General features: G+C 48.2%; 1 protein-coding gene across 1 annotated transcript; it reads right to left on the bottom strand.

Annotated features, from left to right (window-relative positions):
• Positions 1 to 200,113: 200,113 nt before the first annotated feature.
• On the bottom strand, positions 200,114 to 726,612 carry LOC138452392 (dual specificity tyrosine-phosphorylation-regulated kinase 1B-like). The gene is made up of 11 exons (XM_069604969.1): positions 724,890 to 726,612; positions 567,584 to 567,723; positions 499,395 to 499,514; positions 425,452 to 425,640; positions 425,179 to 425,326; positions 398,477 to 398,763; positions 362,039 to 362,185; positions 337,809 to 337,949; positions 275,256 to 275,559; positions 218,982 to 219,085; positions 200,114 to 200,815 (listed from the first exon to the last, which is right to left on the bottom strand). The coding sequence occupies exons 1-11, from the start codon at positions 725,020 to 725,022 to the stop codon at positions 200,306 to 200,308; spliced, it is 2,223 nt and encodes a 740-aa protein (XP_069461070.1). The 5' UTR covers positions 725,023 to 726,612; the 3' UTR covers positions 200,114 to 200,305.
• Between the last annotated feature and the right edge of the window lie 426,821 nt (positions 726,613 to 1,153,433).

The raw sequence follows: 1,153,433 nt of genomic DNA, 5'->3' as shown, positions 1-1,153,433 counted from the left end.
TTCTCCTTTCCCCGAGCACTCTTCCCTTCTGTGTTTCCTCCGTTCCCGCCGCCCCTGATTGCTTGTAATTCCCCCACAACACCAGCTCTGATTGGCTCTCCCTACCAACACAGCTGGGCCTACTGACTCGCAGCGCTCGCTCTCTCCCCACTTCCACCGTGAACCCTGGAGAGTGTTTAGCAGAGCCCTAGACCCTCTCTGCCTCTAAATTTCTTTTTCATGTGGAATCTTGGTGCCCCCAGGCCCGTTAGCGCTCTGTGCGCTTCTCCCTCCCGAGCCCTCTTCCCCTTCCGTGTTTCCTCCCCTCCCGACTCCCGCCGCCTCCGATTGGTTGGATTCCCCCATAACACTGGCTCTGATTGGCTCTCCCTACCCACACAGCTGAGCTGGGCCTACTGACCCACAGGGCTCGCTCTCTCCCCACTTCCACCGTGGACCCTGGTGAGTGTATAGCGCCCTAGAGCCTCTGTGCCTCTAAATTTCTTTTTTCATGTGCAATCTTGGTGCTCCCAGTCCCATTAGCACTCTGTGAGCTTCTCCCTCCCCGAGCACTCTTCCCTTTCTGTGTTTCCTCTCTTCCTGCCTCCCGCCTCCCGCTTCCCCTGATGGGTTGGATTCCTCAACCACACCAGCTCTGATTGGATCTCCCTACCCACACAGCTGAGCTGGGCCTACTGACCCTCAGCGCTCGCTCTCTCCCCTCTTCCACTGTGGACCCTGGTGAGTGTTTAGCAGAGTCCTAGACCCTCTGTGCCTCTAAATTTCTTTTTTCATGTGCAATCTTGGTGCCCCCAGGCGCGTAGCGCTTTGTGCCCTTCTCACTCGCAAAGCCCTCTTCACCTGGTGTGTTTCCTCCCTTCCCGCTTCCGCTGATTGATTGGATTCCCCCACAACACTGGCTCTGATTGGCTCTCCCTACCCACACAGCTGGGACTACTGACCCTCAGCGCTCGCTCTCTCCCCTCTTCCACTGTGGACCCTGGTGAGTGTTTAGCAGAGTCCTAGACCCTCTGTGCCATAAAATGTATTTTTTCAATTGCAATATTGGTGCCCCAGGGCCCGTTTGCGCTCTGTGCGCTTCTCCCTCCAAGAGCCCTCTTCCCCTTCCGTGCTTCCACCCTTCCCACCTCCCTGATTGGTTTTAATTCCCCCACAACACCGGCTCTGATTGGCTCTTCCTACCCACACAGCTGGTCTTACTGAATCGCAGCGCTCGCTCTCCCCACTTCCACCGTGGATCCTGGAGAGTTTTTAGCAGAGCCCTAGACCCTCTGTGCCTCTAAATTTCTTTTTTCATGTGCAATCTTGTTGCCCCCAGGCCAGTTAGCGCTCTGTGCGCTTCTCCCTCCCGAGCCCTCTTCCCCTTCCCACACAGCTGAACCTACTGACCCACAGGGCTCGCTCTCTCCCCACTTCCACCGTGGACCCTGGTGAGTGTATAGTGCCCTAGAGCCTCTGTGCCTCTAAATTTCTTTTTTCATGTGCAATCTTGGTGCTCCCAGTCCCATTAGCACTCTGTGAGCTTCTCCCTCCCCGAGCACTCTTCCCTTTCTGTGTTTCCTCTCTTCCTGCCTCCCGCCTCCCGCTTCCCCTGATTGGTTGGATTCCTCAACAACACCAGCTCTGATTGGATCTCCCTACCCACACAGCTGAGCTGGGCCTACTGACCCGTAGCGCTCGCTCTCTCCCCTCTTCCACTGTGGACCCTGGTGAGTGTTTAGCAGAGTCCTGGACCCTCTGTGCCTCTAAATTTCTTTTTTCATGTGCAATCTTGGTGCCCCCAGGCCCGTAGCGCTTTGTGCCCTTCTCACTCGCAAAGCCCTCTTCACCTGGTGTGTTTCCTCCCTTCCCGCCTCCGCTGATTGATTGGATTCCCCCACAACACTGGCTCTGATTGGCTCTCCCTACCCACACAGCTGGGACTACTGACCCGCAGCGCTCATTCTCGCCTCACTTCCACCGTGGGCCCTGGAGAGCATTTAGCAGAGTCGTAGACCCTCTGTGCCTCTAAATCTCTTTTTCATGTGCAATCTTGGTGCCCCCAAGCCTGTTAGCGCTCTGTGCATTTCTTCCTCCCTGAGCCCTCTTCCCCTTCCGTGTTTCCTCATTTTCCGCCTCCCGCCACCCCTGATTGGTTGGATTCCCCCACAACACTGGCTCTGATTGGCTCTCCCTACCCAGACAGCTGGGCCTAGTGACCCGCAAAGCTCGCTCTCTCCCACTTCCACCGTGGACCCTGGTGAGGTTTCATCACAGTCCTAGACCCGCTGAGCCTCTAAATTTCTTTTTTCATGTGCAAGCTTGGTGCCCTCAGGCCCATTAACGCTCCGTGTGCTTCTCCCTCCCCGAGCCCTCTTCCCCTTCTGTGTTTCCTCCCTTCCCGCTGCCCCTGATTGGTTTTAATTCCCCACAACACCGGCTCTGATTGGCTCTTCCTACCCACACAGCTGGGCCTACTGACTCGCAGAGCTGGCTCTCTCCCCACTTCCACCGTGGATCCTGGAGAGTTTTTAGCAGAGCCCTCGACCCTCTGTGCCTCTAAATTTCTTTTTTCATGTGCAATCTTGTTGCCCCCAGGCCAGTTAGCGCTCGGTGCGCTTCTCCCCCCCTGAGCCCTGAGCCTTCTTCCCCTTCCGTGTTTCCTCCCTTCCTGCCTCCCGCCGCCCCTGATTAGTTGGATTCCTCCACAACACCTGCTCCGATTGGCTCTCCCTACCCACACAGCTGGGCCTAGTGACCCGCAACGCTCGCTCTCTCCCCACTTCCACCGTGGACCCTGGTGAGTGTTTATCAGAGTCCTAGACCCGCTGAGCCTCTAAATTTCTTTTTTCATGTGCAACCTTGGTGCCCCCAGGCCCATTAATGCTCTGTGTGCTTCTCCCTCCCCGAGCCCTCTTTCCCTTCCGTGTTTCCTCCCTTCCTGCCTCCCGCCTCCCGCATCCCGCATCCCCTGATTGGTCGGATTCCCCCACAACACCGGTTCTGATTAGCTCTCCGTACCCACACAGCTGGGCCACTGCCCCGCAGCGCTCGCTCTCTCCCCAATTCCACCCGGAGTCACTGGTGAGTGTGTAGCAGATTCTTAGACCCTATGTGCCTCTAAATTTATTTTTTCATGCGCAATCTAGGTGCCCCTAGGCGCATTAGCGCTATGTGCACTTCTCCCTCCCCGAGCCCTCTTCCCCTTCTGTGTTTCCTCCCTCACCGGCTCCCCTGATTGGTTGGATTCCCTCACAACACCGGCTCCCATTAGCTCTCCTTACCCACACAGCTGGGCCTACTGTCCCCGAGCGCTCGCTTTCTTCCCACTTCCACTGTGGACCACGGGGAGTGTTTAGCAGAGTCTGAGAGCCTCTGTGCATCTAAATTTCTTTTTTCAAGTGCAATCTTGGTGCCCCCAGGCCCGTTTGCACTCTGTGCGCTTCTCCCTCCTTGAGCCCTCTTCCCCTTCCGTGTTTCCTCCCTTCCCACCTCCCATGATTGGTTGGATTCCCCCACAACACCAGCTCTGACTGGCTCTCCCTACCCACACAGGTGGGCCTACTAACCCATAGCGCTTGCTCTGTCCCCACTTCCTCTGTGGACCACGGGAAGTGTTTAGCATAGTCCTAGACCCTCTGTGCCGCTAAATTTCTTTTTTCAAGTGCAATCTTGGTGCCCCCAGGCCCGTTTGCACTCTGTGAGCTTCTCCCTCCCTGAGCCCTCTTCCCCTTCCGTGTTTCCTCCCTTCCCGCCTCCCCTGATTGGTTGGATTCCCCCACAACACCAGCTCTGATTGGCTCTCCCTACCCACACAGCTGGGCCTACTGACCCGCAGCGCTCACTCTCTTCCCACTTCCACAATGGACCGCATAGCTCTCAACTCACACGCTTTTGGCAGGTGTCACCCGCCCTGTAAAGGGCTGACTCACCCGCCAAGCCTCCTGCACGCCCATTAATTCCAATGGGCGTCTCACCCGCCAAAAACAAAATCGGGTGATTTCACCCTCCTTTATAACAGAAATGGTTGAGAGCTATGGTGGACCGTTGAGTGTTTAGCAGAATGCTAGACCCTCTGTGCCTCTAAATTTCTTTTTCATGTGCAATCTTGGTGCCCCCATGCCCGTTACTGCTCCATGCGCTTCTTCCTCCCTGAACCCTCTTCCCCTTCCGTGTTTCCTCCACTCCTGCTTCTTGCCACCCCTGATTGGTTCAATTCCCCTACAAAACTGGCTCTGATTGGCTCTCCCTACCCACACAGCTAAGCCTACTGACCCGCAGCGCTCGCTCTCTCCCCACTTCCACCATGGACCCTGATGAGTGTTTATCTGAGTCCTAGAGCCGCTAAGCCTCTAAATTTCTTTTTTCATGTGCAAGCTTGGTGCCCCCAGGCCCATTAACGCTCCGTGTGCTTCTCCCTCCCCGAGCCCTCTTTCCCTTCCGTGTTTCTTCCCTTCCTGCCTCCTGCCTCCTGCCTCCCGCCTCCCGCCTCCCGCATCCCCTGATTGGTCGGATTCCCCCACAACACCGGTCCTGATTAGCTATCCCTACCCACACAGCTGGGCCTACTGCCCCACAGCGCTCGCTCTCTCCCCACTTCCACTGTGGACCAAGGGGAGTGTTTACCAGAGTCCTAGACCCTCTGTGCCATAAAATGTATTTTTTCAAGTGCAATCTTGGTGCCCCCAGTCCTGTTTGCGCTCTGTGCGCTTCTCCCTCCAAGAGCCCTCTTCCCCTTCCGTGCTTCCACCCTTCCCGCCTCCCCTGATTGGTTGGATTCCCCCACAACACTGACTCTGATTGGCTCTTCCTACCCACGCAGCCGGGCCTACTGACCCGCATCGCTCACTCTCTCCCCACTTCCACTGTGGACCACGGGGAGTGTTTAGCAGAGTCTGAGACCCTCTGTGCATCTAAATTTCTTTTTTCAAGTGCAATCTTGGTGCCCCCAGGCCCGTTTGCACTCTGTGCGCTTCTCCCTCCCCGAGCCCTCTTCCCCTTCCGTGTTTCCTCCCTTCCCACCTCCCATGATTGGTTGGATTCCCCCACAACACCAGCTCTGATTGGCTCTCCCTACCCACACAGCTGGGCCTACTGACCCATAGCGCTTGCTCTGTCCCGACTTCCTCTGTGGACCACGGGGAGTGTTTACCAGAGTCCTAGACCCTCTGTGCCATAAAATGTATTTTTTCAAGTGCAATCTTGGTGCCCCCAGTCCTGTTTGCGCTCTGTGCGCTTCTCCCTCCAAGAGCCCTCTTCCCCTTCCGTGCTTCCACCCTTCCCGCCTCCCCTGATTGGTTGGATTCCCCCACAACACTGACTCTGATTGGCTCTTCCTACCCACGCAGCTGGGCCTACTGACCCGCATCGCTCACTCTCTCCCCACTTCCACTGTGGACCACGGGGAGTGTTTAGCAGAGTCTGAGACCCTCTGTGCATCTAAATTTCTTTTTTCAAGTGCAATCTTGGTGCCCCCAGGCCCGTTTGCACTCTGTGAGCTTCTCCCTGCCTGAGCCCTCTTCCCCTTCCGTGTTTCGTCCCTTCCCGCCTCCCCTGATTGGTTGGATTCCCCCACAACACCAGCTCTGATTGGCTCTCCCTACCCACACAGCTGGGCCTACTGACCCGCAGCGCTTTCTCTCTTCCCACTTCCACAATGGACCGCATAGCTCTCAACTCACACGCTTTTGGCGGGTGTCACCCGCCCTGTAAAGGGCTGACTCACCCGCCAAGCCTCCTGCACGCCCATTAATTCCAATGGGCGTCTCACCCGCCAAAAACAAAATCGGGTGATTTCACCCGCCTTTGCAACAGAAATGGTTGAGAGCTATGGTGGACCGTTGAGTGTTTAGGAGAATGCTAGACCCTCTGTGCCTCTAAATTTCTTTTTCATGTGCAATCTTGGTGCCCCCATGCCCATTACTGCTCCATGCGCTTCTCCCTCCCCGAGCCCTCTTCCCGTTCCGTGTTTCCTCCACTCCCGCTTCTTGCCACCGCTGATTGGTTCAATTCCCCCACAAAACTGGCTCTGATTGGCTCTCCCTACCCACACAGCTAAGCCTACTGACCCGCAGCGCTCGCTCTCTCCCCACTTCCACCGTGGACCCTGGTGAGTGTTTAGCAGAGTCCTACACCCTCTGTGCCTCTAAATCTCTTTTTTCATGTGCAATCTTGGTGCCCCAAGGCCCGTTAGCGCTCTGTGTGCTTCTCCCTCCCCGAGCCCTCTTACCCTTCCGCGTTTCCTCCCTTCCTGCCTCCACTGATTGTTTGGATTCCCCCACAACACTGGCTCTGATTGGATCTCCCTACCCACACAGCTGGGCCTACTGACCCGCAGCGCTCGCAATCGCCCCACTTCCACAGTATACCCTGGTGAGTGTTTAGCAGAGTCCTAGAACCTCTGCGCCTCTACATTTCTTTTTTCATGTGCAATTTTGGTGCCCCCAGGCCCATTAGCGCTCTGTGTGCTTCTCCCTCCCCGAGCCCTCTTCCCCTTGCGTGTTTCCCGCCTCCCCTGATTGGTTGGATTCCCCACAACACTGGCTCTGATTGGCTTTCCCAACCCACAAAGCTGGGACTACTGACCCGCAGCGCTCGCTCTCTCCCCACTTCCACCGTGGACCCTGTAGAGAGTTTAGCAGAGTCCTAGACCATCTGTGCCTCTAAATTTCTTTTTTTCATATGCAGTCTTGGTGCCCCAGGCCAGTTAGCGCTTTGTGCGCTTCTCCCTCCCTGAGCCCTCTTTCCCTTCCGTGTTTCCTCCCTTCCCGCCGCCCCTGATTGGTTGGATTCCCCCAAAACACTGGCTCTGATTGGCTCTCCCTACCCACTCAGCTGGGCTTACTGACTCGCAACGCTCGCTCTCTCCCCACTTCCACCGTGGACCCTGGTGAGTGTTTAGCAGAGTCCTAGGCCCTATGTGCCTCTAAATTTGTTTTTTCATGTGCAATCTTGGTGCCCCAGGCCCCTTAGCGCTCCATGCGCTTCTCCCTCCTCCAGCCCTCTTCCCCTTCTGTGTTTCCTCTTTTCCCGCCTTCCGCCACCCCTGATTGCTTGGATTCCTCCACAACACCGCTCTGATTGGCTCTCCCTACCACACAGCTGAGCCTACTGACCCGCAGCGCTCGCTTTCTCCCCACTTCCACGGTGGTTCCTGGTGAGTGTTTAGCAGAGTCCTATACTCTCTGTGCCTCTACATTTCTTTTTTCATGTGCAAACTTGGTGCCTCAGGCTTTTTAGCGCTCCGTGCGCTTCTCCCTCCCGAAGCCCTCTTCCCCTTCTGTGATTCCTCCCTTCCCACCACCCCTGATTGGTTGGATTCCCCCACAACACCGGCTCAGATTGGCTCTGCCTACCCACACAGCTGGGCCTACTGACCCGCAGCGCTCGCTCTCTCTCTCCCCACTTCCACCGTGGAGCCTGGAGAGTGTTAGACCCTCTGTGCCTCTATATTTCTTTTTTATGTGCAATCTTGGTGCCCCCAGGCCCGTTTGCACTCTGTGCGCTTCTCCCTCCTAGAGCCCTCTTCCCCTTCCGTGTTTCCTTCCTTCCCGCCTCCCCTGATTGGTAGGATTCCCCCACAACACCAGCTCTGATTGTCTCTCCCTACCCACACACCTGGGCCTACTGACCCGCAGCGCTCACTCTCTCCCCACTTCCACTGGGGACCACGGGGAGTGTTTAGCAGAGTCCAAGACCCTCTGTGCATCTAAATTTCTTTTTTCAAGTGCAATCTTGGTGCCCCCATGCCCGTTACTGCTCCATGCGCTTCTCCCTCCCTGAGCCCTCTTCTCCTTCCATGTTTCCTCCACTCCCGCTTCTTGCCACCCCTGATTGGTTGGATTCCCACACAACAGCAGCTCTGGTTGGCTCTCCCTTCCAACAAAGGTAGGCTTACTGACCTGCAGCACTCGCTTTCTCGCCACTTCCACTGTGGACCATGGAGAGTATTTGGCATTGTCCTAGACCCTCTGTGCCTCTAAATTTCTTTTTCATGAGGAATCTTGGTGCCCCCAGGCCCGTTAGCGTTCTGTGTGCTTCTCCCTCCCCGAGCCCTCTTCCCCTTCCGTGTTTCCTCCCTTCCCGACTCCCCTGATTGGTTTATTTCCCCACAACACCAGCTCCGATTGGCATCCCTACCCACACAGCTGGGACTACTGACCCGCAGCGCTCGCTCTCTCCCCACTTCCACCGTGGACCATGTAGAGAGTTTAGCAGAGTCCTAGACCCTCTTTGCTTCTAAATTTCTTTTTTCATGTGAAATCTTGGTGCCCCAAGCCAGTTAGCGCTCTGTGCACGTCTCCCTACCCGAGCCCTCTTCCCCATCCGTATTTCCTCCCTTCCCGCCTCCCACCGCCCCTGATTGTTTGGATTACCCCACAACCCTGGCTCCGATGGCTCTCCCTACCCACACAGCTTGGCCTACTGACCCGCAGGGCTCACTCTCTCTCCACTTCCACTGTGGACCCTGGTGAGTGTTTAGCAGAGTCCTAGACCCTCTGTGCCTCTAATTTCTTTTTTCATGTGCAATCTTGGTGCCCCCAGGCCTGTTAGTGCACTGTGCGCTTCTCCATCCCTGAGCCCTCTTCCCCTTCTGTGTTTCCTTCCTTCCCGCCTCCCCTGATTGGTTGGATTCCCCCACAACATTGGCTCCCATTGGCATCCCTACCCACACAGCTGGGACTACTGACCTGCAGAGCTTACTCTCTCCCCACTTCCACTGTGGACCCTGGTGAGTGTTTAGCAGACTCCTAGACCCTCTTTGCCTCTAAATTTCTTTTTTCATGTGCAATCTTGGTGCCCCAGGCCAGTTAGCGCTCTGTGCACTTCTGCCTATCCGAGCCCTCTTCCCCTTTCGTGTTTCCTCCCTTCCCGCCTCCCGCCGCCCCTGATTGGTTGGATTCCCCCACAACACTGGCTCTAATGGCTCTCCCTACCCACACAGCTTGGCCTACTGACCCGCAGGGCTCGCTCTCTCCCCACTTCCACCGTGGACCATGTAGAGAGTTTAGCAGAGTCCTAGACCCTCTTTGCCTCTAAATTTCATTTTTCATGTGCAATCTTGGTGCCCCAGGGAAGTAAGCGCTTTGTGCGCTTCTCCCTCCCTGAGCCCTCTTCACCTTCTGTGTTTCCTCCATTCCCGCCTCCCCTGATTGGTTGGACTCCCCCACAACACCGGCTCCGATTGGCTCTCCCTACCCACAAAGCTGGGCCTACTGACCCGCAGCGCTTGCTCTCTCCCCACTTCCATTGTGGACCCTAGTGAGTGTTTAGCAGAGAACGATACCTTCTTTGCCTCTAAATTTCTTTTTTCACATGCAATCTAGGTGCCCCCATGCCCATTAGCGCCCTGTGCGCTTGTCCCTTCCCCAGCCCTCTTCCCCTTCCGTGCGTCCTCCCTTCCCGCCTCCCCTGATTGGTTGGATTCCCCCACAACACCGACTCTGATTGGCTCTCCCTACCCACACAGCTGGGCCTACTGACCCACATCGCTCACTCTCTCCCCACTTCCACAGTGGACCGTTGAGAGTGTTTAGCAGAGTCCTAGACCCTCTGTGCCTCTAAATTTCTTTTTGATGTGCAATCTTGGTGCCCCCATGCACGTTACTGCTCCGTGCGCTTCTCCCTCCCCGAGCCCTCTTCCCCTTCCGTGTTTCCTCCACTCCCGCCTTTTGCCACCCCTGATTGTTTGGATTCCCACACAACAGCGGCTCTGATTGGCTCTCCCTACCAACAAAGGTAGGCCTACTGACCCGCAGCGCTCGCTTTCTCGCCACTTCTACCGTAAACCATGGAGAGTATTTGGCAGAGTCCTAGACCCTCTGAGCCTCTAAATTTCTTTTTAATGTGGAATCTTGGTGCCCCCAGCCCCGTAAGCGCTCCGTGCGCTTCTCCCTCCCCAAGCCCTCTTCCCCGTCCAGGGTTCCTCCCCTCCAGCCTCCCGCCAGCCCTGATTGGTTGGATTCCCCCACAAAACTGGCTCTGATTGGCTCTCCCTACCCACACAGCTAAGCCTACTGACCCGCAGTGGTCGCTCTCTCCCCACTTCCACCATGGACCCTGGAGAGTGTTTAGCAGAGCCCTAGACCTTCTGTGCCTCTAAATTTCTTTTTCATGTGCAATCTTGGTGCCCCCAGGCCCGTTAGTGCTCTGTGCGTTTCTCCCTCCCCGAGCTCTCTTCCCATTCCGTGTTTCCTCCCCTCCCACCTCCCGCCGCCTCTGATTGGTTGGATTCCCCCAAAACACCGGCTCCGAATGGCTCTGCCTACCCACACAGCTGGGCCTAGTGACCCACAGCACTCGCTCTCTCCCCACTTCCACCATGGACCCTGGAGAGTGCTTAGCAGAGCCCTAGACCCTCTGTGCCTCTAAATTCCTTTTTTCATGTCCAATCTTGGTGCCCCCAGGCTCCCTAGCGCTCCGTGCGCTTCTCCCTCATCGAGCCCTCTCCCCCTCCTGTGTTTCCTCCTTTCCCGCATCCCGCCGCCACTGATTGCTTGGATTCCTCCACAACACTGGCTCTGATTGGCTCTCCCTAACCACACAGCTGAGCCAACTGACCCACAGTGCTTGCTCTCTCCCCACTTCCACTGTGGACCCTGGTGAGTGTTTAGAAGAGTCCTAGACTCTCTGTGCCTCCACATTTCTTTTTTCATGTGCAATCTTGGTGCCCTCAGGCTCGTTAGCGCTCCGTGCGCTTCTCCCTCCCCAGGCCCTCTTCCTCTTGTCTGTTTCCTCCCTTCCCACCGCCCCCGATTGGTTGGATTCCCCCACAACACCGGCTCCAATTGGGATCCCTACCCACACAGCTGGGACTACTGACCAGCAGCACTCGCTCTCTCCCCACTTCCACCGTGGACCCTGCAGAGAGTTTAGCAGAGTCTTAGACCCTCTGTGCCTCTAAATTTCTTTTTTCATGCGCAATCTTGGTGCCCCAGGCCAGTTAGCGCTCTGTGCACTTCTCCCTCCCCGAGCCCTCTTCCCCTTCCGTCTTTCCTCCCTCCCCGCCTCCCACCGCCCCTGATTGGTTGGATTCCCCCACAAGACCGGCTCTGATTGGCTCTCCCTACCCACACAGCTGGGCCTACTGACCCACAACACTTGCTCTCTCCTCACTTCCACTGTGGACCCTGGTGAGTGTTTAGCAGAGTCCTAGACTCTCTGTGCCTCTACAGTTCTTTATTCATTAGCAATCGTGGTGCCCCCATGCTCGCTAGCGCTCCATGCGCTTCTCCCTCCCCAAGCCCTCTTCCCCTTCTGTGTTTCCTCCCTTCCCACCGCCCCTGATTGGTTGGATTCCCCCACAACACTGGCTCTGATGGCTCTCCCTACCCACACAGCTGGGCCTACCGACCAGCAGGGCTCGCTTTCTTCCCTTTTCCACGGTGGACCCTGGTGAGTGTTTAGCAGAGTCCTAGACCCTCTTTGCCTCTACATTTCTTTTTTCATGTGCAATCTTGGTGCCCCAGGCCTGTTAGTGTATTGTGTGCTTCTCCCTCCCTGAGCCCTCTTCCCCTTCCGTGTTTCCTCCCTTCCCACCTCCCCTGATTGGTTGGATTCACCCACAACACTGGTTCTGATTGGCTGTCCCTACCCACACAGCTGGGCTTACTGACCCGCAGGGCTCGCTCCCTACCCACTTCCACCGTGGACCCTGGTGAGAGTGTTTAGTATCCTAGACCCTCTGTGCCTCTAAATTTCTTTATTCATTTGCAATCTTGGTGCCCCCAGGCCTGTTAGCGCTCTGTGTGCTTCTCCCTCCCCGAGCCCTCTTCCCCTTCTGTTTTTCCTCTCCCTCCTAGCCCCACCCACCATCCCTGATTGGATTGTCTGATGGTCATTAGTGGCCTTTCCAGGGTAGCCCTCTGCCTGGCAGTCCCTGTGGCTAATGGCCCCAAGGAAAAAGGGCGGCTCCTGTCGAGGTGGCTCCAAGATGTGTCTGTAGGTGTCAGCAGGGGAAGCCAGTAAAGCTAGCCGTCAACCAACAGCAACTAAAGAAGAAAGTGGGGCATGGGTGGGGTGTCAAGCAATCACTCTACTCCAGAAGGCCCTGCCACTCTACATTACCTTTCCAAAACAGACTGCCAAGCCAACATCCCTTACAACACTCTTACTTAGAATTGTGACCATCAGCCTACGTCTATCTGAGAGATGATTGTAATGTTTGCCTTGCGTCGCATCTAGACATATTTGTGCATGTTAATAAGCTCCATACTTAGATGGAATCGAGGTGCATCTAGACAGAAATGAGAATGTTAGCATGTCCCACACTTATATGGAATCATGAATATTAACCTGAGTCGCATCTAAATAGAAATGTGAATGTTAGCATGTCCCATACTTAGATGGAATCGAGTCACATCTAGACAGAAATGAGAATGTTAGCATGTCCCACGCTTAGATGGAATTTGTGAATGGTAGCATGTGCCACACTCAGATGGAACTGTGAATGATAGCATGTGCCACACTTAGATGGAATTGTAAACATTAACCTGTGTCGCATCTAAATAGAAATGTGAATGTTAGCATGTATCTCACTTAGATGGAATTGTGAACATTAGCCTGTGTCACATCTAGATAGAAACGGGAATGTTGATTCACACCTAGATGAAATTGTGAATAATAGCAAATGCCACACTTAGATGGAATCGTGAACATTAGCCTGCGTCGCAATGAACATTAGCCTGCGTTGCATCTAGATAGAAATGTGAATGTTAGCATGTCCCACACTTAGATGGAATTGTGAATGGTAGCATGTGCCACACTTAGATGGAATCGTGAACATTAGCCTGCATTGCAGCTAGATCGAATGTAAATTTTAGCATGTACTGCACTTAAATGGAATTGTGAAGGAAAGCATGTGCCGCACTTAAATGGAATTGTGAATTACAGCATGTGCCACACTTAGATGGAATTGTAAACATTAGCCTGCGTCGCATCTAGATTAAAATGTGAATGTTACCATGTGCCTCACTTAGATGGAATCGTGAATGGTAGCATGTGCCACACTTAGATGGAATCGTGAACATTAGCCTTTGTCGCATCTAGATAGAAATATGAATGTTAGCATGTCCCACACTTAGATAGAATTTGAGACCCCCAAAACTCCAGTAAACTTTGGCAGCCCAATAAAGGCCTTCAAACACACCTCATGCCACCAAAAAACGTTAAAACTTTGGAGGCTTGAAAAGGGGCTTTAAATGCATCCTAGACCCTTCAAATTTCAGAAATGTTTGGTGACCCGTAAAAAGTGACTGAGAGCTCTGAATGTCCCAAAACATTTGGCAGCCTGAATAAGGCCTTAAGCATATATTCTAGACCCCTGAAAGTACCCAAAAATGTTTTCAGCCTGAAAAACACATCTGGACCCCCAAAATTCCAGAAAACGTAGGTGGCCCAAAAAAAGGCCTTAAAATGCATCGTAGGCCCCCAAAAATATAGACAACTTTGGAACCTGAAAAAAAGAGCTTTAAACATATTCTAGACTCTCCAAAGTTCAGAAAATGTTGGTGGCCTGAAAAAAATTACTTAGAGCTCCGAATGTCGCAAAACTTTCAGCAACCTGAAGACCTTAACATGAATCCTAGAACCCTGAAAATCAAGAGAACATTTTCAGCCTGAAAAACTCATCCTAGACCCCTGAAACTCCAGAAAACCTTGGCAACCCAAAAAAGGCCTTAAAATGCTTCATAAACTCATGAAAATCTAGAAAACTTTGACGGCTCAAAAAAGGGCTTTAAATGCATCCTAGACCCCCCCAAAGTTCAGAAAAGTTTGGTGGCCCAAAAAAAGTGACTAAGAGCTCTGAATGTCCCAAAACAGCCTGAATAAGGCCTTAACATGCATCATAAACCCCTGAACGTCCTGAACATTTTTTATGCTTGAAAAACACATCCTATACCCCCAAAAGTCCAGAAGACATTTGTAGCCTGAAAAAGATATCCTATCCCCCTTAAAGTCACCAAAATGTTTTCAGCCTGAAAAATGCCTCCTAGACCCCTGAAAGTCCAGAAAACATTGCTGGGCTAAAAAAGGCCTTAAAATGTATCATAGACGTACAAAAATCGAGAAAAATTTGACAGCCCAAAAAGGGGCTTTAAATGCATTCTGCACCCCTGAAAGCCACGAAAACTTTTCAGTCTGAAAAACGCATGCTAGTAACCCGAAAGTCTAGAAAACATTGGCGGTCCAAAGAATTAATAAGACTTAATATGCATCGTAGGCTCACGAAAATCTAGAAAACATTGGGAGCCTGATAAAGCGATTTAAATACATCCTAGACCCTGCAAAGTTCAGAAAAGTTAAGTGGCCTGAAAAAGGTGACAGAGCTCTGAATGTCTGAAAACCTTCGACGGCCAATATGGCCTGGCCTTAAAAATGTTGGTATGGACATTTTTCTGTCCCACACCTCTAGGCGCTTTAAAGTGAGGTGAATCCCATAGACAGCTGCACGACATTCTAGGGGAACAAAGCCGTGCTGAAGAAACCCAGGACGACAACAATATCACAGTCATTATCGATGCATAGATTAAGGGGGTAATTCATAGAATTTAGCGCACAAGTGGTGCACGCGGCTGGCGCACAGTGTGCGCGTGCGAATCTCTGCGCCAGCTGCATGCGCTAAAATCCATTTCCGAGCACAGCGTATTCATGGATTTTAGCTACCAAAACCAGCCGTGGCGCACAGTGGCGCAGCGACCCTGCAGCAGCGCCAGTTACGCCCCCAAGAATGCCCCTCGCGCAAGGAAAAGCCATCAAAATCCCCAATCCTGCGCTAACCCTGTACCAGTATACATGGCCGCCACACAGCACACGGCAAGCGGGGAACGTGTATTACTGGGGTGCGCGGGCAGTTTCACACGCGATTGGCCCTGTGCGAGTGGGGTACGTGTATTACTGGGGTTCGCGGGAAGTTTCACACGCGATAGGCCCTGTGCGAGTGGCGTACGTATATTACTGGGGTTCACGGGAAGTTTCACACGCGAAAAGGGCCTGTGCGAGTGGGACACATGTATTACTGGGATTCACAGGAAGTTTCACACGTGATTGGCCCTGTGCGAGTGCGGTACGTGTATTACTGGGGTCTGCGGGAAGTTTCACATGTGATTGGCCCTGTGCGAGTGGGGTACGTGTATTACTGGGGTTCGCGGGAAGTTTCACACGCGATTGGCCCTGTGCAAGTGGGGTACGTGTATTACTGGGGTTCACGGGAAGTTTCACACGCGATAGGCCCTGTGCAAGTGCTGTACGTGTATTACTGGGGTTTGCGGGAAGTCTCACACGTGATTGGCCCTGTGCGAGTGGGGTACGTGTATTACTGGAATTCGCGGGAAGTTTCACACGCAATAGTCCCTGTGCGAGTGGTGTATGTGTATTACTGGGGTTTGCGGGAAGTTTCACACGCGAAAGGGCCTGTGCGAGTGGGGTACGTGTATTACTGGGATTTGCGGGAAGTTTAACACGCGATTGGCCCCGTGCGAGTGGTGTACGTGTATTACTGTGATTCACGGAAGTTTCACATGCGAAAGGGCCTGTGCGAGTGGGGCACATGTATTACTGGGATTCGCGGGAAGTTTCACACCGATTGGCCCTGTGCGATTGGGGTACGTGTATTACTGTGGTTCGCGGGAAGTTTCACACGCAATTTTGCTGTCAGAGTGGGTACGTGTATCTAGTGGGGTGCACGGGGAGTCACACACGTGAATTGGCAGTGTGGGTCCTCCCAGGTGTGCCCTCCACCCCATCCACGGCCCCTGCAGGCAACCCACAACACTGGGGACTTCCCTGCACCCATGGGCATGCCCCCCACACATGTTACCTTCCACTAGTGATCACCAACTCATGACCCCCAGCACCCCCACCCCCCAGCAGTGACAGGCACCTGCCAGCAGGCCCCCACTCATGTCCCCCTGCACCCCCACCCCCCAGCAGTGACAGGTACCTGCCAGCAGTCCCCCACTCATGTCCCCCTGTACCCCCACCCCCCAGCAGTGACAGGCACCTGCCAGCAGGCCCCCACTCATGTCCCACTCATGTCCCCCTGCACCCCCACCCCCCAGCAGTGAGGGGTACCTGCCAGCAGGCCCCCACTCATGTCCACCTGCACCCCCACCCACCAGCAGTGAGGGGCACCTGCCAGCAGGCCCCCACTCATGTCCCACTCATGTCCCCCTGCACCCCCACCCCCCAGCAGTGACAGGCACCTGCCAGCAGGCCCCCACTCATGCCCCCCTGCACCCCACCCCCCAGCAGTGAAGGGCACCTGCCGGCAGGCCCCCACTCATGTCCCCCCTACACAAAATAAAGAAGCACAATCATGGGCCACTTCTACACCAAAAAACCACATCACGCCACCCCATTCTTGAGACGCAATGATTTCCCAATCCACCCCACACTGACATGCCTATCTCAAGACACATCAAAAGTCAACTATGTACATCAACACATGTCCGTCACACAGATACACTGGTTGGCATTGATTGTGTAAACCCACATTTTCACATGCATCAACCCAATGAGCGAATCCCACACATGGAAATAAAATATGAATATGTATTATGTACAAAAATAAATAATTTGTTGTTGAGGTGGCCACACCTGCTGGACGTCCGACTCCTGACTGTGGCAGGGATGTGTCCTCCACCAGCCTGGCCGCAGGGTCAGAGGCAGCTCCACAGGGTACCCAGGTGATACATGGTGGGAAGATGGCATGGAGGACGACTGGCGCATAGGGGGTTCAGGTGAGGAGGGGGTTGGAACAAGGTCCAGCAAACGGAGGAATCAGGCCCTGGTGACCTGTCCCAGTAGGTCAACGCGGTCAACAAGCCATTCAAGATGACTTGCAGTCTCCTCATGAAAACACTGCAGGTCACCTCGCATGGCCCGTTGACGCAACGCCACCCCACTCAGGACAGGCTCAACCCGGTCCCGGATAGCCACGTTCGCAGGGAGAGGAAGGCCACTTGTTGTATGCGGATCCCCTCCCTGAAAACGGGTCTGGACGTAGGCATCCCTGCTGGTGCGGGATGATGCAGTCACAGGATCGGGGACAGGATTACACACAGGCACCTCTGCGATGGCCTGTACTGCCTCCTGTCCCTGCCCCTGCACTGCACCACTAGCACCAGTGGAATCCCCACCTCCAGACCCCTTGTCTGTCCCTTGCACGGCCTCCTCCTCCACCAAACCCCCCACCAACCTGGATGACTCTGTGCCATCTTCCTCCGTCAGACCCTGTGGGGTCTCAGCTGCCCCTTCTGCTGCCGAGGAGTCCAACTCCAACCTCCGCCTCTTGGACCTACCCTCGGCAGCTGCGGCCTGGGATGCGGCACCGGACTCCTCACTCCCTGACGAGATGACAGCCTGGGAGGGGAGCCGGGGCTTGCGTCTCCGGCGGGCGGTGCGATCCCTGCCGCTGTGCTCCACACTACCCTCTCCGCCCTCTTCATCAGCTGACACTGTAGACAGGAAAAGATAGGACACAGGCATCAGGGCACTGTACAATGGACTGATACACACATGACAGTTGCACATGAGTGGCAGTGTCAAACTTCAGACATGGCATCACAATCCCCAACATACACGTCATTTCAACTCACACACATGAGCAATTCCACAGCCACATCACAACAGCCAGCACCATCCATACACATACAACAGCATGAGCATCCAAAGGTGAGCCAGACATCACATGAAAACACAGGGAGTGCAGTAGACATGCACACACGCCACCACATTTACATGCATGTCTATATCTCCTCCAACTGTTGCAGTGATGAGATCGCCATACCTGTCAGATCTGCCATTCAGCCTTCTACATATCAGTGTCACATGCATCCATGGTGCATCACAGTTGCACACTTGTCAAATACACACACATGCACATGTACACAGTGCAGACACATGCATTAGGAACCATCATCCATGCCACAACCATGCCAATGTACATACACAGAAATGCAAACATGTATGCTCCCACACCTGCATTTGTCCAGCATGCTTACCAACACATACACCATCAATGCGTCTCACACCTGGGAGGACACACATGTGGCAGCCTCACGCCCATGTTCATACACATCCCTACATGGCCCTACAAAAACACATGTGCAACCTGCACACTACTGGCACACCACGACACGCACAGCATCCAATCACCCTGCATGTTCACTTACCGCTCGACTCCAGATGGGTCTGCCTCTCAAGGATCTGGACGTAGAGCGCTGGGCATATGCGTTCCAGGACCCTCATTTGGTGGTCCGACAGCTGGCCCCGGCTTGTTGAGGGTCCTGGACCTGAAGTCCTCCCAGCGCTTCTTGACATGATGTAAGTCGTGGACTGCCACCCCCTCTGCGTTGATGGCAGTCATGATGTCCATCCAGATCCTGGTCCATCCTTCATGTCCGGCGCGTTAACTTCCAAAGAGGGCATCATACTTCCCCAGGACTTGCTCCACCAGGACACCAACTTCACTGGCACTGAAGCTGGTGGCCCTCTGCCTCTCTGGCTGGGGGTTGCCAGTGGTGCCAGATGGTGTTGTGCTGGACATGGCAACCCCAGAGGCAGGAGTGTGTGTGGGCAACTGGGTCCTGGGGCGGGGCTGTGGAGCGATGGAATCCCAGTCGGGAGTCTTCAGTTCCAGCAGGGGTGGTCACAGCAACTGCACCCCTGGCTGACGTGCAGGCAGCAAATGGCAGGGCACGTGGGCAGCAGGCAGTCAGGCAGCAGCAGATTGCAGGTGGGAGCGTGCTCGGTGCTCTGGCGGGCAGTAATTCGGGCTTCTGGGCAGGAGCGTGGTCTTCCGTGTGTTTTCGCGTGGCCAGCTTGATACGGAGTGATTTGGCACGTGAAAAAATTGCACGTCAGCATGTCATTGGAGGAAAGGCCCTTAGCGCGTAAGCGCGTCAGCACATGTACGCATTTTCATTGGACCAAAGGCCCTTAGCGCGTAAGCGCTTCTCTGACATTATGCGCGCAGGCATTTCCCTTGTGAAGTGGGCATAGTGGTTCAGCGCGCATGAAAAAACTGCGCGTCTGCGTGTGAATGCGTGTAATCCGAGGAAAGGGCCTACGCGCGTAAGTGACGTGACGGGCGCAGGCGTTTCCCTCAGCATGGGTTAAAGGTGAGCGGGGCCAGCAGTTCGCTGTACATGCCTTTCGTGGAGACCGACGTGTGTAGCTGCTTCGTGTTGTTTTGCACGCCATCACATCTTCACAGCGATCAAGGGCGTATCTCTTCTTTTGGCGGGGGTATTGGCTACGCGTGTTTTTCATTATCACGCTAGTCAGACGGTGGGTCACGCACGCTATTTTTCCCACTGCGGGTGACCCTGTGTATCGCACCCGTTTTTGAGGTCATAGTAACCTGCGTGGCCCACACATGCGTGTTTTTCGTGTTACTGGGTGCCACCGCGTACTGCGGGAGGTTGATTCCACGCACGTAGACTGCAGGGTTGCGTGCATGGTTTTACTGCAGTTTTGGGGTGCCTGAGCGTAGCGTGACCCGTCACTTCATCGCCGGGGTCACATACAGCCTTGCAGGTGCAGGGGGGCTGTTAACATCTTGCATCCCACCCCCTTCACCCCAATTGCCCAGGTCAATTGTGGTGTACACCTCCCATTGGCACTACTCCATCTGTGCCGGCACTACTCCATCTGTGCCATGGTTGGGAGGCCACCAAAGGTGAGGGGCGCCTCAGCTGGGCATACTCCTCGTGGTGGGCATGGTCAGGGACGTGGCCGGGGTGACCAGGGACTCCAGGGTGTCCAGGGTGGCTGCAGAGGGGGAAGAGGCAGGGGTGTGCCACTTGAGCACGATGTTGTGCCATGTGTCGGTGCAGTCATGCCACCACCCCCTGTGGTTCTGGGAGATGCAGCTTCTGCATCTGGCACTGGCGCCCGTGTGACCCGGCAGTCCGTTTCATCGACTGCCACAGGCCCAAGGGTAGTGGTAGCTGCAGTTGCATCTGTGGACACCACCCCCCAGGCTCAGGGTCTGCCAGCGCAGGCTGCGTTGGCAATTGAAGAGCCCTTGGAAGATTTCCAACAGGACCGGTGGGAAACCGTAGGGGCACGCAGGGCTGCCCTGACCAAGACACGTGTCCCTGGGGCAGTAATGTCTTCTGCTGCCCCGAATAGCCGGCTGTTGGCAAGTGCAGGGGCAGATGCAGCCAACAACACCCCGGTTGTGAGTCTGCCAACCAGGACAGTTGCGGTCAATGACCCTGCCACAGCGGATGTTGAAGCGCAGGGTCCATTAGAGGGCACCCAGCTGCCACTGACACAAGTCAGCCCTTTGGTCGTCCCTCCACCTGCCACTCCCTCGGCTCAATCCACCAGTCCCACTGGCCATACTGATCAGGGCGGCATCAGTCAGCCAGGGTCTGCGCCACAATCCAAGAGGAGGAAGGTTGCACCTGCAGCACAGGCTGGGACTCCACACACAGCCACGACCTCATGCACGTCGAGGAAGAAGCCTTTCTGCAACCAGGAACTGGACTTCCTCGTGGGCTACTGCGGAAACACAGCCGTGACATGCTAGTGGGTGCTAATTGTCAGAATACAGCTGCCCACCGTGATACCCACTGGAAGCAAGTTGCGGAACATGTGAGTGCATTCGGCCATGAGGTACGCACCGCGCAAGAGTGCAAAAAGCATTGGAATGACCTCAAACGCAGCGCTAAGGCTAAGCGTGCCTCAAATTACAACTTGACTCTGGTGACTGGCGGTGGGCCTGCACCGGAGGAGGAAGACCTCACTCCGCATGAGTCACTTGTTGCGGAGTTCATACCATCTGAATCGGTCGAAGGAGTGGGAGAGATGCTGGACTTTGATGCCCAATCCAGTGAGTGTTGATGCGTGTTTGTCGAGGACGTGTGTGTTTTACTTGTGTGATGTGTTGTGCATGACTGCCACTACATGTCACGTGTACATGGTTATGATGTGTGAGTAATGCAATGCTTCCCTGATGCATGTCTACTCTGCTGGATGGTGGACATGTGGAGCAGACGGGGACTGTCCACATCACCACTTTTGCACCGTAGTCACATGCTGGTTACCAGTATGCCCCTCCGGTCCATGTTCCAGCTCACTGGCACTTCTGCATGTAGCGTGGGGTGAGCTTCCTCTCAGCCCAGGAACTATGCATAGTATGACTGACGTGCATGTGTCCTCTGCCTGCAAGGGGGTAGCCAATGTAGGCATGCTCCCTTGCCCCTCAACCCCCTGCTCTGCACCCCAATTCTATTTTAGCACTGGTCTGCTACAATATTGCCGTTGGTTACTTCCCTGGTCATGCCTCCTGTGTACATTCTAACATCCAGCGGCCAATCTGCCAGACATATCCATTGTGGTACATACTTAGTACTTGATGCAGGGTGTCTCACTTGGACTGTGCAGAGGTCAGATGCCCCGCAGGGACATGAGTGCCCATTCATGCTCCATGTGCATTCCACACATGCCCATATGTGTCCATGACTGGATGATCACTGTTACACAAGTCCATGATGACCCAAATTGCATGGCATTTCATCTGCCTTCCCATGTCAACTGTGGCTAGGTACTGCCTTGCACACATGTTTAGGGTCTGACAATCTGTGAGGGTCACAGGCCTTAGCCTGTTTAATGGCCAATGACTCTGTCCAATTGGTGTAGTGTCTTCTTCACACGTGGGTGGACTCCAGAGGTTTCATCATGTGTCCTGCTTACTGTCCCATCATTATTTGCAGTGTTGTCACTTGACTCACATGAAGCTGTTGATGCTAGTCAACACTGTCTGTCAATACACAGGTCTATGGTCAGCCTTTTGATACCATGCTAGGCATCCCTGCTTTTGCCTTTGGGTGGAGGGGTGCTTTGCTTGTAGATATTCTACCCATTGAATGCACATTGCACGTGATGCCTCAAGTTGACCTTGCACTGCCTTCACATTTTCTGACACACACCATGAAGTCCTTGTACATGTAGGTAGTGAGTAACATACATATTTGCTGCACTGCATAGACCCACTTCAATGCAGACTGCCACCTTTCAACAGGTCTGATCACAGAAGCAATTCCAAGTTGACCCAGCATGCATTCCAGGTTCTATTTTATGTGTCACCTGTCTGCCTGATGTGTTTGTTGTCGGTGTGTGTGTGTGTTGTGTGCTTCTAACATGTGTAGTGACCTTTTTCCTCTCTATTTTTCAGATGATGACGTAATGGAGCTGGAGGATGGTGTTGTCATGCCAGGCAGAGGGTTATCACTACATCAACCCAGTACAAGTGGGGGTAGTGGGGTGGTAGGCCACGAAAAACCCCAAGTGCTACAGTCCATCTTGTCTCTGGCTGCCTATGAGTCCAGCCCTGATGAACACTATGACGACCATGTCGAGTTGGATGAGCATGAGGTCCATATGTCAGGGGTGAGTGATTCTGATGTGGACACTCCTCTGTCTGCGACACCTGCACTGAGGGGTCAGACAGTCTTGGAACCTCTGCCCGTGGTGTATCGGGTTGCAGGGTCACCCTCCACACCAGTCACTGATGTGCCTGGGACATCACGTCAACGGGGGCATGTAGTCGTGCAGCCGCGGGCGGTGCCAATGCAATGAGGACACACGGTCCTTGGGTCCCACAGGGGTCAAGTCCAGCAACGTGGTCGCCGCGCGCAACCACAGTATACTGAGTGGGAGCAAGACATGACTGTCAATTCTGAACAGCAGGGGGCAGCAATGGAGAACATCGCTGAGAGCATGGAGCGTGTGGCCCAATCTGTGCTCCCCCATGCTAGGCAGGTGCTTCTCCAGCAGCAGGCGGCACGGTCCACCACCCACTCGCTCAGGCTGGGCAAGGCGGCCTCAGACAGGGCACGCCAGGCTGAAATGTTGTCTCTGCGTCAAGCAATTGCTGCTCACGCAGAGGCACACATGAAGGCCCTGAGGGAGGAGCATGCTTCCATCAGATCCACTCTGGGTGTCCTTCTGATGTCCCAGAGGGAGCGGGCAGAGGAGAGGTTTGCACAGCTTGAGCGTACCATCTCGGCTGAGCTACATACTTGCCGGGGGTGCAGTGGATGTCCAGCCAGGCCATACAGGAGGAACTCTGTGTTACACGTGCTACCTTGCAAGAGGAAGCACGTGTATCACGGGAGGTTCTGCATGCAGACCTACATGTCATCGTCACACAGAACCAGGCTCACCCGTCCGGCAGACCTGCTGCCGACGAGGGACAAGCTGCGGTTAGGCGTGGTCATACTCCTGTGCCACGTTCTCCTTTCCAGGAAGAGCCAGACTCGGACGACAATCTATCTCCCACATAGGTCGGGCTCAGCATCATCGCATGTGGGTGTTGAGCAGCACCCTGCACCTCCCCCCTCCTGGGTGCCTCCCCCCCGGGTCGTATGTGGCCATTTTTGATTTTTCTTTTAGTTTAGTTAGTTAAGTTTCTGTTTGATAGTTAGTTTAAATAGGTACAGTAGGTTTTTCATAGTTAGTGTAATTAGTTAATATAGTTTCAAAGTGCTGGTCTATTGTGCTTTCATGTGATGGTGTGGTGCTTTGTGGCTTTTGAAAGCATCCACTGTCTGTTCCAGCTGGGCCCTTCAAGCTTGTCTTGTGTGTGTGTTTGCTGCTTGGGGTCCTTGACTCACATATGCCACTTCTGCTTCCCTTATCAACGGGCTCGCAAGGATGGTTCGGTGTAACAGCCTATTACACAAGGGCAATGGACTGTCATATCTGTGGCATGTCTGCTGCTGTGGAACTTGTGTTAACACCCCCTAGTGGGGATGATTGGGGTGTTATTGACCACTGTAATTGTTAGATGGGGTGTTTAATGATTCATGTGTACATTCATTGCTATGCATTGTGTAGTATGTTTCTTATCTTTAATGAACATGTGCTTGTTGAAAATCATGCCGTAGATAGTGTGTTCCACACTGTTGCTGTGAAAGACGGACTGATAGTGTGATTTCTGATGTACGTCTCTGACATGGTCCACTCATGTAATGTCTGAAGAGACACACACAGATGAATATTAAGCATTAATCATGTGTTTCATGGACTTTCTGCAGGGGGATGAGCCTCAAGACCACCTTTGCCAGCAGACTTGGGCCATTGGACGTCTGGAATCTGGACACGTTTGGTGGTGCCGACATGCGCATGTGTGCGCAAGCAGAGGCACAGGGATTGTGATCATACATCCAATAAACGATGACGTGTTTCAAGGGACTCCAGGCATGCTGAGCAGCACAGGGGGGTCACAACACAGCAAACCTTCCACCTGGCCAGTTGAACATGCATGCTTAGTAGCAGCACTGACGGTGAGCTTGGAAAAATATTGGTGTTGAAGCGCACAATACAGCTCAGATGTGTTGATGGACTGATGGCTAGTTGATGGGAAAGTTGTCTGGGGCACCTGCATGGGCAGTGGCACATACCCTCTGTTCCACCATGGTCCATTGAGGCACTTGTATTAGCCATGTAGCGTTGCAAAACATGGAATGAAGCAGCTCACAGGGACAGACAGCAAGGGACAGACTCGGGTGCAGTGCATTTCATTTCCAAGTAGAATTTGATACATGCACTGGCTACTTTATTTTGGTCATGGTGGTACAGGACTTGTTCTGAAGTCAGACCTTGCTATATGCATCTGTCTGCTTACCCAGGGAACACTGCATGTTGTGTGAATCGTGACACATTGGTGTTCCATTTGCCTCGCACCCACCGGTGCCTGACTTAATGCATTGACTGTGTATGAACCATCACAGGAGTAATGTTACGTATGGGTATGAAGCATCCACACAAGATTGTCTGTTTGTAGAGTATTTTGTTACTTTGGGGCATATTTGGTGGTGTGTTTGTGTGTTTTGGGCACACACAGATTATTAACTGTGGCTCTCTTTGCTGCATTGAACTGCTCCTGTTACCGGACCGGAGAATGCGCAGGCAGGAGGCCAGCACTCACCCCAGAGATAAGTTTCTCTTTGACTTCCATTTGAGTAATTTGCTGCTATGTGCATGTGAACAAGTTTGGTCTATTTGTGTATGTGTTAATGTGTGTACTACATTTTGGTGCATTCCCTACTTTCCTGTGTCAATCCTACTCCCTCTCCTGCCCCTCATTCCGGTTATCCAGTATGCCAATGCCTGTGCCGACTGCATATCCCTGACCCTCCTTCCCCACCAGGGTCTCAGAGGCCTGTGTGAGTTAGACCTTGCAGGCACCCAGACCATGGTGGGGGTGGTTGTTTTGTGCCACCCCTGCGCCTGTACACGGGAGCTGTGACAGTAGACATCCGTTCGTGTTGCATCATTCTATGTTATGTACCACACATGGTTCAGATACTGTTGTGACATTGTTTTACTGTGCTACCTTGGTTGTTAACATCATTGTGGTAATACTTGGCCTTTGTGGCGTACTGCTACTTGAAGTCATCTACTGGTGGCTGTTCTGCTTTGTTTTACTGCCTGCAGGGTATTTGATTGGCTTCTGTGTTGTCCTGCTTTGAGTACTCTTGGATTTTGTGCTTTTGCAAATCTAGGTGGACTCTGAGGGTGCTGGCAACTTTTTACACACAAGGTGGGAGATGGTGACAAAGGGGAAGGGTGATCCTGTGGCCAGGTGGAATTCAAGGATGCCGGATGAATAACCCAGATGCAGTTGTTCAGTGGGTTGTGGTGATTTGTGAGGGAGGGGGGGTGTTTTGTTGTTGATAGTTGCCTTGCCCTGCAGTGTGATGGGCACCCAGAAATTGTAATTGTGCTTTACTATGAACATGATGTATTCTGCTCATCAATGCCTGTTCACGTGTTGTATTTACCTTTCAGGTGTGAGGGGATAGTTGTGTTTTGACCTGCTGGGGTATACACATGGTGAATGTTCACATGTGATGTGTAGAGGACAGTGATGGTCACTTGATTTCACATGCATATGTTGAGTGCATGTCCCTACTGACCCACACACTCGCACTGTGATCCACTGCATGTACAACCACCCATAAATGTCCACGTGTACACTCTGTTTGCCTTCTGGTACCCACTGTGTCCCTGCAGCGAATGTTCTATGACCATTTGTGGTTCCTGTACATGCCTAATTTTGTTATTTTATGTAGTTTGTTGCTTAGATGTGATGCTCAGGGTGTGCATCACACACAATGGGCCTCATTACGACCCCGGCGCTAAACCATGGTGCCATTAGCACCATGGTCCATGCCGGGGTCCGCCATGGTGAATGGCGGAATTACCGCCCCATTCCAAGGTTGGCGGGGCGGTAATTCCCCATTCACCATGGGCCCTTCCCCATTCCCATTTTTGCCCCATAGGGCTCAATGGGAATGGGGAAGGCGTTAAGTACGGTGCTGCAAATTGCGGCACCGTACTTAGCACCAAGGTCCCTTTGCGGCACCCTACTTTAACGCCTGCTAAAAGCAGGCGTTAAGGTCGGGTCCCGCAAAGGGAATTCGTAATGAGGCGTTAAGGGTTTAACGGTGCCGACACCTTTTACGGCGCCGTTAAACCCTTAACGCCTGGGTCGTAATGAAGCCCAATGGCTGTTCACTGTGCTGTGCGCTGAGCAGTGTGTTGCAGGAGGTGGACACGACACACAGTAGCTGAAGTGTTGATTATGCAATGCACATTGTGCATGTGGACAGGCATTCATTGTTATGTTTCAAATACAACTTTTGGAATGCATTTGGGTATGACTTATTTTGGGTGGAAGTTGTTGGTCAGTCATTTCATCTGATTCCATGTCAGGCATCATTGTCTGATGCCCATTTACATTTTGCACATGGCAATATGTACCTTATTGGTACTGTGTTGGTGTATGGCTATTGCTTGCCATGTCATGTTGTGGTTTGGGAGGGTTTGAGTGACATACCAGTGATAGTCATGGCCTGTTTTGCAGTTCTGTGTGATTCACACCTTGCATGTGTGCCTTTTGGTCACACAGGATTACTTGTGTTTAAGTAGCTAGGGATGCACACAATGTGGCAATTCCATGGCAACAATCTCAGGGTGGTAAGGTTGTGACAGTTGACTGTCTCTTTGTTATCATTGATTGTCACCTGGTATGTGCCAGGCCTGTGTGCACTCTGCAGGGTTGGGAGTTTAGGTGAAAAATCTGGCCACAAGCTGGGACCGGGCTTCCTCGCCAAGTGCCCTAGCCCCTCCCATGGGCAGCGCCTGTGCCTGTGGTTGGGGATGTGGGGGCACCACCATGTCCACCGGTACGCCCTGCCATGTTGCAACATTGTGCAGGACACATGCTGCCACAATGATCCTGCACACTACTCGGGGTGCATAGAGTAGCTGCCCGCCAGAGCGGTCAAGAGAGCGGAAGCGTGACTTCAGCACTCCAAATGTGGGCTCCACTATGGCCCTGGTTGAAATATGGGCCACGTAGTATCTTACCTGGGGTGGTGTGGTGGGGTTCCGGATTGGCGTCATCGTGTGGTTGCTCAGAGGGTAGGCACTGTCTCCCGGAGAGGTGGTAATGGTTGTGATTATTGGGGTTTGTGTATTTGTGTGTGTGTGTGTGGCATGCATGCATGTGCACCGGCATTTGTACTCACCTAGGAGCCATGTGTCGGCATGCTGCCCAGCTTCCAGGGCCCGGCTCAGGGCGGACATTCTATATATGAAACTGTCATGGGTGGAGCCAGGTTAGTTTGCATAGACAGAGGTGATGATTCCCTTTGCATCGCATACCACCTGTACATTGATGGAATGCCAGTGCTTACGGTATCCGTAGATGTGCTCAGTGGCCCTAGGTGGACGTAGGGCCACATGGGTGCAATCTATGGCACCGAGCACTTTGGGGAAGTGTGCCACCCTGTAAAAGTCCTGGACAACGGCCTGCCTTTCTGCGGGTGTTCTGGGCATGTATATGTGCCTGTGGACTGAGGGGAGCGCTGTCATGATTGCCAATACCTGGTGTAGGCAGCGTGACTGCGTGGCCTGTGAGACCCCACCCACTATGGCAGTAGTCTGCTGAAAAGACCCAGTGGCCAAAAAATGCAGGACATTGAGCACCTTCTCCAAGGAGCTCAATGCTTGGGAGCAGGGGGTGGGGGATGTTAGGTCATCTTCCCGCTCCATGACCAGGTCTAGGATGATATGGGGTGGAAACCTATACCTGCCATAGACCTGGTCGTCAGGCATCCCAAAAAGGCTTGTCCGTGGTGAAAAAATGCGTGCCCTGGCTATTCTCCTCCTCCTGCGGTGTTCCACGATCAGTGCTGCGACAAATGGGGCATTCATCGTAGCTGTATATACGTGTTTGTTGCTTGGGGGCACTTTTATGCTGTGCGCGGGGATGCTTCCGCCTGCCTTCGTGTGGCGGACGCGTTGGCGCCTGTATGCGTCTTTTGCCGTGCGCGGGTTTCCCGTATTCGAATCCATGAATACGGGTTGTTCGCGTGCGTGTGGGCATTTCGTGTAGTTCCCTGCAGTACTTCCCCAGTTACGCCTTCTTTTTCATGTGTTATTCCCCATTCCACGTGCTATGCCCACTGTTCCGCCCACTTTTGTTGTGTGCGCTGCGCTATGTGCGCTTTTGCTGTGCACGAAGCGCACGCCGTTTGATGACGTGTGTGCCTGCGTGCGCCATGCACGGATTTGGTGCACAACCAGTGGGAAAGTAGCGCAGCACCTTCCTTGAATCGCACGCGTGCACGTGCGCTTGCTTTCTCACGCTTGCGCCTGCTTGTGCTGGGATTTTCGGCGCACGTTTGTTCCATGAATCGGCCCGTAAGTGCATGCATATAAAGAGACACCATTTTATAACTAGGGAAGACACATGCAACTCTACGTGGCTGCGCGGTAAACGTAGGCCCAACACAGAAATATGACCAAGCCCAAACGCTAAGGACAGATGAACCTGTACTGCTAATTCCAACAGAAACTTCCCCTTGTCCCCTGACTGTTGCAATTATTTAGTATCACGGAGAGGAATGCGCCCTGCAAGGCCATGAGACAGCACCAGGTGCTTTGCAAATGTCCATTCATCACAACTAAGCCAACAGCAGATTTCTAACCCCCACCCAGCCTACCAGGATTGATAACACCCATGTCACATCCCCCTTTCGCAGCTGGCCTTGGTGGCACCGTAGACAACAGCATTATACAGTGTCCTACACCCTTCCTAAGATGGCTCCCGGAACAGAGCAAGTTGTTTCATAGCTCCAGTCTGTTTTCAAGCTCTGCCCCTTTAGGCTCCAGACAGCAACAGCCTGGAACATGGACACACTGCGTCCCTACTCCTCTTAGAGACACTTTGTGAGTGAATCGCCAGTCTATTTGTAGTTCCTGGATTTCTGAAACTCTCTTCAACTCTTTACCTTCTGCCTTCTAGATCCCCTGCATTTGGCTTCGCTCCTGTTTCCTGCGCTGACTCTCATTCATTCACCAAGTCCCCAGGTACTTGGTCTATCGGAGACTACTTCCAATTGCTCCTCACAGCAGCCGGATCTATTCCAGAGCCCCTACGAACACCACAGTAGGAAATATTTTGTATCACATCACAGCGCCCAGCCAAACACTGCTTACAACTACGTTCTTCTCTTAGACTCATTAGCATGGAATTCATGCAGCGTCCTGATCAGGTGAGTGCTCTCTGCCATTCCTTTCCTCTCTCCTCTGTCGTAATGGGGACTGTCCTGACCTCTCTTTCTATATCATCAGCCAACCGAAGAAGGAGTCTCACCAGCCTTTCCCTGATCACCTCCAAGAACACTCTGAGGGTACGAAGAGTGGTCATTAGAACCTACCTGTTAGAATTCTTGGTACTAATCCCCTTTCCCTGCTCTTTTCCCAGACCCTGCATCCTTCAGTCAGCTATGGGTCACATCTGCCTCTTCAGCTACGCTTACAAAACACGGACTGCATCCCTGTTCTCCAGTTATCAGGGTTTTCTGCCCCAGGGAGTTTCCCTGAATACCCTGCTTCTCCCTTGCACCCTTGTTGTTCACAGGGAAAGCAGGGCGGTCGGGGAGATTTCTCATTATCAATGGTCGCTGCGGCTGATCTAGGTTAGTGTCAACCAATTACCATCAGTTTTACACTGTGAATGCAATACCATGTCACATAGCGACGACAATGACACAGATGAGGTTGACACCATGGATCAGATGAAGCAACTGATGTCTGCTATGCAGTCATTAACTCATGAGGGAACAAAAGCAGATGAGAGACAGGCTACCCCTCCCTTTGACACTGTTCGGTATTGGTAGTGAACCTCAGTTGCACAGATGTATCAATTAATCTGTCTTTATATAGCAGGTAATTCTCTCAGTCTGGTAAAACAAATATTTATTCATTATATACTGACATTAAAACAGATAGAATAAAATCTACCAACAATTTTTGATGTATTCAACTCATATGAACACTTTAAGGTTGATCAGACATCAGTTTTGTGAGGTTAGTACAAGCGACTCAGTGTGTTGTTTAATTTCAATACAGACCCCTTTTTAACAGCAAAGTATAAGGGGAGAAAGTTGCATAATAGAAGTGAAGTATTGAACCTCTGGAAAATGTTTGAGGATGCAGAGGATCCTCAGGCGGAAGGAGTGACGCATGACAGTAACAAAGATATAATCCAGAAGAGGGTGGGAAGAACTTGATGGGTACAAAAAGGATATATCCACTAGCCACCCATCGTGCAGAGGGGTATACAAACCCAACATATGTGTCTACAGGCATGAATATTGCAACGCCGGCCACTACCCCGCCTCCACCTTATGTTTCCCCTCCAGAGGTCAACACACACCGGGATAAGCACAAGAGACTTAGACGTAGCACTGACATCAACACGAACAGTTAGCCAAACTACAGGTGTCATGTAATGTAACAAAGATAGACACACCCGCTCAACCAGCAAGGGATGAGTGGAAATCAGGAGACTTACTATTTAGAATAGACAACGCACCAATAAGAACCATCCACATAGAGCATGACAGGGAGACAGGCAGCCTGGGTTATGAGAATGTAGGGTCACAGAGTGGAGATGATGAGGACTGGAGCGAGTTTGATGATGTTGAGGAGGAAGAACGGGAGGGAGACACAGAACAGGCGTCTCAACGCACCCAGAGGTTTGAAATTTTGTCGAACAGAAAATTGAAGGAAAGTTTCAGCAGGATAGCATTAGTGAGGAAAAAGGGAATTATAACTAGGGGCGGGAAAAGTAAGATGAGAAAGCAAATCCCTCTGATACATAAGGGAGCAGGGAGGCCACAATATGTACCATGGGCACAGATGGACAAGAATAACCTCCTCAAGGTACCACTCACAGCGGGTGCATGGAAGTAGATATATACTTTTGAAAAGAACACAGCGGGGTGCCCTTGGCAATAGGGGACATCAAATGCCTATTTGTGGCCGCAGTTGGGGATCAAGCGGCAGATGTGTGGGTGAAGGCAAGGTACCTGGGAGTAACACTGAGTAACGATGACCATGATGGGCCTTGTTCAACAAGATCAGAGCAAGGGTATGGGATGCACTGCGGCGAGCGTTACAGATACCCCAGATTCACAGTCCACTATGCAGTGTAGAATGGGGGACGATGAAGATGCCGTGCAATTTATTCTTAGGCTTCAAGGGATGTGGAGGGCCGAAACAGGAAATGCCTGTGACCAGTCAACCTCCTTTTTTCTTTTTCATAGTGAAACAGGGCCTACCCAAGGAAGTGCAGAAAGCGCTCAATAAAATAGCAGGGATCGAGGAAACAGTGTGGCCCGAAATTCAAATCATTATAGTTCACCACTGCAGGAGAATAAAATAGCGCAAGAAAGGCAGAGGAAGCAAAAAATAGCTGTGGTAGCGTCTGCACCAACGCCGGCACAGACGGAAGAGGAAGGTATGACCCTAATGCTACAAATGCCAGAATAGCTGGGTGTAATTCTATGCTCTACATTGGCAAGGAGGAGAAGAACAGGGCTGAAGTGGGTTTCGAGGGCAGAGAGGAGGTGAGTTTTGATCTATGGGGCCAAGACGAGGTGGTATGGGGCAGTGTTGGACATGCAGGAATTGGGACATTTTTTGAGAGAATGCCAGAGCACGCAGGGTTTGGGGTATAATTACAGTCAGCAAAATTATGGCCCCCACCACAGGGGACCCCTCAGGGTCCACCCCCTAGGATATCCTTGATACCGTACAAGTTCCATCAAGCCTACACGCAGCTGCCCCCACAGATACCTGGTCCCCCACCACCACGATACCTGTAACAGGCAATGCAGCATCATCAGCCCTGCCCTAACACGCAGCAAGCAGGGAACACTGTTACGCTCACCTGGCTCCCAAAGAGGCGTTGATCGGAACTGGACAGCTGCAGTCTCCACCAATGTGACGCGTAGGGCTGAGATGACGGACTGGACTGTCCCACCTAGCTTCGTTTGCTTGGCCCGTAGGAATATTCTTCTGCAAATGGAGAAAGGGAATTAACCACCCATGGAGTTGAGCGTAAATACCCCCCACCCCCGCTGTTCTCCCCACAGATCACCTTTGATGTCCCCTCTTATAGTCTCACCTGATGTTTTGAAAAGATGAGCTCTCCATCCTGCATTGAGCGCAGGGGCGCGTTGATAACCAGTTGCTTCACTGGCTCGAAGGAATTGGTGAGTTCCAGAACAATATTGACTCCGAGATTCCCGGCAAGACACCGTAAGTATAAGGTTCGTAATAGTTCAAATACCTGACTTTCACTCTTGTCCCATTCCTTGCAGGTTGCAGCTTGACCCTAATGAAGAGTTCCTCATGGCAACCGGTAGTATTCTGGTAAGGATTTGTATTTTCCAACACAGTTCGATAAAATAATGTCAATATGTAGCCTGTTGCTTTCTCCCTTATTCAGGCGCTGAGAGAAAGTATGAAGTCTCGGGGAATAATACCTCTGGCGGTAAAATCAGGTAAGTCTATTGTGGTGAGGAGGGTTCTCCTTGTTAGTCCCTTTGTTTCACCTTGCTGTCCTTTTGTTTCCCCTTAGTGCCGTGGTTCGGCGAAGATGCAGTGGAAGCTGCGCCGACCCGTGAAGAGGAATAGTACCCCCGGTGGCAAAATCAGGTAAGTCTATGGGGGCGTAACTAATATTCATCTGTGTATTCCCTTGGCTCACCTTGCTGTTCTTGTCTTCTCCTTAGGTGCCGGAGTGCGGCGGGAACATGCAGGAGGATGCAGTGGAATGTGAAGATGCTGCGAAGGCCGGTGAGTTCAGCGCGGCGCTGCAGCAGGCGAGGCGACGCACATAAAATAACTTCTTTCTTCCAGCTCGAAGGCACGATGGATCGGGAATTCAGGCAAGGATCAAAGGTATTGCTCTTGTTCTAACCTTTTCTCCTTCTTTCTTCCTTTTTCTAGGAGCTCCAAACTCGAGGCGGGCGTGGCAGAAGGCCGGATGCAGACTTGTAGGCAAGGTGAGCATTACGCTGCTGGATGCAGAATAACGCGAAGCGTGTGCTGCTCTTCGGGCGTGGTTTAAATAGCCTCCAAAGTAGTCCCAGGTAAGTATTCCTCCCCAGCCCAGCCTGAGTAAAAAATAGTCCCTAAGTAAAGTGGTCCCTTCCAAGCCTCTTTTGGCTTGGAGCTCTTGCAGCATGGTCTGCATCAGGTAAGTTTTAATCTATGAGCCTGGCACCTATGGCGCCAGGACTGACTCTCCATATGAGACTGGCGCCATAGGCACCAGGACTGGACCCAAATAGCCCCTAGCAGGGGTTGTTGGGATTGCTTAGGATAACTTGATGCCTGCTTCCAGGTTGCTGGACTTGGTCTGGGTCCCCGGGGGTAGGCATCATGACAAACATGAACGCCTATGGCGGTGCACCTAATGGCTCAGTAGCCCCGTTCAAGGTGCTACAGTGGTGGGGGGAAACCCTTTTTCATTCCCTGAGACCGACACAATCCCTGACTAGAACAGCCCACAGAGAGCATTGCGTGTCAGTTCTGTCAATGACCCTAAACCCATAAGAGGAACAGTTGGTGGGGGCAGAGATAGGGCACAAACAATTCATCTTCAGGGTGGACTCAGGAGCCAAGAATTTGTGTATTAGTGAAGGTGACTTCCCGTTATCAGGCAAAACTCTCGACACTCATGGATTATCTGGGGCTGTTTTAATGATTCCTTACACAAAAGACTTGAATGTGAAAGTAGGAGGGAAGGTTGTGAGTTCTCCCCTCTTAAATTCTGAGAGCTCTCATGTCAACTTGCTCATTAGGGATCTGCTAAATAAGCTGAACATGACTATCGCATTCACAGACAGCGGTATCATCTGTGCAACTCCTGGCATGTGCTCAATGAGTGCAATGCCTGGGATACCTGCCCTGGCACATGAGGTGGTGGTACGAGGTATCCCTGTCAACGCAGACATGTTCATCTACGGCATCAGAGTGCTTGCACAAACCATGACCCAGATTACCAGAACTTGGAGAGTATCCACTGATTTTATTTTCTGGCCTGGGTTGTGCCCAGAACTAGTTGCAGGCACAATACTATCCCTGGACCTAGATGGTCTGCTGGTGTCGGCCAAAAGAATTGTAGTCCTCGGTAGTACAGATACTCAGGGATGCCAGTGGGCCACAGTGTTATGCATTGATCCCACTATGTCCCCCAAGGAATTGACAGATGCCAAGCCTTTTGAGGACAACAATGACAGGGAAATAATACTCAAAATATGCATCCCCTGTGAGATCATGGTACAGTACGGAAGGGTACAGAGCCCCCTCATGGCTGTTGCCACACCAACCCAGGTCAGCCAAGCAGTCCCAACATAATTGTGGACAACCAACCACCACAATGTAGGGATGCTAAAGGAAGTGACCCCGGTAAGAATCACTCTAAAAAACGGAGCAGTGTTACCCCGGATGAAGCAATACTCATTATCCAAGGAGGCGAAGAGCAGATCAGAGACACAATACAAGCATTACTACACCAAGGGATCATAGTACCATCTACCTCACCCTGCAGTACAGCCATATACCCCATTAATAAAGCATCAGGGGGAGTTGGAGGATCATCCAGGATATCAGCCCCCTTAATGACGTAGCGCAGAAAGTTAAAAACCCGGCGTCCATTTTGTGCAGCATCCCAAAGGAAGCGACCCATTTTACAGTGGTGGATTTAAAGAATGCCTTTTTTCTCGGAACCCCTGCACCCAGACTGCCAGTACCTCATGTCCTTTATACATGGTGGAACGCGCTATGAACATACTCGTTTGCCCAAAGGGTACTGCGAGAGTCCCAGCATATTTAACAGGATACTGCACAAAGACTTAGGCAACATTTAGGTACCCAGCACAATAATCCAGTACATAGACGATTTATTGATGTGCAGCGACAGTGAACAGAACTGTCGCAGAGACTCCATTCCCTATTGCCCTATTGGCCTATTGCAACTGCTAGCCATTAAAGGGTATAAAGTCGACAAGGCCAAACTCCAGTACTGCCAACATGAAGTGCTTTATTTAGGACAGCTCATTTCTACAGACGGCAAAAGAATTATCCCTGACAGGGCAGCGACATTGCGCGCCACACTCAGACCAATTACAGTAAAGGGCATGCAGAAATTCTTGGGTTTATGTAACTATTGCAGGGCTTGGATTCTTGACTAGGCAGCATACATAAGGCCACTCTTACACAGCCTCAAGGGAGCACAAAAAGAAAACAATAAAATAGAGTGGACTGCAAACATGATTCAGAGTTTCAATGATTTAAAGGAAGTTATTTCAACAGCCTCCTTTCTTGCCACCTCAGACTACACGCAGGAGTTTTACATATTCTCACACTCAAATGGTACACTTATGACAGCTATAATGACACAAAAAAGCACAATGAGCCACAAACCACTGGCCTATAACAGTGGCACACTAGACTCAGTTATGCAAGGACAATTCACATGCTCTTGCTGCTGCAGCCTTTGCAATCGAGAAGAGTTACACAATTTTTATCAGTTGCTCAGTGACTTTGTATGCAGAACACTCAGTATTTGCTATCATAGAATGCTCAAAGTCCTCTCTCACCACCCAGCATGCATCAGGATACAAGACTATTCTCTCAAGCCCACATGTCCATGCTGTGAGGTGTAAAACAGTGAACCCTGCCACGTTCCTAAAAGAACCGTGCACAGAAGAAAACTTGCAACAGCCTGACTTTGCCACCTATCAGGGCGAGGAGGATGAAATCCCCAAAGCCAGAGACAGCCCTTTGGAGGAGGGCGCAGTACATTTTGTTGATGGGTCAGTAACCATTGACCAGGACACAGGGCAGAGACATGTCAAGGCCGCAGTGGTGTGCTTAGATGTGGGTGACTATGAGACATTAGTAATGAAAAGATTGCCCATGCATTACTCAGCACAAGCGGCAGAACTCTCAGACCTTATTGAGGCGCTTTGGGCATGGAAGGAGTGTAGTGCCCACTTTTATTCAGACTCTGCATATGTCACCACAATGGTGCATGCAGGTCTTTCACGCTGGAGAAGGAGGGGTTTCAGGCAGGCAGACAAATCACCAGTGCAGCATGCTGGGCTGCTGAATACTCTGATTTCTGCCCTTGGAGAACCATCTGTAGTGTCGGTCATCAAATTCACAGCCCACACAAATAACATAGACAATATCTTGTTGGGAAAAGGCAGCAGCATATCTCCCAGTACCCACACCTGCAACGTATGTTGCAGCCTTCACTACGAGGCCAGACACAGACCAGTACACAGCCTTGCCAATAGCACAGATAATAGAACTCCAGTGAAGGGTACCACAGGAAGAACGAGAAATTTGTCTCAAACGTGGCTCTCCAACTGACCTCTTATGAGGAAAACAATGCACTGGGAAAGTAGTGATACCAGTGGAACTATTACGCACATCTTTTGAGCAGTTGCATTACTCCTCTCACAGCTACAAACAGCATATTGCAGCAGACACACAGGAAGATTGGTTTATACCTAATCTCCAGGAGCACCTCTCAACGATGGTAGTGAAATGCACCACCTATCAAGTGTTCAGTACAGGGATGACACTCAGAAAATGGCGAGGCACCCTGCCCCACCTTATCGGGCCATTCTGCAAGCTCCATATTGACTATGCAGACATGGGTGAGAGATGAAATGGAGCTCGATATCTCATTGTGGTGGTGTGCCCGTTCTTGCGATGGGTTGAGCCCAGTCCATGTGCCCACACAGACTCCAAGTGTGCAGCAAAATTACTTGTATGCGAGGGATTTCCCCTGTTGGGAGGTAAGTGATGTTCTGAGATCAGAAAACAGCACTCACTTTTCCAATGAACTCTTTAAGGAAGTCAGAGCATTTTTGGGCATTAAACACTGCATGTGTTCACTGCATGTGTTCATTTATCACCCCCAAGCGAATGGTGTTGTGGAATGGATAAACGGCCAACTCAAGAGTAGGCTCTCTAAATTGTGTAACACCCTGAAAAAACACTGGGTACACTGCCTACCCCTGGCCCTGTTCAATTTGCAAACTCAACCAAGCAAAGACAATCACCTCTCACCCCATGAGATAGTGACTGGCAGACACATGCAGATGCCCATTTCCCCTGTGAGGTGGGCACCAGATGCCCATAGACAATTCAGGGGGAAGAATTCAAGGCATACTTAACAAATCTAGCACGTGCAATCAAATGCGTTTCACGACAAATCACACCGCCCCACCCAGATGACGGCTAAACTGTTACGGATCCACCAGCTGACACAGCTCCCACCCAATCACTGTTGCTGAGGGAGCTGGTGTAGGTCAGAAGTTTTGTGAAGTTTTGTGAGAAAATGGAACAACCTCATTTTCCATGGGCTCTATGAAGTGGTGTTCTCCTCCCCTCTCGGAGTAAAGGTGAAGGGGCTTCATTGTTGGATTCACATCTCAGACATTCGCAGGACCCCACCGATTGGAATGCCAGAACCATCAAATCTAATACTACCAGTCTACCGCACATCGCTCAGCTTAATGCAAACTGACTCAGAGCCTGAACCTGAATGACAACCTGAATGAAAGCATATCCTTTTGTGTAATGCAACAAGAAAATACCACCACACATATGTATAATACAACCCAAACAAATGACACCAGTACCCCTATGACTGTATGTGCAAGAAAAATGTTTGAAATAACACTTCCAACTATCAAAAAAGTCTTCTGTAGCACAAATAGTAGTAGTAACACTATGATTAGCAGGAATAGAGTACCAAGACGATATATATCGCGTCATGACAGAATGAAAAGACAAGCGGGTAGACTCAAATATGATGCATACCATGGCATAGGCCTGGATGAGGGTGAAGATATCTGTCATCCAGAGCACTCAAACAGTTGGTACTCCGACATGAGTGCAGTGGGGAGGCAAACAACTAATTGCTACGTGTGCTAGTTAATTGTAGAGGCACAATGCCTGATTCATCTTGCACTATGTAGGCTCAGAGGAACTTTCCAGGCACGCAACGTACATCTACAACTTATCGATTCCGATGCCCAGAAATGCAAAACCAGCCTGACCAACACCAACTTCCTAAAGCAACCCTATCTGGTGATCGAAGGAGCAAAGTACCTTGTCAACAAGTGGCAAGAAACGACCCTTACATGCAGAGCCAAAGGACTCCAGGGATTCCCAGAACAAACTGTGGCCCTCGTAGAACAAACGTGTGCACAATCATGGACATAGCATGTCATGAAACTGACATGAATTGCAGTCATGGAAAAGCCGGTTAAAGGCAACCAAGAAAAGACATATGAACTGTGCTTTTTCGTGAAGGAACTGTGTTTGTCTGCTCAAATGAATGATGCAACTGTCATGATGCCTACCCCCGGGCATCCAGACCAAGTCCATCAACCCCGGAAGCAGGCATCATGTTACCTGGGGCAAACCCAGCAACCCCTGTTAGGGGCTATCTGGGTACAGTCGTGGGGCCTATGGCGCCAGGCTCATATGGGACATCAGTCCTGGCACCATAGGCGCCAGGCTCATATGTTAAAACTTACCTGATGCAGACCATGCTGCAAGGGATCCAAGCATCCAAGCCCATGTGAGGCTTGAAGGACTATTTTATCTTAGGGACTATTTTGTTACTCGGGTGTGGCTGTGGAGGAATACTTACCTGGGACTACTTTGAAGGCTATTTAAACCACGCCCGAAGAGCAGCACATGCTTCGCGTTATTCTGCATCCAGCAGCGTAACGCTCACCGTGTCTGCAGTCAGCATCCAGCATCCTGCCACGCCCGCTTCGAGTCCAGAGCGCCTAGAAAGAAGGGAAAGAAGAAGAAAGGTTAGAACAAGAACTTTACTGTATTTCTTACCTGATTTCGGATTCAGCGCATCTTCGAACCAGAAACAGACTTCATTTTAAACGTGTCGCATCGCCAGCAGCAGCGCCACGCAATACTCACCGTTCCTCGCAGCATCTCTACGATCCGGTGCTGTCTCCATCACCTGGTTGCCGCATTCCAGCACCTAAGGGGGACAAGAAAACAACAAGGTGAGCCAAGGGAACAAACAAGGAAAATGTCTTGCCACCATATGCTTACCTGATTTTACCGCAGGAGGTATTATCCACCAGCACGCCAAATCTTACTACGCTGCACCTGCAAGAAAAGAGAAAGCAGCGAGTTAAACCTTGGCATCATTTACCGGACAGTGTTACAAAACACAGACTCTTACCTGAACGCTTTCAGCTGCCACAAGACGATCATCTTTTGGGTCTAAGCTGCAAAAGAAACAAGGAATTGGACAAGAGTGATTAATCGGACATTTTGAACTCATTAGAACTATATACTTACGGCCTTTCGCCCGGAGGTTTGGAGCCAAGATTTGTCCAGAACACTTCCAATATCCTCAAGCCAGTGAAGTAACTGGCCATCAAAATGCCCTTGCATTCTTCGCAGGATGGAGAGCTCATCATACAAAACTATAAGGTGAGCTTTGTGAAAGGGAATGTCAGAAGTGATAAGTGGGGACGCATTGAGGTGTTAATACTCAAATCCACAGGTGGCTAATTCCCTTTCCCCGTCTTTAGGAGACTACTTCTACGGGTCAAGCAGACGAAGCTAGGTGGGCCAGTCTGTGAAAAGAGAAAAATAATATGAGGCCGGGAAACCCAAAGGAAACACACCAAACACTGGTTACAAAAGAACATACAAAGTACTTTCTTTTAAGGTCAAGCAATGACAAATCGGATAGCTATCGGCCCTCAGTACAAGACAAAGAACTTCAACGGGGTTCGATGTATTCAGTGAGAGACTGTACATTGGGACATTCAGGCTTTTATACATTTCTCCAGCCTGCTGTCCAACCCCTTCGCGGGTTAACCTTCCATGAATGTATTACTGGTCTAGGGTCTCTGCCAGGTCAACTCTAATTTATTAATCAGTATGTGCATAGATCAGTTCCGTCGATACAGGTAATAACACACAGGTCAACAGAAGGACAAGGTCTCAGTTCACGACCCTAACAAGTGGCCTGTAGGCAAGTTATACATTAGCTGTACGGAGGTCAAGACGACCTAGATTCTATTCGGAATGGCATTGTCCACCATTTTGATGTACAGGGTGACTTTTACACAGCAAGAGAACCTAAAATAGCGGTTTGATTCAAGATGGCGGCTTACATCAATTTCTAAGGTCAAGACCTTGCCGTAGAGAGTTATTCGCGTACAGTTTTAAGCAACTTGGCGTAGGCCAATATACATACAATCATTTACAATAGGAGGCATAATTTAATATCCAGCTTGACAAACCCTCCTTTTGGCCTATGCCAAGTGCTAAGACTACTTCTGATCTCCTTGCAAGTAACTCCATACGTCATCGTCCATACACCCTGAATCGCCGTCAGAGATATCTATGGCCATCAGGTCGTTCACTAAGATCTCTTTTAACACATACTCCTTGGAAGTTTTATCCGGGGCATATACCTTTTGTCCTATCGTACCTATCGCCTGAGCACAACATCCCCCTAGCATCGAACATATACTAGGCAGACATTTGATACAACAACAAAGGAATAATAGAACCCCCAAAATGATCAACAAAACTGAAAGTACCTTCCAACCCCAAGATCGCAAGAAATCCCAAAACCAAGCACTAAGATTCCAGTTCCCCTCGGTAACATGCACTTCTGAGCTAAGGACGTGCAGATTCTGAATTGCTTTGACAATGGTTGGGGAGGAGTCTGGTACGAAAACACAGCAAGCGGACCCCACTAATTTACATACTCCTCCACGTTCAGCCAGAATGACATCTAATGCCATCCGGTTCTGGAGTGCTACTAATCTTATCGATTTCTGCTCTGATGTCATGCTATAGAGTAAATCTTTGCTACGGTTGATGGTTCTCTCCAGTACTCTCGCTAGTCTCTTGATGTCTTCGGAATTTGCTATCTGCCCCCAAAATGGCACAACTGATTTTGCTTATCTCCCATCACTTGTGCGGGGGTATCACCATTCTCGTCCCGCCGTGGCCGAGCCTTTGAAGCTTCCAAAGTGCTTGCTATGAATACCCCAGGTAACAGGATCCCTAAATAACAGGTTCCCTGCCAAGTCCCTGGGCAACCATGGAAATGATACATTACCGCAAACGAAATAGACAGGTCCGCCCACATACAAAGGTCTGTTTTCCCCAGTCAAATTTGCAACGTTGGCACAGCCTTTAAAATCTCCCATTGGCTAGGTACCATTCCTCTGTATGCAGAAAGAAACTGAATCGGGGCTATGGTTAACAGAGTAAGAAGGAGGCACGGCATCCTTATTGCCTATCGGAGCCATGTTAAAGGAAACCAAAGATTGGAAAGGACGAGATAGTCTATAAGAAGGCCTAATTGAAGCAATGTTGAGTTTGCTCCTATTTGCGAAAAGCGAGCATCCCAGGGGAGTCAGAACACGTTTCTCATAGCTATTCAAATTAGTTCCATCAAAATTCCCTGAGATGCTATCATTCCATCGGCCAAAGAATAGTGCTCCAAGAGAGGCATAACAAGCAGTCGTCAAAGGTAAGGGATGAATATACCAACCTAGCCCCTTAACCCCATGTTGCGGTAAATGCGAGCAGACCCAGCAATTGGTTTTGTTAAAAATGGCATGTGTTGCATTCATAATCAGCATCATAGTATTATTGTGATACTTCTGTCCATGCTGAGAGTCCCTAGGTGACAGAGTATGCAAATGTACAAAAGCAGTAAAAACAGTAGGTACAATTTCAGTTGGAAAAAGAGGCTCTAGAGATTAAATCTCCTCGACGTACCAGAATCCTAAAGCAGTTACTATAAAAACCCCAATTATTATCATCAAAACACAGCAATACGTTTTCGGGGCCCAGGCACATTGTTCATTGTCCAAGTTGGTCACCCCCTTATTTACAAGTCCAATACGAGCAGTAGCGGTGGCAGGCATCGTAGTCTTCGGATGGAAAGCCCAATGTTCATTGCTGGTGACCCCCCCGGTCGCGCGGCTTCTTAGTCCTTCCCCAACCCTAGCCAACAGAGCCCTCTTTCTCAGAATCTGGGCAAAAGCAAGCCCTTAATGATCCTTTCCTTCTTTTGAATACACAGTCGAACAGTGCCGTAGGTCTATTTTCTCTGCCGAAGATTATATCTGGTGGTTCCCGGTACTGTTTGATCTGGAAGTAAGGTAACATCACTCCCTGAGGGAAGCAACGTATCAGAGGCAACGGAAGTTGCAGAATTTGGAGCAATGGTTTCCGGAAATGACTTTTCCAACGAGTGTGGAGACAAAATGGACGGTTCTCCGACTCACTCACAGTGCTATTTGCTGCTTCAGGATCATCGATTGCAGCGTTAGCGAGGGGTTCTGCTTCTTCTGTAACGTGCGGCGTCGGGTGAGGAAGTTTCTTGACATGCGTCGCATGTATCCAGTTTTCTTTCCAGCCACCCGCACTGCCGTTTGGGTGACCAACAAGACCTGGAAAGGTCCCCGCCAGTGATGCGCGAGGCAAGAGGACCGCTCGTATGCTCTCGCCAGGACCCAGCTTCCAGGGCGAATGTTGTGTCCTGGGCCTTCAAAACGTACAGGTAAAGCTGATCGTACCTGATGATAAATGAAATACAGATTTTTAGTCAACTGGTTACAGTAGTCTGAAAGCAATACATTCTCAACACTTCTCAGTGCTTTAGGTTTCGGAAGACCCCAAATATTGGCAGGCCTCCCCATCACCACCTCAAATGGAGAGAGCCCAGTCTTAGTTTGAGGGGTAGTGCGCATGGCTAGTAACACGATCGGTAAGGCATCCGGCCATTTTAGTTTAGTACCGGCACACGTCTTAGCGAGTTTGTTCTTTAGGATACCGTTATGTCTCTCTACCAACCCGGCACTTTGAAGTTGTCTAGCCGAATGAAATCGCTTATCAATATGTAGTGCCGTACATATCTGTAAAATCACAGCAGCAACAAAATGTGGGCCATTGTCCGACCAAATGACTCTTGACAACCCAAACCGCGGGAAGTACTCTTTTATCATAATTTTCACAGTGGTCATGTCTGTAGCATCTTTGACAGGGAAAGCCTCAACCCATTTACTAAAGGCACAAATGACCACAAGGACATATTTTAAACTATTGCACCGCTCCATCTCAATAAAATCAAAATGAATCACTTCAAACGGGACAGAAGGAGGCCCAAAGCTACCCCCTTGGAGTTACCGTCCCCTTCCCCACATTGTGCTGTAGGCAAATCATGCAATTCTGGACATAATGCTGAGCAATTTTCGAAATCTTATCATTTACCCAGACTTTCTCTAACATTTTCGTAATCTGTTGAGCACACACGTGTGGGACCGTGTGCCATGGTAACCATCATGACTATGTAGGCATTAGGAAGTAACCATTTCCCTTCAACTGTGTCCACCCAACACCCATCATCATCTAATTTCCCCAAGCCTTCAGCCCATTTCTTAGATTCTTCCACTGTGGCATCAGCTTGGATATCCTGCACAGACCCAATATCCTCGTCCATTACATAGACATTCCTAGTTTCTCTTAGAGCATGCATTTCTGTGCGAAGATCTGTGGCAGTTTGTCTGCCTATCTGATCAGTGAAAGCATTCCCCTTTTCCTACATCGTCTGTGATCTTTCGATGCACTGTGCATTTCATGATCGCTAACTGACTACGGAATGTGAGCGCCGAGAGCAATTGTACTATCAGGGGGCCATGCTGAATCTTGGTCCCATGTGAAGTTAAAAACCCTCTCTCTGACCAAAGTCTCCCAAAGTTGTGAGCCACCCAAAAGCATACTGACTATCAGTATATATATTCACCGTTAGCCCTTTGGAAAGCTCACAAGCTCGGGTTAATGCTATAATCTCTGCGGCCTGCGCGGAGTTATGTGTAATTCGCTTGGTCTCTACAACCGTGCTTAATGTAGTGACTGCATAAGCAGCTGTTGATGTACCATCCGGAAATTTGAAACAGGAGCCATCACAAAATAGCTCCCCTTGCGCATTATCAAAAGGAGTGTCCTTAAGATCAATTCTGCCCTTTGTTTCTTGTTCAGTAGTATACAGGCAGTCATGTGACTCATCATCATCGCAAAAAGTATTTTGCGGGAAAGGTAGGTGTTCAGCCAGATTAAGAACACAACACCTCCTAATTTGTATGTGGGGAGCAAACAAAATCAATTCATATCTCGTCAATCGTGCGGAAGTGAGGTGTTGCGTTTGAGTTTTGTTCAATAGAACATCTACAGAGTGAGGCACCATCAGGGTTAGATCATGGCCTAGGACCATTCCCTCACTCTGTTTTACAGACGCGGCAGCAGCAGCGACAGCTCGCAAACATCTTGGCAAAGCGCATGCGACAGGATCAAGGGTGGAAGAGTAGTAACCGCACGGCCTATTCTTCCCTCCATGTTCCTGCGTTAATACCTTTTACACAACAAGAGAACCTAAAATGGCGGTTTGATTCAAGATGGTGGCTTACATCAATTTCTAAGGTCAAGACCTTGCCGTAGAGAGTTATTCGCGTACAGTTTTAAGCAACTTGGCGTAGGCCAATATACATACAATCGTTTACAATATGAGGCATAATTTAATATCCAGTTTGACAAGTCCAGTCAGTCATCTCTGCACTACGCATCATGTTGGTGGAGACCGTGGCTGTCCAGTTCCGCTCGACACCCCTGTGGGAGCCAGGTGAGCGTAACAGCAACTGAACAGTGTTGATTCCAGACCTAAAGAAGGGTAAATCAGCGCTGATGGACTACTACTCGGTGAGTGGCCAACAAACATAATTGCACCTCCCATCACCCTGGAGGGGCTATTATTCACTAGCTACGCTACACTCCGCCCTGTTAGTAGTCCCAGAAGAACACCTGAAAGGTGGGCCAATGCCCGGCGAAGTATCTACCGTGCCCCAGATGATCGCAGCACAAAACATGCTGCAACCCCTAGACTTTTAAATTCTCCCTGAGAAAGAACCATATGGGCAGCTGCGAAGAAAAGAGAGCATCGAATTACCCATCAAAAGATTCCTCAAAACTGCTCTAATAAATACATGAGGAATATAAAATTGTTTTACTCAGCAGAGACATTTTTCGCATCCTTATTGCTACTCATTGTGCACGGACGAGCTAATGCCAAATGGCTCGAGATTGTGAATTGGGAGCTAGTCCAGTTGGCTTACGTTACCAAGCAGGGGTTCAACGTCATAAGGGTCAAGCTGCGCGCCCTTAGGCTGATGAGGATGCAGAACCGCCATGCCCTCGATATTCTGACAGCAATGGAAGGTGGTGTTTGCAAAAAGATTGGGAGTTCATGTTATGTTATGTTATTTGTCATTTATATAGCGCTCTATATATCATTGGTATGACCTCAAAGCGCTGGTAGGTTGAACGCCCTCGGGGACCGTGGTCCAGGTCAGTTGAGAGAGTAAAGTGGCATAGGGTGCATGGGTGCACCGATTATGTGTGTAACTGAAGCAACTGCGTGATGGTAGCTGTGTAGGTAGGTGTGGTGGTATTTGATGTGTGCAGTCAGGGTGATGGTCACCAGGACTGGGTTCTGGCTGCATTAGGCCTGTTTAGGACGCTTATGTGTGCAGCTATGCTGAATTCGAGGTGTATAGCTGCGTTTTATCAGAGTGTGGAGGTGTTCATGAGGTAATGTTCGTATGTGAGCGGCTAGGCCGAAATTGATCGAGGGGTGTAGCGGCATTCTAATTGTGTGTTGGTGTAGAGAAGAGAATGAGCGTAGCGGTGTGAGAGGTGAGTGTAAGGGAGGAGGGTATGACTTAGCAGGTTCGCTGTTCCAGAATTAAGGTCCGTGTTTGCGATTGCCACTTTCAGAGTAAACGTATTTGTTATTTATTTGCGGTCTTCAGTGGCGTTATTGTTCAGGATTTCCCAACATTTGTCATCAGGTAGCTAGGTTTCAGCAGTCTTAGATGGTCATATTCGGCATTATGGAAAGAGCCAGATTTTTACCACTTTGCGAAAGGCCATGTAGTTGTGGGTGTGTTGAATATGAGTGGGGAGAGAGTTCCACAGAGTAGGGGCTAAGGTTGATAAAGCAGATCCTCCAATCTTGGTAGAGTTGGAGGTTGGAATCGCTAGAAAGAGGGCAGAGCTTGATCTGAGGGTGCGTGATGGGATGTAGGGTTTTATTTTTTCTTGCAGGTATGTTGGGCCTGTCTTGTGCATTGCACGGTGGGTAATGCATAGGGTCTTGAAGGTGACCCTTCGTCCAACTGGGAGCCAGTGGAGGGTTCGAGGAGATGTGGTCTCTGTGTGAGGAGTTTGGCTACACCGTTTTGGGCTCTTTGTAGTTTGTTGAGTTGGTATACCAGTGCTCCCAGATATAAGGAGTTGACATAGTCCAGTCTCGACATAACAATAGACATAACAGTGGCGAGTCTGTTGGGGTAGGAGAGGTGGGGAAAATGCGTCTTAGAAGTTTGAGGTGATAGAGACAGCATTTTGAAACATTATTGATCTGACGGAGAGGGTTAGGCCTGAGTCCATAGTGCAGCCTATGTTTTTGACCATATCGAAGGGAGGTGGGCCGAGGGAGGAGAGCCATGGGGGCAGTTGTGGGAGAAGGGCGGTGCTGGCACACACCATGATTTTGGTTTTTATCAGGGTTCAAAATGAGGTTGTTACAAGTCATCCATCGGTCAATATCACAGAGATAAGCCTCAAGGTCAGGGCGTGGGTTGGTGTTACTCTTGGGGATTCTTAGGCTAATTTCGGAATCGTCAGCGTAGTTGTAACAAGAGAGGTTGCGCATATGGATGATTCCTGGTAGAATGGTGAGATAGAGGTTGAAGAGGAGAGCAGAGAGGCATGCACTTTGGGGTACTCCAGTGTTGAGGAGGCGAGCAGTTGAGATAAAAGGGGGAAGGAAGATGTTTATTTCCTGTTGCTGAGGAAGGAGGCAATCCATTTGAGTGCCGAGCCACAAATTCCTAGGGAGTGGAGGCCATCAAGGAGGATTGAATGGCTAACGGTGTCAAAGGCTGCAGAGAGATCGAGGAGTATCAGTGCTGCGCATCCCTCAGAATCTGCAGTGACCTTGAGATCATCCCGGATCGAGATCAGAGTGGTTTCTGTTCCATGTCGAGGTCTAAAGCTTGATTGTGTGGGGTCAAGGAGATTGTCCGATTCTACAAAGGGGTTGAGCTTGGAGTATGCAGTCCGGTCAATGAGTTTCGCTAAAAATCTGGTGTTGGAGATCGGTCCACAATTCTTGGGTTCAAGTGGGTTGAGGGATGTCTTTTCTAGAAGTGGCTTGATGTGCGCTGTTTTAAAGGCTTCTGGGAAGAGGCCAGAGGTGAGGGAGTTGTTATGTATAGCTCTTGCATGCTCTCCTGCACATTTAGAGGAGAATATTTCTTTCAGAACAGAGGCGGGGCAAGGGTCAAGGGGTGATCCGAAGGGTCTGCTGGCTGTTAGTAGATCAAGGAATTTGTCTCTGGAGATGGGTCGAAAGAGTCGAAAGTTGGTTGAGTGTGCGTCGGGGCAATGGGATCAGGAGGGGTCAGTGTAGGGTAGGGTTTCAGCAAAGACAGTTTGGAGTGAAGGATTGCCGTCCGGTCAAGCGCAATGTTGTAGAGATGTAGCGATAGGGAGTCTCAGAGTGATTGTGTGGGAGTGGATTGGGCAGAGGTGCAAGCAGGTTTCACGAATTCAGAGATGATCTTGTGGAGATCTTTGCTGCTGCTGCCACAGTTAAGAATTTGTTTATTGTAATAGGCTTTTTTGGCCTTACGGATCTCGGATTTGTAATTACGGTGGTGGAGGGCGAACAAGGATCTTGTGGGGTTGGTTTTAGAAGTTTGTATTGCGTTCAAGAGAGTTATTTTGTTTTTTGAGAGTTCTCAGGAGGAGAGTGAGCCATTTGGGGGACGGTCCTTTGCGTGAGGTTGCAGGGTGTGAGTGGGAATTAGTGATTCTTCAAGCCAGGATTCGAAAGATTTGATGGTTAAGGGTCTACCACAGGACAGCATTGCAGGGGGATGGAGTAGCAGGGCTTCTACTAAGTCGGGGAGTACTTTGACTCTGTTCCAGCATTTGTAGACATGTGTTGGGGCAGGGGTAGCCACAGGAGGTGGGGCTGGAGTGTGGATTGAGAAAGGGATTGTGAAGTGGTCTCTCCATATAAGTGGTTTAGGACTGGATATAGAGACCAGGTCATAGGAGCTGAGGTTCGCCCAAGGGTGTGCCCACCTGAGTGGGTTGGACCAGTTGTATGTTGGGAGAGGTTGAGTGAATCATGATTGTCGACCAGCGGATGGCTTTACCTGAATGGTGGCAATAGAGTCGCAGAGATTATTGGTGAAATGTCTATTGTACCCAGGGGTTCTGTAGATGAGTAGGAAGCTGTAGGTGAATGTCGATGGTAGAGAGAGTTTTACTGCAAGGGATTCACAGGAGGCGTTGCACATCTGGGTTTCAACGAGTGGGACAGAGAAATGGGGTTTGCAGAGGATTGCCACTCTGCATCCTCTGGAGGTTATATTGTGGGTGGTTAGCGAGTAGCAAGGGGAGAAGGCCTCGTGCGCCACTGGTGCAAAATCATCGGAGAACCTGGTTTCGGTGTTAAAAATGAGGTCAGGATTGTCAGAGGAAAGGAGGTCAAAGATGATGTGTCTGTTTTGTGCTATGGAGCGGGCATTAAAAAGGATGCATATGACTTCATGAGGGGAGATGGATTTTGTGGCACTCATCACAGGGAGTTTTAGTGGGACATGGGTGGCGGTCGATGAAGGGGCTGTGGGAGGGTTATTCTGGATGGTGGAGAGGGGGGCTTGGAAAGGGGACCGGATGCATGTGCACTTTGGGTGATGTGTGGGGCAGGTTATGTTGGGGGAGGGGTAGAGTAGGCAGGCGGTGATAGGTATGTGAGAGATGAGGGGTGGAGGATCAGGGGTGAATGTAAGGAAGGTGGTTAGAGTACATGAGGTGTGGGGGTTAGGCCGATTGCTTGTGGTTCGAGTCTGGTGGGCGCAGGGAGTGTAGGAGTGCTGAAAGAGAAGTCAAGGGTGAGGGAATGGAGAGAAGGGGGCGGGGAGGGACTAGAGGTAGGGTGGGAAGGCTGGTCAGTTGGTCCGAAGGAGAGGACCAGTCACTCTTTCTGCGTTTTGAGTGCCATAGAAGTCTGAGAGAGGGTAGGGAGGTCAGGGGGAAGGAGGATGAAGCAACAGTTCTGGAAAGGGCGAGGCAAGCTACTTTCAGAGAAGGGAAGGGATATGAAGCGGGGGGTCTGTCAGCAGGGGTAGAGTAGGGGTTGAGGGAGGCATTGGAGGTAGGGTGAGGAGTTTCTTGATGGGCACAACAATGGCATAGTAGTAGGGTGGGGGCAGGGGGGAAGCTGGCATGGGAAGTAGAATGAGAGGGTGAGGAGTGTCTTGATGGGCATAACAATGGTGTGGTAGTGGGGTGGGACTTGTGATGTTTGGAGCGCCAGAAAGCTCCCATGGCTTGAGAGTTTGATATTGTGTGCAGTGAATGTACGGGAGTGAGGGGTAGTTATGAATGGATGCAAGTGGGATGATGGGTGGTGGTGAGTTTGGGTGGGTTGAGAGGCACTCATGAAGTTTGGAGTGCCAGAGAGCTCCTCTGGCTTGTGAATTTGACATTGGGCGGGGTGTATGGATGAGGGGAGAGCAGTGTTCTCAACAGATGCTAGAGGGAGGGTGGAGGATGAAACGTTCTGAAGAGCTGAGGAGTAGGGATGAGTGTTTGAGGAGACGGGGGCATGGCACACCAGAGGGGTCCTCCAATATCTGAACTGGGGGGTGGGGAGATGGTGGGGGGTGCAGGTGAGTTCCGGGTGGAGTGGAGTTCGGGGAATGGGTTCATGGGTTTTGGGCTGACACGGGGTGAGGGGTGGTTCATGAAGTTGGGTGCAAGGGCGCGGGCCATGCACAGGGGGGATGAATTATGGGGAGATGGTAAGGTCTTGAGAGGCCAGGAGTGAGGGGAGTAGGCAATGGGGGGTTGTTGATGAGGGGTCTCCATCGAGGGGATGTCAGGGGCAGCACCTACAGTCTGAGGTACCTGTGATAGCGAAAGCAATGGCCCTCGATGTGATACCAGCGTCAAGACTTGGACTCAAGGACAGAGAGGGGCAACAGAAACTGCAGGAATTTGCGGTGCAATAGGCGTGCCTAGATGTGGGATGCCTGGATAGAGGGGGAACGAGCCAGTGCGGGAAGAACCCTGGAAGTAACAGTCGTGCCTAGACTGGGAGCACTTGAATAGAGTGGGAACGCCTAACACAGGGACAATAGTAAATGCGGTAGAGAGTGATCTACGATATCCCAAGCTGAACACGCAGCACCTAGATTTGAGATACCAGGATGGAGGGAGAAAGGCCTAACACAGGGACAACAGAATTTACTAAGGGTGAGTTAACGCAATGCTAACGAATTTTCAAAGTGTGTGACGCAGGCTAGTAAATTCACATTACTATCACAGTGGCCACTTTCTAGGTTTGAGTCAGTGCAATGCTAACAAGCTTCTAATTATGCGACAAAGGCAAGTAAATACACAGTACTATCACATTAAGCACCTTCTAGGTTTGAGTCAATGCAGTGCTAGCAAATTTCTAAATGTTCGATGCAGGCTAGTAAATTCACAGTACTATCACAGTGGGCCCTTTCTGGGTTTGAGTTAATGCAGTGTTAACAATTTTTCTAAGTGGCAGTCAATGCAATGTTAATATTTTCTAACAATTTTCAAAGTATGCGACGCAGACTAGTAAATTCACAGTACTATCACAGTGGGCACATTCTATATTTGAGTCAATGCAATGCTAACAAGTTTCCAAGTGTGCAACGCAGGCTAGCACATGCACAGTACAATCACAGAGGGCATCTTCTAGATGTGATTCAAATTAACATGAACAATTTTCTAGGTGTATGATGCAGAACTGTTCAGTGTGTAGGTGAAGTAGCAGGGGTTCGGAGTAAAGAGATAGCTCTACTCTTTACCCAGGCCATGCCTACCTTTGTAGTCACAGCTGGTTGAGGGCTGGCTAATGGCTTCCCCTGCTGACACCTGAAGACACAACCTGGAGCTGCCTCTGTGGGAGCTGCCCTTTGCCTTGGGGCCCTTAGCCGCAGGGCTGCCGTGGGAAGGTCAGTTAAGATGAGCAATCTAATCGATTAGGGGAAGGGGGAGGAGGAGGTCTGGGAGGTGGGAGGAGGTGTGCAGAAGCAGGGATGGGTCGGGGCAAGCGAGGACGCCAAGCGGGGCTGTGGGGCTACAAAATATTGAAAAAATGGTTCGAACCAAGGCTCAGGAGGGTCTTTAGGGGGATGCAATCAACTGCTTCACTAAGGAAAAAAAAAGAGGTGAGCAGGGTGCAGTGCCAGCAGGCCACAGGCAACAATGTTATTATGACCAATCAGGGGAGGGGGAAGGTCTGCGAGGCAGGAGGAGGGATCCAGAAGTGGGGATGGTCAGGGCAAGCGAGAACACCAAACAGGGTTGGGGGGCCACAAAATATTCAAAAATGGTGCGAACCAAGGAGGGCCATTAGGTAGATTCACTCACCTGCTTCACCAAGGAAAGAAAGAGGTGAGCAGGGTGCAGTGCCAGTAGGCCACAGGCAACAAAGTTATTACGACCAATCAGGGGAGGGGGAGGTCTGGGAGACGGAAGCAGGAATGGGTCAGGGCAAGCACAGATGCCAAACGGGGCAGGGGGCCACAAAGTATTCAATAAATGGTACGAACCGAGCCCCAGGAGGGTCTTTAGTTGAATGCACTCACCTGCATCACTAAGAAAAAAAAAGAGGTGAGCAGGGTGCAGTGCCAGCCAGTAGGCCACAGGCAACAAAGTTATTGCAACCAGTCAGGGGAGAGAGGAGGTCTGGGAGGAGGGATGCGGAAAGTGGGATGGGTCAGTGCAAGCGAGGAAGCCAAATGGGTCTGGGGGGGCCACAAAATATTCAAAAAATGGTGCTAACCAAGGCCCGGGAGGGTCTTTAGGGGTATGCACTTACCTGCTTCACTAAGGAAAAAAGAGTTTGGGTTGCACATTTGTCCCTTCCGAAGATGCTAAATATGAGACATTGTAACATGTTATCACTGCAGTGCATGATCTAGGGGCCAAGATAAAGGAGGAGGCTGGCGTCCAGGAAGAAGATTGGTTTGCAATTACTTTTAGTTGGGCCCCGTCCTGGCTGGGAACATTGGTGAAGATGCTGGTGTCCATCCTCGTTTGTGTCTTGGTCATCTTCTGCACGGGCCAGATGGGTCTCTGGTGTTGTGCCAAAGCCGTGTCTAATAGCGCAATGATGATGGTCTTGATTGGCGTCCCAAAAGTGCCTTGCAGCACAAAGGAGGTAGAGATACAAACTGACCACCTCATTCCACATATGGTCCCTATACCCTTATGGAGATGAAGTTGACCAACTGTACCACACAGCTATTGTCCCTCGCCCGGACCCTGAACATTACATAGAAGTATGGGTAGATTTAGTGGGGGATGGGGCTGCATTTACATGACATGTAACTCTGAAGAGTATGCGCGAGCAGGAGAAAGTTTACAACATGTGTGTAGGGCATAGATGGCAATAAAAGGAACACACCCTTCTGAAGCAGCAGTGAGAAGGGAAAATGAGCGCAAACATGAGGAAGAATTTGTTACTGTAGACTGAAGAAAAAGGGGGGAATTTTGGGATGGAAAATGAGTCTATCCCACCCCTCTATGCACTTTAAAATGAGGCAAATCCCATAGACATCTACGCAACATGCTACAGGGGACAGAGCCATGCTAAAGAAACCCAGGATGACAACAGTATCACAGTCATTATAGATGCATAGACTTAGTGCACGCATAAAAAGAGACACTATTTCATAGTTATGAAATACACATACAACTATAAATGGCTGTGTGTTAAACGTAGGCCCCATGAAGAAATATGAGCAGGCCAAAACGCTAAGGACAGATGAACCTGGGCTAATTCCCCCAGAAACTTCCACTTGTCCATGGACGGTTTCAATTATTTAGTATCACAGAGAGGAATGCGCCCTGCAAGGCCATGAGACAGCACCAGGCGACTTGCAATGTACATTCATCACAACATCCCCAATGGCAGGCTCCTAACCCCCACCCAGCCCACCATGATTGATAACACCCACCACTGACCCAGTCCAAGAATCCGTGCATTCCACGATAGTGAGTGACCTCAGCCCATCAGCCATAAAACCAATCGTCATAAAAGAACTGAATACGTGTGACCATTTCACCTTGTCCCATAAAAACACACTTTGTAGTGCGAGGTACGGGGAGGGATAAATTATAGATCAAAACGAGGGCAGAAGCCTTGAGTGTGAGGAGTGAGATATTGACAGAGCACAGAATGTGTGGGTCAGCATGATTGTATTTCTTCCTTCCACCCAGTGCCAGTTCATAAGCCTCCCAGGTGAATGCCATAATGATGTAGTAGTATCATTAGCTCACAAAGAGTAGCTGTGGAACAGTAAAATGCGAAGCGCCGGACCTTCAGTCCCTGAAGAGATGAGTCCAGCTGAACAAAGTGGGCAAAGACAGACGGCAGAGGCGAAACCCAATCGTAACCTGGCATCCCCTATGGAGCAGGATCTTGTATATGTTCCGACCAATCAGTTGTGCAGGTTTAGACCATATGTAGGACAGCATTAGTGATGCTGTGGCTGTTTATAATGTACTAATAATCATATTGGAGCCAGAACGTTCTCGAGCAGCAGAGTCCTCTGTGGACACCTTTACTTTTTGTATAATTAAACCTTGTTATCCTTGCAAGCAATCTCTTGGCCGTTTTCCCTAGAGGGTTATATTCTTTCTGGCGTGAGCGTAACAGACTTGCCTTCATTTGGTGACGCCGAAGTGATCCCAGCACCCTCCATACCTGCGGATGTATCCAGGTGACCTCTCCGAAAGGGCCATGCCCACCTGCAGCGACCAGCCCCAAAACACATATTCCTACCCAGATGTCCTGCATGAGCAGTTCAGGATCCTGCTTGCTTTTTGGAATGGGGTACGGCCCCAAGGAGAGGTGCAGGATGGTGTTGGAACCCCGTGCACAGAGGAGTTTGGGTGAACATGCGCACGTGAGTATGGCCTGCAAGAGATAAAGTAGGGGTGAATGCATGGAGCTTTGTGAACACGCAGCGACTGATATTGGGAGTTCATCATGCCGGCGGAGTGCGTTTATATTTTGTTTTTTTATACATTTTTAAGGATATTAAGGAAAAGGAAAATGGAAGAGTGGGAATCTCCCTGAGTGAGGGGGAGAAGGTGGTGCCACAATTGTTTAAACAATAAGGGGAAAAAGAGCAATATACGTAGGAGCTCTGTATAATTAGAGACCTCGGGAATAGTAGTGGTTGTTTTAGTTTGTTATTTTATTTTATTTTGTTAGTGTATTTTATGGTGTAAGGAGGAGGTCCAGGGGGGCGTGTATGTGTTGTGTGTGGATGTGTGAGGAGAGCGTGATGTGTGTGTATACAAAAAAGCTCCACTGTGAAATAGAGGAGTGGGGGAATTGAACAGATGATTTTCCAATTTTGATGACATTAAGCTGCGTTGTTGTTGAAACTGAACTGCATATTTTTTTAACTGACTACTGTATAACTGTGGCACAGCAGCATAGGCATAGCCCGACTACAGGGCACATGGGAGACTTGACTATGGGGGGGAGTAATGCAAATAGGGCACATCTGCAAGGCCCTGCCTTTGTATTGTGAGAAGGTTAGGAAGTATCACAATCAGTGGGTACTGAAAATAGAGGAGGATACAGCAGATCCTAAGAGGGAAGGAGTGACACATGACAGTAACAAAGATATAAGCCCAGGAGAGGGTGGGAAGAACTTGGTGGTGACAAAAGGAATATATCCACTAGCTATCCGTACTGAGGAGGGGTATACAACCCCAACATATGTGTATACAGGCATGAATATTACAAAGATGGCCACGGCACACCTCAACCTTATGTTTCACCTCCGAAGGTCAAAACTGTAAAGACTGGAGGGGGGTGTCTGTACTTCTGCTCTCTATATGTAGAGAAGAGGCACAGAGGACCCCAGCCAAGATTCTCTATTCGGTAGCTATGGTTGAGCAATCAAGGCCTAGCCTCTCAGGAGGTGATGCAGGCTGGTTCTTAAGTACAGTGTAGTCCCCAAGCCCCCACAAAGGAATGTCCACACACTGTATTATTGGTTAAAACACAGTCTTTATATAATTAATATTCAAGGTTATGTACACTATCACAATAACTCACTTTGTGCTCAGAAAATCAACAATGGTAAATATATACAGTTCTACAGTGGTACCACAAATATTATCAGATCTCATTAAAGTGAATCACCTATACTGTCAAAATATCACACAGATCAATAAAGAGGAAACCAGCAGTAGAGAGAGGAAGGAAAGCAAGATGGTTGAACAATTGGCAGAATGCTGGCCCCTTATCACTAGCCACAGTTCTGTGTGGAGATCCCCCGCACCTGGGCAACCTGTAAGATAAAGATATAGCACAGGCCCAGACCATATATTGTTCTATAAGTCTTATTTCCTTCTACAATAGTTCTGCAGCCCCAATGTACCTGGAATTTTAGCGTTCGTCAACGGGAAATCGACGGCCCTTCTTGAGTGCCCTCCCTTTAAGGCAGGAGTCTTCTTCTCTTCCAGCAGGGCTTCAAGGTTAAGCTTCAGTTTCACTCCAGTTACTCTTCAGATTCTGAACACGAATTCTAGCAGTGAGAGGCCCCAGATATTCTAGTTGATCTCCCATTCATTCTGCTGGGTCACACTCAGGCAACCAATCGGTCAGAAGGGCATTCATGCAGGCAGGCATCCAATCAGGTGCATGGTGCATTCAGGCCATTCACTTCTCTCCAGGCACTCACAACAAGTTATGTGTATTGGGACAAGTACCCAGCCATTCAACACTCCACACTGCATTCATACCAGTTTCGGGCAGGGCTGTCTCAGTCATTGTGTCAAACACCAGATACTAGACACCCACAACACAGAATGCGTATTCGTCACACACTCCATTCACCCAGGTCCCACCCACAGGGTGCACCCACAATATACAGTCATTGGGAAGGCTCCAGCCAGTCTGGCCTGGACTTCACAACAACACCATATATGGAACTTAAACCCAACAGCCGGTCAGGGGGAAGGGACAAAGTCAGGGCTTCCCAGGACTTTGGGAAAACAAGGTAACAGGCAATAGAAAGCAAGAGGCCACAGGGGCAATCTTGTTCCCTATTAGGAATAAACTGATCCCAATGGCAGGGCCTGGGTATCCCAAAATGTAGGATACTCAGGGCACCTGTCAAATTCAGCATGGAACTGCCACCAGCCTATACCTTGCTCTGTGGGCCACCCACAGGTGCCCAAAAATATACATTAAGGGCACAGGGTTGTACACCCACCCATGGGTGCCATAAGGGTATCCCATGGGTCTGTACACCAAACCAAAAGAGAGAGCTGCACCGCCAGGAGTCCCACATGAACTCCTGCGTGGAAAACACGAAAGAACACACGATAAAAAGCACTGAAGGACACGGAGGCCCTGTCCCTCTGATGCATTTCCAGCATCACAAATACACACACTGGGGTACGCGCAAGAGACTTAGAAGTAGCACTGGCATCAACACGAACAGAGTTAACCAGACTACAGGCGGAATGTGATGTAACAAAGATAGACACACCTGTGTAACCAGCCGGGATGAGTGGAAATCAGGAGACTTCCTATTTGGAATAGACAATGCACCCATGAGGACCGTCCACATAGACCGTGACAGGGAGACAGACAGCCTGGGTTATGAGAATGTAGGGTCACAGAGTGGAGACGATGAGGACTGGAGTGAGTTTGATGATGTTGAGGAGGGAGATGCAGAACATGTTCCTCAGCGCACCCGAGGGTAGAAAGTTTGTCGAGCAGAAGATTGAGGGAAAGGTTCGGCAGGATAGCGTTAGTGAGGAAAAAGGGATGTGTAACTAGGGGCGATGAAAATGCAAATGCTTCCGATACATAAGGGAGCAGGAAGGCCACAATATGTACCATGGACATAGAAGGACAAGAATAACCTACTCAAGACACTCCCACCACTAACGGCAGGTGCAGGGGAGTGGATATATGCTTTTGAAAAGAACACAGGGGGTGCCCTTGGCAATAGGGGACATCAAAAGCCTATTGGTGGTCGCAGTTGGGGACCAAGCGGCAGATGTGTGGGTCACAGCGGGGTACCCGGGAGTAACACTGAGTAATGATGCCCATGACGAGGCCTCATTCAACAAGATCAGAGCAAGAGTATGGGTTGCGATGCGGCAAGCATTCCCAGAAACCCCAGATTTACAGTCCATCATGCAGTGTACACTGGATAGGGTCTAAGAGATGTGGAGGGCCAAAACGGGCAATGCCTGGGACCAGTTAACCCCTTTTTTCTATTTCTTAGTGAAACAGGGCCTACCCAAGGGAGTACAGAAAGCACTCGATAAGCGGGGATCGAGGTGAAAGTGTGGCCCGAAATTCAAATCATTATAGTTCACCACTTCAGGAGAATAAAATAGTGTGAGAACGAAATGATTCAGAGGCGACAGGCAGAGGAAGCGAAACTAGCACAAAATAGATTAGCAAAAGCAGCTGTGGTGGCATCAGGACTGACACTGGCACAGACGGAAGAGGAAGGGTACGCCCCTAATGCTACAAATGCCAGAATATCCTCAGTGTGGGTCAAGGAAGACAAGGTCAGTGGGGAGGAACCCCGCAATCCTATGGTACACAGTGGCAAGGAGGAAAACAAGGCTGAGACGGGTTTTGAGGGCAGAAAGGAGGTGGGTTTGGGGTATGGGCCAAGAGGAGGAGCTATGGGTCAGTGTTGGACATGCAGGAAGTGGGTAAATTTTTCGAGAGAATGCGGGAGCAGGCAGAGTATGGGGTATAATTACAGTCAGTAAAATTACGGCCCCCGCCACAGGGGACCCCTCAGCGTTCACCCCTTAGGATGTCCTTTATACCGTACGAGTTCCATCAAGCCTACATGCAGCTGCCCTCATGTAACGCTCACCTGGCTCCCACGGAGGCGCGGGCGTGGCTGGGACTGCTGTGACCTTTTCTGCAGAGATGCGTAAGACCCGGAAGATGGACTGGACTGGATTCCCCAACCTGGCTTTTCTGGCTCGGAGGAATATCCCACTGTGTGTGAAAAGGAAGGGTTAATAGTCTGCGGGTGATGTTCCGACCTACCACTTCCCTTCTCTCCCTCCGTGAAACCCTTTTGGGATTCCCTGCGAAGACTCAACTTAGGGACCAAAATGACGAGCTCTCCATCCTGCTTCTGATGCAGGGGCGCATTGTGATTCCAGTTACTTCACTGGATTGATGAGTTTAAACTAGTTTGTCCATTCCCGTCGTACCGCAAATGTTTATGGCAAGTTTGGCTTTATATTCACTCATCTGTTCTTTTCTTTTGCAGGCGCTGGAGAAGATTTCGGGCTGCAGGCGATTTGGATGAAGCCAAATTCTGGTAAGAATTCCGATGAGAGATTCCTTTCAGGTTTAAGTATCTCCTTTAATGTCCAATGTCTTTTTCCCCATAGGGGCCGGGGTACGGCAATGCCGGAGGTAAGGCGCCGACCCGAAAAGAGCTGCTGTGTCTCTCTTGCAAATGGGTAAGTCTTGAGTGAGCGTATTGCTAATGTTCTCACATGCTCTCACTAATACAATGTCTGTTTCTTTTCCGCCTTAGGGGCCGGGGTACTGAGATGCCGAAGGTATGGCACAAACCCAAAGGCGGAGAGGGAATTGAACCACAGGTAAGTTCTACTTAGATTCGTGTTTCCCTTCTCACCTCTCTTTCTCCTTCCTTCCAATAGGTGCTGGAAGGCTGTGGAAGCTCCGGATGGACGTCACAGGACTCGGAAAACGCCACGTTCAGGTGAGTGAAATGCAGCGTGCTGCGCGCGACGCGATGCGCGTTTAAAATGTTTGCCTTCTTTGCAGGATCGTCGGCATGCAGAATCCGGAGTGCAGATGTATCAGGTAAGGTTCTTGTTTTCACCTGTTCTCTTCCCTTTTCTTCTTTAGGTGTTTCCAGGATGCTGGCAGGCGTGATAGAGGACCAAGGCAGGAGCAGGCACGGTGAGCGTCCAGCTGCTAAGTGCAGAACAACGCGAAGCGTGGTCTGCTGCTTGGGTGTGGCTTAAATATCCTTTCAATTAGTTCCAGGTATGTATTCTTCCCCCAGAAATATGTATTCCTCCACCGGTCACACCCTAGAGATCAAGTAGTCCCTAGAAAAATAGTTCCTTCCAGTCTTGGAAGTTGCAGCATGGTCTGCACAGGTAAGTTTACACCAAGCACTACTCCCAACCTACCTCTGTATGAGCCTGGCGCTGATGGCGCCAGGACTGATGTCCCCTATGAGCCTGATGCCAACAGCGCCAGGACTGAGTCCAAAGGGCCCCCATCTGGGGCTGCTGGGACTTCCCTTGAATGCATGGTGTCTGTCTCTGAGGGTGCCGGGCCTGGTTTGGCTCCTTGGAGGCAGGCATCATGACACCTCACAGATACCTAGACCCCCATCACTGTGACAGCCACAACAGGCAATGCAGAATTGTCAGCCCTGCCTTAAAATGCAGAAAGCAGGGAACATGAACGTATTTGCGGTGTGCCCAATGGCACAGTGACCCAGTTTCAAGGTGCTACAGTGGTGGGGGGAAAGCCTTTTTTGTTCCCTCAGACTGACACAAACCATGACCAGGACAGCCCGCAGAGAGCACATGTGTGTCCAGTTCTGTCTATGATCCTAAACCCAGAAGAGGAGCTGAGAAGTCGTGCATTAGTGAAGGCGACGTTCCGTTATCAGGCAAAGCTCTCGAAACGCAGGGATTGTCTATGGGGTGTTTTAATGTTTCCTTACACAAAATACTTGGGTGTAAAGGTAGGAGAGAAGGTTGTGAGGGCTCCCCTATTAAGAAGGTTGTGAGGGCTCCCCTATTATATACATAGAGCTCTCTTGTCAACTTGCTCGGTAGGGATCTGGCATGTGCTCAATGAGGGAAATGCTCGTAATACATGCCATGGCATGTGAGGTGGTGATACGAGGCATCCCTGTCAACCCTGACGTATTCATCTACAGCATCACAGTGCTTGCACAAGCCATGCCCCAGATTACCAGCACTTGCTGGAAAGTAGCCACTGATTTTATTTTTCGGCCTGTGGTGTCCCCAGAACTAGTTGCAGGCACACAACTATCCTTGGACCTAGATGGTCTGCTGGTGTTGGCCAAAAGAATTGTAGTCCTAGGTACAGATACTCAGAGATACCAGTGGTGCAGTTGTGTGCATTTATCCCATATGTCCCTCAAAGAATTGAAAGATGCTGAACTTTTTGAGGACAACAATGAATGGGAAATAATACTCGAAATATGCATCCCCTTTGAGAGCATGGTACAGTACCGAAGGGTAAAGAGCCCCCTCATGGCTGTTGTCACACCACCCCGTTCAGCCAAGCAGCCTTACAGCAGGGCCCCCACACAATTATGGATGACCAACCCCACGATGTAGGGATGCTAAAGGAAGTGACCCCAACAAGGAAAAGACGAGGCCCAAAGCAATTCTGAGAACGGGAAGCGAGCAGTTCGGCCTCCTGTTCCCGATTACTGCTGGTTAGCCATATAATGCTGACAATCTGAGAGCTGAAATACTGGAAGCATTCAGTAAGGAAGGGATGGGCCTAACGTTGAAAAACCCACACCTGGACGCGGTGCATCGCACAGTGTGTGGGAGTGTTCCTGGTGTTTGTTATTCTGCATTTGCACATCTTGACAAGTGTTTTCTCCATTGTTTTCACCAGGGAGGAACCTAACGTTGAAAAACCCACACTCAGACGCACAGCGTCGCAGAATTTGTGGGAGTGTTCCTGGTGTTCCTGGTGTTCCGGGTGTACCGCGCGGGCACGGCAACAGCATTGAGAGACTTTTCTCAACTATACTTCAATGGATGCCATGCAGCAAGTGGCCCTCCAGACAGTGATTCCACCCCCACCGCAGACCCGCTCACAGCTCCGGCGCGGCAATTCTGCCCTTCTCCATCCAGTGCGGTGGGAGCGTAAAGACTCAAACAAAGGTGAACAAGTAAGTGATGTGCAAGAGAATGAGCGCATGCACAAGCTAACGGATGGTAACAACACAAGTGACTTTAGCTGCCGCATCGATAGAGGCCACAGAGTGAGATAACAGGTAGGCTTGCAAAGGCGACAGCTAACATCCATGGCCATGGAGCCTGAGACGGAAATGTTGACTTCATTTACTTTCCAAGGTCGGACAGCACTAAATGGAGAACCGAGCCATAAAATAAGCTGGGGAAACAACAACAAAAAGACTCCTAGAGGTTGAGAGGGAGTCCGTGCAGAAACATGGACAAGATTCCACCACTAAGTTACCTGCTATAGTCTGGCTCACACAAACCCTTGTGGCGCAAACTTTAATATCAAAAGACAATGGGACACTCCAAGCTAAAAAATAAATATGCCCTCGGCCATGCTTGGAAGAGGCAAGTATATGTAGGGCAACTAAGAGACCGGGGTATATGATCTGTTGAAGGTGAATGGACAAGACTAAGCCATTAATAACACAAACCAATTAATAATGTAACAAAATAAATGCAAAACGCATCACAAACCTGGAGGTGAAAAAATTCAATTCACATCCTAACATGATAGAAAATAGATTTATTAATTTAATAGAATATACCATAAGAATTTATAAATCTCATATCAAAACAAATGAAAAAATAAAATACAATTTAATGGAAATATTAGTACCTGATTATCAAAGGACAATTACTTCAAATAATGTGCAACATAACCAGACCCACTCAGTTCACCAATCACTCCATCCATACTAAACTCATACATATCTAAAAAAAACATTAAACACAATGGTGAAGTACACAAAAAAATATATAAACACAAATCAACTGCATGTGCAAAACATTATAGCACCAAACTCACGATCTAGCCAGTGACAAGCACTGTATTACTAGAGAATGAATATAAAGTTAGAGACCTTAATGTGTCATATTAATTGACATTTAGATTGAAGTAAACATAAATCAATCAAACTTTAATATCCCAATTAGGCTCTAAGAAATACATTGCAGTGAATTATTCCGCAATTAAGGGTTCTAGCATGAGGACTGTCAATTGCGGGTCCTCAACCTCTACCAGTGGTGATCTTAGCACAAATGCAAAGGTTAATTGCCATAATCAAACTTCACGCAAAAAAAGAAGATTTACAAGCGGAAGAGGAACAGTTCCGTGAATCACACAATCTTCAAAGGAAAGATAGCGGAGATGCATGTGCTAACGAGGAGACAATCCTGCTAGAAAGGAAACATCCAACAGTCTAGCGTCGGATGACAACAAAAGAGACAAATCAAAACATGGAAACCTCACTTTTTGAAGAGTGGCACGCTGACATCTTTGATCTAGACTGTCAAATCACAAACGTTCAGAAAACCGACATGAGATCCATTCATGACTCCTGTTGGGAAGTGGATACACAGGGTGTAGCGAACAGGGAACCCTAATGGCCAAACCTCGTCGAAATTCAATTGCGGTTGCTGACCAATTTATAAAAGATCTGACAACTCTGAATGCAAAATTCAATTGTAGTCATGTTGGACAGGAAAACCAAATTAACATAGAGAGACGGATTGATGACCCAAAAAATGAAAGGACAACCAATGATCCAGGGAAAAAGTCTGGCGAGGCCAGCGGAGAGACGGATTGATGACCCAAAAAATGAAAGGACAACCAATGATCCAGGGAAAAAGTCTGGCGAGGCCGGCGGACAAATGCCGAGGAGAAAAATGCACCCCCAGAAACGGCAGCTCTCGGAGTCCAGCTATCTGCTCACAAAAAAGAAAGCCTCCAATGAAAGAGCCCATTAAAAACAAAAAGCCTGCCACAATGAAGAGAGCAAAGTACAGAGGGCAATACGAATCAAATGAATCAAGTTCAATAACAGACTCATCTTCTGACTCCTCAATAGTGCAAAGGGGCTTGCCAAAGATTGGGAGAGCTATACCTGTGAGAAAACTAAACAACAAATCGATTCAGTTGAGCAACCAATCTCTACAAGAAAGGGTAGAGAGGGTGGCTAATGAATTAAGGCTGAATCTGATGTCAGCAATGTCTATTGCCATTGCCCCGCTGACAAAAATGGATGAGCAATTCAATGAGAATTACAAGGACCAAAACACTTGCTCTAATGAATTCAAAAATGGCCAGATTAGAAATGGATTTACAGGCAATGAAAATCCAAGCCCAGAATGAAAATTGGAAAAATTAAACTTCAAACAATTTTTTAAAAGAAATGTTAAAAAATAATGGAGATGCTAAGCGGCTGCTCATGGAGGCCGTCTGGGAAGCCCTAGCAATACTAAAGAGGGAGCACTTATCAAGTTGCGAACGTGGCCAGATGATTACACAAAGACATAAAGAAAGAAAGGACTTGAAAGAAATAAGCCCAACCCTGTTGCCGGATCATCAAGATGAATCAGCTAACACCCGGAGTCAAGTTTCAGATGCTACGGACCAACTAAGCTCAAGCAAAAATAACATCTTCCGCCACTCGAGTAGCGCTGAGGCGGTCATTATAATTCCAGAAATGTATGAACAGGATGTAGCAGTGAGACAAGTGAAACAAAGGTGAAAATCTGTTCTAACTTAGCTCTTAAGGCCATTCCATCAACCTCAGCAAATATGGACAGACTGAGTACACATCCTGTAGCGTTGAACACAATGGCTGAGATTATTCACGAATAACTAACGAAACATACAATATTTGAGACAGCAAAAAAGGTAGTAGGCTCAAAACCAACAATGCCTAGTTCTAAGCATACCAAATGCAAGAAGAAAACAAAAAATATGCCAAGAGGGAAAAACCTAAATGCAAAAAATTCATCATTAATACATCAAATCATTAAATCTGACAATTCAAACTGGAAATTATATAAAAACCGTGGAGAAGAAAAGACAACTGATCAAGCACGAGACAAAAATGATGAAGAAAGAAAAATAAACATTCAATCTGAGGAAGAGAGAGAAGAAAGAAAAATAATAAATGAGCTGCTACAACTATCTACCTACGACATGAACGAGGAAGATGAAGAAGCGGAGGTGGAAAACCAACAGGAAGAACAAATCATTTTTTTGTTCAGACTCAGAGGTCGACCACCCAACACCACCTCAAATAGAACTCCTAGACACTCCTCCCAAACTCACAAAGAGAGTCTGCTTTTTTTTCACAACCTTTGAAGAAGTCTCATATTCATACGATTGAGAAGAGAAATGAACAAGATTGTTTCTTGACAATTGAGAATTGTAGAGAAAGAATAGCAGCTACACATGAATTTACAACGATAACTCGAACAATAACACAAAAGCCCCCGACAATGGCTCAACACAAGCATAAAGCAAGGGAAGCGTTGACTCATAATCCTCCTAGCAAAACATTCAAAAGGAAAGCTGGACAAGAAATGGATGATGCGGCTGATTAGAAAACGGATAAGCGCTGTGCCGATCGAATCACTGAAAGGAATCCAGCTAAAAGGCAAAAGATTAACTCCTCTCCTTGCTTACTGCTAGAAAGAATTGTACCTTCCAAGGATGGGCGCATCCTAAACAGATGTGTGCTACAACTTCTCCACCACATTCCACACCTAAAACTGATTGCATCAAATAACATTAAAACTGTGGAATTTATCGAAGAGTCTACCTATGATCGAGTCCTGTTATATATGTATTCACAGATAATATGTGACATTCTACTGGAAGGAGTCACAGATCTAAAAAACCTGGGATTCCTTTTGAGAGAAATGCTGTTCATTGACAACACAATCAATATTGACTTGCAATCTGAGGCGGAAAAAAGGAAACATTCAGGACACAATAAAACACAAGATAAATGGCAATCAGCCTATGAAAGAGCATCAAAAAGTCTGAGGAGTATATAGAAATCGATTGTGGGATGTTTTAACCCACTCTGCTCTGCCCTGCGGCATCACTGTGTGCTGGTGGCACCAGAATCAGCAAAATGGCTGCAAAAAACCCCATGCACTCTAAAAGCTAAAGAAATTGCGTTCTACCAAGCACAAAAAGATGACTGCCATATCTACCATGCATGTTGTCAGTGGTGGAATGGAGACCGCACTTCTGAAACATGTCATTGGGCTGCCCAACATGTAAAAATGGAGCACAGATGAAAAGCAGTGCTTGCTGAAAGAAATCCAAAATCTTGCAGTTCACAGTTCCTTTTATCAACATCAGGGCCTTCTGTGCCCATGTCTCTCTCATTCATAATCTCTTGCTTCAGAGGGCCTGATGCACCAAAACAACAAAGAAAAGTTCCTTTTACAAATCTTTAAGTCGGGCGCTTTACTCGTTGCCCAGGATCCCCCTCAGCCAGGCTCAGATCCTGCTTTCACAATTAGCCTCCCTCAGTCGGGTTCGGACCAACTTTCATTTGCAGGCATCCCTCAGACGAGTTCACATTTACCACAACAATATCTTCACGGATGAGTTTTACTGTTCACCCCGGATACCCCTCATCCGTGCTCAGATCCCCCCTTTTAAACAATGAGTCCCCCTCTTCTGGGCTCAGTCAAATTTCAGTTTGTATGTAATCAAAGTCTTTCGGCTGTGCACAGGATTTAACTTAACCCGCTGCAGGACCACTTCGATTTCACCATTCAATATTTACATGCTTTGGGGTGTACCAAACAGAGACCTTCGAGTGAGCACCCACGTGGTGCTGGACCACTCTGTATCTGGTATTTAACTGGGTTTCTTAAAGTTCAATCGCACCCAAGTTCACAAAGTTGCCGCTTGCAACCTTGAGCAGAACACAGTCTGGTCTGCTAGCAGTTTCTCCCGACTCACCGGGTCTGCTGAACTCATTGGTGTTGCTTTACTGTCGGAATCAAGGACAGTACCACAGTGGCAATCGCTTCTCCCCGCCTTGCCTATCAATGCGGTAGAGACCTGTGTACCTTTCACACATGCTACACCATTCATCAGCTGTAATTTCTGGTCTTATATTTCTTTTCATTGAGGCTTCTTGGAAGTCACAATCCTTTCATGAAAAGGACATGGGTAACTCCCTCCTGGTCATCCTCTCCTTTCTCCTCAGTTTACACTGCAGTACCCGGAATAGCTGCTTCCTCATGTTTTCGGCCTTGCTCAGAGTGTGCTTTCCTGCTCCCCCTTTTATCCATGTGGGGGAAGTATGATGGATGCCAGGTATGTTTAGTTATCAGTAATTGCCTTACTCTGCCCGGCCCTTGTGTTGGGACATGTCAGGTATATGGCTCTGGTGTTAGTTCGTTGTCGCTCAGGATGGCCAAGGGCGTGGAGTTGTGCAACACAGGTCCGCAGAGCAAGCTGCCTGATCTTTGCTCTACACGACATTCTATGCCACATTCAACATGCACTGATAAAACCTCCGCACCAGACCCTCTGCGGCAAAGCCTGCGCAGGCCATGGGCATGGTGTTGTGTGCCGCAGGTGTTAGGGGCTGCTGAAATGGAGCTGCAGAACTCTCCCTCTCTGCCTTTCGCCTCTCTGACTCAGCAGAACCCCATCACTGCGGGCCAGTAACAACTCAGAACAGACCAGAGGACCAGTTTCACACTCGCAATGCATGCCCAGCAATCCCCAAGGATGACCACCCCTCATCTGCAGGTGTCACATATCGCCCATGGAAAGTATGGAGGAGATGGTCGATATGGAAGAGGGACTGAATTATTCCATGCAATGCACAGCGCGTTCTAGTCTTCCAGCATTAACCGCCTTAAAGACCAGCAGATGAGAAGCACCTGTGCGTTGCAACTTCCTTACTTTGTTCCTGCGAGTAAGTTTGCTTACGCTTCCTCTTGTGTTCCCTTCCCGGTTTCTGCCTACCTTGTTGGTCGTTTGTTAGTGGGTTGCGTCCCACTCGAACGACTCCTTGCCTCCTTCCGTTCTGGACTGCTTTCCTCTCCGCTTGTGCCGCGTCTGTCGCCGTAACCTGTTTGCATCTCTCTCTGCCCTTCCTGCTACTGCTGTACTCTCCCCTCGCTGGGCAGTTCCCCAGCTTTCATTGTTTTCTGTGAGCGGTGTCTACCGTTGGAGCGGTGTGTTCCCGACACACAGTTCTTCCCTTGTGTACCACTATATCCGCGTGTTATCTGCACACCAACTGGACCTCTACCCGGACAACAGGCAATCACCAACTATGACAACAACCAGTGCGTTCTGGTACTTGTAGGCAATATTACTCTTGCCTTCACTCTTACTGGATTCCTCTGCAAACTACATCAACTACCATCCATATCAAGATCTACCAGGGTTTTTTCATCTGGTTTTTCCCTGGTTTGGGGTGGGCTCCCTGGAGTCCCCACTGCCGGGCACATAGCCTCTTTGGCAAAGTGGACTCTAGGCGAGCCCGTCCTTCTATCTTCAAATCCAAGAACAAGTTCGAAACCACCTGGAGAAAAAAGAAGGAAAGTTCTACAGACTAATCTACTGCGTCTCCAACAGATTCATCAGGTGAGGAGTGGGCTAGTGGGGCTAGTTGTGTAGACACTGTACTTGATCAACCTGTCAAACCTGAGAGATTGCAATGCCTGAAGAAGATGGCTAGCCTCGTGCAATATCAGGAAATGGCCAATGCCATACAGGCTCTAATTGTGGAAATGCAAAACCTCAGAGCGGATAACGCCGCTTTGAGACAGCAAGTTCAACAGAGAGAAGACACCAAGGGAGACTTACCTCCCATTTCCCTACCCTGTGGAAAATTTGATGGCAACCCAAAATAGGTGAAGGAATTCCTCGATGCTTGTACCTTTCGCCCTAAAACATATGAGCTGGACAGGGCTAAGGTGGGATTTCTGATTTCCAGTATGGTAGGTAACACCCTATCCTGGGTAACTCCCTTGGTGACCGCTTCAGATCCAGCCTTAAACAACTATGGCACCTTTGTAACACATTTGAAAACAAAATTTGAAAGACCCGAAGTTTTCTATTCAACTTTTGAGAATCTACTAGACATTCGTCAAGGAATCTTGGACCTACAAACTTATGCCACCAACTTTCAGAAAGTAGCAACTGAAGCCGGATGGCCGGAGATGGCTCAACAGGCCATTTTCCGTCGCAGTCTGCATGAAGATCTAAAAGACGAATTGGCAAGAGTGGCCAGGCCTTTGTCTTTCCAAGAACTAGTGGCCTTGGTTTTGCAGATAGACTACCGTATGACCGAAAGAAGAGCAGAGAAAAAGAGAACCCGTTCTTTTTCTGCCCTACCTAGCCTACCCCAAACACCTGAAAAGACACCGACTGAAGAACCTATGCAGATAGGAACAGCAAGAGGTCCGCTTACTGCATGCAAACGAAAGAGACGCAAAGACCTCGGGCTGTGCATGTACTGTGGCTCCAATACTCATTTGTTACGGGACTGTCCCGAGGTACCTCCCAGAAGACAGGGAAACAAAAGACCCCGACCTTGAACAGGGAAAAGGAAGGGTAAGTACAATTAATCCCTGTGCATTGGCTCAACCCGCTGTAATTCACAGCAACAGTCTAATGGTGATCAAGATTCTTATTGACTGGAACATTGGAAATCCTGTTGAATGTCTAGCCATGTTGGATTGTGGGGCAGCTGGTAACTTTGTGGACGATAAGTGTGCCCTGGAGCATCAGATACCAAGGCTCTCCAAGATACAACCTATCCCAGTTTAAGGGGTTGATGGCACCCCGTTAACCTCCGGACCCATCAGTAAAGAGACACAGGAATTAAAGGTCTAGATGTCCAATCATCATGAATATCTATCCTTTCATTTGATAAGAGCAGCCCATTTTCCTATTATCTTGGGCATACCATGGCTTTGAAAACACAACCCTGCTGTCAACATTGTTTGATTCCAGAACCGGCAAAGCCGAAAGTACAAACAATGGTACACAGATCCATAAACAGTGTCAGCTTGATACCTGACCAATACCAAGAATATACTGATGTGTTTTTAGACACTCAACCACGGAATCTTCCACCTCACCGAAAGGAGGATTGCAAGATCGAAATGGTTCCAGACGCAGAAGTACCGATTGGAAGAATGTTTCCTTTGTCACTACCTGAAAAGGAGGCCCTCAAGGAATACTTAGCCACAAATCTAAAGAACGGACTAATCTGGGAATCCACCTCATCGGCAGAGGCATCCCTTTTTTTATTTCAAAGAAAGGGACGACAGAATTAAGACCATGTATCGATTACCGAGGACTTAACAGTCTAACCATAAAAGACCGGTATCCCATGCCATTGATGAAAGACATTATAGAGGCTGTACAAGGAGCTCGAATTTTCACCAAATTAGATCTTACTGGAGCATATCGTCTTCTGAGAATCCGTGAAGGAGACGAGTGGAAGACGGCTTTTAGAACACCTCTTGGACATTACGAGTACAGAGTCATGCCCTATGGTTTAGTGAACGCACCCTCCCAGTTCCAACGGTTTATAGACAAAATATTTGCAGATGTCCTATATTATTCGTTGTAGTATATTTGGATGATATACTCGCTTTTTCCAACACTCTGGAAGAACACCGCCAACATGTTCAGGAGGTACTCCACAGGTTGAGAATGAACAGCCTGTTGGCAAAACCCAAGAAGTGTGTCTTTGAAGCTACAACCGTACCTTAGCATGTATACTCTCAGCAGACAGTGTGCAAATGGACCCCTCCAAAACAGAAGCAATAACTCAATGGCCAGTACCCACATCAGTAAAGGACATACAGAGATGTTTAGGTCTGGCCAACTTTTACCGTAAATGTATACCCAACTTTTCAGAAATCATCTTGCCCATTACTAATCTCTTAAAGAAGGGTGTTAAATTTATTTGGGACCAAACGACAGAACAAGCTTTCCAAAGACTTAAGACGGCTTTTGTGACTGCTCCCATATTGAGACAACCAGACCAGTCCTTACCTTTCATTGTGGAAACCGATGCTTCAGGCAGTGCAATTGGGGCAGCACTACTACAAAGGAAAGAGGATGGATTGGAACACCCCATCGCCTACTACTCTCGTACGCTTAGCCCAAGTGAACAAAATTACTCTGTCTTGGAAAGAGAACTCCTGGCTATTAGGCAAGCATGCGAAGAATGGAGACATCTATTACAAGGAAACATTCATCCTTTTCAGGTTCGTACTGACCACCAAAATCTGAAGGTACTCCAGAAGATGGAATGTCGGAATTCCAGACATGCCAAATGGGCCTATTTTTTCTCTCAGTTCCACTTTGTGCTGACATACTTACCTGGAAAGGACAACCCCCTTGCTAATGCTCTCTCACGCAGTCAAGGAGACTTTGGAGGATATCAGGGTCAGGAGATCCTTTTAGCAGGGAAGCGGTTTGTTAATACCCTTAACACTTTTCTGCAACAAGTACAATCCAGCCAGAGCAAGGAAAAGGACCCTCTAAACAATGGTATGACTCAAAGGGGAGAACTGTTATTCAAAGAAGGTTCGTTGTTTCTGCCTACGACCGACTTACAAGAACAAGCAATGGCCTGGTGGCATGATGTACCATTAGCAGGACACAAGGGACAAAATGCCACTTTAGAATTGGTTTCTACACAATTCTGGTGGCCCACGATGGCAAAAGATGTCAGGAACTATGTCTCATGTCCTGTATGTGCACAGAATAAGTACGCATATTGCAAACTCATGGGTCTTCTACAGCAGGAAACCTCTCCAGAAGGTCTGTGGCAACACATCTCCACTGATTTCATTGTAGACTTGCCTAACGGGTATTCAGCCATCATGGTCACGGTCGATTCATTCAGCAAATTGGCTCATTTCTCACCCTTAAAAGGGTTACCCACAGCAGGCATTACTGCAGAGGTGTTTTTGAGAGATGTGGTCAGATTACACGGGCTACCCAGACCATAGTATCAGATTGTGGCTCACATTTCACATCAAAATTCTGGACTGTCCTATGCAAATCTCTAGGAATAAAAAGATCCCTTTTGTCTGGGTTTCATCCGGAAAGCAATGGACAAAACAAACGTCTCAATGCCACTTTAGAACAGTACATCAGGTTTTTGTAATCAAGAACAGAGTGATTGGTATCGGCTTCTGCCCATGGCAGAATTTTCATACAACACCAGACATTCTTCTACAGGCATGAGTCCCTTCTCATGCACCTATGGATTCCATCCCGACACATACCTCTGTTTGGTCAGAATTCTTCTAATGTACCCTCCGTTGATCTGCTCATGAATACTCTGCAAGATCTTCAAAGGAAGACAAGAGCCAACCTCGAGATGGCACTTCATAAGAGCAAAAGGTGGGCGGATCTCAAGAGACAACCCAACCCGGAATGGGAAATTGGTACCAAAGTATGGTTGTCAACCAAATATCTACCCAGGTGGATACACCGAGGCAAGTTCTCTCCCCGCTACATTGGACCCTTCCGGATCACAGCTAAAATCAATCCGGTAGCCTTTTGCTCGGCTGTGCCAGCCAAACTACAAAGAATCCATCCGGTATTTCACACCTCATTACTGAAAGAATACACAGAGGACTTACATAAAATAAAAATAAAAAAGACAATCGGATTCCAGCAGAAAGAAAGCACCAAGGAATACAAAGTCTCCAGACTCCTTGATTCCAGATACAAGAATGGCACCCTGCAGTATCTGGTACTATGGAAGGGGTACCCAATGTCTGAGAGCTCATGGGAACCTATTAGACATATATCAGCACCTCGTCTAATTCAGAAGTTCCATCGACTGCACCCGGGAAAACCAGGAGGATGTCTACTGAGAGAAGGGGTCATACTGTCACATATCGCCCATGGAAAGTATGGAGGAGATGGTCGATATGGAAGAAGGACTGAATTATTCCATGCAACGCACAGCGCGTTCTAGTCTTCCAGCATTAGCTGCCTTAAAGACCAGCAGATGAGAAGCACCTGTGCGTTGCAACTTCCTTACTTTGTTCCGGTGAGTAAGTTTGCTTACGCTTCCTCTTGTGTTCCCTTCCCGGTTTCTGCCTACCTTGTTGGTCGTTTGTTAGTGGGTTGCGTCCCACTCGAATGGCTCCTTGCTTCCTTCCATTCTGGACTGCTTTCCTCTCCGCTTGTGCCGCGTCTGTCGCCGTAACCTGTTTGCATCTCTCTCCGCCCTTCCTGCTACTGCTGTACTCTCTCCCGCGCTGGGCGGTTCCCCAGCTTTCATTGTTTTCTGTGAGCGGTGTCTACCGTTGAAGCGGTGTGTTCCCGACACACAGTTCTTCCCTTGTGTACCACTATATACATGTGTTATCTGCACGCTTACAGGACCTCTACCCGGACAACAGGCAATCGCCAACTATGACAACAACCAGTGCATTCTGGTACTTGTAGGCAATACTACTCTTGCCTTCACTCTTACTGGATTCCTCTATTGACTACAACAACTACCATCCATATCAAGATCTACCAGGGTTTTTCCATCCGGTTTTTCCCTGGTTTGGGGTGGGCTCCCTGGAGTCCCCGCTGCCAGGCACATAGCCTCTTTGGCAAAGTCCTTCTATCTTCAAATCCAAGAACAAGATTGAAACCACCTGGAGAGAAGAGAAGAAGGAAAGTTCTACAGACGAATCTACTGCGTCTCCAACAGATTCATCAGGTGAGGAGTGGGCTAGTGGGGCTAGTTGTGTAGACACTGTACTTGATCAACCTGTCAAACCTGAGAGCAGGTAGGTGCCCTGGTGCCTCACCCCTGCGCACCTTGCCTTTCCTCCCACAATCCATTGGCCACTCTCCCTTTCCAACATCACCTCAACACCCCTGGCTCCATTGCCATGCTCCCCTCAATCTGTACGAGAAAAAACCTCCTCATTCTGCGCACTAGACTCTTCACATGCAAACCTCACCTCACAATCACTCATCCCAATGCAAAAACTCAGCCAGGCCCTTCGCAACTCAAATTCCTTGACTCAGCAATTGCTACACCCCCCCCCGCCCGCTTTCCACAAGGAACAGCCTCCTCAGGCTATGCGGCCATGCACCAGACTCTTTACATGCGCACCACTCCTCGCATTGCAGTCAATCGGCCAACTGCAAATCCACGAACCAGGCCCCACACTACCCAAACACCTAAAGTGACCGGTTGTTTACGAATTGTTCGAACTACAATTGTTCGAATTACAATTGACCTTTGCACAATTGACCAAATTGTGAAGGTCAATATTTACATATATGCGGGGGGAAACCCCTCACATCCCCCCATTATATATATATATATATATAGATATATATATATATATGTACATATATATTACACAGCCACGGTAGTATGGTTAAGTTGCTGTTTCCATAGGAAGAGCCCTTTTTGGGTGGCTTATAACTTTGCTCTCCCTTGAGTAATCCTCACCAAACTTTGCAAAACAAATATATGGGTCACTCTGAATTTCTTTGCAAAGTTTGGTGAGGTTTGGTCCAGGGGGGCAAAGTTATAAGGGGGGGTCGCAAAACTTCTTTTTTTCCCATAGACTGAATGGGGAAAAAACTTTGCTCACGCCTACAGCCCAAACCGCTGGACGGATTTTCACCAGATTTGTACCAGGAGCAGTGGCTTGGTCCCGAAAGCGTGCTTTTGTAAATTTGGTGAAAATCTGTCCAGTAGTTTTTTTTTAAAATGACCAAAAAGTAGGTAACAACAAATTAGTGATATCTATGTTCGGTCCGCGGACACACTTCCCTGTTCGCTCCGCGGACAGTGTCCGGATTGGCGAACCGGCTTGCGTCGTGTCCGTGGACATGCAATGTGTTCGCTGATTGGACGTTGAAGAGCATGAAACGCGTCAGATTTTCGGGAACGCCCGCCATCTTGGATTCGCGGACAGCGAGGTGAAACTTGGTGGAAAAATACTATTTAGTAGAGTGTGTTGGTGTGTAAAACTGTTTGGGGAGAGTGGGGGAGTAAGATATGGGTTTAATGTATTTATTTAGGTGGTAGACCCCCCCTGTTGTGGTCGCTTTGTCCGCGGACAACTCAGATGTCCTGAAATGTTCTAAATAAACAAAATGGGGGTGTCCTGAGGACACTACGCCTGTATGTATGGTTGTTAGGCAAGTGAAACTGTTCTAAGAACACACGCGGTGTCCTGAAATGTTCAAAAATAAATTAAATGGGTGTGTCCTGAGGACGCTGTCTGTATTATTCGCTGGCAAGATGAAAGTGTTCTAAGAACACATCATGTGTCCTGGAATGTTCGTAAATAAACAAAATGGGGATGTCCTGAGGACGCTATGTCTGTCCGTACTGTTCGTAGGTAAGTTGAAACTGTTCTAAGAACACTCATCATGTCCGCGGACATTAAAAGTACCCATATGGCATAGTTAAAATGTTTGACTCTATGGGTGTGATATGCTGCGGTGGTTGTGGGTGGGGCCTACAGTCTTTGGTGCATGGACAAGACCAAATTTATAAGCACCAAAGTTATAAATCACTATGGGTGTGATTTGCTGTGATGGTTGTACTTATTATAATATACTTACTGTTTGGTTTAGTAACTGGAGTACATGTATTTCTTGTTCATTTGTGTGATAAAAGAAAAGATCATGTTAGTATTGGTATTTTGTAATGATTTATAACATTGAATAATCAACATTTTTTTTTACCCTCATATTTAGTAGATTACAAACCAGTGTACTGTGCAATTTTCTCAGTTTCTGTGTTTGTTGCTAAAATCATTGGGTCTGTGGGAGAAAAAAAAATCCATGTTGGATAAAAAGAAACTTTGTTTCTTATGCTACAGCCTATTTGTTTTGTTTTCCGTGTTCACTTGTTGTTTCTGGCTAATGCTCTATATATTCGCTTGTTGCAGATTTTTGGAGCAGTTAGATACCTGTTGACATATTCTAACAGTCTATTGTTTTGTTATAATGAAGTAGTATTGATTTATCTGTTTGGATATTGTAAGATTTTGGGGCAGTTAGATACCAGTTGGCGGATTCTGTCTATTTTTTTATATAAATTAGTGGTATTCATTTATCCGTTTAGTTGTAGAATCTTGGGGCAGTTAGAAACCTGTTGGCATATTCTAACTGTTTATAGTTTTTTATAATTAAGTGGTATTGATTTATCTCTTTGGTCATTGTAAAATCTTGGGGCAGTTAGATTCCAGTTGGCATTCTAACTATCTATTTGAAGATATAATTTAGTAGTATTCATTTATCTGTTTAGTTGTTGTAGAATCTTGTGGCAGTTATATAGCTGTTGGCATATTGTAACAGTTTATAGTTTTTTAATAGAAGTTTAGTTAATGTTTAAGTACAGTTTAGTTAATACATTTTGGTTTTAAGAAGATTAAATAAGCGTTTGTAAGATTTGCAGGTAATCTCTGCTTTAGAGTAATGCTAGTATCATTACATTCGAACCATCCACATTTTTATTTATATATGCAGTATAGTGACCTGCATTGGTTGTGGCTCCTGTATGGTATATTATACCTATTGTTGTGAAGGTTTTCTTACCAAGTGATACTTGGACCATGTGTGAATCCAGTCAGCTTGCAGTTGTTTTTGGTACCATCTGCATTGTAACGTAGAAGCATTAGTATTACGTATTTACTATGTGTATGTATTAGTAAGGTGGAGCGATTATCCGAATTGCAGGTAGTACACAATCTACCATGGTTTGCATTTTGTACAAGTTGCTGAAATGGAACGGATTCACAATTAGGTATTGATATATACACAAAAGCTCATTGGGGATTTGTTCTTGTGTCACATTGTTGCAGAGAGTGCATGTATGTTTCCACATGTATGAAATCTGGAAGGTTTCATTTATAGGTATGTTTTTGTTTTTCAGTACTTGTAGTAAGTACATTAGAAATTCTTGTGGATCTTCCTGTGAGTTTATAGTGAATTTCACCATTCCAGCACAGCAGTCCCATTGTTGTCTTATTCCATAAACACTATACGTGTTGTCAGGATTGTCTGTTGCGTTTCTATGAAGTACTAACATTTTCAAACACAATTGGTCTGTACTGTGTAAGTAAATGTTGTCAACAATTGGTGGTAATTGAAATGGGTAGTGTCATGTCTAGTTTGTCTGTGGCGCTAATTTCAATTATTGGTTGCATTTCTTTTTTTAACATTGTTTCGTGGAATTTGAAACAGCTTGCAAGAGTCATACAATTGACATTTTTGTGGGCTAATTGTTCCATAACATGCGTAGCACATGCATTATCACCATAAAGTGCATGAATGTGCCGGGTTTTCAATATTGCTTGTGCTTCTTGAGATAATATACCAACTCTAATACTTTTTAACATGTTGGCATAAGTGATATCTGCAGATTGCCGCATGTTTTCTGTTAATTCTCTGTATTGGAAATGTTGCCAAAGGTTGACATTTCCAATGCTGCCAACAGTTTTACAGCAGAGTTTGTGTCCTAAGGTTTTAAAAATAGGCTCACCTTTCACTGATGTCAATTGAAGAAGATCTCCGAAAACAGTAATGTGCTTTCCTCCAAAGAGCTCTTCGTAGTTTGTTTTGAGTACTTCTTGTAATCTGAGGTGAATCAAAGCCAACATTAGGTTGGAGACCATGCTCACTTCATCTATTAGTAGCACTTTCATTTGTTTTAATACTCTGTGTAGTTCCATTGCAGCTTCTGTAGAAAGTTTGCAATAGTCTAATTTGTTTTGGTGTTCTGCTGGCAGGAGTAGTAATCGGTGTAAAGTGACACCACCTATGTTGTAGGCAGCTAAACCTGTGGGGGCAGTGACAACAGCTGACAGTTTGTTGTTTGTCAATTGTTGAAGGAATTTACTGATGATTTTGATTAAGAATGTTTTGCCAGAACCAGCTTCACCACTGACGTACAGTAGTATAGGGTTGTAATTTTGGCAGGTGCATTCTTTGTTTTCATGTTGTACACCATGTGCAATTTCTTTTGTTACTTCTTCAAAAATGCTACGTTGCTCATTGTTTAGTTTTGATTGTAGTATAGTTAAGTCTTCTTTATCTTCATACTGACACATGGGGGCCGATTCATGGAACAAACGTGCGCCGAAAACCTTGGCGCAAGCAGGTGCAAGCGCGAAAAAACAGGCGCATGTGCACGCGTGCGATTCATGGAAGTCCCTGCGCGTGTTTTCCTCTGGATGTGCACCAAACCCGTGCATGGTGCACACGTCACTGCAACATCCCGAACGGCGTGTGCGACGCGCACAGTGAAAGCGCACAACCTCGGCGCATACACCAGAAAGTGGGCGGAACACGGGGCGTAACGCGCGGAATGGGGAACAACATGCAAAAATAAGGGCGTAACTGGGGATGTACTGCAGGGAAGCAGACGGAACGCCCACATGCACTCGAACCACACGTATTCATGGAATCGAATAGGGCAAAGCCACGCACAGCCAAGGACACGCACAAGCCGAAACACGTCCGCCACACGAAGGCAGGCGGTAGCGTCCCTGCGCATTACAAAAGTGGCAATATACAGCAATGATGAATGTCCCATACTGCGATTGGGCCTGTGCGAGCGGGGCACGTGTATTTCGGGGGTGCGTGGGAAGTTTCACATGCGATTGAGCGGGGTACGTGTATTGCGGGGGTGCGCGGGAAGTTTCACACGCGATTGAGTGGGGTACGTGTATTTCGGGGGTACGTGGGAAGTTTCACACGCGATTGAGTGGGGTACGTGTATTTTGGGGGTGCGCGGGAATTTTCACACGCGATTGAGCGGGGGTACATGTATTTCGGGGGTGCGTGGGAATTTTCACATGCGATTGAGCGGGGTATGTGTATTTTGGGGGTGCGTGGGAAGTTTCACACGCGATTGGGGGTACGTGTATTTCAGGGGTGCGCTGGAAGTTTCACACGCGATTGAGCGGGGTACGTGTATTTCGGGGGTGCGCGGGAAGTTTCACATGCGATTGAGCGGGGTATGTGTATTTCGGGGGTGCGTGGGAAGTTTCACACGCGATTGAGTGGGGTACGTGTATTTCGGGGGTGTGCGGGAAGTTTCACACGCGATAGGCCTTGGGCGAGCGGGGTACCACTCACCGTCTGCGTGTAGAAGAACGCATAGCCAACACCCACCCGCTGTGAAGTAATAGCGTGTGAACCCCAATGCCTGGAAAACACACGCACCGCACCCCACGGAAAGCACGTACAGAGCAATGGAAATCCACGTGGGTTCTTCAAGCCCTGCCAGGGCAACGCCCATGTGCGATACCTCACAGACGCGCTTACGCGCTAAGGGCCTTTGGTCCAATGAAATCGCGTATGCGTGCAGACGTGCTTACGTGCTAAGGGCCTTTCCTCGAATTACACGCTGACGTGCAATTTTTTCACGTACCAAATCACTCCGTATCAAGCTGGCCACGCGAAAACACACGCGAAATCACACGGAAGACCACGCTCCTGCACAAAAGAATCACTGCCCCCCAGAGCCCCGAGCACGCTCCCACCTGCCATCTGCTGCTGCCTGACTGCCTGCTGCCCTCGTGCCCTGCCATTTGGTGCCTGCACATCAGCCATCTGCAGGGGTCCAATTGCGGTGCCCACCCCTGCTGGAACAGAAGACTCCCGACTGGGATAACATTGCTCCACAGCCCAGCCCCAGGACCCAGTTGCCCACCCATGCCTGCCTCGGTGGTCGCCATGTCGGGGCAAACACCATCTGAGACCACTGGCGACCCCCAGCCAGAGGGGCAGAGGGCCACCAGCTTCAGTCAGAAGGAAGTTGGTGTCCTGGTGGAGCTTGTCCTGGGACATTATGATGCCCTCTTCGGATCATCACGCGCTGACAAGGAAGGACGGGACAGGATCTGGGACGACTTTGTGGTTGCCATCAACGCGGAGGGGGTGGCAACCCGCAACATCAAGCAAGTGAAGAAGCGCTGGGAGGACTTGAGGTCCAGGACCCTCATAAAGACCCGGCGCCTCGTGGAGGGAGGCCGGGGCAGCATGAGTACCATCCAGATGATGGTCCTGGAACGCGTACGCCCAGCGCTCCATGCCCAGATCCTTGAGAGGCAGACCCGTCTGGAGTCGAGCGGTAAGTGGCCAAGCATTGCTGTGTGAGACAGGGCATGTTGCAGTGTGCTGGTTGTCTGATACTTGCCTGTATGTGTGCCATAGGCCATGTACGCATGTGTGTGTGCAGGGACATCATGGTCATGCATGTGAGACCAGTAATATGTCAACCACACGGTTGGTGCATGTGTTTAAATGCAACATGGGGAGCCCTATGTGGAATGGACACATGAGAGCATGCCAGTCTCTGTTCCTGGACATGGGTGGGGGTGATGGATGGGTGCTGATGCCATGTACATGTATAGTGTCCATGTTTGTGTGTCTGACTTGCGTGTCTGTGACTTGTGAATGCCATGGATGCATGATACATGTCTGTGACAATGTTCAGATTCACTGATGCAGCCTAGTTATCCTTGCATTCACTGTGTCTGGGGTGTACGAGGCCAGATGGATGAAACTACGGTGAAGTGTGTGCATGTGATAGGCATGACCCATGACGCATGTGAGTTCCAAAACAACATTGTATGTTTCAAGAGTCCCTTGGACATGTATGCTAATGTCCATAGCATGCGCCATGCCTGTTACTGCATGTGTTTTGCCTGCACTGACCCATGTGTTGTGGAGGGACATGATGGAAGTGATCTTTGACAGTGCCACTCATCTGCTATTGCTTCCTGTCTAGGGGACCATTGTACAGTACCCTGATGCTTGTGTTCTATGTCTCCCTCTACACAGCGCCAAGTGAAGAAACGGGGTGGGTGAGCCTCCACAGGGGCTTGCAACGGCGGAAGACGGTGTGGAGCCATCCATGTTGGTGGTTTCCACAGAGGAGGAGGAGGCCGCTACTGAGCCGCACATGGGGCCTGGTGGGGGCATCCCTGCTGGTGCAAGTGCTGCAGTCCAGGGGCAGGGGCAGGAGGCAGCACAGGTCGCCGTGGTGGGGCCTATGCATGTCACTGTCCCTGACACTGTGACTGCACCACTATGCACCAGCAGGGATGCCCCCATCCCAGGCCCGTCCGCAGGTAGGGGGGATGTCCATGTCATCTGACTCCCCTCCACCTGCGGACGAGGGGACCCTTGGCCGTATGGAGAAGGTCCTGATTGGTGTCGCGTTGCGCACGCGTGACATTCGTGATGACATGCGTGCTTCCCAGGGGGAGCACGCACATCATCACAAAGAGCACCGTGCCAACGTGGCCCAGTTGGGAGCGGCCATGGTCGGGGGTTTCGTACATGTGTCGGCCACTCTGGCGACCCTCTCCTCCTCTGTGGAGGCTATGCGCCAGTCGTTCTCCATGCCGTCTTCCGGCCCAGATGCCACAAGGGCCCCCTGTGGACCTGCCCCGACCAACGCAGCCAACTCGGTGGGGATCCCATCCCTGCCACAGTCGGGAGTTGGAGGTCCAGCAGGGGTGGACACACCAGCAACTGGACCCCAGCAGATGGAGGATGTGACGGCATCATCGGGCAGGGCACGTGCACGACGGCGTTGGTGGATTCCAGCAGCCTGGATGCCATCGTGCTGGCACAGGCAGTTGCCTTGGAGGCAGCGGAAGGCTCGACGTGGGAGGCATCATGGCTCGGGGCCATCAACATCAGGGGGGCAGGCATCAGCCGGAGGGCAAGAGAACCCTGGAATGGGAGTGTCTTCCGTGTGGGAGTGGTTGGGCCAGCAGATAGGTGCGGAGCAGCAGCGGGCAGAGGAGGAACGGCTCACAATGGTCAGGGCGGAGAACTCCATGCAGAGGGCGCTGAGGCGGGCTGAGTGCCTCGAGGGTCTTCGCAGGGAGTTGGAGCTGGACACCACATTGTCCCTGCGAGACCTCGGGGCCAGGGAACATGCCCGCCTCCAAGCCATTGAACAGGAGTTCGATGATGCCCTGGCCCATGACATCAACCAGTGAGCCGTCGGACTAGCCCGCTGCCCTTGTAAATAGTTATGTAGTTAGTGTTAGGTTTCCTTTGCTTTTTTATTTATTTTGGACCTTTTGGACAATGGACCACATTTTTTAATATAGTTTTTTTTATTAGGTAGTAGTTTTAGATAGGTTTCATTTCTTCAGTTGGGATCATGGACCCTGGATTGTTTATCTGTATATAGTTGACTGTTGGATTACACTTTTTTTTTTGGATTTACCCATGGAGCAATGGTTTTCAGTTTTGTTTTTCCCTTGGATTTACTTTTTTGAACTGTGACTTTGGACACCTTTTCTTTGGATTATGATTTGTTGTTTTTCATTATTTTACAGACATGCTGCTTTTCGTTTTTAATTCCCATTGTCGTTTGTTTATTTTTAATTCCATTTATGTTGCTTTTAATACATTTTTTTCATCAAACTTCAATGTGTAGTATCATCTCATTGGTTTCATGCATGTCATGATATGGGTTTTGACATTCACTTACACCCATTGTGTGTATGTGAGGGACATGTGTTCATTTACATACTTGCCATTGGGGTTGTATCATGTAATTGGCATTTCTAAGTGGGTGGATGCAATACTTGGGTGGGTGTTTGGCATGTGGAGGCTGCCCATAAGGGCCAGGGATCTAGATTGTGATGACGTGTTGGCTGGGGGACATGTGTCGGGGCCTGCTGGCAGATGCCCCGCACTGCTGGGGGGGTGAGGGTGCAGGGGGACATGAGTGGGACATGAGTGGGGGCCTGCTGGCAGGTGCCCCGCACTGCTGGGGGGTGTGGGTGCAGGGGGACATGAGTGGGACATGAGTGGGGGCCTGCGGGCAGGTGCCCTGCACTGCTGGGGATGGTGGTACAGGGGGACATGAGTGGGGGCCTGCTGGCAGGTGCCCCGCACTGCTGGGGGTGAGGGTGCAGGGGGACATGAGTGGGGGCCTGCTGGCAGGTGCCCCGCACTGCTGGGGGGTGTGAGTGCAGGGGGACATGAGTGGGACATGAGTGGGGGCCTGCTGGCAGGTGCCCCGTACTGCTGGGGGTGGGGGGTGCAAGGGGACATGAGTGGGGGCCTGCTGGCAGGTGCCCCGCACTGCTGGGGTGTGGGGGTGCAAGGGGACATGAGTGGGGGCCTGCTGGCAGGTGCCCCGCACTGCTGGGGGGAGGGGGTCCAGGGGGACATGAGTGGGACATGTGTGGGGGCCTGCTGGCAGCTGCCCCGCACTGCTGGGGGGTGAGGGTGCAAGGGGACATGAGTGGGGGCCTGCTGGCAGGTGCCCCGCACTGCTGGGGGGTGGGGGTGCAGGGGGACATGAGTGGGGGCCTGCGGGCAAGTGCCCTGCACTGCTGGGGGGTGGGGGTGCAGGGGGACATGAGTGGGGGCCTGCTGGCAGGTGCCCCGCACTGCTGGGGGGTGGGGGTGGAGGGGGACAGGAGTGGGACGTGAGTGGGCGCCTGCGGGCAGGTGCCCTGCACTGCTGGGGGTGGGGGTGCAGGGGGACATGAGTGGGGGCCTGCTGGCAGGTGCCCCACACTGCTGGGGGTGCAAGGGGACATGAGTTGGTGATCAGTAGTGCAAGGAGACATGTGCCTTTGCTGGGGGCATGCCCATGTTGGGTGGGCTGCCTGCGGGACATGACCAGGGGTTCAGAGTAGTCCCCTGTGGTGAGGGCTGCCTGCAGGGGCCGTGGAGTGTGTACAGGGAACACCTGGGAGGACCCACACTGCCAAATCCACGTGTAGGACTCCCCGGCACCCCCGAAATACACGTACCCTGCTGAAATCGCATGTGAAACTTCCCGCGCACCCCTGAAATACATGTACACTGCTGAAATCGCGTGTGAAACTTCCCACGCACCCCAGTAATACACGTACCCCGCTCGCACAGGGCCAATCGCGTGTGAAACTTCCTGCGATCCCCAGCAATACACGTACCCTGCTGAAATCGCGTGTGAAACTTCCCGCGCACCCCTGAAATACACGTACCCTGCTGAAATCGCGTGTGAAACTTCCCACGCACCCCAGTAATACACGTACCCCGCTCGCACAGGGCCAATCGCGTGTGAAACTTCCCGAAATCCCCAGTAATACACGTACCCTGCTGAAATCGTGTGTGAAACTTCCCGCGCACCCCTGAAATACACATACCCTGCTGATATTGCGTGTGAAACTTCCTGCGCACCCCTGAAATACATGTACCCTGCTGAAATCGCGTGTGAAACTTCCCGCGCACCCCGGAAATACACGTACCCTGCTGAAATCGCATGTGAAACTTCCCGCACCCCAGTAATACATGTACCCCGCTCGCACAGGGCCAATCGCGTGTGAAACTTCCCACGAACCTCTGATATACACATACCCCGCTCGCACAGGGCCAATCGCGTGTTAAACTTCCCGCGAACCCCTGATATACACGTACCCTGCTCGCACAGGGCCAATCGTGTGTGAAACTTCCCGCAAACCCCAGTAATACACTTTCCCCGCTTGCCGTTCTGGTACAGGGTTAGCGCAGCCCTTTGCGCTGGATTGGGGATTTTCATGGCTTTTCCCTGCGTGAGGGGCGTTCTTGGGGGCGTAACTGGCGCTGCTGCAGGGTCGCTGCACCACTGTGCGCCACGGCTGGATTCGCCCGCGCACACTGTGCGCCAGCCGTGTGCGCCACTTGTGCGCTAAATTCTATGAATTGCCCCCATGGTGTTTTCTACTTCCGTCATAGCTAATTCTGCCTCATTTGTTATTAGTGGCTCCCCCAGTGGTTCTTGGCTTCCTGTTACAGAGGGTTGACTACTGTCAGGAGTGTCCTTATCTAGTTGGGCCTGGAGTTCTTCTTCGTGTTGCTGTTCATTATGCAACATTGTTTTGTACTGTGTAAAGTTTACATCGGTTATAGTGCTTTCATTTGCTTTGAAAGCATCTTCATAGGAGTCATAGTTATCTAGTATTTCTTCTTCTTTTCTCCATGGTTTAAAGAGTTGTAGCAGGGACATATAATTTATGGTGAGGAGTCTTTAATGACAATTTGGTATGATCAATTAAATTTGGTTTGGTGACTTTTACTAAGCTGCCTTCACAATTTGACACTCTGTATTTACCTTTTTTTCCATCAGGTTTTAAATTATTTTTGTATGTGAAGTTTTGGGCTATGTGGTATAGACACATGGTTTCCAAAGTGGTACTTCTGTTTGGGTAGTATGTGTCCAGTAAATTGTTTTTAAAATGTCTTGGCTATGGGATCATGTTTGGCTATTGTTTCTATATCGTCATATGATTTTAGAACTCTTTTTCTAGATTTAACAGGACCAAGACTTAGCCATACTATATTTTCAGATTTTCCATGCAAAGCAGTACTAGTTAAACGATCTGCTGCTTCATAGGAGCCACATTCTCCATGGGAGAGCATTTTTATGGCCAAGCTGTATAATTTCTGAGACAGTGTTTTGTCTGACAGGTCATTCCAGAGGTCTTGGAGCTCTGTTTTTTCTGCTTTGGTTAAGTATGCTGTAACATATTGTGCAACTGCAGTGGAATGGTCTGCAATCTACTGCACATTTATGTTTGCAATCCAAAAGTGGGCAATGATTGCATTGTAATCATTGATATATTTTTCTTCTTCTGTTCTTTTTATGTAATATGTATTTTTAGGTGATTTACCTTTAACACTATGTCTAACTGAAGACATGAAGTTGTTCACTTGACCTGTTTTTGTAACCGGTCTAGGGAAACAAAAGCGGCATTTGGTATAGTATTTCCCTTTGTTTTTGTATTTGTGACGACAGTATTTGCCACATTTGTGTCTTTGAAATTGTAAAATGTGTGCATGAAGATCACTATTTGTTGCTTCTGATGGAATTTCACAAGTGACATATTTTTCAATAAACTAACACAGTGGCGTCAATGTCTTGACCAAATTTAGGAGCATCTTTAAGCCATAAAAGCATGTGGATATGTGGTGCTCCTCTGGCTTGGTATTCTTTTCTCCAAAAGAAGTGTTGCACTTCTCTAAGGGGAGGAACAGATTTATTACAAATAAATTGTAGCATAGCAATGAAGCGATGGTGAAAATATCTTGAAACATTAACAGGATCTAGAGAACAAAGTTCTCTGGGAGTTATTATATCTATGTTTGTTTTGTTTTTGTTTGATATGCGTAGGAAATCATGTAAATCTTCCCATGCATATTCTGCACAACTTAATGTAACAAACCAAGTGGGGGGCCAAGGTTTCTTATCATACAACGTACAACTCCATGACGACAAAACCAGTACTCTTTAGTACCACGCATGTTTGCTAATAGATTTGTAATATTTGATTGTAAAACCTCATTTTTTTTGTTGCACTTTTTGTAATAATTGTGTAGCTGACATATTTTGAAAGTGGGATCCTGATTTTAATGTGTGTGCAACTTCATAACATAAAGTTGCTAGTTCACTTTCAAAGAGTAGGTGGAATAAGTATTCCACATTTTGTCTAAATCTGGGATCTTCAGAATACGTCCGTAACGAGCGGTATTCTGATGCTGTTATTTGAATAGGTCTATCATCGTACCTTCCTCCTTTGCCAGTAGGAAAGAGTAGAGGAAAAGCATGTGCTTCTATACTTTTTTCCCATATGCTGATTGGTGATCCTTTTGTTTGGCGCATTTGGTACATTTCTAGTGCATCTTCTACGGTGTCATTAGAGTGCAATGGATGAATTGTATAATGGTCTAAAGTATTGGATACTGTAGCAGGATCTAGGAGCTCAAATTGACCAGCTTCGTGTGACTCTTGAATTCTTTCAGTGGTATCCTTCAAGTTTTCTTCAATATTAATTTCTTTGTAGTATTCATTATTGTCTTTTAGATATTGCAAGGCTTGTATAACTTTATGTAAATCTACCAGTTGTTGACAATTGTTTTTGTCTTTTGTAGGTACACCATTTACTAAGATAGTTGAAGATTGCTCCATTGGACGTTGCACTCCTAAAGTGTGCACATTTTGTTTTAGATCTAATGGTAAATACACTACTTTTCCACGAATACCTTTCACTAATTCAGAGGGACGTGATTTTGCTGTTTTTGGTTGAAGGCGTATTATTGCTTGAAAGGGGTGCACTGTTTGAATTATGATGCTCTCATATAAATTGAGTTGTTGTAGGGGATTTGGTAGTGGAAATAATTCCAAATTATTTGTGATAGCACGTGACAGAGTTTGGTTGTTGTCAAGTTTTGTAGTGCAGTAACTGCAAAGTATTAAGGGGTCAGTTATTTCGTATTTGTTTTCTGCTATAAGGTAGAGAGCTAATTCAAACCATTTGGAATCTTCATTGTCTTCTATTTTGTATGTTAGGTCTACAGTTTTGTGTTACTTTTATAAAAAGTTCTGCGGCAACATACACACACATGGTTTGGTACTTCAGCAGATGTACTTTTAAATTTCAGTATTTATTTTTTGTATGTGTGTAGTAGAAAGTTGCCATGCAGAGAATTGTTGCTAATTTGTTTTAAAGCTATTTCATTCTTTAAGTGGCTTTCACTTCCAAAATATTTTTTCTGGATATAGTCGATTTCTTCAAGTAGGTCTTTTGCTGTACTATGTAGAATAATGTTATTTAAATTGGCTAGTGCTAAAGCAGGACTTTTAGCATAGTACAGTTTATAGACTAGATTTCTTATAGTTGAATGATGTGTTGATATCATTTTGATATAATGGAAGTTGGTTTTGCAAGTAGGTCCTGAAATGCAGGCCAATGAATGTCCTTGTAGTCCTGTGAATCTGCGCACTGGACAGGTATCCATATTTTGCAGTAGTTTAATTTTGATTTTGTCTTTGCCTTTCACATATTGATTGAGGAATTGGCATAAAGACTTGAAAGATTTTTTGGGAATGTTACACATTGACGTGCATGGCCATTTGTATACTAGATGTTGTGATTCAGTTGAATAGAGAGGTAATTCTAAGTTTTCTGGGGATATTTTTGTAAGCAGTATTTCTTCTTCCATTATGGTATTAACTTTTTCATAACCTCGTCCACTGCAATGTATGGCAATTGTATTTGTTTGCTTTTGTTTGTATGCTTCTTCATTAAACTATGGTTCTGTGCTTGTAGTGTGACTCCAATCACCTCCACAGATATTTAAGAAGTTATCACTGTTGACATTTCGTTTATTGAGAAGTCTTTTTTGTAATTTAGTCATTAGGTTGGTTATTGGTTTCATTTTGTTTAACACTAAAATAAATAACTTTCTTTTGAGAAGGATTGCACTGTCTATTAAAGCTTCTAAGATTAATTTCCTACGATAGGTTTTAAGGGTTGTGCCTGATTTCTCTCCTGTTTTTATAAGATTTTGAAGGACTCTGTGACGGAACATTTTTGCTAAAATACTTTTTTTGGTATGCTTACTTGGCACTATATCAAGATTTATAGGAGCAGTTTTATCTGTAGTGGTAGCTGAATTTTTGTTAATTGATTTCTGGTTAGTTTTACATTTTGATAGAGGAGGCAAAGTTTCTGTACTTGAAGCTTGTTTTGTTTTGCTAAATGACTATTAGCTGTTTTGTTTGAAATCTTTTTACAAATTCTGCTAGAGATGGATGTTTATTTTGGACACTTCTATTTTCATTTGCTCTGCTTCTGCGTTGCTTTCTACGGACTTGATTTTTGGTAGGCATTCTTTAGGGTCTGCTGAAAAAAATAAAGAAGGTATGGGTTGGGGTGTTCTGCAATTTATGTGTGCTGCGTGCATGAGTGTCTGAGTATGATGATAAAGATGTATGTGATGGTGTGTGATTGTGCATTGGGCAACTACAACTAGTTGGGATGGGTATTCTTGAATTTATGTGCTACTAAACTGGGGTTCAGATGACAGTAGAAAGTAAGCTAGTGGTGTGGAGAAGTACAAATAGTAAATCTAATGATATACAATTAAAATAGTTGTTTGTTCTATAATATCAAAATTCTAGGGGCTGAGTTGGGTCATTTGTGCGCTGAAAAATAGGAGTTTGTGCGCCATTCTGCCTGTAAATCTCTGTTTAGGAAATGGGGATTTGTGGACAGAATGGTACACAATCTCTATTTCTAGGCGCAGAAATAACATGAATAAACCTTACAGTGTGTTTGAGTAATAGTAAAATATTATGGTGGTATTTAACTTACTTTTTTTCTGGAATGTCAGGTTTCTTCTTAGTTGTTCTTTGTACTTCAAATTCGCTGCTTCTTGTCAGGAGAGTGGTCTTCACTGCAATTGTAAAGGAAACAAATTAGTAATTTTGTTTGTATATAGCACTGATTTTAATTTAGACATTGATTTTTATGTTTTTGTTCAAGTATTGTTATATGATATTTGAACATACTGTGTGCATTCAATTTTGTTTGAGTATGTTAACTCTTTATATTGTACTTTAAATATGTTAGTTCAACATGCTTTGCAAATGTGTGTGTAAAAAGAAATTAAATAGCAGACAGGTTTGGAAGTGACAGTTGATTATAGGAGATGGAAAAAATGACAGTAAGTTCATTTTATAGGTTATACAAGCTAAAAGTCAGTTAATCTGTTTATATGAATCTATAAGAATTGTACATGTACTATACAGAAAATATGCATACCTGTAGTTTGTGTTCATGCATATGGATATGCATGCAGCTGCAAGTAGAAATCTTGGAGACGTGTACAGTATTTCTTGTAGAAGGTGCTTTCCAATGATATGACACTTGTACTCAGAGAGATTAACAGTACATTTGAAGTGCTGATCTATGCTGATGCAGTTAAATGTAGAGGTCTTGGATGTGATTGGTGGATGGTTGTGTGATTGCTTAGCTATATCCAATGAGGGAATGGCACAGAAAGTGAAATGGAAATGGTAGGACTGTCCATGTTACGATATGTCCGTGGACATGGCGGTAGTCCGCGGACATCGCGTGTTACATCTGGGGATTTTGGGGTGGGGAAGCATGCAAATGAGAATGAGCAGAGAAAGGGATTGGTCAGTAAAGTTTAGTGGGTGTGTTGGACCAGAGAGAGTTTCTCAGATACTCTTTTTGCTGAGAGAAGAACAGATGGCTATGGCTGTGTGTTTCAGAAAACAGATTGTTTGGATTTTGTGGATACATTGGTTGAAGGTGCATGCAGAAAGCTGTGGAGTAGCTGTAGATCTTGGATTCCCACATGTGGAAGTGCACTGGCATGGAGTACGTGGAATGAAGTGGTTGGACTTGCTACCTCTCTGTGCTACTTTGGAGACAGAGCAACATCCAGACATAATTGTAATTCATTGTGGAGGGAACAGTTTAGGACATGTGTCTGGAATTTCTTTGCAATTTGCAATGAAAGAAGGACTTGGGAAGGTCATGGACATGTTTCCAAATTCTCAAGTAATTTTTTCACGGATTGCGCAGAGACAAATATGGCTTTGTTCTTCTTCATTTGGTCCACAAATGGAGAAAGCAAGGCGCAATGTCAATAAGGCTGTTTGTGCCTTTCTAAGAGATTTTGGCATGTCCTCTTTTCACAATGAAAATATTATGTTTCGTAGCACATACATTTTTCGCAGAGATGGAGTGCATCTTACTTATGCTGGCAATCAGATTTTTCTGAGAAATGTACAAAATGCATTGCAACCTTTTTTGGAATTACAGCATCCATTTTGTAGTAGGTGTTGAGCATTTCAAATTTTTCAAACACATCGAAACACCACCAAAAGGAAAGGCTCTTTTTAGAGCCACCACTTCCTCCCAGACAAAACTGCAATGGTTATGATAGGGCAGCACCCCAACATTTTAGATGTTCGCAGACTTCTAAAAAATACACAGGGCCCTGCTTCATTTATTTTTTTTTATTTTTGTTGTTTTAGGGAAAAGGAGGGTAAGGGAGAACACCAACTATGGGGATAAGAAAGGGTGGGTGGAGAGAGGAAGATGTAGAGTGGGTCTTACTTGGGTAGTGAGCAGATCTTCTCGTGCTCTGAGACCAGAGTCTCAAAAGCACTTTGAAGTCTCTCCCCCCTGCAGAGTACTGCGTCGCAGTACATACACACAACTGTGACCCTCGAAAGGTAAGGGTCATCAGTATTACGTATGGCCTGTGAGGCAGTTTGAGGAATAAGCTGTCCCACAGTACTGCAGCCATTGATGCCATCAGGTTTCAGATGAAAATCTGGAAAGTTGGCAGCAAAATGCACTGTGTTCTGTAAAATAGCCAGAAACACAATGAGCATGAGCTCTAGGGTGTGGCCTTTTATAGGGGTGCTTGTGCGCGGTTCGTGGACACGCGCGCTGTCCGTGGACAGATCGAACACCAAAAAAAGGTTCAAAAAGTCCCAAAAAGTATGTAGAAACTCAGGATTACTATGGTGAGTTATTATTGAAAAATATTGTGGATTGCTTGAAAAGGTCGTTTTAAATTGTTCAGGGACATAAACAGTGTTCCCAGTCAGAACACATGCTCAGCGTGCGTGCGGTCATGTGATAGCTTTGCGAACATGTCCGCGAAGGGAGCGGGTGTCCGCAGGACATCAAATGCACTGAAACTGTTTTGGGCATGCGCGTTGGTGTTCTATGGACACTGTTCAGGTCCTGAAACTAATTAAAAGTGCGTCACAAGTGAAACGAACAGTTATGAACAGGCGTTTGTTCTTAGAACAGTTTCAACCCGCTTGCGAACAATAGGGACAGGCATAGAATCCTCAGGACATCCCCATTTTGTTTATTTACGAATATTTTAGGGCACCGTGTGTGTTCTTAGGACAGTTTCAGCTTGCCTCCGAACAATACAGACAGGCATAGCGTCCTCAGGACACCCCCATTTTGTTTATTTACGAACATTTCAGGATACTGCCTGTGTTCTTAGAACAGTTTCAACTCGCCTGCGAAGAATACGGAAAGTTCTAGCGTCCTCAGGACACCCCCATTTTGTTTATTTAGGAACATTTCAGGACACAGCGTTTGTTCTTGGGACAGTTTCAGTTTGCCTCTGAACAATACAGGCAGGCATAGCGTCCTCAGGACACACCCATTTAGGTTATTTACAAACATTTCAGGACTCCGCGTGTGTTCCTAGAACAGTTTCAACTGGCCTGTGAATGATACAGACAGGTATAGCATCATCAGGACACCCCCATTTTGGTTGTTTACGAATATTTCAGGACACCGTGTGTGTTCTTAGGACAGTTTCAGCTTGCATCCGAACAATATGGACAAGTATACCGTCCTTAGGACACCCCCATTTTATTTATTTACGAACATTTCAGGATACTGCCTGTGTTCTTAGAACAGTTTCAGCTCACCTGCGATCAATAAGGACATGTGTAGTGTTCTCATGACACCCCCATTTTGTTTATTTATGAACATTTCAGGACACCGCATGTGGTAGTTTGATTGCGGACATCCCGAAGACCAGGTGTGTTCTTAGAACAGTTTCAACTTGCATGCGGACAGTTCGGACAGATATAGTGTCCTTAGGATGCCCCCATTTTCGTTTCTTTACGGACATTCCGGACACCCGCGCTGTCTGCGGACACCTGAACTGCTTTTAAAAAAAAGACAAGAAATGAATTAGGACACAATATAATACTTTTACTTTATTTCAGATGAATGTTAAATTTATGACAGAGAAGGTGAGGCAGAAACTGAAACAAAAACAGGAGAATTGGGGGTTTCAATAGGATTTATATGAGGTGAAGCAGGGATGGAAGTCTCATCAAACCGTTTTGGTTCATGGAGAGGGTTTGGGGATAATTGACTGGGATATGGTGAGGGGGAACAGGTACATGTGGGGCAATGGTATCTAGTTTTTTGTTTCAAGTGATCCTCCACAATGTTTTTCAAATTGTTGAAATTTGCTATGAGTAGGTCATTTTTTTCTTCCATGTGTTGGAGAGTCTTATCCAATACTTCTTTTTCTTTACTATTTTCAATTTTTGTATGGTCTGTACAAAAAGAAAATGTATATGTTAAAATGTATATAAAATAATGTTTATTAATTGGTTTATATAGTAAATTGTCTACCATTAGGTTCACTATCTTCAGACATTTCCTCACGTGGGAAATACTCCTCTAGCCACTCCAGAGTACTAGACATTTCTGTGAGAAAAAAAAACATATCACAACTTTTTTTGTATCTAATACAGAAAGTTTACAAATATATGAGTAAAATGCAGTACACTTACTAGCTTCTGTTAAGGTGTGTTCTTACTGGTCTGTAGATCTGCTGTTGCTCTTAGTTGCAGAGTTTCTTTGAGGTAATCATGTTGGAAGACTATCTTTCTTCTTTTGGTATATTCCATTTTAGAACATATTGTATTTAAATGAATGGTTAATGTGTTATATATATGGGTTACACTTCTTATTTATTACTACATATTATGTGTATGTGTGCTGGTTTGTGAATTTGTACAATGTTCATATGTTATGATATAACAATTAAACATACCCCCCAGACTTTTTGGGTAGTGGTGCTGTTGTCCAAATATTTCCACGGACATTAGACGAGTTCGCGGACATCAAATTCAGTAGAGGGGGTTCAGTATGTTCCATGTTACATGTACATAAAGTCAGAGAGATTATTGTTAAGTTGCACTACTAAAAACCTATGAAATTCAGTAAAAAAAACTTTGTTAAAGGGACGTTATGGTTAAGTTGCGCTACTAAAAACCTATGAAATTCAGTATGTCATCTTTGATGTCCTAGGTGTTAGTCTTAGCAGTGCACAGTGGTGGCGCGAGTTATGGTTGTTTAACTTACCATAACTGGTGAATTTCAAGGGGTTTCGGTTTTACTTGGAACCATAATGTCCCTTTAACAAAGTTTTTTTACACTATATATATATATATATATATATATATATATATATATATATATATATATATATATATATATATATATATATATATGCAGTCAATTGTGCAAAGGCCGGACCCTTGACTTTCGGTCAATTGGGTAATTCGAACAATTGTGTTCGAACAATTTGGGTAATACCAAAGCGACCATCCCCTCGCTTCCGACGTCTTTCACTAGGAACAGATTACTCAGATTTCATAGTCAATTCATCCCACGCTTCCACCTCCAAGCTGCCCATCCATTGCAAAATCCACAAACATGCAAGCCCGCCAGTCCCAACAACAAAGCCATCAACTGCGTGTTCATTACGCAAGATCAGTCTCAGCCCACGCAGCAGATATCCTTGACCTCATAACATCCAACGACCTTGCCCGGCTTGCCATCACAGAAACGTAGCTCCATCCTGATGCTGGCCCATCCCTCTTCATTGCCATCCCCCCTAGTTTCACCACCTTAAGATGTGATGTATCTGCAAAAATAGGAGGCGGAATCGCCCTCATCTTTAAAAACACCCTCACCATCCAAGTCACGCAAACTAAAGTCATCCCCAATTGTGAATCCCTACTCACTAAGATTGCCAGGTCGCCCACAGACTCACAATTCTCCTTGTCGATCGTCCCCCAGACCCATCTTCGAAGACAACCTAATGCAGAGTATCTTCACCTCCATTAAACCCAAGTCCAAAACTACAATCCTTGGGGACCGCAACACTCACCTGGTATCCACAGGGACGTCACTCAGCCTGTCCTGACCTCTACGACCTCGAACCCTTCCCTGGAGTCTACTCGACTGGAGACTGGGCCTGAAACACAGGATTGGTAGAGTTTAACTCCCTATTGTCTCTGTGTTCTCGAACCCCTTCTTTCCCGTGGTCCAACCCTTCCCTTTGATCCACAGCTCACCTTGTTTTCTTGGAAAGTGTGTTCTCCATCCTGCTTTCAACGCAGGGGCGCGTTGATTCATGCGGGCTTGTTGCTGCCTAGTTACTTCACTGGCAAGAGTCCGACAAGTAAGTATAATGAGTCTTTTGAACAGTTCTCTAACTTCGTTCCTTTCCTTCCTTAGATGAAGGCCAGCGTTCGGGGATGGCGGCGTGCTGCGGAGATGAGTAGCGCTGAAGGTGAGTGAGAGCGCGATGCGCGATGCACCCCTTTTGTATTTGCATTAAACTGAGTTATTTTTCTGTGTCTTTTAGGTGCTGCAACGTTTTCAGCGTGGATGCCGGTTATGAAGAACAAATGTGGTGGGTAAGCGCGGTATGCAGCGCCTCTAGATGTTTCCACGCTAACCTGGAGTGTCTTTTCCATCTTGCAGATGGATGAGAAGTTCCGGAGACAGAGTTCCCCCAGAGCAGCTGGGATTCAGGTAACCGTTTGAAGCTTGTACAGTATTTAAAAATAAGCGAAGATTTGCAGAATGCTTACTAATGCCTTTTTTCTGTTCTTTTCCCTTTTCCTTAGGAAGCGGCGTGCCGGGATGGGAATGACACCGCCGAAGATGACTGCAGAACAGAAGGATCGATGAATGATGGGCAGAAGCGCTGCAAGGTAAGGCTGTTCCTAACGGTGTTCTTGTTCTTGCAGGAGCTGAGCGCAGAAGAAAGATGCAGGCCTACTGGAGACCGATCCGAACACGGCGAGTGTCACGCTGCAGGTGCAGAAAACGCAAAGCATGTTTCTCAGCCTGGATGTGGCTTAAATAGTTTCTGGGTATCCCAGGTGTCTCTGGGCTGAACCACACCCAAAAGACTAGATCGCACATGCAGTTATGGGAACTGAAATATATGGGGGCATCCATCGCTCCCATGTCCTGTCTTATGGACCATACCCCTTCCAGTCTACTAAGTAGTATAATTTGGATCTGACGTACTTTGAATCTAGGATGTCCTTGACATCGAATTCCCCGGCGACTACTACTGGTTGCGGTGGAGTTGCTACCCGGGTCCCAGGTTGAACAGGTTTAAGGAGAGGCACATGGAGCACAGGATGAATCTGCATGTTTGACGTCAAAGCTAGTCTGACCGCCACAGGATTTATCACGGAGGTGACGGTGAATGGACCCAGGTATCTTGGACGGAAAGTTCGGGCTCCTTTAATGGACACGTGTTTAGACGCCAGCCAGACTTTGTCTCCCACTTGGTAGTTGGGGGCCTTTGCTCGGTGTTGATCAGCAAACTTCTTTTGGTGATTCTTAGCTTGAAGTAGGGGTTCGGCTGCCCTTTTAAATGTTTCAGAAATGGTCGGGTGCAAGGTTTTGAATGCTGGCATTTCCAGGATTGTAGGAACATCCAACTCAGAAGTACGCGGGTGCCTGCCATACATGGAATGAAAGGGTGTCTTCCCAGTGCTGGTGTGTAAGGAATTATTATACGCATATTCAGCTATCCATAATAGGTCGAACCAGCTTCCTTCAGCTTGGTGTAACATGCAACGCAGATATTGCTCGAGCGTCTGATTTGTCCTCTGTTTGACCATCCGTTTGGGGATGGTGACTGGTGGATAGCCGGATGTCGATCTAGGCCATAGAGCAGCATTTTCTCCAGAAGTTAGATACTAATTGAGTACTTCGGTCTGAGACCAAAACTGAAGGAAACCCGTGGAGCCGTACAATGCCTTCAAGAAATACCTTTGCCAGAGTGGAAGCATTTGGGAGCCCCTTAAGAGGAATGAAATGTGCCATTTTTGAAAATAGGTCCACGACCACAAGAATAGTGTTAAACCCTTGCCTGGGTGGTAGGTCAGTAATAGAATAGAAGGACAACGTGTGCCAGGGTGCTTGTGGGATTTCCAATGGTTGTAATAGCCCAGCCGGTTTCTGCTTGGATGACTTGTTTTGAGCACACACTCCACAAGATAGGATGAATTGGATAATGTCTTTACGCCACATGGGCCACCAATAATTTCGTTTTACCTTGGCTAGGGTTTTAGCGATTCCGGGGTGGCCCTCCATCAAGGAATCATGATAACCGGACATGACCGGTTCTCGTAGTTCTTGGTTTGGTAAGAATAAATGATTCCTGAAGTAGGGCAACTGATCATTTATCACGTAATGTTCTCCTTGTGCACTCCACGCTTGTAATTGCTCCGGACTCATCAGGTTTTGGATTTCTTCATGTAATTCTTTCTGAGTTATGGTTGCTGTGATTTCTAGGTGCTTGTTACTCGGGATGATTGCTATTGGGTCAGGGGTCTGATACCCTTGCTCTTCCACCCCCATACGGGAAAGGGCATCAGCCTTCCCGTTTTTCACCCCTAGTCGAAATGTAATCACGTAGTCATATTCAGCAAAACAAAGAGCCCAACGTAGTTGTCGTGAGGATTGGGCCTTTGCCGTTTTTAGGTACTGGAGGTTCCGGTGGTCAGTTATTACGGTGATTGTGTGTCTGGCGCCCAAGAGGTAGTGCCGCCATACCTTAAAGGCTGACTTAATGGCCAGGAGTTCTTTGTCTGTGATAGCGTAATTGAGTTCAGGGGGTGTGAATTTATGCGACCAGAAGGCAACAGGGTGTAACTGGCCCGTTTCAGGGTCCTTTTGTGAGAGGACGGCTCCCATAGCCATGCTTGAGGTGTCCGTTTCCACCAGGTATGGGAGATCAGGGCGAGGGTGGCGTAAGATTGGGGCAGAGGTGAATCTTGCTTTGAGTTCCTGGAAAGCTTCCTCAGTATCTGTTGTCCACTGGAACTTTTTGTTGCTTTTCCTTAGCAATGACGTGATGGGATGCACGATTTGCGAAAATCCTGGGATGAACTGGCGGTGGAAGTTTGCAAAACCCAGCATACTTTGAACCCCCTTGAATGAATTTGGGGATGGCCAGTTCAGGATAGCATCTACCTTGTGTACATTGATTCGGATTCCATTCGGGCGGAGAATAAAGGCCTGGAATTCCACCTCAGAGACGTGGAATGAGCACTTTTCGAGCTTAGCGTGGAGCTGGTGTTGACAGAGTTTTTCCAGTATGGATCGGACATGTTTAACGTGGTCCTGCTTTGATGCAGAATATACTAGAAGATCGTCGATGTACACTAGAGCACAGACATCAATCAATTCCCGTAGGACATCGTTCATGAAGTATTGAAATGCTGCAGGCGCGTTGCAAAGGCCAAAGGGCATTACTTGATAGTTGTACAAGCCGTATTTGGTGTGAAAAGCAGTTTTCCATTCGTCCCCCTGTTTTACACGAACAAGGTGATATGCCCCCCTCAGGTCTAGTTTTGTGTAGATTTGGGCATCTTTGACTTGATCAAGCAATTCAGGGATCAGTGGCAGGGGGTAATGGTTTTTTACAGTAATCTGGTTCAGTGTGCGATAGTCGATGCACGTTCTCAAGTCCCCCCTCCTTTTTCGGTACGAAGAATAGAGGACTGGCTGCTGGAGACCTCGAGGGACGGATGAATCCGTTGGCCAGGTATTGGTCAAGATAGGCCTTCAGGTGCTGGTTTTCTGGTTCAGTGTGTGCGTAAATTCACCCACAAGGGATTTGTTCTCCGGGTATCAGGTCAATTTGGCAATCGTATGGTCTATGCGGTGGCAGGGTACTAGCCTGTTCTTTCTGAAATATATCTTGAAAGTCCTGGTATTCACTTGGTAGGGTGCCGATTGCCACAGTCGCAAGCATGGAGGTTCTGGTATCTATTGGTTGTTTCTCTTGGCGATAACATGTGTGGGTGCAAGTCTCAGGAAAGGCCAATTCTTTTGCTCGCCAATCGATTCGAGGATTGTGAGCTACCAACCATGGCATTCCCAAAATCAACCGGAGCTGTTGTGCCTTAATGAGGTCGAAAACGATAGATTCTTGGTGTCCATCCTGGCACAGAAGGGTTAAAGCTGCAGTGCATTGGGATACTAGACCAGAAGCTATTTCCGTGTCGTCGACAGTGGTAACAGTGTCGGTGGTTGATTTAGGGTGTAACAGAAGCCCCATCTTTGCCGCAAGATCCTGGTCGTTGTAATTCCCAACGGCTCCACTGTCATTGTACGCTCTTACTGAGTACATCTGAAATGGTTGTTGGTGATTGATCAAGACCACAGATAGTGCAAAATGGGAGGTCTGTAGTTCACTTTCTTCGCTCCACAAGTGGACCCCTACACTTGCCGGGCTGGGGAGTTTTTCCGATTCCTTGATGGTATCTTCCTTGTCCGTGGCCTCTACCATCCTCTTTGGTGGCTTCACAGGGCACTCTTTAAGGAAATGACCTAACCTTCCACAGTACAGACATAACTGCTGCTGCCTCCTTTTATCCCTTTCTGCTTTAGTCAAGGGGGATCTGACTCCCCAGATTTGCATTGGTTCTCCTGAACCTTCCGTTGTGCGGGCAATATTGTCCTTTGAACGCACATACATAGGGTGAGGGTCCGGTCTGGTTCGATCTGCTCTTCGGTCCTACAACCTATGATCCAGTTGAAAAACAAGGTCAATGAATTCTGAGCAGTCTTTCGGGGGGTTCACTACTTGTGTGAGAATATCCTTGAGCTCTCCCCGCAACCTCCGATGAAATAACGTGGTTCTCTTCTCCACTGGCCATTCTGCTTCAACTACGAGTCTATTGAACGTGGCTATGTATGTTAATAGGTCTTGATTCCCTTGGGGTAGGGACAGACGTTCGTTTTCCAATGCCTGCCCATGAGAACGACGGGTAAACAGCTTTTCCATCTCCTGCTGAAAGCCCCTGAAGTCATGCAGCAAAGGATCGTCTTGGGCCACAAAGGGTACAGACCAGTCTGCGGCACTATCACTCAGGTAGGATAGCACAAAAGCACCCGTGATTGGTCATTCGGAAAGGCCCCTGGTCTACAAAGAAAGTGCAGGCAGCACTGGTTCTTGAACGTTGCAAACCTACTGGGATCCCCCGTAAATCGTTCGGGCGGGGCCAAGGGAACTGCCCCAGGAAGGGTTATCTGAACGGGATTGGCTGATGGTGCTGGCATTGAGGGCACGCTTCCCGGCAATGGTGCATGCCCTGCTTGTGACTCGAGAAGTTGCCGGCTTAAATCATCAGTGCATTCTTTGGCTACTATCAGCTCTCTCCTCAGGGTGTTGGTCTCCTGCCTGGCTGCATGTACTTCGGAACGTAGCTGCCCCAACATGTGGGCTAACTGGTCAGTTTCTGATGTTTCCATGACGCCGAGGTGGATTTTGATGTGAGGCTTTGTGTTCTGTAACGCGCACCTGGTATCCACAGGGAAGTCACTCAGCCTGTTCTGACCTCTTACGACCTCAAACCCTTCCCTGGAGTCTACTCGACTGGAGACTGGGCCTGAAACACAGGATTGGTAGCGTTTAACTCTCTATTGTCTCTGCATGCTCGAACCCCTTCTTCCCCGGGGTCCAACTCTTACCCTTGGTCCACACCTCACCTTGTTTTCTTGTGAAGTGTGCTCTCCATCCTGCTTTCAGTGCAGGGGTGCGTTGATTGATGTGGGCTCGTTGCTGCCTAGTTACTTCACTGGCGAGAGTCCGACGGGTAAGTATAAAGAGTCTCTATGAACAGTTCTCTAATTCTCGTTCCTTTCCTTCCCCAGGTGATGGCCGGCGTCCGGGGATGACGGCGTGCTGCTTGAGGTGAGTAACACTGAAGGTTAGTGAGGGTGCGATGCGACCTCTTCGTACTTGTATTAAACAGAGTTCTTTTTTCTGTCTTTAGGTGCCGCAATTTTTTCAGCGTGGACGCCAGTTAAGAAGAAGAAACGCAGTGAGTAGCGCAATACGTGGCACCTCTGAATGCTTTCCCAAGCTAACCTGATGTTTTTTTTCCCACTTGCAGATGGACGAGAAGCTCTGGAGATGAAGTTTCCCCAGAACGGCTTGGATTCAGGTAGGCTTTTGAATCTACTACAGTCTTTAAAGTAAGCGAAGGTTTGCAGAATGCTTACTAACGTCTTCTTTCTGTTCTTTTCCCTTAGGAAGCGGCGTGCCGGGAAGAAAATAATACCACCAAAGGAGCCCGCAGAACTGAAGGAGCGATGGAAGATGGGCGGATGCTCCACAAGGTAAGGCAATTCCTAATGGTGTTCTTGTTCTTGCAGGTGCTGAGCGCAGATGAAAGGTGTAAGCCTTCTGGAGACCGATCCGAACACGGTGAGTGTCACGCTGCAGGTGCAGAGAAACGCAAAGCGTGCTTCTCGGCCTGGGCAGGGCTTAAATAGTCTCTCTGGGTATCCCAGGTGTCTCTGGGCTGAACCACAACCAAAAAGCTAGACTGTGTATGCAGTTCTAGGAACCAGAACAAGTGGGGGCATCCATCTTGTCCCACCTAGGCACTACAAGTCCAATGCTCACTGCCATCCTATGGTAGTGTGTGTCTAGTGCCACAGGCACCAAGTCTGACTCCAAGTGGGTCTTTGGAGGGATGGAGAGGCCCTTAAGGGCCATGTAGATGATAATGGCCTGATTCCAGCCTGACATTTTGGAGGGCTGGAGACATGAGGGGCAGGAATCATGACAGCAACATAGGCCTCAATGACCCAGCTGACACCTTGGTCACCAGTGCGGACTTGGTGCTAAGCCATGCCGGCTTCACACAACGCTCTCTCAAGCCCACCCCTAACCAAGGCTACATCTTAGATTGGTTAAGCGACCTCAACTGCAACATACCCACCCCCTTCACCTCCCCCAGCCCATGGTCGGACTACCGAATCATAGCATTTGAAATCCCACATTCAGAACGCCCCAGACCAGCTCATCCTGCCAAACCTGAATGCATGGCCAGGTGCACCAAAAACGTCAACCCGACTAACCTTGCACCAACTACTTGCCACCCTGGCACACCCACCACCCTCCATAACAGACCCTGCAGCACTAGTTGACCTCTACATGCTGTCGCACAAGCAGTCAACACACTCCCGCCCCCTCAAACTCAAAAAAGCCAAACTGTCTCTAAAAATAAATGCCTGGTTCACTCCTGAGCTCCTTGAAATCCGCACCAGTAAGCACGCTGTCGAGGTAGCCTGGATAAAAGAACCCTCCCCTGTCTCCAAAGCTCTTTTCTCCTCCCTTGCCTAAAACTACAAAAAGGAAATACACACTGCCAAAGCTAGCAGCTAGAATTAGCAATGCTGCATCCAAATCCTGTGAACTGTTCACCATCCTCCAAGAATTAGACTCCCCCCAACAGCCAGACCAGACAGTAGACAGCTCCTTGTGCGAAAAAGTCCAAAACACCTTAACTGCAAAGATCAACTCCCTCAAAGAAAAGAAATTGCTGCCAAAACATTTACCATGCTCACCAAACCACCAGCGCCCACAGTTGCGATCCCATCACGGTCCCACTCCATCACCCCGTTCAGCTTCCACCCTGTCTCAGAAAAGGATGTCTCCAGGATCCTCAAACCATCACGCTGTAAAGGCGACTCCTGTCCAGCGCCCATCATCAAAGACTGCCGAGACACTCGTACCCCTCTTCGCAGCCATTATGCATGCATCCTTTTCCACAACTCAGTGCCAACTTGCCTGAAGGAAGCATGGGTCCTACCGCTACTCAAAAAACCTTCCCTAGACCCATTCATCCTGACAAACTACTGCCCCATTACAACAGTTCCCCACCTCCTGAAGATCCTGGATCGTGTTGCCAACACCCAGGTCGAACAACATCTAGAGGAAAACCATATTCTGGGCACTCACCAATAAGGATTCTGCCCCAAGCATGGAACTGAAACTGCCATACCAGATCTGAAAATACAAACCGATGCCATCAAAGACACTATCAAACTGGCCCTCCTGATGATGCTACACCTCTCTGCAGCATTTGATTGGGTAGACCACAAAATCCTCTGTTCTCAACTCACTTCAACAGCTAAATTCTCGCCCACAGCCTCCGACTGGGTGAGATCCTTCTTAGCCGACAGATCCTCCCGTGTCTTCATGAATGACTTCTCTGCTGAACCCACTCCTGTCACATGTGGAGTCCCCCAAGGTTCCCGTCTCTGCCCCACTCTCTACAACATCTACACTAAATCCCTCTTCAGCCACCTTCACCTTCTAGGCATCTTGTACACAAACTATGCCCATGATATGCAGCTCCTTATCCCACTCTCCGGATCCTATGCCCAGGACTCAGCAACCATAAACACTGTATGAGCTCATTCAAAACTAGATGGCCTCCCACCAACGTTGTCTCATCTCAACGACGAAAAAATGAAAATCTTCATTGTCGGCTCAATCCCAACAAAAACATTGATCCAGCCTACAAAGAATTCACCATTGATGTTAACTGCATCACCACCTTCACCACTGCCAAAACCCTGGGGGTTCACCTGGATGCCAACCTCAACTTCTCACGGAATGTATCGCATCAGCAGCGGCCTACAGAGCCAAACTGCTTGATGCCAGTAGGCCATTCCTTTCAACTCCTAACTGCCTTAAAATAGCAAGAGTCATCACTGGAGTCAAGCTCCATTATTGCAAGGCCTTACTTACCGGCACATCCGAACGCAAACCAAGTAAACTCCAGACAATCCAGAATAACGCCCTCCGAGCGGCCATTGGCCTCTCCCAAATCGGACAATATCTCAGAAGCCAGGAGAGCTGCACACTGGTTGCCCATCCAGGAACAGATTCAATTCAAAACATTATCTCTGGTCCACCGTTGTCTCTCTAACACTGCCTGACCAACTTGTCACGGTGTGTAGAGAAATACAGCCCTACCCGCCCTCTGCGGTCGGCCAACTATCACCTCCTGAAGACCCCACAAGTTCAACCGCTTCTCTGCATGGGGCTAAAGCTTCCTGGTCATGGCAGCCAAAATTTGGAACAATCTGCCACTTACGCTCAGATAAAAACAGGCCCACTGGCCCTTCTGCAGAAACCTGAAGACGTGGCTGTTCAACTGACTATACCCCCACCAAGACTATTGCATCCCCCTCTGCCTTGCCCCACCTCCTTTTTAACTTCTTCTCTATTGTAAAATGTAACTTTCATGCACCTCCTTTTAAGTAATGTAACCTTTAACCTTGCAACCCAATGTGTGGAAACAGAGAAATTGATATGAGGCCGGGAAGCCCAAAAGGAAACACACCAACACAGGTTACAAAGGACATACAAAGCGCTTTATTGCAAAGTTACAAAGTTACCAAAGTCAATTGACATACGGATAGCTATTCGGCCCTCTGACTAACACGCAAACCTTCAATGTAAGGTTCGCACTGAAAGTGGGAGAGACCGGTCATCGGGATGCTTGGGTTTTTATACGTTTTTGTCCTGCATTGGCCAGCCCTCTCGCAAGTTAACCATTCTTGGAACCGTGGCTAGGGTTCGTAGCCAGGTCGAACACACAATTTACATAATTTGATCAGTTCCGCTGATACAGTTACATATTTACACACAGGTTAAAGAGAGGACAAGGTCTTAGTTCGTGACCCTAACAAGTGGCCTGCGGACATATTATTTATTCACGTGCGCGGAGGTCACCATGGCCGGAGTCTTACTCAAAATGTCATTCGGCCTCCATTTTGTGATTCAGGGTGACTTCCACACTGCAAGAGTACCTAAAATGGCGGCTAGATCCAAGATGGCGGCTTACACAATACATTAAGGTCAAAACCTTGCCGCGGAACCTATGTACATGGTATTCTTTAGACAGCTTGGCGTAGGCCAACATACATTTAAACAATGCGATTGGGGTCACAATATTATATCGATTTCCACAGACCCTCCTTTTTGGCCTATGCCAAGTGCTAATACATCATTTCCTACTACTTTCGAAAATAACTGAAGGCATTATCATCCATAGGTTCCGCATCATTGTCCGAAATGTCAATAGCCATAAAGTTGTTCATAAGAACTTCTTGCAACATGAACTCTTTAGATGCTGTCTTCGGGGTGTATATCTTATGCCCTATTGCGCTCATTACCTGAGCACAACATCCCCCCATCATTCCACATATACTCGGGAGGCATTGAAAACAACAGCAAAGAAATAACAGGATCCCTAAAATACCTAAAATGACAGAAAGCACCTTCCACCCCCAAGATCGTAAAGAATCCCAAAACCAAGTACTAAGGCTCCAGTCTCCTACAGGGATATGGACTTCAGAACTGAGAGTGTGTAAGTTCTGAATTGCTTTAAAAATTGTTGGCGAAGAATCCGGTACGAAAACACAACAAGCGGACCCCACTAATTTACATACTCCACCTCGTTCTGCCAAGATGACATCTAATGCCATTCGATTTTGAAGTGCTACCAATCTTATCGCCTTTTGCTCTAAGGTCATATTGTAAAGTATGTCCGTGGTCCGGTTGATCGTTTTCTCCAACACCCTCGCTAATCCCCTAATGTTTTCTGAATTTGCTATTTGTCCCCAAAAGGGCACTACTGATTTGGCTATATCCCCGAACACTTGTCCAGGGGTGTCTCCATTACTATCCCGTCGCGGGCGAGCCTTAGATACCTCTAAGGTACTGGCTATAAATACACCTGGTAACAATATCCCTAAATAACAAGTCCCCTGCCAATCCTTGGGCAACCAGGGAAAAGCTAAACTACCACAAACAAAATAAACGGGTTCCCCTACATACAAAGGCCTATTTTCCCCAGTCAAGTTTACAGTATTTACACAAGGCCCGAAGTCTCCCATTGGCCTAGTGCCATTTCTTTGTACACAGAAAGGAACAGAATCAGGACTATGATTCACAGAATAAGAAGGAGGCATGGCATCCTCATTGCCTATCGGAGCCATCTTAAAAGAAACTAGATTTTGAAAAGGAAAAGATAGTTTATCAGACGGCCTAATAGAAGCGACGTTAGGTTTACTTCTATTTGCAAAAAGCGAGCATCCCAGGGGAGTCAATTCATGTTTTTCAAATTCGTTCAAATTAGTCCCATCGAAGTTCCCTGAGATGCTATCATTCCATCGGCCAAAGAAGAGTGCTCTAAGAGAGGCATAGCAAGAAGTTGTTAAAGGTAAGGGATGTATATACCATCCCAGTCCCTTGTTCCCATGTTGTGGTAAGTGAGTGCAGATCCAACAATTACTCTTATTAAAAATAGCATGCGTAGCATTCATCACTATCATCAAAGTGTTATTATGATATTTCTGTCTATGCCGAGAGTCCCTAGCGGACAGAGTGTGAAGGTGTACAGAGGGAGTCAAAACAGTTGGTACGATTTTGGTCGGTAACAGAGGCTTCAAAGGATAAATTTCTTCAAAATACCAAAGTCCCATGGCAGCAGTTGCAAAAATAACAATAATCAGAACGAGAACACAACAGTACTTTCTCAGGGCCCAGGCACATTGTTCATTGTTCGATTTGGTCACCTCCTTATCTAATAGTTCAATACAGGGAGCAGCGGTGAAGGCGGCAGGCATCATGGTCATCCCGTGGTCATCATGGTCAATGTTCGTGGCTGGCGGTACTTCGGCCGTGCGATTTCTGAGTCCTTCCCAACCCTAGCCAACAGAACCCGCCTTTTCTTTGTTCGAAAAGAGAAAGACAACAGTACTTCAATCACTCTTTTCCTTCCAGATGCACGACACTCGTGCGGTAATTCTATTTCCGTGGTCGAAGGTTGTACCTGATGGTACCCAAGTTTGTTGAATCCAAAAGCAAAGTATCGTCGCTCCCTGAGGGGAGCGTCGTGTCGGTGGCGACGGCAGTCGCAGTGCTTTGAAACAAGATTTTCCGGAAGTGATTGATCAAGGGAGTGCGGAGACAAAATGGACGGCTCCCCGAGCTCCTCAGGCTCAGAGAACTTCTCCGACGCACTCACAACGCTGCCTGCTACTCCGAGATCAGAGATTGTAGCACCAGCGAGGGGTTCTGTTTCTTCTGTAGCGTGTGGCGTCGGGTGAGGGATCTTCTTAACATGCGTTGCATGTATCCAGTTCTTCTTTCCTGCCACCCGCACTGCCGTCCTGGTGACCAATAATACCTGGTAGGGTCCGCGCCAGCGAGGCGCAAGACAGGAAGACCTCTCGTAGGCCTTCACCAGGATCCAGCTACCGGGTAGTATATCGTGTCCTGGGCCCGTAAACCGTACAGGTAAGGCAGCATTCACCTGGTGGTAAATGAAATACAGATTTTTAGTCAATTGATTACAGTAATCTATGAGAAATACATTATCCACATCCCTCAGGGCTTTAGGCTTAGGGAGACCCCAGATATTAGCAGGCCTTCCCATAACCACCTCGAACGGAGAGAGCCCAGTTCTAGTCTGGGGTGTGGTGCGCATAGCTAACAACACAATAGGTAAAGCGTCGGGCCATTTTAGTTTAGTGTCGGCACATGTTTTTGCAAGTTTGTTTTTTAAAATACCGTTGTGTCTCTCTACCAACCCCGCACTTTGAGGGTGCCTAGCTGAATGAAAACGTTTCTCAATCCCTAGGGCAACACATATTTGCAACATTACGGCTGCGATGAAATGGGGGCCGTTGTCCGACCAAATTATCCTCGGGAGCCCAAATCGAGGGAAGTACTCTTTCACCAGGATCTTTGCGGTAGTCATGGCGGTAGCATCTTTGACAGGGAAAGCCTCGACCCATTTGCTAAAAGCACAAATGATGACAAGAACATATTTCAAGTTATTACATCGCTCCATTTCAATAAAATCAAGATGAATGGATTCAAAGGGGACAGAGGGGGGCCCGAAAATTCCCCTTGGAGTCACTGTCCCTTTACCCACATTGTGCTGCAGGCAAATCATGCAATTCTGAACATGTCTCTTTGCAGTTTCCAAAATTTTATCATTCGCCCAAACCTGCTGTAATATCTTCGTAATTTGCTGGGCACACACATGCGTTGGACCGTGTGCCATTGTAACCATTGCTAACACATAAGAATCAGGAAGCAACCATTTCCCGTCGGATGCGTCCACCCAACACCCTTCATCATCCAATTTTCCCATGCCTTCAGCCCACTTCCTAGCCTCTTCAACTGAGGCATCAGTCTGCATATCTCACACAGACCCAATGCCTTCATCTATTATACAAACATCTCTCACTTCCCTCGAGGTGTACATGTCTGTGCTAAGATCTGTGGCTGTTTTTCTAGCTATCAAATCTGCAAAAGCATTTCCTCTGCCCACATTGTCTATGACCTTGCGATGTGCTGCACATTTCATGATCGCTAATTGTTCAGGGAGTGAGAGCGCTGAAAGCAGCTGTACTATTAAGGGACCATGCTGAATCTTGGTCCCATGTGAGGTCAGAAACCCTCTTTCCGACCACAGTTTTCCGAAGTTGTGAGCCACCCCAAAGGCGTACTGGCTATCCGTATAAATATTAACTCTATGCCCTTGGGAGAGCTCACAGGCGCGGGTCAACGCTATAATCTCCGCGGCCTGCGCAGAGTTATGCGGAATCCTTTTAGTTTCAACGATCTTGTTCAAAGTAGTAACTGCATAAGCAGCTGTAGATGTGCCATTCGGAAGTTTGAAGCAGGAGCCATCACAAAACAGCTCCCCTTCCGCATTCTCCAAAGGAGTATCTGAGAGGTCTATCCTGCCCTTTGTTTCTTGTTCGGTGGCATACAGGCAGTCATGTGATCCTTCATCACCGCGAACAATATTTTGCGGGAGATGTAAGAGTTCAGCCGGATTGAGAACACAACACCTTTTAATTTGGATATGAGGAGCAAATAGGACTAATTCGTACCTTGTCAACCGGGCAGAGGTAAGGTGTTGCGTTTGAGTTTTATTCAATAGAATATCAACAGAGTGAGGTACCATCAAGATTAAATCGTGGCCTAGGACCATCCCCTCACTCTGTTTTACAGACGCAGCTGCAGCAGCAACAGCGCGCAGACATCGCGGCAAAGCGCATGCAACAGGATCGAGGGCGGAGGAATAATAGCCGCACGGCCTATTCTTCCCTCCATGTTCCTGTGTTAACACAGACAAAGCACATCCATCACATTCATGCACAAACAACACAAAGGCCTTATCGTAATTTGGTGTACCCAGAACCGGTGCTGAACATAGCGCGGTTTTGAGAAGCTCAAATGATCGTTGATGTTCCGATTCCCATGGCAGTGGCAGAGAAATGCCCTTCTTCGTCAAAGCCAACATCGGTTTTACCACTAGTGCAAAGTTCGGGATCCACAGTCTACAGTAGGACGCCATCCCTATCAGGACTCTGACTTCCTTCTGTGTTTTTGGGACAGACATGCCAGAAATGTGTTTTATTCGTTCAGGTGCCAATCTTCTCCCCTCCTTTGACAGGAGGTAGCCTAAATAGGCAACATCCTGGCAACAATATTGACATTTTTTAAGCGAAGCTTTGTGACCATTTTCAGCTAGATGAACAAGCAACAATATAGTGCCTTCTTTACAAGCTTTCTCAGAGTCTGCAGCCAGGAGCAAATCGTCTACATATTGAAGCAGCGTGCAAGTAGGTGGCAATTCAAGGGTGTCGAGCTGCTCCTTTAAGGCTCTACTATAGATACTAGGACTTTCAGTATACCCTTGAGGTGCCCTTGCGAATGTAAACGAGCGCCCCCCCAAGGTGAACGCGAACAAATACCTGCTCTCCTCATGTATCGGAATACTAAAGAAGACGTTTTTCAAATCTACGACACTAAAGTGTGTAGCCGTAGCAGGGATCATTGTTACGATCGTAGTTACATCAGGCACTATTGGAAATTGTGGGGCTACCACTCGGTTAATAGCACGAAGATCTATTATAAACCGGTACGGAATTGCATTGTCGCCTTTCTTATATACTGGCAAGATCGGGCTATTACATAAGCTACCTGTTATCTCTTCGATCACTCCACGATGTACAAAATCGGAGACAATGCATTTCAGAGCACGCTCACCTTCAATTGAAATTTTATATTGCGGAATGCGCGGTAGCTTAACCCCATGTTTCAAGACTATCTTAACAGGCTCGATGTGCAATATCCCGACATCATTGTCGTCTATTGCCCACAAACATTCCGGGACAATGTCAAACTCGGGAGGTAGAGGTCGGGTCAAGTACTGGGAGTTAGAGGGTTGCTGTGGTGAAACTGTTAGTCTTATTCCGTCAGGGGAACAATGAATCACTGCATTCAGTTTCTTTAACAAATTCAACCCCTGCAAATTTTCTCCGCAGTTTGAAGTAAGAAGAAAAGGGCACTGGTCTGTGAAAGGACCCAAAGAAACAGATACCGGCGCAGAAACCGGACAAACAGTTGGTATACCAGAGAACCCTATAGAAACGTTTGTTTGCCCTGACAGTGGGATGTTTGGAACCCTAGAATGGTCAATGGAGCACTTTTGTGCTCCAGTGTCGATCAAGAACTGATGTTTCCTATTCCCCACCAATAATTCAACGTAGGGGCCCTTCTGAATAACGGGAATAGGTAAAGGTTCCAAACGCTGCTTCGGGCAATCCTAGTAAGACAGAACTTCGTCAAAGGGAAGTTCTTCAGAAAGATAGGCAGCAGAAGGGTGATCGAATATATTTCTCGAGTCCATACTCGGAGTCTGATTTTCCCGTGAAAAAGGTTGCTGGGGATCTTGTAGAAGCTGACCCCTATCAGGGCCCCCTGCTCCGGGGCGGCCCCTTGGTCGCCTACCCATACCACCAAATGTGCCTCCTGACCTCTGACGAAGGGCAGGGCACTGTGCCCACCAGTGACCTTCCTGGCGGCAATAAGCACACTGATTAATATTTATAGAATTTGGAGGAGTATTTCCTCTTGGAATGTACTGACCTCTAATCTGTGTCGTACCTCCTCTGGGGTTTCTGACAATTTGCTGCAACAATACCTTAGTCTTTAAGTCACCCCTTCTTTTTTCGATTTTCTCTTTTTCATTATTAACCCGATTCTCATAATACTGGGCCATATGCAAAACCTCTGACTGAGATTTTGCCTGCCAAGCGCTCTCTGAGGACATAATTTGTGACTGGATGTCGGGCAACAATCCACGTACAAATTTGTCCACACACAACCTCTTCCCCGACTCTGTGCCTAAATCCTGTCCACTGAAGTCAGAGAACACCTGTTCAAATCTATTAAAGAATTCAGTAGTACCTTCAGTTTTCCCTTGGACGCAGGCCGTAAGCTTGTCCCAAATAATCCTTTTCTCTGGGATTATAGTTTTTAGTTTAGCAACTATTCTATCGGGTAAGGTAAGTATGACCTGGGGTGGTTTCTCACCAGCTGGTCGTTCCCCATCTATTCTAATCAGATTTACCCATGTATCCCCTAGCCCCGGCACATCATCTACTGTCCGTACCTGTTTCCATACATCAACTGGCAAAAGCACTGGAAACAATAAGTCCATGTCACTTAAGGTGAACACAGAAGACTGTAAGACGGATTCTATTTCTTTATAAAACCCTGTCGGGTTTTTCCTATACGTAATGTGCAGGGATATCCGTCACGGGAGTACCAGCCGCCGCGTCGGCGGGGATTTCTACTTTTGGGACAAGGGTCGGAGGGACCTCTCTCATAGGCAACTGAGATATAGGGACCTCTGACCGCTTACTGAGCAATAGGGCCAAATCGAGCGCTAAAGCAGCTGTAGAAGTGTCGGGCGAAAAAGCTCTTTTACAAATACCCAATAACTCTATGGGGCAACCAACCTTCTTCCTTATACATTCCTCCTGTAAGTGCTGTACCATCATCTTTGCATCTCTACCGTGTATTGACTATATGTGTGATACACCTCATCTGGCGGTATCGATGAATCCGAAATCCATCGAATCGCGTCTTTTGTACAAATTCGTACTTCCTCAGGTGCTGATCTTCGGCACGAAAGGAACCGTTTCTGTACATATATCCTATCGTCCTCATCATCCTCGTTTTGTAACCTTTCAAAATCCCTCCTAAACTCAAACAACCTATCAACATGTCCATATACTTTCTGCTCTGTATCCCTCGAAAGTGCCAAAGCATTCAGATCTCTCACCCCTTGTGGGAGATCCGAAGTCTGCAATCTACCCCACATTACACCTAAGTGAATCCCCAGTCCTTCAATAAAAACATTTTTCTCGGGAAAATCGTGCAAATTAGATAATGTTGAAAATACATCAGTTTGATCACCTTTTTCCATGCAATGCTTAGCCCAAGCAAATAGTTCCTGTTTCCTGTCCGCAGGAACAGTACTACAAGTCACAATTGTTGACCCTGCACCGGGATCTGTTTTAACGGACACGGGACTCCCCGGAATCGAAAGTGTAGGTGGACTTGACAAGGGTGCAGGGGAGAGAGGCAGTGTAATAGACAGAAGAGCGACAACCAAAGAACTAGGAGTAGTAGGCTGCGCAGGGGGAGTAGGAATAGCAACGGGAACAATAGCAGGAACGGGCAAGGTGCCCACAACAGGAGCATACGGAGGTGGCGCTGAAGAATCAGGCCTCCGTTCGTTCAATATTTTCTCAATAAACTCCTCGGAAACATGGAAATCTTTAGAGGGGTAAATTTTCTGGACCCCGAGCGAGAAAGCTCTATCCATTTTCTGGGCTTCTTCTAATCGTTTTTCCTTGTCATACAACAATGCCTTTTCGGCATTTGTTTTATGACGACGTGCATGTTTATCCCTACTTTTAAGCTGCTGCAATGCTTCCTTTTTCCAATTTTGTAACACATCAAAGGCTGCTGGCCTAGCCTTTTTCTTAAGCAAGATCGATTCTAAGTATTCAATACGGGGGATCTCAAAACTACCATTGATTGGCCACTGAAATTCGGAGGCATTTCTGGTCTGTCTGTGCCAAATGTCATTAAATACAATACTACCAATGCCATACTTACAGTACATAGTACACGCCGGCGACCCCTCCTGTGGTGCCGGACGGCTAAATTCCAAAGATTGTCAATCGCTGCGGAACAGAGCCCTAAAGCAGCTAGACAATTTCCCAGGCATTTCTCAAAGAATTGGTGTTACCTGGTCCAATAATTGTGTCTGCAGATACAATATGCCAAATTCAAATTGTCAGGGTTAAATTAAGAGCCGGGTCACGACTGCACCTGACCAAACCTAAGGAGGACCGTACGGTTTACAAAGGACTTCAACTAACGAATTTTTACCTGCGTTCGGTGGTTTCGGCAAATTTGCCCGCCTCGGAATTGGACCCTCGTCAAGATGCCGTGTCAGACCGCACGACTATCGCCCAAGGATCGGATCGTGCAGCGCTGCCGAGGTATCGCGTCTTGATCGGTCGTGCCCGCAGAATCACACCGTCCGATCCCGATTCGATAGTCTGCGTCAACCTTCGATGATCCGGCATCAATCTTGAGGGTCCCTATTCGGGCGCCAACTGTGGAAACAGAGAAATTGATATGAGGCCGGGAAGCCCAAAAGGAAACACACCAACACAGGTTACAAAGGACATACAAAGCGCTTTATTGCAAAGTTACAAAGTTACCAAAGTCAATTGACATACGGATAGCTATTCGGCCCTCTGACTAACACGCGAACCTTCAACGTAAGGTTCGCACTGAAAGTGGGAGAGACCGGTCATCGGGATGCTTGGGTTTTTATACGTTTTGTCCTGCATTGGCCAGCCCTCTCGCAAGTTAACCATTCTTGGAACCGTGGCTAGGGTTCGTAGCCAGGTCGAACACACAATTTACATAATTTGATCAGTTCCGCTGATACAGTTACATATTTACACACAGGTTAAAGAGAGGACAAGGTCTTAGTTCGTGACCCTAACAAGTGGCCTGCGGACATATTATTTATTCACGTGCGCGGAGGTCACCATGGCCGGAGTCTTACTCAAAATGTCATTCGGCCTCCATTTTGTGATTCAGGGTGACTTCCACACTGCAAGAGTACCTAAAATGGCGGCTAGATCCAAGATGGCGGCTTACACAATACATTAAGGTCAAAACCTTGCCGCGGAACCTATGTACATGGTATTCTTTAGACAGCTTGGCGTAGGCCAACATACATTTAAACAATGCGATTGGGGTCACAATATTATATCGATTTCCACAAATGTAACTAATGTACTAACTAATGCACCCCAATGAAACTAGCACTGAGAAACCGGAGCGTTTTGCGTGCTGTAACAAATGCATAAATAGATGAACTGTCCGTGAGAAAGTATTTGATCCGGGAGGGGGAGGCTTGAGTTTCTAGGATGGGGAAAAGGTGTCGTGAGGAAGAGGATACCACGTCTCACCCTTCAGTGTCCCACTTCCACTCGGCGAAGACCCCCCCCCGACCCTCATCCAGATGATCATCCTGCACTGGCCCACCCCAGGAACTGGATCCAATCGTGATGGCCGTGTCCTGGCCACCTGGATGACAGATCCTCAGGGAACAGCGGATGAGACATTTTCAGGTTACACATACTACGCCTTGCTCCGTTTACCTTGAGGAACCAGCCAGGCTCAGATCACCACCTAACTTCTCATGAGTTGATGACAGGACGCTGTATGAGGGCACACCATGCTCCTCCTACTCGAGTGAAAACCGCTAGCCATAGTGTAGCAAAAACATTAGGGGATGAGAGGCAGGATTATTTGACAAATATGACCTCTAGGATTTCTTTTATTTCCTCAACAGATAAAAAGAAAATCAGAGAGAGGGTCGAATAAGATTGAAGAAAGCCACACAATTCATCCTACAGACTTGCAGAAGCCACCTCGTTTGTACCCTGGTGACCAAGTGCTTGTTATAAGTTTCATTCATACTTGGAATAAGCCCTGTTTTGAAGTACTGCATCTAGTAGAGGGGGGTCACTCCCACTACTGTGAAGCTCAAAGGAAGAAAAGCTTGGGTGTACCTGAATGACATACAGCTTTACAAAGGAATGACCATTACCCCTCCTGCACCTACTGAAAGTGAAGCAAGAGAAGAAGTTCCACAAATGCAGACTAGATTGGCTACCAGGAGCCAACAAAGAATAGGTGAAGTAAAAACAATTTGAACTACCAATTATTCCTAAGTATGAAGGAAAACAAACAGACTTTGCAGTGTTTAACAAAATGATTCCTCTTAGGCTAAAGAGACAATGCTTTGAAAACAGAACACGAAGAATGTACACAATGTATACAGCCTGTAAGGTTACACACATTTCCGTATGATGATTTTGTATATATACACTTTGATCTTATCCAGCTCTAGTGAGACAACTAGTTGATATTGTAAATTTTTGGGGAAATCCTAAACATACCTTTTACCTTCAGGATTATAATTGCAATCATATTACCATTCCCATTATAAGAAAGTGTGGTTTATAAAAGTGACAAACCGAACGATTGAATTAAAGAAAATGGGAATATTCCATTATGTAAGCTACACGTTCGTAGCAAGAAGGACTGCATAGGATACAATTCGACATTCATTATTTTGCAATACTTCTTGTAGCTACATTTTGTACACTGTGTTCTCTTTACTAGCCAACACTGATACACCTCTTTCTATCCTTAACAAAAGCATGAGTGATATGTTCCCTGAAATTTCCAAACAAATTAACTGAGTAAAAAGGGATGCTGAAGAAAATTATCAGGATATAAAAACGTAACTGGATAACTCAGCCCATTTAAAAAATAACGTGGTATCAACTCATGAGTGAGGTGGGGTGGAGAACGTCAGATGAAACTGCTATGTGTGTTCTCTCGTCCCTTATGCCACAAGCACATTCAGAACATTCATTGCATGACAAATACCTATACATGAAGCAGAGTGCCTCAGCCATCTAGCAGCATGCATGACAAGAGGAAAGTTTGAAGGGAAATGGGCAACCTTACGATGGATGTCCAAGAGAAGATTCCCATATGAAGAGGTCTACATAAAGACACAAAAGATAGAAAAGGACCCAAATTGGAAGAGCAAAATGCTCCTTTACTCATTTAGTGGTCTGACTCTAGGAGAGATAAGGATTGTTGAACAAAAGAGACTGAATTGTGCAGACACATGGGAAACACCAGGATGCTGGGAGAGACCTCAGCTATAGGTATATGGAAAAGTATCCACCAGTTACAGCACGGGAAGCAGGAATGTTGGCATGCAGTGCACACTTACTGATGACCTCACCAGTAAAGGTAGTTAGTGCACATAGTGAATGACAAATGTCTTAAGGACTATGCCAAATATGCAAAGTTACTAACATGGGTTGAAGATGAAGCAGGACCTGTATCCATACTGCCCATGAAGAATGCAACACTCAGTTTCAGAAACAGGGATCGGACCAAAGTTGGAGAAAATAAAGGATGCCAGCAAATAATGGATGTACCAGGAATGACAGGAGGAACGGCTGTGATAATGGCCAATATTGGGCGTGTGGATCCAAAGCTTGCATGAAGCTACCTAAAAGATGGACAGGAATATGTTCTATAGTAATAATATATGTTGCTGCATTGGTGATCCCTCAAAGGGAACTCCACATAGACAGCTTTCCGAAAATGGAGGCACACCAAAGGAAGAAGAGGTCTCGCAACCGCATCAGACAGAAGAGAGAATTACATTTTGGCAAAATCAATAGAAGCATACAATGATATTTCAGATGAGCACAAATTGTTCAGTAGGACGGCAGTGACATTTAGAGCCATATTTGGGCCAGGAGTTCAAACTGCAGTGAAAGCCAAGTGGCTACCAATCACCAGATGGGAGCTGCTATAAACAATCAATACAACAACAAAAGGATTTAAGGCATTAAAGAAGAATTGATGGCCATCAGACTCATGAGCCTCCAGAACAGGTATGTCTTATACATAATTATAGCAATGGAAGGAGGTGTGAGCGCAAAAATCAGGCCTTCTTTATGTACCTACATGCCTGCCCAGAATTGAGAAAATGGAACCCTGATGGAAGCAATAACTCTGCGGTCGACCACGCATACGAAAATGGAGGAAGAAGTAGATGAGAAGTAGATGTTTGGTGTTCATCTCTATTCTCCAAATGCCTTAAAAATGTTGGGAGCAATACTAGTGCTAGTGTTGCTGGTATTCTGTCTTATACGAATAATCATAGGACAATGCAAGAAGACAGCAAAGAAAGCTATTGGATGAAGATAATGATCAATGTGTATGCTGGAACTGATGAGCACACAGACCGCAAACACCACCTGTGAGCACCTTAAAGGAAGTCCTCTAGCACCCCCAGGAACAACATTTTACTATCCCAAGGATCATAAAAACTATGTGGGACATTGGGAATTTTGTCAACCAACTGGGGAGTGTTGCCATATGATCTGGAGTGTGGATGAACAGAAGGAATGCAGGTGACCTGGGGGGATGGTGGTGTGGTTACAAATATATGGATTCTGAAGAAACCACAGTGTGAAGAGAAGGCCAAGAAGATTGAGGAGGTGGTTGAGGACTCGACCAGAGGGGGGGAATGTATCGAGGGAGATGTACACATCATTAGACCACACCCCCTCACCTCCGTCATACTGGAAAAACAGCAAGAAAGCACTGTGTATGACCCTTGGTATCATCCCAATACTGCATCGAAGATATGAAAGACATCCGCTCAGACAACCATATCATATGTACCCGTGAACTGATGCGGTATAAGGAAGTCTGCAGACACCACTGGACATAGAACTACAATTAAAGTGTGGCAGGTGTAAAGTGACATCATGAAGAAAAGAAATGAGGGCGCACTGAAACGACATTTGAATACGCAAAGAATGAAGGGTTGACTGAAGTAAATGCAAATACGAAGAAATCAAACGCTGCAAAGATAAGTGAGAAGGGATGTATATACGCTGAAAAGCAAGGTAGATGAGACATAGAAACTTGCTAAATGTAGGAAATATAACACGGGTTTAGCAACTATGTAGAGAAAATAGACATCGGTTTCATAGAATAGTAAGCCTCAAGGAAAGAGACCAAGACTGCAGAGCTGACAAGCACCGGAAAACAAATGCGTGAAAAATCAAAGAATATTTGTTTGGCTCAGGATCAAGGATGCTGCAGCAAAAAGTAACTGCAAAGCACGAAAGGAGTCGAAGAGGATAGGCCATGTACGTAGGACATATTTCTCTTAGATTAAGCAAAGGAGTAAACATTTGCGAGTGCCAAGTATTGGACAACCAAAGACGCAGAAAGCATATGCAAGAAGTACCAACCAAGTCTGAGGCACAGAAGAGTGATAGCACCCAATATAATTGAATCAATTAGCACTAAATTGAAGGACAGAATGGACAAACTATGGTCTCCTCACATGTGGTGCAAGACCAGAAAACAAGGCCTATTCATAAAGCTCTAGACGAAGATAGCAATGTTCGTTCACTCCCTCTAAAGTTCTGAGGAAAAGAACAGTCAGCAGGTCAAATACAAAGAGGCCTTGGTGAGGGCCCAACTGACAAGAGATAGTAGGCTAATTAGCCAAGTGGGCAGTTGTCTGATGATGTTCCCCGCACCTGGGTTTCGTTATGCTTGCGTGCTAACATGCCGAATGTCCAAAGTTGGAAGAGAGTGACAACTAATCAGGACGGCCTATGTAATGATGGACTAGACGTTTTTGCAGAAGCCAACCTGCTGCTGTTATTCTACTATTTTCTGTGTTATATGTAGCTTGAGGTAGTTCAAGGCGTGCCTAGTTGATAAGGGGCAGGCAATGATGTTAGTAACACCTGAATGAACTATAAAGCTATACGTTCCCCCTCTGCCTGATACGTTTTTACTGTTTGGCACGTAGGTTGACGTCATAGCTGATGTACATCGAGGTATAAATCCTTTTGTGTCATGGAAATGCTCAGACCGTGTGAGATGTGATTTGTTATGCTTGTCAGGTGTCGCTACTTTATTGAACTGATTCCTTGAGTCTGTCCAGTTATTTGGGCCCGAGATCAGTTATTGTGGTAATCCCGTCCAGCACTTGGAACGCTCCAGGTGTTACTGCACAAAGGAGAGACGAAATAGGCTGGAGAGGTGTTTGTTTCCCTTTTGAATTCTTGTATTTTCACATTTCATACACCACTTTACAATGGGCATACTTTTGTATCACCCCAACATTTTACACATGGGATTTTTGGTTACTTTTAATATGTGCCTGAAGACAAGCTGGTGGCAGCAGTTACATTTGTATCGTTTTTGCATTATGTTTGGGGTGCACGTTCATTGCACATGGCTAGTGTCTTAAAATGGCTATGCCACAAGATTTTCACTTGTACTTTGGCCATATTGCAGTTTGGCCTTCTTCCTGCTTTCTCAGGTCAGCAAACACCTTACAAGGCCATGCACTTTCCATGAAAAGCTACTGCTTTCGCAGGCTAGTGCGAATTAGTGTGTGGCGCCCAGGAAGGGTGCTGGGGCTGTCTATTCCCAGTCCACATCAATGGTACTGGAAAGTCTGCTATTGTGGCAGATGTGAAACCAGTAGTTGTCCTTGATTGGACAACTACTGGCTACTTGAATGCTGCAGATCCTTACCATTGGCTTGCTGTCAGCTAGGATTTTGGATAAGAGGACTCCTGCAGCAATTGGTCAGATCTACGCTGGAGCCAAGAACTCTTCCAAGAGCAGCCTGTTGATTTCTGTAGTGGATCACCATATACTCCAGCAACCGGCCCAGTGAATCCATGCTCCTCTGCCTGAACTCTGAAGACCATAGTCAGTGATTCAGCCCCCGTATTAGTGGGAAAAACTAGGTTTGACACCTTCTTGAAGATCTAGCCCCTCAAAGCCTTCGGAAGTGTCCCTGGATTGCCCAGCTCCATTTTGGGCTACCTCACCAGAGCTTTTGCCATTCCATGTTCAATCATGGAACTTTGGTGGTTGCCAGCTTGTACCACGAGTTACATTTGCTGAAATTCCAGCTCCCCATCTTCAAGGGAACCTATCCTGGAGCTGCTTCTGTAACCACGATTGGAGGGACGCCAGTCGGCGCATGCAATGATGGTCATCAATGGAACTCGCCTTCCTATATCCCGTGAATGTTCCTGAAGAGGTCTGCAAAGTTGAAATCTGCATTTCTTTGCAAACCGGATTGTATTTTACAGTTGCACCCAACTAGAAGAACCTGCAACCCCACTGCACCTCTCCCTGGAACAAAGGATGGAAGACCCTAATCAACTCATCGAGATCACTGGGAAAACCAGAGTCAGGGGGCGAGTAAGCATATCTGTTCCTGTACACTCCTACCACCCGCCCCAACTCCATCCCCTCCTGTACTCTATAGACCACTGGGAACAGATCCCTTTGTCTCCTATATCTTGATTACTTACCTTTGGTTGTCAAACCTGGGCCAATTATCCTGCCCTGGGGTAGCCTTTGGTCTGGAAAAGAAAGGAGAGCGTACCAGTCTTCTGGTAAATTGTTGAACTTTTAAATAGTTTGAAATTACTCTGAATAACCCCCAGAAGTCCACTGTATTCCTTTAAAGAAGATTAAAGTTACTCACTGTAGTGACTGGAGAACTCCTAGTCCATGGTCCCCTTTCCTCCATACTTGTGGGGCATCCCCTAACATGGGGATGGTACCGGAATCTTTGGCAGGAAAACATTGAGCTACCCCTTTAAATTTCGTATAGCGCACAGGACACAGCCTCGGCATGGGAACGCCCTGCCTTCCAGCACCTCACCTCAGTCCCCTTTGAACACATTGGATGCTTAGATACCAGTCTACACTTGCACATATATGCCCTTGGCATACTAGCAGGGGAAGATAGGTGGGACAAATTGAGGTACCGGTACGACGAGTACTCTAGTCACTATGGTGAGTAAGGAACAAGTTACTTACCTGTAACTGTTGTTCTCCAGCATGGGTCTGGCATGGATTCACATGCTCATGAATATTCCCCGTCAGGCCGGGAATCCTCGGTATAGAAAAAATCAGTATCAGTTTCGTTTCTGATATGTCTTTCTCAGTAGTAACCAATCACTGGTCATACTGCCCCCAGCCAATGACTGCCCTCTCCCTAAGCCCTGCCCCTAGCAGCCATCCTCAGATTTGGTAGCACGTGAAGTGGCAGTATGACCAAGTGAAGAGCCGCAGAGGGGTAGGCGGGAGGGTTCGCATGGGAATCCATGCCAGACCCATGCTGCAGAACAACAGTTACAGGTAAGTAACTTGTTCCTTCTCCAGCATGGGGTCTGGCATGGATTCACATGCTCATGAATATAAGAATACATAGCAGTATAAACATGCACAACCACGGGAGGTGGCAAAGGCTCAATATCAAGCAATACAACAACTCAACATTAAGCAACTCTTACCTCCTCATCAGGCTCACCTTAGGCAAACAGGTTGCGCAGCACTGCCTGGCCGACTCTGGACTCCTCCCTGGAATCCCGGTCGACACAGTACAATCTCGTGAAGGTGTGCGTCGACCTCCACGTAGCAGCCATGCAGATGTCGAGCAGGGGCACACCAGACAGGAACGCCGTAGTAGCAGCGATCGCTCTGGTCGAATGGGCCCTCGGACGGCCTGGCAACGGTAGGTTTGCCAACTGGTGACAGTGCATGATGCAGCCGGAGAGCCATCTGGAGATGGAAGTCTTCGAGAGAGCCTTCCCTTGATTCACAGGTCCAAAGTTCACAAACAGCTGTGATGTCTTCCGAAAACTCTTCGTGCGGTCCACGTAGAACTTCAGCGCTCTAGCTACATCCAGCGAGTGCAGAGTCCTCTCAGCCGGCGACAAAGGCGACAGGAAGAAAACTGGCAACACCAAGGGCTTGTTGAGGTGGAAGTCCGACAGCACCTTGGGCATGAAGGAGGGGTGCGTCCTTAGCACCACCCTCATGTCGTGAAAAGTCAAGTATGGAGGCTTGCAAGACAGGGCCTGGATCTCCCCCACTCGTCGTGCAGAGGTGATGGCCACAAGGAATGCTGCCTTCCATGACAGAAACTTCAACGGCACTGAAGGCATAGGCTCGAATGGGGCCCCCATGAGCCTGGTCAGCACCACGTTGAGCTCCCACGCCGGGGCAGGGGCCTTCACCGGCGGGAATGATCGGAACAGTCCTCTCATAAATTCCTTCACCAGTCGATGAGACCACAAGGACGCCCGTCCTGTAGTTCTGGTGTAATGTGAGACGGCAGCCAGATGTACCTTGATGGAAGCGTGCGACAGGCCAGCCTTGGCCAAGGACAATAGGTACGGCAATACTTGAGGGGCCGTAATCCGCAGAGGGTTAATCTTCTGCGCACGGCACCAGACAGAGAACCTCTTCCATTTGTCTCTGTAGCACTTGAGAGTTGAGGATGCCCTGGCCTTCGCAAGAACCTCTCTGCAGTCGGCCGGGATGTAGTATCCCCCAAACTCTAGTGCTGCAGGAGCCAGGCCTGCAAGTTCAGCGACTCTGGTTCGTGATGAAGAATGGCGCCTCCTTCTCTGGAGAGAAGATCCGCGTCCGTCGGCAGCTTGACTGATGTGGACGCTGACAAGTCTAGAAGGTCGGGAACCAGATCTGCCTCGGCCACGCCGGTGCGACGAGGATCATCCTGCATCGGGACCTCTTGAGCTGGTTGACGAGCCGGAGTAGCAACGGCAACGGCAGGAACGCATAAAGGAACAGGCCGTCCCAAGGGAACGAGAAAGCATCGCCCATGCTCCTCGGTCGGGGAAACCTGCTGGCAAACCTCTGGCACTTGGAGTTCGCCACCGTCACGAAGAGATCGATCTGGGATTTGCCCCATTGTCAGAAGAGTCGGTCCACTTGATCCTGGCGCAGTTCCCACTCGTGGCACGAGCGCAGCTCCCTGCTGAGTGAGTCGGCGATGGTGTTTTTTATCCCTGCCAGATGAAAGGGTACCAGAAACATCCCTTGGGCGACGGCCCAATGCCACAGATCCTGGGCTTCCTTGGATAGGGCAGGGGATCTGGTTCCGCCCTGCTTCCGAATGTAAAACATCGTGGTGGTGTTGTGTGTGAAGATCCTCACCACCTTGCGTTTGAGGGACGGAAGGAAGGACCTGAGGGCCCAGAACACTGCACGGAGCTCCAAGATGTTGATGTGGAGAGTCTTCTCCTCCGGGAGCCAAAGGCCAGGGAGGCATCCGTCGTCACCTGGTGGGCCGGGGCTAGGAAACCTGCTCCCGCCATCAGATGAGAGCGGACACCCCACCATCGTATCGCCTGACGGAACGCTTCGTCGAGCGGGATCCTGTCCTCGAAGCTGCCCGTCGTCTGGATCCAGTGGGCGTCGAGGAATTCTTGTAGGGGCCGCATCCGAAGTCTGCAGTGGTGCACCAGATAAATGCAGGAGGACATCATTCTGAGGAGGGACTTGATAGACCTCACTCTGGCCACGTCCGTGGCCAGCAGACGTTGCACCTTTCCCAGGAGGGTCCTTATCCTTTCCTCCGATGGTGAGGCCCGCCGCACCACTGTGTCGAGCTGTGCTCCCAGAAACAGGGCGACTTGCGACTGGACCAGGTGGGACTTTGGAAAGTTGATGGAGAACCCCAGGTCCGTGAGCAGCTGGACGGTCTTCGCAGTGTGTTCCATGGCGAGTTCCCTTGCCCGTATGAGCCAGTCGTCCAGGTAGGGGTAGACGTGGATCCCCTGCAGGCGCAGCCGCGCCGCCACCGGTGCTAGGCACTTGGTGAACACCCTGGACACCGATTTTAATCCGAACGGGAGGGCCTTGAACTGGTAGGGCCGCCCTTTGACCACAAACCTGAAGAACTTTCGGTGTCTCTTTAGAATAGGGATGTGGAAGTATGCATCCTCCAAGTCCAACGATGACAGGAAATCGCCCTCCTCCAGCTGTCCCAGCACGTGCTGGAGGGTGACCATCTGGAACTTCTGTGCCTTGATGTATTTGTTGAGTCATCGCAGGTCCAGGATAGGACGCCATCCTCCTGTCTTCTTCTTTAGGAGGAAGTATCTTGAGTAAACTCCGGAGCCCTGAAGCCTCTTTGGAACGAGCTCGATGGCACCTTTCCTGAGCATCGCCCTTACTTCCAACAGCAGTTGAGGGACGTGATTTTCCTTCCTGGCCACGGGAGGAATGCAGAGGCACCTCTTGTGGAACTCGAGGGCGTGCCCCAGGGCCAGGGCATCCAGCACCCAACGAGTGGTGGAGATGGACTCCCACACGCCGACGAACTTCGTCAGCCGGCCTCCCACCGGGGTGCTTCGGCGGGGGCCCGACCCGACTGTCGGTTCAATCTTGCTTGGAGGACACTTTGCCTCCTTGACCACCTTGGCGACGACGGCGGGATCCACCTGACTTGCCGCGTCCCCTGTAGGCCTCCTGCGACGAAGATCTTGCCGCTTGACGGTACATAGAGGAGCTGCTGCCAGCTCCCTTGGAGGCACCCTGTCTGCCTCCGGAGCTCCGAAAGGACGGCCGTCGCTGTTGGAGCACACCCAGTGCACGGGCCGTCTCCGTGTCCTTCTTGATCGCCTGAAGGGACTCATCAACCGCCTTGCCAAAAAGGTTGTTCCCATCGAAGGGCATGTCCAAAACCTTGGTCTGTCCCTCCTGGTGGAAATCCGTTGCCTTGAGCCATCCTCGTCGTCTCAGGCAAACGCCGTTGCCCAACTGACGGAAACCGGTGTCAGCGATGTCCATTGCCACCGTAATGGCGTGGTCCGAGGCAATCTCACCTTACTGTAAGATTTCCAGGGCCTCAGTCCTCTTGGCGTTCGGAAGGAAGTCCAACAGAGGGGCGATCTTGAACCATAACTCCCTGTCGTAGCGGGCTACGATGGCCAGGGCTTTGGCCGCCTTGATGGTGGTCCCTGCAGATGAGATGACCCGTTGTCCCATCGCATCCAGCTTCCTACCTTCGCCGTCCGGCGGGGAGGTTGAAGTCGAGGCCGATGCCCCCCCCCCCGCTTTCTTCTTGGCCGCCGCCGAAACGACCGAATCCGGGGTAGGTTGCGCCCTAAGGCACAAGGGGGCAGCGTCGGGGACCCGGTACTTCTTCTCGTACCTGTCATGACCGCTGCCTCCAAAGAGTCAGACCCAGCCCAACATCCTTGGAAGCAGGGTCACCACTTTCCAGGCACCAGTCGGTCCCCTTAGGGGCCTTTTGGACCTTGTCCTGGCGCCAGTGGCGCCAGGCTCATAAGGGAACCCAGTCCCGGCACAGGAAGCGCCGGGCTCATATTGAGAGGAATGGTGCTTGGGTGGACCTGTAACGCTCACCTGATTCCCGTAGAGGCGCCGGTCTTGACTGGGCGTATACCGTATCTTCAAAGGTGATGTGTAACACACGGCTGGCTCTTTGGGCTGGACCTCTGTGCACTGTATGTCTGACTCGAAGGGTAAGATGTCTGCAGATAGAAAATATGGGATTAAGGAACTGGGTTATTGAATGTCTCTCTCTTCTTCCCTTTCTCTTCTCCTGTAGAACCCCAAAGGTTAACGCTCTCACCTTAGGTAAGTGAACGCCTTGCTCTCCATCTGCCTCGGGGCAGGGTGCTGTAACCAGTTTCTTCACTGGATAAGGGGAGCAGGCCTCTTGACTTCAGAGGACTGCTGTCCGTCGTTTACTGCACGAACGGTGAGTTTCGAGTAATTCTAATGTCTTTAAAGTCTTTAGTAATGATGTTTCTTGGTTTGCAGGGTTCCGGCAATGGCGGATGACGGGCTGAAGTGAGTTGAAGATGGAGCCCGTGTGATGAATAGAAGCGCCTGGAAGCACGTAAGTAAGCGCTTGTTGCCTGCTTCACGATGCGCTCTAACTGTCTTTTTATTTTGCAGGTACAAGTTCGGAGCGGCTGCAGGGTGCCGGAATACCCACTGGGTTAGATGTGGAAAGGAGTAATGGCACGTGAGTATTAAAGTTCCCCAATGTCTTTAAACGCACCTTGTTTTGTCTTTCAGATGCGGGATGCAGCGCCGAAGGCCTCCGGAGCGTGCAAAGAGTTGGTAAGCTTTTGTCTTTCAGATGCCGGAATGCAGTGTGAAGACCTCCGGAGCGCACGAAGAGTAGGTAAGCCTTTGTCTTTCAGATGCCGGAATGCAGTGCGATGCGTTGGTGACAGCCGATGGACCAGGTAAGTGAAGAGCTGTCACTGAAGACCGTAATGCTAACCTGTTCTTTCTTGTCTTTATAGGTGTTGCTGAAGACTGGATTCAGGATGGTAAGCCTTTTTCCTTAGGCCCAGGATCAGATGCAGAAGACACGATGAGGGTTCTGCTGCAGAGGATGCACAATAACGCAAAGCAAGATTCATCCATCGGTGTGGTTTAAATAGCCTCCTGTAGTGCTTAGGTGTCTCCTTCCACAGCCACGCCTAGGAAGAAAAGAGTTCCTGCTTTCCAGAAGAGTTCCAGTGTTCTGAATCTAGGGAGTGGCTCCTGCCCCACCCAACAGGAAAAGTAGTTCCAAACAGAAGAGGATCAGAGGCTCAACTGGCAGGCAAGTAAGCAGCATGGTCTGCTGCAGGTAAGTCCACCCAAGCATTATGAGCCCGGCGCTTCCAGCGCTGGGACTGGGCATATTTATGAGCCTGGTGCCACTGGCGCCAGGACTGGGTCCAAAAGGTCCCAATTGGGACTGGTTGGCACTCGGAACCTGGGTTATGGATCTGCTTCCAAGGGAGTTGGGAAAACCCTGACCTTTTGGAAGCAGAGATCATGACAGGACCTACCTGCTGCAGACCATGCTGCTCACTTACCTGTAGGATGATATCCTCATCCATTCCTGGCTGGAACTACTTTACCTTCTGGGTGTGGCCAGCACCACCCGCTGGAACTGGATACTGGAACTGTTCTGGAAGCTGGAACTTCTTTCTTACCTGGGCGAGGCTGTGGAAGGAGTCACCTAAGCACTCCAGTGGCCTATTTAACCCACACCCGATCAGTGCAACGTGCTTCGCGTTACTCTGAACTAGCAGCAGGACGCTCACCGTGTCAGCTCCAGAGAATCTTCAGCTTCTGCATCTGTGAACAAGAAATCTTCAGTCTTACCTCCCGGAAAACCAGTCTTCAGTCTTCAGCAGCGTCTGAAAGAGAACAAGGACACCAGGTTAGGACAAGGCAAAACCAGTGCTGCACTTGCCTCGTCCATCGGTGCATTCCGAGGCCGCGTACCGCACTCTTCATACTCCGGCAACCCTGCGGAAACAAAGAACATTGGTTAGTGAACCTCCGTGATAATTTTGCTTACCTGTGCCACGTACGCCTCGATCTCCGCCAAGCGCTGTTTAACCGCACCTGCAAAAACAAGAAGGACATCATTAAGGGCACTGTACGCCATCACTACTCACGTGCCTTCTAGCTGTAATCTGCTTGCCCATACTCTGGCACGTACCTCGGCGTCCATCTCCAACGCCGGCTGCTACGGCTACCTGAAAAGGGACAAGAGACATTAAGAAGTGCATTTAACTTCGAATAACATTCTTTTGCTTACGTGCCTTCACGAGCTCTGGCATTCTTCTCGCTTACCTTATCTGCATACCGGACCTGCAAAGGCAAGAGACATTTAAGGGGACATACAAATAAAACTCCATAGTCAAGCAATTACCGTTCGTGCGGCTAACGACGGCCTTGCTCCCCGACTTCATCCTCTGCAATCAAGAGGCTGGGCTATTAACCAGTGAAGCAACTGGCATTAGCGCCCCTGCACTGACGCAGGATGGAGAGCTCCGCTTTCACCTATCTAAGGTGAGCACATTCAGTCTACGAGTAACGTGGGGAGTCCAGAAAGGGGAAGGTCAGATTGGCCAACCAGACATACATTAACCCCTTGTTCTCCTACTTGCAGACACCTCACCCTCCAGGTCAAAATTACCGTGAGGAGAGGGCCCATGCAGGGTGTCACCAGAGGCCTGCGCGTGACCATAGAAGACACTGAAATCTCCCAGCCCGGACCTGCGCCTCCGAGGGATTCAGGTGAGCGTTACAGAACGCGAAGCCTACCGCAAATTTCCCACCCAGGCGCAATGGAAACCTCAGACACAGATCAATTGGCCCAATTGCTTGGGGCACTGAGAGCTGAAGTACAGGCATCCCACCAAGAGACAAATGCTTTATGAAGGGAGTTGATCGTTTCCAAAGAGCGAACGGATGATCTGGCCAGACAGTTGTTACAAGCACAAGCGGGACAGACGGCTCTGCCTGCCTCGGGAGGGAGTTACACTCCTACAACCTCAAATAATCCAGTGCAAATTAATCTGCCACGGAATGTGCCTTTGGCCCCGCCCAAATGTTTTTCAGGTGATCCAAAACGGTTTGCAGTATTCATCAACCAATGCCGCTTGCACTTTCTATGTAGACCCGCCGCATTCCCAACTGACCAAACCAAAGTAGCGTTCGTACTTTCCTATCTTAGCGGTAGTGCTGCAGATTGGTCCATTCCTCTTGTGACACAGGATGATCCGATCCTCTATAACTTTCAAGATTTCCAGACCAGTATGGAAAAGTTGTTCGCAAGACACTCACAGGGGCAGGCCTTGGACAATGAACTCCTATCTCTAAGACAAGGGAATCAGGATTTCCTGGCATACATAGCATCTTTTAACAGACTGGTGGTTGAGACTAGGTGGCCTGAGGATAAGAGAATCACGCTTTTCTATAGAGGGCTGCGTGGAGAACTTAAAGATGTCTTAGCACAGGTGGTGAATCCTCCGCAAGATTGTTCCGATTATATCGACCTAGTAGTCCAATTAGATCACCGGCTACAGAACAGGAAGACCGATCGTTCCAGATTTGAAACCCAAATATTTTCAAGACCTCAGAGCTCCGCTAAAGGAGAAGATTCCGTGGAGCCCATGCAGATAGGGGTGGTTAAAGGACCATTAACCCAAAAGGAACGGGAAAGGAGAAGACAATTACAGCTGTGCCTCTACTGTGGGAATTCCGGACATTTCCTTCGTGATTGTTCAGTGAAACCGGTCAAGAAGGCTGTAGGAGCTTCTGATAAGAATGCTAAAAAATTAGAATCGGGAAACAAACTCGCCCGACAAGTGTAGAGGTCCGCTTGCCGAGCGTTAAAACCAGTTCCTTGACCTCGCATTTGGTAATGCCTATGGTCCTCATAAGTCCAGATCGATCAGATCGCATGCATGCTATTAAAGCATACATTGATAGCGGAGCGATCAGTAACTATGTAGATCAAGATATGGCAACCAGGATGAATCTTCCTCTATGTTCTAAGATGGTTAAAGACGTAATCACTACAGTGGATGGTACAGAAATAGCTTCCGGACCGGTTTCTCACACCACCATGGAAGTAACGTTGCTATGCCAAGATGGACATCGGGAGAAGATCGTGTTTGATGTAATCAAGGCCCCGCAGTTTCAAGTGATCCTGGGAATTCCTTGGTTGGAAAAGCACAATCCTCAGATAGACTGGCGAGCCAAGGTAATCTGGTTTCCAGAGTGCGCCCCAACTTGCTATCCTTCGAACCGATAACAGGCTAGCAGCCATCGCTTCCGAGAGCCCCCAATTGCCTCCTGAATACCAAGAGTTCCGCGACGTCTTCCAGAAAGATCAGGCCAACACCTTGCTCCCGCATAGGTCATACGACTGCCAGATAGACCTAGTACCTGGATCTACTCCTCCGTGGAGGAGAATATATATTCTCACTGAGCCAGAAAATCTCCATCTCAGACAATACTTGGACCAGTATCTGGCTAACGGATTCATTCGTCCCTCGAAATCTCCAGTTTCTTCAGCTTTGTTCTTTGTTCCGAAAAAGAAGGTGACCTGAGAACATGTATCGACTATCGCGCCCTGAAGCAGATTACAGTCAAAAACAGATATCCTTTGCCTCTGATTCCTGAATTATTAGACCAAGTGAAAGGAGCCTGCATATACACAAAGCTAGATCTCAGAGGAGCTTACCACTTGGTACGCATTAAGGAGGGTGACGAATGGAAGACGGCCTTTCGCACTAAATACGGATTGTTTGAGTATCAAGTAATGCCCTTTGGACTATGTAACGCTCCGGCCGCCTTCCAGTTCTTTATGAATGACGTTTTCCGAGAACTTATTGATGTATGCGTAATTGTTTATATCAATGACATCCTGGTATACTCATCCTCAGAAGCTGATCACCGAAGACATGTCACAGCGGTTCTACAGAGACTTCGCCAACACCGTTTGTTTGCTAAATTGGAAAAGTGTACTTTTCATGTAAAGGAAGTTGAATTCTTGGGGTTCATCTTGTCACCCAATGGAGTTCACATGGACTCAAGAAAGGTGGACGCTATCACCAAATGGCCGTCCCCAACTTCCGTGAAAGGAGTACAGAGCATGTTGGGCTTCGCTAATTTTTACTGGAGATTCATTCCAGAATTCTCTCGAGTAGTTCAACCCATCACAGCCCTTCTGAAAAAGAATAAAAAATTCGAGTGGACTCCAGAGGCCGAACAAGCCTTCCAAGAATTGAAAGCCAAATTTATCTCCGCTCCAGTCTTAAAGCATCCTCGTCCAGAACTTCCTTATATCGTCGAGACAGACGCATCCAGCCTCGCAATGGGGGCTGTGCTATCACAAAGAAATCCCGAAACACACCAATTACACCCTGTGGCTTTTTGGTCCCGCAAATTTTCGGCCCCCGAAATCAACTACACAATTACAGACAAAGAACTTCTGGCAATTAAGTCCGCATTTAAGGCCTGGCGGCATTATCTCCTGGGAGCCCGGCACACTGTTACTGTAATCACTGATCATCGTAACCTCCAGTATCTGAAGTCAGCCAAGGCCCAATCTTCGAGACAACTCCGCTGGGCATTATTCTTTGCGGAATTTGATTTTGTGATCACGTATCGGCCAGGCAATAAGAACGGAAAAGCAGATGCCCTTTCCCGAATAGGGGTAGACGAACACACAGCTAATCCAGAGCCGGTACCAATAATCCCCGAACAAAAGATACTGGGAGTAATCAACACGCTATCCCTTGAAGATATCGAAGCGAAAGTCAGTCAACTAATAACTCCTGAAGATTAATTGAATTGGCAACTGAAAGGAAAAGATTTTACAATAGATTAGAATCTATTGTATTTCCAAGGAAGACTATATTTGCCATGTGTTGACTTACAGAAGCGGGTCATCACCTGCTACCATGATTCTCTAATAGAAGGACATCCGGGAGTTGCCAAAACCTTAGAGAAAATCAAAAGACATTATTGGTGGCCATCTTGGAGGAAAGATATTAAAGATTTTGTGGCTTCTTGCGGCATCTACGCACAAAAAAAGAGTCAGAAGGAAAGACCAGCAGGTCTGCTACATCCAATAGACATTCCACCATGCCCTTGGCATACTCTCTCAATGGATTTTATCACGGATTTACCCCCCTGCTCCGGATACAACACAATTCTAGTAATAGTGGACCTTTTTTCAAAAATGGCTAATTTTGTTCCACTGAAAGGGTTACCCACAGCTCCCGTTTTGGCCCGAGAATTCCTTGAAAACATCGTCCGGTTGCACGGTTTCCCTTCAGTGTTAATTTCCGATCGAGGGAGCCAATTTATTTCCCATTTTTGGCGAAGTTGTTGTCGTTTAGCGCAAATTGATGTACGACTTTCCACCAGCCATCACCCCAAAACTGACGGGCAGACTGAGAGGACTAACCAAACTCTGGAACAATATCTACGCTGCATGTTGCAACAATCGGAGGGCACTTGGAAGGATGTCCTTTGGATTGCTGAATACGCCTACAACAATTCAGTCCATTCAGGAACTGGAAAAACCCCTTTTTTTCTGCTGTATGGGACTCATCCTCGAACCTCTAATTTGGATCCACCTCAAGCTCTCGGAACTCCCGCTGTAGACCATCTGCATGCGACAATAACTCAAGCATTTAAGGAAGCAACAGCCCACCTTCAAAGAGCCAAGGAAATGTATAAGAAAGGAGCGGATCAACATCGAAAGGAGGCCCCTCAATACCAAGTAGGAGATCAGGTCTGGCTGTCCACTAAGCATTTATCCCTAAAAGGACCACGCACCTTCAACCCAAGGTATTTAGGACCCTACACGATCACGGCTATGATAAATCCGTTGGCTGTGAAATTGGAACTACCTACTCGGATGAAGATACATCCCGTTTTCCATGTTTCTCTCCTAAAACCTATGCAACCCGGAACCCGTTTGACTAAACCTCCAGAGCCAATCCAGGTTGATGGAGAACTCGAATTTGAAATTCGAAACATATTGGATTCCAAAATTTCCAAATCGAAACTGTACTACCTGATTGATTGGAAGGGATTTGGCCCCCAGGAGAGATCTTGGGAGCCTTCTGAATATGTCCATGCACCTCGTCTAGTCAGGAAGTTTCATCGGACTTTTCCCAACAAGCCAAAGCCTCCGGAGAAGACAAGCTTGGGAGGGGCCTTGAAGGGGTGTGCTGTCATGACCGCTGCCTCCAAAGAGTCAGACCCAGCCCAACATCCTTGGAAGCAGGGTCACCACTTCCATTCCAGGCACCAGTCGGTCCCCATAGGGGCCTTTTGGACCTTGTCCTGGCGCCAGTGGCGCCAGGCTCATAAGGGAACCCAGTCCCGGCACAGGAAGCGCCGGGCTCATATTGAGAGGAATGGTGCTTGGGTGGACCTACCTGCTGCAGACCATGCTGCTCACTTACCTGTAGGATGATATCCTCATCCATTCCTGGCTGGAACTACTTTACCTTCTGGGTGTGGCCAGCACCACCCCCTGGAACTGTTCTGGAAGCTGGAACTTCTTTCTTACCTGGGCGAGGCTGTGGAAGGAGACACCTAAGCACTCCAGTGGCCTATTTAACCCACACCCGATCAGTGCAACGTGCTTCGCGTTATTCTGCACTAGCAGCAGGACGCTCACCGTGTCAGCTCCAGAGAATCTTCAGCTTCTGTGAACAAGAAATCTTCAGTCTTACGTCCTGGAAAACCAGTCTTCAGTCTTCAGCAGCGTCTGAAAGAGAACAAGGACACCAGGTTAGGACAAGGCAAAACCAGCGCTGCACTTGCCTCATCCATCGGTGCATTCCGAGGCCGCGTACCGCACTCTTCATACTCCGGCAACCCTGCGGAAACAAAGAACATTGGTTAGTGAACCTCCGTGATAATTTTGCTTACCTGTGCCACGTACGCCTCGATCTCCGCCAAGCGCTGTTTAACCGCACCTGCAAAAACAAGAAGGACATCATTAAGGGCACTGTATGCCATCACTACTCACGTGCCTTCTAGCTGTAATCTGCTCGCCCATACTCCGGCACGTACCTCGGTGTCCATCTCCAACGCCGGCTGCTACGGCTACCTGAAAAGGGACAAGAGACATTAAGAAGTGCATTTAACTTCGAATAACATTCTTTTGCTTACGTGCCTTCACGAGCTCCGGCATTCTTCTCGCTTACCTTATCTGCATACCGGACCTGCAAAGGCAAGAGACATTTAAGGGGACATACAAATAAAACTCCATAGTCAAGCAATCACCGTTCGTGCGGCTAACGACGGCCTTGCTCCCCGACTTCATCCTCTGCAATCAAGAGGCTGGGCTATTAACCAGTGAAGCAACTGGCATTAGCGCCCCTGCACTGACGCAGGATGGAGAGCTCCGCTTTCACCTATCTAAGGTGAGCACATTCAGTCTACGAGTAACGTGGGGAGTCCAGAAAGGGGAAGGTCAGATTGGCCAACCAGACATACATTAACCCCTTGTTCTCCTACTTGCAGACACCTCACCCTCCAGGTCAAAATTACGGTGAGGAGAGGGCCCATCCAGGGTGTCACCAGAGGCCTGCGCGTGACCCTAGAAGACATTGAAATCTCCCAGCCCGGACCTGCGCCTCCGATGGATTCAGGTGAGCGTTACAGTACCGGTCCCTCTTCGCAGGAGCCGTGGCAGGGTTCTTGAGGAGGGCGAGCCCCTCATCCCAGATGTCATCAAGAAGCGGTATGGCGAGGACTGTCTTCCTTTTAGCCTCGCGCCATTGGTAAAGGAACCCTTCCTTCTTTTCTTCGGGGCAGAGCTGGAAGAGCTCGGATGCCCTGGAAATCATAACATGGAAGGATCCAATCTCGTCGGGCGGGGACGCCCGGGCAGGGGGCGACGGGGGACATGTCCCGTCGTCGCCTCTGTCGCCATCCGTACCCGTCATAGTCGTATCCATGCCTGTATCATCCCCGTGGGTAGTGGACCGGGGGGAAGGCAGAGAAGGCCGCAGAGGCAGGAGAGGAGGCCTAGGATGCGTCCTCCTCCTCTTAAGTGGTGGGCTCTCCGAAGGTCCTCGCTCCGGTTCCCCCGTCGGGTCTGGCTCAGGTACCTCCATCGGGGGAAGGGGCAACCTAGTCCTTATCTCTGAGCATAAGTACTGGATGGCTAACAAAATGGCCGCCGAGGGGTCATGCAGCGCCGGAAACGACGGGAGCGAGGGCTCTTGAGCAGCCTCGTCTGCGTCACCGTCACCCTCGTCGTCGCCCTCGTCGGGATCCCTCCCGATGAGCTGGGCCTCCTCCACGACTTGGATGAGCTCCTCTTCAGAGGTCGTGTCTGTATCCACGACAGCCACCAACCCTCCCCCACCCTTTCCAACGAGGACTTCGGGGGGGTCTTCTCGATGGGCCTGGAAGACGACTCCCTCTGCAGTGGCAGGGAGACTCTGGTACCTGAGGGCGCCTCCACTGGTGTAGCCTCCACAGGCTGAGCCAGGGCCGCAGCGACATCCTCAATCGAGGTCTTAGCAGGGTGAATTAAGGCCAACGTCACCTTCTGTACGCCTGGGGCCTTCACCTTGGGGGGAGGGTCCGAGCCTCGCTCCCCCTCTGCCAGAATCTTCGAGATCGACCGGGGCCTCTCCAGAAGCTTCGCCGGGTTCTCGGACTTCCTCTTACCCGAGCCAGAGAGTTGGCTTGTGGTCGATGGTGCCGGGGAGGATGCGCCCTGCCTGGCAGCCAAGGATCCCGACCGTTCGGCGCTCCCGGTGCCCGCGGACTTGCGGTGCTTAGCCTTTTGTTGGGCCCCCGTCGCCGGAGCACCCTCACAGGACTTAGAAGACCACTCAGCTTTTTCTTCTTCTCGCCTGGCGGGCTCTTACCTTCCAGCCAGTTGGCGAGATGGAGGTGGCGATCCTTCATGGTCCGCTCCGACATGTTCCCACAAAACGCACAGTCCTTTTCCTTGTGCGTCTGGTCCTCATGGAGACAGTAGAGGCATAACGAATGCTCGTCCTCCTTGAAAACATTCTGAAGCTGGCATCCAGGGCAGGTCCTGAACAGCTTCCCGGGCGTCAAGCTCCCTTTCTCCTGGGCCATGTCCGGGGTAGGCCTCGGAACTTCTGGAATCCTCCAAAAGTGTAACTCGATGAAATCTTCACCCTTGAGGGGCGTAGAAACTCTGAAACGGATCCCCGTTGATCGGAAGTAGAAACGGTGGAGCTTGAGGCTCTATTTAACCGAAAAAATTAGAAAATCTCCTGAAAAAAGCGCGAAAACACAGCAAAAGCTCGAGAGCTAAGCAGGAGGACTCCCAACACTTGAATGTGCAGTAAAAATCTGAGGATGGCTGCCAGGGGTGGGGCTTACGGAGAGGGCAGTAATTGGCTGGGGGCAGTATGACCCAGGACCAGTGATTGGTTACTACTGACAAAGACAGATCAGAAACGAAACTGATACTGATTTTTTCTATACTGAGGATTCCCGGCCTGACGACAGGGAATATTCATGAGCATGTGAATCCATGCCAGACCCCATGCTGGAGAACTTTAATTACTCATATGTCCCATTCCCTTTCCTCCATTATTCTGGGTGACTCCACTGAAAAGGAAACATAGGGTGGAGCTCTGATAACCTACCTCTTATCCAGGACGAAGTAAAAAGGTTCTTCAGAACCACCTAACCAAAGTCTGGATGGCACCTGGACCTGGTGTCCAATTAATAGCGCTAACAGAAGGTCAGAGAGGTCCAAGTAGCCGCTGTGCTGCCATCCCAAGAAGTGTGTCTCTGAAACGAGACCTTAGCTCTAACTGCATTAGCATGAATCCCCTCAGTAACAGGTTTGCCCATGGCTGTATACACTGCCGAACCATCCAACAGGCGATGGAAGCCTTAGAGGCCTGAAAGCCAGGGGAGGAGCTCCCAAAAGTCACAAACCGTGTCTCAGACTTCCTGAAGGATTTCATCCGAGAGAGATAAAACCTGAGGACCCTCTTCAAGGTCCAAGGAAAGCAGAGCCCCTGCCTCATATTGCGTGTTCGGGAATAACACTGGCAGGCAGATCTCTTGATTCAGATGAAATGGAGACACCCCCACACCTCTCACCCCTTGGCCAAGAAGTTTGATGAGTGTGCAAGATGAAATTGTCCGTGTGAAACATGGCGAAGGGCTCGCATGAAGACCACGCCTGCAGCCCACAAACCCTGCGTGTAAAGGTGAGAGCCACCAATAAAACCATCTCTAGTGTCACCAAGCGGATGTCCACAGAAGGCATCGTTTTGAAAGGCTTGCGTTGCAAAGCTGCAAGAACCACATTGAGGTCCCAGACCGGAAGAGGTCTATGCACGGGAAGAAAAAGCCTAGACAACCCCTTAAGGTGGGCCTTAGCCACCGGGTTGGCTGCCAAAAACACATGCTCATGGGAATTCTTTTAAGCCCCGATGGCTGCCAAATACGTGCGGCAAGTATCCACCTGAACTCAAGAATGAGCCAGGTGTGCTGAAAAGGCCAGTTCGTCAACCAGAGGACAGGTGACAAGGTCCAGTCCTTTGTTGCAAGCCCAATGGCAGAACTTAGTCCACTTCCTCTTATAATGGGACCGGGTCGAAGGCCTCCTGGCCTGCTGAATGATGTCCCAGTTGTCATCCGAAAATTGAGCATGCTGAAGCCTCAGCTGATCAAGAACCAAACCGCCAGTTTGGCCTGGTCCAGATGTTCCACTACCCCACCCTGCTGCGTCAGGAAGCTCCTTCTGGGGATTGGGGTATGGACGAGACCCTGGGAGCACAACTGCAGCAGATCCTAAAAAAAAACAGGGTCTCGAAGGCCAGTGGGGGGCAACCTGTAACGCTCACCTTGTTGGTCCACAGGGGCGCCTCTCGAATAGCTGGGATGCTCTCGGGAACCCTTCGCCTGTCCTGGAATCTGGATAATCGAGGGGCAACTCTAGAAGATAGTAGGGGGAGACAAGCTTCGGTTCTTTCCTTGTAACCCTCCTCCCAAGTTCCCCTTGAAGTTCCCCAGAGAATGGCTCTCACCTTGTTTTCTATAAAAGTGCGCTCTCCGTCCTGCCGCGCTGGGCAGGGGCGCTGGGCACTGGTGCGTCGAAAGGTGGCACCGTTCCGCCGAGTTTCTTCACTGGCAAGGGCCGGAGTTCAGCCCGGCTGCAACTCCTTTCAGGTAAGTCTTTCAGGCGAAAGCAATGTCTTTTAGATGTAAGCAAAGTCTTTAGTTGAATTTGCAATAATGTCTTTCTCGCTTCTTGTTGCAGGTGGCGAGTGCTGCGGTAGAATCTGAAGCCCTGTTCGAATAGGTGAGAAGAACGCCAAGCGGCGCTGGGAGCGTCCTTGCAAGAGGCTAACCTGTGGTTTTGTTTTGCTCCGTAGGTCGCGACAACCAGGAGAAGAATGTTCCCCGGGAATCCGACGGGATGAAAGATGTCTTGAAGATGTTGGCCTTCTGGGCAACCAGTGGAGCTGGTAAGGATGGCGATGATTCTTGTCTTGGATGACTTTGAAGCTGATGGATGCTGCTGAGCAGGTAATGATGGTGATGGTTCTTGCCTTGGATCAGTTCGAAGCCAACTGATGCTGCAGAACAGGTAAGGATGGCAGGGCAGGATCTGATGAGCGTCACGCTGCAAGGCAGAATAACGTGAAGCTCGTGCCCTTAGTCAGGCGTGGTTTAAATAGCAAGGTGGTATCCCAGGTGTCTTTGGGGCGGGCAGCACCCTGAAGGCTAGACCGCAGAATGCATTTCTCCAGTATTCCGCATGGGGGTGGCCATGCTTGTCCTCTGTCCATAGAAACCCCGTCCCAGCAAGCATCTCCTATGCCAACAGCACCAGGACTGGCTCCAAGGCATCCGAGGGGACCCGAATAAGGTCCTTAGGGCCCCGTGAGTCCTTGGTGGGGATAAGGTCGTGACAGCACTCCCCCCTTAGGCCCCTCTCAAGGTGGTTCTCCGGCCAGGTCCTGGCTTGGAGGGGAAGCGTCCGATGGAAACGCTGGAGCAAGTGAGGGGCATGAAAATACTCACTCGGTTCCCACGTCCTATCCTGGGGTCCATATCATTTCCAATCTACTAGGTAGTAGAGTCTCGATCTCACCCACTTTGAGTCCAGAATGTCTTTTACCTCATACTCAGGTTCCCCCTGAATGACAATTGGCTTAGGGGGAGCAGTTACACAGGTCCCCGGCCTAAACGGTTTCAGGAGAGATACATGGAACACTGGGTGTATTCTCATATGGTCTGGTAGTGTCAGTTTCACAGCTGCTGGATTAATGATGGCCTCCACCAGGTAGGGTCCCAAGAACCGGGGACGAAATTTTCGTGTTCCTTTAATTGGTACATGCTTGGAAGCAAGCCACACTAAATCTCCCACTTGATAAGTAGGGGGCTTCGGAGCGACGCTGGTACACGCATCTTTTCTGGCGTACCTCAGCATGTCGTAGGGTTGTAGGGATGTCGAGTTCAGAAGTACGTGGGTGTCGTCCATAGATCGTAAAGAATGGCGTTTGTCCTGTACTGCTATGTAGCAAATTATTATATGCGTACTCGGCGATCCATAGAAGTTCCTTCCAATCCCCTTCACCCTGCTGTAGCGTGCAGCGTAACTACTGCTCGAGAGTCTGATTTGTTCTCTCCGTTTGGCCATCGGTCTGTGGGTGGTGGCTAGTGGACAGCCGGATGTCTATCTGGGCCAAAGAGCAGCATTTCTTCCAGAATCTAGACACGAATTGGGACCCACGATCTGATATTAAGACTGACGGGAATCCGTGTAGGCATACAATATGTTCCAGGAAGACTTTGGCGAGGCCGGAAGCAGTCGGAAGACCCTTGAAGAGGAAGAAATGGGCCATTTTAGAAAATAAGTCCACAATCATCAGGATGGTATTGAAACCTTGACATGGAGGGAGGTCGGCGATAGAATCGAGTGACAACGTGTGCCATGGGGCTGGGGGAATGTCCAACGGCTGAAGGAGCCCGGCAGGGCTTTGCTTGTTAGACTTGTTTTGGGCACATACACCACATGAAGACACAAACTCAGTTACGTCCTTGCGCCAAGTTGGCCACCAGTAGTTCCTTTGCATCTTAGCTACGGTTTTGGCGATTCCTAGATGGCCCTCCATGAGGGAGTCATGGTGCCTGGAGATTACCTGTTCTACCGACGCACACTCCAAGGGAAGAAGGCAGGAGCCCTTTCCCCCTCCCAGAAGCGGCATCCACATCTCGGATCCGTGCCGCATCACAGCCACAGCATACAGGGGCCTGCCTGACCCTGTCCCACTACCCTGCCTGACCTTGGTATGCCAGGCGCAACGCGGCATGAAAACGAGGCTGAGCCTCGATAACCCGCATTAATTCGAATTCTGCATCCGCCGGCAGGCGGACGCCGGCGGCCACACGAAGGCCATACAAAGGCCTGTTCCTGCGCCTGCGACCCCACTCCGACGCACACGCCAAGGGAAGAGGGCAGGAGCCCTTTCCCCCTCCCAGAAACGGCATCCACATCTCGGATCCGTGCCGCATCACAGCCACAGCATACAGGGGCCTGCCTGACCCTGTCCCACTACCCTGCCTGACCTTGGTATGCCAGGCGCAACGCGGCATGAAAATGAGGCTGAGCCTCGATAACCCGCATTAATTCGAATTCTGCATCCGCCGGCAGGCGGACGCCGGCGGCCACACGAAGGCCATACAAAGGCCTGTTCCTGCGCCTGTTCTGAGCACTCTGGGCCTGGGCCACAGACGCTGCCCCTCTAAAGTTGTGAAATGAGAAGGCTCCAAAACTATCTTTACCCCTCTGCATAACTGTCCTGGACCTCAATTTTATCATTTATCCACTATCGAGGCGCCACTGTCGATCTAGTGCAACCACGCACCCGCATTTCCATCCGGCCATAGTCCTGGAGCACAAGTGGCAAGAATCCCATCTGAGATCACTGAAGCTGCTCCATGAACTTCAATCTGTGCTTAGAGCTAAGAACTATGGACTACAATGCACACAGTCCTACCACACGGAAGACAGAGCAATCGTAAGTCACCACCGCTGCTGCAAATGTTAATGCATAGAATCGCCTTAGCCAGCACCGAGATAGCCTGCCTCCACTGTGTTAGCCTGCCTCCACTGTGATAGCCTGCATCCACTGTGACTGCCTGCCTCCATTGTGACTGCCTGCCTCCACTGTGTTAGCCTGCCTCCACTGTTAGCCTGCCTCCATTGTGATAGCCTACATCCACTGTGTTTGCCTGCCTAAATTGTGACTGCCTGCCTCCACTGTGTTAGCCTGCCTCCACTGTGACTGCCTGCCTCCACTGTGACTGCCTGCCTCCATTGTGACTGCCTGCCTCCACTGTGACTGCCTGCCTGCACTGTGACTGCCTGCCTCCACTGTGTTAGCCTGCCTCCATTGTGACTGCCTGCCTCCACTGTGTTAGCCTGCCTCCACTGTGACTGCCTGCCTCCATTGTGACTGCCTGCCTCCACTGTGACTGCCTGCCTGCACTGTGACTGCCTGCCTCCATTGTGACTGCCTGCCTCCACTGTGTTAGCCTGCCTCCATTGTGATAGCCTGCACCCACTGTGTTAGTTTGCCCCGTGTACCTAACCCACGCCCAGTATGTTCTCCTCGCACCTCCACACCTGCCTATTAGGTGCGCTACTAACCCTCATGATCACACTACTCAGCCACAATAGAGACCACACTCTCGCCCAACATTCACAGAGACACCCAACTATAATGGACCGTATGCGCACGCCCACACCTCTACCACAACTCACGGCACTGACAGCAGACGCGAACCTCAGATTAGGCAGACTCAGAGCCCGCACAGCTCCCTTCATACACCAGGCCAATACTGCACACATAACTCTCAGAAATTACAGACTCAGCTCACGTACCACGAAAGTTAGTACACCACACTATCAAAGGAACTCTACCTCATACCAGAGGAGTAAGTCCACAATCATTATACCCAGCAGTAATCCCTGCGCCCCTACTAACGATACCACCACACCAAATCCTCGTACCATGCGACCTCAGAACTCCGGCCATATTCCATACAAGTGCGCTCTCCTCAATGTTAGATCCCTCAATGCCCACGCCATAGAAGTACATGACCTACTTACCTCCAATAACTTAGACATACTGGCCATTACCGAGACATGGCTTCACCAAGCGTCCGGCCCTGCCATTGCTCTAGCCCTACCTACAGGGTATGCCACCATCAGACAAGATAGAATGACCAAAACAGGAGGGGGGGTTGCCCTTATACACAAGGAAACCCTACCCATTAGAACCATACCTCATCAAGAGGACGGAAATGTTGACATCCTTTCTATCAAACTAGCACCATCTCCTAAATGTACTATTAATATCCATACTATCTACCGTCCACCTGGCCCCTCCACCAACTTCCAAGGCCAAATTAATCCACAAAGTCACTCCTTTTAGGAGACTTAAACTTAGGACTCAACGACCTCAAGGACAAAGCTGCCCTAACTCTAGCCAAGGACCTCCACAACCTAGGATTCTCCCAAAAAATCGTAGCTCCCACTCACGCCAAAGGGCGCACCCTAGACTGGATCTCTGACCACAACTGCGACATAGTAATCACCGCCAACACCAGCCTCCCGTGGACAGACCACAACCTCATCCTATTCGATATCCCCTGCACTGTAAGTAGTAGAATGCCCACCAAAGCTGCGGCTACTCTAGCCAGAAGTGCCAAAAAACTCACAGCAGCTAATATCAGTGCACTACTCAACGTGCCCTGTCTAAAGCTCCCTTTCTCATCAGACCCTAATAAAACTCGGTGAAATATTTAAAGACTATCACAAGGGCAGTCAACACTGCCGCCCCCTGAGAAAGCTAAAAAGAGAAAAAATCCTTCCACTCCAACTCTTGGTTCTCAGAGGATCTCCAAGCAATGCGCACAGACAAACGCCAAGCGCTCAAGAACTGGCAACGTAATCCCTGCGACAACACAAAAGATATATTCAAAACCATAGCCAAAAATACAAAGAGGCCATCTTCCGAGCCAAATACGAAGCCTACAACCAACGCATCACGGTGGCCAACTCTCAATTTAAAGAGCTATTCTGTATCTTTAAAGAACTAACCATACCGCCCACCTGCCCAGACGAGATCATCAAGGACGAGGCCTGGTGCACAGGCATACAAACAGCCATGCTAGAAAAAATAAACTACAACTCCTTACCTAAGCAAAGTTCCCACGCACACATGAAACAAAGTGTCAAAGCCAACAACATACCCAAGTTCACTTTCACCGAAATCACCAAAACTGAGGTCATCAACATCCTCAAACATCTCAAACCCTCACTCTGTAAGGGTGACATATGCCCCCCAAAAATCATCAAAGAATGTGCTGAGCAGCTCGCTCCTCTCCTCACTGCGTTCATCAACCCATCATTTAGGTCAGGCATAGTCCCAGACACCCTCAAAGAGGCCTGGGTGCGCCCCTCCTAAAAAAACACACTTGACCCCACAAACCCTAACAACTATTGCCCCATAACCACAGTCCCATTCCTTCTAAAATTACTTGACAAAGCTGCACATATACAGATCCAACACTACCTAGAATCCAACGCAATTCTAGGCAAAAGGCAATCTGGATTCCGTAAGGGACACGGAACTGAAACCGCCCTTCTAGACCTAAAAAATGAAATTACTAACATCCTCGACAAGGGCAAGCCTGCCCTCCTCCTCCTCCTCGACCTATCAGCAGCATTTGACCTAGTAGATCACGACACTCTCACCAATCATCTAACACAAGCAGCACACTTTTCTAAGGACGCGGCCTCATGGGTAACTTCCTTCCTACAAGGCAGAGCTATGAAAGTCTTCTCCAACACAGCTCATGCTGCGCCATCCATCATCCACTGTGGGGTTCCTCAAGGCTCCTGCACAGCCCCTACGTTATACAACCTCTTTACTAAGCCCCTACTCGACAAACTGGACGCTATGGGGATCACTTACACAAACTACGCTGATGACACGCAGATACTCCTGCCCCTGACTGGTAACTATCATCAAGACTCCACCTCCCTCCAACTAATCTACTCCACCATACAAGCCTGGATGGCCACCAACGGACTCTGCTTGAATGGGGACAAAACTGAAATCCTCATCTTAGGCCAGAAGCCCACCCTTGCCAACCTTAACCCACTTTAGACTAACTTTAGCATAGACAACTACACTATCCCAGTCCTATCATCAGTTAAATCACTAGGAGTTCACATAGATGCCACCCTATCTATGGATAAACAAGTAAGCGCAATCGTCTCGGCATCGGCATTGAGCACTAAACTCATCAATGCTATAAAACCGTTCCTAACAAAAGAAAACTGCCTGTCCATCGCAAGAGCCACAATTGGAGCCAAACTGGACTACTGCAACGCGCTCCTAGCCGGCACCTCCAAGAACAACCTAGCAAGGCTCCAAACCACCCAAAATAATGCTCTTAGAGCAGCACTCAGCATACCTAAAAGAGAGCACATCACCCTAGCCAGGAAAGCCGTCCATTGGCTCCCAGTCAAGGATAGGATTGCTTTCAAAATCCTCACCACAATGCATAAATGCATCAACCTCACAGCACCATCCTACCTATCTGACACACTGTCTAGATCCCAATCCACAAGACCAACCAGATCCACATACGCCAACCGTCTCACTATACCACGCATCAATAGATCCAAGGCAGGAGGTATAGGCTTCCCATACCTGGCACCCAAGTTTTGGAACGCACTGCCCACCACCCTCAGAGCAGAATCATCCCTCCTCTCCTTTCGGAAACAACTTAAAACTGCTCTCTTCAACTAACTTGTGCACCTGACCACCTCTGTGTTCTCTATGTACATATACTTAAGCATAACCACTGTGTTCTCTATGTACATATAATTAAGCATAACCATTGCCCAATGTAACCAAGGGCAGAACTGCGTGTAACTAAGTTTAAGAAACACTGTAACCAGCGCCACGATGCCTTCGGTCTGATGTGCGCTTAACAAATGTGAATAAATAAATAAATAATTCCTTCACTGGAACGAATAGCCGATTTCGGTAGTACGGCAGTTGATTCTTAGAGTTGATTCACTCACTTAGAGTTGAGGCCCACTCTTGTAGCTGCTCCTGGGTGAAGACCTGTTGAATTTCGTATAGTAGTTCACTCTGGGTCATGGTAGTAGTAATACCTAGTACTATATTCTCCGGTATGATGGCCACTGGGTCCGGCGGCATGTATGCCATGTCATCTGTACCCATGCGGGAGAGAGCGTCAGCTTTGCCGTTTTTGACCCTGGGTCGGTACGTGATCACAAAGTCATATTCTGCGAAGAAAAGGGCCCAGCGTAGCTGCCGTGATGATTGAGCCTTTGCTCCTTTCAGGTACTGGAGATTCCTGTGATCAGTTATTACAGTGACGGTGTGCCTGGCCCCCAGCAGGTAGCGTCGCGAGGCCTTAAAGGCTGCTTTAATGGCCAATAACTCCTTATCAGTGATGGCGTAGTTGAGCTCCGCAGGCGTGAACTTCTGTGACCAAAAGGCCACTGGGTGCTTTTGGACTTTTAAAGGGTCTTTTTCAGACAAAACCGCTCCCAAGGCCAGACTGGACGCATCGGTTTCCACAATGTAGGGAAGATCTGGAAGCGGATGTCGCAAAATGGGGGCGGAGGTGAACCTGGTCTTGAGTTCTTGAAAGGGCTTTTCCACTTCTTCAGTCCAATTAAAGGTCTTGTTGCATTTTCTGAGCAATTAAGTAATTGGGTGCACAACTTGGGAGAAACCCGGGATGAAGCGGCGATAGAAATTTGCAAACCCCAACATGCTTTGGACTCCCTTAATCGAAGTGGGGGCTGGCCAAATGAGGACTGCGTCCACCTTATAAGTGCCCATTCGTATGCCTTGGGCAGAAAGGACAAAAACCAGGAATTCCACCCCTGTAACATGGAACAAGCACTTTTCCAGTTTCGCGTACAGATGGTGTTCGCAAAGTTTAGCCAGGATGACCCACACATGCTCAATACGTTCTTGTTCAGACGTTGAGTACACAAGGATGTAGTCGATGTATACAAGAGCACAGACGTCGATGAGTTCTCGGAGGACGTCGTTCATAAAGTACTGGAACACAGCAGGGGCGTTGCATAGCCCGAACGGCATTACTTGATACTCAAACAGGCTGTATTTGGTACGGAAGGCCATCTTCCACTCGTCCCCTTCTTTGATGCGCACCAGGTGGTATGCCCCTCTCAGGTCCAGTTTGTTATAGATTTTGGCCTCCTTGACCTGGTCCAGTAACTCCGGAATCAAGGGTAGTGGATAGCGGTTTTTGATGGTCACTTGGTTTAATGCACGATAGTCTATGCACGTTCTTAAGTCGCCTTCCTTTTTCAGAACGAAGAATAACGGCGCTGCAGCCAATGACTTGGACGGGCGGATGAACCCATTGGCCAGGTACTGCTTCAGATGCTGATTTCCAGGCTCAGTAAGTGCGTAAATGCGTCCATATGGAATCTGGGCTCCTGGTAGCAGGTTGATTTGACAGTCGTAAGGTCTGTGGGGAGGGCAACGTGTTTGCCTCCTCTTTCTGGAAAACGTCTTGGAAATCTTGGTAGTGAACTGGCAGGGTTGCGACCCCTCCGAAGGCATAAGCCAATCCCTGCCGCACCAGGGAACTTGCAAGTTTTGTTTTCCGCCCTTTTGGGTAACAAGTATGCGTACAGCTATGGGCAAAAACCAGTTTGCGCACTCGCCAGTTGATTCAGGGGTTATGAGCAACCAACCATGGCATTCCCAGGATCATCCAGAACTGGGGAGCTTTGATCAGGTCAAATACTATAATTTTGCGATGCCCATCTTCGCACAGGAGGGTAAGTTCAGTTGTGCACTCTGACACATGACCCGAAGTGATTTTGGTGCCATCAACTGTGGTTACGGTTTCTGCGGTTGGCTTGGGGCACAGGACTAGGCCCATCTTTGCTGCAAGGTCTCGATCGATATAGTTCCCCACGGCTCCGCTGTCGAGGTAGGCTTCCAACGAATGCATATCCGACGACTGTTGGTGTGGAATTAAAATCACCGGTAGCGCAAAATGGGAGGTCTGAAGCTGGATTTCTTCGCTCGACAATTGGACCCCTACAAATGCCGGGCTTGGTCGTTTCCCGATTCCTCTTCAGGGTTTTCCTTATCTGTGGCACTGACGGTTCATCTGGGGGGCTTGACCGGGCATTCTTTTAAGAAATGGCCTGCTTTCCCACAATACAGGCACAATTGCATCTCTCTCCTTTTGTCCCTTTCGGCTTGGGTTAACGGGGGCCTGACCCCTCCTATCTGCATGGGTTCAATTGTTCCGTCAGAGCCCCGCGGAGCATGATCCTTGGGATGTACAAATAAGGGGCGCAAATCCGATTTCCCTCGGTCACTCTTCCTATCTTGTAGTTGATGATCCAACTGGGCTACTAAACCAATGAACTCGGCACAATCCCCGGGTGGGTCCACCACTTGGGGCAAGACGTCATTTAACTCCCCACGAAGACCCCGGTGGAATAACATAGTCTGTTTATCCTCAGGCCAATCTGCCTCAACCACCAGTCGATTGAACGTCGCAATGTAGGTCAGCAGTGCCTGGCTCCCTTGGCGAAGAGACAAGAGTTTGTTATCTAAGGCCTGTCCATGGTGGCGTCGGGTGAAATGTTTTTCCAGCTCCTGCTGAAATCCATCAAAGTCTTGAAGCAGAGGGTCATTTCGGCTAATAAATGGAACTGACAGGTCAGCTGCACTCCCGCTCAGGTAGGATAAAAAAAAAGCCACACGTGCCTGATCCATAGGGAACGCCCCAGGTCTGCACAGAAAGTGGGGGCGACATTGGTTCATGAAGGCAGCGTATTGCCGGGGATCTCCCGCAAACCGTTTCGGAGGAGCCAGTGGCACAGCCCCAGGGAGGTTAATCTGAACCGGATTGCTTGCGGTAGCCAAGGTGGATTGACCAACTCCAGGCAACGGGGCTTGTCCTGCTTGTGACTGAAGAAGTTGCCTCCCAAGGTCATCCGTCCTCTCCTTGGTAACAATCAACTCCCTTCGTAACGCGTTGGTTTCCTGTCGTGCAGAGTGAACCTCCACACGCAACTGCCCCAACAACTGGGCTAACTGGTCTGTTTCCGAAGTTTCCATAGTAGACGCCCTGGTGGATGATTTAGTTAGGGCTTCGCGTTCTGTAACACTCATCTTGTTGGTCCACGGGGGCGCCTCTCGAATAGCTGGGATGCTCTCGGGAACCCTTTGCCTGTCTTGGAATCTGGATAATCGAGGGGCAACTCCAGAAGATAGGAGGGGGAGATAAGCTTTGGTTCTTTCCTTGCAACCCACCTCCCGAGTTCCCCTTGCAGTTCCCCAGAGAATGTTTCTCACCTTGTTTTCTATAAAAGGTGCGCTCTCCGTCCGGCCACGCTGGGCAGCGGCGCGTCGAAAGGTGGCACCGTTCCGCCGAGTTTCTTCACTGGCGAGGGCCGGAGTTCAGGCCGGCTGCAACTCCTTTCAGGTAAGTCTTTCAGGCGAAAGCAATGTCTTTTAGATGTAAGCAAAGTCTTTAGTTGAATTTGCAATAATGTCTTTCTCGCTTCTTGTTGCAGGTGGCGAGTGCTGCGGTAGAAGCCGAAGCCTGGTTCGAATAGGTGAGAAGAATGCCAAGCGGCACTGGGAGCGTCCTTGCAAGAGGCTAACCTGTGGTTTTGTTTTGTTCCGTAAGTCGTGACAACCAGGAGAAGAATGTTCCCCGGGAATCCGACAGGATGAAAGATGTCTTGAAGATGTTGGCCTTCCAGGCAACCAGTGGAGCTGGTAATGATGGAGATGATTCTTGTCTTGGATGACTTCGAAGCCGATGGATGCTGCTGAGCAGGTAAGGATGGCGATGGTTCTTGCCTTGGATGAGTTCAAAGCCGGTGGATGCTGCATAGCAGGTAAGGATGGCAGGGCAGGATCTGATGAGCGTCACGCTGCAAGGCAGAATAACGCGAAGCGCGTGCCCTTTGTCGGGCGTCGTTTAAATAGCAAGGCGGTATCCCAGGTGTCTTTGGGGCGGGCCCCATCCTGAAGGCTAGACCGCAGAATGCAGTTCTCCAGTATTCCGCATGGGGGTGGCCATGCTTGTCCTCTGTCCATAGAAACCCCGTCCCAGCAAGCGTCTCCTATGCCAACAGCGCCAGGACTGGCTCCAAGGCATCCGAGGGGACCCGAATAAGGTCCATAGGGCCCCGTGAGCCCTTGGTGGGGATAAGGTCGTGACACAACCAGGATGAGACTGCAACCCACAGAGGCCCAGAATAGACAGCTGCAGCAGAAGGGTGGGCGGGAACACAACGCTTGCAGCCGTGCCAACCAATCTGGAAGGAGTCTCCCAGTGACCCCCGACCTGCCCATGAAGCAAACTGGGGACACGTGGCATTCCGGGGGATGCAAACAAATCCAGGCCCGCAAATCCTTAATGCTGGAACAGGGGCAAGAAAGAGTTGTTTTTCCAACTCCCACTCGTAGGTGTTGAACCCCAAGCGACTCAACTGGTCCGCTTCTGCATTGCTGTCCCCCGGGAGGTGTACTGCCAAAATCCAAATACCCTCCGTCAGGGCCCATTCACAGATCAATACTGCCTCCATGCAGAGGAAAAGTGGGCGGGGGGATTGAAGGGGGCAATGGGTGCTACCCTGCTTGCTCAGGTAAAACATTGTAGTAGAGTTGTTCGTCCCGACCAGAACACATCGGTCCCTGAGTGGTAAAAACGCCTTGAGAGCCATTCCCACAGCCCTGGGCTTGAGCAGATTGATATCGAGGAGGGCTCCCATCCTGGACCATGCACCATGAATTGTGTAGGAATTGTTTCCATCCTGAAAGAGAGGAGTCAGTTGTCATCACCAGGGTGGGCTCCGTTAGGGTGAAGGGGGCTTCCACTGAAACATTGCCATCCCTCAGCGACCAGTGAAGCTTGGGCAGCAGGAGCAGTGGTATTGGGATCCTGTCCAACTGAGATCCCAATTGGCGACCAGGTGGAGCTGGAGGCATCTCACTTGAAGGCGAGCATGCTGTACAGTGAGCAGGCAGGAGGTCATCAGTCCCAGAATGTGCTGAAACCAGCATGACAAGGTGGTCGAGTTGGTCAAAAAGTGTCCCACTGCCTTGTGGGGGGATAGAAGCTTCTTGGGTATGGGGGAACACCTGCTGAATGGTAATGTTCCAACACACCCCTTGGAAGACCAGTTCCTGAGACTCGGCTATGTGCACAGGAATAATCATCTTGAAGAGTTCCAGCAGTAGAGACAGTTTTAGGAATGACAGGTCCAGGACTACCCCTCAGGCCAGCCTGGTTGTTCTTGGGAACCGCAAAAATCCTGAAATAGTAACTGAAGCCCCTGTCTACAAGAGGAACCAGTTCCATCGCCTGCATGTCCAAGAGTGAAAGGACCACCCGTAAAAGAGGCAGTGAGCTGATCTGATGAAGAGGAGGAGAGGACGGTAGAGGAAGACTGAAGCCTGTGGAGATTATGGATAGGATCCAAGGGCTACTGAAAAACCACTTCCAGGTATCCTGGAACAGAGCCAAATGGCACCCCATAGGAGAGCTGTGTTCCTCCACCTTGACGTCCCAGCTTCTTGGCATCAGAGGAGGGGGCGGAAGAGGGGGAGCAGAGAATTCCGCACATCTTCTGCTACTTCCTTCTGCTGTCGCTGAGTGACCTGTCATGCCTCCGCGTACTGTGGTCTCTGAAACTCTTGAAGCCGGAGACAGTTGGGTTTTGATCTCGGGCCTACCCTGGGATTGAGGGAAGGATTTTTGACCGGGCTTTGACAGGATGGCGGTTTTCTTCTTCATCAATTCATCATCGGTGGATGAATGAAAAAGGTCCATGCCCTCGAAGGGCAGATCTAGAATCTGCTCCTGCACGTCAGATAAAAGCTTAGCGGCATGCATCCACGCTGTCCTTCTCATCTTGACCCCCAAGACATAGCCCTCTGCTGGCTGTGTCGTTGTGGGAGACGAAAGACTTAATGAGGTCCTGCGCAATGGGCTGGGCGTCTGCCAGACTGGCCTAGAAGGAGGCTTGTTTTTCCAAAGGGAGGTTGGGCAGAAATACCCTGAGCTCCAACCACGGCTTCTGGTTAGTCACGGCCAAGATGATGTCCACGTTGGCCTGCCGCAGATGCAATCCTGAGATGGAGTAACAGTACTTTCCCAAGGATTCGAGGGCTATGTCCTCCTTGGAGAGGCAACTGGAGGTGGCTCCCGTGGAGGAAGATGACAAAGACGTATTTAGAATATAACAAGGCTGTGGCCATCACAGAGGAATGGAGCGGCAGGTGGAAGGTAAGAAGGATTGGCTCCCTGTCCGTCAGCCTGAACCGGCTGTCCAACTTCTGGTTCATCTGGGCGTTGGGCCTGGGATATTCCTAGATCTCCTGCACCACATTCTTCTGGAGTGGGATGCCAGACCGGGTTGTGGTGAGTTTCCCCAAGATGACTGTGAGCACACCAGACTCCTTGGGGGCTTCCTCAGGAAGAGGGACTACCTCAAGCCTGCCCCCTACCCGATGGAAATCCGGGCCCTGGGGCACAGGTGCGAGAGGGGTCCCCCACTGGTCTTGAGCCACAGACAAGTTCAACCTCTGTTGAGGGGAAGGCAGCGGTGGTACAGGAAGATGGGTCAGTATGACCGGTAGGACCTGAACAGGAGGAGGGACCCAACTGGGAGTGCAGGAGGAATGGGAGGCATACCCAGGGGTGGGGGAGGGGCGGTGCCACCTGCAGGATGACCTCCACAATATCCTTCAGGAGCTCCTTCATCGGAGGGGAACGCATGAGGAAGAGTTTAAAGAAGCGGTCCTCTATAGCTGGCAGGTCCCTAGGAGCCCTGCCCTCTGAGGCACTCAGACTTTTCTCCTACTCGAAGCACTGACGCACCTGGTGCGCACAGCTGTAGGGCTCTGAGGGGTAGATGTAACCTTGAGGAGACCAGAACTCTGCACCGAAGGATCTGCTGCTGCTCCCAGAGGTAAGGGGCTGGAATCGGCATGCAAAGCCCACTCGATGGGCAAAAGGACTGGCGGGCCCGGAGCCAAATCCAAAATGGCCACCTGCCTGGCAGGCTCCACCATGTGCCACTCTGCCATTTTGAAGGCTTGCACCATACCATGGGCGGGAAGGCACAGAGACCCTGAGCCAAGAGAGGCCTCAGACATGAGAGGATACAGCTTGGGCCTTACACCCGAAACTGATGTGTCAACCTGAGAGAACTCTCTTGTACACGTTGAGCCCTCAGCCGGTAGTCAAAACGCATGACTGTCTTGGAGTAAGCTCCGGTAGGGTGGGAGCCCTCGGCACCTGTGCCAGTAGCCATGCTGGATCTAGCCGGGGAACGATTCTTGGAGGTGGCACTCGACAATCCCTTACCCCCTGGGGTAGAAGAAGAGGACGAGTCTGATCGTCCTTCAGAGGACAGCCAGGTAGGGTGCCTGGGCCCTGCAGCTTGGGAGCCGGTAGCCTGGAAGGCTTCAGGTCTGTCCAGAAGAGCCCCTGGGCCCCTTGGGAACCGGTAGCCTTAGAGGCCGCTGGCCTGATGGAACCCGAATGTGAGGAACCCTGATCCACCGGAATCCTGGCAAAGGAGCCTGTACACTGCGGAGCCGTGCTGCTGAACAGAGGTTCTACCTTGTCTTGACAAGAGGTCCCGCAGACAAAGTCCTTAAGGTGGAAAGGTGGAGAGAAGGAGAAGTGTGGAAGATGTCTCTCCACCATGACAAACGATTCCTCATTGCCCTGTGACCAAGAACACTGCAGGCCGCACATGAGTCCCAGTGGTGGTCGGGACCCAAGTACACAAGACAAAGTGCATGGGGCTCCAAGGGTGGGAACTAGCGGTCGCAAGAAGTACATCTCGTGAATCGTCCTGCGGCGGACATGCGCCGGGCAGGTGAGGTGCTGAAGTGAAATAAGAATTGTAAAAAACCAATGGGGGCCAAGCGGAAAGCTAAAAAAGGTTTCCACAATGGCCGTGAGGTCCGACATCGTCCACGTGGAGGTGAGGCGGAGGGCAAGGCTTGGCCACGCCAACCAACACTACACCAAATTTAAAGGGGAAGCTCAATTGTTCACTGACAAAGGTTCCAGTACCGTCTGTTGGGGGACGCCACACAAGGATGGAGGAAAGGGGATGGGACATACAAGTACCATACCTGTGAGAAACCTTGTGCTGGAACCTGTGACCTTTGGTCACTAGACCCCATACATTTTAGGGTTGGACTTTCTAAAGTTTAGAGAATTGAACTTGTGACTGGTTCTCATTTGATCTGCATCACTTGCCTGCTTTACATGGAAAGTTATTTGATGATGTATAGTGAATGAACTTACTGGTGATTGTATACATTTGTATTAGAGTACTGTGTGTTAATGCTACTTGCTCATTTCATTTCCAGTGTGTTCCAAAGGCCTAGATAAACAAAAAAACGTCATAACTGACTGCCCAATGCAAATTATTCTGTGTTGACTCATTGAGGTCCCCTGACCACACTCGCATTCTACTGAGACTAAGCCTTCACTGCTATCGACACTACTTTCAGTGGGTTTTTGGCTACACTTTCAGAGCTCCCTGCCCACCATAACAAGTGTGGCCCCCTAAAATCTGTCCACCAGGCATGACTTTAGAAATCCATCGTAATACTCTGATGGGAGCAGGGGGACTGAGGTGCGAGTTTCAGGAAATAAAAAGAATGGAAGAGCATCCATTCTGTGTTCATTTCCTTTGTCATTGGGAGTGATGATAGGGAGACAGGCACTGAGGCCTCTCCCTGAACCAGGAATAGTGGTGTATGCCGCTTTCAGAGGAATTGTGAGAGGAAAGGAGAGAGCAAAAGGGGGGCGAGAGGGGCGAGAGGCACATAATTTGCAGTTAAGTATGAGGAAAACTAGGAAGTAGTTAAGATTAAGGAAAGAAAGGTGAGAGAGAAAAGGAATTTAACACAAGAAAGAATGAGGAAAAAGAGGGTGAAAAAAAGGTAGAATTTGAGAGAGACATAAAATGGGCTAAGAAGAGGCAGACATGGCACAGTGTCGAGGAGAGACCACGCGTACAGGCAAATGGGGGACAAACTGAAGAGATAGAAATATAGACATGTCCAGCAGAGAGCTGAAATGTGGATTCAAAGAGGACAGAAGACGGTGAGAGGAGACAAAATTGAAAGGAGTGAAAGAATAGTAAATGGGAGGGTAAGAACAAGAGAAGACAGTACAACAAGAGAATAGGCAGAATGTGACAAACTAAAATAAAGCACTGAAGGGGATGCGAGAAGGAAGAGGCAGGAGAACAGCCACAACACAAGGGAGACAAGGAGTAAAGAAAGCTCAATAGCCCTTGCTGCACTTTAGCCCGCTATCACCACCTACCCTTGCGCTTTGATAGACGAAGTCCCTGCCTCCCCTCTCTCAGTGCCACCCACTCTGCGCGCCCCATCCTATCTCGAAATTCCAGAACTGTGCACCTTCAGGTCCACCTTCACTCAAGATCCCATCCTGAACCTTGGCACACCAGCACATAGTCCTCACTTCTACCGCCCACCCTACACATATAGCCCCACGCATATGCCATGTACCTACCAGCGTTATATACGACCTTACTAAGGGCTCTCCTTTACATAATCACCCTGCAAGATTCCACCATGTCACAACATTTACCACCTTGGTCTACTGCTCGCAGCCTCGCCAAGCATACCTACATGACTACTAGACCTTGCTCCTTAATACAGAGGAACATTAAACTACGCGCAAGACTCCCAAGACTGTATGACCCCCTAACTAAAAAAGTGCCTAATAATGTCACTGCCGGCCCCTGCAAAAATAGCCGACACCACCTTCAACTCAATAGTAGACTCTTCCGAGAGACTACTACGACCCTGAAATGTACTCTTAAGGCACTGCCCCAACCAACTCTGCCAACGATAAACGGCGCACTTGTAAACGCACGTTCTATGGTCGCCCATGCAACAGAGATTGCAGACCTAATACTAAATGAAAACTTAGATTTACTAGCCATCAGCGAATCTTGGCTCCAACCCACAGCTGGTCCAGCAATTATGCTAGCCATCCCAGATGACTATACCCTCCTTAGAACAGATCATACCACCTCTCGAGGCGGAGGTCTGGCCATAATATACAAAACCAACCTACCATTGAAACTCATCCCACCTCATAATACAGACTCTTGCGAAGCCCTTACAGCTAAGCTAACTATAACCAACTCACAATCTGTAACTATCCACCTTATTTACCGACTCCCAGGCACACTGGGACTCTTCGAAGAAGAACTAACAAACATCTTATCTAACAACCTGAAAAGCTCCTCCCAGAGACTTGTACTAGGAGACTTTAACTTGGGACTTAATGACCCTATAGATTCCAATGCCACTTTAATTAATTCCCTAGAGGAACTAGGATTCGCCCAAAAGATTACATGCCCCATCCATATGAAGGTTAGAACCCTTGACTGGATTGCTGAACACAATTGTCCCAGTCGTGGACCGACCATAATCTGATCATGTTCTCACTAGAGGTTTCACTTCCCCTGTATACTGACAGTGTAGCCCCAGCAGCTCCCACTAGAAATAAAAGAAACATAACCCCTGAAAACCTTATCCCCCTGATCCAGCTACTCTCAACTCTATCGCAGAGCATACAGACCCATTTACTATGGTAGACTCGTACAACAAAGTGATGCTATCATCCCTTCATGCCATAGCACCCTTAAAAATGAGAAAGAGCAAACCCCGCAAACATCTGAACACTTTGTTCTCTCCACAACTAAAAGCAATTAGACTTGAGAAACGTCGCTGCGAGAAAATATGGAGACTTGATCCAACAGAGACCAATAAGAACCACCTAAACAAGCAATCTGCCCACTATAAAAAAGAAATAATATTCACCAAACAAACCTCATACAACCTCCAAATCACGCAAGCTTAGTCTAATACTAAAGAGCTCTTTGTAATCTTGAAAGAGGTAGAATCTCCTATCCAAATGCCAGATTCATGCCTTAAGGATCATAACTAGTGCACAAGTATTCAGAATGCTTTGGCCAATAAAATCACTACCTTGCAAACCAAGATTAGTCACAAAAAGAACACTTTGCAGTACTTCTAAACCTAGCATTAGCAACCTGACAGTGACACATTCCACCCTGACCCCTCTACATGAATCCACCCCACACTTCAATTTCGCAAAGTCTCGATCAAAGAGGTTGAGAAAGTTAACCTCACTCTCAAACTGTCGCATTGCCATGGCGACTTATGCCCAGCACAACTCATAAAAGATGCAGCTCGTGAACTGTCACCTTTTATCTCTAAATTGATAAACGCATCCTTCAACTCAGGCACAATACCTAACAATCTCAAACAGTCCTGGGTCCTTCCACTTCTCAAGAAACAAAACCTTGACCCTTCCATTCCTACAAACTACCGCCCCATTACCACAGTGCCATTCATGCTCAAAATCCTTGACAAAATGGCTTACTTACAAATCCAACAGTATCTAGAACACAACCACCTTCTGGGAATCCGGCAATCAGGTTTCAGACCTCAACATGGAACTGAAACTGCTCTGGTAGACCTGAAGTAACAAATAGACAAGCTGAGAGACGAGGGTAAGACATCACTACTGCTACTCCTTGATCTCTCAGCAGCATTTGACTTAGTCGACCATGAGACCCTGTGCAATCAACTCGAGTTGGCTGCCAACTTCTCCAAAGAAGCAATAGATTGGATTCAGTCCTTCCTCAGTAATAGAACAATGCGAGTCTTCTCACCACTGGCAGCTGCTGACCCCATGCCCATTACCTGTGGTGTGCCTCAAGGCTCCTACGTCTTACCCACGCTGTACAACATCTTTACGAAGCCCCTTTTCGATGGTCTGGGTATCACCTACACGAACTACGCCGATGTTACCCAGATCCTCATCCCGTTGACAGGGGATTATGACAAGGATTTGGCCTTTGTAAACAGAGTGTACCTCATCATCCAGGCATGGATGGCCTCACATGGACTATGCCTGAATGATGACCAAACAGAACTCCTCGTTCTTGGCACTTCAGCTATCATCATCAAACTTGGCCAAAACTACTCATCATTTGTAATTGACAACAACATTATTGTTGTGGCCAAGGATGTAAAAACCCTTGGCTTCTAACTAGATTCCACATTATCTTTCAAAAAACAGGTAAACGCAATGGCATCCGCCACCGCCTATACCTGTAAACTTATCAGAACAGCCAAACCATTCCTATCCCCCAACAACTGCATTACCTTGGCTAGAGCTCTGATCCTTTCCAAGTTGGATTATTGCAATGCCCTCTATGCAGATAGCAATAAATACATCACAAACAAGATTCAAATCCTGCAAAATAACGCTCTAAGAGCAGCCCTAAGTCTCCCAAAGAAAACCCACATTTCAGATACCAGAAGATCCGTCAACTGGCTTTCCACGAAAGATAAGATATTCCTAAATCTGTCTCTTTGATTCACAAATGCCTTCATGACCTGGCCCCTAAATACCTTATATCGAATTCACCAGACAGTCATCCTATCGCCCTTCCAGAAAGGCCAATGCCAACCTATTAGTGCCAAGATTCAAACACACTCTGACCGGAGGGAGCAGCTTCCCGGTCAAAGCAGCATTACACTGGAACTCACTACCACCACCCCAAAGAGAAAACCTCCCTTATCCACAGTTTAGGACGAAGCTTATCCAATGGATTAAGGATCATGACTAACACATTGTCATCCTTCCTGCCCTGCTAATCCGACACAATTCCATACCTGGAAATTGTAATTTGTGAATGCTGCATGTTATCATATGTATAGCGAATTACTGTAATGACTCTATCCACATGTAAACTGTCTTGGATAACCCGTCCTCCTCTGTAACCATATAGGACGATATCCAATATGCCCTGTGTAACTGAGCTATACAGTGCTCTTGCTACTCCTGCACCTTGTTACCCTTGGGTTATGTGCGCATTATAAATAATAAAAACAAACAAATAGTGATAGCCAAGTGATCGAACAAGAGTTGAGACAAGAGACAGAATGCAAATGATGGGGCAAAACAAAGCAAAGAGAATGGAAGGGAGACAATAGACATGAGGGGTGAACAAGAGAAACAAGGAGGCAAAGGAAAACAAGAGAAAAAGTACACATTCATCAAGAGGAAAAAAGTAGGGACAAATGTACATGTTTAACAAAGAATTCAAAATGCCGAATTTGTGGGGATGAGAAAGACTAGAGTGCAAGTGGGGACGGTTAGGGAACAAAAGAAAAGAGGAGGGTGTTCGAACAGGTACAAGTAAATGAAGTGAAAAATAAAAGGGGTGCTAGAGTAAAGAACAGAATGACTGGAGGAGGAGGCGGCAAAGGGGAGTAATAGACGAGGAAGTAGTGACAACGACCTAAAAATGAAATTCAAAGATAATGGTGTGAGGGTGTCCAGACTACACTGCAAATCACATCCTTAGTAACATGTTTTTCGATGCCCTCTGGTTCGGAATGACCTATGCTAACCAACTACTCCACTGTTCCATAATGAAACAACATGCGGCTGCTGGCACAGCCTCTGACCTAATCCTCCCAACACTTCAATCCCCTGACTTTGCTCATTTGCAATCTGCTACTCTTCTTTGACTATTTTATTATCAACCAACAAACCAAATTATTGATATTGGGCCTCATTCCGAGTATGGCGGTAAGGGATACCGGTCACCGTTAATGAGACCGGTGCCGGTAATCCCTTACCACCACATTCCGAGTTTCCTTTGCGCCCTCGTCCTTAACGCAGGCGTTAGGAACGAGGGCGCAAAGGGGCTTTTAAGCCAATAACTTTGACCGTAAAGTACGGTCACCGTTATTTGCAATTTCCCCATTCCCATTGAGCCCTATGGGGGCTCATTTGGGAATGGGGAAGAGCCATGGGGAATGGGAAATTACCGCCCTGGTCAACTCGGAATAGGGCGGTAATTTCCCATTCCACCAGGGCGGTGCCGGTACGGGTCCGGCGCCGACCAAGGCGCTAATAGCGCCATTGGTTAGCGCCAGACTCGGAATGAGGCCCATTGACTTCATTGGGTGCACTTTAAAAATAAAATACATATCCGATTTACTCATCTGGGGGACTGAACAAGTATAAGAATGGGAGTTATTTTCTTGACACGCTACCTGCTCCCAGTTACCCCTGTGTCATCTTTGGTGAGCTGTGCCTTCACGTCTCGCAGGGATGGCGACTAGCAGAGCCATCTTCCAGGATAATCACTTGAGTGGAACTCGATGTATAGGTTCAAATGGAGGTCTCATGAGTCTTGAAAGGACGACATTCAGCTCCCAGGCCGGAATAGCTCACCTGACTGGTGGGAAGGAGTTGACCAAACTGTTGGACAACAGAGGATACAGAATAGAAACGGGTACATCTGGAAATAGCCACGAGGTGCATCTTGATGGAGGAAGGTACCCAACATAGCCAGCGACAGCAAATATGAGAAGATGTCCTTTGGCTGAATGGTGTCTAGGTCCTGCACTAGGCACAAGTGGGAAAAGTGTGTCCATTTACTCTTAACAGTCAAGTGTGAAAGAAACGCATGCTCAAGCTAGAATATGCTTGCAGTCCCGAGGCAGCGGGATATCAGTGAATTCTAGGAGCACCAGAGCCAGGCCATCAGGTTCTGGGAGGCCAGGTGGTGGTGGAGCACTGCACCCTTGTTGCTGGAAAGCAGATTACACAGAGGAGGCAGCTTCATCGGGGGAGCAGAGGACACAGCGAGGAGGTTGGAGTACCAGAAATGTCAAGGTAAGGCAGGGCCACTAATATCAGTTTGCACTGGTGTTGTTTAAAGGCATTTAACACCTAAGCAACCAGGGGTATCGAGAGGCATAGAGGAAATTCCCCTCCCATGGTAATGTGAAGGAATCTCCCAGGCACTCCGGATAAGGGAAGCTGTTGGAAAAGGCATTGCACCTTTTGTCATGTGTGGCTAATAGGTCGATTTCCAGGGTTCCCCAGAAATGGAAAATCCGGCAGAGTTGAGACTCCTGCAACCTCTCAGTCATTGCAGGAGCGGAGTTCCCTTATGAGGGAATCCACCCTTGTGTTCACAGGACGTGGAAGGTGGAAAGGAATGAGAAACATCTGCTGCTCTAGTGCCACAGTGTCTGTGCTTCCGTAGACAGGGAGAGAGACCTGGTGCCCACCTCCTTGCATATATAAAACATTGTGGTGTTGTCCATGAAGATACGAACCACACAACCGCTGAATCGAGGAAGGGAGGACTTGAAAGTTCAAAAAGAATACACATGGCTTCAGAAGGTTGATATGGATAGACTGCTCATCTGTTCAGAGACCCCTGGCACACAGATTCCCTATATACGTACCCCAGGCTTCCAGGGAGGCATCTGTTGTGACAGTGATTTTGTGTGGAGGCAAGCGAAAAAGAGCAGCTTGTATGAGGGGAGGCTGGGCTGACAACCAGTGTAGTGCCTCCCTGAATTGTCGCATTAGTGGGATCTTGTCCTCCCAGGATTCTAAGGCCTGCCGCCAGCATGCATCAAGGAACTCCTGGAGAGCCTGCAATGCTGAAGGAGAGAACTGCACAAGGACATCATCCCTAACATACTTCAGGAGACATACAAAGATCACTGGCAGAGCAGTAGGACCTTGGCAAGAAGGGATCACACCCTCTCTTACGAGGGAGTTGCCACCCAAGACACGTGTCCAGTTAAGCACCCAAATAGAGAGCTCCTTGCGATGGGGCAGACAGGATTCTGAAATGTTCACAGAGAATCTACAGATCATAGGAATTGGTTTGCTGTACGGTATGTTGGACAGCCAGGGAATAATAAAGTTACTCACCGTAGTGACTACCTTACTCCTAGTCCATAGTCCCCTTTCCTCCATACTTCTGGGACATTCCGTCCTGTGGGACGGGACCGGAGCACTTTTGTACAAACCATCACATTTTTCAAAAATGTGTCCCTCTTTTTACGCGGGGTACCGCATGTGTCTGTAACCCCACCCTCCTTAGCTCGACCCACCCAGCACATCACCCATCAGTCCTTTTCTATCGTCAGGTCTGAGGCCTTTAACAGAGGACACTTAGAGGGGACGGCGGGCGTATAGAGGAAATGGGACTATGGACTAGGAGTAAGGTATTCACTACGGTGAGTAACTATATTCTACTCCTACGTCCCATCCCCTTTCCTCCATACTTATGGGAGATTACCAAGCACTCCTCACAGAAGTTGCGGGTGGATAGAAACACCTTATTGAAACAGGTTCCTAAGCACAGCTTGACAGAATTGAGCATCAGCCCTGGAACTCAGGTCCAGACAGTAATGATTACAAAAAGCCGATGGGGAGGCCCACATAGCCACTTTCGCGATGGTCTCCCAGGGAACATATGTTTGGAACGCAACGGCAGCCGCCTTGTCCCGCACAAGATGAGCATGAATTCCCTTAGGGGCCCAAAGACCCTGAATGGTATACGCCTCAGGAATACAGGCAGCAATCCATCTGGAGATGGTTGCTTTCGAGGCCGGCTTTCCTTGCAAATTTCCAAAGGTCACAAAGCGCCACAAAGAGTTCCTAAGCTCCAATGTTCTGTCCAGATAGAACTTAAGGGGTCTTCTAACATCCAGGCTATGGAGAACCCTTTCAGCCTCTGAGGCCGGGTCTGGAAAGAAGACCGATAATAGCCTCCCTTGGGTCCAGCTGCCCAGCTAAACACCAATGGCAGAACCATAGCCATTTACTCCTATACTGAGACCATGTCGAATGTTTCCTGGCCGCCTGAATAATGGGCATGTTATCCGCGGCCAAATTGAAACACTCTAGGAGGTCTGAACTCAGGCACCAGGCCGCCAAGCTGAACGATTGTGGGGAGGGGTGCCACAACTGCCGATTGCTCTAGTGAAGCAGATCGGGAACCAGCAGAAGCTAAAGCGGCAGACACACCGATAGATGCTGAAGCTCAGAAAACCAAAACCTGGCCGGCCACCAAGGGTCTATGAACAGGTGAGAGCAATTCACTGTGTACCTTAGCTTGCAAAGCGCCCGATGGATCAGAGGAAGAGGCAGAAAAGCCTAGGCCCTCATGTTGTGCCATGGAATTTTGAGAGCATCTCCCAGAGAGGAGGCTCCAAGCCCGTTCCTGGAGACATGCAGGGGAAGCTTCCTGTTTGTCAATGTCGCAAAGAGGTCCACTTCTGGAGTGCCCCAACAGTGAAAAATACCCAAGAGGATCTCTGTGTTCAGTTCCCACTCGTAGCTGATCACTGCTCGTCAGCTGAGGGCATCTGCTGCGACATTCCACTGACCCGGGATGCGTACTGCTACCAGCCAGATACCATGCTGAATGGCCCATTCACAAATCTGAATGGCAAGATCCGCAAGAGGAGACTTGGTACCCCCCTGTTTGTTGATATAGAACATGGACACTGCATTGTCCGTGCGGATACGGACCACCTTGTTGACAATGCCTGGTTTGATAGCTTTCAGCGCCAGGAGCTTCAGATAATTTATATGAAGCTGTCTGTCCTGTGGCGACCAAAGATCGAAAACCTGAAAATGATCCAACGTCGCACCCCAACCCAGAAGGGAGGAATGCGGTGTGACAAACAATCAGGGGGCAGAGTCCTGAAAAGGAGTGCCCACTGACAGATCGCTGAGAGTAGACCACCACAAGAGGTCCGTCCTCATGAAATGTGGAACCAATATTTTGGAATCTGGATCCCATGCTTGAAGCCAGGAGCTCCGAAGAGCCATCTCCGTCCACCTCATCTTGAGATGAGCAAGAGGCAGGGCCAGCACGCACGAAGCCATGAGGCCCAGAAGCCTCTGGAACCACCACGCCGACATGCTCTCCGACTGCATGAACACCTGACACATGGCCAACAGATCCACCATTCTGTCTCCAGTCAGGTACATTCTGCAATTGATCGTGTTCCAACAAAAACTCAGGAAAATCAAGTCCCAAGAGACTGTCATGGAGGATTTCCGCCAGTTCACCGACAGCCCAAGGTGGAACAGGAGCTGGAGGAGAGACTGAAGGTTGCTCGAGGCTTTCAGTGGACAAGGACTGAGCAGCAGCCATTCGTCCAAATACGGATACACATAGATACCCTGCAGCCGAAGAAAAGTTGTGACGACCCACATCTTCGTAAAAACACGCGGCGCAGAGCTCAGACCAAACGGGAGCAAATGAAACTGGAAATGCTCCTCTCCCATGGAAAACCGCAGGTATTTCCGATGCGGACTCCAAATGAGAATATGCATATAAGCATCCTGAAGGTCCACCACGCTGAGCCAACCACCCTTCTGTAGAGAGGACTTTATCTGACAAGGTGTGATCATCTTGAATTTCTCTTGGAGAAGAGAAAGGTTGTACTGAGAAAGGTCTAGGATGGTGCGCAGGCCAGCCTGGTTGGGTTTGGTCACCATAAACAGATGAGTAGAAGCCCTCGTCTCCCTCCACCGCCTTGAGAGCCACACTCTTCTGGACTTTGGCTCGGAGGGAGGGCGTTCCCGACTGCTGGAAGGGAGGATTGATTGGTGGGGTAGGGGCAAGCGGAAGCCCGCCCGAGCAATGCACAAGACCCACAGATCCTCAGTGATGGTCTGCTGCACCTCCCAGTGAGACGCAGTGCGCCCTCCCACCAGGGTCTTGGGAGCGCGCCGAAAAACAATTTAGCCGACTTCTCAGCAGAGAGACCGCTTGATCCTGAAGAGGAGGCAGAGAATCGAGAGAAAAATCAGCCTCGCTGCTGTTTCCGACGAGAGTTCCCAGATGGAGGATCCTCCGATCCAAAAACCCTCGAAAACCAGATGAGAACAGAGGCTGAGATGATGTTCTCTGATCTTTGAACGACAGCTTCACCAACACGGACGTGGACTTGGCTGTTTGAGTGCTGTCCTTAGTCTTAGTCAGTCCACATCCATTGGAGAATGGAACAGTTCTTAGCCGTCAAAAAGGTAGGTCCAGAACCTTATCCTGGACCTCCTTACAAAACTTTGTGGTATGAAGCCAAGCCTGACAAGATGTGTCAATACCAAGCATGAGGCCCTGAGCTGAGGTGTCAACATGATGCGCCGCGGCCTCAAGCATATCCTGCACCAGAACCCTGGCATCTGACAAGCCACCCTTAAAATCATCCAGCTTGTCCGCGGGAATGAACTGCTCAATTTCAGATGGACCTTCACACATTTTCATATTTGCTGCCGCCAAGATGAGCTCTGCGTTCGCCAACTGCAGGGCCTAATTAGCGAAGATCTTTCTCCCCAAGGAGTCAAGCAACTTGTCCTCCTTGGCCAGAACCTGGGCTGCCGCTATAGAAGATGCGGAAGCCTGTCTGGCTTGTAGCGTGACAACCACCACCACTGTGAAGGAAGTGAGCGGGAAAGACGCTAAAGCTACCTCTTCTGAAGTGTGAAGCCTATAACGAGCGTCAATCCTCTTGTTAAAGTGAGTCCAGAGTGTGGTTTATCCCAGACCTTTCGGACCTCAGCCAAAACATCCCTCTGAAGGAACAAGCTGGTACGCTCCTGAGGAGACAAGGTGAACACCCCAGAACGCACCCCCTCTTGGGGAATCGGGTGCCTCAGGTACTGGTACATCCAAAAGACACATGTCCAGGACCCGGTCATGGAACGCTCAAACAGAGCAGGGCTGATCCTCGCTATCCTGATCCCCTTGAGTGCCATCCAATGCGCCCGGATCAACCTGCGTCACATCTGGCTCTGCCGAAGACTAGTCTATTGGAGACAGGGTAGCCAGGGGCAGAAGGGCTGGAGGTAGGCCAATTGGTATAGGTGGGACAGCTGCCGGCACAACCAGCGCCATGGCTGGAACCGTAGGCATAGGAGTAGGCACTGGAGGGCAGATTTCCCTAAAAAGACCTCTGAAATACTCCTTCACGGAGTCAGAATGCATGAGCCTCTGAAATTTTCCAAAAAGGGCATCCTCCGCTAAAGGCTTAGGCATTGGAGTCGGCAGAGGCCGCTCATGAGAGGCGTAGCTCCAAGGCCGCAGGGGAGAGTGCTGCCAAGAAGGGACTCCTCCAACCGGATCTACATAGAACAAGGGAGCATATGTAGCAGGAAGCGAGACCGTGTGCAGTAATGGCATCCAAGCATTCCAGTCAAACTGAACGAAAAGGATTCGCACAAGGAAGTAGATGTTCACCTGAAAGCACGCTCCCAGCACCAGACTCCGATGGTGTAAGGGAGGAACCCAAAATGGCCACTGTAGTTCGCACAGGAACGGGCGCAATTTTGGCAGCGTTTGAAGAGAACTGGATCACATGTGCGAGTGAGGCAGGGGTCTCCACAGATGGGTCAAGGGCCTTGACTTTAGCCTTGACACAAGGAACCTCGGCAGAACAGATATTGTATGGCCTAGGATGTTTCTGAGACATACTATTAGCCAAATTAGCCTCTAGAAGAGGAACCTTGGCAGAGCCGGTAACTGAAGAATTATGGTCAGCGACCTCACTCTGTGTCCCCTCAACAGAACCGCTATCACCGCAAAGATGGGAACGTTGAGGAATCCACCTCACAGACAAGACCTTAACAGGTCTCTCAGTTCTGTTGGTAACAGCTCCCTCAAGAGGGGCCTCGAACCTTGGTTCAGTACAGAAAGCCTCTACAGAGCCCTCAGGAAGCCCTCGGAGAAAACTCTGGTACCTTTTGTTAGGCCTGGAAGGCACCTCAGGGGAAACCCTTGTAATAGAGCTTATAAAGCCCCAGCCAGACCTGGAAGACCCTGTGAAGTCCCCCGGCAGAGGTGCCCTAAAAACTAAAGAACTTACTGTGCATCTCTTATTCTCGTCGATGACACAGATGAGGAACGTGCTGAAACACCTCCTCCCACAGCTCCAGACAACGTTGAATTGCCGGGACCGAGACGGAATCGCAGTAGAAACACAAGTCCCACTGGTGATCCGGACCCAAAAACTCTAAACAAAGAGGATGGGGATACGCCCTAGCGAAGCGTCGCTCGCAAGAAGAACAAGAAGGAAATTCTAAATGAACCAGCATAGACAGACTACTACGCGACCGTAAAACCGGAGCAGGAGAAGGACACTGGAAGGAAAAAATATTCCGAAGATGCAAGTGCATCCAGTCCCGACCGCACAGAGGAAAAGACTGATTGGCGATGCGCTGGGCGGAGCCAAATATGGCGGGGTTACGGCCACGTGCAGTACCCCGTGTAAAAAGAGAAGGTCATTTTTAAAAAATGTGATGATTTTTACAAATGTGCTCCGGTCCCGTCCCTCAGGACGGAATGTCCCATAAGTATAGTGGAAAGGGGATGGGACATAGGAGTAAATTATTTCACCCATAGCAGCCATGCATCAAGGTACTGGTAAACCTGTGCGACTAAGGTGTGCCACAACTAGGCCTTTTTAAGGAAAGGAAGGCTAGTCCTAGAAGGGAACTCAACAGTAAAGCTCCATCTATGAGCTAATCACCTGTACCACATCTATAGCATAAAATCAATTTTGTTAAAAATATATGCACACACAATCCTAGAAAAGAAAATACAGATAAAAAACTAATTCCTATATTATTAAAAAACCACAAGAGTACCACTGTGCACTATTTTGCTATTCGACATTGGGGGCAGTATACAAACAATATGCATATGAAGAAGAGCACAGAATTGCATATTTATTGTGCACCATTTTATTATTAGATTTTGAGAGCAGCAAATACAGTGGCACTCATGGTTTTTTTTTTAGGTGCAATTCATATATGAATTTATCTGGATATTATGTATTTCTTCTATGATCATGTGTGCATATATGTTTAAAATATTCCCACCATATAGATGTGGTACAGGTGATTAGCTCATAGATTGAGCATTACTGTTGAGATCCCTGTTATGACTAGCCTTCCTTTGCTTAAAAAGATTATTGAATACCCCATAAGGTAGGAGGGCTATTTCCCATAGGTGGGGTAGCCGTTTTTTGTATTAGTGCCACAACTAGGGCCAGGAACTTGGTGAAGACCCTCCAGGCTGGCAAAGGGTGAAGGGCAGCACCCTGAAATGTTAATGGCTTCCTGTCAACATGAGGCAGAGGTAGCAGTGCTGTTTTTTCGATGAATGGGGATGTGGAAACGGGAATCCTCCAAATTCAGGGATGCCTGAAAACCCTCTTTTTGGGATAAAACTGGCTGCAGAATAACCATGCTGAAGGTTTGAGGACCCAAAGCTCTAGGATGTGCCTCCAGCCTTCTTTTTTTTACTAGAAAGCACCTGGAGACACTCCTTGTCCTCACTGATGGGACTGTTTCAATGGCTCCCTTCGACAGAAGTGACTGAAGTTCCTGTAGTAGTAGATGGACGTGCTTCTCTACCTTTTCAAAGGGAGGAATGGTGGGTGGTCGCTCAACAAACGTGTGTGCTGAATAAAGACCCCAATCGTCTGTGGTGATGGATTACTACTTGTCAAAGAAATGGGAGCCTCCCTTTCACTATTGTGTGAATGGGTGGGCGAAGGCGAACCAGAGATGGGCCAGGTTTATTTTGATGGCTGCCCGCTGTAATTTGAGGAACCCTGGCCGCACTGGTTTCCCCGTAAAATGGTGACTGTTTTGTAAGCATTCGTAGCAAAGTAAGATGGTGTCCTGCATTAAGGCCGATAATCCTTTGTCGTCTTGAAGAAATGGCATGTTCCCGACCAAAAGAACTGGCAGCGTTGCGCCAAAGCGTCGAGAGAATGTGCAGTCTCCATGTCACGTTGATGATCTGCAAAGTTTAATCTCCCTTGTTCCTGGAGATGTCCATCCCATTGAAAGGCATGTCCAACTTTGCCTGGACTTCGGCTCAAAAGTTGGGAGGCCTTGAGCCTGCGTAGCCGGCGTAGGACAGTCCCACTTACAAGCGGTCAGAAACATGTTTGCAATGTCAACAGAGAACCAAAGCCACTGCACCCTCACGAAGACGAATGCCTCCAGCTTCTTGTCTTCAAGCAGGAATTCAAGAAAAGGGAACTAACAGAATGGCCATTGCATTAGCAGAATTGATGTCCATGGCCGCTGTTGAGCTGACCTGTGTCCAAAGGCATCCAGATGCTTGCCTTACTTGTCAGGGGAACAGAGCAAGCAGAGGAGGGGTTACAGGAACATTTGCAGGCTGCTGCAGACACCTCAGAGTCAAGGCTGTGTTGTGTCCTGAGACATTTCGGCACAGCGTGTGGCATCCTATACTTTTGATCAAATCTCTGCGTCTTAGATGGGTTGGTCATGGTGGCTGGCTGTCTGTCTGTCTGTCTGTCTGTCTGTCTTCCCGTAGGTCTTCAAGCAAAGGGATTGCCCCAATCGACTTTCTAGGTTGCTCATGCTGTTGGTAGAGCAAGCTTTCTATTTGTCTTTCTCTGGAACTAGACCAAGCATCTTCTAGGCTCTTGACATTAGAGCAAAGCAGGATCTGATATCATCCAGAGGGGAATCTCAAAGAGGAACCTATTCTGGCTCGTCATCCACAGGGATTAGGCCGTCAAGCTCACCTCTGCCTGTGGTGTGCAGAGGCATCTTCGCCTGCAACATCAACTGATTCCATGCCCGTTAGGTTTTGTACTGGGACAGGAGGTCTTTGAGCGGTAGAGAAGAGGCCAGCGGTGAACCACTTGGGCCTGGTTGTGGTGCAGATGGTTGAGGTGCATGGTGAGGCAGCCTGTGTTGGAGCTCAGATACCAAGGACTGCAAGGTTCAAGAGAAGGGCCATGGAGGCATCTCTAAGAGGCTTCACTGCAGGAGTTAAGGCTGCAGGAACCATAAACTGCACCGAAACTGCCTTTAGAGGGGGTTAGCCAACCTGCGGTTGGAGTGCTCCACCTACATGTTGTCAGTACAGAAGACTCCCAAGAGGCCCTCTGGATCCGAGTCAATGTTGAATAGAAAAATGTCCTCCAGTGGAATAGCCGAGAAGCTCCATTTAGCCGGGTGACCCCTAAGGTTAGGCGGAGAGGACGTAGAGGCCTGGGTAAGGCTAGATGGTTGAGCTATTGCAGGGGTTGACGGTTTCAGCATAGCAGGCTTTGCTTTAGTCATGGCTGAAGACTGAGTGTCGTGGTTGAAGATTTGCCGCCCGTCATCGATGGGTCATAGTTGAAGTCTTATGCTTCGGCATTGATAGGTCTCATCTTGCATCGCTGACCAGGACTTGGTCCGACCTGTCGACTGAGCCATAGGTGAAGACCTTCAACACCATCAATAATTTCGACTACTATTTACTACAAGTCAGAATGCCTTGCACAGCAGATCAATGCTGTTTAGTGGAGGACGTTGCAGAGGCCTCTTTGGAGTGTGTCTTTGTGACAGGGCTGGAACACTTACCTGCAGCACTCCATGAGGTACTTCATTAGCACTGAGCTGGATGAAAGGGCGGGTATCCCCTTGATCATCAGTGGACACTGGGCCTCCCTTGATACTGGCAGAAGCAACGGCGGCCGACTCGACAGGCTCCAGGGTTACAGAGGGCGACTAGAGTGCCTTCCGTGGATGGCTCAGAACACAGCCATCCGGAGGGGCCGGGTCATGGCTCCAAGAGCAGTTGGGGAATAGACAGCACACAAGAGGACTGCGACATAGGGAGCAATGGCCATCCCAGGAGGGGGTGGGGCATAGACACATGGAACCATCAACCCAATGGATCAAGACCTAAAAGCAGCAAACTACCATTGGCTTGTCAGATCCCAAGGGGAGAGACAGGTGGGAGAACCAAGGAAGGAGATTTAAAGACCTGGTGACTGAATAATGGGTGTGTGATACTCTCATGTTACAAGAGGTGGCCAGAAGGTACTGAGGAAGAACAGGAATTAATTACCTGAGAGAATTGAGAGAAGCAAGAAGCCAAGATTGGTCACGCTACCCTACAGCAAAAGGGAGGAAGAGATCCGACTTTGAAGGACAAAGGCAGCAAGAGGAACCTCCACAAACTGAAGTGTACCAAAACCTGGTTGTCCATAAACAAAGGGAGAAACCTGCACAAGTGGAAAGACTAGGATATGAGGAAACTTCGTAAAGTTCAGGAAGACGGGTCTTAATCCTGGTGTGACTCCACAAAAGTTGTTCAATTGGGTCAAGGAGCTGGCCGACAAGTGGCTACACCTGGCCACAACCAGAGTTGCCTCCACTATGTATCAGGCAGTGTTGGAGCAGTTCACAAAGCCTCTTCCTAACCCTATTCAAAGATGGCTCAGGCAGAACCATCGGCCAAGTTTGATCAATGTCCTCAAACACCAGCCGTCCTGAGTATACTGGTTGGACCAAAACCAGTAACATGTGGCAAACAGAGAATGTCAAGAGCCTTGGGGCCAAGACCATTTATACCCCTCAGAGGAGATACCGACCTATGCAAGACGAGAACCAAGTCCGGGGAGGATTACCTGAGAATGGCAGAGTCACACCCAGACAACCACAGTGCTCTGGATTGTGGGAATCGGGGCCACATCGCCCATATCTGCCCCAAAAAATCAAAGTCCCAAACCCGTGGACATCAGGGCTTTTAAGGTCATCAGAGAACCACATGAAGATAAACACGTAATGCAGATGTGAAAGGAAGAAAAACCAGGGCCATGATCGACTCTGGAAGCCTGCAAACATTTGTAAATGCATAGGTGGTGGGTCCGTTAAATGGAAAGGAAACCCAGATAAGGGTTAAATGCATACACTTGGAGGGATGTGAAGCTTTACCCTTCTAGAACGTCTATATTAGGCTATTGGGAGGAAGCATAAAACTTCCTGTAGCTGCGTTTGGCTCCCTACCTCAACCAGTGGTATTGGGATCGGAAGCCCCAAGATTTACCAAAATAATGCAAAAAAGCATAACAAGACTGGCTAGACCAAGCCCCCGTCAACGGTTATGACATAGCCAATGCTCTACAGGGGGACGAAACTAGCAGGGAAGAGCAACAGAGGAGAAAACTAACCTGTAACAGAACACTGATGTTGCAGGTATCCATGGATTGCAAGATTGATAAAGACAGACAGATTCACGCAGCACAAGTAGTAGACCCAACTGCCAGAGAAAGTACAGAAGGGGGAACCAGAAAGACATAGGAAAAGGTCCTTGGTTTCAGAGAAAGAAAAGTTTAAGGAGGCAGTGTTATCAGCTGCTGGCTCGCTAAGTTTCAGAAGACTGTGTGGGAAGCAGCACACAATCAATTAGGCAAAGGACACCAGGGGAGAGAGAAAACCCTCTATTAAGTGACCCAACAGTTCTTCTGGCCAGGGGTCTAGATCAAAGTTGCAAGATATTGTCAACAATGTCCCGATTGCCAGCGAACGTATACAGTTAATGTTCTGCAGGCTCCCCTACAACCCATGCCAATTTTCAAAGAGCTGTTCCAACGGATTGGCATGGATTTAGTATGACCCTTGAAACTAACCAACTGAGGATACAAGTACTTAGTAGTGGTTGCCTACGCTTTTCTCCTTTTATCACAAAGGTCAGCATCCTGAAGGAGATTGTGACCTATCATGGGGACCTACTTCACCTGCACAGCAAAGAAAGGAACAAGTTACTTACCTGTAACTGTTGTTCTCCAGCATGGGTCTGGCACGGATTCACATGCTCATGAATATTCCCCGTCGTCAGGCTGGGAATCCTCGGTAAAGAAAAAACCAGTATCAGTTTCGTTTCTGATCTGTCTTTCGTAGTAATAACCAATCACTGGTCTCTGCGTCATACTGACCACAGCCAATGACTGCCCTCTACCTAAGCACCGCCTCCGGCAGCCATCTTCAGATTTGGAAGCACGTGAAGTGGCAGTATGACCAAGTGAAGAGCCGCAGAGGGGTAGGCGGGAGGGTTCGCATGTGAATCCATGCCAGACCCATGCTGGAGAACAACAGTTACAGGTAAGTAACTTGTTCCTTCTCCAGCATGGGGTCTGGCATGGATTCACATGCTCATGAATAAAGAATACATAGCAGTACACACATGCACAACCACGGGAGGTGGCAAAGGCTCAACATTAAGCATTGCATCAAACTCAACATTAAGCATCTTACCTCCTCACCCGGCTCACCTCAGGCGAACAGGTTGCGCAGCATGGCTTGGCCGACCCTGGACTCCTCCCTGGAATCCCGATCGACGCAGTAGAACTTCGTGAAGGTGTGCGTCGACCTCCACGTAGCAGCCCTGCATATGTCCAGCAGGTGCACACCAGAAAGGAACACCGTGGTAGCCGCGATCGCTCTGGTGGAATGGGCTCTCGGACGGCCGGGCAGCGGTCGGTTTGCCAACCGATGACAGTACATGATACAGCCGGAGAGCCATCTGGAAATGGAAGCCTTCGAGAGAGCCTTCCCCTGATTGACAGGTCCAAAGTTCACAAAGAGTTGTGACGTCTTCCGAAAACACTTCGTGCGGTCCACGTAGAACTTCAGCGCTCTAGCCACATCCAGCGAGTGCAAAGTCCTCTCAGCCGGCGACGAAGGCGACGGGAAGAATACAGGCAACACCAAGGGTTCGTTGAGATGGAAGTCCGACGGTACCTTGGGCATGAAGGAGGGGTGCGTCCTGAGCACTACCCTCGTGTCGTGAAAAGTCAAGTACGGGGCCTTGCAGGAAAGGGCCTGGATCTCTCCCACCCGTCGTGCGGAGGTGACGGCCACAAGAAACGCTGTTTTCCACGACAGAAACTTCAACGGGGCCGAGTGCAGAGGCTCGAACGGAGGTCCCATGAGCTTGGTCAGCACCACGTTGAGCTCCCACGCCGGGGCCGGAGCCTTCACCGGCGGGAACGATCTGAACAGTCCCTTCATGAACTCTTTCACCAGACGATGAGACCACAAGGACGTCCGTCCCGTGGTTCTGGTGTATCGGGAGATCGCAGCAAGATGAATCTTGATGGACGCGTGTGCCAGTCCAGCTTTAGCCAGCGTCAGCAGGTACGGCAGAACTTGGGGAGCCGTAATCCGTAGAGGGTTAATCTTCTGTGCGTGGCACCAGACAGAGAACCTCTTCCATTTGTGTCCGTAGCATTTAAGAGTCGAGGACGCCCTGGCCTTTGCAAGAACCTCTCTGCAGTCGGCCGGTATGTCGTATCCTCCAAACTCTAGCGCTGCAGGAGCCAGGCCTGCAAGTTCAGCGATTTCGGGTCGTGGTGGAGGATGGCACTTCCTTCCCTGGAGAGCAGATCCGCGTCCACCGGCAGCTTGATTGGCGGGGACGCTGACAAGTCCAGAAGGTCCGGGAACCATATCTGCCTCGGCCACGCAGGTGCGACGAGGATCATCCTGCACCGTGACCTCTTGAGCTGGTTGACGAGCCAGATTAGCAGTGGCAAAGGAGGGAACGCGTAGAGGAACAGGCCCTCCCAGGGGAACGAGAAAGCATCGCCCATGCTCCTCGCCTGGGGAAACCTGATGGCGAACCTCCGGCACTTGGAGTTCGTCGCCGTCGCGAACAGGTCGAACTGGGGTGTGCCCCACCGTCGGAAGAGGCGATCCACTAGATCCTGCCGTAGTTCCCACTCGTGGCACGAGCGCAGCTCCCTGCTGAGTGAGTCGGCGATGGTGTTTCTTATCCCTGCCAGATGAAACGGCACCAGAAACATCCCTTGGGCGACTGCCCAATGCCACAGGTCCTGCACCTCCTGGGACAGTGCTGGGGACCTGGTTCGGCCCTGTTTTCTGATGTAAAACATGGTGGTGGTGTTGTCGGTGAAGATCCTCACCACCTTGCCCTTGAGGGACGGAAGGAAGGACCTGAGGGCCCAAAACACTGCACGGAGCTCCAGGACGTTGATATGTAAGGATTTCTCCGTCGGGAGCCAAAGGCCCCTTGCGTGCAGATTTTCGGTGTACGCTCCCCACCCTTCCAGGGAGGCATCCGTGGTCACTGTCTCCTGGTGGGCTGGGGTCTGGAAGTCCATGCCCGCCGTCAGATGCGCGCGGCTGCCCCACCACCGGATCGCTCGTCGGAAACTCTCGTCGAGTGTGATCCTTTCCTCGAAGCTGCCCGTCGTTTGGATCCAGCGCGCGTCCAGGAACTCCTGCAACGGGCGCATCCGGAGCCTGCACATGGGAATGAGGTAGATGCAGGAAGACATCATTCCGAGGAGGGACTTGATGGACCTCACCTTGGCCGCGTCGGCCACCAACATCCGCTGCACCTTGCCCAGGATGGTCCTGGTCCTCTCCTCCGACGGGGAGGCCAGAAGGGACACTGTGTTGAGCCTCGCTCCCAGAAACAGAGTGTCTTGCGCGGGTACCAGGTGGGATTTGGCGTAGTTCACGGAGAATCCCAGGTCCGTGAGAAGTTGGACGGTCCTTGCCGTGTGAACCACGGCGAGCTCCCTTGTCTTGGCCCGGATGAGCCAGTCGTCCAGGTAGGGGTAGACGTGGATCCCTTCGCGGCGCAGCTGAGCCGCCACCGGTGCGAGGCACTTGGTGAATACCCTGGGTGCCGACCGTAGACCGAAGGGGAGGGCTTTGAACTGGTAATGCCGCCCTTGGACCACAAACCTGAGGAATTTTCGGTGCCCCTTCAAGATGGGAATATGGAAGTAGGCATCCTCCAAATCCAACGACGACAGGAAGTCTCCTTCCTCCAGCTGACCCAGGACGTGCTGGAGGGTGACCATCCGGAACTTTTGCGTCTTGATGAACTTGTTCAGACGTCGCAGGTCCAGGATGGGGCGCCATCCCCCCCGTCTTCTTCTTCACAAGGAAGTATCTCGAGTAGACTCCGGAGCCCCGAAGCCTCTCGATGGCGCCCTTCTTGAGCATCGCCTTCACCTCCAGGAGAAGTTGAGGGACGTGAAGTTCTTTCCTGGCCACGGGGGGACGCGCGGACACTTTCTTTGAAACTCGAGCGCGTGGCCCCGGGCCAAGGCGTCCAGCACACAACGGTCGGTGGAGATGGACTCCCACACGCTGACGAAGCTCGCCAGCCGGCCTCCCACCGGGGTGCTTCGGTGGGGGCCCGACCCCCCGGCCGGTTCAATCCTGCTTCGACGAGGCTTTAGCGCCTTGTCCTTGGCGACGACGGCGGGGTCCGCCAGGCTTGCCTCGTCCCCTGTAGGCCTCCTGAGATGACGAGCGGGCCGCTTGACGGTAGGAGGAGAAACCGCCGCCGGAACCTTTGGAGGCACCCTTGCCTCCGCTGCTCCGAAAGGGCGTCCGTCGCTGTTGCAGAGCTCCAAGGGCCCGGGCCGTCTCGGTGTCCGCTTTAATGGCCTGAAGGGAATCGTCCACCGTCTTCCCAAACAGGTTGTTCCCATCGAAGGGCATGTCCAGGACTCTGGTCTGAACGTCTTGACGGAAGTCCGTAGCCTTGAGCCATCCACGCCGCCTAAGGCAAACGCCGTTGCCCAACTGGCGGAACCCAGTGTCGGCGATGTCCGTCGCAACGGTAATGGCGTGGTCCGAAGCCATCTCACCTTCCTGCAGGATCTCCAGGGCCTCTGCCCTCTTGTCGTCCGGAAAGAAGTCCAGCAGGGGAGCCAGTTTGTACCAGAGCTCCCTGTCGTATCGGGCCACGATAGCCAAGGCGTTGGCAGCTTTAATCGTCGTCGCTGCAGACGAGATGACTCTGCGTCCCATAGCGTCCAATTTCTTTCCCTCGCCGTCCGGTGGGGAAGTCGATGTGGAGGCCGCACCCCCCCCTGGCTGCCGCGGAGACGACGGAGTCCGGAGTAGGCTGCGCCCGGAGGCACAGGGGGGCCGTGTCCGGGACCCGGTACTTTTTCTCGTACCGGTCTCTTCTAGCTGGCGTCGTGGACGGGTTCTTGAGGAGGGTGAGGCCCTCATCCCAAATGTCGTCCAATAGAGGCACCGCGAGGACCGTCTTCCTCTTGGCCTCACGCCACTGATAAAGGAAACTTTCCTTCTTCTTCTCCTCAGGGCAGAGTTGGAAAAGCTCGGATGCCCTGGCGATCATTGAGTGGAACGATCCAATCTCGTCGGGCGGAGAAGCCCTGGTGGGAGGCGACGACGGTACATCCTCGTCGTATACCTCGTCGTCCGTACCCGTCGCTGCCGTGTCAGTCCCCGTATCATCCCCTCGGGTGGATGGGGAGGAGGGCTGGAAGGGGCGCGACGGCTGAAAAGGAGGTGGAGGGTGGATCCTTCTTTTCTTGGTAGGGGGAACACCAGAAGGTCCCGGTTCTGGGTCCCCCGACGGGAGAGGTTCCGTCGGCAACGGTAGTCTCGTCCTTATCTCAGAGCATAAGGACTGTATAGCCAACAAAATGGCCGCCGAGTTGTCTTGCGGCGCTGGCAGAGGGAAATCCGACGGGCGATCAGGGGCCCCGTCGGTACCCTCGACGATGTCGTCGTCACCTGCGTCGGGATCCATCCCGACGGGCCGGTCTTCTTCCACGCCGAGGCCGTGGCTTAAGACCTCGACCAGTTCCTCCTCCGAGGTTGAGGCCGAATCTACGACGACGCCCTGCCCCCCCTTTTTCTTCCCCACGGGGGATTTCACGGGGGTCCTATCGATGGGCACAAACGAGGACTCCCTCCGAGGTGGCAGGGAGACTCTGAGCCCCGAGGTCGCCACCACTGGTGTAGCCTCCACAGGCTGAGCCAGGGCCGCCGCGACAGTTTCGATAGAGGGCTTGGCCGGATGGATTAAGGCCTTCACCACCTTAGGTGCGCTCACCGCCTTATCCTTGAGGGGGGGGGACACTGCCTCGCTCCCCCTCCGCCTTCGAGCTCGACCGGGGCCTCTCCAGGAGCTTCGCCGGGTGCTCGGCCTTCCTCTTACCCGACCCAGAGCGTTGGCTCGTGGTTGAGGGTGCGCCCTGCCTGGCGCCCGTAGAGCCCGACCGTTCGGCACTCCCGGTGCCAGCGGACTTGCGGTGCTTGGCCTTATGTTGGACCCCCGTCGCCGGGGCGTCCTCAAAGGTCTTAGAAGACCGCTCGGATTTCTTCCTTTTCTTCTCGCCGGACGGGCTCTTCCCTTCTAGCCAGTTGGCGAGACGTTGATGGCGGTCCTTCATGGCCCGCTCCGACATGTTGCCGCAAAACGCACAGTCCTTCTCCACGTGCGTCTTGTCCTCATGTAGGCAGTAAAGACAAAAAGAGTGTTCGTCCTCCTTGAAGACGTTCTGCAGCTGGCATCCAGGGCAGACCCTGAACAGCTTTCCGGGCGTCGAGCTTCCCTTCTCCTGGGCCATGGCCAGGCCTGAGAAACTTCTGGAGTCCTCCAAAAGCGTAGCTCGACGAAATCTTCACCCTTGAGGGGCGCATACGAATCCGAAACGGGTCCCCGTTGATCGGATGGTGAGTCGGTGGAGCTTGAGGCTCTTTTGACCGAAAAACGAAGTTTTTGAGAAAAAAACGTGAAAAAAATAGCACTAACTCTCGAGAGCAATAGCACGAGGATCCCAACACATGAACGTGCGGTAAAAATCTGAAGATGGCTGCCGGAGGCGGTGCTTAGGTAGAGGGCAGTCATTGGCTGTGGTCAGTATGACGCAGAGACCAGTGATTGGTTATTACTACGAAAGACAGATCAGAAACGAAACTGATACTGGTTTTTTCTTTACCGAGGATTCCCAGCCTGACGACGGGGAATATTCATGAGCATGTGAATCCATGCCAGACCCCATGCTGGAGAACTGGTCTGTACAATCCTAAACAAAAAACCACTTAAGATGGCCATGTAACACCCCCAGATAGACTGTCTGGTGGAAAGATAGAATTAAACCATAAAACAGATAAGTCCATCTGACTAGGTAACGGCAATTGGGATTGCATCATTTCACTAATCCTGATGACCCTACACAAGACTCCAAAGTTGTCAACAGGATTCACTCCCTTTGAATGGTTGTTCTAAAGAAATCCCTGCACACTAATCCATGTGTTGAAAGAGGGGTGGGAACACCAACCTGACCAGGAAAGAACTAAGAAAGTGCATATTCTTGTAATTCGCCCAGATGTCTACGGGTGAGGAGCGCTTTATTAATAAACAATAAATATGCAAAAGATCTAGCACATACAGTAGAGAAGCTAAAGGAAATAGCCAGACCCATTTACAGCACGCCCAGAAGGTACAAGAAAATTATAAACAGAGGTACATGCCTTAGGAAATTCAACAAAAGAAACAAAAGTGATGGTACTGTTACTCACTTCAGATAAACTGCTAACCAACCGGAGAGGATCAAAGGTCATAGAGCAAGTCATAGGACCAGCCACCTACAAAGTTCAACAAGATGACCTTATACCAACAATTCAAACACATCACATGAACCTATTGAAAGAATGGGTTGAGCCCTTCCTAGGAATGGCAATAAGAACCAACAATCAAGAACCCGCTGAGATGCACCCAGAGAGACGAAGGAAGTTGGAGTGAAGGGACTTCTTGTCAACAGAGATTTTGCATTGTGTTGCATACCTACCAGAGCACATTCTCTTCCCTCTAACGAAGTAACCCACAGCATTCAAACACTACCGGGCCATATTGTACGATTACGGCCATACCAAATCCTTGAAGCCCAAAGAACTGCAGTAAGCCAGGAAATCCAGAACATGCTAAAGACGGCTATTATAGAGCCTTTTACGAGTGAGTGGTGTTCACCAATTATCCTAGTACCGAAACCAAAGAGTATGCAATTTTGGACGGATTTCAGAAAATTAAAGATTATCTCATGTTTCAACACCTATCCAATGCCTTGCATTGAATGCCTGGGCCTAACTCAATACATCAAAACCATCAACATCACTAAAGGTATTGGCAGAAACAGCTCCGGACCAAAAAGCAATAGACTGCCTTTGCAACTCCCAGTAGCTTCTATCACTTCACAGTACTTCCTTTCAGGTAGCAGGGAGCGCCGGCAACATTCCAAAGGTTAATGAACCAAAAACTACAAGGACATCAGGAATATGCAGCACTGCATACCTGGACGATGCATACAGTCCGTAATCGGGAATGCATCAGACTCACCTTACATGGATATTAGAAGTACTAAGGTGGACAGGGCTAAAAATAACCCCTAAAACAACTATAGCAGGAGCCCCTCACCAAGTATGTGGGGCATTTCATTGGAAACCAAGCGTTACAGCCCCACAAGACAAATTAAAAGCCATAAAACACATACCAATTCAAGCCTCTACCAAGGAGGCACGTACCTTTCTGGGCTTTGTTGGACACTACGGTCACTTCAGGACCCCGGCAACAACACTGATTTGTTAGAAGAAACATAAATCAGCCAACATGGGGAACTGAAAACATACCGAATATATGAAGACCTTAAAAAAGCCTGTGATGTCAATATCCTTCATTGTCCAGATATCACTGCCCCTTTCTTTCCCTACACCAATGCTTCCGGGATTGGTCTGGGGGCTTTGCTGGAATGACATGTTTATCACTCAAACTTATGGCACAAGACCAAATAAGCTATCAAAACAAAGTGTTTCGCTGTCAAATGGGAGAGTCTTTGCAACACTGTCTTTTGAGAGGCCACTTTACTCTTGTTACAGACCATGAACCGCTGGTTTGGATGTCTCGTCACAAGGACAGCAACCCCAGAGCCCTATGAAGGTTTCAGGTTCTACAGCTGTTCACGTTCAAGACTGATGTGCCTGGCCGGTTGATGTCTCAGGCTGACTTACTGTTGAAGTAACTCTCCCTGCCCGAATTTCAGGGCTTGAATGGGAGAGGGGGGGGTGTGACAGGGCTGGAACACTTACCTGAAAGGCTCAATGCAGCAATCAGCGTTCGCGGGGTGAAGGGGCCAGTAGCCCCTTGATTATCAGTGGACACAGGGTGTCCCCAGCAGTGGCGGATACACCAGCAGTTGACCCGATGGAGGTTCCAAGGTTACGGAGGGCAACCAGGGTGCTTCCGTGGATGGCTCTGAACACAGCCATCCAGAGCGGCCGGGTCGTGGCTACAAGAGCAGTAGGGGAACAGACGGCAGGCAGCTGATTAATGAATAAGGGCTTTGTGATACTCTTAACGTTACAGGAGGTGGCCGGAGATACAGAGGGAGAATAGGAATCTTTCACCTGGGCATATTGAGAGAAGCAAAAAGCCAACAATGGTCATAGTACCCTATAGTAGAAGGAAGCAAGGGGTCTGACAGACAAAAGCAAGCGTAACCTCCATGAACTGAATTGTACCAATGCTTGGTTGCCCACAAGCCGATAAAAAGGGAGAAACGTACAGAAGTGGTGTTTGTGTTTATTCCACTTTTCATAGTCTTCTGAGATTTTCTGCGCCCGGAAGCATCTTCATACAACCTTGACCTCTGGCTGGAAGGAGTGCGCTGGATCAGCCTGAGCGAGGTATGACTGTGGAACAAGGCCGAGTCAGCGGCCCCCCCAGTGTTATTGAGCCACACCACTAACCTGCGGTGGCAGTGTCAGAGCAATTTATGTGAAAATGTCCGGCAGATTAAACAGCACTGCATGTACTTCATCAGATTTAGACAAAGGCAGTTGCGGCAGAGGTGTTCCTTGTACACATTCTTTAGGTCGCAGCGGGCACAGGCCTTGAAGAGGCTCTTCCTCTTGGTCTCCGCCATGCTGGATATAGGTCTCATGGTCCAAGACTAGAATCCACTCCATGGGGCACTGGTCACCGAAAACAAACCCCAGACGTAGCCAGTAAAAGATTCTACAAACGGTGGTTAAACAATAAATACTTGTGTCAAAAATCGACAAAAAAGTCAACTATATAGAGAGATTTTTGAGGACTACCAACACTTAAACGCGTTAAAGAAATGAAGATTGCCTATAGGCTGTGTCAATATGACTAAATAATGACTATACCAGAGCACTGAAGTGACAGAATTTTAAGTTTTAAAATTAAACTGCTCTATGTTACAGAGGATTCCCAGCCAGACGACGAACATTCATGCAGCATGTGAATCGATGAAAGATCCAATGCTGGTGAACATGAGTTAAAGGTAACTAACATATTCCTTCTCCGGCATTAGATCTTTCATAGATGCACATGTTTGAATACATTACAAAGCAGCACACATTAAACATAAAAAAGGGCAACGGTAAGGCTAGCTTGAAGGAAATAACTCAGAAAACACACACACAGTTTCCACACCACTGCTTGGCCAAGCCTGGATTCCTCCATGGAATCCCTGTTGATGTAGTAAAACCTCATGAAGGTATGCACTGACCTCCATGTGGCAGCCCTGCAAACGTCCAGCAGAGGAACACCAGAGAAGAAAGCAGTGGCAGTAGCCACATCACTTGTGGAATGGGCCCTGGGTCTGGTTAGCCAGTTGATGACAGTAGGAAATGCAGGAAAACAGCTATCTAGCAATGGAGGCCCGGGAAAGAGCATTGCCCATGCGAGATGGGCCAAAAGCAACAAACGGGTGCAAAGACTTGCATAAATCTTTAGTCCAAAGAGTGTTTCTGCAGGAGAGGACGGAGAACCAATAAAGACAGGTGGTACCAGAGGTTTGTTTAGGTGGAACGAAGACAGAAGCTTTTGTTTGAAAGTTGAGTTAGTGTGAAGGACCTCCTTGGATCTGTGAAAAGTCAAGTAGGGTGGTCTGCATGAGAGGCTACAGCTCTCCCACAGGTCTTGCAGAGGTGATGGCAACCAACAGAGCAGTTTCTTCCAGGACAAACACCTCAGAGGCTGAGTGTAAAGGCTTGAAAAGAGGTCCCATTAATTTGGAGAGGACCACGTTCAACTTGCATGCTGGAGCAGGTGCTCGGACAGGAGGGAAAGAGCGGAAAAGCCCTCCAAGAAATTCCTTGATGAGCCTGGGTGACCACAGAGAAAGCATCACCAGAGAATGCATGAACCTGGAAACGGCAGCCAGGTGAACCTTGATGGGAGAGTGAACCAGAAGGAACAAGTTACTTACCTGTAACTGTTGTTCTCCAGCATGGATTCACATGCTCATGAATATTCCCCGTCGTCAGGCTGGGAATCCTCAGTAAAGAAAAAATCAGTATCCGTTTTGTTTCTGATCTGTCTTTCTTCATAGTAACCAATCACTAGTCTCTGGGTAATACTGTCCCCAGCCAATGACTGCCCTCTCCGTAAGCCCCGCCCCTGGCAGCCATCCTCAGATTTGGTAGCACGTAAAGTGGGGAAGGAGGGAGGGTTCGGATGTGAATCCATGCCAGACCCATGCTGGAGAACAACAGTTACAGGTAAGTAACTTGTTCCTTCTCCAGCATGGGGTCTGGCATGGATTCACATGCTCATGAATATAAAAACACATAGCAGTACACACATGCACAACCACAGGAGGTGGCAATGCTCAACATTAAGCATTACATAAACCTCAACATTAAGCATCTCTTACCTCCTCACCAGGCTCACCTTAAGCGAACAGGTTGCGCAGCACTGCCTGGCCGACTCTGGACTCCTCCCTGGAATCCCAGTCGATGCAGTAAAATCTCGTGAAGGTGTGCCTCGACCTCCATGTAGCAGCCCTGCAAATGTCCAGCAGGGGCACACCAGACAAGAACGCTGTGGTAGCAGTGATCGCTCTGGTCGAATGGGCTCTCGGACGGCCGGGCAACGATCGGTTTTCCAACCGATGACAGTACATGATGCAGCCGGAGAACCATCTGGAAATGGAAGCCTTCGAGAGAGCCTTCCCTTGGTTCACAGGTCCAAAGTTCACAAACAGTTGTGATGTCTTCCGAAAACGCTTTGTTCGGTCCACGTAGAACTTCAGCACTCTAGCTACATCCAGCGAGTGCAAAGTCCTCTCGGCCGGCGACAAAGGAGAAAGGCAACACCAAGGGCTTGTTGAGATGGAAGTCCGACGGCACCTTGGGCATGAAGGAGGGGTGCGTCCTCAGCACTACCCTCGTCTCGTGGAAAGTCAAGTATGGAGGCTTGCAGGATGGGGCCTGAATCTCTCCCACGCGTCGTGCAGAGGTGATGGCCACAAGGAACGCTGTCTTCCACGACAGGAACTTCAACGGAGCCGAATGCAAGGGCACGAATGGCGGGCCCACGAGACTGGTCAGCACCACGTTGAGCTCCCACGCCGGGGCTGGAGCCTTCACCGGCGGGAACGATCGAAACAGTCCTTTCATAAACACCTTCACCAGGCGATGAGACCACAGGGACGACCGTCCTGCAGTTCTGGTGTATCGGGAAATCGCTGCCAGATGTATCTTCATGGAACCATGAGCTAGTCCAGCTTTGGCCAGCGACAGTAAGTATAGTAGCACTTGAGGGGCTGTAATCCATAGAGTGTTAATCTTCTGTGCACGGCACCAGACAGAGAACCTCTTCCACTTGTGTCCGTAGCACTTGACGCCCTGGCCTTTGCAAGAACCTCTCTGCAGTCAGCCGGGATATCGTACCCTCCAAACCCTAGTGCTGCAGGAGCCAGGCCTGCAAGTTCAGCGACTCTGGGGTCGTGATGAAGACTAGCGCCTCATTCTCTGGAGAGAAGATCTGTGTCCGTTGGCAGTTTAACTGGTGGGTATGCTGACAAGTCCAGAAGGTCTGGGAACCATATTTGTCTCGGCCACCTCGGTGCAACGAGGATCATCCTGCACTGGGACTTCTTGAGTTGGTTGATGAGCCTGAGCAGCAATGGAGGGAACGCATACAGGAACAGGCCGTCCCAGGGGAACGAGAAAGCATGGCCAATGCTCCTCGGCTGGGGGAACCTGCTGGCGAACCTCTGGCACTTGGAGTTCGTCGCCGTCATGAACCGGACGATTTGGGGTTTGCCCCATCGTCGGAAGAGTTGATCCACTTGATCCTGGCCTAGTCCCCATTTGTGGCACGAACGCAGGTCCCTGCTGAGTGAGTCGGCGATTGTGTTTTTTATCCCTGCTAGATGAAAAGGTACCAGAAACATCCCCTGGGCAAAGGCTCAGTGCCACAGATCCTGGGCTTCCTTGGACAAGGCTGGGGATCTGGTTCCTCCCTGCTTCCGGATGTAGAACATCGTGGTGGTGTTGTCGGTGAAGATCCTCACCACCTTGCTCTTGAGGGACGGGAGGAATGACTTGAGGGCCCAGAACACTGCTCGGAGCTCCAGTATGTTGATGTGGAGCAGCCTCTCCTCCAGGAGTCACAGGCCTCTCGCGTGAATACTTTGTTGAGCGAGATCTTGTCTGCGAAGCTGCCTGTCGCTTGAATCCAATGGGCGTCGAGGAACTCCTGCAGAGGGTGCATCCGAAGCCTGCCCAGGCTCACCACTTAGATGCAAGAGGTCATCATCCCGAGAAGGGACTTGATGGACCTCACTCTGGCCACGTCCATGGCCAGCAGACGCTGTACCTTGCGCCCAGGATGGCCTGCATTCTTTCCTCCGACGGCGAGGCCAGTTGCGCCACTGTATCGAGCTTGGCTCCCAGAAACAGCGCGACCTGCGACGGAACCAGGTGGGATTTGGGGAAGTTGATGGAGAATCCCAGGTCCGTGAGCAGCCGGACGGTCTTTGCTGCGTGTTCGACGGCGAGTTCCCTTGTCCCTGCTCGGATGAGCCAGTAGTCCAGGTAGGGGTAGACGTGGATCCCCTGCAGGTGCAGCCGCGCCGCCAATGGCGCCAGGCACTTGGTGAACACCCTGGTTGCCGACTTCAATCCGAATGGGAGGGCCTTGAACTGGTAGTGCCGCCCTTGGTCTACGAACCTGAGAAACTTTGTGTCCTTTTAGGATGGGGATGTGAAAGTACGCATCCTCCAAATCCAACGACGATAGGAAGTCACCTTCGTACGTGCCGGAGGGTGACCATCCAGAACTTCTGTGCTTTCATGTATTTGTTTAGCTGACGCAAGTCCAGTATGTGACTCCAACCTCCTGTCTTCTTCCTGACGAGGAAGTATCTTGAGTATACTCCAGAGCCCCGGAACCTCTTTGGGACGAGCTCGATGGTTCCTTTCTTGAGCATCGCCCTTACCTCTAACAGCAGTTGAGGTACGTGGTTTTCCTTCCTGGTCACTGGAGAAAATCGGGGGCACTTCTTTAGAAATTCCAGAGTGTGCCCGTGGGCCAGGGCATCCAGCACCCAACGGTCTGTGGATATGGACTCCCACATGCTGACTAACTGCCAGCCGGCCTCCCACCGGGGTGCTTCGTTGGGGGCCCGACGCAACGGCAGGTTGTCTTGCTTGGAAGCAGCCTTGCCTCCTTGGCCTCCCTGGCGACAACGGCGAGATCCACCTGACTTGCCTCGTCCCCTGTAGGCTTCTTGCGACGAGGAGCGGGCCCCCTGATGGTAGGTCCAGGAGCCGCCGCCGAATCCTTTGGAGGCACCTTGCTTGCCTCCGGAGTTCTGAAAGGGTGGCCGCCGTTGCTGCAGAACTCCTAAGGCCCGAGCCGTGTCGGTCTTGATGGCCTGCAGCGACTCATCCACTGTCTTTCCAAACAGATTGTTCCCGGCGAAGGGCATGCCCAAAACCTTGGCTTGCACGTCCTGGCGGAAATTCGTCACCTTGAGCCACCGCCACCGCTGAAGGCAAACTGTTGCCCAACTGGCGGAAACCAATGTCGCCAATGTCCGTGGCCACAGTTATGGCGTGGTCCGACGCCACCTCACCCTCCTGTAGGATCGCCAGGGCCTCTGCACACTTGTTGTCCGGGAGGAAGTCCAACAGGGGGGCGCTCTTGTACCACAATTCCCTGTCGTAGCGGGCCACAATCGCTAAGGCGTTGGCTGCCTTAATCATCGCTGCCGACGACATGACTCGTCCCACGGCGTCCAGCTTCTTTCCCTCGCCGTCCGGTGGGGAAGTTGAAGATGAAGCCGATGCCCCCCCCCCCCGCTTTCTTCTTGGCCACTGCTGAGACAACCAAATCCGGGGTCAGCTGTGCCATAAGGCACAACGGGGCAGCGTCGGGGACCCGGTACTTCTTCTCGTACCGGTCCCTCTTGGCAGGTGTCGTGGACGGAGACTTGAGGAGGGCAAGTCCAACGTGCCAGATGTCATCCAGCAACGGCACCGCGAGGACCGTCTTCCTCTTGGCCTCGCGCCGTTGGTAGAGGAAGCCTTCCTTCTCTTCGGGGCAGAGCTGAAAAAGCTCGGATGCCCTGGCAATCATGGCGCGGAAGGAGCCAATCTCGTCGGGCGGGGACGCCCGAGGAATCGGAGACAGGAGGCCAGTCCCGTCGTCACCGCCGTCATCATCCATCCCCGTCATGGCCGTATCTGTTCCCGTGTCATCCCTCGGGACCGGGGAAGGCGACAAAGGCTGAGAAGGCCGTGAGGACACTGGATGAATTCTCTCTTGTTTGGAGGGCTTCCCGATGGACCCGGTTCAGCTGGGTTGTCCGTCGGGGGTAGGGGCAGTCTCATCCTTATCTCCGTGCATAAGGCTTGGATTGCCGTCAAAATGGCCACCTAGTTTTCCTGCGGCTCGGGTTGCAACAGGCATGCCGGTTGTTCCTCCTCCACAGGAACCTTGTCGTCGTTGCCACCCTCGCTCTAGTCATCCCCCTCGTCAGGATTCCTCCCGTGGGACCGGGCCTCTTCCAAATGCTCGGTCAGTTCCTCCTCGGAGGTTGTGTCCCTGTCCGAAACGGCCACCGCCCCCCCTCTTTTTCCACTGGGTTCTTCTCAATGGGCTTAAAAGAGGATTCCCTCCGCGGAGGCAGGGAAACTCTGGGCCCCGATGTCACCTCCACTGGTATAGCCTCCACAGGCTTCGCCAGGGCTGCAGCGACTCCCTCGATAGAGGCCTTAGCCGGGTGAATCAAGGCCTTCACCACCTTGGGCGCGCTTGAGTCCTTTACCTTAGGGGGAGGGTCACCGCCTCACTCCCCCTCGGCCGGTTCCTTCGAGATCGACCGGGGTCTCTCCAGAAGCTTAGCCGGGTTCTCAGATTTTTTTTCTTCCCTGAGCCAGAGCGTTGGCTCGTGGTTGATGGCGTCGGTGAAGGTGCGCCCTGCCTGGCAGCCCGACCTTTCGGCGCTGTCGGTGCCCGCGGACTCACGGTGCTTTGCCTTCTGCTGTGCCCCTGTCGCTGGGGCGCCCTCACAGGACTTAGACCGCTCGCTGGGCTCTTGCCTTCCAGCCAGTTGGAGAGACTGGTCCGATGGTCCCTCATAGTTCGATACGACATGTTCATGCAAACGCACAGTCCTTCTCCATGTGTGTTTTGTCCTTGTGGAGTCAGTAAAGGCATTTTGAATGCTCGTCGTCCTTGAACACATTTTGTAGGTTGCATCCAGGGCAGATCCTCAACAGTTTGCAGGGAGTCGAGCTTCCCTTCTCCTGGGCCATTTTCTTCTCGTCCGCGAGGTAGGCCTCAGAAACTTCTGGAATCCTCCAAGAAGCATAACTCGACGAAAACGTCACCCTTGAGGGGCATAGAAAAATCCGAAACAGGTCCCCGTTGATCGGAAGTAGAAACGGTGGAGCTTGAGGCTCGATTAAACCGGAAAATGAGAAATCTCTTTGAAAAAGCGCAAAACGCAGTAAAAGCTTGAGAGCTATACACGAGGACTCCCAACACTTGAACGTGCGGTAAAAATAGGAGGATGGCTGCCGGGGGTGGGGCTTAGGGAGAGGGCAGTCATTGGCGGGGGACAGTATGACCCAGAGACCAGCGATTGGTTACTACTAAGAAAGGCAGATCAGAAACGAAACCGATACTGATTTTTTTCTTTACTGAGGATTCCCAGCCTGATGGGGAATATTCATGAGCATGTGAATCCATGCCAGACCCCATGCTGGAGAAATGCCTGTGCCAAGGACAAAAGGTAGGGCAGATCATCATAAGCCTGCATACAGACGAGGTTGAGGCAACGTTCAGAACACCAAGTGGAGAAACGCTCCCACTTGCTCTTATAATAAGAATCTGTTGAGGAAAGGCAGGCTTTGCCTCAGGCATGACTAGACATTCTGGCACAAGGTACAGTTCCAAATTCGAAGAAAGCAGGAGCCAGGACATCAGATTGAGGGAGGCCAGGTCATAGTGTAGCACTGCTCCATGGTCTCTGGACAGAAGATTGACAAGTGGAGGAAGTTGGAGGGGAGGAGCAGATGAAGGGATGAGATGATCCGAGAACCATTATTGCCTCGGCCAGGTTGGGGCCACTGATGCGACCTGAACATGTCGATCACTCGATGCACAAGAGGAATGGATGCAACGCATATATTAACATCCTTTCCTACGGGTACCTGAAGGCATCCCTTGGGCTCCCTGCATATTGGAATCTGCTGGCTAAAGCCATGCATTTATTGTCCGGGAACAGATTAATATTTGGAGTTCTTCAATGGCTGAATATGCAGCTGACTTGTTCGTCCAGAAGTTACCCCTCTTCGCAGGACTGCAATTACCTGCTGAGAGAATCTGTCGCCGTGTTGTGCATCCCTGGTAGATGGAACAGGATGAGGAAGAGGTTATTGGCCATAGCCCAAGTCCATAGAGCCTGAGCTTCTGTTGATATACAAGAGTACCGTATGCCGCATTGTTTGCAGATGTAAACTATTTTAGTTGTGTTGTCGGTAAACACAGATCACGAAGCCCTGAAGCTGTGGTATAAAGGACTTTAGGGCTCAGAACAGAGCAACCAATTACAGTACATTGATAGTACATTGATGTGCAAAGTTCTCTCCTCTTGCAATCAGGAGACCCCTGGCATGGAGTAGGCGGGTGTGGGCTCCCCAGCCCTCCACAGACAGGTCAGCTGACACCGTGACCTGATGGTCCAGCAGACAAAAGGGTGCTCCATTTGAACATGCCCCTTTCGCGATGCTCTTCGCAGACGGATGCATTGCTCCAATCTCATGAGATTGCTGTATTTACAGAGCAATAAATACGGGGCAGTCTAAAGAGGTTGTTCATGAAACAAAGTACTTGGTTGGTGTGAGTCGTTGACGAGGTTGTAAACTAAGAGGTCGTCAACAAGCCAGAAGGAGGTGTGCATAAGTGATTCTTGGGAGATGACAGGTGTAGACCAGAAGATGCCGGAGATGGGCGTTTTACAGACAAAGGACCTATCTTTGTGGACAAAGACGTCAACGCGGTTGTGGGAGAAGTGGCAGCCCAACCTTGGGGTGTATAACGCTTTTGGTTCTTTTCCCACAGGAAGAATCATTGTGGTACCTTCAATGAAAATATGTGCTGCAGGGGTCTGCACTGCAGAGAGAACAAACTACTTACCCCTGGTAACTTTCTCTCTACTGGATGTTGCTAGCATGGATTGCTCATCTTTGATATACCAATATCCTGCTTTCATTTTTTTTTAAAATCCTTTATTTAACAAGCTTGACATTGCAACAGAGAAAACAAGCAGAACATAGGCTGTGAATGTACGCGTACAAATGCTGGAGGTAAATCAAATAAAACAGTGAAACAGTAGTACAGGGTACAGTAGATCACATTACAGGAGATACAGTGATAGTCCAAGCATACAGGTTAAGCAGAGCTGGGCACCGGAGAGATCCAGACGCTGGCATCATCATCTGTATCTGAGGACAGAGAATAAATATAGGAGCGGAATGGGATCCAGATGTTACTGGGTCTAGCCACTATTGGTTGTAGGAATTACCAACTTTCCTCAGTATCGGAGGCCCAGGTGACATACCAAAGCCATTGAGTGTGTGCGCCCCAGGACAGAGCATTCTGCTTGCATTTCTGAAACTTGACAGCAGAGGGTGCTGTGCATCGCCAAGTTGATGTCCCTCTGCGGCTTCCATCCCTGCACACTGACGTGACATTGGCGCTGGTATAAACAGCACGCACTGTGCCCGTTGCCGCAGTTCTAGTTTTTCACTCTTTCGCACAGCCGACTTGTGGATACATTACACGCATGAGCATTGAAATACGAATATTACATTTTAAAAAATCACCTACAGCGGTAGGCTGGGAGGGCGATGAGGAATCCGTGGGAGGAACATCCAGTAGAAAGAACATTACCAGGAATATCTAATTTGTTCTTCCAATGGACTGTGTCCTCCCACAAATTCCTCCTATTGGATAGACTCCAAAAGCAGTTGGCTAGAAGGAGGTGGGATTGGTAGATTTTTGTTACTGGTTTATATTGTGCAAAACAGCTTTCCCAAACCCAGCATACCCAAGAAGGTGCCCAGAGAGTAATGTTTTGAAAAGGTGCACATTGAAGACCAAGTGGAGGCATTACAAATGTCTTGCACCGGTACACCTCTACGCAGAGACAAAGGGGTTCCCACTCCTCTGGTGGAATTTGCCCTTAGATTTTCAGGGATATACTTCCCTGCCAAAGAATAACATTCTGAAATACACAAAATTATAAAGTCTGTTTTGTCACAGATAGACCCATTCTGTGTCCAGTGTAACCAACTAAGAGTTGATCGTCTTGCCTGACATTTGCCAATCTGGCAATATAAACACTCGGGTCCCTTTTTGGGTCAAGGCTGCACAACCCCTCTTCTTCCTTGGATGGATGAGGAGGTGGATAAAATGCTCGGAAGGTCATCTTTTGTGTCAGATGAAATACAGACACCACACAGGGAAGGAGGGGCTAACCTTCAAGACCAACTTATCCTTTGAAAATGTAGTTAAAGGAGGTTTACATGAAAGAGCGTGTAGCTCACCCACTCTGTGAGCAGAAGTATGGCCACCAGGAAAATTGTATTTAATGTCAATCTGAGCGGGCAAGAATGGAGAGGTTCAAATTGAGCTCCAATGAAAAAGGTCAGCACCAAGTTCAGATCCCAAGCCAAGATTATAAAAGGGGCCGGTGGCATATGCGAGACCTTTGAGGAACTTCAGGACGTTTGAAGATGGATGTTCTTAGGAAGCCTTTGGCCGTAGTCACCTGCAGCCCCTGGTGGGCCAGGCATAGTAGAAACAAATGCACTGCAGGTGTATCACAAAACAATCAATATCAGCTGCAAAACATTTTCAAACGGCAGCGGTATAGAACTTCTGTTGCTGGTCTACTGGCTGAAAAAAAAAACAAGTCCATTACGTCTTCCGGGAGGTCCCAATCTTTGTAACTTAACCTCTCAGAAACCAGGTGCGACGATTCAGAGCTCTGATTTCTGTGTGAAGATGATGGCCTGCCTTGATAATAGGTCCATTCTCTGGAGAAGAAGGAAGGAAAGGGAGATTGAAATGTCTAGAAGGTGCAGGTACCCAAACCCACTTTTCTGACAAATCTACCATTATTCTTTCCCTTTCAAAGGACACTAACTTCCATAATCCTATTCCTCTAATAGTATACCAAAAGACTGAGATGAGGAAAGAAAAGAGACTAAGAGTATGAAGATTAGAAAAGGAAAACACACTAAGACACAGAGGACAGCCACTTCCATTCTGACAGCAGGCTGGTCTGTTAATGAGGACAGACAAGGTGGGGCAGACCCAACCCTGACCAAATACCTGCAGCCAATTAATCTCTCACAGGTGCAAAAAGGAGCATGCAGGGGAAGAGAAGGCAGTTGCTCTTGGGAAGCCAGGAGGGAGGCTGTAAGTCTGAGCCTGGCAGAGGATCCCAACCTAAGTACCAAGCACTCCGAGAGCGAGCTGGTGATGCTGGACAGTGCCTGGAAGCCAAAGCAGACAGAGCTGCTCATAGCAGGACATGTCAAGGCCAGTTCCCATTCCTCTGGGGCATTGATCGAGGAAGAAGTGCATACTGAGAAAAGTAGTGCACTGCCTCCCGGTGAACAACAGAGTTGAGGAGGAAAGACCAACAAAAATGTTTCTGCTTCCCTCCTGGGTGAGCGAAGGAGTTGGGGAGGAAGGAGGGACAGGTGGTGAGACCCTGACCTCAGCCCAAGAAAGCACCAGACGCCGGCTGTCAGCGCCATGACACCTGGGTGAGTCTAAAAGAGAGCCGAACCCAGGGCACGTGTATGACTGAAGCATAACGGAAATTAATGAACCGAGTCCAAGTGCATTATGGGGCTGGTAGTTATTTTTTTAAGGTATAGATTAAAAAAGTATTGAGTGAGAGGTCCGAGCCCTACTGAGTTAGACGTGTGTTGAATTTTGATACATTGAGAGATCAGAGTCTGATAGAGGGAGACCTATGTGAAAGGATTTCTTTGAACTTTTTTTTTCTTCTCAAAATTACATGTGCTAAGAGGCTTTGTGAAGCTTTTGGAGACAAAATCTGTGAAAGTTAAAAATAAATCGAAGCGGTCATGCTGAGGTACCTGTAAAATCTTTGCAATTCAAAAGTCTTTGACAGTGAAAGCAAAGCAAGGGGGAAGGCTTGAGCCCGATGGAGGGGAAGCTTACTGTGAACTGCTGAACTACTACGAATTATAGCTCCTGAGGCGCGAGGAGAGTTATGTGCTGCACAGGGGTGGTCTCCAGGAAGGGGTTTGGGTGGTGGGGGGAGGTTAAGGAGGGCAGACCCAGAAAGACCCTAGATTACTCTGAATCAGAGAAGCTGACGACTTGGGGAAGGGAACCCACAAGTCATTTGAAATTGCGGTTTAGTTATTTCTTTTTAATTTATTTGGAAATAGACCTGACTTTGGGAAAGGGAACCCTGAACAGTCTAAACATTTATCAGAGTACGATTTTGTTTTGGGAACTTTATGAACTAACTCAGGTGAGAGAGACCTGGGGCACCTACAATGAACTGTTCCAATATGTTCTTGGCTAGGAATATAAGAGCTGAGAGGGATGATTTGCAAGACCCAAGAGCCTACCCCTCGCTAAGACTAAGAGTACCCTAGCTTGAAAGGAAATCCGGCCTTGTGTGAGGTAAACCCTGGGGTCCTTGTTGAATCTAGATAAAGAAGCCATATTTCCACCCTGACTTTAATTTTGATGCACCCTTTATGTTGTTTAATTACTCATCCCTCTCCAGTTATTGTATAAGCTTAGGGCAGGTAATAGGTTTATTAGTTTAACTGTTATAGTTTGGACTAGACTGACTAGGACTGTTTCTTATCTTTTATTCAATGGTCGAGATTACTCCAATTCTAGCATTAGGCCAAGATAGGAGTTTCACAAAACTATTTCAAACTGTTCAATAAACACCCTTGAATTTGCGCTTTGTGTTGCGTTCTTACTTTTGGTACCATGAGTTCCTCGCAGAAGGTGGATGTTGCTGTTGAGGTTGACCGATGGCTGCATCTAATGATTTTGCAGCCGCCTTAGAAGCTTGCAGCTTCTGTAAGCCGTCATCAACCTTTGCCCCATCGATGGGCATGTCCAAAAGTCTCGATGGGACATCAGGAGCAAATCCATATTTGCGGAGCCATGCACATCTTATGACTGCACTTGCTCCCATAGAGTGACCACAACAGTCAGAAGGAACCAAATCTCGACGAGACTGACATTCAGCCTCCTTACCATCAGTGATGTTTATGAAGCCATCTCTCCCTAAGCAACATTTTCAGCCATTGAGAGACTACATCCCACAAAGTGAATGTGTATTTGGTTGAAGCGCAAGAGGCATTAATGGCCTTATGCGCCATACTCCAGCAGGAAACATCCTTTTCCGCAGCATGTCATACTTTTTATCATCCCTATCAGGAGGGAGGGATGGATAAGCAGCTGCTTAAGACGTACAAGTAGCCGCTTGTACCACCAATCTCCCTGGAGTAAGGTGCCTGAAAAGAAAATCAAGATCAACTGCTGATGGCTCATATTTTCTTACCAGCTATTGTTGAAAGCAGGAGTGGTATCAGGCTTCTGCCAATTATTCAAGATCTTGTTTTTGAGTGCACAATGGAAAGGCAGTACAGCTTCTTTGGGGGGGTGGGGGGTCCTTTGTTCAGGATATCTGTAATTTATCCTATATCCTTTGTAGGACATCCCCAACCCAAATACTCAGTGACCTTGTTCATCACTGTGCTGTAAGCAGCACTTGGATGAGCAGCTGAGTCAGGCGAAGAAAATTCCACTTCTCAAGAAGTATCTAAACCACTAGCTTCCTTAAGGCAAGGAAGAGACGAGTTCCTCTGCGACATTGGGCGTGCCAAAATCTTTGTACCCAAAGGGTACACATTTCGTCAGCCTCTTCCTCAAAAATTGATCCAAAGAACTTTTTCTTAAAAGTCTCTTCGGCAACAGTTCAAAGCCTGAAGATGGATCGGAGGATGATATTGATGGCTTTGATGTCGAAGACCTCAACGTTCAACCCTCCATCACAGAAGATGGCTTTGGTGCTTCTCTTGCTGTCAGTCAATGCCACTTGAGTAGGCATCCCAGGAGGCCTCGGACCCACTACGACTACCTCCTGACAGCTTTAGAAGGTGTGGTGGGATCATTCACCTTCTTCGGCTCTTTCGAGGGACCTGGAGTGGACGCCTTATAAATAAAAAACATTTTCTGTTGCAACTCTACCCAATCTGCTGCTGAGGCAGATTTGTCTGGAAAGCGTACCTTCTTTTTGTCGGGTGGGGAGTCGGATGACTAAAAACAATGGTGTCTCATCTTGGATTTTCTTTGAGAAGACGAAGAATGATTCAAAGCGCTCCTACACCGCGACCGCCTACAACATTTGGAGCGTTTCTTAGGCCTGTGAGGTGACTTCCTTAAACTCTTATCTTCAGAGGACTTCATCTTTGAAGGAGTAGACGATGGGGATTAAGATACCAACCGGCCTTGGGCGAGTTTAGACTTCCTCTCCTTCAAGGCCTTGCTGGTCATGGACTGACATGAACCACAGTCGTAGACTGTGATCTTCACTGAACACCAGAGGGATACCCTGTGAAGATCTGTGATCAACACCTTCGAGTTCCAGTCCGCACACCACCTCTTGGAACCAGTCCTCAGAGTGGACACTCGAAGAAACAGTTCTACGCAGTAGAAATGCATCACTGCAGCGAGTTGAACCGGTCTGAAACCTGCTGTGCATGCCAAAAACAACACTGAGGCAACAGGTTCAGTGTATGTTATTTATATCAATGTTACATCTAAGTGCGGGGATGGAAGCTGAGGGACATCGACCAGACACACAGTGCCCTTTGCCGTTTAAAAGCTTCCAAAACGGCAAGCAGGATATCAGTATATCAAAAATGAGGCATCCGTGGGAGGACACATCCCATTAAAAGCATGGCTACTGACAGAGGCTCCAGCATTATCATCTAGTTAAGTCACTTACCTCTGGTGACTGTCCCCAAGGGTCTTGTTGGACAATAACTGGTAGATTGAATGCTTGCTGATCTCATGGTTAGGGTAAAGACAGTAGAAGCAGGCATTGTGGAGATCCTCAACATACTAATTCTTTTTATTGCAGGTATCGCAGGCTTTTCTTCCTGATATCCGTCAACGAGCGGACAACAAATCAGTAACTCTGGAAGCTCTGAAGCTGGAACGAAACCACCAACGGGAGGATGAAGTTCCTTGCATCATGAAGAGTTGAACAATCGAAACAAAAACACAGTAGCTAAATCATTCAAGAAATAGAGATTCGAGGACTCCCAAAACTGAACGTGCAGTAAAAAGTCTGAAGATGGCCTCCAGGGGTGAAGCTAAGGCAGACCTGTCAATTGACTGAAGCAATATGACCCACAATGACAAATAGAACACTAAAGTGGCAGCAGATTTAAAGGAAAAGTAACTGCTTTACTGTTACTGAATATTATGCGTCAGGTAGGGAATCCTCGAACAGCATGTGAATCGATGAAAGATCCAATGCTGAGAACGAGGTGATAAAAGCAAAGGCCCTGTAGGCAGATAAGTGGACACCATCAGGATCCATATACAGCAAAGGTAGTGAAAGACAGTCTAAAGCTACAGGTTCTTGCTGTTGGAATGACCCAGGTTCCACTTAAATATGCTGATGAACCCATTTTAATCGCATTTGTTGAGAATACCCTGCAATCCTGTTTTCTCTGCTTACTTTAGGTAATTTTCAGATGTTAAAATGGTTTAAGAGAAAAATACTAGATTGTATTTTAGGTGCAGAGGAGAAAATGACAACCCTGGCATATGGGTTGTAACTAAAGGAACAACAAAGGAAGTTCCCACTTTTTCAAACATGTGTCCCCCTACACACTTTCTATGGCTCAAACAAGAAGCCCAATTTTCCGTAATCAGGTTAGATTACTTCTAGGTTGTAAAATAGTTTAGCATCATACACTTGCAAAGATGACGGATTCCTATTTTCTTGTGAGGCATTTTATTCCTATTGCCCAACACGTTTCAAGATTCTTGTTCTCTTCATCAGGGGGTTGAATTGTAAAAAAGTCTAAGAAAATAGCAAATAGCATAGTTTTAGAAGAATTACAAAAAATTGAGTAAATGTACACTGGCATTTCATTAGTGTTTCTACCAAGTCATAACAGAAAATACAAAACAATTCAAAGGTTATTTTCGTGCTACCTGTGAAAGTGCTGTTAGAACATAAACCACAAAACACAATATTCAACACAATAGTACTAACTTATTGCATTAACTCCTTTTCTCGATGTCTTTGTTATTAGGATTACTCATTCCATGAGATTAGGTATAATGGAGCAATGCCATTTTGCATCAGTTCTCTTTGTGGAGTCAGATTATATAGGGTTTGAGAAATACAATGTTGCCAATTTTTCTATGATTATTGTCATCAGTATCATGCAGGGTGTTATTTATATGGTGCATCAACATCCTGTCAGAGCATTTACATCTACAAACAGAAGTGGCTGACCTTCTACGGGTAGCTACTTCCATCTGTAATTGTAAAATGCTCTCAGGCAGGACGCTGATGCACCATATAAATAACACTGCATGATACCCGTTTTGCTTGATTCTTCTACCATGCTTCCCCCAACTGCCCCCGCCCCCCAGCCTACTTCTGCCAGTGTCTGTCCCGATACATTCTGGTTTCACCATCACCGTCTTGTGGCCAATGCTGGATTTGACTTTTATGGACTTCATTGATTCACGGTGCGTCACCCTTTCTCAACTCTCATGCTGAACTTCCTTTGCATCTTGTACTCATGGTGGCCCTGAATCACGCTGTTCCCATCTTCATCTTGTATCCTGGCTTGCAGTGTTGTGTTACTACTGAATTCTGCAATTGTGTTCGCTCTCCCCTCTTGCTTTGCCACTCATTTTGACTGCTTACACTTTCCTCACCCTTTTCCTACTCCTCCCCTTACTTTCTTCTATGCACTTTCTCTATCAGAATTGTCCCTGGACCTAGTACGATAGCCCCCTTGTCTGTCTCTCCCCTCTCCCCTACTTCATTTCCCCCCCCACACCCTCATTATCGGAAAACGTCATCCGGTATAGCACGATAGTCGCTTGTTTTGTTCCTCCCCTCCCTTTCTCTACCCTTCTCCCTGACCTTTTCTTTTTCTCCAGCTCTACCAGAAACGTTGTCAGGCCTAGAACAGTAGTTGCATGTGTTTCCATTTTCTTCCCACTCGCCCCCTCCCTTCTCCATGTCTTAGCTCTTGCACAATCTGAAATGTTGTCAGGCCAAGTACGATAGTTAATTTCACATCCTTACTGTTCATGGCCTGTAAGAATGTAATTGTATTTTCCCTTGTTCCCTCCCTTGAAGCGCTTTGAAAACTGTGTATAGGCGCTATATAAATAATCATATACGGATTACAATACTTGTAGACAAATTGGCAACATCGTATTTCTCAAATCCTATAGAATCTGACTCCACAAAGAGCTGATACAAGTAATGCAAAAGGGCATTGCTCCATTATACCTAATCTTGTGGAATGAGTAACTAAGGCATCGAGAAAAGGAGTTAATGCAATAATAGAAGTTAGTATTATTGTGTTGAATATTTTGGTTTATATTCTAACTGCACTTTGCCAGCTAGCACAAAAAGGACCTTTGAATTGTTTTGTATTTTTTGTTAGGACTTGCTAGAAACACTAATGAAATGCCAGTGTACATTTACTTCAATTTTTGTAATTCTTCTAAAACTGCTATTTTCTTATAGAATTTTTTATAATTAAAGCCACTGATGAAGTGAACAAGAATCTCAAAACGCGTTGGGCAATAGGAATAAAATGCCTCACAAGAAAATAAGAATGCCATCTTTGAAAGTGTATGATGCTCAACTATTTTACAACGCAGAAATAATCCAACTTGATTACAGAAAGTTGGGCTTATTGTTTGAGCCATAGAAAGTGTATAGGGGACGCTAGTTTCCAAAATTGGGAACTTCCTTTGTTGACACCACTTTAATCGCCAGGACCATCTTGTCTTGCAATGCTTAATTGCACATTATAATGTGTGCATTTCAACTAGAATTCACAAATTATTATTGCCAAATCAAACATAATTGGGGAGCAGAAAACTCAAGTTAGATGTTCAAATTCAATAGTTTAGTGATGGAAAGAGTTAAATCATATATATTATATATACATTTTTCAGAACATTTGAGAGACTTATCTCCTGTAGATAAACATGAAGCAGCTAACTAGATGTTAACATTGTGTTACTGGGATTAATAAGGTAATAACTCTCAGGCCATTTTTTGTGTGTAGAATTGCAAATCTAGAGCTACTGCCCTTCACGGCTGTATGTTTTTAGCTAGTTGAGGGTGCAGTGCTCAAGTTGTGTGTCTAGAAAAAACAAGAGCACTAACTAGTTGAAGATGCATTTCCAAAATGAAAAAAATATTAGCCAAATCTACTAGAATTCATTGTGGGCTGCATAGCTAGAATTTGAAGTACATTAGTGAGGATTTAAAAATGAGTACCATTATGTAGTGGACATCTGTGTGTTGTGGCACCTCTACAGCCGTAGTCCCGTTTCATCTAGGGATTGCACAAAGAATTCAGTGGCTTCACCATATTCGTTTACTAGCATACGTTAACTGTCTCAGGTTGCTCAAACCACAATAATCAAAAAGGAAACAAGCCTCTGGTAAATAAATGATTGCACTCGCACTTTAGGGTTTCCAGAGAATCAGTACAGCTCACGAAACATCGACAGGCAACTCAAGTATACCTGGCTTCTGCACGTTGAATAAGGAAACTGAGGGTTACCGCTAGCCACCAAATAGGCTTGCATTATGATATATGATAGGTTATTTATAACACGCTTAATACCTAGAAGTTTCTAAGCGCGGACCAGGGGTCCAACTTGTGTTGCTCTGTGTCATCTTGCTTCCAAGGAGAGCACGTTGCCCCTGAGCTATCCTCCCGAGAAAGTATTATGGTATCGTTAGATCTGAACTGGGGAAGGCACAATAGATCAAAGTGGACTATCAATAATATGATATTGCTATTAAGTACATACAATGTAATGGATATTTCTTTAATAATTGCATTTATGTGATTTGCATGATTGTTTTTTCTTTACATTGTGATTTGAAGGTGGTTTTAGCAGAAAAACATTTTTGAATCTGAAATAAGAGAATGGAATTCACTATGGCAATGGAATTCCTAAAAATAATTAGTTGAACAAGAGCCAAGCATTAATGAGTAGAGGGAGAGAAAGTTCACAAAAGGAGAAAAGGAGCGTGGGAACAGAGGCGGATGCTAGAATATGGAGAAATGTAGGACATGTTTTTCAAGTACAGAATGGTGAATAGATTGAACAAGTTTCCAGAAGCAGTGAAGATAGAATCTAATTATGAAAAGGTGCAAACAGACTAGGGCAGACCTGAATAAGTAGAATAGACAAGAGAATTTACAGGCTTGCAACAAACAAAATGTATTTAGAGGCAGATCAAGACTGTCAAGTCAATGCAATAACACTGTCCAGCAGGGGGTCTTTTTTACCCAACAGACAGGTTACCCATATTTTAATCTTCAGGTTACAGGGGCTTGGCTGGCCGTTGCCACTTAGTCCTTTCATAGACTATATTGTGGGGATGGAGTAAGAACTCTAAAGCAAAAACCCTTCTGGATACCATTTAGGAGGTTAGGATCCCGCAGAACCAGACAAGCAATTGATTACTTGGACATTAATAAATGCAACAGCATGGCATGAATAGATCGTAAATAAAAGAAGGAACAAATAAGAAAATGTAATTTACTTACTTGGCTCATTTTGGCTTTTCTACATGAACACAGCAAAACGTCAAGACTTCACTGAATTCTAAAAAAGTGTTCAATGGAAAAAAGGCAGTGTCGATACTTGCTGTTAGAGGGTACACTGTGGGGTACAGCTAAATCATGTGCTAGATTAAACTGTGTGAAACCAGGGTGTTTCAGACCTTGGTAATCAATGAAGAGACTGCACACCCAAGAGTAAATTAGATTCCAAATATGTACATAAGAAAAATAATTGTTGGCTTAGACTGCCCCTTTGCTTGTGATCTGGAATTGCCATGGTGTACTTCAGTTTATACAAATGCGTTGCAATATTAAACATGAAACCAATAACATTTTTGTTTATGCACCAATGAATTTCACTTTAAATTAAATGGTTTTTCAGAAATGAAACTTACTGCAGACTCGGATAACGCCAGTAAGTAAATAAACCCACATAATATTCACTACAAAGCATTAGAAAAAAATGTGCATCTATCAGAAAATTTCCTTTACTTGAGTAAAGTTACATAATTAAACATTAATAAACTTTTGCATATAAAAAGCAGAATGAAAATGTTCTATTAAACATTGGAAAACAATCCGGACAATGGATACACTGAATTTCTATGCTCTGACGTTTGTGTTGGCATAAACAGATTTCAAAGCTTTAGGTTCTGCTGGATTTTGTCAATTAAAGCTGAGTCACTTTAATAATTTAGTCTTCTCAATAAAATGGGTCACAATCAGACAGTTTATATTGTGTTCTGCAGAAAAGTGACTCATCACCTTAGATCACCCAAGATGTTTCCAACACAAGTAACAGATTTGGTGTTAGTCCTGCAATAAAACGGAATGTCGGCCCTTCCTAATCCTTTAGCACTCAGACCAGGTACTCCTCTGTAGCTGTCTTATTGTATTCATGAAATCCTCCAAAAAACCATACAATCGCAGTGCACTTGATTGAAATTAAGCCATCAAGCCCACAAGCAACCATACATTATTCAGAATTTAGGTAAAATTCTATATGTCTGAACAGAAAAGAAAACATTTAAGAGACATTCATTTTACAAGTCTTCAGATTTTTCTAAGTGATGCCTTAATACCATCTTTGGTACAATAAATAAAAAAATCCCAGTACATCACTATCTACAGAAATATGAAAATTGACAGCATCATTTAACTTTACATTTTGAAAGCCTTAAAAAACTACACATTTACAGCACCCAGCATTGCAAATGACTGTGGCATTAATACTGAAGCAAGGGTTTGGAGTATAGACCCGTGACCCCAACAAGGTTTGCCACCTGAGACCACGCTGAACTTGCTGCGGGGAAATTATATATAAATATGCGTGTGTATATATATATAAATATATATACATACAAATATATAAATATATACAAATATATATACATATACACACGCATACAAATATATATATATATATATATATATATATACATACACACACAATTACTGTAGTGTCAAGAATCAGTGCACAAACAAAACTGATCAAAATAAAAATGTAAGGTTTAGAATTCTGCCCCCGATACTGAATAAGTATCTGAAGAAGAAAGAATACTTACCATCCAAATCCCCATTTTAGTTTGGAGATTTAGATACGAAGTGGCCAGATTTCTCCCACAGTACCGTACTACTGTGGTCAGAATCCTACTCCTAGGAAATCAGTCACTGAATTTCTGAAGCGCTACTTCTAAATAAGAAAAACTAAAACTGCCTCCTAAAATTCTCTTCTAGAAAATCTAAAACTAGTTTTACCAGGGCTTTTAAAAGAAAGAAAAGAGACCCTTTAGTTTGTGAAGAAGATTGTAGAGTTTTAGCAGCATTTCCAGTTGGGACAGTGGAGTTAGCAGCAAGGTTATTCCAGTGAAGTGTATGAACTGCCCCCTAGCCAGGTGAGTTATGAAACAGGAGATGAATGCAGGAATACAAATTGATAAGAATGGCAGCAAATGGGCACTGGTACCGACAGTGGTTTGAGGAGCGATGTTTGGCCTGTAAACAAGTCCACGGATGCAGAGAGCATGTCTGGTTATCCTTCTCCAGAACAGGAACTGGTGACAGAAATGGAAGCATCGGAAATGTCTGGAGTCCTTGCACATGTTACCTTGACCAGTGTGTAATCAAAGCTTTTTTCCTTTAAAAATAAAATAAAACCGTCCCAAATAAGGTTGTGAACGCTGGTTCATACTGTCAACACACAGCTCACACTCCTCATGTAGTGATTTTTAATAAATAAAGAACAATTTACATTAACAGCTAGACTTTGACATTATTTGATGGTTGTGATAAAAGCCAGCTCTCCCTTTTTTACAACCCCACCCATCACCAGTTTCCTCCCACCCCCAACCCCCGAAAGCAGTATTTCTAATATTGGTATGGCTTTATTTTTACATTAAAGAATCATCAAGAACTTGCTGCTGTACTCTGGGGGACACAAACACCTAACATTGCACTGTCTTCAGATTCCGTCCTGTTTCGGATATGAGGTGGAACAACCATGCTTGATGTGCTAGAAGAATATGGGTAGTTCAGCGGCACACCGGTCTCGGTAGTATGTCCACTTACTGTCCTAGTCCGAAAAGCAGAAACCCCCAAATGTAAATTTGCAGATCCAAAGGAAGTACAGTCCAAACTGGGGTGATGGGGGTGCAAGGAAGACTGGGGATGTCTATGTCCCAATGTTAGTTCCATGGATTCGGGGATCTGTGGGGAGGAAGAAGGAACCAGCTGCCTGTGATAATGCGGGCGGTTTCCATGATGATAAAGTTGGTGTGGATGATGCGGATCACTTCCATGAAAATGCTGAGGCAGGCTGGGCGTGGGTTTGTGAGGCAGGATCTGTGGGTAGGAATCACTGTTGTTAACCGGAACATCTCCTCCAGCCCAGAGTCGTATCTGCTGCTGAGAATGGGCCTGGAAAACATAATTTTTTTTATCAGTAGAAATAAATGGACAGTCTCAAATAATCTTGCCATTTTACATCATAATATTAAAAACAGGAACATACTACATTAACGCTGCTGTCAACGTAGGAATGGTACATTTCAGGACAATTAACGATCTACTTCCCTGAGAACACCGAGCCAACTACCCAATGCCTTCGAAACAGTTGTATAACAAGGACACTTTTCTTCAACAAAATAAATAAAACAAGGAACTGCTTCAGAATGACGATGGGGGAGAGGTCGTATGTGCCCTCAAGTGGTTAAGCTGCAAAGCACCATCAAAAGTTGGGGAGTTTAATTCTCAGGAAATTTTTCATTAAGTCCTGAAAATATTTTGAGAACCCCTGCTTTTAAAAAGCTATGGAGGCGCCAAATACAAATCAACCCTTCATCCTTTTTGACAAGACCGCAATTTCTGCAGGAGCTACTCTACACTACATGTTGGACAACTGAAAAGCACTATATGCAAAGTATGACAAACAATAAAAGCCCTATTATTCTGCTAGATTCCACAAAGCTGTGATCTAACCAGTAGTTTTCACTTGGGAATCTAGACCCTGCTGAAATTTGACAATTACCACTCTAGCACGGACCTCCCTTTCTATGGCAAAGTACTAGAAAAGGTTGTGGCAAACCAATTACCAGAACACTAACTCAAACCGCCTCTTCCAATCCAACCACGGCAGTGCATAGACCAATAAAGGTAGTATCCAGGTTATTGACACCTTAATTGTCTTCTAGATATCTCAGGGTCCGTTCCTTTGCCATAGTCTATCACAAGGCCTTGCCTCCACACACTACTGTCACATGGATATCTCCAAGACTATATTTTGCTGTTTTTCTTCTCACACACAATTATGCCCAAATTAAATCCTCCGGTTCTATCCTGTCCCTAACGATAGTCAGCCATTATATGGTGGGAGTACTAATGTACAAATAACATACCACATCAAGATGCAGACAACTCAGATCTACTGCTAAGAGTTCTGTCTAAGTGTCATTGAAAGTCTATGATCCTGTCTGGACAACATTCAGAACAGGATTTCTCATATGTACCTTAAACAGAATTAAAATAAAACTAAGTTAATCTAGATCAAATGAGGCAAATGCCAGTCTCACATAGAAGACTTGCTCTCAAAAATATATCCCAACTGCTTCTTCCAACATTTCGACTGCCAAGCACTTGGCCTTCCACAGAGTCCAGTCATCTTGCTCAAAGACAAACCTCTAAAGGAAAACTAGCAGCTTGATATCAGCTCACTTCCTTTGCTAGATCACATTTTCAATGGTTACACACCTGAGAATTGTCCCACATGGATGATGGCTATGCCCTAACCAGATTTGACTTTGGCCCACTTAGGGCCATTTTAAATGCCAGAGCACACCTAATCCCAGGTCAGTGTAAATGTTATATCATACATGCACTCGTGGACCTTAAATGGTCCAGTCTCCGATACATCTTCAAATCCCTACGTACCGGAAGACACGACTAACCTAAGTTGGGCAAACCAGCACTACTTGCTACTCTACAACCCTTCAAGAATAACCATTACCCTGGACTATTGCATCGGCTTATCCAAAATACATTCCTCCTATCCAATGTATGCATTCCGCTTTAATCGATTATAACTGCCTATTCTCTATTAACACACAGCTCTATAAAGTGCAAAGTTCTGGATGTAAAGTACATTAAATGAGTTATATGAGAAATAGTACTTACCCAGTAATAGACTTTCGGCATGTGCATCTGTCCAATGTCACATGCTATGCATATTTCACCATCTAAAAGGTTGGTCCGGAGTATTACAAGCGGTGTACTACCAAAATGAAAGCTGGACATTGACAGGGGGGCTTTTGCCATACTATCCCTCTATGTGCACCTGGAGTATACACCCGCATGATGATGGATTTCCATGAGATACAACCCCTTTGTCTTAAAGGCAGTAGTTTTTAGTTAGTAATATTTCTTTCAACGCTATTCACCGATGTAAAAATATTATTCAGTCTACTCTTAGTCAGTGGCTAGCAACACTTGTTTCTTCTCATCGGGAGGCTCGTTGGGAATGTGCAATTCTAAACCAACACAAGCACCACAAGGACTATTATTGGTCAACGTTTGTCTTCTGGGATTTGTGATTGTTTAGTTTCATAAGCTATGCATCGATTAGCGAGCTGTGCATTACTGTGGAGTAGTGGTGTCATGGTATTAGTTTTATGACGATACAATAACCTTCTTGCCAAATGACGGTATATCATGGTTATCGCGGTATAGCAGGTGGAGTTAACTAATCTTAACAAATATTTTCTAAAAGGTCATAAACTGTCAGATTTATCATCACAAACAAAACCAGGCACCCAGGACCAGAATTGGGCTTTTCAAACATACTTTGCACTGAAATGTCACCCCTTGCTTCCACCAAACACAAACACACGTGTGGAGAGGAGAGCCCTGCTGCGACTGGCAAAGCAAACTTAATAGCTTTTCTTACGTGGTCATTTAGGCTTTTGGCTCCCCCACTGGCTGGTGAAGATGAACATGTTGCCATCTTGATAACCTGCACGCCACAGATCAATCGAGGCTGATGGTAGTATACGCGTGTGCGCATGAACACACACATGCACTCTCTCTTTATGTGACAGCCTTTAGTTTACTTGCGGGCCAAAAGGTGTTCAGTAAACACGGACATGTCACCTTTGGTATGGCAGCAGTGAATACCCACAGAGATGAGTGAATGTTGCAGTGTGACTTATTATATGTAAATTCAATGATAGAACCAGGGAAATCCCCCATTGTCATATGTTTAGCAAACATTATCCATTATAAATATATAAACCCCAAAGCCGCCATCCCAAAGTAAACCCTTTTCCTTCTTGGCACTGTATTTATTCTTCCTATTGCTAACATATTGATTGTGTCAGGCACGTGTGGTTTATGGAATGGCATTAAAAACTGCTCCAACTGAAACTACTTGGCAGATGGCACATCCAACAGTGCAAGACCAAGACTGCGCAGCACTTGCTTTCTGCAGCCTTTCCAAATCAGACTGAAAAGCACACTTAACGGTATACCGGTATAAACAATGTGACGGTTATTATTGGTCAATTAAGTGGTTCACTGTATCTTTAACGGTATACCGTTATACCGTTACATCCCTACTGTGGAGGTGTGCACATGGAACAGTTGAGAAGGTTTTAACTGCTTGTACCACTTGTGAATCTGCTTGTTGGACTAGCCAAACATTAGTGTGGAGTTGAGATGTGCACTGAAATATGTGGCTCCCTTGCATGGTGTGCCTAAAGAACCTTTAGTCAAGAATGTGTCGGTGTGTAGCACCCATTCCACGTGTGCAAGCATGGTTATTGCAGAGGACACGTATTTCTGAGCATGACTGTAGCATTCCTGAATGCAACGCACCTTGCAATAGTTATATTTACTCATGGGACTCTTGTCTGTGGGCAAAGGATAAAAGCAATTTGGCTGGATTTGCTAATAGTCCCCCCTCCCCCCATATAAAGCAAAACAGCTCTGAACATCAAGTGCATATGTAACCTGTTCTCTGCTTGCGTTTAAGGTGATTAAAAAAATAGCGGGTATTAAGGCAGAATTTCTATTTTGAGGATTCTAGGGCCACTTTTTGGGGGCCCCTAGGACTTTTTGCCCCTCCCCCCCTTCATCTTTATCTTGGGTGGAACATCCATCAGAAAGAACATTACAGAGAGGCAAGTAATTCGTTCTTCTAATGTATTCTTCCCTTCCACGGATTACTCATCTATAAGACTCCAAAAGCAGTATGTAAATCTGGAGGGAGGAAGGAAGCAAGAACACCAGCCAAATCACAACACTCTGGATTCCTGTTCTACCAAAACAGACAGCCAAGGGATTTCAAGCAGTAATGCTAAGCAAACTTGTGCAATGACATCCACTTTGCCGCCTGGAAAATATCCAGCCTATGGACTGCACTCTGCAGGGCATAGGTGGCAGCAACTCCTCAGGTAGAATGAGCTTTGAGACCCTCAGGCACATGCTTACCAGCCAGGTCGTAGCATCCGAGAAGCGGAGAATGATCCACCTGGACAGGGTTTGTTTGGTCACAGCTCTATCAGCACGAGCACCAGCGTAATCAACAAAAAGCTGACCATCCTTCCTAGTAGCCTCACTAGTGCGAGACATGGAACTTAAGGGCCCTTACCGGGTCCAGACAATGGGAGCCGTTTGTCTGCCTTGGAACGGCGAGGTGGAGAAAAAGAAAAAAACATAGTAAGAGGGACCTTTTCAGAGCGTGGGAAATCCAAGACCACCTACAGCAGAAAGGAGGGTCTCACTCAACATCACCTTCGCTTTTGAAAAAAAAACAATCGAAAAGGCAAAACAAAACATCTCTCTCACTGAAGTGATGGCCACCAGGAAAATCACCTTAAGGGCGAGTAACCTAATAAAACAGAAATGAAGGGGCTCAAACGGAGCACGCATAAGAAACGTTAAAACTAAATTCAAATCCCACACCAGTACCACAAACTGGTGGGGAGGAAACTGGTTACACAAACCCTACAACAGTGGGGATTGTGGGGAAAATACATTAAAAAAAAAAAGAAAAACAAGCCCCGTTCCGGGGACCCTTTGAATAATGAAATTGTGCATTGGTAACCCTTTACTACAGTGCCAATCTGCAGCCTCGCTTGGGGCAAAGAAAGGAGAAGATTTCAACACGGCATAGAGGGCAAGATAAAGGATTGAAATCCCTCTCCCGGCACCAAACCAAAAATGTACGCCACCTACAGGCATAAATAGATTTTGTAGCGGGCCTCTAAGCTGAAAGGAGCACATCGAGGACAATGTCTGAAAAGTACCTCAGCCTCTCAGTAGCCGAGCATGAAGTTTCAGGCTGCTGATGTTCGGGTGGAGGACCTGCCCCTCCGACAGGGAGAGCAAGTCTACCCTCCTCGGAAGGCACCATGGAGGGCAGATGGACAAGTCCAGCAACTCCGGATACCATGTTCTCCGGGCCCAGTATGGAGCAATCCGGATCATCAGGATAAAAATCCTTCAAAGTCCACTCAACCATCAGTGCGTCCCCCCAGAGCTTCTGGACCAGGAAAGTTCCAGAGCAGAACAGCTCACTCTTCGGGTTGATAATGGAAGCAAGGAGGTTCACTTGGAGTACCTCAAAAGGAAGTGGTCTCCTCCAGAACTTCCCGACAGAGCTCCCGCTCGTGGGATGCAAAAATGTCTCAAGGCATCCGCTGTGACAGATGAGCCGCAATCGGGGACATCGTTCTCCAGAACCCAGAACCAGTGTCGCATTGCTTCTCTGCACAAAGGCAAGGACCCCACGCCATCTTGTTTGTTGAGGTAATGCATGGCCACCACATTATCCGTCAAGATCAGCAGTGTCTTGATTTCTACAGAGGTGAGGAAAGCAACCAGGGCCATCCTCATTACCCTCAGCTCCAACAAGATGATGTGCTCCCGAAACACTGCAGGAGACCACAGTCCATTCGCCATTGGGTCGGACAGGTGAGGGCACCAACCAGCCAGAGATGTGCTTGTGAACACTGTCAACATGCCTCAGCAAGTTGTCTCCTACGGCCGACCACGTGAGAGCCTAGGCAACCTGATTGGAGACCTTCAAAAGTTAAGACATGTGGCCCTGAAATTGCATCCAATGGTAAATGAGAAGCCACTGAAGCAATCTCATGCACAGTCTCAGCTCCAGTACCACTAGGATGCAGGAGGCCATGAGGACCAGAAGGTGCAGGAAAGCCAAGGCCAGGACTTTATCCCGGGGCTGGAGGACATTGACCATCTGAAAGGTGTTCACCACTCAGCCCTGCCCAGACGAGAGTCCAAGACTGCCCCGATTAACCAGAGAGACAGGGATGGCAAAACCGGAGATGTTCTGAAGTTCAGGGAAAAATCACAAGCTGTGCAATAGAGTGCATGTGCAGAGTAAATGCTCTACTAGCTCTGGTAAGTGACCACCCCGAGCCAGTTCTCCAGTTAGGGAAAGACATGAATGCTCTCCCTCCAGAGGCGAGCCGCTACCACTGCCAGCAGCTTGGTCAAAACCATGGGGGGCGAGGAAAGGAGGAGACCTTGAACTGGTAATGGTGTTGTGCATCATGAACCTTAGGCACTTCCATGTGCCGATCCATCGAAATCACAAAAGTAAGCATCCTGACGATCCAGGGAATCCAACCAGTCCTGCAGATCGAGGGCTTGCAGAATCTGGGTTAGCGCAACCATCTTGAAATTGTCATTGCGTCAGAACAAGTTCAGCAGCCACAGATCCAGAATGGGGCACAAGCCACCATTCTACTTTGGCACCAGAAAATTCTCTAATTCTGAGCACGGTCGATCATGCTTTGCTGCTGCATTGCTAGCCCCAAGGATTTAGCAGTCCCCTTAGAAGACTGGCCCTTCTGCAGGGTGTTGTCAGCCTTGGCTCCAAATAGGTTCTAGCCATCAAAAAGACATGTCCAACAGCTTGGTCTGGATGTTGGCTGCAAACCCAGATGTCCTCAGCCACGAGTTGCGCCTGACCACTGTGCTAGTGGCCATGGACCTGTGCACACAGTCCGCTGTGTCTAGTCCTGACTGCAGCATCTGGCATGCCACCTCACCAGAGACTGTCCCTTATCTCACTGCACTTGCATGTTCTCAATGTCACTGGGCCTCGTAAAATCGTGGTTTTGTCCTCCCATGTTTCCTCTCCCTTGCCTCGTTACACTCTGAACCACTTGTGCATTGGTGCGATGCAAATAAACTATATCATCTCTCCTTCCAAAACGTACTCAGCCGCATTAGCCAATGCCATCCATAGGCTGAAGGAGAAATTTGCCATGTTGTAAGAGGCATTCATTGCCTGGAGTGCAAGACTGCCTGACGCAAAAACCTTCCAGCCCCATGCATCAAACCCCTCAATATCCACTGTCCGGTGGAAGGGACTGGAAAGTATAAGCCTCCAGGCTAGCTGTGGCGGCATTACCCACAAAGCTTTCAGGCGAAGCAAAGGAGGAAAGAAAAGCCGGGTCCGATGGAGCAGGACAGTGCTCCCTCGCCAGATCCCCATCCACTGCTGGAACAGAGCAAAACCAAAAAGGTGATGGCTGGAAGGTTTAGAATTACTTTTAACCACTGCACAGCTCTGGGCACCCCTCCAGACCATCATTTTGCGGCCTGCCAAGCCACTACAGAAGGGGAAAGCTATGCAAATTAGGCTTGGTACCACCCTACAATAGGTAGTCCAGCCCAAACTGCTAGGTCACATTCCTTCTGCACGAGACCACAAACATCCCCAGATATGTTTTGGCATAATCAGTGCGGAGTAGCTTGGGTCTCTAGGCGCAGCAGTAAATTCCAAGCCTTCCAGCCATCACCCATTTGTTTTGCTTGGCCACCCCGAGTGGGACAGGTATGCCCAGATGTGGGTCCTGTGCCTGGGGACCCAAAATACTAAACACTGATGACGCCCAATGAGGCCAACGCATGTCTGGGGATGCTTGTAGTCTCGTGCAGAAGGCACGAGACCTAGCAGTTAGGTTTGACTGCCCCTTTAGGGGTGAGACCAAGTCCGATATGCATATGGTTTTTCCCCTTTCTATAATGACTTGGCAGGTGAAGAACAATGGTCTGGAGGGTTGCCCAAAGCAATTGCCAGAGGTTTAGGATTAATTAAAACCCTCAAGCCATCACTTCTGTTTTACTGCTGGAACAAAGGCAGGTTTCTATCACACCTCCAATACAGGGGCCTCCGCTGCCAAATTGAAGCGCCGGAGTGTCTTTTTTTGGTGGGCATCGTCCAAAATATCGCAAAGTTCACATTGAACCTTGGACCTGCATGGAGCAGATCACTGAGTACTGGCTGCTTCAGCCATCAAGTGCTGGAAGGCAGCTTCAGGCTTTCCTTATGTGTGAGCTGGTAAAATGTCCATCTCCCGGGAGGTGTCGAGGGCATCGGACCCCGGCAGGTTCTCCGCCAGGGCCAGCACGTCCTCAGCTTCCTTGTAGAAGTCTTTCGGGAAGCCCCTCACCTCCCTAGAACCCATAGGTGTCAGCCCAAATGGGACCTGATCGCCCTTGTCATAGATATTGTACATCTTTAAGATGAAGACGTCCCTTGGGAGTGGGGCATATTCCTGGGGAGCCGTGGCGTCCACGAAGCCTGTCGGTGCTGCTACAGAAGGCAGGGCCGGTCAGCGATGATACCTCAGTTTGTCTGGTCCAGGCCCAAGCCCTTATGCGTGCAGGATTGGTTGCCAGAGGGTACTCTGCCAGTAACAGATGTGGTTGGATGCAGTGGTGCTGTAGCGGACTACGCTGTTGCCTGCGCCAGAGGCACAGAGTCCAGAGCCCCCGGGGACCAACATCTTCAGGGTGACTTTGCCCATTTCTCCGGTGTGTAGAATTGGGTCAGAAAAAGTACCTGCACCGGACACTCACGGGACTCCCTGGAGCGATGGCTCTTCAAAAAGGAAGACTGTTCGTGTGAGAACCTACTCTGGGAGCAGGACCTCTTCCTATGCAGCTCATTTTCCTTGCATAGAGCCGCTTGCTCTTCGGTGCATTGTTTCCGTGCTGTGCATCCTCGACCAAGACCACAGAGCCTCACCTTTTGCCTTGGGGACGGATGTGAAGATCTTTGCCGGACTCTACCGGGGGGGGGGGTCTAAACTGGGCATGCACTGGCATAACCAGCAATCTTTGGTGTCATGGTCCTGTCCACGCAATATAAATAAATTGGCGGCAGTTCCAAGTCATGTCTAGCACAGGGCATGTAGAGGCGTCGGGACGTGCCGATGCAGAGCTGCAACCTGTGGCAGCAGCAAAGTACCGGAGAACAGGTGTGCTGGGATACAGATATCTTAGATGAGGAATCCCTAGGAGGAAATAATCCATTAGAAGAACCCTGTTAAAGACCCTGGCAACCACACCGGACATTGGAACTAGGGAAAAAGTGGGAAGAAATCTCACCAGGGCTTTCTGCTTCATCATAGGTGGTGCAACTTGCTAGAAAAAGTCAAGCAAGTTGTGTTCTCTACAGTCTGAGGTCAATCGCTGTTTGGCCCAATCATTGGCAGATCAGTGTCAGTTTATCTATCATTTTCCACTTGTATGCCATTCTGATGTGCGTTCAAGCTTGTGTGGGAGTTGGACTTCCCAAGCATATGTACCAACAGGCTGTTAGGTAAGAATTGGTGCAGCCACAGTGCTTGAGACTATGCAACACTTATCTGCTTGATATTAGGTAAACCACCTTTTGGTCTAGGTCTGTACTACACACATTGGTAGTGTGGCTGAGCAGCCAGGCCTATCTCAAGAGGGGTAAATGTGAGCTGTACAGATGAAATCAGGCAATACAAGTAACCAAGTAACACTTGCACTCAATGTTTCAGTTATAAATATTTACACATTAGTTAAGCATTCTTTAAAAAGGCAATTTTTTGTAACAGTTAAGCAAACTTTGGAATCACTTTACAAAGTCAATTAAGTTGGTGAATACTCTTTGGGTATGCCAATACATTGCACCTACACCATGAAGTGACTTCAATAACAAGGATAGTATTGCAAACATCAATATACCTTAAACTCTTGGTTTTAGGAAGGAAGTGTTAGGGAAATAGAAAGGTTAGAACATACATTCTCATAATGTGAAGACAGTTTGAATCATCTAAGGAAATCTAGGTAAGTCTTTTCCAGCAGTAAAAGTGTTCAACAAATTACAACCTTTGAGGGGACAAACAATGCCAAAGTCAATAGATGTAGAAGGTAGGGATGTAACGTTATTAAGGTATACCGTTAAAGATACCGTGAACCACTCAATTAAACAATAATAACCGTCACATTGTTTATACCGGTATACCGTTAAGCGTGCTTTTCAATCTGATTTGGAAAGGCTGCAGTAAGCAAGTTCTGCGCAGTCTTGGTCTTGCACTGTTGGATGTGCCATCTGCCAAGTAGTTTCAGTTGGAGCAGTTTTTAATGCCCTTCCATAAACCACACGTGCCTGACACAAAATCAATATGTTAGCAATAGGAAGAATAAATACAGTGCCAAGAAGGAAAAGGGTTTACTTTGGGTTGGCGGCTTTGGGGTATATATATTTATAATGGATAATGTTTGCTAAACATATGACAATGGAGGATTTCCTTGGTTCCATCACTGAATTTACATATAATAAGTCACACTGTGAAATTCACTAATCTGTGGGTATTCCCTACTGTCATACCAAAGGGTAACATGTTGGCCCGCGTGAGTGAGTGAGTGAGTGAGAGAGAGAGACCATCATCCTCCATTGATCTGTGGCATGCAGGTTATAAAGATGGCAACATTTTCATCTTCCCCAGTAGCCAGTGGGGGAGCTAAAAGCCTAAATGACCACTTAAGAAAAGCTATCAGTTTACTTTCTCAGTTGCAGCAGGCCCCCCTCCTCCTCCTCCTCCTCCTCCTCCTCCTCCTCCTCCTCTCCACATGTGTGTTTGTGTTTGGTGGAAGCAAGGGGTGGCATTTCAGTTGAAAGTATGTTGAAAACCCCAATTCTGGCTCTGTGTGCCTGGTTTTGTTTGTGATGATAAATCTGACAATTTGTGACCTTTTAGAAAATATTTGTTAAGATTAGTTAACTCCGCCTGCTATACCGCAATAACCATGATATACCGTCATTTGGCAAGAAGTTTATCGTACCGTTATAAAACTAATACCGTGACACCCCTAGTAGAAGGGTGCCATTAAGGAGCCAGGCCAGCCAAAGTCAATTGAACTAAGTCAATACTTTGGGTGCACTTCTTTGGATAAAGTCCTTCACAAAGTCAGATAGTTCAAGAAAATAACTGAAGGAACACAAGCTGTTAAGCCTGTGCAAGTTCAGTTTAAATCAACTCAAAAAAGATAAGCCAGTGCACTTCTCAAGTGTGAAAGCACGACTTATGGCAAGAAGGTAAATACTCCAAGCCTCCACAGAACCTCTGGTTTGAAGAAAGTGTTCCAATTGCATTCCTCCTTCTTACAGCCAAGCAGACCCTTGTTCCTGGGCCTCAGTCATGGGGACAAGAGGGAGGACGTCTGGGGAGCTCCTGCAGGAGTACTCGGGAGGGGACTTGGTCAACTACGAATTTTCTTATATTCAACGGCTTTGTGGTATCAGCGCCTTTCAAACAGCACTGATGCAGAACGAATATCCCCGGTTGGACTTTTCTTCCTTCCTCAGTCCTGGGCTCTGGTGATTTCCTGCTTCTGGAGGGTCCTTAGGAGGCTCTTGGAGCTTTTGGCCAGATTCATTCCACGGAAGACGTTGCACTCGATAATGGCCACTCGACCCCTGGCATTGGTATTCCGCCGCACTGGAGAGGCACAGCAAGTTGAGGGCTGCGCCAAAGTGGAGTTTGTCTCTGGGCTAGTTGGACCAGCCCAAGGCGAGAAGTCGTTCCGTCTGGAGCTTTTCTTGTCGATTTTAAAAAGGAGGTCAGCACAGCAACAGGGCTTCATCGGGCACTTCAAGGTCCAAGAGGTTACAGCGGGCTTTTCGTCATGATTTCTTCTTCGGATGTTTCTTCCAGTGGTCGACTGCCTGTAGTCCCAAGAACCTCGTCTTTTCTCATTCATTCACAGCTCTAGGCTGTCAATCACCCAGCAGGGTGGCTGTCCTTCCAGACAGCCAGCCAGCCAATCAGGACTGGTTTCTTTCAGGCACACCATGAGACGAAGGACAGAGGACCATCCCTCACTTCCTGTCCTTCCAGACAGTGGAGCCAGGGGCAGGCTTTAGCGCTGATGCCCGCCAAAGGCAAAAACGTACAAAGTAAAAGCAAAGAAAGACCTTACAAACAGAAAATGGCAAAAAAAACACAACAGTGGCCATTTTGACAAAATGGTCACCCATGGGTTCTGTACTGCAGCAGAGTGCTCAGCCTACAGTAAAAATGCACATAGGTAGTAAAAAGTAAACCACTCCCACCAGCCATTTAAAGTAGTAAGGGTAACCAAAAATGTTACATGAGAAAGTAGGATAAGGGGCTACTAGATAGCCCCCCCTCAACCCCCCCAGCACTCCACATAAGATAGTGTGTGCTGGACCTAAAAAGTAAAAAGCTAAATAAGACCAATGCCACCTTACTATTCTTGGGAACAGTAGTTTACCGAAGAAAAGGTATTTAAACCTTAAGAGAAATCCAAGAGATTTCTCAGTGACTACACGGAGGATGCTCTGTGTCACTATTCAAAAATTAGATGCCTATGGAGTTTGTCAGACTGTAAAACCAGTGACAACAAAATCCTAGTCGGGGAAAAACACAGGAGGGAGCAAGAAAAAGGCCCCACTCATTCAAGAGTTAAAATTAAAAAAGTAGGTTCAGTAAAAAAGCTTGGGATCTCTAAAATGAAAATTCTCCCTAACAGACTATTTAGGTTTCCGCAAATGCCCATTCCCACAGGAGATGGGAATCCGACAACAGCTGGGGGAATCTTGCACCTGCTTCTGCTCATAAAACATTAATGTGGTGTTGTCCAACTGTATTTGGATGCTTGCCCTTCCCTCCCACCCACTCATCTGGGTGAGCGACACAGGAGGGTTAAAGCCTTGAGGGCCAAGCGATTGGTCCTGAGATCCAAGCCGCTTTGAATCGTAGTTAGGAAAACAGATAGACTTGAGGGAAATCCCTGCATGCCCAGAAACAGAAGAGTCCAGAAATGTGACAGATTGCTGCTTTATTTAGTCTAAGCAGGGATACACACAGATTTCACAGCTGTAAATGTACTCTCGGCTTATTACAGGTGGGCAGTGAGGTTTTAGGGTGCTGCGACCTCACAACCAAAAGATACATTCTTGCGAAATGGGATTGAGTGAACAGTATAGGCATAATTACAGTCTATAGGGAACAGATAATTTGATTGTTCTGGCTAGATCTGGTAGCTCCACCTGGCACCCTCATCCCCCAGGTCAGTGCAAGCCTTGTCAGTTTAGGAAGTTTACCAGCATGTGAGCAAAAATAATGGGTGGGGAAGGTGAGCTCAGAGCACCGCCTGCTTCTCATTGTTTCACCCCTCTGAATTCCCACACCTTGAGCAAGGACACTCCTTTCTCCATTTCGTTCATCTACTGTCTTCAATTTGATGGAAACGGCCTGATCTGTCTGAATGGGCTTTGTTCCCCAGCTCCAGGTCACATTTTCAGGTACCATAAAAATGATTTTCTCTGCTGGCATTTATGAGGCATTTCAGCCTTTTTGTCCTTTCAAGTGATCTATCTTTTTAAACTGAGTCGAGCCCTCTTCCCATGTGTCCTTGGCAGGGCTGGACATGTTGCCAGGCCTGTTTCGCATCTCTCAGAAAAGTCAGTGTATCAGGCCTCAGCCCTGTGTTTTGAGCTTTCCCAATTTCTTTCAATGCAGCTGTGGCTTCCATGTTGCTGATAATCACGCGAGCAAGCAGTTCATGAGTGTTTTTGCATGTGGCGAAAGTCTCTGCGGGTGTGTTCAGCCATGGTGTCTTTTCATGATAACTTTGGTGATGTAATACGGTAAAGGTCTGTGGGGCTGTTTCAGTTGGTGGCATCCGTCATCTTGGGGGTATGCTGGTTTGGGGGTTGAGAAGCAATGTTCTGAAGACTATAAACCCTGAATTTGAGCCGTTGAGTTGCACCAAACCAGCCACACAGAAGAGTGCATCCATGATCTTAAAAGGGCATTCCCCGATCATTGGTGATCTTAAGAGCCCAGCATAGAAGAGGCTTGTGTAATACATTTCCCAGAAGCAGCCGATCTGCTCAATAGCCTGTAACCTGCAGCCACTGAGAGTATAGGTGCTCTTGCAGTGGGGCACCAGTACTCAATTGTCCTAATACAAAATAGCCCAAAACCTATTCTTCGAAGTCCTTAGCCCTCCGTATGACACTATTCTAGAAAGTAGGCTCAAAATGCAGCCACAAAGTCTTTCAAACTAATAAGCCCTTAGCCTCCAGCACACCCCAAGCTTCAACACAAAATGCAAAACAGAGGGGGGTCTAGGAAACTACCAGCACAAACACAGCCCATTGACTTGTTCTTGGGTGGATGGCCCCAAGGAGAGTCTCAACCAAGTCTTTAGCTCACAGCCACTTTTCACAGAAGAAATTTCCCAGACCCCCCCTCTGTTTTGCAATCCATGTAACTTTGGGTCTCACCCCAAGTTACCAGGGGAATCCAGACGTGGAACCCTTGCTCACTGTTCTTAGAGAGGCACAGCTACACCTCACTGATGATGCCCAACTAGGCTGAAACACGTGTATGGGGTTGCTGTGGTACTCTTGTTCAGAGGAGAATTGCCTAGCATTTTGGTGCTGGACTGCCCATGGGCAGGACAAAGACTGATATGCAGGGAAATGTCTTCTCTGTGAAAAGAACAGCGAGCTAAAGATTTGGTTGAGACTCTCCCAGGGGCCATCCACCCAAGAACAAGTCAACGGGCTGCGTTCGTGCTGGTAGAGAGTTTCCCAGACCCCCTTCTGTTTTTCAACACAAAATGTTCCACAACGTGGCCAAAAGGAAGTCTTCAAAACCCAATCTTAAACGTCAATTAATACCGACAAATACAAGCAATTAACACAGGGAAAGTTTTTGCAGGTGCACACAGTCGGGAAACTTCCAGTTTTCACAGACACCCTCAAAGCGGAGGGTTTGTGCTCTGATGATACTTTGATCAGGTTTCCGTTCCATAAGCTCTCTCGCAGTTTAGTTACTTCAATGCTCACAGTAGCTCTCCCCCAGGCCTTGGGGTTCCTTGCACCCAACATTGCTCTCCAAGACTTCGGGTTTCGTCCAAAATACACAGGTCTCATCCACACCTTTGGTTTCTCAGTATTAAATTCAGTCGGTCTCTCCAGACCTTGGGCTAAACCGGTATGCTCTTCAAATCCAGCTTTCAGGATGCTTTTCTGGCAGACGATAAATTGCCCTCCTGCCAAAGGTCAATGAAGAAACATCTTTTCTCTGGCTTCACTCTTTCTGGCACTGTTCCCTTCACTAGTTTTGCCTGCGTCTTAGTAGGAATCTGTGCTAGCTCAACGTAAGCGGTACCTGCTCCGAGGTATCAAAGTCATGGTGCATCAAGAGCCGGTTGGAGAACATGCCTGTTTTCCCACAGGCTCTTTTCTCCTGCGTCCTTTTTATAGTTCCTCTGGCTGTTTTTTACACTTCTTGTAAACCAGAGAGATTGTGTGGGGCCAAAGTATTCTCGTTCTGTTTCCAATGGATATTTAAATCCATAATTCATATTGCCTGGTACTGGTGATAACATTTTGCATGTTCTTCCCCCTCTGTAAACGTAGCTGGTGGCGTTTCCACAATCTTGGTATTGTTCCTGCTTGCATGTACACTGCTCTGAATGAGCGGAGATCAACTGCAGCTCTGGATGTCAACTCTGATCACGGGATGCAAGTGCAACATCTACTTCAAGGTCACTTGGATGAAGCAGACTTCTATATTTTTTTTTCGCATGGTCCAATAAGTACATGAGGAATTTGTTTATTTCTGGACAGCCACAACAAGCTGGCAGAAACGGGGATATATGTATTATCAACATCCTTTTATTTTAGCAGGGGGAGGATGAGAAACGAGATCGGTAGAACAGAACCAGTTAACCTATTCTCCAGAGTTTCAGAGCATGTCCTGAGAAAGGTCCACAAACCGAAATGCATCAGCCAGCTAAGGTCTCAGCAAAACTAATATGGAGAATGAACCAAAATAAAATTGAAAGACTATTTCATACAAATCAGACATCACTGGTGTTCATCGGTGAATGACTATGAAATGATTGAACATAATTCTGAAATATGCAGTAGTATTCACTACATTCATTGGCGACCTCAGGTCTGGTGAAGGTTTCACCAGACAACCCTTTTGGTCAACACTGATCATGGGATCCACTGTCTGCCGAACTAGGGTGACAGTTCAGGCACTACTCTGTTTCTGCGCTCACGTCTTAAAATGGTGCTGTTGAGTGTCTTACAAACTCCTCTAGATGTTTCTAGCAGATATTATACCTGGACCAGGTTTAACGCTGGACTCCTGGGTGTTTATAATCAGAAAAGCCATATTAGACCAATACCCTTCAAGCCTTGATCTGAGGCAGATGTTTTTACCATCACTTCGCTGCGATTAGAAGTAGGGTGTTGGGAATACTTGGTGGGGAATTCTACCACGCAATAGGGGTGGGAACCTGCAAGATTCCACTCCTTCACATTCAAGTGGGCAGATGGGGGTCGCAGCAGGAACATCTCAACCCCTAGAAGCGCACCCCCTCACATGATCAGATGGTGAGCTATTGTAACTCACATGAACTAGTGTTAGGAATTCTTCTAGATCTCAAGATCAGAGTTCTATTAAAAAAAATCTAGGTGGTAGAGCATTAAGGCTTGCTCAGACTCAGAAGGGGCGAGTGGTCTATGGCTACGAGGAGACTCAGAGCACTACAATAATTCCAGTTAGACAGAACCAAAGTACCATCAAACAAATGTATGCATTCACCTTTAGGGATTCTGCTAACAGAACGTTAGGTAAGATATTCATATTCATGATAAATCTTCCTGACCTGTGTCAACCTCAGAACTATTTGCTTGGGCTTGGTAACTACTTTACCTTGTTTGCGGGTGCCGGGGGATATTCCACCCCCTCCAACACCCCCCCTCCCCGTCACCTAATCGTTTACTCCATAGTGTATGGTTGAATTTATAGTTTTCACCTTGGGGGTGAAGTCCTGCCTCTGGGTTTTACTGTATTGGTGTGCGTCCGCACATGCCACCATTTTGTTAATCTGTGCCACCATCTTGTTAGTCTGCGCCACCATCTTCTCCTGGACCGACACGCGTGGTCTGCGTGTCTGTCGTGGTACTGGCTCAAGCCTCTAGCCGTTTGCTTGCGAGCATAGGCTCGGACCTCCTCTGCACCTCAGGCATGGACCCGGTAGGCTGATTGCCCTCGGACATGGAGCCGGTAGTGCTACTTTGTAGGCGCCGCCTTAGGCATATGCGCTGTACTAAGGCAGAGCCCTTCAGGAGATTTCCCAGCACAAGAGCGGTCTAGCCCCTCAGCATCGGGAGGATCTGTGGATACCTCATCCATTAGATGGGTAGCTTGGTGAGCCTCAGTACCTTGGCTGGTGACAGGGCCCGCTTGGCTGCTTCCCGGGGAAGGAGTCACCTTTGCGGGGTGCTTTTGGGGAACAGAACACTTACCCATGGCCTTAATTTTCCTATGCACATACTCCTTGATTTGTTTGGGTGATCTGGAGAACAGCTCCCTCCACCTTGCAAGCCAGTTCTTAAGTGCCCTGGGAGTAAGGGTGTTGCATGACGAGAAGCCATACCAGCCGTGGTCTTCGCCCAGGTAGCAGAGACGGAGCGCGTGTAGATCTGACATCTGAAAGGGTCCGTCACCGGACGGGCACCTACTAAAGCCTGTCGGGGCCGACATCCGTCGAGGCAGGGTAAGGCACCAGAGGCCAGTGTAAATTAAAGTGTGTAATGGTTTATCAGATTTAAGGAAAAATGAAATAATAAATCAGAGGGACATGTCATAGGGGAAGAATTAGAAACGCATGGATTTAAGAGGGACAACAAAAGAAACCATATCTCAGGTGATGCAGGTCCGCTCCCGTCGACGCAGAAAAGAGGACTGAGGTGTGGCGCCAGAGGGCAGAGTTAAGGGAGCGCATGGTACCGGGCCAAGCATCTTGTGTGCAGCTAAATTTAAAGGGGAAAAGACTTTCTGGTGAAAAAGCTTCTATTCCCGTCCCTAGCAAGGGACACCCATGCAGTATAAAGGTGACGGGACTTCAATAAATAAAAAACGGAGGAAGGTGTCAGCTAAGAGCTGCATGAGTAGCATGACCACAAACGGGGATCCTATTATTGAGAGACCCCTGTAGATTCCGAACAAGGTTTAGAAACAAGAGTGAAGACTATCGGCCAAACAAAAGATTGAGTTCAATGCATCGCATGTAAATCTAAAACTGATTCATAAGCTCAAAAAAATACCTGCTCACTTTTCGCCCATATAGTAAGCCGGGAACATGTCGCAAGCCCTTATTTAATATAGTATAGCCAGCTGAAAAATATTATGCATTCATGTGAAGGCTTTATTATGACCAAGTAAGATGGGGTACATACCTGTGGGCTCTGCATCTCATAATCTGTGTGAGCAACTGCACTGTTGTAATATCTGTTGCTGTACCGATAATTGCGGTTGTCATTGGAAGAACCACTTGACCCTCCTGTGATAAAGTAAACAAGTCACAAGATAGTTAAGTTAATGTCACAAAACAATCAGCATTATAATAGCATGTTGGTTAAATGACAATGAAAAACCTTTTGAATGTAGACCAGACAACCCACCTGAACGTACAGAAATTAACAGAAAGGTTAGGGTTACGAAGGGTCTGAGGCAGGTGATACTGAGAATACAGGACCAACACAAAGGCTTAATGTTCGAGTAGGATTGGAATTTGATATTGAGAAGTTCGAACTATTGAGAGTGGATTATGATTAAGGGCATTTGTAAGTAAGGGGCTCTGGCTCCAAAATGTATGATGTAGTTTTCGGTGGTCTGACTTAACCCACACATTTCCTAACCTATTCAGAGCTACAGACAATTTTCTCTGGAAGGCTGGAGGATTTCATTAATGGTCCAAGGATGTGATGGGTCACATCCTTATTTCATACTGAACATGAAGGATGTGGATTAAGAGGGCTTTAGCACTCTAAGCTTAAACTCACAATTAGCAGGAATTATAGCATATTGCCAGCCTTCATCAAAAACCAAAGAAAAAGCAATGTTGGCTCAAGGTCTGCCATGTTACTTCACCACCCTCTTCAGTTTTTTGGCTGGAAATTACAGAAAAGTGTGTCTGGGACTGACCGACCAGGAGGTGTTGGACTATTTTCTACTTGTTGGTCAGATACCAATCAATGAGTCAACAAAATGTGTTCTCCAGTTTTAAAGCACAATGTGAGACTGGTGACATGAATGTGGACTAAATTAAAGTTACTCACTGTAGTGACTCACTGTGGGCATGCCCCAACATAGGGATGGTACCAGAACCTTTGGCAGCGAAAAATTGAGCATCCCCTTTAAATTTAGTCCAGTGCGCTGGGTGGGGTCCCCAAGACCCCGCCCTCCGGCACCTCACCTCAGTAACCTTTTAACACATCAGACGCTTTAATACCTGGATATACTGAATATTTAACCCCTTGGCATACAAGCGCAGAAAGGTGGGTGGGACGTATGGAGGAAAGGGCACTAGACTGAGTACTCTAGTCACTACAGAGAGTAACTTGAGTTACTCATACGTCCAGTCTCCTTTCCTCCATCCTTGGAGGGGGATTCCACTGAACAAGACCATAGTGTGGAGATTTGACAACCGGCCTCATTTTTAGGATGATGCAAAAAGGGAATAGTGCTTACAGAACAACGCCAAGTAGTCGCCCTGCTGATGACATGCCAGGAAGCATGGGCATGAATCCACTCAGGAACTGGCTTGCCCATGGTGGCGTATGCCTCCGAGATGGCCTCGACCATCCAAGGGGCGATAGAAGCTTTGGAAGCCTGGGGGACGTGCCCCCAAACATGAAAAACAATGCCTCAGACTTCCTAAAAGATTTTGTCTGAGAGGTAGAACTTGAGTACTCTTGAGGTCCAAGGAATGCAGCGCCCTTCTGGCATCCGAATGCGGGTTTGGGAAGAACACCGGCAGGCAGAGCTGACTCGAATGGAATGGCCACCTTAGGCAGAACATTTGGATGGGTGCCAAGATGACCTTGTCGTTATGAAACTTGAAGGGTTCACATGACGACAAAGCCTGCAGCTCGCTGAAACTGCGTGCTGAAGTGAGGGCCACCAGCAACAGTCTTCAGCATAATAAGCCTGATGTCCACTGAAGCCATCGGCTCAAAAGGCTTGTGCTGCCAGGCTGCAAGAACCACATTAAGGTCCCAGACAGGATGAGGCCTGTGTACCCTAAGAAAGTCTGGACAACTTAAGACCCTTAAAATGGCCTTAACCATGGGGTTGGCCACTGAAGAAATATGCTATGTGGAATTCTTGTAGGCCCCAATGGCCACCAGATAGGTGTGGCAGCTACTGGCCTGAACGTTGGAATGGCCAGATGTGCAGCAAATGCTAGCAAGTCATCCAGGGAGCAGGTGAGAGGGTCAAGCCCCTTATCACGAACCCAGTGGCAAAATCTTGTCCACTTAACTCTTGAGCTGAGCCTGCATGGCCTCTTGAATGATGTCCCAGTTATCGTCCGAGAACTGAGCATGGTGAAGTCTCAGCGGGTTAGGAACCAGGCCACTAGGGCCAGCCTGGCCAGAACCATGTGCTCTACTGCCCAGCCCTGCTGCGTCAGGAAGCCCCTGCTGTGGAACAGAAGATGGACTGGTCCCTAGGCACACAACTGTAGCAGATCTGAGAACCATGCCCTTGACAGCCAGTGTAGGGCTATCAGGATGAGGCCGCAGGCCACTGATAACCAGAACTTGCGGAGGGTCCGCTGGAGCAATTGTGAAGAAGGAACATTTGCAGCCATGCCAGCAGATCTGGAAGGCGGCTCGCAGAGACCTCTGACCCGGCCCGCCTAAGGGGCACCTGGTCTTCAGAGGAGATGCAAATAAGTCCAGTTGCGGAAAACCACATTTCTGGAGTTGATGTGTAACTCCCATTTGTAAGTGTTGAACCCCAAGCAGCTGAGTTGGTCCGCTTCTGCATGGCTGTCCCCCGAAAGATGAACAGAGGAAATCCAAATCCCTTGGTTAAAGGCCCATTGCCAGATCGCCACCTCCTCCATTGACAGGTGGGAACAGGTGCCACCCTGCTTGTTCAGGTAAAACATTGTCATGGAGTGGTCGGGCCTGACCAGAACCACAGTGCCCCTGATGAGGTATGAAAGCCTTGAGCGCCAGGCCCACCGGTTTGAGATTGAGCAGGTTGATCTGCTGAAAGACCTCTGCCCTGGACCATGAGCCATGGATGGAGTAGCCCTCTTGAGTCGCGCCCCACCCCAGCCAAAAAGGGAGGAATACGTTGTCACAGGGTGGGGTCCGGCTGGATAAAGCAGGCTCCCACTACCACATTGCCGTCCGATAAGCCACAAGGGAATATCCGGGAGGGGGGGAGTTGGGAGGATTGGAATGCTGTCCAACTGAGACCATGTCTCCTGGTCCCAATTGGCCGCCACATGAAGCTGGAGGTGTCTTATCTTAAGGTGGGTGTGCTGGACCGCGAGTTGCACAACACCATCAGTCCCAGAAGCTGCTGGGACCACCATGCCAAGGTGGTCAAATTTGCCAGAAAGTGCTGTAGGAGCCGTTCGGGCGTGGGGAATACTCGCTGTACTGCCGTATCCCAGCGCACTCCAAGAAACACCAGAACCTGGGCCGGAGTCAGCTGCTACTTCCGCCGGTTGAGGGTAAAGCCCAACTGGTAAACCATCTGCCAGCCATTGGCAGGAGTGCACCGCCCCCTCGGGAGAGCTGACTCTGAACAGCTAGTCATCCAGATAAGGGTACAAGTGATGGCCCTCGAGGCGGAGGAGACCATCCACTGCATTAATCAGCTTTGTGAACACACGAGGAGCAAAGTGGAGGCCAAAAGGCAGCACCTTGTACAGGAAGTGGTAAGACAATTGTGAACCGCAGAATGTTCTGATGCAGCTGGTAAAAGGGAACATGCAGATACGCATCCTTGAGGTCTAGGGAACACATCCAGTCCCCTTCACACAGTGACTATGTGCGCAGGAGTAATCATCTTGAAGTGTTAGAGTGGTAAAGACAGGTTGAGAAATGAAAGGTCCGGGACTACCCTCAGGCCAGCCTGGTTCTTCTTTGGCAACGCAAAAAGCCTGGAGTAGAAGCCAGAGCCCCTGTCTCACTGAGCACCCGGCCACACCACCTGCATCTCCAAAAGAGAAAGGGTCTCCCATAAAAGGGCCAGGGACCCTATCTGAAGCAGAGGAGGAGAGAAAGGTAGAGGAAAAGGAAGACTTAGGCCCATGAACACTATAGAAACAATCCAAGGGCTCTTAAAACAATGCTTCCATCTGTCCTAGAAGAGAGCCAGCCGACCCCCTACAGGCAAGTTTTGTTCCCTGACCTTTACGTCACTGCTTTTTGGTATTTGAGGTGGCAGCGGAGGTTGGGGGGAGGGACCACACAAAGTCCTCTGCTTCCTCCTCCTGTGATCACTAGGCTACCCGTCAGACCTCCGTGCACCACAATACCGAAACCCTTTGAAGCCGGGGAAAGCGCATGCTTGGAAGTTGGTCCTGCCTTGAGACTGAAGGAAGGGCGTCCTCCCTGGCTTAATCAGGATGGTCAAGGTTGTGTTCTTTTTAAGTAAACTCATCATCGCTGGATGACCGAAAAAGATCAGAGCCCTCGAAAGAAAGGTCCAGTATTCTCTCTTGCACATCAGACGAGATTTTAGTGGCATGCAGTCAGTCTCATCTCGAGCCCAAGGCACAGCTCTGATGGCTGCGTCGATGTGGGAGACTGCTAGGCAAGATTGTATGCAGTACCCTTTGGGTGCACCACAACAACCCTGACCTCCTGGCAATAGAAACCCAACCTTTGGTATAAATCTGCACTACACAGGTTGGTAGCGTGTGGCGCAGCCATGCTTATCTCAAGAGGGGTCAATGTGAGCTGTAGGGGAGTTAGAGTTTCACAGTGACAAGTATTCAAATATACTCTTACACACAAGGTTTCTTGATAAAGCCATTATTAATGTATCAGTCAGTTAGAATAAGTCTGCTTCAGAAGGGGGCAATATAAAACTCAGGTGACTTCAATAGCTAGGGTGCCCGGGATATTAATGCATCACTGTTGCATTTTAGATAAGCTTAGGAATAGGTTAAAGAAAAAGGTTATTAGAACATACAAGAGAGCACAAATATTCTCAAGCAGGCAAATACTTTTGGATTCCCCAACATGAGTTATTCAGTGCAACAAGCTAAGCCGAAGTCAATGGGCAAAAGTCTATGAGCTGAAACAGTCTTTGCACAACTTCTTTTAGAAGTCTTTGAAGAAAAAGAATCAATGTAGGGCCACAAGCTGTTAGACTTGTGAGTTGTAGAAGATGCAAGCAACTCTACAGTAGGAGGCAAGTTCTCTCAGACTTAACAGTACCTTTGGATTGAAGAAAAAGTGCAGCAGAGGACTTCTGTTCCTGTGCAGCTCTGCAGCTCTCTCTGTTCCTGGGTCTCAGTCGTGGGGACAAGAGGGAGGGCTTCAGGGGACTCGTGCACTGCAGAGGGACAGTCACCGCTCACAACCAGCAATCTTCAAACAAGTAGCACATTCAGTGTTTCAGCTCCTCGCGACTACTGCGAATAACCCAGCGGTTCTTGGCTGTCGAGATGGCCTTTTCTTGCTTCTGGGGTCCTGTACTCTGTTGAGGGGGCTCAGGCTCAGTCAGTACTGCTTCCTGGGAGTCCAGAGGATCTTCCTGGAGCTCTTGGCCAGCTTAAAAGCAACGCACAAGAACTGGTGCTCCTCTCCCTGGCTTATTCGGTTTCCAGCAGCAACTCTGGAAATTCAACCAGCTCCGAGAGGTTGTCCAAGTGGCTTACTTTGGAGTGGATTGGTCCCACCAATTCAAAGGGAGAAGTCGTCCTTGCAGGAGCTTCTGTCGATACATAAGTGGAGTTTCAGCAAAGCAGCAGGGCTTCACCGGGAAAACCAACGGTCCAGGAGTGGCAGCAGGCGTCTTCTTCAAATTCTCTTAGGATTCCTTTGTCCAGTAGTCCACTCTGCTTTCCAAACCAAAAAGCCTCGCCTTCTATGCATCTTGCTCCCAATCATTCCAGCCTAGCTGTCAGCGACCCAGCAGGGTGGCTGTGCTTGCCGGACAGTCAGCCGGCCAATCACCACAAAGTGCATTTGGGTCTCCTAGGAGACTAAGCACAGGGAGTTTCGGGCACCTCCTTCACTTCCTGCCCCCGCCAGACACCCTGGAGCCAGAGGCAGGTTTCACTTGTGAAGCCCGCCAAAGACAAAAACGAACAAAGGGACCAAACCTGGTTTGGCGCGCAGAGTAAATCTCAAGAAGGACCTTTCCACAAAGAAAAGGCAAAAAAAGACGACCAGGGCCATTTTGACAAAAATGGCACCCATGGGTGCTTTACCATGGCTGTGAACGCCACCTGCGGTAAAATCCCATAATGGTAGTAAAACGTGAACCACTGCCACCAGCCATTCCGTGAGGAAAAGGTAACAAAAATGTTACATGAGAGGCTAGCCAAAGGGGATACTAAATAACCCATCCAGCGCCCTATTGTAAGATGGTGTGTGCTGGGTCTAGTAAGTTACAAATGTAAGAAGTCCATTTCACTTTACTGCTCTGGGAAACGGTAGTTTATCCCAGAGAAGGTATTTAAACCTTTGTGAAATTTGAAAGACTTCCCTGTGTCACTGCACAGAAGGTGCTGTGTGACAATGTAAAATGGAGTTTGTCGGACTCCACAACCAAAAGAAACAAAGTACAAAATCACATTAAAATACGAGAGTGGGAAAAAAAGGTCTCTCCCCAGGTTAAATAAAATCAAGTCCTCAAAATCCAGCAAAGTTGCTGGGGGTCTCTAAGGTAGAGGGAATTGGCACATTTCTGAGAATTCTCCCTAACAGAGACCAGAGAATCCATGAGGTCCTGCGAAACTACCAGGGTGTCCACCAGGCCGGACTTAAAGGAGGCCTGCGAGGCAGAAACCCCCCTTCCCCCAGCTGTCGACACAGCTTCTGGTTCTCCGCTGCTAGGAGGGCATCAGAGTTGGCTTGCCACAAATGTAGCCCTGAGATGGCATACCAGCTTTTTCCAAAAGACTCAAGGGCTTTGTCCTCTTTGGACAGACAACTTGAGGCGGCACTGGCAGGGGAAGATGACGAAGATGAGAACTTGGAATAGAAGGAGGCCACTGCCACCACTGAGGAGTGTTGCTAAGGGTGGGAGGCCAGGAGGACTGGCTCCCATCCAAGAGCCTGAACAGGCTGTCCAATTTCTGAGACACCAGAGCCTTAGACACTCCCCCACACCCCTCCAGATATGAAGATAGCTGTGAATCCATCTGCGAGGGATGCGTTGGTGGCATAGAAGGCGGCAGAGGAAGAGAAATTAGAAGCGGAGGAGCGAGCGCTCAGAGGCGGTGGCACCTCCCGAGGGATCACTTCCTTGACTATACCCTTGAGGAGCCTCATCTGGGGGGAGCGCTTAAGGATGAGGAAACGCCGAGAAGTGATCCTCGTAGGCTGCCAGATCCCGAGGGGCACTGGGCCTCTTTTCCTGATCACAACACCTAGGAGCCTGTGGCGTGTAACCGTATCCCTGTGGCGACCAACCGCCTGTACCAATAAGCCCACTGCCGCCACAGGGGAAGGGGACTGCAACTTTCTTGCATGGCCCACTCTGTGGGCAAAGGACCGGGAAGGCCCGAATCCAAGCTGGCAGTCGGCCTAGCAGGCTCAACCACATGCATGTCTGCCATCTTGGGGCCTTGCATCACGCCCTGGTCGGGAGGACATGAATGCCCTGTGCCAGCTCAGACATTGAAGGACACTCCTTTGCCCTCGAACATGAAGCCAAAACCTCAGATGGCTCCGATGGGTCCGGTAGGCTCAGAGCCCTCGGCCTGGCAGGTGCGACCGATAGGACTGTTCCGGAGAACAAGCCCTGATCAACCAGTCATTGAGGTAGGGGTAGCTATGAATCCCCTCCCTCCCTCCTTAGACTCGCCGCCACCACTGCCATAAGCTTTGTGAACGCCCTAGGGGCTGAGTTGAGCCCGAATGGCAGAACCCGAAACTGATGAGAACCACCAACTGCGAACCTCGGGTACTTCCTGTACCTGAGATGGATGGGCACATGAAAGTAAGCATCCTGAAGGTCCAATGACACCAACCAATCCTGGCGTCAAAGGGCCTAAAGGATCTGTGAAAGTTACCCCGTTGAACATGTCCTTCCTGAGGAACTTCAAGCATCTCAAGTCCAAGATGGTTGCACTCCTCTGTCCTTGGGGATTAGGAAAACGGGATAGTACCAACCCTGGTTTCTCTCTTCTGCAGGTACCAGTTCTATTGCACCTTTCTCCAATATTATTAGAATTTCCTGTTGAAGGAGCTGATCTGGATCCAAAGAACATTGAGCTCTTGGGGGGCAATGTGGGGGTTTCTTTACGAATGGAAGGCAGTAACCGTAGGCCAGTGTTTGTAGCACCCATGCATCCGAAGTTATGCCTCGCCAACTCTGGAGATGTTGTGACAGTGTGCCTCCTACCACCGATTTGTGGGTGAGGGAGTCAAAGGGATTTTGCTGCTGCAGCAGAAGGCAATTCGGCAGTTTCTGCACGAGGAGCCCTTCTCTAACCCCTTTGAGAGAATTGCCCTCTTCCTCTTGAAATGCAGGAGTTGAAGCGAAAAGGACCTTGTCCTGAATATTGTACAGGTTGCCTTATAGCTGCCCCTAGAGATTTAGCTGCTGCTCTTGAAGCTTGCCCAAGCTGCTGTCAGCTTCCTCACCGAATAAATGAGTCCCATTGAAGGGCATGTCCAGCAGATGTGCCGTAACATCTAGCGTGAAACCGGATTTCCTGAGCCATGCCAATGCGTCTTGACAGTACTAGCAGCCATAGATCTACTCAAGAGTCCAGATTATCCAGACTAGATTATAATGATGGTCTCCTGGCATCCTTTCCATCCTCAATTAGATTTAAAACCCATCCCTCCGGTACATGGTCTGCTGCTAGGGCTAGGGCAGCCACTCCCCAAAGGGTGTGTGTATTTCACCAGGGCACTTGTAGCATTGGCAGACTTTAGTGCCATACGGCCTGCACTGAACATTCTCTTCCCCAACGCATCAACCTTTACATCGTCCTTGTCAGTAGAAGTGGAAGGATAAGCTGAAGACATAGAAGAAGCTGTCGCACTCTGAACCACTAGGCTTTCTGGTGTTCGATGCCTGTTGAGGGGAGGATCTACAGAAGCTGTTCTGTATTTCTTTGCCAGCAGTGTGTTAACTGGAGAGACTGGATCTGGTTTCAGCCAATTCTCCAATCACTCCCCCTCAAAGAAGTGAGAAATGGTAATACTGCTTCTTTTACTGCACCACTATCCAATATATCAGTAAGGTTGTGTTTTTCCACAATTGCAGGTGGTTTTGGGCACCCAAGATAACCGAGACTTTACAGATTACTGTCCTGTAGGATGAATCTGAATATCCAGCCATCTCTGGGTTCCCAAAGTCAGTTTCAGAGATGTCTCCCAACTGCTGGTTTCTTTTAGTGTCTACAATATTAAAATGTTGGACTCTTGAGAAATAAGCTCCTCTCGATCACTGGGTGTTCCAAATTCATACCCAAATGGAGCTTGGTCTTCCTCCTCCTCGAAGATTGAGCCCCATAGACCTAAAGAAATCTGGTCTAGGCAAAGGTTTAAAAGACTCAAGTTAGTTGAGGGCTTTAAAGGCTTCGAAGGCACAGAGTGCCCGATTGAGGCAAGGGAGATGAGGGACTCAACTACTTTGGAAGTGACCAGTGAATGTTTCAACAGCTTCAAATGCCTTAATGGTTTGGGTGAAATACTAGACCGCTTTGGCAAAAGCATCAAGACCAGAGTTGAAGGCCCTGAACCCTTTTCCTCCGAGGAGGAAGAGGACTTTTTCATATTCTGTGTCAATAAAGACTCCTTTGAATTGGGTGTCGAAGAGCACATCTTCCCAGGCTCTTAGGCATGTGAGAAGGAGACACATCAGACTCCCTACTGGTCTTTTTAGACATGGAGGGGTGGCTTGATTTGACTCCTTGAGAGGGGCACTCTGAGGTGCCTGCCTCTGAAAAATGTTGAGCATTTTTAGGCAGAAATCTTCCCATTCTGCAGGAGTTGAAGATTTGTTTCTGAAAAGACTATTGGGAGAGGAAGACGACGTAAACTAGGATCTATGGCGTTGCTTCTTGTCTTTTTGTGAGATGACAAGCGTTGTGACCTAAATCTGGAGCATCTTTGGTGTTTAGAGTGCTTTCTCTCAGGGGGCACATTCCTTGGGTCGGAGTACGATTTTCTTTTTGACAGGGTAGTAAAGGGGGATTTGAGAGAGGACTTACCTGCTTCAAGTTTCCCCTTCCTTTCCTGTAAGGCCTGGACAGTCATGGACTGGTGCGTGCCACAATCCACTTTGTGGCCTATCCCCAGACATCACAGGCAGAGTCGGTGCAGATCTGTAATTAACTTTTTGGCCCCAGTGTCAGCATACTGTTTAAACACGGTCTTCGGTGTCAGGGACATGTCGAGTAGATGTTGAATCGACTGTTTTGAGGTTAAACTTAGAATTTTAGCTGAAGTGATCGCTCAGACGAACACTATCATGCAGAAAAAATAGGACTGAAGTAACAGTCACCACGCGTGTTTCATATAACAGTATCAAACGCCACGGCAGAGGAAGTTACGGAGGCCGTTGAGGGCCATGATTTGACGCTGCACTACGCGAGACCTTATGCCACAGAGTGTGTGTGGGCCAGGAATGGAGTGGGACTTTCTGATCCCACTTCACACCTGTGGTGCCAGAAAGTCTAGGTGTCAGGGTGAAACGTGAAACCAGTAATTGTCCCTGACTGGCCGCCCATTACTGGCTGTTTGAATGGTGCAGTTGCTTACCATTTGTGCGCTTGGACTTTGGATAAGAAGAATACCTCTGCAGCCATTTCTTTAGATCATTGTTGGAGCCAAGAATCCCTCAAAGAAGAACAGCCCGCTGAAGATCCGAAGACCACTCTTGAAGAGGCTCACCATCCCATCCCTTCCTGCGTTTGGCCCAGTGAGGCCCTGTTTGACTACCTAATCTCCGAAGACCCTGAGCGGTGCCTTCAGCCCTTCCACTAGTGGGACCAACTAGCCTTGACTCCTTAGCGAGGATCCTGCCTTTGTGAACCTTTGGATCTGTCCCTGGACTGCCAGTGGACTGACCAGCTCCCACACCACAGGCTTCGCCATTCTGCAGTCAAGCCCAGAACTTCGGTGTTCATCAGAGTTAGGAAAGATCCCTCTTTAGGCAACTATCCCTCCATAGTTTCTATGGACCCCAAATCTTTTGGCTTCGTTTTTTAATATGTTCTGGGTTTTTTTTCCAGGGAAGGAAAGCCTTCCGCTTCACTTCCCCCACCTGTTAATTTGTTAGGGGGGACAAATCGGTCCTTCAGCCTATCATTACTTATTTCTTTTAATGTTTTAACTTTTTAACACTGCACGCAGCATCTTATAATGCAGTGCAATGTGATGCTTTCATATAGCCCTAACCTTCTACACTTGGGATTTTTGATTACTTTTATATGTGCCTAAAGACAAGCTGGTTACAGCAACTATATTTTAACCCTTTTCGTGCTTTTTCTAGTGCGCATATTCACATTTACAGTGTATGCATACTAAACGTAGCAAGTGCTCTAAAAAGGCTACGCCACAAGACTTTCACTTGTTCTTTGGCCATATAGTAGTTTTTCCTTTTTCCAAGATGGATTTTGGATGAGAAGATGACTGGCAGCCCTTTATTCAGATCAGCGTTGCAGCCACAAATCCCTTGTAGAAGAACAGCGGACTGAAGATCCGAAGTAGACGCCTGAAGATGCCCAGCATCCCGGTGAAGCCCTGATCTGCAAAAGGCCCTATGCAGTGCTTACTTAACTGGTGGGACAAAATAGTCTCTACGTGTTCGGGCAGCCAGCCGTCCTGTGCCTTCGGAAGTGTGCTTGGACCACCCAGTGGACTGTCCAGCTCTCCAGTAGGCTACCACGCTAGAACCACCGCCGTTCTCCGAGTTTTCAGATGGAACTGCAGTGGTTGCCAGATTGCGTTATAAATCTCCGTCCTGCCAGATTTCAGCCTTCAAATCTCAAAGGATCCTGTCCTGGAAGGACTTCAATAACTGACTGGAAGTAAGCCTGCGTTGTCTGTGTGCGGCTTTGGTTGCTGGAACGCGCTTTCCCCCATCCTGTGAAGTGTCCTGAAGAGGGCTGCATCAGTGCATCCTGCATTTTGCCATCACCAAGGGTTGCACTCTGCTCCTGGACATAACCAGAAACATCCTTGCACCTGCCATTGCTGGGCACCTCTCCCCAGAACCAATGGCTGGGAAGGAACAAGGTATTTACCTGTAACTGTTGTTCTCCAGCATGGGGGTCTGGCATGGATTCAAATGCTCATGAATATTCCCCGTTGTCAGGCAGGGAATCCTCGGTAAAGAAAAAATCAGTTTCAGTTTTGTTTCTGAACTGTCTTTCTACTAGTAACCAATCACTTGTCTCTGGGTCATACTGCCCCCAGCCAATGGCTGCCCTCTACCTAAGCCCATCCTCTGGCAGCCATCTTCTGATTTGGTACCTTGTAAAGTGGCAGTAGGACCAAGAGAAGAGCCGCAGAGGGGTAGGAGGGAGGGTTCGCATGTGAATCCATGCCAGACCCATGCTGGAGAACAGTTACAGGTAAGTAACTGGTTCCTTCTCCAGCATGGGGTCTGGCATGGATTCACATGCGCATGAATACAAGTATACATAGCAGTACACACATGCACAACCATCGGAAGTGGCAAGGCTCAACATTAAGAATATCAACAACTCAACATTAAGCATCTCTTCCCTCCTCACCAGCCCGACCTTGAGGCGAACGGGTTGCGCAGCACTGCTTGGCCGACTCTGGACTCCTCCCTGAAATCCCGGTCGACGCAGTAGAATCTTGTGAAGGTGTGTGTCAACCTCCACTAGCAGCCCTGAAGATGTCCAGCCGGGTCACACCAGACAAGAACGCCGTGGTAGCAGCAATCGCTCTGGTTGAATGGGCTCTCAGACGGCCAGGCAAAGGTCGGTTTGCCAACCGGTGACAGTGAAGCAGCCGGAGAGCCATCTGGAAATGGAAGCCTTCAAGAGGGCCTTCCCTTGGTTCACAGGTCCAAAATTCACAAACAGCTGTGATGTCTTCCGAAGGGCCTTCGTGCGGTCCACGTAGAACTTCAGCGCTCTAGCCACATCCAGCGAGTGCAATGGCCTCTCAGCCGGCGACTGGAAGAAAACAGGTAGCACCAAGGACTTGTTGAGATGGAAGTCCGACGGCACCTTGGGCATGAAGGAGGGGTGCGTCCTCAGCCCTACCCTTGTCTGATGGAATGTCAGGTACGGCAGTTTACACGAGAGGCCCTGGATCTCTCCCACTCGCCGTGCGGCGGTGATGGCCACAAGAAACGCCATCTTCCACAACAAGAACTTCAACGGTGCCGCATGCAGAGGCTCGAATGGCGGCCCCATGAGTCTGGCCAGCACTACGTTGAGCTCCCACGCCGGGGTCGGGGCCTTCACCGGCGGGAACGATCGGAACATCCCTTTCATGAATTCCTTCACCAGGCGATGGGACCACAGAGATGATAGTCCCGGAGTTCTGGTGTAGCGGGAGATAGCCGCCAGATGGATCTTGAAAGAGGCATGTGCCAGCCCCGCCTTTGCCAGCGATAGCTAGTACGGCAGCACTTGAGGGGCCGTAATCCGTAGAGGGTTAATCTTCGGTGCACGGCAACAGACAGAGAACCTCTTCCATTTGTGTCCGTATTACTTGAGAGTCGAGGACCACCTGGACTTTGCAAGTACCTCCTTGCAGTCGCCAGGATATCATACGCTCCAAACTCTAGTGCTGCAGGAGCCAGGCCTGCAGGTTTAACGATCCTGGATCGTAATGGAGGATGGCGCCTCCTTCCCTGGAAAGAAGATCTGTGTCGGTCGCAAGATTGGCCGCAGGGGACGCGGACATGTCCAGAAGGTCCGGGAACCAGATCTGCCTCGGCCATGCCGGGCGACGAGAGTCATCCTGCACCGGGACCATCTGAGTTGACTGATGAGACGTAGCAGCAAAGGCAACGGGGGGGGAACGCATACAGGAACAGGCCATCCCAGGGGAATGAGAAGGCATCGCCCATGCTCCCTGGCTGGGGAAACTGTGCTTGCGAAACTCCGGCACTTGGCGATCGTCGCGAATAAGTCTATCTGGGGATTGCCCCATCGTCGGAATAGGAGATCCACCTGATGCTACCGAAGTTCCCACTCGTGGCACGAGCGTAGCTCCCTGCTGAGCAAGTCGGCGATGGTGTTCTTTATTCCTGCCAGGTGGAAGGGGAGCAGGAACATCCCTTGGGAAACGGCCCAGTGCCACAGGTCCTGTGCTTCCTTGGATAGGGCTTGGAATCTGGTGCCCCTGCTTCTGGATGTAGAACATCGTGGTGGTGTTGTCGGTGAAGATACTTACCACTTTGCCTTTTGAGGGTCGGGAGAAACGACCCGAGAGCCCAGAACACGGCTCAGAGCTCCAGGACATTGATGTGTAGAGATCTCCCCATCCCTCCAGGGAGGCGCCCATCAGTTTCCTGATGCGCCGGGGTCTGGAAGTCCATGCCCACCGCTAGGTGTGCATGGTTGCCCCACCACTGGATTGCTCGTCAGAAAGTCTCGTTGAGACGGATCCTGTCTTCGAAGCTGCCCGCCGCTTGCCTCCAACGGGCATCGAGGAACTCCTGTAGGGGTCTCATCCGCAGCCTGCATAGGCGCACAAGGTAGATGCACGAGGACATCATGCCGAGCAGCGACTTGATGGACCTCACCCTGGCCACGTCCATGGTCAACAGCAGTTTTACCTTGCCCAAGATGGCTTTCGTCCTCTCCTCCGACAGTGAAGCCAATCGCGCCATTGTGTCGAGCCTGGCTCCCAGGAACAGGGCAACTTGCGACTGTACCAGGTGTGATTTCGCAAAGTTGATCGAGAATCCCAAATCTGTGAGAAGCTGGACAGTCTTTGCTGTGTGATCGACGGCAAGTTCACTTGCCCTTGCTCGGATGAGCCAATCGGCCAGGTAGGGGTAGACCGGGATCCCCTGCAGGCGCAGCCACGCCACCACTGGTGCTAGGCACTTGGTGAACACCCTGGGCGCCGACTTCAATCCGAAGGGAAGGGCCTTGAACTGATAGTGTCGTCCTTGGACCACAAATCGCAGGAATTTGCAATGTCCCTTTAGGATGGGGATGTGAAAGTAGGCATCCTCCAAGTCCAGTAACTATAGGAAGTCGCCTTTCTCCAGCTGTCCCAGCACGTGCTAGAGGGTGACCATCCGGAACTTCTGGGACTTGATGTACTTGTTTAGACAAAGGTCCAGGATGGGTCGCCACCCGCCGGTCTTCTTTCGGACGAGGAAGTATCGCGAGTACACTCCAGAGCCCCGGAGCCTCTTTGGGACGAGTTCTATGGCTCCCTTCCTTAACATCGCTCGTACCTCCAGAAGTAGTTGTGGGACATGGTTTTCCTTTCTGGCCATGGGTGGAATGCAGGGACACCTCTTTCGGAATTCCAGGGTGTGCCCGCGTGCCAGTGCATCTAGCACCCAACGGTCGGTGGAGATGGACTCGCACATGCCGACGAATTTCGACAACCGGGCTCCCACTGCGGTGCTTCATTGGAGGCCCGACCCCACGGCCGGTTCAGTCCTGTTTCGCCGCGGCCTTGCCGACGGGAACCTCCTGTCTTGCCGTGTCCTCTGTAGGACTCCTGCGATGAGGAGCGGGCTACTTGGCGGTATGAGGAACCACCACTGTATCCTTTGGAGGCACCTTGTTTGACTCCGGAGCTCCGGAAGGACGGCCGACGCTGTTGAAGAACACCCAAGGCCGGAGCCGTCTCGGTGTCCGCCTTGATGGCCTCCAGCGACTCGTCCACTGTCTTGCCGAACAGGTTGTTCCCCGAAGGGCATGTCCAGAACCCTGGTCTGCACGTCCTGACGGAAGTCTGTGGCCTTGAGCCAACCGCGCCAGCGAAGGCAAATGCTGTTGCCCATCTGACGAAAGCCAGTGTAGGCGATGTCCGAGGCCACCGTGATGGCGTGGTCCGAAGCCACCACGCCTTCCTGTAGGATCTCCAGGGCCTCAGCCCTCTTGTCGTCTGGGAGGAAGTCTAGCAGGGGAGCAATCTTGAACCACAGCTCTCTGTCGTAGCGAACCACGATCGCAGGGATGTTGGCCGCTTTGATCGTCATCGACGAGATGACCCGTCGTCCCATGGCATCCAATTTCTTCCCCTCGCCGTCCGGTGGGGATGTTGAAGTTGATGCCGTTGCCCCTGCCGGTTTCTTCTTGGCTGCCGCAGAGACCACCGAATCCAGGGGATGGCTGTGCCCTGAGACACATAGGGGCAGAGTCCGGGATACGGTACTACTTCTCGTACTGGTCCCTCCTAGCAGGAGCCGTGGATGGGTTCTTCAGGAGTGCCAGCCCCTCGTCCCAGATGTCATCCAGTAACGGGATTGAGAGGACAGTCTTCCTCTTGGCCTCCCGCCGTTGGTAGAGGAAACCTTCCTTCTGTTCTTTGGGGCAGAGCTGGAAGAGCTCAGATGCCCTGGCGATCATGGCGCGGAAGGAGCCAATTTCTGTTACGCTCACCTGGTATCCACAGGGACGCCACGCAGCCGGGTTACTCGCTCGTATGCTGCTCAGCTTTACCCTGATGTGATCTGCGGGGAAGGTTCTGCCTTGTGGTAGAATTAGGGGTGCTCTCCGTCCTGCCTTCTTTGCAGGGGCATGTTGTCTTTCATGGGCGAGTGCGGTCCAGTTACTTCACTGACGCCGGCCCGTTTGATATTGTTCAGGTAGGTCTTATTGCTGTTATTTAGTTTTGTTGCTATCCTGCATGCCTTTCTTGGTTTAAAATGTCTTTTCTCCCTTGGGTATGCAGAGCTCCAGCGCGGCGAACTGGCTTGGTTGAGCCCCGCTGGTAAATGATGGCGCATTAAGAGCACTATGATGCGTAAAGCAAGCGCTATGCGCAGCGCTGCAAAGTCTTGCCTTTGCTAACCTGTGTTTTCCTTCCTTGTAGGTTGCAGTGTTCTTCAGCACTAGTGGAATATCCGGAGCGGTACCAGCCGAGAGGCAACCAGCCAGGTAAGCCTTTTGAGCAGTTTGTAATTTGTAAATGTCTCTACTGCTTTCTTTAATGTTGCCTCCATCTTCCTTTTTCAGGTCGTTCTGTCCGGGAGGCGTGCAGATTCAAGGAAGCTGTTCTCAGTAGCTGCGAGTGTTTAAAGATGAAGACGGCAGGTAAGATGATGCTGCTAATGATGTTCCTTTTGTCTCCTTGCAGGTTCTGTTTCTCTGAGGTTCAAGGAAATAGCTGGACACGGTGGGCGTCACATTGCAAGCTGCAAAGTAACGCAATGCGTGTTGTCTTGCTCGGGTGTGGTTTAAATAGCCCCAACAAAATAGTCCAGGTAAAGTAGTCCCTAGGCTACCACACCCAAAACACTAGACCGCATAGCTTGGTTCTTAGGAATCAAGCTATGTGGATGCCTCCATGTTGGCTGACAATACAATAAAGTAGTTCCCAAGCACATTGTTTTTCATGGTGTATGAGCCTGGCGCCATAGGCGCCAGGACTAACCCCATGAGGGCTTTTGAAGAGGATGCCAGGATCCAGAGGCCCAAGTCCTGACTTCACCTGGCCAATGGGTTTGCCAGAGGGGGTTTTGGGCGAGGGGCGTGACAATTTCGTCAGGGGGAGGCGGGGGGTGAGGCCCGAAGAGGTGGTGAAGGGAGGTCCATTCCGTCGTCACCATCATCCGTCCCCGTCGTTGCTGTCTCCGTTCCCGTCTCAATACTTGGAGGGGATGGGGTGAAGGGTGGAAAGGGTGTGGGGGTGTGAGGAGGATGGACTCGTTTCCGCTTGTTAGGTGGGCTCCCCGATGGACCAGGCCCAGTTGGGTCATCGGTGGGGGGTAAGGGCATCCTCATCTCCATGCACAGGTTCTGTATCGCCATCAGGATAGCTCCTGAGTTGTCCTCGGTAAGGGTACCGGCTGCAACTGGACTGACGGTTGGGGCGCGGGGTCCTTCGCGGTCCTATCTTCCTCGTCGGCTCCCTCATTGCTCTCCTCGTCTGGATCCTTCCCAGGGGCCCTGGATTCCTCGAACTTCTCGTCAAGGATCCTTTGGACGCTCGCCAACTCATCCTCAGAGGTGGTATCCGTGTCCATTAAGGCTATCACACCCGCCCTTCTTTCTCCTGCTAGGGTTTCACGGGGGTCTTCTCGATAGGCAGAAAAGATTATTCCCTCCGGGGTGGTAGGGAAACTCTAGCCCTTGAAATCGTCTCCACTGGGGAAGCCTCCGCAGGTTTCGCCAGGGCTGCCACGACTCCCTCAATCGAGACCACAGCCAGGTGAATCAGGGCCTTTACGAGCGTTGGCTCGTGGTTGATGGCGTCAGTGATAATGGGCCCTGCCTGGCAGCCGAGGAGCCCGACTGACCGGCGCTCTCAGTGCCCGCGGACTTGCAGTGCTTAGCATTTTATTGGGTCGCCGGAGCGCCCAAAAAGGTCTCAACACATCCGAAGTTTCAATACCTGGCTACAGAGAATACTTCAGCCCATGGTATACAAGCGGGGGAAGGTGGGTGGGTTGTATGGAGTAAAGGGGACTAAGGACTACAAGTACTCTAGTCACTAAACGGAGTAAGGAACAAGTTAGTTACTTGTAATTATTATTCTCCAGCATGGGTCTGGCATGGATTCACATGCTCATGAATATTCCCAGTCAGGCCGGGAATCCTCGGTAAAAGAAAAAACTTTCACTTTCACTTACAAACTGTATTTCTCCTCTAAACCAATCAGGGTACTCTGGGTCATACTGCCACCAGCCAATGACTGCCCTCTCCCGAAGCCCCTCATGCACAGTGGCAGTATGACCAAGACGAGCTGTAGAGGGGTAGGAGGGAGGGTTCGCAAATGAATCGATGCCAGGCCCATGCTGGAGAAGAACAAGTTACTTCTTACCTTGTAACGTTCTTTCGATGGGATGTTCCTCCGACGTATTCCTTATCTTTGATAATACGTTTCCAGCTTGCTGGCCTCGGAAATGTTTTCTGTAGCGGGCGCTGCGCGTCGACGACGGCCACCGTATCGGCGCCGACGTCACCATGCCCATAAATAGCCACGCGTGGCGTCCGTTGCTCAGTTCTGTTTTGTAGAACAAGAAAAGTCATGCCTGAATTGGTTATTGACTTTGAAGGAGCGTAAGCTGCAACCACAAGGGAAGTATTACTGCGGGGATGGATAGGAGGGGCGAAAAGGAATACGTCGGAGGAACATCCCATCGAAAGAACGTTACAAGGTAAGAAGTAACTTGTTCTTTGAAGGGATTGTGTCCTCCGACGTATTCCTTATCTTTAATAGACTCCCATAGCAGTGGCATGTAATTGGAGGTGGGAGTAATAATGTCATGTATCCCTTTAGGGATGGACCGAGTGTAATACGGCTTTGCCAAGTCTCTTGACTAGTGGAGGAATCCAGGTTGTAAAATTTTGTGAATGTATGTGCGGACAACCATGTGGCAGCCGCACATATGTCTCTGACCGGGACCCCTCTTTGGAGTGCCGAAGAGGCTGTGATACCCCTGGTTGAATGAGCCCTACGATTTTTGGGGTGGCTCTTTCCCTGCCAGTTTGTAAAATTCCAGAATGGCCAAAATAATCCACCTGGAAATGGTTTGTTTTGTTATGGGTAATCCCAACTTGTGACCCGAGTATCCTACAAACAGTGGGTCTGCTTGCCTGATTCTAGCCATTCTGCAAAAGCTTAGAGCTCGCCTTGGGTCCAGCCTATGTAGCCTTTCTTCCTCTTTCCCCGGATGGGGAGGAGGTTAGAACGAAGGTAAGGTAATTTTCTGAGTAATATGAAATTCAGAAACTACCTTTGGGAGGAAATTAGGCTTCACCTGTAGGACAACTTTGTCCTTGTGGAAAATTGTATGTGGAGGTTTACAGGAGAGAGCTTATAGCTCGCACACCCTCCTAGCAGATGTTAGTGCTACCAATAGGACAATTTTAAGCGTGAGAAATCTCAGCGAACAAGAGTGAAGTGGTTCGAATGGAGTGCCCATTAAGAAGTTTAAGACTAAATTTAAGTCCCATAAGGGAACTTGGAATGGTTTTGGAGGATAAACAGTTAATCCCTTGAGAAATGTTATCACTAGAGGTAGTTTGAAATACGATGGTTCCTCCACAGTGCGCTTGAAGATTGAAAGCGCTGCGAGATAGTCTTTTACAGTGCCAACTTGAAGGCCTGAGTTTGCCAAGTAGAGTAGAAAGGATAACACCGTTGGTGTACCACATGAAAAAGGGTTGATATTCCCTGCTCTACACCAGCTGCAAAATTTGTACCAACGGCAGCGGTATAAAGACTTTGTTGCTGGCCTTCTGGCCGAAAGCAACACCTCCATGACGTCATCAGGGAGATCCCAATCCTTGTACCTCACCCTTTCAGAAGCCAAGCCTGAAGGTTGAGGGTTCCGATGTCTGGATGGAGAACCTGACCTCCCTTCTGCGAGAGAAGATTCTCTTTGAGTGGAAGACGGATTGGAGGACAGATGGGCATACCTAGAAGATCCGGTTACCACGTTCTCCTGGCCCAGTCCGGGGCAATTAGGATCATGGTTTTCCAGAATCTTCTCAACCTCCTGATCATTTGAGGAATAACAGGGACTGGTGGAAACGCGTAAAGGAGTGGAAACTCCCAGTCCACTACGAACGCGTCTCCTAGAGCGCCTCTCAGGGGAAATTCCCTTGAACAGAACAGATCACCCTTCCTGTTGGTGCTTGTGGCGAACAGATCCACCTGAAGGTTCCCCAAAGGGCGAAGATCTCGAAGGACTTCCTGAGCTAGCTCCCATTCGTGGGAGACTGCTCTGCCTGCTCAGAGCATCCGCTGTCAAGTTCTCTCCGGCTAGGTGGACTGCCGATAGAGATTCCTTCCTGAATTGCCCAAAACCAGAGCTGCATTGCCTCTCTGCACAGTGGCAGTGACCCTACGCCTCCTCTTTTGTTGAGGTAGTGCATGGCCACCGTGTTGTCGGTCATTATCAGGACATTTCTCCCTTGTACCGATGCCAGGAAAGCTTTCAGCACTAGTCTGATCGCTCTCAGCTCCAATAGGTTGATGTGTAGTCTGGACTCCGATGGAGACCAACGACCGCTGATGGTCAAGTCGTTGGCAAGGGCTCCCCACCCTGTGAGTGAGGCGTCTGACTACTGTTATCTGCGGCCATGGTTGCCAAAACAGTTCTTTCAAGATGTTCTCTTGATAGGCCCACCATTGAAGGTCACGGGCTACCCTGTCCGGAATCCGGAGGAGATCTGTCATTCTCCCTGAGAATTGCGACCACAGTTCTCAGTGCCCACTGAAGAGATCTCATTCTCAGGCGAGCCTCTGGCACAAGGAAGATGCAGGATGCCATGAGGCCTAGCAACCTCAAAAAGTCAAGGGCTGGGAGAAGTTGGGCATTTTGAAACTTGACCATCTGCAGAATATCTTGAGCCCTCATCTCCGGTGGCGAGGCTTTTCCCAGGGAAGTGTCGAGGACCGCACCAATGAACTGGAGTCTCTGTGATAGTATCATCTGTGACTTCTTTAAATTGAGGGAGAAGCCCAGTTTGTGAAGGAAGTGGCAGACATAATATAGCTGGGTCTGAGCTTGTTCCGAAGATACAGCCCTGATCAGTCAATCGTCCAGGTAGGGGTAGACGTGGATCCCTTCCCTCCTTAGACTCGCACCCACTACCGACATTAGCTTGGTGAAGACCCTCGGGGCGGAGGTCAGTCCAAATGGCAGAACTCGAAATTGATAATGAGTGTCGCCAATTGTGAACCTCAGGTATTTCATGTGTTTGAGATGGATTGGCACATGGAAATAAGCATCCTGAAGGTCCAGAGATACCAGCCAGTGCTGGAGCTGGAGGGCCTGAAGGATCTGAGAGAGAGTTACCATCTTGAACTTGTCCTTCCTGAGGAACTTGTTCAATTCTCGTAAGTCCAGGATGGGTCTCAGTCCTCCATCCTTCTTTGGTATGAGAAAGTAGGGGGGAGTACCAGCCCTTGTTCCTGTCCGCTACAGGTACCGGTTCTATGGCACCTTTCTCTAGCAGGTCTATAATTTCCTGCAAGAGGAGCGGATCTGGAACTTTTAGAGAGCTGTTCCCCGGTGGATGACTCTGAGGGATGTGTAGAAAGGGTAGGCAGTAACCCTGGGCAACTGTCTCCAATGCCCAAGCATCTGACGTAATAGCCTGCCATTCCGTCAGATGGTGAGTTAACCTGCCCCCTACAGGTGTTGTGTGGAAAGACCTCAGAGTGGTTTGGGAGCGGCTGATGCAGATGCTGAGGGTAAAGAGGCACCTGCTGCGGTCTTCGTACTTTTGACCCGTCCACTTCGGGTGGATCTCCTTTGGCCTCTTTGAGCCGGCTGTCCTCTGCCTTTCCCGAATGCGGAATAATAGCGAAAGGACTTTCCTCTCCTAGGGGTTCCTGAGGGGCAAAAAGGAGTTTGGCGGATAGCAGCTCCTAAAGATTTTGCTGCTGCTTTAGATGTCTGCAACTTTTCCAGATTGTCATCAGCCTTTTTTCTGAATAATGAAGAGCCGTCAAAGGGCATATTCAAAAGTCTTGCTTGTACATCTGGAGCAAAGCCAGACTTTCGCAACCAAGCATGCCTGCGGATTGTTGTACTAGCCGCCATGGCCCTGCTGATACCGTCAGTGGAATCGATGCCAGTTTGAAGTGACTCGCACATGGCATCTTTGCCATCTTTAATAATGTTAAGGAAGGCTTCCTTTTCCTCTCCTTCGGGTATGCAGTCAGCCACTGATGAAGAACACTCCCACAGTGTGTGACTGAACCTGGCGAGCGTACAGGTGGCGTTGATGGACTTCAACACCATACTACAAGTAGAGAAGACTTTCTTTGCCATAGAATCGCACCTTTTGTCATCTCTATCCTGTGGGACAGTAGGGTAAGCGGTCCTGCTGCTTGATGAAGTTGCCGCTTGGACCACCAGCCTCTCTGGAGTGTTTCAATAAGTATTCAGGGTCAGCTGCAGCTACCCTATACTTGGCTGATAATCTTTTATTGACAGCAGGGATAACTTCAGGAGTTTCCCAATTAGATGCAATCTTTCTCTGTAAGGCTGCATGGCAGGGGACCACAGGATCCTCCTGTGGACCTTTGTGTAATATGTCTCTCAGGTCATCCTGTTGAAAAACAGGCGAAGGTGCAGACCAACACATGAATTCAATAATTCTTGCCATCAGGGTTCTATGGGTGTTTCGGCATGTTCCCCTGGGTCTGGCTTACTAAAATCCACTTCTGGGGAAGTGTCCAGCCCACTTGCCTCATGTAATGACTCCTGTAGGTCTTTCAACTCCTCAGAGGTGAAATCCTCTGAAACAGGTAGTGTGGTCCTCTGCAACCCGAAGGTTTCCTGGTCAGAATCTTCCCCTTCATAAATTGAAGATAATCCAGGGTTATAAAACCCATTTCTAAGGCAGAAGGAGCCAAACTCGTCATTATTGGGCGAGAAAACGTCGATGCCGATGTGACGGGCTTCGAAGGCACCGAGAACGGCGTCGAGAAAACCGGAAGAGGCCTTGAACTCGAGAGGATCGGGATCCTACTCGAGGATGTCGACGTTGGTCTCGGCGTCGTGCCAGAGGCTCTTGGAATCACCGTTGGCTGTGGAGTAGCCGTGGTGTTCTCTTTCATCGGCGTCGATGTGGGCGATGGCGTCGAGTCGATCGACCGATGCGAAGAACCCTTCTTACCCGATGGCCCGTGGCGCTCTCGGGTGGAATGTTTCGCCGGATGCTGCGACTCGCGGCATTTTGATTTTTTGGGTTTTTCACCCGGGGTATCACCCTCAGCTGTCTTCGAGGGGGTTGAGGCCGCTTTCTCGAAGACGCTTAACATTTTCTTCCTGAATTCTTCCTACTCAGCCTGAGAGCTGTGTTTTGTGGGGCAGGAGACCCTTTCTGGGGAAACAGAAGACGAGGAAGGGGATCTTCGACGTCTCTTCTTTGAGTGTCTTGATCTCGACGAATGGTGGGAGCTACTTCGAGATCCAGAATGGGAATGTTTGACGACGAGGAGACGAATGCCTCGACCGAAGAAACTTTCGAGGAGGTTTTGACTGACTTACCTCTCTCGAGCTTCCCCTTGTGCTCCTTGAAGGCTTTCGCCGTCATGGACATGCAGTCCTCACACTCCGAACAATGGTGCTCGGCTCCCAATCAGATCCTGTGTGGATCCGTTATCGACATTTTTTTACCGCAGTCTCGACATTTTTTGAAGCCGGATCGTGGCGTTGTCGGTTCCGATGAAGATGCCATCGAGAACGAGTTGGTATATTTCGAGTAGATGTACATTATCTGACTGAACTGAGCAACGATGTTCCGAGACCCCACGAAGCGCGGAAAAATGGAACTGAGCAACGGATGCAGCGCGTGGCTATTTATGGGCATGGTGACATCGGCGCCGATATGGTGGCCGTCGAGGGACATCGACTCGGCGGACATTGACGTGCCCTCTACAGAAAAAATTTCCGAGGCCAGCAAGCTGGAAACGTATTATCAAAGATAAGGAATACGTCAGAGGACACAATCCCTTCGAACAATAGTTACAAGTAACTTGTTCCTTCTCCAGCATGGGGTCTGGCATGGATTCATATGCTCATGAATAATGAAATGCATAGCAGTACAATATTACACAACCATGGGAGGTGACAAGGCTCAACAGTAGCAATTACTCTTACCTCCGGAACAGGCTCACCTTCAAGCGAACAGGTTGCGTAGCACTGCTTGGCTGTCTCTGTATTCCTCTCTGGAATCCCGGCCGACGCAGTAGAATCTCAAAAAGGTGTGTGGACCTCCATGTAGCTGTCCAGCAGATGCACACCAGACAGGAACGCCGTTGTTGCAGCGATCGCTCTGGTAGAATGTGCTCTTGGACTGCCAGACAGAGGTCGGTTCGCTAACCGATGACTGATGCAGCTGGAGCGCCACCTTGAAATGGAAGCCTTGGACAAGGCCTTCCCATGGTTCACAGGACCAAAGTTCAAAAATAGTTGGGATGTCTTCCGAAACTCTTTGTGCGTGCCACGTAGAAGTTGAAAGAACGAGCAGCGTCCAGCGAGTCCAAGGCCCTTTTAACCGGTGATGAAGGCTTTGGAAAAACACAGCTAACACCAAAGGCTCCTTGAGGTGGAATTCTGACAGAACCTTCGGCATGGAGGGGTGCGTTCGAAGCACCACCCTCGAATCGTGAAAAGTCAAATATGGCTGTTTGCAGGATAGGGACAGGATCTCAGCCACCCTCCTGGCAGAGGTGATTGCCACAAGGATGGACGCCTTCCACGAGAGGAACTTGATTGGAGCCTGATGCATAGGCTCGAAGGGGGGCTCCCATGAGCCTCATCAGCACCATGTCGAGTTCCCACGCCAGGGCAGAAGCCTTCACCGGCGGGAAAGATCAAAACAGTCCTTTGATGAACTCCTTCACGAGACGGTGGGACCAGAGAGGAAAATAGTCCTGGAGACCTGGTGTAGCGGGACATAACCGCCAGATGCGCCGTGATCGAGGCGTGGGCCAACCCCCGTCCTGGCCAAGGACAACAGGTAAGGAAGAATCTGCAGGGCTGTACCCTCAGAGGGTTGATCTTCTGCGACCGGCACCACGTAGCAAAACGCTTCCACTTGTGACCGTAGCACTTAACAGTCAATGACACTCTGGCCTTGGCAAAGACTCCCCTGCAGTCTGCTGGCATCTCTAATCCTTCAAACTCTAGGGCTGCAGGAGCCAAGCCGTCCTGGGTCGTGATGCAGGATTGCACCTCCTTCTCCGCCGACACCACCGAGCGAGTCCAGTGATGGTTGCGACTGTAGGCACTTGGGTGCAGACTTGCCACCCAGTACTTTTTATCCAGCCTATCCCGTTTGGCCGGGGCCGGATTCTTCAATGGGGCCAGGAGGGGCACCGCCAAGGTCTTCCTTTTGGCCTCCCGCCTTCTGTTAGAGGAAACCTTCCTTCTTGGTCTCCTCGGTTGTCAGTTGGAAGAGCTCGGACGCTCTGGTGACCATGGCATGAAACAACTCCACTTCATCCAGTGAGGATGCCCTTGGCTGCGGCAATCTGCCCACCGTGAAGATGCCGACCGTCATGGCCATGCTTGTCATTGTGTCTGGGTCCCTCTGGGGGAATGGGAGGGGGACCACCTGGCGCCAGTGTGGAGGTTGATGCAGAGGCATCAGATGGCGTCTCCTCTTTCGCCGGAAGCTGATCCGCGGCTATCGGGGCTGGGATCGCCAGGGCCAGGGCCTGCAGCATCCTTTTCTGGATTGCCGACACCAACGTATGTAGGCTGAAAGGATGTCCAGCAATACATCCCTTGGCAGAGTTGGAGCGGTAGGCCTACTAGGCCCTGCGCCGTTGCTGGGGTTTCCGCCATAGTCATTGCCCAAATCCTCGTGGACCGTGAGCGTGGACTCCTGGTCCTCTTCGTTGGAGGAACATCTGTGTCTTGAGGTACGGCCTGAGGCCTCCTTGCCCCCTCTCCCCCCAGTCCCTCTTTTGCATCCTCAGGGGTCGGAGCTGGGCTCAGCGTCAGCACCTTCTTTTCCAGTGTCTTCTCCACCGCCCCAGATGAGGCCCGCTCTCCCCCCCCCCCCCCCCACCTTGGGGGTAGGGATACCCTGGGCGCAATCAGGGCACCTTCCCCAGGTCAGCCCCTTTGGCTTTCATGAGAGCGGCCGCCACCATCTTGATCGCCAACAGTGGGCCTTCTTGGGCAGGCCCGGCTGCCTTTTCTTCCACCCTAGGCTTCTCGGGCCTCCTGCAGTTTAGCCGGGTTGGGCGATTTTTCATTTTGTGCGTGGCAAGGGACTGTGCTTGGCCTTGTCTTGGGCCCCTACGGATAGAGAGCCCTCACAGGACTTAGAAGCCCAGTCCTCGGACCGGCCAGTCCTGGGTGAGGCACGACCTTGCTTGAGGCCAGAGGCCTTGGCGCTGAGCCACACAGCCAGTCTACTGTGACGATCCTTCATCATTCTCTTAGAGCACCTGATAACGATTCCGCATTCTCCTTTTTGTGATCCGGTTGAAGACAGAGGCACTGAAGGGGTTTGTCCTCCAAAAATACGTTCTGCAGTCCGCATGCGGAGCACAGCTTGACAAGGGAGCTTGCCTCTTTCTTCTCTTCCGACATGGTGGGGGGTGCGGAGCAGGCTTGATGGCCTTCTGATACTTCGATGAAACTCGACGATCCTTGCCCTTGGGGGCCCAAAATTCAATGACAAACTGATCAACGCTTGTCGCCCGTTGGAGAGAAGAGCACACAGGCTCCGTTTGAAAAAAATAGGACTTTTTCTCAAAAAAGCACAACAAACATAGAATAGCTCACAGAGCAAAACTCAAGGACTCCCAACACTTGAACGTGCAGTAAAAATATGAGGATGGCTGCCAGAGGAGGGTTTAGTGAGGGCAGTCATTGGCTGGGGGCAGTATGACCCAGAGTACAAGATTGGTTTAGAGGAGAAATACAGCTTGTAAGTGAAAATTACGCTTTCTTTTACCAAGGATTCATGGCCTGATGACGGGGAATATTCATGAGCATGGGAATCCATGCCAGACCCCATGCTGGAGAACTTAATTACTCATACGTTCCTTCCCCTTACTTCTACCCTTGTGGAAGACTCCACCGAACAAGACCGAAGGGTGGAGCTGTGACAACCTTCCTCATGTGTAGGATGAGAAAAAGCTTCTTCAGGACTGCCTGACTGAACTTTGTATCCAAGGAAAAGTGCTTACAGAAGTCAGACGGAGTGGCCCAAGTACCACCCTACTGATGACAACCCAGGAAGCATGTCTCTGAAACACGATGGACGTGGCCTTAGCTTTGACCTCATGGGCATGAATCCCCTCAGGTACTAGTTTGCCCATGCCTGTGCATCGCCTCCGAGATGGCCCGGACCATCCAAAAGGCGTTAGAAGCTTTAGAAGCGTGGGTCCCTGGGGACTTGCTCCCAGATGTGAACAATGCCTCATAAAAGATTTTGTCCGAGAGAGCTAGAACTTGAGGACTCTAGGTCCAAGGAATGCAACAATTCAGCATTCCGACTGCAGGTTGGGGAAGACCACTGGCAGGCAGATCTCCGGATGCAAATGGAATGAAGTGACCACCTTGGACAGAACATTTGTATGGGTGTGCAAGATGACTCTAGTTCTGAAACGTGGTGATGGGTTCACATGATCACAAAGCTTGCAGCTCGCGGACCCTGCACGCTGAAGTGAGGGCCACCAGCAACAGTCTTCAGCGTAACCAGCCTGATGTCCACCGTGGCCATCAGCTCAAAAGACTTCTGCTGCAAGGCTGCAGGAACCAATTAAGGTCCCAGACAGGATGAGGCCTGTGTACCAGGGGAAAAAGCCTGGACAAACCCTGAAGGTGGGCCTTAACCACCGGGTTGGCTGCTGCCCCTGAAATTCTTTTAGGATCCAATGGTCGCCAGATAGGTGTTGCAGGCATCGACCTGAATGCCTGAACAAGCCAGATGTGCAGAAAAAAAACAGCATGTTGCCCAGGGAGCGTTTGAGAGTCAAGCCCCTTGTTGTGAGCCCAATGGCAAAACATTGTCCACTTACTCTTGTACTGAGCCCGCACGGAAAGCCTCCTGAATGATGTCCCAGTTATCCTCAGCGAACTAAGCATAGTGAAGTCTCAGCTGGTCATGAACCAGGCCGCTAGGATCAGCCTGGCCAGATCAGGGTGCTCCACTGCCCAGTCCTGCTGCATCAGGAAGCCGCTGGTTGGGATCGGAAGATGGACCAGTCCCGGGGTACACAACTGCAGCAGATCCAAGAACCATGCCCTCGAAGGCCAGTGCAGGGTGATCAGGATGAGGCTGCAGCCAATCGACATCCGGAACTTGCTGAGAGTCTGCTAGAGCAACAGTGGAGGAGGAAACAACACCTGGGGCCATGCCAGCAAATCAGCAAGGATTGTCTCAGAGAACCCAGACACCAGCCCGCCCATTTGGAATTCATAGGAGATGCAAATAAGTCTGGATCTGGAACCCGCCCCACCCCCATTTCTGGAACAGGGGGCAACAAGGAGCTGGTGTGTAACTCCAACTCTTATGTGTTGAACTTCAAGCGGCTGAGTTGGTCCGCTTCTGCATTGCTGTCCCCCAAGAAGATGAACCGAGGAAATCTAAATTCCTTAAGGTCGCATTCCCAGATCGCCACCGCCTCCAGGCACAGGTGGTGGGAACCGGTGCCACCATGCTTGTTCAGGGAAAGCATGGTCTTGGACCGCTGAGTGGGCTCAGGCCGGGTAAAGAGGGCTCCCACTGAGACACTGCCGTCCATCAGCCACCAGAGAACATCTTGAGGGGGGTGGGAGGAGCGATTGGAATCCTGTCCGACTGAGACCCTGTCTCCTGGTCTGGTAGTCGTGTTGGATCATGCAACAGACTGACTCTTGGAGGTAGAACACTACTATACCTTGCCCACTGGAGCCGAAGAGGACTAATTTTAACGCCCCTCAAATTGAGAGCCAGTAGCCTTAACGGCCCTGAATCTGCCAGAACCAGGATCCAAGGTACCCTTTGCCGTGGAAACCCCCAGGAAGGAGTCTCTGCGATGAGGTGCCGTTCTAAACAAAGGGCATTCCTTGGCTCGACATGGGGTCCTGGCGACAAACTCTTTCAGAGGACCTGGGGAAGAGGCATGAAAGATATCCCTCGAGTGTGAAAGACGATTCTTCAATGCCCTGTGACCTAGAGTGCTGCAGGCCACGCACCCGTCCGAGCAGTGGTCTGGCCCCAGGCACTCAAGGCAGAGCGCATGGGGGTGAGGGGCCGGGAACAAGCGCTAGCAGGATGCGCATCTTGTGAAGCCTCCAGCCGCCGACATATGCCGGGTGAGGCAAGGGAGGTGAAGAAGATTAACAAAAAACAAGAACTGAATGTTAAAAGGGACTGAGGTGAAGTGCAGGAGGGCGGGGCCTTAGGGGTGGGCAGTGGCCGTGCCCTGGACTAAATTTAAAAGGGGGAAGCTCAATTTTTCACTGCAAAATGATCTGTACCATCCCCATGTTGGGGGACGCCCACAAGGATGGAGGGGACGCATGTATGAGTAACAATGTCTGGTATTTGGTTTCCGTCCCTCTTTAAGAATGCCCATACTTATGATACCTACCACATTATCATCAAAGGCTCAATAGGCTGCCTAGCACCACTTATCACTAACATTGTTAGTACTTAATTCCTCTCTTCGGTAGTTAAATCAGGTCTGATGGATGAACCCCGTACTAAAGAAGGAAACTCTTGACCCAGAGGTGGAAGGTAATTCTTGACCCAACACCAATGGTCCTTTTCTTTTAAAAAAGTATCGATAGGACTGCTTATCTGCAATTGAAGGAACACATCACAACTACTTGTTGCTAGGTCTACATCAGTCGGATTTTGTGCGCTGCATGGCACAGAAGCTGCCATGTTTGACTTCAGGGCTAAACTTGTTGAGATAGTCGATGGAGGTAGGGTAGCTTTGCTCATGGCTCCTTGACCTCCTCGGCAGCGTTTTATTTCGTTGATCATTCTTTGCTGCTCGAGAGGTTAAGGGAGATTGTGAACTGGTCTGAGGCCGGTGTCTCTTGGATGGCCTCTTTCTTGGTCCTTGGTCTGCAAGTGTAGCGGTTGCCGGCTCTTGTGGTGTCCCAAGGTGCCTGTCTTTCTCCCACCCTGTTCAACATATATATCTGTCCCCTCTTTGACCTGCAAGATGGTGTCAGAGTCAAATATAGTAATTAAACTGGAGGCATCCAGCTGATCTTCGAGCTGACGGGTAATTATTTTTTGGACACTACTAATATCAAATGCACATATAACATGATCCAAGACTGCATGGCGACCAACTCTAGCACCAAACCATAATAAGACAGCAGACTATTGTGGGCTCGGCCCAACATACGAAAAAACTGGATGCCAATTATGGCCAGTTCAATATCTCGGACTGTCATTCAAGTCACCCAGTCTGTAAAAACCCTAGGAGTCTACCTTGACTCTGGTCTCGCAAAGAAAAACGCATGCTGCACAAGTCAAAGCCTCCTGCTGCTAGACTACCAAATTGCTTAGACAAATCAAGCCATACTTGTCCAACTCTAATGTGTCATCAGTGGCCTGTGCCCTGATCAATTCTAGAATTGATTGTTCGAACAGCTTACTAGTGGGTACCTCCAAAAACGAATTTGAAAACACTGCAGGTGGCCCAAAATGGAGCACAGAGTTATATGTGGGCTGGGCAGAACTGATCATTTCACTGAAGCAAGATCTCTTCAACGGCTGCCTGTCCACCATCGGATTTTGCAAAACATTCTCTTACTTAAAAGTGCCTTTATGGTAAAGTGCCTATCAAAACGGCTGTACAAGGCTCCGGCCATGCACATTCTTTGCTCCAATGGCATTAATAAGCTGTTCGCTCTAGGATGCAAACTGAAAAATGTGGGTGGTACTGGCTTTGATTCCTGTGCGCCTGGCCTTTGGAATTCACTGACACATAGTATACATGTCATCTCATGCCATACTAGTTTTATGAAGGCTATAAAGACTCTTTACTTCAAGGACTAGTATGCCTTTCTCGCTTTTGCCTCCCTTCCTCTGGACCCTACCTTTCTCCCTTGGACTTACTGTCTTATGTGTGCACTCAGGCCCACGGACGTGTTGTGCGAAACAAGTAATAAAATAATAATACACCTTGGAGGAAACTGAAGATGCCCGAACTCTAGGACCCCAAGAGCTAAGTTGAGAGTATGAGGACATGGGTGCAGTGTTGCCTCTTGAGCCTGGGATAACATGTAGGTGCAAGGCAGATTCACTGGAGGGCAAAGTGACATCTTCATGAGATGCAAGAACCATGACTGATGAGCCCACATTGGTGCTATTTGTTTTTATTTATTATAATATACATGTAGCGAACAACTGGCTTTATATATGTGTCACATACAAAAACAAACACAAATATGAGCATAAAAGCATCAATTTTTATACAGAATTACATCACAACACAAGTTAAAAAATCCCTCCAGAGACTACTCTTAAAATATCCATGCATGTATCATAACATTGTCATATATATAAAAAAAAGATTTGATTTTTATCATTTCCTTCTAGTAGCAGCATCGATATACAAGTCACATTATCACAGTGCGTCTTATTACTAGGTTTGTTTTCAAATACTTTGCTCTCATGGTTTTCAAACTGTTACAGTAACACCTGATGTGTTGTGTTCAGCTGATTCGATCACCATCTCGCCAGTCAACACATTCGCTCAGAGCGTGGTATGCCCACTTTGGCACCCTCTATTTCAAGAGCCTGTGTGCGATTACATTTCGGCAGGAGATAGACTCTTATTATGGCACTATTGGGAAAAGCCTCAACACATTTCAGGACAACTTTGCGCCCCATCCAATATTCATTGAAGGGGCCACTATTTACATTTGATACCAAGCGTACACAGTAATTTTACTTGCTATGATCATCTGTTTTTTTTTCCTTATCCATCCCTTTAGCTTGGGCTGTTTCAGTTGCCTGTTTTCCTTAAGCTTTCCAAAGAAAATATGCATTTCCCACAGGCTTCCATGGGCAACAAACCTCTCAGAATCATGTATTGCACTATATGCCTTCATGACATCAACCATTATTGTGCCATTGTCCAATTGGCTCAGTTTCTCATAACCCATTATTAGTTTGCAAACAATTACTGTTGATATTCTCCTGAGATCAAACTCCAACAAGATATATTCCATTAGAAATGACAATTGAAGGATTTTAGCTTTAAATGTAATCAGTTCTGCCCTGAATTTAGTCCCTCACACTTCCACACCATACATCATGTAAGACACCATTTATGTGTACAGCAACAGTACTGTTTAATGGAACATCCCCCATTTCTTTATAAAGCTACTCCGGGCATGTGTGATTCTCATGCAATGGCCTTGTTCTCTGTCCACTGGGGTGTCCAAGTCAACTTCTTGTCAATTATAACACCACAGTACTTGTAGCATTCCACACAATGAACGACTTTCTCACTAACTTCCACATGGGTTTTGTAATTAGTTTCCTCTTTGCTTTCTCTGGAATGCCACAATTTTTTTTTTATATTGATGCGGAGGCCATTTTACTTGGCATATTTACCCAACGCATCAAGCTTGAGTTGAAGCCCCTTTGGGGTATAGCCAAGGAGGAGACGGTCATCCACGTAGCCAAGCCAGTCAATTCTAAGTGCCCCAATTTTCACTGGACACGCAGCATGAAGATTTAAGGCTGCTGCAAGGTCTGCCAAATACAGATTAAATAGAGTAGAGGCCAGGATGCATTCCTGCTTTACATCTCTCGAGGTCGGGAAGTAATTTGACACTTTCCCTACACCGCCCAACCTCACTAACAATGATATCAGTGTGCAGCAGACAGATCATTTTTAACAGGCCATGAGGAATATTCCATGAAACAAGTTTGTTCCAGTCTATTCCTCAGGACTGTGTCAAATGCTGCACTAAAATCTATCAATGCCCCATAGACTGGCAGTTGACGTCTATTCCAAGCATATTCGATGCTATATATCAAGGTGAGGAGATTATGGAGAGAACTAGATTTCGCTCTAAAGCCTGTCTGGTTTGGATGTAGAATGTTACATTCTGCGATCCACTGATTTAATTTGTCCAGGAGTACCCTTTTGATTATTTTCGCCGGTATGTCTAACATGGCAAGTATGCAATAATTTGTTGGATTTTTCCAGCATCCCCTTTTGCGAATTGGAAGGATTGTACTCATTCCAGGAGGGAGGAACCTGTCCATGGGTCCCAATCGACACAGTATGCAGAGCCATGGCCCATTTACCCGGAGATAGTTTCAAGAGACCATTTCAGGTTCCATCCGGAGCAACGGCACGTGACGTCGGCAATACCACGATCATTTGTGTGATAACTGTAGATTTACAAACTCAGCTTTGATTTACGTTAGTGTAGGCCTCATCACTCGGTGCTGTAGCCCCCAGTGAGTTTCCTGTATGAACTCACCAACTTTCCTCAGCGACACTGTAAATAGATCATTTTCTTTGGCGGCCCCTAACACAGTTGGCCAAATGCCCATGTTATTGTTAGTCCTGGCATGATGGCTAGACGCATCCATAACTAAAACTTTCCCCTTGCGTGATGTCTTCTCAACCACCCACGATAGTCCACTTTAATATCTTTGCTATTTATTACTATAACGGCTGCCATCAACTCACCTCTTCCCATATGTAATGTCTGCGTAATACATTTTTTTTTCACAGCCTGAAATTTTTATTTATATTGTGCATTTAGTCACACAGAAAATCAATGACTTTTACACATTACAGCAATTTAAACAGAAAAGTTTACAAAAAGAATGATTATAAATGGCAACCAATAGCAATCGGTAAATCTCAAAACACAAATAAACACCGAACTACAGAATGTTAATCTCAAAGTAAAAAGAATAAAATAGATTAAGACAGACAAGTTATTAGCAAACACAAGATCTAAAAAAAACTTTAAAACAAACAAAATCTAAAACTTAAGACATAACTTTCGGAAGGATCTAGTTTATGCCAAATACGGTTTGTTTCATTGGTTTTTATCAAATTTAAGCGAAACCTTATTAACTCTTGGAGCCAGGTCAGATTAGGAAATCTTATATATGCAAGAATATACGAGATTAACTTCTCACACAATGTAAACGATTGAGTTTTTTCACATTGGTAATTAGAGCTCTTGTTTTCATCCTATCAGATCTCAGAGCTTGCTTGACTGAGAATTTGTCTTGTAGAGTTGTATTGTGCAAGTATCTTTTCTCTGTCAGCTTGTATGTTCAATAAAAAGGGATTAGTTCCCGAATAGTTGAGATTGTGGATGTCGATACAAGGATTGGGCAGGAGGTGTGAGAATCAACCTATAAAGGGCCAAGACTTTCCAGCAGAAATAATAGAGAGAATGTAGGCCTAGTTCGTATCTCAGCTTCGCAATGGGTAACAATTGTGGTAGAGTTAATATTTTCTTCCAAAGACAACCTTTAAGGTGGTCCCAGTTGAACTTTCGTGCATACGGTGTACATTCCATCCCGTATAAGAGCGACGGGATGATTTTACTCGACTTTATTAACGGCATCAAAGAGAAACGACAATATGAGCCCAGCAGCTTTTTTTTTAGTTGACATATTGATGTGTTTTACACTACAATTCCGGTGTTAGGGCTTGCAATGATGGAACATCTCTAAGAGGGAAATCTAAATATTTAACATTTTTCACAGTTTGTATTTCCTGTTCATCTATTCTCCACTTTGGAGTAAGTTTTTTGTTCAGTGGTTTCCTGTAAATGAGGTTTGATTTTGAGGGATTGATTACCAAATCCATGGTCTTCGCATATGCTTCCAAAGCTGAAATTAGATGGTTTAGCCCTAATGGAGAGTCATTTATGAGGGCTAAATCGTCTGCGTATGCCAATATGTGGACCTTAGATTTCCCAATCGTTAGTGAGGCAAAGGTGCGTTTCAATAGAGTAGGAACCTGGTGAGCAATATATAAATTAAAAAGGAGCGCTGCCAGTATACATCCTTGCCTAACACCATTATTAGTAGGTATGGCTGTTGACAATTCACCTAGTAGGTTCAGTTTTACTTGTATAGAGGCGTTATGATGAAGAGCAATAATTCTTTGTAGAAGACTGGGAGGGATGTTACATGATTGCAATTTTTTCCATAATTTTGATCTATTGACCAAATCAAAAGCCTTGGCTAGATCTATTGAGACTATATATGTGGGAAGGGAATGTTTTTTCTGACTTTGAGCTTGCAACGTATTAAGAGTCAATCCATTGAGGATCGTTGATGGAGCTTTTAAAAATCCTACCCGATATTTGGACAACATCTGTTGACTAACAGCCCATTGGTCTTGGAGGAGCAGTCTTGTAAAGATCTCACTATCGCAATCCATTAGACTAATTGGCTGATAATTTGCTGGATATAATTTATCTTCTTTTTTATAAATGGGGATTATTATAGCTCTTGTCCAGGACGTAGGCGTTTTTGGTTTGCACGATTTTCCTAAATAGAGAAGTGAGAAGTATGGCCCAAGTGGGAAGGTCAGATTTAAACATCTTGTTGGTTAAGCCATTGGGGCCGGCAGCTCAGGATTTAGAGGAGATTAGAATCAAACTCAAAACATAATCTTCCTCTACCTGCAGGGTCCATTTCACCGAGGTATGTATCTGGGACTCAGATGTATTAAGTGTAACCTGTTCTTTGAAGTAGCCTTGTCATATTGCTGAAGACAAAATACATGTTTGACGGGCAGCTTGAGAAGCGTGTTGGTTATTTATTAAGGCCCAGACATTTTTTGTTTGTGAAGGTAAGAGTTTATCTAACATTTTGCCCGTCTTGGATGTGACATAAGTATGCCCACGCAACCAATGCTTGTATTGATTTCGTATTTTAGATTTCTCAATAATACAAGTACATGGCTCTAGATGCATGTTTTTTGTTTAGTTCTTTTGTGTGAAGAGGACTCATTTGATCAAAAGTATGTACGTGAGACTTTCTAGGCACATTTTATTTACTTTGCGGTAGATTTAAATCCCAGATGAATTCTATCAAACAGCCAGGTGTACTTAGCCTTTCAAATTCATTGTCAGAACCATAATTGACTAAGTGTTGGAGTTTTTTATGCAACATACAAACTCTACTCAGAAAACACAATGCGGTTTCCTTTTGAATTAATCTTCACATTATGATCATTATGTTTTCAGTTTCATATTTCTCTAAAGAGAAAGACACCTGTCGCGACTTATGATCCGAGTCAAAGGGGTGACTTTTTCGGCCAGATTGAGTTGTTGGTAGAGGGTTTGCCCGATTTCTAAAAAAACATTGCAGTTTCATATAATGGTACATGAACCCCCGGAGGATTGTGAAAGTTTGGTGGTCAAACTCAGATAAATGAAAACACCTCACTTACAATAATTGTCATCTACAGACCCCCAAGAGTTCTGCCCTTATTTGAAGTGGAGTTTATAAAGCTCTTAAATAATTGTACTAAGTCTCTATCTCCAGTATTAGTGATTGGTGATTTGAACCATTGGTTTGGTGCTCCGATAGATACTACCACTTCATCAGTTTTCTGCAATTAGTTGATTCACCTACTCATATTGCAGGGCACACTTTGGACTGGTTGTTAGTTTATCAGCTCTCATTGATCAACCTGTCAGTTTTGCCTTGCATGTGGTCAGATCACTCACTACTCACCTTTGACATTATCTCGCCTGCCCCACCTGCAAGACGTGACAAATTTGAGAACGGATGTTCGCATGCAGAATTCAAAATCTCTAAAGCCTGAAAATGTTGCTCACTTAATGTTAGGGAAGTTGGGCTCTTTAAAGGATTACGAGAATGGGGATGATCTGGCTATTCATATTACATAGTCCCTTACTGATGTCACCAACCAGCTGGCGCCCCTAAAGACTTGACATATAAAAACAGAAGCCATTCAGAAATCCTGGTTTAATGAGGACATAATTTCCATTAGGCAGGAAAACCACAAAGAAGAACGTTGTTTGCAGAAAGACCCGTCCGTCACAACTCTTGCCAACTACAAGAACATGGTAAAACAATACAAGGAGGTCAATATCAAGGCAAAGACCAATGTTTTTAACAGTATCCAGAATGCACAGTCAAGTTAGAAAGAACTGTTTTCCATCTTGCATGAGTTTAAGAGCCAACACTTGGCCTCTTTAGGTCCAGTGAAAGATGAGGACTGGTGTCAGTCAATTCATGACGTTTCTTCGCTGAAAAGGTCTTCTTACACCAAACCAACTTCAAACTGGCAAGGGACATGTGCCCCCCATCCAATGTGTTGAAAGTGGACCATAATATACTTCCCTCTGTGCCAGCCGTGGTTCCAGTCTTCGACTTCTCCCCGTTCTCTGAAATATTTATTGCACAAACCATCTCATTTATGAAACCAACTTTGTGTCAGGGTGACGCATGTCCATCTAGTCTCTTTATAATATGTCAGATCATTCTTTGTCTGTGGGTCACCAAGTTTATTAACCGTTAATTTGCAGAAGGCAGTGTTCCATTCTTTCTCAAGGAGGATTGGATTACTCCCCTCTTTAAAAAAAAAAAAAATTAACATCCTACTACCAATGTGCCATTTTTGCTAAATATTCTCGACAAGGTTGCGCATTTGCAATTCCAGAACTTTCTAGAGGGTAATAATATTTTGCTGCCCCAACAGTCCGGATTTAGGAAGGGCTTTGGTATGGCAACAGCCATGTTCGTTCTGAAGTAAATCTGTTGCAGAATATTGATCAAGAGCAACTCTCGGTCCTGATGCTGTTAGACCTATCCTCTGCGTTTGATCTCGTTGATCATTCTTTACTAGAGGACAGACTGCAGTCAGTTGCGGGCTACTACCCTAAAGCTGCCAGGTGGATCTCCTCCTTTCTGGGTCCTAGGAATTCAAGAGTGAACGTGGGGGAAGCTTCCTCAGAACCCACTCCGTCATGTGTGGTGTCCATCAGGGTTCATGTATTTCTCCCACGTTGTTCAAAGTCTACATGATCCTGTTTTTGCAACTGCTGGTTAGCCTGGGTGTTCAGGTCGGCAAATTATGCAGGTGAGACAGGTTATTGTAAAACACTCTGGTTCATATATTGAGGTTTAGCCAATCTAAATGCCATCTATGAGGCCATTCATCTTTGGATGGCCACTAATTCTCTCGCTCTGAATGCTAACAAAACAGCTTTCAATTGTCGCTTCTTGCTCAAATTTGATGTTGCTACCGGCAGAGTATAAGAATTTCCACATCTTGGGCACTTTAATTCCAGTGGCCAAGAAGGCCAAGACTCTGTGTGGTCATGGACGCTGAATTTTCAATGAATCAACATGTGGCTTTAATTGGATCTTCGTGTGGTATGATTAATAAGCTCCTGTGTAATATCCAGCCTTTTCCCTTTTCTTGCTCAAGAGAACCTAGCAATCTTTGCCTCAGTGTTTATAGACAAAATTCACAAATGTGTGGTGAATATGCCACCGCCCCCCCCCCCCTCCAGACCCCCAGAGTACCTTTCGGTGGGTCGGTGGGTCTACAACCTCATGTTCCTGCTCTCGCTCTTAGATGCCAACACCTTCTTAAACTCGTTCAGCCTAGATTTAGGCTGGCAAAGGCAGGTGGCCGCAGTTTCAATACCCAAGGTCCCAATGCTTGGAACATGCTACCGCTCAGCCTTAGAGCTGCTGAAATGCCATCAAGGTTTAAGAAGGAACTGAAACGTTTCTCTTCAACCTGCCGCCTGATTAAGTGTTGCCCGTCCTTGGAGCTCCCCCTGCATTGACGTACGAATTCTGCCATTGGTTTCTCTTTTTCAAATTGTTTTTAACCTATTTGTACTGATTGTCTTGATTACGTGCACGCCCTGGGGCCTATGGGTATGAAGCATAATGGTATAAGAATTCTAAATAAATAAAGTTCTTACATTACTGAAACAGATCAGATGAGACCATTATATAATCTAACACAGATGAAGTTTTCCCATTTGACCAAGTCACAGCCGGAGGGTAGTCAGTATCTATATTATCATTCAAGATGTTAAGATTACAGGATGTAAACAACTGTTCCCACAGTTCACCTTTAGTATTGCGATACATCGATTTAGATCGGAGCCTGGCTTCTAATGAGCATGTGGCATTAAAGTCTCCACCAATTAATATGAGATCATTTGGAAATTGTGCATTGCTATCAGTAAGAACAGATAGTGCTTCAAGAAACAGATCGAACATGCCTGACTGGATTCCAATATACATTAACTGTAGGCCTCTTGTCGTACCACCCCATAATATATTACATCTAGTCACTAGATGTCATTACTTATGCATTGTAATTTACGAAATATCGAATTACGGACTGCTGTCACAATTCCGCCGGATGGGCGTCCTCAATTTAAACAAAATGCATTTTGCGAAATCACAGTGAAACCATCCAAGCAAAATGGGGAAGTAAGTCAGCTTTTTTCCAAGATTGCTACGTCAAAATTTCTCTAAAAAAATGATGTCACTATTCTCTTTGTATTGAAAGGATTGCAGACCACGTGTGTTCCAACTCACCAACTTGATAGTATCATCAGTCTAAAGATTGTGATTTGTGATGTTCAAATTCTGAAACACTTGGGTTATGATATCTGGGAGTGGGAGTAAAGTCATTAGTTTGGAATTATCTTTATTTGCATGGACTAATTCCTTAGGATCGGATTGCTTCCAGTTCAATTTGGTGTTGGTTTAATGTAGTTCTATAGGTTGATCAAAAGGAGCTTGTTATGCCCTCGCAGGTCAGCGCTAATTATTGCAGCTTGTAGTATAGGTGTTGACTATGGGGTGATCTATAGGCTCCATGGATGCCGAACAGTAACTAGGAGTCCACCTCTCAGTCTACCAATGGGGCTCTGTTGCCATGATCTGCAAGGTGCTACGAACATCTATTACATAGGGTACTGCGAGAAACCTGAAGGTGCCTCACCAGCTAGTCCCCGGGGAACTGTCACCCAGGTGGCCAGGACACAGACATCACCTTTGGATCCAGTTCCTAGGGGTGGACCAGTGCGGGAGGATCACCTGGTTTGGGGATCTTTTGCAGAGTGGGACACTGGAGAGATGCGGGATCCCCTTTACTATAACACCTATTCCCCATCCTACCAGGTAGGATACAGGAACTCAAACCCTCAAACACCCCCCACCCCACTTTCCCAACACACACACTTTGGTTTATAGTCAAAGTTTCGACAGTCTGTCAAAATAGAACAGTTTTGACTCAAAAGCATCGAAACAATGTTTTTATAATGCACTTTTTTGGGGGGGGGGGGGGGGTCGCCCGGAACCCCTGTTTTTTGGGGAAAAACCACTGTTTTTACTATACAAAACCCAAAAAAACGTACATTTTAAATAGTTTTTTTCTGTGCTTTTGTTTCGAAATTATTATATTTCGAAACTATTTTTTCAAAACTTTGACGGGACACCAAACACTATGAGAGAAAACAGACTAACACCAGAGCCATATATCTGACATGTCCCAACACAACACAATGGTCGGGTAGAGTCAGGCGATTACTGATTATACACACACCTGACTTCCATCATACTAGACACTCTGAGCAAGGCAAAGCACACGAGGAAGCATTAGTTCCAAGATGCCGGTTTAATCCGAGGAGAAAGTCAGCAAGACCAGAGAGGGTGGCAAGGAGGGAAGTACTCCTGACCGTTTTAGAGGAAAACCGTTACATTCACAAGCCTTCGAGAAGAAACATAAGACCTGAAATTAAAGCTGAAGAAACCTGCATCCTATGTCCGAAGTATCTAGGGCTCTCCCGCGTCCATAGCCAAGGCAGGGAGAAGCGTTTGCCGCTGTGGTACTGTCCTTGGCTCCTACAACAAAACAGCACCAGTAAAGTCAGCACAGCCGGTGAGTCGGGGAGACTGATGGCAGACCTGTCCAGTTAAAACCAAGGTTGCAAGTGGCAACACTGTATGAAGAAATCTGAAGGGACCAGTGTGTGAAGCGTATGTGACGAGTGACGCAAATAATTTAACATTAAAGGAGTGGGGAAACCTTTGAAGCCACGATAGATACCGTGTACAGAGTTGTATGGCGCCACGTGGGTGCTCATTCGAACGTCTGTTAGATATCCAACTGAGAGGTGGCAAATGTAAAATCGAATTGTGAAACATAAGTGGCTCTGCAACGGGTCAAGTTAAACCCGTGCACATTCAAAAGTCTTCGGATAGGTAATGCAAACTGAAATTGGTCCGAGCCCAGCTGAGGGAGACTAATTGTTTAAGAGGAAGGATCTAAGCCCGGCTGAGGGGGGTCCAGGGTGAACCGTGAGTCACCCAAGAAAGAATAGTCTCTGAACATTGAACCAGAAGAAGGGGAACCAGGGTGAAGAGTGAATCGCCTGAATTAGGTACTTGTAAGAGGAAAGGAACTTTGTGTTTGTTTTGGTACATCAGACCCGCTGAATCAAAAGACTGATAGAGACGTGGCCGCAGAAGGCCCCGATGCTGGTTATGGAACTGTATCCTTGTGCTGAAAAAGCCAGAGTGTGATATGCTCGAGTGAACCGCCTTGTCCCGTGCTGAAAACGTGGGGAAGGGAAGCCAACGGCCTCAACATCCTGACATATCATTTTTGTGAACACTTTTCTTTTTCATAAACACTACCCCACACTTTATTTAGAGGCAAGGATTGGCAATAGTTTTTTTTTTAGTATAGGCTCTTGTTTTGACAAGACTCCACTAGGACTGCATTATTATTATTATACGAACCGTGGTCACTTGTGGCTGTCTTACTGTTGACACCACGCCTTCCTTACAGCACTGTCATCCAGGTCTCCTGCCATGCTACAATGCCAAACAGATCGATATCTCCAGTAGTCCATCTGCAGGCAGATGGGCAAAACCCCTGCTATTCCAAGAGCACACAACACTGGTGTTATCAAGGTTTTTGAAAAATGGGCCTTAAAGGCTTTTGGGCGCCATTGACAATACCCATTTTCACCTTTATCAGGCTCTCTATTAACTCACCTCTTACAGGAGTCACATTCAAGGCACTTTCCCCTGTTCCCACCAGTGCCACTACTTTAGATGGAGTCCTGTGTGCCCCTGATGTTCGCTCCATTTGTTGTTTCATGTTTATCTCCCCACAACAATATCCTAGTTTCAAGAGATCATCCTCATATTGTAAGGAACAAGTTACTTACCTGTAACTGTTGTTCTCCAGCATGGGTCTGGCATGGATTCACATGCTCATGAATATTCCCCGTCGTCAGGCTGGGAATCCTCGGTAAAGAAAAAACCAGTATCAGTTTCGTTTCTGATCTGTCTTTCGTAGTAATAACCAATCACTGGTCTCTGCGTCATACTGACCACAGCCAATGACTGCCCTCTACCTAAGCACCGCCTCTGGCAGCCATCTTCAGATTTGGAAGCACGTGAAGTGGCAGTATGACCAAGTGAAGAGCCGCAGAGGGGTAGGCGGGAGGGTTCGCATGTGAATCCATGCCAGACCCATGCTGGAGAACAACAGTTACAGGTAAGTAACTTGTTCCTTCTCCAGCATGGGGTCTGGCATGGATTCACATGCTCATGAATAAAGAATACATAGCAGTACACACATGCACAACCACGGGAGGTGGCAAAGGCTCAACATTAAGCATCACATAAACTCAACATTAAGCATCTTACCTCCTCACCAGGCTCACCTCAGGCGAACAGGTTGCGCAGCACTGCTTGGCCGACCCTGGACTCCTCCCTGGAATCCCGGTCGACGCAGTAGAATTTCGTGAAGGTGTGCGTCGACCTCCACGTAGCAGCCCTGCATATGTCCAGCAGGGGCACACCAGATAGGAACGCCGTGGTAGCTGCGATCGCTCTGGTGGAATGGGCTCTCGGACGGCCAGGCAGCGGTCGGTTTGCCAACCGGTGACAGCACATGATACAGCCGGAGAGCCATCTGGAGATGGAAGCCTTCGAGAGAGCCTTCCCCTGATTGACAGGTCCAAAGTTCACAAAGAGTTGTGACGTCTTCCGAAAACCCTTCGTGCGGTCCACGTAGAACTTCAGCGCTCTAGCTACATCCAGCGAGTGCAAAGTCCTCTCAGCCGGCGACGAAGGCGACGGGAAAAACACAGGTAACACCAAGGGTTCGTTGAGATGGAAGTCCGACGGTACCTTGGGCATGAAGGAGGGGTGCGTCCTGAGCACTACCCTCGTGTCGTGGAAAGTCAAGTACGGGGCCTTGCAGGAAAGGGCCTGGATCTCTCCCACTCGTCGTGCGGAGGTGATGGCCACAAGAAAAGCTGTTTTCCACGATAGAAACTTCAACGGGGCCGAGTGCAGAGGCTCGAACGGAGGTCCCATGAGCTTGGTCAGCACCACGTTGAGCTCCCACGCCGGGGCCGGAGCCTTCACCGGCGGGAACGATCTGAACAGTCCCTTCATGAACTCTTTCACCAGACGATGAGACCACAAGGACGTCCGGCCCGTGGTTCTGGTGTATCGGGAGATCGCAGCAAGATGAATCTTGATGGACGCGTGTGCCAGACCAGCTTTGGCCAGCGTCAGCAGGTACGGCAGTACTTGGGGAGCCGTAATCCGTAGAGGGTTAATCTTCTGTGCGTGGCACCAGACAGAGAACCTCTTCCATTTGTGTCCGTAGCATTTAAGAGTCGAGGACGCCCTGGCCTTTGCAAGAACCTCTCTGCAATCGGCCGGTATGTCGTATCCTCCAAACTCTAGCGCTGCAGGAGCCAGGCCTGCAAGTTCAGCGACTTCGGGTCGTGGTGGAGGATGGCGCCTCCTTCCCTGGAGAGTAGATCCGCGTCCGCCGGCAGCTTGATCGGCGGGGACGCTGACAAGTCCAGAAGGTCCGGGAACCATATCTGCCTCGGCCACACAGGTGCGACGAGGATCATCCTGCACCGTGACCTCTTGAGCTGGTTGATGAGCCGGATTAGCAGAGGCAAGGGAGGGAACGCGTAGAGGAACAGGCCCTCCCAGGGGAACGAGAAAGCATCGCCCATGCTCCTCGTCTGGGGAAACCTGCTGGCGAACCTCCGGCACTTGGTGTTCGTCGCCGTCGCGAACAGGTCGATCTGGGGTGTGCCCCACCGTCGGAAGAGGCGATCCACCAGATCCTGCCGTAGCTCCCACTCGTGGCACGAGCGCAGCTCCCTGCTGAGTGAGTCGGCGATGGTGTTTTTTATCCCTGCCAGATGAAACGGCACCAGAAAAATCCGTTGGGCGACGGCCCAATGCCACAGGTCCTGCGCCTCCTTGGACAGCGCTGGGGACCTGGTTCCGCCCTGTTTCCTGATGTAAAACATGGTGGTGGTGTTGTCGGTGAAGATCCTCACCACCTTGCCCTTGAGGGACGGAAGGAAGGACCTGAGGGCCCAAAACACTGCACGGAGCTCCAGGACGTTGATATGTAGGGACTTCTCCGTCGGGAGCCAGAGTCCCCTTGCGTGCAGATTTTCGGTGTGCGCTCCCCACCCTTCCAGGGAGGCATCCGTGGTCACAGTCTCCTGGTGGGCTGGGGTCTGGAAGTCCATGCCCGCCGTCAGATGCGCGCGGGTGCCCCACCACCGTATCGCTCGTCGGAAACTCTCGTCGAGCTTGATCCTTTCCTCGAAGCTGCCCGTCGTCTGGATCCAGCGCGCATCCAGGAATTCTTGCAACGGGCGCATCCGGAGCCTGCACATGGGAATGAGGTAGATGCAGGAAGACATCATCCCGAGGAGGGACTTGATGGACCTCACTTTGGCCGCGTCGGCCACCAACATCCGTTGCACCTTGCCCAAGATGGTCCTGGTCCTCTCCTCCGACGGGGAGGCCAGAAGGGACACTGTGTCGAGCCTCGCTCCCAGAAACAGTGCGACTTGCGCGGGCACCAGGTGGGATTAGGTGTAGTTCATGGAGAATCCCAGGTCCGTGAGGAGTTGGACGGTCCTTGCCGTGTGGACCACGGCGAGCTCCCTCGTCTTGGCGCGGATGAGCCAGTCGTCCAGGTAGGGGTAGACGTGAATCCCCTCGCGGCGCAGCTGCGCCGCCACCGGTGCAAGGCACTTGGTGAATACCCTGGGTGCCGACCGTAGTCCGAAGGGAAGGGCTTTGAACTGGTAATGACGCCCTTGGACCACGAATCTGAGGAATTTGCGGTGCCCCTTTAGGATGGGAATGTGGAAGTAGGCATCCTCCAAATCCAACGACGATAGGAAGTCTCCTTCCTCCAGCTGACCCAGGACGTGCTGGAGGGTGACCATCCGGAACTTCTGCGCCTTGATGAACTTGTTCAGACGTCGCAGGTCTAGGATGGGGCGCCATCCTCCCGTCTTCTTCTTCACGAGGAAGTATCTCGAGTAGACTCCGGAGCCCCGAAGCCTCTTTGGGACGAGTTCGATGGCGCCCTTTCTGAGCATCGCCTTTACCTCCAGGAGAAGTTGAGGGACGTGAAGTTCTTTCCTGGCCACGGGGGGGACGCGCGGGCACCTTCTTTGAAACTCGAGCGCGTGGCCCCGGGCCAGGGCGTCCAGCACCCAACGGTCGGTGGAGATGGACTCCCACACGCTGACGAAGCCCGCCAGCCGGCCTCCCACCGGGGTGCTTCGGTGGGGGCCCGACCCCACGGCCGTTTCAATCCTGCTTGGACGCGGCCTTGCCGCCTTGACCTCCTTGGCGACGACGGCGGGGTCCGCTAGACTTGCCTCGTCCTCTGTAGGCCTCTTGCGACGACGAGCGGGCCGCTTGACGGTAGGAAGCGAAACCGCCGCCGGAACCTTTGGAGGCGCCCTTGCCTCCGCCGCTCCGAAAGGGCGTCCGTCGTTGCAGGACTCCAAGGGCCCGGGCCGTCTCCGTATCCGCCTTGATGGCCTGAAGGGAATCGTCCACCGTCTTCCCAAACAGGTTGTTCCAGTCGAAGGGCATGTCCAGGACTCTGGTCTGGACGTCCTGCCGGAAGTCCGTAGCTTTGAGCCATCCACGACGTCGAAGGCAAACGCCGTTGCCCAGCTGGCGGAACCCAGTGTCGGCGATGTCCGTCGCCACGGTGATGGCGTGGTCCGAGGCCACCTCACCTTCCTGCAGGATCTCAAGGGCCTCCGCCCTCTTGTCGTCCGGCAGAAAATCCAGCAGGGGAGCCATCTTGTACCAGAGCTCCCTGTCGTAGCGGGCCACGATAGCCAAGGCGTTGGCCGCTTTAATCGTCGTCGCTGCCGACGAGATGACTCTACGCCCCATAGTATCCAATTTCTTTCCCTCGCCGTCCGGCGGGGAAGTCGATGTGGAGGTCGCACCCCCCCCCGCTTTCTTCCTGGCTGCCGCGGAGACGACGGAGTCCGGGGTAGGCTGCGCCCGGAGGCATAGGGGGGCCGTGTCCGGGACCCGGTACTTTTTCTCGTACCGGTCTCTTCTAGCTGGCGTCGTGGAAGGGTTCTTGAGGAGGGAAAGGCCCTCATCCCAAATGTCGTCCAACAGAGGCACTGCGAGGACAGTCTTCCTCTTGGCCTCGCGCCGCTGATAAAGGAAGCCTTCCTTTTTCTTCTCCTCAGGGCAGAGTTGGAAAAGCTCGGAAGCCCTGGAGATCATGGAGTGGAAAGATCCGATCTCGTCGGGCGGAGAGGCCCTGGTGGGAGGCGACGACGGAAAATCCTCGTCGTATGCCTCGTCGTCCGTACCCGTCGCTGCCGTGTCAGTCCCCGTATCATCCCCTCGGGTGGACGGGGAGGAGGGCTGGAAGGGGCGCGACGGTTGAAAAGGAGGTGGTGGATGGATCCTTCTTTTCTTGGTAGGGGGAACACCAGAAGGTCCCGGTTCTGGATCCCCCGACGGGAGAGGTTCCTCCGTCGGTAACGGTAGCCTCGTCCTTATCTCGGAGCATAAGGACTGTATGGCCAACAAAATGGCCGCCGAGTTGTCTTGCGGCGCTGGCAGAGGGGAATCCGACGGGCGAGCAGGGGCCCCGTCGGTATCCTCGACGATGTCGTCGTCGTCACCTGCGTCGGGGTCCATTCCGACGGGCTGGCCTTCTTCCACGCCTAGGCCGTGGCTTAAGACCTCGATCAGCTCCTCTTCTGAGGTTGAGGCCGACTCTACGACGACGCCCTGCCCCCCCTTCTTCCCCACGGGGGGTTTCACGGGGGTCCTATCGATGGGCACAAAGGAAGACTCCCTCCGAGGAGGCAGGGAGATTCTGGGCCCTGAGGTCGCCACCACTGGTGCAGCCACCACAGGCTGAGCCAGGGCCGCCGCGACCGTTTCGATAGAGGGCTTGGTCGGATGGATCAAGGCCTTCACCACCTTAGGTGCGCTCACCGCCTTATCCTTGAGGGAGGGGGCACTGCCACGCTCCTCCTCTGCCTTAGAGCTCGACCGGGGCCTCTCCAGGAGCTTCGCCGGGTGCTCGGCCTTCCTCTTACCCGACCCAGAGCGTTGGCTCGTGGTTGATGGTGCCGGGGAGGGTGCGCCCTGCCTGGCGCCCGTAGAGCCCGACCGTTCGGCGCTCCCGGTGCCAGCGGACTCGCGGTGCTTGGCCTTATGTTGGGCCCCCGTCGCCGGGGCGCCCTCAAAGGTCTTAGAAGACCGCTCGGATTTCTTCTTCTTCTCGCCAGACGGGCTCTTACCCTCCAGCCAGTTGGCGAGACGTTGATGGCGGTCCTTCATGGTCCGTTCCGACATGTTGCCGCAAAACGCACAGTCCTTCTCCACGTGCGTCTTGTCCTCATGAAGGCAGTAAAGGCAGAAAGAGTGTTCGTCCTCCTTGAAGACGTTCTGCAGCTGGCATCCAGGGCAGACCCTGAACAGCTTTCCGGGCGTCGAGCTTCCCTTCTCCTGGGCCATCTCCGAGACCGGGCCTGAGAAGCTTCTGGAGTCCTCCGAAGTGTAGCTCGACGAAATCTTCACCCTTGAGGGGCACAGATGAATCCGACACGGGTCCCCGTTGATCGGATGTAGAATCGGTGGAGCTTGAGGCTCTTTTGACCGAAAGAAGCGAAGTTTTTTGTAAAAAGCGCGAAAAAATAGCACTAACGCTCGAGAGCAATAGCACGAGGATCCCAACACATGAACGTGCGGTAAAAATCTGAAGATGGCTGCCAGAGGCGGTGCTTAGGTAGAGGGCAGTCATTGGCTGTGGTCAGTATGACGCAGAGACCAGTGATTGGTTATTACTACGAAAGACAGATCAGAAACGAAACTGATACTGGTTTTTTCTTTACCGAGGATTCCCAGCCTGACGACGGGGAATATTCATGAGCATGTGAATCCATGCCAGACCCCATGCTGGAGAAAGTGTATTCCATTATGGAATTTGATCTAAACCATGTGTTGGAGGTCACATTTACCTGATCCTCCAATTGATCAACAATCATAATGTCCTCCATTGTTATGACAGAGTGGAACAATTTCATGTAAAATATGCAGCACTGTGGCCCTATTTAGAGGGGGGTGCCAATCTATGTCAGACACAGACCTCATCTGCGGTGCCCTTATCGTTATGGCTTAGCATGCTATTCTTATAATAAACCTCCACAATGTTTTCAACGCACCACTTGTAATTGTGCATCACTAATGTTGCGAGACCCATGTCCACTTGCATCAAACATACTTTTTATCGCTTCTAAAGCACCGTCCCTTACACCCACAAGGTTTTTTTTTTCTTCAGAGTGCTTTGGCCACTCACTAGAACCCAAAGTGCCGCTCTTATTATTCAGGTGTCTAGGATCACCAGCATCATCACAAATATTTGCGAATATCATTTACATGCAGAGATTCTGTAGCATGATTTGAATTGAGTAAATGCCCACTATGATGGATTCCTGTCATTTTGTTCACCATGACCTCAGGATGCATTGTCCGAATTCCCTGAAGAGACTGGTCTCCAGCTGCCGTATTTTTTTCTGAATCACCATGCACTGGTGTTGGTTTAATGTTAAGGAGATTGGCATCATTGTGTTTGATACACCCATTCTTCACCATTGATTTATTTTTCCGAGCATACATTACAGATACAATTTTCAATTTTTAGTGCTTAAACTTCATTTTATTTCTGTGCTTTGCGGTGTAAGCGATCTGCATCTATATCATTTTCTGTTACATTGTATTCACCACCAGTTACTTCAGCACCAAGTGCCACCGCTTGCATAGTTCCTTTCGCTTTGCTAGTTAGTCTTCCTCGCATATTTTGTTCCACTTCCTTATACACATGAATGTCTATCACTCATCTTAATGTCAGTGTTGATACCACAGTCCGTAAAAGACCTCCTGCCTCGAGCGACTCTTATGCAGTAATACGGATTGAAAATCAATTTTTCTTTCCATTTGTTCACATTTTCCTATTAGTATAATCAATGGGTTTTCAAAAGGCTCAATGTTTCCATAGACGATATACTCGTCAAACTCACATTTAAGTGATGTGAATTATTAAGATTCTCCTCTCTTGTACACACATCTTCTGTCATGAACACCCCATCGAGTGTCACAGTGATCTGACTTCATGTGACCGTCTCCCTGACATTACACCTCTTTCCACTAATTCAACTTCTGAGGATCACCCTGAATCAGCTTGTACATCAAGTCAATGGAATGGGCGAGATCTTATGACCCCAACCCCCCCACCACTCATTCTCAAAGGGATTCAAGTCCATTAGCAGGACATCAGAACATTCATCATGCAGGTTTCCACTTGTTAGGCATTGGTTTTCATTCACCTCATGCACACACATGACATTCAATTTGTCAACACATGGTTCACTGCATGGCTCGATAGATGCACTGTTAATAAAAGCCACATTTGGAGCAGCGATTGTCATAGGATTTTTCAGTCACCTCTATAATTGTGCTGCTGTTAGCGCTTGAAGTACACATTGCCCCCTCAATCCATTTTGACCCAATGTACGGTAATATTTCACTTAAATCTGTCATAAACTCTTGTACTGAAATAATCTCAATGACATTAAGGAATTTGGTAATTTTTGATACTTTCAATCCCACCCCAGTACCAGGCTTACTAATATATTTGGGGCGTAAGTTTGATTCACCCTCTGCGGGTACGCACGCCAACGAGGGGATTGCAGGGTTAGTAGAGTTTGCTATTTTGAAGGTGGTTCAGGTGGTTTAGAGGGGAATGTGTCAACATGACTCGCCATCTTTGCGTGATCAGGCAAACCCCGCCTCTGCCGACAGATTATCGGTTGTCGCATCTGGGCCTTCAGCCATGGATATCTGCTACAGTGTCCCAATTAATATTCTTGATCAGCCAGGCAATGTCAGATGTAAAGTAACTGAGCAATCCAAATAGATGACCAAATGTTATTTAATGCCATCCTAAAAAGAGCCGCAGATCATTTTCAGATCTCTACACAAGAGGACTCTTAACTTCGTTAAGGATATTCTCAAAGAAAAGCCTCCCACTAGTCAGGCTTCTCAACTGTTAGGGAGAATTCTCAGAAATGTGCTAATTCCCTTCTACCTTAGAGACCCCCAGCTCCTTTTTGCTGGACTTTAGGACCTTACATTTCTAACCTGGAGACAGACCTTTTTCCCACTCTCTCATGTATTTGTCTGTGATTTGGACTCTGTTTCTTTTTGACTTTGGAGTCTGACAAACTCCACGGGCATCATCTTTACATTGTGGCACAGCACCTTCAGTGCTGTGGCCCAGGGAAATCTCTTAAGATTTCCTAAAGGTTTAAAACCCTTCTCTTGGTTAAACTACTGTTTCCAAGAACAGTGAAGTGAAATTGACTTTACTTACATTTTGTAACTTTCTAGACCCAGCACACACTATCTTACAATAGGGTGCTGGAGGAGTTACTTAGTATCCCCCTTGTCTAGTTTCTTAAGTAACATTTTTATGTTACCCTTTCTACAATTAATGGCTGTGGCAGTGGTTTAATTTTTATTACCATTGTATGTTTTTACTGCAGGCTGCAATTGCAGCTGCAGTTAAGACACCCATTGAGTGCCCATTTGGTCAAAATGGCCCGGTCGTCTTTCTTCACCATTTCTAGCGGGAAAGATCCCTCTTGAGATTTACTCAGAAAGGGACCAAACCTGGTCTGGCGCACAGTTTTCTCTTCGGCGGGATTCACAAGTGAAACCAGCCTCTGGCTCCAGTATGTCTGGCAGGGGCAGTAAGGGAGGGAGGTGCCCGAAACTCCCAGTGCTTGATCCCCTTGGTTACAGGCATGCACTCCTAGGTGATTGGCTGGCTGGCTTTCCGCTATGGAGAGCCAGCCTGCTGTGTGACCGACAGCTAGGCTGGAATTAATTGGAGAAACCTGCATAAAAGGCAAGGCTTTTTCTCTTGGACGGCAGAGTCGACCACTGGACGAAGGAATCCGAAGAAGAACTTGGAAGAGATGCCTGCTGCGACTCCTGGACCGTTGGTTTGCCAGGTGAAGCTCTGCTGCTGTGCTGAAGCTCAGAATTCATCTTGACTAGAGAAGCCCTGCAACAAACTACTTCTCACCTTGAGTTGGTGGAACCAAATCAACTCCAAAGGGAACTCCTTTGGACATGCTCTCTGAGCTGGCTGTACTTCCACCGCCGCTGGAACCGAAGTGCCAGGGAGAGTAACACCAAATGTCACTTTTAAGACAGACCCCAGCATGTTGGAAGATCCTCCGGACTCCTAGTAAGCAGGACTGACCAAGCCTGACCCTAGATGCGAAGTCCACAGTGGTATCCGTGAGACCGAAGTGGTGTTATTTGCTGAGACGCGAGCAGCTGAAACCGCGAAGTGCTGCTGAATAGAAGTTGGTCCTTTTCTGCCGCTGACCATCCCGTTGTAGGAGTCCCCACGACTGAGGCCCAGGAACAACAGGATCTACAGAGCCACACAGGAACAGAAGCCAGCTAGAACCATTTCTTCTAACCAAAGGTACTGTACAGTCTGAGAAAAGATAGCTCCCATCTTGTAGCCTTACTGGATCTCAGTTTTTTAAAATGTATTATTAAGTCTATTAAAGTTTACATAAAACCAAACTGAGCAAGTTTATCAATGTCATAACTATAGAATTCATCAAACATTCCCCACCAATACTACCACCCCCAATCTCAACAAAGTAATAATAACTATCCGAACCATCATCACTATTCATCTAAAAATCTTCCCCACATTTGATCAAACAATTTATTTGTTTTTATTTGTTTTGTTTCTGCGAAGAACAATCCTCTCAATTCTGGAAACCTGCCTCAAGTCCTCCACCCACCCTGAAAAGGTTGGTCTCATCACATTTCCATTTCCTCAAAATAATTCTCTTTGCCGAGTTTGCATCCCTGAAAAACCAGTATTTCATCGGGTGAGTTCTTCCACCTTATCATCCTCACCCAAGATGACAGTATTGTAGTCAAAATCTTCTTGCAATAATAAAACCTCATTAATCTTCTTAACGACTTCTCTCCAAAACGTCCTCAATTCATAACAATCCCAGATCATATGCTCAAAAGAGCCAATTGCATGTTTACACCTCCAACAAGCCTCTGTATCAATCACTCCTCTCGCATAAAGTCTTTGGAGAGTCCAAAACACCCTATTAAGAATTTTGCTTTGTCGGCTTTGCTCTCCTAGATTAATGGAAGTCAGGGTCACATTTTTACAAATATATCTCCATCTGTTCAGACATATCCGAGCCAAGTATCTCAGATTCGTCTTCGTTACTACTGTAGAGTTGTTTGCATCTTCTACCTCTCACAAGCCACCCAGCTTGTGGCCCTGCATTGATTCTACTTTGTTCTACAAAGACTTCTAAACATTGTGCAAGACTCTTACTTACCTGCAAGAAGTGCTTCAGATCACCAATACTTTTGCCCAATTGACATTGGCTGGCCTGGCTCCCTGAATGACTCTCCTCCTCTGCTTGTGTTTTACCTTCCCTCCAGGAAAGTGTTAACTTGCTTTGCATTGGGGGTTCAAGAGTACTTACATGCTTCAGAATATTTGTCTGATCTCTTGTTTTATTCTAAAATCTCTTTACTTTGACACTCATTTCAGTATTGCTCCAAACGTACCATTGATACATTAATGTCCACAGTGTCTGAGCTATTTAAGTCACCTGAGGATGTAGGCGGTGCCTGTGTGCCATCCCAAATGAGTATTTTCTGATTTAGAGAAACTAAGAGTGTGTATTCTGGAGTGTAGTTGTGTTTTACTATTATATTGCCCCTTCTGAAGAAGGCGTATCCAAACGGACTTGGATAATAAATAGTTTAATCAAGAAACCTTGTTTCTAAGAGTTTATTTGGATACTTGTTACTGTGAATCTCTGCAACTACCCTAGTGCTCACATTGACCCCTCTTGAGATCTGCTTGGCTGCTCAGCCACACTACCAACCTGTGTAGTTCAGACTTGTATCAAAGGTTGGGTGCCTCTTGCCAGGAGGTCAAGGTTGTTGTAGTGCACCCAAAGGGTGCTGCTCCAAATCTTGCCTAACAATAGGTATCCAAGTATACACTTAGACTTCGCGTTATAGTATATATATATATTTTATATATTTTATATATACACAAGGATTAGACAATCTTTAAAAAGCAGCAACTACAAATAACATGAATCCTAAAAGTTAGGATTCAATTCAACAAGAGCAATAAAGCAGGTGAGTAACTTTTCATACATGATACATATTCCAGCACAGCGAGTGATGTCATTTGAGGTCAGTAATAACACTTATTCACGATCACATTGCAATATTGAGTTATAAGAAGGGAAAGTGAGTTTAATCAGAACATATTTTGTACTTTGGAAAACAGATTCTCCGAGAGGGATGTAGGCAGTCTTTGATCCCGGCAATAATAGTGTTCAACAATTAAAACATGTTAGGGAACACGCACTTCCAAAGCCAATAGGTTCGGAAAGGGGGCCTTTAGGGAGCCATGACAGCCAAAGTTAATGGGCTAGTTCCAAGTTCTGATGCTCTCTCCTTCGAAAATGTTTTAGAGAAGTCAGTAGTTCAAATGGAAAAAAATCGCAGAAGCTTAAGAGGTGCCATCTTGAAGAAGCACAAGCTGCAAGGCCATTGTAAGTGAGTTGAGGTTAACCCTAAAGAGGGTAAAATAGCACTCCCCAAGCTAGGAAGCAGTACAAATGGCAAACGGTAGATGTACCCCAAGCTCCACAGTACCTGTGAACTGAATATGTTCCAGCTGAATGCCTTCTTGTTGCAGTGTAGCAGACCATCATTCCTAGTCCATGGTCGAGGTGACGAAAGGGAGGCCATCTGGTGGTCGTCTGCGGCAGCACTCAAAGGGGGGCTCTGCAGCAATGGATTCTCCTCGATTCAGCAGCCCTTTGTGGTTCTGGATGCCCACAATGTTTTTGCCGGATTCGCACTTCCTTAGACAATGCAATCGATAACGGTCACGGGTCCCCGGGCATTGGGATTCTGCAACCTTGGAGTCGCAGCAAGTCAGGGGTTGCGCCAGAATGAAGCTAGTCTTAAGGCTAGTTGGTCACACCAGCCCAAGGGAGGAGGTTGTTCCGTACGGGTCTTCCCAGTCAAACCGAAATTGGGGTCAGCCGCTGCAGGGCTTCACCGGGCACTTTGTGGTCCAGGAGGGTGCTACTGGCATCTATTCACATCTTCATCGGATGTTGTCCTCCAGTAGTTGACTGACTAGTGCCAAAAACCTCACCTTTAAAGCAGGTTCCCAATCATTCACAGCCCTAGGCTGTCAATCACTCAGTGTGGCTGTCCTCCTGGACAGCCAGACAGACAATCAGAACTGGTTTCATTCGGGCACAAGGCACACCTAGAGACAAAGGACAGGGAAGGTTCGGGACCCTCCCTAACTTCCTGCAGTTCCAGGCACACTTGCGCCTGTGTGGGCTTCAGGGCTGGAGCCCGCCAAAGGCAAAATGCACAAAGGACTCAAACCCGATTCAAACAGAGTAAAAGCCCAGAAGGAACTAACTGACCAAAAATGGCGAAAAAAATAAGACTGGGGCCATTTTGAGAAAATGGTCACCCTTGGGTGCTGTACTGCACCAGAGGAATCAGCCTGTAGATACATGGCACAGGGTAGTAAAAAAGAAAATCCTGCCACCAGCCATTCAAGTTAGTTATTGTAACAATGCTACATGAGAAGTGGGATCAAAGAGTTACTATGTAACCCCCTATCCCCTGTACTCCGAATAGGGTGGTGTGTGCTGGACCCCCCAAAAGAAAGGGTAAGACAGGAGTCAACCTACTATTCTTGGGAACAGTAGTTCATCCAAGAAGATGTAGTTAAACATTAAGAGAAGTTCAAGGGACTTCTCAGTGGCACAGCACAAAAAGCCGATGCCTATGAAGTTTAGACTCCATTAAACAGTAAGAAACACACAAATCCTAGTCAGAAAAAACACGAGAGTGAGTAAAAAGTCCCACTCATTCAGGAGTTAAATTTAAAAAGCTCCGAGTCCAGCAAAAGAGCTGGGGGTCTCTAAGGTTAAAAGGAATTGGCACAGGAATTAAACTGTTCCTTAACACCGAGTACATCTGGATTCTAGATGATCACTGATTGACTTTCATTAGGAGTTTTAAAATGTTAACAGTATATTATGTATTAGAAGCTTGGCCTTTCATACGAGTTATGCTAGATGTTTAATTACATGGCCTTACATGAAAATGACAGTTAAATGTTATAACTGAACTCGAATTTTATAACTTTAAAATGTATACAATTGTTTTAGAATAGGAAAGTGTTCATCATCACATCTCTGCATGTACTAAGAAGGAATGTACGGGTTGCAATATTTCACTTTGAAAGTAACCCATTTCGTTACAAAATCAACATCTTACAATGTAATTAAACAGGAATTAAAATCTATGGTATTAAGTGGTTGTAATTATTGTTATGTGAACTTAACACAAGCTTGTGCTATAAGGCGGCTTGTAATGCACTATATAAAGTAAAGATTAAATATACACTTACCTGAGCTGGATACCGAACTGGTTGTACTTGTTGAGTGACTATGGTCCATAGCAGGGCTGGTAGAATTACTATTACTAGTATTTGTTCCTTCATCTGTTGTTTTCTTGAAGAAGTTATGCTGCAGTGCATAGAATGGTGTGATCCTCGATTTGGGATCATAGTCAAGCATCCGCAGAATCAAATCTTTAAACTTCAGATAGTCTGATGGTGAGTGACCCTGTTCACCTGCTCTGCGACCACCAGGGCCACCTGTTTCAACACCTAGAACTTCATGAAGTCTTCGAGTACCTGGCACTTTATAGTCCTACAATGAAATACATAAAATGATTGCCATTGTTAAACTGACAGAAAATAAGACCAGTGCCCACATTCCAAAAATGGAGCCAGATGAGAAAAAAACATGAACTGCCACTAATACAATATAAGCCTTATGATCCACCAAACCCCCTTGTTAAATGTAAAACCAGAGTTCTACAGTGTACCAGATTGAAAGCTAGAGTTTTCAAAAGATTTTTCCAGAATTTCTAAAACATTGCCCTGTTAAGAGGGGAGGGTGGGAAGAATCTCAGGTCGGATAGGGGTTTAGTGTCAGATTATCAACTCAGTTTGCAGATGTAGTTTTGGAAATGAGGCATTTATCATTATGTGCAGCTTATGTATTATTTCATTGTGTGTTTTGTGGAACCCTACAAGCCACCTTCAACCTGCTTCACAGCAAAAGCAGGTGTCAGCCGTGTGCACAACTGCATGACAGAGCATTACATCGGGACAAATTCCACTAGTATGAAGGATGCGGTGAGAGGAATACATCAATACACATTTAAAAAGAGCTAAGTGTTTTAAAGTGTTGGATATTTTAGTAAACGCCTCAGTGTACGGATTTTATTCTGACCCATGTCCAGTACATTTTTTGACTTTCCAAGGGGAAAGCTCGGCAGAGTAACCAAACCTATAATCTAAGGAGGGAAGCAGGATTGGGGGGGTGGGGGGGGGAGGTACAGTCTCGCATCCAACAGCAAACAATAAGGGAATACTCACTGTATGTAACAATAAAAAGTTACTCACTGTAGTGACTGACACAATCTTAGTCCATAGTCCTTTTCCACTGTACTGCATGGTCGCCCATGCACAGGGACAGGACCCATTTTCATACATGCCAACCTTTTAGATTCCCCCCGTCAGCCCCCCGAAAGGGAGATTTGTTCACGAAAATTGGGAGCATGACATTTCCCCATTCAATTGCATCGGGGTTAGGGATATTTTAGGCGGTAGACAGTAAAAAAATAGCAACTTTTTTTTAAACAGTAAAATCGAGAGTCTCCCGTGTAAATTGGAAGGGTTGGCATGTATGCATTTTGCATCGCAAAATTGAGCTATTCTCCTTTAGATTTAGTGCATGTGGAGACATTGGCATAACCATGCCCAGCCAGCAGCACTCAGTCCAGTTTGTATCATCGCACAGGAGACAGTCTAGCCTGTCAGGTTTTTATTATGGGGGATGGAAGTTGGGTCATATGTAGGAAAGAGGACTATGGATTAGTAATGGTTCAGTCACTAAGTGAGTATCTTTAATACTGCTAGGTCCCATCCCCTTCCTTCCATACTGCATGGGCGATTTCAACACCCCATTTCTCAGGCAGGGCGACAACTGGTTATAAATTATTTGCACTCAATACCAAAAACGTGTGACCCTAGTAAAAATAAAATCCTACCCTGATCTAGTTTCTTTTAACAATACCCCAGGAAAAACAAATCTACCTTGGGACACATGAATGTAAGGTAGAAATTATTACCGATTTAAAACTTAAGACATGAAAAACAAAAATAGCATTGGTCATTTGTTATAAATATCCATCAACAATACCAAACGCCTATTTGCCACCAAATTAATGGTTGCAATATAAACAAATAACCACCCTATGTGGAACCTAGCACCAAAGAACCAAATACATGTATAACTGACCACAATTCTAATTTCTGTGCTAATTCCCTTCAACCTTAGAGACCCCAAGCTCTTTAGCTGTGTTTTAGGACTTTTTAATTTTAACCCTGGAGCGAGTGCGCTTTTTTTGCTCACTCATGTATTTTGATCTGTTTTGAATTATGTGTTTCCTTTAATTTTGGAGTATGACAAACTCCATAGGCATCTACTTTTTGTATGGTGACAGCATCTTCAGTGCAGTGTCAGAAATCCTTTAGGTTTCTATTAAGGTTTAAATGACTTTTCTTGGTGACCTGCAGTTCCCAAGAATAGTAAAGTGAAATTGACTTTACTTACCATTTCTCTGTATGTCCAGCACACCCCATCGTATGTGGACTGCTGGGGGGGTGGGGCGAGGGAAGAAGTTACTTAGTAGTCCCTTTTCCTACTTCCTCATGTAAAATATGTTGTTACCCTCACCACTTTAAATGGCGGGTGGCAGTGGTTTAATGTTCCTACCATTGTGCTTTTCTACCGCAGGCTGAACCTCAGCTGCAGTATAGCACCCATGGGTGACCATTTTGTCAAAATGGCCCAGTCTTCTTTTTTCGACATTTTCTGTTTGTGAGGTCTTTCTTGGGTTTTACTCTGTGCGTCGAGGTATAGTTGACCCCTTTGTTCGTTTTGGCTTTGGCTGGCTTCAGTACTGAAACCCGCCTCTAGCTCCAGTGTCTGCAAGGGAAAGAAGTGAGGGACGTGCCCAAACTCCCCTTTGTCTCCAGGGCAACCTGAAAGCACCAGTCCTGATTGGCTGGCTGCCTGTCCTTGCAGGACAGCCCCATGCTGTGTGACAGCTAGGATGTGCATGAATGAGAGAAACCCACTTAAAAGGCAAGGGTTTTAGGATTGAAGACAGTTGACCACTGGGAAGAACAACCCAATGAAGAAACTTAAAGCTTGCAGCATCCTCCTGGACCGTTGAACTGCCAGGTGAAGCCTGGCTGCTGCTCTGAAACTCCTTTTTTCCCTTGGGTTAGTGAGACCAACTAACCCAGAGGGGAACTTTGCTAGAAGACCTTGCACCACTGGCTGTACTTCTTTGCGGCTGCAGGAACCGAGTGCCAGGGGTCGAGAAATCCATAGACGAGTGCAACGTCTGTAAGCCGGCCAAAAGCTCCAGGAAGCTCCTCAAGACCCTCCAGAAGCAGGACGACTAGAGCTTGAGTCCCCTCACCAGAGCGCAGGACTCCAGGAAGCCCAACCTGTTTCCAAGATCTGCGGTGGTGCTATTTACCGATCGATGAAACTGCAAAGTGCTGCTGATCCGAAAAGAGCCCTTAGCTGCTGCCGACCATCGAATTGTTGCCGCAGGAGTCCCCAGGCGTCCTCCCTCTTGTCCACACGACTGAGGACCAGGAACCTAGGAACTGCATCGCTGCAACCAGTCAGGAGCCAGAGCTGGTCCCTTTTCTTCTAACCAAAGGTACTGTTCTGACTTTGGGGTACTTACCTCTGTCTGGAGCTTGCTTTTTTCAACTGAGACTTGCAGAAGCTGCTTTTCTAGAGTTGATCTCAGCTCTAACTTTTACAAATGTAACAGTTTGTGACCGAACAGTGATCTTTCTACAACAAACTCTCTAACTTTGTGCAAGACCTTTTACTATCAAAGAAGTGCCTCAGCTCCATACACTTTGCTCCAATTGACTTTGGCTGTCCTGGCTCCCTGCAGACTCTTCTATTCCATTGAGACTTTGATTCACACTGTCCCTCATAAGCGATGCATTGGTTTTAACCTAATATGGCTGGGAAAGGCTTTTATCTAGACTTTATTGGATGTGGATGATTTAAAGTGCTCACATGCTAGGAGAACCTGTTTTAACCGTGTTCCTTTCTACCAACCTCACTCCATCCAAATGTACAATTGATATATACATGCCATTACTGTCCTAGTTCGTGAAGTCACCTCACGGTGTACAAAGTGTGTATGAAGAATCTATAAAGAGTATCTATTTGCTTGGTATTGATTCTGGAAGTGTACTTTTATATTGCACATTGCCCTTTTTAAAGAATGCTTATTTTAAAATAACAAATGGCATGCATTACTTACCGTAGTAGCATTTCTGATTGAATCTGGTTAGTCACATGCTGTGCATATAGTCCGACATCTAGTGGTAATCACAGAGTATTGCATCTTTCGAAGATTGAAAAGGGGGCGTCGACAGGCACTATCCGTATAATTTAGGCCTTTTCAACACTAGTCAGGACTCTCAAGACTTGGGTGCGTGTTCTTCGGTATCTAAACTACATTGTGAAAATAGTGCAGTTCTGGGGTTTTGCCTTCTTTGCAAAGCATTCATCTAGCAAACCTTTCTACCATTGTCTAAGCTCCTGTCTTGTCCAATTGTTTGTCTCGTCTGCTTGCGCCCCTCCCTGTGTCCTTCCCTAGTGTTCTCACCGCCCCTCCCGTCCCTTTCCTCTTCTCTCCTCGCCCTACCTACTCTATGGTGCTCTCCGTCTCTCCCATCTTTTCTAACTGCTTCTCTATCGAATATCCTGCTCTCCTCACTAAATCTGGCAGAAGAATTTTAAAAAGCACATCCTGGCTTCCAACCCAAGCCTCCCCATCGCCGACACCTATACCAGTGCTTCCTCCAGGCAAACCCTCACCGACATCCTCTTCGTCATTCTCCAGCCAAACCTATGGACTCTCCATATGGTCTGTGCTTTCTCCTTTTTCTTCTCCCATTAATGGTGGCACCAGGTGGGAGGCTTGTCTGGCCTCCTTCCACTCCTCTAAGGTCATCATTAATGTTTACCTGAATGGTACAATCTTGGTTCAAGTCCCCCAGGCCAACCTTCTCTTTGACAGATGCTTCCTGCGCCTCATCAATTTCCTTTCCTCTCCTGCTGTCCCCTCTTCCCTCTACGGCTTCCTTGCCTCCCCCTGCTGTTTCCTCCTAGGCTACCTTGCCCTCTACATCCTCCACCCACCCCCCCACCGGGGCTTCTACACCTACGCAGGGCATACCTCTGATTAGTACCCCTCCCCGGAAGTCTTTCAAGGACAGAAACCTTCTCCATATTGCCACTCTAAACTCTCGCTCAGCTATCAAACACTCCTCTGACATCTGCCGCCTCCTTTAAGAACTTCATCTTGATGTTCTCTGTCTCCCTGGAGACATGGTTCACGGCCACCTCAGTCACAGCTTTGACACACTCCTCCCAGACAGCTACAAGATCTTCTCCTCTCCCAGGTCCAATCGTTTCCGGAGGTTGAGTAGCCCCGATCTTCCCCGAGTGGATTGCTGCCTCTGTCAATCCTACGTAGGCCTAATCTTTCAAATGCATTGTCTGCAGGATCCATCTCTCTCCTAGCCATCCCCTTACTGTGGCTACCATCTATCGCCCACCTGGTCAGATCTCCTCCTTCCTTCTCTGAGAGGGCGGACCTGTCCTCTTCCCTCCTCGTCTTGACCATTCAACTCCTCCTTCTAGGAGGCTTCAACATCCACTTGGATGCTTAATGTCCTTCCTTTGGACTCTTTTGCGACCTCTGCAACTCTCACTATCCATCCTCCCCTCTGGTCCGACTCACTCTGCAGGGCACACTCTGGATGTTCTGATCTCTACAGCCATTCCCCATTCTATACCTCTCACCACTCCTCTCTCCTGGAGTGATCACTTTCTCCCAGCTGACACTCTCCACCACTCAGGTCAAGCCAACTCCAGCACTGCCACCTACCTTCTCGGTTATCCGACCCATGAAGCATGTGTCAGTTGAGGCTTTTGCAGCCACTTTTTCACCCCTCCTCCCCCTTCAGCTGACTCACACCCTGACAGCCCTTTCTATGCTCCACACTGCTATATCTGATACTATTGATGTACTTGCCCGCCATGAGGATCCGCTTGAAGCCCAAAGTCAAGTGCAATTCCTGGTACGACTCCGACCTCGTCACCCTTAAACGCAAGTGCAGGGTGGCTGAGAGGAAATGGCATGCTTCCTGTACATCCTCTGACAAACTGGTGTGTCACCTGCTCCAAAGGCGATACTGGCTCTGTCCGCACCAAGAAGAGAGCCCATCCAAGCCCGCGTCTCTGCAGCATCCCACAACTCTGACCGAACTCTAAGATCTGCATGGTTGGTTGGGTGGGTGGTTTGATGGTTGGTTCCTTCCTTCCTTCCTTCCTTCCTTCCTTCCTTCCTTTTCCCATGTTCTCCCCAGACGAGGTTTCTAGACAAGTCTGATCCATGAAACTCTTTTCAAAACACTTTCTCACATGTTCCTCTAAAACCATCAAGGACCAAATTGACACCCCGGCTCCTACTCTGGCTGACTTCTGCAACCACTCCTTCGCCACTGGCATCTTCCCTTCCCCCCTGAAGCACTCCCTTGTGCACCCTCATTTTAAGAAACCCTCCGCCGACCCATTCGGCCCGCAAACTACTGCCCAATATCCATCACTCCTTTCCTGGGCAGACTCCTGGAAAAGCTGGCCATCTCCCAGCTTAATCCTCAGAGTGAATTGGTTGGTTGTCCCAATGACGATAAGTCTGGCTTCAGAGCTGCCAGAATTCCAGAAACTACTCTCCTCTCCAACCTTGACTCCAATACCCTGTGTCCTCATCTTACATGATCTCTCTTCTGCCTTTGACAGTCAACCATGCCATCCTGTTGAATCGTCTCTGTGATAACCTGGGTATCATCGATCAGGCCCTGGCTTGGCTGACCTCTTTCCTCCGAGATCGACCCTCCCGGGTCCAACTGGGGTTCTTCATTTCCATCTCTACTTGTGTTCCAAAGGGGTCTAACCTTGCTCCCTGGCTGTTCAACAAATACCTGGCACTTCTTGCCCACCGCATTGCCACTCTCTGCCCCAACTTTCAGTGCTATGCGGATGAGACACTGCTAATTTTCAGGCTCCCTTCCGCCACCTCTTTTTCTCTAATCTCTGACTGTCCGCTATGCAGGAGTGGTGTGCTGCCAATGATCTAAGCCTTTATGCCAGTAAGACTCAGATTCCCGCATCGGCACATCTGCTCCCTCTTTTCCCATCGTTCTCTGGCCGGCCTATCTTGGCCCTCTTCCTTCTCCCACCTGTGAGGCTAAAAACATCGGGGTCATCTTCGACTCCACCCTCTCCTCACATCTGACGTCTCAAATAAGTGACACTACCAGCTCCACCTCCCCAGAGGTATTCTTCCTTTCCTCTTTTTCCCCCAGAGGCTCAGTGTCTCCAGAGCTCTGGTTCTCTCTAGGGTGGACTATTGCAACAGCACTTTCTGAATCTGCCTGCTTCTACTCTCCGCCCTCTGCAACTCATCCACAACAGGACTGCAGGATTTGTCCTTGGCCTCAAGCCCTGGGATCATCTCTCCGGGACTGGAATCTCTGCACTGGCTTCCAGTGGCTGCGAGGATTAAGCTCAAAACCCTCTGCATTGTCCACAAAGCCGCCTGGGGCCTCAATACCTCCACCTCTCTCTCCCCAAATATCTTCCTCCTGCTCTTCACTCATCCGCCTCCAACTCCCTCAGGGTCAGTCCCTTCTCCAAGCAAGAAGTTGGTGGTAGATCTCTTTCTTTGGCTGGGGTCTCTCTGGAACAGCTTTCCTGCCTCCCTGAAACAAGGAGAACCATCTCTGGTTCCGAAGAAACTCAAGAAATTCCTCTTTGCTTCCGCATTCTCTCCCCTGCTGAACTCCTGATTGAAACCTGGCTACCCTCTGATCTCGGGCCCAGGTCATCTTCCCAGCCAGCTGCACACCTGCACTGCATCCCGGGCAACCCCTGCACTTGGGGTTGTTTCTGTATCCCCACAGTCCCCACCAGCTCTCGACACTTGATGTCTGCACTTACCCCTGCACTTGCCACTAGCTGCCTGCACTTTAACCTATTGTTTTTATTTATTCTATTTATTTTTGACTGTTGATTCTATGTATTGCAATGCCCCCAAACCCTTCCCCCATTCACCCCCATGCACTTGTGCGATCTCAATGTCACCTGGCCTAGCAAGATAGTCCTCTATCTTCCTTTTTTCCCCCTCCCTTTCCTCGTCGCACTTTGAAACACTTGTGTATAGGTGCGTTATAAATGCCATATCACACGTGTAGTGTACCCAAAATCCCTCACGCGTCGAGGTCCCTCTGGTTGTGTTTTTTCTGCCGTGAGGGAGCCTTATAGTGAGCGTGAGTGAGTACATAAGAGTAGGTGTAAGATGTCTATGTTCTTTCCACTCCACGAGGGGATGAAGGGTGGGCGCATGTGAATCTAATCAGATACAATCATCAGAAATGCTATTACGGTAAGTAATGCAGGTCTTCTGATGCTTGTGAATCTGCTTAGACTAGCGAGCAGTACCCAGAGATGGTGGTGGGATGTGTGAAGGAACAGTAGCAAAGATGTCTTCCCACCACTTGTCCCACCTGAGAATCAGACCTAGAGTGTGTATCTAGGCAGTAGTGTTGTGTAAAGAACTCCCGGTTGCTGCTTTACAAATGAACTCCAGAGGAACATTTGCAATGAATGCTATGGTAGCCTCTGTGCCCAGAGTAGTGTGCTCTAGGCGTGAAAGGCAGATCTCTTTTGGCAAGAGTATAACAGTGCGATACAGTTCACGATCCACTTTGAAATAGCTGATTTAGAGACAGGGTCCCATTCTCTACCAGCTGCCACTGAAACAAAGAACTGGTTTGTTCTTCGTGGCTTTGTCTTTCCCAGATAATAAATAACCACTCTCCTCACATCTAGGTTGTGGGGGCTTCTTTCTGCCACGTTAGTGGGGTTTTGGAAAAAGGTGGGTAGTTCTATGGACTGGATCACATGGAACTTTGAAATAAATGTAGGCTCACATCGTGGGTGAGTCCGCAGGACCCCCTTATCTTTGTGAATCGTGACAAATGGGTCCTGAACTGAAAGGGCCTGTAATTCACACAAGCGAGCCTGTGAAACTAGGCAAATGCAGGAGTCCATCATCCCTAATAGTCACCTGGCTTTGCATACAGTCACCTCGTGACTGGCTCCATAGTGAGATCTGGAACAGCAGGATTTGAACCCTCTTGGAGGGAACGACAAGGCCGTCTTTTGTTCCGAATTAGAGCCCCCAAAAACTTACTTGACTGGGGTATAGACTGGACTTTTCTCGTTGATCGAGAACCCTAGGCTGAAGAGGAGATCTACAGTCTTCTGGGTATTTGATAGGAATGTTCGGTACGAATCCCCTGTTATGAGCCAGTCGTCGAGGACAGATGGACTGGAATGGACTGTCTGCGCAGGTGAGCAGATACTACCTCCAGTACCTTCATGAGCACCTGTGGAGCTGAGGCGATGCTAAGGTAAGAACCTTGAATTGATAGTGGGTGTCCTGTATCATGAACCTTAGGTACTTTGTGTGCTGGCAACATTGGATATGAAAGATGAACACTTTCATATTTCAGTGTGGCCATGTAATCCCCCTGCACCAGCAGTGGTATTACCTCCTGCAATGTTGTCATTCTGAAATTTTGTGGCTTGACATATTTGTTCGCTGGACGCAAGTCTAACACAGGGCGCATGGTAAGATCCTTTTTGGGTACAAAGAAGTAGACTGAATAAATACCCTTGTTGACCTGGTGAATGGGGACAACTTCTACAGCGCTTTTTCCAGCATGCTCTTCACCTCTTCCAGCAGGATTTGCGGGTGTGCGGGTGATGGGCTTCTGCTCTTTGGTTGGTAGTATTGAGGTAGCTGGTGGAACTCGATTCAGTAACTGTGGGACAGAGTTTAACACCCACTGTTCTGATGCGACACCCTTCCATGCATGAAACAATCTTGGCAACCGTCCCCCAACCGAGGAGGCATGGGAGGGGACCCCGACCGGCGTGTCACTTCGAGGTGGATACCGGTGAGCCCCTTGGAGTACAGTTCCTGCCTCTATATTGCCCTCTCTGCTGATAATGGCTGTTACCAAAGGAGAGCCTTGCCTGGAGGATCATGGGGTACTTCCAGCACCATATTGACCATGGGGAAACAAGGAGAAAGATGGACCTCGAAAGGAACAACAAGAGTTTGAGACTCCTCACTGTTGGAAGGCCTTGGCTGTGATTTGGCGGAGCGTTTTTAGCATCTGTTTTTTTAGGGGTCTCCAAGGGGTCATCGACAGCCTTACCAAATAAATTGGAGTCTTCGACGGGTTTATGTATCAGGGAGGCCTGGAGTCTCTGGTTTGAAGCCGGAGTTTTTGAGCCAGGCCTGTCACTTGAGTAGAGTCCCTTGTGCTAGAGCGCGTCCCTCAGTTTCAGCAGCGTCTAGTGTGCCATTGATCACCTGTCTGACCTCAGTCACGACTGCCAGCAGGCGTGATCGCATGGGCGCTGGGACCTCTTGGAGCAGGCCCTGTTGGACGTCACCAACTAGTGAGAAGTGTCGTATTATTAGCGATCCTGGTTGAACAGGCCACAGATGTGCTAATACGTTTCCCAAGAACATAACGTTTTTGCAAGCTTTATCCGGGGGAGCTTCAGCTGTGGACAGTGGAACCCCTGCCCTCTTTCTGGTGGTTGTAACAGAGTCCGGTGTGGCATGACCTCATATATACATCGGGTCAGATGGAAAGGGCCATAATTTTTCAACCAGAGGGTTGACTGCCCTTGTGAGGGACGGTGACAAAGTGGGAGCTAGGCGTTTATTTATTGAGTTGATGTTAGGCAAGATTGTATTCAGTACCCTTTGAGAGACTACACCAACCTTGTCCTCCTGGCAATACGTAACCCAACCTCTGGTCTAAGTCTGTACTACACAGGTCAGTAGTCTGGCTGAGCAGTCAGGCTTATCTCAAGAGGGGTCAATGTGAGCAGAAGGGTTTTTACACAGATTCACAGTGACAAGTATTCAAATAAACTTACACTCAAGGTTTCTAGATTAAACAATTTGTTTAGCAGTCAGTTGAACAATCCTTCTTCAGAAGGGAGCAATATATAAGTAACAAAAATACACTTCAAAATACACTCAGTTTCTCTAAATCAGCAAGTACCCATTTGGGATGGCACACAGATGGTCCCTACACCCTGAGGTGACTTAAATAACTAGGACACTGTGGACATTATTTTATCACTGGTACATTAAGGGCAATAATGAGTTTGGCGTCAAAGAAAAGGGTTTGGGAATAAAGCAAAGGTTACACAAATATTCTGAAGCAGGTAAGTACTTTTGAACCCACCGTCCCCCCACCCCTCCAATGCAAAGTAAATTAACCCTTTCCTGAAGGAAAGGTAAAGCACAAAGGCAGAGGTAAGAAGAGTCTTTCAGTGAGCCAGGCCAGCCAATGTTAATTGAGAAAAAGTCTAGGTGAGCTGAAGCACTTCTTGCACGTAAGTAAAAGTCTTGAACAATGTTTTATAAGTCTTTGTAGAAAAAATAGAATCCCTGTTGGGCCACAACCTGGGGGCTTGTGAGAAGCAAAGATGCAAGCAACTCTGCAAAAGCAACCAAGATAAGTCTCAACTGAGAACCAGCAAGGCTACACGACAAGAGGTAAGTCCCCCTATTTTTACAGTACCTTTGGTTATACGAAATTGGTTCCAGCTGGCTTCTGTTCCTGTGTAGGTCTGCAGATCCTGTTTCTGGGACTCAGTAGTGGGGACAAGAGGGAGGACGTCTGGGGACTCCTACACTATGAATGGAAGGGCGGTGTTACGGAGAATTCTCATTTCTTTCACCTTAGAGACCCCCAGCAACTTTGCTGCATTTTGAGGATTTGATTTTTTTTTTTTAACCTGGGGAGAGCGAGATCCTCCTCTCCCCCCTCCCCCCTTGTATTTTAATGTGAAATTTACCTCGGTTTCTTTTGGTTATGGAGTCTGACAAACTCCATAGGAATCATCTTTTACATAGTGTCACACAGCACCTTCAGTGCAGTGGCATCTTCCCCAAGATTTAAACACCTTTCTCTGGGATAAACTACCGTTTCCCAGAGCAGTAAAGTGAAATTGACTTTACTTACCATTGTAACACACGCAATCTTACAATGGAGTGCTGGAGGGGTTACTTAGTATCCCGTGTCTAGATCCTCATGTAACATTTCTATGTTACTCTTTCCTCACTGAATGGCTGGTGGCAGCGGTTTTGCTTGAACTACCATGGTTTGCAGTTACCGCAGGCTGCGTTCGCGGCTCTGGTGAAGCAACCGCGGTAGCCATCTTTTTCAAAATGGCGCAGAGCCATCTTTGACAAAATGGTCCCAGGTTGTCTTTTTTTGCCATGTCTTTGTGGAAAGATCTTTCTAGATATTTTCTCTGCGCGCCAAACCAGGTTTGGTCTCTTTGTTCATTTCGCTTTGGGTGGGATTCAGGAGTGAAGCCTGCCTCTGGCTCCAGAGTGTTTGGGGTGGGCAGGAAGTAAGGGAGGTGCCCGAAACTCCCTGTGTTTAGTCTCTGAGCCCCAAATGCACTCTGTGGGGATTGGCTGGCTGACTGTGCAGCAAGGACAGCCACCCTGCTAGGTGATTGACAGCTAGGCTGGAATGAATGGGAGAGAACTGAATAAAAGGCAAGTCTTTTGGCTTGGAAGGCAGTCTCGACCACTGGACGAAGGAACCGAAGAAGCGCTTGAACAGGACGCCTGCTGCAACTCCTGGACTGTTGGTTTGCCGGTGAAGCCCTGCTGCAGTGCCGAAACGTCAAGTTCACATCGACAGAGAAGCCCCTGCAAGGACGACTTCTCCCTTTCAGTTGATAGGACCAATGAACTCCAAAGTAAGCCAACTGGACATCCATCTCTGAGCTGGTTGGATTTCCACAGAGTTTCTGCTGGAGACTGTATAGCCAGGTAGAGGAACACCAGGTTGTGTGCATTGCTTTGAAGCTGGCCTAGAGCTTTTGGAAGATCCTCCAGGCTCCCAAGAAGCCAGACTAAGTCTGAGCCCCCTCAACAGAGTGCAGGAACCCAGAAGCAAGGAAAGTCCACCTCAACAGCCAGGAACCGCATTGTTGCCATTTGCAGTAGACACGAGGAGCTGAACCGCGAAGAGGAGCTGAAACGTGAAACAGCCACTGAAAGTGAAGTTTGCCGGTTGCACGTTTTGACCGTCAAGTGCATTGCCGGAGTCCCCCCGACATCCTCCCTCTTGTCCCCACGACTGAGGCCCAGGAACAGTGAGATCTGTATAGCTGCACAGAACATAAGCCATCAGCTGCATCTTTTCTTCATTGCCAAGGTACTGTAAAACAAGTCTAAGAGCACTTAACCTCTTACTGTAGAAGTGCTTGTAACTTCCACAACTCAAGTCTAATTAGTTTCTGGCCCTACATTTGATTCTTCTTTTTATCAAATACTCCTATGAACTTGTGCAAAGACTTTTCCATTTACTTACCAGAAGTGCTTCATCCTATACAAGACTCTTGCCTATTGACTTTGGCTTAGCCTATTGAATTGTATGACTCTTCTAAGAGGATCTGAAAGTATTTGCCCTGCTCAAGAATATTTGTGGTCTCTTGTCTTCTAATAACCTTTGCCTTTTACCAACTTTTAAGAGTGTTCTGAATGCCAACAGTAAGATATTAATGTCCCCAGCACCCTTGTTATTGAAGTCACCTGTGGGTGCATGTTGTGTCTGTGGGCCATCCCAAAAGGGCCTTTTCTTATTCAGAAACTCAGTGTATCGTATTGAAGTGTATTTGTGTGTTACTATTATATTGCGCCCTTCTAAAGAAGGCTTTATAACTGACTGATAAATTAGTGATAAATTAATAATTGTTTTGCAAGAAACCTCGAGTATAAGTTTTTCAATACCCATAACTGTGAATCTTTGTGTAACTCCACTACAGCTCACATTTACCCTCTTCAGATAAGCTTGGCTGCTCAAGAAGCTACCAAAACTGTGTAGTACAAGCTTATAGCAAAGGTTGGGTTGCCTACACCTAGAGTCAGTGGTTTGTAGTGTTTCCAGAGGGTACTGCATACAAACTTTGCTTAACAGGCGGCAGCTATGGGCAAACTTCAGATAAGCAGCACTTCGCGGTTTCAGCTCCTCGCGGCTCTCTCAAATAGCACCACTGCAGTTCTCGGATACCACTATGGACTTTCCTTGCATCTGGGGTCCAGCACTCTGTTGAGGCAGCGGAGGCTTGGTCAGTCCTGCTCCCTGCGAGTCTGGAGGATCTTCCTGGAGCTCGGGTCCTACTTAAAAAGACACTCGATTCTGGTGTTCTTCTCCCTGGCACTTTGGTTCCTGTGGCAGCAATGGAAGTACTGCCAGCTCCAAGAGCATTTCCAGGTTAGCTCGACTTGGGGTCGATTGGTCCCACCAACCCAAGGGGAGAAGTAGTCCTTTGCAGGTCTTCTCTAGTCGAGGCAAATTCAGAGCTTCAGCACTGCAACAGGGCTTCACCGGGCAAACCAACTGGCCAGGAGTTGCAGCAGGTGTCTCGTCCAAGTTATTCTTTGGATTCCTTCGATCAGTTGTCGACTCTGCCTTTCAAGCAAAAAGTCTTACCTTTTATGTAAAAAGCATTGCCTTTTATGCAGTTGTCTCCCATTTATTCGCAGCTAAGCTGTCAATCTCACAGCAGGGAGCTGTCCTCCAAGGACAGCCCTCCAGCCAATCACCCTCGGGTGCATTCCTGTAACCAAGGAGACTAAGCACAGGGAATTTCGGGCACCTCCCTCGCTTCCTGCCCTGCTAGACATGCTGGAGCAAGAGGTCTAGAAAGTTACAAAATGCAAGTAAGGTCAAATTCCAATTCACTGGTCTTGGAAACTGTAGATTTACCAAGAGAAGGTATTTAAACCTTTGGGAAATCCAAGAGACTTTCCTGTGCCACTGCACTGAAGGTGTGGTACATAAAAGTCCTAAAGTCCATCAACAAGAGCTGGTGGTCTCTAAGGTAGAAGGGAAGTAGCACATTTCTTAGCATTCTCCCCAACAGTTGAGAAACCTGACTAGTGGGAGGCTTTTCTTTGAGAATATCCTCAATGAAGTCAAGAGTCCTGGCCTGCCTCTTGTGTAGCGATCTGAAAATGATTTGCGGCTCTTTTTAGGATGGCATTAAATAACATTTGGTCATCTATTGGTGATGACTGCCTTTGTTGAAGTGAAAATGGCAGATCTAGACAAATAATGTCTGGGCCTGGTTTATGAGTGGGTGAAAGCTAAGGACCCTGATCTGTTGGCTGATCCTGCTCCCAGTCCGGGTCCTGGTCAGCTGTGTCCTGATCAAAAAGGATTGTCCTCTTATGTATCCTGTTCCGAGTAGTCAAAGACCTCTTGGTGGATTTGTGAAGGAATGGGAAGCTTCTGTAGTTTTGGTGGAATGGGACAATGAGTCTTCCTGTCTAGGCCTCTTGGGAGCAATATATTTATCTGAGAAGTCAATGAATAAATTGGGCTATTTTTTCCATATAATTCTCAAATCTCTACCTAGTCCACAGGGATGATGCAGTGGGGTCTGGAGGAGGAAAAGGCTGGTCAGAAGGGAGAGGTTTTTTCTGATAAAGCCCTTAAGCGAGGCTGGGGGCTTCAGAGTACTCCTCTCGACAAGAGGAGGTGCTCCTGTATTATTCCTCTGCTGAATTAATAGCTGCAAGACTCTTGCATATTTTCAGCAGCTGAATGCTGGGTTTCCACGCACCTGCTGGCGTCATCGCGGTTGTCGACTCCGAAGTCTTAGGTGCTTGTGAGCTTTTGGACGACGCGTCGGGAACTGTGTGCTTTTTTGTTGTGGGAACGCCCTTATGAGCAAAGCCCAGTCGCATGCAGAGAAGACCGCTGCAGGGAGGGGGCCGGACCGCGAGCTTCGGGAGACACCGAAGATTGCAGAGGGCCTGTTGGCGTTAGGTGCTTCTTCGACATGCCCATTGAGGAGGCCTTAGGGGTTTGTGCGTTTGGCCTTAGGTGGTGCGTGTGCCCTTGTCGCTAGTGTGAACTCCCCATAACAGAGCCAGTGGCCTGTCTGTCGGGGACAGGCATCTGAGAACCTGAGGGTTACACCGAAAGGTCAATGGCTTTGAGATCGGAGCCATGACTGTAGCTGGAATCCTTGTCATCCGAAGCTATGGCGCCAACGGGGGAATGACCATCTAACTGCATCGCGTAGGCCGCCCACTGTTTTGTCCACCTGTCCTTTAAGAGAGCTGCATCTTTTTATTTATTAAAACAGTGGCACTTGTATATTGAAATGTGGGCCGCTTTAAGTTTCCCTCTAGTTGAGGGTACTTGGCCTCTTTATGTTTGCTTTGTTATTATATATGTTTTTGTATTTGGTTCATTCACTGTGTGTATTCATCTACTTGTAAAAAGTGCATTAATCTGTTCCTCTGTCAAATCTCCTAATTTATAGTTTTGCCTTTAATTGTTTTACCTTTAATTTATAATGCACCTCAAACCTTTTGTATTTATAAACCCAATCCTTTTGAAAATACAAAATAAATTATTTTGTCAAAATAAGGAATGTTTTCAGAGTATAAATACTGTGGCTAAACAACATTTGTGATTTCCTTGCTTTAGGTTACACTAACATTGTTTAAACAAAAACATTTTTGGAGAAAAACTTTTTGCACTTCAGCTGAGTGGATATCTTTGGCATATAGATATTTCTTACATTAGTCCCAATCCACTTCATGCTCCAAGGGACGACCGACATATTTTCTGCATAACACCCGTCCTTTAATGTCTTGGGACGAAAGAGCTTGCAGGACTTAAAAGAACGCTCTTGGCTGTTACATGACGGACAGAATTTAAAGGGCGCCCACTCCATAGCAGAGGGAGACGGCAGCCAGATGAAATAGAGAATATGGGAAAAGAAAATGCATTCGTGAAAAGAATAAACCCCGGGCCCCACCGAGGACACGCGGTTGTCAAACGTCTATCAGTACACAGTGGAGCAGTAGTGGATGTCGTCGGCGCAGGAAGTCCACAAAGCAGTCAAAGAGAAGTAGTCGGAAGACTAGACAACCATAGGTCCTGGGACAAAGAAACAATATCAACTCTCGATAGTTCTGCATAAAGCGACCAACTAGTGGAAAGAGACTATCTGAAGGACCTCGACGCGCAAGGGATTTTAGGTCCACGTCTTACTTGGATACTTGTATTTGTGAATTTTAGTGCTACAGCACACATTTACCACTCTTGAGATAGGTCTGGCTCCTCAGTCACACTACCAACTTGTGTAGTGCAGACCTATACCAACAGGTGGATTACCCAATACCAAGAGGACAAGGCTGGTGTAGTCTCCGACAGGGTTACTACATCAATTCTTGCCTAACAAGTCCTACGACGCTGCCCAAATTATTTGCAAACCGTTTTCAGTACTGCGGAGGCTGCATCTGATGTAGCACTAATGAAATATTTACATAAGGCCAAGGGAGACTCCCAGGTCGCTGCCTTGCTTATGAAGTCCTATGGCGATTGACAGTCTACCGCTGTGGCATGCCGGTCGATGGCGGTTTGTGCTGCAGTTAGTACGATTCTGAAATAGCTGCTGCTACCCATCTGGCTATTGAGGCTTTGGAAGCCTGTGCCCGGTGAAGAGCCTCGAAAAATTAAAGCATCTGACTTACTGAAGTTTTTGGTCCTGTCCATGTTGAACTGTAACACTCTAAGCGCAACTAAGCAATGCAAAATCTTGTCTGCGAAAGTTGAGATGGAAGGCTGAAACTAACTTCAGCAAGAGTCCAGTGTGGGTTTTTAGGGCCACCTTGTCCTCACTGCATAAGGCTCCTTAACTGCGTGCAGAGGATAAAACCCACTAAAGGTGCTGTCTTCCATGTGACCAATTTAATGTCTGTGGAGGCCATTTGCGCCAAATGTTTTTGTGCAAGCACTAACTATAATAAGGTACCCCAATGGATGCGGTAGAGAGATAGACGGATACATTCGTGCCAGAACCTATAAACGCTCTTTAAATAAAAAATAATTCTAAAACATTTTATTGAGCATCATATATGGCATATCAACTTCATGAAGTGTAAATTCAATACAAGTATACTTAAAGGCATGGTCTAGTAAAATTTTTTATTGTCCCTACGGGTCGGCCATGTTTTTTTAAGCCTAAGTGGCTCGATTTTAGAAAACTTTCCTATGGACCTTACCCGAGTTTTCGTCCATTAAACGCACGCGAAAACAAGCACCAGGGAGCCGCCATTTTCTGATAATCCTATCTTTTCCCCGATCGCCCTGGCTGACCTGCTTTTGCGGCACTAAATCAATTCCCCTGCCCCTGAGCCTGTCATCAGCAGACTCGTACTGCCCATTTCCCAACGCCAAAGCATGTCTTGTGTCAACATTCGCTGTGCTTCAGCTAATGACTTGTCGCCATGGAAATGGCAGGACGCCTCTTTCCTCAATAAGTATAAACAGACCGTTTCACAACACACAGCAGCAGATTTTCGATTCCATTCCTCTCTCTGTGTTACTTTGAGTATTCTGTGACTCGTTTCAGTGCTCTGGTCAGCTACCTTCGCCGCTTGTAGCCCGTGTGAACAGATACCAGTACCACCGCTATAAATTATTTTAGTTTAACACACAATGGCTACAATAATGATCTACATGTACGAGCCCGAGTATACCGGGGAGGAACTACTGGAAAGGGAAGCACGCGAAAACTATGGGGATTCGGACGGCAGTTGGCAGGACGAATCAACAGATGAAGAGCCTGGGCCTAGTCGCATGGACGGCGTCTCCACCTGATGCACATGCAATCGGTGCGAGCTAATGCCAACTGAGGACGAGAACTGCTACTGCCGAGAAAACTCGGGATGCCTGGCCTACATTTCGGAAGGCGAGCCACGACCGCAATGCATCACCAAGCTGCCAGACTTCAGGGCAGCCTGCCTCACACGGGCCGTGTTGAGAATAATAATGGTGCTTATGCACAAACTTCGCGCAACTGTTAGTCCTCGTAATCCGAGTAACGAGTGAGTATACTCTGCTTGTCATGCCACTCCTATTTCATGTTCTTCTACTATATCCAAAATTACATCTACATATCATTGTAACGCATGTAAGTCGTTGAATAGTGTGCACTGTCTAGATAGCATTTGTCCGTGCAGAATGTCATTAGTTACAAGAATTGTCATTGACAACAAATGTTTATTAAACTTATCTTGGTCATTTAAAAACAGTTTGTTTCATTCCTTTTCACAGGTGGTACAGGCTGGTGGCCTATCGTTCCTTTACATGGTGGCTCCACGGGAGGCTTGGACTCCGCGTTCGAAGAGTGATACCCGCCTGTGCCGTTCGTGCCATTAGAGAAACGTTCCCGAGCGACAGCGGTCAGTACAGGGGATTTTCTCTCGCTGTGCTGCAACCTGACCTGTATAATCTTTAAAGTCTTGTATTTTTGTGTCATGAAAATAAGATAAAAATAAAACACCACATATATTTTAACAACGTTTGTTTCGATTTTTTAAATGAATCAAGTGTGTCTCCATTCAAGGATGGACGTCAGACATCTGTGCTCAGAATGGGTGAAGGTCTGGTCGCTGTGAAGCAGGGTGGTCACTATCTATCTAAGCTAACATAACATGTTCTCGATAATGCATGCACTAAATAACACTTGTTCAAAGTCTTTCAGTAGGTTATGTCTCTATAAAAGTCACACAAGTATCTATACTAACAATTACTATTGGATTATACAGGCCTTAGGGTCTTGACCACTATAATACACCGGTTGAAGTGTGGGTCTGTGCTCACAAGAATCTCTGGTATGTGGCATTTGTTATTGATAAGCAACGATATACTATCATTGATATAAAGGCAGTTCGCGCCAGTGGATGAGCGCTGGCATGGGGGGCTGTCAGGGGCGCGAAAGGCCAAGGTGCCAAACTACATGTACACTTCAAAAGGTGTCCCACGCCAAGGGGCCATCGGTGACATGGCCTCCTCAGACCCCGTGTCTCCAGCCAGGCCTCCTCTTGAAGCAGGCCGCCCCCCTGCAATCCACATAAGTGTGTCTCCATTCAGCAGTCTTCCTGTGCCTTATCTGCACGCCCCAGGGCCATCCATCCCACCCCCCTGTATCAAAGGTGGTTTGCGCCGGTGGATGCACGCTGGCATGGGGGGCTGTGACGGGCGCAAACGGCCAAGGTGCCAAACTACATGTACATTTCAAAAGGTGTCCCACGCCAAGGGGCCATCGGTCACATGGCCTTCTCAGACCCAGTGTCTTCATGCAGGCCTCCCCCCTAATACCACGACATACATACGTCATTCATTCACAAACACACCCCAGTTTCTAATACTTTAAAAACCACTCGATAGGTCTCATGAGAACATCTTTGTGCTTTGCAAGTCAACTCCTGAACGTGCTACCTGGGAACCACTGAGATCTATGCTAATCTGCTCGTCGTCGTGCTATCCGTGAACTTCTGTGACCGCTTCGAGCATACCCATCAGTGCGCTACCTGTGGCCATCCACCTATTCTCCCGCAACATACTGCTCTGCTTGCTGAATCTAACTGTTTGTTGGTCAAGGTAAGGCCATGTATCCTGGTCATATTTCGCAGATTTTTAAATTTCTATCTATTTGCGAGTAGAGTACCCAATAGTGCTATGTTCATTGGTCTCATTGCTATTGACTTGAATTTCCATTGCTATGCTATCAATAGATCTATTTATTTTCATCTGTGTCAATTGTCATCGAATTGCATCCTTCGGGGGTCTAGTCTATGATGTAAGCATGTTTCCTTCTCGTGCAATAGAGAACATCCAAGGGATGAGTCACATGTTCAGTTTTTAGTCACATCATTTATACATTTCTGCAATTTATGCAAATACTAAGCCGCACATAATGAACTGGTATTGTTCCTGCGACCAAAACAAACCTTGCATTGATCATTGTATGATTCATTTACTTTTGTATCAAATCTTTATTCTTGAAGATTGTATAATAATGTCGATATTTACTTTTCAGATTTATCAACAATGCCTGCCTGTTCGATTAGTGGTTGCCCTTCGAAGACTCATGCTAAATCTGAAGGCACTACAATGCATGTATTCCCGAAAACTGTTGATCGAAAAGAGAATGGGTCAGACATTGCGGATATCCACTGGATGAGCTGGAAAGTAGAGTCCAACAAGTCTTACAGGACAAGAGGGGTGATCGATACCACATCTGCAGCCGGCACTTTTTCTTGGACATGTACACAACATCTTGGGTAACAAAGAAGAATAAACGGCGAACGACACGGAAATTGCTCGAAAACGCTATTCCCACTCTATTCGTCCACATTCCGCCACCGGTGAGTCAAGTGTCCGGATTTAGCTTTAGGCCTTGGGGTAGTGTGTAGGTATCCGAACGGATTAATTGATATTGTAGGTGTTCTATCCCTTGTAATAATTTCGATATTGATATGATTGTATAGTTTTTTGAATAATGACATTTACCAATATATTCTTTTTCGATTTCATAACCCACAAACGCAATGTATATATATGGGAACAGGGAACTGTGCTGTATTGAGCATTTTACAAGTATTCTGTCGCCTTACATGGCTATTTTTAATATTGGCATTTCATTATCAATCATTAATTTACCTTTACAACTTCTTGACTATCCCTTAATTCTGAAGCAAGAACATTCTACATCCTTGACGTGGTCGCAGTTCTCAACCACTTCTAGCGCGTATCGGGTAATCTTACTAGGCTAATCTGCTACAGACCTGTTTTATGCATGTCAAGTAATATTTTTATTTTATCGTGTAATCATTTTACCAACTGTTTGGTTAGTGCTTTCCAATTGATATACACCTTAGTTATCGTCCACTGGAGTTTGTTTTCGGTTATAATTAGTGTTATCATACTAATGCAAGTACTGTCTTTCAGGGAGATGCTGAAGCGTCCGCCACATCTACAACATTTCTAGATGTTCTTCAACAGCAGGAGGTATGGATACTGACAGCTCCATCGAGCGTCATCATCAGAGCTGGAATTCTTGTCGTTTGATTGTTCTACACAATGTTTCATTCGTGGTTAGCCGTTGATATGTACCTATGCTGTCGACCCCAGGTGTGTGTTATGTTTTCACTATTGTAATCCTCACTAATGCAAGTACTATGTTTCAGGCAGTTGATGGAGCGTCAACCCCTGCACTTGATGCAGAGCCTGACATTCAAGTAATTCCAGGGGAAGTGGAAGCGGGACCATGCGTATACGAATCGGCGCAACAGCTTTCGGAAGTGCGCACTACATTTGCAACATCCATAGATATTCTTCAGCAGCACGAGGTATGGATAATGACAGCTCCATCATGCGTGATCATATAACGTGATTCCATTTGCTATACTTTCTTCCCTATTAACGCAAGTGCTGTGTTTCAGGGAGACGACGGAGCTTCTACCACAATCACAACATCCAATTTAGATGATGCAGATGTAAAGGAATCGTTGAAATAAGTCGATGAAATGTGATCATATTTGGATTTTCCTTGATTCTTTTGGACAATGCATCATTTGTGGTTATCTCTTCATATGTACCTGTGCCGTCGACCCCAAGCGTGTGTTGTGTTTCCAATATTGAAAAGCATACTAAGGAACAAGTTACTTACCTGTAACTGTTGTTCTCCAGCATGGGTCTGGCATGGATTCACATGCTCATGAATATTCCCAGTCGTCAGGCTGGGAATCCTCGGTAAAGAAAAAACCAGTATCAGTTTCTGATCTGTCTTTCGTAGTAATAACCAATCACTGGTCTCTGCGTCATACTGACCACAGCCAATGACTGCCCTCTACCTAAGCACCGCCTCTGGCAGCCATCTTCAGATTTTTACCGCACGTTCATGTGTTGGGATCCTCGTGCTATTGCTCTCGAGCGTTAGTGCTATTTTTCGCGCTTTTTTCACAAAAAACTTCGATTCTTTCGGTCAAAAGAGCCTCAAGCTCCACCGATCCTACATCCGATCAACGGGGACCCGTGTCGGATTCATCTGTGCCCCTCAAGGGTGAAGATTTCGTCGAGCTACACTTCGGAGGAATCCAGAAGCTTCTCAGGCCCGGTCTCGGAGATGGCCCAGGAGAAGGGAAGCTCGACGCCCGGAAAGCTGTTCAGGGTCTGCCCTGGATGCCAGCTGCAGAACGTCTTCAAGGAGGACGAACACTCTTTCTGCCTTTACTGCCTTCATGAGGACAAGACGCACGTGGAGAAGGACTGTGCGTTTTGCGGCAACATGTCGGAACGGACCATGAAGGACCGCCATCAACGTCTCGCCAACTGGCTGGAGGGTAAGAGCCCGTCTGGCGAGAAGAAGAAGAAATCCGAGCGGTCTTCTAAGACCTTTGAGGGCGCCCCGGCGACGGGGGCCCAACATAAGGCCAAGCACCGCGAGTCCGCTGGCACCGGGAGCGCCGAACGGTCGGGCTCTACGGGCGCCAGGCAGGGCGCACCCTCCCCGGCACCATCAACCACGAGCCAACGCTCTGGGTCGGGTAAGAGGAAGGGCGAGCACCCGGCGAAGCTCCTGGAGAGGCCCCGGTCGAGCTCTAAGGCAGAGGAGGAGCGTGGCAGTGCCCCCTCCCTCAAGGATAAGGCGGTGAGCGCACCTAAGGTGGTGAAGGCCTTGATCCATCCGACCAAGCCCTCTATCGAAACGGTTGCGGCGGCCCTGGCTCAGCCTGTGGTGGCTGCACCAGTGGTGGCGACCTCAGGGCCCAGAATCTCCCTGCCTCCTCGGAGGGAGTCTTCCTTTGTGCCCATCGATAGGACCCCCGTGAAACCCTCCGTGGGGAAGAAGGGGGGGCAGGGCGTCGTCGTAGAGTCGGCCTCAACCTCAGAAGAGGAGCTGATCGAGGTCTTAAGCCACGGCCTAGGCGTGGAAGAAGGCCAGCCCGTCGGAATGGACCCCGACGCAGGTGACGACGACATCGTCGAGGATACCGACGGGGCCCCTGCTCGCCCGTCGGATTCCCCTCTGCCAGCGCCGCAAGACAACTCGGCGGCCATTTTGTTGGCCATACAGTCCTTATGCTCCGAGATAAGGACGAGGCTACCGTTACCGACGGAGGAACCTCTCCCGTCGGGGGATCCAGAACCGGGACCTTCTGGTGTTCCCCCTACCAAGAAAAGAAGGATCCATCCACCACCTCCTTTTCAACCGTCGCGCCCCTTCCAGCCCTCCTCCCCGTCCACCCGAGGGGATGATACGGGGACTGACACGGCAGCGACGGGTACGGACGACGAGGCATACGACGAGGATTTTCCGTCGTCGCCTCCCACCAGGGCCTCTCCGCCCGACGAGATCGGATCTTTCCACTCCATGATCTCCAGGGCTCCTGAGCTTTTCCAACTCTGCCCTGAGGACAAGAAAAAGGAAGGCTTCCTTTATCAGCGGCGCGAGGCCAAGAGGAAGACGGTCCTCGCAGTGCCTCTGTTGGACGACATTTGGGATGAGGGCCTTTCCCTCCTCAAGAACCCTTCCACGACGCCAGCTAGAAGAGACCGGTACGAGAAAAAGTACCGGGTCCCGGACACGGCCCCCTATGCCTCCGGGCGCAGCCTACCCCGGACTCCGTCGTCTCCGCGGCAGCCAGGAAGAAAGCGGGGGGGGGGGTGCGGCCTCCACATCGACTTCCCCGCCGGACGGCGAGGGAAAGAAATTGGATACTATGGGACGTAGAGTCATCTCGTCGGCAGCGACGACGATTAAAGCGGCCAACGCCTTGGCTATCGTGGCCCGCTACGACAGGGAGCTCTGGTACAAGATAGCTCCCCTGCTGGATTTTCTGCCGGACGACAAGAGGGCGGAGGCCCTTGAGATCCTGCAGGAAGGTGAGGTGGCCTCGGACCACGCCATCACCGTGGCGACGGACATCGCCGACACTGGGTTCCGCCAGCTGGGCAACGGCGTTTGCCTTCGACGTCGTGGATGGCTCAAAGCTACGGACTTCCGGCAGGACGTCCAGACCAGAGTCCTGGACATGCCCTTCGACGGGAACAACCTGTTTGGGAAGACAGTGGACGATTCCCTTCAGGCCATCAAGGCGGATACTGAGACGGCCCGGGCCCTTGGAGTCCTGCAACGACGGACGCCCTTTCGGAGCGGCGGAGGCAAGGGCGCCTCCAAAGGTTTCGGCGGCGGTTTCGCTTCCTACCGTCAAGCGGCCCGCTCGTCGTCGCAAGAGGCCTACAGAGGACGAGGCAAGTCTAGCGGACCCCGCCGTCGTCGCCAAGGAGGTCAAGGCGGCAAGGCCGCTTCCAAGCAGCATTGAACCGGCCGTGGGGTCGGGCCCCCACCGAAGCACCCCGGTGGGAGGCCGGCTGGCGGGCTTCGTCAGCGTGTGGGAGTCCATCTCCGACCGTTGGGTGCTGGACGCCCTGGCCCGGGGCCACGCGCTCGAGTTTCAAAGAAGGTGCCCGCGCATCCCCCCCCGTGGCCAGGAAAGAACTTCACGTCCCTCAACTTCTCCTGGAGGTAAAGGCGATGCTCAGAAAGGGCGCCATCGAACTCGTCCCAAAGAGGCTTCGGGGCTCCGGAGTCTACTCGAGATACTTCCTCGTGAAGAAGAAGAAGACGGGAGGATGGCGCCCCATCCTAGACCTGCGACGTCTGAACAAGTTCATCAAGGCGCAGAAGTTCCGGATGGTCACCCTCCAGCACGTCCTGGGTCAGCTGGAGGAAGGAGACTTCCTATCGTCGTTGGATTTGGAGGATGCCTACTTCCACATTCCCATCCTAAAGGGGCACCGCAAATTCCTCAGATTCGTGGTCCAAGGGCGTCATTACCAGTTCAAAGCCCTTCCCTTCGGACTACGGTCGGCACCCAGGGTATTCACCAAGTGCCTTGCACCGGTGGCGGCGCAGCTGCGCCGCGAGGGGATTCACGTCTACCCCTACCTGGACGACTGGCTCAATCGCGCCAAGACGAGGGAGCTCGCCGTGGTCCACACGGCAAGGACCGTCCAACTCCTCACGGACCTGGGATTCTCCGTGAACTACGCCAAATCCCACCTGGTACCCGCGCAAGTCGCACTGTTTCTGGGAGCGAGGCTCGACACAGTGTCCCTTCTGGCCTCCCCGTCGGAGGAGAGGACCAGGACCATCTTGGGCAAGGTGCAACGGATGTTGGTGGCCGACGCGGCCAAAGTGAGGTCCATCAAGTCCCTCCTCGGGATGATGTCTTCCTGCGTCTACCTCATTCCCATGTGCAGGCTCCGGATGCGCCCGTTGCAAGAATTCCTGGATGCGCGCTGGATCCAGACGACGGGCAGCTTCGAGGAAAGGATCAAGCTCGACGAGAGTTTCCGACGAGCGATACGGTGGTGGGGCACCCGCGCGCATCTGACGGCGGGCATGGACTTCCAGACCCCAGCCCACCAGGAGACTGTGACCACGGATGCCTCCCTGGAAGGGTGGGGAGCGCACACCGAAAATCTGCACGCAAGGGGACTCTGGCTCCCGACGGAGAAGTCCCTGCATATCAACGTCCTGGAGCTCCGTGCAGTGTTTTGGGCCCTCAGGTCCTTCCTTCCGTCCCTCAAGGGCAAGGTGGTGAGGATCTTCACCGACAACACCACCACCATGTTTTACATCAGGAAACAGGGCGGAACCAGGTCCCCAGCGCTGTCCAAGGAGGCGCAGGACCTGTGGCATTGGGCCGTCGCCCAAGGGATTTTTCTGGTGCCGTTTCATCTGGCAGGGATAAAAAACACCATCGCCGACTCACTCAGCAGGGAGCTGCGCTCGTGCCACGAGTGGGAACTACGGCAGGATCTGGTGGATCGCCTCTTCCGACGGTGGGGCACACCCCAGATCGACCTGTTCGCGACGGCGACGAACACCAAGTGCCGGAGGTTCGCCAGCAGGTTTCCCCAGACGAGGAGCATGGACGATGCTTTCTCGTTCCCCTGGGAGGGCCTGTTCCTCTACGCGTTCCCTCCCTTGCCTCTGCTAATCCGGCTCGTCAACCAGCTCAAGAGGTCACGGTGCAGGATGATCCTCGTCGCACCTGCGTGGCCGAGGCAGATATGGTTCCCGGACCTTCTGGACTTGTCAGCGTCCCCGCCGATCAAGCTGCCGGCGGACGCGGATCTACTCTCCAGGGAAGGAGGCGCCATCCTCCACCACGACCCGAAGTCGCTGAACTTGCAGGCCTGGCTCCTGCAGCGCTAGAGTTTGGAGGATACGACATACCGGCCGATTGCAGAGAGGTTCTTGCAAAGGCCAGGGCGTCCTCGACTCTTAAATGCTACGGACACAAATGGAAGAGGTTCTCTGTCTGGTGCCACGCACAGAAGATTAACCCTCTACGGATTACGGCTCCCCAAGTACTGCCGTACCTGCTGACGCTGGCCAAAGCTGGTCTGGCACACGCGTCCATCAAGATTCATCTTGCTGCGATCTCCCGATACACCAGAACCACGGGCCGGACGTCCTTGTGGTCTCATCGTCTGGTGAAAGAGTTCATGAAGGGACTGTTCAGATCGTTCCCGCCGGTGAAGGCTCCGGCCCCGGCGTGGGAGCTCAACGTGGTGCTGACCAAGCTCATGGGACCTCCGTTCGAGCCTCTGCACTCGGCCCCGTTGAAGTTTCTATCGTGGAAAACAGCTTTTCTTGTGGCCATCACCTCCGCACGATGAGTGGGAGAGATCCAGGCCCTTTCCTGCAAGGCCCCGTACTTGACTTTCCACGACACGAGGGTAGTGCTCAGGACGCACCCCTCCTTCATGCCCAAGGTACCGGACTTCCATCTCAACGAACCCTTGGTGTTACCTGTGTTTTTCCCGTCGCCTTCGTCGCCGGCTGAGAGGACTTTGCACTCGCTGGATGTAGCTAGAGCGCTGAAGTTCTACGTGGACCGCACGAAGGGTTTTCGGAAGACGTCACAACTCTTTGTGAACTTTGGACCTGTCAATCAGGGGAAGGCTCTCTCGAAGGCTTCCATCTCCAGATGGCTCTCCGGCTGTATCATGTGCTGTCACCGGTTGGCAAACCGACCGCTGCCTGGCCGTCCGAGAGCCCATTCCACCAGAGCGATCGCAGCTACCACGGCGTTCCTATCTGGTGTGCCCCTGCTGGACATATGCAGGGCTGCTACGTGGAGGTCGACGCACACCTTCACGAAATTCTACTGCGTCGACCGGGATTCCAGGGAGGAGTCCAGGGTCGGCCAAGCAGTGCTGCGCAACCTGTTCGCCTGAGGTGAGCCTGGTGAGGAGGTAAGATGCTTAATGTTGAGTTGATGTGATGCTTAATGTTGAGCCTTTGCCACCTCCCGTGGTTGTGCATGTGTGTACTGCTATGTATTCTTTATTCATGAGCATGTGAATCCATGCCAGACCCCATGCTGGAGAAGGAACAAGTTACTTACCTGTAACTGTTGTTCTCCAGCATGGGTCTGGCATGGATTCACATGCGAACCCTCCCGCCTACCCCTCTGCGGCTCTTCACTTGGTCATACTGCCACTTCACGTGCTTCCAAATCTGAAGATGGCTGCCAGAGGCGGTGCTTAGGTAGAGGGCAGTCATTGGCTGTGGTCAGTATGACGCAGAGACCAGTGATTGGTTATTACTACGAAAGACAGATCAGAAACGAAACTGATACTGGTTTTTTCTTTACCGAGGATTCCCAGCCTGACGACGGGGAATATTCATGAGCATGTGAATCCATGCCAGACCCCATGCTGGAGAATGCAAGTACTGTGTTTCAGGGAGATGCGGATGCCTCCTCTCCAATACAACCATTCATGGCAGTCCATGCAGAGCCAGAGGTATGGATACTGACAGTTCCATCGAAATAGATCATCACAGGTCGAATACTTGTCGTTTGATTGTTGCACACAATGTTTAAATCGTGTTTGGCTACTGAGATGTACCTGTGTGTTCGTCCTCACGTGTGTTTTATGCTAACAATATTTTGATACATAGTAATGAAAGTACTATGTTTCAGGGAGACGATGGAGCCTCATTCAGTGCTGTCTATGCAGATACAGAAAATATAGTCGTTGCAGCGCAAGAGGAAGGGAGGACATGCGGAAACGAATCGGAGCTACAGTGTGCAGATGTTGAAGGTCGAGTCAAAAAAGTTGCAAAGAAAAAAAAACAAAAAAGGTTACAAACAGTTCATAACTTTAAAAAAATGTTTGTGCTGGGGACTATTTTATGTTTTTTTCCAGTCAATTCTACTACACTCCATCTTGTGTTTAAACTGAACATCCCTTTTCCAATCTCTCCTCCAGTTACCTGTGGGTGTCGGAACTATACACACACACAGACAGTGAAGCGAATGAGAGATGTGGCTTGCCAGACCGTGTACACTATGGAGGAACTATTAATTGAGGCGAGGCGTGTTCAGGCTCGAGATGCTCATGTCCAATGGCCAGAACATGAATTAACTGTGTTTGGAGACTACCGCAAAGTTGCATTGGACCATAGCTACAGTGCGACCGCACCACCACAAGATGTTATTGAATGTATTGAAGATAGCTCTGAAGTAGTTGCAGATCAATTTGCACAATCTACACCCGCCAAAAATTTGCCGCCAAAAAACCTGTCGACATTGTTGTGTTCTCCCATCAATGTTGAAGTAATAGATGTTGAAATGACAGAATGAACCAGCCGCAGCATCCATAGACGCATCAGAACTTGATATCAGCGATATTACTTTCCAATGTGTTGAAATCTCCACAACGTCAAAGGCCGAAACAACGTTGACGCAGGATGACAGTCTAATGAAAGAGCAAATACATTGTATTTGACAGTTTGATGGAAATTATAAGTATGCTGAAATGTGTGCATTCCATTAGAGGGAAAGTATGTGGGAAGCCATTGATTAATGTGACTCGTCAAATAAAAGGCAGTAACGTCAAAATAAATGCCGCCTGTAGATTAAATCATAGGTTCTCATGGTCTGCACAACCGATGCTGGCGAAACTGCCAGCAGGCAATCTACTGTGTGCAGCTGCATCACTTTTTAGTGGCTCCAGTTTTAGAAAGTTAGAGGCTTTCTTTCAGTTTGTGGGACTCCATTTCATTTCTAAAGCGCTGTACTACATATACCAACGTCATTATCTGTTTCCGGCCATTAGTGATGCTTGGAAAATTGAACAATTGTCTCTAGCAAGTACATTCGAAGGCAAACGATTCAGGCTAGCCGGCGATGGACAGTGTGACAGCCCTGGATTTTCTGCCAAGTACTGCACCTACCACTTTCAGGACATGGATAGTAAGAAAATTGTGAGTTCTGTGGTCGTGCAGGTAACACAATGTACATCCTCAGTGGCCATGGAGAAACTAGGTTTTATAAAATCAGTGGAATATCTACAATCGAGGGGAATGCACATCGACCTCATAGCCACGGATAGACACTTTCAATTGCCAAGACAATGAGAGAGCAGTTCCCACATATTAAACATCAATTTGACGTATGGCATCTTGCTAAATCAATCAATAAGAAAATCTCGGCTGCAGGGAAAAAAAAAGGTTTTGAAAGTATTTGGCAGTGGTCACATTCTATCACCAACCATCTTTGGTGGAGCTCAAAAACTTGTGAGGGGTCAGTGGAAATACTACTTGAAAAATGGCGGTCACTGATGCACCACTGTACCAACGTTCACCGCTGGACAGCAAATGAACATTTCCACCAATGTGAACATGGCCCTTTGTCCCCAGAGGAGGCACGGAAGAAGAAGTGGTTGATTCCATCTTCACTGACACACAAAGCCATTGAGAAGATTGTTTTCGACAAAACTATCAAGAGATTTGAGAGGACTGACAGAATTCTGTCACACAGGAGATTTGGAGGTGTTCCACAATATGTGCCTAAATTACAGGCCAAAGCGCTTGCATTTTAGCTTTCGGGCATGAAACATCGCACTCTACTAGCGGTCTTGGCCCATAACAGCAATGTCGGACGTGAACAATCTAGGACTAGGGGTAAAGTAAGGATGCCTCACTACACTAAGGTGTTTTCAAAACGAAGTAAGCAATGGGTGATCAAACCAGTCTATGATGAAATGCAGTTCGACTTTGTGAAAGGCCTTATTGTTGCTGTGTTAGAGAAGCACAGATATGGAATTTTGGACGTTTCTGTGCAGAGCAGTGATCCATTGCCACCGAACATTGCGACTGTGCCATGCCCACCCGAAGCACAGCTGATTGTGAAGTACAAATCCCGGTTTAAATAATTGCAATACGATTGTCTTTTTGTAAATAAATGTTATTGTACAGTGTACCTGTAAACCTAACCCCCATCTTCACCATCATAGGTGGCGAACAAGCTGGGTGTCATCTTTGAATTCTCTCTATTCACCTCACATGTGTATGTATATATTTTTCTCATGTCTCATCTCATGTAAATGTAAATGCTGCGCCACTGTTAACGGAAGGGAGGCTTGCGTATTGTAAATAATAAAACAAACAAACAATAAATCTCACTTTTAACTCAACTCCTGTGGTACTTTATACTTTCCCCGACCTTCCGCCAAAAATTAAATGTCTCAATTTGGGCTGCAAAACTCGCAGACAACGGGGACAAAATTGGGGCACTTAGAACGCGCCAGCCAAGCAGGCCGTGGCATTTGTGAGAGAAGCCAGTTCGCATTTGCACATTGAGGCGCACTACATAGACAGATTCTAAACTTCAAGTTCTCACAGATGCCTATACTACGTGATGTTGCAAATAAAGAATGCGAAGGACAGCGCCCAGATGAGGCCCACAAGTCGCACTGGAAGTATAAGGGTCTATTGTTTTTTGACCTTGAGACAGGGACCGTGTCGAAAGAACTACATTTGGAGGGAGTGCGCAATAACGTAAGAGACGATAAGGCAGAAAATTCAGAAACTAGACCGAGTTTCAGTTTTAGGTCAGTATACGAAAAATCATTGTCAAGAGCACGGTCCGTTTTACAGACTGCATTACGAAGAGACACAATGGAAATTTCAAATATAATGTAAGTAAATCTTTACACGCTTTTATACCGGAATGAAGATTTAATGAATGGATGGATGCATGAATAAATGAATGAAGAGCTAGGAAAAGCAAGTAAAACTGTTCGTAGTGGGCACATGGGCATGCAGGTCCACTGGTCTCACTGATCTCGGTCCTTGGCCCAGCCACTTTTCCCTGCACTGCTTACCTGCACTACGGGACTGTCTCTGTATCCTTCAGCCCCTTCTCCCAGCATTTACCTTGCATTTGCCACCAGCTGGCCCTATTATTTAATTTGTATTCAACTAACCATGTACAGCCCTTCCCCATGCGTGATCAGAAAGACATCTGACCTAGTAGGATCGTTGTCTGTCTGCCCTTGTTCCCCACCTGCCTCGTCACGCCTAGAAACACTTGAGTATAGGCGCGGTACAAATGCCATATCATATATCATATCATTCCTCACGCATGTAGACTGTCGTTGATCATTGTGCGTTGGCCTCGATTTATCTCGTTACTTTTCGCATTGATTTTAGAGACAAACATACTCCATTGAACTATCCTTGCAAGCAAATAGTTTCTGATCGGCCGTAATAAATAAAATGAGTAATATTAATGAAGTTCGGCTAGCGAGACTAATTATCATTTTTTTGTTTTCATAACAGGTATTTGATCCCATTCTTCCACTGCCATCTGTTTGAGACACCGGCGGATGGATTCTTCAGCAGACACCTGCAGCTTCGTGTCAACAACTGGAGCACGATCACCATATTATGGGACGCTCACCAAGGATCCACATGCCCTTACGCTGTACTAGTGGCTAGAAGCAACATATCAACCTTTAGGCTGGACTAGTGCCTAGTTGATGGAACAGCCTTGCGGTTCACCGTGCTTCCAAAGTGATTCTTTTTACGAAAATGAACAACCTCTGTACCATAAAGGAACAGCGCGTGCCTCAAGATGAAACGGAACAGTTATTGCAGATACAGATAAACGAAAATAAATGGCTTCCGGAGTTCATATGGCAATTGCTGAATATTCTCTAAACATTGAATGTCAAATAAATGTACTTTACCAAAAGTACCGTGTTGCTGTTTCATTTTAAAGTACAGTTTCATATTCCGAATTGTGGCGCGCTGTGTTGTGAGTTGATCTGTGTTGGTTTCCGGGTTCTGTGTGGAGTCGCGCAGAAGACGACTGGGCGCGTTTTCCTACGCAGCACAGTAACGTCACGGGGAAAGGCGGGGAATATGAATGTTTTGATAATGTCAGGCTCAGGGGCGGGGGAATTGATTTAGTGCCGCAAAAGCAGGTCAGCCAAGGCGATCGGGGAAAAGATAGGATCATCAGAAAATGGCGGCTCCCTGGTGCTTGTTTTCGCGTGCGTTTAATGGATGAAAACTCGGGCAAGGTCCATAGGAAAGTTTTCTAAAATCGAGCCACTTAGGCTTAAAAAAACATGGCCGACCCGTAGGGACAATAAACATTTTCACTAGACCATGCCTTTAACACCCCCGCAGCCCTCTGCTTACAGCTCTTACATTGTGTCTCGCTACCAACCTCAATCATTTATTCTTTGTTACATAATTCAAGGCAGGTACTTTTCTGATGCCAGTCAGTTATTTTGGGTAGTGATAGGGATACATTATAAAAGCAGCCTGTAGGTCATCTTCTTGACTCCTCCCCCTGCATTAATTCTCCAACTTTAACATGTTGAGGGCTCTCTGGTGCAGCGGGCAAAGGATGAGCTTGAATTTGTTGTTCAAGTATGCAAGGAGTAAGTGTTTAATTGAACACTTGTCACTGTGAATCTGTGCAACTCCCCTACAGCTCACGTTGACCTTTCTTGAGATAAGGCTGGCAGCTCAACACGCTACCAACCTGTGTAGTACAAGCTTATACCAAAGAGTGGGTTTCTATTTCCAGGAACTCAGGGTAGTGAACCCAAAGGGTACTGCATACAATCTTGCTTAACAGGCTGGACACCTGCTCAAGCTCGCTGAAGTTGACATGCGCCGGGAAGGAGTGTGACGCCAGAGGACTGAATACCTGAATGACAAAAAGACGTGAAGAATCGGGGAAAAGTGCATAGTATTACATGGTCGATGTCAAACCCAGGAATGCTGTTGAAACCGACCCGTTCCCATGGAAAGGGGAACTGAGGTGTGGCGCTGGTGGGTGGAGTCAGGGTAGCACATGCTCCTAGGGCCGCACCCCAGCACGCCTCTAAATTTTAAGAGGAAGAAGGATTTTTCTGGTGAAAAAGGTTCCATCTCCCACCCCTAGGAAGGGACGCCCATGCAGTATGAATGAAAGGGGACGGGACGCAAGAGTATAAATGACACCCATAAAAAGAGTAAAAGACCGAGTGAGGAAAAAGGTTCCTACTCACTGAGGTATAAAATCAAAAGGTTCTGGGGTTGACCCAGGCCAGGAAGATTTACCATTTCTATGAAAATCTTACCCAACAATGTCAACGGTACACAAGACCCTCGTCGCTTATAACCAAGCCGGTGAGAGATGCTCGTCACTGTGGTACCAACCTTGACTCGAAGGAGAAGAAAGCCAATCTGTTCATCACAGCCGGTAAGTCGATGGGAGAGTCGATAAGAAACCGAACTGTGCTGAACGAAAAGTAGCAAGCAGCCAATCTGAACTTTTGAAAGAGATAAATAACTATTGAGAAAAGGGGGAACCAACAGGGGAGTCTAGCACCATGTGGGTGCGTACACAGGAAACTCTGGGTGATTACCCGATGGTATAGACTACCATAATCAGAAGGCCTTGGGAAAAGGCGAGAGAAGAAGTCAAAGTGTACCGTTGAAAGTCTTTGACCGACAGATTATTGTGAAAGAAAGCTAAATTAATCCAGCTTGGTGAATTGAGCGCTTGAACAGAGTGTTGTAAAAGATGGCGAGAGTGATCCCGGCAGAGAGTCGCAGACAATCGGGGGCAAAGCCTGAAGATCGGTTTAAAAAAACATTAAAAACTGTGAAAGTAAGAAAGAAGACCAGGGTAAGTGAATGGTCCCCCTTGTCAAGTGGCTCTGAGCACGGACTAGGGAGATTCAGGGGTGAAAAGTCCTCACCCAATGTCATTTTGCAAAGGAACTTTGTTGTTGAATGTATCAGGCCCTCGAAAAGCAAGAGACTTTATTGAAAAGAGACTTAACCGTCTAAGAACCTGATAACTGGAACGGAACTGTCGGCTCCTGCCGAGAAAGCTTGAGCATGTGCTGTGCTCCAAGGTCCCACCTCGTCCTGTGCTGAAAACGTGGAGAAGGGAGTCCCCTAGCAATCGCATCCTTACTTATTTGTTAACACTTCTTTCTTTATTGAAACCCTATCCCACAATATTTTTGTAATTAGTTGTAAGGATTTTTTCCATATAGGCCCTTTCATTTTTACAATGTCACATTTTTCATTTGATGGTCAACGCTTGCTCCCATCTTAGATTTAGGTTTAGAGTAGGTGTTTTTCCACCCTGCATTTAGTTTATTAAACGCCCTTCATCTGTGATCACTTGTGTCTGTCTTTACTGTTGACACCATGAGTTCCTTCAAATACCCAATGATGAGGGTCCCCTTTACAGATCCCTTTGTAGCTCTGTGCGTTCAGTTAGCTGAGCAGGGTATTACTCCTTGCCTTCTGCTAACTGTTTGCAGCTTATATGCACGATCACTGATGCAGTAGAAACTGCTCGGACGTGTGCCATTTCACACTCATTTAGACCGGGGGAATTATTGTATTGTGTGCTGATTCGGAATGCCTGTACTGCTGCATGTGCCGAGAGATAAAGCACTCATTTGAATCTGTTTATTTGAAATCCTACTGTGTAGTTGTGCAAGTCTGGGAACTCCATCTCCCACGGGGAGTCGCAATTGCTGCTAGGAACCACGTCTCCCAGTTTAATGCATCCAGCCATTATGATGGGTGCGAGACCCTGCATCTCAAACTTACCCCAACCCTGTGCAGTTGTATAAATCTTATCCTAATCCATCGCCCTCCTACCAGCATGGACTCTTTCAATGATGAAATTTCCTATCTCCTAGCAGACCTTAAAGGAACCAATAGTGCAACTCTATTTCTGGGAGATCTAAATCGTTGGCGAGCTGACCCATTGGCTAAAGAGGCCATTCTGCTTGAGTCCAGGCTCAATAGCATCGACCCTCGCATCTTGAACTCCCATCAATGTCAAAGGCAACGTTTGGGACTGGATTGCCACATGTAATCTTAAGGTCCGGATAAACAATACCACCCCCTGTATCTGGTCAGATCACTCCCTGAACAATTTCGATATCTGCCTACTAGCACCTCTTCCTAAGTTGTCCAACCCCACACACACTTATCACAAGCTGAAACCTGAAGAAAATTTCAACTCATGACCTTAAGGAATGCATCACTAATATGTTACCAACCTAGGAGACAGACTCCCCTGGCGCACTGGTCTAGGCCTGAATGTGAAAATTCACCCTGCTCCTGGATAAACTCGCCCCCCTCAAGTCTAGACCCGTTCGGCACAACCCTAACCATCAAAACTGGTTCTCACCAGAACTCAGATCTTTAAAAATTAAAAAGAGAAAGGCACAGAGGTGTTGGCTTAAATGCCCCTCATCTGACAAAAACATTTGGCAGTGTCTTCAGAAAGCTTATAGAGACTCAATCACAGAAGCTACAATAAACCTAAAAAATGTTGACATACTGAAGCTCCTCGAAAAGCCCCAAGCCCAACTGACCCCGTTTACACTCTCGAATGCAGACTGCACCAAAATACAGGGTGCATTTTAAGACGAACTACTCAAAGCTAGGGACAAAATCAAAAATCAGATTTCTGCCAAATCAAGCACACCGAACCACGGTCTGTTGACTCTCTTTCTCCCCAGTCAATAGCACCACCACATGACTGCACCTCTTAGCTTCATGCTTGTGTCCAGATCAGATTTGTTGTCCACTCTGGTTACCATGCACCCGACAGCCAGACCTGATCATGTATGTCCTCTAAAACTGATCCTAGACAAGGCTACCTTTGCCCCTATCTTTGGCCCGTTTTGTCAATGTCTCTTTTCGTTCCCATGTAGTTCCAGACAGCATTAAAAAATGCCACAGTCACTCCCCTTTTGGAAAAACTCTGATCAGATGCCAAGGATCCAGCCAGTTTGAGACCCATCATGAACTGCAATTTCTTCCTGAAAATACTGGATGAAGAAGCTATCTGCCAGATTCAGTCTTATAGAGATGAACAAGTTACTTACCAACTGTAACGTTCTTTCGACTGGATGTTCCTCCCATGTATTCCTCATCTTGGACAATCTGCCTGCTTGCTGCTTCCTTCTTTGGAAAAGTTTTTCGCCAGAGTGCGCTGTGCTCGAGGCCGCGTAGTTTTAGTCCCTCGAGGGGCGCCATCGAGTGTCGAGGTCATCAGTCATAAAGGGCTCGAGCTGCGCCCGCTGGTCTCATTTCTGTTTTTTCTGTGTTAATGGTCGCATCAGTTGCATCACGCATCGAAGGATCTCAGGCTCTTAAGTACAAGTGCAAAAGCGTAAAAACTGTACTGAGGGGTAGGTTGGGAGGGTCGATGAGGAATACGTGGGAGGAACATCCAGTCGAAAGAACGTTACAGTTGGTAACTTGTTCTTCGAATGGATTGTGTCCTCCCACGTATTCCTCATCTTAGATAGACACCCAGAGTAGTAGTAATTTAGAGGAGGGAGTACCAGAGTTTTTAAATTATGTACTGAATGAAGGACGGCTTTTGCAAAAAGGCCTCCTTGGTAAGAAGTGGAGTCTAAACAATGTTTTACACAAAGGTGTGCATGGATGACCAGGTGGCCGCTGCACAAATGTCCTGCACAGGAACACCCCTCTAACGAGTCGTGAAGTTGCTATGGCCCTGGTTGAATGAGCCCTTAATCCATCTGGAGGCTCTTTCACAGCCAATCTGTAACATTCAGCTATTGCTAGGATTATCCATCTGGATAAGGGTTGTTTGGACACACAAGTCCCAATTCGTGTCCAGTGTAACTGACAAATAACTGATCAGTTTGTCTAAATCTTTCAAGACTAGAGATATAGAAGTTGAGAGCCCTTTTAGGGTCTAGCCTGTGGAACCTTTTCTCCTCTTTACTAGCGTGCGGAAGAGGGTAAAAAGGAAGGTAAAGTAATCTTTTGCGACAGATGGAAATCTGAAACTATTTTAGGTGAGAAAAAAGGTTCGACCTTCAAAATACCAATATCGTTGTGGAAAATAGTGTGAGGAGGCTTACACAAGAGCGCCTGCAATTCACTCACCCTGCGGGCTGAAGTTAAAGCCACTAGTAAAATAGTTTTAAAAAGTTAGGAGCCTTAAAGGGCAAGAACGTTAAGGTTCAAAAGGGGCACACGAGAAATTTTAAAACTAAATTTAAGTCCCAAGTGGGAACCTGAAAAGGTGTAGGAGGGAATACATTTGTTAACCCTTTAAGAAATTGGACAACCAAAGGCATCTTAAAACATGAAACTTCTGATGAGCGCTTGAAGATAGATAGCGCTGCTAAATATCCTTTCGTAGTACCAACTTGGAGCCGCGGGTTGGACAAGAAAGGAAATCACCATGAGAGTGCTACATTGAAAAGGATCCACATTCTTATCCCTGCACCAATTACTGAATTTCTTCCAACGACACCGGTACAAGGATTTTGTTGCTGGCCTTCTAGCCGAAAGCAAATTTCCCATAACGTCATCCGGAAGGTCCCAATCCTTATATCTCAGCCTCTCAGAAGCCAAGCATGAAGGCTGAGAGCTTGGACCTCTGGATGGAGAACTTTACCTTCCCTTTGCGAGAGGAGGTCCTCTCTTTGTTGAAGACGTATTAGAGGGCAGATGGACATGTCCAGAAGCTCCTGGCCCAATCCGGGGCAATTAGGATCATGGTTTTCATGAACTTTCTCAACCTCCTGATCAATTGCGGAATCACGGGGACTGGAGGGAACGAGTATAGGAGTGGAAATATTCAGTCAACCACGAGCACATCCCATAGAGCTCCTCTCGGGGGAAATTCCCTTGAGCAGTACAGTTCGCACTTTCGGTTGGTACCGGTCGCCAACAGATCCACTCGAGGGGTTCCCCAAACGGCAAAGATCTCTTGAAGGACTTCCTGTCAGAGAACTTAAGTAGTTGGATCCTGCAGGAGTGAAGCTGGCCCACCAAGCCCCCTAAGCCTGCCTGCTCAACAATCCTACTTCTTTAAAACTATTGGCCAGGCAAACCCAAGGGGAAAGGGTAATGGAGAAAACAAAAGACAAGACCTCCCACTGCAGGTACTTCAGACTGTCCTCACTGGAAGATTTTGACTCAGTTGGGTTCCTAAAAGGAAAATACAACTTTTAATATTACGTTTTCTATTCATTCTAAAATGTTCTCTCACTAACTATGTACAAAAATTACCTCTAGCCTAAACTTGATTTGTCTTTAGGCTGCTTCAAAGGATGTAAGAAGATGACTGTGGATACTCTTTATTCTTTATCTTCTACTTGTCCATCTTCTCATTGGATCTCCACTTCTTGTTTTAGTTTTAAAATTTCTCGTGTGCCCCTTTTGAACCTTAACGTTCTTGACTCCTTTACTTAATTCCCAAACAACAATGTGATTAATAGTGCTATAATACCAACTATTGTGAAAATAATTATATAAATATATATAGAGTATCTTCTATATTAATTACCTGCTGTAATTTCTTTGTAGTCTTTTAAAATATTCAGAGCTAAGATTTTTCGTTATCCAAATAACTGCTGCGTGTTCTTCAAAAATGTCTTTAGTAAAACTCTGGTCAGCAGCTCTTACTTGCCATTACATATATGAGCACGCGTTTGGTTTTGATAAAAAATTAGGATGGATGAGACCCTCTAGTTCACACAGCGTATTAACTTTACAAGTCCCAAAATATTTTATATAGATTTATAAGCGGAAACTAAATGCTGAGTAAATAAAAAAAAACAAAAATGCTCATCTCGAAAAGTTCTTTTCCTGGCAGTGCGCGTCGCTGAAAACAAACAACAAATGTTTTTGAAGTCCACAAGATGGCTGCGACGCAAGCGTGACGTTAGATGGTCCTTTTCGCGCTCGCCTGAAGTGAATCGCAATACGCGCCGAAGGAATAAATGTAAGAAAAACGACTTTAATATTAGTTACAATTATTAGTAACACGACGGTGACGATCCGCACGCTTAATAAAAAAATGAATATTTACAGCAAAAATATTTGTTGAATCTTGTTCGTGAAAATTCTTAACAAACTTGTTTACTTTTCAATAAATACATGGAATTAGCTTTATATATATATAACTTTCCCAAAACTGATTACTGTACAGTCTTTAAATTGAGCTCTGTTCAAAAAGTCCAGACTTTGAATATTTCACAAAAGACAATTCACTTAGCTCAGTCCTTGAAAGATTTGCAAGGGAACTCAGCGACTCAGCATTGAGATACACTGGAAATCTTATTTCTGTAGTTTTATGCTTCCTTGTACTTAGATGATCAATTAATATATCCAGAACTAACAAACTAGAGATTCTACAACCTTAAATATAACTTTACTGTAATTTACCTTAGAGCTAAGGAAAACATGACCTACTCTAAAGATTACTTTAATGAAAGGCAGTTTAGAACTGTTAAGAAAATTCTAAATGACAACACAATGTTGCCTGCAGTAAACTAAACCAATCACTGCTGGGAAAGTGTTCCACCATCTTGGCTTGGGAGCATTTCATCTTTCTAAATGAAAGTTAGTTAAGGGAAGGAACAAGTTACTTACCTGTAACTGTTGTTCTCCAGCATGGGTCTGGCATGGATTCACATGCTCATGAATATTCCCCGTCGTCAGGCTGGGAATCCTCGGTAAAGAAAAAATCAGTATCAGTTTTGTTTCTGATCTGTCTTTCGTAGTAGTAACCAATCACTGATCTCTGCGTCATACTGACCACAGCCAATGACTGCCCTCTACCTAAGCCCCGCCTCTGGCAGCCATCTTCAGATTTGGTAGCACGTGAAGTGGCAGTATGACCAAGTGAAGAGCCGCAGAGGGGTAGGCCGGAGGGTTCGCATGTGAATCCATGCCAGACCCATGCTGGAGAACAACAGTTACAGGTAAGTAACTTGTTCCTTCTCCAGCATGGGGTCTGGCAAGGATTCACATGCTCATGAATAAAGAATACATAGCAGAACACACATGCACAACCACGGGAGGTGGCAAAGGCTCAACATTAAGCATTACATCAAACTCAACATTAAGCAATTCTTACCTCCTCACCAGGCTCACCTTAGGCGAACAGATTGCGCAGCACTGCTTGGCCGACCCTGGACTCCTCCCTGGAATCCCGATCGACGCAGTAGAATTTCGTGAAGGTGTGCGTCAACCTCCACGTAGCAGCCCTGCAGATGTCCAGCAAGGGCACACCAGCTAGGTAGCTGCGATCGCTCTGGTGGAATGGGCTCTCGGACGGCCAGGCAGCGGTCGGTTTGCCAACCGATGACAGTACATGACACAGCCGGAGAGCCATCTGGAAATGGAGGCCTTTGAAAGAGCCTTCCCCTGATTGACAGGTCCAAAGTTCACAAAAAGTTGTGACGTCTTCCAAAAACACTTCGTGCGGTCCACGTAAAACTTCAGCGCTCTAGTCACATCCAGCGAGTGCAAAGTCCTTTCGGCCGGCGACGAAGATGACGGGAAGAAAACAGGCAATACCAAGGGTTCGTTGAGGTGGAATTCCGACGGCACCTTGGGCATGAAGGAGGGGTGCGTCCTGAGCACTACCCTCGTGTCGTGAAAAGTCAAGTACGGGGGCTTACAGGAAAGGGCCTGGATCTCTCCCACTCTTCGTGCGGAGGTGATGGCCACAAGAAACGCTGTTCTCCACGACAAGAACTTCAACGGAGCCGAGTGCAGAGGGTCGAATGGAGGTCCCATGAGCTTGGTCAGCACCACGTTGAGTCCCACGCTGGGGCAGCAGCCTTCACCGGCGGGAACGATCTGAACAGTCCCTTCATGAATTCTTTCACCAGACGATGAGACCACAAAGACATCCGCCCCGTGGTTCTGGTGTATCGGGAGATCGCAGCAAGATGAATCTTGATGGACGCGTGCGCCAGTCCAGCCTTGGCCAGCGTCAGAAGGTACGGCAGTACCTGGGGAGCCGTAATCCGTAGAGGGTTAATCTTCTGTGCGTGGTACCAGGCAGAGAACCTCTTCCATTTGTGTCCATAGCATTTATGAGTTGAGGACGCCCTGGCCTTTGCAAGAACCTCTCTGCAGTCGGCCGGTATGTCGTATCCTCCAAACTCTAACGCTGCAGGAGCCAGGCCTGCAAGTTCAGCGACTTCGGGTCGTGATGGAGGATGGCGCCTCCTTCCCTGGAGAGAAGATCCGCGTCCACTGGCAGCTTGATTGACGGGGACGCTGACAAGTCCAGAAGGTCCGGGAACCATATCTGCCTCGGCCACGCAGGTGCGATGAGGAATATCCTACACTGTGACCTCTTGAGCTGGTTGATGAGCCGGATCAGCAATGGCAATGGAGGGAACGCGTATAGAAACAGGCCCTCCCAGTGGAACGAGAAAGCATCGCCCATGCTCCTCGGCAGGGGAAACCTGCTGGCGAACCTCCGGCACTTGGAGTTCGTCGCAAACAGATCGATCTGGGGTGTGCCCAAACCGTCGGAAGAGGCGGTCCACTAGATCCTGTCGTAGTTCCCACTCGTGGCATGAGCGCAGCTCTCTGCTGAGCGAGTCGGCGATGGTGTTTTTTATCCCTGCCAGATGAAACGACACCAGAAACATCCCTTGGGCGACGGCCCAATGCCACAGATCCTGCGCCTCCTTGGACAGGGCTGGGGACCTGGTTCCGCCCTGCTTCCTGATGTAGAACATGGTGGTGGTGTTGTCGGTGAAGATCCTCACCACCTTGCCCTTGAGGGACGGAAGAAAGGACCAGAGGGCCCAAAACACTGCACGGAGCTCCAGGACGTTTATGTGGAGGGTCTTCTCCGTCGGAAGCCAAAGGCCTCTCGCGTGCAGATTTTCGGTGTGCGCTCCCCACCCTTCCAGGGAGGCATCCGTGGTCACTGTCCCCTGGTGGCCGGGGGTCTGGAAGTCCATGCCCGCCGTCAGATGCGCGCGGGTGCCCCACCACTGGATCGCTCGTCGGAAACTCTCGTCGAGTGTGATCCTCTCCTCGAAGCTGCCCGTCGTCTGGATCCAGCGCGCGTCCAGGAACTCCTGCAACGGGCGCATCCGGAGCCTGCACAGGCAGATAAGGTAAATGCAAGAAGACATTCCGAGGAGGGACTTAATGGACCTCACCCTGGCTGCGTCCGCAACCAGCATCCGCTGCACCTTGCCCAAGATGGCCCTCGTCCTTTCCTCCGACGGAGAAGCCAGAAGCGACACTGTCGAGCTTCGCTCCCAGAAACAGTGCGTCTTGCGCGGGCACCAGGTGGGACTTGGCGTAGTTTATGGAGAATCCCAGGTCCGTGAGTAGTTGGACGGTCCTTACCGTGTGCTCCACGGCGAGCTCCTTCGTCTTTGCTCGGATGAGCCAGTCGTCCAGGTAGGGGTAGACGTGGATCCCCTCTCGGCGCAGCTGCGCCGCCACCGGTGCAAGGCACTTGGTGAACACCCTGGGTGCCGACCTCAATCCGAAGGGAAGGGCTCTGAACTGGTAGTGACGCCCTTGGACCACGAACCTGAGAAACTTTCGGTGTCCCTTTAGGATGGGAATATGGAAGTAGGCATCCTCCAAATCCGACGACGACAGGAAATCGCCCTCCTCCAGTTGACCCAGGACGTGTTGGAGGGTGACCATCCGGAACTTCTGTGCCTTGATGAATTTGTTCAGTCGTCGCAGGTCCAGGATGGGACGCCATCCTCCCGTCTTCTTCACGAGGAAGTATCTTGAGTAAACTCCGGAGCCCCGAAGCCTCTTTGGCACGAGCTCGATGGCGCCCTTCCTGAGCATCGCCTTTATCTCCTAGAGAAGTTGAGGGACGTGATGTTCTTTCCTGGCCACAGGGGGGACGCGCGGGCACCTCCTTAGAAACTAGAGCGCGTGACCCTGAGCTAGGGCGTCCAGCACCCAACGGTCGGTGGAGATGGACTCCCACACGCTGACAAAGCTCGCCAGCCGGCCTCCAACCGGGGTGCTTAGGTGGGGGCCCGACCCCACGGCCGGTTCAGTCCTGCTTCGACGAGGCCTTGCCGCCTTGTCCTCATTGGCGACGACGGCAGGGTCCGCCTGACTTGCCTCGTCCCCTGTAAGCTTCCTGTGACGACGAACGGGCCGCTTGACGGTAGGTGGAAAATCCGCTGCTGGAACCTTTGGAGGCACCCTGTTTGCCTCCGCCGTTCCGAAAGGGCGGCCGCCGTTGCTGGAGAACCCCAAGAGCCCAGGCCGTCTCTGTGTCCGCCTTGATGGCTTGAAGGGAATCGTCCACTGTTTTCCCAAACAGGTTGTTTCCGTGGAACGGCATGTCCAAGACTCCTCGTCTGCACGTCCTGACGGAAGTCAGTAGCCTTGAGCCATCCACGCCGCCTAAGGCACACGCCGTTGCCCAACTGGCGAAATCCAGTGTCAGCGATGTCCGTCGCAATCGTGATGGCGTGGTCCGAAGCCACCTCTCCTTCCTGCAAGATCTCTAGGGCTTCCGCCCTCTTGTCTGGTAGGAAGTCCAGCAGGGGGGACAGTTTGTACCACAACTCCCTGTTGTAACGGGCCAACTCCCCGTTGGCCGCCTTAATCGTCGTCGCTGCCGACGAGATGACTCTGCGTCCCATCGTGTCTAATTTCTTTCCCTCGCCGTCGGCGGGGAGGTTGATGTAGAGGCCGCGCCCCCCCCCCCGCTTTCTTCCTGGCCGCCGCGGAGACGACCGAGTCCGGGGTCGGCCGTGCCCGAAGGCACAAGGGGGCCGCGTCCGGGACCCGGTACTTCTTCTCGTACCGATCCCTTCTAGCCAGCTTCGTGGATGGGTTCTTGAGGAGGACGAGGCCCTCATCCCAAATATCGTCTAATAGAGGTACAGCAAGGACCGTCTTCCTCTTGGTCTCGCGCCGTTGATAAAGGAAACCTTCCTTCTTCTCTTCCGGGCAGAGCTGGAAAAGCTCGGATGCCCTGGAGATCATGGAGTGAAACGATCCAATCTCGTCGGGCGGGGAAGCCTGGGTGGGAGGTGACGACGGAAGATCGTCGTCGTAAACCTCGTCGTCTGTACCCGTCGCGGCCGTGTCAGTCCCCGTATCATCCCCACGTGTCGGGGAGGAGGGCTGAACAGGGCGCCATGGCTGAAAAGGAGGTGGAGGGTGAATCCTTCTCTTAGGGAGAGGGCTCCCAGAAGGGCCTGGCTCCGGGTCCCCCGTCAGGAACGGTTCCTCCTTTGGTGGTAACGGCAGTCTCGTCCTCATCTCCGAGCATAAGGACTGTATAGCCAACAAAATGGCCGCCGTGTTGTCTTGCGGCACTAGTTGAGGGAGATCCGACGGGAGGTCAGGAGCCCCGTCGGCATCCTCGACGCCCTCGTCTTCATCCACGTCGGGGTCGCCCCCGACAGGATGGCCTTCTTTCACGCCAGAACCGTGGCCTAAGACTTCGATCAGCTCCTCCTCAGAGGCTGAGGCTGAGTCCACGACGACCTCCTGCCCCCCCCTTTTTCTTCTCCGTCGGAGGTTTCACAGGGGTCCTGTCGATGGGCACGAAAGAGGACTCCCTCCGCGGTGGCAGGGAGATTCTGGGCCCCGGGATCGCCACCACTGGTGTAGCCTCCACAGGCTGGGCCAGGGCCGCCGCGACTGTCTCGATAGAGGCTTAGCCGGATGGATCAAGGCTTTCACCACCTTAGGTGCGCTCACCGCCTTGGGGGAGGGTCACCACCTCGCTCCCCTGCCGATGGGGCCTTAGGGCACCACCGGGGTCTCTCCAGGAGTTTCGCCGGGTGCTCGGCCTTCCTCTTACCCGAGCCAGAGCGTTGGCTCGTGGTTGATGGCGCCGGGGAGGATGCGCCCTGTCTGGCGCCCGTAGAGCCCGACCGTTCCGCGCTCCCGGTGCCAGCGGACTCGCGGTGCTTGGCCTTCTGTTGGACCCCCGTCGCCGGGGCGCCTCAAAGGTCTTAAAAGACCGCTCAGACTTCTTCTTCTCACCTGACAGGCTCTTTCCTTCCAGCCAGTTGGCGAGACGATGGCGGTCCTTCATGGTCCGCTGGGACATATTGCCGCAAAACGCACAGTACTTCTCCACGTGCGTCTTGTCCTCATGTAGGCAGTAAAGGCAAAGGGAGTGTTCGTCCTCCTTGAAGACATTCTGAAGCTGGCATCCAGGGTAGACCCTGAACAGCTTTCTCGAGCTTCCCTTCTCCTGGGCCATGTTCGAGATGGGCCTGAGAAACTTCTGGAGTCCTCCAAAAGCGTGGCTCGACGAAAACTTCACCCTTGAGGGGCGTAGACGAATCCGACACGGGTCCCCGTTGATCGGATGAAGAAACGGTGGAGCTTGAGGCTCTTTGACCGAAAAAAAAAGATTTTTTTGAGAAAAAACGTGAAAAATTGCACTAACGCTCAAGAGCAATAGCACGAGGATCCCAACACTTGAACGTGAGGTAAAAATCTGAAGATGGCTGCCAGAGGCAGGGCTTAGGTAGAGGGCAGTCATTGGCTGTGGTCAGTATGACGCAGAGATCAGTGATTGGTTACTACTACGAAAGACAGATCAGAAACGAAACTGATACTGATTTTTTCTTTACCGAGGATTCCCAGGCTGACGACGGGGAATATTCATGAGCATGTCAATCCATGCCAGACCCCATGCTGGAGAATATGAACAAACTAAAAAGGAAATGTTCTACTCTCTAAACAGGATTTAATACTTTTTACAAACCTCCCTTTCTAACTTTCCTGGAATAGTATTTGAAACACCCTATTCTCTTAGGAACCTTGCCAATGTGAGGTACAAAATGTGAAAACCTGACACTTCCTGAGCTAGTTCCCATTCGTGGGAGACTGCTCTGCCTGCTCAGAGCATCTGCCGCCATGTTTTTCTCTCCAGCTAGATGAATCGCTGATAGAGATTCCTTCTTGCATTGCCCAGAACCAGAGCTGCATTGCTTCTCTGCACAGTGGAAGTGATCCTACACCTCTTTTGTTGAGGTAATACATGGCCACTGTATTATTAGGACATTATTTCCCTGTACAGAGGGCAGGAAGGCCTTCAGTGCTAGTCTGATTGCCCTCAGCTCCAAAAGGTTGATGTGTAGTTTGGACTCCGACTGAGACCAACGATTGTCAGATCGTTGGTGTGGGTTACCCACCCTGTGGTTGAGGCGTCCGTCACTACTGTTCTCTCTGGCCATGGTTGCCAAAATGTTCCCCCATGAGGATATTTTCCTTGCAAGCCCACCATAGAAGATCTTGAGTTACTTTGGCCGAGACTTGCAGAACATCTGACATCTCCCCCAAAAACTGGGACCATTGAGTCCTGAGGGCCCATTGAAGGGATCTCATCCTCAAACGAGCCTCTGGCACCAGAAAAATGCAGGATGCCATGAGGCCTAGCAACCTTAGAAAGTCAAAAGCCGGTAGATGTTGGGCATTTTGAAACTTCGTTACCATCTGCAGAATGTGGTGAGCTCTCCTCATGATGCAAGGCTTTCCCTGAGGTAGTATCCAGGACTGCTCCGATGAAATGGAGTCATTGGCTTGGAATCATTAGTGACTGTAATTGAGGGAGAAGCCCAGTCTGTTTAAGAAGTGGCAGGTCATGGTCAAGTGTTGCTGGGCTCGTTCTGGCGAACTCGCCCTGATTAGCCAATCGTCCAGTTAAGGGTAGACATGAATCCCTCCTCTCCTGAGACTCGCTGCCACTACAGCCATCAGCTTGGTGAAAACCCTCGGGCGGAGGTCAGCTCAAATGGCAGAACTCGAAACTGATAGTGAAATCCGCCAATTGCAAACCTCAGGTACTTTCTGTGCTTGAGATGGATTGGCACATGAAAGTAAGTGTCTTGAAGGTCCAATGAAACCAGCCATTCCTGAAGCTGAAGAGCCTGGGATTTGAGAAAGGGTCACCATCTTTAACTTGTCCTTCCTGAAGAACTTGTTCAAGTTTCTTAACTCCAAGAAGGGTCTCGTTTTTGGGGATGAGAAAATAAGGGGAGTACCAACCCTTGTTCCTCTCCGCTACAGGTACATGTTCTATTGCACTTCTCTAGCAAGGTTAAAATCTCCTGCACAATGAGCATGTCTGGAACATTTACAGAATTGGCTCCCGCTGGATGATCTTGAGGTCTTTGATGAAAAGGAAGGCAGTAACAGTGCCCCGCCATTCGCCCAGATACCGAGTGATTCTGCCTCCCACCGGGGTTTTGTGGGTTAAGACCTTAAAGTGGCTTTGCAGCGGCTGCAGCAGTGGCTGAGGAGGTAGCAGACGCTGTACCTGATCTAGCACCTATCCCTTTTCCACCACGAAAAGGTTTTCTCTGTTGGCCTCTCTGACTGGCCTGCCCCCTCCCTTTTCCAAAGGAGAAATAGAAGCGAAAAGGGCGACTCTACCAGGAAGATGAACATGCGTAAGAGTGTTGTTGAGGCTGTTTTATAGCGGCACCGAGTTATTTTGCTGCCGCTTTTGAGGTCTGCAGCTTCTCCAAGCTCTCGTCCGTCTTGCTGCTCAACAGCCTCAAGCCTTCAAAGGGCATATTGAGTAAACTGGACTGTACATCAGATGCAAAACCAGATTTTGTCAGCCAAGCAAATCTGCGTAAAACCGTGCTAGCTCAAGTCAGGACTGGACCTGCTCACACATATAGCAGTATCCAGTCTGGACTTGGAAGCACTCCTCCATAGCCTCCTTTCCATCTCTTACTATCGCCAGGAAACCATCCCGTTCCTCACCCTCCGGGATGTGTTCAGCCGCTGAATTCAAGCAGTCCCACAGGGTGTAAGTAAATTTAGCTAATGTAAAGTCACATTAATAGATTTAAGGGCCACATTGCCCGAAGTAAACACTTTCCTCACCCAAGCATCAATCTTTTTATCGTCCCTGTCTGGGGGGCATGGAGGGTAAAGCTGATTCCTTATTTGCAGTCGCAGCTTTAATCACCAAGCTCTCAGGTGAAGGATGCTTTGACAGATACTCTGTATCTGAAGGAGAAGGTCTGTACTTTCCCACAAATGTTTTATTTACAGCTGGTGAAGATTCTGGGATTTCCCAATTTGCCACAACTCTTTTGTAGAGCTTTGTGGAAAGGAAGGATCGGATCCTTCGGAGGTCCTTCATCAATAATATCTGTCATGTCATGTCATCCTGGTCGTAACTCGGGGACACGGTCTTCCACCCCATGAAGTCAATGACTCTTCCCATGAGGTTCCTATACCGAGATTCTGCGTGGTCAGTAGGGTCTTGTCTTTAAAATTCTACCTCAGATGAGGTATCTAGGCCACTGGCCGATTGTAGGCAGTCATAAAGGTCGGCCATTTTGGTACTTGGGTCTATTAATTCTTCAGGTGTCATGGGTACCAGGCATGTAGACGCGGCAAGCTGGGTGGAGGCTTGGCAGGCCTGGCATAGGCACACAAAAAATCCATAGCAGACACCTTCTTTTAATTCCTTCCTGGTGTATGTATGAACTTCCTGGTTACCACTTCCTGTTGCCAAACAGGAAGTGCATGAAAGTCCATGAGCTCTAGTCTTTGGGTGTGGCTGGCTATAAAAGCCACACCCAAGATTCTTCCAGTGCTTCGTGTTGCTTTCTGTAAACTGCATCAGCAACACACTCACCGTGCTCCTGCTTATCTGCTCCGGATCATCCTGCTTCTGCTTACCCGCTCCGGATCATCCTGCTTCTGCTCACCTGCTCCGGATCAACCTCTGTGCCTTCTCCATGCCACAGTTTTCCCCGGACAGCATTAAAAAATGCCACAGTCACTCCCCTTCTGGAAAAATTTGGATCAGATGCCAAGGATCCAGCCAATTTGAGACCCATCATGAACTGCAATTTCTTCCTTAAAATACTGGGTGAAGAAGCGATCTGCCAGATTCAGTCTTATAGAGATGAACAAGTTACTTACCAACTGTAACGTTCTTTCGACTGGATGTTCCTCCCACGTATTCCTCATCTTAGACAATCTGCCGGCTTGCTGCTTCCTTCTTTGGAAAGGTTTTTCGCCTAAAGCGGCACCTGTAAGCACAAAGAACTTTCATTAGTGCGCTCGCTCCAGTAACGCTGCGCATACTCACCGAATCTTCCCGCTACGCTGGAATCCAGGTTTGTACTCAGAGCGCCCAAATTCCTGCAAAAGAAAGGAGACACATTACTTACTGCGCTCGCTCCAGTAACGCTGTGCATACTTACCGAAGCCTCTGTGCATACTTACCGGACCTCCGAGGCTCTCCAGTAGCGCTGAACCCAGACTTGTGGCGCAAGCACTCCATAATACACTCCTGCAAGGGAAAGGAGACACATTAGTAGGTGCATTCGAACCTAGAACGCTGCGCATACCTACCGGCAGTTCTGAGTTCTACATGCAGCGCTACTCACCCAAGATACCTTTGGCAAAATAAAGACAATTCGGACAATATCTGACTCAAAATCCACCGCGCAACGTTGCCTTGTGGAAAGGACTCCTAGTGAAGAAACTAGCACATTGAACACTCTGCCTCGCTGTGAAGGCATATAACAGCGTGTGGCATCAGAACTCAGCAAACCGACATTGGCATCATCCCTACGAGTGTAGGGCTGTTAATCTCCCATAGAATCGCTCCCCTGCGAATGCAGGATGGAGTGCACACCCCACTGAAAACCAAGGTAAGCCCTTAGGGGACATCACAGCACATAGTAGAGAGAAGGGAAGGGGCCCAGGGGAATCGGTGAACCCAGGTCTGAGTGTGCATCTTATATTTGACAGGTGTTCCTCCGCGTGAAACAGGGGAAGTGAGAACTCTGGGTCAAAGGAGGCTCATCCATCGCTCCTGCAGAGACACAGGTGAGTGACATCAGGAACTTCTCTTGTCGCAAATCTAACACCAGCTGATGTAATTTCTTCATCAGAGGATTGTTCTTCAAAAAATAGACAGAATTAAAAAATTCCTGCCTGGGCTGAGGATGGAAGATTTTTTCTGGGAAAGGTTGGGTCATGGACCTATGTTTAGCCATAAATGTCATTTTGGGTATGGGTATTAAAGATTTCCCAGACAAAGGCGTTGAAGGAGTCAAAAGGAATAGACGCTGGCTTCGATATGCTCGAAGGAATCCTCGATGTCATCAAGGAAGGCTTGGATGTTGTCGAGAGAGGCTTCGACAGTGGTCGAAGGTATCGTCGCCATCTTTGGCTTCGACGTAGTCGAAGGACGTGTCGAGTCAATGCCTGACTAAGACCACGAGGATGCCATTTTGTCCTCGGTTAACCTCGATTTGTGCACTGAAGGTTTTTCTCGTTTCATGAGGCGCTGGAGAATCATCCACCGAGGACGCCCTCGACCGTCGGATTTTGCGTGTACAGTTTTAGATTTCCCTCTGTCACTCTTGGAGTGGACAGGGGCATGTTATTCGCATAACTTTTTTGGAGGGGATCAGGGCCGCCTTCTCAAAAATCTTTAGCATTGAAGCCCTAGAGGCCTCCCATGTTTTGGGAGAATCATGCTTAGAAGGATATGAAATGAACCTTCTGTCAGGCGAGGAGGAAGAAGATTTGTGACGCCGCTTCTTCAATTTTTTAGATGAAGAGGAAGATTTCCTCGAGCGAATCTTCGACCGCCTCGTGACGAGATTTTCTACTCTCGAGTCTTTTTGTCTTTTCAAAGACTTCCAAGACTCCTCCTCCCACCGCTAGCTTACCTTGGCGTTGCTTAAGAGCCTTATTCGACATCGCCTGACACGAACCGCACTCATCGACCCGATGGTCAGGGCTGAGGCACCAAAGGCAATTGTGGTGTGGATCTGTAATGGACATCTTCCTTCTGCACTTTAGACAATTTTTAAAACCAGTCTTGGGTGTGGTAGGTGTTGAAGATGATGACATTTTCAAAGAAAGAACTGACACGCCGTCTCGAAACACGAAGCAGAAGCTCAGAGAAACGGAACCGAGACCAATGGGCGCGGCTCGAGCCCTTTATACGACAGATGACCTCGACACTGGCCCTCGAGGGACAAAAACTATGTGGCCTCGAGCACAACACCCTCTGCCGAAAAAAGTTTCCGAAGAAAGAAGCAGCAAGATGGCAGATTATCTAAAATGAGTAATACGTGGGAGGACAATCCATTCGAAACTATGAATATTTTACACCCAAGGCAATCAGGTTTTTGCCCCTCCCATAGCACAGATTGTCCTTGTTGACCCTCAGAGCCATATGCTGAGCATCATGGATTGTGGCAAATCTGGACTCCTGGTACCATTAGATCTATCGGCTGCGTTCGATTTATTAGATCACGAATGACTCGTATACATCTTAAGGGACACCTGTCACTTCTCTGTCTTAACTTGAAAATGTATACTATCTTTTCTGACTGGCAGACAATCCAAAGTTTGCTGGGGGAACACAACCTCAGACCCTATTCTTTCCACTTGTGGGATGCCTCAAGGAGCATGTCCCCCCCTACATTGTTAAATCATACATTCTCTCTGGTCTTCCTTGAAATTAAGGACTGGTAGTCGTCCTCTTTCTTTGCAGGAAACTTGACTTTTAAATACTTTCCTTATAATACTTATTATGCATAACATTGGCTTTCAGAGCACTTTTAAAGCTCATTGCGTTGTGTTCTATGACCAACCCAGTTGAGCCAAAGGTATGTGTTTGAACTGCACTAGCTAAACCTGTATAACTAAGATTAGGATTATTTAAAAGCAACACACCAGGACTCTATATAGAATAGGGATTAACTTCTTAAGCATTAGTAGAGTTTTTGCGAGTTTGTTGCAAACTGTAAATGGCTAGTTACTGTGTGCATACTAAAGTGGCATGTAATCCATGTTGGGTTACCAAACTGTGGATGTATATATTTATTAGTGTGTTTAACTAGACAGAGTATTTTTTTACCTAGTGTGTTGTTCACTGTTACTTTCCAGTCTTTGCAAGTGTCAACTGCACTTTTCACCAAGCCTACCGCCTCCAGAGCCCGAGCCTGAGCCTGAATTGACCACTAAACTGGCTTCTTAGAACTACTCACAAGTGTTGGTTCTAAAAAGGAATAAGTTACTGCTCAGATTCTAGTGAACAGGGGCAACTTAGCGTTTAACCAAACCAATCAAGGAGACATGGAGAGTAGTCAAAGCCAAGTGCCAGGAGAAGCGTATGGGGGCCGGAAGGAGGTGTGGGGTCATGGGTCGACAACCAGTCCACAGTGAAATATGCAAGGATTACACTTAGTATAAAAATACTATATTATTGGCCAAGAAACACTAGAAAAATGAATGGACAAGGCAATATTATCACACTATAGTAAAAACATAATACATATATACAGACAGTTAGAACAAAGTGTGCAGTTCACCCCCAATATCTGCAAGGGCAGGGAAGTAGTTAATTGCACCAATAGTCTTCAGGAAGAGAAACCCTAACTAGTAAAGTCCAACCCTTAATTGAATGGGGCTTTGAGCTCAAAAGTTCACAAATAATTTTGTAAATTAGGAAAAAGGTAGGGAAATGTTCCTGTCGATGTGAAGATCAGTCCAGAATACTTTCAAAGAAGTTACTGGTGAGTAAAGTACTTTTATGGAGAAGATGGGGGCACTGGTAAGTACGGCGACTACTCCCCCACCCATACTTTATTGCCCCCCCCCGACTTCAAAGGTCGAATGAGGATCACTGAAGGTAGGTTTTCCCGCCGTTGAATGGAGCAAAGATGCTGAGGAGTGCAGGAGCAAGTAAAACTCTGTCGGGCTCAGGGACAAAATGCAAGCCTTTTCAGTTGACTAATGCAGAAGGCATCAATACAGGACACTTCTGGACACTCTACCAGACAGGGGATGTCTGTTCCAGCAATTGTCAACGCGCACAGCGAGAGGATGCGCCTCATTAGTTGTGGTCAAAGAAAGCCTTCCCGTCCAGGGCGCTTGGATGCTGCAATCCTGCAGGAAGGAGATTTCTGGGATAGCTGAAGACGACCGAAGTTCCAGGTGAAAAAAACAGAACGTCAACACTTCTGGCGCAGTAGCCAAAAACCGAGATTGTCAGTCCACCGGGTGGTCTGCGGGCACTTCAGAAGGCTGCAGGAACTTGAGAAGACGTTGAGACTGGTTGGTCCCACCAGTCGAAAGGCTTGAAGCAGGAGCAAGGGTCTTCCGAGATCAGTAGCCTGACAGGACTCCACCTGGGCCGCAGCAAGAATTGGTCGACAGGTTTCTTCAGGTCGCCTGTCTGCACAACTACACAGGATACTTGGCTCCTCTTCTAATCTGCTGGAAGGGCTGCAGGAGGACTTATCGTAAATTCAGGTGAGTGCAGAAACTCGAGCCCTACAATAGAAGGATCTGCCCCATGCACAGCCAGCAGTGGTCCAATCAGGGACCACTGAGGACAAACTCATACATACATTCTAGACATGCCGGACCCAGTATGTGGATTGGGACCAGACAGTTCCAACCCATTTTCTGGGTTCCAAAAATACATGGCATGCACTAGCCCATGAAAAAGCACTGCTTTCCCGGGCAAATGCAGGGCCATAAAAGGAATATCCTGACAAAAAAGGCAAGAAGTATAAATAATCAAAGGCCCAAAGAAAAAAGTGAACAACCTCACGGCAAAGCCATGTTAGAACACTAGTCACAGTTAGCGGCCAAATGTGGTAAACGCACGAGAGAACTAAACAGAAATCAAAAAGAACAAGTAACATATCTGCAACTATTCTTCTACAGCATGGATTCACATGTTCATGAATATTCCCAGTCAGGCCGGGGATCCTCAGTAAAAGAAAAACAGTTTCACTTTCACTTACAAACTGTATTTCTCCTCTACACTAATCACTGTACTCTGGGTCATACTGCCCCAGCCAAGGACCATCCCCTCCCTAAGCCCCTTCTCTGGCAGCCATCTCCAGATTTGGTAAGCACGTAAAGAGGCAGTATGACCAAGAAGAGACGCAGAGGGGTAGGCGGGAGGGTTCGCATGTGAATCCAGGCCAGACCCATGCCGGAGAACAATAGTTATAGGTAGCAACTTGTTCCTTCTCCAGCATGGGGTCTGGCATGGATTCATATGCTCATGAATAAAGAATACATAGAAGTACATCACACAACCACGGGCGGTAGCAAGGCTCAACAGAAGCAATCAACTTACCCCTGGAACACACACCTTAAATGAACAGGTTGCGAAGCACTGCTTGGCCGACTCTGGACACCTCCCTGGAATCGCTGTTGATGCACTAGAATCTCGTGAAGGTGTGCATGGACCTCCACGTAGCAGCCCTGTCGAAGTCCAGCGGGGGCACACCAGGCAGGAATGCCGTCGCCACATCGATCGCTCTGGTGGAGTGGGCTCTCAGACGGCCAGGCAGGATTCGGTTCGCCAACCAGTGTGTGATGCAGCCGGAGAGCAACCTTCAGATGGAAGCCTTGGACCAAAGTACACAAACAGTTGAGATGTTTCCCAAAAATTCTTTGTGCGTGCCGCGTAGAACTTTACAGCACGGGCAACATAGCAACGTCCAGCGAGTGCAAGGCCCTTTCAGCCAGTGACGAAGGCTTAGGGAAAAACAAAGCTTACACCAAAAGCTTGTTGGAGGTGGAATTCCGACTGAACTTTTGGTATGAAAGAGGGGCGAGTCCGCAGCACCACCCTCTATTCGTGGAAAGTCAGGCGGACACGGCCTAGATCTCACCCCCCCTCCTGGCAGAGGTGATGGCCACAAGGAAAGCAGTTTTCCACGAGAGGAACGAGAGTGGCCTGATGCATAGGCTTGAAGGGGGCTCCCATGAGCCTCATCAACACCACATTGAGTTCCCATGCCCAGGCAGGAGCCTTCATCGGCAGGAAAGATCGAAACAGTCCTTTAAGGAACTCCTTGACGAGACAGTTGGACCAAAGATCTTCCTGGAGACCTGGTGGTGGGGGAGACAGCCGCCAGATGCACCTCGATAGAGGCGTGCACCAGTCCCTCCTTGGCCAAGTGTTACGGAGAATTCTCAAAATGTGCCAATTCCTCTTTACCTTAGAGAGCCCCAGCTCTTTTGATAAAATGTGCGGCTTTGAAGTTTTGAAATCTGTTTGTGTTCTGTGTTTATTTCTTTTGGTTATGGAGTTTTAGACCACTACTTAATCACCTTTTTTTATGTGCGTCACACAGTACCCTAAGTGCAGTGACACAGGGATGTCTTTTTAGACTTCCCAAAGGTTTAAATACCTTCTCTGGGATAAACTGTTTTCCACAGAATGTAAGGTTAAATTGACTTTACTAGTCTTTTTAAATTCCTAGACCCAGCACACACTCTCTTACAATAGAGTGCTATAGGTGTCCCCATGTGTCTAGAAACTCATGTAGCAGTCAAATACTACCCTTTTCTATCAAAATGGCTGGTTGCGGTGGTTTTACAACAAAACTACTATTTTTCCCCACCGCGAACACCGCTAGCTAAGAATCGCGGGAGCCATGTTTTTCAAGATGGCGTCTTAAGCCCCTTTGTTTAAACAGGCCCCAGTCTTCTTTTTTTCACCATTTCTTTTTGGAAAGGTTCTTCTAGTGTTTGTCTCGCGCCAAACTAAGTTTGGTCCCTTTGTTTCTATGCCTTTGGCAGCTTCAGGACTGAAGATCGCCTCTGGTGTCTAAGTGTCTGGGGTGGGAGGAAGTGAGGGAGGTGCACGAAACTCCCTGTGCTTAGTCTCCTAGGAGACCCAAATGCACTCTGGCGTGATTGGCTGGCTGACTGTCGGGCAAGGACAGCCACCCTGCTGGGTGAGTGGCAGCTAGGCTGGAATGAAAGAGAGAAAAATGCTTAAAAAGGCGAGTCTCGTGGACTGGAAAGCAGAGTCGACCACTGGAACGAAAGAACCGTAGACTAGCTGACAAGGACGGCTGCTGCAACTCCTGGACCGTTGGTTTGCCCGGTGAAGCCCTGCTGCAGGTCCGAATTGCCAAGTTCATCTCGACAGAGAAGCCCCTTCAAGGACCACTTCTCCCTTTGAGTTGGTGGGACCAGTCAACTCGTAAGCCACCTGGATACCATTCTCGAAGCTGGTTAGGATTAACCAGGGAGAGGGACACTAGCTTGTGTGTTTGAATTACAGCTACTCTAACTGAAGTGACTTTATTTTGTCAGCGTTTTCCAACGTTCCTGTGCAGTGCAGGAGTCCCGACGTCCTCCCTCTTGTCCCCACGACTGAGGCTCAGGAACAGTGAGATCTGCAGGAACTGCCAGGAACCAACGTCTTCTGCTGCATCTTGTTCTTCATAGTAAGGTACTGCGCCAACCCGATTGAGAGAACTTGCCTCTCGCGGTGAAAGTTTGTGGAACTTTCCCAACTTGCAGGCCTAATCAGCTTTTGACCAAACATCCGATTCTTTTTCGTACAAACTACTTATAAGAACATTGGCAAAGACTTTACTGTTTACTTCAACAACTACTCTTTCCTAGCCAAGACACTGGTCCATTGACTTTGGCCTAAGTCTATTGAACTGAATCGAGTCCTCTATTGAACTAAAACTATTTGCACTGCCTAAGAAAGTATTTGTGATCTACTAACTTGTGCCTTTTTACTCCCATTGAAAGTAACTGAAATGCCATTTTGCTCCTATTTCAGGGGAGCCTAATTTGTTCAGAAACGTATTGGTATTGTATTGAAGTATATTTGCGTACGATATTAAGTTGCCTCCTTCTAGTGAATGTTTTATAAATGATTGTGTAATAAATTATTAATAAGTGTTTTACCAAGAATCCTTGAGTGCGTCTACTTGAACCACTGTGATTGTAAAACCTCTGTGTAACATCTTTTACTGCTCAGATTCCCTCTTGAGATAAGCCTGGCTGCACATCTCGCTACCAAACTGTAGTGCAGACTTCTACCAAAGGTTGGTTTTGCTTACACCTCTAATCCCAATTGTATGTGGTGGTCCCAGAGGGTACTGCATGCGATTCTGCCTAACACCAAGGACAACAAGTATGGAAGAATGTGCGGGGCCGTGACGAGGGGTGATCTTCTGCGACCGGTACCACGTGGCGAAACACTTCCACTTGTGACCGTAGCACTTAATAGTCAACGACGCTCTGGCCTTGGCAAGGACCTCCCTGCAGTCTGCTGGCAAATTAGTTTTTCCAAACTCTAGGGCTGCAGGAGCCCAGCCCTCAGGTTCATGATGCAGGATTGTGCCTCCTTCTCTGGTGAGCAGATCTGCGACCACCAGCAACTTGACCGGAGGCCATACTGACATGCTGAGAAGGTCTGGGTACCAAATAAGCCTTCAGCCATGCCGGGGCGATGAGTATTATCCTGCATCAGCACTGTGAGTTGACTCGCAGCAGGAGAGGCAACGGAGGGAACACGTACAGAAACAGGCCTTCCCACAGGAAGGAGAATGCGTCCCCCATGCTACCTGGTTGGTGGAATCTGCTGGCAAACTTCTGGCATTTGGAGTTCGCAGACGTCACAAACATATCGATCTGGGGCCTGCCCCACTTGATGAACATTAGCTGCAACTGATCTTGCCCAAGTTCACACTCGTCGCAGGATGTCCTGTCCGACGACTCAGTGCCACAATTCCTGCACCTCTTTGGAGAACACTGCGGATAGACTGCCCACCTGCTTTCTGATGTAGAACAATGTGGTAGTGTTGTCCGTGAAGATCCTCACCACTTTTCCGTTCAAAGACAGAAGGAATGACTGTGGCCCAGAACACTACCTGCAGCTCCAGGTTATTTTTGTGAAGATCCTTCTCCTCTGCCTGTCACAGTCCTCTGGCGTGCAGATGTCTGGTGTGGGCTAACCAGTCTTCCAGGGAAGAATCTACGGTGACCGTCTCCTGGTATGTGATTTTGGGGGGCTTTGGAATCCTGTGCCCCAGGCGACGATGGAGTGAACGCCCCACCACCGTATCGCCCAACGTAATTCCTCGTTGAGCGGGATATTGTCTGAAGCTTCCGGACACCTGAACCCAGCAAGCGTCCAGGAACTCCTGAAGAGGTTGCATCCGTAACCCACAGATATAGGTATATTCAATACCAGATAAGGTATATTCAAGACATGCCGAAAAGCAACTTGATGGTCTGCACCGTGGCTGTCTTCAGTGACAACAGCCACTGCACTTTCCCCAGAATGGCCGCTACCGTCTCCTCAGAGGGTGATGCTAGGCAGGAGACTGTATGAGTCTGGCTCCTAGGAACAGCGCATTCTGCGATGGCGTCAACCAGGACTTTGGATAATTGATGGAGAATCCCAGATCCGTCAGCAGCTGGACGGTCGTCTCCTTGTGTCCGACAGCCAACTCTCGCACATTGGCCCAAATGAACCAGTCGTCCAGATACGGGTATACGTGTATCCCCTCCATAGACTCAGATGGGCCGCCACCGGTGGCAGGCGCACTTCGTGAACACCCTAGGGGCTGACTTAAGGCCAAAGGCGAGGACTGAACTGGTAGTGCTGTCCCTGCCCCACGAAGCGTGGGACCATTTGGTGCTTCTTGTGAATGGGGACGTGGAAGTAGGCGTCCTCTAGTACCAGCCACGTCAAGAAGTCTACTTCCAGTTGGCCGAGCACGTGCTGCAACATGACATCCAGAATTTTTGGGATTTTATGTAGCTGTTGAGACGCTGCATGTCCAGCACCCGGTTTTCTTTTTGACTAAACAGTATCTGGAGTAGGCTTTGGAACGGCCTCTGTAAGCCTCCTGCATCGTGGACCTGGTACTTTTTCTCCAGTCTATTCTGCTTGGCCGGGGCCGTGCAAGGATTCTTCTAGAGGGCCAGGCCCATCTCCCACACGTCATCCAGGAAGGGTACTGCCATGATGGTTCTCCTCTTGGCCTCGTGCCTCTGCTACAGGAAACCCTCCTTTGTGGTTTCCACGGGCATAAGCTGGAAAAGCTCGGAAGCTTTGGTGACCATGGAATGAAACAACCCCTCCACCCCCAATCTGGTGGGGACACCCTTGGTAGCGGAAAACCGGCCACCGCGATGATACTGTCGTACCCGTGTCCATACCCGTTTGTGGTTGATACAGGGGCATTGGATGGTGCTTACTCTTTTTAGCCGGCAGCTGATCGAGCCGCATGGAGACTGGGGCCTGTGGCATCCCTTTCTGGATTTCCGACACCAAGGTGTGCAGGGTCGATAGGACGTCCAAGGATACATCTCTCGGCTGAGCTGGCATGGTCGGAACACTAGGCCTGCGCCGTTGTTGCTGCAGTCGTCCTCGTGGACGCTCTGCAGGGACCCCCGCCGTCCGTGGACAAAGCTTCCATGGCCTGGGGCATGGCCTGTGGCTGGCCTGGGACTTAATCACTCTTCCCCCTCCCCCCCCTTGGCACCCTGAGGGGTCAGGACCGGGCTCTGAGACAGCATCCTCTTCTCTGATGTGCCAGCAGGCTTTGCCACCACCCCTGCACAGGTCTCCCGCCTCGGAGGCAGCGACACCAGGGGCGCAGTAGGGGTTACCTTCACAGGGTCAGCCCCTTTGGCCTTCGAGAGAGCATCCACTAGCTCAATCGTTGAAGAGGATTTCTCCTGCACCGAATGGGCATTCTTTGGCAGGTTGGCCACCTTTGCCTCTGTCCTGGGCTTCTCCCGCAGCTTGGGTTGGACACTTTTCTCTTCGATGAGCTCAATCGATGGCTTGCAATGGAGGGGGATGGTGGTACTGAATGTGCCCTGCCCATTGCGGGACCCGCTTGCGCGCGACCCCGATGGAACGGCACTCAGTGATTGCCTTGTCTTGGGCCCCCACGGATGAGGCGCCCTCAAAGGACTTAAAAGGCCGCTCCTCGGACCGGCCAGTCCAGGGTGAGGCATGGCCCTGCTTGGAGCATGGGGCAGAGGTCTTGGCGTTTAGTCACGCCATCAGTCCACTGTGTCGATCCTTCATCCTTTTCTTGGAGAAGCCAAGGCAGATGTGGCACTCTCCTTTGTGGTCCGGATGAAGACAGTAGAGGCACTGAAGGTGTTTGTCCTTCACAAACCCATTCCGTAATCCAGTGTCGGCAGATGGAAGGAAGTGCACAGGCTCTTTTTTGACAAAAATAGAAACTTTCCGTCAATAAAAGGAAAGAAAATCTACAAGTAGCACACTGAGCAAAACTCAAGGACACCCAACACTTGAACGTGCGGTAAAAATCTGAGGATGGCTGCCAGAGGAGGGGCTTAGGGAGATGCCTGTCATTGGCGGGGGCAGTATGATCCAGAGTACAGTGATTGGTTTAGAGGAGAAGCACAGTTTGTAAGTGAAACTTTTCTTTTACCAAGGATTACCGGCCCAACGACGGGGAATATTCATGAGCATGTGAATCCATGCCAGGCCCTATGCTGGAGAAATGGTAAAAATGTAACTGATGCCACCAGCTTGTCTTTAGGCACATTTAAAAGTAACCAATAATCCTTCAAGTGTAGGTCTAGGGTGATAAACCATACCCATTGGACTGCTTTGGAAGATGCATTTTGCAATATGAAAGTTACCCAAAACAGATAACATGTAAAAAGAAAAAGGGTAACCCTTTTCCCAGTACTGACAGTCTGAAGCAACTTCACTGTACAAAATCAGGGCAAGGTTTAAAAAAGAAAGTTTGGGGGCGTCCACAGAATATGGAGGAAACACTGCTCAAAGAGAAAACGTTCCTAACAGCTACTTATCTGTAACCTATTCTCCAGCATTAGATTGGCATGCTGTTGGAGTATTCCCTTTTGTGTGGCTGATAAAGCAGTTTACCTTTAATAGAGCACTAAAGTGACAGTTTAAAGTTTGTGTCATATTGCCCACAGCCAATTAGACAGGTCAGCTTAGTTCCAACTGACCACTAATTGAACAAATGACCACTAAGTTGGCTCTCTCAGAACTTATCACCACAGTAGGTTCTGAAAAACCATACCAGCACCCTTATAAAGCACACACAGTTGTTGCTATTCTCAAAAGGTAAGCACACCTTCGTTGAGGTGGGTCAATGGACTTTGCAAGCCAAGTTTGCATTTTAATGGGGACCTGTAGGGAACCAACATTGTTTCTCAAATCGCAAAATGGCTGCAGCAGCATGCAGCCTTCAAAAAACACAAGGGTTGCCACCAGCCTTAGTTAATACAAGGAGACAAAAAGTGCAACCTGCTTCGGGAACGTGCACCTTTGAAACATCCAGACGTGCAGTATAGGCATTCCAATGGACTAACAGAACTACCACACCAGAAAATCTCTGGATGGTGATAAAGTGGGGCAAAATAAGAAAAGAATATATTAGTAGGTCAATAATCCTTGAGTGGAAACAGCAACAATGACAATCTCTCAGTGAGTCACAGTTTACGACTAGCATTACGCTAAGGCAGCAATGCAAGACATTCTAGTTAACAACCGACACGGGACGAGTGCAAAATGGACACATGCATAATAAATAAGGCACAGATGTATGATTAATCAGGTTAAAAGAGCAGAGTTCTGTGAAAAAGTCAAGGTTTTTAGAAAGGAAATGTACACCAATGCAACTGTACTAAAAAGCTGGCATCCCCAAACTAAGTGTTTAACGTGGTAAAGCTCAACGTACTTCACACAAATCAAATGCACACATTGAAACTATGTAATTGAATTTTTAATATCACCAAAAATTAGTCCTTGAACAGAAGAAAGTAGCTCATTACTTTCTGCAATGGCCAATCAGTCCCAATTACTGAGAACAAGCAATTACCTTCTTCACATCTTTGTTTTTCTTAACTGTCCACATTCCTTCCGGTAGCTTATCAAAGTACTTCCTAGCTTTTGGAGCTTGATCCAGCATATGATTTGGCGGTATTCCTAGAACTTCCACAATCTTATTCATTTGATCCGCCTACAACAGTATTAAAATAAAATTACAAACTGACAGAACATTAAAAAGATGCAATCACTTATAAAGCTTATCGGCTTCTAACAGACATTTGGATCAGAGAATTTTCTTTACATTAATAAATGAAGTTACCTATATGCAAAAGATATATATGTTGGCAATTGTTATTTAACTTTTATATTTGGACATTTTCCTTTAAGTTAGCTAAATAAGTTTGTTTGTAGTGCAATGCTTGTGTCACGATAAACAATAAGATTATTTGATGTACTAATTCATCACTAGATCATTTTGATGGCTAGTGTTTCACTTTTACTTTAAAGTGGTTCTATTTAATTTGTGTAAGACTACAATACAAGGTCCATGATGGCATCATTCAATTTAAAAAGGACTGGCTAGGACAAAACCGTTTAACAAAATGATTGGGTGTGCATCTAATCATGAATGCAGGGGTATTACTAGTGAGGGTTATCTGGGTCAATCAGATCAAAAAGTTTGAGTTTTGTTTATTGCACTTTCCATTATGAGTCTTTATTTCTAGTAGATTTAGGGTGCGTCTTCTGCATTCTAAACATTTCCATAATGTGTCAAATGAGGGTACTCCATCTGGGACAACAAATGGGAAATATTACTTACCTGTAATATGTTTGCAACTTGGACCCGTTTTGGAGTCACATGCTTTGAATATTACGTTTGTGTTGGTTAAGAATTGATGCAGACACACTGAGACTGCACAACACTTATCTGCTTGGTATTGGGTAACCCACCTTTTGGTATAGGTCTGTACAACATAAGTTGACAGTGTAACTGAGCAGCCAGGCCTATCTCAAGAGGGGTAAATGTGAGCTGTACAAATTAAATTTGTAAATACAAGTAGCCAAGTAACGACTGTTTCGGTTATAGTTATTAATTTAACATCCATTTTTTTATTAAGCGTTCTTTAAAAATGCAAGTCATGTAAAAAGGTAAATATACTTTAAAATTACTTTTCAGAATCAAAACAAGTTAGTGAATAATATTTCGATGTTTCCTACACAATTTCTACACCCGGAGGTGACTTCAACCACAAGGACAGTAATGGCATTTATATACTTTGCAGATTGAGGTTGCAGAAAGGAAAGGTTTAAGGAAGGAAAGGGATAAACAGGTTCTTAGTAAATGTGTGGACAACTACATCTTCCAATGAAATCTAGACGAGCCTTTCCCAGCAGGAACAGTTAACAAGCTACCGCCTATGAGGGACAAACAATATCAATGTCAATGGACTTTAAGAGTCTTCATGGAGACAGGACAGACAAAGTCAATTGGAACACAGTCTATGGAGCTGAGGCACTTCTTAGCTCAGAAACAGTCTTGCGCAAAGTTGTAGAACATCAATTGTAGGGTCACAAGCTGTTAAGCCTGTGAGAACAAGAGTTGGACTCAACTGTAAACGTAAGCGAATGCAATTCCCAACTGAGAAATGCTAAGAAGGCAATAAGCCAAGTACCCCAAGCCTAAACAGTACCTCTGGTTTGAAGAGTGGTCCAGCTGGATTCTGTCTTGCTACAGCGGTGCAGACGCTGTGTTTGAGCCTCATTTGTGGGAAGAGGAAGGATGTCTTGGGGGCTCCTGCAGCAGTAATTGGGAGGTCGTCGGCAGCTACATGCCATTTTCGGTTCAGCAGCACTTTGTGGTTTCAGCGCTTCGCAAACAGCACTGTGGCGGATCTCAGATAACAGTTGGGCCTCCTTCACTCTTTGGGTCCTGCACTCTGGTGAGGGGACGCAGGATATGGCTGGCCTGCTTCTGGAGCATTCATAGACTCCTGGAGCTTCTAGCAGGAGGTGTTACTGCATCTACATCAATCCTTTCCTGGGCAAACTCCTGGAAAAGCTGGCCATCTCCCAGCTTAATCTTCACACTGAATCTGTTGGTTGTCTCCATGAGCATCAGTCTGGCTTCAGAGCTGCCAGAAGCACGAAAACTGTTCTCCTGAACATCGGTAAAGACCTGCTGTCCAACCTCGATTCCAACACCTTCTGCCCTCATCTTACTTGATCTTTCTACTGCCTTCGACATGGTCAACCATGCCATCCTGCTCAACTGTCTGTGATAACCTGGGTATCCCCGATCAGACCCTAGCATGGCTGACCACCTTCCTCTCTGATCGCCCCTCCCAGGTCCAACATGGGTCCTTCCTTACCTCTAGCTCAATCTCTACCTGTGGTGTTCTCTCCCTGGCCGTTGAGCAAATACCTGGCACTTCTTGCCCACCGCATAGCCGCTCTCTGCCCCATCTTTCAGTGCTATGCTGAAAGGTTACCTTCTGCCACTTCTTCCCCTTTCATCTCTGTCATCCAGGAGTGGTGTGCCGCCAATGATTTCCGCCTTAATGCCAGTAAGACCGAGATTCTCCACATAGGCACACCCATTCCCTCCTTTCCTTTCACTCTGGCCAGCCTCTCTTGGCCCTCATGCTCCCACCTGGGAGGCTAAAACCTCAGGGTCATCTTCGACTCCACACTTTACTTCTCTCCTCACATCTCTGACGTCCCTAAGAAGTCACACTAGCAGCTGCACCTCCTCAGTGGTATTCTTCCTTTCCTCTCCTTCCCCCAGAAGCTCACTGTCTCCAGAGCTCTGGTTCTCTCTAGGTTGGACTACTGCAACAGCCTCTTCCTAAATCTGCCTGCCTCTACTCTCCGCCCTCTGCAACTCCTCCAAAACAGGACTGTGAGACTTGTCCTTGGACTCAAGCCCAGGGATCGAATCTCTCTAGGACTGAAATCTCTGCACCGTCTCCCAGTGGTGGCAAGGATTAAGTTCAAAACCCTATGCATTGTCCGCAAGTCCTTCTGGGGCCTGGGACCACAATACCTTAAACTCTCCTCTTCCTAAATATCTTCCTTCTCAAGGTCTTTGTTCATCCACCTCCAACTCCCTCAGGGTCAGTCTTTTCTCTAAGCAGCGAGTTGGTGGTATATCTTTCCTCTGCTGGGTCCTCCCTCTGGAACAACCTTCCTGCCTCTCTGAAACTTAGAGAACCATTTGCTGTTCCGGAACCACCTTAAGACCTCCCTCTTTGCTTTTGCTCCCTCTTCTCTCCTCTCCTCTCCCCTGCTGATCTCCTGACTGATTCTGAAACCTCACTGGTTACCCGGCTACCCTCCGATCTCGGACCTGGTCTCCTCCCTGCCAGTTACACACCTGCACAGGCCCCCCAGGCAATCCTTGCACTCTAGGATTGTTTCTGTATCCCTACAGCCCCTACTAGCACTTGACACCGGATGTCTGCACTTGCCACCAGCTGGCCGCACTTTATTTATTTTACTGTTAGCCTATGTACTACACTGACCCCTCCCCTCCCGCCCCCCCACACTTTTCCCCTCCCCAGCACTTGTGCGATCTCAATATCACCTGGCCTAGTAGGATCATTGTCTCCGTCTTCCCCATTTCCCCTCCCTTACCACGTCGCACATTGAAACACTTGTGTATGAGAGTTACAAATGCCATATCATATCAGACGTTTCACTCGACTATGGATTACTCGACCCTTGGCATTCGGTTCTTACAGCAATGAAGTTGCACAGCGAGTCGGGGAAGATGGCCCAGCGGCGTTCGTAGTGAGGTTAATTGGTCCCACTAACCCAAGGGGAGAAGTCGTTCTGTCCGGAGCTTCTCTTGTCGAAATGAAAAAGGAGTTTCAGCACAGCAGAAGGGCTTCCCCTGGGCAACTCAAAGGTCCAGGAGGATGCAGCAAGCTTTGTTCACGGTTTCTTCATCGGGTATTTCTCCCAGTGGTTGACAATGACCTCTAGTCCCAAATCCCTCGCCTTTTAAGCGGGTTTCTCCCATTCATGCACAGCCTAGGCTGTCCATCACAGCAGAGTGGCTGTCCCGAAAGCCAACCAATCAGGAGTGGTTGCATTCAGGCATTCCTAGAGACAAAGGACACCAGAGTTTCTGGACCCTCCCTCAAATCTGTCCTTTCAGGCACATGGGAGCCAGAGGCAGGATTCAGGGCTGAAGCCAGCCAAAGGCACAACAAACGAAGGGCTCAACTCTCAACGCACAGAGTAAACCCAAGAAAGACCTCACAAATGGAAAATGGCAAAAAAAGAAGCCCAGGGCCATTTTGACAAAATGGTCACCCACGGGTGCTGTACTGCTGCCGAGGGTTCAGCTTGTGGTAGAAAAGCACAATGGTAGGAACAATTAAACCACTGCCACCAGCTATTTAAAGTAGTGAGGGTAACAAAGAATGTTACATGAGTAAGTAGGAAAATGGGTTACAAAGTAACTCCACATAAGATGGTGTGTGCTGGACCTACAAAGAGAAAAGGTATGTAAAGTCAATTCCACTTAATATTCTTGGGAACAGTAGTTCTTACAAGAAAAAGGTATTTAAACCATAAGAGAAATCAGGGTTGGTCCCTGTTCTCGTTTTGTCTTTGGTGGGATTCACAAGTGAAGCCTGCCTCTGACTCCAGGGCGTCTGGCAGGGGCAGGAAGCGAGGGAGGTGCCCAAAACTTCCCGTGCTTAGTCTCCTGGGAGACAGGAATGCACTCCTAGGTGATTGGCTGGCTGTCCAGCAAGGACAGCCACCCTGTTGGGTGACTGACAGCTAGGCAGGAATGAATGGGAGAAATCTGCATAAAAGGCTGGACTTTTTGGCTTGGAAGGCAGAGTCGACCACTGGACGAAGGAATCCGAAGAACTTGGAAGAGACGCCTGCTGCAACTCATGGAGTTGATTGGCCCAGTGAAGCCCAGCTGCTGTGCTGAAGCTCTGGATTCGCCTCGACTAGAGAAGCCCTGCAAGGAAGATTTCTACCCTTGAGTTGGCGGGACCAATCAACTCCAAAGTAAGCCACTTGGACATCCTCTTGGAGCTGGTTGAATTTCCACTGCAGTTGCTGCTGGAAATCGTAGAGCCAGGGAGAGGCCACCAGTCTTGTGCGTTGCTTTTAAGGTGGCCAAGAGCTCCAGGAAGATCATCCAGACTCCCAGGAAGCAAGCCTGACCGAGCCTGAGCTACCCGAGTGCTAGACCCCAGATATAAGGAAAGCCTATGTCAACAGCCATTACTTCGCGGTGTTGCTATTTGTTTAGACGCGAAGAGCTGAAACCGAATAGAAGTTGGTCCTTTTCTGTCGCAGACCGTCCCGTTGCAGTGCAGGAGTCCTCAAGACATCCTCCCTCTTGTCCCCACGACTGAGGCCCAGGAACACGGGATATGCACAGCTGCACAGGAACCGAAGACCGCCAAAGCCCTTTTGTTCTAACCAAAGGTACTGTACAGTCTAAGAGAACTTACCTCTTGTTGTGTAATCTCACTTGTTCTCAGTTGAGACTTGTCGTGGTTGCTGTTGTAGAGTTGCTATCAGCTTCTTTACCTCACAAGCCTAATCAGCTTGTGGCCCCGATTTCATGTCTTCTTTTCAACAAATACTTCTAAAACTTTGTGGAAGACTTTACCTACCTGCAAGAAGTGCTTCAGCTCACCTAGACTTTTGCCCAATTGACTGGCCTAGCCTGGCTCCCTGAATGACTATTCTTCCCTCTGACATTGTGTTTGGTCTTCCTTCCAGGAAGGGGTTAACTAACTTTGCATTGCTTCAGAATATTTGTGTGATCTCTTGTTTTGTTCAATAACCTTTATCTTTGGCATACCCTTCAGTCTGGTTCTCAATGAAAACAGTGATATATTAAGGTCCACAGTGTCCTAGTTACTAAAGTCACCTCAGGGTGTAGGAAGTGTGTGTGAAATCACAAAAGGGTACTTACTAATTTAGAAATATTAAGAATTAAAAAAAAAAAATCAATGACATCTGACAAACCAGAGACCAACCACAACATATAACCAAACAAACCCAACAGAACCACAGCACAAACTCAAAAACGTTCCTGAAATAAGAGCAGAGGGATTTGCAATGCTAGTAAAACACAGCAAGAAAGCTGGTTCACCCATGGATCCCTGTCCCCCGGACATCTTCAAATCAATCCTCGCACAAGGAACACCAGCAGAATATTACAGAAACCTTCTAAATCTATCATTAGGAACTGTACCGAGGACCTTCAAATCAGCATATATCAAACAACTTCTAAAAAACACAACTGGCAACGTAGAAGACCTCTCCAACTACAGGCCGATCTCAAACATCCCCTACCCGGCAAACTCCTGGAAACCTACGTATACAAGCTAACACGAACACGTAGAAAAACACCACCTACTAGACCAAGCTCAAGTCGGTTTCAGACCCGCAAGAGGAACGGAAACAGCACTACTATCCATCTGGGACGACTTCAATACTAACGCACACTCAAACACAACCTCAGCCCTTATTCTACTCGACCTCTCTGCAGCCTTCGATACAGTTAGCCATGACACCCAAACCAAAAGACTATGACATAGGCATAACAGACAGCACTACTCTGGAACTCATTCCTAGACGGAACAGACGGAACAGACACCGTATGGATTAAACCCTTCAAATCCACCCCACAAGTTAACGCCTGGAGTGCCACAAGGATCCTCACTACCACCACAGTCCTTCAACATCTACCAGACTCCAGTTATCAGAATGTTCAAAAAATACAACATTACATGATACAACTACGCAGACGATACTCAAATCATCTACAAAATCAAAGACACCCAAGCCGATCATTCAACCCTAATCGACTGTCTAAAAGAAGTCTTCATCTGGATGAATGCCAACAACCTTAAAATCAACCTAGGAAAGACAGAACTCATGATCATATCCAAAGACTAAGAACGAAACCGCCATCTCGTGGCCAACAGAAATGGGAACCGCACCATCACTATCTAAGGTAGTAAAAAATCTGGGAGTCCTGATGGACAACACCCTAACCTTAGAACCACAAATAAATGCTTCAGTCAAGAAAAGTCTCTTCCTCCTCCACACGGCAAGAATAATCCTACCTTTCCTCTTCTTCACGCACAAAACACTCACTATCGTCGCCCTCATCAGGTTAAGAATTGACTATGCAAACAGCCTCTACCTCGGAATACCAGCATACCTCCTGAAGAAACTACAACAGATTCAAATTACAGCAGCCAGACTACTCCTCAAACTATCCAGAAGAGACCACATCACTCCTGCCCTAAAAACACTACACTGGCTCCCAGTAAACATCACATCACCTTCAAAACAGTGTGCAAAACGCACAGGGCAATCAGTGGACAAGGAGCAGAATTCCTACAAAAGGAAGAATATACAAGCCAACAAGACTCCGGTCAAGCAACAGAATCATCCTGGAACTAAGACCATAACTTTAAAAAAAACTTGGAGGCACCTCCTACTACCACTTAGCCGCAAAATCCTGGAACATCCCAAAAAAAAACACCACCAAAGATTACCTAAAATTTTGAAAATTAAAAACCTGGCTCTTCGACACCACAAACTCAAACTGAAAACCGAAACAGAAAGGAAAAAGGATGACTATACTGGAGAGGACACTGACAGCCCCCAGAACCGAATGAGAAGCTCCCACTGCACCTGGACGGGTGACGCCGGGTAGGGTGGAACACAGGCGACACCCATGGAGACTGAGTCAACAACCCCAGCCAATCCCATCCAACATCTTTACTCGCCCCTTAGTTGCTACAAGGGAGCACAGTGTTGTGGAATTGTCGGGATATTGGCAATCACCACACTAGCCGAGTTGTTGACATTGGTAAGTGCACAAGTCGTATGAGTGGGAAGGGTGGATCGGTGGGGTTATGAGGCAGGCCGGTGGAGGTGGGAGCGAGATGTGAAAGGGACCTTGACTACCGGACGGGCCCAGATCAGGACAGAGGCGCAGGGGTGCTCCCACACCCCATCTGGGGAAATTACGCAAGCCCAGCATGTCAATTCAGGAGAGAGAGAGAGAGATGGAGATTCCGGAATGCGGGCAGCAGAGGCAGCAGCTTAAACCAGCAGCTCCTGGCCCTCTCCTTTATATGGATTATTGAAGATATGAACTCCAAAAAGAAAATTGAAACTGCCGACAACCCTGTCCCGAAGAAAACCAAATCAGCTGCAGACATGGCAGAAATCCCAAGTCCACAGGACATCTACTCTCTACTGATGAAAGTGGCACAAGACTTGGGTAAAGTTGCTCAGGATGTGACTGATGTTAAAGCATCTATGGAGGATTTGTCTATGAAGGTGGCCCAGGTGGACAGCCGTGTTTCAGTTTTGGAAAGCAGCAGTGCCTCTATGTCATCGGAGATTTCGGGAAGTTACAGAGCCTACAAGAACTTGAAAGATGACTTTCATAAAGGGAGAGCTAAGACATTGGAACTGGATTTGAGGATTAGGTGCAGGAACATAAGGATCATTGGACTGGAGGAAGAAGAAAATGAGGACTTGGCCTTAAAAGTGCTGGAGGTTTTGAAGAGTTCAATCAAATATGGACAGATAACACTTATGGACATTGATAATACATTCAGGATTGGTAAGAAAATGGACCTTCAGGGTAAAGCCAGGCAAGTCCTGATTTCCTTCGTGTGCACCAGGATCAAAGAAGAAGTTTTGAAAGTAGCAAGACAACTTGAAAATATTTACTACAAGAAGAAGCGGATTTTTATTTATCCAGATTACCCAAAGGAGGTCGTGGAGATTAGAAAATCCTTTAAAGAGCCCAAGGACCTGGCGAGGTCCTTGGGGGTGAAAGCCTTTCTCAACAGGGCAAACTGGCTAACTTTGATGTTTCCTGAGGGGGAGAAAATCACTAGAGATCCTAATGAGGCTCTTAAATGGTTAAAGGCTCGGGAGACTGGACTGATGGAAAATTAACTTTTCACGGATGTGATGTTTACAAACTGTAGGAGTGTTGGTTTGAACGTAATTTTTTATTATTGTTTCTATTTTTAAGTTTTCGGCATTGAAGTAATGGCGCTGACTCAATATTTCAGTTAAACGGTTTTTTTTTGGATGGATGCATTCTTACGGTTCTCAGCGTTCTTGCCGTCATGTTCTGGCCATGTTGTGATGTCTGGAGGGGTTAGAAGAAAGGACCATTCATTGCCTGCTCAGTCATGTGCTCCAGTCAGCTGACCGGGGGCAGGATCATTGGGGAATGGAGTGGGTCACGCATCACGGAGCTGGAAGTTGCGCTCTGTATGGCAGGTGAGATGGTGCCCCGATCTCTGTTCTGCCCCTATTATGAGGGTGCTCGCCACGTGTGTAGCCGGAGGTGATCGCATTCAAACAGCAGCCGTTTCATGCTTGCCGCTCCTGACACAGTTTGCGTATCGCAACTACCTGATCCCATGCCTTTTTGTTTGTTCACGGCTAATAAGGGTCAAGAGGGGAGGATTGCTAATGTTTTCTTGGCTTTCCCTGATTTCTGCTGTGTGAAGACACCCGAGGGATGCCGAAGGAATTAATCAACAGGCGGCGGGAGACTGCGGGGCTAGTCCCTTTGATCCCGAACGCTTCTGCTCTTATGACACTGCCTGTTTACACTGGGGACTTTAAAAGTAATTGCTTATACGCCTTTATGGTGTGTCAAAGTGCCTCATATGACATTCTGGGAGGAGGCCTGGGTCCATCAGCTGATTGACCGCCTCTAAAGAACGCCTATTTTCCTGAGTACAGCTGATGGGCTGGAGTGCCTCTTAAACAGTAACACTTCTGCATACACAATACTGGCCTCTTTTGGTGACAGTTATGGCATGGAGGACTGCAGGTTTTTCTCCCTTACAGTAGTGTGCATGGGACGAACACGGAATATTCATTATTGAGGGGGCTACGAGGGGGACAATGAGCGCCAACGCTACATGCATGGCTATTTGAATTAGGGCCAGATGGATTGGTTTTCTTGTGAGCCTTTCTGTTTTAGCTTTCTTGGGAGGGTTCTGGCAGGGCGTGTTGGTGGAAGTCTGCCCGTCACCTTGCATATATTACATGTTGGCTTTCTTTTGTAGTGCCAGGCAGTGTGTGCTAGTGGATGTCAGTCTGTCATTTCTTTGCAGGTGTTACTCAGTCCTCGCCCAAAGGTCAAAGATATGCGCTCAATATGCTCGGAGAACTGAACTTTCCTCATGTTTTGGCAGGAGTAGGATGTGCAGTGTTTCACGGGATGATTTTACTCTGCAGGGACCTGCAGCTTTATTCCTCCCTGCATGTTCACTAACGCGTAATGGGTTGGGAGATGACATATATGTGTTTGATATGTTTTAAAGACTGATTATTTGCCATGTAGCCACTAATCACTAGACGGTTTTACATGTTATGATCACAAACTACAACAGCTTGTACATAAATAGGATTATACAAAGGTTTTTCAATACAATGTAATACTGTGATCCTGCTTCAATGTTACTTGGAGTCTAATGCTTCACCTTTCTAATGTGTTTTACAGTTGGATTTGATGTGCTGTTTTCAGGAATGGCAAGTTATATGCAGGCCGGATGCCTGTGCAGGTGGGGTTGTGTGCATTTAGATATCTCTGCAGAATCTCGATATAGAAGTGCACAGTTGGGGATTTGCATGTGTGGGGTGGCGGAGTGGGCAGTGTTAGGCGTTTATGGCGGTACTAAGATGGGCTCTGGGACTGTCCTGTTAGGGTGCGATGTTATTGGGGACGTTGCATTTTCTCTTGGGCAGTTTCCTTGACTCTTCTTCTTCCTGGATGGTCCTCTGTACTTGATGCAGGTCGGACTTTACTGGGGGACATCATGTCGTGGCCTTTATTGAACGGATGGTGGGAGATGCGAGGTTTGTGGTGCCTGTTGGGGGCTGCTGGGGGGATGTTTAAATGGAGCAGTTGGGCTATTAAGGAATGGGAGGTTTAATGGGAGTTCAAGTTATTTGGAGGGGTGTCCAGGATGTTGGACTACTTGGAATGAATATAGGAGTTTATTCTGGTTTACTGTTTTTGGTGTTTTGCATCTGTTTTTGGGGGGTTGGGTTGGGGTTCGGGGTCAATATCACAAATCAGGACCTGTTGTATAGATTGGATAGTGTGGGGGTGGATTTTCTGGTCTGGAGGATGGGGGATCAATTAAGAGTTATTTCATGGAATGTGAACGGACTGAATAATGTGCAGAAGAAACGGAAAGTGATGTCCTATTTGAATGATTTGAATGGGGACATTTATTTACTTCAGGAGACTCATCTCCTTAAGGAAGATTTGGATGGTTTGAGGAAGGGCTGGGTAGGAAAAGTATACGGTTCTTCTTTTGATTCAAGGTCCAGGGGTGTGGTGATTTTGATAAGGAAAAATGCCCCGATTAAGGTGCTAAGAGTGATGTGTGACAAGGGTGGTAGGATGGTTGCCATTCTGACGAACATTCAGGGCAAGGTGGTTTCATTCTGCAATATTTATGCACCAACTGTGGATGATGGTTCCTTCTTCAGGGAGGTTGCACAAACAGTTCAGGATCTAGGGACTAGTAACGTAATCTTGGGCGGAGATTTCAATACGGTTATTGACTATACCTTGGACAGGAGCAAAACAGATTCTGCAGGAGACCTGATGTACAAACTAAGGCACTATTGGATTTAATGGTGGAGCATGATCTGAAGGACAGCTGGAGGATGAATAATCCGTTGGTAAGGGAATACAGTTTCTATTCAGGAGCGCATGCGACTTATTCAAGGATTGACATGGTTTTGATGTCAGGAGGTATGTTACAGAGTTATAAGTCGAGTAGTATTGGTAATATTGTGTTGACGGATCACGCACATGTGGTTCTTGATTTGAGATGGGATTTTTCAATGGACAGACAATTTACGTGGAGACTGAATCCTATGTTGTTGGATAATGTTGATGAGATGGACAAACTTTCAACAGAAATAGATTATTTTGTGGAGGAAAACTGTAATGGTGAGGTGGAGCTGGGCACAGTTTGGGAGGCCTTCAAATGTACTGTACGGGGTATGTATTAATTTGGCGAGAGGCTTGAAAAAGAAATGGGACAATTCGCAGATGGAATTAGAGAATAAAATAAATGATTTATCACGGAAATTGATGGTGGATCCTTCACAGTTGTTTATACTTCCGGAGTTGAATCGTTTGAAAAGGGAATTGACTGTGTTGATTTCTGACAGAGTAGAGAAAAGGTATTTTCAACAAAAGTGCACTTATTTTGAACGGGGTGAGAGGTGTGATCGTTGGCTAGCTTACAGAATGAGGTTGAGAGAGTCGGAGCGCTCAATCACATCGATTACGGACTCTGGTGGTATGACTACTTTTGATCCGTTGAGAATAAATGAGGTGTTCATGAAGTTTTATAAGAATTTGTATAGAAGTAAGACATACACTGATGCAACCAATGTGGATTTTTTGGGGGCAATCCCAGTCCCAGAAATTTCTGTAGAGGAGTCAACTTTGTTGGAGGAACCGGTAACTGTGGATGAGGTCAGGAATGCAATTTCTAAATTAAGTGCAGGCAGGTCTCCGGGCCCTGATGGACTGCCGGTGGAGTTTTATAGATGGTTGCCTAATTCTGCATTGGAACTGTTAAAGGATATGTATGTGACTTCTAAGGCTCGGGGACTGCTTCCAGATACGACTAGACATGCAACGATATCGGTATTTCTAAAGAAGGGCAAAGACGAAACCTTGGCGTCCAGTTACAGACCTATAAGTTTAATTAATGTGGACAACAAAATCCTAGCCAAGGTTCTGGCATTAAGGCTGGAAAATCTTCTACCGAAACTGATAGATCAGAATCAGTCGGGTTTTATTAAGGGTAGGACGACGTCCAGCAATATGAGGACTTTACTGTGTACCATTGCTAGAGCGTCAGAACTTTCAGAAGACTCGGCGGTTCTCTCATTGGATGCCGAAAAAGCATTCGATAGGGTCAATTGGCAATTTATGTTTAGTGTTTTGGAAAAAATGGGTTTTGGTCATCATTTTTGTTCTTGGGTCAGACTACTATATACCAAGCCCACGGCGGATGTTAAAACTAATGGTTGGAGGTCCCAATTTTTTGATTTGGAACGTGGAACGAGACAAGGATGCCCGTTGTCTCCTCTTTTGTTTGTACTCAGTGTTGAACCTTTGGCCATTAAGTTGAGAACTGAGGATGGCCTGCAGGGTATTGATGGTTGGGGTTTGAAACAAAAAGCTTGGCTGTATGCTGATGACCTGCTGTTGGTCCTTAGGAATCTTGCTGAATCATTGCCTGTGCTTATGAATATTCTGGAGGTCTTTCATCGGTGCTCAGGGTACAAGATTAATTGGGCGAAATCAGAAGTTCTACCCCTTGTCCCACTATGTGACAAACAATTGGTTACTGGGTTGGGCTTCAAGTGGTGTGCAGAGAGGTTAATGTACCTGGGTGTTTGGATTTTGCCAACAATTGCAGATTTTGTGAGAGTGAATATGAATGTGGTCTGTGCTGCTTTCAAATCAGATATAGATAGATGGTCCTTGCTTCAACTTTCCCTTTGGGGGAAGGTGAATGCTTTAAAGATGGTGTCAACCCCCAGAGTGAACTATGTTTTAAGTATGGTTCCGTTGGAAATTGAGAAAAGGTATTGGCGAGAACTGGATAGGCTTATGCAGGGTTTCTTGTGGGATCATAAACCTCTGCGACTGAGGATAAGTAAACTGCAATTGCCCTTGTCGAAAGGCGGGCTAGGGGTGCCAGACTTCAGGGCATATCATCTGGCCTTCATGGCCCGTACCTTATTTGCATGTATTAAATCAGATGGTGCGGATGGTTTTGGTGCGGAATCTAGTCATGTGAGTCCGTTGTCACCCCGGGCTTTATTAACGAGTCAGCCATGCAGACGGAGGTTGGAGAACCCGTTGACTAAGAGTCTACGGACTTCGTGGTTGGCTTTGAATGAGTGTTTGGGTTTCGATGCATTGAGAGACCCGAATGCTTCACTTTGGCTGAATCCGAGTGTTACATATGAAGGGAAAGTTATGTTCTGGCAAGAATGGTTCCTTGCTGGGGTTCAGTGGATTGGGGACCTTTTCAATGGTATGACCTGGTTGACTGCCAGAGAAGTCAAGTTGAAGTTTGATATCCCTACCTTTTGTATGGCGGACTATCGGAAGATCCGGAGAGCAGTAGGTGACGTGAATATAGAGAAGGGAGTCAATTTGGATTTGCTTGGCTGGATACCTGGGGTGAGTGGGTGTGGCTTGGTCAGCTATGTTTATAAACAAATTGTGTCCAACTACAAGATAAATGATGCTGTGAGACTGGATTGGAACCAAAGGATTGGTGAGGACATTGCGGAAGAGCATTGGTCTCGAATCTGTGAGAATGTGAAACTGTGTTCTTTGAGTCTGGTTGAAAGATCGCGGCAGATTAAGATTCTACATAGAACTTATTGGACACCGGAGCGTTTGATGGAAAGAGGAATGAGTGATAACTCTGACTGTTGGGCATGTGTTCAGGAGAGGGGCACCTTTGAACATATGTTGTGGGAATGTCCAAGAGTGAGGGGTATGTGGTTCGAATTTGATCAAATTTGTGAGAGAGTTCTCGAAGAGAGAATCCACTTGGATTTCAAGACTATTGTGCTGGGCAGCACTGATGTGCTGGAAGACTTGAGTACCTCCCAGAGAAAGTGGATCTTTCGGGGAGCAATGGTGGGAAAGAAATTGATATTGAGAAACTGGAAAACATCTACTCCTGTTACAATTGAAATGTGGATTGCTGAGATGCATATTTTGGCTGATATCGAAAGGGTTCTGTACCTGAGGGAGAAAAAGAGTGCATTGTTCAATAAGATATGGGGTAAATTTCTTTTATTGTATTAGGCCTGATTTTAGATCTGATTTGACTCTGGGGGTTTGTATATAGTTAAGTGTGTAGGTTAGAGTATATGTGTTTTTGTTGTAATCATTTAATATGTTTTTGCTCATCTTATTGTAATTTTGAAAATTAAAATAAAAATTTTAAAAAAAATAAAAAAAAAAATTCAGGAGAGAGATGCCAACTAACCAATTCCACGAACAATTTCTCCCTCTGCATACATCTCTCAAACTCCAAACCAAACAACCACAAACCTACAGCACAACAAACTACATTGCAACATCGAAACAAAAAACAGACTCGTACAACAGTACACGACGACTACCGGCCATACCGCAGGCCCAGCCAACAGCACATCACTGCTTCTTGCACTTTTCCAGCTTCCTCCCACTAACTCAGCCTCCCTTCCTCTTTCAGAGCCACCATGCGCCAGGGGACCACTCCGGTGGTGATAGTGCACAGTACAAATGTCCTTTAACATTAACATCTCTTTTTAACGCCCCTACAGCTCACCCTGACCCCTCTTTAGATAAGCTTGGCTGCTCAACACGCTACCAACCTGTGTAGTACAGACTTATACCAAAGGTTGGGTTGCTATTGCCAGGTGGTCAGGGTTGTTGTAGTGCACCCTAAGGGTACTGCATACAATCTTGCCTAACCCCAGGACAACAGGATCTGCCATACTACAACAGGAACAGAAGCGAGCTGGAACCAATTACTTCACACCTAAGGTACTGTAAACTAAGAGGGGCTTTCCTCTTGTTGTGTAGCTTGCTTGATCTCAGTTGAGACTTCCATTTGCTGCCTTTTGCAGAGTTGCTTACAGCTTTGCCCTTCACAAGCCTCCCAGCTTGTGACCCTACAGTGATTTCCTTTTCAACAAACACTGTATAACATTGTGCAAGACTTTTTACTTACCTTCACAAAGTGCCTTAGCTCCCCTAGACTTTGCTCACGTGACATGAACTGTGATGGCTCCCTTAAGACTCTAACTACCGACTGTGTTTTGATCATACATTCTTTACTTGTATAGTTGGGAAAGGGTTAATCTACATTGCATTGAGGGTGCTAAAGTGCTAACCTGTTTGAGAAACCTGTTAGCCATTGTTTCCTTCCCTAACCTTTTCCTTTTAGGCACCAAACTCCGTATTGCTTTAAATGTGCCAGTGATATATCAATGTCCACAGTGTCCTAGCAATTGAAGTCCCCTCAGGGTGTAGGAGTGTCTTTGTACCATCCCCAAAGGGTATCTACTGATTTACTGAAACCAAGAGTGTGTATTTTGAAGTATATTTAAGTATTACATATTTGCTCCCTTCTAAATAAGGCTCATTTTTAAAACGGACTTAAATTAATAAATAATTGTTTAATCAAGAAATCTTGGGTATAAGTGTGTTTTGGATACTTGTCACTGTGAAACCCCACAGCTCACTTTGACCCCTCTTGAAATAAGTCTGGCTGCTCAGACACTTTACCAACTTGTGTAGTACAGACTTATACCAAAGGCTGGGTTACCTATTGCCAAGAGGATAAGGCCATTGCAGTTTCCCACATTTTACTGCATACAATCTTGCCTAACAATGAAGATGGAGGAAAAGATACTTGTAACAAGGTTGGTCTATTAAGTGATTCTGTAATTGAATAACACTATGATCTGACCAATAGGGTCTACAAAATAACCAGGTTACACACCGTAGTGACCACCTTACTCCTAGTCCATAGTCCCCTTTCCTCCATACTTATGGGACATCCCTCCGTCCTGTTGGACGGGACCGGAGCACTTTGTAAAAGCATCAAAAATGTTGCAAACATTTTAGTCCTTCCTCTTTCTACGCAGGGTACAGCATGCAGCTGTAACCCCGCCCATCTTAGCTCCGCCCCAAGCATTGCCCATCAGTCCTTTTCTATCGCCAGGTCAGAGACCTATAAGCAACAGAGTAACATTATTAGAGGGGACGGCGGGCGGGCACATGGAGGAAAGGGGACTATGGACTAGGAGTAAGGTGGTCACTACGCTGAGTAACATGGTTATACTCCTACGTCCCGTTCCCTTTCCTCCATACTTGTGGGAGATTCCCAAGCACTCCTCACAGGATCTACGGATGGATGGAAAACCCCTTACTGAAAAAGTTTCTTCAGCACAGCCTGGCCAAACTGAGCATCAGATCTGGAGCTCAGGTCTAGACAATGTTTACAAAAGGCCGATGGGGAGGCCCAAGTAGCCGCCTATGCGATGGTCTCCCAGGGGACATTTTTGAAAGGCAACTGCAGCTGCCTTGCCCCGCACCAGGTGTGCATGAATACCTTTAGGAGGCTGCAGTCCTTGGGCAGTGTAAGACTCCGTAATACAGGCAGCGATCCATCTGGAGATAGTCGCCTTAGAGGCCTGTTTACCTTGTGGATTGCCAAAGGTTACCAACAGTTCAGAAGAGCTCCTAAATCCGGACGTTCTGTCTAGATGGAACTTAAGAACCCTTCTAACATCCAAACAATGCAGAACCCTTTCCGCTTCTGAAGCAGGGTTCGGAAAAAAGACTGGCAGGGAGATTGACTGGTTCAGCTGGAAATCAGAGACCACCTTTGGCAGGAAAGAAGGATTTGTCCGTAGGACCACCTTATCCTTGTGGAAAACCAAGAAGGGATGCTCCACAGACAAAGCCTGGAGCTCACCTGCACGCTTTGCTGAAGTAACGGCAACCAAAAACGACACCTTCCACGAAAGGTGCTTGAGGTCCACCGTGGCCATTGGGTCGAACTGTTTATGGCACAACACCGTAAGGGCCACATTCAGATCCCATGCCGGGTGCGGCTTGCGAACCGGGGGATAAAGGCACGTCAAACCCGCAACGTGTCTCTTAACCACTGGATTAGACAGAGTAAGCGCATTGGTCCGTAGATAGGTAGGTGGATACTGCCGAAAAAGAAATTCTGCATGACAGAACGTGAATGCCGACTCTACTAGGTGGGATACGAAGAACAGCGCAATGTCAATCGTAGCCACCCTTGGGTCCAGCTGTTTGTCTAAGTACCAATGACAGAACCTAAGCCATTTGCTTCTATACTGAGACCTTGTTGAGGGTTTCCTGGCTGCCTCAATAATGCGCATGTTATCAGGAGACAGGTTGAGATGTTCCAAGGACCTGAACTCGGGCACCATTCCGTCAAGCTGAACGATTGTGGGGAGGGGTTCCACAGCCGTTGATCCCCTGGTGAAGCAGATCGGGACTCACCGGTAGGCTGATCGGTGCACACACCGATAGGTGTTGAAGTTCTGTGAACCACAGCCTGGCCGGCCACCACGGGGCTATGAGCAGAAGAGAACAGTTCACCGTGTTCTTCAGCTTGCAAATCGTCCGATGAATCAGAGGCAGAGGCGGGAAAGCATAGGCCCTTATGTTGTGCCAAGGAATCTCAAGCACATCCCCCAGAGAGGAGCCTCGAAGACCATTTCTGGAGGCATACGGAGGAAGTTTCTTGTTTGCCACTGTTGCGAAGAGGTCCACTTCCGGAGTGGCCCAACGGAGGAAAATCCACGAGAGGATCTCCGCCTTCAGTTCCCACTCGTAGCTGACCATTGCCGCCGACTGAGGGCGTCTGCCGTGACGTTCAGCTGGCCCGGGATGTGTACTGCTACCAGCCAGACACAAAGGTCCGAGACCTGAATATGCAACGTCGCACCTCACCCCAGAAGGGAGGAGTCATTGGGGCTGGGTCCTGAAAACCCGCACCCACCGACAGGTTGCTGAGAGACGACCACCACTCCAAGTCCGCTCTCATGGAAGCCGGAATCAATATCAACATGGAGTCCAGATCCACAGCCCGACGCCAAGAACTCCGAACAGCCATCTGAGTCCGCCTCATCTTGAGCTGAGCGAGAGGTAGAGCCAAAACACACAAGGCCATGAGGCCCAGAAGCCTCTGGAACCACTAGGCCGACATGCTCTCCGACTGCGCAAACATCTGACACGTGGCCAACAGATCCGCCATTCTGTCCCTGGTCAGGTAAACTCTGCAGTTGATAGTGTTCCAGCGAAAACCCAGGAAAATCAAGTTCTGAGAGACCGTCATGGAAGATTTACCAGTTCACCGACAGCCCAAAGTGGAACAGGACCTGAAGGAGAGACTGAAGGATTGCACGCAGCTTTCAACAGGCAAGGGCTGCGTAAGAGCCAGTCGTCCAAATATGGATACACATGGATACCCTCCAGACGAAGATAAGCTGCAATCACAGACATCTTCGTAAAGACACGCGGCGCCTAGCTGAGGCCAAAAGGAAGCAATCGAAACTGGAAGTGCACCTCTCCCACAGAGAAACCGAGATATCTCCCGTGTGGATTCCAGACCAGAATATGTACGTACGCATCCTGTAGGTCCACCACGCTGAGCCAATCGACCATCTGCAAACAGGATCTTTCTCTGGCCAGGCGTGATCATCTTGAATTTCTCTTGGGGTAGGAAAAGATTGAACAGGGAAAGTTCTAGGATGGTGCGCAGGCCAGCCTGGTTGGTTTTGGGCACCGTAAACAGTCGGGAGTAGTAGCCCTCTCCTCGCTCCCCTAGGCGGAACGGGTTCCACAGCTCTGAGGTCCAGCAATTTCTGAACTTCGACTTTGAGGGAGGATGACCCAGACTGCTGGAAAGGAGGGTTGATGCGTGGGGTAGAGAGTAAGGGTAAGCAGAAGCCCGCCCCAGCGACTGACCAGGACCCACCTGACCTCGGTGACGGTTTGCCACGCCTCCCAATGAGACGCAATGCATCCTCCTACCGAGGTCTCGTGAGAGCGCAGAGAACCCTCATTTGGCAGGTTTCTCGGTGGTGTTACCACCTGTACCCGAGGAGGAGCTGGAGAAAAACCGAGTCCGTTGCTGCTTTCAGCGGGAATTAGCTGAAGGGGTATCCACTCTGTGGGATTTCTGATCTAGAAACCCCCTGTAACCAGAAGAGGGCCGGCCTTCCGGCAACGGTCTCTGGGTCCTAAAAGGAGATTTAACCAGGATGGCCAGCGACTTGGCTGTTTGGGTGCTGTCCTTCATTTTGGTGAGCTCTACATCCGTTGAGGAATGAAAAAGCTCCTAACCGTCAAACGGCAGGTCCAACACTTTGTCCTGCACCTTCTTTGAGAACTTGGTGGCGTTCAACCAAGCCTGCCGAGAGGTATCCACTCCAAGCATAAGGCCCCGAGCCGAGGTGTCGACGTGATGAGCCGCGGCCTCCAACAGATCCTGGGCCAAGACCCTGGCATCCGACAATCCCGCCTTAGTCATCCAGCTTCTCGACCGGAATGAACTCCTTGAACTCCGCCAGCCCCTTTCCACATCTTCATATTCGCCCCCGGTAACACCAGTTCTGCATTGGCCTGCCTCAGCTGCAGGGCAGAGTTAACAAAAATCTTCCTCCCAAGGGAGTCAAGGAGCTTGTCCTCTTTCCCCAGGACCGGAGTAGCCATCGTAGAAGAGGCTGCTGCAGGCCTGGACAGTAAAGTGGCCGCAGCCACCATCGTAAGGGAAGGGGCGGACAAGATGCTAGGGCCACCTCTTCTGAAGAATGCAGCCTGTAGCACGCGTCAATTTTCTTATTGACGAAAAGTCCAGAGTGTGGCTTTTCCCCAGACTCTACGGACCTCGGCCAAAAAGTCCTTCTGCAAAACCAGGCCGGTACGCTCCGAAGGAGACAAGGTGAACGCCCCAGAAAGCACACCCTCCTGCGGAGCGGGTGCCTCGGGCACTGGAACATCCAATACACATGTCCAGCACCCGGTCGGGAAAGGCTCTAATAGAGCGGGGCTGGTCTTCGCTGTCCAGGTCAGGGTCCTGCTGAGCCATGTCGGGCACCACCTTGTCCACGGTGGACAATGGAGGCAAGGGCGGTAGGGGGAGGTACCGTAGGCAAAGGCGGCGCCGGAAGCACTGGAGGCACGGGTGGAGCCAGAGGCGCCGGCGGGCCATCTCCCTAAAAAGACACTTGACATACTCTCTCATGGGGTCGGTACGCACGAGTACCTGAAACATGCCGAAAAAAACGTCCTCCGGAGAAAGATTTGGAGCTGCCGGAGAAGGCCTCTCATGAGGGGGATAATTCCAGAGACGCAGAGGGGTGGGATGCCAAGTAGGGTCATCCCCAGAGGTGTCCACATAAATCAAGGGTGCCGAACCCACAGGCAGTGAGATGTTGTGCGGAAGGGGCATCCGAGCGTTCCAGTCGTAAAGTGGACAAAACGGATGCACACAAGGAACCTTATGTTCACCCACAGAGCCAACCCCTACACCTGAGGCCGATGGCGTAGTTGTAGGGGAAGCACCCAAAATGGCCACTGTGGTTGTAGCGGGAATGGCCGCCATTTTGCCGTTATCTGAGGGGAACTGCAGCACGTGCGGAAGTGAGGCAGGGGTCCCCACCGGTGGATCAGGGGTCTTCATTTTAGCCTTTACACAAGGAACCTCTGCCGAGCTGGTACTATGCGGCCTGCAAGGTTTCTGTGACATACCAATAGCCAAATTAGCCTTCACAGGAAGGACCTCGGCACGGCCGGTAAAGGAGGAACTTCGGTTCGAAAAATCACTTCTTGCCCCTTCAACGGTTCTGGTTTCGCCACAAGAACCAGGAACGGTGAGAAAAGCCTTTCAACGATAAGCCTCGTCAGGCCTCTCAGAACCGTTGGTTACCTTAGCCTCTTTACGAGGGACCTCGGACCAGAGTCCGGTAGAAGCCTTTTCATAGCGGGCCTCGAACATGCGTTCGGTATCCCCAAGCCCAACCGAGGCCTCAGGGCGCACCCCGGTACTCCACGACTCAGTAGAACTAGGTCTACAAGTAGTCCCCACAGGAGGTGTGTCATAGTGCACTCCGGTGTTCACAGGCCCCTTACGGAGACCCTAAGAGAAAACTCTGGTACACTTTTTAGGCCCAGAAGGCACCTCGGGGCAAACCCCAGTAACCTAGCGGTCGACGCTCATCCCGGACCGGGAAGACCCTGAGAAGGCGTCTCCTGGCTGGGGTGCTCTAAAAAGTAAAGTACTTACCGGGCATTTCTTCTTTTCGTCGAAGGATTGAAAATGCGTAGGAGGAGTGCGCTGGAACACCTCCTTCCACCACTCTAACCGACGTTGAAGTGCCCGGACCGTAAGGGAATCACAATAGAAACTGGAGTCCCAAAGGTGATCGGGACCAAAACACTCTAAACAAAGAGGATGGGGATCTGCCCTCGTGAAGTGCCGCTGACACGAGGAAGAATTTGGAAAGTCTAGCTTAAAAGACAGACTACTACGCGATCGCTAGCGAGAGCCAGAGGAGGAAAAAAGGAAGAAATTCTTCCGCAGATGCAAGTGCGTCCAGTCCCGAACAAACGGAGAAAAGGACTGATGGGCGAGGCACGGGGTGGAGCTAGGATGGGCGGGGTTACGGCAACGTGGTGTACCCCGCGTAGAAAGAGGAAGGACAAACATTTTTGCAAACATTTTGATGCTTTTACAAAGTGCTCTAGTCCAGTCCCACAGGACGGAGGGATGTCCCATAAGTATGGAGGAAAGGGGACGGGACGTAGGAGTGCTTGAATTACTTATTGTAACCTAAAAGGTAACTAACCTGGTCTTATTCCCCAAGAATAGCAGATTGCTATAGTGAATGTATAACTTTAGGTTTGACTCAACTTGAGTTGCTCAATGCTCCTCTAAATAACGTTATAACTAGGCTTGTATACCTTTGGTACTGTGTTGGTTTTTGTGTGTTTTAATAACTTATGTGAATAGTACTTGCTACCCCAAGTTTTATCTTGGCCTACTGTTTTTAAAATAAACCATTATGTTTATGATACTTACTGTATCAGTGTTTCTTTGAACCATATGCATGCTACAATTTCTTTGTACTAACCTTCAGCCCTCTCCCTCCTAAAATGAGCCTGAATGCTCGTTCTATGCTACCAAAATGTTCTTAGATGGCACAGCCTTATACTTAGAGTTGAGATTTTGTACTGCCTCAGATATGATTTTATGAAGCCCTTAGTTGGACTTTACAAAAACTGTCCTAACACGGCCCACAAGCAAGAACACAAAAGCAAGGACTGAGATGACAAGCAGAAGGCATAGGAACAGACCAAGGAGTTGCAGGAAACGCATAGAGCAAGACTTGACAACTAGCCATCAAAAACGGTCCTACAATGGGGAAATTGTGCACGTGACTCAGGATAGTCCAGAAGAACAGCAAATGTGTTGTATGGGTACAATAACCCTTCTATACGATGGAAGCTTCCAACATCAAGGTGATAATTAAGGAAAACTGTCTAGAAATGGTTCCAGCACAGCTCCCAGCCATCTGAGGGAGGACCAGGGGGACACCTAGGACAAACTAGAAAGGGCATGGATCAGCCAAGAGAAGAAGCCAAAGAAGAAAAAGGAATGGCTACTCCTTTGTACGTGTGAGGTAAAAGGGGCACTTCACTTCCTTTTCCCCTATAATTTTGAGAAAGTACCTGGGAATTGTTAAATAAAATAATCACAGCAGTTCACCACTCTGTACTATTAAAATGAATAGTATTAGAATAATATCGCAGTAACCACTAGCAAATACATTTTTTCTACTTGCTTCTTAAAGTGAAATGGTACCTATTCAGGCAGAGTACTGTGATTCTGTTCAATTTTACTGCATTGACTGAGCTGTTTTCCTAAAAGGTTTAAACCCTTCCAACCCTCCATTTTCTTTAGTATTTTCGAATGGCCTACGTATGACGTGTCACATTATCGTGGAATCAATGACACATTCCTTTACTGTTGTGTTCTTATGTACCAGTGCAGTGTTATTCACTACTTACTTGACAGTTAAAATCATTATTCATATTTTTTAAAATCATTATTCAATACTAAACAAACATGTATTAGAAACATAACTTACCCAGTAATTTGTACAGTCTATATTATTGGTATATTTTACTGTGTATTATGTCCGGGAGTAACTGTACTTGGGTAACAGCCCATCACCTGACTGCTCTGCTACATTACCAATTATCAAAGTTTTGGTTTAATTTGTTGGACAACCTCTTTTCTACCTGGGAAGGGTCTCTTCAAAGGCCGCAGCAGAGGGTTCACTAAAAAAAACACCAACAGTAGCATTGCTGCAATGCCTGAAATGAGTCCCAGTACCTGTCGAAATATAATATGTCAGTAGCAACTTGCAAAAATGTGCAATGCTCCATTTTACAATTTCCTGAAAGTCTTTTCGGAAACCAAACAAAGCAAGGACCTGCACAGGCAAAAGAGAAGGCTACCACCATTTTAATCCACATATCAATTTGTAAACAAGGAATAATAGCTGGGCATGGAAACTATAAAACACAACAAAAAAAAGTAGGCAAATAGAATTAGAGAAATCAGATTTGCTTACCTCGTTGGAGCCACTGAAAAGGGGCTCACCGGTGTGCATTTCGACCAGAATACATCCTAGGGACCATACATCAATGGCCAAATCATATGGCATTCCAAGCAAAACTTCAGGTGAGCGATAGAAACGGCTTTGAATGTACTGGTAGATCTAGAAGAATAGTGTTATTAGAAAAATGTAACATTACGATCGGTTGCACATCTAAATGTTCTGCCCATGAAACATTTTTACCTAGCAAATTTCTACTTTGTGAAAAATGCATTTTTGTCAACATGTGACCAATTTTCACAATTTCACCCCAAGCAGTACTGGTCATAATTTGGTGTATTGCATTACAGTGAAGAGCAGTTGGCACTGCCAATGAGAAAAGAGACAGAAAAAAAAGGTTATGCAACAGCCATGTTCTTGTTCCCAGCATTGTATCCCAATCCAATTTAATCAGTGGGGCCATCACATCATCCAAACACTTTCCTTCAATCCCTATTCTCAAACCCAAATGAACAGTTTGATTTTTGCCTGAATAGTTTACCAAGATGAATTTATTGAAATTTCTCTTTTTCCTCTATAGCTCCTATGGATCACCATTCTTTCTACTCAGTTTTTAAACCCATTCTGACTTTTTGAAGGGACGTAAAGCCTTCAGCTTCACTTCCCTTACCTTTTGCTCACTGGTCCGACACTCTGCCGGACATACTTTGGATTTCTCATCACCTCAGACATCCCCCCACCCCCTCTAACCCTCTCACGATGCCTGTCTTGGACTGACCACATTCTGCTCTCCTCTGAAACTATCACTCAGGCAAAGCCCCAGCACTTCCACCTACCTTCTCGGTCATTCGGCCCATGAAGCGTGTGTCTGTGGATGCATTTGCTGCTACTTTCTCTGCTGCTCCTACTCCTGTGGCTGACTCAAAAGCGGACAGCCCTTTCTAATCTACATCTTTCCATTTCCAAAACCCTGGAGGGCATCCTTGCCCACATCAGGAGAGCCCGGCTGAAGCCTACCTCCAAGTGCAACTCTAGGTATGATATTGACCTCAATGTCCTGAAACGCAAGCGCAGGGTGGCTGAGAGGAAGTGGAGGGCTTCGGGCACATCCTTCAACTGGCCTGCCACCTGTTCCCAAGGCAATACAGGCCCTCCGTCCTGTCCAGGAACAGGGCACACATTCAAGCCAGAGTCTCTGCGGCCTCCAACACAGCTAAGCATTAAAATCTGCAAGGAACTGGCCAATCCTGTTGCAGTCTCTACCTCTCCTGTTCCCTTCCAGGCCCTCTGTACGGCTCTGGCCTCTCACTTCTCTGCTAAAACTCACTCAGTACCATCCTGTTCTTTCTCCTCTTTCTCGGACAACACCCAACAAAGGTTCTACACAAAGTCCGATCTAAAAAAGTGCTGTCCAAAAAGGTGCTACCGTCCTCAAGAACCATCAAGGACCATATTGGCTCCCTCACTGCAGCCTTGGCCGAATTCTGTAATCACTCTTTCGCCATTGGAACTTACTCTCTCACCTCAAGCACTCCCTTGTGCACGTCCTCCTCAAGAAGCAGTCTGCCGATCCTAACTGCATGGCAAACTATCGCCCAATCTCCATCACCCCTTTCCTGGGCAAGCTCTAGGAAAAGCTGGCTATCTCCGAGCTTAAGTTCCACACTGTATCTGATGGTTGTCTCCATGACCATCAGTCTGGGTTCAGAGCTGCCAGAGGTACGGAAACTGCTCCCCTGAAAGCCTGTGAATATCTGCTCTCTAACCTGGATTCCCGCATTCCGTCTATCCTTATCCTCAATCTTGCCTCTGATTTTGATGTGGTCAACCATGCCATCCTGCTCAATCGACTGTGTGAGAACCTGGGAATCATGGATCAGGCCCTGGAGTGGCTGACCTTCCTCTTGGACCACCCCTCCCAGGTCCAACCGGGTCATCTCTCGCTCTAACATGTGGCGTTGCCCAGGGCTCTATCCTCTCACCCTGGTTTTTCAACCTCTACTTGGCCCCTTTGGCCCACCTGATCTCCAACTTCCAGTGTTATGCAGATGACACTCCGCTTTCCATCAGCCTCCTCTCCCCTATCGCTCATTCCCTACTGTCTAGCCACGATTCAGGATTGGCGTGCCTCCAACGTTCTCTGCCTTAATGCCAGTAAGAGAGATCCTTCTCATTGAGACCCCTGCCCCTGCTCCTCCCCACCCCCCGTCTCACTCTGGCCACCTGCCTTGGGTCCTCTTCCTTGGCCTTGCTGCGAGGCAAAAAACATTGGTGTCATCTTCAACTCCTCTCTTTTTCTCTCCTCACATCTCAGATGTTGCCAAGTTGTCCTACCACCAGCAGCACCTCAAAAGGAACTCTTCCCTTTCTCACTTTCCCCCAGAAGCTCAGTCTCCAGAGCCCTGGTACTCTATAGGCTGGACTACTGCAACAGCCTCTTTCTCAACCCGCCTTACTCTACTATCCGCCCTCTGCAACTAATCCAGAACAAAACGGCAAGACTTATCCCCGACCTCAAGCCCAGGGACTGCATCTCTCCAGCCCTGAAATCTCTCCACTGGCTCCTGGTGGCTGCAAGGATCAAGTTCGAGACCCTTTGCATTGTTTACAATGTTTACTGGGGCTCGCACTCCAATGCTCTCTTCCAAAATACCTTAGTTCTTGAGCCCTTTGCTCAGCTACCTCCAACTCTGAGTGTTAGATGCTTCTCCAGGGTGAGAGTGGCAGGTAGCCGTCTCTCCTCAGCAGGAGCCTCCCTCTGGAATCGCCTTCCTGCCCCTCTAACGCTTTAGCCGGACCACCGGAAGTTCCGTAAGCAACTCAAAACTTTACTCTTCTCTACTTTCTCTCTCTCTCCCTCTGCTGACCTACACGTCTGCTGTACTGACTGGTTGCTTGGCTACCCTCAGTCTCACTGGAAGACAGGCTCTTTCTTGATCAGTCACCCTTGCACTGCCTCCGGACCTACAACACCCTTAGGGCTGTAACTAACCCTACAGTCGCTTGTTCTCCTTGCACTACCCAGAGCCGCACTGCCCTGGCTGTACTTCGAGCATTGCTGCACTGTTTTCCCGTCCTCTTCCTTGCATTTCCCCCTCCCTTTCCACTTGTCTTTCTTGCACAATCTGAATGATGAGGCCTAGTAAGATAGTTTGTCTTGTCCTGCCACATGACCCTTGGTGAAGGGCAATCTTTTTCCCCTCTCACCCAGACATTTACTCTTTATGGGTGATCTTAATATGCGAGTTCTAGTTTCCGTTAACTTTGGACCTACTAAACTACTGTGGCAGCACACAGCATTTTGAATCCACTGGCTTCCTTTTAATTTCTCTTTAATGTACTTGGGTGAACATCCATATAGCGCCTATACACAATGTGTTTCAAAGCGCTTCAAGGCAAGGGAGTGAACAAGGGAAAATACAATTATATTCTAACAGGCCATGAACAGTAAGGATGTGAAATTAACTATCACACTCGGCCTGACAACATTTCAGATAGTGCAAGAGGTAAGCCATAGATAAGGAAGGGAGGGGGAGTGTGGGAAGGAAATTGCGACAGGCGACTACCATGCTAGGCCGGACGACATTTCTGGTAGAGCCGAGTAAACAAAAGGTGAGGGAGAGGGGTGCAGAAAGGGAGGGGCTGCTGGCACACCCTACCTTATGTGGAGTGCTGGGTGATACAGATAAGTGAGAAAAGGGGATTCAGTGTAACATTTGTGTTACAATTACATGTCAACTCGAATGGCTGGTGGCAGTGAAACTACTTTACTTGCAGGCTGTCAAATCAGCCGCAGTAATGCACAGGAGGGTCATCATTCTGTTAGAATGGTGAACACCTTTTTTCGCCATTTCTCATTTGCTTCTTGTTTGAGGTCTTCATCCATCGTTCTAGGTAGGAAATATCTTGGTTGAAGTTTGGTCTTTGGCGGGAATACTTTGTATTCCTTTCTGAAACTCCAGACTGTCTGTGAAGGCCAAACCTCTGCAGCCCTTTGTCCTTCACCTTGCCCGCAAGGAACCAGTTCCTACTGGGTGCTGCTATCCTGACTGGACAGACAGATCGCCCCTTTCTGTAAACTGCAGGGAGAGTTTGCATAAGTTGTGCTGCAGTTCCTGATAAATATTCCTATCCTGGAAGCTGCTGACAAGTCGACCACTTGAACAAAATCCAAAAGAGGAAGATAACGAAACTATGGCTGTAACCATTCCAACTACCTTAACCAGAGCCTGATGTAAAGTTTCCTTCAAATCGACCTGGTGGTCCCGAATGAGACTCCTACCCAGTGCCGGTGGGTTCCACTAGTCTTGAGAAGAACTGCCAAACGAGCTCTCCCTCGACGTGCCATGACCTTGCTGGGCTGCAAAACGCAAATATCAAGCCACTGCAAGCCAGTGTGTGGTGCATGGTTCACGAAGTCCAACTCCATCCGAAATTTTGGTTGACTCCTGCTGGACCTCCAGAGACGATTTGAATCCCTGAAGTCCCCTCCCCAGAGTACAGGACCGAGAGCGTGAAGAGAATCTGAGCAGTGTTAATCTGACTCCTGTTAAAGGGGGCCAACTCCACAGAGCCCTGAGAAACAGAAGAATCCTCTGTTGGAAGCCTCCCCCCTTTGAAAAGTTGCTGCCAGTTTTCCTTCAGTGTCCATTTCTTCAGTCTCCAGACCAAGAACCCAAGGACCGGATTCCTGTGCTGCTGTATCCTGAAGATATCCACCCAGAAGTCAGTCGGTGAAGATGGTCAAATGCAGTTAGTCTTGGGGTTAGTTGGTCCCACAAACCCAAGGGGAGAAGTCGTCCCTTCCAGAGATTCTGTTCAATTGAAAAATTAGTTTCAGCACAGCAGCAAGGCTTCACCAGGCAATTCAAAGGTTCAGGAGGAAGCAGCAAGCTTCGTTCACAGTGTCTTCATCGGGTCTTTCTCCCAGTGGTCGATGACTCCTCTAGTCCCAAAACCCTCACCTTTTAAGCAGGTTTCTCCCATTCATGCACAGACTAGGCTGACAAACGCACAGCAGGGTGCCAGGCAGCCAATCAGGACCGGTTGCATTCAAGCATACCTAGAGACAAAGGACAAGGGAGTCCTTCCAGACATACTGGAGCAGGGGCGGTCTTCAGGGCTGAAGCCCACCAAAGGCAAGACAAACAAAGGGCTCAAATCTGTTTCGACGCACAGAGTAAAACCCAAGAAAGATCTCAAACAGAAAATGGCAAAAAAAAGACCGCCCCATTTTAACAAAAAGGTCACTCATGGGTGCTGTACTGCAGCTGAGGGTTTAGCCTATGGTAGAAAAGCACAGTGGTAGGAAACATTCAACCACTGCCACCAGCCATTTAAAGTAGTGAGGATAACACAAAAATGAAGGAGAATGTAGGAAAAGTGGCTACTAAGTAACCCCAAGCACCACACAACATGCGGTGTGCCGGATGTGCAAAGAGAAAAAGTAAAGTCAATTTCACTTCACTATTCTTGGAAACTGTAGTTCATACAAGAAAAGGTATTTAAACCCTATGAGGAATCTAAAGGATTTCTCTGACTCTGCACTGGAGGTGCAGTGCGTCACTATACAAAAAGTCGATGCCTATGGTGTTTGTCAGACTCCAAAAATAAGTTACTCACCGTAGTGACTACCTTACTCCTAGTCTATAGTCCCCTTTCCTCCATACTTTTGGGACATTCCGTCCTGTGGGACGGCACCGGAGCACTTTTTGTAAAAAAGCATCAAATTGAAAAATGTGTCTTTACGCAGGTACCACACACGGCCGTAACCGCGCTCTCCTTAGCTCTGCGCCGTGCATCGCCCTTCAGTCTTTTAGTATCGCCAGGTCTGAGACCATTTAAGCAATAATAGAGGATACTTATTAGAGGGAACGGCGGGCAGGTGTATGGAGGAAAGGGTACTATGGACTAGGAGTAAGGTAGTCACTAACTGTTATACTTCTACCTCCAGTTCCCTTTCCTCCATACTTTCGGGAGATTATCAATCACTCCTCCCAGGAAAACAGGTGGATGGAACTTTATTGAAAGAGGTTTAAGAACCGCCTGCCTGAACTGAGCATCGGCTCTGAAGCTCAGGTCTAAGCAGTAATGTTCACAAAAAGCTGATGGAGAAGCCCACGTAGCTGCTCTGGAAACGGTTTCCCAGCGAACATTTCTGGAAGGCAATGGCAGCCACCTTGCCCCGCACAAGATGGACATGAATTCCCTTTGCAGGCTGAAGGCCCTGAACGATATACGCCTCCGAAATACAGGAAGCAATCCATCGGGAGATAGTTGCTTTCGAGGCCGGCTTTCCTTTCGGGTCTCTGAAGGTCACAAAGAGCTGGGAAAAGCTCCTCAGTTTAGATGTTCTGTCCAAATAAAACTTTAGAGCTTAACATCTACGTTATGCAATTCCTTCTCAGCATCTGGGGCCGGGTCTGAAAAGAAAACAGGCAAGGAAATAGACTGGTTCAGATGAAAATCTGAAACCACCTCTAGAAGGAAAGAAGGATTGGTCCGGAGGACAACCTTATCCTTGTGAAAGGTGAGGAATGGATGTTCTACAGACAAGGCCTGAAGCTCGCTTACACGCCTTGGCAAAGTCACCGTAGCCATGGGCTCAAAAGGTTTATGCCATAAGGCAGTGAAGACCACATTCAGTTCCCACTTTGGATGCAGGTTGCACACAGGTGGATAAATATGCAATAGACCTGCAAAGTGTCTTTTAATGACAGGGTGTTTGTCAATGAAAAAGAGCAAGAGTCTGTGGAGAGGTAAGTGGCGATAGCCGACAAATGAGTCCTACAAAACATGTAATGCCTGAAGTTGCCAGATGAGAAACGAATGACAGGACAGTGCCGATGGTAGCTTCTCTGGGGTCCAGCTGCTTTGGAAAACACCAGTGAGAAACTGAGCCGTTTGCTCCTATACCGAGACCTTGTTAAAGGTTTTTGAGCCGCCTGGATAATACACATTCTATCGGTGAGCATACGGACAGTCTGCTGAAGATACGAAAAACTAGAATCTGGCTGGCCACCACGGGGCTATGAACATGAGAGTGCAATTCGCCATGTTCCTGAGCTTGCATAGCGCCCAGTGACTCAGAGGAAGAGGCAGGAAGGCGTAGGCCCTCATGTTGTGCCACGGAATCTCGAGAGCATCACCCAGGGAAGATGCTCTGAGCACGTTCCTGGAAGCATGAAGAGGAAGTTTCCTGTTTGATGACGCCGCAAAGCGAACCACTTCTGGAGTGCCCCAATAGCGAAAAAGGTCGTAAAGGATCTCAGTCTTCAGCTCCCACTCGTAGCTGACCACCGATCGCTGGTTGAGTCTGCAGTTACATTCAGCTGGCCTGGAATTTGCACAACCAATAGCCAAACACTGTGCTGAATGGCCCATTCCCAAATCTGAATGGCTAGATCTACAAAGGGAGGTGACCTGGTAGCCCTGCTTGATGATGTAAAACATGGATACCGCATTGTCTGTGTGCATGTGGACCACTTTGTTCACAATCGTTGGCTTGAAAGCTCTGAGCGCCAAGAAAATCACCAGAAGCTCCAGATAATTCATGTGAAATTGTCTGTCCTGTGGCAATCACAGGTCGAAAACCTAAAGATGATCCATCATCGCGCCCCACCCGATAAGGGAAGAGACAGTCGTAATGGTCGCTTAAGGGGAGGGCTCCTGAAAAGGAGAACCCACCAACAGATTGCTGGAAGATGACCACCATAGGAGATCTATCATCATGCAGGGTGGGATCTGAATCATTTTGGTATCCGGGTCCACTGCCTGAAGCCAGGAACTCCGAAGAGCCATCTGTGGGAGCCACATTTTGAGACGAGCAAGGGGAAGAGCAAGCACACACAAAGCCATGAGGCCTAGAAGCCTCTGGAAGCACCAGGTCAACATGCTCTCTCCGACTGAATGAAAACGTGGCACGTGGTTAACAAATCCGCCATTCTGTCCACAGTCAAGTACACTCTGCAGTCGATCGTGTTCCAACAGAAACCCAGAAATATCAGGTCCTGAGAGATGGTGAACTGGCGGAAATCCTCCATGACTGACAGCCCAAGCCCGAACAGGAGCTGAAGGAGGGACTGAAGATTGCTTGAGGCTTTCACTGGACAAAGACTGCGCAGAAGCCAGTTGTCCAAATATGGATACACATGAATACCCTGCAGCCGTAGAAAAGCTGCGAAGACCGACATCTTCATGAAGATATGCAGCGCTCAGCTGAGACCAAAAGGAAGCACTCAGAATTGGAAGTGCTCCTCTCCCAGGGAGAACTGCAGATATTTCCGATGCAGGCTCCAGATCAGGATATGCATATACGCGTCCTGAAGGTCCACAACGCTGAGCCAGTCGCCTTTTTTTTTTTATTTGGCAGGTCGTGATCATCTTGAATTTCTCTTGAGGGAGAGAAAGGTTGAACTGGTAAAGGTCTAGAATGGTACACAGGCCAGCCTGGTTGGGTTTGGGCACCGTAAACAGACGAGAGTAGAAGCCCTCCCCTCGTTCCACTAGGGGAACGGGTTCCACCAACTTGAGGTCTAGAAGCTTCTGGACCTCGGCTCTGAGTGAGGGCCTCCCTGACTGCTCAAAGGGAGGATTGAAGGGTTGGGTAGGGGCAAGCGTAAGCCCTCCCGAGCAATGGACAAACCCCACCGGTCTTCGATGATTGTTTGCCACGCCGCCAGATGAGACTAGATTCATCCTCCCAACGGAGTCTCGTGCGAGCGCTAAAAAAAATATTTTGCAGACTTCGGCAGAGACTACCTGTCCCTGAAGTGGAGGCTGAAGACCGAGAGGAAAAACCAACCTTGTTGCTGTCTCTGAAGGGAGTTACCTCTCGGTGGATCAGTCCTACGAGACCTGCGGATCCTCCTCAGAGGACAGCCGCCCTGCTGTGCGATTGACAGCTTGGCTGCAAATGAATGGGAGAAACCTGCATAAAAGGCAAGGCTTTTTGCTTGGAAGGCAGAGTCAACCACTGGAAGAAGGAATCCAAAGAGACGCTTGTTTGACCAGTGAAGCCCTGCTGCATTGCTGAAACTCCAAATTTGCCTCGACTAGAAAAGCCCTGCAACGGACGACTTCTCCCCTTCAGTTGATGGGACCAATAATCCCAAAGGAAACATGTGTGGACATCCTCTCGGAGCTGGCTGTACTTCCATTGCTGCTGCAGGAATGATTGCCAGGAAGACGAACACAAGATCGATTGCATCTTTAAGTCACACCCGAGCTCCAGGAAGATCCTCCGGACTCCCATGAAGCAGGACTGACCGGCCCTGAACCACCTCAACAGAGTGCTGGACCCCAGACGCGAGGAAAGTCCATAGTGGTATCCGAGAACCGCAATGGTGCTATTTGTGAGAGTAGCGAGAAGCTGAAATCGTGAAGTGACGCTGAACAGAAGTTTGCCCATTGCTGCCGCCAACCTTCCATTCGTAGTGCAGGAGTCCCCAGACGTCCTCCCTCTTGTCCCCACAACTGAGTCCCAGGAACAACAGGATCTGCAGACCTACACAGGAACAGAAGCCAGCTTGAACCAATTTCTTGTAACCAAAGGTACTGTAAAATGAAGAGGACTTGCCTTTTGTTGTGTAGCCTTGCTAGCTCTCAGTTGAGACTTGCCTTGGTTGCTCTGGCAGAGTTGCTTGCAGCTTTGCCCCTCACAAGCCTACCAGCTTGTGGCCCTACAGTGATTTAATTTTCATACAAAAACTTTTCAAACATTGTGCAAGACTTTTACCTACCTGAAAGAAGTGCTTCAGCTCACCTAGAGTTTTGCTCAATTAACATTGGCTGTCCTGGCCCCCTGAAAGACACTTCTTACCTGTGACTTTGTGCTTTGCCTTTCCCCCAGGAAAGGGTCAATTTACTGTGAATTGGAGGGTTCAAAAAGTACTTACCTGCTTAAGAATATTGGTTAACCATTTTTATCCCCTCAACTTCTTTTGACACTAACCTCAGTATTGCTCTAAATGTACCATTGATATAATAATGTCCACAGTGTCCTAGTTATTGAAGTCACCTTATTGTGTAGGAAGAATCTGTGTGCCATCCCAAATGGGTATTTACTGATTTAAAGAAACAGTGTATTTTGAAGTATATTGTTATGTTACTTTTATATTGCTCCCTTCTAAAGAAGGCTTATTCAAATGTTAAATTAATAATAGTTCAACCCTTGAAGTGCCATGGGTATTTCTCCCCAGTGCCAGGGACTTTTTTGGCGATTTCGGTATGTGGCCATTCAATGGCTTGTAACTTTTTTGTTACATGAGATATCTCGGCCAAATTTGGCTCCTTTTTTTGCACATGTAGGCGGTTGTAACGCCACCCAGGAATCCTATGTTGCTGTAGGGGGGGTGAGAGAAAATAACCAAAAAGGGGGCACATTTTGGGTTTTTTCACAAAAAGCCAATAAACTGATGTACAAAGTAGCCTGTGTTTTTTTTTTCCTTGTAAGAGCTAGGAACTAATGGTTTGCTGTGCTGAATTCCCCAATTTCCTGGCTTTCAAGAAGCGGTTGAGTGGAAACAGAAAAAATTATTTTGATGTGGTTATCAACCTTTTTGAGAGAGGTAGGTGATTTTGGCCATTTTTGCCAATTGGACATGCATGGACGGAATGGAAGAAAAGGGTAGGAAAGCCGATTTGGAGGACGGAAAGACATTTCTGAAAAGTAGACAAAATTCCAAGTTTAGGAAGGGGTGATTTGCATAGGTCAGGCAATAATTAGTTTGGGGAAACTGTCATAGATTGGGGGAAAAGCAGGAAAATGACTGAAAAAAAAAGGTATGTGTTGGACATGGTTGGCTTGGTACGGCAATGGCTTCTATGAATTTTGAGAAAATAAATGCTCTGCTACATTCCGACTCTTGCAGTTAGGAGAGCACACATTTTTTGTAGTGCTTTACAAAACAAGCATTACCACAAGCCAAACACTGAGCCCTGGTACACAGGAGTTTTACGCTCACGGCCTGAACAGACGCAGTTAGCATGTGTAAATCCGGAAAACCAATTTGGTGAGGAACGGCAAGAATACATTTTTTGATGCAGCACAGGCAGAGCTTTTCAAGGGTAGGTGACTTGTGCAGGTTACAAAAGTTTATGGTGCCTAAAGCAGCGACTAAATGTAGGTCACATTTGGGAAATTAAAGGGTTGTGTGACAAAGGGCACCAGCAAATGGGTCAAAACGTTATGAAAACCACACAAACACAACACATGGCCTACCTCCCGCTTTCCCACAGGCGTCCCGATGAAAATGGTACCTCACATGTGTGGGTGCACCTACCTGGGCGCCAAGGGGAAAGCCTAAAACACAAGTAACCCCAAGTCTGTTTTCAGACTCTCTGCCGACTGGCACACCATACAGATATGGGCCTCGGGTGTCCAAGCCACCAAAGAAAACAGGGAACCCCATGCATTTCCGAAAAGAGGACACCCGTGGGAATCCGCAGAGGTATGATTTGCGCAAATCGTCCCAGAACTTATTACCCAGAAGCCCCGGCAAAGTCCGAAATGTGCCGAAAAACCCACATTTTTCACTTTCTCGGGGGTTCTGGGTAAAACATTCTGGTCCGCTTCGCCAAGTTGGACCTCTGGATTCCTACTGGTGCCCTCTTTTCAGAAATGCATAGGGTTCCCAGTTTTCCATGGTGGCTTGGACACCCAATGCCCAAATCTGTAGGTTATCTCCCCAAACCCTTTTGTGGTTATCAGTGAGTTAGCCTTTTCCCTTTGCAGCTAGATTGGTGAACCCACACATGTGAGGTAACGTTTTCGTTGGGACACCTGTGGGAACGCGGGAAGGTATGAAATCTGTTGTTGGCAGCGTGTTTCGGTGGTTGAGCAGAGTGAAATGTCTGGCAATTGTGTTTTTTACCCCCATATTTGGAATTTGCCAGGGGTTCTGGGAAGTAGATTCTGGGCTGATTTGCGCAAGTCAGATATCTGTAGATTCCCACGGGTGTCCTCTTTTCGGAAATGCATGGGGTTCCCCGTTTCCCTTGCTGGCTTTGACACCCTAGGGCCAAATCTGTAGGTTGCCCACATGAACAAAATGGGCAGTGGTGAAAGGCTTGGGGTTACCAGTGGGTTACCCTTTTCCTGTGAGGTACCGTTTTCATCGGGACACATGTGGGGACGCGGGACTGTAGGCCACGTTTTGTTGGTGGTGTGTTTCGGTGGGTGGCCAGAGCGAAATGTCTGAGAATTGTTTGCATTTCCAGCCAATTTCAGAGACATTTCCCTGTGTCCACTCACCGAAACACGTCGCTAACAGATGTGATACCTTCGAGTTCCCACAGGTGTCCCGACGAAAAAGGTACCTCACATGTGTGGGTGCACCTACCGGGGGCGCAAAAGGAAAAGGGTAACCCACTGGGAACCCCAAGCCTTTCGCCACTGCCGATTTTGTTCATGTGGGCAACCTACAGATTTCGGCCTAGGATGTCGAAGCAAGCAAGTAATAGGGAACCCCATGCATTTCCCAAAAGAAAACACCAGTTTTTATTAGCCACAATCCCCGACAAAGTGTGATTTTGGTGGGGAAAAAACAATGTTCATTTTGTCTGTGGTTCTGGGTAATGGCCTGGCTCCTGCCTTGGCTTGAAACCCTTCTTGCCACGTTGATTTCGGTACCTAGCGGAAATCTGGTGATATCTACCTCCTGATTGGTATGAGGTTGGAGGACATCGGACCCTGGAAGAACCTGCCATATGACCTGTATTTGGTGGTAGCACCTCGAAAGGAGCGAAAAGGACAGCGGTTCTTGTCCTTCAAGGCGCAGATATCCCTAGCGGTGTTGGACTTGATGCCCTTCAAATAGGCATCCATTTTCTTCCCAGATAGGTCTTGACCGGTTTATAGTCATAATGTCGAAAAAAAAATGTCGACAGACAAAAATGTCGAAAAAAAAATGTCGAAAATAATAATGTCGACATCCTATACTTATAATGTAAAAAGTCATTTTTTCGAAAAAAAAATGTCGACTTTTGACATTATGACTATAAACCCTTAAAACTATCAACACCTCACCCAACACCCCCCTGCCACCCCCCCACACCCCCCAACCACCCTTTCACCCCTCATACTCAACACATACCAATTATTTATTTATTCAATAATTAAATAAATAAAAATTGTATTTACTATGGGGGGGTCCCCCCCAACCCCCCCTCACCCAACACCCCCCTGCCACCCCCCCACACCCCCCCAACCACCCTTTCACCCCTCATACTCAACACATACCAATTATTTATTTATTCAATAATTAAATAAATAAAAATTGTATTTACTATGGGGGGGTCCCCCCCCAACCCTCCGTCACCCAACACCCCCCTGCCACCCCCCCACACCCCCCCAACTCAACACATCATATATATTTATTCAATAAATAAATAACCTAAAAAAGGATCATTTACTATGGGGGGTCCCCACCCAACCCCCCCTCACCCAACACCCCCCTGCCACCCCCCCACCCCCCCCAACCACCCTTTCACCCCTCATACTCAACACATACCAATTATTTATTTATTTATTTATTCAATAATTAAATAAATAGAAATTGTATTTACTATGGGGGGTCCCCCCCAAATCCCCCTCACCCAACACCCCCCTGCCACCCCCCACACCCCACCCAACCACCCCTCATACTCAACACATCATATATATATTTATTTATGCATACACTAAATTAAATTTCGAAAAAATATCGAAAAATGTCGACATTTTTGTTTGTCGACATTATTGTTTTTCGACATTAATTTGTCGGCATTTTGACTGTCGACATCATTGATGTCGACATTATGACTGCACACCGTCTTGACCATCAAAGGGCTGGTCTATGATCTGAGATTGCACCTCCGGCCTGAAACTTGTGGCCTTCATCCTGGCCAGACGTCTCAAGACTGTGCTGTGTCTCGATACCTTATCTACCCCCATTTCTAACGGGGGCTTCGGTGCCCCTAATTTTTTCAAATACTGGCTGGTATCACAGATCCAATACACATCTCACTGGTTCAATACAATAGACCCTCCTCCGCATGTTCGACTTGAAAAGCTCGCGGTTTGTGACCGTGATATCCGCTCCTTGGTGATACACCCCGCTTCCTCAGCATTGGACTCACAGAGCCCGGTCGCTTGCACTTCCCTTGCTCTGGCGAAGATGTGGAAATTAGTAAAAACTACATACGCCTTTCATGGCAACCTCCCTCTCTGGAATTTCCTCCCGGGGGTCCCGCAGGTCCCACCGGGCACGGTGCGCCGCTGGGCGGACGCAGGCTATGAGCTGCTGCGTGACGTGTTTGACCAGGGTATATTTGTTGAATGGCCCGATCTCCCGTTGCCCCTGAGGAGTGACCGGGGCGCATGGCTCCAATACGCATCCCTCCGCAGAACCCTCAAACGTAATTACCAAACATTCCCGGCGTCGCCCCCGGATGACCCGGCTATTGAAGAGCTCACCTCCTCCGGGCCTACAAGAGGCAAAATCTCTAGGCTGTACACGATGTTGCAGTCCAGATCTGTCCCCGATTTCGCTAGACTGAGGGGGTTGTGGGAGGTGGACTTGGGTGTTGGGATCTCGGACGAACGCTGGGCACATCTATGCGAGCGCACACATCGAGTATCCTTTAACTCCCGTTTTAAACTCATTCAATTCAAAGTACTACATAGATTTCACTACACCCCGACCAGATTACACCGTATGTCCAGGGAATACCCTTCCAGTTGCCCTAGGTGCCATCATGACGACGCTGACTACATTCACATGATTCTGTCCTGCCCTCGCCTTTCGCAGTTTTGGGAGGCTGTTTGCTCGACAATGTCTGCGGTTCTCGACCATCCCATTGTCCCTTCTCCACTGGTGTGTCTCTTTCACGATCTCCCGGGTCTCTCCCGTGACTCCAAAAAATTAGCTGGCCTATGCCTCCTGCTTGCGGTACGCACTATCCTGCTCTGCTGGCTCCGTCCCTTGCCCCCCACACACGCTCAATGGCTGAGGGCAGTTACTTGGGCCTCGGACTCTGAGGAAGCCTGGTCCCATATACAACCTGCCCACTCTAAACCTAGAAATGTATGGCTCAAGTTCCGCTCTTACATGTCCGATATGATTGCAACACCGGATGCTTCCCCCCCGCACACTTCCCCCCACCGACCCGGGTCCTCTCCCCTGTAATGGTCTTCTGGTTCCCCAATTCATTCTATGATTGTACCCACGGATTGGGATGTTATGTGTAATAACCTTGTGCACCTTCAATGTTTATATGGTATTCATGCTGTAACGCCTCATGTTGCTCGCTTGTTTGTTGCTGCCACGCTGAATAATAAAAAGAAGTTTAAAAAAAAAAGACTGTGCTGTGTGCCAATTTTCTGAAACTGCTGTGACAGTCAAACATATGGTCCGAGACCGCTTCGCCACCTGCGATTATTTCTTTAGCTTCTTCCTGGAACTCCTCTGGAAGATGTTTTGTGAGACGAGACATGCAGAGCCATAGTTCTTCATCTAGCCTGGCCATCATGCCCATGGTGTTACTGGCCCATACTGTTAATGAAGCCGCTGCGGAGACTTTACGCCCCATCGCCTCCAGTTTATGCCTCTCCTAATCGGGTGGAGCCAGGGGGGTTGGAGGGGGACAAGAGGCCAGGTTTTGCAGCCTTTTTCTTGCTGCCATCGTGATAATAGAGTCTGACTTAGGGTGACCTCTGAGATCCAATGGTGCTGAATCTGGTGTTTCATACTTTCTCCCTTCCAGCCAGACGCACCGGAGTGGAAAGAGGAGTGGCCAGGATTTTTTCACCTGCTTCCCAAATAGTTTCAAGTATTGGTATAGTTGTGATGGTCCAGTGCCTTTTTTGTCTGTGCTAATAGCGGACTGATGCCTTCTCTGTGACAAAGATTTTTGCAGTTTTAGCAAAGAGACGATATTGTCTGGTGATGACAATCCTCCTGGCAAGTCATGTTTTTTCTGCTTTGCGATGACAATAGATTTCCAGTCTATGTCTGGTGCGTCATGAGGCAGTTCACCTTCAGGTTCGTTGTGTGTGTCGATGTCGGAAAACTCCCTGAAAGGGTCATCAGTTTCCCTGGTGTTGTCCGCGATGTAGTCAGGCCGTTCAGAACCATGATGAGCAAGGGCACTCTGATTCTTGAAGGTGAGGGGATGGCGCGCTTCTCTTTTGAAGCCAGCGTGAACACTGCCCCTTCGTGGCTGGTAACTGATTAAGACCGCCGGGCTGGTAATAAATCGTGCGGAGTACGATCCGTGGGGGACCTGCTTCTACCGTGGTGCACCAGTGATGTGCTTAGCGAGGGTCTGCCTTATAGACCCGTTTAGGAGACAAGCAGCCTTGCCCTCTGGCTCCTCTGGAAATCTTCCATAATTCTGTGCATAGACTGCATCAAATTGGGTTCAAAAGGGTCTGCCACATCCTCCATTATCGGTTGTCAGTGTGAACTGTTCTCCTTAGGTTTTACTGGCTGCAGCTCCTCCCCTTCTAAAAACTCCTCCTGCAAGAGGTCAAGCAGTTTGTTCATTTCAGTTAAAGGGGAAAGTGTAGTAGTGCTTTCTAACCCCTCTAGATGTGGTGTATGGACGATGAGAACCTCCTCTGGGTGCGAAAGAGGCTTGGTGAAGGCATCTGGTGATGGAAAGGTAACAGACAGTGACTTTTTGTTCAGTTTCTGGGAGCTCGCTGATGGTACTTCCTTGGACGGTGATGGGTCCTTCGTCAATGACTGTTTAGTTGATGAGGTATGTTTCGTCAACGAGTGTGAAGAGAAGGTCCCCGGAATGGCCCCCAGGTCCCCTATGCGCATGTCAGCCGGAAGGATAAGAAACTAGAGATACCACTGCTGTTTGTCCAACCACCAGGTGAACCAGTGTACCCCACGTATGTGAACAGATATTCAAACCCTATCCAGCTGAAGTCTTTGCGGAGACAGGTGCCTCATCACTGGATCAGGTTGACCGATAAGCAGCCGTGCTGATGTCACTAGTGACATGACATAGCAACGTCAGTCACAAAGTAAATGTGCACGCCTGCACGAAGTTATGCAGACCCACATGCACAAGGAAGAACATGCTTACACCGTTCCATAGAGGACAGACATATTGTCAAAAGCTTTTCCTTTTCACTAGCCAAATGCTGAAAGACAGCTTAGCATACATGGAGCTTGCTTGCAATCGTTGGAACGCAACCAACCAAAGGAGCTATGGGGACATAAGGAACCTATAAGGGCTCGATCAATACTCTCTAAAAAGGAAGTACTAGAACATAGAGAAACCATAGAAGGGCTGTAGTGAATTTTTATTAAGCCATAGGCCTCAAAATATGGAAGAAGAGATGCAGAGGCTGCAGCACGAAGCACAGAGCCAGTGTTTGCAACCAAGGACAAGTGGAAAATTCCCGATTTCCGAGGCAGTGAGCCACCTGCGCAATACAGAAAAGCCTCAATAATTGCAGACCGAAAGGCTCAGTTCCGTGGTCCTCGTCCATGTGACCCAGCCGAGCTTAACAATGGCTATATACTCATGGTGGGAAGAGGAGCTGTTCCTAGCGTAGCAGACAAGACTCATACATACGTTGTCCACAGAACATTGCAAACTGCAGGCACTCCCCCAGGCTAGCTGGCTATAACAGTAGCAACAATGGGGACACACAGTCTTTCCCATTACTTTGAAAAGGTACACGAGTGATCCGAACAGAACAGCGCTCCAACCCAGGGGTGGTGTATAATGTTGCGGAGGCCAATGGTCACTGTGCAACCCTAAAACCAAGTAATAGATAGTTTTTGGGTGAGTCTCAGGCAAACCCACCTGACATGGGAAGACCAATGGAATAACTCAGATAGGGGGGGGGGGGGGTTTACATAGGTGGCATCTCCTGAGCTACCCAATGGATACAGCCCTTACATTTTTGGGATGGGTTGATGGTTGTGATGTCACTGAGAAACAAAATGAAGTGACGCGGGCTCAGGTGCTGCGATTAGCAGAGATAGTTTCCTGTATGATCCCTGTCTTTTGAAGAATAAAGAGTATTTGCTCCATGGCTGAGTTAAACGTTATTGCCGTGGGGGAAGGGTTCGGATGGGCCCAAAATACTCTGCCAACTTGTGGCATTATTGGTACGAACACCCCCATCCCCTGGTATACTGTTACAAGCGCTTTAAGCCCATGTCCTTAGTGGACAAGTGCTTCATCAAAAATGTCATAGTCAACAAGGTGGTCGGTTTGGTGGTGCATGACTGTTTACCTGTCGCACATATAGCACCCTTAGTGGACTGTCTGGCTGTAGACTAGACTTGTTTAGGCATGGATGGTCGTTTTGCCGACAGAAGTGGATTATTATTTACCTTTGTGTAGTTCTCATTCTAACAGACTTTTAGGGACTCCCAAGTCTGTTGACAATGTCCCACTCTTCTTCTCGGCCTTGGGTGGTGCAGAGTCTGCTCTTTTCACTGAATAAGCTCTCCTCTTTGAAGCTTGCTCATCAGGGTGTCGGGAGGAAGTTTAAGGTGCAGTTTTGCTGGATTCCTCAGACGACATCTGCCTGCTTAACAGGTGTAGTAAGAGTCTCCTATGACGGTCCTCTTTCGTGGAGAAGGTTAGACGTATTTTGCAGGATTGAATTTCGTGTGGGTATTGACAATAAATGCAGTGTTTGTGGGGATCTTCGATGAAAATGACCTTTTTGCCACACTTGGAGCAGTCCCTGAAAAGGGACGTCTTCTCCTTTACAGCTTGTACCCAAGTCTCAGCCACAAAGTAAAGGCAGGCAGCCTAAACCGTGACTGTGGAAAAGGGGGAAAACCTGATCCCAGAAGACTAAGCCAGGAAGCTCCAGTGGTAAAGAAGCTAAAAAGCTTTAAGTTATGAAAATGTATTAGAATTAAGGTAGTAAAAAAAAAAAAAATTAAATAAAAGAATGGAAATAGCTCAGAAAATTCCCCTGTTCAGTAGAACACACTGAAAAATCTGAAGATGGTCGACTGAGGTGGAGCCTAAGCCCTGCTACCTCATTGGTCAGGGTTTATAAAGACCTAAGGAGGTGGAGGGACTGCAAAAGTGAAGGACTACATGGGCCCTGTAAGAAATGTTTTTATGTTATTAAATTACTGTTCCCAGTCCGACAGGGAATATTCAAGCATGTATCTATGAAAGATCCAAAGCTGGAGAAATCAGGTTTATGGGACCATGAACTTTTTAAGTGACTGCTCTGCCTTTTGTACATCATCAATTATGGATGTGCATGTTTCCTCTGATGCCTTTCTAACTGCCAACCGTTGTTTTAAGAGGGTCGTTTTTAAGGGTCTGGGGTTACATTACTTTAGTTGACATCAGCACCTTCTCTGGCTCGACTGTTGTGCCTTATGAGGTGTTGTGTCTACGTTCTCTTTTGTATGCTTGATCACGGCATGTCTTTAATCAGGGACTTTAGAGACAAACAAGCTACTTAGCCCTGGTAATGTTCTTTTGACTGGATGTTCCCTCCCACAAATGCCTCATTTTTGATATCTCCAAGCTTCAGCTGCTTCGGAAAAAAGCTTTGGCAGAGGCCGCCGTTTGTCAACTCGATGTCTCTCGAGGGCCTCAGTCTAGACTCTGGATGATGTCAACGAAGATATATAGCACACTGCGCCAGTTGGCTTCAGTTCTGTTATTTCATGTCATTCATAAAGTAAAACTACCAGCATTAAACTGGTTTAGACCATAGTAGACTGAAGGAGTGTACAACTGTAATAACTTGGAAATTCTACTGTGGGGTAGGATGGGAGGGGTGATGAGGAATACATGGGAGGACCATACAGTCTAAAGAGCGTTACCAGGGGTAAGTAACTTGTACTTCGCATTAATTGTTTCCTCCCATGTATAACTAATCTTTGATAGACTCCCAAAGCAGTATTAGTTTTGGCAGAGAGAGTAATAATTTTGTCATCAAGGGTTGTTGTGAGCCGAACGAAGGCTTGCTTTCCCCCAAAGCTTCCATCCTGAATTGTGGAATCAAAGCAGAAATGATTTGTAAAAGCGTGAATGGTAGACCAAGTGACTGCCTCACAAATATTGAACACCTCTTTGCAGAGCAGAAGAAGTAGCCATGCCCCTAGTGGAATGGCATCTAAAGCCTTCTGGGGGATCTTTCCCGGCCAGCCTATAGCATTCAGTAATAGCCAAAATAATCCATCTGGATAACGGTTGCTTAGTTACAGCCTGCCCTAGTCTATAACCAGCATATCCTATAAAGAGTTGGTCATAACGAAACTGACATCCTTGAAATGTAGCCTCTCCCCTTCCTTGCCAGGATTAGGTGGATGGTAAAAAGTAGGCAATACCATCTTTTGTCCCAAATGAAAATAAGATATAACCTTATGAAAGACCGTAAAAGGTGGTTTAGAAGATAGTGCCTGCAATTCACTCACCCTATGGGCTGATGTTAACACTAACAGGATGGATTTGAAGGTTAGTAGTCTTAAGGAACATGAATGGAGTGGTTCAAATGGTGCACACAAGAAACAAACTAGAATAAGGTCCCAAACCCGAACCTGAAAAGGAGATGGAGGCAACACATTAGTGAGTCCCTTTAGGAATTGTATCAAAGGAATTTTAAAATATGACGTTTCCTCAGACGAGCGCTTTAAGATGGAAATAGCCCCCAAAAAAACCTTTAATGGTCCCAACCTGGAGCCGCAGATTGGCCAAATACAGCAGAAAAAAATAACACCTCTGGTGTTTTGCATAGAAAAAGTTCACCTTCTTATCCCTGCACCAGCTGCAGAATTTACTCCAACGTCAGCAGTACAAAGACTTTGTAGCTGGCCTTCTATATGAAAGCAAAATCTCCATTACGTCAGCCGAGCGGTCCCAATCCTTATACCTTAGGCTCTCAGAAACCATGCATGAAGGCAGAGTGTCTTGACCTCTGGATGGAGAACCAGACCCTCCTCTCGCGAGAAGGTCCTCTCTTTGTGAAAGACGTATTGGAGGGCAGATGGACATGTCCAGAAGGTCCGGGTACCACATCCTCCTGGCCCAATCTGGGGAAATTAGGATCATGGATTTCCCAACTTTCTCAACCTCCTGATCACGTGAGGAATGACCGGGACTGGATGAAACGCGTAAAGTGGAAACTCCCAGTCCAGTACTAACACGTACCCTAGAGTTCCTCTTGGGGGAAATTCCCTGGAGCAGAACAGTTGGTACTTCCGGTTGGCACTGGTCGTGAACAGATCCACTCGAGGGGTTCCCCAAAAGGTGATCTCTTGAAGGACTTCCTGAGCTAGTTCTCACTCGTGGGAGACTGCTCTGCCTGCTCACAGCATCCGCCGCTGTGTTCTCTCAAGTGCTGATAGGGAGATTCCTTCTTGAATTGCCAAGAACCAGAGCTGAATTGGCTCGCTGCACAGTGCTAGTGACCCTACACCACCTCTGTTGTGGTAGTACATGGCCACTGTGTTGTCTGCCATTCTCAGGACTTTAATTCCCTGTATAGAGGGCAGAAAAGCCTTCAGCGCAAATCGGATTGCTCTCCGCTCCAAAAGATTGATGTGTAGTTTGGACTCCAATGGGAACCAACGACCGCTGATAGTCAGCTCGTTGGCGAGGGCGTCCCTCCCCACGAGTGAGGTATCCGCAACTACTGTTCGCTCCGGCTATGGTTGCCAAAAAGTTTCTCACTTCAGAATGTTGTCCTTGCAGGCCCACTAAAGGAGATGCTATGCAACCCTGTTTGGAACCTGAAGTAGGTCTCACATGTTGCCCGAGAATGGAGACCATTGTGTCCTGAGAGCCCACTGAAGGGATCTCATTCTCAGACTAGCCTATGGCACCAGCAAAATGCATGATGCAATGTGGCAGAGGAACCTCAAGAAATCGAAGGCTGGGAGACGCTGGGCACTCTGAAATGTGGTGACCATCTGCCGAATATCTTGAGCCCTCATGTCGGGTGGCGAGGTCTTTCACAAGGATGTATCCAGTACAGCCCCGATGAACTGGAGCTTTTGAGATGGTACCATGCGGAACTTCTTGTAATTGAGGGAGAAGACTAGTCTGTGGGGAGTGTCAGATCACGCCGAGATGATCCAGGACTTGTTCGGGAGAATGCGCCCTGATCAGACAATCGTCCAGGTAGGGGTAGACCTTCATTCCCCCCTCTCCTGAGACTTGCTGCCGCCACCGCAATCAGTTTGGTGAAAACCCTCGGGCCGAGGTCAGCCCGAACGGCAGAACTAAAAACTGATGAAAACCGCCAACAGGGAACCTCAGCTACTTCTTGGATTGGCACATAAGCATCCTGAAGGTCCAATGATACCATCCAATCCTGGAGCTGTAGGGCCTGAAGGATCTGAGAAAGTGTGACCAAATTGAACTTGTCCTTCCTGGGGAGCTTGTTTAAGTATCTCAGGTCCAAGATGGGTCTCAGTCCTCCATCCTTCATGGGGATCAGGAAATAATGAAGAATAACATCCCTTCTCCTCTCTGTTACAGGTACTGGCTCTATGGCACCTCTAGCAGGGCCAGAATTGCCTGCACAATGAACGGATCTGGAACCTTTAACGAACGGCTTCCCGGTGGATGATTCGTAGATCTCTGAACGAAGGGGAGACAGTAACCTTGGGCTATGGTTTGTATTACCCAAGCATCTGAAGTAATATCCATCCATTCTTTCAGATGCCGAGAGAGTCTTCCTCCCAATGGGAGTTGTGCGTCAAGATGGCAGAGGTTTCAAGGCGGCTAAAGCAATGGCTGATGGTAAAGGTGCTGCTGCTTGGACAGGCTTTGCACCTCTCCCTCGTCCACCACGAGGGAAATTTGTCTGGCCTCTTTGACCAGCTATTCCTCTCACTCTTCCCAGCAAAAGGTTCTACCCCTCCAAGACGGTCTACTGGGGTTAAAGGGCTGAGGCTGTAACAGCAGCACCTAGACTTGGCTGCCGCCTTAAATGTCTGCAGCTTCTCAAGGCTTTCGTCAGCCCTGCGGCCAAAAAGAGGAGACACGTCAAAAGGCATATTAAATTAGTCTAGACTGCACGTCCAGTGCAAATTCAGACTTCCTTAACCACGCAAACCTGCATATCACGGTGCTTGCTGCCATAGCTCTGCTGATACTGTTATCAGAATCCAAACCCGACTGAAGAGACTAGCGCATTGCCTCTTTGCCATCTTTTAAATTGACCAAGAAGCAGCCTCTTTCTTCCCCTTTGGGAATATGTTCCACTGCCATGGATGCACAGTCCCATAGGGTGTAGTTGAATTTCACAAGGGCAAATGTAGAGTTGGCTGACTTGAGAGCCATGCTCCTAGCAGGAAAGGCTTTCCAAGACCAGGTGTCTATACCTTTATCATCCTGATCTGGTGGGATGGTCAGATAGGCAGCATACATGGAGGTATTGGTTGCTTCTTGCAACACCAGACTTTCTGGGGATATTTTGACAAGTAGCTGTGGTCACTACTTGACGGCCTATATTTTTTGTCAAATTCTTATTGACTGCCGGACTGATTTCAGTGCTTACCAGTTTGCACTTACTCTCTTCTGTAGAGCTAAATGAAAACATAAGATAGGATCCCTTTGAGGACCTTTGTCCAGGATATCCGCGAGGCCATCCTGTTCGAACGGGAGGGCAGGCCTGCTCCATTCCATAAAATCAGTGGCCCTGGTCATTAAATATCAAAGATGTATCTGCGTGGTCATCTGATTCTGGCTTAACAAAATACAATTCTGGTGAACTGTCCACCCCACTGGCCGACTGTAAATTCTCATGCAGATCCTGCAACCTAGATTCCTCTGATATAAAGCTATCAGACATTAGGGGTTCAATATTGCAATCCAAAAGGTGGCTCACTGTCATCTGAAGGCTCATTGTCTTCATAAATGGATCAGTCAGATGAGGAAGATAAATTAGGTGATTTATGATGCCTTTTCTTCCATTTCCTCAAAAACGAGGAGTGGTGGGAGCCACTCCGTGATCTGGACCTTTTAGTCTTCTGTCGAGGCGAGTCTCTCGCTTCATCAGACGTATATTTTTCGACAGAGCTTTTCTGGTCACTGACCAACACTGACAGTTTGAGGTCTTGTGCTCCACACCGAGACATCACAAGCACACACAATGTGGGTCCGTCAAGGACATGTCTGTGTTTCAGTCTTGGCATTTATGAAGTGTGCTGTATTTTGAAAAAAGAAATCTTACTGGGAAAAATGGAGCTGAAGCTAACTGGCACTGTACATGCTATATATACCTTGAGTGCCAATCGTCCCCGAGACGTAGGCACTCGGGGGACATCGAGTTGACCGCATCGACGCACAACGGTGTCTGCCAAAATGTTTTGCCAAAGCAGCTGAAACTGGATATTGGTATTTTAATTCCATCGCGCTCATACACAAGTGTTACAGAGCGCGACAAGGCAAGGGAAGGGGAACAGGGGAGAACAAAAACAAAGATCTTACTAGGCCCAGTAACATTGAGAACGTGCAAGTGCAGGGTAGAGGTGGAAGGCAGAGAAGTGAATGAAACATGAAAAAGGGAACAAAAGGAGAGTGCGGAGCGAGAAGGAAAAAATTAAAAAAAATAAAAAGGCAACAAACAATGGGAAGGCAGCCAGCAAGTGGCAAGTGCTGGGTTTATGGCAGCAGGCCATGTAGGTCTGAAAGTGCAGGAAGAAAAGGGGAGGGCGGTATGGGTACAGATACAGACCCCAGTGCAGGGGGTGGCCCGCAGGCAGTGCGTGAGGGTGGCAAGATGAGCAGGTACCTTGGCCCGGGGGACAGGGGGTGGCCAGGTGCATGGTGCCGTAGGAGAGTAGAATGCAGAAGCAAAGAGGAAGGTTTTGAGGTGCTTCCGGAACTGGAGATGGTTCTCCTCAAGCTTTAGAGTGGCAGGGAGGCTGTTCGAGAGGGAGGGCCCCAGCCGAAGACAGATCTACCCCCAGCTCGTTTCTTTGAGAACCGACTGACCCTGAGGGAGTTAGAGGTAGAGGAGCGTAGTGCTCGAGATGGGAGGTATTTGCAGAGGGATAGCTGAAGGTATGTTGGACCCAGGCCCCAGAAAGCCTTGGTTTTGAATGTAATCCTTGCATCCACTGGGAGCCAATGGAGAGATTTCAGAGCTGGAGAGATACGGTCCCAGGGCTTGAGGCCAAGGACAAGTCTCGCAGTCCTGTTCTGGATAAGTTGTAAAGGGGCGGAGAGTAGAGGCAGGTAGATTAAGAAAGAGGCTGTTGCAATAGTCCAACTTAAAGAGAACCAGAGCTTGAGAGACAGTTAGCTTCTGGGGGAATGAGAGGAAAGGAATAATACCTTTGAGGAGGTGCAGTAGGATGTTTGACTTTTTGGATACATTAGCGATGTGGGCGGAGAAGGAGAGTGTGGAATCAAAGGTGACACCAAGGTTCTTGGCCTCGCAGGTGGGGATAGGAGGGCGGCCAAGGGAGGCCGGCCAGAGTGTGAGGGGAAAGGAAGGTGATGGTGTGCCAATGAGGAGGATCTCTTGTTGGCAATAGGACAAAGATCGTTGGTCACACACCAATCTTGAATGGCAGTTAGGCAATCAGTGATGAGAGAGGTGGAGGAGGTGGCCGAGGGCAGCCTGAAAATGAGTCGAATGTCGTCTGCATAGCACTGAAGTTTGAGCAGAAAATGGCAATACAGCGGGCGAGAGTTGCCAGGTATTGGTTGAAAAGCCAGGGCGAGAGGTTAGACCCCTGGGGAACACCACAGGCAGAGAGGAAGATAGATGATAGGAAGGACCCAAGTTGGACCTGGGAGGGTCGATCAGAGAGGAAAGAGGTCAGCCAGGCCAAAGCCTGATCGGTGATGCCCAAGTTATCCCGGAGACGGTTGAGCAGGATGGTATGGTTGACCGTGTCAAAGGCAGAGGAGAGATCAATTAGGATGAGAACAGAGGGAATTCTAGAGTCAAGGTTGGAAAGCAGATCTTCACGGATGTTCAGGAGAGCAGTTTCCGTGCTTCTGCCAGATCTGAAGCCAGACTGATGGTCATGGAGACAGCCAAAAGAATCAGAATGAAGGTTTAGCTGAGAGATGGCCAGCTTTTCAAGGAGTTTGCCTAAGAAGGGGGTAATGGAAATTGGACTATAGTTGGCCGGACAAGAGGGATCCGCTGTGGGTTTCTTGAGGAGAGGATGCACAAGGGTGTGCTTAAGAGGGGAGGGGAAGGATCCTGAGGCAAAGCAGTGGTTGCAGAAGTTGGCAAGGGCCGGAGCGAGGGTATCAATGTGGTCCTTGAGAGATTTAGAGGAACAGGGATGAACCTGTTTTGACAAGGCTTTCATAGATCCGGCTTGTCTAGTGACCCCATCAGGGGAGAAGAGAAGGAGGGTCAGAGTGTACTGACGGGAGAGGGGAGAGGAGAGGGAGTGGAGGAGAGTGCGGACAGGATGTCCTTGGTTTTTGAGATAAAGTGTGAGGGCAGGGCATTGCAAAGAGCCTGAGAGGCAAGGGGAGGGGTAGAGACTGCAGCAGGGTTGGCCAGCGCCTTACAAGTTTTAAAGAGGTCGGCCGAGCCGTTAGATGCCGCAGAGACAGGCTTGAACGTGGACTCTCTTCTTGGTACAGACAGAGACGGTATTGCCTTTGGAGTAGGTGACAGGCCAGTTTGTCAGAGGATGAGCAGGAATCCCTCCATTTTCTCTCAGCCGCCCTACACCTACGTTTAAGTGTAGCTACGTCGGAGTCATACCAGGAATTACACTTGGCTTTGGACTTCAGGCGGATCCTCATGACAGGGGCAAGAACATCAAGAGTATCAGAAATAGAAGAAAAGAGAGAAGACAGGGCTGTGTCAGGGTGTGAGTCAGCCAGAGGAAGAGGGGGTGGGGAGAAGGTGGAAGCAAAAGCCTCAACTGACACACGCTTCATGGGCCGGATGTCCAGGAAGGTAGGTGGCAGTGTTGGGGTGGGCTTGGCTTGGGGGAGGGAAGAGAGATGAGGAGAGGAGGTAGTGGTCACTCCAGGAGAGGGGAGTGGAGAGAGGGATAGATAGGGGGAGCTGGATATTGGAGATATCAAAGATTGGGAATACATGGGAGGACATAATCCATTTGAAATCAATCAGTGATTATGTTGTAAAAATTTCACAAGGATTGGGTCCGTGCTTTTATGAGACCAATGGATTTCACTGCACTTGCAAACTTTCCAGAACTACAAATGTGTCCTCTTTAGGAATCTTGTATTCAGAATCCAGAGATGTTAAAACGGCTGGCTCTGAATGCAGTTAAGCTCCATCACTGAGCTTCTTATGGATAAGGCTTGAACATGATGAATGGAATTTCACCTCTGCAGAGCCTATTGCCAGTGGACGGACTTAAGTTGGATGATCCAGGATTCTTTTTACCCATGTAGGCAGTCGCACAGTGCTTCACATAGTTATCCCCCCCCTTTTTTTACAGCAGTCAGCTCAGACAGGGAAATAAGTTGCTTTCTCTAGGACCTTGGCTGTATTCCCTCATTCAGGGTACAATAACTCACACAGTGGGGGTTTCCGAAGCTCTGCACCCCCAGGCATAGTAAGGGTTTGGCCGGTGAGAACTGGTTCTAGCACAGGATGCTTGAAGGTGGTGCTGTACAGCAGAGGGAAGATCATGCTAGAAAAGGAAAAATGTAAGTTTAGAGCAGAGGATGCTGGGGAGAATTCTCATTTCTGTGCCGATTCCCTTCAACCTTAGAGAGCCCCAGCTCTTTTACTGGATTTTTAATTTTAACCCTGGAGTTAGATATTTTTAACTCATGTATTTTTGATCTGATTTCGACTGTTTTGTTTTTGGAGTCTGACTAACACCATAGGAATCTACTTTTTGTATGGTGTCACAGCACCCTCAGTGCAGTGTCACAGAAAAATCTGTTAGATTTCTCTTAAGGTTTCAATACCTTTTCTTGGGTAAACTATGGTTCCCAAGAATAGTAAAGTGAAATTGACTTTACTTACCTTTTTTAACTATGTAGATCCAACCCACCCCATTTTATGTAGAGTGCTGGGGAGTTACCCCTTTTGCTACTTACTCGTGTAACATTTTTTGTTACCCTCACTACTTTTAATGGCTGGTGGCAATGGTTAAACTTTTCTACCATTGTGCATTTTTACCGCAAGCTGAATACTCAGCTGCAGTACAGCACCCATGGGTGATCATTGTGTCAAAATGGCCCGGTCTTTTTTTGCCATTTCTCGTTTGTGAGGTCTTTCTTGGGTTTATTTACTTTGCGTGTCAAACAAGGTTTAACCATTTTGTTAGTTTTGCCTTTGGCGGGCTTCAGTACTGAAACCTGACTGTCTCCAGTGTGTCTGGCAGGGCAGGAAGCGAGGGAGGTACCTGAAACTCCCTGTCCTTAGTCTCCTTGGTTACCTGAATGCACCCAGTGTTAATTGGCTGGCTGTCCAGCTGTGTGAGCGACAGCTAGGCTGTGCATGAATGGGAGAAACCTGCATAAAAGGCGAGGTTTCTTGGACTGAAGGCAGGGTCGATCACTGGACAAAACATCCAACAAAGGAATCGTGACGAGAAGCTTGCTGCATCCTCCTGGACCGTTCAACTGCCTGGTGAAGCCCTGCTGCTGTGCTGCAGCTCCAATTCCTAATCAGCTAGATAAGCCCTGGAACAGACTACTTCTTCCCTTGGGTTGGTGGGACGAACTAACCACAAGATGAACTTTGCTGGAATACCTTCCCCAACTGGCTGTAATTCTTTGCTGCTGATGGAACCGAGTACCAGGGGTCGAGAAATCCTTAGTCGAGTGCTTGACTCAAGGAGTGAAAAAAGTCGATCAAGTGTCCAAGATCCACAGTGGTGCTATTTGTCGGTAGCTGAAACCGCGAAGTGACACTGAATTGAAAAGAGGCCGTAGCTGCCACCAACCTCCGTAATGCAGTGCAGGAGTCCTCCAGACGTCCTCCCTCTTGTCCCCACAACGGAGGCCCAGGAACCCAGCAACTGCATCCGTGCAACCAGAACAGAAGCCAGCTGGATCCTCTTCTTCAAACCGAAGGTACTGTGCTGACTAAGGGGTACTTACCTCTTGTCTAACTTGCATTCTCTCACTTGAGACTTGCAGTAGCTGTTTTTTGAAGAGTTGGTCTCAGCTCTGACTTTCACAAGCCTCGCAGCTTGTGGCCCAACAGCGATTTTCTACAAACTAACTTTGTGCAAGACTTTAGTGCTATCTAAGAAGTGCCACAGCTCCCCAGACATTGTTCAGATTGACTTTGGCTGTCCTGGCTCCCTGAAGATGCTTCTAACCCATTGACTTTGGTTGTAACTGTCCCTCATAGGTGTTACATTGGTGATTAACTAGTATTGCTGGGAAAGGTTAATCTAGACTTAATTGGCAGATTTAAAAGTGCTCAAGTGCTCTGAGAATCTGTTAACCCGTTTCCTTCCATTAACATTTACTCTTTACTGACCTCAGAATTCTACCAAGTAGAAATAGTGAGATATATAAATCCCAATACTATCCTAGCTAGTGAAGTCACTTCATGTGTAGGAAGTGTGTATGAAGCATCTCTAAAGAGTATCTACTTGCTTGACTGTGAAGTGTATTTTTATTATTGCACATAGCCCTTTTTAAAGAATGCTTATTTAAAACTGATCGTTAAATAAATCATTATTTTACTAGAAAACCTTGAGTGTAAGTGTTATTTGGATACTTGTATTTCTGGATTTTGATGCTACAGCTCAGATTTACCCCTCTTGAGATAAGTCTGGCTTCTCAGTCACTCTACCAACTTGTGTAGTACAGACCTAAACCAATAGGGGGGTTACCTAATACCAAGAGGACAAGACTGGTAGTCTCCCACATGGTTACTGCATACAAACTTGCCTAACAGACGATTGTTGCACTGCACAAAAAAGTCTGACTAAATAAAATGTGAGCAAGAGAATAGTTAACTCCAACAGCCACTTGCTGGAAAAAACGGCAACTTGATGTGACGGTTGATGCACAGGTAGAGTGGTATGGCTGGCATGTGGAAGGAGACATGCCCATTTGGTCGCAGTCTGTCACTCAAATTTCCTAAAGTGGCATCCTCTTTTTGTCTGTTTTTTGACTGGTCTTTGAGATGCAGGCTGTCACAATCAGTTGAGAAGATGGAAGAGCAGGATGGAAGATATTAAGTGTTACTCACCAGATTGACCAACGTACTCCTAGTCCATAGTCCCCTTTCTTCCATCCTGTATGGGCATCCCTCGCTAGGGACGAGAACTTTTTTCATCAGAGCAATAACACTTTCCCTTTAAATTCATACACGTGTGGCTCTGGGAGCATGAGCTCGCCTAACCCCGCCCACCGATGCCACACCTCAGCCCCCTTTGATGCGTTGGCTGTATTAAACTGCTCAACCTTGCTGCTCTTTTTTAGAGGGTGTGGGGTGGATGGTGGGAAGTATGTAGGGAAGGGGACAATGGAAGAGGATTAAGTTAGTCACTCTGGTGAGTAACAATTACTCCTACGTCCAATCCCCTTGTCCTCGATCCTGTATGAGCGACTACAACTGATACGACCACCCTGGTGAGGAGAGCTTGACACTCTAGATAAGACAGCCTGGCCAAATGCTGCGTCAGCCCAGGCACTGGTATCCTTACAGTAGTGCTTGCAGAAGGCCATTGGGGAGGCCCATATCGCCTCCCTGCTAATCACTATCCACAGTGCGCGACGCTGGAAATCAACATCCACTGCCGTGGCACTGATGGCGTAAGCGTGCATGCCCCTTGGTGATTCTTTGTCGTAAGCCTTGTATGCCTCCTGGATGGCTGCAGTCACCCATCTAGCTATTTTGGATGCTTGCTCTCCAGGCCTTGACCTGACAAATGTGACGCCCATCTTGCAAAAGTCCTTGGTTCTGTCAAGATAGAATTTTAGTGTTCTTCTGACGTCCCAACAGGGAACAGCCTTCTTAGCGTCTTGCTTGGGGTTTGAAAGAAAGTGAGGAGCACAATTTGTTACTGTGGAACTAGAACCCAACCTTTGGTAGGAACCTGGGGTGAGTGCAGAGCACAACCTTGTCCCGAAGAAATATATTGTAGGGCTAGGAAGCCACCAGGGCCTGAGTTTCACAAACACCGCAAGCTGAAGTAAGCCCCACTAGTAGCACTGTCTTCAGCGTGACCAATTTGAGGTCCACTGTGGCCATGGGCTCGAATGGTTTGTGCACGAGGGTGCCAAGAAAGTTGAGACCCCATACTGGGTGCTGGCGTCCGACAGGTGGGTACAGCCTGGTTAAGCCCGCTATGTGCCTCTTCGCTACTGGATGAGCCAAGGAGACAGTAAACTTGTCTGAGTATCTGTATGCACCAATGGCCGCTAGGAATGTCCGGCAGGTGTCAACCTGGACCCCTGATCTGGTGAGATATGCCGAGAAAGACACCCCCTGGTCCCAGTGTGCACGATAGTGGGTCCACTCCTTTTTCCTTGGACCAGAAGCAGAACCTGGTCCATTTGCTTTTGTATTGCTTTCGAGTAGCCCGACTCCTGGCTCCCTGAATGATTTCTAGGTTGTCTTGAGATAGCCAGAGATATTGAAGAGTCACCTGCTCAGCTACCAGGCTGCTAGGGCTAACCTCTCCGGGCAAGGGTGAAGGACAGCCCCACCCACCCACCATTCCTCTTCTGCACATGAGACTTCTGGTTGGACTGACAGCTGTCGAATCTCTGAGAACCATGGCCTGGGCAGCCACTGAGGCGCTATGAGAATGAGACAGCCGCTGCGTCTGCCTGATCTCGCAAACAACCTTATGGATGAGAGGGCCAGCTAGGAGGACATGCATTCGCCCACCCAGGACGCGAACTTCTGCCAAGTCTGGTTGTGCTCCGTTGCAAACCGGTCTGTGACCGTGTGACCCCACCTGCTGAAAACGTCTCGAAGGACTCGCCCGTTCAGTTGCCACTCGTAGTTGCCGTGCCCAACCGAGTCCGTCCGCTTCCTGGTTTGATTCCCCCAGCAGATGCACCACTGAGGTCCAGGCGTCATGCGCAATAGCCCACTTCCAGATGCTGAGGGCAGCCTACATAGGAGTAGGGATCTGGTGCCCCCCGCCCCATCTGCTTCTTGAGGTAGTACATGCAGGTAGAGTTGTCCGTCCGAATACAAACTGTGCTGCTCCTGATCAGTGGAAGGACTGCCTTGATTTGGAGCCAAAAGGCCATCATTTCCAGCTAGTTATTGTGATTTTGTTGGTCGTTCTGGGACCACAGACCATGCACAGTATGCATCCCCAGGGCAGGGCACCACCAGTGGAGTGAGGAATCCATAGTTATAGAATGATCCGCCAGAAGGGGCCAGAATGGTCTGCTCCCCATGAGGTTTGCATCCTGCCCCCACCAAGTGAGGTCCTGCTGTAGGTGAGGGGGTATATTGACTTGGACTCCTTGATGACCAGACTCCTGGTCCCAGAATGCTGGAAAATGCAGCTACAGCTTCCTAATTTGCAGCCTAGTGTAAGGGATGGCCAGAAGGCTTGCTGCCAGTACTCCCAGCAGGTGCTGGTACCACCAGGCTGTAGTCACTGTTCTGCTGAGGAGGTGAACAATGGAGAATTTGAGCGCCGTCACCTTCTCCCTTGTGGAGAACAACGCCTGATTCAGAGTATCTCACAGCAGTCCCAAAAACACCACTGTTTGTGTATAGTAGAGCAGAGATTTCTGGAAATTGATTGAGAACCCCAGTTTGTAGAGTGTAGTTATGAGTCTGTCCGCTGGGTACTTGACCTGTTCTGGGCACCCCTTCAGACTAACCAGTCGTCATGGTAAGGATATACATGGAGGCCCTCTGACCTGAGCAGGGCCGCCACTGAATTCAGTATTGTGAATATCCTTGGCGCAGAGTTCAGGCCAAATGGCCTAAAATGGCTACACCTTATTAAAAATGCAAACCCCATGACCGGGAACCTGAGGAAGGCCCGATGAGGCTGCACTATGAGGACGTGCAAACATGTGTCTTTCAGATTCAGGGAGCACGTCCAGTCCCCCCCCCCCCTCCACCCCCACACACAACATCTAAGCTTTAAGAACTGGCGTCACCATTTTGGACTTCTGCAGAGGTAGGTATAGATTCAGAAAGGAAAGATCTAGGACCACATGCAGGTCTGCCTGGTTCTTTTCTTGACTAACAAAAATGCGGGAGTAAAAGTCCTGCCCCTGCCGAGGGAGAGGAACCTCCTCCACCGCCTCGCTCTCCACAAGGAAGCGTATCTCAGCTAAGAATTAAAGAGTCCAGATCTGTGGGAGTGGGTAGGGGGGGGGAATGGAAGGGGCAGCCAGAAGCCCAAGGAGACTACCAAAATCCCCCACAAGTTCCTAAAAGGTGAGCACCAAGCTTGACAGTGCAGGGCCAAACTGCTCCCGACTGGGGTGCTGTGGATCTGAAACGAGCCATCATTGTGTTTTTGGGGGTCGGCGGCAGATGTCTAAGAGGGGGGACTGAAAAAAGCCATTGTGCAAAGACTTCTGATGTTTTTGCCAATGTTGGCTGGGTCACTTGGCCGGCCGGTCCTGGAAACCACCAAAGGACTGCCCTCGGTCTGATCGAGAGTGGCCCTGTGCAAAGGTTTTGGCTGCTGGCTTGGTGAGAATGGCCAGGCACTTGGACGCTTGTGAGCTGCTCTTTTTATCAAGTTCCTCGTCAGTGGTGGAGTGGAACAAGTCACCTCCCTCGAAAGGCAGGTCAAGGATTCTGTCCTGAACATCAGGGTTGAATCTTATCGCCTTCAGTCATGCCGTCCTTCATATGTCAGTCGCCACACAGATTGCACTGCTAGCAGTATCTGTGTGCGCCACCACTGTGGCTTCCATGATGTCCTGTGCCACAAGTTCCGCTTCAGCGGGTCCGGCCTTGAAAGAGGCTTGTTTGTCGGCTGGAATATCCAAGAGGAAGTTTGCAATTTCCATCAACAGCCATTGATTTGCAGCTGCAAGGATGGCATCAGTGTTGGCCTGCCTGAGGTGGAGCCCTGCATTCAAGTACACCTTCCCGTAGGCTTCACGCATTTTCTCTTCCTTGCCTAGTAGTACGGAATTTGGAGGTGCTCATGGTAGAGGTCGGAGGCTTGGCTTTCATAGACGCTGCCGCAATGATTGATGACAGTGGTTGGGGGTGAACTGACAAGAGCAGAGTGTCGCCCTCCACCTGCCTGAAATATGCATCTAGCCTTTTATTTATTTATTGGCTGAGTGGAGTGGGGCTTGAGCCAACCCCTCGCCAGAGCCTACATGTCCTTCTGAAATGGGATGCTGCATCTGGATTCCGCCTTGATGGTGAGATCTTCTCCCAGTACCCTCGACTCCGGCAGCTCTTTCTGGGGTGCAGGGATGCCCAGGTATTCCGCTAGGCCAGCGATCCCATCATGGAATGCCATTGCCGAAGAAGGCGTGTCCTGTTCCTCTTCATCTGTGTCTTGTTCGTCACCCGAGTTAGAAGGGGCCCCACGGTCCGTAGGCGTCCGATCTGCCACTAGCGTTGGCTCAGGAACTGGAAGTGTAGGTGCTGGGACCGGAACCATCAGAGGCATGGGCAACGGTGGTGAGGAGGAGTATGCTCACTTTCTTGGCTTTCCTGCATATGCATTCCTTAATGCTCTCCACCGTGCAAACCAGTTTGAGAGACCAGGGCGTGGGAGCCTTGCACGCCGAGCAGCCTTCCCATTCGTGGTCTTCTCCAAGGCACTGGAGGCAGAGCATGTGCGGATCCGGGATGGGAAAGGAACCATCGCATGATGGGCACCTGCTGAAGCTAGCCGTGGCCGACATGCACCAGGGACAGACTACGGCACCAGTGGACCGTGTTCCCAAAACCTGAAAATTAGAAAAAGCAAAAAATTAGGGAAAGAGTGCATGGAATTACCGGGCTTGAGGCCTCACCCTGGATCGCTGTTGAAATCGGTCCGCTCCCGTCGATGCGGAAAAGAGCACTGAGGTGTGGCACTGGGGTTAGGGGAGTGCATGCTCCCACGGCCGTGCGTATACATTTAAAAGAAAAGTTTTTTTTCTGGTGAAAAGGGTTCTGTTCCCGCCCCTAGCAAGTGACGCCCATATAGGATGGAGGAAAAGGGACGGGATGTAGGCCTAAGGATCATCTAGCATAGAAAAGAGAATTGCAGTGAAACCATACAAACATAAAATTACCTTTGTAGACTATTTCAAAGTCTGAATGGGACCCTGCTAATCCTTCATTGCAATAGTTGCTGAACATCAACCATAGTCACTAAATGTAAAAATTGTGGATACAAAGGATGCTTTGTTGATTCATCATTTTCTGGGGTGGGCGGGGAGGTGGGAGGACAACAATGGCAGTCAGAGGATGGTGGTGAAAAGCATAGGGGATTGCCAAGGAGGCAAAGGAGCTCTGTACCTTTAAAGGACCTGGCAAAAAGAGCTATTCAAGATGGTTCGGGCTAAAAACGGTACAGCGGGGCCCACGCTCACTGCCACTTGGAACCAGAGTCTCTGCCTTAACTTTCCTTCAATATTGGTAGGCCTGAACTGAGGTACCCTTTCCCAAACAAGTGACAAAACCAATATTCTGCAGAATCCCATTGCTTAACCAAACATGCATCCAATATATGAAATTATATAGACAGATAGATACTTTATGCAGAAATTAGTTTGTCACTTGTTATGAAATGCTGGGCTATTGCTCTCATACACTCCATCAGACAAAGCTCTATTCCTGTCTGATCATGGATGGCTTGGAATGACAGTTGAAAAACAACCAATTTTAACATGTTATTTCCCACACTTGTGCGACCATACTTCGAGCTACATAATACTGTTTTGTAATGCAACACCTCACAAATAACTGTTCAAAGATGCATGTAATATGAAGCATTACCCAACATGTATTTGGAGGCCCCTTCAACTGTAAACAGTTGTCCTTGGGATAGACAGTCACGTATAAACATGTTGCTCACTTCACATGTTAGTGCAGCATCTCCATGTTATCCGAGTCCCGCACTGAATATGACCCTCTTGCCAACACAGTCACTAACAGCAAATCACAGCACCCCAAATCCAACGCATAAAACTGCTATAACATTGTGGCGCTAGTCCTCAATGGCAAAACTATCATATGCCTGAAACGGTAATGGTAAAGTAGTGTACCGATTAACATGTCGAATGTACCAATGTGCACGTGAAGTAATATCTAACCTGTAATTGCAGAGCTCTCACCTTTACATACACAAAATACTAAGTCACTTCTGCCAAAAGTTGTAATATGCCTACAATCATTAATGTATATTACTATGTATTTCTCTTTCTCACGACTGTTCATACTACGCTGTGCCAAATTCCCTGACAACCTAATGCTTCAAAGTCATGGTAACAGCAATTATGCATTATGAAAAAATCATAAGAAAACATTCAATGTTGTGCACCCCTTCCGACCGTTAAACAAGTTGTCTGCTATGTAAGCCCCTAACCCCAAAAGCTTTTATTTTGTAAAACTTGAAAACGTTACACAGCTATACGTACCCTCTGCCCGAGCTGACAGGAACTACCAAAGTCCACGATTTTTATGGCGCTACGTTTTGGATTACAGAGTAAAATATTTTCCGGTTTCAGGTCGCAATGAATAATGCTGAGCTCAGGAGTGGCCAGAAACAGGAGCGCCGTGCAAAGTTGCTGGGCAAACTTCCGAGTGAGATTTAAAGACACACCACGGAAGTTGGTGTTTCGAAGAAGGTCATATAAATTGTAGGAGAGAAGCTCAAACACCAGACAGAGGTGATTTCGAAACATAAAGTGTCGTTTTAAATGCACTGCAAAACAAAAAAATATATATTTTTTAAATAAACGTACAGGTATTTATCTTTTTGGAATACACACATTTTGCCAAGAGCATGCATTGTAGTTTAACATGTTAAAACCAAAATAAAGCAACGAAAGAAAAAAACAATGAATGCATGGATTAATTCTCCAGCATGTGAAAGGAGATCATACGTTTGTACATTATAAAGCCTTGTGATGTTTGACACCTGGAATTATCACATTTCCTTTGAAATAGAGCCACGCCAGAGAAATGACCTGCACATTTACAATACAGAAGTAGTTTGTTTGTTCTGCACTTGTAAAAACTGGTAACCGTTAAATCAAGTATAAATAAAAAATACACAAGTATAATGCACTAGGCAAAACGTTTTGGGGCTAAGGATTTATATTGGTCCCTTTTTAAAGGAAGCACTTCTGTCTTCGGATGGCCACAGCTGGAGGAAGTGTCCGAGATCCATCATCCAGTCAAATTACTGCTTCTCCCCACAAAACGGATACAATCTAACATTTGATTCTTGAGTTACATGGGTGATTGACTCCAGAGGAAACAATACCCCCAGGCACAGCGATCCTGCCCCCCCCCCCCAACACAGTGTTGGAACCCTTCAGGAATATTCTCTCATCTTCAATATAGATCCAGATGACAAATCAATGTTATAAATCTAACCGCGCCTAGTTTGGAGAATGGTCACAAAAAAAAGTCCAAACAGTGTGATTAAGTTATGTCACCACCTTCCATCACTAGCCCGAGAGGGGTCTATCCTTTCCAGCACAGCCAGACTGCCCGGATCCTGGAACAGAGCCTCGAGCTTCCTTATGTGGTAAATGGGGAATGCTCCAAAAACCCGCCAATCCTTCCCAAAACGTCAAGTGTTCACTACGGAAAAACCCATCATCCCATTACTAATCTGGTTGGTGTGTTAATGCCTATATGCAAACGGTCTTGGCTCCCGAAATAAGCAATTTATTCCATTGAGGAAATCCGGTCTAAAATCCATAGGTATGGTTGGAGCTCCCAGAAGGCAGTCACCTCAGAAAATGCTACGTTGTGGAAGCAGGGAGCACTCGAAAGGGAACGACTGATTGGGAAAGTTCAGCTAGTACAAACTGATCTGATACGACACAGCTGTAATGTAGGAAGACATGCCCACAAGGAACCGCTCAGCAGCACATGCATCCATCTGCCTGTGACCTGTAGATGCCACTAAATCATTCACCATAAAGTAATACAGCACTAGGGAAGGGACAGACTCTTGCAGTACAGGAACTTTAGCATGAAATCCAAAGAGCAGAAGTTGCAAGAAAACTGAAAGACTTGATGCAGTGTACGGAACAGGACCCAGTACCTAGAAGCTAAATAAAGACACTGTAGGAGCCTGGGCTTGCCAGGGATACAGAGACCGCCTGTGGACAACCCCAATGAAGCTGGGTCAGCTAACTGGGTATTGGTGGAAGAGCCTCAAAACTGAACCCCTTCTACTCACAGTTCACAGGACATCAAGCCTATCTAGTGTGACTAGCCTGAACCCATACTTTCCAAGCACAACAGTAATTACCCTTTATGGCCACATCCGTTTCCGTCCAGTTTAGCTGTGGTACTCCTACATTACCAATGTAAAAGTGCTACCGCAGGGCTCAGAAATAGGTGCCATGCCTACTCCTTGCATAAAGTGACCGACAAGCGCTTAGGTGACTTGCCAGGTTCCACAGCCACATCATATGAAGTGGAGAACACAAACTGGCCCAGGCTACTAGCCTCAGAAAATATAGGGTACCCATTTTGGAACCCCCCCCAGCCTAGAAGGCATAAACTCCCCTACAGAGCAGCTCCCTTAGTGAGACCTGTACTGATGGTTTCTAAAAATGGAGCCTGGTGGTAAGATTTTAGGAGGCCAATCTAGTGGTGAATAGGGAGACGCAGTTTAGCCAAAAACCAAATCAAGGTGTGTATAGCAGTCGAGGTTTAGCTTAATGAGTGTGAGAGGGGTCTAGGGCCTCAACGAGTTAGCTCAAACAGTCAATGTTTATTAGATTGGGCCTTTAGTAACACAAAGAAAGTAATCTAGCAGGTAGTATCACTCTAAACCATAGATCACAAATATGTACATTAAGCCTCAGTTGGTACAAAATCAGTATGTAAAACCCCATGGCACGACAGTCAATGCTGTGTTGAAAAAAAGTTTCTGATTAAGCATGACAAGTGCGTCTCGGACGGGGGTGCAGTGGCCCCGGCTGAAACAAGAGCCTTATTTTGCAAACTTAAAATCAAAGAACGTGGAGTACTATGATCGACCTTGGGAGTATCCCTCCAGACCTCTAAAATTATTAATACTAGGTGCTTTTGGCAATGTGTCTGGCCAGGGAAGTGTGATCAAAACTAGATCAGAACGCCATCCTAGAGGCTGCCTGGATTGTCCACTTTGGAGACCTTTATAAAGGAGGACAAACTGCCGTCCAGTGCGATGATTGGTGCAATCCCGGTAAAGGTTAGGGAAGAAGGCAAAGTTCCCTTACTGTTACCTACATGTGATATTAAGGCAGAACTTATGTCACAGAAACTGGGGAAAGTGCCTGGACCCAATATGGTCCCTATTGATTGGTATAGGCAGGCAGTGGCCATATAGATCGCTTATTTGTTAAGTTTTAACGCTTTGTTAGAATCCAACAAAGTCCCACACTCATGTACTCAAGCAATACTTGTCCCCATATGCAAGAAGGGAGATGGAGGGGGGGGTTTGGGGGGGTCCCCTGCTTCTCCCTTCTTGATGGTCCCAAATGATAGTTCGCTTAGGGAAGCAAGGCTCATCATTGTTGTCGCTGTGAAGGGTCGTCTGGTCACACCTTTGAATCCATGATCCATCCATGTATCATATCACTGTTTTCCAATTACTCCTATGCATTGTAAATAAGTAACTATTTTCCTTCTATCATGACCTTACCTTGTAACTATCATATTGTAATGCACTTAATCACTGTTGTCCCATTGGGCCCATGTACTGTAAACAGCCCTACAGATAAGGTGTGTATCTTGGCTTTATACCCATGTAATTAAAGCCCTTCGAGCATTTAATTTTCTTCTGCGTACTGTTTACTCTGTATTCATTTTCATTAAAAAGCATACTTTACTCCACTACATGGCAGTAGAGGGCAATAATCTCCATATCTGAGTGTATTACACAACTTTTTTAATAAACCCCCTTTTCGATCTAAGCTGGCTACACTTGCCTGTGGTGTCCCTCAGGGCTCAGCACTCTCTCCTATCCTTTTCAATGTCTATATTAGATCTCTTCTTCTTCTTCTTATTCACTCTCATGGTTTCCGCTATTATTCTTACGCGGATGATGCTCAGATCCTCGTCCACCTTAATCTTACTTAAGCTGAGACAGCCGCTCCCCTCAGAAACTGTTTGGAGGATCTAGGTCATTGGATGATGACAAATTGGCTAAAACTGAATGGCAGCAAGACCGAGGTCCTGGTGGTGGGTACTTCTTCCCCCCTTCTTTTTTGGACCTCGCAATTCTGGCCATCGAGCCTGGGCCCCCTCCCGGTTCAATCGGTTCGTAATCTAGGTGTCAAAATCTCTGCCTCCCTGTCTCTTGACAATCAGGTCGCCTCTGTTTGTAGTGCGGGTCATTTTAAACTTTGCATTCTGTGGAAAATGTTTATTCCGGCTGAATGTCAGGCTCCGGTAGCGGCAGCCTTGGTTCTCAGCACCATAGATTATTGTAACTCTCTTTATCTGGCCCAGCCTCGCTATCTGACCCAAAGGCTTCAGTTGCTACAAAATGCTGCCGTTCGCTCTGTACTTCGCCCCCCTTTTGGATCCCATATCTCCCCGTTGCTCAAGAAACTTCACTGGCTGCCTGTAGCCAGCCGGATCTTGTTCAAATCGATGTGCCTGGTGCATCGTGCCTTTTATGGCTTGGGCGCTGAGTATCTTCAAGCAAAGTTTACCTACTACACACCTGTTTGTCTGCTGCGCTCCCAATCTGCATGCCTTCTCAGTACCCCCCGCTACCGTTGGTCTCATATGGGAGGCCGTGCCTTCTCAGTGGCAGCTGCTAGAGCCTGGAATGAGTTGCCTAGGGCCCTCCGCACTACTGAAGACCACTTCACTTTTCGCCGGCTGCTTAAAACTACTTTGTTCTAAGCCTCTCTCTCCTGGTGTTGTTACCTTACTATTTTTGATTCCTCCTGCTGTAGCCAGCGCCAAGATGCCTTTGGTGTACGTGCGCTTTACTAAGTTTACAGAACATAACAAATCACTGAAAGTACAGTGGGGTTAACTAGATTTTGGGACTTCTAGTTTACCATTCAGGCTTAACATGTTGATGTAAGGATTTACATGTTGCCATGTGATGCTACTGTGCAATTGGTGTTTTTGGAAGTAAACTCTTTAAGACATCATTACTGTAGGTCTTGAAATCCAAATTATTTGTACTGAGTAACGCTCGTGGCCAAATTTGCAGAGTGGATTAAAATCCCTGCTTCACTGTTCAGCCAAGGTTTGTGATCCTGGTCCCCTGTTCCCATACTCCACCCTGCCGCCCACCCCATCTGTCCGGCCATCCTACTCCCTCCTTTTTGGATGCAACCAGAGGACCACTAGTTCCTTTTTTCCACTTCCACCACTGATGTGATTAGCGGTCATGGGCTGAATTTGCTGTGATGCGTGTTCTGTCCAAGATGCAGATTCTTGGCTATCTAGGAGGAAACCTATTTGGCAATCAAGACTGCTCTCCTAGGATGGAAGTAGAAGATGGGGGAAGGTACAGCCAAGTCTTTAATACTCAAGGAGTTCATGTGAAGTTATATTAAACAAGCAGCAAGAAGAAAATCGAGAGACAAACTTTGTCATGTGCATTATATAAATGGTCACTACTAGCAATTACTATTTTTGCTAAAAAGGCAGTGGCAAAAGTATGTGTACAGGATCACACACTTTAGTGTTGAAGTAGGGCGTTGGGACCAATCTTCAACTTATGCACTTGCCTGCTTTTCTTCCTAATTGCCAGAATTATGGTTTTTGGCTTTGTACACAAACAATAAACCAAAAAAACTATAAATATGCCTACCATAATGCAATTCAGCTCGCATGCACTTGTTGGTTATTTGAAGTGATATTGCTAACTAGTGTCTGGCGATCCACATTAATTTCCTGCATCAGACAGCGGGAAAGGTAGATTAGACTTTTGCTAAGATTATGTGTACAAGTTGCTGTAGGTAAATCATATGCCAACAGTTACTCACACTCCCTCTGCAGTCAATACATCAGTCTCAATCTATAGTAGAGTTTCTAGGCTCTAGAATTTTGAAAATGATGCTGTGTAAGTACCAGGTACTTGTAAGTTATTTTATGGCAGAATATTTTCCACAAGTGTAATAAAATGGTTAAAGCCAAGCCAGACATCTCTTTTGGGCTACGGGTCTGATTTTACGTATGCTGGATACGTTTTACTCTTGCAGAGGAGAAAACTAATTTTTACTCTTGAAATTGCATTTGCGCTCTAATTTGAAAAATAATGCGTAAAATACTCCCACCTCAAAATCTTATCTGGAGCACTGACTGTAAATAATTAACTTTACTTGCCTTTTTGACATGACTGTACCTTTGTAACTAAGAAAATGCATATTCCTGTAAAGCGCCCAGAAACCCCTGGTTTGGCGCGCTCTATAAACAAACAGTAATCCCTGGTCGTTTATAGAATCCTCTGGAGGCCTCAGATTGTAGGGAAAACGCAGACTTGGTTCCACAGTGATGAAGGGACCCCAAGGGAAATCTTCACCGATTCACTCCTTGCAATGACACTAGACGGACAAGAGGCACTAAGCAACTCGGCAGTTGAACTTGTTCTACACAGACACGTCTACTTGTGGAGGGCAGTACAGTGGAGAGTGCCAAGAGAGACTTGAAGATGCCCACTAGGAGTTCCAGCTGTTTGGCCTGCTGCAAGCCCTTGCAACGGTTGATGTCTGGTTTCGGGCCCTGCCGAGCAACGGCAGCAGTGCACACTCCAGCAATGAAAAACAGTCAAACCTCAAGCAGGACAGGTGACGTGGTGGTTCAACCAGCCTTTGGGAGTAAGGCACCCCTTGGAGGTCTTCCCTGTCGAGAATGTGGGCGATTCAGTGGTTCTTACTGGGCCAGTACTTGTCGCTGCAGCAGTCCTCCAGCGGCCCTCGCTCGTCTTCTTTGAATCCATTCTGTTCCAGTGGTCGGCTTGGTTCCCGTTTCCAGCTCGTCTCCTATCCAAAAAAGGGATGCACATTGAAACCTGGATGTGGCTGTCCAATTGGGGAAAGCCAGCCTCCCAGTTTCTTCCAGCAACTTCCAGGCCCTGGAGGAATGTGGATGGGGGCAGACAGCCCCTTCGCCACTTCCTGCCAGCTCTCACACACAAAGGAGAGCCTCTACTGGCTTTCTGCAAGAAGCCCGCCAAGGTGCATGTAGGAAGAGAGCAATCCCCACCTGGAAAGGAAGGATGGCTAACGACATCTGGAAGAGGGCTTAAACGGGTAAGGGGTGCCATATTAAGTATATGGTCCCCTTTAGTGCATTATTGTGGATGCAGAAGCCTAGGGTGATGCACTCCAACATTATGGTAGAAATTATCGACTGCCACCAACCTGTTTAAGGGATGCCTGAAAAACAGAAAAACTACTCCTTAGAAAGATAAAGGGGATACAAGGTGTCCCCCATGTTAGGGAGAATTCTCAGAAATGTGCTTATTCCCTTCACCTTAAGAGACCCCCAGCAACTTTGCTGGATTTTGAGGACATGATTTTTTTTAACCTAGCGAGAGAGAGTGAGCCTATTTTCCCACCCTCATGTATTTTGATGTGTGTTTTACTCGTGTTCTCAGATTATGGAGTTTTAGATAACTCCATAAGCATCATCTTTGCATTGTTGTGTCACACAGCACCTTTAGTGCAGTGGCACAGCGATGTCCTTTGGACTTCCCAAGGTTTAAATACCTTCTCTGGGATCAACTACTGTTACCTAGAGAATGTAGTTAAATTGACTTTACTAGTCATAGACCGAGCACACACTAACTTCCGTTAGAGTGCTGGAGGGGTTACTTAGTATCCCCTTTGTCTAAACACTCTTGTAGCTGTCAAAAGCTTCCCTTTCCTATTGAAATGGCTGGCGGCAGTGGTTTTATAACGAACTACCATGATTTCTCCTGACCACGAATACCAGTAGCTAAAAATCGGGGCCACCATGTTTTTCAATATGGTGCACAAGACCCCTCTGCAAAAACAGACTCTGGTCATCTTTTTTCACCGTTTTTGTGGAAAGGTCCTTCTGGTGTTTAGCTCTGCGCGCCAAACCAGGTTTAGTCCCTTTGTGCGTGAGCCTTTGGCGGGCTTCAGGACTCAAGTCCGCCACTGGCGTCAGTGTCTGGGGTGGGCAGGAAGTGAGGGAGGTGCCCAAAACTCCCTGTGCTTGGTCTCCTAGGAGTCCCAAATGCACTCCGGCGCAATTGGCTGACTGTCCAGCAAGGACAGCCACCCTGCTGGGTGAGTGACAGCTAGGCTAGAATGAAAGGTAGAGAACTGTTTTAAAGGCGAGTCTCCAGGACTGGAAGGCAGAGTCGACCACTGGAACGCAAGAACCAAAGACGAGCTGGAAGAGGACGGCTGCTGCAACCACTGGACCGTTGGTTTGCCTGGTGAAGCCATGCTGCAAATCCAAATTGCCAGATCTCCATTCGACATAGAAGCTCCTTCAAGGACGGTTTCTTCCCTGGAGTTGGTGAGAACAATCAGCTCAGAAGACACCTGGATACCATTCTCAATGCTGGTTAAAGTTTAGCCAAGGAGAGGGAAACCAGTTTGTGTCTTGAAGCAACGGCTACTTGAACCGAAGTGACTCCATTTTGTTTGCTCCGACAACAATCCCGTGCAGTGCACAGGAATCCCCCGACGTCCTCCCTCTTGTCCCCTCGACTGAACTCATGAACAGCAAGATCTGCAGGAACTGCCAGGAACCACCGTCGTCAGCTACATCTTTTTTGCTTCACTTTAAGGTACTGAGCCATCCGGTTGAGAGATCCTAACTTTTGCGGTGAAAGTTTGTGAAACTTTCCCAACTTGCAGGCCTAATCAGCTTGTGACCCAGCATACCAATCTTTTTCATGTAAACTACTTCTAAGAACTTTTACGAAGACTTCTCCATTTGTACCAGACATGATCTGTCCTATCCAAGAACACTAGACTATTGACTTTGACCAGGCCAATTGAATTGAACCAACCCTCCTGGTACACTGAACCTTTACCTTGCCCAACAGAAGTGTTTTCTAATCCATTGTACAAACCTATGTCTTTTTATTCCTATTGAAAATACTTGAAGTGCCATTTGGCTCCTTTTTCAGGGGAGCTCAAACTGTCTCTACAACTTCAAGTTTGTTACTGTAGTGTATTGGTGTTTAATATTGATTTGATTTCTACTAGTGAATGTTTTCCAAATGACTGTAAATAAATGTCTAAGTATTTTTACCAAGAAACCTTGCTTAGTGTCTTCTTGAACCATTGTGATACTTCTGTGTAGCTTCATTTACTGCTCACACTCCCTCGTGGGAGAAGCCAGGCTGCTCAGCTCGCTACCAAAAAATGTGTGGTACAGACTTATACAAAAGGTTGGTTTTTGCTTACACCTGTAGTCCTAATTGTGTGTGGTGGTCCCAGAGGGTACTGCATGCAATTCTGCCTAACACCCCACAGCACTCCATGGAAGACGCCTTGTGCAGTAATTAGTAAAATGCAAGTCACAAAAAAGGAGGCAACTACTCCTGTAATGGGTAGTCTAGGGACTCAGCAGCAAACTCAAAACATTGCACTAGGGACCATGGGGTGCCCTGACAACCTGCCACATGGTGGTATGTGCTACAATAGGAAAGAATGATCCACAGACTATGGGGAGATGGCTCCCCTACACAGGATCCTTTTAAGAGGACACGTGGCCCCAAAACTAAAGCGCATGCAGGAGGTGGGTGAGATAAATTATAAGTTACTCACCGTAGTAGTCCCCTTTTCCTCCATACTGCAGGGACGTCCCTTCCTAGGGATGGGAAGACAACCATTTTCACCAGAAAAAACCTTCCCCTTTAAGCCGATCTAAAGCCAGTATCCAAACAGTAGTGCTTGCAGAAAGCCAAAGGGGTGGCCCATGTAGCCACCCTGCTTATGACTTGCCAGGGGACATGCTGCTGGAATGCGATGGCCGTTGCCTTGGCTCTGATCGCGTGGGCATGCATGTTGGCCGGCAGGGACTTATGCTGTCCCTCGTAAGCTTCTTTGATGGCTGAGACCATCAAACGGGCCAGCACTAATTCCTTGTGCAGATCGAATGCGGACGGCACCTTGGGTAGGAATGCTGGGTGTGTCTGCGGGACTACTTTATCCTTGTGAAATGTGGAATAGGGCTCAGAGGCGACCAGGGCTTGGATTTCGCTGACTCTGCGAGCCAAGGTGAGGCAGACTAGCAAGGCTAGTCTCAATAGTGACCAGGCTGATGTCCGCGGACGCCATTGGCTCAAATCTTTTGTGGGCCAGGGCCTCCCAACACTATGTCAAGGTCCCACACAGGGTGTTGCCTCTTGATGGGCAGGTAGAGTCTGGCGAGGCCCGTCAAATGCTTCGACAATCGGGTTGGAAGAGAAGACCTTTTCCTCCGAGTTGCTGTAGGCCCCAATGGCTGCCAAGTATGTGCAGCAAGTATCTACCTGCACGCCCGAGTGGGCGAGGTGTGCCGAGAAGGAGAGCACGTCGTCCAATGTACATGCAAGGTGGTTAATATCCTTGGAGGCTGCCCAGTGGCAGAACCTGGTCCACTTGCTCCCATGCTGGGTACTGGTAGCTTTGCTCCTAGACCCCTGTACAATTTCTAGATTAGCCGGGGAAAGGCCAAGGTGCCCTAGCGTGATGTGCTCAGGAACCACGCTGTGAGGGTCAGTTTTTGTGGCACGGGGTGGATGACCCTGCCCCCCTGCTTCGCCAGATGAGCTGGGCCAGTCGGAAGGCGACCGGTTGGTCTCCCCGAGAGGCTGAGCAGCTCCGAGAACCATGGCCTGGCTGGCTACCATGGAGCTATTAGGATGACGCTGAGGTGGCGAGGCTCCTTGATCTTGCAAATCACCCTGTGTATCAGCGGTGTGGGCGGGAAGGTGTATGCGGTCATGCTGTTCCACTGAATCTGAAATGCGTCAGCATGGGAGCTGGGGTCCTGTCCCTGCCAGGAGGCGAACTGTTGGCACTTCCTGTTGTCCCAGGAGGCAAAGAGGTCCACTTGGGGGTGGCCCCATCTGCTGAAGATCTCCTGCAGCACAAGGTCGTTCAGTTGCCACAATTGTCCGCTCCAAGTCTGCAGAGCCTGTCCACCTTCAGGTTGGATTCCTGCAGAAGGTGAACGGCAGTGAGGTAGATGTTCTCCAGGGCCCATTCCCACATGCTGACCGCCAGCCTGTACAGCGGCGGGGACCTGGTACCTCCCTGCTTGTTGACATAGAACATGCTGGTTGAGTGGTCTGTCTGAATGAGGACGACCTTGCCCTTGATAACCGTAAGGAAGGCTCTGAGAGGTAGCCAGATGGCCTTCAGTTCCAGCCAATTGATCTGGTACTCCAGCTCTTGCCTGGTCAAGGTGCCATGGACGCAGTGGTTGTCCAGGGTGGCCCCCACCCATCCCGATAGAGTAGTCCATAATGATGACCACCTTTAGGGTAGGCTGCCGGAAAGGTTTGCCTGTCCGCAGGTCGCAATCCCTAGACCACCATGTGAGGTCCGGGTGAAGAGAATGAGGAACGTTGATCATCTCCGCCCAAGAGCCCAGCTCCTGGTTCCATGATGATATGATATGATATGATATGGTATTTGTAACGCGCCTATACACAAGTGTTTCAAGGCGCGAGATGCTGCAAAGTGCAGCTGTATCCCTCATCCCGAGTCTCGCATGGGGGACAGCCAGGCATTAGACCCAGTAGGTGTTGGTACCACCAGGCAAATGTCACTTCTCTGCTGAGAAAGTGCAACATGGCCCTCTTGGTGGCCGTGATCTTGTCCTCCGAAGGCAAACCTCTCGGAGCACATGTCCCAGGTGAGCCCCAAGGTCATCACTCTGCCTGGGCTGCAGCTGCGACTTCTTGAGACTGAGCGAAAAGCCCAGATTGTGCAGTGTGTTCCTAAGAGCGTGGGACATGCAGTGCACCGCTTCCGGAGATGAAGCCCCGACGAGTCAGTCATCGAGGTACAGGTATATGTGGTGGCCCTGCGCCCTGAGGAGGGCCACCATTGTATCCATTAGCCTGGTAAAGACCCGGGGGCCGAGTTGAGGCCAAAGGGAAGCACCTTGTTTTGGAAATGGTAGCCCATGATCCTGAATCATAGAAAAGTAAGATGAGGCTGCCGAATCAGGACGTCCAAGTATGCATCCTTCAGATACAGGGAGCACATCCAGTCTCCCTTGCACAATGTCTCCGCTATTGAGGCTGGTGTCACCATCTTGAATTTTTGCAGAGGTAGGGAGAGGTTGAGGGTGGAAAGATGCAACACAACTCAAGCCCGCCTGGTTCTTTCTGAATGGCAAAAATCCTTGAGTAGAAGCCCAAGCCTCGCTGGGAGGCTGGGATTTCCTCCACTGCCTGGCTCTCGGCAAGCAACCTGATCTCTGCCAAAAGAGTTGCTGTCCCAATCTGTGGGAGTGGAGGGGACGAGGGAGGAGAGGATGGGATGGGTAGGCAGTAACCAGTGGATACGATTGAGGATCCATGGGTCCGTGAAATTCTGGTGCCAGAAGTGTGCATGGAGAGCAAGCCTGTCCCACCACTAGAGAAACGTGGACCCGGAGGGGGCGTGTCATGCCTTCTTTCCCTCTGAGGATGTTACGGAGGAGGGGGACTGGGAAAAGCCCTTACTCCAACCCCTTTTTGTTGCTTGCGCCGATGTTGGGTCGGCGAGCGGTCTGGTTGCCTGGACCTCCGCTCTTGGAAGCTGCAGAAACCTCCATATGTACGCCCTTTGTCCGAGCGCTGCTGTGACTGGGTGTACGTTTTGGGCATGGTCTTTGTAAGGATGGATAAAGACGTAGCCATTTGTGAGCAGTTTTTCTTTTTATCCAGCTCCTCGTCGGTAGTGGAGTGGAAGAGGGTCCCGCCCTCCCCCCGGCCAGAGGTGTCAATGTGTGCCACGGTGGACTCCATGATGTCTTGTGCCACCATCTTGGCCTCTGCCAGTCCAGCCTTGAATCGTGATTGGCTCTGCGCCAGCAGCTCTGGAAGGAAATCTGCAATTTCCCACCAAAGCCTCTGGTTAACGGCTGCCAGCATGGCATCCGCGTTGGCTTGACGAAGATGCAGGGACGCGTTGGAATACAGCTTCTTCCCATATGCCTCCAAGATCTTCCCCTTGCCTAGCAATGCCGCAGACGAGGAGATCCGAGGACGACTGAGGCTTGGAGTATATTGATGCCACAGCATTCACCGAAGAATGCAGCTGAGGAAGTGTAACACCCACCCCCCCTCCCCCATCTGCCTGTACTTGGCGTCCAGGCGTCGATTGACCTGCTGGACCGAGGGGGGCTTGAGCCAGCCCTTTTTGGCCAAGGCGACTACGGCCTTCTGCTTCAGGATCCCTGTTCTCGCTGTGGGACATAGCATGATGACTTCGTCAAGGACCCCCCTCAGATGGTTGCTCAACCTCAGGTTGAGGAAGGCCCAAGTACTCTGCTAGCCCTGCAAGACGTTCATGGAAGGCCTTGGCTGACGACGGTGTGTCGGGGGTCCTCATCATCATCATCATCATCTTCTGTGTCCACCTGACGGTCCGGTTGGTCCGGTACCGGTGGAGGGTTGCTGGGAGACAAAGGCAGAGGTGTGGAGACCGGAGTCGGTGGATGGTACGGAATCGCCTGCACTATAGGTTGGAGGGCCAGGGGAGGCTGCACAGGGGTACCTGTGCTGGGACCGGCAGCGGGAGCACGTCCCTGATGGCATCCCTGAGGATGATCCCCCCCCCCCCGCAGCAGAGGAGATTTCATAACCCAGAGGAACCTTTCAAAGAATTTGTCCTCACAAGGCGGAAGGGTGGTAGGTGAAATTGACAGGGTAGCGGGCGACTGCTGGAGAAGTTGCGTGCCCTGTCCATATGGATGCAGCAGGAACCTGTCCTGCGCAAAAGGCGGATAGGCTGTAGGCCACATACCTGGTTGACACCAATTCCACCTTGACACTCACTCCTCCACCTGCTCCCTTCCTTGGTGCGGTATCGGCCGGGTGTCTAATGTCTGGCACGGCGGTCATCTTGTCAATCTGCCTTCAACGTGCCTGCGCCGTGTTGCTTGGCTCACTAGTGTGGATCATGAGGCCTACCCTGCTCTTCAGTGAGACCTGGTAGGCGTTACGCCCTCAGGGGATCTGCCGGTAGTACTGCATATAGGTGCCACCTCAGACATGTTGCTGGTATTAGGGCGTGGCCCCTCGGGTGAAGACCCGGTAAAAGAACCTTCCGGTCCCTCAGCACTGTCACTGGGAGCATTCACTGACCCCCCCTCGGTACTCGTGCTGGTATGAAAATCTGAGTGGTTCCTCCCGCACAGACAAGTACCTGGAAAGGAGTCTCCCATGCAAGGTTCGCTAGAAAAGAGTGGCCTACCTTGATTCAGGTCCACTGGAGGCAATCTGTTCTTAAGAGCGCTCGTGAATTCGGCCTGTTCCCGTCAACGCGGAAAAGGGGACTGCGGTGTGGCGCGGGAGGGCGGAGTCAGGGCAGCGCATGCTCCCAGGGACGCACCCTTACGCACCTCTAGATTTAAAGGGGAAGAAGATTTTTTTCTGGTGAAAAAGGTTCTGTCTCCCGGCCCTAGGAAGGTATGCCCGTGCAGTACGGAGGAAAGGGGACGGGACGTTAAGAGTAAGGTATTTCTCACCTCTGGAGTCATAAAAGGTCCCAGAGAGTACAGCAGTAGTGCTGGGAGGCTCAGGACTGAGGGTAAGATTTGCGAAACGATACTCTCACTGACAGTGCACAAATGTCACAGGTTTCAGTGTAGACTTCTCCGGGGAAGGTGTTCTCAAAATGATGCAATGGTATTGTGATTGCAAGTTAAAACAGCTCAAAGCTATTTTAAAGTTAAATAAGTATTTGTCCAAAGACAGGCAAGTACTCCGCTCTAGCCCAGTCCCAAGGCTAGTCCTGGCGTAGGAATCTTGACACAGGTTCGACAACCAAAGTCAAGTACAGAGGGAGTTAGGGGACAAGGGGGTTTGCATCCAATGTTACCCTACGGAGGGTGCGGGGGTGGGGTACAGACTGATTATCCAAGGTCACACTGTGGATCGTCCCAGAAATGCTGAGGTCACAATCTTCCATCCTTTGTTCAGGTGAAGGGTACCCAGGGGTTGCAGGTTCAAGTGCTTCTTCCATTGGGTCAACTTCAAAATGTAAGCCCAAAACAAAGGATGCAGACTGCTGCAGGGCAGACCCCTTTTCAGGAAACTTCAGAGGATGGAGGAATGAGAGTTCTAGAAATGGCCACCACTTGCAGGCATGGCGACAGACAATCTTCTAGACTCTGTCAGAGAAGCACCTCTAGCACAGCCTCCTTTGATTTCAGGAGGCTAAACCTTCGGGATAAGTCAACTTATGGCAAAAATTGGTGACCATTAAAGATATGAGGCTTAATGCAGAACAGCAACTGCTGCAGTGATGTAGCCCGGGAGGGAGCTGATCAGTACACTGTGTGGTCCCTGGACACTTCCTAAAACCTTGGGGTTGGATCCCTGAGCAGCGGTCGAGACTAGTTGGACCTGCCAGTCCAAGGGTTGATGCACTGACTAGGGTCTTTGGGGATCACACAGGAGGAGTAGGGCTTCACCGGGTCAATCACTGGAGAGGATGCTGGTCAGCTGCAGAAGCCGTCCTCAGGTCATCTGTGGGCTGCTCTTCATCGTAGGAACCTTGGCTCCAACGTAGATCTGAAGAATGGCTGAAGAAGGCATCCTCTTATCGAAAAAAGTGGAGCAGGAAGCAGGATGGAGCCCACCAATGGTAAGGCTGTTCACCATTCAAACCACAACTAGTTCAACTACTGATTTCACATCTGCTCAGCAGAGGGAGTGAGAGTCAGTCTCTGTCTCCCTCCCACGCATGTTCATGACCTTGTATGGGATTTCCTGACCCGAGAGGGAAGGGGGAAGGCTAAATTACAATATGGGCAAAGAATACGTGAACAACCTTGCGCAACGGCCATCTTTGGGTGCTAGCCACTTTTAGTAGACATTTAAGGCAAATGCAAAAGTGCACATGTAAAATATAAAAACTGTCAACATGTTACTGCTGCCACTAGGTTTTCTTGACACCAAACATAACCAGAAACCCAAAAGATCAAATGTTATAGGGATATTTGGTATCCCCATTGCACTACACTGCAAGGAGGAAATTGGGATACTTTAAAAAATGGAAAAGTTACTCACTATAGACACTTATTCCATGGTCCCCTTTCCTCCAAACTATAGGGATGCCCCCCCACACTCCCCGGTATATGGGCAGAACAATCTAGCCATATACTAAGTCCTCAGGGACCAATCTGCCAAGTTAGTCTAGCTAATAAAAGCGTCCCCAACTGTCAGAATGCTTGTGCGAGCAAGAAACGGCCAAGCCAAACTTTAAAAAAAGGGATTTAGGGTTCAGGCAAGTACTGTTGCAACTCACACTCCATATTGAGATTCTTCTTAGGATTTGGCAAGCCTTCTGAAAAGGGTCCAAGGCCACTTTTCCTGCCTTTAGCTACTGTCCTTGATGTCCAGGGGATGACGGTTCAATCACTTATCTGGTTGGCGACAAATGCTGGTGCAAGGTCTTCAGGTTGGAGAATGCAGAAGATCTTGATGCAGCCCCACTCAGTACAGGACTGGATGCAGGAAAGCTGTTATGGAAGTCATCCAACGATGCACGGCCAAGTAGGGGGACATACTTTCTCACGGTCGGACTTTGCTTCCCATCTCGGGTCCCCTTGATGCTGGAATCACAAAATGGCTCGGATGAGACCTGTAGCACAAGCCGTCGATCCCCAACGTTACAGACCTCAACACTGAACAGTGACGTCTGCAGCATGGTAGCCCAAACTCTGAGCTGGGCAACCACTGGGTGATTCAGGGGTACTTCCGAATGCTCTTCTTTGCAGGACTCAGAGCGGATTTGAGAACGGACATTTCCTCTGTTAAGCAAGATTGGATGCAGTAACCCTGTGGGAGACTACTCCAGCCAAGTTGGTAGAGTGACTGAGCAGCCAAACTTCTCAAGAGGGGTAAATGTGAAGTGTAGCGATGCAACACTGAGATTCACAATTACAAGTATACAAATAACACTTCTACTCCAAGTATTATAGTAAAATAATTATTTAACAGTCCGCTGTAAATGAGCCTTCTTTAAAAATAGCAATATGTAAAAATGAAAAACACTAACACTTCCTCAGATTTAAGATAAGCTTTTGGGATGCCTCACACACTTCCTACACCCCAAGGTGACTTCAATTAATAGGACAATGTTTGGAAGTGATATATCACTTGTTGTACTTAATAAAATACTCAGGTTGTGGAAAAGTTTAGGAAAGGAAAAATGTTAACAGGTTCTCAGAGCATGTGACTACTTTTCAATCTCCCAATGAAGTCTAGATTAGATCTTTCCCAACAATGAAAGTTACATTTATGCACCACCTATGAGGGACAGTTAGAACCAAAGTCAATGGATTAGTAGAGTCTGCAGGGAGCCAGGACAGCCAAAGTCAATTTGAACAAGGTCTATTGAGCGGAGGCACTTCTTTAGATTGCACAAAAGTCTTGCACAATGTTTTTTGTAGTAAAAGAATCACTGTTGGGCTACAAGATGTAAGGCTTGTGAAGGGTAGAGCTGAAATCAACTCTGCAAAAAGCAGCTACAGCAAGTCTCCAGTGAACAAGCAAGGTACTTGAATCCTGCACTGCAGATTGAAGATAGTCGGCGGCTACAGGCTCTCTTCATATCAGCAGCACTTTGTGATTTCAGCTACCGGACAATAGCACCACTGCGGTTCTTAGACACTTGATGGGCTTCCTTTGCTTATGGGGTTCAGCACTCTGGTGTGGTGGATCAGGCTTGGGTCGTCCTGCTTCAGGAGGGCCCTCAGGATCTTCCTGGAGCTCGGGTCCGGCTTAAAGACGATTCACTCGATTCTGGGTTTCCTGACCCGTAGCACTCGGTTCCAGCAGCAGCAAATAAGTACAGCCAGCAGGGAGAGGTTTTCCAGCTGTTTGTCATGGGGTCAGTTGGTCCCACCAACGCAAGGGAAGAAGTTGTCCGTTCCAGGGCTGCTCTAGTCCATATGAAATTGGAGATCCAGCACTGCAGCAGGGCTTCACTAGGCAGTCCAATGGTCCAGGAGGGTGCCACAAGCTTCTCTTCCAGTTTCCTTCATCGGATGATTCAGCCAATGGTCGACTGCATTCTGTTCAAGAGACCTCGCCTTTTATGCAGGTTTTTCTGTTTCATGCACAGCCTAGCTGTCACTCACAGCAGGGTAGCTGTCCTGCAAGGACAGTAAGGACAGCCAATCAGCACAGAGTATTCAGGTAACCAAGGAGACAAAGAACAGGAAGTTTTGGGCACTTCCCTCGCTTCCTGCCCTGCCAGACACACGGAGCCAGAGGAGAGTTTCAGCATTGAAGCCTGCCAAAGGCAAAACAAACAAAAGGGTTAAACCTGGTTTACGCCCAGGGTAATTGACAAAATGGGCACCATGGGTGCATTACTGAAGCCGAGGATTCAGCCTTCGGTAAAAACGCACAATGGTAGGAAAATGTAACCACTGCCACCAGCCATTAAAAGTAGTGAGGGTAACAAAAAATGTTACATGAGTAAGTAGGAAAAGGCGCTACTAAGTAACCCCCCCAGTACTTCCACATAAGTTAGGGTGTTCTGGACCTATAGAGGAAGAACAGGTAAGTAAAGTCAATTTCACTTTACTGCTCTTGGGAACAGTAGTTTACCCAAGAGAAGGTATTTAAACCCTCTGAGAAATCCAAAGGACTTCTCTGTGACACTGCACTGAAGGTACTGTATCGCAATACAAAAGGAAGATTGCTGTGGAGTTTGTCAGGCTCCAAAATCAAAATGATACAGTGTCCAAATCCGATCAAAAATATATGAGGGGGTGAGAAAAAGGTCTCAATGACTCCAGGATAAAAAAATAAAAGTCCTTAACTCTAGCAAAAGAGTTGGGGGTCTCTAGGGTTGAAGGGAATTAGTACAGAAATGTGAATTCTCCCTAAGCCCCTCCACTTTAAGAGTCGAAGTTCCTTCACAGGACTTCTGAAGATCTACAAGACTGGGCTCTTCCAGGACAGCAGCAGAAGTTGGTTGCCAGGCTTTCTTCCAACGGGTCTACGGTCTCCTTACAAGTCTTGCAGATGGACAGAATACTGGGCTCCTTCAGTATCTCTGAAGAATGGGTTCAGGGGTCCTCTTCGGATTCAAAAAGCAGTTAAGAGCAGAAACTCACACTAGCCAATCAAAGATTTTACACACACACGCAGTGGTCCAATCAGGACCACTGGTGGATCAGCTCATGCATGCCATTCAGACACACAAACCAGTTTGTGGATTAGAACCAGACAGTTCCAACCCGCTTCCTTGCCGCATACATGGCCCTGCAGTAGCCGGGAAAAGCCTCAGATTTCCTGGCCACTGGAAGTCCATATAAGGATTTTCCTGGCCCAAGAGGTCAGGCCGAAGGGTTAGTGACAAGATGGCCAAGGGACAAACAAAAAACCTTGTGGTCCGGCCATTTTTGGACACTAGCTACATTAGGAAGCCAATTGCGGACGACGCGCTAACGTTAAAGCCAAATAACCCCAAAATATAGCAAAAATTAACTGCTGCCATCAGCTTGTCCCTTAGGCACAGCTATAGTAACCAAAAATCTTTTGAATGTTAGTCTACAGCAAAACAAAAAGTGTCCCCTATTGTACTGAATTGGAAGATGTATTGTACAATTATAAAAAGTTACCAAATGTTGCAAAGACAGACTAAGGAAAACAATGTTTCCCAGTACTCACCTGGTGAATCGAATCTCGTTTATGTGTTCCATTTTGTTTTGTGGCCCTTGTTTCAGCCATCCTTGTGGTTTGTGATTCCTCCCTCCAACTCCCTCCCTGCAGCCCATTGGTCCGTGTGCACTTATTTATCTTTTATCTGTGTAAAAAGAAAAAAAAAAGTGCACCAAGCTTTTAAATCTCCCACCAGATGCTTGCAGCCCCATTTGACTGACTCCTCTGCCACTGGTCCCATCAGGTGAATCGAATCTCGTTTGTGTGTTCCATTTTGTTTTGTGGCCCTTGTTTCTGCCATGCGGCGTTCCCAGGTGAGCTGCTGTGATCCACAGGCCAGGCGTGCTGCCTCGTTTCACCGGTTCCCTTACTTCTTCTTCCATTTCGACCACCCGCATCCCAGCCCGCCCACCTGGTCATAACTGACCCTTCCAGGGCAGCCCTCTCCCGGCAGCCCCTGAGGCTAAGGACCAAAGGCAAAGGGAGGCTCCAACAGAGGCGGCTCCAGAAAGTGTCAGCAGGTGTCCGCAGGGGAAGCCAGTGATCAGCCGTCAACCAGCAGCAACTCAAAAAAAGGAAGTGTTGCATGGGTGGGGAGTAAAGCAATTACACTACTTTGGAAAATCCTGCCACTCAACACTATCTTGCCTCTGAACTGTAAATATCAGCAATGCCGCACTTAGTTAGAACTGTGACTATTAGCCTGAATAGTAGTATGTCCCACAACCAGGTAGAATGTTGACTGGTGCACCAGAACGGTAGCACGTACCCCACTTAAACGGAAGTGTGTCCGTTGGCCTGGGTCACACCTAGATAGGATTGTGACTGTTAGCAATGCCGCACTTGGTTAGAATTGTGAACATTCGCCTATGCCAGTTGCTGAACACGCACAATTGTTACAGGAGTTTGACGGGTCTACTGTACTATCATTAATAATGCGCACCCACAAAGTAATACAGTAATTGCATTTAGTCAGCATACACATATAAGATAGTGATTTTTGGGAAGTAAAACAGTTGGTTAGCGTTATCCTAGCAGTTAGGGAGAATTCTCAAATATGTGCTTATTCCCTTCACCTTAGAGACCACCAGCAACTTTGCTGGAATTTGAGGACTTGTTTTTTTTCCCTGGAGAGTGTGAGCTTTTTTCTCCACTCTCTCATGCATTTTGATGTGTGTTTTACTCTTGTTTTCTTTAGTTGCAGAGTGTTAGATAACTCCATAGGCATCATCTTTTTATTGTTGTGTCGCACAGCACCTTTAGTTGCAGTGGCACAGGGGTGTCCTTTGGACTTCAAGGTTTAAACACCTTCTCTGGGACTACTTTTCCCCAGAGAATGTAAAGTTAATTTGACTTTACTAGTCTTTTTAAATTCATAGACCCAGCACACACCATCTTCCTATAGTGTGCTGGAGGGGTTACTTAGTATCCCCTATGTCTAAACACTCTTGTAGCTGTCAAAAGCTACCCTTTCCTATTGAAATGGCTGGCGGCAGTGGTTTTATAACGAACTACCATGTATTCACCAACTGCGAGAATCGGTAGCTAAAAATCGGGGCTGCCATGTTTTTCAATATGGCGCCCAAGACCCATCTGTAAAAACAGTCCCTGGTCATCTTTTTTTGCTGTTTTTGTGGAAAGGTCCTTCTGGTGTTTAACTCTGCGTGCCAAACCAGGTTTGGTCCCTTTGTTCGTGAGCCTTTGACGGGCTTCAGGACAAGGACAGCCACCCTACTGGGCAAGGGTCATCTAGGCTGGAATGAATGGGAGAAAACTGTTTATAAGGCGAGTCTCCAGGACTGGAAGGCAGAGTCGACCACTGGAACGAAAACTGAATAGGAGATGAAAGAGGACGGCTCCTGCAACCACTGGACCGTTGGTTTGCCCAGTGAAGCCCTGCTGCAACCCCGAATTACCAAATCTCCAATCGACAGAGAAGCTCCTTCAACAACGGCTTCTTCCTTTGAGTCGGTGCGACCAATCAACGCAGCAAACGGCTGGATACCATTCTCGGAGCTGGTTAAGATCAGTTTGTGTTTGGAAGCCACAGCTACTTGAGATGAAGTGACGCCATTTTGTTTGCTCCGACGACGATCCTGTGCAGTGCAGGTGTCCCCTGATCTCCTCACTCTTGTTCCCACGACTGAGGCTCATGAACAGCGAGGTCAGCAGGACCTGCCAGATACCAACGTCTTCAGCTGCATCTTTTTGCTTCACTTTAAGGTACTGTGCCATCCGGTTGAGAGATCCTAACTCTCGCGGTGAAAGTTTGTGAAACTTTCCCAACTCGCAGGTCTAATCAGCTTGTGACCCAGCAGATCTGGCATCTGAACTACTTCTAGAAACTTTTACAAAGACTCCTCCATTTGTACCAGAACTGTGCTGTCCTATCCAAGAACACTAGACTATTGACTTTGGCCTGGCCTACTGAATTGAGCTGACTCCCCTGGTACATTAGAACTTTGCATTATCTAACAGAAGTGTTTTCTAACCCTTTGTACAAGCCTATGCTTTTTATTCCTATTTAAAATAAGAAGTGCCATTTGGCTCCTTTTTCAGGGGAATTCAAACTGTCTTTAAGAGTTCTGTACTGTAGTATATTGGTGCTTAATATTGAGTTGATTTCTACTAGTGAATGTTTTCTAAACGACTAAATAAATGTTAAAGTGTTTTTTACCAAGAAACCGAGTGTGTCTACTTGAACCACTGTGATTGTGATACATCTAACTTCTACTGCTAACATTCCCTCTTGAGATAAGTGTGACTGCTCAGCTCACTACCAAAAGTGTGTGGTACAGACTTATGCCAAAGGTTGGTTTTTGCTTACAACTGTAGTCCTAATTGTGTGTGGTGTTCCCAGAGGGTACTACATGCAATACTGCCTAACATAGCAGAGCTTCAGGTTCTAAAGGCAGTTTTCCTGCACAGCAAGTCTTTTCAAGTCCAAAACGCAACCTATCTAAAAGGCAGTTTGGAGAGGCTCAAAGTCTTGAAAAGCAGCAGAAGTCAAAAGTTCCTGTGGATACTTTCTAGTCTCTAGGAAAGAAGATACAAGAAGGCTTAACTAACGTTGGAGATCCTATTAAAGGACACAAGCAGCGGCTTGAGTCAGAGGTAAAAGGGGGTTGTCTTGTTCACCTATATGTGCACTCCAACGCTCTGGAGCGACTTTCTGGAATAAGGTAAGCAATACCTCCCCCTCCTAACCACCACTGTACCTTAGGTTAAAAGCAAACTTTTGTGCTGGATGCTTCGCGATGTTGCAGCTCTGGACCCAACTTCCGGATTCTTTGGTCCGATGACTGAAGGCAGGACAATAGATTGGATATTTCAGCAGCAGCCTCGAGGGACGACCTCTGGCATGGCTTTCATCAATTTCTTTGGTCACTGCGGTTTTGGCACCTTTTCAGCAGCACCAATAAAGGTCGCAATTTGGCCAGTCAATCTTCGGTTTCTGCAATCCCACACTCTGATAAGGTTCTGGACGAGTTGGATTGTGTCTCTGGTGTGTCCTTGAGGCCACAGCAAAGTCTTGGACGGATTTGTCCTTTCCACAATGATGCACTCGAAATCGGCAGCAGGTCTCCTGGTATTGGGATTCCACAGCTCTGGAAACTCACAGGACCTTGGGTGGTGGCTCATGTCAAAATTTGTCTTGGGGCCGGTAGTTCCCCACCAGTCAAAGGGAAGGAGGAGTCCTTTCGGAGTCCCTCTTACGCACAAAAGACTGGGTCAGGACAGCAGTGGTCGTTTCACAGTGTTGCAAAAGGTCTAGCAGGCTCTGTCGGTTACTTCAGCTACCAGTGGTTGACCTGCTGAGGGAGCCTCACCTTTTATACAGTTCCAGCACTCACTCCTCTGCAATCTTCCTCAGCAGTTTACAGAAAGGGGTGTTTGGCTAGTTCAATCAGGACAGCCAGACCCCCCCCCAGTGGGAGCTGGTCCCATTCATGCACTCTGAAGCCACAGGACAAGGGAGTGGAAACATCCGCCCCAAGTTTCTGCCTGCACAGACACTGGAGCCCAGGCGGGGACAACCAAGGGTTCCCGCCAAAAGCGTAACACACAGGCCTCCCTCTCGCAGAATGGTAGAAGGGCTGACAAAGAACAACCACACTAGTAACGTAATAGCGAAAAAAGAAGGGAGGCCCCAAGATGGTACTTGGGTGCACCTTATTGTGCACTACCAAGGCTATGGACATAGCCTGCGGTAGAAAAATCACACAATAGTTGTTATAACAAGTCCAGTGCCACCACCCATAACTAGGAGATTGTCTATGCGGCTAAAAAGTCAAAGGAGCAGAGAGAATGGGATACTAGATATCCCTTTGGCACTCCACATAAGGTGGTGTGTCCCATCTCTCAGACTATAAAGTTTTAAAAGAGATACCAAGTAGCCCTCTATCCTTAAGAAGTCCTGCATTACTTACCGTAAAAGCATTTGATGGTTGTATCTGCTTGGATTCACATGCTGTGCATATAGTCCGACATCCAGTGGTCACCGGAGTATTGCATCTTGTTTTTCGAAAGTCTAAAGGGGACGTCGACATAGGCGTGTCTGTAACACTATCCCTATAGTGACATGTAGTGTACCCAAAATCCCTCACGTGTCGAGGTCCCTCTGAATGCATTTTTTCTGCCATGAGGGAGCCTTATGACTAACGTGAATGAGCACAGAAAAGAGAAAGTAAAAGACGTCTATGTTCCTTCCATCCAAGTGGGGAGGAAGGGTGGGCACATGTGAATCTAAGCAGAGACCACCATCAGAAATGCTTTTACGGTAAGTAATGCATGTCTTCTGATGTTTGTTAATCTGCTTAGAATCACATGCTGTGCATAGACTAGTGAGCAGTATCGGACTTTGAGATGGGTTGTGGGAAGGAACAGTAGAGAAAAGATGTCTTAGTACTGCTTGGGAATCAGATCTAGAAGATCATCTAGACAATAGTGTTTTGTAAAGATGTGTACAGAACTCCAGGTAGCCGCTTTGCAAATGGACTCAAGGGGAACATTTGCAATTAATGCTATGGATGCCCCAGTGCCTCGATTAGAGAGTGCTCTAGGCTTGAAGGGCAGTTCTCTCTTAGCAAGAGTTTAACAGAGAATGATGCACTGACAAACCATCTAGCGATAGTGGATTTGGAAACTGCATCTTCTTCTCTTCCTGCCGCCACTGAGACAAAGAACTGATTAGTCTCTCTCAGTGGACAAGTTCTTTCCATATAAAACATGACACCCCTGCGCACGTCAAGTGTGTGCAGGCTCTTCTCCCCCAAGTTTGAAGGGTTTCGAAAAAACATTGTAGTTCTATAGATTGGTTGACATGAAACTTTGAAATTAATTTCGGAGCAAACATCGGGTGTGTGTGCAGAACCACCTTATCTTTGTGAACTGTTACAAAGGGATCCAAGATAGAGAGCGCTCGTAGTTCACTCACTCCCCTGATGGAGGTGATAGCTATTAAGAAAGCAGTCTTAAGAGTGAGATCTTTAAGGCTTGCTCTATGCATGGGCTCGAAGGGTGGGCCCATTAGCCCGGTTAACACAACGTTCAGGTCCCATCCGGGAGCTGGGTTAGATATAGGAGGGTGAATCCTTTTCACTCCCTCCATAAAAGCTTTAATAACTAGAACTTTCCACCATGACACCTTATGTTGTGACGTAGTGTAGGCGGAGAGTGCGGCTAGGTGAACTTTGATGGTATTAAAGACTAGACCTGAGTCCAGTGAGTGAGTCAGGTATAGGACAATATGAGTGGGAGAGCAGTCAACAGGGTTGATGCTCTTTGAATTACACCAGATGACAAACCGTTTCCACTTACTGAGTAGCAGTAACTAGTGTTCGGTTTCTGAGCCTACCCGAGAATGGCCGTGCATCTGCGAGGGAGTTGTAAATGTCCAAATCCTATGACCTCAGGAGCCAGGCTGCCATATTCAGGGTCTGCGGGGTGGGTGCAGCGTCTACAGGCATGGTAGTTTCACTGAAGTCTATGAACAAGAGCGCAAACTGAAACTGTCACAATAAGAGCATGCATCCCATCAGTGCTCTGGTCCCAAACACTCAAAGAAGAGTGAATGTGGATCCGCTGCTGCATACAGATGCCTGTAGAAAAAGCAGGCAACAAAGCCTTTATGTCCCAGCATAATCAGGAGGAAAAAACTACTGAGACGGCCAGGACAAGTGGAGAAAACATTGTGTGACGAACCAAGATCAATGGCAGTAAAAGCATCCAGGTGCTGCAAGCGTCTTATCTGAACTACACAGTCAAAATAGACTGAAAAGCTAAGCCCACAGGCAAAGATTGGGGAGGCAGGGTTTCTTTTTGCGCAGACGTAGGGCCCCGCACAATAAAAGGAAACCTTTTTTGTAGTGTTACGATAAACGCCCCAGTCCTGTGCCGGAGGACTAATGTCCCAAAAGTATGTAATAAAGGGGATGGACATAGGAGTAAGTAACTTATTCAAGCAAAGATCGGTAGAAAGTTGTCCTGTATAGAAGGCAACCTTTCCTGCATTATGTGCTCAAAGAAAAAGGACAACCTGCTCAGCCAGATAACTAGCACTGGGATTTCTAAGGTTATGGAAGGGAGCGGGCCAGACCATCAGTCGGCTACATGCCCGTTTTGGAGATTGCTAGGTTGGGAAATGGGATACAATGATTGATGTGCACTAACTGACTTATATCAGACCTGTCTTGTCAGAATGGGCTTGTAATGTAGGTTTGGCATGAGGAGGGAATTGTGAATCCAATGTTTGCTGAAGCGTTCGTAGGTGGCAGCTTCTACTATGTATTCTCTGAAAATCCAACATGTGCAAACACAAGAAAATTATATTTGAACTCTGAACATCAAATTTTATTGATTAGTGAATGTATTTTGGGATGTGTGAAATACTACAAGATTGTTTAATTGATTTTGAATTCAATGTTTAATATGATGGTATGAAATAGAATGGGAAGTTTATTGTTGAGACAGGAAACTAATTTGGTTTACAGTGCATCCGGTATCACACCAGAATAAAAACCAAAAAAAAAAAAAAAGAAATTCAGAATAAGGTAAAGAAGTGGGAAATGCTTGGACAGTTTCACCTACCTAACCACGTCACCAGTTAATGACCACAACACATTCCTGTAACCATATGGCAAACTAATCAAAACCATATAAAAAGTGGGACCTACACAATTTGAAGCATTGCTTATTGCTTTCCACAGCAAAACAGTCTAATCTGAACGTTTGCCGTTTAACATCTGTACAGGAAAAAAATCCAAACCAGAAATGTTTATAATGCACCAAATACTGGGTTACCTATATGATTTCCATCAATGTACTTACCTATATAATACTTCATTTCGGTGTCATGTTTGTTCATAAGCTCAAGAAGTCGCAGCTCAATTTGGGCTTGATTTAGAAAGGCTTTCTTGTTCTTGATAATTTTAATTGCCACCCATTCTTGATCATGGTGGTCATAAGCCTTAACTACCTAAAAATGAAATGTCACATTTTATAACTGGAAGGCGTTTGAGACTGGAGACTATCATAAAAAAAGTTAGTATTTGAAAAAGCATAACTTCTGTGTAATAAACTCATTTTTAACATCTAGATTACCTGTCCAAATGAACCCTTTCCAATAAGGGAGTCTATTTCATATCGGTCCATCCACTTCTCCCCATTCTTAACAATGTAGTCATAGTTGTCATCATCATATCCATCATTGTAGACCTTCCGCTCCTTCTTTGTGTTTGAGTCCTCGGGAGGAACTTGCTGAGCTCGACGCTTCTTCTTAGCATAGTATACCTGTTGGTACAAGGAAATTATTGTATTACTAAATAGCCTCGTTTGTAGTACGCATTGTAACTTTGTACACAAACTCATACATATCCATTTTGATTCCAAGGTTTACTGAAGCTTTTAACAACTCTCATATTAGACTAAAATATTTGTTAATGTAAAAATGGAACAGCAATGTTATCAATCATCACTGCATAGCTCTTTTAACACAAATGTTAGTGTGGAAATCGCATCTGCACACATTAGGGAGTGATAAAGATAAAGTTTCAAGAAATTAGACCATACAAATTATATAAATCTAGCAACAGATGGGCCACAATAAAATAATGAAGCCAATTCATGGACCAGCTGCATTCCCAGCCACACTTTAATTGCTATTGTTCAAATGAAACCCATTGTTCGGTAAGATTTTAACTTTAGTGCTAAATGAGAACCCCAGAATTTTTTGCTTGACTGGTATATTATTTTTCCCTATACCTCAGTGAGTGGGAGCCTTTTTCCACACTCTCGCTCTTATTGGGTGTAATTTTTAAGACTATCCATAGTGTGCTTTTAATTTTATCCTTTTATTGTTACACGGTTGCCCTTTGGGTTCCCCTTTTACTTTCTCTGGTTAACCTTGTGGGAACTACAGTCCCCAAGGGTAGAAAGGGCATTTCTATCAAGTCGACATTTTGTTAGGTGAAGACCAGCACACCCTAACCTTATGTGGAGTGCTGGGGAGATAGAATTGTTACAGTGCTAGTGAGAAAGAGGATACATTGTGTTACAGGGACAAGTCTACCGTTAACGGCTGGTGGCAGTGAACCTTTTTACAAGTTTAGTGCACCTTTAGCGCGGGCCATTTTCACAGCTGCAGTAAAGGCACTCAATGGGCGTCTCTTACCAAAATGGCCCAGCCCCCGCCCCACCCCCACCCCGCACATCTTGTCCCTTCTTGGTCTTTTCTCTGCCTTCCAGGGCGGGAAATTCGTTTGTGTGATTTTTATCTTCAGCAGGAGACCTCAGTCAAGCCTGCCCAGGCTCCAGTGTGTCTGCGAAGGGAGGGAGGAGGCCAACACTATGCAGCCCATTCTCTTGCAGCCTGCCTGCAAGAATCCAGTTGAAACTGGGAGGCTGGCTGTCCTGGAGAAGGACAGCCAACATGTCACCCCCACAGCGCAACCCCCCCCGCCCCCAACACCCTCCAAGTTTAAACGTTGCACATCTGATTGGCTGGGTTCCTGCACAAAAGTCAGATCGTGGAAGATTAAGAGGTAGTCAACCACTGGAACCAAATCCAAAGAGGAAGATGAATAAAAGGCCAGCTGAGATGATTTCCAGCTACCTGGGGACCATGAAAACTACGACCCCGACCCAGATGAGATCCACCAGACTCAACACCTGCATTTTGAGCCATCCCACTCTGTGCTGCAACCTTGCGGACTGCAACACCCCAATACAATGGGACATCGAGCCATTGTGCAGTGCATGGTTTTTCGAATCAAGCTAAAACATTGGTGGCATCTTGCTGGACCTCCAGACAGGCGATTCCAGTCCTTGAAGTCCCCTCACCAGAGTGCTGGACCAGATAGTGACGCAAATCCAATCAGCGATATACAGCCTTTTTCTGGCTCCTGAAAAGGGGGCCAAAACCACAGAGCCGCATATAGTGGCAAAGAAACTCTTGCCTGGAGCCTTCCATGTTGATCCTTGCTGCAAAAAAATACCCTCCAAAGTCATGTCTTCTGTCCTCATGTCAAAGGAATCCATCGGCCAGGTTTTTGGCTGCAGATCCTGTCCCCCATTGCAACTCTTCTTCCGTGCTGAGGTAATGGGTTGGCTGGGGTATTTACTTACCTTAAGCCTGTGTGATTTCTATAATGCTTTGTGGTGTTTGTGATTGGAGTCCTCTCATCCAGTTCAACGAGGCCCACTGCTGAATCCTACTAGGTTGTCTTCTCAGAAGTCATTGGAACTTTTCAACCTCTCTAAGTGTAATACTTACCTGTTTTTACAGTCTTCCTTACGAACTCTGACTTTTGCCACTTATCTGCCTTCCTGGACTGTCTGCTGGATACTAGAGACCTAGTGACCCCTCACCCCCTTCTGCCACTGAGAACACTCGTGCTCCAAGTATAATGGAAAGACATTCTAAGGATTGGGATTGGGCCGGTTGCCTACAAAACGGAACAATTGTTTCAAACGTTACTTGTAAATTAGTTGGCTGGTAACTGCCTCAGAGTGAGCAGTTACAGAAGTTCTTACTTACCTTGAATGTGTGTTGTGCCATTGTGAAAAGTATATGTAAGGTTATTTTACTAACCTGTGAATTATTGGTTGTGCCTCTTCACAAAGGTAATGTTGTTGGCTTCACTTAACAATTTTGTACAGTATATTAGTGTGCAAGTACACCAACTGGGTCTTGCTTCCCCTGGCCTGCTGTATATCATGTCTAAACCAAGTCTCCCTTGGGTTTTACCTACCTGGAATAACATGAGGCAGGCAAAGCTTAACATTGGGTTTTGCTTTTCATGGTCTGTTTTATAGAGATGCTAAAACAGTCCTGGGTTTATACCTACCTTTAAGCTGCTGATGGCTCTGTTAAAAAGTAAATGGGTTTTACTTTTGCCTGCCTTGTGTCATCCTAAAATAAGTAAGAGTTATTGCTTACCTTAGTCTGTGTCCACTGATCTGAACTGTAATTGCATTTTAAACCAAACAGCCTTAGTCACCTAGTATAACTGCTATTCTAAACAATAGTTCTAGGTTTCTACTATTCCTTGAATGAATGTTGCACTATTCAGAAAAGTATACTTGCAGGTTGGTTTACTAAGTGATTCCTTAACTGATTCACTTCACAACTGCTAGGGTCTACTACCCTTGTATTCAGAGTAACTTATGGTTTTACTACCCATAAATAGGTGTGTCCCATACTATATGTGTTTGATAAGGTCTGATTTGCCTAGAAATACTGTTAGTTTTCTAAAGGTTTATGCTTTGGTCGGTTTACCTTCAAGCATGGTGGTGTGTTTTTATATTGTCTTTATGATCCTATGATCAAGTACTCATCACCAAAATGTATCTTGGCCTAACTTATTTATAGCAAACCTTTACAATACTTCTGGTTGTTAGTGTTTCTGTTGAACCCTTGTTATACTACAAATTCTTTGTACCTTCCTGCAGTCCTTTCTCCCTCCTAAGAAAAGCCTGGCTGCTCTGTCTATGCTACCATATACTCGGGTGGTACAGCCTTATACCAAGAGTGGAGTCTTGTACTGTTTCATTAGAATGTTTTTTTACTTACTCCTTTAGTTGAACTCCAGAAAAACTGTCTCAACACCAATAAAAATGCATTAAAGTTTTACAAAAACACAGCATTGCAAGCAAACTGCTCTAGGATGCCGAGAGTTAAATGGGGTGGGGTATGTAATGAGGGGGAAGGAAAAGGAAACCTGGTAGACTATCATTTGCAGCTAGACACAGTTGCCACAATGTCTAATTTCTCAAGAAATCTTTGAAGCCACCCAAAAGGAGGAATTGCTATAGGATTTTAGTACCCATCTTCCCACCAAGTTTTTAGTTCTCTCTCCCCTGCTGACCTTCCAGTCTGCTGCACCGACTGGTTGCCTAGCTACCTTCAGTGTCACTGGGTACCAGGCTCCTCCGTGACCAGTCACCACTGCACTGCCTCCAGGCCTACCCTGCATTTAGGGGACTGTAGGCTTACAGTTACATTCCCTGTCTCCTTGCACTTACCCAAAGCCACGCTGCCCTGGCTGCACATATTCAGAGCAATGCCGCCCTGACTGCTGTTCGCCCTCCCGGGCACTCCCCCCGCCACTCCCCCGCCCCTGCGCTTTGCGTTATCGCACTTGCACGATCTAAATGGCAAGGCCTAGCAAGATCGTTTGTTTTGTCCTCCCTCTGTCTTCCCTCCATTGTCTTGTTGCGCCTAGAAACACTTGTGCACAGGCACATTATAAATGACTTGTATCATAAAAGCCTTGCTGTGCGAAGAAACAGCCTCTAAAACCTTAAGCTCTGCTAGCATTTGTCTAACCAACTTTTTTCCTTCCAAAAATATTCTTATGTGGTTTTGCAAACTAAATGTGATTACCGTATTTCTCTCATCTTAGGTGAGTGCGGTAGCACTGATAATACGATAGGCCTGTCAGTGTCAAACGCTGTAACAATTGTAACCGCAAGCAACTACAAACTAAGCAGTGGCCTTTGAAAAGTATCTTTAAGTAATCGTAGGTTTTTGGTTAATTATCCCAAGTATTTTAAATACCATCTTGTGTAAATATAAATGTATATTTACATGTACATTTATGAGTTACTTTGAATTGCACTAGGTTCAGACATCTTCCTCTTATGAGCCCTTCTGCTCTGCCACTCTACCAATGTACCATGAGTAGTACAGACTGATACTAAGGGTTGGAGATCTAAAAACCATTGTGTTAGTTCCTATAGTCCTACCTCACAGTGAACTTTAGGAAATCTTCCCTAACCCCCAGTACGGTCATACCCTGCCCCTCCCCATGCTTTTGGATCATGCCGCTGCTTCAGATGTGTCATCGCCCCTGGTGGCTTCCTCAGTCCCACAACCAATGCCTCCAGGACCCAAGTGCACTCCACCAGCTCCTAAGATCTGCCTCTCAGCCCACCAGAGGGATCTGCCTTCCTGGGATGTCCACTGTGGATGGCCTCCCTGATCCTCGCAGCACCGCTGTGGGCTGCCTAGCACTTCTCTGATCGGCGGCGTAACCTCTGCCTCCAGGGCCTGAGCGCACACCGCCTGCTCCTGTCCTTGGTCTGTCCGTCCACTGCAGCAAGCTCTCCCACTCTTACTTGGATTACCCGAGCACCAGAGCTGCAGGTGAGCCATATAACTTGAAAAAATACCCTCCTGGGCCGCTTGAGATCACAGTTTGCCCACTTTGGTAGCCCCTAATCCGACCAACGCCCCACGCTTCCAACGGCATCTGTTTTTCTTCCCCTTCCTCCTCCCGCCTCCCAGCCCGCCCGACCCCCGATTGGGCTATAGGTCCTTTTTACTAGCTTCCCCAGGGCAGCCCTCTGCCAGTGCAGCCCCTAGGGACCTAAGGAGAAGGGCAGCTCCTACAAGAGGCAGCCCCATATCGTGTCGGCATGTGTCAGCAGGGGAAGCCAGTGGCCAGCCATAGACCAGCAGCTACTAGTAAGGTAGGAGTGCCCTCAGTGGGGAGGAGAACAATTACTCTACCCTAGAAGTCCGGCCACTTAGCAATCTTACATACACCTTGACAATATTGTGTTTACTATGCTCAGACTCCACCAATAAAAGTGATTGTCATCAAATCCAGTTTTCGGAATTCTAGTGTTTTTATCTTGGACTCAAACTGCATTTTGGAACGTAGACCTCTACCACTTTACAGGTTTCTCAAATCTAGTTATTTCTGCATTTCTATTTTATCTCAGAGTCTTACTGCATTGTGAAGCCTAGCCCTCTCTCCCACTATATGGGATTCTCAAATCTAGTTATATTCCATCTTGTACACAAACTGCATTGTGAAGGTTGGGCCTCTACCTTGCAACAGTGAACTAGGTGCCATGTCACTCACAGGCCACGACAGAGCAGCACACCACTAGGCCCAACGAGACCCCCTGCAGTCATTCACTACCCCCACCATCACACAGCCTACCACACCACCTCAGCAGCGCACCAACAACCTGCACCCCTCAGTCCCTCTTTTCCCCCACTCGCACCACATCTACTCCCCTCAACCAGTCACTCTCCCCCACCTGTAGACCCTGCTCTGCGCAACTAAGAGCGTCAAGATGGAGAGACGGATTTGAGGACATCTTCCCACAGAACACCAGAGAATGCAGCGAGACACCTAATACACCAACCACACCCTAACTGCACCAGCAACCACCCCTACCCCAATGCCTCCCGCTCACACTTTCGCCACTCAACTACCCACCACCCCCCACCTCCACAGCCTTCGCGCAGCAAGAGAAGCTCTAGCCAATACTCCAACCACCCACTCTCCGCACACCCATAATGCAAGTAAAGGATGAGACCACAGGCACCTAATGCCCCCTCTAGCAACGCCCATTCTCTGACATAGATCGCAACCACTGCCACTGCAGTATAGGAGCAAAACCTCACCACTCACCCAACCCAGTCCCAGCTCTTTTCACCTCGACTCCCTGCCTCCCACTCCAACTGCTCCCTCATCTCCACACTCCACCGCCCACCTTGTCACTCCCCCCACACTCAGTCCCCACCACATCAGGCCCAGCTGTCCCCCCACACCCTACCCACAAAGGCATCCCATAAATATCTTGCACCCTCATCAACGCCGGGACAGTTTCCAAAAATAAACTCCACATATATTATCTCATCACTGAAGAAAACTCAGGCATCCTATTAATTACTAAAACTTTGTTCTCTGATGACTACGAACCCCTCACACACGAGACCTTTCTACCTGGTTACATCCTCACCGCCCGGAACAGATACGAAGGGGAGGAGGGTTTGCAATATTACACAAAGACCGATTTAAGCTAATAACCAAGGACACCAGCACCGCAGACTACAAATCCCTCCTGGTAAAACTCCAACTTGCACCCTCCACCTCACACAGCTTCCTACTCATCTACAGACCCCTCCCCGTTATAACCAAAAACTTCAGACACATTTGGTGAAGCAATGACCTCATCCTACACCCAACCCTCACCATCGTAGGGGATTGATGGGGCGTCAAACCATATGTTGCAATCTCCATGACCAGGTCACTCTCAGACAGTCTAGAACTACTCAACCTGAAACACCACACTTCCACTCAAACTCACATTAGAGGCCACACCCTCGAAGCAATATTCAGCACTGCAAACATAACTGCCCAGCCCCCACGCTCCCTGTCATGGTCCGATCACTCGGCTGCGTTTCACCATACCACTGATCAGTGTGGTCAGCGGCAAACGCCCCACACGTCCACCAACGCCCCCCTTCTACTTTCCCACTATGCAACAAGTGGTAATCACCCCAAATCTGGAACTGTCACTCTGCAATTGCCTCAACTCCCTCTTCCTCGCGGAAGGACCCCAGCAATAGATTCCTTTGACCAGTTGCTTACAAATGCCCTCACACCTCTCATCCCGTCAAAACATACCTTGCAGAGATCTGGACCAGTACTGTGGTAGTTCACCCCAACCTCAAACCATTAAAAACTCTTAAACCCTGTCTAGAACGGGCATGGAGAGCCGACCTGTCAGCCCATAACAGGACCGCCCTGGCGAGGACAACCAGAATTTACAGATCGGAAATCAGGAAATGCAAGAAATCATTCTATGGGAAAAGAATCCAAAATGCTTGCAACCCAAGCAAAAAAGACAATCATAGAATTCAAATCCCACATGCTCACACCTGTCCACTCCAAGCTTCCAAGGCTTATGAGACTCCCCCTCTCTCCACTTCTACAATGCCTCCAACAAGAGAGACACCGCCATCATCGCTAAACTAAAAATCTTACCACATCCGCCCACAGCCCTCCACGCAAATCCCCCCACAATGACAAGTCTTTGGACTCTCTCTCCCATCACACACCAAGAATTCCTCTCGCTTGTTGCAGTCAGCCACCCATCAGGCTCCCCTGAAGACCCATGCCCGCAGTCAATGCCCCAAAAAATACTAACATCCACCTGTGCAGTTAATGTTGCACGCGCAATTCTTAATTGCTCACATCAGGATCTTTCTCGGCAGCACTAAAACATCTTACATCAAAAAGTCTCGAAAAACCAACTCTTCACCCACTCCTCCCCCAAAACTACCGTCCTACCTCCAATACGGATTTCATTGCCAATGACAGCGCGGCTAACCAAAAGCTTGGCCAATTTGCAGCAGCCAACAACCTCCTAGACCCAGCGCAATCAGGTTTCAGACCACTACATTTTACTCCCATAGATAACTGACCCAGAAGGGGATGATATTACCTGCTATTAATTAATAGTCACAATCTAGCTCGTGGAAGCAAAGCTCACCTTGAGCGCAATAGTGACATCACTTATACATGTAGAACAAATCTGGGTAGTTTTGGAGGAACACTGGAAGAGGTGACTTGCAATGCATGGGATTTATAAGGAAGTAGTGTAGACTAACAAAACTATGTGAACTACACCTAACAGTATGAAAACTGTATGAATAACCCCCCCCCCCCTCCATCAATATATTTCTTTACTCTATCCCAGGAATCTTTTTGGGGCATGTATGAACAACTTGAACCAGTTTATGTTATGCCTTATATTTTGTGGCTGTTTTTGCACAATGAAACTACCATAAAACAAACATCACAAGCATCATAGTGAAGAATGTGGGATACTAATTCTATGGACATTTCATAATTACATTGGCCGAGCGCAAAGTGCAAGAGGTTTCCATTAAGTTCATTTGTTGAGTGGCATAAGGGTCTACCACATATCACTCGCCATGCAGCTGCCACGCTTCACACAAATTGCCCCAGCACAATAGGAGACAGTACACCCTTACCCTTCTTTTATAACGTACTTAATACCAGAGATTGGTTTCTAAGCGCGAGATCGGGATTCAAACCTGTGTTGCACTGCATTGTCTTGCTTCGAAGACAAACGTGTAACCCCTGAGCTACCCCCCCCCCCCCCCTCACCGACTTTTATACATTTTACACTATTTCTAATACAGGAATAGACCGTTGCACCAATGATACTTTTCATAAGTGTAGGATACAATTCTAAGGCAAGTATGAACTCTTACCAGACTTAAGAAAATCAGCAGTTCAGGGTAAGTAAGGACCCATATACTTTTCAGAGGGGCTACAAGCAACTCAAAGACGAGTATTAAATCCAAGACTGTTTTAGAAATGCACTGAAGCAGATCAGGGAAAGCAAAACCCAATAGTACACTTTAAGAGCACACAGTTATTCAAGATAGGTAGAACCTACTGGTAAGCTTTTCCACATTCAATTAAGAATAAAACAGTACCAACACTATTACTTTTAAGAAAAGAAAAACGATTTCGAAGTAAAACTCATTTTTTAAAGGAGCAACCAGCAAAGTAAAGTTAAGTATAAACTTCTGGACACAACTTATTCTATTAGAGTTACCACACTAACTTCTTTAGCAAATAAGTACTTTTCATAATTGTTATAGCTTTCAAGACATAAGCCTCACCTTTTAAAGTAGTTCCCCTAATCTATAGCATGAGTTTTCTCAGTGGCAGAAGTGACCCAGTAGTCTAGGAGCCAGCTGTAGTCAGGTCAGGATAGGGTTGCTGCAGGAAAGTCAGCGCTCCAGAGGATCTTTTCAGAAGAGTACCTTTTCCCTTTAAAGTCAGGGACTTCGCAGAAAGCTGCCTATAGGCGTCCCAGCATTAGGCCTGGGCGAATAGTATGGGCAAACCCCCAAACACTCCAATCACCCACTCAGCCTCACACAATTCACACAACTTCAGTTAACAGTTACCCAAGCAAACAGTACTTCAGCTGACAAGAGCATGGAGAAGGTCATTTTCTTGAAGCACTAGCATAGGATCCGGTCCTTGGATTCTTGGTCTGGAAATGGACACTGAAGGGAAACTCAGCAGCAGTCGACAAGAGAGGCTTCCAACAAAGGATTCTCCAAGGCTTCCAACGTCTGATGATTTGGCTCCTTCTATAGATACCCAATGAACATGAATATTGCTGGTCGGATTTTCTTCACTCTCTCGGTCCTGCACTCTGGTAAGGGGACGTCAGATTCGCATCTCGTCTCGTCTCAGGAGGGCCAGCAGGAGCCCAATTTTTCGGCAGGAATCGGATGACCATGCACCTCACACTGGCTCTAGGTCCCTGGGTATAGGTGGTTTGCAGCCCAGAAAGGTTGAAGCTCGTCGACAGAGGGCTAATTGTTGTTCTCCAGCATGGGTCTGGCATGGATTCACATGCTCGTGAATATTCTGTCGTCAGGCTGTGAATCCTCGGTGAAGAAAAAAATCAGTTTGTTTCCTTTCTGAACTATCTTTCTCCTAACAACCAATCACTTGGCTCTGGGTCATTCTGCCCCCAGCCAATGACTGCCCTCTACCTAAGCCCCTCCTCTGGCAGCTATCTTCAGATTTGGTAGTACATAAAGTGGTAGTAGGACCAAGAGAAGGGACGCAGAGGGGTAGGCAGGAGGGTTGGCATGTGAATCCATGCCAGACCCATACTGGAGAACAACAGTTACAGGTAAGTAACTTGTTCCTTCTCCAGCATGGCGTCTAGCATGGATTCACATGCTCATGAATAAAGAATACATAGCAGTACACAAATGCACAACCACAGGAGGTGGCAAGACTCAACATAAGCATCAAGCGAACAGGTTGCGCAGCACTGCTTGGTCAACTCTGGCCTCCTCCCTGGAACCCAAGTCGACGCAGTAGAATTGTGAATGTGTGCGTCAACCTCCAGGTCGCAGCCCGGCAGATCTCCAGCAGGGGCACATCAGACAGGAAAGCTGTTGTTGCAGCGATCGCTCTGGTAGAGTGGGCTCTCGGACGGACATGCAGCGGTCAGTTTGCCAACCAGTGACAGTGGGCGATACAGCTGGAGAGCCACTTGGAAGTGGAAGCCTTGGACAGGGCCTTCCCATGGTTCACAGGACCAAAGTTCACAAAGAGCGGAGAGGTTTTCCGGAAACACTGTGCGGGTCACATAAAACTTCAGCACTCTATCCACATTCAGCAAAAAGTCCTTTCAGCCGGCAACAAAGGCGTCGGAAAAAACACAGGTAACACAAAGGGCTCGTTTAGATTAAAGTCCGACAGCACCTTTGACATGAAGGAGGGGTGCGTCCACAGCACCACCCTCGTCTCGTGGAAAGTCAAGTAAGGTGGTTTACAGGCGAGGGCCTGGATCTCCCCCACTCTTCAAGCGGAAGTGATAGCCATGAGAAAAGCAGTTTTCCACAACAAAAACTTGAGTGGTGCAGAATGCATAGGGTCAAACGGAGGTCCCATAAACCTAGTAAGCACCACATTGAGCTCCCACGCTAGGGCCGGAGACTTCACAAGCAGGAACAAGCGGAATAGTCCGTTAACCAATTGGTGCGACCACAAGGATGGTCGTCCTGGGGATCTGGTGTGGCGGGAGATAGCTGCCAGATGAACCCTGGAGGCGTGAGCCAGCCCGATGTGTCCGTAGCATCTCAAAGTAGACTAGGCTCTAGCCTTGGCGAGAAAACTTCCTTGCAGTCCACCGGCAGATCGTAGCCACTGAATTCTAATGCTCCAGGAGCCAGGCCTTCAGTTTCAGAGACCCTGGATCATGGTGAAGAATGGCACCTCCTTCCCTGGCGAGAAGATGCACGACCACTGGCGGCTTGACTGGTGGAGACGCTAACATACTTAGAAGGTAATGGTACCAGATCTGCCTCGGCCTGGCCGGTGCGATAAGGATCATTTGGCACCAGTGTTTGAGTTGACTGATGACTCGAAGTAACAACAAAGGGTACACATACATAAAGAGGCCTGTTTGGAGAGCGCTGGGGACCTGGTACCCCCCCTGGTTTCCTGATGTAAAACATTGTGGTGTTATGGTCTGTGAAGACCCCCACCACCTTGCCCTTGAGGGACGGTAGGAACGATTTGAGGGCCCAAAACACAGCTGTTGCTCCAGAACATTAATGTGCAACGTCTTTTCCTCCTGCAGCCACAGGCCTCTGGCGTAAAGACGCCTGGTGTGGGCTCCCCATCCCTCCAGGGAGGCATCAGTCATTATCGTCTCCTGATGTGGTGGGTCCTGGAAATCGGCACCTCCGGTCAGACGACAGCACACATCACACCATCTTATCGCCTGATGGAATTCCTCATCGAGAGCGATCCTGGTCCTGGAAGATTCCGGACACGACTCCAACGGGCATCAAGGAACTCCTGCAGTGGCTGCATCCGTAGCTTGCAGAGTCGGATGAGATAAATGCATGACAACATGCTGAGCAGAGACTTGATGGCCCTCACTGTGGCGATCTTCAGAGTGAGCAGCCATTGCACCTTGCCCGGATGGCCGCCACTCTCTCCCCTGACGGGGACGCCAGGCATGACACTGTTGAGCCTGGATCCCAAGAACAGCGCGTCCTGCAAATGAGTCAACCAGGACTTTGCATAATTCACAGAGAACCCCAGATCCGTCAGTAGGCGGACATTCCTCGCCATGTGGTCAACAGCGATGCTCCTTGAGCTGGCCCGGATGAACCAGTCATCCAAGTAAGGGTAGGCAGTCGCAAATGTGCCACCACCAGCGCCAGGCACTTGAAGACCCTTGGCGCTGAATTCAAAGGGAAGGGCCTTGAATTGGCAATGCTGCCCCTGAATGAGGAAGTGCACAAACTAGCAGTGTCCCCTATAATGGGATGTGGAAGTACGCATCCCCCAGGTCCAACAATGAGAGAAAGTCTCCCTCTATTAGCTGTTCGAGCAAGTGTTGAAGAGTGACCATTCAGAACTTCTGGGACTTGGATTTGTTTAGTCGGCGGAGGTCGAGAATGGGCATCCAGCCCCCGTCTTTTCTCCGGAGGAAGTACCTTGACTACACTCTGAGCCGCTTTGGGACGAGCTCCATCGCCCCTTTCTTTAGCATGGCCCGAACCTCCAGCAGCAGCTAGTGATGCGGTTTTCCTGACAGGCCACCGGCAGTATTTGGGGACACTTCCGTTGAAACTCCAGGGTGTGTTCGTGGGCGAGAGCATCCAGCACACAATGGTCGGTGGAGATGGTCTTCCACAACGCTGACAAAGTTCACCAGCCGGCCTCCCACCGGGGTGCACGGGTGGGGGCCCAACGTCATGGCCGGTTCATTCTTGCTTGGACGTCAACAAGCTGTCTTGGGGTCCCTGGCAACGATGACGTCCTCCTTCGAAAGCCTTGGAACGGCCCCTGTTGGTCTGCCTCGATCGCCTGTAGAGACTCATCTACAGCCTTCCCGAAAAGATTGTCTCCGTCAAAGGGCATGTCCAAAACCCTTGTCTGGCCATCCTGTTGAAGGTTGGTGACCTTGAGCCAGCCACGACAACTAAGGCAAACGCTGTTGCCCATTTAGCGTAACCGCACATTGGCGATGTCCGTGGCCACCGTTCTGGCGTGGTCCAACGCCACCTCGCCTTCTTGCAGAATCTCCAATGCCTCTGACCTCTCGTCATCGGGGAGGAAGTCCAGAAGGGGAACAAGCTTGAACCACATCTCCCAATCAATAGCGTTGGCAGTCTTGGTCATCGCTGCAGAGTAGATAACACGTCGTCCCATAACATCTAACTTCTTCCCCTCGCTGTCCGGAGGGGTGGACGATGCAGACGATCAAGCGCCCGACGACTACTTGGCCGCCGCAGAGTCCGGTGACCATTAGGCCCGCAAGCACTTGGGCACAGAGTCTGGCACCCTGTATTTCTTCTCTAGGCAGTCCCTCTTCGCCGGTGCCGTAGAAGGGTTCTTCATGAGAGACAGGCCTTTACCCCAAATGTCATCCAAGAGTGGGACTAAAGGATGGTCTCTTTGCCTCGTGGCACTGGTATAAGAAGCCCTCCTTCCCCTCTAGCGCAAGCTGGAAGAGCTCAGAAGCTCTGGAGATCATGAAACAAGCCTATCTCGTCCAGCGGGGAGGATCTGGGTGCCGGTGACAGGAGGTCCTCCATCCCACTATCGTCATCGTGTCAGGATCCGTCTCATCCATCAGGCGGCAAAAGGAGGCAGTGGGTGCCTCTTCTTGGCCGGCGGTTCCCCCGTTGCCAGATGGTCGGCCGTCACCGGAGCCGCGGGTGGGGCAGTCGGCGTAACAAGCATCCTCATCAGTATCTCGGATACCAGTGTATGTAGCATAGAGAGAATGTCCACAGAGAGGTCTCTAGGGGGCAGCTGAGGTGGAATAGGAAGCTGGGGTGCAGAAGAGAGGCAAGGCCGACGTCGAGCTGATGCTCTCTGTTGCCTTCCTCAGCAGCCTCTTCGTCGTAGGGCCTAACCCCGACATTTCCCTTGTTGCCCAAGGTAGACAAGCTCCCCCTCAGAGGATAGCTCTGTGCCCTGGAGGACCTCCTCCCCCGCCCACCCTTTCTTCGCGTCCAGAGGGGAAGGTTTTGGGGAGATAACCCGCATCTTCTCCAGGGTCATCTCAATGGGTTGGAATTAAGATTCCTTCCTGGCAGGGAGGGACACTCTTGCCTGCAGGTCTGCTTCCGCGGCCTTCGAACGGGACGCCACCACCACCACCTCGATGGAAGGCAGAGCCTTCATCGGGTGTACTTGGGCCTTCATAGTCAGTACCGGTCCCTTGTCCTGCTTGGCCTTCTCCTTGGGGGGTGGGTCGGAGCCTTGGCCGCCCTTAGCCTTCTCGGTCTAAGGCAGGCTGGCTTTTGACTTCTCCTTGGCCGTCTCCGGGCTACCTTAATTGCCCGGATGGTCAGATTTCCTCTTGGACGAATATTCTGAGCGTTGGCTGGTGACCGAAGTTGCTGGAGATGTTGGATGCGCCATGGCTGCTGAGAAGCCCGCTGCAATGGCGCTCTCGGTGGCAGTGGACTAGCAGTGCTTGGCCTTTTGTTGGAACCCGCAGGCAGGGCACGCTCAAAAAACATAGAAGCCCGTTCAGCTTCCCTGGATCCGGGAGAGGCACACTCCTGGGACCCAACAAGTGCAGAGACCCTGGTCTGCAGCCACTCATTCAGCCGCTTACGCCGATCCTTCAACGCGCGTGTCGAGAATTCACAGCAAAATGCACAATCATCCTCCTTGTGCATCGGGTACAGGCATTGGAATGTTCGTCGTTCGAGAAGAATTATAAGTTACTCACTTAGTAATCTTTCCTCCATACTGCATGGGCGTCCCTTCCAAGAGAAGAAAGAGTTGGAACCCTTTCCTCCAGAAACATCCTTCAACTTTAAATTTCGAGGCCGCACCCAGCGCGCCCCTGGGAGCACGCGCTGCCCCGACTCCACCCTCCAGCGCCACACCTCAGTACCCATAGAAGCGTCGACAATAGATCAACATTGCCTAAAGACACCAGTTTAATTAGGGGGGAGGTTGGTGCGACGTATGGAGGAAAGGGGACTAAGGATTAAGAGTAGGCTAGTCACTACGGTGAGTAACTTATAATTACTTACACATCCCGTCCCCTTTCCTTTATACTGCATGGGTGATTACAACTGAATGTAGCCCCAGGGTGGAGAGGAGACCCTCCTTATGCAAACAGGTTTCTGAGAACCTACTGTCCGAAAGCCGCATCTGATCTAGAATCGCCATGCAAACAGTAGTGGTTGCAGAAAGCCGAAGGGGAGGCCCATGTGGCCGCCCTGCTTATGACTTGCCAGGGGAGGTGCCGCTGGAAAACAGTAGCCACTGCCTTTGCTCTGACCGCGTGGGCGTGCATGTTAGCAGGCAGTGGCTTATGTGGTCCCAAGACCATCCAACAGGCTATGTAGGCCTTAGAGGCCCAATAACCCGGTCTAATCCGCCAAAGATGACAAAAAGTGCATCCGACATGCAGAAGCCCTTGGTCCTGTCCAAGTAGAATTTCAGAGCATGCCCAACATCAAGGCAGTGCAGAACTCTGCCTCGTCTTTGGTCTCGGCAACAAAAACTTATGTAGCACTATTCCATCATTCAGATGGAATGCAGAAGCTACCTTGGGCAAGAATGCTGGTTGTGTCCACAGGACTACACTGTCCCTATGAAACGCAATATATGGCTGAGGCGACCAGAGCCTGCATTTTCGTCGATTGTGCGACCTGAGGCCTACTACCAAAGCCCTCTTAATGGTGACCAGCCTGATGTCTGCGGATGCCTTTGGTTCAAATGGTTTGCGCGCCAGGGCACCCAAAACTATGGTGAGGTCCCACACAGGGCGAGGCCTCTTGATGGGCGGGTAGAGCCTGGCGAGTCCCGAATGTTTCCTGATAATCTGGTTGGAAGAGGAAAAGATTTCCTCCTCTGAGGTTCTTTAAGCCCCAATGTCTGCCAAGTAACTGCAGCAGGTATCAACCTGCACGCCTGAGTGGGCGCAGTGTGCCGAGAAGGAGAGCACGTAGTCCAAGGTACATGAAAAGGGGTTGATACCCTTACAGTCTGCCCAGTGGCAGAACCTGGTCCACTTGCTCTTATACCTGGCCCTGGTAGACTTGCTCCTGGTGCACTGTATGATCTCTAGATTAGCCTGGGAGAGGTTGAGGTGACCCAGCGTTGCCTCTTCAGAAACCCTGCTGTGAGGGCTAGTTTCAGTGGCGCGGGTGGATGACCCTGCCCCCTGCTGCGCCAAAAGATGTGCTAGGCCCGTCGGGAGGCGAGTGGGCGGCCTCTCAGAGGCTGAACAGCTCCGAGAACCATAGCCGGGCCAGCCACCACAGTGCTATTAGAATGATGCTGAAGTGGCAAGATTCATTGATCTTGCATATCACCGTGTGCATCAGTGATGGGGGCGGGGAGGTGTATGCTGTCATTCCGTCCCACTGAATCTGGAATGCATGGCCCAGTGAGCAGGTCCCAGACCCTGTCAGGAGGCGAACAATTGGCACTTCCTGTTGTGCCATGAGGCAAAGAGGTCCACCTGGGGGTGTCCCCATTTGTAGAAGATTTCCTGCAGAACTAGGTCGTTAACTGCCACCCTTAGCTGTCCACCCCCAATCTGCTGAGCTTGTCTGCCTCCAGGATGGATTCCACCCGGCAGGTACACAGCCCTGGAGAAGATGTTATCCAAGACCCATTCCCACATGCCGATTACGAGCCTGCAGAGGGGGGGAGTGGGAGGAGGGGTAGATGGAGGGGCTAAGAGATCTGGTACCTCCCTCCTTGTTGGCATAGGACATGCTGGTCGAGTTGCATGTCTGAATGAGGACTACCTTGCCCTCGATAACCGGGAAGGAAGGCTGAGCGCCAGCCCGATAGCCTTCAGTTCCAGCCAATTGAAGTGGAAATCCTGCTCCTGCCGGATCAAGGTGCCATGGACAAAGTGGTTGTCCAGTGTTGCCCCCTCCCCCCACACACAAACCCTCGAGAGAGGAGTCCGGGGTGATGGTGACCTACGGGGTGGGTTGCCGGAAGGGCATGCCGAGATGAAGTTTGCAACCCCTGGACCACCATCTGAGGTCCGGGTGAAGTGATGGAGGACCGTTGATCATCTCCGACTGAGAGCCATGAGACACAGTAGGTGTTGGTACCACCAGGCCGAGGTCACTTCTCTGCTGAGGAAGTGCGCTGAGGCCCTCTTGAGGGCCGTGATCTTGTCCTCGGAGGGAAAAACTCGGAGCACGTGTCCCAAATGAGACCCAAGAAGGTCAGTCTCTGTGTGGGCTGCAGCTGCGACTTCTTGAAGTTCAGTGAAAAACCCAGCGTGTTCATAAGAGCCTGGGAAGTATGGTGCACTGCTTTCGGAGAGGTCGCCCTGACGAGTCAGTCATCGAAGTACGGGTAGATGTAGTGGCCCTGCGACCCGAGTAGGGCCGCCACAGTGTTCAGCCTGGTAAAGACCTTGGGGGCTTAGTTGAGGCCGAAAGCAAGCATCGTGTATTGAAAATGGTAGCCCATGATCCCGCATAGTAGAAAAGAACCATGATGCTGCCAGATCGGGGCGTGTAGGTACGAGTCCTTCAGATCCAGGGAGCACATCCAGTCTCCCTTGCACAATGTCTCCGCTATCAAAGATGGCATAACCATCTTGAATTTTTGTAGAGGTAGGGGGAGGTTGAGGATGGAACTCAGGCCTGCCTGGTTCTTCTGAGTGGTGAAAATCCTGGTGTAAAGGCCCAAGCCTCGCTAGGAGGCTGAAACTTCCTCCACTGCCTGGCTCTGGACGAGCGACAGGATCTCTGCCAAGACAGTCACTGTCCTAACCTCTGGGAGGTAGGGAGGAGAGGCTGGGATAGGGTGGTGGTACCGATGGAAGCTACAGAGAGGAACCAGGGGTCCTCAAAATTCTGGTGACAGAAATGTGCATGGAGAGCAAGCCTGTCCCCCACTGGAGACACGTGGACCCTGAGGGACCCGTCATGCCTTTTCCCTCTGATCTTGTTGCGCAGGAGGGGGACTGGAAAAAGCCCCCCCCCCTTTTGTTGTTTGCGCCGATGTGGAGTTGGTGAACGGTAAGGCTGCCTGGACCTTCACTCTTGGAAGACACAGAACCCTCTGTATGTACGCCCCTTGTCCGAGCGCTGCTGTGACTGGGTGTACGTCTTGGGTGTGTTCTTCGTCAAGATGGATAAAGACTTGGCCATTTGTGAGCTGTTTTTCTTTTTATCCAGCTCCTCGTCTGTTGTGGAGTGGAAGAGGTCACGGAACGGAAGATCTAAGATGCGATCCTGGACATCTGGGTTTACTTTCCTAGCAAAGAGCCAGACCGTTCTTATGTCGATGGCAATGCAAATGGCACAGCCAAAGGCGTCAATGTGAGCCACAGTGGACTCCATGATTTCCTGCGCAACCATCTTGGCCTCTGCCAATCCCATCTTGAATTGCGATTGGCTCTGCGCCAGAAGCTCTGGGAGGAAAACCACAATTTCCCGCCAGAGCCTCTGGCTAACGGCTGCCAGCATGGCATCAGAGTTGGCTTGACGAAGGTGCAAGGACGCGTTGGAATACAGCTTCTTCCCATACGCCTCCAAGATCTTCTCTTTCTTGCCTAGCAGCACCTGCGGAGGAGGCTGCTGAGGACGACTGAGGCTTGGAGTATAGTGATGCTGCAGCGATCATTGGGGAGTGTGGCTGTGGATGGGCCGATGGCAAGAGTGAATCCCCCTCCATCTGCTTGTACTTGGCGTCCAGGCATTTGTTCACTGGCTGGACTGAGTGGGGCTTGAGCCAACCCTTCTTGGCCAAGGCAACTACATCCTTCTGCATCGGCATCCCCGTTCTAGTCGCAGGACGTAGGGTGAGGACTTCGAGGACCCCCCTCTGCTGGTTGCTTTCAATTTGTGTTGAGGAAGGCATAAGTACTGTGCGAGTCCTGCCAGATGCTCGTGGAAGGCCTTTGCTGAAGATGGCGTGTCGGGGTCGTCGTCCTCATCTGTGTCCGCCTGCGGGTCCTGTTGATCAGGGACCGGAGGCCGTTAGTTGGGAGCTGCGGTGTTGAGACCGGAGCCAGAGGCTATTGCGGAATTGCCTGGACATGAGGCTGAACAAGGGCGAGGGGCGTCTGCACCGCAGCCTGAGGGGCGGGAGCATGTCCACGAGGATGGCCTCCATCTGAGGAGATTTCATGAGTACGAGGAACCGTTCAAAGAAGCGGTCCTCACAGGCCGGATTGGTGGTGGGCGATATTGACAGGGTAGTGAGGGGCTGCTGGAGCCGCTGTGTGCCCTGCCCATATGGAGGCAGCAGGAACCTGCCTTGTGCAAAGGAAGGGTAAGCTGTAGGCCACATACCCGGTCGACACTAGTTCCACCTTGACACAATCCTCCACCTGCTGCCTTCCCTGGAGCAGCGTTGGCCAGATGTCTATTTTCTGGCACAGCGGCCATTTTGTCAAGCTGCCTTTCACATGCCTGTGTCGTGTTGCTCGGCTCACTGGGCCTCCTCGTCCAGGGCTCGTGTGAATCATGGGGCGTACCCTGTTCCTCAGGACGAGGCCTGGTAGGCATTTCGACCTCTGCCGGTAGAACTACGTATAGACGCCCCTTCGGATATGTTACCGGTACTAGGGAGTAGCCCCTCGGGTGAAGACCCGGTAAAAGAACCTTCCTGTCCCTCAGCACTGTCACTGGGAGGATCAACCGAACCCCCCCTCCCTTAACGTGGCAGCCGGTAGCTGATGCAACCTCTGTACTTGTGCTTTTACCAGGACCCAAGCGGTCCCTCACACGCGGGCAAGTCCTTTGGAAGGTGTCTCCCTTGCGGAGTACACTGGTAAAGAGCGTCCCTACCTTGGGCCTGGATCGATGATAGACCAAGTCCTTTAGGTCGTATGGAGGTGATCTCTGGAAGAGCTTCATCCACCTGGCTAGTCTGTTCTTCAGAGACCTTGAGGAAAGCACATTGCATGCAGTACAAGCTTGCGAGCCGTGGTCTGGGCCAAGGCACGGTAGGCAGAGAGCGCGGGGGTCTTTAGTCAGGAAGAGCCTGTCACAGGATGGACACCTGCTGAACCCTGTAGAAGTCAACATGCAGCGGGGAGGAGCGTGACCAAGTACCTGAATGATAAGACAAAAAAAGAAAGAAAAGCACTGTTGAATTCGGCCAGTTCCCGTCGATGCAGCAAAAGGTACTGGGGTGTGGCACTGGAGGGCAAAGTCAGGGCAGCGCATGCTCCCAGGGCTGCACCCCCCACGCACCTCTAAATTTAAAGGGGAAGAAGGTTTTAATGGTGAAAAAGGTTCCATCTCTAGTCCCTTGGAAGGGACGCCCATGCAGTATGGAGGAAAGGGGACAGGACGTTAAGAGCACATTCCGTAAGCTGCAGTCGGAACAAAGCTTGAAAAGGGGGGTGCAATCCTCCTCCTCCGACAGGGTGCATATGGCGTAGACCTGAAGAATCTTTTGGAAGCCTCCACGAAGAAACTCGACGAAATCCGCCCTTGAGGGGCGCTGCAGAATCCAAAAAACTGGTCCCCATTAATCGGAAGGGTGATCGATGGAGCACAAAGCTCAATTGACCGAAAAAGAGTAAAACTCTTCCAAAAAGGGAATAACGCAATAAAAGCTCAAGAACTATACACAAGGACTCCCAACACTTCAATGTGCGGTAAAAATCTGAAGATGGCTGCCAGAGGAGGGGCTTAGGTAGAGGGCAGTCATTGGCTGGGGCAGTATAACCCGAGAGCTCAGTGATTGGTTGTTATGAGAAAGACAGTTCAGAAATTAAACTGATGTTCTTTACCGAGGAATCCCAGCCTGATGACCGGGAATATTCATGAGAATGTGAATCCATGACAGACCCCATGCTGGAGAATGCAGATCTCCTTGAGACTAGTGGATCTCATCAGCCTCTTGGTAGGAGTCGCCGGTTTTGGGACACCCCCCCAACCCCCACCTCCCACCTCCAAACCCCCCCCACCCCCCCTCTCCCCCAACCACCCTTCTCTCCCCAAACCCCCCTCCCCCCCTTCCCCAACAGGTCACTTGGAAGGAATGGTATAAACAGCCTCCGGTTACACAGCAGGATCTCCGGTCGCTGGAATTCGTTAGCCATCTTTTCTTCACCTTCCTCTTTGGATTTGGTTTAAAGTGGTCGACCTGTAGGCAGCTACCAGGATAAGACCTATATACAGGAACCACGTCAACTTCTGCAAACTCTCCCTGCAGTTTACACAAAGTGGCGGCTGGCTCTCCAATCCGGACAGCCAGCCACCCAGTTGAAACTGGTTCCTTTCAGGCAAGGTGGAAGACAAAGATACAGAGTTTTGGGCTCCGCCCTCACTTCCTGCCTTCACACACTCTCTGGGGCCTAAGCAGGGAATACAAAGGATTCCCGCCAAAAGACAACGTCAAACAAGATCTTTCTGCCTAGGACGGCAGAAGACGACCTAAGCAATCACAATCAAATGAGAAATGGCAAAAAAAAGATGGCGTGCCCCGTTCTAACAGAATGGTGACACTCCTCTGCATTACCACAGCTGACTTGACAGCCTGCGAGTAATACGACTAAAAGTCATAAATTTAGTTTCACTGCCACCAGCCATTCAAGTTAACTTGTAATTGAAACAAAAACGTGAGACGGGATACATCTATATCTCTCCAGCAGTCCACATAAGGTGGGGTGCGTGCTGGCTCACTATATAAAAAGAAAAGGTGATGGGAATCCCACTTTACTTCTTGGGAACAGTAGTTCACCCAAAAGATTAGGGACATTACAAAGGGAAGCCCAAAGGGGCAAACAAGCCTAAGCACAAAGGGAATTATAAATCCATACACCCATTATGGAGAGACATAAAAAGGTCATCCAAAAATTTTTTTTTAAAAAAGGAGTAAAAGATTAGGTGAGAGGGGGGAAAAAAGATTCCCACTCACCTAGGGACATGGAAAAATAATCAAGTCCAAGCAAAAAGTCCTGGGGTTGACACGCGTCATGAACATTTTCATAAATATCAAAATCTTACCTACCACAGTAAAAACCCCGTTCTGAGCCTCCCGATTGGCTGGGAAGCCGCCTCCTCCCCTCGGCTGTGTACTAATAGTAAAAAAACAAATGTTACCAACAGTTTTAATAAAGTTACTCACTGTAGTGACTACTTTACTCCTAGTCCATAGTCCCCTTTCCTCCATACCTGTGGGAAGGGACTGGAGCGCTTTTGTAAAACGCATAAAACCTTTAAAAAATGTGTCCTCTTTTTACGCGGTATACTGCACGTGGCCGTAACCCCGCCCCTCCTTAGCTCCACCCAGCGCATCGCCCATCAGTCCTTTTCTATCGCCAGCTCTGAGACCTTTAAGCAATAACCGAGGAAACTTAGAGGGGACGGCGGGCGGGCATATGTAGGAAAGGGGACTAGGAGTAAGGTAGTCAGTACGGTGAGTAACTATTATACTCCTACGTCCCACCCCTTTACTCCATACTTATGGAAATTCCCAAGCACTCCTCACAAGAATTACGGGTGGATGGAAACTCCTTATTGAAACAGGTTCCTAAGCACAGCTTGACCGAACTGAGCATCAGCCCTGGAGCTCAGATCCAGAAAGTGCTGTTTACAAAGCCGATGGGGAAGTCCACGGAGCCGCTTTCGGAATGGTCGGCTTTCCCTGCGGATTTCCGAAGGTCACAAAAAAGCTGATAAGAGTTCCTAAGCTTCAATGTTCTGTCTTTAAATATGTTTTTTTTTCGAAATGGGGGTCCCCCATCCCCCTTTTTTCTATTTTTTATTTATTTTACCCCCTTTTTTACTTACCGAACCCAAAAAACAAAAAAAAAAAAAATACTTTAGACTTTTCTTTTCAATATTTTTTTTTTTTCGACATTTTTGTCATTTGACTTTTTTTTCCCACATTTTGACTGACCACCGTTCTGTCCAGGTAGAACTTAAGGGCTCTTCTAAGTCCAGGAAATGCAGAACCCTTTCGGCCTCTGAGGCCGGGTCTGGAAAGAAGACCAGCAATGAAATTTGTTGTAATGGCTCAGGCCGGCTTGTGTTCTCTTCACGAGCATGGAATTCTCCTGAGAATTCCACGCTCGTGCCGAGCCGTTAGGGGATTTTGAACGGGGCGAAAAGACGGGGAGGGACCTGGAGAGTCACATGGCTGTTCAGGTTGAAGATTTAAGTGTTGCTCAACTTACCTGGCTCTTCTCGTCATTACACTGGCGACGAGCTTCAACCCGATACCCACGCGCCTGACGAAGCTGTGTGTCCCGTTGTCTCCGAGAATCTCCTTCAGACCCCGCAGCCTTGCCGCACTCTCCGCAGCAGACGGTGTTCAGTGCCTTACGCTGGTTTCTCCCGTGCCGCGCTCCTGGACGTGGTCAAGCGCGGCTCACACCAGCCACCACTGTTGTCACTGTCGCCGCGCTCCCAGGCTGGGTTAAGCGCGGCGTTAACAGCTTCCAGCTCTCCTTGCAGGTGAGGCCGCGCATGCTCTGGTGGGGATCATAGCCCGGGTGGGTTCCCCTTCCTCGCCGCTTCTCCTGGAGGTTTCCCAGCATGACTGTGTCCTGCGACAAGGTGATTCGACTCGACACGCCCCTAGAGGAGAAAAGCAGCCCTGTGTGGCAGAAAAGGGGTGGATTTGACTTTTCTCTACTGAGAGTTAACCCCCTAAGGCCCCAGGAGTGCCAAGGGGCCCATTCGAACTAACTCTCCAAGTTCTAACCGCGGGAGTTCTGCTTTTGCTGTTTCTGCTGAATTTGTCCAACTCATTGACTTTGCTTAGTGTGTCCTTGGCCGAGCTGTACAAGGCCAAGTTTCAGAAAAAGATGTCCGACTTGATTCCACCTGACATTAACCCTTGTGCTTATGGGCGTGTCACCATTAAAGTGTTTGGTTATGACTGGGTTGACAGAGTTCCACAGGCGAAAGACTAGAGGCAAACTTTACGTGGCACATAAGGGTGATCCTGTTATTGGTTGGGATGAACAGGCAGCTCTTGATATCGAGGTTCGCCCGGGTAAGGCGGTCCCAGTTTTGTGTGTGAGCAAGGAAGGTGGAGATGAGTGGAAGTATGCTAGTCTGTTGACGGCTGATGTTCTTCAGGCCAAATTTCCCTCGGTTTTCTCCTCCGCTTTGGGCAAGTTGCGTGGTTTTTCCCATAAAATAGTTTTGAACAGGGGCGCTACCCCGGTAGTGCATAAGGTCAGACGGGTGCCCATTGTCGCACGTGAGTCACTCAAGGCAAAACTGGACAAGCTCTTGGAGGCTGATGTGATTGAAGAGGTGGAATCCTCAGAGTGGCTGGCTCCTATCGTATTGGCGCGCAAATCAAAAATCCCAGGTTCGTGGCCAAGGGTTTTAGCAAGTTCATGCAGCCATGTGTGGTGACCAAGGTTGGTCGTGGCTATGTAAGGTTACAGGACGGTACCAGGTGGAGTTTGAGACGTGTGGTTCCCATGGAAAAGCCTGGTGGCGTCTGGCGGGAAGATGCCTCCTACACAGGGAGTCAGGATAGGAATTTTGATGGGAGTTGGACAGCTGCTCCTTGTGAGGAATCGTGTAGCTCCGCGAATAACAGTAGTGGTGATGGTGCAGCTGGATGTGGCGAGGGAATGACTAGGTCTGGTGATGGTGCAGCTGATTGTATTGCGCTCATTCCAGGGTCCACGGGGGTCAATAGTAGTGCGGTAGCGCCAGCACCGGGGGGTGCAGGGGTCGATGAGTATGATGGTCTCTTCCCCGGAATGTGAGTGTTGCGCCTCTGAGTGGGGGGAATTGATGAATTTTCCGAAGCTGGCTCTGAGAATTCTGTCCTGTTTCCAAGGGAAGTGGGGCCTACTGAGCCTACTTCTTCTGGGGAGACTGGCAATGACACAAGTATCCGCCCAAGTAGAATGAAGAAAGTGCCAGCTAAGTATAAGGACTTTGTCCTAGAGTTTGCTGATGATTGAGGATTTTAATTTATGTCTTTCCTTTAGACCACCCTTCTCCTCTTTTCGGTTAGGCAACCTCCTTTTGCCTGTATGTGCCGGTGTGCCGGTGTGCCGGTGTGCCGGTGTGTCCGTGTGCCCGTGTGTCCGTGTGCCCGTGTGCCCGTGTGTCCGTGTGCCCGTGTGCCCGTGTGCCCGTGTGCCCGTGTGTCCGTGTGTCCGTGTGTCCGTGTGTCCGTGTGTCCGTGTGTCCGTGTGCCGGTGTGTCCGTGTGCGAGAGACAGGGGAGAAGTGTTGTAATGGCTCGGGCCGGCTTGTGTTCTCTTCACGAGCGTGGAATTCTCCTGAGAATTCCATGCTCGTGCCGAGCCATTAGGGGATTTTGAACGGGGCGAAAAGACGGGGAGGGAGCTGGAGAGTCACACGGCTGTTCAGGTTGAAGATTAAAGTGTTGCTCAATTTACCTGGCTCTTCTCGTCATTACAAAATTGACTGATTGAAATTAAACTCAGACCACCTTTGGAAGAAAGGGATTTGTCCACAGGAAAACCTTATCCTTATGAAAAGTAAGGAATGGATGCTCTACCGACAAGGCCTGAAGCTCACTTACACGCCTTGATGAAGTCACAGCAATCAAAAAAGGGCACTTTCCACGAAAGGTACTTAAAATAGACAGTAGCCATGGGCTCAAATGGCTTATGACAATGCCATAAGGACCAGCAGGAAGGAATCCTTTGTGACAGTCAATAGTGGGCAAGGGTCCTGGAAAGGAGCACCCAAGGACAAATTACTGAGAGACCACCCCAAGAGATCCGTCCTCATGAAAGGTGGAACCAATATCATTTTGGAATCTGGATTCACTGCTTGAAGCCAGGAGCTCCAAGGAGCCATCTGTGTCTGCCTCATCTTGAGACGAGCAAAAGGAAGAGCCATTACGCACAAAGCCATGAGGCCCAGAAGCTTCTGGAACCACCAGGCCGACATGCACTCTGCATAAAAAACTGAAACGTGGCCAACAGATCCGCCGTTCTGTCCCCAGTAAGATGCACACTGAAATTGATCGTGTTCCAACGAAAACCCAGGAAAATCATGTCCCGAGAGACCATCGTGGAGTATTTCTGCCAGTTCACTGACAGCCCAAGGTGGAACAGGAGCTGGAGGAGAGACTGAAGGTTGCTCGAGGCTTTCAGAGGACAAGGACTGCACAGCAGCCAGTCATCCAAATACAGATGCACATGGATACCCTGTAGCTGAAGAAAAGCTGCGATGACCGACATCTTCATAAAGACGCACAGTGCTGAGCCGAGACCAAACGGGAGCACACAAAACTGGAAATGCTCCTCCCTCATGGAAACCCACAGGTATTTCCGATGCGGACTCCAAATTAGGATATGCATATATGCATCCTGAAGGTCCACCACACTGAGCCAATCGCCCTTCTGTAAAGAGGACTTTATCTGACCGGGCATGATCATCTTGAATTTCTCTTGGGGAAGAGAAAGGTTGAACTGGGAAAGGTCTAGGATGGTGCGCAGGCCAGCCAGGTTGGGTTTGGGCACTATGAACAGACGGGAGTAGAAGCCCTCCCCTTGCTCCCCCAGGGGAACGGACCGCCTTGAGGTCCAGAAGCTTCTGGACTTGGGCTCTGAGGAAGGGCGTGACTGATGGAAGGGAGGATAGATGGGTGGGGTATGGTGAAGGGGCAAGCGGAAGCCCGCCTGAGTAATAGACAAGCCCTACCGATCCTCGGTGATGGTCTGCCACGCCTCCCAGTGAGACGCAATGCGCCCTCCCACTGGGGTCTCGTGCGAGTGCCAAACAACATCATTTAGCGGTCTTCTCGGCGGAGAGACCGCTTGATCCCGAAGAGGAGGCAGAGTACCGAGATAAAAATCGGCCTCGCAGCGGTTTCCAATGCGAGTTCCCAGATGGAGGATCGACCCTGCGTGTCCTCCAATTCAGAAACCATCGAAACTCAGATGAGGACCGACGCTGAGATGCCGTTCTTTGAGCTTTAAACGGCGGCTTCACCAGCACGGAGAGGGACTTGGCTGTTTGAGTGCTGTCTTTAGTTTTAGTCAGCTCCACATCCGTTGAAGAATCGAACAGTTCTTTGCCGTCAAAAGGCAGGTCCAGAACCTTATCCTGGACCTTCTTGGAGAACTTTGTGGCATGAAGCCAAGCCTGGCGAGAGGTGTCAAAGCCAAGCATGAGGCTTTGAGCCAAGGTGTCAACATGAGCAGCCGCGGCCTCAAGCATATCCTGCGCCAGAACCCCGGCATCCGACAAGCCACTCTTAAAATCATCCAGCTTGTCCGCTGGAATGAACTCCTCAAGCTCAGTTAGACCTTTCCACATTTTCATATTTGCCGCCACTACGATGAGCTATGCGTTCGCCTGGCGCAACTGCAGGGCCGAATTAGTGAAGATTTTCCTCCCCAAGGAGTCAAGAAACTTATCCTCCTTGGCCAGAACCTGGGCTGCCGTTGTAGAAGACACAGAAGCTGGTCTGGATTGTAACGTGGCAGCCGCCACCACTGTGGAGGAAGGGAGCGGGCAAGACGCTAATGCTACCTCTTCCGAAGTATGAAGCCTATAACAAGCGTCAATCCTCTTGTTAACGTGAAGTCCAGAGTGTGGTTTATCCCAGACTATGCGGACCTTGGCAAAAACGTCCCTCTGGAGGAACAAGCCAGTACGATCCAGAGGAGACAAGGTGAACCCTCCAGAAAGCACCCCCTCTTGGGGAGAGGATGCCCCAGGTATTGCTACATCCAGGAGAGATGTCCAGAACCTGTTCATGGATCGCTCTAACAGAGCGGGGCTGGTCCTTGCTGTCCTGATCCCCCTGCGTGTCATCCGACACATCTGGATCGACCTGCGACACATCTGGCTCTGTCGAAGACTTGCGACAAGGGAGGCAGGGGCGGAAGGGCTGGAGGTGGGCCAATCGGTAGAGGAGGAACAGCTGCCAGGACCACTGGTGATACAGTGAGAACTGTCGGCACAGGAGCAGGCGCTGGAGGGCAGATTTCCCTAAAAAGACCTCTGAAATACTCCTTGATGGGGTCAGAGTGCGCGAGCCTCTGAAATTTTCCGAAAAAGGCATCCTCCGCCGAAGGCTTAGGCATTGGAGTATGAAGAGGCTGCTCATGAGTGGAGTAATTCCAGGGCCGTAAGGGAGAGGTCTGTCAAGAAGGGCCTCCTCCAGCGGAACATAGATCAAAGGAGCAGATGCAGCAAGACCGTGTGCAGTAATAGCATCTGAGAATTCTAATCAAAAACTCGACGAAAAGGATTCATACCAGGCAGTCTATGTTCACCTGAAACCTGCGCCCAGCATCCGACGCCAATGGCGTAAATGTAAGGGAGGAATCCAAAATAGCTGCTGTAGTCCGCGCGGGAACAGGCACCATTTTGTCAGCGTCTGAGGAGAACTGCATCACATGTATGAGTGAAGCAGGGATCTCCACAGACAGGTCAGGGGCCTCGACTTTAGCCTTGATACAAGGAACCTCAGCAGAGTCGGTACTGTGTGGCCTAGGATGTCTCTGAGACCTACTATTAGCCAAATTAGCCTCTAGAAGAGGAACCCCGGCAGAGCCGGTAACAAGAATTACAGTCAACAACCTCACTCAGAGCCCCCTCAACAGAACCGCTATCACCGCAAAGACAGGAAAGCTGAGGAATCCAACTCACAGACCAGACCTTGACAGTCTCAGTTCTGTCGGTCACCTTCGCCTCAGAAACAGGAACCTCGAAACAGAGTCCGGTAACAGCTCCCTCACGAGGGGCCTCAAACCTTTGTTCGGTACAGAAAGCCTCTACAGAAGGTTCAGTGCAAGCCCCGGTGTCTGTATGGGAAGCTCCAGACAAAGACCTCGAAGCAAGCTCGGTACCCACCGCCTCAGTAGAACTGGGCCATCGATTAGCACTCACAGGAGGGGCCTCGGACTGTAATCCGGTGTTGGTAGGCCCCTTACGGAAGCCCTCAGAGAAATCTCCAGTATCTTTTTTAGGCCTGGAAGGCACATCAGGGGGAACCCCGGTAATAGAGCTTATGAAGCCCCTCCCGGACTGGGAAAACCCCGGGAAGGGCTCCCCCGGTCTGGGTGCCCTAAAAACGAAAGAACTTAACGGGCATTTCTGCTTATCGTCGATGAAACTCTGAAAATGTGACACCACCTCCCACCGCTTCAGTCAATGTGGAAGTGCCCGGACCGAGAGGGAATCGCAGTAAAAACAGGAGTCCCACCGATTATCCGGACCCAAACACTAAATAAAGAGGATGGGGATCCGCCCTAGCGAAGCATCACTCGCAGGAAGACCAAGAAGGTAATCCTAAATGAACCAGCATAGACGGACTACTACGCGACCGCCAAACCAGAGCAGGAGAGAAGGACACAAAGGAAAAAAAAACTCCCAAAGATGCAAGTGCGTCCAGCCCTGACCGTGCAGAGAAAAGGACCGATGGGTGATGCGCTGGGCAGAGCTAAGGAGGGCAGGATTACGGCCACGTGCGGTACCCCACGTAAAAAGAAAATGACGCATTTTTGAAAAATGTGATGCTTTTTACAAAAGTGCTCCGGTCCCGTCCCACAGGACAGAATGAATGGAGGAAAGGGGACGAGACATAGGAGTAACACTATTCGTTGGTGTAGACAATACTAATGCTAAATTAATAAAACTAAAGTCTTAAAGACGAGCCAAAAGAAGAACTTTAAGCATTTCACTAGAATACTGTCAAACTAAACCGCTCTAAACAGAGGCATGCACTGTAGATCTCCCACTCTCAGGATTCATAGAATGCCAGAGAAGGGTCTCCAAACACCAACCTTGTGGCTGAAGCGGTACAAACATTTTACAACAGGAGGAGTGAAGCTTTAAGATTTCCTTGTCTGGAAGGGCAGAAAGAACAAGTTACTCCTAGTGCATGGTCCCATTTCTGCCATACTGTATGGGTGTCCCGTATGGGAGCCATTTCTACCGCGAAAATAGCACTTCCCTTTAAATACATTTAAATTTTCTGCGCGTAGACGCGAGGCGTGACCATGCACGCTAAACATGGCCCACAGCGCCACCTCTGTCCCCAGTGACACGCATCGGTAACGACTGACCTAAATATGTCTTATTGTATGTTGAGGGTGGGGGAGGGCGGGTAGAATGCCGAAAAGGGACTATGGAATAAGAGCATTATAGTCACTATAGTGAGTAACTTGTTCTTACTCCCCAAGTCCTGTCTCCCTTTCCTCCATGTATGGGCGATTCAAACCTCAATCTAACGCCAGGGGGAAAACCCCAACAAACTGATGCAAACAAGTACCTGAGCACTGCCTGGCTAAAGGCTGCACCCTCCCGCAAGCCGGCATCCAGACAGTGATGCCTACAAAATGCAGATGGGGTAGCCCATGTCACTGCTTTACTTATCGTGTTCCAAGGGCTGTGCCTTTGAAATGCCACAGCCATTGCCTTTGCCCTCAGAAATGCTCTGATGCCCACTCCGAGTGTTTTTCCTTGGACCCTGTACGCCTCCGATATGCACAACACCATCCATCTAGCTATGGAGCATTTGGCCACTTGTCACCTGGGGAAGCCTCGCCAAACTACAGAAACCGAGCATCTGACCTCCTGATGGGTTTGGTTATGCTCAAGTAAAACGTCAGTGGCTGTGACATCGAGGGAGAGCATCACCACCCCCCTGCGGGTTAGGGAAGAAGGTGGGCCATACAATCTGATTCATGTTAAATTCTGAGACTATTTTGGGTAGAAAGGACAGCTGGGTGTGCCGCACTACCTGGTCTATGAAAATCATAGTACAAGGATCTGCTGCTGCTAACGCCTGTACTTCACTCGCTCGTCTGGCTGATGTAAACCAGGCAAAAAGCATGGTCTTTAGAATGATCATTTTTATATCTGTTGTGGCCATTGGTTCAAACAGCTTATGTGCCAGAGCCGCTAACACCAAATTGAGGTCCCAGGAGGATCGAGGTTGCTTGGCAGGAACAGCCTCTATTGACCCTCTAGGTGCCTCCTGACCACTGGATTCGCTGAGGAGAAACACCAGCTGATATGAATTTCTATAGGCCCCAATGGCCTCTTGGTGTAACTTGCATGTGTCGACCTGTACTCCCGACCGAGCCAGATAAGTTGAAAATGAGATAACACCGTTTAGAGTGCAGCTCAAGGGATCCACTGCAATCTCCTTTGCCCAGTGACAAAACCCCATCCACTTGCTCCTGAAGAGACTTAGTAGAGGCCTTTCTGGCCTTCTGGATAATGTCTAAATTGTCCTCTGATAGTTTAAGATGAGCCAACATCAGATTTTCATGAACCAAGCTGCAGGTTCAAAGCCTGAGGGTTCGGATGGACAACCGTTCCTTTGTTGGACAAGGTCTGCTGTGACATATGCAATGTTAGGGAACCGTGACATGCAAGCCTCACAAGGCAGAAAACCAAGCACGGGAGGACGACTGCAGGGCTAGCAGAAGCAGTTTGCAATTCTTGGTCATTTTTAACTTGTTGACCATCCTCTGAAGCAAATGTGTCGGAAGGAATGCGTAACACGTCATGTTCGACCGGTCTATATGGAAGGCATCTCCCTCAGGGCACCTCCCCTGGGTCACCCAAGATGCAAACTTGGCGTGGTTGCTCATAGCAAACAGATCATTTCCTGCTGTCCCCACATTCAGGACAGCCCTTGTATAACTGGCATCGCTGTCTCCCACTCTTAAGAGCTGGCTAAGTCGGTCTGCTTCTGAATTGCCCTGGTCCTGGCAGATGGACAGCCTTTAACTGTGAGCCCTGCTCCACTGCTCACTCCCACAACTGTATGGCTCGCCTGCACAAGAATGGAGTTCTGGTTGCACACCCCCACCCCCTCTCCTCTATGTTCACATAAAACATTGATTTAGTACTGTCCAAGAGAATCAGCACCACAGAGCTATTTATCTTCGGCGGGAAAGATTTTAGTGCCAGAAGAATCACTTTCAATTCGAGGCAATTTATGTGCCTCTCCTTGTCCTTCCCGGACCACAGCCTGAGGGCTGAAATTGTCCCCAGCATCGCTTCCCGCCCCTCTAGTAAGAGCCCGTGGCTATTTCTACCGAATGAGGATACCGATGGAAAGGAGTTCCCGACATGAAGTTGGACTATCTCCTCCACCACAGCAGATACTGCCGAAGACATAGGGTGTTATGACAGTGTTTCTGAAGTCAAAGGGCTTAGTAAAACCACTGAATTGAGGCAGTACAAGACTCCACTCTTAGTATAAGGCTCTACCAACTGAGTACAGGGTAGCGTAGACAGAGCAGCCCAGTTTAACTTAGGAGGGAGATAAGGCTGTAGAATCAGTACAATGAAATTGAAGTGCACATTTGGTCCAAAAAAAATAACCACTGACACTATATGTATTGTAAAAAATAAATGATTTATTTAAATACAAGTAGCCCAGATAAATCTTGAGGGGGAATAAGTACCATCACAGATCATAAACACACTAAAAATAAACACTACGCTTGCAGGTATACAGACCAAAGCATATAACCTTACTTGGAACACCCAACAGTAGTTCTAGGGAAGTCAGACCTTCAGTTACTTTTGGATTACTTACAGTAATACAGGGTGGTAGACCCTAGCAGTTGTACCGTGACAAACAGCAAGAAATCACTTAGTAAATCAACTTGACAATCTACTTTTTCAGAGAATAATGGCACACTTACTCCAGGAACAGTATAAACCTATAACGCCAATTCAGGAGAACAGTTATTCCAGGGAAGTTGGACCTATGGTTGTAATATTCAATTACAGTTGCTTTTCAGTTCAGACACTAAGGGAAGCAATAACTAACTTATTTTAGGATATTACAGTTATACTCAAGGTACATAAAACCTATATACTTTTATAAGGAGCTACCAGCAACCTTAAAAGGTAAGTATAACCTAGGTAAACTTATTCTGGACAGGCTAACAGCAAGTCAGGGGAAGCAAGACCCAATTGGGGATACTCCTACAATTATCCCAACAGGAATAATAAAGAGAAACCAACAGCATTACTTTTGGGCAGAGGGCAACCCAATTGAAAGGTGAGTAAGTTAAAGGAATAGTTCACTCAAAAACGTTATTGGCTCAAAAGATGGGCCATGATCAAAAATATATATATAAAATATGTATTACCAAAGTTCCTATGTAAACCTTTGAGCAAATGAGACTCAAAGTCACACATTTCAAGCACAAGGAGGCATCCATTTAGTGAAATGGATGAGCCTCCTGTGCTCATTTAATTTCTGACCTTGCAGCACTGATGAAGCAAAAGCCAGCCAGCTGTAATAAACAAAAGCTACCAGCAGGTAGCTTAGATCCGTGATCTAAGTCAGGTGAACTGAGGACCGGAGTAGTCATTTTAGGTAAAATATTAGTAGTAGATGAGTAAGGTGTACTGGTTCTGTGTGGCTTTTGGATCCCTATGTAGTCTGACTGTTAATCAGGTGGTGATGTTGGGGAAACTGTTTGGTGAGAGTCAAGAAGGGCGTGGGGCAGGGGATGGGGTGGTGACGGGGGCATGCTACTCTAGAGAGGCCATTATCATGGATAATAAAGTGGGAGCCTATGCAGGGTGTGTCATGTGGTACAATACAAAAGGGAAACATCATGAGTAATAACCAACCTGGCATGGTTTAGTTAGGTGAGGAGGGCTGGGGGCTGGCTAACCATAGGGTAACTGGAAGGTTACACCTGTGGAGCGGGTCTGGGCGAGTAATAGCGCAGAGGGCTGCTACTGTGTAATTGAGAGAGGTAGAGGTACAGATCTAGGCAGTGACAGGAACGTTTACTTAACACATTTCCAATGAGCTAAATTAACTAAGCAGTTATGTACTGAAATGCAATAGCAATGGCAGGGCTTGCTCAACACATTCCAAACAATCTGAATTTGACTGTGCACCTATGCGCTAGAAATGGTAGCGGTAGCAGGGCTTACTTAAAGCCTTACATGCAGACTAAATGCGACTGTGCATCTATAGATTTAAAAAAATTAGCAATAACGTTGATTGAGCATGGCAATGCAGTGTTAATGTGTGGTATATAAAGCTAAACGGTGCGATATGGCATTTGGAGCGGCAGTATGCACAGTTCATAAATTAGTAAAACACATCTGTACGTGACACAAATTGGATTAGAATGGTGTGCTGTATGGCTTTTCCGAGGCATGCGGTATAACACTTGTTTACAGCGATACAGGTAGTAAGTCGGGCAGTGCGAGTAGTACACTGGGCTTAATTGTTATGAAACGATCCGCTGCTATATGTGGCTAGGGGCTCATAGTTGGATACTGCAGATGAACAAGTTACTTTCTTACCTAGTAACGTTCTTTCGATGGGATGGTCCGGCGACGTATTCCATATCTATGACAGGTAATGTCCACAGCTGTGCAGCTTCGGAAAATCTTTGGCGTCTGCGTCCTGCGTCGATGCGCCGTCCCAGAGGACCTCGACCGACATCACCAGATGTGATAAGTAGGACGCACGACGCCCATAGCCTCAGTTGTAGTTTTTCCCCCCAGAACGTGTGCCACCAGTTTTCTGCCAGTCAGACAAACAAGGCCTTGCGGAACGCAAGCTGCAATCGCAAAAGAAATTCTGCAGTGGGGAAGGGAGGGAGCGATATGGAATACGTCTGACCATCCCATCGAAAGAACGTTACCAGGTAAGAAAGTAACTTGTTCTTCGAGGGGATTGGGTCCTCCGACGTATTCCATATCTATGACAGACTCCCAAAGCAGTACCAAGCAAGGAGGTGGGAAAAGAATTTAGAACACAAATTTATCATGCCCAATCAAAATGTAGAATATAGGACTGCCTTGCCAAAGGCCAGATCCTGCCCTCTGATGGAATCGAGGGAGTAGTGACGTACAAAAGTATGTACTGAAGCCCATGTGGCTGCATCACAGATGTGACGAATAGGAACACCCCTCTTCAGGGCATTAGACACAGCCACTCCCCTGGTAGAATGGGCCCGCAAGCCAGCCGGAGGGTCCTTACCCGCCAAGCGGTAACTCGGAGATAGCTAAAATAATCCGAGACAAAGTCTGTTTCGTCACAGCTTGTCCCAAACGCTTTCCAGCGTAAGCAATAAAAAGTTGATCGTCCACTCTGATCCGGGACATACGCGAAATATAAAAGCTCAACGCTCTACTAGGATCAAGCCTATGGAGCCTCTCCTCTTCCTTACCAGGATGTGGAGGAGGATAGAACGCCGGAAGAACAACCTTCTGGCTCAAATGAGATTCCGGAACCACCTTTAGAATAAAAAAAGGACGAACTCTAAGGACAACCCTGTCCTTGTGAAACACAGTGAAGGGTGGCTTAACTGAAAGTGCCTGTAACTCACTCACTCAGCGAGCGGAAGTGAACGGAACCAAAAACACAGTTTTCAGAGTTAACAGTCCCAAAGGGCAAGAATGCAAAGGCTCAAACTGAGCACCCATAAGAAGCTTAAGAACAAGGTTCAAATCCCAACTGGGCACCAGAAAAGGTGACGGAGTGAACACATTAGTGAGCCCTTTCAAAAACTGAGAAATTAAAAGGAATCTTAAAATAGGAACATTCTTCAGACGAGCGCTTAAATATGGACAGCGCCGCCAGGTAACCTTTAATGGTCCCCACTTGCAAGCCCCTGTGGGCCAGGGAAAGCAAAAAAGACAGAACCATGGGAATGTCACATTCAAAAGGATCTACATTCTTAACTCTGCACCAGTCGCAGAACTTTCTCCAACGGCAACGGTACAGAGACTCTGTTGCCGGCCGCCTGGCCGAGAGCAATACCTCCATCACGTCTTCAGGGAGGTCCCAATCCTTATACCTCAACCTTTCAGAAGCCAAGCGTGAAGGTTGAGGGATCTGACCTCAGGATGGAGAACCTGACCCCCCCCCCTCCCGTGAGAGCAGATCGTCTCGGTAGGGAAGACGACGTGGAGGGCAGATAGACAAGTCGAGAAGGTCTGGGTACCACGTCCTCCGGGCCCACGCCGGAGCAATGAGGATCATCCAGGACCCGAACCTCCGTAACCTCCACAGTACTTGCGGGATGACGGGGACTGGAGGAAACGCGTACAGCAGTGGGAATGGCCACTCCACCACAAACGCGTCTCCTAAGGCTCCTTTTGGAGGAAAAATTCCCGCAAGCAAAACCTTTCGCACTTCCGGTTGACACTGGAGGCGAAGAGATCTACTTGATGGGTCCCCCAAAGGGCGAAGATCTCCAGGAGAATCTCCTGAGCCAGCTCCCACTAGTGAGAGCTCGTGCTCTGCCTGCTCAGAGCGTCCGCCGTCTCGTTGTCTCCGGCCAGATGAACAGCCGAGATTGAAACTTCCTGCTGGATGGTCCAGAACTCGAGCTGCATCGCCTCCCTGCACAGAGGAAGTGACCCTGCCCCCCCCCCTCCCTTTTTGTTGAGGTTGTGCATGGCCACTGTGTTGTCGGTTAGAATCAGGACACTCTTTCCTCGCACAGTCGGCAGAAAAGCCTTCAGGGCAAGCCTGACAGCCCTCAGCTCCAACAGATTGATATGGAGTCTGGACTCCGACAGAGACCAACGACCGCTGACTGTCAACTCATTGGCATGAGCTCCCTATCCCGTGAGGGATGAGTCCGTCACGATCGTCACCTCCGGCCAGGGCAGCCAAAATGGGGCCCCCTTCATCAGATTGCCTACGACGGCCCACCACAGAAGGTCCTGGGCGACCGAGGGCGGCACCTGAACAGGGTCCGACAGCCTGCCGGAGGACTGAGACCACTGGAGCTTGAGTGCCCACTGCAAAGATCTCATCCGCAGACGAGCCTCTGGCACCAGAAGAATGCAGGATGCCATGAGGCCGAGCAGTCTCAAGAATTCGGACGCTGGGAGATTCTGGGCAAGTTGAAACTTGTGCACTATCTGCTGAATGTGAAGAGCCCTCACCTGGGGAGGAAAACACTGCCCCAGGGATGTGTCGAGCACTGCTCCGATGTACTGGAGCCGCTGCGTTGGTGTCAAATGGGACTTCTTTAAATTGAGGGAGAAGCCCAGCTTGTGAAGGGAGTGGCAGGTGACGGACATATGATCCAGGACTTGCTCGGGAGAGCCCCCCCTGATCAACCAATCGTCCAGGTAGGGGTAGACGTGAATCCCCCTTTCCTGAGAGGCGCTGCCACCACCACCATGAGCTTGGTGAAAACCCTCGGGGCGGAAACCAAACCGAACGGCAGGACCCGAAACTGAAAGTGCGAGTCGCCAACCGCGAACCTCAGGTACTTCTTGTGCTTGGGATGGATCGGCACATGGAAGTAAGCATCCTTGAGGTCGAGTGACACCAACCAGTCCTGAAGTTGAAGGGCCTGTAGGACGAGAGAGTAAACATCTTGAACTTGTCCTTCCTGAGGAGTTTGTACAAACCACGCAAGTCCATGATGGGTCTCAATCCCCAGTCTTTCTTCGAAATCAAAAAATAAGGGGAATACCATCTCTTGTTCCTCTGCGCTACAGGCACCAGTTTTATGGCGCCTTTCTCCAGCAGGGCTTGAATTTCCTGCGCAAGGAGCGGATCCGGACTCTTCAAAGAGAGGTTCCCAGGTGGATTGTCGTGAGGCCTCTGCCGAAAAGGAAGACAGTAGCCGTGGGTTATGATCTCCAGAACCCACACATCTGAAGTAATGGCTCGCCACTCTACAAGATGCTGCGCCAGCCTTCCCCCAACCAGCGAACCATGGGACCTGGCCTCATGACTGAGTGGTAGAGGCTGCGGCGTTGCCTGAGGGCAAAGAGGCAACTGCCCGAGCGGCCTTGGCACCTCAAGTACCCACCTCTGGCACCCTTACAGTGGCCTCTTTGACTGCTAGCTCCTCTCGCTTTACTGAAGGACGAGTAATAGCGAAAGGAACCTCCCCTCCATTGCTGTCCCCTAGGACGAAAAGGCGGAGGTTGGCGAACTGCAGCGCCCAACGACTTTGCTGCAGCTTTGGAGGTCTGCAACCTCTCAAGGCTCTCGTCAGCCTTGCTGCCAAAAAGATGTTCGCCGTCAAAGGACATGTTGAGAAGCCAGGAGTGCACATCAGGAGCGAACCCAGACTTCCGCAATCACACAAACCTGCGTATTACGGTGCTCGCCACCAGGGACCGGCTGACACAATCTGCCATGTCCAAACCCGACTGAACGGCCTCACACATGGCATCCTTGCCATCCTGAACCATAGCAAGGAAACCATCCCGTTCGTCCCCTTCGGGAATATGTTCAGCCGCTAATGCAACAGTTCCACAGAGTGTGTGTGAAACGAGACAAGGCACATATGGAGTTGGCCGCCTGAAGCGCCATACCCCCTGAAGAAAACACTTTCTTCGCCCAGCCGTCAAAACGTTTGTCGTCCCTATCTGGAGGGATGGTAGGGTACGACGCCTGCTTTGCTGGGGCCGTAGCCGCCTGCACCACCAAACTCTCCGGAGTGGGGTGCCTGGACAAGTAGCAGGGGTCTCTACTGGCTGGATGATATTTTCGCGACAAAGACTTGCCCACTGCCGGGAGACTCTACGGAGCAGTTCAAGCCGCCGCCACCCTTCTCTGCAGAGCCATATGAAACTGCAAAACCGGGTCAGTGGGGGGGACCAAGATCAAGGATGTCCGTGAGATCATCCTGAACGAACTCCCCTGGGGGAGCTGACCAACCCAAGTACTCGGTGACCCGAGACATAAGGCGCCGATATGAAGAATCGGCATGAGTGCCAGGCTCCGGCCTACAAAACTGCACCTCCGGAGGGGTGTCCAGTCCACTGGCATCATGCAGCGACTGCCTCAGGTCATCAAACTGGCTATGGCCAGAGATAAGCTCATCTGGTACCGTAACCGGAACCAAGCCGTCATCAGAGCCTTCATCACCCTCTGAAATGTACTCCAGGCGGGGAGAGGACGACATCTGGGGACCAAAGCAGTGCCTGACCTTAGCCAGAGCCTTTCTAGGGGCTAACCCTGTGCCACGGGGCCCCTCCAATACCACCGCCTCGAAAGGCGTTGAGGGCGCCGAACGAGTCGGCATCGACAGAAACGGCGGCAACGTCAGCTGCAGCGCCACCAGCATCGACTGTCGACACAGGCCTCGAAGCTGGAGCTCTGAGCGCGTCTCTCCATAACCTAGGCGCCAACAGTGTCGACGACCCCCTCGGAGGCAGAGCCTCGAGAGAAATAGTCGACGACCTCGGCGCCACAGGCGTCGACGTCTTCTTTGAAGACGGCACAGGATCACGCGGTCTCGAACACGTCGAGGACCGGGACCTGGAACGGGCATGGCGAGAACGGCTACCCTTGTCCGAGCGGGAGCCGTGCCGACCACCTGAGCCCGAAGGCGTACGAGCGGTGTCTCTCGACCGGTGCCGACCGACCCCACTCGGAGGCGCGGACGGACCGGTGCCCTGCGATTCAAGAATCGCTAGCATCTGCTTCCCAAAGAAGCCCATTCCTCTGGTGTCGGTTGCATGGAGGGATAAGCGACCCGCCGACGGGCGGAGTCCTCTGACTGGGAAGGCGACCGATGCCATCGCTTCCGGGAATGACTCGAAGAGGGGGGGAGGAGTGGCGAGACAGACTCCTGGAAGGAGACCCACTGGACTTCGACGATGATGCGGCGAGTCGCCCCTCGAGTCATTCGTCGAAAGCCCTGCAGACCTCGACTTCAGGGGCTTAGACACGCGACCTACCGACAGCTTCTTGCGTTCTTGCAAGGCCTTCGCCGTGAGCGACTGGCAGCCAACAAGTCGTCCGCATCATGGGCCTCCCAAGGCACCAGAGGCAGGCGTCGTAGGAGTCCGTGACCGACATCTTGGACCCACAGTCCCTGCATTTCTTGAAGCCCGAAGCGGGGTTGAATACGAAGTAGACATCGCCACGAACAGGTCTTCACAAAAAACCTAACAGGTTCAACGAACCGAGAAGAAAACAGCAAACTCCAAAGAGTCGAGGTGTACCGAGATTCACGAAGCGAACACGTTCGCAGAAAAAAAAACGGAACTGAGGCTATGGGCGTTGTGCGTCCTACTTATCACATCGGGTGACGGCCGTCACAGGAGGTCCTTGGGGACGGCGCATCAACGTCGACGACGCAGGACGCCGAAGATTTTACAAAGCAGCACAGCTGTGGACATTACCTGTCAGATATGCAATACGTCGGAGGACCCAATCCCCTCGAAATAGACATTTTGGTATAGTCAGTGGAGTGTCTCACCGGGATTGCAGCAGCCCTGGGAAAGACGATGAGGCAGAGGCATGGACAGATGAGCTTAGACCTGGAGCAGCCTGCAGCACGGCACGCTCTGTCAGCTCAGTCAGCTCAGTCAGATGCCTTTTTTCCTGTGCCTTCGTTCGTGGGCCGGTGCTTGCCTGCCGGCGAGAGGTGATTAGCTAGTTGTTGCTAGCAGCCAATCCTGGGTCCTCTGAGTCAAAGGCAATGAATGGGGAGGGGGCAGAAGGCATGGGTGGCCATTATGGAGTGTGCAGGGTCCTTGTGGTGCACAATGGCGGATGCCACTCGTTTCGACCAAAAAGTAGAAAATCAGCGTTTCTTTTACAAAATGCTGCGGATGGGTTTTGCTACAGCCAGGGACAAGAAAATCATTGTAGAAAAGTCACGGGATGCGAAGTCATCCGCGAAACTAGCTTGGGCTATGCAATAATGCCCCAGAGGTTACCTTGACACCCAGCAGGGTGAAGGTGCTGAAGGAGCTGCTCCTGCAGCTGGGGTGGGCAGACAGCTCTGGTATGGATGGACTGAAAGTGAATAGCGAAGATCCTGCAGTAAAATGACAAAGTTACTCACCGTAGTAACTACCTTACTGCTATCACTTTTGTCCTTTTATTTTTATGTGGGGTCACTGCACATGAACGTAGCCCCACATTCCTGAGCTGCGCCCCGCACATCGCCCTTCAGTCCTTTTCTATCGCCAGGACCAGGACCATTTACCAACAATAGAGGATACTTATTAGAGGGGATGGCAGGCGTATGGAGGAAAGGGACAATGGTCTAGGAGTAAGGTAGTCACTACCGAGAGTAACTTTGTCATACTCCTATGTCCCGTCCGCTTTCCTCCATACTTGTGGGAGATTCCCAAGCACCGACCATAGGAAATATGGGTGGATGGAAAATCCCTTATTAGAACAAATTCTTAATAACTGCCTGGCCAAATGGGCATCAGCCCGGGAGATCAGGTCAAGACAATGTCTGCAAAAAAGCCGATACGTAAGCCCACATAGCAGCCTTGGCTATGGACTCTCAAGGGATGTATTTTTGGAAGGCAACAGCAGCCGCTTTGCCACGGACCAGACGTGCATGAATGCCCTTTGGAGGCTGAAGGCCTAGAATTTTGTAGGCCTCGGAAATACATGAAGCTATGCAATGAGAGATGGATGCTTTCGAGGCTGGTTTCCCTTTCGGGTCACCTAACATATGGAGTAGTGGAGAACTTCTACATTTGCTTGTTCTGTCAAGGTAAAATGATGTCTAGATTGTGTAAAACTCTCTCGCCATCATTGGTGTAGAAGAGCTTGTCAAAATGGCCGCTTCAGACCGCATGTATTGAAATGCCATTTTGTCACTGCCTGAAGTGATCTGCGTCACAGGTTTTAGTGAGGCCATTGTCTGTACAGGGATTGCAGGGGGTTTTGGATCGGTTTTAGCCCTTTCACAGGGAACCTTGGCACAGCTGGTACTAGCAGGCCTGGAGCACCTTTCAGCCCTTTTGGTTTCTGCAGAAGAATTTGCCCTTAGTGAGGGAACCTCGTCAGGCCCAGTGTTTGAAGACGTAGGGCCTTTGCCCCCTTTCTTTGCTCTCAGCAGGACTGGTACGACCACAAGATTTTTTTGTGGTAAAGCTTAGGGGCACGCCCGGTAGCCAGGGCTCCTAAATGGAACTCCTAGATCCTGCTGGTCTTTGAAAGATCCCCCGATTGGGGAATCCTCTGGGTTTTACCCATGTACTTTAGTCACTTGACAGGAAACCTCAAGACTAGGCTTGGTACGTTTAGTCCCAGGCTGAGAAACCTCAGGAATCACCCCAGTTGAAGCAGCCGCAGAAGCTTTGGGCTTAGACTTAGCCCCCTAGATGGAGAACCTCTGAGGAAAATCCTGTGTTTGTGGTCCCATTTGATCTTCTGTGATGGTCCACCAGGCCTCCAGAATAGACGCTATACGTCCTCCCACCGAGTCTTGTGTGACCGATGGAAAACATAATTTGTAGGAATTATCGGAGGCGAGACCACCTGTTGCCAAAGAGGCTGATAACGAGAGAAAAACCGGCCACTTGGCCTTTGCGCAGAGGTGCACTAGATGAGCATCCTGCTCGGCGTGCTGGGCGCTCCTGAAAACCTCTGAAACCGGAGAAAGACCTTGTCTGGAACCCTGGCCTCTGCATATAGGTCACTTTATCTGGGCATTTGGCGAGGGCTGACAAAGATTTAGCAGTTTGCGTGCTTGCCTTTGTTTAATTGAGTTCCTCATTGGTGGAGGAGTGGAACAGCTCTTTACCTTCGAAGCGAAGATCAAATACTTTATCCCGAACCTACTTCGAGAACTTTGTAGCATGTAACCAGCAGGTCCCGAGCCAGAACTCTGGCATCTCATCGCCCATCTTTAAAATCTTACAGCCGAGAACGTTGGTGCTTAAGAGCTCATCAAAATGGCTGCCTCAGACCGTGTGGGTTGAACCGCCATTTTGTCACTGCCCGAAGTGAACTGCGACTCAGGTATCAGTGAGGCCATTGTCAACAGGGGTTTCAGGGGATTTTTATCCATTTTAGCCTTGTGACAGGGAACCTCGGCAGAGCCGGTACTGGCAGACCTAAAGCACTTTTGGATTCAGCAGAAAAATTAGCCCTCAGTGAGGGAACCTCAGCAGTGCCAGTACTTTAAGATGTGGGGCCTTTGCCCCTTCAGCAGGATTGGTTAGATAACAAGACTGTTTGTGGGAAGGCTTAGGGTAACGCCCCTTGTAGCCAGAGCCCTCCGAGGAGGCGGCCCCTTGATCTTGCTGGTTTTAAATATAGCCCCTAGTTATGCCTGGTGGGAGATTTCCACTCGAGGTCTTGTAGTCGGAGTAGACATGTCTACATGATGGGCTGTGGCCTCCAGTATATCTTGCACCAGAACTCTGGCATCAAATAAGCCGCCCTTAAAGTCTACAAACCCATCAGGAGGAATACATTTGCGGAACTTGCCAAGCTCCTTCCTCAGCTTGACATTAGTAACCACCAGGATATGCTCAATGTTAGCCGGACGCATCTTCAGTGCGGAATTGGAAAATACCTTTTTCCCCAATGGCGTCAAGAAACTTACCCTCCTTGGAAAAGATCTGAGATGCTGCAACTGGATCGTAGCTGCTGCCACAACCGTCCATGAGGCTAGTGGACATGCAGACAATGATATTTTCTGGTTTAGGTGTGGCCCGGAATGATGTTTTTCCCAGACCTTGCAGGCTTCGGCCAACACATCCTTTTGAAGGAACAGACTGGGGCACTCCTGTGTCGCCAGAGTAAAGGCTCCAAAAAGTACCCCCTTCTTGTGGAGCCAGAGGATCGGGTATTGGGATGTCTAGCAACGCCATCATACCTACAACCCGGTCGTGACAGGCTCTAAAAGAGCAGGGCGGGTCGTCGCTGTCCTGGTCCACCTAATCCTCATCCAGTGAGGTTGAAGCAGAAAACGGATCCACCGCACATGGCGCCTCAGGCACCGAGGGCTGGGTTGACTGCGCAACAGTGTTTTCCACCGGAAAAAATGAAGGCAGTGGAAGAGGAAGCCCCACAGGAAGTGGTGGCACTACCAGGACCTGCAGAGGGATTGCCGGAGCAGACGGCTTAGGATACATTTCCTTAATTAAATTCTTAAAGTATGCTTTCATGGGATCAGAATGCATAAGCATCTGAAACTTGCCAAAAAAGGCACCCTCAAAAGAAGTTTGAGTCACTGGAGTGGGTAGAGGCAGCTCGGAAGGGGCAAAACCCCAGGATCCTAAAGGGGATGGTTGCCAGGATGGCCCTCTACCAACTAGATCAGCGTAAACCAAAGGAGCAGACGTAGGAGTCCAAGCATGCCAATACACTGGAGGGTGGAACTGGTTATCCACAAAACATGGCAAAGGCTGCTCAGCCCCGAAGACAGGCTCCCCAATACCAGCTTTTGTGAACGTTGGTGTGAGATGTAGACAAAATGGCCAACGTGGATCACGGGTGTAGGACTGCCATTTTGTTAACCCCTGAGGTGAACTGCGTCACAGGTGCCATTGAGGCCGTGGCTACCACAGGGGACTTAAGTTCCATTTAGCCTTGTGACAAGGAACCTAGTCAGACGCGGTGCTCGCAGACCTGAGGTGCTTCTGCAACCCTTTAGAGTCTGCTGGTAATTAGCCCCCCGTGAGGGAACCTCGGCTGACCCAGTACTCGAAGACTTAAGGGTTTAACTGGCTTCTTTGCCCCCTCAGCAGGATCGGTTCGAACAGAGGCCCGATTGTGCGAAGGCTTAGAATCACGCCCTGAAGCCAGAGCCCCTCAATCATGCTGGTCTTAGATATAGCCCCAAAATGGGGAAACTCAGGGATAACCCCAGTACATTTAGTCACTTTAACAGGAACCTCAAGCCAAGCCTCGGTACACTTCGTTCCAGATGTGGAAACCTCGGGACTGACCCCGGTGACAATGGTAACAGAAGTACTGGGCTGAACTTTAGCCCCCAAAAGGGGAACCTTGGATGAAGATCCGATCCTGGCAGCCCCTTTACAGGGGACCTCGGAGGAAACTGGAGTGCTGCTTACATCGCCTCAGGGAGATACTTGGCAACAGAGCCACTTGAGCCTCTCTCAGACCCTAAGATCCCAGGAAGGAGTGCCCTTGCCGGGGTCCTCTAAAAATGAACAAACTTACCAGTTGCTTGCTTTTTTCCCCCTCAATGAACTGCTGCAAATGTGGGAGGAATTCGCTGGAACACCTCCCACCTGACGAGCTGACACTGGAGTGCCCGGACCGAGAGCAAGCCACAGTAGAAGCACCAGTCCCACCGGTGTTCCGGGCCTAAGCACTCCAAGCAAACAGAGTGGCACTCCGCCCTCGCTAAACGTTTGCATGATGAACAGGACACTAATCCCAGATGCTCCGGCATAGACTAAAGATGGCCGTGGAACCAGAGTAGGAAAATTAAGGACAAGGGAACAAAAATAAAAATATTACCCGAGATGCAAGTGCGTCCAACCCCGACTGCGCAGAGTAAAGGACTGAAGGTCGATGCGTGGGGCAGAGCTCAGGAAGGCGGGGCTACCGTCACGTGAGGTGGCCCCATACATAAAAATAAAAAGGACACCAAGTTCATTTTTGATGTTTTAAAAAGTGCTCTGGTGCTGTCCCGTTGGACGGAATGTCCCACAAGTATGAAGGAAAGGGGACGGAACGTAGGACAATCCCCTGCCTGCTTCCACTGCAGGCAGTACCTCCACTGCTCGGGATTGGACTATGCTCTCCACTTCCCTGAGCAGTGCTGGAGACCCTAACTGTAAGAGCAGGTTGGGGGGGGCGAAGGAGCGGGGTGAGCAACAGGTACACTAAAGCCCCCTGAAAACACAGCAAGGAACCAATGGTCTGAAAAAACACCATTGTTACTTGTGCAGAACTGCTCTGCCCGTAAACATCACTACTTTGGCACTGAGGCTGACGCAGAAGGGGTGAACAGAAGAACATGTTACTTGGCCCTTGTAACGTTCTTTCGATTGGATGTTCCTCCATGTATTCCTCATCTTGGGATAGCCTTGAGTTCAGCTGATTCGGAAACACATTTTCGGCAGAGGGCGCTGTGTGTCAATCGGGTCGACTTCATGTCCTCAAGGGCTTCTGTCTTGCAGTCGACATCAGTTTATATAGCACATGTAGCGCCCACTGGCTTCAGTTCGGTTTTACGCATTCCTTATGCATGATTTCCAGCAGTCAATCCTGGACAGTACGAGACTTCGAAAGAGCATAAAGTGTAATGCCTGGAAATTGAACAGCAGGGTACATTAGGTGGGGAGATAAGGAATACGTGGGGGGGAGGGGGAGGGAGGAGACATCCAATTGAAAAAAGGTTACCAGGGGTAAGTAACTTCGCATGGATTGTGTCCTCCCACGTATTCCTCATTTTATGATAGGCTCCCAAAGCAGTGTTAGGTTTTGAAGTTTCAGTTTCAAGATTTGTCATGGATTGACTAGAAGGCCACTTTCCCAAAATCCTCCTTCCTGGCTAGGTGATGAGTCCAGACAGTAATGCTTTGTGAACATGTCGACTTTAGACCAAGAGGCTGTCGCACAAATGTCTTTTATAGGCAGCCCTCTTTAGAGAGTGGAAGATGTTTCCATGACCCTTGTGGAATGGGCCAAGCCTTTTGGGGGATATTTCCCAGCCAATCTGTAACATTCACAGAGGCCACATATTATCCATCTGGATAAAGGTTTAGTGACTGGAAGTCCGGTTAGGGAGAATTCTCAGAAATGTGCCAATTCCCTCCACCTTAGAGACCCCCAGCAAATTTGCTGGATTTTGAAGACTTGATTTTTTTACCTGGAGACCGTGAGACCCCCCTTTTCCCCAATCTCATGTATATCAATGTGATTTCTGAGCTTTGTGTTTCTTTTGGTTATGGAGCCTGACAAACTCCATAGGCATCATCGTTTCCATTGTGTCACAGCACCTTCAGTGCAGTGGCAGAGGGAAGTCTTTCAGATTCCCCAAAGGTTTAAATACCTTCTCTGGTATAAACTACTGTTTCCCAGAGCAGTAAAGTGAAATTGGCTTTACTTACATTTGTAATTTTCTAGACCCAGCACACACTCTTACAATAGGGTGTTGGAGGGGTTACCTAGTATCCCCTTTGTCTAGCTTCTCATGTAACATTTCTGTTACCCCTTTTTCACTGAATTGCTGCTGGCAGAGGTTTTGTTTTAACTATCGTCGTGTGAGTTTACCACGGGCTACGTTAGCAGCTGCAATAAAGAACCCAAGGGAGCCATTTTTGTCAAAATAGTCGGTCATCTTTTTTCGCCATTTCTTTGTGGAAAGGTCCTTCAGATTTACTCTGCGTGCCAAACCAGGTTTGGTCCCATTGTTCGCTTTGGCAGGATTCACGAGTGAAGCCCGCTTCTAGCTCCAGTGTGTGTGGGGTGGGCAGGAAGTGAGGGAGGTGCCTGAAACTCCTTGTGCTTAGTCTGCTCAGAGACCCAAATGCACTCTGTAGTGATTGGTCGGCTGACTGTCCGGCAAGGACACCCACCCTGCTGGGTGACAGCTGGACTGGAATGAACGGGCGAGAACTGACTAAAAGGCAAGGCTTTTGGCTTGGAAGGCAGAGTCGACCACTGGACGAAGGAACCGAATAAGAACGTGAAGAAACCTGCTGCAACTCCTGGACCATTGGTTTGCCCGGAGAAGCCCTGCTGCTGTGCTGAAACTCCTAATTCGTATCGACAGAAGCCCCTGTGAGGACCAATTCTCCCCTTGAGTTGGTCGGACCAATCAACTCCAAAGTAAGCCACCTGGACAGACTTCTCGGAGCTGGATGAATTTCCACAGAATTGCTGCTGGAAACTGTATAGCCAGGGAGAGGAACACCAGATTGTGTGTGTTGCTTTTAAGCTGGCCTAGAGCTTCAGGAAGATCCTCTGGACTCCCAGGAAGCAGGATTGACCGAGCCTGAGCCCTAACAGAGCTATTGAAGTCACGTGAGGGTGTAGGTTGTGCGTGGGCCATCCCAAAAGGGTCTTTAATAATTTAAAAACTAAGAGTGTATAGCATTGAAGTATATTTGTGTTACTTATTATATTGCTCCCTTCTGAAGAAGGCTTATTTTAACTGACAGATAAATTAACAATTGTTTATTCAAGAAACCATGTGGTTAAGACTTTATTTGAATACTTGTCACTGTGAATCTCTGTGCAACTCCGCTACAGCTCCCATTGACCCCTCTTGAGATAAGCCTGGCTGCTCAACACGCTACCAAAACTGTAGTACAAGCTTATACCAAAGGTTGGTTTTCCTATACCTGTACTCGGAGCGGTTTGTAGTGTTCCCGGAGGGTACTGCATACAAGCTTTGCCTAACAAGTCCCAGTTGGTGGTCAGTATAGCCAATGAAAAGTTGGTCATGCTGATGGATCTTAGTCATCCGAGAAATGTAAAAGCTCAAGGCTCTTGTTGGAACGAGCCTATGGAACAAGTTACTTACCTTTAACTGTTCTCCAGCATGGGTCTGCCATGGATTCAAATGCTCATGAATATTCTGCGTCAGGCCAGGAATCCTCTGTAAAAGAAAAAAACTTTCACTTTGGTTTATAGGTGAGACAGTTTTGATAAACGAATCACTGATGCCCCCAGCCAATGACTGCCCTCTCCTTAAGCCCCTCCTCTGGCAGCCATCTTCAGATTTGGTAGCACATAAAGTGGCAGTATGACCAAGAAGAGCCGCAGAGGGGCAGGTGGGAGGGTTTGCTTGTGAATCCATGGAGAACAGAAGCAGGTAAGTAACTTGTTCCTTCTCCAGTATTGGGTCTGGCATGGATTCACATGCTCATGAATACATAGCAGTACATACATACACAACCACAGGAGGTGGCAAGGCTCAACAGAAGCAATTACTCTTACCTCCTCACCAGGCTCACCTTCAAGCAAACAGGAAGCGTAGCACTGCTTGACTGACTCTGGACTCCTCTCTGGAATCCCCGTCGACGCAGTAAAAGTTCGTGAAGGTGTGCGTAGACCTACAAGTAGCAGCCCTGTAGATGTCCAGCAGGGGCACACCAGACAGGAACGCTGTCGCAGCGATCGCTCTGGTGGAATGGCCTTGGACGGCCAGGCACCGGTCAGTTTGCCAACCAGTGAAAATGGTTGATGCAGCCGGAGAGCCACCCGGAGATGGAAGCCTTGGACAAGGCCTTCCCATGGTTCACAGGACCAAAGTTCACAAAAAGCTGAGAAGTCTTCAAGACACTCTCTGTGCGGGCCACATAAGTGTTTGAGCCACATCCAGCAAGTGCAAAGTCCTTTTAGCCTGCAATGAAGGTGTCAGAAAAAACACAGGCAACACCAAGGGCTCGTTGAGATGAAATACCGACGGAACCTTGGGCATAAAGGAGGGGTGTGTCCGCACCACCACCCTCGTCTCATAGGAAGTAAAATAAGGCCGCTAGCAGGACAGTGCATGGATCTCACCTACTCTCCTGGCAGAGGATGGCCACGAGGAAAGCTGTCTTCCAAAACAGGAACTTAAGCAGCGCTGAATGCATAGGCTCGAATGGTCCCCCCCCCCCCTCCCCTGAGCCTAGTCCGTACCACATTGAGTTCCCACGCCGGGGCAGGCGCCTTCACCCGTGGGAACGAACGGAACAATCCTTTGGTCACACAGTCTGCTGAAGAAGTTCAAAGTGAAGATCGTCCCGGAGACCTGGTGTAGCGGGAGATAGCTGCCAGATGCACGATTGAGGTTTGCGCCAGTCCCGACTTAGCCAACAAGTACAGAAGGTTGCGGGGCCAGAGGGTTAATCTTCTGCGACCGTCACCAAGTTGCCAAACGCTTCCATTTGTGTCCGTAAAAGTTCACAGTCGATGACGCCATAGCTTTGGTGAGTACTTCCCTGCAGTCCACAGGTAACTCTTATCCACTAAACTCTAATGTTGCAGGAGCCAGGCCTTCAGGTTCAGTGATTCTGGGTTGTGGTGCAGGTTTGCACCTCCTTCCCTGGCGAGAAGATCTGCGATCACTGGCAGCTTGACTCGAGGGGACGCAGACATGCTGAGAAGGTCCCGGTACCAGATCTGCCTCAGCCACGCTGGCGCTACAAGGCTCATCCTGCAACTGAGAACTTGACTGATGACTTAGTAGCAGCGGCAACAGAGGGAACGTGCACAGAAACGGACCTTCCAAGGGAAGGAGAATGCGTCCCCCATGCACCCCTGCTGGCAAACCTCAGGGGCTTGGTGATAATTGCAGTTGCAAACACCTCGATCTGGGGATTGCCCCTCTTGAAGAGTTAGTACTTTACCATGCCGAAGCCCCCACTTCCTGCTGAGGGAGCCGGCGACAGTGTTTTTTATTCCCTCCAGACGGAAAGCAATGAGTAACATCGCCTGGGCGACAGCCCAGTACCACAACTCATGTGCCTCTTTGGAGAGCGCAGGGGACCTGGTGCCTTTCCCCCCCCCCCTGCTTCTGTGGATGTGAATGAATTGTGGTGGTATTGTCTGTGAAGGCCCTCACCACTTTTCCCTTGTGGGGGTGGTGGGGTGGAAGAAACGACTTGAGGGCTCAAAACACGGCTCGTAGTTCCAGGACGTTGATGTGTAGAGCCTTCTCAGCCAGCCACAGTCCTATGGTGTGGAGATATCCAGTATAAGCTCCCCATCCATCCAGCGAGGCATCTGTTGTGACGGTCTCCTAGTATGGAGGGCTCTGGAAGTCTGTGCCCCCGCGATGTTGGAACGCACATCCCCATCACCTTATCGCTCGGCGGAACTCCTTGTCGAGCATGTGCCTGATGAAACTTCGACACGTGGATCAAACATGCGTCCAAGAAATTATGGAGTGGTCGCATCCGCAACCTGCAGAGCCAGACCAGGACCCCGCGTGGAGTCTGGAGCTCAGGAACAGAGCATTCTGCGAAGGAGTCTAGCAGGATTTTGCATAGTTCATAGAGAATACCAGATCCGTCAGCAGTCGGACGGTCCTCCCTGTGTAAACGACAGCGATGTCCTTCGACTTGGCCCAGATGAGCCAGTCGTCAAGGTAAGGGTACACATGAACTCCCTGTAGTCGTAGGTGGGCCTCCACTGGAGCCAGGCACTTTGCAAAGACCCTGGGCACAGACTTCAGTCCGAAGGGAAGAGCCTTGAACTGGTAGTGCTTCCCTTGACGACAAACCGCAGGCACTTGCAATGTTTCACATTAATGGGGACGTGGAAGTACGCATTCTCCAGATCAAATGACAACAGAAAAGCCCCCTCTTCCAGTTGGCCGAGCACATGCTGCAACGTGACCATCCAGAACTTTTGGGACTTGATGAACTTTAGTAGTCACAGGTCGAGAATAGGCCTCCAGTCCCCAGTCGTCTTCCTTACCAGAATGCATCTTGAGTAACCTCCAGAGCCCGGAGTCGCTTTGGAACCCGCTCTATCGCCTGGTTTCTTATTATGGCCCGAATTTCCAGCAGCAGCTGAGGGATGTGTTGTTCCTGCCGGGTATTCACTGACACTTCTCTGAAACTCCAAAGTGTGTCCATGGCCGAAAGCGTCGAGCACCCATCGATCGGTGGAGATGTTTTCTCACACACTGATTAAGTTCGCCAGCCGGCCTCCCACCGTGGTGCAGGCGTGGGGACCCCCAACATCCTGGCTGGTTCAGTCCTGCTTGGAGCCAGTGTGCCGCCTTGGGAGCCTTGATGGCTGCCACCTCCGAAGGCCTTGGAGCAACCCCTGTAGGCTTCCCTGATAGTTGAATGGGAGGGTTGGCGGCAAGAGGACGATCCACTGACGAAACCATATGAAGACATTCCAGACTTTGCTCCTGAGTGACGAAAGAACGGACGGTGCTGTTGCAGCGTGCCCAGTTTTGATGGCCTGAAGAGTACTCATCGACTGCCTTGCCAAAAAAGGTCTCCAAACGGCATGTCCAGGACCCTAGTCTGGACCTCTAGAAGTTGGTGGCCTTCAGTCAGCCATGACAACAGAGGCACACCCCCCCGTTACCCATCTGGCGGTAACCCTGTGTCCCCAAAGGCCACGGTGATCTGTGGCCCAATGCCACCTCGCCTTACTGAAGAATTTCCATTGCCTCTACCCGCTTTTCCTCTGGGGGAAGTCCAGGATCGGAGCCATCTCGTACCATAGCTCCCGGTCGTACCTGGTCAGGATCGCTAAGGTGTTTGCCGCTTTGACAGTCATCACCGCTGAGTAAATGACCTTGCGTCCAACTTCTTCCCCTCGCCGTCCGGGGGAACCAATGTTGACGGGTTAATGATTTCTTCCTTGCCACAGCCGAGACCACCAATGAGTCCGGCAATGTCTGCGTCCTCAGGCATTTGGGCGCAGACTCCGGCACTCTATACTTCTCAACTTGGTCCGTCTTCACCGGGGAGGGGTTCTTCAGGAGTGCCAGCCCCTCATACCAGGTGCCGACCAGGAGGGATACCGACAGAATGGTCTTCCTCTTCACCTCACAGAGTTGATATAGGAAGCCTTCCCTTTACTTCTCCTCCGGTGTGAGCTGAAAAAGTTACACACACGGGCCATCAGAGTAGAATGACCCCACATCGTCGGGCAGAGAGGCCCTCGGTGGCGGAGAGACACTCCACTCATCGGTGTCCATTGTAGCCGTCTCCCTGGGGAGGGGGGGGAGGGGGGGGGGGGGGGGAGACCAGGGGGAGAAGCAGTGACAGTTGAAGTGGAGGCGTAGGAGGTCTCCTCTTCTTTGGCAGTGGTGGTCCCGGTGTCAACGGGATCGTCGCCAGTGGTGTCGCTGGCAGTTCCATCGCATCCTCTTCTGAATCTCCGATACCAGCATGTGGAGGGTCGAGAGAATATCCGGTGACAGGCCTCTAGGAGGTACCTGGGGACATGATCGCTGGGCTCAGAGCCCATGTCGACGTCACCTACGGCGGATGTCTCAACGTTCTCCTTGTTGTCACCACCCTCCTCCAGGATGGTGTGGACGGAAACCATCTCATCTTCCTCGGACGAAGAAACGTCTGACCTAGAGTTCATCTCTGCCTTCCCCACTCCCCTTCTTCGGGTCCTGAGGGGTCGGCCTCGGGCTAAGGTCAGGCATCCACTTTTTCCAGAGTCTTCTCTACTGGCTTGGCCGAATCCTCCCTCCTGGGAAGAAGAGCCACTGAGGCTGCCAACAGGGTACCGTGGATCGGGTCAGGCCCTTTCACCTTCGAGAGTGCGGCAGTGACCATATCGATGGAAGAGGATTTTTAGCATGGATCACCTGGGCCTTCATGGGCAGGTCGGACACCTTGTCCTGCTTGGTCTTCTCTGGTTTCTCCCGCAGCTTCCCTGACCGTCGAGGGACCTGCTTGCGCAGCACCCCCGACGGAAGCGTACTCGCAGTGCTTGGCCTCGTCTTAGGCCCCCAAAGATGGAGCGCCCTCAAAGGACTTAGAAGTCTGCTCTGCGTGGCTGGATCTGATGCAGCATGCCCCTGTGAACCACCCGGGGTAGAGGCCCTGGCCTTGAGACATGTCGCCAGCCGGACTGGTCAATCCTTTATCGTGCACTTTGAGAAGCCACGGCAGATTTCTCAATCTATTTTCTTATGCGTCGGGTGTAGACCATACAGGCACTGGGAATGCTAGTCTTCCGTGAAAACATTCCACAAACCGCAGCTGGTGCAGAGCTTGAAGAGGGAAGCTCCGTCCTCCTCCAACATAATCTGGTGAGGTGTAGGCCAGAGGGGCTTCTGGAAACTTCCAAGAAGGAACACTCCACGATTTCTGCCCTTGAAGGGTGGTGAAAGTTGCTGGAAAACGGGTCCCTTATAATTGGATGGCTAAAGATGGAGCACACAGGCTTGATTGACCGAAAAGTTTTCCTACCAAAAAAAAAGCACGAAAAAATGCAGAAGCTCGAAGAGCAAAAGGCGAGACACCCCAACACTTGATTGTGCAGTAAAATCTGAAGATAGCTGGCAGAAAGGGGGGGGGTAGGGGGTTGAGGGAGAGGGCAGTCATTGGCTGGGGGCAGTAGGACCCAGAGCTCAGTGATTGGTTTATAGGAGAGGCAGTTTATTAACAAAATGTTCTTTTACCAAGAACTCCCAGCCCGACTATGGGGAATATTCATGAGCATGCGAATCCATGCCAGACCCCATTGCTGTAGAAGAACAAGTTACTTACCAATTGGTAACGTTCTTTCGGCTGGATGTTCCTCCAACGCATTCCACATCTTTGGCATGCAACGTCCACAGCTGTGCACTTCTGAAATTTTTTCGCCAGAGGGTGTCCTGCGACCAGTTGGTAAGTAACTTGTTCTTCGAATGGATTGTGTCCTCCAATCAGTACCAGTAAATGGAGGGAAAAGAATTTAGAATACCCAATTAGATTGCAGAATAAAGAACCGCCTTCCCAAAGGCCAGATTCTGACCCTCGATTGTATCTGGGGAATAATGTTTTACAAATGTATGGATTGAAGCCCAAGTAGAGGCATTACAAATATTCCTAATAGGGACACCCCGCTGGAGCGTGGTTGAAGTAGCTATGCCCCTAGTGGAATGAGCTCTCAACCCTTCAAGAGGGACTTATCCGCCAATCGGTAACACTCCGTAAGGGTAAGGATAATCCACCTGGACAAGGTCTGTTGGTAACAGCCTGGCCCAATCGGTGTCCAGCATATCCTACAAAGAGTTGCTCTTCCACTCTGACCCTGGACATCCTAAAAATGCTAAGAGCTCTCCTAGGATGTAACCAATGGAGATGCTCTTCTTCCGTACCAGGATGAGGAGGAGGGTAGAAAGATCAAAGAACCACCTTTTGACTCAAATGATATTCAGAGACTACCTTTGGTAGAAAACAAGGACATACCCGCAGTACAACCCTGTCCTTGTGGAACACAGTAAAGGGTGCTTTAGCTGAAAGTGCCTGCAATTCACTCACTCTGCGAGCGGAAGTAACCGCAACCAAGAACACCGCCTTGAAGGACTAATCTCCAAGGAAAAGAGTGCGAAGGTTCAAACGGAGCACCCATGAGAAATCTCAAAACCAAATTTAAATCCCAAACTGGCACCTGGAAAGGGGACGGCGGGAATACATTAGTCAGTCCTTTAAGAAACTGAGAAATCAAACTAATCTTAAAGTGAGAACATTCTTCAGACGAGCGCTTAAAGATAAACTGCGCCATCAGGTAACCTTTAATGGTACCCACCTGAAGGCCGCTGTGGGTTAAAGAAAGCAAGAAAGAAAACCATAGGAATGGAGCACTGAAAAGGATCAACATTGTGATCCCTGCACCAGTCGCAGAATTTACGGCAACAATACAGGGCTTTTGTTGCAGACCGCCTGGACGAAAGCAACACCTCCATCACGTCATCCGGCAGGTCCCAATCCTTATACCTCAACCTTTCAGATACCAAGCGTGAAGGTTGAGTCTTGACCTCTGGATGGAGAACCTGACCACTCACGCGAGAACAGATCCTCTCAGTGGGGAAGCAGGCACGGAGGGCAGATGGACATTTCCAGAAGGTCTGGGTACCACGCTCTCCTGGCCCAATCTCGAGCAATGAGGATCATTTGGGAACCAAACCTCTAACCTCTGCAACACTTGAGGAATGACGGGACTGGAGGAAACGCGTGCAGCACTGGGAATGACCAATCCAACACGAACGCATCTCCCAAGGCTCCGCTTGGAGGAAATTCCCTTGAGCAGAATCTCTTGCACATCTGGTTGACTCTGGTGGCAAAGAGATCCAGTTGCGGGGTTCCCCAAAGGGTGAAGATCTCCTGAAGGACATCCTGAACCAACTCCCACTCGTGAGAGACCGTGCTCTGCCTGCTCAGAGCGTCCGCAGCCGCCTTTTCATCTCCGGCCAGATGAACTGCCAAGAACGAAATTTCCTGCTGGATGGCCCAGAACCAGAGCTGCATTGCCTCTGCACAATTTGAGTGACCCTGCACCCCCCCTTTTTTGTTGCGGTAATGCATGGCCACTGTTGTCCGTTATGACCAGGACACACTTCCCCCGTACCGAGGGCAGAAAAGCCTTCAGGGCTAGCCTGATGGCTCGCAGCTATAACAGAATGGAGTCTGGATTCCGACTGAGACCAACGACCGCTGGCGGTCAAGTTGTTAGCATGAGCACCCCATCCTGTGAGGGAAGCGTCCATCACTACAGTCACCTCCGGCCACGGTTGCCAAAACGGTTCCCCCTTCATCAGGTTCCCTTCGTTCACCCACCACAGAAGGTCTTGGGAGACGGAGTGTGGGATCTGAACAGGATCTGTCATCTTGCCGGAGAACTGCAACTGCTGCCTCTTGAGGATCCATTGCAGGGATCTCATCTGCGGCCTGGCCCCTAGCACCAGAAAAATGCAGAAAGTCATGAGGCCGAGCAACCTCAACAATTCAAAAGCCGGGAGACTCTGGGCATGTTGAAACTTGTCCACCATCTGCACAATGTGATGAGCCCTTACCTTGGGAGGCGAACACTTCCAAGTAACTATCCAACACAGCCCAGATATACTGGAGCTGTTGGGAAGGCGTCAGGTGCGACTTCTTGAAATTCAGGGACGAGGAAGACTATTGGCGGGAAACACTCCGGGACCGAGATACCCGGGAATCCTTCCGGCATGGATAGTCGCCCCTCAAGTCATCAGTGGAAACCCCCTTGGACTTGGAAGTCTGGGACTTAACAGGCTTACAGCCCCTACCTACCTGAAGCGTCCCCTTCCGCAAGGCGTTGGCAGTCAGCAACTGGCATATCGAGCAGTCAGTGTTGTGCGACTCGCACAGGCACCACAAGTAAATGCGGTGGGGGTCGGTGAGCGACATCTTAGATTTGCATTCCCAGCAGGTCTTGAAGCCGGACCGTGGAGTCGGAGGGGGTCGAGGAGAAACACATCTTTAATGAAGAAAACACACGGGGTGCGGAAAAAATGGAACTTAGACTACGGGTGCCGTGTGTTCTATTTATAACATCCTGTGAGGTCGTCCTCGACGGAGGCCCTTGAGGGACATGGACGCCCTCTGCCAAAAAAGTTTCTGAAGTGCACAGCTGGGGACATTACATGTCAAAAATGTGGAATGCGTCCATTCGAAGTAACCTTTCCTCCTCCTTGCTATAATGAGGTGAAGGATAGAAAGTCGGAAGCACAATTATTTGGGCTAAACTGAAATCTGACCATTTTTGGTGAAAAATTATAAGTTACTCACCGTAGTGACTAACGTACTCTTAGTCCATTCCATAGTCTCCTTTCCTCCATACTGTATGAATGTCCCTTCCAAGGGACGGTAGACAACCTTTTTTGACCAGAAAAAAACCTTCACCTTTAAATTTAGAGGCGTGTGGGGGTGCGGCCCAGGGAGCATGCACTGCCCTGACTTCGCCCTCCGGCGCCACACCTCAGTCCCTATTGACGCGACAATAGATTTACCATTGCCTAATGACTCCTGTATTATTAGGGTGGAGGTTGGTGGGACGTATGGAGGAAAGGGGACTATGGAATAAGAGTATGCTAGTCACTATGGTGAGTAACTTATAATTACTCTTACATCCTGTCCCCTTTCCTCCATCCTGTATGGGTGATTACAACTTATTGTAGCCCCACAGTGGAGAGGAGAGCCTCCTTAAGCAAATCGGTTCTTGAGAACTGCCTGTCCGAAAGTGGCATCAGATCTATAGGCGGCATCCAAACAGTCATGCTTGCAGAAAGCCGAGGGGGCAGTCCATGTGGCAGCCCTGCTTATGACTTGCCACGGGAAATGGCGTTGGAATGCAATGGCCGTTTCCTTGGCCCTGACTGCATGGGCATGCATGTTGGCCAGGAGCGGCCTGTGCTGACCCTCATATGCTTCCTTGACGGCAGAGACCATCCAGTGGGAAATGGGAGCCTTGGAGGCATGGTAGCCTGGGCTCGAGCCCCCGAACATGACGAACAGGGCATCAGACTTGCGTAAGCCCTTGGTCTTGTCCAAGTAGAATTTTAGGGCACGCCTGACATCCAGGCAGTGCAGCACACTGTGCATCATCCTTGGGATCAGGAAAGAAGGTAGGGAGGACCATTTCCTCGTTCAGGTGAAATGCAGATGGAACCTTGGGCTGAAACGCTGGGTGCATGCGCATGACTACCTTGTCCTTGTGAAAGTTGGTATATGGTTCAGAGGCAACCAGCCCCTGAATCTCGTGGACTCTGCGGACCGAGGTAAGGCCGACTAGTAAGGCCGTCTTGATGGTGACCAGCCTAATGTCCACTGACGCCACTGGCTCGAATGGTATGTGCGCCAGGGCGCCCAAGACTATACTGAGGTCCCACACAGGGTACGGTCTCTTGACGGGCGGGTAGAGCTTAGGGAGACCCGTCAGATGTTTGACAATAGGGTTGGAGGAGGAAAAAAAAAGATGCCTTCCTCCAAGTTCCTGTATGCCCTAATGGCTGCAAGGTATGTACAGCAGGTGTCGACCTGTACGCCGGAATGAGCGAGGTGCGCTGAAAAGGAGGAAAGCACGTCGTCGAAATTGCAGGCCAAGGGGTCAATTCCCTTGGATTCTGCCCAGTGGCAGAACCTAGTCCATTTGCTCTTGTACTGGGCCCTGGTTCTTCCGATTAGCCTGTGAGAGGCTAAGGTGCCGAAGCGTCACCTGCTCAGGTACCACGCTGTTAGGGCTAGTTTCCCTGGCACAGGGTGGATGATTCTGCCCATCTGCTGTGCCAGATGTGCTAGGCTCGTCGGAAGGTATATCAGTGGCACCTCTGAGAGGCAGAGGAGCTCTGAAAACCATGGCCTGGCCGGCCACCATGGAGCTATCAGAATGATGCGGAGTCGGTGAGACTCCTTTATCTTGCAAATTATTCTGTGTACCAGGAGTAGGCGGAAAGGCGTAGGCTTTCATGCCGGTCCACTGTAGGTGAAATGCGTCGCCCAGTAAGCCGGGGCCCTGCCCTTGCCAAGATGCACTTGTTGTGCCAGGTGGCAAAGAGATCCACGTGGGGGCGACCCCCCCCTGCTGAAGACCCGAGTAACAAGGTCGTTTAGCTGCCACTCGTAATTGACCGCCTCCAGGTTGGACTCCACCGGGTGGTGGACTGCTGAGAGGTGAAATTTCATTTTCCAAGGCCCATTCCCACATGCTGATCGCCAGTCTGCACAGAAGAGGGGATCTGGTGCCTCCGACATGCTGGTCGAGTTGTCCGTCTGGATGAGGACAACCTTGCCCTTGAGGAGTGGAAGGAATGCTCTGAGAGCTAGCCAGAAGGCGCTTGGCTCCAACCAAATGTGGTATTCCTACTCCTGTCGAGTCCAGGTGCTGTGGACCAAAAGGTCATCCAGGGTGGCTCCCCAGCCCTCGAGTGAGGAGTCTGTGGTGATGGTGGCCTGCGGATGGTGCGGCCGAAAGGGCTTGCCCGTCCGTAGGTTGCAGTCCATGGACCACCAAGTTAGGACCGGGTGGAGAGATGGAGGAATGTTGATCATCTTTGATTGTAAGCCCTTGTCCCGATTCCATAAGGCCGCGAGGTGCAGCTGAATCCTTCTCATCCTTAGTCTCGTATGCGGCACGGCTAACAGGACCGCCGCTAGTAGACCCAGGAGATGTTGGTACCACCATGCTGAGGTCACCTCTCTGCTGAGGAAGTGGGCGGTGGCCCTCTTGATTGCTGAGATCTTGTCTTCCGACAGGAAAACCCTCGTAGCACGTGTTCCAAATGAGTCCCAGGAATCTCAGTCTGCGTGGGTAGCAGCTGTGACTTCTTGAGGTTGAGCGAGAAGCCCACGGCGTGTAGTGTGTTCATAAGGGCATGGGACAAGTGGTGAATCGCCTCCGGAGACGTAGCTCTGACGAGCCAGTCGTCGAGGTATGGGTAGATGGAGGCCCTGCACTCTGAGGAGGGCCACTTCAGCGTTCATGAGCCTGGGAAAGACAATGTGGGCCTAGTTGAGGCCAAACGGAAGGACTTTGTATTGGAAATGGCAACCCAGGATTCTGAACCAGAGGAAAGATCGATGGGGCTGCCAAATTGGGGCGTGCAAGTATGCGTCCTTCAGGTCCAGGGAGCACATCCAGTCTCTCTTGTCCAATGTCTCCGCTATTAAAGCTGGCGTAACCATCTCAAATTTTTGCAGGGGTAAGGAGAGGTTGAGGGGAGAAAGGTCCAGCACAACACTCAGGCCTGCCTGGTTCTTATGAATGGTGAAAATCCTGGAGTAGAAGCCAAAGCCTTGCTGGGAGGCTGGAACTTCCTCCACTGCCTGGCTCTAAAAGATTTGCTTTCCCAACCTGTGGAAGTGGAGGGGAGGAAGTAGGGGTGTCACAGTATTAGTTTTATGACGGTACGATAACCTTCTTGCCAAAGGACAGTATACCATGGTTATCACGGTATAGCAGGTGGAGTTAACCAATCTTAAATATTTTCTAAAAGGTCAAATTGTCGAATTTATCATCACAAACAAAACCAGGCACCCAGGGCCAGAATTGGGCTTTTGAACACACTTTCCACTGAAATGCCACCCCTTGCTTCCACCAAACAAAAACACGTGTGGAAAGGAGGGGGGGAGGGGAGCACTGCTACGTCTGGCAAAGCAAACTGACTAGCTTTTAAGTGGACATTTAGGCTTTTAGCTCCCCCACTGGCTTCTGGTGAAGGTGAACATGTTGCCATCTTTATAACCTGCATGCCACAGATCAATGGAAGCTGTTGGTAGTATACGCTTGTGCGCATACACACACACACAACACCCAAAGTAAATCCTTTTCGTTCTTGGCACTGTATTTATTCTTCCTATTGCTAACAGACTGATTTTGTGTCAGGCACGTGTGGTTTATAGAATGGCATTAAAAACTGCTCCAACTGAAACTACTTGGCAGATGGCACATCCAACAGTGCAAGACCAAGACTGCGCAGCACTTGCTTACTGCAGCCTTTCCAAATCAGATTGAAAAGCACACTTAACGGTATGAACAGTATACCGGTATAAACAATGTGACGGTTATTATTGTTCAATTAAGTGGTTCACGGCATTTTTAACAGTATACCGTTACATCCCTAGGAGGAAGGAGAGGCTGGGATGGGTAGGAAGTAACCCGTGGATACTATGGAGAGGATTTAGGGGTGCGCGAAAATTCTGGCACCAGAAATGTGCGTGGAGAGCAAGCCTGCCATCCACCAAAGACACGTGGACCCGAAGGGGCGTGTCATGCCTTCTTTCCCTCAGAGGCTGAGGAGGGGGACTGGAAAAAGCCCATACTCTTTTCCCCACCTACCCCCCCTTTTTGGTGTTTGCGCCAGCTGTGGGACGGCGAGCAGTCCGGCTGCCTGGACCTGCGTTCCTGGAAGCCGCGGAACCCTCCATATGTACGACCCTTCTCTGATCGCTGCTGAGATTGGGTGTAATATTTGGGCGTAGTCTTTGTGAGAATGGACAAGGACTTTGCCGTTTGTGAGCTGTTCTTGTCCAGCTCTTTGTCCGTAGAGGCGTGGAAAAGGATTCCCCACCCCCCCGCCCGCTAAACAGCAGATCTAGGATGCGCCCCTGGACGTCCAGGATGAATTTCGTTGCCCGGAGCCAGGCCGTGCACCTCATGTCCGTGGCAATGCAGAAGACACAGCCAGACGTATCCATATGCGCTACTGTGGATTCCATGAGGTTGTGCGCCACGAGCTTGGCCTCATGATTCCTGCCCATCACGTCCCCAGTCCTCCAAGATATCAGGCTATCACCTACATGGCCCTCAAGGGCCTCTCCATCCCTTCAAGACCCACTTGGAGTCAGACTTGGTGCTTGTGGCACCAGACTCACTCACTCACTCACTCCCATATAATAACATTGGACTTGTAGAGCTTTGATGGGGCCAAGATGGATGCCCCCACATATTTCGGTTCCCAGAACTGCATGTGCAGTCTAGTCTTTTGGGTGTGGTTTAGCCCAGACGCGCCTGGGATAGCCAGAGACTATTTAAGCCACGCCCACGCTGAGAAACATGCTTTGTGTTTTCTGCACCTGCAGCATGACACTCACCGTGTTCGGATCGGTCTCCAGTAGGCCTGCATCTTTCTTCTGCGCTCAGCTCCTGCAAGAACACCGTTAGGAACAGCCTTACCTTGCGGCGCTTCTGCCCATCATTCATCGCTACTTCTGTTCTGCGAGCATCTTCGGCAGTGTCATTCCCATCCCAGCACGCCGCTTCCTAAGGAAAAGGGAAAAGAACAGAAAAAAGGCATTAGTAAGCATTCAGCAAATCTTTGCTTTTTTTAAAAAGACTGTACGAGCTTCAAACGCTTACCTGAATCCCAGCCGCTTTGGGGGAACTCTGTCTCTGGAACTTCTCATCCATCTGCAAGAGAGAAAAGACACTCCAGGTTAGCGTGGAAACATCTAGAGGCGCCGCATACTGCGCTTACTCACCGCATTTCTTCATAACCGGAATCCACGCTGAAAACGTCACGGCACCTAAAAGACACAGAAAAAGAACTCAGTTCAGTACAAATACGAAAGGGTCGCATCGAACCCTCACTCACCTTCAGTGCTGCTCATCTCAGCAGCACATCACCATCCCTGGACGCCAGCCATCATCTAAGGAAAGAAAGGAACGAAGTTAGAGAACTGTTCAAAAGACTCATTATACTTACCTGTCGGACTCTTACCAGTGAAGTAACTAGGCAGCAACGAGCCCGCATCAATCAACGCGCCCTTGCGCTGAAAGCAGGACGGAGAGCACACTTTCCAAGAAAACAAGGTGAGCTGTGGATCAAAGGGAAGGGTTGGACCCCGGGGAAGAAGGGGTGCAAGCACAGAGACAATAGGGAGTTAAACTCTACCAATCCTGTATTTCAGGCCCAGTCGAGTACACTCCAGGGAAGGGCTTGAGGTCATAAGAGGTCAGAACAGGCTGAGTGACATCCCCGTGGATACCAGGTGTGTCACAGGTTTCCCCTTTACTCACCTGTTTTCGCTGCTTGATGGAATCCTTAAGAGGAGTTTTCTTTCGTATGGTTCGGGTCTTGTACAAGCCCGCTCGGCCATCTTCGGCTTCCAGTGTTCGTTCAGCTTCAAGTCCGGGATCGCTAGGAAACTCCAGGAAGTCCAAGAAAAGGGAAAGGAGCACTCAGGGGCGGGTGCACGGAATCTGGGGAAAGGCCGATTAAGAAGGAGTGAGAATAGTAGGAAAGCAGAAGGTCCGGGAACCAGGAATCAGAGTTCCGCGAAGGGAAACAACGGAGCGCACGTCTAGCCACAGCTAGCGTTGAGACGCGCAGGCCAGCGGGATGTGGCTACTTTATAGAACATGCTGCATTGGACGTGAAGGCTGGTAGGCAGCGTTCTCTGCGTGCGCCCATGTTGGTAGTATAACAGAGTGTAAGCCCCGACGTGTCAAGGAGGCCACAAGGGGCGTGTCCGATGGTCCATGACAAGGTGAGCGTAACATTCTGCTAGCCCACCTTAAAGCGAGATTAGCATTGACAGGGGAGTTCCGGGAGGAAGTCTGCAATTTCCCCCCATAATTGTTGGTTGGTGGAAGCCAGTATGGCATCTGCGTTGGCCTGATGCAGGTGCAAGGAGGCGTTAGATCTTCTTGCCGTAAGCCTCCAAGATCATCTCCTCCTTGCCTAGCAGTGCCGCAGAGGAGGCAGCTGAGGACAACTGAGGCTTGGAATATAGTGGTACCGCAGCAATCACCGAGGAGTGTGGCGGAGGATGGGTCGAGAGCAAGAGTGTATCCCCTACATCTGACTGTACTTGGCATCCAGGAGTCGGTTGACCGGCTGGTCTGAGTGGGGCTTGAGCCAACCCTTCTTGGCCAGGGAAACTACATTGGTTTGCAGTGGAATCCCCATGTTGGCAGAGGGGCATCTGGTGAGGACTTCAACCCCTCTGCCGGTTGTTTGACCTCGGGCTGAGGGAGGCCCAGGTACTCCACCAGGCCAGCAAGACGTTCATGGAAGGCCCTAACTGAGGATGGCATGTCCGAATCCTCCTCTTCGTCTGTGTCATGAGGATCTTGCGAAGGAGGAGGGGTAGATTGAGCCGGAGACTGGGGTACAGAGACCGCAGCAGGAGGCTGAGGAGGTTGTACTGTGGTCAGCGAGCCCGATTAAGGCGTCTGTGGTGCTGTTAGCATGGCAGGGAGGACTTCGCTGACTGCGTCCTTGATGATAGTCACCACCCCCCCCTCTGCGGAGACCTAATGAGACCGAGGAATTTGTCGAAGAGCACCTCCTCAGTGGCCAAAGAGGTTGTAGGGGGTACCGAGGGATTAGCAGGGGACTGCTGGAGCCACTGCATACCCAGTCTGTATGGAATCATGAGAAAGCTGCCCTGCGAATATGAAGGGTAGACTGTAGGACACGTACCTGGTTGTGACCAGTCCCACCTTTACACTCGTTCACCAAATTTGTGGAATGGTGTTGGACGGGTGTTCCCAATTGGCGCGGTGGTCATTTTGTCGAGCTGCCTGCCACGTGCCTGCGACATGATGCCCAGCCCGCTGGGTCCAGCCTCGTCCAAGACTCTAGCGTGTGGATCACTGCGCCTATCCTGCGCCTCGGGTCTCGGCAGGTGCGACACACTCGACCCAGGGGTCGATAGAGCTATGTATAGACACCCCTCTGACGTATTGCCGGGTGTTAGGGTGTAGCCATCCCGCCGGTAAAAGTGCGGAGCCCCTCAGGTGTAAGCCTGGTGCACGAACCTTCCGGTCCCTCGACACTGCATCCAGGAGGATCCGAGGACCCCTCAACCCGAGGGCCGGTAGCTGTAGCAGCCTTGGTGCACGTGCCGGAAGAAGGACCTGGCCGGTCCCTCTGGCGCGGGAGAGTCCCTGGGAAGGAGTCTCCCTTGCGGGGTGCGCTGGAAAATATCGACCCTACCTTGGACCTGGGATGAAGCTTCACTAAGTTCTTGAGATCCTCTGGAGGAGACTTCTGGAAGAGCTCCCTCCATCTGGCTAGTAGGTTCTTCAGAGCCTTCAAGAACACCTAGTCACACGCCGAACATGATTGCCAACTGTGATCTGGGCCAAGGCAACACAGGCAGAGGGCGTGGGTGTCTGAAGTTGGGAAGAGCCCGTTGCAGGATGGACACCTGCTGAACCCTGAAGAAGTCGACATGCGCCGGGAGGAGCGTGACGCCCGAGGACCGAGTACCTGAATGATAGATAAGACAAAAAAGACAAAAAGTATCCATGCGTGGAATTAAAAGGCCAGAGCCAAAGCCAGGAGAGCTGGTGAATTCGGCCCGTTCCCATCGACGCGGAAAAGGGGACTGAGGTGTGGTGCCGGAGGGTGGAATGAGGGCAGCGCATGCTCCCTGGGCCATGCCCCCGCGCACCTTTCAATTTAAAGGGGAAGAAGGTTTTTGCTGGTGAAAAAGGTTCCGTGTCCTGGAAGGGATGCCCGTTCAGTATGGAGGAAAGGGGACAGGACGTAAGAGTATAAGGTTTAACCTTATCAACTTTATCCTTGTAAAAAAATACATTAAAAAAAAAGGTAAATTATGGCTTACCAGATCGGGCCTGCAATTCACTCACCCTGCAGGCTGATGTTACCACAACTAACAGAATGGTTTTTAATGTAAGCAGTCTTAAACACGAGTGAAGTGGCTCAAAAGAAGCAGACATCAGGAATTTTAATATCAGATTAAGATCCCAAAATGGGACTTGAAAAGTTGTAGGAGGGAACACATTAGTGAGCCTCTTAAACTGTATGATCAATGGCATTTTAAAATAAGATCCATCTTCCGAGGTACGCTTGAAGATATAAAGCACTGCCATGTAACCCATAATGGTTCCAATCTGGATCCCCAGATAAGCCAAATGTAACAAAAGACAACACCATGGGTGTATTGCATTGAAAAGGGTCCACATCCTTTTCCCTACACCAGCTGCTGAATTTGTTCCAACGGCAGCTGTATAAGGATTCTATTGCTAGCCGAAAGCAGAATTTCCATTACGTCCTCAAGGACGTCCCAATCATAGCTCAACCTCTCAGAAACCATGTGTGAAGGTTGAGTGTCTTGACACTCTGGATGGAGAACCCTCTCGCAATAGGTCCTCTCTAAGTGGACGACGAATTGGAGGGCAGATGGACCAAAGGGTGAAGATCGCTTGAAGGAATTCCTGAGATGGTTCCCACTCGTATGAGACTATGCTCTGCCTCCTCAGAGCATCCAATGCTCTGTTCTCCTAACTGGCTAGGTGAACCGTCGACCGGGAGATTCCTTCTTAAATTGCTCACAATGAGAGCTGCATCGCCCCTCTGCACAGTGGTAGTGAACCTACTCTTCTCTTGTTGAGGTAGCACATGGCCACTGTTGTCCGTCATGATCATTATTTCCCCGTACAGGGGGCAGAAAGATCTTCAGCGCAAGTCTGATCGCCAGCAGCGCCAAAAGATTGATGTGAAGATTGGACTGAGATAGAGACCAACAACCGCTGACTGTCAGATCATTGGTGTAGGCTCCCCAACCCGCGGGTGAGGCATCCTTAAATATTTTGTGGGGGCCATGGTTGCCAAAAAGATTCTCCCTTCAGAATATTGCCCTCACAGGCCCATCACAGGAGATCCTATGCAACCCTGTTTGGAACCTGAAGTAGGTTTGACATCTTGCCCAAGAATGGAGACCACTGTGTCCTGATGTGCCCATTGAGGGGATTTCATTCTCAGGCGAGCCTCTGGCAACAGGAAAATGCAGGATGCCACGAGGCCGAGCAACCTTAAAGTATGTGCAACCTTTCCTCTTCCTTGCCAGGATAAGGTAGTGGGTAAAAAGTAGGTAATATTAACTTTTGTCCAAGATGAAAATCTGATATAATCTTAGGTAGAAATGAAGGCTTGACCTGAAGGACGTCCTTATAAAAAAACTAAAAAAGCTGCTTTAGAAGATCGTGCCTACAACTCACTCACCCTACTGATAACACTAACAAGATGGTTTTGAACGCTAGTAGTCTTAAAGGACATGCATGGAGTGGTTCAAATGGTGCATACATCAGAAATGTCAAAACAATATTAAGGTCCCAAACATGAACTTGAAAGAGAGATGGAGTGAACACAGTGAGTCAGTCCCTTTAGAAATGTTATCACCAAAGGTATTTAAAATGACATTTCCTCAGACGATGCTTGAAGATGGAAAGCGTCGCTAAATAACCTTTAATGGTTCCAACCTGGAGCCCCAGATTGATGACACCTCTGGTGTTTTGCATAGAAAAGGATCCACATTCTTGTCCCTGCACCAGATGCAGAATTTGTTCCAACGGCAGTGGTACAACGACTTCATTTCTGGCCTTCTGGACGAAAGCAAAATCTCCATTATGTCATCCGCGAGGTCCCAATCCTTGAACTTCAGCCTTTCAGAAACCATGCGCGAAGGCCAAGTGTTTTGACCTCTGAATGGAGAAACTGACACTCCTCTTGCGAGAGAAGATCTTCTTTGTGGAAGACGTATTGGAGGGCAGATGGACCTAGCCAGAAGGTCAGAATACCAAGTAATCCTTGCCCAATCCGGGACAATTAGGCTCATGGATTTTACAAACTTTCTCAACCTCTTTATCACGTGAGGAATGATGGGGACGGCAGGAAACTCGTACAGGAGTGGAAACTCCCAGTCCACCACAAAATGCATCTCCTAGAGCTCCTCTTGGGTGAAATTCCCTGGAGTACAACAGTTTGCACTTCCGGTTGACACTGGCCGCAAACAGATCCACTTGAGGGGTTCACCAAAGGGTGACAATCTCTTGAAGGACTTCCTGAGCTAGTTCCCATTCGTGGGAGACTGCTCTGCCTGCTCAGAGCGTCCGCCACCATGATCTTCTCTCAGGGTAGGTGAACTGCCGATAGAGACATTCCTTCTTGTATTGCCCAGAACCAGAGTTGCATTGCCTCTCTGCACAGTGGTAGTGACCCTACACCACCTCCCTTGTTGAGGTAGTACATGGCCACTGTGTTGTCCGTCATCAGAACATTCTTTTGTCGTACAGAGGGCAGAAAAGCCTTCAGCGCTAGTCTGATTGCGCTCAGCTCCAAAAGATTGATGTGTAGCTTGGACTCCGATGGAGACCACCGACCGATGATTGTCAGATCGTTGGCATGGACTCCCCACCCATTGAGTGAGGTGTCCGTCACTACAGTTATCTCCGGCCATGGTTGCCAAAAAGGTTCTCCCTTCAGAACGTTTTCCTCGGAAGCCCACCACAGAAGATCCTGTGCGGCCCAGTTTGGGACCTGAAATAGGTCTGACATGTCGCCTGAGAATTGAGACCAGTGTGTCCCGAGAACCCTCAAGGCGAGCCTCTGGCACCAGGAAAATGCAGGATGCCATGAGGCGCAGCAATCTCAAGAAGTCAAAGGCTGGGAGACGCTGGGCACTCTGAAATTTGGTGAACATCTGCAGAATGTCTTGCACCCTCACCTAGGGTGGTGAGGTCTTTCCCAAGGATGAATCCAGTACAGCCCGATGAATTGGAGCTTTTAAAAGGGTATGTGGGACTTCTAATTGAGGGAGAAGCCCAGTCTGGAGAGGGTGGCAGGTCATGCAGAGAAGAGCCAGGACTTGTTCGGGAGAACGTGCCCTGATCAGTCAATCGTGCAGGTAGGGGTGGACGTGAAGCTCCCCCCCGCCCCTTCCATCCTCTCCTGAGACTCACTGCCACCATCGCCATCAGTATGATTACTCTCGGGCGGAGGTCAGCCCTAACGGCAGAACTCGAAAATGATAATTAAAACCGCTTACGGCGAAGCTCAGGTACTTTGTGCTTGAGATGGATTGGCACATGAAAATGAGCATCTTGAAGGTCCAATGACCATCCAATCCTGGAGCTGGAGGGCCTGAAGGATCTGAGAAACTGACCATCTTGAACTTGTCCTTCCTCAGGAACCTGTTCAAGTATCTCAAGTCTGATGGGTCTCAGTCCTGCGCCCTTCTTGGGGATTAGGAAATATGGAGAATACCATCCTTTGTTCCTCTCGGTTACAGGTACTGGCTCTAAAGCACCTTCCTCTAGCATGCTAAAATGTCCTGGAACCTTTAACAAATGGCTTCCCGGCGGATGATTCTGCAGTCTCTGAATGAAGGTGAGGCAGTAACCTTGGGCTATGGTTTCTAATGCCCAGGCATCTCAAGTAATACTCTGCCATTCTTTCATAGGCTGAGACAGTCTGCCTCCCACCAGGGTGTCCGGAATCAAAGACTGCAGAAATTTTGAGGCGGCTGATAAAGTAGCTGTTTGGGCGGGCTTTGCAACCCTCCCTTGTCCACATGAGGAAATCTTTGGGCTCTTTGACCAGCCATTCCTCTCGCTCTTCCAACTTTATAGTAGGGAAAGGATATACCCCTCCAAGGTGGTCTACCGGGGTGAAAAGGCTGATGCAGCCTGATACAGCACCTAGGGGCATATTAAGGAGTCTAGACTGCACGTCCGGTACAAAACTAGACTTAACCAGGCAAACCTGCATTTCACAGTGCTTGCAGTCATGGCTCTGCTGATACGGTCAGCAGAATCCAAACCAGACTTAAGACTTGCATGGCCCCTTTCCCATCTTTTACAATGGCCAGGAAGTAGTCTTTTTCTTCCCCTTCAGGAATATGTTCTGCCTGCATGTATACACATTCCCATAGGGTCTTGGTAAATCTTGCAAAGGCACATGTAGAGTTGGCAGACTTGAGAGCCATGCTCCCGGCAGGAAAGACTTTCCTTGACCAGGCGTCTATACGCTTATCATCCAGTTCTGATGGAATGGTCGGATAAGCAGCTTGCTTGGAGGCAGCGGTTGCCCGCTTGCACAACTAGGCTTTCTCGTGTAGGATGTTTAGACAAATAGCTGGGTCACTGCTTGACGGCCTATATTTTGTCAAATTTTTATGGACTGCCATACTCTATTCTGGTGCTTCCCAGTTTGCACTTACGCTCTTTTGTAAAGCGACATGAAAAGGTAGGATTGAATCCCTTCGAGGACCTTTGTCCAGGATATCCGTAAGGTTATCCTGTTCAAACAGGTCAGGCCTTCTCCATCCCATAAAATCAGTGACCCTGGTCCTTAATTGCCTGTAAGAAGCCTCTGCGTGATCATCTGGGTCTGGCTTGCCAAAATCCAATTCTGGTGATGTGTCCATCTGCAACCTAGATTACTCCGACATCAAACTGTCAGAAACATTAGGTGTGCCATATTGTAATTCAAAAGGTGGATCACTGTCGTCTGAAGGCTCATTGTCTTACTAAATCCACGTGAGAGACGTCAAAAAATCCTTTCTTGGCACCATGTGTAAAAGATTTTTGAATGCTTGGTAAAGTTTGAGGGCTTCAATGGTTTCGAGCCAGATGCCGATTAGTCCGACGCCAAAATGTTTTGGATGAAGACGTCTTGGTAGTTGATGGCACTGATGGCGTACATGGCTCAGACGTCGACTTGTCCGTGATGGACTTCGATGACTCAACTGAGTCTACGATGACTTCATCGCGTTGAGGTCCCAGCAGCTCCCGATGAGACTCTGGCCTTGAGGGCATGCAGGATTCGGCACAAGCCCTTTGCTTACCGTCTACAAAAGGCACGGAGGGAGCATAGCCTACTTGCTTAGAGTTATTCTGACTCTCGAAAATTGTGAGCATTTCGTGCCTGAATGATTCCCATTCAGCTGGAGTAGAGGCCATCACAGGGCAAGATATACTCCTCTCTGGAGTGGAGTCGGACGAGGAAGACAAAGTAGGCGATTTATGATGCCTCGATTTTCTCAACGACAGCTGAGTGGTGACAGCCACTCAGTGACCTAGACCTTTTAGTTCTTCTGTCGAGGAGTTGTCTCTCGCTCCGTCGGATGAATATTTTTTTGACGGGGTAGTTGAAGGGGATTTTTTGGGGAGTCTGCCTACCGCCAATTTCCTTTTACGTTCCTTCAGAGCTTTACAGGACATCAATAGACAAGACTGACAGGTCAAGGTCTTGTGCTCCACACCAAGGCACCACAAGCACACCGATGTGGGTCCATCAGCGATATTTTAGCACAGTAATCTTGGCATTACTTAAACCCGGTCTTTGGGGTTGTCGGAGCCAAAGACATTTTCACAATTTCGAAGTAAGAATATGAAGCGCGCCGTAGTGCATGAAGCGATAGCTTACTCAGAAAAACGTAACTGAAGCCAACGGGCGCTGCGTGTTCCACACATACCATTGATGATGACATCCTCGAGACAGAGGCTGTTGGGCAGAATTGCAAGCAGTACCCTCTGGGAGCACCACACACAATTAGGACTACAGGTGTAAGCAAAAAACAACCTTTGGTTTAAGTCTGTACCACACACTTTTTGGTAGCGAGCTGAGCAGCCAGGCTTATCTCAAGAGGGAATGTGAGCAGTAGACTAAGTTACACAGAAGTATCAAAATCACAGTGGTTCAAGTAGATACTTACACTCAAGAAAATACTTATACAATCATTTAGAAAACATTCACTAGTAGAAATCAACTTCATATTAAACACCAACACTACAGTACCAAACTAAGCTGTAGAGACAGTTTGAGCTCCTCTAGAAAAAGGAGACAAATGGCACTTCCGTTACTTTCAATGGGAATAAAAAGGCATAGCTTTGTACAATGTATTAGAAAACACTTCTTTTAGGCAATGCAAAGGTACAGTGTACCGGGAGGGTTAGTTCAATTCAATAGGCCAGGCCAAAGTCAATAGTCTAGTGTTCTTGATAGGACAGATCAGTTCTGGTAATAAATGGAGAAGTCTTTGTAAAAGTTATCAGCAGTAGTTTAGATGAAAACAAATGATATGCTGGGTCACAAGCTTTTAGTCCTGCAAGTTGGGAAAGTTCCACAAACTTTCACTACAAGAGTTAGGATCTCTCAATCGAATGGCACAGTACCTTTATGTGAAGCAAAAAGATGCATCTGAAGACGTTGGTTCCTGCGGGTCTCACTGTTCCTGAGCCTCAGTTGTGGGGACAAGAGGGAGGATGGAGGATGTCGGGGGACTCCTGCACTGCACAGGATCGTCATCGAAGCAAACAAAATGGAGTCACTTCAGTTACAGTAGCTGTAGATTCAAGAACACAAACTGGTAGCCCTCTCCCTGGTTAAACCTTAACCAGCATTGAGAATGGTATCCAGGTGTCTTAAGAGTTGATTGGTCCCACCAACTCAAAGGAAGAAGCAGTCCTTGAAGGAGCTGCTCTGTAGAATGGAGTTCTGGCCATTCAGATTTGCAGCAGGGGTTCACCGGGCAAACCAACGGTCCAGTGGTTGCAGCAGCCGTCCTCTTCCAGCTAGTCTTTGGTTCTTACGTTCCAGTAGTCGACTGTCTTCCAGTCCTGGAGACTCGCCTTTTAAACAGTTCTCTACCTTTCATTCCAGCCTAGCTGCCACTCACCCAGCAGGGTGGCTGTCCTTGCTGGACAGCCAGCCAATCACGCCAGAGTGCATTTGGGGGTCCTAGGAGACCAAGCACAGGGAGTTTCAGGAACCTCCCTCACTACCTGCCCACCACAGACACTCAGACGCCAAGGGCGGACTTCAGTCTTGAAGCCTGCCAAAAGGCACACAAACAAAGGTACCAAACCTGGTTTGGCGCGCAGAGTTTATACACTAGAAGGACCTTTCCACAAAGAAATGGGGAAACAAAGATACCCAGGCTCTGTTTTTACAGAGGGGTCTTGGGCGCCATATTGAAAAACATGGCGCCCCCGATTTTTAGCTACTGGTATTCGCAGTCGGGAAAAATCATGGTAGCTCATTATAAAACCACTGCCAGCAATTTCAATAAGGAAGGGGTAGCTTTTGACAGCGACATGAGTGTTTAGACACAGGATACTAAGTAACCCCTCCAGCACTCTATAGGAAGATAGTGTGTGCTGGGTCTATGAATTTAAAAAAAGACTAGTAAAGTCAATTTAACTTTACATTCTCTGGGGAACAGTAGTTCGTCCCAGAGAAGGTATTTAAACCTTGGGAAGTCCAAAGGACATTCCTGTGCCACTGCACTGAAGGTGCTGTGTGACACAAGAATGAAAAGATGATGTCTATGGAGTTATCTAATAACTCCATAATCAAAGAAAATAAACACAGAAAAACAAAATTAAAAGTTCAAAGTCCCAAAGGTCAGCAAAAGAGCTGGGGCTCGCTAAGGTAGAGAGGAATTTAGCATCTTTATGAAAATCCTTCCGAACAGAGGCCCTCTAGGGACATTGAGTCAACCGCATCGACGCACAGCGCCCTCTGCTGAAAAAAGTTTCAGCAGCAGCTGAAACTGGATATAGAAGATATAGATGAGGAATACTTGACAGGACACAATCCATTTGAAATATATTTACGACCTTTTACATACCTGAAATCTCACACACTTCCAATATATGCCTGAGAAAGCTACAAAAAACTGCCTGCTAAACACCACTCAATCGCACATCTTTCTTTAACTCACAAACATCCCTACTAGCCTCAAACACCCGACAACTCGAAACTGCATGTCTCCCACCTGGAAACATGCCTCCAGCGTACAAAACAAATATGGAAAGCATGCACACTAATGGGCAAGACACTAGAAATATGCAAGAAAAAGGGACAGTTCAGAATATCTAGTTATGGGAAAAGATGAAGGCCCCATTTAGAAGCAATCACCACCTATTTTTTTTTTTGTTGAAATGGTTACTTGATAGTCACTGAACTACAAAATCTGAAAAAAAGTGTATTTACTGGTTTTAAGTACATAATCAGATTCGGGTAAAGGCAGACTTAAATCTGGTAGATTACTTTTTTTCTTTTTTTGTAATGGTTTTCATCTTGGTAAGAGATTGGATGGTTCCAATGATTCTAGCCACTGCCATAGCAGAGGAATTGCCTCGTACTGCAGCCAGACGTTACTGCTTATGCACAATATTATCAAACAATCCCCCGCAACCCCCCCCCCCCCCCTACAACATTAGAAAGCAGGGAAACAAGTTGCAAGCATACAAATTCAATAGACCCCTCACTTCTGTGCATGCACACAGCAGACATTTTCTTACTCGCCAAGAGTCAACGGTCACTGGCCAATGTCTAGTGCAAATTTTGAGGCCTGTTACAATTCATAAAGCAGGTTAGGACCTCGGTAAAAAATAAGTTTGTTCTCATTATAAAGAGCAGTAAACCTCTCACCTCATTGATGTGCTTGTAGGTTTTTATTAAATCCACAGATAGTTTACGAAGAGGTGCAGTAGCAGAATCCCGGAACGTTAAAGGAATCCTCCTCTGCAAAATTGTCATATCTGGCAGAACCTACAGAGAAACAAACTTAATTAAACAAAGGTTGCAAAACACTTTGTAGCAATCATTAAAAAGAAAAAAAAAAAAAAGTACTTTATTCAAAGAAGTGTTGAAGCAAAAAACTCCTGAAACGAAGCAGATCTCAATAAAACATTTAATCATTTCAATGGCAAGGAATGTGCAATAAAGAGAAAAAAAAAATGTACCCTCAAAAAAAGTTACTCAAATGTTCACCAGCATCGGATTTGCAAATGCTTCGAAATGTTCTCTTTTTTTTTAAAAGAAGGGACAATAGATTTTAATTAATTACTATTGAGAACCTTGGACTTTCAATAGACCTAAAGACAGGCATTTTTATTTGCTTTTTGGATACCCATCTGAGAAGCAAGACCGAGCCCGAATCGGCACATATTTTGAATCCCGTTTTTGGGGTAGACAGTCAAAAAATTCAAAGTGCGCGGAAAGAATGAACGCCGAGGAATTAAACCGTTTCAAGCAAGCTGTACGGAAAAATTAAACTAAGGCAGTGGGCGTGGGGCATGCCATTCATACCGACGCTGATGTCATAATTTACGGACTGAGGCCGTCGAGGGACATGAAGTCTGACGTACGGCCACCTCTGCTGTGAAATGCTTCCAAGCTGCAAGCAGGATATCGGAGTACATCAAAGATGAGGAATACGCAGAGGACACAATCCATTTGAAGTGATAGGCACAAGAAATACCACCTTGTCGGGGGTTTTATGTAGGGGCTAAAGAAGAAGGCGCTAGGAGTCTAGACAGTACTGTGTTAAGATCGGCTGGTGCAGGATACCCCACAGGTCGGTGTGCACATTTTCTTTCCCCATGAAGGTTTTGGCCATAAATACCAAACCTCCTCCCCCCCCCCCCCCCCCCAAACAGCATACTACATCAAGAGGTGGCATAAACTGCTAGTGCAGCCAAGTGGACTTTGTAGGGAAACGTAAATTAACCTCGAGTATAATACATAATATATGGGGGACTGCATGCTGGTGAGCAATCAATAAGGTTTGTTTGGTTCCCATTACACCAAATGACAAACTATTGCCAATATTGAAATAACATTTCTGGGGTTACGTTTCCCGGCTTAACTAAGTGGTTCAATGCAAAGGTGAGGCAGGTTTAAGTGACAATTGTAAGACTTCAGGCGCCAAGTTGAGTTTGTGGATTGGAATGTGTGATCTGTTTATTTTGTTATGTCAGATTGTTAGCTGGGCATTTCTTTGGCGGGTGTAGCAACATGTATAGATGTCAATACCACACTTGCCTGGTCAAAGACTAAGCAGTGAGTATCAATGGAGTAACTTGCAAAATACAGCAGAGGAGGGGAATCGTCAAAAAAGCATAAGCAAATATCCCAGACCAGCTAATCCATACAGCCTTGTTTATGGACCCCGCAATTGTGGTGATCGACGAGAAGGCTGGGCATTTTATTTTTGCTTGCAAGACTCATTGTCCCGATGCCTCAATTTGTTTGAGTATCTGTGCTCAACCCTCACTGATCTGCTTAGCTTGTCGTCTGGTAATTGTATGTACGCAAGACATCATATGCTTGAACGTACAAGTGCCTCTGTAAGCAGCAACAGCAAACCTATTCTGGTATTTGCGACAACGTAGGTGTGCGTACTGCCATGTTTGGTTATACAAAACAAATCTGTTGTGTGGTCTGTACTTGGAACACTTTTGCTGTGGATGGGTGCTTGGAAGAGACAAAGTGCTTGACAGTAATTCCAGGGTATTTCTGTAGAGGGATGCTTTTTGGGGAGTTCACCTGCAATGGAGGTGGGGTGGGTTTGAGTGAGTGAAAGAACCAGTGAGCTCTCCATACCAACGTTGATGCATTTGTCACTCGCACCGGTGGATTCTATGTCAAGACTGGAGGCTCACTTCATGCTTCTCTTTTATTAGAACATGTAAAGAAAGCTCAGCAGCAAGATATTTTTGTGCACCATGTACAGTAACCATGCTCATATTGAAAGTGCAATAAAAAATATATCTAACACAATAAAAATGCATCGAAAGTCCATAAAAGTCTAATAACGTCAAAAAACGATTTCCCATGATGCTCCCCAAGATCCTCCAGTGGTCATCGACATGTGACACCAGTCTTCCAATGGGCCTGTAGGTATCCCCATAACAGTCCTGAACAAGATGCAACTTCCCCTCTCTTTGCTACTCACAGCAAGAGATAAGTACAATCTTGTTCAGAACCGTTTATGTGGTATATTGATCTTTTCACATAAGTGGGCGTCGGGGACTGTCAGTTGCGAATTTGATTTATGCGTATGTTCACTCGTGCGCTTTCAGCCGCTGCAGGGTATCCTGCTGTGCCTGCGCTCGCTTCCCAGCCTCATGATATTTCACACGGGCATCGGGGAAGACAGCACAGCATTGTTTAATTGCGTGGCACCGTCTGTGAGCCACTAGGGGGAGCTCCTGCTCTCCCTGGTCCATTTCCCTACATTCCGGTGCTCGCGTGAGCATTTCCGTTCGAATTAACGGTTAATGCTAACGCCAGAGCTATATATATATATATATATATATATATATATATATATATATATATTACATTTCTCACCGTAATCGTATTTCTGATGCTTGTATCTGCTTAGATGCACATGCTGTGTAGAGGCCGACATCTAGTGGAAGCTGCAGAGTATTACAGTTTGGTTTTCGAAACTCGAAAATGGGCGTCAACACAGGGCGTGCCAGTAATACTATCCCTAGTGTGACGTCCACTGTACCCAAGATCCCTCACGCGTCTAGGATCCTCAGATTGTATTTTTTCTGACATGAGGTAGCATGAGGAGTAGCGCGAGTACAGATAATCCAAGCAGATAGACAGAAAGGTAAGACTACAAGCAATCATGCGCCTTCTCTCAGAGGGGAGGAAGGGTGGGTCGCATGTGAATCTAAGCAGATACAAGCATTAGAAATACGATTACGGTGAGTAATGTATCCCTTCTGAGGCTTGTGTAATCTGCTTAGATCACATGCTGTGCATAGATTAGCGAGCAGTACCTGAAGAAGGAGGTGGGATGTGAGAAGGGTCATGAGCAAATAAGTGTCTTAGAACCGCTTGTCCCACTTGTGTATCTGCCTTGGAATGGGTGTCAATGCAGTAATGCTGAGTAAAAGTGTGAATAGAGCTCCAAGTAGCTGCTTTGCAAATGGTGTCAAGGGTTACATTTGCAATGAAAGCCAGAGTGGCCCCAATGCCTCTAGTAGAGTGGGCTCTTGGTGTGAAAGGCAGAGTTCTTTCAGAAAGTGAGTAACACAGCTGGATACAGTTAATAATCCACTTCCAGATGGCACCGTTAGAGACGCGATCCCCCTCTCTGCCTGTAGCTACGGAGACAAACAGTTGATCTGTTTTTCTTAGCGGTCTGGTTTTATTTACATAGAGGACTGCCCTACGCGCATCTAGGGTGTGTAGTTTCACCTCAGCCGAGCATTACTGGTCCTGGAAGAAAGCCGGAAGCTCGATGGACTGGTTTACATGGAATTTTGATATAAATTTAGGTGCGAACCTAGGGTGTGTGCGTAAAACCAGTTTGTCTTTATGGACAGTAAAGAAGGGATCCTGCACCGACAGAGCCTGAATTTCACTGACCCTTCTTATAGAAGTAATAGCTACTAAGAAGGCCGTTTTATAAGTCAGGTGTGAGACTGCTTTTATGCACGGGTTCGAAAGGGGGGCCCATGAGCTTGGCTAGCACCACATTAAGGTCCCACCCTGGTGGTGGGTTTGAAATAGGAGGGTGAAGTCTCTTTACTCCTTCCATGAAGGCTTTAACTACTGGTACTTTCCACCACAAAACCTTGCTATGGGAAGTGGTGTAAGCCGACAGGGCTGCCAGGTGTACTTTCAGGGAGTTAAAAACCAATCCTGCATCTAGCAGGTGGAGCATGTATGTAACAATAGTGGAAGGAGTGCAATCAACCGGGTTGATTGGTCTACTCTGGCACCATATAACAAACCTCTTCCACTTGTCAAAGTAACAGTGCCTTGTGTTTGGTTTCCTAGATTCCTTTAGGATGTCCATACACCTCTGTGGCAAATTGAGATGTCCAAACTCTATGACCTCAGGAGCCATGCTGCCAGGTTCATTGAGTTGGGTTGCTGGTGCACTGTTTGACCTTGGTGCTGGGACAGTAGGTTGTACCAGGCTGGAAGTTTGATGGGCTCGCACACCGCCATCCTGCGTAGGTGTGGGAACCACAGTTGTCTTGCCCACATGGGAGCAACTAGGACGAGCGTAATCGACTCTGTTCATCTTGTTCACGACTTTCCTGATGAGGAGTTGGATGAAAAGCATACGCAAACATCCCTGACCAGTTCATCCACAGGGCGTTCCCCTGGGAGTCTGGTTGGGGGAACCTGGATGCAAATCCTGGGCATTGTTTGTTTTCGCTTGTGGCGAATAGGTCTATGGTGGGGAAACCCCACTGAGAGAAGAGATCTTCTACGACCTCTCTGTGTAGAACCCATTCGTGTTCCTCTGGGAGGGAGTCTCTGCTCAGAGCATCCGCTAGGGAATTGAGCTCCCCTGGAACATGTTGTGATGACAGGAAGATGTTCCGCCTGAGTGCCCATCTCCAGATTTTCTGGGCAAGCTTGGACAGATTTGGCGAGCGAGTCCCTCCTTGCTTGTTCAGGTAGAACCTGGCTGTTGTGCTGTCCTTCCGGATTTGCACCAACAGGTTTAGTAGGTGGGGTTCGAACGCCAGAAGCGCTCTGAATACTGCCAGAAGCTCTAGCAGGTTGATGTGGTTCTTGGCCACTGAGTGAGACCAGAGACCCTGAGCTGTGTGGTGGAGATGGTGAGCTCCCCACCCCGTCAGACATGCATCTGTAGTGGCTACTGCCTGTACTTCAGGATCGTAAAAGGGTTTCCCCTGTGCGAGATTCTCTCTTGTCCACCAGTGAAGGCTTTGTACCAGTGTTGGCGAAACGACCACTAGATCGTCCCACTGACCACTTGCCTGAGACGACCGTTTCGCCAACCATTCCTGCATGGGATGCATGCGTAGGCGCGCGTAGGGGACCAGGTAAATACATGACGCCATCATGCCCAGTAAACGCATTGCTTTGCGCACCGTTATTTGTTGACCGGACTGATAATACGGAATTTGCAGTAGTATATTCCGAATTCTTTCTTCTGAAGGAAAGGTCAACCCCTCTTGGGTATCTAGGATTGCTCCTAGGAATTGTTTTGAGGTGCTTGGCACCAGGCTTGACTTTTTCTCTTTGATTGAGAAGCCTAACTCGTGGAGGAGGTCGATAGTCCTTTGAATGTTTGTCCTGCAAATTCCTGGGGTTTCCCCCGTTATGAGCTAGTCCAGATAAGGGTACACTGGGATTGCCTCCCTGCGTAGGTGTGCAGCCGCCACCGCCAGTACCTTGGTGAATACCCTTGGTGCTGAAGCTATCCCGAAGGGCAGTACCTTGAATTGGTAGTGTCGAGTGTCCACCATGAAGCGCAAATACTCTGTGCGCTGGGAACATGGAAATATGAAAATAAGCATCTTTCATATCCAAGGTTGCCATGTAATCCCCTTTTTTAGGAGGGGGGTTACCTCTTGTAGCGTGGTCATACGAAATTTTTGGGGCTCGACATACTTGTTGGCAGGCCGTAAGTCCAATACTGGGCGCATTGTCAAATCTTTCTTTGGCACAAGGAAGTAAGTTGAATAAATACCCTGGTTTACCTGGTGTCCCAGGACGAGTTCTATCACGTCCTTTTCTAGCAGAATGGCGATCTCCTCAAGGAGAATCTTCTGATGTTCTAAAGAGTGTACTCTGTCATGGAGGATGGTTCCGGGGACGCTGCAGTAGCTTTATACAATATCCTGTGGATACTGTTGACAGCACCCATCTGTCTGATGTGATCCCTTCCCAAGCCTGGGTGAAGTTGGAAATGCGTCCCCCTACTGGGGTTGCGTGAGAAGGGACCCTGAACTGAGCGTCACTGCTTTGGTGGAGGCGTGCCGCCTCCCTTGCTGGGGCTGCCTCTGCCTTTACCACAACCTCGCCTATTACCCCTGCCGTAACCCTGGGTAGACTGTTGGTTGTTCCACTGTGTACCCTGCCCCTGGGAATAGTTAAATCCTCTCTGGGCGACGAAAATTACTATTCCCTCTCTGGTTAGGGGGTTTATTGGTTAACTGGCCAAGGGACTTGAGTGTTTTGTATTCGTCCTTGACATTTTTCAGTGCGTCTTCGACCGCCTTACCAAACAGATCAGTTTCCACCGGTTTGTCCAACAATGATGCCTGGGTTTCTGCCTTAAAACCAGACTGCCGTAACCACGCATGTCTCTTGATAACAGTGCCTTCCGCTATCAATCTGCCTGCGTTGTCCGCGGCGTCGAAGGTTGCTTTCAAAATGCAACCAGACACGGCTCTACCCTCTGCAGAAATCCGAGCCAACTGGCCCTTTAAAGGTTCAGGAGCAGAGGCTATGAGTGCCGCGACTTCTTCCCACTGATGGCAGTTGTAGCTGGCCAACAGGGTGGTGGAGTTAGCAATCCTTGCTTGATAGGCGGACGTTGAGGCTACTTTCCTGCCAAAACCGTATAGTTTTTTGCTCTCCTTGTCGGGAGGAGCTTCGGACGATGACAAGGATGTTCCAGCCCTCTTACGAGTGTTGGTGACAACTAGGGAGTCTGGCTTCAGATGTCCTCTTATATTGAGAGGTTCAGACTGGGCCGCCCTGAAAAGTTTTTCAACCCTGGGATTGACTGCTCAGGTGAGGTTCGGGTTCACCAGGGACGGATCTATCCTCCGCTGAATGGACTTAAGGATAGGGATGGTCTGGGCAACAGGCCTCCTTTCTCCCACTAACTCTTCTGCGAAGTCCCTTTCCTCCTGGACACCGTGGGTGTCAATGTGGAAATGGTCTGCTGCGCGAGTGAGAACCTCATTTAGGAGGGGTTGGTTATCGACCGGGGAGTCAGTAACTGGGGCTTCGTTCTCTACCGGGGAATCTACTCTGTATGTTTCCGGGTCCTCCTCCTCTTCTTTCTAGTCCTCATCATCCCCATAGTAGCCCGTCCCGGTTTGCTCTTCTACCATACCAAATTCTTGGTCCTCACCAAAGGAAGCCTCTCCTTGATACCGTGAGTATGGTCTTGTGTATGGTTGTGCCTCGAAGGGTTCTGACCTCATCAGTTTCAAACCGGGGCTTTTTACTCGGGGGGGATAGGATCAGTAGAGCCTGAGGGTGTTGCCCCTTGTGGATCATACGAGAGGAAATGTTCTGGATTTTTATCATAAAAATCAGCCAAAGAAGACATTCTTGACATGACCCTATCTAGGTCTTCACTGGACCATTTTTTGGAACTGGGAATGACTCTCACCAAGTCTATGGGATTTATCTTGAGTAGCTTTGCTGGTTGTAGACATATCAGCAGACCTGGTTTTGTCTGTGTTTAGGGGGAGAGGTGTGTTTCACAGGTGTGGAAGAGTGCCTAGGTTGTTTCTTCTGCTGTTTTCCCCCCTCCCCGTGCGTGGAAAAATGTTTTCCCTGTCCTGTAGTGGCTCCGGAGTTTTTCGACGCCTGGCGTCGAGGATCGGGGGTGGTGTCCCTGTCCTTCGAGCGTGGGGCCTCGCTGGCTTTAACTGCGGGCTCCGACTCCTGGAGCGCGGCCTGGGGGTGGAAGTAGTCTTAGTCTTCCGACGATCGAACTTCTCTTAGCCTAGGGAGCGAGGCACTCTTGGCAAGAGTGGATGATTGAGTCATGCGGCGATCTTGATCGAGAGCGCCCAGAGGACACCGAATCGGACCGTTCTGTTTGTGCCTCTTTCCGAGAACTCGACGTCGTCTAGTCTCGGTTGGACTTAGTGTGTTTAGTGTGTGTAGTATGTGAAGTGCTTGTGTCGCTGGGGGTCTTCCCCATAGCCACCCTGCCGGATGACCTTCCGAGGTCGGGGACCTGCGCTCGGTTGTCTTTCGACGCCGTAATGCCCTCGCCGTCCGAAAGTACGGCGTCGCTGCCGTCGCTGAAGGCGCCCTCCGCTGCCATGGCCGGCTGCCTGGCGTGGTGGGCCCAACGCTTCGAACGGTCCTTAAGTGTCTTAGGTTTAAACCTACTACACGCTCTGCAGTTCGCTTCGGGGTGGTCCCTCGGCAAGCAGAGATTGCATGTGGCGTGCCTGTCGACCCAAGGGTATTTGCGATTGCACTTGGGGCAGAATTGAAAAGGGGTACCCTCCATACGCACCTTGAGGCAGCGGGCTGTTAAGTGTAGTAAATATATAAGGTGTACCTATATACCAAGAGTGTAGAGTATGTACCACCCCCCAACTCTACCTACTTGCAGGGCCGAGGCCAGAGGCCTTCCAAGGCCCGGGCCGAGGCCAGCGGGCTTCCGAGGCCCAAATCCGTCGTGCAGCAGCCGACGGTCGATTTCTTCTCCAGCCGGCGTCGAGTGTCGAAGTTCGACGTTGGGGTGGGGGAAGGATGTCAATAGATTATTTTTTAAAATTTTTAGCAAAAGTATGGCTAAGGCCAGGGGACTCCGCAAAATGCTTCCGACCAGTATGGCGGAAAAAAAACAATCTGAGGTTCCTAGACACGTGAGGGATCTTGGGTACAGTGGACGTCACACTAGGGATAGTATTACTGGCACGCCCTGTGTCGACGCCCATTTTTGAGTTTCAAAAAAACAAACTAATACTCCGCAGCTTCCACTAGATGTCGGCCTATGCACAGCATGTGAGATATAGATATAGATATACACTGTTACAGCCTTTTTAATGCTGTTCTCAACTGTGGATCCCAGTACCTTTATGAAGGCTTTTCTCCATTGCCACCTCATCAATATAGCATGTATCCTCCTCTCATTCAGACCAAGCCTGATCTGATTGATGGAGTACTGTGCTGCCATGATTAGTGTAAGCACCTTTCTCTTCTTTTTCTTTCTTCTTGGGCTTTCTGAACGCCTTCTCTCACCAGCCCAGTAATCGGAAGTAGACTAGTGTTAATTTTCCTCAGATAATTCCGATCAGGAGTACTTCACACTCTACTTTTCTAAGCTGTCAAGTCAGGATGCTAACAGCACAGCTTGAAGAGAATATATATAATCTGTACAGGCTATATTAATGAGGTGGCAATGGAGAAAAGCCTTCCTAAAAGGTACTGGGCTCCACAGTTGAGAACAGCATTAAAAAGGCTGTAACAGCCATGCTTCTGCCAATACAGCAGCGCCTGGAGAATATGGAGGAGCGTTTGAGAGAAACATCTCCGACAGGGAGGGAAAAAAAACCCAGATGAGGAAGCACCTTACACAAGGGGGGGGGGGGGGGTGGCTGGGGGGGTATGTAGTCCGGCTCTTAAGAGCAAAAGCTCTCCGACCCTTCAGAGCCAACCAATTCCTGCCACTGCTGCCGTATCTGACCCCTTCTCCAGGTGGAAAAAAGCCTTAATGAACAGGAAGGTAACCCCTTCCCTTGATGGACCCTCTAACCCAGAGGAGAAAAACAGGGCTGCTAGACACAAGCCCGGAGGGAGATGGACAGGGCATGGAAGATGATCAGAGTGCACGAATTTACGATGGCGATCTTTCGCACTCTTCCTCAGATGAAGATACTCCGATCTGGGGTTCGAAGCCCTCAAGCTCTGGGATTGCAGCAGCCCCCATCCCCAGGAGAGATATCGGGGAACAGCCACCTGCGAAGGGGAGGTTTGCTGCAGAAGACAATACATCTCAGGTCCACTGACTGGGAGCCATCAGCTAGAACAACAGATTACATTGTCAGTAGGCTATGCAAGCCTCTTGATAAAGAGATCAGAGCGAGTCTCCGGGCGGAATGCCCACGTCCAGAAATACCAGACAGAGTGGCTCTGACTCCGGAGCTAGACTCAAAGATGATCACGCTTTTTTGGGAAAAACGTGAAAGATCCTAGGAAAGGCATCGAACCGGTCTGGAAGTCCTGCCAGGATAAACTTCTGGACGTCACCAGTCCTCTTGCAAAGATCTCGACCTGGCCGAAGAAGACCTCAATACCACAGGGAACACCACAATGCCTGGCAAGACCGCACCAATACCCTTTTTCCGTCAAGAGGACGAGGCAGAGGGCATGTCTGGGGGAAGAGCCGCTAATAACATGGCCCAGCAACAACCCTAAGGTCAGTCTACTCATATCAGCGCCAGCGCTGCACACACTCATTGAGGGGGGGGGGGATGGGGGGGAAGGCTAGCTCTCTTTACAGGTGCTTGGGATACCTTATCGGGGGGACACCTGGGTCAGGGATGCAGCGCGCGGTCTGCGCTTAGAGTTTTTCGCGCAGCCCTTCAAAGCCAGTCGCTGCGCCCCCATAGTAATGTCCGAAATAGATCGGAGGGCATTAGACAGCAAAAAAAACAGCCTATATCAGAAGCAAGCGATTCGCCCCTGCTGGAGTCAGGGCTGATTCTTCAGCCCAATTTTTCTGGTGCGCAGGAAGGAGAAGGTGCAGCCCTTAATAAATCTAAGAGCGCTCAACAATTTCATAATTTACCGTCATTTCAAGATGGAAAGCATCCACATGCTCAGAGACATCTTGAGACAAAACGATTGGCTCATGCGCCTGGACCTGAAGGATGCCCATCTCGCAGTGCCCATTCATCAGGCACACGTGAGTTATCTAAGGTTCTATTGGGGGCACCAAGACTGGGAATTCACAAGTCTACCCTTCAGACTCTATTCAGCACCCAGGGTGTTTACCAAGCTGTTGAGAACAGTAGTATCTCATTTAAGAGAACAGGGCGTCCGGCTGATAGTTTACCTGGACGACAGTTTTTAGAGCTAGTGCAAGACCAAGCCAAGCTGGCCATAGATTTACTGCACAGTCTCTGCTTTCTCATCAATTAGGAGAAGTCTATTCTTTGTCCTTCCAGGAATCTGGAATTTCTGGGGTTCATAGTGGACACCCAAAATTCACAGCTGTCTCCCAGCTGCCAAAATAGATTCCACCAAGCGGGAGATTCGCAGGCTCCTGCAAAGGGACCCAATTTCTCTTCGGGAGCTAGCAAGAGTGATAGGCCTTCCATCCTCTTCTATCCAAGCAATATTTACCGGTCCCCTTCATTACCTAGAACTGCAACGACTGAAGGGTCAACACCTAAAACGCAGCCTCTCTTACTCTCAACGCCTGATACTGTCCCCTTTGGCGAGAATAGAACTGAATTGGTGGCTTGCGCACATGGAGGCCTGGAACAGCAGGGCCATCTTCGGTTCCACCCTTCATCGAATAAGACGCCAGTTGCTCCGGTTGGGGAGCGAGATGTGGCTCGGTAGCCACGGGAGGGACTTGGTCTCCACAGGAGCTGCAGATGCATATAAACTGGCTGGAGCTCCTTGCGGGCATGCACCAACATGTGTTACTCCCTCTGTCCCTACAGGCCATCCCCACCCCTCTGCTCTCCCCCCTGATGTTTCCTTGTGCCTCGACCATTCTTGCATACAGGTGTTGCTTGTTTTGCTGATTCCTCTACCCTGTTCCCCCCCCCCCTGACCTCCCTCACGCCTACTTCTGCAGGAGTCTGTCCTGATAAATTCTGATTTCACCATCACCGTCCTGTGGCCAATGCTGGATTTGACTTTTAGGGACTTCATTCATTCACGGTGCGTCACCCTTTTGCAACTCTCATGCTGAACTTCCTTTGCATCTTGTACTGGCAGCCCTGAATCATGCTGTTCCCATCTTCATCTTGTATCCTAGCTTGCAACATTATGTGTTACTACTGACTTCTGCAATTGTATTCACGATCCCCTCTTGCTTCTCCACATTTTTGACTGCAAACTCTGTTCTCTCCTACTTTCCCTTCTCCTTTTTCATATCTCCTCCCCTTACTTTCTTCTATGCACTTAATCCATTAGAATTGTCCCTGGACCTAGTAAGAGAGCAACCTGGTCTGTCTCCTCCCCCCTCCCCTTACTGCTTTTTCCTCTCCACACCCCTCCAGCACTATCTGAAATGTTGTCAGGCCTAGTATGATAGTCGCGTGTTCTGTTCCTCCCCTACCTTTCTCCACCCCTCTACCTCGCCTTTTGTTTTTCTCCGGCTCTACCAGAAATGTAGTCAGGCCTAGTACGGTAGTCGCCTGTGTTTCCATTTCCTTCCCACTCTCCCCCTCCCTTCCTTATCTATGTCTTAGCTCTTGCACTATCTGAAATGCCATCAGGCAGAGTACTATAGTTAATTTCACATCCTTACTGTTCATGGCCTGTAAGAAGGTCACTGTATTTTCCCTTGTTCCCCCTTTTGCCTTGAAATGCTTTGAAACACTGTATAGGCGCCATATAAATAAACTATCATATCATCATTCGCAGTTCGCTCCTTTGCCAGAGACAGAGCGAGCTGCTGTATCTTTCTGAAAATGGACAACATATTCGCAGTAAGATACATCAATCATCTGGGTGGTACCAAATCATGTCCACTAGCGGAGCTAGCCAAAGACTTGGCATTTCTGCCTGGATCACCGGATTTCCGTCACAGCAGAATATCTTCCGGGTCTCAGGAACGTGATGGCGGACTGGCACTCCTGCCATTACGCAGATTCCAGAGACTTGAGACCCAACAGGGACGTTTTTCTCCACCTTCAGCAGATCTGGGGTCCCAGGATCTTTTTGTCTCCCGCCTCAACACTCAGCTTCCAGTGTTCTACAGCTGGAGACCCGCCCCAACAGCCTCGGTGACCGATGCACTCTTGCAGCCTTGGAGAGAGGGAATCCACTACACGTTTCCCCCCTTTCCCATGATAGCGAAGGCCCGTCAGGAGCAAACAACTAGTCCTCATAGCCCCAGTCTGGACTTCTCAGACCTGGTATCCAGTACTTCTAGAACTTTCTACGGATTCTCCAATCCTATCATTTTCCTGATCTTTTATTGAATCCGTTGGGACAAGGTCACCCCCTGCTCCTCTCTGGGTCCCGGATTCTGGCAGCTTGGAGGATTTCAGGGCGAGATGGAGGACTACGGGCATGTCCCTCAAGGCAGTCAATCTCATTGAGGAGAGCTGGGCCCCCACTACCCTCAAAAGGTACTCCAATTCCTGGGGTGCCTGGAGGGTCTGGTGTCAGGACCGGGGTTTTCACCAAGTTTCTGCACCTACAGAGGACATTCTCAATTCTTTAGCCTCCTTGATTGAAATAGGCCTTGCATACTATTAGGGAGAATTCTCTTCTAAGGCTAATCTCCCTTACCTATAGAGTCCCCCAGCAGCTTTGCTGATTTGAGGGGTTTCTTTTTTTCTCCTGCTAAGAGTGAGACTCTTTTTCCCACTCTTAGACATATTGCTGATGTGTGTTTTAGGCTATTTTTGTGCTTATGGTCTATGGGGTTTTTCTCACCCTCATAGGTATCCTCTTTTTATATGTATGTTACACAGCACCCTCAGTGCAGTAACAAAGGGGTGTCATAGTGACCCCGAAACATACACTCCATACCCTGGGACTGACCGTCTCCCAGGGCATGTAAAGTCCCCATTGACTTTACTAGTCAATAATTATGAACAAAACCAGTATAACCCATCTTACTATGGAAGTACTGGAAAGGGTTAATAGTTTTTCCCTAGTGTTTATTTTCGAGGGTACTGTCCAGTCACTCTCCAAAGTTTCTGGCTGGTGGCAGTGGTAACTACCATAAATATTCAACCATGAATATTTTCCTATGGGATTTTGCCATTGTTCGAGGCTACCACTTTTACTGACAGCCTCTAACCAACTGCCGGTTTCTTTTATTAACAGCTTTACTGCGGTAGGTTTTTATTGCCAGAACTTTCTCGTGTCTCTCTCTAAAATCCTAACCGGGGTCGGGGATCCTTGTTCATCCTTTTGGCCGGCTTCTGCACAGAAGCCCTCCTTGAGGTGCCACCGAGTCTGGGGTAGACAGAATGTGTGGGAGGGAGGAAGGGTATGGGGGGGAGGCACCCTGGACAGGGTTACCTAGGCAACCCAAGTCGCTCTCTGCCATGATAGGCTGGGGGGTTATCCCGCCAGGATAACCACCCTGCTGTGTGTGTGTGACAGCTAGGCTGTATGAATGGGGGTTTTTCTGCATAAAAGCAGGGCTCTGAGGACAAGACGTTGCCACTGGAACTAAGAAACCCGAAGAGGAGAGAAGCTGAAGACATCTGCAACGACTAAACCACTGGTGAAGCCCTGCTGCAGTTCCTCACCACTTTTCTCCAACGACTCGAGAATATCTTCACCTGCATGAGTCTTCTTCCCTTGAACTGTGGGGCCAGCCAGTTCGCTAATCGCCCTCCGGGACCTGCCTTGGTCGAATCGCCAGTGCCCTGCACTCTGAGACCGGATAGCCAGGCACCCAGCCACCACGACCGCGAATTAAAGGAGTACCTTTTATTTCGTTTTGGCAGCACTGCGGCTGGCTTCATTCCTGGGCAGTGCAGTGACTCGAACCTTCCTCCATGACGAGAGCCTCTCTTCCTCTGCTGGATCTCGCGAACTGCCAGGAACTACAGCCACCGCAGGAGCCTCTTCCACTTTCAAGGTACATTGCTCCGCCAGGCCTCCCGTTTCGTTGGGTACTTGTAAAGGTGTTTTAAATCCTTTACTTACCTTCTGGGTTGGCCGCCCCTATAGTCCAACATTGTCTTACCTTCTGCAACCGCCTTTACAAATCGTTAAACAAAGACTTGACTGCAGCTACTAGAACAGTTTGATCCTGGACACTTTGCCTTGTTCTAAGGACTCTGGCACAGGCCTTTTCACTCTGGCTAAATCGGTTACAACTGCCTTCTCTAAATTGCTTTTCACCAAGAAATGTGTTGGTGCACCTAAACTCTTATAAGGAACAAGTTACTTACCTGTAACTGTTATCCAGCATGGGTCTGGCATGTATTCACATGCTCATGAATATTCCCTGTCAGGCCGGGAATCCTCGGTAAAGAAAAAAATCAGTATCAGTTTCGTTTCTGATCTGTCTTCCTTAGTAGTAACCAATCACTGATCTCTGGGTCATACTGCCCCCAGCCAATGACTGTCCTCTACCTAAGCCCCCACTCTGGCCACATCCGTGGCTAACAGGCGCTGCACCTTGTCCTTTCTTCCGACGGAGATGCCAATCGCTTCACTGTATCGAGCTTCGCTCCCAGAAACAGTGCCATCTGCGACGGGACCAGATGGGATTTGGGGTAGTTGATGGCGAATCCCTGCTCCATGAGCAGGCGGACGGTCCTCGCTGTGTGTTCGACGGCGAGTTCTCTCGACCTTGCACGGATTAGCCAGTCGTCCAGGTAGGGGTAGATGTGGATCTGTTGCAGGCACAGCCGCACCACCACAGGTGCGAGGCACTTGGTGAAAACCCTGGGTGCCGACTTTAATCTGAACGGCAGGGCTCTGAATTGGTAGTGGCGTCCCTGAACCACGAACCTGAGGAACTTCCTGTGCCGTTTTTGAATGGGGATGTGCAAGTAAGCATCCTCCAGGTCCAACGACGATAGGAAGTCGCCTTCCTCCAGCTGCCCCAGCACGTGCTGGAGGGTGACCATCCTGAATTTCTGTGCCTTTATGTATTTGTTTAACCGACGCAGGTCCAGGATGGGGCGCCAACCACCCGTCTTCTTTCTGACGAGGAAGTACCTCGAGTACACTCCGGAGCCCCGGAGACTCCTGGGGACGAGCTCGATGGCACCTTTCTTGAGCATAGCCCTTACCTCCAACAGCAGTTGAGGGACGCGATACTCCTTCCTGGCCACGGGAGGAATGCGAGGGCACCACTTGTGGAATTCCAGCGAGTGCCCGTTGGCCAGGGTGTCCAACACCCAACGGTCGGTGGAGATGGACTCCCACACGCTGACGATCTTCGTCAGGCGGCCTCCCACCGGGGTGCTTCGGTGGGGGCCCGACAACACGGCCGGGTCAGTCTTGCTTGGAGGCGGCCTTGCCGCCGACGGCGGGATTCCCTTGCTTGCCGCGACCTCTGTAGGCTTCCTGGGAAGAGGAGCGGGCCGCCTGGTGGTAAGTGGAGGAGCCACCGCTGGATCCTTTGGAAGCACCCTGTCTGCCTCTGGAGCTCTGAAAGGGCTGTCGCTGTTGAAGCACCCCTAGGGCCCAGGCCGTCTCCGAGTCGGTCTTGATGGCCTGTAGAGACTTGTCCACCGCCTTACCAAAAAGGTTGTTGCCGTCGAACGGCATGTCCAACACTCTGGTCTGGACGTCCTGGCGAAAGACTGTCGCCTTGAGCCATCTTCGTCGTCGGAGGCAAACTCTGTTGCCCAGTTGGCGAAATCCGGTATCGGCAATGTCCGTTGCCACCGTTATGGCGTGATCCGACGCCACCTCGCCTTCCTGCAGAATTTCTAGGGCCTCCACCCTCTTGTCGCGAGGTAGGAAGTCTAGCAGGGGAGAAATTTTGAACCAGAGCTCCCTGTCGTAGCGGGCCACGATCGCTAAGCTATTGGCCGCCTTAATCGTTAAAGCGAGATGACTCGTCGTCCCATGAGTTCAACTTCTTGCCCTCGCTGTCCGGCAGGGAAGTGGAAGTTGAAGCCGCCGCACCCGCTGCCTTCTTCTTAGCCGCTACTGAGACGACAGAGTCCGGCGTGGGCTGGGCCCTGAGGCACAAGGGGGCGGCATCGGGGATTCGGTAAATCTTCTCGTACCTGTCCCTCTTGGCGGGTGTCGTGTAAGGGTTCTTGAGGACAGCAAGCCCCTCGTCCCAGATGTCGTCGAGCAAAGGCACCACGAGGACTGTCTTCCACTTGGCCTCTCGTCGTTGGTACAGAAACCCTTCCTTTCTTGTTCTTCAGGGCAGAGCTGGAAGAGCTCGGATGCCCTGGTTATGGCGTGGAAAGAGCCAATTTCAAGAGTCCAGTGTCTCGCTCCCCCTTCGAGATCGACCGGGTCCACTCGAGTGGCTTACCCGGGTTCTCGGACTTCCTCTTCCCCGAACCAGAGCGCTGGCTCTTTGTCGAAAGTGTCGGGCAAGTAGCGCCCAGCCTGGCAGCCGAAGAGCCCGACCTTTCGGCGCTCCCGGTGCCCGCAGACTTAATTTTTTTAAAACTATCACATTACAATAAATAAATAAACAAAGTGCCTTGACAAGGGGCCCACTCCCAAATTTCAAAAGCAACAGTGGGTTTTGATATTGCGCCACACGGTTCAAATAAAACAATTAGAAATCTATGCATCCTGCATTGTTCTGAATACTGGGCCATAATGCTTTCAGCAGCGAGAAAAATTGCTTTCAATATTAACACATTTGAGTACTTTCTGGTCCTGGCGGGACCAAAGAACAGCAGGTGATCCATGGTAGTCACCCACTCCCATGCCCCCTCAAACCTAGGAGAAAACTAGTCTGTGGCAATGGTAACCGAAGGAATCTGGTCCACAAAGGGCATCCACAGCATCACGTTTATCAGGTTGGACCACAAGCTAAAATACTATTGCATCCCAGTAAATGATGGGAACCATCCGAGACGGAGGCTCTGATGCTTGGGACCAGGACACTCCGCATAAACTGGGTCCTGTGCATCTTCATCAAGTCAGCGGAACAACCACAACACATTCTAAGAGTCTTCAAAAACACCATGCACTCATGGAAGGAAATTCGCGAAAGATGGAACATGTATTCTAAATATATATTGTTCCTTCTAATGTTGTAATTACTCTGGTCGAGCCTGTATTACAACAGAAACCTATAAAAGTTAGGTCCCGGGAGACTTTAAAGGCAGACTTTGTCCAATTCCCTTTAAGGCCCAAGTGGTGCAGTAGATCCAGCAACATTGGAATTGTAACACTGACATTTGAGAGCAATGAGCCCTCTCCAACGAGTCATCCAGGTAAGAATACAAACACGCCTTAGATGCACTCTCAACTGCTGCCAACATCTTTGTGCACACTTGGGAAGCTGAATTCAGGCCCAAAGGGAGGACCCTGGTATTTGTAACGTGTCCCCCACTGAGAAGAGTAGACATTTTCTGTGGGCTGGAATGTGCAGGTAAATATTGCACAGATCTAGTTTCCATGTTGAACAGCAGACTGCATCTGTGCTGGAGATATCACCTTGAAGGCGTAGATGCAAAGTGAAGCTTGCCAAATTTAGAATAGTGTGCAGGCCGGCCTGGTGCGCTTTTGACATTGTAAACATACTCGCCTCCATCTGCCAGGGAACTTCCTCCATGGTTAGCATTCAGAGGGGTTTCTTGATTTCTTTTCATAGGGAGGTAAAGTCACACTGCAACAAGGGAGGACACGAGGGAGGAGAGGGAATGAGTGGCAATATGCCACTGACGAAATCCACAGGTCTGAAGTGAAGGTCATCTGAGTCTGTGCGTAAATGCAACCGCACTGCCCAAAGGAGTGCTGTAGCACAGAAACACTGTTGGCCAAACTGGAGGAGGTTCCTGCTATAAAGGAGGTGTGGGAAAAGAACCCTTGCCAAAAGTTCCCTTCTGTTTTTTCTGCTGGAGAATGGGCGATCTATCAAATTGGCTCCCTTTACGTTCCAGGAAACCCCCAAAATCCATAAACTAGTGGGAATTCAATCTGGCATTGTGTTAGCAGAAGCAGGCTTTTCACACACAAAAGAAAAAGTAAATTACCCCTGGTAACCTTCTTTCGTTTGGATGTTCCTCCCACGTATTCCTCATCTTTGACATATTGTTCAGCTTCAGCAACAGAAATTCGGCAGAGGGCGCTGTTCGTCGACTCGATGTCCCTCAAAGGCCTCAGTCTCAAGGATGTCATCGAAGGCATGTATAGCACGTGCAGCACCCGTTGGTTTCAGTTCTGTTTTTTCTCCCAGACAGCAGAAATACTTGCAACAGCACAGGAATGACCTTACTCTGCCTTGAAGGAACAAAAGCTGTAATAGCATGGGAAATGCTACTGTGCAGTAGATTGGGAGGGCGATGAGGAATACGTAGTAGAAACATCCAGTTGAAAGAAAATTACCAGGGGCAAATAACCTGTTCTTCGAATGGATTGCCTCCTCCCACGTAGACATCTTTGATAGACTCCCAAAGCAGTGTTTGATTTGGTGGAGGGAGTAGAATTTAATTTCAATTATTTTCATGGCCCGAGAGCAAGACTGCTTTACCAAAGCTACCATCCTGACCGAGGGACGATTGCAGACAGTAATGCTTCGTAAACGTTTGGATAGTAGACCATGTTGCTGCTTCAAATATTTTGTATTGGTAAACCCCTTTGCAAAGCTGTAGAGGTAGCCATGGCCCTCGTGGAATGTGCCCTTAAACTTTCCACAGGCTCCTTCCCTGCCAATCTAACATTCTGAAATGGCCAGAATGATCTATCTGGATAAGGTCTGATTAGACACAGCATGGCCCAGAAACAAAGCAGAAATGTGTTGTCCTATGTGTAAATCAAATTATTTTTGGTAAAAATTAGGGTTTGACCCTTCGAACAACCCGATCCTTGTGGAAGAAAGTAAAGGGTGGCTTGGACGAAAGTGCCTGCAACTCGCTCACTCTACGGGCTGATGTTAGAGCTACCAATAGAATGGTTTTCAAGGTTAACAACCTTGAAGGAAATTACTGTAAAGGTTCAAAAAGGTGCACACAGGAATTTTAGAACCATATTAAGGACCTAAACTGGAACATGGAAAGCAGATGGTGAGAGGGGAAACATTGGTGAGCCCCCTTTAGAAATTGTGTCACCTGTGGAATTTTGAAGTAGGAATATTCCTCTGACGAGCGCTTAAAGATGGACAGCGCCAACAAAGCCTTTAATTGCACCAATCTGGAGCCCCACATTAGCCAAAGACAGCAAAAAAAGATAAAACATCTGGTGTTTTACACGTAAAAAGGATCTACATTCTTTTCTCTGCACCAGTTGCAGAATTTATTGCAACAACAACGGTACAAAGACTTTGTTGCTGGCCTTCTGGCCGAACGCAACATTTCCATTACCTCACCCAGGAGGTCCCAATCCTTGCATCGTAACCTTTCAGAAACCAATCGTGAAGGCCGAGTGTCTTGACCTCTGGATGGAGAGCCCGACCTGCCTCTCGCGAGAGAAGATACTCTCGCGAGAGAAGGTCCTCTTTGTGGAAGACGTATTGGAGGACAGATGGCCATGTTCAGAAGGTCCAGGTACCACGTCTTCCTGACCCAATCCGGGGCAATTAGGATCATGTGTTTACCAAACTTTCTCAGCCTCCTGATCACGGGGACTGGAGGAAAAGCATACAGGAGGGGGAATTCCCAGTTCATCACAAATTCATCTCCTAAAGCTGCTCTTAGAGGAAATTCCCTGGAGCAGTATAGTTTGCACTTCCAGTTCACAGTGGTCACAAACGGATCCACTTGAGGGGTTCCCCCAAAGGGTGAAGATCTCTTGAAGGACTGCCTGAACTAGTTCCCACTCGTGCGAGACTGCTCTGCCTGCTCACAGCGTCTGCTGCCGTGTTCTCCCCGGCTAGGTGAACGGCCGATAGGGAGATTCCTTCTTGTACTGCCCAGCACCAGAGCTGCATTGCCTCTCTGCACAGTGGTAGTGAATCTACACCTCTTGTTGAGGTAGTACATGGCCACTGTGTTATCTGTCATTATCAGGACATTATTTCCCCGTAGAGAGGGCTGGAAGGCCTTCAGCGCTAATCTGATAGCCCTCCGCTACAAAAGATCAATATGTAGTTTGGACTCCGATGGAGACCAATGACTGTTGACTGCCAGATCGTTGGTGTGGGCTCCCGAACCAGTGAGTGAAGCGTCCATTACGACTTATCTTCAGCCGTGGTTGCCAAAAGGAACAAGTTACTTACCTGTAACTGTTGTTCTCCAGCATGGGTCTGGCATGGATTCACATGCTCATGAATATTCCCCGTCGTCAGGCCGGGAATCCTCGGTATAGAATAAAATCAGTATCAGTTTCGTTTCTGATTTGTCTTTCTTAGTAGTAACCAATCACTGGTCTATGGGTCATACTGCCCCAGCCAATGACTGCCCTCTCCCTAAGCCCCACCTCCGGCAGTCATCCTCAGATTTGGTAGCACGTAAAGTGGCAGTATGACCAAGTGAAGAGCCGCAGAGGGGTAGGCGGGAGGGTTCGCATGTGAATCCATGCCAGACCCATGCTGGAGAACAACAGTTACAGGCAAGTAACTTGTTCCTTCTCCAGCATGGGGTCTGGCATGGATTCACATGCTCATGAATAAGAAAATACATAGCAGTACACACATGCACAACCACGGGAGGTGACAACAGGCTCAACATTAAGCAATACAACAACTCAACATTAAGCATCTCTTACCTCCTCACCAGGCTCACCTTAGGCGAACACGTTGCGCAGCACTGCTTGGCCGACCCTGGACTCCTCCCTGGAGTCCCGATCGACGCAGTAGAATCTTGTGAAGGTGTGCGGCGACCTCCACGTCGCAGCCCTGCAGATGTCCAGCAGGGGCACATCAGACAGGAACGCCGTGGTAGCAGCGATCGCTCTGGCCGAATGGGCTCTCGGACGGCCGGGCAGCGGTCGGTTTGCCAACCGGTGACAGTGCATGATGCAGCCGGAGAGCTATCTGGAAATGGAAGTCTTCGAGAGAGCCTTCCCCTGATTCAGAGTTCCAAAGTTCACAAACAGCTGTGACGTCTTCCGAAAACTCTTTGTGCGGTCCACGTAGAACTTCAGCGCTCTAGCTACATCCAGCGAGTGCAAGGTCCTCTCGGCCGGCGACAAAGGCGACTGGAAGAAAACTGGCAACACCAAGGGCTCGTTGAGGTGGAAGTCCGACGGCACCTTGGGCATAAAGGAGGGGTGTGTCCTCAGCACCACCCTCGTGTCATGAAAAGTCAAGTATGGAGGCTTGCAAGAAGATAGGGCCTGGATCTCTCCCACTCGTCGCGCGGAGGTGATGGCCACGAGGAAAGCCGTCTTCCATGACAGGAACTTCAAAGGCGCCGAATGCATAGGCTCGAATGGAGCCCCCCCATGAGCCTGGTCAGCACCACATTATGCTCCCACGCCGGGGCAGGAGCCTTCACCGGCGGGAATGATCGGAATAGTCTCTTCATGAATTCTTTTACCAGGCAATGAGACCACAAGGACGCCCATCCCGTAGTCCTGGTATATGGGGAGATTGCAGCCAGATTTATTTTGATGGAGGCGTGAGCCAGTCCAGCTTTGGCCAGCGACAGTAGGTACGGCAGTACTTGAGGGGCCGTAATCCGCAGAGGGTTAATCTGTGCACGGCACCAGACAGAGAACCTCTTCCATTTATATCCGTAGCACTTGAGAGTTGAGGACGCCCTGCCCTTTGCAAGAACCTCTCTGCAGTCGGCCGGGATGTCGTACCCTCCAAAGTCTAGTGCTGCAGGAGCCAGGCCTGCAAGTCCAGCGACTCCGGGTTGTGGTGAAGAATGGCGCCTCCTTCTCTGGAGAGAAAGTCTGCATCCGTCGGCAGCTTGACTGGTGTGGACGTTGACAAGGCCAAAAGGTCCGGGAACCAGATCGGTCTCGGCCACGCCATTGCGACGAGGATCATCCTGCACTGGGAACTCTTGAGCTGGTTGATGAGCCGGAGCAGCAACAGCAGCGGAGGGAACGCATAAAGAAATAGGCCATCTCAGGGGAACGAGAAAGCATCGCCCCTGCTCCTCGGCTGGGGGAACCTGCTGGCGAACCTCCGGCACTTGGAATTAGTCGCCGTGAAGAGATCGATTTGGGGTTCGCCCCATCGTCGGAAGAGTCGATCCACTTGATCCTGGCATAGTTCCCACTCCTGGCACGAGCGCAGCTCCCTGCTGAGTGAGTCGGCGATCATGTTTTTTATTCCTGCCAGATGAAGAGGCACCAGAAACATCTGTTGGGCAATGGCCCAATGCCACAGATCCTGGGCTTCCTTGGATAGGGCCGGGGACCTGGTTCCGCCCTGCTTCCGGATGTAGAACATTGTGGTGGTGTTGTCGGTGAAGATCCTCACCACCTTGCCCTTGAGGGACGGAAGAAAGGACCTGAGGGCCCAGAACACTGCGCGGAGCTCCAAGATGTTGATGTGGAGTGACTTCTCCCCCGGGAGCCAAAAGCCTCTCGCGTGAAGATCTCCGGAGTGCGCTCCCCAACCTTCCAAGCAGGCGTCACCGTCACCTGGTGAGCTAGGGTCTGAAAGTCCGTGCCCACCAACAGATGGGAGCGGGTACCCCACCACCGGATCGCCTGACGGAACGTCCCGTTGAGAGGGATCCTGTCCTCGAAGCTGCCCGTCAACTGGACCCAGCGGGCGTTGAGGAACTCTTGTAAGGGGCGCATCCGAAGCCTGCAAAGGCGCACCAGATAAATGCAGGAGGACATCATCCTGAGGAGGGCGATAGATCTTACCCTGGCCATGTCCAGCAGACGCTGCAGCTTGCCCAGAATGGTCCTGGTCCTTTCCTCCGACGGCGAGGCCAGCTGCGCCACTGTGTCGAGCTTGGCTCCCAGAAACAGGGCGACTTGCGACTGAACCAGGTGGGATTTTGTAAAGTTGATGGAGAATCCCAGGTCCGTGAGCAGCTGGACGGTCTTCGCAGTGTGCTCCACGGCAAGCTCCCTCGTCCTTGCCCGGATGAGCCAGTCCAGGTAGGGGTAGACGTGGATCCCCTGTAGGGGCAGCTGTACCGCCACTGGTGCGAGGCACTTGGTGAACACCCTGGGTGCCGACTTCAATCCGAACGGGAGGGCCTTGAATTGGTAGTGCCGCCCTTGGACCACGAACCTGAGGAACTTTCAGTGTCTTTTTAGAATGGGGATGTGGAAGTACGCATCCTCCAAGTCCAACAACGACAGGAAAGCGCCCTCCTCCAGCTGTCCCAGCACGTGCTGGAGGGTGACGATACGGAACTTCTGTGCCTTGATGTACTTGTTCAGTCGTCGCAGGTCCAGGATGTGGCGTCATCCTCCAGTCTTTTTTACGAGGAAGTACCTTGAGTAAACTCCGGAGCCCCGAAGCCTCTTTGGGACGAGCTCGATGGCACCCTTCTTGAGCATCGCCCTTACTTCCAACAGTAGTTGAGTGACGTGATTTTCCTTCCTGGCCACGGGTGGAACGCGAGGGCACTTCTTCTGAAACTCGAGGGCGTGCCCTTGGGCCAGGGCGTCCAGCACCAAACAGTCAGTGGAGATGGACTCCCACACGCTGACGAACCTCGCCAGCCGGCCTCCCGCGGTCGGTTCAATCTTGCCTCCTTGACCTCCCTGTCGATGACGGGCACCACCAGACTTGCCGCGTTCCCTGTAGGCTTCCTGGGACGAAGATCTTGCCGCTTGGCAGAACGTGGAGGAGCCACTGCCGGATCCTTTGGAGGCACCTTGTCTGACTCCAGAGCTCCGAAAGGACGGCCGTCGTCGTTGGAGCACTCCCAGTGCCCAGCCAGTCTCTGCGTCTGTCTTGATTACATGAAGGGACTCATTGACCGCCTTCCCAAACAGGTTGTTCCCGTCGAAGGGCATGTCCAACACCTTGGTTTGTACGTCCTGGCCGAAATCCATGGCCTTTAGCCACCTTCGTTGTCTCAAGCAAACACCGTTGCCCAACTGATGGAAAACGGTGTCGGCGATGTCCGTTGCCATCGTGATGGCATGGTCCGAAGCATTCTCACCTTCCTGTAGGATATCAAGGGCCTCAGCCCTTTTGGCGTCCGGAAGGAAGTCCAACAGAGGGGCCATTTTGAACCACAACTCCCTGTCGTAGCGGGCTACGATAGCCAAGGCGTTGGCCGCCTTGATAGTCGGCGCTGCGGACGAGATTATCCGACGTCCCATCGTGTCCAGATTCCTGCTCTCGCCGTCCGACGGGGAAGTTGATGTCGAGGCCGATGGCCCCCCTCCCCCCCCAGCTTTCTTCTTTGCTGCTGCGACGACCGAATCCGGGGTAGGTTGCGCCCAAAGGCACAAGGGGGCAACGTCGGGAACCCGGTACTTCTCGTACCGGTCCCTCTTCGCCGGCGCCGTGGCAGGGTTCTTGAGGAGGGCGAGCCCCTCATCCCAGATGTCATCAAGAAGCAGTACGGCGAGGACCGTCTTCCTTTTAGCCATGCGCCGTTGGTAAAGGAACCCTTCCTTCTTCTCTTCTGGGCAGAGCTGGAAGAGCTCGGATGCCCAGGAAATCATGGCATGAAAGGATCCAATCTCGTCGGGCGGGGACGCCCGAGCAGGGGGCGACGGGGGACACGTCCAGTCGTCGCCTCCGTCGTCATCTGTACCTGTCGTAGCCGTGTCCATGCCGGTATCATCCCCGTGGGTAGTAGACCGGGGGGGGAAGGCAGAGCAGGCCGCAGAGGTGGGAGAGGTGGCGTAGGATGCGTCGTCGTCCTCTTATGCGATGGACTTTCCAAAGGTCCTGGCTTCGGTTCCCCCGTCGGGTCTGGCTCAGGTACCTCCGTCGGAGGGAGGGGCAACCTTGTCCTTATCTCCGAGCATAAGGACTGAATCGCCTACAATATGGCCACTGAAGTGTCCTGCGGCGCCGGAAACGACGGGTGCGAGGGCTCTTGAGGAGCCTCATCGGCGACACCGTCGCTCTCGTCGCCCTAGTCGGGATCCCTCCCAATGGGCTGGGCCTCTTCCACGACTTCGATGAGCACTTCTTCAGAGGTCGTGTCCATACCCACAATGGCCACCAGCCCCTCCCCCACCTTTTCCAACGGGGACTGTGGGGGTCTTCTCAATGGGCCTGAAAGACGACTCCCTCTGCGGTGGCAGGGAGACTCTGGGTCCTGAGGTCGCCTCCACTGGTGTAGCCTTCACAAGCTGAGCCAGGGCCGCGGCAACATCCTCAATCGAGGTCTTAGCAGGGTGAATTAAGGCCATCGTCACCTTCTGTACGCCTGGGGCCTTCACCTTGGGGGGAGGGTCCGAGCCTCGCGTCCTCTGCCGGAATCTTCGAGATCGACCGGGGCCTCTCCAGGAGCTTCGCCGGTTCTCGGACTTCCTCTTACTCGAGCCAAAGCGTTGGCTCGTGGTTGATGGCGCCGGGGAGGATGCGCCCTACCTGGCAGCCAGGGAGCCCGACCGTTCGGCACTCACGGTGCCCGCGGACTCGCGGTGCTTAGCCTTTTGTTGGGCCCCCGTCGCCGGGGCACCCTCACAGGACTTAGAAGACCGCTCGGACTTCTTTCTCTTCTCGCCTGACTGACTCTTCCCTTCCAGCCAGTTGGCGTGACGGAGGTGGCGATCCTTCATGGTCCACTCCGACATGTTCCCACAAAACGCACAGTCCCTCTCCGTGTGCGCCTTGTCGTCATGGAGACAGTAGAGGCATAACGAATACTCGTTGTCCTTGTAAACATTTGGAAGCTGGCATCCAGGGCAGGTCCTGAAAAGCTTCCTGGGCGTCGAGCTTCCTTTCTCCTGGGCCATGTCCGGGGTAGGCCTCGGAATTTCTGGAATCTTCCAAAAGTGTAACTCGACGAAATCTTCACCCTTGAGGGGCGTAGAAAACTCTGAAACAGATCCCGGTTGATCGGATGTAGAAACGGTGGAGCTTGAGGCTCTATTTAACCGAAAAATGAGAAAAATCTCCTGAAAAAGCGCGAAAATGCAGCAAAAGCTCGAGAGCTACAGCACGAGGACTCCCAACACTTGAACATGCGGTACAAATCTGAGGATGGCTGTCGGAGGCGGGGCTTAGGGAGAGGGCAGTCATTGGCTGGGGGCAGTATGACCCAGAGAACAGGGATTGGTTACTACTTAGAAAGACAGATCAGAAACAAAACATACTGATTTTTTTCTATACCGACGATTCCCGGCCTGACGGGGAATATTCATGAGCATGTGAATCCATGCCAGACACCATGCTGGAGAATTGCCCTCCCTTCAGAATGTGGTCATCGCAGGCCCAACACAGAAGATCCTGCAGTAGGTGCGACATCTTTACTGAGACCTGGACCATTGAGTTCTTAGAACCCACTGAAGGGATCTCATTCTCAGGCAGGCCTCTGGCACCAGAGATGTGGAGGATGCCATGAGTCCAAGCAACCTAAAAAAAAAAAAACAAAGGCCAGGAGAGACAGGGCATTTTGAAATTTGGTGATCTGAAAAATGTTTTGAGCCCTCACATCGGGTGGCGAGCTCATTCCCAAACATGTATCCAGATCAGCTCTGATGAATTGGAGTTTGCGATGGTGTCATATGGGACTTCTTGTAATTGAGGGAGATGCCCAGTCTGAAGGGAGTGGCAGGTGATGTTGAGATGATCCAGGACTTGTTCGGGAGAACGTGTCCTGATCAGCCAATCATCCAGGTAGGAGTAGACTTGAATCCCCCCTCTCCCGAGACTCGCTGCCTACACTGCCATCAGTTTGGTGAAAGCCCTTGGGCGGAGGTCAGCCCAAATGGCTAAACTCAAAATGGATGATGAGAACCGCGAACCATGAACCTCAAGTATTTTCTGTGCTTGAGATGAATAGGCACATGAAAAGCATCCTGATAGTCCAAAGACACCAACCAATCCTGGAGTTGGAGGGCCAGAAGGATCTGAGAAAATGTGACCATCTTGAACTTGTCCTTCCTGAGAAACTTGCTCAAGTATCTCGTGTCCAAGATGGGCCTTGATCCTCCGTCCTCCTTGGGTATTAGAAAATAAGGGGAAATCCCATCCCTTGTTCCTTTCCGCTACAGACACTGGTTCTATAGCGCCTTTCTCTAGCAGGGTCACAATCTCCTGCACAAGGAGCAGATCTGGAATCCTCAAAGAGTGGTTCCCCTAGTGGATTGTTCTGAGGTCTTCGTATAAAAGGAAGGCAGTAACCGTGGGCTACGGCATCCAAGGCCCAAGCATCTGAGAGAGGAGTCCGTAGTGATGGTGACCTATGGGTAGGTTGCCAGAAGGGCTTGCCCGAACGCAGGTTGCAGTCCCTGAACCACCAAGTGAGGTCCAGGTGAAGAGAAGTAGGAACGAGCCCTGTACCCAGTTCCACAATGCCGCAAAGTGCAGCTGTATCTTCCTTATCCTGAGTCTTGTGTGGGGGACGGCCAATAGGACTGCTGCCATGACACCCAGTAGGTGTTGGTACCACCAGGCCAAAGTCACTTCTGTGTTCATGAGGGCTTGAGGTGTGGTGCACAGCATCCGGAGATGAAGCCCTGACGAGCCAGTCACCGAGGTACGGATAGATGTGGTGGCCCTGAGGAGGGCCGCCACAGTATTAATCAGCCTGGTAAAGACCTTGGGGCCAAATGGAAGCACCTTGTATTGGAAATGGTAGCCCATGATCCTGAGTCGTAGAAAAGAACCATGAGGCTGCCAGATCGGGACGTGCAAGTCCACGTCCTTCAGATCCAAGAAGCACATATAGTCTGCCCTGCACAATGTCTCCGCTATTAAAGCTGGCTTAACCATCTTGAATTTTTGTAGAGGTAGGGAGAGGTTGAGGGTAGAAAGGTCCAGCACAACTCTCAGGCCCGCCTGGTTATTTATCTGAATGACAAAAAATCTTGGACTGGAAGCCCAAGCCTCTCTGGGAGGCTGGTACTTCCTCCACTGCCTGGCTCTTGACAAGCGACCCATCTCCGCTAAGAGTTGCTGTCCCTACCTGTGTGAGAGGAGGGGAAGAGGGAGGAGAGGCTGGGACGGGTAGGCAGTACCCCGTGGATACTACCAAGAGGAACCAGGCACCAGAACTGTGCATGGAGAGCAAGCCTGCCCCCCACTGGAGACACGTGGACCCGGATGGGCATGTCTGTCACGGCTCGCTTCCTTCGCTCCCGTTCCCGCCACTTGTGGGCATGTTTTGGGGTTTCTTCCCTACTGGACATTTCCTCCAAACCTTATGCTACAGTGTCCTGATGAATTGGGAGCGCTAAAACCTTATTTCCCAAATTACTTCCCTTCCGGATCCATTCCAGGTTTTTGGCAGCCAGCATGCTACTGCTACTTTAATCAAATGACTATGCTTCCCAGAATGCTGGGCTCACTGCCTCACCTCCTCCCTTGCAGGACAAGGCTGGGTGGAGGATAGGCAACACCTGTGGCTGCATGTGCAGCAGGCGACACGCCTGAGGGGTGTGCTCGTTAAGCAGCTTTAAAAGCCTCAGTTTGCTTCAGTCCAGCGCTGGTCATTGTTGCAGCGTTCCTGTCGTGACTGGTCCCTTGTTCCTGGTTCCTAGTTTTTGTGCCCAGTTTCTAGTTAGTGTTTCTTGTTCCTTGTCCTGGAATTCGTATTTGTATGCCCAATTGATTTCTGCCTTTTGGAAATCCCTTTCTCCCTTTCTCTGTCTGCAGGCAGCCTTTCTCTGAGCTTTCCTTTTGCTGTAGCCCAATTGCCTGTGTTCACTGTTTCCTAGAAATTGTCCTTTGCTACTGAAAGACTTTTTGCATTAATCTTTCCTTTACAGGTTTAGTTTCCTGCCTTCTCACCTTGGATGGGTGGGAAAGTTTCCCTTTTGATATCGTTTTCACTGCTCCTGATCCTTGCCTTCTATTGGGATCCATGCCATGTTTTCCTTTACACTTTTACATGTATTTCCTATTTTATTATTAGGTGTGGGAAGCTGTTGTAACTAGCTCCTGTGTGATTATCTTTTGTTTTCCACACTGTACTATTCCTTCTTGCCTCTTGACTTGGGTTTAGGTATTTAGTCATCCTCACTCTTTGCCTTTACTGCCTTCTGGGTTCTTGTTTGATTTACAGGGTTGTGGGTTAGTACTGACTTTTGAGTGGTCTTTCCGGTCCTCGTGAATACGGACATCCAAGTGGTCTTTCCGGTCTTCGTGAGTACTGGCATTCATGTGGTCATTCCGGTCCTTGCGAGTACTGTTTCCAAATTCTTTATTCAGTACCGTCTAGAGTGTCAGCTTACAGATTCTGTCCCTGCTTGCCCTCTACGTGGGCTTAGCGCTGTCAGTATCTGTAATAGCATAGTGGGTAAGGAGTTGCCGACTTTCCTTTCAGTCATAAGGAGGTTCTAAGTGCTTACCCTACATTCCTTTTCATATAGTGGTATACACGAGTCTTGGGTATTGAATGCACGTTGTTATATTCAAGGTTGTTTACTGTGTATTTTGTGCACATTTCCCCTGCCATATCCATCGCCTTCTTCCTTTCCGAACAATGTCATGCCTTCTTTCCCTCTGAGGCGGTTGCGGAGGAGGGGGGCTGGAAAAAGTCCTTACTCCCCCCACACTCCCTTTTTGTTGTTTGGCCGATGTTGGGTCGGCAAATGGTCAGGCTGCCTGGACCTCCGCTCTTGGAAGCCGCAGAACCCTTCATATGTACGCCCCTTTTTCCGAGCGCTGCTGTGACTGGGTGTACATTTTGGGCGTGGTCTTTGTAAGGATGGATATAGACTTGGCAGTTTGTGAGCTGTTTTTCTTTTTGTCCAGCTCCTCGTCCGTGATGGAGTGGAAGAGGTTTCCCCCTTCGAACAGAAGGTCTAATATGCGTTCCTGGACATCCGGGTTGAATTTAGTAGCACAGAGCCAGGCTGTTCTCATGTCCGTAGAAATGCAGATGGCCCGGAAAGAGGTGTTAATGTGGGCCACGGTGGACTTCATGATGTCTTGTGCCACCATCTTGGCCTCTACCAATCATGCCTTGAATCGTGATTGGCTCAGTGCCGGAGGCTCTGGGAGGAAATCATCAGTTTCCTGCCAAAGCCTCTGTTTAACAGCTGCCAGCTTGGCATCTGCGTGGGCTTGACGAAGATGCAGGGCTGCGTTGGAATACAGTTTCTTCCTGTACGCCTCCAAGATCTTCTCCTCCTTGCCTAGGAGCGCTGTGGAGGAAGAGGCTGGGGACGACTGAGGCTTTGAATCTAGTGATGCCAAAGCGATCACAGAAGAGTGCAGCTGAGGGTGGGCTGATAGCAAGAGTGTATCCCCCTCCATCTGCCTGGACTTGGCATCGACTGACCGGCTGGACCGAGTGGGGCTTGAGCCAGCCCTTTTTGGTCAAGGCGACTTCATCCTTCTGCATAAGGATCCCTGTTCTCGCTGAGGGACGTAGCGTGAGGACTTCAGCGAGGACCCCTCTCCCCTGCTGGTTGCTGGACCTCGGGTTGAGGAAGGCCCAAGTACCCTGCCAGCCCCGCAAGACGTTCATGGAAGGCCATGGCTGATGGCGTGTCGGGGGTCCTCCTCATCTGTGTCCACCTGAGGGGGGGTGCAGGGAGCCCAAGGCTGGGGAGTGGAGACCGGACCCGGAGCCTGGTATGCATCGTTTGGAGGGTTGGAGCGTGCGGCAGATGCTGAACAGGGGCCAGGGGCATCTGTACTGGGGCCTGCGGCAGCAGAGCCATTGGCGGGAGCACGTCCCGGATGTCATCCCTGATGACCCCACCCCCATCCGAGGAGATTTCATGAGCCTGAGGAACCTTACAAAAAAAAATGTGTCCTCACATGCCGGAGGGGTGGTAGGCGATGACATGGGAGCGGGCGGCTGCTGGAGCCGTTGTGTACCCTGCTAATACGGATGCAGCCCTGCGCAAAGTAAGGGTAGGCTTTAGGCCACGTACGTTGTTGACACAAGTCACACCTTGACACACGTTCCTCCACCTGCTCCCTGTCTTGGTGCAGTATCAGGCGGATGTCAGAAATGTCTGGCACAGCTGCCATTTTGTCAAGCTGCCTTCCACATACCTGCGTCGTGTTGCTTGTCTCAATGGGCCCAGCCCCATCCAGGACTAGAGTGTGGATCATGAGGCCTACCCTGCTCCTCAGGCCAAGGCCTGGTAGGTGTTTCGCCGTCGGCAGATCTGCCGGTAGAACTGCGTAAAGGCACCCCCTCAGACACGTTGCCGGTACTAGGGTGTGGCCCCTTGGGTAACGACCCGGTAAAAGAACCTTCCAGTCCCTCATCACTGAACGTGAAGATCAACTGACCCCTCGGCCTGCCGGCCGGTAGCCGATTCAGCCTCAGTATTCGTGCTTGTATGAGGACCTGAGCGGTCCCTACCACACAGGGACAAGTCCTTGGGAAGGAGTCTCCCTTGCAGGGTCTGCTGGAAAAAGAGCGGCCCTACCTAAAGCTCTCTCCACCTGGCTAGTCTGTGCTTCAGAGACCTCGAGGAGAGCGCATTGCATGCGGTACAAGTTTGCCAGCCATGGTCTGGGCCAAGGCAGAGGACCTAGACACCTGCTGAACCCTGTAGAAGTCGACATGCACCGGGGAAGGGCATGACTCCGGAGGACTGAGTACCTGAATGCTAAGACAAAAAGACAGAAGAGAAGTAGTATCTGCACGTGGAATAACATGGCCAAAGCCAAACTCGGGAGTGCTGGTGAATTCGGCCCGTTCCCGCCGACGCGGAAAAGGGGACTGAGGTGTGGCGCCGGAGGGCAGAGTCAGGGCAACGCATGCTCCCAGGGTCGCATCCCCGCACACCTAAATTTAAAGGGAAAGAAGGTTTTTTCTGGTGAAAAAGGTTGCGTCTCCCATTCCTTAGAAGGGACGTCCATGCAGTATGGAGGAAAGGGAACGGGACATAAGAGTAAGACTTCAGCTGCTTGAATGCTCCAACACTAGTGCTGAGCAACAGCCCTTTGTGACCCCGTAGGCCTGACTCAGGTGTCCAGGGGCTGCCATGAAAGTCTCCACATAGCATAGTGGGGACAAGATATGGGGACAACAACCTACTAATCTGGCAGATCACTCAACCTTGGGTGAAAAGGGATCCCTGCCCAATGAAGCATTGGGGTTGATCTGGGCTGTGGGTCTGTCAAAGGACTGCCATATGTTCCTACTATGTACCTCAAATGCCACATGAAGCAGCCATTTTTGTGAAGCATTAATATCTCAGCTCCTGTGCCATTTGAGCCCCCTGAGATGAAGGAATCTCTTTGGATAGAGGGCGCTAGAGAGCCAAACAAGATGGTGGCTCCCTAGCGAGCTCAGACTCTGCACCGTCAATAAATCCTGAAAACATCTGATTCCAGGCTCATTCAAACTCGCTTTGCCCCCACGCACCCCTCCAGCGACCCAGACAAAGAAAACCCAGCCACCGCCCCCCCCCCCCCCAGGCCAGCCACCGGGCGCCCCCCCCTGGCCCCCCGCTCCCCCCCACCGCCCCCTACCCTCCCCCACCCCCCACTTGCAGCTGCGGCAGGACCCAACAGCGCAGCAAGGTGCCCTGGTGCCTTCTGGGGCGCGACCGAAGCCGAGCTCCTGCTGGGACTGGCCGCGAGCCCCAGAGGCAGCCCTGCGTCCACCACGTCCATCCCACAGAGGGGATTCACGGTACTCAGCAGCGCGGCACATAGAGAGGCCGGAGCAAAGCTGAGGCAGCTGTGGGGATGCACTGAGCCGCGTCGGCCCCTAGCCTGGGAAGGACGACAGAGGGAGGAGGGGGGGTTGAGCTGTGCAGTCTAGAGGTGAAGCCAGCCACTTACCTGGAGCTGCAATCGGGAGCAAACAACGCACTCCCTGCAAGGTGAGAGGAGCCCTCGCCCCCCACCCGAATTCACCCAGCAAACCACTCCTGTCCACAGCGGAGGACAATAGCAGTCATTACAAGCCGGTGGGCCCTGCTGGGTATGAAGTGGCAATAAGGGCAAACCCACGGAGCGCACCGAGGCCCCCACTGTCACTGGGACTAAATAACAGTCAAACAACGGGCTCTGCCCCCCCCATACCTGGTCAACATCCTCAAACAGACTAACGGAAGAAAATGCTCCTGAACCACCATGCAGCCACCCCCCCCACAGCACTACCCAATCCCATGGAACTAAGCTGGGTAAGGGCCCCCTAATGCCACTCCTGTGGCCCTGTGCTGCACCCGGGTCCGGCGATTGGGACACAGTGCACCAGGAGCCTCTCTTCCCCCACCTGCCTACCAAGCGGAGACGCCTACATTGAGAGCTGGGCCAGCAATCCACCCCATCCTTTGGCTTCTACCAGGCACAGGTGACCCTCGCAGCTGTCCGGTTTCCCCTGGCCTCCTCTTGACCCTAAGATCGGTACAGCGAAGAAGCTCGTAAGCAGAGTCGAACAAGCCGACAGATATGGGGAAATACGACAAATCACAAAGGAAACTTACTTTTGAACCTGGCTCAGTGGTCAAAACGCCCATATCATACGACCAACCAGCCGATCCCGGGGAAACATCGCATCACGACAACGACCAATCCATAGACATCAAAGGGTTTCTCCTCAACCTTAAATCCGGTATCGGTAATATCAACAGTAAGCTCGACAATCTATCTGTCAAGGTCGACCAGATCTAGCACCGCCTGGACAAACATGGCGACAGGCTGGACGCAGCTGAGCAACGGATTTCGGACCTAGATGACCACACGCTCTCCCTGGCATAAAGGCGGTCAACATTGGAAACGCAAATGAAGGCCGTGGTAGCCAAGAATGAAGATCTCGAAGGGCGCTCGCGCCAAAACATCAGGATCCTGAGAGTGAGAGAACACCAAATAGCAATAAAAATGGAGGACTTTGTGGAGCAAGTCTGCAAAACATTGTTTGGAAGGCCAGCACTCTCCAGCCTGTTTGTGGTGGAGCGAGCCCACAAAGTCCCCGCTAACCGCCCCATCCCGGGGGCACCCCCTCGTCCAATCATAGCGAAACCTCTGAACTACAAAGACCGCGACACAATACTATGCCTAGCCAGGGAGAAAGGTGACCTAAACTACAATTCTTCCCAGACTTCTCCACATCAGTCCAGGCACAACGAAAAACATTAACCGGGGTGAAAAGACTGTTGCAAGTTAACCAAATGCTGTTCTCTTGATATATCCAACCAAACTGCGCATCCAACATGACAAAGTCTCAATTCTTTAATACCCCTGAGGAAGGCAACTCTTTTCTGGATACATTAGGACGTAAACCTGGGGTGAACAACCCGAGACCCCCAAGGAGAGACAGACTTGGAGGAGTCTCCCCGTAACACCACTCACTGCGGGGAGGGACCGGCATGGCTCCACACGATAAACCACCTGGAATCTTCAAGCAGTGAATTATGTTAGGGTGCAGCGGCTCTTGGGAGGTCACTAGCGTCTCAAGCGCAGCAGCATTAGGTTTTGGGTTTTTGAATGGGGGTATCCGACAGTAGAGTTGGGGATTGCCTGTGTTGGGGAGGGTTATGGGTAAGGTTTGAGAGTCTCGTCTGCCGAGGACCTTAGTCCCGCCTCCTGCCTTCACGCACAGTGACCAATAAACTCTGGGATTGTCCACGATCCCAGGAATTATGTACCCACACTCCAAACTACAAACAAACAGAACCACACAATCAATGGTACCAGGGCTCTAAAATGTGTCAGACGAACTACCACCTCGCCACGTTCAAGCTAGCCACGTGGAACATTAGAGGGGGCAACCACCCGACAAAAACAAGGAAAAATGACCCAATACCTCCGGAGACACAAAATAGACATTGCACTGATCCAGGAAACCCATCTCCTCCCAGGCAGGGAAAACCGTTGGGCCCGGGAGTGGGGTTGCCACAGATACTTCTCCTTGTATTCATCATATTCCAGAGGGGTGGCCATCTTGATAAACAAAAGCCTAAAATTAAAGCTCCTATCGTCCTGCAACGACACAACAGGCAGGGCACTTCTTGTGCATAGGATCGTAGAGGGGACAGAGCTCATCATTGTGAATTCCTACGGCCCCAATGTCGACGGATAAATCGCATCCAACACATGCCCCATTCCCCAGGGCAGCACTCCAGATTTGAGATATGCAAAGCATACGGCCTGGAAGATGCCTGGAGACACCAACATGGTTCCTCCCGGGATTACATGTTCCACTCCGGAGTCCATAAAACAAGCTCACGACTAGATTTCCTAGTATCCACACAGAGCGAACTACGATGGGAACAATGTCCTATCCTCCCAAGGACAATATCAGACCACTCGGCAGTCACACTGGAACGCACCTCCCCTAACCAACCAAAAGGGGACCGTCACTGGAGATTTAAACCTGGGGCGTTGCAAGACCAAATGTTTGAAGAGGAACTCCGCAAGGAGATCACCTCCTTCATTAGACACCAACCAGGACTCGGTAGAATTGGCTGGAACTCTGTGGGAATCCCTAAAATGCTACATAAGAGGGATGTGCATCTCCAAGGAGCACGGAATTTTGAAACTCATCGGAAAAGAGCTCAACTCTAGTGAAGCCTGGTTCAGAGAACTCGGTCAACACATTGCGCCCACAGACCCATTAATAATTGCGGCATAAAAAAAAAAGAAAAAAAAAAGAAAAACCCACAAGATTTTCAATGAGGCAGCCAATTGCGAAGTCACCGCATTCGCCAATACGGCGAGGGGCAAAAACCAGGGGCCCATCTAGCTAGACTGATAGCAGCAGGCAGGAAACCCTCACAGCTAACACAAGTACGTGACCACAGAGGCCACCAGATCCACACGTACAAAGAAATTGCAGAAGTCTTCCACACCTTTTATCAAAATCTCTACGAATCCAAATACTGCGCAAAACAAGATGAGCTCCTGAAATACCTAAATGAAATTGAGCTATACTGGGTCGTCGCCACGTTAAGAGAGCCTCTAAATCAGCCCATTACACTAGAGTAATTCCATCTCGCAATAAACGACCTTCCAAAAACCAAAGCCCCCGGCCCAGATGGACTGATATGGGAATTTTATAAAACATCCCCCCCCCCCCGCTTCTGGCACCCTTGCTATTGCAGGTTTTTCGAGGAAGCACTTGCAAAAGGAGCCCTCCCACCAACTCTTTGTGAAGCAAATGTGATCCCATTACATAAAGCTGGGAAACCACCAGAGGATTGCAGCTCATATAGACCAATTTCATTGATCAACCTTGATAAGATTCTGGCCAAGATTCTAACCACCAGACTGCTCCCCCTGATGCCAGCCCTGGTACTCGCAGATCAGGCAGGATTCATCCCCGGCCGCATTACGACATTTGGTATAAGGCGGATGTTTGGAGTCATGGAGGCACTGAATCCATCATGCCAAGCAGTGGCGACCCTCCTGAATGCGGAAAAGGCATTCGACTCCATCGAGTTGCCCTTCCTTTTTGGAGGTACTGAAAAGACTAGGCCTGGGAAAATCACTACATCAAGCTCGTCACACTGTTGTATAACCAACCCCGTTCACATAATTCTGGGAGAACCCGCTCACTACCCATAAACCTGATGAGGGGTACACAAGACAGGACTGCTCCCTGTCCGCTATCCTATTTGCGCTGGTAATGGAGCCTCTCACTTCAGACCTACGGGCCCGTCACATACACAGAGGCCTATCCTTCGGCCCACATAAATTAATCATGTCATTGTATGCGGACGACATCGCCCTCTACATCCGAGACCCTTCCAAGAATCTAAACCCAATCATGCGAGACATCCTTAAATTCAGCAATTTCTCCGGCCTGAAAATAAACAGTAAATCAATGATTTTCCCACCAACACCAGAGACCCGAGAATTCCAAGATGATTTTGGATTCAAATTGGAACACACCAAGGTCAGATACTTAGGCAGACAACTGGCCAGATCACACGAAAAGCTCTTCGAAGATAACTTTGGCAAAGCTTTAGAAAATCTCCAAGAGAAGGTATCCAGATGGCAAGCCTTGCTGCTCACTCTTTGGGGCCGGGTATCGTTAGTTAAAATGGTAATTCTCCCCAAATTTTTGTACCTCTTTACAAACCTCCCTTTATTGGTGTCACAAAAATACCTGCAACATTTGCGCAGCCTGGTTCTAGAACTACTGTGGGTGCGCAAACCAGCCAGAATAGCATACGAAACTGATTAAGCCAGTGAAAAAAGGGGGCATGGCGCTGCCAGACCTGGAACGATATTGGGCAGCACAAGCCCAATTTGTTGGCCACGGGTACGCCATCCATTTTATATGGCCCCATGTTGAACTCGGAGTGCTAGCGTCTCCCAACATGCTAAGAGCAGTCATCATAGGACAGAAACACATACCACACACACAACAAAAAACACAGTACTATCCACAATCGCAATTTGGAAAAAGATAGTGCAAAAATGTGGCATACAGAAGGTATTACCCCAACTCCCATCAAGATTCGTCCCTGGAATCCCCCAACCTCCGAAAAAGTATACTTGAACTGGACCGACAAGCTTCAACTACACACCATGGGGGACCTTTTTGATGACCCAGAATTCCTAACACCTGAACAAGCCAGAGCATGCAGAGCCACCACAGCCCTTGACACATTTACTTCCGGCTCAGGGTCACCCTCCAGGCCATATTTCCTTAGTTTCCACAACAGCCGCCGACATGGCAACTACTACACAGAGTGGTCCAGTCCCAGGGAGAGGGCAGACTAGTGTCACTAATTTACAAAACCCTAACCGACACGGCCCCACCACCATCTACCCCGAAAGTCAGATGGGAGAAAGCCCTGCATTCAGATATCTCAGACGAGGATTGGAACTACATATTGGCTCAAACCCAAAAAGTATCACTGAACACTGATGCATCTAAAATACATGCACCAGGCATATCACACCCCGCTAGACTACATGCACACCATCCCACATCACCACCATCGTGCGGTTGGTGCAATGCCCCAGTGGCTGACTTTCTTCACCTTGCATTGTCATGCCCACCTATTCACCAATTCTGGAAGTCAATCCTGGAGAAAAAAGCAGCAATCATTGATGCCCCTTTGGAGCCAGGCCCCAAGATCACTCTGCTTGGACTAACAAAATATCTACCCTCTTCAGTGCGTAAACTAGCAGGTTTGTTGCTACTTGCCCGTAGGAGTGCTGAAAAGGACCGGCACCGACAACACAGCAATGGCAGATGGACAGAACGTACTGCCAAGATACTGAAGCAAACTTATCAGACTCCTAACTCTTCATGCTCGCCCCCCCGCCCCGGACATCTGGGGTCCCTATATTACCCATCTATTGTCCATCCCAGACCAAAACTCTTTGCGCGACTCCTCCCCAGGCCCCAAGGTTGGGGAGTCAACTAACGCCCCATTGCGTGACTGAGCTGGGTGCAACCAATAACACTAATATGCAGCAAACCTGATGCGTAGCTGGAGGAGTGTAGACTGTGGGGGGTGGGCAGACACTTGGGCTGTTGGAGGCATTGTCTTTTTTTTCTCTTTTGTCAATGTATTCACCTGTTAAAATACCAAAAATAAAGTTTAAAAAAAAAAAATGAAGGAATCTCCAAGTTTCCCAGTTTTGTTTGACAGGAAGCTGGAGGACTTTTCAGATTCAACTTCAAATATAGCCCTCTAGGAGGAACCGTTGTCAATGTGGTAAGTGTTAGGAAAGATTTTACTTTTGGGAACTTTCACTTTATATTCCATGAACCTCCAAAACGCTCTGCTTTTGTTTTCGAACCTGTCCTGACTTTTAATAGGGAAGTGAAGCCTTCAGCTTCACCCCTCGCCTTTTGCTTAGTTTATTATGGGAAAACTGATCAGCCCTTAAGACCATCAGTACTGGGAAACTATTTTTCCCTTTCTTTTTACTTTTTAGTAAACTTTTTAACAGTGCACAAAGCGGCTTACAATAATACAGTGCAGTGGGTACACATTTGTACAAACCTTCTCTTTTACACTTGGGATTTACTTTTATATGTGCCTAAAGACAAGTCAGGAAATCCCATATAAAGGTCATACACTTGCAAGGTTTGGCCCAGCAAGGAGTGGGACTGTCTGTGCCTGAACATCTAGGTGTGTGGCTTGAGTGAAACAGACAGTGGTCCCCGACTGGACCACTGCCGACTGTTTGAATGGTGCAGATCCTTATCCTGGCTTGGACTTGCTCCCAGCCAGGATTTAGGTTAAGAAGAGGACTCCTGATGCCATTTCTTCAGATCCACGTTTCAGCCAAGTATGCTGTGCAAACAAGAAGCAGACTGAAGTTCCGTGGACTCCTGAGGAGGCCCAGCATCCCTTCCTGTGCTCGACTCAGTGAAGCCCTGCTGGACTACCTGATCTGCAAAGGCCCCAAGCGGTACTTCAATCCTTGCAAACTGGTCTGGATGCATTCTTGAAGATCGAGCCATCCTGAAGTGTCCCTGGACAACCCGGTGTACTTACCAGCTCTCCAGTGGACTAGCTTGCTAGAACAGTTGCCGTTCCGCGTTGCCGCCAGTTTGTGGTCAAGTCTCCTTCCTGATGAAGTTCAGCCTCCCAGCTTCAAGGGATCCTGCTGTGGAAGGGCTTCTTCAAATGCGACTGGAAGGACGCCTGCTCTCGCCTATGTACGACAGTCGTTGCTGGAACCAGTCTTCCCCCATCTGGTCAAGTGCCCTGAGGAGGTCTGCAATGGTGCATTCTACATCTCTTCTTTGCAAAGGGTTGCACTCTGTACCAGGAACCGACCAGAAAAGTCCTTGCGCCCGCAGCTCAAGACACCTCTCACCAGAACCAATGGTGGGAATACCTACCTCCAGCAACCCCCAGTCTACCCACCTAGGCATCTGGGAATATCTGAGTAATTGCAACACATTCACCTCCCCCTGTTCTCCTTAATAAGCTTGGGCCATTCCATTGTATTTTGACAGTTGAATCTAAAAGCTAGGAATATGATTTTACTAACCTGTAACTTTTATGAAAATCTTCTGGACCATTTCACCACCAAAAAAAACTCTTCCTACATCAGCCCCTTATCCTAAGAAGTAGCATTGTGACTTTTGGGCACAAGGCCCCATACATCATAGGGATTGGATTTATAAAGTTAAGATATAATTCTCATGATTTGGTTTCATTCTACTGCAACAGTAGATTACTTCTTTTTGTTGTCCAAGTCACCTGATTGTTTCATTTCCCATTGTGTGTTTTGAGGATAGAATAAATATAGTATGTTTGTACAAATAGAATTGTGTGCTTCTCTGTGTGGACTCATTGTGGATCCCTGACACCGCTCACTCTCCTGAGGATAGCCTTGACAACTCTCCACGCTTAACTCGATTGGGTTTGGCCTACCGCCTGTTCACTATAACTGAGGTGGGCTCCTAAAATCTGTCCATCAGGCAAAAACTAGAAATAGCCGGTCAGATAGCACAACGAGCTAAGCGCCCGTTTCTGACATCTGTGTGCAGTCTGCTGATGCAGGTTCGAATCCCGGCAGGGCCAACTTAACCTTTCATCCTTCCGAGGTCGATAAATTGAGTACCACGCTGTGGGATAATAAGGAACAAGTTACTTACCTGTAACTGTTGTTCTCCAGCATGGGTCTGGCATGGATTCACATGCTCATGAATATTCCCCGTCGTCAGGCTGGGAATCCTCGGTAAAGAAAAAACCAGTATCAGTTTTGTTTCTGATCTGTCTTTCGTAGTAATAACCAATCACTGGTCTCTGCGTCATACTGACCACAGCCAATGACTGCCCTCTACCTAAGCACCGCCTCTGGCAGCCATCTTCAGATTTGGAAGCACGTGAAGTGGCAGTATGACCAAGTGAAGAGCCGCAGAGGGGTAGGCGGGAGGGTTCGCATGTGAATCCATGCCAGACCCATGCTGGAGAACAACAGTTACAGGTAAGTAACTTGTTCCTTCTCCAGCATGGGGTCTGGCATGGATTCACATGCTCATGAATAAAGAATACATAGCAGTACACACATGCACAACCACGGGAGGTGGCAAAGGCTCAACATTAAGCATCACATCAACTCAACATTAAGCATCTTACCTCCTCACCAGGCTCACCTCAGGCGAACAGGTTGCGCAGCACTGCTTGGCCGACCCTGGACTCCTCCCTGGAATCCCGGTCGACGCAGTAGAATTTCGTGAAGGTGTGCGTCGACCTCCACGTAGCAGCCCTGCATATGTCCAGCAGGGGCACACCAGATAGGAACGCCGTGGTAGCTGCGATCGCTCTGGTGGAATGGGCTCTCGGACGGCCAGGCAGCGGTCGGTTTGCCAACCGGTGACAGTACATGATACAGCCGGAGAGCCATCTGGAGATGAAGCCTTCGAGAGAGCCTTCCCCTGATTGACAGGTCCAAAGTTCACAAAGAGTTGTGACGTCTTCCGAAACCCCTTCGTGCGGTCCACGTAGAACTTCAGCGCTCTAGCTACATCCAGCGAGTGCAAAGTCCTCTCAGCCGGCGACGAAGGCGACGGGAAGAACACAGGTAACACCAAGGGTTCGTTGAGATGGAAGTCCGACGGTACCTTGGGCATGAAGGAGGGGTGCGTCCTGAGCACTACCCTCGTGTCGTGGAAAGTCAAGTACGGGGCCTTGCAGGAAAGGGCCTGGATCTCTCCCACTCGTCGTGCGGAGGTGATGGCCACAAGAAAAGCTGTTTTCCACGATAGAAACTTCAACAGGGCCGAGTGCAGAGGCTCGAACGGAGGTCCCATGAGCTTGGTCAGCACCACGTTGAGCTCCCACGCCGGGGCCGGAGCCTTCACCGGCGGGAACGATCTGAACAGTCCCCTCATGAACTCTTTCACCAGACGATGAGACCACAAGGACGTCCGCCCCGTGGTTCTGGTGTATCGGGAGATCGCAGCAAGATGAATCTTGATGGACGCGTGTGCCAAACCAGCTTTGGCCAGCGTCAGCAGGTACGGCAGTACTTGGGGAGCCGTAATCCGTAGAGGGTTAATCTTCTGTGCGTGGCACCAGACAGAGAACCTCTTCCATTTGTGTCCGTAGCATTTAAGAGTCGAGGACGCCCTGGCCTTTGCAAGAACCTCTCTGCAATCGGCCGGTATGTCGTATCCTCCAAACTCTAGCGCTGCAGGAGCCAGGCCTGCAAGTTCAGCGACTTCGGGTCGTGGTGGAGGATGGCGCCTCCTTCCCTGGAGAGTAGATCCGCATCCGCCGGCAGCTTGATCGGCGGGGACGCTGACAAGTCCAGAAGGTCCGGGAACCATATCTGCCTCGGCCACGCAGGTGCGACGAGGATCATCCTGCACCGTGACCTCTTGAGCTGGTTGACGAGCCGGATTAGCAGAGGCAAGGGAGGGAACGCGTAGAGGAACAGGCCCTCCCAGGGGAACGAGAAAGCATCGCCCATGCTCCTCGTCTGGGGAAACCTGCTGGCGAACCTCCGGCACTTGGTGTTCGTCGCCGTCGCGAACAGGTCGATCTGGGGTGTGCCCCACCGTCGGAAGAGGCGATCCACCAGATCCTGCCGTAGTTCCCACTCGTGGCACGAGCGCAGCTCCCTGCTGAGTGAGTCGGCGATGGTGTTTTTTATCCCTGCCAGATGAAACGGCACCAGAAAAATCCCTTGGGCGACGGCCCAATGCCACAGGTCCTGCGCCTCCTTGGACAGCGCTGGGGACCTGGTTCCGCCCTGTTTCCTGATGTAAAACATGGTGGTGGTGTTGTCGGTGAAGATCCTCACCACCTTGCCCTTGAGGGACGGAAGGAAGGACCTGAGGGCCCAAAACACTGCACGGAGCTCCAGGACGTTGATATGCAGGGACTTCTCCGTCGGGAGCCAGAGTCCCCTCGCGTGCAGATTTGCGGTGTGCGCTCCCCACCCTTCCAGGGAGGCATCCGTGGTCACAGTCTCCTGGTGGGCTGGGGTCTGGAAGTCCATGCCCGCCGTCAGATGCGCGCGGGTGCCCCACCACCGTATCGCTCGTCGGAAACTCTCGTCGAGCTTGATCCTTTCCTCGAAGCTGCCCGTCGTCTGGATCCAGCGCGCATCCAGGAATTCTTGCAACGGGCGCATCCGGAGCCTGCACATGGGAATGAGGTAGATGCAGGAAGACATCATCCCGAGGAGGGACTTGATGGATCTCACTTTGGCCGCGTCGGCCACCAACATCCGTTGCACCTTGCCCAAGATGGTCCTGGTCCTCTCCTCCGACGGGGAGGCCAGAAGGGACACTGTCGAGCCTCGCTCCCAGAAACAGTGCGACTTGCGCGGGCACCAGGTGGGATTTGGCGTAGTTCACGGAGAATCCCAGGTCCGTGAGGAGTTGGACGGTCCTTGCCGTGTGGACCACGGCGAGCTCCTTCGTCTTGGCGCGGATGAGCCAGTCGTCCAGGTAGGGGTAGACGTGAATCCCCTCGCGGCGCAGCTGCGCCGCCACCGGTGCGAGGCACTTGGTGAATACCCTGGGTGCCGACCGAAGTCCGAAGGGAAGGGCTTTGAACTGGTAATGACACCCTTGGACCACGAACCTGAGGAATTTTCGGTGCCCCTTTAGGATGGGAATGTGGAAGTAGGCATCCTCCAAATCCAACGACGATAGGAAGTCTCCTTCCTCCAGTTGACCCAGGACGTGCTGGAGGGTGACCATCCGGAAATTCTGCGCCTTGATGAACTTGTTCAGCCGTCGCAGGTCCAGGATGGGGCGCCATCCTCCCGTCTTCTTCTTCACGAGGAAGTATCGCGAGTAGACTCCGGAGCCCCGAAGCCTCTTTGGGACGAGTTCGATGGCGCCCTTTCTGAGCATCGCCTTTACCTCCAGGAGAAGTTGAGGGACGTGAAGTTCTTTCCTGGCCACGGGGGGGACGCGCGGGCACCTTCTTTGAAACTCGAGCGCGTGGCCCCGGGCCAGGGCGTCCAGCACCCAACGGTCGGTGGAGATGGACTCCCACACGCTGACGAAGCCCGCCAGCCGGCCTCCCACCGGGGTGCTTCGGTGGGGGCCCGACCCCACGGCCGGTTCAATCCTGCTTGGACGCGGCCTTGCCGCCTTGACCTCCTTGGCGACGACGGCGGGGTCCGCTAGACTTGCCTCGTCCTCTGTAGGCCTCTTGCGACGACGAGCGGGCCGCTTGACGGTAGGAAGCGAAACCGCCGCCGGAACCTTTGGAGGCGCCCTTGCCTCCGCCGCTCCGAAAGGGCGTCCGTCGTTGCTGCAGGACTCCAAGGGCCCGGGCCGTCTCAGTATCCGCCTTGATGGCCTGAAGGGAATCGTCCACTGTCTTCCCAAACAGGTTGCTCCCGTCGAAGGGCATGTCCAGGACTCTGGTCTGGACGTCCTGCCGAAAGTCCGTAGCTTTGAGCCATCCACGACGTCGAAGGCAAACGCCGTTGCCCAGCTGGCGGAACCCAGTGTCGGCGATGTCCGTCGCCACGGTGATGGCGTGGTCAGAAGCCACTTCACCTTCCTGGAGGATCTCAAGGGCCTCCGCCCTCTTGTCGTCTGGCAGAAAATCCAGCAGGGGAGCTATCTTGTACCAGAGCTCCCTGTCGTAGCGGGCCACGATAGCCAAGGCGTTGGCCGCTTTAATCGTCGTCGAGATGACTCTACGTCCCATAGCATCCAATTTCTTTCCCTCGCCGTCCGGCGGGGAAGTCTATGTGGAGGCCGCACCCCCCCCCGCTTTCTTCCTGGCTGCCGCGGAGACGACGGAGTCCGGGGTAGGCTGCGCCCGGAGGCATAGGGGGGCCGTGTCCGGGACCCGGTACTTTTTCTCGTACCGGTCTCTTCTAGCTGGCGTAGTGGAAGGGTTCTTGAGGAGGGAAAGGCCCTCATCCCAAATGTCGTCCAACAGGGGCACTGCGAGGACCGTCTTCCTCTTGGCCTCGCGCCGCTGATAAAGGAAGCCTTCCTTTTTCTTCTCCTCAGGGCAGAGTTGGAAAAGCTCGGAAGCCCTGGAGATCATGGAGTGGAAAGATCCGATCTCGTCGGGCGGAGAAGCCCTGGTGGGGGGCGGCGACGGAAAATCCTCGTCGTATGCCTCGTCGTCCGTACCCGACGCTGCCGTGTCAGTCCCCGTATCATCCCCTCGGGTGGACGGGGAGGAGGGCTGGACGGGGCGCGACGGTTGAAAAGGAGGTGGAGGATGGATCCTTCTTTTCTTGGTAGGGGGAACACCAGAAGGTCCCGGTTCTGGATCCCCCGACGGGAGAGGTTCCTCCGTCGGTAACGGTAGCCTCGTCCTTATCTCGGTGCATAAGGACTGTATGGCCAACAAAATGGCCGCCGAGTTGTCTCGCGGCGCTGGCAGAGGGGAATCCGACGGGCGAGCAGGGGCCCCGTCGGTATCCTCGACGATGTCGTCGTCGTCACCCGCGTCGGGGTCCATTCCGACGGGCTGGCCTTGTTCCACGCCTAGGCCGTGGCTTAAGACCTCGATCAGCTCCTCTTCTGAGGTTGAGGCCGAATCTACGACGACGCCCTGCCCCCCCTTCTTCTTCCCCACGGAGGGTTTCACGGGGGTCCTATCGATGGGCACAAAAGAAGACTCCCTCCGAGGAGGCAGGGAGATTCTGGGCCCTGAGGTCGCCACCACTGGCGCAGCCTCCACAGGCTGAGCCAGGGCCGCCGCGACCGTTTCGATAGAGGGCTTGGTCGGATGGATCAAGGCCTTCACCACCTTAGGTGCGCTCACCGCCTTATCCTTGAGGGAGGGGGCACTGCCACGCTCCTCCTCTGCCTTAGAGCTCGACCGGGGCCTCTCCAGGAGCTTCGCCGGGTGCTCGGCCTTCCTCTTACCCGACCCAGAGCGTTGGCTCGTGGTTGATGGTGCCGGGGAGGGTGCGCCCTGCCTGGCGCCCGTAGAGCCCGACCGTTCGGCGCTCCCGGTGCTAGCGGACTCGCGGTGCTTGGCCTTATGTTGGGCCCCCGTCGCCGGGGCGCCCTCAAAGGTCTTAGAAGACCGCTCGGATTTCTTCTTCTTCTCGCCAGACGGGCTCTTACCCTCCAGCCAGTTGGCGAGACGTTGATGACGGTCCTTCATGGTCCGTTCCGACATGTTGCCGCAAAACGCATAGTCCTTCTCCACGTGCGTTTTGTCCTCATGAAGGCAGTAAAGGCAGAAAGAGTGTTCGTCTTCCTTAAAGACGTTCTGCAGCTGGCATCCAGGGCAGACCCTGAACAGCTTTCCGGGCGTCGAGCTTCCCTTCTCCTGGGCCATCTCCGAGACCGGGCCTGAGAAGCTTCTGGAGTCCTCCGAAGTGTAGCTCGACGAATCTTCACCCTTGAGGGGCACAGACGAATCCGACACGGGTCCCCGTTGATCGGATGTAGGATCGGTGGAGCTTGAGGCTCTTTTGACCGAAAGAATTGAAGTTTTTTGTGAAAAAGCGCGAAAAATAGCACTAACGCTCGAGAGCAATAGCACGAGGATCCCAACACATGAACGTGCGGTAAAAATCTGAAGATGGCTGCCAGAGGCGGTGCTTAGGTAGAGGGCAGTCATTGGCTGTGGTCAGTATGACGCAGAGACCAGTGATTGGTTATTACTACGAAAGACAGATCAGAAACGAAACTGATACTGGTTTTTTCTTTACCGAGGATTCCCAGCCTGACGACGGGGAATATTCATGAGCATGTGAATCCATGCCAGCCCCCATGCTGGAGAATATCAACTTATCTCAGCGCTTAGATGCCTGCGGGCTTGTAGCGCTATATAAAACTGGATATTTTAAATCCATCTCAACAATAAGCCCATCATAACATGAAGACAGCTGTTGGGGTGCCCTTAAAAGGTAGCTCACCGCTCTACTGCATTTCTCCTGGATTAAGTCTTCAAGGGCATGAAGAGCCCGACACCAAAAGACCTTAACCCAACGTTGTAGCAGATTACGGAGGGTGTGTACTGAAAGCGAGTCGCGGTACAGGAAGATATCCCAGACGTGATCCAAGTTCAACACAAGGCATAGCACCAGAGGATCCAATGCCATGTAGCAACACACGCGAACATATTAGGCAGAGGGGGCGGGTTAAAACTGGCACAAAGCCCAAATGAGGGAAAGATTGAGCAAAACTTAAGGAAATGCAAACACTGAAGGGACATGGCGCATGTCTCGGATTCAGACAGTGCACAGACAAGGCCTGAAGAGCAAAGCCATAAGTATGGAGAAAAGAGGGCAGGCATAAGAGGAATGAATTTGCACTTTAAGAGTTTGTACACTTTCCGGCGATGGGTGAGCAATCAATCCAATGGGCTATCTACATGGCTGGCATGGAGACTTGTGTGTGCACTTATTGAGCTACCTAGCTCCAGTAGAAGGTTGATTGTGGTCTATGTTTTTAGAAGACATTTATTTTTATTTTTTGCATTTTTAAAGCACTTGCACAGCCTGCGGGCATCGAGGCGCGGTTACAGGAATGTTTTGTTTTTTAGTTGCGCAATTGTCTTTTTTTTTCTTTTCTTAGTTGCGCATTTATAACGCGCTTAAATACCCAGAGGTTTCTAAGCGGGGGATCGAACTTGTGTTGCTTCGTGTCGTTTTGCTTCCAAGGCGAACGCGTTGCCGCTGAGCTATCCTCCCCAGAGGGAGGGGATGGAGGGGCTGTACCCATTTATGAGCCAATCGTCTAAATAAGGGTATACTGGTTGTCTCAGTCTATGCAGGTGTGCGACTCCGACTGCTTGAGCCATTGTGAACTCGCGTGGCGGCGATGCTATCCATAGAGTACCTAGAACGGAAGACCTAATTTGTCTACCTTGAGCCAGAGCTACCTGCGATGACCTGGGAAAACAGAAAAATTAAAGTATACATCATTCATGAACAAATTCGCTGTATAGTTCCCCTTTGTATTAGCAGCCATACGATTTCGAATAGCAGAGTCATTGCTTTTTATAAGAGGGGGGGCCACCGAGTGTGCGCACCTTTTCCTTATGCGGTTCCAAAACTCTGACCCGTAGAGTGTAAGGGGCTTGGCTGGAAGCCAATAGTGCCCAGCCCCAAACCTCCAAGGGTCTGTCTGCTTTGACAACCCTTAGTACAATAGATATGAGATTGCTAGCTATGAGGAAGTCTGCGACCAGAAGTGGTCCTGCAGTTTGTTGTGTCCCTATGCAACAAGCAACTAGTATTGGTTCATGACGAATGGGGCAGAACGTTAGGAGGGCTGTCTTCTGCAGGGAATGTAGAAGGCTGTTGAGCTCCAGAGTTTACAGTTGCAGAGCAGGGAGTAGCGAATGGAAGCAACTCAGGTTTACTACGATGGACTTGTGAATAAAGACTTCCAAGTGACCTCTCTGTTGTGCGGTCACTACGCAGTGTTCATATGGAAGCCCTGTGATCTGACCCAAAGATTTCAGGGTTTCGTAACATTTTTCCATCTTCTCACGGTCCTCAACCAAATTGTGCTAAAAGAGATTTCTCTTTTAGTGGGGTGGCCTGGATTTCTGGTTGGGAACATTCACACCTTTGCCAAGCAGGTTTCAATAACCACTGCCCCTGCTGTATATGCGGCACCAAGAGCATTTTTAATCAACACATTAGCAGAGTCCGGCATGAATGATGGCATGTGCGTGTCCTTGAGTGGTGAGTCCCACTGCAACATATCGTAGCATGCCATTAGTGCTGTGGAATTGGCCACATGTCTAACTTGACACCAAGTTAGCAGACTGCTGCTTGTTCATTTTGATTTCCTTCCCTGGAGGGTGTTCCAATGCCATAAGTGGGTCAGAAAACCTTTTTCTTGCTGTGAGCCGGAGTACTATGTCCCTCAATATAATGTGGGTCTGATGGTGCAGGCTTATTCTTCTCAATTCTCTGCACTTGAGTATTTAAAAATATTGTAATTTCTTTCATAGAATTGAGGAGAGGGATGCATCAAGCGATAGGCCTGCGTTTCTCCAATGTATCCTAAAATTAAATTCTTTTCTTACTCAACTTCTTGCTTTCTAATAGTAAATCTACCTGCCGTCTTTTTTTGCATGGCTATAAGACTGCACTGATCTGCAATAAAGAAAAAATAGTGATTGGATGTTCAATGTCTTCGGAATGGTCAATTGGGTAATCTAATGGATCCTTCATGTAGTCTTCCCCGCGAGGTATTTCACCTCAAGCATTCCCTTCCTCAGCGTCAACCTCAAACTCACCTGGGCGAGTGAAATGGTTACTTTAGGAGGCATCTTGGTGGGTTCTTCAATTGGAAGTGGTATAAAATTGCAATCTGTGTACAAAAGAGACAGGATAAAATGGAAAGCAAGTGACTGTATATTTTCCGAGAGGGAAACACGAGGCATGGAAGGAGGTCCAAAATTCTTCGCTTGTAATTCTACCTCTGAATCCTATTCCTGCTTTTCTTCCTCTGGGGAGGAAAACAAGTTACTTACCCCTGGTAACGTTCTTTCGACTGGATGTTCCTCCCACGTAGTCCTCATCTTTTGAGGGTCTCTCCCAGCTTATCTATAGCATTCTCCAATGCTCAGAATAATCAATCTGGAAAGGGTATGTTTCGTTACTGCTACTCCTAATTTAGGACCTTTGTATCCAGTGAAGAGCAGATTTTGGCAAATCTTTGCCATTCGTGAAATATATGCTCTCATAGCTCTTCTTGGGTCAAGTCAGTGTAGCCTCTCCTTTTCCTTTCCAGGATGAGGGGGCGGGTAAAAAGTTGGTAAAACAATCTTTTGAGATGTATGCAATTTGGAGACTATTTTCAGGTAGAAAGAAAGGTTTAACTTTGTCTCTATAATAAGTAGTAAACGGGGGTTTGCAAGAGAACGCCTGTATCTCGCTCACCCTGCGGGCTGATGTAAGAGCTACTAGGCAAATGGTCTTAAATGTCAGAACTTTTAATGGATACAAAGAGGCTCAAAAAGGAGCACACATGAGAAATGTTATAACAAGATTCAAATCCTAAACAGGGACTTGAAAAGGAGTTGGGGGAAACACATTGGTGAGCCCCTTGAGAAACTGTATGATTAAAGGAATTTTAAAGTAGGACACTTCCTCAGAAAAGCGCTTAGAAATTGAAAGCGCCACCAAATCTTTAATGGTTGCAATCTGGAGCCCCAGATTTGGAAAATGTAGCAAGAAAGACAACACCATAGGTATATTACATTGAAATGGATCCACATTCGTATCACTGCACCAGTTACAGAACCTGTTCCTACAGTACAGTCATTTAGTTGCTGGCCAAAAGCAAAATCTCCATTACGTCATCCGGGAGGCCCCAATCATTCCATCTGAACCTCTCAGAAACCAATGCGTCAAGGTTGAGTGTCTTGACCTCTGGATGGAGAACCCGACCGTCCTCCCCCGAGAGAAGGTCCTCCCTTTGTGGAAGACATATTGGAGGGCATATGGACATGCCCAGACGGTCCGGGTGCCACGTCCTCCTGGCCCAATCTGGAGCAATTAGGACCATGGATTTCTCGAACTTTCTCAACCTCCATATTACTTGCCAGTCCACTACGAACGCGTCCCCTAGAGCTCCTATTGGGGTAAATTCCCTGGAGCAGAACTGTTTGCACTTCCGGTTGACACTGGTCACAAAGAGGTCTACCTGAGGGGTTCCCCAAAGGGCAAAGATCTCTTGAAGGACTTCCTAATCTTATTCCCACTCGTGGAAGACTCCGCTCTGCCTGCTCAGAGCCTCCGCCGCCGTATTCTCTGCTCCGGCAAGGTGAACTGCTGACATGGCACCTCCTTTAATTGCCCAGAAACACAGCTGCCCTGCCTCTCTACAGTCGTAGTGCCCCTACGTCTCCTATCTCGTTGAGGTAGCACATGGCCACGGCCATCAGCGCTAGTCCGATTGCCCTCAACTCCAAAAGGTTGATGTGTAGTCTGGACTCCGATGGAGACCAACGGCCGCTGTCAGATTGTTGCTGTGAGCTCTCCACCCAGTTAGTGAGGCACCCGTCACTACAGTCATTTCCGGCCATGGTTGCCAAAAAGGTACTCCCTTCAAAATGTTTCCTTGCAGGCCCACCACTGGAAGTCTTGCAAGACTTTGGCCGGAACCTGAATAGGGTCCGACATCTTGCCTGAGAATTGAGACCGAGTCCCGACAGCCCAGTGGAGGGATCTCATTCGCAGGCGAGCCTCTGGCACCAGAAAAATGCAGGATGCCCAGAAGCCAAGCAATCTTAGAAAGTCGAAGGCTGGATGACGCTGGGCACCCTAGAATTTGTTGACCATCTGCAGAATAAGGTTACTCACTGTAGTGACCACCTCACTCCTAGACCATAGTCCCCTTTCCCCCATACTTATGGGACATTCCTCCGTCCTGTGGGACGGGAGGACTTTGTAAAAAGCATCAAATTTTTTTCAAAAATGTGTCCTTCCTCTCTTTACGCGAGGTACCGCACACGGCCGTAACACCACTCTCCTTAGCTCCACCCAGCGCATCGGCTATCAGTCCTTTTCTATCGCCTTTAAGCAATAACAGAGGAACCTTATTAGCGGGGACGGCAGGAGGGCGTATGGAGGAAAGAGGACTATGGACTATGAGTAATGTGGTCACTATGGTGAGTAACCTTATTATACTCCTAGGTCCCGTCCCCTTTCCTCCATACTTATGGGAGATTCCCAAACACTTGTCACAGGAATTACGGGTGGATGGAAAACTCACTGAAAAAGGTTTAAGAATAGCCTGGCCAAACTGAGCATCAGACCTGGAGCTCCGATCCAAACAGTGGTTACAAAAGGCCGATGGAGAGGACCAGGTAGCCGCTTTCGCGATGGTCTCCCAGGGGACATACTTTTGAAAGGCAACAGCAGCTGCTTTGCCCCATACCAGAGGTGCATGAACCCCTCTTGGAGGTTGAAGACCTTGAACAGCTTAAGATTCCATAACACAGGCAGCGATCCATCTGGAAATAGTCGCTTTGGAGGCCGGTTTACCCTGCGGATTACCGAAGGTCACCAAGAGTTGAGAAGAACTCCTAAAATCAGATGTTTTGTCCAGATAGAACTTAAGAGCTCTTCTAACGTCCAGGCAATGCAAAATCCTCCCACCCTCTGAGGCTGGGTTTGGAAAGAAGACAGGCAAGGAGATGGACTGATTCAGATGAAAATCAGAGATCACTTTTGAAAGGAAAGAAAGATGCGACCCGGGAAAACCTTATCCTTATGAAAAACCAGAAAGGGATGACCCACCGAAGAAGCCTGAAGCTCACTCGCACGTCTTGCCGAAGTCACAGCGACCAAGGAGGACACTTTCCAAGAAAGGTGCTTAAGGTCTACAGTAGACATTGGCTCAAAGAGCTTATGACACAAGGCCGCAAGGTCAACGTTCAGATGCGGTTTGCGAACAGGAGGGTATAGACGCATGAGACACGCAAAGTGCCTTTTACCCACTGGATTTGAGAGTGAAAGAGCGCACTGACCCGTGGATAGGTATGCGGCAACAGCCGAAAGATAAGTCCTGCATGTCAAGACATGGATGCCCGACTCTGCTAGATGAGACAAAGGACAGCACTGTGTTGATTGTAGCCCACCTGGGGTCCAGCTGTCTGGCTAAGCACCAGTGGCAGAACCAAAGCCATTTGCTCCTGTATTGAGATCTCGTCGAGGACTTCCTGACCGCCTGAATAATACGCATGTTATCAGCGGACAAGTTGAGGTGTTCTAAAGATCTGAACTCGGGAACCATGCCGCCAAGCTGAACGATTGTGGGAAGGGGTGCCACATCTGCTGATCTCTCTGGTGAAGCAGGTCGGGAAATAACAGAAGCCTGATCGGTGCACACACCGACAGATGCTTAAGCTCTGAAAACCAAAACCTGGCCCACCACCACAGTGCTATGAGCAGAAGAGAACAGTTCACCGTGCTCCTCAGCTTGCACAACGTCCCATGAATCAGAGGCAGAGGTGGGAAAGCATAGGCTCATGTTGAGCCAGAGAATTTCGAGGGCATCCCCCCCAGAGAGGAGGCTCCCAGCCCGTTCTTGGAGGCATACAGGGGAAGTTTCCTGTTTGACGCTGTTGCGAAGAGGTCCACTTCTGGAATGCCCCAATACCGGAAGATTTGCAAGAGGACCTCCGAGTTCAGTTCCCACTCGTAACTGACCATTGTACGTCAGCTGAGGGCATCTGCAGTAACATTCAGCTGACCTGGGATGTGCACTGCCACCAGCCAGATGCCATGCTGAACCACCCATTTCCATATCTGAATGGCAAGATCCACAAGAGGAGGGGACTTGGTACCCCCTTGTTTGTTGATATAAAACATGGACACCACATTGTCCGTGTGGATCCGAACTACTTTGTTGACAATGACAGGCTGGAACGCTTTGAGCACCAGGAAGATCGCCAGGAGCTCCAAGTCATTTATATGAAGGAGTTTGTCCTGCGGTGACCAGAGATCAGAAACCTGAAGAAGGTCCAACGTCCCACCCCAGAAGGGAAGAGTCCATCGTGATTGTCACTAGCGGGCCAGGGTCCTGAAAGGCCGCTCCCACCGACAAATCAGAATATGCATATAAGCATCCGGAAGGTCCACCACACTGAGCCAATCGCACTTCTGCAAAGAGGACTTTATCTGACAGGGCGTGATCATCATGAATTTCTCTTGGGGTAGAGCGAGATTGAACTGAGAAAGGTCTAGGATGGTGCGCAGGCCAGCCTGGTTGGGCACCATAAACAGCCGGGAGTAGAAGCCCTCCTCTCGCACCCCTAGGGGAACGGGTTCCACCGCTTTGAGATCCAGCAACTTCTGTATCTCGGCTCCGAGGGAGGGATTGAAGGGTTGGGTAGGGGGAAGGGGCAAGCGGAAGCCCGCCCGAGTGACTGACAAGACCCACCGGTCCTCAGTGATTGCCTGCCACGCCTCCCAGTGAGACAATACACCCCCCCCACCAGGGTCTCGTGCAAGTGCAGAGAAACTTCATTTAGTTGGTTTATCAGTGGTGGCGCCACCTGAACCTGAAGACGAGGCTGAGGAACGGGAGAAAAACCTGCCCCGTTGTTGCACTCAGCAGGAATTTCCTGATGGAGTATCGACCCTACGGGACTGCCGATCCAGAACCAGAGGTATACAGATGCTGCAAAGACGTTCTCTGTGCACTAAAGGTGGTTTCACCAAGACAGACAAGGACTTGGTGGTCTGGGTGTTGTCGTTAGTCAGTTCAACATCTGTCGTTGAGTGAAAAAGCTCCTTGCAATCAAAAGGCAGGTCCAGAACTTGGTAGCGTGCAGTGAAGCCTGACGAGAAGTGTTCACACCAAGCATAGGGCCTCGGCCGAGGTGTCGACATGATGCGGCGCGGCCTCCAGCATATCCTGCGCCAGGACCCTGGCATCTGACAATCCCGCTTTAAAATCCTCTAGTTTATTAGCGGGAATGAATTCCTCAAACTGACAGACCCGGCCACATTTTCATATTCAACCCTGCTAATACCAGCTCTGCGGTAGCGTGAAGTAACTGCAGGGCTGAATTAGCGAAAATCTTCCTCCCCAAAGAGTCAAGAAGCTTATCCTCTTTGGCCAGCGCCTGCGTTGCCGCTGTAGACGACAATGGGCGATGCGCTGGGCGGAGCTAAGGAGGGCGGGGTTACAGCAGTGTGGGGTACCCCGCCTAAAAAGAGAGTAAGGACACATTTTTGAAAAATGGGATGCTTTTTACAAAGTGCTCCGGTCCCCTCCCACAGGACGGAGAAATGTCCCATAAGTATGGAGGAAAGGGGATAGGACGTAGGAGTTGTGTGTTCATCCCTTACCTAGGGTGGCAGAGGATGCATCCAGGACTGCTTCGATGAACTGGAGTCTTTGTGATGGCATCATGTGGGACTTCTTAAAATTGACGGAGCAGTCCAGTCTATGGATAGAGTGGCAGGTGTTGCTGAGATGTTCTATAGCTTGTTCGGGAGAACAGGCCCTGATCAGCCAATCGCCGAGGTAGGAGTAAATGTGAAACCCCCTCAGACTTGCTGCCACAACCGCCAATTTTCTCACTATATCACTGTGTCCTTTGTAAATGAATGAACATATTTGGTTTATGTTGTTTGAAAAACATCTATATAATGTTGTTTGGTTACATACATAGCCCTGATTTGAAAAAGGTCCATAAAGGACCGAAACACGTGTCATCCTAAAGGGCATTTAACTAATAAATTATGTTTTAAAAATTGGGCGCAGTCTCAAAACTGGGACTCTTCTTTTTTGCCTTAACCATTTTACATGTGGTTTTCACTTGGCTTAACCACTACCCAAGGGGACGCGACCAAAAGTGAAATTCAACTGAAAGAAACAATTCTTATTACTTATTCGTCAGAAGAAATATGTCGCCATGTTAGACCTGACCAGCATAGCTAAGCTTTTGTGAAACGAAGAAACAATCTACCCCCCACTGGGGTCTTGTGGATTAAGACTTCAAAAGAGGTTTTGTGGCAGCTGCAACAGTGGCTGATGGTAAAGCAACCACTGTTTGGGCGCACTTAGTAGCTCTCCCTGGTCCACCAGGAGGGCATCCTCTTAGGTCTATGACTAGCATGTACTGTCGCTCTACCAACTGCGGAATAGAAGCAAAAAGGACTTACACCTCCAAGAAAATCCTCTACGTAAGATTGTTGTGGCTGTCTGATTTGCAACAAGTGATTTTCCTGCCGCCTTCGAGGTCTGCAGCTTCTCCAGGCTTTTGTCAGCCTTGCTGCCAAACAGGTAAGCCGTCAAAAGGCATATTGAGTAATCTGGACTCCACGTCTGGTGCAAATCCAGACTCTCAACCACGCAAATCTACATAGTACGGTACTTGTCGCCATGGATCTACTAATACGGTCAGCAGTATCCAGTCCTGACTGTAGAGACTTGCACATGCCACTTTTCCGTCACTTACGATAGCCAGGAAGCATTCCCCTTCTTCCCCCTCGGGAATATGGTCAGTCTCCATTGCTATGCAATCCCACAGGGTGAAAGTGAATTTTGCTATGGCACAAGTGGCGTTGGCAGATTTCATTGCCACACCTCCCGCAGAAAGATTTCTTGCCAAAGCATCCACACTTCTCGTCTGTCAGGAGGTATAGTGGGATATAATGCCTGTTTGGAGAAGGACGTCGCCGCCTGAGCCACCAGGGTTTTTGGCATGGGATGCTTTGTCAAATATTCAGGGTCACTGTTAGATGGCCTATACTTTTTGGTGAGGTTCTTGTTCACTGCAACAATTGTCTTGGGTGCCTCATCATTTTTCAACCCTTTTCTGAAGGGCAATTTGAAAGGGAAGGAGTGGATCCTTTTGTGGACCCTGGTCCAGGACATCTGTTAAGTCATCCTGCTCAAATGGGGGAGCAGGCCTGTTCCAACCCAGAAAGTCATCCACCCTGGTCATGAGTCGCCTATAGGAGGCTTCTGCATGGTCTGAAGGGTCTGGTTTTGCAAACCCCAATTCAGGTGATATATTCACACCACTGGCTGCCTGGAGGGTCTCAAGTCCTTACACCTGGACTTTTCTGACACAAGGGCCCCTCGCACATTAGGCATACCGGAATCCATGCCAAAGGGTGGAGTGTCAGCATTAGAAGGTTCATGCTCTTTATAAATTGAATATAAAAATTTGAAGAAATCTTCTTGGTGCAGTTTTTAGGTTTCCTTCACCTGCTTTGGTAAAGGCGTTGACCAGTTTGAGCCGGTCGTCAACGGTTTCTTCGTTATCAATGGCGTTGACGACACAGAGGACCTAGAAGACGATGGCATCGACAAAGATGGTGTAGATTAAGTTTATTTTGCAGACAACACCCTTGAAAAACTAGACCCTTGACTGAGTCGACGACGAAATTGTGCCGGGTCGAAGCCTTGACGGTCGTTGATGGGATCGATGGCTTACGTCTTGGGATTGAGGGTGTGCACGGTTTTGCCTTTGCCTTCTCCTAGTCGCCTTTATGCAGCGCGACCAGAGCATGGCTTTTCTCCTTGTCCTTCGGGGGGGAGGGGGGGGGATTCTTCTGCTCTAATATTTTCAACATCTCTCTCCGAAACTCTTCCCACTGGGCAGGAGTAGAGGATTTGGCTGGACATGAAATTGTCTCAGGCGAAGAATCACTGGAGGACAATGCAGATCTGCAACGCCTCTTCTTCGACTTCTTACTCGAAGGCAAAGACTGTTGAGAACCACTCCTGAAAAAAGATTGTTTCTTGGATGATTTTCTCTTAGAAGAGTCTCCTCTCAACTCGTTATAAGATTGGATTTTAGATGAAGGGGATTTTGAGAGGGCCCTATCCGCCACTAGTTTCTCTTTACGCTCTTCCAGAACCTTTACAGTCATTGCCTGCCAGGAGTCGCAGTCAGCCATTCGATGCTCTATGGCCAGAAACCACAGACGCACTTGATGAGGGTCAGTGATCATAAATTTGGCACCGCAATCACAGCATTTATTGAAACCAGTCTTCGGTGTCGATGGAGCCAACGATGAAGACATTTTTTGTAAGTGTTGTAGTTTTAATTCAAAAACTGAAGTGTGCTGTAATTCTCTTGAAGCGATAGCTGGGTCGGAAAAATGAACTGAAGCCAGCGGGTGCTATGCGTGCTATATATACACTGGTGATGACGTCAACCTCAAGATGGAGGCCCTCGACGACATGGACTTGATGGAATAGACTCACAGCACCCTCTGCCGAAAAAGCTTTCCAAACCAGCTGAAGCTGGAAAAGATTTTCAACGATGAGGAATACATGTAAGGACACTATCCATTTGAAACACTCTTCTACCCTCTTAGAAAATGACTGGTGATACCATGTATACGGAGCAGGATGCATACTCTTTTTGACACCAAGTTTATGGGTGTCAAAGGGGTTGAATGTGTGCAGGGAAGTAGGATTTTATTGTAATGAGCTCTTGTGTGTCCTGAGAAATCTTCAATGTCGAATGTTGATCTACAATGTCTGTTTGGTGCTGCGCAACGTTGAGAAATGTTCTCCAATATTTATTTTTTTCTCAGTCTTCCTACAAGCGAAGAAGCAAAGGCAAAAAAATAAAATAAACTGACAACAATGCTTGGATCATGGGCACCTGCACATGAAGGGAGGGATAATATGACGGGAATGTCACTGTTGCAGCACTTTTACTTTAGGAGTAAACATACAATACGCCGGACCAACCACGTGATGGAAGCCTATGCAAGCATGCAATTTTAAACAGAATCACAGGCCACAGAAATACATATATTGGAAATTTCCAACACAGATGTAATGTCACATATATAACTGTATGCCACTTGGATGGTCTTTACCCTTATAAATCTAATCTACGTCATCTGGAGAATCGACTCTAAAGTCCTCTTGCACACTCTTGCTCATCTTCAGGTAAGTGTTCATCCAATTAAGTTTGTAATACATCCTGCAGTGATGCTGAGCAATGATACAACATACATCACACGCAGATTTTGAGAAGAATTTATTATGCAAAGGTAACACTCTGGGACTGGATAAATCTCTAAAGAAACTCTGGAAATCTTCTACAAAGAAGGAACCTTTCTGTAAAAAAGAAAAAAAAAGCGTCAAGGATAGGGCAACACACAGTGGTCGTTTCTCGATGCTTCTTCCACCTCAGGGTGGCAACATCTTTCTGCCTATAGTTGTAATTTTAAGATTTCATGTATGTCCCTCCAAAGACACTAATATATAAACCAATGCAAAAAGGTGATCAACAAAGTTAAAGTCCATTCTTGTTAAGGCAGGTCACCACCTGGATATCCCCATGCTACAAAAGACATTTCCCACAAGTTTGGCCTACAATTGCTCACAACAGCTTTTAAAGTCCAGTCCTATGCTAGGATCAAGAATGAATAACCCCTCCTGGAAGCGCACCCGAATCAGACCACTGGCATATCTCAGCAAGCAAAGCTTTTGCTACGCCTCTTGTAAACATTGCGTCCTTCTTAGCTCCTCACCGCCTCTGGTTTGCAGCACTATCTTGGGTCTAAACACACCCACTGATGTGGAGCACAGCACTCGAGTGTGCAGGGACTCCCCAACCAGCCTTTAAGGGTCCTTTTCAGGCAAACAATACTCACCCTACTGCCAGTGGGGGTTCTTCACAGGCTTTTTACAGTACAGAAGTGCCCAGACTCAAAGTCCATCCATTTGTTTCAATCGGTTAGGACGGAACATGCCTCTTGATTCCAGCCTCGGATACTAGTTTCCCCTTGCTTGGTCTCGGATATAGATCTACTAAGCATCCAGTGTGCTGTGGACAGCGGGCCAACCATGTTCTACCCGGTAGCAGTCTCACAATGTATGAAATGAGCACCAAGTCGCATGTCTGCTTCCTCACTGTTCTGTGGCAATCTCTGCTTCTTTTATAGTCATGGACTGCCGGGCCTCACTGAGCAACTTGTTTCAGGTCTTGGTAGTGGTGAGGATTTAATTGGTTGGTATTTGGCCTCTCGGTCTGCCCCATGGATTGAAGTATGTCGGGCTGTCTGCACCAACCAATGCCTCAGTTTGCACTTCAAGGTGGCCCACTGCTGTCAGTTTTAGCCACTGAAATAGGGCCCATGTTCCTTCCTGACGTTAGTATTCACAGCTCTGTCCTCACCTGAGACACTAAGCTGGGAACCTTCCCCTTTGTGATTGCAGTTGGTTGTCCTTCCGCGTTCAAAGATTGGTCCAGGTTTACCCGTTGTCTGTGGCATAGGTTTAACAGTTTGCAGTCTGCACCCTATTAAGGTTACTTTAATGTCTGGGGTTTAATTCCCCTTCTTGGGTGCAATTTAGTGGACAGTTTTAATTCACACTTTCTCTGTGGTAGAAGGTCTACAACTCTCAGGGCACAAGTACTTGCAGTTTACTAGATTCCGAGTTGCTGACATCCACAAAGGGGCTATAAGAATGCCGCATTTGAGTGCAGGTTGAGCCCAGGCAACCCCACTACTCAACAAGTAGTGGCCAAAACCAACCAAGCACCATATACCTTGGTGCTCTCATAAAAAAGGATGGGGATTTCTTCAAACACGCCACACATTCCAAGAGTCTAGCGCTCATAAATTAATTCAAAACTTAGTGTTTGTTTTGATGCCAGTCTCTACCATAAAATATCTGAAAATTAAACACAATCAAGATTGAGACTGTGTTCTTTGGTGTCAAGATCCTCATTAAGTTAGTAGAACCCTTTCCAGACAATTGTTCTATTGAGCCCTTTATGGGTCCATTTTTTTTCTTCAAAACTTGTGCCAAAGCTTGAGGCCACATAATTGACTAAAATAGTTGCAGTCCTTTGCCTGGGGCAACATCTTTGCAAGCCTTTAATTTCTCATTTTTCCCCGGTCCATCACCCACACCCATCCACCCCCCTCCAGACTCCATGCCCCAGGATATAGGATCTCTTACGTGAAGTATTGTTGCAGTTTCTTGGCAAACAGACCAAACTTTAGGAAGAAGTTTGGCTTGGCTTGCCTTGCTTAATTCATATACACTGAAAACGGGTGAAGCTCAAATTAAAAAAAACATTCAGCAATCCTTTTTGTAGAATATATCCTGTTTGCTAACAGCCAATTCTGCAGTCTTCCTTCAATAACCATCTCCACTGTACTTCTAACTAAAAGAAATAAAGTTCTTATTCGATACTGTTCGAGGTGATTCTTGTGGTATCCACTTTTTCACTATCTGCTTTTGCAACTAAACCAGATGGCAAAGCACAATGTAAAATAATTGCCAATTGAAATCTATTATGGCGGCAGGCTAGTTTCAATCGGAGCATCTCAGTAAAAAAAACTGTTGTTGATGGGGATTTTTTAAATGTAAAAATAAAAATAAGCAATCTTTTTGAACCTCAGCCTTCCGAAGTTAAGAGGTCATCAAAAACAAGCTTGACACTGAAAAGTCAGTCACTCATCTAAAGCAAACTAAGAAGTGTAAAGACGAGATTTATATAGAAACTTTGTATCAGGGAACATCGAAGCTCAATTCCTCCCGTTTAAGGATTCACTTCCCATCCCTTCAAGACAATCCCATTTGTAATTTTAAAAAGTAACCCCAAGCGAAACCTTTTTGCTTTGGTTCCAAGGTTGATGAGATCAAAAAAAGATTGACAGAAAGTTTGAAACCAGGAGGTGGGACAGAGGGGAGGAACAAACACTTCGCTGGCTCTTCAATTTATTCCAGAGAGGAATTACGTGGTAACTTTAGCACCCCCAATGGAAATCTATTTTCACAATGGTCTTGTTTCTCTGTACGTTTCAAATGGATTGCCTGCTATACTCGCCTGCCAGGCATCCTTTGTGGGGTTTAGTGGACCCACTTGTATGCTTCTTTGCCAGGTATCTTCCCCCGCCAAAATGCTCACAGCCGGATGTGCTTCTTTCATGTTTTCACTCAGGTTGTATAGCACAGTTAAAGTTTGCAAAGGACTAGAGGTACTACTTGTTCCAACGTTCCTCACATTGATATCTCAGATCTGTCTTTCAACTTCATTAGCATTCATTGGCTTTTGATAATACATGCTTCAACCTTCCCCCAAATTGACATCTCATACATGAGAATTTGTGCAAATTCGGTCTTTGTATACTATCTGGTCAGTATTCAAAACAAGTCTTAATTGCTCACATGCTTGTCGGTACGCCCCGTGGTCCCCAACTTCTATGGGCAGACTCACCTGTGTCTGGTAGCATCCTGACCTATGGCACATTGCTACAATGAAGTTTTCACTCTAGGATGGCGTTTCCTGGTCTGCAGACCTTCTCCCAGCTCTCCTGCCCGATCCATGTTCATCCGCCAGTAAGACTGCTACTTCTTGGCATGACTGCGTTCCCGGAACCTCTGCTGCTGCCAGCTTTACCAGCAGGTCTTCCACAGTGCCTGCTGCGTCACTTTTGGCGTCGTGCCACGTTGGTAAGTAAGGCTGGCGAGCGGCAGTCAGGAAGCGGCAGACTTCCAGCATGGTCTGGTGCATGCAGCTGCCGTCTTCTTTAGCTCGGTTTCCTTCTGCCGTTCTGCTTCTCTTCCTCCTGTCTCCGAATGCAGGCACATTTCTAAATGTCCCGCTCACTCGGACTTCATTACTGTTGATTCTGATTAAGAGGGTCGGGCATGTCGTTTCAGTTGGTGCTCATTTTTTCAGCAAGATAAACCCTTCTTGGAAACCTTTGACACTTTCGGAAGAAGGGCTGATGGCTTGTGACTAAGACCCTTGGTGTTCTAAGAAGAGCCTAGCAGGGGTGGGATGCATATCTGTAGCATAAGATATGCATTAGTTATGCAACCACACAAGCAATTTCCCTGAACTAGGCCACCGGAAGTTAAGGCAGGCGTGGTGTGTGATAACTTAAGTTACTCAAATGAGTTTTCAAGAAATACTTTGCACGAACGAAGACACGTGAAACAGAGCGTGCAACCAGCTGCCAATGACTATGCAGATTTTTGTCTCCACTGTGTGCCAGCTATTGAATGCAATGTTAACTAAAATGTATACAAGCTGTATGAACTTTGAATGGTGAGCTCACTCCTGTGCAGTCCTGAATAAATGGAGGACTGGATTTATTTGGTCCGAGTCTCATTTGTGTGGTCCCTTATACCAGGTTGGGGTGAGCAAAAGGTGTATCCTCATTACAAGCACCAGTCCGTGTGTTCAGCTTCGCGTTTCCTTCAATCCACATTGACGCCTCATCCTCATCTCACTGCTGGTTTGGGTCGATGCGGTTCAATTCAAAGTCTGGCAGTTTGAAGGTGTGACTCTGATGGTCCGTTGCGATGTTCGAGCTGCAAATGTATGAGTTTGTCCGCAGCGGCCAGCTGGCTGTATGAGCTGAACGGGTGACATGCTCCACATGGTATGATGCGGTGGCAAGACAGTCCAAAGGTGCAGAAGGAGTGGAGTTCAAGTGAGTGCCAAAAGCAGCACCAGGGGATCCTTCTGGTTCAAATGGGGCGATCAAGACTAATGCAGTTCAATGTCGTGAAAGCAAGAAGCCTGGTTGTTCTGGCACTCAAGGCCCTCGGCTTTGGCAAGTCCTTTCAAGTTCAGCTCTCCGAGCCAAAGGAGTTTACAAGCAGAGTGTCAGATCCTGGTCTTCAGCAAGTCTCCCAAATGTGCCCTTGGAATGGGTAGGGAGCAGACCTTGCCTTGGTGCATTCCTTCAACTCAATGGCCGAGTGCTTTGGGAAGATCAATTCTCCCAAAACTGGTCAACTGAATTATTTAAGTCATGTATGGTCCAAAAGTGAATCAAATAAGGGGAGGGTGACCTTTTATATCATCGTCATCAATAACTATTTCAGGTAGCAGCCATAAACGTACATTCATGACACATACAAAACAATGTAAGATCAGCAGATCTATCAAAATATCACATTCAGAGCAATAGCAGCAACAATGGCACATAATGATAAATGGAGCACCAATTACATACCGACAGTGAAATTAATAAAAAGTAAATCAACTCGAATCAAGCAGCACCAAACCCAGATTATGTACCACCAGAATAAGGTTCCACAATTAGATTACACATTAAGAACACACATTTCCAATTAAAATGTGCCTAAAATAAACACACTAAAAGTCATTGATCCAAAATATTTGTAAACAGAAAACCGCATCAATTCCAAAAATGCAATGCATATCGAATTGTATCAAGTTAACAGCAGTGTGTACCTATACATAATGCCCTACATAAGGCAAGGCCCTTAGTTCTCAGAGGCTAGGCCCTCTGAATATAGGAAGATACCACAAAGATTGTAAGGAGGCGAGTTTATAGGAACAGGGCCTAGTCACTCAAAGACCAGGCTTTCCTTCTCAGACACATTTAAGTTGACATGAATTAGAATACCTGATCTGTTCTTCCCTAGTGAGACCGGGTTAGCTTCAGATAATATGGGATGCTGGGGTCCAGCGTGTAAGAAGTGACCAACGCTGCGCAGGGGATAGGTTCTGATTTTGAATGTGCAGTGAGGAAGTGGTTAAGAACTAGATTCAATACGCAAAAGGCCTTGGACCGACAGACATGCAGTCACGAACAGAGTTAAACCAATGGATACATTATAAGACCTTCCCAGATTTCCATCGGATGTGTGATCTGTTTAGGCATTTTATACAGTAATAGTACCCCGCCACGGCAACCCAAATCCCATGCCTTGCACCATATCCAGAGACTTTGAGCCCATAGTATAGTCTAGGAGCTCCAGAAGCGGGCACAGTTGACAATTCCATGCGCGAGTCTACCAGCCCCATAATTTAATATACTTGCTGGAGTATTAGCCCTTGGTATATAGTCCACCCGGCAGGTCAACACTGACATAAGCGGTTTAATTCAGTGCGGCAACTAGCTTATGCTGTGGGAAAAGGAGCCAACGGCTGGGGCCGGATTGCCTTTTTGAGGCTGGGGTCTGCAGCTGTGTGTTAATCCCGGTGTAACCAAAATAAGATCCCAGGTCAGGGCTCTCGAAATCCGTATTAGTGCTGGCATCAGAGGTTTTGGTAACCACTACCTCCCTAGACTGAGTAACCCCCCCCATATCGCTTGCGGCGCAGGATGATGGCTCATAGTCCCAGTGCTCCTCATGAGCATCAAGGAAAAATGCAATTAACTTCTTCAAAGCTTCCAGTTCCGCCAAAACAATATGGCATTTAACTGTTTTGCCCCCGTGCCGGCTATGTCAGAAACGTGTAGATGAATTGGGGGTGTGGGGTGAGGAATTAGGCAAACTTAGGAGACTAGTACAGAGCATAAAGCCAAGTTGTTCCAGGGCAGATTGCCTCCTCTTGTGGGAAACCGAGTGTGAAGTAGTTAATTACCACCAGTACAATCGCTACCCATACTTTTGATAAGTGGAGTAAATTTGTTAAAAGTCAAAACAGCATACTCCAATGGCTCGTCCTGCACGACGACGGGTGCCCCATCTGAGCAACCGCCGAGAGAACCAACACTGTCAAGCAGCACACCACCCTGCATTGTGCCAGCCGGTGGAGACTGCCCAGTGTTGGTCTCGGGCTCTGCCACTGTCCCTTTACCCATGCTCAAAGTATGCACAATGCCGGCACCCTTTCATGGTTATTAGCCAGCTGGTCCTTGTTCTCTTGCCCATGGATGTTAAACAATAGTTATGTTGGCCATTTCATACTGACACCTATTGGGGTAGCGTGGAGATTGAATCTGCCTTGGGTTTAAATAAGGTCACTTGGTATTCGAGGCATGGGTACGTCACCAAGAATTATTGCCCGGATCGTCAATGAGGCTGCAGTGGTTAGCGCTGCTGCTGCACGATTTCTCGTGAGCATCTTTAACGCTCCGGGCATCAGAAATGTCAGGTTCATTAATCGTGAACACGAAATGCTCAAATTCATTAAAAAAGGTATTTGCCTCCCCCATGGGTTTTGTAGGGTTGAGAGTCCTCCTATTGGCCATGCAGTGGGGTAAAAGATTTTCTGGGGCTTGCAATGCCGACAGTTAATGTAATTAGTTGATTGCTTCACTCTAGCAATGATGACGGAAATGTTCAAGCCAAAGGGGTGTGCTGGGCTGTAGCGAGACCTACCAAGTGCAAGATGCAGAGCAACCAACGCAGAGCATAGGGCTGTGATGGCACCGCAAACACAAGTGCAAAGGTGAGTGGGGGACAGCAGACAGCGGTCCTAGTCCAACTATCCACCTCTGCCCTGCCTTACAGGGTCCAAGTTCTAGTCCAGCCAGCTAAATAATGTGGAAAGATATGTAAAGATATCACAGGACCTGCACTTGTGTGGCTTTCATATTTCAACTTCACTCAGCACTTCAACTCTTGATCAGTGCTACCAGACTCCATGTACCGTGGTGACCCAGCATCCAGTCACAAATGGAATCGGAACAGCCAGATAAATGGCAACAAGCCCTTCAAACAAATCCTTAGGACCAGGGAAGTTATCCAACCCCCAGTGCCGAACAATGTCCAACAGCACTACATGTATGAAACAATCGCCTACGGTGCCAAACACCCTGCAGGAGCACGACACCTGCTAGCTCTCTGGTGGCCTTCACCACTGCAGGCTGGTTCTGAGGTTTAAAAAGCTTGGGGGCGTGGACTCACCCCAATCCAGGATGCTGTGGTTCACAGGGCAATAGCGTGGAGACACCATGCAAGCACACAACACCCACGCCCTTTGCTGCAGGCTTCTTTCATAGGCAATATGCCCCACAGGAATGGTTAACACAAGCCTGCTTTAAGGGTTCCAATTGCTGTTCTTGTGACAAGTGGTCTTTTGCCTGATGCAGGACACCGGAAGGAAAGAGAACCACAGAGAAAAGCAAGATGATAGAGCGCTGTATAGTTGGGGAAAGTATTCTGTCTGTACATTAACTCTGATCAGACGCATATCATCAAAAGCCCCTTGGTATGAAACATCCAGCCATGCCACTAGTCTGTTTTGGGCGTGCCCATTAATTCTGGTTTCCCATGGCAAATATCGCTGAGGGATGCCCTGTTGGAGAGATGTCACTCGACCACACAAATGATCAAAAGACAGGCAGCTCCCACTTGCTATTGTCTCACTGGTTGCACACAGCCCGTCCATGGCATATGTATGATACAGATGTAATGTAGTTTTAATAAATATGAAATACCGGCCACCGTACCCCAACTCAAGTATGGCTTAAGGTACAACTGTGTTGTTTTGGTGCAGATTTTAAAATGCGGACTCTGTGCTTAAGTGACTTATCTGTCACACTGACTGCCAGTGGAGAGCAGGTGCTGCAAATCAGGATGCTGATGCAGCAGGGTACAGGTGCTCATTAGGCTTTTGGCAGAGAGTTTGATGAAGGGAAGGCGGGGTCTGCTAGGGCTTTTAATCTATTGACAGATGCCAATCCTTCACACCTGTCCCTTCTGGAGAACATCAACATACAGAATCCTTTTAAAGTTCCAACTCGTTGGTATGTATTGTGTGACCTGGTCAGTTACTGGTCCTGCCATGTGGCTTTCTTCTTCCTTTAGTACCTAAAGAGTTGTATTTTATTTTTTCCAATCCTCCTTTCAGAGTTACAACTTCAACAGCATTTAGGATTTCTTTAAAGGGTATACCAGACCAGAGAAAAGTTGGCTCAAACAGTTATATAGAAGCGGATTAAAAAGTATCAGAGATATTGCTCATATACTGTACCGAACCAGTCCTAAAAAGGAATATTAAAAAACAGATGTATTTCATATCATAGCTTTTTGAAGTACCAAGCTGTTAATATATGAAACATCATCAAACAGCTGAGGGTACCAGGGTTCGAAATGGAGGTGAGCTGGAAACTATTTAGCTCCTTCTATTAGCCTAGAAGAGCCCGTCTACAGCTTGACACCAACAGCTACAAGGAGCTGCTTTTGGCTCTTCAGGCCAATTTATGCCAGACCCACACGTATGCCAAGTGAATTCTGTATGCATTTGGGACAAGCTATGAACAAACATTAGGATACATCTATGCAACATTTAAGGCAGAAGGGATCAAATAATTTACAAAACGAGTTGAAAATCGTAGGCGCAAGTTACATTTGTGGAACACTATGTACTAGCTCCTCGATCCTAAGTGGAAGCTCGTGGTCACTGGTAATGTTGGATACCTAGGAGCTGGTTTTAGCTCCTTCATATCCTAATTCGACCCCTAGGGTACAGACCATCTAATCCATGCTACATTTTTTAACAAAGAAAAACATTTTCCTGAGACAACGTGACAAGAGTAGATTAACACCTGGATTGAACTTCAAAATTACCTGATGCTCAGCCATGGATTGGATGCTGGAAAAGGGGGCGTGGCTATGCTGGCTTGACATGTTTGGCTCAGTTGGAGAGAACCCCAATGAGGCAGGCAGGCAGGCGGTGGAGGGCGGCTTGCATCCTGTGCTACTGCCACCTAAATTAGAAAAACAAAATTACTTTTCTCCACAAGGTTAAATTAAAATACTTTAGAAACGTGGAGAAAATGAATCTTAAGAAACAAGAGTGCAATAAGTAAAAAGGTACACATTGCTCAATGTAGGAAAAAAGTAAACCTTTTCACTTTGCGGCCAACAGTTTCTACTTACTGAAACAATAAAGGCACTTGCTTGGGAGTTTGCTTGTGGGCAAAATAATTAAGTAAGAAAAGGTGGTACACATTAAATGTAGGCAGCAAATAAACATTGATAAACAGCTGGAAAACATGGGACATACACTGTCCAAATTCAGACATCAAGTTAGGTATGGATTCAAACAAATGAGACTGGAGCCTTGTGGTGAGCTTAACAGTTAAACGCACACTGAGAGTCAGATGGACGCAAAAGATTTTAACACAGCAATACATGGTAAAATATATGGCTAAAATTGTCAAAGTTTAACAAAGGCTCGCCAATTCTTACTCCGCTTCACATTTCATACTAACAGACATCCAAGTAGGATCATTCTTTATTTAATATGTTAAAGTATAATTATTTAGGCGTATTTATAATAAGATAGCACCTACAACATTTGATGGAATCATGAAATTTAGCAAGATCTGGCCACACCACAACACTCATGCCACGTTCAGTGAACAGTCAGGGGCAATTTTAAATGTAAAGAGGATGTTCAAAACATTTTGCTTTTGTGATGGGTTTTGAACAGAACCCGAAAAAAAATTATTTTGTGGCAGCTTTTGAAATTGTAAACTTGTATTTCATTTTTGGCATACAACTAACCCTTAACCAAACTAGTGCATTCCATATCAAATTAGCCAACACTTTGAAGATCAATAAAAGTATCTTTCACCGGCCCTCCCTACCCCCAATAGTAGCATGCATCCAGGCAGACCCGATGAAGATTGAAGCATCTACAAATACAGCCAGGGGATGCACTGGGCAGAGGAGTAATGATTACTGTTGTGCACTGTTGGACTGACCTTTGGAAAACTTGTCATCTGATCCATGTAAAGAGCACAGAACAAATTTTGCTAAGCCATGTGCTTACAGTGCTTGAAATTTAGCAGACCAACGACCGTTGATTGTAAGATCGTTGGTGTGGGCTTCCCACCCTGTGAGTGATGCGTCCATCACTACCATCATCTCCGGCCATTGGTGCCAAAAAGATAATCCTTTGAAGAGATTATCCTTGCAAGCCCACCATATTAGATCTTGAGCCACTCTGGCCGAAACTTGCAAAAGATCTAACATATTTCCTGAAAATTGAGACCATTGAATTCCAAAGGCCCATTGAAGGGATCTCATCCTCAATCGGGCCTCTGGCACCAGAAAGATGCAGGATGCCATGAGATCGAGCAACCTGAGGAAATCGAAAGCCGGTAGACGCTGGGCATTCTGGAACTGTTACCATCTGCAGAATTTGGAGAGCTCTCTCCTCGGGAGGCGAGGCTTTGCCCGAGGACGTATCCAGTATAGCTCTGATGAATTGGAGCTTTTGAAGTGGTATCATTTGTGACTTCTTGACATTGAGGGAAAAGGCCAGTAGGCATAGGAAGTGGCAGGTCATGATTAGATGTTCCTGGGCTCATTCGGGTGAACTTGCCCTGATTAACCAGTCATCCAGGGAAGGGTAGAGGTGAATCCCCCCCTCTCCGAGGTTCACTGACACCACCGCCATCAGCTTGGTGAAAACCCCCGGGCGGAGGTCAACCCGAACGGCAGAACCCGAAACTGATAGTGAGAATCGCCAATCGCAAACCTCAGGTACTTCCTGTGCTTGAAATGGATCGGCACATGAAAGTAAGCATCCTGAAGGTCCAATGATACCAACCAGTCTTGGATTTGGAGAGCATGAAGGATCTGAGAAAGGGTTACCATCTTCAACTTGTCCTTCCTGAGGAACTTGTTCAAGTCCAAAATGGGTCTCAATCCTCCGTCCTTCATTGAGATGAGAAAGTAAGGGGGGGGAGTACCAACCCTTGTTCCTCTCCGCTACAGGTACATGTTATATTGCACCTCTCTCCAACAGGGTTAAAATCTGCCTAAGGAGCAGGTCTGGAATGTTGGCAGGTCTGGAATGTTGGCAGAGCTGGCTCCCGGTGGATGGTCCCGAGGCCTTTGTCGAAAAGTAAGGCAGTAACCCTGGGCCACTGTTTCCAGTGCCCAAGCATCTAAAGTAATGCCCCGCCATTCGTTCAGATACTAAGTGATCCTACCTCTCACCGGGGTCCTGCGGGTTAAGGCCTCAGAGTGGCTTTGCAGCGGCTGCAGCAGTGGCCGAGGGGACAGTTGCCGCTGCGGGGCTGATCTAACACCTTTCCCTCTTCCACCACAAGGGATTTTTCTTTGTCCTTTCTGACTGGCCTGTCCTTTCCCTCTCCCAAATGAGGAGTAAAAACAAAAAGGACAACTCCTCCAGGAAGATGACCCTGAGTAGGAGTGTTGTTGCGGTTGTCTTATAGAGGCACTAAGTGATTTAGCAGCCATTTTTGAGGTCTGCAGCTTTTCTAAACTTGTCTGCCTTGCTGCCAAACAACCTCAAGCCACCAAAAGCATATTGAGCAATCTGGATTGCACATCCGGTGCAAAACCTGATTTTCTCAGCCATGCGAATCTGCGGACTGTGCCGACGCCATGGACCTGCTTACATCATCAGCATTGTCCAGCCCTGATTGGAGGCATTCCCCCATTGCCTCGTTTACATCTCTGACAATTGTGAGAAACCCTTCCCGTTCCTCGCCCTCAGAGATGTGTTCAGCCGCTGCCGTCATACAATGCCACAGGGTGTATATGAACCTTGCAAGAGTGCAAGTCACGTTTGTGGATTAGGCCATACTGCCGGAAGAAAAAAGCTTTCTGGGACTAGGCATCAATTCTTTTGGCGTCCCTATCCGGGGGAATCAAAGGGTAGGCTGACTGTCTCGTAGATGTGACCGCCTGCACCACTAAACTCTCAGGCGAGGGATGTTTTGATTGGTACTTGGGGTCAGTTGAGGAAGGCCTATACTTCCCTACCAACTTATAGCTGGGTCAGACTCTGGGATTTCCCATGTGGCCATATCCCTTTTCATAGGGCATTACAAAAGAGTTGACCGAGTCCTTTTTTGGGCCTTCATTGAGGATGTCCGTCATGTCATCTTGGTCAAAATTTTGGGAATCTGCATTCCATCCCTTGAATTCAATTACTCTATTCATTGTTCTGTATCCCGCACTTGCATGGTCTGCAGGATCAGGTCACTGGCTGTCTGAAGGCATTCATTTAAATCCGCCATTTTAGAACTAGGGTCTACCAATTCTTCCAGGACATCCCTAGTCCCAAATTTTACTCCGGCCGGAGCAACATCCTCTTCAGAGGATGGTTCCTCAAAAATGGAAGACATTGATCTGAAAAAATACTGTCTAGGCTGTGGCTGGAACACTTTCGACCAGTATCGAACTGTGCTTCGACATGGGTGCCTATTTTGGCGCCGAAATTTACAATGACCTCAATAATGGCGTTGAAGGCATCAAGGTCATCGATGCTGGCTTCGATAACGTCGAAGGAGGCTTTGATGCCGTCGAGAGCGGTGTCGACGTCGGCTTCAAGACGCCTTCGAAGGATGCGAAGTAGCCTTCGACATGGACTTCGATGGCAGGTGGATTCCCGATGCCATCTTGCCCAATGTTCCCTCCGATTTATGCACCAGTAGGTCTGATTTTTTTCCTACATGTCGGAGAAACATCCTCAACGATTTATTGTCGGATCTCAACCGTCTAGTCTTTGATCTCCCTCTGTCACTTTTGGAGTGAGTAGGGGCATGGTCTCCGACCAGTTTTTTTCAAGGGGATCTGGGCTGCATTCTCGGAAAATGTTTATCATGGAGCCTCCCATTTCCCAAGGTAATCATGTTTGGAAGGGTAGGGGAGGACTTGTGTCCGCCGACGAGGAATAAGGAAATCATTGTTGCCGCTTAAAAAAAATTTCGACGAAGACAAGGAAGATTTCCTCGAGCGACTTCTCGATCTCGATTTCCTCAACCTATGTCGAGACTTCCCACCCGATTCTCTCGATCCCTTTAGTTTTCTCGAAGAAGACTTTGAGGATTCCTTCCCCACCATCAGTTTACCTCAACGTTCCTTCAGAGCCTTGTTGGTCATCGCCTGACAGGAACCACACTCGTCGACCCGTTGGTCAGGGCCCCAAGCACCAGAGACAATTTCAATGGGGGTTGGTGATCAACATTTTCTTCCTGCACTGCTGACATTTCTTTTAAAGCCAGTTTTAGGCATGAAGGATTCGACGATGAAGACATAATGACTAAAGAACCAAGGTGCCATCTGCGTGTCACGAAGCAAGCTATCGGAAAAACTGAACTGAAGCTAGCGGGCGCAGCTCAAGCCCTTTATAATACAAATGTTGATGGTCGACGGCGGCCCTCGAGGGACATTTGATGCCTCTGCTTGAGAGCACAGCGCCCTCTGCTGAAAAATATCTGAAGCTGGAAGATACAAATATCTAAGATGAGGAATACGTGGGAGGACACAATCTACCCGAAGGAGGTATGTGTTCTGCTCACCTGGTATCCACGGGGGCACCACATGATGCTGGATGGAAGGCGGTGCGCAATCCCGGACCCCTCTCTGCTTGGTTATGTGCCAGACGTTGGGTAGTGCCTATAACAGGAGAATGGAGGGTTAAGATACTGGGCCCGTGATGGGTGGACTCACCTCCCTCAGATCCAAATTCCCTAGCTTGGGGTTACTTCTCACTTTAGGTTTTTGTGTGTTGAACTCTCCGTCCTGCGTCTGTGCAGGGGCGCGAGGTAGGTGCGGGCGTTCCGTGGACCTAGCTGCTTCACTTGTCCGCATGCCCTTATGTCGGGTCCAGATCTGCTGCGACTCCTATCTGCTTGTTGCTTTCAGGTGAGTTATAGTGTCTTTCAGTCTTTATTCGGTCTTTCTTCTCCCTTCGTTCTATCTGCTCAGCGTTACTTTGCTCCACTATGCTTTTTCTCTAATGTCTCTTGTTTCTACAGGGATGGTTGCGATTTCGGAGCTGCAGCGCCAGTTGGCGAAGACTACGGATGAGTTGTTGATGCACGGAGTGCTGCACGGTTTATTTAGAGTTAGTTGCTAACCTGTGTTCTCTTCCCTTTTTCGTGCAGGTCGGTCGCGGTGAGGTTCCAGAATGAGTGATCGAAGCGCTGCTTGCCTAGGTAAGAACTTTATTGCTGCTGTCCTGGTTTCTTCACCCTTGCAGGTTGCAATGAAATCCGGGGATGGGCGAGGTAAACTAAGCGCAGAGTGATGTCAGGATCCGCTGCTTGCCAAGGAAAGAACTGTTATTAATGCGGTCCTTGTTTCTTTACCTTTACAGCTTGCGGTGAAATCCGGAGATGGGCGAGGCAAACAAAGCGCAGGATGGATTCAGGACCTGCTACTCACAGGTAGGTGTACTTGCTTGCTAATGCTGTTCTTGCAGGTTGGTGATGGAATTTGGATCGATGGCTTCAGGATCGGGTCTGCGGGAAGAAGCAGATGAGCAGGAGCTGGACATGGTGAGCGTTGCAGGAGTGGAGAATAACGCAAAGCGTGTATTCCAGTTTAGGTGTGGCTTATATAGCCAGCCACACCTGAAGGCTCGACCACACCCAAAACACTAGAATGCATAACTAGGTTCTAGGAACTGAGCAGTTTAACAGACCACCATGTTGGATTAAGGTCCAAACTGGTACTGCCCTATTCCTGATAATGAGCCTAGCGCCAAAGGCGCCAGAACTGACTGTCTATTTTTATGATGGATATTAAAGGCCCTTGGGGCCACTGTGAAGAGCTGTAGTCCCACTGCTGTCAGGGGGCTGTTATACCTGAGGGGGGCAGGGGCATGGATCGTGACAGTATGCTGATCAGCTCCAGTTGGGAGCCCTTCCCCTGATTCCATGAGGCTGCGAAGTGCAGCTATAACCACTTCATCCTGAGACTCGTGTGGGGCACGGCCAGAAGGACCGCTGCCATGATACCAAATAAGTGTTGGTAGCACTAGGCCAAGGTCACTGCTCTGGTAAGGAAGTGTGTAGTGGCCCTCCAGATGGCCATAATCTTGTCCTCCGAGGGAAATACCTTCTCGGAGCTCGTATCCGAGATGAGGCCCAGGAAGGGGAGGCTCTGCGTGGGCTGCAGCGGAGACTTCTTGATGTTGATTGTAAACCCCAGGTCGTTGAGCGTGCGCATAAGTGCGGAGAAGGTGTGGATAACCCCCTCCGGGGATCTCACCCTCACAAACCAGCCGCCCAGGTACGGGTAGTCATGATGGGCCTGAGGAAGCCTGCCAGCGCATGAGTCTGGTAAATACCCTGGGGGCTGAGTTGCGGCCAAAGGGTAGCAGCTTGTACTGGAAATGGCAGCCCATGATCCTGAAACGCAGGAAGGAGCGATGTGGTTGCCAAATCAGGACGTGTAAATGGGCGTCCTTCATATCCAGGGAGCACCTCCAGTCTCCCTTGTCAAGTGTCTCCGCAACGAGTGCTGGCGTAACCATCTATTTTCTGAAGGGGGAGGCTAGGTCCAACAACTCTCAGGCCAGCCTGGTTCTTTTGTATGGCGAAAATCCTGGAATAGCCCAATCCTCTGGGAGGCTGGGACTTGCTCCACAGCCTAGCTCTCGACGAGCGACCGGATTTCCGCCAACAGAGTTGCCATCCCAATCTATGGGAGGGGTGGGGGAGAGAGGACCAGTAGGTGGTACTCCGAGGACACTACAGAGCGGATCCAGCTTATTTACATTTTGCAGTCATTCATTCACCGTAGAGATTGTCCTCTTACGTGCCGTCCCCTTTCCTCCATACTACATGGGTGTCCCTCGCTAGGGACCGGAGACAACCTTTTTCACCAGATAAAAACCTTCCCCTTTAAATTTAGAGGTGCATGGGGTGCAGCCCTGGGAGAATGCGCTCCCCTGACTCCCCCCCCCCCCACACCCCAGTGCCACACAGTCCCCATTGACACATCAACAATATTAACATTGCCTAATGACACCAGTAGTATTAGGGGAGCTGTGGGGGGTTGGGGGGAGGGGGGTTGGATGTAATGAGGAAAGGGGACTATTGACTAGAAGTATGTTAGTCACTACGTAACTATTAATTACTCCTACATCCAGTCCCGTTTCCTCCTTACAGTATGGGTGATTACAACAGAATCTAGCGCCAGGGTGGAGTGGTGACACGCTTTAAGAAGTTCCTTAGAATTGCCTGTCCGAAAGCCGAATCAGACTTTGAGCCGGCATCCAAACAGTAGTGCTTGCAGAAAGCTGAAGGGGTAGCCCAGGTGGCCGCCCTGCTGATGACCTGCCATGGGACCAGTCTCTGGAATGTGACAGCCATTGCCTTGGCTCCGACAGCATGGTCATGCATGTTAGCTGGAAGTGGTTTGTGCTGACCCTCCTAGGCCTCTTTAATGCCGAAACCATCCACCTTGCTATAGAGGCCTTGGATGCCCGATACCCGGGCCTCGACACCCCACCCCCTCCCGAAGGTGACAAATAGAGCATCTGACTTGCGGAAGCTCGTGGTCCTGTCCAGATAGAATTTAAGAGCACATCTGACATCCAGACAGTACAAGACCCTTTGAGCATCGTTCTCAGGTTCAGCAAAAAAGTAGTTAACACCATCTAATCATTTAGATGGAAAGAGACTTTAGGTAGGAACAAAGGGTGCATTATCAGGACCACCTTATCCTTGTGAAAAGTAGTATAGAGTTCTGAAGCCACCAGTGCCTGGATCTCGCCGACTCTAGGAGCAGAGGTGAGACCCCACCAACAGAGCTGGTTGAATGCTGACCAATCGGATGTCTGCGGACACCATTGGTTCGAAAGGTTTGTGCGCCAGGGCGCCCAACACTACATTGAGATCTCACACAGGGTGTAGTTTCTTGATGGGCGAGTATGGCGGCCAGGTCAGTGCGGCATGTGTCAATTTGCACCCCTACGTGAGCGAGGGTGCACAGAAGGAGAGCACATCGTTCAATGTGCAAGTAAGGGGGCCGATCTCCTTAAAGTCCACCCAGTGACAGAACCTAGTCCATTTACTCTTTTACTGGCTCTTAGTAGCCTTGCTCCTAGTGCCCTGAATGAGGTCCATGTTAGCCTGTGACAGGCTCAGATGCTTCAGTGTGACCTGCTCAGGAACCACGCTGCGAGGGCTAATTTCTGTGGAACGGGGTGGATGACCCTGCCACCCTGCTGCGAGAGAAGGTGAGCTGGGCCCAGCAGAAGGTGAATGGGTGGCCTTTCCGAGAGGCTGAGGAACTCCGAGAAACCTGGTTTCGCCGCCCACCACAGAGCTATCAGTATGATGCGGCGGTGACATGATTCTCTTATCTTGCAGACCACCCTGTGGGCCAGGTGTGTGGGAGAGAATGCATACACCATCATGCCATTCCATTGTATCTGGAAGGCGTCGCCAAGGGAGCCGGGGCCCTGCCAGGACGCATACTGGTGGCAATTCCTGTTGGCCCAGTAGGCAGAAGATCCACCTGAGGATGCCCTCATTTGCTGAAGATCCTGAGCAGGACCAGATTGTTCAATTGCCATTTGTAATTGTCGACTCCCAGTGTGCTGAGCCTGTCCTATTCCAGGTTGGACTCCCCGGGGAGGTGCATAACAGTCAGGTAGATGTTCTCCAGGGCCCATTCCCAAAAGTTGACCGCTAGGCTGCACAGCGCAGGGGACCTGGTGCCACCCTGCTTGTTGACATAGTACATGCTGGTGGAGTTGTCTGTCTGGATGAGGACGACCTTGCCCACCCAATGAGCGGTAGGAAAGCTTTGAGAGCTAGCCAGATAACTTTCAGTTCCAGCCAGTTGATCGTAGACTCTTCTCCTGAAGGGACCAGACTATGGACACTGGTTGTCCAGTGTGCCCCCCCCCAAAGTCTTCCAGGAAGGAAGACCTGGTGATGGCGACCTGCGGGGCCACCTGCCGGAAGGGCTTGCCTGTCCGCAGGTTGCAGTCCCTGGACTACCATGTGAGGTCCGGGTGGAGAGAAGGAGGAATGCTGACCAGCTGCGCTTGGGAGCCCGGATTCCACGAGTCTGCAAAGTGCAGCTGTATCTCCTCATCTTGAGTCTCGTGTGGGGTACGGCCAGTAGGACCACTGCCATACCACCTAATAAATGCTTGTACCACCAGGCCGAGGTCACCTCTCAGCAAAGGAAGTGACTTGTGGCCCTCTTTATGGCCATGATCTTGTCTTCCGAGGGGAAGACTCTCGGAGCTCGTGTCCCATATGAGGCCCAGAAAGGTCAGGCCCTGTGTAGGCTGCAGCTTGGACTTAAGGTTGATAGAAAATCCCAGCTCTTGGAGTGTGATAAGAGCGGAGGAAGTGTAATGAACCACCTCCGGAGATCTCGCCCTGACGAACCAGTGTCCAGGTACGGGTAGATGTGGTGGCCTTGCACCAAGAAAAAGGGCTGCCACTGCATTCATCAGTCCGGTAAATACCCTGGGGGCTGAGTTGAGGCTGAAGGGTAGCACCTTGTATTGAAAATGGAAGCCAATGATCCTGAACCGCAGAAAGGAGCGATGAGGCTGCCAAATCGGGACGTGTAGATAAGTGCCATTCAGATCCAGGAAGCACATCCAGTCTCTCCTGCACAGTGTCTCCGCAATGAGTGGTGGCATAACCATCTAGAATTTTTGAAGCGTCAGGGAGAGGTTAAATGTGGAGCAGTTCAACAACACTCAGGCCAGCCTGGTTCTTCTTTTGTATGGCAAACATCCTAAGTAGAAGCCCAAGCCCCGCTGGGAGGCTGGGACTTCTTCCACTGCCTGGCTTTCGACGAACAAACAAATTTCCACCAACAGAGTTGCTATCCCAATCTGTGGGAGTGGAGGGTGGAATCGGAAGGTGGTAGCTCGTGTTTACTACGGATAGGATCCAGAGGTCAGCGAACTTCTGACGCCAAAACTATGTGTGAATGGCAAGCCTGCCCCCCCTCCCCCCACTGGAGACATGTGGACCCGAAGGCACGCATCATGCCTTCTTTCATTCTGAGGCTGTTGCTGAGGAGGGGTACTGAAAGAAGCCCTTGCTCCTTTTTGTTGTTTGCGCCGGTGCTGACTCAGAACGGTCAGGCTGCCGTCTTCTTGGAAGCCGGCGAATGGCCGCCACTTATCGGAGCGTTGATGCAACAGGGTGTATGCCTTGGGCGTGGCCTCCGTAAGGATGAAGACTTCAGTTTTGGAACAGATTCTTTTTAACTAGCTCATCGGTGGGGAGTGAAAGAGGTCACCACCCTCAAATGGAAGGTCAAATATGCGTTCCTGGACATCTGGGTTGAATTTCGTAGCCCGAAGCCAGTCAGTCCTCATGTCTGTGGCGATGCACATGGCCCGGCCAGAGGTGTCAATGTGGGCCAGGGTGGACGCCATGATGTCATGGCACCACCAATTTAACCTCTGCCAGTCCCGCCTTGAAACGTGCCTGGCTCTGCACAGGAAGGAAGTCTGCTATTTCCCACTAAAGCTTCTGGTTAATGGCTGCCAGCATGGTATCCGCGTTGTAGTGACAAAGGTGCCGTGAGGCGTTGAAATAAAGCTTCTTTCCGTAAGCCTCCAAGATCTCCTCCTTGCCTAGCATCGCAGTGGACTAGGTGGCTGAGGCTTTGAGTAGAGCGACGCCGCAGCGATCACTGAAGAGTGCAGTTGAGGGTGTGCCGACAGCAAGAGTGGATCCCCCCTCCATTTGCTTATACTTGGCGTTGAGGCGCCGATTGACGGAGTAGGGCTTAAGCCACCCCTTTTTGGCCAAGGCGACAACATCCTTCTGCATCCGGATCGCCATTCTAGCCACGGGCATAGAGTGAGAAGCTTGGCCAGGAGCCCTGCCTCCGGTTGTTCCCCCCCATCCTCCGACGCCCCCCACCGCCGCCCCCCCCTGCCAAAGTACTCTGCCAAACCTGCGAGCCGTTCGTGGAAGGCACTGGCTGACGACAGCGTGTCTGGGTCCTCTTCCTCAACCATGTCCATCATGGTGTCTGACTGGTCTGGAGCGGATGAAGGAGTGCTTGGCACAGAGGGCTGTGGTGTGGGAACCGGAGGCTGCAGCGGAGGATGGTGTTGAACAGCCTGAACTGTGGGAGGCAGGGGAATCGGAATCAAAGGAGCCGGCAAGGGCAGCACCGGGGCCTGTGACGCTGGAGCCATAGGAGAAAGGATTATAGGTGCAGGCGGAAGGGCTGGAGTGAGCATGTCCCTGATCACATCCCGAAGGATGGCCCTGAGAAGACCTCATTAAAGTGAGGAACTTTTCAAAGAACCTGTCCTCACAGGTCAGTGCAGTAGCAGGCGATGGGGTAGCGGGCGGCTGCTGGAGCCAGTGCGTACCCAGACTAGCCGGTTGCGGTGTAAACCTGCCCTGGGTTTGCTGATGGATAAGCTGTAGGCCACGTACATGGATTACACCGGTCCCACCTTGTAACTAGTTCTCTCACCTGATCCGTTCCTAGGGGCGGAATCGGACGAGCGATAATTTTGTATGGCGCCGTGGTCATCTTGTCGAGCTGCGTGCCAAAGTCGTGGTGCTTGGCTCACTGGGCCCGGCCTCCCCCAGAACTCTTGGTGGTGGAGCACGAGACATAACCTGCACCTCAGGACAGGGCCTGGTAGGCATGTTGCCCTCGGCAGTATTGCCAGTAGTGCCGAGTGCAGGCACCCCCTCGGACATCTGGCAGGTACTATGGCATAGCCCTTTGGGTGTACACCTGGTAAAAGAACCTTGCAGTCCCTCAGCACAGTATCCGGAAGGATCCAATGTCCCCTCGGCCTGGCTACCAGTAGCTGAGATAGCCTTTGTACCAGTGCTGGCGCGAGAAGCTGAAAGGTTCCTGCCGCTCAGACGTTTCCTTGGGAAGGAGTCGCACTTTCGGGGTGTGATGGAAAAAAAGCAGCCCTACCTTGAGCCTTATGTCTGACTAAGTCCTTCAAGTCCTCTGGAGGAGACTTCTCGAAGAGCACCCTCCACCAAGATAGCCTGTTCAGTGCACGCGGTGCAATCGCTTTGCACGCGGTACAACCCTCCCAGCCGTGGTCGGGGCCAAGGCAGCAGAGGCAAAGAGCATGGGGATCGGGCGTAGGGAAGAGCCCCTTGCAGAATGGACACCTGCTGAAGGCCGCCGACGTCGACATGCGCCAGGGAGGAGAGTGGTGCCAGAGGACCGAGTACCTGATTGACAAGATAGAAGACAAAACAGAAGAAAGCATCCGGGGAAAAGCGGGTGGTATTACAAGACCGAAGACAAATCTAGGAGCGCTGGTGAAATCGTCCCGCTCCCGTCAACGCTGAAAAGGGGACTGAGGAGTGGCGCCGGTGTCAGAGTCAGGGGAGTGCGTGCTCCCAGGGGCGTGCCCACACGTGTTGCTAAATTTTGAAGGGGGAAGACGTTTTCTTCTGGTGAAAAAGGTTCTGTCTCCCATCCCTAGCAAGGTAAGCCCATGCAGTATGGAGGAAAGGGGACGGACATAGGAGTACAAAATTATAAGTCAACACTAAAGAATGGCTATAACTTCCTTGCCAAAAAGAGCAATGATAAAAAACATCAACAAAAGCAGATGCAAAAATCGCACCAGTCACTCAAAAGTGGGACAAACTGGGCTGGTCTTTCACACAAATTTTAGAAACAAATCACCTATTTCATATGAAAATAAGGAAGAACCCTGTAACTAAGAGGGCTCTCCCTGCCTCAAACAAAAATCATGGATGTCGTCAGAATGTCTTTCAAAACCAAATAGTCCACCGTCCTATGTCCCAAACCTATTTCCGTCCCTTACTCCTCAAAAGAAAACTAAAAAGTAGGTTAAACACCGAACTCCAAAAGGGTGGCTCCCTCCTTTGGGATGATTTATAGGCAGTGTGTAAATGATGGGGGAATATCCTTCCCCTGGCCATTACTAGGCTTTTCTGAATTGTTCCACAGAGATGCCGAGAAGGTCTCTTCCCTAGACCTTCTCAGACGATTTACTTATAGTTCTAAAAACAAGATTGTGAAGGGTTCTCCCTACCCCAAGCCTTTCTTTCAATAGTATCAATATTATCTGGCTTTCTACCAAAGGATATATTGTGTCTCCTCTGGTCTCGTCATAACTTGTGTCAAAGGATCTTTTTATCTTCCCATGGTCTTCTCTTGACTTTGGTTAGAGAATTTCTCTTCATTTGTTGTTCTTCTGTCTTTTGCCAACAGATACCTTTTTCACCCCTTGGTCTTCGCTTCTTGTGATGTGGATCCCAGAATGACTTCACAGCTTTATAATGTCTCACACTTAAAGGAATAGTTCACTAAAATTGTATTGGCTCAACAGATGGGCCATGATCAAAAATATCTATAAATATTTTATAAGAAAGTTCCTATGTACACTTTTGAGCAAATGAGGCCCAAAGTCACATTTCAAGCAATAGGAGGCATCCATTTTGTGAAATGGAAGACCCTCCTGTGCTTGTGTTAATCTCTGCCCTTGCGGCACTAATGAAGCAAAAGCCAGCCAGCTGCAATAAACAAAAGCTACCAGCAGGTGGCTTTTGCTTCATTATTGCCGGAGAGCAGTAATTAACACAAGCTGCTGCTGGTAAGTGCTTTTAATTTCATCATTTTTACAAAGCACTGCAAAATAAATGCTGTGATTTTCTAACTTAGAAAGAAAACCACAGCATTTATAATGTTATATATATATTTAAGTTTGCCGTGGCTTCAGCTTCGAGTCTCCTGGGCTCCCCCGGGACGGGGGAGCCCAGGAGACTGAAAGCTGAAGCCACGGTAAACAAATACAATGTTGTATTTATAAATGCTGCAGTTATCTTTCTACGTTTCCTGGGTTCCTCTGGCTTGGAGGAGCATTTACAAATTCAACAACGTATTTCTGACTGTGGCGGCTTTCGCTTTGGGTCTCCTGGACTCCCACAATCCGGGGGAGCCCAGGAGATTCAAAGCTGAAGCCACCGCAATCAGAAATACAACAACGTTGTTATAATTGCTGCACCTTTGCTTGTAGGCAAGCCCAATTAATTATGAATACTTCACTGGCATCCAGCAAAGTATTCATAATTGCTCTACCTTTCATTTTATGATTTCTGTGCTTCCCTAGGCTTGAGGAGCACCGAAAACTAAATGAAAGTGAAGGCAGCATCCTCCATGTTCAGCTCTGCTCTGGCTGCAGTAAGCAAAAGCTCCCAGCAGGGGACTTTTGCTGCTTGTTTAGTGCTGCCAGGGCAGAGCTCAACATGAACAGAGGTGGCTGCCTGAAATGACAAAATGGATGCTCCCATATAAATGCTTTGAGCCTCGTTTGCTCAAAAGTTTACATAGGAACTTTCTTTAAAAAGAACTTTAATGTACGTTTTTGATCATCGCCCATCTTTTGAGACAATAACATTTTAGAGAGAACTATTCCTTTAAGCCCGGTTCACTCTCCTGCCATGCATTTTCGCATGTCCAACTCCCTCAGCTCCTCAGTATTTGGGTCCAAAACTCCCTTCGGTTTATAATGTCTTTCGATCAGGCCCAGTTCACTATCCTGCCAGGCCCCTCTTTGGGTTTCTCTAGGGTGTTCTCTCAGCCAATAAGTCCTTATATGATCCCTCTGCTTGGTCTCACTGGGACAAGGAAGATGTTCTGCAGTTCTTCCCAACCACAGTCTCTAGGTTCTAACAGTGCCTTCCCGGTCCCCGCCTGCATACCTTCCAACTTGGTCCAGAAGGGTTCCAGTCCTCAGCAACACTTAAGCCTCTCTGGCTTCCCCTGGTCTTTTAAGGTCTGCTCTCAGCAGCTTCGCCACACCGGTTTCTCTCTGCGCATCAGGACCCCCCTGGGCCACTCGATTAGGCTGCCTTCCTGCCACCGGACGTCAGGTTCACCAGCCTTTGGTTAAGTCTTAGCTCTTCTCTGCCTTTTTTCGGACCCTGCCTTCCCTCTCCAGTCGTTCGGATCCACAGCATGTCCTCTCTGCACAGCTTCGCTGCCCACCTTAACGCTCCTCTGGGGCAGGACTGACACCGAGGAGAATGCTTTGTCAGTTTATATGGCAGATTGGCTCGAGTCTCAGATAGCTAGCAGGTTGGTCTTGGTTTCCCCCGTAGAGCTCTTCATTACACAGCTCTTCCTCATGTCAGTACTTTTGGAGTCATCCGTACTCCTTCCTTCACTCTTCCTCGTCACAGTATCGTCCACCTTATCGGCAGGGCTGCTATGTATGAGGCAACTAGCAGAGGAAAGAGGAGACGGGGGTGGAGATGCTTAGGGCCTAATCCATGTTGTTGGGTGAGAAATTAGTGGCGACAAGGTGGTCAACATACCACATTTTCCCTCGATTTTCTATACCTCTCCCACAGAGGGGGTCCCCTCTCATGGGATCCTTCTGCCGCGGGGGGGACAATCAGGTAGCAGCCTCACCTCCCACCTCCTGGGAAGGGTCCCCCCCCCTCTGGTGGAAAAGTGACAACATCGAGGGAATCATACATTCCATGGGTGATCAACGTTCAAGAGTTGGCAAACCCTTGCTCAATGTTGCAGAACTCTGAAGGCTTATTTAAAAAGGTGTTCAGCTTTTAATTCCAATGCAGACCTTCATGGGGATTCCGATACGTCTAGTCTTTGCCCTCCTTCACTATGGTTGGGGTAGCATCCACAACAGGGTGGATGAGAAAAAGCTCCTCCAAAAGAGGATCCAGCCACATCAGGACCTTTAGAATGGGGCTCAGAATGCACAAGAATCACTCTGCATGCCCAGCCGCATACATATAGTGGAACGGCACAGAGGACCTTGTGAAGGAGGGAGCTCAAGGATTACGTACTGAAATCACCATAAAGGTAATTTCTTTGTACTCCCATGTCCTGTTCTCACTCATTCCCAACAGGTTAGTGAAACCAGACTCCTGAAATGTTGAATACCGCAAATGCCCAACAAGGGTTCGAGCAAAAAAAGTTGATCAAAACCTGCTGGCTAAATGAAGTATCTCTCCTGAAAGATGAATCCAAGGAAAAGTAATTAGTGGCCCAGTTGGCTGCCATACAGAGATCTGCGATGGAGACAGTTTTCTGGAAGGCCACAATGTCCTTTATGTCTAGTCGAATGAGTGCTAAGTCGTTCAGGAACCTGGAGACCAGTGAGCTTGTAGGCTTTAGAGATGTTAAATGTTAAAGATAATTGTACCACTCACTGTCGCCAACGGCGTTGGTTCCCAGGCGCTCTGGCGGATCTAAAAACAAGAAGGTGGGATGGGTTAGTAGGGTAAAGAGGGAGTAGGATAGTGAGAGAAGTGGTGTTCTGTTGGCAGCTTCAACTCGGTATACACCGGGTGCTGAGCTTTTGGTGCAAGTATCGGGCGGTGTCAGACCTTGTGTGTTGGTGCAATTTATGTACTGTAGCGGTGTGGTGGAAAGCATGCAGATTGAGTGGTGGTTGTGTTAGTTTGAGTGAGATAAGTATATTGAGCTTTTTTGGTTAGTGGGTTAAACGCTTTGCAGCCAATCGAAGCATGGCTGAATGCCTGGGCCTTGGGGTTCCTGCCTGGTGCGGAAATGGCTAGGCTTGAGAGACCTGCACAGTGGAGGAGAGGCCCACACCCAACTGAGCATAGCAACCTATTTGCTGGATTTCAGAGAGAATTGAATAATTCCGTCCAGTCCCAAGACATGGCTCGAATCTACTCCCTCAAGGCGAGAGAGAGAGGCCCACACCTGATAAAGATTATTTTTTTGCGCAATGTATTGCTTGTTGTGTTCTAATGAGAGGTCTACAGTAGTATTTTAGTGAACTATGTAAAGTGAGGTTGGAGTGTCTATTCTCCCCTTGCGTGTCAGAGCAGGAGTAGGGGTCTCCTCTTACCCTACCCTCTAAGCGAAAATGTCCGCTTGAAATTTCGGAGTGGGACGTGCCGTAATGCTGTGGGTGAGTCGGCTGAGTGGTTTCGTCTTGGTCTGACTGTGTTTGGTCTGTAGTGCCCTCCTCTCGAGATGTCTTATGGACTGTCATGGGATGTATTCTGATAGAGTTTGGTTGATTTGTGGGGGCCAAGGTCGGTCTCTTTGTTCATCGAAAAGCGGTGTGGGTGGTCTTTTAGTTAGACAGTGAAGAGCCAGGATTTGAACAGTTTCCTGAATGCTAAGTGGTTTCTTGTGTTCTGTATGTTCTTTGGTAGGTCATTCCAAGTTTTGGGAGCCTGGTGAGAGAAGGAGGCTCCTCCAAGTTCTCTTGTTAGTTATGGGGTTTCGGTTCTAGGCGTATGTCATTGCTTGATCTGAGCATTCTTGTCAGCTGGTGTAGGTGTAGTTTGTCTCAGGAATTCTGCGCCTTGGTTGTGTATTGCTCCGTGTGTGATGCACATGGATTTGAATTTTATTCGCCGTTTTATTGGTAGCCAGTGCAGTATTTTTAGCTCAGGTGTGATGTGTTCTCGCCTCAGTAGTTTGAGAAGGAGTCTGGCTGCCGCGTTTTGTATGCCTTGCAGTTTTTTTTTTTTTAGAAGTTTTTCAGGCATGCCTAGGTATAGGCTGTTGGCATAATCTACTCTTGACATGACCAGAGCGAGGATTTAAAGTTTTGTTGGCGAATGACCGGAATGGTAGGATCCTTTTTGCCGCTCGTAGGAGAAAGAAGCATTTCTCAAGTACAGCGCTTACTTGTGGCTCTAGGGCGAGTATATTGTCCATCAGGACCGCTAGGTTTTTCACAATCGACGGCGGCGTTGGGGCCGCGCCGAGTTCTTTTGGCCAGGGGATGTAGTTAATGTCTCCTCCGTTTTTTGTGACAATCATTATCTCAGTTTTGCCTGGGTTGATTTTGAGGTGGTTCAAGTTCATCCAGTTGAATATATCCCGAAGGCAAAGCTCTAGTGTTGTGTTTTCTTCTCGGGTGTCTTGTATTTTGAAGATTGTGTGTCGTCGGCGTAGTTGTAGCAGGTGAGGCCATGTCCTTTGATTTTTATGAATAGATATAGGTAGATGTTGAATATGAGCGGGGAGACGGATGAGCCTTGTGGTACTCTGCATGTGGAGTCTCTTGGGTTGGATTTAAAAGGTTTCATCCATACCGTTTCCGTTTGTTAGGAAGGATTTGATCCATAGTAGGGCACTGCGTTATTCCCAATCCTAATATCGTTATGAGGATGTCATGGATGACAGTATCGAATGCTGCAGATAGTTCAAGTAGTATCTGTCATGATGCCTGCCCCCGGAAGACCAGACCAGGCCCAGCAGCCCCGGAAGCAGGCATCATTCCACTTGGAGCATGCCCAAAAGCCCCAGTTAGGGGCTGTTTGGGTACAGTCCTGGCACCATGGGCGCCAGGCTCATTATTGATAACTTACCTGTAGCAGACCATGCTGCATACTCATCTGAGGCAGACCATGCTGCATGAAGACTCAAGCCAAATGAGGCTTATGAGGAACTATTTTACTGAAGGGACTATTTTGTTACTTGGGTGGGGCTGTGGAAGAATACTTACCTGGATCTTCTTCCAAGGCTATTTAAACCACACCCGGACAGCCACACGTGCTTCGCGTTATTCTGCTTGCTGCAGCGTAACGCTCACCGTGTTTTCAGCAGCTCCAGTCTTCAGCCACGCCCGCTTCAGTCCTGGGACTCCTGAAACGAAGACAAAAAGGATAAAGGTTAGAACAGGAGTTTTAACTTTAATCCTTACCTGAATCCTGATCCTTTTCGCCACGGAACTGATAGACAGAAGTCATTGAAGCATCGCTTCGCATTCCTACGGCGCCGCGCTGAACTCACCTACTTGGCGGTACTTCAGCATTCCATCTCGCTCTCTCCATCTCGCGGCCGCCCTCCGACACCTAAGGAGACAAAGACAGCAAGGTGAGCAAGTGGACTCTCTAAGGCCATACAAGCTACCCCCAAGGACTTACCCGATTTACCACGGAGGTACTCACCTCATTTCGGGTCGGCGCAGTCAAATCTGCTTTATCGCCGTACCCCGGCCGTTAAGGGGAGAAACACAATAGACTTACCTGAATCTTACCGAGTGCCATTTGGAAATCTTCGAGTGGATTAATCAGCAACCTGCAAGGAATCGGACAGAGTGAAGAGCAGATATTTGAACTCTTATGAACAATTGGACTTTAGAGTCAATACTGGAACTCACCAATTCTTTTCTGAAGTACCTGGTCATCAACGCGCCCCTGCGGTCGACGCAGGATGGAGAGCTCCTCCTTCCAAACCGTGGACACCTGCTGAACCCTGTAGACGTCGGCATGCGCTGGTGAGGAGCGTGCCACCTGAGGACCGAGTACCTGAATGATAGAGCCAAAAGACAAAGAAGAATTATCCGCGCATGGAATTACATGGCCGAAGCCAAACCCAGGAGCGCTGGTGAATTCGGCCCATTCCCGTCGACATGGAAAAGGGGACAGGGGTGTGGTGCCAGAGGGCTGAGTCAGGGCAGCACATGCTCCCTGGGCCGCACCCCTGCGCGCCTCTAAATTTAAAGGGGAAGAGGTTTTTTTTCTGGTGAAAAAGGTTTGGTCTCCCGTCCGTTACAAGGGATGCCCCTACAGTATGGAGGAAAGGGGCCAGGGCGTAAGAGTAAATAAGGTTACACCAGCATCATCATTGCGTATTGAATGGTTACCTCCTGGAATTAGGAAGTTTAATACTTTGGAAGGTAAAATCTGGTGTGCGGTTCTTAATCTCCCACTTTCAGTGCCTTTAGAGGAGATTCTCTTTGAATTGAGTCTTGGCTCTTGGTGGCACTTGTAAATCAAACTAGGGTTGCCTCACAGGGTCTTGACAGAACGCAATGCGAATATCTTTTAAAAAACTCAGATACTTAAGCTGGTTCTGAGAAGGCATTGCAGGATTTCTTGGGAGAATGTCAGGCTATTTCAATAGAAGAAACAATTCCCTTGGACTCAGAAATGTCACTAAGAAAAAAGCAAAAACTTGGAACTGCATAGAAAATTGGGAGAGGCTGTGTGGACTTAAATTATATAAAGGAATATACATGTGCAGCAGTAGGTCTCTCAATGGATTGATCCTATTATAAGTATGTGGTGAAAGCCCCTTCAAGGGCATTTAGGGATAGCGTACTCCGCTTTCGCTTGAACGGTTTTCCTACCCTGGAGGTTTTGGGTCCCTGTATCAGCCTTGAGGAACAACCAAAACATTGTAGGGTATGTAAAACTGACTAGAAGGAAACACTATACCATCTCATTTTGAAATGTGAAGCACTCATCAAAACACATAGTATCATTTTATTCACTGTTCTTCGCTGGGGTTTAGAAAGAATTTGTGGAGACGATTATTCACTGCTCGCTTTTTCAATTGCATCAATATCCTTTTAGAGGATATCTGTGAGTAGATGGGAGATATTCCCTCCCTATCTAAGGTGGTTTTATCTCCCTCAGTGACATTTTCTTTATTGGCTCCTTTTATACTACGAATCTCTTAACGAACGTTGTGGTGCATGTTTTATTTGCATCACAAGAAATACAAATACATATGTGCCTAAAGAGAAGCTGGAAGCAGCAAATATATTTTCACCATTTTTGTGCGAGCTCTAGTGTGCACAATAGAGTTTAGCACATATGGCTACTAAACACAGGTAGTACCCTAAAAAGGCCATGCCACAAGATTTGCTTGTTCTATGGCCATATTGTTGGCCTTTCTGCCTTGCTAGGAAATCCCATATAAGGCCATGCACTCGCCCGGGAATGCTGCTGCTTTCGTGGGCTAGTGATGCCTTTATGTGCATTAACAAGTGGGTGGGCCTGCTGGTCCCACTCACATCCGTGGTGCCAGTGAGTCTACGTCTGGAGCATGATTGAAAGCAATAGTTGTCCCCCGAATGGACAGCTAGTGACTGTTGAATGGTGCAGATCCTTACCAGTGGTGATCTTGGACTTGTTTCCAGGCTGTATTTTGGATAAGAGGACTCTTGCAGCCAGGTCCTCAGATAAGCGTTGGAGCCAAGAATTTTATCGAGAAGATCAGCTGACTGAAGATCCGAAGAAACTGCCAAAGAGGCGCAGCATACCTGCGTGTGTCCCGGTGAAACCCTTCTGTACTACCTGATCTGCGAAGGCCCTGTGCATTGCTTCAACCCCTGAACTGGTGGGGCCAACCAGTCTCAACATGGTCAAGGATCCAGCCGTCCTGAGCCTTCGGAAGTGTCCCTGGACAACCCAGTGGACTGACCAGCACTCGAGTGGGCTACCTCGCTAGAGCCAAAGCAGTTCAGAGTTTTCAGCCCGATCTTCGGTGGTTGCCAGCGTGTGGTGTAAGTCACCTTCCTTTTGAATTTCTGCCTCCCAGCTTCAAGGGATCCTGCTCTAGAAGATCTTATACAGCAACAATACCTGCCATCTTCTGTGTGCGGTATCGGTCGCTGAAACTCACCTTCTCCAGTTTTAAGTGCCCCAAGGTCATCAGTGCTTTCTGCATTTCTCAATTGCCAAGGGCTGCACTCTGCTCCTGCACTTGCAGCTCCTGGGCACTTCTCACCCAAACCAACAGCAGGAAAATCAACCTTCAGCGACCCCTACACATCCAGTTCTCTAGGAAAATCTGAGTCAGGGGGTAAGTAAACAAGGCATTCGTCACCCTGTCTGCTCCATAGGGTAACATTGAGAACAAGTCTCTTTCTATCCTTCCATTCCACTGGTTTCTGGTCGTCACACCTGGGAAGTGAAACCTGAAAGATAAAAACACCTTTGAACTTACCAGTAACTTTGTTGCATTTCTTCTCATGAACATTCACCAACAAAATAACTTTACCTGCATCAGATACATTCTGGTGGAGAAGCATTATGACTTTTGGGTACAAGGCTCCATTCTTCATAGGGATTAGACTTCTAAAGCTAGGGCAGATTGCTTGTGACTTGGTTCCACCTCACTGCATCACTTGCCTTCTTTTAATGATTTAAGTCATTGAATGAATTTTAAGAACTTATTGCACAATACTCCACTAGTAAAGTTGCCATATCACCTGCTTGTTTAATTTTGTAGTGTGCATTTTGGGCCTAGAATAAAACATAGTATTTTGCACATTCCTGTCTAAATGTAACTATGCATACTTCACTGTATGGACTCATTGTGGACCCCAGACCCCACTCACACTCCCGAGCATAGCCATGACTGCTCACCATTGCTACCTTGATTGGGTTTTGACTAAGCTCGCAGAGTTTCCCACTTCAGTAGAACTCGGATCACATCCTGAGATCTGTCCACCATGCCAGATTTTAGAAATCCATCAGTGGGCAAAGGATTACTTCACCCAAAAAAAAAAAATAATAAACCCTTGCGATAACACCAGCATGAAGCAGTCACTGCTTTGGGCATTGTGCTCGCTGACCTCAGTCAGGCAATGATTTTGTTGAGGCTGAAAATATCATTGGTCACACATTGCCTTGTTTCCCAATGGTTTTCTTGACTTGATTTACAAGAAGGGAAAACAGAGGGATCCAAATCACAAGCTATGTCAGCAAGCCTTCAAAAGGAGAGTGAAGTAGAACATACATGTCTAATACAGGTTCAACATCCAATATGGCAGCAGGCCTCCATTTAAGTCAGGCTGACCCTCCATTCCAACACTACCATAAAGCCAAATCAGAGAACAGACATACCTATATAGAGGTGCAACCAAGGTCCCCGAGCATCAACCTATAGGAGAAGAAAGCAAACTTTAAAAGCCAGCTTGCTTAGTTCTCGTGGGTGTGGGGCTAGGATGAGTGCAAAACAGGAAATTTGGAAGAGATTTATTTCCTTACAATAATTGCTGATTTAAGGTTCTGCTTGTTCATTTGGAACGGATGGGAGAAATTCTTCCCTTACACCATTTGTGATTCAGCACCCAACATCTTCACTTTTTGGGTGGGATGTGAACATCCGCTTGAACATTAACTCTCATTCTTCCCTTTGTTTCACTCAGCACAAGACTTCTAATGAGTATGGTTCCTCCCCTTCAGGATCCTTTACAGGCAGATGATAATCCGATCCTCGTGCCAATGGTTGCTCTTCTCAGGCTCACCAGTCCTCTGGCTTTCCTCTTGATATCTGGTTTGCAGGAACGACCTATCCATAGGTCCACTCCAATGAATTAAGAAGTTTGGAAGCATGACCTCTGGCAGACCTTTGCCAGAGCTCTGCTAAACAACTGGCCCATTCCAAATAGTAAACTCCATGCGTATCCAGGGAGCTAACTGAATGCAGGTTTGCTTCTTCCCACTTGGTGACATTTTCCTGCCCTCTGTATAGTGCTGGGTCGGTGGCTGGTACTGTAAGCCGGCCTAGGCCTGTTTTAAGCCTCCTTGTAAGTTAGATTTTGGTGCAGACGCCGTCTCGTGCTTTGTGTGTACGAATTAACCTGCTATGTGAGCTGCCAGCTCTGCAATCACAAGGTAAAGTCAGGCCTAAAAAAATTGCCTTCACCACTCGACTTGGCTAGTGATCAACAAATCTTGGAGAGAAGGAGATGGTGTGCTTTGAGGTCTATTGAGGCGCACATTGACTTTATGCCTGCCTAGTAACTTTAAACGTGTACCCCTCGCACAGAGTATTCCTACCCTTTTAGTAGAGTAATGCAATGCCATGCTCTGAATCCCCACATTTGAGTGGTCTTCCTGAATGCCACAGGACTAGAGAGTTTTCTGTACAGTAAGAATTTTCTACACTCTGGGCTCATGATTTTGTTCCAGCCTTAGATATACAGGAACCATGTTCATTCCATATGGTTAGAGAAGGGCCATTTAGAGACATGCTAGCACATGCAGTTCTGGACGAACGTATCATGCAACAGTTATACTCCAAGAGAATACTTCGAGTGCAGGGAGGGCAAGCTCAGGGAATCCCACAACATCCACCCTTTGGGACATATCAGACAGTCGACAAACCCAATTCTGTGACCGGGGCCCCTCCCATACAAGGATGGGGAATTTTTCCAACTCACAGGTTCCAACTCTGCACACACTGACAACGCTCATACTGCCCATGAAATGCTAGTTATAAATGATGCAAGGAATATCAAATAATGTCAAGGTCACAGGCCTGTTTCTGGCTGAACTAAACGTGAGCAGCATTCATACCTTACCATTTACCACTGGGACAACTGAAGCAACTGCTTTTTTCTGTACTCATCTGCAAGCTACACACAAGACCGCTTAAGTTCTATGCATACCTCGAACCCCAAAATGAGGTCCACAATTACAACATTTAGAAGTGTGCAATCTCAGTGTGTGGTTGTTTCAGCACCCTACGAAGGTTATGGACGCAGTATAAATACTGAATAACAAATTCTTATAAATTAAAATTCTATTCCTTCAGCGTCCAGCCTCCTTGAGAGAATCTCTTTGCAGCCTTTGTCTTCTTCGTGTTGTCTTGTGTCGCAAGTGAGCAAAACCGGAATAAAAGGAAAAAAGATTAATCAATTCAGAAAGAAATGGGTCTGTGATATATTTATGATTTGCACATCATGGGGTGCAATTTGCATGTCTCAATGCACTATACAGAGAAAATATCGACAGGGGAGAATGAGAAATGGGTGGGGCAGAGTAGCTCCAAAAATTGAAAGGCTTTCAAGTTTTTTGCTTACTCATACCTGCATGGAGGCATTCTGGCAGAAGAAAGCACAGCGAGCGTTAGAACACAAAAAAAGACTCAAGTCTTGCAGTCAAAGCGTGCCTAGCGCAAAGCAAAGTATTCTGCTCGTTAACCTTTCTTTTATCTCTGTACCATAGTTTTGACCAGTGTGACGCTAAGACGCCCCCATATATGCTAATAGCAAAATGATGTTCCGAAAAAACGTCAAAACGCGGGCACAATCAACAGGCACTAAAAAAAAAACTACAAAAAATATACGTTTTAGGCGCAAAATACCATATTTGTGGCCCGAAACTAACTCTCAAACAGTGAAGCAAACATGTCAGCAAAATTATCCCCAAGAGAAGAGATGTGTGTGCCGAAGGGCTACACAGCACTGAAGAACTGTCGAACTAAAAGGATGTACTGGATACCAAAGAAAGTATGGCGCTATAAGATGCCAAACTGTCACACGATGCAGAAACCCTGTTGGCACCAAGAAAACAAGTCACAGAGAAAGCGTATAAGACAGAAAGGATTGTGATTTTCTACGCTTCCTATGTAAGGGCTTTCGAGAAAGGGCCGTCTACGGCTGTGAACGCTGCTCAACTTGCTCCTGTTTCCTTCTCCTGCAAGAAGCTGAACTGTGTTTTGAGAAAAATTCTGAAGAAATTTCAAAGCCCCACTGTCTCTGCCCATTTGGCCCAGAATCCATTTGAACAGGAAATTCGCACTTCATGCGCGCGCGCTTCCTGTGTAAGGGCTTTCGTGAAAGGGCTGTTTTGGGTGACCTTCCTCCATGTTGCAAACTGGTATGAATGGTTATTTAATTTCATTGCAAAGTATTTGTTTGAACACTATTAAACATTACGAGCTGCTCATGCTACATGTCATTTAGGCATCGTAATTTCTTATCTCCTGGTATTGTCGTTGCTCATTGTGAGATTGTAGTCATTTGGGCAACTGAAGCATAAAAAAAAAAAAAAATGTACTTATGGAAATCCAACTCACTTTGAATCAAAGTGAAGAAAAACAGTGCAGCGCAATAGGAGGTCAGAGCTAACTCCTATTTGTTTAACAGTGGGTGGCCCTGTAGCAATTTAAGCTACATTTTAGGCGATTTGACCACAGTCGACATAGCTCAGGTCGACTTCCCTAATTTATACAAGCCAGAAGCGGTAAGATTATGGATCCCGTCAGGCATAGTCTCCAATGCTATTTGTATGGTTAGATTGGAATTATTCAATCTAGGATTCATTATCCAACAAAATCCGGAGAATGCTTCTTCAGACAAGACCAGCAAACCAACTATAGAGAAGTACATCTCAATTTGTCGTAATTCTGCACTGCAGATGTCCGATCTAGCCAACCAAGCATAACTATCTTGCATAGTTGAGGTACCAAACGCAACTAGTAACATCAAACTGGCTAGCTGGAATACCCGTGGGAATGCTCAGAGAGATCCTTGGGAACTGACTTGATTGACTACGATATATTAGTGTTGCAAGAAACCTGGTTGTATCCTTGCCTCTGCCCCATTTCATTTTTTTCTACATGACATGCCCGGAATTCACCAAGGTGAAAACTGATGCTCCAAGCTTGGGTCGAGACAAAGTGACAGCGTTAATGTATGCCGACAATTTGATCATAATCGCTAAAACTCCAATTGGTTTACAAAACTCATTGCAAGCATGGTCAGCATACATGATAGCCAACCAGCTTACGATCAAAATCTCCAAATCTAAGATTATGAATTGTAATGCGCCCAGGCACAGGTTAAACAAACAGCACTAGATGCTACAGGATGCGTTGTAGTACAGTATACCTACTTGGGAATGAGGATCGATAAACACTCAAGCTCATTTAGAGCTTTTGCAATCAAGAGTTACAACTGCTATTTCCCAAACTAAAGTTATCTTGCATAAGTATGGCAAATGTGCCATTTCTTCCGCCATTACATACTATAATCAAAAAACAACCCCGTTATTGTTATATGGGTTAGAAACATGGCTCAACCTAGAGAACGACATCCTATAAAAACTTGAAGGAAAATACTGGAAGCCTGTATTGAATTTACCCCAATGCGTTCCAGTTGTGTTTGTGCGCCATGAGCTCGGCTTATTAGCGATCAAATACCAATGGCGCCAGTGTGCTTTACAGAGAAAATGTATACGGTCGACAATGCCAAACACTTCGCTTGCGGCTCTCTTGTTTTATGTTGAAAACGGACTATACTTTTGCTAAAAAATGGAAAACAGCGCTATTTAACATCATGGCAGCGGCCAATCTCTCTACACACATTGTTGGAGAACCTGAATAGAGCAAAGAGGAAACTATTTCTATAGGATTGGATAAAGACATGTGAGCAACGTTCTAGCTAAAGACTTTAGGAGAAACCCATTTGCAAGGAAAATGTTTGGGCAATGGGAACCCCAGTTGATCCGTTATCCATCAGTTACCTTGAGGGCAGCTACCTTTCGGTTTAGATATTACCTCTGGCCAACTCGAGAGGTAACACGTAAACGAAAACTAATGACACATTATGTTGGAGTGTACCGAACTGGTTGATAAGAGAAATGTACTTAACCAAATACTACAGTCTCAATGATTATGAAATTTGGGAATTGCTCTTTTCAGCCAACCACATGTCAGTGCGTACTGCAATTAAAAATTTAGAAGATGTGCTTGAAGCCTAATAATGATAATAGGAGTGTTGTGACATGATGTAAATAAGTGAACAAAAGATGTAAATCACCAAACTGTTGATGCAAATGTAAAGAAAAGAAATGGGTTCCTTTTTACTTTTTTTCCCTCAAAATGTGTTTTTAATATTTTAAATTTGATACTATGCAATATAAAATTATTTCAATTGTAAAGTTGATTTATCAGCTATGAACAATAAAAATAAATAAAAAGATTTTGAAACCAAGCATGACAGACCTGACTCTGAAAGGTTTAGTACACGAACCAGATTACCATCTACACGGGAACTCATCAACAGATCACCCACATTAATCAAAGAAGAACAACTTCTTAACAGTCGTTGGTGCCCAGTAAGATACCTTTAAGTGCAAACAATCAAGCGTTCTATTTTCACAGTTCAAGGAAAGGGTACTTGCTTCCATAGGAAGACAGACTGGGCACTGCATAAAGCATCTAAGGCGATGCCATAACAGGCTACACAACTTCCTTTATCCTCAATCACCCCCAACACCCATGAAGATCAGATAAAATGTGTCATGGTTAGAAGGGCAGCATCTACATAACAGGCAGGAGGAACATAACTAGCTTTCTCTTTCGGTGAAAACACTGAAGCTAAATGTAAGTCAAACACATTTCCCATTGTGGAAAAGGTGTAAACAAATTCAAACAGCATGTTCAAGCCTGCAAGATCACATGTGAATTTTTGCATTGAAAATAATTGTTCCCTGGCACCTCAAGACCCATTTATTATCAAGGGACATCTAGAACCATACTCTATGGTAACTAGCACAGCCAAAACTGGATGTGGTACAAAAGCATCCAAATCCGATATGCCATTTCACTAGGAAAGGTTATAAATGGTTTTCACTCGAAAAGTAGCCACCATTGCCGCTTTTAACATAATCATGAATTCAACTGCACTTCTGCCACATGCTCTTGTTAAACATGATGGAACAGAAAGTAGCCTTACTCAAGCCATCATCCAAGAGAAACAAATAGCATATACAATGATTAAAACACTTTTGGATACTGCAGAAAAGAGTTTGTAGAAATGTTGGCACAGATATGTATCTCAAAAGATCCCCCCCTATGGGGGCTCAAATGGGAATGGGGAATGGATTTTTCAATGGGGACTTACCGGTCCCGCAAAGGTCGGACTACACCGGAAATCCCCATTGAACCAGGTCGGAGTCTGTACCGGTATGGGAGGTAGTCATGGCGCAAATATCGCAATGACTACCTCCATACTCGGAATGAGGCCCACTGACTGGTTAGGTGTGGATGCATACGAAGATCTTGGTGCATCGTTATGGATGAATCCCTCTATTAAATTAGAAAACAAAACATTCTGGCCGGAATGGTTTTTAGGTGGTATCCGTTGGATCGATGATCTCTTTAATGAGGAAAAATGGAAGAGCGCTAGAGACTTACAAAAAACAAATATTGAAAATTTCAGATTACAGGAAATTGAAGATTGCTGTTGTGAGATCAAGTTCCAGGCAAGGTTAAATCTGGATTTTCCTACAAGAAAGTCATTGATGGGTGAGGGTGGCTTAGCTAGCCGGGTATACAAACAGATTGTGAATGAGTATAAAGGCAATGATTTGCTGAGAGATGAATGAGTCGAAGAATTGGCTCTGACATTACAGTAGAGACATGGACAAGGATGTGTGAAAATGTCAAACTTTGTTCCTTGGGTTTAACTGTAAGCACGAGACAAATTAATATCCCAAACAGGGTTTATTGGACGCCTGATAGATTATGGAAGAGAGGTTTGAAGGATGATCCAGAATGTTGGGCTTGTGTTCATGAAACCGGTACTCTGGAACACATGATGTGGGATTGCAGGAAGGTGTGAGGATTTTGGAGTGAAATTGGTGTAATTTTGGAAAAGGTGTGGAATGAACCGATTGGTTTTGATTTTGAAACATTGGTATTGGGAAATGATGCTACCTTAGAGTTGCTCACTCAATGTCAAAAGAAGTGGTTATTTAGAGGTGCCATGGTGGGAATAAAATCATCCATAGGAATTGGAAGTCTGACATTACTTTAGAGAAGGAGGTCTGGTTGAATGAAATGCATAACCTGGCGGATGCAGACATTTTTATATAGGAAACAAGGCAAGAATGGGCTATTTATGTAGATTTGGGGTAAATTTCTAGCATTGTATTGAATCTGACATTTGTATATTATGTGAACCTTGTTACTCTGGGGGTTGGGGGGTGTTTAAGTACTGTTTTGTAACCGTGATGGCATTGTGTATTGTTTTATTCAAATTGAAGATAACATTTTAAAAAAACAAAATACGTCCTTGGGTGTTTGGGTCTGGAGAAAGGACTGGAATAGATTTCTAGGAACCCCTGTATTATGGTAGAGGTATCCCAAAGAGGTCTGTACCTACCCCTCCTCACCCTGATGGTCACTGGTGGATGTAGGTGAACAGTACCTGCGACTACCCAATGCCTCAGTGGGGTTATTCCGAGGATCCACTTATACCTCATGTGTCCAGCAATCAACAAGGCTCAGGGCAGACCCGGCCTCTTTGACCATCCCAGTGTTGGGAGTCAAAAGGTAAGGCATGGGACTCCTTCACATCTTGAAGAGTGTGAAAATGGATTGTACAGTTATAAGTACCCCACCAATGCTCCATTGTCATTTTCAGTTGGCTTGCACCCATTCTGCCCAAAATTATTTGCGCTGGGTCTTTGCCCCCCCCCCGCCATCTGAATATGAATTAGGATCCAAGGCATTCCATTAGCTGCCAAGCTGCTACTAATTCAGGTTGTTCAAAAAAGAAAAAAAAAATGAATCCTTTTCTTTTTTCCAGAGTTTTGCACTGTTTGCACACAATACAGCAACAGCTAAAACTCCAGGAATCGGTTCATAGGGCAACACAAGAACCTTAGTGCCATATTTGAGAGGTGCTAATTGTAATCAAAATGCTGGAATTTCAGCATCAGTGTTGACTGCAGCAGCTATTGCAAAACATTCCACCTGGGGTGCTCCCATTGTTTTGCATAAGAATAGAGTTGGAGGGGGGGCGGATTTAAAAAAAAAAGTTCTTCCTTTATGGCAGACAAGTAGCGGTACAATTTGTATTAAAAAGGAATCCCTTCAAGTGAAAGGTTATCTGTTGGTTCAACGCACATGGCAAGCAGATAACCATAATTAAATTAGCCTTCTATCTATATATAAAAGTGAACATTTGTGGGTTTGTGGCTTTGCGCATGTTCCCAATGCAATTTCACACTGTTTCACCAATCTACAACAAATATTGCAGTCACCTGTTAGGACTCACCGGACATTACTGGCTACATGACATCTGGAAACTCCACCCCTCTCCCCTAATGTCAACAAAAGTGCAAATTTGGGGGTAGATGTGTGGCTTTGCGTATGTTCCCTATACAAACACACACTTTCACTAATCTGCACCACATTTTGCACAGTCAGCTGTTAGGACCCACCTTACATGACTGACTACATGACATCTGGACACAACACCCCACCCCTTTCCCCAGATTTCAGTACCTTCACACAATTGGCAAAACATCAATGTGGTCGTAGGACTGGTCCCGAAACGAGGAACAAAACTTGAGATCCAGGCGCTGGGATGCACTGTTTCCAAGATCATTGCATCACAATGAACTGCACCACTCCACAGTGAAGGGATATGTAGAGAGAGCATAGAAGGTGCCAGTATGCAGCTGCACACCAACCCTCACCCCCCCACCCTCCTCCAGTTTGCTCCACAGTATGTTAGCCAGCCAGACGCACCCATTCTCGTTGCAGTTTACTTCAGGGAGCAAAGCGCAAAAAGCAAATTGGAACATCCATCAACAGGATCAGTCTTATGTCGGTCTGGAGAATGGGTACTTCTGCTAGTTCAATATATAAGCAGTCATTCCTATAGTGTGCATTTGTTATTTTCATTTCTGAAGAGAGCAAGGTGTTGTCAATAGGAGGGGGTCAGGTTATGTTCACTGGACAATGGGCTTAACAAAAAACGAAGTTCAGCAGTATTTGTATGCCACGCATGTGAAAGGTTCAGAAGATCTGATGGCGTTGTCTGAATTTTCAGAAATTTCTATGAAGGCCACAATCATGGAGAAATTGCATTGCTTATGTGGTCCTGGCTCTACTTCTCTGTTCCGACGTCAGAGAATCAGGATGCATTCTACACAGCAAAAGATAACATGCTCCAGATGAATGTCCTTTCGAGAACTGCCAAATACAAAAGCTAATCCATTGACTGGGTAAAAATGTCAAGTTGCAAGCTACTAACCAGTCATTAGAAGTTAGTTGCCATTTCAATTCTAAATACACAAACAGCACACCATCTTTACCTAGCCAAAAGTCAATTATAAGACAGTGGCTAGTGGAGACTGCACATATTGTGCCCAGCATGTGCCCAGCATGACATTTGAAAAAAGGGCCAGGAGGATAGCAGAGGGACACCCTGCTTGTCTTGAAAGCAAGAAAACACTAAGCAGCATGAATTCGATACCCAGTACTGCGCTTAGAAGCTGGGCTCTGGCAGGTTATGTTAAAGGTTTGTATACCGCTCACTGTTGCCACCTGCATGGTCTCTTGGTGCTCTGGCAGATCTCTAATGCATGTTGGGTGCCGGATACGTTAGGACTGCAGTGGGAAAAAGCATAAGTCAACCAGTTACTATTTCATGAGGCGACAAATGGTGGTCCTTACTAGGTTGCCCAGAGGCAAATTGTGCAGCAAAGATTCTAGAAAGAGAAATGTTCCCACAGTGTCATGAATACCAGGTATGTCGTCGGGAGAAGGTGGTTAAGAGCTTGGCAGGCCTGGCAGAGACACAAACACCTCTAGTGGGTAGGCTTCCTCTAGTTAGCCTTGCATGGTTGTTTCCTGTTTATATTTTAGTCACTTGCTGCTCATTGCTTAATCACTTCCTGTTGCCAAAAAGAAAGTTTATGAAAACTCATGTGCATTCTAGTGTTCGGGTGTGGCTGGCTATATAAGCCACGCTCCAGGTTTCTCCAGCACTTCGTGTTGTTTTCTGTAGGCTTCATAAGCAACACACCCACCACCCTCCTGATCTGTCCACATGCTTCAGCTTCTGTGTTTATCTGGTCCAGATCCTTCATCACGCATTCACCGAGCAGCGCTCTTCGTTTACAACTTCTCCGGCACCTGCAAAAGACAAGAACGTTACTCGGTGCTCGCGAATCAGCAACGCCACGCATACTCACCGAACCTTCGAATTCCATCCCGCTGTGCATACTTACCCAAGGTACCTTCTGGTGTTTACAGCATTTGACAGAATCTGTAAGACAGTTATGAACATAACTATAAAACTGTACAAACTTGAATCCTAGCGCTACGCTTATAGTGAGGCGCACTTACCCGAGTCCGTTCGGGAACCTCTGCTAGTGAAGTAACTGGCATTTGAACTATTCAGCACACACTGAAGTCTGAACAGTGTGGCACCTTGAACTCTTGGTTAATAGACACAGGCCATCACACCTACATCCGTCCAAGACAACAGCGCCCCTGCGGAGAGCAGGATGGAGAGTGCATCCAACTAAGAGCAAAGGTGAGCCTTGGAGAAGAAATATCATCTCCTCCCAAGGGGAAAGGGAGGGAGCTCAAGGGGTCTAGTTATTCCAGATCTCAGTGTGCATCTCTTTACTTGACAGACATCTTCCAGGCCGAATCAGGGGGAGCGAGTACTCAGGGGCCCGGAGGTGATTACCATCGCTCCTGCAGAGACACAGGTGAGTGACAAACGGTGGTGCATATGCAATGTCCTACGCTCCAACAATAGGACATTTCGTGAATGACCTCTTCAAGAAAGTGACACCATTTTGGGAATAAAACATAAAATCTGTTTAATCAACCGCAAGCGAATGGGCTGGTGGAGAAGATAAACAGCCTCCTCAAGAGTAGGTTGTCCAAACTGTATCACACCTTCAAAAAGAATTGGTGTCTATTGTCTTCCATTGGCCTATTCAAGCTGCGCAAAAAACCTCATGAAATAGTAACTGTTCAACATATGCAAACACCATTGTCCCCAGTAAGAAGGATGTCCAATGCACACAGAACTGCAACAGTGTTAGGTGAGGAATTAGAGTTGTACCTCACGCAGTTCACAAGAGCAGTACGAGCAATTACCAAACAGACAGCCCCACCATTCACCAGAGAAAGTGAAACAGATACTTCAACTGCCTCAGCAGACAGCCCAACAAAACCTCTAATGCCTGGGGAACTACTGTACCTTCGTAGCTTTGTAAGAAGGTGGAATTCCCCAAGATTTCATGGCCCTTATGAAGTAGTATATTGCACACCTTTAGCAGTAGAAGTGAAGGGCCTGAAGTATTCGATCCACATGTCAGACATCAGGAAGACTCATGATAGTGTAACACCAGAAACAGCACAAGAAAATGAACACAAAGTAGCAGTGCCTTAAGTAGTGTTTGAAGAATAAGCACAATACAAAGCAGATAAGAGCACAAAGGCAAAGGAGTGTTCGAGAGAAATATATATATGATACATTACTCACCGCAATCGTCTAGATGTCGGCCTATGCACAGCATGTGATCTAAGCAGATTCCACAAGCCTCAGAAATATATATAAAAGAGTCTCCCCCTTCTCCCTCTCTCCCCACTTTGTTCCTATGATGTTGCATCTGTTCCTTAACTGCCCTCATCTCTTGGGATACTGAAAATATGCTCAACTCATTTTTATCCCACTTTGTAGGTGCTACAATTACCAGGTTACTCACCGTAGTGACCACCTTTACTCCTAGTCAATAGTCCCCTTTCCTCCATACTTGTGGGACATCTCTCCGTCCTGTGGGACGGGACCGGAGCACTTTGTAAAAAGCATCCAAATGTTTCCAAAAATCTGTCCTTCCTCTCTTTCCTGCACGGGGCCCGGCATGCGGCCGTAACCCCGCCCACCTTGGATCCGTCCCACCCATCTCCCCTCAGTGCTTTTCTTTGCCTGGTCAGAGACCCATTACCAATAACAGAGGAACCTTATTAGAGGGGACGGCGGGCGTATGGAGGAAAGGGGACTATGGACTAGGAGTAAGGTGGTCATTACGGTGAGTAACCTGGTAATACTCCTACGTCCCGTCCCCTTTCCTCTATACTTTTGGGAGATTCCCAAGCACTTCTTACAGGAACTACGGGTCGATGGAAATACCCCTTACTGAAAAAGGTTCTTCAGCACAGCCTGACCAAACTGAGCATCAGCTCTAGAACTCATATCGAGGCAGTAATGCTTACAGAAAGCAGATGGAGAGGCCCAAGTAGCTGCCCTAGCGATGGACTCCCAGGGAACATACTTCTGAAAAGAAACTGCAGCTGCCTTGCCCCGCACCAGGTGTTCATGAATACCTTTAGGAGGTTTCAGCTTTTGGATAGTGAAAGACTCCGTGATGCAGGCGGCAATCCACCTAGAAATAGTTGCCTTAGACGCCTGCTTGCCTTGAGGGTTGCCGAAAGTCACAAAAAGTTAAGAACTTCTAAGCTCGGAAGTCCTATCCAGCAAGAACTTAAGAGCTCTTCGGACATCAAGACAGTGTAGAACCCTCTCTGCCTCAGAGGCGGGGTTCGGAAAAAAGACCAGTAGGGAGATTGATTGATTCAAATGGAATTCGGTCACTACCTTCGGCAGAAAAAACGGATTAGTTCGAAGGACTACCTTGTCCTTGTGAAAGACCAAGAAAGGATGCGCCGACAATGCCTGGAGCTCACTCACTCTCCTTGCCGATGTGACAGCGACCAAAAAGGACACTTTCCAAGACAAGTACTTGAGGTCCACAGTAGCCATTGGCTCAAAGGGTTTATGGCACAGCGCCGTCAGGACAACATTCAAGTCCCATGGCGGGTGCGGATTACGAACTGGAGGGTAAAGGCGTGTTAAACCAGCAAAATGCCTCTTTACCACTGGGTTAGTCAGAGAAAACGAACACTGATCCGTAGAAAGATAAGCGGAGACTGCTGAAAGTTAAGTCCTGCATGACGGAACATGAACCCCTGACTCTGCTAGGGAGGACACGAAAGACAACACCGTGTCACCCCCTTGGATCCAATTTCTTCTCTAGACACCAATGACAGAACCTGAGCCATTTACTCTTGTACTGAGATCTGGTCGAGGGTTTTCTGGCTGCTGGATAATACGCATGTTATCCGCGGACAAATTCAGATGCTCGAAAGACCTGAACTCAGGCACCTTGCCGCCAAGCTGAGCGATTGTGGAGAGGGGTGCTACATCTGCTGTTCCCCTTGGTGCAGAAGATCGGGAGTTACTGGTAACCTGATCGGCGGACACACTGTCAGGTGTTGAAGTTCTGAGAACCAAAACTTGGCCGTCCACCACAGAGCTATCAGTAGAAAAGAACAGTTGACAGAACTCTTCAACTTCCGAATTGCTCGATGAACCAGAAGAGACGGGAAGGCGTAAGCTCTCATGTTGTGCCATGGGATCTCGAGTGCGCCCCCCAGAGAGGAGGCTCCCAGCCCCCCTCTGGAGGCGTACTGAGGAAGCTTCTTGTTTGCCGCCGTGGCGAAGAGGTCCACCTCGGTGTGCCCCAACACGAGAAAATCCATGATAGGATCTCCGCCTTCAACTCCCACTCATAGCGGACCACTGTCCGCCGGCTGAGGGCATCCGCGGTGACATTCAGCCGGCCCGGGATGTGCACTGCAAGCAGCCGGACCCCATGAAGCAAGGCCCACTCCCAAATCTGAATGGCCAGATCCACGATAGGGGGAGACTTCGTTCCCCCTGCTTGTTTATGTAGTACATTGACACCACATTGTCAACAAGGTGGTCCGCATAAGAACGGACAATGAGAGGTCTGAACGCCTTGAGCGCCAGAAAAATCGCCAGAAGGTCCAAATGATTTATGTGCAGGAGCTTGTCCAGAGGCGACCAGAAGTCCGAGACTTGAAGGAGATCTAACGTTGCACCCCACCCGAGGAGGGAGGAGTCCGTTGTGATCGTCACCATAGGGACCGGGTCCTGAAACCCAGCACCCCCAGACAGATTGCTGAGAGATGACCACCAGTCCAGGTCCACTCTCATAGAATCCGGAATCATTATCCGCATGGAGTCTGGGTCCACTGCCTGACGCCATGAATTCCGAAGGGCCATCTGAGTCGGTCTCATTTTGAGACGAGCAAGAGGAAGAGCCAGCACACACGAGGCCATGAGGCCCAGAAGCCTCTGGAACCACCAGGCCGACATACTTTCCGACTGCAAAAACATCGGACACGTGGCCAACAGATCCGCCATTCTGTCCCCGGTCAGGTATACTCTGCAGTCGATCGTGTTCCAACAAAAACCCAGAAATATCAGGTCCTGAGAGACCGTCAGAGGATTTCCGCCAGTTCACTGAGAGCCCAAGATGGAACAGGTGCTGAAGGAGGGACTGGAGGTTGCCCGCTGCTGCCAGCAGACAAGGGCTGCGTAAAAGCCAATCGTCCAAATAAGGATACACATGGATACTCTGAAGACGAAGATAGGCCGCAATCACCGACATCTTCGTGAAGACACGCGGCGCCGAGCTGAGGCCAAAAGGAAGCACCCAAAACTGGAAAGGCTCCTCCCCCATGGAAAACCGCAGGCATTTCCGATGCAGACTCCAAATGAGGATATGCATATACGCATCCTGAAGGTCCACCGCACTGAGCCAATCGCCCTTCTGTAAAGAGGACTTTATCTGACCGGGCGTGATCTTGAATTTCTCTTGGTGAAGAGAAAGGTTGAACTGGGAAAGGTCTAGGATGGTGCGCAGGCCAGCCTGGTTGGGTTTGGGCACTGTAAACAGCTGGTAGTAGAAGCCCTCCCCCTCGCTCCCCAAAGGGAACGGGTTCCACAGCCCTGAGGTACAGGAGTTTCTGAACCTCGGCTTTGAGGGAGGGCGAGCCCAACGGCTGAAAAGGAGGGTTGAGGGGTGGGGTAGGGGGTAAAGGTAAGCGGAAGCCCGCCCGAGCGACTGACGAGACCCATCTGTCTTCTGTGATGGTCTGCCACGCCTCCCAATGAGACGCAATGCGCCCTCCCACCGGGGTCTCGTGCGAGCGCGGAAAAACCTCATTTGGCAGGTTTATCGGTGGCGGTGCCACCTGAACCTGATGAGGAGGCTGAGGAGCAGGAGAAATACCGCATATGCTGTGATCTACGGCTGTTATTCCCCGCAGAAGTATCCACTATGCGATTATTGCGGTCAAGGAATCCCCTAAAACCGGAGGAAGGTCGCCCTTGCGACAACGGCCTTTGAGCCTTGAAGGGAGGTTTAACCAGAACAGACAATGATTTAGCCGTCTGAGTGCCATCCTTGGTTTGGTGAGCTCTACATCAGTAGAAGAATGAAAAAGCTCCTTACCATCGAATGGAAGGTCCAATACTTTGTCTTGCACTTCCTTCGAACACTTAGTCGCATGCAACCACGCTTGCCTCGAGGTATCAACCCCAAGCATCATGCCCCGAGCCGAGGTGTCTACGTGATGAGCCGCAGCCTCCAGGAGATCCTGGAACAAGACCCTGGCATCGGAAAGGCCACCTCTGAAGTCTTCCAACTTCTCGACCAGAATGTGCTCCTCAAACTCCGACAGACCTTCCACATCCGCATGTTAGCTCCCGCCAAAATCAATTCGGCATTGGCCTGCCTGAGCTGCAAGGCCGAATTGGCAAAGATCTTCCTCCCTAGGGAGTCCAGGAGCTTGTCCTCCTTTCCCAAGACCCGAGTAGCCATCGCGGATGAGGATGCTGCAGGTCTGGACTGCAACGTGGCCGCAGCCACCACTGTGGAGGAGGGAGGTGGACAAGACAAGGCCACTTCCTCTGAAGAGTGCAGCCTGTACCTCGCGTCAATCTTTTTATTGACAAAAAGTCCTGAGTGTGGCTTCTCCCAGACTCGGACCGCGGCCAAAACATCCTTCTGCAGGATAAGGGCGGTACGCTCCAAAGGAGACGGGGTGAATGCCCCAGAAAGCACAGCCTCCTGTGGAGCAGGTACCTCGGGAACTGGATCATCAAGAAATTCAACATGCCCAGTACCCGGTCATGAAAAGCTCTAACAGAGCGGGGAAGGTCCTCGTTGTCCTGCTCGCCTTCAGGGTCATCTGACAGGTCAGGATCCTGCTGAACAGTGTCAGGCACTGCCTTGTCCACTGGGGACAACGGTGGCAAAGGCGGAAGAGCAGGGACAGGCACCACGGGCAAAGGAGGCGCCGGCAACCACCAGAGGAACAGGTGGAGCCGGGGGCGCTGGTGGACAAATTTCCTTAAAAAGCCCTTTGAAATACTCCCTCATGGGGTCGGTGCGCATAAGCGCTTGAAATTTACCGAAAAAAGCATCCTCAGGAGATTGCTTCAGAACCTGAGGAGGCCTCTCATGAGGGACAAACCCAGGGACGTAACGGAGAAGGGTGCCACGCCGGACCCTCCGACGACGTATCCACATAAATCAAAGGGGCCGCCCCTGCAGGCAACGAAACATTGTGCGGAAGAGGCATCCGGGTGTTCCAATCATAAACGGGCCGGTAAGGATACGCGCAAGTGACCTTAGGTTCACCCAAAGGACCGAACCCTACACCAGGGGCCGATGGCGTAGTTGTAAGGGGTACCTAAAATGGCCACCGTGGTCGTAGCGGGCACGGCCGCCATTTTGTCTTCATCTGAGGGGAACTGCGGCACGTGAGGAGGTGAGGCAGGGGTCCCCGTCGATGGATCAGGGGTCTTAATTTTAGCCTTAACAAAAGGAACCTCGGCAGAGCCGGTACTGTGAGGCCTGGAAGGTTTCTGCGACATACCAACCGGCAACTGAGCCTTCGAAGGAAGGACCTTGGCACTGCCGGTAAAAGAAGAATCTTGCTTCTTTGCCCCCCCAACAGATCTGGTATCACCACAAGAGCGGGAATGGTGAGAAACTGCTTTCACCGACAGGGCCCTGCCCGGCCCCCTCAGAACTGTTGGTAGCCTTAGCCTCTGTACGAGGGACCTCGGGCCTAGGCCCGGTAATAGCCTTATCGGCACGGGCCTCGAACATCCGTTCAGTAAACACAAGCCCAGCCAAGGCCTCGGGGCGCACCCCGGTCTTGTTTTTGACGGAAGCCGAAAGAGAGGCCTCAGAGCAAGCTCCGGTACCCTGTGACTCAGCAGAATTGGGTCTACACACAGCCCCCACAGGAGCGGCCTCGGAAGTTACTCCGGTGTACACAGGCCCCTTACGGAGACCCTCGGAGAAAACTCCGGTAGAATTATTAGGCCCAACAGGCACCTCAGGGTGAACCCCGGTGACAGAGCGATCAATGCCCCTCCCGGCTCGAGAGGAACCCGGAAAGGTATCCCCCGGCCGGGGTGCTCTGAAAAGTAAAGAACTTACCAGGCATTTATTGTTCTCGTCGATGAACGCCTGAAAATGAGATGGGAGGAGTGCGTCGGAACACCTCCTCCCACCGTTCCAACCGACGTTGAAGAGCCCGGACCGCAAAGGGAGTCACAGTAAAAACAGGAGTCCCAACGGTGTTCCAGACCCAAACACTCTAAACAAAGAGGATGGGGATCCGCCCTCGTGAAGCGACGGTGACACGAAGAACAGTCTGGAAAGTCTAATTTAAAAGACAGACTAGAAGACGAACGCTAGCGAGAGCCAGAAAGGAAAACAGGGAAGAAAATCTTCCGAAGATGCAAGTGCGTCCAGCCCCGATCGAGCGGAGAAAAGGACTGAGGGGCGATGCGCGGGGCGGAGCCAAGGTGGCGGGTTTACGGCCGCGTGCCGGGCCCCACGCAGGAAAGAGAGAAAGGACACATTTTTGGAAAAATGTGGATGCTTTTTACAAAGTGCTCCGGTACTGTCCCACAGGACGGAGAGATGTCCCACAAGTATGGAAGAAAGGGGACGGGACGTAGGAGTATGGTGGAGACAAGGCCACTGGCTACTACTAGAGCTCAGTCAGATAGCAGTAGGAATAACATAAGCGCCACTAGGGCATATTTGTAGGACTTTGGCATTTACTTCCCCAGCCATAGTATTTTCGATAATATTGCTATGCTTAGGAATGTACTTGAGTATTTCTTTTATGGTTGGCGACATAAGGGGGGGACGAATACAAGAAGGCGGAAATATGGGATGGTGTAAAACTGATATGGGAGCATAACACATCAATCGTCACTACTTTATACATAAATCACAAAAAGGCAGTACCACAACCTGGGCTAGTAGTGATTAATGACAGCGAAAAAGTAATCTTGGTACAAAATTGTGATTTGTCTACTCCATCAATGTTTACATTGCTACAAGTGATTCACAGACAACCGAAAAGCCTGCCTCAAATGTTGAAATTGTGTATACTGTCCCCCACTGTCATGCCAAATACTCTCCGAAGTCCCCAATATTGGCAACTTAGTAGGGACACTAATGTAAACCTGGACATTGGTATTTTCCTATTTTTCGCCTAAATACTGCAAGTACACGCAGACCCCCAGTGTTAAACGGTTCAGAAGTTCATTTGCTGATGGTAGGGACAAATTGCCAAAGAGACGATAGAGACAAATACAGCAACACAAATACGATGCATATCATGGGTAGGGGTTGGACAAGATAGAGGATCGTCGTCATCTGGACTAGTCTAACAAGAGGTACTCTGACATGAGCACCATGGGAAGACAGGGCACAAATGGTAGCTGTTGTGTGTTCACTAATACCTCATGCGTCGGGAACACCCAAGGTTTTGGTGCCACAAAAATCTCCCCCTCCACCACCCCCCAGTAGAAGCCCAATGTCTTGGTCATCTTGCACTATGTAGAACCAGGAGCACCTTCCAGGCACAAGGTAAAACTACAACTGCTTCCTCCTGATGAGTATGCAAGAAGAAACCTGAAGGTGCAACATGCTTTAAGGAGCCGTTTCTAGCAATAAAAGGAACAATGGTCGCTGAAAACAAATGGCAAGATGCAACAGCAACGTGCAAGGCAGAAGCGCTACATGGCCTATCGGACAAAAGATTGCAATGGATGGAAGGCATGTGTGCCCAGATATATTCCCTACACATCACAAAGCAGACATGGGACACAGCTCCTGAAAAACCAATCAAGATCCAGCATGAAGAAAAATAACCAGGTTCCTCACCGTAGTGACCACCTTACTCCTAGACCATAGTCCCCTTTCCTCCATACTTATGGGACATCTCTCCATCCTGTGGGACGGGACCGGAGCACTTTGTAAAAAGCATCCAAAAAATGTTTTAAAAAATGTGTCCTTCCTCCCTTTCTTGCGCGGGGCTCGGCACACGGCCGTAACGCCGCCCATCTTGGCTCCGCCCTACGCATCTCCCATCAGTCCTTTTCTATCGCCAGGTCAGAGACCCATTAGCAATAACAGAGGAACCTTATTGGAGGGGACGGCAGGAGGGCGTATGGAGGAAAGGGGACTATGGCCTATGAGTAAGGTGGTAACTACGGTGAGTAACCTGGTTACACTCCTACGTCCCGTCACCTTCCCTCCATATTTATGGGAGATACCCAAGCACTCCTAACAGGAACTAAGGGTGGATGGAAATACCCCTTACTAAAAAAGGGGTTTCAGCACAGCCTGACCAAACTGAGCATCAGCTCTTGAGCTCATGTCAAGACAGTAATGCTTACAAAAAGCAGATGGGGAGGCCCAAGTAGCTGCCCTAGCGATGGACTCCCAGGGGACATTTCTGAAAAGCAACCGCGGCTGCCTTGCCCCGCACCAGGTGTGAATGAATACCTCTAGGAGGCTTCCGCCCTTGGACGGTGAAAGACTCCGTAATGCAGGCAGCGATCCACCGGGAAATAGTTGCCTTAGATGCCCGCTTACCCTGAGGGTTACCAAAAGTCACAAATAGTTAAGAACTCCTAAGCTCAGATGTTCTGTGCAGATAGAACTTAAGACCCCTCCTGACATCGAGACAATGCAGAACCCTTTCTGCCGCTGAGGCAGGGTTCGGAAAAAAGACCGGTAGGGAGATCGACTGATTCAGATGGAACTCAGATACCACCTTTGGCAGGAAAGCAGGATTTGTCCTTAGGACTACTCCTTAGGACTACTTTATCCTTGTGAAAGACCAAAAAGGGGTGCTCCACCGACAAGGCCTGGAGCTCACTCACCCGCCTCGCTGACGTAACGGCAACCAAAAAGGACACTTTCCGGGATAGGTACTTGAGGTCCACCGTGGCCATTGGTTCAAAAGGCTTATGGCACAACGCCATCAGGACTACATTTAGATGCCACCGCAGGTGCGGACTACGAATTGGAGGGTAGAAGCGTGTCAAGCCTGCAAAATGCCTCTTAACCACTGGATTACACAGAGTAAGAGCATTGGTCCGTAGAAAGGTAAGTTCTGCATGACAAAACATGAACACCCGACTCTGCTAAGAAGGACACGAAGGACAGCACCGTGTCAATTGTAGCCCCCTTGGGTCCAACTGCTTTTCCAAACACCAATGACAGAACCTGAGCCATTTACTTCTGTTTTGGGATCTAGTTGAGGGTTTCCTGGCTGCCTGGATAATAGGCATGTTATCCGCAGACAAGTTAAGATGTTCTAAAGACTTGAACTCGGGCACCATGCCGCCAAGCAGAGCGATTGTGGGGAGGGGTGCCACAGCTGCCGTTCCCCCTGGTGAAGATGATCAGGAGTCACTGGCAAACTGATCGGCGGAAACACCGACAGGTGTTGAAGTTCTGAGAACCAAAACCTGGCCAGCCACCACGGGGCTATGAGTAGAAGGGAACAGTTCACCGAGTTCTTCAGATTGCAAATCGCTCGGTGAACTAGAGGCAGGAAGGCGTAAGATCTCATGTTGTGCCATGGGCTCTCAAGAGCATCCCCCCGAGGGGAAGACTCCCAGCCCCCCTCTGGAGGCATACAGAGGAAGCTTCTTGTTTACCGCCGTAGCGAACAGGTCCACCTCCGGTGTGCCCCAACGTGAGAAAATCCATGAGAGGACCTCCGCCTTCAGCTCCCACTCGTAGCTGACCACTGTCTGCCGGCTGAGGGGATCCGCTGCGATATTCCGCTGGCCCGGGATGTGCACTGCAAGCAGCCAAACACCATGAAGCACAGCCCATTCCCACATCTGGATGGACAGATCCACAAGAGGGGGAGACTTGGTTCCCCCTTGCTTGTTGATGTAATACATCGACACCACATTGTCCGTGCGTATGCGGACCACCTTGTTGGCTATGATCAGTCTGAACGCTCTGAGCGCTAGGAAGAACGCCAGAAGCTCTAAATGATTTATGTGGAGGAGCCTGTCCTGAGGAGACCAGAGACCTGAAGAGGATCTAACGTCGCACCCCACCCTAGGAGGGAGGAGTCCGTTGTGATCACCACCATAGGGGCTGGGTCCTGAAACCCTGCACCCATCGACAGGTTGCTGAGAGATGACCACCACTCTAGATCCACTCTCATGGAAGCCGGAATCACTAGCAACTTGGAGTCCGGATCCACAGCCCGACGCCAAGAACTCCGAACAGCAGTTTGGGTCCTTTTCATCTTGAGAAGAGGAAGAGCCAACACGCACGAGGCCATGAGGCCCAGAAGCCTCTGGAACCACCAGGCCGACTGCTCTCCGACTGCGCAAACATCTGACACGTGGCTAACAGATCCGCCATTCTGTCCCCAGTGAAGTACACTCTGCAGTCGATAGTGTACCAGCGAAAACCCAGGAAAATCAAGTCCTGCGAGACCGTTATGGAAGATACCAGTTCACCGACAGCCCAAGATGGAACTGGAGCTGAAGGAGAGACTGAAGATTGCCCGCTGCTTTCAACAGGCAATGACTGCGTAAGAGCCAGTCGTCCAAACATGGATACCCTGCAGACGAAGATAGGCCGCAATCACCGACATCTACGTGAAGACACTGGAAGTGCTCCTCTCCCAAAGAGAAACGGAGATATGTCCTGTGTGGATTCCAAATCAGAATATGCATGTATGCATCCTGAAGATCTACCACACTGAGCTAAACACCCCTCTGCAAGGAGGACCGTAACTGGCTGGGCGTGATCATCTTTAATTTCTCTTGGGGTAGGAAAAGATTGAACTGGGAAAGGTCTAGGATGGTGCGCAGGTCAGCCTGGTTGGGTTTGGGCACCGTAAACAGCTAGGAGTACAAGCCCTCCCGTCGTTCCGAGGGGAAAGGGTTCCACAGCTCTGAGGTCCAGAAGTTTCTGAACCTCAGCTTTGAGGGAGGGCGAGCCCGACAGCTGAATAGGAGGGTTGAAGGGTGGGGTAGGGGTAAGCGGAAGCACACCTGTGCAACTGACAAAACCCATCTGTCTTCGGTGATGGTCTGTCACGCCTTCCAATGAGACGCAATGCGTCCTCTCACCGGGGTCTTGTGCGAGCGCGGAGAACCCTAATTTTGTAGGTTTTTCGGTGGTGTTGCCACCTGAACCTGAGGAGGAGGCTGAGGAGGGGGAGAAAAACAGCGTCCGTCGTTGCCTACGGCGGTTATTCCCCAAAGGGGTATCCACTCTGCGAGATTTCCGGTCTAGGAAGCCCCTAAAGCCAGAGGAGGGTCGGCTTTGCGATAATGACGATGGGTTTTGAAAGGGGTCTTAACAAGGACCGATAAGGACTTAGCTGTCGGAGTGCTATCCTTCGTCTTGGTGAGCGCTACAACTGTTGTAGAATGAAAGCTCCTTACCGTCGAACGGAAGGACCAACACCTTGTCCTGCACTTCTTTTGAGAATGTGGTGGCATGCAGCCACACCTGTCGTGAGGTATCAACCCCCACTATAAGGCCCCAAGCCGAGGTGTCTATGTGATGAGCCGCAGCCTCCAGGAGATCCTGGGCGAAGACCCTGGCGTCAGATAATCCTACTTTAAAGTCTTCCAGCTTCTCGACCGGGATGAACTCCTCAAACTCCGACAGACCTTTCCACATCCGCATATTATCCCCCGCTAACACCAGTTCGGCATTGGCCTGCCTGAGCTGCAAGGCCGAGTTGGCGAAAATCTTTCTCCCAACTGAGTCAAGGAGCTTTATCCTCCTTTCCCAGAACCTGAGTAGCCGCCGTGGAAGAGGATGCTGCAGGCCTGGACTGCAAAGTGGCCGCAGCCACTACTGTGGAGGAGGGGGGGCGGACAAGACGACAGGGCCACCTCTTCCGAAGAATGTAACCTGTATCGCGCATCAATAGTCTTATTGATCAAAAGTCCAGAGTGTGGCTTTTCCCAGACCCTACGGACCTCGGCCAGAACGTCCTTCTACAAGAACAGGCCGGTACACTCCAAAGGAGACAGGGTGAACGCCCCAGAAAGCACACCCTCCTGTGGAGCGGGTGCCTCGGGCACCGGAACATCTAAGAAGAACATCATGTCCAGTACCCGGGCATGAAAAACTCCAATAGTGGGGTAGGTCCTTGTTGTCCTGATCGCCTTGCGCGTCATCCGACAGGTCAGGATCCTGCTGAGCCGTGTCGGGCGCTGCCTTGTCCACGGACAATGGAGGCAAAGGCGGAAGAGTCGGGGAAGGCACCGTAGGCAAGGGAGGCGCCGGCGGAACCACCGGGGGAACAGGTGGCACCAGAGGCGTGGGCTGACATATCTACCTAAAAAGCCCTTTGGAATATTCCCTCATGGGGTCGGTACGCATGAGCATTTGAAATTTACCGAAAAAAGCGTCCTCCGGGGACTGTTTTGGAACCAGAGAAGGCCTCTCATGAGGAGGATAATTGCAGGGACGTAACGGGGAAGGGTGCCACACCGGCCCCTCCACCGACATATCCACATAAATGAAAGGTGGCGACCCCACAAGCAACAAAACATTGTGCGAAAGGGGCATCTGGGCGTTCCAATCAAAAACTGGCCGATAAGGATGCACACAAGGAACTTCATGTTCACCCACGGAACCAAGCCGTACACCTGAGGCAGATGGCATAGTTGTAGGGGTAGCACCCAAAATGGCCGCCGCAGCGGGAACGGGAGCCATTTTGTCATCGCCTGAGGGGTACTGCAGCACGTGAGGAAGTAAGGCAGGGGTCCCAGTCGATGGATCAGGGGTCTTAACTTTAGCCTTAACACAAGGAACCTCGGCAGAGCCGGTACTATGAGATCTGGAATGTTTCTGCGACATACCAACCGCCAAATTATCCTTCCCAGGAAGGACCTCGGCACTGCCGGTAAAAGAAGAACTTTCCTTCTTTGCCCCCTCAACAGATCTGGTGTCGCCGCAAGAGCGGGAACGGTGAGAAACAACCTTCACCGATAAGGCCTTGTCAGGCCTCTCAGAAATGTTAGTAGCTTTAGCCTCTGTACGAGGGACCTCGGACCCAGGTCCGGTAACGGCCTTATTCGCGCGGGCCTCGAACATCCATTCAGTGACACCAAGCCCAACCAAGGCCTCGGGGAGCACCCCGGTGTTATTGAGGGAAGCCGATAGAGAGGCCACAGAGCAAGCTCCAGTACCCCACGACTCAGTAGAACTGGGTCTACAAACAGCCCCCACAGGAGGGGCCTCGGAGCGTGCTGCGGTATCCACAGGCCCCCTACGGAGACCCTCGGAGAAAACTCTGGTACAATTATTAGGGCCAACGGGCAACTCAGGGCAATCCCGGTGACAGAGCGATCAACGCTCCTCCCGGCCCTGGAGGAACCCAAAAAGGTATCCCCTGGCCAGGGTGCTCTGAAAAGTAAAGAACTTACCGGGCGTTTCTTCTTTTCGTCGATGAACGCCTGAAAATGCGAAGGAAGAGTTTGTCGGAACACCTCCTCCCACCGCTCCAACCGACGTTGAAGTGCCCGGACCGAAAGGGAGTCGCAGTAAAAACAGGAGTCCCAACTGTGATCCGGACCCAAACACTCTAAACAGAGAGGATGGGGATCCGCCCTCGCGAAGCGTCGGTGACACAATGAAAAATCTGGAAAGTCTAGTTTGACCGACAGACAAGTACACGATCGCTAGCGAGAACCAGAGGAAAAAAGGGTAGAAAATCTTCCGCAGATGCAAGTGCGTCCAGTCCCGAACAAGCAAAGAAAAGGACTGATGGGCGATGCGTGGGGCGGAGCCAAGGTGGGCGGGGTTACAGCCGCATGCCGGGCCCCGCGCAAGAAATGGAGGAAGGACACATTTTTGAAAAAAAAAAGTTGGATGCTTTTTACAAAGTGCTCCGGTCCCGTCCAACAGGACGGAGAGATGTCCCATAAGTATGGAGGAAAGGGGACGGGACGTAGGAGTATATGAACTGTTTCACGTCGAAGGAAGAGTACCCATGGGCTCAAACACACGCTGCAACAAAACCCTCATAATCCCTGGCATGCGAAAAGGAACTGCTGCTTTGATGGACCATTACTGAGTGGGTGGCAAACAGGCATACTTGCACCTCCCGTCATCATGGAGGGGCTGCTGTGCTCAGGCAACGCTGCACACTGCACTGTTGGTGATACCGGAAAGCCATGTCCCGGGGAAGGGGTGCCTAACAACAACTGGCCCCCAAACCTGCAAATGAAGAGGCACCCCCTCGCCCCACACCACATCTCAGACATATTGTTGGAAAAAAGCTGTAAGATAAAATGTCACGTAAAAAGAGCATGAAACTAACTCTCTAAAGACTCTTCTGACCTCTTGGCGCAGATCCCTGATGAATACAAACTTTTCAACTTAGCCGAGACTTTTTGCATCATTGATCCCCAGCATACAAGCATGAGCAAACGCCAAGTGGCTCCAGATGATACATTGGGAGCTTTTCCAACTGGCCAATGACAAGGAGGAAATGTTCAATTTCATCAAGTTGTAACTAATAGCGCCAAGACTGATGACGTTGCAAAACCGCAATGTCCTAGACCACCTCACAGTAATGGAGGATGGTGTTTGCCAAAAAAAATTAATAAAAATAAAAAAACTTGGTTGCACTTTTATACCTTCAGATGCTCACACACTTCACCCGTAATTGCTGCAGCACATGAACCTGGAGTAAGAATCAAAAAGGAAGGTGGGGTCCAGCCCAGTGACTGGTTCAGCATGGCGTTCGACTAGTGTGATGGTGACGATAGGCAGCAAAAATATTAATGGGAAGATGCCTCATGATACTAGGGAAGCCCAAGTACAAACTGGTGAGAGTGATGAGCCCAAATACTACATGAAGGCAATATAGAACAGGGGATGTAGTAGATCATAACCATCACACAACCATCAAACTACCCCAAGATCTAGAAAACTATAAGGGAGGTGTGGGCCGACCTAGACGGGAATTGCATTTACATGACATGCACTCCTGAAGAATATGCATGTCGTGGGGATAGTTTAAGAAGCGAATGTCGAGCCTGGATGTCAATAAAAAGTACTTCCACCTGGGGTGAAGCAGTAGAGTGCGGAGGAACGTAGACGTCCTGGGGGAGGGTATTCGTAATGCTAGACACCAATATATTCTTCCTAAAACTAACGTCTATTCGTATGATGAGGCATCAGCTAAATTAAAACCCCCAAGACAGACACCTGGGTAGGGGATACTGGTTTAGGGGTACAGAGGGTAGAATGCCTATATAACTTGTCCGTGCACTCTGAGAAGCACCCCCATTCAGGTCAACCTTTTATGCTCGTCATTTGTCTCATGCCCTCAGATTCCGTTATTGTAGCTTATACAGTCAGGGAATGTATCACTTTGCCAACGCGACCTACACTCCACGGAGATGAGCCCAGTTGAACCATGTGCTGCAGGATTGACACCCAAGCAACCGCCAATCCAACATGGCCGTCACCTACAGATACATAATGTACTAGTGTGTCTCACTAATTATATTTTAGAAGTGTGTACTTATAATGTGGCGTCACTGGTGACGCAATTTCATCTTATGTGCTGCCCATGTACTGTTTGGCAGAGCACTCTATGGACAGCAGATGTATCTGCATGCACAATTTATCTCAAACTTTGTTCCACTTGCAATCCATCTCCTAGTCTAATTACCTAGCGAGGTGTGTCCATTATTTGGGTTTTGTGGACATCGTGTTGGAGAGTGGGTACCTTCAGGGTGCTGAGTGGAATGCTTGTCTGAGCTCAGCCTACTGTTGCTGCGAGTAATGGTTAAATGGACACATCTAGCCTTTTTTAGGAAAATGACTTTTAAAGATTAATCTTTATTTATATGTAGCAAGTTTCCAAATGGCTCAATTGGGAGAAAGCATGCAAGGATATATTAAAAAAAATTGGTGATGCAGGGGATTTACTGATAAATGTTCTGTCAAGTGCAAAAAGATTGCGGCAAGCCGATTGGAGTTTCACAATCGAAACAGCCAACTCTTACTTTTTTCACCATTTTATAGATCTGGACGGAAAACCCTTGTCCATGCCATTTACAAAGATTCCCGTGCCTTCAAGATTTTTTGGTAAAGTGATACTAAATCTTCTTAATACAAATGAGATTACAGTGGTAAAGCTGCACATCCATAGAAAAAAACCAAATCGGTCGATGTTGTACCTCTGAATATATTGAGACCCTAACAACACGCAACATTTGAATGTGGTGGTTGAAAGGGTCCTAGAGAGAAATACTTGGGAAACTAAGGAATTTAGGGTGACATCAATAAAACACGTTATGTTATTGTTTGCTAAATGACCCACAAGTATCAATAAAGGGGTTTTTAAAAGAAAGGTCACCAATGATTTTCACGGAGTGTTCTTTAATTTATCTTTTTACTATGATCTATATATAATGTTTTTTTTTACTTGGTCAATCTTTTTGTACATTTGTGCAAAGTTCTTGAGTGAACTGAAACAAAAACAATCGAGCACTATAGAGTTGAATAACGATTAAGACAATGCTACAATGAGGGCGGCTGTGGCAACGAGCGCTATATAAAAAGTGAATACACAAGTAGTAATGCTATGGCATTTTATTGCCATGCATACCATATGTTAAGCTTAAAAGGACATCAACGTTCATACTTTGCTAGACAGGTGCATAAGGAATTTCCCGGTAAGCGAACACAATGTAGTACAGCTACATTGCTTTCAATTCATCTGTGAGAAGTGTATATCATGTAAATAAACGTCACATGGTCAAAAATTTCCAAAACGTGCTAGAGCAAAAGAAACTGCAAAGTCATTGTGAAACACTAACGACTAAGATGAGGCATGAAACTAGCAATCCCTACAACGTCATAAACCACTGAATCGCTTTAAATTGATGATAAAATTATTGTACTATACAGGTTTGATTATGACCAATGTGCATAGTCCACCTGCTTATCTTTCCCTCAAGTCAATAATGCTACATACGACTATTTTCTCCTAGAAGGTATCCTTTGTTAGTAAGGCACGCCAAGTTTGTGTTTCCCCGAACCCCTGTCTGACTGAGGCGTACTTGTGTTCCAATTGGCTCGGCTGGTTGCACATCCAACCAATGAAAGGCTGGTATCTAAGGGCAGGGTTTCCTCTCCAGATCACGTCTAAAAATAAAAGTCAGCTGTGCTGTCTCAGCAGCACTACCCATTACCCCATGCTGCACACAGCTGACTAAACACAGCTGCCAGCAGCCTGCAAGGTTGGCAAGGAAACCAACCGGCTCCACCCCATGGAATAGAGACCGCGACTGAAACTGCACCTTCAAGCTCGACTCCTTGGTATTCATTCCCTGTAAGGAGAAAACACCACGCAGCTCTGCTCAGTCCCGGACTAATGCAATTTAGATTTCAAGCCAGTCCAAGATGGTCGCTGAACGAGCCTGGCCGTTCAGATTTCTAGAAATAATTTTGGCGTACTTACTACCGAGGCAAGGCATTATATGTTTAGGTGTACAGTTTAAGCTTTAATGTGTACCCAGAAGGAGCCACAATTCCTGCGGCGTAGCCCGACAAAACACTTTATAGAAAACAAGTATACTTACAATATCACAAAATACCAACCTTTGTTTTCAGATACAAGAATATATATATATATATATATATATATATATATATATATATATATATATATATATATATATATATATATATATATATATATATATATATATATATATATATATATATACACACACACACACATATATACACACATTTCTAGAAACTGGAATATATATATTAAAAATGCACGGTCAAGTTAGCGAAATGAACGCTGAAATGGTGCAGGATGTTTGGAGTGGGTGGACAGGTCTGATTTGCATAAGGGTCGCAACGGAACGTGGCGTGGGGGAACCCCATTTAGTGGCAGCACTACACAAATACCAGGGCCGGCTGAATGTGAAAAGGGATAATTTCCAAGGTCTGCTTGGGGACCACCTGCCAAAACCAGGATCGGCAGAACTGCAGAAGCAGTTTATCGGCTCGTGGGAACGCGTTTCAACAAGGCCACTCCCAGCTTAGAGCAGAAGAAATCAGTCTGATCCACCTGTGGAGTGTATCCATTATAACGGAGACAAAGACCATCAAGAGACGGCCATAGAGCAGGTAGCTGAAACAAGAAACATCCTCTCAAAAGCTAAAGGGCGAAGATGTGATATAAGCCGCCTTCTATATACCACTAGGGTTGGAGACAGCCTGCAGGGCTACAGCAGATGAAGCTTCTAAAAGGGAGAGCGCAATGCGCACATTTAAAGCCATGAATGCAAATGGGTTGCTGTGACTGCTGACTGGCAACATGAGGGCAGTTGCTTCTGTCCCCTCCCAACCCACGAGGCACCCTTTATTTGAAAGAGTTGAAAGGCCACGTCACCGTCCCCGACAAATACTGTTGCATTTGCTCCACAGAAAAGTAGTGCGTATGGGGAAGGGGAGACTGAATTACAGATTCATACTGTACATTGCTGAAGTTAGTGCGGTGTTCCGGTATGGTGGTCAGTCCCCCATTTTGAGAGACTGTCCTGAATTTACAGGTTGTGTCCTGCAAAGGGGGTGTGGTGGGAGAAAATCCTGACTTTGCTACTGGCAGTATCAATATACTGCTCATTCATCGACAGTAATTACTTTGTGGTAATTTACCATGAACAAATTACTGCAACAGTTTAATAAAGTTACTCACCATTGTCACTACCTTACTTCTAGTCCATAGTCCCCCTTCCTCCATGCTTATGGGACATTCCTCCGCCCTGTCTTTGTAAAAAGCATCACATTTTTCAAAAATGTGTCTTCTCTTTTTACACGGGGTACCGCACGTGGTTGTAACCCTGCCCTCATTAGCTCTACCCAATAACAGGAAACTTTTTAGAGGGGACAGCAGGCAGGCGTATGGAGGAAAGGGGACTATGGACTAGGAGTAGTCACTACGGTCAGTAACTATTATACTCCTACGTCAAGTCCCCTTTCCTCCATATTTATGGGAAATTCCCCAAGCACTCCTCACAGGAATTACGGGTGGATGGAAACTCCTTACTGAAACGGGTTCCTAAGCACAGCTTGACCTAACTGAGCATCAGCCGTGGAGCTCAGGTCCAGACAGTAATGCTTACAAAAAGCAGATGGGAGGCCCACGTAGCCGCTTTCGCAATGGTCTTCCAGTGAACATATTTTTGTAAGGCAACGTCAGCCGCCTTTTCCCAGCACAAGATTATCATGAATGCCATTTGGGGCCCGAAGACCCTGAATGGTACACCTCTGAAATACAGGCACGATCCGCCGGGAGATGGTCGCTTTTGAGGCCGGGTTTCCGAAGGGTCACAAAAAGCTGTGAAGAGTTCCTAAGCTCAGATGTTCTGTCCAGATAGGACTTAAGGGCTCTTCTAACGACCAGGCAGCACAGAACCCTTTCAGCCTCTGAGGCCGGGTCTGGGAAGAATACAGGCAATGAAATTGACTGATTAAGATGAAAATCAGAGACCACCTTCGGAAGAAAGACTGGATTAGTTTGCAGGACAACCTTATTCTTATGAAAATAAAAGGTATGGATGCTCCACTGACAAGGCCCGAAGCTCACACGCCTTGCCGAAGTCACAGCAATTAAAAAGGACACTTTCCACGACAGGTAAGCCGTGACAGCCGACAAATAAGTCCTGCAAGACAAGAATGCCCGATTCTGCCAGATGTGAGACAAAAGACAGGACTGTCGATAGTAGTCTACCTGGGGTCCAGCTGCCTAGCTAAAACACCAGTGGCAGAACCGTAACCATTTACTCCTAATACTGATCTTGTCGAAGGTTTCCTGGTCGCCTGAATAATGCGCATGTTATCCGCGGACAAACTGAAACGCTCTAAAGATCTGAACTCGGGCACCAGGCCGCCAAGCTGAAGGATTGTGGGGGGTGGGGGGTGCCACAACTGCTGATCGCTCTGGTGAAGCAGATTGGGAACTAGCAGAAGCTTGAGCGGCAGCCACACTGATAGAGGCCGACGCTCCAAAAACCAAAACCTGGCCGGCCACCAAGTGGCTACGAACAGGAGAGCGCAATTCACCATGTTCCTTAGCTTGCAAAGCGCGTGATGGATCAGAAAAAGGGGCGGAAAAGCATAGGCCCTCATGTTGTGCCATAGAATTTCGAGAGCATCTCCCAGAGAGGAGGCTCCAAGCCTGTTCCTGAAGGCATACAAAAGAAACTTCCCGTTTGTCGATGTCACAAAGAGGTCCACTTCTGGAGTGCCCCAACAGCAAAAAATATCCAAGAGGATCTCTGTGTTCAGTTCCCATTCGTAGCCGACCACTGCTTGTCGGTTGAGAGCATCTGCAGTGACATTCAGCTGGCCCGGGATGTGAACTGCTACCAGCCAGATACCATGCTGAATGGCCCATTGCCAAATCTGAATGGCAAGATACACAAGAGGAGGAGACCTGGTACCCCCCCCTGCTTGTTGATATAGAACATGGACACCGCGCATTGTCCGTGCAGACACAGACCACCTTGATGACAATTCCTGGTTTTAACGCTTTCAGCACCAGGAATATCGCCAGGAGCTCCAGATATTTTATATGAAGCCGTCTGTCCTGTGGCGACCAAAGTTCGAAAACCTGGAGATGATCCAACGTCGCACCCCAACCCAGAAGGGAAGAATACGTTGCGACAGTCAATAATGGGCAAGGGTCCTGGAAAGGTGCACCCACCGACAGATTTCTGGGAGACAACCACCACAAGAGGTCTGTCCTCATGAAAGGTGGAACCAGTATCATTTTGGAATCTGGATCCACTGCTTGAAGCCAGGAGCTCCAAAGAGCAATCTGTGTCCGCCTCATCTTGAGACGAGCAAGAGGAAGGGCCAGCACGCACAAAGCCATGAGGCCAAGAAGCCTCCGGAACCACCAGGCTGACATGCTCTCCAACTGCATAAACACCCGACATGTGGCCAACAGATCCGCCATTCTGTCCCCAGTCAGGTACACTATGCAATTGATTGTGTTCCAACAAAAACCCAGGAAAATCAAGTCCTGCGAGACGGTCATGGAGGATTTCCGCCAGTTCACCGACAGTCCAAGGTGGAACAGGAGCTGGAGGAGAGACTGAAGCTTGCTTGAGGCTTTCAGTCCAGATACACATGAATACCCTGTAGCCGAAGAAAAGCTGTGATGACAGACATGATCTTCGTAACGACGCGCAGTGCCAAGCTGAGACCAAACAGGAGCACCAAAAACTGGAAAGGCTCCTCCACCATGGAAAACCACAGGCATTTCCGATGCAGACTCCAAATGAGGATATGCATATACGCATCCTGAAGGTCCACCACACTGAGCCAATCGCCCTTCTGTAAAGAGGACTTTATCTGACCGGGCGTTATCTTGAATTTCTCTTGGTGAAGAGAAAGGTTTAACTGGGAAAGGTCTAGGATGGTGCGCAGGCCAGCCTGTTTGGGTTTGGGCACCGTTAACAGACGGGAGTAGAAGCCCTCCCCTCACTCCTCCCAGGGAACTGGTTCCACCGCCTTGAGATCCAGAAGCTCCTGGACTTCAGCTCAGAGAGGGTGTCCCCGACTGCTGGACGGGAGGATTGATGAGAGGGGTAGGGAAAAGTGGCAAGCGGAAGCCTGCCCGAGCAATGGACAAGACCCACCAATCCTCGGAGATGGTCTGCCACGCCTCCCAGTGAGACGCAATGCCCCCTCCCACCGGGGTCTTGTGCGAGAGCTGAAAAGCATCATTTAGTGGACTTCTTGGCGGAGTGACCGATTGATCCTGAAGGGGAGGCAGAGGACCCGAAGAACAATCTGCCTCGCTGCTGTTTTCGATGAGAGTTCCCAGATGGAGGATCGACCGTGCATGTCCTCCTATGCAGAAACCCTCAAAAACCAGAGCACGACCGAGGCTGAGATGACGTTCTTTGAGCTTTGAATGGCGGCTTCACCAACACGGACAGGGACTTGGCTGTTTGAGTGCTGTCTTTAGTCTTAGTCAACTCCACATCCATTGAAGAATGGAACAGTTATTTGCCTTCAAAAGGCAGGTCCAGAACCTTATCCGGGGCCTCCTTAGCGAACTTTGTGGCATGAAGCCAAGCTTGACGAGAGGTGTCAATGCCAAGCATGAGTCCCCGAACCGAGGTGTCAACATGAGCCGCGGCCTCGTGCATATGTTGCGCCAGAACTCGGGCATCTGTCAAGCCACCCTTAAAATCATCCAGCTTGTCAGCAGGAATGAACTCAAATTCAGATAGACCTTTCCACATTTTCATATTTACTGCCGCTAAAATGAGCTCTGCGTTCGCCTGGAGCAACTGAGGGGCGATTTAGCGAAGATCTTTCCCCAAGGAGTCAAACAACTTGTCCTCCTTGGCCAGAACCTGGGCTGCCGCTGTAGAAGACGCGGAAGCCGGTCTGGATTGTAACGTGGCAGCCGCCACCACTGTGGAGGAAGGGAGCAGGCAAGACGCTAAGGCTACCTCTTCCGAAGTATGAAGCCTATAACGAGCGTCAATTCTCTTGTTAACGTGAAGTCCAGAGTGTGGTTTATCCCAGAACTTGTGGACCTCTGCCAAAACATCCCTCTGAAAGAACAAGCCTTCTCCAATCGTATCAACATACATCAAAGGGGCAGATCTAGCAGGAAGCGAGACTGTACGGAAATGGCATCCAAGCATTCCAGTCATAAACTGGACGAAAAGTATTTGCACCAGGAAGTCATGTTCACCTGAAAACAGACTCCCAGCACATGGTGCCGATGGCGTAGGTGTGAGGGAGGAATCCAAAATGGCGGCCGTAGTTTGCACAGGAATGGGTGCCATTTTGTCAGCATCTGAGGAGCACTGCGTCACGTGTGAGTTAGGCAGGGACCTCCACAGACAGGTCTGGGACCTTGACTTTAGCCTTGACACAAGGAACCTCGGCAGAGCCGGTACTGTGTGGCCTACGATGTTTCTGAGACATACTATTAGCCCAATTAGCCTCTAGAAGAGGAACCTTGGCAGAGTCAGTAACAGAGCAATTACGGTCGGCGACCTCACTCTGTGCCCCCTCAACAGAACCTCACAGACAAGACCTTGACAGGTCTCAGTTCTGTCCGTCACCTTAGCCTCAGAAAGAGGAACCTCGGCACCGAGTCCGGTAACATCTCCTTCAAGAGGGGCCTCGAACCTTGGTTCGATACAGAAAGCCTCTACAGAGGCCTCAGGGTGTGCCCCGGTGTCTGGATGGGGAGCTCAAGACAAGGAGACCTCGAAGCAAACTCTGGTACCCACCGCCTCACTAGAACTGAGCCGCCGATTAGCACCCACAGGAGGGGCCTCCGATTGTAATCTGGTGTTGGTAGGCCCCTTACGGAAGCCCTGAGAAAACTCTGGTATCTTTTTTAGGCCTGGAAGGCACTTCAGGGGGAACCCCAGTAATCGAGCTTATGAAGCCCCTCCTGGACCGGGAAAACCCCAGGAAGGAGTCCCCCGGTTGAGGTGCCCTAAAAACTAAAGAACTTACCGGGCGTTTCTTATTCTAATCAATGAAACTCTGAAAATGCAGAGGAGGAACATGCTGAAACACCTCCCACCGCTCCAGATGCCGTTGAAGTGCCCGGACCGAGAGGGAAATCGCAGTAAAAATACGAGTCCCACCGATGATCCAGAACAAAACACTCTAAACAGAGTATGGGGTTCCGCCCTAGCGAAGAGAGGTTTGCATGAACAGGACACAAATTCCAGACGCTACAGCATAGACAGAGTAGTAAGTGGCTGCAGAACCCGAGCAGGAAGGAAGGACAACAGGAAAAATATTTTCAGGTAACGCAAGTGCGTCCAGCCCCAACTGCACAGATAAAAGGACTGACTGAAGGGCGATGTGCGGGCATTACTCGCAAGAACAAGAAGGAAATTCTAAGTGAACCAGCATAGAGGGACTACTACGCAACCACCAAACCGGAGCAGGAGAGAAGGCCACTGTAAAGAACAAAAATCTTCCAAGGATGCAAGTGCGTCCAGTCCCGACCGTGCAGAGTAAAGGACTGATAGGTGATGTGCTGGGCGGGGTTATGGCCACGTGCGGTACCCCGCGTAAAAAGAGGACACATTTTTGAAAAAAATGTGATGCCTTTAACAAAAGTGCTCCGGTCTCGTCCCACAGGACGGAATGTCCCGTCCGATAAGTATGGAGGAAAGGGGATGGGACGTAGGAGTAAACATTTTTGTCCTATTTTTACACGGGGTACCGCACATGGCCGGAACCCCGCCCTCCTGAACTCCTCCCCGCGCATCGCCCTTCAGTCCTTTTCCATCGCCAGGTCTGAGACCATTTAAGCAATGATAGAGGATACTTAAGAGGGGACAGCGAATGGAGGAAAGGGGACTATGGATTAGGAGTAAGATAGTCACTACATTGAGTAACTTGTTATACTCCTACGTCCCATCCCCTTTCCTCCATACTTGTGGGAGATTCCCCAAGTACGAATCTGAATTGATCGGGGTGGATGGAAACCCCCTACTTGGAACACATTTTTTAAGACAGCCTGGCCAAAATGGGCATCAGCTTTGGAGCTCAATTCCAAGCAATAAGGCTTACAAAAGCTGACGGGAAAGCCCATGTAGCCGCCATGGCGATTGTTCCCCAAGGAACATGCTTCTGAAAGGCAACACCGGCCGCTTTGCCACGTACAAGATGAGCATGGATGCCTTTGGGGTCAAGGGGGTTGAAGGCTCTGAATGCTGTAGGCTTCCAGGATGCAATCCATTGAGGGATGTCGCCTTGGAAGGCGGTTTCCCTTTAGGATCGAAGAGTTGCGAGGAGCCCCTTAGTTCCCTCGCTCCATCAAGGTAGAATTTCAGGGATCTCCTGACATCGAGATTATGTAAGACTCTCTCGGCATCCGATGGTGGGTTCGGGGAAAAAAAAAAAAAAAACAGGTAATGTGATCGATTGGTTGAAATGAAAATAGGTAACTACATTCGACAAAGGATGGATGAGTGCGAAGCACCACCTTATCTTTATGCAAAGTAAGGAGCGGATGTTCCACAAAAAGACCTTGGAGCTCATTTACTCGCCGATGTCACTGCAATTAGGAAGGCCACCTTCCAAGAAAGATATTTCAGATCAGTAGTGGCCATGAGTTCAAATGGCTTATGGCAAAACGCTTTAAGCACCACATTCAGATCCCATTTCGGATGAGGGGTGTGCACCAGTGGAAAAAGATGCAGAAGACATGCAAAATACCTTTTAATGGCTGCTTTGTTCATTGAGAAGGAACAGCAGTCGGTGGACAGTTAGGCAGCAATGGCAGATAAATAAGTTCTGCAAGACAAAACATGAATGCCCGAAGTTGCAAGGTGGGACACGAAAGATAGAAATGTGTCCACCATAGCGAGCCTAGGGTCCGGTTGCTTAGCCAAGCACCAGTGACAAAAACGGAGCCATTTGCTCCTATATTGAGACCTTGTAGAAGGCTTCCTGGCGGCTTGAATAATATGCATATTGTCTTCGGACAAATAAAACTAGGCTAAAGATCTGAATTCAGGCACCAGGCCGGCAAGCTGTTAAGCTCACCTGGTGTCTGCGGAGGCGTTGGGGCACGGTTGCAGCCCTCCCTGAACTTAATCACCCCCTTCAGGCCTCTCCCTCAGTAGAAAAGCTGTGAGCGGTGGTACATGGTGATACTGCTCCTGCGTGGAGATAACAGTGTGCAAGTGCGCCAATCTGTGATTGTTGTACCTCTCGAATCCCCCCCCCCCCCCCCAGGTACGGTTTCTGTGAGCATACGGCGTCCCATAAAGCTCACCTGTGAATTATGGAAGATAAGCTCTCCGTCCTGCTACTTCTGGAAGGGGCGCGTCAAATGGGGTCTAGTTCCTTCACTGATCCCTGATAAGGATTAGTCCAGCTGCGACTATGCTTCACCTTATGATTGGTATGTCTTTTTTGAGCTCTTGTGATGCTTGTAAAGACCGGTAGGGGGTGTCTGTACTTCCGCTTTCTATATGGTAGAGGAGAAGCACAGCGGACCCGAGATTCTCTATTCGGTAGCAATGGACGAACAATCAAGGCCTAGCTTCTCAGGAGGTGATGCGGGCTGGTTCTTAAGTACAGTGTAGTCCCCGAACCCCCACAAAGGAATGTCCACACACTTACTGAAAACAGTCTTTATATCATTAATATTCAAAGGTATGTACACAATCACAATAATGCACTTTGTACTTGGAAGTCAATAATGATAAATATATACACTCAATAAAGTGCATCAACTGTACGGTTAAAATATCACACAGATCAATAACGAGTAAACCAGCAATCGAGATAGGCAGGAACGCAAGATGGTTGAAATAGGCAGAATACTGGCCCCGTTACCTAGACAGTTGTGTGGAGATCCCCCTCCCCCCCTCCTGGGCAACCTGTAAATAAAGATATATAGCACAAGCCCAGTCCATGTGTTCATTAGTCTTACTTCTTCCTGTTAAGGTTTTACCCCCCCAATGTACCTGGTGGAGTAGAGTTCTCCGACGATGCACCGACCGATCCTTCTTGAGTGCCTCCCTTTCAGGCGGGAGCCACGGATCGTCGAGAGGTGTCGGGGAACTTGGTGTTCGGTGTCGGGGAATCGACGGCCCTTCTTGAGTGCCCTCCCTTTAAGGCGGGAGTCACGGGTCGTCGAACGTCCGGCGGTGAACAGGGTGAACTACGGCAAGGAAGTGACAGCTTCGTTCCTACCAGTGCTCGTCGACGACAGAGCATTGGCGTCCTGCAAGTAAGAGGCGTGCGGGGCACCTCTGTGACAATAGTTCTGGACCGCAGAGATGATGAAGAACTGTGGCCCAGCAAGGGCGTCGAGTCGTCGGCGTCTCTGCGGTCTTTAGGTGGCGGGAAACCCACCGGTGGATGCTCCTCAGCGCGTCAGCGGTCGGGCCTTCTCCAGCGGGAGACAAGCGGGTGACGATGCAGACGAGAGCGTCCGATGATCAATTAAAGTTCTTAGGCAAACGGGAGTACGGCGGCTTTGGTCGACGACGGCGGTCGTCGACAGTGGCGGACAACAGTCCGAGTGCTTCTCCTTGGAGTTCTGCAGCAGTCCCCGTATCGGCAGCCTGTCAAAGGTCTGTCTACCAGGGAGTGTTGGCAAAGATCAGCTGTGCACGATGGTCCCTCGTAGCTCGGGAAGGGGGCGCCTTACCAGGTCCACTCTGGGTCAGTTCTTGGCGGCACAACAGCTTTCAGATTGTGAAGGAGAGCAACAGCAATTCTTCTCGTCCAGCAGGGCTTCAAGGTCAAGCGTCAGTTAATCCAGTTACTCGTCGTAGTAGACTTCAGCTTCTGAACACGATTCCTAGAAGTGAGAGGTCCCCAGATATACTGTTGGTCTCCCATTCATTCCGCTGGGTCACACTCAAGCATCCAATCACGACTACAAGCATTTATGCAGACAGGCAGCCAATCGGGCACACAAGGTATTCAGGCCATTCACTTCTCTCCAGACACTCACAAGTTGTGTATTTGGCCAAGTACCGAACCAATTCAACACTCCAAAGCTGTATTCATACCGGTTTCGGGCAGGGTTGTCTCAGTCATTGTGTCAACCACCAGATACTAGACACCCACAACACAGACTGCATATTCGTCATTCTATTCACCCAGGTCCCACCCACAGGAGGTACCCACAACATAAATCACCGGGAAGGCTCCAGCTAGTCTGACTGGGCCTTCACAACAACACCATATATGGCACTTCCATCAAACAGCCAGTCAGGGGGAAGGGACAGAGTCAGGGCTTCCCAGGACTTGGGAAAACAAGGTAATGGGTAATAGAAAGCAGGAGGCCACCGGGGCCATCTTGTTTTCCAACAGGAATCAACTGAGCCCAATGGCAGTGCCGGGGTATCCCAAAATGGAGGATACTCCGCGCACCTGTCAAATTCAGCATGGAGCTGCCACCAGCCCATACCCTGCTCTGTGGGCCACCCACAGGTGCCCATAAACATACACTAGGGGCACAGGGTTGTACCCCCACCCATGGGTACCATAAGGGTATCTCACGGGTCCGTTCATCAAACCAAAAGTGAGCTGCACCGCCAGTAGTCCCAAATGAACTCCTGCGCGGAAAACGCGACAGAACACACGATAAAAAGCAGTAAAGGAAAAGGATACGGAGGCCCTGTCCCTGCGATGCATTTCCAGCATCACAATGCTGTTCGTTCTGTTTAATGTCTTCATATGTTGCTCCTATTTATGCCCGCAATAATGTCCGTTTTCTTCCCTTAGATGGAAATGCGGCCTCAATGCAACTGTGAGACGCGGCCAGATGGAAGATGGATGGTACTGCAATGTTCGACAGCAGGTAAGTGATGGTTTAAGGAAAAGCGCAAAGTATGGCGAAGCGCAACCTTAAACTGACTGTTTTTGCGATGTCTAACCTGGTCTCCTGTTTTTCCTTGCAGGAGCTGCTATCAACGATGGAGCGTGTTGTGCTGCCGTGCCAAGATGAATATTTTGGCGTTCCGGAAAGTGTAAAGACGAATACTTGGTTCGCCGATGAGATGCACAGGAAAGAACAGCTTCTCACCATTAATTATGCTGGCAGGAAGCAGGATGTCCAGGAAGCAAGATCTTTAAAAGGTAAGTCTGACCTCAGGCGACGGTGAGCATTACGCTAAGTGCAGAATAACACGAAGCGTCTGTCTTGAGGATCGGGGCAGCTTATATAGCTGAGATCGTGGGTACGCCCATTAGGGCCGGCTTACCACACCCTGCCACTCCTAAAGAGTGAGCACGTGGGAAAGCAATCCATTAGCAGCCAAACAATAATACACATGGGGCTGCTTAATGGATCGAGCGTTCAAGGTTAATGCATCTGAAGTGCTATGTCCATAATAAAAGCTTTTTGGTGTTAAATGAATGTTCTGGTTTACTTTTGTTCATGAGCCTGGCACCAAAAGCGCCAGGACAGTGTCCACCCAGGTCTCCTGTGCATGTGACCCCTGCATGCCTGTGCCCCCGACTTCATGACCATGACAAGCTGAATGATTGTGTTGAGGGGTGCCACATCTGTTATCGCACTGTTGAAGCAGGTCGGGAATAACGGCATTCTGATCGGAGGAAGGATCGATAAATGGTGAAGTTCTGAAAACCAGAATCTGGCTGGCCACCAAGAAGCGATGAGGAGGAGAGTGCAATTTGAGGACCTCCTGAGCTTGCAGAGTGACCGATGAATCAGAGGCAGTGGAGGAAAAGCATAAGCCCTTATGTTGTGCCACGGAATCTCGAGAGGGTCCCGGAGGGAGGAAACACAGACCGTTTCTGTATGCATAGAGGAAGTTTGTTTGCAAATGTCGCATAGAGGTCAACTTGGAGTGTCCCATTGACGAAAAATGGCAGAGACGACATCTGTGTTCAATTCCCACTCGCAACTTGCTGCAGATTGTTGACTGAGTGAGTGTGCAGTCACATTGATGTGGCCTGGAATGTGCACAGCAAGCAGCCAAACCTTGAGCTGGATAGCCCATTCCCAAATCTGTATAGCTAGGTGCACCAAATATTGCCACTGAATGGTCAGTTCGAAAACGAACTACCTTGTTCGTGATGGACGGCTGAAAAAGCATTGAGCGCCAGAAAAACAGCCAGGAGTTCCAGATAATTGATATGAAACTGCCTGTCCTAAATTGTCCAAGGATCAAATACTTCGAGGAGGCCCAGCATCGCACCCCACCCCAAAAGGGAGGAGTCCGTGGTGAGCATCACTTGTGGGCAGAGCTCCTGGAGGGAAGCCCCACTGAAAGGTTGTAGGCTGAAGCCCACCATTCCAGATTGTTCGTCATAAAGGATGAAACCGGAATTATCTTGGAATATGTATCCAAAGCCTGAGACCAAGAGCTACGAAGAGCCAACTGGGTACGTCTCAGATGCACCAGAGGAAGAGCCAGTACGCAAGAGGACATAAGGCCCAAAAGTCTCTGGAACCACCAAGCCGTCATGTGCGAAGACTGGAGGAAGAACTGACACGTGGCTGATAGGTCCACAATCCTGTCCGCCATTAGGAACAGCTTGGTACCGACCGCATTCCAACGGAAACCCAGGAAAATGTTGAGACCGTCATGTAAGATTTCCACTAGTTCACCGTTAGCCAAGGCGAAACAGGAGCTAGAGGAGAGACTGGAGATTGATTAATGCTGTCTGTGGGCAGGGGCTGTAGCAGCCAATCATCTAAATATGGATAAACATGAACCCCCTGTAGCCGGAGGAAAGCTGCAATGACCGACATCTTCGTAAAGACACACGGCACAAAGCTGAGACCAAAAGGGAGCTCACAACTGGAAGTGCTCCCCTTCCAGGAAGAACCACAGATATTTCCTATGCGGCCTCCATATCAGGATGTCCATGCAAGCATCCTGAAGGGCCACCACACTGTGCCAGTCACCCTATTAAAGAGAGGACTTTATTTGGCAAGGCATTATCATCTTGAATTTCTCTTGGTGAAGATAAAAGGTTGAACTGGGATAGGTCGAGGATAGTGTGCAGGCCAGCCTGGTTGGGTTTGGGCACTGAACAGATGGGAGGAAAAGCCCTCCCCTTGCTCCCCGAGGGGAACAGGCTCCACTGCCCTGGGGTCTAGAAGTTTCTGTAGCTTAGCTCTGAAGGAGGGCGACCGGTGGGTTGAAAAGGAGGGTTGAAAGGTGGGGTCAGGGGAGGGGAAAGCGAAAGCCCGCCCGATGGACAGAACCCACCAATCGGTGATGATCTGCCATGCCTCCAGATGAGACGAGAGTCGTCCCCCCACCAGTGTCTTGAGACCACCAAAAAATATAATTTTGCAGATTTGTCGGCAGGGAGACTACCTGACCCTGGCGAGGAGGCTGATGGGCGAGTGAAAAACCGACCACCCAGTCATCGTTTGACGGGTGCCACCAACCGGAGCCTAAGTTCTAGGCGCCCAGCGTTCTTGAAACACCCTGAAGCCAAAGAAGGATCAAGTCTGAGACCCTGTCCTCTGTGTATAAGGGGCTTTAGCTGGGGCCTTCGCCAGTACCGACAAAGATTTGGCAGTTTGGGTGCTCGCCCGGGTCTTATTAAGTTCCTCATCTGTGGAAGAATTAAACAATTCCTTGCCGTCGAAAGGAAGGTCCAGAACTTTGTCTTGTATCTCCTTCAAAAACTTTGTCGTATGGAGCAATGCCTGGCGGGAGGTGTCAATCCCCACCATAAGGCCTTGAGCTGAGGTATCTACATGGTGCGCCGCAGCTTCCAGCAGATCTTGTGACAACACCCTGGCGTCGGACAAACCGGCCTTAAAGTCATCTAGCCTATCCGCCGGAATATATTCCTGGAAATTGGCCAACTCTGTCCACAGCCTCAGATTAGCTGCTGCCAGGATGAGCTTGGTATTCGCTTGACGAAATTGGAGTGCTGAGTTGGCAAAGACTTTCTTGCCCAAGGAGTCCAGAATCTTGTTTTCCTTGGACAGAATCTGAGCCGCAGCAGTCGAGGTTGCAGAGGCTGGCTTGGGTTGGAGTGTGGCCGCAGCAACACGGTTGAGGAAGGGGGCGGACAAGACAAGGCCATCACTTCGGAGGTGTGACGCATGTATCAGGCATACATTCTTTCATTAATATGTAGCCCGGTGTGGGGCTTATCCCAGACTTTACGGGCCTCAGCCAAAGCGTCCTTCTGGAGGAACAGACTGGTGCGCTCGAGGAGACCGAGTGAAAGCTTCCGGAAGTGCCCCCTCCCGTGGAGCGGGGGCCTCAGATACTCGAATATCGAGGAAGGCCATCATATCCAGGAGCCAGTCATGGAATGCTCCGACAGAGCTGGGCTGCTCATCGTTATCCTGATCTGTTTCAGTGTCATCCGGTGAATCGAAAGACGACTGAACTCTCACTTTATAAAGTGCCATCCCGCTCTGCCAGTGTCTTCTCTGAGATACAGCAGAGGAAGGGGAACAAGAGCCGGAGGCAGCCAAGAGGGAGAGGTGGCACCACCGCAGGGCTTGTCGGAACCGCCAGGGTGTAAGGTGGAACAGGAGGTTCAGGGTAGATTTCCTTGAAAAGACCATTAAAATACTCCTTCATGGGGTCAGAGTGCAAAAGTCTCTGAAATCGTCCAAAAAATGCATCCTCTTATAAAGGTTTAGGCACTGGGGCGGACAGAGGCCGCTCATATGGGGCCTATCCCCCCAGGAACGCAAGAATGGTTGCCAGGAAGGTTCACCACCAATCGGGTCCCCATAGACCAGCATAGCAGAAGCAGGAGGAAGCAAGACAATATGAGGCAGCGGGATCCGAACGTGCCAATCATAAGAAGGTGCGGAATAGATTTTTACTGTCCACTTGATGTGGAAATGGCTGCTCAGTGGCCAAAAAGAAGGTTCCCAGCACCAGACTTTGAGAGCGTAGGTGTAAGGGAAGTATCCACCGTGGACCATGAGGGTTGGCCCGCCATTTTGTCGCCACCTGAAGGGAACTGCATCACATGTGTAGATGAGGCAATCATCTCCCCAGGCTCGTCAGGGGACTTAAGCACCACCTTAGCCTTGACACAAGGGATCCTCGGCAGAGCCAGTACTGGAGGAGGGGTCTCGAATGCTTACTAGTCATCTTGGAGGTTGCCCCAAAATTAGCCTCCAGGAGGAGGAACCTCGGCAGAGCCGGTAAAGGAGGGTTTATGGTCCATGACCACCCTCTTTGCCACTTCGACAGAATCGGCGTCACTGCATCCCTGAGCACGGGAATGCTGAGAGATCCACCTCACAGACAAGACCTTCAAAGCAAGCCTCTCGGTTTTGTCAGTACAGACCTTTGCCTCAAAAAGAGGAACCTTGTTTTTCAGCCCGGTACGTGTAGCTCCCTCGAGAGGGGCCTCAAGCCGTTACTCAGTACAGAAAGCTCCAGAAAGATCTCGGAACAAACCCTGGTATCCAAAGCCCCAGAAGCACTGGGCTGAACCTTAAGGTGTACCTCGGAACGTGGTCAAGTTATGGCAGGTCCACCGTGGGAACTCTCAAAACTCTGGTGTGCCCATTAGGAGTGCGAGGCACCTCAGGGCCCCTGGTAGCAGAGCTGGTCAAGGCCCCCCCGGACCTGGAAGAACCCGGGAAGGCGTCCCACGGGCGAGGTGCCTTAAACAGTAAGGAACTTACCAAGCGTTGTTTCTTTTAGTCGATGAATAGCTGGAAATGAGGTGAAGGAATGCGCTGAAAGACATCTTCCCACCGAAGAAGACGCTGGAGTACCCGGACGAAGAGGAAGTCGCAGTAGAAATACGAATCCCAACGATGGTCCGGGCCCAGACACTCCAAGCAGAGAGAATGGGGATCAGGACACAAATCCAAGATGCTCTGGCATAGACCGAGGAGTAAGTGACTGCAGAACCGGAGCAGGAAGGAAGGACAAGGGGAACAAAGAAAAATATTTCCCGGTGATGCAAGTGTGTCCAGCTCTGACCCCACAGATAAAAGGACTGAAAGGCGATGTGCGGGCGGAGCTTAAGAGGGCAGGGTTATGGCCACATGTGGTACCCCACGTAAAAATAGGACATTTTCAATTTTTTTATGCTTTACAAAAGTGCTCCGGTCCCGTCCCAGAGGAACAATGTCCAACCCGTATGGAGGAAAGGGGACGGGATGTAGGAGTACGAAGTTATCAAGATAGCCTCTACAGCCCGTAAGAGTGTTGTCATAGAACACCTCATGCATATGCATAATGCAAAGATTTACCGAAATTGGGGTCATCTCTTCATTTCCATTATTCTGGAAAAGATCCTGGTTAACCAGTGCCCAAAACCTTTTTGAATCCTTTACGCCAAGGGTTCTAAACATCAGCCACTGTATATTGGTAACTGAGCTTTTATGCATTTTAATCAATTTTTGTACCTGGTTCTTTGGCAGTATCTTTTCCCGGAATGGTCATGTTTTCACTCTTTATACATTTGATTGCTTTCCAAAGGATTTTCTTTTGTTTCACAATGGCAATATATCATTCAAATGGTCACTTTCTCATACCAAAATGTCTCTTTGCAACATACTGTAAACACTAGGTTTCAAATTCATGAATGTTTAAAATTGGAGAACCCATTATTTTAAAAAATCATTTAAAACATTCATTAAAAGTAGTATATTTGCTTCAGACCAACAAACTCCATTACCTTTGTCCCGAATAATATAATTGCCTATTTGAGCACTGTTTCACATTTCCCTGTAGATCAAAACTGAACATATGATCACTAAGATGCGTGTAAGTTTGACTGAATGTACAAATCATAAATCACATTTTGTACCAATATGTGGTCTAACCAGGAGACCTTATTCCCATTGTGCCATGTATACTGCAATGATGAAGAACTGGTTAATAGGCTGTCCCAAATCAAATGTGGATATCAGCGTCATCCAATCTTCACAAACTAACTAGATCTTCTTTACTAGGAACCAATATAGACACTATATTGATTTACAAAGCACTTGAGTAGATCACAATCAAGTGTATTCCTCAGCATATTTGTCTGAAAATTAAGATCCCGGCCAGGATATATCTGCCATCATTAATATCTAATAATCACTTATCTATTAACCTTTCTACCTTGGTCATTATTGCTTTGGTCATATCTTCAGGAGACGGCAATATCTTAATACACACATTAACCAGAAGGGGAAATACTACCTGCCAATACATTACGGTGTGCTATACCACAGACATTCTTCATGAGGGATATGTTGCTTGATAGCCAAGATCAATCCACTATAAGGTCTCCCAACCCCACCATGTCAAGCCTTTCTCTGATATGGTAGAACAATCTAACCAGAAGTTCCCTCGCATCCATGTGTTGAAGAAAGAAAATGTCCATAGAGTAATATTGCCATACCGTTGTTCTAGATAGATGAATATCCTCTGGAATGCCATCGCAGACATTAAGGGCCCGATTCACAAATCGCTTTTCAATGGGATTGCATCATTAGAAAACGCTTCTGTGAATCGGGCCCTAAAGGTTCTTACACTATCCTGGGTAACTTCATGCAACAGAATACATAGTATCTTTATTCATTTATAAAGCACAAACAACCAGAGGGTATTGAGGCGCTGTTACAGATACAAGTTACTGGCATTCAAGTTCATATATAAAACATTCAGTAGATGATTGTGATTTGTCACACGAGGACTGGTCGAGAAGCCTACATCAGTCTTAGTTAAACAGCTGTGTTTTTAAAGCTTTTTGGAATACCCAGTATGATTTTTCCACTCGCAGAGTAGGGGGGGGTGGGGGCGCCACTGTTTGACTGCAATGTAGGAGGCAGAGTACAATTACTGCACTGGTGGATGCTCGATGTATAGGCTTTGGCACATCACTGCCAAAAATCTTTTCAATCACTATGTTAATATCAACCTGGGGAGCTATACTGGGTACCACAAACGTAATATTTGGTTTACACCTTTTATTTGGAGCCATATCTTGTTGCCTCTACAATATACTCATGCCTTCATTCAATCGCATATCTCAATTATCTATCATGGTTGCAGGAACTTCTATCACCTTGATATCTTTCGTAGTAATGACCGAGATCAATAATCTCATGAAGGTTACACCAACACATTATTACAATTAAGAAAATGACTAACATTATTTGCATCTGGTTACCAAATTCAGATGTCCGTCAGATATTTGGTACCCCAATCACCTTCCAACCTTAGATTCAATACTTTTGTCAAAATATGGAATTTGTATTCCATCTGTGTATTGTCAGAACCAAATCATGCGTCACAAAGCCCTCCTTTTCTTTAGGAATTAATTCTTGTGCAACCCCCCTCATTTACTTTATTTCCAAGATGTATCACATTCAGGTCAGTTTTAATTCCAAGTCATGATTCGAGGAGTTGTGGATTACACTTTTTATTTCCCTCATCCATGCTAGATCGAGTTATAATGGGAGGTTTCAATAGGGCAGGCATCGATTTATAATTTTTACTTAATTCAAATAGGGCTGTTTTTTTCTAGGAAGATATCACCAGCATAAGTATTAGCCAATGAATTAAAGACCTTCGTAGCAATGCCTTTTGTATTTCTAGGGATAATACCCTGCCTTTTTGCCTTACCACACTTTTAACAAAGTTCTTCTGCCCCACCTCTAGAGATTGTAGTCCCTTATCCTTGGCCAGATTGACAAAATTACCTTCAATATCACCTTTGTTGTCTTGATCTTCATAGGGACCCGTCTTATTATAGGAACATTGTGTTTCTATTATAATAAACTGCTCACCAATTTCGTCAGAGGGGTCAATATTGAGAGGCTTATTAATCACCCATGCATCTCCTATACCAGTAAGCTAATACTGTGTCTACTAAACATATCAATCCTTCGTCGATTATTTTCCGCTCAATATGAAGTTGTTGCAGATGGCCAAGATAGCCTTCATCATTTTAAGCATTTCAAGCTCACTCCACTTCTCAAGATTCAGATAAAAAGTAAGAGCTAAGGGCCAGAGAAGATGCAGAGACCCATTCCCTAAACTTAGCCAAGTCAGTGGACTTGGACAAGTTAGTCAATGTATTGGGTATATCCACAGCCTCACCAACTTCCATGACCATTCTGTGCATTTCCTCTGTGTTAAGTATAGGATTGACTGTTTCTTTCTGCAGTCCAAGGCAGATTTATTAACAAATTATCAATAAAACCAATATGTGCCTCAGTTTCTTGGTTCAATAATTGCCACATGTTGCATATTCCCACCTTCTCGTCTCTGGCCATCCAATTTGTGGACTTGCACTCAGATGATCAGTAATCTTGTTTTCAGACATTTCCGTAATGCCTCGCACATCATTAACAGAGCTAGTAATCCCTACCACTACACTCTTTCCCACCAAAGCACTGATAGTGGATAAGGCAATACATAAAACTAGGTTGCATGCAGCAGGCACTGCCAACCGGAGCCATACTCTGTGTGCTATTCAGTATTTGTATGCATAAATATTACCAAAATCAGCACAGCACAGTTTCAAATAGACTGTACTTAACAGGCAAATTCAAAATCAGCAACAAAAGGGAAAACTCAGCTGTGCGTTCCCAAGGTGCACTCCCGCTGAGCGAGAAACGATAAAGGAAAATGGGGAGGTTAAGGAAAGAAAGGGTAATATCCAGTGTAGCTGCAACTGGGAGAGGGCAAACTGAGGCCCAACCACGCAAGTCCGTGCCTTCCAGGATGCAAATTGCACTAGAGCAAACTAATGTCCAACCCCATATTAACTCTCCCCACACCGCTTTCAACCCCTACTCCCTTTCCACAGCAGCCATCCGCTTGTCACCTTAAGCCACGCTTTATACTCTTGTTGCTTCAGTGGCCTGTAATAAGACTCGCTGTCTCGCTCTGCCTTTGATCTGATTTAACCACAGTGCGCAGCCACCGACCCCCTTCTCACCAGTGTCTGATATGGAAATCTATCAGTATTTGTTCACAAAACCAATACTAAATGTGTATCAACAAAAAGCCACGTTAGGAGAGTTCTCACTGCTGCTTACCGCCAGAGGCCATGTCTGTACCTGACCAGATGCTATCAGAACACTGACTCAGCCTAGCATACCCATTCTTGTGGTCTTACTCTACAAGCTCTTCAGGGTCACAAGCAGGGCACTGGTGTGGAATGTTTAAAAAGGCCCCCCGCCACCAGTACTGTGCTGGTGCCTGCAGCTGCATTATCTCAGGGTCTCTGTCTCGCCACCTACTTCTCTCAAAGTGCATATCCGTTCACTGAAACCGCAAACTAGAGCGGAAGGGACCCCTCTGTGTGCAAGTGTGTCAAGCCGCACCTCCTCAATTTTCAGTGAGGCTACCTCCGACACTCTTGGATTCTTACAAGGCCTTTGATACAATTGGGTGGCATTAACCCTAGGTGTCATTTGCTAAAATGGGTTTTGGGCAGAGATTTAGAAACTGGGGGAGATTACTTTATGAGGCACTGAATGCGACAGTGAATGTTCATAGTCACCGGTTGAGGGTATTTACAATGGGTATGGGGGGGGAGGGTTTGACACAAGGTTGTCCCATTTTTCTCTCCAATTATGGCAGATTGGGTGAGGAATGACTAACCTTATAGGCTTTGTCTAGCCGGATGGGCAGGAAGGCTGAACATCCTCATTTGCCAATGATATCTTTCTTTGTGTAATCCTATGGTCTCTGTCCCACTAGTAATACCAATTCAGGGCTAATTAGGGCATCATTGCAGTCTAAACACTAAGCTGGTACAAATCTGTGGACTTGTGGTGGCAAATGGGGAAAAGGGTGGGAACATACTGGGGGGGTCGGCCGAGGCGAACCAGGGAGCTGTTCAATTAGCTAGGTATAGCATCAAATCTGAGGCTGTTGTCCCTTTTACTCTGAGGGGCTGGGGGGACAGGCCCCTTTCCCATGGGGTGGTGCGTCCACAGTACAATAGCCCCCTCGCCCCCCCAGGGGTGGTGCACAGATCGTGGACCACATGGAAGGAGAAGCCAGTTATGGGATTGGGGCGGATTATTTCCCAGAGAAAACGGTATAGCTGTTCTCTTCCACACCCCTCCTCTTCACAAAGTCTGAATCAGTCTTCTTCAGAGCTCCAAAATACTTATACTTACTGTGAAGTTAATTCATCCCATAGGATAGACATGAGTAAAACACCAGGAAATCAGACCTCCTTTTCATACCATACCAATTCCAGCAATGGGACGAAGAAGAGTACATGGAGTATGGGGGGTTATGTTGATCCATACTGAGCTGCGTATCATATATCATTGGCTTGAAACAATACGACCAGGAAATACAGGATTTTTAAAGCCAGGGAAGAACCAGTGACAGCCAAAAAACAGCTCAGAACGCTACCCAGGCAGACCCAGAGAAGGAAAGCCTGGCCCCAAGGAGGGCGAAGATGGGCAGCATACGATCCAGGACGCAAGGACGATGCAGCCACCCACCCGAAGCAACCACTGGGTGCCCCAGGGACTCTGGCTCAGCAACCGGGAGAAGCAGCTCCAGGAAGGACCCTGAAGGCATCCCATTCCCAACAACACCCTAACTCTTACTGGATCCCTTATCAATGCCAGATCCATGGTAGCACATGCAATTGAAATTGCTGACATACTGAACAGCAGTAGCATTGACTTCCTGGCCGTAACAGAAACCTGGCTCCATGAGGCAGCAGGACCCTCACTGATGTTAGCCATACCTGACAACTACCAGATCCACAGAGTAGACAGACCTAATGCTAAAGGCGGTGGCCTAGCAATCATCGCGAAAACCACCTTGCCTATCCGACTCACCACCTCACACCCCTGCGCTTCCTGCGAAGTACTCTCAGCAAAAATGCAACTTTCTAATAACCGTACGCTAGCCATTCACCTGATCTACAGGCCCCCAGGTCCCCTGGGAACCTTTGAAGATGACCTTACTACCCTCATAGCGAACAATACCCAAAAACACTCGCAAATGTTGCTGATGGGCGACTTCAACATCGGCTTCAATGAACCAGGAAATAAAGATGCCCTTTCTATAACAGCTATCCTAAACGACCAAAGCCTTACCCAAAAAAATTCTCTCCCCCACACATGCTAAAGGCAGAACCCTTGACTGGGTCTCAGAACTCAACTGTAACATAGTCATCACCTCCATCACCCCTCAACTATGGATCGACCACTTTCTAATAAATTTCACTGCCACACTTGACCTCCCCAGCCCCAAAACTATCAAAATGATACCACCACTCCCCACCAGAAATAAAAAAGATATTACTACAGAAAAACTTATCCCCCTCCTCCTCCCCACTATTAACGGTCTGAAGGACAACACTGACCCAGATACACTAGTAGACACCTTTAACAAAGCTATGTCTCACGCACTAGACACCATTGCACCTGCAAAATTACGCAAAGCTAAGTAAGAAGCCCACCTCAATGCCTGGTTCACCCCCCACCTTAAGGACCTTAGAAAGCAGAAACGAAAACGCCAAACCATCTGGCGTAATTCGCCCACTAACGACAACAAAGCCAAGTTAACCCAAGCTACAAAACACTACAAGTCTGAAATCATCAACACCAAAAGAAATGTATTCAATGACAGAATTACCAATGCCAAATCGAATACCAAGGAACTATTTGCCATCCTCCGGGAAATGGAATCCCCTATCCAACCATCTGACACGGTCCCAAAGGACAAGATAAGATATGGTGCACTAATATACAGAATGCCCTATCTAACAAAATCTCCACCCTCCAACTTAAAATAACGAACAAAAAAGACGCCCTCTCTCTTACTGATCAACAACTGCCTCCAGTTACTGAACCTACCACTATCCCCCCTTTTAGCTTTAAACCGATCTCCATCATCGACACTGAAAAGGCCATCCTCTCACTGAAGCCCTGTAACTGTAAGGGCGACAGCTGCCCAGCTCAAATAATAAAGGACGCTGCCAGAGACTTAGCCCCTTTCATTTCAAAGCTCATTAACTCATCCCTCAAATCTAACACAGTGCCAGCCAACTTAAAAGAATCCTGGGTCCTCCCCCTTCTCAAAAAACAAACCCTCGATCCTTCTATCCCGACTAACTATAGGCCCATTACCACAGTGCCCTTCCTACTAAAAATTATCGACAGAGTAGCCTATCTCCAAATTCAAGAGTACCTAGAAGCTTATCATCTACTAGGCTCGCGCCAATCGGGCTTCCGCCCGCTCCATGGCACGGAAACTGCCCTGATAGACCTCAAAACCAAAATTGAGGAATTTAAGGATAATGGGAAAACAGCGTTGCTACTCTTACTGGACTTGTCAGCAGCTTTTGATTTGGTGGACCATGCAGTCTTATGCAACCACCTCAAGCTGGCTGCCAACTTCACAGGAGACGCTATAGCTTGGGTCCAATCCTTTCTAGCCAACCGGACTATGAGAGTGTTCTCCTCCACTACCTGTGCTGACCCCATCCAAATCACATGTGGAGTCCCACAGGGTTCCTGTGTCTCACCCACTATGTACAATATTTTCACTAAGCCATTGTTCGACAAGTTGGACAGTCTGGGCGTTACCTACACTAATTACGCAGATGACACCCAGATCCTCATGCCCCTTTCGGGCAACTACGAAGTGGACCTGGCTCTGGTGAACAATTTACATCCTCATTCAAGCATGGATGGCCACACATGGCCTCTGCCTGAACAACCATAAAACTGAAATCCTGCTCCTCGGTTCAGACCACAAACTATCCAAACTCACCCCGGACTACACCTCATTTAACATTGATAACAATACTATTAAGGTTATGCGCGAGGTCAAAACGTTGGGTTTTTACCTTGACTCAGCTCTCACCCTCAAAAAGCAAGTGAATTCCCTTGCCTCCTCAACCACCTACACGTGTAAACTCATCCGTGCCGCCAGACCCTTCCTGTCCAGTGCCAGCTGCCTCACCTTGGCCAATGCCCTTGTCATGTCTAGACTCGACTATTGCAACGCCTTATACTCCGGTGCCAACAAGTCGGTCACTGAAACTCCAGAGATTGCAAAATAACGCTCTTAGAGCAGCTCTGAACATCCCACGCAGAGAACATATCTCCAAACATCGGATTGAAGCCCATTGGCTAAAGATAAAGGACAGAATCCTTCTTAAAACTATCTCCCTCACTTCTAAATGCCTCAACAATCAAGCACCCCCTACCTAGCGGAAAGAATGAACTGGAGACCCTCTAACCTACTGACGAGATCTGCCAATACCTTCCTACTGGAAGTCCCCAGATTCAAACTTACCACAGCGGGCGGTGCAAGTTTCCCAGTTAGAGCTGCACAATCATGGAACACACTCCCACCCGACCTTAGATGCCCTTTACCCTAAACAAGATTCAGATCCTACGCTCTCAAATGGCTGCACAACAACGACATGCAACGTCCCTCACCCTAGTGGTAACGGCACAACCTGTTATAATGCTGCTCTCTTTGCGTTTAAACTTGATATTCTATATGCATTGTATCACCTACTGTAACCAACCACTGTTTTTCTGTAACAGCCTGTGTCAGGCTTTGTAACTAAGTTTCGAGTCCTCTTGTACTGCTGCGCCCAGATGCCTACGGGCTCGGAGCGCATTACCAAATAAACTAAACAAACAAACAAACAAGAACACCACCAACTCGCAGAATGCTGCCGGAGCATCGCAGAAGCAGTCCGCTGCTCGGAACCCACACACCAACAAACAAGGTAGGCGGACAAACCGAGAGGGGCTGGAGCTCCGGGAAAGCTTAAAAGCAAGTGTGCAGTACAGATTAGAAGGGTCCAGATCCTGTTAACACTGTGCGAGACTGGGAACTGCACGGTTAGGCCAATAAGAGACTGAAGGGTCTGGGAACCTGAAAGCAAACTAAACAGGAAGAAGGGGAATGATTGCTTGGCAAGAAAGTAAACCAAGCTGTGCTGAGAACAAGTCTAGGACCCTAACCAAATAGAAGGCAGAGAATACACTGGTCCAAGACCCGGAGAGTTAAAGAAGGAAGGTACAAGCCTGGCAGGAGTAAATCAAGCTTTGTTGAAAGCTATGTCCGAGTCTGAGACCTGCACCCATATAAATATAAAGAATAAGAGCATCTTGGAACCTAAGAGCTAAAGAGAAAGAGCAGAGGCAGAGAGGCATGGCAGGAGAGTAAACCAAGCTACCAGCATGTTACACAGAGCCTGGGCCTCGCACCCAAAGTAGAGTTGCAGAAATCTTGCAGGGTCTGGGATCCCAGCAAGACAAAAAGGAAGAAATAAAAGTAATTTGCTGGATAGTGTTTGGCAGGAGTGAACCAGACCCATCCACCGGTTTTGCATTAGAGAAAGGGATTGACAGGAACTTGGAGATCTTTTGTTGTGAACTTGTGTTACCTTTGAGCAGCCAGAGGGACTTCCCCTGGATAAAAGAACTCCCGTCACATATTGCGATGGGAACTAAAGAAAGTCCTGGAAGAAGCAAACAGACTAGTAACTTAAGGTGGAACCAAAGGAAATCCAGGGAAAAAGGAGACATTCCCTGGATACTGGAACATTTTCTTTTATTGAAAAAACGTTTTGCTTTCTCCATCTTTTTTATTATAACCAGAATTATCTGGCACTCTGTTGGTGAAGAACTTCAACCATCTCTTTAGAAGATTCGATCCCTACACTTTATTTTCCTGTTATTAGTATCAGAGTCAGAAGGATTTCGAACACGACCGTGGCTGAAGATTCATTTGACATCCTGACTTATTAACTAGATAGTTTTGAGACCGGGAAACCCCTCAGACAGAGAGCCTGTTTCCCAAGCTTTCAACATTTAATAACACTTTATAACCCAAAGAATGTCACGATTGTGTCAGAGCCTTCCTTCTGCACCTTTACAGTATATAAGTAGGACGTTCCTCTGGTTAAATTGGGATCCACGGCTTTCCAACTTCCCTGTGGAAATGATAAGTTGGGCAAAACAAATTTTGATGCTGATGGTTAAGGTCGCCCCTTTTAAAATAATGTACATTCCCAGGTTTCTTTATACCGTACAGGGAAATAAATTGAGATTTGTTGACCTGAAGACAAAAGCAGCCCCTAGCTATCAGGAATACCCAGTTAGGCAGGAACTCCCTCTGGAGAACCAGAAGCTAGTACACAGTGTGCAGCAAATCTAACTTTGCGCCAGATGCAAACTAACATTTTGTCCATTTTATACCACCTTATATGCTCCAAGTGTCCCTTTGGTGTATTCTTTATTCTCCTTTATATAAACCCAGTGAACAGATTGCCCAGTCTCAGGTGGGGAGTGATTGAGGTAGGGTAGGGAGGAGGGGTAGTGTATTTAGGTAGAGGAGGCATTCATATAAAGGAGGGTGTTGAACACCCTCTGGAAATATAGGCGTGAGAGTGTGAGTCTGGTTTGATGGTGGCCCATGGGGTCTTGGGATGTAGACAGAATGTCCGTCTTCTAGTTCTTTCCTTCCTGCACCAGTAGAATTCAAGTTTGCATATGCGCTGGCTTCTGATCTCTGGAGATGCAGAGCTTCTCAGCGAGGTAGCTTGTGGACTGTAGCACAATGGTCTTCTATAGGATGCAGCAGGATATGAAGGGGGTAAGTGCTTACAGAAGGAGCCAGTGCCAGTTCGATGAAGGTAACATTGTGGAGTCTTGATGTATTGGGTTGCAGCATGTAGGGCACATCTCCATGGTGGTCTTCGCCACCACGCAGGTGGCAGAGGACCAAGTCTTTCTTAGCAGCAGATCGGAAGTGGTTTGCTGGGATTAAGATCTTGATTTTCTGCAGGAGGATTAGTTGGTACCAAGATGCTGGTCTTGATTATGTGCTCTGCGAAGGAGAGGTGTACATGTAGATAGAACCATGGGGACTTGAAACAGGTGGTCAGCTGTGGTGTGAAACCAGAGAGCGTCAGGTCTGGGTATTAGTAGGAATTCAAGTCTTGAAAGGGTTGAGCTTCAGGTAAGCACTGGACATCTGGGACTGGACCGGAACAATGCGAGGCAGGCCTTGGAATGTCAGATGGAGGAAATCTAGGTAGAACCGTTTTTCATCAGTTTATCAGTAAATATTTTGTGGGGACAGGTGGGTTCAGAGCTGCACTATGTAATGGTTGCAGATCACAAGGGAGAGTATGGATCCTTGCAGACTACACAGCTAAGGGTAGAGTTCGTAATCTGGAGGAATTCATTGGGAAAAATGGTGGTGTTAGCAAGGTAACATTTCAACCAGTTGAGGACAATCTCACTGGTCCCCTTGAGGCGATGTAGAATGTCTTGAGTGTCTGGCCATTGGTCAGATGCCACTGAGATTTTGAGGAGCACAAGAAGGCAATGTTAGCTATATAGGATTTTAAGGGCATTGTCAATCGCCTTGTTGGCAGCAGTTTCAGTGCTGGATCTAGGTATGGAGGTTATTTCCATGTGTTGGAGGAGTTGGAAGGCTACTACTTTCTCAAGGACTTCACCTAGAAAGGGAAGATGTGTGATGGGGCAGTAGTTGCCGAGATAGTATGCGTCAAGTGTCGCCTTCTCAAGAAACCTGATTTATTTAATTTTAAGGGTCAAGGGAAAGATGCCTTGAATGAGGTAGCGCTGTACTTGACAGGAAGGGTGCCATGTCCTCCTGCAAGAATAGGTCCTGCATCAGGAAGACAGATAGGATAATAAAGTTACTCACCGTAGTGACTACCTTACTCCTAGTCCATAGTCCCCTTTCCTCCATACTTATGGGACATTCCTCCGTCCTGTGGGATGGGACCCGAGCATTTTTCCTTAGCTCTGCCCAGCGCATCGCCCCATCAGTCCTTTTCTATCGCCAGGTCTGAGACCTTTAAGCAATAACGGAGGAACCTTGTTAGAGGGGACGGCAGACGGGCATATGGAGGAAAGGGGACAATGGACTAGGAGTAAGGTAGTCACTACGGTGAGTAACCTTTATACTCCTACGTCCTGTCCCATTTCCTCCATACTGATGGGAGATTCCCAAGCACTCATCACAGGAATTACGTGTGGGTGGAAACTTCTTAATGAAAAAGGTTTTTAAGCACAGCTTGCCCGAAATGAGCATCAGCTCTGGAGCTCAGGTCTAGGCAGCAATGCCTACAAAAAGCAGATGGGGAGGCCCAAGTAGCTGCTTTCGTGATGGTCTCCCAGGGGGCATACTTTTGGAAGGCAACGGCAGCCGCCTTTCCCCGCACACGATGAGCATGAGTCCCTTTTGGAGGTTGAAGAAACTGAACAGTGTATACCTCCGCAATACAAGCAGCAATCCATCTGGAGCTGGTCTCTTTCAAGGCCAGCTTACCTTGTGGATTACCGCAAGTCACAAAAGCTGAGAAGAGTTCCTAAGCACAGATGTTCTGTCCAGATGGAACTTAAGAGCTCTAACATCCAGGCAATGCAAAACCCTTTCAGCAACTGAGGCTAGGTTAGGGAAGAAGACAGGCAAGGAGATTGATTCAGATGAAAATCGGAGACCATTTTTGGAAGGAAGGATACGTCCTCAGGACAACCTTATCCTTATGAAAAACCAGGAAGGGACAAGACCTGGTGATCACTCACACGCCTTGCCGAAGTCACAGCCACCAAGAAGGACATTTTCCACAAAATGTACTTAAGGTCGACTGTAGCCATGGGCTCAAAAGGCTTATGGCACACGGCCGTAAGGAACACATTCAGATCCCACATTGGATGCGGTTTGCGAACAGGAAGGTAAAGGTGCACGAGGCCCGCAAAGTGTCTTTTAATGACTGGATTTGACAGCGAAAGAGAGCACTGATCCGTGGACAGATAAGCGGCAATAGCCGACAGATAAGTTCTGCAGGATAAGACATGCATGCCAGACTCTGCCAGATGTGAGACAAAGGATAGAACCACGTCAATCGTAGCCTCCCTGGGGTCCAGCTGACTAGCCAAACACCAGTGGCAGAACCGTAGCCATTTACCTTTATACTGAGATCTTGTCGAAGGGGTTCCAGGCTGCCTGAATAATGCGCATGTTATCTGTGGACAAATTGAGGCGCTCTAAGGATCTGAATTCCGGCACCATGCCGCCAAGTTGAACGATTGTTGAGTGCCACAACTGCCAATCTCTCTGGTGAAGCAGGTCGGGAACCAATGGAAGCATGATTGGTGCACACACCGACAGATGCTTAAGCTCCGAAAACCAAAACCTGGCCCGCCACCATGGTGCTATGAACAGAAGAGAACAATTCACCGTGCCCCTCAGCTTCTAAAGCGTCTAATGAATCGGAGGCAGAGGCGGGAAAGCAAAGTCCCTCCTGCTGTGCCAGGGAATCTCGAGAGCATCAGAGGCGGCTCCCAGCCAGTTTCTGGAGGCATACAGGGGAAGTTTCCCCGTTTGTTGTTCTGGAGTGCCCCAACACTGGAAGATTTGTAAGAGGACCTCCGTGTTCAGTTTCCACTCATAGCTGACCATTGTACATCGGCTGAGGGCATCCGCAGTAACATTCAGCTGACCCGGGATGTGTACTGCCACCAGCCAGATGCCATGCTGAACCACCCATTCCCACATCTGAATAGCAAGATCCACAAGAGGAGGGGACTTGGTACCCCCTTGCTTGTTGATATAAAAACATGACCACATTGTCCGTGTGGATCCGAACTACCTTGTTGAAAATGACAGGCTTTAACGCTTTCAGCGCCAGGAAAATCGTCAGGAGCTCCAAGTGATTTATATGAAGCAGTTTGTCCTGCAGTGACCAAAGATCGGAAACCTGAAGATCCAACGTCGCACCCCAACCCAGAAGGGAAGATTCCGTCGTGATAGTCACTAGCAGGCTGGGGTCTTGAAAAGCCGCGCCCACCGACAGATTTCTGAGAGACGACCATCATAAGAGGTCTGTCCTCAAAAGATAGAACCAGTATCATTTTGGAATCTGGATCCACTGCTTGGCACCAAGCGCTCCGAAGAGCCATCTGCGTTCTCATCTTGAGACGAGCAAGAGCCAGGGCCAACACAAACGAGGCCATGAGGCCCAGAAGCCTATGGAACCACGAGGCCGACATGCTCTCCAACTGCGCTAACACATGACACGTGGCCAACAGATCCGCCATTCTGTCCCCGGTCAGGTATTGTCAGTCGATCGTGTTCCAACGAAAACTCAGGAAAATCAAGTCCTGAGAGACCGTCATGGAAGATTTCCGCCAGTTCACCGACAGCACAGGATGTAACAGGAGCTGGAAGAGAGACTGAAGGTTGCTCAAGGCCAACAGACAAGGACTGCACAGCAGCCAATCATCCATATACGGATACACATGGATACCCTGTAGCCGAAGATGTGCTGCGATGACCGACATCTTCGCAAAGACACGCTGTGCCGAGCTGAGGCCAAACGGGAGCACTTGGAACAGGAAATGCTCCTCCCCATGGAAAACTATAGGTATTTCCGATATGGATTCCAAATAAGGATATGCATACAAGCATCCCGAAGGTCCACCACGGTGAGCCAGTAGCCCGTCTGCAAAGAGGACTTTATCTGACCGGGCGGGATCTTGAATTTCTCTTGTGGTAGAGAGAGATTGAACTGGGAAAGGTCAAGGATGGTGCGCAGGCCACCATGGTTGGGTTTGGGCACGGTAAACAGCTGGGAGTAAAAGCCCTCCCCTAGGGGAACGGGTTCCACTGCCCTGAGATCCAGCAGCTTCTGAATCTCAGCTCTGAGGGAGGGCACCCCCCAACTGCTGGAAAGGAGGATTGATGGGTGCGGTAGGGGGAAGGGGCAAGCAGAAGCCTCCCCGAGCGACTGAAAAGACCCACCGGTCCTCAGTGATGGCCTGCCACGCCTCCCCGTGAGATGCAATGCGCCCTCCCACCGGGGTCTCGTGCGAGTGCAGAAAAACCTCATTTAGCTGGTTTCTCTGCACGAATCTGAGGAGAAGGCAGAGGATCGAGAGAAAAATCGGACCTGTTGCTGCCGCCAACAGGAGTTTCCTGATGAGTATCGACCCTACGGGTCTTTCGATCCAGACAGCCTATAAAACCAGGCGGCCGAGGCTGCGAAGACGTTCTCTGTGCCCTAAAAGGCGGTTTCACCAGGACAGACAAGGACATGCCGGTCTGAGTGCTATCCTTAGTCTTGGTCAGTTCAACACCTGTCCATGAATGAAAAAGCTCTTTGCCATCAAAGGGCAAGTCCAGAACTTTAAACTGCACCTCTTAAGGTAACTTGGTGGCATGAAGCCAGGCCTGACTAGGTGGCCACGCCAAGCATGAGGCCCCGGGCCAAGGTGTCGACATGATGCGTCGCGGCCTCCAGCATATCCTGCACCAGGACCCTGGCATCTGACAAACCCGCTTTAAAATACTCTAGTTTATCAGCGGGAATGAATTCCTCAAACTGACAGACCTGTCCACATTTTCCTATTCGCCCCCGCTAGTACCAGCTCTGCGTTAGCCTGACGCAACTGCAGGGCTGAATTAGCAAATATCTTCCTCTCCAAAGAGTCAAGAAGCTTGTCCTCTTTGGCCAAAACCTGGGTTGCCGCTGTAGAAGATGCTGAAGCCAGTCTGGATTGTAATGTAGCAGCAGCCAACACCATCATGGAGGAAGGGGGCGGACACGACACTAAGGCTACTTCTGAAGAATGAAGCCTATAACGAGCGTCTATCTTTTTGTTAACAAACAGTCCAGAGTGTGGTTTCTAACAAGCCGGTACGCTCCAAAGGAGACAAGGTGAACGCCCCCGAAAGCACCCCTTCCAGTACCTAAGGCACCCGCTCCACAGGAACATCCAAAAGACATGTCCAGCACCCGGTCGTGAAAGGATCTAACAGAGTGGGGCTGGTCCCCACTGTGCGTCATCCGACACATCCGGGTCAAGCTGCGTCGCATCTGGCCCTGCTGAAAATGTGTCCACTGGAGGCAAGGGAGGGAGAGCAGGTGGCGGCCCGGCTGTTAGAAGCGGAATCACTGGTGCTGCAACTGGGACAGACTGCGCAGGAGAGCAAATTTGCCTAAACAAACCTCAGAAATACTCCTTCATGGTGTCAGGGTGCATAAGCTACATTTTCAGAAAAAAGCGTCCTCTGACAATTTAAGCGTGACTGGAGGAGGCCTCTCATGGGCGTAGTAGCTACAGGGACGTAAGGGGAGGGCTGCCAAGAAGGCCCTTCTACCCTGGTACATCATAGACCAAGGGCACAGATGCCGCAGGGAGCGAGACATGTGGTAAAAGCATCCGAGCGTTCGTCATACTGGATGAAAAGGATGCGCACAAAGAAAACTATGTTCACTTGAAAAGCCGCTCCCCCCACCCAGCGCCGAAGGCGTAGCTGTAATAAGGTATCCAAAATGCCCACCGTAGTATTGGCGGGAACAACCGCCATTTTGCTAGCCCCCGAGGAGAACTGCGACACACGAGAGTGAGGCAGAGATCACCACAGATGGGTCAGCTTTCTTCATTTTAGCCTTGACACAAGGAACCTCTGCAGAGCCGGTACTGTGTGGCCTAGGATGTTTGAGACATGCTATCAGCCAGATTAGCCTCCAACGGAAGGACCTCGGCCACGCCGGTAACAGAGGAATTCCAGTCAGAGACCTCACTCTGTGCCCTCAACAGAACTGGTGTCGCTGCCCAAGCAGGAACAATGAGGAGTACACCTCACCGACAATACCTTAAACAGGCCTCTCAGAACTGTCAGTCACCTTAGCCTCCAAACGAGGGACCTCGTACCCGAGCCCGGTAAAATCCCCCTCACGAAGGGCCTCAATCTTTAGTTTGTTACAGGCAGCCTCAGGGTGTACTCCGGTGTCTATATGGGAAGCTCCAGACAATGAGACCTCGAAGCAAGCTCCTGTACCCACCCCCTAATGAGAACTGGGCCCACAAACAGCCCCCACAGGAGGGGCGTCAGATTGTAATCCGGCGTCAGGGCCCCTTACGGAGGCCCTCAGAAAAAACTCTAGTAAACAGGGCAAGCCCCAGTAACAGAGCTTGTAATGCTCGTCCTGGACTAGGAAGACACTGGAAAGGAGTCCCCCCCCCCCCCCCCCGAAAGAACTTACCGGGCATCTCTTTTTTCGTCGATGAAAGTTTGAAAGTGCGGAGGAGGAGTGCGCTGAAACACCTCCTCCCACCGCTCTAGACGACGTTGAAGTGCCCGGACCGAAAGGGAATCTCAGTAGAAGCACAAGTCCCAGCGGTGGTCTGGACCCAAACACTAAACAAAGGATGGGGATTTGCCCTAGCGAAGCGTCGATCGCATGAAGAACAAATAGGAAAATCTAACTGAAACGGCATAGACGGACTACTACACGACCGCTAGCCGGAGCAGGAGAGTAGGACACTGGAAGGAAAAAATCTCCCAAAGATGCAAGTGGGTTGGCAGAGCGAAGGAGGGCGGGGTTACGGCCGCATGCAGTACCCCACGTAAAAAGAGAACACATTTTTGAAATGCTTTTACCAAGTGCTCCGGTCCCGTCCCACAGGACAGAGGAATGACCCATAAGTATGGAGGAAAGGGGACGGGACGTAGGAGTAAGTAGGAATGCATATATACGCTTACTGAATACAACAGAGAAGGCATTGAATTGGTCAAGTTGTTGGATATGTAGTCATATTCCCAGCCATGCAGGGGATGGAATACCTATGTATGCTTTTGCAGTACAAGAAGTTGACAGTTGTATTTTCCTTTGGATGAGGGTTCTCACTAGACCGGTATATGCCAAACACTTCTATGTACTTTCCAATGAACTGGTCAGATATATCAGCAGAGAGTTCGTAAAATGAAACAGGAAGGAGTAACCTACTCTTCGAAAGACCTTGTAGGTCAGGCAATGATTGGGAAATTACCACCACCCCCCTTGATGATCACCAGGGAGTTCTCAAGGAGGAACATTTGTTTCAAGGGAATGAAATTAGAACCTGTTTTGGGATGTAGTATAACATACAATCTTTCCAGATATAGTAGGGGTCTAGGTGAAACTGAAGGATACGCTTATCTTTTTAACAAAAAGGCTTATTTGTGGCTTCAAAAGGTACTTTTCAGGAACATGTTATTTTGCCAGGATAATACCTGATGCTATGATCTATACCCCTAAAGAAATGTATGCTAAACAGAGGTAAGTGAGATAAATCAGACACGGATCTGGATATATTCATTGACAGTAAAGGCGATGACACTCTGTGGGAATATTCCTGAACTCCCAAGAGGTACGCAGATTAAGTAGGGCAGTAGAGACCATGATTAGTGAAACAGTCGATATACGCACTAATCTTATATATGAGATGAAGGCCATACGGTTAGTTACATTACAGAATAGGTTTGTGTTGGATGTGTGAACAGTAGAAAGGGGTGGAGTTTGTACTATGGTGGGGTCTCAATGTTGCATGTACATACCTGATGCAACTGAAGCAGTATTGACAGGAATAACAAGGTTGCATAAAATAGCTGAAACCATCCACTATGAGGCTGGGTCAGGTGAAAGCTGGTGGATGGCATTGAATGATTGGGGATGGAAACTGTTGACCCTGCCTTTGGTAGTGGCTAGGATAATATTGTGCTTTTGTGTGCAGTGTTTACCAATGTTTGTAGGGTGTTGTGTGGATTGCTGTGGTAGGAGCAGGGAATAAAATAATCCACACAAGGGCAGCCCATGTGGTTGCAAACAGAGTATAAGCAGATAATGTGGCTGAAAGAAATGGAAGACTTAAATAAGATTGATATATATTGATCTTGATCAAACATGAGCAAAAAGGGGCGCTTTGTGGATTCTGATTTGGAGGGCTGGGCATGTCGCTTCAGTTGGTGCTCAGGTTTTCAGCAAGATACTCTTCTCGGAAACTTTTGACACTTTGGACGAAGGGCCGATAGCTTGTGACTAAGACCCTTGGTATTCCAAGAAGAGCCGAGCAGAGGTGGGCCACATGTCTGTAGCAAAAGATATGCATTAGTTATGCAACCACACAAGCAATTTCCCCAAAATAGGCCGCCTGAAATTAAGGCAGGCGTGGTGTGTGTGATAAGAGATACATTACTCACCGTAATTGTATTTCTGATGCTTGCATATGCTTAGATTCACATGCTGTGCATAGGCCGACATCTGGTGGAAGCTGAAGTATTACAGTTTGTTTTTCAAAACTCAAAAATGGCCATCGACACAGGGCGAGCCAGTAAAACTATCCCTAGTGTGACGTCCACTGTACCCATGATCCCTCACGAGTGTAGGACCCTCAGATTGTATTTTTTCTGACAAGAGGTAGCATGAGGAGTAGCGCGAGTACAGATTATCCAAGCAGATAGAAGGAAGATCAGACTACAAGCATCCATGCGCCTTCTCTCAGAGGGGTGGAAGGGTGGGTCGCACGTGAATCTAAGCAGATACAAGCATCAGAAATACTATTACGGTGAGTAATGTATCTCTTCTGAGGCTTGTGGAATCTGCTTAGATCACATGCTGTGCATAGATTAGCAAGCAGTATTAGAAGGAGGTGGGATGTGAGAAGGGTCCTGAGCAAACAGATGTCTTAGAACCGCTTGTCCCACTTGGGTATCTGTCTTGGAATGAGTGTCAATGCAGTAGTGCTGAGTAAAAGTGTGAATAGAGCTCCAAGTAGCTGCTTTGCAAATGTTGTCAAGGGGTACATTTGCAATGGAAGCCCGAGTGGCCCCAATGCCTCTTATTGAGCGGGCTCTTGGCATAAAAGGCAAAATTCTTTCAGAAAGGGAGTAACACAGTTGGATACAATTTACAATCCACTTAGAGATGGCACCTTTAGAGACGCGATCTTCCTCTTTGCCTGTAGCTATGGAAACAAACAGTTGGTCTGTTTTTCTTAGTGGTCTGGTCTACATAGTAGAGGACCGCTCTTCACACATCTAGAGTGTGTAGTTTCACCTCAGCAGAGCTCTTGGAAGAAAGCCGGGAGCTCAATGGACTGGTTGACGTGGAATTTAGAAATAAACTTGGGTGAGAACCTAGGGTGTGTATGTAGAACCAGTTTATCCTTATGAAAAGTAAAGAAAGGATCCTGCAATGAGAGCCTGAATTTCACTGACCCTTTTTATGGATGTAATGGCTACTAAGAAGGCAGTTTTATAGGTCCGGTGTTTGAGACTGGCTTTATGCATGGTTTCAAATGGTGGGCCCATGAGCTTAGCAAGCACCACATTAAGGTCCCAACCCGGTGGTGGGTTAGAAATTGGAGGGTGGAGTCTCTTTACCCCTTCCATGAAGGCCTTCACCACTGGTACTTTCCACCACGAAACCTTGCTGTGGGAAGTGGTGTAGGCAGATAACACTGCCAGATGTACCTTCAGTGAGTTGAATACAAGGCCTGCGTCCAGCAGGAGGAGCATGTATACTGGGTTGAATTGTTTATTCTGGCACCAGACAACAAATCTTTTCCATTTATCAAAGTAACAATACCTTGTGTTCGGTTTCCTAGATTCCTTTAGGATACCCATACATCTCTGTGGTAAATTGAGATGTCCAAACTATCTCAGGAGCCATGCTGCCAGGTTCATTGAGGTGGGTTGGGGGTGTACTGTATGTCCTTGGTGCTGGGACAGTAGGTTGTGCCAGCACGGGAGTCCGCTGGGTTCGCACACGGCTCGTCTGCGTAAGTGTGGAAACCACGGTTGCCTCGCCCACATGGGAGCAACTAGCATGAGCGTTGTCGATTCCCTGTGCATCTTGTTGACCACCTTCCTCATAAGAGGGGTAGGTGAAAAAGCATAGGCAAACATCCCTGACCAGTCCATCCATAGTGCGTTACCCTTGGAGTGTGGCTGTGGGAACCTGGATGTGAATCCTGGACATTGTCTTCGCTTGTGGTGAATAGGTCTGTAGTGGGGAAACCCCAGTGAGAAGATGTCTTCTATGACTTCTCTGTGTAGAGACCACTCGTGTTCTTGTGGGAGAGGATCTCTGCTCAAGGAGTCTGCTAGAGAATTGAGATCCCCTGGAACATGTTGCAATGACAGGTAAATGTACCGTCTGAGTGCCCACATCCAAATTTTCTGGGCAAGTTTGGACAGATTTGGCGAACGAGTCCCTCCCTGCTTGTTTAGGTAGAACATTGCAGTTGTGCTGTCTGTTAGGATCTGCACTGACAGGTTTAGCAGTGGGGCTCAAACGCACGAAGCACTGTGAATACTGCCAGAAGCTCTAGCAGATTGATATGATTCTTGGCCACTGAGTGAGACCAGAGACCCTGAGCTGTGTAGTGAAGGTGTGCTCCCCACCCTGATAGGGATGCGTCTCTAGTGACTACAGCCTGAACCTCTGGATCGTAAAAGGCTTTTCCCTTTGACAGGTTCTCTTGTCCACCAGTGAAGACTTTGTACCAGTGTTGGCGAAACGACCACTAGATCGCCCCACTGACCACTTGCCCGAGACCACTGTTTCACTGATCATTCTTGCATGGGACGCATACGTCGGAGGTTTCAGCCTTTGGACGGTGAAAGACTCCGTAATGCAGGCGGCAATCCACTTAGAAATAGTTGCCTTAGACACCGGCTTGGCCTGAGGGTTACCGAAGGTCACAAAAAGTTAAGAACTCCTAGGCTCAGAAGTCCTGTCCAGGTAGAACTTAAGAGCTCTTCGGACATCAAGACAGTTTAGAACCCTTTCCGCCTCTGAGGCAGGGTTCGGAAAAAAGACCGGAAGTGAGATTGGCTGATTCAGATGGAATTCGGTCACCACCTTCGGTAGAAAAGCCGGGTTTGTCCCAAGGACTACTGTGAAAGACCAAGAAAGGATGCTCCACCGACAATGCCTGGAGCTCACTCACTCTCCTTGCTGACGTAACTGCGAACAGAAAGGACATTTTCCAAGACCAGTACTTTAGGTGTACCGTAGCCATTGGTTCAAAGGGTTTATGGCACATCGCCGTCAGGACTACATTTAGGTCCCATGTCGGGTGCGGATTACGAACCGGAGGGTAGAGGCGTGTCAAGCCAGCAAAATGCCTCTTCACCACTGGGTTAGAGAATAAGAACACAGTCTGTAGAAAGGTAAGCGGAAACCGCTGAGAGATAAGTCCTGCATGACAGGACATGAACCCTGACTCTGCTAGGGAGGACACAAAGGACAACACCGTGTCAATTGTGGCCACCCTCGGATCCAACTTCTTCTCCAAACGCCAATGACAGAACCTGAGCCATTTACTCTTGTATTGAGATCTGGTTCAGGGTTTCCTGGCTGCCTGGATAACGCGCATGTTATCCGCAGACAAACTCAGATACTCTAAAGACTTGAACTCAGGCACCATGCCGCCAAGCTGAGCGATTGTGGGGAGGGGTGCCACATCTGTTCCCCTTGGTGAAGATCGGGAGTTACTGGTAACCTGATCGGCGGATACACCGACAGTGTGTTGAAGTTCTGACAACCAAAACCTGGCCGGCCACCACTGGGCTATGAGTAGAAGAGAACAGTCCGCTGAGTTCAACTTCCAAATTGCACGTTGAACTAGAGGCAGAGGCGGGAAGGCGTAAGCTCTCATGTTGTGCCATGGAATATCGAGAGCATACCCCAGAGAGGAAGCTCCCAGCCCCCCTCTGGAGGTATACTGAGGAAGCTTCTTGTTTGCCGCCGCAGCCAAGAGGTCCACCTCCGGTGTGCCCCAGCGCGAGAAAATCCATGAGAGGACCTCCGCCTTCAATTCCCACTCGTAGCTGACCACTGTCCGCCAGCTGAGGGCATCCGCTGTGACATTCAGCTGGCCTGGGATGTGCACTGCAAGCAGCCAGACACCATGAAGCACGGCCACTCCCAAATCTGGATGGACAGGTCCACGAAGGGGGGGGGGGGGGGGGGGGGGGGGGGTGGAGACTTTGTTCCCCCTGGTTTGTTTATGTAATACATTGACACCACATTGTCCGTTCTTAGGCGGACCACCTTGTTGATGAGCGGTCGGAACGCCCTGAGCGCTAGGAAGATCGCCAGAAGCTCCAAATGATTTATGTGCAGGAGCTTGTCCTGAGGTGACCAGAGGTCCGAAACCTGAAGATCCAACGTCACACCCCACCCTAGAAGGGAGGAGTCTGTCGTGATAGTCACCATGGGGACCGGGTCCTGAAACCCCGCGGCCCCAGACAGATTGCTGAGAGGACCACCAATCCAGTTCCACTCTCATGGAATCCGGAATCATTATCCGCATGGAATCCGGATCCACTGCCTGACGCCATGAACTCCGAAGAGCCATCTGGGTCCGTCTTATCTTGAGACGAGCAAAAGGAAGAGCTAGCACGCATGAGGCCCAGAAGCCTCTGGAACCACCAGGCCGCCATGCTCTCCGACTGCGCAAACATCTGACACGTGGCTAACCGATCCGATATTCTGTCCCCGGTCAGGTACACTCTGCAGTCGATCGTGCTCCAGCGAAAACCCAGGAAAATCAGGTCCTGCGAGACCGTCATGGAAGATTTCCGCCAGTTGACCGATAGCCCAAGATGGTACAGGAGCTGAAGGAGAGACTGGAGATTGCCCGCTGCTGCTAGCGGACAAGGGATGCGTAAGAGCCAGTCATCCAAATACGGATACACATGGATACCTTGGAGACGAAGATAGGCCGCAATCACCGACATCTTCGTAAAGGCATGCAGCGCCGAGCGGAGGCCAAAAGCAAGCACTCGAAACTGGAAGTGCTCCTCTCCCAAAGAGAAGCGGAGATATCTCTTGTGTGGGTTCCAAATCAGGATATGCATGAACGCATCCTGAAGATTCACAACGCTGAGCCAATCGCCCATCTTTAAGGAGGAGCGTATCTGGCTGGGCGTGATCATCTTGAATTTCTCTTGGGGTAGGAAAAGATTGAACTGGGAAAGGTCTAGGATGGTGCGCAGGCCAGCCTGGTTGGGTTTGGGCACCATAAACAGCCGGGAGAAGAAGCCATCCCCTCGCTCCCCAAGGGGAACAGGTTCCACAGCTCTGAGGTCCAGAAGTTTCTGAACCTCGGCCTTGAGGGAGGGTAAGCCTGACAGCTTAAAAGAAGGGTTGAGTGGTGGGGTAGGGGGTAAAGGCAGACGGAAGCCCGCTCAAGCGACTGACGAGACCCATCTGTCTTCTGTGATGGTCTGCCACGCCTCCCAATGAGACGCAATGCGTCCTCCCACCGGGGTCTCCTGCGAGCGTGGAAAACCCTCATTTGGCAGGCTCATCGGTGGCAGTGCCACCTGAACCTGATGAAGTTGAGGAGCAGGAGAAAAAACGCATACGCTGTTGTCTACGGCAGTTACTCCCCGCAGGAGTATCCACTCTGCGAGATTTGCGGTCGAGGAAGCCCCTAAAACCAGAGGATGGTCGACTTTGCAACAACGGTCTCTGGGATTTGAAAGGAGCTTTAACCAGACCAGACAATGATTTAGCCGTCCGAGTGCTATCCTTGGTTTTGGTGACCTCTACATCAGTAGAAGAATGAAAAAGCTCCTTACCATCGAATGGAAGGTCCAACACCTAGTCTTGCACTTGCTTAGAAAATTTAGCGGCATGCAGCCACGCCTGCCGTGAGGCATCAACCCCAAGCATCAGGCCCCGAGCCGAGGCGTCTACGCGATGAGCCGCAGCCTCCAGGAGAGCCTGGGCCAAGACCCTGGCATCGGAAAGGCCTCCTTTGAAGTCTTCCAACTTCTCGACCGGGATGTGCTCCTCAAACTCCGACAGACCTTTCCACATCCGCATGTTAACTCCCGCCAGTATCAATTCGGCGTTGGCCTGCCTGAGCTGCAAGGCCGAGTTGGCGAAGATTTTCCTCCCGAGGGAGTCGAGGAGCTTGTCCCCCTTTCCCAGAACCTGGGTAGCCGTCGTGGAAGAGGATGCTGCAGGCCTGGAATGAGTGGCCGCAGCCACCACTGTGGGAGGAGGGAGGCGGACAAGACGACAGGGCCACCTCTTTCGAAGAAGGCAGCCTGTACCTCGCGTCAATCTTTCCCAGACTCGTCGGACCTCGGCCAGAACGTCCTTCTGCAGGAACAGGCCAGTACGCTCCAAGGGAGACAGGGTGAACGCCCCAGAAAGCACGCCCTCCTGCGGAGCGGGTGCCTCGGGCACCGGAACATCTAAGAAACTCATCATGTCCAGTACCCGGTCATGAAAGGGTCTGATAGAGCAGGGAAGGTCCTTGTTGTCCTGATCCCCTTGAGGGTCATCTGACAGGTCAGGATCCTGCTGCGCCGTGTCAGGCACTGCCTTGTCCACTGGGGACAATGGAGGCAAAGGCAGGAGAGCAGGGGGGGGGGAGGGGGCACCACGGGCAAGGGAGGCACCGGTGGAACCACCGACAGAACAGGTGGAGCCGGAGGCGCCGGTGGACATATCTCCTTGAAAAGCCCTTTGAAATATTCCCTCATGGGGTCGATGCGCATAATCGCTTGAAATTTACTGAAAAAGGCATCCTCAGGAGATTGTTTCGGGACCTGAGGAGGTCTCTCATGAGGTGGACAAACGGAGAAGGGTGCCACACAGGCCCCTCCACCGACATATCCACATAAATCAAAGGAGCCGCCCCCGCGGGCAACGAAACATTATGCGGAAGAGGCATCCGGGCTTTCCAATCATAAACCGGCTGGTAAGGATGCACACAAGGGACCTTAGGTTCACCCAAGAGACCGAGCCCTACAACAGAAGCCGATGGCGTAGTTGTAGGGGTAGCACCTAAAATGGCTGCCGTGCTCGTGGCGGGAGCAGGCGCCATTTTGTCCTCATCTGAGGCGAACTGCGGCACGTGAGGAAGTGAGGCAGGGGTCCCCGTCGATGGATCAGGGGTCTTAATTTTAGCCTTAACATAAGGAACCTCGGCCGAGCCGGTACTATGAGGCCTGGAATGTTTTTGTGACATACCAACCGCCAACTGAGCCTTCGAAGGAAGGACCTCGGCACTGCCGCTAAAAGAAGAATTTTGCTTCTTTGCCCCCTCAACAGATCTGGTGTCACCACAAGAGCGGGAACGGTGCGCTTTCACAGACAAAGCCTTGACCGGCCTCTCAGAACTGTTGGTAGCTTTACCCTCTGTACGAGGGACCTCGGACCCAGGCCCGGTAACAGCCTTTTCTGCACGGGCCTCGAACATCCGTTCGATAACTACAAGCCCAGCCAAGGCCTCGGGGCGCACCCCGGTTTTGTTTTTGAGGGAAGCTGACAGAGGCCTCAGAGCGAACTCCGGTACCCCCACGACTCAGTAGAACTGGGTCTACAAACAGCCCCCACAGGAAGGGCCAGACCCTCAGAGAAAACTCTGGTAGAATTATTAGGCCCAACGGGCACCTCAGGGCAAACCACGCTAACAGAGCGATCATCGCCCCTCCCGGACCGAGAGGAACCCGGTAAGGTATCCCCCAGTCGGGGTGCGCTGAAAAGTAAAGAACTTACCGGGCGTTTTTTCTTCGTGTCGATGAATGCCTGAAAATGCGAAGGAGGAGTTAGTCGGAACACCTCCTCCCACCACTCCAACCGGCGTTGAAGTTCCCGGACCGAAAGGGAGTCACAGTAAAAAAAAAAGGAGTCCCAACGGTGTTCCGGACCCAAACACTCAAAGAGGATGGGGATCCGCCCTCGCGAAGAAACGGTGACACGAACAATCTGGAAAGTCTAATTTGAAAGACATCGACTAGTAAACAAACGCCAGCGAGAGCCAGAGAGGAAAAAAGGGAAGAAAATCTTCCGAGGATGCAAGTGCGTCCGGCCCCGATAGAGCGGAGAAAAGGACTGATGGGCGATGCAGAGCCAAGGTGGGCGAGGTTACGGCCGCGGGTCGGGCCCCACGCAGGAAAGAGGGACACATTTTTGAAAAGAAAATGTGGATGTCTTGTACAAAGTGCTCCGGTCCCGTCCCACAGGACGGAGAGATGTCCCAGAAGTATGGAGGAAAGGGGACGGGACGTAGGAGTACTACGGTTAGCTCCTACTTCTTCAATCGTTATTTCGATCCCTGCCGGCTCACTTCAGGAAACATTGACAAGCGGTGTGTGACACTTGTCAGGTAGGATGTAGAAAAGCTGCTCCTCACTGTCAGTGTGCAAGTGAAAGGAATAAAGGTTTATTGGCTGTAAGCCTTATGGCCACCGAAGACACGATGTCTCTGGCTAGAACTTTGAAGCACACCTGCTGGTCACTGGAGACATGTCTCATTTCATCATAGCAATACTTGCTTCAGTAACATTCTGAAATATCCACACAAGGGCATGGTTATTTTTTTCCTCGCAAATTTGGTTTATGCATCTGGACCTTTGAAATGTCAAAAATGTCAGCCACAAGCAAATGGTAGACTGACATTTAGATACCACCCCAATCTTCCAAGTGTCGTCATATCATACTCTCTGCACTTGCACGCTCTGAATGCTCACAAGGCGTAGTAGGACCCGTATGGGATTTTTCTGTTTCGCGGTTTTCACATTCCATGGTTCCCCTGTTCCCATTATGTGCTTTGAAACAATTTCTTGATGTATAAATGCCCAATAACAAAGTTACTCACCGTAGTGACTACCTTACTCCTAGTCCATAGTCCCCCGTCCTCCATACTTGTGGGACATTCCGTCCTATGGGACGTGACCGAGGACTTGTTAAAAAGCATTAAAAGAAATGTGGGCTGTGGACCATAACCCATGAGCACTGCACGCGCCAGACCCCTGCCACAGGAGGACCCACTCTTATAGCTGCCTCGCCGGCAAAGGGAGCGAATCATCAGCCCTCGCCGGGGAAGAGGTCTGAAGAGAGGATACGTGCGCCCATACGAGGCGCGGGAGAAAGGTGTCACCCCTGGCCTGTCAACGGGCCCCTGGGACCCCTTCAGACATCTCAAGTATACACCTGCCACCGGGGGGCCACCTGTACACACCGCCCCCCCTCCCCCCCCGAACCAGAACAAAACCAGTTTTGCAGTGCAGGCTGCAGCACAGAATCAAACAACTGTTTTTTGAACAGGGCTGGGGAGGAGGGCCCCACAGGACTTACAAAGAACTGTTAGTACTGCAGGGCGACGCCAGAGTGGGAAGGGCCTTTCGATTGGTGCCCCCCCCCCTATACTATACGGGACGATACTCTAGCCTTCATTCTTCAAGCTGACCCAGCAGACACAGCACGATACAAAGCCCACATCCGGACATATCCTGGCAGACAGGAGAGAAGAGGCAGGGGGAGAACACAGATCGGCCCTGGGCCCCTTCCGTAGACCAGGGGGAACCACCACAGCGGCCGTCCGACTCCCGAGACATAGGAGGGAGCACACCCAACTACCCCCTGCCATCCCAATGGCAGGATGGAGGATCCAAGGAAAAAACAAAAAACTCGGCTACCCACAGGGGTAGACCCCCTGACTCGGAGCACACATTGGAGCTCGATGACTAAGAGGCTAGGGGGCCGGCGGAAAGGGAACAGCTTGATTTTGGACTTGCCGGACCCCCGCCCTGCTCATCAGCCCACTCACTAGGGCTCACACTGGACCCCCAAGGACGCCTCCAATCCCAATCAACTGCAGAAACAGACAAGGCCGACCAGAGGCCCAGGCACCCCCCACAGCCAGGATGCCGGGCCTGGCCACGTTGCGGCCCCATCTCTCCAGAGGGCACCAAGGCCTCCTCCTATACTGACTGGGATGAAAGGTCCACCTCCACCCCCAACACCTTCCTATGGCAGAGGCCTCTGCCAGGACACTGATCAACATATCCTGAACCCCAGGCTTACCGACCACAGCTCACCCCACTGTCCTGGTACATTGCCCTGGGAAGGCGGGGGCACTGTCACTGCAAGGAAACCCCACGCAACAGGCACCTGCACACCAGTGCCTTCCCCGTAGGGTTGGCAGCCCAGGAGCCCCCCCCCCCACCCCCGGATCAACAAGTCGTCTGGGGGTGACTGAAAAAGAGCATGGATAATAAGACAAAAGCATCACAAGACCACGATACAGCAGACTACGCCGAGGCGATCCGCACGTCACAATCGACAATGGCCATACCGGCAGAGCTCCAAGCCATCTCTGAAATCCCACGCATGGCCTTCATTGCCTAGTATTGGTGTGGGATACTCAATCCCAATGTTATAAGGGAAACGTTACTTCCCTCACTTTTAGTTAAGGCTTACAATCACTCTACTACCTTGGGATCAAAACACATGGCTATCGGAAATATAGGCGGTGCCTCGTCTTCATATTGTTAGTGGGTGGGTGGGGGTGCAGCGGCCGGGGGGGCAATCGACACAGGAGCTGACCCGTGGGAGGGGAATCAATCCAGAAAGGCCCTCCCGCACCAACCTGATGGTGAGGTCAAAGCCTTAAAATGTGCAGGGGTTGGGCCATCCAATTAAGCGTAGGTGGGTCCTAATCCATCTGAGGGACCTCCAGGGGGATGAACAAGTTACTTCTTACCTTTGGATGGAATGTTCCTCCGACGTATTCCTCATCTTATCTTAATGGATTACATCCCAGCTTGCTGACCTCGGAAACTTTTTCAGTAGAGGGCGCTGCGCGTCGAAAATCCCTCGAGCTCGTGTCCCGACAGCCACCGTCTCGGCACCGACGTCATTGTGCATATATACGGACTCGTGCAGCGACCGTTGCTCAGTTCCGTTTTGAAGCTTGAAATTTAGCTGTGCATGAATTGGTTGACATTGAAGGAGCGTAAACTGCAACTACAAGGGAAGCTTTTACTGTGGGGATGGATGGGAGGGGCGATAAGGAATACGTCGGAGGAACATCCGATCGAAATAACGTTACAAGGTAAGAAGTAACTTGTTCTTCGAAGGGATTGTGTCCTCCGACATATTCCTCATCTTGATAGACTCCCATAGCGGTGGTGTGCAAACGGAGGTGGGAGTAAAATTGGATTATTTCCCTTTAAGGATGAACAGAGTATAACACAGCTTTGCCAAATATTGTCTCCTGGCTAGAGGAGGAATCCAGATTGTAGAATGGTGTAAAGATATGTGCGAATGACCATGTGGCAGCCGCACATATGTCCCGAATCGGTACCACTCTTTGGAGAGCCGAAGAGGCTGCGATACCCCTGGTTGAATGAGCCCTAAGGTGTTGAGGGGTCTCTTTCCCTGCCAATTTGTAGCATTCTAGAATGGCTAAAATAATCATCTTGAAATGGTCTGTTTTGTGATTGTAAATCCTAATTTGTGTCCTGCATAACGTATAAACAGTTGGTCTGCTTGCCTTATCTTAGCAAGTCTGCTGATATAAAAACTCAAGGCACGCCTTGGATCCATCTTATGTAGCCTCTCTTCCCCTTTCCCTGGATGGGGAGGAGGATAGAATGAAGGTAAGGTTATCTTCTGAGTGATGTGGAATTCAGAGACTACCTTTGGGAGGAAATTAGACTTCACTTGTAAGACAACTTTGTCCTCGTGAAAAATTGTATGAGGAGGTTTGCAAGCTAGAGCTTGTAATTCGCTTATTCTTCTGGCAGATGTTAGAGCCACTAGTAAGACTGTTTTAAGGGTGAGAAATTTGAATGAACAAGAATGGAGTGGTTCAAAGGGAGTACCCATCAGGAAATTTAAGACTAGATTGAAGTCCCACAAGGGAATTTGGAACGGCTTTGGGGGATAGACATTAGTTAACCCCTTCAGAAATTGGATTACTAGGGGTAATTTGAAATATGATGGCTCCTCCGCAGTGCGCTTCAAAATTGGCAGCGCTGCGAGGTAGCCCTTGATCGTACCAATTTGAGGACCTGAATTTGCCAAAAAGAGCAAAAGAGAACACCATTGGTGTATCACATGAAAAGGGTTCGATATTCTTTTCTCTACACCAGCTGCAAAACCTGTTCCAACGGCAGCGGTATAAAGTCTTTATTGCTGGCCTTCTAGCCGAAAACAACACCTCCATGATGTCATCCGGGAGGTCCCAATCCTTGTATCTCAACCTTTCAGAAACCAAGCGTGAAGGTTGAGGGTTCAGATGTCTGGATGGAGAACCTGTCTGATGGTTTGAAAAGATGAGCTCTCCATCCTGCTTTGAGCGCAGGGGCGCATTGATAACCAGTTGCTTCACTGTCTCGAAGGAATTGGAGTTCCAGAACAATATTGACTCCGAGATTCCTGGCAAGACGCTGCAATTATAGAGTTCGTAAGAGTTCAAATGCCTGACTTTCACTCTGCTACGATTCCTTGCAGGTTGCAGCTTGACCCGAATGAAGAGTTCCTCGTGGCAACCGGTAGTATTCTGGTAAGGATTTGTATTTTCCAACACAGTTCGATAAAATAATGTCAATATGTAACCTGTTGCTTTCTCCCTTATTCAGGCGCTGAGATAAAGTATGAAGTCTCGGGGAATAATACCTCTGGCGGTAAAATCAGGTAAGTATTGTGGTGAGGAGGGTTCCCCTTGTTAGTCCCTTTATTTCACCTTGCTGTCCTTTCGTTTCCCCTTAGGGGCCGGGGTTCGGCGAAGATGCAGTGGAAGCTGCGCCGACCCGTGAAGAGGAATAGTACTGTCGGTGGTAAAATCAGGTAAATCTATGGGGGTAACTAATATTCATCTGTGTATTCCCTTGGCTCACCGTGCGGTTCTTGTCTTCTCCTTAGGTGCCGGAGTGCGGCGGGAACATGCAGGAGGATGCGGTGGAATGTGAAGATGCTGCGAAGGCCGGTGAGTTCAGCGCGGCGCTGCAGCAGGCGAGGCGACGCGCATAAAATAACCTTTTATTCCAGCTCGAAGGCACGATGGATCGGGAATTCAGGTAAGGATCAAAGGTATTGCTCTTGTTCTAACTTTTTCTCCTTCTTTCTCCCTTTTTCTAGGAGCTCCAAACTTGAGGCGGGCGTGGCAGAAGGCTAGATGCAGACTTGCAGGCATGGTGAGCGTTACTCTGCTGGATGCAGAATAACGCGAAGCGTGTGCTGTTCTTCGGGTGTAGTTTAAATAGCCTCCAAAGTAGTCCCAGGTAAGTATTCCTCCCCAGCCCCGCCTGAGTAAAAAAAATAGTCCCTAATTAAAGTAGTCCCTTCCAAGCCTCCTTTGGCTTGGAGCTCTTGCAGGATGGTCTGCATCAGTTAAGTTTTAATCTATGAGCCAGCGCCTATGGCGCCAGGACTAACTCTCCATATGAGCCTGGCGCCATAGGTGCCACGACTGGACCCAAATAGCCCCTAGCAGGGGTTGTTGGGCTTGCTTAGGATTACTTGATGTCTGCTTCTGGGGTTGCTGGACTTGGTCTGGGTCCCCGGGGGTAGGCTTCATGACACGTCAAAGGGCATAAGTCTGGCCTGTACATCTGGAGCAAAACCAGACTTTCGCAACCACGCAAATCTGCGGATTGTAGTACTTGCTGCCATGGCCCTGTTGATACTGTCAGCAGAATCAATGCCAGTTTGAAGGGACTCGCACATTGCATCCTTCTCATCTTTAATGAGGTTTAAAAATGCTTCCCTTTCCTCTCCATCCGGGAGACAGTCGCCTGCAGATGAAGCACACTCCCAAAGTGTATTGCTGAATCTTGCAAGTGGCGTTAATAGATTTAAGCTCCATGCTACATGCCGAAAAGACTTTTTTTTGACATAGTGTCAAACCTTTTATCATCCCTGTCTTGTGGAATAGTAGGGTATGCAGATCTACTGTTCGATGAAGTTGCTGCTTGTACAACTAAACTCTGGAGTTGTACATTTGCTCAAATATTCAGGGTCTGAAGCAGTTAACAAGAAACTATCTGCCAAATACAGGGTAACTGGCAACTTCAGGAGTTTCCCAATTAGCAGAGATTTTTCTTTGCAGTGCAGTATGAAAAGGAACAGGATCTTCCTGTGGACCTTTAACTAAAATGTCAGTAAGGTCATCCTGCTGAAAGGTGAAGTTGTAGACCACCCCATGAACTCTATTATTCTGGCCAGAACCCTATAAGGCCAGGGTCTCCAACCAGTAGACCGTGAGCTACTGGTAGCTCTCCTATGGCTTCCCAGTAGCTCTTTGCATCAGACACCAAGGTGCCTGAAATCCTGGGGCCTCTTCCCCTGCCGCCTCGGCTGAATTCTCTGACTTCACATGCGAGCAAATTGCATGAATTGGGGATTTGCTAAACTAGCAGAAGATTTTATTTTGGCAAAGCAAAATGTAGTAAATGCCGATACATTGATTGAAATACTCTTCAGATTTATTTTGCTCATGCAGCCCCAAAAAAGACCCAAACTACCCTTGTTGAAATCCTGAAGACTGATTTGGATGCACCATCCAACAAAAAGGCAAAACGGTGCCCATTTCCATCCAGAGTGGGAAACCATGGTTTGTCTTCCAGCATAAAAATAAAATGTGCATCTTTCATTTACAGTGCACAATTTACGGTGGGGAAAAAACAAACCTGATTGACATTTTGCAATAATACACACAAACTATGAAAATAATGTCCACAAGGGAAGCTGCCTGCGATCCTAAAACGTTGGTAAACTAAAGGCTGCAGTGCAAATTCTGTTAGAGTCATCCTTCAAAGTTGCTAATTATTTGATGAAAAACAAATGTACTTTTGCAAATGGTGCAGTTGTGCAGGATGCAGCAACTCCAGTGACAGCCTGTTAAATATTTTAAAAACGTCCTGAATTAATGTCTGCCATGTCAGGTGTGCAGTTAGTTGCAAACACTGGCAAGTAGGGTAACAGCACTACGATTGGCGGGCTCTGCAAATATGCCCTTTTCAGATGAACTTCCTGAAATCAAAACTTTGATCCCATCTATCAGCATCTGAGTGCTGTGCTGTTTCAAGCTGCACACCAAATGACTGAGTGCTAGTGGATAGCAAGCAGTGTCAGCCCTCACATCGAATGTCCCGATTAGTTTCTACATTCTGATACTTTTTGACAATTTGTAGGAGGTAGCTACTAATAAAAAAAAGAATGTAATAAAGATGTTTTTGAAGTTGTTAATGTGAGAAATGCACGTTATTCCTTGTTTTATATAAAGAGCAAATACATGGAACAAAATAATCTTGATACAAGTTTTCATACTCGTGGAAACACGCCAGTAGCCATTAACTACAAGTAGCTCTTGCCAACGTAAAGGTTGGAGACCCCTGCTATAAGGGGTCTCAGCATGCTCCCCAGAGTCTGGTTTAGCAAATTCTACTTCTGGAGAAGTATCTAAACCACTTGCCTCATGTAAAGAGTCTTGAAGATCCTTTAACCTGTTCTCTTCAGATATAACTTCCTCTGGTATGGGTGTTGTGGTCCTTTGCAACCCAAAGGGTCTCATGGTCGGAATCCTCCCCTTCCTCATATAGAGGACAACGCTCTAAAATAAATCAGACCTAGGGTATGGTTTAAAACCCATTTCTAGAGCAGAAGGGGCCAGATTTGTTGTCACCAATTGAGAAAACGTTGAAGTTGTCGACGTGGAAGTCAAAGGCTTCGACAAACCCGAAAAGGGCGTCGAAAAAGTTTGAAGAGACCTTGAAGTACTCAAGAGAAGGGATTAGTTTCTTACCTGTAACTCCATTTCTCCATCATTGGTATCTTTCATGGATTCACATGCTTAGAATATTCCCCGTCGTCAGGCTGGGAATCCCCGGTACATTATATATATAGACCCTTTCCCATAGGAAAACTTTTTCGACGCTTATGCGTCCTATCCACCTTGTTTTGTATCATGCGTGCCCGCGCCGTCAGGACGTCATGATATAAATACAGGACGTGCCCCCGCGCTCCCTCAGATTTCGGCCCCCAAAATAGTGGGGGAACCGGTTTGCATGTTCAGGGGGAGGCAGGTGGGCGCATGTGAATCCATGAAAGATACCAATGCTGGAGAAATGGAGTTACAGGTAAGAAACTAATCCCTTCTCCAGCATTGGATCTTTCATGGATTCACATGCTTAGAATAGATTACATAGCAGTACACCCCCAAGAGAGGAGGCGTGCATGCAAACCCATATACTTTCTTCGCAAAGCCCGTTCCCTATGATCATGTATACATTAGTAATCGTTAACATAGGAAAACGAACCACATAGTCATAAATTCCACAGGATGCAACCCCTCAGTCGGGGCTTACCTTATTGGAATAGGTGTCGGAGCACCGCCTGTCCCATCCTGGTATCTTCGGCATGTTGCTGCGACAGGCAGTAATGGCGGGTAAAGGTGTGTGTAGCCGCCCAGGTAGCCGCCATGCAGATGTCCCCCAGAGGGACTCCGGCCCACAGTGGCGTCGACGATGCCGATGCTCTAGTTGAATGAGCTCTAGGCCGTCGTAGAAGAGGCTTCCCTGCCCTGGAATGGCAGTACGAAATGGTAGATGATACCCATCTTGACAGTCCTTGCTTAGAAATGGCTTTTCCTCTAGCACCGAAACCATAGGCCACGAACAGTTGTCTTGTTTCTCTGAAAGGTTGCGTACAATGAAGATAAAACTTGAGAGCCCTTTTTACATCCAATGTGTGTAACGTGCGCTCTGCTACCGAGCATGGCTCCGGAAAGAACGTAGGCAACACGATAGAGGAGTGTTTATGGAACACCGAAGGAGCTTTCGGTATGAACTGTGGGTTAGTGGCAAGGGCTACCTTGTTCTTGAAAAATCGTAAGTATGGAGGGTCTACCATTAGAGCCTGAACTTCTGAAATACGTCGGACTGAAGTGATGGCCACCAGGAAGGCCAATTTCCACGACAAAAACTTTAGAGACGATGATGACATTGGCTCAAAAGGAGGCTTCATAAGAGACGTTAAGACCAGATTGAGGCTCCACTCCGGTGGAAATTTCTTCTCTGGAGGGAAACTCCGAAAAAGGCCTTTAAGGAAGTGCTTAATCAGGCGGTCGCTGAACAATGGTGTCGAATGCCGTCGACGAGTAAACCTGGAAATGGCGGCCAGGTGTACTTTTATTGACGATACCGATAGGCCCTTTTGAGCTAAGAACAGCAAGTATGGCAGGAGCTGTTCCGGCTTAATCGATTGCAGGGCCAACCCTGGTTGATCCTCACACCACTGACAGAAACTTCTCCATTTGTACGTGTATGAGGCGTTTGTGACAGTCCTCCGGAATCGTTAGCCGACCGAATTCGGCGAAGTCAGGAGCCAGGCCGTCAACTTGAGGCTGTCCGGGTCGTGATGCCAAACAACACCCTCCTGTCGAGACAGAAGGTCGGGGGTCTTCTGGAATCTCATCGGTTCCGCCACAGCTAAGTGTAGCAGGTCTGAAAACCACACCTGTCTGGCCCAGTACGGGGCCACCAGAATTACTCGACATGGGTACCTGAGGATCCATTGCAACGTCCTCCGGACAAGGGGAAATGGCGGGAATGCGTACAGGAATTTGTTCGACCATGGGAAGGAGAACGCATCCTCCAGTGAGCCCTGCTGAGGCCATCTGCTTGCGTACTGATGGCATTTCCTGTTCTTCGTCGCGCACAAATCTATGGAAGGATGTCCCCATTTCTTGAATACTTGCTGTAGTTGTTGGTCGTTCAGCACCCATTCGTGAACTTCGTTCATTTCTCTGCTGAGGGCATCGGCTTCCACATTTCTCACGCCTGGTAGGTGGAACGCCAAGATTTGCATGTTGTGTTGTAGGGCCCAATGCCAGATTTTCTGTGCCTCTGTCTATAGGGACCTGGAACGTGTCCCTCCTTGTTTCCTCAAGTAAAACATCGTAGTGGTGTTGTCCGTCATGACACGCACCACCGAGTCCCTCAGTTGAGGAAGAAAAGATTTCAGAGCCCATCTCACTGCTCTCAGTTCTAGCAGGTTGATATGCAGGGAGGACTCCTGCAACGACCACTGGCCTTGTACCTGTAACGTATCCAGATGAGCTCCCCATCCGCTCAGCGATGCATCCGTCACCACCGTCTTCTGGAACTCCGGTTCCACCAGAGGCATTCCTTTCGTTAGATGAGTAGAAACTCTCCACCAACAGAGTGCTTGTACCAGTTGTTCGTCGATGATCAGTCTGTCGGACCAGTGACCTTGTCTCTGCGTCCAACGGTCCGCTAGAAATTCCTGGCAAGGCCTCATAAACAGACGGCAGTTGTTTATCAACGGAATGCAGGATGACATGGTCCCTAGCAGGGACATGTATTTGCGCACCGACACCCTGGTACCACATCTCCATTCCGACGCCTTGCTTTGTAGCTTCTGTATTCTTTCGCCGGATGGTCTTACCAGACTTGTGTGCGAATGAAACTCCGCTCCTAGAAAGACCAAGGTCCTCGAAGGCTCTACGGAGGACTTGCTGAAGTTTATCGCGAAGCCCAGTTCCTGTAAGAGGGACATCGTGGCCCCCAGACTTTTTCGTGTTTGTTCCATGGACGAGCCTCTGACCAGCCAGTCGTCTAGATAGGGATAGACATGGTGACCTTCCTTCCTTAAATGGGCCGCTATGGGGGCCAAGCACTTGGTGAACGTCCTGGGGGGAGGACTTGAGACCGAACGGGAGGACCTTGAACTGAAAATGCTTTCGCCAGACGACGAACCTTAAATATCTCCTGTGTCGTGGGCGTATTGGGATGTGAAAATAGGCGTCTTGAAGGTCTAGTGACGACAGATAATCCATGGGTTGCACCGACCTGATAACCTCCTGGAGCTTTAGCATTTTGAACTTTAGGCTCTTTAGCCATTTGTTGAGTACCCTCAGGTCGAGAATGGGCCTCCATTTTCCATTTGGCTTCTTGACAACGAAGAACCGGGAATAAACTCTGTGTCCTTCCTGTGCCACAGGAACACTCTCTACCGCTCCTTTTCGCAACATAAGCGCCGCCTCTTGTCGTAGGATTCGGAGGTGGGGCTGGGTCGAAAATACAGGAGGAAGACGTGGAGGCTTGTCTCTGAATTGTAGAGCATGACCCATGCGAATCGTGTCTAGAACCCATCGATCTGTGGTGATGCATTTCCATTGGTCGAAGTGATGAGAGACTCGTCCCCCCAGGACGTTCCGAAGGCCGTCATTGGTTGCTGGTTTGCTTGTTCTTCGTCGACGAGGGACCCGAGCCTCGCCGCCTGGAAGCTTGATAGTCTCCGCTTCTACGTGCCGATTGGGACGCTCGTCTGAACCCTTGTGAAGAGTACGAGGGCCTGTTAAATCCACGGTCCCTCGAGGCTCCAAAGCGGGAGTTTCCAGAAGCACCCCTAAAGGGGCGAAAAGAGCGAAAGTTTCTACCCGTTTGGAGGGCGCCGAGGGACCTAGCAGTATCCGTGTCTTCCTTCATCCCCTTCAACGCTTCGTCAACCTTTTCGCCAAACAGATGTTCCCCTTCACATGGCATGTCAAGGACTTTGTACTGGACTTCAGGACGGAAAGTAGTACATTTGAGCCACGCTTGTCGACGAAGTACTACGCCATGGTTGATTTGTTTGAATCCAGACTCTGCTAGGTCAACTGCAATATTAATGGCGTGGTTCGAGGCCTCTTCGCCCTCCCGCAACAGTAACTTGGCTGCTTTCCGGTGTTCGTCTGGCAGGTGTTCTAGGATAGGGGCTAGTTTGTGCCACATTTCTCTATCGTATCGTGACACGATCGCTAAGGAATTGGCTGCTCTTACCATCGTCGCACCGACCGAGAGCACCTTTTTTCCAAAGGCCTCTTCCCTCCTAGCCTCGCTTTCTGGTGGAGTTGAACATTTTTGCTGTACCCTGGCCTTCCTAGCCGCAGCCGCCGACACCACCGAGTCAGGCATAGGTTGTGATGTTAGACATTTTGGAGTGGACTCCGGAGCTGTAAACTTTTTCTCAATCCGCCCCTTTATAGCTGGCTCCGAGAACGGATGGCGCATCGTCTTGAGACCTTCCTGCCACACGTGGTCCAGAATTTGGATGGCAAATACCGATTTCCTCCTTTGACCGATATGGTCAAAAAGGAAACAGTCTTTCTTCTGCTCCTCAGGAATCAAGACGAACTCGGAACAAGCTTTTCCCATCATTGCATGGAAGGCTCCCACATCATCCGGAGGAGATGGCTGTGACTGGCTCCTCGTAGACTACCTCTACATCCGAATTCCATGTTGGGTCCCTCGAAGGTGACAGGGAGATGTCTGACCCCGAGTCACCCAGTATAGAATCGGACTCCGACAACTCACCCTCCTCCTGCACTCGAGGACGATCTTTTACTGCCTGAGGAGTCGAAGGGTTTTTAGTCGTCGAGCGAGCCGCACAAGTTTGCTCGTCGACGGGAGGTACAGAAAAAGGTGACGACGAAGTCCCAGGTTGAGGGATCTGCGTATCCAGCCGCTGCAGGAGCTTCTGAAGAGTATTAAGCACATCCAGAGACAAAACTGCCTGGGGGTTCAATAACGTTGATATAGGTACCATACCCCCACTCGTACTCATCGTCGCCGACGTGGAAGGCCGTAAGCCTAAATCCGATGGCTGCAGAACCGTGCCACCTTCTCCTTCCACCGAGCAGGCCGTGTCTGGCTGCAGTAAGACTTCAGGGGGGATCGGGTCATAGACCTCTGGCAGCCAAGCCATAGACTGAGTCTCCGTCGACGAAGGAATCCCAACCGCTGCTGCCTGAACGGTAATAGGCATCGTCAATGACACCGAGGTCGACGAGCAAGTTGTCGTCGAGCCCTTAGACTTCGTCGCCGATTTCGATGCCGACTTCCCGGCTGAAACATCTCGACTCACGGAAGACCTGGGACGGTCCCCTGAGGAGGATTTTGACAGCGCTTGCCTCTCCGTCTTAGATGAGGAGGAGGAGGAGGGCTTTTTATGTGATGAGGAGGACCCAGCATGCTTCCCCTTATGCTTGTCCTCAGCGCGGTTTTCTGCTGGCCGTACCTTTTTCGATGGAGGTTCCGACTTGCTCCTGGAGGCCGTGGAGCCAACTTCCGAAGCCGGGTAGGCACCCGCTCCGTCATTAAGCCAGTCGACCAGCCTTCTTTTACGGTCCTTAAGGGTTTTTTGAGAGAACCCCTGGCATATCTCACATGTATCCGCCGTGTGGTGCGGGTGGAGACAGTAGATACAATCCATGTGGGCATCTCCTTCATAAACTTTTTTGAGGCCACATGTCGCACAAGGGCGAAATAACGCTTTTGCAGACATATTCTTCAGAATTTGAACGTCGCCGAAGCGAAACAGAAAAAACAACCTAGTTTCCACTAGCAGTAATCACGAGGATCCCACTACTTTGAAAGACGGTTGAAATCTGAGGGAGCGCGGGGGCGGGTCCTGTATTTATATCATGACGTCCTGACGGTGCGGGCACGCATGATACAAAACAAGGTGGATAGGACGCATAAGCGTCGAAAAAGTTTTCCTACGGGAAAGGGTCTATATATATAATGTACCGGGGATTCGCAGCCTGACGACGGGGAATATTCTAAGCATGTGAATCCATGAAAGATCCAATGCTGGAGAATCGGAATCCTTCTCGGAGTCGAAGTTGTCGACGGCATCCTTGAGGTCATGGTCGAAGCCCTCGGCACCTCTACAGACTGAGATGTAGTGACAGTAGTAGGTCTGTCTTTTATCGGAGTCGACAGTGGCGTTTAAGACTGTTTTGATGCAACCAATTTATGCGTTGATGGACCCTTCGATAAAGGCGTCGTTGCAGATTTATGAGTCGAAGAAACCTTTGACGAAGTGGTCTTACTACCTTTACTCGAGGGTTCATGACGGGAAGTTTCTTTCGCCGGGTGCAACGACTCGCAGCGTTTTGATTTTTCGGGTATTTCACCCAGGGTATCACCTTTAGCCATCTCTGAGGGGGGGTCGAGGCCGCTTTCTCGAAGACGCTAAGCATTTTCTTACGGAATTCCTCCCACTTAGCTGGAGAGCTGCGTTTCGTGGGGCAGGTGACCCTTTCCTCAGAAATAGAAGACGACGAAGGAGATCTACAACGCCTCTTTTTCGAGTGTTGCGATCTCGAAGACTGATGGGAACCGCTTCGAGACCTTGAACGGGAACGTTTCCTGTGACGGCGAGGAGACGAATGTCTCGACTCTGCCGAGGAAACTTTCGAAGGAGTAGAAGTTTAAAGCGTCTTACCTCCTTCTAGCTTCCCCTTACACTCCTTCAAGGCTTCCGCCGTCATGGAGATGCAGTCCTCACATTCTGAACAGTGATGCTCCGATCCCAGGCACCACAAACAGATCCTATGAGGATCCATCAACGACATTTTCTACCCACAATCGCAACACTTTTTGAAGCTGGACTGTGGGATAGACTGTTCGGATGAGGAAGCCATTAAGAGGATATCTTTGAGGAATAAGTAGAATCTACTTGAAGAAAGAAATGAGCAACACGATTCCGAGGCCCACGAAGCGCTGAAAAACGGAACTAAGCAACGGTCACTGCGCGAGTCCATTTATATGCACAATGACGTTGGCGCTGAGACGGTGGCTGTTGAGGGACACCAGCTCGAGGGACTTAAGACGTGCAGCGCCCTCTACTGAAAACATTTCCGAGGCCAGCAAGCTGTGATGTAATCTATCAAAATAAGAAGGAATACATCGGAGGACACAATCCCTTCGAAATTGTTTCTACAAGAGAACTGCATGAAGCAGAATAGAAAAAAACTGGTAAAGGGCTGGGTGGGCGTCACAGGACACGCCCCCCGTACAGAGGCAAATGAGGGGTGCCCATATTGTTCCACAAACGGTTGCCCTTCATAATCCAGGTCACCGTATCGGGCAGAGGGGAGATGGTTCAAGATCAACTACACCAATATCCACTCACGCTCAGCATCTATGCCCCTACGACGGACACCCCGCCTTCTTCACCCACACCTTTGCCGCATGCGCTACCATAAATGATGACTTACATTGATCAGAGGGGACCTAAACATAGCGCTAGACCCAGTACTGGATAGACAGAGCGTGAACTTCCCCCTGGCCTAGCCCTCCCCCATAAAGCATACCACACCCAGCCACCCTCCTCGCAGGCTTGGGGCTGAGACGTTTGGATGTGCAAACACAGGAAACAGAACTACACCCATTATTCTGTCAGACAACGGAGCTACTCACAGATAGTTGGCCCCAGACACAATGCTTCACGCATTGAGAGAATGCACGATCCTCCCCACCACGGTCTGACCATGCACCCGTTAGAACCAGGCTAACAATCCCCAATGCCTCACGAAACACGCCCAACTGGCGCCTGAATTTGAGAGCCCTGGCTTAGCCAGATTTTGTAAAACTAAAGAGGGATTTGGCAGGATTCTGGGCCACCAACATCAACTCTTCCTATAATACTTGGGCATGCTGGGATGCATTTAAGGCTTCCCTGAGAGGCTAATGCATCTGTAGATGGGCACATAAGACGAAAATGTGGCGCGACAAGGAACACAGGCTGACTACCGAATTAGCAGCCCTAGAAAAACAGCACAAAAAATAAAAACACATGGACACCTGCAACTTCACAGGATCCGAGCAGACAAAGATCCCATGACCACCAGAGCCCAACGGTATCCCGATAGATGTGTACGAAGCCGCCATAGACAATTCACTCCAAAGCTCCACACAGTAATCTCGGAAGCAGCCGACTGGCCAAGTCAATGCTAAGCGCCAACATTGTGGTGTTCCACAAGAAGGGGAGGCTGGCGGACGAATGTGGCACTTATAGGGCCATATCCCTTATAAATTCTGATGCCAAGATCCTGGCAAAATGCCTGGCACTAAAGATCGAAGCGGTCATGCCCCATCTGATACAAGATGACCAAACAGGCTTCAACCGCAAACGGCACTCGGGGGACAATGGGCACCAGCTACTTCAAGTCATCATGGGCGAGGCAGGCCAAGAGGACTCCATTCTAACAATCGACGCAGAAAAGGCATTTGATAAAGTCCAATGGGATTTCATGTTCCTGGCCCTCGCTGAATATGGCCTAACCCAGTCGATCATTAACCCGATCCACCTACTATACAGGCCTGGTGGCAACAGTGACCACCAATTGCCTTACCTCAGCCCCCCTTCACCCTCCTTTCTGGCACACGCCAGGGATGCCCATTGTCGCATTTACGCCTTGTCCATCGAACTGGTAGCCGAGATACTGCAGGCTTTGGAGGGGGCGGCGTAGAACACCAGGTCTCCCTGTACGCCAATGACCTCCTTTACATTGGCGACATCAACCCCCTCCCCAGAATACAGCACCTCCTACAGCAATACGCCCCCATGGCGGGTATCGGGTAAACTGGACCAAGTCAGAGATACTGTTGCTGAGAACAGACACATTCCCTGGGACCCTGGAGGGGTGGCCCCGTTCCAGTTGCAAACTAGCCACATCAAATATCTAGGGGTCAGCATCAGCACCCATATTGCAGAACTCTGGGACCTCAATTATACACAGATCGTGGAGCGGACACGGGCGGATCTATCTAAGTGGGACACCCTGCCATTGTCTCTAACTGGCAGAATCAATGCCATAAAAATGAACGCGATGCCCAGACTCATCTATCTAGCGATGATGCTACCCTGCGCTCCGAACCCAAAGATGTATAATCTATCGAGGCCGCGGTCACGAGGTTCCTATGGAGGGGCAAAAAAGCATACTTACACTCGAAAGCCCTCACGGCCTCAAAACCAGACGGTGTTCTTGCGCTACCCTCGTGGCATACCTACAACCAGGCCACACAAATTTGTTGGGCCAAAAAGTGGCTTAACTCTGATAACCGGTCTAGATGGAATTACCAGGTTACTCACCGTAGTGACCACCTTACTCCTAGTCCATAGTCCCCTTTCCTCCATACTTATGGGACATCTCGCCATCCTGTGGGACGGGACCAGAGCACTTTTGTAAAAAGCATCCAGAATGTTTTGTCAAAAATGTGTCCCTCCTCCGTTCCCTGCGCGGGGCCCAGCACGCGGCCATAACCCCGCCCACCTTGGCTCCGCCCCGCACATCAGTCCTTTTCTATCGCAGGGTCCAAGACCCATTAACAATAACAGAGGAACCTTATTAGAGGGGACGGCGGGCGGGCGTATGGAGGAAAGGGGACTATGGACTAGGAGCAAGGTGGTCACTACGGTGAATAACCTGGTAATACTCCTACGTCCCTTCCCCTTTCCTCCATACTTATGGGAGATTCTTAAGCACCCCTTACAGGAACTATGGGTGGATGGAAATACCCCTTACTGAAACAGGTTCTTCAGCACAGCCTGGCCGAATTGAGCATCAGCCCTAGAGCTCATATCGAGGCAGTAATGCTTACAGAAAGCAGATGGGCGGCCCAAGTAGCCGGTCTAGCGATGAACTCCCAGGGAACATACTTCTGAAAAGCAACCGCAGCTGCTTTGCCTCGCACCTGATGTGCATGGGTACCCTAAGGAGGTTTCAGCTTTTGGACGGTGAAAGATTCCGTGATACAGGCAGCAATCCATCTTGAAATGGATGCCTTAGACGCTGGCCTGCCCTGGGGTTTACCGAAGGTCACAGACAGTTGGGAAGAGCTCCGAAGCTCGGTAGTCCTGTCCAGGTAGAGCTGAAGAGCTCTTCGGACATCCAGGCAGTGTAGAACCCTTTCCGCCTCCGAGGCAGGGTTCGGAAAAAAGACCAGAAGGGAAATTGACTGATTCAGATGGAATTAAGTCACTACCTTTGGTAGGAAAGCTGGGTTCGTCCGAAGGACTACCTTGTCCCTGTGAAAGACCAAGAAAGGATGCTTCACCGACAATGCCTGAGCTCACTCACTCTCCTTGCTGACGTAACGGCGACCAGAAAGGACACTTTCCAGGACACGTACTTGAGGTCAACCGTAGCCATTGGCTCAAAGGGTTTATGACACAGCGCCGTCAGGACTACATTTAAGTCACAAGGCGGGTGCACACTACGAACCGGAGGGTAGAGGCGTGTCAAACCAGCAAAATGTCTTCACCACCGGGTTAGTTAACGAATAAGAACACCGGTCTGTAGAGAGGCTGGCGGAAATCGCTGAGAGATAAGTCCTGCAGGACAAGACATGAACCCCTGACTCTGCTAGGGAGGAGACAAAGGACAGCACGGTGTCAATCGTCGCCACCCTCGGGTCCAATTCTTTCTCCGAACACCAATGACAGAACCTGAGCCATTTACTCTTGTATTGGGATCTGGTTGAGGGTTTCCTGGCTGCCTGGATAATGCGCATGTTATCCGCAGACAAACCCAAAGGCTCTAGAGCCGTGAACTCAGGCACCATGCCGCCAAGTTGAGCGATTGTGGGGAGGGGTGCCACATCTGCTGTTCCCCTTGGTGAAGAAGATCAGGAGTTACCAGTAACTCCTGATCAGCGGACACAACATAAGGTAATGTAGTTCTGAGAACCAAAAGCTGGCCGGCCACCACGGAGCTATCAGTAGAAGAGAACAGTTGACAGAACTCTTCAACTTCCAAATTGCTCAATGAACCAGAGGAAGAGGCGGGAAGGCATAAGCTCTCAAGTTGTGCCATGGGATCTCGAGTGCGTCCCCCAGAGAGGAGGCTCCCAGCCCCCCTCTGGAGGCTTACTGAGGAAGCTTCTTGTTTGCCGCCGTGGCGAAGAGGTCAACCTCCGGTGCGCCCCAACGTGAGAAAATCCATGAGAGGATCTCCGCCTTCAACTGCCACTCGTAGCCGACCACTGTCCGCCGGCTGAGGGCATCCACAGTGACATTCAGCCGGCCCGGGATGTGCACTGCAAGCAGCCAAACCCCATGAAGCATGGCCCACTCCCAAATCTGAATGCACAGATCCACGAGAGGGGGAGACTTCGTTCCCCCTTGATTGTTTATGTAGTACATCGACACCGCATTGTCCGTTCTTATGCGGACCACCTTGTTGACAATGAGAGGTATGAACGCCTTGAGCGCCAGAATAATCGCCAGAAGCTCCAATTGATTTATGTGCAGGAGCTTGTCCTGAGGTGACTAGAGGTCCAAGACCTGAAGAAGGTCTAACGTCGCACCCCACCCGAAAAGGGAGGAGTCTATCGTGATTGTCACCATGGGGGCTGGGTCCTGTAACCCCAAACCCACTGACAGTTTGCCGAGAGATGACCACCAGTCCAGGTCCACTCTCATGGAATCCGGAATCATTATCCGTTTGGAATCCGGGCCCACAGCCTGCCACCAGGAACTCCTAAGAGCCATCTGGGTCCGTCTCATTTTGAGACGAGCAAGAGGAAGAGCCAGCACACACGAGGCCATGAGGCCCAGAAGCCTCTGGAACCACCAGGCCAACATGCTCTCCGACTGCATAAACATCTGACACGTGGCCAACAGATCCGCCTTTCTGTCCCCGGTCAGATATACTCGGCAGTCTATCGTGTTCCAACGAAAACCCAGGAAAGTCAGGTCCTGTGAGACCGTCATGGAGGATTTCAGCCAGGTCACCGACAGCCCAAGATAGAACAGGAGCTGAAGGAAAGACTGGAGGTTGCCCCCCGCTGCCAACAGACCAGGGCTGCATAGGAGCCAGTCGTCCAAATAGGGATACACATGGATACCCTGGAGACGAAGATGGGCCGCAATCACCGACATCTTCGTGAAGACACGCGGCTCCGAACTGAGGCCAAAAGGAAGCACCCGAAACTGGAAGTGCTCCTCTCCCAAAGAGAAACAGAGGCATCTCCTGTGTGGGTTCCAAATCAGGATATGCATGTACGCATCCTGAAAATCCACCACGCTGAGCCAATCGCCCGCCTGCAACGAGGAGCGAATCTGGCCAGGCGTAATATTCTTGAATTTCTCTTGGGGTAAGGAAATATGGAACTGGGTAAGGTCTAGGATGGTGCGCAGGCCAGCCTGCTTTGGGCACCGTAAACAGCCGGGAGTAGAAGCCCTCCCCTTGCTCCCCAAGGAGAACGGGTTCCACAGCTCTGAGGAGCAGAAGTTTCTGAACCTCGGCCTTGAAGGAGAGTGAGCCCGACAGCTGAAAAGGAGGGTTGAGGGGTGGGGTAGGTGGTAAAGGCAAGCGGAAGCCCGCACGAGCGACCGACGAGACCCATCTGTCTTCTGTGATGGTCTGCCACGCTTCCCAATGAGACGCAATGTGTCCTCCCACCGGGGTCTCGTGCGAGCGCAGAAAACCCTCATTTGGCATGTTTATCGGTGGCGGTGCCACCTGAACCTGATGAGGAGGCTGTGGAGCGGGGGAAATACCGCGTACGCTGTTGTCTACAGCGGTTATTCCCCGCAGGAGTATCCACTCTGCAATTTTTGCGGTCGAGGAAGCCCCTAAAACCAGAGGAAGGTCAACCTTGCGACAACGGCCTTTGAGTCTTGAAGGGAGGCTTAACCAGAACAGACAATGATTTGGCCGTCCGAGTGCTGTCTTTGGTTTTGGTGAGCTCTACATCGGTAGAAGAGTGAAAAAGCTCCTTAACGAATGGAAGGTCAAGGACCTTGTCTTGCACCTCGTTCGAGAACTTAGTGGCATGCAGCCATGCTTATATACCCCTAGCATCAGACCCCGAGCCGAGGTGTCAATGTGATGGGCCGCAGCTTCCAGGAGATCCTGGGCCAAGACCCTGGCATCGGAAAGGCCTCCTCCAAAATCCTCCAGCTTCTCGACCGAAATATGCTCCTCCAACTCCGACAGACCTCTCCACATCCGCATGTTAGCTTCCACCAAAATCAATTCTGCATTGGCCTGCCTGAGCTGCAAGGGTGAATTGGCAAAGATTTTCCTCCCTAGGGAGTCGAGGAGCTTATCCTCCTTTCCCAAGACCTGAGTCGCCGTCGTGGAGGAGGAAGCTGCAGGTCTGGATTGCAACGTGGCCGCAGCCACCACTGTGGAGGAGGGAAGCGGACAAGACGACAAGGCCATTTCTTCCGAGGAATGTAGCCTGTACCTTGCATCAATCTTGATTTACAAAATGTCCCGAGTGTGGCTTTTCCCAAACTCTTCGGACCTCGGCCAGAACGTCCTTCTGCAAGAACAGGCCGGTACGCTCCAAAAGGAGACAAGGTGAATGCCCCAGAAAGCACACCCTCCTGCGGGGCAGGTGCCTCGGGCACCGGAACATCCAAGAAGTGCATCATGTCCAGTACCCGGTCATGGAAAGCTCTGGTAGAGCGGGGCAGGTCCTTGTTGTCCTGATCGCCTTGAGGGTCATCTGACAGGTCCGGCTCTTGCTGAGCCGAGTTAGGCACTGCCTTGTCCACTGGGGACAATGGTGGCACAGGCGGAAGCGCAGGGGGAGGCACCACGGGCAAGGGAGGCGCCGGCGGAACCACCGACTGAACGGGTGGACAAATCTCCTTGAAAAGCCCCTTGAAATATTCCCTCATGGGATCGGTGCGCATAAGCGCTTGAAATTTACCGAAAAAGGCGTCCTCAGGATTGTTTTGGAACCTGAGGAGGCCTCATGACGTGGACAAATCCAGGGACGCAACAGGGAAGGGTGCCATACAGGCCCCTCTGCCGACGTATCCACATAAATCAAGGGAGCCGCCCCCGCGGGCAACGAAACATTGTGCGGAAGAGGCATCCGGGCGTTCCAATCATAAACCGGCAGGTAAGGATGCGCACAAGGGACCTTAGGTTCACCCGAAGGACCGAACCCTACACCAGGGGCCGATGGCGTAGTTGTAGGGGCTAGTACCTAAAATGGCCGCTGTGGTCGTGCCGGGAACGGGCGCCATTTTGTCCTCATCTAAGGGGAACTGCGGCACGTGAGGAAGTGAGGCAGGGTCCCAGTCGATGGATCAGGGGTCTTAATTTTAGCCTTAACGTAAGGAACCTCGGCAGAGCCGGTACGTTGGCCTGGAACGTTTCTGCGACATACCAACCGCCAACTGAGCCTTCGAAGGAAGAGCCTCGGCACTGCCGGTAAAAGAGGAAACTTTCTCCTTTGCCCCCTCAACAGATCTGGTGTCACCACAAGAGGGGGAACGGTGCGCTGTCACCGACAGGGCCTTGCCTGGCTCCTCAGAGCTGTTGGTAGCCTTAGCCTCTGTACGAGGGACCTCGGACCTAGGCCCGGTAGAAGCCTTATCGGCACGGGCCTCGAACATGCGTTTGGTAACCTCAAGCCCAGCTAAGACCTCGGGGCATAACCCGGTTTTGTTTTTGAGGGAAGCCGAAAGAACGGCCTCAGAGCAAGCTCCGCTACCCCACAACTCAGTAGAACTGGGTCTACACACAGCCCCCACAGGAGGGGCCTCAGAGTGTACTCCGGTGATCACAGGCCCCTTAGTGAGACCCTCAGAGAAAACTCCGGTAGAATTATTAGGCCCGATAGGCACCTCAGGGCGAACCCCGGTAACAGAGCGATCAACGCCCCTCCCGGCTCGAGAGGAACCCGGAAATGTATCCCCCGGCCGGGGTGCTCTGAAAAGTAAAGAACTTACCGGGCGTTTTTTTCTTCTCGTCCATGAACGCCTGAAAACGCGAAGGAGGAGTCCGTCCGAACGCCTTCTCCCACCGCTCCAACCGATTTTGAAGAGCCCGGACCGAAAGGGAGTCACAGTAAAAACAGGAGTCCCAACGGTGTTCCGGACCCAAACACTCTAAACAAAGAGGATGGGGATCCGCCCTCGTGAAGCGACGGTGACACGATGAACAGTCTGGAAAATCTAATTTAAAAGACAGACTAGTAAACGAATGCTAGCGAGAGCCAGAGAGGGAAAAAGGTGAAGAAAATCTTCGAGGATGCAAGTGCGTCCGGCCCCGATCGTGTGGAGAAAAGGACTGATGGCCAATGCAAAGCCAAGGTGGGCGGGGCTACGGCCGCGTGCCAGGCCCCGTGCAGGAAAGAGGGACGACACATTTTTTTAAAAAAATGTGGATGCTTTTTACAAAAGTGCTCTGGTCCCGTCCCACAGGACGGAGAGATGTCCCATAAGTATGGAGGAAAGGGGACGGGACGTAGGAGTACTGACATTACTGCCCCCCCACACACCTCTAGAGGCCTTAGCCATTCCCCCAGGGAAACTTCAGAGACACAGAGTGTCCCGTAGTAGGCCAGACCATTGCCCAGTGGCACACTCCGCTCTCAACAAGGAGTCAACATAAGAAAGGCGCCCGCATGGATGTCGGTCAAAATCTATCACTCGATCAGACAACAAAACTCCATCCCAAACAGGATACCAAATGAGCACAGGTGCGAATCGCTGACATGTGTGACGGCCCAACGATACAAACATTCTCGGAAGGCGGCGGAACCCTTGACCTATACCCAGGACAGTGGCTCCAATAGGGCACAATCCGCGCTGCCATAGCTCAACATACCTAGACGTCCTCCAGACAGGCTCTCCCTACCCCCCTGTGAGCTAGAGCGAAAGACCATAGAGCACCCATGACTATGTTCTATTCTATGGCCACCCCGAACAACACTGGGAGGAACTCTGCACTAGCCGGCTCGTGGTCAAACGACCTCGGCATTCAGATCGAGACCAGAGATGTATACCAACATTTTGCGGTGTCTCACTGAACTTAAACAGGGAAAACCAGTACAACAACAACAAAAAAAAAATACAACGCTTATACTACACCCTGTTTAGAATGCACAACATGGGGATACTGCTCTCGCCGCATTGCTGGCGTGGGTGGGATAATAGGCGCCATGGGACACACTGTGGTCCTCTTCAAAGATCCAACCATTCTGGCAGACTATGCCCAATACGCTGACCACCCACTTTCCAGAGGCCAAAATATCAACACCTGAAGACATGCTTTTCGGGGCCCAATTGCAGAGGGACTGGCACACAGACCCCATGGCATGTAAAGTCATACATGCAATATTGTTCGCAGCCAGCAAACTTCTGGTTATGAATTGGAAAGCCTCAGAGGTACCCTCCACTATCCATCTGCCATACTAGCCAAGACAAGCTCTCTGGAAAGAAGTGCACTCCAAAGACTGAACCCGACCAAGGCAGCGCAAGCGCACACATACTAGATGACACTCGATCCAACCACCTGGAACTTGCCCCGTACTGGGAAAGGGGGGGTTGGTTTAAAACACAGACTAGACAATACCAGGCAGCCCACTGAAACACACATTATACCAGACGCCCACCACTCTCCGAGGCGGCCCATTCCCAGAGCAACTCTCCCCCACTTGGTGCCAGAAGCAAACACAGGAAATTGGCACCCCAACACGCGCTGTCAGTAGTAAACTCACCCCAAGTGTCCCCAAATTTTTCTTTCAGATCTGAAACTTGTGATTGTGTAACAAGCAAGTTATTTCGAAGTTTTTCCTCAGACTTCTTGAACTATTTTTTTAAAAAAAGTCAATTACTTGTATGCAATAGTTATTCAAATTCCATTTTTCCCCCAGAACATGATTTGTCCAATAAGATGCCTTCCTGTATGGTTGTTACTTGCCATTTATATAGCACCTTATGTATCATTGGTATGACCTCAAAGCACTCGTAGGTTGAACACCCTCAGGAACCATAGTTCAGGTCAGTGGAGTGTCGAACGGTGCGTGAGCGCACCGGGTAGGTGTGCAGCTGGTGTGGTTGTTGCATGACAGCTGCTTCTTAGCGGTAGGTGTGGTGCTGAGTATATCAGTTGGATGTCTTCAGTTCAGTCTGGAGGTTGGACACCCAGATTGAGTTCTGGCTGTGTTAGGCCTGAGACGATTAAGCTACCGGTAATGTTGGGGTGTTTGTGAGGTTCATGTTAGTATGGGAACAGCTAGACCGAATGTGTCATAGAATAGCTGTGTTCTAGTTTAATGATGGTGTATAGGAGAGAGTAAGCGTAGTAGTGGGATATGGTGGTAATGAGTAAAGCGCTTGCGACCAGGCACGAGAGCAGGACAGGGGGGGGGGTGTACATAGCAGCATACATAAATAAAGCGACAGGATGGATAGGGTATTGCCCAACAAGTGGCTTTTTGTGCAAAACCAAATACTTTGTATTTGACTGCATGACATTTAAAAAAAATGGTGAAATGGAACACCAACACAGGACAACAGTTGTGGCAAACCTTTGATACATTTCTAGACAAGTAGTTGGAATAAACCTGAACATTCGAGGAAGCTGCGAGGACGAACTATGCAACTTGGTCTGCTCACAAATGCTTGGGAAAGTTCTGTCAGGAAATGTACTTCGTTCTAGCATACTCTAAGTAGCTTCACATTTACCGAACAAAAAAAATAAAAGTTTGGCCATTTTTCAGACCGAGTTTTTTCGAAAAAAACACCATGATATAAATACCACCACAATATGCATGGAATCAAAGAGCAATTAACACTGAACAATGATGTCACTGACATGCTTTGACTTGCAGGTGAGTGCAACAGCCCTGGTTTGCAGCACAAATAATGTGCTCATCACCTCCAAGAAAGGGATAACGCACCTCAAAATAAAAGGAAATACGCTGGTCAAGGCGACGGGATATATACACTGTTGCGAATGGTTGGTTATGCAACATCCATTTCACTTCTCCAATTCAGAGGATGACAAATAGAATAGCCAGACGGACATTCAGGCACTGCCAAAGTCATAAGAAGTTCTCACAGATCAGGCATCAATTTGAAATGGGTGTCAAATTCTATTGCTGAGTAAATCAATGCGGAAGTGTGAAAAAACTAAGGGCTGCGAAGAACTACTGAAATGGTCGCAAGCCATATGTAATCATCCCTGATGGAGTTCTAGATGCTGTGAAGTTCATTGGACATTCTGATGGAAAAGTAGCAATCAAATAATTTATCACCAATGGTTTGCCAACAAACATTCATGTATGGGGCAAACACGATCATGACTGATCATATTCACCTTGGAGGAAAGAGTAGGTGGAGCCATATTCATCTCCTAATACAGCTGTTGTAAGGATACTGTGCGACAAAGGAAACCGATACGAGGGCTCGAGTTGTGCCACACTGGGGATTTGGAGGTTTTCCGCAACATGTGTGTAATACGGGCAGAAAGTGTTGGATTTCAGCTTAGACGGTATGGAGTCCCATATCAAACTCCTGGTTCTTGCTCATAAGGAGCACAATCGGAGGAAACATGCTAGAACTGCTGGTGTTGCAGGGGGAAATCGAGTTATGCGTTTGCCTTCAGAAAAAGTAAAATAAATATGGCATGGGACTCCAAGCTTGAATTCAAACAAATGGAATTGAGTTTGTGAACCATCTCACTTTGACAGTTTTGGCGATGGAATACACTTAGAAAAGGCTTTCTTCTACAAGCAGACTATGCCAAATAACATTGCTCCAATGGAATAGCCTCCCCAAATCCGCCATTGCAGCCAAACACAGCAATTTAAATAGTGTGGTCCTTTACACTACAACACTGTCCATTTAAAAAAACGGATGCAATGGATTATAAATCTAGAGAATAAAATGTGTTGGCTACATTCAATCAGAAATTGAGGTCGGGTATTGTTAGCAGTATTTCAGAGGCTCCGACCAGGGCTCCAGTCAGTGAGTTTATCCCAGAGCTTATGAAATGCAAAGAAATAGCAGTTGCCTGCTGAAAGTTTAGCATAAAGCAATTAAGAATGTCAATTATCCCATTTTAAAAGATTTCCATAGGACTGGTATTTGAGAGGCAGAAACACAGTAGGAGCTCAATCAGGATTATTTTTTTTAGGGCCTACATCAGTGCGAGAAGTTCTAATACCACTATAGAACAAGTATTTCCAAGACATTGTGGGATAAGTCTTTGAACCTACCTACAGAGATTCAGTTTGTTGGCTATCCGCACGACTATGCCTGCGGTGGGAGAGGTTCAGGGCTGTACCCTGGAGCCATCTGCAACATCTTTTGTCGACTCATGACCACTGTGACTGGAGAATGTGAGAGCCATGAGAACCAAGGCCACTGGTTCTATGTAAAAGTAACCAACTCAGATCTTTTGGGAAGAACAAACGGCTGCTAGTCCTGAAGTCTCCCAAGCACCTCCAGTGGCCGCAGATTAGCACAAAGTGATGGGGCAGAGGTTCTGGGGGGACAGAGGGGTCAGTGACCAAAGATTCTAGAGAGATCTGTGGAGGTCCTGTAGCATATACTGAGAAAGCAGACACTATACTTAAGTATAGTCTGGTTCAAGAAGTCATGCTAATTATCCAGCAGAATCAACTGTGCCCCACCCCCAAGGACCGATTCTCAGCTTCTTCAAGGGTCCTTAACCGGTCTACCCCGAGTCACCGACATGAAGAGGGAGTTGTGCAAGGTTAGCCTGAATACAGCAGCCAGCCTCAGTGAGCAAGGGAACTCACAGAGGACCCCCTCTTCCCGAGAAACATTGTGCCAGTCTGGGAACCTCCATCAGGGGTGGTCGCTCCCCCACCCCTTGTACTGGAGCGTAGGGTCTGAGGAAACGAGGAGCTTGGTGGGTTCGAGCATGGAAAAGGTCAGTTCGTTGCAAGGCTTCCTCCACTTCCCTGGCATCCCAAATGACCAGGACCTCACAAGCTAAAGCGCATCATGGAGCAGAGTACAATGGGAGAGGAGGGGGGACATGAAGTGATTACCGCAAATGGCCACAGAAATGACCCACAGGACAGAAGATCCAGAATGTGGACATCATGGAACTCAAACAACCCCTTTACAGGCACTTAAAATTGCTGAATGAGTATTAGGGCGGGGGTGGGGGGGTCAAGCAGTGGAGGAAGAGACATACTCGCTGAGGCAGACCATGAATGATCAAAAGGGTCAAAGCCCTGATGAGAAGTTGGCACAGAAGACTGGCATTAATGCCCAGCAACTCTTGCATCAAATGCAACTCGCTTGTGGGGGGCTACCATTTTATTACTATTGGCATCATTTGAGGATTTGGATGGTTCGCACTTGCAGAAAACCTCTGCTGTGCAAACTCATCCAACACGACCCACTTGGAGCTGAGCGACTTGGCCCTTTTCCGCATAGCCCTTTACAATGAATCCTTGGGCATTTACCCAGAGCTAGTCCCAGATTGGGATCCTAAGATCGCTGCCCATATTTTGCCTACTAAGCTTCTTTTGGAGGTTCCCCTGTCAGAGGCTATGGGTCACTGAGAGCCCTCCCTTGAGCAGGGCCTCCAAAAGGAATCACTGTGCCAGGGTGCCTAAACCGGATGGGTGGGGAAAAGATATTTCCCCCCTACCCCTGTCACTTCTTGGTTAGGAACTCAGGTCTTGAGATTGATGCCTGGAGAAGATCTCATCCAAACGAGGAAGGTGGTAAGTAAGCACACAAACCAAGAGGGATTTTTCTTTGTTTACCCTTAAAAATGGTCTGGTCCCATCTCCATGAACAGGAACACACACAAGTATGGAGGAAGGGAAACGGGGGCGTAGGATTACTGAGGGATGTTTAATGTGAATAGACAAAAAGAAGAGCCTTCAAAGAAGGTGCAGTTTGATTTTTGCTTTTGGATAGCTTGTGGGGGGTGGGGGGGGGGGATTTCTAGAATAGGTCAAAGAACGTATGTTGACCAAATCTTGAGACATTATGTTTATAGCTTAGGGTAGCTGAAGATAAGGTTCTATGACTCTTGCTGCCTTCAGCCAGTTTGGGCCTTATTTGTAGATTAGGGTGCCCATGAGGGACAGCGGCTCAAGACTAGGCATCTTACAATCAGAACATGGGAAGGTGTTGAAAACCAAGAATTGTACCATCCCGACAGTTATTTAGAAGTCCCTTTTAGGTCTCCCTTGTACACTTTTGGCATCTCTCACTCCAACCATGAGCAGCTGCACCAGAGACCAGTTCATGGGCAAAAAATAAAGTTACTCACCGTAGTAACTACTGTACTCCTACTCCAAACTCCCCTTTCCTCCATAACTGCGAGTTATTCCATCCTTCAGGATGGGACCGGAGCCCTTTGTAGCACCATACTAACATGTTTCCTATTTTTAGGGTATGGGCCCAAGCGTAGGCTTAGCCACAGGCTCTGCAAGCCCGCCTCTGGGTCTCACACCTTAGACTTTTCTCCTTTTTGACCAGCGTAGGTCGGTTTGCGCAGCTGAGGACATTTTAGGGGAATGGAGGAAAGGACTATGGACTAGGAGTACAGTAGTCACTACTGTAACTTTTCTAAACTCCTACATTGCATCCATTTTCCTCCATACTTGTAGGAGAGTCAAAAGCACATCTCGCAAGGGGAGAAAGATCCCTCTCCTTAATTTAGCCAAAGAGATTTTTCAACACCACCTGAGCAAACTGAGCATAGTCTCTCGAGCTCATTTCCAGGCAATAGCGTTTGAAGCCCAGGTTGCTGACCTCACAGTACTGTTCCACGGACCAGGTTTATGAAATGCCAATGAGGCTGCCTTAGCTATATCAAGGTAGACATGAAGACCTTTTGGGGTCTGTAGTTTCTGCATAGAATAGCTTTCCAGAATGGCCGCCACAATACACTTGGCAATGGCTGCTTTTGAAGCTGATGCGCCTTTGCTTGCCTCCCCGCCCCCAACCTTAAACAGTTGAGAATTCCTAAATTCTCTGCTCCAGTCGAGGTAGAACTTAAAGGCTCTAACGTCCAAGGAGTGAAGTAGTCAGAAGTTAGATTTGGAAAAATTACCAGCAGGCAAATCTCGTGGTTAGTATGAAATGCAGCGACATCATAGAAAGGAACGAAGGGTGTGTGCATAGTACCACCTGGTTTCAATGAAAGGTTGTGAAAGGGTTGTCTGCCGCTAGGGTCTGCATTTCACGTATCTTCCAGGCTGATGTTATTTATGGCCACCAGGAATGCTGCCTTCCAAAACAACAGACTGATATCTGCAGAAGCTGCTGGTTCTAACCGTTTGTGACACAAGGCTGTTACAATTTTTAAATCCCACTTGGGTTGAGGTGGCTTGATCGCTGGAAACAACCTGTGCAGTCCCTCAAAAAGGACACCTTACCAATGGATTCCCGATAGAAAAGGTCTGACTTTCTATTCAGATAGGCACCCATTGCTGACAAACAAGTTCTGCAGGTGTCAGGCTTATTGCCAGACACTGCCAAATAGGAAGTAAATGAAACTACAGGTGATAACGGGTTCTTGTGTTTCCCTAATGATCAGTGGCAGAATCTTAGCCACTTGATGGAATCTTTCTGGGCCACCTATAGGATTTGCATGTTGCCATCTGAGAGTCCCAGGTAACCTAGGGATCTGTCCTCAGGAACCATGGGGTCAAGCTCAGCGATTGTGGGGCGGGTGGAGAATCTTGCCCTCATCCAATGACAAGTTGTGGCGAAGTGGTAGAAATATTGGAATCTGCTTAGTCGGGTTCACTAGTTCCAAAAACACAACAGATGTTGAAGCTCTGAAAACCAGAACCTGACCGGCCACCACTGAGCTATGAGCAGAAGAGAACAGTTCACTGTGTTCTTCAACTTGTAAATCGTCTGATGAATTGGAGGCAGAGGCGGAAAAGCATAGGCCCTCATGTTGTGCCATGGAATCTCGAGGGCATTTCCCAGAGAGGAGGCTCCCAGCCCATTTCTGGAGGCATACAGAGGAAGTTTCTTGTTTGCTGATGTTGTGAAGAGGTCCACTTCCGGAGAGCCCCAACACAGGAATCTCTGTAAGAGGACCTCTGCTTTCAATTCCCACTCTTAACTGACCATTGTTTGACGGATGAAGACATCTGCCGTGATGTTCCGGGGATGTGCACTGCCACCAGCAAGATACCATGCTGAACCGCTCATTCCCAAATCTGAATGGCAAGATCCACAAGAGGAGGAGATTTGGTGCCCCCCTGCTTGTTGATGTAAAGCATGGACACCACATTGTCCGTGCGGACACAAACCACTTAGTTGGCAATGACCGGCCTGAACGCCAAGAAGATCGCCAGAAGCTCCAGATGATTTATATGAAGGAACTTGTCTTGAGGCGACCAGAGGTCAGAGACCTGAAGATCCAACTTTGCACCGCAACCCAGAAAGGAGAAGTCTGTCGTGATCGTCACCATCGGAGCAGGGTCTTGAAAACCCGCACCCACCGACAGGTTGCTGAGTGACGACCACCACACCAGGCCGGAATCGATATTATCTTAGAGTCTGGATCCACAGCCTGACGCCAAGAACACTGAAGAGCCATCTGCGTCCACCTCATCTTGAGCCGAGGAAGAGGAAGAGCCAATAGGCACGAGGCCATGAGGCCCAGACGCCTCTGGAACCAACAGACCGACATGCCCTCCAACTGCGCAAACATCTGACACGTGGCCAACAGATCCACCATTCTGTCCCCGGTCAGAAAGACTCTGCAGTCGATCGTGTTCCAATGAACACCCAGGAAAGTCAAGTCCTGAGAGACCATCATGGTCAAAGACAGCCCAAAGCAAAACAGGAGCTGGAGGAGAGACTGAAGATTGCTTGAGGCTTTCTGCGGACAAGGACTGCGCAGCAGCCAATCGTCCAAATACGGATACACTGTTAAGCTCACCTGGTATCCATGGGGATGCTACCGAGCTGTGGGGACTCCGGTATCCTTCTCAGCGGCTCCCAGGTATGATCAGCAGAGAAGTTCTGCCTTGTTATGGGTTTTGGCGTGCTCTCCGTCCTGCCTGCTTGGCAGGGGCACGCTGTCCTTTGCGGGCGAGTGCGATCTAGTTACTTCACTGATTCCGGCCCTTTTGAGTCTTTCAGGTAGGTCTTATTACTGTTATGCTTGTATGCCTTTCTTTGGTTTAAATAATGTCTTTTCTCTTTCCTTAGGTGCGCGGAAGTTTGCTGTGGAACGTTGGCTGGTACATGCTTTAAGTTAAAATGCTGTTGAACGTATTAGAATGCCTGGATCAGTTGGTCTTTGAAATTGTGAGCATGGAAGGGTTTTCGTCCCGAGATCCTAAGAGTTTTCTTCTGACTTCTAATCTCACGCTGGTGCCGTAACGTAGCGGGACGTCAGCGTTATACTCCAAGTTTTCTCAGTAAGTGCGCTTTGTTTACTGAGAACGCGGTCAGGTATATGGATTGAAGTAATGCATAATACATTGCGGAGCATCAAGGTATCAGCCAGCGGGTTTTTGGTAAGCAAGGTTATGGTATTGTCTGCTTCGATACGCGTATGCCCTTCACTTTCTAATGTACCAGCTTGTGCCTTTTGTTCGGTGTGCGCACTTGTGCCTTACACTGCCCGATTCTTGAGCAGTAATAACATTAAGTCGGCCAACACATCTAGACATAGCGGGAGTCCCGGAGCTCATTTACCTATTATCTATCTAGTATGTCATGCGTTCTTTTTTGATAAGCGTAACAGCACTTAGAGTACGTACAAAGCCACACAGCACCTTCATCAAGAGTAATGGGTGCATTTATTTTAAGCCGTTATGTTGTCCGGAAATATCATGGGGTTGGGGGATTGACTTAGATAATTATCGGATTGGTTAGGCTTCCATGCTAAGGAAGTGACATTTCACACAGCAGCTCCAGTCATTTTAATTGTCGGGGCAGGTGGACGGGTGAAGAAACGATTGAACCTGGATTTGGACGGATAGTCTACAACACGCAAGCACTAGCGCACAACCACTGTCGTACAGCGGGCTAACTTAAGCACGTAAGATTATTATTACTGTTATTTGTTAAGTTATTAATTCTCTTTACTTTCATGGGTCATGCATTCAGGGTTCGCACTCCAATAGGGGGCTTCTTCGATACTGCATTGGGAGGCACGTATGTACAATTAAATCTTCCTGTTAATTTATATTTGCAGCATAGTGGTTGGTATGTTGTGGGGCTTGACGAGATCTTTCCCAGTGCCTGCTGCTTGCATATTCCGACTGTGCCCTGATGGTTGAGGCTTTTTGGGGGGGGGGGGGGAACTGCTATGTGATGGGATCGTAATATGTGCCACAATATGATTCTAATAAGCAGAGGCGTATTCATCCTGGGCTATCAGGTGGTTTAAAAGTCAGTCCTGGTCATTTGGTCAGGGCTAAATACGTGTAGATTGGGGTCCTCCATTCCAGTCCTTGCGCACTCAATAATACTCCTGTTCTCCTGGCAATCGGTGATGGGCACATGACTGATTCGCAAGAACTAAAGTAATTTTGGCGCCTAAACGAATTAATGGGTTTACAATTCGTGATATTTAAATGATACCTTATTGTTCAGGCTATGCATACCGTCCATACGTTTTTTTTTGTTGGAAGGTGTATGGCATTGGTATGATTTTGCGGCACAACCTTACTTAGTGAGAAGGTTCGCAGTATTTCTTGGGTGTACACCATTGGCATGTACTTTATTAGGGCTACTAGTACATTAATATTTACTTACCATACTCATTGAGAATTACATTTTAGGATTTACGTTCATTAGGTTACACTTTTCAAAGACCAGTTACTGCTATTTTGTAACTAACATTATTAACCGATTTATATTTTCTGGATGGGGGGGTGTAGAATAGTTAAGTGTGTTTCATTGGTTCATGGATTAGAGGAAGAAGTAGCTCTGTGTGGGGACGGGGAACACATTTTTTTCAACTTGTTCTATTCTCAGCACAGCTTTGTGTTGGGGTATGTATTTTAGGTTTGGCCTGGTTGTTCTGAGTTTGTTAGCCTGGTTTATTTGGCCTTTTTGTCGGTTTCTTTATTTTCTATTCTCTTATAATTTTAATGGATTTACTTCCCATTGGTCAAGTTTGGCAGTTCATGGTCATTTGTCAAAAGATTTTGTGCGAGTGGCCTTTTGGAACATTAAAGGGTTGAATAACCCCATTAAAAGAAAGAAAGTTCTAACACACCTGAGACATTTAAAGGCAGATATAATCCTCTTACAGGAGACTCAATGGTCAAGGGACAAGGCCGTTAAGTTTGAGAAAGGTTGGGCAGGGCATGCTCCGTTCAACTTACAGCACATGATCGAGAGAGGTGTCGGCCTTGTTAAAAAAAAAACAACAATAATCCAAGGGAAAATGAGAAGTTCTAAAACGGATAAGGAGGGCCATTGATTGATGTTTACACTCCAGATCCAAGACATGGAATTTGCCATTTGTAATGCATATGCCCCAAATATAAACAGTGGTGTTTTCTTTAATGGGTTAGGCCGTTGCTTGCTGGATACGGGGAAAAACGATTTGTTAATTTCCAGGGATTTTAACCTGGTGGTTGACCCAGCTCTGATAGGAGCAGCAGAATGGGCAGGGATAGCATAAGGCACACTGAACTTACTGATGAAAAACTTTATCCGATGTTTGGAGGCTACAACATACCACTGGAAGGGAATATACCTTTCATTTGGGCACCCATATCATTTACTCTTGGATAGACATCATGTTAACATCTGGTGTGGTAACACAAAATGTATCCAGTTGTGAAATCGACTACATCATTTCTGACCATGCACCCATTACATTAGATCTCTCGCTTAGCTACAAATCAAAAAGATCTATGGTTTGGAGGTTGAATACTATGATTCTGAAAGAGGAATGTTGATAGAAGAAGCAGAGGGATATATTGCAACAAATCTAAATGGAGAGTTGGGAACTGCCACTGCTTGGGAGGCCTTCAAATGTGTGATGCGTGGGGAGGCAATGAGGCGGTCTGGTGTTAGGAAGAGATCAGAAGAGGAAAAGGCAGAAAAATTAAACATTTTTATAAAGAGTTTAAAAAAAAAGACCTAATGTGTAGCTATGATGCAGAGAAATCCACAAAACGTATGAAATTGAAATACGACTTGAACAAGATTCTAAGTGATAAGGCAGAGTTCACAATTTCTAGGTCCAAATGTAAATATTACGACGGGGGTGAGAAGTGCAGTAGGCTGCTGGCCCATAGATTGAAGCAGAGGGAAGCGGGTAATACTATAGATGCAGGTAGTAATATAGATGCCATTAAGGGCAGGCGAGGTGTGACCAGAGACCCCATTGAAATTAATGTTTTTAAAAGCTTCAACAAGGACTCGGACCGGTTGAACAAGTTTTTCGAATCATTAGAGCTCAAACAATTTTCAGTTGCTGAAAGACTTTGGATTTGGAGATTTCTCTGGATGAAGTGCGAATTGCAATTTGGGAGCTAAACCTGGAGAAATGCCCTGGTCCGGATGGGCTTCCAATTGAATTCTATCGTGTAATGCCAGAAAAAGTATTAATGCTGTTAAGAGACATGTTTTTAAACAGTAAGACAAAAGGTTTACTGCCTCCAACTAAGACATGCAACAATCTTGCTCCTGCATAAGCAAGGTCGACCAGAATTCAAAGCAGGTAGCTATAGACCAATCAGCCTGATAAATTGTGACTAAAATACTATCCAAGATATTGGCCAGCAGGCTGGAGAAGATTCTCCCTAAGGTAGTTCACCTGACTTAGGCTGGTTTCAGGGAGTCTCTGCCACAAACATGAGGAGGTTGCTGCTCACCCTGGAGAAATGCCAAAAGCTTAACTTGGATTTGGTGGCCTTATCTCTTGATGCCAAGAAGGCATTCGATTGTGTAAAATGGGGCTTCTCGTTGGGTACCATGTAAAGAATACATTTTGGCCTAGGGTTTCTGAGTTGGGTCAAAGTATTATATACAAAACCAACTGCTGAGATCAACATGAATGGAGCCATAGCTGGAAAATTCAAATTACGAGGGACAAGACAGGGTTGCCCATTGTCACCACTACTCTTTGTGATCTCGATAGAACCGTTGGCTGAAGCCATTAGACCAAATGAAAGGATTGTGAGGATTGATTTGCAAAGTTACTGCTCTACGCAGATGATTTGCTGCTGGTTGTTCGGGACTGGCTTCTTCAGTTTCAGAGTTAATGAACTTGATTGAAGAATTCAGTCCAATATCAGTCAGTCCAGTATCAAATTATAAAGTAATTTGGAGTAAATCGGAGGCTCTGCCAGGTTCCAACCTGACTGACGGCAAGCTGCTGAAAGATCTGGGCTTCAGATGGTGCCCGACACAAACGAAATATCTAGGTATTTGGATTACTGTGAATTTGAGAGACATGAGGAGCTCGATTTTGGATGGGGGTAATGCAGAAGATAAATTCAGAAGTAGACCGTTAAAGAGAGCTCAACCTGTCTATTGGCGGTAAAGTTAATGCCCAAAAAAATGGTGTGCGCTCTGAATATAAACTACGTTTTGGGCATGATCCCCCCATCCCGTTAAACAAATACACATGGAGAAAGTTGGACAATAGCTTACAAAATTTATGGAATTAAAAAAAAAAAAAAAGACATGTCTTGCCTTTCTTAACAGATGTGGGAGAGGAGTGGGCCAAAGCGGAGGCTGAGGGTGAAGGCCCCTTGAATACATGTGCCCTTCTCTCCTCTGCTACAATGGAGCGGAGGGCCATTCTGCTTTAACAAACTTCCTCAGATCCACTTGGAGATCATATGAGATGGCAGCAACTATGACTCCTGGCAAGATTGCCACTTCATCTATCTGGATGAATCCGGATATCAGGATGAACAATAAGTCCTTGTTCTGGCTAGGCATCATTAAAGTGGAGGGCTTCTTTGTTGGGGACGAGGTGAAAAACGTTTTAGGAACTGAAGCTTGAATATGAACTTTCGGCTTGTACATATGGTGAATACAGAAAGCGGAAGAAAGCAGTGAGCATTCCATCTGTGGTCAAATCTGAGCTATGGTCTGCAGTTAAAGCAGATTGGCGAAAATGAACACTCAGCATCCAAGATGTATAACTTGCTGAGCAGTTTCGTAAGATGGAATGGTAAGATCCTGCAGGCATGGTCTAGTTGTCTGAAGGAAGAGATGTCGAATAGATGGAGTGATCTGTGTGTAAGAGTTTTTTGGACTCCGGTCAAGATGAAGAAACTAAGATTGATAAATCAGACAGGTGTTGGGGGTGTGGGCACGTTCGTGGCACTATGGGAGTGCCATAAGGTGAGGAATTGCTGGTGTGAGGTAGCCACAACGATGAATAAAGTAGTAAAGGAAAACCTGGACTTTGATTTTTAGACTTTGATCTTGGATGAAAACGCTCAATTGGAATCTTTGAACCAACATCAGATTTCATGGATTGTAAAAGGGGACATGGTGGCAAAGAGGTTAATCTTACGGAAGTGGAAGTCTGCTGATTATCTAACTAAAAACAATTGGCTGGAGGAGATGTTTCGTATATGCAATGTTGAAAATGTGATGTGCAGAAGAAAAGGCCTACTTTTGATCAGATCTGGAAGGGCTTTTTGAATGCAGATTTAGCCTGAGCTACTGTATTGTACTCGGTACAGAGTGGGCCTTTTTTGAGAGAAGTAAACATTCATGTTAATTGTTAAGGCTTAGCATTTACACTCGCTTGCTTTATTTTCTGCTATACTAGAGTGTATATTATGCATTGTAAGTGGATTCTGGGGTTCAGGGAAATGTCTCGAATTGATCTTTTCTGCTGTTTTGTGACCTTTGTTCCCCCACCTTTTTTCCCCCCCTTCTCGTTTTCTTTTTTTCCCTCATTTTTCTTTCCATACTAATTTAATAGTTTATGCACATTTGTTTATATAAGCCGAGACAGAAGGGCGAGTCGTGTGTCGAAACTGGAGCTGTATCTTGTGCTTATTAGGAAGCTACATTTCTCCTGTTGCAGCTCCTACATTGTTTATTGGTGACTTTGCCAAAGAAGGGGAAAGAACGGCCTCAGCCCCTTTAACTATTTAAGAGTGTGCCAGCGGGAGCAGCAGCACGGCATCACCTGGGCTTAAATACATACACCCTAAAGCCCTTGCGGCATAAGCCCTGAGACAGAAGGGCAAGACTTGTCCGTTTAGCGAATTAGCACTGGGCAATTGCAAGGTGCCCCTCGTATTGAGCATTCACGGAGTATGTGAGCCACAGTAAGTGACCTGGCAACTCTGTTGGAATTGTTCATACCTTTTTTTGTTGCCATCATGCCCGGCTTACCCCAAATGTAAAGCACTAGTATTAATTCTTCAGTACATTCGCCAATAGAGGCTACAGGAAACTGGCATTTGGTTTTGCATTAACTATAGTGAAGTGCCAAAAGTTGAAGGCCAGATTTTAAAAATCAAGAGGATAAACCCTTCTAGAAGAACGATAATTAAAAACAGACAACAAAGGTGCTTAAGTCTAGGCGTGAGCATGAAATTGCGCAGTACATTGATTTTGGATAAGGTGAAAGGCGTGGAAGGAGATGAATCCTACTTAGTCGAACAAATAGGGGAGATTCCCTCTTCATCTTCATTGGACGTATTCACTCTGACCAATAATATCCTGCTAACAACCCAAGCTCAAGTTCACGCGACAGCACAACTAGCCCAACCAGCAGTAGAAGTAGAGCAGAACACACAATCTATCCTCGTCCAACAATGGCAAAGCGGGTTGGAATACACCATCACAAAAATACAAAAAAATAAATAAGGAATATTTCAGAAGAACAAAAGTTTGAATGATGTGGAGGATGAAACAGGAACCTCCTGGGTGGTCCCATATACTCCAATTGCTAAAACAGAGGTCCATCTTACACCCACGAGATTGGCGAAGTCTCAAGCTTCATCATTCACTGGAGCCACAAACCTGTCAAATGGAAGCTCCCGCCAGAGAAGTTGAGCCTGGAAGACTTTTGGGAAAGGAAAGTTCCCAAGTAGTTAGAAGATTTAAGTGGGGGTACCCTGAAGGCTCTGCACTTCGTATTAAACTCTCTAGTGTCAGTGTTCAAACTGCTTAAAATAGAAGTACAAATCACAGGCAGGCATATTGCTTGAGCTGACAAATGAGAGCCAAATGTGAAACCTCATTGGTGGGTTTGGGTTCGGCTATTAATATAAACATAATCCCATCCCTAATAGAAATGAACCTTGAATTGACCAAGCAAGGCCTAGACATCTCTTTACAGCAAACAGCCATTTCTACAACAAAGGCTGAAGTTGAGAGGAATCGCCTCTTAGGGGAGGCATTCGAACTCCTGAAAATTCAGCAACTGTCGTGCACAAAGGGGTAAGAGGGCGTGACCATTTCAAATCAATACTTCGACACCCCTCTTTCAGAATCCACGCTGGAGTTCCGGAGATGGCAGATATAGTTGAAGAGTTGGAAGTCCATGCAGAAAACCCTTCCATTGACCTGGAGACTGCTTCAGCAAAGCAGTTGGTCCCCGATTCTTCATGGAAGCCGTCTCTTTGTCAGAGCTGTAAAAGGTCCTAGGAAAGTGAGAAACTAAAAAAAAACAAACAAAAAAAAAAACAGTAATCTAGTACCCTCCAGCAAAGGTCAAAGAAGTTACAAAAAACTGAAACTTTCAAAAGATGGTTCCATTGGCACCAATAGCACTGGTCGGTCCTCAAGCAAAGGTGACTCCATCGCCCGCGGAACAGGGCAATAATAGGCATAGCGGGAAGAAATGAGTTGATCTCCAGCAGTCCACCGAAGCATGTCATGCAGCCGAGGAAAAAAAAATGGTTTGGGCAAAGCTGTGAACAATTCAAAGAAAAAAGAAATCATAAATAAATAGCTTACCACAGACTGCTACATAACAGATGATAATATTGAAGTAATAAGAGTGAGCATAGTCACCAAACAGACTTGAGGGGTGATCGGGAATCACTCAAGAGGCTAAAGGGAGTCAAAGTTTGCCATCAAATCCAAAATCCAAGAACACTGGGCGGAGCACTGGTCTGGCCATCCCTAAGCAACCAGGAGTAAGCAACTCAGACAAAATAAAATGGGCCTCAAGTTTCCTGCTGAAGAAAACTCCATTACGTTAGCAGATCAACAAGGTAAACAAAACTGTGGACTCACACTGGAGCAGCTTTAAAGCTAGCCCCTAACTTCCTTGCTGCAGGTGGAAGAGTGGAAAGAAAACCATGGTTGTATTGGAAAGTCTAGCTCTGCTCCCATCTTTAATTCCAGCTCAAAGTAGTCAGCTCAAAATACCTGGCAAACAGAATGGTCAGGGTAAGTGATCTACAATTCCTGTGCAGCCCATCCAAGAGGGATCCGAGGCCACACTCCAAGCAGGCGATCTGCCAGCTACAACATCCTTCAGACAATATTAAGGACTTTTATCCTAAGGGTCTGGTTAAGACTTCCAACAAATGCCAGACAACATAAATCCTTGAATCGAACAGCGATTCTGGGAATATGAAAATAAGTAAACAATGTATATTTTCTCTCCTTAAATGACATTGAGAAGGTTTTTTCCTTTAGCAAATGATCCACATTTTGCAGAAGTTGCATTCACCTCCTCGAGAACAAAGTAAGCCATCTTGAATGCATCTAGGCACCTGGAATATTATGGTTGGCAGGTATCCATTAATGAGTCTGGGGGTTGTGCAAAAGCTCTCCACCAGGGCATGGGGGCAAAAAAATCTAAGGGGGTTAAATGAGGATGGAAAGTACCCATCGGGTTCCATATTTCAGAAAGTGCTTTAACTTTCTTCCAGAAATCCTTTTCCAGGTTTTACAGAAGCTTGCTATGGGACCTCAGCAGATTTAGAGAAAAAGGGTGTAAATTTGGTGAGTTGGAACATGAGGGGTTCCAGTACCTTTAGAGCCAGGGGGATGAAAGATTATTTGACTTTGGTGATATTGTTCTATTGTAGGAAACCTGGCTGGTAAATCCCCATCAGTATAGAATGCTTTACCATGTTTTGTCTTCCAGCCCTGCAGAAGGAAAATGGGAGACCTTTGGGAGGTCTTTTGATGGCCTTCAAAAATCAATTAAAAAAAGCCACTACAATCTTCATAAATACTATTGGCATTCAGGCCTATAGAATACATCTAAATGGCGATCTCCCCATCTCAATTTGGACGATTGTTAATATTTATTGGAACCCTGCACTTCAGAATTTCACCCATTTCTTATGATCCATGCTTCCCTGTTGGAAACAATCAAATCGGATCATGGGGGGGCTCACATCATATCATATTAGCTGGGGATCTAAACGCAGTGTGTACAGGCAAGAAGAGGCCCAGGGGAAAGGAGAAAAAAAGATTTTTTTTTCCGCCCAATCGTACAATTTCAAAGAACGGGAAAATTTGGCTGAGTTTTCATGAAATCTTGGGATTTTGAGGATGGTAAACTGAAGCTCAGAGAGTGACTTGGGACCTTCTACAACTTGGCACAGAGGGAATTCCTCTTCGGTTCTAGATTACATCTTATCCCAACATCTCCTTTCGAGCCCTTCATCACTGGTCATAAAACATGGAGGAAGTGATCACTGCAGATTGGAGTCATCTTTTGCTGGTCTTTTCACCCCTCCATCAATTCTAGATCAACAGGCCTGAGTGGGTTCTGAAAGGGAAAATAAAGACATCAAATATCAGGGAGTGGGTAACAAAACTGAATTCCAAATTGAAAAAAGGTTCCTTGATCTATATGGGAGACTCAATGTCATCCGAATAATTTCATAGATTTTGTTTGGCCCACCTTAGCCCCTAGTGTCTCAGGGGGAAGATATATGCAAAAGCATTTCCACAGTTTTGATGAGGAGACCCAGATAAGGAAAAGAGAGCTTAGAAACATTTCTGTGGGAATTGAAGACAGCTAGGATGGGTGTAGTAAAGTAGATAGCAGAAGTTAAAAGCATCAAAATCAACTATTACACATGGTCGAGAAGTCAGAGCATCCAGGCTGCAAAGAGACAGGGAATATATGTTCGAGCTCTTAAGAGAAAAGAACACTCAAAATTTCTGGTCAATAGTTGACCAATTAGAATCTAGTGAAAATAGCTCACTCTGCAATTTAGTCCCCAAGTCGGGGTGGGTGGAACTGAAGTCTTTAGAGATCCAAGGGGCACTAGATCCAGTTTTAGTTTGAATGTTCCATGGACATTAACCTTTAATGAGTAGGATATTAAAAACAGGCAATTCTCAAGTCATCCAAGACGGCAGGCCCAAATGGTCTCACGTATCAAACTCTTAAAAGTGAGCCATTATGATAGTCCCGCTTATGCTTCTGCCTCTTTGAAGAGATACAGTGCCAAACTTTTCCAACCTCCTGGAAGAGAGCCCTGGTTATACGCCTCTTTAAGGGAGGCGGTCGAGCAGCAGCAAACTATCGTCCAAATGCCCTGCTCGACATCGATAGCAAGATCTTCATGAAACTTCTGTTAAATGAAATACTAGCCTGGGTCAACCAACAGATGATTCTGTCTCGTTACCAGACTGGCTTTAGACAAGACTGGTCAACAGCTGCAAATTGTTTGGTATTGAATCTGGCCAGTGAACATATAATGACTAAGGGGGCACTTCCATTGTATAGAGCGTGGGCTGATTTGTCTAAATCATTTGATCAAGTTAATAGAACTTTGGAATAAACTTAACTGGGATATGCCAGACACATTGATAACCATGCTTATGGAACTACATAGAGATGCCAACATAAGAGTCCGGTTAGACGAACAGGGCCATCTGTCGGAGTCCATTAGGGTGGAAAGGGGAGTTAGGCAGGGATGTCTAGGGGCTACGCTATTTTTCAACCGTTTTCTAGCAGACATGGGTATCTTCACAGAACCATCTGCATTGGCCAGTCCGGAGTTGAATGGAAAGAAAGTCCAATGGCTGGCATATGCCGACGACATTGTCTTGCAGGATAGAACAGCTATAGGTCTGCAGCGACTCTTGTCAAAACTGGGTGAATATGCAGAAATAAATATTTTCACCATTAACCCCTTCAAATCAAGAATTGTGGTCTGCAGGCATTCGCAGAAGATTCACTTTTCGAATTGATTCCTAGAGGGCCAATTGATTCAAAGGGTCGAGGAAGTGAAATATCTAGGTTACAACATCTATGCCTCTCCGGCACGCCGTAAAGTGGAGGCAGATTTGGTTACAAAAATCTCAGATTGCTTTGCAAATGCTCAAAATGAATGCTAAATACTGCAAGTATTACCACTGATAAAATATTTGGCAAAATCGGTCCCTATAATTCTTTACGGTTTGGAGGCAAAGCCCCTTCTTTGGCTTACGGACTGGAGTACAGTAGAGGGACAACTATGGAAGACGACCTTGGGTCTCCCCATTTGTATTCTGGGTTGGAGCCTCAGTTTTGAGCTTGGTCTAAAATCGTTAGAATGCATGGCAAACTGGAAATTGGCATCACTCTACCGGGAAATCATCACTGGACAGAGCTCCTCGTTATATGGAGACATTAGGCATCATTTGGAACAGTCCAAATCCCCTATGTTGATCGATTTAGAAAGAAGAGTGAGGGTGATGTTAGTGAAAGTAGACTTGGGAGTCGATACCCTCATAACAAATCCATTGAAGGTCAAGAGTAAGCTCGAAGCCATCGATTGGATAGAAACAAATTGCAAAAGTAAGGGAGTCTTCCGTGTTAACCCCTTTCTCGTGGCAGGGAAAAAACTTGGCTGTCCTTCCCATTATCATTTGAAGTTTCCCGATAGGGTCTTGAGGAATAATTTTCTAAGGATTAGATTACATTTGGTGCACTGTGGAGAGGTATTGGCAAGACGGCAGCAAGGAGATAAAGCCATAAAACTGTGTAAAGTTTGTGATAAGGCACTTACTGATGGAGTGTGAGGGAACATGGGCAATTTGGGGTTAGATTGGTCTCTGGACATAGTGTTGCCCTAACAGCCTCTGTAGTTTGTGTCCTAAAACTTGCAAAATAATGGATGGCTTTTTCCAGAACGAGCTACTGTAATTGGTGAAGTTTTGGATTTTTTATGGAATAATGTATTGTTCATTTGTGTTTTTTTTCCTTTCTTACTTTGTAAAGGTTCATTGTAGAACCCTATACAAATAAAAAATAAAAGTATAAAATGTGATGTTTTGGTTTTGTATTGTGTTAAAGGCTAACAAATTGGTTTAAAAAATATATATATAATACAGTCCATGAATCTTTGTTCTCAGTCCCGCTAGGTTCAGTTTGTTGCCATTGCTCAATGTATTATTAAGCCTCTGTACAATCTCCGAAGTAACGTTTCATATCTATGTGGATGGCGGATTAAGGCCTGAAAACACACCAGCACGTATGCAGGCAGTTAACAGGTTTAGGCTTGGGTGAGAAAATAATCTGAACCAAAAACCTTCTTGCTGGCCTGCTCAGACGGTGTCCAGTCAATTCGTCGAAAAAAAACTGGTCGACTGCAATTTGGTCGACGCAATTTGGTCGAAAACCAAATGGTCGAATTTTTTTTTATTTATATATTTATTTTTCGGGTTTTCGTTTAGTTAAAAAAGGGGTTTTTAGAGAAAAAAAGGGGTAGGGAGGGGGGACCCCCCCAAAAATTTTTTTAAAAAAAGGCTTAAAATAAAAAAATTTTTTCGACCATTTGGTTTTCGACCAAATTGGTTCGACCATTTGTCTGGTCGACCAATTTTTTTCGACCAAATGTCTGGCAACCTGCTCAGACCAGCTTCCACTGAAAATACAAGCAGACGACTATATGCAGGCGTGCTTACCATAAGATTCTTTTAAAACGTCTGTTAAACGCAAATCCCTCGGCGCCTCATTCAGTGCCAGTATGTCGGGACAAACCGGTGTTCAGTTCTTCCTACTATAAACAATGCTGAAAGAAATACAGCATTTCTTTCCATGGAAAATCCCATCATAGCTGGGGTTATCATTAGGGCCAAGCTGAACTATTGTGATGTCTTGAGGGAAGGCAGCCACACGAAGATTTTAAATTCTCCTTAATTCTGCAGGCCGGATCGCGACAGGCCACATCTCCACAGTTGTTAGGAAGCAGGAAACTGCACTGGCTTCCCTTCAAGGCTAGTGTCAAGTTCAAGGCCTTTATCCTGGTGCATAAACAATTTTGAAAAGCTCCTGTATATATGGACTCGATTGATGGTATATACCCCTTGTTTGTTGGTTTTTATTTATAATGCGCAGGCGTACCCGGGGGTATGAGGGCGCAGCATTTACAAGAAATTTCAAAGCTTGGTTACAATACACAGAATATACATGATACAAAAATAAGGTACATAGTGTTATTATACAAATCAGCAGTCATATTATAGGGCCGTAATGTACAAGTAAGCAAGAGGGCACACGTGATTACAATGTGTACAGGTAGCGCAGGGCACTTAATTATCTTAATGGGTCTCCAATTTCAGCCATGAGACTACCTTGGATCGGAAGTTCTGATAGGGTAGGTCTGCTCTAAGGTTCGGAGGCAGCGAGTTCAAGAGCTTGGCAGCTTTTACCGGGAAACTGTTGCCCCCTATGGTAGCCCGTTTGTAGTGGAGAACAGATAAACAGTCTTTGTATACAGTTCTGACTGGTTTTAAGGAGGATCGTCTTTGGAATCTGTTGATCAGGTCGATGTTTTTAAGAGAAGTTTATCTCTAGTGGAGAGCCAGTTGTTCTGTTGGCTGAATCCTGTAATGTGCTCCCTCTGGAAATGCCCAGAGCTGCTCTGAGAGCGTTGTTCTGGAGGGTTTGCAATTTACTGGTGGTGGCCTTGGTGGATCCCAAGTACATTGCATTGCAGTAGTCGAGGCGAGACAATATGAGGGCTCTGGCAAGTGTCAGGCAGTTGGAGTTCGACAGGAAGGGTCTGGCTGCGCGGATTAATTTACACGTATAAGCCGTGGAGGATGCAAGAGAACTCGCTTGTCTTTTGAGGGAGAAAATAGAGTCTAGGTAGAATCCCAATGTTTTGACCTCCTGTCCAACTTTGATGTTGTTCCCGTCAATCATGAAGGAATTATAGGCAGGGCCAAGTTTCTTTATACTGAATGTAGTACCCAAGATGATAAGTTCTGTTTTATCATCATTCAGGCATAGTCCACGAGTGGCCACCCATGCCTGGATGATGATGTACACCCTATTTAGCAAGGCCAAATCCTTTTCATAATCTCCTGAAAGAGGAGTAGGATCTGAGTATTATCTGCATAGTTAGTGTAGGTGATAGCAAGATGATCCAAATCATCGAAAAGGGGCTTGGTAAATATGTTGTATAGTGTGGGGGGAGACACAGGAGCCCTGAGGAACACCACAGGTGATGGGTATAGGGTCGGCTGCCGCTGTGGGAGAGAAGACCCTCATAGTCCTGCCGTTAAGGAAGGATGTGATCCAGGTGATGGCCTCAGTGGAAAAGTGAGCTGAAGTGTGGAGGTGTGAGCATAGGACAGAGTGATCGACCAAATCAAATGCTGCAGATAGGTCGAGGAGGAGTAAGGCAGCTTGTCCATTGTCTCTGAGCAGATCGATCTGTGCTTTCAGGTCAATAAGAGCAGTTTCGGTCCCATGTTGGGGACGGAATCCAGATTGTCTGGATCCGAGGAGGTTGTGCTCTTCCAAGTGCTTCTGTATTTGTACATAGGCAGCCTTGTCCAGAAGTTTTAGTAAACAGGGAACAGTCGTTATAGGTTGGTAATTTGTAGGTATGGCTGGGTCAAGTGTGGGTTTTTTCAGTAGTGGGAGTACCCAAGATTATTTTAGGTTAGTAGGGATGGAGCCAGTAGCAAAGGAGGCATTTATCAATTTTGTGATGAAAGGGGACAGATCAAGGGCAGCATCTTTGATGAGCTGTGCTGGGCACAAATCTCCCTGGCAGTTAGACGGTTTCAGGGACAGGATAATTTTTTCAACTTCCAGTATGTTGACTTTGGAGAACTGGAAGCGGGTGGGGTCTGTGGGCATGAGCTTATCCGGAATCTTTGAGTTGAGGGTGTCATTCAGGGTGGCTCTTTTGCTGACGATTTTACTTTAAAGAGTCACAATCTTATTCGCTAGGGCACTTTGAATTTCTGAGCACCAGTTTTTATCTTTGGTGCATGTGTCAAGGGGTGCTATAGGGTTTTTTATTTCTTTAAGGATGGAAAAAAGTTATTTCATGTTGGATTTAGCTTGGGATACACGAGAGTCAAAGGGGGCTCGTTTGGCCAGGTAGATTTTTTATAGAGTGCAGCTAGTTTGGAGAGTTTGAATTTGTTAGAGACTGAAGGGGATTTTTTCCAAATGGCCTCGCAGTTTTTTTTGCTGCCTTAGATTTTTGAGGAATGGTGTGTACCATTTATTGAGGTGCGTTTTCGTTTCACTAGATCTAAGTTTAAAGGGGCGATGCGGTCCAGTGAGGTGGCCATAATCTTGTTATATTCTTCGACCAGGGACTCGGGGTCCAGGTTGTCAGGAAGTGTGTTAAGTGTGGGAAGTAGGTTAGGGATAAGTCTTTCTACTGTCATGTTCTTCTCGTTTCTGGTGAGAATGGGTGGGGCCTTATTGATGGGCAGGGGTGGAGGTCTATCGGTGGAGAGCAAGAATGATACCAAGAGGTGGTCAGTCCAGGCTAGAGGTGAAATATTAGTGATATTCACTAGGCAGTTTTAGTCAGCCACCCAGTTGAGTGTTCTTCCTTTTGCATGCGTGGGTGTCATGAATCTTTGCACGAAGCCTATTTCAGTGAGAGTGTTGGCTATGGCGCTGGCTAGATGGGATGACCAAGTTGAAGTATCCTAATGTGAGAGCTTGAGTGGAGCTTTTAAGGTTGTTAGATAGAATAGTTAAGGTCATCCTCAAAGGTGCAGATGGGGCCTGGTGGGCGGTAGATCAGGTGGATGTTAAGAGTTTGGATGTTGGTGAGTGGTAGTTTGACTACTAGTGTTTCACAAGAGAGGGCATCAGTAGAGGTAGCTAGTCTCATGGCGAGACTGCACTTATGGATGATGGCGACACCACCTCCTGTGGAATTGGGGCGGTCTCGTCTTAAGATAGAGTAATTATCTGGGACTGCCAGCATAAGCATAGGGCCCGCTCCTGGGTGTAACCAAGTCTCGGTGATAGCCAGGAAGTGGAGGTCCTCAGTAAGGATTAAGTCTGCAATTTCTATCGCATGAGCTACTAGCGATCTGGCATTGATTAAGGCTCCCTTAATTTTAGGGCAAACTGGATTTTTTGGAGTAGTGGATGAGGAATATGAAAACCAAACACGGTTTTTTTGGTTTCTGCCCCCTTCTTTAAACTCTCAAGGCCTCTGGATGCTCATTTCTATTTCGGGGAGCTTAGTTATGAAATTCTTTGCCTCATTAATTGTGAGCTATGAACTCATTGCTGGCGCTCAGGAAAAGAAACGGAAGCCTCTTTTCAAACTCTTTCTCCCTACGGACATGGTTCTAGCTATGCAGCCCTAGCGCTTTAAAAATATCCATTTGGTGGTTACTGTTAATAGGAGGCCAGTGCAGCAATTGCTAAAGGTCTTTTTGCAAATGACACAGCGGCATAGAGGCTTATATAGATGCATACAACCAGGCTTTTACTGGTGGGGTGGCAAAATAAGGAGGACAAGTAAAAATACATTAAAAAAAACGCAGCTTACAACAGTTTATAGAAGGTCATATCTATGTGCATTCTACAAGATATGTGATGTCAAAGTAGTAAAAACGAATGTGCCAAAGATCATTTAAGAAGATTAACAACTTCACACTATACTTATTTTCTCACAGCAGAAAATGGCTACCAATGCCTTTATCTCAGCAAGATTAGGCTTTGGAAACAGTATTTAAGCATCCCAAGAAACTAATTTAAGACGCCAAAGATTTGACCGTCATCATACCAGGACCGATTTCCCCTTCACTGGTTCCAGGTCAAAAAGCAGAACACATTAAGTAAAAGGATCTTGAGATACAAACGTTCACAAGTCTACAGGCTACTTGTGAATCTTAATTAAAGACTGGGTGGCAGATCATTTACAATACAAGCAAACTATCAAACACTGCTACTTTCTATTCTTACTGAACCCACACTACAACCTGTTTGGAGTAGGTACAACATCTTTCTAGAGTAATTAATATTTTGTCTGCAGAAGACAAACTGCAGGGTTCGAAATTGAGATTTCATGCGCAGGAGCAAAAACCAGCTCCTGGGTGGCAGACATCACCCAGTAGGCAGGAGCTACCATTGGTGAGCCAGGTGCACCGCAAATCTAACTTCCACATAAGCTGCACACTAACCAGTTGCCCATTATGTATGATCCATTATGTTAGATGTGTTCCAATTCTTACTTATTAACATCATAAAATGTTCAAAGTTAATGCGTCATATGGATTTTTGTAAGGCACCATTTGGTCTCGGAAGACAAAAGTAGCTCCTCGTACCGGTTGGTTTCAAGCTAACCAGGCTCTCTCCTAGACTAGAAGCAGAAGCTAAATAGCTCCCAGGTCCCCTCATTTTCGAACCCTGCAATTGATAACTTATTTTCTACAACACCAAGATGCCTTTACATTTGTACAGCACCTACTGCCACTGCTATGGCGGCAAAGCTCTGTGGGGTGGAAGGCCCTTGAGCGAACATGAAAATTAAGAGAATTGCATGCGAGTATTAATAGCAGTAATTAGAAATTGGGGGAATAAATCAATGATACATGGAAGAGCCCATCCGCGTAAAGCATAGTGTAAGGTGCAGCAACTTAAAACCTTGTGTTGAAGAGGGCCTGCCAGTGCTGTTTGTAAGCAGTCTGAGAATTAACGCCTTAATTGTGCATGTAAAGGAGGTCCTGAAGCAATTAGAAGACTGATCTGGGCCCTTGCTCAGTTCCTTGCACTCGGTTCAGCACTGAGTCTATAATTTTAGCTTTTATGTAGTGTACAGAAAGGCATTTGTGAGGCACGGATACCATATGCCATCATACAATTGGGTAATTGCACCATTTCCCAGCCGTTACCATGTCATGGCCAGGTCCATTATGGCAGTGCTTGGGAAATACCCATTTGTTGGTTTCTAGCTACTTCTATCACGTGGAAGTCAATGTTTGTGTTTTACAGGCTTGCCAGTGTCATTTTTAAAATCAGTCTTCAGAGATGTAATCCTCAATTGTGCATGTATATTTTTCCCGTTGCAATTAAATTGTGCAGGTTTAAAAAAATGTTTCAGTACCTGCATTTATGTGTTGGTGCCCATGGAGTGATTGAAATCTCCACAACTGATCTGAAAGATGTAGAAACGCTGCAAAGTCGGTGAAAACAGCAGATTTCCACCTATTTCGCAGGGGGTGCAAAATAAACTCCGATTCTAATCCACACGTTCTTGCAGATATCAAAAGTTAATAGGAGGCAGCTCACAAGCAAAGCTAGACATATCCCTGCAACCTGTGTGAAAGACACTGCCATCTGATCGCAGCAACTATGGGATGCTTGCCCTCAATCATAAATTGCACGCTAACCAACCAGGCCTAAAGTCCATCATCTCTTCAATTCTCGACATGCATGTAGCAGACCATCTCTTACACGGCAAGAGTCTAGTTTCACTCACCAAACGATGAGCACATTTTAAGGCCTGTTCTGGGGGTTCAGGAATTGGAATAATCCGATACTAGACCGACATAAAAGGCTTTATGACAGTTATTAGAAAACATGTTTGGGAGAAGAGGATAACAATCATGCAAAAGCAGCACGAATTCTGCCTACTAAACCGCAGACATTCACGCTAGGTGTCCGGGAATTAAGTCTAAAAGAAAGGTGCAATCACCACCAGCCTATGGTGAAGCAACTTCCAAGTAACCACTGCATTAAAGCATGATGCGTCATGTAGTGGACACAACGTTATAATTAGGATCTCACGTGGATGTTAGATTTATTACAGACCATGTCCTGCAGCAGAAGAATGAGGTGTCCACAAACAAGTGTAGTGGAAGTAAACAGATAGATGCACAAACAGATGTCGTGGCAGAGTTTTGGATGACGGGGCAAATGTATAGGGTAGCAGCAGGACAGAAAACGACAGGAGAGGTGTAAAGAAAAAAAATGGAAAAAAAAGGAAACCTGATGAGAAGTAATCGTGAAAGAAATGAACACGGAAAGAGTGATGGACAGAAACAGCGAAAGGTCAACAGCGAAATAAAAGGGGTTTGTGGCGTATGCATATTTTGGTTCAGGGAAGCGCAGGTTGTAGACTCGTGTATTAAAGCATGTCGTAGTTTGCAGCAAGGTAATGCCGATTTCTGTGTATTACGATTTTTAAATGGCGCATCCCAAATTATCCATTTGTGGATAAAGGGGGACCTTTAAGGGGTGGGGAGGGAGGAAATCACTTGAAGTTCCACTTTAGCCATCGGTGCGCAATTTCCAGAAAGTGCTTCCAGAGCACCTTTGTAATACTAACCATCCCATGAAACATTTGATTGACCATAGCGTGGCAATGTGTGCTTGAGTAACGTTGGCCATATAGGACATTCAACTCCCCACACAATCATTTGCAATATATCATTTATGGCAGTGATAAATCCCATGCAATGGAATTGTGCAAGTGCTTTTTTCTTTCAAAACACATCTTTCCATCACTGTTAAGGGCAAGTAATTCAACCGGACTTCAAAAATAATGTTTCCACTACATCTCTGAGCAAAACACTAGATACCAGTTTCACAAAACAGCTTTGAAGGGTTAAACTCAAGCGATCACTATCCATCATCATTTAACCAAGTCTCACAATAGTATTCTTAAAATCGGGGCTCGATAAGAGCACTCATTGGCATTTTAAGAAATAGTATACTGTGTGCATGGGTGGAACGGAGGGGGCGAGTGACTGCCCGACTACCAGCAGAGCTGCAAACCATGAAATGAGACGGATTAAGAGAATCTCAAAAAGGAACACGTTCTGTAGTTCAATTGTTTGCGCTACCACTATCGTGCGTGGTCACACTTCAGTAAATAAACTCGTGCGACATTGCTACTTTAACACAAGCAATATACAGTGAAGTTATATTCATATAATGTATCGACTGACATTTTCATGCAAAACTTATGCCTAAAAATAAATCTGCCAAAATCTCCACAATACCTGGTATATGCCACATACGTTACATCTTCATAGATCATGCTTCACGCTCCGTTTCCTCCTTCAGGACATCCCAAAAAATGTAAAGCACAGTGGAGCGCGGGGGGGCGGGGGCGGAGGTGGGATATTCGTGCAGTTTCTCTACACTACAACAAATTACTGCCAAGTGTAGACTACACAGCAAAAGTGAGAAATTTGATAGATGTGGAAATACATGTCAAATATCTCAGTAGCATTATTACAATCTATGGTACCCACTGGAGCGCACCCGCACAGAATCATTTCTCTAATGCTTTAATAAACAATACACTTCTCTATATCAAAGATTGCATTTGAATTGGTCTTACTGACAACATGTAATAGTGTGTCACGGTTCAATTGTTTATCATCAATGAATCCTTCTAATCATGCCATGCATTTTAATCGTACGTTGCGGCTTCTCCTGTATACCTGTAGCCTTCTCCCTTAGTTGGGTTTTATATACTTAGGCATGTCAATTTGTGGCCTTCGGTTTCCCTCTGAGGGGGTCTAGCACTAAATCTGTAATGACTACGGTTATCGACATTAAAAATTCAATAACACTCTGAACGAAAAATAGAAGAAAAGAAGAAAAATACAAATACAGAAGATTGCAAAACATCTCTCTCCCCTCCTCACGGAAATAAAGTAGAATTTGCCAACTTCGAAATGTGAAATTCAAAAAACCTGCTGGGCCAAAAAATGTGAAGGGGACATTTAAGGAATGTACTCCAGTAAAGTTACACTGCCAAAGGCACACGTAGCCCCCACCCATGTATGATATGATAGTTTATTTATATAGCGCCTATACACAATGTGTTTCAAAGCGCTTCAGGGCAAGGGAGGGAACAAGGGAAAATACAACCACATTCTTACAGGCCATGAACAGTAAGGATGTGAAATTAACTATCATACTCAGCCTGATGACATTTCAGATAGTGCAAGAGCTAAGACATAGATGAGGGAGGGGGGAGAGTGGGAAGGTAATGAAAACAGACAGGAGACTACCGTACTGGGCCCGACGACATTTCTGGTAGAGCCGGAGAAAAACAAAAAGGTGAGGGAGGGGTGTAGAAGGGAGGGGGGGGCACAAAACAAACGACTATCATACTAGGCCTGATGACATTTCAGATAGTGCTGGAGGGGTGGTGGGGAGAACAGTAATGGGAGGGTGGAGGAAACAGACGAGGTTGCTATCATTAGGTCCAGGGACAATTCTGATAGAGTAAGTGCATAGGAGAAAGTAAGGGGAGGAGATAGGAAAAGGGAGGAGAGAACAGAGTAAGCAGCCAAAAAGAGTGGAGAAGCAAGAGTGGAGAGCGAATACAATTGCAGAAGTCAGCAGTAACACAATGTTGCAAGCCAGGATACAAGATGAAGATGGGAACAGCACGATTCATGGCCACCATGAGTACAAGATGCAAAGGAAGTCCAGCATGAGAGTTGAGAAAGAGTGACGCACCGTGAATGAATGAAGTCCATAAAAGTCAAATCCAGCATTGGCCACAAGACGGTGAAACAGGTGAGAAGTTCATCAAGCACTCCATTACTGGGCCAAAAAACGGCGAAACCAAGAAAGGGAACACCTAGAACAGGAGTATGTGACCTGCAGCTCCCCAGATGTTTTAGACCGACTCCCATGAAACCTCGCCATGGACTACCGAGTAGGCCAGATGATAGTTGTAGTCACAACAAAATCTGAAGAGCCAAAAGTTGAAAATCGCTGGTTTAGAAGATTATTCTTCAGGCCCCAAATATAGCAATGTGAAAGGACCCATAGATACGGGCATTAATTCCTCAAGCAAACCGTTGCTATCCACCCTGTCATTGTGGACAAATGTGATGCATGGTATGCAACAGTTGGGTTATTTGTGCCACAACATTAACCCCACAAGAATGGATTGCCATGAAGGAAAACCTGAGTGGTAAAAGCGTCATCAAGAAAGCTTGAATCCCAGAGGTTGACCAAGTGATCCACTTGCAGAGGGTGCGGAGCATGCATTGTCCTATAAGATGCAGCTCTTTTTATCTGGTCCCCTGTGAAAGCAGAGAATGACAATCCAGTCATTCCCCTGGTCTTGTTCAGAGTTTCAGCCAACAAAACTACCACCAAAAGTGAAAGCCATTATCAAAAGGCAGGTCTTGAGCTTTCAACAGGGTTCATCTCCTGCCTTGCAAAAGTAATAAATTAGCAAAAGGTTTCAGGGCAAGGGATTCTCATATCTGCAAGTCTTCAGTAGATGAGACTAGATTTTAATCAGTCTGTCTGATTATATGTACATATATTATAGTGCAGCAGCGGTGCACAATAGTTATGGGGATTGCCTAGGTTCCATAGGAAAGCCGAAAATGGTATTGTAATAACTATTTGGATGAAACTTTCCAAAACAAAAGTTCTAGACCGGGAACAAAACAAAAAAACATTACTTTATTTCTTTGGGTGGCCCCATCGGGCAGGGGGAGCTCATGTTTGCATTGAGCTGCAGTGGCGTTTTTCCTTTGATGGCGTTTCCTTTTACCTTGGCGAATTAAAGAGTCGGGTTTTTAACAGTTTTATTAATTTTGGGTGATCTCTTCGTATTTCCTTTGGGAGCCTGTTCCAAAGTTTCACTCCCATGCAGATTTCCCAAATGTATGCTGTGCATGTTTCGGTTCTAGGCGAATGTCATTGCTGGACCTGAATGTCAGTTTTGGTTTGTAGATTGAGATTTTTCCCTGTATGTATTCTGCTCTCTGCCGTGGATTGCTCTGTGTTAAAGCGTTTGAAGAAAATGTGTTTTTTTGAACTGGAAGCCAATGTAGTTTTCTCCGTGCTGGTGTGAGGTGTTCTCTTGGTGAGTCTGAGGAGACTTGCTGCTGCGTTCTGTATTCGTTATAGTTTTTTCATAAGATATTCTGAAAAAGATGCTGTTGACGAGAGCGATGGAGAGTGTGCTGTGTGGGAAGGTGAAGAGAAGTAGCCTCTTGATTGTCTGTAAGTGGAGAAGCATTTCTTAACTACTGCATTGCCTTGGAGTTCAAGTGTTAGTTCATTGTAAATTAAGGAAGCAAACAGCAGCATACTCCTAGCCAAGCGCAGAACCAACTGCATGCCATGCAAGGAGGCATTTTTAGTCGGAAAATACCACCTCAAAAAGGTTGCATAGAGCCTGATAACAGGTGGCTTCCGAAGACTGCAGCTTTTATTTAAATCTTAAAAACTCAAAATCAAGCATGGAATAGCCGGCATATGATTGTCCCAACCTCTGCCAGGAAACCCAGGAGAGAGTGGGGTTAACAATCACCGAAAAGAGCCAGCACCAAGCAGATACTTCACATTACAAATATTTATACAGATTGCTTAACAAATTAACAGAACGTATATTTTAATTAGCAAACATACCCCGTGGTTCCCATTCCCAGGACCACTTGGTAAACAAAAGCATGTTTCATTAATAAGACAAAAATTGGTACTTGCCAAGTACTTGCCTCTTGGCGATTCAGAAATGGTGTGCATATGTAGAATGTGTAGAGTGACTTTATAGCTGCAACTGGGCATTTTAACCCGAAACAAATAATCCCGTTTTTCAATTAAGAACACTTTTCTTGAAGGGTCTATAAAGGTTGTGTGCCAGAAGAACTTAACATTTTTTTTTAAAAAAGTACTGTATACATCTTCCATTATTCACAGCAAAAGTGCAGACCACGGAGAATGAGCAATTTCAATAAAATTACTAAATGTCAGTCAATACATTGTTAGACCTGGAAAGTACTAATAGCTAAAAACAAAGTTTGTTTTCTTTCCCTCCACCAGCTACTGGGCAATGTGTGGATAGAGATAGTAGGGTAGTGAGGGCAGACTCGTACTGTTCGCAAAAGAAACAGCAAGGCAAAGAGAAGGACCAAGAGTTACAAGTAAATTAAGCTATGACAGAAAATATTTCAGATAGCTCTAAAGCAAGTATGGGATTATGACACAATCTTGGGTCGATGAGTAAATAAAAAGAAAGTTGAAACAAAGTTTATAAAGGAAACAAAAAGGAACAAACGATATATAGACAGAAGATTAGGGTATGCAGTGATTGTATCTAATAGAAAATAATTACAAGGAATACGAAAACTGATTTAGGATCAAATGGGGTTGGGAGTGGGAATAGTGTTTTTCGGGGGTATTAGCAAAAAAAAAAAAATCATTAAAAAAAACTTCTGGGGGACCCATACTAAAACAACGAAAAATAAAGTTATTTTGGTTTTAGAAGAAATTTCATTCGTTTTTTGGATTCGATGAAATCACATAACCAAGATTAGTTAAACAGGGTTATTCTTTAAATAGATTTCACTGGAAGATTAAGGACTTCATAAACCGTAGATTGAAGAGTCCTGAAATGTATGCACTAGAGATCAGATGGCATTAATGCCCTTAGCAATCGACTTCTCCTACTGATGCATTAGGCAGATTGTTTTCAAGTGGTCGAGGAATTTCTTTTAAACAGTTTCAAAGGATCATCACAACCCATTTTGCCATATCTTTTCTCTAGCATGGATGCCCTCATTGAGGGATGTCGGGGGGGGGGCAGGAGAGAAATCAAGATTCCCCCTTAGGGAATTCAGAATAGGGTGGGGTTAACTGTAAGGGGCGAGGGAGGTGCGTTTTGCGTGCCAATATTTCCCACTCCTCAAATACAGAAGGTGAGATTTGCTTTCAAGTTTCTCGCGTCCAGACATTTTGGTTCAGGGGGAAGAATATTGTTTGAACTAACCTGGATCCTCAAGTGGCCCTTTACCTAGCACAGGACGAGTCAAGTGGGAAACTAGAGAGCTCCCGTTTTACCCCTACTTTGAAATGTTCTCATCCTAGACACCAATAGTTCATGCCAGACCAGTGCACTCCACGGTTGCCTTTTTTCAGTCAGTAAATGTGATGAAACGGATTTTGTCTTGTGGCCCAAACTGAAAATGTTCACAAGCACAGGTTTCCATTTTTAGGAGGTTTTAAAGTTCACGCTGTTCCTCATCAAAACTGGCATCGTTTGCACGTTAATAGGGTTTGATCTAGAAATTAAATCTGAGTATGCCACTGCAATCTTATGTTTGTTAACCAAGAATAAAGATCAGATTTAAAAAGCAAGACTATCTAAATAAGCTAATTGCAAAAAATGGAAGCAAATGCAATTCAACTGTACATCTCTTAGAAAAAGATAACTTACTTCATTATTGCCACATCTGCTTACAGGACACAAACATAATAGGCAATTATATGCCTTACTCATATGAACTACATTTGACCAAGCAATATTCACTGCCAATATCCTCAAATGAGATGCCAGTATATTTATGAAACTGAATTGCCCAAAAAAAAAACATTTACTTTGCCTTCGAGGAAAATAGAAATCATGAACAAGGAGGATTGGTCTTTCATTGGGAAAGTGTAGCAGGCATATCATGAAAAGGCCCATTACACATTCGTTTCAATTATGTGTAAAACTCATTACGACAGCAGTTGACTTCCTTGACCACAAATCTCCAACTATGTCAGACAGAATGTGGAGTTTAGGGAGAAAAAAAAAATAAGCGCATTGCTCTCATTTTTATAGTTTATTAAAGCTACTGGAGTATTCATTTATACTCCCTCTGTCCCCATAATCTAGTTTTTCGGTCAAACTCATGAGATCTCAGGGAAAGCTTTTGATAGGTACAGTTCATTTTACAAGTACCAAACAAAAATCGTCACGACCGTTAATATGTGGATTTTGATTTTTAGATAGCAACTAAGTTTACAAATAGTATGGCAGGCCTCCAAATATTCACTCACCATTAGGGACTGGCGAGTGGTCATTGATCCCTGGCGACTAAGAAATTGAACTGAATAGGAGAGGGACTGTCTTGCTAGTATCTGAAATTGAAACATTGACTTGAAAGGATTCGAGACAGGCAGTAAGTAACTCGACTGATGACACAAAAACTAGTTCTACACATGCAGACCGACAAATAGCCCTGCCAGAGTGCGCCAGTGGCTAGGGAACAGTGCAAATGGTTACCTTCAATTAGAACAATGATTACCAAGTCTATACAATGATTTTGGACCACTTTTATTACAATACATCATGGTCATAAAGTCTGCATAACTGAAAAGAGGGGAATGGGTGGGGGGTCAATAAGTAATCAATTTTGGGGTGACAGACAAAAAACGATGTTCTTTTTAAACACAAAAATTCGAGAAAAGGCCAGAACAAAATATTGTTATAGTAGATTCCTTGTTTGTACATTATCCTAAATCACTCCACTCAATCAACTTGCTCTTTACCCAATAAAAGAAAGGGATGACAGTTGACTTACCAACTTTGTTCACAATGCTCTAACTACCCATTCGTTCAGATTGCATTAGTTGCAAAAGATTCGAGGGTACTACCTTGCACAGAAACATTTGAAATTGTGTTTATTTCTTTACCGAAGGAGACAGACAATGTTAGGAGGAATTAGCTGAAAAATCTAACTCATTTGTTTGGATTGTACAAATAACTTGACATTTCTATAGTTATGCGTCCTCTGGCACAGGGGTCTGCAACATGCTGCTCTCCAGAAGCTTTGAAGTAACATTTCTATGATGCTGTACCATTGACTATGCTGGCTATGACTGATTGGCACTGCAGTCCAAACATCTGGAGAGACACCGATGCACAGACACTGATGCTCCAAGGCATAAATTCGTTTTCAAAAGTTGATTAGCAGTGTTTGCTTATTAAAACACGATTAGCAACCAAACCCATTTGATTAGTAGAGTGGAGAAGATAACTACTGCACTCTAAGAGTGGAGAGGTCCCTGAAGGCAAGAGGAACGCAGGGTGAGCTGTGCCTTCAAGCGAACAGGTAGACTTAAATAGCTAGATTTGCTAAACAAGCACCAAATTAGCAAACCTTTAGAATTGCATAGCAAATTGCAATGCGACGTGGATTATTTGTATGCCTTGCTGCTCTATTCTCTTCTTCAGGCAGACCTGCATTTGCTTTTATGTCGGCAATCCTCAGAAGGACTACTTTGTACACCAAACATCCTTTAACTATTTCATGCTTACGAAACAGTGTCCCGCCTGCCCCAATCTCACAACTTTTATTTCATAGCGGCCTTGTTGGGTGCCCCCTGGGCCTCATTTGTCATGCTTTGGGTTTAACCATTGACAATAAGTTTGGTTTATGCAAGGAATTCCCTCATCTTTGACTCAACACTTTCAAACATGGAATAGCATCTTAGCCAGGCTCTATTCAATTACATTGCTTGTCACGTTGGTTATTTGACCGGTTAGGCCCGGGGCCTAGAGCCCCCCCAGACACCTCACTAATTGCATCCTTATGAGGCTATGCATTCCTACGGCTGCGTTTAAAGTGGATGTACCGTAGCAGTCATGGATGGTCTGTCCCGTCTGGCAGAGGTTGGAGGGGGTGGGGGGGGGGGAAGAGGGGAGGGTGGAGGACCATATAATTGCATGCACAGACACTCCCCCAAACCTTCAGGAATGCAATGCTAAAAAAAGTTGAGTGCAACTCAAAGCAATGCCAGCGGTTACGATTTATTCAAAACAAGCCACCCCAAACACACTGATAAGAAGCGAAGTCATGCACGTTTGCAAAGAATTGTTAGATTAATAACGTGCACATTTCTTCAACAAGTTTATGTAATGGGACTACTTTATAGACACATTTGTGTTGCTTTAATATGCACCATTTAGTTTTAATGTTCTGGATCTTAAAGCAATACTAACAAATATTAGTGTTTAAGCTATTTGGACAAGTGCACAAACCAGAATTTTTTGTATTAAGAGTAAAGTGAAATATATATATATATAAAGTTCCATGGACCACTCAAATTGCATCATTGCCCAAAGAAGGTATTGCTTGTTTAGTCTTGTAAGCAAGACTAGCTCTAGTAGTCCGGATAAAATAGCTATTTGCATACTATTACTCGCCAGCGATCAAAATTATGTGACTGTAAAGTTCATCCTTCTAGATACACGAGTTCATTAAACTATGTGAGGTAATCCCCAAATATGTGTTGTACACAAACGAAACTCAACCGTACTTTCATTCACAAATCAAAATGCATTGTGAATTTAAGGATCGAAGAATGTGCCTGGAGAATCACCATCAAAGGGAAAAGGCCAAAAAAGAAAAAGAAACTATATCAGTCCACTTCATCCAATGGCAGCAGTAGATTCCCGTTTGGCTCTTATGAAGTGAAACTGCCACTCCAGTTGAAGGCGTAAATAACAGTCGTGTGCTCATTTAAAGGTCATTCAATCCACAAATCACGTTTAATGCTCCGTTCCGTCAAGTTAGAAAGAGTGACGAGATAGACCAGTAGAGTAGGCAACTTGCACTGCGTTACAAAAATGGCAATAAGCAAAGGCAATCTAAAACATTAAAAATAAAAAGTCAATCACGTTTGGCCTTTGCCAAGTTCCCATTTTAGACGCCATACGTTTTTAATCATTTAAAATGGGTTATTAAATAATGCAATTTACATTTGCAGCACTTCACAAAGCTGTAGCATAATGGTTTGCGTCCGTACCCAAATGTAAGTGGTGTACCACCCTATTTGAAGTCAACAAATGTAACCAATACCCTCAACAAAGGAGGTAGAAAGTAATAAGTAGTATGCATGCATCCTTTGCCACCTGACCCGTTCAGGTTTATCCCGACTCCAAACCAGAGCCCAACAGCACCCACTTTCTCCCCCTCAATTGTGGTCATCAATACCCTCCCTAAGCAAGCACAGTGCTACCAACCCAGGAGACACCAAATGTCATACAAACCTATCAACCAACTTCTGCACGTTTATCCCAGAGCATACTAGCTCCCTTAACAGTCAATACGATTGGACCTGTTCTGGATACCATATGCCAAACCGTACCCATCATGAAATTAACTTGCAGAATAGCAGGGTCGTCCATCAGTCAAACACACTGACCATATTCCTGCTAACCCGACCATATTCCTGTTAACCATGTGTCAAGCGTTACCCAGCTGGGAATTAACATGAAGACCCATACACAAAAGCGGTATTTGATCAAGTCAAGCAACCTTGACATACCCAGGAATAATGCCATGAACTTCCTGACCCGAAACACTTTAGCAACTCTGTTTGGTTGGACTTGCTCTCATCTCCTGAGATGAAGCACTAGCCTGCTCTCTAGCACTCCCGCTCTCGGAAGGGACAACGTTGATATGATCTAGCTCCACACCTGAAACAGAATACCTCACCAGAGGCTATAAACATTAACCTGGGACCCAGGGCCCTCTAGCACTTACTACTGAACTTCAGAAACAAGAAACAAGGCCTCTCTCCTACACTTTACAATGCATACACGAAGCTCCTCTTCGCAGCGTTAGACGGTATGGGTGGGTGTCATCAACACCAACTTTGCGGATGACACCCAGATCCTCATCCTACTCTCAGGAAACTACACCCAAGATACCTTACTCATCAACAGAATTTATGTGATCATCCAAAACTGGATGGTTCTAAATAGTCTTCGTCTCAACGATGAGAAGACTGAAATTCTCATTGTGGGCTCGCAGCCTAAAATCAGCGCCCTTCACTCTGACTATGGCTCGATCAACATCGATGGCACCATGGCTTTGTCCTGAAACAAGTAAAAACTTTAGGAGTTTACTTGGATGCTAACCTGTCCATGAATAAACACATTAGTAGCCAACTAATTGCATTAAGTAGACAATTTCTCACCCCTGCAAACTGCGTCACTCTGGACAGAGCCCCAATACTGTCACAACTTGACTATTGTAATATATTACTATTAGGTACCACTAAATCTAATCTAATAAAATTACAACTCATACAAAATAAAGCTCTAAGAGCAGCTCTCCGCAGAAGGAAATCAGAACACATCTCTAAGATTAGAAGAGATCACCACTGGCTACCAGTTGCAGACAGGATCATCTTCAAAACCCTGTGCATATCCTACAAATGCCAACAGGGCTCAGCTCCCAAATACCTTAAGTACTGCAAAAAAAAAAAAAAACTTTAACACTTAGATCCTACAACCATCGACTACTTGAGATTCCTCGCTACAAGAATACCAAACCAGGTGGCAGTAGTTTCAAACACTTAGCCTACAAACATTGGAACTCTCTTCCCAACAGCATCAATGAAGAGGGCTCCTTTTCAGGCTTCAAAAAAAAAAAAATCACTCAAAACATGGCTTTTCAAATAATATGGAGGGCAATAGCCCCGAGTGACTGTATATATAACTAACTTTTCTCCTTATGTATTAACTTGTAACTATGTTTTACTTGCCATATTGCTAGAATGACTGCCTAGAACTAAGCAGTTAATCCCACTGTGTAACAACGTGAACATTCTGTATGTAATCATGAACAATTCTTCTGCAACCTCACCGTGATACCTGAGGGTCTGGGTGTGTAAAAAAGTAATAAAAACATTTTTTTTAAAAAGGGACCCTCGAACCGGGCAATCACAAACCCTTAACAGCCAGAGAATCTCTCAGATTCATTACCACGAACCACCAGGATAGATCCACTCAGCTCAACGGGCTCTGGAAAGTAACCTGGAATAAGGGCCTCCTACCATTAAGCACAGACGCTCAGTTCTAACAATATGCTCATTCTCTCCTTCACAACAATAGAATGCAGCTCTACCCCTCCATCAATTCACCCTAGCTGCACACATACCTACACTGCTCCAGGGACACAGGAACAGTCTTTTAGAACGCAGTTATAACCCACGAATCTTTTTTTTTTTAAATCCCAAAAATAAAAAAAAAATAAAATAAATCAGCCTAGCTGCACACAATATCGTACACAGGTCCCACGGCCGCCAGAATGAGGACTGAGGCCACCTACCCACGGCACACGTTGCCCTTACCTTTCATCCTATGAACCGCACCAAGCATTAGAATACAGCCACTCCCCTCGCAAACCTTGGTGGATGCACACATACTGAGAGCACCAAGTACTATATCACCCTACTCTCGCCACTGACCTGGGCTGCAGTTCCCAAGGGCGTTCACACCACAGTGCTTTGAAATCATAACAATGGCACATAAGGCGCTATAGAAATACACACCAACATAATATATTTGCCCTTCCTAAACATCGAGCTGTAATGCCATAAAATGTAAATATATACCCACGCCTTTTGTTACCAAAAAAATGGAGTATAACAAGATCGGTGTTGACGTGCAACAGACGTTTCAAAGCAAGCAATGTGCACATCAAGTACAGCAGAAAAATAATATGTTGATAAGACTTAAATAGCTTGATTACATTTGCTTGGATACTAGGGCGAAATGTTCTCATTGCAACAGACACTGGTGAAAGTGAAATTGTAATCAGCAATCAAGTTCTAACGTTCCAAACTTTCCATCTCAGTTTTGAGGCCCCCTACGAATTCCTCATCAATAAGAATATCAATTCCACGCAACCACTTATGTAAATAGATTTGACATAGATCACTGAACAAAGCCAGCTATTTCTAGAGGATGTAACCACAGCACTGGAAAACTATTTTTGAAGCTTAACAAAATATTAAGTTATCAACTTTGAAAAATAACCATTGTATTGAGGCGGCATCCCTTCCGTATTATGAGGAGTGACTAGCGGAGATGAAGTACAATTCCTATCAATGTTGGTTAACGCATCAGTATATAAGCCTGTCCCCACCCCTCCAAACACACACATGCCAACAGGTGGCCACGGGGGCTGGTAGACTTGCCCAGAAAAGCTAGCTGAAGTTGTGTTCAGGTGCATGCGGTCTTAGAACCAAAAAATAAAACCCAACAATGTCCAGCTAAGTATACAAAACGACTGAGTAACCTTAAGCATTGAAAGTATTAAAGATAAAAGGGAATACCAACTTCTGGAAGGCTTCTTGTTGCAGTGGGACGATGGTAGGTAGCACACTGGATCCTTGTTGATCCACTCAGTCTGTAATGCTGCTAGCATTCTCTGGGAAGGAGGTTCTTCTTCTGCACTGGAAGTGATCACCATCGAAAATCCTTCCGTAAGCACTTCGCAGTGAAAGATGTTACTTTAATCCAAAGGACTTCCCAGGTTGGGTGCTACTTTCATTCATCCATAACCCAAGCAGTTGCCACAATCGTATGTTCATGTGGAATTCAACAGCTTGAGCGATTACACGCGTATAACAGGTTCCTAGCGTCTGCCAAGTGACATCCCCCAAAACACTCCATCCAGTCTAAAATACAGCCTTCACAACTTCGGGTGACACTGAATGGAACAGAAGTATATAGCGAGTGGTGGCAAAAGTAAACAGGCTTCCTGTTCGACTACGCTCGAATTTACACCAAAAAAATATCCGGGTTAAGGCCAATGCTGTCACATGAACGATTAAAAAAAAAAAAAAAAAAACATAAAGCACTATCGCCTTGGATAAAAGCACATGGTCCATGGAAATTTAAAATTGTGGTCCTTCTATGTACAATAACCAGGTGTAGACGTACTTGAAATTGTGGTCTCTTGTGTGTCGTGGTTTGCGGACTGTTGTGCTTGTCTATAATCGGCCCCCAGGTCACAGTATAAAGGTCGACCTTGGATAAGAACGGAGTGTTTGAGGTTAGCGGAGGTGCGCTGCATGTGTAGTGAGAAGGGACCGTTAACCCACAAAGAAAGAGGCGTCACGGGGGGTCTACGAGGATACTTGAAGGCCCTCCAGGCGAGGCGGCAGGTCTTCTGCTTGTATAAGACAGGGTGCGTAGGGTAACTGGAGGCAGGCGAGAGCGCCTCGGCCCCCGTTAACTGCTACTACGCTTGGATGGGATACCAACCGGAACGAGCATAGAAGCAGAGCAGTGGGTCTGTCAAAAAAAACCTGTTGATGCAGGGATGCCGGTTTTCCCAAAAGCAGGTGTAAAGTTGCCTCGCCCTCCGGGTCCTGTCCTTAGAAGCAGGTATCACGGGTGTAAATACCGGTCGGTGTCTGCCCGCACCACCAGTGCAGCAGGTATCGCGGGCGACAAGACGACTCCTGTGTGGGCGCAGGTGTCGCCGGGCCTGCCCTCAGTGGAGACTACTACCCGCCGCACCTGACCCCTGCAGGAGGCGCGGTCACAAGCGCCCCTCTGGATGCAAGATGGGCCTCTTCTGGCAGCAGTTAGGGGTGTTGAACCGCACTGTATATCAGGAGGCTGCAGGTGCGGACGCACAGTCGCTTTTGCACATGCAGTAGGTTTCCAAACAGTAGCTCTCAATATTGTCCCTGCAAGGTGCGGGGGTGCCCTCGACAAGGGCCGCTCGGATACGGTTCACAGTCCGGGCGCTGGGCCGCGCCGATGCCTACAGCAGCAACAAATAGGGGCGCCTGTCCCTGCAGCAAGCGCGAAGATCTCGCTCCCCTCTCTCGCTTCTTCTCCTCGGCTCCTTCCTCTGAGCTGGGAGCAGTGTCAGGTCGGCCCAAGATGATGTGCGACTTCCTGCTGCGGCGCAGAGCCCTGGCGGGTGCAGAGGCGCTTCCCGCTGCTTGTCAGCTCCCCGGGCCGGCTGCTCCGAGGGCGGCACGGCGCCCAGCTCTCTGCGGCCTCCCTAACTCCTACCCTCAGCTCTCCCCGGCGTCTCCGCGGCTCCCTGCCTGCCCTCCCCGCTCTCGGGCTCTCCCGGCTGCGATCCACACCCTAGGACGCACCACTGAAGGAGAAGGGGGGGCTGTACTGCCGCATACAGGGCGCTCGGCGCCATCCTCTGAGAGAACAGACCAGTAGAAAGCACCGGAGAACAGCAAGAGAAACGAAGACAGTGCGGCGTGATTTGTTACTGAAAACACAGCTTTAATGTACAGTCCAAGCACCCCCACCCAATCGCTTTACAGTGAGCTCGCCCAACGCGCCGCTCCATTTATAGTAACGTAAGCAGTTAAATCTCCTAGCTGCCCTCAGTGCGCGTTCCCACGTAAGTGCGCAATCCCGCATCCGAGCGCGCGCCCTCACTTTTGTAGACAGTGTAAAAAGACCAATGCGACCTCCAGAGTGACAACCTCAAACAAGACGGCCATGTCATCGAGAAGCCCAGAAACCAGAAGGGAGTCTTAGTGTGCCGTGTCCCTATCAAAAGTCATAATTACTATAAAGAGCGACATAATAGCAGATTTCCGGGCAAAGGACGCATTAAACTCCTCTAAGCAGAACTGTACAATCTGCTGTGGAAGACTCCAATAGTTCAGCTTCGTTTCTTTCACATTCACAGGTAAGCCATTTCACGTATACCTCCAATTGACGTGAGCCCCGGAGTATTATAGTTCCATGTTTTGGTGCATCACAGTCAACGGCACAACGCATAGCGGACACTTTCAAAGATGGTGGCTTCGTGTATGGCCACCTGTTGCAGCTAATTCGACACCCGGATACCTCAGACAGAGATTTGACTAACTGCGCTTCGCAAGAAGGAAGCAATGAAATGACCGAGTATGGTTGAAACTTCTTAATGTAGAGGAGACATTCTGATAGGAGATCTGTATCATCTAATTTTAAATATTTTCTTGTTCGTGTCCGCCCCGCTTGTCCGGTTTCAAGGCTCTGCATGTAGACGTTTATTGCATTGTCAGCCAGGACGCGAAATCATATTGTTTGGGTGTGTAACACTCTGCTGAGTCACTTTGTCGCCAGTATCGCCGGACATTAGACGGGCCTCACAGACTTAATTTTCGCTGTGCGCATACGCGCACCAGCCCCCGCAAAGCGCGCGCGCCCACCTACTGCTACATAGAAGCGCGAGGAACGCCCCAACCGTCATAGCTCGCGCTCCCTGCTCAGGCGGCGAGCGGCGCCTTAGCAACAAGTAGGTGATTGGTTCCCGGGATGAGTGGCTTGTACACGGCACCAGTCTGCCGATTGGTCGTGGCTCTAAGCACCGAAGGCGGTGTCAGTCAACAGCTGATAGAACTAAAGAGGCCATTAGATTAGGACTGTGATTCTGCGTGGAAGCAACTGTGGCTGTATGCGCAGTAAATTCAACATGTCATTGTTGAGCGTCGTAAGCAGGAACCTACCATATTCAATCCCATGTTTTACACGGAGCCCCCACAACACAGAAATAAGAACCTGTACTTTAGACTCCCTCTCACACCTCCTGAAGGCCCCATTGTATAACTTAATGGTTAGTCTGAGCCCAAAATTGTAACGTCCTGTGTCTATCTACAGACAGGGACATACGGACGCCAGTCCACTCTCTCTGTCTAGAAGTCAAGCGACGGGGGCGCAGCAAGGCGGGGTTACCGCCAAAAAGAAAATAAAAGTTCAGTGACAAAGAAATTGAGTATGCAATATTGCGTCAGTCTTCATTGCATGTTTCATTAACACCACGATTGATTATATATGGGGAAATACTGAAATGCTTAATGCTGTGTGCGAATTTGAAGTAGTGCAGAACAAACAGTGATCACACAATGCTGTGTGCCAATCTAGAATTAGGCATGGACACTAAGATAACGAGTGGCACTGGTAACATAACAATCAAAAGGGTACAAACATTAAGTGGAACATCAAAAAATGTAAGATAATGTCACTCAATTTACATGACCTCTTCGAGTTGTCACACATGCAGGCATCCTCCCTTAGTGGTAATGAGTTTGAGAGTATGATAAAAACCATCACAGATGTCGTTGGCTCTATAAAGGGAAGCCCCAAAACTAATAACGGAAATAGGATTAATCGATCCTTTGATGGGGAGCTGCTGATTGTTAAACGTAATACCGACGGTCTCTTCGGCTCTTGACTAAATCCAATATGGGCTCAATTGAGCTCAGTAATGAAAAAAAACGGTTGAAAAATGGTTTTACTAATTGGTGTAAACGTAGAAAATGGTCTAAATTAAACACCAAATGGCAGACAATGTTTAATACCCTTCAACGGAATGAATCTAGTGCAGGCTGGAAGATCTTGAATAATGTAAGAAATGTGAACAAAGCTTGTACTCTGAACTCAATAGGAGCGAAAATATGGACTATCCACATTGATAACATAATGTATAAGTGATTACAGAAAATTTCCCCAGACCCAACTGTAATGCATGGCCTCTCTCCTTGAAATACAATCCTGTCATATGGAGTAATGTGTTGTTTAAGATGTTTATTCGTGTTTGTCGGGATCGCTATATCCCAGACTCATGGAAGAATGCCATTCTTATCCCGGTGTTTAAAGCGGGGAATAGAGCCCTACCTGAAAATTATCGGATGCTGTCTATATTAGACTCTACCGGCAAAGTCTTTACAGCCATTGTTTTAGAACACCTAAATGCCTGGGTGCAAACTAACCATCTACTTAACCCATTTCAAACAGAGTTTCGACGTGGCACTAGCACTACCCATAATATTCATGTACTGGATGCTATAACTTCCAATGCTAAATCAAGCAAAGGGCTGTCTGTTTATGTAATTTTTGTAGCTTTCAGGTCAGCGTTTGACAGTGTTGATCGAGCCAAACTGTGGGAAATCTTGTTGAAACTTGCTTGCCCCAGTTGGCTCGTTGACATCATTTTTAATCTCCATGAAAACAACACTGTACAAATTTGTTTAGATAGAGAGGGCAGCCTGACACAGCCGATTAATGTGAATAGGGGGGTCAAACAAGGCTGTCTACTGGCTGCCCTCTTATTTAATCTCTATTTAGCTGACCTCATCAGGCGCCTTGCAGCCAAAGCCAAATGTCCTGCAAAATTTAAAAAAGCATTAATATCAGCTATGCTTTACGCAGACGACTTGGTGGTAATTGACCACTCTATAACAGGTATAAAGGCTATGTTGTAAGAACTTGGCCACTTTGTAAAAGAACATGGCCTAACAATTAATTTGCAAAAAACTAAGGCCATGTTGTTCTCTCGCAAAAAAGTGAACAGAGTTAAAGTAGAAGTATCATGGGGTAATGTAGAATATACCGAGGTATATAATTATCTGGGTGTCTTCTTTTACTGTAAAATCGGATATAGGTTTCTTATTGAGAATAAAATTAGGAGGGCCAAGCAAATCACTATGATGGTGTACAAGTTTGTTAAAGAATATGCAGGCTATTCACTAAAAGGAATACTTGCCTTGTATCGTCAATGGTTTACCCCGGTTTTAGTTTATGGGTTATAAGCCATTTCTATTTCTGACCTTTTCCTTCCTAGATAGGATTGAAGGCCTTTTTTGGCGTACCATTTTAGGGGTACCCCGATCATGTCCCATCCAATATATTAGGGTGGAACTCGGCCTACAGTCCTTGGGATCCATTATGAGACAACAACGTGGCCTCCTTAATCTAAAAGCAATGTGCCACCCAGAGAGTGAGTTACTACAAATTATTGGAACAAATGCAGCTAAAATTGATGTCCCTATTTCTAGGAGCAAATACTTGTCTAGCTGCAGTAAATACTTCAAAGAATTGCAGTGTGTGGCCAATATGAATCAATGTGGTTTTTTTCCTGCTATTAAAAAAGCATTCAAAGCAAAAGCAAAGAGTTGACTGGGAAATGAATTTTATACGCATGCATGAATTGAAAAATTTTAAATATAGTGAATGGATTGTATATGAGTATTATAAGCCCTAAAGATATTTAATACGATGTCCTGACCCATTGGTACGTAATTTTAGACTCTTAATGCGCACCAATCAACTTCCGGTGAAGTCTACCTTTGGTTCCCCGTGGAAGATCCCTGAAAAAGAGAGATACTGCCGAATGTGTCTGGATTCTGATGAACCTGAGACTGTTAGACATGTACTAACTTCATGTCCTAAAATACGCAATTATTGTATGTTATATTATGCCCGATTTGTTCACAATATGAATTATATACAATCGGAGGAATTCTGGAGATGGTGCTTGAATGTGCAATCAGAGGCAGTTTATCTGGCTCTATATAGAGTATGGAAAACATTTCCGTCCAGAAATAATAAAAGTTCTAACAGCAAATTGGTGACCACATGTGACAATGATTTAAGGAAACTACCATCAATTTCTCTGTAATGAACAAATTAATATCTTGTAAATGTATTTTACACTGAACTCTAGCACTGAAGTATGAAGGAGTGAGTATTTATTCTGTTTTTTAACTATTTTACTTTTGTATAATTAGTTAATGTGTGATTGGAATGAACGTAAAGTTGTAAAGTTTTATGAACTGAAAACAACTGAATAAATAAATAAATTAATATTGTCTTTAACCCTGACAATGGTGACAAAGCAGTAGTACCTGCTTGTGAGCATTTCATTATCTGTCTCATTGCTGGTGTTGCGTGTCTGTCCCGCAGGACTTGTCGCATATCATGCGCAAGACGGCACTGGCAGCAGGCACTGCGAGCACACGTGGCACTGGCCTGACTACCCAAAGAGGCCTGCAGAGCCCGGGTGCAGGGGCACCTTGATGCATTCCTTAGGACCAGTGGTACGAGACAGACATTGTGTTTGAGATGCCAGAAAGCACAACTAAACATTTCAAGGCATCATCACCTCGCTAAACAACTATTTTGCCCCACTAAGGAAAGTAGATTATGACTTTCAATTTTCCATACATCCACGTAAGAAAAAGGAAAAATGCTTGACAATTTTGTAATGAGGCTGCACAAGAGGGTAAAATACTGTGATCACGAACATTATTCCACAGAAGAAGTGCTGAAATTTCAGCCAATTGCTAGTTGTGAATCTGCTGATTTCCGCTAAAGGTTAATGCTAAAGTCCAGGTCATTAAAGGCGATTTTGCAACTTGCAAGGGCAGACATGGCGCTGTCGCTACAAACAGAATCATTGGGCAACATCAAAATCACACAGACAGCACAAGCCGCACCCCTCTGCCAAATGCGATCCTCTGGAAAAGAGCACATGCAAGAGCAAAATAAATGCTGTCGTTCTGGGTACAATTTCCCTCATGTAGACCCATGCAGAGTGGTAGGAAACAATTGTGACAAATGTGGAGGTGGGAATCGCTTTCAGTCAGTGTGTAAAAATGTGAAATACTTCCAGAAATCTCCTACGCGAGGGGAGCACAGACAATGTAGATGATTCCCGCTCCAGACAATGGAGGTCGCCCATTAGCCGAAGATGTCGATCTACCAGCAGGAAGCAAGTCTCCTCATAAATACAGGCAACAAAGAGATAACAAGGGACAACACCCATAGGAAACGGTCACCAGATGACTCAGGAAAAAGATAATCTTGCCACAAAGTAAGATACATAGAGGCCTCACCCAGGCAACAAAATGACTCAGACTCATCATCGCCACTGATGACAGGGTCTATGTGCATGCCATAGGTAACAAGACTGCAACGGAATACAGACGACGTTACTGCTGCAAATAAACGGAAACCCTTTTGAATTCCTAATTGACACAGGAGCCACAGTCAATGTGGTAAACAAAGAAACCTACCAAGGACTCACACACAAAAAGACATTACAACCATCTGACATCAACATCTACCCTTACGGCACAAACACACCACTCACCTGCAAGGGCATGTTTAACGCCAAATACACATACAAGGACAAAACGGCATAGGTGACAATATATGTACTCGAAGGTGAAGTGCCAGGAGGCAGCATTCTAAGTCCGCTATACAGATGAGACTGGTGCACATCATGTACCAAATCATGACCGCACGCACACTGCAAATCTAAAAGACATGATGGTAAAGATGTTCAGTCATTATTCAAAGGACTAGGCTAGATAAAAGGAAAATAGATCAAATTACATATTAACCCAAAAATCAAACCTGTGGCTCGGCATTATAGAGGCATCCTATTAAACATCCAAAGACAAGTAGAAGACGAAATGCAGTCACTTCTTAACCAGGGCATCATAGAACACGCAACTGGACCCATGCCATGGGTATCGTCCCAGTTCCCAAGAAAGAAAACAACAACACCACCCGCATCTGTGTGGATATGAGGGCACCAAACATAGCCATTGAAAGAGAAAGACACGTAGCGCTGAGAATGACTGATATGATGCACCAGTTACATGGAGCAAGCATTTTCTCGGAAGTTAGACCTTAACAAGGGATATCATCAACTTGAATTACGTAGAGTCCAGCTACATAACCACCTTCTCAACCCATCTAGGTTTGTATCACTACACGCGCCTTAGTTTCGTAGTGTCTTCTGCAGCAGACATTTTTCAAAATGAAATACACCAAGTCATCAAACACATCCCGCAATGTCTGAACTATAGTGGTGACATCCTAGTATTCGGAGTAACACAAGCTGCTCATGATGATGCCGTACGTCGAGTTTGCATGGCGCTGGAAGAGGCCCATCGGACCCTCAATGTTTCAAAATGTGAACTAAGTAAAACAACACTCAAATTCTTTGTGCATATCTTTTCTCAAGACGGAATGAAACCCAACCCTGACAAAGTTCGAGCATTGATTGAGACGGCCACGTCCACATCGGCAGCTAGATCATTTCTAGGCATGGCGAGCTATTGTACCAGATACATCCAAGACTTTGCCTCCATAAGCACGCTGCTGCGCCTCCTCACAGGCAAGGATCAGGATTTCACATGGTCCGCCCAGTGTGAAGATGCATTCCAGGAAATCAAATCCTGCATGGCATGGTTTATAGTCAAAGTTTCGACAGTCATAGTGTCGAAATACAACAGTTTAGACTAAAAAGCACCGAAAACATTTTTTCGAATGCACTTTTTCAAAAAAAAATTGGGAGGAAAAAAACACTATTTTTACTATATGAAACCCAATAAAAAAATGCATTTGAAAAAAAATGTTTCTCTCCTTTTGTTTCGAAAGTATTGTATTTCGAAACTATGTATTCGAAACTTTGACTGGACACCGCATGGCATATTATGACCCTGACCTGGAAACGGAACTGACCGTCGATGCCAGCCACGTAGGACTAGAAGCCATCCTTGCTCAAGTCAAACGAAATGCGTCGTCGTCCACTGCCACATAGGCTTGACACACTGCAGCCTATGCATTGCCGCAGCTTATCTCCTGCTGAGTGTGCCTACTCGCAGCCCGAAAAAGAAAGTCTTGCAGTGGTCTGGCCATGTGAGCATTACCATCTATTTCTATAGGGGCGACAATTCACTGTTAAGCCTACGGCCAAGATACCACCTCGCATTGCAATATGGGGACTACAGCTCCAAGAATATTCTTTCACAATCGTACGTTGCCTGCGGAAGGATAATAATCCGTCCGATTTCCTATTAAGGCACCCGCTACCTGCACAAGAAGAGGCACAATCCGCAGAAGCTGATCAATATATCAAACACATTATCAGCAATGCACTGCCCAAATCGCTCACCATTCCTTTGCTTCGTGACAGCATGAAACAAGATCCAGTACTCATGGCAGTGAAAGACAGTGGGCCTCATTGCGAGTTTCCTGTTAAAAAAAGAAAATTATGTGCAGGCCGGTGTTACTGTGTCCGTGTAGCACTGCTGCCGGAATCTACGGTAGATTCTGAGTCAGCATGCATGCGCATTCCGGCATGCCGGTAATGCCCTCGAAACCCTCGATACAGGCATCCTCGATGCTGCGGGCACCGGCATCCTCAATGCCGTAATTACCGGTACCCCGATGCCGGTAATACCGGTACCCCGATGCCGGTAATACCGGCACCGGAAGCAACAGCATCGCACCGGAACGGGAAATGCACTGGCGGCCATCTTTTAAAAATGCAATCCATTGCTATCCTCAGCCTACAGCACCTTGACCGGAGAACAGAGCAGTCAGGAAGCAAGCTGAGGAAAATGGCAACGAGACAAGGCACAGTCTGTCGCAGAAAGCCAAGGCTCAGCGACATAAAGCTGAATATGCTGGCTGACACCTTGGTGGAACATGCAGATGTTGTTTTGTACGCCGGGCAGCCCAACTGCGCAAGAATGCTGTGTGGGAGGAGGTTGCCCAAAAGGTATCTGCGGTGGGGACAACACCCCGAACTTTCTGCGACTGCCGCTAGCGGTGGGATTATCTCCGTCTGCAGGTCCGCAACCTTCTCTCCGCTGACCGCAGCCAGGGGCTGGGCACAGGAGGTTGTCCACCATCCCACATGGGAGGAGACGTGCAGCACATTAATCAATATAGAGGGCATCAAGGGCTTGGGGAACGCCGAGATGGGAGTCGCACCATCTAACAATGCCGTTGAGTGTCCCTTAGCGTAATACCATTGTCACAACACACACTTTCAACCCCAAAGTCAATGCTGGAGTCCAAATGGCAAGGAGATGGTAGCAAACAAATGCTGCATCACCTCCCACCTGAACCCACCTCCAACATAACCACATGTCCCTGCCACGAACACACCCAGCAAACCCCGCTGACACAACCCACATGAGTCCACAATTGCCAACACAAGCAACATCTGCATGCGGACATACACATCACTGTACAGATGCAGGCCTCACCACCGTGCCATCACATGGCACGATGCACACATCACCACCGCCAATTGCACACCTGAACCACCCACCATGACCATACACGCATTGTAAACATAAATCCATCCACGTACAGAATGATGGGAGAACATCAGTTCCACAATTAGACAACACATGGCAGACAGCCCCTGTGGCATGGCCACAACACGCAAACCGCTAGACACCTGTGGGGAACCCAACAGACACCATGCACAATGTGGCTGCAACAGAAGGATGCACCGACAATGCACCCCAACCCCCATTCCTGTATGACCATGCCTGGCCTACCAACATGTCCATGACAATGCGCATGACTCCGAATGTAATACCATTGATGTATGTAGGATGTATGATGACCCATGACTAATGCCCTGCCTCACTGTCCCCCACAAGCACAGGAACAGACAGCGAGGCAGAACACGCCCCAACACCACATGGAGCCGCTTCAAGTCAGCGCCGTGGTGAAGACAATGCCACCCGCGGGGAGCCTTCGACCTCAAGGGCAGGACTGAAGCGTGCCACAGCATCCACGCCACAACCCCCAAGCCAAGAGGACACACAGGCTGCCCAGCAGGCAGAGCAGGAACCACCCACCCCCAGCAAGGCCCCCCAGCCAAGACCCACCGCTGCCAGCAAGGTCCACCAGCCAAGACTCACTGCTGCCAGTAAGGCCCCCAAGCCAAGACACACTGCTGCCAGCAAGGAGCCCCAGGCAAGAACCACTCCTGGCACCAAGGTCCCATGCAAAACCTCCACATCTGGGGCACAGGAAACACTCCAGGCCGAAGAGCAGGGATCCTCAGTGGCCAGTGACCTGGAGGAGTCCCAATCAGGGGTGCCAAGTGAGCAGGTTGAGGCGGCTCAATCTGCCCAACACAGTGATGAGGAGGTGGCTGACCCCCCCCAGGCCACAGCCACCATGAGGACCTTGAAAACACGCCACCCATGCAGGCAACCCCACGTGCATCTCCAGTAAATGTCTCCGGGCCACAGCACAGTGGAGGCCAGTGGCCCCGACAGCGACATGGAGGAAGCTATGTACAGCCCCGGAAGCCCACACACCCCACCTCCCGTGCCAGCACCTGCTGCACAAGAAATCAGTGGTCTGGAGGGGCGGCTGTTGCGCACGGAGGGGCAGCAGCAGGCCATGCAGGACATGATGCGCCAGTATGTGGCTGACACGGAAGCATCAAGGCAGGCCACGCAGGAAGCCCTTTAGGAGAATGCAAGGGTGGTCAGCCAGGCCGTGTACCGCGTGGCCCGGCGCCTGCGGGAAGGGAACTCTGTGATGGCATCCATGGCCCAGGCCATCACGCAATTGGCGTTTGCTATGGCAGAACAAAGGAATGCCAACACAAACACCCAACCTGCTCCATCATCGACCACGTCACCGGCCAGTTCCACACAAACAAGTCTGGTGCGTCGCTCTCAGCAATATTTGCGCCGCTCAGACCCTCCACCCACTCCTCCAAAAAGGGGGCGTGAGTAGTCGTACTCACAGGTGCATGTTGGGAGGGAGTAGTAGTCAAGTAGTAGTGGGGGGACTTGTTTTGGGGGGCGGGGGAGTTGGGGTAGTGGGTGTTGGGGTAGTGGGTGTGAGGGCATACAGGGGATGGTATTGGGGGTGGGGGTAGTGGCAGTGGGAGTGTTGGGGCTAGTTGGTGTGGGAGTGTTGGCGGTAGTGGGTGTGGGAGTGTTATGGGTGGGGGTAGTCGGTTCATTTTTGGATTGTGGTGCACGTGGGGTCATGGTAATTTGTACAAAGTTTGAATACAGTTGGTGTGAGTTGAAAAACACATGACTGGACATTGGTTATTGGTTGTGTGTCAATTTAATTGTGTACAGTGCCCAGTGTGCCTCATTCCCAGTGCCTTGTGTTCCCCAGTTCATCAGAAGTATTGGGCAATGTTTTAAAACTTTTTTTATTGTTTAATTGATTTACAATTTGTACAAGAAATCGTCTCTCGCGTCTTTAAAACTTTGGAATCCATTAATGTTAAAAAAATAATAATCAGTTTACCAACTTTAAATTCTTTAACTTCTTTTAACTACACAGGAGTGGGGAAAGTGGGCCTGCGTAGAAATGTCTGGACTGTAAGGCCTGGTTTCTCGAGTTCTTCAAATATGCTATTACCCATTAGACTCTTTCCCCACTTAGCAGTCTAGACCACGAATCTTCCTCAGTGTACGATTGATATTTTGAAAGCAAATGTCCCAAGTGTTGCTCTCGTTGTGGCGACAGGGCTCCACAAGACAGGAGTAAATGTCTTAAAGTCTCAGGCTGCTCCGCTATAAGGCAATATCTACATCTTTAATGGTTGAAAGTCCCCTTTTTTCCAAGATTTCATTTGTTGGCAAAATGTTGAGCCTGTTCCATAAGAAAACAATTGTATAGGTTGTGTTTGGAAATGTTTTCAAGTAGTCTGACAGATGATTCGCTCTTTTTGGGTTTGCTGGCGCGTCAGCCATTGATTTGTATTTACTAGCTGAATCGAGCATGTCTATCCAATCTGATTCCAGGAGTTCTTTTTTGTTTTGTTTGGATTTATCCAGAGTTCCTCTTCTGAGCTGTTAATTCTTTCTAGGACAGACTTATTTTTCTCTACTCAATTTTTGATGGTGTTGTTTTTGCCTTTTTCTAATTCTGAACAAATTATGGTGAAGACCATGGGGCGAGTTGGAGCTATAATTTTCCTATACAGTATCAACATATTGCGCTGGATGATTGGCATATGAGTGGAGAATGGTAGATTTAGAATCCGGCGCCAAAAGTAGCCTTCCAATCTTAGCCAGATTTTCCGTGGTAATTGAGGTAGTGCTTCCATCCCATATGTCAGAGCAGGTACTACCTTGGCCTTGTAGAATTTGATGGTAGGAATGATTGAAAAGCGGCCATATTTTTTGTCCACCATTTTAGCCTGTGTTACCAGGTTCTTAATCTCAAATAGGAACGTCTGCATTTGTTGCTCCACCGAGCTATTATTGAAAACAATACCCAGATACTTGAACTCCTTTACCCTCTCAATTTTTAATCCTTCCAGGTACCATTGAAGGTTTTCAGAATTCTTGGTGGTCTTCTCAAGGATCATTACTTTGGTCTTGTCCTTATTGATCTCCAGTTTATTGTCGCTGATGTATTTAGATAAGTTGTCTAACTGCCGCTGGAGGCCAATAGAAGCATGATCAAGTAATATCATATCATCAGCGTATAAGAGACGCGTTATCTTGACGTCTCCTAATGTTGGTGGAAATGAGCAAATGTTCCCATGTGAATATTGGTAGTCGCCCAGGTACGCATTGAAGAGGGTAGGGGCTAGGGGGCATCCCTGCTTGACTCCTCTATGCATACTATTACTCTCAGAGAGAAGCCCTTTGCCGATTAGCCTGATTTTCATACTCGTATCAGTATAGAGGGCTTGGATCAGCTCCAGTATTGATTTAGGACAATTCATTGGGTACGTTTCTGCCATAGACGGTCACTATCGACCTGGTTCAATGCTTGCACCAGGTCTATAAAAGCAATGAAAATCCTTGGGCTGCCATCTTTTATCTTTCCCTTTAGGGAGCTAAGTAGGAGGATGTTTGCAGATGTACCAGCCTCTTTAACAAATCCTGTTTGGAAAGAGTCCGCGCAAGCAGCTGTTTTTACCCAATCCTGGAAGTCGTCTAAACAGAAAGATCCAAATAGCTTCCGTATTATGTACAAAAGCGCCATCGGACGATAGTTCTTTGGACACTCGCGGGAGCCTTTCTTGAATATCGGGACGACTGTAGCGCATTTCCATGACGGAGGAACTGATTTTGTCTGCACGCACCTTTTGAAGATCTCTGATATAAGAGGCGACCATTTTTCTTGATGTTCTTTGAGGTCGATGTTTCTGATCCCATCAGGTCCTGGGGCTCTAGATCTGTTCAGCTTGGATATCTTTTTATTTATTAGATCTTCTTCATATGGGATTTTCCAAAGATGTTCTAGCTCGGATTTGTATTTGTTGTCAATTTTGCTCTCGGTGGGGAAGAGACTCTGAAAGTGGGAAATCCAAATTTCCTCACTAAAGTTGTTTTGTAAAGCTTCCTGGTTAGCTGAGGTTGTTTGCCTTATCAGGGACTAAAATTCCTTAGTTTTCCGACCACAAATGACTCTAAGCATCTGTTTACTTCTATGGAACATTAGCCAGTTCTTATAGGTGTTTACAATTTTAACTGCCTTGTCCCCGGAGTCTTTTGCACCACTCTTCAGTGCTTGTCGTTTCCCCCGCCTCATTGTTTTCTTTTTGTCAGCAACCAACTCGTCGAAAACATGAAGATGTTTGAGTACTTTATTTTTCCAGTGGTCGGTTCTATGATGATAATACATCAATAATGGTTGATAGTCCACAACCTGACTCGTGTGGACACACTGATCCGTGTTTATTAATTCTTTATAACGCTTAGTCAGTGATGTAATCATTGCGTCTGTTATTTTTAAGCGGGTTCCATTTGAACTCTTTTCAACGTCAGTTGTCATTCAATCTTTTTTTTTTTGTGTTGTTGCTTTCCATGTAACTCTGAGCAATTATGATCTCTCTTGATTATTTTTACAACTTGAAAAGATGTGATGTGTGGAAGGAATTCTCTTGATGTAGAGATATAATCGATGGTTGCACTTTGGCCATCCCTTTCCCAAGATGGTGTTTGAACTCCGGTGGAGTCTAACAAATGCAAGTTATGGAGATCTCTAGAGGCAATTAATTTGGACCAGGGGATTCCTCTGGTGTTTGATGTTGTTTTGCTATTTCTTTCGACTGTTTCTTGGCCAATGTTTGTACAAGTAGCGTTCAGATCCCCACAAACGATTATGTAGGTTGCTTGATGGATTGTGCATGCCTCATCAATGGTCTTTTCAACGAGTTTCAGAAATGTTTCTTACGACTTTCGGGTTCCAATACACGTTGATCACTATAATGGAGCTTTTCCCCGAAGTCGTCTTGGTTGTTAGCTTAGGGGTAGCCATGTCAAGATTGCTTTGTTCTTGCCAGGTTATCAAGGTTGCCAGCATGAGAGGATGGCTTGCGAAAGTTTCTTTTAGTTCGAGGCCAACACCAAATCGAATGGCAGTTATCAACCCCGAAGTGGGCCTCCCCTTCGCCCCTTTTGCTGCTGGTGATATGGCTATTTCATAAACCGTCTTAATACGGTTTTCTCGTTAGCCATGATTCTTGAAAACATATGATGTCAAACTTCCCCAAGTTTACATTGCTGGGTTTTGTTAAATGCGAAAATCCTCTTGTGTTCCAAGAGGCAAGGACCATGGTCTTGAATTGTGGTTCTTCTTTTTGTCGATCTTGCCTCTGAGTTTCCGAGTCGACTTGCTATTTATGTTGGTCTGCAGTCAAGGCCTTTGCCAGCCAGGACCAACTCTTGCTATTATTACCTCATGGAGAAGTAGATTTGATAGCTTTCTCAGTTCTGTCATTGGTTTCTCCAGTTGTTTCTTGTTCAAAGGTAATTTTGAATGTAGTTGGGAGCCCTTTGGCTTTCTGCCCTCCCCCAGAGGGTCTTTATATTGCTCATCTCTCATGGATTCCCTGGCGCAACTTTGGGCATCGTTATTCTCGACTGGGTTCTTTTTCTTCTCCATATTACCTTTTTGCAAGTGCCTGTCGACATTCTGTTGGTCTCTCTGATTTCACTCCTCGGAGGTATTCTATTTAAAGGCACAATTGCCTTTGTTTAGTTCTCTCGCTGGGTGACGGTCCTCCGACTTGTGCGATTTTGTATCTTTGCCAGGGCGATGTTTGTCAAATCGTCTATATCTAGAGCGTCTCTTATCTACAGAGGTCTCTTTCTCGTTTTTCTCTTGAGACTGATCTATATCGATTGTGTTTGGGTGCTGTTTTTTCACGCTGGAACCTTGAAGACCTTTCCCCGGTCCTTCCCGGGCTTGCGTGGCGATCCCTTATTTCCTTGTTTCCTGGGGCCTGACATTCCATGGGCCTTTCCCTTTTTTTCGCCATAGTCAGAAATTCTGGTGAACGACTATGGTCAGTTAAGTCTTCGGGCTCCTTAAATTGATTTAATGAAGAACGATCTAACGTTGGTGGAATTTCCTGATGGTCCCCAGGGGATTGTGGGAGATCTGATTCTGGGTCTTCGATCGAATATTGACTCATTTCCATTAAGTCCACGCTTATTTCAGAAGAGCTTCTTGAGAGGGTTGGTACTCTTGTTTCTTTGGCATTTCTTTGTGTAAGCTTTTGTGGGCTTGCACTTTCTTCGTTGTCGTCTTGCAGCCTCAAGAACATTTTTAATACTGATTTTATCACTTCTTCAGTCACTTTTCATTTTGGTTTGGCCAGCTTAGGTAGTGCCCCAGATTCACCTCTCTGTTTTTGATCATCAGATTTCTTTTTGGTGTTTTCAAAAATGGCAAAGGTCTCTATTTGCTTCTTCTATGATTGTTAATCTCTGACCAGGCGTTTGGCTCATGTTGTTGGAACTTGCTGTTTGTATTGGAGGCTCCAACTCCAGAACTACACATCCATTTCTTTTATTTGATGGAATTTGTTCTGTCAGGTCAATCGTTGCAGAGGTTAGATCTTTTCCACTTTTTTTTTTAGGAAAATCATGGTTTTTAGTGTATCTTCGTTGTGGGGAGTTAACCCTGGAATTCTTCTGTTTTCAAGTCGGCCAGTAGTTTTCTTTCCCATTTGGGCGATTTGGTGATAATGGTCCTTGGTCGAGCGTTGTGGGGTAGACGGTCTTCTGACCTAAATAGTACCTCCGGTTCGGCTTGTTGTTTAGAGAGCTTTTGATTGTTTTCTTCAGGATCCGTCATGCTCCCTTGGTGTCTTACACTTGGTTTAAGTTGTTCCTTGGCAGTTATATATCCATCCAAATGGATAAGTTTAGTATGCATTAAGGCTATCTACGTTGAATGGTCTCTTAATGTGTCGTTTATAGTAATTTGGAAAAGGGCGGGGGGCGTGTCTAAGCAGCCATGGACTAGGTTGCTCTCTGAGAGAGCCCCGGAGATCCGAGCACTAATCCGATTGAAGCGCGCTGACTATTAGCGAGAAGTCCAACCTGGAAATGTAACTGATGACATATGAATACAAGGAGCCTCTGATGGACGAGGCAGAACGAAAATCGCGTGGAAATAGACAGAGATTTGTAACATTGTAGCCCTCCGCGAGAGCTTCGGTCTGGCAACAAAATGGCGGCTACCACATAACAAAGGAAGCAACAACGAGCTGGCTGACTTTGAAGTGAGTGTTGAGGAGAGCACCGAAGCTGGCACCCTCCGAGCAATGCAGCTCTAGCTGATTAAAGGCTACGCGGATGGTGTGGAGACGTCTGTGGACCCGGCGGCTTTTGGTCACCCGCCCTGGCATGCCCAGGGGCTGCTGCTGCGGTGTGGAGCTCCGGTGCACTTGGGCGAGCAACAGAACAGGGCCCTCAGCCCCCCGAAATAGAGGTACGGAGGGGCGGGTGTGGAGTGGCTGCACGCCCGCTGCAGCAAAAACAGAGACCAGTGAAGCTCAGAGGATTTGAGGAGACCAGGGAGCAGCGAAGGACAGTGAAGGCAGCGGCGGACGTTCCGTGTGCAGAGTCAGCGCACGGGTGTCCACAGCAGTCAGGCGGGCACCCGGGGTGCGCATAAATATTAAAGAATATTGGAGGCGGCAGGGCCCGCATGCCGCAGAACTTGGGGGGGCCAATTGAGTCCCTGCCCGGCAATTAAAAACTAACAAGTAAAGAGCTGGGGAAGCCCTGCACACACAGGAGTGCAGTGGAGCACTGCCGCGTTGCCCCCCCCCGGTAAAAGTAAATAAGCACAATGGGGGGAACAAATTAATCAGCCTGCCCAGTATAGGAGAGGAGGGCAGACAAGGCCTGCAGACTGCTACCAAATGCCCCCCAAATGACTGCTCGAGGGAAGCCTTTGCTAGCCATTGCATGATAGGAGAAACGCTGAAGAGCAAAGGGTGTCATGGCGCTGGGGAAAGCGAGACCTTGAAGGCTGGGAAGAGCAAAGCTAAACCTCTGTCAAGTGCATCAGGTAACAGGCCTTGGAGGTGGACAGAGGTGGATGGCAGGAGAGCGCCCCTCATAACTGGGAGAAGGGTGCAAGGAATAGCACATGGAACACAAACAAACGCCCGCTGCTGAAGGAGAGACAACAGGGGGCCGCCAGAGATTAACTCGGACCATAACAGGGCATCGGTGGCCCTGCTGAACCAGAGCAGATTGTAAGGGCCACTGCCCACGCTGTCTCGCACCGGCACAGTGTCACTCCATCCCGGGAAATAAGGCCAGATGCGGCACCCATGACCACCATGCATCATTGCCGAGGACAGAAAAAGACACGCCACAACGGGGCTAAGGCAAGGCTCCAGCACCGACTGGAACAGTGCCAGGACTCAGATCGAACTGATAAGTAGAAGCACAGTGAGCAAGAGTGGTGAACACCCCAGGTGGCGGCCCAGTATACTACGGGATTAAAGCACACAGTTGGCAGGGCCATAGGGTCCCCTGCCGCTAGAGAGAAGAGGCTGAGGGGCGGCACAAGAACCCAAACATCGTTGAGGAGGCGCAACCAGGAGCAGAGATCGGGAGTTCTAATGTCTTCAAAGGGTGGAAAAGCCAAGGAAAAACAGCCAACAATAGACAACACATTCACCAAGTCGCAGCAGCCCCCGACCACCCTAGCACAAGCCATGACCACTACCCCTGCAAGGGCCGCCTCGCCGAGAGATGACCACATGATCCTCGCCGCCATCACGGAGCTAAAGTCCTTGTGGGGGATAGCGATGGCGGATCTGAAAGCGGCACTAGAAACCAAAATTGACGCAGTGGGGATAGAGGTCAACCTACTGAGGCAGGACGTGAGAGTGCTAGTGGAAAGAACGAGTGGCCTGGAGAGCGCCGTGAAAAGCAACACGGACACCAGCACAAACAATGCCTTGGAGATCCACGTACTGAAACAGCAAGTGTCTAATCTGGAAAGCTGAGCAGAGGAAGCCGAAGGGCGAGCGAGACGCAACAACATACGCATGGTCGGCCTACCAGAGGGGGAAGACCCTACAGACTATGTGGAGAACATGATTATACAGGAAATTGGGGCTAATAAGCTCTCCCAAGGGTTCGCGATTGAACGTGCGCACAGGGCCCTGATGAGAACGCCGCAACCCGGAGCCTCTTCCCGTGCAATCATAGCGAAGATCCTGAATTACAGGGAAAAGATACTGGAATTCTTCCGGAAAGGAGGGACGATAAGAAGGGCGTCGCTGACTATCACTGCATATCCCGATTACAAAATGCTGGTGCAGAGACCGCGCTATAGCTATGTGGCGATAAAAAGGAGACTGCACACAGCTGGATTCAAATACATGGGGCCTCATTCCGAGTATGGCGGTAAGGGATAGCGGCCACCGCTAACGAGAGCGGTGGCGGTAATCCCTTACCGCCATACTCCGAGTTCCCTTAGCGCCATGGTGCTTTTAACACCTGCTTTTAGCAGGCGTTAAATACCATGGCGCTAAGGGACCTTGATGTTAATTACGCCACCGTAATTTACGGTGGCGTAATTGACGCCTTCCCCACTCCCATTATGCCCTATGGGGCAGGAATGGGAATGGGGAAGGGTAAATGGGGATTGGGGAATTACCGCCCCGCCAACCTTGGAATGGGGCGGTAATTCCGCCAACCACCAAGGCGCTGCCGGTCCGGGTACGGCGTCAACCAAGGCGTTAATAGCGCCATTGGTTAGCGCCGTACTCGGAATGAGGCCCATGCTCTTGTATCCCGCGAAGCTCAAGGTTTTACACAAAGGCAAAGCACACTCCTTTGACACCCCAGAAGATGCAGCGAATTGGTTGGACGCTCATGGCTGCCCGGAGCAAGAAGACAAGCAGGAGCGGGACGAACACAATAAGTGACATAATGCTATGCAAGAAGATGCCGAGGGTATCTGGGGCAGAGACACTAGATAGGGTTAAGAATGGGCACAGCTACAAATAATAGAATTGAGTGATTATAGCATGTAACACTTGGACTAGTTGACTGGAATATACACTGCAAAATGTAGATGTGAACGATAAGCGCGCTTAGTACGATGATTCATGGAGGAATTACAGGATGGAGACAACCTATCCCCAGTAGATAGAGTAATAAAAGCGCCACTAGGGCAGTATCTCCCTGTGGGCCCTGAGTACGGGTAGTTGCCAAGAAAAGTGCTAGATGCGGGGGTGCATGAGATCCAGGGATGAAGCTGGGCAACAGTTGGGAGGGGGGAGGGGCAGAAAGGAGTTGGGGATGAAGGTGGGGAAGGGGGGGTGGGATGAGGGAGGGGTGTTGGGGAAGATGTTGGGGGAATGTTGATGGGTGGTTTAAGTTGGGAAATGAGCTTACATACGCAAGACATAACGCCTAAGGGAGGGGCCCAGACAAGACAAAGAAGGGGACGGGAAAAGACCGGACTATGGGGGACCTCAAGATAATTTCTTGGAATATCAGGGGGCTGAATAGCTACCTAAAAAGAAATAAGGTTATGACGTATCTTAGAAGGCAGAAAATAGACATAGCCCTGATACAGGAAACTCACCTCACAAAAGACAAACTAGAGATGGTCCGGAAAAAGTGGGGGGACCCTAGTGGGAGCAACGTACTCGACCTATGCTAGAGGGGTGCTTACCTGGTTTGCGCCGCATGTCCCCTTCCAGATACTACAATCTACCGTTGAAGTAGATGGGAGAATGGTGATAATTTGGGGGGTGGTGGAAAATAAAGAAGTATGCATTGTTAACACATACGCCCCGAATCAGGACACTGTTACATACTTTAAGGCCTTATTTAAGAAACTGTGCACTGATCTAGGTGGGACAGTGATCTGGGGGGGGGACTTCAACTGCACATTGAACCCGAGGGTAGACAGATTGGATACTAGACAAGACAGGCCCACCCCTGCTGCCAGAGCCCTTCAGACCCTGCTAACAGAGTTACGGTTAGAGGATGTATGGAAGGTGCGGCACCCACATGAGAGGCAATACTTGCACTACTCTGCCCACAGAATCTGTACACAAGCCTAGATTACATGTTTGTCACGCAGGAGGTAGTTGCGGAAACAGCACTAGTAGAATACAAGGCGAGGGTCCTATCGGACCACTCACTGTTGGTCCTCACATGGTAGTATAGACCACAGAGTGCCAGTATCCCAACCTGGCGACTCAGAGCTGAAGCACTGAAGGACACAATGTTCAGGGAAGACCTGAGGGAGGAGATTGTACATTACTTTGAGACTAACACTGGGAGTGTCGAGTCGACCGGTACCCTATGGGAAGCTTTTAAGGTGGTGGTGAGAGGGATAGCAATAGCCAAATCCAAAGGGTTGCAAGGAAGCATATTACGGGAATTACGGGATGCTGAAAACAAGCTAGAGAGAGCCCAGGGCAGGGGCGGCTGCACGGAGGAGGATGCCAGAAACATAAGCGAACTGCAGCAAGAATATGCAGAACACTGGGATAGACTATGCAACCTGAACTGTAGAAAATATGTAGAAAGGCAGCATGCGGGTGGAGATAAACCAGGGAGGATGTTGGCATGGTTGTACAAGAGAGAGACCCCCAGAACCACGATTAGAGTAATACAGGGAACAGAGGGGCAATTGGTAGACATCCAAGAAGGGGTAAACCGAGAATTCCTTAACTACTATCGAGCATTGTACGGAAATACGGAAGGGAATGATAGCAGGGGGATAATGGAAACACTGGAAGATATAGGCCTGCCACAAATAAGTGGGGCGGAGCGAGAGGAACTAGATGCCCCAATCACCTTAGAAGAATTGGAAGAAGTGGTGACACAACTACCTACTAGCAAGACCCCAGGGGCCGACGGACTCCCCAGTGAATTTTATAAAATGTACAGAGAGAGGTGCTACCCCCGTTGTTGGCAATGCTAAATGAAGGTTATGAGATGGGTCGGCTACCCTGAGAGAAGCGATCATCATTCCACTCCCCAAACCTAATAAGCCAGGTATAGACTGCGGATCATTTAGACCACTATCAATGTTGAACCAAGACAGCAAAATGCTTACGGCAGTGCTAGCAAACAGAATGAAGCGGATTATCGTTAAACTAATACACCCTGATCAAACAGGCTACGTACCACGCAGGCACATATCCGACAACCTCAGGAGACTCCATCGGGTTATAGAGCACACAAAAGATGACTCAGGGGAGATTGCAATAGTCTCATTAGATGCAATAAAAGCCTTTGACTCGGTGAGTAGGGCCGGGGTATCTTAAATGGGTCAAACTACTATACAGTGCGCCGCTAGCCAGGGTAAAAACGGGGGCGATCATCTCTGAAAAGTGGCAGCTGGGCACGGGTACGAGACAAGGGTGCCATGGTCTCCGATGCTATACAACATAGTGTAGAGCCTTTGGCGGTGTATCTGAGGCAGCAGTATGAGGAAATAGGGATTAGAATGAAGGGAGAGCCGCACTTAGTTTCCTTATACGCAGACGATATACTGCTGTATATAAGATACCCCGAGGAGAACCTCCAATTCATCCTGGAAGTGATGGAGCAGTTTGCAATGCTCTCTGGAATAGCAGTGAATTCCCACAAATCCTGTCTATTCCCATTGGGGAGGTATGTAGGGGTTCCACAAGAACAACTACCGGTTTTGCAGATACCATGGGTAACACAAATGTTTAGATACCTGGGGATAGATATTTATCATGAGGTAGAAGTGGAACACCGGTATAACACTGAGAAAGCGGTAAAGAACATCGCGAACAGTATGAGGTTCTGGTCCAAACTCCCCTTGGCAATGATGGATAGAGGGGCGCTGCTCAAGATGGTTGTACTGCTGAGGCTATTGCATTGTTTTGGGAATATCCCATATTTTATACCAAAGCGTTTTTTCATTAAGCTACACAGTATGTGCAGGGATTTCCTATGGCATGGGACCAGGAACAGAATAGCTCTTTGGAAGCTGCAGAATGCACACAATAAAGGGGGCATAAAACTACAGAACTATGAGATCTATTACCTAGCTAGTCAACCGCAATATGTGGCCAAATGGTTATTGTGATGCTGGAAATGCATCGGAGGGACAGGGCCTCTGTATCCTTGTCCTTTACTGCTTTCTATGGGATGTTCTGTCGGGTTTTCCGTGCAGGAGTTCATGTGGGACTCCTGGCGGTGCAGCTCTCTTTTGGTTTGGTGTACAGACCCATGGGATACCCTTATGGCACCCATGGGTGGTGGTACAACCCTGTGCGCCTAGTGTATGTTTTTGGGGACCTGTGTGTGGCCCACAGAGCAGGGTATGGGCTGGTGGCAGCTCCATGCTGAATTTGACAGGTGCTCTGAGTATCCTCCATTTTGGGATACCCAGGCCCTGCCATTGGAATCAGTTGATTCCTGATAGGAAACAAGATGGCCCCTGTGGCCTCTTGCTTTCTATTGCCTGTTACCTTGTTTTCCCAAAGTCCTGGGAAGCCCTGACTCTGTCCCTTCCCCCTGACCGGCTGTTGGGTGGAAGTTCCATGTATGTTGTTGTTGTGAAGTCCAGGCCAGACTGGCTGGAGCCTTCCCAGTGACTGTATGTTGTGGGTACACCCTGTGGGTGGGACCTGGGTGAATGGAGTGTGTGACATGTGACAAATACGCATTCTGTGTTGTGGGTGTCTAGTATCTGGTGGTTGACACAATGACTGAGACAGCCCTGCCCGAAACTGGTATGAATGCAGTGTGGAGTGTTGAATGGCTGGGTACTTGTCCCAATACACATAACCTGTTGTGAGTGTCTGGAGAGGAGTGAATGGCCTGAATGCACTATGCACCTGATTGGATGCCTGCCTGCATGAATACCCTTCTGACTGACTGGTTGCCTGAGTGTGACCCAGCAGAATGAATGGGAGATCAACCAGTATATCTGGGGGCCTCTCACTGCTAGAATTCATGTTTATAAGCTGAAGTCCACTACAACGAGTAACTGGAGAAACTGAAGCTTGACCTTGAAGCCCTGCTGGACGAGAAGAATTGCTGTTGCTCTCCTTCACAATCTGAAAGCTGCTGTGTCACCAAGGACTGACCCAGAGAGGTGCCCTCTTCCCGAGCTACGAGGGACCATCCTGCACCAGCTGATCTTTGCCAAAGCTCCCTGGTAGACAGACCGACAGGCTGCCGACCCGAGACGGGGACTGCTGCGGAATCCCAAGGAGAAGCGCCCGGACTGTTGTCCGTCCCTGTCGACGACCGCCGTCGCCGACCGGTGCCGCTGTGCTCCCGTTTGCCTAAGAACTTCATTTGATCCAAGGACGCTCTCGTCCGCATCATCGCCGCTGTATCCTGCTGGAGAAGGCCTGACCGTTGATGCGCCGAGGAGCATCCGCCGGTGGGTTTCCCGCCAACCAAAGACCACAGCGACGCCGACGACTCGATGCCCTTGCTGGGCCACAGTTCTTCAAACTCTTTGCGGTCCAGAACTATCGACACTGAGGTGCCCCGCACGCCTCTTCCTTGCAGAACGTTTACGCTTCCCCGTCAACGAGCACCGCTAGGAACAAAGCTGCCACTTCACCGTCGTAGCTCACCCTGTTCTCCGTCGGACGTTCGACGACCCGTGACTCCTGCCTTAAAGGGAGGACACTCAAGAAGGGCCGTCGGTTCCCCGTCGAGGAATGCTACAACGCTAGTTACTTTGTGGTTGCAGAACTATTGGGAAGTCTAGTGTGAAGAATATATGGACTTGTATCTTTATTCTACAGGTTGCCCAGGTGGGGGGATCTCCACACAGAGCTGTGTTTAACGGTAGCGACCAGTATTCTGCTAATTGTTCAACAGTCTTGCTTTCCTTCCTCTCTCTACTTCTGGTTTCCTCTTTATTGATCTGTGTGACATTTTGACAGTATAGTTGATGCACTTTAATGAGATCTGATAATATTTTTGGTACCACTGTAGAACTGTATATATTTACCATTGTTGATTTTCTGAGCACAAAGTGAGTTATTGTGATAGTGTACATAACCTTGAATATTAATTATATAAAGACTGTGTTTTAACCGATACAGTGTGTGGACATTCCTTTGTGGGTGCTTGGGGACTACACTGTACTTAAGAACCAGCCTGCATCACCTCCTGAGAAGCTAGGCCTTGATTGCTCGACCACGTACCAATAATGGAGAATCTTGGCTCCGGTCCTCTGTGCCTCTCCTCTACCATATAGAGAGCGGAAGTACAGACACCCTCTCCAGTCTTTACAGTTATTGGAAGACCCGACCTCAGAATCGAGATTGTTCAGAACAGAATGCGCCCCATATTATTTGAAAGAAATGATACTGAAGCTGAAGGTAAAAAGCGCTCAAAGTTACTGTGGCTGGGGTGGCAAGTCTGGCATAGAGCCTGCCATGCTATGGAGATACCGGCCCGTGCTCCCACAGGTGCCACTGGTTGCACTGACGGGAGGGGATGACCAGCTACTGAAGGCGATTAGGAGGCACTGGAACCAGTAGGAATTGTAACGCTGGGAAACATATGGCAGGAAGAAGGGATTAAAGAATTCAGTGCGCTGGTGGATGAAAGGGGGCTACATGAAGGGCAATATATAACGTACAACAGAATGGTACAGCGGGTCAGGAACACATGGTCGGAAGTCACACTAGATGGACAACCTGATGCTATCATTGAAACCATATATGATATAGCGGAGGGAGGGCACGAGATATCCAGGCTATATGAACTATTGATGTCCAGAGTGGGGAAGGAGGTGGCGCAACTGAGAACTGACTGGGAGGAAGACGCTGGTATACCTATGAGTGATGGAATGTGGGAACGTGCCCAATGGTACCATAAGAAAGTATCCAGGAACGTGAGGCTACAACAAATACAGCTATACATAACCCACAGCGCATATATGACACCCCAGAGGATAGCAAAGTTCAAAAATGCAGGTAGACAGACATGCCCCAAATGCCAGGCCGAAAATGTGGGCATGACGCATATGTTTTGGGCATGCCCCGAAATTGGAAAGTTCTGGGAAGACGTAGCCTGCCAGCTAGAAGAGAGAGGGATCAAGATAGAGATCGAATCAGTATGGGCATGCTTAGTAGGGGGGTTCACAAGGCCGCGCAAATTAAAACATGTAAGCAAATTAAAGGATTTGGCATACATACTTGCTAAGCGTAGAATAGCCATGGGATGGAAGGCATGCAATAGGCCCAGGATAGAAGTCTGGTGGAAAAATCTCCAGAAATTGACTGAAGCTGAAACAGCAGTATGGCAAGATGCGAGTAACAGAAGAGGTGAGGAGGAGGCAGGAACCCTGATAGCTTGGAGATATCTAGTGTCCACACTGAATGGGTCCACCCAGGATTGGTCAAGTTACCAGGACTCTGCTGGCGACAGAGGAAGAGAATCCCCTGAGGAAGATGAAGACACGTGAGGCAATGCATAGTAGGCTCGAAAAGGGGGGAGAGAAAAGGGAAAGCAGTAGACACTGAAGATTATGTGTTTGTTGAAACTTTGAGACATGTACTGCAAAGTTTGGTTGTGTGTTGGTTGTTATAATAAAATCAATAAAATGGTTTTTAAAAAAAAAATTACAATTTAGAAAAGGGCGCTAAGGCTATAGTCACGGTAGTTATTATTGTTAATCGAGCCGATTTTTTTTGTGGGGGTATCTTTATTTAGTTGCAGCTCTGATGTTCTGGATCTTCTGTGCTGCGTTGTTGCTTTAGATGCGCACGGTTCCTCACCAACATTATGCATGCTTAACTCCTTTACTACATTTCGCTGAGCTTGGGGGGGGTGCGTAGTAGCTGTCCTTCTGTCTCCTCTCCTGGGTGACCCCTTCTTGTTCATCAAGGGACCTCCCAGAGGTCCTCTCTTCTCTAGATTGTCTAGGTTTTGAAAAAGAGGTCTGGGTTGCCACTGATTCTTTTTTCGGGTCTTGGAGATGGATATCGAGGGACGATGGAGTATCGATATGATGATATGATTATCATTTTGGTGGTCCCAGTAACTGAGGGGGTCAACCTCATTTGAATTTGGTTGAATGGAGTCGACTTCGCCTTGCACTGTATCTGAATCGGGCAAGAGCGGTCTAGTATTTCGATCTTTTATGGCATTAAAGTAGTGAACTGGTTTTGTTACTGATTTCATGGGGCTCGTTGCACCATCAAGCAATTTGGTGTCATCCAATATAGATGGTCTTCCAAAGTACCATTTCCTATTATCTAGTGGGAGAAATTTAGTGAGAGGCTGAATCATGTTGCCCGTAGGAGGGGGAAGGAGGGCTCTCTCTTTCTTTTTCATTTTCGGTTTCTGCCAATAGGTCCCGTGGGTCTAGCACTTCGTCCAAGAGTTCAGCGTCTGAGATTTGTCCGATGTTGGTATTTCCTGCACAATCAAGACCCCTTTTTGTTTTTCGAAAGAAGTATTTTGCCATTGGATTTGGTAGGGCTTGATGTGGAGGCACTTTTTTCTGTAGAGTTCTAGGTTTGTCCATTATTGTTCTCCTGCCTTTTAAACTTTGTGTTTTTTGTGTCTTTCTCTGTGGGCATTTTGGGGTTGAAGTTGTTTTTCTCTTTGGTTTCCCGCTTTTCAATTCCGGGTGCAATGGGGTGGATGTGCTTTCGGCTTGAGGGGGCTTTGGAAGTCTTTGTTCCGTATGTTGCTCCCGGTTGGAGGCCTTAGCATGTTTCTCTAGTGAAGGGAGAGCATCCTCAGCACTGGGTAGAGGTACAGGGGACCTCTCCTGCAATTATTCTCTTTTGTCTTTCACCCCTTCCACGACATCCAGTGACTTTCAGAGGGACTGCAGCGGACTATTGGGGGCGTCCATTGAGTTGTGGTTATATACTTCCACTTGCACAACTTTGGTTTGTTGTGAGTGGGTAGTGGTAGGGGTCCCTAATGATTCCACATAAGGTTCTGTTATTGCTCCCCCTTCCATGTCATGTGGCAGGGTGAGACCTTTTTCACACATTTAGTTGTTTAATGCGTTAGATGCATTTGTGCACTTGTGCATTTGTGCACTTGTGACTGGGCCCACCCACCGGACTTGCAATCTCACGCTCCCGCCCACTGCCCAGATATTCAGTCGCTTGTACAGTTGACGACGGACATCCGCTTGGCTCACACACAGCCGCCGAAGGGAAGCTTTCCACCGGTCCCCCTCCGATTGGCCACCCCAGAGATGCAGGGACTCGGCAGCAGGTAAGAGCGGTCCGTGGGGAAACAGCGTATTTTGAACAGGTTTAAAGCTACCTGTCTCTTCATTTTCTTCAAGTTCACTCACCCACGCCCCAGGTAGAAAAGATTCAATGGTTGCTAGGTGGCTCGGTCCAGCCGGTGCAGCCTGTGCAGGTGGAGATTTAGGGTGATGTTCCTCATCTGGCAATGTGAGATCACTCTCCGATTGTTCCATTATTGAAAAGTCTGTTGACATGAGCATGTTGCGGCGCTTTTTTGTCACCAGGTTTGGTCTTCTGGTGCCTGCTTGCCAACGCTGCCATAGACTGCTGAAGACTGCAGCAACTCTTCTGCCAACTCTGCGGCCGCTCCACGGCAGAATGGAGTTTATGTAGAGCCAGACCAGAAGCAGCCGAGTCAGTAGAGGTGGTGGAAAGACTTCAACAGTCAGGTTCAGGTAGGAACTCCAAGGAAAGACTGCTGAAGATTGCAGCAACTCTGCTGCAAACTCTGTATTGGGCAATCAGATCTTGGCATGCACCCGTCCTTCATTCACATTGTGGCACGGAGGATTGCCAGCATCTTCCCCATCCTCAGGTGGCATCAGGTCCATGTCAGGGGCAGGGGTACGTTGCACCGGATGCACATGTTGTGTAGCACGGCACATACTAAATCTTGCCCACCTTCTCCGGACCATAAATGAGAGCCCCACCCGACCTTCTGAGGCAGCGAAACCGGGCCTTCAACAAACCAAATGTCTGCTCAATTGTGACATGAGTGCGTGCATGTGCACGGTTGTAGTCCTCTTCGTGCCTGTTTACTGGTTTCCTGATGGGGGTCAGGAGCCAAAGCTTCAGGTGATACCCAGCATCACCTGCATGGGAGCAATAGGAAGTGTACTTGTGATTAATTCAGTTATTCCTTGTAAGCACTATCTGTACAGTGTTTGTGTTCACATGCAAATGAATAATCATGACTGCACATGACATTTCTCTTATTCAAAAAACCAGGTAAGTGTACCCATGGATGATACATGGTTGGGGGCATAGGGTGGTTAGGTGCTGTTCACGTCTCCGGGACATTCCTATCTGGTACAGCACTCTCACAAATGAACTAAAAAGGTCCAAAATGTCCTCACATCTGATGGTTATGTTGCCCAAGTTCATGGAGTATGCATGTACAGGTCATTATGACACCTTTGCCTGATGTGCCTCATGAAACACAGTGGTTTGCGAGTTAAGCTTTCAACTACTTGATGTCACCATGTACATATCCATCAACGCCTTGCCCATATGACTTAGGCACATTCACATTGGTGGTATGGGCCGCAGGTGAAGTGTTATGTTTCTGTGATGAGGCTCCGTGGGTATTGGCATGGTGGACATGAGATACTGCGGCTGAGTCCTGTGCCACTCAATCATGTGGTAGTGGTGGTGACTGATTGATGATTGCAATAGATTCTATGCTTGACCCATTGTACTTGGAGGTGTCCCTTAAGTTGACTGGAGAGGTATGCTGGTCTGCGGTGTACCTGTGGGGTGGGTGCAGTGACTGAGATTGTGCAGTTTGTAAGTTGTATTTAGCTCAGGCATGGCAGCATGACTCGTGATTTCCTTTGCTGCAGTCATGTTTCACATGCATTGTGGCTGCAGGGTGTTGCATTGTGGTACCTGTGGTTCATGGCTTCTGATTTTCCTGATGCATGTGCTGATGTGGGCACTGTGTATGTTGCTTGCGTGTACACACAGCTGTGTAGGCATGCCACAGCTGATTTCATTGGCTGTGTCCCACATTCTGTTGATTTATCTAGGGTCACAGTTTCAAGCATCCAGGACGCTGCGTGTGGTCTCGTACCATGTCTGTGACATGTCATTGTGCAGGTTGGGGATATGGATGTATGTAGGTCTGGTTCCTCATGCGACTTCTATAGCCTAACGCAAACTGTCAGCAATACATTTTCAGGGGTGATTATGGATATATGAATGTGGTGTGCACTTGTGCTGCTCATGCATGCAATCCGGTGCTATGTTCCTATGCCCCTCATGACCCAGCCAGCAGGCAGGTTGCCTATGCTTGTGGTCCTCCCCCCATACACACCCCTCATGGCCATGTGGTTTTACTCACCCAGCAGCCAGGTACATTGTGCAGCGTGTCGTGCCAGGTAGCGGGGTAGCGTTGAGTAGCGCAGCACCATGGCATCATGTGTGGAGCCAGGGACTCTTGCACAGCAATGCGTTATGATTTTGCATGCATCACATACCATCTGGACATTCAGGGAATGGTAGAGCTTCCCGTTGCGGTACACTACCTCCACGGCATGCCGGACTACCAGCTCTACATCGGGGCAGTCGATGGTACCAATGCCCTTTGGCATGCCTGCCAGTGCATGGAATGCTCTTTTGGTTGCATTCCCCTCCTCTGCGGTGTGTGGTAGCTTGATGTGGTCCCAGGCATGTTTCAGGAGTGCATCTACCACCTGGTAGAGCACACGGGAGAAAAAGGGTTGTGAGATTCCGTGCAGCTGCCCCACTGTGTGCTGGTAGGTGCCTGTGGCAAGGAAGTGTAGCACAGACACTACTTTGAGCAAGGGGAGATGGCTGTCCGGATGTTGATGAGGTTCACCAGGTCATCATGAATGAGGTCCACTATTGTGGTGATGGTGTCCCTGTCCAGGCGGTACAGGGTGTGGATCTGTGTAGGGGTTAGGTCAAATGGACTGGCCCTTTGGCGAGGGATTGGTGGCTGCCTGCGGGGTACAACTGCCTGCGCTATTGGTATGTGCTGGCCCAATCTCGCCCTTCTTCTCCTCCTACGCCTCTGCTGCATTCTCTGGTTCACTGCTTGCTCAAGGAGTAGCATTGCAAGCATGCCCTCCAGCCCCAGTATTGCAACTGCCAATGGTATCATTGTGGATTTGGGAGGGGTGTGGTGTGTGGAAGTGCTCCTTTTGTGCTTTGCCAGACTCCACTGGCTCCACCAGTGCTGATTGTGTGCACCTCTGGCAGGTTTCTACACAGCAGATTGCTATTAACACTTGCTCCGCGATGTTAACGGCATCAAGGTATTCATCATTACTGGCAACTCCATGCCAGTAATTGCATGTCCGTGTGACTCTTAATGTGCACTTCGCAGCGGCATGCCGGTTGCCACAGGCACGGCTGCTGCGTGTCCGCACTCATACCGGCAAGGAGGAACCCGTTCACAGCGGGTCCCTGCCGATGCCATTGACACCGGCATCGCTGCTAGTAATACTCCGGTTTGGTAAACAATGCCAGTATAGTCATACCAGCATCGGTTTTACAGGACCGGCAACCTTGCAATGAGGCCCAGTGTGTCCTCGGCGAGATGGCATGATTGGAAGAAAAGAGGAATGCCCCTCTCCGAACTGCAACAAACTCTACTTGAAACATTTCACCTACTGAAACAATTTCTATCCATGTCCTCGGAAGGCCTGCTGCTGAAAGAAGATCGTATTGTCATTGCAGCAGGATTGCAGGAAAGAGTCATTGACATGGCACACACAGGACACAGGGGAATTGTGTCCACCAAGAGACAACTTAGAACCAAAGTGTGGTTTCCACAAATGGACATGAAAATCGAGAAAATACTCGGTCACACCACGCACATTTCCACAACCACTCAAAATGACCTCAATGCCGTTACAAGTATGGGACGAAGTGGATGTTGACATGTTTGGACCCATGTCAAATGGCAAGTATGCTTTGGTCATCATCAATGAGATGTCGAGGTTCCCAGAAGTGCACCTAATACACTTGACAGCAGCACAGGCAATCATCCTTGCGTTGGACAAGACATTCACTGATTATGGCATCCCTAGCATTGTAAAATGGGACAAAGGCCCAGCGTTCAGTGAGCATGATTTTGCAATGTTTGCTGAACATCTGGGTTTCCAACACAGAAAAATCACATTACTATGGCCGCAGGCAAATGGCGCGAGATTTATGGCCAACTTAAAGCGCACACTACAAATATGCTCCATACCAAAGGTGTTGTTCATGCAAGCCATCTGCATCCTTCTCAGAGATTATCGCAACACGCCTCATAGCTCCACAGAAGTGTGCCCATCAGAACTGATGTTTGGTAGAGAGATAAAGAGTCCTCTCCCGCAAACCACTTACAAGGAAGTGACAGTGGGTGCAAACGCCAAAGACAAAGAAAGTAAGGCGAAAATGAAGAAATACGCTAATGCCAGGAGGAAGGCAGAAGACACTGAGATCACCATAGGAGACCAGATACTAGTCCGACAATCACAAATATCTAAGAAGGTGCCAGCATTCAACCCTGAGCCCATGACCGTGACACATGTCAAAGGGTCCATGGTGACAGCAGCCAGCCCAACTGGTATAGTCACCAGAAATACATAATTTTTCGAACCGATTGACAGTACTGCAACGCAAAGATGTGAAAGCCCAGCTGTCACCGAAAACTCCTCTGACAATTGTTCAGATTCCGCAGATGGAAATGTGGACACTGATGAGAATGACAGCGACAGAGAAAACTACACCCCAGTGGTACAAAGTCCATCCAGAAGAGTCATTCGCAAACCCTGCAGATGGATCGAGGAAATGGACTGAAAAGAGGATTGTCTTGTTTAAGTGGGGTCGGGGATGTAACGTCCTCTGTCTATGTACAGACAGGGACATACGGACGCCAGTCCGCTCTCTCTGTCTAGAAGTCAAGGGCTGAGGGCACAGCAAGGCAGGGTTACCGCCAGAAGGAAAAGAAAAGTTCAGTTACAATAAAGAAATTGAATACGCAGCATCGCTTCCGTCATCATTGCACGTTTCATTAATATTGTCTTTAACCCTGACAAAAATGTTAATGATCTCCCAAGCCAGTCAATGTTTTTTAAACTTATAATTAAGTCCAATTTTGCACACACTTTACGGACATGTTGCATCATGGAGCATACTGTCTCGTATCATCGATGCTCAAAATCGTTACATCAAAGGTGATCTGGAATAGCTAATGCGTGCCGATCTCCTAATTTTACATTTATGTTCTCAGGACTCTGCTCAGATCTAGAAATCGTTATTAAGTAGATAAGTTGTTCAGACATGCTAACAACCTGGAGCCCCTGAGAGGGAGATTTCACCACAGAAATCGGGAGGATGTAATTTTCCTGTAGGATTTCATTGGGGTTATAACCATTTTAGGCTGGACACAGTGAAAAATAGCACTATTTTTTATTGAAAAATCTGGAATCTCCGGCCTAAATCGCTAGGGTTGGCATGTATGCTTGTTGCCTCATTTATCTGGCTCCAACCTCCAACAAACATTCCACAGTTTTTCCTTCATTGCAGCTTTCTAGTTAAAGATTTCCTTCGTCACAATTCCTCTTCATTCAGCAGCCTTCGCTCGTAACTGCGTCATCTTCAGAGGGTTATCTCGGTATTCCGAAGTCCTGCAAACAAAGGTACATAATTAAAAGCATGAACATTACCAGTTAAGAGAAAAGACCATTTCTAAAGCATACGTACCTGAAGCTCCACAGAGTTGATTTTCCTCACAGTTTATAACCGCGCTTTGAAGTAGAAGGTTGTAACGGTTTTCTCTGTTAAGACGAACTTACGCTAGTTAGCGCTCTCTCTTCATGATTACACGCACAACCATTCTTCAGGCAAAATTCAATTCTAAGGTACAGTAACCTCTTCATTTACTGTACGCTTCATTCTGGAAGTAAGCGCTCCAATTCTCATTGTTAAAAAGTGTTAAAATTGTTTTCCTTATAATACAAACTCTTCAGTTGAGGCCTTCTTTCTTCAAGAATCTCCGTAAGAAAGAAGAAATATTTAGTTAGCACGAGAGATCCCTCCAACATAGAAAGAATGTTAATTTGTTTTACAGAAAAAGCGAAATAACAGCTTGCTCAATGGTTCATTCCAAGAGACTCGTGATTAAAGAACCTTTACCTCAGAGTCTTCCTGCGTCTACGTTATCCAGACTTCAGAGCCATTTATATCTACGCACCCCTGTATGATAGCAGGATGGAGAGCTATCAAAAATAAAACACAACTGAGGATATTTTTGGTCTCAGTTTTAGGGAGAAAAAAGACATAGAATCCTTACAGTCATAGGGTGTCATGATGCCTGCCCCCGGAGCACCAGGCCAGGCCCAGCACCCCCGGAAGCAGGCATCATGCCCTCGGGTAAAAGCCCAGCGGCCCCTTATAGGGGCTCTTTGGTCTCAGTCCTGGAGCCTTTGGCGCCAGGCTCATAAAGGGAGGTGTTTGGTGCACTTACCTGATGCAGACCATGCTGCACGCTTCAGGCCTCCCTGAGACCTGAAAGGGACTATTTTTTCATAGGGACTATTTTTTCAATCGGGCGTGGCCAGGGAAGGATACATACCTAGTTGGGGAAGGATACATACCTGGGACTTCTTTGGAGGCTATTTAAGCCACGCCCAGACAGCAGCTCATGCTTCGCGTTGTTCTGCACTCCAGCAGCTGAACGCTCACCGTGTCTGCTCCTGCTCCTGGACTCCAGCCACGCCCGCCTCGAACCTGGAACTCCTGTTAGGAAAGAAGAGAAGAGAAAGGTAAAAACCACGAACTATTTCAAACTTCTTACCTGCATCCGGAATCTTCACTCCAGCATCCCTGAAGAAGGACTTCCATTTAAAAGCATCGCGTTGCTCGCTGCAGCGCGCTCTTCGCTCACCTGTCCTCGAGACATCTCCCGGCTCCATCGCGGCTGTCAGCACATGTCGCCACATCTCTGCGCCTAGGGGAGAGAAGAAGAGACAAAAGGTGAGCAAAGGGAACACCGGAGGAAAGCCTAATTTACAGCCATAATACTTACTAGCTTTTCTTGGTGTCATCCCATATTTCGGGTCAGTGCCGCTCCGTTGGCAGGTACCGCACCCCGGCCCCTGTGGGGAAAGGACAAAAGACATTATTGGGAAATGATAAAGACATTTAGAGGAATCGCCCTCACTAACTCACCTGAGTTTACCATCGGCAATTAACCCCTTCAATGCATCGTCTTCATTCTGCATCTGAAATAAAGGACAGATCACAAGTTAGGAAGACAACATAAAAGGGGGCTCACTCTTGAACTTTTGAATCTTCATACTTACAGCGTTTCGCTCAGAAAAGTCAAGAGGATTTTGCCAGCGCCATTCTGAAAACCGGTGAAGTAACTGGACTAACGTGCGCCCCTGCACCAGACGCAGGATGGAGAGTTCATCCTTCCAAACCATAAGGTGAGCTTAAACCGGGGGTTTGGAGGAGGAAGTTAGAGGAGAACGAAGGGGAACAAGGGGGGAATCAAGCACACTATTCTGCAGACGGTTAATTCCCTTTCTCATCTGCAGAAGGATATTCCTACGGGCCAGTCAAGCAAGATTTGGGGAACCAGTTCAATCGGTGTTCCGGGCTATGCGCATCACGCTTGAAGAGGCCACAGCAATCCAGACTAGACCTGCGCCTCCGTGGGAACCAGGTGAGCGTTACAGAACGCGAAGCCTCCCTACAAATTCCCACCCAGGCGCTATGGAAACTTCAGAGACTGACCAACTGGCCCAACTACTGGGGGAATTACGGGCCGAGGTACATGCCGCTCGTCAAGAGACTAATGCCCTCAGGAGAGAAGTGATTGTAACAAGGGAAAGAACTGATGACCTGGCTAGACAGCTTTTGCAATGTCAAGCTGGACAAACTCCTTTACCCAGTTCCGGGGGGAACCCCACTCCTGTGGTTTCCAGTAACCCTGTACAGATTAATCTACCTGGAAACATGCTGCTGGCCCCACCCGAACGCTTTGCAGGGGACCCCAAACGATTTGCCGTATTCATGAATCAGTGTCGTTTGCACTTCCTATGCAGACATGGGGCCTTCCCTAATGACCAGACTAAGGTAGCCTTTGTATTGTCATATCTCAGCGGCTGTGCTGCCGATTGGTCAGTTCCACTGGTTACTCAAGATGACCCGATTCTCTGTCACTTTCAAGGATTTCAAGCAAGCATGGAAAGGTTATTTGCTCGACACTCTCAGGGGCAGGCTCTGGAAGATGAACTTCTATCCCTGCGACAGGGCAATCAGGACCTCCTATCCTACATTGCAACCTTTAATAGACTAATTGTGGAAACTGGGTGGCCAGAGGATAAGAGAATCACGTTATTTTATCGAGGTTTACGTGGAGAACTTAAAGATGTCCTGGCCCAAGTTGTGAATCCGCCCCAAGAATGCACAGAATATATAGACTTAGTGATCCAATTGGATCACAGACTTCAATACAGAAAAGCAGATCGGTCCAAGTTTGAAACCCGGCCGTTGGTCAAGACCCACGTGAATCCCAAGGGTGCCGATATCTCAGAGCCTATGCAAATTGGAGAGGTTAAAGGACCTTTAACCCAAAAGGAACGTGAAAGGAGACGGCAGTTAAAATTGTCTTTATTGTGGGAACTCTGGACACTTTCTACGAGATTGCCCGGCAAAACCGCCCAAGAAGGTGGTAGGAGCCGCTAATAAAAACCGTGAAGACTGTTTCGGGAAACGACCCCGCCCGACAAGCGTACGGGTCCGCTTGCCGAGCTTGAAAACTAACTCTCAGACCTCGCATTTCATTGTGCCAATGGTTCTCGTAGATCCGGAACAGCCTAAGCGGTTGCATGCAATAAAGGCATACATCGATAGTGGGGCTATAGGAAACTATGTGGATCGTGAATTGGTCTCTAGGATTAACCTCCCTCTGCGTCCTAAAACCAGCAAAGATGTCATCACCACAGTCGATGGAACTGAAATTGCCTCTGGACCGGTAACACATTCCACTACTGAGGTGACTCTTATTGGTCCAGACGGCCATCGGGAGGCAGTTGTGTTTGACGTAATCAAGGCTCCACAGTTTCAGGTTATTCTTGGAATTCCTTGGTTAGAGACACATAACCCTCGAATTGATTGGCGAGCGAAGAGAATAACCTTCCCGGATTGTGCACAAACCTGCTACCCAGAAAATCTGAAAATTAGTCTAGCATCAGTAACCTCTGACTCCATGCAACTACCTCCAGAATACCAAGGCTTTCAGGACGTCTTCCAAAAGGAACAGGCCAACACGTTACCTCCCCACCGATCATACGATTGCCAAATCGATCTGGTGCCCGGTGCACAACCCCCTTGTAGCAGGATTTACGCCCTTACAGAACCGGAAAATCTGCATTTGAGACAATATTTAGATCAATACCTAGCCAATGGTTTCATTCGCCCGTCAAAGTCTCCGGCATCCTCGGCTTTGTTCTTCGTGCCTAAAAAAGAAGGCGACCTTAGAACTTGTATCGATTACCGCGCATTGAACCAGATAACTGTTAAAAATCGTTACCCTCTGCCTCTGATCCCTGAACTCCTTGACCAGGTGAAGGACGCTTGCATATACACCAAGTTAGATCTCTGGGGGGCTTATCATCTGGTACGAGTAAAAGAAGGCGACGAATGGAAAACGGCCTTCCGTACAAAATATGGACTATTTGAATACCAGGTGATGCCTTTCGGGTTGTGCAACGCGCCTGCTGCCTTCCAATTCTTCATGAACAATGTCCTTCGGGAACTCATCGATGTCTGTGTTGTCGTGTATATCGATGTCATTCTTGTGTACTCCTCTTCGGAATCTGATCACAGAAAGCATGTCAGGGCCGTTCTAGAGAAATTGCGCCTGCACAAACTGTTTGCAAAGCTGGAAAAATGCGTTTTCCATACCACCGAGGTTGAGTTTCTTGGATTCATCTTGACACCTAAAGGGGTCCGAATGGACTCACGGAAAGTGGATGCCATCCTCAAATGGCCATCAACTAGTTCGGTGAAAGGCGTCCAAAGCATGCTTGGTTTTACCAATTTTCATCGCAGGTTTATCCCAGAATTTGCACATGTGGTGCAACCCATCACTGCACTCTTGCGGAAAAATAAATGTTTTGAATGGACCAAGGAAGCCGAACAGGCCTTTCAGGAATTGAAAGCTAAATTTACGTCCGCACCTATTTTGAAGCACCCACGTCCCGATCTCCCATATATAGTTGAAACCGATGCCTCCAGTTTAGCCATGGGAGCTGTCCTGTCTCAGAGAGACCCTGAAACTAACCAACTGCACCCTGTAGCATTTTGGTCCAGGAAGTTCTCGCCACCGGAGATAAATTATGCAATCACCAATAAGGAATTATTAGCCATTAAGTCCGCCTTTAAGACTTGGCGGCATTACCTTCTTGGCGCCCGGCATACCATCACCGTGATCACTGATCACCGAAATTTGCAATATTTAAAAACTGCCAAGGCTCAATCGTCTCGACAGCTCCGATAGGCTTTATTCTTTGCTGAGTTCGATTTTGTAATCACCTACCGCCCCGGCTGTAAGAATGGCGAGGCGGACGCTCTACCTCGAATTGGAATGGGAGAAATAGACACAAACTCAGAGCCTGTGCCGAAAATTCCCGAACAAAGAATTTTGGGGATTTTACAATCCCTTGAAGACATTCAAGCATTACTAAAACAATTCCTGGACTCTTCAGCCTTGCAGGATTGGATCAAAAGGGGGCCTTACTTTTCAGTAACCAATGGCTTACCTTACTTCCAAGGACGCTTATTTCTGCCAGAAAAGGAATTGCAAGAACTGGTTATTTCCCGTCACCATGATACCCTGATGGAAGGACATCCTGGCATTGCCAAAACAGAGGAAAAGATTAAACGACAATTCTGGTGGCCTTCCTGGCGAAAGGATATTAAATCTTTCGTGAAGTCCTGTGGAGTTTGCGCCCAAAACAAAGGTCAGAAAACAAAACCCGCCGGTTTTCTTCAGCCCTTAGACATTCCACCAGCACCTTGGCACACCTTGTCACTAGATTTTATCACGGACCTGCCCTCCTGTGATGGATACAATGCTATTCTGGTCGTGGTGGATTTATTTTCCAAAATGGCCCATTTTATTCCATTGAAAGGATTACCTACAGCTTTTGTTCTTGCCAAGGAATTCCTCGAAAATATCATCCGATTGCATGGATTCCCGTCCATACTATTCTCAGATCGGGGAAGCCAGTTTATTTCTCATTTTTGGAAAAAGTGTTGTCAACTGGCACAAATCGACGTAAGACTCTCAACCAGCCACCACCCACAGACCGATGGTCAGACGGAGAGAACAAACCAGACCCTTGAACAATATCTACAATGTACATTGCACCAATCGGAGGGTAATTGGAAGGACATTTTATGGGTGGCTGAATATGCATACAATAACTCGATACACTCTGGAACTGGTCAGAGCCCCTTTTATACCCTATATGGACATCACCCTCGTACTTCAGACTTGGACTCACCTCTGAGCCTTGAAATGCCCGCAGTGGACCATGTGCATTCTACGATTACTCAAGCCTTCAAGAATGCAACTGCACATTTGCAACATGCGAAAGGGAAATACAAAAAGAATGCGGATCTGCATCGAAGAGAGGCGCCTCCATACCAAATAGGGGATCAAGTATGGTTGGCTACCAAACACCTATCACTCAAGGGGCCTCAAACTTTTAATCCAAGGTATTTAGGCCCTTACTCGATCAAAGCTATAATCAACCCAGTGGCAGTCAAGCTCGATCTACCAGCTAACATGCGGTTTTACCCCGTTTTTCATGTGTCACTTTTGAAACCAGTGCACCCAGGAACCAGATTAACAAAGCCACCAGAACCGATTCAGATAGATGGGGAGCCTGAATTCGAGGTTAAGAATATTTTGGATTCTAAGATCTCAAAATCAAAACTTTTCTATCTAATTGATTGGAAAGGGTACGGGCCTCAGGAAAGGTCTTGGGAACCCAGTGACCATGTACATGCACCTCGGCTGGTAAAAAGGTTCCATCGGAATTTCCCAAACAAACCGAAACCTCTAGAAGGAACGACCTTGGGAGGGGCCTTGGAGGGGGGGACCTGTCATGATGCCTGCCCCCGGAGCACCAGGCCAGGCCCAGCACCCCCGGAAGCAGGCATCATGCCCTCGGGTAAAAGCCCAGAGGCCCCTTATAGGGGCTCTTTGGACTCAGTCCTGGCGCCTTTGGCGCCAGGCTCATGTTGGACATCAGTCCTGGCGCCATAGGCGCCAGGCTCATAAAGGGAGGTGTTTGGTGCACTTACCTGATGCAGACCATGCTGCACGCTTCAGGCCTCCCTGAGACCTGAAAGGGATTATTTTTTCATAGGGACTATTTTTTCACTCGGGCGTGGCCAGGGAAGGATACATACCTAGTTGGGGAAGGATACATACCTGGGACTTCTTTGGAGGCTATTTAAGCCACGCCCAGACAGCAGCTCATGCTTCGCGTTGTTCTGCATTCCAGCAGCTGAACGCTCACCGTGTCTGCTCCTGGACTCCAGCCACGCCCGCCTCGAACCTGGAACTCCTGTTAGGAAAGAAGAGAAGAGAAAGGTGAAAACCACAAACTATTTCAAACTTCTTACCTGCATCCGGAATCTTCACTCCAGCATCCCTGAAGAAGGACTTCCATTTGAAAGCATCGCGTTGCTCGCTGCAGCGCGCTCTTCACTAACCCGGCTCCATCGCGGCTCCATGTCAGCACATGTCGCCACATCTCTGCGCCTAGGGGAGAGAAGAAGAGACAAAAGGTGAGCAAAGGGAACACCGGAGGAAAGCCTAATTTACAGCCATAATACTTACTAGCTTTTCTTGGTGTCATCCCATATTTCGGGTCGGCGCCGCTCCGTTGGCAGGTACCGCACCCCGGCCCCCGTGGGGAAAGGACAAAAGACATTATTGGGAAATGATAAAGACATTTAGAGGAATCGCCCTCACTAACTCACCTGAGTTTACCATCGGCAATTAACCCCTTCAACGCATCGTCTTCATTCTGCATCTGAAATAAAGGACAGATCACAAGTTAGAAAGACAACATAAAAGGGGGCTCACTCTTGAACTTTTGAATCTTCCTACTTACGGCGTTTCACTCAGAAAAGTCAAGAGGATTTTGCCAGCGCCATTCTGAAAACCAGTGAAGTAACTGGACTAACGTGCGCCCCTGCACCAGACGCAGGATGGAGAGTTCATCCTTCCAAACCATAAGGTGAGCTTAAACCGGGGGTTTGGAGGAGGAAGTTAGAGGAGAACGAAGGGGAACAAGGGGGGAATCAAGCACACTATTCTGCAGACAGTTAATTCCCTTTCTCATCTGCAGAAGGATATTCCTACGGGCCAGTCAAGCAAGATTTGGGGAACCAGTTCAATCGGTGTTCCGGGCTCTGCGCATCACGCTTGAAGAGGCCACAGCAATCCAGACTAGACCTGCGCCTCCGTGGGAACCAGGTGAGCGTTACATAGGGCCTCATCACGAGTTGGGATGTAGCCCTTAAATGCGGTGGTAACGGTGTTAGCGCCGCATTTAAGGGCTGGCCCATCACGAGTTGGGTGCTAAATCGGCTGTTTTACCTCCAGCTTTTTTCTGGAGGTGAAAATCCCTGTTTTCGGCTGTATTACAGCCGGCTGTATTAGCCCATAGTATTAGCACCGAAAATTCCCCATTGGATCCAATGGACCCAATCAGGAATGGGGATTTACCGTTCAGGCCCAACCCGTGATCCGGTGGTAATACCACCGGACCAGTCGGTGCTAGAGCTATTACAGTCGGCGGTATTACAGCCAGGAATACAGCCCAACTCGTGATGAAGCCCATAATATCCACTCATTTTAAAGCACCTCCTTTATTGTTGCATTTCTTTCCGGACAGAAAAGGAATTTACAAAGCTCCTGTTAGCAGACCAAAAGGGGGTCGGAAGTCATTACGCTTCTGTGGAGTTCAGGTAAGTGTTACACCAGGATTCTGAATATTTACCTGGAAGTCCCTCAGCATAACATCAAGACGAAGCAGCATACCAAAGAGAGAGGTCACAAACTTACTTATGAAGGATGGTCAATGAACAGACATCACTGTAGCATAGACTCAAATCCAACTTGAATCTCCTATTACAAATAAATTGTCAACAAACAGAAATTATCTCTGATTAGTCTTCAGTGAGATGAACAAGCAAAACTTTATTCCTTGACTTGCAAGTTTCAGACATTGTAACACCCCAGCCACACCCTCTGACTCACCTCACAGCTCCTAAAGGGTCAACCCCTTGCTACTTTGCGTAACTTCTGCTTTGGTTTCTACCGCCTCCTGAAAACCATACGCTCTTTCAGATTCAATTGTTGTCCTTCATCGGTTCTAACCGTCATGTGTCCATTTATTTCCGGTTTGACTCGTTACGGCAGGCAATATCTAGTCCCATCCTCCTCAGGTGAGGGGCATTGCCCCCTTCACCCCCTTGCATATTTCCACTGGTAGTCGGATCTTCATTGTTTGGTGTTGTTTTAACCGGGACAATCGAAAGATGACGGCTGGATGACATTCATTTAGTAACTCTAAACACTTTAAAAGTGCTATCTTTCAAGTTCTGTCCAGTGCTATACTACGCATGTTGCTAAGCCCGCATTGGCACTAGCCAGTAAGATTCAAGGAGTGCCCTGATTTTAAATGTTCATTGCAATTTAAAGGAAAATGCTAATACTAGGGCTCAACATGAGAACAGACATACCCCTGGTAACAAAAACAGTCATAAGTGATATCGTTTTTTAAAAAAACGATTATGTCAAAGACTGATTTAGAAAGACCGCTCTGTGCGAGTCGCAGAGAGCGGTCGTTCTAAATCAAACGGTCACACCTCTGCCGCACACGAGTGCGTGCAGGGGCTGACCAGCAACGTAGTTTTTTTGCTTTTTGTAGGCCAGGATTACCATTCTGCCTCCGTGATTCCCGGAATTACCGGGGCATTACAACCCCGGTTTTCTGGGAATCACGGAGACGGAATGGTGTTAATCCCCATTCCCATTGAGTCCTCTGGGACTCAATGGGAATGGGGATCATGGAAACACCGGCAGCATCTCGTAATGCTGCCGGTGTTTCCTCGTCCGCCTGCAGGCGGGCGGTGTTAAACCCGCCAGGTCAAACCTGGCGGGAACATCACCTCCCGCCTGCAGGAGTCGGGATCAGGCGGTCCGGAAACAACGGTGGCGGCGGGTTTACCGCCACCGTTATTTCCGGACCGCCCAATTTGTAATGAGGCCCTAGTGTACTATTTCCGCCTTTTTTCTGCTACTGGCCAAAACACATTGGAGTGTCTGTATGTATCAACTTCTGGAGGTAAAACGAATTATACACACCTATCCTTTCCCCAAAACAACAGTCTCCCTTCTAAGGTAAACCCCGAAGCCTCTCCTTCCCAATATAGTCTGTTTCCCAGCAGCATCATCTGCCCTTTACCCAATGGGCCTCATCACGACTTTGGCGGTAACCCTTAAATCCGGCGGTCGTGCTATTACCGCCGGATGTAAGGGTCCGCCAAATTAGGACTTTGGCGGATTTTGCCACAGCTCTTGGCTGGGGGGAAATCCAATGAAAATTTGTGCTATTAACGTCGGCGGGAAATCTGCCGGCGGTAAGAGTGCGAATTTTCCCCATTGAGCCCAATGGGGAATGGGGCATTCCCGAATGGGCTCATGGGCTCAATGGGGAATTACATTACCGCCGAACTCGTGATCCGGCGCTATTAGCGCCGGGGAGTTCGGCGGTAGGGCTAATACATTACCGCCAAAGTCGTGATCAGGCCCAATGTATTCAAACATTGCCACTGGGGCGGCTGCAAAGGCCATCATTTCCAATTTGAGCCAATCCCAAACAACAAATCGGGTGTTTTTCCTGCGACAGAGGTCAGATACCAGGCAGCACTGTTGGGTGGCTTTACTTCCAGCACTTCTCGGTGCATCATCCACTGCAAGTTGCATGCTGCCCATGAACCAGGCTGTATCCGGCTAGCTGGTGCCCATAGACCTCAGATCAAGCCTTGTGCAGGGAAAGTGCAGTCTTTTGCTTTACAGGATGACCTACTGTACTTCATGTACTTCATGCTTCTCTATGGCCACAGACTTTCTGGCTGTCGTGACACTGTTCATCAATTGCTGCAATTCATCTAAAATTAATTGGCTGAGGGTGCCAATCACATTCAGTTCTCCGACCATATGCTTTACTGCTTGAGAGCTCTACCCCAGAGAGAAGACTGGTGGCTTCTTCAAGATGGTCCACACAGCCATCCAAATGTGTCCCTTTATAGATGCCCCAAGCTGCAAGTGCAGTATTTTCTCCATTTCATATCTTATCTACTACTTCTTTGTCATCCTCCAAACAGCTCCTCTTTCTGCTGCTGTAGTGTGATTCCTGCTCCCCCGAGCAGTTGGGGAACTGAGTGGTGACCTAGAAAGCAGATAATGGAACAGTGAACATGACAGTGGCTAAAGTTGCATTGAACACTAGATATTGATATCCTGTTCCTGCTTTCATACCACAACTTCTGATTGAGTGCCAGCTTTGTAAGATGTGGAACGAGAGGAAACCGCCCAAGGAGAAAAGCCATGCTGCCCTTCTGGAACGTGTTGGGATGGAAATGAGCCTATGCCACCCCCCTATTCGCTTTCATGTGAGGCGAACACCATATGAGGTGATGTAGTGTATAAGGGGGGAGTAATCTGTACTTTTAAGCACCATGTAGAGGCACGGTAGCGCCTACAGTAGATGTGCTTGCACTATAAAACACATAGCACACAACTCTATTTTGTATTAGGTCAAAACAGTAGAAGCTTGCATAATCGCGCTGTTCATGAACCCAGCTCACTAGGCCCAATCCCATTAAAAGAGAATGGATCCTCAGAGCCCTGTTCCCACGGAAGTTCACTTCCACCTCGTCCCTCCAGTGTTGCGAATATTTAGTATCTTCCAAAGGAATGCGCCCTGCACTGCGCACATTCCTCTCCACTAAACTGCCATTAGGCCTCTAACCCCCACCCAGTCAGTCTGGAGCCAGCCCCACACCACTGACCTGACCACCACACCTTTGCCTTCCCCGATAAGCAAATAACCTCCCTGTTCCAAAACAAATCGAGGGTCTGAAGAAGATCGAAGCATGCTCGGTGTTAGGCAGAATTGCATGCAGTACCCTCAGGGACCACCACATACAATTAGGACTACAGGTGTAAGCAAAACCAACCTTTGGTATAAGTCTGTACTACACAGTTTTTGGTGAATGTGAGCAGTAAAAGATGTTACACAGAGTTCTTACAATCACAGTGGTTCAAGTAGACACTTACACGCAAGGTTTCTTGGTAAAACACTTATTAATTTATTACAGTTATTTAGAAAACATTCACTAGAAGGAGGCAACTTATTATCATACACAACACACTTCAGTACCAAACCAATCAGTTTCTGAGTAGATTAGGCTCCCCTGAAATAGGAGCAAAATGGCATTTCAGTCACTTTAAATAGGAGTAAAAAGGCACAAGTTAATAAAATAGATTACAAATACTTTCTTAGGATGTGCAAATAGTTTCAGTTCATTAGAGGACTCAGTTCAGTTCAATAGGCCTAGGCCAAAGTCAATGGGCTAGTGTCTTGGATAGGAAAGAACAGTTCTTGTAGTAAACAGTAAAGTCTTTGCCAAAGTTCTCAGAAGTACTTTGTACGAAAAAGAATAATATGTTGGGTCACAAGCTGATTAGGCCTGCAAGTTGGGAAAGTTTCACAAACTTTCGCCGCGAGAGGTAAGTTCTCTCAATCGGGTTGGCACAGTACCTTAATATGAAGAAAAGATGCAGCTGAAGACGTTGGTTCCAGGCGGTTCCTGCAGATCTCACTGTTTCTGAGCCTCAGTCGTGGGGACAAGAGAGAGGACGTCGGGGGACTCCTGCACTGCACGGGGACTGGTCAAACAAGCTGGCAAATGGAAGATCCTCAGTTCGAGTAGCTGTAGTCAAGCACACAAGCTGGTGTCGTTCCCCCAGGTTAAACCTAACCAGCTCTGAGAATGGTATCCAGGTGGCTTACGAGTTGATTGGTCCCACCAACTCAAAGGAAGAAGTCGTCCTTGAAGGGGCTTCTCTGTCGAGATGAACTTGGCAATTCGGTCCTGCAGCAGAGCTTCACTGGGCAAACCCAACGGTGCAGGAGTTGAAGCAACCATCCTCTTCCAGATTGTCTTCGGTTCTTTCGTTCCTGTGGTCGACTCTGCCTTCCAAGCCAAGAGACTTGCCTTTTAAACAGTTTTATCCCTTTCATTCCAGCCTAGCTGTCACTCACCCAGCAGGGTGGCTGTTCTTGCTGGACAGTCAGCCAGCCAATCACGCCAGAGTGCATTTTTGTGTCCTAGGAGTCTAAGCACAGGGAGTTTCGGGCACCTCCCTCACTTCCTGGCCACCCCAGGCACTCAGGCTCCAGAGGCGGTCTTCAGTCCTGAAGCCTGCTAAAGGCGTAATAACAAGGGTACCAAACCTGGTTTGGTGCGCAGAGACAAACTCTAGAAGGACCCTTCCAAAATGAAACAGCGAAAAAAGAAGACCGGGACCTGTTTAAATAAAGGGGCTTAAGGCGCCATCTTGAAAAACATTTTAAAAAAGGTAGCAGGCGCTCCTCTCCAGAAAGAACATGGCATGATAACCTGTTCTGAGATGAGAGTTTGCTGCACATGCTTTTTTGCTCATTGTCCCTTTCACAGATGGGAAATATCCATTTGCATATCAGTCTTTGTCCCGCCCACATGGGCAGTCCAGCAGCAAAATGCTAAGGCAATTCCTCTCTGAACAAGAGTACCAACAGCAACCCTATACAGTTGTTTCAGCCTTGTTGGGCCTCATCAGTGAGGTGAAGCTGTGTCTCTCTGAGTACAGTGAGGAGGGAGTCCACGTCTGGTTGCCCCCAGGTAACTCAGGGTGACCAACCCCAAGTACCTTGCAAATATTTCAAAAAAGGTAGCAGGTGCTCCTCTCCAGAAAGAACATGGCATGATAACCTGTTCTGAGATGAGAGTTTGCTGCACACGTCTGGCTACCGCGATTTTTAGCTACCGGTGTTCCTGAGTGGGAAAAATCATGTTAGTTTGTTGTAAAACCACTGCCACCAGCCTTTTCGATAGGAAAGGGTAGCATTTAACTTCTACATGAGTTCCTAGACACAGGATACTAGGTAACCCCTCCAGCACTCTATAGGAAGATAGTGTGTGCTGGGTCTAGGAATTTAAAAAGACTAGTAAAGTCAATTTAACCTTACATTCCCTCGGAAACAGTAGTTTATTCCATAGAAGGTATTTAAACCTTTTGGAAGTCTAAAAGACATCCCTGTGTCGCTGCATTGAAAGTGCTGTGTAACACACACGAAAAGATGATGCCTAAAGAACACATGAGTAAAACACACATCAAAATGCATGAAAGAGTGGGAAAAAAGGCTCACTCTTTCCAGGTAAAAGAATCAAGTCCTCAAAAATCCAGCAAAGTGGCTGGGGGTCTCTAAGGTGAAGGGAATTAGCACATTTATGAGAATTTTCCTTAAAATGCAGCTGTATTACTTCAAGCATGAAAACACACCTCTTTTAACATGAGTTACAGGGAAGGATAAATTAAAGATCAAAACCTGGGTTGGAGACCTTGAGGGTGGGAACTGCGGTATCAATGAAGCCCTGAATGTGTGGGTCAGCGTGACTCTATTTCATCCTTCCTTCCCCCTGGCTCCATTTCCTGTGCCGCCCAGGTGCATGCCACAATGATATAGTAACCATGTTTAGCATGTTTAGTTTAGAAAGAAAAAATGGAGTATATGTGGGCCCCGACCTTCACTGCGAGGATGAGCCCAGTGACCCACGTGGATCCTGATTGACGGGAAAGAACCAACCAATTGTAGCCTGGCGTCCCCTATGGAGCAGACCCATGTGTAGGGTGTAACCAGTCAGTGGCTCCAGTTAGTAATATATGTAATGACATTTTTGGGCTTTTAAGCCCTTGTTTGTATCAGGACGAGTCAGAGCGCTCTCGAGCAGCAGAGTCCTTTGCTGATATTTGTATTCTGTGCAATTAAACCTTGTTATCCTTGCAATGCTATCTCCTAGCCTGTTTCCCCAGCGGGTTGTCTTTATTCTGGAGTGTGCGTAAAAAGGGACTTGCCTTCATTTGGTGGCCCTTACGACATGATTCCATACTTGTGGAGGTATCCAGGTGCCCTCTCCGGAAGGGCCGTGCCCACCTACGGCGATCAGCCCCAAAACGCGTATGCTGAGTGGCCCTTGTGGGTGCCGTCTTTACAGAATTCCCACCTGCTCGATGAAGCAGGGTACGGCCCCTGGGAGAGGCTTTCGGAAGAACGTGAACACGTGTGTATAGCCTGCAAGGGATAACAAAGTAGGGTTGGGTGTGTAGAGCAGTGTGAAACGGATGAAAACGTGGTGAATGAAAGTGAGAGTGTATTTTGGTTTGCATATTGTGGAGGTTTTTATGGCCATTTCTTTTCATTTATTTTTTAAGGAATATTAAGGATAAGGAAAAAGGAATACGGGAGCCTCCCCAATTAAGGGGAGAAGGTGGCACAACATTGCACTGTCCCGACTGGTGCGAGAGATAAATACAAGAAGAAATATAGGTGCTACGTATAATTAGAGAACTCTGGAAGAGTAGTGGTTGTTATTTTAGCTTGTTATTTTAGTTCATTTTGTTGGTGTATTTTAACCTGCACGGAGGAGGCTCAGGAGGGGAGTGTGTGACGTGTGCAAGCGCATCAGGGGAGCATGTAGGGAGTGAATGAAGAAGCTCTAGTGGGGAACATGGGAGGGGGGAAACTGAATTGATGTTTTTCTGTTATGAAACTCTTGACAGTGTTGACTGGTAGTAGAGACACGATTAAAGTGCATATGTTTTAATTGATATTGGACGTATCCCTGGTTTATCTGTGGTACAGCCGTACAAGCATAGTCCTGACACAAGATCCTCACCGGACACAACCATGGGGACAGACACACCACTAGACCATATATGTAAAGCCCTGTCCCTATACTGTGAGAATATCAGAAAGTATCACAACCAATGGGCGACTAAGACTAAAGGGGACAGAATGCCCCACTCCTGGCCTGAACAGGATTCGTTTGACAGATGTGCCCTGGACCATATGTCCACTTACTTGAACGCAAAGTATAAGGGGAGACAATTGCAGAGTAGAAAGGGAAATATAGGTCCTCTGAAGAATGTTCAAAGAAACAGAGGTCCCGACTGGAGGTGGGACAACACCTGATAGTGACAAGAAGACAAGTACAGCGGAGGCTGGGGGAAAAGGGGAGACACTGCCGGTAGAATGGTATACCAACCCAACATATGTGTCAGGGGGCACTATAGGGGGTGCCCCAAGTACGGCCCCACCCCTACCGTATGTCGCCCCCCCTGAGTTGTTGACCCACACAGGGGTAAGTGCGAGAGTCCTAGAGGTAGCATTAGCACAACCTGCACAGAAATGTCAAGTGTTAAGATGGATTTCTGAACTCTGACCTGGTGGGCAGAGGTTCAAAAGGCCAGCCTAGTTTCTTGGCACAGGGTAACTTTCTGGACAAGCCAGACCAATCAAGGTAGCATTAGCGGCGGTAAAGACTAGGGGCCTCATTACACGGTAGGCGGTAACCATGGCACTATTAGTGCCATGGTAGCCGCCGGTATTTTACCGTGTCCGCCTTGGTGGATGGCGGAATTACCGCCCTACTCCAAGGTGAGCGGAGGCGGTAATTCCCCATTCACCAAGGCACTTCCCCATTCCCATTTTTGCCCCCATAGGGCATAATGGGAATGGGGAAGGCGCTAATTACGGTACCGCAAATTGCGGTACCATAATTAGCTCCAAGGTCCCTTTGCGGCACCCTATTTTAACGGCTGGTAAAACCTGCCGTTAAGGTCGGGTCCCGCAAAGGGAACTCGTAGTAAGGCGGTAAGGGTTTACTGGTACCAGTGCCCTTACCGGTATCGGTAAACCCTTACCGCCTTACCTGTAATGAGGCTCAGTCTCAGTAGGGATGAGGGTGATTGAAAGCACACACAGTAAATTACACTACAAATTACTCTGTCAGGTGTATATATCAAAAATACATATTCAATTATTTAAAGGCCTTTTAAATCATACGCAAAGCAAATTTCAGCAGTAATAACTACACCAACACAACACTACTATTAAACATATATACAATCACCAATGGCCTAAGGGAATAGTACACAGGAAGGGTCCACAACCTGTAAAAAGAGTGAGCATAAAGTGCAAATATCGTTTAGGCAGTTCTTCACTATTGAAACCTTAACTGAGAGGCAGTCCAATCCCTAAAATGAGTGGAGCCTTGTGCTCAAAAGTACTTTTGGTGCTGGTGCACGCGATCGCGCTGTTGAGCCAAAACAGGGTCTCTTGCAGGGGCTGTTGAGACTCAGGAAGGTGGGTGAGGCAGCGAAGAATAAATTCCCACTATTCAAGGAGGGTCTCCCCAAGAGGACAGAGCAGGATCCAAGAGCTGGGAATAGCTCGGTAGCACAGGCTACCTCAAAAAAGACGAGTGTCCCTCAGGGGACACTCGTGCATAAAAAGTGGTGGATACGCCATGGGCCACCGATAAGGGTTGCAAGTACTCACTGACTCTCGGCGCACTGCGGCCTAAACTTTTGCAGCCGGGTCCACTTCGGACGTAGGTTCAAAATCTGCAGTTGGGCATCTCTTCAGCTTTCAGGGGCTGCGTTCCAGGGATGATTCTGTGGCGTGACAGTGATGATTTCTCCACTCCCGATGAAGGGATCAGGCCAATTCCGCTGCAGCGAGGCTGAGGCCACTGGGGGGCACAGCAGCAAGGGACCAACGAAGTTCATCACCACAGCTGGGCGACACAGTGGCCATGTATGCACGGGTTCAGGCATGCTCTCCTAATTCCAGACCTAGCAATGCTAGGTGTACGAAACTCTGAGGGAGAGTGCCGTATACCCAGAGCTGTCTTGGTTGTGTTGAGCTATACCTTCGTAGTGCGCCGAAAAATAATGGAATAGGCAAGTAGTTATGATCAGAGTTATAAATTCCTTTTATTTTTGTGATATTAGAGCCTTTGTGGATGACACGTGTTTCGGCAGAGCTGCCTTTTTCAAATCCAGGCTATATGTTAGCTCATAGGTCACTGCATAATGCATGAAGAAGCTGATGTTCACAGGGATGAATCCCTCCTGGACAAAGAAGTCCTCCGTATATTCGAGTGTCTTCATGCATTATGCAGTGACCTATGAGCTAACCATATAGATTGGATTTGAAAAAGGCAGCTCTGCCGAAACACGTGTCATCCACAAAGGCTCTAATATCACAAAAATAAAAGGAATTTATAACTCTGATCATAACTACTTGCCTATTCCATTATTTTTCGGCGCACTACGAAGGTATAGCTCAACACAACCAATACATATTGTCACATACGGAGTGGAGGGGCTCTAAGTCTCCGTAGTAGCTAAACCTGGTGCGACGCAAGATCTCTAACGTCACCTTAACTCTCAAGGACAAATCCTTCTAATTCAACGGGGCGCGTAGGTACCGCAACAGGTGTCATCACAAACAGTCCCTCACTAGCAATGCAGTATACCCAGAGCTTAAAGTCTCCAAATGTTCAAGTGTCAACTCGAGATGGCGGCTGTTCCAGGGCAAAGGTCCCATGCAAGTTGATCAGTTCACTTCTGAAAAGGCTCGCTTACAGGTTAAGTTGGAGGTGCCGAGAATATTTAGACCCACTATTCCAATTGTTTGAAGCACCTTTGCAGACCTTCTAGGTTCGATCAGAAACAGGGGGTCCAACGGGAAGACAACAGGCTCAGGGTGCCCAACCTTCCAGTGGGTCACCAGCAGTTCCTCGGCTCTGCTTCTTAGTTTCAGGATACTTGGCTCCTTTCCTAAGAACTCGAGATCGACCTGGAATGGATGTAAGATGCCTTCTCTTATCCAGAATCTCCTTTGCGCCAAAATGAAGAGGACCCAATGAGGGATCTGCTCACATACAGCTATCACAGACGTAGACCAATCACAGACCAGGGTGGTCCCAGTCATTCTCAGCACACCAGACATCCTAGCACCCACGATGTGTATTGGAACTAGACAGTCCAGCCCACATCCTGAAGGCACACACAAGGCATGCAGAAGCCGCGAAAGCTTCGGTTTGCGCGGGTGTCTGCATGACCAAATAAGGAATTTCCCGGGTATGCTCAACCTGGGGAAGGCAAAGGGCAAAATGGCCAAAGTACAGAACAAAGGACCTTGTGGCATGACCATTTTAAGCACAGGCCACTGTCCTGGGTAAACGCAGTATGGACCATAGAAAAGGATTAAAAAATACATGAAAAGTAACAGCTGCCACCAGCTCTGTCCAGGGCACATTTGTACATTCACTGAAAAATCCATTGAGCGTGGCTAGGGCCTTAAAAATGAAAAGGGGACCCCAGCACACTGTACTGTAAGGTACTTTGTGCACTGATAACAAGTTGCTAACAAAGTCTCCCAGTACTGGCGGTCTTAAGGGCATGTTGGTTTCTCTATAACAAAATGTGCAAAAGCCCAGCAGAGTACAGATGAAGGCTGGGCTCCACTGGAAAAAGTCAGGCTAGGATGGTCAGAAAACAGCAAAAAGTGTGGGGGGGTGGCTGTAAGGGGGGGTTCACAATTGGAGGGTAAAATACACATAAATGAAAATCTTTCCTAAAAGCAAGGTTAAGGGCAGCCTGTGAAGCCACAAGGGGGGCAGAGGTTCAAATGTTCCCCACTGGAACGCCCCCACAACCACCTGGGGACGAATGGAAGTCAGGCAACTTCCTGTTCAGAATAGACAGTGCGCCCATAAGAACGGTTCATGTAGAGAGGGACGGGGAGACAGACAGTTTGGGGTACGAGAATGTGGGGTCCCGCAGAGGGGACGAGGAGTATTGGAGTGACTTTGATGACACAGAAGATGATGCAGAGGAAGGTGCCGAGCAAGTGCCCATGACTAGGCCGAGAGTAGTGAGCCTATGGGACGGAAGATTAAGAGAGAGGTTTGGTAGGATAGCATTGGCACAGAAGAAGGGAAATGCAAGTATGGGTGGGAAAGGAAAGTCAAAACTGCAAGTGCCCTTAATACACAAGGGCTCGGGGTGACCCCATTATGTCCCTTGGGCACAAATGGACAAAAACAATCTCCTTAAGGCCCTCCCACAACTCACTGCGGAGGCAGGGAAATGGATTTACGCATTCGAGAAAAACACAGCAAGGGTAGTCCTAGCCATAGGGGGACATTAACAGCTTGTTAGTAGCAGCAGTGGGACATCAAGCAGAGACAGTGTGGATTAAAACTGGGTACCTGGAGTGACGCTAAGTAACGATGCCCATGATGGAGCATAATTCAGCAAGATTAGAGCGTGAGTATAGGATGAACCGTGACACACCTTCCCAGACACCCCAGATTTACAATCAATAATGCAATGCACAATGGTGGATGAAGAAGATGCTGCACAATATATTCTCAGGGTTCAAGAGATGTGGCGAGCAGAAACGTGCGGTGTCTGGGATCAGTCAACGTCATTGTTCTATTTCATTGTAAAAAGAGGGCTACCCAAGGAAGTGCAGAAAGCTCTTGATAATATAGCCGGGGTGGAAGCAAAAGGGGTGGCTCAAGATTCAATGTATCATAGTGCACCATTGTAGGAGGATCAAAAAGCAGGAGAAGGAAACTGTTCAGAGGCGGCAGGCAGAGGAAGCAAAACTAGTTGAAAATAAACTAGTGAAGGTAGCAGCAGTATCGACCGTGCCACCCGCAGAGCAGAACAGAGAGGAGGGATGTGTCTTCATTGCGACTCAGGAGGGGATGGCAGCAGTTTGGGCTGACGACGGACAAGGACAGTGGGGGGGGACTATTTTCTTTTTTCGGGACCCCATGGCAAGGAGGGCAACAACGAGGACGAGGTGGGTTCCCAGGAGCAACGGCACAGGGTTTGGAGCACAAGGGCCAAGGGGTGGTGGTAAAGAACAGTGCTGGTCTGTTACGCTCACCTGGTATCCACGGGGATGCCACCCAGCCCTGGTTGGATGATTTACACTCTCGAACCCTCTCCCGGTCCCTTGGTAAGGCCTTTGGTTAAAGATGGGTCTGCAATATAGGAGAGCTGGATTCAATACCAGATTGTCTTTATGTTTTCCCACCTCCCTTGGCCTCAACTCCTTCCTCCCCCTTGGGCCTTCTCCTCACCTTAATATTGTAAGAGGTGGATTCTCCGTCCCGCTCCTCATGGCAGGGGCGCGTAGATGTGGGGGTGAGCAGCAACCAAGTTACTTCACTGGTGCAAGCCCCCCGGTGGGAATCCAGGCCTGCTCGGACTCCATAGGTTTGCTGCTTTACAGTCTTTATATGCAGTTCCTATGTTCCTCCTAGTTCGAATAATAATGTCTTGCTTCTTTCCTTTTAGGTATGGAAAGGTATTTTGTTGTTGTCATGCAGTTTGGGAGGAAACGTGAGTAAATGCTTACCAATGCTGTCTTTCTTTCTCCTCTTTCCAGGTTATGGTATTCCAGGATGCATGCGGTGCCGGATGATGGAGTTCGTACCCTCAGGTGAGTGGAAATGAAGTCGGCGATGGATTGAAAACAGGATACTGTTCCAGGTAAGTTTCGTAGTGTTCTTTCTCTCTCTGCAGGTCCTTAGTTTCAGGTAAGCTGGCATCAAAGAACTGGACACGGTGAGCATTACGCTGCCCACAGCAGAATAACGCAAAGCATGTTCTGCTGTTTGGGTGTGATTTAAATAGTCTCAGGTAAAGTAGTCTAGGTAAAATAGTCCCAGGCCTGCCACACGCAAAGTAGTCCAGTTAAAGTAGTCCCAGGCCTGCCACACCCAAAAGACTATATCGCATAGCTCAGTTCCTTGTAACTGAGCTATGTGTGTGCCTCCATGTTGGCTGAACCCCCCCCCCCCCCCCCAAGTTAAATAGTCCCAAGTAAATAGTCCCATTCTAATGTTGGTCTTCATGATGGTTATGAGCCTGGTGCCAAAGGCGCCAGGACTGACTTCAAGAGAGTCTTGGATGAGGTTTTAAGGCCTTTGACCTGGCCCTAACTGGAAGGCTGACTTGCCAGTGAGGGCCAGGGGCAAGGGCCATGACAGGTCTAGTGGAAGGTGGGGACTTTTTTTGAGAGAATGCCGCAGCAGACAGGGAGGAAATTATAACTACAACCAACAACCTTATGGGTACCCCCACCCAGGTATCCCCCAAGGACCCGCCCTGGGAATGTCATGCATCCCGTATGAGATCCACCAGGCCTACACGAAATTACCTCCCCAAATCCCCAGCCCTTACGACCCACCACAACAACAGCAAGCCATGCAGCCACACCAGCCCCGCCCGACCAGCAGGCTGCAGAGAACAGACACCCATTCGCAAGCGCGCCAAACGTAGCAGCGTCCCCATATCTGGGAGCAACGGTGGTAGGGGGAAACCCTTTCTCATTCCCTGGGACAGGCACGTACCCCGACTACGACAGCCCACAGAGAGCACTTGCGTATCCAGTCCTGTCGATAACCTTACATCCAGAAGAGGAACCACTTGTGGGACAGAGATAGTGAACAAACAATTCATCTCCATTGTGGGATCAGGAGCGGAGAAGTTGTGCATTAGTGAAGGTAACTTCCCGCTATCAGGAAAGATTCTCCACACACAGGGATTCTCTGGGGCTGTTTTAACGGTTCCTTACACAAAAGATCTAGACGTCAAGGTGGGAGGGAAGGTTGTACGAGCCTCCTCCTCTATTCGGAGAGTTCTCCTGTCAACCTGCTCGGTAGGGATCTACTTAGAAAATTAAACATGACAATATCGTACACAGACGGGGATTGTCTGTGCCAACCCTGGTATGTGCCCCCTTCTGAGCCATGCTGGTGATACATGCTGTGGCCAGCGAGGTGGCAGTGAGAGGTATCCCAGTAAATCCTGACATGTTTATTTATTTGTATTCAGTAATACAACTTTTACAAATTTCAATTATCAATCAATTAAAATTTAAATACATACACTACAATCCCATAATCAATTGACAACATCATATCACAGAAATTCTTACATACAAATACAATTAATACAATTATTAAAATAGAACAATTATAATTGCAAATTTCATTTCAACATCTAATTTCAACATCTAATATCTTCTGTTACTTTTCAAACTCAACCTAATCCAACCTGATAGTACATCATCTCCACTTCAATTAAACTTATATCGTCGACACTACACATTAAAATTCATCCATATACTCACATCAAGAATTCATATAATTCATTATACAATCCCATTAATCTTAATATAATAAATAATTATTTAATAAAACTGTACAACTGAAAAATAATTCCTGTTTACATACATAAAATTACCCTAGTAAAAACCCGTAGCATACTTGTCTGTTTCCCCACCCTCCACATACAGCAGCCTCAGCACCCCAAGTTACACAAAGAGGGAACACTCCACCACATTTTCAAAATAATTTTCCACAGTCGATATAACGCAAAGTGTAGCTTTAGGCTTTCTGTATTCAGGCAGTAGGACCAAAAATGATCTGTTTGTATGTACTCAAGGTTATTAACGAAACACCCAAGAATCTCTACAATAGCAGGTGCCAGTGCTAGACACTCCGTAAACAGATGTCTTGTGGATTCCAGTACACTCTCACTGTTACATACCCGGCATGTACGTTATTTAGGAGAAATATTAAAGCGAGGACCTAACTTCAACAATGTAGGTAGCTGGTTGTCCTTAGTTTAAACAAAAACATTCTCAGAGCCGGGCTCGGACAACACTTAATATATCTTTGTGCCCTAATATATATATGAGTGACACACAACACTTCCATGTGTGTACTCAAACTATACAGATGGTCATAATTATTGGTCCAGTCCCACATGCACATGTTCTTTTTAAATATCAATTTTAAAACTTTATAGCTAGTGCCACAACTGAAATCAGGGCTCCAAGCAATTTTATCTAGACATTTTACAACCCAGCTATCAAAATCCTTACTTACCACCTTTGAAGTACTGCCCTGAGTATTTTCCAAGTGGGAAAGCAGTTCACAGCACATGGAGGTGCTCTTTTTAAGATTTAGAGCCCCTTTGCCTCACAATGGCCTGTCCCTTCAATGATGTCAGGCCTAGTTCCAGTCTAATATATTCAATAGGTATGGACCTAGCCAGGCCAAGGACAGTTTTCCAAAAATAGCTCTCAACTCTATTCAACCACTGCATGTCCTGCATTGCCAATGCTTTCAATCCATAGAATATCATAGGGCTATCATGTTTGTTTATGGCATCAGGGTGCTTTCACGAGCGATCCCACAGAATACCAGAAAAGAGTGGAGGGTACCCACTGACTTCATTTTTGACTGTAGTGCTCCCCGAGTTGGTTGCAACTAACATTCCTAACAATCCTAACATTAGATTTGGAAGGTCTAGTGGTGTCTGCTAAACAGATTGTAGTGCTGGGTACTGACCTTCACGGGGGCCAGAGGCGCACGGTACTATGCATTGAACCTAATGTGCCCCTACGGCAATTGCCTGATGAAGAGCTGTTCGAGGATGACAATAATGATGGGGAAATCATCCTCGAGATTTGCATACCATGTGAAATAATGGCACAAAACAGGTAAGTGCAGAGCCCCCTAATGGCTGTTGTTAGCGGACCACGGCCATTCGGTAAAACAGATTTGTGATATGTACCCACACATTTATGGACCACACACCCACACAATGTAGGGATGTTGAAAGAAGTGACACCTGTAAAAATAACACTCAAACCAGGAGCAATGCTCCTGTGGGTCAAACAATACCCACCTGGCCAGAGAGGCGGGACAAGCAATTCAGGAAACACTGGAGGCCATATTGCACCAAGGGATCATAGTGCCCTTCACCTCACCATGCAATATGGCTATATACCCCATTAAAAAGGCAACGGGGGCAGTTGGAGGATGATTCAGGATTTACAACCCCTTAATGATATTGTACAGAAAGAGTTTCCACTTGTTCCCAACCCGGCATCCATTTTGTGTAGCATTCCCAAAGAAGTTACCCATTTCACAGTGGTCGATTTGAAGAATGCATTCTTCTCAGTACCCCTCCATCCAGACTCACAGTACCTAAGTGCATTCACCCTAGGTGAGAAGCGCTATGAACACCGTCCCTCCACGCAGGGTACTGTGAGAGCCCCAGTATTTTTAACAGGATACTACATGAAGATCTAGGGAACATTCAAGTGCCCAGCATGATAATTAAATACATAGATGACCTACTGGTCTGCATTGACAGTGAGCAGAGCTGTCAAAGAGACTCCATTGCACTACTGCAGTTACTAGCAAGAAAAGGGTACAAAGTGAACAAGACAAAGCTCCAGTACTGGCAACTGGAAGTGCTTTACTTAGGATGGTAAGCGGATAACTCCTAACATGGCAGCTACAGTACATGCCACTACCAAGCCACTCACAGTGAAAGACATGCAAACGTTTCTAGAGTTATGCAGCTATTGCAGAACATGGATCTTAGACTACACAGCATATACAAGACCACTCATACAAGGCCTCAAGGAAGTCAAAAAGGAGAGCAACACAATCAAGTGGACAGCAGAGATAACTAGTTTTAATGACTTGAAATGGGTCTTTTCAACAGCTACTGTCCTTGCCACACCTGAATACACACAGGAATTCTACATTTTTTCCCACTCGAACGGTACACTCATGACAGCAGTACTCACACAGAAATGCACAATGGCCATAAACCACTAGCCTATTACAGTGGCACTCTTGATTCTGTCATGCAGGGACAATTCACCTGTAAACATGCCCTTGCTGCTGCCGCCTTTGCTATTGAGTAAAGTTTCACAATTGTCATGAGGTGCTCAGTAACGTTATACGTCGAGCGCTCACTTTATGCGATACTGGACTGCTCCAAGTCCACACTCGCCACACAAACCACACAAAGAGCATCAGCATACAAAATAATACTGTCCAGCCTCCACATCCATGTAGTACAGTGCAAAACAGTAAATCCTGGCAGGTTTCCCACTCAGCCATGCACGGCTGAGGACTTGCAGCAGCATGATTGTGCATCCTACGGAGGGGAAGGCGATGATATCCCAAAAGCAAAAGACAGCCCTGTAGAAGAAGGAGAAGTGCTCTTTGTTGACGGGTCAGCATCAATTGACCAAGAAATAGGGAGAATATGAAAAACTGGTCATAAAAAGACTACCCGGGCATTATTCATCACAAGCAGCTGAACAAGTAGCGCTCATAGAAGCCCTGCAGACCTCGAAGGGGTGCTATGTTAACATCTATTGAGACTCTGCCTATGTCACCACCACGTTACAGGTATGTCTGTCACACTGGAGAAGGAGGGGATTCCGGAGAGCCAATGTGTCATGATGCCTACCTCCAAGGAGCCAGGTCCGACCCAGCAACCCCAGAGGCAGGCATCATTTCCCCCAGGGAAGTGCCAGCGGGCCCAAGCTGGGGCCCTTTGGACACAGTCCTGGCGCCTTAGACACCAGGCTCATGTTGGACCCCTGTCCTGGCGCCTTAGGCGCCAGGCTCATAAAGCTAGACATGTGTTCAAGTGTTTTAAGGTGCACTTACCTGATGCAGACCATGCTGCTACATCCAGGCCCTCTTGAGGCCTGAATGGAACTACTTTACCTGTGGACCTACTTTCCCCTGGGTGTGGTCGGGGAAGGATACATACCTGGAACTTCTTCCAAAGCTATTTAAACCACGCCCGATCAGCAACTCACGCTTCGCGTTGTTCTGCTCCTCGCAGCTGGACGCTCACCGTGTCAGCTCCTGCATCTGGACTTCAGCCACGCCTGTCAGCATCCTGGGTCACCTGCTAAGAGAGAATTGGAGAGAAAGAAGACCTTACCTGCTAAAGCTGCATCACGGAGACTTCACACCGACGATCCTGAAAGGGAAGACCTCATTTTAAAAGCATTTCGCTTCGATCGCTGCCACGCTGCATTTCACTCACCTTTCCTGGGCACCTCCATCTTCAGCAGCGATCATCCGGATCCGCAGCCACTTCCCAGAGCCTAGAGAGAAAAAGACAAGAACACAAGGTGAGAGAAGGAAGGGAATAGGAAAAGCTCAGTTTCCTTCTAAGACTTACCTGTTGGGTCATTCCCATTTCATTTCGAGTCCTGCCGCTTCCTGGCATTCCGGACCCTGGCCCCTATGGGGAAAAAAGACAAAGACATTGAATGAGCGAATGCAAAGACATTACCCGAACGCTCATCCAGAACTTACCTGTCATTTACTGGAACTGCACGTTTCACTTCGGGTCGGTGCCATATCTCCGGCATTCCAAACCCCGGCCCCTAAGGGGAAAAAAGACATAAGCGATTAGCGCTTGCTGCAATAAGACAATGAACATTATTATAAGGCTTGAACTTTTGAACTTGCTACAGGACTCTTACAGCGCCTTACCTGAATAGTCAAGCTTATTTGAAATCCCATCAAACCTCAACCCAGTGAAGTAACTGGGTTTCAACGCGCCCTTGCATCAGAAGCAGGATGGAGAACTCATCCTTCCAGACCCTAAGGTGAGACTTCACTGGGAATTGAGGAAGGGTATCGTGGAGGGCTGGAAGAGAGTGGGAGGCTTGAGCATTATTCCGTCAGTAGGTAATACTCCCTTTTCACGCACAGGGGAATATTCCTGCGAGCCAGTGAGTCCATCTTCAGAGTCCTGCGCTTCACCATAGAAGAAGCATCAGCACTCGAAGCCAGACCTGCATCTCCGTGGGAATCAGGTGAGCGTGACAGAACGCGAAGCCTACCCATAATTTCCCACCCGGGCGCTATGGAGACTTCCGAGACAGATCAGCTGGCCCAGCTTTTGGGGGAATTACGGGCAGAAGTGCACTCAGCCCGCCAGGAGACTAACGCTCTCAAAAGAGAACTGATCCTATCTAAGGAAAGAACAGATAACCTGGCCAAAAGGTTATTGCAGGCCCAGGCAGGGCACACTCCTTTACCTAATTCCGGAGATACTTCCACATCAATGGGTTTGAATAACCCGGTACAAATCAATCTACCTGGACACATGCCTTTGGCCCCGCCTGAACGTTTTGCAGGGGATCCCAAGAAATATGCCGTCTTTATGAACCAATGTCCTTTACACTTTCTATGCAGACCCGGGGCCTTCCCTAACGACCAGACCAAGGTAGCCTTTATACTATCTTACCTCAGTGGCAGTGCTGCCGATTGGTCTATTCCATTGGTAAATCAGGATGATCCCATTCTCCAGAAATTTCAGGGTTTCCAGGCCAGCATGGAAAGATTGTTTGCTCGACACTCTCAAGGACAGGCCCTTGATAACGAACTGCTATCCTTACGACAAGGTAATCAGGATCTTCTGTCCTACGTTGCCACCTTTTAATAGACTGGTTGTGGAAACTGGATGGCCAGAAAACAAAAGGATCACATTGTTTCATCGAGCCCTGCGCGGAGAGCCTAAGGATGTTCTAGCTCAGATAGTAGATTCACCCCAGGTCTGCACAGACTACATGTACTTAGTGGTTCAACTTGATCACAGACTTCAAAATAGAAAAGCAGATCGGTTCAAGTACGAAACCCGAGTACCGATCAAAACCCATGCTAACTCCAAGAGTACCGACGTATCCAAACCTATGCAAATCGGCGGTGTTAAAGGACCATTAACACAGAAGGAACGAGAGAGAAGGCGGCAAATGCAACTTTGCCTGTATTGCGGGACTTCCGGTCACTTTCTTCGAAATTGTCCGGTTAAACCACCGAAGAAGGTGGTTGGAGCCACTGATAACGATTTATTGACACCTGATTCGGGAAAGGACCTAGCCCGACAAGCGTAGGGGTCCGCTTGCCGAGCTTGAAAACAAACACTTTGACCTCGCATTTTGTCATGCCAATGGTGCTAGTGGACCCAAAACAGCCTCAGCTGTTGCATGCTATAAAAGCATACATCGACAGTGGAGCTATTGGAAATTACATAGACCGTGAATTGGCTTCCAGGATTAAGCTCCCTCTCCGCCCGAAAGTAACCCAAGATGTCGTTACTACAGTAGATGGAACCGAAATTGCCTCAGGGCCTGTAACACATTCCACTGTTGAAATGACACTGGTGGGTCAGGATGGACATCGGGAAGCAATCGTGTTTGATGTGATCAAGGCCCCACAATTTCAAGTAATTCTTGGAATTCCTTGGTTAGAAACACATAATCCCAGAATCGACTGGCGAGCAAAGAAGATAAGTTTTCCTGATTGTGAACCAACTTGTTACCCAAGAAATCCAGTTATGGGTCTAGCCTCAGCAACTTCCACCCCTGTACAGCTACCATCTGAATACCAAGCATTCCAAGACGTTTTTCAGAAGGAACAGGCTAACACGTTACCTCCCCATCGGTCTTACGATTGCCAAATCGATCTGGTACCCAATGCTCAACTACCTTGTAGTAGGATTTATGCTCTTACGGAACCTGAGAACCTACATTTGCGTCAGTATTTAGATCAGTACCTAGCCAATGGTTTTATTTGCCCGTCCAAGTCTCCTGTCTCCTCAGCTCTGTTCTTCGTGCCGAAAAAAGAGGGCGACCTTAGAACATGTATAGACTATCGCGCCCTAAATCAAATAACGATTAAGAATCGTTATCCTCTGCCCCTGATCCCTGAGCTTATCCACCAGGTGAAAGACGCTTGTGTGTACACCAAGTTAGATCTCCGAGGAGCTTATCACCTAGTGCGTATAAAAGAAGGCGACGAGTGGAAGACTGCATTCCGCACCAAATTTGGGCTCTTCGAATATCAGGTGATGCCCTTCTGTTTGTGCAATGCACCTGCCGCCTTTCAGTACTTTATGAATGATGTTCTTCGGGAACTTATCGACGTCTGTGTCATTGTTTATATTGACGACATCCTGGTGTACTCCTCTTCAGAATCCGATCACAGAAAACATGTTAGGGCAGTTCTTGAGAAATTGCGCCAGCACAGACTATTTGCAAAGTTCGAAAAATGCATTTTTCATACCACAGAAGTGGAGTTTCTCGGATTTATCCTGACACCTCAAGGAGTCCGAATGGACTCGCGAAAGGTGGACGCCATCCTCAAATGGCCATCTCCTAGCTCGGTGAAGGGAGTTCAAAGCATGCTCGGCTTCGCCAATTTCTATCGAAGATTCATCCCGGAATTTTCCTGAACAGTCCAACCCATCAAAGCTCTCCTAAAGAAAAACAAACGCTTTGAATGGACTCTTGAGGCCGAACAAGCCTTTCAGGACCTGAAAACCAAATTCACCTCTGCACCTATATTGAAGCACCCGCACCCAGATCTCCCTTACATTGTGGAAACCGACGCATCCAGTTCGGCCATGGGAGCTGTCCTGTCGCAAAGAGACCCAGAAACTAACCAACTACACCCTGTGGCCTTTTGGTCCAGGAAATTTTCTCCTCCTGAAATCAACTACGCAATTACCGACAAAGAGTTACTGGCTATTAAATCTGCTTTCAAGGCTTGGCGTCACTACCTTCTCGGGGCAAGACACACCATCACCGTAATTACGGACCACAGAAATCTACAGTATTTAAAGACGGCCAAGGCTCAATCTTCATGACAACTCCGATGGGCTCTATTCTTTGCGGAATTTGATTTTGTAATTACCTATCGCCCTGGCTGCAAGAATGGTAAAGCGGACACCTTATCCCGGATTGGCATGGAAGAACCCAATTCGAGTTTAGAACCTGTGCCAATCATACCAGAACAAAGAATCTTAGGCCTAACTTCATTGCAAACTATTGAGGACATCCAAACGCAAGTAAAACAACTTGTAGACTCTTTAGCCTTACTGGAATGGAGTCAAAAGGGTCCTCATTACACCGTTAAGGATGACTTACCCTACTTCCAGGAGCGGTTGTTTCTGCCTAGTAAAGAATTGCAAGAACTTGTTATTGCCCATCATCATGAATCATTAATGGAAGGACACCCTGGTATCGCTAAAACGGAGGAAAAAATCAAACGCCACTTCTGGTGGCCTTCTTGGAGAAATGACATAAAGTCTTTTGTTTTGTCTTGCGGAATTTGCGCCCAAAACAAGGGTCAAAAGAAAAGGCCAGCCGGCCTACTTCAACTCTTGGATATTCCACCGGCACCATGGCACACCTTGTCAATGGACTTTATAACTGACCTGCCTCCTTGTGCTGGTTACAACACTATCCTTGTAATTGTGGATCTATTCTCCAAAATGGCCCACTTTATCCCTTTAAAAGGTTTGCCTTCAGCTTCCACCTTGGCCAAGGAATTTCTGGAGAATATAGTTTGCATACATGGTTTCCCTTCCATATTAGTCTCGGATCGTGGAAGTGAATTTATCTCCCATTTTTGGAAGAAGTGTTGCCAACTAGCACAAATAGATGTGCGGCTATCCGCCAGCCACCTCCCCCAGACCGACGGACAAACCGAGAGAACCAATCAGACTCTCGAGCAATATCTTCGGTGCATGTTACACAAATCCGAGTTAAATTGGAAAGACATCCTTTGGATCGCAGAATATGCATACAACAATTCAGTGCATTCTGGAACCGGACAAACTCCTTTTTATACTTTGTATGGTCACCATCCTCGGACCTCTGATCTAGATCCACCTCTGACCCTGGAAATGCCCGCAGTAAATCATCTGCATTCCACAATAATCCAAGCCTTCAAAGAAGCTGCAACTCATTTACAGCAAGCCAAGAAAAAGTATAAAGAAAACGCTGATTTGCACCGAAGTAAAACTCCTCCTTACCAAGTAGATCAGGTATGGCTAGCAACGAAACATTTACCCCTCAAGGGCCCGCGAACTTTCAATCACAGATTCATAGGACCTTATCCCATCAAGGCTATAATCAATCCCGTGGCCTTTAAAATGGATTTACTGTCTAACATGCGTATTCATCCAGTTTTTCATGCATCACTTTTGAAGCCAGTACAACCAGGGACCCGACTGTCCAAGCCTCCAGACCCAGTTCAAATTGAAGGGGAATTAGAATTCGAAGTTAAAGACATTTTAGACTCCAAGGTGTTAAAGTCCAAACTCTTCTATCTTGTTGACTGGAAGGGATATGGACCTCAGGAGAGATTGTGGGAGCCTAGTAACCATGTTCACGCACCTCGATTAATACAAAGGTTCCACTGGAGATTTCCGAACAAGCCAAAACCCCCGGAGGGAACAACCTTGGGAGGGGCCTTGAGGGGGGGTACTGTCATGATGCCTACCTCCAAGGAGCCAGGTCCGACCCAGCAACCCCAGAGGCAGGCATCATTTCCCCCAGGGAAGTGCCAGCGGGCCCAAGCTGGGGCCCTTTGGACACAGTCCTGGCGCCCTAGGCGCCAGGCTCATGTTGGACCCCTGTCCTGGCGCCTTAGGAGCCAGGCTCATAAAGCTAGACATGTGTTCAAGTGTTTTAAGGTGCACTTACCTGATGCAGACCATGCTGCTACATCTAGGCCCTCTTGAGGCCTGAATGGAACTACTTTACCTGTGGACCTACTTTCCCCTGGGTGTGGTCGGGGAAGGATACATACCTGATCGGTGGAAGGATACATACCTGGAACTTCTTCCAAAGCTATTTAAACCACGCCCGATCAGCAACTCACGCTTCGCGTTGTTCTGCTCCTCGCAGCTGGACGCTCACCGTGTCAGCTCCTGCATCTGGACTTCAGCCACGCCTGTCAGTATCCTGGGTCACCTGCTAAGAGAGAATTGGAGAGAAAGAAGACCTTACCTGCTAAAGCTGCATCACGGAGACTTCACACTGACGATCCTGAAAGGGTAGACATCATTTTAAAAGCATTTCGCTTCGATCGCTGCCGCGCTGCATTTCACTCACCTTTCCTGGGCACCTCCATCTTCATCAGCGATCATCCGGATCCGCAGCCACTTCCCAGAGCCTAGAGAGAAAAAGACAAGAACACAAGGTGAGAGAAGGAAGGGAATAGGAAAAGCTCAGTTTCCTTCTAAGACTTACCTGTTGGGTCATTCCCATTTCATTTCGGGTCCTGCCGCTTCCTGGCGTTCCGGACCCCGGCCCCTATGGGGAAAAAAGACAAAGACATTGAATGAGCGAATACAAAGACATTACCCGAACGCTCATCCAGAACTTACCTGTCATTTACTGGAACTGCACGTTTCACTTCGGGTCTGCGCCATATCTCCGGCATTCCGAACCCCGGCCCCTAAGGGGAAAAAAGACATAAGCGATTAGCGCTTGCTGCAATAAGACAATGAACATTATTATAAGACTTGAACTTTTGAACTTGCTACAGGACTCTTACAGCGCCTTACCTGAATAGTCAAGCTTATTTGAACTCCCATCAAACCTCAACCCAGTGAAGTAACTGGGTTTCAACGCGCCCCTGCATCAGAAGCAGGATGGAGAACTCATCCTTCCAGACCCTAAGGTGAGACTTCACGGGGGATCGAGGAAGGGTACCGTGGAGGGCTGGAAGGGAGTGGGAGGCTTGAGCATTATTCCGTCAGTAGGTAATACTCCCTTTTCACGCACAGGGGAATATTCCTGCGAGCCAGTGAGTCCATCTTCAGAGTCCTGTGCTTCACCATAGAAGAAGCACCAGCACTCGAAGCCAGACCTGCGCCTCCGTGGGAATCAGGTGAGCGTGACACAATGGCTCACCAATGGCTCACCAGTACAGCATGCAGCTCTGCTCAACACATTGATTTCTGCCCTCACAAAACCCTCTGTGGCGGCGGTCTTGAAATGCACAGCACATACACAGAACACAGACAAAATCTCATTGGGGAATGCCGCCACAGACACAGCAGCAAAAGCTGCAGCATATCTCCCAGTACAATCATCAACAGAGTACATTGTGACCACTGCAATCACCAGGCCAGACACAGATTCATACACTGCCCTCCCTATCGCACAAATTATTGAATTGCAGCGTAGGGCAACCCCTATAGGACCAGAACATATGGCTCAAACGTGGGTGCATGCAATCACCTACAGATCTCTTCTGGAGAAAGCATAGTACAGGGAAAGTAGTAATGCCCATGGAATTATTGCATAGAACCTTTGAACATTTTTATTTCCCATCCCATAACTCTAAACAACACATTGCAGCGGACATTAAGGAGGATTGGTTTGTCCCAAATTTACAGGAGCACCTAGCAACAATGGTGGTCCAATAGACAACGGGTCAAGTGTTTAGTACAGGGATGACACTGAGAACTCTGAGAGGAACATTGTCCCACCCTGTTGGCCCATTCCATGAGCTGCACATTAATTGTACAGACATGTGAGTAAGATGCAATGGGGCATGATATTTATTTTTTCAAGGTGGGTTTAGGCCAGGCCATGTGCCCACCCAGGTGCCAAATGTGCTGCTAAATTCCTCATCAGGGAGGTATTCGCCTGCTGGCGAGTATGGGACGTCCTGAGGTCAGATAACAGCACTCATTTTTTCAACGAGTTGTTAAAAGAAATCACAGCCCTGTTTCGAATAAAGCATCGAATGTGCTCAATTTACCAGCCACGAGCAAATGTGGTGGTGGAGAGCATCAACGGCCTCCTTAAAAGCAAACTATCCAAACTGTGCAACACTCAGAAAAATAATTGGGTGTATTGCCTGCCCCAGGCCCTGTTCTACATACGCACACAACCCAGTAAGGACCACCACCTATCCCCCATGAAACAGTGATTGGCAGGCGCGTGCAGACACCCCTATCACCCGTCAGGAGAGCATCGGATGCTTATAGGGCAGTGTCATGATCCCAGTCAGTGAGCATAGTCCTGATACAGTCGTTCAGGCTATGCAGAGCACATTTTATTAATCAGTAGGTCAAAAGTGAGTGTTAGCCTGGCACATATGGCATTTACACCATTCAGAGCATCTACTTCCATAGACTCCAGTGATGTTCAATAGTAATTTCATACGCTTAAGATGGCCGCCCGCAAAACCCATTTACAAGTAGCAGCACGGTTCTATTCATATTTGCAGAGGGAGCTACTTAAGCCCTGCCTCAGGTGGAACGCGCGCTTCGCGTCTGCTCCGCTGACAGTGGGTAACGCTACCAGCGTTTCTCCTCACAGAACCTGAGAAAAAGAAGATAATAGAGTCTTTAGTTTTACGAAGTGTTACAGAGTACCATAGTTCACAGAAGAGACTTACCCGACAGAAGTTATCTCTGACGCTGTTATAATCAGTTAATAACATTTATTCGCTCGTTGTCACAGCCTATTCAGTCAGAAGTTTCACTCACAGCCGCAGCATCTTCAGTCAGAAGTTTCATACGCAGCCACTGCATCTTCCGAAGGTTTTTTTCCTCAGCTTTCTGAAAACCTGCAGACAACACAAGAGGTATTTAATTAAAAACCCAACTTAACAGTTTAACAGAGAAGATGTTTTATAAGCGTTTACTTACCTGAAGGTTGCTCAATTTTTCACTTCACAGTTGTTACTGTGCTCCACCTTGAAGGCTGCAGTTACTCTGTATTGGCGAACTTACGTTTAAAAAGTTTTCTCATCCTGAGTAACTCAGCAGGCATAATTCATTTCCCAAATTCCTTGAACCTGCGAAAAAGAGAAAAAGACAAAAGTAATTAGAAAGAGAGATCTCTCCGACGTAGGAATCAAGTCAAGCCCTTAAAGATTACAGTATCTTCACCTGCTTACTTACCCAAACACTCATTCTTAAAAGAATAGACATTTCAAGGCAAGAAGCTACAGAGTTCATCAGCATCCCAAGTTAGCATTGTTTCTCCATCTCAACGCGCCCCTGTAGAAAAGCAGGATGGAGAGCTCCACAATGAAAATTCCCCCTGCTAATAGCGCAGGGAGCTCTTGATTCGATTAAAGACAAGGAGGCGCGCATTAAGCTTCATCTTCTTTATTCTCTACTCTCCAGCAGTTTCAACAAATATAACTTTGTAAACTTTCAATTTAAATTTTATTTTTTGTTTTTTAAAACAAACTTCAAATCCCATCAATCCTGTAGTCCCCTAGTCTCTGGCCTTGTCACCTAGTCCTTCCTGTTCCTCTGTCCTTCCTCTTCTTTGACTGCTTGAACTTGTCTTTTCTCTTTAACTGCGCACTCAACTGTTGAACTTGTGCTGAACTTCCTGCTTTGTACCAGTTCCATCTCTCCCATACAAGCTTTCGAAGCTGTTCTAGGCGACCTGCTCTTATTCGGGCTTTCAGCTGTTCTTTTGCTCATCCCCTAAAGTCAATAAGAAACAAATGGTATACGTTAGGGCGGGAATACACACCCTATTCTGGAAGAAATAGTCATGTTAATTATCAGCAGTACTTCACCACATGTATTTCATCATTGCATTCATTGTGTATTCGGGATGGGAATTTAATGCTCACCTCCTTGTCTTTAATAGAATCAAGAACGCCCTGCGCTTTTAGCAGGGGGAATCTTCATTTTATGTCAAGACGGAGGCGAGCATTAAGCTTGTTCAAAGCTTCTTACTACTACTCCTGCCATTGCATTAATAGGTCGGTAGTAGAAGGTTCTGAATGTTGTATCACTAGCCCAGTCTGCGGCTTTCATGATGTCTTGTAATGTTGCACCTAGTCCTAGTGCTTTTGAGGCCATCGCTCCTCTTACTGAGTGTGCCCTGAATCTTGTCATGTCTACGCCTGCTAAACTCATAATGTTTCTGACCCACCGCGCTATGGTGGCTGTTGCTACTCCTCCGTGTGGCTTTCTGCACGCAATTAATAATTGAGTCGTCCCTGCCGGTCTTAGTTCGGCTGTCTTATTTTCGTATTCCTTTATACATGCCGCTACGCACCATTTCAGGTGCTCCTGCATGTACGGGTGTGTGATGGTACTAGAATCCGTTTTAGTTCTTCTGGCTAAGCTGAACGTCACGCCTTCCGGCCCGTACGTTCTCCTATTCACTTCTAAGACTCTCACGTCAGCTACTCTCCTGCATGACACCAAGCATAGTAGCATGGCTAGTTTTTCGGATAGTTGTCCGAGGGACAGATACTTGTTGTCGGGCCAGTCTGCAAATAGTTTCAATACTATTGCTACGTCCCATAAAGATTCATATTTCGGCTGCAGTGGTTTCCTGAATCTTATTCCTCTTAGTAGCAGAATTACTGCTACGTTCTCTCCCACCGGTACTCCTTCCACGAGTAGGTGACCTGCTGATATCGCAGATCTGTAAACCCCTATTGTTCTGTATGCTTTGCCGTCCTGGAGGAGTTCCGCTAGGAAATTCAAGATCTCAACTAGAGGGGCAGAAACGGGATGAATATTTCTCCTTCTGCACCATGTCGACCACTTGTTCCAAGCTGCGTCGTAGCTCCTTCGAGTTGATGGAGCCCATGACTCTGCGATGAGACTTGCAGCTTGTGACGAAATGCCCGGGAGATTCCAGCGTCTCCTGTTATCCTGCACGCCATCAATGGCAGTGTCCCCTTCACTCTCAGAGGGTGAGATGACCCAGCTGGGTCCGTGAGGAGGTGTTCTCATTGGGGCAATATTCTCGGGTAATCTACCAATAGTTCCATGAGTGCTGGGGACCATACTTGGGATTTCCAGATCGGAGCTACCACTATCAGGTCCACTGTCTCTCTGCGTACCTTTGCTAGTACTCGGTTCATTATTATGAATGGGGGAAAAGTGTAAAACATGTGCTCCCTCCAATCTTGTAGGAAAGCGTCCACTCCGGCTGCCGCTGGGTCCAATCTCCAACTGAAGAACCTCTCTTTCTGAGCGTTCAGCCTGGACGCAAACAGATCTGTATATATTGGGCCCCAGATCTTCTCCAGTTTCTGAAAGATAGTCCGATCCAGCATCTAGTCGCTGGAGTCTGAGAGATGTCTGGAGTTCCAGTCCGCTACTACATTCAACGAACCTGGTAAGTATTCGGCTACCACCGAGATCCCTGATTCTAGGCAAGAATGCCAGAAATCCTTGGCTATTTCCGCCAGCAATTTGGACCTTGTCCCTCCTAAATGGTTGATGTATTTGACTGCTGAAATGTTGATCATTTTTAGCAGGATACAGGAGTTCACTTTTCCTTTCGTAAATACCCTGATCGCAAAGGATCCGGCTAGTAACTCTAAAAAATGTATGTGTAATTGGAGTTCCGATGTACTCCATCTCCCTCCTGTCTGGAGATCCCCGCACCGGGCTCCCCAGCCTGCTCTGCTGGCATCTGATTCTATTATCAGGTCTGGGCGGTCGCCGAAGATGGCTCTGCCGTTCCAGGCCTCCATGTTCGCTAACCACCATTCCAACTCTGTCCTGGACTCTTGATCTAAGAGTACCAGTTGGTGGTAGTGTAAGCCTTGCTGAAGATGCCGTATCTTCAGCCTCTGAAGGGCTCGGTAGTGTAATGGCCCTGGGAAGATTGCTTGTATTGATGCCGCTAGTAATCCTACTACTCTCGCTATAGTGCGGAGTGATATGCTCGTTTTGCTGAGACATTCTCTTATTTCTCTCTTTATGTCTCTGATCTTTTTGTTTGGGAGTTCTAGTGTCGCCGACCTGGTGTTTATAATAAACCCCAGGAATTCTATCCTCCTCGCCGGAGCCATCTCCGACTTCTCCCAGTTCACTAGGAAACCTAGCGAAGTTAAGAGGTGTACTACCCAGTCGGTCTGGTAGACTAGAGTCTCTCTGCTGTCGGCCATCAGTAGGATGTCGTCTAGATATATAATCATGCAAATTCCTTTCCATCTGATTGGTGCAGCTACCGGCTTCATCACTTTCGTGAATGCCCACAGCGCCGAGGAGAGCCCGAAAGGCATCGTTGCGAACTGCCATAATTGCCCGTCCCAGTCGAATGCTAGGAATGGACGGAAATCCCTCTGTACAGGAATCGTAAGGTAGGCGTCTTTCAAGTCTATCCTCGCCAGCCAGTCATTCTGTCTGAGCGTATCCCTGAGCTGGTGGATTCCTTCCATTTTGAAGTGGTTGTAGGCTACCCAGCTGTTCATGTGCCTTAGATTTATCACTGGTCTCACTTTGTCTTTTCGGTGAACCAGCAACATGTTGCTCACAAATCTTGGCGGGCAATGCATGTTTCGATCGCCCGTTTTTCTGCTTAGCTTCGCAATTCCGTGTCTAGCAGCTCTTTCTCTGTCTGCGTCGTGACTAGGGGGCGTGGCAATTGGTCCTCAACAGGGGTTTCTGTGAATTCTATACACATGCCTTTCACTATTTGAAGGACCCAAGCGTCGCTGGAAAGCGAGCGCCAGTTTTCCCAGAATATAGCTGTCCCCCCCCCCCCCTTACTGGTGGATATGTAAAGTTTCTCACCTGTGGGGAAGTTTTGTCCTCTTCCCTGTCCTCTGCTTCGTCTTCCTCTAGGGAAGCGGCCTCTTGGGGGAAAGAAGGTATCAGGCTGCCTGGATTCCCAGTATTGGTTACTGTTGTACTGAGGCCTTCTGGCTGTTTGATATCGACCGGTCGAGCGACCTCTGTAGCGACCGGTCCCGCCAAAAACTCTCCCTGGGAAAATTTTCTTCATCAAAGCCTGTGCTCTCTCCAGGGAGGTGTAGGTCCCTACGAACCTCCCCATCTCCTTACCAAAAGTCTCTCCGAACAATAGACCCTGCGCTGCCTCGCCTGCTTCGTATGACGACAGATCTCCTAGTTTCCGGTCGATTTTCAAAAGGAGGCCTCTCCTGCGCTCCGATGAAATCGCGCAGTTCACGTTTCCTAGTATGCATACGGCCCGTTGGGCCCAGTTCGCTAGCACTCCTGCGTCTACCTCCTCGCCTGTATCTCTGGCTTGTTCGGCTAGGTCCATTATTTTAGCTAGCGGACCTGCCAGGTCGAGGAGTTTTTCCTGGCAGCTTCTCCAGGAGCGGTCTATGCCGTTCCTCGCGTCTCTGTTCGATTTGGAGACGAACAACAACATTTTAGGGTCCAATTCCGGGGCTTCCGCGACTCTGCCCGGCAGGTCTGGTCATGGACATTCAGCCCTCAGTCTTTGTCTGACCTCTTTTTCGAGAGCTTTCCTCAATCTCTGCATCATGTATTTCGCCACTCTCGGCGATGGCACCCACTCGGATTTCTGATTTCTTCTGGTTGGAACATGTCCACCGTTTCGTCTTCCTCTTGGTGGTGGAGTTTTCGTTGCCTTTTCTTTGGCGGAGGTTGGCTCCCCTCATCCCCTTCATTATCTGCATCCGCCTGAGTGGATGTGGGGGATATCGGCGGTTCCTCCTCTGGGAAGCCTTCTGGGGGCTCCTCCTCTGTACAACCCATATTGTCATCCCCTGGGTAGGGGGTACGGTGGCTCGGCACCTGGGAATCTTTCATGAACGCTTCCTTTAGTCTGAGGAACGCGCCCGTAGCCTCTGGGGCTCCTGTACTCGCCCCTGTTGGTTGGCCCGGGGCGTCGGAAGAGTCCTTGCTCTTCCGGGCCCTGTTACACCCCTTAGGGTCGTCAAACATTGCCCTTGTGGACGCGCTTTCTTCCTGCTTGGTGTGTTCTTCCTTCTGGCTCAGGAATAGTTCTATGGTATCTAGCCTTTCTTGTAAAGGCCATACTCCCTGGGCTACTGCCTATGTCAGTGAATCTCCCAGCACTTCTTTGAAGCTATAGGCTAGGTCTTCTTGGTAGACTGCCTCCTGCTCCTCTTCGCTCCACTCGAAGTTCGACATTGTGCTGGCCGGTGCCTGAATCAATACCTGTCTAGGTGTAGTGGCGCGTCCACAGATTCACTTTGCTCGAGGCTGCACCTTCCTTATACAGTATGTATGTTTGCAGGATATATCTTTCTTATTTGCCTGGTAATACTCTATAATCGAGCGGCTCCGCTGCCTAAAGCCTGCCCCCGCGTAGGAGGCGTTCGCTATTGGCGCATTCGCTGCACGTGGCCGTTTCTGTTCAGCTCGCAGGAAGTTTCCCGCCTGCGTAGGGCTCCGCCCTTCCAAGGCTTGGGGCTGCGAACTCGCGCTCTGCTAGCGGTACGGGAGGCTCCTGGGGTGTCGTGTATTATGACACGGGGCCTCCGAATCCCCTTCAAAACTAAAACACTAACGCTCGCGCTCTCTACTATACATGTTTATTCTATTATAGTCCGTGGTGTACAATTCCAATTACGTTAATGGCATAAAACACATTTTGTCAAGTGAATATTACGGAGCTAAGATAAAGAGGTACTTATCTTGTGGAGAGCAGGAAAAGAAGAGGAAGGACAGAGGAACAGGAAGGACTAGGTCACATGGCCAGAGTCTATGGGACTACTGGATTGATGGGATTTGAAGTTTGTTTAAAAAAAAAAATGTATTGAAAGTTTACAAAGTTATATTTGTTGAAACTGCTGGAGAGTAGAGAATAAAGAAGATGAAGCTTAATGCTCGCCTCCGTCTTGACATAGAATAATAAAACACAGGTGAGAAGGAAATTCAGCCCTAGAGTTAGAAGGGAATGATTTTAGGGGTATACACATCGCATATAGTATTATCAGTTAATAGATGTTATAGCATTTCTATTGTTGTCATTTGTTTGTTCAAACAGAAAAAGAATCCTAAAGGCTCCAAGGTATCAGGTCCACAGGCCAGGAAGGTATTACGCTCCCGAGGAGTCCAGGTAAGCGTTACAGGCAGCAACAATTCTGGGGAAGAATTGAAGCAGTACCTGTCCCAACTAACACGTGCAATAAGATGTATCGCAAGAGAAATGGTGCCGCCACACACAGAGGAAACACAAACTACAACTGCCCCACTAACCTGCACCACACACACACTCATTGTTGCCTGGGAAATGGGTCTATGTCAGAAGCTTTGTGTAAAAATGAAACAACTCCAGGTTCCATGGGCTCTACGAAGTGGCATTTTCCACCGCTCTCGCAGTAAAGGCGAAGGGGCTAAGATATTGGATACACTTCTCCGATGTACGCAGGGCTCCAAAGGGCACCATACCAGGCGACCAGACAGAAGAAAGCAACACTACCTCAAAACAGTAGCTCTATGCTGACCATATTTGTGCATGTGAGAACTTTTAAAGTACATGCATTGCTGCTAGAGCACGAGCTATGTAAACTAAAACTCTCTCTCTCTCTCTCTCTCTCTCTCTCTCTCTCTCTCTCTCTCTCTCTCTCTCTCTCTCTCTCTCTCTCTCTCTCTCTCTCTCTCTCTCTCTCTCTCTCTCTCTCTCTCTCTCTCTCTCTCTCTCTCTCTCTCTCTCTCTCTCTCTCTCTCTCTCTCTCTCTCTCTCTCTCTCTCTCTCTCTCTCTCTCTCTCTCTCTCCTCACGTCTCCCACCCTTCCTGTTTCTCTCCAAAATCCGCAGGTACAACAATGATGGAGATGGCACTGCTGAGAGATTCTTCGAATATAGATAGAAATAGCATTAGTAATACCAGGGCCTACAGTTAGGACTGTGGCCTCCATTTTACAGCAATTTTGTTTACTATACTCATGTTTGCATTAGGCATTTATTGGGGGATGTCTTTTATATGGGCTGGCCATCTAAAAGAAGGGGCGAGGTGTCTAAAGGGACCTGGAACATGAGTACACCCTCAAATGTTACAGGATTATTTTTAAAAGGGACTAAAATACAGTAACATTGGAGGGTATTTCTTTCAAATGTAACTGAAGTACTAGCCGCTTGTTTTGCTTTTGCACAGCCACGTGAGGAGAACACTTACGTTTCCCCGGCCCCAGGCAAAACAAGTTATTGGACTCGGACAGGCAAGAAAATCACTCGTAGACTAATTGTTATAATAAAACAAATGGCTCGTTATAGGCCTTTTATTCACACAATATATGTATATATGAATTTAGCATAGATAAAAAAAAACATACACTTAGATAAATAGAATTATAGATATAAATTGATTCACCATTAGTAAAGACGCAGAAGACACCTTCATCTTGGCCACTACGACACTGCTTAGTCCCTGAGCAGATATGCAAAGGGATCACGCACGCTAATAGGGTCTGGGCCGGAGCGTCCTGCCTCTCAGCAAGACTGCATCACTCGGGGGTTCAAGTTCTAACTAACTTTGCCACAGAAATGCCCTCTTCTTCATGGGGAGCATGTCCCTGCCCTTCTCAGTTGTGTCTGCCCTCGGCCAAAGAGCAGATCACAAGTGGAAGGGGCAGAGAGTGGAAAAAAAACAGCCACGAGTGAAAAAAACCTAGCGCCCCTCTCTTTGCATTCATTCCCAGAACCCCTTATAATGCACCTGCAGGACGCTCTGACTCCCTTCCCATATTCGTCCTTTAGTGAACAATACCACACATATTCTCCATAGCAAGTCCACTCAGCATTAATATTTATGTCGTTCTGTGACCTTGCTCTGCTTTCACTACTGAAATGCTCGTATATTCTGCAAAGCCCACGAAGACGCAGGCTTTGATTACCGTGATGGGAGATGAGTGTCCGAAATGGCTGCGCACCGACGCCATGTTCTAGCTCGCATTTTGCACAAGCATTACAACTCTGCCCTTAGTTTTACTCCTATGTACTCCACAGTGACTAAAACCGCTCGGACCCGTACCTCCGTCCCTATCACAATAATAAGTTCCAGCCCAAAACTGAACACGAATGAAAGAATAAATGAAAGTGTACCAGTTAAAATCCTAGGACCAACCACCATGGCAACCAATGGATCAATGTATAACGACACCCTTGCAAATAGTAGTAGCTCCCAAGCCACAATATACAATAGCAAAATGTTCAAAAATACTAATGCCAAGTGTAAAAAGGTCCCTATGTCCCTTGTAGAACAAGCATGCACACAAATATGGACAGAGCATGTCACACAACTGATATGGATCACAGCAATCGAGAAGCCATTGAAGGTGAACCAAGAAGAAAGCTACGAACTATGTTTTTACAGCGAAGGAACCGTCTCACTGGGATCAAACAGACGATGTAACAGAACTATACTAATTCCAGATCTCAGAAAAGGCACTGCAGCGTTGATGGATTACTACTGGGTTTGCAGCCAGCAGGCGTACTTGCACTTCCCGCCTTCTTGGAGGGGCTATTGTTCGCTTGCAAAGCTGCACTCGGCCCTGCTAGTAGTACCAGAAGTACACCTAAAGGGGGGACCCTTGCCTGATGAAGAGCAGACAGTGCCCCTGACCACAGAAGTACTGCCCACCATGCCACCTCCAGACATCTGCATCCTCCCTGAAAAGTAACATCATGATCAGCTAAGAAAGAAACAGTCCTCAAATTATTTATCTCAAGACTCATCTGACCTGCTCGCACAGATAACCGATGAATACAAGCTTTATAATTCAGAAGAGAAATGTTTTTAATCCTTAATACCCAGCATCCAGACAAAAGCAAATGCAAAGTGGCTCCAGATAGTCCGGTGAGAGCTAATCCAGCTAGCGAACGATACTGAACAAGGGTTCAATGTCATAAAAGTGGAACTAAGGGCCCTAAGACTAATGACTATGCAAAATCGTTATGTGTTGGATCTCCTGATGGCTATGGGGGTGGTGTTTGCATAAAGATAGGGAGTTCATTTTGCACATTCATACCTTCTGAAGATGCTGAAAATGGGACAGTACTGTCACACGACATTGCCACAGTGCATGAACTGGGGGTGAAAATGAAAAAGGAAGCTGGGGTCCAGGAAGAAGACGTGTTCAGCATCGCCTTTAACTGGGCCCCATCATGGCTTGGAACATTGGTAAAAATGCTGGTCCCCATCTTGGTTATCCTGGTGATCTTTTGCATGTGCCAATTGGGTCTCTGGTGTTGTGCCAATGGTCTGCCTAATAGCGCAATGATGATGGTTGGTATGGAAAATAATAAGGTACCTTGTGATACAAAGGAAGTAGAGATACAAACTGAGCAAAAAGACCACCACGTTCACAACATTGTCCCAATCTCTATTGGCGATGTAGTTGATAACTTGTATCACACAACAATTGTTTGTCCCCCTGATCCCAAGAATTACAAGGAAGTGTGGGTGGAACTGGCAGGTGGGGAGGGTGCATTTACATGACATGTACACCGAAAGAGTATGCACAGAGGGGAGAAAGTTTATGGCATTTATATAGAGCATGGATTCGAATTAAGGGAACATCCACGCGAGATGGGCAGAAAGGTGTGCAAATGAGCATAAATATGATGGGGGAGAATTTGTTAATGTAGAAGTAACGAAAGGGGAGCAATGTTGGGATAGGAATGAGCCTATCCCACCACCCTAGGTACTTTCAGGTGAGGCAAACACCACATGAAGTGATGTAGTGTATAAGGGGGGAGTAATCTGCACTATTAAGCACCATGTGGAGGCACTGTAGCGCCTACAGTAGATGTGTGGCACTCAAAAACACATAGCACATGCCTCCATTTTGTACTAGGCCCAAACAGTAGAAGCTTGCATAATCGCGCTCTTCATGAACCCAGCTCACTAGGCCCAATCTCATTAAAACAGAATGGATCCGCAGAGCCCCGTTCCCACGGAAGTTCACTTCCCCCTCGTCCCTCCAGTGTTGCGAATATTTAGTATCTGCCAAAGGAATGCGCCCTGCCAGAGTGTGAGACAACACCAGGGTCCGCACTGCGCCCATTCAGCTCCCAGCTCCACTAAACTGCCAGTAGGCCTCTAAACCCCACCGAGCCAGTCCGGAGCCAGCCCCACACCACAGACCCAACCACCACACCTTTGCCTTCCCCGATAAGCAAATGACCCCCTGTTCCAACACAAATCAAGGTCTAAACATGCACAACTGTATTTCTTCAAGCATGAAAACACATCTCTTGTAACACAAGGTACAGGGAGGGATAAATTAAAGATCAAAACCCTGGGTGGAGAACTTGAGTGCAGGAACTGCGGTATCAATGAAGCCCTGAATGTGTGGGTCAGCATGACTGTATTTCATCCTCCCTTCCCCGGGCTCCATTTCTCATGCCACCAAGGTGCATGCCACAATGATATAGTAACCAGGCGTAGCATGTTTAGTTTAGAAAGAAACAATGTAGTATATGTGTGCCCCGACCTTCATCGCAAGGATCAGTCCAGATGACCCACGTGAATCCTGATCGATGGTAAAGAACCAACCAATTGTACCCTGGCATCCCTGGTGGTCAATCAAAATGTCGAAAATAAAATGTAGAATGACAATAATGTCGGGAAAAAAATGTAGAAAAAAAAATGTCGAACTCCCTTTTTTAAAATTATATATTTATTTTGGGGTCCGGGAATAAAAAAAAAATAGGTAAAACAAAGAAAAAAAAGGGGGGTTGGGGAGGAACCCCCCATTTCGAATAAAAAAGTCATAAAATGAAATTCGACATTTTTTTTTCTACGTGTATTTTTCGACATTTTGACTTTCTACATTTTGTCTTTCTACATTATCACTATAAACCGGCATCCCCTATGGAGCAGGCCCATGTGTAGGGTGCTACCAATCAGTGGCACCAGTTAGTAATGTATGTAATTACATTTTTGGGTCTTTAAAGCCCTTGTTTGTATCAGGACGAGCCAGAGAGCTCCCGAGCAGCAGAGCCCTTTGCTGATATTTGTATTCAGTACAATTAAACCTTGTTATCCTTGCAACGCTACCTCCTGGCCTGTTTTTCTAGTGGGTTGTCTTTATTCTGAAGTGTGTGTAAAAAGGGACTTGTCTTCAAACGTCAGCCCGGAGGAGTACCACACAGAGACAGAAAGTATACTGTTGCTAAAGGGAACTGGGAGGAGGCGGAAAGGCCCAGCCGGACCCAAAGCCGGGGTGAGAGACTAGAAGCCCCACAGTGGGGAAAGCGACACAGAGAAGACCTGGTGTGAGAAAAGAGCCAAGAAGTTCCAGAGTGTGGAAAGAGACAAATAAGCTGGTGTGGGGAAAGAACCAGGAAATCCCAGAGTGGGGAGAAAGCAGCAAAACCACAAAGTTGACAGAGAGGCCAGCGACCACAAGATGGGTTAAGAGAAACAAAACCCCAAAGTGGAGTAAGAGAGAGAGATACGTGTGACCCCTAAGACTGGGTAAGAGAAGTGAAGCCGCAAGGCGGGACAAGACACAGCAGACCCCCAAGATGGAGTGAAAGAAACCATACCCCAAGCTGGGCTGAGAGACCCCAAATGCCAAAGTAGGTTGCGTGAGACCAGAGGCCCCAAGAAGGGGTACAACCCAGGAGATAATTCACTGGAGAGAGTATCCCGATGTTCCTTGGTGGATTGTGTTGTGGATTAAGGAACCAGGCGATTCCCATTTAGAGAAGAAAACCAGAGATTGAGAGAAAGGGCATGAACAAACAAAGAAAAAAAAGACATTTGTTCTTCTGAGCTGAACTGTGCCAAGGAGCTTGGTTGTTTTGATAAAGAAACATTAGGATGGGGTTGGAAACCTGCCAGCATTCTTTCCTTTTGGGAAGAGAACTGTACTCTACTTTTGTTAAAGTCGTTTTTTTGGTATTCAGTCATTTTTATTGCAAACATTACCAAGTGGTACATAACAGAGCGGACAATAACACTGTAAAACACAAAAATGATTAAATAAATATATAAAGGGAAGTGGGGTGAGGGGTTAAAATGGGTTGGGATGGCATTATAAGGGTAGAAAATCAGGGAGCTGGGGGGACCAAATAAAACAAAAACTAAATAAAGTCTATGTTTTTTGGTGTTTTGCCCACAATTAAATGTACCACTCTGTAATTGTGGTCGGTAAAATCACATATAACTGTTTTTTGTGTTGCGTTCACATTGGAAGGGGCAGTAATCGTGTTAGAATAGGTTTTCTAGAGGGTGGACTTTATGTACCTGGTAGGACATCCTAGTGACCGCTCCTTTAGATGTCTTTCTTAAGAAGTAGGGACAATAAACCGAGCGACAGCATTTATTTTGGCTGTTCTAATAAATAACCTTTTGACTCAAAATGCCACCTTGTCCATCTCCTGATTCTGCCTTGCCATAGTGGAAAGAATGTGATAATACCCCAGAGTAGGGGTACGTGTAAGGAGATCCTGAGACCACCCCAGAGTGGGGAGTATGAGTAAAAAGAGCACCAGAGTGTGGAGGGAGTGCACACACCCTAGAGTGGAGTATGCGAAGAATCCCAGAGTAGGCAGACACTCAGAAAAACCCAGAGTGGGGAGTGAGCAGGAGAAGGAAGTAAGACCCATACTGGAGTGGAAGGTGGTAGCAACAGTCCAAGATGGTAGTAAGGTAACAGTAGAAAATCAGCAGTAGGAGGGGAAAGGTGAAAGTGAGGAGACAGAGGACAATAAATCTTTAGCTGAGGAGTGAAAAAGATTGTCCATGTGTTGACGAGTATTGGAAGAGAGAGAAAAAAGCAATCGAGAGAAGAGATCAGGATTTTATTAAGATATTGAGAAGAGAGGCAAGGAGTCAGAAGCAGGTGAGTCAGCTAGAAGTAGGAGGTTCCGGAGGGCCAAGTCAGGCTCTAGGCAGGTCTAACAGGTGGGAGGAGGTTCTATCGGTGATCAGGAAGCCTAGTGATGGCTCAGAGAGCTGGCGGGAAGGAACGCTAGTGGGAATTTGTCAGTTTGCCTCTCTCCTTGTTGAGCCCAATGCAATCTTTAAGAGACCTCTGATGGTCCTGCACAGCATCAATGACTGCCTTAGTCTTGGGGTACGGGACCCCGTAAAGCCTGCACCTATGTGCAGAGGAGCAGAAGGGTTTGCTACATACTGGAAGGAGGAGTGAGGTAGCTCCTCTGGGACTTTTGAACAACGTCTAAGACTCGAAAGCTTGACCACTCATCCAGACACTGGGAAAGCTGTTGCAAAAAACATTTGTTGAAGGTGGCAATCCTTTATTTCTTTGGGGAAGCTGCTATTTATATATAAGGTGGCCCATCCCTGTGGGCATGGCTTGCGGCCATGCAGTGAGGAGGCAACCTTGTTGAGTTCTTGCAGAACGAATAAATGATTGCTTTCCTAGTCGCTGCACATGGATTAAGAGACCTTATCTGGGCGTCGTAACATCTTGCGAATAAGATTTTGTTGGAGCCAATGCACTTTGGCGAGGTGCTGTGACACACAGCCCGCCCAAATGTATCAGGATTTGCATGCAAGAAGGCACCTGCCGCACATAGTGGCTCTGGATAGGTCCTCCTGGGGTATTGAAGATCGCGCCGGAGACCTCAGTAGACGGCCGCCACAGGTAGCCCTGCTGTGAGCAGTGGTCCCCCAGTCTGACTGCAGGCATCATGGTTCCGAGCACTGATGGTTGCTGTGCTGTGAGGCGCTGAGCGAGCCCTCTTTTGGATGCCTGTACCCAGTCTATGGCTGCCCCTCTCCGGCACGTACCCTTGACTGTGGGGTTTGCGCTTATCTCTTTTGAGGAGGGGGAGGTCGACGGGTCAGATGCCTGGAGGCCCCGGCCTGGGCAGCCCCCATGGGTTGCCTGGCTGTGCGGCCTGGCTCCAGCTTCCAAGGCACAGCACAGACCTTTGACTGGGACTGAGGCGCTGCTTCGCATCCTCCCATGAAGGATGTGCTGGGTATCCTGAGGCCTTACATACGCAGATGAGGAGGCTAAATCTGTGACTTGCCTGCATAGTCAGCACATAAATGGGAGCTGCATACTTTTGCGAGGTGAGGGACGTTCTGTGGCTTCCCCCAATCATGCAACTTTCTGGAAAGGGCTCCCAGCGGTTCTGTGTACTGCAATATGCAATCTGCCTCTAATCAGTGAATACTCATATCCTTGCTCATTGGATGGATGCTGGACACTGCAGTGGCACTAGATAACAGAGGTGGTTTGGGAGGGGACTTGATAGACCATTGGCATCAGGATCTGACCGTGTACCTTACACTTTTGTGGACTTGTGTTGGGATGGAAATGAGCCTATCCCACTCCCCTAGGCGCTTCCAAGTTAGGCGAGCGCCACACGAAGCAATGTAACTTATGAACACTCTTGGGCTGATTCCGGCGCTCCTCTCAATTGTGCATTTAGGGTATAAAAACCTGTGTTACCTTTAACTGTGAAGTAACAGTGACCAAGTAAGAAACAGTGACCATAACTAAGTTAACCTGAATTTCTCTGTGATGTAACAGGATTCATGACAACAGTGTTCATTTTTTCAACAACAAATTGGGACAATATGCAATTTGATCTTTATTCTGCATAATCACCTGAATGCACGTAACTGTTACCATCAATTAAAGTTTATAAGTTGGGAAAAATTACAAAATGTGACATCTCAGTCTCTTTATATTTTTTTCGCATGTAAGACTTCAAAACAAAGTCAGGCTAAGATACCGATGGATTTATTTTTTTCAGTACAGTCAATCCAGAAACCATAATACACAACTAATTTCTCTTTTTGTGTTGTCTGATTATTTGGATACATTGTTTGCAAAGCGCGAAACACTTTCAGGTCTAAATAGTTATTTTCACGAAGCAATGTAACCAACAAGGGGGGACTAGCTCCCAGCCCAAGGGTGCATACAAAGACATACAAATAGGTGAATAGCACTAACCATTTACCTGCCTCGCGACTCCATTTTGTACTATGCCCAGAACCAACACAATGAGGGCTTCCTCGCTCGCGTACCAAGTTCACACAGAGGTGCCAAGCCCTCAGCACACCAGGCCAGCTCTGCACGAGCTCTCCTCCCACAGAAGTCGATTTCCCTTTGTCCACCCAGTGTTGCAAATATTTCGTATCACATTCAGGAATGTGTCCTGCTCGGAGCATGAGACAGTACCAGGCCCTGCACTGCGTTCCTCCATCTCCACTAAACTGCCATTAGAGCCCTTGACCCCCAGCCAGCCACACTTCGCTGACCCAACCCAAAGGCCATAACCTCTCAAAGGTGCCCACCACAGATCTAAAGCCTGCGCGACTGTATATCTCTCCAATAGCAACACACGTCTCCTGTAACATGAGGTACCAGGAAGGGTAAATCATAGATCAAATCCCCAGGGGAGACCTTGGGGGTGGGAGCTGCGGGATTAACAAAGCCCTGAATGCAGAGGTCTACGTAACTATTTTATTTCCCTATCTCTCTGGCACCCCTTTCCTATGATGTTCAGGTGCCTGCCACGATTAATGAATAACCAGTTCCTGTTGTTTAGCTTAGATTAGATAGAATGTTTCTAATGTTCGCCCTGACCTTCACTGCATGGATGAGCCCAGCTGACCCATGTTTACCAAGATCGACTGGGAAGAAGCAGTAAATTAGCACCTGGTATCCCCAATGGAGCAGCTCCCAGTATATGTGTGCACCAACCAGCTTTGTGGATTTCTACTGTATACGATTATGTTACTGATGATGCAATTGGCCTTCTTAATGTTCTGCCCGTGTAATTTTTGGCTGAGTGCTCTCGGGCAGCAGAGTTCTTTGCTGACACTTATACTTTATAAAACTTTGTTATCCTTGCAAAACTATCTCTTGGCTTTATTCCCTAGCAGGGTGTATTTACTCTTGAGTGTGCGTTCAGAAGTCTATGCCTTCATTTGCTGACCCCTGTGACATGAATCCTTAGCCCTTGTACTTGCAGCGATATCCAGGGGCCTCTTCGGAAAGGCCGTGCCCACCTACAGCTGACCAGTCCTCCAAAACGCGTACGCAGCAGAAGCGGTTCTTGTGGATTTCAGCTTTGCAACTACCCCATTTGCTCGTTGGAGCTGGGGTGCGGGGGGCCCAGGGAGAGGCCCAGACGTGTTGTGGACTAACTGCGAATGGTGGCTTTCGGAACACGGACAAGTGAGTATAGACTGCAAAGAATAACAAGCAGCAGAACTTGTGACATTGATTGAAGCTCTAAAAACAGCAAATGGATGTTGGATTACCATTTATTCAGATTCTGCATAAGTCACCATCATGGTGCATGTGGGTCTGTGCAGGTGGAGAAGAAGGGGGTTTGGAAGGGCAGACGGCTCGCCTGTATAACATGCAGAATTACTGAATGAATTGATCTCAGCTCTTGCAGAGCCTGGAATAGTGGCTGTTGACAAATGCCAAGCTCACACTCACAACACAGATGAAATATCATTGGGAAATGCTGCAGCAGACGCAGCTGCCAAACAAGGCACTTTTCTCCCATTCCACATGGGAGCAGAATATGTTTTGACCATGAAAGAGACTTCTCAACCAACAGACGCATACACAGCATTGCCCATAGCTCAAATTATAGAGCTACAGCGAAGGGCGCCAACCGAAGTACAAGAGGTGTGGCTCAAAAGAGGGTGCACACAATCACCCTCTGAACTTTTATGGCAGCAACAGGCCATGGGTAAAGTATTGATACCTGTCGAACTATTATACACTACATTCAAACAACTGCACTTTCCCGCCCATACTTTGAAGCAACAAATTGCAACCGGTCTGCAGGAAGATTGGTTCATTCCAAATCTGCAGGAACATCTCACCGAAATGGTGGTGCAGTGTACCACATGTTAAGTTATCAGCACAGGATTGACATTGAGAACTTTACGAGGAACATTACCCTGCCCTCTTGGCCCCCTCCGTGATTATGCAGACATGGGAGAGAGGTGCATTGGGGCCCGATACTTGCTTGTGGTAGTGTGTCCATTCTCTCGATGGGTGGAGGCAGGACCCTGTGCCCACCCAGATGTAAAGCGTGCAGCAAAATTCCTCATCAGAGAAGTGTTCCCCCCGATGGGAGGTGTGTGAGGTCATACGGTCAGATAATGGAACACACTTCTTCAATTAATTATTTAAAGAGGTAACATCCCTCTTAGGAAAAAAGCACAAGATGTGCTCAATTTACCACCCACAAGCGAATATGAGACACTGATTATGAAAAGATTGCCAGGTCATTTCTCTGCACAAGCAGCAGAACCTGTGACATTGATTGAAGCTCTAAAACCAGCAAAGGGATGTTGGATTACCATTTATTCAGATTCTGCATAAGTAACCATCATGGTGCATGTGGGTCTGTGCAGGTGGAGAAGAAGGGGGTTTGGAAGGGCAGACGGCTCGCCTGTACAACATGCAGAATTACTGAATGAATTGATCTCAGCTCTTGCAGAGCCTGGAATAGTGGCTGTTGACAAATGCCAAGCTCACACTCACAACACAGATGAAATATCATTGGGAAATGCTGCAGCAGACGCAGCTGCCAAACAAGGCACTTTTCTCCCATTCCACATGGGAGCAGAATATGTATTGACCATGAAAGGGACGTCTCAACCAACAGACGCATGCACAGCATTGCCCATAGCTCAAATTATAGAGCTACAGCGAAGGGCACCAACCGAAGTACAAGAGGTGTGGCTCAAAAGAGGGTGCACACAATCACCCTCTGAACTTTTATGGCGGCAACAGGCCATGGGTAAAGTATTGATACCTGTCGAACTATTATACACTGCATTCAAACAACTGCACTTTCCCGCCCATACTTTGAAGAAACAAATTGCAACCGGTCTGCAGGAAGATTGGTTCATTCCAAATCTGCAGGAACATCTCACCGAAATGGTGGTGCAGTGTACCACATGTCAAGTTATCAGCACAGGATTGACATTGAGAACTTTACGAGGAACATTACCCCGCCCTCTTGGCCCCCCTCTGTGATTATGCAGACATGGGAGAGAGGTGCATTGGGGCCCGATACTTGATTGTGGTAGTGTTTCCATTCTCTCGATGGGTGGAGGCAGGACCCTGTGCCCACACAGATGTAAAGTGTGCAGCAAAATTCCTCATCAGAGAAGTGTTCCCCCGATGGGAGGTGTGTGAGGTCATACGGTCAGATAATGGAACACACTTCTTCAATTAATTATTTAAAGAGGTAACATCCCTCTTAGGAAAAAAGATGTGCTCAATTTACCACCCACAAGCGAATAGAGTGGTGGAGAAAATCAACGGCCTCCTCAAGAGTAGGTTGTCTAAATTATGCAACACCCTTAAGAAAAACTGGGTGTATTGCCTGCCCATGGCATTGTTTCAATTATGCACACAGCCTAGCAAGGACCACCACCTGTCCCCCAATGAAATTGTGACTGGCCGACGCATGCAAATGCCACTGTCGCCAATAGGAAAGGACTCTGATACTCACTGAACCAGCATTGTCCTCGGAGAAGAGTTTAAAGAATACCTCACACAACTTACACGTGCAATAAGATGTTTATCAAAACAAATTGCACCCCCATTCACAACAGAGAGTCAGACAACCACAAGAACTCTGGCAGAACATACCGCCATCCAGCCCCTCCTGCCAGGATAATGGATCTATGTGCGATGCTTTGCTCGGAACGGGAACACTCCAAGGTTCCACGGTCCATACGAAGTGATATACTGCACCCCACTAGCTGTAAAAGTAAAGGGGTTGTGGTATTGGATCTACCACTCAGATGTCCGGAAAGCACAAGAAACACACCCCAAGCACCCAAACTGGGGATCAGGGACCCACAACTACCTCCTCATACGTAGCTCTATGTCATTTTCATTAATGCATGTGAAAATGCGAGAAAGAACATGCATCACTGCTAGAGCATGAGATACCATAAGTAAGTAACTCTCTCTCTCTCCTTCTCTCTCTCTCTCTCTCTCTCTCTCTCTCTCTCTCTCCCCCTCATTCATTTACCCATCCCGTTCTCTCCTTCTCCGCAGGTACCACGATAATGGATCTAACGCCATTAAATGAAAGTGCATCTGTAGATAGCAGTAGCAATAAGATTAGTTTCCCCAGAAGATATAGCTTCAATTGCGGAATTAAATTTACAGTTATATTGTTTGTTTTCCTAATAATTATAGCAGGTATTCATTGGGGAGCATCTTTTATCTGGGGGTACCATCTAAAAGAACAGGGTGAGGGGAAAATGGGAATGGGATGGGCAAAAGTATACCTGGAGTGGCACCTTATCCCCCAAACCTCCCTACCTTGCATAAAAATACAACAACAAGGGATCCAGGTATTCTTATATTCAGTGAGAATGTAACTAATGTGACAACAAAGATCCTGAATGTAGCTTCTATACCCTCTATACAACTACCTACCTCAATAGGTAACATGTTGCATACCCCAGCCCCTAACATGATCATAGATTCCTCCTACCCCCCCAATGCCGAATGACAGTATGAATGTAAATAATAATGTTTCGATAGTATGCATAGAACAATCTATACTGGGGGAAATCTCGCAATGCCTAATGCCATGTACACTACCTGCAGGAAGTCCCAAACCACAGTGTGTAGTAGTGTAATGTTTCAACGACTAGCCCCATGTGTACAAATGTCATTATGTAACAAAAGTTAATTATATAGAAAATGTCCCCTGCGTAGCGATAGAAGAAAACAGCAAACACGCCAAAGTAAATATGACGCATATCATGGTTTTGGATTAGTGGAAGACCTTCGCCATCCCGGTCACTCAAACAGCTGATCCTCTGACATGAGCACAACAGGAAGGTGAACGACTAATCGGAGTTGCTATGTTTGTTCCTTAATACTGCACGCATCTAAGGTGCCCAAGGTTTTAGTGCCGCAAGAGGTTCCCTTAGAAGAAACACAATGGGCCTCATTATGACCATACCAGTCCGGTAACAATGGTGCTGCTAAGCCTACCGGCACCGTTGTTACCGGCCCGGCATAGTACGACTCTGCAGGTGGGTGCCGTCCCACCAGCAAGGGTCAGACCTGGCAAGAGGAACCGCACCTGCCCACAGAGTTTCATGGAAGCACCAGCACTGTTGTTAACGGTGCTGGTACTTCCGTGGTCTCCATTCCCATTGTGTCCTATGGGACTTAAATAGGAATGGGGATTTACAATTTCTGGTGCCTGACTTCCCGGAATGCCGGGGTTGTAATTCCCTGGTGTTTCCGGCAAGCCAGGCGCCAATAAATCTTGCAAGTCCGGCGGCAATCCGCTGATAGCACCGGCAGGTTTACCGACGGACTTGTAATGAGGCCCAATGTCTCATCCACCTTGCACTATGTAGGATAAAGAGTACCTTTCAGGCATGCAGCGTCAAACTTCTTGATCCAGACAGTCCCAATGTAAGGTGGGATCCCAAGTGTTTTAAGGAGCCCCTCCTGGCCGTAGAAGGAACAAGTTTCACAGAAAACAAGTGGCAAGAAGCAACAATCATGTGCAAAGCAGAGGGACTCTGTGGTCACTCAGAAGAAAAACTGGCATTTGCAGAGAAAACATGCATGCACATATGGTCAGAACATATCACAAAACTGACATGGCTTACTGCCATTGAGAAGCCAGCAAAGGTACAACAAGAATAACATTTTGAACTTGTTTTTACGGCAAAGGAGCTGTTTCTGTGGGAGCCAACAAACACTGCAACAGAACATTGATCATTCCAGACCTCTGAAAAGGAATTGCAGCGCTGATGGACTACTACTGGGTCTGTGGCAAAAAGGCGTACTTGCACCTCCAATCATCATGGAGGGGGTATTGTTTGCTCGCAACTCTGCATTCAGCCCTGTTGGTAGTACCTGAGAAACACTTAAAGGGGCGACCATTGCCTGACGACGGAAAAGCAAAGTCCGAGACCCAAGAGGTAATACGTACTGTGCTACCCCCATCTTCCCAATACTCCCAGAAGAAGAGCGACATGATCGCCTGTTCTGGAAAAAACAATCCTCAAATTACCTGTCCCAAGAGTCTGCTCATCTACTTGCACAGATACCCAACGAATATAAACTTTTCAGCTCAGCAGAGAAATGTTTTGCATTCCCTTGTGCCTAGCGTCCAAACCAGGGCAAACACCAAGTGGCTTCAAATTGTCTGATGGAAGTTGATCCAGTTGGCAAATGACACTGAAGAAGGGTTCAACGTTATCAAGGTGGAAATGAGAGCACTCCGGCTAATGACGATGCAAAATCGGTATGTCCTCAACCTCCTCACTGCCATGGAGGGTGGGGTTTGCAAAAAGATCTGGAGTTCATGTTGCACATTCAAACCCTTTAATGTTGCTGACAATGGAACATTATTACATGTGTTAGCAGCAGTGCACGAACTTGGAGTGAAAATAAAAAAGAAAGCTGGAATACTGCAAGATGACTGGCCAAACCTGGCATTCTGCTGGGTACCATCATGTCTGGAACCGACCATAAAGATGCTGATCCCTATCTTAGTGTTTCTTTGATGATTTTTTGCGCATGCTAGTTAGGTCTCCGATGTTGTGCAAAGGCAGTACCTCATAATGCAATGATGATGGTGACAATTGGGAATAGTGATGATAAGAAGGTACCTCATAATACACGAGAAGTAGAGATACAGACTGACAAAGATGATGGCCCCAAATATCGCATGGTCGCAGTGTACCAAGGTCATGGGGATGAAGTGGACTCTCTATAACGCATGACTATTTCACCCTACCAGACCCCGAGAATTATATAGATGTGTGGGTAGACCTGGCGGGAGATGGGGGTTGCATCTACATGACCTGTTACCTGAACAATATGCGCAGCGCAGAGAGAGTTTGAGAAGCGTATGTAGCACATGAATGCTCATAAAAGGTACTGTAGCTTGGGAAGAAGCAGAAAGACGAGCATACGAAAGAAGAATGGGAGGGGGTGAATTTGTTACTTTAGAAGTAACAAAAGGGAGGAATGCTGGGATGGAAATTAGCCTATCACACCCCCTAGGCGCTTCCAAGTTAGGTGAATCCCACACGAAGCGATGTAACCGACAAGGGGGGACTAGCTCCCATCCCAAGGCTGCATACAAAGGCCTTGTCAGACATACAAATAGGTGAATAGCACTGACCATTCCCCTGCCCTGCGACTCCATTTTGTACTGGGCCCAGAGCCAACACAATGAGGGCTGCCGAGCTCACGTCCCAAGTTCGCACCAAGCTCTCAGCACACCTGGCCAGCTCCGCATGAGCCTGTTCCCACAGAAGTCCACGTCCCTTTATCCGCCCAGTGTTGCAAATCTTTAGTATCACATTCAGGAAGGTGCCCTGCTCCGAGCGTGAGACAGTACCAGGCCCTGTGCTGCGTTCATCCATCTCCACTAAACTGCCATTAGGGCCCCTGACCCTCACCCAGCCAGGCCGGAGCCAGCCACACTTCACTGACCCGACCCAAAGGCCCTAACCTCTCTAAGGTGCCCACCACAGATCGAAAGCTTGTGCGACTGTATATCTCTCCAATAGCAACACACGTCTCCTGTAACATGAGGTACCAGGAAGGGTAAATCATAGATCAAATCCCCCGGGGGAGACCTTGGGGGTCGGAGTTGCGGTATTAACGAAGACGTGAATGCAGGGGTCGACATAACTGTATTTTATCCTCCTTTCTCTCTGGCACCCCTTTCCTATGATGTTCAGATGCCTGCCATGATGAATGAATTACCAGTTCCTGTTTCTTTAGCTTAGACTAAATAGAGTGTTTCTAATGTTCGCCCTGACCTTCACCGCAAGGATGAGCCCAGCTGACCCACGTGTACCAAGGACGACTGCGAAGAAGCAGCCAATTAGCACCTAGCATCCCCTATGGAACAGGTCCCAGTATATGTCCGCACCAACCAGCTTTGTGGATTTCTATGTATATGATTATATCAATGATGATGCATTTTGGCCTTCTTAATGTGCTGCCCATGTAAATTTCTGGCAGAGCGCTCTCGGGCAGCAGAGTTCTTTGCTGACACTTATACTTCATAAAATCCTATTATCCTTGCAAAACTATCTCTTGGGTTTATTCCCTAGCGGGGTTTATTTACTCAGGAGTGTGCGTTCAGAGGTCTATGACTTCACTTGGCTGAGGAGGGTGATGGAAGCAGGAATTACCTCTGGAAGACTGCTGGCCTGCACACAAGGGCGATAAGATCTTTTTTGGTAGATGGGGATTGCGGCAAGGCCGAATGCCCTACCTGGTTGGCATTTGCTTCGCAAACGAAGAGGCACCTTTGCAGGCTCGGCCATCATTGAAGGCATGTGTAGACTTGGCCAGTGGTTTGGGATTCTGCATTGGAACCATCCTGAGAGGTCCTGGGGAATAGGTGGAACTTAGTGTGAAGCTAATGCATCAAAGCTCCCTGTAACAGTGGTAGCTGCATTTGGACAAGTGTTGGCACATCTCCCCCGCATTCATGCCTGGGAAACATAATAAGGGTCATGCTAAACAGACCAGGATGGAGGCTTATGCGCGCAAGAATGTGGATGGTGGAGACACCCCCTCCCGTTGATCAGCACAGAGACACCCCGATCCTAGCTGCGATAGTCGCACTGCAGTCGGCGCTGGAACACAAGATTGACTCCGTCATTGTGGATGTTGGATTGCTCTGACAGGATGTGCGGACATTGGCTGACAGAGTGAACATGGCAGAGACACAGGTGCGTGAGAACACTACATATGTTGCGAGTGTACAGGCGGACGTCCGTGAGCTGTTGGACAGGGTCAGGACCCTGGAACGACGTGCAGAGGATGCTGAGGGCAGGGCCAGGAGAAACAACGTCTGGATATTGAGTCTGCCGGAAGGCGCGGAGGGTGCTGTCCCCACAGGATATGTCGAGACTCTGCTTTTGCAATAGGTTGGTCTAGGCTTACTTTTGCTTGGCTTTGCGGTGGAGCGCGCAGATCGATATTTAGCCAAACAACCCCCCGCTGAGGCCCCTCCACAGCGCCTGATTGTTCGCATCCTGAATTACAAGGATAGGGAACGAATACTTGCTTTTAGCCGAGATGGCAGAGTCATCGAGAGGGCCTCCTCCAGACTCTCAATTTTCCCTGATTACACTTTGCAGGTACAAGAAAGAAGAGCCATGTTCAATCCTACCAAGGTGCGCCTGCACAAGGCAAATTTGCAATGCATGTTGATCTATCCTGCCAAACTTAAGGTGCTGCACAACGGCAGGGAGCTCTTCTTCGAGAACACGCCTGAAGCAAATGCTTCTATGGATACAATGGCATTATGCAGCTCCCGGAGAGACGGGGATGGACTGTGACAGTCGGGAGCTAGAAGCTCCCCACAGGATAACACAGGCGACACCATGACTTGGATTTGTGCAGGAGACAGGAGTTTCTGCATTGCTTGGTCAGTTGGCTATTCCTGGCCGACTGGCTGCTGGCACACCCCTACTTTTGGGACTTTCTGACACCAGTTTGAAGGTGTCTAATGCTGCTCACTGCTTGGGTGGAGTTAGGTCATTAGGCGGGTGGGTAAAGCAATCAAGCCTGACAATGCTGTATGCTCTTGTACTATTGTGTGGTTGTTGTGGGTTCTTTTTTTCTTTTCTTGTTTCTTTTTTCTTCTGGGGGCTTCCATTTCATTCTTGGGTGCTTGGGTGTGGGTTGCCCTCACTGGTCCACAAGCTTTGCACTCGGCCCATTGTGTCATAAGTCTCTCCCCATCTCACCTGTTTTTGTTGAGTACTTGCGACCTTCTGGGATTTCTTCTTCTTTACGGTCCGGGATTTGTATAGACCCGAACGCTGATCTTCAGCATCCAGCGTGATGATAGCGGTTCAGTTTCCAGGAGTGTTCAGAAAGTCCAGGGTAACACCAGGAAGCAAACAAGTTACGCTCGGAGGCACGGAGGACTGTGACTTGAGCGCAGAAGGTTTTCCAGGAGTTTGGAAAGGGTAGGATTAGGACGGGGAATCAAGGAGCTGGGAACAAGGAATCAAGCGAGAGCCCCAATCGAACTCCGGCAAAGCACGTCCGACTACAGGTAGCGGTAGCGTTGAGACGCGCAGAGCCGAGGGGGCATGTCTCTCTTATAGGATGAGCAACGTGGAACGCATAGACTGATCTGGAGCATTCCGTTCCGAGCGGCCATGTTGGAAGGAATACTGCATGCAATCCTCTGCAAGTCAGGGACCAGGAGGACCAGAAAGGACGTAGACGACGGTTCATGACAGTATGCCTCCTCTGAAAACCAGCTCCTCTGGGTTTGCCCGGATGGATCAGATGAAATAGTCGACCCAATCTGGGCGCATTCATGTTTGACACTGGTTCCCACGTACGCTCACTGGAAGGGTAACCTTTCCACTCAACCAGATATTGTAGTTGACCTCGTCGATATCTTGAGTCACAAATCCTGGAAACCTTGTATTCCAGTTGATCATTTACAATAACAGGGGTAGATCTAGGAGCTGTTCGGGATGACTGAATGTATGGTTTTAGCAGAGAAGTGTGAAAGACTGGATGAATCCTTTTCCAAGATTCAGGTAACCGAAGTCGAAAGGCCACTGGGTTGATGATTTCTTGTATGGGAAAGGGGCAGTAGTATCTCGGAGCCAGTTTATTAGGGCGCAGGTGTCTAGGAAGGAGCTTCGAGGATAACCAAACCTTATCTCCTACTGAATAGGGAGGTCCAAGTCTTCTCTTAGAGTCAGCATAACGTTTGACATCTTTTCGGGCCCTTTCTAGGTTTTCTTTAACCTCCTTATGGACTGTGATGAGGTTTTCAATCCAGGAGTCTACTGCAGGTACTTGGGTAGGATGTGGGAGTACGGAGGGTAGGACAGATGGATGGAATCCTTGACTACAGAAGAAGGGACTGGTCTTGATAGCTGAGTGATCTGAATTGTTATAAGCAAACTCGGCCATAGGTATTAGGATTGACCAATCGTCCTGAACTTTGGTGGCGAAACAACGTAGGTATTGTTCGAGAGTCTGGTTGACACGCTCCGTGGCTCCATTGGTTTGTGGGTGGTAGCAAGAGGATAAGGCACGTTGGATTCCTAGAATATGACACACTTGCTTCCAAAACTGAGATATGTACTGGAGTCCTCGCTCTGAAATGATTTTGGAAGGCAGCCCATGAAGTCGAAATATGTGTTAAAGGAAAATTCCAGCAAGATCTGATGAGGAAGGTAGTTTGGATAAGGGTGTAAAATTAGCCATATGAGTAAACAAGTCAATAGTGACCATGATTGTTGTGTAGCCTCTAGATGGTGGTAATTCCACGATAAAGTCAGTGGCGATGAATTCCCAGGGTCTTGTTGGTATTGCTGGTTGGAGTAGGAGTCCGGCCGGCTTCTTATTATCATGTTTGTTCTGATTGCAAACGGCGCATGTTTGGACATGGATCCTAATGTCATCCTTCATCTTCGGCCACCAAAACTGTCTTTGTACTAAATGGAGAGTGTTGGTAATTCCACAATGTCCCGAATGTAAGGTATCATGACATAGCCTTGTGATTCTTTGTCTCAGTCCAGGAATGGGAATAACTAGGCGACTGTCCTTGAATAAATAACCGTCCTTTGCTGTGAGATTCCATCTGTTATTTCTCTTGTGCTCCTTCCAGAGGTCCGAAAGTCGAGTTTGGCCTTGGATATTCTCCAGGAGGGCGAGTGCTTGGGCTACAAAGATTGTGTGGGGAAACGTTTTTGGAAAGGTCCGATCCTCAGGGTTTTCATAGTCAGGACGTCTGGAAAGGGCATCAGCAATTATGTTCTGTGATCCAGGGACATGATGGATGTGGAACTGATACTGGGCAAAGAAGAAGGCCCAACGGGCCTGACGACTGTTCCTACACTCCAAGGATTGTAGAACTTGAAGATTTCGATGGTCCGTACGGACCTGGACTGGATGCCTAGCTCCCAGGAGTAGATGTCGCCACTCTGTAAAGGCTTGGCGGATGGCTAATAGCTCCTTTTCCAAGACGGAATAATGAGTCTCACTGGGAGTCAGAGTTCCTGAAAGGTAAGCAATGGGGTGCTCCAATTTGTCCTCAAATTCCTGTTTTAGGACTGCTACTATGGCGTAGTTAGAGGCATCCGTCTCCACTAGGAATGGCCGGTTAATGTCGGGTTGAGCTAGGATGGGTGCTTCAGTGAACTCTGTCTTTAATCGTTGGAATGCCTTGTCTTGGGCTGCGGACCAGAGAAATGGGGTATCTTTCTTCAAGAGAGAAATGATCGGTTGAACAATTTCAGAAAAGGACGGTATGAACTTTCGGTAAAAATTAGCAAGTCCCAGGAAGGATTGAATTTGTTTCACGAAAGTGGGAGCCGGCCAAGATAGTATGGCCTTTACCTTTGAAGGATCCATTCCAATTCCTTCTGGACTAAGGACAAATCCTAGGTAATGAACAGAAGTGACGTGAAATAGGCATTTCTCGGGTTTAGCCAGGAGTTTGTTTTCACGTAATTGTTGTAGGACTGCCTTAACATGCTCTTCATGCTTTAGAAGGTCCTTGGAGTAGATCAAGATATCATCCAGGTAGACGATGACGAAGAGGAATAGCATATCCGAGAACACCCTATCCATGAAACATTGAAAAACTGCTGGGGCATTAGCAAGTCCGAAGGGCATGACTAGGTATTCAAAATGGCCGAAGGGGGGTTCTAAAGGCTGTTTTCCATTTGTCACCTTCTTTTATACGAATGAGATGGTAAGCACCCCTTAGGTCTAATTTAGTAAAGATTACTGCACCTCTGACTGCTTCTAGGATATATGAGATGAGGGGTAAGGGATAACGGTCCTTAAGAGTACACTGATTTAGACCACAGTAGTCCAAACATGGTCTGAGTTCCTTGGTATCTCTCTTTGGAACGAAGAACAGTGAAACGCCCGCTGGAGTTTTGGATGGGCGTATGGTACCATTTTCCAGGTTAGTATCCAGGTATTCTCGGAGAGCCCTCTTTTCAGGTTCAAATAATATAAACATTCTGCCGAAAGGAATCACTGCAGAGGGCTCGGTATCAATGGCACAATCCTCTGGTCTGTGAGGAGGTAGAGCTTGAACTATAGCGGTCGAAAAAGACATCAGAAAAGGCTTGGTAGGCTCTGGGAATCTGGATGATGTTAGAAACGGTGACTGGACTTTGTTGGTTCTCTTGAAAGTCTTCAGAAGGCTTCGGTACGATATCCAGGGATAGGCAGTGAGCCATACAATATTCAGATCCAAGAAACAGTGAGCCGGCTGCCCAATTGATGTAAGGATTGTGCCTTTGTAGCCAAGGGATTCCGAGAACCATCAGATAATGGGCTGATTTAATGAGGTCAAATTTGATCCTCTCTTGATGGTGATTAATAGAAAGTAGAATCTCTTTAGTCTGAAGGGTAATGGGTCCTGAGGAAAGAGGCCTTCCATCAATTGCCTCTACTGGTTGCATTGTTACTCGGCTTTCATGTGGAATGTTGTGAGCAGTGACCCAATCTTGATCTAGAAATACGCCCATGGCTCCGCAGTCAACTAATGCCAGGATGGGGTAGGATTCTGTCTTGGAAGGCAGTAAGGCCTGAAGAACCACAAGGTTATTTTGTCCAGGAGAGTTCAAGGATGGAATTGATGTGGAGCAAACATCTCTCTCCCGACACTATGCTCCATCTAGGATCGGGAGCTGGCGTTTCCCGAACGCTGTGGCGGAGCAATAGGACATTCTCTCACCAGATGTTTATCGGAGGCGCAATACATGCACAGACCAGTATGGATCCGTCGCATCCTTTCTTGAGGGGTAATGGGTCCACGGAAGGCTCCTAGTTGCATAGGTTCGGGATCCTGGATAGAAGGAACAGTAGGTTCTGCTCTAGGAGCATGTTCTGTGCTGGTCTTTTGGAAACTCGCCTTAGACTTCTTTTTCTCTGCTCTTCTTTCTTGGATTCGGAAATCTATCTGTAAGGATAGGTCCATAAGAGCCTGGAAGGAACTTGGGTGGGCCACCCTTGCTAGGTCATCTTTTATTTCTTTGTTCAGCCCCCTTCGGAAGAGAGTAAAACTAGCTTCTGGAGACCAGTCTGCTTCCTTTACGAGTTGTTTGAAACGAGTAACATAGGTGAGCATATCCTGGGACCCTTGTTGAAACTCGAGTAGTCTCTCTTGAGCACTGTACACTTGTTCTGGGCGATCAAACATTTCCTTAAGGGCTCTCACAAGGCCATCATAGTCATCCAAGAGGGCATCGCCTGAATTGACCAGGGGGGTTGCCCAAGTCAATGCATTTCCAGTGAGGTGTGAGATCATAAAACCCCCCTTTGCTCTAGGAGTGGAGAAATAGTAGGGTTTGAAGGTGTAGTGAACTAGACACGAATCAAGGAAGGTGCAGAGAGTCTTGGAAGAACCGTCATACTTGTCCACTATTCCTCCCAACAACACACTTTCTTTTGTCGCTGAATCGCGTGATAGAACTAACTGCTTTAACGCAGCGTTCTCTGCCTTGAGGTTCTGTACCTCTATTTTTAACTCCTGCATGCCTCACATGAAACTTTGAATGACAGCTTCCATCTTTGTATCTGTATCGTTTTTAAGGCATCTCAATCTGTCACAAGTCTCTCCCCATTTCACCTGTTTTTGTTGAGTACTTGCGACCTTCTGGGATTTGTTCTTCTTTACGGTCTGGGATTTGTATAGACCCGAACGCTGATCTTCGGCGTCCAGCGTGATGATAGCGGTTCAGTTTCCAGGAGCGTTCAGAAAGTCCAAGGTAACACCAGGAAGCAAACAAGTTACGCTCGGAGGCAATGAGGACCGTGACTTGAGCGCAGAAGGTTTTCCGGAGTTTGGAAAGGGTAGGATTAGGACGCGGAATCAAGGAGCTGGGAACAAGGAATCAAGCGAGAGCCCCGATCGAACTCCGGCAAAGCACGTCCGACTACAGGTAGCAGTAGCGTTGAGATGCGCAGAGCCACGGGGCGTGTCTCTCTTGTAGGATGAGCAGCGTGGAACGCATAGACTGATCCGGAGTGTTCCGTTCCGAGCGGCCATGTTGGAAGGAATACTGCATGCAATCCTCTGTGAGTCAGGGACCAGGAGGACCAGAAAGGACGTAGACGACGGTTCATGACACATTGTCTGTCACTAGCGAGGCACTGGTGCCACCAACCCCCTGTATAACACCCGGGGTCTGTTAGAATGTTGTCTGCAAATTTCGGGAAGCCCATTGTTTGGCTTTCCCCCAAACGCAATCTGTCACTCATGGCCCACTTAGTGTGGGCCGTCATGTGGAATGTGCGCTGAAGGCAAGCGTCCCCAGCCAGCACGATCCTCCCCGCAATGAGAGACAATGACGGACTCTCCCAAGTCGGGAATAAAGCCAAGACAGAGTGCGGGTGAGCTTAAATGGGAGTTTATCAATCAGAATAGGGCATGCAAAGAACTCTGCAAACTCCGAGAGCGCGCTGTCTGACAATAGCAAAGACAGGCGTATATATTTACAAAAAACGTCATAAGAACCTACATACTATAGGGGGCACAAGTTCGATGGGATTGGGTGGCGATGACTAACTATAGGTGCTGCTGTGATGTGGTTGGCTTTGGCTGGAGGACGTCACTGGTCAGCCTCGTGGGTTGGGCTGGGCCTGGCAGGTTGGCTGAGTTCATCCGGGCGGTGTTGTTGCACCATCGCGGCCAGTGTCAGAGATGAATGTCTTTTCCTGACTTATTTGCCCTAGGCCATGCACACCGCAGTCATTCAGTCATTGCAATATTATCTTCTTTAGTAAATCTTCCAATAGGTTATTCTACAGGTTAATGCAACACAGGAGGAATGCACCTTGTGAGGGGTCTGATGGTCATTCGTCAGGGCATGGTTACCAGTGTCCTGTTGACCAGATCCATAGGTTGAGGGGCTAAGCTTCAGGGCATGGGACGGGCGGTACATGCCTTCCTGTCTTGTTAGATGTGGTTATGAATGTGCCGCTGTGTGTTGCCACAGTATTGGGTGTCCTGATTGCACAGGGCCATAAGTCTAAGATGATCCGGTGGGTTATGGGGTTTACGAGGGGGCGCCTTTGGAAGTGTATGTTCAGGCAGAGGTTTACTGCTATGCTGTAAATTATGCAGGTGGCGGGCCGTGGCCTTGGGTGCTGCAGAGGGGGCTACAAATCTTTGAAGCGGCTCCAGTCTGGTTGGGGGAGGTGGAGCAGCGCGGCGCAGGCCTCTGCTCTCATGTTTGGCAGTCTTCGCAGGGTGGGAGGGGGAATGGCCTTGCACATATTCACAAAGGTATCTCCCTCGTGTGTTGCCGGCTTTTAGAGGTGAAAACATCACAATCATTTAAACACTTTATACTATTTGTTTGAATACATTTCAACTTTGCTGGATGTGTCTCGATTATATCCAGTCTGAGCACCTTATTCGTACACTATGTTTTAACAATTACAGTATTTAGTTATATGCATATACATTTGCAGTAAGTGAGGTAGTAGTGAAGTTGGTGGAGTACATAGAAAATGACCCGCCACCGTACGCGACGGTGGTGGCACATAAGGGGCTTAGACATACACGCGTGACAGGTGCATTCTCGCACATCCTTTACATGAGCCCTCTGTATGGTTACATTCGTCTTCTTGTGTACTCTAGCAGCATTAGTTCAGTTATGGCGCGGGACTGTGGGGTGTACGGTTTTCAATGATACATATAGAGAATAATCCCCCATAATGCTTTTATCATTTGCACACCTCTGCAGGGGTGTGGGTCCTTCATTGCTGGTGTCATGTAAACATGCGTTTCTTACAATAATTACACAATTTTACAGGTCTCTTTAGTAGAAGTAGTTTTATGGAAAAGATACATGTATTACACGTAGTTTTTGACATTCGTATTTGGGTATTTTTCTGCTTTCATCGGATGACAATTCTACAGATCTCCCCATCACCCAGGCCTTGCTGACCGGGTCATGCTGGGAACAGTGATACACTGTGGACGGTGAAATGTTACAGTGTTAGTATCTTATGCGAGTTCATGTCCGTCTTGTTCGTGGGAACGGGTTCACAGAGGATCTGCCAGGGTGCTGCGGCGACAGGGATAATTGAAACTCTCCGAGGGTGGGGGCCGCGCTACAGTGCGCTGAGCTCACACCATCTTTGATAGACAAAATGGTTTCTGGGCCTAGCTAAATTCAATACATGTGGGCAATGTCTTCAGCAGGTGAACCCTCCACCACCTGGGCCCGGGTGGTCTGAGGGGATGCCCAATGAGCCATGGCCCTCACCTGGGGTGGGGATGTAGGCAAGGGGGGTCTTTTAGACCACTCCTCCCCTACCATTTCCCCCCTTTCGTTACTTAAGTAACGAATTCTTTAACTCATTCAATCTCCTACACTCTTCTTCGTCCATAACTGCCTCATCCCATGCTGGTGTGCCTTTTATCGGTATCCAGGCTCTGCACACCCCCCTTAAGCTCTCACCCCTCCTAGCATATTCATCTGGGGTACAGGTTAGGTATATACATCCGCTCTCTCCTTCCAAATCTACCCACACCTCCTAATACCATTCTAGTATACGGGGCTCTCTGATGGTGGTGTGCCATAATTTGTCTATGATATCCTTGTCATGATACCTGGGCACTAGCTGATACCTGGGTGTATCATCAGTTCCGGTTTGTACCTGCACTTCCTGCATAGTTTGCATTGTCCCACGGGTGTTGCCCATTGTCACCATCATCATTGCACCATTAGGTACTGGTTTAGCACAACATCGAAGACCCACCTGGCACAGGCAAAAAATTAAAAGGAGGAACACCACAGCTGGCATCAAAAATTTTACAGTTGTTCCAAGCCATGAGGGGACCCAGGAGAAGATGTTATCGAACCACGTACTGTCTTCTGCTCCACCTTCCACTTTCATTTTTTCTCCTAGGTTATGTACTGCTTCGATCACATGGGACAGGGAGCCGTTTTCTGCGTCTTCGGAAGGTACGAAAGTGCAGCAGGCACTTCCAATTTTTCGGCAAACACCTCCATCCATCGCCGTCAACAGGTCCAAGACATACCTGTTTTGCATTGTCATCAGCCGTAAAGCCCTTAGTTCCACTTTTATTACGTTGAACCCTTCTTCAGTGTCATTGGCCAGCTGAATCAATTCCCAACGTGTTATCTGGAGCCATTTTGCGTTTGCCCTTGCTTGGACACTTGAGATGAGTGAGGCAAAGAATGTTTCTGCTGAGCTGAATAATCGATATCTGTCTGGGATCTGAGCCAACAGTTCTGATGATGCCTTTGATATGTAGTTCGATGCTCATTTGTTACGGGTCAGCACCTCTTCCTTGCTCCCGGACGACAAGACATACATCCGTGACTCCGCAGTCGGCTGGGCTGCACTCTGTTGTATGCGTTCCTGTGCCCTTTTGCTCCCATCGATGTGGCTTTCTGCAATTACCATTAGGGCTGAGTGTAGAGTGGCCATTGAGCAGCTGCCACTCCATGACGGGGGAAGGTGCAGGTATGCCTGGTTGCCGCATACCCAGTACATGTCTATCAGGGCCGCTGTCCCTTTTCTCAGATCTGGGATGGTGAGGGTCTTGTTACAGTTCTTGTTTGTCCCCATGCAGGTTTTCCCTTCTCCTTTAAAACATAGTTCATAGTCTATTTCGTTCTGCAGTTTAAAGGGTTTTTCAATGGCGGTCACCCAAGTTAGTTTCGAAATGTGTTCCTTCCATACTGGTGTGCATGTTTCTTCTATCCACTGCAATTTCTCCGGTGCCACACCTCTCAGTGCTTCAGTTTTGCACATTACTTCTTCATCATTCCACTTGTTATCTGAAAAAAGTGTCCCTTGTATTCCAAAAAATGGTTCCTCCAGACATACCACCCCTGCCGTCTTCGGGTAGCAAGTTTTCTCGTTCTGCAGCATTCTGAAAGTAACTCCATGTGCCTGGAAAGTGTTCTTAATCCTGCATAACGTAAGATGAAGGAGACACTGGGCATCTATAATTGGCAACTCTTTGGGTAGCAATACTTTGGGTGTACCTGAAGCATGGGGAATGAGGGAGCAGACATAGCAGCTCTCGTTTGTTGTTTGTTTAGCTGTTGCACTCATATCCGCATACCATTTATTCGTCTGGTGGGGGTGTCGTGGGTCTTCCATTCTATCTAATCCTAACCCATAGTACTCATCATACTTCCTCCTTTCCGCTCCCCTTTTCTTTCTGTTATTTATTTTCCTAATGTACTTCCCGGCTTCAAGGGTGACAGACACAGTAGACCCCCCTTTCTCCTTCCCGCCCCCCTTCACCCAATCATCATATAATATTTCATGTGTTGCTTTCATCCTTCCGTTTTCTTCCATCCTATTAGTTGACAATGTGTCTATAGCTATGGGGGCAGGTTGGCTGGTAGGGGTGTTATACAACCAGGATATGGCGGAGGGGTTTCGGTCGTTCAGACTGTGAGCATTGTAATTAGATATCTTTGCCGGGGATACTGTGTTATTTTGCATTTCACCCTGTGGCTCTTCGTTTTTTATCATGACAGCATTGGATGGTGTTGTATAATAACCCCATGCAAGTTTCGTCCCGTCCCATACCAAGAAGTCACCTTCCTTAGTATTTACACTCGTGGTTGCATTACTTACAGTAGTGCTGTTAGTCCCTCCCCCCTCGTTCATCTCGATAGAGATGAACGCTACAAACCAATATGTAACCAGGCCAAACATTATTATAAAAAACAACGTAATGCACACAGATAATCCACACTCATACGAATATCTGCATCTCTCATTTAATAATTCTCTCATTCTACTAATTCTATCCGTTGCAGGCTGCCTGTTAGATGCCATGGTAGTTCCTGTTTAAGATATAAAAGTGCATTAAGTGCATGCATGTAAACCATCAGTGCCAATATATATTGACGGGGAATGGAAGCAGGTAGGGTTGCAGGGAAGGGTATTCACAGACAAGGGTGTAAACACGTCATAATTTGATCACTTCATTAATTACATATAAGTCCACAAGATAAAAAGAAAAAACTTTTTTTTTTTTTCCAGTAACATCTTAAAAAGAATGCAAGTATACTTATCAGTCATTTTCCCATTCAGGTCCATTACTGTCACACATACACAAGTCCATATTAAGACATTCTGCTCAGTTGCATCGTTTGCTGTTGTCTGTGCCTCCTCATCTACCTCCCCTTGCACATTACTATATGCTTTTCGTACATCTGTCAAGTGCACCCAGTATTTTAGGCCCTTCACTTTTACTGCTGTGGGCGTGCAGAACGCTAACTCGTATGGGCCATGGAACCGTGGTGCATTCCATCGACGCACAAAACTCCTGACATAAATGAATTCGCCCGGCATCAGCTGTAGCTGTTGCTCAGGCTCCGTGACAGACCGTGTTATGTTTCCCTCCTCTCTCGTGAAGGGTGGAGAGAGCTGCTTTGATATTGCGCGCGCTGCCCTTGTCAATTTCTTCAAATAGTCTGTGAACTCTTCTCCCAATATCGCAGCGCTCCTGTGTGCATCTGAGTGTTCGCGCAGTGGAGAGTGTGCTGTGCTCATTCGTCTCCCGGTCACGATCTCGTGCGGGGACAAATGGTGGTCTTTGCTTGGCTGATTTCTCAGCTCAAATAGCGCAAGGGGCAGACAGTAAATCCAATTCTTTTTCAATGAAAAGCATAGTTTTGATAACCTGCCTTTTAACAGTCCGTTCATCTTTTCCACTACGCCATTACTTTGAGGATGATAAATCGAACACAATTTATGTTTTATTCCCAATAATGTAGTAACTTCCTTGAAAAGCTCATTTACGAAGTGAGTGCCATTATCTGAGCGAATAACGTCACAAATTCCCCAGCGCGGGAACACTTCCCTCACTAGGAACTTTGCAGCGCTCTTGGCATCAGGTCGTGCACATGGTCCTGCTTCTACCCACCTTGAGAATGGGCATACAACCACGATCATGTACCGTGCGCCATTACACCTTTCCCCCATGTCCGCGTAATCAATATGTAGCTCTCTGAATGGGCCAATGGGTTTTGGAATTGTTCCCCGTAGCGTGCGTAATGTCCTTCCTGAATTGTATATCTGACATGTTGTGCATTCCATCGCTAATCGAGATACGTGCTCCTGGAGACAGGGCACGAACCATTCTTCCTGTATTTCTGCTGCAATGTGCTGTTTGGTATTGTGCGCAGGGAAGTGTAGTTGTTGAAACGCAATTTCCAATAACTTTATTGGCATAACCACTTTCCCTGAGTTGTTTTGTCGCCACAGTAAGTCTGTTGCCGACTTGCTGCACCCTCGTTTTGTCCACATCAATTTTTCGTCTGCACTAGCTCCTTCCTGTAATTCTAGTATATGTGATATAGGCATTATGTAGTAGCGTTCTGGGAGCTCTTCATTTGTCTTGTGCTGCAGCATGTACTCACCTGCTTCATATTTCTGAAAATAGGAAGCCTCCTTGGCGGCAGCGTCCGCTGCTGCGTTTCCCAAAGACACAACGTCTGTGTTGGATGTATGTGCTTGGCACTTCACTATTGCTACTGCAGTAGGGTTTTGTAGGGCCTCAATTAATTCTTTCAGTAATTCTGCATGCTGTACTGGCGTTCCGTCTGCCCGTCGAAATCCCCTCCGCCCCCAACTCGCTAGACCTCCATGTACTGTCGTTGTCATGTAGGCTGAGTCTGTATATATTGTCACTGCGCAACCCTTTGCTGCATGTAGTGCTTCTATGAGCGCAATCAGTTCTGCTGCTTGTGCAGAGTAATGTGATGGGAGGCGGTACTGCACTAGTGTTTCATACTCACCGTCTTCTAACCTCACCACTGCCATACCAACATGTTTTTCTCCCGTGTCCACATCAATGGATGCAGACCCATCCACGAAGTACACTTCCCCCTCGCTCAGAGCGTTCTCACACACCACTGTGTCCTCCCCTCTTTCTCCTGTGTAAGTTGCACAATCGTGGTCCTGCATGTCTTCTAGTGTGCATGCTTCTGTAATGAATGTTGCGGGGTTCACTGTCTTGCATCTCACCACATGGATATTGGCGCTAGACAATATGATCTCATAGGCTGTTGCCCGCTGTGTTGTCAGTGTGCTTTTTGACCTCTCAAGTATTGCAAATAATGAATGTTCCACAAACAATGTCACAGGGCATCCCATTACTATTGTGGCACTTTTCTCAATCGCGAACGCGGCTGCAGCGAGTGATTGCTTGCACGCTGTGAAGAGGTGCCGGCAGCGGCCTTGGGAAAAGCCACCAACTCGCACACATCGGACGAACTCGGCGATCCTGACGGGAGCGGAGCCGCCCCCGCCGTACGCTACGGCGGGGTTAGCTACTCACCTTACTGGAGTCGCCGACCCGGACTGGGAAGGGGGCGGGAACCTTGTCAGGATGCAGGCCGCGGCCCGCGGCCGAGGAGGAGTAAGAACCCCGACATCAGAGGCCACCCCTATGTACCCAAGTCCCGGCGCCGCATGGATGCCGCCGACGGAAACGCTTCAGGAACAGTCCCCATGCTACAGGGGCAGGCGAAACTGACGGCAGGGAAACCCGGTCTTAAGAGAGGCGGGGCCAAACCTTCCCAACCAATAACAGACGAGCTAGGCAAGACGTCTGCTCATTGGTGGGGATTTGAACCCAGTGAAGTATATAAAGGCCCACCTTTTCTAAACAAGGCTGTCTGTTATTTTCACAGGACACCGAGGAGCACGCAGGCAACCCCGAGTGGTGGGCCTACCCAGATAACCCGAGTTAGAGGACCACAGCCTTATCCCAAGGGCAATTGGGGAAGGAAAAACCCCACGGTGAAGCAACCGCCAGAACTTTCAGTTTATTATTGATTTACCACACCTCAGTTATTGACTCTTTCCGGATCAACCATACGGCAATAATAAAGATTATTGCAGCACGAGTTTTGTCTCCTGTCTATCATTCTCACAACTGGCGACGAAGGTGGGATTAACGGCGGCGCGATGGAGGCATTGATCAAAACGCTGTCGGAAGGACAGCAGCAACTGCAGCAGTTGGTTCAGATACAAAACCAACAAGCAGCTGCCAACCGCCAAGCCTTCCAGCAGGCATTGCAGGTACAAAGCACGGTGCAAACTACTGCACAGGACAAACATCATGACACAATATCGAAGCTAACCGAGATGGTGGCTAGCTCTAGGACACAACCAATGGTCCCATCCGCATTACTACAAAAGTACAAAGACGGCGAGGACCCTGCCTTCTTTTTTACAAGTTTCGAAAGAATAGCCAGGAACGCACAGTGGCCCCCCGAACGATGGGGACAATATGTCGCACCCTTGTTGTCCGGCGTCATGCAAGGAGCCTACCAGGCGGCAAACCCCACCGGGAATACTCGCTATGGTGAAATAAAGGCGGCTGTACTGGATCGCCTTGGCCTTGATGAAGAGGCCTATCGAATTCAACTAAGGGACACCAAGTTACGACCTGGGGAAAATCCACGGCAGTTGTATTATCGAATAAAAGACCTGGCAGAAAAATGGCTGTCAACTCCGACGGTCGTAACTCAACCGATACTTGAAAAGATTATCCTTGAGCAGTTCGTAGAAGCCCTGCCAGGACAAATGCAGAGGTGGGTGAGGCAACATCACAGACCCTCCCTAATTGAAGCGGTGGATATTGCCTCGGCGTATCAAAAGGCTGGGTACCACAGGTTTCCACCCACAGGGATAACAGCCCGCATAGCAGTACCAACGACTGATGCCCCACTGACCAAAGGGGTCAGACCACAACAGTTGAGATGGAGACAACCCGAGGAGGCGGTTCGGAGGTCAGACAAGAAGAGGTCTGGAATTGAAGACAAGTCCGCTGGGACCAGTCCAGGATATCGGCAACCTCAGTGCTTTGAGTGCAACGAATGGGGCCACATAGCCCGGTTCTGTCCCAGGAGAAGATCCGCTGAACCAATGGATATTGGGTACCTGCACGCGCTACAAGAAGAGAGCGTACCCGGTCCTTACATCGTGGACATACGAGTTGACGGCAGACCCACACGTGGTCTACTTGACAGCGGCAGCCGGCAAACCGCCATATCACCTACTGTAAGTAGCAAACCCAACTTACTTAACGTGTCCGTACCTATTAAATGTATACATGGAGATATAAAACTTTATCAGATGAAAAATGTGGCTATCGAAATAAATGGGGAGTTGTCACCCGTGAGGGCTGCCGTCCTACCTTCTCTGCCTGCCCCGGTAGTCATAGGGACTGATTTACCTAACTTTGACCAGGCACTGATGATGAAGGAGGGGAGAAGGGAAGTAGGTCCCGAGCCAGAACCCGGGAGGGGCATGTCTGGTCCAAGAACCCTCATCAATAAAAAGAGACGAAGCCGTATGGACTGGTGTCAGGCTTGTTATACGACTAGAGCCATCGACTGGAGACTAGAGGATAATGAAGATAGCATTAGGACCGAAACCCTAACGGACAACACCCTCAAGGTAGCCCGAGAGAGGGCTACACAGGAAGGGGATCCAGATCTTTCCAGGGGACCAGGATTTGTGCTTCATCAAGGTCTACTGTACCGAAGATACAAGGCAGATGATGGGACTTTTAAGGAACAGTTAGTTTTACCCAGAAAGCAACGCCCCATAGTACTGCAATTAGCCCACAACCATCCTTGTGGAGGCCACATGGCTTCGCTGAAAACACAGCAAAATATACTCAAACGGTTTTATTGGCCGGGAATTTATGGGGAGGTGGCTCAGTTTTGCAAAAGATGCCCTACCTGTCAACTAACGAGCGGAGTAAAACCAGCTAAAGCTCCTCTAGAAAAGATGCCCCTTATTACAGTACCATTCCAGAGGATCGGCATGGATATTGTTGGTCCATTGGAACCAGCCAGTAGAGGGTATAAATATATGCTGGTCGTAGTCGACTACGCTACACGTTATCCTGAAGCATTTCCCCTTAAAGGGACGTCAGCCAGACAACTATGTGATCAACTCATACCCTTCTTTGCCCGAGTTGGCTTACCCTCAGAAATCATCACTGACCAAGGGACGAATTTCATGTCGACTTTACTACGACAAGTGTGTGAACGCCTACACATCAAGCAGCTAAGAACATCCGTGTATCATCCCCAAACCGACGGCTTAGTTGAAAGATATAACAAAACGATAAAGAAAATGTTGAAAAGGGTGACAGGACCAGGTGCCCAGAACTGGGATAGGGCGGTACCTCTTGTTCTGATGGTCCTTCGAGACACACCCCAATCCTCCACGGGGTTTTCCCCCTTTGAACTCCTGTTCGGGAGACAACCCCGAACAATCCTAGACCTGGTTAAGGAAGAATGGGAAGCCTCCGAAGAAACGGCCCTAACCGAATATACCGAGGAACTGAAGGAACATTTAAGCGCACTGCGTGCTTTGGCGGAAGCCAACCTCTCTCATGCCCAGAACATACAAGAGAAAAACTATAATAAAGGGAGCAGAATGAGAAGGTTCAGCCCAGGAGACCAGGTACTCGTACTCTTACCTACCAGCACCAACAAATTACTGGCCAGATGGAAAGGCCCGTACAAGATCACGGATGTTCTCAGTCCCGTGACCTATAGGGTGCACCAACCTGACCGAACCAACCCGGATCAAATATACCACATCAACTTGTTGAAGGAGTGGAATGAACCCCTGGTATCAGCACTAGGAACCATCGGAGACATAGAAACGTTGGAAACCGCGAACCCGGACCCCGGTTCGCTGGACCACGTCCAGTGGGGGAACGCCCTATCGCCACTCATGAGAACGGAGCTGATGCATAGGCTACTACCCTACAGAGAATCCTTTTCCACCTTACCAGGGAGGACCAAATTACTTGAGCATGAGATAAAAACAGAGTCCGGACAAGTAGTACGGCTCAGACCCTACCGGATACCCGAAGCCCGGAGACAAATCATTAACACGGAGCTAGATGAAATGTTGCAACTAGACATCATTGAGCCTTCAGTCAGCGCTTGGTCATCGCCCATAGTTCTGGTCCCTAAACCTGATGGCTCAATCCGCTTCTGCATGGACTACAGGCAGCTGAACAGCGTGTCTAGTTACGAAGCATACCCAATGCCACGGATGGACGAGTTGTTAGAGGGACTCGGGGCTGCCCGGTATCTGAGTACGCTAGACCTAACAAAGGGTGGCAGATCCCTTTGCGACCCCAGGATAAAGAAAAAACCGCCTTTTCCACACCAAGGGGACTGTATCAGTTTAAGGTTCTTCCTTTTGGCCTACATGGGGCACCAGCCACCTTCCAAAGACTTATGGACATCATCCTAAGACCGCATGAGGGATATGCAGCGGCCTACCTTGACGATATCATCGTATACAGCAAAACCTGGGAGGATCATCTGAACCATTTGGAAACGGTGGTAGCTGACCTACATGTAGCAGGCCTTCACATCAATCCCAGTAAGACCACGATGGGAACTCACGAAACAAAGTACCTCGGACACGTGGTGGGGGGTGGAATGCTGAAACCACAGATGTCCAAAACTGAGGCCATTCATCGCATCCCAACACCTGTGAACAGGAAACAAATACGGGCTTTTCTGGGGCTCGTTGGTTATTATAGGAGGTTTATTCCTAATTTTTCTTCCATAGCCGTGCCACTCACCGATGCGCTAAGACTCAAAGGGAACCCAAACCTGACCAATAACAAAGCCGCCCTAAGGGCCATAGATCTTCTAAAGGAAAGGATCACATCTGATCCGGTATTATGTTGTCCCGACTTTCAGAAGCAGTTCTTCCTCCAGACTGATGCCTCGGACCATGGCTTGGGCGCCGTCCTGTCTCAGGAACAAGAATCGGAACTGCGGCCCATTTGCTTCATCAGCCGAAAGTTGCTGCCACATGAGTCGGCGTACTCCACGATTGAGAAAGAATGCCTGGCCATCAAATGGGCGATTGAATCCCTCAAGTACTATCTGGTTGGTCGTCGGTTCACGTTGTTCTCGGACCATGCACCTCTACAATGGCTTGCCCGACACAAGGATACCAACCAGAGGGTTCTTCGCTGGTTCCTCTCCCTACAACCCTTTGACTTTCTGACTCTGCATAGGCCAGGCAGATTTCAGCTGGTGGCGGACTACCTGTCCAGGTGCTCTCACTGGCCCGATCGGCCAGATCCCGGGGTGAGTATGTGTGAAGAGGTGCCGGCAGCGGCCTTGGGAAAAGCCACCAACTCGCACACATCGGACTAACTCGGCGATCCTGACGGGAGCGGAGCCGCCCCCGCCGAACGCTACGGCGGGGTTAGCTACTCACCTTACTGGAGTCGCCGACCCGGACTGGGAAGGGGGCGGGAACCTTGTCAGGATGCAGGCCGCGGCCCGCGGCCGAGGAGGAGTAAGAACCCCGACATCAGAGGCCACCCCTATGTACCCAAGTCCCGGCGCCGCATGGATGCCGCCGACGGAAACGCTTCAGGAACAGTCCCCATGCTACAGGGGCAGGCGAAACTGACGGCAGGGAAACCCGGTCTTAAGGGAGGCGGGGCCAAACCTTCCCAACCAATAACAGACGAGCTAGGTAAGACGTCTGCTCATTGGTGGGGATTTGAACCCAGTGAAGTATATAAAGGCCCGCCTTTTCTAAACAAGGCTGTCTGTTATTTTCACAGGACACCGAGGAGCACGCAGGCAACCCCGAGTGGTGGGCCTACCCAGATAACCCGAGTTAGAGGACCACAGCCTTATCCCAAGGGCAATTGGGGAAGGAAAAACCCCACGGTGAAGCAACCGCCAGAACTTTCAGTTTATTATTGATTTACCACACCTCAGTTATTGACTCTTTCCGGATCAACCATACGGCAATAATAAAGATTATTGCAGCACGAGTTTTGTCTCCTGTCTATCATTCTCACACACGCGAAATGGCCTTGCATCACGGCATCCAAAGTACTACTATAGTTAGCCAAAGGCTTGTGTCCTAGGGACGTCTTTTGTGTCAGAACAGCTGTCATGAGTGTTCCCTTGCAGTGCGAGAAAATTCGCGTCCATAATCAGGATTTGCTAGTACTGGAGCGCTTGAAATTAACTCTTTTAATGATTTGAATGACGCGCTCATTTCTTCTGACCATTCTATTTTTTTATTTTCCTATTGTGCTTCTTTGAGTGCTTGTAATAGGGGTCTCGTGTATGCTGCATAGTCTAATATCCATGCTCGGCAATAGTTGCACATCCCCAGGAACTTCTGCATGTCTTTCACTGTTGTGGGTTCTCCTACTGATCTTATCGCTTCTACTCTGTCGGGGATTATTCTTTTTCCATCTTTTGATATCAGCTGTCCCAAGTATAAGACCTCTGTCAGACAGTACTGTAGCTTTTCCTTGTCTACCTTGTACCCCTTATTGGCAAATAGAGTCAGGAGCGTTGTTGAATCCTTTCGACACGTTTCTTCGTCTTGTGCACACACCAGTAAATCGTCTACGTACTGAATGATCGTACTCTCAACTGATAGGTTTCCCAAGTCTTCATGCAATATGCGGTTGAATATGCTTGGGCTCTCACAGTATCCCTGTGGTAATCTGCAGTGTTCATATCTCTTTCTCCCCAGTGTAAACGCTGTAAGGTATCTACTCTCTTCAGCCAGGGGGATTGAGAAAAATGCGTTTTTCAAGTCTACTACTGTGAAGTGTGATGCCGGTTTTGGGATGCTGCATAATATTGATGCAGGGTTCGGGACCAAAGGGAACTCTTTCTGAATTACATCATTTAGGGGGCGTAAATCCTGTATCATCCTCCAAGACCCTCCTTTTGCTTTTTTGATTGGATAAATACATGTGTTACATGGGGAGTTTGAAGGCACTATTATCCCTTGTGCTAGTAGTGCATTTATTGTCTCTTTTATCCCTTCTTCAGCTTCACGGGACAATGGATACTGTTTCACTCAGGGCAAAATTGCTCCTTACTTTAGTTTTATTACCACAGGTTGTACTCCATGCAACAGCCCTACATCATGGGGGCCTGTTGTCCACAAATTATTTGGTACGAGCCTCATGTCATCATCAAAGAATGACGGCGGTGCTCCCACCACTGCCATCAGTTGAACAGGGATTTCCCTGGCTTGGATCAAAATGTCACAGGGCATTGCTATTTCCATTACTATTTCACCATCCCCTTCTGCATCTGAGAAGAGATCCTCATCTGTTAAGTCTCTTAGGGCGATGTTGGCATTTGTACACAGCACTGTACGCCACTCACATCCTTCCCTATTTAATCCAATCACAGCAATCCTTTTCGCTGACACCTGTACAGCGTGCAAGTCTAATGATACCACTGACCCTGGTGCTGTGTCGGGGCACACTATGGGGCGGAAGAGGAATTCTGCTGGAATCCTCCAATCCATCTTCCTCAGCTCTGGAACTATGAGGGCCAATGTCTTTAGCCCTTCAATAAACATTTCCTCGTTTTCCGGCAAACCTCGTACTTCTTGTGTGATCGTGTGGGCATGTACTACCAACATTGCACGCAATGGGCATATTCCAGGTGTTGAACACACTATACCTCTCTCAGTGAATGATATGGTCATGTTGAGTTTACTCAGGAGATCCCTTCTTAGTAAATTTATTGGTGAGTGTTCATAATATAGTAAGGGTGTCTTTACAGTCTTCCCCCCCACCGTTACGTCCAATGCTTCTGTGTAAGGAACTTCAATTACAGCCCCAGAGAACCCCTGCGTCTCTAACTTCCGGTTAGATAACAGGAACCGGCCCTCCCTGATACATGATTTCTCCGCTCCCGAATCCACCATGAATATGAACTGCTTGTCTCCTATCTGCGCCCCTACCAATGGTTCCTCTGCTGCATTGTAGGTGGTAGATAGAACTGGACACGCAAGTGTTCTCTGTGGGCTGTCCTATGCAGGGTGTCTCATTGCCCCCCCTTCATTAAAGACACTTCCTGAAACCACTGACACTCCGTTGAAGGTGCTGGTGCGGGGGCCCCGTTTTCTGTTGTCGCAAAAGGGTTGCTTGGCGTGTACTGCATGTTGTCATTGTTTTGTGGGTGGTTCTGTGTTCTATACTGGTGCCCCTGTTGTTGCTCATTATTACTTTGGCCTGGGTTTCTCGGGTGTTGTTGTCCCATTGGAAGACCATATGGGCTCCCCGGGTGGGGATGGCCATACTGTTCTACCTCTTGGAACCCGTTATTGGGCCTGGCTCTGCACTCCCTAGAGTAATGCCCCCATCTTCCACAGTTCCAGCAACTCCCTTGTGCACCTCTAGGGCCCTGCCATCCATTTCCTCCCATTGCCCCGTACCCACCTCCTCTTCGGCCTCTGTACCCACCTCGTCCCCATCGAGGGGTCCACTCTTGCCACTGCGGACCTCCGCCTTGCTCCTGCTCGTTCCACTGCCGCTGTCCTGCTCCAGCCCAATTAGTTGCCATCCTTCCTTGTATTGCAATCAGCCCCTCCTCCTCCTCCTCATCTCCCTCCCTGCTGTGGGGGAGTGCGGCTACAGCCGCTGCGACCTTCACCAACTTTGTCTGCACTAGTTTTGCTTCGTCTGCCAATCTCTTCTGCGCCACCTCCTTCTCCCTTTCCTTTATTCTCTTACAATGGTGTACTATTATGCTCTGGATCTCAGGCCATTCCTTTGCCTCAATACCTGCTATCTTGTCGAGCGCCTTTTGCACTTCCTTTGGGAGCCCTCTTTTTATAATGAAGTAAAATAAAGATGTCGATTGATACCACGGCGTGCCCGTTTCTGTTCTCCACATCTCTTGGACCCGAAAAATGTAATCCATAGCCTCCTCCCCGTCATTCATTGTACACTGCATTACTGACTGTAAGTCTGGCGTATCTGGAAACGTTTCTCGCAAGGCATCCCACACCCTCGCACGCACTGTGTTAAAGGAGGCTCCGTCATGGCGGTCGCAGTCTAATGTTACTCCCGGGAAACCGGCCTTGACCCATACTCTATCAGCCTGATCCCCCACTGCTGATACGAGCAAGCTCTTCACATCTCCTATTGCTAGGGGTACCCCGGCAGTGTGTTTCTCAAAGGCGTATATCCACTTACTTGCCCCTCCAGATAACGGGGGCAATAGCTTTAATAAATTGGCTTTATCCATCTGAGCCCATGGGATATAATTCGGCCTCCCTCCTCCCCTATGTATCAATGGGAGCTGTAGCCTTCCTTTTGTCGTTGCATCTGGACCCGTTTTGGCTGCTGATGTTCCCAGTGATGCCATTTTCCCCACCCTGTTCCTTAATCCCCCCTTCCACTCATCATCCAGTGTTCTCATTGAACATGTACCATCCACCCCTTCGCTTCCCCCCCCATTGCCATGCTCAACCTGTCGCTTTCTTCTAACTCGTCCCTTATATCACATAGTAGTTCCTCTCTGTCCCCTATAGGCCTTTCTTTATTATCAATACCTCCCTCTCGTGTCCCTACTTCGATTATTCATGTCGGTTCTTCCTCAATTCTGAACAGTATCTCACCTTTTTTCCACCCATCTTCAAGAGTTCTATTCTCACTCGGCGCTCTAGACGTGCGCCCTGATCTTGCTGCATTAAGTGCTGTTTGTTCACATATGTCTTTTATCCTCGCGAGCTCATCTTTCGCTATTGAGAGCTCCAGAGATCTAATATTTCCCTCCTATTGTGCAACTGCTTCCCCTTGTATTTCAAACAAATGCATGTGGCCACCATGTCCAGAACACTTTTATCAAATGACCCCCCCTCGGGCCATATCTGGGGTAACCCCTCTCCCTTCAGCTCTGTTATCAATTGGTCATGATATTTCTTAATTCGCTCCGCGTACCCTGGTAGGTTCTTACAAATATGTGATAAGGGTGTTTCGGCCCCCATCTTTGTGTTTTCCTAGTACTTGTCTATCTCTGTGTGTCCACAATTACAATGTAAACCTATTACCAATATGGGTGTCGTCTTCTACTTCACATTCAATAATGGGCTCCTTTGTGCTCTTCCCCCTGCCTGCGCAATGCAAAACTGGCTGTATACAGTCTCTATGTTATTCTCTTGGGGGGGGGGGGCACATACAAGAGCAAACCATCAGTGATTTTGACAATATTAAAATCAAACGGAAATCAAACAGGTACCCACTCACTTCACCTTGTCATTTTTGTCTTCAAGAAGCTTTATTCGGCCACACTTACCATGACCATTCAATTACCATACATTTATAACCATTTTACACACCCACAGCACCAAATTGTCTTCCGACGCATACGAGGTGCACACACCTCTCTGTAACACTCTATTCACAATTCAAGCTGCCCTCCCTTTCCTCCCTAGCCGGCTGTCCCTGTCCGTCTAATTTAGATATATGGATGCGCATATATATATATATTGGTCTGCTCTTCCCTCTTGTAGTAGGACTCTCTCTCTCTTTTACTTCCTCCCTAACGTTTTGTACTGATCTCACTTTTAATTTCCCCCCAACCCTAAAGAAAAGAATAGAAAGAGGAAATAGCAGTCACAAATATATTCTCCGTGTCCCCCTTTGCCAGACACTTTTATCTTATTATCCTCTTCTTCATATATTCCCAGTACTAGTCAAGATAGCACTATGCAGCGCCGCCTTCCACCCCCTTTCGGAGCTAGGTTCCCGTCACTTTTATCTCTTATTCACCTCTTAATCCTAATGGCCATATGCAAAGAAAGTTTAGGATGATCCTTAGTAGATCTACGTACCCCCCCTTTTCTACCCCTCTTCGTTCTCTGTCCTAAATTTCTTCCTCCAATTCCTTTACGATCGCTTGCACTCAATACTCACGTGCCCGTCTTGAACCGATAGTCTCCGAAACTGGGTCCGTCCAGGCAGTGTTGCTGTCCGCTCAACGGTCAGCCCCGGCTCCGGCGAGCGGTACTCAAAGGGGATTTTTCAACTGGGATCCCGTACCCTCTCTCTTTTGAGTGCGCACTTCTTAGTGTACCGGTCGCCGTTGGTGGGCAGCCTCCCGGAGCCGGCTCACCGTGCGTATCCCTTTTCGACCGGAGATTCTCGTGCCAAAAGGGGACGGTAATATTAGGTTGGGAAAAAATAATAATAATAATAATCACGCTTTCGGGGTCACCACTGAAGGCAAGCGTCCCCAGCCAGCACGATCCTCCCCGCAATGAGAGACAATGACGGACTCTCCCAAGTCGGGAATAAAGCCAAGACAGAGTGCGGGTGAGCTTAAATGGGAGTTTATCAATCAGAATAGGGCATGCAAAGAACTCTGCAAACTCCGAGAGCGCTCTGTCTGACAATAGCAAAGACAGGCGTATATATTTACAAAAAACGTCATAAGAACCTACATACTATAGGGGGCACAAGTTCGATGGGATTGGGTGGCGATGACTAACTATAGGTGCTGCTGTGATGTGGTTGGCTTTGCCTGGAGGACGTCACTGGTAAGCCTCGTGGGTTGGGCTGGGCCTGGCAGGTTGGCTGAGTTCATCCGGGCGGTGTTGTTGTGCCATCGCGGCCAGTGTCAGAGATGAATGTCTTTTCCTGACTTATTTGCCCTAGGCCATGCACACCGCAGTCATTCAGTCATTGCAATATTATCTTCTTTAGTAAATGTTCCAATAGGTTATTCTACAGATTAATGCAACACAGGAGGAATGCACCTTGTGAGGGGTCTGATGGTCATTCGTCAGGGCATGGTTACCAGTGTCCTGTTGACCGGAGCCATAGGTTGAGGGGCTAAGCTTCAGGGCATGGGACGGGCGGTACATGCCTTCCTGTCTTGTTAGATGTGGTTATGAATGTGCCGCTGTGTGTTGCCACAGTATTGGGTGTCCTGATTGCACAGGGCCATAAGTCTAAGATGATCCGGTGGGTTATGGGGTTTACGAGGGGGCGCCTTTGGAAGTGTATGTTCAGGCAGAGGTTTACTGCTATGCTGTAAATTATGCAGGTGGCGGGCCGTGGCCTTGGGTGCTGCAGAGGGGGCTACAAATCTTTGAAGCGGCTCCAGTCTGGTTGGGGGAGGTGGAGCAGCGCGGCGCGGGCCTCTGCTCTCATGTTTGGCAGTCTTCGCAGGGTGGGAGGGGGAATGGCCTCGCACATATTCACAAAGGTATCTTCCTCGTGTGTTGCCGGCTTTTAGAGGTGAAAACATCACAATCATTTAAACACTTTATACTATTTGTTTGAATACATTTCAACTTTGCTGGATGTGTCTCGATTATATCCAGTCTGAGCACCTTATTCGTACACTATGTTTTAACAATTACAGTATTTAGTTATATGCATATACATTTGCAGTAAGTGAGGTAGTAGTGAAGTTGGTGGAGTACATAGAAAATGACCCGCCACCGTACGCGACGGTGGTGGCACATAAGGGGCTTAGACATACACGCGTGACAGATGCATTCTCGCACATCCTTTACATGAGTCCTCTGTTTGGTTACATTCGTCTTCTTGTGTACTCTAGCAGCATTAGTTCAGTTATGGCGCAGGACTGTGGGGTGTACGGTTTTCAATGATACATATAGAGAATAATCCCCCGGAATGCTTTTATCATTTGCACACCTCTGCAGGGGTGTGGGTCCTTCATTGCTGGTGTCATGTAAACATGCGTTTCTTACAATAATTACACAATTTTACAGGTCTCTTTAGTAAAAGTAGTTTTATGGAAAAGATACACGTATTACACATAGTTTTTGACATTCGTATTTGGGTATTTTTCTGCTTTCATCGGATGACCATTCTACAGATCTCCCCATCACCCAGGCCTTGCTGACCGGGTCATGCTGGTAACAGTGATACACTGTGGACAGTGAAATGTTACAGTGTTAGTATCTTATGCAAGTTCATGTCCGTCTTGTTCGTGGGAACGGGTTCACAGAGGATCTGCCAGGGTGCTGCGGCGACAGGGATAATTGAAACTCTCCGAGGGTGGGGGCCGCGCTACAGTGCGCTGAGCTCACACCATCTTTGATAGACAAAATGGTTTCTGGGCCTAGCTAAATTCAATACGTGTGGGCAATGTCTTCAGCAGGTGAACCCTCCACCACCTGGGCCCGGGTGGTCTGAGGGGACGCCCAATAAAGGCATTTGATTAGGTCAGGTGGGACTGGCTTCATGCTACATTACAGCGATATGGCATTGGTCTGGTTTCTGGAAATGGGTACGGCTGGTCTACGCCGAGCCACTCGTTAGAGTTGGCACCGGCAAGCACATCTTGGAGAGCTGGGAGCTCCAAAAAGGCGCTAAGCAGGGATGCCCGCTCTCTATTAATTCTTGCCTTGGAGCTGATTGCAGCGTTTCTGAGGGTTGAGTATGCTGAGGCTGGCATTCCCATAGATGGTATTAGGCATGTGGTGTCACTGTACGCGACAATCTCTTGGATATTCTGGACCGCATTGCGGCGCTCTCAGGGATTACTGTTAGCCATGATAAATCTTGCTTGTTCCCTCTTGCAGGCCCGGTCGGGTGGCACATTAAACAGCTCACCTGCCTGGTGTTGCGTTGATCGGTTGATACTTTCAGATACCTGGGGATTCACATAAGGCACGATCCTCTGACTTCTCAAGTATTTAACACACAGGCAGCCCTAGATTGGATTGGGAAATCCATTGAATTCTGGGCACGACTCCCTCTGAGCATGATTGGCAGGGCAGCCCTCCTGAAAATGGTGGTCTTCCCTCACTTTCTCTATTGCTTTGTGAATGTCTCTTTCGCAATACCTAAAAGGTTCTTCGTAGCCCTGAACTCCATTGCCCTGTGGGATGGAGGCAGGAACAGAATCGCCATGAGCACACTCCAGTGGCCTTATGAGGATGGGGGGGATTAGGATACCCCATTTCAAACTTTATCACCTTGCAGGGCAGCTGCAGTTTGTGATGGGCTGGCTTGCCCGATGACCCGTCTTTGGCAATGGTGCTACTGCAGTCTTCAATTTGTTGGTTCTTTCTGAGGGAGGTGCAGTGGGTACCAGGAGCTCAATTGGCCCAGGCGCTTCCTTTGTTGTTACTAGGGAAGGCGTTGTGGTGTAGGGTCTGGAAGCTGTAGGGGGTGGCAGACCCTCTCTCCCCACATACACCCCAGGTAGCTGTGCTGGTGGCATGTGAGGGAGGCGTGCAGTCCCTTCAGAAATATTGGGAGTGAAGGGGGAGATCCAGAACCTGCCCTCCATCCCAGAAGACCCTTTTGCCGGAAGCAGAATCTGCAGCAACATGGCCGTCGGAAATACGAACTTGCACCCATTCCCACTGCTCCCACGATGGACAATTATCACGAGAGATACCCTCCCAGCAGACCCTACAATCCAGCAGTAGTGCAAATTCTATCCAGAGTAAACGAAGAGACACAAGACAGAGCTGGAGACCGTTACATGGACCGACTCGACTAAACGCCAAGAAACCAAGCCACTTATCGTTAGAGACACCATGACGACATAGCTTCAGTAGACATGAAGAACACGTGCCATCTGCACACCCTGGAAAGTCATACATACTCAACTACACAAAGAACACAAGTATACAGCTTTATAGTTAGAGGACAGTCACATATACATACTGTTTGCATGTTTATTATTAGGCCTGCTACAGCACTGCGGTAACGCAAGAAGCAAGAAGAGTTCATGTACATGCTTGCAGATGTTCATATGCAAATAACCCCATGGTGTGGCTGGAGCACTCAAGGGACCTGACAGCCATAACGCACTAACCCATAGACCATTAGAAGACATGTACAGTAGAAGCCAGACCATGGCTTAGTAAATCTAGCAGGCCGTGATCGGCTTAGAGACGGGGCCCCAAGCCTCACAGAATTATGCACATCAGAACTACTGTGGCAGCAGCAAAGCCACCACCTAGGTTGCAATGCTGCATCTGACATTCCTCACCCTAAACTGAAGTAACACCGGCTACAGGAGAAGTGAGCTCTCCAACAAAACACAGATTAATTCAGAGTTCCTTGACTTACAAATACGGTCTCCAAGCACGTGAGCAAGCCGAGTTGAGGGGCTGCCAAGATTATGGCCTAAGAAGAGCAACCTGTCCCGCCGTCCAGACAAAAGCTGCAACAAAGTTGTTACAGTCATGTTGCAGCACCGAGTTGGGAACCGGAGCACGCTCTTTACGGCTATGGGTCACACACTGCCATGATGCTGACACGTAGTTGCACCTTGCTGATACATAATTACACAAGACACTATTCACAGGTGTTCCATGGCTGGAAACAGAGTTAGTCCCGGGCTCCTGGCTCATCCAATCATGGCCAACGACCCTCGGTGTCGGCAGTGGGGGTCACCAACCAATCATGGAGCTCACTCACTGTAACAACTTTGGAGTAACAATTTTTGAGGAATGGCTAAACGTACCACCTGACACTACACAGGCCAATAACATAGCACATCTATACGTTTCCATATGAGACCTAGTACTCAACAGCCTATCCCGAGTTAGGATACGTTTTTGAGATGGTTCCCGAAGATGACACCAATTGTGACGTCAGATGCTAACAAAAATGGCCTGCGAGCCATGGTCCTTGGAGAGCTTCGTGGATGTCGTTCTATGTATGTGATTCCTGTGGCGTGTTTGTAATAATAAAACACAGTATTCCTTGCCTCTTGTGTTGACCTGGTGTTCTTGATTAGGACTAAGGGAAGGAGTTAGACCTTCCATGGACCAGCTCCAGAGGCCTCCCAAAGTGGCTCGGCCGGACCCGGGGGTCCACCCCTAACAGGTTGGAGGTCCCACCGAGATCGGGTGTGGCGCCAGCCCAGGGGGACGCTGCCTCCTTAGCCATCAGACCCAGAAGGCTGCAGGACCCTTGCGGGAATTGCAAGACAACCAGACAGCGCAACCAGAGATAGGTCGTCGGGAGCCGCCTTGAGAAATGTATCCCGCCCGCGGTCGGCGAGGTGTCCACGCAGTCCGGAGGGGCGAGATGAGTGGTTAACTGGGAGCCAGCGGCCGAGTAGCGTCTATGGACCCAAAAGAACATACGTGTGGTCCACATAACAGGCAATGTGTTGAATAAGGGGTTTCATATTTGTGGGAGGAAGGAGGAGGGATCTGTAATCAATGTTGGCATTGAAGTGGTTTTGACATGTGCATGTTGGTAGGGACCTGAGCGGAGGTAGGAGTCCCTTTTTGTGGTTGTTCGAGCATCGCAGTGAAGGGCTCTGAGGATGAGCAAAGATTGTGAACTCAGTAGGCTTGGACTATGATAACTTGTATGTATGAGGTATTCCTATGTGTTGGAACATTTTAGTCCGGAGCACAGATGACGGATCCCTGTAAAGGTAGCCGGAGCTATCCTAGATTGGGGAAGGTGTTTTGTCTGGTTAAGTCTCCCCAGAGAGAGGCGTTTCAACCGTTTCAACTGAGGGGTCGGAAGACAGCTGTGGGGTTATTTTGTATTTGGGGCGTATTGCGGGTAGTGGGGATAATGGGCATTTACTGTGTGCACACAATTGTCTCTTAATTGGCTTGAACATCAGTTTGGTGACATCACCTTTAGATTGTTGCATAGGATACCGTGTGGAAAGGCGAGTAGTTGGTTTTGTGAAGTGACATTGAAGGATATGTGAACCAGCGGCAGTGCGCGCAAGGTGCCTGCGCACGATTCAGATGGTGTGCTGGACAGCGACAGCGCTGGTGAAGGTGGGGCTGAGTACGAAGCCTGCTGTGTAAGGCACAGAGCCGCAGAGGCTTGTAGTGAAAATCATTGACAAACAGTGTATTGTAACCTTTTCCCTCCCTGACAGGGGATATCGAAAGCCTTGACTAGCAGTCAGGTAAACAGGTGTAATGTATTCGTATGGTGGAACAGCGACTATGTATAGTGGGTCGATAACCTCCATCCAGCACCATTGTAAAACCCTACCCCCATATAAAGACAAAATCGTAAAATACAGCATACAATGGTCTAAAAGCACAGAAGGGAAACTAGCGAGACCATGGCCACCTAACAGCAGTTTATCCAAAGATGTACTGCGATCACTTCTGACCCATTTACAGAGTACGTACAAAGGGAAAAGGTTACCTAAACGCATGGAAATATTTGAACTGTGGCGTATGTTCCAAGAGGACAGGCCATGGATGATGAGAATAAAAGAGGTGAAGGAGGAGGGATCAGACCCTTTCGCTCCGCCGCCCGCACCGTGCAGTATCTGACGATGCGGAGGAGGAACAGGGCTTATACCCATTAAGAGAACTAAAAGCAGCAGAGAGCTACTCAAATCCCACTTATAAACCACCCCCATATGCCCAAACAGAACAACCCTGAGGGATAGAGCAGGCGGCAGACGGCCTGGCCTCGACGAGGAGGGGCTGCGGTGCACGAAAACAGAGTTTGCAGGTATTGGACCAGAGAGTGGATAGCTGCACGGATACTACTAAAACTAAACGGGCCACAACGGGGGAAGCAGAAGGTGCAACAAAGGCAATAGAGAATCTGGAGCTGGGTCACAGGTGCCGCGCAAAGGCAAATAGGTCAGAGGAGGAGCGAGATGGGCAAACCCAAGAGGGAGGAGAAGCAAGACTAGGCAGGGAAGATAGAGCGCGAAGGCGAGAGTTGGTGAGTGAACTGGAGCTGCGGGAGCAAAGTCGAAGTGAATACTTGGCACTATTAGAAAAGGAACGAAAGGATACAGTAGGAAGAGAGGTGGAGAAAGAAAGACAACGGGAGGAGATGTTAGAGGAAGAAAAAGAGATGTAGATGGTACTGTGGAGGAAGAAAATATTACTGCAGGAATCACGTAAGTACGGGGAGAAGCGACTGAAACAAGTGAGGATGGAACAGTGGACAAGGGAACAAAGTAGGAAAGAAGAGGAAGCACGGGCGTTGGAAAAGGTAAGTGACTGAGTACAGATAGAAACAGCAAGGAAAAGGCAAGAAGAGGACAAACAAAAGGAAGGGGAAATTATAGGTGAGTACAATGGAGGACCAGACGGACACGGCGTGGCACGCCTGGATGTGTGGGAAGAGGAGGGCATATGTAAATTAACAGACATCGATCTTAATGTACCACATGGCCCCAGCCTGGTAACACGAGAATTTAATTTATCAACTAGTTTCTGTATCAACATGGATTATGAATCTGATGACGGCAAGGACCAAAGTTATGAGGAGAGGGCGGGACCTAACAAGCTCTACTTCACAGGGTCTGAAGCAGGGAGTTCTTGGGAATGAGGACACATGACCAGAGGGGTACACAGCACAACAGACATACACAAGATAAGGTGGAGGAGGGAGCCCCCAAGGCACCGTACAGCAGCAGACTTGGGGACCTCCCTGGGCGCAGGAGGGACGAGGCAACAATCACACAATCAAGGAGACATGCCTGTTCCAGAGGGCGATTGGTAGGGCCTCCCAACACTCCACAGCAGGCACATGCAATAGAACCGGTAGACATAGGTGTAGAAATAGAAGACGTGAGAGGACCCCTTCAGGTAAGATATTATAGACAAACACCGGAAGAGAGGGCCACCTACTCACAGATGACGCTATTAGAAAGGGGAGGGGAGAGGCGAGACCACAGTAGATGCCCTGGAAACACACAGATAAGGAACACATCAAATGAAGGTTACCCTCGTTAAGTGCAGGATCTGGGAAATGGATTTATGAAATGGAAAAGTTAACGGCAGGCCACCGGTTAGCAGTAGGTGATGTCAAGGGCCTACTAGTATCCATACTGGGTGACGCTGCTGATGACATCTGGAAGAGAGCAGGATTCCCCGTGGTGACCATTCAGAATACAGCACATGACGGTACCACCATTCGCAAACTGTAGGACAGCACTATGGCAGGCATTACGGACACAATTCCCAGTCACATCAGACATAGGGGCCATCACGTCACGCAAGATGGGTGACTATGAGGATCCTGTTAATTACATTCAGGAGGTTCAACAGTTTTGGCGCCTTGAAACTCGAGAGCCGTGGGACAAAATGATCACAATATTGTATTACATCTTAGTACAGGAGTTACCAGAACCAGTACAGAAAAACTTGAAAAAACTGGTAGGGATGGAAGCGGAGGCATGGCCGGAAATACAACTCACCATAGTAGACCATTGCAGGTTATGGCAACAAAAAATTAAACAGAAGGCAGAAGAGAGAAATGCAGATGAAGCTAAGCTAGTACAGAAGAAACTGTCCAAGTATGCACTAGAAGGAGCACTAATAATGAGCCCCGGTCCACATGCACAAACTACAACCTCTCAACCACACACAAAGCTTCAACCACAGCCAACGTATCCACCACCCATGGGAGGAGGGTACATAGGAAGAGGTGGTTACCCTCAGGGTTTTAGAGGGAGGGGAGGTTTCCAAAGGGGACAAGGGTTCAGACCCCCATCACACCAACATGTAGGAGGGTTCTGGGACTACACACAGTGAATGCAACAAGGGCTAGGGGGAGGAGAACGGGGATTCCAGTGGCAGGCAAGGGAGCCCTCTCAGTACTGGGCCTGTGGACAATTAGGACACATTTCCCGAGCATGCAGGAACAGGGGGATCCAGCAAGGATGGGGAGAGCAGGGGTATCAAGGAGGGCAGAATGGCTATTACATCCCAGACACACAACAACATGGACCGATGCAAAACATGCAGCAGCAGACACAATGAATCCCACAGACACATCAACAAGCACCTCCAACAACAGCACACCACCTCAGATGATGGTGCTGCAAAGAACACCAACACAGCAGTTCATGCCCATTCCCCGAAGCCCATGGACACGGCAGCAACAGTACCAATTCAGAAGATCGGAGGGGTCACTAGAATAGGAAACAATACCTACACAGGGAACAGACTATCCTTATTTTCCCAATAGGACAGCCCACAGACGAACTTGCTGTGTCCCATCCTGTTGGTCACACCTAGCCCTGCGGAGGAACCTCGCATAAGGGTGACGATAGGTGACAAAACATTCTCCTTTCTTGTTGACAGGCGGGCGACCAGATCATGCATACTGGAAGGGACTTTTGTGTTGTTAGGCGATGCCATGAACACAAGGATTCTCTGGGGCTCGAGAGTTGGTTCCATTTACTGATAATGTCTCCTTATATATCGGGAAACACGACCTGTCACTACCCTTATTCTACTCAAAACATGCACCTGTAAATATATTAGGTCAAGGCATAATGAGCAGATTCAACATGACCATCTCATTCACAGAAAAAGACATAGGGCCTCATCACGAGTTGGGCGGTAACCCTTAAATCCGGCGGTAACGCTATTACCACCACATTTAAAGGTCCACCGGATCACGAGTACAAATACTGCCTACGCTATTACAGCTGGCGCAAGTACAGCCGACTGTAATAGCGCTGGCTAATAGCCAGTATCCATTTGTGCTATTACAGAGCAATCACAAGTCCGGCATAGGCACTATTAGCGCCAGAAAAGCGGCGGAAAATACGCCGAAAATACCCGTAGCCAAATGCTGGAGGTAAAAGAACACAGGACACAGCAAAAGGTGCCCAGGTGAAACCAATGCAAATCAGAGGCCTACAAAGGTCCCACCCATGCACAACACACCCTCCCCAACACCATTACACCAGCAGGAGCAGGGAGGAGACAGCAATAAGGCCCAGGTGAAACCAATGCAAATCAGAGGCCTACAAAGGACCCGCCCATGCACAAATCGCCCTCCCCAACATCATTACACCAGCAGGAGCAGGAAGGAGACAGCAATAAGGGCCCAGGTGAAACCAATGCAAATCAGAGGCCTACAAAGGGCCCACCCATGCACAACAAACCTCTCCAACACCATTACACCAGCAGGACCCACCCATACCAAACACACACTTTCAAACACCATGCTGCCATTTGGAGCCGGGAGCCTTGATGTGGACATCTACCTGCTTTGTTGTTGCTGTGCCTGGAGCTACAGAGGCCAGCCAACCAGGCCAGGGCCCTGGAAGCGCAGGGGGTGGTGGGGATGAAGAGAAGGAGGAGGAGAGCAGCACCAGGAGGGCGGCCAGCCATCCCCAGGGTCAGGCCAACATCCTGGGCCCTGACTGATGGCCAGTTGGTGACTGAGTATAGGCTGGACAGGGCAACCATACCCAGTTGCTGGACACAAACCAGACTGACATCAGCAGCCATATAGCCATCAGCACGGCAGTGCCCCTGCTCATGAAGCTTGTGTCCGTGCTACAATTCCTCGGGACTGGTAGCTACCAACACACCGTTGCCATGATGCATGGCATGGCCCAGTCCACCTTCAGTGCCATGCAGGGACAGGTGCTGGATGCACTGCTGCTCCATGTATTTGTATTTTGTATTTTATTGAATTTATATAGCGTTTTAATCCAAAACGCTTTACAAGAGGAACAAAACAAGATACATCAAACATTAGAAAAATCAAGCATTAGGTAACAAATTGAATCAAACCAGAAAACAGTACAAGAAACAATTTACATTATAGATGAGTATTGGTGAGAGAGAAGGAATAAGGCATGAGAGGGAAAAAGAGGAATGAGTAGTGGTAAACGCAGAAGTAAAGAGGAAGGAGGCAGTGAAATGGAGAAGAATGAACGAGATAAGAATTAGAGATGCAGGAAGAACGGTAGTACGGTGTAGAGTGGAAGGGTTAGGGAGGTGAATGGAAGAGATAAGATTTTAGAGAGGTACAGAAGATAGGGTAGGAGGGAATGGAGCGGATAGAGAGGAGGAGGCGGTTCCAATGGAAGGGAGCGAGCAATTGGAAAGAGCGGAAGCGGGAAGAGGTGCAGGGGGGAGGAGGAGGAGAGAGAAGGAAGAGATCAGCAGATCGAAGAGAACGAGAAGGAGTGTGGAAAGTAAAGAGGGAGGATAGGTAGGGGGGGCACATTACATGTGCATTGCATGCACATGCATGTGCATGTGAATGAGCACATTGCATTGCCAGCCACACAGGCATAGGTGAACCAGCTGAAGGGTACATTCCATGCCATTGCCCAAGTTCTGAATGTCATAGCAGCCCTGGACTGCACACATGTAGCACTAGTACCACCCCAGGCACATGAGGCAGCCTACAGAAATTGGAAAAATTATCATTCCATGGATGTGCAGATGACATGTAGCCCTTACCTCACCTTCAGCCACTGCTGTGCCCACTATCCCGGATCCACCCACGGTCCATGGTCCTGCGCAACAGTACCCTGCCAGCGTACATGGAAAGGCACTGAGGCCAAAACACATGGATGCTGGGTGAGAAAAAATGTAGTCCGTAATGTATGTTAAATGACATCTGATGGGGCTGGACATACACAGTGAAATCCCTGCATGCCAGCAGGAGACATAGGCAGCACCAGCACTGCAACGTTCCCATGCATGTATGTCACACGGGAACCCTTGGACATGTTCAACACAGCAGAACACACCCAGTCTGAATGGCAAAGACATGTGGTAGCACAGTCACATATGGAAGCCCAACTACCACAAAGCCTCCTGTGTGTGTCCCACCCTTGTCAACCGACAGTCATGCCAATGGTGCGCGAAAGTAGGCACATCCACAAAAGCACTACAAAAAACGAGTTTGATTCACGACAATGTACATCCCTGAAACACTGACCCCTGATTGGCCAATCACAAGCCTGGAGAACTGTACATAATTGTGCCAATCAGCAAACGCAACAGCAGCCAAAGGGAATACCAATGACACATGGGCTAACAACATGTTACATGCACAAGCAGACAGAAGGGTCCCCTCCTCCAGTGACAAGGGAAGGGTACTGTTACATTTAGTAACAGAGGCGTTGCAAGTTGTAAGTACTCCTTTGAATCAATGCTGCCCCTAGCACAGCACACACCACAATGTAAGTGACCATATGATAACTAGCCCAAATGTAATACATGAGTGTGATGCACATAACAACTCACATATACATAGATATACAGCTGCATGGCAACCTCACACCATGCATGTCCCGGTAGGCAAAGGGTGGATGCCAACATTGCAATGAGATATCATGACCTCTTCAACACAAACTTGATCCTGCTGCCAATGTCACTGATGACGGAGGCTTGTGCACCCACTGAACCAAGCTTGTCCTCATACCTGCATTCTCTTCCCTGCAGGTGATTCTGGATACCCCCAGTACACATGGCTCATGACCCCTGTGCGTCATCCACACACTGCAGCTGAGAGGGCATACAACATTGCCCATGAACGTACACGCATCTGCGTGGAGAGGGCATTTGGACTGCTGAAGGCACGCATCCGGTGCCTAGACGGTACAGGAGGGGCATTGATGTATGCACCTGAAAAAGTTGGCAAAATCGTACTTACATGTGCGATGCTGCACAACATTTTCTGTCGCACGAATGTGCCACTGCCCCCGATGCTCATGTGCAGCCACCTGAGGATGGGAGTGAAGATGATGATGTGCCAGAAGGTGTTGCACGTGTACACAGGAATGGGGTGAGGGAGGGGAGGTTGGCCAGACAGGGCTTGATTGAGAATCATTTTTGATACGGGTGATGGCTACATTTGACACATATCACTTGAACATTAAAGAGCAATCATGACTGTCCATGCGTTGTATAAATTATGAACGTGATTTATTAAATGTTTGACAATCCCCCCTGCCCCCAGTGAACACCCAGCACACAATTCCCCCTCCCCCCAGTGAACACCCAGTACACAATCCTCCCTCCCCAGTGAACACCCAGCACACAATCCCCCCTCGCCCCAGTGAACACCCAGCACACAATCTCCCCTCCCCCCTGTGCTCTCCACAAAACAGTGCATGTAGGTGCATGTCCTCTGGTGTGTGGGATCTCATGTGGCGCAATGAATGGCACCTAGGGGAAGGCTCCCTCTGTGGGTGTAGTGGAGGTCGATGGGACTGACCTAGTGACCTGCAGCTGCTGGCGGAGAAGGTTGTTTGATTCCCTCCTCTGCTCTGCATGTGCAGATACTACCTCACACAACTCCCGTATCCTTTGGCTGAAACCTGTCAGGGCCGTGGTGCATCTCTCCACCACTTTCCGGGTGCGTGCATTGTCTCGGGCCATGTACTTGCAGCCATGCCGTAGGGCTCCACTGATGGCCTTGATGTGCCTGCTGTGCACTTTGGCCATGGACTCCACTTTTGCCTGTTTGGCCTGCCGTCCCATCACGGCAGCTCCACTGATGAAAGGTACACCGGGTGTGGCTGGTAGCGGGCTGGCAGCTGTGCGCTGCCTGGGGAGGGAGGGCTGCATGGGGACATGTTGCCAGCTGCGATGGGGCTGCTGCGGTCCGAGTGCCTATCATCTGGGGTGCCATATGATGGTGTGTCGATGTCAGGCTCTGGTGTGTGGACACGATGCACATGCACATGTGCGGTGTGTGCTACTGGTGTGACTGGCTCTGGGCTTGCATGAGGTCTGGACATCCCTTTGCTGTCGCTGGATCTGGGCGAACGCCACAGTCCTGGATGAGGTGCAGCTCTAGGTGTATCTCCCTCATTGGGCTCTGCCCCAAAGGTGGCTCCCTCCATATCGCGTGTCTGCATGATGGGTTGGGGTGAGGTAGGCGCTGACCCCCTGCGGCTATGTGGGTGCTGCAGCTGTCTGGTTGGGCTGCGGTGTGGTGATGTGGGGTGGGTCCGGCATCGGTGTGCTTCCGGGCGGCCCCTTTGCAGGGTGGTGGTGCTGGTCAAGGAGCGCTGTCTCGTGCGCTGTGATGCAGTGGCCTCTACACTGTCACCGTCATCCTGTGGTAATCGCTGTGTGCCTGTGGGGGACATAGGGTGTGGATTGAGTTGAGGGCAGTCTACATTGGTATCATGCATTTCATGCCATAAAGTGGGATTGTAGACAGTAGCAATCATGCATTGCACTTGCATTCTGTTCTATCCCCATGTTGTGATTGGTGGAATGTGTCAGTGTGGAAGGACACTGCATGGACATGTTTGTGTGTCATCATCACATGCGTCATGGGGATGCACCGTGCACATGGTGCTGGGGGTTGATTCATGCACACTCACACTCCACGTAGCTGTGCCATGGTCATGGATGTCTGTCTCCTGGCCCTTGTATTGATGCAGTGCACGTACAGGTGTATCTAGAGGGTGCTAAGGTACGGTGGTACTAAGGCTCAGTTATGGGTGTCTGCAGTGCCTCACACACATTCCATGCACATTCATTTACTCAGGGTCTGCATGTGTGGTCCTTTCAGATTCATGCATTTGGGGGGGCTCACCTGCAGCCTGCTGGATACCGGTGCCAGCCTCCGCTCTGCCAACTCCCTCTATGGTGCCCATGTCAATGAGCGCTGTCATCTTCTCTTCCCAGGGCGTGAACTCGGGTGGTGGTGGCACTCCTCCAGTGCCCATGCTTGCACTCCTGTGCTGAGATAGTATGCCGCGTACTCTCACACGCAGGTAATTGAGGCGCTTCTGACAGCCCTCCCTATCCCGGGGCTCGTGCCCCACTGCAGACACCCTCTGGCTGATGTCCTGGCAGATCTGTGCATGACGTTGCCCGCTTGTCTTGCGCTGCTGTGCACCATGTCGTTCATCATGGTGGGTCACTGCCTCCTCCAGAAGTACAGCCAGCTCCTGGTCACTGAATTTAGGTTACCAGACCCTGTCCAGGGCTGACTTGCCCCTAGTGCACTCCTGTGACATTTTTCACTCTTCTTGGGGGTGGATGGCTTGCAGGGGCTGTGATATTCGACAGATTGTGATTTCCAAGATGGCCGCCGCTTTATTTCCCGTTCCGCCGGTGACGCGTTTCCCATGTGCTAATAGCGCATGTTATTTGCACAGCGGTAGCGCACGGTGCACTGGATTTACGGGTTCTTCCCCGATTTCTACATGGTGCGCTATTTGCGTTAACGCCATGTCCCTGTGCACGTGCACGTCAACTCGTGATCTGGCGGCCTTTCTGGCGGGGGGCTTGCCGTTAGTGCTAATGCTGCTCGACGGGAAATCCGCTGGATTACTGCCCAACTTGTGAAGAGGCCCATAAGTATGCTCAATGCCAGGGTTACACATGCTTACAGTGAGACAACTTTTTCAGGCATATTGTGGGAAAACAGTGCAGAGGGGGAACCAGCAGACCCCAAACTATTCCAATATGGTACAGACATGGCCCTTGCATGTTTACCAGGCATTGCATGGAGGGTGTGGAGAAGACCAGGTGAGTACCTATTCAGGCCAGAAACATCATCAGATAAGGAAGAAGCAATGGCAGTGGCTGTAGACATTGAGTTCATGCAGTAGATTACCGGGGGAGAGCATAGAGGGCAATAATTGCAGCGGCAGAAGGATGCAGATTGACTCAGGTGACAGATGAGGAACTCTTTTCAGAAGACAGAGGGGAGACAGAAATGATATTAGAAATGAGTGTGCGCTTTTGGCTACATATTACATGCAGGGAAATAGCACAGAGAATGGCAATGGCGCTGGAAGCTTCACCCTCATTTATGGATAAAGACCTGGCCAAGGTACCCAATGACCTATCGACTACAAGTCCTTATGGTGTGGGATACATAAAAGTATAGGGGGAGTAAAAATAAAATTGAAACTCAGTGCAATACTACCCAGAGTTAAGCAATACCCCCTAACAAAGGAATCAGACAAGGGCATATATGAGACAATTAATGCTCTCATTGAAAGAGGTATTCTAGTACCCTCAGGTTCTCCCTGCAACACAGCAGTGTACCCTGTGTGCAAGGCGGACAGGGGGTCATGGCGTTTTATCCACGATCTCCGCCCACTTAACCGCATCATAGAAGCAGAATATCCTGTGGCAGCAAACCCTGCAACGATCCTGTGACGAATATTAGCAGAAGCCACATACTTCACTGTTATTGATCTCAAAAACACGTTTTTCTCAATACCATTGCACCCACACCCACAAGATTTGACTAGTTTCATGTACCACTACCGGAAATGGAAACACACCAGACTGCCACAAGGCTACTGTGAGTCACCATCCATTTTTAACAGAATAATACAAATGGACCTAGCTAATGTCCAAACAGACAGCACAGTACTACAATATGTAGATGACATACTAATTTGTAGTGGGACAGAAAGTGAATGCAAGCAGGACTCAGTACATGTACTCACGGTATTGGCAAATAAGGGGTACAAAGTAAACAAAGCGAAACTTCAATACTGTCAAAAGGAACTATTATTATACATTGGACAGATAATATCCAAAGATGGGAGACACATAACCCCGAAAATAGCTCAGACAATTCAAAACACCCGCCCAACCAAAAACAGTAAGGGAGCTGCAGCAGTTCCTCTGATTAGGCAACTATTGTCAAGCATGGGTCTTTGACTACAGCGCCTACCCATGCCCACTCTTAACGGCCCTCAAAGAAAAGAAGCTATAAGCACAGAACCAGTGTTAGCAACCCCAGATTAACAAAAAATAATTATTCCTGTTTTCCCACGCCGATGGCGTGGTTATGAAAGCAGTACTGACCCAAAAGACACGCGTGGGCCATAAGCCAATAGCATATTGCAGTGCACAGTTGGACCCAGTAATGAAGGGACATTTTCCGTGCGAACAACATTTGGCTGCTGCTGCATTCGTGGTAGAAAAGGCTTCATCAATAACCATGGGATGCCCAACAACACTTTACGTGGAGCATGCCCTCTTTGCGATACCGCATAAACCAAAAAGCACACTAACAACCCAAAGAGCAACAGGGTATGAAATCCTATTATCAAGACCAGAATTAAAAATAATGAGATGTAAAAATGTAAACCCTGCACAATTTGTAGCCGACGTTCAACAACCAGGTGATTGGGCTCATGACTGCACACAAACTATTGAGATCTTCATTGAGACACGCAAGCTAGAGGAGGATGCACTTGAGTGGGGAGAGGTACTGTACATTGATGGGTCCTCAATAATGAACCAGACAGACGGAGTCAGGAAAACCAGTGCAGCAGTAGTAAAGTTCAGAGAAGATTGGACAAGTAAAGTACTGTACAGTGTCCGGTTAGACCCCATTATTCAGCAGCAGCCGCAGAATTAGTGACATTAATACTGGCATTACAAAATAGCATAGGCAAAAGAGTGACAATATATTCAGATAGTGCCTATGTCACCTCCACAGTACATTCTGGGCTCGCGAGATGGGAGAGAAGGGGATTCAGGAGGGCAGATGGGACACCAGTGCAGCATGCCTTACTCCTAGGGGAATTAATAAATGTTATAACATGCCCTGAGGAAGTAGCACTAGTGAAATACCAGGCACACACAAATGGCGAAGACCTAATATCAAGAGGGAATGAAGCAGCACATTACCAAGCAAAACATTCTTCATATTTCAGAGAATTGTGGGACACGAAGGAGGAGCAAAACAAAGGGGAGGGGTGAGACAGATGCTATTAAAGGATGGATATACTCACTTACCAGAAACACTGATAATGGAGCTACAGGCAGCAGCACCAAGAGATGAGAAGGAGCTTTGGGTAAAGAGGGGACGCTCAATGTCCCCTACTGATGCCCTATGGCAACAAAACAACACGTGGAAAGTAGTCATGCCACGTGCACTTCTACAAACAGCATTACAACAATTGCACTATCCTGCACACACTGGGAGAGAAGTCATTGCAGCTCGCATTGGAGAATCATGGTTCTGCCCCGACCTAAACAGCCATGTAGCAAACTTTATTATCAATTGCTTGACGTGCCAACAATTTACCGCTGGTCATACATTGAGAGTGATAACAGGAACGATACCCAGACCTCTAGGGCCATTTCTGCATCTCCACATTGACTATGTGGACAGGATTCAGGTATGGCAGGAGTATCGTTACATGATTGTAGTGGTCTGTCCCTTTTCTAAGTGGATAGATGCTGGGCCATGTTCCCATGCCGACGCCCTGAGAGCAGCAAAATATCTAGTAAGAGAAGTGTTCCCAGGATGGGGCGTATGTGAGGTCCTACAATTTGACAACGGACCCCACCGCCAATTAATTGTTCCAGCATATTACCACCGCGCTGGGAATAAAACATACATTTGTTTGTGCATACGACCCGCAAGCAAATGGACTGTGTGAACGCTTCAATGGTCTCCTGAAAGAATGTATTGCAAAAACCCAACACAGCACAAAAGGGAACTGGCTTTATTGCTTACCGCTTGACCTATTGAATTATAAAATAAGCCAAGGCCCGACCACCATTTAACACCCTGCGAGGTGGTGACAGGACGCAGAATGCACCTCCCATTAGCTCCATCTACAAGAGCCCTGAGAGATACTGCAGAAGTGTTGGGACAAGAAATATATGATTACGTAACTTCACTTGTTTCTAGCATTTCTTTCATCTCTCACCAGATACAACGAACAAAGGAGAGAGACGAGGACAGCACGCCAGAGGGCTCCAGCAACACAGACACACAGAAATAAGCCCCTATCCAAGTGCGGGACAAAGTATTGTTGAGGAAATTTGTTTGGCACTGGAACGTGCCTCGCTTTACCGGCCCACATTTTGTAGAAGCAGTGACAGATAGGACGGTGAAGCTACAGGGAAGGTCAGCCTGGAATCACCTCCATGATGTGACAATTTATAAACTATCGACCTCACCCCAACATATGGCCGCAGAAACCAACAAGAACAGCGTTGTACCATCGAATCAGCTACAAGACAACCCAAATGCCCAAGTGTAACGCTCCCCTGATTCCCGTAGAAGCGCCGGTCTTGACTGGGCGTATACCGTATCTTCAAAGGTGATGTGTAACACACGGCTGGCTCTTTGGGCTGGACCTCTGTGCACTGTATGTCTGACTTGAAGGGTAAGATGTCTGCAGATAGAAAATATGGGATTAAGGAACTGGGTTATTGAATGTCTCTCTCTTCTTCCCTTTCTCTTCTCCTGTAGAACCCCAAAGGTTAACGCTCTCACCTTAGGTAAGTGAACGCCGTGCTCTCCATCTGCCTCGGGGCAGGGTGCTGTAACCAGTTTCTTCACTGGATAAGGGGAGCAGGCCTCTTGACTTCAGAGGACTGCTGTCCGTCGTTTACTACACGAACGGTAAGTTTCGAGTAATTCTAATGTCTTTAAAGTCTTTAGTAATGATGTTTCTTGTTTTGCAGGGTTCCGGCGATGGCGGATGACGGGCTGAAGTGAGTTGAAGATGGAGCCCGTGTGATGAATAGAAGCGCCTGGAAGCACGTAAGTAAGCGCTTGTTGCCTGCTTCACGATGCGCTCTAACTGTCTTTTTATTTTGCAGGTACAAGTTCGGAGCGGCTGCAGGGTGCCGGAATACCCACTGGGTTAGATGTGGAAAGGAGTAATGGCACGTGAGTATTATTAAAGTTCCCCAATGTCTTTAAACGCACCTTGTTTTGTCTTTCAGATGCGGGATGCAGCGCCGAAGGCCTCCGGAGCGTGCAAAGAGTTGGTAAGCTTTTGTCTTTCAGATGCCGGAATGCAGTGTGAAGACCTCCGGAGCGCACGAAGAGTAGGTAAGCCTTTGCTTTCAGATGCCGGAATGCAGCGCGAGGCGTTGGTGACAGCCGATGGACCAGGTAAGTGAAGAACTGTCACTGAAGACCGTAATGCTAACCTGTTCTTTCTTGTCTTTATAGATGTTGCTGAAGACTGGATTCAGGATGGTAAGCCTTTTTCCTTAGGCCCAGGATCAGATGCAGGAGACACGATGAGCGTTCTGCTGCAGAGGATGCAGAATAACGCAAAGCAAGATTCATCCATCGGGTGTGGTTTAAATAGCCTCCTGTAGTGCTTAGGTGTCTCCTTCCACAGCCACGGCTAGGAAGAAAAGAGTTCCTGCTTTCCAGAAGAGTTCCAGTGTTCTGAATCTAGGGAGTGGCTCCTGCCCCACCCAACAGGAAAAGTAGTTCCAAACAGAAGAGGATCAGAGGCTCAACTGGCAGGCAGGTAAGCAGCATGGTCTGCTGCAGGTAAGTCCACCCAAGCATTATGAGCCCGGCGCTTCTAGCACTGGGACTGGGCATATTTATGAGCCTGGTGCCACTGGCGCCAGGACTGGGTCCAAAAGGTCCCAATTGGGACTGGTTGGCACTCGGAACCTGGGTTATGGATCTGCTTCTAAGGGAGTTGGGAAAACCCTGACCTTTAGGAAGCAGAGATCATGACAGTACCCCCCCTCAAGGCCCCTCCCAAACCGGGCTCCTCCGGGGGTTTTGGCTTGTCAGGAAATGTTCGGTGAAATCTTTTGATTAGGCGAGGAGCGTGGACATATTCAACAGGTTCCCAGGATCTCTCTTGGGGGCCGTAGCCTTTCCAGTCAATTAGGTAAAATAGTTTAGATTTGGAGATCTTGGAGTCCAGATGCTTTTGGCTTCAAACTCGAGTTCTCCATCAACTAGGATAGGTTTTGGAGATTTAGTTAGTCGGGTTTGAGGTTGCACGGGTTTTAATAGAGAGACGTGGAAGACCGGATGTATCTTCATGTGCGGGGGCAAGTCCAACTTGACCGCTACTGGGTTTACTATGGTAGTGATGGAATAGGGACCAAGGTATCTTGGGTTGAATGTGCGTGGCCCTTTTAGAGGTAGATATTTGGTGGATAACCAGACTTGATCCCCTACTTGATATTGAGGGGCTTCCTTCCGATGTTGATCTGCTCCTTTCTTGTATTGTTCTTTAGCCCTTTGAAGGTGAGAAACAGCTTCCTTAAAGGCTTGGGTGATTGTAGAATGCAGGTAGTCTACTGCTGGTGTTTCAAGATCTTGGAGGGGATCCAACTCCGAGGTTCGAGGGTGACTGCCGTACAAAAGAAAAAACGGGGTTTTCCCAGTTCCCGAATGGACAGAGTTATTGTAGGCATATTCGGCTATCCAAAGGATGTCTTTCCAAGTTTTTTCAGTTTGTTGCAGCATGCAGCATAAATACTGTTCCAGAGTTTGATTGGTCCTCTCGGTTTGTCCGTCGGTCTGAGGGTGGTGACTGGTCGATAGTCTCACATCAATTTGAGCCGACCGACAGCAACTTCGCCAAAAATGAGAAATAAATTGACTACCTCGATCCGAAATTAGAGCCGAAGGAAAAACGTGCAGTTGGAAGAGGTTTTCGAGAAATTCTCGGGCCAGAGTTGCTGCTGTTGGCAAGCCTTTGAGCGGAATGAAATGCGCCATCTTGGAGAATAAGTCCACGATTACTAGAATCGTATTGTATCCGGAGCATAGAGGTAGATCGGTGATGAAGTCCATAGAAAGCGTATGCCAAGGGCGAGGTGGGATGTCAATAGGGCGTAAGAGGCGTGCTGGTCTTTCCTTTTGACTCTTGTTTTGGGCGCATACTCCACAGGACATTATAAAGTCTCTGATATCTTTTTTCCAAGACGGCCACCAGAAGTAGCGCTTGATCTTTTCTGAGGTCTTGGCCATACCGGGATGTCCTTCCATTAAAGAATCGTGATAACAAGAGATTACTTTTTTCTGTAAATCTGTGCTGGGTAGGTATAATGGTTCTTGGAAATACAATAAGTTGTCCTTTACTGCAAAGTCCTTTCCCTGCAGATGCCAATTCTGTATGTCTGCTGGAGTGACAAGTTGCCTGGCTTTATCCTTAACTTCCTCTATGGATTCTGTGGCGATTACACCCAGAATTCTTTGTTCGGGAATGATTGGTACAGGTTTAGGGTTGATCAAGTGTTCTTCCACTCCCATCCGAGAAAGGGCATCAGCTTTACCGTTCTTTGTACCAGGTCGATAGGTAATTATGAAGTCAAACTCGGCAAAGAATAATGCCCAACGGAGTTGTCTAGAGGATTGGGCTTTTGCGGTTTTCAAATATTGCAGGTTTTGGTGATCCTTAATCACAGTAACGGTGTGTCGGGCCCCCAGCAGATAATGCCGCCAAGCCTTAAAGGCAGACTTGATAGCCAGAAGTTCTTTGTCAGTAATCGTGTAATTGATTTCAGGAGGCGAGAATTTGCGGGACCAAAATGCCACGGGATGCAACTGATTGGTTACCGGGTCCTTTTGTGATAGAACTGCCCCCATGGCAAGGCTTGAAGCATCAGTTTCCACGATGTAGGGGAGTTCGGGGCGAGGGTGTTTTAAGATTGGTGCAGAGATAAATTTAGTCTTCAAATCCTGGAAAGCTTGTTCCGCCTCCGTAGACCATTCAAAACGTTTGTTTTTCTTTAACAAGGCAGTGATGGGCTGGACTATTCGAGAGAATTCGGGGATAAACCTGCGGTAAAAGTTAGCGAAGCCTAACATGCTTTGCACACCTTTTACGGAGGATGGTGATGGCCATTTGAGAACTGCATCGACCTTCTTTGAATCCATACGCACTCCGCCAGATGATAATATGAATCCCAAGAATTCAACTTCAGTCATGTTGAAAACACATTTTTCCAATTTAGCGAAAAGTTTGTGTTGACGCAATCTTTCGAGGACCATTTTCACCTGTTTCCGATGTTCAGATTCCGATGAAGAATAAACGAGGATGTCGTCAATGTAAACAACAACACACACATCTATGAGCTCTCTGAGGACATCGTTCATAAAATATTGAAAGGCGGCCGGGGCATTGCAAAGTCCGAAGGGCATGAACTGATATTCAAATAGCCCATACTTGGTGCGGAAGGCCGTCTTCCATTCATCGCCCTCTTTTACTCGTACCAAGTGGTAAGCTCCTCTAAGATCCAGCTTTGTATATATGCATGCTTTTCTGACTTGGTCCAGGAGTTCAGGGATCAAAGGTAACGGATATCTATTCTTAACGGTGATCTGGTTCAGGGAGCGATAATCTATACAAGTTCTATGGTCTCCTTCCTTTTTTGGAACAAAGAACAAAGCTGAAGAAGCAGGGGACTTGGAAGGACGAATAAACCCATTTGCCAGGTATTGATCCAGGTATTGTCGAAGGTGAAGGTTCTCAGGCTCGGTGAGGGCATAAATTCTACTACAAGGAGGAGTAGATCCAGGTATCAGGTCTATCTGGCAGTCATAAGACCTATGAGGAGGTAGAGAGTTAGCCTGATCCTTCCGGAAAACATCTTGGTATTCTAGGTATTCGGGAGGTAACTTGGGAGTCTCTGAAGAAATTGCTGCCAGTGCAACACCAGGTGGAGGGTGACAAGTAGAGACACATTCTGGAAACTGGACCGTTCTTGCTCGCCAATCGATCAGAGGATTGTGTTTCTCTAACCAAGGTATTCCTAGAATATTCTGAAACTGAGGGGCCTTGATCACATCGAACACGATCTTCTCATGGTGTCCATCTTGACTTACTAGCGTCACCTCTTGAGTGGTATGCGTTACCGGCCCGGAGGCTATCTCCGTACCATCCACCGTAGTAATGACGTCCTTTACAGCCTTGGGACAAAGAGTTAGATTCATCCTCAAAACCATTTCATGATCCACATAATTGCCGATGGCACCGCTGTCGACGTAAGCTTCAATTGCATGTAATCGATCCGGATTATCAGGGCTAATGAGGACCATAGGTATCACGAAATGCGAGGTCACGGAACTGGTTTTCACGCTCGGCAAGAGGACCTCTATTCTTGTCGGGCGAGATCGTTTCCCTGCTCTGAGTTTGTAACTTTGGTAACTGCAGCTCCTACTGCCTTCTTGGCAGGTTTCACCGGACAGTCTCGAAGAAAGTGCCCTGAGTTTCCGCAATAGAGGCATAATTGCAACTGTTTTCTCCTTTCCCGCTCCTTTTGTGTTAGAGGACCTTTCAGACCCCCTATTTGCATGGGTTCCCCGGAGTCTACTCCTTTGGAAGGAGTTGGCGGTTTGGAAAATACTCGAGCATCAAACTTGGAACGATCGGCCTCCCTGTTCTGCAGTCTGTGATCTATTTGAACGACTAAGTCTATATAGTCCGAACAATCTTGTGGGGGATTCACTACTTGGGCTAACACATCTTTGAGCTCTCCACGTAGACCTCTATAAAACAGCGTAATCCTTTTGTCCTCAGGCCATTGAGTTTCCACTATCAGTCTGTTGAAAGACGCAAAATAAGCCAAAAGGTCTTGATTACCTTGTCGCAACGAAAGAAGCTCATTGTCCAAGGCCTGCCCCTGTGAATGTCTTGCGAACAGTTTTTCCATACTGAGCTGAAAAGCTTGAAAATCATGGAGGACCGGATCATCTTGATTTACTAGAGGGATCGACCAGTCTGCCGCATTGCCACTAAGGTACGAAAGCACGAAAGCTACTTTAGCTTGATCAGTTGGAAAGGCTGCTGGCCGGCATAAGAAATGCAACCGGCACTGATTGATAAATACTGCAAACCTCTTTGGGTCACCAGAAAATCGTTCGGGCGGAGCCAGAGGTACATTCCCAGGTAGGTTGATCTGCACTGGATTCATAGAGGATGTAGAAGGAAGATTTCCCCCAGATGCGGGTAACGGGGTCTGTCCGGCTTGTGACTGTAGCAATTGTCTAGCGAGATCATCTGTTCGCTCCTTGGAAATAATCAGTTCCCTTCTTAGAGCGTTTGTTTCCTGACGGGCTGCATGCACTTCTGCCCTTAGATCCCCAAGTAACTGGGCTAGCTGGTCGGTATCCGAGGTTTCCATAGCGCCTGGACGGGAGTTTTGTGGTAGGCTTTGCGTTCTGTAACGCTCACCTGATTCCCGTAGAGGCGCCGGTCTTGACTGGGCGTATACCGTATCTTCAAAGGTGATGTGTAGCACACGGCTGGCTCTTTGGGCTGGACCTCTGTGCACTGTATGTCTGACTTGAAGGGTAAGATGTCTGCAGATAGAAAATATGGGATTAAGGAACTGGGTTATTGAATGTCTCTCTCTTCTTCCCTTTCTCTTCTCCTGTAGAACCCCAAAGGTTAACGCTCTCACCTTAGGTAAGTGAACGCCGTGCTCTCCATCTGCCTCGGGGCAGGGTGCTGTAACCAGTTTCTTCACTGGATAAGGGGAGTAGGCCTCTTGACTTCAGAGGACTGCTGTCCGTCGTTTACTGCACGAACGGTAAGTTTCGAGTAATTCTAATGTCTTTAAAGTCTTTAGTAATGATGTTTCTTGTTTTGCAGGGTTCCGGCGATGGCGGATGACGGGCTGAAGTGAGTTGAAGATGGAGCCCGTGTGATGAATAGAAGCGCCTGGAAGCACGTAAGTAAGCGCTTGTTGCCTGCTTCACGATGCGCTCTAACTGTCTTTTTATTTTGCAGGTACAAGTTCGGAGCGGCTGCAGGGTGCCGGAATACCCACTGGGTTAGATGTGGAAAGGAGTAATGGCACGTGAGTATTAAAGTTCCCCAATGTCTTTAAACGCACCTTGTTTTGTCTTTCAGATGCAGGATGCAGCGCCGAAGGCCTCCGGAGTGTGCGAAGAGTTGGTAAGCTTTTGTCTTTCAGATGCCGGAATGCAGTGTGAAGACCTCCGGAGCGCACGAAGAGTAGGTAAGCCTTTGTCTTTCAGATGCCGGAATGCAGCGCAAGGCGTTGGTGACAGCCGATGGACCAGGTAAGTGAAGAGCTGTCACTGAAGACCGTAATGCTAACCTGTTCTTTCTTGTCTTTATAGATTTTGCTGAAGACTGGATTCAGGATGGTAAGCCTTTTTCCTTAGGCCCAGGATCAGATGCAGGAGACACGATGAGCGTTCTGCTGCAGAGGATGCAGAATAACGCAAAGCAAGATTCATCCATCGGGTGTGGTTTAAATAGCCTCCTGTAGTGCTTAGGCGTCTCCTTCCACAGCCACGCCTAGGAAGAAAAGAGTTCCTGCTTTCCAGAAGAGTTCCAGTGTTCTGAATCTAGGGAGTGGCTCCTGCCCCACCCAACAGGAAAAGTAGTTCCAAACAGAAGAGGATCAGAGGCTCAACTGACAGGCAAGTAAGCAGCATGGTCTGCTGCAGGTAAGTCCACTCAAGCATTATGAGCCCGGCGCTTCCAGCGCTGGGACTGGGCATATTTATGAGCCTGGTGCCACTGGCGCCAGGACTGGGTCCAAAAGGTCCCAATTGGGACTGGTTGGCACTCGGAACCTGGGTTATGGATCTGCTTCCAAGGGAGTTGGGAAAACCCTGACCTTTTGGACACCAAGAACCTGGGGACCTAAACCCAACTGGGCATGCCATGCTCAGACATAACCAAGTAACTGAGCCCCCCCAAAGCTGTACTGGTGCAGATTGACCAATTATGAAATACTGCCTTAACCTCAGACATTCAATAAACTCCTATATCCCCATACCACACTCCTCTTTTCCTTCCGCTAAACTCCCACCTCTCTCTCTCGTGACATGGAATCCACAAAGAAATAATAGGTTAGCATTATGTTTTAACCTGCAATACCGCACGCACAGTCAATTCGTGCAACCGACTACGAGTAACACTGTTTTAACATTTCTCTTTTTTCACACACGCAGGGTTCTGCGACTGTTGATTGTCAGTGTATAAGTATTGATAGGTGTAGGTGTTAGATAATAATTTAGATGTTGCCTCCTTTTTTTTAAGAACTTTATTTTTAGATTGTTCAAACTGTTACATAACAATCACGCCCACATTAGGGTGTGTTCCCCATGCGTTGTCCAAAACCCTCGCACTCCCCCCCAGTTTATTCCCTCTCTCAGTCTATTGGATTGGTAGTATGATGTTTCTTCCTCCATGTGCATCAGTGAGAGCGCTGGCTTCAGTTATTGGGTAAGTTAAGACTCAGCGTCCTGTGTGCTGCATTTATCTGATGAGGATGACTCATTCTCGCCTGCCTCGTTGATCAGGTATGTTACAAGTGGGCCCCAGATATTGGGGGGGTGTGCGTGTTGGGGCAGTGTCTTGATGAAGTCTGATTCTATGTCTTGGCAGTAGAGAATGTCTTTTCGCCAATTTGTTGCTGTCGGGACTGGTCCTCTGCCCCATGACATGGCGACTCTTTTGCGCGCTAGAGTCAATAGTACCCCTGCCAGCTTCCTCACTGCTAGCGAGAGCTGTTTTGTCATCCCGAGTAATGCTACTGTGGGGATCGGCTGGGTTTCCTCTCCAATGATTGCCGATGTCGTCTGAAGGACCTGGGTCCAGAATGGTGTCAGTTTAGGGCAGTCCCAAGGTAGGTGTATGAAGTCAGACGCGTGGCTCCCACATCTTTCACACTTTGCGGGTACATCTGGTTGTTGTCTGCTCTTTTTGGCGGGGGTAAAGTACGTCTGGTGTAGGAAATTAAAATGGATTTGCTTGAGGCGTGAATTGAGAGCGATTTTTTGTGTTTGGCACAGGATAAATGTCCAATCCTCATCGGGGATCGTAAATTGGAGGGAGTTTTCCCATCTTGTTTTTGAGCGTGTGTTGGCAGGTGCAGTGTCTGTTAAGATGGATTTGTAAATGGTTGAAACTAGTCTGCCCTCACCCTGTGCCTGGATCACATTGTGTAATAGTTGCCAAATTGGGGGTTGCTGCGGAAAGGAGGGGAATAGTGCCTGGAGAGTATATCGGGTTCTAAAATATAGAAAAGTGTCTAGGGGGTGTTGCCTCCTCTTTCTGCTGCTTGTTGGGGTGTAATAAAGATTCCTTCGCTGAACAGGTCACCCAGAGAGATTATCTGTAGCTTCTCTGCCCACTGATGAAATACCTTTTCAAAGGTCAGAGGGATCCCTGGTACGAATTTTACCGAGAGGAGGGGCGAATATCTCACTTGAACTTTGTATTTTTGTGCAAGCTTCCTCCAGATCCCATAGGTCGCGAGGACCACATTCATGGTGTTAAAGGGTACTGGGAGCTGAATTATGATGACCGCCCTCAGCAAATTGGGGGTTGCCAGGGCACGCTCAATCTGCACATGTGGTCTGATGAAGTGCGTTGCGTACAGGTGGCTGAGGAACTACGCTTGGGCCGCCAAGAAGTATCTCTCTAAGTCGGGGAGGGCTAGTCCTCTACTGGACACTGGAAGTATCAGTGTTGAGTGAGCGACTCTGGCTGGTTTGCCCGCCCATAGTAGCACAAGGACCAGGCTTTTGATTCTCTTTAAGAAGGATTGTGGGATCAGAATGGGGATGTTAGCAAAAAGGTATAATAGTTTCGGCAGGATCACCATTTTGACTAGTGAGGCTCTTCCCCACAGGGTCAGCGGGAGAGACTTCCAGCGGCTTACTTTCTTTTGTAGTGTTTTTAATACTACCTCGTAGTTGTCTCAGAATACATTGTGGTAGTTTAGTGACATCAGTATCCCTAAGTATCGTACCCGTGAGGTTTCCCATGCAAAGTGATAATCATCAATGAATGCTCTGGTCGCTGGTGTGAGCGGGAATATGATAGATTTAGTATGATTAATTTTTAAACCAGATATTGCCCTGACTTAATTACTTCTCTCATGACCGGGTTTAGGTTTTCACTGGGGTCGCAAATGAATAGTGCTACATCATCCGCATATAGGGATATAATCAGCCGGTGTAGGCCGATGGTGAGCCCTCTGTGGAGTTGCTGGGATCGAAGGTTTGACGCTAGGGGTTCCATTATCAGCACAAATATTAGCGTCGACAGTGGACATCCCTGTCTAGTGCCTCGTTGTAATTGGATCATAGAGGATCTTGCCGAGCCCACTAATATGTTTGCTTGGGGGGTTTTATAGAGCAGGGAGACTAGTCTAATGAATCATGCACCTAGGCCCATCTGGGTGAGCACTGCGAATAGGAAGGGCCATTCTACGGAATCGAAGGCCTTTTCGGCATCAAGCAGGACCGGAACAGCCTGGTGAGCAGGGTTAAGGGCTTTGACAATTCCAAACAGCCTCCTGATGCCAAATGTCGTTGGACACAAAACCTGCCTGATCCGCGAGCACGAGGGCAGGCATCAGCGGCAGTAACCTGTCCGTGAGTATTTTCACTAATATCTTGTTGTTGAGGTTTAGAAGTGATATGGGCCTGTAGGATGCACATTCTTCTGGGGGTTTGCCAGCCTTGTGCAATAGAATTATATTGGCCTCGCAAGAGGACTGTGGGAGGGAGACTGTGTCCAGTTCCTCTTCGTACACCTCTGCTAGAAGGGGGGCTAGGGTGTTGGCAAAGGCTTTGTAGAATTCACCTGTTAGGCCGTCGGGCCCCGGGCTTTGGTGTTGGGAAGGGTTTTGATGGCTTCTACTATCTCCTCTGAGGTGATGGGTTCATTGAGGGGTTAACGCAACTCTCTCTCTACCCAGTAGAGCTCAGTGTCATCAAGGTATCTTTTTAGAGTGTCAGTGTCTGAGTTATATTTTGAGGAACACAGGTTTTGGTAAAAAGTTTTGAATTCTTTGACTATTTCTTCATCTGTGTGCACAAGCGTGCCTTGTCTGGTCTGTATCCTTTCGACCGTCATCGGTTTCTTGTCAGAGTTGAGTAGTCTTGCAAGGAGGGCACCTGGCTTTTGGCCTTCGCCGTACTGACAGACTTGACTGTTTCGGCCTAGGAATTTTAACTCCCATTCCGCCCTGGATCTGAATGTTTCCAGCTCTTCTTTTAGTGCTGCTTGGGAGCGAGGGTCGTACGTGGTGGAGTTTTTAAGTTCGAGGTGCTTTAGCCATTCCTCACTGGAGGACAGTTCCCGTTGGATCAATTTAAGGATGCCGTTCTCCTTTGCCAGGCAGACGCCTCTTATAAAGCACTTCAGCGTTTCCCAAATTGTGCTCATTGAGTTCATTGTGCCCAGATTTGACTCTATGAATGAAGAGATTTCGTCCCGTAGTTCTGAAGCGAACATTTGGTCTTGCAGGGACCCAGGTTTGAAGCACCAGTGCAGCAGGCGAGATTTAGTGATTGACGGGTTGCAGACGAGGGCTACCGGGGAGTGATCTGAGAAGAGGACCCCTGGCTGAGATGAACAGGTAATCAATTCTGGAGCTGGTGTTGTGCACTGCTGAGTGGAACGTGTAGTCGCACTGCTCCCAGTTCCTGTGTCTCCACACATCCACGAGATCGTAGGCTCTACATATTTCTTGTACCTGGAGACTGGCTTTGCAAGAGGTCGATGTCGTGGTCCGTGACTTGTCTTTCGAGAGGTCTATGGCAGTATTTAGATCGCCTCCCCAAATGACTGTCGTAGAGGTTTGTGCCGAGAGGTGTGTGAGGACCCAGTCAAAGTTGTTTGCTCCATCTATGTTGGGTCCATAGGAATTGACTAAAGTGATATCCTTGCCTGCTACGATCCCTCTCACCAAAAGTGATCTGCCTTCCGTGTCTTTCCCGATGTTTATCAACCAGAAGCCCGTCTTGTGGCTGATCAGTGTCGCCACACCTCTGGCATATGACGAGAACGACGAAAAGTATCTATGACAGCCCCAATTTCGAGCCCATTGGTGTTCTTTTTCGGGCGGTAGGTGCGTCTCTTGGATCATGTCATGTCTTTTCAGGTACTGTAGGATCTTTCTTGTTTTAGAGGGGAGGTTGCCTCCCCTAATGTTCCATGTGACGACCTTGAATTATTTGCATGGCGTGCGGGTTTAAGCTGGTGTTGTTGCATCTGAAATGAGGGGTTGCAGGGTGCTGTTGACGCTGTCTATAACTGAGTATGGGAGGGCTCCATGGCGTTCGAGAGAGGTGGCATGGTACTGCCTGGTGGTCTGGGGGGTCGGGGTGGACGGGCGGTCCAGAGGTGCAAACCCATCCCCCTTCTTCAACTTCCTTCCTTACACGGGCAACACCCAACTCGCCCGATGACTCACTTGAACAGGGTACAAACCGCAACAGTGCGTGTCCGTTACCAGGGTTCCCACCCATTAACAATAAACTGTTGAGATGACTTTTGCTGTGCAAGGTGTGCTAGGGGATTCCCAGGCTGCACGGCCTCGGAGTGTATAACTCCTGTGTTTATTTCGGTAGAGTGGCTGTGTTTTGTACTTTAGACTTATGCCTTTGACCTTGAGTTGGTTATGTTGGGTTTCTGTGGAATCTTTCCCTCTTCGCACGTGCCTGGTTGGGGTTTGGCCCAGGGCAGCCCGCACGGTCTAGGAATGCATTTGTTTCCTCCAGTGTTTGGAAGAAGTGGACTTTACCACCGTGTTGGACTCTCAGCCGGGCTGGGAAGAGCGTAGAATAGGATATTTGATTGTCTTTAAGCCTTTGTCTGATGGAGGTAAAGGATCTCCTTTGCGACTGGACTGCTGGGGAGAAGTCGGGGAAAAAGTGTATCTTGTCTCCGTCGTGGTGTAATTCGCCTTTCTCTCTGGCCAGTCTGAGAATGGTATCACGGTCTTTGTAATTGAGAAGTTTTGCAATTATTGGCCTGGAGGGAGCCCCTGGAGCGGGTTTGGAGGATGGAATTCTATGCACTCTCTCTACCACGAACATGTGAGAGAACGCTTCCCGACCGAACAGGGTGGTGCAGAGCGTTTCAATGAAGTCCTCCATTTTGGATTGCATTTGGTGTTCTCTCACTTTTCTAATGTTATTTCTTCTAGAGCGGCCTTCCAAATCTTCATACTTGGCATTGGTTGCTTTCATCTGGGTTTCCAGTTGGGTGACTTTTGCCGCCACTGTCACAGTGCCGTCGTCTAGATTGGATATGCGCTGTTCTACTTCGTTCAGGCGCTCAGTGTGGGTGTCCACTCGATGCTGTAGGAGATCAACTTTGGAGGAGAGTCCATCCATTTTGTTGTTTAGGTTTCCTATGCCTACTTTCAGATCTAGCAGGAGACCTTTGATATCGGTGGCGGAGGTTCCCTCGTCCATCAAGTGTGAGTCGACCATTGGAGGTTCCGGATCTTCTTGGAGCCTGGCGGTTTTGGGGGCTACTCCAGTCTCAAAGGTTAATTTCCTCTGGGATCTGTCTGTTTTCCCCATTGGCTTTACGTAGCTGGTGGTGGCCCTGCGTGGAAAGTGGTGCTCGTGGATGAGTAACAGTGCGCCTGCAGTGTTCTGGCGTCGGAGCGGAATGTGGACTGTGCGGGGGCAGCTGGTGGTGGAGATGTGGTCTTCTGTGGCCGGACTGACGGATGGGGCGCCTGGTTCTGGGTTGGTCTGCAGGTTTGAGGTGCTTGGGAGGGCTCTGGGTCCTGGGGGGAGGAGTGCACTGCTTTCCAGATGGTGTGGCTCAGAGATCGCTCCCTTGGCTGATGGAGATTTGAGCTGGTGGTTGTGAGCGTCCCCTCGCCTCACTCTGTTGGCAGAGGGTGACCCGAGGTTCGGCGCCCTCGTGCAGTTGAGGTGCTCTGAGGAGGTGGTGCCAGTGTGTAGGGGGTTTTCCCCAGGAAGGCAGTCTGCACGTGCATGTGGGGATCACAGCATGGGTGCGGGGGGCCAGGCCCTTATAATGTGAGCTTGCGCTGTACCTGCAGTGATGAGTTGTTGGTGGGGCGCCTGCCGCTGGACTCTTCTGGATACTCTGGAGTAGGCGCTGGGTGATTGCTGCCTGGGGGGGCTGGGGTCCAGGGCTCCTGGATTCTGCTTCTCCTTTCCCTCTCCTCCTGGCGTGGAGAGCAGGGGGCACCATGCACCGTGCCCGGCGGCGCAAGATAAAAGGGGGGAGAGCCCTGGGAGAGAGGGCACCCCTGTGTCTCGCCTCCTGCCCCACTCCCCTGCTGTTGCCAGCATGGGTCTACTCCTCCCACGGCTCCTCGTCGCGAGCCGCGGCTCACAGGTGACCGCGGTCGTCATGGTTGTTGGAGCTGGGCCATGTGGTTGTCTCTGCGAGGGAGGGATAGGGAGGGGGGCTCTTGTTCCGGCCCCTGGCTGCGGTCCGTCGAGGCACGTCTGGATCGCGCCTCCCAGGAGTGTGTTGTTGACCGGTGGAACTCCCCTGTCAGGTCTTCGCGCGGCCTCGGGTCACCGTTTGTTGCTCCAAGGACCGCTGGGCACATACACTTGTCTCTGGAGCCGGATGTAGACAGCTGCGTTTGGGGTTGCCTCTTCACTGTTTTTGCCCCAAACCTCACGTGACCGCAGGATAGTGATTTGCCTGCTGGGCTGGTGGGCAGCCAAGGTGGTAGGTTACCGAATTAGGCAGGATTAATCAGGAAGGATTTTTGGTCGTGCGGGAGCTCGCTAGGAAGCGGCCATCTTGGTTGGCCCCCTAGCGCCCTCTTAGATGTTGCCTCCTATTGAACACCCTGAAGCACTCTCTCATCTATGTCCATGTTATAAGAAGACCCGCACATTTTAGCTTGATTTTAATTACACATACTAACAATAACGCCTTTTTACGCGATTTGCAGGCGGGGAACTTTATCATCTCATCAGCTACAGCTGCAGTGTAAGTATAAGTGGCGATGATGACAATAATTAAACCAGCATTGTGTATTGTGTGCTTACTCCTTTCTACTAGACTATTAGCAACTGCTTTCTTGCTTTGCATGTCTCTGCTCTACCCCATACTAACTCCCCGACTTAAACTGCATGGACTACGGTGTCCGGTGGTACAGGCGATACCGCTGAGAAGGTAAGGAGAGGTAAGCGCAGTGTTGCCACAGTCATGAAAGGGGTAGAAACATACATTACAGACACCGCACACATAACCAACAACATTCGGTACAAGCACATGTACAAAATTGTGAGGGACACAACTAATGAGAGCTGTTATGTCTGCTCATTGATCCCCTATGCCATGAGCGCCTCCAGGACCTTCGTAGCAACAGAAATACCTGCAACAACAGCACAATGCCTTATGTATCTAGCCATGTTCCAAACTCGAGGAAGATTCCAAGGGAAGACAGCCACCTTAAAATGGATGTCCAAGGCCACCTTCCCATATGAGGACAGTTACATCAAGACACTGCCCATGATGAATAATTACTGGCAACTCGCTGAAAGTCTGCAGTATATTACAGAAGGACCAGAGAAGGGATAAACAAAAACTATAACCTTGAACTACCTACCATGCAAGTGGAGAGCAAGAGAGATAGGATGCTGGGAAAGACCACACATTTGAATTTAATATATGGACAAGTATACACAACAGAAGGCTGAGTGGATGGAGTAGTAGGAAGTAAAGCGTTAACACTTGCAAAGGCAGCAGTGAATAAAGTACAAGAAGAGAATGACAAGTGCCTCAAGGAGTGGGACAAAAACACAAGATCGGTGATGTGGTTTGACAATGAAGTAGGACCAGTGCCAATAATACCACTGATGATGCCAACACTCTGCTTCCAGAACAATGGTGAAGAAGAGGTGACAGAAAACGTTGGGTGCAAGAGAATAGAAGGAATACCACAGATGGGAATAGGGACAGTCATCCTAATGGATCACTATTGGGCTTGTGGATTGAGGGCCTATGACAAATTGCCTCAGAACTGGGAGGGATATGCTCCCTGGCGCATGTAAACATGCCTTCCCTCGTAGTTCCGCGGAAGGACCTAAAGCTAGATAAATTGCCCAGCATGCAATACAACAACAGGAGATACAGGGATTCTGGAGGGGTGGGGGTTGCCGAATTGGTGCTCAAGGGTTGCATTGATATATGTACCTGGACACCTGAAGTCTGCCTGTTGGGATTTTTTCTGCGCAGGCATGGTGCCACACACATTAGTAAAATTAAGGACCTAATCTGCGTGTTGGCCAAGCGCAGGATCGCAATGGCTTGGAAGACTGTGGGAGGCCCATGCGTGGTGGGGGAATCTTTGGAGGTGGGCGATGGCCGAGACTTCTGTATGTCACAGAGCGGTGCATAGAGGGCTGAGAGAGGGCAGCGTGGATGCAGCGTCTTGGAACACACTGGTTCAGGCTATGTTTGACTCTTCATCATGTGTGCTTCCGGTGGAATGATTGCGTGAGATGGCAGTGTACGTTTCACCACTATATTCGGAGTGCTGGGGGTATGGGGGTACGGCAGGTAGTGCGCGAGTATGCACAACTTCGGGCGGGCTCGGGACTGCAGTAAGAGCATGTTTTAGAGGGCTTATGTTAGGATTTGTAGTGTTTCTTTTTTCACTTTCTGCATGTGCATGCTGTAAGGTACTCATGATATCAAAAGTATGACAGACACAGGTGATAAAGTTACAAAACCTTTATTGTGTATTAGATGGGTTGGGTTGGATACTACCTATCTGACCCTATGTCTTTGATGGGAGTTCTCTCATCCATCAAATAAAAAGAAAATAGGTCCTCGTCAGTCTTTCAGTCATAATAAAGGACTACCTAATAAACCAACACTTGCCCTAAGTCTTATATAATAACTAGGTGCAATGAAAAACGAAAAGGTGAACCAAAATGAAGTCAGGATAGCAATGGAGCTTGTTTCATAACTTCTCTCGTCAGGATTATCAGCAAAGCCTCCAGAAACCACTGGAGCCGTTCCTCAGCTCCACTCTCCAGGTTTACGCCACCTCAATTTATCACACTCTCTTGTATTGGGACAGTTTGTATACAAGTTTCTCAAAAGCTTGTCATTCACTGAAATCTTTCAAATTATCACTTATTTCTCAATGGTTATTTTTGCCATAACACGTTAGATCAGTTTACTTCCATTGTCTTCTCCGGAGTATCCTTCCCCTGTGCTTTAGCAACACTTTAACTCTCAGGGGTTTCTTTTCCAACACTTCCTTTCACACAACTTAATTTCAAACAAGTTCAAACTGGACCCCTCAGGTTTCCCTCGCCTGAGTCCAGGTCTCTTTCGGTATTAACTTTTTGGTTCACAACAATTTCATAACAGGCCCACCAGGCTTCCTTTACCTGATTGTGAACCCTACTTTTGATGTATTTCACTTCAAAGAGGATTTCACACAACTTCAATCGCAACTCCCCTTTCTTTGGGAGATTCAGTTCACAGAGGCTTTTGACAAGGCGCTTTGTTTCTGTCGGACCACTTGGTTACTTTGTTTGTATCAAACTTGCAACACTTGAATCTTTCTCGTCTCACTTTCAGCCTGCAAGTGCCATAAGGCCTTGCTCTTGCCTTTTCGTTACTGTACGATTCGCTTTATCACAAGTGTTACTTCGCAGCCTCGCTCAGCACCCTTTACCTCTTTAGAACACTTGTTTTTTTCATTAAAGTTTGTCGCTTTCATTTGAAACTACATTTCCCATAATGCCTCCTTCTCTTAGGCTATAGGACTGTATATTCAGGACTTTCACATTGCTTTGCTCTTGCTTTCTGGACTTCAGCAGTGGTGCTCACATTCCAATCTCCATTTATAAGAAAAAGGCTTTCTCTAAAATCTCCTTTCATGCGTGCACTGTGTTTCACAAAAACTCACTGGTCGCTGGCTTACGGGTTGTTTGTTTCCACCGCTCTCAGCGTTGGGTCGGGGTCTTCCTTACTGCCCCTCTGAAACCTGGGCTTCCCTTCACACGCACAGCGAAGCAAGCACTTCAGAGGACACAGCCAGCAGGCTGCAGTTTGCCTTCTCCGGCCCTTGTGAGACACCGTTTTCAGCTATGCTGCAGCCCCTCACAGGTACCAGGGCAGCGCCTCACCTCTCTGTTCTCCTCCGGACACTCTCAGCATCAGCTTCTTCTGCTCCTTCCTGCTTCTGGGCTCTCCAGGCCCTCTCTCCCATTGCAGCTTGCTCTCCATCTTGTTTCAAACCAGACCTTGTATACCTGTCCTGATAGTAAATGGGTTTCATGTGTGGATGGTCAACCTGAATTGCCTGACTCTGCCTGTCCTTGTTAAGGGGACAAAATGGAGAACACCCATAGGAATCAATGGCCCATTGACTTCCCTGGGTAATCCTCACGTTTCCTGGTCTGTTCTTCTTTGTCCGAGTGTTTGGGGGCAGTGGAGAGGGGAGAATGAGTCAAGTACATAAAGACTGCAGTTGGTATTAGACAGGGTTTTGATCTTGTAGAGTTTTCTAAACATCGTTGGGATTACATTTTCTTGTCCAAATAGGGATAGGAATAGGAATGATGATACTGGAATATATAGTCTTTCCTTTTCCTTTTCTTCCTCAGAGTTTTACTTTGTCCTGTTGACACCTCAAATGGTTGCTTGTAAGGTTGGAGGATTGGTCGGGATCTGCAACAAGAGGGGGATGATGTTTTCCATCTATTCCTTAAGGGAAAGTGCTGGGGTAAGATGGGACTTATATGGTTATAACCCATGAAGCCTGAGGTTATGTCGGATAGGGGTTTATAAGAAGGGTGGAAATATCATGTCTCGCTCAGGGGTGCTCTTCCCTCATTCCCCAAGGATCCCCTGCCTGGATGATCCTCCCTCCCTTGTCCACCCTGAGGTTTGGGATGCAAGGGAGATGGCCCTTCCCTGGCCACCCGAACAAAGGATCCACAGGGATTACCTGCAAGAACGCCCTCAGATTTCTAACAGTGCATAGAATTAGATGTGTTTGTTACACTTCCTTTTGATTGCTGCTACAGCACGGCAATGGTTATTCAGTGAGAAAATGTTATATCTAGGAGGGGGGTGTAGGTCTAAATTGGCACATGCTGCGGTCATTGTTTGTTTCTTTGGGTGACTTTAGTTCCTATTGTCTGGAACACCTTGAGCATTCGTGATTATATTTTTGAGCAGACGACAAACTTTTATGACATCCGTTGTATGTGTTATTTGTTGAAGGAAACAATAAAAATCATTTACAAAAAAATAATAAAGGCCCAACCCTGTACACAGAACTTAAACATCTGCTCTTGGCTTAATTCTTGGTTCCAAATGTTCAGCTAGTGACAGTAAGTAGTCAATCTGCCAATGATTTCACACTGAGGCACACATCGAGACTTTGTTTGGTTATATTTGTTCTCTTACCCAAGTTCTATAATTCCCAGTCCAATATGCATGAAATAGGCCGTGGCCCATTACCCGCCCTCCATTGGGCACAGGGTGACCTGAGGACACTCTGTAGGCTATCTTGCTATGCATGAACAATAGTAATAGTAGCGAGCCTTGTGACAACCAACAGTCACATTCAATACTGTCCTTGCTATCTGTTGTAGGTGTGCAGTTACCGTGGGTAATGACACAGAGGGCCAGAACATGCGTTTGGACTGCTGATGGGAAGGTTTAGGTGCCTCCACCAGACAGGTGGGGCACTTTTATACAGCCTAAGAAAAGTTAGGAACATTTGTCATCCTATGCGCAATGATGCACAATGTGCCTCCCGAGGAGGATAATGCACCCTCTGGCTCTGCTGATGAAGAAGGACCCCTCAGGGTGGAAGTTCAAAAAGGATGCTTAGTCCACCATGACATAATGCACAACTATTTTTGATTGCACACATATGCATCACTGCGGCATCTAACAATTCGGCCGAACTCTTTAAAATCTGCAAGGAGCTGGCCAACCCTGCTGCAGTATCTACCTCTCCTGTCCCCTCCCAGGCCCTCTGTACAGCACTGGCCTCCCACTTCATTTAAAAAACTCAGGACATCCTGTCCTCACTCTCCTCCTATCACCTCTCCCCCTCTATTCCCTGCCCGTCCTCTGGCCCTTCCGCAGCCACCCCACCTCTCCCCTTCTCTGCCTTTCCCCTTTTTTCTGCTGACGAGGTTTCGAGACAAGTCCGATCTATGAAAGTCTCGTCAAAACAGGTCCACCCCTGTTCCTCCAAAACTATCAAGGACCACATCGACTCCTTGGCTCCTGCCTTGCTGACTTCTGCAACCACTCCTTCACCTCTGGAGTCTTCCCATCCCCTCTCAAGCACTCCCTTGTGCAACCCCTTCTTAAGAAACCCTCTTCCGACCCTTCCTGCCCAGCTAACTATCGCCCAATCTCTATCACTCCCTTCCTGAGCAAGCTCCTGGAGAAACTGGCCATCTCCCAGCTTAATATCCATTCTGAATCTGTTGGTAGCCTTCATGACCATCAGTCTGGCTTCAGAGCCGCCAGAAGCACGGAAACTGCTCTCCTGGACATCCGTGAGGATCTACTCTCGAGCTTTGACTCTAACATTCCATGTGTTCTCATTTTGCTTGATCCCTCTTCTGCCTTTGATACTGTCAACCATACCATCCTGCTCAACCGTCTCTGTGATAACCTGGGTATCACTGGTCAGGCTCTGGCTTGGCTGACCTCTTTCCTCTCAAATCGACCCTCCCAGGTACAACTGGGGTCTTTCCTCTTTGACATCTTTTTCTCTACCTGCGGTGTCCCCCAGGGTTCTAACCTCTCTCCCTGGCTGTTCAACCAGTATCTGGCACTTCTTGCAATCCGCATCTCTGCTCTCTGCCCCAACTTTCAGTGCTATGCGGATGATACCCAGCTCATTTTCAGGCTACCCTCGGCCTCCTCTTCTCCTTCCCTCATCTCTGACTGTCTTTCTGCTATCCAGGACCAACGACCTCTGCCTTAATACTAGTAAGACTGACATTCTACTCATTGGCACACCCACTCCCTCCTTCCCTGCAGATCTGTGCCGGCCTCTCTTGGCCCTCTTCCTACTCCTACCTGCAAGGCAAAAAAACCTCAGGGTCATCTTCGACTCCACACTCTCCTTCTCTCCTCACATTTCTGATGTTTCTAAGAAGTCACACTACCAGCTGCACCTCCTCAGAGGTATCCTTCCTTTCCTCTCCTTTCCTCAGAAGCTCACTGTCTCCAGAGCCCTGGTTCTCTCGGAGCTGGACTACTGTAATAGCCTCTATCTAAATCTGCCTGCCTCTACTCTCCGCCCGCTGCAACTCATCCAGAACAGGACTGCGAGACTTGTCCTTGGCCTCAAGCCCAGGGACCGTATCTCTCCAGGACTGAAATCGCTACACTGGCTCCCTATGGCTGCGAGGATTAAGTTCAAAACCCTCTGCATTGTCCACAAGGCCTTCTGGGGCCTTGGGCCAAAATACCTTCAACTCTCTTCAACTCTCTCTTCCTAAATATCTTCCTTCTCGAGCTCTTCGCTCATCCGCCTCCAACTCCCTCAGGGTCAGCCGCTTCTCCAAGCAATCAGTTGGGGGGAGATCTCTATCCGCAGCAGGGGCCTCCCTCTGGAACAGCCTTCCTGCCTCCCTGAAACCTGAGGAGAACCATCCGGAAGCACCTCAAAACCTTCCTCTTTGCTTCTTTGCTTCTGCTTTCTCTCCCCCTCTCCCCTGCTAAATCACTGAAACTGTACTGAATCAGCAACTGAGCCACTCACCATTCTCGGTCCTTGGCCCAGCCACTCTCCCCTGCACTGCCTCCCTGGCATCCCCTGCACTGCGGGACTGTCTCTGTATCCCTACAGCCCCCCTTCCCAGCACTTGTCTGCACTTATACTGCACTTGCCACCAGCTGGCCCTTATTATTTATCTTGTATTTTACTAATCACTTTGTACTGCACTTTCCCCTCTCCCTTTCCCCCTTGCACTTTTCCCGTCCCCTCTACCCATGCACTTGCGCGATCTGAATGACACCTGGCCTAGTAGGATCGTTTGTCTGTCTCCCCTTGTTCCCCCCTCCCTGCCTCGTCGCGCCTTGAAACACTTGTGTGTAGGCGCGTTACAAATGCCATATCATATCATATCATATTGGTCACTGTATTGTTACCTTTCACTAAATTATTTAAAAGTATGATAGAAAGCAATGACCACTGGATGTATTGGCTGTATTCCACAGTGATTTATTACACATGTACACACCCCCATCCCAAATACCTTACCCTCCCCACATATTCATCCCCAGTACGCCACCTCTGTCCACAAAAACAATCACTGTGCAATTTCCATCACCACTTTCACCTGCTCTTGCCAAGTCCTAGCGTAGCCGGTGGGGAGCAAGAATGTATCCTCTGTGATCTCCATACCAGGGTCTGCGGACAGAACTCTCTGTGGGAGTGGTAGAGATGGAGCGGACTGTGTCCCACCTAATGCGATTTACTATCTTTCAGATTTGCTTTTCCACCTAGATCTATCAGTGAACTGGAAGAAGTCCTGCTTGATGGCATCTCAGTGCCTGATTTTCATAGGCTTCCTCTAGGACACCCAACTGGCCAAAGTCTTCCGGACCATGGAAAGAGTGATACATTCAAAATACCTGTTTTCTATTATTCTCCTTAGACCGCACCAGCATCTGGGCGGCAGCGACCAGGAGCAGCCCCCAGACCGCTCATAGCGCAGATACTGAATTATAAAGATTGAGAAAAGATCCTGGAGTACTTTCGCAAGGGGGGACCATAAGCAGAGGATCGGCATACCCGAACTATACCTTCCAAGTACAGCGACAACGCTTGAACTATGTGTCCGTCAAGAGGAGGCTACGGGAAGCCGGATACAAGTATATGTTGCTGTACCCGGCCAAGCTGAAAGGGTTACATAATAGCAAGGCATACTTTTTTGAGACCCCGGAAGTTGTGACGACATGCCTAGATGCGCGGAATTACCCGACAGCAGCAGGTGATCAGGTGGAGAGCAGACTGAACAAGTAAGGATCGAGGTCCCACGAGGAAGTAAGGAAACATGGACGAGAAGATGGGCAGCTGCTGTGTGGGCACAGACTTTGGACTAGATTATAGATAGCAAATGAGAAGTATGGGTGCAGAGCTGTAATTAACTGTCAGCTTGTAACGGGAGATACCGGAGGAGCGCATTACTAACCCCAGTAGGTAGATTAGTTGGGATACTTGTAGGGAGGTATCCCCCCACAGAGCTCCGAATATCGGCTTGGCCCGAATAAGGAACTAGATGTGGGGAAGCCCGAGATCCAGGGATGGAGCTGGGCAACAGTTTGGGAAGAGTGGGGAGGGGGGATGTTGGAGTGTTAGGGAGTTTTTTGGGGGAGGGAGGGGAAGAGTGTTAAGGGTGTTATGGGGTTACGAGCCTACAGTCATAAGCCACAGAAGAGGATTAAGGGGGAACAAGCTTACACCCATGCGCAACTGCGCATGGAGCGGACGACAAGGGAGGATAGAGGCGGGACTGGATATGGATGAGAGATGGGAGACCTTAAGATAGCAATCTGGAATGTCAGGGTGATCAATAGTTACTTGAAGATGAATAAGATCATGATGTATCTAAGGAGGCAGAGAATAGATATTGCGCTATTACAAGAAACTCACCTCACGAAAGAAAAACAGGATGTAATGAGGAAGAAATGGAAGGGGACCACCGTAGGGGCAACGTATTCGGCATACATACGCCAGGGGGGTAATTACTTGTATAGCACCACATGTCCCCTTTCAGTTATTACAGTCAACCGTTGAGTCAGATGGGAGGATGGTGGCGATACGGGGATTGATAGAAAATAGAGAGTTGAGTATCATTAACACATATGCCCCGAACAAAGATACTGTGGCCTATTTCAAGACCTTATACAACAAAGTTAGCCCGTACCTCTGGGGAGCAGTTACATGGGGAGGAGACTTTAATTGCTCATTGGACCCCAGGGTGGATAGATCAGACAGGAAGATGGATAAACCTACCCCTGCAGCCAAGACCTTGAGGACCCTGTTGAGAGACTTTCATCTGGAAGATGTATGGAGGCTACACCACCCACATGAAAGACATTATTCTCATTACTCGGCCCCACAAAACCCATATACACGGTTAGACTATATGTTTGCTACTCCGGAGCTGACGGGAGATCTAGTGCGGCCGGAATACAAAGCAAGGGTCCTCTCAGACCACTCGCCACTGATTTTAACATGACAATACTTGCCTCCTAGAGCTAGGACCCCAACATGGCGGCTTAGAGCCGAAGCATTGAAAGACACAGGGCCTCATTATGGCCCTGGCGGTAGCCGTGCCCTATTAAGGGCACGGCTGCCGCTGGTAATTATTTTTTACCGGGTCCAAGAAAAAGGCAATAACCGGGTTATGCCGAACTTGGCGGACCCGGTAATTGCCCTTTTCCTGGACCCGGTAAAAATCAATCCCCACTCCCATTGAGCCCCACAGGGCTCAATGGGAATGGGGAGCATGCTAACAACGGGCCCGTTAATGACAGGCCCGTTGTTAGCATGCTGGCCCCCTTGCGGGTCCCGCTAAGGAGGTCTGGTAAAGCCAGACGTCCAAAGCGGGTCCCGCAAGGGGACCTGATAATCAGGCATCCCGTAATGAACGGTTCCGGCCTCGTACCGGCACCGTTCATTACGGGAGCGCCAGGGTCGTAATGAGGCCCACAGTGTTCAGGGGGGACTTGAGAAAAGAAATTGTAGAATACTTCGAAAAAAATAACACTGGAAGCGTAGAATCGGCTGGGAGGCATTTAAGGAGGTGGTGAGGGGAGCAGCTACATCTAAATCCAAAGGTCTGCAAGGAGGTATAACCCAGGAGTTGCAAAAGGCCGAGGGGACACTAGAGGCAATAATGCGTAGAGGAGTGATGTCCCTGGATGATGCAGAAACTATACGTCAATTGCAGCAAGAGTGTGGATGGCACTGGGAGAGATTATGCAACCTGAACTATAAGAAATACATAGAGAGGCAGCATGCTGGTGGGGACAAGCCGGGGAAGTTGTTAGCATGGTTGTATAACAATGAGACCCAGACCAACAATCAGAGCAATAAAGGGAGAGAATGGACAAATACTTGATATCCAAGAGGGTGTGAACGGTGTGTTTCTTGAGTTCTACCAACAACTATATGGAGACGATGAAGGGGGTGAATTGTGTGGGATGGTTGAAACACTGGAAGACATTGGCTTACCTAAATTGGGGACTGAAGAGAGGGAGAACCTATAGGCCCCAATCACGTTGGAGGAACTAGAAGCAGTGATTAAGCTATTACCTACTAGCAAGGCCCCGGGAGCGGCCGGAATCCCCAGTGAGTTCTACAAAACATATAAGACGGAATTGCTCCCCCCGTTACTGGCAATGTTGAATGAAGCGTTAGAAATAGGGATATTGCCGGAATCCCTGAGAGAGGCAATTATTATTCCGCTTCTTAAGCCTAACAAGCCGAGCATGGACTGAGGGTCGTACAGACCGCTATCCATGCTGAACCAGGACAGTAAGATACTCACGGCTGTGTTGGTGAATAGGCTGAGACTGATCATTAACAAACGTATTCATCCCGACCAAACCGGATATGTTCCGCACAGAAGCATATCCGACAATCTTAGAAGGCTCCACCATGTCATAGAGCAAACAGAAAGGGACTCGCACGAAGTCGCAATTATTTCATTAGATGCGGTGAAGGCCTTCGATTCTGTCAAATGGCCTTGGATGATGGCAGTCCTAAAAGAATATGGAATTGGGCCCGGGTACCTGAAGTGGGTGAAACTACTATATAGTACGCCACTGGCTAGAGTCAAGACAGGAGCAATCCTTTCAGAGAGGTGGCAACTCAATAGGGGCACTAGACAGGGATGCCCTTGGTCCTCGATGCAGTTTATCCTAGCACTGGAACCCTTTGCGATATATCTGAGGAAACAATACGAGGAGGTGGGGATCTACATGAAAGGAAGGCCACATCTAATAACAATGTATGCTGATGATATGCTGTTATACTTGAAGTATTCTGAAGAAAACCTGCAATAAATCTTATATGTAATGGAGCGATATGCGTTGCTCTCTGGCATTACAGTCAATCCTAAGAAATCATGTATTTTCCCCTTGGGGAGATATATAGGGATTCCGCGAGAAGATCTACCAGTATTACACATACATTGGGAGACTAGAACCTTTAGATACCTAGGGATTGATATTCATCACACACTGGAGGCTGAACATAAACATAACACGGAGAAAGCAGTGGCAAACATTGAGAAAAGCATGAGATTCTGGGCTAAGATCCCTTTGGCCATGGTAGGGAGGGTGGCACTGTTGAAGATGGTTGTATTACCTAGGTTGTTACACTTTTTTGGGAATATACCATACATGATACCCAAGCGTTTCTTTGTTAAACTTCAGAGCATATGTAGAGGGTTCATTTGGCACTATATCAGGAACAGAATAGCCTTGTGGAAACTGCAGAACATGTATGATCAATGGGGCATAAAATTGCCCAACTTTGATGTTTATCATCTGTCCAGTCAACTACAATATGTGGCTAAGTGGTTAACGGAAGACTCAACATCGGAGTCCAGACTGTTGAAGTCTAAATGTGATCTGTTTTTTTTTAAAGAATTAGTACGGCTGCCGAAATCAGAGTTAAAAGGGTGCATGAGGAAGTTAGAATTGGGATGGAAAATGTGGCGCAATGCTTGCCAGGTCATGGAGAACCCGACCCCGTGTTCTCTGCAAATGCCGCTAGTAGCATTGACCGCAGTGGATGAGCAATTGAGGAAGATAATCCGTAAGCATTGGGAACCGATGAGCATTGCAACACTGGGAGATGTATGGTAAGATGGGAAGGTGATGGAATTTAATGCATTGGTAGAAGAAACTGGTCTACACTTAGGACAGTATATTACTTACACCAGATTGGTGCCGCGGGTGAAAGAAACGTGGTCAGAAATAGTGCTAGAAGGTCAACCCGACATGGTGATAGAAACAATTTATGATATCTAAGAGGGGGGGGGGGGGCACGAGGTCTCTCGAATTTACGAACTGTGTATGTCCAGGGTGGGAGGTAGCAGAAACTCTGATGGCCTGGAGACACTTAGTGGTCACACTGTCTGGGTCCACCCAGGCCTGCCTAGGAGAACATGATTCCGACAGGAGTACAGAGGATGAGGTACCCCCAGATGAAACTATGGTAGATGGTGAAGTGGAGTAGATTCGAGTTAGGGGGAGAGTGATGGGGAGACAGTGGACAGTTCATGATATTGCATATGATGCTTTGAACTTATAAGACGTGCACTGTTGGGTTTGTTCTTTTGTTGATTGGTTGTTGTTAATGTTAATAAAAAGTGTTTTCCTTTTTTTTTAAAGATTTGTTGGGTTGTATTGTTCCCCATGGGGAATCCCTCTGGGTATCTGCTAGCGTAATCAACGATTACGAGGACATATTTATTACCCAACCTAGAGGTCTCCAAAGGTCCAAAGATATCCATTCCAATTCAGAAGAAAGGGACTTCTATGATTGGTAAGAGGTTTAGAGGGGCAGCTAAGGGAATGTGCACGCTGGTTTTCTGGCATATTTCACATGTCTGGATGAAGTTCTTTATGTCAGCATAGATACCTGGCCAATAGAATTTCCCACTGATGTGAACTTGGGTTTTAGATTGTCCTAAATGTCTCCCTGTCAAATGAGAATGTGCAATCTCTAGCACGATCTTACAATGGGTTTTGGGGATTACTAATTGAGTTTTACTTATGCCTTCTCTGGAGGTTTCTTTCTTAGTAATCCCAATTTCAGGAAGAAAAAGGGGCTCCCCTTTTCTAGTCCATCTCCCTCAGGAATCACTTGCAAGAACAACTCTGCGAGTGCTGGATCGTTTCGCTCATTTCGGTGTGCGAAGGCTAGATCGGGAAGGGTGGTAGGTTCTTCTTCCCTTTTTGCCTCAGTGATGGGTGGTTCGTCAGCCTCTCCAAAGACTAAGCTATATCTCTCAGTTTTGCCTGGTTTACTTTCTGCTTTAAAAGGGGGAAATAGAGCCTTCTCAAGACTTCATTGTGCAATTTTGTCCCCACAATGTATTTCAGATGGAGTTTCACCATGATTCTAAAGGAGAGCCTTTATGTCTCCCCAAAAGTCGGAATCTATGAGGACCGCTAGAACATCCAGACAAAACTTCCGGGCTAGGCTAGATTTTGGGGCCAATCATATATAACAACCCTCAGGGGGTGTTAGGACTATGTCCGTAGGATTCATCCCTATTTCCTGTGGAGGGATAGCAGCTTCTCTGCTACTACAAATATTAAAGTCTATGGATTCTTTCATGGTGGTAGAGCGATCTGAGGCTCTGTGACTAAGTTTCTGGTATTTTAGGGTCCCCCAATTTGTCTCAATTGAGTCACATCCCATTCCTGACACCCCATATAACGAAGGCATGGTATCAAACAGTGAAGACAGACACAAGTGATCACAGTTCAAGGGTGTTTATTAAGCTTGAATAGGTTAGTTGAACGCCTATCTAAACCTAAATCTAAGGATAGGAGCAAGTTATGACCATCAAATAATAATAGCGCATTCCTAGTCGAGTCTCAGTCAAAATAAAAGGGCCAATACTAATAAACCTATTGCCAATCCTTACTGCTAAATACAAAATGGCATGGGACAATAATGTATGCAAAAAGAAAAGTGTTCAAGAAATATGTCAGGATAGTTGAGCAGTTGGCTTCCCTTACACACGTTTTCAGCACGGGACAAGGCAGTACGTTAGAGCTTTGCACACACTCTGGCTTCTCTGGCACAAGGATACAGTTCAAAGCATGAGTATTGGGGCCTTCTGCCAAAGCCTCTTTCCCAATAACAGTCTCTTACTGCAGAGGGCCTGTCGTAGCAAACAAGCACCAAAGTTCCTTTCTTATTAGGATTTTCACATTCACAAGTTCTTGCTTCAAGTATTCATCATGTATCTCCCTTGTTAGGGCTCACATCCCTTTGTATCATAATATTCCCATTTGGTCTCCCTCGTTCCAGCTCGGATCATGAATCTCCCACCTTTGGGCTCGGACCACTTTTTATCACACTGTTCTCAATTGGTCTCCCTCGTTCGGGCTCGGACCATGAAGTCTTAGTTTCCACTTTATCCTCTAGTTATCAAAAATCGAAGACTTTCGAATATGCGATGGGTTTTTGCTTAAATCGTTGCTGGACCACTTTGATTCCCTTCACACAATGTTCTTGCCAATCTTCTACTTTAGTTTCTCCCACTTCTTGGCTGCATACCTTACAGAGACCTACGATTAAGCACCCTTGTGGTGCCAGACCACTCCGTCACTGGTATTGTATCTTTTCCTTTAATATTCAAACATTAATCAGCAATTAGGCTTTCCTCGCATCTTTCATCACACGCATTTCAATCTTTGTTCTTGCGCTCTTTATACAATGTTGCAGTTTACAACATTACATTCATTACTCCCTTCATGAATTCTTCATTTAAAACAGGTATAGTACCTGACAACCTTAAGGATGCTTCGGTTATCCCTTTGCTCAAAAAACCTTCCCTTGACTCCAGCTTACCCTCCAACTATATGCCTATTACCACCGTCCCATTTATGCTCAAAATATTGGACCGGGCCGCTTACCTCCAGATCCAGGACTATCTGGAAGTTAATAACCTTCTCGGTCTAAGGCAATCTGGCTTCCGGCCCAGGCACGGGACGGAAACTGCCCTTATTGACTTAAAAACACAGCTTGAGGTACTGAAAGACAACGGGAAACTAGCCCTGCTATTATTACTGGATCTCTCAACGGCCTTTCATTTGGTTAATCGCCACATTCTTTGCAAGCATCTCACATCAGCCGCTCACTTTTCAGACACTGCCACCGCCTGGATTAGATCCTTCTTTAGCAACAGATCTATGCGGGTTTTTTCTCCGTCAGCATCCGCTGAGCCTGCCCCCATTAACTGTGGCATTCCACAAGGGTCCTGTGTGTCACCAACACTTTATAATGTGTTTACTAAACCCTTGTTTGATGCTCGTGACTATCTGGGTGTCTCGTACACCAATTATGCCGACGACACCCAGATACTCATCCCTATCACGGGTGATCACGCAGTGGACACTAAAGCCCTGAATTACATCTACTTGGCTATTCAGGCTTGGATGGCGCAACATGAGCTTTGCCTCAATGATGATAAGACGGAACTACTTATTCTGGGATCACACCAACGTCTCAATAAACTTGATCCTTCCTTCAATTCGTTCATCATTGACGGCAACGTCATCAAGGTCTCCAAGGACACCAAAACTTTAGGAATCTACCTCGATTCCACACTCTCACTTTGCAGACAAAGCAACGCTGTCAGTTCAGCATATGCATATACATGTAAACTTATTGCGGCATGTACACCATTTTTGACTACTCCAAATTGCATTACGTTGGCTAGAACACTTGTCATGTCCAAGATTGACTATTGTAGTGCCCTCTACCTAGGGACCTGTCAATCCAACCTCAACAAACTGCAAGTCACTCAGAACAATGCCATTAGAGCAGCATTAAACATACCCAGAAACCACCACATCTCTAGTCATAGGCGCAATCTACACTGGTTCCCTGTTAAGCATAGAATTTCCCTGAAATCTCTTGCCCGTACTCACAAATGCCTTGCCACCAGGCACCCATCTACCTAGCCGACCGTCTCATACCACACACCTCTAGCCGGCCCTTCAGTGTTGCACAAGCCCACAGTTTACACCTCCCCAGGTTTAAACTACAAAAAGCCGGTGGCGCCAGCTTCCCGGTCATTGCCTCGAAGCTATGGAATACCCTGCCCAATGCCATTAGAGCTGAGCCTTCCTTCCAAGTTTTCAAGAACAAAACTAAAGGTTGGCTCTCAGCACAAAACATCTGAGACATCTGATGCTGCATTACTGCCTTGCCACTCTGTCTTTTCACCTTAGAACACTACTGTATCCAGATAATGCGTTTGCACCCTTCTCCTTTTATGTAGATAATTTATCCTCTTATGCATATTTTCTTGTTGAACCTTCTGTATTCCAATGCACTATTGTCTTGAGGATCTGTCTGCATAACTTTTCTTCTTGCACTTACTGCATACTATTTTATACTGTATATATTGCGTCCCTCCGGAGCCTTAGCTGCATGTCTATTGTAAGTTGGTAGAGGCTCCTATTTTCATGTATGTAATCGCAACTTTGCCTCCTATGACATGTGTCCAGATGCCTTCGGGCCTGGCACGCTATATAAATAAATAAATTACAAATACAAATACAACCTTGACTTCAACACAGACCGGTCTTGCATCGGTCTCCCCAACTCACCGGCTGTGTTGATCTCTTTGCCACTGCTTTTTAATATTGGAGACAACAACGGTACCACAGCGGCTGCTGTTCCTCCCCGACTCGGTCAGTGGGCAGGAGGGCCCTGGGTATCTCTGACACACAATACAGGATTCTTCAGTCTAGTTTCCTGGCCTTACGCTTTCTAATCTGAAGGGTTCTGGAAAATAATTTTTTCTCGCTGAAAAGGTCAAGGGTATTTCCCTCCTTGTGTACCCTTCTTGGTTTGCCGTCTTTCTTCCTTCGTTCAGCTGCCGTCGGAAAAGTACTGTTCCTTTGTGTGCTTTTCCTTGGTCAGAGTGTGCTCTCGTGCTCCGCCTTTTGTCCGTGTGGGGAAGTGTAATAGAAGTCAGGTGTGACTGATTACCAGTAGTTGCCTGACCTTGCTTGACCATAATAGTGGGACATGACAAGTGCACAGCTTGGTGTGAAAGTGTTCTTGAAGGGAAGGGTGGGTAGAGTTTCTAAGTACCCTATCTGATGGGATGGGGTAAAGGTGTTACAGGGAGGGGAATCCTGCGTCTCTGCATCTGGTGTCTCACTCCCACTCCCCGAAGACCCCTCGCCCAGGTGATCCTCCCACACTGATCCACCCCCCAGGGGCTGGATCCAAAGGCGATGCCGTGCCCTGGAGACCCAGCGATTGGCCAAGCAGTTCGATCACAGATGCATAATTTCTTACCCTCCCTGCCTTTGCCTCTGCTCAACTCCAGGACTCTACTTCAAAACTGGCGTAGATACCATAGCTCTTACCAGACCAGTTGTCTTTTGAGTAGTTTAATTTTAACTGTATAAATGATCAACAGCCTGTTTTCTTTTTCCCTGGTGAGAAAGACCCCCGGGGACTAGCTGGACAGACACCTTCCGGTTTCTCACAGTATGAAAACATTTATGACAGCGGTATATGTGAACTGTATTCGTTAACTAATCCAAAACTAGCGTCTTTCTAAAAATAAACCCCATGTAAAACAGAACAAACAAATGGTACCAACTAGTATTCCATGGGCGAATATGGACAGACCAAGTCCAAAAACTCCAAATATGAATTCAAGTAGGAAGTATCGTATATATGCAGTCAAATCCCTGACAGCTTTATACAATTATAGCTACCAAAAAGCCTACGGTTAAAATATTCCCCCTCCATTCTTTATTCCCACCCTACTCCCCCACGAGAGTTATTAAGTGTTAGTCGTTAGTTAATTTTGAGAAAACGGCCAGCAGAAGCTTTCTTCCATCGTCTCTAACTTTGCATGCTGTTTTCCTCAGAACGTATGGTCAATCCAATTAACTTTGTCCTCCTCAAGTGTCATACATCAGGTCTGCTTCCCCTCCCATTTGAATAGTAGACAGAAGGGGAAAGTCAGTCTATATCAGATACCAGATTACTTAAACATGTATTTGATTGGTCTGAATGACTACCTCTTCTGCAGCATGTGAGATGCAATATACAGGAAAACTAGTAAGGATTGGGCCTGATAAAGAATGTCACCCAATGTTCTGGATGTCCGCATTTTGTTCTCTTGAAATCTGTAAGCATGGAATGTCTTGATGACATGGAGACGGGCTCTAGGACCCTTACACACTGATCACCCCTCTTTGTATTGTGTCCAGGACAATGCCCTCTTTCACTATCTCGTGGAAGATTTCTTCAAACATCCCAATCATACATCCTAAAAGAGCAGACCCTTCGGTTCCATCTGCAAGGCTATGTATTTTTAGCTTCTCCCTTCTATGTCTGTTTTTCAAATCTACAATGGTGGTGATTAAGAGTTTCATATTTTGTAGAGCATCAGCCAATTCTACCTGGACATGAATAAAATCTTCATTAGAGGTCTGCACCTAGTTCTCTGCGTCTCCCAATCACAAGTCAATATGCAGGATATCCCTGAAGAGGTCCGCCAGAGTTTTACTGATATCCGTTGTAACATTCTGGATTTCTACTTTGACTAATTGAGATATTTCTTCTTTCAGCGTTATTGAGCCAACAGTCTCATACTACGCCAAGTACCTGGATTCCGTAGGGGAGTCCCCTCTTGAGGTTCAATAATGACAATGTTCCTGGTCTTCAACCGGAGAGGGAGAACAGTGGAAATGAGTACCGACCCCAACCAATCCCAGGTTGGCAACACCAGGATGGGTCAGAAGCAAGCTCCCTGCACCACGAATGTGGCACCTCTCTATGTGGGGCGAAGATACTGCAAGCACTAAAGTGAAGTGCTGGAATGAAGCACGACCTTCAATCACGACTAGTAGCCGATAAAAGAACAACAGAGGAGGCTTCACAACTAAAGAAGAGGGGGAGCAGGAAGGGACCACGAAGAGAGCACCAAGCCAGGAATGACGTGAAGAGAGGCAGTCATAGAGTCTACTAGAATATTAGGAAGTACAGGAAAGACTGCTTAAGGACAAGGCGTAGTTAGTAAGGTGGAACGCTGAGAATGAGAAGGGAGAGAGTAAGGAGTCCGCAGAATCGAGATGCAACCACATTCCGCTCAGAATGCATTTGTATCGGGGCGGGGCACGATCGGTATATCCCAGTTTTGAAGGGGATGGTGAGTACCCTTTCCACTGTGCATGCATGGAAGTCCGCCTGTGGTCTGCCCAGTCTGCTGTGCACCTGAAACTTGGCAGTGCCCTTTCTTGGCGGTGCTTCCCAGCAGCCAGTGCTAAATTCAACTATATGGGTAGGTTGCCACCCTTTTAAGTGTTTGTGCAGCTATCATCATGAGGTATGCTCGACAATGAACTCATGAGACAGCTGGGTGAGATGCTCAGGGGGGTTGCTGAAGCGTGTGCTGTGCTGAAGGCATGGCTGCGCTTCCTCCTCGAGACAGGGCAGGACTTCCACATTTCCAAAGAAAGTGGGCAAAGAACTGACAAACCAATTTTGGGGTAAGAATATGAGATGTGGGAGATTCCAGGAGCGATCTCAGGCCATGTAGCTCTTCCAATCCAGCAAAAAGAAGTCACCATAGTTCAGGGATGCCATTGACAAGAATGGGCCCTGGCCTCTTGGGAGGTCTATATTAAGGGTCTGACAATACAGCCGCCAACACAGACAAAGGAGCACTGGGTGGATTTTCTAAGCTGCACGTAACTGCAGTTTGAAGGCTTCCGGTGAGAGCAGTTGGGAAACACAAAATGGTCACCCAAAAAATAAGGAGCCACCTCAGTAGGTAAATTCTATTGGGGCAGATTGTGCGTGGATAGCCAGACCAGATCACCCTATTTGCAGAGCAGGTTCAGGACATCTTTTCTTGTTGGCTTGCCTCTTTGGATCCTCCTTAGTGTCCTGTAGAAGGAAGCCTGCTAGCTGATGCATGTCATGCAAATAGCATACCCAGTCAGCAGAGGGAATGGTAGTGGAAGTGGACAGCAAAACAGGGAATAACTTGGAATGACATCCATACGTTTGGAAAAAAGGACTTTGTCCCCTTGCAATGTGAAGAGCATTGTTCTATGTTATTTCCACAGTAATGGTGTTCTTGCACAAGTTAGTTCGACAGGCGTTAGGAAAACATTACAGGTACTGTTCCAGGGTTTGATTAGTTTGTTCAGTCTGCCCAATTCTCTGCTGGTCGTAACCGTAATTTAGCACTCTGTTAACCCAAAGGTGGGATCAAATCCCAGACCAGAAATGAGAAATTAACTGTGATCCTCTGCAGGAATTTTTTTTGGAGTCTGTAGATGTGCTGAAAAAATCTGCGGGGCTCTGGGTATGTCCGGATGGGGCTGTCGTGGAAAAATCAACCACAGACTCTTCAGGTGGATTAGTGAACGTCTGTAATAGCAGTAAGCAAACACAGGACAAACAGCAACCCAATGACAGAACGAGACTCAGTGCAGCAACCCTCCTCCTTCAGTACACATCCCTTTTATACAGAAGAGCACCCATGCATTCCAATAGAAGGGGTGGTTCAGACATTGCATGAGATTGACAAGCAACAATGTTTCTGCATGATGTTCACATGTTCTCAGCATTGAGTATTAGGCATATACCACATTTTCACACCTGGGAGAGTACAATCTTGATACTTATGGAAGACATTCTCTGATACATATATGCAGTTTCTGCTGAGAATGCTACTTCCACGTTTCTCACAAGGTTCAGCGTGAGATGGTCCGCCTAATGTTGCTACTTCTATCTACTGAAGCCGCTTTACCTGGTAAGGCGATCCTCTAAAACACACTTCAATATGCCAAACAGAAAATAAATCAGAGCTGAGGACTATGGAAGCAATCAACCCTATGCAATGAGAAGGAAACACTTCTCAGTGGTTAGGACATGCACACTACAACATAGGGCAAATGCAGTTATGGCAATAAGGCACTGTTGAACGGACAGTCAGTGAGTACACCTAGTTAGTGTAAATAGGGGGTACCTGAAGAGCTTGGCAAGTTTACATTTCATGGTTCGCTCTCACAGGGCCAACTTCGACAAACACTTGGATGCATGTTATCCTACTGGAACAAGAAAAGTCCACTACGAAGTCAATGACAATCAACTATGGCAATGTTATGCCACGGCTATGGTGGGATCTCCAAGGGTTGCAATAGGCCAAGAGGTTGAAGCCAGGTGGTTTTTGGTTGAGCACAGAACCGGACAGCAGACACAAATCTGGAAATGCAAAGCCATAATTTATGGGAAATCAAATCTAGTGCTGCCCGGATTCCTGTTGTCCTGCATTATGGTTATCATGGCAATCAAGGAGGTCAGTTTATGGATGCTTCATACCATCCTCAAGTTCAATGTCCAGAAGACTGAGCTGTTGATGTGTTCTGCTCATATTGTTAGCCCACGTATTAGTGTGTATGCATAGCCTAGTGTTTCAATGGGTGTCTTAATTTTGGCCCCCTTCTTTGGGAAATGTTCCTTTGCCTTTGCAAAAAGCTAGGAACCTGGGTTTCTGGCTCGATTCTTCACTCGACCTTGACGTCCTCGGTCTCACTGAGACATGGTTCACAGCCAGCTCTGTCACCAGCTTTGACACACTCCTACCTGACGGTTACAAGATCCTCTCCGTGCCCAGGCCCAACCGTGCAGGGGGGGGGTGTTGCCCTTATCTTCCCTGAGTGGATTCCTGCCACTGTCACTCCTACGCAGACCTACTCCTCTTTTGAATGTCTTGTCTGCCGACTCTCTCCTAGCCATTCCCTTACCGTGGCTACTATCTATCGGCCACCTGGTCAAATTTCCTCCTTCCTCTCCGAGTGGGCTGACCTCTCCTCCTCACTCCTGTCCACTACCACTCAACTCCTCCTTCTTGGTGACTTCAACATCCACCTAGATGCCTCCTGTCCCCCCACTGGACTCTTTCGTGACCTCTGCGACTCTCTATTCTCCCATCTGGGCCTACTCATTCTGCAGGGCACACTCTTGATGCTCTGATCTCTTCTGACCTTCCCCTCTCAGTCCCTCTCTCCACTCCTTTCTCCTGGAGTGATCACTTTCTCCTATCCTCCCACCTCACCCTCCCTACCCCACAGGCCAAGCCACCCTCATCATTGCCACCCACCTTCTCGGTCATCCGACCCATGAAGCGCGTGTCAGTTGAGGCTTTCGCTGCCACCTTCTCCCCCCTCCCCCTTCGGCTGACTCCCACCCTGACACAGCCCTCTCCTTGCTCCACTCTGCTATTTCTGATACTCTTGATATACTTGCCCCTGTCATGAGAATCCGCCTGAAGCCCAAAGCCAAATGTAACTCCTGGTATGATTCGGATCTCGTCACCCTAAAACGCAAGTGCAGGGTGGCAGAGAGGAAATGGCGTGCTTCTTGTTCATCCTTTGATAAACTGGCCTACCGCCTGCTCCAAAGGCAATACCGTCTCTCCGTTCTCACCAAGAAGAGAGCCCTTATCCAAGCCCGCATCTCTGCGGCATCTAACAATTCGGCCGAACTCTTTAAAATCTGCAAGGAGCTTGCCACCCCTGCTGCAGTCTCTACCTCTCCTGTCCCCTCCCAGGCCCTTTGTACTGCACTGGCCTCTCACTTCATCTCTAAAACTCAGGACATCCTGTCCTCACTCTCCTCCTATCACCTCCCTCCCTCGCTTCCCTGCTCTTCCTCCGGCCCTTCTGCAGCCACCCCTCCTCCCTCCTTCTCTGCCTTTCCCCTTTTCTCTGCTGACGAAGTTTCCAGACAAGTCCGATCTATGAAAGTCTCGTCTAAACAGGTTCACCCCTGTTCCTCCAAAACTATCAAGGACCACATCGACTCCCTGGCTCCTGCCCTGGCTGACTTTTGCAACTCCTCCTTCGCCTCTGGAGTCTTCCCATCCCCCCTCAAGCACTCCCTTGTGCACCCTCTTCTTAAGAAACCCTCTGCCGACCCCTCCTGCCCAGCTAACTATCGCCCAATCTCCATCACTCCCTTCCTGGGCAAGCTCCCGGAGAAACTGGCCATCTCCCAGCTTAACCTCCATGCTGAAGCTGTTGGTAGTCTTCATGACCACCAATCCGGCTTCAGAGCGGCCAGAAGCACGGAAACTGCTCTCCTGAACATCCGTGATGACCTGCCCTTGAACCTCGACTCCAACACTCCGTGTGTTCTCATTCTGCTCGATCTCTCTTCTGCCTTTGACACTGTCAACCATGCCATCCTGCTCAACCGTCTCTGCGATAACCTGGGTATCACTGGTCAGGCTCTGGCGTGGCTGACCTCTTTCCTTTCCAATCGACCCTCCCAGGTCCAAATTGGGTCCTTCCTCTCTGACATCCTTTTCTCCACCTGTGGTGTTCCCCAGGGATCTAATCTCTCTCCCTGGCTTTTCAACCAGTATCTGGCACTTCTTGCCCACCGCATCGCCGCCCTCTGCCCCAACTTTCAGTGCTATGCGGACGATACCCAGCTCATTTTCAGGCTACCCTCGGCCTCCTCTTCTCCTGCCCTCATCTCTGACTGTCTGTCTGCTATCCAGGAATGGTGTGCTGCCAACGACCTCCGCCTTAATGCTAGTAAGACTGAGATTCCACTCATCGGCACACCCACTCCCTCCTTCCCTGCAGCTCTCTGGCCAGCCTCTCTTGGGCCTCTTCCTGCTCCTACCTGGAGGGCAAAAAACCTCGGGGTCATCTTTGACTCCACACTCTCCTTCTCTCCTCATATATCTGACGTCTCTAAGAAGTCACACTACCAGCTGCACCTCCTTAGAGGTATTCTTCCCTTCCTCTCCTTCCCCCAGAAGCTCACTGTCTCCCGAGCCCTGGTTCTCTCGAAGCTGGACTACTGTAACAGTCTCTATCTTAATCTGCCTGCCTCCACTCTCCGCCCTCTGCAACTCATCCAGAACAGAACTGCGAGACTTGTCCTTGGCCTCAAGCCCAGGGACCGTATCTCTCCAGGACTGAAATCTCTACACTGGCTCCCAGTGGCTGCGAGGATTCAATTCAAAACCCTCTGATTTGTCCACAAGGCCTTCTGGGGCCTGGGGCCTAAATATCTGCAACTCTCTCTTCCTAAATATCTTCCTTCCCGAGCCCTTCGCTCATCCGTCTCCAACTCCCTCAGGGTCAGCCGCTTCTCGAAGCAACGAGCTGGGGGTAGATCTCTCTCCGCGGCAGGAGCCTCCCTCTGGAACAGCCTTCCTGCCTCCCTGAAACTTGAGGAGAACCATCTCCGGTTCCGGAAGCACATCAAAACCTTCCTCTTTGCTTCTGCTTTCTCTCTCCCTCTCCCCTGCTAAATTCTTCACTAAATTCTGCACTGAATCTGAAACTTGGCCACTCTCATCGACCTCGGTCCTGGGTCCAGCCACTCTCCACTTGCACTGCCTCCCTGGCAACCTCTGCACTGCGGGACTGTCTCTGTATCCCTACAGCCCCCCCTTCCCAGCATTTGTCTGCACTTACCTTGCACTTGCCACCAGCTGGCCCTATTTATTTATTTATCTATTTATTTCTATTCTACTTACCTTGTACTGCACTTTTCCCTTCCCCTACCCCTGCACTTGCGCGGTCTGAATGACACCTGGCCTAGTAGGATCGTTGTCTGTCCTCCCCCTGTTCCCCCCTCCCTGCCTCGTCGCGCCTTGAAACACTTGTGTATAGGCGCGTTACAAATGCCATATCATATCATATCATATTGTTGGGGAGCCTGATCTCTCAAGTTTCCAGTGTGTGTTTTATTTCATTCTAGGTCTCTTAAATACTTGATGGCGTTTTGGGAATTCTCACAAAAAATTCAAATAGTCAAACATTCCGACCCAGGCGGTAAGTTACTGCCTGGGTCGTACCTTTACCACCATGGCGTAAACTACGTTTACGCCATGGTGGTTGGCGGACTTACCGCCCCATTCCGAGGTTGGCAGGGCGGTAAGTCCCCAATCCCCATTTACCCTTCCCCATTCCCATTTTTGCCCCATAGGGCATAATGGGAGTGGGGAAGGCGTTAATTACGCAACCGTAAATTACGGTGGCGTAATTAACAACAAGGTCCCTTAGCGCCATGGATTTTAACACCTGCTAAAAGCAGGTGTTAAATCCTCCATGGCGCTAAGGGACCTAGGAATCAGGCGGCGAAGGGTCGGCGCTGTTTACGCTGCCGTAAACCCCTTACCGCCTGGGTCGGAATGAGGCCCAAAGCCTTTATTTCTAGTCATCTTGATTATTGCAATGCTTTATACCTTGGTTTGCCAAAGGTAGCTATTGGCCGACTTCAAAGTATACAAAATTCAGCTAGTAGGGTGCTGATGAAAGCTGGTCGTAGAGAGCATATTCATCCCATCTTGCGCTCCCTGCACTGGTTGCCTGTGGAAAAAGTTTAAATAACTGTGCATTGTGCACTGTATGGCTCATCAGCGAACTTTAGTACATCTAAATTTCTTCCTTTATGCCCCAGGCAGATGTCTGCGATTTGGCTCTGCCACTTTACTTTCGCTTCCCTCCTTCAGAATGGCGAAGTGCAGTTGTTCGAAGATTGGTGGGCTAAGGGAGGGTGGGTCTTTGTCTGTTCGTGGCCTTCGTGCTCGGGTCTATTGGGCCACTTGTTCTTCAGGCCTCAATACCTCCTTGCTGAAGTTTGTGCTTAATAAGTATTTGACCATACCATAAGTATTAGACCACTTAGGATGATAGTTCAACCTTCTCTGTCAGTACACACACAAACTGTTCCAATGGTATAGCAACCTGCCCACTCTTTGACATCAGTCATTATTCCCAGGACAGAAAGGGATGGGTCTTTCTTGGTTTCAGCTTGCACTTGCTTGTGATAGGGGGCTAAGGCCAATAGAAAATGTTTCATGGGCAACTGAGGTGGGGCTTCCTCTTCATTCTTGACATAGTGCTCTCTGGAGTGGGATTAAGCATTGGCCCTGATGTTCTCAGTACCCGATATGAAGGTGATAATAAAATCGTATTGGGATAAGTTCCATCTTGCCTGCTGACTGTTGCTGCAAGTTAGAGCACTCTGGCAAGTTAATACGGTCCATACCCATCTCCACCGGAAAACAGGCACCCTGAAGGTGATGCCTCCGTTCTTCCAGGGCGTCCTTGATGGATAACAGTAATTTTCCTATTACAGTGTTGCTGGTTCACTAGTTGATAATTTATATATAATAGGCAATTGGATGTTCTGATCCAGAGTCCGGTCTGGTTTTTTTGAAGGAGGATGGCACCTATTGCAAGGTCAGAGACATCATCCCCCAGGATGAATGGCTGCATACTACCCCATGAGGTGCAATATTGCCGCTTTAGTAACGTACCTTCAGGGCCAGGAACTTAGTAACGTACCTTCAGGGCCAGGAACGCCTTGTCGGCTACACTATCTTATACAAAAAGTTTCATGGAGCACAGGAGACGCTTTCTATCAGCTGTCATATGGGCGTCATTGTTTTTTTTTAACTCTTTTTATTTGCATTTTCATATTACCATTGTAACATCCATAAACTTCAATTTGCATAATGCGTGTTCTCCTTTCTGCCCCTCGCCCCACATCTATGTTGTGTCTCCATTGCTCCAAGCTGGCCCCAGTCCCAAAGTTCTTTTTTCTCTCTCTAGCCCACACTGTCCTCTCATCTCCCGCATATTTTCGATTATGTCCGCTGCATCCCTCTATTGCAATATACTATCTTCTCCATGCACCAACAGTGTTCCATCCCAATTTTTCCCAGTTCGTCACTGTTGGCATGCCACCAGACCCCCACCTAACCGCCAGGTCTCTTTTGACCACCATTGCCGCTATTGATATTAATCTGCTCTCCCACCTGGATCCTTCGTAGTCACTGCTGGCATGTGGGAGTAGCATTTTGGGGTCCTTGGGGACAACGCTGCCAACCACCCATGACAAGTCAGAAATGACCCTATCCCACAATCCCAAATCCAGCCTGCATTCCCACTACAGGTGGTAAAAGGTCCCTGAATCCTCGCCACATTTGAGGCACGTGTCCATCTCTGCTCTCCCCATTCTGTGAAGTTGGCCCCTCGAATACCATACCCTGTGCAAAATTTTGTACTGGATCAGCCTCATCCGCGAGGACACATTGGGCCTCATTACACGGAATGCGGTAAAATACTGCGCTTACCGGCATGGCGCTATTAACGTGTCTGCCTTGGCAAGAGGCTGCTAATTGCGTGCCATTACGAGTACGCGGACACGAGCATATCGCCATGCCGGTAATGACCCTACCGCCATGCCGCTAAACACCCCAAAAAGACCCTTAGCGGCACCGACGAAAGCGCTGATAGCACTTCCAACCTCCATCAACACGCTATTAGCGGTCACCGTAAAATTGCGGAAACAGAAATTACGTCATCGCACAGGAACGGGAAAGGGCACGGCGGCCATCTTTAAAAACACAATCCATTGCCATCCTCTGCCCCCAGGACGTGCTTCCACACCGGTGCCATACCAAACCATCAAGGATCCCCTCACAATGCCCAAGGCGATCAAGAAAGGTGCGGATCGGCAGCAGAAAGAAAAATTTACAAATGAGGAGCTCATCATGCTAACGGAGACGCTTGCTGCAAATGCGAATGTGGTCTTCGTGAATGACTTGCGGCGGGAGACCCTGATAAAAAAAAAAGGCCATCTGGGCAGAGGTGGCCCAGAAAGTCAGTGCAGTGGGCACCACCACCCGCACTGTGAAAGACTGCAGGAAGTGGTGGGACGATCTCCGCCTCCGGGTCCACAGCATACTGGCTGCAAATCGGAACTTGGCTATGGCCACAGGAGGTGGCGGAGATTCACCCATCAAACTCAGGGAGTGAGAAGAGACCTGCGCCAGCACAATTGGTGTTGAATGCATAGAGGGAGTTGGCGACATGGAGCGTGGTGCGCCCACAACATCAGATGGAGGTGAGTGTCCACATGAAACAATGCACTGTGAAAGGTGAGGCACCCCCCAAATGTGAGCCCAGAATGAGCTCATGGATGCGGCCACAAACATACATGCACACAACCCTGCCCATGTGAGTGTCACACCCCAACACACACACATGCACGCATCACCACAGACACGTGCCACCCAGACCCATGCATGAATGACCCACCCAACAGTCCCATGACCAGAAGGCCCACTAATGAAGTCCCAATGCGTAGAACAGCATGATGAACAACATCTGCATGAAGCACGTTGATCCATCACCAATGCCATCCCCCTCTTTGTCCCCCACAGGCTCACAGATCGACAGCGATAAGCCGGACACTGCAACACAGGCTCCCCCTGCCAAGAAACAAGCCAGGGCACAGGAGCCAGGGAACACCACCGGAACATCAAGGGGCACAGGGAGGAGTGCGCTCCTTCAGAGGAGCAATCAAGGCAAGCCAACCACGGCATCAAGACGTGAAGCTACGGCTGCAAAAATTGCTGCACCCACTGCAGTGATCCCCCCAACACAGGAAACACCCATGGAGGGCCCACTGTCTGCTGCCAACAGTTTGACCGGTGAGACAGCAGCCCATGCAAATGCACACCCTCAGCCCCACCCAATCCAGGGAAGCAAGCCCACGTCCAATGTCACGATCCAGCAGCCAAGGCCAGTCTGGCGACGAGACCATGGCAGGGTGCTGGAGCCCACAGCTGCCCTCACCTGATGGCCGAGCCATAGATCATGGTGCGGCACCCACCCCACGAGCAGGACACAGCGGCCATGACCTGGCCACCATCAGACAGCGGCAGGAGGAGATCACAGCGCTAGTTGGCCAGCATGTAGATGAGGCAGCCCGTCTGAGGGAGGAGTTAATGGAGAATGCAAGGCAGACGAGACAGGGCATGGAAGCCTGCACCAACAGGCTCTGTGAGGAGATGTGTAACGCTTACCTTGGGCTCCGCGGGAATACTTCTACTACTCTTCTCGGGGTGCGTGGTTCTCTCACTACTTCCCTGTTTAGTGTTCAAATGAGCTGAGAATCTGTGGAATTAAGCAACCAGTCAAAGGTGGAATCTAAGATAACAGTGAATTATCTCCTCACCAACCAATACTCCTTCCCACTGAGTTCGCACTGCTCACCTCTTCTAATGTTTTGATGGGCTATCCATCCTGCATCTGTGCAGGGGCGCAAGTTCAGAAGATGGGATTGAATGAGAGCAGGAAAAGAACCAACTCGAATGGAAGGGCTAAGGGAGTGCTAATGCCTCAGGAGGTAAGTGGTATGCTAGAAAGGGTTCAATGACTGAGAGACGCTAGGTGCCAAGGAGGAGAAAATCACACCAAATCTGAAGGGAATGTCACTGAACGCATTTACAATTATGTAATGTATGGTACGAGAGTGTGTTGCACATACACACAAAGGTAACAAGAACCCTCTATCAGGCAATGCACTAAGCAAATATTTCCCTCACATAACACCAGAGGGACTCTGGGAACCAGCTAGAAGGGACACTAAAAATACTGTATATTCCTATGTGTGTGTGAACAAACCATATAAAACAAATGAGCTGCTGTGACTAGAATGCCCAACCACGGAATAAACAATGAATGCGCAATACCACAGCCTCAGTAAAATTCCTAGTGACGCGAGCGACTAAAATGCCCGCGTACTAACTACAAAGGCTGAAGAGAAAACTAGATGCCAAAATAATGCTTCACAAGAAACTGTACTTGCGGTGAGATTGAAACAACATGGACAGCTTCTCCTGTTAATTCCTCACAGAAGAACACTCCTCCTCACAGGACACATGTAAACTGTGAACTGACGGGAATTCAAGCTGGAACTAGGAATCTACAACACTTGTAAACTGAGAGTGACACAGGCACAGGAATTTTCAAAGTCTACAGGGAAAACTAAGGGCAAGAAATTCCTGTCAGGAACGAGCTGAGGTAAGCGTCCGCTAACAGCAAGAGGACGCGAAGTGCAGCGCCATCGAGGGGAGCGGCTTAAATACTCACGGAGCCTGCACTACTGGAATGCTCCACAGGATTCAGGGACGGCCGCCTGGCGGCCATGTTGAGTAAAGCAGGATAATCTGAATTACAATTGGCCACTGGGATTTCCCTGCTCATAGCCCAAGAATGATACACCGCAGCCCAAGACCTTTTGGGGGAAGTTCTATGGAACGGTCCTGTGATCATGACAAGATGGCACAACTGAGGCAGGTCCTCACCCACATAGCGGACGCTATGGACCAACAGTACCCCCCCACCACCACAGGAACAACCAGGCACCTCCTCCTCTGCAAGCTCGAGGCAGACGAGCCCCCGCCGCCGCTCCTTGTGCACCACAAGGCGCACACCCTCCCAACCTACTACTGGTGGTGGTGATGATGGGAAGTAGGGCCAGCAAGATGTAGCTGGCACATGTACAGCAGGACATCAACGCTGTACCAGCCACACATGGGGGTGATGTGGGGGGAGGGGGGAAAGGGTGTTGTTGGAGTGTTGTGGGGGGATAGGGGAAAGGGTGTTTTTGGAGTGTTGTGGGGGAAGGGGGGAAAGGGTGGTTACATAGTTGGGGCCATGCACCTTTTCTTCTCAATATATGTTTAATACACTGGTGACAAGTTAAAACACAGGCTTGGACTTCATCATTGTGCATGTGAACTTTATTGGGGGACAGGGCCCATTGTCCGCTTCACCACAAACACCAGTGCACTAATACCCACTTCCATCCAACAGAGTTGAACCATGTGATTCAGAATATTTGGTTGAGCAGATGCTGACGCACATCGTGTCCCTCCTGGGCATTGCCTCTTGCATGACCTGCAGCCCCATCCCCTCCCTCCTCATCCCCATCATCATCCTCATCAGGTGGTTGCATTTCAACGTCAGGGGGCAGTGGCACATTCCGTCGGATACACATATTGTGCAGCATGACACATGCCATGGTGATCTTGGCCCCCTTCTCATGGCCGTACAAGAGAGCCGCACCCAAACTGCTTATGCACCGGAACCGTGTCTTCAAAAGGCCAAATGTCTGCTCAATCACGACGCGGGTATGGGTATGTGCACTATTGTATTCCTCTTCGTGCCTGTTCTGTGGGTTCCGTACAGGGGTAAGGAGCCACCTCTTCAGGGGATAGCCAGCATCACCTGCATGGGTGGAACAATGGGGACCTGTTACTGTTCACCTCAAGTGCAACCTGTACATATTACACTAATCAACTTTGCATTGTGATTGGCATCCACGAATCCCAGCATGCATGGAGACGATCTGTGTAACTGCAACGTGAGAAGGTGAGGTAGTCCCTGCAAGTGGACATGCACCATGCATGCCTCCAGCAGTTATTGCCATGTCCTGGGTGGGGACAGGCCTTAGTTGTTCCTGGGCCCAGTCAAATTTGGTACCACACTGCTAGTGTACTGCCATTCTGAAATCGATGTCGCCATGCTGTGAAGCGTCACTTCAGTAGTGGTGTAGGGGTGTTGTTCAGTACAATGGCTACAGGTGATCCCTTTGCATGCACTCAAGGGCGCATAGCTGTAGTGATGTTGCGCAGTGCAAATTTTCTATTCGCATATTGGCGCCATGTTGCGGATTTGTGTCATATGGGGTGTGGTATGATGTGCAATGTGCATGTGGATGGATGTGTCATGTTTGGCATCTTGGATTGTTTTCAATGTTGTGCAGCTTCAAATTGTATGTGGTTTTGTTTCCGGTCAATTGTGGCCTGCCTTGGTGGACACTGGCATACATCTGTATGTCCATTTGTTTTACGGACGACAGTCCACACCCAGTTGGAGTATGCATCTCTCCCCCACCCTTCACACCCAGTAGGAGTATGCATCTCTCCCCCCCTTCACACCCAGTTGGAGTATGCATCTCTTCCCCCCCTTCACACCCAGTTGGAGTATGCATCGCTCCCCCCCCCCTTCACACCCAGTTGGAGTATGCATCTCTTCCCCCCTTCACACCCAGTTGGAGTATGCATCCCCCCCCCCAATCACACCCCTCATCACACTGCCATGTGCTTGCCCTGCTACTCACCAAGTAGCCACAAACGTTGTCCGGCTTGCTGCTCAATGTAGAGTGGTATCGTTGAGTTCCGCAGGACCATTGAATCATGGGTAGATCCGGGAAATCTGGCACAACAATGTGTGATTATCTTGTTTGAGTCACATACCATTTGGACATTGATGGAGTGGAATTGCTTTCTATTACGGTAGACTGCTTCATTGTGATGTGGGACCACCAATTCCACATGGGTACAGTCGATGGCCCCGATGCAACTTGGGATGCCTGCCAGTGAATAGAAGCCAACTTTGGTGTGGGAGATCTCCTGGGCAGTCCGTGGCAGGGATATGTGTTCACTTGTGTGCTTCAGGAGGGCATCGAGCACCTGGGTCAGCGTGCGTGAGAATACTGGTTGTGAGATGCCATGCATCTGCCCTACTGTATGCTGGTAGGTGCCTGTGGCCAGGAGGTGGAGCACAGTTACCACCTTCAGTAGAGGGGGCATGGCAGTTCGGATGTCTATGAGGATCACAATGTCATCATGTATCATGTCCACGATGCTGGTGATGGTATCCCGGTCCAGACGGTACAGGGTGTGTATCTGCTCAGGGTTTAGGTTGAAAGGACTGGCTCGGATCCTGGGGATTGGTGGCTGCCTCTGTGGAATTACTAGGTGCCCTGGTGGGGGTTGCTGCGCCTGTCTTGCCCTCCGCCTCCTCCTGCAGCACAGAGGAGACCCTCTGTGCTGCCTGTTGTTGTGGGTGCTGCAATGCAATCATGTCCTCCAGCCCATGTAATGCTGCTAGTATTGGAACCATCTTGGTGTAGGAAGGGGTGTGGGAAGGGGTGTGGTGTGCTCCTTTTGTGCTGCCACAGTCTCCATTGCCTCCACCTGTGCTGATTGTGTCCACCTGTGGCAGGTGGGAACACTGCTCATTTCTCTTAACGGGTGGTTCGCGATGCCGGTATTTACGCCATGCCGGTATGGGCTTTATGGGGCTATTCCATGCCGCTATTAGCATGTCCTCATGACTTGTGATGGTTTGCTAATAGCGCCATGCCACTATTTACGGGATGAGGGGTCGCGCACACGCGGCCTAGCCGCTATTAGTGGTACCGTTCTTAGCGGTGCCGCTAACAGCGGTTGGTCGGGTCGTAATTGCCAAGGGTTTTTAACGATACTGGTATTCCCTTACCGGTATCGTTATTCTCTTACCGCATTCCGTGTAATGAGGCCCATTGACCTCTCTAGCTGCCAGCATTGCCTCCACCCACTCCTCGTTTTCTAGGGTGCCCAGATCTGTCTCCAACCTCTCTTTCAACTGCATTAGTTGGGGGTGTGAACCGTGTGATAAAGTTATTAATGGCCTGATACAGTATTGTTATGCCCTTCTGATACAGTATTGTTATGCCCTTCTGTTGTAGTGTTTCAGTGAACACTTTTACCTCCAGAGGGCTGTCGTCCCGGAGATCAAGATCCCCTTTAACCTGTGTCACCATCACGTGTGATAGACGTGTATATGTATATACTTCTCTCTTTCCCAGGCCATATATGTCCCTCAAACCTTGAAAGGACCTTAGAGCGGTTTGCTCCAGAACATCTGCCACTTTCGTTATCCCCGCCCGAGCCCATCGTTTCTGTTCGCCCAGTTTACTAATCTGTTTTAGACCTGGGTTATCCTACAATGGTTGGAAGATGCCTCTCTCTCTCTTTGGCCCCCATACAGTGTTTGTAACTGATATGTTCCCGCCCAGGACATCTACTTCTAGTCTTGTGTGTGGGGGTCTCCCTTCCACAAATAGCCATTTGTTCGCGACCACAGCGAACAAATGGCTATTAATGGTTGGGCAGCCCAACAGTATTTTCTGATGTCTGGCAGTGCCACCCCTCCCTCTCATACCGACCTGGTCAGTGTGCGCAGTCCTGTATGTGGGTGTTTGTTCCCCCATATCGGCCCTCTAATTAGGGCATCAATCACATCAAACTGCCTATTCAGAATCTTCACTGGGGTATTCTGTAGCACGTACAACAATCTGGGAGTGCCAGCATCATTAGCAAGTTGACCTTGCCCAGTAGAGTTACCAGTAGTGTGACCCAATGTTGTGGGTCTTACCCGTAACCTTTTGACTATCGGGTCTAGGTTACTCTCTAGGAATGTCCCCATGTCTCGTTGCACGTGGAGTACTTTAAAATCTCCACCTCCACCCGAAGGGGACAGCCCCGTGGTATACTCTCTTTCCCTACCGTGACTGATATTATCACAGATTTTTTCCAATTGACATTTAGACCGCAGTACCACTGGTAGTCCTGCAGTACCTCTATAGTTCTTGGGCAAGATCTTGCTTGGTTCCCAAATATATCAATTGGTCATCTGTGTATAGGGAGATTTTGTCCCCGTCCCCCCTTACCACCTAAATCCCCGGACTGACTAGTCTGCCCTAAGGGTTTGCAGCAAACATTCTATTGCAATGAGAAACAGTAGAGGGGATAAGGGGCACCCCTGACGGGTCCCCCTCTGCATCTGGAACTGGCGGATCTGTGGCCAATGACCCTTAGCTTAGCAATTGGTTGTGAGTAGAGCAGTCAAACCCAGCTTGTAAACTGGAGCCCCAGTCCCATCTTTGCCGTCATCGCCCAGAGGAAAGCCCGCCGGACCAAGTCGAAGGCCTTCTCTGAGTCCAGAGCAATCACCACATGCGGTCTGTCCAGGGACCCAGAGAGTGCCAGACCATTGTGGATCCTCTGTAGGTTCATCCGGGTGGCCCTTCCTGGACCAAAGCCGCACTGGTCTGGCAGTATTAACCTTTTTATTAGTGGGAGTAGCCGGTTAGCCAGTACCTTTGCTAAAATCTTGGCCTCCACCTTCAAGAGCGAGATTGGTCGGTATGAGGTGCATTCGTATGGGGCCTTCGCTTTCTTATGAAGGACGCCTATGTTGGCCATTCGTAGGTCTTCAGGAAGCTCCCCTCTTTCCCGACTCTCCCACAACATCTCTAGCATGGGGTACCTGACTTTCTCCCAGACCCATCTCCAGAATTCAGCTGGGTGCCCTTTGGGCCCCAGCGACTTCCCAGCTTGCATTTCCTGCACCGCCCCCATAAGCTCCTCTTTGGTTATCTCTGCCTCTAGTCCCAGATGTTCCTGATCCCCCAGGCTCGGCAACTCTATTCCGTCCAGGTATCTGTTTTTGTCAGCAGGGGAGGGCCCTGGGACCTCTGCGTATAAATTTTGATAATAATCGGCAAATGCTTGGGCTATGTCCTCTCTTTTCCATGTATGCCCCCCTCCTCTATCTGTTATGGCCCTAACCCACCACACTCCCTCTTCTCTCCTCTCTTGCCACACCAGCATATGCCCCCCTTAGACCCCAGGTTGTACACCCTTGATCTCTTTGCCAGATAGGCCTGTCAGGCTTCCTCTGATGCCACCTTCTTGTAAGCCCCTTCTGCCCTAGCCAGTGCCCACTTGGTGTCATCTGACAGTGCCTCCATATGACATTTCTCCACTTCCTCCACCTCTCCCTCTTTTTCCTGCAGCTTGGCTTGTGTCCCACACCCATGTGCTCCTATCTCGGATTGCGCTACCCACCCTTAACACTGTTTTGTAGGCTTCCCACAGCGTGTGGCTGATGTCTACCATTCATGCATTCATATTAAATAATTCCTCTGATCTTTCCAAGATCTCTTCTATAATCTTAATGTTTATTTTTTTGTTTTTTATTTATTGCATTTATTACTCGCCCAAACCCAAGGGTATCACGGCGTTGGTTACTTAAACATCACTTGTTACAAGTTTGGCATAATAGTTACATACATTCTGTTACAGGAAGGAGGAACATTGTCTAGGTTAATTGGGAGTTAGTCAAATTTATCGAAGAGCCAAGTTTTGATCATAGCCTTGAATTGCAAATGCGATTGCTCATTTCTAATATTTGCAGGTAGTGTGCTCCAAAGTGTTGGTGCAGCTACTGGGAAGCTAGTGCCTCCCACCCTTGTGTTCTTGTAACGAGGGACGATCAGGTGTGTGCTGGAGCGTGATCTTAAGGTTTGGGTAGAGACCTTTTGAGATTTGCTGTTGTTCAAGTAGGAAGGGGCGTCATTATGGATTCATTTGTGTGCAGTGATCAGGGTCTAGAAAAGGATTCTCACTCCGACAGGGAGCCAATGAACTTCTCTTCTAATATGGGAAATATGATCATTCCATTTTAAACCAAAGGCTGCGCGTAGGGCTTTAGTTTGTTGTCATGGTACCCAGAAAGAGGATGTCGCAATAATCTAATTTAGAAAGGATGAGGGGTCATGGTAAAGTGAAGAAGTTCTCGGGAGTGAGGAATTGTCGGCTGAGTGAAATAAGTTTTGTGGTATAGCGGTAGAAGATGACAGAGCGTTTATGTGCTTGGTCAGGGAAAGTGTTTTTACTTGTTTAAGGACTGGGATGGATGTATCGTCAATATTTATAGCAGAATAGCTATCATCTAGAGATTTTAGGTGGGCGGGGGAGGCTATGATGAGGATATCTGTTTTCTCATCGTTCATAGGCTGTGTGTAGCCATCCAATTTTGCACAGTTGCATATATGTTATTGATAGTGGCAGTGTCGTGTTTGTAGACCCCAGTGATAGGAATTAGCATCTGGGTGTCATCTGCCAAGTTCCCCAGGTGGTATGAGTTCAGCCTCTATTCCCCTCTCCCAACCTTCGCGCTTCCTTCCACCTGGATATAGGGTGGGGCATGGTTTGACAGCCCCCTGGGCAAATAGCGTGCCTCCGTCACTCTAACATGGACGGGCAAGTTATCAACACATAGTCGAGTCTGAACTGGCAATCATGGGCCCTGGAGTAGAAAGAGAACTATGGCTGGGTGAGGTGGAGGTCCCCCCATGCATCTCACAGCCCTGTCACAGCCAAGAAGGTTGCGAGTTTGGTGCGTGCCTCCTCCCTATGGGGCACTATTCCCCGGGACCATCTATCCAGACCCCTATCCACCACATCATTAAAATCACCACCCACAACTGTCAGATCAGCCCTGTGTGTTGCTAGTAGTGTCTATATCTCCACCAGAAGGTCGGCCTGCAGAGGCAGAGGTGCGTAAACGCTGACTATTAGGACCGTCTCCCCCACAAAGGTCCCCTAATATTCCAATATATCGATTCCCACCATCCCTTATCACTCTGTCGCCTTGCTACTGTGGCGTTTGTACACCACGACTGCCACCCCCACATAACCCCCAATGGTATCCTGCATGCTCCACCACATTGTACTGCCCCTTCCCAAGGCAATGACACAGTGATCCCATTAGGTGGGTTTCCTGTAACAAGGCTACGTACACTTTGGGATCCCAGATGCATTGCATTACGAATCCCCTCTTAATCTTGTCCAGCATGCCATTGACGTTCCACATCAGGCACCTAAGCCCCCTACGTTCCCCCGTCATATGGTGTATTGTGTGCTCCTCCAATGTCATTGACCCAGACCATGCTTGGATGCCACTGGCTATCACTTATTCCCCATTGTGCACTAAATCTCTAACTTCCCTCCTGAACAACACCCCCAGCCTTTCCCCAACGCCTTCCCAACTCCCCCCTTCCTGCGCTATACTTCTCCAAAAACAGAACCATCTGTCAATCCCTTAACTTACAATTGAGCCTCTCCTCAACCGCAGGAGAAGGCCACTGGTATGGGTGGCTGCACGTATTGGTCACCCAGCCCTTATTCCCATGGTCTGGCCATAGTCAGTGATATTTATTTTGCTGCTCAGACCCCATAGAAGAAAAGTGTACCACATGGTACTCGCAGGATCTGCCAACTAGTCCTCAATCCTGGTTGCTTGGTGTGGGGGATCTGCGGTTGTCTGTTACCCCGGTGTCTCCTGGGGCACCTGCCCTTGGATGTCCTGAGCGGGCTCTGTTTGCTGTCTCCTGTTGTGGTTGGTCTCCCATTTGGCTAGTAATAATCTCTGCCCAGTCCCAGGCTTCAGAGGGCTTGGAGAAGAAGCGCACCCATTGTGGGCTGCTGTCACAGCTGCTAGATGATCCCTCTGCAACGCTGGCGTCGTGGGAAGAGAACAGTGCATTCAGTGCCAGATAATCGATGCACGGGTGTGCCATTACATTTCTTGTGTCAGCCGTCTAGTTTACTTCCAAGATGGCCACCAGGATTTGGAAAGCCTCTTATGTTGGCTGATCCACAACGCGGGTGTGTTGAACCCTTCCGTTCACCAGCCCCAGGGTAAAACGCTGAAACCCGTTCTGAGCTTTCTCTGTTGCTTTCCTAGCTATTCTCCCTTTCCCTCTTCCTTCGTCTTTCCCTGCTGCTCTTCCCTAATTGCCATGGAGCCCGGCGCTGACCCTGCAGCAGACCTCTCTGTGGCTCCCTTCCGTGCTTACCGCAGTTTCTTTTCCTGCCTGATTCCGCTGTAGTTGACTTCCCCACACGGAGGCCCTCTACCCTTTTTTCTGTGTTCCTTCTTCGGAAAAGAGTTCTGCTGCCGCCGCCATTCACTGTGCTGTACTCCCCCTTGAAATTCTGTTACCAGCAATGGTATTGAAAGCGTTGCTTCTTTCCTTTGTTCTGGTGCTTCCCACTCTGCAGATATCCTTCTGGAACATGGTCTACCATTTACATCGGTGACTCTGTACAGCGAGGAGGAGTGACCTCTGACCGGCCCATAGAATCAGAGCTCGCCCTCAAGTACTTTAAGACGAGATAGCTGCACCTTGAGGTGGATGGGGTGCGGGATTCTCTTACTCCAACACCAATCAATAAGGACAACTCAATGGTTTGGCAAAGGGGAGACCGTTAATTAACTATACAAAAACGGGGAAACATGGTGATCAACAATGATGCAATGGCCCGTCTTGCTTCAACTCCCAACAATCTTCATTCAAGCAGCAATAGTTATAGTCAAAATTCATCATCATTGACGTGTAACACTCAAAAGTTTGTCATGCAAATCTATTGGTTGGAAAAGGTAACTTAAGTATAGGTGCTATATCTGTATATGGTAACGGAGTGTGAGGATTGGATAACTCTTATCTGGTGGGCGTCTACGCCCTTCCCTCTACATTACTCATGTAGATGTCACTAAAAGTATGACGTCTTCATTGGTTCTACTATCTATAGGACCTTAGATTATTTGGCCCATTGTGATTGGGCTGGCTACAACCCTAAGCATAAATCTCCACTTTAATTAGCAGCATGCAGAATGGTCACCCAGATGCAGTATGCCCCAAGATTCACCCTGCCTCCCTTCCATCAATCAGTACTTTAGGGCTCTGTGTCAATTAGTTGGCTGAGGGTGGCCTCAAAACTACAGCTTATTGTCAGTAAAAGTTATGGTATCTCCTGCTTTGGGTGACATCAGACGTTGGTACCTCTTCGCGCTTGGCTGTTCATGTGTTAGCACACCGTGAATCGGCTTAGTTTTCCTTCTATTTGTACATTTAATTCTCTTTTTCGGCCGCCACCTGCCTGGGCCCCCTTACCTCGACCTTCAAGGGCAGACTGCTCTGCTCTTAAGTTTCGATTCTCCGAAGTTACTGTCCGCCTCCCTCTGTTGGTTTGACCTTGATTTCTCAGGCAAGGCCTGCTCCTTGCTGAGTTTCGATTCCACCGTCTCTCTTCTTGTTTTAGCTGGAATAAGAATCCTGGTCTGTTTGACCCTTAGTAACCTGGGTTAATTCTGCTTTTGTATAAAGTGGACTCGTACTTATATAATGTGCTTCGTTGAGGCAGATATATAGTTGGCGCTTGCCGCTCTATTCTTCTACTAAGCATAGCAAGCCACACTGTTTTCTTAGCTTCTTGTGTTACAAGCCTATGTACAGGCATTAGCTTGTTGAATATCTTCATCCTGCTTTACAGTTACGTTTCTTTATGTTTCAACATCGTCTCTTCTTCTATGTCTGTGATATCCTTATCCATGGTGTTTTGTATTTGTGTGTCATCTTTTGCTTGTCGTTCTTCACCTGTACGTCTGTCCGGGCCCTTGTGACATCACCATTCGTCTTCCATGAAGGCCTTTTGAGTTTCTTCTGGGACAGTGTTTAAACGCTCTTCATTCCTTGTCATTTGCTGGTACGGTTGTCTCAATGGATATCTTACTGCCCATGGTTGTCTGGTTATTGGCGCTTCAATAGTTATTGTTCTTCTGATTGGCACTGGACAGAGCCCTAGTGTGGCTTTCTGCTGCTTTATTTGCTCATCGTACGTCACATATCTCGGTGTGAACATTCCTGGTACTTCAAAATGGGTGACTGGAGTGCAGGCCATATTTGGGGCCTCCTCTACACTCCCCCCTCTGGTCGGTTCATCAACCAATTCCGCTTCCTCTTTGGGATTCGTCTTACTTGGTTCTTCTGTATCCATTTCTTCCTCGTCTTCTGGGTTTGTACATGTTGGTTTGAAGGAATGTCTCTTTGGCGTCCATAATTTGTATCACTGCTTTCAGGTTTCCTGCTGTTTTCACATGTTCGTCTTTATTCCATGTCATTAGCTGACACTGTCCATTTGGACTGAAATAGATCAATTTTCCTTCATAATTTCTGCGTTTCCTGGGATACAGAAACTTTGTTCCTTCTGGTGCGTATTTGCTGGCCTTCACAAAGTCTTTTATTTCTTCGTCAGTTAGGTCTCTGGGCTTCCATCCTGGCTCGATATCAATCATGATCTTCATCCCTATGGCTTTCTTCGCAGTTTTCTGTCATTGCGAGATTATTATTTGATAACACAAAATCCTAATAATATCATTAATAGCAAGGCTCCCAGAAACTTGAATATGTCTGCCATCCATTGTGGGACCCACGAGAATAGTGATCCAAACCAGCTGTCATCATTAACTTCGTCAGTTTCATCGATCATCTGGTTCTGTAGGTTTGTCAGCATACTTATTTTATGGCTTCTGTTAAAGTTCCATTTTCTTTATCGTGAGAAGGTATAAATGTGCAACATGATTCTCCGATTTTTGCACAAACACCTCCATCCATCGCTGTGATCATGTCAAGTACATATCTGTTCTGGAGAGCCATCAGTCGGATTGCCCTTAACTCTTCCTTGATTGCGTTGAATCCTTTTATTGTCAAGTTGATGGTGTGCAGTAACTCCCATCTGGTTATCTGCAACCATTTAGTATTTGCTCCAACTTGGAATCTTGGCATGAGGATTGTCGCGAACACTGATGAGGTGAGGCTGAACAGCCTGTGCTCATATGGGATTGGATGAAATGTTTCTTCTGATTTGGCAGAAAAATAATTTTCTCTCTTCACTCGGGTTGTCACTTCCACAGATCTCTTCTTCCTCAGGTGAGCATCTGCTTTCAGGAAACTATCAATATTCAGGTTACCTTTCGGGATAACTAATTCTGGAACGTGGACATTCATTATTGTGCATATGCCTCCCCAGTTCTTTGGTAGTCTGATGTATGCTTTGGATCCACACGCCCAATAATGATCGATAATTACTGCAGTTCCGTGAGTCATTCCTGGAGCTTCAAAAATTCATCTGCAGTTCTGATTCTCTCCCATCTTCCTTGTGCCATTATTCCTGAAGCACAAGATTGGGCTTTCCAGTGGCACTATATGCAGTGGTCCTCCTCTGTCTTCGACCCATGTCAGTAATCTTGTGAGTTTTGGCCATAGAGGTTTGCACAACCTCTGTGAGTTTTCTATTGCTTCCTTGCAGGCTCCAAGGAACATCCATGCTCCGCAGATCACAACTCCTTCCTCCCATCCATTGGGGGAAAGCACTGTTCCCCAAATATGCATCTGGCCTCTGTTCTTCCAAATTTGAGCAGGGGTTTTCCCTTGGACGTTCAGTCTCAGGTTTATTTCCCATCTTATTCCTACTCCTTTAACTTCAGGCTTTTCGTACCTGATCACGTGATTCCTAGTATGAGCTCTATTTCTCGTCTTAATGTCCTGAACATAATCATCTTCATCGGGGTAATCTGTTTCAGTTGCCCATATCAATGAGGTATCCCTCCCCATGACTGGCCTCTGGTGTTGCACATTGCTATATGTGATAGAAAATGTGCTGTCGGGACATCAATTTCTACAGCCACGAAAATCTTGGATTTCCCCATGCTGTACGGTAGAAGTGCACAAACGAAGCATTCTCCTTCTGAAGTTCGCTTCCAACTTCTTTCATGTGCTGGTACCAAATGTTGTTCCCTAGATGTGCTGTGCTGTCCAGGTAGTAGTTCAGTTTATTGTTATCTTCATGTAGGCTTCTCTTGATTCTCAGCGTCTTCCTGTAGTTTGCTACAACTACTTCCCTAAATGCGTCTATATGGTTTTTTCTTGCTGGAATACTCTCAGGTATTCTGGTCCATGGTGCAGGTCTCTTTATCTGCATCGATGCGGTAGATGGAGGTTTTGCAGTTCTCTCCTTCTCTTCTTGCATCCTTCTCCTGGCGTCTATAAGTGCTTTTATCAACCACCAGCCTATCGCTGGCCCAGTGTATGGCTGTATCGTGGGTCTGGTACTTGTCCCTCGTGTTGGACTATGCGTGCTGGATAGTACAGCCTCTGTTGTTCTGTTCTTCAGTTCTTCTTGTAGTTTTCTTACTGCTATGTTTGGTAGTAGGAGATCTACTAACATTTCTGTCCTTGCGGAGAGTCCTTCTGCGGCCGCTTCTGTTTTCCACAGGGCTTCTGACAGCACTGCTTCTGTTGACTCTCCTCTTACTTTGTCTCGTTTTTTCTCACTATATTCTGTGAAAGCTTTTTCGGTAGGCAGTCTCGTCTTCTCTGTTGCTTTTGTTTGAGGTTCTGTGGTCATTTACACTAGGCCTGATTCGTGTGCATTCAATGTGTGTGTGCGTGTGGGTGTCAGTGCTTTTTATTCATGCCTTTCGTGCCGACCCTGTCTCCGGCTTTCCTGCTCATTCATTACCTCAAGTGTGTATGTATCACTGCTAATTACATTCATTTTCCGTTCATTTAATTTACCATTAGATTTTCTCGGGACTGGAATGACTATATAAGGTCTGGGTGCTTTTGTGGGTTTCATGCGTACATCATCAGGTGGGTGCACTGAAATTGGAACGCTTCGTGCACCAAAAGAAAATGCAGTTCTGATCGTCAATGACAGCAAAATAATGATAAACACAATGCATAGGTACATTATAGTTCGATAAGTAAGGCGGCAGCATTTTTTTCCAGAGAAGCAAGGGTGCCCCTCTGCTTGTGGGAGGACCAGGTTACTGTCCTGGGCCCCCATCTCGATCATTTACCAAATGTCAATGTTATTGTTTTCCCTTACTCAATATCATTTTTTAAGCAGTTTGTGTCATAAAGTGTCACGTGCTTCACAAGTGTCCCCCCTCTTGCGGAAGGTAATTGTTTCTTGATGTGGGATGCCACCTTGACTTCAACACAGACCGGTCTTTCATCGGTCTCCCCAACTCACCGACTGTGTTGCACTTTCTGGCACTTCTTTATTTTTGGAGCCAAGGACGATACCAAGACGGCTGCTGCTCCTCCCCACCTTGGTCAGATACACAGGAGGACCCTCGGTATCTCCAACACACAATGCAGGATTCTTTAGTCTGGTTTCCTGACCTTACGCTTTCTGCCTCAAAGGTTTCTTGAAAGTAACGGTATCTGGCCAAAAAGGTTAAGAGTAATTTTCTTCTAACAAACCCTTCTTGGTTTGCCGTCTTTCTCCCCTCGTTCAGCTGCCGACTTGAAACTGCTGTACCTTTGTGTGCTTTGCCTCGCTCAGAGTGTACTTTTCTGCTCTGCCTTTTATCTGTGTAGGGAAGTCTAATGAAAGTCAGCTGTGAGTGATCGTCAATTATTGCCTGACCTCGCCTGCCCACAGTAGTGGGATATGTCAGATGCACTTCTCGGGTGGGAGTCTGTTTTCTCCCAGAGCGGGCTGTATGTGTGAAAGTGCTGGGGTAGGGAAAAGGTGGGGGTAAGGTTCCCACATATCCTACCTGGTAGGATGGGTAAAGGTGTTGCATGGGGAGAGATACATTGTCTCGCCATCCGGTGTCCCACTTCCACTCCCGAAGACCCCTCACACAGGTGATCCTCCCGCACTGGTCCACCCCCAGGGTCTGGATCCAAAGGCTATGACCATGCCCTGGCCACCTGAGAGAGAGAGATCCGCAGGGACTAGCAGGTGAGACACCTTCTGGTTTCTCACACACCCTTCCCCTATGCGATATAGCCGCATCTGTTTCACAGGGAAACTGGAAAAGGAAACTGACGTTCCCTTGGTCTTTGCCTTTTCAGCGTTCCACAGGGAAACAGTAGGGTTGCAGGTCTAAGAACCATTGCATTACTCGAGGGTTAAAGTCCTTTCATTGGCTTATCCATACTAAAGGTGAGTGGTCTGTGAAAAGAGTGAACTTCCTCCCCAAAAGATAGTATCTTAGATGGATGATTGCCCATTTAATGGCAAGGGCCTCTAACTCCAATATAGAGTAGTTCTTTTCACGAGGGAAGAGTTTTCCACTAGTGAATAGGATAGGGTGTTCTAATGCATCACAAATGTGCGATAAGACTGCTCCTAACCCTGCGAGAGAGGCATCAGTTTGTAACACAAACTCCTTTGAAAAGTCTGCCACCTTTAGGATTGGGTTCTGGCACAAGGTTTTTTTTAAAGTTATTGTAGCATATGTCATCCTCATCAGTCCAATGAAGCTTCTGGGGTTCAGCGTTCTTTAATTTGTCAGTTAACCTAGCTGTCTTATCCGAAAAATTAGGGATGAACCTACAGTAATAACCAATCAATCCTAGGAACACCCTAAGGTCTCCGTTAGTCTTAGGCGGAGGGGTATCTAGGACGGCTATCACTTTTTCGCGATGGGGCTGGACACTGCCATTCCCTATAAAGAAGCTGAGGTATTTCACGGCTTATTGGGCCAGTTTACATTTGGATGGATTGGCAGCTAAGCCAACTTTTAGGAGGGTTCTCATGATGCTTTACAGATGGAAAAGATGGCATTCCCAGGTCTTACTATAAACGACTATGTCATCAATATAAGCCCCACAGAAATCAGAGTAGGGCTATAATATCCTGTCCAAAAGCCATTGGAAAGTGGCTGGGTCCCGTGCAGGTCAAAAGGGAAGACTTTAAACTGGAATAGTCCCATTGGCATTGAGAAAGCTGTCTTTTCCTTATCAGGTCCATGTACGGGCACCTGCCAATATCAATTGGTCAAGTCTAGGGTCGATAGAGAGACAGCACTTGTGAGTTTATCAATTAACTCATCGATGCACGGCATGGGATAGGCATTGAAGGTGGAAATGGCGTTAACCTGCCTGAAGTCTATGCAAAACCACCAGCAATTATCTGATTTTGTTACCAGTACGATAGGGGAGAACCATGGGCTGGAAGATGGCTCGAAAATGTTTGCCTTCAGCATTATTTTGACTTCCTTTACCACTATTTGTGTACAGGCTTCTAGGAGTCTGTAGGGTTTTAAATGGACTACTTTCCCCTTTGGAGTTATTATATATTGATAGGTACCATGTACTCTCCATGGTTTTTCGCAGAATACATCGAGGAATGCCATGACCAGGTCGTTTAAGTCTTCTTGCTTCTGTCTAGATAATTCTTGGGGCATAAGCTCTGAGTTATCTATCTCCTCCCGTGTTAAACAAGACAATATCGAGGTAGAGGTAGCAGAAGGATTTCCTTTTCACTCCTTTAAGAGATTTACACGGTAAAGGTGGATCTTTTGCTTCTTATTAGGTTGGGCTATTTTATAAGTACAGGTCCCTGTTTGTTCTAGTACCTCATATGGCCCATGCCACTTTTTGAGACAAGTTTATTTTCAGAGGTAGGTAAGAGTACTAATACCTTTTGCCCTACTGGAAAAGTTCTTAAATTTACTTTCTTGTCATAGGTGAACTTCTATTGGGCTTGAGCTTTTTCCATGTGAGTGTAGACTAGATTTCTAACGAGTTTCATATGCTCTCGCAATCGGGTAGTTTTTTGTGAGATGGCAATACATGCTTCTTCCCTCTCTTCCCAGGTTTCCAAGAGCATGTCTAAGACATCTCATGGTTCTCTACTGTAAAGTAGTTCAAAAGGAGAGAAGCCGATGGATGCCTGAGGGGTCTTTCTTACTGCAAATAGGGCCCAGAGGATGATGCTATCCCAGTCCTTCCCATCCTTATCTACCAATTTTCTTAAATTCATCTTAAGGGTTCTGTCAAATCTCTCTACCAATCCATCCGTTTGCGAGTGGTAAACTGAGGTTCTTAAGGTAGAAATATGTAGTAAATCCATGACTTTGCTCATAAAATTGGATCCATGATCCGTTAGAATTTCCTTGGGCTAACCAACCCTAGAAAAGAAGGGTAATATATGTTTTAAGATTTGCTGGGTTGTATTGTTAGCGTATTCAATGATTACAAGGACATATTTATTTCCCAAACTAGAAGTCTCCAACGGCCCAATGATGTCCATCCCAATTCGGGAGAAAGGGACTTTCATGAATGGTAAGGGATTTAGAGGGGCAGGTAAGGGAATATGTGCACTGGTTTTCCCTTGTTTGGGCTCGGATCCTCATGATATGCAACTCCCTCGTTCGGGCTCAGACCCTCTTGATATAATCGAAGACTTTTGAATGTGCGATGGGTTTTGCTTGAACCGTCCCAGGACCACTTTGATTAACTTCACACAATTATTCTCATCAATGTTCTACTTTTGTTTCTCTTGGCAGGATACCTTACAGAGACAGAGAGGATGGGGTAAAGGTGTTGCATGGGGAGGGATACCGCGTCTCACCATCCAGTGTCCCACTCCCACTCCCCGAAGACCCCACATCTAGGTGATCCTCCTGCACCGGTCCACCCCCAGGGTCTGGATCCAAAGGTGATGGAGAGAGCGATCCCTTGGCACTAGCGGGTGAGACACCTTCTGGTTTCCCACAGCATACACAGTGAAGTGAGACTCATGGAGGTAGAACCTCAACTTCTTAAGAGACCATATGATGGAAAAACATCTTTTCGCCAGCTGGGGCCACCTGAGTTATCCACACCTAAACTGGTAGCTGATGTGACATATAGGTTGTTGCTCACCTTTGCCATCAAGCTGTTAACCCTTCCCAACCATCCCAGTGTCATAGGCATTTGTCTACAATATGAAAGGTCTCTTCCAATCAGGTGCCCTTAAACCAGGGGCCTGACCTAAGGATTCTTTCAGGCCAGCAAAGGCCTTTTCACACTCAAGGGTCCATAAGAAATCTTTAGGTCCCCTTGAAGTAGTGAGAGCAGTCAGAGGGACAGCTATATGGCTAGAGCCTACCACTTTAATTTGTGTTTCCCAGTGAGGCCCAAGAAAGTCCTCACTTGGGCTTGGGTAATGGGGGTCGCCCAGTTGTGTACATGAAGTACTTCACTGACAAGAGGTTGCTTCCTGTCCGCTGTGAGAAACCTAACGGTGTCTCACCCACTAGTCACCGGGGTTCTGTCATCCAGGTGGCCAGGACACGGCCATCGCTTTTGGATCCAGTTTGTGGGGTGGACCAGTGCGGGAGGATCACCTGTGTGAGGGGTCTTCGAGGAGTGGGAGTGGGACACCAGATGGTGAGACATGGTATCCCCTTCCCTGTAACACCTTTACCCAATCCTACAAAGTAGGATACTTAGGAACTCAACTACCCCCTTTCACAACACAAACACTTTCTCACGGACAGGTCGCTATAAGAAAAAACAGACTAACACCCGAGCCGTATACCTTAAATGTCCCAATACAATGGTCAGGCAGGGTCAGGCAATAACTGACCATCACGCACACCTGACTTCCATTACACTTCCCCACACGGATAAAAGGCGCAGCACAAGAGCACACTCTGAGCAAGGCAAAGCACACGAGGAAACAGCAGTTCCAAGATGGCATTTTAAGACAAGGAGAAAGATGGCGAAACAGAAGGGGATTGCGAGGAAAAAAGTGCCCTTGACCTTTTCGACAAGGAACCATTACCTTCACGAAACCTCAATAATAGAAATCGTAAGGCGAACAAACCAGCTGAAGAATCCTGCAATGTGTGTCGGAGGTAGTCGGTCCCGTGTCGATAGTCAAGGTGAGGAGAATGCCTGCTGCCGTGGTACTCCCCCAACAAGCAGCGCCAGTGAATTCAACACAGCCAGTGAGTTGGCATGGCCGATACCAGACCAACCAGGTTGCAAGCGGCAACATTGTATGGTGAGTGCTGAAGCGAACAGTGTATGAAATGCATGTGATAACCAACACAAGTAATATTGACCAACAGATGAGTGATTGAGCTTTGAAACCAGTATACAATACCTTTTACAGAGTGGTCCTGCACTGCGTGCATGCTCATTCGAAGGTCTCTGTAAGGTATCCAACTGAGAGGTGGCAAAAGCGAAAGAGTGGCAAAGGATTGTGAATCGAAGTGGTCCTGCAACGGGACTAGCAAAATCCTGTGCACAATCAAAAGTCTTCGATGTTGGTACAGTATGGAAAGTTGATGACGAACTTGATAAAGTTGGTCTGAGCCCGAACAAGGAAGATCAATTGAAAGCTTTGAGTTAAAGCAAGTTTGTGTTAAAGTGAATTCAAATTGGCCTGATCCCGGCAGGGGGAGTCTGATTAAACATTGTGTTAAAAAAACGGATCTGAGCCCGGCTGAGGGGGATCCGGGATGAACCGTAAATCACCCGAGAAATTGGATACATGGAAATTTCACAAGCATTGTGTTAAAATGGGATCTACGCTTGGCTGAGAGGGATCCGAGGTGAATAGTGAATCACCTGAGAAATTGAGTATGTGTAAAATCCTAAGAGGAAAGGATTTTATTATTTGTTTGTTGCATCAGGCCCTCTGAGAGAAGAGGCTTTGAAAGGCACAGAAGGCCCTGATGCTAATGTTTGAACTGCACCCTCGTGCTGGAGAAGCCAGAGACTGTGCCAAGCTCGAGTGTACCACCTTAGCCTGTGCTGAAAACATGGGGAAGGAAGGCCAACAGTCTTAATATCCTGACATATCATTTCTTGAACACTTCTTTCTTTTACATAACATTGTTTCCCCACACTATTTGTATTTTGAGGTAAGGATTGGCAATAGGTTAATTAGTATAGTCCCTTTTATTTTGACAAGACACCACTGGGACCGCGTTAGCATTATTTGATGGTCGTAGTTTGCTCCCATCTTTAGATTTAAGATTAGATAGGTGTTTTTCAATCCCTCTTTTGAAGTTCAATAAAAACCCTTGAACTGTGGTCACTTGTGTCTGTCTTACTGTTGATACCATGCCTTCCTTACATGTGGTGTCAGGTGTGGGATCTAACTGAAATGAGACAAATTGGGCAACCCTAAAATTCCAGAAGCTTAGTCATAGAGCCTCAGATCCCTCTATCAACACAAAATAATCCATAGGCTTTGATATATGTAGCAGAAGAGAAGCGACTATCCCTCCAGGGAAAAGAGGAATGATTCCCACAGACTTGGTTCTGATACCCCCTCCTGGGTGTTATATAAAATTGGCTCCAAAATCTGGCCTGGAAGTTTGCTCTAGATATCCTGGTAGGCATCATAGATCCCAACGTCTGGGAAGACATAAAGGTTCTCCTATGGAACCGTGGCGAAATTTCATTTGAAGTACATTGTAGGGACAAAATTGCACAGGGTATTCTTGAAAAGACTCTATTTCCTAATTTTAGAGAGAGCGAACTGGAAGATAATGAGAGCGGTACCTTAGGATTTGGGGAAGATGATAAACCTTCTACCACTGAAGCAAAAAGAGAAGAAGGACCTATCATACTACCCAGCCTAACCTTTGGCCAGCAAAATGATCCAGCACTCGCAAAGGCTTCCTGCCAGCTAATTCCTGAAGGGGAAGGATTAGACAAGGGCAGTCCTTTTTTCTTCCTAAAAAAGGGATTAATGTACAGAAAGAAAACCTCCACAGAAGGCCTAAATAAAACTCAGTTAGTAATCCCCAAAACCCATCAGAAGATTGAACTAGAGATTGTGCATTCCCATCTAACCGGGGGACACTTAGGACAATCCAAAACTCAGGCACATATCAGTGGGAAGTTTTACTGGCCAGGTATCCACGCTGATATAAAGACATTCATTCAGATGTGTGAAATATGTAAAAAAAAACAGCACTCACATCCCATTACCTGCCCCTCTGAATCCTTTACCAATCATAGAAGTCCCTTTTTCAAGAATCGGGATGGACATCATTGGACCTCCAGAAACATCTAGACTGGGCAACGAATATGTCCTTTCGATTGTTGATTATGCAACCAGGTACCCCGAGGCGTTCCCAATGCGGAATAATACCACTCAGCAAATTCTCAAACACCTCCTACCGTATTTCACCAGGGTCGGCTTTCCTAAGGAAATACTGACAGATTAATTATGGTTCCATTTTTTTTTATTTTTTTAAATCTGTTTATTTGAATTTAAATAGCAAACTATAACATAGGTATAAACATAGGCATTCGTCAGAAAAACATGGCAGAATTGACAGTGACAAAGGCAACACAGGGCAAAGAGACGATGGCACAGCCGCAAAGCAGGTAATAGCTGGCAGTTCTGGTTGCGTCTCATTTCTTTGAGTTAGGGGAAGGGGGAAGCAAGGAGGGAGTGAGGGGGGGAGAGGGTAGTGGGAAGGGAGTGTGTCTCAATGAGCGTCGAGCCATTTCCCCCATATCTTTTCAAATTTACAAGGGAAGCCCCTCGCATTGTAGATACGGCGTTCCAGAGATGCGCATCTACTTAGTTTGTTGTTCCAACGGTTCAAGCTTATTGGATCCGCTGAGCCCCAATTTGTGGCTATGAGTCTTTTCCCTGCACCCAGCGCCACCGCCAGGAACATTTTTTATACTTGGTAAGGTCCACCTCCCCCCAAATTCCCAGAAGTGTCATTTTGGGGTCTTTAGGAATTGGCGTTTCTAGTATAGTGGAGATTGTGTTAATGCACTCACCCCAGAAGACCTGTAATACTTGGCAGTCCCAAATCATGTGATAGAAGGTGGCCATCTCCCGTTTGCATCGGATGCATGTCTCATCTTCGGTCCCTCCCCATCTAGCCAGGTCTGTATGAGAGTAGTATGAGCGGTGGAGTATTCTGAGTTGTATCAGTCTGAGTTTGGCCTCGATCCCTATGTCTCGGGGGGACATTAGCGCGTCCACCCAATCCTCTGGTTCCAGTTCGCCCAGATCTCTTTCTCACCTCTCTTTCAGCTTGTCAAGTTCCTTAGCACTGAAGGAGTTAAGGGCCTGGTAGAGGGTGGAGGTGACTTTAGAGGGGATCAGATGCAGGAAAAAGTTGGTCTCTATGGGGGACCAGAGGGGTATAGTTGTTATGTCGGGGAACTTGGTGTGTATGGCGTGAGCTAGCTGTGCGTGTCGAAATCGGTCCATAGGTGCCAAGCCAAATTGGTCTTGCAGGGTGTCAAAGCTTAGGAGGCGACCCTTTTGGATCACATGTGCTAGTGTGGTTATCCCCCTTTTCCCCAGTTCTCAAAAGAGCCCATTTTCCTTATTTCTGGGAGTTGTGCGTTGTGCCATATGGGTTGGGCCAGTGTTAGTTTTGCCTTCCAGCCAACGAGTTTGTGTGCGTCCCTCCAGGCGTGACGAACATGGGATGTCATTCTTGGTATTGTCGGGAATTGGTCGTTGGTGGCATATAGGACCTGTAGGGGTGGCACCGGGAGCATGGTCTCTATTTCAATACGGATTTGCGGTAGTGTGGGGTCTGTGTGGAGCCAATCATTTACCACCCCTATCTGTGTTACTAGGTAGTATGTGCGTATGCATGGAAGTCCAATGCCTCCCTCCCACACTGATCTATGGAGTGTAATGAGGGCGATTCTGGGTTGTTTCCCTCCCCATAACAGCGTACAGAGGTTCCTGTCTATGAGTGTGAAGGTTTCATGGGGGATAGGGAGCGGGGCGTTTTGGAGAATGTATAGAAGTCTTGGGTGTGTCATAATCTTAAACAGAGATGCCCTATCCATTAATGATAGGGGGAGCGATTGCCAGTGGAAGACATCTCTGTTAAACCTATCTAGTACGGGTTGTAGGTTGAGTTGGAGGAATCCGTCTAGTGTCGGGCCCATGCGTATGCCCAGGTATTTAAACTCCCTGATACTGACGTGTTAGGGGCAAGCCTCAGGAATCGCAGTTTCGCCTCCCTGGATCTGGAAGTAAATAGTTTTGGCCTTGTTCACCTTTAGGCCGGCGAAGCTTTAATATTCCTTCAGGGTGAGGGATACAATCAGACATGAAGTGATTGGATTACTAAAATATATAAGGAGGTTGTCTGCATATAATGAAAGCCGATCTTCTCCTCCCCCTGGCCACGTGAATCTGGACCAGTTTTTGTGTGATCTAAGTTCGATTGCTAGTGGTTCAATAGCGAACAGGAAGAGGAGTGGGAAAAGGGGGCACCCCTGCTGGTTCCTCAGCCCAGAGGAAATGGTCTGGAGGTCTTGCCGTTCACCCTCACGGTAGCCTCTGGGGATGCGTACAGGAGCATATCCAGGAGATGAAGCTTTGCCCAAAGTTCATTCGGGCCATAGTTCAAATTTTATGAGCAATCCCATGGCTGAAGTCAAAGAGCTACTCCATATTACCACCTTCCGAACTTCTGTGTAGTATCCGCAAACAGATGGTTTGGTAGAAAGATTCAATAAAACCCTTAAATTGATCCTAAGAAAGTTGGTAGATAAGGACGGGAAGGTCTGGGACCGAATGATCCCTTGGGAACTTTTGGCAGTAGGGAAAACCCATCAGGTTTCTACTGGATTCTCTCCCTTTGAACTACTTTATGGGAGCGAACCTAGAGATGTCCTGGACATGCTCTGGGAAACCTGGAAAGAACGAGAAGAGGTACCCATTCCCCTCTCGCAAACCGCTACTAGATTGAGGGAGCATATGAGACTTGTTTGAGATCTAGTCTGTACATATATGGAAAAAGCCCAGATCCAACAAAAATCCACTTACGACAAGAAGGTGAGCTTAAGATCGTTTTTCATAGGAGAAAAAGTACTAGTCCTCTTGCCCACCTCGGAAAACAAGCTTGTCTGTAAGTGGCACGGGCCATATGAAATATTGGAATGAACGGGAACCTGTACTTATAAGGTAGCCCAACCAGACAGGAAACAGAAGATCCATCTGTATAATGTAAATCTCTTTAAAGAGTGGAAGGAGAACCCGTCGGCCACCCATGCCACAATACTCTCCTGTTTGGTTCCAGAAGAAATAGATAACTTTGAATTAAATCCTCCAAAGCTATCTATTCAACAACAAGAAGATCTGAAAGATGTAGTCACATCGTTTTCTGATGTATTCTCAGTAAAATCAGGAAGAGTAAAAGACACCTATCACTATATTAGAACACTTAAGGGAAAAGTGGTTAATCTAAAACGGTATAGACTCCCGAAAGCCTGTAAACGGATAGTGGTTGAGGAAATGAATAAGATGTTAAGAGCAAATATTATCGAGCCTTCTTCGAGCCCATGGTCCTCCCCTATCATATTGGTCACCAGACGTGACCAGTCCTGGAGGTTGTGCATAGATTTCCGTCAAGTTAATGCAATTTCCGACTTCGATGCCTATCCCATGGCACGCATCGATAACCTAATTGATAAACTCTGAACCGCGACGTTGTCATGCATCAATGACCTAATTGATAAACTTGGAGCCGCCACTTTTCTATCCACCCTAGACTTAACAAAAGGGCACTGGCAGGTCCCAGTATATGGTTGTTACTCACCACTCCGAAATAGGCCCAAGATGAGGATGAGTGACCTTGGAGATGATGGTTGTACAAGAATCGATATTCAGCCTTCCATCCCAGCTCCCCTGAGTACAAGACTCAGGCTTCCTCAAAGAGGGGCTCTTTTCTACAATGTACCTGTCTGCTGTTTCGATTGGGACAGACAGAGGTGTCAATTGAATAAAAGAGCGGGGAGAACACACACCGCCAATACCAATGCTGCAAAGGAATACAAAGATATTAGACAGTGTTGAAAATAAATCAAGTAATCAGAACAGCAGTATTTACAGGAATATACCTAGATAAGTATTGGAGTGGTGCTTCCCCGGGATGAATCTACAAAAATATGAATAAGCACAATGAGTGGAAAATAATTCTAAAGAGACTTCCTAAAGTATCGAACCAATAACAACTAACCTGAATATGGATATTTTGTGGATGGAAAGTAGTCCAAGTAGTCCATACAAAATAGAAGACAAAGAAAGGAGAAAATAACAAACAGGAATGTTAGTATAGGGAAATAGCCCAGAACGGCACGAGGGTTGCACTAGTGCCGGGTTGGTGCAGTATCAGCAAAACGTTTATATGCACTTGAAGATAAGTTCACAATATAGTCACTCAATGTCCCAGAATCCAACAAAAGGTGAAGATCCAAACAAGGTCATGAAGAAAATAAACAGCAGGGATGGAATTGCCAATTATAAGTATGTACCTGAGCACACACACATCCAGATAAGGCAGAGAAAAGTTCCGGATGATTGATAGCAAGTCACCTGCGAGGAAGGTAAGGTGGTTCAATGGAGTACCGCAAGAGACAGCAGGAAGCAGGATCCAATAACGTTCCGGGTCAAAAGCCAGGCGAGCACGACAGGAATAAAGGAGGAGGCAAGCCAATCCAGAAGCCAAGCAAGGGTCAGAAAGCCAGGTAAGCAGATTAGGAATTTGTGCGGAGAAGACACGAAGGAGTAAACGGACGTAACCGCTGTAGCTTGTAACGCTAATTAGCAGCAACAAGCCCCTTGAAAGACGGTGGTTTTAAAGCCGTATGGGGGGCGTGTCTTGCCGTACGTCTTCCACGTACAGGACGTGTCAGCTGACACGGATTCCGTCGTAGTTTGTACAGGTGCAATGGCAACCTGTATCTGGTCCACAGAAGAGCTTGTAAAGGAGTCGTATTCCGCAAGGAAGCCCGAAGTGTAACAATGGTCCTGATGAGGAAAAGATAGCTTTCTCAACGCCCCTAGGACTATTTTAACTCAAAAGTCCTCCCTTTTAGGTTACGCAGCGCTCCAGCCACTTTCCAATGCTTCATGGACAAAATCTTGCCACCCTACTCCGATTTCTGGGAGCTTATATTGACGATATCGTCATTTATAGTAAAACCTGGGAGGACCACCTTTTCCATCTTTTTGCTATTATGAGAGTCCGCAGAGAGACCGATCTAACTGCTAATCCATCCAAATGCAGACTGGCCCAGTCAGTCGTGAAATACCTTGGCTTCTTTGTAGGGAATGGTAATGTACAATCTCAGCATGAGAAAGTGAAAGCCGTCTTAGATACCCCTGCACCTAAAACTAAAAGAGAATTTAGAGCCCTTCTGGGGTTAATACGGTATTACCGCAGCTTTATCCCAAATTTTTCAGACAAAACAGTAAGGCTGTACCGAAGAATGCCGAACCCGAGAAATTCCACTGGACTGACAAGGATGATATATGTTACAACACCTTAAAACAAACCCTGTGCCAGAACCCAATCCTAAAGGTAGAAGATTTCTCAAAGGAATTTGTATTGCAAATGGATGCCTCCCTTACAGGGTTAGGAGCAGTGCTATCACAGGTCTGCGATGGATTAGAACATCCCATCTTGTTTACGAGTCACACACTTTTACCACTTGAACAAAATTACTCTGTGCTGGAATTAGAGGCCTTTGCCATCAAGTGGGCCATAATACACCTTAGATACTACCTCTTAGGAAGAAAGTTGACACTTGTCATGGACCATTCTCCACTAGTTTGGATTGGCCAGCGAAAAAAGACTCCAACCCTCATGATGCGATGGTTCCTAGACTTGCAGTCCTACTGTAAACCGTGGAACACCGAAAAGGTAAAGACCAGGGGAATGTAGATTTCCTTTCCCGGTTCCCCTGTGAAGCAGATGCAGAGGAAGGGTATGTGAGAAACCTGAAGGTGTTCCCTGGGGATCTGTCATTCAGGTGGCCAGGACACGCCATCACTATTGGATCCAGTTCCTGGGGTTGGACCAGTGCGGGAGGATCACCCAGATGGGGGGTCTTCGGGGAGTGGCAGTGGAACACCGAAGGGTGAGATGCAGTATCCCGTGACTTATGACAACCTTTACCCATCCTATCAGGTAGGATACTTAGGAACTCAACCCCCCCTTTAGTGACACAAACACTTTCTCACAGACAGTTCATCGTGAGCGACAACGGACTAACACCAGAGCAGTATACCTGACATGTCCCAACACAAGGGTGAGGCAGAGTAAGGCAATAACTGATAACTACACACACCTGACTTCCATCACACTTCCCCACACGGCTAAAAGGCGGAGCACAAAAGCACACTCTGAGCAAGGCCAAAAGTACGAGGGAGCAGCTATTCCGGGATGGCAGTTCAAACCGGGGAGAACGGCGGCGAGACCAGAGAGGACGACAAGGAGGGAGTTACCCTTGTCCTTTTCACAAAAGGATTGCGACTTTCAAGAAGCCTCAAGGAAAAGAAACATAAGACCAGGAATTACAGCTGATGAACGGTGTAGCGTGTGTCAAAGGTACACAGGGCCCTCCTGCATTGATAGCCAAGATGGGGAGAAGCGATTGCCACTGTGGTGCTGTCCTTGACTACGACTGTAAAGCAATGCCAACGAGTTCAGCACAGCCGGTGAGTCGGGAGAAACTGATAGCAAGCTGGACTGTGTTATGCTCAAGGTTGCAAGCAGCAATATTGTATGAACAAAGAACTTGTTTCCGAATGAACTTTAAGAAACCAAGTTAGATACCAGATACAGAGCAGTCCGGCGCCACGTAGGTGCTCACTCGAAGGACTTTGTTTGGTACCCCCCAGAGCGTGCAAATATTGAATGGTGAAATCAAAGTGCTCCTGCAGCGGGTTAAGTTAAATCCTGTGCACATTTGAAATACTTCGATTACATACGAAGTGAAATTGGTCTGAGCCCGGAAGAGGGGGACTAATTGTTTAAAAAGGGGATCTGAGTCCGGAAGAGGGGGATGCGGGATGAAAAGTGGAACTCACCCGTGAAGATATTGTTGTGGCAAATGTGAACACGACTGAGGGATGCCTGCAAATTAAAGTTAGTCCGAACACGACTGAGAGAGTCTAATTGTGAAAGAAGGATCTGAGCCCGGCTGAGGGGGATCCCGGACGACAGGTAGAACGCCTGACTTGAAGATTTGTAAAGGAACTTTTCTTTGTTGTTTTGGTGCATCAGGCCCTCTGAAGCAAGAGACTTTGAATGAAAGAGACTTGGGCACAGAAGGCCATGATGTTGATAAAAGGAACTGTGACCTTGTGTTGAAGAAGCCCATGAGTGTGATGTGCTCAAATGACACGCCTTCCCCCGTGCTAAAAATGTGGGGAAAGAGGGCCAACGGCCTAAACATCATGACTTATCTTTTTGTGAACACTTCTTTCTTTTTTATGAACATGATCCCACACTATTTTGTAACATAGCGGTAAAGATTGGAGATTGTTTTTTTTAGTATAGGCCCTTTTTATTTGCCTAGACTCCACTAGGATTGTAATATTATTATGTGATGGTCGTAGCTTGCTCCCATCTTAGATTTAGGTTTAGAGAGGTATTTTTCACATCCCTGATAAAGTTCAACAAACACCCTTGAACTGTGGTCACTTGTGTCTGTCTTACATTTAACTATGCCTTCCTTACATTACACACAATGGGAGTCACAAATTACACTTAGACAGTATGTATAAAAATACAGTTATTTATTTATGGCCATTCAACACTATGAAAAATTACTACTAACAGGTAGAAGTATCACACAACACTAATAATACAATACAACTATATACAGTCAGTAGAGTAGGGCACAATACAAATCAAACCCCTATAAAAAGAAAGTACAGATTCGTTTATGCACTACAGGTCCACAGAGAATTAGCCCTAGCTTCAAAAGTCCTTCCCTAAATTGTCTGGGGCCTTATGCCCAAAAGTTCAGGAAACGTTCTGACACAGTTTGTAACGCTAGAAAAAATGAAGGTAGGGTATCTGGGGTCCAGTGAACGATTCCAGGGGTTAGAGGACAAATTATTCTAACTAAGAAAAGTGTCCCCAACTTTCGGAAGGCTTGCACGAGCAAGCAATGGCAAAGCCAAAGTATTGTAAACGTTTTAGGAAAGTTAGCAAAACTTTTAAAGGGAGTTTAGGGACAGGTAAGAACCACTGTAACTCACCCCGCGTACTTCGATTCTTCACTGGACATGGCAGGTCAATCGAAGAAGGTCTGAGGTCGATTTTCCTGCCGTCAGCCTCAGTCCTTGATTCGTAGGGGTTGCAGAATGAGAAAAAACACGATGCAGACCCCACTGAGGACTGGACTAGACTCAGGTAAGCTCTTTGGGACAGTGGTCACCGCAGCAGGGTGAAGCAAAGGGACTCACTTGTCGCAGTCAGGCTTTCCCTCATATCTTGGTTCCCCTTGATGCTAGGACTCCGGAATTTCACTGAGGTAAGTCTTGTAGTACAAGCTGAGGAGCCCCCAAGTTCCAGGCCTCAAGGCAGAATGGCGATGTCGGCAGTACAGTTGCCCAAACTCAGAGCTGGTCAGCCACAGGGCAGTCCTGGGGCACTTCAGAAGGCTCTTCTTCGCAGAGTCCCGAGGCAGACATCAGGAATGGATGTTCTCTCCACTACACGGGTCGCAGATCCCTCACAGGACTGCTGAAGATCAACAGCAAGACAGGACTCTTCCAGGACAGCAGCAGAAGTTGGTCGCCAGGCCTCCTTCAGATGGTTTTCGGTCTCCTCACGGATCTCACAGCTGGACAGGAGTCTTGGCTCCTTCAGGTTTTTCCAGTACCTCTCTAGAGTGGGTGCAGGGGTCCTCTTCTTATCCCAAAAGCCAGGTGAGAGCAGAAACTCCCACTAGCCAATGGCAGAACTAGTCCCACACACACCCCAGCAGTGGTCCAATCAGGACCACTGGCCGGAACACTCATGCATGACACTCAGACACACTGAAATAGTTTGTGGATTGGGACCAGACAGTCCCAGCCCACATCCTGCCAGCAAACACACATAACCCTCCAGTAGCCCACCAAGATCCTCTGCTTTCTCTGGCACTGGAAGTCCATATAAGGATTGTCCTGGCCTCACAGGCCAGGAAGAAGGCTAAAAACAAGATGGCCAAAGGTCAAGCGAAAAACCATCACTAGCCACAGTTAGTAGACAAACGCGGTAAGTCTAAAACGAAAAGCACCAACAAATTGTAAAATGTCACTGCTGCCACCAGCTTGTCCATTTAGCAAACCTAGAGTAACCAAAAATCCTCTGACTGTTAGTCTAGGGCAAAAACAAAAGTGTATCCCATTGTACTGCATTGTAAGATACATTGTACAATGATAAAAGTTACCACTAGTGATAACAAGTTACTAAAAGTAGTAACTAAGTAACAAGACTAAGGGAAACAATGTTTCGCAGTAGTGACAGCCTCAAGGACATGTCAGTTTTCCAATAACAGATGAGCAAAAGACAGTGCAGTGAAGCTTAAGGCCTCACTGCACTGTAAAAAATACAGGTCAGGATCAAAAATAAAAGCACAACGTTTGGGGGTCCATTAAAATGGAAGAAAAGGTGCAGTAAAGAGAAATCTTCCCTAACAAGCATGTGCTCTGGTCCGAGTCCTTCTTGCTTGCCACACTAGTTAACACCTTCTTTACATGTGGTATATGGTCTGCCAGGGATGACTAAAATATCAATCTGTCATCTAAAAATATCCAGATTGATAGCCCCAACAGGTTAGGAAACACTGAATCCATAAACCATTGGAAGATGGCAGGCTTGATATTTGTATTGCCCCACAGGAATCTAAAAGACAGTCTTCCAGTTGTCCCCTTTTTCGAACAGACCATATTGTAGCTACTGCATAGGTTGGGTTTTGTGAACACATCATCTGAATGCTATCAATCCAATATGTTCTGTATTTGGGGAAATGGATACCTATCGTTACAGGTAATTGCATTCAGGTTTTGGTAGTTGATACAAAACTGCAGGTTGCCTCACTTTTTAGGGAAGAGAAACAGAGGTACTCCTGTGGGGGTTTGGAGTGGATGATCTAGTCCATAGGCATTCATCCATATCATTTATTTCATTTTATACATTTGTAATGCGCATAACATAATATGTACTGAGCGGAATAAACTGCATTTGTGCGCAGGTGGATTTAAAGTGATACGTTCTCTTGAAATTAGGCAAAAAATTCAAATTCCCGGTTTGGATGAGCAACTAACCAAGTGGGGAGAAAATAACATCTTTTAGTTTAAGGAAAATCAGTAAGTAATCTAATGTACAAAGAGCGAGCAGGAGGTTATTCCACGACGAGGGTGAGAGTACTGAGAAGCGTCTATCGCCTCGAGTTGAGCACTGTCTTGTTGAAACGTGAATATATGGGTATACGAAGATTGAAGAGTTGGTGAGGGTAGGTAGAGTTGAACCTGTTGGGCAAGCTAAGGTGGATCTAAGCCATGAACAAACTTAAATGCAAGACAGAGAATCTAAAACGAGATTTGTGTGTGTACAGGTAACCAGTGAAGTCTACCCTGGCAGAGGAATTGATAGACTGTCTAGGTGATTTGAGAGTATGTCAAACCACAGCATTTTAAATAGTCTGGAGGCAGTGAATCAAATATTTAGGTAGACCTCCATATAGAACCTTCACATGATCAAGTTTAAAATTGATTAATGCTCTGATCACTGGCGCATGGTTAGTGCGAATGGAATGGAAATATGGAATATAGATGGAAATATGGAAGGACCAGCCTAAGAAGTCGAATGCTAAGGAAGTCATGTTTAACGCATTTGTTAACTTGTTTTGATAGTGTCATCTTGGAGTCCAAAATGACCCAGAGATTTTGTTCACTATTTGTTGGGATGATTGGGAGGCCGAATAACATGGGTGGCAGGGGTTGTCACTCTTGAGTCGTGAAGCAGATTTAGGGATCAAAATGAAGGTTCAATAAGCAGGAGCTAAAGGCAGCACCTGGGTTTCCTGCGTTAAACAGTGAACAGGAGCTACCATTGGGGACCAGGAGTCAGTACATAGCATTTGGCAAATCTAACTTTCATATAAGATGCAAACTTGGTTACTCAGTTCCTACTCGGTTCACTTTCTGTTAGTTTACCAACCTCCAGGGTCCTTTTCCAATTTTTTAGATCCTTTTCTGGAGTTAGTGGCTTCTCTCCAGGTGAAATTCTGTAACCTGGTATTACTAGGTGATTTCAACATCAGATTTAACTCTCCTCGTGCTCCAGTACTGGACCACTTCTTTGAAGTACTTGCCAACCTGGGCCTTATTCAATGGGTCGGGGAATCTACTTATTAGCAAGGAGGCATTCTGGACCTCATTTTTTCAGCGTTATCGGCAAGGCCGGTCTTGTGGTCTGATTACTGCTTGGTCCCTTTTAGGGTGGTCTGCCCTTCTCTGGTTACTGTACCTCATGCAGCTTTTGTCTGTAGGAGAAACTGGCAAAGGGTGGACATGGAACACATGGTGTCGCTGGTCAAGGCAAATTGCCCTACAGGTCCATCTTTGGACGTCTCGAATATATCTCAGACACTCCTTGTAGCAGCCAACCAAGTGGCTCCACTTAGGCACACCCTGATATGATATGGTATGGCATTTATAAAGCGCTTGTACACAAGCGTTTCCGGTGCATCGTCGTCCTTCCCAGCCATGGTTCTCGGCAGAACTCAAGAAGGCTCATTAGAGTTGAAGCAAGTTGAACGCAAGTGGCGTTCAGCTTATATTCCCAGTGCTAAAACTATATTTGGGGGAGCTCTCTAAGAGCTATCACAGTGTGATTCAACTGGCTAAGCAGAATTCTTTTACGCTTAAAGTTGAAATGGCCTTAAATCACTCTAAGGAGCTATTTGCAGTGGTAAAATATTTTTCATCAACTGCGTGGTGTACACCAGTAGGGCGCCATCTCAGCTATGCTATGATGCGCTAGCAGACTTTTTCCACAATAAAATCATGGATCTACGCCATCACATCCAATTGGGTAAATTGAGCAATCCCCTGGTATCTGAAGATTTAGGTCTACCTGGCCATCGTTTCCAGTGTATTCTAATGATGAGGTGCTGTTGGCCATTCACAAGTTGAAATCTGCAGCTCCCTCCAATCCAGTGTCACTGACCGTCCTTAAGGACATCCTGCCCGGCATGGTTTCTTTGTTCACACAAGCAGTTAATATGTCCTGTCAGTCTGGCTGTATTCCGCAAGAATTAAAACAGGCGATTGCGGTTCCTCTTTTTTTTTTAAAGTCACTGGATATCTCGGTTTTAGCTAATTTTCTTCCTATTTTCTTTCTGCCATTTATTATGAAACTTCTTGAGTCCTTGGAGGCTCCACTCTTGTCTTCTTTTATGGAACTGCAGTCTTTTCTGGACCCCTGTCAGTCTGGGTTCCATCCCGGGAGAGGCACCGAGTATGTATTGGCATCTTTGGTGGATGATCTGACCAGGCTAGTGGATGCAGGAGGTGAGGGGGCCCTGATATTGCTCAATCTGTCAGCGGCCTTCGACGCTGTTGACCACGCTATACTCCTGTCACGATAGGTCGCGGCCGGCATCTCGGGCCATGTCCTGGCATGGTTCTCCCCTTTTTTGACTGGCAGGGGACAGTCATTGTCTTTACCCCATTTTCTTTCATCTTCCTACTCACTGTCCTGTGGAGTTCCCCAAGGCTCTACCTTGTCCACGATGTTATCAGTCCCTGGTTCCCTCATCCACTCCCACAGCTTCAGGTGTTACTCCTATGCTGACAACACCCAGACCCTGGTCCATTTAGATCAAGACCGAAGGGGGGTGTCGTCTCGGCTGTGTGAGTGCCTGGGGGCCGTGAAGGGCTGGATGAGTAACAACTGGCTTCTGGCTTGGGCGCTTGGTCTTCTTCTTTCTGGCCTGATTCACTGGGTGATTTCCCAACCCCAGTGATGGTTGTGAAAAATCTTGGTGTCTATCTCTCCTCTCTTTTTATGGCCCATCAGGTGAGTGCAGTATGCAAGACAGGACACTTCTTGTTGAAGGTCCTTCGCAAGGTCTTGCCTTTTCTTCCTGCACCCTTAAATCCTGCAGTAGTCGTCTCACTCGTCACCAGCTGCTTGGATCAATGTAATGCCTTGTGTTTAGCCCAGCCCTCTGGCTATTGCTACCCTCTATGGTTCCCATATTAGCCCAGTCTTGAGATCTCTTCACTGGCTTCCAGTGAAAAAGAGAATAATCTTTACATCTCTGTGTTTAGTACACTGGGCCTCCTACCAGGTGGGTGCTGCATTTCTTCAGGAGAAATGTGCTCCTTATATTCTAACGAGGGAGCTTTGTTTCAGTAATGGGCGTCTACTGGTGGTCCTGAGATTTCGCCTCCAGAGGGTAGGGAGGGAAGCCTTTTCAATGGCTGCAAGTAACCTCTGGAATTATCGCCCTACCTGTTTGAGACACACTGAGAATCATCTACAATTTTGCTGTCAGCTTAAAACTCTGCTATTCTAATAATACTGCCTGGCCTAGGCTTCCTGTTGTGTTTCCTCACGCCAAGATGCCTTTTAGGTGAACGTATGTGTTATAGATGCATATAACATAACAAACGTATAATTTTGTACAATATTTATGACACTTTATGCTTTAAATGTTGGTTATATGTGTCCTGAAGTTTAATTATAGATTATCCCAAAAGCAGAGAATTCAATTCAAATAGGTGGGCTTGTTTGGCATCAGTTGGCCTGGGGAGGCAAAAGTAGCTCCTGGTAAACCTTGGTTTCAAGCGAACCAAGCTCTTCTAGGCTCCAAGCAGGACCTAAATAGCTCCAAGCTCCCCTCAATTTCGAACCCTGAGATGTTTAGGAGACAGAACACATCCACTCTGTATTAGAGGGCTTGGGCTGGAGCTTGTTATTTGCTAGCCACGATTTAATTTGGTTAAGGCACAGTTGGAGTTGATTAAAAGTTTCTTTCAGTCCTGAAACTTTATTATAAAGTTGGATATCCTCTGCATAAGGATGAAAATCAGCATACAAACTACACATGATGGCCATTAAAGATATTTAAAAGAAGTGGTGAAGGGGGGGTAACGCACCACACATGATTTGGGCAGCAAAGGAAACAAAAGGACCACATTTCACATATTGTGTTCTTCCTCAGAGAAAACTACTGAACCACTGAAATGCGGGTCAGTGGATTCCGGCAATGTGAAGTTTTAAATAAAACGATGGAATGATTCACTGTATCAAAGGTGGTGGTCAGATCTAGCATAACCAATAGAGCTAGGTGGTCTTGATCAGAATGCTGGAGAAGGTCATCCCAGGTGGCAACCAAGGTGGTTGCCATAACAATACCTGGAACGAAAACAGGATTCAAGGTGGTCGAGAGCGGTTAGCCTTGAAAAATTGCACTGGTTTTTATGTTGTTACCTATAGCTAGCACTGCAATTCCTGTCTTTTTTTGATTTGCAGGGAGTAAATCTGACCATGCAGTGTAGGTGTATTAATGTGTGTGATGCGGGGGTAGCAGGATAGATTGAACTGTGTTGCATTCTTTTAGATAAAACATGTTTTATTATTTTATGCAACAAACACATCGCCAACAACAATTAAGGACAAGCCTGTCCACACATGGGCCAATAACCATACATGTATCTTGCCATTCACCAACGTCATTCCCCACAACTTTTACCTATGGTGTTCAGATTCACACCATCTGTGCCAGGGGTTACTAGGTCCCCACCCCTTCCTCCCACCTCCCCCATATTTTGGAGGCCTTGGCAGGACATCCTCTTGCGCTGTAGACCCTGTGTTCCATCATGGCGCACTTGTCCATGTCTATTACCCTTTGTTCCAGTGTTGGGGACTCTGGGGCTCCCCACTTCTGTGCTATGTTGCGCTTCATCAGTCCTATTGCCGTGGACAGTAGCAGCTTTTCCCATTTGGTCCTTGCATTCCGCGGTATGTACGGGCGAGGATTGTAGTAAGTTCATTGCAGCATGCATTCCAATAGGTTTGGATCCGGGGGCATGTCCATAGGATGTGTATACATGTCCCCTCTTCCTCTCCACATCGGACGGAGCCTAGAGGAGATAGACACCTCGTGTGGGTGCATTAGTGCTTGAATCCAGTCCTCTGGGTCGATTTCCCCCACGTCTATTTCCCACTTTGCTTTCAGGCTTGTGAGTTCGGGGGTGGCGAAGGATGATATGGCGCTGTAGAGGATGGAGGTGCACTTAGTGGGGATATGTGCTGGCAGCATGTTGCGCTCAATAGGTGTGTAGTCCGGTACCGTGGCTTCTGCAGATATATGGGTTCTTAGGGCATGGGCTAGCTGTGTGTAGTGGTATCACTCGGTATTTGGAACCTGGAATTTAAGTTGTAGTGCTTCAAATGAGGTTAGCTTCCCATCTGCTAGGATATCCCCCACTCTCTGAATCCCCGCCCCTATCCATCTAGGCTATGGCACAAGTTTCCCGAGCTCAGTTAGGTTGCTGTTGTGCCATAGGGGTTGTGCGGCCGTTATTTAGTTTTTCCATCCCACAAATACATGCGCCTGTCTCCAGACGGTAACAATGTGTGACGCTGTTGTAAGTGGGAGGGGTCTTGGGGGGCTTGGTATAGTAAACGGAGTGGGTCTTGGTTGTGAAGGGCAGCAATTTCTGCTCTTATGTGGGGTAGTCCCCGGTCACCATGGAGTAAATCGTTGACCACTGCTAATTGCGAAGCCCAGTAGTAGGTTTGAAGGCGGGGCACCCCTATTGTCTCCTCCCAGATCGAACTTTGGAGCGTGGTCAGGGATAGCAGGAGGGTCTCTACCCGATTGAATTCAGGCTCTGGTATCTTAAGTGGGGCATTCTGCAAGATGTATAGGAATCTAGGGAGGATCATCATCTTAAAGAGTGCGGCCCTACCAATAAGTGTTAGAGGGAGAAGCTTCCAGTGGTGGACGTCGCTGACAAAGCGGTCAACGATCGGTTGAATGTTGTCCGTCACATATTTAGTCAGGTCTTCGGATATCCGAATACCCAGATATCGGAAGCTGTGCTGCTCCACATGATACAGGCAGTTTCGAGGGATAGCCTGCTCTCCACCCTTCACCGGAAAGATGATGGACTTCCCCCCGTTGATTCTTAGTCCACTAAATTCCCCGAAGCGGATGAGCATCTGTGTTACCACGGGGCAGGCCCGGGCTCGGTCACCCAGATATATCAGGAGATTGTCCGCATATAGGGAAGTCCGATCTTCATGTCCTTCCGGCCACCTAAATCCTGTCCAGGCTCCACTCTGGCAGAGCCATAGGGCAAGCGCCTCAATTGAGAGGGCAAAAAGGAGGGGCGACAGGGGGCATCCCTGTCGTGTTCCCCTGCCCAGAGGGAAGGGTCGGGAGGGCCACCCATTCACCCTGACCTCTGCTTGTGTGTTTTGTGTAGAGCAGCCGCACCCATCCCAGGAAGGCGTCTCCAAACCCCATACCTCGCATTATTTCCCAGAGGCCATCCCATTGGACCCAGTCGAAGGCCTTTTCGAAATCAATTGCTTAAAAGGGCAAGCAGTGTGTCAATAATGGGAGCCCATTCTAGTGCTAGGTGCAGCCGTCTCAGATTAATTCGGGTCGATTTAAGTGGCATGAAGCCGCATTGGTCCGGGTGGATCACGGTGGAGGGAACAGATTGTAATCGATTGGCCAGGAGTTTTGCTAGAATCTTGGCCTCACTGTTTATTAGCGAGATGGGCCTATAAGAGGCACATCTTTCCGGAGGTTTGTCTGTTTTGGGAATGACTACTATGGTGGCCCTACATAGGTCCGGTGGGAGGGTGCCCGATGCTCGGGCCTGGAGCAGCATTCTATGAAGGGGGGTGCCATTTTATTCCCGCCCAGTTTTTGCCTGGTTTCAGCCGGAAATCCGTTGGGGCCCGGTGTTTTCCTTGTTTGTAATTGTGTCATTGCTTCAGCTATTTCGGTTTTGGAAATATCGGAGTCCAACTGCTCTCTCTGTTGTACTGACAGGGATGGGAGGGCTATCTCGTCCAATATGGTCGGGTCAAATGGGGAAGACAGCGCCTGATACAGTTTGGTGTAGAATTGGGCAAAGGTTTCTGCTATTTCGTCATCTGATCAGCACCTCTCATTGTGGGAGATGATAATCTCCTGGACATGGCGTTCTCCCTCATCCCTTTTTTCCAGCCAGGCTAACATTTTGCCCGCCTTGTCCCCGAATTCATATATCCTTGCTCTGGAATCCCAGTGGGCATGTTTAGCGTTATCCAGCGTTATGTTGTGAAGGCACTCACTGGCTCATTGAAGAGACCCTTGGGTCTCAGGGGTTGGGTCATTAATGTGTTTTGTTTCCCATTGCATCATATCCCTTTCTGCTTCTGTTATTTTTTGGAGCATTTCTCTCTTTTTATTCGCCTTCCAGGAGATTATCTCCCCCCTTAGCACCGTTTTATAGGCTTCCTATATTATTACTGGGTCGTTAACTGTTGCTTTGTTAATTTCAAAGTATTCATCAGACACTTCGGTAAAATGGTCTATCAGTTCGGGGAACCTGAGGTAGTAATTATTCAGTCTCCACGTTATAGGGGGAGTTGTGCCGTTTATCTGCAGTTCCACCATCAATGGCGAGTGGTCCGAGATACCTTGGGGGAGCAATTCTGCCGATGTTACCCTATGCAGATCTGTATTTGGGAGAAAAAGGTAGTCCAGTCTAGATAGGGAACCGTGGGCTCCCGAATGGAACGAGCATCCCTTAGTCTCTGGATGTAATTCCTGCCACACATCCCGAAGGCCTAGGGCAGATGTGAAGTTGGCCAGTTTGTTGGGGATGTCTGGGTTGCGTCGTCTAAGGTGGGTGCGGTCCATGGTATTGCTCATAACGTCATTAAAATCTCCCCCCAGAATCCACATATCGGGTTGGTGCCTCCCCATAAGGGTAGTCAGTGTGTCCAATAGTTCTTGCCGTATTCCCGGTGGGGAATACACTGACATTACTGCTGGTTTCTCATCCCTAAGCATCCCCAGGACCAAGACGTAGCGGCCCCTAGGGTCTTGTTCTATCGTTTGTAAGACGAAAGGGGTACGTTTATGTATGAGGATGAGGGCGCCTCTGGATCCCATTGTGAATCCTGCGTGAAAGGCGGACCGATAATTGGTCCGTCGGAAGAAGGTGCAGTTCGATCCCACTAGGTGTGTCTCGGTTATCAGGGCTATATCGGGGGAGTATCTGTTCAGTAGCTGCGTGATCAGGCGTCTTTTGATCCCAGAGCCCATTCCGTTCACATTCCATACGAGTAGTCTGAGGGATCTGGGGTGATCAGCAGGGGGTATCTGAAGTTGTGTGGACGCCATTTAGGGCATGTATTGGGGATCTCTCAGGATGTCTTGGTCTGGGGGAGAGATCTGTCTTTCGCTGGTGTGTGTTGCGGGGGTGGGGATCCAGTGCTTTGTGGCGTGCGGTGAATGGTATGTAAAGTTGGAGCTAGATCGTTGTGCGAACATGTAGTGGCCCAAAACTAACAAAAAACCATAAAAACAACATAAACTTCCCCTATCCCCCTCCCTATACTTCACCCCAACACGAAGTACCGGTTGCCCGAACATTGCTAGCACTCTACATTAGAGCGTCAAACTAAACTTAAGGTTTCAACAAACAAGGAGGCAAGAGGAGTCCCCTTGGGTCCGTGTCTCCTGGCACCCTCTGATCATTTCCGTGGTACCTGAGATCTGCAAAGGATGTCAGTGTCCGTATTCCCCTGGGTCTCCGCTGCTCCTTCCCGTCAGTTGATTTCTATCCCTCACACGGGGGAGGGGGTTTGCCTCTTGTTCCAGGTTCGCTGGTCCCGGGTCTTCTTGGTGTCTCGCGGCGGGGGGACGAATCGGTCTAGGCCGAGGCCTCCCTCCACGGTTCGTTGGTCTTGCCGTCCAGTCCCTTTCAATATGTGCTTCTACCCATATCCAGACTTCTTTTGGGTCCGTGAAGTGGATTGTAGTTCCTTTGTGGTAGATCTTAAGCTGGGCCAGGAACAGCAGGCCATATTTGACATTCATATGGGATAGCTGTCGCTTCAGTTGTTCAAATGACTGCCTTGACAGTTGCACCTCTCGGGTGTAGTTGGGGAAGAAGGCTACCCGAGAGCCGTTGTGAGTGACTGTTCCCTTGGAGCGAGCCATTTGGAGGAGCGCGTCCCTGTCGCAGTAATTAAGGAGTTTGGCTATCACCATTCTGGGTGGCACACCAGGTATAGCCCTGCCTGATGGCATTCTGTGGGCTCTCTCCACCGAAAAGAACTTGGAAAGGGCGTGGGGTGCAAAGATGTCCACCAACCATTGCTCCAGGAATAGCTCCATGCTTGGTCCCTCCTCTCCTTCCGGAAGGCCGAGGATTCGTACGTTGTTGCGGCGTGACCTGCCCTCTCCATCATCCACCCGGGTTTTCAGTGTCTTCAGGCGGTTATTGTCAGTGAGAGTTGTTGGTGAATGTCTCTGATGTTGTCCTCGGTCCCCAAGATGCGTTGTTCCGCTTCACCTGTGCGGGCAATACGTTTTTGCAGGTCATGGCGAAGAAAAGAGACGTCCGCCGCTATACTGTCCATTTTCATTTCCATGGAGGAATGGGAATTTGCAATGGCTGCCACCACGTCTCTCAGGGAGAGGGTGTCTTCCTCTCCGGGGGGGGGGGGCGGTTGCGGCACCTGATTCTGTGGTACTGGGGCTTGTGCCACTGCAAATTGGTCCATTCTGCTTTGTGTTGACACCTTTTTCCCCGCTTTATCTTTGCCCATCTCAGAGCCGGGGTGTGGGTTTGTTGGCTTTATGGCTGTGATCGGAGCCGTTCTTGTTACGTGTCTCAGGGTCAGTAGGGTGCCCTGCTGATGTCCCGCTCCCCGTCAGTTGGGTTTACAGCCCACTGGGTCCTGTCCGCCCCGGCTTCGGGGGCCAGATGGGGTGGCTTTACGTGGGCTAATATCAGGTCCAGTGGTGGGCACCTTCTGGGGTGACACGGTTAATGCGAGGCGTAAGATGCCTGTCTCGTGGATGTCCACTCTGCCTATTGGTTTGTTCGGGTTTGAATGTTCAAGAGCAGACAGGCGTCTGTATTTCCGGGGGCCCGTCTAGTTGCGCGGCTATTTCTTGGAGTATCCCCACACCGGCTGCACTCCAACCACCTATGTCGGCATTAGTGTTTTGGCCCTCTCCCAAGGGGGCTAGGACCAGTAGCTGTCTCAAGATGGAGGGCAGTCCGGCGGTGGGGGGGTGGTTTGGTCAGGTGTTGTGGCCCCTCTTCCAAGTTCCTCTCACCCCCTCTCTGGTCACGCCACTGGTGGCGGGAGAGGCAGCGGTGTGTGATCTTCCTTTCGCTCTCACACTCCGGGGTCACGGATGGGAGTACCGCGGCATTACTATATGTTCCCTTGGCTTGTTTCGTGGATCCCTGGTGGCCGCCCCTGATCATCCTAAGCATATAGGCCGAGTTGTGGAGTGCTCAATCTCCTTCCGCATTCACCCCGGATCCGGTCTTCTCTCCCCCTTCATGGTTAGAGTGTCCTGGTTGCCAATGTTCCCAGGGGTTGCCTGCGAGGGTGGGAGCGGTTCACGCCAAGAGAGCGTTTTATATTTATTACTTTTATCTTCCTTTTGGGGTTATCTTCTTTTTGAAGGTATTCTTCCCCCCCTTTTTCCTCCACTTCAAGCTGGTCGTGGGGGGGAGCCGTCCCCCACCTCTTCTCTGGCACCGCTGGTCTCCCCCCGCCGGGAAGCAGGCTGCTCCACAGGACACCCGCGGTGGCGGGCAGAGCCTGATCACAGAGTCCCTCCTTCGCTCTCTCACCCCACCGTCCAGGGCCCCCGCGGATGCCACGTTCTCCCCGCAGGCCTCCGCCCGTCCAATTCGCCGCCACCGGCCCCTGGAGTGATTGTGCGTCGGCGGGGGGCCCCGTCTCCGGATGTGTTGGCCCAAACTGCCGTGGATCCGATTCCTTCGGTGCCGGGCTGCCTCCTCCACTCCCCACTTCCCAGCTGCACTGGCTCACAAGATGCTGTTGCAGCACCCACCGGCTAGGGCCCCAATATCTAAGCGAGGGCTTGTACCTTCTCCTCCGTATGCCCGGTTTAGAAGTAGGCGTTCCTGGGTCCGTGCGTTTTGTTAGTTGTCCTCCGTGGGTCCTCTATGGAGGTCCGGCGGCCATCTTGGAAGCAAAATCTTTCCGGCTTCGTTTCTGCTTTCGCTGCGGTTTTGCGAGGTTTCTCCTTTACGGTTTAACTTGGATAGGGACGTCTTTCTGAGCAAGTTATCAGCTACCGCTGGCGTTGGTTCTGTGTTGAATTGAAGCAGTAGCACGCAGGATTTTAACAGGATTATTTTGGTGGCATAGGAGCTCCAAGAACCTACGTGTTCATAGGATGCTGGCTAGCCACGCCCCCTCCTATGTTTCATTCTTAACTAAATTGTTGGTATTCCAAAAGGATAGGCAGTTGTGTGCACTGGCTGTTCTGGTATGTGGGATTACATGGCAGCAGCAATGCTCATGGACATGGTATGCAAACTACACATGGAGTTACAAAGGTGTCAGGACTTACCGGTCCAGGTCCTTTTGGCAAGCCTGCAAGCTCCGTATACGGCTTGTGGACGCCATTTTCTCTACCAATATGGTGACCGCCGATGTTCACAACCAGCACAGAATGTGGTCTCGTGTTTCCTCTGACAGCGTTCATATGTGCCCGGACCGCAATTGAGCCTCGCGTCTCAACGCTCGGCTAGTGCTTGCCTTGCTCCTGTTCGGTTCGTTCTTGCCCTGCTCAGCGCGCACCTGGACTCCTCGCTTGTCCATCCTCCATTCCTGTTCTATCCCCTTGAAATTCTGCTGCCTCCATTCTGCTCTGTGCTCTCACACCCTGCTGTTCCTGTGCTTCTCTGTGCTTATTACCTTTGAGTTCTTTTACTCTGTGCCTTTTGCCTCCAGTCCTCTTCATTGTTACTTCAGCTGCTACCGCTTGGAGATCTCTTCATTCCATATCACCTATGGACCATCTACATGTTTTTTCGCTCAATTGAGGGTTTTTTCTGGCCCTTGGGTTGTCTCCCTGGGGTCAGTGTGCCTGGTGGTTTATCTACTAGACACGGTGGTGTCAGGGGAGGCTCGCCCCTTTCTTCATGAAACTCGGACCAAGAAGAAAAGTCCCAAGGTAAAGGCAGCCAAGAAAGCCACACAAAAGACTCCACACGTGAGCCCTGTCCCGAAATCTTCTGTCAGTTTGAGACACCAACAAACCTCTGCATCTGTGGACATGGATCCCTCTGTTCAGGACTTACTAGGTGATATGCAAGAGCTTTCCACTGAGGTACGTAATCTGAAGGCTGAAAATGTTGACTTAAGACAACTGGTGTTGTCACTAGGCACCTTCATGCAGGAAGGAACGTCCATGGAGGCGCAGTGGAAAAATATGATGAATCTCCTAAAATGTTGCGGGCATTTATTTTGGATTCCTGCATGCTTCACTTCCCTTTCAAGCCCTATTTTTATTCCACTGATGGGCTAAAATGGTATTTATCATATCCCATCTAACAGGCAATGCCCTTATCTGGGCTACCCCCTTAGTTGTCTCTGTCTCTGGAGACCCGCAATTGGACAACTACAATGGGGTTGTTCTTTCCTTCAAAGCCATGTTTGATCAGCCTGATATGGCGTTTTCTGCTCATGACAAATTATTGGAATTTCAGCAGGGATCACAGGATATGCTAACCTATGTGACTCGATTCAAGCAAGTTGCTAAAGAAGCCGACTGGTCAGCCAATGCTTGCTTTACTCTTTTCAGGAAAGACTTAATGAGGAAATCAAGGATGAACTGGCATGTGTTGCCTGGCCGGGCTCCTTTCAAGCTCTCCTTGACATGGTTATGCAAATCGACTACCGTCTTCAAGAAAGAAAATATGAAAAAAGACAATTTCGCTCTTTGTCCCTGAAACCAACCCCAGTGTATACAAGCCCTCATGAAGCACCTCACTCTTCCAAGGGGGAACCCGAGCCCATGCAGATGGGATCTCTACGGAGACCCCTTATTACTGAAGAATGAAATCGAAGAGTTGAGTTGGGGTCGTTCCGAAATGGAGTCAGGGTTCGGGAGGTCGATATTTGCTCCATTTTCTCTGCTCCCCTAGGCGCTGCATCACATTCTTCTTTGGTTGTCCTTCAGGTCTCTTTGTTGTCTGACCAAGGAGAAGTCCATTCTGTACTTGCTTTGGTGGATTGCGGGGCCATGGGGATATTTCTTGATGACGAATGCCCCGACTACATCAGATTCCCAGAGAAAACAAGCAACAGATCCAGGCTGTGGAGGGCATTGATGGGTGTCCCATGTCCTCTGGACCGATTACACAGTGCTCCAAACCACTTTGCTTAACAATAAACAACCATCAGGCGTACCTCTGTTTCGATATCATCAAGGCAGTCCACTACCCAGTGGTATTGGGCATCCCATGGCTTCACGGACACAACCCCTTTATAAACTGGTCCGCAGGTTCTCTGTTTCTTGGTTCAGAATATTGTCTTTCTCATTGTTTGTCCAAAAACTCAGACATTATCCAGAATCCACTGATTGGTTGCTGTGCATGAAGGACCATCCTATTTCTGTACCAAACCTCAATCATGTGCCACAGGAATACAATGGATTCGCTGATGTCTTTTCAGAATCCATTGTTAAGTCTTTACCCCCTCATCGTCCTGAGGACTGTGCCATAGAAATGGCTGAACAAGACATCATTCCCTTTGGAACAATGTTTATTTTGTCCACCTCGGAAAAGGAAGCCCTGAAAGAAAATCTAGCAATAAATCTGTAGAACGGTTCCATTCGTCCATCTAAGTCCCCTGCCGGTGTCACCTTTTTTTTGTACCCATGAAGGAGACAACTGAGTTACATCCCTGCTTGGACTACAGGCGACTAAATCAGGTCACTCAGAAGGATAGATATCCTCTGCCCCTTGTTAGACAGAATCCCGTGAAGTGCCCTTAGGGACCACTACACACAATTAAGACTACAAGTGGTAATACAAGTTCACCTTTGGTACAAGCCTGTACTACTATGTTAAAGTGGTAGCAGTAGCGGAGCAGCCAGGCTTATCTCAAGAGTATATGAGCAGTAGCAGAGATTACACAAAGGAGCGCAATTACTCTGACTCAAGCAAACACTGACTCAAGGTTTCAGGTAAATAAATGTAAGTACATTTATTTTTAAACCATCTGTAAAACACAACACTTCTATTAATTCAAAACCACACATGAAACACACTACAAACAACCAATTCACTTGGTACAGTATAACTCAAGGTAAGTACCCTATGTTTTAACGGACCGGTGTTGTGAAACAAAAGTCGTTACCGGGAATACATATGCGATCACTTTTTGACAGTAATGACAGTTCGGTCTTACAAAAGATATGCGTACCTGTGGAAAGAAATGTTACCGGGGCAAAAACACACTGAACACCTGAGTTAACCAGAGCGAGTTGGGGGCAAAAATCCTAGGCAATACTTTTGTCAAGGCAGACAGAATCAGAGAACTCTCGCTGACAGAAATACAAAAGTTAATAGGCCGGAGCCAGTGTCAAGTGGAACCAGGTTCCTGTTGTCGAGGATCACACAGTCAGACAGTTCAAGATTTAACATTGCCAGGAGTACTTGGATATTGTCAACAAAGGAAGCAAACGTTATAAGAAGGAGGGAAGACAAGGGCAAGCCTTGGATCAGGAGAAAAGGGATTCACCCTAGTTCCTCGAAGCAGAACACAGTACCTTATTCAAGGAAGAAGCTGGTGCCATGGCAGTTGTTCCTGGTAGTTTCCTGCAGACCCACGGTTCCTGGTGCTTCGGTCGTGGAGACGAGAAGGAGGAAGTCTGGAGGGGTCTGCACTACCCAGGGATGAAGCAAGCAGCAGCGACGGTGAATAAAAGGTGTGCTCCTTTAAAAATAGGAGAGGCTCTTCAGATGGCTATCCGGACCACTACAGCACTACAACCACGAAGAGGATCCTCTGGCTGTGGAAGATGAGCTGGTTGACCCCACCAGGCTCAAGGGAAGAAGACTCTGGACTGGATCTTCTCTGGTCATCGAAGGGTAGATAGCTCAGGACTGCAGCAGGGCTTGACCGGGATGGGGGAGTTGCAGCAGCCGTCTTCTTCTCTGCTTCTCTTTGGTTCCTTGTAGTTCCAGTGGCGGCTCTGACTTCCAGTCCAAGAGTCCTGCCTTTTATGCGAAAATCCCCCATTCACACAGCCTGGCTGTCAATCACGCAGCAGGGGGGTTGTGCAGCCCAGACAATCACCTCAGCCAATCATGGCAAAGTGCGACTTGGGTTTCCTAGGATACCCTGCGCATGGGGTGACTACACCTCTCCCTCACATTCAGCCCACCTAGACACACAGGTGCCTAGAGGAGGGCTTCTTGGCAGAAGCACGCCAAAAGATGGTGAATAAAGAAAGCAAACTTGGTTTGCTGCGCAAAGTAAAACACAAGAAGGACTTTAACAAAAATAAATGGCCAATAAACCCGACCGGAGCCAAAAGTAAGAGCATTTGGTCAAGCGGGTTTATGTTCGAGGCTAATATAATAGCCTAAACCAATACCACGTTTATATAGTATAATCATGGTAGAAAAGTTAGGGTAGATACCACTGCCACCAGCCAAATCTAAATGTTAAAAGAGCAAAACAATGCTCTAGGAGGTACAGATGAAAAAGGGCTGAGGATTAACCCTTTCCAATACTCCATGGAACATGGGGTGTTCTGGATCTGTGGTTATTTGACTATGTAAAGTTAATGGCAACTTTACCCTTTTCTGGGGGACAGTAGTCAGCCCCAGAAATGGAGTCGGTGGGAAGCCTAAAAGACAGCCCTGTGTCACTGCACTGAAGGTGCTGTGTAACACACAAAAGAGTGGGGCTACTGAAGTGGTGTGCTCCAGAGTCCACAATCACAAAATCAGAGGAGATACACGTGGCAAAACACAGGCAAGAGTGGGGGAAAAGCTCACACTCTTACCAAGTGGAAGAAAGAAAAAATCCAGAAATCCAGCAAAGCTGCTGAGGGACTCACTAGGTAAGGGAAATTAACGATTGAATGTGAATTCTCCCTAACACTCACCCCCCACCCCCCAAACTAAGGGACAGGAGGATTTAATCCACTCCTGAATGGTTCTCATACCTCTAGTTGGTTATAAACATCCTAGAGAGACCATCAGCATTTTGGTGGTGACTTCCTGCTCTGTGCTCAATAGAAAAATCAAAGCCTTGTAGGCAGATTGACCATCTGAGTAGTTTGGGGTTTTCCCCTTTCACTTGCATCAGCCATCTCAAGGGTTGGTGGTCAGTCTGAATGGTGAAGGTAGATCCATACAAGTATGGCCTAAACCTCTTCAGTGACCACACAATAGCAAAACATTCACGTTCTATTGTTGCCCACCTTGACTCAGGATCCTTTAACTTCCTGCTGATGAAACAAATGGGGGGTTCCCTACCTTTCTCATTCAGTTGACTAAGGACTGCACCTACACCTACATTAGAAGCATTAGTTTGTACAATGAAGGGTTGGTGGTAGTTAGGAGCTCTTAGGACTGGAGCTTGACAAAGGGCTTTTTTCAGATCTTCAAAGGCTTGATTGCACTCCTCATTCTACCTGACCTTTTTAGGAAATTTGGGAGAGGAGATGACATTCAAGGGAGAAGCTATGGTCCCATAGTTCTCTATGAAGTTCCTGTAATACCCAGTGAGACCTAAGAAGGCTCTCACTTGGGTTTGAGTAGTAGGGGTGGCCCAGTTTTGTACAGCTTGTACTTTGCTAGGCAATGGCCTTATTTCACCTCCTCCTACCTCATGTCCAAGGTAGACCACTGTACTCTGACCAATTTCACATTTGCTTGCCTTTATAGTCAGATGGGCCTGTTCCAGAGCCTGCAATACATATCCTAGGTGTTCAATATGTTCTTTCTATGTAGGGCTGAACACTGCAATGTCATCCAAGTATGCCATGCAGACGTCCTCCATCCCATTCAGAACTTAATTGACCATCCTTTGAAATGTAGCAGGTGCATTCTTTAGTCCAAAAGGCATTACCTTGAATTGGTAGAGGCCAGCTGGGGTGGAGAATGCAGTTTTCTCCTTGGCATGGTCTGTCAGCCTGACGTTAGGTCAAATGTGCTGAGGTACTTGGCTGCACCAAGTTTGTCCACCAGCTCATCTGTCCTAGGCAAAGGATGGGATGGGCATCAGTCTTTGCGACTGCATTTAGAGCTCTATAGTCCACGCAGAATCTCAACTCCTTGGATCCTGCCTTTGGTGCAAGCACAACTGGGCTAGACCATGGGCTAGTAGAGGGCTCTATAACCCCAAGATCAAGCATCTTGTTGACCTCATTCCTTATATAGGTTCTTACATTGTCTGACATTCTGTACCCCTTGCTTGTGACAGGCAAACAGTCACCGGTGAGTATCTCATGCTGGCCCCAAGGGGTCAAGCCTGGTGAGAGCGAGAACAGGGAGGCAAACTGATTTAACAGTAATTTGCACTCATCCTGCTGGTCAGATTTGAGACTGGAAGAGAGATTAACTCCTTCCACTTGCTCATCTAAAGGTAAGCCTCTGAGGAGGTCAGGCAGAGGCTGAAGCTAGAAGAAAAGCTCCTATGTAAGGTCTAGAGATATAAGCCTTCATACGGTTGGTGTGAAAGACTCTAGGAGCCTCCTTAGGATTGCCTAAGTCCCCCAGATAGTTCACCTCTCCAAGTTTACCCAGAACTTTGAAGGGTCCTATCCATTTGTCCTGCAAGGCCCTCTGCCTTGTGGGGACCATAACAAGATCAAGCTGGTCTTGAGTAAACTCAACCATGTTAGCCTTCTGGTCATGCCAATGCTTGACCAGAGCCTGACCAGCCTTCAATGTATCACTTGCCTGCCTCTGCCATCATGTGTGACATTCTCCTCGGAGACCTATCACATAGTCAGTCACTCTGACTGGCTTGGGGGAAGGAGCACTCTACAACCCCTCCTTAATCAGGGCCAATGGACCCCTGACTGGATGGCCATAAAGAAGTTTGAATGGACTGTAACCTACTCCCTCCTGAGGGACTTCTCTATATGCAAAGAGAAGGCATGGCAGTAGAAGGTCCCACTTTCTTTTAAGGGGTTCTTCTAAAGCACCTATCATGATCTTCATAGTTCTGTTAAATCTCTGCACCAATCCATTGGTTTGGGGATGGTAGGCAGTTGAGAACTTGTAGGTGACTCCACAGGTTTTCCACAAGGCTTGCATGTGGTGGGACATAAAATGTTATCCCCTGTCAGATATCACATCCTTCAGAAAACCTACTCTGGTAAAAATACCAAGTAGGGCCTTAGCCACAGCCTGAGCCGTAACAGTCCTCATAGGTATTGCTTCAGGATACCTAGTGGCATGATCCACTACAACCAGGATAAACCTGTTGCCTGAAGATGTGGGAGGATCAAGGGGACCAACAATGTCAATCCCTACCCTCTCAAAAGGAACTCCCACCACTGGGAGAGGCACCAAGGGTGCCACATTCTTGGCTCCACTCTTGCCAGAGGTTTGGCAAGTGTGGCAGCTCCTGCAGAATTTGTCTACTTCTGAACCCATCTTAGGCCAGTAGAAGTAAAGAGAGAGCCTTTCCTTGGTCTTCTTAAAACTTAAGTGACTAGCCAAAGGTATCTCGTGGGCTAACTGCAGGAACTGGAGTCGGTTCACTAGAGGTACTACAAGTCTTTTGCAGTCTCCAGGGGTTGACTCAGTCGGTTCACTGTAGAAGAGGACATCTTCCCAGTGCAACCTATACTTTCCAGGCTCTTTCCCATCCAGCTGAGAAGCTGCCTGTAGGCGAAGACCTTCAAGAGTAGGACACTCTCTTTGTCCTCTGCTGAAGTCTGCCCTGTTGGGTCCACCTTCTGCCAGTAAAGACTGCAGTTCAGGATGTTCAACAGGGTCAAGATCTCCAACTACGGTAAGATCGTCTTCTAGATCTGATTCCTCAGTATCTAGTTGAACCATACAGGGTTGAACCTCAGCTGGTGGAGGGGTCACATTTGTGACTTTGGACAGTCTTAGAGATGTCCTTCTGGGCACAGGAGTGCTTACTGGTTTCTTGCTGGTAGACTTAGGTTTCCCCTTTGTCTTTCTTTTCTTGTCCTGCAATAGCAGTAAGTAAGTCCTGTGGACTTGGGGTGATAGTTTCCTCTATCATGTCCCCAGGAGAGCCTCTCAAGGTTCTCTCCCTAGCCAACCTTGTAAGCTCCTGATTCCTTTTGCTGGGAGGCCTGGGGGTTCTAGACACAATTCCAAGAGTTTTAAGGTCATTACCCAACAGGACTCTTCCAGGTACGTCACTTTGCACACTTACAGGTATTCTGACACTCATGTCATTGCACTGGATGAGAGCTGGTAACTGGGGAACCTTTTGCACAGGGCCTCCAGCTAACTTGGTTAGGTGCTTGGGTGCCTTAGCAACATCCTCCACCTCGAAAAAACATTCATCAACCACAGTTATGCTGGCTCCAGTGTCTCTGGTGGCAGGGGTTTCCTGACCATTCACAAGAACACTATCTTTGTAATACTATTTAGTATTATCTGGGATTGAGTTATAGACATCTAAGTTCTGTTGTTCCCAAAGATCCAAGGACACTAAAGAAACACTAGCTGAGAATCTCATGGGCTCATCAGCTAGTAACTGAACGTTTCCACTACCTATAGGTACTTCATCCACCTGGTAGAAGGCTAAAGAGACAGTGTGGACCCCTGAAGGTTTACCCTTACATCTGAGATCCCCTTTCACATGGTCAGTTGACTCACAAGCAAAGCATTTTCCAAATGCTTTCTGGAATGGGGGTTTGTACTGACCTCCATCTGGTTTGGGACCAGATGGTACACTAGCCTGATTCGGTTTCCCTTGTGTCTTACCCTGGTTATGTTTGGGGCCCTCTTTTGGATTGGAATTATTGGAATTCTCTTTGTTGTTTTTGTTTGACTGATTTCCCTCTTCCTTTTTCTGAGTTGCGCCAGAATCCTTGTGAGTAGCCCTGTTGGCAATCCAGAAGTCAGCACCCTTAGCTAACTTCTTAGGATCTATGTCCTTTGAATCAGCCAAGTGCTGTCTAAGCTCAGGAGAGCAGACATCAAAAATAGGCTCCAACATTACAAGATTCCTCAAACCTTCATAAGTGTTCACTTTGTAACCCTTAACCCAACCATCTAAGTTTTTCAAACATTCACACACCCAGGTAGCCCAAGGCGTACCATCATGCTTTTTGAGGGTTCTAAACCTCTTAAGATACTGGGAAGGGGTCTTCACAAATCTAGCTATTAATACTAGCTTCACACACTCATAATCCTGTTTATCCTCCTCCCCCCAACTCCATTACAGCATCACTTGCAACAGGGGGAAGCCTAGAGAAAAGCCAAGGAATCAGCTGATTCCCTGAGATACCTTGAATCCCATGATTGTACTCAAACATTGCTAACCAATCCAAAACATCAAGTTTAGTCTCATATATACCAATCATTTCCTTTGGCATACAGGGTCTCTTAGGGCTGGAAGACCTAGAAGACTCTGGGAGAGAACCATTTTCTAGAGACAATTATTCATTTCTAGTTCATGGTTCAGCTCATTTTCTCTGAGCCTTAACTCTTGATGTTTCATGGCAGTTTGTGCATCAATACGTTTCACTTCCAATTCAAGTCTCATTTTCTCAAGTGCAATAAACTCAGGATTAAGTGTAGGACCTGTGGGGGTCCTGTGGACAGAGGTTATGCTTTCTGAGCAGGTAAGGGAGTTGTAGGGTTTCCAAACAAGGACTCATCTACTTCTTCTAATTCAACACGCTCAGAATCAGAAACATCAGTATCCACATTTGCTGGAGGGGTAGGCCCTTCTGACCCACTCTCCAGACTTTGTTTTCCCATTAACTTTGCAACCAGTTCAGATTTTTTTCCTTTACCAGAGAGATTCTTTTCTCTACACATGGTTCTCAGAACCTCAGCAGTATAGTTTAAGAGACGCTCTTCACTGTAGTTTTCCATATTTGACATGATTTCTTTAGTTAACAGAATTAGTGGTGTTTAGCCTTGTGGTTAGTTGAACCCAAGCAATAGCAGCACTCTAAGTGTACTCACTCTACTTCCAAATCCTCACCGCTGTCACCAGTGTTAGGCAGAATCCCGTGCAGTGCCCTTAGGGACCACTACACGCAATTAAGACTACAAGTGGTAATACAAGTTCACCTTTGGTACAAGCCCGTACTACTATGTTAAAGTGGTAGCAGTAGCAGAGCAGCCAGGCTTATCTCAAGAGTATATGAGTAGTAGCAGAGATTACACAAAGGGACCACAATTACTGTCACTCAAGCAAACACTGACTCAAGGTTTCAGGTAAAAAAATATAAGTACATTTAGTTTTAAACCATCTGTAAAACACAACACTTCTATTAATTCAAAACCAAACGTAAAAAAAAACTACAAACAACCAATTCACTTAGTACAGTATAGCTCAAGGTAAGTACCCTATGTTTTAACGAACCAGTGTTGTGAAACAAAAGACGTTACCGGGAATACATATGCAATCACCTTTTGACAGTAATGACAGTTCGGTCTTACAAAAGATACGCGTATGCGCGGAAAAGATTGTTACCGGGGCAAAAACACACTTAGCACCTGAGTTAACCAGAGTGATTTGGGGGCAAAAATCTTAGGCAATACTTTTGGCAAGGCAGACAGAATCAAAGAAAACTCGCTGACAGAAATACAAAAGTCAATAGGCCGGAGCCAGTGTGAAGTGGAACCGGGTTCCTGTTGTCGAGGATCACACAGTCAGACGGTTCAAGATTCAACGTTGCCAGGAGTACTTGGATATTGTCAACAGAGGAAGCAAAAGTTATAAGAAGGGAGGAAGACAAGGGCAAGCCTTGGATGAGGAGAAAAGGGATTCACCCTAGTTCCTCGAAGCAGAACACAGTACCTTATTCAAGGAAGAAGCTGGTGCCACAGCAGTTGTTTCTGGTAGTTTCCTGCAGACCCACGGTTCCTGGTGCTTTGGTCGTGGAGATGAGAAGGAGGACGTCTGGATGGGTCTGCACTACCCATGGATGAAGCCAGCAGCAGCGACGGTGAATAAAAGGTGCGCTCCTTTAAAAACAGGAGAGGCTCTTCAGATGGCTATCCGGACCACTACAGCAGTGTGCAGCGATTTTGACCACGAAGAGGATCCTCTGGCTGTGGAAGATGAGCTGGTTGACCCCACCAGGCTCAAGGGAAGAAGACTCCGGACAGGATCTTCTCTGGTCGTCGAAGGGTAGATAGCTCAGGACTGCAGCAGAGCTTGACCGGGATGGGGGAGTTGCAGCAGCCGTCTTCTTCTCCGCTTCTCTTCGGTTCCTTGTAGTTCCAGTGGCGTCTCTGACTTGCAGCCCAAGAGTCCTGCCTTTTATGCGAAAATCCCCCATTCACACAGCCTGGCTGTCAATCACGCACCAGGAAGGTTGTCCAGCCTGGTCAACCACCTCAGCCAATTATGGCAAAGTGCGATTTGGGTTTCCTAGGATACCCTGTGCAGGGGGTGACTACACCCCTCCCTTACATTCAGCCCACCTAGACAACCAGGCGCCTAAAGGAGGGCTTCTTGGCAGAAGCGCGCCAAAAGGCGGTGAACAAAGAAGGCAAATCTGATTTGCACCGCAAAGTAAAACACAAGAAGGACTTTAACAAAAAGAAATGGCGAATAAACCTGACCGGAGGCAAAAGAAAGAGTATTTGGTCAAGCGGGTTTATGTTCGAGGCTAATATAATAGACTAAAACAATACCACGTTTATATAGTATAATCGGGGTAGGAAAGTTAGGGTAGATACCACTGCCCTCAGCCAAGTCTAAATGTTAAAAGAGCAGAACAATGCTCTAGGAGGTACAGATAAAAAGGGCTAAGGATTAACCCTTTCCAATACTCCATGGAAGATGGGGTGTACTGGATCTGTGGTTATTTGACTATGTAAAGTTAATGGCAACTTTACCCTTTTCTGGGGACAGTAATCAGCCCCAGAAATGGAGTTGGTGGGAAGCCTAAAAGACAACCCTGTGTCACTGCACTGAAGGTGCTGTGTAACACACAAAAGAGTGGGGCTACTGAAGTGGTGTGCTCCAGAGTCCACAATCACAAAAACAGAGGAGATACACATGGCAAAACACAGGTAAGAGTGGGGGAAAAGCTCACACTCTTACCAAGTGGAAAAAAGTAAACTCTACAAATCCAGCAAAGCTGCTGAGGGACTCACTAGGTAAGGGAAATTAGCCATTGAATGAGAATTCTCCCTAACACCCCTCATATCTGATATCTTGGAGGCGCTCCGTGGAGCAGTCCTTTTTTCCAAGTTTGATCTTCGGGGGCCTATAATCTCATTAGGATAAGGGCAGGAGATGAGTGGAAAATGGCCTTCAGGACCCCATTCGGCCATTTTTGAATACTTGGTTATGCCCTTTGGCTTAACCAATGCTCCTGCTGTCTTTCAGCGATTCATAGATTAGATCTTATCAGACATATTTCTTTTTGTCATTGAGTAAATGGATGACAAACTTGTTTAGTTTTGTGATCCTGTTCAACATCAGGAACATGTTACCACGGTTCTGACTTGATTATGCAAGAATCAACTACTGCTGAAACCAGAGAAATGTCAATTCCACATGTCTACAGTTTGCTATCTCGGATTTGTTTTGAATACTCAAGGAATCTCTGTGGATCCCAGTAAAGTTTCAGCGATCATCTCATGGCCTGCTCCAACTACGGTGAAGCAGATTCAATCTTTTTGAGGTCTTGCCAACTTTTACAGGAAATTCATACCAAATGTTTCCACCATTGTACAGTCCATCATTGCATTGTTGATGAAAGGTGTTCTTTTTGTTTGCTCTTGTAATCAGGAAGCGGCCTTCAAACCTCTAAAAAAAAGGTTTACCAAGGGTCCCATACTGTGTCAACCAGACACCTCGAAACCCTTTGTTGTCGAAACTGACGCGTCAGAATATGCTATTGGTGCTGTGCTTAAACAAACACAGGAAGACGATAATGAAAATCCTATTGCTTACCTATCAAGTACCTTGTCTGAAAGTGAGAAGCACTACTCAGTCCTGGAAAAAGAACTATTAGCTATTCGTGAAGCCTTTGTCGAATGGCGTCATCTTCTACTGGGTGCTGTATTTCCTATGAAAGTCAGAACGGATCATCAAAATCTTCAGGTACGTCAGTCATTGGAATGCAGAAACAGCAGACAAGCCCCTTGGGTTTACTTCTTCGCACACTTCCAGTTTCAAGTCACCTACATACCTGGTCGAAACAATGTTATAGCAGACGCTCTTTCACGCTGTCCTGATCTCATCACAAAAAGGCTCTCAGCATTTTCCAAGGATGCTTCCAGAAGCTGTGTTCATCTGTCATGTGGAGGACTTCCTAGAAAGAGTCTTTCAAGACACTCTTACCTGTGAGGAATGGCGACAATATCCACATGTGTACCCCCTGGGTCTAACCAACAAGGGAGGAAGACTCTTCAAGGGTACCACTTTGTATCTGTCTACCAAATCCTTAAGGGATTCTGTAATGTTTCACTGCACTGATACTACCTTTTCTGGGCACCACGGTTTCAAAGTCGCCCTGCGAAATCTCAAGAGACACTTTTGGTGGCCTAAGATGTCAAATGATGTCCAGACATATCTATGAAGTTGTACCATCTGTGCTCAGAGCAAATATGATACACGACAACCATCCGGACTGTTGCTTCAACCCAAAGTTCCTTCTCGGCCTTGGCAGGTAATTGCTACTGATTTTATTGTGGAACTACCACCCTCAAAGGGATGTACCACCATCATGGTTACTATAGACCTCTTCTCTCACATGGCTCATTTCACTCCATTAGTCAAATTATCCTCGGTTTGTGAAATGGCTAATGTTTTCCTTTTTGAAATGTTTCATCTTCATGGATTGCCATCTACCATATTGACTGACTGATGTACTCAGTATACATCAGGTTTTTGGTCTCAGCTCTGCCAGCTGCTCAGTGTTCAAAGGGCCCTGTCATCCGGATACCATCCTCAGAGTAATGGCATAACCGAAAGCGTCAACCAAACCCTTGAACAATACCTGAAGTGCTTTTCTTCTCAAGTACAGGACGATTGGGTGACTCTTGTTCCAGTAGCCGAGTTTGCCTACTACAACTCGGTTCACTCATCCTTGAACACCAGTCCCTTCTTCTGCAATTTTGGTTTTCACCCTTCCGTTTTTCCTACAAGTTCTGTTGGGGTTACTCTGATACCCCCGTAGATGCTTGGATCAGCGACCTCCAGACCATCATAAAAAACCGTGAAGGAGCATCTGTTGAAGGCCAGGGAATCCACAAAGAGATTTGCAGATCAAAAGCGCCGTCCATCCCCTATATATGCTATATGCGATGAGGGTTGGTTGTCCCCCAAACACCTTCCCAAAAACCTACAATCCAATAAGCTGTCACTGCATTTCTATGGACCTTTTCGAGTAATCAAAGTCATAAACCCTGTGGCATTCCGTCTAAAACTACCCATGTCGTGGAAACACATTAATCCTGTGTTCCACACTTCTCTTCTAAAACCCTATCATTCTTCAACCAGGAAGACAGTGATTCCTCCTCCAGTCATAACTGACGACCAACAACTAGAATATGAAGTAGCCAGGCTATGCGATTTAAGGTATCGCAGGGGGATCTTATGGATTGGAAAGGTTACCCAACCAGTGAGCATTCCTGGGAACCTGTTACCAACATTCATCCTCCACACCTGATCCGCCATTTTCTTCTTCTTCATCCTGGCAATCTTGGTGGTAGAAGCCTTTGGAGGGGGCATGATAGCATGACTTACCGCCCCAAGTCCTCTAGCAAGCCTGGAAGCTCAGTACACGGCTTGCAGGAGCCATTTTCTCTACTAATATAGCCGCCGCCGGCGTTCCCGGTCAGCATAGAACGCAGTCCAGTGTTTCTTCTGACAGCGTTCACATGCTCCTGGACCGCAATTGAGACTCGAGTCTCAATGCTTGGCTAGTGCTTGCTTTGCTCCTGTTTGGCTAATTCTTGCCCTGCTCAGCACGCTCCTGGTCTCCTTCCTTCCTTGTCACTCCTGCATTCCTGGTTTGCCCCTTTGGAATTCTGCTGCCTCCATTCTGCTCTGTGCTCTCGCGCCCTGCTGTTCCTGTACGTCTCTGTGCTTATTACCTTCCAGTTCTTTTCCACTGTACCTGTTGCCTCCAATCCACTTCATTGTTATTTCAGCTGCTACCGCTTGGAAATCTCTTCATTCCGGATCACCTACAGAGCATCTACAGGTTTTTTCCCTCAATTGAGGGTTTTCCCTGGCCCTTGGGTTGTCTCCCCTGGGTAAGTATGCCTGGTGGTATATCTACTTGGCAGGGTGGCGTCAGGGGAGGCTCGCCCCTGTCCTCATGAGACTCGGACCAAGAAGAAAAATCCCAAGGTAAAGGCAGCCAAGAAAGCCACGCAAATGACTCCACAGGTGAGCCTGGTCCCAAAATCTAAGAGTTCTGTCAAAAGGTCAGACCCAAAAACCAGCATTCATATGACCCATTTGATAAACGTGTTATGATTTATAAACCACGGAAGCCCCAGGTCCACAGGATGGGCTGATGCCGGATGATGACGGAGGTGATGTCAACCTGATGCTGGTTTATATTCAGCTTGATCTTCTCTGTCTGATGAACAATTGTGCTGAGACCAGAGGGGTACCATCTATGACTGCGACCTATATTGTCAGACAGCTCCCTTGCAACATGGTGGCAACACTTCCTTGTGCCGAGTGCTGAATCCAGCTACATGAGTGGGTCACAAGTCTCTGGGGCGTATATGAAGCTTTTGTTGCAGGTATATTCACTAAGGACTCCCCCAAGGCAGGGATGTGTGCAGCTGCTGAACCGTGTGTTGTGCCAAAGGCGTGACAGGCGTCTGGAGGCATTCCTGGAGGTTGTGCTTGTTAATAGGAACGTTTGTGCAACACTCGCACCAGTGTCAACCGAGCTACCTGTAGCTGCAGTGGTTGTTCCTCTTTTCTCCATTGCATCGGCACTTCCAGCTGACCAGAAGTAATTCTTCTTGAGGATCTCCATGCCAGCATCAACAGTGGGTCCTACCGACTAGTGCAGTTACTCACACTAGATCTCATTACAAGCAATACCTCACCAAGGCCTTCAACTTCGAAATAAATTAGTCTTACCCTTCCAAAACCGGGCAATACCAACAAGCCACTCCATCCCTGATTGTACATGGCCTTTCCTCGCAAGCAGAAAGGTACATGGGCCGCCAGTCACAACCTGGGTAGCACCAGCATGCTCTAACCCCGGAGGCAGATACACTGTATCTGGGTGCAATCCCCGTGCACAACCACTGAAGCCACAGTCACACCTGAGCTGTTGATTTATCTCTTAATGTAACATGTTCTTCAGGACAATCCCCTGTCTTTGGTGGAACAAAGGAAACAGAGGGCCTACCCATAGGTGCAGCCCCATTTCCTGCCTCAGCTCCCTTTGGAGCAGAGCCGCAAGTCCAATGTTGTTACAAGTCACGCCTGAGACTCTTGAAGTTCTGTACACTCAGTGCTGAGAGTTTCATGGGTTTCTTTATAATCCAAGGTGTGACAGTGTCAGTTGACTGACCCTATCAAGAGTTGACTCAGACCCTTCACAGCTCGGGGTCGGAGGCTTACCAGGGTTGAAACCAGAGCCATTCCTACCCCAGAGGGGGAAGGCAGAAGTTTGGAGGGCCCCAGTTTCTGTTCCCTCTTAGAGTGCCTGTATGTGTTTGGGCAGTATCACTGTTGATCACCCCATACCTCTTGAAAAAGATGCTGATTACTCTCTTATTGGTTATTTCATAGAACAACATGTATCAGCTGTCCTGGTGGATCACCCGTGAAAAGGCCGCCTACCCGAGCTTTCAGCAAGCAGCCTCCTGCCATGATATCCCTGCGAGCACCAGAGAGAGACAGAGACAGAAAGCCGCAATGCGACATGGCAGCAATGCTAATGAGTAGAGCCACAGATCACTATGGGCTGCCTGCCAACACAGACTCACGTACTTACATCACAGCCGCAGAGGGACTCCCTGACATGAAATGGTGCATTTTGCTTAGTGGCACCATGAGACAGACGTGGACATTGTTCCACGCGGCTTGCCATGGCCAGGAGCCAGTGGGCCAACGAGGCACAAAGGGAAAGGGCGTAATCCCTATTTTTATGTATTTACCAATTTGTACCACTTCCTGGGCAAGGAAGAACTGGCTAGATTGGTCAACGCAAAAGGTATAAAGAGAGGAGCACTAGCTGATTTTCAGAATCTATTTGTAGTATCCTTTAACTATCTCATATAAACTTCTGGTGCATATGGATATTGTCCTCAGGCCTATGCAGACACTATATTGTGAACAAGAAAACAGCTGGTTACTGTCAACAGGTAACCCACTTGCAGTCTTAACAGACTAGGTCCTTCAATAGATATCCCAGCAATTCATCATTTGTATATATGTCAATAAAACTAAATTTAATTACATTGTCACAGAGAATCTGTCAACAAAAAAATTATCAAAAACAAATAATTTCAAATTAGCCCTATCCTTATGGCGGTAACAGATAAAAAATATAGGGTGCAATCTGTGTATTAGAAGATTAGAGGTTGGTGTACAATCCTTTCACTTAAACCCTTGGTACAGCCTAATAATGTGATGTCAAATCAATAGATTTAATTTATGTGCCAACGCGTTTCAGATATGATATATCCATCTTCAGGGCTTCAAGTTGTGTTTCATTGCTGGATTGTTAACTTTAATGTTCCTCTGTACTCCTGCAAGGAGTGATACATAGTTATCAAGCTGTAAATAATCCTCACATACTGTTAGATGCACTATTCTGTATACTACCAACATCAGACTAACCTCTAGTAGTCCACAAGTGTCCGTGTCGAGATCTGACCTGTAATCGCAACGCAAACTGTTACTGTATAGACCAATCATGAATATGTGAGCTATCACCACACTACTATATCCGTTTCTAATATGGCACTCATCCAGTTTATCTCTGTGTACGCTCACTGGATATCCTTGTGTTCTCATATCTCTTTTAGAGGATAGGTTTCTGCCACTCTGGATTTTAAGAAAGAGTAGGAGAATTTGGCCTATTAATTGGGCGGTCGGGTGTTGTCTGCCTGCATCTCTCAAAAGTTCATAGCACCATATGGTCTATAAATCTACAAACTCAATCGATCAGCTGAAGGATATACCACTCTAGAGATGTTTCCTTTACAATGGCCACGTACCAGCAAGTGTAGGTGCTTGCTCAATGTTACTAATTCGTAGAGTGTAGCTCCACGCATAAAAAATTCTAATAACTGCAGATTGCGGTGCCATAACACCACCAAGTTGCCATGACAACCATTAGTATGGCACTCGCATCGGTAACGCGAAGCCCTGATCTACTCCTTGTGTAATATAAAATGTAATTCAGACTTCACTGAAGTAGATTGTGTGCATGAGGAAAACACTACTTACTGAATTTGAGGCATACGAACTGAAGACATATGAACGGACCGTGGGGCAGCAGACCAGCATCACTGGTCGGGTCCCCCGCATCCGTATTAGGAGCATAGGTAAACATGGCAACGTCACCTCGACACTCGCAATTGCGAGGTGCTAACGTGGCGGCCATCTTAACATGATTTCCCGATCCTAGCGGGAGTGGTATTCTTCCACAATAACATACGGCCGCACTGGCTAAGCAGATACCAGCACATGTTCTGTTAAGGAGAGTAGGTTTGACATATAAGGCAAACCAAATTGAGGCCTGCCAAAAAGTGGCGTACCTAAAAGCTCATGTGAGACTAAACCCATCAGTATTACTCTAGCTAATATAGGGAAGGACTAATTCCTCCAAAAGAGTTGTTGCCCTTCACCACTCGCAGGTTCACCCTGCTCACATTCTAAGACACTTCTTATTGCAGTTTAAATAACAATCAATGAAATACTGATAAATTACTGGAGCCTCTCAGGATTGTCCTGAGGATTTGGAGCCTCCGAGGATCACCCTACTCACAATCTATATCTTGGGTTTATCATTAAACTCACATGGTAAATTTCCCAAATGTCCTCTGGCCCCACAGGAAACCGGTATCCGATATAAGAATCTTACACTCAGGTTACACAACTCAATGAGTGTAATCACTCATTCTTCTCGGGTCAACACTGCTCACAATCTTAGACAAAGCACATAAGTTCCCATTCACAATTTATTCCCTTGGGCCTAAGTGAATCCAGCATGTCAATCCATGTTATCTCCCTTTGTAGTAGTTTTGTATGAAGGTCAACCACGGTATTGGGCAATTAAACTTCTTCCAGTATCACACATTTTAATTGTATGATATCATGTCTCGCCTCCACAAAGTGTGTAGCTACTAGGGATTTAAGGGTTTTTGTTCTAATATTAGACTTGTGTTTTATCCATCGGACCTTGGCTTTGCGTGTTGTCATTCCCACATAATAATACCCACATGGGCATCTCAGTGCATAAACCACATTCTTTGAGTGACATAAACAGGAATGTCTCAATTACATTTTTGTTACCAGAATATGGGTGTGCGATCCTATTTCCCTTAATGACATTCCCACAGTGCTGACAGTTACATCAAGGTTGTGTCCCTGTGTGGCGCTCGTTCTATTTCTTTGGTGGCACCAAGTCTGCTCTCACTATTGTGTTTCAAAGGGCCTGGCTATTCCTATAGGCAAATGTAGGTGATACAGGAAAGAGTCTTTGTAAGGTCGGATCTATTGGATTCATGTTGTTTAGAAACCTTCTTGATCCGAGCACTCTGAATAGAGTGTGTTGTTACATATACCAAAGGGGGACTAGTTTTAGGCGGTTTAGATGTCAGTAAAGATTCTGTCTGTATGTTGTCCACTTTGTCCGACATCCCTTTATCCAGATACTTATTGTACTTCTTTTCCAGGAATGTGTCCTGTAGTTCTTGCGCCTGTCTCTTATACTCCTCTGTGTTTGATATATTACGATGATATCTCAAGAATTGACTGAAAGGTGCACTGTCAATCGTCCGTTTAGGATGGAAACTAGTCACTAACAAAAGGCTATTTTGGTCCGTGTGCTGTGTGGAGATCCCGTTGTTCAGTGAGTCATTCTTATGGTAAATCTCAACGTCCAGAAAATGGATCTGTTGTAAACCTAATGCGTGGCTGCATCTGGTTCATCATTGTAAAGAAATTGTCTAACTCACTGACCGGTCCAGATATCAATGATGTCATCAATATATTGCACAAACATGGAAAGATGTTGTAACCTCCTAGAGCATATAATTGTTAGTGTAGCTGGGAGCCATTGCCACCCCCATGCTGGTCCCTGACACTTGTAGAAAGTATCTATCCTTGAAGTTAAAAAAGTTGATCATCAGTACCAACTTAAGGAGAGTATGTACAAAGATCCTGTCAGCTGCACAGAAATCAGATAACAGCCACTCCATGGCTTCAAGTCACGCTTCATGCAATATATTGGTGTACAGAGACGTGACACACACCACGCACCTGTAAAAACTGTACATTTTTAAGGCTGGACAAGAAATGTGCAGTGTCCTTGATGTATGTTGGACTGTCCTGCATTAGTGGTTGAATAGCCTTATCCAAATACTTAACAAGGCGTTCGAGAAGGGGGCGCTGTTGCGCAGCTACGAAGATGGCTGCTGCCTGAGAAGCTCCGGCGACAGAACCACTATCCTCTGCAAATATCCTGTGTTTTGCGGGCCTGATTACCCCCCCGGAGCCGGTGCCTTGAATGCATGAGAAGGTGAGGATTCGTCCGAACACAGTACCAGCTTGAAGCGAAGTCCCGGTGTATCGCCATCAGAGAGGCGCTGCTGTGCTCCTTCGACCCAGCCTCTGTGGAACTGGCTGGGGGAGGGGCTGATCCATAATAGAGCCTGTGAGGTGCCGGAATCCATTGGCGCCGACTGGCCTTGGATACTGGAGGGAGCTGTGGGGGCGTGCAACCCCGTCTCCATATAAGTGGAGTGGTTGTGGGATACCAAAATCCTCTGGTATGGTGCGGCCGCCATGCGGCAAGCTGCCCCTCCCCCATGGGGAGATCCGCTCTGTCAGAAGCGAGAGGCGGCGGGTAACTGGCACACATGGAGGGCTGGCACGGCGCCTGGTCACGGCCGCACCAAAGATCAGATCCGGATCCTCGGTGGGATTTTTCCCATCGCCACACTGTGGCACACAGGCGCGTGGACCAATAATCTATTCCACTGGAGCTGGAGCGGGACCCCTTATTGAAAAAGCTGCAGGACATTGGTGGGGCAGTCCCCCCGCCGGCTGCTCCCCTGCGTTTGCCTGTGTCAGAGGGATTCTGGGAGAGGCGGCCGTCCACCATTCTCAAATCCGGACAGCAGCAGTGACTTTCAGCGCTGTGCGGCACCCCGCCACTATACTGTGCAGTCCCCGGTTTGCCGGAACTGTACTTTGAGACAACCCCATCACATAATTAGCCCTCTACAGCGCTGGGGGCTGCTGGCTCAGTGCTAGTTTGAGTCCTCTGTGGCCTGGAACCCCTATGAAGTATATAGATATCTGGACTGGGCCCTTTGGTAACACATCCTGGGGACACTGGGGCTCATTATGACTCCGGCGGTAGCCGTGCCGGGGCATTACAGCCCTGGCGGACCCGGTAATTGCCCATTCCCGGGCTACGGAAAATATTACTCCCCATTCCCATTTGAGTCCCATTGGACTCAATGGGGATGGGGAGGTCAGATGCACCGGCACCATTCGTGAATGGTGGCGGTGCATCCGACATGATCTACTCGTGGATGCCGGTCCACCTATCTGGTCAGACCTGGCGGGCAAAAAGGCACCCGCTCGCAGACCTCGTAGTTTGCCGGTCCAGTAACAACCGTACTGGCAAGCTTACTGGTACCATTGTTACTGGACCGGCAAACTTATAATGAGGCCCACTGTAACCAGATTACAGAAAACAGATAAGGAGCAGCAGGATAGTGGGATAGCAGGGCCTGGGGGCTATGAACTGTGAAACATTGTGAGTGATGCGCAGCTACTACATGGGGGGCACTACAACGAGGATATAACGTAGAGCACACTGCTTCCCCTGCAAATAGATGCTACAGAAGGTATGAACATCCGTGAAGACCTGCTCTCCAACCTTGATTCTAATACCCCCTGTGTCCTCATCTTACTTGATCTCTCTCCCGCCTTTGATACGGTCAACCATGCCATCCTGCTCAATCCTCTCCGCGATAACCTGGGTGTCACCGTTCAGGCGCTGGCGTGGCTGACTTCTTTCCTCTCTGATCGACCTTAACAGGTCCAACTAAGGTCCTTCCTCTCCTCTATCTCTACCTGGCACTTCTTGCCCACCGCATTGCTGGGCTCTGCCCCAACTTCCAGTGCTATGCGGATGACACTCAGCTCATTTTCAGGCTACCTTCAGTCACCTCTTCTTTTTTTTTTTTTTTAAATTTAAAGTGCATTAGCCAACATATGACTTTTAACACATTTCATTGAACATATAAAACATAACAGTAAAATCAAGCATTTACATATTTGAGTAAAAACATGTATCATGGTTCAAAGAAAAAAACAAGGAAGAAGGTAAAAGAAATCTAACCAAATATTTTTAACAAAATGAAAATCAAATTGTTACTAACTTCAAGGGAATTAGAACTCTACCCACTTCAATTAACAGTAAAATCAAGCATTTACATATTTGAGTAAAAACATGTATCATGGTTCAAAGAAAAAAACAAGGAAGAAGGTAAAAGAAATCTAACCAAATATTTTTAACAAAATGAAAATCAAATTATTACTAACTTCAAGGCAATTAGAACTCTACCCACTTCAATTGATAAAGCCAACTCATTGCCAGAGGATAGTCTAGCCCAGAAATCATCAGTGTTCAACCAAGATCCATCATGAACAAATCTGCCAAAAGAGCCGGCCCTGATATTTCAGGTCCCAGAACACTTAGAAAGTAAGTGCTTAGTGGTCTGAACTTCCATAGTTGGGCACCTTTCACATTTTGATACAGTACTCCCTTCTTTATCCCTTATGGCTAGTAATTCCAGGGTAGGAAGTACATTTAGGCGGAATCTCAGAAAAGCCGATCTGAACCAGAAACTAGGGGACTTTTTTAGATAAGCCGGAAGAGATGATAAGGGCTTATCTAACAATGTCAGGGAAGCTGATCTTTTAGTGCTCCGCATCCCCTCAATCGTATGGATCCAATCAACCAATTTCATTTTTTCTTTTACTTTTAGGGGGTTCTGTATAAGGGACCCTACATCAGAGTCACAGGCCGCCAATAGTTCCAAACATGTTAGTTCTAGCTTACACAGAAAAACATTATTTCCCTGTTTCCGCTCTACATCAATTTCCTCAAAAAGAGAATTCCTAGGGGGATCTAGAATTGACCTATAAAGAGTAAGCCACTTCCAGGCTAGCCAAGATCTAAGTGAGGACAAGCCAAGCTCATAACATAAACACACAATCGGAACACAATCGGGAAGACCCAACGTACATTTCCAAATCTTAGATTCAATAGCATCCCAATCTAGTTCAAAGGCTACAGAGTTGTAATCCATGCCATATAAAATTATGGGAACTACCTTCCCGATATAGAATCTTATAAGGGGCAGGATTGTAAATCTGCCAAACTTAGAATAGATTTTTTTCATCAGTGCTCCCAATTTTATCAATTTTAATTCAATGGAGGCCAGCAAACTATTCCTGGAAGGGAAGCATCTTAATTCAGCTCCCAGATAGGTTAATTCTGAGACAACCTCTACCTGGGAGTGGTCTAACTTGCAGACCAGGCTCTTCACTATTTTGTTGGGCCTCCTAAATACAAGAATCTTAGATTTTAAAGGATTCATTCTTAAATTATTGATCCTGGCATAGGATTCTAAAGCGGATAACAATCGCTGTAGCCCCACTTGTGAGTAGTCCAAGACTACTATATCGTCAGCGTACGCCAACCAATTAATTTTTAAATTACCGATGGAGGGAGATATTAACCAATTATTCTGTAGCCAAACTGCAAGATCCGCCATAAAAAGGATGAAGAGCAGGGGAGCTAGTAAACAGCCTTGGCGAACCCCTCTAGTTATCCTTATTGGATCAGAGAGCAAACCAGACCTACCAAGTCTGACCCGCATAGAGTTGTTAGAGTGCAGCTCTCTTAAGATGGATAGTAAGCCAGCAGGAATACCACAGGCATCCAATTTCCCCCAAAGTAGATTCCTATCCACCATATCGAATGCCTGGGATAAGTCAATCCAGGCTCCAAAGAGAGCAGGGCCCCGCTTGGTGAAAGACTGCAGCAAGGCAGCTCAAGACCAACCCATTCAGAGAAGTTGAGAGACCCTTTCTAAAACCGGATTGCTGCTTCGGAATAATTCCCTTCGTTTTCGCCCAAGATTCCAATTCACCTAAGATAATACCCGAGAAGATTTTGCTATCGGCGTCTAGGAGAGAGATAGGGCGATAGTTACTAGGCAATAGCCTATCACCCTTCTTGTAAATAGGAATAACTATTGACTGAGTCCAGGAGTCAGGGATTCTCATCTGAAAAATGATATCATCAAAGAAAGCTTTCAGAACCGTAGCCCACAATTCTGGATCCGATTTCAGGATTGAATTGCTTAAACCATTCGGGCCAGACACTCTGGAAGCTGAGGATTTTTTAATTAATACTTCTAAGTCCAGGGCGCTAAAATCAAGATACCAGCTATGGATTACATCAGCAGCCAAACGTATCGATGCGTCAGAATCGTAAACCTTGGAGAAGTGGACAATCCACACCCCCTCTTGAATAATAGAATCTTGCTTCTGCTGTTGAGAAACCTAATTCAGACTTACTAAAGTCCAGAAATTTCGGGAATTCCTAAGAGACAAAGCATAAAGCATTCTCTCAGCATCCTGTTGGAATACCAAATGATTGTGTGCGCGAAGCCAATTCCTATAGTTGTTTTTCAACTTTACTAACCCCTCCCCATTCGCCTTCTCACATAGGCCTGATCTCTTCAGAATAGATATCTGACTCCTCAATTCTTTTTTATGAGTTATAATTTGGACATTGAAAGAATGTTTATGCAGCTTATGTGTTTTCTGCTCGATCGGCTCCACCGCCGCCTGTGCAGACAGAAAATTCAAAAAGACAATGGGAATACAGAAATCAGACAGATACTGATCAGATAAAGAGCTCGTCCTACGTCGCAGCTCATTATTTAATAAATGGCCTCCTTTTTGGAATTTTCTAATTGCATTTCCTGAGTTATTAATAAGGAGTGCTTGATCATATTGAGGACTTACTGGAGCACAATCATAGGACAGAGTCACCTTCAACATAGCATGGTCATCAGAGTTCCCATCTCCAACTATCAAACTATTACAATTTTAAAAGATATTTCTAGAAACAAAGAAATAATCTATTGTGGAGGACAAGGAACCTCTATGCCAGGAGGGGGAATTAGGAATATCCCCCCTGATGTTTCCATTCAACATAAAGAAATTCCATTCCTGCATAAACTTTAACCATATTTTGCCATTAATAGACTTCTGTTTGAAGTTGCCTGATTTAGGATCCACAGTGGTGATACATTGGGAATTGAGATCCCCCGGCAATAATAATATCATCCGCTGGGAATCCCGTAGAACAATCAATTAAACCCTCTGATAGGGCAAACAGAAAATCAGGAAGACGAAAAGTACCAGGGTTCCAATACAGGTTTACCACAATCCAACTTGAATATTCATTAGAGTTTCTCCTAGATACTCTCACCATGAGGATCCCTTGGATGCTATTTGAAATAATCACAGAGGATTTGAACACCTCGTTACTAGAAGCCACCAGCAAACCCCCCATTGGTCTGCCCACCACGGGAGCCACAGCCAACTGTTGAAGAGTAGAGTATCCATCAATACCCAGTAGACCAGTTGGCCAAGTTTCTTGGACGAGAATAAGATCGAAAGTTTTAAAAATTTCCGATCTCCTGGGCTCCTCAGAAAAGGATGTATAACCTCTAATATTCCATGATAACACATTGATCTGAGTTGACCCTAAAGCTTCGGTTGGGTCATCCCTATCTTGAGAAAGACTTGTGATATCACTTCAGGTAACATGTCCCACATACTTGATGAAATAGTTGGGGAGACATCATTACTGAGAGCCCCCCGGGAATACTCTTGATTGACTATCTGCTGGGAGTGGGTGGGGATAAAAACCGGACAGGTCTGGGAAATCTTCAGACCCCTCTGTTCCCAAGCCACCGCCACATCCATAATTAAATTCAGACCGAGTCTTGATTTCAGTTCTACTGCCGCTATATTGGTGTCAGTATCGCATGGGAAGCTCACTGCTTCAATGTCATCCGAGGAAAGGTACTTCAGGGCTGGTATTGATTTCATCACTGTAAGAATTGCAGAGCGATTTAACGGACAGTCAAAAAGTGGAGATGCGCCAAATCTTGATAGAAAAACTCTCAGGTCTAAGTTCTGCTTATACAACTCATCAGATCCTTGGACAGCTGTATGGGAGTTTCCATTCCCTGACAAAGTTCCTAAGCCGGTTGGTGCACCAATTCCCACAGCTAAAGGGGCACCATCAGACATAGGAGAAGCCGAATCATCAGATGAACACCTCGTTGCACCAGCAGAAATCACTTGCAGATGATCTGAACTCGGAGTCGCCCCCTTGACTCCAGGATCTACACTCACCCTCACTGATTTTTTCAAGAAAATAGGAGCAATTTTTACCAGAGGACTAGACAGGAGTTTTTTTTGTTTAGCAATTAGAAAGATCGGAGCGATTTTTTTTGGTTGATCCACAGAGTCAGTTTGACTTCCCACAGTAGATTTGGCTCCCGGGATTATCGTATCATCCATAGGATGACCTTTTTGGGCTTTTGATTTGGGAGTTTTCTTCCCCTTTTTAGAGCCAGGAGTGACTGCCAAATCCTTTTGGGATTTTTAAATGATTTTAGGGCCACTGATTAATTTTCGTGGGTGCTGATTATTTCCCGAATTAATCTGTTTTTTCTTTCTTTTCCCCTTTTTGGTTATGGGGGTAATGACTTCATTGGCTATTAGCTTCCTATTTTTTCTCTTTTTTTGGACTTCCCATTGGGTTTCTTATTCCCTGGAACTGGCAAGACTGAGTCCGAGGAAGAAATATCTATTGGAGAGCCCTCCACTGGAGCCCCAGGTTGCGAGACAGTATCTGCCAATGCAGCCAATCTCAAGAACTCCTCCATCACGGACATCGAGAGGGGAGTATCATCACAGATGGCTTCAGAGTGGGGGGGAAAAGATGGAGCCTACGGTCCTTCCTGTGTCTGATTGTCACGGCACTCAGCTTTTTCTAGTCAGTCACCTCTTCTCTTTCACTCATCTCTGACTGTCTGTCTGCTTTCCAGGAGTGGTGTGCCACCAATGATCTCTGCCTTAATGCCAGTAAGACTGAGATTCTCCTCATCGGCACACCCGCTCCTTCCTTTCCTGTCACTCTCTGGCTGGCCTCTCTTGGCCCTCTTCCTGCTCTCACCTGCAAGGCTAAAAACCTCAGGGACATCTTCGACTCCACACTCTCCTTCTCTCCTCACATCTCTGACGTCTCTAAGAAGTCACACTACCAGCTGAACCTCCTCAGAGGTATTCTTCCTTTCCTCTCCTTCCCCCAGAAGCTCACTGTCTCTAAAGCTCTGGTCCTCTCTAGGCTGGACTATTCCAACAGCCTCTTTCAAAATCTGCCTGTTTCTACTCTCCGCCCTGAGCAACTCATCCAGAACAGGACTGCAAGACTTGTCCTTGGCCTCAAGCCCAGGGATCATATCTCTCCAGGACTGAAATCTCTGCACTGGCTCCCAGTGGATGAGAGGATTAAGTTCAAAACCCTCTGCATTGTCCACAAGGCCTTCTGGGCCCTGGGGCCTCAATACCTTCAACTCTCTCTTCCTAAGTATCTTCCTTCTCGAGCTCTTCGCTCATCAGCCTCCAACTCCTTCAGGGCCAGTCGCTTCTCCAAGCAACGAGTTGGTGGTAGATCTCTTTCTTCTGCTGTGGCCTCCCTCTGGAACAGCCTCCCTGAAACTTGAGGAGAACCATCTCCGGTTCCGGAAGCACCTCAAAACCTTCCTCTTTGCTTCTGCTTTCTCTCCTCCCCTCCCCTACTGAATTCCTGGCTGAAACGACAACTGCACTGGTTACCTGGCCACCCTCTGGTCTCGGGCCCAGGTCACCTCCCCCGCCAGTTGCACTACTGCACTGCCTTCCTGGCAACCCCTGCACTTGGGGACTGTTTTTCTGTATCCCTACAATCCCCTTACCAGCACTTGAAACCTGATGTCTGCACTTACCCTTGCACTTGCCACCAGCTGGCCGTATTTTCTATTTATTGATTTATTTATTCTTTTTTACCCATGTACTACACTGTTCGCCTCCCCCTTTCCTCTGCCCTTTTCCCCTTCCCCCTTCACATGCACTTGCGCGATCTGAATGACACCTGGCCAAGTAAGATCGTTGTCTCTGTCTTCCCTCTGTTCCCCCTCCCTTGCCTCGTTGCGCCTTAATACACTTGTCTATAGGTGCATTATAAATGCCATATCATATCATATCATATGACTCAGAGCTACACCTGAATTCGCACTAAATTATACCCCTATATCTAGTGCACCGCGACAGGCACATGGCACTCAGCAATACCTCACCACGACAGCGTACATATCCCAGTGGTGGCAGATGCCGTGCTCTGAAACAGCCCCATGCGTGGGTAGCCCCTTCGGGGCCCTGGACTACTGGCCCAATGCCTGTGGCTGTCTTTCATGAGCTGGAACCTCACTGGGAACAGATAGATCTCCAGCTTTGAACCCTAGATAATACCTACAGGGGGCGCTGCAGCAGGACCTCAGGAATAGGTATGGAGCAGAAGAACTCTGGGAATAACAAGCTATGGGGATCCCCTGACTGGTGAAGGCTAGTGCTTTGTGGACCCTGTGTTTTTGACAGGACGAACAGCATATTGTATCTCCTATAAACGGATGCCATAGCAGGTACAATTCAGTGGTACCTCTGAACGCATACTGGCTCGCATTGCAATACTCAAGGCGATACTGTAGAGGAGGAAGCACGTACCCCCACCTCAACTGACCCGCCCCTTTTACCTGTATGCTGGAAACCAGAGTATATGACATACACAGAACAGTTGAATTGACATAGAGCAGAGTATGGACTCAGTCCAGTACCAGTGAAAGTGCCAATATCTAAGAGAATCTGGGAACCAAGGTACCCATTGAGAAAACCATATCTGTATACAAAGAAATATGATGGTCATTTGAATGAAATCCCCGAAGAAGCAGAGACATTGCCAGTATATGCTACATGAAGCTGAAGACGACGTACATAAAAGAGATGCAGTGGCTAGAGAATGCAGATATTCTATAAGGCATCAAGAAAGTATCAAGGATAAGTGACATCTTGGGATCAAGGTGAAGAAGCGTATGCCACAGAAACAGATGAAGATATCAAGATATTTTACACGTGTACAGACGCAAAAGAAACGCAAGCAGCAAAGTAATTGTGAAAGCTAGCTTTAAACTTATAGTGAAATAGATTGCGGCAAGCGCCAACATATACATATAGGAATGAGAGAACTATGGATGTTTCCACTAAATGTATTATAGCAGGTTGGACAGTAGCAAAAAGGCCCCATTTCAGTGTGTCGCAGTTAAAAAACGTTTGAATTACAAATGTATTTCAGAAGGCGAGGCTGGACGAGCGAAGAAACCAAGGTCTTATCAAACTGGAGTGAACTGACATTGGCTACAAGTCGTGTGAAAGAAGAAGACTCCTGTTCAGAAGGCATGAACATAACAAGGAAGACGTCAGAGGCTTATTAAAAAATTATATTGAATGCACAGTAAGGCTCGATTCCATGGTCTCCAGTCACATGGAAGGATGAAGTTGGAGGAATGAGATGGTCACACCTATGCACAAAGGCAGACTGTGCTTCTCACTCCCTAAATTTCCCAGAGCTAAGAACACTCTCAAGGACAAGCTTTAAAAGCCTAATTGACAGTAGACCACTGAGGTGAGGATATGTTGATATGCTAATTGGTGGGAAGCTAAAGTTAAGGTAACCTCACCAGCACCTGGATGGCCACCCTGCAGGCTGCTAACATAGGTGGAAAAGTATTGAAGGAGGATAGAGTGCCAACCAATTGTAGAGGACCTGTGTATTTAGGGGTCCTATAGTGTGTAAACCAATGGGATGTCGTGTATTTAGTGACGTTCATGGTGGTCATTTTTAGGGGAGGGCTTAGTTGTCCCACATGATGTTAAGTAACCAATCACATAGTTACACTTTTTTAGACTAGGATGCATTATATACTTACATGTTCACTCAGAGCCAATCACCCATGCTTATAAGTTTTTGTAGTTTGCCACGTAGGATGACGTTAGCACACATGTAGGTTAATGTCATTAATGACGAATATTGCTTATAAAAGTTTCGTTTTTTCTTAAATGCATTGAGTAAGAGGATCGAGCGATTGCTTTGATGTTCGTTATGCTCCATGTTTTCGAAAATTGATATTAAAACAGACTTCCTTTTGTCCACTTCCTGAGTCGGCTCTATTATTGATGTATGAGTAAAGTCTACATCCCCATCCATCTCCAGGGTAATTTCTGCTCATCAAAGGGGCTGCACTATCCAGTTCACTTAGTAGCAGAGGGAGGATGGTTCAGAGCCATCGATCTGAGTAAACTTTAGACTTTCGGAAATATCACACAACCTTGGCCATTCGGCTGAAAGGACTGAAGCTCCCTGTAGATAGTGGTTAGTGTAATTGAAAAATCTTGCAAGACTGGGTGTGACGGGTGTCCTATTTTCCATAGAATCCCCTCCCACTTCTACGTGAAGCAGATCGATCAGAGGGTTGAAGAGGCGGATAAAAAAGGCAGATGATCCCGACAGTCAGAAGATGAAAATGATATCGGTGAGTAAAAAATTGAGTGAGTTGACAAAAGCATGGGTGATGAGTAACTGAGGGTGGCGGGATAAAATCTAACGTGATACTGAGAGTACAATATATATATATATGGGGAATGAGATATTGACTCGAGTGTGGCCGAGCAATATATAATCATGAGAGAGGCCACGATAAGAGAATACACCCTGGCCTGCGTTTTTCACAAACGTAACAGAAGAAATTTGAACCCAGAGTCCCATAGCGGAACACGTAGAAGACGCATATGATTAAAGGCGGATCTAAAGGGGTAATTTACACTTCGTATGAAGTATTTTAGAGGGCAAGACGAGTCTTAGAGAAAAGATCGTAAGCGATTTATGTAACCGGTTCAGTTTGGCTGTTTGTTTTATATGGTTTTTGAAGCGCTGATGTCATAAGTGGAAAAAATGTATTGATTGGTTAGAATTGGACCTGATGATTGTTTTTTAGCAAGATTAAAGTAAAATTTGTGCTTAGCGGTATTGGAGCTTGCGACGATTGGTGCTTGCTCATATTGTATTATTTTTATGAAACATACCTTTTAAATCTGTGATTAAAAATAAACGAGTGTCAAACAGATCGAGCGATTGCGTTGATGTTCGTTATGCTCCCTGTTTTAGATAATTGACATTAAAACAGTCTTCCTTTTGTCAACTTCCCGAGTCGGCTCCATTATTGATGTATGAGTAAGGTCTGCATCCCCATCCATCTCAAGGGTAACTGCTGCTCATCAAAGGAGCTGGACTATCCAGTTCACTTGGTAGCAGAGAGAGGATTTTTTTAGAGCCATCGATCTGAGTAGACTTTAGAGTTTCAGCAATATCTAAGGACCTTTGTCATTCAGCTGAAAGGACGTGAAGCTGCCCGTAGATAGTGGTTAGTGTAATGTTTTTAAAAAATCTTGCAAGACCGGTGTGACAGGTCCCCTTGTTTCCATAGAATCCCCTCCCACTTCTAAGCGAAGCAGATCGATTGGAAGGTTGAAGAGGCGGTAAAAAAGGCAGACGATCCCGAGAGTCAGAAGATGAAAAATGATATCGGTGAGTAAAAACCTGAGCGAGTTGACAAAAACATAGGTAATGAGTGAAGGAAAAAGAAAGTAACGGAGGGTGGCGGGATAAAATATAACATGAGAGTAAGTGTATAATATATGTGGGGAATGAGATATTGACTCGAGTGTGGCCAAGCAATAATATAATCGCGAGAGAGGCCACGATAAGAGAATACGCCCTGGCCTGAGTTTTTACAACGTAACAGAAGAATTTTGAACCCAGAGTCCCATAGTGGAACATTAGGAGACGGAACCGATTAAAGACGGTTTCAAAGGGGTTAATTTGCACTTCACTTGAAGTATTTTTAGAGGGCAAGACGAGTCTTAGAAAAAAGATTGTAAGAGATTTTTGTAACCGGTTGAGTTTGTCTGTTTGTTTTATGTGGTTTTTGTGAACGATGATGTCATAAGTAGAAAGAATTCATTGATTGCTTAAAAGTGAACCTGATGGTTGTTTTTAGCAAGATTGAAGTCAAAATTGTGGTTATTGGGATTGGAGCTTGCGACGAGTGGTGCTTGCTCATATTATGTTATTTTTATGAAACATACTTTTTAAATCTGTGATTGAAAATAAACGAGTGTTATACAAAATTAACAATAGATGAGTTGAGAATGGAGGATATTACTACACTTGTGCATCTCTGCAAGCAGTTGCCGAAACATGCACCCAAGCTTAGACAGTACAGTGCGGAATGGGTTAGAGGAACCGTAGATAAAATGTTTATGCCGTAGCCTCACGGAGGGTCATTGTCGACCTATCTGCATGCAGCATATACGGGAAAGAAGCTGGACAAGCAATTAGCTAGTTTAGAGATTTGGAAGATGTACCAAGAGGAGCGAGATGAACTGTCTCCTATAGATTGGATACCTAAAGGAATAGTGAGACCCTCCAGGATTTTGCAGCATGAAACAGCACATTTAGCGGCATGCAATGGCAAATTTTGTGGCACAAACCTTTATTTATAGTGCCATTTTTACAGCACAATTTTTATTGACTGGAGGGTGCAAGATTGGTACTTTGCAGGAAAGAGGCTGTGTGCAAGGCTACAAGAGAGCCAGGGTGTCAATATGTATCTTTTATATCAAATAGGAAGAGTCCTAGATGTCTCTGGCTTGGCAGAACAGTGTTTGTTTTGGCTACATTTTTTTGGTTTAATGCACATGCCTATTTAATATTATTAATATTATTAACGTTATTAATAATTATCAGTTGTAATTGTCATGATGACTACCCCCGAGCATCCGGACCAAGCCCATCAGCCCCGGGAGCAGGCATCCAGATATTTATTAAAACCCCAGCTTCCCCGGCTAGGGGCTGTCTGGGTTCAGTCCTGGTGCCTTAGGCACCAGGCTCATAATAGAAATCAGTCCTGGCGCCAAAGGCGCCAGGCTCATAGACATTACTTACCTCATGCAGACCATGCTGCAACTGAATCCAAGCCAACGTGAGGCTTCGATGGGACTATTTTGTTACAGGGACTATTTTTTACTTGGGTGTGGTTCTGGGGAACTTCCTACCTGGAACTACTTTAGAGGCTATTTAAACCACGCCCGATTAGCAACACACGCTTCGCGTTATTCTGCATCCAGCAACGTAACGCTCACCGTGCCTGCAGTCAGCATCCAGTCTTCAGCCACGCCCGTCTCGAATCCAGAGCTCCTAGCAAAAGAGGAAAGAAGAAGGAAAGGTTAGAACACCGACATTATTTCAATCCTTACCTGATTCCGGATCCATCACGTCTTCGAACTTGAAAAGGACATTATTGCTGCACGCGTCGCATCGCCAGCTGCAGCGCTGCGCCATACTCACCAGTCATCACAGCATTTTTTGATCCGGCGCTGCCTCCATCATTTTCTTCGCCGAAACTCCAGCACCTGGGGGAAAACAAAAGAAACAACAAGGTGAGCCAAGAGAGCCGACAAATACAATCTCTTACCACCATAGGCTTACCTGATTTACCACCGGAGGCATTATCCTTTAATACGCCTCATCTTCATTTGCCGCACCTATAAAGGGAGAAAACAACAAGTTAAACTCATGCAACTTTTACCGGACAGTGTTGGGCAATACAGACTCTTACCTGAACGCCATCAGCTGCCTCCAGGCAATATTCTTTTGAACCAGTTGCAATTCAACAAGGGAATGGAATAAGAGTGCTCATTGGACATATTGAACTCTTTGAACTTTATAAACCCCGGAGTCAATATTCCTCCGGAACTCCTGCAGCACCTTCAAACCAGTGAAGTAACTGGTATCTACGCGCCCCTGCATGCCATGCAGGATGGAGAGTTCATCATTTAAAAACATAAGGTGAGGTTACTAAAGGGGATATCGGAGGTGACAAGAGGGGAGAACGAGAGCAGTGGGAGGGGGCCATCACTAAAATCCACGGGTGGCTAAATCCCTTTCTCCACTTGCAGGAGAATACTTCTACGGATCAAGCAGACAAGATTAGGCGGGCTAGTCCAGACTGTCTTCTCGGCACTGCGCATCACGTTGGTGGAGACCGCAGCTGTCCGGGTTCGATCGACGCCCCTGTGGGAACCAGGTGAGCGTAACAGTAATGTTGAAAATATTCCCCTTCTATGTTCCCCAATCCCGCAAACACCCACACACCTCTCTCACCAAACACACCTCACACGTCTCACCAATTCCCCATCACAACTTGTATTTTTTAACCTCACGCTCAGCCATACACATACTCACATACTCACATTCTCTGTCACACTGCCAAGTCACAATTTGCGCTCTCTAGTCCCTGCCAAACTCCAAATCATACTCCCAACTCACGTCGTATGCTCCCCAATTCCTCCTGCAGTATACAGTCCTTCATTCTTGCATGCTACTTCTGCATCTTTCATCCTTTCTCCCATTCTATCACACTCTTCCCTCATCCTTTCTCCCAATCTGCAGCCCACTGCTACCCTTGAGCCCACGTTCCTTCCACTTTCTGTACCTCTGCTCTCTCTAATTTCTGGCCCACCGCCCCACTGCATCCACTCTGCTCTCTTGCCCACTGCTTCCTCCTCTGACCCACTGCTCTCGCTTCGCTTTCTTGCCGGCCACACCGCAGCTCACCCATCACTTCCCTCTCACTCCTTTCTCACATATTGTGACAATTTTTCAATTTTTGAAGAACACTGTAGATTTTGTCCTAAACAAATGGGGCATCTAAAAATAGAGCAGAAGATGTGCTGTTTTTAGATAAGCCATTTTTGGAAATGAGCAGGCCACCTTAATCTCAAAGGTGACCTGCGTATTTCCACGGGGCAGAGCTGTAGCGCAAATGATGCACTGGCCAGCCACCTTGAATACGTTTGTATTGGAAACGCTCTCCCGACAATGGTCTACAGGCTCCCTGTGCATTTCACCGTGACTGGCCCTTAAGGGTCCTCCCACTGTAAAATGCAACCCAAAAAACAGATTTCTATCCCATTTGGGGAACATAAATGCAAGTGAGACAGCAGCTACCACACTTAAAAATGTGTTTTTTTTATAGCATTGCATGAGTCAGTAGGGTCAGTAAAGACCCTGTCATTTATATTTATTTGCATTTTTAAAGCGCTCACACAGCCCGCCAGCATCGAGGCGCTGTTACAGGAATTCTTTGTTTTTTAGTTGCATAATTGTTTTTTTTTTGTCTTAGTTGTGTATTTATAATGCAGTTAAATACCCAGAGGTTTCTAAGCGCGGACCCGGGGATCAAACCTGTGTTGCTTCGTGTCTGTCGTCTTACTTCCAAGATGAACCTGTTGCCACCGAGATATCCTCCCGGGACTGTAAAGCAGTGGCACCCCTCGTGCACGTATTTAAAGTGGGCGCATAGAGTGGTCTACAATTTCTGCACATTTAAAAGCGCATCCTGCTTGTCAATTTGGGATGCGCTTTTAAATGCGCAGAAATGCCCCCTGATTTGCACTAACGGGTGAAAAAGGACATCAAATGGGCGCATATAAGAAGCGTCCATTCAGATGTCCTTTGTGGATCGGACTGCTCTTTTTTTTGCTCAAGTGATGGAATGTGCTTGCGCATTTCATTTCTTGAGACTAAAATATAAGAGTTGAGCCCCTTGAGTTTTTGGGACATTTTTTTCCCCAAAAACAGAATTTATTTGGGGTGTTTTTGCAAAAAAGGCAGTTTTTGTGCTTTTTTGCAAAAACGGCCGTTTCTCGCTGCATTTTGCGGGATCGCAAAATCGCTATAAACTGGAGGGTCTGACTAGTGCTCTCAAAAATATTATTGTCCCGAGCGTTCGGGCATGTGGTTTTAAGCATACGTTGATCGATTGTAAAAACATTTACTATGCACCGTACCTTAGCTTTCCCCACTTTTACACATTTAAAATCAGATCAGGCAGCCGGGCGTGGCCATCTTGTGCTAATCTTATTCTTTTAACCACCGCCCTAAGTTCAAGGGCCCCTGCAGCACTAAATCATATCCTCTGCCCCTGAAGCTGACATCACCATTCCTAGCGATATTCTCCGCCTATCTCCATAACGTTACTGTGCAGCGTAGCCAAACGCGTCCAGTCATCACCTACCTTTTGACGTCAATTGAGCAGAACCCGGAATATCAACACACATCCTCTCACAGCACAGCGCGTCCCAATTCTGAATACAAAACCCTTTTTTTAAAAAAGGAAACCGCAATACTCTGCAATTTATAATGTACCTTTATTTTACAATAAACGCTCCGAGAACATATGCCGATTTCCATATTCAACCAAATTTGAAATTTCTTTCTTTGTTTTCGAACCACAAATCTTTATCGTGAGTCACACAGTGTTCCTTTAGGTATAAGAAGCGCAATTGACGCGCCGTGAATCGCAAGGTTTTGGCATCAGCTTGTTGCTAGACCACCGTAAACGATGTTAGGTTGCTCCTTGACGCTGGTAGCACGAAAGGGCATATCGGCCCAGGGCGATCATCCCACAACAGCGTGATCGAAATCCAGCCATTTAGGTGTATCTGCAACTGCCTGCTAAAGAAGCCATCAATTGGTATCTGGAAACTATGGCATTCGCAGAATAGCAGGATGTAGCTGTGTAGAAAACATAACAGAAATGTGTCTCAGTAGCCGTTCCTTATTCTAATTTATCAATTCACCCATTAATTCTGCACCGTGTGAAAACTAATGATGAACACAAACGTGAAACAATGGAAACACAGAGAAAACATTGTGGAAAGGTGGAGTCTACGATGTGCTTGAGAAGTTAGTGCTATGGAGTATGTTTAGCTCGCAATGGGATGCGGAAGCTGACGGATGAATTCGAAGAACACATAGACAGCATTTTAACGGAATATTATCGTAGAATTTGGCGTTGGTGGTACCCAGACGTGGACTACATGCATTTCGGTGCTGGACTGCCCATGTGCCCAGGACAAAGACAAGTACACACAGGTTGTTTTTGCATGTCGTTGCAAAATGCCACAAACAACAACCCATTACAAAGTTAGTCAGCAATACCGGTCATAAAATGAAACCTTGACTCGATCATCTATAAACTCGTCTACAGTAAAACTTACATAATATTCAGCATTTCCACTCTCTCGGCGTAACGCAGAGTGCCCGTTCAGATCAACACATTTTCATAAAATGAAATTACATGTTCCTTTTGTCCAGTTTTGGAATGGTGAACCTTATCATATTTGACGGTATTACACACCTCCCTTCATTCATTCCATTCCAAATCCTCCCTTTCTTCCAAGGACGAAAAACAATCAAACCTTCTTAGAAGTGCCTATGCTAAGTTTGCTTTTGGTGAACGAAAACCACAAATCAAAATATACTTTGTAGGATGCGTGGGTGTGCACAGCTCACAAGCAAAAATCAAACGCGCTGACCTTCACTCCCATGGGAGCAATTAGCCCTGCAGACCAACGTGGCATTTGAAATATTTTCTAAAAGCAAACAAATTGTTTGCTGGCATCCACCAATGCCGCGCAAAATGTATAGTGATTTACTAATTTTATGAAAACAGTACCAGTTAGTGTCCTCCCCAATGTCACATCTGCGTGTTCCCTGTTTTCGAGGACGAATGTGATCTGCGGATAACGTGAGACACTCACAAGTATATCCCACCCCCTGAACCATTCTCATACCGATCAAATGACGTTTAAGCGAAGGTAGGAGACACCTCCACCCCTCCTGTACCTATTTGCATCACCCAGGTTTCATAAAAGTGTATTAATGCTGTGCTAATGTGTATGCTTTGAACCTCATTTGGTTTACTTCCAAATGCCTTATTTTTAGAGTCCCTCGGCCCCTCTGGCGAACTGCTCACTCTCCCAGCACTGCGCACAGCCAGCCCCCATCAACTGTCAGCTCAGCCCGTCTCCTGTTCTCACTGCAATGCAGCGATTTATTTTTGCAAGTAGCGAGTCTCGAGCCCTGACAAAATGTGCTCATACGAGAATGTCAGACCAAGCCCTGCTCCAACTTTAGTGCACAACCCGTCTCTGCTGACTGACTCATGCCATCTCCAACCCCCTCCTGCTATGCTGCGGTCCCCTAAACCCATGACCCCTGTTCCCTTTGAACGCATCTGGTCCCCAGACTCTACCCCTGCACCACCTCAAATTCACCTCCTACATACCTAATCAGGAGTGCTCATATATTTTGGTAACACTAACACCTATCCCCACTGCGTTTGAAATCGTAAGACCCCAAAGGCCGCAAATCAAAGATCAGCCCTTCTGATAAGTCATCCGATAGCAACAACCCCTAACACATGCCCCCATGAAAATATAGGTCATTTCACAACAACAGCCCCCTTTCATGCGTTGTTTTGCTTCCAGTCAGTAGTTCTTGCATGCCAAGTTTGTTATCAATCCTAGGTCTCATTCCTTAGTGGGACGCTGTTACGCTCACCTGGTCTCTGCAGAGGTGTTGGGGCACAATTGCAGCCCTCCCGGGGGTGAGGTCGCTCAAGTCCGACTTCGCCCTCTGCGCTTATGTGGTGACTGGTGGTAATAGGTGATGCTGCTCGGGACTGCTCCTGCGTGGAGAATAGGGGGTGTGAGTATGCCAGCTTGTGCGTCTGATCCCCTTCCAGACCCCCTCTCCCAAACTGTGGTACCCGTGAGATGCGCTGTCCCTGGAAAGCTCCCCTGTTGATTAGTTTTGGCAAGCATTCCGTCCTGCTTCTTCTGGCAGGGGCACTTGTATGATCTGGACCGAGTTCCTTCACTGGTCCCTTGCAGGTGGTAGTCATGTCCTGCTGCGACTAAGCCACTATACTTCAGGTAAGTGTTCCTGTTTGCCTTTGTCTTTCCTCGTCTGTTTTGTTGTATTGTAAAGTTTGTCGTCTTGTATTGCTGTCCGTTTTTGCAGGTGATGTTGCCGGCCCGGCAGAAGCTGCAGAGCTCGAGGCGACAGCCGGAGTGAATGAGGAAACAAAGATGCAGCAATACAGTAGCTGGTAAGTTGTTAACTAGGGGGCACGCAGGGTTCAAATGCGGCACGGTCATAGGACGGATTTTCTAACCTTGTCTTTCTTCTTCTTCACAGGGTCTGAGTTCGTGGATGCAGAGTGCAGTGCTGAGGCGTCGGGAGAAAGATCACTGAATGTCAGGAGATGAGTCTGCAAATGAAGCGATGAAGCACCGGTTTTCTGGAGGTGAGTATGCAGGAGAATGCCTGGTTTCAAAGGTAAGTAAACTGGTCCAAGCGGCAGTGAGTGTCACGTTGCATGTGAGTGCACAGTAACGCGAAGCACCGGCCTTAAGGATGGAGCAGTTTATATAGCTGAGCTTCTGAAGCCACTGCCACCAGGTTCAGCCTGCCTTCCACACCATGCCACACCCGATGAGTCAGCACATGAAGACCAGGCCTAGGGAGCCACACCCGATGAGTCAGCACATGAGGATGTTCTCTGGAATAAAGGCTTTCAGCTCCTGGAAAGTTCTTGTAAAATAAAAGCACTCCTTCGCTGAAATAAAGTAAAAGCACTTCTGCACTGAAATAACGTGTTCCTGCTCACATCTCTATATGAGCCTGGTGCCAAAGGTGCCAAAGGCACCAGGACTGAGTCCAGCCAGGGTCCCTGTGTTTATAGGTCCCAAAGCGATATAAGTGAGTCAAGTGACCCATTGCCCCCATCACTAGATGGTGTGGCTTTTGTGTTCTGGGGCCTGTGGCCATGACAGCTGCGTATTTATTCAGCTATTTGGACACGTGCTTGCTAAGGCAACGGCAGACCCCCATATTTGATTTCATGCTGATATTCATCTCACCCTCCCACGATCAGTGAGGGACCCACAAGAGCTTGACAAAAGCGGGAAGTGTGAAAGCACAGAGTTACACTCTATGGCCTCTTCTAACAGGCACTTATGGCAAAAAAAGAGGATACATTTGAAAAGACAATTTGGATGCTTTATTTGGACAATTTATACTTTTAATAGCTTTGAAATTCAAGTTCAATAGATTTTCATTGGTCATGTACAATGTATAAACATTGTTGAACATATAAATAGCTGCTAATCATTTGAACCGGGAAGTGAACAGTTCCACAAGGTCTGCTTTTGGTGGACAGTGCACGTTTACAAAGTTTTGTGGCAATGTATGTGTCCTAGGAACAAAATCATGAGCGATTCCATGAGTATGCATGTCAACACAGTCAAAGTGAGATCTCTCACAAAATCGAATTCCATTTCCTGGTATATTGGCTTGACCACCCATTTTTTCTTCTTTTTGCAAAGGCCATTGTGTAATGAAGCATACCAAAGTTTCCTGCTGTTCTCGGTTGTTGACTCCCTATGTTCTCGTTATGCGCTAATACCGCTAGTAATGTTCGATATTGCATCCTGTCTATGCCGAAATGCAATCTCTTGGGCCTGTACTTTAGGCACATATTGTGGAACACCTCCAAATCTCCAGTGTGACAGAACTCTGTGAGTCCCGTCAGGTCTCTTGAAAGAGTTTTATCAAACACGATCTTCTCAAGAGCTTTGTGTGGAGGTGAAGATTCAACCAACCACTTCTTCTTGCGTTCCTGTTCCTCCGATAAAGGTCCATGTGCACATTGGTGAAAATGTAGGTTTTCTGTCGATGAGTGAATGTTGGAACAGTGGGTGCATCAATGAGCGCCATTTTTCAAGTAAAATTTCCACAGACCCATCACAAGTTTTGGAGCTCCACCAAAGATGGTAGCTGAAAGACTGGGATCACTGTAAAATATTTTCAGAACCCTTTTTTTACCAGCAGCTGTGATTCTTTTATTGATTGATTTGGCAACGTGCCATACATCAAATTGATGGCGAATGTTTGGAAACTGCTCTCGCATTGCCTTGGCTATTGAAACATGTCTGTCGGTGGCTATGAGGGCTATTTACATTCCCCTCGATTGGAGATCTTCCAGGGATTGTATAAAACCATGTTTCTCCATGGCCACTGAGGATTTATATTGGGACACCTGCACAACCACAGAACTCACAATGTTTTTAGTTTCCATGTCCTGAAAGCAGTATGTGCAGTACTTTGCTGAAAATCTGGGGCTGTCACACTTCATCGCCAGCTAGCCTGAACCGTTTGCCAGAGAATGTCCTTTCAATAGACATTTGTTCAATTTTCCAGGCTTTACTAATAGCGAGAAATAAACATTCTCTTTGAGATTTGTAGTACTGTGTTTTAGAAAGGAACTGAAGTCCAACAAATTGACAGAAACTGGACAACTTACTAAAAGTAGAGCAACTGAAAAGTAAAGCTGCTGCACACAGTACAATTCCAGCTGGCACTTTGATAAGCATCGGTTGAGCAGACCATGAAAATGTATCATAGAGCTGGGCACAGGTGGCTTGGAGTTTCAGGTTAGTGACTTGTAATACACGAGTCACATTCACCAATAGCACCCCGCATATTTTCCCCCTCAACGGATGGACACATTTCAGCATCAGTATAATCTCTGCCAGGCAGCTGTCGAATACAATGTATTTGCGCTCCTTTATTAGACTATCGTCCTGCATGAATGTGATTTGTGAATCAACTGATATGGACAATTACGCCAAACTGGACACACTGAAGTCGAGATCTTTAGCAAGTTCCTCGGTCAATTGCGTAGAAGCTTCGGTCTCTGTTAATTCCGCTTGCGTTATTTGCACACGAATTGGAGAAACCATCAATGACGATTGTTTATTGGGTGGCCCTATTTTTGCGGGTGTAGATTGTGTGAAGTGGTCAGTGAGTAATTCAAAATCATCTTCCTTATATTCAGTTTTATCTTCATCTTGTCGAGTTCTCACAATGTAGCAATGGCCCAAAAACACTTTGCTTGCTTCGCCAGTCACATTAAATTCATTTTCTGGCCATTGGGCATAAGCATCTCTAGTCTGCTTACAGACTGGACCACGCTGCGCATCAAATAATAGTTGCTCCATGGTGAGATCTGTTTTGCAAGCAGCATCTTTGATTTCATTTGTTATCTGTGTTTTTATACTTACTTTCCTTTTGGGCCTCTAGGAAATGGGTTGTAAAAACATGTTCAATGTAAATCCAACATACAGTATATAGTACTTTATATTAAAAAAACATGTTATGAAGACAATACCAGGCCAAAACACTTTTATTAAACAAAATTGTTTGTAATGTACCCTTGTTTTCTTGATTTTCTGTGAAAACATGTTCTTCACTGCAACGACCACACCAGCAAGCTGGGCCACCACCTCTGATCCATGTGCCTCCTCTTCTAATTCCCATCCTTGTATACATTCCTTGAATAGAATATTCATTAAAAAAACAAAAGTCAATCATATTTGAACTGAAAGTCTTTCATCGCACACATCGCTTACATACATACCCTCGTAAACATTGTACATCATTTTGTCAAAATAGACATTTTGAATTAATTTCACCTGATTGATGGCAAGTCTACTCGATCAGAGATCACTGTGCAAAACCTACTGATTTTAATGTTGCACTCAAGTATTCTGCATTAGGGTAGAAATTGTAACGTTAGAACTCAAATGATAGGAGTTTGAAACACTGCACGTTTATATGAATGCCACTGTCTAATAGTATCCGATGTAGGATTTATTTCCTTTCATTCAAGGGAACTGTCAGTACACATACCTCAAACTCTGGACCAGCTCCAAAGGGTTATGTAATTGTAATCGAAGTACCAGCATCCCCCTGTAACACAGTACTTGTTTTAGTATGGATGAAAACAGTGAAATTAAACAGACACAATAGGTTGCAGACAATGCTACATATAAATAGAAACCCATAAATGAAACATTATGTAAACAAACGTCAGGATACGTAAACTATTTCACCGCATTTAAAATTCCATGCATAATCCATTCACGTAATAGAAAAGCAAAATAAAACTACCTGATAGTCTCTCGAAGTTGTTGTTGACTCCGGAAAAGAAATGGATGTAGAATATTGCTCCACATTTTCAGTGCATTGTCACAAAGTGGTAAAAGGGAAAGTTAGCTTTGCATTAGATATGTGGGAAGATCCAACTCTCAAAAATATGAACTTCTGCAAGTCTGTATGGCTCACCATTGGTATACTGGACGTGTCAGTGATGTTGTCACTAGCGAGGGCTGTGCTTCCGTCAGTATGTTCTCTTAAAACAATTGACATGTGAAGCAATCGATTACGAAAAGAAAAGATTATGCTTATTTTGAAGGGCACTATGGCATAGTTTTCCATGGTTATAATTCCTTTCTATGATGCTCCTAAAACCAGGGACAGATGTCTAGTAAAATGTGGTATAGTTATAAAGTAATACAATCTGATAAATATGCAAAGTTTAGTAAGAAACATTTCCCCCGAAAGCACCAATCCGTTCATGTAGTTACCTGTACAGTACTCCAAGGCCTACAGCTAATTCATCATTCGGGACTCACCTGGTCCAGCGTGTGCATGAATAGTGTTGGAATTGCATTTGGAAGGAATTTATAAGATGTTCTGAGCCGATGCTTTTTTGTGTACTGCGATTGGTCATACATATCTGGGGTAAAGTGCAGGCTGCAGATGCGGAATCGATTGGCCCTCAAGTCTCCCAACACATCCTGGGCTCTACTTTCAAGCTCATCCACCGGAAATCCACAATATCTGACCCATTCTTTTATTAGATCTATATTCCTCGGGAAAGTATGCATTATTGTGCCCTTAGGTTTGTCGTGGGTCTTAGAACGGCAACCATAAACCATACAAGCAGGCATTCTTGAAAAATCTGTACAAAAAAGTAAACATGAATGCGTGATAAAGATGGAATTATATGAACGTTTTCTATGCTATGTTTGTTTTGGTCACAGAAGCAAAAACTGTGTAGCATAGTCAAATATACACTAGGATAACTTTCATACAAAATTGATTGATGTGATGCAAATCGTAACGTGTTACTCGTCCATTGAATGTACTTTCATGCATCAAAAGAAAACATGCTTATAGACATGGTCCACGAAGGATGCAATTCTATCCCAATTGACACTGATGACATTTTCTATATATCGAGAACAGAACAAATTAAACAGAAGACAATTGTAATAGCAATGAGATGAATGAACATTACACTACTGGGTAGATTCGTTCGAAATAGATAAAAAATTAGAGCTCAAAAAGAGATGATTAGGTGACCTGCCCTTACCTTGACTAAGAAACAATTAGATTCAGCAAGGAGGGTAGTTAGTAGCAGGAGAACAGGTAGCACGATCAAGAGTTGACTTCCAGTGCTCACAGATGTTCTGAGGTAGCACAATCACGAGTTGACCTCCGGTGCTTACAGATGTTCACAGGTAGCATGATCACGAGCTGACTTGCAGTGCTCACAAATGTTCTCAGGATAAATATCAAGGGGTTTATAAAGAATGAGAAAAGTGGGCGTGTATGTGAATGAGTGACGTCATTATGCCGTTGTCTTATGCAGATTGCAGGGGACCGGTCTGCTTCCGGGGAGCATGCCTGGAGACACAGGGTCTGGGGAGGCCATGTGTACAATGGCCCGGCAGGTTAGATACCTTTGAAGTGTACATGGTGTTTGGCACCTTGGCCGTTCCCATCCTGCCAGCCCTTTCGGGAGGGCATGGTCACAGGTGCGAACTGCTATTGATAGTGGAGGGGGGATGGATGGGCATGAGGCTTGCAGAAAAGGGCTGAAGCACTGCTGAATGGAGACACGCTTATGTGGATTGCAGGAGCACGGTGTGCTTCATGGGAGCATGGAGCATGCCTGGAGACACGGGGTATGGGGAGGCCATGTGTACAATGGCCCCTACACGTAAGATACCTTTGAAGAGTACATGGTATTTGGCACAATGGCTGTTCCCATCCTGCCAACCCCCTTGGGAGGGCACAGCCACAGGTGCAAACTGCCATTGATAGTGGAGGGGGGATGGATGGGCATGAGGCATGCAGAAACGGGCCAGAATACTGCAGAATGAGACACGTTTATGTGGATTGCAGGGGCATGGTCTGCTTCAGGGAAGCATGCCTGGAGACATGAAGTCTGGGGAGGCCATGTTTACAATGGCCCCTGAGCGTAGGATACCTTTGAAGTGTACATTGTGTTTGGCACCTTGGCCGTTCCCATCCTGCCAGCCCCCTCTGGAGGACACGGCCACATGTGCGAACTGCCATTGATAGTAGAGGGGGGATGGATGGCATGAGGCGTGCAGAAAAGGGACGGAAAACTGCTGAATGGAGACACACTTATGTGGATTGCAGGGGCACTGTCATGATGCCTACCTCCAAGGTGCCAGACAAGACCCAGCTACCCCAGAGGCAGACATCATGTCTTCAAGGGAAGTCACAACAGCCTCAAGTAGGGGCTCTTTGGACTCCATCCTGGCGCCTTTGGCGCCAGGCTCATATCGGGCCACAGTCCTGGCGCCATAGGCGCCAGGCTCATAAAAGGGGACTTTGTGTTAAAGGTGCTTAGTGTTAACTTACCTGATGCAGACCATGCTGCAACATCCAGGCCTTCTGAGGCCTGAATGGGACTACTTTATCTTTGGAACTACTTAACCACACGGGTGTGGTCAGGGGAGGAATACATACCGGAGAGGAAGGATACATACCTGGAACTACTTTGAAGGCTATTTAAGCCACGCCCAAGCAGCAACTCACGCTTCACGTTGTTCTGCATCTAGCAGCTGGACGCTCACCGTGTTTGCTCCTGCATTCTGTCTTCTGCCACTCCTGCCAGCATCCTGGAACACCTGCAAAGAGAGAAGAGAAGAGAAAAGGGTAAAGAAGAGTCCTTACCTGCTAAAATCCGCATTCCGGAGACATCTCGCCGACGGTCCTGAAAAGGAAGACATCCATTTAAAAGCACATCGCATCGATCGCTGCAGCGCTGCATCTCACTCACCTGTACAAGGTACCACCATGTTCTACGGCGACATCTGGACTCGCAGCCACATCACCGCGCCTAGGGAGAAAAAGACAAGAATAAAGGTGAGAGGGGAAAGAAAACAAGGAAACCTTAATTTCCATTACAAAGCTTACCTGTTGGATTATTCCAACTTCATTTCGGGTCGGTGCCGCATCCTGGCATTTTCGGACCCTGGGCCCTAAGGGCAAAAAGAGACATCAGCGTTAGTGGGCACATGAAAAGACGTTACCCAACGCCCATTAAAGGCTTACCTGATTTCTTCTGGATTGATCTTTGTCTCGGGTCAGTGCCGCATCCAGGCATTTCCAGACCCCGGCCCCTATGGGGAAAAAAGACATCAGCGTTAGTGAGCGCATTGATACAAGGACACTGAGAGAACTCTCATCAAGCTCACCAGAGTCTCATTCTTCGGTTCCATAGCTCTTCTCGGAATAGTTTCTGCACCTGAAAAAGAGACAACGAACAATTATTATTGCGGACTCATACTCATTAACAGAATCCTTACGGTACTATACCGGGAAAACAAAACTTGAACCCTCTACAATCAAAATCCCAGTGAAGTAACTGGATACAACGCGCCCCTGCATGAGAAGCAGGATGGAGAGCTCAACCTTTCAAACCCTAAGGTGAGACTTCACGTGGGGGGTCGCAGGAGGGTTTCGTAGAGGGGTGAGAAGGGAGCGGGAGGCTTATACTTTCTCCCGCAGATTGTTAATACTCCCTTTTCACATACAGAAAGACATTTCTGCGAGCCAGACAAGCCAGATTCGAAGGTCCGGTCCAGTCCATCTTCCGGGTCCTGCGCTTCACCATAGAAGAAGCAACAACACTCCAAACCAGACCTGCACCTCCGTGGGAGTCAGGTGAGCGTAACAGAACGCGAAGCCTACCTACAATTTCCCACCCGGGCGCTATGGAAACTTCCGAGACAGACCAGCTGGCTCAGCTTTTGGGGGAATTAAGGGCAGAAGTACACTCCGCCCGCCAGGAAACTAATGCTCTCAAAAGAGAATTAATCTTATCCAAGGAAAGAACTGATGACCTGGCCAAACGATTGTTGCAGGATCAAGCAGGACAAACTCCTTTACCTAGTTCTGGGGGTAATGCCTCGTCAATGGTTTTGAATAACCCGGTACAAATCAATCTACCTGGAAACATGCCTTTGACCCCGCCTGAACGTTTTGCGGGGGACCCCAAGAAATATGCCGTTTTTATGAACCAATGTCGCCTGCACTTTCTATGCAGACCTGGGGCCTTCCCTAATGATCAAACCAAGGTAGCCTTTGTATTATCTTATCTCAGTGGCTGTGCTGCCGATTGGTCTGTTCCGTTGGTAAGTCAGGATGACCCAATTCTCCAGGATTTTCAAAGCTTCCAGGAGAGCATGGAAAGATTATTCGCTCGACACTCTCAGGGACAGGCCCTTGACAACGAACTACTATCCTTACGACAAGGTAACCAAGATCTCTTATCTTATATTGCCACCTTTAATAGGCTGGTTGTAGAAACGGGGTGGCCCAAAAATAAAAGGATCACACTATTTCATCGAGGCCTGCACGGAGAACTTAAGGATGTTCTAGCTCAAATAGTAAATCCACCTCAAGCCTGCGCAGAATACATAGACTTAGTAGTCCAACTTGACCACAGACTGCAAACTAGAAAATCAGATCGGTCCAAGTTCGAAACTCGAGTGCTGATCAAAACTCACGCTAACCCTAAGAGTACCGACGTTTCAGAACCTATGCAGATCGGCGGTGTCAAAGGACCATTGACGCAGAAGGAACGAGAGAGAAGACGGCAAAAGCAACTATGTCTTTATTGCAGAGCTTCTGGTCACTTTCTACGAGACTGCCCAGTAAAGCCACCTAAGAAGGTGGTTGGAGCCACGGACAACAATTTAATAGAACCTGATTCGGGAAACGGTCAAGCCCGACAAGCGTAGAGGTCCGCTTGCCGAGCTTGAAAACAGACTCTTTGACCTCGCATTTTGTCATGCCAATGGTGCTCGTGGACCCGAAACAGCCTCAGCGGTTGCATGCTATAAAAGCATACATCGACAGTGGAGCTATTGGAATCTACGTAGATCGTGAATTGGCCTCCAGGATTAATCTTCCTCTCCGTCCGAAAGTTAACAAGGATGTCATTACTACAGTAGATGGAACCGAAATAGCCTCAGGGCCGGTAACACATTCCACTACAGAAATGACACTAGTGGGACAGGATGGACATCGGGAAGCAATTGTGTTCGATGTAATCAAGGCCCCACAATTTCAAGTAATTCTAGGAATCCCTTGGTTAGAAACACATAATCCTCGAATTGACTGGCGAGCAAAGAGAATAACCTTTCCTGATTGTGAACTGACTTGTTATCCAAGAAATCCAGATATGGGTCTGGCCACAGTAACTTCCACCACGATACAACTACCGGTTGAATACCAAGAGTTCCAAGACGTTTTTCAAAAAGAACAGGTGAACACTTTACCTCCCCACCGGTCGTACGATTGTCAAATCGACCTGGTACCCAATGCTCAACCGCCCTGTAGTAGGATTTATGCTCTTACTGAACCTGAGAACGTTCATTTGCGTCAGTATTTATATCAGTATCTTGCCAATGGTTTTATTCGCCCGTCAAAGTCTCCTGTTTCCTCAGCTCTGTTCTTCGTGCCGAAAAAAGAAGGCGACCTTAGAACATGTATTGACTACCGCGCCCTAAATCAAATAACGATTAAGAATCGTTATCCTCTGCCTCTGATCCCTGAACTTCTTGACCAGGTAAAAGATGCTTGTATATACACCAAGTTAGATCTCCGAGGAGCTTATCACCTGGTACGTATTGTTGGGTGTCCTGACCCACGTTTCAGCAATCATGCTGCAACATTTGGTGCTGTGGGCTTAGAAAATCCAAGATGGTCAAAAAGCCCACATGTGCGCCAGAATCCAGGAGAACCACGCAGGAGAACGCTCTAAGGAAACGGTCTGTTTTGCAAAAATAAAATACAAACTTCTGTAAGTCAGGAAGGAACTCAAATTCCAGAATGACGACACTGGTAGACATCAAAATAGCCAGAGAGCACTTCTTACATAAGCTATTTGTGAGAGGTGAGTGGACTCATCAGGACCAAACGGTCTGGTTGCAGGCAATCGCGCAACAGGTCACTGAAACAGGGTCAGATATATGGGGAGATCAGGGTCCCCTACATGTGGCCCTGAGTGAACTATATATGGCCCCTAAAGCCAAAGATGAACATAATAAGATTGCCAGGATAGCAGCATATTTGTATCTATATATGGGAGCCATGCAGGACAAATGTGCTGAAGGCCAAGATCTGGCAAATAGGCAACAGCTGGCGTTAGAAAAGGCCCAATCTGACCTGGTCTCTTCTGAGCAGAGGCTGCAGAGGAGCCAGGAGTCAGAAAATGATATTAGGCAGTACATCATTAAAATAAAAGAGGACATGGATAGACTGCAACAGGAGAAGGCTGACCAGGATACGAGATTTCTGGCCTTGCAGAAGGAGTACCAAGAAGGTTTGGTCTCCCTTCTGCAGAGCCAGAAAAAGCTGGAGCAACAACTGGACTTCAACAGGGCATGCACAGAACAGGTAGCCACCCTGCAATTTCGATTAGACAGAGAGAAAGAGGAAAGCAATGAATTGATTCTGAAAGACCTGGATACCCAGGCAGAGTTTGATCAGGAGCACCAGAAAGCTGGTGCCTTCCAAAGGCAAAGGGACGACCTGGCGGCACAGATGCAGACTCTTAGTCTGGAAAGGGACACCTTAGGCCAGGAATTCTGCCACTTAAAAAGGAAAATGGAAGAAAATTACCTGGCCCTGCAGGGACTGGGTGACCTCCAAAAAGAACACCAGAACTTGTTCGAGCACACCAGGTGGGTGGAGGATGCTCTGGCAAGAAAGGAGAAGGCCAATAGGGACACAGCTCAGGAGGTAACCCTCCTGCAGCAGAGACTGGCCCAGTACTCCAGGACCAATCAGGAGGCACAGAGAGAAAATGAGGCTCTCTGTCAGCACAATGATAGGCTCCAGCAACAGGTAGCGATGCAGGAGGAACTGATAGAGTCGAGTAAGGCCTTAACTGAGGAACTGAAAGCGCAGGCTCTTGCATTGCAACAGGAAGCAGAGGCGGATAGAGATGAGGTTCGCTGGGAAAGAGAAACTCCTGAGCATAACCTCAGGAGCCCTAGTACCAGAGGCCTTCATCTCCCAGTCCCTGGACTCTGCCACCCCCATGTCCCCTCGCGCACATGAGCCCAGGGCCACGGGGATGGCAGATTACTATCCAGCTAGAAGTATGGGGCTCATAGGCCAGTACCTCCCAGGAATGGATGGGCGGGCATCCGGGTATGGGCACCCAAGCACAGTGGGCCTCATTAGGACCCAGGCGGACTTCGCGGTGCTAAATGCACCGCGAAGCATGGCGGAAAGCCGCCGATAGCGCCATGGGGGTTGGCGGATTTACCGCCCCATTCCGACCTCGGCGGAGCGGTAAATCCCCAATCCCCATTCTGCCCTTCCCCATTCCCATTTTTGCCCCATAGGGTATAATGGGAGTGGGGAAGGAGTTAATTACGCCACCGTAAAATACGGTGGCGTAATTAACAACGAGGTCCCGTAGCGCCATGGTTTTCTCCGCCTGGTAAAACCAGGCGGAAAAGGCCGCCATGGCGCTACGGGAACTCGTAGTATGGCGGAGAGGTACGCCATGCACTACGCTGGCGTAACACCCTCTCCGCCAGGGTCCTAATGAGGCCCAGTGTAATTTAGTGGGGAACCCCAGGAGAGTAGGCCCATTAAGGGCATCCTGAAAACCTCTGCCCAGTTAGGTCAGTGGGGGGGTACCCATCAAATCCTGGCAGCAAGGAGGAATCTGAAGACTCCTCTGAACGGCGCAGAACACAGGAGACCAGGTCCCCACATTCTGCCAGCCATTTCCAGGCTCGCAGAATCCGGGAAAACCTGGAAGATCAGACAGGAACCTCTGGGAGCAGTGCCTCTGAGTCAGAGGATGAATGGACCAGGGTTACCCGAACCAAAAAGGCCAATAAGGCAAAAAGGGCCTTGCTTAAGGACCCATTGAAGCAAATAAAGGCAGTAAGGAGTGTCATCACGCCTTATCATAAGAACGCCAAGTATTCCGTTTGGGAACACTTGGAGCTCTATGAGCAAATGATGGAGACTTTCCATTTGAAGGACAGCAGTAGCTGCATCCAGTACGTCAAATGGACATTCTCCCCAGAATACTCCAGTTTCTTTGCGGGATGGAGGACCAAAATCATTTAAGATGGTCCACCTATAAAACGGCCATCTTGAAACATTTTTCTGTTCACAGAAATCCTCAAGGGGCTCGCAAGGCAGCCTACAATTTGCAATGTGGGGAGTTTGTGCAAGAATTAAAACGTGCTTTTGCGCAGACCACCAGAAGGGTGCGCACGGATAGCAGAGAATTTATCAATACGTTTTTCCATGCCTTACCAAATACATAATGACCCAGCTCGTGAGAGATTTTCATGAGAAAAGATCTTTAGACTGGGTCATTGAACAGGCTACCCGGGTCTATGAGGTGCAGAAGCCTATCGAAAATAAAAATAACGCGCCGAAAACCCCCAAAACCAACAGCACCCCGGCTGCTGCCAAGGTGGCAGAGGTAAAGGTTGCCCCCGTTTTAGATTTGGAGATGGGGGGGCCTAAAAACCTGCCTGCACCAAATAATTCACAGCCCAGAAGGCCCTCGGGCCAGTCACAGACAGGGAGTCGAGGAGGTAGTCCCACAAATGGGGTCCCCCGCTCCCCTCACTTTGTAAGTCCCCGCTACAAGGGAAACCGACCAATCCTGGGTTATGTGTGGACTCCTCCAGCCCAAGGGGGGGATCCAGCCAAGCACCTAACCCAGGGAACTTCCCTCCCAACTTCCCACAGGAAGGCAGAAATTCTCCAAATCCTGGGTAGAACTTTTTGCCCAGGTATCCACCCAATTTCCAGCCCCAAAATCATCCATCCTTCTTTCCCCGATTCCCTGAGCCCAGACAACCTAATCCGGGAGAGGGGAGGCCAAGGGTGGAGGGGTACCAAAATCTTCCCAACCAGGGGTACTACCAGAGAAGGGATAGCTACCCTTCCCGGGATCAGCCCAGGGGAGAAAATAGAGCCCCGTATCAGCCTGAGCGGGTTTCACAACTTGAGCGCCAGGTCCAAAATATGGCACGAGATCTGGGTCACATACTGAGGGCTTAACAGAACAGAATGCCCCAAACTCTGGACCTCTGGTGCTCCAGAACAATGACGGGGGCAGCACCCCGATAACACACCGGTTCCCACGGAGGAGGCACAAGGGGAAGGGGGTTTAAAGCCTTGGAGGAAGCTTCCTTCCCTACTTGTAAACAGCCCCTGGAAAACCAGGAACCGGAAGCAAAATCTCCTACCCCTAAAAGCCTGCCTCCCAAGGAGCAGAGGGGGGGTAGGAGAAACAAAGGACCCAAACAGACCCACTTTGTGGAGGAGGTACAGGTCTTCCAATTTGAGGGAGAGGGATCCTCAGAGGATCCTGGGGAAAGGATCTTCTCCTTTAGAGATGGGGGAACTCCTCCCAAGGAAAAATGGGTCCCAAGGGATTCCAATCCAGACTGGGGAGATATGGAGACTGAGCTACCGCCGCCCATCATCTCATCCCAGAACCCACAATACCGTAATCCCCTGGTTCAAACCCATCCTGGTGACTGCCTCCAAAAAGGGGGGGTGGCCCAGAACCGGAATCAGGGGAACCCACAATGGCTCTGATCTACAGTTGCCAACTTTTTCTTTCAGATTCCCAAGGCTCTCCACAGCATTCTGCCCAAATCTCTTCTCTAGCAATGTCCAAAACCAGAAAGTTAGCCCACCAGTTGTCCAAAAATGTGCATTATCTGTGCCCCCTTGAGGAGAAGGAGGGAAGATACTATGCCCCGGTACAAGTACAGGGGCAGGGTACAATTTTGGCACTGGTGGACACTGGATCCCAAGCTACCCTTCTGTCCAAAAGGGCCTTTGAGGAACTAAATGCAGGAAGGGGGGAGAATTACCGAATTCCTCTCACCTCTCTTCCTGGACAACTGCAGAACTTTGACGGGAAGGAAATTCCCATTGAGGGTACTGCAGACTTGGACATTAAAATTGGGCGACACAAGGTGAAACACCCGGTCATAGTAGTGGCTCCAGAGGGCACCCCTTGTTTACTAGGGAACGACCTCCTGAGAAGGTTGTCACCCCTAATAGATTGTGTAAACAAGGTCCTCTGGACCCAGACTAGCCGACCAATAAAATTAAATCAGAGTGTCAACCATGTTAGTTTAAACGGCACCTGCCACATGGTTGAACCAAAATCTGACCAAGTAGAATTTCACTTCTAGGACAACCAAATTCCAGACGTGACAGTAATAGCAGTAGGACAACAGACTGGTGATGGGGGGTCCTCTCTATTTCTGAAAATCAACCTTCCTTCCAGTTTAAGGTGGTATTCCACACTGGAAGGAAACACCCTGAAATTCTTTACTAATCCACAATCAGAAACTCCCACTCCTATAGTCCAGAAAGATGTGAAATCAGCTTAGAGCCTGGCTGATATTCAGCAAATTGGAGAGCAGTTGTTCATCCCTGTTCAGTTAAATGATGGGAAGGACTCTGTTCTCGCTCAAGTGTGCGTGAAAAACGGTAAGAGCTTCATCAGCGAAGCCATGTTCCGCCAACTCTCAAAAGATCCAGCCATTCCCACATTCAAACTGATAGACAAATGGGAAATGGACCTGGAAGCACCTAATTCCAAACATCTCCTGCCAGGCAGGTGTATGCTCAAAATCTCCATTGGCAACAAGAGCATAGTCCATAATTGTTGGGTCGTGCGAGACGTCACTGCCGCCTTTTACTTAGGCAGTGACATTCTCAATCGCTTTGCCATTAGTTTGGACCTAATAAACTTCAAAGCTTGGTCCCGATTAGCGGATAATCCCATGGGCTTTGATGATCCAGAAAAAGCATTTAGGTCAGCTCAATTGCTACCTTATGCAGTTGAAATTCAGATCAAAGAGGAAGTCACCATCCCAGAAAGGACCTGACAATTCTCCCTGGAAGTGAAAGTTAAAAGAGGACAACATTTGAAAAACCCTGATGCTTACATACATCTAAACTCTTCTCTCCAACAGCAAGGGTTGGGGGTAAACCCAACTCCATTAGTCAACATAGAACATGACACCATTCTAATAGAGGTGGATAACAGCGATTTAAAGAGTATTACTCTAGCCGCAGGCACCATTATTGGAATGGCGGTTGATGACCGACTGACCGACCGATTTAGGAAAGGAACTGTTAGGACCAATCCCCAAGGACTGCTTTGACAGTGACAGTGATGACAATACAACACCAGACAGGATTTTTACCCGGCATGGGGGGAACTTCCTGGTGTACACTTCCTGCCCCTATGGTAAGGAAGATGTGACTTGTGACTTCAGGATGGATGAGGTGATTTTCCAGGTCCATGAGGGTTGCCTTTCCCACCTGAGGCCTCCAGTCCAAATCAGCACTCCTACCAGGGACTTCTCCACCCAGCTGGAGGAGGCCGCTGAGATAGCCAAACCAGAAGTCTTTCCAGGCTTCAGGCAGATGGTGGAAGAGAGAGTCAACCTAGCTGATGCCTGTGTGACTCTGGAACAAAAGCAAAAGTTGAAACAAGTTTTCTTGGATTTCCAAGATCTCTTTGCGGTAGACTCATATGACTGTGGCCGCACCGACATCCACACAACAACAATCCCCACGGACCCTGGAATGACTCCAGTGTTTGTGAAGCAATATCGCTTGCCTCTTGCATCCATGGAGTCCCTTACTGAAATAATTAAGAACCTTGAGTCCCGGGGAATGATCCGTCCAGTTCACAGCACCTTCAATAACCCGGTGCTGGGAATATTGAAGCCAAACGGCCAGTGGAGACTCTGCGCCGACCTCAGGGAGCTCAACAAACGGGTCCATACTTCCCGATGGCCTCTGCCCTACATTGACCAAGGGCTGGCCCAGATTCAGGGATCACAGGTATTCACAGAAATAGACCTGACCAATGGATACTGGACCGTGCCTGTCAGTAGGGAGGACCAATACAAACTGGCTTTTACCTTTAGGGGCCAACAGTACACATGGACCCGGACTCCCTTCGGATACCTCAACTCCGGCAATTAATTCAACATTTTCCTACATAAGGCCATGCCCGACCTGGGTGCGAGGGGTAACCTGGCTTATGTAGATGATGTCCTCATCAAAAGTTCATCTGTGGAGGAACACATAGCGGAGATCAGTTATGTTCTGACACAGTTGAGGGCCGCCGGAGCAAAAACTTTCCTTTCAGAAAGCACAGTGGTGTAGAACCCGTGTTAATTTCTTGGGGCATGAGATTACTCCTCAGGGTCTCTGTCCCCAAGAAAAGAAAGTGGAAGCACTCCAGAAACTGAAAGACCCCACAACTCTGCGGGAACTAAGGAGCCTCCTTGGACTGACTAATTACAGCAGAAAGTTCATTGAGGGCTATGCAGAGATCACTAGACCCCTGATTCATCTCCTGAAAGGGGGGGTCAAGTGGGAATGGGGTCCAGAACAATCTGAGGCAGTAAGACAACTCAAAAGAAGCCTCTCACAAGCGCCTTGACTAGCTTACCCTGTCAGAAACACTGAGTTCTTCTTGGAGACAGGGTTCTCTAATACGTGCTTGACGGCAATATTATACCAAAAGCATGACAAGGTCAATAAAGTAATCTCCTATGCGAGCAAAACTTTATCCTCTGTGGAGGAAAAATTCAACGATTGTGAGAAGGCACTCCTGGCAACGGTGTGGGCATTGAAGAATTACCGCCCGTTTATCCAGGGGGAACAGATCATAGTGGAGACTCCACACCAGCCTCTGCAATATCTCCAAAGTGACAGAATCCGGGGCGGAAATGTGAGTAATTCCCGAATTACTTCCTGGATTCTGTCAATGCAAGGCTTTCCTGTGGAGGTCAGATATGGCCAAAACAAGAAGAGTCCCCTCGCGCAAGGTCTGGCTGACTTGCATGATTGTGCCAGAGAAAACTGTCTCGAGGACGAAAGTCTAAAAATCAAGGACAACATGGAGGCATACCTTAGTTCCTCACACAAAGTCTTTGAAGAAGACAAGTGTGAAGGAATGCCCACTGTCTATGTGGTTGGATGCTCTTACCATGTTGACAACGACAGGGAGAAAGTACTGGTGGCTGGCGTAGGGAATGCATGGGTGAAGGAGTTCCCAGAACCCTCCGCTGGATACAAAATTGGTCCCCGAAGTAGTCAGGTGGCAGAATTGATGGTTGTGCATCAGGCGATCCTCACTGCTGTCCAGCATCAACTCCACGAACTGGTCATAATCACAGATTCGGATTATGTACGGAACGGGTTCCTGGAGCACCTGGTCAACTGGAAAACCAGAGGCATGTTATGCGCTAATAACAAACCCCTGAAACATGGGAAGTTAATCCAAAATATTGATAATCTGGTCACTTCGAATGGGATGACCCTCTACTGGAAAAAGATCAAGGGTCATTCCAAAGTAGAGGGACCAGACAAAACTGGAAATGACTTAGCTGATCAGCTGGCCAAAACCGGGGCCATCCAAGGGGATCTCATAGAAATAGAGTTCCTGTTGGGAGAAATCCAGGTCACTGCTATCACTAGGTCCCAGACAAATGCTCACAATGATCTTTCAACTGCACAATGGAGTAAGGAGACCCCTGATGCTGATTTGATTACAGCTCAGAGGGGGGATCCAATTATTGGTAAGTTTTACCAACACCTTGAGGACCCTGAGAACTTTCCCCTGATGTATACTGATTACATTGGGAAAGAGGACCTAAGAGTGTTGATGAAATGTCCAAAAATGTTCCGAATCCAAGACGGTTTGTTGGTAAGGAAATCCCAAGCTGGCCATGATCAGTGGGTGGTTCCTACCTCATTCCGAAGCCTGGTGTTAAGTCATGCCCATGATGCGGCCACCGCCGGTCATAGGGGGTTTCACACAACACTGGAAATCTTAAGAGAGGTTGCATACTGGCCACACATGGGGCAGGACCTCGACCAATACTTGAAGGGGTTTCTTGTGTGTGCACAATTTCAGCCATCATCCCTCACGCACTGTGCGCCTCTCCAAAAGAGGGGGATGACACTGCCATGGTCAGATTTGCAAATCGACTTTGTAGGCCCTGTGATTCGCTCGTCTAGAGGAAACAAGTACATGTTGACCGTTACATGCTTGTTTACCAAGTGGGTGGAATGTCTCCCAGCCCCAAATTGCAAGGCAGAAACTGCAGCTGCCCTGATGATTAACCACATCTTTTCCCGTTTTGGTCTACCTCAAAGGATTGAGTCAGACAGAGGTAGCCACTTCACCAGTGAAGTAATGACAAAGATGTGGGAGATACTGGGGGTTAAAAGGAAGCTACACATTGCTTACAGGCCAGCTTCTTCTGGAGCAGTGGAGAGATACAACCGAACCATTGTGAGCATATTAAAGAAGTTCGTGGCAGATTCTGGGCCAAGTTGAGATATCCGATTACCTCTGGTCCTAATGGCCATCAGATCTACCCCTTCATCTGTAACCAAAATGTCACTATTTGAGTTGATGACTGGACGCAAGATGGTGCTTCCCCAGCATTTGCTCTACAGAACCCAAGAGCAAACGTTGATAAATGCCTCCAAAACTCATGAGTATGTGGAGAATTTAAGGAAACACCTTCAACATGCTTTTGCCTATGCTCAGCGGAATCTAGAAAGATCAGCCGAGAGTATAAAGACCCACTATGACCTGAAAACTTCCAGGAAGGAATATCAAGTGGGGGACCGGGTCTATTTATACAACTTCCAAAGAAACCAGGCAAGACAGCGCAAATTTTTGCCTACATGGAAGGGACCCTTTGAGATTATAGACAAGATCTCCCCTGTGGCCTACAAGATCTGCATCCCCAAAGGCGGTTTGGCAGAGGGGGAAGACAAGTGGGTCCACATAAACCAGTTGAAGTGTTGCCATCCCAGGCAAACTTTGCAGCAACTGGAGGAGTCCTCTGTACTCCCAGAGGGTACCGCTCCAGAGTAATTCAATTCCAACCCTAAAATATCCTACATATAGCCTATCAAATTCTGTGTTTCTCAAGTTTATGTGTTCCTGTCGCTTAATTTAAAAAAATGTGCATGTTCATATCTGTTGAGTTCTAAAATATATATGCCACCCCACTATATCAATGGTGGGGGAGAAATGTCCATGAATAGGTATTGCCGCTTTTCCTTTGTCGTCCTAGGAGAAAGAAAACCTGGAGACTGGCCAAGGAGGACGATCCGGAGACCGGGAGCAGAGACCCAAGGGGCCCGGGGTACCGCCCAATATTCCCATCAGGACCGGCGAGGAGAACCGATCGATCAGTACCGGATGGAGGAAAAGATGCTGAACTGTGCCATTTGCAGAATTGGAAGAAGATTATGCGGACATACCAGTGCGTGGGTCAAAACCTTCTGTGCACCCGACTCCCCATCGACTCAAATTCAAAGTGCAGTCGTGTGGGGGGGGGGCTTGTTGGGTGTCCTGACCCACGTTTGAGCTATCATGCTGCAACATTTGGTGCTGTGGGCTTAAAAAAGCCCACATGTGCACCAGAATCCAGGAGAACCATGCAGTTTGTGCGTACACCAAAATGGCTGCCTAACTTGCCACCCACCAGTGCGAGCATGATGGGCCAGGGTGCCATGAGTGGAATGGGTGCCAAAGGTAATACAGCAGCGCCTGTTAGCTCAAAAACACTTTAAAATTACCTTTGGTTTCGCTGAATGCCAGCTCAAAATGCCTATTTTCAAACATTGCAACACATCCAAAAGTCTCACTGAACACCAGCGGACATCTGGCAGAATGAAGTATGTGTGCATACAAAATCTGGGAAGATGAAGAGCCCAAAACAATGTTCATAACAAAACTGGCTGAGCTATGCATGTCAGCAGCCTAACTGAAACTGGATTAAAACCACCAAAATCGAAATGTTTAAATTAACTGAGTGACCTACTTTTGAGTGTCACATAGTTTGTAACTGTTAAAATGTCATAGTTTTCAACTTAGAATCAGCATTCTAGCTGCATATGTAAAAATTGTATTGACTTAAACTGGGGAACAAAAAGTGACATTTTAGCTGAAAACCGGCTTAAAGAGATTCCAATTCTGCCTGACAGGTTCCCAGGCCTGGCTGCATTCTGTTGCCCTTGACAAAAGGAGGTCACACACTCTCTGATTGAATTACCAGGGGACTGCAAGAAACTAAACAAAGGGCCCAGGCAGATGGTTTATTAGGGGGGTCGTAAATGGCTTCCTTTTGAACAAAGCCCTTCCTTGACTCAGGCAAATGTTATATTGGGGGCGTCGTAAAAGTGGCTTCCTCTTGGCAGAAACGGGGAGGGGCAGCCCCCTCTGAGGACAGGCTGAGCTTAAAGAAAGTGGATAGACTGGTTTCTCCACCATGTGACCTGGGAAGACACACGCTGTTGGCCAGAATATGATTTTAAGAAAGATGTATAACTCATGGTGCGGACTTGTCAAAATTATCTAAATGACACCATAATTCTTGTGATTTTTCTGCCCACATTTTAAGAGGTTTTAGGACCGCGGGTATGATCTGGGGGTTTACGAGCGGAATAGAGGCTGTTACTCTAAATGTATGCATGTTAAAAATCTGACACTTCCTTATCTAAATGCCCACATGCCTTGCACACAATTGTATAAATTTGGAGAAAAATCCGATATGGGGAAAGCTACTAAAAAGCGCAAAATGTTGCCATTTCTGAATGCAAGCCCCCAGGAAGAGCAGAGTTTGAACAGAGTATACCTCATGTGATATGTGATGGGTGTATGTAATTTTAAACAACTGTGTATCTGTGCAATATGTATTTGGGTCAAATATAGATTTATGTGTAATTTGACAGGGGTGTGTCCTTTCTGCAGGCCATAAAACAGCATCACCATGACTCACATTTCCTTTCCCCTATCAAGGAAGAGAGAAAAGCTTGACCAATGATCAGTTGAGAGAGGGGCTGGCTTAGTGATGCTGCGCACACACCCACTTTCAAAAGACATATAAAGAGCCACTTGAAGCTAGAGAGGGACATTCAAATCCAGTTGCTGCAGAGCGTTTTGCCGGACCACACAACATCCAGAAGATACCAGTTCCAGACTGACTCCAGCTACATACTCCAGAACCTAGAACTTATACTTTAGAACCTAAATCAGAGGCCTAAAACCACAAGCTGAGTTCTCTGCAGCAGGCCTCAAATCACTGCAAGCTACTCACAGCCGGGTGAGCTGCTTGAATCCCTTGCCAAGAACTTTTGCTAGGACCAGTGCAGAGATCCAGGAGCCGTGCAGAGACCGCTGTATCCGGACAGACCAGACCAGTGCCAGACCCGACCAGACCAGACCGTGCAGAACGGCAGACCCAGAGACCAGATTGCTGTGAAGTGCCGCTAGCCTGATTGATCAGATCCGTGACGAGACCGAGTCCTTCCGAATATATTGTGAGTACAGCTAGGATGGGGCAAAACCAAATCTCTTAGTTTAAAGTAATATAATTCAATCTATTTAACCTAAGTAGAACTGCCTCCTAACTGTCACCTGTCATTTGTAAAGCTGCACCACTGTCATTTGTCAATTCTGCAGCTGCAAAGCTGTCACCTGTCATTTTGAGTTTACTTTAAATCCGAAAAACAACCTTTACAAAATCGTTCATATCTCTGGAACCGTTTGGGCTACGAACTTGGTTTAACTTTCCTCTGAAAGCTTAGAATATGAGCCTTCCAACAAGCCTAGAACCGACTTCCAACTCCTTCTACTTCTTCCGCAATCACGATTCACGCACTCACGAATTTTACCGCGATTTGCGATTTGGTTAAAAATCCAGCCACGTGTAACCATCAGCAGTCATTTCTTTCCTTGCTAAAAATTCGTTTGCCTCTTAATCACCATCTCTGAATCATTGCTAAAGTGAGCCTGAACTCATCCCAAGTATCTCTCAGTCACCCTGAACCTCCTAAAGGGAATTAAAACCATTTTCAGCATATTCCTCACTTCATTGCCACCACATTCAAAGCACTTGGGCCTGTGTTTTAAAACTCATACCGGTTTCCTCTAAGCTTGCTGGGGGGGAACTGAATTTCGTATTGTATTTGATTACATTCCTGAGAACTGTGTGCTCCTCGTTCCATCTACTTCCATGTCTTACATTTCATAGGGGAGGGGGTGAATTGCCAGAGAAAAAGTGATTATATTATCTTTTGCTAAAATCATCTCAAGTTTTTCTTTTATTCCTCATTGCTTTTCCCTTGAAATCATAAAAGTATTTTTGCTACTTGATCCATCCTAAACTAACTCCTCATTGATTATAAAGAAGTGTGCTAGTATCAGATTACCCATTGTTGATTAACATTATATTTATAAGGGCGATATCGATTATCAATTTATTATAAAAGCGTGGTATCTATATTTTGTCTTATTTCTCAAACAAACCTTTTAAACTTGCAAAACAGAACTACTTCTTGGCTCAGTGGGGTCAGGGGGATTCTAAGAGAGGGGTGTTATATAGGGGTAGTCATCCAGAACTCATGAACTGGACATAAAGATATATCAATAAGGGTTTCCATTCAGTATCCCAGACAAGGCATTGACTTATCTGTAGTGTTGAATTGAATCTTCTTACAGTATAAAAGAAGGCGACGAATGGAAGACTGCATTCCGCACCAAATATGGGCTCTTTGAATATCAGGTGATGCCCTTCGAATTATGCAACGCACCTGCCGCCTTTCAATACTTTATGAATGATGTTCTTCGGGAACTTATCAATGTTTGTGTCATCGTACATATCGATGACATCCTGGTATACTCCTCCTCGGTATCCGAACACAGAAAACATTCAGGGCAGTTCTTGAGAAATTGCACCAGCACAACCTGTTTGCGAAACTCGAAAAATGCGTTTTTCATACCACAGAGGTCGAGTTTCTCGGATTCATCATGACACTTAAAGGAGTCCGAATGGACTCGCGAAAGGTGGACGTCATCCTCAAATGGCCATCTCCTAACTCTGTTAAGGGGGTTCAGAGTATGCTTGGCTTTGCCAATTTCTATCGAAGATTCATCCCGGAATTTTCTCGAGTGGTTCAACCCATAACAGCTCTCTTACGGAAGAATAAACGTTTTGAATGAACTCCTGAGGCAGAACAGGCCTTTCAAGACCTAAAGACCAAATTCACCTCCGCCCCTGTATTGAAGCATCCGCGCCCAGATCTCCCTTACATTGTTGAAACCGACGCTTCCAGTTTGGCCATGGGTGCTGTGTTGTCTCAAAGGGAACCAGAAACTAACCAGATGCACCCTGTAGCCTTTTGGTCCAGGAAATTCACGGCTCCTGAAATCAATTACGCAATCACTGACAAAGAATTACTAGCTATTAAGTCCGCCTTCAAGGCTTGGCGTCATTACCTCCTCGGCGCAAGAGACACCATTATGGTGATTACAGATCACAGGAATTTGAAATATCTAAAAATGGCCAAAGCCCAATCATCCCGCCAACTCCGATGGGCTTTATTCTTTGCAGAATTTGATTTCATAATCACCTACCGCCCTGGTTGCAAGAATGGCAAAGCGGACGCTTTATCCCGGATTGGAATGGATGAAACAAATTCAAACTTAGAACCAGTACCAATTATACCCGAACAAAGAATTTTAGGCTTGACCTCTTTACAAACTATAGAAGACGTTCAAACTCGAGTTAAACAACTTTTAAATTCCACAGCCTTGCAAGAATGGACTCAAAAGGGGTCACACTTTTCCGTTAATAACGATTTACCGTACTTCCAGGGGCGGTTATTTCTGCCCAACAAAGAACTGCAAGAATATCATGCTACATTAATGGAAGGACATCCTGGTATCGCAAAAACTGAGGAAAAGATCAAACGACAATTCTGGTGGCCATCCTGGAGAAAAGACATAAAATCTTTTGTGATGTCTTGCGGAGTTTGCGCCCAAAATAAAGGTCAAAAGAAGAGACCAGCCGGTCTCCTACAACCCTTGGATATTCCACCGGCCCCTTGGCACACCTTGTCAATGGACTTTATTACCGACCTGCCTCCTTGCTATGGATATAACACTATCTTGGTAATCGTGGATCTGTTCTCCAAGATGGCCCACTTTATCCCTTTAAAAGGGGTACCTTCAGCCTCCATCTTTGGCCAAGGAATTTCTGGAAAACATAGTTCGTATGCATGGTTTTCCATCCATATTAATCTCAGACCGAGGAAGCCAATTTATTTCCCATTTTTGGAGGAAATGTTGCCAACTGGCACAAATTGATGTACGCTTATCCACTAGTCTCCACCCCCAGACCGATGGTCAAACCGAGAGGACTAACCAAACCCCTGAACAATATCTTCGGTGCATGTTGCATCAATCTGAAAACAGCTGGAAAGATATTCTATGGATCGCAGAGTATGCATATAACAATTCTGTACATTCTGGAACAGGACAAACCCCTTTTTACACCTTGTATGGTCATCATCCTAGAACCTCAGACCTAGACCCTCCTCAAAACCTGGAAATGCCTGCTGTTGATCATTTGCATTCTACTATAACCTGAGCCTTCAAGGAAGCTACAACTCATTTGCAACAAGCCAAGAAAAAATACAAAGAAAATGCTGATCTACATCGGAGTGAAGCACCTTCGTACCAGATTGGAGACCAGGTGTGGCTGGCAACCAAGCATTTGCCTCTCGAAGGACCGCAGACTTTTAATCCCAGATACATTGGACCCTATCCCATCAATGCTATAATTAACCCGGTGGCCTTAAAACTCGATCTACCAGCCAACATGCGAATTCATCCCGTTTTTCATGCATCACTGTTAAAACCAGTGCAGCCTGGAACCAGACTAAGCAAACCACCTGAACCAATTCAAATCGATGGGGAATTAGAATTTGAAGTTAAGGACATATTGTATTCCAAAATGTTAAAATCAAAACTCTTCTATCTAGTTGATTGGAAGGGGTACGGACCTCAGGAAAGATCTTGGGAACCAAGTGACCATGTACACGCCCCGCGATTAGTGCAAAGATTCCACCGAAAATTCCCAAGCAAGCCGAAACCCCAGGAAAGGATGACCTTGGGAGGGGCTTTGGGAGGGGGTACTGTCATGATGCCTACCTCCAAGGTGCCAGACAAGACCCAGCTACCCGAGAGGCAGACATCATGTCTTCAAGGGAAGTCACAACAGCCTCAAGTAGGGGCTCTTTGCACTCAGTCCTTGCGCCTTTGGTGCCAGGCTCATATCGGGGCACAGTCCTGGCACCAGACGTTACCCAACGCCCATTAAAGACTTATCTGATTTCTTCTGGATTGATCTTTGTTTCGGGTCGGTGCCGCATCCAGGCATTTCCGGACCCCGGCCCCTATGGGGAAAAAAGACATCAGCGTTAGTGGGCGCATGAAAAGACATTACCCAAACGCCCATTAAAGACTTACCTGATTTCTTCTGGATTGAGCTTCGATTCGGGTCGGTGCGCATCCAGGCATTTCCGGACCCCGGCCCCTATGGGGAAAAAAGACATCAGCGTTAGTGAGCGCATCGATACAAGGACACTGAGAGAACTCTCATCAAGCTCACCAGAGTCTCATTCATAGGTTCCACAGCTCTTCTCAGAATAGTTTCCGCACCTGAAAAAGAGACAACGAACAATTATTATTGCGGAATCATACTCATTAACAGAATCCTTACAGTACTATACTGGGAAAACAAAACTTGAACCCTCTACAATCAAAATCCCAGTGAAGTAACTGGATACAACGCGCCCCTGCATGAGAAGCAGGATGGAGAGCTCAACCTTTCAAACCCTAAGGTGAGACTTCACGTGGGGGTCGCAGGAGGGTTTCGTAGAGGGGTGAGAAGGGAGCGGGAGGCTTATACTTTCTCCTGCAGATTGTTAATACTCCCTTTTCACATACAGAAAGATATTCCTGCGAGCCAGACAAGCCAGATTCGAAGGTCCGGTCCAGTCCATCTTCCGGGTCCTGCGCTTCACCATAGACGAAGCAACAACACTCCAAACCAGACCTGCGTCTCCGTGGGAGTCAGGTGAGCGTAACAGGCGCGGACTGCTCCAGGGCAGCATGCCTTTGAAGTGTACATGGTGTTTGGCACCTCGGCCGTTCCCACCCAGTCAGCCCTGCCAGGACAAGGGAGCGTTACCATGATTCACTGAAAAATTTAAACACTATTCGGAAAAGTTCATTTGTATTTTATTTTGTTACTGATGTTGACGTCACAAATGTACTACACATTGTATACTTCGTCGAACGCGGTATCCAAGCCTCCCATGAAGCCACCATGTAAATGCACGATAGGCCACCAGCCTGTACCACGTATGGAAGAGAAACATACAAACTGTTTAAATGAATATGATAAGTGTACAAACCTTATTTGAAAATGCAATCTTGTATCCTATGACATAGTTGCCATACAAATTTTACTTCATGTATCAATGAACTTGGCCTTTAAAGTGTAGATGCATTACAAAAGTGAACAACTATGCATTCCATAACGTTTGGGGCACAGAGAAATATTGTTTCTTGGTTGTATGTGAAAGACACATAAGATGACCACTATGATTTCCCCCCATCACGAGTGATGTATAGAATTGCAAGACTATATTCTTTTGGCAGTGATAGATCAAAGTTACAACAATATAGGAGACAACCATGAAATGTTAGTGGCCTAAGTGACATCACATCTAGAGTACACTTACTCGTTACTTGGATTGCAAGGGCGAACTGTTGCGCGAAGTTCGTACATAAGCACCATCATAATCCTCAACACGGACCTTATGAGGCAGGCGGCCCTGAAGTCATGCAGCTGGGAAACGCATAGCGGCGGTGGCTCTTCTTCCGATATGTAGGAAAAGCATCCAGAGTTTTCTCTGCAGCAGCAGTCCTCCTCCTCGTGGTGGAAACGTCTTTCATGCGACTAGGCTCAGGCTCTTGATCTGGTGATTCGTCCTCCCAACTGTTGTCCGAAGCCCCATCGTTTCCGCATCTTTCTCTTTCGACTAATTCCGCCTCTGAATACTCTGGCTCTTACTGGTAAGGCTGTATTGTTGTCATTATACGACAAAATTAAAATAGATAGCAATGATAGTACTAGTATCTGTTCGCACGGGCTACGAGCAACGAAGATAGCTGAACAGAGCAGAAACGAGACACAGAATACACAAAAAAAGACAGTGGCCCTCATTACGACCCTGGCGGAAATCGAAAAACGATGGCGGAAATGCAATACCGCCATCGAATAGCGCTCGGTGCGACTATGACCCGTCACCGCAAAGTACGAAGCCATTAGCGACACCGTAGTGAACGCCAACGCTAACTGCACCAAGCACGCGCGCGCGCGCCATGCCAAACCGCAAACACCACCATGGTGCAACGGTACGCCAATTCCGACCCTAGCGGACATGTACCTAACGCCATCAGGCATGGCGGAATGTACCATTCCGCCATGGCGAGAAGTACGGCATCGCGAATCAACCGTAAACGGCCCCACTGAGTGCCTGTACACCGCTCCCTGCCCACAAAGTACAACTCCCGGTAGGTGCAATGAAGTCACAATGCAACCATTGAAATGTACAAAGCACCCATGCATGCCAACGAACAAAAGCAACACAAGAGGGGCCAATGGGAGCTGCAGGTCACAGATGGCACCAATACAGAAGCCATCCCAATGGACATGACCACAGTCCCCCACCAAGAAACGCACGCAAACACAGGCACCTGTGCCCAGCAACATTCCGAAAATCACATCATTCCACCAGTCCACCTGGCTGACCGGCATCTGTTACACAAAACCCAATCCCCCGCCCCTGAGCATGACAACATTCAAACTGTCATATAGGCAGCCCCCATCCCTGACCCCACGGGCTTAGTAGGCAAACGCGCCCAGTACAGTACCACGCAACTAAACCCCGAAGCTGGAACCCAATGCAGATCTCCTCACAATACATCGCCCCCCAAATAGGCATATGCCACATCACTTGCAAAGAAAAACGCTACACGGGCCAAATCAGAATAGCAATTTATGCACATCAAAGACACCAAGCCCATACAGCCATCAGGCCATGAACTCCAAAACACTAACCACCATTGTGGGCTGCATCCGCAAGAAATGACCAGCCACTACTTGTGTGTCGCCCTGTACCCCCATGGTACACAGAGCCACATTCACGTACGAAAAGGCAACATGGAAGCGCACAGAACCGCAGGGCTGTCCCAATGGGGAGGCACTAGTCCAGCTGAAAGGCCGAAATGTTGCTCCGAGACACCAGTACTGCGTAAGGGCATGTGGGCCATTGGCGATCGTCCCATAAGATCGTAATGCTGCTCCACCGATTGACACGAAGCAGCAGGTGTCGGGAGTAAAATCCATCTGCAGGAGTGGCATACAGATGGCAGTGGCAAAAGGGGAGGAGATACCTGTCAACCAAAAGAAAAGAAAAAGAACAGAATGGCCATCAGAACTACATTCGAACAACTCACTTCAATGATCACACGAAATCCACAGCCATATGCATGCTAGCCCACTCAAAAGGATCATCACCACCCCAAAACCACTTGCGACTCATAACCATCTATATCGAGGTGCAAACACCATCACAAACGAGTGTACCTGTGCATGCGTCTGTCAAAACAGAATCCATCAGATGGGAATGTCAACGTGCATGGACACAAGTGTCTGAGGGCGCCTCGAGACAGGGAGGGCTCAACAAGGCCAGATAGACGATGGTCTCACTATGGCAGGCCTGCATCACATAGCGTAGGGGAGGCGGATAGATCCCAAGAAGCCCTGTACATGGCAAACTCTGTATCAAATCACCTGCCCATGCATCCATTCATCATTCCCTCATCCCGGGATCAAAACGCCTGAATATCTACTCACATGACATTAGAAACATCCATTGAGTCTGTGCGTTATGCAGCCTGCAAAATCCACAGTGCCCCAGCCCGTAATTCCAGTGTTGTGAAGTAACATGTATTTGGGAACGGCCGGCCTCATCGCCCACGTAGCTAATGCGCATCCCAAACTATTCATATCAATCATTGCTCCCTCGCCATGGGCCCTGTCTCAAGGACATTGAACAATAGAACGTTATATTTGCAGTCAGACCTGTGGGCATCTCCTCGCCGCCAGCTGATAACCGAAAGCGCCGCCCTTCGAATTCCTCATTTGCAACATCACGTCGAAAAGGCATCTGTGGCCGTTTGAAATCACTAATTATTCCATCGAGTGCGGCTGTGTGTGAAAATGGCAACTGCCTTCACCCACGAATGGGACGCCCCGCCCGTCGTTGCAACTCGGTACAGTGATGCATGAGGGCCCACCGTTACTCGAGTACTACGTTCCACTGACCCTTCACAAGTCTGTTCGCGACTGCACAGATAGAATGGGAAACAATGGGACCATAGCCGAATGAACATAACAACCAATCCAACATGCCCATCGGGTACAAATACATGATAGCAATAGCAAGATACCATTCCCCGAATTGCAGCGTTGTGCGCGTGACGTGCTCGGCCAAAGGGGAGAGCAGTTTGCACAGGTGGAATGAATCACCACAGGTGGAGGCCATACAGCCTGAAAACACATGAATTGCACAGCCAGTCTCCTCCCACAACCACACCGAAATGCTACCGGCAGGACTCGCGATGTTGGCCCTGGGGGACCTGATAGCACTGCAAGTGCTCCAACTCCAAGAGGAAGACGAACACCAACTACAACCGGCCGCACGGAGGAGACGCAGGAGGAGGAGGAGGGCAAGGCAGGGCCAGCAAGGCCCACCAGCACAGCCACTACCACCACGCAGGCAGCCCGCAATCCCACGCCTCCGAGCACATCCGTTCAACCTCACTGATGAGCAGATCCACACCCTCTACCGTTTGGACCGGGACACCATAGCCGCCATTGTGGACATGACACAGGCTGACCTTGTCAGCATGATAGATAGCCCAACCGCCATCCCACCCCTACTGAAGGTGGTGTCTGTACTCCACTTCCTGGCCACAGGCACCTACCAGCACACAGTCGGACAGTTGCATGGCATTTCTCAGCCACTGTTCTCACGGACACTATTGCAAGTGCTCGATGCCCTCCTGCAGCACGCAGACGACTACATCTCCCTACCACGCTCGGAGCAGGAAATTACAAACACGAAAGTGGGATTCCATGCACTTGGCGGCATACCGGGTTGCATTGGTGCCATCGACTGCACCCATGTGGAATTGGTCGTCCCACATGCCATGGAGGCCCAGTACCGCAACCGAAAACAATTTCATTCCCTGAATGTACAAATGGTGTGTGACTCCAACAGGATCATTACACATTGTTGTGCCCGATTCCCTGGATCTACCCATGATTCTATGGTCTTGAGGAACTCTACAATACCACGCTACATGGAGCGACACGCAGGGAACAGATCCTGGCTACTCGGTGAGTCTCATTACATGCATGATGATGTGGGGTATGTGAATTGGCAATGACCTTGCAGGAAGGGGGGGGGGTGTGCGTACGTATCAATGGCATTCCACATCATACGTTTCTCGTCCACATACAGGTGATGCTGGATATCCACTGAAGAGATGGCTCCTCACACCAGTCCGGAACCCACGGGACCAGCATGAGGAGGACTACAACCATGCCCACTCACGTACCCGTGTAGTCATAGAACAGGCATTCGGCCTACTGAAGGGCCGTTTCCGCTGCCTCAGCAGGTCTGGCGGGGCACTCCTGTACCGCCATGAGAAGGTTGCAAAGATGGTGATGGCATGTGTCATGCTCCACAACATGTGCGTACGTAGAAATGTGCCCATGCCCCCTGACGCAGAACTGCAAGCACCTGATGATGGTCATGATGAGGGTGGGGATGTGGCAGCACCTCATGGAGTCTGCGAGGCACCGGAGGCCCGTGACATTCGTCAGCATCTCATTGATGTATGCTTCTAGCACTCACGCCTGGTGGCTGATACATGGACACGGGACTCGTGGCACTGCGTGTGTCTGGGACATGCACAATATGGACTGTACGCCTATGATGGCCTAGTACACAAAGATCAATGTCCACACATCTCATTGGTTGATCGTGCACTTTTTATGGCATATGTGATGTCATGTTGAACACCCTATCGACCCGCCACCCAAGTGAGCCCAACACACCCCCTCCACCCCCCTACCTCCCCCCCGAACACCAGTGTCCAAAGATGCTCATTGTCAGTGGGCTGTCGCTATTGCAAGCCCCCTCTGCGGGTATCAGGGGCACCCCTGCCTGTGGAGCGCAGGTTCCTTCCAGATCTACGTTGGGGGCTGCCCTGGACGGAGCTTGCAACGGATGATGTGTCTGCCTGCTCACGTCCATGCATGTCCCTAAGGGTTTGCAAGAGCTCAGTGAGCACACGGCGCACTGCGGCAAGTTCGGCACATACGTCCTTGGCCGTCGCATGCAGTTCCCCCCTGAGGCTCTCGGTGCTTCTCTCCATTTGGACTCTCAGGCTCTCGGTGCTACTCTCGATTTGTGCCCTAAGTGTCTCAGTTGATGTTTCTATGTCTGCCTTAGTGCCCCCACATTCATCAGCATGGTCCTTGAGGAGCGTGGCCAGTTGCTGCTGTTGTTCGATCAACTGGTCGAGGGACTGTTGCCTCTGCTGGGCCAAGGCCATTTGCGGGGGTGTCACAGAGGGGCTGTTGTCCTCATGTTGCATTGCCACAGGGCTTGTGGGGGATGGCCAGTCGTCGTCTTGTGGGTGCCCCTGCGTGGTATCCTCATGTTGTACGGGATGGGACAGACAGGGGGATTGGGACAGGTCATGGATGGATCTGACTTCGGCATCCCCGTTTTCTGTGTCGGAGCATGCTGCCATCAATGGGGTGTCACATATGGTGCTGCTGCCACCGGAGGCAGTGCCTTCTGTGGCATCCATTGGGGGGACCTGTGGTGGTGGTGTTGTGGGCATGCTGGCTGCTGGGGTGCCTGTTGATGTTCCCTCCTCTGTGCTGCCACCTGATTTGTGCTGCTGCCGTGTCTTGATGCGTGCAGCTGAGGTGGAGGGTCTCTGGCCGTTGGTCTTGGCCCTCTTTGCAGGTGTGCTGGTAGGGGTGTCCTGTAGCTCGTCGTTTGGATCGGACCCTGTGGTGGAGTAGAGGAGGGCGAGGGTTATTGGTGGGTCTGTGGGAATTGGAATTGCATTGTGTCACATGCATTGGGGTGGTACCTGAGGGTGATTTGGGCCGGGCCCTTGGAGGTGCTTTGATTTGTGTGTGGAGTGAGGGTGCAGTTGTTTGGCAGCCTGCAGTTAGGGTGTGCCTGCTGCACGTGTAGTGCGTGTATTAGGGGTTTTTAATTATTTATGTATTTATTGTGGGTTTTAACGTGCGCTATCAGGCCGATGTGTGTGGACGTTCTCCTGGACATGTGTTTCTGTTGCACTATGTGGACGCATGGTACTTCACATGGATGGACTGTGTGGATTTGGCATTGTTTTTCCTGGCCCACCTACCTGTATCTTCGGATGTCTGCACTCCTTTCTCCATCCCTCCGACTCCCTCTATGCTCTCCATTCCGATGGTGGAGGCACAGATTTCTTCCCAGGGGGTCAACTTGATGGGTGATTCAGGACCTCCCCCGGTGGCTGTGGCAATGTTGCGGTTGGCAGAGAGTATGCTGCGGACGCGTATCCGCAGGTCGTCCCATCGCTTGCGGCATTGCTGTGGGGTGCGGGGTGCGGTCCCCACCGCACTTACCCGCTGTGCCACCAGAGCCCATATGGCCTTCTTGTTTGCAAGTGCCGTCCTGGTCATTTGCGTGCAGAAGACGACGGCAGCATTCTCCTGGAGGGTCTCTGTTAGCACGGTGAGTTCCTCACGGGAGAAGTGGACCTGCCGCTTGCGGTCGCACGCTTTCTTCGCTGCTTTTCCCATTATTCTTGGTTTCGCTAGGGTGGTTGACGGGTTGGGGTGTGTTTCAGGGTAGTGATTTTAGTGGTTGTGTGGTTTTAGTGTATTTATAGGTGTACGCCGGGATGTTTCCCGTTCCGGGCCCATGTTTTAACTTCCGTTTCCGTATATTTCCGGCCACCGTACTTTCCGGTAGGCGCACACTGCGGTGACCGCTAAGAGGGGTGGCGGTATTGCACCTGGGGCGCCGTACGGCGGCGGTGTGGGCCGTTTTGGGGTCATTTCCGCCATCGCGGACTTTGCACTTCCGCCATGCCGTGGTGCTCGTGCCCGATGGGTCGGAATGGGCCGCACTTTGCTCCTTCGTGCAATGGCGGAAACGCTATTTACGCTGTGGCGCTCCGGTCAGTCGCTTTCCTCCAGGGTCGTAATGAGGGCCAGTGAAACGATTGACAAAGCAACTCTGATGTTGTCTGATGAGAAGCAGTCTGTTTATACTTATTGAGAAAAGAGGCGTCCTGCAATTTCCATGGAGAGACGTCATTAGCTGGCGCACAGAGAACGTTGACACGAGACGTGCATTTGCATTGTGAAATGGGCTGTACGTGTCGAGTAATGTCAGCATCAGGGGCGGGAGATATGATTTAGTGCCGCAAGGGCAGTTCATGTTAGGGCGATGCGACAACGGATAAGATTAGCAAAAGATAGCCGCGCCCAGCTGCCCGATTTCGCATGTGTAAAAGTGAGGAAAACTAAGGTACGGTGCATAGGAAATGTTTTTTACAATCAATCAACGTATGCTTAAAACCACATGCCCGAACACTCGGGACAGTAATATTTTTGAGCGCACTATTCCTTTAATATATGCAAAGAGGGGGTTGAGGAGCCCTCTGCTCCCCCCACCCGAATCGAAATAGGAGACGAGAGCAAGAAAGACGATGGGCTATACCCATTGAGGGAGCTTAAGGCAGCAACCCAGCATATGAGTCATCTGTTCAAAGCAGTGACAAAGGCACAGAGTAAAATACTGAGAGAGATGTAATCTCTAAGGCCCCGAGGGACAAGGAGAGACGCGATAAGGAGAGAAGTGATCGAGCAAGCACATCTCTAGATCTAGGGAGAGAAATAAAAAGATGGAAGGGAGAAAGAGATAAAGCTGATGAGATAGCGCTTTTACAGAACGAATGGATGGGTCGTCAGATTTTATTTAAACTCGATGGTAAAGGCATTGAGCATGTAAGACAATGGGAAGATCAAGACGAGCAAGGAAAGAGAAGAACGATTGAAAGACGAAGGAGCAAAAAGGAATGATAGGCAAAGATGAGAGCAGTTATACCAAGAAGAGCAGTCAAGAAAACAAGAGAGAGCAGAAAAGCAAAGAAAACGACATAACAAACAGAGAGCGATCAATGAGCAGGAGAGATTAGAACGAAAAATAATAGAAGCGGAGGAACAGAAGTTAAGGGACAAGAGAATGCAAAGACGAAAGGATGAGGAGATACGCAGGGCAAACAAGAAGGGATATGAAGAAAAAGGAAGAAGACAGAGTTAGAGAGGAAGCAAGGAAACAAAGAGAATTTGACGATGATATAAAATGTAAAAGAAGGCAGAGTTTGACTCCAAGAGCATTGGGGAAGCAAACGATAAGGTATATCATGAAATGAAAGCCCCGAAAGAGTTAAAGGGGAAGGAAAAAAATTATCGACTCAAGAGCACTCAGTTGTATGACACGGAGGAAGCCTCATGTAGTACAAGGCAAAAGGAGCTGTTCACTGGGAGACTTGATGTGTTCAGTACTATCTGTGATGCCGAATCCTCACAAGAAACCGAGGGTAGACGTCAATATAGGAGGCAAACGTTTTTTGTTTTTAGTAGACACGGTAGCAACGCACTCATGTACACGAGAGGGAAAGTTTTTAATGTCTGGCACTGCCATGAATACTCAAAGCTTTTCAGGAGCTACAAGCACAGTTCCTTTCACTGAAGAATTACCAGTCTCTATAGGAGAATGTGACATGAAGGTGCCTTTGCTATATTCAAGGCAAGCAGAGCAATGAGAATACCTGACAAATGTTTGTTTAGGCCAAAGATACCTATGCGAGAAGAGGAAGGACAAGCTTTTCCCTTAACGTTGCAAGCAGCCATATTGCAAGGTAAAACGGCTTTGCTTGATGGGGATGATGACAAAGCCAGACAATGGTGTGCAGTAATGTCATTGGAGAAGCTTACATATTGACTGACGTAACTGATGAAGATCTGTTTGGAGATCATCCAACTGATGATGAAGTAATATTTGAAATGTACATCACTTATTGGGTAAAAACAATCAAACGAGAGGTGCCTCAGAAAATGATGCTAGCACAAAAACATCCTGAGTATTTTGATGAACACATGGCAAAAATGCCAGCTTCATTATGAACTACAGGTCCTTATGATGTATACCTGTTGAAGGGGATTGGAGAAATGAAGAGTAAATTGAAACCAGGAGCAATTTTAACTTGAGAACGACAGTATCCCATGTCTCGAGAGGCAGACAAAGATATTTTTAAGAAGATTTCCGCCATGATGGACCAGGGTCTCTTAGTGACGTCAGAGTCACCATGTAATATGGCAATTTATCCTGTGAAAAAAGGGAAGAGGGGGTCTTGGAGACTATTTCAAGATTTAAGGCCGATAAACCAGATTGTAGAAGCCTAGTTGCCTTTAGTTCCTAACCCATCTACGATTCTATGTAATATACCTGTTGAAGCACGATATGTCACTGTGATTGATTTGAAAAATGCATTTTTCTCAATCCCATCGAACAAAGACTTGCAGGATCTGATGTCATTTACGTTTAGACAAACACGTGTGAAAAGCACTTGTTTGCCACATGGGTATTGTGAGTCTCCACAGGAGCTTGTTAAAAACTTTGGACTGAGGCATATATAAGCCTTGATAAGAAGAAAAATATGCCAGATTCTGATCGTGGTTTTGACAATTGGAAAAGAGTGCAGTATCCAGACTCTTTTCACAGTGAGTTTTTGTTTGGATTTGCCCATGGTGTTATCCAATGACAACGTTTCAAGGGTCGTATTTGAAGTTCTTTTCTTTGTTCTGCGCTCTTATCGGGCTATTGTGGGGAGAACTTCTAATATTTGTAGTTTCTTGCAATATTCTAAGAATGGTCCTATTGTAAGGAGACTACATGCAGCAATCATCGAGCAATTTTTGAAGCTACCTGAGTACAGTCGGGATAGCACAAATTCCCCTATCAACTGATGCTGCACACATACTTGTCAGCAGGGTTTTCTTTTGACTAATTGAAGAGTACCCGCATCTTGTTGGCAGACACACGGATGTGCTCATATTTCTAAGGGATTCTAGAAACACTGCAAATTTATTTGAATTTGATCTTGGAAGGCATTATAATCCAAGTGAGCGAACCCACAATTGTTCCAGCTTGTTTAGTCCCTCTCCTCCCCTGCGATGACTAGTACACAGACAACTCCTTCCCAAGCTCTATGAGATTACCTGTCATCCTTTTTTGTGTATAAGATCGCTGCTATTTGTGATAATATCAACAGCGATGCAGTGTGCCCGCCAGTGGCTAAAACATCGATTGAGCCCTCTCGGGAAGAAAGGACTTGGTCCTCATTTCCCACTTTCCTAGAATCGGATATTCTTGCTGCCATTCTAGGGCTGAAATCATTGTCTCCCACTGACCCTATCCCACTGGCGCTGCTGAAGGAAAACTCGAGGTCTATTATCTCTCATGGCGAAGGGCGAAAATGTGTTTTTTTTTAAAAATGCCAATAAAATGATGTACAAAAAAGTCTGTGGTTTTTTCCTTGTAAGAGCTAGGAACAAATGGTTTGCTGTGCTGAATTCCCCAATTTCCTTGCTTTCAAGAACAGGTTGAGTGGAAACGAAAAAACATTATTTCGATGTGGTTATCAACCATTTTGTGAGAGGTAGGCAATTTTGCCCATTTTTGCCAATTGGACATGCATGGATGGAATGGAAGAAAACAGTAGGAAAGCCAAATTGGAGGACAGAAAGGCATACATTTCTGAAAATTAGACAAAATTCCAAGTTTAGGACGGGGTAATTTGCGCAGGTCGGGCAACAACTAGGTATGGGAAAATGCCATAGTTTGGGGAAAAAGCGGGAAAATGACCGAAAAAAAGGTATGTGGTGGACATGGTTGGCTTGGTACAGCAATGGCTTCTATGAATTTTGAGAAAAACAATGCTCCGCTGCATTCCCCCGACTCTTGAAGTTAGGAAATAACACATTTTTTGTAGTGTTTCACAAATCAAGCAATACCAAAAGCCAAACACTGAGCCGTACACAGGAGTTTTATGCTTACGGCCTGAACAGACAAACTTAGCATGTGTAAATCAGGAAAACCAATGTGGTGAGGAACGGCAAGCAAACATTTTTTGAAAGAGCACAGGCAGACCTTTTCAAGGATAGGTGACTTGTGCAGGTTACAAAAGTGTATGGTGCCTAAAGCAGCGACGAAATGTAGGGCATATTTGGGAAATGAAAGGGTTGTGCGACAAAGGGCACCAGCAAATGGGTCGAAACAATATGAAACCACACCAACACAACAAATGTCATACCTTCCCGCATTCCCACAGGTGTTCTTATGAAAATGGTACCTCACCTGTGTGGGTGCACCTACCTGGGCGCCAAGGGGAAAGCCGAAAACACCCCTAACCCCAAGTCTTTCCCGACAGCTAAATTTCACGATTTTTCCAGACGGGCACACCATACAGATATGTATCTCGGCTGTCCAAGCCACCAAGGAAAACAGGGAACACCATGCATTTCCAAAAAGAGGACACCCATGGGAATCCGCAGAAGTCTGACTTGCGCAAATCGGCCCAGAATGTATTACCCAGAAAGCCTGGCAAAATCTGAAATGTGTCGAAAAAAGCAATTTCCGCACATTTCACTCAGCTCACCCACCGAAACACGCCGCCAACAACACATGGTCTACTGTGCCACGTTCCCACAGGTGTCCCGATGAAAACGGTACCTCACAGGTGTGGGTGCACCTACCTGGGTGCCAAGGGGAAAGCCGAAAACACCCCTAACCCCAAGTCTTTCCCGACAGCTGAATTTCACAATTTTTCCAGATGGGCACACCATACAAAGATGGGCCTCGTGTGTCCAAGCCACCAAGGAAAACAGGGAACCCCATGCATTTCCGAAAAGAGGACACCTGTATGAATCCGCAGAGGTCTGACTTGCGCAAATCGGCCCAGAATGTATTACTCAGAAAGCCTGACAAAGTCCGAAATGTGGCAGAAAAAGCCAATTTTCTGCACATTTCACTCGGCTCACCCACCGAAACACGGCGCCAACAACAAACGGCCTACTGTCCCCCATTCCCACAGGTATCCCGAAGAAAACGGTACCTCACATGTGTGGGTGCATCTACCAGGGCACCAAGGGGAAAGCCGAAAACACCCCTAACCCCAAGTTTTTCCCGACAGCTGAATTTCACGATTTTTCCAGACGGCACACCATACAAATATGTGCCTTGGGTGTCCAAGCCACCAAGGAAAACAGGGAACCCCATGCATTTTCCAAAGAGGACACCCGTGGGAATCCGCAGAGGTCTGACTTGTGCAAATCGGCCCAGAATGTATTACCCAGAAAGCCCGGCAAAGTCCGAAATGTGGCGAAAAAAAGCAATTTTCTGCACATTTCACTTGGCTCACCCACCAAAACACACCGCCAACAACACATCGCCTACTGACCCGCATTCCCACTGGTGTCCCGATGAAAACGGTACATCCCATGTGTGGGTGCACCTACCTGGGCGCCAAGGGGAAAGCCGAAAACACCCCTAACACCAAGACTTTCCCGACAGCTGAATTTCATGATATTTCCAGACGGGCACACCATACAGATATGGGTCTCGGGTGTCCAAGCCACCAAGGAAAACAGGGAACCCCATGCATTTCCGAAAAGAGGACACCCGTGGGAATCTGCAACGATCTGACTTGTGCAAATCGGCCCAGCATGTATTACCCAGAAAGCCTGGCAAAGTCTTAAATGTAGCAAAAAAAGCAATTTTCCGCACATTTCACTCGTCTCACCCACCGAAACACGCCGCCAACAACACATCGCCTACCATCCCGCGTTCCCACAGGTGTCCCGATGAAAACGGTACCTAACATGTGTGGGTGGACCTACCTGGGCACCAAGGGGAAAGCCGAAAGCACCCCTAACTGCAAGTCTTTCCCGACAGCTGAATTTCACGATTTTTCCAGACGGGCACACCATACAAAGATGGGCCTCGGGTATCCAAGCCACCAAGGAAAACTAGGAACCCCATGCATTTCCAAAAAGAGGACACCTGTATGATTCAGTAGAGGTCTGACTTGCGCAAATCGGCCCAGAATGTATTACTCAGAAAGCCTGACAAAGTCCGAAATGTGGCGGAAAAAGGCAATTCGAAGGGATTGTGTCCTCCGACGTATTCCTTATCTTAGATATAAATCCTTCAGCTTTGCTGGCCTCGGAAAATTTTTTCGCCAGAGGGCGCTGCGCGTCGATGATCGCCGAGTCGATGACCCTCGACGGCCTCCGTGCCGACGTCGACGTCATCCTGCCTATAAAGGCCGCGCGCAGCGTCCGTTGCTCAGTTCCGTTTTTCCGCGCTTCGTTGTGCCTCGGAACACCGTTGCTCAGTTCTCGTCAAGATAACGTATATAATAACTACTATTTACCTCGATATCGATGGCATCCTCCTCCGACCCGACGACCCCTCGGTCCGGTTTCAAAAAGTGCCGAGACTGCGGGAAGAAAATGTCGTTGACGGACCCTCACAGGGTCTGTTTGTGGTGTCTGGGAATCACGCACCAGAGTTCGGAGTGTGAGGAATGCCTTTCCATGACGGCGAAAGCCTTGAAGGAGCGTAGGGGGAAGCTCGAGAGAGGTAGGTCAACTTTAACTTCCTCGAAAGCTTCTTCGGTAGAGTCGAGACGTTCGTCTCCTCACCATAAAAAACACTCTCGATCTAGATCACGAAGTGGCTCCCACCACTCGTCGACATCGAGACACTCGAAGAAGAGACGTAGGAGATCCCCTTCGTCATCTTCGTCGAGTTCTCCTGAGAGAGTTCATTGCCCCACAAAACGCAGCTCGCAAGCTGAGTGGGAGGAATTCAGGAAAAAGATGCTAAGCGTCTTCGAGAAAGCGGCCTCGTCCCCCTCGAAGACAGCTGAGGGTGATACCCCGGGTAAAAAACCCAAAAAATCTAAACGCCGCGAGTCGCAGTACCCGGCGGAAAAGTCAACCCGAAAGCGCCTCGAGCCATCGGGAGATAAAGCATCATCGACGCCATCGTCGAAAACTCCTTCGAAACAGAGGTCGGCGCCATCGACGCCGTTGTCGAAGGATTCATCGGCGCATCAGTCGATCGAGTCGACGCCGACGTCGACGCCGATATCGACGCCGGTGAAGGAAAGAACCACGGCTACTCCACAGCCAACGGTTAGACAAAAGACCTCCGACTCGACGCCGAGAACGTCGACGTCGTTCTCGAGCAGGACTCCGATCCTTTCGAGTTCTTCGAGGCCTAGTACACATTTCTCGACGCTTTTCACGGCGCCTTCGAGTACTTTCACGTCGGTGTCGACGACATCGACGTTTTCAAGGCCTGTGATGATGGCTCCTTCTGCATTGGAAATGGGGTTTATACCATTCCAAAAACCAATGTATCCCCCTTTAACCTCGATTTTTGAGGAAAGGGAGGATTCAGACCAAGATATTGATTTACAGAGGACCACATCACCAGAGCCAGAGACTTTCGCCTCTGAGGAAGGAAGATTAAAATATCTTCAGGATGCACTTCAGGAAGCTAGTGGCTTGGACACTTCTCCTGAAGCAGAATTTATCAAACCAGACCCAGGAGAACATGCGGAGACTCCATATAGAGCTCTGATGTCTAGAATCATAGAATTTATGGGTTGGTCTGCACCTTCTCCTGCCTTTCAGCAGGATGACCTCACTGACATACTGGACAAGGGCCCACAGGAGGATCCTGTGGTTCCATTTCACTCTGCTCTACAGAGAAGGATTTTGACAAACTGGGAAACGCCAGAAATTATCCCGGCAGTAAATAAAAAACTGTCAACAAAATACAGGGTGGCTAGTTCTGACCCTGAATATTTGTCAAAACACCCTACTCCTGAGAGCTTGGTTGTACAGGCTGCAACCTCATCAGGCAGCACATCTGCATACCCCACTGCTCCGCAGGATAGGGATGACAAAAAGTATGATGCCATGGCTAAGAAGGTTTTTTCTGCCTGTAGCATGGCGTTAAAGTCTATTAACGCGACCTGTACGCTCGCTAGGTTCAGCCACACCCTTTGGGAGTGCGCTTCATCAGCGGCTGACTGCCTCCAAGAAGGAGAGGAAAGGGACGCATTTTTAAACATCATCAGGGATGGTAAAGATGCGATGTGCGAGACCCTACAAACTGGCCTAGATTCTGCTGACAGTATCAGCAGGGCCATGGCGGCAAGTACCACAATCCGCAGGCATGCGTGGTTGAGGAAGTCTGGTTTTGCCTCTGACGTGCAGACCAGGCTTTTGAATATGCCCTTTGACGGTTCTACCCTCTTTGGAAAGAAGGCGGATGACAGTTTGGAGAAACTGCAAACGTCCAAGGCAGCAGCCAAGTCATTGGGAGCTGCTATCCGTCAGAATACCTTTCGTCCTTCGGGATCATCGTGGAGAGGACGGTCCTTTCGTTACTATTCCTCATATGGAAGGGGCAGGGGACGACCGGCTCAAAGAGGCCAAGGAAGATTTACCCGTGGTGGACGGGGTAGGGGAAAGAAAGCCGCACCCGCAGGAGCAGGAGCCACTTTACCTTCGGCAACTGCATCAGCCGCTTCAAAACCACTCTGAGGTCTCCCCTCACAGAACACCAGTAGGGGGCAGGTTAACTCACCATCTGACGGAATGGCAGGCTATTACGTCAGATGCTTGGGCTCTGGAGACAGTGGCCCAAGGTTACTGCCTGCCCTTCCTACATATCCCTCAGAGTCATCCACCGGGGAACAACCCTTTGAAGCTTCCAGATCCGCTCCTCTTGCAGGAGGTTTTAGACCTGCTAGAGAAAGGTGCCATAGAACTGGTACCTGTAGCGGAAAGGAACAAGGGTTGGTACTCCCCCTACTTCATAATACCGAAGAAGGACGGAGGACTGAGACCCATCTTAGACTTACGGGAATTGAACAAATTCCTCCGAAAGGACAAGTTCAAGATGGTGACTCTCTCTCAGATCCTTCAGGCCCTCCAGCTTCAGGACTGGTTGGTATCTCTAGACCTCCAGGACGCTTATTTCCATGTGCCGATCCATCCCAGGCACAGGAGATACCTGAGGTTCGCAATTGGCAGCTCTCATTATCAATTTCGAGTTCTGCCATTTGGGCTAACCTCCGCCCCGAGGGTCTTTACCAAGCTAATGTCGGTTGTGGCTGCAAGTCTAAGGAGGGAAGGGATTCATGTCTACCCTTACCTAGACGATTGGTTGATCAGAGCTGTATCTTCGGAACAGGCTCAGAGACAACTGGATTATGTTTGCCACTTCCTTCACAAGCTGGGCTTCTCCCTCAATTTAAAGAAGTCACAGATGATACCATCACAGAGACTCCAATTCATTGGAGCAGTCCTGGACACTTCCCTGGGAAAAGCCTTGCCACCAGAGGTGAGGGCTCGAGATATTCTGCAGATGGTCATCAGATTTCAGAATGCCCAATATCTCCCAGCCTACGACTTTCTGAGGTTGCTAGGCCTCATGGCATCCTGCATATTCCTCGTGCCGGAGGCTCGCCTGAGAATGAGATCCCTCCAGTGGGCACTGAGAACTCAGTGGTCACAGTTCTCAGGAAGGATGACAGATCTCCTTCGGATCCCGGTCAAAGTAGCCCGAGACCTTCAGTGGTGGGCCTGTCGGGAGAACATCCTGAAAGGAGAAATGTTTTGGCAACCATGGCCGGAGATAACAGTAGTCACGGATGCCTCACTCACGGGGTGGGGAGCTCACGCCAACGACTTGACCATCAGCGGTCGTTGGTCTCCATCGGAGTCCAGACTACATATCAACCTGTTGGAGCTGAGAGCCATCAGACTAGCGCTGAAGGCTTTTCTGCCGTCTGTACGGGGAAGAAACGTCCTAATAATGACGGACAATACAGTGGCCATGCACTACCTCAACAAAAGAGGAGGCGTAGGCTCACTACCACTGTGCAGAGAGGCGATGCAGCTCTGGTTTTGGGCAATTCAGGAAGGAATCTCTCTATCGGCAATTCACCTAGCCGGAGAGAAGAACTTGACAGCGGACGCTCTGAGCAGGCAGAGCACAGTCTCTCACGAGTGGGAGATAGCTCAGGAAGTCCTTCAAGAGATCTTCGCCCTTTGGGGAACCCCTCAAGTGGATCTGTTCGCCACCAGTATCAACAGGAAGTGCGACAGATTTTGCTCAAGGGAATTTCCCCCGAGAGGAGCTCTAGGAGATGCGTTCGTAGTGGACTGGGAGTTCCCACTTCTGTACGCGTTCCCTCCGGTCCCTGTCATTCCTCAAATGATCAGGAGGTTGAGAAGGTTTCGGAAGACCATGATCCTAATTGCCCCGGATTGGGCCAGGAGAACGTGGTACCCGGACCTTCTAGACATGTCCATCTGCCCTCCAATTCGACTGCCATACAGAGAGGATCTTCTCTCGCAGAAGGAAGGTCAGGTTCTCCATCCAGCCATCAAGACCCTCAACCTTCACGCTTGGTGTCTGAAAGGTTGAGGTACAAGGATTGGGACCTTCCGGATGATGTTATGGAGGTGTTGCTTTCGGCCAGAAGGCCGGCAACTAAAACTCTATACCGCTGCCGTTGGAACAAATTTTGCAGCTGGTGCAGAGAAAAGAATATTGAACCCTTTTCTTGTGGTACACCTATGGTGTTGTCATTCTTACTTTACCTGGCTAATTCAGGCCTACAGGTTGGCACAATTAAGGGCTATCTCGCAGCGCTATCAATCTTTAAGCGCACTGCAGAGGAGCCTTCATACTTCAAAATCCCATTGGTAATACAATACCTAAAAGGATTAACTAATGTTTATCCCCCGAAACCTTTTCAAGTTCCCTTATGGGATTTAAACCTAATTTTAAACTTCCTAAAGGGTGCCCCTTTTGAACCACTACACTCTTGTTCATTGAAGCTTCTCACCCTCAAAACTGTTTTGCTAATAGCATTGACATCTGCTAGAAGGGTTAGCGAGTTGCAAGCCTTATCGTGTAAACCTCCACATACAATCTTTTACAAGGACAAAGTTGTTCTTCAGGTGAAGCCTAACTTCCTCCCGAAGGTAGTCTCGGAGTTTCACATCACTCAGAAGATTATATTACCTTCTTTCTACCCTCCTCCTCATCCGGGGAAGGAGGAAGAGAGACTGCACAGGCTGGACCCTAAGCGAGCCTTGAGCTTCTATATCAGCAGATTGGCTAAGATCAGACAAGCAGACCAACTCTTTGTAGGTTATGCAGGACATAAGTTGGGCCTTCCAATAACAAAACAAACCATCTCCAGATGGATTATTTTAGCCATTCTGGAGTGCTACAAATTGGCAGGAAAGGAGCCTCCTCAAAATCTAAGGGCTCATTCTACCAGGGGTATCGCAACATCCTCAGCCCTTCAAAGAGGGGTGCCAATTCGAGATATATGTGCGGCTGCCACATGGTCGTCCGCACATACATTTACCAAATTCTATAGCCTGGATTCCTCCTCTAGTCAAGAAACTAGATTCGGCAAGGCTGTGTTACACTCTGTCCATTCTGGAAGGGTAACATAACTTTTATTACTCCCGCCTCCAGTCACAATACCACTGCTATGGGAGTCTATCTAAGATAAGGAATACGTCGGAGGACACAATCCCTTCGAAGAACTAGTTACTCTTACCTTGTAACGTTCTTTCGATGGGATGTTCCTCCGACGTATTCCTTATCGACCCTCCCATCCATCCCCGCAGTATGACTTCCTGTGGGTTTGCAGCCTATGCTCCTTCAAGGTGATTAGTCTAATCCAAAAACATTACTGGGGACTACAAAACGGAACTGAGCAACGGACGCTGCGCGCGGCCTTTATAGGCAGGATGACGTCGACGTCGGCACGGAGGCCGTCGAGGGTCATCGACTCGGCGATCATCGACGCGCAGCGCCCTCTGGCGAAAAAATTTTCCGAGGCCAGCAAAGCTGAAGGATTTATATCTAAGATAAGGAATACGTCGGAGGAACATCCCATCGAAAGAACGTTACAAGGTAAGAGTAACTAGTTCTTTTCTGCACATTTCACTCGGCTCACCCACCGAAACACACCGCCAACAACAAACGGCCTACCGTCCCCATTCCCACAGGTATCCCGATAAAAACGGTACCTCACATGTGTGGGTGCATCTACCTGGGCACCAAGGGGAAAGCCAAAAACACCCCTAGCCCCAAGTCTTTCCCGACAGCTGAATTTCACGATTTTTCCAGACGGGCACACCATACAAATATGTGCCTCGAGTGTCCAAGCCACCAAGGAAAACAGGGAACCCCATCCATTTCCCAAAAGAGGACACCCGTGGGAATCTGCAGAGGTCTGACTTGTGCAAATCGGCCCAGAATGTATTACCCAGAAAGCATGGCAAAGTCCGAAATGTGGCAAAAAAAAGCAATTTTCTGCACATTTCAATCGGCTCACCCACCGAAACACACCGCCAACAACACATCGCATACCGTCCCGCCTTACCACAGGTGTCCCGATGAAAGTAAAGCTATTTTCCGCACATTTCACTCGGCTCACCCACTGAAACACACCGCCAACAACACATCGCCTACTGTCCCGCATTCCCACTGGTGTCCCAATGAAAACGGTACCTCACATGTGTGGGTGGGCGCCAAGGGGAAAGCCGAAAACACCCCTAACCCCAGGTCTTTCCCGACAGCTGAATTTACAGCGGTACCTCACATGTGTGGGTGCACCTACCTGGGAGCCAAGGGGAAAGCCGAAAACACCCCTAACCGCAAGTCTTTCCCCGACAGCTGAATTTCACGATTTTTCCGGACGGGCACACCATACAGATATGGGTCTCGGGTGTCCAAACCACCAAGGAAAACAGAGAACCCCATGCATTTCTGAAAAGAGGACACCTGTGGGAATCCGCAGAGGTCTGACTTGCGCAAATCGGCCCAGAATGTATTACCCAGAAAACCTGGCAAAGTCTGAAATGTGGCGAAAAAAGCAATTTTCTGCACATTTCACTCGGCTCACTCACCGAAACACGCCGCCAACAACACATGGTCCACCATCCCACGTTCCCACAGGTGTCCCGAAGAAAATGGTACCTCACATGTGTAGGTGCACCTACCTGGGCGCCAAGGGGAAAGCCAAAAACACCCCTAACCCCAAGTCTTTCCCCACAGCTGAATTTCATGATTTTTCCAGACGGGCACACCATACAAATATGGGCCCCGGGTGTCCAAGTCACCAAGGAAAACAGGGTACCTCATGCATTTCCGAAAAGAGGACACCCATGGGAATCCACAGAGGTCCGACTTGCGCAAATCGGCCCAGAATGTATTACCCAGAAAGCCTGGCAAAGTCCGAAATTTGGCAAAAGAAAGCTATTTTCCGCACATTTCACTCGGCTCACCCACTGAAACACACCGCCAACAACACATCGCCTACTGTCCCGCATTCCCACTGGTGTCCCAATGAAAACGGTACCTCACATGTGTGGGTGCACCTACCTGGGCGCCAAGGGGAAAGCCGAAAACACCCCTAACCCCAAGTCTTTCCCGACAGCTGAATTTCACGATTTTTCCAGACGGGCACACCATACAAATATGTGCCTCGGGTGTCCAAGCCACCACGGAAAACAGGGAACCCCATGAATTTCCCAAAAGAGGACACCCGTGGGAATCCGCAGAGGTCTGACTTGCGCAAATCGGCCCAGAATGTATGACCCAGAAAGCCTGGCAAAGTCTGAAATGTGGCGAAAAAAAGCAATTTTCTGCACATTTCACTCGGCTCACCCACCGAAACATGCCGCCAACAACACATGGTCTTCCATCCCACATTCCCACAGGTGTCCTGAAGAAAATGGTACCTCACATGTGTGGGTGCACCTACCTGGGCGCCAAGGGGAAAGCCGAAAACACCCCTAACCCCAAGTCTTTCCCGACAGCTGAATTTCACAATTTTTCCAGACGGGCACACCATACAAATATGGGCCTCGGGTGTCCAAGTCACCAAGGAAAACAGGGTACCCCATGCATTTCCAAAAAGAGAACACCCGTGGGAATCCACAGAGGTCTGACTTGCGCAAATCGTCCCAGAATGTATTACCCAGAAAGCCTGGCAAAGTCCGAAATGTGGCGAAAAAAAGCAATTTTCTGCACATTTCACTCGGCTCACCCACCGAAACACACCGCCAACAACACATCGCATACCGTCCCGCGTTCCCACGGGTGTCCCGATGAAAGCGGTACCTCACATGTGTGGGTGCACCTACCTGGGAGCCAAGGGGAAAGCCGAAAACACCCCTAACCGCAAGTCTTTCCCGACAGCTGAATTTCAAGATCTTTTTGGACGGGCACACCATACAGATATGGGTCTCGGGTGTCCAAGCCACCAAGGAAAACAGGGAACCCCATGCATTTCTGAAAAGAGGACACCTGTGGGAATCCGCAGAGGTCTGACTTGCGCAAATCGGCCCAGAATGTTTTACCCAGAAAACCTGGCAAAGTCTGAAATGTGGCGAAAAAAGCAATTTTCTGCACATTTCACTCGGCTCACCCACCGAAACACGCCGCCAACAACACATAGTCCACCATCCCACGTTCCCACAGGTGTCCCGAAGAAAATTGTACCTCACATGTGTAGGTGCACCTACCTGGGCGCCAAGGGGAAAGCCAAAAACACCCCTAACCCCAAGTCTTTCCCGACAGCTGAATTTCATGATTTTTCCAGACGGGCACACCATACAAATATGGGCCCCGGGTGTCCAAGTCACCAAGGAAAACAGGGTACCTCATGCATTTCCGAAAAGAGGACACCCATGGGAATCCACAGAGGTCTGACTTGCGCAAATCGACCTAGAATGTATTACCCAGAAAGCCTGGCAAAGTCCGAAATTTGGCAAAAAAAAGCTATTTTCCGCACATTTCACTCGGCTCACCCACCGAAACACACCGCCAACAACACATCGCCTACTGTCCCGCATTCCCACTGGTGTCCCAATGAAAACGGTACCTCACATGTGTGGGTGCACCTACCTGGGCGCCAAGGGGAAAGCCGAAAACACCCCAAACCCCAAGTCTTTCCCGACAGCTGAATTTCACGATTTTTCCAGATGGGCACACCATACAAATATGTGCCTCGGGTGTCCAAGCCACCACGGAAAACAGGGAAACCCATGAATTTCCCAAAAGAGGACACCTGTGGGAATCCGCAGAGGTCTGACTTGCGCAAATCGGCCCAGAATGTATGACCCAGAAAGCATGGCAAAGTCTGAAATGTGGCGAAAAAAAGCAATTTTCTGCACATTTCACTCGGCTCACCCACCGAAAGACACCGCCAACAACACATTGCGTACCGTCCCGCGTTCCCACAGGTGTGCCGATGAAAGCGGTACCTCACATGTGTGGGTGCACCTACCTGGGCGCCAAGGGGAAAGCCGAAAACACCCCTAACCGCAAGTCTTTCCTGACAGCTGAATTTCACGATTTTTCCAGACGGGCACACCATACAGATATGGGTCTCGGGTGTCCAAGCCACCAAGGAAAACAGGGAACCCCATGCATTTCCGAAAAGAGGACACCCGTGGGAATCCACAGAGGTCCTCACATGTGTGGGTGCACCTACCGGGGCGCAAAAGGAAAAGGGTACCCCACTGGTAACCCCAAGCCTTTCAGCACAGCACATTATGTTCACGTGGGCAACCTACACATTTGGGCATAGGGTGTCGATGCCAGCAAGGAAAACAGGGAACCCTATGCATTTCCCAAAAGAGGACACCTGTGGGAATCCACAGAGGTCTGACTTACGCAAATCAGCCCAGAATGTATTACCTAGAACCCCCTGCAAAGACCCACATGAGAGAAGGGTGCCCAAGGCCAGGGATATTACTGGCGACTTTGCTGGAGCTCTGGCTTCCCTACATTACAGCTTCTCCCCACCAGGGAGTCCTGGCAGTGTGCCAATATCTCCCCAAAGGGAAAAGCTGTAATGCAGCCCAGCCGCAACTCCAGGACAGTTGGAGGTGATGTCCCTGGCCTTGGACATCCATGTACCATGTGGGTGTACCATCCCCTAAGCACAGGGGAAGACCCAGGGAGCCCCGGCAGGTTCCCCATTCCTCCGAGGAGGTGACATCTGTAACGTAGCACAGCCAGAGGTGGAGCCTGGGCTTGCAGACAGACAATCCACATGGGAGGCATCCGCTCCCAGGGAAACACCAATGTTCTGCTGGCATGGGGGGCAATTTGTGGCCTGCCCCTGTAATTGTGTCCCAGCCCACCAAAATATCTGCCCAGATGGCCCATTCCCACGTACACCACCAACAATCCAGCCCCAGTCTCACCCACCCCACTGACAGTGGGCCCTAACCATAGAATAATAAAAAACAGTACTCACATAATGTTGCAGCTGCTCGCATAGAAAAATCTGTAAATAAAAAAAAAAACATGTGTTACCTACGGTCACACCAGCAAAAACAAATCAATACTTTTCAAGCATGCCCCCCCTTGCAAGCCATCCCTGGTGGTCTACTGAACCTCACCCCCCCCCAGTGAAAATCCATTTGCCCCTTCCTACGGGCAGATATCTGCCCCCAGGGAGGGCTGCATGAGTTGCCCCCACAACTCCATCTGGGGTGGGGGGAGAAGCCCACCCCAAAATGTCGGACAGGCCCCCCAATGGGTGGGGAAGTAGGGTTTAGCACCCTGGGGGCAGATTGGCACACTAATGTGCCCATCTGTGCCAAAGGAAGTTTGGTAAACAAAGAAACAAATTGAAAATGGCAGGCTGCACTTTAGGGGGGGCTGAGGGGCACCCTACATCACCCGGGAATGTTGTAATGTGAACCTCTCCACCCCCATCCCAATTGGAGGGGCGGCGCATCTCATGTAGCCTTCCCTGTGGGCTGATAAGGGGGGCTGTCCTGCACTCCTCCCTGGGCTCAGGTGTCCCTTCCTAGGAGCAGATATCTGGCCCCTGGGAGGTCTGCATGACATGGCCCCCACTCCATTGTGGGTGGGGGGTGAAGGGGTCACCACCCGTTCTCATTAGAAAATTCACCCACAGCCCCCCTAAAATGCTGTCTCCCATTTTCAGTTTTTTCCTTTGGTGACCCAACTCCCATTGCCGCAGATGGGCCCAATAGTGTGCCAATCTGCCCCCAGGGTGCCCAAAACCTACTGCCCCATCCTTTGGGGGGCCTGTCCGACATTTTGTGGTGGCCCTCTAACCCCTCACCCAAAATGGGTGACGGGGGCACCTAATGCAGGCCACCCTGGGCCTCCTACAAATGGCTGCGTGAGGTACATGCCCCCTTCATTTGGGGTGGGGGGAGAGGGCAACCAAAAATTGTGGGACAGGCCCCCCATTGGGTGGGGCAGTAAGGTTTGGGCACATCAATGTGCCCCTCTGAGCCAAGGCAAGTTTGGTAAACAAAGACAAAAAAATGAAAATGGCAGGCTGCACTTTAGGGGGGGGGGGTGAGGGGCACCCTACACCACGGGGGAATTTATTAATGTGAAGGGGGGTGCACCTCTCCACCCCCACTCCAATTGGAGGGGCGGCGCATCTCATGTAGCCCTCTCTGTGGGCAGATAGGGGGGGGGGGGCTGTCCTGCAGCTCTCCCTGGGGTCAGATGCCCCTTCCTAGGAGCAGATATCTGCCCCCAGGGAGGGCTACAAGGGGTGCCCCCATTTCCCCTTGGGGTGAGGGGGAGAGGGCCACCCCCTTTTCCATAAAATAAATGCCTGGTGGCTAGTGCCCCCCCCCACTCCCACCCAAATCCCCCTTTTGTTTTAATTTTTTCCCCTTCCCTGGGGGCAGATGATCAGCCATCTGCCCTCAGGGGGGCCCTACCTGCAGGCCCCATCCTTTGGGGGGCCTGCACACTTATTCCTGGTGGCCCTCTCCTCCTCCAATTGGATGGGAGGCCACCTCATTTACTCCTGCCTGGAGCAGAAACTGCCCACAGGGAGGGCTACAAGCGGCGGCCCCCCTTTCCACTTGGTGCGGGAGGGGGAAGGCCACCACCCTTTCAGGGGCAAAAAAATCCCTGGCGTCTAGTGGCCCCCCCACCCCCACCCCTTTTGCATTTACATTTTTTTTTATTTTGCCCCCTTCCCTGTGGGCAGATGATCAGCCATCGGCCCTCAGGGTTCAGTACATATGTGCCCCCATGCTTTGGGGGCTGGGGGGAGAGGGCTGCTTACTGTAAGCAGCCCCCACCTCCCCCCGCCTCTAAGAAAGATCCCTGGTGTCTAGTGGGCATTAATCGGTGCAGATTGAGCGCTCTGCGCCCTATCCGCACCCAGCAATGCTTTCACAAAAGGTGTCGTTGGAAAGGGGAGAATCTCCCCTTTCCAACGACACCTCCCTCGATCTCCGGCTTCAAATACTGCCGGAGATTGAGGGGGAGAAAGGTGGAGACTCACCTTTCATTTTCATTGCAGCAGCCCGAAATGGCTGCTGCAGTGAAAATTACTTTCACTTTCACGTCGGCGTGCTTTATGCACGGCGACGTGAAATTGAAGGTAATCCAGCCCCCTGGCAGTGAGGGGGGACCTCCCCCCCCACATAGCCTGGGGGTTCTCAAAACAGAGTGCCAACAAGGACGAGCTATCTCGTCCTTGGCACCCTGGAGGGAATTCAAAGGACGAGATATCTCGTCCTTGGCACTTAAGGGGTTAACCAATATTTGCCTAGAAACAGCTGCATCCTTGCTGAGTCGAAGTTGTAGTTTAGAATCTTGATGTAACAATGCAATGAACTGAACAAGCTAACGTGGAACCTTAAATTTGAGACGTTTATCCCACAAATATTCACGCACTACACAATCAAAAGTCGAGGATAGATCAAGGGAGGCCATATACATTTCCACCCCCTGGGATGCTTTCACTTTGTGCAGTAAATGTTTCATTGCATTGGGGTAAGTGCCGATGTCCGGTCGAAATCCCACCAGAAAGCATGAACGAATATTATGTTTCCTCAGGGAGATGTTCAGATCTCTTAAGAGCAAAATAGAGAACACTGCTAGTGAAGTAAGTCAGTGCAATCGGGTTATAGTTCCCAGGCTTCTGGACATTGCCTTTTTTATAGATGAGAATTAAAATGGAATCACTCCAGGATAAAGGGAGCCTGTTTGTACAATAGATGTCATCAAAATAGCATTTAAGAAAAAGGGCCCAATCCACCGGATCCCGTTTCAAAAGAAACATGGGGAGACCATCCGGACACGTTACCTATGTCGCAAGGGCAAAACTCATCCAACACAGGTTTATTGAAAATATCAGGATAGCGGGCAGCCATAGAGGAGAGAATGCCACATTTATTGGAGTAAAATAAGACCCATGTGCTTTCTTGAATAACATCCCCCCTGGATGCTTGAGCAGGATCATGAATTATATTAATACAAGACCAAACTTGTCTAGAATTGGATTGGAGAATGATCTTCATCATGAACTGATTATCTTTCAAATGGGGGTCATATTTAAGGGCTTTACCAAAATTCCCAGGTCTTTAACCCTCCGATTTCCTTAGATTTTGAAATTCACCTTCCGAGAGTCCCAAGCCCCTAAGTTGCCGTAAAGAACTTGGGGGTTGTTAATTCCTCCTCTCTTGCGATGGATGCCCAGGTAGCGGCAGTATGTAAGAGCGGACATTTTAAACTATGCATACTCAGGAAAGTCCTCCCTTTTCGTGCCGGAAAAATGTCGTGCTCCGGTGTTAGCAGCACTCGTCGTGGTTTAGACTACTGCAACTCACTGTACCTTGCCCAGCTCTGTTATGTGATTCATCGGTTACAGATGCTGTAGAATGTTGCTGTCAGAGCTATCCTTTCGGCCTCCAACTGGGGCCCACATTACCCCTCTGTTGAGGCAGCTTCACTGGCTTCCGGTGGGCAAGAGGATATTATTCAAATGGTACATCGGGCTTTTAACGGCCTTGGGCCGCAATACATCCAAGAAAAATTCCCCCACTACGTACCAACGTGGTGTCTCCGCTCACACTCTGCTTTTCTGGTAAAGGTCCCCGTTTTAGATTGACCCGTACTGGCGGCCGTGCCTTCTCGGTGGCTCCCGCCAAGGCCTGGAATGCTATTCCCCTGGCATTGCGGATGACCTTTCCTTTCGGCGTAAGCTCAAAACATTTGTGTTTTAATTTGGTTGTTAAGCAGCTACGTACTCATTTTAGCGCCAGGGTGCCTTCAGGTGTTTGTTTGCTCTATAAATGTTTTTAACATAACATAACAGGATGGTGGTGTGAAACTTTCCTTCGAGGGACAGATCGAGAGGTTGCTGATAAAAGACAGACTCTTGGTTCATGCTGAAAGAAGATTATCAGGTCATCTACGCTAAAGCAAATTCGAGGAGTTTACTGGGAGCTAGTGTATGCCATTGAACTCGTCTAGACATACTGAGAGCGTTTTTTCTTCTTGCCGGAAAGACATCTACATTTCGTGTGGTTTAAAACTGGTTCCAGAAAGAGATCGAGAGCGTGTACTTATCATCCAGTAAGCAGACAGTGGATGGAGGACGAAATTGCCAAGTGAAGACAGTGAGCCTAAGGAAAGACACCAACACCAGGATAATGAGGTGGTTCTTGGATTAGGAACCTTTTTGTTTCACAGTCAAACATCAAAAGGGACAAGAACAAAGAAATGTGGACTTTCTAAGTCGATTTTCGATCAATGGAAAAGGGGAAGGCACCGAAATAAAGAGGAAGGTATGTGACGAATCGTGCAAAATCGTCCCTTCCTCCCAAGGGGGAGCCTCCCCTGTGAGGTTATGGAGGTGAGCCCACTCCACAATACCCTTCCCAGGGGTAGAGGCAAGTGGGGCCTCACCAGGAGAGACTCCCCCTTTGGGGAGTTCCTGTTCCTGTGAGGAACTCCTGTTCCTGTGAGGAATTCCCTAGAGAACATTCTAAAATAACCTCTTCAAACGTTTCCTGTGAAAATCTATAAAAAGATAAAGCCAGTATGTTTTATTATCAACAAGAAATGGTAAATGTTTCTTTAAAGACAAATTCCCATTCCACTGGGTCAAAGAAGATGCGATGTGGAGGAGAAGAGAAGCCGCTGAAGACAGAGAGAAAGGGATAAGGAGCTGCACCGGGGAAGCTCCACGGTTACGTAATTCCTGGAAGGGGAGGCGCTTGGAGACATGAGTGAAAAGCCTGCAAATTACAAAAAGGCTTGAATGCTGGTTCAGGATAGAGGCTGGACATGCAGCGCCCTGTAGTGGTGCGAGACGTGGAGACAGGCGCGCTCCAACCTGTAGTGAGGAGATGGAGAGAAACTAAGCGTGCTGTCCTAGGCCGGTGAGAAAGAGATGGAGAGTGGTGGAATGACCATGGAAGGCTTGTGGTGGACCGAAGGTCCCTGAAACAACGCCAAAACCAATTTACACCGGCAAGCACAGACCAAGCCGGTATATGAAATACCAAACAGTCATCCCAAAAGACAAGACGGGGGGAAAAGACATTGAAGGGACATGAAAGACCAAGATGGAGAGAGAGAGAACCAACCCTGAATGACTAGAAAACCCAGTGACGTTATCCCTAACAGTATCAGATAATAGGGAAAATGGGAGACCAGGGAGGGGGATGGAGAATTATTATTGGAGTAATTATGCTTGTCCCAGTCAAGATAAAGAGACTATATTACTAAATCCAGAGAAGTGATTAAGATCGCTATGGGACCTATCATACTCGCCCCAGTCAACATAAAGAGACTGTACTACTAAAACTCAGAGAAGCAATTGCCAATCGTTATGGGACCATCCATACTCGTTCCAGTCAAGAGAACGATATTATAATGCTGTCATAAGGAGTGAATGAGAATTGGTATTGGAGTAACCAAACTCATATCAGTCAAGAGAAAGTAATCCTAACCAAACCAATTTGTAAAAGAGAAGTCTGGGAAAACGGCTTGAATATGATATATGTCCACAGGCAAAGATCAGAGAGAGAGACCATATATTGTGAGCTGTTTAAAAAGCAGAAGAATACTAAAGGAGAGAGATATAACCATTGGATAATTTTACCATGAGAAGAGAAGAGAATTACTATTTGTGAGAAAGCCAAGAGAAGAAATAAACGCCCAATAACGTATTGAATTAACTATACGAATTGATAAACACAGTCGCCAGACTATTTCAAGATCCACTATTGAATACAAGTTGGTGGGAAACCTAGACCCAGGAGAAGGGAGACATTCTTGTGGCTTCAGTTAATATGTTTGAAGTAGGGTCAGGCTTTACATCTCCATTTAAAATAGATCCACACTTGCCTCAGCATTGGTGAATTTAAGGCTTGATTACTGCAATAGCCTCTTGTCTTGGACTACTAAGTCTAACATACAGTCCCTTCAGCTCATCCAGAACAGCGCAGTTCATGCTGTTTTTGGCTTACGCAAACCGGATAATATTTCTGACTCCAGAAAGGCGCTGCACTGGCTACCCGTTGCGCATTGGATCTCACTTAAGATTCTATCGTTGGCTTGCAAATGCTAGCCCTCCATTGCCTCCCCTTACTTGATGAAACTGTTGCTCCCTTACCACCCTGCTCGCTCCCTTCGCTCTAGTGATTATCATAAATTCAAGCAGCCCCAATTCAAGCTGACCAAATTTGGTGGTTGCAGCTTCCCAGCTTGGGCACCCATAGAATGGAATGCACTTCCGCTCACAATAAGAACCATCAACTCTTTGACAAGGTTTAAGAAAGCAGTTAAAACACACCTGTTCTGTCAAAAAATTGTCTAACTCACTGACACCCCTCTTGCTCTCTGAATGCATGTTTCTCGTTTCTGTCGTCTGTCCTTGTTTTTGTGTGCGCCCTGAGGCCTATGGGCATGTGGTGCATAAAAATAAAATAAATAAATAAATAAATAAAGTTTTTGGGGGATGCTGGACATTAGATTTTCAAGACATTCACTGATGACTGACTAGCACCTTAGCTAGTTTTGTTAGGTGGGTACGCCTCACAGCATAGGGAAAGATAGGCCTTATTCCTTTCTTTAATAAAGATAAACTTGAAATGGCTAATGAAAGTCTGTGTCCTTCTTCTCACCCTCCACAGCCTTTAGCAGTTTCCAGAATTTTAGGTGATCTTCTGTTGCTCGTATTTCCTCTGGGAGTGAATTCCAAAGCTTTTCCAACATGGTGGAGAAAGCTGATCGGCCATTTGGGCGTTTGGCTTCGCGGCAAATGTCATCATTAGACGTTAGTGTTCTATCTGGTTTGTAGATGGAGATTTTTCCTTGTAGGAATTCTGCTCCTTGCCCGTGGATTGCTCAGTGGGTTATGCAGTGTGTTTTGAAGAAAATATATATATTTTGACTGGTAGCCATTTAGGGTTGTCAGTGCTGGTCAGATGTGTTCTCTCTTAGTAAGTCTCAGTAGTAGTCTTGCTGCCTCGTTCTGTATTTACTGTAGTTTTTTGGTGAGGTATATGACATTCTGAGATAGAAGCTGTTGGTGTAGTCTATTCTTGCCATGATTGTTAGAGTATCCCGAAGATCCCTCTGGGTCCGATGGAAAAGGCACCATCCCAGCTATTTGAAACACACCCCAAGATGGCTCCTATTTGGGTTTCTGGACACCAAGTCGAAGCCCCAGTCTAGTGTTTTCCAAGATGGCCATGACCAACACCTACCTGATCCTATATGGGGACTGCAGCCGGTTGGGTAGGTGCGTCGCTACTTTGCTCCGCTTGATACTTGCTTCTGTTTGCATTAGCTTCGAAAGCATGCTTACTTCCTTTGCTTCCTTCTGGACTTTGTTCGATCTTTTCTTGCCTCCGTTACATCCGCCCCCTTTTCTTTTTTCTGCTGTTAGGTTGCTGCCGCTTGGACTCCTTTCTGCTTTCCTCTGCTTGAGCCTTCCCCGCTTGCCTTCCTCCTGCGGCTTCCTCTGCTGCCACGAATTGCCTCCTTCTCCTTGTTGCTGTGAGTTCTTCCTCCGGTTATCCTCGGAATTCCGCGGATCTTCTTCCGCCGCCTTCGTCAATTTGCCATCGCAGAAAGGACACCAATCTTACTACAGGACCCGAAGATATCAGCGTGCCGGTTTTATTCCCCAGAGGGATTCCCGAGGGTGCCGCCCACGGGGTGCTCAGAGCCCATCTTTAGTGGTCTCTCAGCCCCCTGGGGGAGACACACCAATTTCTTCTGTTGCCTGTGAGTGGACTAACGTCAAAGAAAGAGAGAAACCAAGACATAGAAAAAGGAGTAAAAGGAAGGTGATTGTCACAGATAGTGACGCCCACCATGGAACAACAAGTGCAACAGTTGATCTCGGCAGTTCAAAACCTCAACATAGAGGTACAGACTGTTAGGCAGAATCCAGGGCAGTTCCCTTAGGGAGCACTACCCCAGATTAGGTCTACACGTGAGAGCAATAAATCCCCTTTGGTATCAGTCTGTACCACAAAGATTTAGTTGGTAGCTGTGGCTGAGCAGTCAGACCTATCTCAAGAGGGAGATAAGCAGTATTCAGGGTTGACACAATAGGTAGTACAGTACTATGGAGCAAGGAAACACTGACCAAAGTTTTGTATTGAAAAGAGAATATATATTTATTTTATACACTTCTAAATCAACACATAGATCACAGTTAATAAAGTAAGTTAAGTTTAGTCAAAAGAAAAGCATATACAACTCCCTATTCAATTGTAGACAAGTTTGCAAACTGAGCAAAACTGCACATTGAAAACCTACTACAAATGGCACTCTACCAATTCAACAAAAGGGAGGGAAACTGCAAGTTAAACCGAAATATCTTCAGACACCCCCTAGCAACTCTTCCAAATCAGCCAGGGGATCTAGTTGACCAGTCCCACAGAAGTTGGTACAACTCCTGAACCTGTGATAGGCTTTTTGAAGGGGTCCTTATAAAGGTTTCCCTTAGATCTAGAGGGGCCTCCAGGGTTCCTCACCACCTCTCTTGTGGGAGCAGGTTGGGTCTTAGGTATCTTGGTTGGAGGGGCTGGGGTTAGGCAATGTACCTGCTTCCCCTTCCTCTTGAATCTAACCTTACCTATTTTAGGAGTTTCCCTCCTAATACTAGGATTTGAGTTGAAGTCTTCAGTAGAAGGTCCAACAGTCTGAAGGTTTTTGGCCTTAGACTTTTCCTTTCTGGTTTTCCACCAGCACCAAGAATGACCAGTTCTCTTAGGCCAGAGAGGGGTCCAATTGGTCTATCCACCTCTTCCTCGGAAGCAGGTGGAGCCAGAGACTCTAAAAATGGGGGAACAATGATGGAGCTTGGTTGGGGCTCCCATTTCCATAACATACTAGCCTGAAATTTGCCTGGGTTAGATGTCAACTTACTAACACCAGGGCTTGTAGTGGGGTTCACTGTAGAGGTTCCCACATGCTTAGAGTGGTCCCTTAAGGTGGCCTCTCTAGCCAATTTGGTTTGGTTCTGCTTCTCCATGCTGGGAGGCCTGGGGGTACTGGATACTACTCCTAGAGTTTTTAGATCATTCCCCAACAGGACTCTCCCAGGCACCTTAGTCTGAACACTGACAGGAATCATTACTGTCATGTTATTACACTGAATGAGGGCTGGTAGAATAGGAACCATTTGGACAGGACCTCCAGACAATTTAGTGGGACCTTTGGGTGCCTTAGCAACATCCTCAGGCTTGAAAATGCTTTCATCCACTACTGTTCTGCTGGCCCCAGTGTCTCTCCTGGCAGGAGTATCCTGGCCATTGACAAGAACACTGTCCATGTAATATACTTTAGCGTTTTCTGGAAGGGAGTCATACAGACATAGCATGTTCCAATGCTCTCTGGAATGGGGGATTTTGCTGACCTCTCTCTGGTTGAACACCAGAGGACTCACTAGCCCTATTTGGTTTCCCTTGGGGTTTACCCTGGTTATTTTGTTGGTTTTGGCCCTCTTTGGGATGGGAGGTATTAGAAGTCTCTTGGTTCCCCTTTGGTGGCTGCTTTCCCTCATCCTTTTTCTGAGTGACCCCTGAATCCTTGTGAGTAGCCCTGTTGGCAACCCACGAGTCAGCAGCCTTGCCTAACTTTCTAGGATCCATTTCCTTAGAATCAGCCAAGTGCTGTCTGAGCTCAGGAGAGCAGGCATCATAGATAGACTCCATCATAAAAAGATGTCCCATTCCTTCATAAGTGTTAACTCTATAACCCTTAATCCATCCCTCTAAGTTCTTCAAACACTCATTCGCCCAAGTAGCCCAAGGGGTACTATCATGCTTTTTGAGGGCCCTAAACCTCTTAAGGTACTGAGAAGGAGCTTTCCCAAATCTAGCTATTAAAGCTAACTTTACATATTCATAATCCTTTCTCTCCTCCTCCCCCAACTCCATTACCACATCAGATGCAAATGGGGGGAGCCTAGAGAATAACCAGGGGATCAACTGATCACCTGTGATATCCTGGAGCCCATGATTATATTCAAAAATAGAAAGCCAATCTAATACATCCAACTTAGGTTCATACATACCCACAATCTCTTTAGGCATCCAGGGTCTTTTTGGACTGGAAGATCTAGAGGATTCGGGGAGAGAAGCATTTTCCAAAGACAATTTCTTCATCTCAAGCTCATGGTTGAGCTCCATTTCTTTGAGCCTTAGTTCTTGGTGTCTCTGTTCAGTTTGGGCACTAATTCTTTTGAATTCAAGTCTCATTTTATCTAGGGAGATACATTCAGGATTTAATGTGGGACCTGGTAAGGGTACAGTAGCTACAGGTTGAGGCCCTTGAGCAGGCAGAGGACCAGAGTGGGTGACATAGTTATCCTCCTCTTCCTCATCTGTCTCAACAATAACATCTTCAACATTATCCTCATTACTGTTTGCCACATTTGCTGGAGTAGTGGGCACTACAGCACCACTATCCAGACTTTGTTTCTCTAACAGTCTATCAATCATTTTTTGTTTCTTGCCTTTGACAGGAAGACCTTTCTGTCTACACAGATCCCTTAAATAATCAGCAGTATTAGTAAGGAGGGTCTCCTGGCTATAACTTTCCATAATTTTGACTTTGTTAAAATAACTTTTTGTGATGGTTAACCTTGTGGTTAGTTGCACCAAGGCACTAGTAACACACTAAAATGTCAATCCAATATTTTTATCCCACCGCTGCCACCAGTGTTAGGCAGAATCCAGGGCAGTTCCCTTAGGGAGCACTACCCCAGATTAGGACTACAGGTGAGAGCAATAAATCCCCTTTGGTATCAGTCTGTACCACAAATATTTAGTTGGTAGCTGTGGCTGAGCAGTCAGACTTATCTCAAGAGGGAGATGAGCAGTATTCAGGGTTGACACAATAGGTAGTACAGTACTATGGAGCAAAGAAACACTGACCAAAGTTTTGTATTAAAAAGAGAATATATATTTATTTTATACACTTCTAAATCAACACATAGATCACAGTTAATAAAGTAAGTTAAATTTAGTCAAATGAAAAGTATATATAACTCCCTATTTAACTGTAGACAAGTTTGCGGTATAGTGAAAACTGAGCAAAATGGCACAGTGAAAACCTACTACAAATGGCACTCTACCAATTCAACGAAAGGGAGGGAAAGTACAAGTTAAACCGAAATATCTTCAGACACCCCCTAGCAACTCTTCCCTGAAGTTTTGTGAACAAGTAATGCACAGTAACACTTTAATCAAAAGAAAAGTGAATGAAAACTGAGCAAAGTGGCACTCCACAAGTTAAAACAGTAGGAAGGAAGAGGGGTTTAGAAGATTTAGGTGCATCAACACATTTCTCATTGAAAACTAATCTAGTGAGAGCAGATCTAACAAATCAGCCAGAGTCAATAGGCCTGGGCCAGAGTCAGTGGTACAGCACCAAAAGCTTAGGAGCAAAAATGTTCTTGTAGCTGCAGTCAAGTCTTTAGTAGAAAACTTTTGAAGAGGTAGATGCAAGGCGAAAGACAATGTTAAGAGAGAGGGCGGCCGACCCCACAAGTAGTTAAATGATTTAAAACACCTTTAGGGCTACCACGGAGAAAGGGCGGCCTGGCGGAACAATGTACCTTAAAAGCGGAGAAGTGGCTCCTGCGGTGGCGGTTGTTCCTGGTAGTTCCTGCAGGTCGAGGGGTCCAACAGAGGAAGAGAGGCTCTCGTCGTGGAGGAAGGTTCGAGTCGCTGCACTACCCAGGGAAGAAACCAGCCGCAGTGCTGCCAAACGAAGTTTAAAAGGTACGCTCCTTTTAATCGCGGCCCGGGTCGATAGCTGCCTGGCTATCCGGTCTTCAAGTGCGGGGCACTGTCGAGTCGAACAAGGCAGGTCCGAGGATGCGATAGGTGAACTGGTTGACCCCACCAGCTCAAGGGAAGGAGGCTCCTCCGCTGAAGATCTCCTCTCGTCGTGTGGAAAAAAAGTGGTGAGACGATCTGGCAGGGCTTCACCGGTGGTGTAGATGCTGAAGATGTCTCTGGCTTCTCTTCCCTTCGGTTCCGTAGTTCCAGTGGTGACATCTTGCTCTTCCAGTCCTCAGGACCCTGCTTTTATGCAGAAAGAGACCCATTCACACAACCTAGCTGTCACTCAAACAGTGGAGTGGTCATCTTGGCGGGAGATCCTCTAGCCTATCAGGTTAGAGTGCGACCTGAGTTGCGGTGGCAACTCTGTCCAGGGGTTCTACTCCCCCTCCCAAACAACAGACCCACCCCAGACTCAGTGGTGCCGAAAGGAGGGCTTCTAGTCAGAAGCCCGCCAAAAGGACGAATAAAGGATCACCGACCTGGGTTAGGAAAATGGAGTAAGACTCGAGAAAGAAGTTTTATCAAAGTTCTGGCAAATAAAACCTACCGGAGTAAAGTTAATAAAAAAATAGACCGGCGGTATGTTAGAAGCTGTCAGTAAAAGTGGTAGCCTCAAACAATGGGAAAATCCCATAGGAAAATATTTGCGGTCAAATATAAAAGGTAGTAACCACTGCCACCAGCCAGAAACTTTGTAGAGGGGGACTTTAAGGTACCCTCTCGAAAATGAACATAGGGGAAAAGCTATTAACCCCTTCCAGTACTTCCATATTAAGATCGGGTGTACTGGTTAAGTTCATAAAAATCGACTAGTAAAGTCAATGGGGACTTTACATGCTCTGGGAGACAGTAGTCAGTCCCAGGGTATGGAGTTTATGTTTGGGTGTCGCTACGACACCCATGTGTCACTGCACGGAGGGTGCTGTGTGACACATGTGCATAAAGATGGTTCCTATGGGTGAGAAAAAAGATCCCATAGGCATTAAACACACAAATAGCCTAGAACACACATAGCAAAAATGCCTAAGAGTGGGAAAAAGAGTCTCACTCTTAGCAGGTAAAAAGAAACAAACCCTTCAAATCCAGCAAAGCTGCTGGAGGACTCTATAGGTAAGGGAAATTAGCCATGAAATGAGAATTCTCCCTAACACAGACCCTCAGAAACGAAAACCAAATGCTACACCAATTGGTCACCTCACGATCTGAATTACCCCCTGGACCCTTACCTATGGTGAAATTCAACAGTAATCCAAAAAGATTAAAAGAATACTTGGATTCCTGTATGGTACAGTTTGCCCTAAAACCAACCTTCTTCCCTACAGACAGGGCTAAGGTGAGTTGTATGATATCTAATATGGCTGGCAATGCCTTGTCTTGGGCGACACCTCTTGTGACCGCTAACAACCAGTTAACAGACTCTGCCACTGGTTTTACTAACAGTGTACAAGCCATGTTTGGAAGGAAAGAATTGGTAGTCACAGCCCAGGAGCACATCCTAGATTTGAAACAAGGAAATATGGAGATCCTTTCCTTTATAACCCAATTCAAGCAGTTAGCAGAAGAAACCGCCTGGGTTGATGATGCACTCATACCATCTTCCGGAGCAATCTATGCAAGGAACTCAAAGATGAGCGCTGGAGAGTAACAAGACCTCAAAATCTCGCACAAATTATATCATTGGTATTGCAAATGGATTATAGGATCCAGGAGAGAAATTTTGAAAAGCGTAGAGGAAGAAACCGTATGCCATCTCTTCCTACACGTCCAGAAACCCAGAAAACTTCTAGAAGCCAGGATGAGGGCGAACCTATGGAGCTGGGAGCAGCCAGAGGCCCTTTAACTCCTTAAAAACAGATCAGGCGCCAGACCCTGGGACTCTGTATCTATTGTGGATCCGATAAACGTACGTTACCAGATTGTACCTTGATCCCCCTGAAACGTTCAGGAAATACTTTCGCCCATTCCTGAAGGGAAACATGAATGGGTACGTCACTAAAAGTTCCCTAGACTGCCTTCCCACCTCTCAAAATATGGTGGTACTTTCAGTTACCTTACAATTCCAAGGAGTCACTTTGACAGGGCTTCCCGACTTGATTGACTGTGGAGCCGCCGGGATATTTATGGACAACAAATGGGCTACTGAGAACAGACTACAAAGGCTCACCAAAACCGTTGCTGCACCTTTAGGAGTGGATGGTACTCCTCTTCTTTCTGGACCCATCAAAGAAAATACAATAAAAGTTATCATGAAAATAGCGTCTCATCAGGAGCCAATTACCTTTGATTTAATTAAGGCGACTCACTAACCCCTGATACTGGGATTGCCTTGGTTGATTAAACACAACCTGTCGTGACTTGCCGCGTAGTGAAGAGTAATGGGCCTCTGTCCACAAATCACCCACAGGGAGAGAGTAAAGAAACTCCCTGTGCGAGCTTTGAGGCCACAGGTGGTTTGATGGTTTGCCGGATCCAATGACGCCAAGGACCCCGGAGGCTGTTAAAAGGAAGTTAGGGTTAGCACAGGCAAACACAGTACTTTGATATGAAGAAGTGTGCAAAACTCTCTTACCTAAGTCTAGCGGGATGGTGCTAGGGTGCCTGGGGTCAGATGCGAGGGAGCGTCAAAGATCCGGGCAGCCGTGTCCCAGATGGTACGTACCGGCTGATACCTGTAGCCCTTCCGTAGCCGAAGGGAACTTGAAACTGATCACGAAGCCAATGGTCGAAAGGTCGAAAGCCAGAGGGGAAATCCGAAAGCAATCCGTAGAGCGCAGCAAAAGAGTCCAAAGTATCAATATCCGTGCAGAGTTCCGAGCGACAGTATCCGTGGAGCAAGAAAGCCAATCCGTGGTTCGTAAGCCTGAGTCCAACTCTGATGCAGCAAACAACGTGAATCCTGAAAGCGCCGAACTGAGTCATGAAACAGCTGTGAAGCGGTGAGCAACTCGAACTTCCCGGCTTTTACGTGCGCCGGCTCCCAGTCACGTGAGCGGAAACCTGAGCACGTGATCGGGAAGCCGTTGCGGAACCAGGAAGTAACCGCGATCGGGTGCTCCAGCCCGAACGCAGTCTCCACGGGAGTTGCCAATGGAAACGAGGCAACAAACCGGGCCGGCCTCTGCGCACGGCCCGAATCCGCCAGTGATGACGACTCCCTCGCACCATAGGTGAAGGGATGGCTTTGGAGGTGGACTGTGACCCGGGGAGTCTAGCAGTGTGTGTCGGGGTATCAAGCGGGGTGGTGCGTACTTGTGTAACTGATTTGTTGTGCATGACAGAGCCCCCCCTCAATGGCCCATGACCACATGGGCAAGAAGGGTGTTCCTAGTGAAAACGTGAAACAAGCCTCGGGGCATGGACATCACTCGCGGGGACCCAGCACCGCTCCTCGGGGCCAAAACGCGCCCAGTCCACAAGGAGACCACCCCGAACCATACGAGAACCCAATATACCCGAGACCTCATACTCCACCGACCCACCCACCGAAACAGGGCCAGGCGTAGACCGGAGACGGGTAGGGGCCGGACATGGTTTCAACAAAGAGGAGTGGAACACAGGGTGTATGCGCCAGGAGGCAGGGACCGAGAGGCGATAGGCCACAGGGTTGATCACAGCAGAAATCCTATAAGGGCCCACAAAACGAGGGAGTAATTTGCGACAACCAAGAAGCCTGAGATGGCGAGAAGAGAGCCAAACCCTGTCCCCCACAACATAGGAAGGTGCCACTGCCCTCCTCCGGTCCGCTGCAGCCTTCGTAGACACCTGGGTCTCCCGAAGGTGAGTAAGGGTTTGGGCCTGAACGGCCGACAAGTCGCGAGCACAGGCAGCAGCAGCAGGATTATCAGAAGGTGCAAGGTCTGGGACAGGCAAGGTGCGAGGGTGTTGACCATACAAAACATAAAAGGGAGAAGAGCCAGTGGAGGAATGCGTGGCGTTGTTGTAGGAGAACTCAGCGAGGTGTAGCAAACCCAGCCAGGACTGCTGGTGTTGCAACACCAGACACCGCAAATACTGCTCCATGGCTTGGTTCACCCTCTCAGTCTGGCCGTCTGTCTCCGGATGGTATGCGGAGGAAAAACGGGCATTGATACCTAGGAGAACCGTGAGTGCCCGCCAGAAACGGGAAGTGAAATGGGGTCCTCTATCTGAGACGATAACTGTGGGTAACCCAAAGAGGCAAAAGACCGACTTAAAGAGAAGATCGGCCAAGGCCGGGGCTTAAGGGATGCCAGAACAGGGAATAAAACGAGCCATTTTGGAAAAAGAGTCAACCACCACCCAAATGGTATCGAATCCCTTGGTTCGGGGTAGGTCTATTACAAAATCCATGGATACCGTGTGCCAGGGCCTGAGGGGTATGGGTAAAGGAAGCAGGAGCCCCACTGGACGCCCTCTGCGGTGCTTACGCTGGGCGCATATCGCACAGGTGTTAACGTATCCTTCTACGTCGTGTTTCATGGAGGGCCACCAACACCAACGTCTGAGGAGGTCCAACGTGCGTTTTTGTCCGGGATGGCCATTGATGACGCTATCGTGGGACCATTCCAGAGCGAGATTGCGAGCGTCGGTTGTCGGTAACCACAATATGTTTTGGATATACGGTAGCCCGTCATGAAACACCGGATCCCACTCGGTAACCTGATCAGGATGTAGTGAAACCCATTTGCGAATGGAATCCAACAAAGGCAGAGGAGGGGTGCAAAGACAAATGACATGTTGGTCTAATAGATTTTCTGGGAAAACAGGCAGAGATAACCCACCCGGAGAGCGAGACAACGCGTCCGCCTTCCCATGGGACAGACCGGACCGATGTTTGATCTGGAAGTCAAAGGCCGCGAAGAACAAGTGCACCTGCCGACTGTTAATACACTTTAGCGAGGCCAAGTCCTGGAGGTTACGGTGGTCGGTGAACACAGTGACAGCGTGCCTTGCCCCCAACAGATGATGTCGCCAGACCTGGAAGGCATCCTTGATGGCCAACAGCTCCTTCTCCGTGACGGTGTAGTGCAACTCTGTAGCAGAGAATTTCTGGGAATGAAACGCTACCGGGTACAACTGACCCGAAGAAGGGCAGCATTGGGACAAGACCGCACCAAGGGCGAAGGAGGAAGCATCAGCCTCCACAATGAATGGGAGTTCTGGGTCAGGGTGCTTCAGGACAGGGGCTGTAGTAAATGCTGACTTCAGGGCGTCAAAAGCTGCTTGGTGTTCATCCAACCAGACAAAAGGCGACTTGGGGCTGGTCAGGGCAGTAAGGGGGGGCTACAAGGGACGAGAAATCCTGGATGAAGCGCCTGTAGAAGTTCGAGAACCCAAGAAATAATTGCAGGGCCTTAATGTTACAGGGCTTCGGCCAGTCCAAAACCGCACGAACCTTGGACTGGTTCATTGCCAAACCCCCAGGGGTAATATGGAAACCCAGAAATTCCACACTTTCAGTGTGGAACTGACATTTCTTGGGTTTGGCATAGAGTGAGTGTCGGCGGAGACGGGACAGTACCTCGCGGACGTGTGATATGTGGTCCTTCATGGTCTGTGAGTATATCAACATGCCATCAAGGTATACTGCTACACACACATCCAACAAGTCGTGAAAAATCTCATTCATGAAACGTTGGAAGGCAGCAGGGGCGTTACAAAGCCCGAAGGGCATGACCACATATTCAAACAATCCGTAGCGAGTACAGCAGGCCGTCTTCCACTTGTCTCCGGAGCAGATTCTAACCAGGTTATAGGCTCCGCGGAGATCTAGTTTTGTGAAGATGGTAGCGTGGCTTAACGTGTCCAATAATGGGGTAATCAGAGGAATCGGGTATTGATTCTTGATGGTGATAGAATTTAGTCGGCGGTAGTCCACACAAGGACGCAGATCGCCCTCCTTTTTGGGGACAAAGAAAATAGGGCTAGCCGCCGGTGAGGTGGAGGGACGTATATGACTGACCTTGAAGGCTACCTGTATGTACTCCTTCAATGCTTGTTCTTCCGAGGGAGACAAGGAATAGATGCGGCCTGAGGGAATCACGGAGTCAGGGAGCAGGTCGATGGGGCAGTTGTAGGAACAATGTGGTGGGAGCACCTCCGAGGAACCCTTATGAAAGACCTCATGGAAATCCTCGTATTCTGTAGGGAAACCAATGGCAACAGCCCCCACCACATGAGGCCCCAGGGCCATAGGAATGTCTTTGTGTAGTGTGAGTTGCGCTATGGCCCCTAGGGCTCGTGGGGGTGATTCAGTGTCATCAGGTGCGGTGAGACAATAGTTCTGACACGTTTCTGATTCGAAATGAACCTGCCCAGACTTCCAGTCAATCAAAGGGTTATGTTGATGCAACCAAGGGAGACCCAGTATGATCCCAAACTGTGGCATTGTAATCAGGTCGAATGAGATAACTTCCTGATGCGTGTTCTGTATAGTTAGGGTGACCGGGGCGGTCTGTTGCTTGATTGGGCCTGAAATCAGTGCTGTGCCATCCACCGCCTGTACCGGCTCTGGATATTGCTTGGTAATCAGAGGTAGATTTAAGGACCCGGCCAGTTTAATGTCAATATAGTTGCCGGTGGCACCTGAGTCTAAGTAAATCGAGACAGCATGAACAATGTCGGGTGTTGGTTTTAACGTGGCCTGTACCAGCACTGGCCTAATCCTGCCAAAGGTGGGGTACCTGTCCAGGGAAATGGAAGTACTGCTCGAGCCGGCCCCCGGGTCTAGGGTCGAGCATTCCAAAAAAACGGATTCTTGAGTTTAGGGCGTCTGGGACATGACTTTACAAAATGGCCATTCAGGCCGCAGTAGAAACAAGCGTGGTCGGTTCTTCTGCGGTCCCTCTCCAATTGTGTGATGGGGCTGCGAACACCATCTATTTGCATGGGCTCGACGCCTGTATCAGAGGAAGAGGAAGGCAAAGTGGTTTGGGGACTCCTGTTTCGAACCGACGTTCGGAACGCCTTGCGTCAATTTGTAACGCGAGGTCCACTAAATCGGTGTGGGTCGTGGGCAAGGAAGGGACGACAGCCATAGCGTCTTTCATGGTGTTGTTGAGCCCTCTATAGAAGACAACTGCCTTTTTTTGTTCAGGCCAGGATGTTTCAGCAGCTAGCTGATTGAAACGAGCAATGTATTCTATGAGGGATCCCTTTCCTTGAGTCAGGTCTAACAGCTCGAGGTCCCGGGACTGGGCCTTGTGACGTGTGTCGAACACACAAGACATTTCTGTGATCAGCAGCTCAAAGTCATATAGGACAGGGTTGTTGTTTTCCAACAAGGGGTTAGCCCATGCTGCAGCGGTGCCGGCCAAATGAGACAAAGTGAACGCTGCTTTTGTGGTGGCGTCGGGAAAAGCCTGAGGTCTGCAGAGGAAGTGTAGTTTGCACTGGTTTATAAAGGTGCAAAACTTTCTAGGGTCACCGTGGAACCTCTCTGGGGCGGCCAAGGAAAAGGGCGTGGGCATGAGTACTGGCACTGAGGTGCTGTAGGGGCAATAGGAGGCTGGGGAACAATAGGCTGGACAGCTGGGGGTTGTGCCGCGGCAGCGGCCTCCCCGAACTCAGCATCAGCGGGCAGAGGGTGTTGTGTGCTTTGGATCAAGTCTAGCCTCTGGTGTATCGCAGCAGTGGCGGCACCCATATCCGCCCTTAGCAATGTGAGTGCCTGTACCAAGGCAGCCACGGGGTCCTCAGCTGCAGGCTCCATACTCATCACAACGCAACGGCTTCACAGTCTGTCGTGACTTGCCGCGTAGTGAAGAGTAATGGGCCTCTGTCCACAAATCACCCACAGGGAGAGAGTAAAGAAACTCCCTGTGCGAGCTTTGAGGCCACAGGTGGTTTGATGGTTCGCCGGATCCGATGACGCCGAGGACCCCGGAGGCTGTTAAAAGGAAGTTAGTGTTAGCACATGCAAATACAGTACTTTGATATGAAGAAGTGTGCAAAACTCTCTTACCTAAGTCTAGTGGGATGGTGCTAGGGTGCCTGGGGTCAGATGCGAGGGAGCGTCAAAGATCCGGGCAGCCGTGTCCCAGATGGTAGGTACCGGCTGATACCTGTAGCCCTTCCGTAGCCGAAGGGAACTTGAAACTGATCACGAAGCCAATGGTCGAAAGGTCGAAAGCCAGAGGGGAAATCCGAAAGCAATCCGTAGAGCATAGCAAAAGAGTCCAAAGTACCAATATCCATGCAGAGTTCCGAGCGACAGTATCCGTGGAGCAAGAAAGCCAATCCGTGGTTCGTAAGCCTGAGTCCAAATCCGATGCAGCAAACAACGTGAATCCTGAAAGCGCCGAATAGAGTCGTGAAACAGCTGTGAAGCGGTGAGCAACTCGAACTTCCCGGCTTTTACGTGCGTCGACTCCCAGTCACGTGAGCGGAAACCTGAGCACGTGATCGGGAAGCCGTCTCGGAACCAGGAAGTAACCGCGATCGGGTGCTCCAGCCCAAACGCAGTCTCCACGGGAGTTGCCAATGGAAACGGGGCAACAATTCGGGCACGGCCCGAATCCGCCGGTGATGACGACTCCCTCGCACCATAGGTGAAGGGATGGCTTGGGAGGTGGACTGTGACCCGGGGAGTCTAGCAGTGTGTGTCCGGGTATCAAGCAGGGTGCTGCGTATTTGTGTAACTGATTTGTTGTGCATGACACAACCCTTATGTGAATTGGATGGCAGGTACCTTTTTTTTGGGATCCGAAAACTGTTTGTCTAATTGTCTTCCAAAAGGAGCAGTGGGACTATTTACCAAACATCAGCAAGATGAACCGAAAACCAGCTCTCAAGTTGTTTCCAATCTCAATCCGTTATCCGATTGTTACCATGCCTATCAGAAAGTCTTCTCTAACGAGGAATTCAAAGAACTGCCTCCTCACTGTAACAAGGACTGCTCCATTGAATTGCTTCCTGATGTGCAGCTACCATTTGGCAGAATGTATACATTATCAGGACCCGAAAAGGTAGCCCTGAGAGAATATCTTCAGTCCAATCTTCACCACGGTCTGATCAAAGAATCCAAAAGTCCAGCAGGAGCATCGTTATTCTATATTCCCAAAAAAGACTGCAAAGAACTCAGACCTTGCATAGATTACCGGGGCCTAAAGAAAGTAACTGGCAAGGACCAATATCCCCTTCCATTGATCCAGGATATACTAGAGGCCGTACGAGGATCTACAATGTTTACGAAACTTGATTTAAGAGGAGCATACCATCTGATCAGAGTAAAACAAGGAGACGAGTGGAAGACTGCATTTCAAACACCTTTTGGGCATTATGAGTACCGTGTAATGCCCTTTGGCTTAGCTAATGCCCCTTCAGTCTTTCAACTGAGATTGTTGATCACACCTTCTCTGACCTTCTCTTGCACTCCCTTATCGTCTACTTAGACGACATCCTTGTGTTCTCTAAAAACCTACCTTAACATATCAAACATGTGACGGAGGTATTAAACAAACTACAAAAACACCATCTATATTCCAAATTGGATAAATGCTCATTCCTCCAGGCCAGAATCCCCTACCTTGGCTACATCCTTTATGCAGAAGGAGCCGCAATGGATCCCCGAAAAGTCAAGGCTAGTCAACACTGGAAGTCACCCCATAATATGAAAGAAATACAAAGATTTCTAGGATTATCTAATTTTGACCCCAAATTCATTCCCAACTTTTGTTCTGTCATCAGGCCCCTAACCACCATACTACAATAAGGGAGAAAGTTTTGTTGGACTTCAGAAACACAACAAGCATTTGAAACCTTAAAAAAGGCATTTATTTCTGCTCCTATTTTGAGACTACTAGATCAGTCCCAACCATTTATTCTTGAAACTGATGCCTCATATGCTGCCATTGGAGGAGTGCTCAAGCAAGCTTCGAACACCGGCACGGAACATCCCATAGCTTATATGTCCAAGACACTCACTCCATCTGAGCGCAACTACACAACTTGTAAAAGAACTCTGGGCCTTAAAAAAAGCCTGCCAAGAATGGAGACACTTTCTCTTGGGGGCACAGCACCCTATCTTGATTCGAACAGACCACAGGAACTTGAAATCTCTTCGAAATTTGAGTGCCGAAACAGCAGCCAAGCTCACTGGGCATATTTTTTCTCCTCCTACGATATGGTTATTACATATATCCCAGGAACCAAAAACCAACTCGCAGACGCCCTGTCTCACAGTTCCTATGAAGATAACACACCCAATAGACAAGAAAAGATACTTCCACAGACCACATTTCTATATGTCATTTCCACTTTGTTACAAGACGTCTGTGAACAGAGCAGATCGGTTACTCAACAGGAAATCCAGCTCCACAGATTAACTCAAGAGCAAGGCCTTTGGTATCATAACAATCAGTTATACATTCCTTCTGCCGGTTTTAGGAAACAAATCCTTGGCCTTTGCCACGATCATAAAACTGCAGGACATCGAGGAAACAACACCACATATGACCTAATTCACCGATACTTTTTGTGGTCTCATCTGAAAGAAGATATTACAGACTATATAGCTTCTTGTACTACCTGTCTGCAATCAAAGACGCCCCGATGGGTGCCAATGGGGAAACTGGTACAACCCATGCTCCCTACACAACCATGGGAAAGGATTTCCACTGATTTTATTGTGGACCTCCCTGCGTCATCTCATTACACAACCATTATGGTAACAGTAGACTCGATGACAAAATTGGCCCACTTTATCCCATTAACCAAAGTGCCTTCTGCTGCTCAAAAGGCGACATGTTTTTTGCATACTATTTTTCGTTTACATGGGCTTCGTAAGAGCATACTATCTGACCGAGGACCTCAGTATGTATCTGCATTTTGGATTTGGGTATCACCCCCAATCAAACGGTCAAACCGAAAGGCTCAACCAGTCATTGGAACAATCCCTTCGTTGTTTTGTTTCAGCCTCACAAGATGACTGGAGTGCACTATTGCCTTATGCAGAGTTTGCATACAATAATGCACAACACTCTAGCATCCTGTCAAGACCATAGCCCCTGGCCTTGGGACTCGGGGTCTCTGGCCCTCGCCACAGTGTTCCTACAAGGCCCCAAGGGCCCAATCATGCGGCCTTCGGCTGTCCTGGGGCCAGTCCTGGTGCCTTAGGCGCCAGGCTCATACGGCAGGTGGAGTTTCCATTGGAGAATGGACCAACATGGCTGCCCCCACAAGCTTCAGCATGGAACTGAACATGCAGTCTAGCATCTAGGGCGTGGTTCGCCCTGAAGGCACATAGGATACCTGCGGGCTATTTAAGCCACGTCCGAGCTGAGGCACGCGCTTCGCGTTGTTCTGCACTCGCAGCGTAACATTCACCGAGTCCTGCTCACAGCATCCTTGGCCTGCATCTACAAGGGGAGAAGAAGAAGAACACCATTATTCCTCCTTACCTGTTCAGCAACCAGCTTATCAATCGCTCCGGAGTCTTCCCTGGAGCTCGTCCTCACCAGCAAGCGACTTCCTAGGGAGAAGAAAAAAGAAGAGGACAATTTAGTAAGCGTTTGGCTTCCGATTCCAACGCCTTTCAGACTCACGCTTACCTACCGAAGCTCTCCTGGAATTCGACAACATCTGGCTGCATCTCTTCCAGGAGCTTCTCGGCAACCTACAAAGAAGAATAGCACAGGTTAGCCCGATTCAAAAGACGCTCATAGCGCCGCGCTCTGTGCATTCTCTTACCTTCTCGAGCACCGCCCTCTCCATCAGCTTGATGTCTTCATCATATCTTCTGCACCTACTAGAGAAGGAGGAGGTTAACAGGGCAACTACTATTGCGGACACACACTTTTTAAGAACTAAAGACTTACTTCAAGAGCGGACTCGCAGCAGGACTGGACTCCCGGGCCCACGCCAGTGAAGTAACTTGGCTGTAAGGTGCCCAGCCACGGCGCGCCCCTGCACAGAACAGCAGGACGGAGAGCACACCTTATCGAAATACAAGGTGAGGAAGGCTCTAAGGGGATTGCTAGGGGGGCACTTGGGTGGCGGGCCCCGAGAGAAGGTGATTGTGGCTAAAACAGAACTCCTGTCTTCCAGAATAGATCCACGGCAGTGCAAGTCCCCGGGGGAGGTGAATCCCACGCATAACCGATCCAGCCAAGTCGGATGGCGTCCCTGTGGATACAAGGTGAGCGTTACACATCCAAATGTCTCCTTTTTTTTGTTGCTGATACGGCTTCGATATTCCCTACGGTGACACCTTCAGCAACCAAAATACCGTCTGTGGATGCCCTTATTGCGGAGATACAAACAGGACATGCCAGAGCCCCTACTGCTCTAGTTGAGGTGAGAGCCAGAGCGAAGCAACAAGCAGACAAGAAACGTTCCACAGAAACCACCTACAAGGTTGGAGATCTCATCTGGCTCTCATCTAGATACCTACCCAAACATCTTATTCCTTCTAAATGATCTCCACAGTATTTTGGTCCCTTTCCCGTACTCAAAGCGATTGGGTAAGTTGCTTACCGTATCCAACTTCCCAGGACCTGGAACCGAATCCACAACGTGTTTCATATCTCTCAACTAAAGGCACACGTACCAGACAGGTTCCAAAGAAAACCAACCTTCATCCCTCCACCAGTTGACACCCCTGAAGGACCGGAATTACGAGGTTGCAGCCAATTGCAACTCTCAATACTACAGGGGATCCTTGCAGTATCTGATCGACTGGAAAGGCTATGAACCCTCTGAACGTTCCTGGGAACCTGCCTCCTCGGTGCATGCACCCAGCTTGATAAGCAGATATCATTGCACCCATCCCTGGAAACCAGGGCCAAGTACCCCACGGGGAGGGCATACTGATAAAGGGTCTTGAAGATCCCTGTGGGTCCGATGGAAAAGGCACCATCCCAGCTATTTGAAACACACCCCAAGATGGTGCCTATTTGGGTTTCTGGACACCAAATTGAAGCCCCAGTCTAGTGTTTTCCAAGATGGCCGCGACCAACACCTACCCGACCCTATATGGGGACTGCAGCCGGTCAGGTAGGTGTGTCGCTACTTTGCTACGCTTGATACTTGCTTCTACTTGCTACTGTTCACATTAGCTTCAAAAAAATTCTTACTTCCTTTGCTTCCTTCTGGACTTTGTCTGATCTTTCCTTGCCTCCGTTACATCTGCCCCCTTTTCTTTTTTCTGCTGTTAGGTTGCTGCCGCTTGGACTCCTTTCTGCTTTCCTCTGCTTGAGCCTTCCCCGCTTGCCTTCCTCTTGCGGCTTCCTCTGCTGCCACAAATTGCCTCCTTCTCCTTGTTGCTGTGAATTCTTCATCCGGTTATCCTCGGAATTCCGCGGATCTTCTTCGGCCACCTTTGTCAATTTGCCATTGCAGAAAGGACATAAACCTTCCTACAGGACCAAAGATATCAACGGCTGGGTTTTATTCCCCGGAGGATTTCCAGAGGGTGCTGCCCGCGGGGTGCTCAGAGCCCATCTTTAGTGGCCTCTCAGCGCCCTGGGGGAGACACACCAACGTCTTCTGTTGCCTGTGAGTGGACTAACGTCAAAGAAGGGAGGCCATGGGATGTGGTGCTGGTTCGACGGGTTGTTGGGCGTATGGTGAATCCTGTGGAATCATCACTGAGCCCCAGCCTAAAATCTCCTCCAATGTGGCCAGGGGAAGGCAGCCGCTGCCTGTGGGAGAATCACATGGGAAGAGATAGCTATCAGGGAGATGTGGTGAACCCAGCAGGAGAGACGCAGTATTCTTCCCTTCCAAATGAAGAAGACCCTATAATTCGTAAAGTCCTGATGGCTTGTCACTTTAAAATCCCTCTCATTGTAATCCCCTTCTTGCAAAACAATCCCAACAGTATACCATGTATACTTCCAGCACACACAATGCTCACCTGTCTCTGATGTGTTTTATACAAACAAAGACCTAAAAGAATGTAACTTTAAAAGATACAAAATTCCTATGAACACCAACTTCTATAAAGCCTCGGGTACTGAGATGAGAAAGAGGATGGAGGAGTACATTTATTTTAAAATGTTTTTATTGGCATTTATGGTTAACAGTTACTTATCTCATCTAAATTTGCCACTTTTTTCTACAGATGCATATGATGGATTCTCAACAACAAACAGTACTGTAACAACAACAAACCGTCTTCACATCTGGAATTGAGGAAGGAGGACTAGTTGTTATAATGTAAGTCAGCTGCGCAGGACATTTAAACATTGTTAACACCTGCAATGGGAGAGTGAAGGTGAAGGAGAGAGATGCAGAGTGGGCAAAGCGGGAAGCAGTACCGGAGGCAGAAGCAGACGCTGAGAAACGGACCGCGCAGAGAAAGGCAAGTGCTTTCAAGCCTGCTTGGAAGCATAACTTACCGGAGAGGCTTGAGACTGGGAAAGGCACAGCAGATGTCTTGGAGGGACTGCTGGAAGACCGGCAGCAACAGCAGTACTGTTGGAGACGCGGTCTTGGTGAGCAGCGACAGTTTTACCGGCAGAGGTATGCTGAGCCAGCAATAGAACTGAATGAGGGTCTGCAACAAAGGGCAAGCTTTCCAAAAGTAAAACGTTTGCCGCATCAACGTGCTGCAATTCGAAAACACCACCAAACAATGGTGAGTCTGCCCATTGGTGTTGGGGACCCTGGGGCATGCCGAAAAGCATACAAACCATTGAACATACTGACAAAGTAATTTAGAAAGCCAGCATTTACACAAGTCCTCATATAAGAGAAGTCAATATAGGGAATGTTAGAGTAAAAATTATCAACAGCAATTGAACATTAATGAAGAAGTTGAAAAGCAAAATGCGTACAGGTTTCCATATATGAGATGTCAATTGGGGAGAATTGGAACAAGAATTACCACAAACTAATAAATATCTGTGAAGAAGTGAACAGACAGAACTTGTACAAGTCTCCATAGGGGAAAATTGTAACAAGTAGTACCTAACGTCAAACCAGTATAAGCAGTGAAGGAGTACAACTGTGTTATATGAATCTAGGTCATCACTGCGTCGCCCGTAACTGCGCAGACGAAAATGTTGACACCAATTACGGCGCAGCGCAGTGATCAGATAGATCACCTTTCCTCTGAAATGCCCCCACCCCACTTACCTTTGCCGACTCCCTTGTTCCCCTACGGCATCAGTTCCTCTCACTTACGTGGATCGGTACTGACTCTGCTGGGTCCTTTTTTGAGTTTTTCTTTCTTTTTCCTGTCCCCCCCATACCGTAATGGTAAGTGGAGAAAACCCCACGCAACCCCTAACTCACGTTACTGTGACCAAGGAGAGCGGGGCCACCACTGCAACCCCCGCTCCACTTGGATGCAGTAATGGGAGTCAGAATACCCTAAAATGTTGACAGTGCAGTAAAAGCGCAGTCAGATTTTAGAGTCGCAGTCATTGTACCATTCCTGTTATACTGAAAGAGAACATTGTAGAAAGAACTGGTGAAAGATACACATCAGGCAGTGAGCCTTTGCGTGAAAGATACCTGGCAGGGTAGTATACTAGGGGATCTACAACACCAAGAGGGGGATTCCTGCCAGGGGAGTATACAGGGTAACCCATTCTGAATAGGTTGAAAAGAACCTTGTAAGCAGTCCTGGTGAAAGAACCACACTAGGCCGTGAGTTCTTGGAAGAAATATTCCTGGCATGGGAGTATATCAGGAAATCATTATCAAGAAAGTATTGTGTGAAAGAGACATTTCTGCTAATCTTGAGGAGTCATTGTTTGAAAATACACTTTCACCATTCTTGCCATCCAAAGACACCTTTTGCCAGTTCTAAGAAAGTGTTGTATGAAAGAGACATTTATTCTTCAAAAATACATTATTGCCATTCTGGAGAAAGTGTTGTGTAAAAGAGACTCTTTTGATATTTTTTCCAAAATACATTTTTGCCATCCTGAAGAAAGTGTTGTGAGAAAGAGACATTTCTGCTACTCTTAAGGAATCATTGGTTGAAAAGGACACTTTTGCTATTCCACTTGATTCAATCCAGCGGAAGGAAACCACCTCCTGGATTCAAGGATTGTTTGTTGAATGTTCACATTTAGTTTTTACACATCTTTGCTAAATCGAGAAAGAGACATTTACATTACACCTTTGAATGTTTGTTTTAGTGTGAGGGTCAGATATGTTTTGGACACAGGGACAGTTTGCATAATTATGACTACAAGACACAGACTGATCTTTAGTGGAATAGGGACAGAAAGGCCTTTACCCAATCCCTTTTTCCTTTAATAAAGATGTCTGTTCTTGAAAATATTGCAACTTTGTGTCCACCTCTCATTTCTGACGCCTCACAGGCATGATGATGATTTCTGTTTTGTCTGGGTTGAGTTTGAGGCTGTTGGTGCTCATCCAGGTGTTTTTTTATGTGAGCCAGTTGATGACGGTTGTGTCTTTTTCGCCAATAGGATTGATTATGTAGAAGATTAGTGTGTCATATGCATTGTTCTAGCAGGCGAGTCCATGTCTTTTGATGAGGTTGATGAGAGTGGTCATATATATGTTGAAGAGGAGTGGTGAAAGTGATGAGCCTTGTGGCACCCCACAGGTTGTTGTACATTGTGCTGACTTGAAGGGGGTTAGCCATGTTGTTTCTTTTCTTTCTGTCAGGAAGGATCTTAGCCATAGTAACGCTGTGTTGGAGATTCCTGTTTCCTCAAGTCTTTTGATGAGCGTTTTGTGGTCAACCGTGTCAACTACATCCAACTCTCTCTCCCTAAATACCTCCCTGCTAGAGCTCTTCTGTCTTCTAGCTCCAACTCTCTGCAGATCAGACGCTTCTCTAAGCAGAGCAGAGAGTGGGGATAGATCTCTCTCCTCCGCTGGAGCCTCCCTCTGGAATGGTCTCCCTGACCCTTTCAGGCTTGAGCTGGATCTCCTTAAGTTCCAGAAGCTCCTCAATACCCTCCTTTTCTCTTCTTCCTTCCCTCTCCCCCTCCCATGCCAACAACCCTGTCTGCTGCAGTGACTGGCTGCAGGGCACCAGGCCCTCCCGCCCAATCTGACCCCCTACTCGCACTAATCATGTAGACCCTTAGCCCCTGTACCCCAGGCAATCTCTGGCACTTGCCTTCCTGAACTCCCCTTAGCTCACGCCAAGACGCTGTGGCCCTCTTCCCTCCGACTCCACCCACCCTTTCACTTGCACTCTCTCCTCTTTACCCTGCACTACCCTACCCACCCAAGCACTTTTCATTTTGTGCAGACCGGCACCCCCCTCTCCCTCGCACTTCTAGTTACTGCACTTGCACACTCCGTATGTTACCAGGCCTTGTAGGACCGTTATTCTTATTTTTCACCCTTGTCCCACCTCCCCTTTTTTGCCTTGTGGCACCTTGAAACACCATTTGATGTATATGCGCCTTACAAATATCCAATAAATAAAATAAATAAAGCTGCTGATAGGTCTAGTAGTATAAGTGCCGAAGTGGTGTTGGAGTTTGTTTTGGTTTTTAGATCACCCCACATGGATAGCAGTGCTGTTTCCATTCCTCTCATGGGTCTGAAGCCCACTTGTGCTTGGTCTAGAATGCAGTGTTTTCTACATGTTCCAGGATTTGTTCGTAGGCAGATCTTTCTAGGAGTTTGGCTGGGTACTGGATGTTTGAAATTGGTCGGTAGTTGGTTAGGTCTTCTGTATTTCCTGCTTGGTCTTTAAGCAGTGGTTTGATGTATGCTGTTTTGAAGGCTCGTTGCATGTTTCCTGTCACTAGTGAATTGTTAAAGAGGTTGTTGAAGTATTCTGCAGTTGTTTTTTTAGGTGAGGATAGTCTTCTACATATTTGACGGGCAAGGGTCTGCAGATGAGCCGGCTTTGTTTGAGTCTGTAAGTATTGCGGTTGGTTCCGGTATCGGCTGGTTATGGAGATGTTGGTGTTTTTGGGCATACTCTTGATGACTCGCTTGATGTTTGCGATTTTGTTTTTGACATGGTTTTCAAGGCCAGCGTACAGTTTTTGCAAGGTAGTGCATGTGTTGTTGCTTGCTGTCTGGTTTCTATATCAGTAATACTGAACATCTCTTTCTGGGTGTTGCTTGAGTTAGTGATGCGTTCGTTTTAGTATATTTGTTTTGTTTTGAGTATTCGGCTTTGTAAAGTTGTATCTGTCTCTGGTAAGTGAGATTTATTTGCTCCATTCTTGCTCCAGTTTCCTGTTTGTTTTCTTCAGTGCTCTGAGGCCGGGTCTGAACCATCTTGCCATTGTTTTCTTTAACGAGAGGGTGAATGGTGTTCCTGGTGCAAAGCTATCTAGTGTTTTTGCAATCTATGATTGGATGGTCTGAGTTCTTTCTTCGATGTTGTGTGATTCCAAGATGATTGATTGATGGTTTCATGTATACTAGCCTGGTATTTAGGTCTGCAATAGTTAATGATTTCCAGTTCCTTTTCAGAATTGGAGGAGTTTTTGTCATGTTAGTTAGTAGTCACGTTGTATGGTGAATTCCGAAGGGTATTATGAGGTGGTTGCTCCAGAGAATTTGCATTGGGGGTGGCGTTGTGACCAGGTTTCTTTTGCCAAATATTGCATCTAGGGTATGCCCTGCTGTGTGTGTCATTCCCTTCACCAATTGCTGTAGATGCATTGTTGCTAGTACATTTGTTAGTGTTTTAGGTGAGTTGATGTTTTCTTCTTCAAACCAGATTTTGAAGCCTTCTAGTAAATCAAGTAGTCATCTTTTATGGTGATGGTGTTGTGGTGAATCGCTGTGTCATGATCCCAAGAGACTTACTCAAGACTGCTGATGGCTGTAGCAGCTCAACCGCTGGAACAGGACGGCAGTAGCAGCGGTGCAGCTCATAACACGTGGAGGAACAACTAATGGGGCATCCACCCCTTAACATACCCGTGCAGGAGCACTGGGATCTGCAGTGCCAGCACGTTCCTCTTCGAGGGATGGAAATGGATGAAAGCTGATGACAGAGAGACACTGCAGGACCTCAAAGGAAAGGCCGTAGCCTTTCCCTTCGACCACACCAGGACAAGTCTGGGATGTTTGAAACACCATAGCGCCTATGGGAGGACCCAGGTTCAAATCTCCATAGAGGAACCTGGGAAATGTAAGTGGTACTTAAATGAATAAAATAAAAACCTGAGCCCCCAGGACCGGACACATGATATTTAAAAGGAGCTCAGGATAAAAGAAGAATAAATAAGGAAATAAAAAGAGTGAAATCATGATTAAAACAACAGAAGTCCAACTGGCCAATCAGGAAAATTGAGCCTAACAGAAGAGTACCAGAATGGAAATTCCCTGCCATCCAATCCTGTAGCCAGGGTTTTCCTTCAATCAGCAGCCAACAGAATTAGGAGGAGTCTGGGTGTAAAAGCAGAGCGAGCTCACTATGAACCTATCTCAGTCAGGCACAGGTCCCCTGTACTTCTCTTCAGATGCTGCGGTATGAAGAGGAGCTGTATCCTGAAGAAGGAGATGCTGCCTGGGTAAAGGAGCTTGGACTATCTGGGAGCACTACCTGGCTGAAAGCTGCCTGAAGAGCCTAGAGGAAGCTGGTTGACCCAAGGTAGAGTAGAACTAGAGTACCCCTGCAGCCCCACCTAAGCCTAAAAGACAGAAGAGCTGATCAGCCTAGAAGAATCTGAGGAAACTGACTGGCTCAGGGGAAAGAAGGGGATCACCTCGGCAGCACTATCAAAGCCAAAAAGCCGGTTGAGCAAACTGCCTGGGAAGAGGCTAAGGCAACACCTTGCTAAGGCCCTGGTAGAGAGACCAGGCCAGAAGTAGGACCCCAGAAAATGTCAGGGACAGAAATCTAGGTCCCCTGAAGAAGTGAGGGGCAAAGATAGAAAGAAGGTAGACTCCTGAAGGAAAGAGGAGCCACACCAAGGCCCTTGAGGGCAAAGTAAAGAAAGAAACTGACAGGAACCTCTGGAGGGGGTGACTAAGTTAGAACTGAGAATACCTTACCCGGGTTCGGGGGGGGAGGGGCGTTAGAAGCCAGAGAGCCAGAGAACCCCTGAAGGAAGACATGGGAGGTCCAAACCCGTGAAAGAGAGACAGGGCTAAGGTGAAATAGAGAAAGAAGAGGAGACCCCCAACAGGAGCTTGGAAACAAAAGACCCCTGAAACAGAAGAGGGACAGAAGCTGAAGGCTGAGGAAGAGAGAGAGAGAGAGAGAGAGAGAAAGAGAGAGAGAGAGAGAGAGAGAGAAAGAGGGGGAGAGAGAGAGAGAGAGAGAGAGAGAGAGAGAGAGAGAGAGAGAGAGAGAGAGAGAGAGAGAGAGAGAGAGAAACTCAACCAGAGAACTGAGCTAAGGAACTAAAGTGCAAGACCCAGCTGATCCCTCGCCTAAGAGGCCATGCACCTGGAAGGCAACTGCAGGTCCCAGTTTGAGTTCTTAGCATAAACTGCCCTGATTGAACTGCCCTTCCCCACTCCCACACACACTTTTCCACTTAAGGGAAGGACTTAAAGTTATGTTCCTCCTTTCTCCATATTGATTTAGCCATTCTGACAACTCATTATATTAGGAAAATTTCATATTAAGTTGAGGATTAGATGTGATTGGAGAATTTACTTCAGGGTTTTTAGTACTTGGCACATTTTTGAGTCCATAGGTGAAGTGCACCGTAGGTTTAGCTTAATCGTACAGGGATGGACTACTAAACCATTTGTGTTTTAATCCTTTGCTTTATTTCCCAAACCCGGTTTTGTCTTACGCTTGCTTAATAAAGAGTTTTCTTTGAAAATACCCAAAATCTGAGACCCTTCTGTTTGGCATGTCATCACACTCCTCACAGGATCCAGAAGGGTGCCGGTGAAGGTAGAGTCGCATGCCGGTAGTCTGTAAACAAGTAGGAATAACCAGTTTGTTTGCTGATCTAAGGCTTGGTCTAGAAGGAGTGATTCACAGTTTGGTATGTTCATTGGTGGTGCTGATGTCCTCTTGAGGTGATCTTGTTAGCATTGGCAAGACCTCCTCCTCTTTTCCCTTCTCTGTTGGCTTGTTTCAGTTTGAAGTTGTTGGGAAGGGATTTGTGTGCAACTACTTTGACATTTTGATTTAACCATGTTTTGGTGAGTAATAGGATGGGTGTTCCTCCCTTGCTTAGAATGTCGTATATCTTTGGGTTGTGCTTTGACATTGATCTGGCATTGACTAGGTTGCAGTATATCCTTTTGTTTTCTATGTTTTCTATCACCTTTCTATTCAATTGTAAGATGTGTGTCACTGCCTCATCCAGTCTATTAGTGATTGAGTTCAGATCTGTCCGTAATTCCTTCATATCGTATTTGCTGATGCCACATCCTCTGACATATTGAGCATCAGAGTGAACAGATTTATCTGAACGGTAGTCATCTGAGTGTCTGGACTTTCTTTTGCTTATGTTATTTTCAGGGATGTCATTTCACCATAATTGCCTGGGGTAGCGAAAGTGACATCACACAACCCTTGACCCCCTGAGGACATCACAGGAAGTGATGTAATTTGACCCCTCCCCAAAGTGACATCATAGGAAGCGATGGAACATGACCTTTCAACCCTTGACAAAACAGGCAGTGGCATCACATAGCATTGTTTCTAAGTACACTACGAAATATATGGTTACGATATCACTGTAAAGTGATATACATTTATACAAGAATGGATCACCATATGTATCATTAATATCAGAACGTATAGGCCCATATTACCAAATTACTGTGAATGCAAGCAGACGTCCATCGCCAAATGATAATGATGTGTTATTATATAGCACTTATGCTTAAGCGCTTCATATAGAACAAATATACATACAATATTACCCAACCTGTGTTGGTACTCATTGATCAACCTCAGCAGGATGAAAGGCAAGCGCTCAACCCACTGATCTATCTTAACGGCTATAGCTATCAGAAAATCAGCCAGTCAAGAAACAAAGAGCCACATGCTGCTGCCCACAGACAAGGAGCCTCAATTTAATTTTAAAAAAATAAATAAATAAAAAGGTTAACTTTTCTTTTAGAGGTAGCAAGGGGGACCACAGGGGTTTTTCACTGAGCGGAGCACAGCCCTTTATATGCCCTTTTAGCACCACGTAGTTGGGCTTTAATCACCCAAATCTTTAGAATCCAAATCAGGCATTTGTTTCGCTCACCGCCAGGGACATCATTTCACCAAAATAACAGGGGCAGCGGAAGTGACATCACACGACCCTTGACCTCTGATGGAATCACAGGAAGTGATGTCATCTAACTGCACCCTGAAGTGACATCACAGGAAGCAATGGAGCACGGCCTTTCACCCTTGATAAAGCAGGAAGTGGCATCACAAAGAATTGTTTCTAAGTACACTATGAAAAATATGGCTATGGTATCACTGTAAAGTGATACACATTTCAAACAAGAATGGATCACCATATGTATCCTTAATATCAGCACGTATAAGCCCATATTACCAAATTACTGTGAATGCAAACAGACGTCCACCGCCAAACGACAATGATGCGCTATTATATAGCAGTTATGCTTAAGCGCTTCATATAGAACAAATATACATACAATATCACCCAACCTGTGTTGGTACTCATTTATCAACCTCAGCAGGATGAAAAGCTTACTTGACCTTGCCGGGAGTCAAACCTGCAACCTGCAGATCACACACACATTACAGCAGCAAGCGCTCAACCCACTGATCTATTTTAACGGCTATAGCTATAAGAAAATCAGCCACTCAAGAAACAAAGGGCCACATGCTGCTGGCTACAGACAAGGAGCCTCAATTTAATTTTAAAAAATTAATAAATAGAAAGGTTCACTTTTCTTTTAGGGGTAGCAAGGGGGACCACAGGGGTAGCAGGGAGACCTCAGGGGTCGCAGATGCGACCCCTGGCAACCCCTACATGATGTCCCTGTTTATTTTGTTGGTTTTTCAATCCTCATTGCACAATCATATTTTCTTCCCATCTAGTGTTAAGAGTAGGTTGATGTATATTCTGTGTCAACACAGTTGTTGAGTCACTCAGCAGTCAGTACAATATTTGACTGGGAATTCTCAAATTGTGTGTTTTACTACTTGTCAGTATTATGTTCCTCTGTCACTGTATGTACAGTGCGTCCCTCTTCAGAACATTTGAATACAAATGTTTTTCACTGAGCGGAGTACAGCCCTTTATATGCCCTTCTAGCGCCACGTAGTTGGGCTTCAATCACCCAAATCTTTAGAATTCAAATCAGGCATTTGTTTCGCTCACCACCAGGGACATAATTTCACCAAAATAACAGGGGTAGCAGAAGGGACATCACACGATCCTTGTCCTCTGATGGAATCACAGGACGTGATGTCATCTAACTCCACCCCGAAGTGACATCACGAGAAGCAATGGAGCACGACCTTTCACCCTTGACAAAGCAGGAAGTGGCATCACAAAGCATTGTTTCTAAGTACACTATGAAAAATATGGCTATGGTATCACTGTAAAGTGATATACATTTCAAACAAGAATGGATCACCATATGTATCATTAATATCAGTGCGTATAGGCCCATATTACCAAATTACTGTGAATGCAAGCAGATATCCAAGGACAAACGTTAATGATGTGTTATTAGATAGCACTTACACTTAAGCGCTTCATATAGAACAAATATACATACAATTTCACCCAACCTGTGTTGGTACTCATTTATCAACCACAGCAGGAAGAAAGGCTGAGTTGACCTTGCTGGGAGTCAAGCCTGCACCTGCAGATCACACACACATTGCAGCAGCGAGCGCTCTACCCACTGAGCTATCTTACCGGCTATAGCTATCAGAAAAAAAGCCACTCCAGAAACAAAGAGCCACATGCTGCTGGCAACACCCTAGGAGTTTCAATAAAAAAAAAATAAGAATTTTCAACATTTTATTTTTTACATTTTTTTTACGGGTAGCAGGTGTGACCCCTGGCTACCCCTAAATGACGTCCCTGCACGGTGGGTGTGCGCTCACCTGAGCTTTTTACATTTTTTATATGAAATTGAATGATGGTAGATCAACCTCCAGAAAATGTGTGGGGCTAATCCACACACATGTTCCTATGCTCACTGCAAGATATACACATAGACCTGTGTAATCTGGATGGACACAGCCTACAGGTGCAGTCCCCCCTGTCCTATTTAGTTGTGTTCTGACAGGTGGAGTACACAATGCATCTTAGAAGTGGGAGGGCCAAACCTTCCTCCTGCCATGGACAGCCAAATTAACTAACAAAGGCTCCATGGATCCACCCTGTCCTTTTGTTTAGTCCTGCAGATGGCAGCAATTAACATAATTAACATAGCAATAGAGTGTACTTCAAACAGGCCCACATGGGGCCTGGCTGCAGAGGTTGACACCAGAGACAGGAAATCCCAACAACTGTTGATGTTCACTGTGTCATCCTGAAGCCCGCTTCCACCCTTTTTATCAATAGACAGTAAAATGTCATGTCTGGGACCGAGAGTATCACAGTATTCATGCCCGCAGGAGGACCCCATTCAGAAGGTACGAGTATGTGAATTGATGGCGCCAGAAAGTCAGCTCCTGCTGCAGCTTCAAGGGAGATCTGCCGATTTAATCAGGAACCACAGAGAGCTCCATTGACCAGAGAGACCCTTTGATCCACAACAGTCAGGAAGAAGAGTGGGACTTAGTAGTACATGTTTTTACCCCTTTACCTTTTCTGTTGCAAAGCATCTTGTTATGACCTCATGCATACAGGAGATTGTTGGTGGGTAACCAGGATTGGTTCATTAAGGTAGGCTTAGCCTACACCAATTCCTGTAGTCCATTTGGCTTTAAAAGAGGGTTAAAAGAGGGCTGAGCCCCTCTTTTGGCAGATCATCTGAAGACTTCACAAGGAGTAACAAGAAGAACTTTACATTGGACCCTGGCTGAAGGTACTGTCTGCCTTACAACTTTTGCCAATGATGGAAGGCCAGGACTTTCAAGAAGTAGCATGATCCCTCCCCTAAACATCTCCAAGGGTACAGAGGGAGATACTGAATCCAAAAGACCTTGCAACAGTTCCAGAACCGGTACTCAGTCAGCACACAGCGTGCCTTGCTAGGCTCTGCAGCAAGCTTCCTAGGTGGAAAGTACAAGAGAGTCTCTGCACCAAACCAAGGACAAGGCAGCTGCCTGCAATACTATCCTCAGTTTTGGGCCATCTGCCTTAAAGGACAACACAAGCCCAGTGAAGAAGATAGAAGTGCATCGACAAGCATCTACCAATGTCTGCCTTAAATTACATTTAAAAGTCAGTCAAGCCCCCCGAGCTGCAACGACTGCACCGCTGACTATTGTTACGCCGCAGTTGCTAAAGCCATCTGAGATGCCTCAACCAGTGCGTCAGAACCGCTGACCAGCACTGAGACAGCGATTCCTGAGCTGCTGTTTAGGCCAGCCTACAGCCATCCGTCCAGCCTCTCTCTGAAAACTGCCTGCCACCTGATATGGACAGCTGTCTCCCATCATGAACTCTGTCGCAGAAGCTGCAAAGCGCCCTGAAACAGACTTTACCCTGTTGAGCACCAAGAGCACCTACAGGCACAAGTTACATTGTAGTTCTCTCCCCATGGTCCTTCTCCAAAGGCGCCAAATGACATTTTACAACGCATTGCTCCTTTAGTGTTGAAACCAAGTATCCTTGAACTATTGCGATTCTTTACGATACCAACTACCCTCCTGTCAGTATTCAGAGTGCATACCTTTTCCTTCTTTGAATCTGTCTCTGCTCTGCATTCCTTTACAGGATAGGTTGTATTTCGTAGTGTGCTAGAACTGTCTGTTGAGATAATAATAAAGTTGATATGTTTATACAACCTTGACTGGACAGTCCCTTTTATCATTAGGTAATAATTGTATTTTCGCTGTGTAGCAACAAACCAACTGTCCACAACAATTAGGAGATAAGCCTGCCGTTCAGTCCACATTAACAACATTGGACAAGGAGGTTTAAAATTTGCTTGTGTATCCAATCTGTTTGGATCCCTTTTGGTGTACTAGAGGTCTGGGCTGATCGATGGTTTCAAAATTGTTATTCATCCCTGGACCACGGGTGCCCCGGAAGTTGATTAGTCAGACATACTCAGCACAGCGCTTGACTTGTCTTTTGCTCTTGTGATATGGCTTTCCCTCATTTTTAATCCATCCACCCTTCTGGCGTTTAAAATTTATTCTAGGTAAAAAGATCTTTTTCTAAAGATTTTTTCACAAAAAGATAGATTTAGAAAGACTGCTCCATGACCACACGGAGCAATCTTTCTAAATCGAACTGTCACGCCCCTTGCCAAATGCATGCAGAGGCTGACAGGCTCAGCGGGACCGGAAGCGCAGGACGATGAGAATGGTTGAGTGTGTGTGCATGTGTGTTGGTGTGTGTGTTGTGTGTCTAGCTGTGTTTTGCTTTGTGGGAGTCTCGGGTGGGGACGGAGGGGATGGGTTATGAGAAATAGGGGATTGGCAGGCAAAGCACCCGATTTAAAGGAAATCCCGTGGGAGAGGGTGGAGGTGGTGGTGGGGGTCAGGGAAGAACAATGTGGGCTGAGGGTGGAGGAACAATGGGGGGCTCATTAGGTGAAACTCCCTGAATATTACAAAAAAAACTAATTGCAAAGCTCTCAAGCGAAAAAGACCTTTACAATGCCGGTTTTACAATCAAAAGAAAGTCGGTGATTGTAAATCGGTCTTGTTCTCTTGAGAGCTTTAATATGAGGTCATTTCACATAGAACCTCAAAATTCAGAGTGGTGAGTCCAACTGCAATCAGGGCTTCGGGGTAATTGTATACGATTTGGGAGTAGAGAGGTTCGAGTCTTTCAGCTTCTCCCACTCATTTCAACTCCTGACGAGAGCCGCCATCATCTGTGCAGTCCCACAGCGTCCCCTTCAGCCCAGTCTCTTGACAAAGTTTTAATAGTCTATTTTTAATTATACTTTTCAGAAATTTCACTGCCCCTGCTGACTAGGGATGGTGTGAACAGTGGAGATTCTATGACAAGACTGGAGGCGAGCATTATGCTTCATCTTCATTTATTTCTACTCTTCAGCAGTTCAACAAAACACATAAAAACCATGAAAAAGTGTAAACGTCCCTTTTCTCTTTTTCTTTTTTTTTATTTTTTTTTTTAAGAACTCCAACATCCCTGAGTCTCGGTAGTCCATGCCCTTTCCACCAGTCAAAACCCACTTCCTGTGCTCGGGCTCCTCCTCTTCTTTTACTGCTCTTCAAGCAGATAAGTACAATTTCTTCCCTCTCCGCATGTCAGTGAATGTATTGACCGGGTTTGAGTGGGAGACTAATAGTAAAGATAGTTAAGACACGGTATGTGTGGGAAAGAGAGGAGGCGCCGATATAGCGCATAATAATAAAAAAAAAATAATAATTTTTATATACGGAGTAACTGTAATAGTACATAATGTATGCGCATAATTTATAGAACGGGCGACGCGTTAACGTAGAAGCTTGAGGCGCTTATGATGGCGCGAGGATTACGCGGGAGTATTGCCGAAGGGTTTATCAGGCAGGAGTCTGTTCGTCAGGCGGACGGCCCCGTGTCGTAATTTTGGCACGCCGGGGGTTTAGTCAGCCTCGCGAACCACACAGCACAGGCCAAGCCGGCATCCGAGAGCAGGCCCCCACCCTCGCATAGGCGGAGCCAGCTCCCGCGAAGCACATAGCGCGGCCAGAATGCTCCACAGGCAGCCCCCACCCGCGGGTGGGCGGAGCTACCGCAGAGAGCACAACGATTTTGAGCGTTAGCCCCCACCCGCGGGTGGGAGGAGTTAGACGCGTAGGACACGAGTTTCAAAACGTCGCATTGAAGCGCCGTTATCTGCAGAGCACAACCGGCATCAGTACGCTCGTGCGAGCAGGTCTTTATTAGTAACCGCAATTAGGAGACCTTTTGCATAATCAGCGGTCATAACGATCGCAAGCGCTGTGTTTCCTAAGGAGCACGTAGAGAGACAGCAGGCCTCTGGATAAGGAGCGGCAGAGGTCAGGAGGCTGCTGGGCTCTTACACTGCTAATTAGCAGAAGATTGGCGCGACTGAGAAGAGGGCTTCACAGGAGCCACAAAGCGATTACATCTAGGTGCAGCCACTGAGAAAAAAAAAAAGAAAAAAAAGAAAGGGAGTGCAAAGAGTAAAACGACTTTACTGACTCCGAATCATCAAGAGGGACAGTGGGCGTGCTAAGACACCTGGCTCAGGTATTTTAGGCACAAGCACAAGAATGTCAGAATTTGAGTGGAGCGAGGAGGAGCAGTCCCAGGACCTCGCGGCCAGCTTTAAGAAAGTGCTAGGAAGCTCCCTTGTTGATGCAGTGGCAGAGGGCGTCAGACCCCTACAGGAGAGGCTGGAGACGCTGGAGGCTATGCTTTCACAGCCTAGTAGAAGCACCGGAGACTGGAAGCGCACGCCCGCGGAGCCCGTGAAAGAGGGACACAAGGGGAGTATACTAGCCCTCAAGAGGAAATCCTCTGACGACCCCCGGGGCTCTTTGGAAGGGGCAGAAGATAAGGCCCCAGAGGTGCCTGATGCGTTCGCGAAGCTGAAAGAAGCGTATCTGCAACGGCAGGCAGTGCCACACCTCATGACCCCCACTCCAGGGGATGAAAATATAGGAGATGACCCTGACTCGGAAGATGAGAAGGATGACTACCAGGCCTCGCAAGAAGACGAGGAGGTAGAGGATGAAGACTGGGCGAAACCCAGTGGGGGTAAGAGAGCTCGAAAGGAGAAGCACCTCCTGGAGCCGCAGGAGGACATGTTTGACCCAGATAGTATACGGAATCCGAGGTCCTCCGAGTGGCAACCGTCCCCCCGAGTAGCACAATACATGGCAGCAAGATTACGCAAGCCTCTAGACAAGGAGGTGAGACAACGACTGCGAGCAGAGTGCCCGCATCCGGATCTTCCGGGAAAAGTAGCGGAAGCTCCCGAGCTCGATCCGAAGATGCTGACATTCGTGTGGAAAACAAGTAAAGACCCACACAAGGGTATTGACAGGTCCTGGAAAAGCTGCCAGGAAAAAGTACTTGACTTAGCAGGCCCTCTCGCAAAAATCATGGACCTAGCGGAGAGAGCAAGGGATACGGGGGAGGACGTTGACCCCGAGGCTCTCGCAGGATGGGCGCAGAGAGCAGTCTGCCTTCTGGGGAATGCGAATTGCGCCATTGCTTCGGAGAGAAGGAAGGGTCTCTTACTCAAAATTGATTCTAAGCTCAGCGATCTTTCATCATATGAAGCGGGAGAAGGAGCCCAGGGCCTCCTGTTCGGGGAGACTTTCGGGAAGGAGATGGGCCGATTCGTAGGGACATATGCTTCTCTCGAGAAGGCCCAAGCATCGATCCGCAAAATATTCCCGAGTAGAGTTTTTGGAGGGACCGGCCGCTCCAGAGGCCGTGCAGCCGGTCGTGCTCAAGGAAGAAGGCCTCAGAACCCCAGAGCTCAATACTGGGAAAACAGGAGCCAGGATACATTCTTCCCGTCCAGAGGGAGAGGCCCGAGAGGCCGCAGGTCCAGAGGATCAGGACGAGGTCAAGGGTTTACACCAGGTGAGAGCGGTTCAGTATCCTCCCGTAGGGGGGAGGACGCGCATGTTTTTAGCGAATTGGCGCAAGCTTTCAAGCGATTCCTGGATATTGCAGACCGTCAGCGGTCTGCGACTAGATTTCATAGAGACCCCAGTGCAGCGGAGCAGGCCACAGAGTCAGAGGCTAGCGCAAGCGGAACAAGCACTCCTAGACAGCGAGATAGCGCAATTAGTTCGCAAGCAGGCGATAGAGAGATGCGAGACCACACCCAAGTTCTTGAGCAATATGTTCCTGGTGCACAGGAAAGAGAAGGTACGCCCAGTTATAAACCTCAAAGAGCTGAACGATTGGATCATATATCGCCACTTCAAGATGGAGGGCATACATCAGCTCAGAGACTCACTAAGAGAAGCAGACTGGCTGACGCGCCTAGATCTAAAGGACGCGTATCTCACAGTACCCGTACTCAAGGAGTACAGACCATATCTAGCTTTCCGCTGGCACGGACAGTTCTGGCAATTCAGGACAATGCCATTCGGACTTGCCTCGGCTCCCTGGGCTTTCACAAAGCTGATGAAACCAGTAGCGGCAGCGATCAGAGAGAAGGGCATCAGGCTGATCATTTATCTGGATGACCTTTTACTCCTAGCAGAGGATCGAGAAGTGCTGGTATACCAAACGAGATGGGTACAAGACCTTCTAGTCTCTCTAGGATTTCTAGTGAATACAGAGAAATCGGACACCATACCGGCTCAGAGGTTAGACTTCCTGGGGTTTGTACTAGACACAAAGAAAGCAACCCTGGAGCTGCCAGCTCGAAAAATGAAAGACATAAAGAGGGAGATCAGATTATGCCTAGAGAAACAACGGATATCTCTCAGGGCATTGGCAAGGATAGTGGGGCTATTAGCAGCATCTATTCAGGCCATATTCCCAGGGCCCCTGCACTACCGGGCGCTACAGAGGTTGAAGATAAAACATCTACAGCAGGGTCTGAAGTATCACCAACAAGTACCTCTAGATCAAGACTCCATTACAGAACTAGAATGGTGGTTGAAGAATATGGACGCCTGGAATGGGCGAGCCATATTCGGAGACAAGCCAGATCTTATAATAGAATCAGACGCCAGCCGGAAGGGCTGGGGGGCCAGATGTGGGACCCTACAGACTGGGGGCAAATGGAGCGAAGAGGAGCTCTGGCTACACATAAACTGCCTGGGGCTACTAGCAGGATCGTTCGCGATCAAGGCCTTCACAAGAGGAAGAGTGAAATCTTGTGTGCTGCTGAAGATGGACAACATTTCTGCAGTAAGGTACATAAACCACCTAGGCGGTACGAGGTCCAAGTTGCTAGCGGAGCTAGCGAAGGACTTCTGGCATTTCTGTCTACAGTCAGAGACGTCAGTTACAGCAGAGTACCTGCCAGGCTCACTGAATGTAGTAGCAGACTGGAACTCTCGTTACCTGATAGACTCCAGCGATTGGAGACTGGACCCAGCAGTGTTTCAGAGGCTGGACAGGAGATGGGGACCACTACGTATGGATCTTTTCGCCTCTTGGCTCAACTCACAGACGAGCCTCTATTACAGCTGGAGGCTGGATCCGGAAGCTCAAGGAACAGATGCGTTCCTGCAGGAGTGGACAGGAGGTCCACATTACGCTTTTCCCCCCTTCGCGATGTTGAACAGAGTTCTAGCGAAGTGTCGGAGGGAGAGAGCGGAACTGGTGTTGGTTGCACCATTGTGGAAGTCACAAGTGTGGTTTCCAACGCTGATGGAGCTAGTAGCGGACGTACCCAGAGTACTCCCCGAAAGAGAGCGATTGATCACGGACCCAGCTGGGTTGTGTCATCCTCTGAGAGCGAGAGGGACACTCCCGCTAGTCGCGTGCAGGATATCAGGAGACGCTGGGCCCTGCCAGGAATTTCGGCGCAGGCAGCTCAGTTTATCGCAGAGTCCTGGGCTCCTTCCACTAGGAGGAGCTATGACATAGCTTGGGCAAAATGGACAAGCTGGTGCAAGAACAGAGGTGTTCATCCCGTTTCAGCACCTGTAGTGGAAATTCTAAATTTCTTAGCGAACTTAATGCAGAACGGAAGAGCTTTCCGTACGATAGGAGTATACAGATCAGCCATATCGGCGGGACATATGCCAATAGAAGGAGTGCCAGCAGGAGAGCACCCCACAGTAGTTAGACTCGTTAGAGGGGCGAAATTCAGAGTGCCACCTGTGTCCAGATATAACACAACATGGGACGTGGCGACAGTATTACGATTATTATCAGATTGGCCAACAGATAAATACCTTACCCTTAAACAACTATCTGGTAAACTAGCTATGCTATTATGTCTAATCTCATGCAAACGAGTGTCAGACGTTAGAGCTCTAGAGGTTAACAGGCGAGCTTTCGGACCGGAAGGAGTCACATTCTCTATAGCCAGGAGAACTAAGACAGGCACCTCCACAGTGCATTATCCGTATTTTCCGAAAAATTCGAAATGGTGCGTAGCACGATATATTAAAGAATACGAGAGTAGAACAGCAGAGAATAGAGCAGCGAATATTACCCAGTTGTTAATAGCGCGCAGTAGCATCAGCTACCATAGCCAGATGGGTAAAGGAGATCATGCATGCAGCTGGTGTGAATGTGGACACGTATGGAGCTCATTCAGTGAGAGGTGCAATGGCATCGTCAGCCGCGAGAGCGGGAGTGCCCTTGAGTGTAATAATGCTAGCAGCAGACTGGTCAAACGATCGTACATTTAAAGAGTTTTACTTTAAGCCAGCAGAGAGTCTGGCTAGTACAGTGTTGGGGAAGCTCTGAACAAGCATAATGCTCGCCTCCAGTCTTGTCATAGAATGTAGATTACCCCTGCTATCTGCGCAGGGAGTATTAATTCTATTAAAGACTAAGGAGGCTAGCATTAAATTCCCTCCCGAGTAATGTACTATACAAAATGTCGATGCATTATAGGAGTGAGTACACTACAGGAGCACCACCCTAAGATTTTCTATTTATGTTTTCATAGGAGAAGATCAGAAGAATAGCTGAAGGCAGTGCCGTAGCTGAGAGTATTAGGAGACCGGGAGTGCACCAGCAGTGGAGTTTAAGAGTTCAGAAGAGCCTCCGCACCGTTGGCGAGGATTAGTTAATGGACTTGAGCGACTATCAGAGCGAGTAAAAGCAGAGGAGGAGCCCGAGCACAGGAAGTGGGTTGTGACTGGTGGAAAGGGCATGGACTACCGAGACTCAGGGATGTTGTAGTTCTTAAAAAAAAAAAAAAAAAGAGAAAAGGGACGTTTACACTTTTTCATGGTTTTTATGTGTTTTGTTGAACTGCTGAAGAGTAGAAATAAATGAAGATGAAGCATAATGCTCGCCTCCTTAGTCTTTAATAGAATTAATACTCCCTGCGCAGATAGCAGGGGTAATCTACATTATACTGTATATTGAGAGCAGTTATGCATTTTTTATTATGCGATTCCTGGGTCGCTGTTTAGTGTGACAGTGACTTCAAACCTTGTTCTAAAATCCTTAATGAGAATTTGTGCAACTGTAAGTGCATCAGCATGTCTGGATGGGTAGTCCTCCACCCAGCCAGAGAAAGCATCAAGTCTGACCAGGACATATTAAAAGTTGTTGCAGCAGGGCAAGTGAAGGAAATACACTTGATAGCTAATTAATGGGCCAAAGAGTGGAGGATGTGCTCCTCGTATGGCTGGGACCATTTCCCTACATTGTTCTGGAGGCATATAATGAACCTTATACAAAAGTCTTGGGCCAGGGCAGCAAACTCTGGAGCAAACAAATGTTTTCCTAAGGTGGAGAGTATTTCCTCTTCTTCCCCCTTGTCCTTCTCTGTGATGTAATCTGACTGAGCGTGACACTAGTATCTTCCGGACCACTAACTGACCTTGTTCATCTCTCCAAAGGGAGTCCTTGTGGAGTCTGTTTCCTTTTTGTGCCCAATAGTCTTTCTCAGTTCAGGGAGAATGTTCCTGCATTAGACCTAGTTCTTCAAGAGTCCTAAAGGGGGGTTGCTCAGCGACCTTTCTGATGGGGAATATATATTTATACTTGGGAACCAGATTTGGCAGCCAGCTTGCCAGTGAAATCAGCATAATTGTTCCCATAACTCACCTTGTTACATAGAGACTGGTGATCTACATATTTTAATATGGCTATTGATTTAGGGAGAATTATGGCATCCAGAAGGTCTTTTACATAAAAATGTTTTTTAATTGAACCCTCTGAGGCTGGAATCCCAGGCCGCACCAAGGCCAGGATCCTGGGCCGCATTGAGGCAGATGCTGCCACCAACAACAGCCGTATCTTCGGTGCCCTTTTGTGCGTTCCTTATAGCTGCCAATACTGCCGGGTCAGCGGCCCTTATCTGCATTCCGGGAAGGCTCTGAGATCAAGAGTCCTGAGAATAGGCGCCAGCTCAAGGGTGCATCTACGCAGAGACAGAGAGAGAGGGCTGCCGCAGGGAGCCATTGAAACACAAGGGTTGCCTGCAAGCTGTGGGGAACCACTGGGGTCTGTGGATCCGTCCGGCCATGGGGAGCTGGTGGTGAGGGGAAAGCAGAAGGACCGTGGATTGGGACCAACAGCATTGGTGGGAAGGACGTGATGACGGCCATTACAGGGTTTGTTTGTTTGTTTATTTATTTGTATTGCGCACCCGACACAAAGGTAACAGGGTGTAGAGGTTACAAGGAAGATCTTGCTCAGCCGGCCTCCTAGTCATACCTAAGACAAACTCAGTCAGGTTAGGAGGGTCATCATTCTCAGCTTTGGCCCCCACGCTGTGGAACGCACTCCCACCTCACATCCGTCTAACTGAAGATCTAATGTCTTTCTGCAAACTACTGAAAACCTGGCTCTTCCCCTAAAACCAACCCGTATGCAAACTAACCCAAACAGCATAACAGCATCTCAAATGACACCAATCCACTAGATGCGAGAAATTAACATCTAATAACCACTAATATAAAATAAAAGGACAAACAGTATAGAACGAGTAATGTAGATCAAATCAGTGAAGTGGATAATAAGAATAAATCGTACAAAAACAGTAATGAGATTTAAATTAATGAAATGGATGAAATGCATGACGTGCGGAACGGATGAATGAGCTGAGCGGATGAATGGGTTGTGCAGATGAGCGTGTAGATCGGATGAGTGTGTAGATCGGATGAGTGTGTAGATCGAATGAGTGTGTAGATTGCATGAGTGTGTAGATCGAATGAGTGTGTAGATCGGATGAGTGTGTAGATCGGATGAGTGTGTAGATGTGTAGAGCGGACGAGTGTAGAGTGGATGAGTGCGTAAGTACAGAGAAGTGTGTAGAACACAGGAGTGCGTAGAGCAAATTAATGTGCAGAGCGGATGAGTGTATAGAGCGGATGAGTGTGTAGAGCGGAGGAGTGTATAGAGCGGATAAGTGTACAGAGCGGATGACTATGTATGAGTGAACGACTTGGTGGAGCATATGAGTGGATATAGCAGATGAATGCGTGGAAAGAACGAATGCATAGAGCGGATGAATGCAGGGAGTGGATGAGTGTGGGAGTGGATGAGTGCGTGGAGCGGATGAGTGCGCAGAGCATGATGGGTGAGCAGAGCATGATGGGTGCGCAGAATGGAAGAGTGCGCCGAGCCGAAGAGTGCGCCGAGTGGAAGAGTGCGCCGAGCGAAGGAGTGTGTAAGAATGGAAGAGTGTGTAGAGCAGATGCTTGCGTAGAACAAACTAGTGGGTAGAGCCGATGAGTGTATGGACGATTGTGTGTGTAAGAAAGGAGGGGTGCATAAGAGTGAGTGCATAAAGCGAGTGAATGCGTAGAGCAAGTGAGTGCGTAGAGCGGATGAGTGCGTAGAGCACGCTCTATGTGAATACATAGAGCGTGCGAGGACATAAAAGCGGACGAGTGCCTAGTGCGGACGAGTGCCTAGAGCAGATGAGTTGCGTAGAGCGGATGAGTTGCGCACAGCGGATGAGTGCCTAGAGCGAAAGAATGCATAGAACGGATGATTGCGATGAGCGGACGAGTATGTAGAACCGCTGAATGCATAGAGAGGACGGAACGGATGACGTATGTGGATGAAACGGGTGACGTATGTGGATGGAACGGGAGCGACGTATGTGGATGGAACGGGCGACGTATAAGGATGAAACGGGTGGCGTATATAGATGGAACGTGTGAAAAATGTAGATGAAGTGCATAAAACAACATAGAATACCCGGAACGAATCAGAGTAAATAGAATAGATTTGTATGCATGAAACGGATTGGAGTGCGCAGAACAGATTGGAGTGTGTGGAATGGATTAGAGTGTGTGGAGCAGATTGGAGTGCGTGAAGCAGATTGGAGTGCGTGGAGCGGACTGAGTGCGTGGAGCGGATTGGAGCGCGTGGATCGGACTGAGTGCGTGGAGCGGACTGAGTGCATGGAGCAGATTGGAGTGCATGGAACAGATTGGAGTGCATGGAGCAGATTGGAGTGCGTGGAGCAGATTGGAGTGTGTGGAGAAGATTGGAGTGTGTGGAGCAGACTGAGTGCGTGGAGCAGATTGGAGTGCATGGAGCAGATTGGAGTGTGTGAAGCAGACTGAGTGCGTGGAGCAGGCTGAGTGCATGGAGCGGACTGGAGTGTGTGGAGCATACTGGAGGGCGTGGGGCGGTCTAGAGTGCGTGGGGCAGACTGGTGTGCGTAGAGCGGACTGGAGTGCATGGAGCGCACTGGAGTGCATAGAATTGCGTGACTGACATGGAACGTTTTGGAGTGCATGGAAAGTTTGAAAGAGCACGTACCCCATCATATCAAATCACCATGCTTACTCTCTTTTTTACACCACCATTCAACTAGAACACTGCTGGTTAAACACCCCCCAGGCAGGCGTTCTCCTCAGGCCTAACACAGCCACATTTGGTCTGGATAAATCCTGCCAGAACGAACACATACTCCTGATCTCTCAACCACCACACCTACCGCTAAGAAGCAGCTATTACACAAATGCAACACCAGCTGCACACATATCCGGTGCTCACACGTACCTTTGACTCTCTCTACTCTCTCTACTGACCTGAACGCCGGTTCCCAAGGGCGTTCAACCTACCAGCGCCTTCAGACCATACCAATGGTACATAAGGCGCTATATAAATGCAAAGTAATATAACATAACATAACCTGCTGTTGGGTTGTTGGAGTTGCTATACAATTTAAAGGGCCATGGTTACCAAGCTATAACAAGGGAGGGGATGGGATGTACGTAAATCAGATGCATATAAATAGACAGGACAGAATTAATGGCGTTCACTTCTTTCTGCACTGGCAGGTAGAGCAGAGCCCAGAGGAAACAGCCGACGATTGGTAGGCCTATTAGACGAAGACATCGTCTGCAGAGATTACCTTATTCCGGAAGAGGCAAGACAAAAGGGTTATGAAGAGATAGAAGGGTGAAGAAACACATATAGTGAATAACCGCATGTTTGAAAATTGATAAACTCCTTAGTGGCCAAATAAAATGGAGCCAGCGTTGTCTGCCACGCCCATAAGAGGTGGCAGTGGTGGGATAAGAATTGCCATGCAAGGGCTCATTAAGGCGTTAACAGACGGCCAACAACAATTAGAGCAGTTAATACAGGTGCAGTCCCAAAAGCCCTAGCATGCCTTCAAGCAGGCCATTCAGACAAACCACTGCACAAAAAAAACACCAAGAGGTGATCCTTCAACTATCGTGATGTGGTGTCCTTAGCACAAATCCACATGGGGGCTCCCTTCTCAGTTCTATAGAAGTACAAGGACGGGGATGATCCCGTTTCTTTTTCACCAGTTTCAAAGAATAGCACACAACGCCTAATGGTCAGAGGAACGTTGGGATAAATACATGGTTCCCCTTCTCACAGGACCAATGCAAAGCGATTACCAGGCCGTCAAGCCTACAGGAGACACTCTGTATGCAGAGATTAAGAAGGTGATGCTGGAGCACCTAGGGCTGGACAAAGAAGCCTACCAGCTGAAATTTAGAGAGCCCAATTTAAACCTGTAGAGAATCCGAGGCAGTTATTCTACAGCGTAAAGGACATGGTGGAAAAATGGCTATAGACGTCTACCGACTCCATGATCGGAGTGGTAAAGAAAATGATATTGGAACAGCTCACTCTGCGCCCGCAGTGGGAGAGGTGAAGGGGGGAAGACTGCCCCATATATACAATGAGGGAAGGCTGTATGAGACCAGGCCCCCTCTCCGTGAGGTGATACAGATGGCGGGAGGCACTGACCGGCCCACCTGAGACTGTGCGCCTGATCCACGTCTATAGACGGGACCTCCTATTAAAGAAGCTCCAAAATTCACATAATCTTGGCACGGATAACCCTGCCTAACGCAATATTTTGCAGCATCATCCATTCGACAATCAGGTTGCTTGTGAAATGCAGGCGTGTCTGAGGAGGCCCACACAGTGGCCCCTAGGACAACATTGACACTGCTGGTGAGACCTGGGGTGCTGGGACAGGCCTGATTTGCCCCATCTGTTGCCAGACCAATCACATGCCCCACGAGCTGACATATTGATATACACAATGTGAACAGGGCGGAAGACCCCCATGCAATAAACTGCTTGAGTGCATATACTCCAACACTCCCTTTGCCTGTATGGGGCATCAGAGACCCGTATACTCCCTAAAATTATTCCTCAAGCTGAGGGTGCGCACACCTACTAGCGGGGGACACAAGGTTTGCCGTGAAACGATGACCAAGGGGAACGTTAAGAACCAACGCTCCATGAATCAATACACGAAGACCACACCAAAGCTACCAGCGACTGTGGGGTCAGCAGCCACCATGGAACAGGAATCCTCCCCGGTGAACCCACTGAAACACAGTGCATGACGGCATGCATGCAGCAGCGGTTACATAAAACACATGGCAAACTAGACAACATCACTAGCACCATTGACTCCATTAAATCACACAGAACCGATCAACGCCTGGAAGAAGCAGAGACACGGGTGGGCATGGTGGAGGGTGAGGTGTCTGACCTCCGAGCAGAACTCCCTACTCTTTCCAAACGAGTGCTACAAGTGGAGAAGAAAAATGATGATTTAGAATCACGGTCCCGCTGTAACAATATCCGCATCATAGGGGTCCCGGAGAACAACACCAAAACCTCCCTGGAGCAATGGATTACGGACACCCTGGTACCACTCTTGGGCAACCCTGCATTATCTCCTGTTGGTACTCACCAATAGAACTAGTCATCGGAAGTTGTGAAGTTCGGATTGCTGCGTAACTCAGACCAATTAGGTCTGAGTCTCCTCTGTGAAGGAGACCTTCCTATTAATGTACCCTTCTAATCGTGATAATATCTTGAACGGAGGAGTTAATTAATCGAAAGAGCAGGAGGAAGCACCAACACCAACAGGCGTACACAAGCTGTAAGAAAAGGCAGGTCTTAGTATTGTATGATGGATCAATCTTTTACAAGAGTTAAAAGTAGAGGAGGACTAATCTTTCTATTTGGGTGCTGGAGCTACAAGTGTCTTCTGATGGTGTGGGTTTTGTCTTGTGGTTGGTTTACGCTATATCAAAACAAACTGGGAATTGAAAAGATACTTAACGGATTCAAGGAAGGTGCTATGAGCTTGCAGAGATTGTTACCTATATTTAGGATGAAGAGTTGAAGTGGTAAGGAGGACTCGGAAGGAATCTCAATGTTAATCCAAAGGAAAAAAACTAAAGCGAAAAAAGGAAGGGAAATTTAGAAGGGTTAGAGAGGACCTGAAAACCCGTAGGCACAAGGACGTTCTAACGACCGCGTGGTGCACGTGTGATTACAGCAAGGCGTCTTTAGTTCAGTGCACTGAATGATTCCATGGAATTTAGAAGGGAGTTTAGGTTAAACAAGGAGAACCAGGTAGTGAAGAAGCATTTCAATCTTATCTGAAGCGACTTATTCTTTCACCATACACTATCTGTTTTGCAAATAAAAACACGAGGGAATCCACATGTAAAGATGGCCACCGTGTGAATTTCGGCAACTACATTTGTTGCAGTTTGCTGGCATCACAGAGCCTGTACGTGGATTGGCTGAAGCCATCCACTTAAGCCAATCCGATTCGCCAGCAGTCAAAAAGCCAGCCCGCCATCAAAGGCCCAAAATCCAAGGCTCCTGTTCCGAGCCTGGCGGAGCCGGTAGCAGCCTCAGCCCCTGCCTTTCCTTGCAACTGCCACGCTGTTGGTTAGCTAGCGCAGCCTGCTTCTCATGCGCGCCTTCTCACCTAAACGTGCCAAGATGTAACGTGCACAGACCAGCTAACCGCCACCTATCTCGCATACCAGCTATCCCTGTCTCTGCTGGCGACGCGCCCCCTCCTCCCAATTAATTTGAATGCGCAAGGTTGCCTCCCTGTATAGCTGCGTCCTCGCTCCCTACCGCCGGTCACGGGCGAATAAGATGGTGTGACAGCCCTCTCTAAACCCTTTGTCTACTGCGATCCCGCCGATCTGCCACTCCAACGAGACTCCCCTTTACCTTTGCCGATGCAGCAGCTCTGAGTACTGACTGTACGCGCCCTGCCACATGCAACATCCCATGAATATACATTTAATTCACACAATCGAATTCTCCTATGCTTAATAATGCTCAATAATCACTCAACAATATTTCCATGATTGCTAAGTGAATACTGCCTATGAATGCTATTGTTTATGTTCCTATATATGCTAACACATTGCATACTGATACTGTGCTTCTATGAATGCCATTGAATAATGATACTATGCTTCTGTGAATACCCTGATTACTGGTCCCACAGGGCAGGTAATGCTTAATGATCACTGCCTATGTACATCTATGATTATTGCTCCGAAGCGCACTGAATGCCTATTTTAAGCCTATGCTTCTCCTGATGCCCACTTTAAACTGGCCCTTAGCCTTTGTCAAGGTGCTATGACTACCATGTGCTCACCTAAGGTAGATGCCTCCAACATTGCACACCGCAACACGCGCCTTCAAACAAGAACCCTCATACAGCAACACAAACTCGACCCATGAGCACCTCCTGCTGTATCCATAGGGTATGCTCCAGGTCTATGCGCTACACATCTAAAGCGCACCCTCACAGTTCACTCAAGCCACAGGCCCCTACACCATCGGCAACTCCAAAACCTTCAATGTTAAACAAGCCTACCCTCCGAATGACCCACAGACAGAAAACTGCTATCACAACCGCCAGTCATGCAGCCACGGAAATCCATCTAAATTGTGCCCTCGTCAATGCCCGATCTATCCCTACTCATGCAGCAGACCTACATGATATGATCACGACCCACGAACTAGACTTATGTTGTGCTGTGACTGAGACATAGCTTCAGGAAGCATCTGGTCCAGCTCTAGCATTAACACTCCTCATGGGCTATACCATATTCCGCCTCGATCGCCCCCTCACTAAAGGAGACAGAGTCGCGCTCATAGTCAAAGATTCCATTGCCATCAGAAAAACTGACCACTCAAACTTCTGCAACTATGATCTCTTATCATTAAAAATCGATACCTCACATAACTGCACCGTCAGGCTTCACATTGTTTACCGCCCCCCGGCCTCCTAGCAGACTTTCACTTCTCCATCATGCACCTTGTCTCAGACAACCTTAAAACATCCTCCAAGGTCATCCTAGCTAGCGATTTAAACCTAGCCTACGGCTCCATGACCCAAAAGACATCCCAGCCAAAAACCTGGCATTAGCATTAGAAACACTAGGCTTCTCACACTCAATCACCCATTCAAAACAAGGGGCGCACCATCGACTGGATAGCCCACAACAACTGTGCTCCTGATGTCACAGCCAACCTCCCTCTTCCTTGGACAGACCACCACCTCATCCTCTTCACACTCTCCACACCCAAGATCAAAAAGCCACCACCATACCTATCCCCTCGGCCTACACTAGAAGTGCACCCCTCCTCACCAGGGAAATCTCAAGGTCCCAGCCCTCAAAGCACCATTCTCCAAAGATCCCGAGGCACTGGTTCCCTCCCTCAACATCATTCTATCTGAAGCCATTAATGCAATTGCCCCCTAACGGTCCGCAAAGCCAAATGCACTATACATGTGAACACATGGTTCACTCCTGAACTCTGAGCTCTACGAACAAAAAGAATGCAGCCCTATCATAATAGCAAACCAGACAACTTGCTTTAGACAAAATCGAGTTTAACAAACTGTCTAATGAATATAAAAAAGCTATTGTCCTTGCCAAAGCTAACTCATTCAGCACCAGAATAGATAATGCCAAGTCCAACTGTAAAGAAATATTCTCCATCTTCAGAGAGCTAGAAACACCTGCCCCCCCTCAAGCCAACCTAAAGAATGAAGCATGGTGCGCTGACATATAAGCAGCTATGCTCCACAAGCTTGATACTCTGCAGAACAGAATCAGAGCAAATCAGCTTAACCGACTCCTCTCCAATACCACCCAATCACCTACTCCCAACCAGCAGACTACCGACCCAACTCTCTTCTCGTTCAGAGACGTCAGTGAAGCAGAAGTCACTGCTATCATGAAGAACATCCAACCATCCATGTGTGAAGGGGACATTTGCCCAGCTTCCCTTATCAAGGAATGCGCTGAACTGCTCACACCATTCATCACAGTGTTCATCAATGCCTCCTTTGCCTCAGGATTGGTTCCTCCTAGTCTAAAAGAAGCCTGGGACCGTCTCCTTCTAAAAATAAACTCATTTGACCCATCCAATCCCAATAATTACAGACACATAACCACTGTACCCTTCCTGTTCAAGATTCTGGACAAAGCAGCTTACCTGCAAGTCCAGGAATTCTTAGAATCAAAGAACATTTTAGGCACCCGGCAATCCGGCTTCCGTCCTCGTCACGGCACCGAAACAGCCATACTGGACTTGAAAAATCAAATTGACGATATCAGAGACACTGGCAAACCTGCCCTTCTTCTTATCTTAGACCTATCAGCAGCATTTGACCTTTTGGATCACAATCTACTGTGTCAACATTTCTCATCATCAGCCTTCTTCTCGCAGAATGCAATCACATGGATTGCCTCATTCCTTGAAGGAGGAGCCATGCGTGTCTTTTCAGACCTAGCAGCTGCAAATCCAGACACCATCCTCTTTGGAGTACCGCAAGGATCATGCCTATCGCCCACGTTGCATAACATTTTTTGCTATCTCCCTTTTCAACCTACTTGACTCGCTCGGCATCATGTACACCAATTATGCTGACGATACTCAAGTCCTCATTCCTCTCTATGAGACTGATTCCAACCCCCTCAATTCCCTCTATGCCACTATCCACACATGGATGGCTGAAAACTGCCTATGCCTGAATGGGGACAAGACTGAATTACTATTGTTTGCCCCCACTGACTCACGAATCATCCTTGATGCGAAATACCAATCATTCACTATCGACAACATCACCATCCTAGTCTCCCACTCAATCAAAACACTCAAGAGTATAACTCAGACACCAACCTAATCATGTCCAGACAAGTAAGCGCAATCACTACCTCTGCAACCTACTATTCAAAACTCCTTAATGCCACCAGACCATTTGTATCTACCTCCAATTGTCTGACAATTGCACGAGCCATCATTGGCGCAAGGCTAGACTACTGTAATGTACTCTTTACAGGAGCCTCAGCAAAAAACCTGGACAAATTGCAAACCATTCAGAATAACGCCCTCCATGCAGCTTTGGGCATCTCCAAAAGAGAACACATCTCCGCAGCCAGACAACAAGCGTACTGATTGCCTGTATGTCAGCGCATTTTGTTCAAAACACTCTCCATCATGCATAAATGCATCCACCACACCGCACCTCCTTACCTATCCCACCGAGTCATCCTGCCTCCAGCGGCAAGACCCATTAGAACACCATATTCTAACCGACTGCCGGTCCCAAGAATTAAAAGTGCAAGGGTTGGGGGCGCTAGCTTCGCATTTATTGCCTCTAGACATTGGAACTCACTGCCTCACTCCATCAGAAGTGAACCCACTCATCTCGCCTTCTGCAAGGCCATCAAAACCAGATTGTTTGTCTAGTCCGTACACACAAACCGATAGGCCTCACCCTCACTCACTCATATTTAGTACCACTGCATCACTCAGACTAGGACCTCCCTAACCTAACAACTGTATTATGTATGACTGCAGCTGAAATGTAACCTTGCTGCCTCCCTACGTATTCAAACATTGCAACTTGCCTGCATACTGTAATGAGATAACCTCTCATGCTTATCCAACAAATGAAGGGCTACTGTAACCAAGCCACTAACCTAAGAAATGTAATTAATACATGTTTTTGCAGGCTAATGTATCCCAAATGCCCACTTATGGGTTGCAACTAAGATGGAATCTTGTAACAGCGCCTCAATGCCCCTGGGCTTTGTGAGCGCTCTATAAATGCAAATAAATAAATAAATAAATTCCTCAAGGCTCTACCAGGCCCCATCCAGTGCTGGGTCAGACATTATCACAGACTCAGCCTGTCCGAAGCCATAGATATTGCGCTGCATACTAAAAAGCCTGATATAACAATCCTCTGAACCCCAGCACCACATCCAGAACAACAAATCCTGTATTGTTGTTGCCTGTCAACCGACCTCCACCATCAGTACCAATGAGGTGGAAGACCGTAGAAGAAAGGGCCACTAAAAGTGAACAATGGAATTCTCCTCCTTTTCGACAACCTCAATGTTTCATTTTGTGTAGAGTTGGACCATATAGCCAGAACATGTCCTAGAAGAAATGGACTGGAACCAATGGAGATTGGGCTGATGCAAGGCAGAAATAGCCAGACCCCCAGGTATCCCTGCACTGTGGGATTGAAAGGTAGATGGATCCCCGACATATGCCATGGTAGACAAGCGGAAGCCAGCAAACCGCTATCACCCCACAAGTTCTGTATGCCTAATGCTGAACCATCGTCCACTGTACAAATATGTTGCATCCATGGGAACGTAAAATCATATTCTACCAAGGTGGTAAGCTTGGATGTGCAGAAAAAGGGTGTAGACATTGGGCCTCATTACAAATCAAGCAGTCCGGAAATAACGGTGGCGGCAAACCCGCCGCCACCGTTGTTTCCGGACCGCCTGATCACAACTCCTGCAGGCGGGAGGTGATGTTCCCGCCAGGTCTGACCGGGCGGGTTTAACACCGCCCACCTGCAGGCAGACAAGGAAACACCGGCAGCATTACGAGATGCTTCCGGTGTTTCTATAATCCCCATTCCCATTGAGTCCCATAGGACTCAATGGGAATGGGGATTAACACCATTCCGCCTCCGTGATTCCTGGAAAACCGGGGTTGTAATGCCCCGGTAATTCCGGGAATCACGGAGGCGGAATGGTAATACAAGTCCGGCGGTAACCAGGCGGTTTTACCGCCTCGGTTACCGCCAGACTCGTAATGAGGCCCATTGTATTGTATTGTAATTGTTATTTGTATAGTGCCAGTTTTACCATTATTATAGTCTAAATGCTCTGTTAGTGGCAATGCCCCTGGTGGACTGAAGTCCAGAGTGTTGGAGGTCATGAGCATGATTAGGATGCGTGTGTGCATTTGGCAAAAAAAAAAAAAGACTTAGCATGGCTGGCAAAGCTCCGTTAGAGAAGCAACCATGCGGTCAGGCATGTGGATGAGTGCCGAGAGGAGTAGGGTAGCGTCAGTGCTAGAGACTCGCTATGTGTACAGCGTGCCCAAATTTGTCATAGGTCTGCGGTGCATTCTGCTGTCAGAGGTGTTGAGGCATAGTGTAACTATGCAGAGGGTTTTTGTGAACAGCCCAACCAAATCTTGTCATAGTCTTTGCTGTATACTGATGAATGTGGATAGCCATGCTTGCGGCCAGTGGAGTGGTGTATTATATGTACGCTGCTGCCATTGATGGTGCTTTGTTGTTAGGGCATCTGCTATGAGCTTACGCAGTACATGGAGAAACACCTAACTTTGGGATACTTGAGCAGTGGGAGAAAATGCCTACATTTGAGACTCAAATGTACATGGAGAAACACCCACATTTGGGATACCTGAGCAGCAGAAGGAAACGCCTACATTTGTGAATCAACAGTATATAGAGAAATACCTACATTTGAGATTCAACAGTAGAAGGAGAAATGTCTAAGTTCGAGTTTCAACAGTACAAGGAGAAACACCTACATCTGGGATACCTGTGCAGTGATAGAAAATGCCTAAATTTGAGAAACAACCGTACATAGAGAAATGCCTACATTTGGGATACCTGAGCAGTGGGAGGAAACGCCTAAATTTGAAATTCAACAGTACATGGAGAAATGCCTAAGTTCCAGTTTCAACAGTACAAGTAGAAACACCTACATCTGGGATACCTGAGCAGTGATAGAAAATGCCTAAATTTGAGAAACAACCGTGCATAGAGAAATGCCTACATTTGGGATACCTAAGCGTTGGGAGGAAACGCCTAAATCTGAGAATCAACACTACATGGAGAAACACCTATGTTTGGGATAACTGAGCAGTGGGAGGAAACGCCTACATTTGAGATTCAACCGTACATGGAGAATTGCCTAAATTTGAGACACAGCACTGAATGAAAAACGAATGACTAGCTGGCTAGCATGGGTGCAATAGGTTATTTAAGGTAATACGAGTGGTAGGGCTTTAGTGGAATACAGTAATGGTTGTACTCCCCACCCAGACCACACATACCTTATCAGTGGCTGCTGGTTGAATATCAGGGGTGGACTGGCCTACAGGGAACTCTGGAGATTTCCTGTTAGGCCTCTCCACCCTGGGCCTCTTTTGTGTGTTATTGCCAAATTTTCCCATAGGAAAAGGGTTGGACTTGCTGAAAATGTATAATATAGGGCGATTTTGAAAATTAATTCCAGGGCCTCTTTTGGTTCCCAGTTCACCCCTGTTGACGGTGGCAGGCTTCCCAGGCAAACAAAGACTTGAGCTGCTTCTTAGGGAGCTGCCCTTTGCCTTGTGGCCCTTAGCCGCAGGCTGCCTGGGTAGGGCTTCCCTTGGAGATTGGCCTAAGAGGGAAGTAGGGCCCAATCCATAGGGCCAAATCACAGCACGGGGTCGGAAGGGAGGCGGGCAGGTAGGATGGACCAGTAAACAGGTCTGTGGTGGTGAGGGAAGCACTTTTAAAGGTGTGGGCAGTGTACATAGTTTTAAAAAGCACATTCCTGTATATTATAGCAAATATCAAAGGGGGCACAATGCAGGAAAAGAAGATTCACCAACAGGCAATGTAGATGTTAATGCACTCGCCGAGTCTGCAGAAGGATTACACCATTGTGGGTGCTACTGCTGGGCACAGGGAGCGGGAAGGGAGGCAGGCTGGTAGGATGGACCATGAAACAGGTTCAGGGTGGTGAGGGAAGCACTTTCAAAGGTGCAGGCAGTGCATATAGTTTAGAAAAAAAGCACATTCAGGCACGGGCAGTACACATAGTTTTAAAAAGCACATTCCCACATATTAGAGCAAGTATCAATGGGGGCGCAATGCAGGAAAAGAAGACTGACTAGCAGGCAACGCAGATGTTAATAAGGGTCACCATCCTTCCTTCCTTACCCGCTCCGGATGTGATAGGGGCTGACTTGCCTAATTTTAAGGAAGTGTTGAAGGGAGCCAAACAGCAGTGGTGGAGGGAAGCCCCCTTATATTCCGATGTAGACAGGCCCCTGGAAAGCGAAGGAAAGCCAAGAGGAAGAGAAGAGACCAGGAGAAGGAATGAAAGAAAGGCATCTATATGAACAGGACCATTGATTGGATCCTGGATGAGCAAGGGCCTTCCATAAGGGCTGAGAGCTTAACCCACCCTTCCCTCAGAATGTCTTGGGTTAAATCAGAGCAGAGGGGAGACCACCGAACAAAGAGGGGTCCCTACTTCAAACCAAGCAACTGCTTGTATTACAGAGTATACAAGGAAGATGACAGAACAGACAAGGAGCAATTGCTCATCCCGAATGTCTCACAGAGAATGTGATATGGTTAGCCCACAGCCATCCATGTGGAGGACATAATGCAGCTAAGAAAACCCTGCAAAGCCTAACAAAAAGATTCTTCTGGCTTGGATTTTGCGGAGACATGATGACGTTTTGTAAAAATGTCCTATGTGCCAGTTAACCAGCAGGGTGGTTCCCCCCAGGGCACCGTTACAAAAGATGCCTCTCATGAAGGTTCCTTTCCAGAGGCTAGACATTGACATAATGGGACACTTGGAACCCGCCAGTAGGGGTTTCAAGTATATCATGATGATTGTCAATTACGCCACATGGTAACCCGAGGCCTTCCTGATGAGAGGGATATCAGCAAAGTAAGTTTGTGACTTATTGATACCCTTCTTCACCCAAGTAGGCTTCCCAGAAGAAATCCTCACTGAACAGGGAACCAGCTTTATGGCTTCAATAATGAGACAGGTGTGTCAGAGGCTGCAAATACAGAAACTGAGGAATTCTGTATGCCACCCCCAAAAGATGGTTTAGTGTAACATTACAACAAAACAATAAAGCAGATGCTTCATAGGACCATCGGGCTGGATGGGAAGAACTGGGAACACGCCCTACCATTGGTTCTTATGGTTTTGACAGATACCCCACAATCCTCCACAGGATTTTCTCAGTTCAAAATTTTATTCGGTCGGAAGCCAAGCACCCTGTTGGACCTGGTACAGAAGGAGGAAACATTGCTCTCTGATTACATAGAAGTACTAAAGGGACATATGGACAAGTTCAGAGAGATTGCCCTGGAAAACCTGGGAAGAGCCTGAAATGAGCAAGAAGCCCAATACAATACGAAAAGTACAATGAGTACATTTAAAGCAGTCGATAAAGTACTGGTTATTCTGCCCACCTGCGACACCAAAATGCTGGCATGGCGGGGAAGGCCTTACACTACAAAACACGCATTAGGACCTGTCAATTAAGCAGTGGCCCACCCCAAATGAAAACAACCAGAAAAGGTGTGCCATGTTGACCTCTGGAAGGAATGGTTGGAACCAAAGAAGATTGTAGGACTCATTACTAAAGAACCGGAAGGTGACAAAGATTTGTTCTGTTCCAAACCAACAGCTTCCATTGAGAATGTATAATGGGAGCTGGGTGGAGGAAATTAAAAAGGAATTAATGGAGGCTCTTCAGGACCTGGCCCGTGTGTTCTCCAATCTCCCTGGACAGACCTCTCTAACCAAGCATGGCACTCAAACCAGTCCTGGTACAATAGTACGTATGAAACCATACAGGAACCCAGAAGCCAGAGGGTCCAGCATAGTTACGGTACCAAAACCGGACAAGTCCACCCAGTTTTGGATGGATTTCCGACAACTGAACAGTTTATCTGTTTTCAAAGCTTACCCAATGCCAAGAGTGGATGAACTGCTGTGAAGACTTGGTACAGTGATTTACCTCACTACCATCGCCCTCACTGAAGGTTACTGGGAGATACCGCTGTCCAGTCCACAGCATCTTTACATCTTCGAGGTGTTAATATTCAGGTTACACAGAGCACACGCAACATTCCAGAGGCTTTTGTACCATGTACTGCAGCCACATGCTGCATTCGCGGTGGCTTATCTGAACGACATAATCATTTTCAGCGAGATGTGGGAAAAACATCTAAAACACTTATGCCTGGTGGTGAAGACCCTCGCCAAAGCTGAATTGGGAATTAATCCAAAGAAGATGGTATTGGGCTCCATGGAAAACAAGTATCTGGGTTAAACTGTTGGTCAGAGAACCATATGACCCCAGACTATCAAAATCAAGGCTATTGAGAGGATTCCTCTACCAAAGACAAAGAAGGAAATGAGAGCGTTCTTGTGCTTCTTAGGATACTATAGAAGGTTTTTCCCAGATTCTCAGCCATATCTGCACCCTAGACGAATCTTGCCATAATGGGAATCTGTCCCAGGACACTATAGCTCAAAGTGCTTTCCTACAACTGAAGAATTGTATATCCACGAATTCGGTCCTGCAGTGCCTTGACTTCACTGAATCGGTCATCTTACAAACAGACACATACATAGGGGGTTTGGGTGCTGTCCTATCTCAACGGAGTTCCGAGGACTTATGTCCCGCCTGTTTCATCAGCCATAAATTGCTCCCTCACGAAGTGGCCTATTCCACCATAGAAAAGGAATGTCTGGCTATCAAGTGGGCCAATCGCTGTGCTACTACCTGTTGGGTTGTCAGTTCTCCCTTTTTACAGATGATGCGCCTCTGAGGTGGTTGGCGAGGCAAATAGACATGAACCATAGGGTGTTATGATGGTTTCTGTCACTGCAGCCCTTTGAGTTTTTGACATGGCGTCCCCCGGCAATGTTCCAGGTGGTGGCTGACTAACTGTCCAGTTCTTTTTTTTTTTTTACTTTATTTGTAAGACGGTCAGAACATGAGGTACAATGCAATTTGGTAAATATATCCATGACAATGTTGCATTTAGAAATACGGGGGTTTCAAATTCATTAGTCGTATTGCACAGTTCTTCAGAGTCGTATGGGGATACAGTCTCAAATCTGGTAAGAAAGGATCTGAATGGTGACCAGATGTCTTTTGGTCGGCTCGTGGGAGAAACATTTGGATAATACCCGTCCAGTTCTGATCTCCTGACCGATTGTCATGAGGCTGGTGGGGGGTTATGTGAGGCCGGAATCCCTGGCCGCACCGAGGCCGGAATCCCAGACCGCAACGAGGCAGACTCTGGCCCCAACTATAGATCTATTATTGTCACTCTTTCAGGCATCTCTTCCTGCCACCAATACCGCTGCCGGGTCAGCGGCCCTTATCTGGATTTCAGGGAGTTTTGAGTGGAAGAGCCAGCTCCATGGCTGTGTGGCCCTCGCAAGTTCATCTATGCAGAACGGAACGGCTCCTGCAGGGAGCCGTCGCAAAAACAGGGTCACCAGAAAGCCATGGGGAACCACTGGGGTCTGTGGATCCACCCAGCCATGGTGAGACTGTGGCGAGGGTGAATTTTGAGGACCAACCCCTCTGACTGTGAGTGAATTTGTTAATATACTTATCTTTTTTTTAAATAAAACATTTTATTGTTTTTTGGTAACACAAAATAAAAGAAAAAACAAAAAACAAAAACATAGCCCCGTACAACGGAGTAACCAATACTTCCCTTTCCCGCCCACCAGTAGTTCCACACCATGGTCCCCGTACGAAGGAACCTTTTAGCATATCTGGACACTTTGCTACATTAATGTCACGTAAACTGATTCCCTTGTGAGTCCTTGGGTGTTAGCACGGTCTATCCATACAGGTTACTATTCAGTGTGCATCTTCCCATTTTTGCCATATTTTCTGAGCTTTCTCAGGGCATCCCCTGGCTGTATACACTCTTTTTTCCATTGCAATACAAATGTCCACATCCGTGATCCATTGCTCATAGCTCGGTGCCGCTTCAGAGTCCCAAAGTTGCGCTATGTTTCTCTTGAGTATTGCGGCGGTGGTGGATAAAAACATTTTTTTGTAACGTGTTAGCTCGATGTCCTCTTCTATCCCTAACAGTAGTTGTTTTGGGCTTATGTGGATCCTCTTGCCCATTACCCTTGACAGTTCATTACAGCACTGCTGCCAGTACTGTTGAATGACTGCACATTCCCACAGTATGTGATAATAGGAGCCTTCTTCTCTCTTACATCTCAAACAGTGTGGGTGAGTGGTTTTCCCCCAATTGAATAATGCTACCCTCGGATAGTAAATTCTATGCAATATCTTCAGTTGAATTAATCTAAGCCTGGAGGAAATAGCCGCTTCTCTGGGGAACATTAGTGCAGCTACCCATTCCTCTGGAAGTATGGCGCCCACATCCCTTTCCCACTTGGCCTTCAAACCTGACAGTTCTTTCGTGGCGAAAGAAGTTATGGCACTATATAAGGTAGACGTGACTTTGTGTCTAATCATTTCTGGAAATAGGTTGCATTCCAACGGGGTAGAGTCTGGCATGTCAATCATTTCGGGGAGATGGGCTTGCAACGCATGTTTAAGTTGCACACAGTGATACTGCTCATTAGAGGGAAGTGCGAAGGTGGTGGCTAAATCCTCGAATGGTATTATTTTGTTTTCTAATGTGATGTTGACTGGTTAAGTATCACCAGTCTGCTGGAAGGACTCATGTGGGTATCCCACTACATTTCTTTTTAAAGAGTATTTAATTTCTTCAATAATTCTTGAGAAAGTGTTGATAATTCCGATGAATTTATGGTAAAAATATTTTTATTCAACCATTTACATTTTTCTGAGGCCTTTGGCAAACATTATACTGTTCAATGCATTTCGGTCAATGATAGACCTTCATCAGGAACTGTGTAAAATGTTGCTTTAAATCTTTGGCCTGATTTACTGTGCTTCCTTATTGGTAATTTATCCAATTTGTCTTCACTCACGCATGCTTGTTTGTGTTGGCTGTTTCATGTCCTTAATATCACTTCTTTAACTTCCTGTTGTCTAAGCCAAAGTAGTGGCATCCGGGCACCTTGCTCGCGTGAAAGGTGAAGAGAAATTGGATAATGTTTGCCAAAGGCTCTGAGCTCTGAGCTGGGGGGAAATCCGCCGAAATTTCCCTCTCATACCGCCGGCGGGAAATCCGCCGGCGGTAAGAGCGTGAAAATTCCCCATTGAGCCCAAAGGGGAATGGGGAATTCCCGAATGGGCTCAGTGGGGACTGGGCAATACCCGTTCCGCCAAACCCGTGATCCCGCGCTATTATCACCGGGGGGTTTGGCGATAGGGCTATTAACGCTGGCGCTAATAGCGCCGGCATTACCGCCCAACTCGTGATGAGGCCCATAGTCTGTTAGCTTATGCGTAATTTGTATACCTAAGTACCTGAATTGCTCCTTTTCAACGCGGTAGGGGCATTCGTCTGATACTGCATTATCCATCTCCTTTACTGGGAACAATATGGATTTAGACCAGTTGACACGAAGGCCACTAAACATGCCGTATCTCTTTAGCAATTGCGCCACGATAGGACAGGAGCCTTGTGGGTCCTTTAGGTTTATTAGCAGGTCATCTGCGTATATGGACACCTTGTCCTCCCAGTCATCCGCCCACCTGAAGCCACTCCATGTTTGTGTGGATCTTAGTAGGATTGCTAAAGGTTTGATTGCTAATGCGAAGATCAAGGCTGATAAGGGGCAGCCTTGTCTCGTGCCCTTACCTAGCTGGAAAGGTTTTGAAACATGCCCGTTCACTTTCGTTACTGCTTCCGGGACGTGATATAGCAGCTTGACCCAGCTCATGAAGTACGGTCCTATACCCATTTGTTGCATAATCACCCAAATTGCTTCCCAGTAGACAGAGTCGAAAGCCTTTTCAAAGTCTATGGCTAGCAAGGCCAGGGGGTTCTGCAGCCCAGGTAGATTTTCTAGTGCTGTATGCAGTCTGTATATGTTTTGCCTAGTGGATCTCTGCGGCAGGAACCCACACTGGTCTGTGGCCAATATCTTCGCAAGTATTTTAGCCTCGCAGTTTATAAGAGAGATGGGTCTATAGGAGCTGCACTTGTCGGGTGGTTTATCCGCTTTTGGCAGAACTATTATCGTGGCTTTCCTGAGGTCTGGGGGGAGGCAGCCCTGTGAGTGTGAGTGTTGTAATAGGCGTAGTAGGTGTGGGGAGATTGCATTTGCGCCTATTTCTTTCCATATTTCGATGGGGAAACCGTTTGGGCCTGGGGTTTTCCCTGATTGGAGTTCTGACATTGCCAGGTTATTTCTTCTTCGGTGATTTCTTGTTGTAATAGGTTAAACTGTTGCACATTTAGAGTAGGGAGAGTGATTTCTTCTGGGATGTCAGTCGATAGCGGTGAGGATGGTGCTCTGTACAGCTCAGCGCAGTACTTTGCGAACCCCTCCGCTATGTCCTGGTCCGTTACTAGTGGATCTGGTTCTTCCGTTGTTAGTTTCCTGACTTGGGTGAGGCCCAAATCTCTACGTTCTAGCCATGCCAGTATTTTCCCTGCTTTGTCCCCTGTTTCGTATACCTTTGCCTGCATCACTGGGTGTGCTTGTTTTGCGTTGTTTAAAGCTATGTGTTGCAGCTGTTTTTGTGCTAATTGTAGTGCACGATGTGTTACAGTTGGTCATGAGTTATTGTCATGATTTCCCAACGAGTTCCCTGATTTAACCCATGTTTCTGTAGGTTATTATTACTCTGTCATTTGAGAGAAGGTATTGTTTCCATTCAGATCCACATAGTAAGTCATGGGAAATTGGGATTCCAAGATGGCCGCCTAGTGGTGTACCCAGGAACTAATCTGTAGGTCTAGTCTTTTGCGACCTACTGTTATAAGTACTCAATTTCTGAGGAGACTCGCGCTTCGCGTTGCTGACTGCCTTGCAGTACGGACGCTCACCGCGGTCTCCGTCGGAGTCCAGTCAGAGTTTCCCCGCTCTTCATATTTCCAGTCAGAATTTCCTCGTCCTGTCCCATAGTCTCCTTCACTGCTCACAGTCAGTAGTTTTCTTCCTTATTTGATGTCCCCTAGTTACCGCGTCCTCAGTTCCAGTCCGAAGTTTTTCCTGTCAGAGTTTTACGCAAGTACCAGTGCCTAGTTGTTCTCTGTTACGAGTGTTTTAGCAACGGATTAGTCATAGTGCATTTTCGCATTTTTGGTTTATACTATACATAGTTGTTCCTTGTGCCAGTGTTTGAAACTCATTTGCTGTGCCAGGTTGTTGTCACACTGCCCAATACGTGCCAAGTTGGGTAGCTGTTGTAGCTAGTAGAACATTCTTTTTGCATATCATTCCGCATTACACTTTGCTGATAGTTATTTAGTCAGTTCCCGATAGGACAGCGCTACACCTCTTATGTCATCTATATTTCCACTATTGCCCTCCAGTTTTGATTGTACTAAGGTCTTCTCACAGCTACACTCATATATGACTATGACTAAATAGGCATTATTTTCCCCTTGTCACCAGTCTCCTTTATTCCTTTATATAAGAATACTATTGACATCTAGACATACACTGTTTTCTTCAGGACATGCGCCCCTGTATGAATGCAGGATGGAGGGCTCACTAAAAAAGCACTTAGGGTGAGTTTTCCTGATGTTGGTTATCATTCTATTTTCAGTACTGGAGAGTTTTCTCAGAACAGGGTAGGAACATTATTAAGGAGGGTTGTTATCTTGTCATCCTTTCTACAGGGATTGTGATTACTGAAGTTCCAGGGAGTTCTTCTGGCGTTCCCGCAGATTGACAGGTGAGCGTTACAGAACGCGAAGCCGCCATTTTGAAAATATCTGCCTGAGCGTCATGGAGACTCCTGAGGTGGATCAGCTGGCTCAGTTATTGGGGGAATTGAGGGCGGAGGTTCATGCCGCACGTTCTGAAACGTGTGCATTGCGTAGGGAGTTAGTGGTTAATAGGGACCGTACAGATGAATTGGCACGCCAACTTTTACAAACACAGGCTGGTCAAGTTCCCTTACCCGCAGCAAATCCATCAGCCCCTGTTCCCGCTACACCCCAGGCTCCAGTCCAAGTAATTGTTCCTGGAAGCATTCCCTTAGCTCCTCCTGGGCGTTTTCTGGGGGATTCTAAGAAATTTGCTGTGTTTATGAATCAGTGTAGGTTACATTTCCTCTGTCGTCCAGGAGTATTTCCCACTGATCAGGCCAAGGTGGCCTTTATTTTATCTTACCTGGGGGGTTATGCTGCGGATTGGTCAATTCCCCTAGTCAATAGAGACGACCCAATCTTGAGGAATCTATCAGCATTCCAGAAAGAAATGGAAAAATTATTTGCACAACATACCCAGGGTCAAGCCCTAGATAATGAGCTGCTCTCTCTCCGACAGGGAAACCAAGAATTGTTGGCTTATGTGGCAACCTTCAATAGACTAGTAGCAGAATCCAATTGGCCCAATGAAAAAAGAACAACCTTGTTTCACAGAGGTTTGCGAAGTGAATTAAAGGATGTCTTGGCTCAAGTAGTCAATACGCCAGATGGTATTGCCGACTTTATTGACCTTACTATCCAGTTAGACCAGCGACTGCAAGATAGAAGAGTGGATCGTTCTCGTTCCGAAAGTCGGACTTATTTTGTGCACCCAAAAGAAAACCCAGTAAGAGCTGGCCCGGATACTCACCCAGAACCGATGCAGTTAGGGGTTGTTAGGGGGCCCATTTCGCAGGTTGAGAGGAACAAGAGGCGTCAACAGCAATTGTGCCTTTACTGTGGCAAACCTGGACATTTCCTAAGAGATTGCCCTGTGAAACCTCCAAGAAAACCTATTGGAGGCATCAACCAGGAAAGAGCGAATCAGATTTCGGAAAACTCCAGTGCCCGGCAAGTATAGAGGTCAGCTTGTCGAGCATGAAACAGGGAGTAATGACCTCTCACTTTGTCTTTCCAATTATCTTATTTAGTCCAGAACAGCCCACTAAGATGCATGCTTTACAAGCCTACATAGATTGTGGTGCCATAGGGAACTACATGGATTCTAAACTGGCATGCAAGTTAGATCTCTTCCTTGTGGACAAATCCGAAGCAGACAATGTATCTACAGTAGATGGTACTCCTTTAGCTTCTGGGCCAGTCACACAATGTACGAGGGACCTTATCATGCTTTGCCAGGAAAGTCATAAAGAGAGGATAACATTCGACCTTATAAGTGCTCCACAATTTCAAATCATTCTAGGTATGCCTTGGCTCGAGAAGCACAATCCCACTATAGATTGGCGCTCCAGATCCCTCACCTTTGCTGCTGAATGTGAAGACTCCTGTTCTATGGTTGGTGACCTAAAGAAAATTGTTTTCGAGAGAGTATCTACTGACTCAACTCTTGGATTGATTGGAAGTTTACCCTCGGATTATAGGAAATGTCAAGAAGTTTTTGAAGAGAAATTGGCTGAGGTATTACCTCCTCATCGTCCCTACGATTGTCAGATTGACTTACTTCCAGGAGGTCAACTTCCTTGTAATCGAATATATTCATTAACAGAGAAGGAGGATGCCCATCTGAAGAAGTATCTAGATCAGTATTTAGCAAATGGTTTCATTAGGCCTTCTAAGTCCCCTGCTGCCTCTCCTCTATTTTTTGTACCGAAAAAAGAAGCAGATCTCAGGACTTGTATTGATTATTGTGCCTTAAACCAGATTACAGTCAAGAATCGGTACCCCATTCCCCTCATTTCAAATTTGTTAGATCAAATCAAGGGCGCCCAGATCTTTACAAAATTAGATCTTCGAGGTGCATACCATCTCATTCGAATAAAAGAGGGTGACGAATGGAAGACTGCTTTTCGCACCAAATATGGCCTGTTTGAGTACCAAGTGATGCCCTTTGGATTGTGCAATGCTCCGGCAGCATTTCAATGTTTTATGAACAATGTCTTAAGGGATCTGCTGGATGTATGTGCTGTGGTCTATATTGACGATATCCTGATTTTCTCCAGAAACCACCAAGAACATGTGAAAGATGTTACAGCTGTGCTTCAAAAACTACAAGAAAATTCTCTTTTTGTGAAGCTAGAAAAATGTTCTTTCCATGTTTCCGAAGTCGAATTTCTGGGTTTTGTACTATCCTCTCAAGGTGTCAAGATGGACATGCGAAAGGTGGAGGCTATACTCACCTGGCCGGCTCCAACGTCTGTGAAGGGAGTCCAAAGCTTTTTGGGTTTTGCTAATTTCTATCGTCGCTTTGTGGATAATTTCTCTCAATTGGTACACCCCATTACGTCCTTGCTTAGAAAAATAAAAGATTTGAATGGACCAAGGAGGTTGAGGAAGCTTTTCAGAAATTAAAAACCAAATTTACTGAGGCTCCAGTACTGAAACATCCTCAAGCTGACTTACCATTTGTCGTGGAAACTGATGCCTCAAATGTAGCTATGGGTGCTGTTCTGTCGCAGCGCAATCCAGAAACCCAGGTCTTGCACCCAGTGGCATTCTGGTCGAAGAAACTCTCTCCAGCTGAACGCCATTACACCATTACAGACAAGGAGTTGTTAGCCATCAAGAGTGCCCTGAAGGAGTGGAGACATTATCTCTTGGGAGCTCAGCACACGATTACCATCCTCACTGATCATAGAAACCTCCAGTATTTACGTTCCGTTAAGGCCCAATCTGCCCGCCAACTGCGATGGGCCTTGTTCTTCGCAGAATATGATTTCATCATCACGTTTAGACCTGGAGTACGGAATGGTAAGGCTGATGCGTTATCTCGAATTGGCAATGGAGAGGAAGCGTTTGTCTCTTCTGCTCCCATGAACGTCATCGCCGGAGAAAGAGTCCTGGGTTTATTGCACAATGAAGAACCATATTTCGAGAACCTGAAGAAAGAAGTTAAAGAAATCGTTACTCGGGAAGAGCTGCTAAAATGGGTTATTCGAGGAAATCCATTCAAGGTCCAAGATGAATTACCTTACTATCAAGATCGAATGTATCTCCCTACAGAGACAATGCGACAACAAGTAATTTCCAACTACCATGGCTCCCTCATTGAGGGTCATCCCGGAGTGACCAAGACCTTAGAGAAGATCAAGAGGTACTACTGGTGGCCAACTTGGCGTAAGGATGTGACTCATTTCATTCAAACTTGCGGAATTTGTGCACAAAACAAGAATTCAAAGAAGAAACCAGCCGGTCTTCTGCAACCTTTAAATGTTCCACCCAATCCATGGCATACCATATCTATGGACTTTATCACGGATCTGCCGTCATGTGAAGGTTACAATACCATCCTGGTGGTGGTAGATTTATTTTCGAAGATGGCTCATTTTGTGCCCCTACAAGGGATTCCCACCGCTGCTGGCCTGGCAAGGAGTTTTTTAGAAAATGTTGTCAAACTACACGGGTTTCCTTCCATAGTCGTTTCTGACCGGGGGAGTCAGTTTGTTTCCAGATTCTGGAGAAAGTGTTGTGACCTGGCCCAGATTGATGTTAGACTATCCACTAGTCACCACCCACAAACGGATGGTCAAACGGAGCGCACTAACCAGACCCTGGAACAGTACTTACGCTGCATGCTTCATCAAACTAATGATTCCTGGTTAGACATTTTGTGGGTGGCAGAATACGCTTACAACAATTCTATCCACTCTTCTACTGGTCTCACACCGTTCTATACCTTGCATGGTCGACATCCTCGAACATCTGCATTTGATCCTCCAGATCCACTAGAAATGCCGGCAGTTAGGAACCTTCACAACAAGATATTAACCGCAACCAGGGAGGCCCAAACTAACTTAGTGACGGCTAAGGAATCCCAAAAGAAGTTCGCTGATCGACATAGAAGTACTCCTCCTAGTTTCCAAGTTGGTGACTCTGTCTGGTTGTCTTCCAGAAATCTGGCCTTAAAAGGTTCTAAGAAGTTTCTTCCCAGATATTTAGGACCATTTGTCATTGATGCTGTTATTAATCCAGTGGCTATGAGGTTGACACTCCCGAAGAAAATGAGAATACATCCAGTTTTTCATGTCTCTCTATTGAAACCGGTAGAAGCAGAGACACGTTTGCCACCAGTCCCACCCCCAGTGGAGGTTGAAGACGACCAACCAGAATTTGAAGTCAGGGAGATTTTGGACTCCAAGATAATGCATCATAAATTATTTTACCTGGTAGATTGGAAGGGTTATGGTCCCCTTGAGAGATCTTGGGAACCTTTGGATAACATTCATGCCAAAAAGATTGGTAAAAAGATTTCATCGCAACCACCCAACCAAGCCGGGAAGGAAATCTCTGTCATGATTTCCCAACGAGTTCCCTGATTTAACCCATGTTTCTGTAGGTTATTATTACTCTGTCATTTGAGAGAAGGTATTGTTTCCATTCAGATCCATATAGTAAGCCATGGGAAATTGGGATTCCAAGATGGCCGCCTAGTGGTGTACCCAGGAACTAATCTGTAGGTCTAGTCTTTTGCGACCTCTGTTATAAGTACTCAATTTCTGAGGAGACTCGCGCTTCGCGTTGCTGACTGCCTTGCAGTATGGACGCTCACCGCGGTCTCCGTCGGAGTCCAGTCAGAGTTTCCCCGCTCTTCATATTTCCAGTCAGAATTTCCTCGTCCTGTCCCATAGTCTCCTTCACTGCTCACAGTCAGTAGTTTTCTTCCTTATTTGATGTCCCCTAGTTACCGCGTCCTCAGTTCCAGTCCGAAGTTTTTCCTGTCAGAGTTTTACGCAAGTACCAGTGCCTAGTTGTTCTCTGTTACGAGTGTTTTAGCAACGGATTAGTCATAGTGCATTTTCGCATTTTTGGTTTATACTATACATAGTTGTTCCTTGTGCCAGTGTTTGAAACTCATTTGCTGTGCCAGGTTGTTGTCACACTGCCCAATATGTGCCAAGTTGGGTAGCTGTTGTAGCTAGTAGAACATTCTTTTTGCATATCATTCCGCATTACACTTTGCTGATAGTTATTTAGTCAGTTCCCGATAGGACAGCGCTACACCTCTCATGTCATCTATATTTCCACTATTGCCCTCCAGTTTTGATTGTACTAAGGTCTTCTCACAGCTACACTCATATATGACTATGACTAAATAGGCATTATTTTCCCCTTGTCACCAGTCTCCTTTATTCCTTTATATAAGAATACTATTGACATCTAGGCATACACTGTTTTCTTCAGGACATGCGCCCCTGTATGAATGCAGGATGGAGGGCTCACTAAAAAAGCACTTAGGGTGAGTTTTCCTGATGTTGGTTATCATTCTATTTTCAGTACTGGAGAGTTTTCTCAGAACAGGGTAGGAACATTATTAAGGAGGGTTGTTATCTTGTCATCCTTTCTACAGGGATTGTGATTACTGAAGTTCCAGGGAGTTCTTCTGGCATTCCCGCAGATTGACAGGTGAGCGTTACAGTTATGTGATCAACCTCTGCATTCTGTACCTTTGCTTCGGCTTCACGTATCGCTTCAAGATGTTTTTTCTTGTGGGCTGTGGTCCAGGCTATGATTTCACCCCTTAGTACTGTCTTTAGTGCCTCCCATAGCGTTATTGGGCTGTCTACAGAATCAGTATTCATTTAAAGTATGATTCAGTGGCCTTTTGGATATGCTCCACCAGTTCTGGGAATCCTAGGTAGTAGCCGTTTAATCTCCAGCTGGGTGGGGGGGATTGATCTGTTGGTCTTAATCGTTATTGTGAGTGGGAAGTGATCCAATATACCTCTGGGGAGTAGTTGTGCTTCACATGCTTCATGTCTGTTACTTAATGGTAGGAAAAAATAGTCTAACCTGGACAGTGAGGAGTGTGCTCCAGAGTGATACAAGTATTCTCTTGTGTTGGTATGTAGCTACCTCCATACATTTTGTAGCCCCAGTGCATTAGTGAATGTAGCAAGTTTAGTGCGTGCATCTGGGTTCCTGGACCTTACATGTGTTCTATCAAGGTCTACATTCATTACTTCATTGAAGTCTCCTCCAATTAGTGTAAGGTCTGCAGAGTTGGTAGCGAGTAGGGGCGTAATGTCATTGGTCAGAGGGGTTAGTAGATTAGGTGGTGCATATACAGCGATCATGGATATGGTGCGTTCCCAGAGGGTTTCTGTCGTGTGTACAAATCTGCCTCCCGTGTCCTGTTGTGAAAACAAAATCAAAATATCGAGGCTGAGTACCCCAAAAGGAAATACACCGAACAAGGGTTACAAAGGAACATACAAAGATCTTTATTTTATACTGAACAGTTTTCCAAGAAAAGTAACAGATAGCTATCGACCCTCAGTACAACACAATGAACTCCAGTGTGGTTCAGTGTGCTTAGTGAGAGACCATGTACATTAAAATTCGTTGCTCTTTTATACCATTTGCGAACATGATGTCCAACCCTACTTCGGGTTAATATTCCTCTAATACATTTCTGATCTAGGGTTCATGCCGGGTTCATACCACTATTGCATAGGGATTGCCTTTAATACATTCGCCAACAAGCTTACACGGTAACAGTGTATTTTAGGATTTCTCATAAAGGTCTTCTCAAACATTAATACAATGTAGTTAAACAAGTGTTCTTAGTTCAGTATTTGGATACATTGTTCTTAACATATGCTTGCGGATTAGTTTCATTTGACGAGTAATCCTTAACACGCAGGTCAGTGAAGGACAAGGTCTCAGTTCATGCCCCCAACAAGTGGCCTGCAGGCAAGTTACATTTTAATTACACACAGAGGTCAAGACGGCCATGTTGTATTTCGGAATGACATCGTCCACCATTTTAACTCACAGGGTGACTTTACAGAGAGAACCTAAAATGGCGGATTGACCTAAAATGGCGGTTTACATTGATTCTAAGGTCAGGACCTTGCAACACGGATTTCTTCGCAAGTGGCTTACAAGCAGCTTGGCGTAGGCCAATATACATATATTCGTTGCAATAGGAGGTACAATATAATTTCCAGTTTGACAAACCCTCCTTTTGGCCTATGCCAAGTGCTAAACTACTTCGGATCTACTTGCAAATAACTCCATGCATCATCGTCCATGCACCATGAATCACTGTCAGAATATCTATTGCATCAGATCATTCGCTAAAATTTCCTTTAACACGTATTCCTTGGAGGTTTTATCCGGGGCATACACTTTATATCCTATCGTACCTATTGCTTGTGCGCAACATCCCCATAGCATTGAATATATACTAGGTAGACACTGGATACAACAACAAAGTAACAACAGAATTCCCAAAATGGTCAGTAGGACTGAAAGTATCTTCCAACCCCAAGATCGCAAGAAGTCCCAGAACCAAGCGCTAAGATCCCAGTTTCCCTCAGGAACATGCACTTCTGAACTAAGGACGTGCAGATTCTGTATTGTCTTGAAGATAGTTGGGGAGGAATCTGGCACGAAAACACAGCAAGCGGACCCCACTAATTTACACACTCCACCACGTTCAGCCAGAATGACATCTAATGCCATCCGGTTCTGAAGTGCTACTAGTCTTATCGCTTTCTGTTCTAATGTCATATTATAGAGTATGTCCGTGGTCCGGTTGATGGTTCTTTACAGTACTCTTGCTAGTCTTCTGATATCTTCGGAATTCGCTATCTGTCCCCAAAACGGCACAAATGATTTTGCTACATCTCCCAAGACCTGTGCTGGAGTGTCACCATTCTCGTCCCGCCGTGGACAGGCCTTTGAAACCTCTACTGTACTAGCTATAAATACCCCAGGTAACAATATCCCTAAATAACAGGTTCCCTGCCAATCCCTGGGCAACCATGGAAATGCTTCCTTACCGCAAACAAAGTAGACAGGTTCGTCTACATACAAAGGTCCCCAGTCAAATTTGCAACGTTGGCACAACCTCTAAAATCTCCCATTGACTGAGTACCATTCCTCTGTATGCAGAAAGAAACTGAATCGGGGCTATGGTTAACAGTGTAAGAAGGAGGCATGGCAACCTTATTGCCTATCGGAGCCATCTTGAAGGAAATCAAAGATTGGAAAGGACGAAACAGTCTATCAGAAGGCCTAATAGAAGCAACATTAAGCTTACTCCTATTTGCGAAAAGCGAGCATCCCAAGGGAGTCAGAACACGTTTCTCAAAGCTTTTCAAATTAGTGCCATCAAAGTTCCCCGAGATGCTATTGTTCCAACGGCCAAAGAACAGTGCTCTAAGAGAAGCATAACAAGCAGTTGTCAAAGGTAACGGATGAATATACCAACCTAGCCCCTTATCCTCGTGTTGCGGTAAATGTGAGCAGACCCAACAGTTGGACATATTAAAAATGGCATGCGTGGCATTCATGATAAGTAGCTGAGTATTATTGTGGTACCTTTGTCTATGCTGGAAGTCCCTAGGGGACAGAGTATGCAAATGTACGAAGGGAGTAGGAACAGTAGGTACATTTTCAGTCGATAACAAGGACTCTAAAGAATGAGTTTCCTCGAGGTACCATAAGCCTAAGACAGTGACTATTATAAAAACCAAATATTATTATAAGAACACAGCAATACGTTTTTGGGGCCCAAGTACTTTGTCCATTATCCCGGTTGGACACACAATCATTTACAAGTCCCATATGAGCGGTAGCGTTGGCAGGCATTGTAGTCTTCAAACGGAAACCCCCAATGTTCGTTGCTGGCGACCTCCCGGCCGCGCGACTTCTTAGTCCTTCCACAACCATAGCCAACAGAATCCCCTTTCTCAAATTTGGCAAAAACAAGCCCTTGATGATCCTTTCCTTCTTCAAATGCACAGCCGAACCGTGCCATAAGTCTATCAGATGCACAGCAAAACCGTGCCGTAAGTCTATCTTCTTGGACGCAGATTGTACCTTGCTTTTCCCGGTACTGATTGATCCGGAAACAATGTGTCGTCACTTCCCGTTGGAAGCAACGTATCAGAAACAAGTGAAGATGCCGAATTTGAAACAGCAGTTTCCGGAAGCAAAATTTTTGGAGAGTGTGGACACAAAATGGCAGGTTTCCCAAGCTTCACAGGCTCAGAAAGATTCTCCGATACACTCTCAGCGCTATCTACTGCTTTGAGATCATTGGTTGCAGCCTTAGCGAGGGGTTGTGTTTCTTCTGTATCGTGTGGCACTGGGTGAGGAAGTATCTTGACGTGCGACGCGTGGATCCAGTTCTTTCTGCCAGAAACCCGCACCGCCGTCTGTGTGACCAACAGGACCTGGAATGGGCCCCGCCAGCGAGGTGCCAGGCAGGAAGAGCGCTCAAATGCCTTGATGAGCACCCAGCTCCCAGGCCGTATGCTTTGGCCCGGGCCCTCGTATCGCACAGGTAAAGCCTCTCACACCTGGTGATAAATCAAATACAGGTTTTTAGTCAACTGGCTGCAATAATCTGAAAGTAATACATTTTCAACATTTCTCAAAGATCTACATTTAGGAAGGTTCCAGATAGTGCCCTGCCTCCCCATTACCACCTCAAATAGAGAGAGCCCAGTATTAGTTTGAGGGGTTGTACGCATGGCTAATAACACGATCGGTAAGGCGTCGGGCCATTTCAATTTAGTGCCGGCACACGTCTTAGTGAGCTTGTTCTTGATGATACCATTGTGTCTTTCTACTAGTCCGGCGCTCTGAGCGTGACTGGCCGAATGGAACCGTTTGTCGATCTGTAACGCCGCACATATCTGCAGAATTACAGAAGCGACAAAATGTGGACCATTGTCCGACCAGATGACTTTGGTAGCCCGAACCGTGGGAAGTATTCTTTTAACATGGTTTTCGCAGTAGTCATGGCCGTAGCATCTTTGACAGGTTAAGCCTCAACCCATTTACTAAAAGCACAGATGACCACCAATACGTACTTCGTATTGTTGCACCGTTCCATTTCAATAAAGTCGAAATGGATGACTTCAAAGGGGACAGAGGGTGGCCCAAAACTTCCCCTTGGAGTTGCTGTCCCCTTTCCCACAATATGTTGTAGGCAAATCATGCAGTCCTGAACATAGCGCTGGGCAATTTTAGAAATGTTGTCATTTGCCCAACCTTTCTCTAACATTTTCGTGACTTTCTGGGCACATATATGCGTAGGACCATGGGGCATGATAACCATCAACATTACATAAGCGTCAGGGAGTAGCCATTTCCCTTCAATTATGTCCACCCAACACCCATCATCATCGAGTTTCCCCAAGCCTTCGGCCCACCTCTTGGATTCCTCTAACGTGGCATTGGGTTGGATATCCCGTACAGACCCAACACCCTTGTCCATTGCATAGGCATTTACAGTCTCCCTTGAAACATACATCTCTGTAAAGAGATCGGTAGCAGTTTGTCTAGCTATCTGATCAGCGTAAGCATTCCCTTCTCCTATGTCATCTGTAATCTTTCGATGTGCTGCACATTTTATGATGGCTAACTGAGTAGGGAGCACAAGCGCTGAGAGCAGTTGTACTATTAGGGAGCCATGTTGGATTTTGGTGCCATGTGAAGTTAAGAACCCTCTCTCTGACCAAAGTCTCCCAAAGTTGTGAACCACCCCAAAGGCATACTGACTATCAGTATATATGTTTACTGTAAGCCCTTCGGAAAGTTCACAAACTTGGGTCAATGCTATAATCTCTGCGGCCTGCGCGGAGTTATGCGTGATTCTCTTGGTTTCCACAACCGAGCTTAATGTGGTGATTGCATAAGCAGCTGTGGATGTACAATCCGGAAGTTTGAAGCAGGAGCCATCACAAAACAGCTCTCCTTGTGGATTGTCCAAAGGAGTGTCTTTCAAATCAATTCTACCCCTTGTCTCTTGTTTGGTAGTATACAGACAGTCATGTGACTCTTCATCGCTGCAAGCAGTACCTTGCGGGAAAGGTAGGAGTTCAGTCGTATTAAGAACACAACACCTCTTAATTTGGATGTGAGGAGCAAACAAGATCAATTCATATCTCGTCAACCGTGCGGAAGTGAGGTGTTGCGTTTGGGTTGCATTCAGTAGAACATCTACAGAGTGAGGCACCATCAGGGTTAGATCATGGCCTAGGACCATTCCCTCACTCTGCTTTACAGACGCAGCATCGACAGCTCGCAAACATCTTGGCAAAGCGCATGCTACAGGATCAAGGGCGGAAGAAAAGTAACCGCACTGCCTATTCTTCCCTCCATGTTCCTGCGTTAATACAGCCAAAGCACATCCATCACATTCATGCACAAACAACACAAAGGCCTTTTCATAGTTTGGTGTGCCCAAAACTGGCGCCGAGCATAATGCAGTCTTGAGCAAGTCAAACGATTGCTGGTGTTCCGCGTTCCACGGCAATGGCGAAGAAATGCCTCTTTTGTCAAAGCCAACATCGGTTTGATCACTAGTGAAACATTTAGGATCCACAACCTACAGTAAGAAGGCATTCCTATCAAGGCTCTAACTTCCTTCTGTGTATTTGGGACAGACATGCCAGAAATGTGTTTTATTCTTTCAGGTGTCAATCTTCTTCCCTCCTTTGACAGGAGATAGCCTAAATAGGCGACCTCCTGGCAACAATATTGAAACTTTTTAAGCAAAGCTTTGTGACCATGTTTAGCTAGATGAATAAGCAACAACACAGTGCCCTCCTTGCAGGCGTTCTCAGAGTCAGCAGCTAAAAGCAGGTCATCAACATACTGAAGCAATGTACAAGTAGAGGGCAGTTCAAGGGTATCAAGCTGTTCTTTCAAAGCCCTAATGTAGATGCTAGGACTCTCTGTGTAACCTTGAGGTGCACGAGTAAATGTGAACGAGCGTCCCCCTAAGGTGAATGCAAACAAGTATCTACTATCCTTGTGTACAGGAATACTAAAGAAAGTATTCTTCAGGTCCACAACACTAAAGTAAGTAGCTGTAGCTGGAATCATTGTCAATATTGTCGCCACATCAGGCACAATTGGAAATTGTGCAGCGACAACTTTATTAAGGGCACGTAAATCAATTATGAAACGGAATGGAATTGCATTATTGTCTTTCTTGTACACGGATAAAATCGGACTATTGCACAAACTTCCTGAAATTTCCTCAATCACCCTGTGATGCACAAAATCGGAAACAATGCATTTCAAAGCTCGCTCGCCCTCAACTGAAATCTTAAACTGGGGAATGCGTGGCAGCTCAATTCCATGTTTCAAGACTATCTTAACAGGCTCAATCTGCAAAACACCAACATCATTGTCGTCAACAGTCCATAAGCACTCTGCTACATCACTGAATTCTGGCGGCAAACGTCTAGTTAAGAATTGAGAGACAGAAAGTTGCTGTGGTGAAATCGTCAAGCGCACTCCATCGGAAGAACAATAAATTATTGCATTTAATTCTTTCAATAGATTTAAACCCAGCAAATTCTCTCCACAATTTGAAGTCAAAAGGAATGGACAGTGGTCCGTAAAGGGACCCAAAGAATTAGGTACCGGAGAAGAAACTGGACAAACAACTGGTGCTCCAGAAAACCCTACAGAAACATTAGTTTGCCCTGACAGTGGAATGTTTGGAACCCGTGAATGATCAATGGAACACTTCTGTGCTCCAGTATCTTTCAAAAACTGATGTTTCCTATTTCCTACTACCATTTCAACGTAGGGACCTTTCTGATTGACGGGAATAGGTGTAGGTTCCAAACCCTGCTTCGGGCAATCCTAACGAAACAGAATATCATCAAAAGGAAGCTCTTCAGATAGATATGCAGCAGAAGGATGATCAAATATGTTTCTAGTATCCACACTTGGAGTCTGATTATCCTGTGAGAAAGGTTGCTGAGGATCCTCTGCAAACTGACCTCTACCAGGGCCCCCTACACCGGGCCGACCTCTGGATCGTCTACCCATATTCCCAAATGTGTTATTCAACCTCTGTCGAAGGACGAGGTATTGTGCATGCCAATGACCCTCTTGTCGACAATAGGTACACTGGTTAATGTTCACAGGACCCAAGGGCACATTCCCTTGTGGAACATACTGACCTCTAATCTGCGAACTACCCCCTCTGGGGCTTCTAACAATTTGCTGTAATAATACTTTAGTCTTTAAATCACCTTTCGTTTTTCAACTCTATCTTTTTCATTGTTGACACGATTCCCGTAGTACTGAGCCATGTGCAGTACCTCTGATTGGGACTTCGCCTGCCAAGCGCTCTCAGAAGACATAATTTGTGACTGGATGTCGGGCAGCAATCCACGCACAAATTTGTCCGCAAATAATCTTTTCCCAGACTCTGTGCCTAAGTCTTGTCTGCTGAAATCCGGGAATACCTGTTCAAACCGATTAAAGAACTCGGTAGCACCCTCAGACTTCCCTTGGGCACAGGCCGTAAGTTTGTCCCAAATAATTCTTTTCTCAGGAATTATGGTTTTCAATTTTGCAATAATTCTATCAGGCAAAGTTAGTATCACCTGGGGCGGTCTTTCACCAGCTGGCCTTTCTCCATCGAATCTAGTTATGTTCGCCCATGTATCTCCCAACCCTGGTACGTCATCTATAGTCATAACTTGTTTCCATAAATCTACGGGTAGGAAGGAGTACAGGAAATAACAAATCAATATCACCTAGGGTGAACACTGGAGACTGCAAGACAGACTCTATTTCTTTATAGAATCCTGTCAGATTTTTCCTAATATCAGGAATAGATTGTCTAATAGTATTCACTTCCTGTCTTGAGAACGGGACATGAACAACCTGCGATACATAATGTGCAGGAATGTCCACAGCGACTATACCCGCCGCAGCATCGGCCGCAATCTCAACATTCGGGACAAATGTCGGAGGAACCTCTCTCATAGGCAACTGAGATGTAGGCAACTCCGAACGCTTACTAAGCAACAGAGCTAAGTCGAGCGCTAAAGCAGTCGAAGAAGTGTCAAGTGAAAAAGCTCTCTTATAAATACTCAATAACTCTGTGGGACAACTAATTTTTCTCTTTACACAATCATCCTGTAGGTATTCTATCATTACCTGTATCACTTTCCTCTGCATTTCTGGCGTATACTGACTGTATGTGTCATATACCTCAACTGGAGTTATCGACATATCTGATATCCATCTATGCGTGTCTTTCGTGCAAATTTGTGCTTCCTCAGATATTGATTTTCGACAAGGAAGGAACCGTTTCTGTACATACATACTTTCCCCCTCGTCATCCTCATTCTGTAACCTTTCCAACTCCTTTCTATACTCAAATAACCTCTCGACATGCTCATTTACTTTCTCCACAGTGTCTCTTGAAAACGCTAAAGTGTCTAGATCCCTTAACCCTTGCGGGAGATCTGTATCATTTAATTTGCCCCACATTACACATAAATGAATCCCTAAACCTTCAATAAAAACATTTTTCTCAGGAAAATTATCCATATTAAAAAGTGTGGCAAAAACATTAGCTTGATCATCTCTCTCCATACAATGCTTAGCCCATGCAATCAAATCTCGTTTCTTCTCTGGCGGTACAGTATTGCGAGTGAAAACCCTTGACCCAGCACCCTGATCGACTACAAGCAGCACAAGACCACTTGGAAGAGGGGGAGCAGGCAAATTCAATGGAGGTACTGTTACTGGTGCAATAGGAAGGGGTGGAGGAATAGGTGGAGGAACAGTAACTGGGGGAAGAGGAACATTAGGAGGAGCAGGAACAGCAGGAAGAGGCAAAGCAGCAGGAAGAGGAACATACGGAGGTGGCGAAGAGGCACCAGGCCTTCGTTCATTTAACAATTTGTCAATTAATTCGTAGGAAACATGAAGGTCTTTAGATGGATACATTTTCGGAATTCCAAGTGAGAAAGCCCTATCCATATTCCTAGTCGACTAAGAATGTTTATCTTGGTCATATAATAATGCTTTTTCGGCATTCGTCTTCTGACGGCGCGCATGTTTTTCTCTACTCTTAAGTTGCTGCAATGCTTCTTTTTTCCAATTCTGCAAAACATCGAATGCTGCAGGTCTAGCCTTTTTCTTTAATAGAATTGACTCTAAATACTCAATACGAGGGATTTCAAAACTACCATTGGTTGGCCATTGAGGTTCGGAGGCATGTCTAGTCTGTCTGTGCCAAATATCATTAAACACTATATTTCCAATGCCATGCTTACAGTACATAGTACACGCCGGCGACCCCTCCTGTGGTGCTGGATGGCTAAATTCCAAAGATTGTCTATCGCTGCTGAATAACGCCCTGAAGCAGGTAGACAATTTCCCAGGCATATCAAATTATTGGTGTTACCTGGTCAATAATTGTGTCTGCAGATACAATACGCCAAAATCAAATTATCAGGATATTTAAGAATCGGGTCACGACTCACCTGATCAGTCCTAAGGAGGTCCGATCGGATTACAAAGTATCTTACCTAACTAATCTTACCTCGTGTTTGTGATTTCGGCAAATCTGCACGCCTCGATAAGTGGACCCTCGTCAAGATGCCGTCTCGGACCACAAGCTAATCGTCCAGGGATCAGGTTGTGCAGCGCTGCTGAGGTGTCGCGTCTCGTTCAGAAGGGGCCCCTTATTTTGTCACACTGTCCGATCACGGCCCGATAGCATGCGTCAACCTTCGACAATCCGGCATCAATCTTGAGGGTCCCTATTCGGGCGCCAACTGTGAAAACAAAATCAAAATATCGAGGCTGAGTAACCCAAAAGGAAATACACCGAACACAGGTTACAAAGGAACATACAAAGATCTTTATTTTATACTGAACAGTTTTCCAAGAAAAGTAACAGATAGCTATCGGCCCTCAGTACAACACAACAAACTCCAGCGTGGTTCAGTGTGCTTAGTGAGAGACGCTGTACATTAGAATTTGTTGCTCTTTTATACCATTTGCGAACATGATGTCCAACCCTACTTCGGGTTAATATTCCTCTAATACATTACTGATCTAGGGTTCATGCCGGGTTCATACGACTATATGCATAGGGATTGCCTTTAATACATTCGCCAACAAGCCTACACGGTAACAGTGTATTTTAGGATTTCTCATAAAGGTCTTCTCATATATTAATACAATGTAGTTAAACAAGTGTTCTTAGTTCAGTATTTGGATACATTGTTCTTAACATATGCTCGTGGATTAGTTTCATTTGCACGAGTAATCCTTTACACACAGGTCAGTGAAGGACAAGGTCTCAGTTCACGACCCCAACAAGTGGCCTGCAGGCAAGTTACATATTAATTACACACAGAGGTCAAGACGGCCATGTTGTATTTCGGAATGACATTGTCCACCATTTTAACTCACAGGGTGACTTTACAGAGAGAACCTAAAATGGTGGATTGACCTAAAATGGCGGTTTACATTGATTATAAGGTCAGGACCTTGCAACACGGATTTCTTCGCAAGTGGCTTACAAGCAGCTTGGCGTAGGCCAATATACATATATTCGTTGCAATAGGAGGTACGATATAATTTCCCGTTTGACATTGTGTAACAGTATTGGGTATATAGGGGAGTCTTTTATGTACTAGGATTAATACCCCTCGCGATTCCATTGTGAAACCGGCATGTAACGCCAATCGGTAGTTTGTGTGTTTAAATAGCGTGCATTTTGTACCAACGAGGTGTATCTCCGTTAGGAAGGCTACATCTGGGGAGTTACGGTTCAATGCCTGTAGGACTAATCGCCTTTTAATGCTATTAACGAGCCCGTTTACATTCCATGTCATCACTCAGATAATTCTATTTTTATTCACGTTGGTGATCTCTGCCATTTGGGCTGGGTATATATAGTGATGGTGAATTGGGCATCTAGGGATGCTACGTGACTCAACAACCTGTTTGGGATTGGCCGTGATCGTGCTTGGGGTGGTTTTTTGTCGGGACATGTTTGCTCCCTTGTTTTGCGTGGCTTATTAGCAAGGAAAGTATTACCATGTGCGTGATGGAAATGGTGCGGTGCTTAACGTAACAACTTTGATCCCCTCCACCCCCACCCCATACTCCACCCAACTTGAAGCATCTGTCACCCAATATAACAAATTAAACACCCTGTCAGAAAAGACAGTTAACTCTTTGGGCCTCATTACGACCCAGGTGGTAAGGGGTTAACGGCGCCGTAAAAGGTGTCGTGCCGTTAAACCCTTACCGCCTAATTACGAGGTCCCTTTGCGGGTCCCGACCTTAACGGCTGGTTTTACCAGCCGTTAAGGAAGGAACTCACAAATGGACTTTCGAGGTAATTACGGTACCGCAATTTGCAGTACAGTAATTACCGCCTTCCCCATTGAGCCCTATGGGGGCAAAAATGGGAATTGGGAAGGGCCAATGGTGAATGGGGAATTACCGCCCCTCCAACTTTTGAATTGGGCGGTAATTCCGCTATTCACCATGGCGGAGTTGGCAAAATAATGGCGGCAACCATGGCGCTGCTAGCGCCATGGTTACCGCCTGGGTCGTGATGAGGCCCATTAACTGATAACGGTTACCTAATTTCCTTTTCTCTGCTTGTTCTGTTACACCACCTGAACTGTCCCCAATCCTCGCAGAGCTTGGGATCTTAGGTAGTGGCCCTTGGGGGCCCGCTACTTACATCATGTGTCATGATGCCTACCCCCGGGGACCCAGACCAAGTCCAGCAACCCTGGAAGCAGGCATCAAGTTACCCCAAGCAAGCCCAACAACCCCTGCTAGGGGCTATTTGGGTGTAGCCCTGGCACCTATGGCCTATGGCGCCAGGCTCATATGGAGAGTCAGTCCTGGCACCATAGGCGCCAGGCTCATAGATTAAAACTTACCTGATGCAGACCATGCTGCAAGAGCTCCAAGCCAAAAGAGGCTTGGAAGGGACTATTTTACCGAGAGACTATTTTTTTACTCGGGTGGGGCTGGGGAGGAATACTTACCTGGGATTACTTTGGAGGCTATTTAAACCACGGCCGAAGAGCAGCGCATGCTTCACGTTATTCTGCATTCAGCAGCGTAACGCTCACCGTGCCTGCAAGTCTGCATCCAGTCTTCTGCCACGCCCGCCTCGAGTTTGGAGCTCCTAGAAAAAGTGAGAAAGAAGGAGAAAAGGTTAGAACAACAGCAATACCTTTGATCCTTACCTGAATTCCCGATTCATCGTGCCTTCGAGCTGGAAGAAAGAAGTTATTTTATGCGCGTCGCCTCGCCTGCTGCAGCACCGCGCTGAACTCACCGGCCTTCGCAGCATCTTCACATTTCACCGAATCCTCCTGCATGTTCCCGCCGCACTCCGGCACCTAAGGAGAAGACAAGAACAGCAAGGTGAGCCAAGGGAATACACAGAGCAATACCCTTCATAGACTTACCTGATTTTACCACCGGGGGGTACTATTTTTCTTCACGGGTCGGCGCAGCTTCCACTGCATCCGAGCCGAACCCCGGCCCCTAAGGGGAAACAAAAGGACACCAAGGTGAAACAAGGGACTAACAAGGGGAACCCTCCTCACCGCAAAAGACTTACCTGATTTTACCGCCGGAGGCATTATTCCCCGAGACTTCATACTTTCTCTCAGCGCCTGAATAAGGGAGAAAGCAACAGGTTACATATGGACATTACTTAATTGAACTGTGTTGGATAATACAAATCCTTACCAGAACATTACCGGTTGCCACGAGGAACTCTTCAGTAAGGTCAAGCTGCAACCTGCAAGGAATCGGACAAAAGTGAAAGTCAGGAATGTTAACTCTTACGAACTACATACTTACGGCGTCTTGCCGGGAATATCGGAGTCAATATTGTCCTGGAACTCACCAATTCCTTCGAGCCAGTGAAGCAACTGGTTATCTACGCGCCCCTGCGCTCAATGCAGGATGGAGTGCTCATCTTTTCAAATCATCAGGTGAGACTATTAGAGAGAACATCCAAGGTTATCAGTGGGGAGAACAACGGGGTGGGGGGATTTACGCTCAACTCCACGGGTGGTTAATTCCCTTTCTCCACTTTCAGAAGAATATTCCTACGGGCCAAGCAAACAAAGCTAGGTGGGCCAGTCCAGTCCGTCATCTCGGCCCTACGCGTCACATTGGTGGAGATCGCAGCAGTCCAGTCCAGATCGACGCCTCTGTGGGAGCCCGGTGAGCGTAACAGAACGCGAAGCCTACCTACAAATTCCCACCCAGGCGTTATGGATACCTCAGAGACTGACCAATTGGCCCAATTACTAGGGGAACTGAGGGCTGAAGTGCATTCTGTCCGTCAAGAAACCAATGCCCTTAGGAGGGAACTGATTTTGTCAAAGGAGCGAACTTATGACCTTGCTAGGCAATTATTGCAAAGCCAGGCTGGACAAGCACCCCTATCTGGTTCCGGGGGAAATCCAGCTCCTGTGTTATCGAGTAACCCTGTGCAAATAAATCTACCTGTATATATTCCATTAGTTCCACCCGAACGCTTCGCTGGAGATCCCAAAAGGTTCGCCGTGTTTATGAACCAATGCCGCTTGCACTTTTTATGCAGACTTGGAGCCTTCCCAAACGATCAAGCCAAGGTAGCCTTTGTATTGTCATATCTCAGCGGCAGTGCAGCTGATTGGTCAATTCCACTAGTTACTCAGGATGACCCAATTCTTCAGGATTTTCAGGGCTTTCAAACGAGCATTGAAAGACTATTTGCCCGGCACTTCCAAGGACAGGCCCTGGCTAACGAACTTTTGTTCCTACGAAAGGGTAACCAGGACCTTCTATCTTACACCGCAACCATTAATAGGTTGATAGTGAAAACTGGATGGCCTGAGGTGAAACGAATCACGTTATTTCATCGAGGGCTTCGAGGAGAACTCAAGGATGTCTTGGCTCAAGTCGTGAACCCACCTCAAGACTGTGCTGAAGATATAGACTTAGTGGCCCAGTTAGATCATAGACTTCAGAACAGAAAGGCTGATCGAGCCAAGTTTGAGAACAGGGTGTTGGTCAAATCCCACACTAACCCCAAAGTAGCAGAGGCTTCAGAACCCATGCAAATCGGAAGGGTTAAAGGACCCTTAACCCAGAAGGAAAGAGAAAGGAGACGGCAAATGCAATTGTGTCTAAATTGTGGAACTTCTGGGCATTTTCTACGGGATTGCCCTGTAAAACCGCCCAAGAAGGTGGTAGGAGCTGCTGATAAAACCATATGGAGTCAGACTCAGGAAACGGCCACGCCTGACAACCGTAGAGGTCTGCTTGCCGAGCTTGAAGAAGGATACTCAGACCTCGCAATTCATCATACCAATGGTCCTCGTAGATCCAGGGCAGCCATCGCGTATGCACGCAGTAAGGGCATACATTGATAGCGGGGCTGTAGGAAACTATGTGGACTACGAATTGGCTTCCAGGATGAATCTGCCTCTCTGCCTAAAAACCACCTCAGATGTCATCACCACAGTTGATGGAACTGAAATTGCCTCTGGGCCTGTAACTCATTCCACCACAGAGATGACATTATTGGGTCCGGATGGGCATCGAGAGGCTATTGTTTTTGATCTAATCAAGGCCCCACAGTTCCAAATAATACTGGGCATACCTTGGTTGGAAACACATAATCCTTGTATTGATTGCCGAGAGAAGAGAATAACCTTCCTGGATTGTGCGCAAACCTGTTATCCAAAGAAAAATCTGAGCACAGGCCTGGCCACAGTAACCACAGCAGTCATGCAACTACCTCCTGAATACCAAGAATTCCAGGATGTCTTCCAAAAAGAACAGGCAAACACCTTACCTCCTCACAGATCGTAAGATTGCCAAATCGATCTCATACCCGGTGCACAACCCCCTTGTAGCAGGATCTTTGCTCTTACGGAACCTGAGAACCTTCACCTACGACAATACTTAGACCAGTACCTTGCCAATGGCTTTATTCGCCCATCTAAGTACCCTGCATCTTCAGCTTTGTTCTTCGTGCCCAAAAAGGAAGGTGACCTCAGAACATGCATAGACTACTGCGCATTGAACCAGATAACTGTTAAGAACCGATACCCATTGCCTCTGATCCCTGAACTACTAGACCAAGTGAAGGACACTTGCATATACACTAAATTAGATCTCCGGGGGGCATACCATCTGGTACGTGTAAAAGAGGGCGACGAATGGAAGACTGCTTTCCGCACTAAGTATGGGTTATTCGAATACCAGGTGATGCCTTTCGGGTTGTGCAATACACCTGCAAACTTCCAATACTTCATGAACAATGTCCTTTGTGAACTCATTGACGTTTGTGTTGTCGTATATATCGGTGATATTCTAGTATACTCCTCTTAAGAATCTGATCATGTGAAGCACATCCGAGCAGTCCTTGAGAAATTGCGCCAGCACAAACTATATGAAAAACTAGAAAAATGCGTTTTTCATGCCACAGAAGTTGAATTCCTTGGGTTTATCCTGACCGCAAAGGGAGTCCGAATGGACTCACGAAAGGTGGACGCAATCCTTAAGTGGCCATCACCAAGTTCAGTTAAAGGAGTACAAAGTATGCTCGGCTTTGCCAATTTCTACCGCAGATTCATCCCGGATTTTTCACATGTTGTACATCCCATCACAGCACTCTTGCGAACAAATAAACGCTTTATGTGGACTGAAGAAGCTGAAAATGCCTTCCAAGAGCTGAAAGCGAAATTCACGTCTGCACCTGTATTAAAGCACCCGCGCCCTGAACTTCCATACATAGTGGAAACTGATGCATCCAGTCTAGCCATGGGAGCTGTCCTGTCTCAATAGGACCCTGAAACTGGCCAGCTTCACCCAATATCGTTTTGGTCCAGAAAGTTCTCGGCACCTGAGTTAAACTATGCGGTTACCAATAAGGAGTTATTAGCCATTAAATCCGCCTTCAAGGCTTGGCGGCACTATCTTCTTGGTGCCAGGCATACCATTACTGTGATCACCAATCACCGGAACTTACAGTATTTAAAGACAGCCAAGGCCCAATCATCACATCAACTCTAATGGGCATTGTTCTTTGCCGAGTTCGATTTCGTGATAACCTATCGACCAGGTTGTAAGAATGGTAAAGCAGACGCCTTATCCCGAATAGGGATGGGAGAGGCAGAAGTGAACCCTAAACCAGTACCTATAATTCCTGAACAAAGGATTCTTGGCATGACTACTCTACAGACCCTACAGGACATTCAGGTAAAGATCCAGCAACTCTTTGATTCTACAGCCTTGCAGGACTGGGTAAAGAAAGGCCCGGACTACTCTGTCACCAATGATCTGCCTTATTACCAAGGACGGCTATTTCTGCCACACAAGGAACTACAAGAGCTAGTCATTTCCCGTTATCATGATACCCTAATGGAGGGGCACCCAGGTATTGCAAAAACTGAAGCTAAAATTAAAAGACAATTCTGGTGGCCCACCTGGCGAAAGGATATTAAATCATTTGTGATGTCTTGTGGCATTTGTGCCCAAAACAAAAGTCAAAAGAAAAAACCAGCTGGACTCTTACAACCTTTAGACATTCCTCCTACACCATGGCACACCTTATCGTTAGTCTTTATTACCAATCTACCCCCATGCAATGGATTTAACACCATTCTAGTTATTGTCGATCTTTTTTCCAAGATGGCTCACTTTATTCCTTTAAAGGGATTACCTTCTGCTTCAATCCTGGCCAAGGAGTTCCTCGAAAACATTGTTCGCATACACGGATTTCCGTCCGTATTGGTCCCTGACCGGGGAAGTCAATTCATTTCACATTTTTGGAAAAAATGCTGTCAATTGGCGCAAATCGATGTGAGGTTATCGACCAGTCACCACCCCCAGACCGATGGTCAAACGGAGAGGACCAACCAGACTCTCGAGCAATACCTGCTTTGTATGTTACATCAGACGGAGAGTAATTGGAAAGACATTCTTTGGATCGCCGAATATGCATACAATAATTCAGTACACTCTGGAACTGGACAAAGCCCCTTTTATAACTTATATGGGCACCATCCTCGAACCTCAGACCTTGACTCACCCCAACACTTAGAAATGCCCGCAGTGGACCATCTGCACGCTACGATTACACAAGCCTTTAAGGAAGCAACTACACATTTAAAACAGGCGAAAGAAAAATACAAGAAAGATGCTGATCGGCATAGAAGTGATTCTCCACAATACCAAATAGGGGACCAAGTATGGTTAGCCACAAAACATATACCTCTAAAGGGGACACGGACCTTTAACCCCAGATATTTGGGACCTTACTCTATTAAGGCCATTATCAACCCGGTGGCTGTCAAGTTGGACTTACCTGCTAATATGCAAATTCATCCCGTCTTTCATGTGTCACTTTTGAAGCCAGTACAACCAGGGACAAGACTAACCAAGCCACCAGACCCCATCCTTGTAGACGGAGAACCCGAATTTGAAGTTAAGAACATCCTGGACTCCAAGCTGATAAAGTCAAAACTTTTTTATTTAATAGACTGGAAAGGTTACGGACCAAGGAAAGGTCATGGGAACCTAGTGACCATGTTCATGCACCCAGATTGGTGAAAAAATTCCACTGAAATTTCCCAGACAAACCGAAACCACAGGGAAGAACGACTTTAGGAGGGGCCTTGGTGGGAGTGCTGTCATGATGCCTACCCCCGGGACCCAGAAAAAGTCCAGCAACCCCGGAAGCAGGCATAAAGTTACCCCAAGCAAGCCCAACAACCCCTGCTAGGGGCTATTTGGGTGCGGTCCTGGTGCCTATGGCGCCAGGCTCATATGGAGAGTCAGTCCTGGCACCATAGGCGCCAGGCTCATAGATTAAAACTTACCTGATGCAGACCATGCTGCAAACTTACCTGATGCAGACCATGCTGCAAGTGCTCCAAGCCAAAAGAGGCTTGGAAGGGTCTATTTTACCTAGGGACTATTTTATTACTCAGGTGGGGCTGGGGAGGAATACTTACCTGGGACTACTTTGGAGGCTATTTAAACCACGCCCGAAGAGCAGCACACGCTTCGCGTTATTCTGCATCCAGCAGCGTAACGCTCACTGTGCCTGCAAGTCTGCATCCAGTCTTCTGCCACGCCCGCCTCGAGTTTGGAGCTCCTAGAAAAAGGGAGAAAGAAGGAGAAAAGGTTAGAACAAGAGCAATACCTTTGATCCTTACCTGAATTCCCGATTCATCGCGCCTTCGAGCTGGAAGAAAGAAGTTATTTTATGCGCGTCGTCTCACTTGCTGCAGCGCCGCACTGAACTCACCGGCCTTCGCAGCATCTTCACATTTCACTGAATCCTCCTGCATGTTCCCGCCGCACTCCAGGACCTAAGGAGAAGACAAGAACAGCAAGGTGAGCCAAGGGAATACACACAGGAATACCCCCCATAGACTTACCTGATTTTACCACCGGGGGTACTATTCTTCTTCACGGGTCGGCGCAGCTTCTACTGCATCCTAGCCGAACCCTGGCCCTTAAGGGGAAACAAAAGGACAGCAAGGTGAAACAAGGGAATAACAAGGGGAACCCTCCTCACCACAAAAGACTTACCTGATTTTACCACCAGAGGCATTATTCCCGAGACTTCATACTTTCTCTCAGCGCCTGAATAAGGGAGAAAGCAACAGGTTACATATGGACATTACTTTATCAAACTGTGTTGGATAATACAAATCCTTACCAGAACATTACCGGTTGCCACGAGGAACTCTTCAGTAAGGTCAAGCTGCAACCTGCAAGGAATCGGACATGAGTGAAAGTCAGGCATATGAACTCTTACGAACTACATACTTACGGCGTCTTGCCGGGAATATCGGAGTCAATATTGTCCTGGAACTCACCAATTCCTTCGAGCCAGTGAAGCAACTGGGTATCTACGCGCCCCTGCGCTCAATGCAGGATGGAGAGCTCATCTTTTCAAATCATCAGGTGAGACTATAAGAGGGGACATCCAAGGTGATCAGTGGGGAGTACAACGGGTTGGGGGATTTACGGTCAACTCCACGGGTGGTTAATTCCCTTTCTCCAATTGCAGAAGAATATTCCTACGGGCCAAGCAAACAAAGCTAGGTGGGCAAGTCCAGTCCGTCATCTCGGCCCTACGCGTCACATTGGTGGAGATCGCAGCAGTCCAGTCCAGATTGACGCCTCTGTGGGAGCCAGGTGAGCGTAACAGAACGCAAAGCCTACCTACAAATTCCCACCCAGGCGTTATGGATACCTCAGAGACTGACCAATCAGCCCAATTACTAGGGGAACCGAGGGCTGAAGTGCATTCCGCCCGTCAAGAAACCAATGCCCTTAGGAGGGATCTGATTTTGTCAAAGGAGCGAACTGATGACCTTGCTAGGCAACTATTGCAAAGCCAGGCTGGACAAGCACCCCTATCTGGTTCCGGGGGAAATCCAGCTCCTGTGTTATCGAGTAACCCTGTGCAAATAAACCTACCTGTAAATATTCCATTAGCTCCACCCGAACGCTTCGCTGGAGATCCCAAAAGGTTCACCGTGTTTATGAACCAATGCTGCTTGAACTTTTTATGCAAACCTGGAGCCTTCCCAAATGATCAAGCCAAGGTAGCCTTTGTATTGTCATATCTCAGCGGCAGTGCAGCTGATCGGTCAATTCTACTAGTTACTCACAATGACCCAATTCTTCAGGATTTTCAGGGCTTTCAAACGAGCATGGAAAGACTATTTGCCCGGCACTCCCAAAGACAGGCCCTGGATAACAAACTTTTGTCCCTCCTACAGGGTAACCAGGACCTTCTATCTTACATTGCGACCTTTAATGGGTTGATAGTGGAAACTGGATGGCCTGAGGTAAAACGAATCACGTTATTTCATCGAGGTGTTCGAGGAGAACTCAAGGATGTCTTGGCTCAAGTCGTGAACCCACCTCAAGACTGTGCTGAATATATAGACTTAGTGGTCCATTTAGAACATAGACTTCAGAACAGAAAGGCTGATCGAGCCAAGTTTGAGAACAGGGTGTTTGTCAAAACCCACGCTAACCCCAAAGGAGCAGAGGCTTCAGAACCCATGCAAATCGGAAGGGTTAAAGGACCCTTAAGCCAGAAGGAAAGAGAAAGGAGACGGCAAATGTGGGAGTCAGGTGAGTGTTACATCATGCTCCTTTTACGGATTTAAGGCAAAGTGTTGGCGGGGTTTCACAGTACCCTTGCATGAATGACTTGTGCGTGCTCCGGTGTAACCCCCTCTGGGTTCTAGCACTGTTTTCTCTGCCTCAATGCGTTAGTCATCTCCTTCTTGTGCTGGTTCGTTCCGTTCTGGTGGTAGGGGGAGTCGTGCCTGCCTGTCTCGGTTTCTCCGAGGCCTGGGTCTGCCCTCAGGGCCCTGGTTTCTTGGGTCCCAATCACCATTGATGTGGGTTTCAGCCCATTTCCAGGCCTCTTTCGGATCTGTGAAGTATACAGCAGTGCTGTTATGTTGAATCCTGAGTTGTGCCGGGAAGAGCAGTCCATATTTAACATTCATAGAGTGCAATTTCCTTTTGAGATGCTCGAAGGATTGCCTCGCTTTTTGCACTTCTCTGGTGTAGTCGGGAAAGAAAGCAACTTTTGAGCCATTGTATGTGATTGAACCTTCCGTTCTAGCCATCTGTAGTATTGCATCTCTGTCACGATAGTTTAGCAGCTTTGCGATAATGGTTCTCGGGGGGGCACCTGGCACCGGGCGTCCGGTTGGCACTCTGTGAGCTCTTTCAATAGAGAAAAAGTTGGAAAAGGATTTAGGTGCTGCGATATCCACCAGCAATTGCTCCAAAAAGAGTTCTATGCATGGACCCTCTGTGTTTTCTGGCAGGCCCAGAATGCGAATGTTGTTGCGGCGTGATCTCCCTTTCCCTTCCTCCACACGTGCTTCCAAGGATTTTAGGTGTCTCATCGCCTGTGTTAGCTGCTGGTGGACCCCACCGAGGTCGTCCTCCACATTCGACACTCGCTGTTCAACTTCTCCTGTGCGAGAGGATAGCTTGTGGAGGTTGTGTCGAAGGAGAGACACCTCCGCCAATATGCCATCTATTTTCTTCTCCATTGAGGAGTGAGAGTTTGCAATGGCTGCCATCACATTCTTCAGTGTTAGGGACTCAGCCTCAGGAGAGGGAGTTGCCGGCAGCTCCGCGTCTTTCATCACGTTGGGGGTGTTTGTTGCAAACTGGTCCATTGTGCACTGCATGGTCGCCCTTTTAGTTTTGTCCTTCCCCATGCTGTAGGTTAGCCGTTCCCCTGGGATGAAGTTTTGGGCTGTGGGTGTTAGTTCTGTTTTGCCCGGCCTTGTTTGTTGAGCTGGTGGTGGGCACTGCTCCCCTCGGTCTGTTTGTTGTGCGCCTGGTGCTCTGGTGCACCCTTACAGGAGGGTAGTGGCTATTAAGTAATAAAGTCCTGCGCCTCTCACTGTTCACTCCGGGGGCTTGGCACTAGCTGTCTCGAGTGACTGTACTCATGTGAAGTGCGACAGTAAGGATTACAGTGTGCGCTGACTGTATGTGATCGTGTTGGCCGCGGGATATGGACGTCGTCTTCTGTTTAGCCGGTGTGAGGTATACTTTTATAGAGTTACGAGTGTCCACCAGTCCAGTATGTGTTGTGGCTGGGTCTGGGTTCGCTCACACACACAGTAACCCGCTGTATGTTATGTTTCTTCTTAGTGCCCCACCGGCTCAACAGGGGGTAGCTGTGCACGATGCGCCTCGCAGCCTTTGCGGCAGCGTTGCTTTCCTCGGGCACTTTCAGGCTCTGGGTTCCCCGCGGTGTCCCACAAGCAGTATCCACTGCCCCCCACCTCCCACATCTCCCAGTGCCGGCTGAAGAGTGAGACCGGTTATCACCAGGCCAAGGAGTAGAGCGTGATATGTATACTCTCATTGACGTCACATCCGGATGAGGGAATCCAAACACAGAGGCGTTGCTAGGGGGTATCTGAGGGGGCTATAGTCCCTGATCTTTTGGTTGTAGCCCCTGATAGAAGCTCAGGGCTACATCCAAAAGGCTAGCTAGCTCCAAGTCCCGACAGCCCTGACATTAGCGTAGTCCCAGATCTTTTGCAAACCTCACAACACCCCTGCAGTCGAGGGACATTGACTCAATGTCACACAGCACCCTCGCTGTCTAAATAAATTCTGCAAGGCAGGATATGGATTTATCAAAGATGAGAAATCCGTGAGAGCAACATCCAGTGGCAATACCATTACCAGGGGAAAGTAATTTGTTCTTTTTCCCTTCCGACTCCCAACATCTGCCTTAGCAGCACTTGTAGGGGGCAGAATCATCCCAAATGTCATGCCTCCCGTAGTCAGCAACAGCGTGTAAGGGGACGGTGCACGTGGCTCAAATGTAGGTCATGGGGCACATGATGTACTAATACGAGACTGCACTTGTGCAATAGATGCAAGCATTTTCTGCAGCCCTGAAATAGGGACCAGTGTGACACCCGGCATCGGGCACTTGACTCTGCCACCTGCCCCTCATGTGACCCAGTACGCACTTTAGTGGAATAAGTCAATAATGTCTTATGTGGATTCATCTTGGTTTTTGTCTGTCTGTTCATCTGTTATCTGGAGGCATAATAGAGTTGATGACCCACCAGATCCTTTCCTGTCAAGACGTGGATTACTGTGAAGACTAAAATACCTCCGTCCCCAAGCACCAGTCAGAGAGGTAATATTCACTCGCTGACCAGTTATTGGGGCCACTGGATACCCCGGTAGCTGAAAAGGAACAGAGCAGAGTTAAATATACTCTAGCCAAGGAAGCAAGGAATAACACAGGACCAAGGAAACCACCTACCTATGGGGAATCATGGATGGAGTTAAGGGAAGGAAGCAGAGGAACCCCCAAAAGCAGGTTAGGCTCCCCTCTTGAAGGTGCAGTGCAGGGTGTCGAAAAAGTTGCAGCAGTAGACACCAGCCAGGCAATATTTAGGTATCCACAAAAAGCACGGTTCAATAACCAAGGTAAATTCAGAAGCAAGAAGAGTCCAGTTCAACACAGCACAGGGAGGATCCAAAAAGGCAGTCCAAAAGACAGTCCAGAGGTTGAGCACACCAGAGATAACAGCAGGCAGGGAAGGAAGAACCAGGCAGCAAGATCCAAAGGGTTAACCAGGCGCAGTCCAGTAGAGCAAAGCAGGGTCAATTCAAACGGGAGCAAGAGAACAAAAGCACACATGAAAGGCCAATCGCCGGGCGGAACACAGCTGAGAAGCAACTGTTGGCGTGAATCGTGCGTATTTATACTAGTTGCCTTGGTAATTAGTCATGTGAACCATTACGGAGCATGTGGCCGGAGGTGCGCCTTTGCAGCGCATCGTAAAGTTGTCATGGCAATCGCCAGCTGAGCCACGGCTTCCTCCACAGCTTCCTCCACAGCTGTACAACTCTCCATAGCCTCCCTGCACCGTCCCCATGCAGGGAGACAGGCGTGGACAGAAAGGGGCGGCAACCATGTCCCCATGAAGACAGAGGTGCAGGACTAGGACAACCCCAGAGTCGGTGGAGCACTGGATGTCTGGGAGAGAGCCGGCTCTGGGGGCGAGAAGGATGTAAGTGTGTGACAGAGTCCCCACCCCAAAGGCCCACGAACTCGTGGGCGGCAAGGCTGTGTCCGGTGAAACTGAGCAACCAAAACAGGGGCGTGAACATTGGTAGCGGGTTCCCAGGAGTGGTCCCCAGCACCAAAACCCTTCCAACCAACGAGGTATTTAAGTTGAGCTCTACAGACATGGGAATCCAGAATTGCATGCACTTCATATTTACCATTGGAACACTGAATTAGGGGCGAAGGAGGTATCACAACCCTGGTAAATGGAGGGCAAGGTTTCAGGAGGGAAGTGTGAAACACAGGGTGAATGCGCAAGGATGTGGGTAAAGCCAGATGGTAGGAGACAGCATTGATAACTTTGGAAATCATGTATGGGCCCACAAAACGAAGGTGAAATTTACGGCACCCTAGGATGCGTAGATATTTCGTTGAAAACCAGACCCTGTCATTGATGTCATAGTGCGGGGCTGGATCCCGCCTCCTATCAGCTGAGTGGTGCATCGCGGCCTTGGCCTACTGGAGATTTGAAAGCATCTGCTCATGTACCTCAGCAAGGTGCCTCAGACAGACATCAGCCACAGGGGTATAGGAAGAAGGCATGTCTGATATAGGCAAGGTACAGGGGTGCTGACCGTGCAAGGAAAAGAACGGGCAGAACCCAGTGGACGAGTGTGGTGCATTATTATAAGTGAATTCTGCTGCATGAAGGACCTCATACCATGATTTTTGGTATTGCAGACAGAGACACCATAGATACTGCTCAAGCGTTTGATTGACATGCTCGGTCTGGCCGTCAGTCTCTGGATGATAAGAGGACGAAAAGCGGGCATCGATACCCAACAGTGCCATGAGTGCTCTCCAGAATTTAGAAGTGAATTGAGATCCTCGATCTGAGACCAGAATGGAAGGGAGACCGAACAAACAGAAGAGATTACGAAAGAAAAGATTGGCCAATACAGGGGCTGAAGCAATGCCTGAACAGGGGATGAAGCATGCCATCTTTGTAAAGCAATCCGACACCACCGAAATAGTATCAAACCTCTGGATCTTAGGCAGGTCCGTGATGAAATCCATGGTGACCATATGCCAAGGTTTGTGTCGGAGTGGTATGGGTTGGAGCAGGCCTAATGCTTTGCCCTTACAGCTCTTGCATTGGGCACAGACGGCGCACTCGTCGATGTAATCAGTGACATCCTGGCGCATTGAAGGCCACCAGCACCAGTGTTGGAGGAGAGAAACAGTATGCTTTTGCCTGGGATGCCCATTGATGAACGCATCATGTGACCATTCCAAGGCCTGGAGTCGTGTGGGTTGAGTTGGTAAGAACAGTCTGTCCTAGACAAAAGGGAGACCCTCAAGGAATATGGCATTCCAATCTTGCAGCCGTTCAGGGTGTTGAGAAACCCAATTGCGGGCAGAGAGGAGGGAGGAGTACACAGACAGAGGAAATGTGATTTGTCGAGAATGGTGTCTGGAAAAACCGGAAGTGTATCCCCCACAGCCAGACGAGACAAGGCATCAGCTTTACCATGAGCAGAACCCGGGCGGTGCTGAATGATGAAATCGAAAGCAGAGAAGAACAAATGCCAACGGACTTGCCGGCTATTGACGCATTTCATTGTGGCCAATTTTGGATGTTACTGTGGTCCGAATAGACCGTTACAGGCCTTTTGGCCCCTTGAAAATGATGCCTCCAGGCATGGAATGCGTCTTATACGGCCAGTAGCTCCTTCTCAGTGACAGTGTAGTGAATCTCGGTCGAGGTGAATTTCCGAGAATGATAAACCAAAGGGTGTATTAAACAAGTAGTCGGGCAGGATTGAGAAAGGACTGCCCCTAAGGCAAATGATGAGGCACCGGCCTCCACCACAAACAGCAGTTCTGCGTTGGGGTGTTGAAGTATTGCGGTGGTTGTGAAGGCCGTCTTAAGCGAATCAAAGGCCTCCTGGTGACGTGTGGTCCAGATAAACAGGGTCTTGGGACTCGTGAAATTGATTAAGGGCGAAGCAATGGCAGAGAAACCAGAGATAAACCTCTGATAGAAATTTGAGAAACCTAAAAAGGACAGGAGGACTTTGACATTAGTGGGAATGGGCCAGTTAAGTATGGCTTGGATCTTGGTAGCATTCATGGAGAGAACCTTGGAGGTGATATGAAAACCCAGGAACTCGATTTCTGTTCCGTGGTAAAGGCATTTCTCTGGCTTTGCATACAGTGAGTTGTTTTGTAGATGGGATAATACCTCTTGGACATGTTTCACGTGTGTCTTGTAGGATGGAGAAGAGATCAAAATATCGTTGAGGTAAACGATGACGTATGTATCTATGATGTCATAGAAAACGTCATTCATAAACTGCTGAAAAGTGCAGAGGGCATTAAACAGCCTGAAGGGCATTACGGTATACTCGTAGAGGACGTGCTGAGTGCAGAATGCTGTTTTCCACTCATCACCCTTTCTCATACGGACCAAATTGTATGCCCACCGGAGGTCTAACTTGGTAAAGATTGTTGCCTGACCTAGTTGTTCCAGCAACACCGAGATCAGTGGAATGGGGTATCTGTTCTTTATGGTGATTAGGTTGATTTGTCTGTAATCCACACAAACACAAAGATCACCCTCCTGTTTGGGCACAAAGAAGATTGGGCTGGCAGCAGGAGATTGTGAAGGTCTGATGTGACCGAGTCGGAAAGCCTGAGTTATGCATTCCTTCAAGGCACGGTCCTCGGAGGGAGAAAGTGAAAAAATACGTCCACAAGGAATTTCTGCCACCGGAATCAGGTCTATCGGGCAGTCCTACAGGCGATGGGGAGGTAAGGTTTTGGCACCGCCCTTGTCGAAAACCTTAGCAAACTGTAAATACTCAGGTGGGACAACTGGTGCTATTGTACCCACGATGTGGGTGGCTGCTACCCATGAGATGTTCTGTGGTTCAACGTTCACCAAGTGGGCGACTGCAATCAGAGCTTGGCAGGGTGAAGGATGGGGATTGTTGGGTGTAATGCAGTGCTCCTGACAATGTGGGGACACGAAGGAGATGGTAACCATAGTCCAATCAATCAGCGGATTGTGTTCTCTTAGCCATGGGATACCTAAAATGATACCAAATTGAGGGGTGGGTATTAGCTCAAATGATACCCTTTCAGCAGGTATGTCTTGGATAGTGAGCATGAGAGGGACGGGTTTGTTGTTTGACAGGTCCAGAGATTAAAGGGGAACCGTCAACCGCCTGTACTGGTTCTGGTCGACTCTTGTTCTGCAGAGGTAGATTAGGAGAGGTGGCTAAATTGATGTCTATGTGGTTGCCTGTAGCCCCAGAATATAACACCAGACGGACTGTATGTTGTAGAGCGTTGGGTAGTGTGAGTAGGGCATCAAGTACCAATGGAGCAGTGGGACCAGACACATACATAGGTATCGAGGGCGATAGATCCAGACTCATCCATGCCCCCTTATCTAGGGATGAGCCTTTTGAATACCCATGGCTTTCTTTGGTCTTTTGGTACACTCCTTTTCATAATGGCCAGATTTCCCACAGTAGAAACAAGCATTGGACAGACGGGGCGACGCTCTTGTTCAGTTGGGGTCAGAGGACCACAGCCCCCCCTCGCTTTGCATGTGTTCCCCTGAGGACTCAACAGAAGGAGAGCTTGTGGAAAAAGGCAGGCAAGGGAGTTTGGTGGTTTCAGATTTCCGCTCTGCCCTGCGGGCATCTACTTGGAGTACTAAATCCACCAATTCTGTATACTGGATGGATAAAGTAGGCACGACGGCTAGGGCATCTTTCTTGGGATCACTAAGGTTTTTGTAAAAAAAAACAGCTTTCTTGTTTTTGGGTCAGGCGGTTTCAACCGCTAGCTGGTTAAATCTGGTTATATACTCCAACAGGCTGGCCTTGCCCTGAACCAGATCCAACAGCTCAAGGTCTCATGTTTGGGCCTTACAACGTGTCTCGAAGACCCGGGTCATTTCGGCCACCAGTTGGTCATAGTAGTAGAGAACGGGGCTGTTACTCTCCAAAAGCAGTTTTGCCAAGGCTGCTGCCATCCCACTTAGATGCGAGAGGGTAAAAGCTGCTTTGGTGGTTGAGTTAGGGAATGCTTGAGGCCGACACAAAAGTATAGCTTACACTGATTCAGAAACGTGCTTAACTTTCGAGGGTCCCATGGAACATTTCCAGAGTGGGGATATACACTGGGGTCTGGGGGTTCATGTTGCCTGGTGCAGGCTTTTGGGGAGGTGGATCCCCAAATTCCTCATCAGGATGAAGGGCATGCCGCTCACTTTAAATGGTGTCTAAGTGTTGGTGGATAGCTGCGGTAGTGGCTGACATGTCAGCCCACAGCACTGTGATAGCTTCTACCAAAGCGGCAACCATGTCCCCAGTGCCTGCCTCTATAGTCCACGCAGTAAAGAAAGGCTTCTCAGTCTGTCAAGACGTGGATTACCGCGAAGACTAAAATACCTCCACCGCCAAGCACCAGTCAGAAAGGTAAAATTCACTCGCTGACTTGTTATTGGGACCACAGGTGGACTGGAACGACCACACTGGATACCCCGGCAGCTGAAAAGGAACAGAGCAGAGTTAAATATATTGTAGTTAAGGACACAAGGAATAACACAGGACCAAGGAGACCACCTACTATGGGGAATCATAGATGGAGTTCAGGGAAGGAAGCAGAGAAACCCCAAAAGCAGGTTAGGCTTCCCACTTGAAGGTGCAGTGCAGGGTGTCGAAAACTATGCAGCAGTAGACACCAGCCAGGCAATGTTTAGGTATCCACAAAAAGCACAGTTCAATAGCCAAGGTAAATCCAGAAGCAAGAAGAGTCCAGTTCAACACAGCACAGGGAGGATCCAAAAAGGCAGCCCAAAAAACAGTCCAGAGGTCGAGCACACCAGAGATAACAGCAGACAGGGAAGGAAGGAAGAACCAGGCAGCAAGATCCAGAGGGTTAACCAGGCGCAGTCCAGTAGAGCAAAGCAGGGTCAGTTCAAACGGGAGCAAGAGAACAAAAGCACCCATGAAAAGCCAATCGCCGGCCGGAACACAGCTGAGAAGCAACGGTTGGCGTGAATCATGCTTATTTATACCAGTTGCCTTGGAAATTAGTCACGTGAACCGTTATGGACCACCTGGCCAGAGGTGTGCACTCGCCACGCATCGGAAAGTCGCCATGGCAACCGCCAGCTGAGCTGTGGCTTCCTCCACCGCCATGCGACTCTCCGTAGCATCCCAGCGCATTGCCCATGGTCGGAGACAGGAGCGGACAAAAAGGGGAGGCAACCATGTCCCAGTGAAAACAGAAATGCAGTAGCTCATTAGCCTTTTAGCCCTCTTATCTTTGATGCGTTTTGTTCGTCTCCTCTTCTAAACACTTGCATCCGTCCCCCACCATGTGGAGCTTACTTTTTCTTTCTGCGCCTCTAAGGCCCTTCTCAGAGGTTACTTTTAATTTGGATAAATTGGTAGCTCTTTCGGCAAACTGAGCATGCCTACTGTCTTGTCTTAACAGGTGCCAGACCTTCAGGAACATGCAGGTGGCACTGTTATAGTTGGGATACATAAAGTGGTCAATTTTGTTCCTTTCCCATTTTGCATCCCTCATTTTCGTGCTAACTGCTCAGGAGTACTCGTCCCTCTACCACTCACATTTTGACTCTCCTCTTGTGCCGTCCTAAGGATGGAGGGGGAATATACTCAGACTCCTCCAAATAATCCTAAAAAGGGTATTGGGCATCACCCTGTAAACACTCCAACTTTACTTATTTAATTAGGGCAATATATTTTTCTCCCCTCTTTAATTTTCCTGGTTCATTGTTCCCATTTACACTTTCCCATTCCTGTTACTAAATCTCGCAGAATCCCAGGAATTGTTGGGATCCACAAACCCTTATCAGATCAGAAACCATAATACACCAGAGAACCTATCTGTTCATTCCAGACCAGCCCTAACTACCCTCATACTGACAGTATTTTGGCAGATCTATGCCAGGACATAACAAGTCTCACAAAATCATAATAGGCTAGGAAAAAACTAACTGGAGAATCAGATACCCAGCCCAAAATGTCCATCCCATATTCAAATAGCCCTGAAACAAATCAGTGTCTCAATTAGCATCATGTAAACTCTCGGCTGTGTGATCAGCTCAGGCAGGCGAGCCACTTACGACTGACCTCATCCAAGCTACCCCTTGGAGTTTGTTTCAACCATGAGTTCATACCACTTTTCAGTTGCACACATGGGACTTTAAAGCGGAGGCTGTTCACAAGTTCAGCAGTGCACCCAGGTTTCATGACAGGTCTGAGTTGCGGCCACCAAACTGTGGAGAAAACCAGGCTCACACTTCAGTTAAGGTTGATGGAAAAAAGAGATTTATTCATTTATTTTGCAAGTCAAGGAGCAGAGCATCGTGCCCATAACGTCTCCCCTATAACCACTCCAACGAACATAGCCTGCCATCCAGACCTGTCATCTCCATCTAGGGTTTCCGACACGTGTATAACGCCTCCTGCCAAACAATGGCCCTATTCATGTGTGTCACAAGTCCTTTTTCAATGTTCATTCATGGAAGTGAGTTTTGCTGACGTACTTCTGGTGGAGCATAGCCCGACAGAGGACGGGTCCGAGGACCACTGCTGGAGAAGTGCATCTGGTCTTGCCTCATTAAACGAAAAATGTTGGCCTTTCACCCTGTGAGGACTTTGTTTTATTACAACAGTACTTTGTACAGTCCAGCTTAAACGGTTACGCTGGGCTCAGGTCTGTGCGTTTGCTCCCATAGCCTAGAAGGGGATGGGGCCGGCAGTCCTTAGTCTCTGTGCATGTGTCCTTTAAAAAGCATCAGCATTAGCCAACTAGGAAGAGGGAAACCCTAATAAAAGTCTGCTAAAAGGAAAAAGAAACTGGAGGCGTGAAGGAGCACCATATCATGGCACAGGCCATTTGTTGCTGTTGTTCATATCGGATAAACCTTGATCCCTCTGCAATGGAAGACCCCAAACCTAGTTCGGTTTCCCAATATGTTTGTTCAATTATTTATTTATTTTTAAAAGAAGACACATTTCAACAGAACACAATTCCTTTACATTAGCAAATACCAACAGGGAGTTAATTTCTAAAGGGTTGTTTTCAGCTTTTCTACTTATTGTTAAAAGAGGGTGATCAGAGTTGTATCTCCCTGAGTGGTTCATGTAAAGACAGAGCCAATTCCTCGAGATGCTATGGATCCAAGATCTTTCTGTGGTCATCGTGTCAAAAGGTAGCCCTCTGGGCTTTGTTGGTTGCAGTCCAGCTGACAGTTGATTTCTTCCCTGTCTGTCACAGTGGATTTTTGGGGTGCAGTTACTATAATCTCACAGCCTAGCTGCTCGTACCTGAATCTGAAGCACAGAGAAGAGAGGACCAAGAGGGATGCTGGAAGCTCTGCTGCTGAAGCCTTCATTGCAAATCCAAAACCCATTGGAGCTCTGCCTCTCTTGATCAGGGAAAGCCTTCCCTCTTTTAAACCAGGAAACAACTGTTTAACCGTCCTTCCTTTGGCATTATCCTGAATCATGAGGATTCCAAGGCCTGTTGCATTCTGTAAGATCTGTATATCGGGAGAGGCCTCCTTCAGTGCTGTGACTCTGAGCTACCTTCAGTGCTGCTCACTTACGTTGTAATGCATATTGATCAATACTTTGCTTTTGCTGTTTTAGTATTTCCCCCCTAGTGTCAATTAGTTATGGGGATTAACAACCTATGGGTTCATGCTCACTTGCTGTGCGACACCATTATGGAACATCAATCATTGTGGCCGTTCTGCTTCTCTTGGCTGTTGGGCAGAGTTAGCCTGTGTTAGACCTGTGTTATTGTATCGTTGCCTTCAGACCCTTGCCAGGCCCCCAGCGAGACTGCTACAGAAGGCTAGCCTAGTTTCTTGGAACAGGGTAACCTCTGGACAAGCCAGACCAATCAGGGTAGCTATGGCAGGCGGTCAAGACTAGGGGCCTCATTCTGAGTGCGGCGGTAAGGGGTTAACGGTGCCGATAAGGATGCCGGTGCCGTTTACCCCTTACCACTGCATTTCGAGGTCCTTTAGCGGGTCCCGATAAGGGCGGCTGGTAAAGCCAGCCGCCCTTAGCGGGAGCCGCTAAAGGATCAGGTTTTACCAGACGTCTGTTCCGGGTCCCGCAAAGGGAACCTCCTAATAGGCGCTCCCGTAATGAAGGGTGCCGGTCCCGTACCGGCACCCTTCATTACGGGAGCGCCAGGGTTGTAATGAGGCCCAATGTATATACAAGACCATTGGGGTCTAAAGGGGTTAAATGCACTAAATATGTTGACATCCTAGATGGGAAGGAAACAGGCAGTGCAGATAGTCTTTAGGCCCCTTTCACATCGATAACACACCTAACTAAGAGGCAGTCCAACCCTAAGAAGAGAAGAGCCTTATGCTCAATAGTACATGCAATGCAAGCGCACGGGATTGTTCCAATGGGCAAAATAGGGTCTCTTCAGGGGTCTCTAGCAGCTCGGAAAGGTGGATGGGGCGATGAAGAACAAGTTCCCACTATTCAGGGAGGACCTCCACTTGAAGGCAGAGGCAGTTCCAGAGTGCGGAATGGAGTCGCTAGTTCGCACTAGCAGTGGAAAGGAGAGGGCCCCCCATGGGCCACTCATGCGTAAAAGGGGCCCTGGGTGCCAGGGGCCACCAGTTAGTGTTGTAAGTACTCACTGGTCCCAGGCGCACTTGGACCCAAACTTCACCCGTTTAGTCCACTCAGGTTGCAGGTTCGAATGCGACAAAAAGGACGTCTCTGCGACTTTCAGTTCCTGAGATACAGAGATGATTCCCAAACAGGACAGTGGCGATTTCTCTGCTCCGGGTGGATGAAGCGACCCAGTTTCACTGCAGCAGGCTTCAGAGGCAAGAGGGTCACAATTGCAGTGTAATGCAAAAGACGTTGCCACGGCAGGGCAACACGGTAACCGTGTTTACTCCGGTCCTGATGCACACTCGTCTCACTTCAGACCTGGGAATACCAAGTGTACGAAATTCAGTGTGAGGGTGCTGTTAGACAGAATCCAGGGCAGTTCCCTTAGGGAGCACTACCCCAGATTAGGACTGCAGGTGAGAGCAATAAATCCCCTTTAGTATCAGTCTGTACCACAAAGATTTAGTTCGTAGCTGTGGCTGAGCAGTCAGACTTATCTCAAGAGGGAGATGAGCAGTATTCAGGGTTGACACAATAGGTAGTACAGTACTATGGAGCAAGGAAACACTGACCAAAGTTTTGTATTAAAAAGCGAATATATATTTATTTTATACACTTCTAAGTCAACGCATAGATCACAGTTAATAAAGTAAGTTAAGTTTAGGCAAAAGAAAAGCATATACAACTCCCTATTCAATTGTAGACAAGCTTGCGGTATAGTGAAAACTGAGCAAAAGGGCACAGTGAAAACCTACTACAAATGGCACTCTACCAATTCAACGAAAGGGAGGGAAAATACAAGTTGAACCGAAATAGCTTCAGACACCCCCTAGGAACTCTTCCCTGAAGTTTTGTGAACAAGTAATGCACAGTAATACTTTAACCAAAAGACAAGTAAATGAAAACTGAGCAAAATGGCACTCCACAAGTTAAAACAGTAGGAAGGAAGAGGGGCTTAGAAGATTTAGGTGCATCAACACATTTCTCATTGAAAACTAATCTAGTGAGAGCAGATATAACCAATCAGCCAGAGTCAATAGGCCTGAGCCAGAGACAGTGGTACAGGACCAAGAGCTTAGGAGCAAAAATGTTCTTGTAGCTGCAGTCAAGTCTTTAGTAGAAAACTTTTGAAGAGGTAGATGCAAGGCGAAAGACAATGTTAAGAGAGAGGGCGGCCAACTCCACAAGTAGTTAAAGGATTTAAAACACCTTTAGGGCTACCACAGAGAAAGGGCGGCCTGGCGGAACAATGTACCTTAAACGTGGAGAAGTGGCTCCTGCGGTGGCGGTTGTTGCTGGTAGCTCCTGCAGGTCGAGGGGTCCAACAGAGGAAGAGAGGCTCTCATCGTGGAGGAAGGTTCGAGTGGCTGCACTACCCAGGGATGAAGCCAGCCGCGGTGCTGCCAAACGAAGTTTAAAAGGTACGCTCCTTTTAATCGCGGTCCGGGTCGATAGCTGCCTGGCTATCCGGTCTTCAAGTGCGGGGCACTGTCGAGTCGACCAAGGCAGGTCCGAGGATGCGATAGGTGAACTGGTTGACCCCACCAGCTCAAGGGAAGGAGGCTCCTCTGCTGAAGATCTCCTCTCGTCGTGTGGAAGAAAATTGGTGAGACGATCCGGCAGGGCTTCACCGGTGGTGTAGATGCTGAAGATGTCTCTGGCTTCTCTTCCCTTTGGTTCCGTAGTTCCAATGGCGACGTCTTGCTCTTCCAGTCCTCAGGACCCTGCTTTTATGTAGAAATAGACCCATTCATACAGCCTAGCCGTCACTCACACAGTGGAGTGGTCATCTTGGCGGGAGACCCTCCAGCCTATCAGGTTAGAGTGCGACCTGAGTTGCGGTGGCAACTCTGTCCGGGGGTTCTTCTCCCCCTCCCAAACAACAGACCCACCCCAGACTCAGTGACGCCGAAAGGAGGGCTTCTTGGCAGAAGCCCACCAAAAGGACGAACAAAGGATCCCCGACCTGGGTTAGGAAAATGGAGTAAGACTCGAGAAAGAAGTTTTATCAAAGTTCTGGCAAATAAAACCTACCAGAGTAAAGTTAACAAAATAACAGACCGGCGGTATGTTAGAGGCTGTCAGTAAAAGTGGTAGCCTCGAACAATGGGAAAATCCCATAGAGAAATATTTGCGGTTGAATATAAAAGGTAGTAACCACTGCCACCAGCCAGAAACTTTGTAGAGGGGGACTTTAAGGTACCCTCTCGAAAATGAACATAGGGGAAAAACTATTAACCTCTTCCAGTACTTCCATATTAAGATGGGGTGTACTGGTTAAGTTCATAAAAATCGACCAGTAAAGTCAATGGGGACTTTACATGCCCTGGGAGACAGTAGTCAGTCCCAGGGTATGGAGTCTATGTTTGGGGGTCGCTACGACACCCCTGTGTCACGGCACGGAGGGTGCTGTGCGACACATGTGCATAATGATGGTTCCTATGGGTGAGAGAAAAGATCCCGTAGGCATTAAACACAAAAATAGCCTAGAACACACATAGCAAAAATGCCTAAGAGTGGGAAAAAGAGTCTCACTTTTAGCAGGTAAAAAGAAACAAACCCTTCAAATCCAGCAAAGCTGCTGGGGGACTCTATAGGTAAGGGAAATTAGCCATGAAATGAGAATTCTCCCTAACAGGTGCCGCGGACACAGAGCTAGCAGTATACCAAGTTTCGAGGGCCTCCTCCAAATGACGGCGGTGACAGAGCAAAGCAACTGGGTAAGCTGGTCAGCCCACTGGAATGCCCTGGGACACTTCCAAGAAAGCTTACTTGCAGGGTTTGATGAAGGTGCCGAGAATAGTTGGTCCGACTATTCCAATGGGTCGATGCAGACCTTCTAGGATGACCAGATGCAGAGGGGACCCACGGGACGACAGCGGGCTCAGGGTGCCAAACCTTCCAGTGGGTCACCAGCAGTTTCTCAACTCGGCTGTCCCAGTCATTTATGGCACTCCAGACTCACTGGCACCCAGGATGTGTATTGGACTCAGACATTCCCACATCCTGGAGGCACACACACAAGGCATGCAGAAGCCTGCAAAAGCCTTGGGTTTTGCAGGAAAGGGCATGACCAAATAAGGACTGACCTGGGTCGACTCGACCAGGGGAAGGGGCAAGAGGACCAAAGGACAGGGCAAAGAACCTCGTGGCATGGCCATTTTGGAGCCAGGCCACCTATTAATGCCAAACACTGTGCCAAACGCAGTTAACGCGGTTAACATGTCAGGGAAGGGTTAAAAATAATGCAAAAAGATAGCTGCCACCAGTCCTGTCCATGATACATCTGCACAGTTCATAAAAAGTCCAACGAGAGTATCTAGGGCCTTTGGAATGGACTAAGAGACCCAAGTGTGCTGTATGGTAGTATTCATTGCACACTTGTTACATGTTGCACAAAAGTTGCAACATGGGAAAAGGACTAAGGAAACAAAGTCTCCCAGTACTGACTGTCTTAAGGGCATGCAGTTTCCCCATAAAAAGTGAGCGAAAGCCCAGAGGAGTGCAGCTGAAGGCTGTGCTCCTCTGGCAAAGTCAGTCTACGGTGTCTAAACAGCAGCAAAAAATGTTTGGGGGTGTACACATGGAGGGAAAATTACATACAATATGAAATCTTTCCTAACATGCATCATCTTGTCTTTTTCTTCAACGTGGGTGGATGAACAGATGTCGATCATGTTTGGAAATCCTGCAGTCCAGCTGCTTTCATGTTTCGGGACAGCTAGAGTACAAGCGGAGATTGGAACCAAAGCCAGCCAGGCACAATCCTGGTCGGAAAACTCTCATCTGCATCTGCACCTGCACCCCCTAGGTTTCTCCAGCAGCAGCCCTCAGCGCGAGTAGTCTCCCCTGTGTGTTCTGATCCACTGTCCTCTTTTTGGAGGCTCCTGGGACAAGATTGCCTACCTCATTTAGTCATCCCCTTCAACCGCAGCATTCCCCATAGGCCTTAAGGAACTTCCTCGCAGCTACCCTCCTCATTTTTGGTGGTAGAACACTGATGTTGGAATTTCCTGTGGGGTCCCTCAGAATCCAAAGAAAGGTGCCGGCCCTTCTTTATTCCCACGATACCTGCAAGTGTTCACTTGGTAAGGCACTATAACCACACTCTTACAACAGCCTTTGTCCTGTGGCATCCTGTGGGCGTACCATTTCTTAACACACCTAAAGCTCTTTGAGTAGTTTAAAAAAGTTACTTAGCTCCAACTTTTATTGAATATTTGAACAGGTGCTAGGGCTGAGCTTTTTTGAGAAAGTAGCAATAAAGTTAGGAGTATGTTTTATTTTTTTTTAAGAAGTGATGCATTTCTAATTCTATTGTCTCACTATTCATCAGAGTGCTTCCATTGTTTTGGTTCCCTCCAATAGAGTGTCTAACTGCAGTTTCATCAGGTAATAAGACCATCCTGGCTTTTCAGAAGTAGCACCCAGGCTTAAAGCTATTGAATTGGATAGAGAGGTTGAAAAAAAATAAAAAGAAATCTCACTATTTGGAGCTTAGAAGGTTAAACTGGAGGACATTGAGGCCTCATGCTCAAATGGTTACTATAATGGTAATGGCTAAGGATCCTCCCATAGTGTCGGGAAACAGAGACAGTTTTGGAAGTACCACACCACCACAGAGTGGGATCACTCTAGTAGTGCATCCCACTGGGGTCACAGGATGTTGATACTCTCGATCTGATACTAGACAGATGATTCAGATAATCACTGAGAAATGTTGCAGATTCATGCCCTGATGGTGGCCTCCGCCCAAAATGCTCTGGCTCACTTGCTTTAACTTGATTCTGTCTTTCTCGCTATGTATCTCTATTAAATATTTGAATCATCCCTATACGGAAAGTTTTGATATTCTTTAGCTTTTGTAGCTTTGGATGTTCTTGACAAACTTGAAATGTCATAAAGGTGTGTGTGTGTGTGTGTTTTGCGAATACAGGTAATGTGGACCTCGTGGTGAGCATGCAACACCTGCAAGCGTTCTCTAGGTATTTCATTGCGAGTTGCATGAACTCCCCATCCTGTCATATGGGGGTGCCGAGCCATAGGTGACTGGGTTGGTCTAGCCAATACCTCCAAGAGGGTTGAAGCAGTGAGATTCCCTTGGCTAGCCAACCCCTTAGAGACAGTATTTGTTTTTGTTTTGTTGCAAAACGTGCCCTCTTTCTCTACATACATGATCCGGGACTGCAGCATCCAACATGCCTCAGTAAATTAGTATTTAATAGTAGAAAACCTCCCCTTTGTCAGTATTTTGTAAACCATGATAAAAGGTAACCTTTAAAACTCTGGAAAGGAAGTAAACTACAGTCATGCAGTTCAACTTTCTGCTCCAGCTTTAATAAGCAGGCGAACCAGAAAGGTTTCTGAGAGATTAAACACATAGGATACTGAAACAATTAAAAGCTGCATTCTATCCTGCAAAGTCACAGCAAAAGTCAGAAAGCTTGCGGTTGGCTTGAGCTGTGAGATTTGCTCACAGCAAGGTCTCCAAGCACCATCGAACATACCTTCAGCGTGTCTCCTTACACTAGCCTATTCAAAAGAAGGGGGAGGGCCCGGTCCGGTTGCACCAACAATTCCACAGATTAATGCACCAACAAATATACAGAGGCAAACCATATTGAATCCCCAGTTCAAACAAAGCCTTAGCAAAACGTTTAGCAGATAGCAGTCAGGGCCAGGCCCGTTTCCTGGGGCTGGCAAAGCAGGCAACTGCTGTGCCGCAGGACCTAGGGGGGCACAGGAAGAATCCCACCCAGACAGCTGCACTGAGCACCCGTCTGCTGATTAAAAGTTTCGCTTTTATGCAGGTGCCTATATATCAACTATAGGCTTGCAGTTGAAGGACAGGCTGTGCTATCACATCCCAACCACCTCCAAAGACATATCCCCTCTGCACGCAAGTCCAGCTGCCCAGCAGTAACTGGTAAGCAGGCCTCATTGGGCCTTCAAAAGTACTTGCCCAGACTATGAGAGAATAGAATCTACATGGTATGTGTATCCTTTGTCAAGTAAATTGACATGTATACGTCAATTTTAATTGGCACTGCAAACCCAAGATAGGGTACACAATTCAGCACATGACTACTTCCCTGCTTATGCATTTAAGTTTTTGATCCTTTTTTACCAGCTCACCCTTGAATTTATAAATGTGTGCCCATTCCTATTAGGGGGATCAAAGATCTGACATACGTGCATAAAGAGGTTAGTGTTGGCTAACGGCATTGAATTGTAGACACGAGCTGTACAATCACAAGTTAGCAAGGCCCTCGAGTCCAATGCTATAATTGTATACTTGGATTTGGCATGTGCTACAGTACTGTAATGCAGAACTTGTTTTGCTCCAAGTCACAATTAGTGGACGTACTGAGGTGTGAGGGGTCACCAGAGGAAGTTACTGTCCTTTTGTTTCCCCACCCCATCCCCAGGTCACTTAGGCGTCTTTAACCTTCGGCGAACCTGGGGACTGCATGACATATTTCGAGGTTTATAAAAGATGGCTTGAAAAGAACACAATACAGATTTTCAATACAGTCATAATAGAAAGTCATGATTCTATTAAAGATACAGAGGAGAAGGATTCTGCTCTACTCAACTCTTTACTTCTTGAGCAGCCAAACCAATTACTTTCACTTTACACAAACTGTCAAATGAACTACAACATCCATGAAAAACAGAGAAATGTGAAGTTTATCTCTAATTGCAGAAAAAACACAAGTGACTCCAGGACTCTGCGCCAAAGAAAAAAATGGTTTAATAGCATAAACTATATGAGTCGTAGCTACATCTGAGAACAGTAGCCCTCTACTTGATTACGCGTTTCGGCTACCACGAGCCTTTGTCAAATCAGGGCTATAATAATTAAATCCAACATAATATTGTATTGTAGTATATGCATTCATACCACAATTCGAAGTAACATAAAACATATTGAAATCGAAAATTATAAACATGTCCACATTTAGTTAGACAGAGAAACAAGGGTTGGTGAAGGGGAGGATGGAGCGGGTTCAAGAAAACACAATATTATCATCAGATAGACACATAAAATCATATCGTTAGAAAGCCCAAAGAAAAAGAGAAAATGCAAATGTAACAATCATACCCAAAAGAAACGGGACGCGGATGTTGGTAAACATATATGTAAAGAGACAAAATAAATAAAAATGACCATTAGTTCAGTTGTAACAACAAAGAAAAGTTTTTTCTAAATAACATGCCGTGAAATTTATGAAAATACGCTTACCCAATATTATTGCAAAAAAGTCCATATGACTGTTGTCCGAAATATATTTAAAGGGACAAATCCCAAAGGCTGAAAGTCTGTAATTAAAGAATCGGAATAATCGCAAGTTACAATATAATATTCAGTTGATTACCTATAATAAGACTGTGGCAACCCATATCTATTGTGCAGTGGAAACCCATAAAGGTCACGGTCACAGTCCCTTAAAGGTTGTGGGGTACCTACTGGAAATATAATGGCATAGCAAAAACTATACCCAAATGAACTACAACATCCATGAAAAACAGAGAAATGTGAAGTTTATCTCTAATTGGTTTATCTTTCCACGTGATAACAGTCCCATCACATCCCAAAGTTCATTATAAACACCCCTGTCTTGCTTTCTTCTTCCTCTTTCTTTAGCTGATCGACAACTGAAAACCTGCGTCTCAACCGGTAAACGTTTGAACTCCCAAAATCTCATTCCATCACTCTTCATGAACCCGAAGATTTAGAGTCTGCACCTGTCAACACATAAACAGCATTACTGAACCAACTATCCCAAGACGGGTGGCAATCGCAGAGAGATAAATTACATTTGAACTGGCACAAAACATTACATAATCAACAACCAATTTCCACTGGTCTAAAATAAAATTCTTGAAAGTCGACTCACTCAATCAATCTTACGCTTTCAGAATGTCTTCTAAGCGTGCCCCCATCTTGAACGCTGTGGACGTCATGACCCCTCTAGTTGAATGTGCCCCGAAATGATCCACATCAATGCCTGCCTGGCTCATGCACCATTTTACCCGTCTCGCTAGGGTAGCTGATGATTCTTTACTGCAATCAATAATTGAGACTCGCCTGCAGAACTGTACTGAGCTGCCACGTCCTCATAAACCTTAAGGCATCTGACCGGGCATGATCTGGGTCGGTCTGGAAATGCTGGATAATCTACAGTTTTTAACCCTGTTTTAGTCCTTTTCTCGATATAAAACGTTACTCCTATAGGCGAAAAGGACTGCCTGTCCACTTCCAAAGCTTTGACCTCCGAAACATGGAAATTAAACATAGCTAGTTTCACACAAAGAGCTTTTCTGGATAGCTCTTCGTTATCTGGCCATGACTCAAACATTCTCAACAGTTCACTGACGTCCCAAAGAATATTTCGGAGCTGGAGGTCTCAAACTCTTAATTCCTTTCATTAATCTACATATCAAAAGGATGTTCGCCTACTGTTTTACTCTCGACATATTTGTGACCGGCTAAAATGGCCGACCTATAAGTAACCTATAAGTAAACCTTGTTCTGAGCCGCTTGGTTAGCTAGAAAGTTCACCACATGAACTATACCTCTTCGAATGGGATGTACCTCCCTCTCCATGCACCAATTTCTCCACTTGTTCCATGCACCTCTGTACAACCTTCTGGTTCCGGGAGCCCAAGACTCTCTGATGAATTCCTGAGCCTCCCCCGAAAGTACCGGCTTGGACCAGGCTCTCCCGAAATCACCCACACTACCAGGCTCAGACTCCCTATCTGAACCAGAGGATGTTGCTCCCCTGTTGGGCCGAGCACGATGTACTCTCTTTGTGGTAGCAAAATTGCAGTGTCGTACGACATCTCCAACAGATCCGAAAACCATGTCTGACCCCTCCAATCGGGAATCGCGAGTATCACCCTCGCTCCCTTTCTGCTGACTTGTGCCAGCGTTCGCGGTATCTTGGCAAACGGAAGGAATGCATATTCTGTTGCTGGTCCCCAGACCTGGAGAAAGGCATCTGTCGCTGATGCTTCCGGATCTGGCATCCCACTGTAGAACCAAGACAGTTTCCTGTTCAGCCTCAAAGAAAACAGACTCTTCTCTGGAGGCATAAATGCCAAAAGTCCTTTGTTAGCTCTGTCAGCATCTTGGATCTTGTCCCCCCAAGTCGTTTAATGTACCTGACCATGGACACATTATCCATCTTGAGAAGAATGTAGCACTTTGCGCCCTCCTGTATCCAGCATTGTACTGCGAATGATACTACCAACAACTCGAGGCAATTGATGTGGAGGGCTAGCTCCTCCCCTGACCATCTCCCCCCCCCAGTTGTCAGATTCCCACACTGGGTCCACCAGCCCCAGCGGCTGGCATCCTACTCTATAATAAGGTCCGGGGAGGAGCCAAATATCGCCCTGCCATTCCAGGCCTCCATGTGGTGATACTACGACTCTAGTTCCATCCTCGCCTCTTGTTAAATAGGGACTCTCTGTTCGTATGACAGGCCCTGTCTGATGTGTTTTATCTTTAAAAATTGTAACGCCCGATAATGAAGGGGGCCCAGAAAAATGGCCAGTTGCCTCAATGATATCACCTCTTTCGACATCATGGTCTTTATCTCCCTCTTGATAGAATGTACCTTCTCTAGTGGTAATCTGAGAGTGCCCTGCACAGTGTCTAAAATGATCCCAGAAATTCCATCGACTGGGCTGGGCTCAACTCCGACGCTTCCCAATTCACAAGAAACCACAATTGTAACAAGCCTGTCGTGATCTTCACCTGTTCTGAGAGCAACTCCCTGTCCTGGCACATGATGCATATATCGTCCAGGTAATTGATCATTCTGAAACCTTGCTCTCTGAGGTGTCCTACTACTGGTTTCCTCATCTTGCTAAAGCACCAAGGCGCTGATGCTAAGCCGAATGGGAGACATACAAACTCCCATCTCCGACCTTTACTGAGGAATTGAAGAAGCTGACATTGGCTCTGATGTATGGGGACCATCAGGTACACGTCCCTGAGGTCTATCCGGGCCAGCCAGTCCACCGCCTGAATTATGTCCCTCACCCTCATTAAATGGATGTCCACTATCTTGAAGTGCCTGTATACCAGAAACTTATTCAGTGCTCTGAGGTTGATCACTGGCCTGACCTTGTGTTTGCTCTTTACCAAGAACATGTTGCTTTCAAAAACGCCTTGTTCTCTGACAGCTGGTCTGATGGCTTTCTTTAGCCGTAACTTCTCTATCCCACCATCTAGCAACAATTTGTCTTCCCTGCTAAGCCTGATTGGTCTCGGAGGGTATACCTGTACTGGTTCTTGACAAAAATCTAAGCGGAAATCCTCTACCGTCTGTAAAACTCAGGAGTCTGGAGATATCTCTCTCCACTTTTGTATATGTTGTGACACCCCTCCCCTCGGCCCCCAGTGGAGGGATGTCTGTGCTTTGTGTGTACACCAGTGATACTTGTTCTCTCACCTGTGGCGTTTTGTTATTGCTGCCTGCCATTGCCTCTCCAGCTCCTGTCTCTGCCCCTTCCTCTGGATGGGAAGAAGGGGTTGCCTTGCCAGTCGTCCTGCTCTCTCCAGCATGTTCTGTTTCCAGAGGGCCTGTAGTGAGAATAATGGCTGGCGGAGCGGCCCCTGCCTCTGCCAGCCATGTCGAAAGGCTTCCTCCCCGAAGATCTTCTTTAGGGAAGCCTGTGCTCTATATAGTGTAGCATATGTCTTAGCAAACTTTGCCATGTACTTGATGAATGTCTCACCAAACAATTTACCCTTGGCAGCAGCTGCTGCTTCAGATGTGGCTAGTTCCCCTAAGAGTCGATCTTCATGAGAATCGAATGTCTTCTCTCTGTTGCGATGGAACTATTTGCGTTACCTAAAAGGTAAATTGCCTTATGCGCCCAGCCTGAGACAACGTCTCGGTCAATAGCCTCCTTTCTTCGCTTGGACTCCTCCGCCAGCTGCCATATCTTTGTTAGTGGCCCTACTACATCAAGCAGCTTGTCCAGGCAAATCCTCCAGGACCAGTCGATGTCTTTTTAATGTGAAAATGCGATCATCAATCTCGGGGGTCTCATCTTATTTCTTGCCTCCTTGCTCAAAGGCGCTCTCAGCCTTCTCTTTAGCTATGATTTAATATTGTCTGGGGGTGTCACTCAGAGGACCTTGGGTGAATGAAAGCATCTGGGTCAAATTCGTCCCCCTGAGGCTTTACTCTTTTTGCTTCTGTGGTTTCTAGCATCCCCAGACACTGAGTCCTTCGACTCATGTGTGTTCCCGTCCTCTGATTCATCATTGCTTAGGCTGCTCATCTCAGAGGAATCTTCTGAGCTATCCCAACCATATTTGGCCCACGACCTTGCCTTTCTCTTGTCGCCACTTCTCTTGTGTGGCGAACCCGGGGCAAAGGGGGTCTGGGCGCTATGTGCCCTATGGATCTTCTTTCTTCCCCCTTTGCCCGTGAGCCTCTCTCCTCAACTCTGTTATGCCCTGAGAGAAGGCCACAAGGTCTTCCATAATGCCCCTGGTTTCTCGCATCAGGCCTTTACCAGCTCTCTGGACAGCCTGGCTCACCCTGATGCCACTTACGTGTGGGCCATAAGAGTCCTTTTCAGAGTATTACCTACTCATGCTGTCTGCTTGTGCCATCTCTTATATAAGCAGAATAGTTTTTATTTTTCTTTGTAGCTAGGCAAGTCTGATAGCCAATAATAAACAGTTTCTCTTGGGACTGTGCCCGTCACACTCACCCATTTGCTTGCAGGTTTTCAACCTGTGGTGAGTCCCTGCCACTAGCGGGTGGTGTGCCGTGAATGAGGCTTCGGAGATAAACCTCCTCAGATGTGCCTCTCAGAGCCAATTTCTCTGTTGTTCTAATTAGTTAACTAAATGAACTTTCTCCTCAGTGCGCGGAGACTCTTCGGTGTGTATTCCCACTCAGGCGGTCCTATATGGAAGTAACACTCCAGTGCCGGAACCTCCTGGGGTCCCATCGCGCTCGGAGCACCTTCCGTGCTGCACCGCCTTCTACTGCCTGCTGAGCGCCGGAACCAAACTCCGTCACGCTCCCTGATCTTGCGGATAAGCTCTGCCAACGCTGCTATGCGCATGCGCTAAGTATCTATATTAATGCTCACAGCCATGCTCACACATCCAATATATATGATAAAATACATTCACTTATCTAAGCTGCTCGAGCAGCAAAGAAAGAGGAAGAGGAGGCCAGACAGGAGTGTTTATGATGAACTTTGGGACGTGATTGGACTGTTGGAATTACGTGGAAAGATAACCCAATTAGAGACAAACTTCAAATTTCTCTGTTTTTCATGGATTTTTTAGTTCAATTGACTTGTGGAAAGTGAAAGTAATTGGTTTGGCTGCTCGAGAAGTAAAGAGTTGAGTAGAGCATAATCCTTCGCCTCCGGGTCTTGACATAGAATTAAAGCCATCTTTTATAAAGCGTTGCCGATGGACAAAGACACCTCAGGCTTTGTCCGTCATCAAAGCTTTATAAAAGATGGACTGAATTGTGTACTTTTCAAGCCATCTTTTACAAACATAGAAATATGATACATATTTCTATGTTTAAAAAAGAAGGCTTGAAAAGTACACAAACCATAGAAAGGTATGCACACAAATATATCAATGCTATATATTTGTGTGCGTACCTTACTATGGTTTGTGTACTTTTCAATCCATCTTTTATAAACATAGAAATATGTAACATATTTCTATGTTTATAAAAGATATCTTGCAAAGTACACAAATGGAATAATTAAGAAAGACTTGAGAGATAAAGACTAGAGCTGTAATTAATTATTCATTATTTTATTTAATTCTCATTAGATGTAAGGTACAAATTCAAATTGTAAAAAATACAAATATAACTTCTAATTCAATTACGGTATAATTTGTGTTCACTAATAGTAGTTATATTATAGATAATGTTTACAATGTGGACTACTATTAGTGAACACAAAATATACTGTAATTGAATAAGTTTACATGACAATTTCGAGTTCTTAAACTAATTAACTTTTTAGAATCGAATGGTATGCATGAAGTATGAATGAACGTTTTATTGAATTAGAAGTTATATTTGTATTTTTTACAATTTTAGTTTGTACCTTACATCTAATGATAATGAAATAAAATAATGAATAATTAATTACAGCTCTAGTCTTTATCTCTCCAGTCTTTCTTAATTATTCCATTTGGCACCATTACTGTTCTATATATAAGTGTTCTACCTCAGAGTGCCAGTGTAGTAGAGGTACCCACCCTAGGGTTTTTGTTGCAAAGTACACGAACCACAGTAAGGTACGCATACAAATATATAAATGCTTACATACATTTATATATTTGTATGCGTACCTTACTATGGTTTGTGTACCACGCCCATCATGCAAGCCACACCCCCAAATGAGGCCCTCAGCTCAATTATTTAGCTCACTTAAAGTCCTGGGAGTGACTAAACTGGCTAGAAACTGCCCTGGTCAGGGAACGCAAAACCAACTCTACAATTCTAAAACCAATATGGGGTCAGTTTAGAAAACCAATCAGCAGCCCAGGTGATGCATTGAACAAATCCAATATGGGGGGTGAGCTCCCCCTCCAGCCATTGGCAGCGCCAGCCCCTGGCTAGGGAGGGCTTAAGCCCTCCAACTTTGAGTCAGAATGTATCACTCTGCTGGGACACCCAGCCTGTGGCTCCAATACCAAAGGTTACAACGTCA

Source organism: Ambystoma mexicanum, chromosome 1p (genome assembly GCF_040938575.1).
Source record: "Ambystoma mexicanum isolate Mex_15411 chromosome 1p, UKY_AmexF1_1, whole genome shotgun sequence".
Taxonomy (NCBI): domain Eukaryota; kingdom Metazoa; phylum Chordata; class Amphibia; order Caudata; family Ambystomatidae; genus Ambystoma; species Ambystoma mexicanum.
The sequence above is the reverse complement of the archived record's forward strand: the minus strand, read 5'-3'. Positions and strand labels throughout refer to the sequence as shown.

Bases quoted from the DNA above. Each gene is read 5' to 3' on its own strand.
- LOC138452392 (XM_069604969.1), bottom strand. From the start codon at position 725,022: ATGGTGATCACTTCCAGTGCAGAAGAAGAACCTCCTTCCCAGAGAATG. The intron at 499,515-567,583 runs GTAATTTTGAAG...GTTTCTCTGTAG, and splicing joins AATCCATGGCTGAGCATCAG to GTTCTGCCAGATATGACAAT. The intron at 337,950-362,038 runs GTAAGCAAATCT...ATACTGTTGTAG, and splicing joins TTTTCAGTGGCTCCAACGAG to GCGGATCAAATGAATAAGAT.